We start from the raw sequence: 1,153,433 nt of genomic DNA on the forward strand, positions 1-1,153,433 counted from the left end.
CCAATCCCAAACCATGAAGCAGAAACAGTAGCAGAAGTGGTTACAAACGAATGGGTTGCAAGGTATGGTGTACCAATGGAGTTACATTCTGACCAAGGCAGGAATTTTGAATCAGCTGCGTTCCAAGAAATGTGCAAGAGGTTGGGCATTCTGAAAACAGGGACAACTGCATTGCATCCTCAGTCCGATGGTATAGTGGAACGTTTCTATAGAACGTTGGAGGAACATTTAAGGAAAGTAGTAGACAAGTACCATAAGGACTGGGATACCCACATATCATTCTTCTTGATGGCCTACCGATCGGCAGTACATGAGACAACGGGCTAAACTCCCGCAGAGGTAATTTTTGGCAATGAGCTTCGACTGCCAGCTGATTTGAAGTATGGGATAGATGCCGATGCGGAGAGGAATGTCAAGAAATCCACTGATGTCTTGGAAGAAGAGCTGACATAGATTATGAGTGACAAGATGAAAGCGAGGTACGATAAAGCAATTAATTCGGAAGGGGTTTAGGAAGGAGATTTGGTGCTGCTATATAACCCACAACGGAAAAAAGGTTTGTCCCCGAAATTGCAGTGTAACTGGGAAGGCCCATACAAAGTTGTAAAACGGATCAACGATGTAGTGTACCGCATACAAACCATTAACAAACCACGAACCAAAATGAAAGTGGTTCCTTTGGAGAGGCTAGCAGCGTTTAGATCGAGAGATTTGTCTGATCGGGACGATCAGACTTAGATGGAGGGCAGTGTTATGAATATTAGTAACACTAAGGGGTGCTGCCATCTCCAGGCCGATGCTAAAGCGCCAAATACACGACACGAACATTTCCGCCAACATTCCGCAATCTTGTTCGCAGCTTTGGCCATACACCATACGAACTTTTGGCCGAACATTAGTTCTCTCTCAGACAGCGATGAATACGGACAACAATTCTGCTGCAGCAATATTGCTCGCTGTGGCAATTAAGCGTAAAAAAGAGAGAAGATCGCAAAAAAAGAATTTGGAAAGAATGGTTTAAAAAACGAGCAGCTCTTTGACAAAGTGAGCTTATTAAAGAACTGGAATTCACGTCATAAAATGATTTTAAAAATTTCGTTCGTATGAGCAAGGCAACATTTGACCAACTTTTACAAAAAATTTTGCCACTCATAACGAAACGGGATACAATAATGAGAGGAGCGATTCCCCCTCATCACCGCCTTGCTTTAACTTTGCGCTTTCTAGCTATATATATATATATATAAAATAATCATTATTCTTTTTAATTCTATTACAATAATCTTTGCTTTTTACTTGCCACAATGATGGCAAAGATTTATACATTTCAATAAATTCACTCAGAAATTTTTTATTGTCCATTTTACTTTTCCGCGCACGTCTGTTCCGTTCAGAAATTACTACGATTATGAGCTATTTCGCCATACACGTACGAACAGGCAAACACCACCATACATGACAGAAAAGGTCGCAGAAACATGACATAACGGGAATGTTCGTGTCGTGTATTTGGCGCTTAAGCAGTGACGTGAATTCACATAAATAATTCAATCATTAGCCGTGTTTTTTAACACGCGTATATCCGTTTACGCTTAAACTTTATATTGACTGCTAAGAGACAAACTATAAATACACCTCTGAAATTGCTGCGCATAAATTTTGTCCTACTAAATTTCAATACGCATTATACTCAGATGTAACTGAAATATGTGTCTTTGTTTCACCCTCTACACTAATTCTATGTATTATATGTGTGTCCACAATTCATCGCAACTGATTCAGCTATATGTTATACCCTATGGCCATCAGAGCGTTGCGCCTCCGCTTTTCGGTACACCCTGTTGCTGTAGCTAGTTGTTTAACCACAGCCGCTAGATGGGTCTCCTAAGCATTATCTAAGCGAAGATAGGCGTTTTTTTACACGCGCAAACGAAACGTATATGCGCGTGTTAAAAAACACGGCTATTATGTATCTACATAAACGAATCAATAATTGCGTCTACACATATGTACGTATACGAGCAGCGGAGAACCAATGCATAAACACATGTATATATCTTATCTGAGTTGTCACAAGAGAGGGCAATAATTTGTACAGGTATTACTCAAATGAGAAGTTATAAACGTAGTTGTGGCTGGCGATTTGGAGCTGAAACTAACTAGTAAGTTCTGGAATAGAAAAGTCTGGAAGTATGCAATGAGAAATCAATAAGTATAAAAAGGGCGACAGTAGAGGCGAAGAAGAGTTTCATTTGAGCTATCAATCAGTTTGGTTATTAAGCAAGCTATTCGTTGCAAAGTTTGAGTGTTATTGTGAAGTACTTTAATAAAGGCCATTTTGCATTATTAAATATTGGAGTTATTTACTCAACAGTTTAGTGATTCGAACTTAGCAGAGGGTTGCAAATAAGAGGATTCGCAAGTAAATTCGTTATACGTTGCTATTATTACCTCGTCTACATAGCTCACCACGCTCTTGCCTAAAGCGCCAAATACACGACACGAACATTTCCGCGAACATTCCCGTTATGTCATGTTTCTGCGACCTTTTCTGTCGTGTACGGTGGTGTTTGCCAGTTCGCGCAAATGTTCGCCAAAAATCAAAATATTTTAATTTTTGGCGAACATTTGCGCGAACTCTTCGTGCGTGTATGGCGAAATAGCTTATAATCGAAGTAAATTCTGAACGGAACAGACGTGTGCGGAAAAATAAAATGGACAATAAAAAATTTCTGAGTGAATTTATTGAATCTTCTCTCTTTTTTTTACGCTTAATTGCCACAGCGAGCAATATTGCTGCAGCACAATTGTTGTCCGTATTCATCGCTGTCTGAAAGAGAACTAATGTTCGGCCAAAAGTTCGTATGGTTGCGTATGGCTGCGAACAAGATTGCGGAATGTTGGCGGAAATGTTCGTGTCGTGTATTTGGCGCTTAACGGAGCAACAAGTTGGCTCATCATCCTCTGGAAAGTACATGGCGCATTACGTAACCCGAATGGCATCCTATTAAATTCAAGGTGACCATTATGAGTGACAAATGCCGTGAATGGTTTGGCTTTCTCTTCTAACTCTATTTGATAGTGCCGTGACATAAGGTCAAGGGTTGTGAAAAACTTCTTTCTCGAAAGTGTAGCCAGCACCCCATCCACAGTGGGCATCAACCACGGCTGCTTCTCTGTGACCGCATTTAACTCACGGTAGTCTACACACAACCGCTCTTCTCCATTTTGCTTGCGCACCAAAACAATTGGCGATGCGTAAAGTGAGTTTGACCTACGAATTATACCTAATTCCAATAATTCCCTAACTATTGCCTCTACAATATTTTGCTTCGGGATTGGGATGTTATACGGCTTCTTGAAAATTGGCTTTGTCGAGATAACCTTCATTTCCATTTTAAAACATTAGACTTGCCCAACTTCGGAAGCTTTTCCTCAAAACAATCCGCATACGCGTTTACCAATTTAACAAGATTGCCCTCCATACCTGCCTGTAACTTATCGCCGATGTCTAAAACATCTTTCCCGATAGTCATAATACTGCAACAACCACCCTCTATAATCACTTTACCCTTTGACAATACATCGATTTCCACAATGGCATCATATACCATTAGTGAATCATTCAAAACTAGCATTTCAACCGATCTCGTGACATCATCCATTTTAATTTTTATTATTAAGTTTTCACAACACGAAGTTTCGCCACCCGCAAACCCGATCAATTTTTCTTTACATTCACCAAAATCAACCCCGCACTGTATTGCAATAGATCGCTTTAGTAATGATTTGCAACTGCCTGAATCAATAAGTGCCTTGCATTTTACTTCGTTATTTCCTACTAAGACGATATCTTTGCACAACTCCTTGCATAAACTACCTGACGTCACCTTATTTACTGGCGTTGATTCATCACCCTCATATTCTTCTAATACCTGATTAATGCGCTCACTTTGTTTGCCATCACGCTTATTTTGCGGCTTACTGCAATTTCTCGAAATATGCCCTCTTTCTCTGCAATTAAAGCAAATGGGGCCGGCTGCCCTTTTGTTAATTTCTTCCGAATTATTTAATGAGAACGGTTTATCTGCCCTTTTCACTAATTCACTATATTTGTTTTGATTTTTATTCGTTGATATGTTGGAAATCGATTACAGTAAATCGACACATTTAGAGAATTGCATTGCGCTCGGTGTTTTGCGCAAGCCTTCATCATCTAATCCATTTATTAGGTATGTATCGTATTATCGCAGAGTCATTGATACCTTCTTTTTTTCCTATCGCTAACATTTTGTAGTAAAACTGCACAACACTCTCCCTTTTTCCAATTTTTGTACTCATTAGCCGAATATGTGCGTCAGCTGAATTTCGAATATAAGGAAAATCTGTTAAAAATTGACTTACGAATTCGCTCCAATTGCAAAATACTGGCTGTACATCTGCCCATTGCTTTGCAACCCCCTTAAGGTTACTGAGAGCTGCAAAAGTTAACAGTGTCTTCCCAACGATACAAACTTCTTAATTGCACATGGATCGAACTCTGGTAATATCGCTGCTACTTCGCTCGGCGTATATCGCGGTCTTATACATGTGCACAGTTGCAATAAAGTTGGATAATGAATATCTGCTGTTTATTCGTTTGTCTGCTGTGCGAAGGTTTCTCTTTGTAGTCGCTCTGCATTTCCCTGTCCTGATGGCATGGTGTTCATTTGAGTTGCGTATTGGTGTGTGTTAATCGGCATCCTCGGAGTTGATACACATGATGCTAGCTGCGGCTGCGTCGACGGTGGCGCATATATCTGCATTGTATACGGCTGTGACGTAATGCCCATATTATCAAAGATTATCGAAAAGTAAGATGTTGCAGGGACGAAAAATCGTGTGAAGCAAGCTTCACAAAATTCTAGTAGGTCACATTCACCACTTACCACAGCAGAATTTGTTAAACTACCACTGTCTGTATTTGTTATTTAACAATTATTTGTACAATTTTTATTCAGCTAATGTGTTCAGAATTTTAACTTTTACTTTCTAAAACTCCAATCAGTGTATTTGTGCGCTTAAATTATGCTAAAAATTGTGTTAAAGTTTTTGGTGTGGTGAAAGTGACCTACTAGAATTTTGTGAAGCTCTCCACTGAAGTTCGCGCATGCAACATCTTTATTTCCAAAAATTTTTGATATTATTAAAAGCAGGCATCGCTGCGAACGTTAACGTTGCTGGTGTGTATGTTATCGGCAGCGTATGTAACCCATTTGATTGTACACTAAATGCTACGTTTGACTGGCATGCTTGCGAAATTTCTGGAAGCGTTTTTTGTACCATCGGTGTGTATATCTGCTTTATGCCGGGACTGTTGACTGCGGAATAAATAGTGTGCTGCTATCATTGCTATACGTACATGCCGTGGTCCCTATAGTGTTCGGCATCGATGAACGAAGTGTTTGCACTTGGGTGGCCAACATGTCCACAGCACTGCATAAGCCACTTATCTATCCCTCCAACTGCTTCCTTACCTCTAAATCGTTCGTCGTTGATGCATCACTCCTTTCTTGACCTTGGTTGAACTTCATTGATGCAGCTCGCTCTGCTATCACCGTCTCGAGAACCCCGTTTACCAGCTCCTGGTCCAACTCCTGCAGCCTGCCAATTAATTCTGATTTACTTCCGCTTGTTTTCTGCTCTAGATTTTGCAGCACTTCTTTAAGCTACAAAACTGTAAAATCGTTTAGGTTCATGACCACTTCTGATAATCTGTCGCACCAAGACAGATTTTAATTAATATGAAATATAAATCAATTTTTTTTGTTGGTTTTTTGGTCTTTAGTTTGTAAAAATGTTTTTAAATTGTCGATCTGGTACATCCAACGATTCCTGAGGATGACTTCTAATTGAAGTCGAAATATCGATAAATAAAAAACGACAATATATAACATATACAAATAAACAGTTTTCTTTGTTTGTTATGAAATATAAATCTTTATTCTTCAGTTCTCGAATTCAATTAAATTATATACGTTTACAGAAATGATACATACATTTTTAGAGAGAGTCAAATGAGAGAGATGAACACATAGAAATAAAGTTAACAAAGAAGAATAGAAAATAAAGTAGCTAGCAATAGTGATGGCAGCTATGTAGTGATGACAATACGCATAGATGGATGAAACCACAGCCAGTCGCATAACATTCGATCTTTAATGTTTAGATTGAAACTGCAATTACGTAACCAAATTTTCAAAGGAGTTTACTCAAACAAAGTAAACAACAAAAATTAATTTATATTTTAGAAAGTTGCCACGAAATAAATTACGAGTATTTTAAAGATGTGAAATTAGAATTCAATCCCATATTCTTCTGAAGCATGCGAAAAAATATAGTTAAATTTAGTTTACTGCTGCTGTCGTAATTATTTAGGGATTTAATCCCCATATTGAGTAGTTAAGTTCATTCGATATCGAAATTTCAAATCAATAGTTAACTACTGAAAATGGCTCAAAAGAATTTCCAACAATTTATTGTTTCTTTACCCTCCTTTGTTTTCAATTTGTCACTCATACGTCATGGGAATAGAGGCAGAAAGCAAATTAGGCTGAAATATAAACTTTTCAGAGAACATGCCTTAAGTTGTAGTTCTATTCGAATAAAAAACCCCTGCGTAATACGAGTTTTCAATACAAAATCAGAAATTCACTTTGTTTGAAAATATTAAATTTTGTAATGCTCCTGGGGGGAAATTTTTGATCTGTAATGTAGTAAAATGGAAAAAGAAATTTCAAGAAATTGCACAGAACAAGAATTATATGAAGAAAAAGTGTACATTTTATAACTCAAACTTAATAAATCTACCCCATGGATATAATTCATCATAATCATATGAGATCAGTGGGTCAATTCCCTAACTGTGAAAAACTGAAAAATGTACAATCATTGAAAACTCATTTGAACACACAATTTACACCTTAAATTTTCATGCGATTCTGTAAATTATTGTGCACATTGTTTTGCTGAATGAGCGCTGAATGTAAAAGTCTTATGTCAGTGAGAAAATATTCATCAAACGCCATGAAAACAAAAAAGTCATTCTGCAACAGTGCGTATGAGTTTTGAGTGTCACAATAGTGTACACTGGCTGCCAAGAAAACTCACGAAATTTTTATCAGTGAGTTTTTTGTTCACAGTTTTGCTTTACAGAATCAGAATTTCAAAGTTTATACGATTTCTTGTGTACATTTTAAAACTCACAGTTAGCGAATAGGGCCCCAGAGAGCACGCGTTCTGGAACTGTTGGTTTCGTAATCGAATTCTAAAAAAAAGTTTGATGACGTAGCGTTTTTAAAATTTTTCGGTTCATTTCATTATTCTCATATTTCGCTACTAGTGTTCGGAGTATTTGAAACTCTGACCAGAGTGAACGACTACGCCAGAGTTAGAGTTAAATTTTCGGGAAAAATTGTTTTCCCTTTTTGAAAGCGGGCGAGCAACTAACATCAAATTGTTTTAGTGGCTTCACAAACCCTTTGAATGTGTTTCTGCCATGAAATGTTTCTAAGGAAGAAAGTCATCTGCCTTATCAGATGCGTTCGAACTCGGCCAAAAACGTGTAGGGTGACCAATTAATGGAAGCAATAAAATCAGCACAGCATATACTGAAAGAGAAGCTCATAACAATGTTGAATATGGCGAAAATATGCACTAAATCTTCCATTATATAAATTGCAGAGTTCGTAATGTTCGATTAATCGAATATTCGAATTATACATTCAATTTTCAGAATTCTATATCTTAAAATCGATCAACCTCGTTGTCGATTGAATAATCGCTGCTTAGCGGTGCTGTGAGCTATGTTCTGATTAAGAGCGCAGCAGATAGCAAAATAATAATTACCCCTATCATGCATTTCGACTTGGATTGAAATTTTCTCCGTTTGGCAACTTTGGTATCATGCGTTCCGTTTCCGTTCAGTTCAACTTCGAAATTTACAATTCTGCCTATCATGCACTTCGATCGTAGCTCCGTTTTTCTAAGTTGCAATTTTGTTGGCGGAGAACTTTTTGTTTTTTTATTTAGCTGTACAAATTTTATTAATTTGCGTGATTTTTTTTAATTTTCTTAAAATGTAAGTAAAACTTGTATTTAAGAGTTGTAAAACTCACGATATTTCCAGTTTTTGCGCTCGAATGATGTTTTTGATATGCTTTCAGGTCAAAAACAACAACACCAGAGCAATATGGAAAATTGGCAGATATGATGGAGAGAAAGCCAGATATAGCCAACGGTTTCCACCAGCGTCCGAAGGAAGATGTGCAGGCTCCAAATTGTACGAAAATTGTCTACTTTCACGTGCAATTACTTACAGTCCGTCGATCATCTGGAAGGGATCGCACATATCTCGCAATCTTCTCCTTTCAATTCTCACCACAGCATTCTGAGATGCGCTGCTATCCTCCTCAACCAGTAATATCGCCGCGGATAAGGATTCCATACTTACGTTTAATAAAAATAATAACAATATAAAAATTTACTTTTATTTATTTTCTTTGAACAGCACTAATTTCTGTATTTTTGCTTTGTTATGTTCCAGTTTCACATATTTCAAGGCAAACAGCTGATTTCGAAAGAGTTACAGCTCTTCCTCTTCTTCTTTCAATCCAATTGCAACGCATGATACCTACTTTCGACTCCGGCGGAGCGTAGAGCGGGAACGTAATCGAAATGCATGATAGGGGTGAATAACTCCGAACTATATGCTTTTTTTACTATATCGGGTCTCGTTCGGCGTCATTTCGCAATGATCTTGAGGAGTATATCAGCGTACTTCCATGGTCATTTATCGCCATACAGTACAGCAACTGCCTTATCAAACGTCTTGAAAATTTTGCCTAAATTACTTATTTTTTCGCACTTACAGCATTTAAGGCTTCTTTGAGGTTGCAATTATGTTGCCTATCACAAAGCGTTGGTGATGTAATTATGCATACATGACTGATTCGCTGAAGTGCCCTGGTTATCTTGCCACTATTTTCGTTATTATTAAATGGTATGTCAGGGTTATTTCTAGATGATTTATGGATAGGCGCAACTGAAAATTTTCGATCTAGTTTCAAAGTTACTTGAAATAAAATTTAAAAAAATAAAAAATAATGCCGATCATGTCTATACCGTAATGTAATTTTTTAATACGTGATAATCACAATACTATCGGTGACACATATCTGAAACAAATCGCATTGGTAGTATGTTATTGGCTATTAAAACTGCCAATCCTCGGGACATATTTAATTTCTTGTCGCTCAAGTTTATATTCGTACAAACCATCTGTATTTTTCCGATTAATTAAATGGATTTAAATTGAATCCAATGTACTATGTACACACGTACTCCTGGAGTCAAGGCCGACAAAAATATGGAATTAATTTTTTTGAGTTTCATACAACTTTTTTGAGAAATTGGTGTTCAAAGCTCTCAGTCGATTGTCACTCAGGAAGACCAGTATGACACGTTGGAAAAGTACGAATGTCTTCTTTATTTCTAAAGCGAACTACATTTGCGATTACTACAAATAGGTTCTCATAAACTGCTTAAATGTATATGTATATGTACATTATTTTAAAACATCTAACCCGAATGAAAATTTTTGATATCTGAAAAATCAATATTGAAAAATAAAATATTGATAAAACATTTTAAAATTACAAAGTTCAAAGTAACTTAAACATAAATTTAAATAAAAATAATAAGAACCCTACATTACTCCCCCTTCAAGAAAATTTAACATTAAACAAATTGAACGTAACTCTCTTTTTATGTAAATTCTTGGTGTTGTTTGTGTCTGTTGTTTCAATTATTGCAGGTTTTAATCTGTTAATAGGTAGGTTGAACTGGCCGGTCCATGAGGACCTCACATAGACTGATTGAGTCCATAGTGTTACCAGAAGTTTGTTTTAACGACCAAACTGAAAAACCCTATCAAAAACCAGGACCTATGTTATAAAATAACTCCGTCCTCTTGGCAAATACTAGAAGCTTCCTAGGACTTAAGCCACTTGCTGCTTCTAGATCTGACAGCTGTATCACTGCTAATAGCTGGAGTCTTAGCCTGGCAAGTGCAGGGCAGGAGCACAGAACGTGCTCGATCGTTTCCTCCTCCAACCCGCACTTCCTACATCTGCTATCACTTACCAAGCCTAATTTAAAGGCATGTGACGCCAGAAGGCAGCGTCCAGTTAGAATACCCGTCATAAGTCTACAGTCCTCCCTTTTTAATGATAGAAGCAACTGTGTAAGTCTAAGGTTGTAAGACCTACACATAATCTTCGACACTTTACAACCCCGCGCTTGAACCCACGCCTTTCCCGCTTGGTCGATCATTGCACCTCTCGCCTTCGCTTAATCTCGCCCAATCTAATTGGGACATCTACGGCGTAAGCTTCAAGGGATGCGCCCTTTTTAGCTAGTTCGTCCATCTATTCCCATATGCCCTGGGACCCAATATAAATGTATGCTTCTCCCTGTCCCGATTCTCTCCAGAGACTGCTTACACTCTAACACGCATTTAGATGCTGTGCTATGCGAGATTATTGCCTTAATTGCTGCTTGACTGTCAATGTAAAAGTTAACACGGTTGCAGCTTAAGCTATTCTCTTCCAGGGTTTCTACTGCTTTGGTTACGGCTAATATTTCCGCTTGGAAAACGCTACAGTAATCCGGCAGCCTGTAGGATCTGCTTATTTCCGGATCAGAGTATACCGCAGACCCTATTCCTTCCACTACTTTGGAACCATCGGTGTACACATGTATCGCCTCGTCCGCCATTTGCGCACCCTTGCGCCAACCGTCCACCTCTATTGTGGACTTAAGATCTCCCTCGAAGCGCAGATAGGGAATCATGTAGTCTGTTCGTCTTGTGATTGATGACGCTATACTACTATGGCCATATGGTCAGCGCTCAAGCTGCCCCGAAGCACCGAGCCTGGTTGCGGTCGTTAACGCTTTGTTCTTTGCTACCAGGTCTACAGGTGGGATGTGCAGAATGGCATACAGTGCAGCCGTCGGGGTTATTTTCAGGGCTCCCGTAATGCTAAGCATCGATAGTCTGCATACCCCCTCTAATTTTTTGAGGTATGTTGTTTTTTGTGTGGCTTTCCACTAAACAAGAACTCCATAGTAGAGAATAGGGCTTACAATCGCTGTAAAAACCCAATGAGAAAGAGAGGGCGATAGGCCCCACGTACACCCCAGCATTCTTTTACATGCATAGAATGCCGTTGAGGCCGTCTTGACCCTCTCCTCCACGTTGAGCTTCCATGACAGCTTACTGTCTAGGATGATTCCTAGATATTTTTTGCAAGGTTTCTCCTGTAAGGTCACCCCTCCTAACTTAGGCCTGGTCCAATTTGGGACCTTGTACCTCTTTGTAAACAAAACCATATCCGTCTTCTCCGCATTGACTTTCAACCCGACATTAGATGCCCAGGTATGAATATCCCGAAGTGCCCGATCCATCAAAGAACTAATCGTTGGAAGGCACTTTCCCCTTATGACAATTGCAACGTCATCTGCGTAAGCCGTAAGTTTTACGGGTCCCTCAACGAATTGCCTGAGCAGTTGGTTGATGACTAGCGTCCACAGCAGAGGTGATAGCACCTCTCCCTGCGGCGTGCCCCTGCCCACTGATTTCGTGGTCTCGTACAATTCCCCTTGTGATATAATCTTTCTGCAATTTAACAATCAGCCGATCCATCTGATTAAGGCAGGATGTACTTTAATGTAATTAAGACCATCCATAATCACACATTTTGCAACATTATTGAAAGCCCCGGCAATGTCCGAGAAGACTCCTAGAGCATACTCCTTATATTCCAGGGATTTCTCTATGCCTATTACCACCCTATGCAATGCGGTGTCTACCGACTTGCCTTTGGTGTACGCATGCTGTGTTGTGGAGAGCAGCTTTTCATCCACGTTGAACTTTATGTACACATCTATCAGCCTCTCAAAGGTTTTGAGCAGAAATGATGTCAAGCTAATGGGTCTATAGTCTTTGGGATACACGTGACCGATCTTCCCCGCCTTTGGTAGAAAAGCTACACGAGCAGTTTTCCAAGACTGCGGTACATGATTCAGTCTTATGCACCCATCGAATATTACTTTAAGCCATTCCACGACCGCCCTACTTGAGACTTCTAGCATGGCCGTGAATATACCATCTGGGCCCGGCGATTTAAACTTAGAATACGTCTTCACTGCCCACTCGATCTTGGTATCGGTCACCAAGCCCGGCACTACTAGCTCCGTGACCGAATTGTGAGTGATATCTGCTGGCTCTTATAAACCGTCTCCCGATGGGAAATGTGTATCGAGAAGCACCTCAGGGGATTCCTCACTATTACGTGACCATTCCCCGTTCTCTTTCTTTATTAGTCCCTGGACTATATTTCCCTTTGCTAGGACTTTTTTCAACCGTGCTGTTTCGCTGGAGCACTATATGTCCGTACAGAAACTTTTCCATGCGTTTCTATTCGCCCTGGTAATTTCACGCTTGTAGATCCTCAGTAGATCCCTGTACTCGTCCCGAGACGCTTCGCTTTCCGCGGTCTTTGTGAGCTTAAACATTTCTTTTACCTGTCTTCTTAGAAGACTCAGCTCATTGCTCCACCATGGCGGATTTGCTTTTCCTCTGAATCTTCTTAGAGCTCAAGAGTTTGAAGATCTTTTGGAACATAAATTCCAGTATCCGAATCTTTATGATGACTTAAATTTGATCTGATATTTCGAAAATGTTCATGTAAATTACTTAAAATTTCAGTTGATGAGAAATTTTCAGCTGATGGCACAACAAGTTCCCCTGGCAAACGTAAGTTTTGGCCAAAAATCATTTCAGCTGGTGTAGCTGAAATATATTATTTGTAAATTGATCTTAAACCAAGAAGTATGACAGGTAATTCATCATGCCAAGTATTTATTCATCCCTAGCCATAATAGTAGCTTTTAGTTGTCTATGAAATCTTTCAATAATACCGTTACTCTGAGGGTGATACGTAGATGTGGTTATTAGATGCCTACCAAGTAATTTAGTTAATTCTGGAAATAAGTTTGATATAAACTGACTACCTTGATCAGTAGTAGCTTTCAATGGAACTCCCAAACGTGAAATATATTCTCTTAAAAATTTGTTTGCAACTGTAGTTGCTGACATATCCTTTAAAGCATATAGCCGGAGTCATTGGTGCCGTATGTCGTATCGCTGTATCCGTATCCCTAACGTAATCAGCTGTTTATCGTTACGACGGTAAACCAAAACCCAATTGGTTGGCAACGATACGGTTACGACCTTAGCGGTACCAATAATCGATTGCATTGATTCTCATAAGGTTGGTCGAATCAGCTGTTATAAGGTTACCGATACGGTTAACGATAAAGCACCAATGTCTCCAGCTTATGCCTCTGGCCAGGGAGTAACATGCCAACCTAATAAAACCGCACTGCGAGACATACATATATATATATACATATGAATGCTCGTAGCAATTATCCAACGAAACACACACCCCTATTCTGCATTTCGATTACGTCCCCGTTCTACGCTCCGCTTCATATCTCAGTTATGCGGCAGTTACTCACGAACGTACGTACCAAAAACGTGTCAGCTGGCACGACCTATCTTATGAGTGTGCAATGTAAACGAAAACTCACCGACGTGCAACGCTCGTACGTACGTAGCCCGGAACATAGAAATCAAAACAATTTTAATTTTTTCCGTAAGAACGTGTCAGCTGATCGCTCTCTCACTAGACAGAGTTGCCTAGTAAACTTTTGTGCGCTAATTTTTGACCGTTTGCAGTTTTATGCAAGAACACCTAATTAAAGTTTGAAAAATTGTGAAAATAATTCGAAATAATTATGTAGAAGTGCAGATTATAAATTTTGTAATATATTTATATTTATTTTATATTAATTCCAGCCTTTTACAACATCAAACATTAAATTGGAAAAAGTTGATGATTCCATAAGCATGCATGCAAAATGGTCAATGGCAACATTGCTTATCTGTAAACAATACACACACAAATATGTTATGTACATATACATAGACGCACACATTGATTCCTACGGCTTTGAGGGTTCGGTCAAACGTGTTTCGTACGACAAACGTCCGTATGTACGGCACACGTGGGTGCATACTTGGAGCTTAAGAAACCACAGCATTTATTTAAATCCGCGTATACAGACATACATATATATATACATATGAATGCTCGTAGCAATTAGCCAACGAAACACATACCCCTATTCTGCATTTCGATTACGTTCCCGTTCTAAGCTCCGCTTCATACCTCAGTTATATCTCAGTTACTCACGAACGTACGTACAAAAAACGTGTCACCTGACACGACCTATCTTATGAATGTGCAATGTAAACGAAGACTCGCCGATGTGCAACGCGCGTACGTACGTAGCCCGGAATGTAGAAATCAAAACATATTTGATTTTTTCCGTAAGAACGTATCAGCTGATCGCTCTCTCACAAGACAGAGTAGCCTAGTTAACTTTTGTGCGCTAATTTTTGACCGTTTGCAGTTTTATCCAAAAACACCTAATTAAAGTTTGAAAAATTGTGAAAATAATTCGAAATAATTATGTAAAAGTGCAGATTATAAATATGTAATCTATTTATATTTATTTAGTATTAATTCCAGCATTTTACAACATCAAAAATTAAAATGGAAAAAGTTAATGTTTCCATAAGCATGCATGCAAACTGGTCAATGGCAACAGTGCTTTGCTGTAAACAATACACACACAAATATGTTATGTACATGTACACAGACGCACATATTGATTCCTACGGGCTTGAGGGTTCGGTCAAACGTGTTTTGTAGGACAAACGTCCATACCTACGGCACACGTCGGTGCATACTTGCAGCTTTAAGCTGCAAACATTGGTGCTTTATCGGTAACCTTATAACAATTGATTCGGCCAACCTTATGAGAATCAATGCAATCGATTATTGGTGCCGCTAAAGCTGGAGTCATTGGTGCCGTATGTCGTATCGCTGTATCCGTATCCCTAACGTAATCAGCTGTTTATCGTTACGACGGTAAACAAAACCCAATTGGTTGGCTACGATACGGTTACGACCTTAGCGGCACCAATAATCGATTGCATTGATTCTCATAAGGTTGGTAAATCAGCTGTTAAAAGGTTACCGATACGGTTACCGATAAAGCACCAATGTCTCCAGCTTAAGGTCGTAACCGTATCGTAGCCAACCAATTGGTTTTTGGTTTACCGTCGTAACGATAAACAGCTGATTACGTTAGAGATTCCACTACAGCGATACGACAAACGGCATCAATGACTAAAGTTTTACTCACGAACGTACGTACAATGTACACAGACGCACACATTGATTCCTACGGGCTTGAGGGTTCAGTCAAACGTGTTTCGTACGACAAACGTCCGTATGTACGACACAAGTCGGTGCATACTTGCAGCCAGGCATGCTTAACCACCGAACCGATATCATTTCGTTACGATAATTAACGTTAATAAACGAAACAAAGTCATTTAGTTTCGTTTATTAACGTTAAGAACCAATGACTCCAGCTTTATCTTGATAATTTCTTTATCGATAATATTTCGAAGTGTTTCAACGGAAACGGTTGAAATTTTTTGATAAACGATTTGCTTAACGTTAAGGTTCATCCGTGCTTGCAGCTTTAATCGAAGTTAGGTATTCTGCATTACGACGGAATCGTAACGAGAAGAGGAAGAGAAAATGATTTTTCGAAATAAGCTGTTTGCACGGAATGTGTGAACATTGGAACAAAATAGATTAAAGAAAATTTGTAATACTGTTTTCACACAGAAACTTAATGATCTCATTTCACCTGCTAATGAAATCGTAAATTTTTTGCTTTCACACAGAAGTAACTGCTCGATTAGTATGAAGGATGAGACAGACAATCATGGCGGAACGATACAAGGTGGGAGCATGGTGACATACCTACAAACAAAAAAAATTCCATGTATTTGTAAATTCGATGGACAAATGTCAAAATCGTACTGCGCCGGTAGTTGATGTATCAAATCAAATAAAAAAGGTTATAATCAGCTGTTCGATGCGGCCACCTTGTATCGTTCCGCCATGCAGACAAAGACATTTGCTTTGAAAACTAAGAAACGGAAACGGAAGCGGAACGCTGCCAACAGAGTTGCATTGTGCTTTTGACTTCATTAGGCATTCGATTAGCTACTAATGAAATAATAATAGATTCGAATTTTGTAGGGAAGATTGAGCTCAATAAGCGTCTTAATGTAGAAAATTGCCTTTATTATTCAATAAGCCGTCTGTGTGAAATTAGTATTAAAAACACTGAAAAACGTTTATATTTATATTATATAAAAGATTATATTATAAAAAAGATCAATAGAATATATTGCCGCGTGTTATATTTTTTTAAGTGAAGTGCTTTCATAATTGTAAGTGTGTTTTTGTCGTTCTTTTGGCCAATTCCCTGCCGTGGCCACCAAGTTTTGTTAAAACGGATTCGTGCACGAATATAGTTGACATTTTCTGAATTTTATGGATGTTAATTTCATTGCACTGGCCCAAAATACTTTATGAAGATTTATTTATTCTTTCCGCAAGGATTGTTTACGTTTTCGCTTCACCTTTCATTACTCCGTCAGCTTGCTTTGGCATATAACTGGACCCAAAGCACAGACACTAATTATAGCTGTCCATTATAATGGAATCAATAGCCGCAGCATTATTTGTGAAGTTGGAAAGCAACGCATATGAAAATGGCCAGGCGAGAATGGAAAGGCAAATATTGCGAGATTTGTGTAATCCATTTGAGATGAGTGACGAATTGTAAGGAATTGAACTTAAAAGTGGTAAAGTTTAATGACTTATTTTCTTATTTAGGTTCAAAAAAAAAATTTCGACTTAATAAGGATGCTTTCAAGTATGTGTTAGATACCTTTGCAGGGTAAATACGTCCAAGGACTTTGACATCGACATGTTGTTTTTGACCTGGAAACATATAAAAAACAATTATCATTAAGCCTTCTATGTTTCTTAACAAGTTTTACTTACATTTTTGTTAAAATTCTGTTATCTAATATATAAAATTCTTCTGTCACGGCTGTAGAGGCTTAACTCCTCCGAAACGGCTGAACCGATTCTCATGAAATTTTGTGAGCATATTGGGTAGGTCTGAGAATCGGCCAACGTCTACCTTTTATTTCGCTACGTGGCTAGGGTCTTGAGATCAAAACGTGGACCCGGGTACCCCTAAAATGTGTTTATACAATATGGATATCAAATGAAAGTTGTTGATGACTGCTATAGTACAGGATAATCCTCATACCCCTGGGTGACTAGGGTCTCGAGATATAGGCCAAAACGTGAAACCGGGTACCCCTATAACGTGTTTATACAACATGGATATGAAATGAAAGATGTTGATGAGTGCTATAGTACAGGATAATTTTCATACAACTGGGAGGCTAGGGTCTCGAGATATAGCCCAAAACGTGGACCCGGGTACCCCTAGAATGTGTTTATACAATATGGATATCAAAAGAAAACTTTTGATGAGTGCTATAGTACAGGATAATTTTCATACAACTGGGAGGCTAGGGTTTCGATATATAGCCCAAAACGTGGACCCGGGTACCCCTAGAATGTTTTTATACAATATGGATATGGAATGAAAGCTGTTGATGAGTGCTATAGTACAGGATAATTTTCATATAACTGGGAGGCTAGGGTCTCGAGATATAGCCCAAAACGTGGACCAGGGTACCCCTAGAATGTGTTCATACAATATGCATATCAAATGAAAACTGTTGATGTGTGCTATAGTACATGATAATTTTCATACAACTGGGATGCTAGGGTCTCGAGATATAGCCCAAAACGTGAACCCTGGTACCCCTGGACTGTGCTTATACAATATGGATATCAAATGAAAGCTGTTGATGAGTGCTAGAGTACAGGATAATCTTCATACAACTGGGAGGCTAGGGTCTCGAGATATAGCCCAAAACGTGGACCCGGGTATCCCTAGAATGTCTTTATACAATATGGATATCAAATGAAAACTGTTGATGAGTCCTATAGTACAGGATAATTTTCATACAACTGGGGGGCTAGGGTCTCCAGATATAGCCCAAAACGTGGACCCGGGTACCCCTAGAATGTCTTTATACAATATGGATATCAAATGAAAACTGTTGATGAGTGCTATAGTACAGGATAATCTTCATACAACTGGGAGGCTAGGGTCTCGAGATATAGGCCAAAACGGGTACCCCTGGAATGTGTTTATACAATATGGATAACAAATGAAAGCTGTTGATGAGTGATTTAGTAGAGGATAATTTTCATACCCCTTGGTGACTAGGGTCTGGAGATATAGGCCAAACGTGGGCCCGTGAACGCCTAGACAATGTTTTTACATTGTGGGTATCAAATTGAAGCTGTTGATGAGTGCTTTAGTACAGGGTAGTTTTCATACCTATTGATTACTAGGGTCTCGAGATATAGGCCAAAACGTGGGTCAGGGTAACACTAGGATGTGTTTTTACATTATGGGTATCAAATTGAAGCTGTTTATGTGTGCTATAATAAAGAGTAAGTTTTACACCGCTGAGTGACTAGGGTCTCGAGGTATAGGCCAAACATGGACCCGGATAACCCTAGAATGTGTGTGAATTATGGATATCAAATGAAAGCTGTTACTGAAAGCTCTAAAGTTCATTGTGATATTCGATTTAGTCGCATCAACCTGGCAAAACTGATAAATATGCATGCGAAGCCGAAATAAAGACAAGAATTAATAATACCCACATACCTATTTACATACGTCCTATTCGATTTGCCTGAAATTTCGTATATAAATTTGCCTATATTAGTATTTACGATGCTTTTTTCCGGGAAGTATACGAGAGACGGACTGGGACTGGGATTAGGACTAGGACTGGGACTTAGACTCGGAATGGGACTGGAACAAAAACATACTCCCCTCTGGGACTGGCAATAAAAGATGAAGAAGAATGAGAAAAAATTGAGAGAAGAGAAAAGAGAGAAAGAGACTGAGAAAGAGATAGAATGAGACGAAGGTGGAGATAGATGAAGCGAAAAAGACGGAGGGAGGAGTGAATAAAAAGATTAGGAAAAAGTGTAGAGGGGTAGGGCAGAGTTAGACGGAAAAAGCTTATTAAAATGCATGCAGATAGACCAAATTTAGGGCAGAACAACGTCTGCCGGGTCTGCTAGTAAATTAATAAAAAAATAAAAAGAAAATATTTTTTCGCCAATTAATTTGCAACTTAAAAAAACGGAACTACGATCGGAATGCAGAATAGACAAAATCGAACGATTAGAAGTTGGATCGAACAGAATACCAAAATTTCCAAATCAAAAAAAATATCAATCCAAGTCGAAATGCAGAATAGGGCTGATTATCTTAAGACGCTGCCACAGCATCAAAGCGACCAAAGTGTTTATGTATATCTGCCTTTACTTTGAAGTATTATTGAATATGTATGTATGTACATTTGTACTTTGGTTCATATTACTTATATAAAACCAAGAACTCAGCATTTTGAAAACACTAAAAGTACTTTTCCTATAACTACAAACGATGAAATTGATTGTAGTGAAATTAATTTTTTTGTAGTTTTTATAATTACCTACTCCGAAAATATAATACATTATGCGGAAACCAAGCAATTTAAGCAAATTTGGTTTTTTTCTTTTTGAAATACGTTTTAAATCGTTTGTAGTTTTTCATACGAACAAAATTTTTTTTTGCTCCACAGGTTTCGGAGATATCGCTAACGCATCTCAAAAAACAAGAACACAGCAGTTTGGAAGCACTGAAAGTGATATCGCTATCTCCGAAACGTGTGGAGCAAAAAAAAAAATTTCGTATGAAAAACTACAAACGATTTAACACGTATTTCAAAAAGAAACAAAAATCAATTTACTTGAATTGCTTGGTTTCCGCACAATATATTATATTTTCGGAGTAACTATAAAAACTACAAAAAAATGAATTTCACTACAATCAATTTCATCATTTGTAGTTAGAGGAAAAGTTCTTTTAGTGCTTCCAAATTGCTGCGTTCTTTGTTTTTTTTTTTTGGAGACGCGTTAGCGATATCTCCGAAACCTGTGGATCAAAAAAATCTTTCTTTCCATATGAAAAACTACAAACGATTTAAAACGTATTTCAAAAAGAAAACACCCAAATTTGCTTAAATTGATTGGTTTCCGCAAATTGTATTATATTTTCGGAGTAACTATAAAAATTACAAAAAAATGACTTTCACTACAATCAACATCATTTTGTAATTATAGAAAAAGTACATTTAGTGCTTGGAATTGCTGCGTTCTTGGTTTTTTTGAGATACGTTAGCGATATCTCCGAAACCTGTGGACCAAAACAAATTTTTTTTCGTGTGAAAAACTACAAACGATTTAAAACGTATTTCAAAAAGAAAAAACCCAAATTTGCTTAAATTGCTTGGTTTCCGCAAATTGTATTATATTTTCGGAGTAACTATAAAAACTACAAAAAAATGAATTTCACTACAATCAATTTCATCGTTTGTAGTTATAGGAAAATTACTTTTATTGCTGCGTTCTTGGTTTTTTTGAGATGCGTTAGCGATATCTCCGAAACCTGTGGACCAAAAACAATTTTTTTTCGTGTGAAAAAATACAAACGATTTAAAACGTATTTCAAAAAGAAAAAACCCAAATTTGCTTAAATTGCTTGGTTTCCGCAAATTGTATTATATTTTCGGAGTAACTATAAAAACTAAAAAAAAATTAATTCCACTACAGTCAATTTCATCGCTTGTAGTAATGGGAAAAGTACTTTTAGTGCTTCCAAATTGCTGCGTTTTTGGTTTTTTTGAGATTCGTTAGCGATATCTCCGAAACCTGTGGACCAAAAAAAAATTTTTTTTCGTGCGAAAAACTGCAAACGATTTAAAACGTATTTCAAAAAGAAAAAATCCAAATTTGCTTAAATTGCTTGTTTTCCGCAAAATGTATTATATTTTCTTAGTAACTATAAAAACTACAAAAAAATTTATTTCACAATCAATTTCATCGTTTGTAGTATAGGAAATGTACTTTTAGTGCGTCCAAATTGCTACGTTCTTGGTTTTTTGGGATGCGTTAGCGATATCTCCGAAAGTGAGTTCAGATAAGTACGTCAACTGAGTTTAGTAAAGATATATCGATTTTTGCTCAAGTTATCGTGTTAACGGCCGAGCGGAAGGACAGACGATCGACTGTGTATAAAAACTGGGCGTGGCTTCAACCGATTTCGCCCTTTTTCACAGAAAACAGTTATTGTCCTAGAATCTACGCCTCTACCAAATTTCACAAGGATTGGTAAATTTTTGTTCGACTTATGGCATTAAAAGTATCCTAGACAAATTAAATGAAAAAGGGCGGAGCCACGCCCATTTTGAAATTTTCTTTTATTTTTGTATTTTGTTGCACCATATCATTACTGGAGTTGAATGTTGACTTAATTTACTTATATACTGTAAAGATATTAACTTTTCTTTTAAAATTTGAATTTAAAAAAAAAAAATTTAAAAAGTGGGCGTGGTCGTTCTCCGATTTTGCTAATTTTTATTAAGCAGGCATATAGTAATAAGTGTAACGTTCCTGCCAAATTTCATCATGATATCTTCAACGACTGCCAAATTACAGCTTGCAAAACTTCTAAATTACCTTCTTTTAAAAGTGGGCGGTGCCACGCCCATTGTCCAAAATTTTACTAGTTTTCTATTCTGCGTCATAAGTTCAACGCAGCTACCAAGTTTCATCGGTTTATCCGTATTTGGTAAGGAATTATCGCACTTTTTCGATTTTTCGAAATTTTCGATATCGAAAAAGTGGGCGTGGTTATTGTCCGATATCGTTCATTTTAAATAGCGATCTGAGATGAGCGCCCAGGAACCCACATACCAAATTTCATCAAGATACCTCAAAATTTACTCAAGTTATCGTGTTAACGGACGGACGGACGGACGGACGGACATGGCTCAATCAAATTTTTTTTCGATACTGATGATTTTGATATATGGAAGTCTATATATATATCTCGATTCCTTTATTCCTGTGCAACCAACCGTTATCCAATCAAAGTTAATATACTCTGTGAGCTCTGCTCAACTGAGTATAAAAAGAAAAAACCCAAATTTGCTTAAATTGCTTGGTTTCCGCACAATGTATTTTATTCTCGGAGTAACTATAAAAACTACAAAAAAATTTATTTCACAATCAGTTTCATCGTTTGTAGTTATAGGAAATGTACTTTTAGTGCGCCCAAATTGCTACGTTCTTGGTTTTTTTGAGTTGCGTTAGCGATATCTCCGAAACCTGTGGATCAAAAAAAATTTTTTTTTCGTATCAAAAACTACAAACGATTTAAAACGTTTTCCAAAAAGAAAAAACCCAAATTTGCTTAAATTGCTTGGTTTCCGCAAAATGTATTATATTTTCGGAGTATATATAAAAACTACAAAAAAATGAATTTCACTACAATCAATTTCATCGTTTGTAGTTATAGGAAAAGTACTTTTACTGCTTCCATATTGCTGCGTTCTTGGTTCTTTTGAGATGCGTTAGCGATACCTCCGAAACCTGTGGACCAAAAAAAAATTTGTTTTCGTGTGAAAAACTACCAACGATTTAAAACGTATTCCAAAAAGAAAAAACCCGAAATTTGCTTAAATTGCTTGGTTTCCGCAAATTGTATTATAATTTCGGAGTGACTATAAAAACTAAAAAAAAATGAATTTCACTACAATCAATTCCATTGTTTGTAGTTATAGGAAAAGTACTTTTAGTGCTTCCAAATTGCTGCGTTCCTGGTTTTTTTGAGATGCGTTTGCGATATCTCCGAAACCTGTGGACCGAAAAAAAAAATTTTTCGTATCAAAAACTACAAACGATTTGAAACGTATTCCAAAAAGAAAAAAACCCAAATTTGCTTAAATTGCTTGGTTTCCGTACAATGTATTATATTTTCGGAGTAACTATAAAAACTACAAAAAAATAATTTCACTACAATCAATTTCATGGTTTGTAGTTATTGGAAAAGTACTTTTAGTGCTTCCAACTTGCTGCGTTCTTGGTTTTTTTGAGATGCGTTAGCGATATCTCCGAAACCTGTAGACCAAAAAAAAAATTTTTTTTTCGTATGAAAAACTACAAACGATTTAAAACGTATTTCCAAAAGTAAAGACCCAAATTTGTTTAAATTGCTTGGTTTTTGCACAATGTATTATATTTTCGGAGTAACTATAGGTTGAACTGGCTGGTCCATGAGGACCTCGCGTAGACTGATTGTGTCCATAGTGTTCGGAGTAACTATAAAAACTACAAAAAAATTAATTTCACTGCAATCAATTTCGTCGTTTGTAGTTATAGGAAAAGTACTTTTAGCGCTTCCTAATTGCTGCGTTTTTGGTTTTTTTGAGATGCGTTAGCGATATCTCCGAAACCTGTTTACCAAAAAAAAAACATTTTCCGTATGAAAAACTACAAACGATTTAAAACGTACTTCAAAAAGAAAAAACCCAAATTTGCTTAAATTGCTTGGTTTCCGCACATGTATTATATTTTCGGAGTAACTATAAAAACTACAAAAAAATTAATTTCACTACAATCAATTTCATGATTTGTAGTTATAGGAAAAGTACTTTTAGTGCTTCCAACTTGCTGCGTATTTTATATATATATATTATATTTTCGGAGTAACTATAAAAACTACAAAAAAAGAAATTCACTACAATCAATTTCATCGTTTGTAATTACAGGAAAAGTACTTTTAGTGCTTCCAACTTGCTGCGTTCTTGGTTTTTTTAAGATGCGTTAGCGATATCTCCGAAACCTGTGGACCAAGAAAATTTTTTTTTCGTATGAAAAACTACCAACGATTTAAAACGTATTCCAAAAAGAAAAAACCCAAATTTGCTTAAATTGCTTGGTTTCCGCAGAATGTATTATAATTTCGGAGTAACTATAAAAACTACAAAAAAATGAATTTCACTACAATCAATTTAATCGTTTGTAGTTACAGGAAAAGTACTTTTAGTGCTTCCAACTTGCTGCGTTCTTGGTTTTTTTAAGATGCGTTAGCGATATCTCCGAAACCTGTGGACCAAGAAAATTTTTTTTTCGTATGAAAAACTACCAACGATTTAAAACGTATTCCAAAAAGAAAAAACCCAAATTTGCTTAAATTGCTTGGTTTCCGCAGAATGTATTATATTTTCAGAGTAACCATAAAAACGACAAAAAAAATTAATTTCACTACAATCAATTTCATCGTTTGTAGTTACAGGAAAAGTACTTTTAGTGCTTCCAACTTGCTGCGTTCTTGGTTTTTATACCTTTCATGAAAATGAAATGGTATATTAATTTCGTCACGAAACCGAAAATTGTAAGTCCTTAAAGGAAAATAGATAGACCCACCATTAAGTATACCGAAATAATCAGGTTGAAGAGCTGAGTTGATTTAGCCATTTCCGTCTGTCCGTCTGTCCATCTGTCTGTTTGTATGCAAACTAGTCCCTCAATTTTTGAGATATCTTGATAAAATTTGGTGAGCAGGTGTATTTGGGTGTCCGATTAGACATTTGTCGGAACCGACCGGATCGGACCACTATAGCATATATCCTCCATACAACCGATTTTTCAGAAAAAGAGGATTTTTGTAATATCTTACCCAATTTAACAGATTGAAGTTTCAAACTTCACCATATACTTTCGTATATTGCACATATTGTTGCCTGAAAAAATTTATGAGATCGGTCGTATATATAGTATATATCCCCCACAACCGATTGTTCAGATAAGGAACTTTTCGTAATTACTGCCCTATTTTAAGAGCTAGAGGCTTCAAATTTCAGCGAATGCTTACGTATATAGCATATATTGTTGTCTGAAAAAATCATAAAGATCGGTGGTATATATAGTATATATATGGTGGTATATATAGTATATATATATATAATTTCGCAAATTTTAGCCCCATTTTAACAGCTAGAAGCTTCAAATTTCACCGAATATTTACTTATATAGCATATATTGTTGTCTGAAAAAATTATAGAGATCGGTTGTATATATAGTATATATCTCATACAACCGATTGTTCAGATAAGAAACTTTTCGCAATTTCTACCCCATTTTAACAGCTATAAGCTTCAAATTTCACCGTTTGGTTATGTATATAGCATATATTGTTGTCTGAAAAAATCATAGAGATCGGTTGTATATATAGTATATATCTCATACAACCGATTGTTCAGATAAGAAACTTTTCGCAATTTCTACCCCATTTTAACAGCTATAAGCTTCAAATTTCACTGATTGCTTACGTATATAACATATATTGTCGTCTGAAAAAATCATAGAGATCGGTTGTATATATAGTATATATCTCATACAACCGATTGTTCAGATAAGAAACTTTTCGCAATTTCTACCCCATTTTAACAGCTAGAAGCTTCAAATTTCACCAACTGCTTACGTGTATAGCATATATTGATGTCTGAAAAAATCGTTGAGATCGGTGGTATACATAGTATATATCTCATACAACCGATTGTTCAGATAAGAAACTTTGCGCAATTTCTGCCCCGTTTTAACAGTTAGAAGCTTCAAATTTCACAAAATGCTTTCGTATATAGCATATATTGTTGTCTGAAAAAATCATAGAGATCGGTGGTATATATATTATATACTTCATATAAACTGTCATATTGGACCCTTTTTTACGGCTAGAAGCTTCAAGATTCATCAAATTTCATCAAATAGTTACGTTTACGTCATATATTTTTGGAATACGTGATTCGTAGCCATAGTTTTTACATGCAGACCACAAAAAACGTGAAGCTTTGCATCCTCACACAGATTACCTACCTATTTTTATACCTTTCATGAAAATGAAATGGTATATTAATTTCGTCACGAAACCGAAAATTGTAAGTCCTTAAACGAAAATAGATAGACCCACCATTAAGTATACCGAAATAATCAGGTTGAAGAGCTGAGTTGATTTAGCCATGTCCGTCTGTCCGTCTGTCTGTTTGTATGCAAACTAGTCCCTCAATTTTTGAGATATCTTGATAAAATTTGGTGAGCAGGTGTATTTGGGTGTCCGATTAGACATTTGTCGGAACCGACCGGATCGGACCACTATAGCATATATCCTCCATACAACCGATTTTTCAGAAAAAGAGGATTTTTGTAATATCTTACCCAATTTAACAGATTGAAGCTTCAAACTTCACCATATACTTTCGTATATTGCACATATTGTTGCCTGAAAAAATTTATGAGATCGGTCGTATATATAGTATATATCCCCCACAACCGATTGTTCAGATAAGGAACTTTTCGTAATTACTGCCCTATTTTAAGAGCTAGAGGCTTCAAATTTCAGCGAATGCTTAGGTATATAGCATATATTGTTGTCTGAAAAAATCATAAAGATCGGTGGTATATATAGTATATATATGGTGGTATATATAGTATATATATATATAATTTCGCAAATTTTAGCCCCATTTTAACAGCTAGAAGCTTCAAATTTCACCGAATATTTACTTATATAGCATATATTGTTGTCTGAAAAAATTATAGAGATCGGTTGTATATATAGTATATATCTCATACAACCGATTGTTCAGATAAGAAACTTTTCGCAATTTCTACCCCATTTTAACAGCTATAAGCTTCAAATTTCACCGATTGGTTATGTATATAGCATATATTGTTGTCTGAAAAAATCATAGAGATCGGTTGTATATATAGTATATATCTCATACAACCGATTGTTCAGATAAGAAACTTTTCGCAATTTCTACCCCAATTTAACAGCTATAAGCTTCAAATTTCACTGATTGCTTACGTATATAACATATATTGTCATCTGAAAAAATCATAGAGATCGGTTGTATATATAGTATATATCTCATACAACCGATTGTTCAGATAAGAAACTTTTCGCAATTTCTACCCCATTTTAACAGCTAGAAGCTTCAAATTTCACCAACTGCTTACGTGTATAGCATATATTGATGTCTGAAAAAATCGTTGAGATCGGTGGTATACATAGTATATATCTCATACAACCGATTGTTCAGATAAGAAACTTTGCGCAATTTCTGCCCCGTTTTAACAGTTAGAAGCTTCAAATTTCACAAAATGCTTTCGTATATAGCATATATTGTTGTCTGAAAAAATCATAGAGATCGGTGGTATATATATTATATACTTCATATAAACTGTCATATTGGACCCTTTTTTACGGCTAAAAGCTTCAAGATTCATCAAATTTCATCAAATAGTTACGTTTACGTCATATATTTTTGGAATACGTGATTCGTAGCCATAGTTTTTACATGCAGACCACAAAAAACGTGAAGCTTTGCATCCTCACACAGATTACCTACCTATTTTTATACCTTTCATGAAAATGAAATGGTATATTAATTTCGTCACGAAACCGAAAATTGTAAGTCCTTAAACGAAAATAGATAGACCCACCATTAAGTATACCGAAATAATCAGGTTGAAGAGCTGAGTTGATTTAGCCATGTCCGTCTGTCCGTCTGTCTGTTTGTATGCAAACTAGTCCCTCAATTTTTGAGATATCTTGATAAAATTTGGTGAGCAGGTGTATTTGGGTGTCCGATTAGACATTTGTCGGAACCGACCGGATCGGACCACTATAGCATATATCCTCCATACAACCGATTTTTCAGAAAAAGAGGATTTTTGTAATATCTTACCCAATTTAACAGATTGAAGCTTCAAACTTCACCATATACTTTCGTATATTGCACATATTGTTGCCTGAAAAAATTTATGAGATCGGTCGTATATATAGTATATATCCCCCACAACCGATTGTTCAGATAAGGAACTTTTCGTAATTACTGCCCTATTTTAAGAGCTAGAGGCTTCAAATTTCAGCGAATGCTTAGGTATATAGCATATATTGTTGTCTGAAAAAATCATAAAGATCGGTGGTATATATAGTATATATATGGTGGTATATATAGTATATATATATATAATTTCGCAAATTTTAGCCCCATTTTAACAGCTAGAAGCTTCAAATTTCACCGAATATTTACTTATATAGCATATATTGTTGTCTGAAAAAATTATAGAGATCGGTTGTATATATAGTATATATCTCATACAACCGATTGTTCAGATAAGAAACTTTTCGCAATTTCTACCCCATTTTAACAGCTATAAGCTTCAAATTTCACCGATTGGTTATGTATATAGCATATATTGTTGTCTGAAAAAATCATAGAGATCGGTTGTATATATAGTATATATCTCATACAACCGATTGTTCAGATAAGAAACTTTTCGCAATTTCTACCCCAATTTAACAGCTATAAGCTTCAAATTTCACTGATTGCTTACGTATATAACATATATTGTCATCTGAAAAAATCATAGAGATCGGTTGTATATATAGTATATATCTCATACAACCGATTGTTCAGATAAGAAACTTTTCGCAATTTCTACCCCATTTTAACAGCTAGAAGCTTCAAATTTCACCAACTGCTTACGTGTATAGCATATATTGATGTCTGAAAAAATCGTTGAGATCGGTGGTATACATAGTATATATCTCATACAACCGATTGTTCAGATAAGAAACTTTGCGCAATTTCTGCCCCGTTTTAACAGTTAGAAGCTTCAAATTTCACAAAATGCTTTCGTATATAGCATATATTGTTGTCTGAAAAAATCATAGAGATCGGTGGTATATATATTATATACTTCATATAAACTGTCATATTGGACCCTTTTTTACGGCTAGAAGCTTCAAGATTCATCAAATTTCAACAAATAGTTACGTTTACGTCATATATTTTTGGAATACGTGATTCGTAGCCATAGTTTTTACATGCAGACCACAAAAGACGTGAAGCTTTGCATCCTCACACAGATTACCTACCTATTTTTTATTTTATATTTATCTTAAAAATCGTTTAGATATGTTCAAATTTGACCAAATGCTTACGTGTATAGCATATATTGTTGTCTGAGAAAATCATAGATACCGGTGGTATATATAGTATATATCCCATACAACCGATTGTTCAGATAAGAAACTTTGCGCAATTTCTTCCCCGTTTTAACAGTTAGAAGCTGTTAAAATAGTTATAAGCTTCAAATTTCACCGATTGCTTACGTATATAGTATGTATTGTTGTGTCAAAAAATCATGGAGATCGGTGATATATATAATATATATATGATGGTATATATAGTATATATATATAGTATATATATATTTTTTTACGATTTTGGCCCCATTTTAACAGCTAGAAGCTTCAAATTTCACCAACTGCTTACGTGTATAGCATATATTGATGTCTGAAAAAATCATTGAGATCGGTGGTACACATAGTATATATCTCATACAACCGATTGTTCAGATAAGAAACTTTACGCAATTTCTGCCCCGTTTTAACAGTTAGAAGCTTCAAATTTCACAAAATGCTTACGTATATAGCATATATTGTTGTCTGAAAAAATCATAGAGATCGGTCGTATATATATTATATACTTCATATAAACTGTCATTTTGACCCCTTTTTTACGGCTAGAATCTTCAAAATTCATCAAATTACATCAAATAGTTACGTTTTCGTCATATATTTTTGAAATACGTGATTCGTAGTCATAGTTTTTACACGCAGACCACAAAAAACCTGAAACTTTGCATCCTCACACGAATTACCTACCTGTTTTTTATTTTATATTTATCTTAAAAATCGTTAAGGTATGTAGATCTGTTCACTATATATTTCTTATCTTATACATCCGATTATTCGGAGATTACGAACGGGATAAGATTATTGTTCAGCCCCATTCATGACAGGTATGAAGTCTTCGGCACAGCCGAAGACAGTCCCGTTCTTACTTGTTTTAAGATGCGTTAGCGATATCTCCGAAACCTGTGGACCAAGAAAAATTTTTTTTCGTATGAAAAACTACCAACGATTTAAAACGTATTCCAAAAAGAAAAAACCCAAATTTGCTTAAGTTGCTTGGTTTCCGCACAATGTATTATATTTTCGGAGTAACTATAAAAACTACAAAAAACTTAATTTCACTACAATCAATTTCATGATTTGTAGTTATAGGAAAAGTACTTTTAGTGCTTCCAACTGGCTGCGTATTATATATATATTTATATTATATTTTCGGAGTAACTATAAAAACTACAAAAAAATTAACTTCACTACGATCAATTTCATCGTTTTTAGTTATAGGAAAAGTACTTTTAGTGCTTCCAAATTGCTGCGTTCTTGGTTTTTTTGAGATGCGTTAGCGATATCTCCGAAACCTGTGGACCAAAAAAAAATTTGTTTTCGTATGAAAAACTACAAACGATTTAAAACGTATTTCAAAAAGAAAAAACCCAAATTTGCTTAATTTTGCTTGGTTTCCGCAAAATGTAGTATATTTTCGGAGTAACTATAAAAACTACAAAAAAATTAATTTCACTACTATCAATTTCATCGTTTGTAGTTATAGGAAAAGTACTTTTAGTGCTTCCAAATTGCTGCGTTCTCGGTTTTTTTGAGATGCGTTAGCGATATCGCCGAAACGAGTGGACCAAAAAAGAATTTTTTTACGTATTAAAAACTACAAACGATTTAAAATATATTTCAGAAAGAAAACCCCCAAATTTGCTTAAATTTGGTTTCCGCACAATGTATTATATTTTCGGAGTAACTATAAAAACTACAAAAAAATTAATTTCACTACAATCAATTTCATCGTTTGGAGTTATACGAAAAGTACTTTTAGTGCTTCCTAATTGCTGCGTTCTTGGTTTTTTGAAATGCGGCGATACCTCCGAAACCTGTGCACCAAAAAAAATTTTTTTCGTGTGAAAAACTCTAAACGATTTAAAACGTATTTCAAAAAGAAAAAACCCAAATTTGCTTAAATTGCTTGGTTTCCGCACAATGTATTATATTTTCGGAGTAACTATAAAAACTACAAAAAAATGAATTTCATTACAATCAATTTCATCGGTTGTAGTTATAGGAAAAGTACTTTTAGTGCTCCCAAATTGCTGCGTTATTGGTTTTTTGAGATGCGTTAGCGATATCTACGAAACCTGTGGAGCAGAAAAAAAATAGTTTTTCGTATGAAAAACTACAAACGATTTAAAACGCATTTCAAAAAGAAAAAATCTAAATTTACTTGCTTGGTTTCCGCACAATGTATTATATTTTCGGACTAACTATAAAAACTAAAAAAAAATTAATTTCACTACAATCAATTTCATCGTTTGTAGTTATAGGAAAAATTCTTTTAGTGCTTCCAAATTGCACCGAAACCTGTGGACTAAAAAAAATGTTTTTTTCGTATGAGAAACTACAAACGATTTAAAACGTATTTCAAAAAGAAAAAGCCAAAATTTGCTTAAATTGCTTGGTTTCCGCACAATGTATTATATTTTCGGAGTAACTATAAAAACTCAAAAAAATGAATTTCACTACAATCAATTTCATCGTTTGTAGTTATAGGAAAAGTACTTTTAGTGCTTTCAAATTGCTGCGTTCTTGGTTTTTTTGAGATGCGTTACCCATATCTCCGAAACCTGTGGACCAAAAAAATTTTTTTTTCGTATGAAAAACTGCAAATGATTTAAAACGTATTTCAAAAAGAAAAACCCCAAATTTGCTTAAATTGCTTGGTTTCCGCACAACGACGAATATTAGCAACACTAAAGGATATTATCATCTCTAAGCCGATGCTAAGCAGTGACTTGTATGCACATCATTAAATCAGTCATTATGTCTACCCATATGTCCATAAGAGCAGCGGAGAAGAGACGCACAAACACATGCATATATCTTATCTGAGATGCTCACAAAAGAAGGCAATAATTTCACATATGCACGCACATCTGAGAAGCTATAAACGTAGTAGCTGATAACTAACTAGTAAATTCTAGAATAAAAAAACCTAGAAATGTGCAACGAGGAAACCAGACAGTATAAAAGGCAGCAACAGTAGGGGCACGTCAATTTAACACGCTATCTGGCGAGCAATAGAAGTGTTATTTTGAAAGTAGTCTAATAAAGGTCATTTTGCATTATTGAATAGTGGAGTTATTTATTCAACATTTTAGTGATTCGAACGTTAGTAGAAGGTTGCAGATAAGAGGAGGTGCACTAAGTTCGTTACAATTGGTGTCACAAGTGGGATTGTTGAATAAATTCCGAAGACTTCGAATATAACTTGGACATGGCAAAGTGGAATGAATTGAAGATCAATCAACTGAAGAAGGAGTTGGAGAGCCGTGGATTGAATACAACCGGTGATAAACTCGAACTTCAGGCACGACTACGAAAGGCAATGGAATAAGAGGAAATTAACGTGGAAGAGTATGTCTTTCCTCTTCATGGCGAGGAGACAACGATTTGAAACGTATTCCAAAAAGAAAAAACCGAAATTTGCTTAAATTGCTTGGTTTCCGTACAATGTATTATATTTTCGGAGTAACTATAAAAACTACAAAAAAATAATTTCACTACAATCAATTTCATGGTTTATAGTTATTGGAAAAGTACTTTTAGTGCTTCCAACTTGCTGCGTTCTTGGTTTTTTTGAGATGCGTTAGCGATATCTCCGAAACCTGTAGACCAAAAAAAAAAATTTTTTTTCGTATGAAAAACTACAAACGATTTAAAACGTATTTCCAAAAGTAAAGACCCAAATTTGTTTAAATTGCTTGGTTTTTGCACAATGTATTATATTTTCGGAGTAACTATAGGTTGAACTGGCCGGTCCATGAGGACCTCGCGTAGACTGATTGTGTCCATAGTGTTCGGAGTAACTATAAAAACTACAAAAAAATTAATTTCACTTCAATCAATTTCGTCGTTTGTAGTTATAGGAAAAGTACTTTTAGCGCTTTCTAATTGCTGCGTTTTTGGTTTTTTTGAGATGCGTTAGCGATATCTCCGAAACCTGTTTACCAAAAAAAAAACATTTTCCGTATGAAAAACTACAAACGATTTAAAACGTACTTCAAAAAGAAAAAACCCAAATTTGCTTAAATTGCTTGGTTTCCGCACATGTATTATATTTTCGGAGTAACTATAAAAACTACAAAAAAATTAATTTCACTACAATCAATTTCATGATTTGTAGTTATAGGAAAAGTACTTTTAGTGCTTCCAACTTGCTGCGTATTATATATATATATATTATATTTTCGGAGTAACTATAAAAACTACAAAAAAATGAATTTCACTACAATCAATTTAATCGTTTGTAGTTACAGGAAAAGTACTTTTAGTGCTTCCAACTTGCTGCGTTCTTGGTTTTTTTAAGATGCGTTAGCGATATCTCCGAAACCTGTGGACCAAGAAAATTTTTTTTTCGTATAAAAAACTACCAACGATTTAAAACGTATTCCAAAAAGAAAAAACCCAAATTTGCTTAAATTGCTTGGTTTCCGCACAATGTATTATATTTTCAGAGTAACTATAAAAACGACAAAAAAAATGAATTTCACTACAATCAATTTCATCGTTTGTAGTTACAGGAAAAGTACTTTTAGTGCTTCCAACTTGCTGCGTTCTTGGTTTTTTTAAGATGCGTTAGCGATATCTCCGAAACCTGTGGACCAAGAAAAATTTTTTTTCGTATGAAAAACTACAAACGATTTAAAACGTATTCCAAAAAGAAAAAACCCAAATTTGCTTAAGTTGCTTGGTTTCCGCACAATGTATTATATTTTCGGAGTAACTATAAAAACTACAAAAAAGTTAATTTCACTACAATCAATTTCATGATTTGTAGTTATAGGAAAAGTACTTTTAGTGCTTCCGACTGGCTGCGTATTATATATATATTTATATTATATTTTCGGAGTAACTATAAAAACTACAAAAAAATTAACTTCACTACGATCAATTTCATCGTTTTTAGTTATAGGAAAAGTACTTTTAGTGCTTCCAAATTGCTGCGTTCTTGGTTTTTTTGAGATGCGTTAGCGATATCTCCGAAACCTGTGGACCAAAAAAAATTTGTTTTCGTATGAAAAACTACAAACGATTTAAAACGTATTTCAAAAAGAAAAAACCCAAATTTGCTTAATTTTGCTTGGTTTCCGCAAAATGTAGTATATTTTCGGAGTAACTATAAAAACTACAAAAAAATTAATATCACTACAATCAATTTCATCGTTTGTAGTTATAGGAAAAGTACTTTTAGTGCTTCCAAATTGCTGCGTTCTCGGTTTTTTTGAGATGCGTTAGCGATATCGCCGAAACGAGTGGACCAAAAAAGAATTTTTTTTACGTATTAAAAACTACAAACGATTTAAAATATATTTCAGGAAGAAAACCCCCAAATTTGCTTAAATTTGGTTTCCGCACAATGTATTATATTTTCGGAGTAACTATAAAAACTACAAAAAAATTAATTTCACTACAATCAATTTCATCGTTTGGAGTTATACGAAAAGTACTTTTAGTGCTTCCTAATTGCTGCGTTCTTGGTTTTTTGAAATGCGGCGATACCTCCGAAACCTGTGCACCAAAAAAAATTTTTTTCGTGTGAAAAACTCTAAACGATTTAAAACGTATTTCAAAAAGAAAAAACCCAAATTTGCTTAAATTGCTTGGTTTCCGCACAATGTATTATATTTTCGGAGTAACTATAAAAACTACAAAAAAATGAATTTCATTACAATCAATTTCATCGGTTGTAGTTATAGGAAAAGTACTTTTAGTGCTCCCAAATTGCTGCGTTCTTGGTTTTTTGAGATGCGTTAGCGATATCTACGAAACCTGTGGAGCAGAAAAAAAATAGTTTTTCGTATGAAAAACTACAAACGATTTAAAACGCATTTCAAAAAGAAAAAATCTAAATTTACTTGCTTGGTTTCCGCACAATGTATTATATTTTCGGAGTAACTATAAAAACTAAAAAAAAATTAATTTCACTACAATCAATTTCATCGTTTGTAGTTATAGGAAAAATTCTTTTAGTGCTTCCAAATTGCACCGAAACCTGTGGACTAAAAAAAATGTTTTTTTCGTATGAGAAACTACAAACGATTTAAAACGTATTTCAAAAAGAAAAAACCAAAATTTGCTTAAATTGCTTGGTTTCCGCACAATGTATTATATTTTCGGAGTAACTATAAAAACTCAAAAAAATGAATTTCACTACAATCAATTTCATCGTTTGTAGTTATAGGAAAAGTACTTTTAGTGCTTTCAAATTGCTGCGTTCTTGGTTTTTTTGAGATGCGTTACCCATATCTCCGAAACCTGTGGACCAAAAAAAATTTTTTTTCGTATGAAAAACTGCAAATGATTTAAAACGTATTTCAAAAAGAAAAACCCCAAATTTGCTTAAATTGCTTGGTTTCCGCACAACGACGAATATTAGCAACACTAAAGGATATTATCATCTCTAAGCCGATGCTAAGCAGTGACTTGTATGCACATCATTAAATCAGTCATTATGTCTACCCATATGTCCATAAGAGCAGCGGAGAAGAGACGCACAAACACATGCATATATCTTATCTGAGATGCTCACAAAAGAAGGCAATAATTTCACATATGCACGCACATCTGAGAAGCTATAAACGTAGTAGCTGATAACTAACTAGTAAATTCTAGAATAAAAAAACCTAGAAATGTGCAACGAGGAAACCAGACAGTATAAAAGGCAGCAACAGTAGGGGCACGTCAATTTAACACGCTATCTGGCGAGCAATAGAAGTGTTATTTTGAAAGTAGTCTAATAAAGGTCATTTTGCATTATTGAATAGTGGAGTTATTTATTCAACATTTTAGTGATTCGAACGTTAGTAGAAGGTTGCAGATAAGAGGAGGTGCACTAAGTTCGTTACAATTGGTGTCACAAGTGGGATTGTTGAATAAATTCCGAAGACTTCGAATATAACTTGGACATGGCAAAGTGGAATGAATTGAAGATCAATCAACTGAAGAAGGAGTTGGAGAGCCGTGGATTGAATACAACCGGCGATAACCTCGAACTTCAGGCACGACTACGAAAGGCAATGGAATAAGAGGAAATTAACGTGGAAGAGTATGTCTTTCCTCTTCATGGCGAGGAGACAACAAAAATTGAAGAGAAAAGTGAAACATCGCAGACAGTTACGAGCACAGACTTGAACACAATTTTGGCTGCAATATCTGCTCATATATCGACAATGGCATCTCAACTGTAATCACAGGAGACACGTATAACATCTAAGATGGAAACACAACTAGAATCCCAGGAGACACGTATAACATCCAAGATGAAAACTCAACTGGAAGAACAAAAGACATATACAGCATTCCAACTGGAATCACAGGAGGCACGTATTTCAGAAATGACGTCGCAAGTGTAATCTCAACTGGAAAACCAAAAGACATATATGGTATCTAAATTAGAAGCGCAAGAGGTACGTATATCTGAAATGTCGGCAGAAATTTTGGAACTGGTATCATAAAAACTGTAATCGCAGGATGCAAAAATGGCTCAGTTTGAGGCAGAAGTAGATGATTTAAAAGGTCGTATGGAGCAGTTACAACTAAATCGCCCAGCTGTTTCAGCAAGCAATCCGAAGGTAAATACTCCATATTTTGACGGCTCTGTTCCTTTCCAGGTCTTTAAGCTTAAATTTGAGAAGACATCAGCAGTGAACAACTGGAATATTGAAGATAAAGTTGCTGCACTGTTCGTGGCATTAAAAGGGCCTGCAGCTGAAATCTTACAGACTATTCCAGAGTACGAATGGAACAGTTATGAAACATTGATGGCCGCTGTGGAGAGACGTTACGAAAGCGAGCATAGGAAACAGATATACCAAATAGAATTGCAAAACCGCTACAAAAAATCTAACAAGACTTTGCAGGAGTTTGCTTCAGACATTGAAAGATTGGCTCATCTTGCAAATGCGGACCCACCTGTGGAATACACTGAAAGGGTAAAGATTCAGAGCTTTACAAATGGCATACGGGACGTCGGAACAAAGCGAGCTACATACGCAAGCCCAAAGCAAACATTTGCCGAAACAGTATCGCATGCACTACCTCAGGAAACTGCCTCACTTTTGAGTAAGCCAGCGTACAAAGCTCATCGCGTAGAAGTGGAAATGCCAGACTGGGTAGACACAATTTTAGAAGCATTAAAAAGAACGCAGCAGAAAAACGATGGTGCCGTCAAATGCTTTAAGCGTGGAAAGCCAGGGCACATTGCTCGTTATTGCAGTACCAATCCCAATAGTTCCAACAATGTGGGTGGCCGTAAACGCAGAGCTGAAGGAGATGAGCAAATCTCCTAATCTACTCAGTCGTTAAACTAAAGCTTGTCAGCCGCAAGGGGCGACAGCTGGCTCCCTCAATTGAATGTCCCATAATCTCTATCTCGCAAATTGGAAAAAGGTCAAATAGTCTTACTGTAGGAGGGCATGTGGATGGAAAGGAACGTTTACTGACTGCAGATACGGGTGCATCTCATTCCATCATTCGAGAGGATTTAGTCAACAAGAAGATAAGACCATGGCATGGAGCAAGATTGCCTACAACCACTGGAGAAGACAGCACGGTTCTAGGAGAAGTAGCATGTGAAGTCGCAGTTGGGAACGTCACGGCAATACACAATTTTATAGTGGCAGAGATTGTTGATTAAATCATAATTGGAGTGGACTTCTTAATCGACCAGGGCATCAAGATAGATATGCAAAGCAAGACGATGCTATATAAGAACATGGATGTACCACTTAATTTCGGCTACGAGAGAGGCTACAGCAGTAAACGAGTGCTGGTGGAAGAGAGTCAGCAAATACCACCAAAATCAGAAGCAGTGATCTGGGCAAAGGTTGGTGGAGATTGTGGGACAAACAAATTGTGGGTTGTCGAAGCAGCAAAAAAATCAGCACCGAACATATTGAAGGAAAAACCTTGGCTATGACAAAATAAGATGGACGTATTCCGGTAAGAGTACTCAATTAGTTCAAGTCACCACTCAAACTGACCAAAGGAGCTATTTTGGGAAGATGCCAAGAGGCTGAAGTAGTTATTAACTGTGAACAGCTCCAGGAACACGTTTCATCTAGTAATACTGATCTTTAAAATGACATCACGGCATGGACGCAGGGGCTGGAGGAAGATTATCAGAGTAAGGTAAAGCAACTGCTCCAGGGCATCAAGAACGACATGCAAAGCAAGACGATGCTATATAAGAACATGGATGTGCCACTTAATTTCGGCTACGAGAGAGGCTACAGCAGTAAACGAGTGCTGGTTGAAGAAAGTAAGCAAATACCAGCAAAATCAGAAGCAGTCATCTGGGCAAAGGTTGATGGAGATTGTGTGATAAACAAATTGTGGATTGTTGAGGCAGCAAGCAGATCAACACCGAACGTACTTGTAGGAAAAACCATGGCTATGACAAAACAGGATGGACGTATTCCGGTAAGAGTACCCAATGAGTTCAAGTCACCACTCACACTGACAAAAGGAGCTATATTGGGAAGATGCCAAGAGGCTGAAGTAGCTATTAACTGTGAACAGCTCCAGGAACACGTTTCAACTAGCAAGACTGATCTTTCAAATAACACCACTGCATGGACGGAGGGGCTAGATGAAGATTATCGGAGTAAGGCAAAGCAACTGCTCCTAAAGTACGCAAACATATTTGACCAGGATGGTTCGAAACCAGGCCGCACCAACGTTGTAAACATCAAATTGACACTGGAGACGTGAGGCCGATGCGTCAAGCTCCTCGTAGTGTTCCACTGGCCAAGCTGGAAGTTATGAGTCAAATCGTACAAGAAATGAGCGACAGCGGCGTAATCGAGCCATCAGTTAGTCCATGGAGCTCACCGGAAAAGGATGGCTACCCATTGCCAAGAATTGACGATACTCTGGACTCGCTCTCTGGTAGAAATGGTTTTCCACACTGGACTTGAAAAGTGGCTAATGGCAAGTGGAGGTGAAGGAGGAAGACAAAGAGAAAACAGCCTTCAGCGTCGGTGGTCTTTGCCAATTTACAGTAATGCTTTTTGGACTTTGTAATGCACCAGCTACTTTTGAGATACTCATGGATCAGCTATTGAAAGGACTACATTGGAAAACATGCTTGGTATACCTAGACGACATCATCGTATTGGGCAAGAACTTTGCTAAACATCTTAAAAACTTGGAGGAAGTTTTCCAGAGAATAGCTGGCGCTGGTCTGAAACTAAGTCCCAAAAAGTGTGCGCTGTTTAAAAAGTAAGTAAATTATTTGGGCCACAAGGTATCGACAGAGGACATCTGCACTGCGAACGAAAAGATAGAGGCTGTAAAGGATTGGCCAAGACCACAGAACCTGCATGAATTGAGAAGTTTCCTTGGGCCGTGCTCATATTACCGCCGATTTGTACCAAACTTTTCCAGCGTAGCCCATAGCCTCCATGAGCTTACAAGAAAAAATAAAGCTTTTGAATGGAAGAAGGAGCATGAAGTGGCTTTCCAAACATTGAAGGAGCGTTCGTACACTGCCCCAATGTTGGCATATCCGATTCCAGGAGCAACATTTAGAAGAAGGTAGTTGCATATTACAGCCGTTCAATTGGAAAACCAGAGAGGAACTACTGGGTTACACGCAGAGAGCTGTTGGCATTGGTAGAGTGCATTAAACATTTCCACAAATACCTCTACGGCCAGCGATTCCACGTCAAGACAGATCACGCAGCGTTGAAATGGCTTCTGCAGTTCCGTAATCCGGAAGGACAATTGGCACGGTGGATCGAGCGACTACAAAGCTATGACTTTTCCATTGAGCATCGAAAAGGTAGTACTCATGGAAATGCAGATGCAATGTCACGAAGACCATGTAGTTTGGAATGCAAGCACTATTCAAAGGCCGAGGCACATTATAGATGTCCGGCAAATGACTATAACGTGTACGTATGAATGGGACAAGGAACAACTAAGAAAGTGTCAGCTAGAAGATATAGATCTGTCACATTTTATGCAAGGGCTCGAACGAAACGCAAGACCAAACAGAGAGATGTCAGCAGAGAGTCCCATTGCGAAGTCATATTGGGTACAGTGGAACAGTTTAGAATTGATATCCGGTTGCCTTCTTCGAGTATGGGAGAGTGAGGATGGTCAATGCAAGAAGAAACTGATAGTTGTTCCCAGAAAGAGGATTCTTGACGTGCTCAGCGAGCTGCATAATGGTCCAAGTGGAGGTCATCTTGGAATCACGAAGACGCTCGAGAAAATTAAGCAGAGATTCTATTGGGTTGGTTGCCGTCAGTCGGTCACCGAGTGGATTGCCAACTGCGAGGTTTGTAACAGAGCGAAAGGGCCCAAAACACGAAGTCATGGCCAGATGAAGCAGTATATTTCAGGTGCACCATTTGAAAGGATCGCTATGGATGTCGCAGGTCCATTTCCTACTAGCAACCGCGGAAACAAATACGTACTGGTGGTTATGGATTATTTCAGTAAATAGCCAGAGGTATACCCTATCCCAAACCAAGAAGCGGAAGCAGTAGCAGAAGTGGTTACAAACAATTGGGTTGTAAGGTATGGTGTACCAATTGAGCTACATTCTGACCAAGGCAGGAATTTTGAATAAGCTGTGTTCCAAGAAATGTGTAAGAATTTGGGCATACAAAAAACACGGACAACTGCATTGCATCCTCAGTCCGATGGTATGGTGGAACGTTTCAATAGAACATTGGAGGAGCATTTAAGGCAAGTAGTAGACAAGTACCATAAGGAGTGGGATACACACATATCATTATTATTGATGGCTTACCGATCGGCAGTGCATGAGACAACGGGCCAATCTCCCGCCACGGTAATTTTTGGAAATGACCTTCGATAGATGGGATAGATGCCGATGCGGAGAGAAATGTCAAGAAATCCACTGCTGTCTTGGAAGAAGAGCTGAGAGAGATACACGGTCTGGTAAGGCAACGAGCAAAGATTATGAGTGACAAAATGAAAGCCAGATACGATAAAGCAATTAATTTGGAAGGGCTTTAGGAAGGAGATGTGGTGCTGTTGTACAACCCACAATGAAAAAAAGTTTGTCCCCGAAATTGCATTGTAATTGGGAAGGCCCATACAAAGTTATAAAACGGATCAGCGATGTAGTGTACCGCTTACAAACCATTGGCAAACCACGAAGCAAAATGAAAGTGGTTCCTTTGGAAAGGCTGGCAGCGTTTAAATCGAGAGATTTGTCTGATCGGGACGAATATTAGCAACACTAAGGGATACTCTCATCTTTAAGCCGATGCTAAGCAGTGACTTGTATGCACATCATTAAATCAATCATTATGTCTACCCATATGTCCGTACGAGCAGTGGAGAAGAGACGCACAAACACATGCATATATCTTACCTGAGATGCTCACAAAAGAAGGCAATAATTTGTGCAAGTATTACTCACGTATACACGCGCAGAAGCTATAAACGTAGTTGTGGCTGGTGATTTTGTAGCTGATAACTAACTAGTAAATTCTAGAATAGAAAGGTCTAGAAGTATGCAACGAGGAAACCAGACAGTATAAAAGGCAGCAACAATAGAGGCACGACAATCAGTTTGATTTAAGACGCTATCTGGCGAGCAATAGAAGTGTTATTTTGAAAGTAGTCTAATAAAGGCCATCTTGCATTATTTGATAGAGGAGTTATTTATTCAACAGTTTAGTGATGCGAACGTTAGTAGAAGGTTGCAAATAAGAGGAATTGCACTAAATTCATTTCAATATTTTATCGAGTATTGGATTATATTATAAACCAACTTAAATTGCGTTTTATTACAAGGAATGAAATTGTTTCAAATTCCAGTGTTTTGCAGCCTTTCACTTTAAAGGTTTTAAATGACACTGGTCTTTAAAAAAAAGCTCTAGAATTTGTTGAAATATATAAAGAGAGACATGTCTGAATCATTTACCAGAGGAATTCTCAGTTTTCAAAGACGAAATAGAAAAGTCGTCGTGTATTAGAGACCTCGCTGATTTATTAATAATAAAAAATCATTTTATGTCTTGCAGCTTTCCTGGAGTATGCACTGCAATACTGTTATTTCTTACAATTCCTGTGACTACAGCTACTTGATAAAAACCCACTTAAGCAACTCTATGAGACATGACAGATTATGTAACTTGGCTATTCTGCCTATTGAATGATGTTATAGACACTTAAAAAAAATGTAGGCGCGATAACCTCCGAAGAGATTTAAGGCCGAGCTTCTCTTCCAATTTGGGTCGTGCTCCTCTTGATTTTTTCCTACAAAAAATGGCGGGACGGGACCTATTTTTTTATGCCGATTTGATTTTTAATTTTTCCGTATTAAAAAAATGAAACACAAACATGTTCATATCTTCTACTTGGCTAAAATTTAACTAAATATTCTATTTTGATAAATTTTTTTTTATTTTACTCATATTTGGCCATAAAAATCTACATAAACATCTGTATATTTAACAAGTAAGGAAGGCTAAGTTCGGGTGTAACCGAACATTACATACTCAGTTGAGAGCTGTGGAGACAAAGTAAGGCAAAATAACCCAGTTGTAAAAATAACCTAGGGCAACTCTGGAATGTGTTTGTATGACAAGTGTATCAAATGGAAGGTATTAAAGAGTATTTTAAGAGGAAGTGGGCCATAGTTCTATAGATGGACGCCATTTAGGGATATCGCCATAAAGGTGGACCAGGCCTGACTCTAGAATTTGTTTGTACGATATGGGTATCAAATGAAATGTGTTAATGATAATTTTAAAAGGGAGTGGGCCCAAGTTCTATAGGTGGACGCCTTTTCGAGATATCGCCATAAAGGTGGACCAGGGGTGACTCTAGAATTTATTTTGTACGATATGGGTATCAAATGAAAGGTATTAATGAGTATTTTAAAAGGGCGTGGGCCTAAGTTTAATAGATGGACGCCTTTTCGAGATATCGCCATAAAGATGGACCAGGGGTGACCCTAGAATTTGTTTGTACGATATGAGTATCAAATGAAAGGTGTTAATGAGTATTTTAAGAGGGCGTGGGCCTTAGTTCTATATGTGGACGCCTTTTCGAAATATCGCCATAAATGTGGACCAGGGGTGACTCTAGAATTTGTTTGTACTATATGGGTATCAAATGAAAGATGTTAAAAGTATTTTAAAAGGGAGTGGTCCTTAGTTCTATAGGTGGACACCTTTTCGGAATATCGTTATAAAAGTGGACCAGGGTTGACTCTAGAATGCGTTTGTACAATATGGGTATCAAACGAAAGGTGTTAAAAGTGTTTTAAAAGGGAGTGGGCCTTAGTTGTATGGGTGGACGCCTTTTCGGGATATCGCCATAAACGTGGACCAGGGGTGACTCTAGAATGCGTTTCTACAATATGGGTATCAAATGAAAGGTGTTAATGAGTATTTTAAAAGTTCGTGGGCCTTAGTTCTATAGGTGGACGCCTTTTCGAGATATCGCCATAAAGGTGGACCAGGGGTGACTCTAGAATTTGTTTGTACGATATGGGTATCAAATGAAAGGTCTTAATGAGTATTTTAAAAGGGCGTGGGCCTTAGTTCTGTAGGTGGACGCCTTTTCAAGATATCGCCATAAAGGTGGACCAGGGGTGACTCTAGAATTTGTTTGTACGATATGGGTATCAGATGAAAGGTGTTAATGAGTATTTTAAAAGGGAGTGGGCCTTTGTTCTATAGGTGGATGCCTTTTCGAGATAGCGCCATAAAGGTGGGCCAGGGGTGACTCTAGACTTTTTTTGTACGATGTGGGTATCAAATGAAAGGTGTTAATGAGTATTTTAAAAAGAAGTGGGTCTTAGTTCTATATGTGGACGCCTTTTCGAGATGTCGTCATAAACGTGGACCAGGGGTGACTCTAGAATGTGTTTGTACGATATGGGTATCAAATTAAAGGTATTAATGAGGGTTTTAAAAGGGAGTGGCTCTTAGTTGTATATGTGAAGGCGTTTTCGAGATATCGACCAAAATGTGGACCAGGGTGATCCAGAACATCATCTGTCGGGTACCGCTAACTTATTTATATATGTAATATATCAGGGGTGGGTGTTCCCCGCGTTGGGCTGACAGGCCGGTTTCTTGCCCGCAAAAATTAGATGGACCGCTCGTATGCGTGCCCATACAGTACAAATCTATTATTGCCGACATGAATTCACACTGTACGGTTTCTACCTGAATTGAAATTTTGCTCGATTGGAGACCACGACAAGATCATGCGAAAATCAGTCCATGGCTCTATAAAAATACTTAACGGTTTAACATACAAAATTTGCACTCCTTCACTGCCTCTAAGTAATTTAAGACAACTTCACAACTCTCTACTTATTCACGCTTTGCTTCTTCGCAATGAGCATTTGGAAAATTTATGGTTATTTGCGGAGCTTATATACTGCGCACTCTTTGCAATAAACTGCTGCTTGAATTCGAATCATCTGTTGACTGCAGATCGGTTTTAAGTTCTGCAATTTTGAAAGTTGCACCGGTAGCTCAAATTTTTCGCCTGGACGCTCTATGGTATTCATAGAATCTTCACAACTGACAAAAAATTCGTTTAGAAAGACTTAAATGGTCATCTTTTAATACATAAAAATCATCATAATCAATGCGCGCCGAATCTTCGGTAACAATGCGTAAGGGGAATTTGAATGTTGTTAACATTGTGGGTGCACCTTCAGTGATGGTTACAATCTTAACGTTACGGAAACATGTGTGTAGGCAAGCATAAAACGATAATGCAATGCAAGTAATTTTGGTGCTCCTTGTGCTTTTCATGGAAGGCATCTATGTATTTTTTGTGTTCTGCTTACTCCGCCCACATCATTGCAGCTAGTGCATTTAACGGACTATCATTATTGGGCTCACCTGGTAGCGACTGCATGGAAAGCAGGATTGTGCGTACATCAGATAATGCCGACCATTTGTCCTTCAGTATGTCCAAACATGTGCATCATGCTAGGTCTGCGTTCAGATGGAAGCATGGCGTATGCAACACCAGATTGCGTTAGGTGACTCTGAAATTTTTTTTTGCAAACTTCTTGTTTTCTTTATTTGGTTTGTTTTGATTACATGCTGAAATGTCAAAATGACGGCGGACAACAAAACAAACAGAACTTAACGAAAGATAGAGCTTTTGATAGGGTTGCCGGACGTAGCATAAAGACTGGTATAGAGACAGATTGCAGCAACAAAAAAATTGCTATACTGGAACCGCAAACGATTAGCGGATAAGGAATAGAGCGATTAACGTTAGGCGAGTAGGGCGAAGAAAGAAGGTATAAAAGGGGGTGACACAGGTTAAAATGAAGACAGTTTGAAGTGTTAAAGTTCTGGCATACGACTGCCTCCGCGCCACGGTGTAATAAAGTTTATGTTTGTGGTAAATTTTCGTTGAGCGTTGTTTAAAAACTAATTTAAAATATAAATTTTTGTGGTTCCGGCAAACAAGGAGGTTCCGGCAAGGAAGACGAGGATAAGAGTTCCAAGGCAGCAGATGCAAGGTGAGCAGAGTTAGATAGCTTAGTGAAGTAGGAGTATGGGCGTATATATGTATATACATATATGAGGTAAATGTAAGGTTAATTGTGTGTAATTTGATAATAATTTTTGCTTAAATGGGGGTAATTTTTTTTTGTACATAAATTTTTTTATAGTTTTGTCGCGGTTCTAAACGAAATTTTTGCGCAAAAGTCAAAATAGTTTCAACCAAAATTGAGATTTTAATGCCTGTTGGTTCAAATCGTCCTACTTTTGATAGATTTTCTTTTAAATTTGAATTTTTATAGCGAGAAAACCAATCTTCAGAAAATTTATTGTCCACATAATTTTATAGCTCAATCATTTATTTCTTTGCTAAAGTAAAGCTCTGATGGAGTAGATAATGGAAAGAAACAGGGATCCTGTATATAGGACGTTGGGAATATTTGAGCTAAATTTTTAATATGCGCACATATCGGTAGGTACATATATACGCACGTAGGAAGTTGGTTACTGTAATTCACGAAATCTTGAAATTTTAACTAAATCCTGTGTGTCATAGGAAAGAGGATTAGTGGCGATTCAGGAAGGGTGACTGGAGTGAGAATTGTGGTGTTGTAAAGCGAACAGTGCGGCGACGTGTAAGTCCCAAAATAAATATTTTTTGAGTTAATCGGTTTGTGATGAAATCTTATTGTTTTATAGTGTGCCAGGAAATTTTGGCGTGGAGGGACTAGGCACAACTTGCCGTAAGTCGTTAGTTCCAAATCACTTTTTTATATGTACATACGTATATCCCGTTAAATAATTTTTATGCACCCGATGAGTCCAACAACAAAGGAGAGGACCTAGGGAAGACGTCCCGTTTAAATATACATGCGATTTCATATAAATTTTTGTTGAATTCACTAAGGCAGGAGAATACCGTTAATGGTAGGCCTCGTGATTTTGCTTGAAAACCAAAGCGATTTTTTTATTAACAACCTTTCTGCGCACCTATTGTGTTTTGCGGCGTGCCCTCGACACGGGGATCAAAATTTGATTTTCGCCACATATACCATTGTGCTGTAATAGCCAATCTCCAAATTGGAAAATTTATAATTTCGTGCATACCCAGTTTCCCGCGAGACTCCAATACAAGGCACAAAGGCCAATAAGAAGCAGCACAAAATCACCCAAGAAGTTGGTTTCGGATTTTACGTATATTTATAATATCCTTATACATATATATTTTTTGCAGTTTTTAGTTTTTTTTTTTTTTTTGTTTTTACGTTTTTTTTTATTGCATACACGGAGGTACACACGCATATATCAAAAAATTTATTAAATTTTTGTGATACATATTTTTTTTGAACAATCAAGATTTTTTTTGTACCTTTTTGTACACACCCTAATGAGGTTATGGTAAAGAACCAAAAACTTTTTATATTTGTTTTATAGTGTGCCGGTTTGTGGACTTGCTAATTATAGTTTAGCTATCTGCGTGTCTGCAGGCGAGTAAAGCAGTCGGATTAGAGTGACCAAATTTCTTATTTTTGTTAAGCTGAAATTAATTGTTAAGAAAATTATTGTGATTATGTTAGGTGTATTGTATCGTTGTCTTCTGTATGGTAAGCGATTCTGCCCATAAAGAATGTTAAACTTGAAGACCATTTTTTTTAGAAATTCTTAAAATTTCATACATATCTACATACATAGGTAGGGGTAAAACCAACTAAGAGAGCTCGATTAGGTAGGATCCCTTACCCTTAACCTGGAAAATTTATAAATTCATTTGTTCTTCTTCTTTTTTTTTCAATGAATGATCGGCAGAACGTTTCATCATAGTCAAGAATTTTTAGCCTAAATAATAAGATTAGTTTTTTTATTATGATTCATTGTCATTCTTTTTATAATTTCAATATATTTTGATTTCGATGTTAAAAAGTTAAAATGCGGAGTTAAGGATTTTTTGGGCGGGAGGTGAAGATGGCGTGATGTAGAGGTAAGTGGAGGGGACGGAGCATGGCAAGAGGGAGACCGCTAAAATTAGGGTACATGAAACGAGCGGTCCAAAGTAGGGCGGGCTTCCTGAGGTGAGATGTGTGTGAGGCTGATAGGATGGATGATGTGAGGAATAAATATGCGTCCGTACGACTCCTTGGTGTTAGGGTTGAGGACCACTGCCCCTCTTATACTGAGCTAGTCCGGGGACCCCAAGGAGCCAAACAATACGTGTACGTGACATATTTATATGGCGCCCAAACTCAAATACAAGAAATGTACATCTGTATATTCGCATAGTTATATGCAGGTATAAGGTACATAGAATTATAAAGTAACATCAGCGCAACAAACAAAAAAAAAGGTTTAAATTGGCGCCAATACAGCTTAAGTTTAAAAAAAAAAAAAAAAATGAAACATTTTCAACTTTTTCGTTTTATTTTAAAAATTTATTTACCTTTTTGATTCAAATCATTCATCGAAGAAGGGTTTGATGAACGCTGTCAGCCGTGCGGCTTAGGTGGCTTACTTAAAAGTTTTTTTTTTGTAGTTTAATTGCACTAAGGCATTAGGTGGTAGCACATCAATCCCCAAACAATAGCCAAACGGTGACATAGTTACCGAACATTAGGGTAATATATCTGCACCGCTACAGTACAATGCAAAGATAATTTTCAAATTTCTTTTTTTGGTATAATTTTTTTTTACAGTTTTCTTTTTTGATTAACAATGTAAATCAGTTTAGTTTCTTTGTATGGATACCGAAATTGAAAGTTTAAATTTTGATGTTCCACGCATACATACATATTTACATAGAGTAGTTAGTGGCCGCAACACTCGTTAGATACAAAGGTTGTGAAGCATAACTTTTTTCTCGATATACATATTTATATTTTTTTTATTATAAAATAATCAGTCCACACACGAACTCATACAGGAACGATAAACTATGCTCCAAACCCTCTGTTTGGAAAAACCTCTTCGGGAGTCATGCCATCTGAACTCCCGCAAAGTAGCACATTGTTAGAGTTTTGAAATTACAATACGGTTTTGCTTTACACAAGCATATTTGAAGTTTTGTGTAAAATATTCGAAATTACAATAAGAGTATTTTTTTTTATTTGGAATTTTTTTTTTTATTTGAAAACAATTTGGCGCATAACATACATGCATACATACTAGGTATTTTAGGTCTTATACGAGTTTTGTGTAAAATATAAGGGTCCGAAAGACATTGCGTTTTTGATTATATTTTTTTGGTGATACACGGAAACTAAGTTTTTTTATGAATAATACACCACCTGCATTGAATACCAGAGGCAAAAAGAAGATTGCAGCCATGGCATCTAATGATCCAAACGTGAACGCATCTGTTGACCAGGATGCCTCGTTCATTGATTTATCGGAGCGGTTTGGAGGGACAAAGAGTAGTGGGGACAAAACGGGAGAAAACATTGAGAAAGATGGTGCCAGTAGCGCGACACCTACGGCAGGCGGGAAAACAGGGACGTTGCCCAAGCAGAACACAGGCGCACAGGTAACGCAGTCCGTGCTTTTACGGCCGCCCTCGGTATCTTTCCCGCGCCCTCCACCGTTCCACAATTTTTCCAATCAGGCCACAGCTCAGCGACCTAAAACCCATCAGATACGAGACGAAATAGCACCTATGATCAAAGAAATGGTGGGTGAAGCGAAAGAGGCCCTTTTAACTGAAATGAGAACAAATATGCAGGAAATAATGAATGGTTTGCGAAGCTCAAACGGTGATATGGAAGCTGGTGGTAGAGAAAATAGAATGCGTGTTCCATACAAGCGAAGGAGGCACAATACTAGCAGTGAGTCCATGGAGTCGAGGCGGTCGATTCCTCAAAATGAACTTGTCAGTGAAAATGTCAATAGCAAAGGCAATAACAATGTAATTAGAGATGTAAACAGAAACACACGTAACCCTATGAGGCCTGCAGTGGGTAACTTGCCGGCGTTCACGGCGCAATTACATCAGCGCCACATCCAAACAGCACAACCAGCAAGGCACAATTCGTACTCGGAAAGCGTCCCAATCGAAAATCAAGGTAGAAATTCGGGTATGAGACCTGAACTTAATATAGAAAAGTGGGGAATTAGTTTCCAAGGATTCCGAGATTCCATGACCATTGAAGATTTTTTGTTTAGATTGGAATATTTAAAGGAGAAGTACGGTTGTTCATGGGGAGATATTTTAAGGGATTTTCATCGTCTTCTGGGTGGCGAAGCACGCTAGTGGTACTGGTTGTACATTCGTACGAACCGAAATGTAGACTGGCCAACCTTGCAGTTTGCACTACAAAGGCAGTTCGCCTCCCAGTTGACAGATTTCGAACTGATGAGGGAGATAAATGAACGTAAGCAGAAACCCGGGGAAAGTATCGATGAATACTTCCATGCTATTGGCATACTACGATCTCGTTTAAGGAACCCAATACCCGAGTATGAAATGGTTCGACTAGTGAAAGGAAACTTGCGGGAATCGTTGGCAAAAATGGTTTATCCCATCGCAGTATACTCTGACGAGCAGCTTAGGATGGAGTGTAAGGAGGTGGAAAGATGTTTCCCTCGACGAGACCGTGTGCAGCAAAGTGGATTCGCGCCTCGTGCTTATCAGGTCCATGAGATCACGCCCACACCGACGGATGAGCAGGAATCTCCCAGAGATGAGGGACAAGTCTCTGTGGAAGAGGTCCGCTATAAACGCGTAACGAAGCATTCACCATCTCGCGATCAGACAAGCCGGAAAAACACATGCTGGAATTGCGGACTCGAGGGCCATCTTTTCACCGACTACATTTCATTGCATAGGCGCATTTTCTGCTTTAAATGTGGAAAGCCAGAGGTCATCACGCCCAAGTGTCCCGTATGTAACCCGACGGGAAACGCCAATCGGAACGCGATGACAGCGGGGGTGTCGCGCTCCGCTCAGTTCCCGCAAGAGCAGATGCGTCAACCAGCACAACTTTAGATTTAGATATAATATGTCAGAACGAACAGCCCGGATTAAAACCAAAAATTATTTTTGAAAGCCAATCACAATCAAAGGCTAACAACAAAACTATTCTACACCGACCAGTTACCCTTTCTTTTGAGGAACGCATGAGGAGATACCGCGAAGCCCGAGAACGAATTTTTGCCGATAGTGTGCTGCTAGGTCGTCGTATGGTATCGGTTAGGATACAAAAGGCAAGGGAGCGTTTTCGACGACGAAAGCTGCTTCGTCGAGAAGTTGTGGCAGCAGTAAAAAGGGCAGATAGAAGTGACCCGCGGGCATACGCGGATATAGAGTTGAATGGGATTCAAACACGCGGACTATTAGACACGGGGCATCGGTTAGTATTTTGGGTCGAGGTGGTCGTGAGTTAGTACAGGAATTAGGGTTACCAATAGAACGATTTATTTCATCCTTACTACTGCCGGAGGTGGAGCGCATACGGTGTTAGGAAAAATCAAAATACCTGTGAAATACAAAAATTTAGTAAACGTTAAAACTTTTTATCTATATCCATACCTGGAGCAAAACACATATCTAGGAATAGATTTTTGGCGCGCATTTGAGCTGGCTCCAAGCGTTGTAGGTTGTGAGGAAATTGACCTATCTAGGCTAGAACAGCAGATGGTGAAAGAAGAAGATAGGCAAGAGCGTCGCCTGTTGCACGATTTGACGCCAGAGCACCAGCGAAGATTAGAGCAAGTCAAAAATAGCTTTAAGGCATTTGAACAAGACGGGTTAGGTCGTACTCAGAAACACACCATTAAGCTAGTAGATGATGCCGTGCCAGTAAAAGATAGGCCTTATCCGTTGTCTCCGGCAATGCAAGCCATAGTGTATTCTGAAATAGACAAAATGTTAGAATTAGGAGTTATCGAAGAAAGCGAAAGTCCCTGGAGTAATAGAACCACGGTAGTTAGAAAACCCGGTAAAAACAGATTTTGCCTAGATGCGCGGAAATTGAATGCTTTGACCATCAAGGATGCATATCCCTTACAAAATATGGAAGGCATAATCAATCGCATCGATGATACGCATTATATAAGTAGCGTGGACCTAAAATTCGCGTTCTGGCAAATAGAGCTGGAAGAAAGTAGCAAACCGTACACGGCTTTCACCGTCCCGGGCGGCCCTTGTACCAATTTGCAGTCATGCCATTCGGCTTATGCAATGCGGCACAACGGTTGTGTCGACTGATGGACCGCGTCATACCGCAGAGGTTAAAGTCAAACGTTTTTATATATCTTGATGATTTGCTCATCATTGCTCCAGATTTCGATACGCATCTGAAAATATTGGAAGAGGTGACTATGTGTTTAAAAGAAGCAGGGTTAACGATCGGGTTAAAAAAATCAATGTTTTGCTTCAAAGAATTACCATATTTGGGTTATATTGTAGGCGGTGGGATGTTAAAAACGGATCCGGAAAAGGTGAAGGCTATTCTAAATATCCCCTTACCAAAAACAATGAAACAAGTAAGGAGTTTTCTTGGAACAGCTAGGTGGTACCGGCGATTCATAAAGGATTTTGCAACGTTGTCTGCACCACTTACAGGCACCTTAAAAAAATCAAGCAAGTTTGAAATGACACCTCAAGCTATTGAAGCCTTTAATAATTTGAAAAAAGCGCTTACAAGCGCACCTGTATTAAAACATCCAAATTTTTCGAATCGTTTTTGGGTCCAATGTGACGCCTCTGACTATGGTGTCGGCGCGGTGCTATATCAAAAGACGGATGATAATGCGGAAAACCCCATCGCGTACTTCTCTCAGAAACTGAATGATTGTCAACGTAAATATACCACAACCGAAAAGGAATGTCTCGCGGCGGTGATGGCAGTGCAAAGATTTCGTCCATATATTGAACTTATGCCATTTACCGTAGTGACTGATCATGCAAGTCTAAAATGGCTTATGTCACTTAAAGATTTAAGCGGGAGACTAGCGAGATGGTCACTGCATCTTCAAGCATTCAATTTCCAAATCGAACATCGAAAAGGGTCCGAAAATATAGTTGCCGATACGTTATCTCGTTGTATCGACGACATAACACAATCTTTAATACCGGGCATAGATACACTAGAGTTCGAATCTGAGGAATACTTAGGGTTGATAGGTACAATCGAGGCAAATGGGGAACGATTGCCGGATTTAAAAGTAGAGGATGGTTTTTTATATAAGAAAATGTTGGCAAGGGATGCCGAGTTGAAAGAGTCTGAATGGAAGTTATGGGTACCGGCGGCATTGACGTCGACGTTAATTGAAAATGCGCATTGTTCTGAGACAGCTGCACATGGTGGAATGACGAAAACATTGCATCGTTTACGGCGTATGTATTATTGGCCTAATATGGTTGTACAAGTCCGAAACTTCGTTCGTGATTGCCAAGTGTGCAAAGAAAATAAGCCTAGTAATGCCACCTTGAAACCGGGTATAGGATCAGAAGTTATCACTGAAAGACCTTTTCAAAAATTTATATAGATTTTTTAGGCAAGTATCCCGCCTATCACACCGTATGCCCTGGGTTCAACTCCCGGGCAAAGCAACATCAAAATTTTAGAAATAAGGTTTTTCAATTAGAAGAAAATTTTTCTAAGCGGGGTCGCCCCTCGGCAGTGTTTGGCAAGCGCTCCGGGTGTATTTCTGCCATGAAAAGCTCTCAGTGAAAACTCATCTGCCTTGCAGATGCCGTTCGGAGTCGGCATAAAACATGTAGGTCCCCTCCGGCCAATTTGTAGGGAAAATCAAGAGGAGCACGACGCAAATTGGAAGAGAAGCTCGGCCTTAGATCTCTTCGGAGGTTAACGCGCCTTACATTTATTTTTTTTTTTTTTTTATCCCAGGTCTAAGGAAGGGAATACGTTTATGTCTGTGGTGGTGGATCATTTTTCAAAATTTACCTTTTTAAAAGCAATGCGTGAAGCAACTGCAACCAATGTCGTGAAATTTCTAACAGAAGAAATCTTTTCCAAATTTGGCGTACCGGAAATAATACATTCCGACAATGGGAAGCAGTTCACGTCAAAACAATTTGCCCATATGGTGCAAACGTACCGCATTAAACACCTAAAAACCGCCTTTTATTCTCCTCAGTCAAATGCAGCGGAGAGGGTAAACTAATCGGTTTTTGCTGCCATCCTCTCGTATTTAAGAACAGACCACCGGGATTGGGATTTGTACTTGCCGGAAATCGAATGCGCGTTGCGAAACGCCGTACATTCTGCCACGGGTGTATCGCCATACTTTGCCCTGTTTGGGATGAACATGGTCACAAGTGGCGCTGACTATGCTTTGGCAATAAAACTAAGCGCCTTAGATGATAGCGAAACTCTTTTGCTGAGCAATAGTGACCGAATGAGAATTATGAGGGAAAAGAGCAAGGAGAATTTACATAACGCGTATAAAACGAATACAACACGGTACAACAAAAGGATCCGCGAGGTGCGATTCGTACCCGGACAAGAAATCTACAAACGCAATTTTGTGCTAAGCGATTTCAAAAATAATATCAACGCGAAATTTTGCAAAAAATTTACTAAGTGTAGGGTAACGAAAGCGTTGGGAAATAATATGTACCTGCTAGAAACTCTTTCTGGGCGGAGTTTAAGCGACTGGCACGCCAAAGACCTGAAGCAGTAGGGTTCTTGCCATGTTGGTGGATCTCCGGCGATGAGGGTGAAGTCGTCCGGAGGTGTGCCACATGTACATGAGCGTAGTTAGCCAAACTGCAAAATACGGTATGAATTAACCACAAAGTAAAATTCTCATATGGATATGACATAATTATACTTCCCGTAAACTCACTGATTTTTTCAAATTTTCCATCGGATATAGTTGACAAATTTTGCCCGGCGTAACTCGTGAAGCAGGAGACTGTGTCGGGGGTGGGTGTTCTCCGCGTTGGGCTGACAGGCCGGTTTCTTCCCCGCAAAAATTAGATGGACCACTCGTATGTGTGCCCATACAGTACAAATCTATTATTGCCGACATGAATTCACACTGTACGGTTTCTACCTGAATTGAAATTTTGCTCGATTGGAGACCACGACAAGATCATGCGAAAATCAGCCCATGGCTCTATAAAAATACTTAACGGTCTAACATACAAAATTTGCACTCCTTCACTGCCTCTAAGTAATTTAAGACAACTTCACAACTCTCTACTTATTCACGCTTTGCTTCTTGGCAATGAGCATTTGGAAAATTTATGGTTATTTGCGGAGCTTATGAGAATATACTGCGCACTCTTTGCAATAAACTGCTGCCTGAATTCGAATCATCTGTTGACTGCAGATCGGTTTTAAGTTCTGCAATTTTGAAAGTTGCACCCGGTAGCTCAACTTTTTCGCCTGGACGCTCTATGGTATTCATAGAATCTTCAATTACTTTGAGTACCCTTAGATATAGAAATGACTGACAAAAAATTAGTTTAGAAAGACTTAAATGGTCATCTTTTAATACATAAAAATCACCATAATCAATGCGCGCCGAATCTTCGGCAACAATGCGTAAAGGGGAATTTGAATGTTGTTAACATTGTGGGTGCACCTTCAGCGATGGTTACAACCTTAACGTTACGGAAACATGTGTGTAGGCAAGCATAAAACGATCATGCAATGCAAGTAATTTTGGTGCTCCTTGTGCTTTTCATGGAAGGCATCTATGTATTTTGTGTGTTCTGCTTAATCCGCCCACATCATTGCAGCTAGTGCATTTAACGGACTATCATTATTGGGCTCACCTGGTAGCGACTGCATGGAAAGCAGTATTGTGCGTACATCAGATAATGCCGACCATTTGTCCTTCAGTATATCCAAACATATGCATCCAGCTAGGTCTGCGTTCAGATGGAAGCATGGCGTATGTATAACCAGATTGCGTTTGATGACTCTGAAATTTTTTTTTGCAAACTTCTTGTTTTCTTTATTTGGTTTGTTTTGATTACATGCTGAAATGTCAAAATGACGGCGGACAACAAAACAAACAGAACTTAACGAAAGTTAGAGCTTTTGATAGGGTTGCCGGACGTAGCATAAAGACTGGTATAGAGACAGATTGCAGCAACAAAAAAATTGCTATACTGGAACCGCAAACGATTAGCGGATAAGGAATAGAGCGATTAACGTTAGGCAAGTAGGGCGAAGAAAGAAGATATAAAAGGGGGTGACACAGGTTAAAATGAAGACAGTTTGAAGTGTTAAAGTTCTGGCATACGACTGCCTCCGCGCCACGGTGTAATAAAGTTTATGTTTGTGGTAAATTTTCGTTGTGCGTTTTTTAAAAACTAATTTAAAATATAAATTTTTGTGGTTCCGGCAAACAAGGAGGTTCCGGCAAGGAAGACGATGATAAGAGTTCCAGGGCAGCAGATGCAAGGTGAGCAGAGTTAGATAGCTTAGTGAAGTAGGAGTATGTGCGTATATATGTATATACATATATGAGTACATATAGGTAAATGTAAGGTTAATTGTGTGTAATTTGATAATAATTTTTGCTTAAATGGGGGTAATTTTTTTTTTGTACATAAATTTTTTTTATAGTTTTGTCACGGTTCTAAACGAAATTTTTGCGCAAAAGTCAAAATAGTTTCAACCAAAATTAAGATTTTAATGCCTGTTGGTTCTAATCGTCCTACTTATGATAGATTTTCTTTTAAATTTGTATTTTTATAGCGAGAAAACCAATCTCCAGAAAATTTATTGTCCACCTAATTTTATAGCTCAATCATTTATTTCTTTGCTAAAGTAAAGCTCTGATGGAGTAGATAAAGGAAAGAAACAGGGATCCTGTATATAGTACGTTGGGAATATTTGAGCTAAATTTTTAATATGCGCACATCTCTGTAGGTACATATATACGCACGTAGGAAGTTGGTTACTGTAATTCACGAAATCTTGAAATTTTAACTAAATCCTGTGTGTCATAGGAAAGAGGACTAGTGGCGATTCAGGAAGAGTGACTGGAGTGAGAATTGTGGTGTTGTAAAGCGAACAGTGCGGCGACGTGTAAGTCCCAAAATAAATATTTTTTTGAGTTAATCGGTTTGTGATGAAATCTTATTGTTTTATAGTGTGCCAGGAAATTTTAGCGTGGAGGGACTAGGCACAACTCGCCGTAAGTCGTTAGTTCCAAATCACTTTTTTATATGTACATACGTATATCCCGTTAAATAATTTTTTTGCACCCGATGAGTCCAACAACAAAGGAGAGGACCTAGGGAGACGTCCCGTTTAAATATACATGCGATTTCATATAAATTTTTGTTGAATTCACTAAGGCAGGAGAATACCGTTAATAGTAGGCCTCGTGATTTTGCCAGAAAACCAAAGCGATTTTTTTTATTAACAACTTTTCTGCGCACCTATTGTGTTTTGCGGCGTGCCCTCGACACGGGGATCAAAATTTGATTTTCGTCCCATATACCATTGTGCTGTAATAGCCAATCTCCAAATCGGAATATTGATAATTTCGTGCATAACCAGTTTCCCGCGAGACTCCAATACAAGGCACAAAGGCCAATAAGAAGCAACACAAAATCACCCAAGAAGTTGGTTTCGGATTTTACGTATATGTATAATATCCTTATAAATATATATTTTGCAGTTTTTAGTTTTTTTTTTTGTTTTTACGTTTTTTTTTTTTATCGCATACACGCAGGTACACACGCATATATCAAAAAATTTATTAAATTTTTCTAAATTTTTGTGATACATATTTTTTTAGAACAATCAAGATTTTTTTTTTGTACCTTTTTGTACACACCCTAATGAGGTTATGGTAAAGAACCATATTTGTTTTATAGTGTGCCGGTTGTTGGACTTGCTAATTATAGTTTAGCTATCTGCGTGTCTGCAGGCGAGTAAAGCAGTCGGATTAGAGTGACCAAATTTCTTATTTTTGTTAAGCTGAAATTAATTGTTAAGAAAATTATTGTGATTATGTTAGGTGTATTGTATCGTTGTCCTCTGTATGGTAAGTGATTCTGCCCATTAAAGAATGTTAATCTTGAAGAGCTTTTTTTTTAGAAATTCTTAAAATTTCATACATATCTACATACATAGGTAGGGGTAAAACCAACTAAGAGAGCTCGATTAGGTAGGATCCCTTACCCTTAACCAGGAAAATTTTTAAATTCATTTGTTCTTCTTCTTTTTTTCTACTGAATGATCGGCAGGACGTTTCATCATAGTCAAGAATTTTTAGCCTAAATAATAAGATTAGTTTTTTTATTATGATTCATTGTCGTTCTTTTTATAATTTCAATATATTTTGATTTCGATGTTAAAAAGTTAAAATGCGGAGTTAAGAATTTTTTGGGCGGGAGGTGAAGATGGCGTGATATAGAGGTAAGTGGAGGGGACGGAGCATGGCAAGAGGGAGACCGCTAAAGTTAGGGTACATGAAACGAGCGGTCCAAGGTAGGGCGGGCTTCCTGAGGTGAGACGTGTGTGAGGCTGATAGGATGGATGATGTGAGGAATAAATATGCGTCCGTACGACTCCTTGGTGTTAGGGTTGACGACCACTGCCCCTCTTATACTGAGCTAGTCCGGGGACCCCAAGGAGCCAAACAATACGTGTACGTGACAAATACCACGAACAATATTCCTTGCAAGATTCCAAGGGCTTTTGATTTCGCCCTGCAAAACTTTTTCATTTTCTTCTACTTAATATGGTAGGTGTCACACACATTTTACCAAGTTTTTTTCTAAAGTTATATTTTGCGTCAATATACCAATACAATTACCATGTTTCATCCCTTTTTTCGTATTTGGTATATAATTATGGCATTTTTTTCATTTTTCGTAATTTTCGATATCGAAAAAGTGGGCGTGGTCATAGGCGGATTTCGGCCATTTTTTACACCGATACAAAGTGAGTTCAGATAAGTACGTGAACTGAGTTTAGAAAAGATATATCGATTTTTGCTCAAGTTATCGTGTTAACGGCCGAGCGGAAGGACAGACGTTCGACTGTGTATAAAACCTGGGCGTGGCTTCAACCGATTTCGCCCTTTTTCACAGAAAACAGTTATCGTCCTAGAATCTAAGCCTCTATCAAATTTCACAAGGATTGGTAAATTTTTGTTCGACTTATGGCATTAAAAGTATCCTTGACAAATTAAATGAAAAAGGGCGGAGCCACGCCCATTTTGAAATTTTCGTTTATTTTTGTATTTTGTTGCACTATATCATTACTGGAGTTGAATGTTGACATAATTTACTTATATACTGTAAAGATATTAACTTTTCTTTTAAAATTTGAATTTAAAAAAAAATTTTTTTTAAAAGTGGGCGTGGTCGTTCTCCGATTTTGCCAATTTTTATTAAGCAGACATACAGTAATAAGGGTGACGTTCGTGCCAAATTTCATCATGATATCTTCAACGACTGTCAAATTACAGCTTGCAAAACTTCTAAATTACCTTATTTTAAAAGTGGGCAGTGCCACGCCCATTGTCCAAAATTTTACTAGTTTTCTATTCTGCGTCATAAGTTCAACTCACCTACCAAGTTTCATCGCTTAATCCGTATTTGGTAATGAATTATCGCACTTTTTCGATTTTTCGAAATTTTCGATATCGAAAAAGTGGGCGTGGTTATTGTCCGATATCGTTCATTTTAAATAGCGATCTGAGATGAGTGTCCAGGAACCTACATACCAAATTTCATCAAGATACCTCAAAACTTACTCAAGTTATCGTGTTAACGGACAGACGGACGGACGGACGGACATGGCTCAACCGAAATTTTTTTCGATACTGATGATTTTGATATATGGAAGTTGTTGGAGGTCCTCTAATTTAAAATAAAAACAGCCGCTCTTCTGAACAATAAAGAATGTTTTATTTCGACTTACTTCAACGTCGGTTAGATACACACAGATAGAAAAGAATTATTCGTAAGTTAAAATGGCGAATACAAAGAAAGAATTCGCAAAGCAAAAAATGCGATTACAAGTTGCAAATGAAAAACAGAGTTGCCACATGAAATAGAATTTCAACACTCCTCCTCAAATCTGGTATTCATTTGCAGTCACAAATTAATAATTTAACTCAAAAAAAAACTTTCAAGTTATTTTACATGTACTAGATTAAACCTAACAATTTTACAAACTTGTTATGATTTAACTTGCTTAGATTTTTCGTAAATACATCTGCAATATTATCTGAGCTTGAACAATATTGTAATTCAATTAAATTTTTCTGATACATATCTCTTATATGATGATATTTAATTTCTATGTGCTTACATCTTGTATGGTATACAGCATTTTTGATAAGATGTAATGAGCTTAAATTATCACCATTTACAACAATTTTGTCAGGCCTATGTACATTTATTTCGTCCAAAAATTGTTTTATGAACATAACCTCTTTTGCGGCAGTTGACAACGATATGTATTCCGCTTCGGTGCTGCTCAAGGCCACTGTTGATTGCTTCTTCGACTCCCAAGACACCGCACCACCGGCTAAAAGAAATACATAGCCAGTGAACGATTTGCGCTCGAGTGACTCTCCACCCCAATCAGCATCAGCATAGCATTGTATCGGCGTTCCCTTCTTACTGTACGTGAGCGATAAATCAATCGTAGAACATAAATATCTTAACACCCTTTTTGCCGCTGCCAAGTGTTCGCTATGTGGCTCATTATTATGCTGCGCAAGCTTGCACACTGTATGTATAATATCTGGCCTTGTGCACAACGCCAGATACAACAACGAGCCTATCAGCGACTGGTACTCTTGTTTGCCAACGCGCTTGCAACTAGAATCAGCGCATAATATTTGTTGCTTAGGATCGAGTGGTGTTGCTATAGGACGACAGTCTAACATTTCATGTTGTTGCAGCAATTCTTTGATTTGCCCTTTTTGTCGTATAGCTATTGCGCCCCTTTCACCTTCTCTTTCGACTTCCATACTAAGAAATAATTGAACAGGACCCTTATCTACCACTTGCAGTCTTTTCGAAATTTCGTGTTTAATAGAGCTCATCTCTTTCTTGTTTGAGCTGGCTATTAGCAAATCATCTACATACACTGCTAACAAATTGATGTGCCCGTCGTGATGCTTCGTATATACGCAAGGCTCTGTTACACATTGTTTAAAACCAATATTAATTAAAATGTCATGCAACCTCATATTCCATTGACGTCCTGCCTGTTTCAAACCATATAAAGCTTTCTTTAACTTTAAGACTTTATTGGGATACTCGCTGTTTGTAAATGTTTCAGGCTGCATCATATATATTTCGTCATCTATGATACCATTTAAAAACGCAGATGAAACGTCAACATGGTGTAGGTATAGCTGGTACTCTGCAGCTAACGCGAAAATTGTACGGATCGTAGAATACCGCACCACAGGTGAAAACGTATCGGTATAGTTCACCCCATATACTTGGCTGCACCCTTTGGCTACTAGCCTTGCCTTAAATCGATCAATTTCACCGTTCTTGTTTTTCTTGATCGAAAATACCCATTTGCACTTTATGGCTTTCTGATTTTTTGGTAAATCTACTAGCTCCCATGTATCGTTGTCTAAAAGAGCTTGATATTCAGCACACATTGCTTTACGCCACTCACTTGCATGGTCACTAGACATGGCTTCACCCACTGTATTCGGAATATCAACATCATTGAGAAAATTTGCATAATGGTATTCTTTCTTTGGCCTTCCTGGTTTCCCTGACCGCACCAACTTAGGCCGACCAGGTCCTACTTGTTTAGTAGCAGGCTCTTCATCACTTTCTTCTTTTGCAGATTTATAATCACTCTCTGGGTCGTCTTCAGCACTAACACGTTCATTACCTAGCTTGTCTTCAGTGCTAACACATTCACTCTCTGGCTTGTCTTCAGTGCTAACCCACTCACTCTTTAGCTTGTCTTCAGTGCTTACACATTCACCTTCTGGCTTATCTTGATTTGACTTTAAAATATATAAATCAACGTTTAGATTTTCTTTCGGAATAGTTGGTTCTATAAATGATACATCACGTCTTAAAATAATTCCTCTTGTGGCAGAATCATACAAGCGATAGCCCTTGGTAGCACTACCGTAACCAACCATTACATACGCTTTTCCCTTAGCATTGAATTTACTTTTAGGTTTTTTATCTAAGGCGTAAGCCACTGATCCAAATGTTCTTAGATGTGACACAACTGGTTTTCTTTTATACCATGCCTCATAAGGCGTCATTTCATCAACTGCTTTTGTTGGTGACCTATTTCGCAAGTAGGCTGCAGTATTTACAGCTTCTGCCCATAATGTATCACTCAAATTCGCACCAATTAGCATGCTCCGTGCCATCTCTACCAATGTCCGGTTATAGCGTTCAGCTACACCATTCTGCTGCGGGGTGTAGGGTACCGTGAACTGATGCAAAATGCCACAATCTTTTACATACTGCTGAAACAAATTATTTGTGTATTCAGTGCCATTGTCACTTCTAATAGCTTTAATTAGACACCCAGTTTGACGTTCAGCGAAAACCTTGAATTCTTTAAATTTACTGAAAACTTCGTTTTTGTGCTTCATTAAATAAACAAAACCATATCTTGATTTGTCATCTACAAATGTCAATACGTATTTCGAACCACCAGCCGATGTTTTTACTGGCCCAAATACATCTGTATGTACTAGTTCAAGTAATTCGCTTGCTCGATTTGAACTTGATGTAAATGGTTTTGTTACACATTTACTCTGCATACATACAACACACTGAATAGATTTTGGCACATTTACTTGAAGCCCGTTCACTAAATTTTTGTTTACAAGCATACGCATGCTGTCATAGTTCAAATGACCATACCGTGCATGCCACTTCATTGCTTCATTCTGCTGGCCTGCAAAGAATAACATTTTCTTATTTTCTGTGAACAAAAATATACCACCAACTTTGTTTCCACGTAATATTACGCTGCCGTTGTTTTCATATACCGTGACAAAATCTTTTGCAAATTTAACACAAAGGTTATTTTTCACTGCTTTCGATACTGAAATAAAATTGCATTGCAATACAGGAACATAAAGTACATCAATCAGCTGGATTTCTTTCCCTTCTGCTTTTAGTCGAACTGTTCCCTTTCCCATTGCTTCTATACATTTGTTACCAGCTAACAAAATGTTTTCATTGTATTCATTCAACTCATCGAACATGTTTCTGTCACAACACATATGCGACGTGGCTCCGCTATCGATACACCATACGTTCGACTGCAAGTTGTTTGACTCAAACGCTGAGAACAGAGTAAATGCTTTTGGTTTCTCGTTTGTTTTATCTGTCTGTTCCTGGTTTTTGTTGCTTTTGTTGCATTGTGCAGCAAAATGACCCGTGCGTCCACAACTAAAACATTTTAAGTTCGATCGATTTCTAGAACATTTACTTCGCTGCGACGACTTGCTGCCACTGCTTTTACCCTTTTCATGTGCCATGAAAACTTGCACGCTACTTTCTGCAATAGGCGACACACTCATTTTTCGACGTTGCTCTTCCTCAAGCAATTTAATTTTTAACAAACTCAGCTTTGGAAGCTCATCGCGAGACTCTAACGCGACAACTAAATTTTCGAAAGACTTCGGAAGACTAGCTAGGAGCATTATTACAAATAACTCCTCCTGCAGATCTATACCAATTTCTGCTAGCTTCTCAACTATACTCGAAAAATTGCTTAGATATTGTTGTACCTTATCACTTTCTGCCATGCGCATATCCAGTAGCTGCTTAAATAAAGACACCTTTCGCGCAGGGCCTTTTGGTCGATGTATATCCTGCAACACACTCCATGCTTCTTTTGCTGTTTTGCATTTTTTCACATAGGCAATTTGTATTGGCGTTAGGCTTAACACAATTGTTGCCATGGCCTTCTCATCACTCGATTTCCATGCTTTTTGTTCAGCGTCTTCGGCTTCTGTAGCTGGCTGCATAAGTGCACCTGACACCACATCCCAGAGCTCCTTGTATACAAGTATACTTTTTACTTGAACGCACCATGCGTCATAGTTGGAGTCATCCAACTTCTCAACATTAAAAAACGAGGAATTGTTCATTTTTCTTAGCACTTTATGTAGGGGCTGGGCCCATAACCTGTTGGAGGTCCTCTAATTTAAAATAAAAACAGCCGCTCTTCTGAACAATAAAGAATGTTTTATTTCGACTTACTTCAACGTCGGTTAGATACACACAGATAGAAAAGAATTATTCGTAAGTTAAAATGGCGAATACAAAGAAAGAATTCGCAAAGCAAAAAATGCGATTACAAGTTGCAAATGAAAAACAGAGTTGCCACATGAAATAGAATTTCAACAGAAGTCTATATCTATCTCGATTCCTTTATACCTGTACAACCAACCGTTATCCAATAAAAGTTAATATACTCTGTGAGCTCTGCTCAACTGAGTATAAAAACTGATCCTACCTTAAAATATTTTCCCATCAAAAAATTACATGACATGAATTTTAGGTTGCCATACCAGAAATATTGTAATGATTGAGCAAATGATTGAAGATTTAACTTAAATATTCTGCATTTCGAAATTTGATTTTGTATGATAAAACTTGCAAAATTTTGCGTTAAATCCCTTCAGATGCCCAAATCTCGAATAAAGCTCTAAGTGGATGATAGCTGGCCGTCATGGTATTAGAAAGAAGGTTATTCCATTGCCATTATAAGGTTGTTTTTATGCTCAGCTTGCTTCGCACACAGAGTATATTAACTTTGATTGGATAACGGTTGGTTGTACAGGAATAAAGGAATCCAGATAGATATAGACTTCCATATATCAAAATCATCAGTGTCCAAAAAAAATTTGATTGAACCATGTCCGTCCGTCCGTCCGTCTGTCCGTTAACACGATAACTTGAGTAAATATTGAGATATCTTCACCAAATTTGGTACACGAGCTTATCTGGACCAGAATATATTGGTATTGAAAATTAGCGAAATGGGATCATAACCACGCCCACTTTTTATATATATAACATTTTGGAAAACACAAAAAACGTAATTATTTAGTAAATAATACACCTGGAATGTTGAAATTTGACGTGTGGACTGATATTGAGAGTCTTGATAAAAATTGGAAACAATTTTTTGAAATGGGCGTGGCACCGCTCGCTTGTGATAAAATCAATTTTACAAATATTATTAATCATAAATCAAAAATCGTTAAACCTATCGTGACAAAATTCGGCAGAAGAGAGGTTGCCTTTACCATAAGGAATGCTTGAAGAAAAATTAACGAAATCGATTAAAGACCACGCTCAATTTTATATAAAATATGTTTAAAAGGGTCGTGGTTGAATAAAATAAGCTATATCTTTGCAATTGTATTTCATTTCCCAAGTGGATTTAGAACAATAAATAGGAAAAATTTCAAATTTTAAAAAATAGGCGTGGTACCGCCCCTTTTATGACTAAGCAATTTTCTATGTTTCGGGAGCCATAACTCGAAGAAAAATTAACGGATCGTAATAAACTTGGATACACAAGTTTTCCCTATAGCAGGAAATATTTCTAGAAAAAATGGACGAGATCGGTTGAAGATCACTCCCACTTTTATATAAAAGATTTTTAAAAGGGTCGTAGACGAAAATAATAAGCTATATCTTAGCGAAAAAGAGCTTTGTATGAATATAATTTTTCTTTTTAGATTGAGTTAGAACATTAAATTGGAAAACACTAAAATTGTTAAAAATGGGTGTGGCACCGCCCCTTTTATGACTAAGCAATTTTCTATGTTTCGGGAGCCATAGCTCGAAGAAAAGTGACTATATGGTAATACAATTGGGTACATAAATTTTCTCTATAGTAGAAAATATTTCTAGTAAAAATGGACGGGATCGGTTAAGGACCACGGCAACTTGATATAAAACAAATTTAAAAGGGTCGTAGACTAGAATAATAAGCTATAATTTAGCAAAAAATAGTTTTGAATCAATGATATTTCACTTATCAAGTTTTATTGTAAGAGGAAATGGGGAGACATTTTTTTTTTTAACGTGTTATGTAGAAAAGTAATTTATCTAGTATATAATGTTCAGTTTCACCCTTTACTTGTTTTTTTTTTTTTTTTTTGATTAAAAACAGAAGAAGCATATAGCATGGTTCAACTATATACAGGTTGGCTCATCTGTAAAGCAACAAAATATGTCTGTTCAAATTGTCAAAATCTTTGTATTGGTGTTGGTGCGAATGGTATGGAATGGAAACATAAAACTTAGCAGTTTTTGTATGTGTAAGTAAAATTTTGCCAATGTGTTGGTTTCATTTTTAGTTTGCCATCTCCTTTTGACAATCCCTTCGACCATGCAATGACATAAATAAGATCAGCTGATGAGATGAGCCAACCTGTACATAATTGAACCATGAGCATATAGTATCATAAGTACTTTGTTTTAGAGATTCGTATATTTAAAATGAGAGCGTAAAAGATAAAGAGGACATTAGAAAATAAACGCAAACATGCTTGTACTTTGACAGCTTTGGAATGGTATTTCCTATCGTGTCGCACTTTAAGGTATGGGCGTAGATTTGTGCCGTTTCACGAAGCCCTAATACTAAACTTCGGGGGCTAATCGGAAGACACCTGTATAATTCTGGGGTTGTGTTAAGAAGACTTTGTTGGCAGACTTGAAACCTGCTAGCTGATATCCTTGTAGGTTGCTAGAATCTTCTTGTGATATTTTCTTACTGGTTTTGTAATATCTTTTATACTCGGCGAGGTTCACTTGAACTTAAATTCACTTTTCCTGGCGATAAAAAGTGGCAGAAAATTTTTTTTGACCGAATCTAACATTGACCAGTCATTTAATGGTAAAAGGTTTCAAGACGTTAAAGTTAAAGTTTGCGGTATGTAAATAGACAGCCACCTTGTGGCACTGTTTTGAAACTCAAGTGAAACCTCGGATACCTTCGAGCAAAGCTTGCAGACACTACTAGTGATACTCTGGGAGTAGCTGTTGGTTGAGGTAATGTACCCTTACTACCTGAGTATTGACTGTGCTTGTGGTTCTTTAACAGGACGAGAGAACGTCGGCCAATATGACTATTTAGTTAGCAGGGTTTCCCGGGCTTCAGTAGTCAAACCGCTCTTCTTCTTATCCATCTCCTGGAACTATGAAGTCGGTTGTAGTCCCTCCTAAAAAATCGATATTCGTGTCAAGATTCGAGAGGGATACTACTGAGGAGGATCTGAAATCGTATATCTTCTCTAAAAGGAAAACCCATGACGTAACAATTCGGAAATTTAATTTTAGTTATGAAAGAAACGTATCTTCCTTTAGATTAGATGTACCTATTGACCATTTTGACACTATCTTGAGTAACGATTTTTGGCCCTCTGGGGCACTTGTGCGGGAATTTGAATATAGGCGGAATAAGAGTGTTCCAAACTTAGCAAAGATCCCTGTTAATAACACTGAGTCAAAAAACTGAACGAAAAATCTGCTTTAGATATACTTTACCAAAATGTTAGAGGCTTAAACACCAAGTTAACAGAACTGTTTTTAAAATCATTTAACTCAAGCTACGATATAATTGCTTTAACCGAAACCTGGCTGAAACCTCATGTTTTTAACTCAGAGATCCTCTGTAATGACTACCAGATATATCAAAATGACCGCCTGAACAGGGTTGGAGGTGGAGTTCTTCTTGCTGTACACTCTTCAATACCATCTGAAGAGATTTGCGTAACCTCCACCGATACAACTGAGTTCTTGTGCATACGCACACAACTAGCAAATATCCACATTTATTTGGCCATCTGTTATATCCCGCCATCTTCTCAACTGTCCGTTTATATGCATCACATTTCCTTGCTAAGAACTGTTAATTCGATGCTAAAGCCTTCCGATTTTATTATTGTCTTGGGTGACTTCAATATGCCACACATATCATGTTGCATCTCTGACTTTAATATCGTACCAGTTTCGTCAAAGTCTTCCAACACTGAATTTCTAGACGGAATGTCTGAGCTGTGCCTTCAACAAATCAACATCCAATCGAATAAATTCGGAAGAGTGTTAGATTTAGCCTTTGTGGATGATGACTCTAAATATTCCATTAGTCGATGCGAACCCATTATTGAACCTGAAGATGCTTACCACCCTTCCCTCAAAATAGTTTACGAAGTTGTAAATTATGCTTGTAACAGCGGAAATAAACGATACAACTCCAGTTATCACTTCGACTTTGCGAAGGCCAATTTAAAAAAATTAAATCGTGATCTATCTCGAATAGTGTGGCCAATATTTAATGCTGATGTGGAGCAAAGTGTTTCTCACTTTTACAATACCATTTACTATCTTTTTGAAAAATACGTACCTAAGCGCATTTGTGTACATTCCGATACAAGCCAAGTATGGTTCACTAAAGAGCTCAAAATTTTAAAGAATAAAAAGTCTCGATCTTTCAAGTTGTTCGAAAAGACGGGTTTACATAACCACTACATACAGTACTCGATTCTACGCTGAAAGTATTTTCAATTGAACAAAAAGTGTTACAAAGCTTATCTTTGTAAAATGAAAAGAAATATAATTTGCAACCCGAATGCATTTTACTGATTCGTAAACTCTAAATGCAGGGTGAAAGGGTCTCCATCATCCATGAAATTCCAAGATAATATTTCCAGCGATGATCAAGAGATCGCCGACTTCTTTGCGCAATTTTTTAAATCAAATTACTCTATTGAGACCAACGTTTCACTTAATGAATACCCATACCATATTGATTCATGTTATTCAATCAGAGCTCCATTTATATCTTCAGAAGATGTATTATCTTATTTAAAAACTTTAAAAGTATCATATTCATACGGCCCCGACAGGATCCCGACACACTTTCTTAAAAAATGTGCTGCAAACATCTATCAGCCGCTAACAGATTTATTTAATTTATCTTTAATTTATGGCGTTTTCCCAACAATATGGAAGGAATCTTTTCTTATTCCGCGTCATTAAAATGGAAGCAGGTCTTCAATAGAAAACTACCGGGGCATAGCAAAGTTATCCGCTATCCCGAAGTTATTTGAGGCTATTGTTACCCACCACCTAACATTCTCTATTTCCCCCATAATTGCAAGCTCGCAGCATGGGTTCTGTAAGGGCAAATCACCTATCACCAATTTACTAGAATTTACCACCCACGTTTCTAATGGATTTAGAAAAGGCCTTCACACTGATTTAATTTACACCGATTTCAGTAAAGCTTTCGACAAAGTATCACACCCATTACTTATTCATAAGCTCAGTCAATTCGGTTTTCAACCCCGTCTTATATGTTGGATTTCTTCGTATCTTGGTTATCGTACGCAAAAAGTAATCTTTAAAAATACACTTTCTGGGGTCATCAATGTTTCTTCTGGTGTTCCTCAGGGCAGCCATCTTGGTCCGATTCTGTTCTTGTTGTTCATAAACGATATATCTGGTACAATTAAATACTCAAAAATCTTGATGTACGCAGACGATGTAAAACTTTTCAAATCATGTGCCTCGGTTGAGGAACATTCCTTGCTTCAAATGGATTTAAATCACTTGGTTACCTGGTGCAATGTAAATTATATGCCGCTCAATCTCAAAAAATGTAAATTCATGTGTTTTTCTCGGAGAGTTTCGCCACCAGCTTCATATACAATTAACAACTATAGTCTAGAAACTGTAAATAATTTTATTGACTTGGGAGTCATGATGGATTCCAAACTTAGTTTCAATCTTCATATTAATGCTATAGTGAATAAAGGCAAAGGTGTTTTTGCATTTGTTAAACGGCGGTCAAAAGAATTTAACGACTCTTACATAACTAAAGCACTTTTTACAACATTAGTTAGGCCAATATTAGAATACGGCTAGATAATTTGGAATCCGCGTTATCAAGTCCATGCAGACAGTCTCGAATCAATACAAAAACAAATTTTACTATTTGCTTAAGAAATTTCCAATGGGACTCTTTAACTAATCTTCCACCTTATACTAATCGATTAAAGCTTATCAATCTTCCAACTCTTGCTAGTCGAAGGGAAATGCTTGGTGTAATATTTATGACAAAACTTTTAAATGGATCAATTTCGAGCCCATTCCTTCTGAATGAAGTGAACTTTTGCGTTCCCTCTCGGACATCGAGACACTTCAAACCTCTTTTGCTGAAACAATGTAGAACGAATTTCGAACAAAATGAACCTTTTCGGCGTTTATGCCAAGATTATAACTCTCACTCAAACACATTTGATAGCTCGGACTCCCTTTTTTCTATAAAAAAAATTGTTCACACCTCTCTAAATTAATGTATAATACGTTTTCTTCTGTTCTCTTTAAGTATTACGCTTGGCTGATGAAATTTCTTCTGTAGCTGAGCAGTCTCAGATCGTGACGCTTAACAAACCGCTGCCCATCAAAGACTCGGCAAAATAAATTATCCATGTCAGTTTCTCATGATGTATTTGAATTTTTGACAAAATAATAATCTTCTTGAGACGCAGATGCTGTAATCAAAGTGTGACTGATGCTTCGAAAGTTTCCGATGAAAGAAAGAAGCTTTAGCGACCACAAAAATTGCAATAATTTTTGAAACCCATGAAATATGAAAGATTTTCTTTGGTGTATACGGTAGCACGAAATGTTGTAATCTGTTTAATTTTCATGTAGTTAATATGGCCACTGGCAACTAACAATGGGGCCATGATTCAATTAATAGAGGTTTGTTCTTCAATGATGACAGAGCTTTGACACTCCCAAATTTGAAAATCTGGACGAGTTGCTTTTACGAAATAAGGAAAACGGGGAATAATTCTATCAGCAAAAACTGTAGTAGAAAAGTACCTTTAGTAGTATATTAGTAGTGATCATAAATTTGTAAATGCCAAAAGGTTTTGGGCGAAAAATTCATTTTCTATTAAATATTTCGCCAATTCATAAAGAGTAGTTTGTTAGATCATTCTTTCAGAATTTGTTTTAGAATGCCGTACGTCAGAATTTTATTCAAAAACTCCCTATCTGAGCATAAGTTCTTTGAGCTGTTTTTTCCGGCCTTGACTTTGACAGAAGAGTTAAGCTTTTGTGCGATCCTGCTACACAGGGAGTGTTCACCATTTTATTCTTAAATTTCGGAAAGCTCTTTTCCATTAAGTATTCCTGGAAGTGTTTCGGATTAACCGCTAATTTAGAATGTTCGGAACACGTTCGTTTGATACTACCTCACGAGGTCCGAATATTCCAAATAAGTATATACATACATAATATTTCAAATATAAACCGATTCAAAAAATTCTTACGGAATGAATAAGTTAACATGCACAATGCGTACATTTCGTTATGGCATCTCCACTATTTACTAATGTTAACGCTAAAGGCAGGCCTGGTTACCTCCAAAAGCGGTACCGCTATGTTACTCACCCTTTCTAGCGGCAACGCCTTGTTGGAAACTACGAACTGTTACGGCAGACGAGTTGCAAAAGTTAATTTTACATTTTTGCATGTTTTTTTTAGATTTTTTATAATTTTTCTTTTAATAAACTCGCAAGAAAAAATTTCAATTCAAAAATGTTGTTTATTTTATAAATAACTTGAAATATTTAACAAAATATGCACCGCTTTGACAATAGTGGTGGGAAAAAATGGTGATGAACGAGTTTCTACCGTCAGGACGGTAGGGTTGTTTTATGCCCCGCCGCTATATTACTGTTACGAATATTAGCAAAACTAAGGAGTGCTGCCATCTCTAAGCCGATGCTAAGCAGTGACGTGAATTCACATCCATAGATCAATCATTATGTATCTACATAAATGAATAAAACATTATGTCTACACATATGTACGTACACGCAGCAGAGAAGAGATGCTCCTAAAAGTATGCAATTGTAATTGTTGAAGTGTCGCTCACAAATACACGCATATGAGAAGCTATATACGTGCATCTGTAGTTATAATTATATGACGGCAACTAAGCAAATTTTGGAAGCGCCTAGAAGATGCCACGAGGAAATCACAGAGTATAAAAGCACCAGCGGTAGAGGCGCTATAAGCAGTTTCGATTAAGACGATATCTAGCGAGCAATAGCAGTATTATTTTGAAAGTCAGTTTCATTTAAGCTATCAGTTTGGTTATTAAGCCAGCTAGTTGCAAAGTATAAGTGTTATTGTGAAGTACTTTAATTAAGGCAATTTTTCCATTATTCAATATTGGAGTTATTTATTCAACAGTTTAGTGATACGAACTTAGCAAAAAGGCAAACAAGAGGATTTGCAAGCAAATTCGTTACAATTGGTGTCAGAAGATAAATTGTTGAATAAATTCCAGAGGACAACAACATGGCAAAGTTCAGTGAATTGAAGATTCAGCAACTGAGGAAGGAGTTGGACAGCCGTGCACTGAATACAACCGGCAATAAGCTCGAACTCCAGGCACGACTACGAGAGGCAATGGAATTAGAGGGAATTAACGTGGAAGAGTATGTCTTTCATCTTGATGGCGAGGAGACAACAAAAATTGAAGAGAAAAACGAAAGATCTCAGACAGTTACCAGCACAGACTTGAACATGATATTGGCTGCAATATCTGCACAAACATCGACATTAGCATCAATGTCGTCGCAATTGGCATCCCAGCTGGAAGCGCAAGAGGCACGTATAACAGAAATGTCATCCCAAATATCCACCAACATGTCATCACAACTGGAAGAACAGCAAACGTATATGTCATCACAGATGGAATCCCAAGAGACACGAATAACATCGAAGATGGAAGAACAGAAGACGTATATGGTATCCCAAGTGGAATCGCAGGAAAAACGTATAACATTACAATTAGAAGAACAGAAGACATATTTGGCATCTCAACTGGAAGCGCAAGAGGCACGTATATCTGAAATGTCGGCACAAATTTCGGAACAGGTATCATCGCAGCTCTTTGTGAAACTGGAAGAGCAGGATGCAAAAATTTTACAACTCGAGGACAAAATTAATCCCGAAATAGAAGCGTTAAAAGGTCGTATGGAGCAGTTACAACTAAACCGCCCAGCTGTTTCAGCAAGCAATCCAAAGGTAAAAACACCATCATTTGACGGTTCTGTTCCTTTCCAGGTCTTCAAGCTACAATTTGAGAAGACCGCAGCAGTGAACAACTGGAATGCGGAAGATAAAGTTGCTGCACTGTTCGTGGCATTGAAAGGGCCTGCAGCGGAAATCTTACAGACGATTCCAGAGTACGAACGGAACAGTTATGAAGCATTGATGGCTGCTGTAGAACGACGTTATGTAAGTGAGCATAGAAAACAGATATTCCAAATTGAATTGCAAAACCGCTACCAAAAAGCAAATGAGACATTGCAGGAGTTTGCTTCAGATATTGAAAGATTGGCTCATCTTGCAAATGCGGATGCACCCGTGGAATACACTGAAAGGGTAAAGATTCAGAGCTTTATAAATGGCATACGGGACGTCGAAACAAAGCGAGCTACATACGCAAACCCAAAGCCAACATTCGCAGAAACGGTGTCACAAGCTCTGATTCAGGAGACAGCGTCGCTTCTGTGTAAGCCAGTTTTCAAAGCACGCCGTGTGGAAGTAGAAAGGCCAGAGTGGGTAGACACAATATTGGAGGCGCTGAAAGGATCGCAAAATCGGAGTGAAAAAGTTATCAAATGCTTCAAATGCGGGAAGTCCGGTCACATTGCACGTCATTGCGATCTTGGTCCTAATAGTTCCAACAATGTGGGTGGCCGTAAACGCAAAGCTGGAGGAGATGAGCAAGAGCGAGTAAGAGCTAGAGATCGAGAGCTAGATCCAGCTTCTGAATGCGCTGTGATATCTGTGTTGCAAATTGGTAGAAAATCGAGCAGTCTTACCATCAGAGGGAATGTGGATGATAAAGAACGCGTACTGACGGTAGATACGGGCGCATCTCGTTCCTTGATCCGATCTGACTTGGTCAACAGGAGAATAAAACCGTTACCTGGAGCAAGGTTGCGTACGGTCCCTGGCGAGTATAACGAAGTTCAGGGAGAAGTGATATGTGAAGTCTTGATTGGAAAGGTCACAGTTCTACACAAATTCGTTGTGGCGAAGATCGTTGAAGAAGTCATATTGGTATGCAGAGAAGGGTGATGCGCTATGAGAACCAGGATGTACCACTTAACTTCAAGTTGGAGAAAGGGTTCAGTAGTAATCGAGTAATGGTGGAGAAGACTCGACAAAGGCCACGAAAGTCAAAACGAAAGGTTGATGGATCGAATGGGCCAAATAAAGAGAAATTAAAAGTACCTGCGAGAAAAACACCGGCATCGACAAACCCTAATGGACGCACTAAAACGACTGAAATAAATTTTCAGAAAAAATGCAAGGGTGGTTTCAAGCCAGCGCGCATTACTGTTGTGAAACGTCCAGACGATAGTGATGATGCAGAGTCAATCTGTCAAGTGCAAGCTCTGCGTAGAGGTTCATTTGCCAAACAACAGAGTGCGAGGGAACGATCAAGAATAATGAGCAGTAAGATGAAACGCAGGTACAATGAGAACAAAAATTCGGAAGGTTTCTTGGAGGGAGATTTGATACTGTTATACAACCCTCACCGGCGGAAAGGTGTTCCATCCAAGATTCGGTGCAGTTGGGAAGGCCCGTACAAAGTTGTGAAGAAGATCAGTGATACCATCTACCGCATACAAACCACTGGAAAACCACGGAGTAGAAGAGTGGTACATCTGGAGATGCTAGCGGCGTTTAGATCGGGTGATTTGTCTGATCGGGACGATCATACTTAGGTGGAGGGCAGTGTTACGAATATTAGTGCTGCCATCTCTAAGCCGATGCTAAGCAGTGACATGAATTCACATCCATAGATCAATCATTATGTATCTACATAAACGAATAAAACATTATGTCTACACATATGTACGTACACGCAGCAAAGAAGAGATGCTCCCAAAAGTATGCCATTGTAATTGTTGGAGTGTCGCGCACAAATACACGCATATGAGAAGCTATATACGTGCATCTGTAGTTATAATTATATGACGGCAACTCAGCAAATTCTGGAAGCGCCTAGAAGATGCCACGAGGAAATCACAGAGAATAAAAGCACCAGCGGTAGAGGCGCTATAATCAGTTTCGATTAAGACGATATCTAGCGAGCAATAGCAGTATTATTTTTAAATTCAGTTTCATTTAAGCTATCAGTTTGGTTATTAAGCCAGCTAGTTGCAAAGTATAAGTGTTATTATGAAGTACTTTAATAAAGGCCATTTTTCCATTATTAAATATTGAAGTTATTTATTCAACAGTTTAGTGATACGAACTTAGCAAAAAGGCAAATAAGAGGATTTGCAAGCAAATTCGTTACATTACGTTACGGCGAACTTCAGCGTCCCCTTAAGCCCCCATTACTGATACTTAGCATAGACTTGACTTGACTTGGCGTAAACTTGGCAACTTAGCCACGATTATACTCCACTTGGCGCATACAACCTGGCATCATAATCAGCGTTGAAATTTATTTTTAAATAAATGTCAATTTGTATGACAAAATGTCAAAATGAAATGGAAACAAACAAATGGCATCTCAAAATGTAAACGTCACTTAGAACTTACATAGAAAATCAAAATTCAACAGACTTCTAAGTCAAGTTAAGTGTTCCTAAGTTTTGAGTAATCAGTAACATGCAATGTTCATTTAACAGAACTGTAAGTGACAGTTCTCAAGCCAAGTCAAGTCTATGCTAATTATCAGTAATGGGCCCTTTAGTTTCCACATAATTACTTTTACATTGCAATATTTTTGACAGCGTTCTCTACCGCTATGTAACGCCCACTATATAGCGGCACCGCTTTCGATGAAACCAAGCCTTAGGCGATTTATGTTTAATAATAAATTGAATGTTTATTTAGTTTCAAGAAAATAGAAGTTAATTAATAGAAAAAAATGAAAATTGAATTTTTAATGCTTGCAACCACGTGTGTTGTTCTCGCTCAACTCCCCTCCCAGTAGTTCACCTTGCAACACTGTCGTCCGATGGTAGGGTTGACAGCTCGGCCACTCCTGATACATCGTCACTCTGGGACGATAGTGTTCGTATTCTGGTTATCATAACTTTAGCGCGTTTGTTTCAATTTCAAAGTCATACTCGTCATCATCTGTGCTCAAAGCACACCATGGCTTCATGTTACCGTTAGTAAATACTCCAGCGTAACGTTTTCCCTGTTTTGGCTTATCCGGTAAATCTTCTACGACATAGCGATCGTTGGGTAATACCTCAGTTACCAAATATGGACCTTTGTACGCAGGATCTAGTTTGTGGGAGGTACCAGTGGGTGAAGGTACGTAATCAACCACAACCAAATCGCCTTCGTTGTACATCTTAGGGGTTTGATGCTTTTGCCTTTTCCATTTAGCTCTTTCGGTATTAATTCGTTCTGCTACTGCGTCTAATCGGAAGTCTTCATATGGAACTTCGTCGTCAATGGTGTCTTGCTTGGATTAATCGATTTGTAGTTACATCACGCAGTTTGTAATTGAAAACTAAATTGTTTGGACTTTGCTTTGTTGTTGCGTTGCTTTTAGAGTTTAGGCACCACTGAAGTTGCGGTAGTGCTTCGTCCCAATCTTTGTCGTTTTTGATACTACACTTTAACGATGCCAAAATTGTCTTGTTGACACGTTCCGCCTGTCCGTTTGCGCGCTGTGTACGCACTGCGACCTTCGTGTGTTGGATGTCGTAACTCTCCACAAAATTCTGAAACTCTTTCGTGGTGAAAGCCGTTCCCCTGTCGGAAATTATCTCCATCGGACACCCATAGACTCTAATGTACTCGTGAAGTGTTTTTACGACTGGCGTCGTCTTCGTGTTGCGTAACGCTCGGACAACCACATATTTGGTGAAAGCACACACAATAACCAATATGTAGACGTTGCCGTGTTTAGTCCGTATAAATGGACCTAGATGGTCAATATGAACACATCTGAAAGGTATTGGCACAACTTCGCTAACGTGCAGTTGCGCTTCTCTCTTACCCCCTGATACCAACAACATTCGATGCGATGTATGATTTCACATATGGCCGCATGCGAGCAAACCAAGAGTCCTTTAACAACCGTTCGCATGTCTTATCCAGACCAAAGTGTCATGCTTCATCATGATACGTTCTTACTAAGCGCCATTTAACTCCTTTTGGTACAACCAGCTTTTTACCATTATCTACCTTGCGATACAAACGTTGGATGCGTTTTTACCGTTCAACACATCTATGATCTCCTTTAAGACTTCCTCCTGTCGTTGCATATGCGATACCCAGTTGGTATCTATACCGACCACTCGATATATGGATTCAGCAATATTCGTTGGTGCTACTAGTGGAAGCGTAGGAAAATCAAACTCCTGCAGTTTGAGCCACCACCTAGCCACTCGTGGTAACAATGGCGTTGTTGCTTTAGTGACTGCTACTGCTTTACAGTCAGTGACTACTGTAAACCTCTTACCGATCAAATACATTCTGTAATACTGCAGCGTTTCAACTATTGCCAGAACCTCTAATTCATGGCTGGCATAGTTGCGTTCCGCATCTTTGCACTGTCTGCTGAAATAAAACACGGGTTTCCCTTTTGACCCATCGCTGTTTTGCATTAGCACTCCGGACAACCCTATGGAACAGGCGTCCGCGTGCACCTCATGATCCTTCGTTGGATCGTACATGGTCAAGACTGGTTTAGTAGTTACGCAAGTCTGTAGTTTTTCAAAAGCGTCGTTATGCTCCTCGTTCCATACAAAAGCCACGTTCTTTTTTAGCAATGTCGTCAGTGGGCGTGCTAGAATGCTATATTCTTTGATAAATTTCCGGAAATACCCTGTAATGCCCAGAAATTGTCGTACTGCTTGTGCCGTTCATGGCTTTATAAATTCTTCTATCACTTTCGTTTTGGTCTCATCTGGACGTATACAATCACCACTGATGTCGTGTCCCAAGAACTGGACTTGCTCAGCTAGAAAAGTACTCTTACATGGTCTAAGTGTAAGACCCCATGCATATACCGTATCTAGAAATTCGTTGAGTACCTCCAAAACTTCGTCAACTGTCTTTGTGGCTATGATGACCTCATCCACATAGCTAATCACCTTGTCACGATGGTTAAGCGTCCATTGGGGCATTTACCAAGCCAAAAAGCATAACGCTATGCTCAAACAGTCCCTCATGCGTAAGGAATGCTGTGAATTTCTTTGATTGTTCGTTCATCGGTATTTGGTAATAACCGGGTGTCATATCTAAAGTTGTATAAAATTTATTACTTAATAAACGCGACAATTGTTCTTCCACTATTGGCATTACATAGTTCTTTTTGACTGTGACCTCATTCAGTGCGCGATAATCGATGCACATTCGACTTTCGCCGTTGGATTTCTTGACAAATAACACTGATGCTGCGTGTGGTGAATTGCTCTGACGGATAATGTCATTATCCAGCAGTTCCTTTAAAATCTTTGATAACATCGGTCTTTGAGAAAACGGATCTTGATAACGTTTACCTAAATAAGGACCTGATGCTGTAACCTCGATTGTCATTTCCGCGGTTTTGCATTTACCAATTAGGCTAATACTTTCTTCAAAACAATTTCCGTATGTCAGTAAAAAGTTCAATGTTTTGTCTTTGTCAGTCTACGAAAGAGAACTTGATATGTTGAAATTCACTTTCTGCTCTTCGGATAGATTTAGCACTCTATTGTCGATCCCTAGCAAAATGTCATAGGGTAATAGATCACCATCAACTATGTACAATGTTACGTCATGTTGAAAGTTGTCGATGGTTGCCACCGCGTTGACTTGTTGAGTCACCTTAACTTTGGACCCGCAAAAACCTGTGAAACATCTATTAGCTTCCTCAGTCTTCATACCATTCGTTGCTGATGCGCGTATTAAAGAACATACCCTGCCTGTGTCGATGAATGCTTGCAGTTTTTTCCATCAAATTCGATTGTCTTTGTAACCGGAGGAGGGTTGTTGTTATCTTGTTCAACGAGTTTTGCAACCTTTGGCTTCTTGTTACAATTCTTCGCTTCGTGACCTACTTTTGCGCACACCGTGCACCGTGGCTTCCGTTGAGGCTGTGGACATGTGGCTGCAATATGTCCAAACCCATTGCAGTTTAAACATTTCATTTGCGATTGCTTTCCGTCGGTTTTTGTTTCAGCCTTCGCTGCTTGTGGTGGTGGTATCGTAGATGTGGCCGACACACTACTGACTGTTGTTAAATTCTTAAGCGCAACCAATAGTTCACTGCTCGTTGATAGATTCATAGTTGCTAATGTCTTCACTAAAATTGCGTCGTTAAGGCCACTAATTATGTGCGTATTGATAGACTTGTCATCCACCATGCCTTGTCTACCGATTGTTAACATTGAGTAGTAATACTCTAAATAGTCTTCGCCGATTTTACGTTTACGCTTAATAAGTGATTTAGCGTTTCAGCTGCGTTGTACGTTGTTGGAAAGTCAATTTTAAACGCCTCGCGAAATTCGGACCATGTTTGGAAAACTGACTGTATATCAAGCCAACGTCTGGCCATGTCTTTCATTTTATGCTGAACCGCAATCAGTACTCTATCTTCTTTCCAGTTATGACACTGTTGCAATTGCTCAGTGTGTGTTGTAAATTGTATTGATGATGTGGAACCTTTTAACGGATCGAATTGAGGCATGACACCTATCATGTCTTGAATAGACATTTCTCTACGTTTTGGTCTTCGTAAATCATTGGCTGATTCCCATGATGATATACTTTCTTGTCTCTCGTCGTCATTATTGTTTAACTGCCGTCCACCGTCAAAAAAATTGTTTTTCGTTTTATTCTTCTTTGCTTAGAATTTCGGGCACACACTTGTACGTTTGCAAAGATTGATCGAAGAGTAAACATGTTGCAGGGACGAAAAATAGTGTGAAGCAAGCTTCACAAAACCTCTAGTAAGTCACATTCACCACTTACCACAGCAGAATTTGTTAAACTACCACTGTCTGTATTTGTTATTTAACAATTATTTGTACACTTTTTATTCAGCTAATGTGTTCAGAATTTAAATTTTTACACTCCAAAACTACAATCAGTGTATTTTGTGTGCTTAAATTATGTTAAAAATTGTGTTAAAATTTTTGGTGTAGTGGAAGTGACCTACTAGAATTTTGTTACGCTCCCCTGCTTTCCACCGAAGTTCGCGCCTGCAACATCTTTATTCTTCGAGAATCTTTGCTTCGTGACTGGTAACTGCGCAGTCGATGTCGTTTTAAGCAGAGAAGTTAGCGTCGCTTATTTAACGTTGAAGGTTGCTTTTGCTTCTTTCGTTTTCGTTGTGTGTACAAATTCTATGCATTGTTTACTATATAGTTTGGCAGCTTAATTCGAGGTTATGTTGCGAATAGAGTGGAAGGCACTCGCAGGCCGTGAAAATAGGCACTCGAATGGAGTGGAATGAAGAACAGTAGGAATACTAGAGTTGCATTGGATCAATCATTGCATCAATATTAAAGATAAATTTAGAAAAAATAATTAAATACTTGAGTATAAGCAAACATTTTCTTTCAATTACTGCAATTAAGGTGTCCTAGATGCTATATATTCCAAAATTATAACATTTTATGTCTGTTTAAAAATTTAACTTCAATTTCCCTAAGATTTCCGTAATATGGCCATTAGTGATGTTAGTGTGTGTGTGCAAATTTTGAGCGATCAGCTGTTAGTTGCGCTACTTGGTAAAGTTTACAATGATTCTATGCCTTTCGTTGCGTTACGGAATTTGCACTCTATACGTTTATGCTTTGATTTGCATTCGTAGCAAATTGTCTATCAAAATGCCGTCGTTTATTGTCAGCACTTGCGCTACCTTGCAGTTCTGGAAGATAAAATATTAAGATAGAGATGTTGGAGGCGCAAACTTAGGTGGAAAACAGCGGAATACACGCTGCACCGTTTGTAATTTTTTAATTACTTATACTGTTTTCACACAGAAACTTAATGATCTCATTTCACCTGCTAATGAAATCGTAATTTTTTTGCTTTCACACAGAAGTAACTGCTCGATTAGTATGAAGGATGAGACAGACAATCATGGCGGAACGATACAAGGTGGGAGCATGGTGACATACCTACAAACAAAAACAATTCCATGTACTTGTAAATTCGATGGACAAATGTCAAAATCGTACTGCGCCGGCAGTTGATGTATCAAATCAATTAAAAAAGGTTATAATCAGCTGTTCGATGCGGCCACCTTGTATCGTTCCGCCATGCAGGCAATGACATTTGCTTTGAAAACTAAGAAGCGGAAACGGAAGCGGAACGCTGCCAACAGAGTTGCATTGTGCTTTTGACTTCATTAGGCATTCGATTAGCTACTAATGAAATAATAATAGATTCGAATTTTTTAGGGAAGATTGAGCTCAATAAGCGTCTTAATGTAGAAAATTGCCTTTATTATTCAATAAGCCGTCTGTGTGAAATTAGTATTACTTTGTAGCAGGCATGCTTAACCAACGAACCGATATCATTTCGTTACGATAATTAACGTTAATAAACGAAACAAAGTCATTTCGTTTCGTTTATTAACGTTAAGAACGTCAATTTAACGAAATGATTTTGTTTCGTTTTCTGCCATATCAAAACGAAATCAAATCGTTTATGTTGATTATTAATTTCAAACTATGCTGGCAAAGCTGATTGATGGCGGAGTCATTAAAGGTGAAAGCATTAGCCAAGTTCATTGCAACTTTTCTCATGAATTTTGACAGTACGAACATTTCTCAGAGTATTTTTGACATTACCACCAACGAATTACACAAACAAATTACATGGAGTTTGTGTGTATGTCCGTCGCTTTTACCACCTTACGGCTTCACCATGGCTATAGCATTGCCAGCACAATTCAAACATAAAGTATCACGTTTTTGTTAACGATTTTAACGTTGACGAAAGCTTTTCGTTTCGGTTAAAAACGAGATACAATTTATCTTGATAATTTCTTTATCGATAATATTTCAAAGTGTTTCAACGGAAACGGTCGAAATTTTTTGATAAACGATTAGCTTAACGTTAAGGTGCATCCCTGCTTCGTAGGCGTAATGGATACACAAATCCAGCTTCTGACTTGTTAACGCTAAGCGATTTATGTTTAATAATAAATTGAATGTTTATTTAATTTCAACTAATAGAAAAAAAATGAAAAGTGAATCTTTAATGCTTGCAACCACGTTCGCTGTTCTCGCTCAACTCCCCTCCCAGTAGTTCGCCTTGCCACACTCCGACACTTCCGATGGTAGTGTTGCCAACTGACGTTGACACTAATGACATTTTTACGTGAATCGCTTATCTAGTCGAGTTTTTGATGTTGGATGAATTTCGACTCGGTTTAGGTTTAGGTTTACGAAAGCGTACGATTCCTTGGTGACCGTACTTTTCATAAATTTACCCATGTTTGGCCAGATCATGGCATAGTTAATAAATTCATCATGAAATTTAAAAAAATATTCTAAAGAATTATTTATTTCAGTACTTTTCTGGTATTTGTAAACTAATTTCCTTCCTATTTCTATTACTAATATTTTTCGAAAAATCGCAAAGAAACAACACAATTACCGTATGTCAACTCGAGTTGGGAGCAAAATGGTTGGAATTGTCAAAAAATGTGTCAGCCGAGCAAACCTCTTGTGATTGAATCATGCAATGGGAATATTTTGTTTTTTATACCATGGAATGGTGATCACCAGGTGAAGTAAATAAAAAAGGCAGAAAATGTACGCTATCTGAAACGGTAGGGATGTATTTTCGACGGTCAAAAGAGGGTTAAATTTTTACCCGTTTTGAAAAAATAGGAGTAGAAAAATGAATACCTTGCTACGAAAGCCATTACATAAACTGCTTGTTTCAGCATATCAGTGCCACCTAACGCAAAATTGAATACAAAGGACCAGTGCGAGTTTACATTATTTTTAGGATCGCATAAAAATTAGATTAGATTGATATTTTTTATTATTAATATGTTTACATATTTTTTGATTTCACAATAAATTTAAAATATCACAAATTCATTTTCACAGATGTGTATGATATATATAAATATTAGTAATAAAAAGTATATATATTATGTAATAAAAAAGAAAAATAAAGAATTAAATTTGGCCACTTAAACTGTGATGAGCAATAAAGTTCGATGGATTCGGCCAAAGTAAACTGACCTCAACTTCAACTGCATTGAAAAACCCAACATAAAAGAAAGATGTATTATTCATATATAGTACGAATGTATGTACGTCAATTATTTAGCTGAACTTTCCTGCCTTTTGCGGAGTTTAAATGGGATTCGGAAAGTTCCAAAATTGAAATGGGTTGAAAAGTTTTACAGTCGCACTAGGGTGTGATCGTTATACTTTTTAATGTGTTTCCAGCGCTAAAAATTCATTGAAATGTTCATCTTCTTTGTTGATTTGTCGTTAAGAGTCGGATGTAAAACATATGCCCTTCTAATATATAATAAAAAACTTAATCAGAAAATCCCCCAAAAACTCTTCACAGTTGAATTCATGATGTATTACTCATGTTACTAAGTTATTATTTGCCAAAATATGTCAGAAGATGCTCGCTGTGGATAACTGGATTCATATACATACATAATTTAAATTACAAACCTTAAGTGTAACATTCCTCTCATCTTAGTGGTCTGATTTTAGGGCAAAACAGCAACAGTGAGCTACAATTTTTTGTATAATTATAATACCACTGTTTTAGCGAAGTATTTTCAAAATAAGGTATAATACCACAATTTTGGCGTTCTTGTGGGAATGAGAAAAACGTTATTCAAAAGTCTTCAGTAGTACTTACAGGGGAAGATCATTGGTTGAAAATGACGTGAAAGCAAATAGTTTGTTTTAACAAAGACCTGTTGCAATTTTAATGGGAACAAATTAATCATATATAATGAAAACACCAAAAATATGGACGTATTAGTTTAGCACAGCCATACTTACGGAAGCCAACACCAAAGATACGTAGTGATTAAATTCAGTAAAGTTTCATCGATATGCACGTACGTAATAGTTTATGTGAAAAAAGTGGCATATTTTATTCCTGAAAAATGCAAAAAGCAACACTTTTTCGTGGACAACATTGACGAATGACAGAACAAAGTAGAATTTAGAGGGAGACAATTGACAGCGTACTTCACCTGGTTCATTGTAGAATCACCAGGTGAAGTAAATAAAAAAGAGATAGAAGATGCACGCTATCTGAAACGATAGGGATGTATTTTCAACGGTCAGAAGAGGGTCAAATGTTTACCTGCTTTGGAAAAGTAGAAGTACAAAAACAAATGCCTTGCTACGAAAGCCATTACAGACTGTTTTTTTCGGCATATCAATGGAACCTAATGCCAATACAAAGGGATACGCAGGACCAGTGCGAGCTTATATTACTTTAGGCATCGAATAAAATTAAAAACTTAAACTGCGATGAGTTGTAAAATTCAATAATGTGTCTAAAGTAAACTGACCTCAACTTCAACTGCAATTGAAGCTTTTATCGAAAAACCGGACATAAGTGGGAGAGGTGTTATCCATTATATAGTTGAACTGTAGGAACTTTGCGCACTTAAATGGGTTTCGGGTTTGATGAAAAGTTTTACAGTCACATTTGGAAGTGATCTTAATACTTTTAAATGTGTTTCGATCTCTAAAAATCCATTGTTCTTTCCATCTGCGAACAATTGGCGGCTTACTTCACCTGGTTATTCCACCATGCACCTGGTTATTCCACCATGTCAATTGCCTCGCTCTAAATTCTTCTTTGTTCTGTCATTCGGCTATCTGAAAATTTTTCACCAATGTTGTCCCCGGAAAAGTGTTGTTTTTTGCATTTTTCAGGAGTAAAATATGGTAGTTTTATTACATTTTTTCACATAAGCCCAGTAGGTGAATATCGATGGACCTTTACCGGATTTAATTACAGAGATTCATATTTGGGTATCTTTGGTGTTGGCTTCCATAAGTAAGGTCTTGCTTAACTATTAAGTTCATATTATTGATGTTTCTATTATATAAGTATTAGACTGGGTCGATTCATTAACCGATATCGCGCCATCGATTTTTCGATAGGATTTGGGCTCAGGAAAAAAGTTCCACTACGAATACTTTTTTTCCTGAGCCCGAATCCTATCGAAAAATCGATGGCAAGATATCGGTTAACTTTCGTCCATACAAATCGACCCAGGTTAATAAGTATGTTTAATTTGTTTTAATTGTTGTAATTTTTTTTTTTTTTTATTTAATTTGTTCCAAAAAAAATTGAAACAGGTCTTTGTTAAAACAAACTATTTGAATTCACGTCATATCCAACAAGGATTTTCGCCTGTGCAGCGCTGCTGAAGACTTTCGAGAAATGTTCAAGAACACCAAGACTGTCGTATAACACCTTATTTATGTAAACACTTCGCTAAAGCAATGGATTTCTTATTACAGTTACAAAAAATTTTTACTCACTGTTGTTGTTTTGGCCTAAAAATTAGACTACTAAGATAAAAGGAATGATACAGTTATGGATTGTAATTTAGAATATATGAATCCGGCTCGATCGAATTAGCATCTTCTGGTTCTAGGCCGACTCCTATTATATCCCCTGACATATTTTAGTAAATAGTAACTTGGGAACATCATGAATTAAACTGTCAAGAGCTTTTGGGAGATTTTCTGATCAAGTTTGTATGAAATATTAGGTCATTTGTTTCACTTCCGACTCTCAGTGTCAAATCAACAGAGCAGATGGAAAGAACAATGGATTTTTAGAGATGGAAACACATTTAAAAATATGTTGATACTACCGACTGTTTTGGTTTTAATTATAAATTTCTATATTCGGGTTTTCAGTCGAAATAATTGGAAAAACACCTTTATTAATTAATTGCCGACGTTTCGACCGTTTATTGTGGTCTTCTTCAGAGCCTAATACAATTTATAAAGAAACTAGCCTATGCCCGCGGCCCCGTCCGCAAGGAGAAATTTAAATATATGGGCTATTCGCGTTAGCCTGCTTATTATCTGTTTAAAATTTTGTTTTCTGTCTAATGCATTTTATTTTTGTAATTGAGTAAAAAAAAGAACTAAATGAGCTGATAACCTGATAGGATCCCAAATGATCCCGAAATTATCCAGAAAAAGCTACGAAATGACCCCAACGCTATCGCGGACGGATCCCGAAAACCATCCAGAAATGCCCCGAAAGGGTCTCCAAAAGTTCCCCGAATAGTCCCAAAAAAACCCGAAATGAGAGCGACACGATTCTAGACGTATCCAGAGAACCACACAGAAATGATCCCTGAAGGTGTTTCAAAATGATCCCGAAAAGGTTCCGAAATGACCCGGACGGGCTACCGGGCGGATCTCAAAAACCATCCAGAAAATATCCAGGAAGGGTCCCTAAATTATCCCGACTAACTCCAGAAAAAGTTCCGAAATGGCTCCGAGGGGATCCACGATGGATCGCGAAAACCATACAGAAATGATTCCGGAAGGATTCCAAAATGATTCCGAAATAGTCCGGAATTGACCCAGATGGGATCCCGCACAGATCCAGAAATGATCCCGGAAGGGTGCAAAAACTATCCCGGAAAAGTAACAAAAAATCCCGAAATGGCTCCTACGGCATCCCGGACGGATCCAGAAATGATCTCGGAAGGGTCCCCAAATGATCCCAAAATGGTCCCGAAATGACCCTGATGGATCCGGCAAACCATCAAGAAATTATGCCGAAAGGGTCCCAAAATGATCCCGAAATAATACAGAAAAAGTCACGAAACGACCCCTAGAGGATCCCCAAATGATCCCGTATTAGCCCCGAAAAGGTCCCGATATAACCCCGACGGGATCCCGGACAAATCCCGAAAACCATCCAGAAATGATGCCGGAAGGAATCCCAAATGATTCCGTAAAAGTCCCGCATTGATTCCGACGGGATCCCGAACGGATACCGAAAATCATCCAGAAGTGATGCCGGAAAGATCCTCAAATGATCACCTAATAGTCCCGAAATGACCCTTAAGAGGTCATGGACGGATCCCATAAACCATCCAGAAATGATCCCGATATAGTCCCGAAGAAGTCCCGAAATGACCCTGACGGGATCCAGGACAGATCCCGAAATCCATCCAGAAATGATCTTGGGAGGGACCCCAAATGATCCCGAAAAAGTCCCGCAATGATTCCGAGGGGATCCTGATCGGATACCGAAAACCATCCAGAAGTGATGCCGGAAAGGTCCTCAAATGATCACCTAATAGTCCCGAAATGACCCTTAAGGAGTCATGGACGGATCCCATAAACCATCCAGAAATGATCCCGATATAGTCCCGAAGAAGTCCCGAAATGACCCTGACGGGATCTCGGACGCACCCCTAAATGACCCTGACGGCATCCCGGACTGATCCCAAAATCCATCCAGAAATGATCTTGGGAAGGTCCCAAAATTATCCCGAAATAGTCTCGGAAAAGTTCTGAAATTACCCTGACGGGTTCCCGGACGAATCCTGAAAGCCATCTCTAAATGATCCCGAAAAAGTCCCGAAATGACCCTGACTGGACCCCGAAAGGATCCCGAAAACCATCCAGAAATGATGCCGAAAGGGTTCCCAAATGATCCCGTATTACTCGCGAAAAAGTCCCGAAATGACCCCGACGGGATCCCGGACGGATCCCGAAAACCATCCAGAAATGATGCCGGATGAGCCCCAAAATGATCCCGAAAAAGTCCCCAAATGACCCCGACGAGATCCCGGACGGATCCCGAAAACCATCCAGAAATGATGCCGGAAGAGCCCCCAAATGATCCCGAAAAAGTCCCCAAATGACCCCGACGATATCCCGGACGGATCCCGAAAACCATCCAGAAATGATGCCGGAAGAGCCCCCAAATGATCCCGAAAAAGTCCCCATATGACCCCGACGAGATCCCGCACGGATCCCGAAAACCATCCAGAAATGATGCCGGAAGGGTCCCCAAATGATCGCGAAATAGTCCCGAAATGATTCCGGAATAGTCCCGAAAATGTTCCAAAATAACCCCGACGGGATCCCGGACGGATCCCGTAAACTATACAGAAATGATCCCGGAAGGGTCCCAAAATGATCCCGAAATAGTCCCGAAAAAGTCCCGAAATTACCCCGGCGTAATCCCGGACCGATCCCGAAAACCATCCAGAAATTATCCCGGAAGGGTCTCGATATGACCCTTACGGGATTACAAATAAGGTGAAGCTAATTATAAAACCATGTTAATAAGGCAGCAGGCGCATTGGAGCGAATAAAAAGTTAGATAGAAACATACAGGTAAAGCTAATAAAAGCGTGCTAATAAAAACAATTGATGGAGGGCGGATGGCGGAAGTAGAGGAGAGGACTATATCAACATTCAAGTTGATATTTTAAAAAAATCTTTTATTTTGATTTTAAGTATAAAAATTTATTTTTGTTTATTTTTGAGTTTAGATATTTTCCAACTAATTAGAATTTTCTTTTTTTGAAGTTATTCAAAATTTTAAGTTAACACGAAAACTCAATTAAAATTATTTTAAAAATTAAAGTAAAGAGTACAAAGTAGTTAACACTATATTTACTCCCCCTCCAAGAAAATTTAAAACAAACAAATTATTAATTAATATTAAATGTAACCTTTTTTGTTTTCTGTTTTTTAATGTATTTGTATTTAAATTAGTGTTAATAAGTATGTTTGCTGGTTTCAGTAAATCAATTGAAATATTTTTAATAGTATTTTTGTATTGAATTGTAAATGTTTTATGTTTCTTTGAGATAACTTTAAAAGGTCCTTCATAAGGTGATTCTAAATTAGATTTACGAAGAACTTTAACAAAAACATACTCACAATTTTCTAATTGTTTAGGAACGAAAAAATTTTCTTTGTTATGATGAAAAACTTTAGAACGAACAAGCGAAAAATATTCTCTTATTTTGTGAAGAGCGTCATTAGAAAAATCTTGTTCTTTATTACTATTTGAAATAATTAATTCACCAGGTATTCTAAGTGTTTGGCCATAAACAAGTTCAGCAGATGAACATTTTAAATCTTCTTTAATAGAAGTTCGTAAACCAAGTAGAATGAATGGTAAAATGTCAGACCAATGAACCGAGTCGTTTGATGCTATAATTGCTGCTTTTAAAGTTCGATGAAATCTCTCTATCATGCCATTTGCTTGGGGATGGTAAGGAGATGTATGAATTTTATGAGAACCTATAAGTTTAGTTAATTCTGTAAAAAATTTTGAGGTGAATTGTGAACCTTGATCTACTGTAATATTTAATGGTATACCAAGTCGTGGTATATAATTTTGAATAAAAGTTTTTACTATAGTATTTGTTGAAATATCTTTAAGCGGATAAGCTTCAGGCCAACGTGAAAATCTGTCAATAATTGTTAAAATATAACAATTTTCATTTGAAACTGGAAGAGGTCCAACAATATCAATATGAATATGTTCAAAACGACCTGATGGTATTTGAATTTTTTGAATAGGAGATTTAGTATGTTTTGAAATTTTGGATTTTTGACAATTGATACAAGATGAAGTCCAATCGTTAATTTCTTTACGCATGTTAGGCCAATAATATTTATTTTGAATTAATTTTCTAGTTGTTCTTATACTTGGATGAGATAATGAGTGAATTTTGTTGAATATAATTCTTCTCATAGAATGTGGAACATAAGGTCGAAAAGGTTGTAGAGAAACATCACACCATATGTTTAAATTAATAACTGGAATATGAATTTCTTTTAAACTATTTTTAGAATTTTGATCAGAAATGGTTTTTTGTAAAAATGTATCAGTTTGTTGTTCTTTATATAAAGTTTCTAAATTAATATCTTGAGTTGAAATTGCATTTATTTCTGGAATACGGGAAAGTGTGTCGGCAACTATGTTGTCTTTTCCACGTATATATTGAATATCATTTGTAAATTGAGCAATATATTCAAGATGACGTAGTTGACGAGGAGATCTATCTACTTTAGAATTTAGAACATGAATTAAAGGTTTATGATCAGTATAAATAGTAAAAGTTCTACCTTCAAGAAAATGTTTAAAATGTTTAATTGAATTATAAATAGCCAAAAGTTCACGATCAAATGTTCAATATTCAGTTTCTGTTGTAGTTAATTTTCTTGAAAAATAAGCTAAGGGTTTTAGTATATTATTGCTAGAAGCTTGAAGAACTGCTCCAATAGCAACATTTGATGCATCTACTGCTAATGATAAAATACCATTTTTGTCGAAATGTGTAAGTAAAATATTTTTAGCAAAAAGTTTTTCAACATTTTCGAAAGCTGTTGTGGTTTCATTTGTCCAATTTAATTGTTTGAGTTTGTTTTTAATTGCATGTGTTAACATTTTATGCAGAGGACTAAGTTCTGTTGCTAACATTTTAATATATCTGTGATAGTAATTTATCATACCTAAAAATTTTTGTAATTTATTTATAGAAATTGGTTTTTCAAAATTTGTTATGATTTCAATTCTATCTAAAGATGGTTTAATACCTTCGCCTGAAATTTCGTAACTTAAAAAATTTAATTTATTTACACCGAGAGTACATTTTGAAGGTTTGATATTTAAATTATATTCTTCAAGTCTTTTGAAAACTGATTTTAAATGATTTATATGTTGATCTTCATTATCACTGGCAATAAGAATGTCATCAATGTATGTAAATACAAAATCGAAATCAGAAAATACTTCATTAATAAAGCGTTGGAAAGTTTGAGCACTGTTTCGTAAACCGAAAGGCATTCTTACGAATTCAAACATTCCAAAAGGGGTAGTTATTGCAGTTTTATGAATGTCTTCTTCTGCCATTGGAATTTGGTAGTAACCACGCACAAGATCAATTTTGGAAAAATATTGTTTGTTTTTTAAATCAATTGTTAAATCGTGAATATGTGGTAAAGGATACCGATCTGGTGTAGTAATAAAATTAAGTCTTCGATAGTCTCCGCAAGGTCTCCAATCATTTGGTTCTTTTTTAGGAACGAGATGAAGTGGAGATGCAATAGGAGAATTTGAGGGTCTGCATATACCAGTTTTAACTAAAAATTCAAATTCAGCTTTAGCAATTTTAAGTTTGATTGGATCAAGACGTCTGGGTTTCGAAAATGGTTAAATACCTTTTGTTTCTATCCTGTGAACCGTATGGTGTTTAACTTTTTTAGTATAATCTGGTTCACAGGTAATAGATGGAAATTCATTAAGTAATTTTGAAAACTTTTTTTCGACAATAGGAATTTTGAGTGAGAAAATATCAGAAAATCCAGAAGATCCAGCAACTTTAATTTTTGTAGTAGAATCAATTATTTCTTTATTTTTAATATTGACAATAATTCCGAATTTTTCTAAAAAGTTTGCTCCTAAAATTGGTGTATCAATATTCGCAATAATGAATGGAAATTCAAAATCTCTTCTTAAACCTAAATCAATTTTAAGTAGTTTTGTACCGAAAGTTTCAATTGAAGAACCGTTTGCTGCAGTCAAAGTAAGATCCGAATTTCTTTTATAAATTTTAAATTTATAAAAGGGAATAACTGATACAACTGCACCGGTATCGATAAGAAAATTAAGTTTATTGAATTTATCAAATATGAATAGGCGACGAGTAGGTTTAATAATAGTTCCGTTATCCGTCACCGTCATAATGGATCGTTTCAGTTTAAATTTTGTTCGTAATTTGAATTATGATTTTGATTAAAATTGCATGGGAGAGCGTTATTCTTAAATTTTTTGTGATACCAACAAATAGTTGTTTGTGAATTAAAATTACGATTGTTTGAAAAATTTCTTGATCCTGAAAAATTTCGAGATTTAGATCTATTTCTATCTTTAGATCTTGAACGGATTTGTAATTGATTAATATCATTAGAAATTTTATTTAAATTTTGAAAAATAGCCGTGGTTAATTCAGTTAAATTTTTAACGCATTGTTCTAAAATATTATTATTTATACTTGAGACTACAGGAGATTTGGAAGAATGAGGTTTATTGATTAAATCAAAAATTTTGTCAGCTAAAATAATAATTTCATCTCTGTTTTGATTATTATTGGAAGTCAAATGAATTTGTATTTCTTGTGGTAATTTACGAATCCACAATTTAAAGAGTAATTCTTGGCTAACTATGGAGTCAGAACCTATAAGTGATTTCATAAATCTGAATAATTCAGATGGTGAATGATCACCAAGTTCAGTTTTTGAAAATAATTGTTCTAATCGTTTTTCTTCGTTAAGAGGAAATCTTTCACATAGAATTTTTTTGATTGTATCATATTTATTAAAAAGAGGAGGAGGGTTAATAATATCTAAAATTTTGGATATAGTATCTTGTTGAAGAGTAATTAGAACATTTTGAAATTTTAAATTATCATCATTGATATTGTTAATTTCAAATTGTCCTTCAACAAGTAAAAACCAGGCATCGGGAGATTCTTGCCAAAATTGTGGTAATTTAATAAATTTAGTAGAAGAAACATTTGTAAAGTTATTTTGTGTTGAAGTATCTTGTGTTATATTAAAGATGTTGTTTTGTGTTGTATTAATGTTAGAATTTTGAGTTATATTGTGAGTCATTGTGTTATTTGTATAGTTGTTGTTTTGATTTTCCGAATTTGTAAAATTACGGGTTCGTATTGGTGAACGTAGAACCATATGAAAAAAAAAAAATTTAATGAAAAATTTGAAAATTAGGAAATATTTAAGATTTCGTTTTTTGGAAAGGGAGTTAACAATTTAAATAAAATATTTAATTTTATATAAAAAATAAGTAAATTTAAATAATTTATATTAAAATTGTTAAAATATAAAAATAATCTTAAAATAAATTTGAAAGTTAAAAGGTTTAAAATTTTAATTTAAATTATAATTGAAAAATTTTAAATTTAATATTAAAATAAAAATTATACTTACATAAAATTAAAATTAATAAAAAAATATTAAAATTAATAAGTAGTTGATTGATGATTGTTTAAAAATTTCTTGAAATTAATATCTGTATTGTTTGATATCGCAATGCTTTTAAATTATGCAATGGCTTTGTTGTTTTCTTTGTAAATCTCTTAATTTTCATCGTGATGTCTTCATTTTTAATCTGTTCTTGTGTGTATTGCGTGCAAAATTGTTGTTGTGGCTTGGATAACCCAATCGTTGCTTTTAAGAGTATTAGGTTGTAAATGTTTTTATTTTGTTTACACATACGTTTTTAGAGTTCTTTATTAATTAACAAATCGCAAACAAATTTTATTTTGTATTTTGTTTATGTTGCATAAAATTCATAGAATGCTTACTAGTAAATTTCTGTTATACATACTTTTATGTTTTTAATTTGATATTCAACACTTATTCTTTGTTTTAATGTTTCGTATATATAATTTACAGCGACTGTTATATGAAATTTGCACAGAATGTTGTTGTATTGCTTCCTGTTCACAAATGTATAGGGAACACAAACATAGTTAAATTATATGCACAAGAATATCAATAGTGTTATTTATTAAAATTTTTTTTATACAGTTAATTCTTCAGCGCGTACTGCATTATGCTATTTTTATTATAACAAATATGGAGGGATAGTTATGTACATTAATGATCCCAGTTTTCTTTAATTACATCACGTTACTATATATTGCGAAATCACATAAAAGCAAAATAAATTCGTCTATGATCAAAGTTGATTTTGGTTTTAAAGTTCGTTTTAAAGTTGTAGGATCATTGGTAGGATCGCCAATATATCAACATTCAAGTTGATATTTTAAAAAAATCTTTTATTTTGATTTTAAGTATAAAAATTTATTTTTGTTTATTTTTGAGTTTAGATATTTTCCAACTAATTAGAATTTTCTTTTTTTGAAGTTATTCAAAATTTTAAGTTAACACGAAAACTCAATTAAAATTATTTTAAAAATTAAAGTAAAGAGTACAAAGTAGTTAACACTATAAGGACCACTGATCGTTCCTCCAAAATTGTCTAGATCTCGTTCTGTATGTACCAGATACCAAAAACTATTGATTTTGGAGAAAATTTAGATTGAGTTATAACAATTTATGGATTTTACACCAGAGGGGGAGATAAAGGGGGGCGGGCGGAGGGTGTCACTGCTTACTTTGTAAGCCCTCGACTTATTTGACACCTTGAGTCTGTGATATTGATGAAGGCCAGTATACGTAAAGTTATAATGTGTAAAAATTATGAAAAATAATTTCTAGAAGGGGTCGTGGGACCCCCACCCCTCTTTTCATGTTCGAAAAAAATTTCGCTAGTAGACTATTGTCTGTGTCCCAAATTTCATCAAAATCCGTGTAGCCATTCTGGCGTGATTCAGTCGCAAAGACGAAAAAATATGGTAATTAAATTATAACTGTTCCTGGGGGGCGGGGACCACGCCCCTTTTATAGCTAGTAGATCTTTCCAGACTATTGGCTATATGTGTGCAAAATTTCATCCAAATCGGTCCAGCCGTTCTTGCGTTATTGAGTCACAAAGACAAACGTCTGGACAAACATCCAAACACCCAAACATCCAAACATCTTAACATCCAAACTTTCCCATTTATAATATATATTAGATTAAAATAACTTAATTTAGTTTCGCAGTTCTATAAAGACTTATTAAAATTACATATATATATAAACTAGCCTTTACCCGCGGCCCCGTCCGCAAGGAGAAAATAAAATATATGTGCTATTCACGTTAGCCTGCTTATCAAGTTGTCTGTTTAAAAATTTTTTCTGTCAATGTATATTATTTTTTAATACAGTAAAAAAAAGAACTAACTGAGCTGATGGGCACGCTTACATGAATAGTACAATACACTTTTTTCGAATTAAAAAAAATACATTTTGTTTCTAAGTTAAATTAATTGATGTGACACGGGTGAAAGAATTACTACCCATAGAACAAAGGAGTGAAACTACAATTAGCTAAAACCAAAAAGAAGTTTTTAAATGAAAGCAGTGTTGCTTTTTCGGGTATTTAGTTGGTTAAAATATTACAAAAATTTTAATTATAGTTGTAATAGTTCGTTACAGGATTCATTTAAAAATATAACGAAAAAGCTGTGATATATTAAAGATAAAACATACCGAATTTTAATTACGAATAATTTGCCGTAAATCCACGGCCATGTGTGCTGAATTACCGGTTTCGAAGAGACCTAAAATGATCCCGGAAGTGTCCCAAAATGACACCAAATAGTCACGAAATGATGCCGACGGGATCCTGGACAAATCTCGAAAACTATCCAGAAATGATGCCGGAAGGGTCCCAAAATAATCCCGAAGTAGTCACGAAAAGTCCCGAAATGACCCTGACGGGATCCCGAAAACCATCCAGATTTGATTCCTGAACGGTCCGCAAGTGATCCCGATATAGTCCGAAAAAGTCCCAAAAAAACTCTGACGGGATCCCGGACAAATCCCGAAAATCGCCCAGATATTATCCCGGAGGAGTCCCAAAATGATTCCGAAATAGTAGTCACGAAAAAGGCCCGAAATGACCCTGACGGGATCCCGAAAACCATCCAGAAATGACTCTGGAGGGATCCCCAAATGATCCCGGAAAAGTCCACAAACCATCCAGAATTGATCTCTGAAGGTTCCGCAAATGATCCCGAAATAGTCCCGGCAGTCACGAAAAACTCAGACCCATCCCGAAAATCATGAAGAAATTATCCTGGAAGGGTCCCAAAATTATCCCGAAATAACTCCGACGGGATCCCGGACAGATCCCGAAAATCATCCAGAACTGAGCTCTGAAACGTCAGCAAATAATCCAGAAATAGTTCGGAAAAAGTCCCGAAAAAACTCCGTCGGGATCCCGGACAGATCCCGAAAATCACCCAGAAATTATGCCGGAGGGGTCCCAAAATGATTCCGAAATAGTTCCGAAAAAGTCCCGAAATGACCTTGAGGGGATCCCAGACCGATACCGAAAACCATCCAGAATTGATCTCTAAAGGGTACGCAATTTATCCCAGATAAAGTCGCGAAAAAACTACGAAGGGATCCCGAACAGATCCCGAAAATCATAGAGAAATTATTCCGGAAGGGTCCCAAAATGATCCCGAAATAGTCCCGAAAAGGCGCGAAATAACCCTGACGGGATCCCGGACGGATCCCGAAAACCACCCAGAAATGATCTTTAAGGGCAACTGACCCCGAAATAGTCGTGAAAAAGTCCCGAAATTACCCCGACGGGATCCCGAAAACCATCCAGAAATTATCCCTGAAGGATCCCCAAATGATCCAAGAACAGTCTCGAAATTCCCTGACATTTTCCCGAAAAAGTAAAAAAATAAACCCGACGGGATCTCGGACGGATCCCGAAAACGATCCAGAAATGATGCCGGAAGGGACCCTAAATGATCCCGAAAAATTCCCGAAATTCCCCCGATGGGATCCCGGACGGATCCCGGATCATGCAGAAATGATGCCGGGTGGTACCCCAAAATGATCCCGAAATAGGCCAGAAATGACCCCGTCAGGATCCCGGACGGATCCCCAAAAGTGTACAGAAATGATGCTGGAAGGTGAAATGATCCCCTTAAAGAAAGTTGAAAAATGAAATGATCCCCTTATAGTTCCGAAATGATCCTGACGGGATTCCGGACGGATCCCGGAAACTATCCAGAAATGATGCCGGAAAGGTTCCCAAGTTATCTCCAAATAGTCCCGAAATTACCCTGACGGTATCCCGGACGGATACCGAAAACCATCTAGAAACGTGGCCGGAAGATACCCCCCGAAAAAGTCCTGAAATGATCCAGACGGGATCCCGGACGAATCCCGAAAACTATCCATCTGGGTACCCCAAATGATCCCGAAATAGTCCCGAAATGACCCCGCCGGGATCACGGGCGGATCCCGAAAAAGTCCTGAAATGACCCCGACGGGATCCCGGACGGATCCGGAAACCATCCAGAAATGATGCCGGAGGAAACCCCAAATGATCCCGCTAAAGTCCCAAAATGACCCCGACAGGGTCCCGGACGGATCCCGTAAACCATCCAGAAATGATGCCGGAATGTACCCCAAATGGTCCCGATATGACCCCGTCGGGATCCCGAACGGATCCCTAAAGCTATCCAGAAATGATGCCAAAAGGGTCCCCAAATGATCCTGTATTAGTCGAGAAAAAGTTCCGAAATGACTCCGACGGGATCCCGGACGGATCCCGAAAACCATCTAGAATTGATACCGGAAGGTACCCCAAATGATGCCGAAATAGTCCCGAAATGACATCGACGGGATCCCGGACGGATCCCGAAAACCATCTAGAAATGATGCCGGAAGAGACCCCAAATGATCACGCAAAGGTCCCAAAATGACCCCGACAGGATCCCGGACGGATCCCGAAAACCATCCAGAAATGATGCCGGAGGAGACCCCAAATGATCCCGCTAAAGTCCCAAAATGACCCCGACAGGGTCCCGGACGGATCCCGTAAACCATCCAGAAATGATGCCGGAAGAGACCCCAAATGATCCAGCAAAAGTTCCGAAATGACCCCGACAGGATCCCGGACGGATACCGTAAACCATCCAGAAATGATGCCGGAAGAGACCCCAAATGATCCCGCAAAAGCCCCAAAATGATCCCGACAGGAGCCCGGACGGATCCCGAAAACCATCCATAAATGATGCCGGGAGAGACCCCAAATGATCCCGCAAAAGTCCGAAAATGACCCCGACAGGATCCCGGACGGATCCCGTAAGCCATCCAGAAATGATGCCGGAGGAGACCCCAAATGATCCCGCTAAAGTCCCAAAATGACCCCGACAGGGTCCCGGACGGATCCCGTAAACCATCCAGAAATGATGCCGGAAGAGACCCCAAATGATCTCGCAAAAGTCCCAAAATGACCACGACAGGATCTCGGACGGATCTCGTAAACCATCCAGAAATGATGCCGGAAGAGACCCCAAATGATCCCGCAAAAGTCCCAAAATGACCCCGACAGGATCCCGGATGGATCCCGAAAACCATCCAGAAATGATGCCGTGAGAGACCCCAAATGATCCCGCAAAAGTCCCAAAATGACCCCGACAGGATCCCGGACGGATCCCGTAAACCATCCAGAAATGATGCCGGAAGAGAACCCAAATGATCCCGCAAAAGGCCCAAAATGACCCCGACAGGATCCCGGACGGATCCCGTAAACCATCCAGAAATGATGCCGGAAGAGACCCCAAATGATCCCGCAAAAGTCCCAAAATGACCCCGACAGGATCCCGTAAACCATCCAGAAATGATGCCGGAAGAGACCCCAAATGATCCCCAAAAGTCCCAAAATGACCCCGACAGGATCCCGGACGGATCCCGTAAACCATCCAGAAATGATGCCGGAGGAGACCCCAAATGATCCCGCAAAAGTCCCAAAATGACCGCGACAGGATCCCGGACGGATCCCGTAAACCATCCAGAAATGATGCCGGAAGAGACCCCAAATGATCCCGCAAAAGTCCCAAAATGACCCCGACAGGATCCCGGACGGATCCCGTAAACCATCCAGAAATGATGCCGGAGGAGACCCCAAATGATCCCGCAAAAGTCTCAAAATGACCCCGACAGGATCCCGGACGGATCCCGAAAACCATCCAGACATGATGCTGGAAGAGACCCCAAATGATCCCGCAAAAGTCCCAAAATGACCCCGACAGGATCCCGGACGGATCCCGTAAACCATCCAGAAATGATGCCGGAAGAGACCCCAAATGATCCTGCAAAAGTCCCAAAATGACGCCGACGGGATCCCGGACGGATCCCGTAAACCATCCAGAAATGATGCCGGAGGAGACCCCAAATGATCCCGCAAAAGTCTCAAAATGACCCCGACAGGATCCCGGACGGATCCCGAAAACCATCCAGAAATGATGCTGGAAGAGACCCCAAATGATCCCGCAAAAGTCCCAAAATGACCCCGACAGGATCCCGGACGGATCCCGTAAACCATCCAGAAATGATGCCGGAAGAGACCCCAAATGATCCCGAAAAAGTCCCAAAATGACCGCGACAGGATCCCGGACGGATCCCGTAAAGCATCCAGAAATGATGCCGGAAGAGACCCCAAATGATCCCGCAAAAGTCCCAAAATGACCCCGACAGGATCCCGGACGGATCCCGTAAACCATCCAAAAATGATGCCGGAGGAGACCCCAAATGATCCCGCTAAAGTCCCAAAATGACCCCGACAGGGTCCCGGACGGATCCCGTAAACCATCCAGAAATGATGCCGGAAGAGACCCCAAATGATCCCGCAAAAGTCCCAAAATGACCCCGACAGGATCCCGGACGGATCCCGTAAACCATCCGGAAATGATGCCGGAAGAAACCCCAAATGATCCCGCAAAAGTCCCAAAATGACCGCGACAGGATCCCGGACGGATCCCGTAAACCATCCAGAAATGATGCCGGAAGAGACCCCAAATGATCCTGCAAAAGTCCCAAAATGACCCCGACAGGATCCCGGACGGATCCCGTAAACCATCCAGAAATGATGCCGGAGGAGACCCCAAATGATCCCGCAAAAGTCTCAAAATGACCACGACAGGATCCCGGACGGATCCCGAAAACCATCCAGAAATGATGCTGGAAGAGACCCCAAATGATCCCGAAAAAGTCCCAAAATGACACCGACAGGATCCCGGACGGATCCCGTAAACCATCCAGAAATGATGCCGGAGGAGACCCCAAATGATCCCGCTAAAGTCCCAAAATGACCCCGACAGGGTCCCGGACGGAGACCGTAAACCATCCAGAAATGATGCCGGAAGAGACCCCAAAAGATCCCGCAAAAGTCCCAATATGACCCCGACAGGATCCCGGACGGATCCCGTAAACCATCCAGAAATGATGCTGGAAGAGACCCCAAGTGATCCCACAAAAGTCCCAAAATGACGCCGACGGGATCCCGGACGGATCCCGTAAACCATCCAGAAATGATGCCGGAAGAGACCCCAAATGGTCCCGCAAAAGTCCCAAAATGACCCCGACAGGATCCCTGACGGATCCCGTAAACCATCCAGAAATGATGCCGGAGGAGACCCCAAATGATCCCGCAAAAGTCCCAAAATGACCCCGACAGGATCCCGGACGGATCCCGTAAACCATCCAGAAATGATGCCGGAAGAGACCCCAAATGATCCCGCAAAAGTCCCAAAATGACGCCGACGGGATCCCGGACGGATCCCGTAAACCATCCAGAAATGATGCCGGAAGAGACCCCAAATGATCCCGCAAAAGTCCCAAAATGACGCCGACGGGATCCCGGACGGATCCCTAAAACTATCCAGGAATGATTACGGAAAGGACCCAAACTGACCCCGAAGGAGGGTGTCACTGCTTACTTTGTAAGCCCTCGACTTATTTGACCCCTTGAGTCTGTGATATTGGTGAAGGCCAGTATACGTAAAGTTATAATGTGTAAAAATTATTGAAAAATAATGTCTCGAAGGGGTCGTGGGACCCCCACCCCTCTTTCCATGTTCGAAAAAAATTTCGCTAGTAGACTACTGTCTGTGTCCCAAATTTCATCAAAATCCGTGTAGCCATTCTGGCGTGATTCAGTCGCAAAGACGAAAAAATATAATAATTGAATTATAACTGTTCCTAGGGGGCGGGGACCACGCCCTTTTCAAAAATATATAGTTAGTAGATCCTTCTAGACTATTGGCTATATGTGTGCAAAATTTCATCCAAATCGGTCCAGCCGTTCTTGCGTGATTGAGTCACAAAGACAAACGTCTGGACAAACATCCAAACATCCAAACATCCAAACATCCAAACATCTTCACATCCAAACTTTGCCATTTATAATATATATTAGATTATATATATATTTACATATAAACATTCAGTTGACCAACATTTCTTACTTATTAATCTCTGAGTTCTTCTTCGTCAAGTTTTGCTTTGTATATAAATGATTTTGAATGAAACATAGTCACTCTATCACTTAATTAAGAATACGGAAATTATTTTATAATTTAAAATTACTATTTTCAAACATATTAAAACAAACAATTTATATTTCAAACTTTGTATGTAAGTACATATGTATACATATTTGACATTTGTTGATCATCGGCGAATTCAAGCTTGATGGATTAATGCAGTCTCATTTGAGTATACATGCATAGATGTCGCTAATATTTCTTGCTTATATGCTTCTTTTGTTTACACCAGGGATGCACCTTAACGTTAAGCTAATCGTTTATCAAAATTTTTCCACCGTTTCCGTTGAAACACTTCGAAATATTATCGATAAAGAAATTATCAAGATAAATTGTATCTTGTTTTTAACCGAAACGAAAAGCTTTCATTAACGTTAAAAACGTTAACAAAAACGTGATACATTATGTTTGAATTGTGCTGGCAATGCTATAGCCCATGGTGAAGTCGTAAGGTGGTAACAGCGAGCGGACATACACACACAAACTCCATGTAATTTGTTTGTGTAATTCGTTGGTGGTAATGTCAAAAATACGATGAGAAATGTTCGTACTGTCAAAATTCATGAGAAAAGTTGCAATCAACTTGGCTAATGCTTTCACCTTTAATGACTCCGCCATCAATCAGCTTTGCCAGCATAGTTTGAAATTAATAATCAACATAAACGATTTGATTTCGTTTTGATATGGCAGAAAACGAAACAAAATCATTTCGTTAAATTGACGTTCTTAACGTTAATAAACGAAACTAAATGACTTTGTTTCGTTTATTAACGTTAATTATCGTAACGAAATGATATCGGTTTGTTGGTTAAGCATGCCTGGATTACACATTTTTTGTCTGCTTTTATATGTATTTCTTCCAGAAGCATTCTCTTTTGCCAGTTTGTTTGTCTTGCCATTACATTGGCATTATCAAAATCAAATGTATGCCCAAAAGTAATGGCATGGCATGGTGAGCAAGAGCGCTTTTTTCTATGCGCTTATTCTCAACATCTTTGCTATGTTGACCCAGTCGGCTTATATAGTTGTTGTGATGTGGTGCCTATCATAGATTATATTGATACGAATCTTTTGTTCGCTACAAGACAGGTACCCGTTCCTTAATCGATTACTTAATCGTCATCAATAACTTGTTCACCAGTTATCGTCTTAATGACTTTTACATTGCTGTCGTGAAAAAGGTAACGCATGCGCTCTCTCAAAATAGTGTCCGTGTGACTCGCTTTCTCGCTCTTACCTATTGTGTTTTCACATTCCTTCTCGCTCGATGTTATTTACATTTTTAAGTTACTTCATCAGTTATGTTTTCGTTATCGCTAACCAAAACATATGCAACAACAACAACACGGGTAACTGCCCAGCAAAAATCTAGTGACCAAAGATGGCGACCAACAACAAAATATCCCACATTGTTCCACAATTGTTAGTATGGCAGAATGAGATGGCCTAATTGAAATGCCCGATACATATATGCTTGCCTTTTCTTACATGCTATGTACTCTCAAATACGTCACAAAAATTTTCTGCGAATCAGCCATTCCGTTTACCATAGTTGCACGCAACATCAATTGATAATCTTCCAAAAATTTTATGCATAAATTGTACAGATAATTTGCAAGCAGCATATAATTTCAAACAAGTAAATTGTACAGATAATTTGCAGGCAGCATATAATTTCGCACAAGTAGCTCGTCGTTCAGATGAAGAATTTAAGAAATTGTCGGCTACGCAGAAAGTGGAGACAAAATTAATTTATGCTTCTGCTGAGACTTCTAATGCTTTGCAGGTAAGTTTGCTAAGGAATTTCTTATAGTTAATAATTTACAACTATTATAAATAATGTAATATATTGTAAAAATGTTTAATAAAAGAAATGTTAATAGATTTGAATTAAAGAAATATTTTAGTTATATAGCAGTATAATCCAAGTAAAAAAACGGTCATAACACTAGTCAAAAGACGGTCATATTAACGTAAAAATACTCGTAAAGTTACAGGTATATAACTCAAAAAATGATTGCCAGAACGTGAATGTAAGAACAGTACAGCACTATAGTTTGTTTACTTTTCGATAACCTAAAACCGTATATGTGTGAGCAGTATGGACAATCACATAAATAGGTACGACGGAATGGACTGGTCACAAATGTTACTGCTGCCCTGTACAAATGCTACTTAGCGATTTACGTGTTCCATCGACACAGCTGTTAGTCATTTTCCTAGTCAATTTACGGGCACATTTTTGCTGGGTGGCCTATCGGTTACCCGTATCGGTTACCTTCTGTCAAATCGCATTTTCTATGAATGAAACGCGTCCTTTATGTTCAGATAATATTTAATTATAAATTATTCATATATACAATATTTTTTTTCAATTTAAATTATTGCCTTATTACTCTAGCGAACTTTACATATGTGAATTTTTATATTTATAAACTATATAAATACATTAACGTCTATTCATAGTCGTGCCCTTTCCGAAACCTTGTTTTGAAGTTCTTATTTTTCCTGCGCTGGTAGTGTTGCTCATCAGTTTGCAGTCATATTAGTTTGGTAGGTATAGTAACATCAGACGTAGGGAAATTAGGAAGCATGTCAGGAGCATCACCAGAATCCAAAGAAGCATGGTGATTCATTTCGTCACCTCCGTTTTCTTCCATATCCGGATTCATTCCATACTAGTCATTATAAATAGCTTGTAGATGCCACATAGGTGTAACCATACCCTCAAGATATTTCCGTTCAAATCTTGTGGTGTACACGTAAACTTGTATTTGTTCTAAATTATTCACCACATTCTAAACATAGAAAAGATGTATTAAGTGTTTGCGTAAATACCATTGTGATTACAATATGGACAAACATTCAATTCTAAACTTTTCGTTGTTACATCAATTGTTTCAGCGTGTTGTACACGTAAATGAAAATTCATACTTGAATGTATTTTCGTCTTCCAATCGCATAATTTACATTTTAAATAATGACTATTAGGCATATGAGAAATCTCATGGTCCAATAATTTGTTGAAGCTTGGTGTAGCTGCTTGAATATCACAAAATTTACATTTTGCACCACGTTCGTTATATTTAAATTGTAAATGTTCTGGTTTCTCTACACGATGCATAAAGCTTAGATGCTTTTTCCAACAATGTGCTGAATTTAATTGAAATACATACATTGGGCATTGTCTCATGATAAATTTTCCATAAATATACTGAGCCTCTTTATGTAGGCTCTTTTCTTAACATCTAATTCTGGTCGTACCGGATATGACAGTTTTGGTTCAGGTTATAATCCACACTCATACTATTTTCAGATTCTGTTTCATAATTTTCATCATTTTCAACATTAGACTTTGCATCAACATCATTATCATCATCGTCATTTTTTGATAACTCTGTTTTAAGCTTCATATTTATCAAAGGTTCATCTTTCTTAGTATTAGAATTAGAAACATTGTCATCTTCCGTTAAGTTTTTATCAAGTTTAGCTTTTTTCTTAGGTTTAAATTCTTCACTATCCGTACTAGAATTAATACCATCATCAACATTTTTCGTGGTCCGTTTGAGTTTTTAAATTTGCCAATGGTTTGCCTTTATTAGAATCAGAATGGCCTTGGCCATTTTCACCTTGTTGCAAAGTAGGCGACATAAGCTGGTGTTGATGTTTGCGCATATTGTGGATATGTTGGTGGTTCACTAGTCATTAATTGTTTAGAAGTTTCAACTTGTTGCGTTTGTTGTTGTTGTTGCTGGCTGATGATGTGGTGTTAACGTTTGTTGTACAATTTATTCGGGTGATTGCACATATTGTTGGTGTGTTATAGTGCTGGAAAACCTTCCGATATTGAAAGTCCTTGATTAGTGTAATCCCCACGTAGTGAACTACTCCTGTGACCGCGTCCGCGGTAACTATTACGTCTGAAGGCGCTTAAGTTACAGGCATAGCTGACATCGCTTATATAACAGGTTGACTCTAAAGTAAAAACCAAAACAAAATATTAGAATCAGTGTTTATGAATAACATATTTAAAATAAGCTCTTACAACAACGTGATCGGTGGCTACATCCCCGTGAAAGTAGTGTGGTGTTCCTCCTTGTATAAACGTAGATACTGGATGTGCTCAACCGTGCAGTTTTCTTCTAATTTGAGCAAATGTATGTTCTTACAGCCACAGCTGGAATATTTGGGATATTTCTATCCTCACATCGTCAAAATCAAATTACCTAGAGTGAAAAAGAAACTCATATCAGTGAGAATAGATTAAAAGTTTTTAATATAAGCCGAAAAGTGTTCCATAAATAGGGCTCCACACATAGCTCTTTTCCAAAGGCACAAGAGAAATTTCAGATAACTAGAATCAGGACCTGGTAAAGTAACTTCAAAGGCGATTTAGTCGCCACTACTTCGTATGCGCATTTCTCTACGCTCCCTTTCGGCATGCATCATCAATTTCGTCATTACTATAAAGGCCATCTTGCTCACAGCAATCCAACAATCTATTTGTCCGCAAATTCGTGGAACTAAATTCCTAATGGAAGGTTCCTCTCCAAAAACTCTGTTTACAGACAGTCTTTCGCCGTGAAAACGGGGGCAGTGAAATATTACATGTTCTGCGCTTTCCAATTCGGACGGACAGCTTGGACAGAAAGGATCCTCCTCTATCCCACGCTTATGTAGATATTCCTTCAAGCCACCGTGCCCGCTCAATATCTGTGTGAGATGGTAATTTAGTTTGCCGTGTTTTCGCTCGTACCATTCCGCTATATTCCGGACTAGCATGAAGGTTCAGCGCTCTTTTCTCGAATCTTCCCGCCGTTCTTGCCACCTAACTATTGTTCGTGACCTTGCGCTTTTCTTAGCATCTTCAGATGGTCGGCTGAATCCAATGCCATACAGATCGGCCATTTCACCTGAGAGTAGATCTACTGGGATTTTCCTGGATAAAACATGGATCGCGTCGTCGGAACAGCACATGCTATTCGTATAGCAGTAATGCGGTAGGCTGCTAGTATATCTTTTTGGTGGACCATTTTAGATCTGTGCCATACTGGTGCTGCATATAATATTATAGAGCTGGTTACGTTGGATAATCGCTGACGGGTAGCTTCGCTTGGGCCGCCGATGTTGGGCATTATTCGCGTTAGGGTTCCACTAACTCTAGAAACTTTGTCCCCACCGCCCTGAAGTGCTCCCTAAAAGTTAGTTTTGAGTCAATGATTACTCCAAGATATTTCAAGGAGGGCTTTGAATTTATTTGAAAATCTCCTATGGTTAGGACCAACTCATCCACAGTCCGCTTTGAGCTCATCAGAACCACTTCTGTCTTATTGCTAGCCATCTCCAGCCCCGTGTTCGTCAACCATTCCGTTATTCTTCCCATGGCGTCATTACATAATGCTTGGAGCAGATCAAGTTTCTTGGCCACTGCTACTACGACAATATCATCTGCATAGCCGACAATTTCCGTGCCTCCGGGAAGGTCGATTTGTAGCACCCCGCCATACACCGCATTCCAAAGAGTTGGACCTAGAACAGATCCCTATCTAATCTATCTATCTATCAAATTATTCGGAGCAGGTACGGAACTTATCTTGGGACACCCAAAGTGCACCCACGCTTCTCATGGCTCCAGCGGGTTAGCGGCTTCCTAGAACTTAAGCCACTTGCTGCTTCTAGATCTGACATCTGTCAGCTGGAGTCTTAGCCCGGCAAGCGCAGGTCACGAGCACAGAATGAAATCGATCGTTTCCTCCTCCAACTCGCACTTCCTACATCTGCTATCACTGACCAAGCCTAATTTAAAGGCATGTGACGCCAGAAGGCAGTGTCCAGTAAGAATACCCGTCATGAGTCTAGTCTACAGTTTAATGATAATAAAAATATAAGAATCAGTGTTTATGAATAACATATTTTAATTAATCTCTTACAACAACCTGATCGGTGGCTACATCGCCATGTAGGTAGTGTGGTGTTCCACCTTGTATAAACGTAGGTACTGTATGTGCTCAACCGTGCAAATTGACATTAGCAGTAACATTATTTACATAAACATAGCTTGGTATTTGTGCAGGCCTCAATATAGCATACATTGGTCCAGTTCGGTGTGTACCAGCCACTGGTACAAACACTTTTGAATGCATAGCTTTCATATAGGATGGATGTCCAGCAGTGCTCCGGTTGTGCCAATATGTAATGGGCTGCTCCGTCTCTTGGTACGGTTGTATAGGTATAGGCGGGTGCAATGTATTACTAGGCTCAAGATCGGAAGGTACATAGATGGCTCGAAGACGCCAGAGGGGATTGGAGCCAGAGTTTTCGGACCCAGAACCAAAATATCAGTAACTCTAAAAGCACATCCGAGCATTTTCGAGCGGAAGTATTCGCCATAAGTTAGTGCGCTAAGCTGAACCTTCAGCGCTGATACCCCAATGAAACAATTGCCATACTCAGTCAGGCAGTCAGGTTCCACTAAAGGCACTTGCGGCGTTCGAAATAAAGTCAGCACTTGTCCTTCAGTGCGTAGAAAAGCTGAATCAATTAGGAGCACACAACGTAGTACTGTTGGCCTGGGTCCTAGGCCACAGGGGAGTGGAGGGCAATGAGCAGGCGGACTCCATGTTTAATTTGTTGCGTCTCTCCCACAAATTGTCAACCCCCCAGCAGATCCTTGCAGCGGGTCTGCGCCATACTCTCCTCTTCCGGGAAGGTATCGACCCCAATCCGGGTACTTCTCCTGACTACAGTATTGAGAAATAGGTTTGCTGCGTTTACCGGAAAAGAATCTTTTTAGGACGGTCATATATATAAGGGCCTGAAATATTTCAATGAACTTCCTAATCACATAAAAAGTAGTAATAACTTCAATACTTTTAAAAAAAGTTTATTGGAGCATTGTAAAACCCTTCCAATAAGATAGTTTTTTTTTCTTTTATTTTATTACATGATATACCGATACTGGAGCGCGAAAAGGAAATGGTAATAATGGTAGCAGCAAAATACAATGCATCCGGCCCTAAGGGAAAGAAAATCGGTCGCCACCTGTAACTCCAGACAGTTCCAACAACTAATTTCGCTGGAATTCGGTATTTCCAGCTGGTATTTACTGTTGCTGATCGGAATCATTCGCATTCCGACAGCATAAATATAACAATAAAATTATATAATGTGTAACAAAAATAACGAAAATAAGGCCAAATAAAAGTTGGAGCAAGGGGGATTGGAAACACGTCCTTTTCAACCTCCCATTATATGTTGAGCTGTGCTAATCGGAATCTTCATGCATTCCGACAGCGTCTTTACTAAACAAAGTTGAGGGGTGATTGGATACACGTTATTTTCAATTTCCAACATCCAAAGACATGTTTAGCTGCATAGATCGGAGACTAATACATTCCGAAAGCTTAAAATACACATATAATTGAAAAATATAAGATCCAAATTTTGTTGCCTTATGCTGGGAGCACTGGAGGATTGGAAACGCGTCCTTTCCAACCTTCCTTTAATGAGTGGCTTCCAGACTCGTCCCTCTGTCACGCTAGTAAATATGCTGATCGGAATCACATGGCATTCCAACAGCATATTCAATAGAAATAAGTGATTATAACAATGAATTGTACTTAGTAGTTTAAGTTTTGGGCCTAAACAGCCGTAATAATAAATAAATTAAATTAAAAAAATAAATACTCTTGTCAGTGTTTCACGTGCAAGGGATGGTTGCATCGGACAGGTTGCTCTGGGCTAGATTCCAAAATCCAGCGTCCTCGTAACTTTTATAAATCTTTTGTGGCTCTTGTTGTTCACGGCCTCATTACATTATGAGGAAATACGGCACCTGAGAACACAGCCGTATGAAGCTAAAAAACACAAGCATGTCTTCAGTGAACTCCACAAACAGGCGTCGGACCTCTATGCCGGTGATTCCTGTACTCAAAGAACAAAACTAGCAGAGGAGGAACGCACTCTCCCTAGGGAAACGAGAGTAGTCACTCTAGCTCAACTTCGAGCTGGATAACGTAACAGGTTAAACTCTTACCTATCCAGAATCAACCCCGACATACAAAACATTGTCCTGCTTGTAATGTGTCCCCACATGTCACCAACCATCTCTTTAACTGTATTGTGCAACCAACGCCTCTAACACTCCTCTCATTATGGCCCACCCCTGTTGAAACAGAAAGTTTCTTTGGACTCCCGTTAGAGGACATTGATGACAATTTGTGATCGGTCGCACCTATTGGATGGGGCGAAGCACTGCTACTACAACAACAGCAGGCGGACAACACGGAAAGAGAGGCAGCAACTGCATGACCCATCAATCCCGAGCCGTTCCTGCCAGTTGGCCCACAGGGGCATTTATTAGCAGAAGGGAGGGAAAGAGAGAACACTGGCGCAATATGCCAGGCCTGAGTCAATCTAAGTTACTGTTAGGGGGTTACAGCACAACTCGATATAGGGCATTAATAGGCCTCTCAAAAAGATAACCTAAGAACCCCAACGGCTATTCTTACAAGACACTGTAGACTGAACAGTCACATGCAAAAGCTGGGTATAGTATCGAACAACACATACCGATTTTGTGATGGATCAGCAGACGGTGGACCATATCCTTCTAGATTGCGGCGCAATTTCAAGACGTAGGGCTAAGTTTATGGGCTCACCATGGCCAGAGCATTCCCACATTTAATCCCTCAAGCAAAGAACACTGCTGGGGTTCATCAAGGAAGTCGGCTAGTATGAGGTGCTGTGAAGGAGATGTGCAAGTCACTGTGCAATCCTCAATAAATGATCTATCTATCTACGTTCCGGTAACAAGCACCATTGTGGTACTAGCCCCACCATCTCGGGAACTATTGATATGACTACATTAAACCTTCTAGGGATTGAATACTAATAATGCCGGCAATGCGAAAGTCTGCTAAAATGCACCATTATCCATGGAATGCTCGATATATAACTTTCCACGGCTGTGGGTAGTAAGGTGTTGATGTCCTCTCTTAACGCAATGTAATGACAACTGCGATGCAGGGAAAATGACAAAAATCTTGCAAATCTACTGATAATAATTAATTTTTCCTCCCCTTCTATGCAGTTCTATGCATACATACATATGTATTTTTCTCTCCAAATGCTAATTAAAAAAATTAATTGGTTTTCACATGAACTTCGAACTCTGTCGTATTTGCATTCTTCAGTTGATTATCAACAAAAGCATGACAAATTATCACTAAAAAATTCATACATGTTGCTTATATATTTAATATGGTAGCCAACTTACTTACCCTTTCTGGTGCGATAATTCCTGGACAACCGGGCCTGACTAGACGCGATTTTTTTTTGCCTTAAGAGAGCGTGCTTAACGCGAACCCTATCATGTTATGGCACAACTTTGGTGATGCAAAAAATCAAAGACATTTCTGCTTCTAATGCTTCTAGGATAGCAGCAGCAGCTCCCGGTGGCACCACATAAATAACAGTTGCATGCCGATCAGTTGCCTTTTTTGCTCCGGCTACCTATTCAATTTTAATTCACATTACATTATCTACTATTGCAATTTTTAATCACTACAAATCAATATAAACTACCGAAGCAAATACTGGCAAACCAAGATGCGTAGTTCCACCCTTTTTTAGGGAAATACATCCAACCAGTTTGGTACCGTATTCCAAAGCATGTTGCTTGTAAAGTACCTTGTTTTTGTAGATTTCCTCTGATTTTGGCATATTCTGAGCTGAATCGCAACCCGGCGGAGATGCTATCTATTAGAATAATATAACATTTTTTTTTATTATTTAAAAATGCACATACGTATGAATGAAAATCAGAAAGTAAATAATGTTGTTGTTGTTGTAGCGATAAGGACACTCCCCGTTACCGACATTGTTGGTCCTTTGCCGGATGCAGATCGGGTACGTTCCGGGAACCATTAAGGTACTAGCCCGACAATATCGGGAGCGATTTAGTTGACATAAAACCTTGTAGGCCATCCCGTCGATTCTATACAACTTAATATGGTAACGATTTAAAAGACGGTGCACCACCCAATTTTTATCAAAAATTATCAAACGTGGAATCAAAAGGCGCGCCTTGAGCTCCGTTTTTGATATTATTTGATATTTTTAAATTAGGTGGTGTACCGTCTTGTAAAACTTTACCCTTAATATTATTTTTGGCGAAGGCCGCCAACGCAAAAAGATGGTATCTGCAGCAATATTCTTAATTTCCGTCACATGTCACAACTCAAATTAACTTAATGTTATTTTGGGCGAAGGTCGCCAACGCAAAAAGGTGTTCTCTGCAACAAAATTTTTAATTTCCGTCACATGTCACAACTAAAAGCACAAGATATTTTTCGTTGTAAACAATTTATATTTTTTTTGCGTTTCAATGTTTTCCGGAATAATTAATGAACTGTCATTTCGATGACAGCATGAAACGTCGATGTGTTAGTGGAGAGCGAAAAAAGCTTTGAATGTGTGGGTGAACTGGTTACCTCCGTCTTGTAGGGTTTATGCTCTTATATTTTCGCTCACACGAGGGATTTATCTTCTAGTTGTTGCTGGCAACAATCACAGATAAATCCCTCGCGCCAGCTGAAGCGGGTACCAGAACAAAAAATGTGCCAGCCGAAACGAAAAACGTGCCAAAAATTTTGGTAAACTTTAGTTTGACCTAAAACTGTAGAATAGCGTTCAAAAATTATGGGAAAAAGGATAAAAATACTTGTTTTAGTGTAAGTATTATTAGTTCGAAGGCGGAGGGTAAATATTATTTCCCATTCAAAAGTTATCACTAAAAACAGGTTTTGTAAATATGAACTCCCTATGCAACCAGTCCATTTTGATCACAGAACCTGGAACGCCAGACATTTAGGATAAGCCCTATCCATTGAATAATGTAACTTTTATATCATAGGTCCGATTTACTGAAATTCCAAAAGAATATATGGTTTTCACTGCGAGTTAAATGCGTTACAATATTTGACTAATTAATTTAATCGAAATGATAGTTTTACTTAGATTTGTTTATATTTAACTCTAACTAGTCGTATTATTGTAAAATAACTTTAAGGAAATAAATATTTTACGACTATCATTTTATTAAATGATTGAAACTATAATCGCCGAAATGTATGTCAAAAATCCCCATTTTCAGATATATTCATTTTTGTTTGCAGTGGCATCATTGATAAATGTTATAAAAAATGTGCATTTTGACAGCGCTCTCTCGAAACAAAGAGTTGCAAATCCATTCATCTATGGTGCCTATTTGCATCTTTTACGCTGGCAGTCAATTTTGTATACAATGTTCTTTTGTTTTTTTATTGGGATGTTGGGATGTTATCTTTCATTGTTTTGTATAGTTTCCCAACGTTGTTCCTGTTCTTGTATGCAATCTTATGTTGGTTTTGTACCCTTTGAATTTTCGAGTTATCTTCTGTGTTACGTTTGGGTAATATGATATCAAAAAGGTTTTTTTGTCTGTCTGTTGTTGTTGATTGTTGTTATTGATTTCGATATTTGACGTTTTAGTGTTGTTGTTGTCTATTGAAAATAGTAATTTTAAATTATAAAATAATTTCCGTATTCTTAATTAAGTGATAGAGTGACTATGTTTCATTCAAAATCATTTATATACAAAGCAAAACTTGACGAAGAAGAACGCAGAGATTTATATACATAGATATAAGTAAGAAATGTTGGTCAACTGAATGTCTGAATGTCATAATTCTTTATAGAACTGCGAAACTAAATTAAGTTATTTTAATTTCTTTGTAAACTGTACTAGGCCAAATTATTTCAATTGAAAACCCGAATATAGGAATTTACATTTAAAAATATTACGATTACTTCCAAGTGGGACTATAAAACTTTTCATCAAACCCGAAACCCATTAAGTGCGCAAAGTTCCTACAGTTCAACTATACAGGATGACACCTCTCCCACTTATGTCAGGTTTTTCGATAAAAGCTTCAACTGCAGTTGAAGTTGAGGTCAGTTTACTTTAGACGCATTATTGAATTTGACTACTCATCACAGCACTCATCACTGCTAAGTTTTATGTTTCCATTCCATACCATTCGCACCAACACCAATACACAGATTTTGACAATTTGAACAGACATATTTTGTTGCTTTACAGATGAGCCAACCTGTATATAGTTGAACAATGGTTTCGGCTTTCAATTGTTAAACATCACAAATATTCTAAATTTTTATTTTCGAAAAAACATCAAAACTGTATTTAGAAAATACTTCAGTCAGTCGTAACGTTTGTACGATTAGGCAGTAATCGCGTGTGAGTATAAAGAATTTCGGCCAACAATATAAGCAGGATTTACAATACAGATACCAAGATCAACTACAGATAAACAAGACGGCTACGCTATTTATTTAACACAAAAGTCTTACGGTCTTCTTCATACAAGTCAAACAGGATGTCCTTTGAAGCTGCTACCCACCGCCAATTCGATTTACCTTGGGATAAAGCCTCGGATGAACCCCAAGAGTTAGAAACAGATACTAAGCATTCTGCATTAATAAAGCCAACGTGCAAAGAAAAAGACCTGCCAATTCAAAACCCGCTCGGTTATGAAACGCATACTGGACAACAAACACCCGGTCCATCGGCTAAGCGTACCGAAGACAGTAGAAGCAGTCATACGCTGTTTGGGCCACAGCACACTAAGTCCATTCGGCAAATTGGGTCTAATCTTTATAACGAAAAACATGCAGTAAACGCAAATAGTTATCTTCCCAATCCGGTCAGCTATAATCTTGTTCAACAAATTATACAAACTATAGGGGAGCTAGAAAGTACACTACTTGACGACCAACAGAACGATTTCAATCTACGCCTAGAATACGAACTTCAAACACAAAAGCTAAAAGATTTATGTCATTCACTAGAAAATGAAAAGGAACGTAACGTCCGGCTTATGGAGTTAATTCGAGGTGTCGACCCTTCATCCTCTGTTGATGAGGAAGAGCTAGATAATGCGCTTTCACGTTCTGGTACCATGGAACGTTGGTCGCGCTCATCGAATGCATATGAATCGATAAGTCCGCTGCTCATGCAACAAAGGTAATTCAACTGATAGAAATTTGTTGTCTTATGACAGCAGAGCTTTGAAACTCCTGAATTCAAAAGATCAGAACGGGTTGTTTTTACAAAAAGAGGAAAAAGGGGGACAATTTAATCAGCGAAAACTGTAGTAGAAAGTGACCTTTGGTATGAAATTAGTCTCGCCGTACCATTTCTTACTGAATATTTTGTGAAATTATAGAGGTAAGATTTCTGATTTTCTTAGAGCTTAGTTCTTTTACGTTGGGATAAGGGAAGTCTTACTACAGTGTAATATTAGGTGAGTAGCGGATTCACAGGGGAACTAGGGGATCGCGGTCCCATCGATAAAGTCCATCGAAAATGGTCGCTGACTCTAGGTGGACGCTACCGATTTTTTTCGTGTAGAGTTTTAGTGTGTCCTTTATCGTTGAAAGGCCACGCCCAACTTGAGGTGCAGCGGCCTATCAACTACAGATACAGAGTGAAGATCAGTTTCGGTTGAGCTTGCGTAAGAAGCGATGGGTCGATCTAAGATCGTTCGGTATTGACTGAACGGCTTTCCCTGCCTTTATTTAAGGTAGTTTTTCACCTCCCTGTGAAATGCGGGTACGTAGTTAAGCCTTAGACAGCTTACAAATATAACCCTTAACCATGGCTTGATGAATTCTGGTCAAATTAAGAGCCGTTTGCAATAGAAAGATCTCCAGAAGCTAATATACCTGGTAACTTAAAACCTCGGTTGGATGTAAAAGGGTAAAGAGTAATAAGTACAACACACTTGTCATAATATTTCCATTGTGCATTTTTAATACAAGTTAATAGCCTTGAATATTGTAAATTGTTAGATTTATTGAGCTAAAAGGCTTCAAGATGAATAAAACTTATTTTTTTGTTTATATTCATTTATAATTCATTTGGTCGATATTTCAACTTCAATCTGAAGTCATCATCAGGACTGGGGACAAAACAAAACAATAATAATAATTAATTTAATATATACTTAAGTACATATTCAAAACAAAGTCACCACTTACACATATGGATATGTATGATCGACTGATTGGAGGAATCACAGAAAAATAACAAATAAGGTAAAAATGCAAAGAGATTAAAAAATAAACAATTTGGAAAAATCCCGTAAGTATAAACAATTTTCATGAACCGCAAGTATAAACAAAAAATACAATAACAACATACATAACAACATGACTTAGTTTAACAATTATGTGTGTGTGCATGTTCCCCTGTTTGGATTGTTGTGCTGCTATCAAATGACCGCCTTATGATGTTGTTGTTTCAAAACCAAATTCCTGCAAGCTTGTGCCATGGTTCAATTATGTACAGGTTGGCTCATCTCATCAGCTGATTTTATTTATGACATTGCATGGTCGAAGGGATTGTCAAAAGGAGATGGCAAACTCAAAATGAAACCAACACATTGGCAACATTTTACTTACACATACAAAAACTGCTAAGTTTTATGTTTCCATTCCATACCATTCGCACCAACACCAATACACAGATTTTGACAATTTGAACAGACATATTTTGTTGCTTTACAGATGAGCCAACCTGTATATAGTTGAACCATGGCTTGTGCACAATTTTCTGTGTCGATTTTAAAGTTCATTCTTTGTTCATTAGGGGTGTTCAAAATATGTAGCATTTCTAAAGTGAATCGTTTATTATAATGTTTTTCATTCTCTAGAATGGCTACGTTTTCAAAGTCAGGGTAGTGTCCTGTGGCCTTGCAATGGGAAGTTGAAGCCGTCTTGTTGTCCGAAGCGTTTTTCCTTAATTTTATATTGGACCTATGAGCGGAAATCCTTGTTTTGAGTTTTGTTGTCCCAACATATACTTTGTCGCATACGTAGGACCCGTCACCATTGTACGGGATTCTGTAAACAACATCAGATTTCTCCTGACTTGCAGGTACACAACTAGAACCTAGATTATTTAAGAATATAATATATCAGAGAAAAATTACAGAGTTTACAAATGGTTACTAGGACATGTTTCTGAATTTCACTTCTTCATCAGCTAGGAACTCGAAATCTCCAACATTCATACATTATACTAGTGTAAAAGCAGATGCCTTTATCCACTCAACCATATGAATGGCCCGCTGCTCGCTTTGCAATTGGTCTCTAAGTGTTGCCTTTTTGTTGTTATTCCTTTTATTAACCATTTAGGTACATACTTATTCTATATGTTTTTTAGGCCGGGTTTCTCAGTGCGAGTTTAAACTCCAGTTAAAGTTGACTAGAGTTTAACCCTTCCACTTCGGCCGCTTAAGCTGAGATGAGCAGCAAAACTTAATATTATCGAACACAGTGGCAAGGTCAAACTCTAGTCAACTTTAGCTATAGTTTAAACTCGCACAGAAAAAACAGGCATTAATCCTAAATGTGTGGAATAATTATGGGCGCGCTCCAAGAGCTTAGTAACATTGGGTTTATAGCATTGCTTTTAGAGCAGTACTTCCGCTGTTCACTATTATATCAATATTATTATATCAACACTCAACTCCAGAGAATCTAGCTGAGGAAGAAGTGAAATTCAGAAACAGTTCCTAGTAACCATCACCGCATTGTTATGATAATTTTTTTCTTAAATGAAAAATTTGTTTTATTACAATAGAAGAAAGAAAAAACTTAGACTAACTGCCAGAGCTTCGTTGCCTAGATCCACTTCGGAAACTGCTACATTCCTTCATCGGCAACGTTTAGGCGCCGATATCACAGCGTTTGTTCGTTTGTCTTCATTATTTCTACTTCTATCTTTGTTTCTTGCCAAATGGTTTTCACAGCTCTGCGACATCTGTTGCAGAAACGATGTGAAAATTGGACCTTTTTCATGGCAATGATGCCATAGTGCCATATTTATTGACACTTTTTCCCCGTGCTCTGGGATGCATTAACAATTTTTGTTGTTATATCGGCCTACTGATTTATAAGATCGCGGATTCGAATAGAGCTCAAGCGAAAATTTGTAATTTTTCTCTAATATCAATAACAAAAACAATTGTATAAAGCAATTTGAGCATGTCTCGCTAATTAAATACAGATTTAATAAATTTAACTATAAAATAAGAAATATAATATTACAAAATTATGCATATATGTTCTTAGAGGGCAATTGTAAGCTTTTTACTTGTCTTTCCAGCAAACCTGTTGTGAATGAATCATAAGTTAAACCATTGTCAGTCATAACGAACTGGAGTATGTATCTTTGGAATTGAATGTATTGTAATTCTCGAAATTTTGTGCATCGTTTTTGTATGAACCCATTCCAACCTAATCGGTTTATAGGCCAAACCAACTGCTTTTTAGGGTCTTTGCACAGAACCGTATTTTTTAAAATTTTCACCATCTCTTGTGGTGATGCTCAAGCTCTTACTGAGCAGAAAATCGATTCAGTCATACTAAGCAAGATATTTTCGAAATGCCAAACTTTTCGACCTCTGGTCTCGACCATCGCAAGACGCGCACACGCGTTGCTGTGGCTGTTGACGCGACTTCCACAGTGCCAAAATAATTCATGTTTTCAGCTTTCTATTTCAAATTCCGATATTTGATTTTTTTTTTCACCTAAAATGACTGGAAAAATAAGAGTTTCCTGTTTTTATGCATGTGTTCCAAGTCTATATATTTGTTTAGAATGCACTACGAGTCCGCCAAACTAATTATAAATATCGAATTGAAATATACAGGAGTAGGTGTGAGATGTTTTTGAAATTCGTTATTTTTTTCAGCGTTCGGTCGTATTTTATATTGTTACGAATATTAACAACACTAAGGGGTACTGCCATCTCTAAGCCGATGCTAAGAGTGGCTTGTATGCACATCCATAAATCAATCATTATGTATCTACATAAACGAATCAATCATTATGTCTACAGATATGTACGTACACGCAGCGGAGAAGAGATGCACAAACACCTGCAGATATCTTATCTGAGATGCTCCCAAAAGTATGCAATTGTAAATGTGCAAGTGTCGCTCACAAATACACGCTCATATGAGAAGCTATACACGTGCTTCTGTAGTTATAATTATATGGCAGTAACTAAGTAAATTCTGGAAGCGCTCAGAAAATGCAACGAGGAAATCACAGAGTATAAAAGCACCAGCGGTAGAGGCGCGAGAGTCAGTTTTGATTAAGATGCTATCTGGCGAGCAATAGTAGTGTTATTTTTTGTGAAGTACTTTAATAAAAATTTTTCCATTAATCTATATTGGAGTTATTTATTCAACAGTTTAGTGATTCGAACTTAGCAGAAGGTTGCAAATAAGGGGATTTGCAGTAAATTCGTTACAATTGGTGTCAGAAGAGGAATTGTTGAATAAATTGCGAAGATTGGGAATACAACAAGGACATGGCAAAGTTCAGTGAATTGAAGATCCAGCAAATGAAGAAGGAGTTGGAGAGCCGTGGATTGAATACAACCGGCATTAAACTCGAACTTCAGGCACGACTACGAGAGGCAATGGAAGCAGAAGGAATTAACGCGGAAGAGTATGTCTTTCATCTTGATGTCGACGAGACAACAACAAAAATTGAAGAGAAAAACGAAACATCGCAGACAGTTACGAGCACAGACTTGAAAATGATATTGGCTGCAATAACTGCTCAAACATCGGCAGTTGCATCTCAGCTGGAATCGCAGGAGACACGTTTAACATCCAAGATGGAAGCACAGGAGGCACGTATTTCAGAAATGTCGACACAGATTACATCAAAGATGGAAGCACAACTGAAAGAACAAGAGACACGCATAACAGTACAACTCGAAGCGCAAGAGGCGCGTATATCATCAAAACTCGAAGCGCGCATGGACGAGAAAATAACACAGTTTGAGGAAAAAATCGAGGCCGAGGTGGATGCTTTGAAAGGTCGTATACAGGAGCTGCAACTAAATCCGCCAGCTGTTTCAGCAAGCAATACGAAGGTAAAAACTCCATCTTTTGACGGCTCTGTTCCTTTCCAGGTGTTTAAGATTTAGTTTGAGAAGACCGCAGCAGTTAACAACTGGAGTGCTGAAGATAAAGTTGTTGCACTATTCGTGGCATTGAAAGGATCTGCTGCTGAAATCCTACAGACTATTCCAGAGGGCGAACGGAACTGTTATGAAGCATTGATTGGCGCTCTAGAGAGACGATACGGAACTGAGCATAGGAGACTGATATACCAAATGGAGTTACTGAATCGCTTCCAGAGGCCTGGTGAAACATTGCAAGAGTTTGCGTCGGATGTTGAAAGGCTAGCACATTTAGCGAATGCGGACGCACCCGTGGAATACACTGAAAGGGTAAAGTTTCAGAGCTTTATAAATGGCATACGGGACGCCGAAACAAAGCGAGCTACATACGCAAACCCAAAGCCAACATTCGCAGAAACGGTGTCACAAGCTCTGCAACAGGTTGCAACAGCATAAGTGGTTTTAATAACAAAGCTGGAGGGGATGAGTAAGAGCGAGTAAGATGTAGAGATCGAGAGCTATCTCCAGCTATTGAATGTCCTGTGATATCTGTGTCGCAAATTGGAAGGAAATCAAGCAGCCTTACCGTCAGAGGGAATGTCGATAGCAAGGAGCGTGTACTGACTGTAGATACGGGCGCATCTCATTCCTTAATCCGATCTGACTTGGCCAACAGGAGAGTAAAACCGTTACCTGGAGCAAGGTTGCGTACGGTCACTGGCCATTATAACCAAGTCCAGGTAGAAGTGATCTGTGAAGTCTTAATTGGGAATGTCATGGTTCTACACAAATTCATTGTGGCGGAGATTGTTGATGAAGTCATATTGGGAGTGGACTTCTTGACATCAAGATCGATATGCAGAGAAGGGAGATGCGTTATGAGAACCAGGATGTGCCACTTAACTTCAGTTTGGAAACAGGGTTCAGCAGTAAGCGAGTGCTGGTGGAGGAGATTCGGCAGAGACCAAGAACGTCAAGGAAAGTAGATCGAGCAAAGGTTGATGGATCGAATGGGCCAAATAAATCTAAATCAAAAGTACATGCGAGAGAAACACTGGCATTGACAAAACCTAATGGACGCACTAAAACGACTGAAAGAATTTTGCAGAAAGAATGCAAGGGTGGTTTCAAGCCAGCGCGCACCTCTGTTGGGAAACGTCGGAACGATAATGAGTATGTGAAGCCAATCCACCAAGAGCAAGATCTACAAAGTAGTTCATTGGCCAAACAACAGCGAGGGAACCATCAAGGATAATGGGTAGTAAGATGAAACGCAGGTACGATGAGAACAATAATCCGGAAGGTTTCTTGGAGGGAGATTTGGTACTGTTATACAACCCTCACCGGCGGAAAGGTGTTCCATCCAAATTTCGGTGCGGTTGGGAAGGCCCGTTCAAAGTTGTGAAGAGATCAGTGACACCATCTACCGCATACAAACCATTGGGAAACTACGAAGTAGAAGAGTGGTATATTTGGAGATGCTAGCGGCGTTTAGATCGTCCCGATCAGACTTAGGTGGAGGGCAGTGTTACGAATATTAGCAACACTAAGGGGTACTGCCACCTCTAAGCCGATGCTTAGAGTGACTTGTATGCACATCCATAAATCAATCATTATGTATCTACTAGAGATATACACCGCCGAAAAACGCCGCCGCCGCCGCCGATTTTGGTCGTTTTTCGCACGCCGCCGCCAAATGTTAAAAATATCGGCGCGGCGGCGGCGGCGTCCGGCGCGGTACTATATTTTCTACTCGTTTAAGACTCTTTAGGCCATTTATTGTTCTTGTCGAAAATTGGTCGCATATGGTCGAAAATGGCATCAACGGATGCGCATCGCTGCCAGTTAGAAGAAACTAATTGCAAAATTTAACTCTTTCTGACTGTTTAAAAGTTATTTAAAAAAACAAGTAAGGACGGGACTGTCTTTGGCTGTGCCGAAGACTTCATACCTTTCATGAATGGGGCTGAACAATAACCTTATCCCATTCGTAATCTCCAAATAACGCGCTGTATAAGATAAGAAATATATGGTGAACCGATGTACATACCTAGCCGATTTTAAGATTAATATAAAAAAATGGCAAAAAACCCCCTTATCTGAACGGTCGGTTGTATGGGATATATATTATATATAGCTCCGATCGAAATGATTTTTTCGTGAAATATTCTATGATATATTAGAATAAATATCACCAAGTTTAACGTTTTTATATTGGGAATTAAGGGAGAAATCGCCAAAAATCTTTCTATCTGAAGGATCGGTTGTATGGGATATATACTATATATAGCTCCGATCAAAGTGTTTTTTTCAGAAAATCTTCTATGATATATTAGAATACATACCGCCGAGTTTCACGTTTATACTTTCTAAATTGCGGCAGGAATGACCAAAATCGTCTTATCTGAATGATCGGTTGTATGGGAGATATATTTTATAGTGGTCCGATCCTACCGGATCCGACAAAGTCTAATATAATACAAAAATACATCCTTGTGCCAAATTTCATTGAGATATCTCAAAATTTGAGGGACTAGTTTGCGTTCAAACAGACAGACGGACGGATACACGGACGGACAGACGGACTTGGCTATATCAACTCAGTTCGTCGCTCTGATCAATTCGGTATACTTAATGGTGAGCCTATCTTCTGTATTTCTCAACGTTACAAATATTTGACCAAAGTTAATATACCGTTTGATGTTCATGAAAGGTATAAAAAGCACTTTCAATGTCAGCTTAACACGGACTTTGCATTACCCAATTCACCAAGTTATTAAAACAAAACACTAAACAAAAGCAAAATCCTTTAGTAGGTTCTAGGGACATAAACACTCCTTTGAAATGATTCTTACCTCATACTTAAGTTGAGGATATATGTACGTATGAGAAGGGTTTGAAAAATCACTTAATAGTCTTACATTCAAACATCTGTTGTCTGTTTGCGAAACTATACAATAGCGCCTGAAATGTTCATTTTGATTTTCACACTTCGTCCCTCAACACCCAAGTCTCTCGGTTTGACATTTCCTAAAGTTGGCAGCCTTATCCAAAACTAGTCCCTTGGAGTGAATCACATTGAATGTGAATACGTAGGCACGTATATTTACCAGGTGACGTAGGCACATATATTTACCATATTTGTCCTTCGCAAGAACATTCAAAGTGGTGAAGCAAAAGCTTTCCCAAGACAGTCGAACTAATGACCGTGTGTGCTACTACCCTAACGTAGTGGAGAGTCGAACTAGTCTGAAAACTGAAGCTACGCGGTCACCCATAATGAGCTCACCCATTACGCAATGACATCCACTTAGACTGCTTATGATTTCGAGGGCGGCATCCTTGGCCGCAGTCCTATAGCTTCTGTGCTGACATATGGTGTGAGGGTCAGGAGGCGTGGTAGCGACTGGTGGTCGGGATTGTTTCTGTTCTCCCATCGGGAATTGAGCTCTTAAAAACAGCCGAAAAACTGGAGGTGCCCTGTGCCACGAGAGGCATGAGTATTAATAGACCATTAATAGCAAGCGTAGGTCGTTTCTGTGCGTGACCGCCAAGGAGCCACAAATGATTTAAAGAAATTGTGTTTGCGACGATTATTAGGAGTTATCCCTTGACTTTGCATCACCCAATTCACCAAATTATTAAAATAAAACACTAAAATAAAAGTTATATAATAAATTTATATGCTCACTTTGCATATTTAAAAAAATTAATAATGAACAATGAATTCAAAAAAAAATTACTCAAGGCGAACATGTTTTCAAATTGTCCTCAAGTTGTTAAAAAAAGCAAATACCGAAAAAAGGTGCCGATTTTTTAAAAAATTTATATTGCGATTGGCTGAAAGAATAAGCCAAATCAGTGATGCAAAATCTTTTAGTTTCTAGGGGCATAAACACTCCTTTGAAATGATTCTTACCTCATACTTAAGTTGAGGATATACATATGTACGTATGAGAAGGGTTTGAAAAATCACTTAGTCTTACATTCAAACATCTGTTGTCTGTTTGCGAAACTATACAATAGCGCCTGAAATGTTAATTTTGATTTTCACACTTCGTCCCTCAACACCCAAGTCTCTCGGTTTGACATTTCCTAAAGTTGGCGGCCTTATCCAAAACTAGTCCCTTTGAGTGAATCACACTGAATGTGAATACGTAGGCACATATATTTACCAGGTAAAGCTTTGTCATTCGTAAGAACACTCAAAGTGGTGAAGCAAAAGCTTTCCCAAGACAGTCGAACTAATGACCGTGTGTGCTACTACCCTAACGTAGTGGACAGTCGAACTAGTCTGAAAACTGAACTACGCGGCCTCCATAATGAGCTCTTATATCATAAGGCCGGAAAACAGCAGTTAACATCTTTCAACTTAAAATCGGTCGACTTTCATTCTAAAATATCGTTTTGATTTAAGGAACACTATTGAAATCAATGCTGTGAACACAAAAGTCTGCAAACTTCGGTCTACATTTTAAAAATTTTATCCAGGACAATGACGTCGATGAAAGTATGAGTTCGAAGTCGCAGTCCTATGGCTTCTGAGCTGGCATATGGTGTGAGGGTCAGGAGGCGTGGTAGCGACTGGTGGTCGGGATTGCTACTCTTCGCACATCGGGAATTGTAGCTCTTAATCATCGGGGATTATAGCTCGAAAAAACTGGATGCGCCCTGTGCCACGAGAGTCGTGACTATTAACAGACTATTAATAGCAACCATAAGTCGCATTTGTGCGTGACCGCCAAGAAGCCACAAACGATTTAAAGAAATTATATGTGCGCGACGATTATTAGGAGTTAATCCCAGGTGAAACTACGCTTTGCACGAGATATACAGACAAAAATGTGACCATTTTATGTATCTCTATTGCTTTTCAGCAGACGCCGCAGTACCAATTCCAAAGACCGGGGTTAGGTTCGAAGCCTCTCTCGAGTAAGTGAACGAGGGACAATCAATCCGCAAGGAGCTATTCCTGAACATTTTTGAACGACCTGCGACATTTTGAGGCAAAACCCCGGATCTTTCCGAACCAAGACCTTGATTTCCTTAAATACATAGAAACAAAACCTTTCCTAAATATTATTTTTTTAAATAGAAAAATCAAGCTTTTTAAAGTAAGAACACCGGCGTACGCCGTCGCGCCGCCGATAAAGTGATCGGCGTAAACCTCTAGTATTTACATAAACGAATCTATCATTACGTCTACACATATGTACGTACACGCAGCGGAGAACAGATGCACGAACACATGCAGATATCTTATCTGAGATAATCCCAAAAGTATGCAATTTTAATTGTGGAAGTGTCGCTCACCGTGGTGTGATGGTAGCGTGCTCCGCCTATCACACCGTATGCCCTGGGTTCAACTCCCGGGCAAAGCAACATCAAAATTTTAGAAATAAGGTTTTTCAATTAGAAGAAAATTTTTCTAAGCGGGGTCGCCCCTCGGCAGTGTTTGGCAAGCGCTCCGGGTGTATTTCTGCCATGAAAAGCTCTCAGTGAAAACTCATCTGCCTTGCAGATGCCGTTCGGAGTCGGCATAAAACATGTAGGTCCCGTCCGGTCAATTTGTAGGGAAAATCAAGAGGAGCACGACGCAAATTGGAAGAGAAGCTCGGCCTTAGATCTCTTCGGAGGTTATCGCGCCTTAAATTTATTTTTATTTTTTAAGTGTCGCTCACAAATACACGCGCATATGAGAAGCTATACACGTGCATCTGTAGTTATAATTATTTGGCAGTAACTAAGTAAATTCTGGAAGCGCCTGGAAGATGCAACGACGAAATCACAGAGTATAAAAGCACCAGCGGTAGAGGCGCGAGAGTCAGTTTTGATTAAGACGCTATCTGGCGAGCAATAGTAGTGTTATTTATTGTGAAGTACTTTAATAAAGGCCATTTTTCCATTATTCAATATTGGAGTTATTTATTCAACAGTTTAGTGATTCGAACTTAGCAGAAGGTTGCAAATAAGAGGATTTGCGGTAAATTCGTTACAATATTTTACTTTAAAAAATATTAATTTCATCATTTGTTTTTCTAGTACCATAAGCAGTCAAGATTGTACGGATGTCGAAAGTTGGAACGTCCTGTATAGTTATAGATAGACGTCTATGAATATCGTTCATAACAAAAGAAGTTTCTGATCCCATGCCTGAAAGGACTATTGCGAAAGAGTGTGGCAGGGTGGAACGTTAGAAATACTCATATTTCATTGACTACAATTTCCGTATTCCACTTGGAATAAAAGGGTTGAAAAGGGTCAGAGGCACCCACGCATCGGTTCATGAACATTTACAAACTTTGCCTAAGAGGTTCGAAACAATGAAACGAATCGCTTCTATTTTTTATGCTCCTTCCTGTTTCACTGCGGCCACCGTGGTGTGATGGTAGCGTGCTCCGCCTACCACACCGTATGCCCTGGGTTCACACCCCGGGAAAAGCAACATCAAAATTTTAGAAATAAGGTTTTTCAATTAGAAGACAATTTTTCTAAGCGGGGTCGCCCCTCGGCAGTGTTTGGCAAGCGCTCCGGGTGTATTTCTCCCATGAAAAGCTCTCAGTGAAAACTCGTCTGCCTTGCAGATGCCGTTCGGAGTCAGCATAAAACATGTAGGTCCCGTCCGGCCAATTTGTAGGGAAAATCAAGAGGAGCACGACGCAAATTGGAAGAGAAGCTCGGCCTTAGATCTCTTCGGAGGTTATCGCGTCTTACATTTATTTTTATTTTTTCCTGTTTCATATTAGCGTTGACTTATTGCGAATAAATTAGTAAAAAATCATAGAAAATGTTCGAACAAATAACTAATTCCTATTTACTTGTACTTATTAATTTTTAGGTATGACGAGCTATCTTACTCATATAAGCAATGTCGCAAGCAATTAATCAAAAAGGAAAAGCTTCTGAAATTGAGCAAATGTGAAACGGAAACGGCAAAAGCGCGCTACGACAATCTCCTAGATGAATATAAATCTGCCCTTATGCGCATTGAACAGTTATGCCTCAGGTATTTGCAATTACAGGCAAGAAAGAACTTGGAGGTGAGAGAAGTTTAATTTTATTTTTAAAATATCAGCAGTAGCATAATCTTCTTTCTCTACAATTTGTGTGTCAAAAGTTTTTATTGCACATTCAATTTTAGTATTCCGCATTTGGAGTGTAGACGCTGTTCCCCAACTCATTCGCATCATCTGCAGATAGGAAATGTATGTTAAGAAGCCTCTGAAGGGACTCTTCACTGCCGCGTGATTAGTTCCAGTCATCTTTCTGTATAAATCTCCCTGAAATATATCTTTTCTGGATGGGATTTTCATCAGCTTCGCCGTTTCGCTGGAGCAATCCACACATATATTTTTATACGCTGTTGACATCTCCATTGAAAAAATGTCAATGGAGTCCTCCAGCTTCTCTATGCTTGCTGTAGTTTCTAAAGGTGTCCTCAATTTTACCCCCTTTAAGGGAAAAGCTGCAGCTCTTATATGATTGGTCTCAGAAGCATAGTCAGTCAAGGACTCCAGTCATACCTTGAAATGTCATGCTCGTAACTCAATGTGAAATCAAGCACATTACTCGATGTTGGCCCAACATGTGTATGAACACTGCTCCTGTTCCCCTTTTGGAGCCTACTCTGAAGTACATAAAATAGGGGCAAACCTCCATTGTTATTATCGTCCTCTACCGAGCGAACCGTCCTTTCACCGGCTTCCCCTTTTTGAGTCATGTAGCAGGTTGCAATGGTAGGTGACAGTAACTGCTAGGTTTCAGTGCCTAATTTAGATCGCTTACATAAGTATGGGCGTTTTCACATTCCCGACACTGACCCCGACACGGTTTTTTCAAAGTACTTACACATTATAAACGACACGACACGATTTAACAACACTGCTCATAAAATAACAAACAATGTAACAAATAAAAACAGCTTGTCGACGACGACACTGGTGGAATGCTTGCTTCCCGCCGACATGTCGTTGCCGACAACGGCATAAAGCTGTCGTGTCGGCAAGTGTGAAAGCGTGCCCATATAATTATATGAATTTGTGTTCCCACTGCTGTCGTTGTCGGTGTCGTGTCGGCTAGTGTGAAAACGCTTTATAGGTGCTTTTTTCCCATGACAGCAGCAATCGCTAAATTCCGGACCCACGCACGCTGAATCCAGAAAATGTTGTTAACTTGAGATCAGCAGTTTGTCTTTTGATGAAATAACCATACAAGTTTGTCGTCTTGACAATAAAACTCTTTTGAATTAACCAAAATGCGATCAATCAAAGAATAGCAATCCTGATTTGTACATTTTTTTAGCTTCATATTTTGCGGTTTAATTTTCATAGGGTTCGAATCAGTTACCTATTGCCAATTTTTGGCAGGGTATAGATGGATATGAGGGTACAAATATATTACAACGTTCTCAATTAAAGCTCTTTTTTCAGATTCACCGCTTATATGATGCTTTAAATTGCGCCAGTGATAGTATTGGAAATGCACAACAGCTAATCGATTGCTTGGATGAAGAGACCGTCACAATATATATGAAAGAAAAGGACAATAACAGCGACAGTAACAACGAGACCAATGAAACTGACTACAATATAGCAGCCTTTAAACAAAATTTGGAGTTATTCGTAAAGTCTTTACGTCTCTGCCAGTGGGTACAACACACTAATAAAAATGCAAATGATAATGATACAATTCCAAGAAATTAATATAATAAAACTGAGTGCATACCTTTGTTAAAGGAACTCACGGTTGCCGATTTAGAACATCGTTAAGTTTTGCAGCGTAAACATGAATGGGAGTTCTTGAATATATTTTTAGAGCAATGTACATTATAAATAAGCATTTTCTCTTAAGCTTTCGCGGCAAGTCAATTTATATTTTTTATATCTCTACACATATTATTTGATTCATCATTTCATTGCAAATTTTATCGAACGATTTTTAATGCAGCTCACTTTATGCAGAAAAAAATATATATTTTATATAAACTTATTATATATAATACAAATTTTTGAGCCAAACAAAAGGGAAAGTGAGTTTAATTTACACATGCATGTACATATGTACTTATATTGATTTAATTATTTAACTGCTTTTTATTTTTAAATACATATATACATACATACTTTATTATACGGCTCATCTTATATCAAACCAGCTTGAGCGCAGACCGTACAGCTATAGCAGTATAGCGTCAAATACCGGACGAACAAACTACCAGATCTCGTATCTGAGCTCCTATGTGAGAAGGTGTCTCACAGGTGGAGATATAGTGGACCGGTGCGGAAATGGCGAACGAGGGATACACGAGTACACAAATGCATCCAAACTAATGGAAGGGATGGAGTAGGCGGTTTGCTGTGCTCAGGCCTCCGCCAAACAGGTCTTAAAACCTACCAGATCACTGTAGTGTCTTTCTGGTGGAAGTAGTAGCCGTGACCCAAGCATTAGAAATACTGAAGGAAAATTGCTTAATTACAGCGGCGTAGCTTTTTATATTGACAACTAAGCTGAAATTAAGGCGATAGCGATAATTTCGCTTATTTAAAGGTGTGCTAGATTGTAAGCAACTCCTATAAATGAAACATACATCTATATTGAGTCGGGCATTAATGGAAATACGAAATCGGATGAGCTATCTAAGAAGAGCGCAATCCTAATGTTGTTGTGTTAACAGTGGTTCGCCCCATTCACAAATTGTAGTCATAGGTCTCTAGCGGGAGCGAAAGGAAACTAGCAGATTCAACAGGGTCGGAACATAGGTGTTTTGTGGCGGCACATCGCATGCATTACGTATGTCGGCGTAAGAGTTTAACCTGTAACGGTACCTAGAACCAAGACGGGCCAGAGTAACTCGTGCATTTGTTGTTGTTGTTGTAGCGATAAAGACACATCCCGGAGGTTTTGGGGAGTGTTATCGATATATGTAGACCCGGTATGTTCCGCTAAAAAGCACCATAAGGGAACGATGTAATATGACCACATCGAACCTTCTAGGCCATCCTGCCCGCACCCCCTAGTACCATGAGGAACTTGGTGTCGCCAGACCCTCAGCTGCTAAAAAACCAGGACTTCCACCGGACGCGACATCGCAAAGTTGTTTACCGATTCTGTATGGATTAGGCTTAGGGCCTTATGCTTATCTGGATCAAACGGCTGGGTATACAGGTGCCGGTTCTCATCATGGTGCTTACGGAGATGTTTTAGCATTTCGTTATGCCCTTCTATCTTGAGCTCTTTTGCCTCACTATGTAGATGATGTGCAAGAGTCATATGGAGACATCCCGTGACAACTCGGAATGCAGTATTTTGGCCGGGCTGCAGCCTTTTGTAGTGTGTGTTTTTTTTACCAAGTATAGCACATGATCGGCCGGTCAATTGCTTGTAAGTTGTTAGCAGCGTTTGTTTATCTTTTCCACAAGTGCTGACGGTGAATCCTCGAAGCTTCTGACGTAGACGACCCAATCAGATTTGGCGATATAAAAAGGAAACAAGAATTGCAGATGATAAGCTAATCAGAAAAGACGTGCAGATATTATGCAGGTCTGAATACTTCTGACTAAATAGTACCTTTTGTAGAAGTGACAGTGGACCCATTATGGACATTCTTACTGGCCCCTGCCTTCTGATGTCATATGATTTTAAATAAGGTCTCGTCATTGATAGCAGCTGTAGGAAGTATGAGACTCCAGTCAGGAGTGACAGGGCTATCAGATCTAGAAACAACAGGTAGGATAGGTCCTAGAAAGCCAATTGCATGGAGTTATTCTATAACAGAAGTCTTGGGTTTTGATAGGGTTTTCCAGTTTGGTCGTCAAGCCAACTTCTCAATTCACAAAGTTCAGTGTTAGCAACGAAGTCAAACTATTTTTTTAAGGTCATATGTATCTCGTATGGTGAAAGTAAAAATGAAATGATTTTGTTGTTTTTTGCTTCTCCTGCAAAATTGAAAATATGCTGATTAGGGTCTTTGTAAATTAATCACCTTAGCCTAACCCCTTATTAAAAACAAACAATCTTTATTTATGTATGATTTCTGCATGTTTTTTATTTTAATTTTTTCATAAAATGCGGCATTTATAATTTATTAAAAGCATATTTATTAATGCTTTTTATATTTATGCTTGGCGGTAGTATGATTATATGCGTAATCGATTGCACTCCCGATTTTGATTATTTAAATCATAATTAAATGGTTGCGCTTGCAGTATGCGTTAATGATTACAGTAATCGTGATTTAAATAATGTGAATCGCACATAATATGTATACCGATTACATTTTTGAATAACAATTTATGTAGTTTTAATTGTGTATCATATGGGTGTTTCCGTAAAAGTGTCAACCAAGCCCTACATAGTCAAGTTTTGCATAAGATAATTTTATATGTACATATATAACAATCGACCTATGTGTCTTCCTATACAAAACAAAATATTGCTCCATTTATTTCTCTGATGTAAATGATACTAACGGCTAATCAAATATATTTTATCTAAGATTTGGTGATTTGAAGAGCGAATCGTTTTTTTATAATTATATTATTTATTATTTTAGTGGACTGTATGTTATTTTATATTATTTTTTATTTGTTTGTTCTTGCACAAGAACAGAGGTCGCTATGCACCTGTTAGACGTTTGTAGGTATTTAATTGGGGGCGAGCACTTGTGCTTTAAGTTAAAAGTTTCCTCATTTCGCTGCGAAAACTGCCATTTTACCGTTTATGTATTTGAGCACTTCGGCTCTAAGGTATTGGCTGCGTTTGAGCCACCTTATTTTGCTATGAAAAAACCCCAATTTAGGATAAAATTTTAGAATGTTTCACTAACCAGCTAAGAACTACATATGAACTCAATGGTTAATGAAACAAACGAAAGAAAAATGTTCATAGCTTAAGTTACCTAAACAGTTTAAAATAAATAAATACAAGGCGCGATAACCTCGGAATTTATTTTAGGCCGAGCTTCTCGTGCAATTTGCGTCGTGCACTTTTAATTTTTCGTACAAATTGGCGAGACAGGACCCACATATTTTACACCGACACCGAACGGCATCTGCAAGGCAGATGAGCTTTCACTGAGAAGTTTTTCATGGCAGAAGTACACTCGGACTGTTTCCCAAATCGCTGCTGAGGGCTGACCCCGCTTGATGTTGTTGTTGCTTTGCCTGGAAATTGAACCCAATATTCTCGGTGTTGTAGGCGGAGCACGCTACCACCACACCGCGGCGGGGGCGAACATCCGAACAGCTTCAATATAATTTTTGACCAACGAAAAACCTCGATTCAGGGATAAATTGATATAATAGTGCATAAACCATTATTTTATACGTCTTAAAATATCGTATATAGAAAAAAAAATTCTGATCCAATGCCTGTATGGTGTTAACATTGAGAACAGTATGCCTAGATGTAACAGTATGCCTCCGTAACTTTAGAAACACCCATATGTTAATCATTAATCCCAATTAATAAAAATTAAATTATGATTACAGTAATCATTACAATGCTGTTATTATCCTTATTCGTGTCGGTTAGCTCTGATTCAAGTATATTTTCAATACTTTTTCATTAGTTCTTCGTTCAAATATATAATATTATTGTCTGTTCAAAAAGAACCAATTCTTGATAATTCAAACCACATACTTATGTATATATACTTAATTAAATTAAGTGTTTAAGGCAAGTCAAGCTAAGAACCTTTTTTTTCTACCATATTGTAGCCCTCTTTTCACAAACGTGCAAGTGTTAAAATCATAATGTTCGGAAAACAAGTAAAATGGAGTGGTTTCCTTTTATTCTCGAAGTATAATAATCAATAAACTGTTAAAAAAATTCACATTCTTACTTCTGGCATGAGGACATCAATATGTTTACATTTTCCTTAAGAATACATTTGTACGTATGTATGTAGCTATCATTCATTTCATTATCATAAAAATTTTTTTAATTTCTCATGTAACAAATATTTAAAAGTGCAGATTACTATTACTAGTATGGCTTAATATCTAATATTTTCTAATTTAATTAAATATATTTTTTGAAATTTGTGATGCTTTCACATGCTTTCTGTTCATTTTAAGAATAATTAATAACTTTTATATTAAATCAGTTAAAGGTACATTCTAAGGAATATTAATCAATTCGAAAAAATCTGCAGGCCCAATCAAATAAAGTTTTTATTAAATTTTATTAAATTTGGAAGGGTTCATATATCTCAGGGGAGCAAAACTGAAATAAGCATGAAAACAAATACCAGCAGGATAGCCTAGTGGTTAAGGCAACTGCAGTTTCACCGTGTGATTCGCGGTTCGAATCTCGGTGAAACCTTTGATAACATTACGAAATTGCCTGATGATGTTACGTTGGCGGTTTTCGAAATGGTACCATCGCAATATGCCAGTAAATGTTTTAATCTTTCTTTTCAGTTTCTCTTAGAAAAACATAATAATTGAATATTCAATTATTACAAGCCGGTGTTAAGCTCATGAATTCTTAATAATAAGTATAAACTGAACACACCATTAAACAAACAAACATTCATATTTCCGTGTCGTACACCTACATAGATGTTAGAAATCTATAGTATTTTTTCTTCGAAAGGACTTTACTTCACAACTGCATACTCAGTCAAAAGTAGCACTTCAAGGCAAAAGTGACAATCCGTTAAATTTCGAGACGAAGATTGTTTTTGCTGTTAACGTTTTTCACTTCCTGTGAAAGTGACAGGAACTACTTCGTTCGCCGCATGACCCAAACCATTTTTGCGACTTTTCAATGCATACCTCTTCAAAACTAAACCCGTAATTGTGTTGGTGAGGGTACTATCATCGTAAAGGTATCCCAGCCAGCATTTTTTGAAAATTTTGATCAAAAAATATTCAAATGTCATACCCCAAGATGATTAAAAACGTTCAAATTTAAAAGCATTTTCTGTTCGAAAATTAACGTATCGTCGGGAGAAAAATGTACCATAAATGTGATTATTCTTGAATAATCATTTATGATTCATATTTCGAAACGCTTTTTGTTCATATTTGATAACATTGTAAAATTGGGCTTTAATTGTTTTAGAGTAATATTTGAATGCTTTTCACAGTCATTTTCTGATCATATTCGTGAACATATTTCAATCATTTTGGTTGAGATACTACATAGTAATCTTCATCAGGGGAAGAAAGGATGCGGAAGTGAGCTATTGAACAAAAGGTAATTCGCAAACAAACTAGACCAATATACACCTGCGACTACTACATCCAGCATGAGGTATGATCGTCAACATCTAAAAATACGATATGGTACGGGATGTTGAAGCCATATCCAGGTACATATGTCAAAAGAGTTTCACTTACCTGGGGTTCAAATAGTTCATAACCTTTGTATTGTCTAATGGTATAATTTGTATTTTCTGGGAAGCCGATGGTGGAGAAATGTTTGGGGACATCTTTTGTTAGTAACAGTATATACATTATTTCTTGTCTTGAAGAATAAAATTTTAATATATTTTTTCTGAACTTCATGATTGAAAAAATGTGCGTATGTGAAAAAAATAAGATCTTAAATGAAAAGTAAAATTTTAACAAGTACAAAATTCATTATTCAGTCAACAAATCTAGTCAGAAAAGATTCAGAAAGCTGAATGAAAAATTACTAAAATTTTTGATCACCTAAAATAAATACATTTGATTCAAATATGATTCCAAAATGTGATTGAAAAACTATATTCAGTTTTTGATCAAAAAAAGTATTAATATTTGATAATTTCTTTCGTTCAATTTTATGATAACTCATTATTTAGTCAGAAAGAGTAATGAAATTGTATTGGTATGTAGGGAAATTCCAAATTTAATCACCTAAATGCTGAGTGGGATTGGCTTACTCGTTGATTAACGAGAACCGAGAGGCAAGACGTTTGCACGCATTGTTAGTAGACGCTCAACAAGTATTTCGTAATTATCTAAACTAAACTAAAAACTGTGCCTTATTGCATTAGTTTACCAAATAATTAAAATATATTGCTAGATGATGCTACTTCGACGACTTCAGCGACGACGAACACATTCAATACATTTTAATAGGTGTACATAATTTGAAATCAATTATTTATTTCCGTTTCTTTTCTTATTCCCAGATTTAAGCAGATATTAATTAACTCATCGCAAGAAGGACTTATGCTGAATAAGTAGGATTCACTGAAAATTTTACTTTACATATCAATAAACATCAGTGAAGAAAATCAAAGAAACAAATCGCAAACAATTATAAAGATATTCCGCCTTATTCATAAAAAATACAAAAGGTTTACCAGGCTTTTTAAAATGACATTGTCATGCGAATTTTCAATTATTATTTTCTATGATTAAGGGTGTTTCATTTCATTCTTACACGTCTTTTTACTTGGGTTTAGAAAAAGAGCTAAGCTCATCTATAAAGTTTTCAAAAGACATCTGAAAAGCTTAATTTACCTTGAAAACTGCTAAACAACAACACTGCAATCATGTGTACGAAATCTGTTTATGCAAATTTATTAAACGGGTTTTCCTCTCAAGAACTGTCACTAATTTTCTAATTTCAAAGTGTTTTATAGTAAGAATATTGAAGAACTTAAAACTTTCATTTCCTGCTGCCATGGCTCTTAAACTGTTATAGTAGAAAATTACTGGATGTGTGCTATAAAATATATTATAGCAAAGATTTTAAAAATATGTTATCGTCTTTCCTCTTTGCTAGACTAGTTTTGTATATACGCATAATTTGACTGAATATGGGCACTTCCGGAAAATAGTAAACCAGAATCGAAAACTAAACTGTTAATAAACACAACAATTTTTTGAAGAATTTTGCTAAGTTCCTTTTGTAAAAAAATAGGCCTGGAACCTGTAAAATAACATTTTTTTTTGCTTTTAGTTTCCCTTAAAAATAATTTTTCCCTTAGGTTATTTTAAATGTGAAACTAGTGTATAGGTCGTACTATTGCTGCAAAATCATTTGCAGTATATCAGACTAATAGAAAATATGCAAAGAGATGAAACGCGCATCGGTTAACGATAAATTTTAATTGTGCTGCTTGCCAAGTTCAGTTCAGTATGTAGGTACGCGGCCAATTTCATAACTTGCACTGGGTACAAACAAGTGCCCATACCCACACGATTGAATTGAGCCAAGGTAAAATTATTAAAATTTTTATATTGAATATTAAAGTTTCCTACGCTCGCAGCCACGAAATAATTTTTTTTTTTTTCAACTTATCTATTTGATCCCTGACTTCAATGACTCATTGGATAAGGAAGCAAATCTTCCAAATAAGTCATTAAACTATATATCGAATCATAAGAAATAGAATAACAGTGGGTGTCCTTCGTTTTTTAAGATTTAAACGCGTACGGTTCACAACTATGGAAGTACCCATATGTAGAATTTAAAAATAATACAAGCTGTGATATTTGATTGTATCTTACAAATAATTTATGTTTCCAATTCATTTCCAGCTGAAAAAATTTTGACTACTTAAAAATTCGTTTTTATATATGGGGCATTCCATCCCATTTCGACCAATTTTGAACCCGACCCCTTTAGAATTGGCTGAAAGTTTTTCTTCTTTTTCTAGCCTACGAAAGACTTTTTTCAGAAGTTTTTCAAATTTTTTCATCCAACTCAAAAAAAGTTATGAATTTAAAAAAAAACACCGTTTTTGTTTTCAAAATGCTATAACTTTTTCAAAAATTTACCGTTTGGGATCTTTTTTTTTTGAAAATTTGTTTTTAAATTTACTTTTCGAAAAAAATTCAAAAAAATTTTTAAAGTTTTTTTTTTGTAATTTTTCGAGATTTTTCGAATTTCGCCCTTTTTTTTCTCATAAAAAACTTCAATCAATTCTGCAATCATCCCCACTAATCCCGGAGTGGGCCGAGAATTTTTTATTTTTTTTTTTTAATTTAATTGAAAAAAAAACTTTATTTTTTTTGTATTTTTTCCGAAAAGTACATTTAAAAACATATTTTTTTAAAAAAAATTATCCAAAACGGTCAATTTTTGAAAAAGTTATAGCATTTTGAAAAAAAAATTCTCGGCCCACTCCGGGATTAGTGGGGATGATTGCAGAATTGATTGAAGTTTTTTATGAGAAAAAAACAAAAAAAAGGCGAAATTCAAAAAATCTCGAAAAACTGAAAAATTACAAAAAAAAACTTTACAAATTTTTTTGAATTTTTTCCGAAAATTACATTTAAAAACAAATTTAAAAAAAAAAAGATCCCAACGGTCAATTTTTGAAAAAGTTCTCCTATATTGCTAATAGAAAATTCTCGCAATGTGTTTTGAATTCGAAATCAAAACAAGAAAAGCTATACAATTTTTGTGATTTTAGCAGCATAAGGCAAGGTGCACACGAGGCTACGCGTATTAGACGCTGCAGGCGAAATCTGTACGCTTTGATGTCGAACACATGTACATGAATGCTTGAGAGCTGCACACGAGGGGTAAGCTGAATGAAAGGGACAAAGCATGAAAACTTCATGTAGCTAACAGCTCGGACACATAAGCAGTTTTTCATATAGATGAGTTTAACACATGCTTATGCATTATGAGTAGATTGCATGTATTTTTATGGAGAATGGTAGAATGAGCGAAACTAGCGCCATCTGATATTGAAAAGTAGCCAACTCCCCAATTTAGTTCCAAACAAATCATAAGAAGAAGAATTTGACATTTGGCTAAGGGTGTTGGCACACTGTGCAGGTGAAATTATTTTTCCTACTGGTTGGTAAATTTTCTAACATTTTTCACAATTAAAAACTGCAATATAACAATCGAATACGACACAAAAGGAAGAACAAGATGTTTGTTTATATTTTTTATACTCAGCTAAGCAGAGCTCACAGAGTATATTAACTTTGTTCGCATAACGGCAATCCGTAACGGCATAAACTAATCGAGATAGATATAGACTTCTATATATCAAAATGATCTGGGCGAAAAAAGAAATGCATTTAGCCATGTCCGTCCGTCCGTCCGTAAACACGATAACTTGAGTAAATTTTGAGGTATCTTGATGAAATTTGGTATGTAGGTTCCTGGGCACTCATTCCAGATCGCCGTTTAAAATGAACGAAATCAGACTATAACCACGCCCACTTTTTCGAAAATTTTGAAAAATCCAAAAAGTGCGATAATTCATTACCAAAGACGAATAAAGCGATGAAACTTGGTAGGTGGGTTGACCTTATGACGCAGAATAGAAAATTAGTAAAGTTTTGGACAATGGGCGTGGCACCGCCCACTTTTAAAAGAAAGTAATTTGAAAGTTTTGCAAGCCGTAATTTGACAGTCGTTGAAGATAACATGATGAAATTTGGCAGGAACGTTACTACTATTACTATATATATGCCAAACAAAAATTAGCTAAATGGGATGAAGAACACGCCCACTTTAAAAAAAAAAATTTTAAGTAAAATGTTAACAAAAAATGTATTATCTTTACAGTATATAAGTATATTATGTCAACATTCAACTCCAGTAATTATATGGTGCAACAAAATACAAAAATAAAATAAAATTTCAAAATGGGCGTGGCTCCGCCCTTTTTCATCTAATTTGTCTAGAATACGTTTAATACCATAAGTCGAACAAAAATTAACCAATCCTTATCACATTTGGTAGGAGCATAGATTCTATGACGATAATTGTTTCCTGTGAAAATTGTCGAAATTGGTTGAAGCCACACCCAGTTTTTTACACAGTCGACCATCTGTCCTTCCGCTCGGCCCTTAACACGATAACTTGAGCAAAAATCGATATATCTTTACTAAACTTAGTTCACATACTTATCTGAACTCACTTTATCTTGTGACTAAAAATTGCCGAAGTCCGACTATGACCACGCCCACTTTTTCGATATCGAAAATTACGAAAAATTAAAAAAATTCCATAATTCTATACCAAATATGATAAAAGGGATGAAACATTGTAATCCGATTGGTTTATTGACGCAAAATATAACTTTAGAAAAAACTTTGTAAAATGGATGTGACCCTCCCATATTAAGTATAATAAAATGAAAAAGTTCTGCCGGGCGAAATCAAAAGCCCTTGGAATCTTGGCAGGAATACTGTTCGTGGTATTACATATATAAATAAATTAGCGGTACCCGACAGATTATGTTCTGGGTCACCCTGGTCCACATTTTAGTTGATATCTCGAAAACGCCTTCACATGTACAACTAAGGCCACTCCCATTTAAAATACTCATTAACACCTTTCGTTTGATACCCATATCGTACAAACAAATTCTAGGGTCACCCCTGTTCCACCTTTATGGCGATATCTCGAAAAGGCATCGACCTATAGAACTAAGACCCACTACCTTTTAAAATACTCATTAACGCCTTTCATTCGATTCCCATATCGTAAAAGCACACTCCAGAGTCACCCCTGTTCCACCTTTATGGCGATATCCCGAAATGGCGTCCACCTATAGAACTATGGCCCATAGTCTTTAATACCTTCCATTTGAGATTATGTCATACAAACACATTCCACTGTTACCCTAGGTTAATTTTCCGACATGGTGATTTTCCCTTTTGTCTGCAAAGCTGTCAGCTGAGTATGTAATGTTCGGTTACACCCGAACTTAGCCTTCCTTACTTGTTTGTATGCAATTAGAAAATGTTATTTTAGTTAATAAAAGTGCGTGAAAAGTATATTTCCAAAGCGCAAAAGAGTATTCAACACCATAAAAGCTTGGCTAGACATTGTTGAAGCGATTAAAAGGCTAAAAAGTGTTGGAAACTAGAAATCACATTTGTCTCTAGTCAGCGGTGGTGTAAAGTTGCCATTCATAATTTACAAAGGCAAGGGGATGCAAACCACTTTTAATACCTATTTTCGTTTGGTTTCGGGGACGGATATACCTGAAGAAATTTAATATCTTATTTTTTTCAATACTGTTGGCTTTGTGTAGCGACGCTCGAAAGTAGCTTCGTGTGCAGATCTTGAGGCGTAGAGAAATCATAGCTATATGTCATATCTTGTACGCGTCTATGAAGCTACGCCTCGTGTACATCTTGCCTAAGTGTGACAATAAAAAATTTAAATTTAGGTAGGTACATTCGATTATTGAATACAAAAACAAAAACGTTTAAACAGCAAAATATCGGCACGCTGATGTTTGGGAATGTACCTAGGCTTTTGTAGCAATATAGGAGTATTACATATGTATATGGTTTTTGTAGTCTACTCAATATTTATATTTAAACAATTTAAAAAAAATAAAGTGCACTCAATCACTGCATCTCGCTTTGAAATAGTATTTATAAAAAAAAACGAAAACAAATTGTCTATTAATTGCATTGAGCGTTTGCGCTCGCAGATTCATAGATAGTATGTATGTACATATATATGGGGTATTCCATTCCATTTCGACCAATTTTGAAACCGACCCCTTTAGAATTGGCTGAAAGTTTTTCTTCTTTTTCTAGCTTACGAAAGACGTTTTTCAGAAGTTTTTCAAATTATTTCATCCAACTCAAAAAAAGTTATGAATTTCTAAAAAAAACACCGTTTTGTTTTCAAAATGCTATAACTTTTTCAAAAATTGACCGTTCGGGATCTTTTTTTTTGAATTTTTTTTAAATGTACTTTTCGAAAAAAATTCAAAAAAAAATTTAAAGTTTTTTTTTTGTAATTTTTCAGTTTTACGAGATTTTTCGAATTTCGCCCTTTTTTTCTCATAAAAAACTTCAATCCATTCTGCAATCATCCCCACTAATCCCGGAGTGGGCCGAGCATTTTTTTTTTTATTTAATTGAAAAAAAACTTTAAAATTTTTTTTGTATGTTTTCCGAAAAGTACATTTAAAAACATATTTAAAAAAAATGATCCCAAACGGTCAGTTTTTGAAAAAGTTATAGCATTTTGAAAAAAACACCGTTTTCCAACTCAAAATAAGTTTTAAATATTTTGAAAAAAACGGTGTTTTTTTCAAATGCTATAACTTTTCCAAAAATTGATCGTTTGGTATCATTTTTTTTTGTAATATGTTTTTAAATGTACTTTTCGGAAAAAATACAAAAAAAATTTTATAGTTTTTTTTTTCAATTAAATAAAAAAAAAAAAAATTATGGGCCCACTCCGGGATTAGCGGGGATGATTGCAGAATTGTTTGAAGTTTTTTATGAGAAAAAAACGGCAAAATTCGAAAAATCTCGAAAAACTGAAAAATTACAAAAAAAAAAACTTTACAAATTTTTTTTGAATTTTTTCCGAAAAGTAAATTTAAAAACAAAATTAAAAAAAAAAAGATCCCAAACGGTCAATTTTTGAAAAAGTTATATCATATTGAAAACAAAAACAGTGTTTTTTTTTAAATTCATAACTTTTTTTTGAGTTGGATGAACAAATTTGAAAAACTTCTGAAAAACGTCTTTCGTAAGCTAGAAAAAGAAGAAAAACTTTCAGCCAATTCTAAAGGGGTCGGGTTCAAAATTGGTCGAAATGGGATGGAATACCCCATATGTACATATAAATTTCTAGCTAAGGTGATTAAATATTAGGGCAATTCTGTCAGTCTAGGAAACGTAGTAAGCGTAAAAAATATTCCACGTTTTCTAGACCAAATATACAACACTCAGAGAAAACACCTTTTACACAAATAATATCCTTTCCATATCTACATGCACTATATTATGAATTTAAAAAACTGCCGCGCTCAGAAAATGTTTGCTTTTTTAATTGAAATTACATAAATTTTGTTGTTGCGTGTAGAAAACTGGATGGATTCTAGACAGAGAGAATGCCCCTACCCCTATTCTCATTTAATTTTTGAGGGTTTTATTTTACATACTTCAAGAAGCACTTTGTAAAGTCATGACTCGTATCCATTCAGCTCATTTTAATTTAAAAAAATGAAAATCCAATTTCGGCTAAGAGTTGAGTTTCTATCGTACAGTTCTTTTAGTTTTAGGTTTATGGCACAAAGGCCGGGTTTTTCAGTACGTGTTTAAACTCGAGGTAAATTTGACTAGAGTCTAGAGTTTCACTTATCTCAGCTTAAGCGGTCGACGTGGCATGGTTAAACTCAACTTTAACTGGAGTTTAAACTCGCACTGAAAAACCGGACCAAAGTATTAACCAAATTGGGCGTGTTTATTAAACGATTTTGCAAACTTATATTAGAAAAGTTTCTCGTTATAAAAGATAAAGGAAAAGTATACCGAATTCTTTCACGATATTTCAATCCTTTCAATTATAGCTCCCGAAACGTAAACGAATTATTGGTTTAAAAAGTGGCGGTGTTACTCCCAGTTTTAAATATTTTTAATTTTTTGTTATAACGACATTTTGAAAGCAAAATAACATCGTTATTAAATTATTTTTCGCAAAGATAAATTTGTATACGATCCTTTTAAATATCTTTTGTATAAAACGAGGCGTGGACCTTGACCGATTTTGTCCATTTTTAATAGAAATTTTCGGGATTATAAGAAAAATATCTGTGCGGAATTTTGTCAAGATCCGTCATTCAAATTTTTTCGCAAATAATCTATTATATTCGCCTAGGATCCCTTTAAAAATCTTCTATACGAAAGTGGACGTGGTCTTAAAAATCATTTAAAAATGTTTTACATGAAAAATGGCGAGTCCCTCACGGACTTCAAATATTATTCTCGGGCTCATTCCCTATGATAAGGATGCCAACTTAAACCTTGTTTGATTTTTGACCAATAATATTTGAAGAACTGTTTTGACAGAAATTTTAAATAAGGGCTATTGGGTCTGCATTCTTAGTGAATAATCACGTTTTTTCCAAATTTTTATATGTATATACAAAAAACTGAAGTGTTTATCATTCGATTTCGCTCATTTTAAATAGCGATGCGTTCCAAGGAAACCACATACCAAACTTCATGAGGTATCTCATAATTTGCTAAGGACGGACGAAACAAAGTGGCTTAATGAATATCTTTTTTCACCCTGATCATTTTGGTTTATGGATGTCTATATTTATCTCGATTAGTTTATCCGTTACGCGTATTGTTTATTGACGTTGTATTAATTTACAATGTAGGAACAATAAATTGCATAAAAACAACAAACCACATTATGTTATTTTCGGTCATAGATAACGTGCGTTTCGTCTTTCCATATTAAATTATGTTTTGAAGCTTAAAACTTCAATTTTATGTCGATATTCACATTTTTTCCACAATCATCACGGATAATTTATATAATTTTATAGAAGTCCAAATTTTCTTTTGAAAATGGTACTTCAGTTTTCCCCATAACTTCTTTGTTAAGGCCACAAAGCTAAATTTTGATACCATCAAGTATGAAGAGACCATTTTTCCTCTTTTTATTTCCAAACGAATATACATACATATGTTTGTCAAAGTTATCAAAGGAACAGTTGGATTAGGCCTGGCAAGGTGCGTAAACCATTGCTGTTGCTAGGTTTCTCTAGTATTTGATGCAGTTTCTCATCTGTATTTAAATTATACATAGCGCTTATATCGATTGCTGAGTGGAATATCACCCTATCTCGGCTGCCGTTTCGAAAACGCTCCATCGCAGAAAACGTTCTAATAACGCTCTATTTCAAGGTTTGTTTCAAAAACGCCCAATCTCAAATCTTTTATTCAAAAACGCCCTATCTGAGCTCAAAGTTAATAGATTTGACGTTAGCTGGGGTGTTTATGAAAAACATTCTGAGAGCATGCGAGCATATATATGCAAACATTCATAATTTATTACTTTAGTACTGTAACAACTAACAGTTAAGTAGGTATTATATTCATTATAGAGTAAACATAAAACTTAATTAAAACCTAATAATGTTTATAATCTACGTACATATATTGCTGTACGAACATAGGCTTCGTTTTAATGTATGAATATATGGTAATTACACTGTTTCGACAGCTATTGAATTAGGCGAGTGACAGTAATTATTATTATTTACAATCGCTTTTTATAATTTTTTGGTATTTTACAATCTTTAGTTGTGTGACTTTTGGTAGTAATTCTTCACTAATAGTAGGACTATAGGCGGCAAAACGAAAAATTGGCGAAGCAAATGACTTTCAGTTACATCAAATGGAACTATGATAGACTATAAGAAATGTAGTTATTTGCAATGTAAGAAAACTTTCCATTTTAAGTAAATATACTAAAGGCTCGGCTTTTCAGTTCGAGTTTAAACTACAGTTAAACTTGACTAGAATTTAAACTTGCTATATTTTATGCTTAGGCCAAAGTGCGAATTTAAGATGTTGTTAAAGTCAATCTAATTCTGATATTATAGCCGTTTACATAAAACTGTGGCTAAGAGAGGAGGTGTAAACTCTAGTTAACTTATACTTGCATTGAAAACCCGGGCCTTAGAAATGCTTGAATGTTCATTCGATTCACCAATTCTTTCACTTAGCCACTAATTTTACCGCCTTCATAATTTGATTTCTTTTATTTTAATCGCTCTTCGTTGCACATGCACGTCACTTATTCGCCTACACCTGCACACAGACACATACACACACACGAGCGTAATCTAGTTCTGCGTCGCACTTCATGTGCTCTTTACATTACACAGGCGATCGTACCACCAGGTTACCAAGTCGAATGGCTTGAAGTCAGTTAACACTGGACTAGGCGGTTCGATGCAGTAAATCGAAGCAGTTGGCTGAGGTGAAGTACACACCGATGATGCGGCTGAAGATGTCGAAGTGGATGCAATAGATGAACCAGCTATAAAGTAATAACACATTTATAACAAGCTTTTTTTGATTTGTAAAATTAGTTATATACTGACCAGAATTGTTATTGGAGTCCGCAGGTAGATCGTGACCATTACTTTCAAACACCGCATCATAAGGATTATGCGCCACAATGACATTCCACGCTGTTGGTGAAAGAAAGTTATCGTTAGTATAAAGGTATAAAGTTAAAAGAAGTTATTGAGAAGAAGCAGATTAATCTATCTTTAATTTTGTTAAATTTTGAATAATTTACGACATCAAGTGTGACAAATCCAGCCTTCCAGGGCCTTCGGCGCAACCACATAAAATAGCGTTTTTATTTAGCATTTACTTTTTCGCTGTCATTAATGTGTTGCATATTTGTTTTATTTAAATAACTTATAAAAAAGCCTATTGCAGTCGAATAAATCTTACACACCTCATAACTGAAATATACCGATTTGACATAGAAGCTTATTGGAACCACATGCTTTTAATGAAGTAATTAATTTTTCCTTGTTCTGTGCGAAGGGCCTCTTGCTCCTTTAACAAACATCACCCACTTGCCGAAAGTTAAGTTAAAAATTTGTCAAAAATATTTACATATGAGCCGTTTATTTTGAAAGTGGCATAAGTCATTTCCAACTCATGGTCTTAAATGCATTGTTATTTTTGAACGAATGCATATATAGATGGTTCTACAATTATAAAATAATAATAAGAATTGCATCTTTTGGATATTGGACTCTAACAAACTGGAGGCGAGGAGAGATACCAACAAATTATCACTGAACCTAAACGACATGAAATGACTTATGCCACTTTCAAAATAAACGGCTCATATATGCAATTATAAAGTGACTAAAAATTTGAATTTTGTATACAAATTTTAGTTAAATAAGCGCTTTAAGTACGAAATTTTACCAATTATTTCATTAAACGTCGTGTTTAGGCTGAAAATTGTCCATCAATAGGAAAAAATTAAAAAAAAACGATAAATGCAAAGATAGTTAGGTCTAAATACAGTAGAAAACTGGGCCGTATCGTGTTTTACGATCCGTGGTCGAAATACATTCTTTAAACCACAGGGTTCGGATTGGGTGAATCGCAATAATGGCATATGTTAACTAGTGGCCACGCGTACTTATAACATCCATAGTTTATGATCATTATCATAAATGGTTTGACAGAATCATAATTATAGGTTGAATGAAAAAGGTTTTCGATCCGTGATCGTATAATACGATACGGGCCCTGTATGAAATACTTCCCTGTTTAAACGTACACAAAATTCACAATATAAGCACTCCAGTTATAGCGTTCCCAGCTTATTAACACTTACCATTTTCCGACTTATAAGTACTGATTTAAATTTCTCTCATGCAAAACTTGAATACATAAAAACGTTACCAGCAAATTTGTAACCGGATAATTATGTAACTGATAATCATCAATAATTCATGGAATCGCGATTCTGGCCCCTACGTAACTTCTACACCATTGTCTCGTGTAAACTATACAATAACCTACCTGCTGGGATACAGCTTATTGGAAGGCTACCAGCGTTTCTGAGGGAAGTGAAGAAGTGACTTTTTGGTTTCAATTATGAGGAGATAGAAATTATATTGCGTCCTATCTCATAATTCTTTGCTGTTTGTTGTACGATGTATTTTATAGTAAAAAATTACTTTGTGTCTATAATTATTGTTTGTATTTATACTAGCTGTATTTTAATTCTTTACTCATGTTTAACATATAAATTGTACCTTTTTATTATACTGCGCCACACAAGCATTTTAAAACAAGTAAGAAAGGCTAAGTTCGGGTGTAACCGATCATTACATACTCAGCTGAGAGCTTTGGAGACAAAATAAGGGAAAATCACCATTTAGGAAAATGAACCTAGGGTAACCCTGGAATGTGTTAGTATGAGTCAGATATCAAATGGAAGGTATTAAAGAGTATTTTAAAAGGAAGTGGGCCATAGTTCTATAGGTGGACGCCTTTTCGAGATATCGCCATAGAGGCGGTAATGAGTATTTTAAAAGGGATTGGGCCTTAGCTCTGTAGGTGGACGCCTTTCCGAGATATCGCCATAAAGGTGGACCAGGGGTGACTCTAGAATGTGTTTGTACGATATGGGTATCAAATGAAAGGCGTTAATGCGTATTTTAAAAGGGAGTAGGCCTTAGCTCTGTAGTTGGACCCCTTTTCGATATATCTCCATAAAAGTGAACCAGAGGTGACTCTAGAATGGGTTTGTACGCTATGGGTATCAAATGAAAGGTGTTAATGAATATTTTAAAAGGGAGTGGGTCTTAGTTCTATAAATGGACGCCTTTTAGAGATATCGCCATAAAGGTGGACCAGGGGTGACTCTAGAATGCGTTTGTACGATATGGATATCAAATTAAAGGTATTAATGAGGGTTTTAAAAGGGAGTGGCCCTCAGTTGTATATGTGAAGGCGTTTTCGAGATATCGACCAAAATGTGGACCAGGGTGACACAGAACATCATCTGTCGGGTACCGCTAATTTATATATATATATGTAATACCACGAACAGTATTCCTGCCATGATTCCAAGGGCTTTTGATTTCGCCCTGCAGAACTTTTTCATTTTCTTCTATTTAATATGGTAGGTGTCACACCCATTTTACAAAGTTTTATCTAAGGTTATATTTTTTGCGTCAAAAACCAATCCAATCAGCATGTTTCATCCTTTTTTTTCGTATTTGGTATAGAATTATGGCATTTTTTTCATTTTGCGAAATTTTCGATATCGAAAAAGTGGGCGTGGTCATAGTCAGATTTCGCCCATTTTTAATACCAAGATAAACTGAGTTCAGATAAGTACGTGAACTAAGTTCAGTAAAGATATATCGATTGTTGCTCAAGTTATCGTGTTAACGGCCAAGCGGAAGGACAAACGGTCTACTGTCTATAAAAACTGGGCGTGGCTTCAACCTTACCAAATTTCATAACGGTTGGTAAATTTTTGTTCGACTTATGGCATTAAAAGTATTCTAGACAAATTAAATGAAAAAGGGCTGAGCCACGCCCATTTTCAAATTTTCTTTTATTTTTGTATTTGGTTTCACCATATCATTATCTACTGGCGTTGAATGTTGACATAATTTACTTATATACTGTAAAGATATTCAAATTTTGTTAAAATATTTTTTAAAGAGTGGGCGTGTTCGTCATCTGATTTTGCTAATTCTTATTTAGAACACATATAGTAATAGGAGTAACGTTCCTGCCAAATTTCATCATGATATCTTCAACGACTGCCAAATTACAGCTTGCAAAACTTTTAAATTACCTTCTCATAAAAGTGGGCGTTGCCACGCCCATTGTCCAATATGTTTCTAATTTTCTATTCTGCGTCATAAGATCAACCCACCTACGAAGTTTCATCGCTTTATCCGTCTTTGGATTATCGCGCTTTTTCTCTTTTTCGAAATTTTCGACATCGAAAAAGTGGGCATGGTTATAGTCCGATTTCGTTCATTTTAAATGGCGATCTGAGATGAGTGCCCAGGAACTTACATATCAAATTTCATCAAGATACCTCAAAATTTACTCAAGTTATCGTGTTTACGGACGGACGGACGGACATGGCTAAATGAATTTCTTTTTTCGCCGAGATCATTTTGATATATAGAAATCTATACCTATCTCGATTGGTTTATGCCGGTACAGGGTACCGTTATGCGAACAAAATTAATATACTCTGTGAGCTCTGCTCAGCTGAATATAAAAAGCGAATACCGAATGGAGGAAATGACATTTCCACTGCTCATAAAATGAGCAATTAATGTTATTATCTATTTTCTTATTTAATATTAATTTACATTGAAATACTTCATTAGAAACCATTCATTGAAAACCATTAAGTGCTTGGATAACTCAAGATCATGTGGCTATGATGGAATATGAATATGTGGCTTATTTTGGTAGATATCCTTGCACACCTTTTCAATTCTAACGTTTTCTCTGGAACTTTTCCGTCCCACTTGAAATGTGCTATTGTCATTCCACTTTTTAAAAAGGGCAACAAAAAAGACAAAAACAATTATAGACCTATCTCTTTGCTGTCCGCTATTTCAAAGGTTTTTGAGAAACTGATTAAAAATAGGATTCTTTCGTTTCTAGAAAATAAAAACTTGTTTAGGATGATGCAGTTCGGTTTTAGATCAGGTCGGTGTACTGAAGATGCTTCGCTTAACTTTTGTTCTCTTATAAATGCCGACTTAGATAACAGAGAGCTCTCGCGCACCCTGGCATTATCACCGGCAAAATCCAAGGCCACTCTGTTTACGACGTGGGAGGAACAGATGTCGCAAATATTTGACGGTCACGTCGATAGTGTCACACTATCGACTGTCAGTAACCTAAAGATCTTAGGAGTAATGTTCGATAATACTCTGGCCTTAGAGGCGCATGCCACCGACATTGTATCTAAAGTACAAAGCCGCATCAAAATCCTAAAGTCGCTCGCCGGCAACACCTGGGGAAAAGATAATAAAGAAACGTTGCTAACCACGTACAAAGCAATTGGCCGGCCGTTCATGAGCTACCTGTCACCAGTTTGGTCGCCTAGTCTTAAAAACACATACTGGAAAAGGCTGTAGCCTGTCAAAATGCTGCAACCAGAACTGCCACTGGATGTCTCCTTCCGAACACCACCTATATAGTGAGGTCAAAGAGTTCAGCATTAAAGATCACAACGAAATGCTGAACAGGGAGTTTTTGCTAAATTGTCACAAACCAGTACATCCTAGCAAACAACTACTTGATCTAGCCCATCCTCCACGGGGATTAAGGGAACATCTCCATAAGCACTATGAAGAGATCCGGCACCTGCCAACACAGGCGTTTAAACCAGGAAATCATAAGTAGGGCCTAAGCCAGATCCACACAGAATCGAACCCTGTTATTAATATGCAATATCCAACCCTTGCAGAAGAAGAAATCACACTACCAAGTGAGACGCGACTCACCCTGGACAGGTTAAACTCTTACTTGCCCAGAATCAACCCGACATATGTACGTAATGTATGTCCTGCATGCGGCGTGTCCCCACATGACACCAACCATCTTTTCAATTGTAATGTGGAACCTACGCCTCTAACACCAATCTTCCCTATGGTCCGCCCCTGTTGAAACTGCCAGTTTCTTTGGACTCCCGTTAAAGATCTTTGATGACAATTTGTGAGTGGTCGTGCCCATTGAATGGGGTGAAGCACTGTTAACACAACAACAACAGTAAAACATGTGTATGCCCAAATTTTCTTCTGAACATACATATGTACATACATAAGTGTTTAAGTACAACGCACTCAATTTCCTACATGCCTAAATATACATATGCACATATACATAAAATGCTACAATAGGAATATACTAAATACATTTCTTAATTGTTCCTTTTTTTCGAAAACTAAGTACACAAGCAAATATCTCAAAATACATGTGTCAAGTGCTTCACTAAGTCTGTCGATTGTTAACGTTAGTATTTAGATATTTATTTATGAACATCAGGGATGCTTATTTACATATGTACGTACATATGTATGTAGGTATGTACCCAATAGAGCCAGAGATCATGGTTTCAATGAGCCGATAGCCCCCCTGCGAGTATCGAATTATTCTTTTCTGCCTCCTTTTCAACTGGGCCCGAATCGTGTTATACGATCACAGATGAAAAATCAATTACACTCAAATGATTGTATAACACGATACGGACCCTGGATAAGGGAATTAACCCAACCGAGTAATAAGGGAATTATTTAAATAACATAATTATGTGCAAAAGACCTCATAACTTCCATGAATGAAGCTGAACAATAATCTGGTCAAATTTCAACTAAGGGCCTAGAATTTTTTTCGCGTACACAATTCTAGGTCATTCAATTCGACCTTAAGAGAGAGAGAGTTGAGAGTTTTTTTATCGAGAGCGTTGCATCGATAAAATGGACGAGCAATTTTTTTTTTATTTGAGAGAAAATTAGGAGCAGTTTCATTTATTTCCTATTTACTTTAGCATTTAATATGTCTATATAAATATTTAATATCGGTTTGAAGGGAATTAAAGCGGTATATAAGTCTAAAAAATTTATATATTTGCTAAATAATTATCATTTTTCTTGGGTTTTTTGCAAATTCATCTAAAATTAAATCTTTTATCTCCGCATCGTTTTCCTGAACCAATTTTCTGTGCGCACTTAGCATGCATAAACCTTAAAAAAAAAATACATGAATTTACAGTAAATATATTTTTGAAAAGAAGTTTATTCACCATTAACAGCCTGATTCTAATGTGGTAACAACTTTCTTTACCACGGCAACTTTCTCCATATGGTAACTTTTATACCCTTTTGGTATTCTGCCCACGACAGTAGCCGGATAATTGTTTACCCACTAAAATAGGTGGTAACGTCGATGTAACCACACAAAAGCTGTTGTTTAGAAAAAGGCAATACTGAAAAATAAAGAATTGTGAGCGCAAAAAAGTAAGCATAATAGTAAAAAAGTGTTGCCTCTTGCTATACATCCCTGCAAAAACGCTCCACGTCATTTTACTAGTCATTTTACGGTCATTGTGACTTTCTGCAGCGGTTATATTCATAGTCACGTTTGCATGGGCGTGATGAACTTTTGTGACCAAATTTTCCGTTTCGTTCCTATTAATGTGATCGTGCATTCCGCTCCCACTTATAGGATGTGAGCATAGCACTGTGCTGCTCACACACGTCACAATGCTCGTCAAATGGCGGTCATTTTTCCGTCATTTCACTCTACATTTTCGAGTCATTTTACAATCAATTTTACTGCGGTTTTACCATTTATATAACCGCCATATAACGTGAATTTTACCTGCAGATTTACTTTACCTGGAGCAGCCATATGAATAAAATATGAACCAAAAAAATTGAATTTTCAATATTTATTATTTTCAATATTATTATATATGTACATGAACTTGGAACTTATATTAATCCAGTTCATATAAAACAGAAGAACTTTAATAATAAATAAACTCGCTTAATTGGTTTTTGTTTTCCAATTGAAATCTCTTCTAAGCGAGCAAAAAATAATTTTAAGCTTCAGAAAAAACTCCAATTATTTGAATAATCTACAACTTAAAGCTTAGTAGAAATTCAGATCAAGAATATTCAAAGGTGTCGTGGATCCGATTGCTGTCGTAATTGAAGAACTTAAAAATGTACGACTATTAATTGAGTCAGACTTATTATTGTTCTAAATCTAATCATTCAAGCAATAATTCTGCAACCCAAAGCAGGAGTATTGATTGGTTTCAAATCTAATTCCGACAGCAATCGTATCACATCCCTTATTATATATGTACGTGATATTGCACCTTAAATTAATACAATTGATATAAAGAAAAGTAAGTACTTTAATAATAACATAAACTCTTTTAATTGGTTTTTGTTTTCCAATTGAAATCTTTTCTAAGCGAGTAGAAAATAATTTTAAGCTTCAGAAAAAACTTCAATTATTTGAATAATCTACAACTTAAAGCTTAGTAGAAATTCAGATTACGTTTACTCTTTTTTCAAATCAAGAATATTCAAAGGTGTCGTGGAATCCGAATGCTGTCGTAATTGATGAACTTAAAAATGTACGACTTGTAATAAAGTCAGACTTATTATTGTTCTAAATCTAATTATTCAAGCAATAATTCTACAACCCTTAGCAGGAGTATTGATTGGTTTCAAATCTAATTCCGACAGCATTCGTATCACATCCCTTATTATATATGTACGTGATATTGCAACATAAATTAATACTGTTGATATAAATAAAAGAAAATACTTTAACAATAAATAAACTCTCTTAATTGGTTTTTGCTTTCCAATTGAAATCTTTTCCTGTGCAAGCACATCGCTAACCTGTGTTGTCAAAAGATATGATTATACTGTCTTCGATAGATAGTCGGACCAGCCGCTACTCGGCGAAGTAGAGATGACCGTTGTGTCGGTGGTAGCTGTTACAACAGCAGTTTCTAACTTTACACCATCCGTACAGTGTTATGAATGCTTCACTGCCTTTTCCAATTGCTTGGCGCCAGCAATTTTGCTGTTTTTAAAGCTTTAGCTGTAATGCAAATATATAGATGGGTTAAAGTGGTTTTCGTATGTTATTCAACAACTCACCCTATACCATCATCACAGCCTCCTCATCGATTTTGAATATGTGTACTGTTTCAGTATTCAGACCCAGTTCGTGCAACCGATTCATTCATATACTGTGGGTATTTGAGCCGTAGATGCAATGGAAGATATTTTGATTCTTTTTGAAGTGTAACATTTATAAACAGTTGGGTTTCTCTGCTGTCACCATCACCACTAGAGAGCTATTGAAGAAACGCTCGACCAAGATAATATGTGAGATTTACACGCATAGATTTCTTCCACCTTTTCACAGTTATTGATGGAGAAAATGCGAAAGCCATATTTACCATCCAATACCGAAATAGAACTGTAGAGGAAGAAACATTTTATAAAATTTAATAAAATCAAAAAATGATAGTTGTGCTAAAATGGGGTAACGTATTGTATGTTAAAGTATAGCGAAGTCTCAGCGGCTTTGTCCTGGTGAAAATTGAGTTTGAATAGGTTTTATTCTTCATTATTAGAAACATGTACGAAGGTACCTGGTAAGATATTAAAAATCCTCAACGCTTTTTTTGCTATAACTTAAAAAAACTCATATTCAAACTTCTGCTTAACTTCTACATATCAATAGCTACCTTTACCACCAGGAGTCACTATTGCTTCTACGCCTATGCTATTGTTTCCTACATCGATGAACTTTGTAATAAAATAAACAGCTATCTCCCCAATCTCTCCAGTTTTGTCGCCTCGCGAAACCTGATATTTTCATCAACCAAATCATCGGTGACCTTATTTAAAACATGCCAAATGTCGACCGTGTTTGGGAGCAGTGGTGGACCCAACAGAAGAGGAGATCGAGGGCTTGGCATGGGCTCATGAGGCGGTAGAAGTAGGTCGAAGGCAGTTCAAAGGGTTTGCTGCGAGAAACCCTCGGTTCTGCAACCGGTATGAGGAGGAAGAAGCGTCGAATGGCAGAAAGGGCCCAGTCCCAGAGCCGCGACACAGGGCAGTCCCATAGACAAGACAAGTAGGCCCAAAGCTGTAAGACAGATGGGCCCCAATAGCGAGGTAGCAACTACCTCGAAGGCTGCGAGTCAGAGGGAAGTTCCCACTATGGAAGTAGGAGTTAAGCCAAAGGGAGATAACGCTAAGACTCCGACTTTCTCGGAGGTGCTAGAGGGAGCTAAGACTCCGGCTTTCTCGGAGGTGCCAAAGGGAAATAACACTAAGACGCCGGCTTTTCCCGAGAAAATGAGTGATGTGGCAAAGCAGTCACTGCCTGTGGCGCTGGTTGATCGTAGCAGTCCTTTCGAACAGATGACTAGTGAAAGGTGGAGATCTGTAGAAAAGGAGCTTAAGATGATGCGGGAATAACCAAGTAAGCTCCTTCCAACCTTTGATTCGGGGGATGGTATAATGGTATGAAGATGATAGCGTGCGACAACATCGCGAGCTTGCGGTGGCTGGAGGAAGTGGTTCCAAACCCCAAAGGCAGGGCACGAACGCGCGTTTTGAGATGGTGGATAAAGCGCAAATCCCCAAGGTACCAAAAGTTAAGGTATGGATGCGGATATGAGTGATGAAGTCGGAGGATACAATGCGACTTTTTCAGAATCAGAATCCGAACATACCGACACAGGATTGGAAGGTACTTACTGTATCTCGGCCTACGGAGGAAGGTCAGTTATACATTTTCCAAATAAACAAGCAGGCGGAGGATATATTGTACGCGCAGCTTGGAAAAATGTCCTTAGGTACAGGCAAAATTTATATGCTACTCAGGAAAAGAAGTCGCGGGTATTAAAGTCCTAACACGCTGGACGTGGGCGAAGTCGAAAAGGACCTCAAAAGCCTAAGGGAAAAAAGACAGGTGGAGGTAGCCCACGTCACTCCGAATGTGTTAGAAGGGGACCAACAGCCAGATGGTGCTGTGAGTCGCACAGAGGAACACCCGGCACAACAGGTACAAGAGTCTGAAGGGGGCTTCGAACACTCTAAACCAAAAGGGCTAGGGGAGGACGACGACGTCCCGATGAAGGTGCTGGAGGGGGACAAGCAGCCCATTGGTGCTGCGAGTCCTACAGATAAACCTCCAACACAGTAAAGTGGCGTCGAGCGAACTCCTCCTCCTAACGCGCTGATACAGGAGCCGTGGCTTCCATCGGGAGGAAAGGTTTCTGGAATATGCGCAAACGGAAGGACGGGTGCGAGCTGTAGTAATGGTAAGGGAACAGCTGCATTCATATGTGCTGCCTAATTACACTACTGAGGACCTCGTAGTGGTGGTGAAATCGCCGGGCTCAGATGGTACATGTCCGGCCATGCTACAAGTTTCAAGTAGGGCGGTCGTGGGATGGCTTAAAATAATATTCGATGGGTGCATAAACTGAATCATGTACCGCACTCTTGGAGAACTGCTCGTGTAGCTTTCCTACCAAAGGCGGGGAAGATCGGTCACGTGTATCCTAAAGATTATAGACCCAATAGCTTACCATCATTTCTGCTCAAAACCTTTGAGAGGCTGCTAGATGTGTACATAAAGTCCAACGTGGATGAAAAGCTGCTCTCCACAACACAACAGGCGTACACCAAAGGCAAGTCAGTGGACACCGCATTGCATAGGGTGGTAATAGGCATAGAAAAACCCCTGGAATATAAGGAATATGCTCTAGAAGTCTTCTTAAGCATTGCCGGGGCTTTCTAAATGAGCGATTATTGATGGTCTTAATTACGTTAAAGTACATCCAGCCTTACCCAGATGGATCGACTGCATGTTAAACTGCAGTAAGATTACATCGCAATGAGGATTGTACGCGGCCACGAAATTAGTGGACAGGAGCACTCCGCAGGGAGGGGTGCTATCAGCTCTGCTGTGGACGCTGGTCATTAACCAGCTGCTTAGGGGATTCTACGAGGGACCAGAAAAACTTACGGTTTACGCAGATGACGTTGCATATGGTCTTGTTTACAAAGAGGTACAAGGTCCCTAATTGGACCAGGCCTAAGTTAGGAGGGGCGACCCTACGGGAGAAACCTTGCACAAATTATCTAGGAATGATCCTAGACAGTAAGCTGTCATGGCAGCTCAACGTGGAGGAGAGGGTGAGGAAGGCTTCAACGGCACTTTATGCATGTAAAAGAATGCAAAAGAACCGGCATATACGATCAGAAGGAACTCGATGACGATGCCTAAAAACTAACAACCAAAAGCAATAATTATCATTTCACTGACACAAATTTTATAGTTTTTTTTTCGGGATTTGGACACAATGTTGTTGTTGTTTTTGTAGCGATAAGGTTGCTCCCCGAAGGCTTTGGGGAGTGTTATCGATGTGATGGTCCTTTAGCCGGATACAGATCCGGTACGCTCCAGTAACACAGCACCATTAAAGTGCCTGCCCGACTATCTCGGGAACGATTTATGTGGCCACATTAAACCTTCAGGCCATCCCTCCATATCCACCCCCCCCCCCCCCCCCCCAGATCCTTGTCTGTTAGTGAAACAGGATTCGCCGCGGATAGGTGATGTTGACAATTGGGTTTGGAAAAGCTATATATTGCGCTGGCAACCTGAAGGGCTGCGCTACACAGCCCCTTGAATCTGGTATTTTAGTCGCCTCTTACGACAGGCATACCTACCGCAGATAAATTCTGACCCCTAACCCGCTGGGGGTATTTGGACACAATCTTTTCATTATATTACTTAAAAATTTAAAGGCTTCATTCTGTATTGCGAACGATAGCTCAGACGAACGATTCGCCTCCAAACGATATCGTCTAGCAATGGTATTCTCTATCATTTTCGTTCGGTCTTTACTTTTCTAACTAACAGGAAGGCAAAAGTAATTGTCAAGTGATAAGTTGCCATTGTTTAACATAGTGCAAATACACTAGCGATTCGTCTCTGATCCGCATCGAAAGTTCGTTTCGTAATAGAGAATGAGGCCCTAAGATTAGAAATTTTTTTCAATTTGTATTTTGACTTACCAGCAACAACAGAATCATGTTTAATTGTACGCCGCACAAGCAATTTAGCATCATGTAACGAAGCTCAGTTTCTTCCAAAAATTATTCAACACTGCCACGTAAAATCATTAACGCAACCTTTAAATAATTCTAAACTATAAAAATGAAATTAATGTCAAACCTTGGAAAATGTTGAAACGTTCACCACCAACCTGACGTTCTTCAAAGTAATCACATTGACCCAAAACACTTGAATTAATATCATTAGCTGTAGTCATAACAGCACCACCACAAGCTTTCATTCTACGTTTCCAATCTTCTTCTGGTACATGAACAGCACAGAACATATCACGATCTGCAAAATACTGTGTATCAACATCACCAATTGGCAATTTAGAAAACACAACATTGGCGCCTTACTTAGCTAGTTTATTCTACAGAATACGCCATTCAGCATCAACAATTTTCTGATACTCTTGGACATTAGAGGACATTGCTGTGGCAGATCATTTTTCCAATAACACTTTGTTGCTCCTTTGATTGGCGCTTCGACATGTAAAGCCATGTCATATTTTAGCATGCATAATTGTAATGCTTTACGTATAGCTTTAATGATGATACGTGCATGCACGCCTTCCTCAACATCTGGCTTAACTTGTTTTAAGATTTCACATGCTTAAAATACTACTGAAGTGGTGCCATCGCCGACCTCATAAGAGAAACATTTTTATTCTACACATTCTAATATAACAAAAAACTTACCTCAGCATTTTGAGATTTGGCGATGTCTACTAGAGTTTTACGGCTGGATTCACAATATCCAATGGTTTCATAATGGTTTCCCCATCATTTGAAATTGTGGCCTTACCACTGGAATCAACAATATGCTTGTCAATACTACGTGAACCCAATGTAGTGCGTACAGTGCCACAATTGAATGCGAGGCATTGATGTTGGATATGAGTTGAGGTTTACCATGAGAGCTATCGGTACCCAAGCATTTTTTACACAAATACTCATGTACCCAATACAAGTTCAAGACATTCATATTTATCGACACGCTGTCCGGTATGGCCCAAATGTTGGAAATATGCAGTTGGCACTGTTGAGAAAAAATATGGATCAATGAAGACAAGTAAAAGTGAAATATTTTTTTTACCATCTCTTGTTACTTTACACATTAGACATTGGAAACGACGACCAGCATCTACAAGTTGCTATTGAGCCTTGCAACGATTGCATCTAATTGCACCCAATTCACCAAAATTTACAATGGGTGGCTCATATTCACCCTCAACCGTGCGTGCCATTGGTGAGACGGTAAGTGTAATGGACAAAGCTGTTGTTTTTAATAAATCAGCTGTTGCAGGTATGCAATACAAAGACGACCTGCAGAGAAGAAAGGTCAATGTAATTGCCAAACAAAACATTAATTTCGATTATCGATACCTAACGTAACGTGGCGAGGAGTTACCTTGATCTTCTACCACATATTTTGTGGTCACCAATGGTGGTAATAAACCCTGTTCATTAGTAATAAAAGCACCACCAGCGCTATTTTTATTATAAATGATAACGCTTATCGGATTTGGCATCTGATCGGGATCTAAACGGCGTTGGGCTTGATCATACTGTTGCGGCTGTTGATATTTACCAGTAACAGGTGCAGGTGGTTGCTAAAGAAAATAACACAAAAATAATCATCAGCAAATTTGTAAATTATTAGTTGTATTAACATACATTATAACCAGGACGTCCGGACGTGTCCGGGTATTGGAGGTTGACCCGGCTTGGGTGGTTGACTGAGCATTGGCGTCTGTCCAGGTTGCGTTGGTGGCATCATAAAAGCCATCAATAACAAGTGCCAAGAATATATCCGCGGCATACATGCCGACCAAAATGATTCAGGGGGTTGTGATTGCCAACCTCACCTACCCGTGGCGAATCCTGTACCTAACAATTTGGTGTGAACAATTGGTGCCAGTTAACCCTCTGAAATAATCAGCGAAATTGTACGCCATTGTGTTGGCATTAATTTGGCAAAATGCAAAAGCTTTTCATCCTTCTCCCATGACCATTCTGTCTTCTTTATGCTAGGATCAAGCCATTCGTACCAGCGTGCCTTACATTGCTTGGCAGATTTGCGGTGCAGCAGTTATGCAATACGTGACCACTGGTTTTTACCATATATATATTTTAAGGTGTGCAAACTTATAACTTAAAAGTTATTTGTTGTTAAAGTTTGCAAATTTAGCAAATTTCTATAGCACTTTAAATTACAATTTACACATCTTTCAAAACCTTAATCCACATACACATTTTTGTATATTTCACATTTCATTTTTGCATTGTTTTCACTTATTATAAATGTTTTTATTAAATCAATCGCGCTTTTGTAGCAACATGCACATATATATATATATATATATATATATATATACATATATTTTATTGATGACATTACAAAGCTGTGCTGCCACATATATATACGTATACACATATAAAATTTGTATAGAAATTTGCAAACTTTAACACCAAATAACTTTTAAATTATAAGTTTGCGCACTTTAAAATATATATATATGTGATCTGGAGAACTCCCTCTTAATTTTAAATCTTTCCGGAGATATTCCATTTAAAACTCTCAAAATTGAAAAAATTTTCGACCACCAAATGTTTTGCTGTCTCTGCTGAATTAGAAATGGCGGATTTTTTTGCACGCAAAAATGACGTATTTTGCTATCCCTATAAAAATAATAGGTGCGAGAGAGCACGATACATTGTGGGAAAGCTAAATTTATCAACATGCTATTTCATTTGGAGAATTTTTCATTCCAAATCGTCACCCCTGTCAAAATTTCGTGTGTCTGTGTGCGTTTTTGGTCACACGATTTTTGCAGGGATATTTGTTTCCATGTACTTTCACAGTATATATTACAATATAGCTATGTAAAAACGTATGCATGTATGCACATATGTGTATCTACGAGTGACACATTTTCGGTAAAGCCATGGCGGAACCATACACGGTGGCAGCATGGTCACATACCTACAAACATAAATAAAAATTCCATGTACTTCGTTTTTGTAAATTCGATGGACAAATGTCAAAATCGTACTGCGCCGGAAGTTGATGTATCAAACTAAATAAAAAAAATTTATATTCAGTTGTCCCATGCTGCCACCTTGTATCGTTCCGCCATGGGTAAAGCGAAGAAAACCAACTTTTAAATTCCACCACAGACACTGGTGAGTTTTTCGGTGATGACAGCCTTCCCACTTTGGCCAGAATCGCGAATAAAACCACTGGTAACGATTTTCGGTTACATAATGTTCTGGGTACAATTTTACCGGTAACGCTAAGAATTGGGAGGTAAGTCTATATTCCGTCATTGTTGTTCTCAACCACGTTTTAACCCTCTTCAGAGTGCTGAAGGAGCGCTCCACCGTAGCGGTTGTACAGGGCATTGCCAGCAGTATTCCAAAAGCTTTTCTTATTTTTGGATAAAATCCTGTATTCTCGAAGGCACACACAAGTTCTATTGTTTGTTGATTTTGGCAGGCCATATACCACAATTCCACTTCATTGTCGATGCCATCTAATTCATAAAAAACTTTGGCATCCACAAGTTTGCTGCTAATGTCTTCAATACTGGTATTTTTTAAAATATTTGGATGCAACGCAGTCAATGAAAAGGTAGGATTATTTTGCTCCGAGAACCTCTCATTAAGGGAACATACTAGAGAGTCTAGATAAGGTACAAAAACTGCTCGCCGGTAATACTCTAAAATAGATGTAAAAGGAACGTTCGATCTATTTGTTTGCCTTTCCACCACTCTCGGCATGCTCATTTCAACAGAAACACTTTCAGCCAGCTCAGAAGCATCTTTGAATATGTTATTGAATACAATATCAGTGGTCGATCTATGCGCTTGCACTAGTTCCAAAATTTGATTATGTATTCGGCGCATTTTATAATGCCATTTTCCTTCGATTGCATTTTATTCGCTACGGGCTCAATAATAACAAAATATTTGGAAATTATGCAAAGGCATAAAATAAAGACAGATTTACATGACGCGCTGTGCAACTAATACGCGTGCTTTCTAGTGGCCGCATTTCCCTCTATACTTAGTTTTTCAAGAGTCATAACTATTGCAACAAAGTGCTTTTTACAAAGTATTTTTTTCCGACCATCGGGTTTCACAAAGCGAATGGATATTGGGCACGTACTGTCTGCGTATAGGTGATTCTTTAAAGAAAACGATTATGTCTTTAATTGTGGAAATTGTGTTCCTTATTTCGGCAACCTTGTTCAAGTCATTGATTACTAAATTAAGTCTATGGCTTGCACAATGAAAATAAAGGCTTTTCGGAAACGACTTCTTTAAAATTTGTTGGACACCATTGATTTTACCAGCCATGGTAGCACATCCGTCAAAGCCAAGTCCAACTCATTTTAGAGGGTCAAGGTCTAATACAAAAAAAATTCCCTGATATTATCAGCTATTACTTCTGCCTTCATGGACTTGAGTTCTACAAAGCCCATAAATTCTTCCCGAATAAGCATTTGCCTCTGATCAAAAAAACGAATCCCTATAGAAAGTTGCTCTTTTCCTGCCATGTCCGCTGTTTCGTCCGCCAATATACTGTATGCCGTTGTTTTTTTTTATATCTTTGCAAATATATGATTTTAACACATTTGCGCAAATTTCTAACAGCTCATTTTGGATTCTTGAAGTCGTATATGGTGCATTTTTGTTACCTTAAATCTTTGATTTTAGGCATTCATCCCCAGATTCTATTTTCCGCATCAGTAAGCCGTGTAATATGCCTGGAAAAAGGACATCCAGTCTTTCAGTTTTAGATTCACACTTATTTACAAGAACATGTATCGAGAAATTACCCAGAAAGTTCATGAAATACATATCGTTACCTTAATTCACAAAGGCCCTAACTGACACATTTTTGCGTTTTTACATATTTTAGTATGATATATTTATATACACCCTCACTACAAATTTTAAAGTGTTACTAGCAATAATAACGGAGATATATAAAATTGACAAAGCTTTATTTGCATGCGTTCAATGTAAAAAAATTTTGTTTTTTGTTTCTCCTGTAAAATTTTTTTCATGTCAGTTATGGCCTTTGTGAATTAAGGTAACGATATGTACATATATAAAATTGCCTTCATTGTTTAACTTTCCCCGTAGTGGAAGATCATGTGTACCACAAAAAATTATTGCAGACAAAATAGATTTTAAAAAGGTTCTATTTTCCGCCACAGTTTTATCGTGTCCACTTTGCATTTGTACATCAACTGGCTGTTGATTTAGAAATAAGTGTGCTGGCTGTGCTGCTTCCTTATGTACATTTGACGCGACGTGGTTCTTGCTGTATTCATGTATATTCTTATACTTCACGAAAGGTGGAATAACAAAGGAACTTACAATCCCACGTATTTTTTGTGGTTTAAATAAGACACAATACAAACAGAAAGTTCCTTTTAGCTTGCTTGAATATACCATCCATGGTTTATACATTTCGAGCCAATTATAATTAAATTTTCGTTGTAAATGCTCAGCATCAGCTGAAAAATCATAGTGCACCGGTGGTACCCAACAGTTTAGAAGGAGCTCCCTTTTTTGGGAGAAAGTTATTGAGCTTCGGGCATTGACCCATTCCCCAATGTCATTGTGATGATAGTTTACAACTCCAATATTGCTTGCCACAGGTGATTCCGCTGGATATTCCACACTCTGTATTAACAAATATGGGTTATGGTCGAATAATTAAATCTTAACTAATAAAAAGATACTTACACCCAGAGGTGCAAAAAAACTTTCTTATATCCATAGATTTTATTTTATGTTGCACTTGCCAAAAAATCACAAAGAGTGATCGCAATTGTCAGCTGTTTTAGCTATTTACGTGTAATCGATGGTTATCGATATTGTCAGAGATGTACAGCAAATTTGTCATTCGAAGTTATCAAACCAAATCACGATTAATTGAATTTGGCTGATCAACTTATGCAACTGCATGAAAACATACCAATTATTAATTGGACTTTTAAAAACTAATAAAAACTTCGAGATCTCTGGTATTCTAGGAATTATAAAAAATGATTGTTGTTGATTTTTTAAAGCTCAGCTTCATCCGTTAGGGGGGCGGGCAACGGCCCCCCCTGCCCTTCCCCGGGAACGCCCTTGTATCTATCGATTCGCTGCATATATTTCCATTTTTAGGGTTTAGAGAGTTTACAATCTCCAAGATTCATCTGATTGGATTATATAACGATTACATGACATAAGTCAAACTCCGACTCTAGATGCAATCATTAAAATATACACAAATACGCCTCGAAAATGTATAGAAGGAGTTCTTATAAATGTATCTACCAAAAAACAAACAGCGACTACCTTGAGAAAACATCGAGTAATTTTCCAAAGTATCGAGTGACGGCTCTTATGAATAAAAACTCTTTGGTCCAAGAAACATGTCTAGGGAGTTGTTATTGTGTTAACAGGGCTTCTCCACATTCAATGGGTGCGACCACTCACAAATCTTCATCAAAGTCTCCATTTACTTTGTTAATATCTTTAGGGTGCCATCTCTAAATGCAAGTACGAAAAAGAAGAAAAACATGAAAACTTTACAGCCAATAAACTTGTTCCTAGGGATGAGACACATATGATGGGCTGGATTAAGTATTGGGGATTTATTGTAGATTAGTCAATGTATAAGCGTGGTGTTAAACAAATAGCTAATTATTTGCATTATTGTCATTATTTTACAAAAATATTTTCAATTTTGTCTAAAACTTAGTTTATATTCGCCGGTGAGTAAATTGTGCCTACATTTTATTTTCAAACTTCTTCGAAAATATTTAGAATCAATGTGGAAACCTACTTACATATGTACCTGCATATTAGATTGGGTCGAAAAAAAAAGTTGCCAATGTCCGCAATGCATTGAAAAGTTAATAAAGATATGCCAAATATCATGAATAGGGGAAGTCAAAGTAAATAAGTGAGTCAAACCTGTTGTTTCGTATTTATAATAATAACGATATACGACAAAATCAACTTTTTTTTCTTGGTATTGGACAAAACCCACTTTTTTGTAGAGATTGTGGCTTAAGTAAACAAAGTACTATCTCCGTTTTTCGAAATCAGCCCCCAAAAAATAGATATCGGCTTACGAAGTTCGAAGTTAGAAATTCTACATTTCGAAGTTTTATTTTTTTGCTAACGCGATTTTGTCGCATAACGTTATTATTATAAATACGAAACAACAGGTTTGACTCACTTATTTAGTTTGACTTCCCTATTCATGATATTTGGCATATCTGTATTAACTTTTCAATGCAAACCCTGCAATTTTTCCTCCAAAAATATCATGAGTTTCAGGTCTAACTATAATAAGAATCAGGTAAAATAACAGTTGCAATAAATATTGAAAGTGCTATAACTTCTTTGTTTATTATTTTAGTAATATGGTTTCAAAGCAACATTTTCTTGAATTTTTAAGTACTTTCGTTTGGTAAGGAAAAAACATACATTAGGGGGGTATCATTTTGTTAGCTGACCTAATCATGTGAAAACGACTTCATAGCTTAAAAGGACATTAAACGGAAATGTGAAGCTTCTCAAGGCCAAAATAATGACAAACCAATTTTAAAAATCGGACATCAAATAACAAACTTACAACGAAAAAACATTTTCGGCTGCATTTCGAAGGATCAAAAAAAATTTTAAAAATTTTTCTGAAACCCTCTCAACATAATCTTTAAATTTAGGGGCGGACATTAGCAACTTTTTTTTTTGTATGGGGACCAACCCAGTCTAATGCATATGAATACATACTTATGTATACAGAAATATTTTTTTTTAACATCGAATTTTGCACTTACATTCATTTATGTATTGTACAATTTCTTCATGCTGTGGACTTAACGAGGCCTCTTCTATTTGTCGACCATTAGAAGCTGATTTTTTGAACACAGGACGGGGAACACTGCAAAAAACAACAAAGAAAAAGCAGTTGATAAAACAAGATCGTTATAATAAAATAGTTTATGATGATACAATTCTATCATACTTGTAATTTTTAAAGGCTGATTTGCATTTTTAAGTGTCAAGCCGTATTTTTTTACACGCGTATACGTTAACGTTTGCGCGTAAAAAAACGCTTATCCTCGCTTAGATAATGCTTAGGAGACCCATCTAGCGGCAGTGGTTAAATAACTAGCTACAGAACAGGGTGTACCTAAAATCGGAGACACAAACATCTGTAGTGGAATTCACTAACTTTTTTAACGAAATTTGCCATCCCCTTATTTGCGAATCGATAACTATAACGATTATGTTATTCAGTAACTATTTTGTATCGATATTCGTTTGTCGACGATCAGTTCTGTTGTTAAACAAACGGTAAGTAAATTGGCTGCGTTAAAAATCACGATATTATTATTTCTGGCAATTTTAGTTTAAAAAAAATCGGAACTTTAATTAAATACTTTCAAACACGAAAAGCTGATCTATAAAGCAAATGCTATTTGAGTACTTGGCGTACATTTTATCACAATATGAAGAATTACTAAGTCCATATCCAGTGGACAGACACCTTCTTAGAGAAGTAGATAACCCATTCCACTTGAATGCAACGAAGTTTCGAATGCTATACCGACTAAACCCAGACTTGGCTCATGATATTTTTTCTCAACTTGATGGTAAATTAATGAGTACAAGAATAACTGCGATATCAACAGAGAAAAAAAAGAAATTAATACCGCATTTATGTACTTACCTTTTTTTAAAATATGTATAAACTTTTAAAAGCAGTTAGTATACGGAATTTATTTATTTTTGGCACTCCTTTTGTGCTTTTCGCATTTTTAAGGTTTCGTTAAGCTCTGCTGCCACCTTTCTACTATTTAAAACGAAATTTAAATGCCATTTATTTCGATTCGTTAAAACTAAGTTAGTAATAGTACAATCGATAAGGCAAGCGACAAAATCGTTAATTAAAATCTCGACAAATCCCATCGTTATAAGATAGCGAATTCCACTACTGGTGGCCATAATGTATAACATATAGCTGAATCGGTTGCGATGAATAGTGGATACACACCATTTTTAGAGGTGATACATAAAATTAGTGTTGAGGTGAAACATATTCAGTGAAACATATTTCAGTTACATCTAATTATAATGCGTATTGAAATTTACTAGTACTAATTTTATGCGCAGCAATTTCAGAGGTGTATTTAAAGTTTGACGCTTAGCAGTCCATATAAAGTTTAAGCGTAAACGTCTATAGATGTAAAAAAACACAGCTAATATCCAGAGCTGGGGCCCTATTCGCTAACTGTGAGTTTTAAAATGTACACAAGAGATTGTGTAAACTTTGAAATTCTGATTCTGGAGTGCAAAACTGTGAACAAACAAACTCACTGATAAAAACTTCGTGAGTTTTCTTGGCAGACAGTGTACACTATTCTGACATTCAAAACTCATACGCACTGTTGCAGAATGACTTTTTTGTTTACATGGCGCTTGATGAATATTTTCTCACTGACATAAGCCTTTTACATTCAGCGCACATTTAGCAAAACAATGTACACAATAATTTATAGAATCGCATGATATTTTAAAGTGTAAATTGTGTGTGCAAATGAGTTTTAAATGAGTGTACATTTTTCAGTTTTTCACAGTTACGGAATTGACCCCCTGGTCGATAAGGAGTACATGCGATCGATTGTCCTTCGATAAAGACAACAAAATCGTTATTTACATTTTTTTACTTAATATTTAAAAATTCATGAGTTTAACACCGGCTTATATTAATTGAATATTCAATTATTATGTTTGTTTAAGAGTAACTAAAAGAAGAAAACATTTACTGGCACATTGCGATGGTTCCATTTCGAAAACCGCCAAGTAGTCATCATCAGGTAATTTCGTAAAGTTATCAATTTATAAACTTTTTTAAATAATGATTGCACAATCCTAATCGTGGTCTGATTGCTTGTGATTAGATCTGATGATGCCCAGTCATTTTTATACCTTTCATGAAAATGAAATGGTATATTAATTTCACCACGAAACCCAAAATTGTAAGTCCTTAAAGGAAAATAGATAGACCCACCATTAGGTATACCGAAATAATCAGGTTGAAGAGCTGAGTTGATTTAGCCATGTCCGTCTGTCTGTCTGTCCGTCTGTCCGTCTGTCTGTTTGTATGCAAACTAGTCCCTCAATTTTTGAGATATCTTCATAAAATTTGGTGAGCGGGTGTATTTGGGTGTCCGATTAGACATTTGTCGGAACCGGCCGGATCGGACCACTATAGCATATATCCTCCATACAACCGATTTTTCAGAAAAAGAGGATTTTTGTAATATCTTACTAAATTTAACAGATTGAAGCTTCAAACTTCACCATATAATTTCGTATATTGCACATATTGTTGCCTGAAAAAATTGATGAGATCGGTCGTATATATAGTATATATCCCCCACAACCGATTGTTCAGATAAGAAACTTTTCGTAATTGCTGCCCTATTTTAAGAGCTCGAGGCTTCAAATTTCAACGAATGCTTACGTATATATCATATATTGTTGTCTGAAAAAATGATACAGATCGGTGGTATATATAGTATATATATGGTGGTATATATAGTATATATATATATTTTCGCAATTTTAGCCCCATTTTAACAGCTAGAAGCTTCAAATTTCACCGAATGCTTACGTATATGGCATATATTGTTGTCTGAAAAAATCATAGAGATCGGTTGTATATATAGTATATATCTCATACAATCGATTGTTCAGATAAGAAACTTTTAGCAATTTCTACCCCATTTTAACAGCTATAAGCTTCAAATTTCACCGATTGCTTACGCATATAGTATATACTGTTGTGTCAAAAAATCATACGAGATCGGTGATATATATAATATATATATGATGGTATATATAGTATGATGGTATATATAGTATATATATATTTTTTTTTTTGCGATTTCGGCCACATTTTAACAGATAGAAGCTTCAAATTTCACCAAATGCTTACATGTATAGCATATATTGATGTCTGAAAAAATCATTGAGATCGGTGGTATACATAGTATATATCTCATACAACCGATTGTTCAGATAAGAAACTTTGCGCAATTTCTTCCCCATTTTAACAGCTAGAAGCTTCAAATTTCACCAAATGCTTACGTATATAGCATATATTGTTGTCTGAAAAAATCATAGAGATCGGTGGTACATATATTATATACCCCATATAAACTGTATTTGTTTGCCCCTTTTTTACGGCTAGAAGCTTCAAAATTCATAAAATTTCATCAAATAGTTACGCTTACGTCATATATTTCTGAAATACGTGATTCGTAGTCATAGTTTTTACATGCAGACCACAAAAAACCTGAAACTTTGCACCCTCACACAAAGAACCTACCTATTTTTTATTTTATATTTATCTTAAAAATCGTTTAGGTATGTAGATTTGTTCACTATATATTTCTTATCTTATACATCCGATTATTCGGAGATTACGAATGGGATAAGATTATTGTTCAGCCCCATTCATGAAAGGTATGAAGTCTTCGGCACAGCCGAAGACAGTCCCGTCCTTACTTGTTGCAATAAATTTCATTTCATAAAGGTAACGAAATGAAATTTGCATACTACTTCCTCTGACCGCGAGTAATATTCCCACTTAAAAGGAGCGTAATCGAATAGACCCACGACCCCCTTTGTTGCATTAGGTATTCTCTATAAATATAATTCCTCCATATTTCAATAACCAATGGTAGCAAATCCACGGAAATTCAAACTGGCTATTCAATCCCTACCTTAACTTTATCAGGGTATTCCACAATTGTGATTATCAGATATTATCGAATGCTACTTTTATACTATTATTAGCTGTGTTTTTTTATTAAACGGTTTTATTTACGTTGACTTGACAGGCTGCTCGGCCGGCCGTTGTGAACGAATTTTGTAATTAAAATTTAAGTAACTTCCCGATAAGCTAGAAGCTTGAAACTTGGAATATAGTTCAGTACCCGATGACAATGCAATAATACGAAAAAAATCGTCGCTAGGTGGCGCAAGGATCGAGATATTCACAAAAATCGTATTTGTGGTCCGATTTGGCTCATATTTGGAACTTCCCACCCAGCATTTTTTGAAATTATTAATCATATTAGAGTCTTTTTCGAGCCTCCAACATGATCAAAATAAGCATATATGTGCTCATTTTCTGATCAGAAAAGACCCCTCGTCGGGAGAAAATGGTACCCTACGCGCGACTACACTTGGTTAGCCTCTTTTAACCCATATTTGTAATCAGTATTTAGTCTCTTTCGAGTCATATTTACCATCATTTATGAGTCTTGTGGGAATAATTTTTAAGTGTGTTTTAAAATTTTTGCGATTCTTTCTCGAGACATTTAAGAGTCTATTTGGAATGTTATTTTAATCATTTTTTGTGATCGCTTTACATTTTGTTGTTGCTTTTTCAATAAATCATATTTCACTCATAAGAGGGAATCGATTTCGAGTCTTCTTTTGATCGCAGAATTGATTAAACAGTTTTTAGTCGTCAAAAGGAGTCGAAAATGTCTCATTGTGGTGATTTATACTTTAATCAATCTTCCATATGCTATGTGGGATTATAGTACATACAAGAATAGAATAATAACTGGGCAGCGGTTTGTCAAGGGTTGAGATCTGAAGCTGCTTAGCTACAAAACAGATATCATCAGCCAAGCGTAATGCTTAAAGAGAACAGAAGCAATCGTTTTATACATTAATTATTAAAAGTGGTGAGAACAGTCTTTTTTATAGAAAAAATGTTTTATAACATAAGTCATGGTTTTTGATAGAGTTTTTCAGTTTGGTCTTTAAACAATCTTCTGGTAACACTAGGAACTCTTTTAGTGTATGTGAGGTCCTCATGGACCTGCCAGTTCAGCCCTACCAAACCTATAGTCCTTATGAAAAACCGCTTAACCGAAGTCAAAATACCGGGTTATTCGATGTTCGGAATTTTAAGATTTAAAATAAACCGGCCGAAAAATTTGGAAAAAAACCGGTTCGAATAAACTGGGTCAATAACCCTAGCACGGATATATGTTGTAATGTAACCCTCGCAGTTATGTACCAATGCATGTACATATATATTTTTTCGGTATATCAAACCAGTCCCAAAAGCTGTGTTCGGATTTGTTAGCACATGTGCAGCACATTCATGTATCTAATATCTAATCTAATCTAATCTAATCTAATATCTATTCTAATATATCTAATCTAATATATATTATAAATGGGAAAGTTTGGATGTTAAGATGTTTGGATGTTTGGATGTTTGGATGTTTGGATGTTTGTCCAGACGTTTGTCTTTGTGACTCAATCACGCAAGAACGGCTGGACCGATTTGGATAAAATTTTGCACACATATAGCCAATAGTCCAGAAGGATCTACTAGCTATATATTTTTGAAAAGGGGCGTGGTCCCCGCCCCCTAGGAACAGTTATAATTTAATTATTATATTTTTTCGCCTTTGCGACTGAATCACGCCAGAATGGCTACAGGGATTTTGATGAAATTTGGGACACAGACAGTAGTCTACTAGCGAAATTTTTTTCGAACATGGAAAGAGGGGTGGGGGTCCCATGACCCCTTCGAGAAATTATTTTCCATAATTTTTACACATTATAACTTTACGTATACTGGCCTTCACCAATATCACAGACTCAAGGGGTCAAATAAGTCGAGGGCTTACAAAGTAAGCAGTGACACCCTCCGCCCGCCCCCCTTTATCACCCCCCCTCTGGTGTAAAATCCATAAATTGTTATAACTCAATCTAAATTTTCTCCTAAATCAATAGTTTTTGGTATCTGGTACATACAGAACGAGATCTAGACAATTTTGGAGGAACGATCAGTGGTCCTCTCCTCTACTCCCGCCATCCGCCCTCCATCAATTGTTTTTATTAGCACGCTTTTATTAGCTTTACCTGTATGTTTCTATCTAACTTTTTATTCGCTCCAATGCGCCTGCTGCCTTATTAACATGGTTTTATAATTAGCTTCACCTTATTTGCAATCCCGTAAGGGTCATATCGAGACCCTTCCGGGTTCATTTCTGGATGGTTTTCGGGATCGGTCCTGGATTACGCCGGGGTAATTTCGGGACTTTTTCGGGACTATTTCGGGATCATTTTGGGACCCTTCCGGGATCATTTCTGTATAGTTTACGGGATCCGTCCGGGATCCCGTCGGGGTTATTTTGGAACATTTTCGGGACTACTCCGGAATCATTTCGGGACTATTTCGCGATCATTTGGGGACCCTTCCGGCATCATTTCTGGATGGTTTTCGGGATCCGTGCGGGATCTCGTCGGGGTCATATGGGGACTTTTTCGGGATCATTTGGGGGCTCTTCCGGCATCATTTCTTGATGGTTTTCGGGATCCGTCCGGGATATCGTCGGGGTCATTTGGGGACTTTTTCGGGATCATTTGGGGGCTCTTCCGGCATCATTTCTTGATGGTTTTCGGGATCCGTCCGGGGTATCGTCGGGGTCATTTGGGGACTTTTTCGGGATCATTTGGGGGCTCTTCCGGCATCATTTCGGGATCCGTCCGGGATCTCGTCGGGGTCATTTGGGGACTTTTTCGGGATCATTTTGGGGCTCATCCGGCATCATTTCTGGATGGTTTTCGGGATCCGTCCGGGATCCCGTCGGGGTCATTTCGGGACTTTTTCGCGACTAATACGGGATCATTTGGGAACCCTTTCGGCATCATTCCTGAATGGTTTTCGGGATCCGTCCGGGATCCCATTAGGGTAATTTCGGGACTATTAGGGGATCATTTGGGAACCTTTCCGGCATCATTTCTGGATAATTTTCGGGATCCGTCCGGGATGCCGACGAGGTCATTTCGGGACTATTTCGGGATCATTTGGGATACCTACCGGCATCATTTCTGGATGGTTTTTGGGATTCGTCCGGGATCCCGTCGTGGTCCTTTCGGGACTTTTTTTCGACTAATACGGGATCATTTGCGGACCCTTTCGGCATCATTTCTGGATAGTTGTCGGGATCCCGTCACGGTCATTTCGGGACTATTAGGGGATCATTTGAGGACCTTTCCGGCATCATTTCTGTATTGTTTTCGGAATCCTTTCGGGATCCCGTCAGGGTCATTTTGGGACTTTTTTGGGGCTAATACGGGATCATTTGGGGATCCTCTAGAGGTCGTTTCGTGACTTTTTCTGTTTTATTTCGGGATCAGTTGGGGACCCTTCCGGCATAATTTCTTGATGGTTTGCCGGATCCATCAGGGTCATTTCGAGACCATTTTGGGATCATTTGGGGACCCTTCCGAGATCATTTCTGGATCCGTCCGGGATGCCGTAGGAGCCATTTCGGGATTTTTTGTTATTTTTCCGGGATAGTTTTTGGACCCTTCCGGGATCATTTCTGGATCTGTGCGGGATCCCATCTGGGTCATTTCCGGACTATTTCGGGATCATTTTGGGATCCTTCCGGAATCATTTCTGTATGGTTTTCGCGATCCGTCGTTGATTCCCTCGGAGCCATTTCGGAACCTTTTCTGGAGTATGTCGGGGTCATTTGGGGACATTTTCGGGATCATTTGGGGCTCTTCCGGCATCATTTCTGGATGGTTTTCGGGATCCGTGCGGGATCTCGTCGGGGTCATTTGGGGACTTTTTCGGGATCATTTGGGGGCTCTTCTGGCATCATTTCTGGATGGTTTTCGGGATCCGTCCGGGATATCGTCGGGGTCATTTGGGGGCTCTTCCGGCATCATTTCTGGATGGTTTTCAGGATCCGTCCGGGATCCCATCAGGGTAATTTCGGGACTATTAGGGGATCATTTGTGGACCTTTCCGGCATCATTACTGGATAATTTTCGGTATCCGTCCGGGATGCCGACGAGGTAATTTCGGGATTATTTCGGGATCATTTGGGATACCTACCGGCATCATTTCTGGATGGTTTTTGGGATTCGTCCGGGTCATTTCGGAACTATTAGGGGATCATTTGAGGACCTTTCCGGCATCATTTCTGGATAGTTTTTGGAATCCTTTCGGGATCCCGTCAGGGTCATTTCGGGGCTTTTTCGGGATCATTTAAGGATGGCTTTCAGGATTCGTCCGGGAACCCGTCAGGGTAATTTCTGGACTTTTCCGAGACTATTTCGGGATCATTTTGGGACCTTCCCAAGATCATTTCTGGATGGATTTCGGGATTTGTCCGGGATGCCCTCAGGGTCATTTTGGGACTATTAGGTGAGCATTTGAGGACCGTTCCGGCATCACTTCTGGATGGTTTTCGGTATCCGTTCAGATTCCCGTCGGAATAATTGCGGGACTTTTTCGGGATCATTGGGGTCCCTTCCAAAATCATTTCTGGATGGTTTTTGGGATTCGTCTGGCATCCCGTCGGGGTAATTTCGGGACTTTTTCTCGACTAATACGGGATCATTTGCGGGCCCTTTCGGTATCATTTCTGGATAGTTGTCGGGATCCGTTCGGGATCCCGTCAGAGTCTTTTCGGAACTATTGGGAGATCATTTGAGGACCTTTCCGGCATCATTTCTGGTTAGTTTTCGGGATCCTTTCCGGGTCCCATCAGGGTCATTTCGGGACTTTTTCGGCATCATTTAAGATTGGTTTTCAGGATTCGTCCGGTATCCGTCAGGGTAATTTCTGGACTTTTCCCAGACTATTTCGGGATAATTTTGGGACCCTCCCAAGATCATTTCTGGATGGATTTCGGGATCTGTCCGGGATGCCGTCAGGGTAATTTTGGGACTATTAGGTGATCATTTGAGGATCTTTTCGGCATCACTTCTGGATGGTTTTCGGTATCCGCTCAGGATCCCGTCGGAATTATTGCGGGACTTTTTCGGGATCATTTGGTGTCCCTTCCGGCATCATTTCTGGCTGGTTTTTGGGATTCGTCCGGCATCCCGTCGGGTTCATTTCGGGACTTTTTCTCGACTAATATGGGATCATTTGCGGGCCCTTTCGGCATCATTTCTAGATAGTTGTCGGGATCCGTTCGGGATCCCGTCAGGGTCTTTTCGGAACTATTAGGTGATCATTTGAGGACATTTCCGGCATCATTTCTGGATAGTTTTCGGGATCCTTTCGGGGTCCAGTCAGGGTCATTTCGGGACTTTTTCGGGATCATTTAGAGATGGCTTTCAGTATTCGTCCGGGAACCCGTCAGGGTAATTTCTGAACTTTTCCGAGACTATTTCGGGATAATTTTGGGACCTTCCCAAGATCATTTCTGGATGGATTTTGGGATCAGTCCGGGATGCCGTCAGGGTCATTTTGGTATTAGGTGATCATTTGAGGACCTTTCCGGCATCACTTCTGTATGATTATCGGTATACGATCAGGATCCCCTCGGAATCATTGCGGGACTTTTTCGGGATCATTTGGGGTCCCTCCCAAGATCATTTCTGGATGGATTTCGGGATCTGTCCGGGATCCCGTCAGGGTCATTTAGGGGTGCGTTCGAGATCCCGTCAGGGTCATTTCGGGACTTCTTCGGGAATATTTCTGGAGGGTTTATGGGATCCGTCCATTACCCCTTAAGGGTCATTTCGGGACTATTAGGTGATCATTTGAGGACCTTTCCGGCATCACTTCTGGATGATTTTCGGTATCCGTTCGGGATCCCGTCGGAATCAATGCGGGACTTTTACGGAATCATTTGGGATTCCTTCCGGCATCATTTCTGGATGGTTTTCGGGATTTGTCCGGGATCCCGTCGGGGTTATTTCGGGACCTTTTCGGGGCTAATACGGGATCATTTGGGGATCCTCTAGGGGTCGTTTCGTGACTTTTTCTGTATTATTTTGGGATCGTTTTGGGACCCTTTCGGCATAATTTCTTGATGGTTTGCCGGATCCATCAGGGTCATTACGGGACCATTTTGGGATCATTTGGAGACCCTTCCGAGATCATTTCTGGATCCGTCCGGGATGCCGTAGGAGCCATTTCGGGATTTTTTGTTACTTTTCCGGGATAGTTTTTGCACCCTTCCGGGATCATTTCTGGATCTGTGCGGGATCCCATCTGGGTCAATTCCGGACTATTTCGGGATCATTTTGGAATCCTTCCGGAATCATTTCTGTATGGTTTTCGCGATCCATCGTGGATCCCCTCGGAGCCATTTCGGAACTTTTTCTGGAGTTAGTCGGGATAATTTAGAGACCCTTCCTGGATATTTTCTGGATGGTTTCTGAGTTCCGTCCGGGAGCCCGTCAGGGTAATTTCGGAACTTTTTCGGGACTATTTCGGGATCAATTTGGTACCCTTCAGGCATCATTTCTGTGTGGTTATCTGGATAAGTCTAGAATCGTGTCGTCGTCATTTCGGGTTTTTTGGGACTACTTCGGGAACTTTTGGAAACACTTCCGGGGCGTTTCTGGATGGTTTTCGGGATCCGTCCGCGATAGCGTCGGGGTCATTTCGTGGCTTTTTCTGGATAATTTCGTTATCATTTTGGGATCCTATCAGGTTATCAGCTCATAAAGTTCTTTTTTTTACTCAATTACAAAAATAAAATGCATTAGACAGAAAAACAATTTTAAACAGATAACTTTATAAGCAGGCTAACGTGAATAGCCCACATATTTCATTTTCTCCTTGCGGACGGGGCCGCGGGTAAAGGCTATCTAATATATATTATAAATGGGAAAGTTTGGATGTTAAGATGTTTGGATGTTTGGATGTTTGTCCAGACGTTTGTCTTTGTGACTCAATAACGCAAGAACGGCTGGACCGATTTGGATGAAATTTTGCGCACATATAGCCAATAGTCTAGAAGGATCTACTAGCTATATATTTTTCAAAAGGGGCGTGGTCCCCGCCCCCTAGGAACAGTTATAATTTAATTATTATATTTTTTCGTCTTTGCGACTGAATCACGCCAGAATGGCTACACGGATTTTGATGAAATTTGGGACACAGACAGTAGTCTACTAGCGAAATTTTTTTCGAACATGGAAAGAGGGGTGGGGGTCCCACGACCCTTCGAGAAATTATTTTTCATAATTTTTACACATTATAACTTTACGTATACTGGCCTTCACCAATATCACAGACTAAAGGGGTCAAATAAGTCGAGGGCTTACAAAGTAAGCAGTGACACCCTCCGCCCGCCCCCCTTTATCTCCCCCTCTGGTGTAAAATCCATAAATTGTTATAACTCAATCTAAATTTTCTCCTAAATCAATAGTTTTTGGTATCTGGTACATACAGAACGAGATCTAGACAATTTTGGAGGAACGATCAGTGGTCCTCTCCTCTACTCCCGCCATCCGCCCTCCATCAATTGTTTTTATTAGCACGCTTTTATTAGCTTTACCTGTATGTTTCTATCTAACTTTTTATTCGCTCCAATGCGCCTGCTGCCTTATTAACATGGTTTTATAATTAGCTTCACCTTATTTGTAATCCCGTAAGGGTCAGTCGAGTATGGTTTTCGGGATCCATCAGGGATCCCGTCGGGGTTATTTCGGGACTTTTTCTCGACTAATACGGGATCATTTGGGGACGCTTTCGGCATCATTTCTGGATGGTTTTCGGATCCGTCCGGGATCCCGGCGGGGTTATTTCGGGACTATTTCGGGATCATTTGGGGTACCTTCCGGCATCATTTCTAGATGGTTTTCGGGATCCGTCCTGGATCCCGTCGGGGTCATTTCGGGACTTTTTCTCGACTAATACGGGATCATTTGGGGACCATTTCGGCATCATTTCTGTATGGTTTTCGGGATCCGTTCGGGATCCCTTCAGGGTCATTTTGGGACTTTTTCTCGACTAATACGGGTTCCTTTGAGGTACCTTCCGGCATCATTTCTAGATGGTTTTCGGGATCCATCAGGGATCCCGTCGGGGTCATTTCTGGACTTTTTCTCGACTATTACGGGATCATTTGGGGATGCTTTCGGCATCATTTCTGGATGGTTTTCGGGATCCGTCCGGTATCCCGTCGGGGTCATTTCGGGACTATTTCGGGATAATTTGGGGTAGCTTCCGGCATCATTGCTAGATGGTTTTCGGGATCCGTTCGGGATCCCGTCAGGGTCATTTCGGTACTATTTCGGGATCATTTGGGGTACCTACCGTCTTCATTTCTAGATGGTTTTCGGGATCCGTCCGGGATCCCGTCAGGGACATTTCGGGACTATTTCGGTATCATTTGGGGTACCTTCAGGCTTCATTTCTAGATGGTTTTCTGGATCCGTCCGGGATCCCGTCGTGGTAATTTCGGGACTTTTTCTCGACTAATACAGGATCATTTAGGGTAGCTTCCGTCATCATTGCTAGATGGTTTTCGGGATCCGTCCGGGATCCCGTCTTGGTAATTTCGGGACTTTTGATCGACTTATACGGGATCATTTGGGGACCCTTTCGGCATCATATCTTGATGCTTTTCGGGATCCGTCCGGGATCCCGTCGGGGTCATTTCGGGACTTTTTCTCGACTAATACGGGATCATTTGGGGACGCTTTCGGCATCATTTCTGGGTGGTTTTCGGGATCCGTCCGGGATCCCGTCTTGGTAATTTCGGGACTTTTTCTCGGCTTATACGGGATCATTTGGGGACCCTTTCGGCATCATATCTGGATGCTTTTCGGGATCCGTCCGGGAACCCGTCGTGGTAATTTCGGGACTTTTTCTCTACTTATACGGGATCATTTGGAGACCCTTTCGGCATCATATCTGGATGCTTTTCGGGATCCGTCCGGGAACCCGTCGGGGTCATTTCGGGACTTTTTCTCGACTAATACGGGATCATTTGGGACGCTTTCGGCATCAATTCTGGATGGTTTTCGGGATCCGTCCGGAATCTCGTCTTGGTCATTTCGGGACTTTTTCTCGACTAATACGGGATCATTTGGGGACGCTTTCGGCATCATTTCTGGATGGTTTTCGGGATCCGTCAGGGATCCCGTCGGGGTCATTTCGGGACTATTTCGGGATCATTTGGGGTACCTTCCGGCATCATTTCTGGATGGTTTTCGGGATCCGTCCGGTATCCCGTCGGGGTCATTTCGGGACTATTTCGGGATCATTTGGGGTACCTTCCGGCATCATTTCTATATGATTTTGAGGATCCGTCCGGGATCCCGTCGGGGTCATTTCGGGAATTTTTCTCGACTATTACGGGTTCATTTGCGGACGCTTTCGGCATCATTTCTATATGGTTTTGAGGATCCGTCCGGGATCCCGTCGGGGTCATTTCGGGAATTTTTCTCGACTATTACGGGATCATTTGGGGATGCTTTCGGCATCATTTCTGGATGGTTTTCGGGATCCGTCCGGTATCCCGTCGGGGTCATTTCGGGACTATTTCGGGATCATTTGGGGTACCTTCCGGCATCATTTCTAGATGGTTTTCGGGATCCGTCCTGGATCCCGTCGGGGTCATTTCGGTACTATTTCGGGATCACTTGAGGTACCTTCCGGCACCATTTCTAGATGGTTTTAGGGATCCGTCCGGGATCCCGTCAGGGTCATTTCGGGACTATTTCGGGATACCTTCCGGCATCATTTCTGGATAGTTTTCGGGATCCATCCGGGATCCCGACGGGGTCAATTCAGGAATTTTTCTCGACTAATACGGGATGATTTGGGGACCCTTTCGGCATTATTTCTGGATGCTTTTCGGGATCCGTCAGCAATCCCGTCGGGGTCATTTCGTAACTTTTTCGGGACTAATACGGGATAATTAGGGGAGCCTTTCGGCATCATTTCTGGATGGTTTTCGGGATCCGTACGGGATCCTGCCAGGGTCATTTCGGGACTATTTCGGGATCATTTGGGGTACCTTCCGGAATCATTTCTATATGATTTTGAGGATCCGTCCGGGATCCCGTCGGGGTTATTTCGGGACTTTTTATCGACTGGTATCGGATCATTTGGGGACCCTTTCGGCATAATTTCTGGATGGTTTTCGGGATGCGTCAGGGATCCCTTCCGGGTCATTTCGGAACTTTTTCGGGACTATTTCGGGATCATTTGGGGTATTTTCCGGCATCATTTCTGTATGGTATTCGGGATCATTTGGGGTCCCTTCCGGCATAATTTCTGGATGGTTTTCGGTCATTTCGGGACTATTAGGGGATCATTTGATGACATTCCGGCATCATTTCTGGATAGTTTTTGGGATCCGTGCGGGATCCCGTCGGGGTAATTTCTGGACGTTTCAGAGATTGTTTCGGGATTATTTTGGGCCCTTCCAAGATAATTTCTGGATGGATTTCGAGATCTGTCCGGAATCCCGTCAGGCTCATTTAGGAGTCCGTTCGAGATCCCGTCAGGGTCATTTCGGGACTATTAGGGGATCATTTGAGGGCCTTTCCGGCATCACTTCTGGATAGTTTTCGGAATCCGTCTGGGATCCCGTCGGGGTCATTTCAGGACTTTTTCGGGACTAATACGGGATCATGTTGGGCCCCTTCCGGAATCATTTCTGTATGGTTTTCGCGATCCGTCGTGGATCCCCTAAGGACCCTTCCTGGATATTTTCTGGTTGGTTTTTGAGAACCGTCCGGGAGCCCGTCAGGGTCATTTCGGAACTTTTTCGGGACTATTTCGGGATCATTTTGGTACCCTTCAGGCATCATTTCTTTGTGGTTCTCTGGATAAGTCTAGAATCGTGTCGTTGTCATTTCGGGTTTTTTGGGACTATTCCGGGAACTTTTGGAGACCCTTCCGTGGCATTTCTATATGGTTTTTGGGATCTGTCCGCGATAGCGTCGGGGTCATTTTGTGAAATTTTCTTGATAATTTCGGGATCATTTGGGGATCCTATCAGGTTATCAGCTCATTTAGTTCTTTTTTTACTCAATTACAAAAATAAAATGTATTAGACAGAAACATCTTTTTAAACAGATAACTTGATAAGCAGGCTAACGTGAATATCCCATATATTTAATTTTCTCCTTGCGGACGGGGCCGCGGGTAAAGGCTAGTATATATTATATATGGCAAAGTTTTGATGTTTGGATGCTTGGATGTTTGTCCAGACGTTTGTCTTTGTGACTCAATCACGCAAGAACGGCTGGACCGATTTGGATGAAATTTGGGACACAGACAATAGTCTACTAGCGAAACTTTTTTCGAACATGGAAAGGGGGGAGCGGGTCCCACGACCCCTTCAAACTATTACTTTTTATAATTTTTACACATTATAACTTTACGTATACTGGCCTTCACCTATATTACAGACTCAATGGGTCAAATAAGTCGAGGGCTTACAAAGTGAGCAGTGACACCCTTCGGCCCCCTCCCCCCTTATCGGCCCCTTGGTGTAAAATCTATAAATTGTTATAATTCAATATACATTTTCTCCTAAATCAATAGTTTTTGGTATCTGGCACATACAGATCAAGATTTAAAGAATTTTGGAAAAACGAGCAGTGTCCTCTCCTTCTCCTCCCGCCATCCGCCTTCCAATAATTGTTTTTATTAGCACGCTTTTATTAGCTTTACCGTATGTTTCTTTGTAACTCTGCATTCGCTTCAACGCGTCTGCTGCCTTATTAACATGGTTTTATAATTATCTTCCCCTTATTTGTAATCCCGTTAGGGTCATATCGAAGCCCTTCCGTAATCATTCCTGGATGGTTTTAGGGATCCTTCTGGGATCCCATCGGGGCCATATCGGGGCTATTTCGGGATCATTAGGGGTATCTTCCGGCATCATTTCTGGATGGTTTTCGGGGTCCGTTCGGGATCCCGTCTGGCTAATTTTGGGACTTTTTTCTCGACTAATACGGGATCAATTGGGGACCCTTACGGCATCATTTCTGGATGGTCTACGGGACCCGTCCGGGATCACGTCGGCGTCATTTCGAGACTATTAGGTGGTCATTTGAGGACCTTTCCGGAATCATTTCTGGATGGTTTTCGGTATCCGTTCGCGATCCTATCAGGGTCTTTTTCGGGATCATTTGGGGTCTCTTTCGGCATCGTTTCTGGATGGTTTTCGGGATTCGTCCGGGATCCCATCGGGGTAATTTCAGGACTTTTTCGAGATCATTTGGGGTACCTTCCGGCATCATTTCCAGATGGTTTTCGGGATCCGTCCGGAATCCCGTCGGGGTCATTTCGAGACTTTTTCGCGACTAATACGGGATCATTTGGGGACCCTTTCGCCATCATTTCTGGATGGTTTTCGGGATCCGTCCGGGATCTCGTCAGAGTCATTTCCGACTAATTGGGGATCATTTGGGAACCTTTTCGGCATCATTTCTGTATATTTTCGGGGATCCATCCAGGGTAATTTCGGGACTTTTTCGGGATCATTTGGGGTCCCTTCCGGCATCATTTCTGGATGGTTTTCGGGATCCGTCCGAGATCCCGTCGGGGTCATTTCAGGACTTTTTCGGCATCATTTGGGGTACCTTCCGGCATCATTTCTAGATCGTTTTGCAGATCCGTCTGGGATCCCGTCGGGGTCACTTCGGGACTTTTTCGCGACTAATACGGGATCATTTGGGGACCCTTTCGCCATCATCTCTGGGTAGCTTTCGGGATCCGTCGGGGATCCCTTCAGGGTCATTTCGGCAATATTTGGGGACCATTTGGGTACCTTTCCGGCATCATTTCTGAATAGTTTCCGGGATCCGTCGGGGATCCATTCAGGGTCATTTCAGGACTATTAAGGGATCATTTGAGGACCTTTCCGGCATCATTTCTAGATGGTGTTCGGGATCCGTCCAGGATCCCGTCGGGGTCATTTCAGGACTTTTTCTCGACTAATACGGGATTATTTGGGGACCCTTTCGGCATCATTTCTGGGTGGTTTTCGGGATCAGTCCGGGATCCCGTCTGGGTCATTTCGAGACTTTTGCGGGATCATTTGGGGTCCCTTCCGTCATCACATCTGGATGGTTTTCGGGATCCATAAGGGACCCCGTCGGGGTCATTTCGGGACTTTTTCTCGACTAATACGGGATCATTTGAGGACCTTTCCGGCATTAGTTCTGAAGAGTTTTCGGGATCCGTCCGGGATCCCGATGGGGTCATTTCGACACTATTTCGGGATCATTTGGGGTCCCTACAGGCATAATTTCTGGAGGGTTTTCGGTATCCGTTCGGGATCCCGTCGGAGTCATTTCGGAACTATTTCGGGACCATTTTGGGTACCTACCGGCATAATTTCTGGATCGTTTTCGGTATCCGTCCGAGATCCCGTCGGGGTCATTTCGGAACTTTTTCGGGATCATTTGTGGTCCCTTCCGCCATCATTTCTGGGTGGTTTTCGGGATCCGTTCGGGATCCCGTCAGGGTCATTTCGAGATTTTTTCGCCACAAATAGGGATCATTTTAGGACCTTTCCGGCATTAGTTCTGAATAGTTTTCGGGATCCGTCCGGGATCCCGACGGGTCATTTCGACACTATTTTGGGATCATTTGGGGTTCCTACAGGCATAATTTCCGGGTCATTTCGGGATTATTAGGTTATCATTTGAGGACCTTTCCGGAATCATTTCTGGATGGCTTTCGGTATCCGTTCGGGATCCCGTCGGGGTCATTTTCGGGATCATTTCGGTCCCTTCCAGCATCATTTCTGGATGGTTTTCGGGATTCGTCCGCGATCCCGTCGGGGTCATTTCAGGACTTTTTCGGGATCATTTGGTTTACCTTCCGGCATAATTTCTAGATGGTTTTCTGGATCCGTCCGGGATCCCGACGGGGTCATATCGAGATTTTTTCGCCACTAATACGGGATCATTTGAGGACCTTTCCGGCATTAGTTCTGAATAGCTTTCGGGATCCGTTCGGGATCCCGACGGGGTCATTTCGAAACTATTTCGGGATCATTTGGGGTACCTACCGGCATAATTTCTGGATGGTTTTCGGTATCCATCCGGTATCACGTAGGGGTCATTTCTGAACTTTTTCGGGATCATTTGGGGTCTCTTCCGTCATCACATCTGGATGGTTTTCGGGATCCATAAGGGACCCCGTCGGGGTCATTTCGGGACTTTTTCTCGACTAAGACGGGATCATTTGAGGACCTTTCCGGCATTAGTTCTGAATAGTTTTCGGGATCCGTCCGGGATCCCGACGGGGTCATTTCGGCACTATTTGGGCATCATTTGGGAACCTTTCCGGCATCATTTCTGGATAGTTTCCGGGATCCGCCGAGGATCCCTTCAGGGTCATATCGCGACTATAAAGGGATCATTTGGGGACCTTTCCGGCATCATGTCTGGATAGTTTTCGGGATCAGTCCGGGATCCCGTCGGGGTCATTTCGAGAATTTTGCGGGATCATGTGGGTCCCTTCCGTCATCACATCTGGATGGTTTTCGGGATCCATAAGGGACCCCGTCGGGGTCATTTCGGGACTTTTTCTCAACTAATACGGGATCATTTGAGGACCTTTCCGGCATTAGTTCTGAATAGTTTTCGGGATCCGTCCGGGATCCCGACGGGGTCATTTCGGCACTATTTCGGGATCATTTGGGGTCCCCACAGGCATAATTTCTGGAGGGTTTTCGGTATCCGTGCGGGATCCCGTCGGTGTCATTTCGGAACTTTTTCGGGATCATTTGGGGTCCCTTCCGCCATCATTTCTGGAGGGTTTTCGGTATCCGTACGGGATCCCGTCGGGGTCATTTCGGGACTTTTTCGGGATCATTTGGGGTCCCTGTTGGTATCATTTCTGGATGTTTTTCGGGTTCCGTACGGGATCCCGTTGGGGTCATTTTGGGACTTTTTCTCAGCTGATACGGAATCATTTGGGGACCCTTTCGGCGTCATTTCTGGATGGTTTTAGGGATCCGTCCGGAATCCCTTTCGGGGTCATTTCAGGAGTTTTTCGGAATCATTTTAGGTACCTTCCTTCATCATTTCTAGATGGTTTGGGGGAACCGTCCGAAATCCCGTCGGGGTCATTTCGGGACTTTTTCGGGATCATTTAAGCATGGCTTTCAGGATTCGCCCGGGATCCCGTCAGGGTAATTTGTAGACTTTTCCGAAACTATTTCGGGATCATTTTGGGCCAAGATCATTCCTGTATGGATTTCGGGATCTGTCCGGGATCCCGTCGGGGTCAGTTAGGGATCCGTTTGAGATCCCGTCACGGACATTTCGTGACTTCTTAGGGACTATTTTGGGATCATTTCTGGATGGTTTTCGGGATCCGTCCGGGCTCCCGTCGGGGTCATTTCGGGACTTTTTCGGGGCTAATACGGGATCATTTGTGGACCCTTCCGGCATCATTTCTGGATGGTTTTAGGGATCCGTCCGGGATCTCGTCGGGGTAATTTCGGGACTATTTCGGGATCATTTGGTGCACCTTCCGGCATCATTTATATATAGTTTTCGGGATCCGTCCGTTATCCCGTCGGGGTAATTTCGGGACTTTTTCTCGAATAACACGGGATCATTTAGGTACCATTTTGGCATAATTTCTGGATGGTTTGCGGGATCCGTCCGGGATCCCGTCAGGGTCATTTCGGGACTATTAGGGGATCATTTAAGGACCTTTCCGGCATCCTATCTGGATGGTTTTCGGGATTCGTCCGGGACCCGTCGGGGTCATTTTAGGAATTTTTCGGGATCATTTTGAGTACCTTCCGGCATCATTTCTAAATGGTTTTCGGGATGCGTCCGGGATCCCTTCGGGGTCATTTCGGGACTTTTTCTCGACTAATTCGGGTTAATTCGGAGACCCTTTCGGCATCATTTCTGGATGGTTTACGGGATCCGTTCGGGATCCCAGCTGGGTAATTTCGGGACTATTAGGGGATCATTTGGGGACCTTTCCGGCATCATTTCTGGATAGTTTTCGCGATCCGTTCGGGATCCCGTCGGGGTAATTTCGGGACTATTTCGGGATCATTTTGTGGTACCTTTCGGCATCATCTCTAGATAGTTTTTGGGATCCCGTCGATGTCGCTTCGGGACTATTTCTTTACTGATACGGCCTCATTTGGGGACCTTTTCGGCATCATTTCTGGATAGTTTTTGGGAATCGTCCGGGATTCCGTCAGGGTCATTTCGGGACCATTAGGGGATCATTTGAGGACCTTTCCGGCATCATTTCTGTATGGTTTTCGGGATCCATCCGGGAACCCGTTGGGCTCATTTCGTGACTTTTTCGGGATCATTTGGTGTCCCTTCCGGCATAATTTCTGGATGGTTTTCGGGATCCGTCAGGAATCCCGTCGGTGCCATTCCTATATTTTTTTGGGACTAATACGGGATCATTTGGGGAGCCTTTCGGTATCATTTTGAATGGTTTTCGGGATCGCTTTGGGAACCCGTCGGGGTCATTTCGGGACTAATACGGGATCGTTTAGCGACCCTTCCTGCATCATTTCTGGAGGGATTTCGGGATCTGTACGGGAACCCATCAGGGTAATTTCGGGATCATTTGGGGACCCTTTAGGGGTCATTTCGTTACTTTTTCTGTATTATTAGGGGATCATATGGGGACCCTCTCGGCATCATTTCTGGATGGGCTTCGGGATCCGTTCGGGATCCCATCAGGGTTATTTCGCGACTTTTCGGGACTATATCGGAATCATTTTGGGACCCCTCCTGATTAATTTCTGGATGATTTTCGAGATCTGTCCGGGAATTTTAGTATCATCTTTGGACCCTTCCGGGATCATTTTAGGTCTCTTCGCCGGTAGTTCAGCACACATGCCTTTTTAAATTATGAGCTTTTATGGACGCGGATTTGCTGCTAATTATTCGCAGTTAAAATTCGGTATGTTTTATCTTCAAACTAACACAGCTTTTTCGTTCTAATTTTGAGTATTTTAAATGAATCCTGTAACGACCTGTCGTAACAACAAATAAAAACACTTTTTGTAATATTTTAACCAACTAAATACCCGAAAATGCAACACTATTTTCATCTAAAAAATTCTCTTTGGTTTTAGCTAATTGTAGTTTCACTCCTTTGTTTTATGAGTAGTAATTCTTTCACCCCTCTCATATCAGTTAATTTAGTTTAAAAACAAAATGTATTGTTTTTTTTTTTTTTTGTTTTAATTCGAAAAAACTGTATTGTACTATTCATGAAAGCGTGCCTTTCAGCTTATCTTCTCATTTAGTTCTTTTTTTTACTAAATTACAAAATTAAAATACATTAGACAAAAATAATTTTTAAACAGATAATTTGATAAGCAGGCTAACGTGAATAGCACATACATTTTATTTTTTCTTGCGGACGGGGCCGCGGGTAAAGGCTAGTCTAATAAATATTATAAATGGGAAAGTTTGGATGTTAAGATGTTTGGATGTTTGGATGTTTGGATGTTTGGATGTTTGGATGTTTGTCCAGACGTTTGTCTTTGTGACTCAATAACGCAAGAACGGCTGGACCGATTTGGATGAAATTTTGCACACATATAGCCAATAGTCTAGAAGGATCTACTAGCTATATATTTTTCAAAAGGGGCGTGGTCCCCGCCCCCTAGGAACAGTTATAATTTAATTATTATATTTTTTCGTCTTTGCGACTGAATCACGCCAGAATGGCTACACGGATTTTGATGAAATTTGGGACACAGACAGTAGTTTACTAGCGAAATTTTTTTCGAACATGGAAAGAGGGGTGGGGGTCCCACGACCCCTTCGAGAAATTATTTTTCATAATTTTTACACATTATAACTTTACGTATACTGGCCTTCACCAATATCACAGACTAAAGGGGTCAAATAAGTCGAGGGCTTACAAAGTAAGCAGTGACACCCTCCGCCCGCCCCCCTTTATCTCCCCCTCTGGTGTAAAATCCATAAATTGTTATAACTCAATCTAAATTTTCTCCTAAATCAATAGTTTTTGGTATCTGGTACATACAGAACGAGATCTAGACAATTTTGGAGGAACGATCAGTGGCCCTCTCCTCTACTCCCGCCATCCGCCCTCCATCAATTGTTTTTATTAGCACGCTTTTATTAGCTTTACCTGTATGTTTCTATCTAACTTTTTATTCGCTCCAATGCGCCTGCTGCCTTATTAACATGGTTTTATAATTAGCTTCACCTTATTTGTAATCCCGTAAGGGTCATATCGAGACCCTTCCGGGATCATTTCTGGATGGTTTTCGGGATCGGTCCGGGATTACGCCGGGGTAATTTCGGGACTTTTTCGGGACTATTTCGGGATCATTTTGGGACCCTTCCGGGATCATTTCTGTATAGTTTACGGGATCCGTCCGGGATCCCGTCGGGGTTATTTTGGAACATTTTCGGGACTATTCCGGAATCATTTCGGGACTATTTCGCGATCATTTGGGGACCCTTTCGGCATCATTTCTGGATGGTTTTCGGGATCCGTGCGGGATCTCGTAGGGGTCATATGGGAACTTTTTCGGGATCATTTGGGGGCTCTTCCGGCATCATTTCTGGATGGTTTTCGGGATCCGTCCGGGATATCGTCGGGGTCATTTGGGGACTTTTTCGGGATAATTTGGGGGCTCTTCCGGCATCATTTCTGGATGGTTTTCGGGATCCGTCCGGGATCTCGTCGGGGTCATTTGGGGACTTTTTCGGGATCATTTTGGGGCTCATCCGGCATCATCTCTGGATGGTTTTCGGGATCCGTCCGGGATCCCGTCGGGGTCATTTCGGTACTTTTTCGCGACTAATACGGGATCATTTGGGAACCCTTTCGGCATCATTTCTGGATGGTTTTCGGGATCCGTCGGGGATACCGTGGGGGTCATTTCGGGACTTTTTCGCGACTAATACCGGATCATTTGGGAACCCTTTCGGCATCATTTCTGGATGGTTTTCGGGATCCGTCCGGGATCCCATTAGGGTAATTTCGGGACTATTAGGGGATCATTTGGGAACCTTTCCGGCATCATTTCTGGATAATTTTCGGGATCCGTCCGGGATGCCGACGAGGTCATTTCGGGACTATTTCGGGATCATTTGGGATACCTACCGGCATCATTTCTGGATGGTTTTTGGGATTCGTCCGGGATCCCGTCGTGGTCCTTTCGGGAATTTTTTTCGACTAATACGGGATCATTTTCGGACCCTTTCGGCATCATTTCTGGATAGTTGTCGGGATCCCGTCACGGTGATTTCGGGATTATTAGGGGATCATTTGAGGACCTTTCCGGCATCATTTCTGTATTGTTTTCGGAATCCTTTCGGGATCCCGTCAGGGCATTTTGGGACTTTTTCGGGGCTAATACGGGATCATTTGGGGATCCTCTAGGGGTCGTTTCGTGACTTTTTCTGTTTTATTTCGGGATCATTTGGGGACCCTTCCGGCATAATTTCATGATGGTTTGCCGGATCCATCAGGGTCATTTTGGGATCATTTGGGGACCCTTCCGAGATCATTTCTGGATCCGTCCGGGATGCCGTAGGAGCCATTTCGGGATTTTTTGTTACTTTTCAGTGATAGTTTTTGGACCCTTCCGGGATCATTTCTGGATCTGTGCGAGATCCCATCTGGGTCATTTCCGGACTATTTCGGGATCATTTTGGGATCCTTCCGGAATCATTTCTGTATGGTTTTCGCGATCCGTCGTTGATTCCCTCGGAGCCATTTCGGAACCTTTTGTGGAGTATGTCGGGGTCATTTGGGGACTTTTTCGGGATCATTTGGGGCTCTTCCGGCATCATTTCTGGATGGTTTTCGGGATCCGTGCGGGATGTCGTCGGGGTCATTTGGGGACTTTTTCGGGATCATTTGGGGGCTCTCCCGGCATCATTTCTGGATGGTTTTCGGGATCCGTCCGGGATCCCATCAGGGTAATTTCGGGACTATTAGGGGATCATTTGTGGACCTTTCCGGCACCATTTCTGGATAATTTTCGGTATCCGTCCGGGATGCCGACGAGGTCATTTCGGGATTATTTCGGGATCATTTGGGATACCTACCGGCATCATTTCTGGATGGTTTTTGGGATTCGTTCGGGACTTTTTCTCGACTAATACGGGATCATTTGCGGACCCTTTCGGCATAATTTCTGGATAGTTGTCGGGATCCGTTCGGGATCCCGTCACGGTTATTTCGGAAATATTAGGGGATCATTTGAGGACCTTTCCGGCATCATTTCTGGATAGTTTTTGGAATCCTTTCGGGATCCCGTCAGGGTCATTTCGGGGATTTTTCGGGATCATTTCAGGATTCGTCCGGGAACCCGTCAGGGTAATTTCTGGACTTTTCCGAGACTATTTCGGGATCATTTTGGGACCTTCCCAAGATCATTTCTGGATGGATTTCGGGATTTGTCCGGGATGCCCTCAGGGTCATTTTGGGTCTATTAGGTGAGCATTTGAGGACCGTTCCGGCATCACTTCTGGATGGTTTTCGGTATCCGTTCAGATTCCCGTCGGAATAATTGCGGGACTTTTTCGGGATCATTGGGGTCCCTTCCGACATCATTTCTGGATGGTTTTTGGAATTCGTCCGGCATCCCGTCGGGGTCATTTCGGGACTTTTTCTCGACTAATACGGGATCATTTGCGGGCCCTTTCGGTATCATTTCTGGAAAGTTGTCGGGATCCGTTCGGGATCCCGTCAGGGTCTTTTCGGAACTATTGGGAGATCATTTGAGGACCTTTCCGGCATCATTTTGGTTAGTTTTCGGGATCCTTTCCGGGTCCCATCAGGGTCATTTCGGGACTTTTTCGGCATCATTTAAGATTGGTTTTCAGGATTCTTCCGGGATCCGTCAGGGTAATTTCTGGACTTTTCCCAGACTATTTCGGGATAATTTTGGGACCCTCCCAAGATCATTTCTGGATGGATTTCGGGATCTGTCCGGGATACCGTCAGGGTCATTTTGGGACTATTAGGTGATCATTTGAGGACCTTTTCGGCATCACTTCTGAATGGTTTTCGGTATCCGGGACTTTCGGTATTGCGGGACTTTTTCGGGATCATTTGGTGTCCCTTCCGGCATCATTTCTGGATGGTTTTTGGGATTCGTCCGGCATCCCGTCGGGTTCATTTCGGGACTTTTTCTCGACTAATACGGGATCATTTGCGGGCCCTTTCGGCATCATTTCTAGATAGTTGTCGGGATCCGTTCGGGATCCCGTCAGGGTCTTTTCGGAACTATTAGGTGATCATTTGAGGACATTTCCGGCATCATTTCTGGATAGTTTTCGGGATCCTTTCGGGGTCCAATCACGGTCATTTCGGGACTTTTTCGGGATCATTTAGAGATGGCTTTCAGGATTCGTCCGGGAACCCGTCAGGGTAATTTCTGAACTTTTCCGAGACTATTTCGGGATAATTTTAGGACCTTCCCAAGATCATTTCTGGATGGATTTTGGGATCAGTCCGGGATGCCGTCAGGGTCATTTTGGTATTAGGTGATCATTTGAGGACCTTTCCGGCATCACTTCTGGATGGTTTTCGGTATCCGATCAGGATCCCCTCGGAATCATTGCGGGACTTTTTCGGGATCATTTGGGGTCCCTCCCAAGATCATTTCTGGATGGACTTCGGGATCTGTCCGGGATCCCGTCAGGGTCATTTAGGGGTGCGTTCGAGATCCCGTCAGGGTCATTTCGGGACTTCTTCGGGACTATATCGGGATCATTTCTGGATGGTTTATGGGATCCGTCCATGACCCCTTAAGGGTCATTTCGGGACTATTGAGGACCTTTCCGGCATCACTTCTGGATGATTTTCGGTATCCGTTCGGGATCCCGTCGGAATCAATGCGGGACTTTTACGGAATCATTTGGGATTCCTTCCGGCATCATTTCTGGATGGTTTTCGGGATTTGTCCGGGATCCCGTCGGGGTTATTTCGGGACCTTTTCGGGGCTTATACGGGATCATTTGGGGATCCTCTAGGGGTCGTTTCGTGACTTTTTCTGTATTATTTCGGGATCATTTTGGGACCCTTTCGACATAATTTCTTGATGGTTTGCCGGATCAATCAGGGTCATTTCGGGACCATTTTGGGATCATTTGGGGACCCTTCCGAGATCATTTCTGGATCCGTCCGGGATGCCGTAGGAGCCATTTCGGGATTTTTTGTTACTTTTCCGGGATAGTTTTTGCACCCTTCCGGGATCATTTCTGGATCTGTGTGGGATCCCATCTGGGTCAATTCCGGACTATTTCGGGATCATTTTGGAATCCTTCCGGAATCACTTCTGTATGGTTTTCGCGATCCATCGTGGATCCCCTCGGAGCCATTTCGGAACTTTTTCTGGAGTTAGTCGGGATAATTTAGGGAACCTTCCTGGATATTTTCTGGATGGTTTTTGAGATCCGCCCGGGAGCCCGTCAGGGTCATTTCGGAACCTTTTCGGGATCATTTTGGAACACCTTCAGGGATCATTTCTGTGTGGTTCTCTGGATACATCTAGAATCGTGTCGTCCTCATTTCGGGTTTTTTTGGGACTATTCGGGGCATTTCTGGATGGTTTTCGGGATCCGTCCGCGATAGCGTTGGGGTCATTTCGTAGCTTTTTCTGGATAATTTCGGGATCATTTGGGATCCTATCAGGTTATCAGCTCATTTAGTTCTTTTTTTTACTCAATTACAAAAATAAAATGCATTAGACAGAAAACAAAATTTTAAACAGATAATAAGCAGACTAACGCGAATAGCCCATATATTTAAAATTTTCCTTGCGGACGGGGCCGCGGGTAAAGGCTAGTATATTATAAATGGGAAAGTTTGGATGTGTGTATGTTTATCCAGACGTTTGTCTTTGTGACTCAATCACGCAAGAACGGTTGGACGGATTTGGATGAAATTTGGCACACATATAGCCAATAGTCTAGAAGGATCTACTAGCTATATTTTTTTTGAAAAGGAACAGTTATAGTTTAATTATTGTATTTTTTCGTATATGTGACTGAATCACGCCAGAACGGCTTCACGGATTTTGATGAAATTTGGAACACAGACAATACTCTACTGGCGAAATTTTTTTCGAACATGGAAAGGGGGGCGGAGGTCCCACGACCCCTTCGAATAATTACTTTTTAATAATTTTTACACAGTATAACTTAACGTATACTGACCTTCACTAATATTACAACCTCAATGGGTCAAATAAGTCGAGGGCTTACAAAATGAGCAGTGAAACAACCCTCCCCCTCCTCTCCCGCTCTGTTGCAAAATCTATAAATTGTTACAACTCAATGTAAATTTTCTGGTAAATCAATAATTTTTGGTATTGGAAAAACGATCAGGGGTCCTCTCCTCCTCCTGCCATCCGCCCTCCCTCAATTGTTTTTATTGCCACGCTTTTATTTGCTTTACCTGTATGTTTCTATGTAACTCTTCATTCGCTCCAACGCGCCTGCTGCCCTATTAACATGATTTTATAATTAGCTTCACCTTATTTGTAATCCCGTTAGGGTCATATCGAGACCCTTCCGGGACCATTTCTGGATGGTTTTCGGGATCCGTCCGCGATCCCACCGGGGTAATTTCGGGACTTTTTCGGGACTATTTCGGGATCATTTTGGGACCCTTCCGGGATCATTTCTATATAGTTTTCGGGATCCGTCCGGAATCCCGTCGGGGTTATTTTGGGACATTTTCGGGACAATTCCGGGACTATTTCGCGATCATTTGGGGACCCTTCCGGCATCATTTCCGGATGGTTTTCCAGATCCGTCCGGGATCACGTCGGGGTCATTTCGGAACTTTTTCTCGACTAAGACGGGATCATTTGGGGACCCTTTCGGCATCATTTCTCGATGGTTTTCGGGATCCGTCCGGGATCCCGTCAAGGTCATTTCAGGACTATTTCGGATCATTTAGGGTGCCTTCCGGCATCATTTCTATATGGTTTTCGGAATCCGTCCGGGATCCCGTCGGGGTCATTTCGGGACTTTTTCTCGACTAATACGGAATCATTTGGGGTACCTTCCGGCAACAATGCTAGATGGTTTTCGGGATCCGTCCGAATTTCGAAGCGAAGAAACATGAAAGGGACATCATTTAAAGGAACTAAAATGTTTGTTTAGATTGTTGTTTAAGAGGTTTTGCCGAAACCATTTTAACGCAGGCATAGTTTCGATCGATTGAGATACTGGGCCCTATGAGCATTTTTCGATCTTTGCTGACTATCATGCATCGAAGAGCGAATTTTAATTTCATATTTTGCTGTCGAAACTTTCATTGTGTATCTAATTTTGAGTCGAATATTAGGTTGTTGTCGAGGTTGCACTAAATTGAAAGAAATTTTTTGAAATAATTTTTTTTTTTAGATTTTTAAGAATTAATGAGCTTAACAGCCGTAAATAATAAAAAAAAGCGCGCCTAGTACAAATTAATGTAAAGGCAGAATGTCTCAAATTGTGCGAGAGCGTGAAAATGGGATAACACTGAAATTAGCCAAGAAGCAAGAGCAAATACAACACAATAGCCCAATGGTTAGGCGATTGTGATTTCAGCGGCGTGACCGGGGATCGTTCCCCGATGTAACCTGTTGAAATATTAAAAATTACGAAATTGCCTTACGATGATGACGTGGCGGTTTTTGAAATGGTACCGTCGCAATATACCAGTAAATGTTTCCTTCTTTTCAGCTTTTCCCAATAAAACCAAAAATAATAATTTAATAACAATTATTATTTACCGGTGCTAAGCTCATTAATTCTTAAGTAAAATTGAACACACCATTAAACATACGAACATATAACATATTTTTTTTTTTATTAATCTTCTCTTATTTATCTTGTTTTCTGAGTACAAAGCAACAGCTTGAAGGACAGGTTTCAATAGTGGAACAAAATCCGCTTTTAGCGAAGTAAACTTTTACAAAGGTTCAGACGGCAAAAGTTCAAATGCATTCTCGGTTTTGAAGAACAGTTGGTGGGCTGTCTGAGCAGAAAATCTGAAAACTGTTGCCAATTTTCAAACGTTTTGAATACTCTGGGTTCTTGTGCATTTCTGCAGCAGTTTACCCGTACTGGACAGAAAGTCCATTAAATCTTCGTTGGACTATCTTAAGTTTTCAATAAATCTATAAACAAAATTTATAATTGTAACAAATTTAACAGAAAGCAACACTTACACGGTGGAATTCAGGTCAAAATGATTGGAAGCATGCCTCAGCCGTTTTCTACTTCCGTCTATTCCATGAAGCTTTCCTCTTCATCTGACGAATCGTCAAACCAAAATTCCGTCGTAGTCATACTTTTATTTACATTTTGTCAATCAATGACTAATTTTTGAAATGTGCTATTGTGAAAGTCTAAATTAATACCGTATGAAAATTTGTTCGATCAGCTCTTTCGATCACAGTCGAAGTCGAATCTGTCTTATAATAGGGGTCACTGTGTTATAATCCTACAATTCGTTAAACACATATACAAAAATATACATATGTACATAGGTCTGAGGATACTAAACTTTGGACGGATGGCATAAAATTTCGTATGTGTATTTTGTTGTGGCGACCTTAAAATCCATGTAGTACATTTATTCAGAACAATCCTTTCCGCTCAGACTGGCTCAGAAATGTAAAAGAATGCATTATTTTGCGAAATTGTATTCACATGATTTTTCGTAAAATGAATACAGCCAATTTTTGAATTCTATGACTGATGTTTAAAAAAGGAAGTCGCCATATAAACTTAATTTTTTGACTTCGTTTCTGTTTTTAACTCTCTTTTTTTTGTAATTCTATTGCAATTATTGAATGGGAAGTCTTTTGGAAGTTAGTTTAAGTCGGTTGCATTCTTTGAAGTCATTTAACATGAGGCAGTATAGACACATAAGTTACATGAGCGAAGCCCTTCTACCCACACTGGCAAAAAATTTTAAAGAAATACCGTAAAATGCAAAAAACCCATGCCATGAATTATCTCCATGAAGCTGTGCGTCTTTTAAAAGAAGTTTTGATACAAATATTTGATAAGTATTTTTGTTTAGAAGAAGTTAATGATACCATTGCTGCCTCAGCGCTATGTCCTGAAGTTAAACCTAAATGGGTTCGATAAATGAGCTGGTCAAAATCATTGGGATCAAGGAATTCGATTTCCAGGAAACGGAACGAGATGACAAACACGAGGAAAGCGGTAGCCGATTTTTTTAGTTTCTTTTATAAATACTATCTGTTTTTTTGTATGTAATTATAACTAAAATTTTTGGTAAACATTTTTAATATGTTTTTCCGAAGACATCCCGGGAAGTGAAAGTATAACAATCGTCTATTGAAGACGAATTTATAGCTTATATGATCGATAAGTCTCCGAATATAGCCATCTTGCACCGCTATCCCACCATTAAATGGGCGTAAACCAAATACAATCTACCTCTGCCTATTTCACACGTCGCGGGGAGACTGTTTTTTTGCCTCAATACTTAATACGCCACGTCGAGGACGTCTATCAAAAGGCAGCTTTAAAGCGCTGTTGCTTCTATAAATAAATACTTCCTTATAAGGTTCATTTCATTTGTTATTTGCTAATAATTCAGGAGATTTTGATATAAATAAATGCAAGCCGCGATAACCTCCGATTTGCGTAGGGATCCTTTTTTAGTTTTTGCTACAAATTGGCGGGACGCGACCTACTTGTTTTATGCCGACTCCGAACGGCATCGGTATGGCAGTCGAGTCTTCACAGAGAGCCTTTCATGGCAGTAATACACTTGGAGTGCTTGCCAAACACTGCCGAGGGACGACCCCGCTTAGAAAAATTTTCTTCTAATTGAAAGGACTTGTTTCTAAAATTTTGATGTTGCTTTGTAACGGGCGTGAACCCAGGATCTTCGGTGTGGATTTTGATATAAACAGGTTTTTGATGATTATATGCATTTTGATGCAAATAGTTTCGGGAACCCACTGAATGAAGTGAAGTCAGAAAGTGACTTCTCTAAATGACTCATAAGCCACGACTCCAAAAATTAGTCCAGACGTAATTTTTGGAATCTTTATTCAAAAAGCTAGTTATTGCCTACATTCGAAATTGGAAGTCTTTGACTTCGACTTCAACTAAATTTCATTCGCATAGAGTGCATTTGTTTACAACCCTGGACTAGCTGGTCCGTTAGGACCTCACATAGACTGAATGAGTCCATAGTGTGACCAGAGGTGAGAATCCATCATTTATGTTATAAAATAACTCCGTCCTCTTGGTAAACACTAGACGCTTTATAGCACCTATGTTACTTGCTGGTTTTAGATTTGATAGCTGTGCCACTCCTATTGCTGGAGTCTTAGCTTTCCTACATTTGCTATCACTATTTTAAAATAATAATACTTATTATGAGCCTACAGTCCCCTCTTTCCAATGATAAGAGTAACTTTGTTAGTCTAAGGTTATAAAACCTGCACATTATCTTCGACACTCTGGAGCACCGGCAATATTTTGTATGACTTTTCAATCAATTACGTTTTTAAGATGTATCGAAAATATAACTTATTTTTGTCCTCTTTGTAATATGTTTCCTATGCAACTGATTGCTCAGATATTACGAATGTTCGAAATTTGAAAATAATCTGATCAAATCAGCAGCATTTATGGAAGGTTTAAGGTCTTAGGCACCTCTGAAGACAGTCATGTCTTTGTTTTATTTAGTTTTTTATATGCAAAGATGGCCACCCTCATCGCCCTTCTTTAAATACCAAAATGGATCAAACCTTTGCTCGCTGGAAAGAGTGGCCTTAATATATATTACCGGGTCTAAATCGTCAAATTTTAAGCTTAATTGGAATAATTCATATAAACCAGTTTACCTTAATACATATGTAGAGGTATCTACTTAGTAATAAACTGCATCCCAATAAAAAACGTATGAAGATAACCCAAACTGACCTCTCTCAAAAATTGCAAGGCGTTGAAAACAGCAAAAAACTATTGAAAGAAAATGATATATAGAAATACTCGTAAATGCAATGCAAACTTCCAGTTAATTGTTTGATTTTACAGTAATAACCTGCAAGGAATAGTAATTGCAGAATTACATGCAAAACATACAGAAAATTATTTTATTTCTTCTCTACATTATTTTTTATCTTCTTTAAAGACTTAAGCAAATGACTCTGGATAAGTATGCGTCTAACTTATTACAAAATCCAATCTAAGAATTTGCCGACAGTGTGTGAATGAGGCTGAGGGCCTTCTTATTAGAGATATATGCCGCTGTTAAAAGCCACGGCCGATTTTTCTCGTTTTTCGCACACCGCCGCCGAATGTCATAAATATCGGCGCGGCGGCGTTCGGCGCTTTACTATATTTTCTACTCATTTAAGGCTATCTAGGCCTTTATTGTTCATGTCGAAATTTGGTCCGATATGGTCGAAAGTCGTATCAACGGTGTGCATCACTGCCAGTTATAAGAATCCAATTGCGAAATTCATCTTTTTTTAACCGTTGAAAAGTTATTTTTAAAAAAGCAGGCGCTTTCAATGCCAGCTCAACATAGCAAGGGATTTTGCATCACCCATTTCACCAAGTTATTAAAACAAAACACTGAAAGAAAAGTTCTATAATAAATTTAAATGCTCACTTTACAAAATTTTTCAGAAAATTAATAAAGAACAATGTTTTCATTTTTTTCCCAATAAAACGGCGAATAATCAAAAAATTGTGTAACTCTTTTTTAAAAGGGGTTACCACATCTCTTTGCAGACACTATTGTTCTACAGTTACAAGGGCTACCAAACATTGGTGTTCGCCCGGAGATTCAATAAATCATTTTGCATTTGTATGGTTGCACCCCTGCAAAAATATATGTAACTCTTTCTTAAAAAGGTTTACCACATGTTTTTGCAGACACTATTGTTCTTCAGTGGTTTAAATACGCCTTTGAAATGATTTTCATTTTATAATTAAGTTGAAAATAAACGTATGAGAAGGGTTTGAAAAACCACTTGGACTAATATATTCAAACCTCTGTTGTTTATTTGCGAAACCATAACATAGCTCGATCATTACCAAAACCCAAGTCTCCCGGTTTGGCATTTCCTAAACTTACGGGCCCTTTCCCCAACAATTCCCTTGGAGTGAATAATCATGGATATATCCCATCCAAACCTAGTTTAAATATCAAATACACGTAACAGCTCTTGTTACAAATGTGCATATGTAGGTACATATATTTACCAGATGAGGCTCTGGTCTTACCAAGAAAACTCAAAGTGGTAAGTAAGGCCAAAGCTTTCCCAAGACAGTCGAACAAATGACCGGGTGTGCTACTACCGTAGTGTAGTAAGTAGAAGTAGTGGGAAAACTGAAGTTGTGTGGTAAACCATAATGAACTCGTATATCATAAGACCGGAAAACATATTTTATGTTCTACATAAAAACATTAACATCTTTTAAATTAAAATTGGTCGAATTTCACTTTGGTTTAACGAAGACTTCTGAAATCAATGTTTCGAAAACAAACATCAGCAAATTTTCATCGGAATCGGCATCCCTGACCGAATAGTTACTACTTAAAGTTTCACGGTGTTTCACTGGTGGTTCGAATAGTCTATAGTGGACTATGTAGCTCGGCAGCATGGAGCGACAAAAACATTCGACAGATAGCCTTCGTAGCTACACCTAGTCCTCCAGGCTCTGTGCTGCGCTAATACTTAAAGCTGTACCACGAGAAACACGACTATTAATAAACCATTAATAGGGCCGCAAGTCGCCTTTGGACGTGAACGGCCACATATCGTTTAAAAAAATTGAATCGACGACGAGTATAGGGAGCTAGGTGAAAGTACGCTTTGCACGAGACATACAGACAAAAGTGTGAACATTAGGTTCGAAGCCTCGGTGTAGTTAGTGAATGAAGGACAGTCCATTCGCAAGGAGCTACTCCTTGGATGAAATATGTTGCCATTGGTCTTGGCAGAAAACCCGGATCACTCCAGTATACAGGACCAGTTGCTGCCGGAGGTCCGAATTGGACAAAACTTCGACTTTCCTAAATACATAAAAAAAGCCCCGGTCGACCCCGCCGCCGGTAAAATGATCAGCGTAGACCTCTATTTCTTATACTCTTTTAGATTCAACTGGTAGGCCCTTGAGTACGAATTTCCTCAAAGCGCTTGAGAGATGTTCCCTAAATTGCCTGGAAAGCGGGCCGTTATTATAGAAGGTTTCACGTGGTCATACAAAATCGTTCCCGAGATGGTCGGGCCAGTACCTTAATAGTGCTTGTTACCGGAACGTACCGGAACGTACCGGATCTGCATCCGGCAAAAGATCATCAACATGGATAACACTCCCCAAGGCCTTCGGGAAGTACCCTTATCGTTACCACAACAACAACAACAGATAAATCTGGTTTGAATAGCGGATAGCCTATTCTCATTACACCAATCACATTCAGAGCATATATTCAAAGGGAGAAATATAGGGAGATAGCGCGTTATCCTGAGAGCAGCTTTGACTGACCCTGTATGTTATGTGTTGACCATCACTGCATGGCCTAAATCCTTTCCGATGGCCTTAACAATTTGACCAAATAAATCCATTAAAGGCGTTTAATAAAAAATTCCCTACCAAAAATTGGTGAAAAAAGCATATTTTTTAAGTTTTGGAAAGAAATATGCGATTTATTTTATAAATAAATCAATTGATACAAATAGTTTAGGACCTTGATTCAAGGGGGACTTTTGTTCTTCTCGTCAGTTTATCATACCATTTACGAGGTAAATTAATGCGTAAATTTACAATTTATGAGAGGTATTTAACGATAATCTGAAACCACACTGATTATTTCCGTTCAAAAATTGGAAACTTCTTCTGATTTTGTTGTAATTCTAAGAATACAATTTCCGGGAATTGGACGGGGAAAACTTAGACTTTAACGCACTTTGCCAACTCCAAGAAGCTGCAAATATTTACCGCCAAAAATTGAAGGTTACTCCTTTTTTAACGAGTTTGCCAAAAAACGTATGAAAATGGACTGGTCTCAAGTAGAGAAGTTGAATTGCTTTTTGAACCAATATTTACATATCGCTCATTTGCTGCAACGTCGTCATAACTCAAAAAACACAATTTTCCAGGAGAGCCATTCAAAGATTTTAACTGCCATATGTTGCGCATATAAAGGCATATTTTCATTTTTATAACACGTGCTAAATTTTTAACAGATCAAGAAGATTTTTTTATACAACATAGATCATGATATTGGGTACGTTTATATGTTATTAACTCAAAAGTCATGTTTTTTGAGTTATGACGACGTTGCAGCAAATGAGCGATATGTCTCACCTTTTGTTGCAGGTTATATTTTCAAATGAGAAAAAATTGAACTTAGATGGCTCGGACGGAAATAAAGGATATTGGAGAGATTTGAAGAAGGAACCCCACATTTTTTCAAACAGAAATTATGGAGGTTTGGGGAGCATTTACAGGCGACGCCGTTCTAGAGCTGCAGTTTGTGAGCTCAAAAATGAATAGTTCACATTACGTTAATGTACTTCAATGCAGTCTTTTTCCCTTTTTACGAGCAAATAGTGAAAAACGGTGGCCTTTTCAGAAGAACAATGCACCCATATATGTCAGTCGCGAGACGAACCCATTTTTTCTTTTCTTAAAATAGGGTTAACATTTTGGATTGGCCAGCTGGTTCGCCCGACCTAAATCCCATGGATATATCGTGATTATTAGCCTGAAGAGTCTACGCCGGAAACCACGAATATAGCTCCACAAACGCATTGAAGTGTGCCATTGTGGATAAATGAAAGCAACTGGAAGATAATTTACTATTAAATTTAGTAAATTCTACGTATAATAGAATTTTTAAATGTATTCAACAAAATGGAAATCTAATAAATTAAAGATATCAATAAAACAAAACTCGAATATTAGTCAATTCTTGGAGGGCGAAGAGAATCTCATGGGAAAATTTGTTTGTACGGACATAGAGTGCTCCAGCGAAACAGCACAGTTGAAAAAAGTCTTAGCAAGGGGAAACATAGTCCAGGGACTAATAAAGAAAGAGAACGGGGAATGGTCAAGTAATAGTCAGGAATCCCTTGAGGTGCTTCTCGATACACATTTCCCATCGGGAGATGGTTTAGAAGAGCCAGCAGACAGCACTCACACTTCGATCACGGAGCGGGTAGTGCCGGCCTTGGTGACTGTAGTGGTTGAAACAGCTTTTTATTTTTATGTAACACACGCCTAAAAGTATGTTTTTATTTAATCAAAAATTTGCAGCTGAATGAAAAATTTTGAAAATTCATTTATCAAGATTGAAAATTAAGAATTCGATAATACGTTCAAAGAAATATTTAAAGTATTACAATAAAAAGTATAAATAGCAATATAATTATTAAATACAATTAACCCTACAGTGACCGATACCAAGATCGAATGGGCAGTGAAGACATTTTCTAAGTTTAAATCGCCGGACCCAGATTGTATATTCCCGGCCATGCTACAAGTTTCAAGTAGAGAGGTCGTGAAATGGCTTAAAATAATATTCGAAGGGTGCATAAGACTGAATAATGTACCGCACTCTTGGAGAAATGCTCGTGCAGCTTTCCTCCCAAAGGCGGGGAAGATCGGTCACGTGTATCCCAAAGACTATAGACCCATTAGCTTAATATCATTTCGGCTCAAGCCCTTTGAGAGGCTGATAGATGTGTACATAAAGTCCAACGTGGATGAAAAGCTGCTCTCCACAACACAACATGCGTACACCAAAGGCAAGTCGGTAGACACCGCATTGCATAGGGTGGTAATAAGCATAGAGAAAGCCCTGGAATATAAGGAATATGCTCTAGGAGTCTTCTTAGACATTGCCGGGGCTTTCAATAATGTGGATGGTCTTAATTACATTAAAGTAAAAGTTAACCAGATGGATCGGCTGCATGTTAAATTGCAGGAAGATTACATCACAATGGGGATCGTACGAGGCCACGAAATCAGTGGACAGGGGCACACCGCAGGGAGGGGTGCTATCACCTCTGCTGTGAACGCAGGTCATCAACCAACTGCTCAGGCCATTCGACGAGGGACCCGTAAAACTTACGGCTTACGCAGATGACGTTGCAATTGTCATAAGTGGAAAGTGCCTTCCACCGATTAGCTCTTTGATGGATCGGGCGCCTCGGGATATTCATACCTGGGCATCAAATGTCGGGTTGAAAGTCAATGCGGAGAAGACGGATATGGCCTTGTTTACATAGGGGTACAAGGTCCCAAATTGGATCAGACCTAAGTTAGGAGGGGTCACCCTACAGAAGAAACCTTGCACAAAATATCTAGGAATCATCCTAGACAGTAAGCTGTCATGGAAGCTCGACGTGGAGGAGAGGGTGAAGAAGGCTTCAACGGTACTTTATGCATGTAAAAGAATGCTGGAGTGTACGTGGGGCTTATCGCCCTCTCTTTCTCATTGGGTTTTACAGCGAATGTAAGCCCTATTCGATACTATGGAGTTCTTGTTTGGTGGAAAGCCACACATAAAACAACCTACCTCTAAAAATTAGAGGGGGTATGCAGACTATCAATGCTTAGCATTACGGGAGCCCTGAAAGCAACCCCGACGGCTGCACTGTATGTCAGTCTGCACATTCCACCTGTAGACCTGGTAGAAAAGAACATAACGTTAACAACTGCAACCAGGCTCGGTGCTTCGGGGCAGCTTGAGCGCCGACCATACGGTCATAGTAGTATAGCGTCATCAATCACAAGACGAACAGACTACCTGATTCCCTATCTGCGCTTCGTGGGCGATCTTACGGCCACAATAGATGTGGACGGTTGGCGCAAGGGTGCTCAAATGGCGGACGAGGCTATACATGTATACACAGGTGGGTCCAAAGTAATGGAAGGAGTAGGGTCTGCGGTATACTGTGCTGATCCGGAAATCAACAGATCCTACAGGCTGCTGGATTACTGTAGCGTTTCCCAAGCGGTAGTAGTCGTAACTAAAGCAGTAGAAACACTGGAAGAGAATAGCTTAAGCTGCAACCGTGTTAACTTTTATATTGACAGTCAAGCAGCAAATAAGGCAATAATCTCGCATAGCACAGCATCTAAATGCGTGTTAGAGTGTAAGCAGTCCCTGGAGAGAATCGGGACAGGGAGAAGCATACATCTATACTGGGTCCCAGGGCATATGGGAATAGATGAGAATCAAAAAGCGGATGAACTACCTAAAAAGGGCGCATCCCTTAAAGCTTGCTCCATAGACGTCCCAATTAAACTGGGCGAGATTAATCGAAGGCGAGAGGTGCACATGATCGACCAAGCGGGAAAGGCGTGGATTCAAGCGCGGGGCTATAAAGTAACGAAGATTATGTGTAGGTCTTACAACCTTAGACTAACAAAGTTGCTTCTATCATTAAAAAGAGAGATCTGTAGACTCATGACGTGTATTCTGACTGGACACTGCCTTCTGACGTCACATGCCTTTAAATTAGGCTTGGTCAGTGATAGCAGATGTAGGAAGTGCGGGCTGGAGGAGGAAACGATCGAGCACGTGTTGTGCACGTACCCTGCGCTTGCGAGGCTAAGACTCCACCTATTAGGAGTTATACTGCTGTCTGATCTAGGAGCAGCACGTCGCTTAAGTCCTAGGAAGCTTCTAGTATTTGCCAAGAGGACGGAGTTATTTTATAACATAGGTCCTGGTTTTTGATAGGGTTTTTCAGTTTGGCCGTTAAAACAAACTTCTGGTAGCACTACGGACTCATTCAGTCTATGTGAAGTCCTCATGGACCGGCCAGTTCAACCTAACCTAGACAATTCTTTAAATGTGCTATAGTTATGAAGCGATTTCCCATACTCACTAAGGGCACTATTTTGCTTTAGTATGCGTTAATATTAATGGAAGATAGTAATTCGAAAAATCTGATGCTGGAACGAAAGAGTTTAAACAGCTGTACTTTTCTAGGTTTTTCAATTTTTTCTATTGCGTATCCCAAAAATTTCTCAGCAGTTAGTTCTTGAAGGAAAATGTGTGCTATAGTTATGAGACGCACTTTAAGAGTTATCCAATTCGAGTGAAATATAGCACGGCTTATTTTTCGACCATTTTTTAATATATATATATATATATATATATATATATAGCAAACGGCGTAATGTACATACATATATACATATCGTCGCTGCCCTAACGAAAACAGTTATGTGTTTTTTTTTTTTCAAAATTTTTTTTATTGCATATTTTGTTATCACTATATAGAGCCCACATTTCTACATATACCGTTTTTATACTCAGTTGAGCAGAGCTCACAGAGTATATTAAGTTTGATTGGATAACGGTTGGTTGTACATATATAAACGAATCGAGATAGATATAGACTTCCATATATCAAAATAATCAGGATCGAAAAAAAATTTGATTGAGCCATGTCCGTCCGTCCGTCCGTCCGTCCGTTAACACGATAACTTGAGTAAATTTTGAGGTATCTTGATGAAATTTGGTATGTAGGTTCCTGAGCACTCATCTCAGATCGCTATTTAAAATGAACGATATCGGACTATAACCACGCCCACTTTTTTGATATCGAAAATTTCGAAAAACCGAAAAATTGCGATAATTCATTACCAAAGACAGATAAAGCAACGAAACCTGGTAGATGAGTTGAATTTATGACGCAGAATAGAAAACTAGTAAAATTTTGGGCAATGGGCGTGGCACCGCCCACTTTTAAAAGAAGGTAACTTAGAAGTTTTGCAAGCTGTAATTTGTCAGTCGTTGAAGATATCATGATGAAATTTGGCAGGGACGTTACTCCTATTACTATATGTACGCCGAATAAAAATTAGCAAAATCGGAGAAGGACCACGCCCACTTTTAAAAAAATTTTTTTTTTAAAGTAAAATTTTAACAAAAAATTTAATATCTTCACAGTATATAAGTAAATTATGTCAACATTCAACTCCAGTAATGATATGGTGCAACAAAATACAAAAATAAAAGAAAATTTCAAAATGGGCGTGGCTCCGCCCTTTTTCATTTAATTTGTCTAGGATACTTTTAACGCCATAAGTCGAACAAAAATTAACCAATCCTTTTGAAATTTGGTAGGGGCATAGATTTTATGATGTTAACTGTTTTCTGTGAAAATAGGCGAAATCGGTTGATGCCACGCCCAGTTTTTATACACAGTCGTTCGTCTGTCCTTCCGCATGGCCGTTAACACGATAACTTGAGCAAACATCGACATATCTTTAATGAACTTAGTTCACGTACTTACTTCAACGCACTTTATCTTGGTATGAAAAATGAACGAAATCCGACAATGACCACGCCCACTTTTTCGATATCGAAAATTACGAAAAATTAAAAAAATGCGATAATTCTATACCAAATACGAAAAAAGGGATGAAACATGGTGAGGTAATTGGATTGGTTTATTGACGCGAAATATAACTTTAGAAAAAACTTTATAAAATGGTTGTGACACCTACCATATTAAGTAGAAGAAAATGAAAAAGTTCTGCAGGGCGAAATAAAAAACCCTTAAAATCGTGGCAGGTATTACATACATAAATAAATTAGCGGTATCCAACAGATGATATTCTGGGTCACCCTGGTCCACATTTTGGTCGATATCTGGAAAACGCCTTCACATATACAACTACCACCACTCCCTTTTAAAATTCTCATAAATACCTTTAATTTGATACCTATATCGTACAAACACATTCTAGAGTCACCCCTGGTCCACCTTTATGGCGATATCTCGAAAAGGCGAACACCTATAGAACGAAGCCCTACTCCCTTTTAAAAATACTCATTAACACCTTTCATTTGATACCCATATCGTACAAACAAAGTCTAGAGTCACCCCTGGTCCACCTTTATGGCGATATCTCGAAAAGGCGAACACCTATAGAATTAAGGCCCCCTCCCTTTTAAACTACTCATTAACACCTTTCGTTTGATACCCATATTGCAAAAACGAATTCTAGAGTCACCCCTGGTCCACCTTTATGGCGGTATCTCGAAACGGCGTCCACCTATGGAACTAAGGATTACTCCCTTTTAAAATACTCATTAACACCTTTCTTTTGATACCCATATTGTACAAACAAATTCTAGGGTCACCCCTGCTCCACCTTTATGGCGATATCTCGAAACGGCGTCCACCTATGGAACTAAGGATTACTCCCTTTTAAAATACTCATTAACACCTTTCTTCTGGTACCCATATTGTACAAACAAATTCTAGGGTCACCCCTCTTCCACCTTTATGGCGATATCTCGAAACGGCGTCCACCTATAGAACTAAGGCCCACTCCCTTTTAAAATACTCATTAACACCTTTCGTTTGATGCCCATATTGTACATACAAATTCTAGGGTCACCCCTGGTCCACCTTTATGGCGATATCTCGAAACGGCGTCCACCTATGTAACTAAGGATTACTCCCTTTTAAAATACTCATTAACGCCTTTCTTTTGATACCCATATTGTACAAACAAATTCTAGGGTCACCCCTGGTCCACCTTTATGGCGATATTTCGAAACGGCGTCCACCTATAGAACTAAGGCCCACTCCCTTTTAAAATACTCATTAACACCTTTCGTTTGATGCCCATATTGTACATGCAAATTCTAGGGTCACCCCTGGTCCACCTTTATGGCGATATCTCGAAACGGCGTCCACCTATGGAACTAAGGATTACTCCCTTTTAAAATACTCATTAACACCTTTCTTTTGATACCCAAATTGTACAAACAAATTCTAGGGTCACCCCTGGTCCACCTTTATGGCGATATTTCGAAACGGCGTCCACCTATAGAACTAAGGCCCACTCCCTTTTAAAATACTCATTAACACCTTTCGTTTGATGCCCATATTGTACATGCAAATTCTAGGGTCACCCCTGGTCCACCTTTATGGCGATATCTCGAAACGGCGTCCACCTATGGAACTAAGGATTACTCCCTTTTAAAATACTCATTAACACGTTTCTTTTGATACCCATATTGTACAAACAAATTCTAGGGTCACCTCTGGTCCACCTTTATGGCGATATCTCGAAACGGCGTCCTCCTATGGAACTAAGGATTACTCCCTTTTAAAATACTCATTAACACCTTTCGTTTGATGCCCATATTGTACATGCAAATTCTAGGGTCACCCCTGGTCCACCTTTATGGCGATATCTCGAAACGGCGTCCACCTATGGAACTAAGGATTACTCCCTTTTAAAATACTCATTAACACGTTTCTTTTGATACCCATATTGTACAAACAAATTCTAGGGTCACCCCTGGTCCACCTTTATGGCGATATTTCGAAACGGCGTCCACCTATAGAACTAAGGCCCACTCCCTTTTAAAATACTCATTAACACCTTTCGTTTGATGCCCATATTGTACATGCAAATTCTAGGGTCACCCCTGGTCCACCTTTATGGCGATATCTCGAAACGGCGTCCACCTATGGAACTAAGGATTACTCCCTTTTAAAATACTCATTAACACCTTTCTTTTGATACCCATATTGTACAAACAAATTCTAGGGTCACCCCTGGTCCACCTTTATGGCGATATCTCGAAACGGCGTCCACCTATGGAACTAAGGATTACTCCCTTTTAAAATACTCATTAACATCTTTCTTTTGATACCCATATTGTACAAACAAATTCTAGGGTCACCCCTGGTCCACCTTTATGGCGATATCTCGAAACGGCGTCTACCTATGGAACTAAGGATTACTCCCTTTTAAAATACTCATTAACACGTTTCTTTTGATACCCATATTGTACAAACAAATTCTAGGGTCACCCCTGGTCCACCTTTATGGCGATATCTCGAAACGGCGTCCACCTATGGAACTAAGGATTACTCCCTTTTAAAATACTCATTAACACCTTTCTTTTGATACCCATATTGTACAAACAAATTCTAGGGTCACCCCTGGTCCACCTTTATGGCGATATCTCGAAACGGCGTCCACCTATGGAACTAAGGATTACTCCCTTTTAAAATACTCATTAACACGTTTCTTTTGATACCCATATTGTACAAACAAATTCTAGGGTCACCCCTGGTCCACCTTTATGGCGATATCTCGAAACGGCGTCCACCTATGGAACTAAGGATTACTCCCTTTTAAAATACTCATTAACACCTTTCTTTTGATACCCATATTGTACAAACAAATTCTAGGGTCACCCCTGTTCCACCTTTATGGCGATATCTCGAAACGGCGTCCACCTATGGAACTAAGGATTACTCCCTTTTAAAATACTCATTAACACCTTTCTTTTGATACCCATATTGTACAAACAAATTCTAGGGTCACCCCTGGTCCACCTTTATGGCGATATCTCGAAAAGGCGACCACCTATTCAAAAATCAGGATCGAAAAAAAATTTGATTGAGCCATGTCCGTCCGTCCGTCCGTTAACACGATAACTTTAGTAAATTTTGAGGTATCTTGATGAAATTTGGTATGTAGATTCCTGAGCACTCATCTTAGATCGCTATTTAAAATGAACGATATCGGACTATAACCACGCCCACTTTTGCGATATCGAAAATTTCGAAAAACCGAAAAATTGCGATAATTCATTACCAAAGACAGATAAGGCAACGAAACCTGGTAGATGAGTTGAATTTATGACGCAGAATAGAAAACTAGTAAAATTTTGGGCAATGGGCGTGGCACCGCCCACTTTTAAAAGAAGGTAACTTAGAAGTTTTGCAAGCTGTAATTTAGCAGTCGTTGAAGATATCATGATGAAATTTGGCAGCAACGTTACTCCTATTACGTTATGTACGCTTAATAAAAATTAGCAAAATCGGAGAAGGACCACGCCCACTTTTAAAAAAAAAAATTTTTTAAAGAAAATTTTAACAAAAAATTTAATATCTTTACAGTATATAAGTGAATTATGTCAACATTTAACTCCAGTAATGATATGGTGCAACAAAATACAAAAATAAAAGAAAATTTCAAAATGGGCGTAGCTCCGCCCTTTTTTATTTAATTTGTCTAGGATACTTTTAACGCCATAAGTCGAACAAAAATTAACCAATCCATTTGAAATTTGGTAGGGGCATAGATTTTATGACGCTAACTCTTTTCTGTGAAAATGGGCGAAATCGGTTGATGCCACGCCCAGTTTTTATACACAGTCGTCCGTCTGTCCTTCCGCATGGCCGTTAACACGATAACTTGAGCAAAAATCGACATATCTTTAATGAACTTAGTTCTCGTGCTTACTTGAACTCACTTTATCTTGGTATGAAAAATAAACGAAATCCGACTATGACCACGCCCACTTTTTCGATATCGAAAATTACGAAAAATGAAAAAAATGCCATAATTCTATACCAAATATGAAAAAAGGGATGAGACATGGTAAGGTAATTGGATTGTTTTATTGAAGCGAAATATAACTTTAGAAAAAACTTTATAAAATGGTTGTGACACCTACCATATTAAGTAGAAGAAAATGAAAAAGTTCTGCAGGGCGAAATAAAAAACCCTTAAAATCTTGGCAGATATTACAAATATAAATAAATTAGCGGTATCCAACAGATGATGTTCTGGGTTACCCTGGCCCTTGGTCGATATCTGGAAAACGCCTTCACATATAAACTACCACCACTCCCTTTTAAAACTCTCATTAATACCTTTAATTTGATACCCATATCGTACAAACTCATTCTAGAGTCACCCCTGGTCCACCTTTATGGCGATATTTCGAAACGGCGTCCACCTATAGTACTAAGGCCCACTCCCTTTTAAAATACTCATTAACACCTTTTATTTGATACCCATGTCGTACAAACATATTCTAAAGTCACCCCTGGTCTGAAAGGGCGAACACCTATAGAACGAAGGGCCACTCCCTTTTAAAAATACTCATTAACACCTTTCATTTGATACCCATATCGTAATAACAAAGTCTAGAGTCACCCCTGGTCCACCTTTATTGCGATACCTCGAAAAGGCGTCCACCTATAGAACTAAGGCCCACTCCCTTTTAAAATACTCATTAACTCCTTTCGTTTGATACCCATATTGCACAAATGAATTCTAGAGTCACCCCTGGCCCACTTTTATGGCGATATCTCGAAACGGCGTCCACCTATGGAACTAAGGATTACTCCCTTTTAAAATACTCATTAACACCTTTCTTTTGATACCCATATTGTACAAACAAATTCTAGAGTCACCCCTGGTCCACCTTTATGGCGATATTTCGAAAATGCGACCACCTATACAACAACCACCACTCCCTTTTAAAACCCTCATTAATACCTTTAATTTGATACCCATATCGTACAAATACATTCTAGAGTCACCCCTGGTCCACCTTTATGGCGATATTTCGAAACGGCGTCCACCTGTAGAACTAAGGCCCACTCCATTTTAAAATACTCATTAACACCTTTCATTTGATACCCATATCGTACATACATATTCTAAAGTCACCGCTGGTCCACCTTTATGGCTATATCCCTAAATGGCGTGCACCTATAGAACTATGGCCCACTCCCTCATAAAATATTCTTTAATGCCTTTCGTTTGATACACATGCCATACAAACACATTCCAGGGTTTCCCTTGGTTCATTTTCCTATATGGTTATTTTCCCTTATGTTGTCACCATAGCTCTCAACTGAGTATGTAATGTTCGGTTACACCCAAACTTAACCTTCCTTACTTGTTATATCTCTTTTGGTTTAGAAGTGATCGAAAACAGATATGAGCTCGCAGTACTAGAAGTACTCTGAAAAACGGTTATGTAGGTACTTACTTGCTTATAATTTTTTTAATCGCTGGCGAAAATGCTTTGATTTCAATGTAAAAACAAGTAAGGAAGGATAAGTTCGGGTATAACCGAGCATTACATACTCAGTCGAGAGCTATGGAGACAAAGTAAGGGAAAATCACCATGTAGGAAAATGAACCGAGGGTTACTCTGGAATGTGTTTTTATGACATGTGTATCAAATGAAAGGCATTAAAGAGTATTTTATGAGGGAGTGGGCCATAATTCTACAGGTGGACGCCATTTCGGGATATCGCCATAAAGGTGGACCAGGGCTGACTCTAGAATTTGTTTGTACGATATGGGTATCAAATGAAAGGTGTGAATAAGTATTTTCAAAGGGAGTGGGCCTTAGTGCTATAGGTGGACGCCTTTTCGAGATATCGCCATAAAGGTGGACCAGGGGTGACTCTAGAATGCGTTTGTACAATATGGGTATCAAACGAAAAGTGTTAATGAGTATTTTAAAAGGGAGTGGGCCTTAGTTCTATAGGTGGACGCCTTTTCGAGATATCGCCATAAAGGTGGACCAGGGGTGACTCTAGAATTTGTTTGTACGATATGGGTATCAAATGAAAAATGTTAATGAGTTTTTTAAAAGGGCATGGGCCTTACTTCTATAGGTTGACGCCTTTTCGAGATATCGCCATAAATGTGGACCAGGGGTGACTCTAGAATTTGTTTGTACGATATGGGTATCAAATGAAAAGTGTTAATGAGTATTGTTACGAATATTAGCAACACTAAGGGGTACTTCCATCTCTAGGCCGATACTAAGCAGTGACGGGAATTCACATCAATAATTCAATCATTATGTATCTACATAAACGAATCAATAATTGCGTCTACACATATGTACGTATACGAGCAGCGGAGAAGCAATGCACACACACATGCATATATCTGAGATACTCCTGAAAGTATGCAATGAGAGAAGCTACAAAACCGTGCAATTGTAGTTACAGCTGAGAAATTTGAGAGCTGATGGCAACTAGTAGATTCTGGAAATGGAAGGGCCTAGAAGATGCCAACGTTGAAATCAGAGAGTATAAAAGGCAGCAAACGTAGAGGCGCTGGAATTCAGTTGATTTTAGCTATCAAGCAGTTATTGATTAAGCACGCAATATGTCGGGCAATAGTAGGGTTTCATTTGAGCTATCAATCAGTTTGGTTATTAAGCAAGCTATTCGTTGCAAAGTATAAGTGTTATTGTGAAGTCCTTTAATAAAGGCCATTTTTTCATTATTCAATATTAGAGTTATTTATTCAACAATTTAGCGATGCGAACGTTGGCAGAAGATTGCAAATAAGGGGAATTGCAGTAAAATTCGTTACAATATTTTAAAAGGGAGTGAGCCTTAGTTCTATAGGTGGACGCCTTTTCGCGATATCGCCATATAGGTGGACCAGGGGTGACTCTATAATGCTTTTGTACAATATGGGTATCAAAGGAAAGGCGTTAATGAGTATTTTAAAAGGGAGTGGGCCTTAGTTCTATGGGTGGACGCATTTTCGAGATATCGCCATAAAGGTGGACCAGGGGTGACTCTAGAATTCGTTTGTGCAATATGGGTATCAAACGAAAGGAGTTAATGAGTATTTTAAGAGGGAGTGGGCCTTAGTTCTATAGGTGGACGCCTTTTCGAGATATCGCCATAAAGATGGACCAGGTGTGACTCTAGAATGCGTTTGTACGATATGGGTATCAAATGAAAGGTGTTAATGAGTATTTTAAAAGGGAGTAATCCTTAGTTCCATAGATGGACGCCGTTTCGAGATATCGCCATAAAGGTGGGCCAGGGGTGACTCTAGAATTCGTTTGTGCAATATGGGTATAAAACGAAAGGTGTTAATGAGTATTTTAAAAGGAGTGGGCCTTAGTTTTATGGGTGGACGCCTTTTCGGGATATCGCCATAAAGGTGGACCAGAGGTGACTCTAGAATTTGTTTGTACGATATGGGTATCAAATGAAAGGTGTTAATGAGTATTTTAAAAGGGAGTGGGCCTTAGTTCTATAGGTGGACGCCTTTTCGAGATATCGCCATAAAGGTGGACCAGGGGTGACTCTAGAATTTGTTTGTACGATATGGGTATCAAATGAAAAGTGCTAATGAGTTTTTTAAAAGGGCGTGGGCCTTAATTCTATAGGTGGACGCCTTTTCGAGATATCGCCACAAAGGTGGACCAGGGGTGACTCTAGAATTTGTTTGTACGATATGGGTATCAAATGAAAGGTGTTAATGAGTATTTATAAAGGGAGTGGGCCTTAGTTCTATAGTTGGACGCCTTTTCGAAATATCGCCATAAAGGTGGACCAGGGGTGACTCTAGAATTTGTTTGTACGATATGGGTATCAAATGAAAGTTGTTAATGAGTATTTTAAAAGGCAGTGGGCCTTAGTTCTATAGGTGGACGCCTTTTCGAGATATCGCCATAAAGGTGGACCAGGGGTGACTCTAGAATTTGTTTGTACGATATGGGTATCAAATGAAAAGTGTTAATGAGTTTTTTAAAAGGGCGTGGGCCTTAATTCTATAGGTGGACGCCTTTTCGAGATATCGCCACAAAGGTGGACCAGGGGTGATTCTAGAATTTGTTTGTACGATATGGGTATCAAATGAAAGGTGTTAATGAGTATTTATAAAGGGAGTGGGCCTTAGTTCTATAGTTGGACGCCTTTTCGAAATATCGCCATAAAGGTGGACCAGGGGTGACTCTAGAATTCGTTTGTACAATATGGGTATCAAAGGAAAGGTGTTAATGAGTATTTTAAAAGGGAGTGGGCCTTAGTTCTATAGGTGGACGCCTTTTCGAGATATCGCCATAAAGGTGGACCAGGGGTGACTCTAGAATGCGTTTGTACAATATGGGTATCAAACGAAAGGTGTTAATGAGTATTTTAAAAGGAGTGGGCCTTAGTTTTATGGGTGGACGCCTTTTCGGGATATCGCCATAAAGGTGGACCAGAGGTGACTCTAGAATTTGTTTGTACGATATGGGTATCAAATGACAAGTGTTAATGAGTTTTTTAAAAGGGCGTGGGCCTTAGTTCTATAGGTTGACGCCTTTTCGAGATATCGCCATAAAGGTGGATCAGGGGTGACTCTAGAATTTGTTTGTACGATATGGGTATCAAATGAAAGGTGTTAATGAGTGTTTTGAAAGGGAGTGGGCCTTAGTTCTATAGGTGGAGCCCTTTTGGAAATATCGCCATAAAGGTGGGCCAGGGATGACTCTAAATTTTTGTACGATATGGGTATCAAATGAAAGGTATTAATGAGGGTTTTAAAAGGGAGTGGTGGTAGTTGTATGTGAGGACGTTTTCGAGATATCGACCCAAATGTAGACCAGGGTGACCAAGACCATCATCTGTCGGGTACCGCTAATTTATTTATATATGTAATACCACGAACAGTAGTCCTGCCAAGATTCCAAGGGCTTTTGATTTCGCCCTGCAGAACTTTTTCATTTTCTTCTACTTAATATGGTAGCTGTCACACCCATTTTACAACGTTTTTTTCTAAAGTTATATTTTGCGTCAATAAACCAATGCAATTACCATGTTTCATTTTTTTCATTTTTCGTGCGTGGTCATAGTCGGATTTCGGCCATTTTTATACCAATACAAAGTGAGTTCAGATAATTACGTGAACTGAGTTTAGTAAAGATATATCGATTTTTGTTCAAGTTATCGTGTTAACGGCCGAGCGGAAGGACAGACGGTCGACTGTGTATAAAAACTGGGCGTGGCTCTAACCGATTTCGCCCTTTTTCACAGAAAACAGTTATCGTCCTAGAATCTAAGCCCCTACCAAATTTCACAAGGATTGGTAAATTTTTGTTCGACTTATGGCATTAAAAGTATCCTAGACAAATTAAATGAAAAAGGGCGGAGCCACGCCCATTTTGAAAATTTCTTCCATTTTTATATTTTGTTGCACCATATCATTACTGGAGTTGAATGTTGACATAATTTACTTATATACTGTAAAGATATTAACTTTTATTTTTAATTTGACTTAAAAAAAAAATAATTTTTAAAGTGGGCGTGGTCGTTCTCCGATTTTACTAATTTTTATTAAACATACATATATTAATAGAAGTATCGTTCCTGCCAAATTTCATCATGATATCTTCAACGACTGCCAAATTACAGCTTGCAAAACTTCTAAATTACCTTTTTTTAAAAGTGGGCGGTGCCATGCCCATTGTCCAAAATTTTACAAATTTTCTATTATGCGTCATAAGTTCGACTCAGCTACCTAGTTTCATCGCTTTACCCGTCTTTGGTAATGAATTATCGCACTTTTTCGATTTTTCGAAATATTCGATATCGAAAAAGTGGGCGTGGTTATAGTCCGATATCATTCATTTTAAATAGCGATCTGAGATGAGTGCCCAGGAACCTACATACCAAATTTCATCAAGATACCTCCAAATTTACTCAAGTTATCGTGTTAACGGACGGACGGACGGACGACGGACATGGCTCATTCAAATTTTTTTTCGGTACTGATGATTTTGATATATGGAAGTCTATATCTAACTCGATTCCTTTATACCTGTACAACCAACCGTTATCCAATCAAAGTTAATATACTCTGTGAGCTCTGCTCAACTGAGTATAATAATTACAAACCACCATCTTGCTTCCCAAGGCAGCCGGTTCTATAAACTGGAGCTACTCGGGATTTTTCCCGACCATTTCAGTGTAACCCCATTTAATTTGTTGCGTCCCTTCCATAAATTTTCATCCTCCCAGCAGATCCGTGCAGCGGGACTGCGCCATATTCTCCTGCTCCGGGAGGGTATCGAACCCAATCCGGGACCTGTACCTGACCCCACAGAAATAGTTTTGCTGCGTTTTCCGGAAAGGAATCTTTTTAGGAAGGTCACACTCTTATCAGTGTGTCAAGTGCAAGGGATAGTTGCATTGGACAGGATGTTCTGGGCTAGAACCCAAAACCCGACGTCCTCGTATCATTTATAAATCTTTTGTGGCTCCTTGCTGTTCACGCCCAAGGGCGTCCCGTAGTCTGCGCCTTAGCGCCCCCACTACCTTCTAGCAGCCCCACTGCTCAGCAAGCCACAACAAGTACCCGCTGCTGCTCGCACCATACGGAGCCACCAGCTCATACGGCCGCTCCTACACTTAACTACAATCTCCGTAGTAGATTCGGTAGCAATGCCGAGCATCAGCCCTCGCCCGTTTTCTTTTCACCCTCTGCCCGACACTAGCATTCGAGTAGGTCAGGAAAACAGACTGTTAGTCCCTACCACCATTGCCAGCACAAAATTTTTGCGATATCTGGCCAATGCGGCTCCAGCCTTGGACGGTGCCACTTTCTAGATATTCTGGTCTCAGCGACAGCAACCCCCGAAGGGTTTCATCGCGCCATGCTGCCAGGCCGTAAACCCAACTACGCCGGGTACCCAAATACTTACCCAGGGATGGCCAGTGCCAGGGCCACAACAGCAATTGCGTCCTGGCCTCCCTCAACTCAGACGTAGTCGCCTATCACTTACCCGCAGAGTGACGACGTCTCCCACGTTGCACTTCATAATTCCGTAGTTAAACTGTAATGGGTTAACTGGGAAGATCACGGGGATAGTTGATTTAATGAAGCGGCATGACATCCGCATTGCAGCGATCCAAGAGACCAAACACACAGCAAGATCTCTCTGCAGACTTGCTCTGGACATAACGTCCACGGAATAGATCGCGACTGCCTTACACCCTAAAATCTTGGGTGTGACGTTCGATCAGAATCTACGTTTTGGAGAGCATGCAACCGCAATTTTACCGAAAATCTTTCCGGCAGCACTTGGGGTAAAACCAAAGAAGAAACGCTGATTACTACTTACAAAGCAATTGGCCGCCCGATTGCATGCTACTCGTCCCCGATATGGTCGCCAAGCCTAAAGATTACTCACTGGAAGAAAATACAGGCCTGTCAAAATACTGCCTTCAGAACCGCTACGGACGGGCTGTCTTCTTATGTCCCCAGAACACCACGTACACAATGAGGCGAGAGTACTCCCCATTAGGGAGAGAAATGAAATGCTAAACAAACAGTTTCTGTTGAATACCCAGGAACCTGGGCATCACAACAGACATCTGATTGATGAAGCTACACCTCCCATGGGCTTAAGGGGTAATCTCCGTAAGCATTATGAGGAATAACGGCAAAAATTTCATGCATTTCCCTACCGCCAAAAGCAAATTAGAATCATATTTGAAAGCAGCTATGTGCTATAAAACGGCGCAAATACTTATCACGTCATAATGGGTTAAAAAACATGATTTTTTCCTACACACGTCAAGAACATACTTTCCATAGTATATTTAAAAAATACGATATTTGCAAATGGACACCAGAAATAGGTTTTTTTGATCTCCTGAAAAGTTACTGAGAAACACATAACTAAGAAACACATAACTGTATGTATAACTATTATTATATCTTAACATATTTTTGCCTTACATGTTTTTCTCCGGACTATTTAGATCAGAGGTTCGGCGGCCGCTCTCCTTGATTTCGAACAACTTTTCATAGTTTTGTGGAACACCTGTAAAATATAGTACGCAATGTGAACGAAATTATTGGCATTCTTTATATAACACTTTGAATTTATAACTAACAAGTAAGGTAATCTAAGTTCGGGTAAAACCGATCATTATATACCCAGTTGTGGCTTTTCACTAAATTAATTTTCACTGGATAAATTTAAGAATAAATTACACAAAAATTAAAATATGAAAACTGAATGTTAATTATTAATTCGCTTATCTGAAGTCTTCGCAATTTATATTCAGAATTTCGCACTGTCTATCAATAAAGCTCAAGGGCAGTCATTAGCTGTAGCAGGAGTCAATCTTACCAACTGATGTTTCACCCCTGGCCAATTATCAGTAGAATGCTACTGAGTTGGCTCATCGAATAAACTTTTTATTTATACACCATATAATATTACAAAAAATATTGTTTATCTTTCAGCAATACCTTAATTCTCAAATACACAACCTTTAAAGAAGAAGTTTAAATTGGTTTTATTTGTTTTGCATATTTTTATAGAAACGTGGGTTGAAACCCACGGGCATAAGTTAGTAACAAAAACAAAATAAAGTGAAAAATCAATAATATTGTTTTGAAATATGTCATTTGAATTTTGGTTGAAAGTTATGCTCATGATGAAATGAATATTCAGGTGTTCTCACCCCATTGACGTTTTCCATTATTCGGACAAGGCGACAGCTGTTTCCATTATACCTTGTAAATTTCTTTAAACCCTTTTCTCCCGGGAGTGGGATTCGAACCGGCACTCCTACGATTTTTGAAGTGTTACAAACGCATTCAGCCACGTCATGCCTTAGTTATTGTAAACCTTATCCAATTGCCTTCTTTGCATATTTTCTTTATTCATAGTCCATACTTCGTATAAGTTAATGCGTTGGTAAGGCGGTTTCAAAGATACTTGGTGTTGTTGCTTTTGTTCTATTTATAGAACTACAACGAATTAACCAATGTTGTCTATTTGTATGAGTTTTAAGCGGGGATTACCTTTATTGCTTTAAGTGTATGGAAACATTTATTCGATACAGCTGTCGCCTTGTCCGTCCTGATGTCACGTTGTTTAAATTTTTCCCAAATTATTAAACATAACTTTGTATTCCCAAAAAGATTATAAGACAAAATTTTGCAGAAAACTTAATTTTTTGAGGATATTTGTAGGAAAAATTCGCAATAAAAATTTAGTACTTTTGTAGTACAAGTAAATAGTGGCAAATAGAGCTGACGAAAAAGTGAGGTTATGTTGTTGACATCACCTTTATTATTTCATCATGGTTATGCTCAAACATTTTTTAGTTGCATTGCCGACATTGTTCTGTTTTTCCATATTTTGTTAGAAATATAGGTTAACTCGCACCCCGCCTTACAAATTTGCGTTTTCAAATATTTGCCAAAAATTGTGAGATATGCATAAAATAAATAAGTAAAAGTGTGAGTAATGGTTTTTTTATGTTACCCATTTTTTAGATAAAAAAAAGGCCAAATGTCACATTTCAGCGAAATGTGAAGAGCACTGTACGCGAGTATGAGCATCTTATAATGTAGTTTTAAAAACAAAACATAAAAAACGAGCAGATTAAGAAAATAATATTTGGTTTGGACATAAACCTGGGTCTCTTCTTTCCATTGGGCCATTTTACGCAAAAAAGGAACATAGAAACTTGACAACTTTTTGTACGCAACTTCTCAATCAATTTGACACTTTTTAGTATATATCTATCTCGATTACTTTATATAATACAATCCAATGTTATCTGGTTAAAGTTATACAAATTTGAGTTGAAATACATTTGGGTATAAAAAGTAAACCACAAAGGTGTGTCAATTATATGTAAATTATTCAAGGCTTGCTTTTCAAAAAAAATCAAAATAACTAGATAGTTTTTATTTTATACAAGTAACTTATTAAAGCGCCAGAAAATTTTATGCAAAATTGTACAGGTAAACTTTAAATTCATAGAAACAAAAACAAGGAAACAAACCAATAATTAATGTTTTATTGCGTTGTTATGCTCTCCAACTCAGAATATTAGTTTCGAGTAGGACTGTTACGAAAATTAAAAAAAAAAAAATACTTGATGCGATTTACCTCCAAATAAATTTAGGCCGAGCTTCTCTTTTAACTTGCGTCGTACTTTTCTTAGTTTTTCCCACAAATTGGCGGGATGAGACATATACATATACATGTTTGATGCCGACACCGAACAGCACTTGCAAAGCAGATGAATTTTCACTGCGAGGCTTTTCATGGCAGAAATACATTCGAAGTGTTTGCCAATCCACTGCCGGGGGCGCCCCGCTTAGAAAAATTGTTTCCAGTTGAAACAACTTTTGTTTATATTTTTGATGTTGATTTGCCTTGGAGATGAACCCAGGACCTTCCATGTGGTAGGCGGTGCACTACATCAACGAAATTTTCCCCTTACTGGAATCAGAAACGGATTTTTCATATTCCACATCCGGAAGCTGAACAGAAACCGGAGCAGAGCACATTTGTATATAAAACGAGAGCTTCCGTATTGCTAGTACATGTAAGGCACACTGGCAAAGATCGGAGCACTGATAAATTAACGTCAAAATAGATTTGTTTTATTACAGTCACAAAAATTTGTGTCTGCTTATCTACTTTTATTACAAATTAAAAACACTTAGCGCCCGTATTGAACTAGCCTTACATATATGTTCATATATTTGGAGCAGGGCTTATTTCGATCAGTGATCTTCAGAAAGAGAGGGTTCAATATGAGCGTGTATTGGTGTATGACACGAAAATTAGTATGGCATGTTGACAGGTATTCAGCGTTGCCCGAACTCTTTTGGCGAATGGCCTAGAGTGAAAAACATAGTCGGCTAATCACATTTCCGGATTAAATTCATAAGCTTGTTTTTTTTTTTCAAATAATTGTACCATGCTAACCTTACATTTTACTTTTTTGGTATTTTATTGAAATATTAAAGCGAAAACAAGAAGCAAGTGGTTCGCTGTGTTTGAAACCATTTAATATTATGTGGTGGCCACATAGCATCTATCAACCGTTATTATCTCACTCGTAATTTACTCCCCCAATCGAAATCCGGTCTGTTGGTGCTTGGTCGTCACTTAGAATCAAGGAAATGAAACCATTACATTGAAATAACAGCTTTTGGTTGGGCACAACCAAAGTCATTCCAGTAGATAGACCTACCGGCCAGGTTATTTTCATTCCACAGTAATTTGCTCTGAAATATGTTTGTTATGGAAGGCTTGACAGCCACTTATGAGTGGTGACAGAGTTTATACCGATACTTAATTGAACATTTAATATTCTTACTTTATCTTATTTTTTTACATTTCGTGCTTGGTTTTTCATCAAAGTAAATCTCTTTTATTGAAGCAAGAAGCATAGTTGGGGGTAGTGCACTAAATTTTTATTGCATTACACTGTCATCCAGCTTTTTTCCAACCTAGTGATAATGCTGCCTTTCTCCACTACGACTAACAAAATATATTGCCCTAATTTTATTTTTTCACTACCACTCGGCTGAGTGAAAAAATAGTCTTTTTACCTCCACTCCAATGAGTGAAGAAAATACATATGTATGTGTGCACTAAACTGAAGCTGGAAATACTTTCACTACCGGCTTAAATATTTTAGTGAAACATTTTTCACCTTCACTACCATTACAGCCGAGTGAGACTGATATTTTTTGCACTACCACTAAACTGTGAGTGAAGGCTGGTGCATTAATGCACTACCCCCAACTCTGGCACAAAGCCTTAAATTTTTCCATAATACAACTAACTGATATTTCTGCGGTTGTTGTTGAAGTTAACGTTAATATCGGTACAAATTTACATACTAAATCACAGTTTTTCCCATTTCAAGTCTTGTCACACCAATTATCACATGTTGACATTGTAAATAAAAATTTGGGGTCCTGCTTTCACACGTACTCTTTTAGTGCTCTACTCAGTTTACTCATTATTGCTGGAGCTGCCATGATGGTGCACCACCATCCCACATTCAAGGGAAAGAGAAAATTGTGGCCGCCGTAACATGTCAGAGTATTTTCGAGAAACTGAGAACTATCTTTTTTATTGGGGTGGCCGTTATTTCCCAATCTGTTTGTGCTTTGCACAAGTTAATATCAAAACCCGTGAAAAGTCGATAGAAAGAGATAGCACTTTTTCATTTTCGTTGTTTTATGCAAAGATGGAAATTTTTAGCATATAAAAATTTCTTAGCCGTGGTACAGCCAATTTCAACTATCTACACTAAAAACCTGAAAAGAAATTTTGCGAAAACATAAGGAATTGAGGGCGGCTGTCGTGGTGTGGTGGTAGCAAGCTCGCCTTTGTTGGTTGTACTCCAGCTTACGCCAGGATGAATTATTTCACTTAATTGTGTTTCATAACAAACTTTCTTGCTCTGAGTTGCTTTACTTTTTGTTAGGGCTTACGATTTCTTCTCGAACACAAACGAGATTTTCAAGACCCGAAAAATAGAGAACTCGACTTCTCGCGAGATTCTCGTGTCGCGAAGTACTCGTAAATCTCGCGAGCTTCTCGACATAAACTTAATTGCTGTATGAACAGTATTTATACACTTGGTTTTTTTACTTGTGAATTTTTTTATTATATTGCTTTCCAATGACATTTAACTCAAAACTAGAGATGAGAGAGGGGTAAACCAAATGGTAAAAAAAAAAAAAATAAATGTAAGGCGCGATAACCTCCGAAGAGATCTAAGGCCGAGCTTCTCTTCCAATTTGCGTCGTGCTCCTCTTGATTTTTCCCTACAAATTGGCCGGACGGGTCCTACATGTTTTATGCCGACTCCGAACGGCATCTGCAAGGCAGATGAGTTTTCACTGAGAGCTTTTCATGGCAGAAATACAATCGGAGCGCTTGCCAGACACTGCCGAGGGGCGACCCCGCTTAGAAAAATTTTCTTCTAATTGAAAAATCTTATTTCTAAAATTATGATGTTGCTTTGCCCGGGAGTTGAACCCGGGGCATACGGAGTGATAGGCGGAGCACGCTACCATCACACCACGGTGGTCGCCAAATGGTAAATACCTGGTAAATTGGATGCATATGGCAAAAATGGGTAAATATCCCAATATTCACCCAAAAGAAGAGTAAAAATTATCTTTTGAAAAATATGGGAAACAAACACACTAATTCAATCCAAAATGTACCCAAATTGTCTTATTTTGGTGTTATCCACTACGCTATCGGTTGAATTAGTTTTAATCTTTAATCCAGCGTTTTTCAAAAATATTTAGCCAATAATGCATGCCGTTGCAAAAATTTAATTTCAGATTCATATATAGCGTATTTATAAGTATAAAGAGTAATGACGTCTAGGTAAAAGCGAAGCCTGCTTTATAGACCCACCTGTGGGCTCTAGCAGTCCGTTAAAATTTTTATTTATTTATCAAGAGCTCCCTAAAATATCTACCATGTCTAGGATTTGGTAATTCAAAATTTTGTAGAATTAGATCTTTTTTTTTTTTTAATAGTCAGTACAAGGTGTAATTACTTTAGTAATGTGAGTTTCAGATTCAACAAAATTGTATTTTTCCACATACTTTATTTAGTTACAGAGATTTATTTTAAATTGCATTACTCATTCTCTGAGTATTAGACAGCAGCTGTTTTAATTATTCCCGTGTAATCGATGCTTATCGATATTTTAAGAGATGCACCTTATCAGTCTTATTGTTATTCTAAATTATTTATCATTATAGTTACTTTATTAGTAATAATAGGTAAGTATTATGTATGTGTATGTAGTTATGAATAAATTTATGTAAATAAATAATATTAAGGTCATAACAACTACCTCCCCTGCACCCCCCATCACCTCCCCCCCCCCCCCCCGCATACGCCCTTGACGGTGCACCACCTAATTTGGATTAAAAATTATCAAAGCTTGTATCAAAAGACGCGCTTCGACCTCCGTTTTAAGAATCCAAAACCGAAATTTAAATTTTTATTTCTGTCAAAAGATATAAGCAAAAAATGGGTACACACACTAATGCAGAAAGGTGTTCAGCGCGCATTTCATTTTTATCCCCAAACCGGTGTTGGACCCACCCAGGGTAATTTTTTTAAGTGGCGGCCGAAGGCTGCCAACGCAGAAAGGTGTTGTGCATAAAAATTAAGAATCGGGCCCCATATTTCCCACCCTCTCGGGGCATTTTCTGTTTTTTGTAAATATCTTTCGACAGAAATTAAATTTTTAATTTCCGCTTTCGGATTCTAAAGCGGAGGTCGAAACGCGTCGTTTGATTTAACCTTTGATAATTTTTAATAAAAACTAGGTGGTCTTATAAAACGTTACCGAAATCAAATATAAAGTATTGTTAATACTAAAACATCTAATTGGGGTACAATTTTTTTTTTTTTTTTTTTTTTTGATTTAGTGCATATTTTAGCCAAATATCGGTTGTTCTGTATATTTTTTCCTAAAAGCGTCCATGTGTTAATCGCTCTGTGTCACTCTAGCTTGCTTTATTTGCTTTAGACATTTGCTCTACCCGACCTATTCTGCAGTTATCTTGGGTTCGATAAACAGGCCTATATTTTCAAATAAAGAAAACTCAAGTTTGCCTTACAAGGGAAAAATAAAAAAATTTCTTGAGCGCTTTCTTATGATCTGGATTTACGAATTTTAGATTAAAAAACTGAAAACTAAGGAACACTTGAGAATTAATGTACACGCTAATAATATACATAAATATAAGTACGCAGATACACAAGTACCAATAGTAAAATCTCTGAGAGTACAAAATTAACCCACCAAAAATTATATACTTCAACGATTTTATGAAATAAAAAGTATAGCAGTCGCTTGCTTCATTAACCGCCAGCATGGAATTCACTTTGAATTATTACGCCTAGAAATAGGGGCAGACAAAAATTTTTGAAGTTTGGCGACGTATAATGATTGATGCACAATGTTAATGTACAAGTTTTAAAACAGTTCAAATGTGAGTACACTGAACCAAAAAAGTGCATGTATACTAAGAAAAAGTGCGTATATTTTAAGAAATGTTCATTGAAAACCTCTCCAAAAACCGTATTCATAGAATTTAAGAATATAAACACATTCAGATATCCATGAAATTTATTTTTAAGATATGATTTCTTATATTATAAGAACGAAGTTTTTTCATAAATATAATTTTACGAATTTTTTCTTAGATCACACGCAAATTTTCTTAAATTTTATAAGATAATCGCAGTGAATTTCTATGGTAATAGTCTAGTTGAGGGGTCGACTGCTAATACGCTACCAAAAATAGAGAGAGGTGTCAAACGACGCGTCTTGACATCAGTATTAATAATCCGAAGGCGGAAAATAAAAATATTAACGCGTTCAAAAGATATTAACGAAAAACCGAAAAAAGACCCGCGGGTACCTCCGGAACCGGGGGTCGGATCCATAGTATTTTTGCGCAGAACACCTTTCGGCGTTGGCGGCCTTCGGCCGCGCTTATAAAAAATAACCCTGGGCTACGCCATGCCACGTCCGGGTGTGTGGTTTAACCGTGGCTACCGCCACGGTGATGCACAATTTTTTTTTGGTGGGTACAAACACAACAACAACCACATGGAAATCGCCAACTTCAACTGCAAATATCTCCGGATATAGATAAAATTTTTCTTTTCCGCCATCGGATTATTGTTCTCGAGATTAATACGCGTCTTTTGACACCTCTCTCGATATTTTTGGTAGCGTATTAGCAGTCGACCCCTCAACTAGACTATTACCATTTCTATGAAACTTAAGAAAACATGCACGTTTTTGGTTCAAGTGTTTCTTCAATTCGAGAATTGTATAATGTAAAAAGTAACCTACTACTTTCTGGCCTTATGTTGTAAGCAATTTCTGTACCGAAGTAAGCTATATATAAGGTGAATACGCTTTTTTTGTTGAAATCCCCACTCAACATACACCACATTCACCAAGCATGTTGTTAGACAAATGCATGGTTGAGGGTTGCGGCATGGGAAAAACGCATTTGTGAGGCTAGAGATTTCTGTGTGACATAACAATTTTAATTTCGAATCACTGCCATTAACTAAATGAAAATTAATTATCCTTATTGATATATGCATGCATAAAACCGTTATTGGTTACTGAAAAACTGTAATGTATTTGTTACAAAATAGTAATATTATACAAACCTCGTCGTGTTTTGGCAACGATTTTACTGGGACCTTTTGACACGGTCAACATTTTATGGATGCACTGAGAGCTTGAACTAATATCGGAAGGTTGAAAAAGTCACTTGCACTTTTGTAGACCGGCTAGAGACGTTGAGAAACGTAAAAAATACTTTACAATATAATGCTTCCAAAATCGTACCGTCGAGCAATTTTGGTCTTTTAATATACATAAATACATTTCTTTGTATGAACATAAATAGTACCTACATATATTAATTTATATTCCCTTGCCTCGTTTCAATTACCGCACTTGCTCTTAACTTTAATAACTACAACCGTGATTCCACACTAAGAATTCTTCTTTGTTATTTAATTAACCCTTTTATTTATTTGATTTATGTAACATTTTTTATATCTAAGAATTTTTCTCGTAATTTAGTAACTTTCAATGGATTTTTTTTCTTGTTTATTTTGATTTCATCACAATTTCAAAATATTTCAACAAAATATTTAACACTTGGTGCTGTAACAATCTTTAACACTTGGAAGACCTGTTTAATATTGTATGAATAATTTTAATAACTTAGTTCACATTCAATAAAAATCATCAATATTGTTATGTAGCCGACAGCGTGCTCTTCGCCCAATGGGTCTGATTGGAGTTGTTTTATTATATTGTATAATTCACCACTACCAACGTTCGATCTCTCTACTCTTATTTTGTCCATATAGTCGTCAATCGAACTCCCCGCTCTGTAAGTCTAAATATATATGGTTTTGTATTGTTTTATGTTTTGACTTCAACCAATATCGTTGTAGATTTCTCAGCATATGAGATTCAACTGACAGTAAGCCGGCCAAACACTCCACATTATACACCATAGCAATGGAAATATCTCATAGATATGTGTGTTTGGATAGATGTATGTATGGATGTTCATGGGTTCATATCTACATTAAACCGTTCGTTATATATACTTTTTATAAATATTAAATTTGCCGGGATGAATGATGGTCTGAAACATGGCTCTCCGAAAATTGAATCAGATTGCCCTTTTGCGTACGTAATGAGAGCACAATTGTGCTATGGGGTGCAAAGCCCTGGCCTAAAAAAAATAACTCTTAAGGCTCCATTACTGATACTTAGCATAGACTTGACTTGGCTTGCGAACTGTCACTTACAGTTCTGTTAAATGAACATTGCATGTTACTGATTACTCAAAACTTAACTTGACTTAGAAGTATGTTGAATTTTGATTTTCTATGTAAGTTCTAAGTGACGTTTACATTTTGAGATGCCATTTGTTTGTTTCCATTTCATTTTGACATTTTGTCATACAAATTGACATTTATTTAAAAATAAATTTCAACGCTGATTATGATGCCAGATTTTATGCGCCAAGTGGAGTATAATCGTGGCTAAGTTGCCAAGTTTACGCCAAGTCAAGTGAAGTCTATGCTAAGTATCAGTAATGGGGGCTTTAGGAAAGCTCTATGCGTTCAGAGTGTGTTTGGCTAAAACTCCGAGTGCATTTCTGCTATGAAAAGCTTTTCAGTGAAAACTCATCTGCCTTGCAGATGCCGTTCGAAGTCACCGAAAAAGCACGTAGGTTCCGTCCCGCCAAGAGAAGAGAGAATATTTTCGGAGGTTATCGCGTCTTGCATTTATTGTTTTATTTATTTATAAATTTTAAAGTTCACATGAGAAAGCCGCCCTTAGAATACATGAAAGTTCTTCTATCGCCCTTACATTCGATCATATATGTGAATGAATTTATGAGAGAAATAGAGCACATTTTAGCAGAGCCGGATTAACTTTCATAGGGGCCCTAGGCAACCATCAATTTGAGCCCTTTTTTCACGTCCATTTCCTTCTTTTTTCGATTAAAAAATACAAACTTATATCTTTCATAAAAATTTTATTGTCACAATGTAATAATATCAATATAATTACTATCTACATTTTAAACATGTCGTTTTCTACATTTGTTTTCGGCAAATTCATCAATTATATCATCAATATCGATTTTGTTCAATAAATCTGACTCAATGCAAAGTATACCTAACATTTCGAGTGGCTCTTGTCGCGTTGTAGCTCTTTCAACAGCTTTGATTCTTTTTTATTGCGAGAAGGATCATTCGGCAGAACAATTTGTGATCATTAATGTTAAAAAGATTAGAAGAGCTATTTCTGTGTTAAAAAATATATCGGCTAATTGATCTTCCATTAGAATCTTATACAAATTACTATGAGTTTTTTGTGCATCAGTGTATCTGGAATTCACGTACCTTTAGAATTGTTTCATTTCAATGAAAAATTCTCCCAAATCTCTAGAATAAAAACGAACTAAATTATTTATAGCTGCGTGGAGGTCTCCATCACTTAGAGAAAATTTGATGAGAAATGCAAACCTCTCTGAAACTACCATATACACTTTCGCACGTCGTTTGATTTCACTGTGAAGATTGTCGATGATTTCGAGGAAACCTTTTGTCCTAAAATCATCGCTAGGCGGTAATTCTACTTCTAGAGCATTTCCGTAATTAGGTTGGTTTTTTCTACGACGAGTACGTTTTACGATTTCTGTATAACCTACACCAGGTAATATTTATTTTGTTTTTTCCTCGAAATCATTGAACTTTTCACGGAATGAAACTAAAATCTCTTCTAGCAATCCGTACAAAAAACCACACGTTTGCAAATCTGCCTTTTCGCTTTGCAATTACTTGCTCACTGAACGCATAGCAGTCAAAATAGAGTTCCATAAAATCAACATGAAACCAAATTCGAATTTTTGCACACGTCGCCTCATAACGAGTATCAGTATTTTGTGATTCATCATCAGCAATAATTTCTAGAGCCTTCGCATTCGAATGTGCTTCCCAGCTATCAGTATTTTGTGATTCATCATCAGCAATAATTTCTAGAGCCTTCGCATTCGAATGTGCTTCCCAGCGTGTAGTTGACAATGTCTTCAAAGTTTTCTCATTGTTTATTTTATTTTTTAATACGCCCCGACGATAGGTGGAAGCGGAAAAAACTATATAATGTCTGCATAATGGCGAAAAAATCTACTGCATAAAAACAGCACTTCACAGCATGCTCTCCAATCAAATTAAGGGAATGCGCCGAACAGGGAACACAGATCGCATTCTCATTCGAACTCAATATTCTTGCTTGCACACCTTTATACTTTTCGGACATGTTTAATGCGTTGTCATATTAGTGTCCTCTACAATTTTGAATATCTTAACCACAGCCTTCAGTAAGAAACTTTAAAGCTTGATTCGCTAGACTTTCACCAGTATGACCTTCCAACTGAAGAAAAGTTATAAACCTTTTTTATTATTCAATATACTCTCCTTTCACTTCGATACACTTCTTTGCACGCTAATACAATTTGTCAAATGAGTCGGAAATGTCCTTTTTAGGAACCTTGTCTAATTTGTCGGTCGTTGCCTTTTGAATGCGGTCAATTGAGTTTTATTTATTTAAAATTTATTTTCAGTTCTGATTATATTTTTCTTTCGCTCTCTAGAATTTTATGTTTGTAAAAAAATTTAGAAGTCTTTTTCATATTTCGGGGGCTCCCTAAAATCGGTGGCCCCAGGCAACTGTCTATTCTGCCCACTTGTTAATCCGGCCCTGCATTTTAGGCCCGCATCGAGATATGTTGTAAGACAGATAAAGCTTGATCAATTTCAAATAATATTGGTGAAAATAATTAACAAATCAATATATCAACTTTCTTTATGTATTGGTGGGTTTTATGCAAGCAACATATTACGATGCATCGCTATACAATATTTATTATTTTGCCTTCATAATCTAATTCGGTGAAAATTTTTCATCTATGAATAAGTATTGAAGTATTATTTGATACAAACTGCAGCACTCTATGTGCATATGCTTTTCTAAGTTTTCAAATACCAGGTGGCAGTTCTAAGCGTTATCCAGTCCGAGGGAAATTTTACACAGCTTGTTTTTAGACCAAAATGCATCATAATCCGGACGCGGCAAATCAAAATTATTTTCAACGGACAGCATAATCTACATAACTACATAACGTTGGGATTGAACATCTCCCAGTGTGTTTTTTATGCTCTCCACATTTTCTCTCACGCAAACAAGCAAAAGTCTAATACCGCAATGTTTCCTCTTCCCATGCCCCTGCAGCAAGCAACGAATCAGCTGTTTATGTTGTGTAATCAGGCATGCTTGACGAAGAAACGGCACTGATAACAGATTAACATCTGGCTCATCCAAAGTTGTCGCGGTTTTAATATGGGATACGTTTAATAGCTAAGACTAAAACCAAAAAAAAAAAAATTCAAACAAGTGTTGGTTGGGAGAATTGTGTCAAAAAGTTTCATAAATTTTGTTATACTCAGTTGAGCAGAGCTCACAGAGTATATTAACTTTGATTCGATAACGGTTAGTTGTACAGGTATAAAGGAATCGAGATAGATATAGACTTCCATATATCAAAATCATCAGGATCGAAAAAAAATTTGATTGATGTCCGTCCGTCCGTCCGTTAACACGATAACTTTAGTAAATTTTGAGGTATCTTGATGAAATTTGGTGTGTAGGTTCCTGAGCACTCATCTCAGATCGCTATTTAAAATGAACGATATCGGACTATAACCACGCCCACTTTTTCGATATCGAAAATTTCGAAAAACCCAAAAAGTGCGATAATTCATTACCAAAGACGGATAAAGCAATGAAACTTAGTAGGTGAGTTGAACTTATGACGCAGAATAAAAAATTAGTAAAACTTTGGACAATGGGCGTAGCACCGCCCACTTTTAAAAGAAGGTAATTTAAAATTTCTGCAAGCTGTAATTTGGCAGTCGTTGAAGATATCATGATGAAATTTGGAAGGAACGTTACTCCTATTACTATATGTATGCTTAATAAAAAAATTTTTAAGTCAAATTTAAACAAAAAATTTAATATCTTTACAGTATATAAGTAAATTATGTCAACAGTCAACTCTAGTAATGATTGGTGCAACAAAATACAAAAATAAAAGAAAATTTCAAAGTGCGCGTGGCTCCGCCCTTTTTCATTTAAATTTTTCTAGGATACTTTTAATGCCATAAGTCGAACAAAAATTTACCAATCCTTGTGAAATTTGGTAGGGGCTTAGATTCTGCGACGATAACTTATTTCTGTGAAAAAGGGCGAAATCCGTTTAAGCCACGCCCTGTTTTTATACACAGTCAACCGTCTGTCCTTCCGCTCGGCTGTTAACACGATAACTTGAGCAAAAATCGATATATCTTTACTAAACTCAGTTCACGTACTTATCTGAACTCACTTTGTATTGGTATAAAAAATGGCCGAAATCCGACTATGACCACGCCCACTTTTTCGATATCGAAAATTACGAAAAATGAAAAAAATTCCATAATTCTATACCAAATACGAAAACAGGGATGAAACATGGTAACTGGATTGGTTTATTGACGCAAAATATAACTTGGCATGACGTAGCTGAATGCGTTTATAACCATTTCAACTATCGTAGGAGTGCGGGTTCGACTCCCACTCCCGGGAGAAAAGGCTATGAAGAGATTTACAAGGTATAATCGAAACAGCTGTCGCCTTGTCCGTCCTGATGTCACGTTGTTTAAATTTTTCCCAAATTATTAAATAAATTATGAAAATGAAAAAGTTCTGCAAGGCGAAATAAAAAACCCTTGAAATCTTGGCAGGAATACTGTTCGTGGTGTTACATATATAAATAAATTAGCGGTATCCAAAAGATGATGTTCTGGATCACCCTGGTCGATATCTGGAAAATGCCTTCACATATACAACTACCACCACTCTCTTTTAAAACCCTAATTAATACCTTTAATTTGATACCCATATCGTACAAACACATTCTAGAGTCACCCCTGGTCCACCTTTATGGCGATATCTCGAAAAGGCGTCCACCTATAGAACTAAGCCCCACGCCCTTTTAAAATACTCATTAACACCTTTCAGTTGATACCCATATCGTACAAACATATTCTAGAGTCACCCCTGGTCCACCTTTATGGCGATATTTCGAAAAGGTGACCACCTATAGAACTAAGGCCCACTCCCTTTTAAAATACTCATTAGCAGCTTTCGTTTGATACCCATATTGTACAAACGCATCCTAGAGTCACCCCTGGTCCACCTTTATGTCGATATCTCGAAAAGGCGACCACCTATACAACTACCAGCACTCCCTTTTAAAACCTTCATTAATACCTTTAATTTAATACCCATATTGTACAAACACATTCTAGAGTCACCCCTGGTCCACCTTTATGGCGATATCTCGAAAAGGCGTCCACCTATAGAACTAAGGCCCACTCCCTTTTAAAATACTCATTAACCCCTTTCATTTGATACCTATATCGTACAAACAAATTCTAGAGTCAGCCCTGGTCCACTTTTATGGCGATATCCCTAAATGGCGTCCACCTATAGAAATATGGCCCACTCCCTCATAAAATACTCTTTAATACCTTTCATTTGATACACATGTCATACAAACACATTCCAAGGTTACCCTCGGTTCATTTTCCTACGTGGTTATTTTCCCTTATGTTGTCACCATACCTTTCAACTGAGTATGTAATGTTCGGTTACACCCGAACTTAACCTTCCTTACTTGTTTTATTTTTATAAAAGCGGTATTCATGTATAAATTGCCATGCATCGTGAAATGCCAAAATTTTGTGCCTACTGCTATTTTCATGCTCAAGAAAAATGCAAAATTTTTCTTGAATGTTTGCTTTTCATCTGCGTACAGCGCTTAATAATACCAAAATGTAAGCTTTCGATTTCAAAGTATTTTCGAAAATATGTATGTATTCTGTTTTTAAATACTTTCAGGGCTGTGGAGAGGCGGGCAGCCAGGGCAATTGCCCTGGGGCCCGGAAGGTTTTTGGGGGCCCGGGAAGGTAAAGCATTATTGACAGTACTCTAACTAGGATTTCATAGCTACATACATATTTTGTTGCTACAAAAAATTGTTTTAAAATTGAAAATCACTTGACTAAAATCATAAGCATCCAATCAAATACTATGGGGCATAGTCAATGCTTCAAGTAACTTAAAATCACATTTTATTTCGACTTCCCAACGGCTTAAGTGGTCGCCATTTCCTTCAAATTATACTCCATACTACTCAAAAAAAAGCGGAGAAAAAGTAAAGCGTGATTGGCTCGCTTGGAGTGCAACAAAAGAAGCGCTTTTTTTGTTTTCCATGCCGACTTTTCAGCAAAACTTCCGAAAATACCCGATCACCTTTGACAAAATCTTCAGGTTATTCTAAAGATAAAGATTGGAAGAAGTTACACGACAAAATACCTGAACATGAAAATAGTCAAAATCATAAAACTTGCTATATAGAGTGGCGCCAATATGAAATGAGAATTCGAAATGCAAGTTCAGTGGATTTTCTCTTAGCGGAAACCCTTAAAAATGAAGCATCTCGCTGGAGAGAGATACTTCGCAGAACTCTTGATGTTGTTTTAATTCTTGGAGAAAAAGAATTGGCATTTAGAGCGGATAATTCATTGATCGGAAATCTAAAAAATGGAAACTTTCTTGGTATTTTGGAACTGATTAGCAATTATGACCCCCTATTGCATGAACATTTAGAGTCGGTGGGGGAATCTCAAATGAAAAAGGATCGTCTCCAAGCACATTATTTGTCTGATGGAATACAAAATGAGTTCACAGAAATCTGTGCAAGTCAAGTAATTAGAAAGGTAGAAGGCGAGAGAAATTCCGTCAAGTATTACACAGTAATAGTATATGCAACCCCTCATTCGGCGCATATTGAGCAGACTGTTTTTATGTTGCGTTATGTTTTATTAGACAGGGACTCCGGAAAATGGAAAATCCAAGAACGCTTTTTAGAGTTTGTCGATTGTAACGCAAAAGCAGGAGAAGCTATCGCTGAGCTGGTTCGCAAAACTCTAAAAAAGCACAATATTCCCCTGGATGACTGCCGTGGGCAAGGGTATGATAATGGCAGTAATATGAGCGGTCATTATATCCTGAGATATAACTCCCTGGCAATATTTGCACCTTGTGCTTGTCATAATTTTAATTTATGTGGAGTGCAATCTGCTAAATGTTGTGCAGAAATCATCACATTTTTCGGTATTATGCAGAAATTGTATAATATCTTTGGCGCAAGCCCTCAGAGATGGGAAATTCTCAAGGAAAAAACTAATTGCTCCTTGCACAGCATGTCACAAACACGATGGTCTGCTCGTGTGGATAGTGTGAAACCTTTAGCAACTCACATTCCCCAAATATTGAAAGCTATTGATGAAATCAAGCTTTTGAATCTGAGTCCAGAAACAGTAACTGATTTGAAAGGTATTGAAGCATATATGGGGAAATTTTAGTGTATCCTCTTAGCCTCCATTTTTTTTTTTTTTTTTTTTTTTTTTTTTTTTTTTTTTTTTTTTTTTAATGGACGTTGTGGCAGCGCGCTGCCCTCAAGTGGCCCAATGAAACCAGGCTAATCCTGTTCACGCGATCGATTTATATATATATATAATAACTTTTTTTTTTTTTTTTTTTATTTTGCCGAGTCTTTGATGGGCAGCGGTTTGTCAAGCGTCTCGATCTGAGACTGCTCAGCTACAGAAGAAATTTCATCAGCCAAGCGTAATACTTAAAGAGAACAGAAGCAAACGTATTATACATTAATTTAGAGAGGTGAGAACAATCTTTTTTATAGAAAAAAGGGAGTCCGAGCTATCAAATGTGTTTGAGTGAGAGTTATAATCTTGGCATAAACGCCGAAAAGGTTCATTTTGTTCGAAATTCGTTCTACATTGTTTCAGCAGAAGAGGTTTGAAGTGTTTCGATGTCCGAGAGGGAACGCAAAAGTTCACTTCATTCAGAAGGAATGGGCTCGAAATTGATCCATTTAAAAGTTTTGTCATAAATATCACACCAAGCATTTCCCTTCGACTAGCAAGAGTTGGAAGATTGATAAGCTTTAATCGATTAGTATAAGGTGGAAGATTAGTTAAAGAGTCCCATTGGAAATTTCTTAAGGCAAATAGTAAAAATTGTTTTTGTATTGATTCGAGACTGTCTGCATGGACTTGATAACGCGGATTCCAAATTATCGAGCCGTATTCTAATATTGGCCTAACTAATGTTGTAAAAAGTGCTTTAGTTATGTAAGGGTCGTTAAATTCTTTTGACCACCGTTTAACAAATGCAAAAACACCTTTGCCTTTATTCACTGTAGCATTAATATGAAGATTGAAACTAAGTTTGGAATCCATCATGACTCCCAAGTCAATAAAATTATTTACAGTTTCTAGACTATAGTTGTTAATTGTATATGAAGCTGGTGGCGAAACTCTCCGAGAAAAACACATGAATTTACATTTTTTGAGATTGAGCGGCATATAATTTACATTGCACCAGGTAACCAAGTGATTTAAATCCATTTGAAGCAAGGAATGTTCCTCAACCGAGGCACATGATTTGAAAAGTTTTACATCGTCTGCGTACATCAAGATTTTTGAGTATTTAATTGTACCAGATATATCGTTTATGAACAACAAGAACAGAATCGGACCAAGATGGCTGCCCTGAGGAACACCAGAAGAAACATTGATGACCCCAGAAAGTGTATTTTTAAAGATTACTTTTTGCGTACGATAACCAAGATACGAAGAAATCCAACATATAAGACGGGGTTGAAAACCGAGTTGACTGAGCTTATGAATAAGTAATGGGTGTGATACTTTGTCGAAGGCTTTACTGAAATCGGTGTAAATTACATCAGTGTGAAGGCCTTTTCTAAATCCATTAGAAACGTGGGTGGTAAATTCTAGTAAATTGGTGATAGGTGATTTGCCCTTACAGAACCCATGCTGCGAGCTTGCAATTATGGGGGAAATAGGGAATGTTAGGTGGTGGGTAACAATAGCCTCAAATAACTTTGGGATAGCGGATAACTTTGCTATGCCCCGGTAGTTTTCTATTGAAGACCTGCTACCATTTTTATGAAGCGGAATAAGAAAAGATTCCTTCCATATTGTTGGGAAAACGCCATAAATTAAAGATAAATTAAATAAATCTGTTAGCGGCTGATAGATGTTTGCGGCACATTTTTTAAGAAAGTGTGTCGGGATCCTGTCGGGGCCGTATGAATATGATACTTTTAAAGTTTTTAAATAAGATAATACATCTTCTGAAGATATAAATGGAGCTCTGATTGAATAACATGAATCAATATGGTATGGGTATTCATTAGGTGGAACGTTGGTCTCAATAGAGTAATTTGATTTGAAAAATTCCGCAAAGAAGTCGGCGATCTCTTGATCATCGCTGGAAATATTATCTTGGAATTTCATGGATGATGGAAACCCTTTCACCCTGCGTTTAGAGTTTACGAATCCGTAAAATGCCTTCGGGTTGCAAGTTATATTTCTTTTCATTTTACAAAGATAAGCTTTGTAACACTTTTTGTTCAATTGAAAATACTTGCAGCGTAGAATCGAGTACTGTAAGTAATGGTTATGTAAACCCGTCTTTTTGAACAACTTGAAAGATCGAGACTTTTTATTCTTTAAAATTTTCAGCTCTTTAGTGAACCATACTTGGCTTGTATCGGAATGTACACAAATCCGCTTAGGTACGTATTTTTCAAAAAGACAGTAAATGGTATTGTAAAAGTGAGAAACGCTTTGCTCCACATCAGCATTAAATGTTGGCCACACTATTCGAGATAGATCACGATTTAATTTTTTAAAATTTTTTTGGCTCAAAGTGTTGACGGTAATCAACTATCGAAATCTGGTACTGCTAGCTATAAATGCCCCACTGGACGTGGAAACAGAAAATATACGTAGCCTAATTGATGAGTTGAAGAAGTTCAGGCATCAATGGTCGATCATACTTCAATGTAAGGTTCTGGCAGGGAGTATAGGAGTTGTGAATACCTTCGCAGAGAAAAGAAGGAAGATAATAATGCGCCAGTTCGATGAATTACCTGGCGGATAACCTGAGTGTGATTCCGAAAATCAATTCAAATAGCAAGTTTTTTACGTTCTTTTGAACTGCTTGATTGGTAACATGACAAGACGTTTCGCAGCCGTATATGACATTGCGATTAAATTAAGTTTTTTGTGGAAGTATCAGGATCTGACGGAAGAAGAGCTCAGAGAAAAGGTAGCGGATCTAATAGATGAAATCATTCATCTCAAAGCCATCCACTTAGCAAATCTGGGATGTGATTCGCTGCCACCATTTCACTTCTGAAAATTTCATGGCTTGAAGATGGAAGTATTATTTCCGAACATCTGCATAGCATTAAGAATATTTTGCACACTTCCAGACAGTGTGGCTGAAGGGGAGCGTTCTTTTAGCCTATTATCTTGCGTGAAAAATTTTTTACGTTCTACTATGAGCCAAAATCGCTTGACAAGCCTTGCAACATTGGCGTTGGAGTCCAGCCTTGCTCGCAGCATTAGTTTTGAATCGGTAATTTCCATATTGGCAGACCAAAAAGCACGGAAGGTTTTCCTTGGCTCTTAAAATCAAACAATGAAATCTAACATTTCCTTTATGTAAGTGCTCCAGTAAATCTTATTTTATATGAAATAAAACTGACAATGTGAATTGAAAAATTTATTTATGTTATATTATTTTTTTTTACTGCATTGAGTTTATTTTTTAGGGGGCCCGTAAACGCGAACTGTCCCAGGGGCCCAGCTCGGCTCTGTGCGGTCCTGAATAATTTTTGTATTTTTTATTTGGTACTTTTATTATCACTGAGTGTGTACATTTCATACTTATATAATTTTAATAAAACAATGTACTTAATCAATGTAAATAAATGTTATGTTTAAAGACACAGAGTGAAAATTCCTGAAAGTGATTTTTGAGTTACTAAGTTATTATTTGAAAGCTATCAATAATACCAACAAATGCTCGTCTTCGATTTATCCAAAAAATAATGTATCCTTATTTATCGCCATTTGAATTTTCTTTGTCCTTATTCTTTTAAAGTTGAATAGCAGCAGATAGGCTCCACCGATTTTGACAATTCGGCAAAAGTCTAGTTGAGGGCTCGATTGCTAATACGCTACCAATATCGAGAGAGGTGTCAAACGACGCGTATTGACCTCAGTATTAATAATCCGAAGGTGGAAATGAAAAATGTTAACTCGTTCAAAAGATATTAAACAAAAACCGAAAAATTACCCGCGGGTCCCTCCGAAACCGGGGGTGGTGTCCATAGTATTTTTGCGCAGAACACCTTTCTGCATTGGTGGCCTTCGGCCGTGCTTATAAAAAATTACCCTGGGTGGGTCCATCACCGGTTTGGAGACCAAAACTATATCCACGCAAAACACTTATGTTTACAATTTTTTTTTGTGGGTACACCAAAATTACAACAACCACATGAAAATAGCCAACTTCAACTGCAAATATCTCCCGGCAGAGATACAATTTTTTTTCCGCCTTCGGATTATTTTTGTCGAGGTCAATACGCGTCTTTTGACACCTCTCTCGATATTTTTGGCAGCGTATTAGCAGTCGACCCCTCAACTAGACTTTTACCAACAAATCAAACACCAATTTGCTTGTAATTAAAAACTCTTTAAGAGCACATTTTTTATTTCTGTGAAATAAATTTCTATTTTTAAAATTGTTGAAAAACCGTGCAAAAAAATTGTTCTGGAGCACATTTTTGCACGCAAGGAAAAGCACATACGCAAAATTTCACTCTCTATGATATTCCGTTGAGAAAAAATGGCCCGCAGTATTGATGCTAGATATTTTCATTTCCACACCTTGGACATGAAGATTTTCCATACAAAATTTTATTTTTCAAATACTTTAAGTATTGAACATTTGAATATTTTTTTTCTTTGGATATTTCATTTTTGTTCTGAATCTCCCCTATTTCCCCCCGTAGATCCGCGCCTGCCACACACAGAATATTGTGCATTCACGAGTTCAAAATTGCTTCATTCTGCGCATGTACGTCACACTTGACTGCTTCAGCGAATGAAAGAAAGAGAGAAAAAAACAAGAGCTGAAGGAAAATGACGTAAAAATTGCCCATAAAAACAGCTGAACTAATGTTTACATGCGCAATGCGCTACCTTCTATAATTCCATTTAGTGTGACGTTAGCCGCTTGACTTTTGCGAGGACAATGACAAGTTCACCAAAAACAACCTACCACATTGAAAAATGTTACGAATTCTTCTAATTTTGATGGATTTTATATTAGGGATACGACAGAAAAAAAATGACCCGCATGCGCTACAAATATTTTAAAACGAAATATCAGCCTAGAAAAGAAGGTTTTTAATAAGTTTTTCGAGCACCCGAAAATTGCTTTGATGGAAGAAACATGGATCGAAGTATACAAATCAATCCTGCTTAAGTGTCCGTACGTTTGCTAAGAACATGTTAATAAAACATACACGTTTGTCAATTGATTGGCGAAAGGAGGTCCTTATGAACCGACACCGCAATTTCTAAAGAATTTATTTAGCATACTTAAACACTATTTTTATGACAAGTCGACATTATTTATTAATTGTATTGTAACGAATTTACTGCAAATCCTCTTATTTGCAACCTTCTGCTAAGTTCGAATCACTAAACTGTTGAATAAATAACTCCAATTTTAATAATGCAAAATGGCCTTTATTCAAGTACTTTCAAAATAACACTTCTATTGCTCGACAGATAGCGTGCTTAATCGAAACTGACTCTCGCGCCTCTACTGTTGGTGCTTTTATACTCTGTGATTTCCTCGTTGCATCTTCTAGGCGCTTCCAGTTACTGTAACTATAACTACAGATGAACGTGTATAGCTTCTCATATGCCCGTGTATTTGTGAGCGACACTTCCCCAATTACAATTGCATACTTTTGGGAGCATCTCAGATAAGATATCTGCATGTGTTTCTGCATCTCTTCTCCGCTGCGTGTACGTACATATGTGTAGACATAATGATTGATTCGTTTATGTTGATACATAATGATTGATTTATGGATGTGCATACAAGTCACTCTTAGTATCGGCTTAGAGATGACAGTACCCCTTAGTGTTGCTAATATTCGTAACAGTATAATTCAAGCGTAGCGCTTGAGGAAGAAATTGTCAAACCATATTTTAGGGAAGAACATTTCCCTGTAGCTCGGCAGGTTAGCCTAAAAACATTTTACCCTTTAGCATTGACTTGGATGCGGCGTCCTACAAACATAACAAATTAGCCACCTACCACTCATTGCAGAGTTTGGACGTAAATTTTTTCTCAACATGCCTTGAGAAATATCCACTATAGGGGCATGCATAATAGGGCCATGCTAGAACAGATTTTTCGTGTATTTATTTCTGTCTAAGGGCAAGCTGCCATAAAGATATGAGTCATTACCCAATGGATGAATCATTATCCACTATTTTTCAATAAAATTGCATGTTTTACTGTATTCTCAATCGATATGTATGCACATAAATCGTGCTAAAGCATATTATTATTGTCTCAGATGACCAATGCGTTTTCATTCTGAAGGAAATTTCCATCAGGCCTAATTTAATCTCTGTATCTATTCTTAGGAAGACAAAAGGTTAAGACGGCGGCCCAACTATTTTCTGGTACCACAGCGGCAGCCATAGAATGGTGTTATAGATTGGGCAAAGAATTATATCTTCCCATAGAGACAGCAAACTTTTTTAAATGAGTGAATGATTGGTTTGACGTACACAACGCAAAAATGTCTACCTTCAATATACCAGAGAAAAAGCACTATGGCAGGGATCTGCACCATCAGTTGGAAACTTTACAGCGATTGAATAGCATCATGTCAAAACCCCTAATTTTGAGAACTAAAAAGAATGGTACAAAGATAACGACATACGTAAAATCAGTTCCTTTTCAAAACGGAATTGTTATGTCCAATAATGCTCTAAGATATCTTTACGAGTGCGTTAATATTCGAGGACTATCTAACACCGATGGAGTTCACCCATAGACTCCGTAAATACATGTTGGGTTAGTACATTCTCTACTCGCTATGCAACTTTGTTCATATCTTTACTTTACATCGCTTTTAATTCCCGTTTTTTCTATGTGTGTTTAAATATAGCTTAAGATTAAAGTTTAGCTGGACCTTTTCAGATTTAATCTTAGATGAATAGTAAAATTTCTAAAAAAGAGAGCAGCAAACTGAAGCTAACTTTAACTCACACAGAGAAACTGGGAAATACATACATACGTAGATATTATGATGCTGCTTATTACCACTCCAAAAACAAGAAAAATATTGTACTCTGTAACAAAGACTCTCTGCATTTATTAGCAAAAAATACCGAGAAACTCAGCGGAAAAGGAAATATCGAAACGGATGAAACATAGTGGTTAAGTGTGCCCTCAGCCAGTTCTGATATATATTCACGAAATTACGACGAGGTAATAGAGGAACTTTTTACAGAAGTGGAGGAAGGCCGTTTCGTTATAGATGAAACTGTTGAGTTAGATGAAATGCATGAAGATGGCCTGGCCTACATTGCTGGATATATAATCCGAAAACTTGATCTTACGCACTATGAAGAAGAAAATTCGGCTTCTTACAGCTGGATAAATAAAAGAGAATATGCTAGCCTTAGTAAGCCCAACCATGATTTTTTTAATAAAATTAAATATTTAGAAAAGGGTTTCGCCAAATACAATGGTGAAGAAATATCCCACCAAAAAAAATGATTGCCAAATTTGCTAGAGCTATGCAAAGGCATACACTTGGAAGATGTTGAAATTTTTTTTTTAGATGCCGAATATTTTTTAGAATTAAGCATTTAAACAAAAAATTGAGGATGCAAAAACATAAAAAAAATGCATTTAAAAATAAAAAAATGGCAAAGACTATTGTATAAAAAAAGAACGTTGTTTTAATGATTTTCATAAAACTAAAATCCTTAAATAGATACATATTTTCTAAACTAGGTCTTGGTGGCAAAAGTGGCTCCGTTAGATTTCTAGGGGGCGCCTAGAAATTATTGTTTAGCCAAGAGTCTGCCTGGCCCAAATACTAAGGCCCCAAAAAGGTAGATTCTAAAGTAGCACACGTGTCAAAAATCGATCCATTAGATTTCTAGGTTGCAGCTTTTTAGTTTAAATTAGTGTTTGGCCAAGAATCTTCCCGGTTTGGTCATTTTTCGGCTTCAGCATATGCGATATAATTTTTTAACAAGACAATTGTATGTGTCCAAATACTGTGCTTGGACCGCAAAGGGTTATTACGCTTGTTTACAAATTTTTGAAGGAAAAACTCCTACAAAAACTAAATATTTCAGTTGTCAATTCTACCTTGTTGAATTTGCCTTGGTCACACCTATGCTGCTACAATCACAAAAATTTTATAGGCTGTCTTGTTTTGATTTCGAATTCAATACACATTGCGAGCATATTCTATTAGCAATATAGGAGTATTACATGATTCAATCACAAGAGGTTTGCTCGGCAGTCAAAATTTTTGACAATTGCGGCCATCTTGCTCCCAAGTTGAACTGTCAGCCCCTGACTGTGTTGCTTCTTGGCAAGTTTGTTTAAAAAAAGTAGTTAAAGGCAAAATTTTGGTATAAAAATATATTTAAGCAACACTTATATTTATTTGACGTTGTAATTTTTATTTATTCTTGAAAAAAATATTGTTTTCAACACATGAAAACTGGTAAGTTTATACCAAAAATTAATAATGAATCAATATTTGCAGGTGTTAGGCATTAGGAAATACCCGCTACTGCTGTTTAATTGTGAATTCTATTGCTTATTTTGAGATAAGACAATTAATTGTAAAACATAAATTTAAAATTTATTCGTGACCATTTTTATAGTAAGCTCTATTATATACCGGTGGGGCGGCGGGGGGTCGGCGCGCCGACAAAGTAATCGGCGTAAACCTCTAAACTGAATGGCTGGACTTCAGAATAACACATTATCCGCAACTAACGAATATGGAAACATACGACTGACGTCAATAATACATATGTTTTACGATCTGGAAGAATATCCTAAAGTTGCGGATTGTTATCTGGGAGGCTTTTAGTACGAAAATAAAAAAATAATATTTGGAAAGGTTTGGCTTATATGTATTTAAGTAAATCAACGGTTCAGTCATTTGGAAAGATCCGGGTTTTGCCCCAATATCTCTCGGATCGGTCAAAAAATCTCAGGAGTTGCGGAGGGAGGGAAAAATACTTAAAATGGTCACACTTTCGAGCTGTTGTTCTGGGCTAACTCTAATACTCGTCGTCGGCACGATTTCTTCAAATCATTTGTGGCACCATGCTGGTCACGCACAAAGGCGACTTACAAGTCAACCTAATATAAACGCACGCAAGTCATTTTCTGTCAAAATTGTCTCATGCACATACAACTTGTATGAGAGCAACCCAAATTGAATTTGCTGCGTGAGAACCTAAAGCCCCCATTACTGATACTTAGCATAGACTTGACTTGACTTGGCGTAATACTGTTTTCACACAGAAACTTAATGATCTCATTTCACCTTCTAATGAAATCGTACATTTTTTGCTTTCACACATAAGTAGCTACTCGATTAGTATGAAAGTTGAAACGTCAAGCGAATAAAATGACAACAAACTTAATCATCTCATTTTACCTTCTAAGGAAATCGTAAATTTTTTGCTTTCACACAGAAGTAACTGCTCCATTAGTATGAAGGATGAAATGTCAAGCGAATAAAATGACAATGCTATATGACAGACAATGACATTTACTTTGACAAATGACATTTTTGAGCACTGGACACACCGAAAACTAAGAAACTGAACGCTGCCAACAGAGTTGCATTGTGCTTTTGACTTCATTAGGCATTCGATAAGTAACTAATGAAATAATTATAGATTCGAAACTTGTATGGAAGTTTGAGCTCAATAAGCGTCTTAATGTAGAAAACTGCCTTTATTATTCAATAAGCCGTGTGTGTGAAAATAGTATAAACTTGGCAACTTAGCCACGATTATACTCCACTTGGCGCATACAATCTGGCATCATAATCAGCGTTGAAATTTATCTTTATTTAAATGTAAATTTGTATGACAAAATGTCAAAATGAAATGGAAACAAACAAATGGCATCTCAAAATGTAAACTTCACTTAGAACTTACATAGAAAATCAAAATTCAACAGACTTCTAAGTCAAGTTAAGTGTTGCTAAGTTTTGAGTAATCAGTAACATGCAATGTTGATTTAACGGAACTGTAAGTGACAGTTCTCAAGCCAAGTCAAGTCTATGCTAAATATCAGTAATGGGGGCTTAACTCGATTTCCAATTTTTGTTCTGCGTGACATTTAGATTTGACGTTTGCACACCTGCTTTACATTGTCGCAACGCATGCTTATTTGGGTTAGGGCAAAAAACGCCGGTTGTTTGCGTGCGCCAAAAAAACGCAGTGCGGATCGTTTTGGAATTGTTTTCGAAATAACTTTTGCCTATTTTGGGATCATATCTGGACTATTTTGGCATAATTTAGGTATAATTTTTCAATTATTTCGAGACTAATTCGGGATTGTTTTAGGAATCATATAGGGAGTATATAGATGCATTAAAAACACAAACCCGCACAAAAAAAAAAGAATGCGGATGTGGTAATGCAATCAGAATTTTTTTAACACCGGTGATTTTTTCTACTTTTTGAGGTTAGGGCCGAACTTGAATCCTTAACGGCAATCGTGATACCGGATTGGCTAATATTATTAATAATAAGTTGTACAGTTTCCACGCCCTAGGCATATTGATAACATAGTAAAGCTACGCCTAATATATTATTATTGCAATTGGTACACATTTTTATTTATTTTCTGGTCTTATGGGGGCGTATCGCCTGTTACAACCAGGTGGCCGTGTTATGATTTTAGAATTAAGTCACCTATAATTATATTATAACATAGAATGAATTTGTAAATTGATAATTATTTAGCACACAATATATATTTTAGTTAAAATAACCAAGTTGTAGCAAATATTTTAATATTCACTTATACCTAATTAACTATATCAAAGTAAAATTCAAATTAAAATGTTAACGAAAATATTTATAATAAAATCACTTTTTCCATTGAAACTGTTTATGAATATTTGGAGGTTTGTTCATATTCTGTCGAATGGATGAAGCGAATTTTCTCCAAGTCGAATTCCTAGCACATATAAAAATCTTGTCTTGCTTACCGGTGCACTTAACGGACAATGTGAGCATACAAGTGTATGTATTTGTAAGAAATTAATACAAAGTACATATAAAAAGCAGGCATGCTTAACAAACGAACCGATATCATTTCGTTACGATAATTAACGTTAATAAACGAAACAAAGTCATTTCGTTTCGTTTATTAACGTTAAGAACGTCAAATTAACGAAATGATTTCGTTTCGTTTTCTGCCATATCAAAAAGAAATCAAATCGTTTATGTTGATTATTAATTTCAAACTATGCTGGCAAAGCTGATTGATGGCGAAGTCATTAAAGGTGAAAGCATTAGCCAAGCTGATTGCAACTTTTCTCATGAATTTTGACAGTACGAACATTTCTCGGAGTATTTTTGACATTACCACCAACGAATTACACAAACAAATTACATGGAGTTTGTGTGTGTATGTGCGCTCGTTGTTACCACCTTACGGCTTCACCATGGCTATAGCATTGTCAGCACAATTCAAACATAAATTATCACGTTTTTGTTAACGTTTTTAACGTTAACGGAAGCTTTTCGTTTCGGTTAAAAACGAGATACAATATATCTTGATAATTTCTTTATCGATAATATTTCGAAGTGTTTCAACGGAAACAGTGGAAATTTTTTTATAAACGATTAGCTTAACGTTAAGGTGCATCCCTGATAAAAAGTTTGAATTTGCACCTGTTTTGTTGCAAAGATCCGCAATCTCCGCGAAAGTATCTATATGGTACAGTAACCCGCATGTACATATGTACTTATTTATTTCGTCTGTGCGTTTAAGCATATATACTGTGACGAATATTAGCAACAAAATGGATACTATCATCTCTAAGCCGATACTGAGCAGTGACTTGTATGCGCACATAAACAAATCAATCATTATGTCTACACAAATGTCCATACAAGCAGCGGAGAGAAACGCGCAAACACATGCATATATCTGAGATACATACTCCCAAAAGTAGGCAATCATCGGTGGAAGTATCACTCACATATACATGCGCATATGGCTACGCGAGGAGCTATAATCGTGCATCTGTAGCTATAGCTGGTGAGTTTATAACTGGTAAACAAGTAGTAAATATAAAAACGCCTAGATATATGCAAACGAGGAAACCGAAGAGTATAAAAGCAGCGCCAGATGAGGCATGGCAATCAGTTTGATTTAAGCAAGCTATTGGTTGTGAAGTACCAGTGTTATTGGAAGTACTTTAATAAAGGCCATTTTGCATTATTTAACAGTTTAGCTATACGAACGTTAGTAGAAGGTGTAAAATCAGCGGAGTTTCACTAAATTCCATGGTTCAATTATGTACAGGTTGGCTTATCTCATCAGCTGATTTTATTTATGTCATTGCATGGTCGAAGGGATTGTCAAAAGGAGATGGCAAACTCAAAATGAAACCAACACATTGGCAACATTTTATTTACACATACAAAAACTGCTAAGTTTTATGTTTCCATTCCAAACCATTCGCACCAACACCAATACACAGATTTTGACAATTTGAACAGACATACGTTGTTGCTTTACAGATGAGCCAACCTGTATATAGTTGAACCATGCTAAATTCGTTACAATACTTTAAAATGCAAAATTGATAACTATTAACCCTACAAAAATCGTGTGACCAGAAACGCACACAGCCACACGAATTTTTGACAGGGGTGACGATTTGGAATGAAAAATTGTGCAAATGAAATAGCATGCTGACAAATTTTGCTTTCCCACAATGTATCGTGCTCTCTCGCACCTATTATTTTCATAGGGATAGCAAAATACGTCATTTTTGCGTGCGAAAAATCCGCCATTTCTAATTCTGCAGAAAAGTGGAACATTTTTTCAACATTGTAAACTTTACCAAGTAGCGCAACTAACAACTGATCGCTCACAATTTGTACACACACACAAACATCACTAATGGCCATATTACGGAAATCTTAGGGAAATTGAAGTTAAATTTTTAAACAGACATAAAATGTTATAATTTTGGAATATATAGCATCTAGGACACCTTAATTGCAGTAATTGAAAGAAAATATTTGCTTATACTCAAGTATTTAATTATATTTTCTAAATTTATCTTTAATATTGATACAATGATTGATCCAATGCAACTCTGGTCTTCCTACTGTTCTTCATTCCACTCCATTCGAGTGCCTATTTTCACGGCCTGCGAGTGCCTTCCACTCTATCAAGGCGAATCCATATCAGGTGGTGGCAAAGCGAATTCAAGCAATTCGCCGTGCAGAAGAATGTCAAGTCAAAAGAAAATTTTCATAGATTTCGATTAACTGACATTTTGTTGTACAAGGCTTTGTATGGAAAATTATCAAGAAGAAGCAATCAGCTGTTGGGATAATACCACCTCTACTGAATTCGCCTTGCTATATAGTAAACAATGTTTTTCAATTTGTGTGATTTACATTTTGCAGAAATTAATATACGCATTCTTTAATATTTTTTGGTCTACTAAAGTGTGTTTTAGCAAAAAAAACTCGTATCAATGTGTGCATGTTTATAAAGAAAGTGAAATATGTAATAGCATAGTATAAATAATCGTGAGCAATTCTAATGCAGAATAGTAAATTTTGATTTCCACATACATACAAGAAAAAAATTCTTGTTACCATTAAGATTTATTATCCAAAATTGAAAAAAAAGATTAGAAAATTCGGTGTAAAAAAACGGCTATGTGTGCAATAAAATAGCCTCTCTTGTTGAGATACCCCTCCATGGTCTCCATTAATTATTGTGACGGAGGTGTGTTTGCAGCAAAAAAAGTGAACCCAAACAGTGTAGGTCGTGGTGGTTGTTGTTCGTGGTCCGCATCAACTGGACCAGGTGGGGCAATGACGCCACATCCAGTTATACCAAGGTATATACCACAACAGCAACCGGGTAATGCAACGCCACGATAGCAGCAGCAACAACCTCCCAAGGCTGGCTATCATCGTTGATTTATAAAAAAACAGTGTTGTGCATCTTTAATGCTTAAATATTTCCTCTGTTGAAACAGTTTCCACGATTCACTGTTCAACGAAAGCAGCAGCCAGCGTATGCCACCACCGAACAGCTGATAACAAAAACTTGGATGCACAGCAGTTTAAAGCCAAAATGGAAGTTGAGGAAATATCTGAAAATAAGGTAAATATATGTTTCGCGTTATTAACAAAATCGCCCTAAATTTTATGAATTAACAGATCGCTACGAACGACAAAGCACCCGAACGTGTGATCAAAGAAAGCACTACAGAAATTATTGCCGGCGGGGCCGTATTCTACAATCCAGTACACGAATTTAATCGTGATTTAAGTATTTCAGTACTTAATGTATACTCAAAGCGGTTGATAAGAGAGCGGGAAGCGGCGGCGCATAAAAATCCACAAAATACAAAGGAAAGCAAGCAATGCTAATGACAAGAAACCATACACGGCTGGTGGTGTAAAATACGACGATGGACTGCGAATATTGGAAGCGCTTGCTGCAACAAGTTTACGTAGCATAAGTTATGCAAAAGAAGTAGCAGGCGTGCGTGAAATTGTTGCAAATGATTTATCTAAGGTGGCAGTAGATTCCATTAGCGTAAATATGCGACACAATGGAGTGGAACATTTAATTGTGCCAAGCGAAGGGGATGCAATGTAGGTTTGATATACGAATCAATAGCTAGTGATTTAACTGTAATAATCAATAATAAAATTCGCAATAGGACTCTCATGTACCTTTCAACTTCATATGAGAAGCGTTTCGATGTTATAGACCTAGATCCTTATGGTTGTCCGAATCGCTTTCTGGATGGCGCTATACAATCACTGACGAGTGGGGGTTCATTACTTGTAACTGCGAATGATATGGCTGTGCTGGCAGGCAATACGCCTGAAGCCTGCAATGCCAAATATAGTTCTGTGCCTTTGCGTATGAAATGCTGCCATGAGATGGGATTGCGTATACTATTGCATTGCATTGAAACGCACTCTAATCGTTATGGAAAATATATTGAGCCACTTTTGAGCATTTCTGCCAATTTTTATATACGCGTATTTGTGCGTATGCATAGTAGTCAAGCGAAGTGTAAATATAGTATGAGGTTGGTATACAGCATTTTGGCCTTTTACCACAATCCAATTACTTACCATATCTTTATATTATGAACACAGCAAACAATGAATGGTATTTCAATGCACTGGTTGTGATACCTATACGCTACAGCCTATGGGTATTGTAAAAAGCAAGATCTCAGATAAAGGCAATGCGGAAGAAAAATTCGGTATACCAACTGGACCAAATGTTAATACAAATTGTGCGCATTGCGGTGATAAACATCATGTAAGTTTCAACTATCCCACTTAAGTATTTAAACTCGAATAAATCAAATATTTTCCTTCTTAATTTGTGCTTAACCGTTTAAACGGTTATGTCCGTTCAAAAAGGCGCGTCAGTCGCTCTTTCAGAGGGTTAACTGGCACCAATTGTTCACACCAAATTGTTTCTTATATTCCCAAATATAGATGGGCGGTCCACTTTGGTCGCATCCCATACATGATCCAACGTTTGTTGAAGAATTGCTACAAATCATAGAAGAAAAACCGCTCAGTGATTTGGACACAACGTCGTTTAAAATGTGTGTTATCGGCGGTATGCCTGAAATTGTATTGGGTACATGAGTTTTTATGTAAAAAATATTCATCATATCCAACATCAATACCTCGCATTCAATTGTGGACGCTGTACGCACTACATTGGGTTCACGTAATATTGACAAGCATATTGTTGATTCCAGTGGTAAGGCCACAATTTCAAATGATGGGGCAACCATTAAGAAACTATTGGATAAAATAATAACACAACGTAGCGTGCTCAAGTGGTATAAGCTTATCTGGAAAAGATATTTCGTAACGAAAACCCTGGAAGATTACCGTGCCTTGTCTGCTGTGGTTCAACAAAATATAACTTGGATGTTTGTTGCTCTTTTTCAATTTTCCTGAATACAAATGTCTGGATTGGAAAAATTTCAAGCAAATAAAGCTTGGCGTGCAAAAGTCAAGAAATTACTTGTCATGCAACGGTAAATGCTTATAAATATATCATTAAAATTGCATGCTTGTTTATGATGAGCCATTCGAGTGAGCATGGAGATGGATGTTTTAAATACTGTAGAGTAAATTGGCTTACTATATAAGAATTTGAAATTTTTCCAAATCTTTGACTAAAAAGTAGCTACTAGCTTGTAGAACTTTATTACTTTACTTTTAAAAAGATAAATCACTTTAGCATGGTGTTATATACCTATTATTAAAAATTAATACAAACAATATCTTCAACATTTTTTTCTCGATTCACGAACACATTTAGAAAGGCTACAACGCCTACTAAAGAGCCGGTATCTTGCCAACGCTTTAGCTTGGATTTAGAGGAGGATCTACAAACTTTGCTAGAAGCACGCGCAGCTCCTCATGTAGCGAATGTGGATCAACACGAAAGCAACGTTGCTGTTAGCGGAAATGCAATGAACAAACTATTTGAAATGGAGGATGAAAATAAATCCAACAATGCAAACACTATAAAGAGGATTCCTTATAATTTTTCAACTAAGGCATCTTGTGACGTACTATATTTAAATGCCAACAGCAACGTACGTCTGATGAAAGTTTTATGTCTTTGGAAAAAATGTGTGATAAAACAGCATCCGATCCTGACAGCACACTATTTAAGTACATACATAGCGAGAACAAGGATATGGTTAAAGAATATGCTAAAAAGCGCAGCGCCGATGGAAACTATTTTAAAATCCCTTGTAAACAAGGTAAGTGAATATACAACATATTGAAAGTTGATAAGATTGCGTGTTATAAATTTAATAATATAATCTTAGAACTACAAGAAATAGATGAAGAAGCACAATCACTGCAACGTCTATTGCATGACTTATGCGTACAGGAGCAGCATCAATTGGATAATGAAACTCCTTTAAAAAGTATTGATGTAACACTACTAGAAGATATTGAAGCGCCATCTAAAATGTGGGACTCCACAATAGTGGGCGATACCACTTTACAAACTTCACCTTTGAAAATTGTGAGACTTCTCAGACCATCTACTATACTAGAGGAAAATTGCGAAGATCAGTCTAATAGTTCTTTGGGTGGTGATGATGCATCATCACACATAAGCTTTCAAAGCGCTCAAAAAGGCAGTGAAACTTCAGCGACAACAAGCTTTTAAAAAAAAAGCTTTACCTACGCTCTAAATCTACGCCGTCATATACGTACTCATACCGGTGGAAAACCATACAAATGCGAATACTGCGAATGCACCTTTGCTGTAAGCGATCCAGTTCTGTCGCATTTACGTACACATCTGGGCAAAAATATTCATAGATGTGAGTTTTGCCCATCAACTTTTCCTCACTTTACGGAGTTACGTACGCATTTAACTACGCACAAAGACGAAGATCCAGAAACGCGGGAGCGAAATATGACAGCCTTAAAGGAGGAGGAGGCTAAATTAAAGCAAAATTTGGCCACTAAAATTCAGCAGCCGCCAAAACCCAAACGAAAATATACGTGCAATTTCTGCAACAAGGGTAAAGGTTTATAAGACTGTGATTGTAAATGATATTCATTTTACTGATCGTTAATTCACAGATTTTACAACTTCAGCTAAGCTAAAGCGCCATATACGTATGCATACCGGCGAGCGACCATACTCGTGCTCAGAGTGTGGGAAATCATTCTCATTGAAATCGTAAGAATATACAATAGGGTTCAGAGTTTGAACGGCCGGCAGTTAAAAATTGATTTATTTTAAAAGTTAATAAAAAAACTTATATCTAAACATATCCGTAAAACGAAAGGCACAAAAACAAAAGCTCAGTTAAAATGGGACAACTAAATGAAACCTTATATCCATATCGCCTGCTGATTGGAATATCAACCGGTTGTTGTTGTAGCAGTTAGGTGGGGCGAAGCACTGCTACAACAATATCACCCGGTCTCGGGTGCCGTTTCGAAAAGCACCTTTCTCAGAAAATATTTGAATAACCCCGTATATTAGAAAAGCCCTATCACAGAATTCGGTTGAAGAATGCCCTAACTCAGATTTGGCTTCAAAAATGACCGATCTGAGCTCAAATACAACACATTTTGACAATAGCTGGAGTGCTTATGAAAAAAATTCTAAGATAGGGCGTTCTTCAAACGAATTCTGAGAAAGGAAGTTTTTGGAACGGCAGCCGAGATTTGGTGATATTCCACTCAGCAGCCGATATGAATATATGGTAAGCCTCATTTTTACCGACCTTTCCTTTCCTTTTTAAAAATGTGCTTAACAAAACTTTTTTCTTTTAATGCACTCTTAAAATGAATCCATAAGCACTGTAACGTTAACAACTTTTTCATACTTGTTTTTTGATTTGTATTGAGAGTGGCGATTTTAATATTAGAACGGCTAATTTAGACAATTAAAATAACAAAAATTACTACAAAGCCAAATTTTAGTGAGGACCTCTAGTTTACCATAAAAATATTAAAATTAAATGTCCCCATCTATCCTATTCGAGCTAAAAAAAAATTACTCGAGGTCAAGGGTCATTGCCTTAATAGCACCGCAGAAAAATTCCTCCAATTCTTTTCTCCTAGAGAGAACAATAATTAGGGAATAGGAATTTCGAATCTTCGAAGTCAGCTGATTTGCCAATTGAAATTTTGTTGCGCATTTCTATTTTTGTTAACAAATTAAAAGTTTAGTTATTGTTGCGAATTTGTTTAAAATTGAGAAAAAAAAATATAAGCAAAGCAACAGGGAGCAACAAACGAATGATGCAACCATCTTTCACACGTTGTTATTGTAGCAGTGCTTCGCGCCATCCAATAGGTGCGACCGATCAGAAATTATCATCAATATCCTCTAACGGGAGTCCAAGGAAACTTGCTGTTTCGACAGGGGGGACCATAATGAAAGGGGTGTTAGAGGCGTTGGTTCCACATTACAATTAAAGAGATGGTTGGTGCCATGTGGGGACACATTGCAAGCGGGGCATACATTTTGTATGTCGGGGTTGATTCTGGATAGGTAAGAGTTTAACCTGTTACAGTATCCAGAACGAAGTTGAGCTAGAGTGACTCGCTTTTCTCTGGGGAGTATGCGTTCCTCTTCCGCGAGGTTTGGATACTTTTCTTTGAGTACTGGATTCACCGGGCAATTCCTAGCATAAAGGTCCGACGCTTGTTTATGGAGTTCACCAAGGACCTGCTTGTGTTTTTTCGCTTCATACGGCTGGGTTCTCAGGAGCCGTATTTCCTCAAAATGCTTACGGAGATAACTCCTTAGGCACCTAGGCGGTGCTGGTTGACCAATTAGATGTCTGTTGGGATGCTCAGGTTTCTGGGTATTCAACAGGAACTGTTTGGTCAGCATCTCATTTCTCTCCCTGATGGGGAGTATTCTCGCCTCATTATGCAGATGGTGTTCTGGGGACATAAGAAGACAGCCCGTGGCAATTCTGAGAGTAGTATTTTGGCAGGCCTGTAGCTGCTTCCAGTGGGTAATTTTTAGGCTTGGCGACCATATGGGTGACGCATAGCACTTAATCGGCTGGCTAATTGCTATGTGTGTAGTCATGAGCGTTTCTTTATCCTTTCCCCAGGTACTGCCAGCGAGGGATTTGAGGATTTTGGTACGGCTCTGAATTCTCGGAACAATTGCGGCTGCGTGCTCACCAAAATGTAAATCCTGATGAAAGTCACACCCAAAATTTTAAGGTGTAAGACAGTCGGTAGGGTAATGTCATATGGTCGACATTTGGCGCGGCCATGTTTTAAATAAGATCACCGATGATTTGGTTGGTTACAATATCAGGTTTCGCGAGGCGACAAAACTGGAGAGATTGGGGAGATAGCTGTTTATTTTATTACAAAGCTCATCGGTGTAGGAAACAATAGCATAGGTGTAGAAGCAATAGTGATTCCTTCTGGTGGTAAAGGTAGCTATTGATATGTAGAAGTAAAACAAAAATTTGATGAATATGAGTTTTTTTTTAAGTTATTGCAAAAAAGCGTTGAGGATTTTTAATATCTTACGAGGTACCTTCGTACATGTTTCTTTATTTGATTTTATTAAATTTTATTGATTTTATTAAATTTTATAAAATGTTTCTTCCTCCACAGTTCCATTTCCGTATTGGATGGTAAATATGGTTTTCGCATTTTCTCCATCAATAACTGACAAGGTGGAAAAAATCTATGCGTGTAAATCGCAACATATCTTGGTCGAGCGTTTCTTCAATAGCTCTCTAGTGGTGATGGTGACAGCAGAGAAACCCAACTGCCAACTGTTTACAAATGTTACAATATATCAATTGCGTCTACGGCTAAAATACCCACAGTATATGAATGAATCGAACGCACCTAATTGTCTGCCTAACGGATAGTATACATATTCATCAAATCGAAAATATTGCATCAAACGAACTGGGTCTGAATACTGAAACAGTACACATATTCAAAATCGATGAGGAGGCTATGATGATGGTATAGGGTGAGTTGTTGAATAACATACGAAAACCACTTTAACCCATCTATATATTTGCATTACAGCTAAAGCTTTACAAACAGCAAAAATTGCTGGCGCCAAGCAATTGGAAAAGGCAGTGAAGCATTCATCACACTGTACGGATGGTGTAAAGTTAGAAACTGCTGTTGTAACAGCTGCCACCGACACAACGGTCATATCTACTTCGCCGAGTAACGGCTCGTCCGACTATCTATCGAAGACAGTATAATCATATCTTTTGCCAACACAGGTTAGCGATGTGCTTGCACAAGAAAAGATTTCAATTGGAAAACAAAAACCAATTAAGAGAGTTTATTTATTATTAAAGTATTTACTTTTCTTTATATCAACAGTATTAATTTAAGTTGCAATATCACGTGCATATATAATAAGGGATGTGATACGATTGCTGTCGGAATTAGATTTGAAACCAATCAATACTCCTGCTAAGGGTTGTAGAATTATTGCTTGAATAATTAGATTTAGAACAATAATAAGTCTGACTTAATTACAAGTCGTACATTTTTAAATTCATCAATTACGACAGCAATCGGATTCTACGACACCTTTGAATATTCTTGATCTGAAAAAAGAGTAAACCTAATCTGAATTTCTACTAAGCTTTTAGTTGTAGATTATTCAAATAATTGGAGTTTTTTCTAAAGCTTAAAATTATTTTCTGCTCGCTTAGAAAAGATTTCAATTGGAAAAGAAAAACCAATTAAGAGAGTTTATGTTATTATTAAAGTACTTACTTTTCTTTATATGAACTGTATTAATATAAGTTACAATTTCATGTGCATATATAATAAAGTATGTCGTGGTACGATTGCTGTTGGAATTAGATTTGAAACCAATCAATACTCCTGCTATGGGTTGCAGAATTATTGCTTGAATGATTAGATTTAGAACAATAATAAGTCTGACTCAATTACTAGTCGTACATTTTTAAGTTCATCAATTACGACAGCAATCGGATCCACGACACCTTTGAATATTCTTGATCTGAATTTCTACTAAGATTTAAGTTGTAGATTATTCAAACAATTGGAGTTTTGTCTAAAGCTTAATATTATTTTTTTGCTCGCTTAGAAGAGATTGGAAAACAAAAACCAATTAAGCGAGTTTATTTATTATTAAAGTTCTTCTGTTTTATATGAACTGGATTAATATAAGTTCCAATTTCATGTACATATATAATAATATTGAAAATAATAAATATTGAAAATTCAATTTTTTTGGTTCATATTTTAATCAAATGGTTGCTCCAGGTAAAGTAAATCTGCAGGTAAAATTCATGTTATATGGCGGTTATATAAATGGTAAAACCGCAGTAAAATTTATTGTCAAATGGCTCGAAAATGTAGAGTGAAATGACGGAGAATATTACCGCCATTTGACGAGCATTGTGACGTGTGTGAACAGCACAGTGCTATGCTCACATCCTATAAGTGGGAGCGGAATGCACGATCACATTAATAGGAACGAAACGGAAAATTTGGTCACAAAAGTTCATCACGCCCATGCAAACGTGACTATGAATATAACCGCTGCAGAAAGTCACAATGACCGTAAAATGACGTGGAGCGTTTTTGCAGGGTAACATACACCTTTCATACTACCCTGCAAAAACGCTCCACGTCATTTTACTAGTCATTTTACGGTCATTGTGACTTTCTGCAGCGGTTATATTCATAGTCACGTTTGCATGGGCGTGATGAACTTTTGTGACCAAATTTTCCGTTTCGTTCCTATTAATGTGATCGTGCATTCCGCTCCCACTTATAGGATGTGAGCATAGCACTGTGCTGCTCACACACGTCACAATGCTCGTCAAATGGCGGTCATTTTTCCGTCATTTCACTCTACATTTTCGAGTCATTTTACAATCAATTTTACTGCGGTTTTACCATTTATATAACCGCCATATAACGTGAATTTTACCTGCAGATTTACTTTACCTGGAGCAGCCATATGAATAAAATATGAACCAAAAAAATTGAATTTTCAATATTTATTATTTTCAATATTATTATATATGTACATGAACTTGGAACTTATATTAATCCAGTTCATATAAAACAGAAGAACTTTAATAATAAATAAACTCGCTTAATTGGTTTTTGTTTTCCAATTGAAATCTCTTCTAAGCGAGCAAAAAATAATTTTAAGCTTCAGAAAAAACTCCAATTATTTGAATAATCTACAACTTAAAGCTTAGTAGAAATTCAGATCAAGAATATTCAAAGGTGTCGTGGATCCGATTGCTGTCGTAATTGAAGAACTTAAAAATGTACGACTATTAATTGAGTCAGACTTATTATTGTTCTAAATCTAATCATTCAAGCAATAATTCTGCAACCCAAAGCAGGAGTATTGATTGGTTTCAAATCTAATTCCGACAGCAATCGTATCACATCCCTTATTATATATGTACGTGATATTGCACCTTAAATTAATACAATTGATATAAAGAAAAGTAAGTACTTTAATAATAACATAAACTCTTTTAATTGGTTTTTGTTTTCCAATTGAAATCTTTTCTAAGCGAGTAGAAAATAATTTTAAGCTTCAGAAAAAACTTCAATTATTTGAATAATCTACAACTTAAAGCTTAGTAGAAATTCAGATTACGTTTACTCTTTTTTCAAATCAAGAATATTCAAAGGTGTCGTGGAATCCGAATGCTGTCGTAATTGATGAACTTAAAAATGTACGACTTGTAATAAAGTCAGACTTATTATTGTTCTAAATCTAATTATTCAAGCAATAATTCTACAACCCTTAGCAGGAGTATTGATTGGTTTCAAATCTAATTCCGACAGCATTCGTATCACATCCCTTATTATATATGTACGTGATATTGCAACATAAATTAATACTGTTGATATAAATAAAAGAAAATACTTTAACAATAAATAAACTCTCTTAATTGGTTTTTGCTTTCCAATTGAAATCTTTTCCTGTGCAAGCACATCGCTAACCTGTGTTGTCAAAAGATATGATTATACTGTCTTCGATAGATAGTCGGACCAGCCGCTACTCGGCGAAGTAGAGATGACCGTTGTGTCGGTGGTAGCTGTTACAACAGCAGTTTCTAACTTTACACCATCCGTACAGTGTTATGAATGCTTCACTGCCTTTTCCAATTGCTTGGCGCCAGCAATTTTGCTGTTTTTAAAGCTTTAGCTGTAATGCAAATATATAGATGGGTTAAAGTGGTTTTCGTATGTTATTCAACAACTCACCCTATACCATCATCACAGCCTCCTCATCGATTTTGAATATGTGTACTGTTTCAGTATTCAGACCCAGTTCGTGCAACCGATTCATTCATATACTGTGGGTATTTGAGCCGTAGATGCAATGGAAGATATTTTGATTCTTTTTGAAGTGTAACATTTATAAACAGTTGGGTTTCTCTGCTGTCACCATCACCACTAGAGAGCTATTGAAGAAACGCTCGACCAAGATAATATGTGAGATTTACACGCATAGATTTCTTCCACCTTTTCACAGTTATTGATGGAGAAAATGCGAAAGCCATATTTACCATCCAATACCGAAATAGAACTGTAGAGGAAGAAACATTTTATAAAATTTAATAAAATCAAAAAATGATAGTTGTGCTAAAATGGGGTAACGTATTGTATGTTAAAGTATAGCGAAGTCTCAGCGGCTTTGTCCTGGTGAAAATTGAGTTTGAATAGGTTTTATTCTTCATTATTAGAAACATGTACGAAGGTACCTGGTAAGATATTAAAAATCCTCAACGCTTTTTTTGCTATAACTTAAAAAAACTCATATTCAAACTTCTGCTTAACTTCTACATATCAATAGCTACCTTTACCACCAGGAGTCACTATTGCTTCTACGCCTATGCTATTGTTTCCTACATCGATGAACTTTGTAATAAAATAAACAGCTATCTCCCCAATCTCTCCAGTTTTGTCGCCTCGCGAAACCTGATATTTTCATCAACCAAATCATCGGTGACCTTATTTAAAACATGCCAAATGTCGACCGTGTTTGGGAGCAGTGGTGGACCCAACAGAAGAGGAGATCGAGGGCTTGGCATGGGCTCATGAGGCGGTAGAAGTAGGTCGAAGGCAGTTCAAAGGGTTTGCTGCGAGAAACCCTCGGTTCTGCAACCGGTATGAGGAGGAAGAAGCGTCGAATGGCAGAAAGGGCCCAGTCCCAGAGCCGCGACACAGGGCAGTCCCATAGACAAGACAAGTAGGCCCAAAGCTGTAAGACAGATGGGCCCCAATAGCGAGGTAGCAACTACCTCGAAGGCTGCGAGTCAGAGGGAAGTTCCCACTATGGAAGTAGGAGTTAAGCCAAAGGGAGATAACGCTAAGACTCCGACTTTCTCGGAGGTGCTAGAGGGAGCTAAGACTCCGGCTTTCTCGGAGGTGCCAAAGGGAAATAACACTAAGACGCCGGCTTTTCCCGAGAAAATGAGTGATGTGGCAAAGCAGTCACTGCCTGTGGCGCTGGTTGATCGTAGCAGTCCTTTCGAACAGATGACTAGTGAAAGGTGGAGATCTGTAGAAAAGGAGCTTAAGATGATGCGGGAATAACCAAGTAAGCTCCTTCCAACCTTTGATTCGGGGGATGGTATAATGGTATGAAGATGATAGCGTGCGACAACATCGCGAGCTTGCGGTGGCTGGAGGAAGTGGTTCCAAACCCCAAAGGCAGGGCACGAACGCGCGTTTTGAGATGGTGGATAAAGCGCAAATCCCCAAGGTACCAAAAGTTAAGGTATGGATGCGGATATGAGTGATGAAGTCGGAGGATACAATGCGACTTTTTCAGAATCAGAATCCGAACATACCGACACAGGATTGGAAGGTACTTACTGTATCTCGGCCTACGGAGGAAGGTCAGTTATACATTTTCCAAATAAACAAGCAGGCGGAGGATATATTGTACGCGCAGCTTGGAAAAATGTCCTTAGGTACAGGCAAAATTTATATGCTACTCAGGAAAAGAAGTCGCGGGTATTAAAGTCCTAACACGCTGGACGTGGGCGAAGTCGAAAAGGACCTCAAAAGCCTAAGGGAAAAAAGACAGGTGGAGGTAGCCCACGTCACTCCGAATGTGTTAGAAGGGGACCAACAGCCAGATGGTGCTGTGAGTCGCACAGAGGAACACCCGGCACAACAGGTACAAGAGTCTGAAGGGGGCTTCGAACACTCTAAACCAAAAGGGCTAGGGGAGGACGACGACGTCCCGATGAAGGTGCTGGAGGGGGACAAGCAGCCCATTGGTGCTGCGAGTCCTACAGATAAACCTCCAACACAGTAAAGTGGCGTCGAGCGAACTCCTCCTCCTAACGCGCTGATACAGGAGCCGTGGCTTCCATCGGGAGGAAAGGTTTCTGGAATATGCGCAAACGGAAGGACGGGTGCGAGCTGTAGTAATGGTAAGGGAACAGCTGCATTCATATGTGCTGCCTAATTACACTACTGAGGACCTCGTAGTGGTGGTGAAATCGCCGGGCTCAGATGGTACATGTCCGGCCATGCTACAAGTTTCAAGTAGGGCGGTCGTGGGATGGCTTAAAATAATATTCGATGGGTGCATAAACTGAATCATGTACCGCACTCTTGGAGAACTGCTCGTGTAGCTTTCCTACCAAAGGCGGGGAAGATCGGTCACGTGTATCCTAAAGATTATAGACCCAATAGCTTACCATCATTTCTGCTCAAAACCTTTGAGAGGCTGCTAGATGTGTACATAAAGTCCAACGTGGATGAAAAGCTGCTCTCCACAACACAACAGGCGTACACCAAAGGCAAGTCAGTGGACACCGCATTGCATAGGGTGGTAATAGGCATAGAAAAACCCCTGGAATATAAGGAATATGCTCTAGAAGTCTTCTTAAGCATTGCCGGGGCTTTCTAAATGAGCGATTATTGATGGTCTTAATTACGTTAAAGTACATCCAGCCTTACCCAGATGGATCGACTGCATGTTAAACTGCAGTAAGATTACATCGCAATGAGGATTGTACGCGGCCACGAAATTAGTGGACAGGAGCACTCCGCAGGGAGGGGTGCTATCAGCTCTGCTGTGGACGCTGGTCATTAACCAGCTGCTTAGGGGATTCTACGAGGGACCAGAAAAACTTACGGTTTACGCAGATGACGTTGCATATGGTCTTGTTTACAAAGAGGTACAAGGTCCCTAATTGGACCAGGCCTAAGTTAGGAGGGGCGACCCTACGGGAGAAACCTTGCACAAATTATCTAGGAATGATCCTAGACAGTAAGCTGTCATGGCAGCTCAACGTGGAGGAGAGGGTGAGGAAGGCTTCAACGGCACTTTATGCATGTAAAAGAATGCAAAAGAACCGGCATATACGATCAGAAGGAACTCGATGACGATGCCTAAAAACTAACAACCAAAAGCAATAATTATCATTTCACTGACACAAATTTTATAGTTTTTTTTTCGGGATTTGGACACAATGTTGTTGTTGTTTTTGTAGCGATAAGGTTGCTCCCCGAAGGCTTTGGGGAGTGTTATCGATGTGATGGTCCTTTAGCCGGATACAGATCCGGTACGCTCCAGTAACACAGCACCATTAAAGTGCCTGCCCGACTATCTCGGGAACGATTTATGTGGCCACATTAAACCTTCAGGCCATCCCTCCATATCCACCCCCCCCCCCCCCCCCAGATCCTTGTCTGTTAGTGAAACAGGATTCGCCGCGGATAGGTGATGTTGACAATTGGGTTTGGAAAAGCTATATATTGCGCTGGCAACCTGAAGGGCTGCGCTACACAGCCCCTTGAATCTGGTATTTTAGTCGCCTCTTACGACAGGCATACCTACCGCAGATAAATTCTGACCCCTAACCCGCTGGGGGTATTTGGACACAATCTTTTCATTATATTACTTAAAAATTTAAAGGCTTCATTCTGTATTGCGAACGATAGCTCAGACGAACGATTCGCCTCCAAACGATATCGTCTAGCAATGGTATTCTCTATCATTTTCGTTCGGTCTTTACTTTTCTAACTAACAGGAAGGCAAAAGTAATTGTCAAGTGATAAGTTGCCATTGTTTAACATAGTGCAAATACACTAGCGATTCGTCTCTGATCCGCATCGAAAGTTCGTTTCGTAATAGAGAATGAGGCCCTAAGATTAGAAATTTTTTTCAATTTGTATTTTGACTTACCAGCAACAACAGAATCATGTTTAATTGTACGCCGCACAAGCAATTTAGCATCATGTAACGAAGCTCAGTTTCTTCCAAAAATTATTCAACACTGCCACGTAAAATCATTAACGCAACCTTTAAATAATTCTAAACTATAAAAATGAAATTAATGTCAAACCTTGGAAAATGTTGAAACGTTCACCACCAACCTGACGTTCTTCAAAGTAATCACATTGACCCAAAACACTTGAATTAATATCATTAGCTGTAGTCATAACAGCACCACCACAAGCTTTCATTCTACGTTTCCAATCTTCTTCTGGTACATGAACAGCACAGAACATATCACGATCTGCAAAATACTGTGTATCAACATCACCAATTGGCAATTTAGAAAACACAACATTGGCGCCTTACTTAGCTAGTTTATTCTACAGAATACGCCATTCAGCATCAACAATTTTCTGATACTCTTGGACATTAGAGGACATTGCTGTGGCAGATCATTTTTCCAATAACACTTTGTTGCTCCTTTGATTGGCGCTTCGACATGTAAAGCCATGTCATATTTTAGCATGCATAATTGTAATGCTTTACGTATAGCTTTAATGATGATACGTGCATGCACGCCTTCCTCAACATCTGGCTTAACTTGTTTTAAGATTTCACATGCTTAAAATACTACTGAAGTGGTGCCATCGCCGACCTCATAAGAGAAACATTTTTATTCTACACATTCTAATATAACAAAAAACTTACCTCAGCATTTTGAGATTTGGCGATGTCTACTAGAGTTTTACGGCTGGATTCACAATATCCAATGGTTTCATAATGGTTTCCCCATCATTTGAAATTGTGGCCTTACCACTGGAATCAACAATATGCTTGTCAATACTACGTGAACCCAATGTAGTGCGTACAGTGCCACAATTGAATGCGAGGCATTGATGTTGGATATGAGTTGAGGTTTACCATGAGAGCTATCGGTACCCAAGCATTTTTTACACAAATACTCATGTACCCAATACAAGTTCAAGACATTCATATTTATCGACACGCTGTCCGGTATGGCCCAAATGTTGGAAATATGCAGTTGGCACTGTTGAGAAAAAATATGGATCAATGAAGACAAGTAAAAGTGAAATATTTTTTTTACCATCTCTTGTTACTTTACACATTAGACATTGGAAACGACGACCAGCATCTACAAGTTGCTATTGAGCCTTGCAACGATTGCATCTAATTGCACCCAATTCACCAAAATTTACAATGGGTGGCTCATATTCACCCTCAACCGTGCGTGCCATTGGTGAGACGGTAAGTGTAATGGACAAAGCTGTTGTTTTTAATAAATCAGCTGTTGCAGGTATGCAATACAAAGACGACCTGCAGAGAAGAAAGGTCAATGTAATTGCCAAACAAAACATTAATTTCGATTATCGATACCTAACGTAACGTGGCGAGGAGTTACCTTGATCTTCTACCACATATTTTGTGGTCACCAATGGTGGTAATAAACCCTGTTCATTAGTAATAAAAGCACCACCAGCGCTATTTTTATTATAAATGATAACGCTTATCGGATTTGGCATCTGATCGGGATCTAAACGGCGTTGGGCTTGATCATACTGTTGCGGCTGTTGATATTTACCAGTAACAGGTGCAGGTGGTTGCTAAAGAAAATAACACAAAAATAATCATCAGCAAATTTGTAAATTATTAGTTGTATTAACATACATTATAACCAGGACGTCCGGACGTGTCCGGGTATTGGAGGTTGACCCGGCTTGGGTGGTTGACTGAGCATTGGCGTCTGTCCAGGTTGCGTTGGTGGCATCATAAAAGCCATCAATAACAAGTGCCAAGAATATATCCGCGGCATACATGCCGACCAAAATGATTCAGGGGGTTGTGATTGCCAACCTCACCTACCCGTGGCGAATCCTGTACCTAACAATTTGGTGTGAACAATTGGTGCCAGTTAACCCTCTGAAATAATCAGCGAAATTGTACGCCATTGTGTTGGCATTAATTTGGCAAAATGCAAAAGCTTTTCATCCTTCTCCCATGACCATTCTGTCTTCTTTATGCTAGGATCAAGCCATTCGTACCAGCGTGCCTTACATTGCTTGGCAGATTTGCGGTGCAGCAGTTATGCAATACGTGACCACTGGTTTTTACCATATATATATTTTAAGGTGTGCAAACTTATAACTTAAAAGTTATTTGTTGTTAAAGTTTGCAAATTTAGCAAATTTCTATAGCACTTTAAATTACAATTTACACATCTTTCAAAACCTTAATCCACATACACATTTTTGTATATTTCACATTTCATTTTTGCATTGTTTTCACTTATTATAAATGTTTTTATTAAATCAATCGCGCTTTTGTAGCAACATGCACATATATATATATATATATATATATATATATACATATATTTTATTGATGACATTACAAAGCTGTGCTGCCACATATATATACGTATACACATATAAAATTTGTATAGAAATTTGCAAACTTTAACACCAAATAACTTTTAAATTATAAGTTTGCGCACTTTAAAATATATATATATGTGATCTGGAGAACTCCCTCTTAATTTTAAATCTTTCCGGAGATATTCCATTTAAAACTCTCAAAATTGAAAAAATTTTCGACCACCAAATGTTTTGCTGTCTCTGCTGAATTAGAAATGGCGGATTTTTTTGCACGCAAAAATGACGTATTTTGCTATCCCTATAAAAATAATAGGTGCGAGAGAGCACGATACATTGTGGGAAAGCTAAATTTATCAACATGCTATTTCATTTGGAGAATTTTTCATTCCAAATCGTCACCCCTGTCAAAATTTCGTGTGTCTGTGTGCGTTTTTGGTCACACGATTTTTGCAGGGTAGTATAGTACTATTCCTACCATCATGGGGAAAATTATTCCCCTTTTTCCTTCCTACAGAAATGCAACCCGGAGTTATTTTAGAATTTGAGAGTGTCAACGCTCTGCTGTCAGTTGGAGAACAAATCGCTAGTAATTGAATCACGGGCATAGTAAATTTTACCAAGTAGCGCAACTAACAGCTGATCGGTGAAATTCGCACATACACACGCACAGTTCTCGACTCAGTTTCAAAAAAAAGCTTTAGATTATTTAGCTAAAAATTTTAAAGTGAGATAATCCCTACCAATTGATATATATATAGAATATATAAGGCGTTTTTGTTGTTATTAAAAGAATCTTTTTATTTATATTAAAGTTTTTATCATTTATTTGGAACTTTATTTTAACAATTTCATGCGATTTAAAGCATTTTCGTGCATATAGATACAACCATGTGCATATACGTTTTGACATTACATTCCATACACGTTCGTATTTGCCATTCTCATTGCTTCTAAATTCGTAAACAATGACTGCGGATATTCTGTGTGATTTTTCGAAAAAATTTATTATTTTTGTGAAATTTTATACTTAATCTGTGGTATTGTGGTGGTCAAAAAGCTTTTATGCAAAAATACTTAGCCTCACACCGCGACAATGTATTTCGTAATGTCATGTACTTATATGTATATGTATTTGATGTGGAAGCTTGCATTTGAGAACACGGTTGCCACTTCAGTCCATTTCCTCCAACCCTATATGGTCCGCTGGTCCCTTTTTCTCAATTTTGGTTCTTTTTCGGCACGGTTTTGGTACTTTTATTTCTTTTTCACTGAAACAAATATTCAAAACACTGCTAAAAAAATGCCGCAAATCTATTACCCACATATAATTTTCAATTTACTCCAATGGAATTCTTACCACGAAAATTGCTCTATCAATAAAATGTAGCAGAACAATGACATTTCACTTGGGAGATAATTTAGGCGAGGCATTAAAAATGAAGTGTTGAATGTTCGGACAAACGCATTGTCATTAATTTTTGATGAAACAACGTACTTATCAGAAAAAGACTTGCTTTAGTGTTTAGATATTTCGATCGGTATTCAATTATTATACAGTTGAAACTTAAGACGCTTCATTTTTAGTCTGAGTTCAAAACACACACTTACTGAATCTAGGCTCTGGTATGAAGTTTAAACTGTGAATGAAAATGAAAGCATCTATAGAAATAGCATTAACACAATTGCTTAGTTTCATTTACGATTTATTGAGTTTGCCACAACGCAAATTTTTTAACCGTTCCTTACTAAAACCTAACTCCGCTATACATTTTATTTCATTGCAATCAAGCAAAACTAAGTTCACTACGTTAGATTGGTGAAAGACATAGTCATATCCTAAAAATTTGAAAATGTGATACCTAAAGGTACACTATTTTTGTTTGTGCAGTTTGAACTAAAGCCAAGTGTCTCCTTTATCAAAATTTTATATAGGACACCCCAGAAACATCCTAAAATTTTCGCTTTTTACAACAAATACGATACTCTAGTAACTTGTCGAATTGTTTTTATACCAATAAAATAAAACTAAAATTTGGTCCTTTTTTTTTGAGGTCCTTTTTCGATAAATTTCGGTCCCAAATGACAACATGGTTTGGCAACCGTGTTTGAGAATGCACGTGGCAAGGTTGCATTTTTCCAATTTTAATTTTTTTTTAAATAATGAAATAGTAGTATGCGAGCGAGTGCCGTAGTAGCAGACATGTACATGAATATTATGAAGCTAAAAACAATGTCATTGAAATATAATCTAACAGAAATTGGACACGAGGCGTAGCTTCATAGACGCGTATTAGGCACAGCATAAGCAATCTTGAGGTGTAAAGAGATCTTAGCTGCATGCCATATTTTGCAGGCGTCTACGAAGCTACGCCTCTTGTGTATCTTGCCTAAGTTCAACTTTTTAGGAGATCTAACATTTTTAATTAATATTGATAAATAACACCTAAAGCAAATACGCTTAAGGTGACTTTTGCATCGTTTTGGCACTTGCGTTGCGTATACATGTGACTTTGAACACACGTGCTTTAATTGCTTCAATCCATAAGCAACGCAACGCCAACGTCAAATAATAAAAAAATAAATGTAAGGCGCGATAACCTCCGAAGAGATCTAAGGCCGAGCAACGTCAAAGCAACACACAAATAATTAAAAACTTACGTTATTCTTGAAGTTTCTTGCATTTTAGAAAAAAAACCGATTTTCTATCGCCGTTCAACTAAATAAAAAACATAATTTTGTATTCATGTCGATTTCGTGATCGATCAGGAGACACGGTGGAACATATCCTCCTGGAACGCGACGCAATCTGATGAGGGCACAATAGATCAACGGTCGTAGTGCAATCCCCAATAAATTTTCTATCTATCTTCATGTTATAAAAATAGTTGTATTTTATTTTTCCTCATGTGACAGGGGAACTTTTAACGTCCGTCATTTTAAAGTAACCCTTATTTGAAGAATCACTGAACGATTTCTTTCAAATAAAGTGTTTGTTAGCGTTCACCGAAGATGGTGAAAACGGCCCCTGGAATTGTTAACTTATATAGCCAAAGAAAGTTATGCATAAGCAAATTTTAGTCAGCACAAAACAAATAGAGAAAATTTAAAATATAGTGGATATGTATAAAATGCATGCAATTTATGAAATAATTTTTATTATATAAAATTAGTTTGACATATCTATCAGATTTGTCAATATTATTTAGTCCTGCTACTTTTAACACATTTATAATATTTAAGAAGAACATTTAAGAAGTAAGAAACATGATTAATGCTTACATCAATATGTGTTTCATTTATTTTCATTGAGGAATAAGTTCATACAAATAAAAAGCACGTTTTTAAAAAGTGCATGTGAAGCTCCATAGATAAAATGAGTAATAGAAGGAACATTGGAGGAGCAAAACCTAAGTACATTTTTTCATTTTCGTACTTAACTACACTCCCTTTTGTGATTCAGGATATCGTGCAAATTTTGAAAAAACTCCCAACATCAATTCCTTCATTATATGACATTCGACTGCCTAGTCCACTGCCTTCCACTCTATTCGCAACATAAGCTCTATTTAAGCTGCCAAACTATATAGTAAACAATGATCACGGGATTATTACATACATTGTTTACTATATAGTTTGGCAGCTTAAGTAGAATAGAGTGGAAGGCAGTGCACTAGGCAGTCGAATGTCATATAATGAAGGAATGGTGTTCGGAGTTTTTTCAAAGTTAAAAAAAAAATGATAAAAGCTTTAATATAAATAAAACTATTGTTTTAATAACAACAAAAACGCCATATTGTATACATTAATTGGCAAGGATTATCTCACTTTAAAATTTGAATTAAATTATCTAAATTTTTTTTTGAAACTGAGTCGAGAACTGTGCGTGTGAATGTGCGAATTTTCACCGATCAGCTGTTAGTTGCGCTACTTGGTAAAATTTACAATGATTACATATATGAATCTAGAAGGAATACATATATGACAATTAACGATTAGGAAAAATTAAAAAAAAAATTTCGATGATACATTACCAATCTATACTTAAATAAAGTTTTGAAATAGGTGACTATAGTGATGAATAAAGCAATTTAAAGCCAAATGGTGTTTTATCCTAAGTCCTAGGGCATGTCTGGTTTGATATGTGCAACAAGACTGATAATCAAGCTAAAATGACATAATATTCCTTATTCTACCTTGTTCAAGAACCTGATAATTGAGTTGTTGTAATCAAGTTTTTGTAACGCCATATGTAAGCCTGATTTTGAGTACGTTGTTGTTGTTGTTGTTGTAGCAGTGCTTCGCCCCACCTAACAGCTGCGACCGATCACAAATTATCACCAATATCCTCTACGGGAGTCCAAGGAAACTTGCTGTTTCAACAGGGTTGACCATAATTAAAGGGGTGCTAGAGGCGTTGATTCCACATTACAGTTAAAGAGATGGTTGGTGTCATGTGGGGACACATTGCAAGCGGGACATACATTTAGTATATCGGGGTTAATTTTGGAGAGGTAAGAGTTTAACCTGTTACAATATCCAGAACGAAGTTGAGCTAGAGTGACTCGCGTTTCCCTGGGGAGTATGCGGTCCTCCTCCGCAAGTTTTGGGTACTGTGCTTTGAGTACTGGATTCACCGGGCAATTTCTGCCATAAAGGTCCGACGCCTGTTTGTGCAGTTCACCAAGGACCTGCTTGTTGTTGTTGTTGTTGTAGCAATGCTCGCCCCACCTAATAGCCGCGACCGATCACAAATTGTCATCAATATCCTCTAACGGGAGTCCAATGAAACTTGCCGTTTCAACAGGGGTGGACCATAAGGAAAGGGGTGTTAGAGGCGTTCGTTCCACATTACAATTAAAGAGATGGTTGGTGTGGGATTCAAGGGGTTGTGTAGCGCAATATATAGCTTCTCCAACCCAATTGTCAACCTCACCTTCGAGCGGCGAATCCCGTTTCACTAACAGACGAGGCTCTGGCGACCCCAAGCTCCTCATGGAACTTGGGGGTGGGGAGGGAGGGATGGCCTGAAGGTTCAATGTGGCCATATAAATCGTTCCCGAGATGGTCGGGCCAGCACCTTAATGGTGCTGTGTTACCGGAGCGTATCGGATCTGTATCCGACAAAGGACCATCACATCGATAATACTCCCCAAAGCATTCGGGGAGTAACCTAATCGCTACAACAACAACAACAGATGGTTGGTGTCATGTGGGGACACATTGCAAGCGGGGCATACATTTTGTATGTCGGGGTTGATTCTGGATAGGTAAGAGTTTAACCTGTTACAGTATCCAGAACGAAGTTGAGCAAGAGTGACACGCGTTTCCCTGAGGAGTATGCGTTCCTCTTCCGCGAGTTCTGGATATTTTTCTTCAAGTACTGGATTCACCGGGCAATTCCCGACATAAAGGTCCGACGCCTGTCTATGGAGTTCACCAAGGACCTGCTTGTGTTTTTTCGCTTCATACGGTGGCTGTTGAAATGCCCAGGTTTCTGGGTATTCAACAGAAACTGTTTGGTCAGCATCTCATTTCTCTCCCTGATGGGGAGTATTCTCGCCTCATTATGCAGATGGTGTTCTGGGGACATAAGAAGACAGCCCGTGGCGATTCTGAGAGCAGTATTTTGGCAGGCCTGTAGTTTCTTCCAGTGGGTAGTTTTTAGGCTTGGCGACCATATGGGTGACGCGTAGCACGTAATCGGCTGGCTAATTGCTTTGTATGTGGTCATGAGCGTTTCTTTATCTTTTCCCCAGGTACTGTCAGCAAGGGATTTGAGGATTTTATCACGGCTCTGAATTCTCGGAACAATTGCGGTTGCGTGCGCACCAAATTTTAGATCCTGATCAAACGTCACACCCACGATTTTGGGGCGTAGGACAGTCGGTAGCGTAGTGCCATCGACGTGGATGTTCAATATGGTCGACATTTGGGGCGTCCATGTTGTAAATAAGGTCGCGGAAGATTTAGTCGGTGACAATGCCAGGTTTCGCGAGGCGAAAAAACTGGAGAGATCAGGGAGATAGCCGTTTATTTTATTGCATAGCTCATCGATCTCTGGGCCTGGGCCTGTGGCCATTATTGTGCAGTCATCGGCATAGGAAACGATTGTGACTCCTTCCGGTGGTGAAGGTAGCTTGGATATGTAGAAATTAAACAAAAGTGGGGATAGGACACCACCCTGTGGCACCCCTTGTTTGATTCTCCTTGGTTTTGATGTTTCGTTTCTGAATTGCACCGATGCCTGCCGACCACCCATATAATTTGCGGTCTACCTTTTAAGACATGGGGGAAGGGTAGACCCTTCCAGGTCTTGCAGTAACGAGCCATGGTTGACCGTATCAAAGGCTTTTGATAGGTCTAGCGCTACGAGTACTGTTCTATGGTGGGGGTATTGATTCAAACCGCAATTTATCTGGGTGCCAATGACATTTAGCGCGGAGGTAGTGCTATGGAGTTTTCTGAAGCCATGCTGATGAGGGGCTAGCTGCAAATGTGCTTGGAAATAAGGGAGCAAAATGGCTTCAAGCGTCTTTGCCACTGGCGATAGGAGAGATATCGGACGATATGACTCACCTATGTTAGCTGGTTTCCCAGGCTTTAGTAGCGGGACCACCTTGGCCAATTTCCATTTCTCGGGTATGACAAAGGTGGAAAGAGACAGGTTGAAGACATGCGCTAAATATTTGAAACCCTCTTTCCCTAGGTTTTTAAGCATCGGCATGGCTATGCCGTATGGGCCCACTGCTTTGGATGGTTTAGCGCGACCAATGGCGTCCTCAACCTCTCTAGCGGTGATGGTGATTGGTGACGCGCTGAATTTGTGTTTATGTGCGTGTCTATTGGCTCTCCGTCTATCTTTGTCAACCGTAGGATGCATTATATATTGTCGGCAGAAAGCGCTCGCGCATTTTTTCGCATCCGAAAGCTCCTTATCGCCAAAAGCGATGGAAACTTTGTCTTTGTGCTTAGTCGGATTCGATAGGGACTTTACGGTGGACCAAAGTTTACCTACACCGGTAGAGAGGTTACAACCTCTTAGGTGCTCTTCCCATTTCGCCCGCTTGTGTTCGTCCACAAGCAATCTGATGCGTTGGTTTATATCCCTTATTTGGGGGTCGCCTGGATCAAGCTGTCTTATAGGGTCGCGTTCCCTCGCTAAGCTCGCGGCCTCCGCCGGGAAGTGGGGCCGGATTTCGGGAATTCTCCCGGCGGGAATGAAATGTGCCGAGGCGGATTCAATGACCTTACGGAAGGCACGCTCCCCTTGGCGGGCATCAGTCGGGATAGGGAGGGCAGCAAAGCTGCTGTCTGTTGCAGATTTATATTCTTCCCACTTTCCTTTTTTGAAGTTTATGAAAGTGCGTTTTTCGGTGACGATGAAGTCGGCGGTACGCTCGATTGAAATAAGTATGGGCAGGTGGTCGGATGCCAATGTTACCATCGGCTGCCAGTTAACGCAGTTTACGAGTTCTGCGCTCACGATTGAGATATCTGGCGAGCTATGACAGCTTCCTACCATACGTGTGGGGGCGTCTCCGTTTATTGTGTAGAACGTCGTTTCTTCTATTTGATCCGCCAACATCTCACCCCTACTGTCCGCCCGCAAGTTTGAATGCCATATGTCGTGATGGGCATTGAAATCGCCTAAGATAATGCGATTGTTGCCAGTGAGTAAGGCCTCGATATTAGGGCGGTATCCACTGGGGCAACAGGTGACAGGAGGGATGTAGATGTTGATGATTTCTAGATTTGCATCGCCTGACCGAACAGATAGGCCTTGACGTTCTAAGACATTGTCCCTGCGGTCGATGCCAGGATCAAATATATAATATTGCACAGAGTGGTGTATAATAAACACGAGGCCGCCACCATTTCCGCTCTCGCGGTCTTTCCTGTGGACATTATACCCAGAGCAGGTCTGCAATGCAGATCTTGCTGTGAGTTTAGTCTCTTGAATCGCAGCAATGCGGATGTTATGCCGCTTCATGAAATCGACTATCTCCGTAATCTTCCCAGTTAGTCCATTACAGTTTAACTGCAGAATTCTGAAGTGCATGAGAGGTGACGCCGCCACTCTAGGGGTAAGTGAGGGGTGACTACGCCTAGGTTGTGGAAGGCCAGGACGCAATTGCTGTTGTGGCCTTGGGACTGGGCGCCCTTGGGCAAGCATTGGGGTACCCGGATGATTTGGGTTTACGACCTGGCAACATGGCGCGATGAAACCCGTCGAGGGGTTGCCGTCGCGGAGACCAGAACATCTAGGAAAGTGGCACCACCCAAGGCAGGAGCTGCATTGAGCGGATGTCGCAAACCTATATATTCTGTGCTGGCAGACGGTGCAAACGGAGGTAGGGACTAAGAGTCTGTTTCCCTGACCTGCACGATTGCTGCCAGAAAAGAGGGGGGGAGAAAAAGACGGGGGCAGGGGCTGATACTCAGCATTGCTACCAGCTCTACTACGAAGGTAGTAGTTATGAGTGGTATCAGCTGTTTGAGTTGTTGGCGCCGTGGGGCGCGAGCAGCAGCGGGTACTTGGTGTGGCTTGCTGAGCAGCGAGGCTGCTGGAAGGTAGTGGGGGGCGCTTGGGCGTAGACTATGGGACGCCCTTGGGCGTGAGCAGCAAGGAGCCACAAAAGATTTATAAAAGTTACGTGCTTGTGTTTTTTCGCTTCATACCGCTGGGTTCTCAGGTGCCGTATTTCCTCAAAATCCTTACGGAAATGACTCCTTAAGCCCCTAGGCGGTGTTGGCTCATCAATCAGATGTCTGTTGGGATGACCAGTTTTCTGGATATTCAACAGGAACTGTTTGGTTAGCATCTCATTTCTCTCCCTGATGGGGAGTATTCTCGCCTCATTATGTAGATGGTGTTCTGGGGACATAAGAAGACAGCCCGTGGCGATTCTGGGAGCAGTATTTTGGCAGGCCTGTAGCTTCTTCCAGTGGGTAGTTTTTAGGCTTGGCCACCATATAGGGGACGCGTAGCACGCCATCGGCTGGCCAATTGCTTCGTATGTAGTAATGAACGTTTCTTTGTCTTTTCCACAAGTACTGCCAGCAAGGGATTTGAGGATTTTATTACGGCTCTGGATTTTCGGAACAATTGCGGCTGCGTGCTCACCAAAATGTAGATCCTGATCAAACGTCACACCCAAGATTTTGGGGTGTAGGACAGTCGGTAGCGTAGTGCCATCGACGTGGATGTTCAAAATGGTCGACATTTGGGACATCCATGTTGTAAATAAGGTCGCGGAGGATTTAGTCGGTGATAAAGCCAGGTTTCGCGAGGCGAAAAAACTGGAGATATCAGTGAGGTAGCCGTTTATTCTGTTGCAAAGCTCATCTGTGGGCCTGAGCCTGTGGCCATTATTGTGCAGTCATCGGCATAGGAAACGATAGTAACTCCTTCTGGTGGCGAAGGTAGCTTAGATATGTAGAAATTAAACAAAAGTGGGGATAGGACTCCAACCTGTGGCACCCCTTGTTTAATTCTTCTTGGGTTTGATGTTTCGTTTCACGGTTTTCATGGTTGACCGTATCAAAAGCTTTTGATAGGTCTAGCGCAACGAGTACTGGTCTATGGTGGGGTTTTTGATTTAAACCGCAATTCATCTGGGTGTTGATGGCATTTAGCGCGGTGGTGGTGCTATGGAATTTTCTGAAGCCATGCTGATGACAGGCTAGCTGCAAATTTGCTTTGAAGTAGGGGAGCAAAATGGCTTCAAGCGTCTTGGCTACTGGCGATAGGAGAGATATCGGGCGATACGACTCTCCTATGTTAGCTGGTTTCCCAGGCTTTAGTAGCGGGACCAACTTGGCCATTTTCCATTTTTCGGGTATGACAAAGGTGGAAAGAGACAGGTTGAAGGCATGTGCTAAATATTTGAAACCCTCTTTCCCTAGGCTTTTAAACATCGGCACGGCTATGCCGTCTGGGCCCACTGCTTTGGATAGTTTAGCATGACCGATGGTATCCTCAACCTCTTTGGCGGTGATCGTAATTGGTGACGCGCTGAATTTATGTTTATGTGCGTGTCTGTTGGCCCTCCGTCTATATTTGTCGACCGTAGAATGCATTATATATTGTCGGCAGAAGGCGCTCGCGCATTTTTTCGCATCCGACAGCACTTTATCGCAAAGGCGATGGAAACTTTGTCATTGTGCCTAGGCGGATTCGATAGGGACTTTACGGTGGACCAAAGTTAACCTACACCGGCAGAGAGGTTACAACCGCTTAGGAGCTTCCCCCATTTCGCCCGCTTGTGTTCATCAACAAGCAATCTGATGTGTTGGTTTATATCCCTTATTTGGGGGTCGCCGGGATCGAGCTGTCTTATAAGGTCACGTTCTCTCGCTAAACTTGCGGCCTACGCCGGGAAGTGGGGCCGAATTTCAGGAATTCTACCAGCGGGAATGAAACGAGTCGAGGCGGATTCAATGACCTTGCACGCTCCCCTTGGCGAGCATCAGTCGGGATAGGGAGGGCAGCAAAGTGGTTGTCTGTATAGGATTTGTATTTGTCCCACTTTCCTTTTTTAAAGTATTTTGAGTACGTTATAAGCCATAATTAAAATCTTATAATAAAGCCTTATGTACGCCTTATTTTATGTGGTCCGTAAGGCAAGCCTCTCGGTCATATAAAATGAGCGTAACCTTTTGGTCTGATCAATTGATCTATGAAATGCCGATGTCTGATCTACATAAACAAATCAATCATTATGTCTACACATATGAAAATACAGCAGCGGAGAGATACTCACAAAAGTATACAATCATCAACAAAGTAGTTATCACACATACATATGCATACTTCTGAGATACTCACAAAAGTATGCAATCTTCAGCGAAATAGTAAATTCTAGAAGGAGAAACGCCCAGAAATATGTGAGCGAGGAAACCGAAGAGCATAAAAGCAGCACCAGCTGAGCGCTTCCCAAGGCAGTCGGTTCTATGTACCGGAGCGACTCGGGATTTCTCCCGACCAAGGACTGTCATTTCAGTGTGACCCCATTTAATTTGTTTCGTCCCTCCCACAAATTGTCATCCTCCCAGCAGCTCCTTGCAGCAGGACTGCTACATATTCTCTTACTCCGGGAAGGTATCGAACCCAATCCGGGTCCGTCTCCTGACCCCGGTCCTGAGAAATGGTTTTGCTGCATTTGCCAGAAAAGAATCTTTTTAGGACGGTCATACTCTGTTCAGTGTGTCTCGTGCAAGGGATGGTTGCATCGGACAGATTGTTCTGGGCTTGATCCCAAAACCCGACGTCCACGTAACTTTTATAAATCTTTTGTGGCTCCTTGCTGCTCACGCCCAAGGGCGTCCCGTAGTCTACGCTTAAGCGTATCCCCACTACCTTCCAGCAGCTTCGCTGCTCAGCAAGCCACAACAAGTACCCGCTGCTGCTCGCGCCCCACGGCGCCAACAACTCAAACAGCTGATACCACTCATAACTACTACCTTCGTAGTAGAGCTGGTAGCAATGCTGAGCATCAGCCCCTGCCCCCGTCTTCTTCTCCCCCCTCTTTTCTGGCAGCAATCGTGCAGGTCAGGGAAACAGACTCTTAGTCCCTGCCTCCGTTTGCACCGTCTGCCAGCACAGAATATATAGGTTTGCGACATCCGCTCAATGCAGCTCCTGCCTTGTGTGGTGCCACTTTCCTAGATGTTCTGGTCTCCGCGACGGCAAACCCTCGACGGGTTTCATCGCGCCATGTTGCCAGGTCGCAAACCCAAATCATCCGGGTACCCCAATGCTTGCCCAAGGGCGCCCAGTCCCAAGGCCACAACAGCAATTGCGTCCTGGCCTTCCACAACCTAGGCGTAGTCACCCCTCACTTACCCCTAGAGTGGCGGCGTCACCCCTCATGCACTTCAGAATTCTGCAGTTCAACTGTAAAGGACTAACTGGGAAGATTACGGAGATAGTCGATTTCATGAAGCGGCACAACATCCGCATCGCTGCGATTCAAGAGACTAAACTCACAGCAAGATCTGCATTGCAGACCTGCTCTGGTTATATTGTCCACAGGAAAGACCGCGAGAGCGGAAATGGAGGCGGCCTCGCGTTTATTATACACCACTCTGTGCAATATCATATATTTGATCCTGGCATCGACCGCAGTGACAATGTCTTAGAACGTCAAGGCCTATCTGTCCGGCCAGGCGATGCAAATCTAGAAATCATCAACATCTACATCCCTCCTGTCACCTGTTGCCCCAGTGGATACCGCCCTAATATCGAGACCTTACTCACTGGCAACAATCGCATTATCTTAGGCGATTTCAATGCCCATCACGACCTATGGCATTCAAATTTGCGGGCGGACAGTAGGGGTGAGATGTTGGCGGATCAAATAGACGAAACGACGTTCTGCACAATAAACGGACACGCCCCCACATGTATGGTAGGAAGCTGTCATAGCTCGCCAGATATCTCAATCGTGAGCGCAGAACTCGTAAACTGCGTCAACTGGCAGCCGATGGTAACATTGGCATCCGACCACCTGCCCATACTTATTTCGTTCGAGCGTACCGCCGACTTCATCGTCACCGAAAAACGCACTTTCATAAACTTCAAAAAAGGAAAGTGGGAAGAATATAAATCTGCAACAGACAGCAGCTTTGCTGCCCTCCCTATCCCGACTGATGCCCGCCAAGGGGAGCGTGCCTTCCGTAAGATCATTAAATCCGCCTCGGCACATTTCATTCCCGCCGGGAGAATGCCCGAAATCCGGCCCACTTCCCGGCGGAGGCCGCGAGCTTAGCGAAGGAACGCGACCTTATAAGACAGCTTGATCCAGGCGACCCCCAAATAAGGGATATAAACCAACGCATCAGATTGCTTGTGGACGAACACAAGCGGGCGAAATGGGAAGAGCACCTAAGAGGTTGTAACCTCTCTACCGGTGTAGGTAAACTTTGGTCCACCGTAAAGTCCCTATCGAATCCGACTAAGCACAAAGACAAAGTTTCCATCGCCTTTGGCGATAAGGTGCTGTCGGATGCGAAAAAATGCGCGAGCGCTTTCTGCCGACAATATATAATGCATCCTACGGTCGACAAAGATAGACGGAGAGCCAACAGACGCGCACATAAACAAAAACTCAGCGCGTCACCAATTATCATCACCGCCAGAGAGGTAGAGGACGCAATTGGTCGCGCTAAACCATCCAAAGCAGTGGGCCCAGACGGCATAGCCATGCCGATGCTTAAAAACCTAGGGAAAGAGGGTTTCAAATAATTAGCGCATGTCTTCAACCTGTCTCTTTCCACCTTTGTCATACCCGAGAAATGGAAAATAGCCAAGGTGGTCCCGCTACTAAAGCCTGGGAAACCAGCTAACGTAGGTGAGTCATATCGTCCGATATCTCTCCTATCGCCAATGGCAAATACGCTTGAAGCCATTTTGCTCCCTTATTTCCAAGCACATTTGCAGCTAGCCCCTCATCAGCATGGCTTCAGAAAACTCCATAGCACTACCTCCGCGCTAAATGTCATTAGCACCCAGATAAATTGCGGTTTGAATCAATATCCCCACCATAGAACAGTACTCGTAGCGTTAGACCTATCAAAAGCTTTTGATACGGTCAACCATGGCTCGTTACTGCAAGACCTGGAAGGGTCTACCCTTCCCCCGTGTCTTAAAAGGTGGACCGCAAATTATCTGGGTGGTCGGCAGGCATCGGTGCATTTCAGAAACGAAACATCAAAACAAACGAGAATTAAACAAGGGGTGCCACAGGGTGGTGTCCTATTCCCGCTTTTGTTTAATTTCTACATATCTAAGCTACCTTCACCACCGGAAGGAGTCACAATCGTTTCGTACGCCGATGACTGCACAATAATGGCCACAGGCCCAGGCCCAAAGATCGATGAGCTATGCAATAAAATAAACGGCTATCTCCCTGATCTCTCCAGTTTTTTCGCCTCGCGAAACCTGTCATTGTCACCGACTAAATCTTCCGCGACCTTATTTACAACATGGACGCCCCAAATGTCGACCATATTGAACATCCACGTCGATGGCACTACGCTACCGACTGTCCTACACCCCAAAATCTTGGGTGTGACGTTTGATCAGGATCTACATTTTGGTGCGCACGCAACCGCAATTGTTCCAAGAATTCAGAGCCGTAACAAAATCCTCAAATCCCTTGCTGGCAGTACCTGGGTAAAAGATAAAGAAACGCTCTTGACCACATACAAAGCAATTAGCCAGCCGATTACGTGCTACGCGTCACCCATATGGTCGCCAAGCCTAAAAACCACCCACTGGAAGAAACTACAGGCCTGCCAAAATACTGCTCTCAGAATCGCCACGGGCTGTCTTCTTATGTCCCCAGAACACCATCTGCATAATGAGGCGAGAATACTCCCCATCAGCGAGAGAAATGAGATGCTGACCAAACAGTTTCTGTTGAATACCCAGAAACCTGGGCATCCCAACAGACATCTGATTGACGAACCAGCACCGCCTAGGGTCCTAAGGAGTCATCTCCGTAAGCATTTTGAGGAAATACGGCAACTGAGAACCCAGCCGTATGAAGCGGAAAAACACAAGCAGGCCCTTGGTGAACTCCATAGACAGGCGTCGGACCTTTATGTCGGGAATTGCCCGGTGAATCCAGTACTTGAAGAAAAATATCCAGAACTCGCAGAAGAGGAACGCATACTCCCCAGGGAAACGCGTGTCACTCTTGCTCAACTTCGTTCTGGATACTGTAACAGGTTAAACTCTTACCTATCCAGAATCAACCCCGACATACAAAATGTATGCCTTGCTTGCAATGTGTCCCCACATGACACCAACCATCTCTTTAATTGTAATGTGGAACCAACGCCTCTAACACCCCTTTCCTAATGGTCCACCCCTGTTGAAACGGCAAGTTTCCTTAGACTCCCGTTAGAGGATATTGATGACAACTTGTGATCGGTCGCGGCTATTAGGTGGGGCGAGCATTGCTACAACAACAACAACAACAGCACCAGCTGAGGCATGATCAATCAGTTTGATTTAAGTACGCTATTGTTTGCGAAGTATAAGTGTTGTTGTGAAGTACTCTAATAAAGACCATTTTGCATTATTGAATATTGGAGTTATTTATTCAACAGTTTAGCGATACGAACATTACTAGAAGGTTGCAAATAAGCGGAAATGCACTAAATTTGTTACAATAAGATTCAAGATTTTTGGTAGGCAGAACTGTACGCTTATTGCCTATTATGCAGCATCTTGAAATGGAAATTTGAATAAAAAAGGAAAATGGGCATGGCACAGCCACATATAGGAGAAGAAAATTTAAAATTTGTTCAAGCCGTAAATCAAAAACTCTTAAATATATCATGTTGAAATTTGACATTAAGGTCTTCCATGCTATTATTTATGAATTTTATGATAATTAGCAAATCGTGCCAGGAAATTAACCAAAAATGAAGATACATTCAGCGTTTGTAGGCGATGGAGTTTTAACGAGCGCTGCTGGTGCTCGAAACATGGTAATAGTAAACATCAAATTCCATAGCTGTTGCCTGATCGAAATACATGTGACCAGATCGACCACGTTGTGATGGGCGGACGCCATGCCCCACAGTGTTTTGGATGTACGCACGATTCCGGATACAGAGAGAAAGTCTTCACACCTATGTATATCATATACACCGATCTTAGTACAGCGTTCCACAAAGTGTCTCTTATTTACTTACTTAATTGGGGCTTTACCGTTAAAACGGTAAAGGTGCGCCAGCCGTTTCTTCGCTCTGCTAAGTGGCGCCAAGCCGTCACACCAAGGGAGTTGAAATCATTTTCCACTTGATCCTTCCAGCGGAGTGGTGGCCCCCCTCTTCCTCTGCTACCATAGGCGGGATCCGTACTTTCTTATACGGAGAGTAATCTTTCATTCGCATAACGTGGCCTAGCCCACATAGCCGCTGCGTTGTAATTCGCTGGACTATGTACTTACTACGTAAAACTCTTACAGCTCATCATTAAATCTTTTTCGGTACTCGCCATCGCCAACGCGTAGAGGTCCATAAATCTTTCGAATAACTTTTCTTTCGAACACTCCCAGAGCCGGTTCATCTGATGTTGTCATGGTCCATGCTTCTGCACCATTAAGCAGGACGGGTGACTTGTAGAGCACGGTTTTCTTTTGCTGATAGAGGACTTTACTTTTCAATTGCCTACCTAGTTGGTAAGAGTGGTTCTGCGCTGGATTTCAGAGCTCACCTTGTTGTTTGTGTCTGGTTGCCAATAGTAGCGTGGTTGCCCAGGCGCAAATGTGCTGACTTTTTGCTCAATGACGGCGGGTACTTCGTTTTGTCCTCATTCCCCATCAAACCCATCTTTTCCACTTCTTTTTCCAGTTTGGAGTAAGCAAAATCTACGACGCGGATGTTCAGGCCGATAATATCAATTTTATCAGCATATGCCAGTAATTGCACGCTTTTATAGGATACTAAACTAACCCCGTGGCTCCGCCCGCTTGGCATTTGATTATATTGGCATGTCAGTCTTGGATGGATTTCGAGTTCCATCAGAAAAACAAAATATGTAATTATGTCTAATTTTGCGAGAATTTAATTGAAAAAACTTTTCTTCAACTTCCATCACAAAAATATGCCTATGCTATTTCCAGGAACTCCTAGAATTACTATACAAAATTTCATGGCATTCCATGTTATGGTTCAAAAGTTATGAGTGCCAAACGAACAGACATGGAATTTTATAGATATTGTGACGAATATTAGCAACACTGAGGGATACTATCATCTCCAAGCCAATACTAAGCAGTGACATGTATGCACATCAACAAATCAATTATTAGGTCCATACAAGCAGCGGAGAGACGCACAAATACAAGCATATATCTGAGATACATACTCCCAAAAGTAGGTAATCATCTGTGGAAGTTCACTCACATACCCATCATCTGTGGAATATCACTCACATACCCACGCGCATATGAGAAGCTATAACGTGCATCTGTTGTTATAGCTGGTAATTTTATAGCTGGTAAACAAATAGTAAATTCTAGAAACGCCTGGAAATATGCAGACGAGGAAATCGAAGAGTATAAAAGCAACACCAGCTGAGGCATGGCAATCAGTTTGATTTACGCACGCTATCTGTCGAGAAGTAGAAGTGTTATTGTGAAAGTAGTCTAATAAAGACCACTTTGCATTATTGAATATTGGAGTTATTTATTCAACAGTTTAGTGATTCGAACGTTAGCGGGAGGTTGCAAATAAGCCGAATTTCCTAAATTCGTTACAATTGGTGTCAGAAGAGGAATTGTTGAATAAATTCCGAAGATTTTGGGTACAACAAGGACATGGCAAAGTGGAGTGAATTGAAGATCGAGCAACTGAAGAAGGAGTTGGAGAGCCGTGGATTGAATACAACCGGCAATAAACTCGAACTTCAGGCACGACGACGAGTGGCAATGGAATCAGAAGGATTTAACGTGGAAGAGTATGTCTTTCATCTTGATGGCGATGAAACATCAAAAATTGAAGAGAAAAACGAAACATCGCAGGCAGTTACCAGCACAGACTTGATCATGATATTGGCTGCAATATCTGCACAAACATCGACAGTGTCATCTCAACTGGCAGAACAGAAGACATATATATATAACTTCTCAACTGGAGGAACAGAAGACATATATGTCATCTCAACTGAAGGAACAGAAGACATATATGACGTCACAAATGGCATCCCAACTAGAATCGCAGGAGACTCGTATAACAACCAAGATAGAAACACAGTAAGAAGAACAGAAGAAATATATGGCTGAGCAAGAAACTCGCATATCCTCGCAGCTGGAGGAAAAGGAAACAAGGGTATCATCAAAACTTGAATCGCAAGATGCAAAAATCGCACAATTTCAGGCAGAAGTCGATGATTTAAAAGGTCGTATGGAGCATTTACACCTAAATCGCCCGGCTGCTCCAGCGAGCAATCCGAAGGTAAAAACTCCATCTTTTGACGGTTCTGTTCCTTTCCAGGTCTTTAAGCTACAGTTTGACAAGACCGCAACAGTGAACAACTGGAATGCTGAAGATAAAGTTGCTGCATTGTTCGTGGCTTTAAAAGGACCAGCTGCGGAAATCTTACAGACCATTCCAGAGGGAGAACGGAACAGTTATGAGGCATTGATGGCCGCTGTCGAGAGACGTTATGGAAGCGAGCATAGAAAACAGATATACCAAATTGAGTTGCAAACCCGTTACCAAAAAGCGAATGAGACATTGCAGGGGTTTGCTTCAGATATTGAAAGATTGGCTCATCTTGCAAATGCGGATGCACCCGTGGAATACACTGAAAGGGTAAAGATTCAGAGCTTTATAAATGGCATACGGGACGTCGAAACAAAGCGAGCTACATACGCAAACCCAAAGCCAACATTCGCAGAAACGGTGTCACAAGCTCTGATTCAGGAGACAGCGTCGCTTCTGTGTAAGCCAGTTTTCAAAGCACGCCGTGTGGAAGTAGAAATACCAGATTGGATAGACACAATTTTGGAAGCACTGAAGGGATCACAACAGAAAAATGCCGGAGTTATAAAATGTTTCAAGTGCGGCAACCCAGGTCACATTGCACGACATTGCAGCACCGGTCCCAATAGTTCCAACAATGTGGGTGGCCGTAAACGCAGAACTGAAGGAGATGAGAAAATCTCCAATTCCAGTCAATCGTTAAACTAAAGCGAGTCAGCCGCAAGGGGCGACAGCTTGCTCCCTCAATTGAATGCCCCATAATCTGTATCTCGCAAATTGGAAGAATGTCAAACAATCTTACTGTCGTAGGACAGGTGGATGCAAAGAAACGTTTACTGACTGTAGATACGGGTGCATCTCATTCCATCATTCGATCAGATTTAGTCAACAAGAAGATAAGACCATTGCTTGGAGCAAGATTACGTACAGCCACGGGAGAGGACACCCAGTTAATTGGAGAAGTAGCAATTGGGGACGTCATGGTACTACACAATTTTATAGTGGCAGAGGTTGTTGATGAAATCATAATTGGAGTGGACTTCTTAATCGACCAAGGCATCAAGATCGACGTGCAAAGCAAGACGATGCGATATAAGAACATGGATGTGCCACTTAATTTCTGCTACGAGAGAGGCTACAGCAGTAAACGAGTGCTGGTGGAAGAAAGTCAGAAAATACCAGCAAAATCAGAAGCAGTCATCTGGGCAAAGGTTGATGGAGATTGTGGGATAAACAAATTGTGGGTTGTCGAGGCAGCAAACAGATCAACACCGAACATACTTGTAGGAAAAACCCTGGCTATGACAAAACAGGATGGACGTATTCCGGTGCTCAATGAGTTCAAGTCACCACTCAAACTGACAAAGGAGCTATATTGGGAAGATGCCAAGAGGCTGAAGTAGTTATTAACTGTGAACAGCTCCAGGAACACGTTTCAACTAGCAAGACTGATCTTTCAAATGACATCACTGCATGGACGGAGGGGCTAGATGAAGATTATCGGAGTAAGGCAAAGCAACTGCTCCTAAAGTACGCAAACATATTTGACCAGGATGGTTCGAAACTAGGCCGCACCAATGTTGTAAAACATCAAATTGACACTGGAGACGCGAGGCCGATGCGTCAAGCTCCTCGTAGTGTTCCACTGGCGAAGCGGGAAGTTGTGAGTCAAATCGTATAAGAAATGAGAGACAGCGGCGTCATCGAGCCATCAGTTAGTCCATGGAGCTCACCGGTGGTATTTGTGAAGAAGAAGGATGGGGAAATGTGGTTTTGCGTGGACTACCGCAAGTTGAACGACGTCACGAAAAAGGATAGCTACCCATTGCCAAGAATTGACCATACTCTGGACTCGCTCTATGATACGAAATGGTTTTCCACACTGGACTTGAAAAGTGGCTACTGGCAAGTGGAGGTGAAGGAAGAAGACAAAGAGAAAACAGCCTTCAGCGTCGGAGATGGTCTTTGACAATTAACAGTAATGCCTTTTGGAGTTTGTAATGCACCAGCTACTTTTGAGATACTCATGGATCAGGTATTGAAAGGAATACATGCTTGGTATACCTGGACGACATTATCGTATTGGGCAAGAACTTTGCTGAACATCTTAAAAACTTGGAGGAAGTTTTCCAGAGAATAGCTGGCGCTGGTCTGAAACTAAGGCCCAAAAAGTGTGCGCTGTTTAAAAAGGAAGTCAATTATATGGGCCACAAGGTAACGACAGAGGGCATCTGCACTGCGAACGAAAAGATAGAGGCTGTAAAGGATTGGCCAAGACCACAGAACCTGCAGGAATTGAGAAGTTTCCTTGGGCTGTGCACATATTACCGCCGATTTGTACCAAACTTTTCCAGCGTAGCCCATAGCCTCCATGAGCTTACAAGAAAAAATAAAGCTTTTGAATGGAAGAAGGAGCAAGAAGTGGCTTTCCAAACATTGAAGGAGCGTTCGTGCACTGCCCCAATGTTAGCATATCAGATTCCAGGAGCAACATTTATTCTAGATACAGATGCGAGTGGATATGCTATAGGAGGCGTTTTATCACAACTGGTCGATGGACAGATGAAGGTAGTTGCATATTACAGCCGTTCAATTGGAAAACCAGAGAGGAACTACTGCGTTACACGCAGAGAGCTGTTGGCATTGGTAGAGTGCATTAAACATTTTCACAAATACCTCTACGGCCAGCGATTCCGTGTCAGGACAGATCACGCAGCGTTGAAATGGCTTCTGCAGTTCCGTAATCCGGAAGGAAAATTGGTACGGTGGATCGAGCGACTACAAAGCTATGACTTTTCCATTGAGCATCGAAAAGGTAGTACCCATGGAAATGGCCGATGCAATGTCACGAAGACCATGTAGTTTGGAATGCAAGCACTGTTCAAAGGCCGAGGCTAAAGAAGACATTATAGATGTCCGGCTAATGACTATAACGTGTGCGGATGAATGGAACAAGGAACAACTAAGAAAGTGTCAGCTAGAAGATACAGGTCTGTCACATGTTATGCAAGGGCTCGAACGAAACGAAAGACCAAGCAGAGAGGAGATGTCAGCAGAGAGTCCCATTGCGAAGTCATATTGAGCACAGTGGAACAGTTTAGAATTGATATCCGGTTGCTTGCATCGAGTATGGGAGAGTGAGGACGGTCAATGCAAGAAGAAACTGATAGTTGTTCCCAGAAAGAGGATTCCTGACGTGCTCAGCGAGCTACACAATGGTCCAAGTGGAGGTCATCTTGGAAACACGAAGACACTCGGGAAAATTAAGCAGAGATTCTATAGGGTTGGTTGCCGTCAGTCGGTCACCGAGTGGATTGCCAGCTGCGAGGTATGCAACAGAGCGAAAGGGCCCAAAACCCGAAGTCATGGCCAGATGAAGCAGTATATTTCAGGTGCACCATTTGAAAGGATCACCATGGATGTCGCAGGTCCATTTCCTACTAGCAACCGCGGAAACAAATGCGTACTGGTGGTTATGAATTATTTCAATAAATGGCCAGAGGTATACCCAATCCCAAACCAAGAAGCAGAAACAGTAGCAGAAGTGGTTAAAAACGAATGGGTTGCAAGGTATGGTGTACCAATGGAGTTACATTCTGAGCAAGGCAGGAATTTTGAATCAGCTGTGTTCCAAGAAATGTGCAAGAAGTTGGGCATTCGAAAAACACGGGCAACTGCATTGCATCCTCAGTCCGATGGTATGGAGGAACGTTTCAATAGAACCTTGGAGGAGCATTTAAGGAAAGTAGTAGACACGTACCATAAGGAGTGGGATATACCCATATCATTATTCTTGATGGCTTACCGATCGGCAGTGCATGAGACAACGAGCCAAACACCCGCAAAGGTAATTTTTGGCAATGACCTTCGACTGCCAGCTTATTTGAAGTTTGGGATAGATGCCGATGCGGAGAGAAATGTCAAGAAATCCACTATTATTTTGGAAGAAGAGCTGAGAGAGATAAACGATCTTGTAAGGCATCGAGCAAAGATTATGAGTGAAAACATGGGAGCCAGATACGATAAAGCAATTAATTCGGAAGGTCTTCAGGAAGGAGATTTGGTGCTGTTATACAACCCACAACGATAAACAGGTTTGTCCCCGAAATTGCAGTGTAATTAGGAAGGCCCATACAAAGTTGTAAAACGGATCAACGATGTAGTGTACTGCATACAAACAATTGGCAAACCACGAACCAAAATGAAAGTGGTTCGTTTGGAAAGGCTGACAGCTTTTAGATCGCGAGAAGGGATATTATCATCTCTAAGCCAATACTAAGCAGTGACTCGTATGCACATCAACAAATCAATCATTATGTCCATACAAGCAGCGGAGAAACACACAAACACATGTATATATCTGAGATACTCCCAAAAGTAGGCAATCATCTGTGGAAGTATCACTCACATACACACGCGCATATGAGAAGCTATAAAGTGCATCTGTAGTTATAGCTGGCAATTTTACAACTGGTAAACAAATAGTAAATTCTAGAAACGCCTAGAAATATGCAGACGAGGAAATCGAAGAGTATAAAAGCAACACCAGCTGAGGCATGGCAATCAGTTTGATTTAATCACGCTATCTGTCGAGAAGTAGAAGTGTTATTGTGAACGTTTGATTCACAATGCATAAAACCTCAGACCTTAATACATATTGTAACGATTTTACTTGCAAATGCCTTTATTAAAGTACTTTGCAATAACACTTATACTTTGCAACTAGCTGGCTTAACAACCAAACTGATTGATAGCTCAAATGAAACTCTACTTTCAAAATAATACTGCTATGGCTCGCTAGATAGCGTCTTAATCGAAACTGCTTGATAGCTCAACTCAAACTGAATTCCAGCGCCTCTACATTTGCTGCCTTTTATGCTCTCTGATTTCAACGTTTGCATCTTCTAGGCGCTTCCAGAATCTACTAGTTACCATCAGCTCTCAAACTTCTCAGCTGTAACTACAATTGCACGATTTTATAGCTTCTCTCATTGCATACTTTCAGGAGTATCTCAGATGTATGCATGTGCTTGTGCATTGATTCTCCGCTGCTCGTATACGTATATGGTACATATGTGTAGACGCAATTATTGTTTCGTTTATGTAGATACATAATGATTGAATTATTGATGTGAATTCACGTCACTGCTTAGCATCGGCTTAGAGATAGCAGCACCCCTTAGTTTTGCTAATATTCGTAACACTGCCCTCCACCTAAGTCTGGTCGTCCCGATCAGACAAATCGCTCGATCTAAACGCTGCTAGCATCGCCAAATGTACCACTCTTCTATTTCGTGATTTCCCAATTTCTTGTATGCGGTAGATGACATCACTGATCGTCTTCAAAACTCTGTACGGGCCTTCCCAACTGCACCGATATTTGGATGGAACACCTTTCCGCCGGTGAAGGTTGTATAGCAGTACCAAATCTCCCTCCCGGAAACCTTCCAAATTATTTTCCTTTTCGTACCTGTGTTTCATCTTACTACTCATTATCCTGAATCGTTCCCTCGCACTCTGTTGCTTGGCCAATGAAGAACTACTTCGCATAGCTTGATCTTGACGGATTGACTTTGCATCATCAGTATCGTCTTGACGTTTCACAACAGTTGTGCGCGCTGGCTTGAAACCACCCTTGCATTTTTTCTGGAAAATTGTTTCAGTCGTTTTAGTGCGTCCATTAGGGTTTGTCAATGCCAGTCTTTTTCCCGCAGGTACTTTTAATTTCGCACTGCTGCGGTCTTCTCAAACTGTAGCTTGAAGACCTGGCAAGGAACAGAACCGTCAAATGATGGTGTTTTTACCTTTGGATTGCTTGCTGAAACAGCTGGGCGGTTTAGTTGTAACTGCTCCATACGACCTTTTAACGCTTCTATTTCGGCATCAATTTTGTCCTCGAGTTGTAAAATTTTTACATCCTGCTCTTCCAGTTTCACAAAGAGCTGCGATGATACCTGTTCCAAAATTTGTGCCGACATTTCAGATATACGTGCCTCTTGCGCTTCAGGTTGAGATGCCAAATATGTCTTCTGTTCTTCCAATTGTGATGTTATACGGGTTTCCTGCGATTCCAGTTGGGATACCAAATACGTCTTCTGTTCTTCCAGCTTCAATCTTCGATGTTATGCGTGTCTCCTGCGATTCCAATTGTGATGACATGTTGGTAGATATTTGTGATGACATTTCGGTCATTTGTGCCGATATTGCAGCCAATATCATGTTCAGGTCTGTGTTCGCCATTGTCTGCGGTGTTTCTTCCATTTTTGTTATTTCCTCGCCATCAAGATGAAAGTCATACTCTTCCATATCAATTCCTTCTGCTTCCATTGCCTCTCGTAGCCGTGCCTGAAGTTCAAGTTTAACGCCGCTTGTATTCAATCCAAGGCTCTCCAACTCCTTCTTCAGTTGCTGGATCTTCAATTCACTGAATTATGCCATGTCCCTGTTGTCCTCTGGAATTTATTCAACAATTCCTCTTCTGACACCAATTTTAACGATTTTACTTGCAAATCCTCTTATTTGCCCTTCTGCTAAGTTCGAATCACTAAACTGTTGAATAAATAACACCAATATTGAATAATGGAAAAATGGCCTTTATTAAAGTACCTTACAATAACACTTATACTTTGCAACTAGCTGGCTTAACAACCAAACTGATTGATAGCTCAAATGAAACTCCACTTTCAAAATAATACTGCTATGGCTCGCTAGATAGCGTCGTAATCGAAACTGCTTGATAGCTCAACTCTGATTTCCAGCGCCTTTACATTTGCTGCCTTTTATACTCTCTGATTTCAACGTTCGCATCTTCTAGGCGCTTCCAGAATCTACTAGTTACCATCAGCTTACATAATGATTGAATTATTGATGTGAATTCACGTCAGTGCTTAGCATCGGCTTAGAGATAGCAGCACCCCTTAGTTTTGCTAATATTCATAACAATATATATGTAAGCAGCGACTAGAGGCGCTGAAGTTAAGGGCCAGTTAATGGTGACTTAACCATAACCAGATGAAGCAGCTGATCGAACCAACCTTATGGAAGTCAATGTAATCGATTAATGGTACCATACCATAACGCCCTACCCTAACCATACCATAGCCAACCAATTGGTCTTTGTTTTTTCGCCATATCCATAACCTACATATTTTTGAGTTGGTGAATTTATTAACTTTTGGCATATTTTATTTATTGTTTTGGATACGTTTTGATTGAGAGACTTATTTTTTGTAGTATATGTTTGAAATTTTTTGCGTTTTCTTAATTTTTATAAAAATTTCACGATTTTTAGGTTAAGGCACCAATAACTGATGCCAATTGATATGGATAAGTAAAACTATGGTTATGACTATGGCGTTATGACTATGTCACCACTGGCCCTTTATTACTTAGGCATACACACATATAGACAGGAGACAGAAACGAGAAGTAAGCAGCTATGAGATACAGAAACGGGGCAACAAATAAGCATGAGTTCGAGACGGCTTTTCCCGAAAGGTCTGATCGATGATCGATGCGATCAGACTTAAGAGGATAGTAAAGTAAAAAATATTGGAAACTTAGCTTTGAAAGATATGTCGTAGCAATACCAGGCCCAGTGGTGTATCCAGGGGGATGATGGGGCGATCGCCCTTTTGCGGGTAAAAAAAACCGTATCATCTCTTAGGCCGGGTTTGTCAGTACGTGTTTAAACTACAGTTAAAGGCCCAATTAATGGTGACTTATCCATAACCAGATAAAACAGCTGATCGAACCAACCTTACGGAAATCAATGTAATCGATTAATGGTGCCATACCATAACGCTAAAGCCATAACCATACCATAGCCAACCAACTGGTTTTTGGTTTCTCGCCATATCCATAACCTAAAATTATTTGAGTTGTTGAATTTAATAACTTTTTGTAGATTTTATTCATTGTTTTGGATACGTTATGACTAAGAGACTTATTTTTTGTGGAATATGTTTGTAATTTTTTGCGTTTTCTTCATTTTTATGAATTTTTAGGTTAAAGCACCATTAGGCAAGGTGCACACGAGGCTACGCGTCATAGACCCGTACAAGATATTTCATATAGCTACAATTTCTCTACGCTTCAAGATCTGCACACGAAGCTACTTTCGAGCGTCGCTAAACAAAGCAAACAATTATTGAAAAAAATAAAAAATTAAATTTCTTCAGCGATATCCGTCGCCCAAACCAAAGGAAAATAGGTATTAAACGTTGTTTGCATCCCCGTGCCTTTGTAAATTATGAATGGCAATTTTCAACCACCGCGGACTAGAGAAAAGGGTGATTTCTAGTTTCCAACACTTTTTAGTCTTTTAAACGCTTCAACAATGTCTAACCAAGCTGTTGTGGTTTTTAATACTCTTTTTCGCATAAGTAATATACCTTTCACGCCCTTTTATTAACTAAAGTAACATTTTTTAACTAATTACACAAATTTGCATACAAAAAATGTAAACAAACATCTTGTTCTTCCTTTTTTTCAAGCGTACGTACGCTCAGCGACCAACATTGCTGTACGCTTAGCTACACGAAAATTTCATGCTTTGTCGCTTTCATGCAGCTGACGCCTCGTATGCAGCTCTCCATTCAAATACATTTGTTCGGCATCAAAGCGTACAAATTTCGCCTGCAGCGTCTATGACGCGTAGCCTCGTGTGCACCTTGCCTTAATCGATCACATTGGAGGAGGTTATGGATATGGCTATGGTTCGACTATGGCGTTAGAGTTAAGGAAGTTTAATTGGCCCTTAAAGTTAACTGAAGTTTAACCCTGCCACTTCGGCCGCTTAAGCTGAGAAGAGCAGCAAAATTGTATGTTATCGAACAAAGTGGCAAGGTTAAACTCTAGTTAACTTTAACTGGAGTTTGAACTCGCACTGGCTTGTTTGTTTTAAACAAACTTAATGGTGTTTTGCTTCTATTTTTTTTTTTTAATATTGTTTACACACCTACACCAATACTTATACCGTATTAGGAGGGAGGGCGACAAAAAAATTGAAGAAAAAATCCGGAGATATTTGCAGTTGAAGTTGTCGATTTTCATGTGGTTCTTGTAATGTTGGAGTACCCAACAAAAATATTGTGAACATAAGTGTTCTTCGCGGTTATAGTTTTGGTTTCCACACCGGTGTTGGACCCACCCAGGGTAATTTTTATAAAGGCGGCCGAAGGGCGCCATTGCAGAAAGTTGTTTTGCGCAAAAATACTATGGATCCCACCCCCGGTTTCAGAGGGACCCACGGGTCAATTTTCGGTTTTTCGTTAAAATCTTTTGAACGAGTTAAAGCTTTTATTTTCCGCGTTCGGATTATTATTACTGATGTCAAGACGCGTTGTTCGACACCTTTCTCGATATATTTGCTAGCGTATTAGCAGTCGTCCCTCAACTAGACTTTTACCAAGAAACTTTCGCTTTGCGTGGAAATAGAAATTGTTATGTACAGCTCGGGCGTAACACACTACCGTGAATACACAAATCAGCTCATTGAATTACTCTTTTGCATGGCGGAACGATGCAAGGTGGCAGCATGGAACAGCTGATTATAAACTTTTTTTATTTGATTTGCTACATCACCTTCCGGCGCCGTACGTTTTGACATTTGTCCATCGAATTTACAAAAACAAAGTACATGGAATTTTTATTTATGTTTGTAGGTATGTCACCATGCTGCCACCTTGTATCGTTCCGTTATGCTCTTTTGTTTTTAAGAAATGAAAAAGGAGAAGCAATATTTATAAACAAAATAGTTTCAACAATTGTCAAAATCGTATTCAATGGAGACTGAACTCCCATCAACTAGTGCCGGTGCAATAGCAGCTTGCAGTTCAAATTCTATTAGTAGCACACACACACCGGACTATATACAGCTAACGCCGGAGTTGCTGCAGCGTAAACTCTACTTTATGGTTGATCAGCTCAAGCAGATGCATGCACAATTGCCGGAGTAAGTGATTGAATAAATGTAATTGTGGAATTTCATTCACTATAATATCTTATCCTTTAGAAACTACCAGATACGTATATCTTATGAACTGCTTACTGAACTTGCAAATTCATTATTGAACGAAACAATCTTTGAGATAGTGAAGGGTCTCATGGAAATACAAAATGTTACCGAAAAACATTTGCTAACTCTACGAAAACAAGTTGAAACTGATTTTGAGCTAGAAATGCAGGAATGGCGAAGTAAAATTACTGATCCTGAGGAGTTAAATCATATTGAACAACTTATGCAAGTGAAACATTCAAAAAAAATGCGAGAAACTGATATGAAATTGATTGCGTTGTTGGATCAAAAGGCAAAACTAATGTTGTTATTGTACTGATATTGAAATATCGTAATTTTTCTTACAAAACTTCAGGTTAAGGATCAGCAGAGCACACTGCATAAGGCTGGAGTAGCTGGCTTCTATGTCACGGATAACCCGAGGGAAATCAAAATTCAAATGTTTTTACTGGACTTCTTGATTCGACTTAGTCGCATGAAATTTGAACTAAACAAATAACAAGATGAATAGAACGTGGTCTTCACGTTTTACCTAATACCAGCTTATACCTATTAAAAGTTTCTCCAGCTATTCTTTACTCATCCAATATTTTTCGTCTAGAAACCAAAAAAACCTACAAAAATTTCCATTTTACAGTCAAAAGTTAATAAGATAGAGAAGAATTGCATTTAAAATTAGCCAGTTTTATGCACTTTACGCTAAGCAGACAAAACAAAAGATCAAAAATTAATCCCAACCATGCTGTTTTAAATTTAAATAAAAAAATAAATTTAAGGCGCGATAACCTCCGAAGAGATCTAAGCCGAGCTTCTCTTCCAATTTGCGTCGTGCTCCTCTTGCTTTTCCCTACAATTTAGCCGGACGGGACCTACATGTTTTATGCCGACTCTGAACGGCATCTGCAAGGCAGATCAGTTTTCACTGAGAGCTTTTCATGGCAGAAATACACCCGGAGCGCCTGCCAAACACTGCCGAGGGGCGACCCCGCTTTGAAAATTTTTCTTCTAATTGAAAAACCTTATATCTAAAATTTTGATGTTGCTTTGCCCGGGGTGTGAACCCAGGGCATACGGTATGGTAGGCGGAGCACGCTACCATCACACCACGGTGGCCGCCAAATTTAAAAAGCTTAAATTTAATCAAATTTCTCAAAAAGGGATAACAAGTGCATCGGCGAAGCCGAAAGTAAAACCAACATAGTTCTTTTTCATCGCTCCATTCAATGGGTGGGACCACTCACAAATTGTAATCGATATCCTCTTCATGTGTCCGTGTCCAAGGAAACTTCCAGTTCCACCAGGGGTGGACCAGAGAGAAAGGGGTATTCGAGACGTTGGTTCCACATTGCAATTGAAAAGATGGATGGTGTCATGTGGGGCACGTAACAAGCAGGACATACATTATGTTTATCGGGGTTGCTAGGTAAGAGTTTAACCTATTACAGATCGGATTTGAACCAAAATTTACCTTTCCCGAATCAACCCCGACATATATAATGGCACCCCCGCCAACGGGTTAGGGGGTTAGAATATACACGCGGCAGGTATGTCCGTCGTAAGTGGCGACTAAAATACCATATTGATTGTTGTTGTTATTGTTGTTGTTGTTGTAGCGATAAGGAAACTCCCCGAAGGCCTTGGGGAATGTTATCGAAGTTGGTGGTCCTTTGCCGGATGCAGATCCGGTAGGTTCCGGTACCAAGCCCGACCATCTCATGATCGAGCCCCAGCGGGTAAGGGGGTAAGAATATACCCGCGGTAGGTATGCCTGTCGTAAGAGGCCACTAAAATACCTGATTCAAGGGGTGTGTAGCGCACCCTTCAGGTTGCCAGCGAAATAAAGCTTCCCCAAACTTATTTGTCAACCACCTATCCGCGGCGAATCCTGTTTCACTAACAGACGAGGCTCTGGCGACCCCAAGCTCCTCATGGAACTTGGGGTGGGGAGGGAGGGGATGGCCTGAAGGTTTAATGTGGCCACATAAATCGTTCCCGAGATGGTCGGGCTAGCACCTTAATGGTGCTGTGGTACCGGAGCGTACCGGATCTTGTATCCGGCAAAGGACCATCACATCGATAACACTCCCCAAAGCCTTCGGGGAGCAACCTTATCGCTACGACAACAACAACAACATCTCGGGATCGATTTGGTATGACCACATGCGACCTAGGCTTGTCCCCACATGACACCAGCAATCTCTTTAACTCTATTGTAGAACCAACGCTTCTAACACCCCCCTCATTATGGTCCACCCCTGTTGAAACAACCCGAACATCTGGGGAACGATTAATATGACCACATTAAACCTTCCTAGGCTATCCCACCCTCCCCACCCCCCAGTTCCATGAGGAACTTGGGGTCGCCAGAACCTCGCCTGCTAAATATGTGTATGATACACTCATATTAGTAACAGGATTCCCCTCGCGTATGTGAGGTTGAAAATTGGGTTGAGGGATCTTTGAAGCTATACAGCTTTGTATTGCGCTTATCAACCCCCCTCGAATCCGAGATGCGCATCACTCCAGCTCAACTTCGATCTGGGTACTGTAACAGGTTAAACTATCCAGAGTCAACCCCGACATACATAATGTATGTCCTGCTTGCAATATGTCCCCACATGACACCAACCATCTGTTGTTGTTGTTGTTGTAGCAATGCTTCGCCCCACCTAATAGCTGCGACCGGTCACAAATTGTCATCAATATCCTCTAAGGGGAGTCCAAGGAAACTTGCTGTTTCCACAGGGGTGCACCATAATGAAAGGGGTGTTAGAGGCGTTGGTTCCACATTACAATTAAAGAGATGGTTGGTGTCATGTGGGGACACATTGCAAGCGGGGCATTCATTTTGTATATCGGGGTTGATTCTGGATATGTAAGAGTTTAACCTGTTACAGTATCCAGAACGAAGTTGAGCAAGAGTGACACGCGTTTCCCTGGGGAGTATGCGTTCCTCTTCCGCGAGTTTTGGATACTTTTCTTTAAGTACTGGATTCACCGGGCAATTCCTGGCTTAAAGGTCCGACGCCTGTTTGTGGAGTTCACCAAGGACCTGCTTGTGTTTTTTTGCTTCATACGGCTGAGTTCTCAGGTGCCGTATTTCATCAAAATGCTTACGGAGATGACTCCTTAAGTCCCTAGGCGGTGTTGGCTCTTCAATCAGATGTCTGTTGGGATGCCCAGGTTTCTGGGTATTCAACAGGAACTGTTTGGTTAGCATCTCATTTCTCTCCCTAATGGGGAGTATTCTCGCCTCATTATGTAGATGGTGTTCTGGGGACATAAGAAGACAGCCCGTGGCGGTTCTGAGCGCAGTGTTTTGGCAGGCCTGTAGCTTATTCCAGTGGGTAATTTTTAGGCTTGACGACCATATACGGCAGCGTAGCATGCAATCGGCTGGCCAATTGCTTTGTAAGTGGTAATGAGCGTTTCTTTGTCTTATCCCCAAGTACTGCCAAAGGATTTGAGGATTTTATTACGGCTCTGGATTTCCGGTACAATTGCGGCTGTGTGCTCACCAAAATGTAGATCCTGATCAAACGTCACACGCAAGATTTTAGGGTGTAGGACAGTCGGTAGCGTAGTGCCATCGACGTGGATTTAAAAATGGTCGACATTTGGGACGTCCATGTTTTAGATAAGGTCGCGGAAGATTTAGTCGGTGATAATTCCAGGTTTCGCGAGGCGAAAAAACTGAGAGATCAGGGGGGAAGCCGTATATTCTGTTGCAATGTTCATCGATCTGTCGGCCTGTGGCCATTATTGTGCAGTCATCGGCGTAGGAAACGATAATAACTCCTTCTGGTGGCGAAGGTAGCTTAGATATGTAGAAATTAAACAGGGATAGGACACCACCCTGTGGCACCCCTTGTTTAATTCTGCTTGGTTTTAATGTTTCAATTCTAAATTCCGCCGATGCCTGCCGACCACTCAGTTAATTTGCGGTTCACCTTTTAAGACATGGGGGAAGGGTAGACCCTTCCAGGTCTTGCAGTAACGTGCCATGGTTGACCGTATAAAAAGCTGTTGATAGGTCTAGCGCAACGAGTACTGTTCTACGGTGGGGGTTTTGATTTAAACCGCAATTTATCTGGGTGCTGATGGCATTTAGCGCGGTGGTGGTGCTATGGAGTTTTCTGAAACCATGCTGATGACAGGCTAGCTGCAAATTTGCTTTGAAGTAGGGGAGCAAAATGGCTTCAAGCGTCTTGGCTACTGGCGATAGGAGAGATATCGGGCGATATGACTCTCCGATGTTAGCTGGTTTCCCAGGCTTTAGTAGCGGGACCACCTTGGCCATTTTCCATTTTTCGGGTATGCCAAAAGTGGAAAGAGATAGGTTGAAGACATGTGGTAAATATTTGAAACCCTCTTTCCCTAGTCTGTTAAGCATCGGCATGGCTATGCCGTCTGGGCCCACTGCTTTATATGGTTTTGCATGACCGATGGCATCCTCAACCTCTTTGGCGGTGATGGTAATTGAAGACGCGCCGAATTAATGAACAAGATCGTTAATGAGCAGACATGAAAACCTTTTGCACATTTTTCGAGCAGGAAAATTGTGGTAAAACATTTTAAAAAATTAATAAAAAGTTGTGCAAAATAAAGTGTTTTGTTCGCGCTTCACAAAATGTAACAAATAATGTAATAATACGGTATTGAATTCCTAATATAATAGGAGTTAACTTTGAGAAAAAAGACTCAAATAAATTTATTTAATAAACAAATTTAAACACATACATATACTAATAAACGGTGAAGTAAATCGAAATAAGGCAAAAGCAAAATGGGTATGTGCGCGAAATGCAATCACTCTATAAGAGGAGAGACAGGTATACGATGCGAGGGTGTGTGTAATAAAGTGTACCATTTAAGCCTTGCATGTGCAGGTGTTGATAAATATTGTGTTAAAATGTTTGAGGAAAAACCTATGGCACGATTTATGTGTGATGAATGTGTTACATATATTCAGAATGTAGACTTGGTGCTACAAGAAATGCAAATGAGTGTGAAGAAAAACAATAAATGAGTATAAATATGAGTTTGAAGAGGTGATGAAGAAAAGCCAAAATGAAATAAAGGCTTTATTGGAAGCTGTAGAGGGTCGATATACTCAAAGAGTAGCAACTATGGAAAGATCACAAAAGCTGTTTGAGAAAAAAATTGGTGAGATAAAAAGCTTATATGAAATGATAGAAGAAGTGAAAAATAAAACTGAAATAATCGGTAAAGACAATGAAAAGGTATGTAACGAAATAAAGAAAATTAGTAGTAATAATAAGGAAAAAGGGCTGTCATATGCAGAAGTAATGAAAAATAATAATAAAAAAGATGAAAACAAAAGCAAAGTTACTACAGTGCCTGAATTAAAGAAACGTACTCCTATTATTGTTAAACCGAAAGTAAAACAATCGTGTGAAAAAACCAAGAAAGATTTAAACAATAAAATTAATCCTAAGGAACTAAAGATAACAGATATTAAAGCTGGTAATAATGGTATTATGGTGATCGATAGTGTTGATGAAAATGAAAGAGACAAAATAAAAGAAATAATGGACAAAGAAATTAGCAATGAATATGAGATAAAGATACCTCGTGAATATAAACCAAGACTATTTATAACAGGTATGCAATTTGAAAAGAATGGTGATGAATTAACTGAATGTCTACGAAAACAAAATAAATGCTTTGAACAGGGTGAAGTAAAAATTATTAAGCAATATAATGTTAAAGTTAGTCACAAAAATTATTATAATGCAATAGTTGAGGTGGATGTGGAAATATTCACTGAAGCGTTAAAATTAGATAAACTGAATATAGGATGGGAAAGGTGCAAAGTATACGATGGTGTTGATATAACAATGTGTTTTAAATGTAAAGGATACAACCATAAAGCTAGTGAATGCAATAATGAAGATGTTTGTAGCAAATGCTTGGGTAAACATAAACCCATGGAGTGCAAGGAACAACCAAAAAACATGTGCATAAATTGTATTAGGGCTAATGAGAAATTAAATCTAGGGCTTGATACCAATCACCCTTGCAATAGCAGACATTGCCCTGTCTACTTAAAACACTTAAATGTAAAAAAACAAAGGCTAGGATACTAGCAACTAACAATCAGGCCACTGGCTCACCTGGAACATGCTAATGTTATGCAACGTAGAGTATCAAAGTACCAAAAACGATCCACAAAGGACATCAACAATGACTTTAAATGCATCTATTTAAACATAAATAGCCTAGTAGCTAACAAATCAGAGTTGGAAGTGTTGGCGGAAGTTCATAGACCAGGCATCATACTGTGCTCTGAAACTTGTACAACCAAAGATATTATAGACAATGAATTAAAAATAGCAACCTATAAAATGATAAGATGTGATTCCCACAGTAGGCACACAGGAGGTGTGTTAGTTTATGTACATAGTACAATTGATGTTAAAGTAATCTATAATGATAACATAAATGAAAACGTTTGGTGCATTGTAATAAAACTGAAGAAGGTTGATAAAAAGTGGCAGATTGGAGTTCTGTACCACTCGCCGAGCACTAGTGATGCAGCTTTTGTTGAATACCTAAATGAAATTCTAATTGATAAATATGAAAAAAGTAACCATAATATAGTAGTCGGTGATTTTAATATTAACATGAACTGCATTTCGACATATAGTACTAAATTAAATGAGATATTTGCTGTGATGGGGATGAGCCAAAAAATAGAATTTAATACGCGAATCACAGATACAAGTGAATCGAAAATTGATCTATTATTTTCAAACTCGGATGAAATTCTCTGTAATAATTTGCAGGAATACAAAATATCTGATCATGAAACTATAAAATTTAATATTAAAACGTCCAAAGTATACAAGATGAGACTGACCAAAAAAATCATAGCATGGGACAAATATAATAGTGATATTTTAATAAGCGTCCTTAGATCATTTAACTTCAACTTTACTATAAACTTATCAATTGATGTAAAAGTCGAATTAATTAATAATATAATGATTCAGGCTATGGAAAGTTTAACCTACGAGAAAGAAGTGCATATTAAGTTAATGAATAAATGGTATGATAGAGAATTGGCACAAATGAATAAATATAAATACAATATGTACACGCGTGCGTTACAAACTGGAGAGTGGGATGAATATAAAAATATAAATAGGTCTTACAAAAAATTAGTCAAATTGAAAAAAATAAAGTATATGGAGAATAAAATCATTTTGAATGAATATAATGCTAAAGAAATGTGGAAATATCTCAAACAAACGGTTAACCAAACTAAAGATAACGAAGGGATAAAAAAGTTGATACTGGATGGCATACTGGTTGAAAACGAAACCGATCTGGCGAATGGTCTAAATAGATTTTTTGTAAACAGTGTGATTGAAATTAATAATAACATCGAAACCTGTCAAGTAGCACTAGAGGATACACAAGTCCATTCAAAATTAAAGTTTGCTGAAATTACCACCGATGATGTTATTAATATCTTAACAGACTTTAAATATAAAATAGGTGGAAGAAAACTGCTATCCGAAGGTGTACTAAAATATTGTATATCGTATACCGGATATTTCTATGCTCAAATAATTAATAACAGCTTAGAAGATGGTGTAGTACCTGAAATGTGGAAAACGTCAACAATAATACCTGTGGAAAAAGTTAAAAAGACAATGCAACCTGAAGAACTTAGACCCATAAATACCCTGCCAAGTGATGCTAAAATTCTCGAAGTCGTTGTTAAGAATCAGTTGGTGAATCATCTTGAAGTAAATAATATATTAGTCTACCAACAGTCAGGATTTAGGAAAAAACACTCCTGTGAGACAGCGCTGAACTTGGTGATATCTGATTGGAAAGAAGAGCTAAACAACAAAAAAGTAGTGGTTTCAGTTTTCCTTGACCTCAAAAGAGCTTTTGAAACGGTGGATAGAGAGATATTAATAAAAAAAATGCAGCGGATTGGCATAACTGATATTGAACTTAAATGGTTCCGCAACTATTTAAAGCAGAGAAAGCAGAAAACAGTTATAAATGCTGTGACGTCGGATGAATTAGAGGTACCCATAGGGTTACCTCAAGGCTCAGTATTGGCACCTATATTATTTCTTATATACATAAATGACATAGTCAATGCTATCGAAGGTTGTGAAATTAGACTTTTTGCGGATGATGCATTAATTATGATAAGTGAAAATAATATTAATACTGCACTCGCCAAAATGTAACATGAAATAAATAACTTGTATAAATGGTTGTGTGGTAATAGACTGAAACTAAACATAAATAAAACTAAATATATGATAATAACAAGGAGGAATATCAATGAGGAGGATATAGCGGAGCTAAAAATAAATGATGAAATCATACAAAGAGTTAACAGTATAAAATACTTAGGAATAATAATTGATAATAAACTCAAATTTGAAGATCATATAAATTATACAATTAAAAAAGCTGCTAATAAAATAGGAGTGATGCAGAGAACAACGAAATTCATTCAGAAAAAGTACAAAATAATCTTATATAAATCAGTTATAGAACCGCACTTCGTGTACTGCCCGTCCATTCTATTCATAATATCGGATAAAGAAGTAGACAAGCTCCAAAAGCTTCAAAATAGATGCATGAGATTTATTCTTCAGAAACCTAGAGATACACGAACGGCTGACATGTTGAAGACTTTAGACTGGTTAAGTGTGAAACAGAAGATTTTTTTCCACTCCATGAAATTCATATTTAATATTAAACATGGAAATGTACCTGAGTATTTAAATAAAAATATAGCATTAGTTGAGCAAACTCACAACATAAATACGAGGAGCAAACATAATTTCAAATTGCCGTTTTTTAGAACTGAAATTGATCAACAGAACATTTTCTACAAGGGTCTGAAAAGTTACAATGAACTGCCTATGGATATAAAAAGTTGCAACCAAATAACAGTATTTAAAACAAAATTATATGAATATTGTAAAACCTTAGCTATAAGATAAAAAACTGTAATATTTTCAAATTTACGAATTAGGCTTCTGGCCGTAATAAATAAATAATCTAATCATTTATGTTCATGTGCGTGTCTGTTGGACCTCCGCCTATCTTTGTCGACCGTTGAATGCATTATACACAGACAGCACTTTATCGCAGAGAGGTTACAACCGCTTAGGTGCTCCTCCCATTTCACCCGCTTGTGTTCATCCACAAGCAATCTGATGCGTTGGTTTATATCCCTTATTTGGGGGTCGCCGGGATCGAGCTGTCTTATAAGGTCACGTTCTCTCGCTAAACTTGCGGCCTACGCCGGGAGGTGGTCCGAATTTCGTGAATACTACCGGCGGGATGAAACGAGCCGAGGCGGATTCAATGACCTTGCGGAGAGCACGCTCCCCTTGCCAGGCATCAGTCGGGATAGGGAGGGCAGCAAAGCGGTTGTCTGTATAGGATTTGTATTCGTCTCACTTTCCTTCTTTAAAGTTAATGAAAGTGCGTTTTTCTGTGACGATGAAGTCGGCGGTACGCTCGAGCGAAATAAGTATAGGCAGGTGGTCGGATGCCAATGTTACAATCGGCTGCCAGTTCACGCAGTTCGCTTCCCAAGGCAGTCGGTTCTGTGTACCGGAGCGACTCGGGATTTTTCCCGACCAAGGACTGTCATTTCAGTGTAACCCCATTTAATTTGTTGCGTCCCTCCCACAAATTGTCATCCTCCCAGCAGCTCCTTGCAGCAGGACTGCTCCATACTCTCTTACTCCGGGAAGGCATCGAATCCAATCCGGGTACGTCTCCTGACCCCGGTCCTGAGAAATGGTTTTGCTGCATCTGCCGGAAAAGAATCTTTTTAGGACGGTCATACTCTGTTCAGTGTGTCTCGTGTAAGGGATGGTTGCATCGGACAGGTTCTGGGCTTGATCCCAAAACCCGACGTCCACGTAACTTTTATAAATCTTTTGTGGCTTCTTGCTGTTCACGCCCAAGGGCGTCCCGTAATCTACGCCTAAGCGCCCCCACTACCTTCCAGCAGCCCCGCTGCTCAGCAAGCCACAACAAGTACCCGCTGCTGCTTGCGCCCCACGGCGCCAACAACTCAAACAGCTGCTACCACTCATAACTACTACCTTCGTAGTAGAGTCGGTAGCAATGCTGAGCATCAGCCCCTGCCCCCGTCTTCTCCCCCCTCTTTTCCGGCAGCAATCGTGTAGGTCAGGGAAACAGACTCTTAGTTCCTACCTCCGTTTGCTAGCACAGAATATATATGTTTGCGACATCCGCCCAATTCAGCTCCTGCCTTGGGTGGTGCCACTTTCCTAGATGTTCTGGTCTCCGCGACGGCAACCCCCCGACGGGTTTCATCGCGCCATGTTGCCAGGTCGCAAATCCAAATCATCCGGGTAGCCCAATGCTTGCCCAAGGACGCCCAGGCCCAGGGCACAACAGCAGTTCCGTCCTGGCCTTCCACAACCCAGGCGTAGTCACCCGTCACTTACCCCCAGAGTGGCGGCTGTAGGGTTTGTTTATAATTTTAACTTTACAATATTTTACTTTGTAATTTTATTATTATTTTTAAATGTATTCATGTATTTTTGGTTTTCAAGTTTGAATTTACTTACTTCAAAAATTTTCATTCTGGTGAAAATTCAATTTTTGTACTAACGATTCAATTAAAAATATATTAATTATTACATAAAAATAGTTCCTTTTTTATTTCAATATTGGAACTACAATTGGCGATCCCGCCTTTTGTCGAGTGCAGTAATTTTTTTTTTGAATGTGGGATAATCGTATCCATATCGGTCATCGTATATAATTTCTTGGCATTATAACGGTTTAACATAGAAGAACTAATATTAACATAGAAGAACTAATATTAACATAGAAGAACTAATATTACAGCAAAATTCTAGATGCAGTTGCAGATACATAGAAGAACTAATATTACAGCAAAATTTTAGATGCAGTTGCAGATACATTGAGGAGCTTATATTACAACAAATTTTATGGTGATATACAAACATTTCATTCACAATTAGTCACTACGATTATTGTTCTCAACGCTATTAGCTGTGTGCGTCTTCGTACATACCGTGTATGTTGCTGCGCTTAGAATTAAAATAGAGCTGGTTTCATAGCAATAACGACCATTGATTATATCAATCTTAACAACCTCTGATGTTATCAATGTTAATAAAGTAAGAATTAAACAACGTAAATGATACTTCTGATATACTACTAGCAACATTTTCATCTTCCTGCATCTCAAAAACAATTTCATATTGATACTAAATCTCGAGTAATTAAGCCAATTTATTTACATTCAATTGGTAACTTATTTAGGACTATTTACATTCCATAAGGTAGTAGCAAAATTAAAAAATTTTAAATTGTGAACTCTTCCTTCAGTTTAGTATAGTATTATTTAATATAAATTATATAACTGTTTTCTGATTTAGATTAATTTTGTTTTATTGATTTTCTAACAGGGAACGACTTTTTGTCATCCCTTGTCAAATTTGCTATTTTATTCTCTAACTTTCTTTTTCAAAACGGTTAATATGTTTCACTCCCCACACAACAATACACACAACATACAAACTACACTCACAAGCAATTTAAATGACTCACTAATTGATTTACCGAATGAGAATTTTTCTGATCATATTTCGAATCCTTACGAAAATATAAGATCAAATGAAATTTCCGCAACATCAAATGAACTTTCTCAATTTTGGACTAGTTCTCCAGAAGCTTGGTTTATCCATGCAGAAACACAATTTAGTACTAAAAGTATAACGCAAGAGAACAGAAAATAATAACATATTATTACCGCGCTTCCACAGGAAGTAATTTTAACGGTTTTAGATTTTATTCAAAATCCCCCCCCCCCCCCCCCCCCCCCCCCAAGTTAATAAGTTTTCTGAACTTAAGAAAATCTTAATAGAAAGGCATTCATTAAGTGAAAGTTCAAAACTATATAAAATTTTTAGTGATTCTGAGATGGGAGATCGTAAGCCCTCAGAATTTTATCGATCATTGATTTTACTTGCCGGTTCAAATTTCAGTGAAAATATTCTTAAAAAGATTTGGATAAGAAAACTTCCCAAAAATTTAAGTGCGATTTTAGCTAGTTCCAATTCAACTAATATAAATGAATTGACAAAACTCGCTGATAATATTTGGGAAGTCATAAATGAAAATGAAGTATATTCGGTTAACGCGGTTTCGAATTTAGTAGCGCAAAATTCTGTTGTTGAAAATTTGGTTAAAACTACTTCTTTGATGTTTGAAAATTTTCAAAAACTTTCTTTAGAATTATCTGAAATAAAAACTCAAGTTTATCAAAATCAATCTAGATCACGGTCGAATTCCAGAAATTATTTTAGAAATTCATTTAGACGTCGCTCCAATTCGCGTAATAATCCAAATTGGCTGTGTAGATTTCACTACAAGTTTGGAAGTAATGCCCGAAATTGTGAACAACCGTGTTCTTATAATAAAAATAAAGATTCAACAACCGTTGTTGCAGCGACGAACAACGGTAATTTGGAATTTTCAACTCGTCGCTTGTTCATTTCTGATAAAGATAATAAACTACATTTTTTGATCGATAGTGGAGCAGAAATTTCAGTGTTACCATTGTGTAAATTTCTACATTCTTACAGCAGCTAATGGTTCAACAATTTCCACATATGGGAAAAGGCTTTTAAACGTAAATTTAGGTTTAAGACGTGAATTTCCCTTTACATTTTGGATAGCGGATATAGCTAAGCCAATAATTGGAGCAGACTTTCTTTGTAAATATGGTCTCCTTATTGATATGAAACATAAGCGATTAGGAGATCCCTTAACAAATCTTTCGGTCAATACCATTTCTTCTTTTTGTGACATTCCTTTACCAAAGTTATTTGCGGTTGATAATAAATTTACGAAATTATTAAGAGAGTTTCCGTCACTTTTTGCAGAACCAGATTATACGAAACCTGTTAAACATAAAACGGTACATCGACTTGTAACGGAAGGTAGTCTTCCATTTTCTAGACCCAGGCGCTTAGATCCGATAAAATACAAAGTCGCTAAAACGGAATTTGATTTTTTAGTTAAAACAGGCATTTGTCGGCCTTCAAATTCGTCAGTAGCATCTCCACTTCACTTAGTACCTAAAAAAGAGTTGAATGACTGGCGTTCTTGCGATGATTTTAGGAGATTAAATATTGTAACTGTGCCGGATCGTTATCCTTTACCACACATACAAGATTTTAATATGAATCTTCGTAATAAAAATATATTTCCGAAATTAGACTTAGTTAGAGCATATCACCAAATTCCTATGGCTGAGGAAGACATTTATAAAACTGCGATTACAACTCCTTTCGGTATGTTTGAATTCATGCGAATGCCCTTCGGACTTAGAAATTCTGCACAAACTTTCCAAAGATTCATTAACGAAATAGTCAGTGACTTAGATTTTGTATATTCTTATATCGACGACTTACTTATTGCAAGTAAAGACGAAGAACAACATTTAAAACATTTGCGTATACTTTTTCAACGCCTTTCAGAGTACGGTTTAAACATTAAACCAAGTAAATGTACTTTTGGCGTATCAAATATAGACTTTTTAGGACATAATATTTCTGGTACAGGTATTCGACCTTCTGACGAAAAGGTAGCAGCTATTCGCAATTTCGAACGTCCGAAATCATTTAAGCAAGCCCAAAAATTTATAGGCATGGTAAACTATTACCATAGATATATTCCAAAATTAGCAGAATTTACGAACAAAATTTATGATCTAATTAACAGAACAAGTAAGAAACATGACAAAACTTTAATATGGGACGATATATCGAGTGAAGCTTTTGAATGCATTAAGGATAAATTTGCATCTACGATATTGTTAAATCATTTTAACAAAGATGCCAAATTATCTTTAACAGTAGATGCATCTAATACGGCTATTGGTGGTGTTATACAACAAACATATAATAACAAAATTGAACCTCTTGCATTTTTTTCTAAAAAACTTTCTCCAACCGAAATTAAGTACAGCGCATTTGATAGGGAATTATTGGCAATTTATTTAAATATAAAACATTTTCGATATCTTTTGGAAGGACGACAATTTACAGTTTTTACGGACCACAAACCTTTAACTACAGCTTTAAATTCAAAAACAGAACGAAGTCCGAGACAAACGAGACATTTGGAGTTTATAGCACAATTTACTGATGACATACAATACATTAAAGGAGAATCCAATGTTGTAGCAGATACGCTATCTAGAGCTTTCGAGGTTAATGCAATACACAATACAGAGCTGAATTTCAAAATTTTACAAAGCGAACAACAAAATGACAGAGATTTAAACGAAGTAATATCTAAAATACAATTTTTAAATTTGAAGTTAATTAATATACCTATATTAAATTTCAATATTTGGTGTGAAGTTTATGGAGATACACCTAGACCATTTGTACCGAGTAAATTACGGAAGACGGTATTTGACATGCTGCATGGAATTGCACATCCTGGTACAAGAGCTACACGGCGACTCATAATTAAAAAATATTTTTGGCCTAACATGACTAAAGATATTAATAGTTGGTCAAAAGAGTGTCTTAACTGTCAAAAATCCAAAGTTTATCGTCACACAAAGTCTCCTGTTGTCAAAATTCCCATTCCTAAGAATATATTTGAGCATATAAATCTAGATATAGTTGGACCGTTACCTATTTCGAAAGGACATCGTTTTATTTTAACAATAATTGATAGATTTACTCGTTGGCCAAAGGCATATGCTCTAAAAGATATTTCAGCGTCAACAATTGCGAACAAATTTTTCAAAGAATATATATCTGGTTTTGGAGTTCCATTGAAAATAATCATCGACCAAGGTAGCCAATTCACATCAAAATTGTTTTTAGAGTTAACCAAATTACTCGGTAGTCATCATATTACTACTTCGGCATATCACCCTCAAGGAAATGGTATGGTTGAAAGGTTTCATAGGCAGCTAAAAGGTACTATAATGGGTAGAGATGGATCAAACAATTGGTATGACGAGTTACCTGTCATACTTCTTGGGTTGCGATCTATTTACAAAGAAGATATTTCAGCTACACCAGCGGAAATGGTTTTTGGTCAAAATGTACGTTTACCGGGGGAACTTGTTGTTCCATCAGCTGAGAATAATTCATCAACTGAAATTTTAAGTAGTTTACGTGAACATTTTCGGAATATTAAATCAAATTTAAGTCATCATAGAAATTGTGATACAGGAATTTATGTTCCAAAAGATCTTCAAACTTGTAAATTTGCATTTGTTCGAGTTATAGATAAACGCTCATTACAGCAACCATATGAGGGACCTTACAAAATTGTGGAAAAAGAACGAAAATATTTTAAATTGGAAATCAATGATACTATTAAAACTATTCCAATTGACAGATTAAAACCAGCAATAATTGAAACAACAGATACAAACAACACTAATAATACACTTAAAAAGAGAGTTACTTTTAATTTGTTTGATGTTGATTTTTCTTGAAGGGGGAGGAGTATTGTAGGGTTTGTTTATAATTTTAACTTTACAATATTTTACTTTGTAATTTTGTTATTATTTTTAAATGTATTCATGTATTTTTGGTTTTCAATTTTGAATTTACTTACTTAAAAAATTTTCATTCTGGTGAAAATTCAATTTTTGTACTAACGATTCAATTAAAAATATATTAATTATTACATAAAAATAGTTCCTTTTTTATTTCAATATTGGAACTACAGCGGCGTCTCCCCTTATGCACTTCAGAATTCTGCAGTTAAACTGGACTAACTGGGAAGATTACGGAGATAGTCGATTTCATGAAGCGGCACAACATCCGCATTGCTGCGATTCAAGAGACTAAACTCACAGCAAGATCTGCATTGCAGACCTGCTCTTGGTATAATGTCCATAGGAAAGACCGCGAGAGCGGAAATGGAGGCGGCCTCGCGTTTATCATACACCACTCTGTGCAATATTATATATTTGATCCTGGCATCAACCGCAGGGACAATGTCTTAGAACGTCAAGGCCTATCTGTCCGGTCAGGCGATGCAAACCTAGAAATCATCAACATCTACATCCCTCCTGTCACCTGTTGCCCCAGTGGATACCGCCCTAATATCGAGGCCTTACTCACTGGCAACAATCGCATTATCTTAGGCGATTTCAATGCCCATCACGACCTATGGCATTCAAACTTGCGGGCGGACAGTAGGGGTGAGATGTTGGCGGATCAAATAGACGAAACGACGTTCTGCACAATAAACGGAGACGCCCCCACACGTATGGTAGGAAGCTGTCAGAGTTCGCCAGATATCTCAATCGTGAGCGCAGAACTCGTAAACTGCGTCAACTGGCAGCCGATGGTAACATGGGCATCCGACCACCTGCCTATACTTATTTCGCTCGAGCGTACCGCCGACTTCATCGTCATCTAAAAACGCACTTTCATAAACTTCAAAAAAGGAAAGTGGGAAGAATATACACCTTTTACAGACAACCGCTTTGCTGCCCTCCTTATCCCGACTGATGCCCGCCAAGGGGAGCGTGCCTTCCGTAAGGTCATTGAATCCGCCTCGGCACGTTTCATTCCCGCCGGGAGAATTCCCGAAATCCGGCCCACTTCCCGGCGGAGGCCGCAAACTTAGCGAGAGAACGTGACCTTATAAGACAGCTTGATCCAGGCGACCCCCAAATAAGGGATATAAACCAACGCATCAGATTGCTTGTGGACGAACACAAGTGGGCGAAATGGGAGGAGCACCAAAGAGGTTGTATCCTCTCTACCGGTGTGGGTAAACTTTGGTCCACCGTAAAGTCCCTATCGAATCCGACTAAGCACAAAGACAAAGTTTCCATCGCCTTTGGCGACAAAGTGCTGTCGGATGCGAAAAAATGTGCGACCGCTTTTTGCCGACAATATATAATGCATCCTACGGTCGACAAAGATAGACGGAGAGCCAATAGACACGCACATAAACACAAATTCAGCGCGTCACCAATCACCATCACCGCTATTGAGGTTGAGGACGCCATTGTTCGCGCTAAACCATCCAAAGCAGTGGGCCCAGACGGCATAGCCATGCCGATGCTTAAAAGCCTAGGGAAAGAGGGTTTCAAATATTTAGCGCATGTCTTCAACCTGTCTCTTTCCACCTTTGTCATACCCGCTACTAAAGCCTGGGAAACCAGCTAACATAGGAGAGTCGTATCGTCCGATATCTCTCCTATCGCCAGTAGCAAAGACGCTTGAAGCCATTTTGCTCCCTTATTTCCAAGCAAATTTGCAGCTAGCCTCTCATCAGCATGGCTTCAGAAAACTCCATAGCACTACCACCGCCCTAAATGCCATTAGCACCCAGATAAATTGCGGTTTAAATCAATACACCCACCATAGAACAGTACTCGTAGCGCTAGGCCTATCAAAAGCTTTTGATACGGTCAACCATGGCTCGTTACTGCAAGACCTGGAAGGGTCTACCCTTCCCCCAAGTCTTAAAAGGTGGACCGCAAATTATCTGGGTGGCCGGCACGCTTCGGTGCAATTTAGAAACGAAACATCAAAACCAAGGAGAATTAAACAAGGGGTGCCACAGGGTGGTGTCCTTTTGTTTAATTTCTACATACCTAAGCTTCCTTCACCACCGGAAGGAGTCACAATCGTTTCCTACTCCGATGACTGCACAATAATGGCCACAGGCCCAGGCCCAAAGATCGATGAGCTATGCAATAAAATAAACGGCTACCTCCCTGATCTCTCCAGTTTTTTCTCCTCGCGAAACCTGGCATTATCACCGACTAAATCTTCCGCGACCTTATTTACAACATGGACGTCGCAAATGTAGACCATTTTGAGCATCCACGTCGATGGCACTACGCTACCGACTGTCCTACACCCCAAAATCTTGGGTGTGGCGTTTGATCAGGATCTACATTTTGGTGAGCACGCAGCCGCAATGGTTCCGAGAATTCAGAGCCGTAACAAAATCCTCAAATCCCTCGCTGGCAGTACCTGGGTAAAAGATAAAGAAACGCTCATGACTACATACAAAGCAATTAGCCAGCCGATTACGTGCTACGCGTCACCCATATGGTCGCCAAGCCTAAAAATTACCCACTGGAAGAAGCTACAGGCCTGCCAAAATACTGCTCTCAGAATTGCCACGGGCTGTCTTCTTATGTCCCCAGAACACCATCTGCATAATGAGGCGGGAATTCTCCCCATCAGGGAGAGAAATGAGATGCTGACCAAACAGTTCCTGTTGAATACCCAGAAACCTGAGCATCCCAACAGACATCTGATTGATGAACGAGCACCGCCTAGGGGCTTAAGGAGTCATCTCCGTAAGCATTTTGAGGAAATACGGCACCTGAGAACCCAGCCGTATGAAACGAAAAAACACAAGCAGGTCCTTGGTGAACTCCATAAGCAGGCGTCGGACCTTTATGCCGGGAATTGCCCGGTGAATCCAGTACTTAAAGAAAAGTATCCAAAACTCGCGGAAGAGGAACGCATACTCCTCAGGGAAACGCGTGTCACTCTTGCTCAACTTCGTTCTGGATACTGTAACAGGTTAAACTCTTACCTATCCAGAATCAACCCCGACATACAAAATGTATGCCCCGCTTTCAATGTGTCCCCACATGACATCAACCATCTCTTTAATTGTAATGTTGAAACGGCAAGTTTCCTTGGACTCCCGTTAGAGGATATTGATGACAATTTGTGATCGGTCGCGCTTGTTAGGTGGGGCGAAGCATTGCTACAACAACAGCAACCGCTTATACTTCTTGTAAGCGGAGTCGCTCTAGGCAGTGGCTTAGCAAACGCTCCAAGTGTATATCTGCCATGAGGAGCTTTTCAGCGAAACTTCATAAGCTTTGTAGATGCTGTTTGGAGTCAGCATAAAACATGTAGGTCCCGTCCCGTCAATGTGTAGGCCAAATTGAAAAGGAGCACAACGCGAATTGGAAGAAAAGCTCGGCTTAAAACTCTTCGGAGGTGAGTCGTTCCAATGCAAATTTTTGTATTGCCAAGTCTGACAAAAATTAGAATACAGCACTCCGAGCAAAGCTCCTCCTCGTAGACTGCGAGGACGAGAGAACCGCACCCCAGCGGGTTAGGGGATAAGAATATACCCGCGGTAGGTATGTCTGTCGTAAGAGGCGACTAAAATACCAGGTTAAAGGGGCTCTGTAGAGCAACCGTTCAGGTTGCCAGCGCAATATATAGCTTCTCCAAACCCAATTGTCAACCTCACCTATCCGCGGCGAATCCTGTTTCACTAACAGACGAGGCTCTGGCGACCCCAAGCCCATCATGGAACTTGGAGGTGGGGAGGGAGGGAATGGCCTGAAGGTTTAATGTGGCCACATAAATCGTTCCCGAGATGGTCGGGCTAGCGCCTTAATGGTACTATGGTACCGGAGCGTGCCGGATCTGAATCCGGCAAAGGACCATCACATTGATAACACTCCCCAAAGCCTTCGGGGAGCAACTTTATCGCTACAACAACAACAACAACAACGAGAGAACCGCGAAGTGGCTCGAAGAGGTAGTACCAACACTAGAGGGGTGGACAGGGCCACCATTATGTACGAGGCGCGGGGATGATATACCGCCCACACATAATGTGACAATGTTCCTCCCCAGAAGTGCGGAACGCCCCAAAGAATTTGCGATCTGGCTCCTCGCGAACCAAAACGAGGGATTCAAGACGGAAAGGTGGCGCGTTATAAACTGCAGCGCGGAAGAAATGGGTCTACGTCTCGACGTGGGCATTGACGAGGAATCATACCAGCTCAGTCGTAGGAATGGTTTCAAGCTGCATTACAGATACGGCTTGATCCATGTGAGACCCTGGAGGCAACCAGGGAACAGTGAGCGGCCGGAAGAAAGGTCGGAGGCGGAGGGCGTCGACAAACACGGGCTGTCGGACGCAAGCACCGACACCATCCGATCCCACAAACCCTCCCACCGCAGGAAGCAGAAGCGATGCAATCGCACAGCCAAGGGAAGAGGAAATCCCTACCACACAGGAGCTCATCTAGGGCTTGAACCTCCAGGAGCTGGCATTGAATAAGCAGGGCGACAGCGAGAGCGGGTTGTCGGATGACAACGATCCGATGAGGCCGGCCGGGTCAAAATGACCGACATAAGTATCAGGATAGCCCAGATCAATCTCCATCACGCCACTGCAGCCTCGGCTGTACTGGCGAGGAAGTTTGCCTCGGATGATCTGGGCATTGCCCTTTTCAGGAACCTTGGGTATACAAGGGACAGGTGAAGGGCCTTAATGTGAGTAATAACAGAGTAATTTGGGATCGCTCTCAGAAGAAACCTAGAGCATGTGTAATGCTTAAAACAGATATTAACTATTTTTGCATTACAGAGTTTTTAAGTCGAGATTTGGTGGCTCTTATTGTTGTTGTTGTAGCGATAAGGTTACTCCCCGAAGGCTTTGGGGAGTGTTATCGATGTGATGGTCCTTTGCTGGATACAGATCCGGTACGCTCCGGTACTACAGCACCATTAAGGTGCTAGCCCGACCATCTCGGGAACGATTTATATGGCCACATTAAACCTTCAGGCCATCCTTCCCTCCCCACCGCCAGAGCCTCGTCTGTTAGTTCGCCGCGGATAGGTGAGGTTGACAATTGGGTTTGGAGAAGCTATATATTGCGCTGGCACCCTGAAGAGTTGCGCTACACAGCCCCTTGAATATTTTAGTCGCCTCTTACGACAGGCATACTTACCGCGGGTATATTCTGACCCCCTAACCCGTTGGTGGCGGTGCGAATCGATGCAAAGATCAATGGGGACGACTCCAGCATTGTGCTAGCCGCAGCCTATTTCCCGGGGGACGAAAATACAATCCCTCCAGATAACGTCCAGAAGCTGGTAGCATACTGCAGGAGAGCCAAACTTCCGCTAATTGTAGGAAGCCATGGTAGCTCCCACAACACGGAGTGGGGCAGCAGTGATACCAACCAAAGGGGTGAGTGTTTGCTAGAATATATAGCCAGTAATGATTTAACTATATACAACGTCGGGAGTAAACCGACGTTTGTTACAAGAGCCAGGGCAGAAGTCCTTGATATAACATTTGGCAACAACCTAACTGAGAATATGATCTCGAAATGGACGGGCTCGGAAGAACCCTCCCTTTCGGATCACAGGATCATAAGGTTTGAGCTAGGTGCTGTATCGAGGCAAGCCAACCGTAAAAGAAATCCCAGGAAAACAGACTGGGCAGCTACCAAAGGATTATAGAGGCTAACGTAGATAGCCGCAAGAACAAGTGCAGAAGCACCAATTGTACCGAGTTAGAGAGCAGAGTGGACAGGGCAAATCAGATAATGATAGATGTCTACAACTCCAGTTGCCGAGTCTCCTTAGTTAAAGGTTAAAAGACAACCCCCTGGTGGTCGCATGATCTGACGTCACAAAGGAGGAAAGTCAGAAAACTTTTTAACGTGGCGAGGACCAGCAACTGGGAGGAATACACTCAAAATCTGACAAAGTACAATAAAGAGATAAGGAAAGCTACAAGGGAAAGTTTCAGGAATTTCTGTGAGGGAATTTCCTGCACACCTGCAGCGACAAGGCTCCACAAGGCCTTAGCCAAAGAGCAGAGAGAGATTAACCTAGCAATTAGGCTCCCGGACGGTACCTATACAGGAACAGGGGAAGAGCGAGCAAAAGCCCTGCTACAAGCGGATTTTCCGGGTGCCTCTCCGCAAGTACCGGAACCTGTACTCCCCTCTTCTGTGAGGCCAGAGTCAGATGGGCAGTGGAATCCTTTGGTAAATACAAATCTCCGGGGGTGGATGGCATCTACCCGGCGTCAATGCAGCAAGGAACACAGATTATCCCACATCTCGCCAGAATCATGAGAGATAGCCTGGCACTGGGATACATACCCATGATGTGGAGAAGGGCAAAAGTGGTTTTCATACCAAAAGTAGGAAAAAAGGACTATTCACAAGCAAAGTCCTTCAGACCAATAAGTCTAACCTCCTTTGTCTTGAAGGCAATGGAAAAGATAATAGACCAAGAAATTAGGTCGAACGCCCTCAATAGCTGGCCTCTACATCATAGCCAGCATGCGTACAGAGCGGGTAGGTCCACGGACACAGCTCTGTACCACATCTGTACACATCTGAAATACAGAGGGCGTTCGAAACAGAGGAAACACTGCTTTGCGCTTTCCTTGATTTCGAGGGTGCCTTTGATAACACATCTCACGAAAGCGTAAACATAGCACTGCAGAGAAGAGGAATACAGATGCCATCCAGAGATGGATTGACAATCTACTTCGCACAAGAATCGCTGAAGTCCATGTAGGTAACAGCGCAGTTAAGGTTAATACCATGAGTTCTGTGGAGCCTAGTAGTGGATGAACTCCTGCAAAAGCTATCAAACAGTGGCATAAGATGCCAAGGATATGCTGACGACATCGTCATAATTGCAAGAGGTAAATTCGAGAATACGCTCTGTGACATAATACAAAGAGCATTGAATATCACAAGGGGATGGTGCGCCAGTGTGGGGCTTAACATCAACCCATCTAAGACAACCATCATCCCCTTCACCAGAAGAAGGGTCCTACCAGCCCTGAGAGCAATAACAATAGATGGCGTGGCACTAGGATATGGAACCGCTGTGAAATACTTGGGGATCACTTTCGACACCAAGCCCCTATGGAAACAACACTTCGACTCCATGAGAGCTAGGGCCACGAGGTCCATAATGGTATGCAAACGTCTAGCAGGCAAATCATGGGGCTGTAGCCCTAATGTGCTAAGATGGATGTATACCATGATAGTAAAACCTATGATAACATATGGCTCGACAGCCTGGGCATCGAGAACAACTCGGGCGACGACGAAGTAAGCACTGTCAAAACTTCAGCGATTGGAATGTGTATGCATCACTTGAGCTATGCGCACATGCCCTATAACGGCGATGGAGGCTATCCTCGATCTAACCCCGCTACATATATCAGTAGAGCAGTCAGCCAAGCGAACCCTCCTGAATATCGTCAAGGAGGGTTCGTGCAAAGGTAAAGTCATGTCGTCCCGGAACATGGAGGAATTGAGAGAGAGGATCCCAATCTCTCAACTCCCAAGGGATGATATACTCAGGCAGATAGTTTATGAGAAAAGGTACAAAGTAGAACTGGGAGACAAATGTACGTGGGAGGAAAGCAGAATTGAGAACATTCATCGGCTAAATAGAATAGTATGGTATACCGATGGCTCGAAGACGCCAGAGGGGATTGGATCTGAAGTCGTTGGACCAGAGCCAAGATATCAACCCCCCTGGGAGCATACCCGAGCATTTTTCAAGCGGAAGTATTCGCCATAAGCCAGTGTGCTGACCTGAACCTTCAGCGCGAATACTACAATGAAACTATTGCCATACTCAGCGACAGTCAGGCCGCCCTCAAGGCGATATCGGCGTCTGAAATAAAATCAGCACTGGTCCTTGAGTGCGTTGAAAAGCTAAATCAACTAGGAGCAAACAATGAACTACTGCTGGCCTGGGTTCCTGGCCACAGGGGAGTTGAGGGTAATGAGCAGGCGGACAGCCTGGTCAGAGCGGCAGCAACGAAACGACCTATTGGTTCTGAGCCGTTCCTGCCAGTAGGTCCGCAGGAAATTAGAGGGCATCTATTAGTAGAAGAGAGAGAAAAGAGAGAAGAACACTGACGTAAAATGCCAGGCCTGAGACAATCTAAGTTACTGTTAGGGGGTTACAACACAAATCTATATAGGGCATTAATAGGCCTTTCGAAAAATAACCTAAGAATCCTAACAGCTATACTTACAGGACATTGTAGACTGAACAGTCAAATGCAAAAGCTGGGTATAATATCGATCAACATATGCCGATTTTGTGATCGCTCAGCGGAGACGGCGGACCATATACTCCTGGAGTGTGACGCAATTTCAAGACGCAGAGCTAAGTTTATGGGCTCACTATGGCCAGAGCATTCTCACATAAAATCCCTCAAGCCAGGTGAACTGCTAGGGTTCATCAGAGATGTCGGCTTGGATGAGGTGTTGTGAAGCAGCTGAGGGCACAATAGACCAATGATCGCAGTGCGATCCTCAGTTATCTATCTATCTACCCCGATATATATATAGGTAATCGAATCTATATTCGGCAAAGGACCGTCAACATCGATAACACACCCCAAATCTTTCGGTGAATACATGATAAAGTTTTAAGCTGCCATAAACTGCTCCGAGAATGATAATTTGTGTTTTCGCGCCAAACGGGGCCTCCATCAGATGCGACCGCTGCAACCCATAACTACAATCTACGTAGTATGGATAGAAGCAATGCCGACCACGAGCCTTTACAGTATTCCGGAAAAGAATATTTTTAGGACGGTCACACTCTTGTCAGTGTGTCACGTACAAGGGATGGTTGCATCGGACAGGATGTTCTGGCCTAGGCCGCAAAACCCGACGTCCTCATAACTTTTATAAATCTTTTGTGGCTCCTTGGTACAGAATTCTGCAGTTAAACTGTAATGGATTAACTGGAAAGATCACGGAGATGGTTGATTTCATGAAGCGGCATAACATCCGCACCACTCAGTGGAATATAATCTATTCGATACCGACATCGAACGCAGGGACAGTCTCCTGGAACTTCAAGGTATTTCTGTCCGGTCAGGCGATGTAAACTTAGAAATCATCAAAATCTACATCCCTCCTGTCACCTGTTGCCCCAGTAGATACCGCCCTGGCATCAGCGCACTACACACTGGCGATAATCGCATTATCTTAGGCGATTTCAATGCCCACCACGATCTATGGAATTCTAACCTACAGGCGGACAGCAGGGCTGAGATGTTGGCGGACCAAATGGAGGAAACGACGCTCTGCACAATAAACGGAGACGCCCCCACTCATATGGTAGGAAGCTGTGACAGTTCGCCAGATCTATCCATCGTGAGCGCGGGACTAGTAAACTGCGTCAACTGGCAGCCGATAGTAACATTGGCATCTGACCACCTGCTCATACTCCTTTCGCTCGAGCGATGTGCCGACTTCATCACCACTGAAAACCTTACTTTCATCAACCTTAAGATAGAAAAATGGGATTATTACAAAAAGCGAGAGCTTTTTGCCGACAATATGTATTGCATTCTACGGTTGAAAAAGTTAGACGGCGGGCCAACAGACGCGCCCACAAGCATAAATACAGCGCGTCCACAATTACCATCACCGCCAAAGAGGTTGAGGATGCTATTGTTCATCCTAAACCATCTTGGGGTAAAAATAAAGAAACGTTCATCACCACTTGGCCGGCCGATTGCATGCTCCGCGTCCCCGATATGGTCGCCAAGCTTAAAGGTTACTCACTGAAGAAAATACTGTCTCAGCACCGCTACGGCCTGTCTTCTTATGTCCCCAGAACACCATCTACACAATGAGGTGAGAGTACTAACCAAACAGTTCCTGTTGAATACCCAGAAACCTGGGCATCCCAACAGACATCTGATTGATAAGCCAACACCGCCTAGGGGCTTAAGGAGTCATCTCCGTAAGCATTATGAGGAAATACGGCACCTGAGAACTCAGCCGTATGAAGCAAAAAAACTCAAGCAGGTCCTCAGTGAACTCCACAAACAAGCGTCGGACCTTTATGCCAGGAATTTCCCGGTGAATCCAGTACTTAAAGAACAGTACCCAAAACTTGCGGAAGAAGAATGCATACTCCCCAGGGAAGCGCGAGTCACTCTAGCTCTACTTCGTTCTGGATACTGTAACAATCTAAACTCTTACCTATCGTGAATCAGCCCCGACATACAAAATGTATGTCCTGCTTGCAATGTGTCCCAACATGACACCAACCATCTCTTTAATTGTAATATGGAACCAACGCCTCTAACACCCCTTTCATTATGGTCCGCCCCTGTTGAAACAGCAGGTCTTCAGTAATAGCCAGCATTTGCCCGGCATACCCAAAGAAAATACCCCGAACTAGCAGAAGAGGAACGCAAATAACTCTAACTCAACTTCGATCTGGGCATTGTAACAGGTTAAACTCTTACCTATCCAGAATCAACCCCGACATCAAAAATGTATGTCCTGCTTGCAATTTGTCCCCACATGACACCAACCATCTCTTCAATTGTAATGTGGAATCTATGCCTCTAAAACATCATTCATTATGGTCCACCCCTGTTGAAAGAGCAAGTTTCCTTGGACTCCCGTTAGAGGACATAGATGACAATTTGTGATTGGTCGCACCTATTGGATGGGGCGAAGCACTGCTACAACAACAACGAGCCTTTACCCCCGTCGCGCCCCTCCTTTTCCGGCATATACACTCGCATAAGGAGTCATCAAGTCCTAGTCCTACACATGCTCCGTTTGCGAGCTAAGAAGGAGTCATCAAGTCCTAGTCCTACACATCATGTGCTCCGTTTGCGAGCTAAGAATATTTCCGTTCGCGACACCGGCTCAATGCAGTTCATGCCTTGGCCGATGCCACCTTCATAGACGTTCCGAGCTTAGCAATGGCAACCCTACGACCTGCGAATTCGTAGTATCAGCCCATCAGTACCAGCTACTCCAGCAGCAGTCAGATAGCACTCATGACAAGGTCTAAATCCTTCAAGGAGTGTGCACCCATTTCTACGCGACTGCCCGCGTTGCATTTCAGAATTCTGCAACTAAATTTAACGGCCCAACCGGAAAGATCGCGCAGATAGTCGATTTTATGAAGAAAAAAATAATATCCGTACAGCCGCAATTCAAGAGACAAAGTAACTGTCAGATAGGACCGAACTTGCGGTGGCTACAACATCCATAGGAAAGATCGCACAAGGGGTAATGGTGGAGGCCTTGCTCAGCTAGCACAGCAAATAGACAATACCACTTTTCGCACAATAAACGGTGATGAACTACTTGAATTGCAGGTAACAGTCATAGCTCGCTAGACATTTCCATCGTAAGCGCAGGGCTCATAAACTGCGTCAAATGGCAGGCGCTGCTTACTTTAGCATCTAACCACCTGCCCATACTCCTTTATTAATTTCAACGAAACCAATGGGGAAGAGTGTACAACCTTCACAAAATAATATTTTGCTGCTCTCACCATTCCGCATGATTTCCGGCTAGACGGGCGAGCGTTCCCCAAGGTCATCGCTTCAGTTTCGGCCCGCTTTATTCCGGCCTGTAAAATACCCGTTTCCCGGGTAAAGCTGCAGCCTTAGCTAGAGAACATTACCTATCGAGGCAACTCCACCCTTGAGACCCCCATATTGGGAATTATTCAGTAAATAAGGCGTCGTGCAAAGAGGTGGGTACATAAATACAAACAAGACTTTTCACCCCACAGAGGTTGGAGAAACCATCGAAATCAATATGCCCAGACGGAATAGCCATGGCAATGCTAAAAAACCATGGCGCTGAGGGAATATACTACCCAACGCACGTTTTCAACATGAAAAATATACAATGCAAGAATAAACACGAAAGATATACAATTCAAAAATAATTCTACTACTAAAGCCTGGGAAATCAGCTAACGAAGGCGAGTCATATCAACCGATATCACTCCTTTCGCCAGTATCCAAGACATTGGAAGCCGTCTTGCTCCCTCATTTCAATTCGAATCTTCGCTTTGCCACCCATCAACACGGCTTCCGCAAAATGCATAGCACTACCACCGCGCTAAACGCCATATACACTCATATAATTAACGGACCAAATCAGGAAAACTCCCATCACAGGACGGTGATTGTGGCACTCTACCTTTCAAAAGTTTTTGACACAGTCAACCCTTGTCTAAAAGGGAGCCCCGCAAATTATCTGAATGGTCGGCAAGCGTCGGTTCAATTTGGGAACGATACCTCCAAGTCTAGGAGAAATAAACGGGGGTACCACATGGTGGTGACCTATCGCTGCTTCTGTTTAATTTCTACATGTCAAAGCTCCCTTCCCCTCAGAAGGAGTAACAATCATTTAATATGCCGATGATGGCAACGGGACCTGACTCTCCAAAAGATATATTAGTTTCTAGAATAAACAGCTATCTCCCCAGTCTTTCTAGTTTCTTCATCTCGCGTAACCTGGCATTATCACCGGCCAAATCCATGGTCGCTCTGTTTACGTCATGGAAGGAACAAGTGACGTAAATATTGGACGTTCAGGTGATTGTTTTACGCTACAGTAGGTAAAACCCGTTCCCAAAATTCGTAGTAGAGTGAAGCAGACTTCCCACAGACACGCGGGTCACTCTGGCACAACTTCGATATGGATACTGAAATAGGTTAAACTCTTACTTCTGTAAACGTCGTGCAAATAGACGGGCACGCAAACATACGAGGTTGAAGAAGTCATCAAAAAGCTTAGCCGTCAAAATTAATAGGGCCAGGCGAAATAGCCATGGTTGAGCTCCTTTGTTATTGCAGAAAAATGGAAGCTGGTCCGGCTCCAAATCTATTTCGGCAATACGTATTGTGAAATTTGTAATGTGTTTTATGTGTGTCGAAGTTTTATTTTATTTGTTTCGTTATGTATGATGTGGCAACTCGGTACTTAACTGATAACAAAAACTTTAATCGATAAACTGTGTCATAAGGTTGTATATATATGCTTCCCAGCTTGTGCAACAGCATCTCAGGTACACCTGTTTGAAGGTGAATCCACCCCTTTGCCCCCCAGCTAGCTCAGGGCGAGAATTCGGCGCCCTTAACCCTTGTCCACTTTGATGCGGGGCGGATGTCACAATCATCATTATATTACCTTCCATATACACCCCTCGCAAGATGCCCACCCTACCTTGGACCGCTCGATTATTTCGCCCGGCAGCGAGTCCCCTTTTTCTCTGCTCCAAATGACCCTATATACTCACCCCAATGTCCTCTTCCCCTCCCCAAGATTGAATTTTAGCAAACCATTTCAATTTCTTCTTTCAATTCAATTTCCAAGACAGTAAAAAGGACTTTGGTTCGTAACTAGCCACATATCTTAAATGCACCTACATTTATTTAAAATGGAATATGTATATTGAGATTTTTACATTACATTATTTCCACAAAAAAAAAAAATAATAATAATAATATACCATGTAATTATGTTTTCGGAAACAAGCGCATGTAACAAAAAATACAAAAAAACGCATCGAATAAATCAATTATTTAAATATATGTTAAATAAAGATTTCAAAAAAAAAAAAAAAATTAATTTACACAAGAGGCGCTTCACCTCTCTTACGATCACACAGGAAATTAAATGTATTTATGTGACAAAAAGTTCGATATCGCATTTTTATAGAACATTATATAATCCTTATGTGCCAATAAAAAAAAATTAAAGACGAATAATTTATACAGTGTTACACACAAGAACTTATATGTACGTGTATATAAAGATTGTAAGTATATTTCGGGCCTTTCGTTACCAAAGTAAAGCCAAAACTTCGTAGGCTCAATTTGAGCAAAATTCTTAATTATCACACACCCTAAAGCCTACCTAAAAGAGCTCTTTAATGTGTGGTTGAGGGGGATCATCCGAACCGGGGCTTTCCAGCCAGGTTGATTTAGGCGGAATTTATTCGTTTGGTGCTTCCGGTGAGCGATTGGCACCTCTTCACATATGCAATATTCAATAATATAGGTTATTACATTAGTTTACAAATCTTATATTAGGGTCGCAAAAAAATCTAAGACAAAAATTTATATTATGCCACTAATTTGAGAATTTACATTTGGTTGGTGTATATCCGGAACTCATATTATTGCCAGCACTGTGTCCAAATTCCTACGTGGTGGTTATTGTCCTAGCTTATCGGTTCCTTATTGGTGTGAAATCGGTTGGCGGTAAAAATCTTGAGACGCGAAACCGGTCGAGAATAAAAATTTTATGATGCGAAATCGGTTGAAATATGATGTGAAATCGGTTTAAAATAATTTGGAAGATCTGTTGAAAATAATTTCCTGGCGCTGGCAGTATCGGGTAGCTAGGAATGTTCTTCCCACTGGAGGAACAAAAAATTTATTGGCGCGAATTTATGATGGAATATCACGCCAGTTTCGCGTTCACGCGTCTTGGAGCGTCCGTATGCGAACTATAACCTGTTACGGTCTGCTGCTACGGTCTACGGCTACGATCCACTTAGGAGCGTGTTCACGCGAACACACCTAGTGATGTGGCGAAAGTTGCGATAAAAAGTATCGAAAAAGAAGGAAAAAGACAGACCGGCCATCACTAGAAAAAGAGTTTCCGGGAAGATAAGTAAGTGAAAGGGCGTAAAATTTTGTTGATCGAAAAACATCCTCGCCGGCTGTGCACCTACACAGGAAATTGTCGAGAAACGAGGAACGAGTCAATAGCGCAAAGCACCGAAACCGTTCTTTCCGACAAATCTCGTTTCTACGCGGCTATTTTGGGTGGTAATAAACTCTGCACAGGTTATGTTGTGTGGACACAAGGTCCAGTTGAAGTAGGTCGGCGTTCGCCGTCACACTTAGCGAAATAAACCTCTTCCTCTACGTTAACTAAGAACACTACCACGTGCGGAAAAGCGTCCGAAACCACCTCCGCCTCCAGGGCCAGCAGTACGCCGCCGCGTAATACAATTGACGTCAAAGAGCCAAGTCATCCGGCTCGTACAGGGTAGCGCGGAGCTTTATCGCCAGCCGGTTCACTCGGTTACCTTGACCCAAAGCGCCCACCACCACCAACGGCGCCTACTATTATCACGGGCATCACCATCAGTAGTATCTCCCCCAACCCATCCATTAGCGCCAACCACGAGCGCAACAACCACCAGACGTACCGCCACCGCCAGCTGCAACGCGCACAGCGGGGCCGCGAACATAGGCCTGCGGCCACTAATGTTAACACCTGCAACAGGCGGTACCACCGACAGCAATACTAGCCGCATCTTCATCAGCTACGTCCATACCGGCTATAACAATACTAGCGTAATCCTATCAGCTACGACTACAACGGCTACAGCAATACAAGCCGCATCTTCATCAGCTACGTCCATACCGGCTATAACGATACTAGCCTAATCCTATCAGCTACGACTATAACGGCTACAACAACATAGCCGCATCTTTACCAGCTACGACCATACGGGCTACAATATATTAGCTACAATGACAACCACCGGGCAGCGAACCTAGGCCTGCGGCCAGGCCAACTGCGACAGTGAATATCAGCGGGTAAAGCGGTGAGTCCGTTCCTTTATATTTTGCCTACGTTTGAGTGAATTTATGAATAGCTATACAAGTTTTTTTTACGAAACCAAGAAGGTTTGCCACCGGCACCAGGTCGATAAGGAATAACCAAAGCATACACACCACCCTATATGAAATGGTCATATAGCTAAAGCAAGCAAAACTATGTACAACATTTAGATAATTCGCTTGTAAATGTTTTGATTTTGTATTCGACATATTTTACCGAGTTAAAAGGTTAGATAAATTGTTTTGAACCGTGGGTTAGATTGTAATATGTAAAGGCTCGTAGAATGTAGGATGTCGTACATACACCTGCGAGCAATAAAATTGCAGCAAAAATGATACGCAATTTTTATCATTTTCAAAGCAAAATTCTCATTGTTGTATGGAACGAAATTATATATATGATAGTTAATCATTAACCTTGGAAATCTCGTAAATTAGATGGGTTTCAACGTATGTTTACGAGCTTTTTACGGTTAACTAGATTTGGGACTTTTCATTAGCTATTTTACGATTATTATCTCTGTATATTTAGGTCTAAAATAAATTTTAAGAATAACGCAAAAAGAGCACTAGCCGCTATGGCTATCAGCTCGGCATTATTATATTAAAGTAATATACCAGTTGGATAAAAAGTTTTGACTGTTGTAAAGAATAAAAAAAAAGTGTAGCTTCGGTCATCACTACTATAAATTTGAATGTACAGAACCAGAGTGCTAGTTTAGTGAGTATCACTGTAAATTTTAACATCTAATTTTGTATTAATAATAAGTCTTGCGCATATCCTTAAATGAAACAAAAGTTAACAATGACCTTACTAGTTTAGTTGTCGAATGAATTTTTTTTCTGCCTTCATTACGAAATTTTATTAAGGAGGGAATTTAAAAATAAAAACAATGATATTCTACATATGCCCACAACGAAGTGAGCAAGTATAAGGAAGCTTCCATTTATATACATGCATACATTTAAGTTGTGATGGTCTAATCATTCTTGAATTTAGTACACAAGTAAATATTACCTTGATTTAAAACCAGTTTTACGACAACAGAAAGAAATATAAATATATGTGTTTATTTTACTAATCACTCCTGGTGAATCTCTTTTTTTGTACGGCATCATTTCATTCACTTTTAACGTACCTAACTTTAAACTTATGTAAACTTAATCGTAATCATAAGGAATAAGCAGTAATTGCCATGAATTATAAATAAAATATATTTAAAATGGGAATGCTGACTTCCTTATTTGTTTAGAAGGCACTTAGGGCATACAGGTAAGGGGACACCGAAATTTAGGTGCGTCGGTGGCCATGGTTTTTGAGGGTGGGATAATGCACCGGGCGTCGCAACACCACCCGCGGCGCCCCTATGCATATGCGGCCTTTTTTCCTTTAATTTTTCAGCAGTTTTTTTTTATTTTGATTTTCAGCAATTAGTAACCGGTCATGTCCGGTTCGGTATTTTTTTTTGCGGTTATTTCTTTTGAATTTTAAATTTTTGAATGTCTAACGGTCTGTCTGTGGCATCCGGTTCGACCGGATGTCGTTTTAGTTTGAATTTATGAGCGTTTTGAGTCGGTCTCTGCGCTTCTGTCGGTTTTTTTTTTGAATTTGACAGCTGAGTTTTTTGATAGGCATGATAGGAACTTTTTTCTGCTTATGGCGCAGGAACAGTAGGTTGGCAAGGACCCGCCCCAGCCGACAATGACTAGCCACTGTGCACCAACACATCATGCCGACCGCCTTCCTTACTGCTTCCATTGAAAATGCGTAGCCATAACAAACCCTTCAAGATGTGGGTGACTAGTGTCACACGTTCAAAGCTTTTTCGCTCTCCACTAACACATGTAACATTTCATACTCCTCGTATTCCAATGACACATGAACCAGATACGGATAGAGATTTAACATGCAAATACAACAACAATGTGGACCATATGGATCACATAGCCGTGTTTTTTTTACACGCGTATACCTACGTTTCGTTTGCGCGTGAAAAAAAAAACGCCTACCCTCGCTTAGAAAATGCTTAGGAGATCCATCTAGCGGCAGTGGTTAAACAACTAGCTACAGCACAGGGTGTACCGAAAAGCGGAGACACAACCCTTCGTTGTATTCCTGTGTACAACATATAGCTAAATCAGTTGTGATAAATAGTGGACGTGCATAGAATACATAGAATTAGTGCAGAGGGTGAAACATAGACACATATTTCAGTTACATCTGAGTATAATGCGTATTGAAATTTAGTAGTACTAATTTATGCGTAGCAATTTCAGAGGTGTATTTAAAGTTTGTCGCTTAGCAGTCCATATAAAGTTTAAGCCTAAACGTATATAAGGTGTATTTTTTTTCAAGCGAGCTTGAAGAAAACACTTCAACTAGCTAAGCAGTTTCATTATGCCAAAACCATACAGATGGTGGAGGTTTATCAGCTAATTGTTACTTTTTTTCGCTGCTATGCCATTTCTACTTCTAGCGCAGTATGTTTTTGACAAAACAAAATACATGAAATGCGTGTGTTTGTTTGTATGTATGTCACCCTGCCGCCACGCTGTTACTTTTGTTTATTTGCACATTCGTTTGTTCATTTCATTCGCTCGTTCAAAATAGTGCCCTATTTTTGAATATGCAACACTATACAACACTATCAATCAGGTCGACAATTACCTAAGCGGTTTCAACTGAAAGCGCTTACCTAACTCAACTCGATTACTTTTTATTGTTGCTTTCCATGCAATTCGGTAAGCTAGCTAGTGTTTTAATTGTACTAGTTAGCAACGAAATACAGCTATAGATGTGAAAAAAAAAAAACACAGCTATTCAGGGCTGTCATGGAATCCAAGTCGGTTTTGCGTTTTGTCGGAATTACAAACCAATATTGATTTAAATTGGTGTCATAAAACCGTATTGGTTTTGCTCTTTTCGAATGTAAATAAAACCGATGTTCGAATCAGCTTTTTTGATGATAATTTTTTGGCAAAATTTTATAAAATACTTATATTGTGCATTTAAACAGAAGAAAACAAATTTATTGACACCAAAATGGCATCACCAGTTGTAGCATTTATATTATTCGAAGAAGAAAACTGCGAGAAGGTCAAAAGGAAAATTTTGAGATCGCAGCATTCCGTTTGAGTTTCCCGAGACAGCGTAAATAAAAATATCTCTTAATGTGGGTTTCTAAATATTTATAGTGTATTTGCAGTTACATTCGATACTATCGCATAAACAAAGAGGCTTTCCGAATAGTATTGGACACCATTGAAGGACGCTTAACTCGCTCGAAAGTTCTGCCAGTGCTGCAACTAGCAGAAACGTTACGATTTTTAGCTGAAGGACGCTATCAAAGATCAGTTAGCAAGGATTCTAGCATGAGTGTAGGTTGGACACGGTGTCAACGAATTTAGATGATGTGCTTCGTGAAGCCCTTCGCAATATCTGGATGTTTCTCCATAAATTCAGTCAAAATACTGTTTTGCATTGAATTTTTATGTTTTCCCCTATTAAGAATGAAAATATATATAAATTTACATTTATTTTTATAAAATAAACCTTTATTCACTTACATTTTTAGAAAATACTTAACTGCAACAGAAATACAACTATGAAAAAATGAAATCCAACAGCATTTAACTGATTGGATTGTTTCCGATAGCAAAATCTATATTATCGGATTCTGTGACACCTAAAACCGACACTAATTCCAATTCGAACATTAAACCGATAACATTGGATTTCATGACACCAAAGTAATTTTTTTGCCGTTTTTAAATCCGATTCCGACAACAATTGGATTCCATGACAGCCCTGATTGTTGTTGCATTTGCATGTTAAATCTCTATCCGTATCTGGTTCATGTGTCATTGGAACACGAGGACTGTCATCGAAATGACAGTGTCATCTTTAATGACAGTTCAGAAATTAAGAAAATTTTAGAATAGCATCCCCCGAGTTTGGGGGTTAAACTTGATATCAAATGAAAGAGGGAGCTCTCCCGATCACAAATATATATATATTTTAAAGTGCGCAAACTTACAATTTAAAAGTTATTTGGGTAATAGTCTAGTTAAGGGGTTGACTGCTAATACGCAACCAAAAATATCGAGAGGTGTCAAACGCCGCGTCTTGACATCAGTATTAATAATCCGAAGGCGAAAAATAAAAATGTTAACTCGCTCGAAAGATATTAACGAAAAACTGGAAAAAGATTCGCGGGTACCTCCGAAACCGGGGGTGGTATCCATAGTATTTTTGCGCAGAACACCTTTCGGCGTTGGCGGCCTTCGGCCGCGCTTATAAAAAATAACCTTCAGCTACGCCATGCCAAGTCCGGGTGTGTGGTATAACCGTTGTAGGTACGCACAATTCACTGAGACTGTCAAACCCAATACATAGCCAGTATAGCCACTTATTACTTTTGCTATTTCGGAAAACTTTGCAGTGCAATCAATCCGAAGGTCCGTAGATATTTGCAGTTAAAGTTGGCAATTTTATGTGGTTGTTGTAATGGTGTGCACTGAAAAAAATTTTGTGTAAAAAGGGATTTTGGACGCATTTAATTTTTATCCCACCCCATTGGAGGATCGGCCAGAGTAATTTTTGATAAGCTCGGCCGAAGACCGCCAACGCAGAAAGGTGTTCTGCGCAAAAATACTATGGATGCCACCCCCGGTTTCGGAGGGACGCGGGGTCATTTTTCGGTTTTTCGTTAATAAACTTTGAACGAGTCAATATTTCTATTTTCGTTTGACATCTCTCACGATATTTTTGGACGCGTATTAGCAGTCGACCCCTGTTCTGGACTTTTACCAGAAATTTTGTTTGTCGTAAAAAATTTCAATTTTAAACTATGAGAAAGAACAGGTCAACGTTACAAACAGTGTAGTCGACCCCTGTTCTAGAGTATTACAAAATTTCAAAATTTTTTTTTCAATATTTTGTGTTCGAATTTTATTTTAAACTTCCTTCAGTGTTTTTTCAAGTTGTATGTCGGGGTTGATTCTGGATAGGTAATTTAACCTGTTACAGTACCCAGATGGAAGTTTAGCTAGAGTGACGCGCATTTCCCTAGGGAGAGTGAGCTCTTCCTCTGCTAGTTCTGGGAATTTTTCTTTGAGTACCGGAATTGTCGGGCAATTCCTGGCATAGAGGTCCGACGCTTGTTTGTGGATATCACTGAGGATCTGTTAGTGCTTTTTGCTTCATACGGGTCTGTTCTCAGGTGCCGTATTTCCTCATAATGTTTACGGAGATTACCGCTAAAGCCCCTGGGCGGTGTGGGCCTCATCAATCAGATCTCTGTTGGGATGCCCAGATTTCTGGGTATTCAACAGAAACTGTTTGGTTAGCATTTCATTTCATTGTTGTTGTTGTTGTAGCGATAAATCGTTATCGATTTTGATGGTCCTTCACCGTATATATATCAGGTATGTTCCGGTAACAAGCACTATTAAGGTACAAGCTCGACCATCTCGGGAACGATTTTATATGACCGCATTGAACCTTCTAGGCCATACCACCAATAAATTTTTCTGAAGGACTTTCATTACAAAAGAAATAACAGTTTGGGTCCTTGGCTGTAATTTTTATAGGTTTCGCTTTTTTTATTCCTGTAAAATTTGACGGAATATGCATCCACATTGAACGAAGCTCTAACTATAACCTTTATCGGCTGTCTATGGAATATTTCAATAATTTTTCTCACGAAATGTTAAGGTTCTTCAGTTTTTACTCAAAAATTATAAAAAAACGACAATAAAAAGGCGAAGTGAATGAAGCAAACGCGACCCAAAAGCAAGTGAATATTTTGACAGCAAAAATGAGTGTTCGTGACACTTTGCGTCGCTATATAATACTGTTACGAATATTAGCAAAACTAAGGGGTGCTGCTATCTCTAAGCCGATGCTAAGCAGTGACGTGAATTCACATTAATAATTCAATCATTATGTATCTACATAAACGAAACAATAATTGCGCCTACACATATTGTACCATGTACGTATACGAGCAGCGGAGAGTCAATGTACAAACACATGCACATATCTGAGATACCCCTGAAAGTATGCAATGAGAAGCTATAAAATCGTGCAATTGTAGTTACAGCTGAGAAGTTTGAAAGCTGATGGACTAGAAGATTCTGGAAATGGAAGCGCCTAGAAGATGCAACGTTGAAATCAGAGAGTATAAAAGGCAGCAAATGTAGAGGCGCTGGAATTCAGTTTGATTTGAGCTTTCAAGCAGTTATTGATTAAGCACGCAATCTGGCGGGCAATACTAGAGTTTCATTTGAGCTATCAATCAGTTTGGTTATTAAGTGTATAAAATACAGAGCTATCGTAATGCTAGCTGATTATAACACATGTGAAGTAACCTTAAGAACGTTACTGAAAATACAATACGCAACAATCGACAATCGGGCAACCATCGTATTTACATTCTCTATTTTGGTTTTTTCTTGCCTCCTTTACTTCAGCTATTACTCATGTTTTGTTTTGCCTTACTATAAAATTTGTATGTGACAATGAAATGAAATAAATGAGATTATAACACTGCATTTTTGAACGTCAACGGCTGTGTATTATTTTGGAGGGCGTAATTTGTTCTCTTCCTTGGCAAGTTCTAGCTTGATCAATCATCCAACATTTTTGGGGCCGAAACCCGGGATTTACTACTGTTCCCATATCTACAAGGAGAAGCAGACACACAAACAAATAAGGTTATGCATTTTTTACAATCCGTGCCTTTCAACATGTTATTTTCTTTTCTCCCCATATTGCCGCTTGTTCATTCAAGCGATTGGGTGCATGTCAGTGTTTTACGTGTAATGTTGGAGTTGGTCGACCTGGGGATGGACTCTGGCTCTGCGCCACGTTTTGCATTGCGCTATGATTATTAATTTGCAGGTTTCTGCACTTAAATAGGATCTTAACTCCCTTCTGTTGCGACAGGGTTAGAAATTATGACGCATATTGAGAATCAGAAGTTGTGGGCACCAAATGCCCATAACTTGAACGTTACGTTGGCGCAGAGCTGGAAGTGAATCCCTCGAGGTGAGGATTTGACTAGATCTCAAGGACCGACATGGCTACACGGGACTGCTGATGATAGGTTCCTTGTACAGGTTCGGTTGATGTTCCCATTTGATTGGCTATTGTAAACTTATTGCGCTAACGTGTCCGTGTGGCGATGTGGTGGCGTCGAATAAGATACATCACTCACACGATTCATATAATCAGCCGTGTGGCGATGTGGTGGCGTCGAATAAGATACATCACTCACACGATTCATATAATCAGCCGTGTGGCTATGTGGTGGCGTCGAATAAGATACATCACTCACACGATTCATATAATTAGCCGTGTGGCGATGTGGTGGCGTCGAATAAGATACATCACTCACACGAATCATAATCAGCCGTGTGGCGACGTGGTGGCGTCGAATGAGATACACCACTCACCCGACCTATATGACTATCATAGCGCTGACACTTCAGTGGGGTGGCTTGCTACCGTCAAATGAGGTGCATCACTCCTGCAATGACTATGAGTACCAGCCTGTGGCGTGGTTTTTCGGTGACGTCGCACGAGATACACCGGTCTCCTATTTTATGTTATGACCAAAGAGTGATGATGCGCACTGTGATGCGACGGTATAGTTCAATGAGGTTGGCTGTGGCACTAGCAAATAGATTCCTTGCATGGTCATTGGCCCCGATCTCTTACTATCCGCAAACACGCGCTCTATGGCAATCCATGATCTTGTCTTGTAGAGATTATCATTCGGCAGCGTGCGAACGGGTGCCTCGTCCTGCATCCTTCCATGAGCAGATAGGCGGCACTATGTTCCACGGCCATGGAAGTCTCTTCCTTTGAATTGTAGCAATATTTAGGCATGTACAGTAGATGAATGCACAGTAACTGTAGTTTATATTGCAGGATTGTACGGTGTCAAGGGACGGCAAATCTCAGCGTTTTTCTTTATGCGAAAGCAATCGAAGCGATATCCAACTACACCGGCCATAATTTCAGTCATATCATATTATCAGACGGACAATACAACATTACGAAATGGCAGATTCATATGCGGAATTGGTGAAGGGTAGGACGCTTGCATCCAAGCTTATCAAACGACTACAAGCTAAGTGCCAGGCGGCTGAGGCTGAGGCCTGGAACGAAGCAGTCGTCAATATGTAAAAATCAGCTCTTGAGAGGCACTGGACCTCATTCCAAACCAAGCAGCTGTCCATCGCGGAACTCGTCAGCATCGGTGAGAGTGCGCGTGACCAGAATGAGTCAGTGGCCATTAAAGTGGCGAATTTGTACCATGAAACCAAACAATGCTTGGCTGCGCTCATGATTGTAGCTAACCGTAATCATAATCGCCCATTGCCCAAAATATCGGAAATTAAACTGGGTAAATTTGATGGAGACTATACCAAGTGGGTTTCCTGGCGGGCGGAATTCCTAAACAAGGTGCTTGAAACGGAGCTGCAATGTAGGATGCCGATATAATTTAAACTACGACCGTTCAATTCAATAGTAAATTTTATTCTCCTTTTTTCAGTTTTCATTTTTTCAAATTCAAAAGTACAACTCGTTTACATATTTTTTTCAACGAGTCACGTACAAAAATATGTAACGAGTTCAACAAGTGTATGCTGATGCACCATCCTCCAGCAGAAGATCTTACAAAATGCAATGATAACCGTCTCACCTTATGGGGTCAACAGCAGAAACTAACCCAAGCGTTTTGGCGTCGCTGGAAGAACGACTACCTTATATCGCTGCAACAGCGCACAAAATGGTACCGTCCTCGTGAGAATATCAAGCCTGGTGACATGGTAGTGGTCTTAGAGGAAAATCGTCCTCCCGCTATTTGGCCAGTAGGGCGAGTCGAGCACGTTTATCCTGGCATGGATAGATTGGTAAGAAATGTAAGCGTCAGAACCTCCACAGGTATTAGAGACCGTCCGATCCAGAAACTTTGTGTACTACCAGTCGAACACCAGTAAGTTATCGGGCCCTCGCTGATCCGGTAGGGGTTTTTTCGCCTGCCTCTTCTAGGAACGTTTTTCCCTCTTTCCCGTGCACGAATGTGGGATCAGCTTTGCGAGCCTTTTCAATTGTTGGAGGGGCGAGGATGTATAAAATACAGAGCTATCGTAATGCTAGCTGATTATCACACATGTGAAGCAACCTTAAGAACGTTACTGAAAATACAATACGCAACAATCGACAATCTGGCAACCATCGTATTTACATTCTCTATTTTGGTTTTTTCTTGCCTCCTTTACTTCAGCTATTACTCATGTTTTGGTTTGCCTTACTATAAAATTTGTATGTGGCAATGAAATGAAATAAATAAGATTAGGACACTGCATTTTTGAACGTCAACGGCTGTGTCGTGGCATTGAAAGGATCTGCTGTTGAAATCCTACAGACTATTCCTGAGGGAGAGCGGAACAACTACGAAACATTGATGAGCGCTCTAGAGAGGCGATACGGATGCGAACACAGGAAGCAGATACACCAAATACAGTTGCAAAACCGCTACCAGAAAGCAAATGAGAGATTGCGGGAGTTTGCTTCAGATATTAAAAGATTGGCTCATCTCGCAAATGCGGACGCACTCGTGGAATACACTGAAAGGGTAAAAATCCAGAGTTTCATAAATGGCATACGAGATGTGGAAACGAAGCGGGCTACATATGCGAATCCAAAACTAACATTTGCTGAAACGGTATCGCATGCACTGACTCAGGAAACAGCCTCACTTTTGAGTAAGCCAGCGTAAAAAGCTCATAGCGTGGAAGTGGAAAGGCCAGACTGGGTAGACGCAATTTTGGAAGCATTGAAGGGTACGCAGCAGAAAAATAATGATGCAGTCAAATGCTTTAAGTGTGGAAAGCAAGGGCACATTGCGCGTTATTGCAACACCAACCCTAACAGTTCCAACAATGTGGGTGGTCGTAAACGCAGAGCTGAAGGAGATGAGCAGATCTCCAAGAACAATTAATCGTTAAACTAAAGCGAGTTAGCCGCAAGAAGCGACAGCTGGTTCCCTCAATTGAATGCCCCATAATCTCTATCTCGCAAATTGGAAGAAGGTCAAGCAATCTTACTCTCGGAGGACATGTGGATGGAAAGGAACGTTTACTGACTGTAGATACGGGTGCATCCCAGTCCATCATTCGATCAGATTTAGTCAACAAGAAGATAAGACCATTGCTTGGAGCAAGATTACGTACAGCCACGGGAGAGGACACCCAGGTAATTGGAGAAGTAGAATGTGAAGTAGCAATTGGGAACGTCACGGTACTACACAATTTTATAGTGGCAGGTATTGTTGATGAAATCATAATTGGAGTGGACTTCTTAATCAACCAAGGCATCAAAATCGATATGCAAAGCAAGACGATGCGATATAAGAACATGGAAGTGCCACTTAATTTCGGCTACGAGAGAGGCTACAGCAGTAAACGAGTGCTGGTGGAAGAGAGTCAGCAAATACCACCAAAATCAGAAGCAGTCATCTGGGCAAAGGTTGATGGAGATTGTGGGACAAACAAATTGTGGGTTGTCGAAGCAGCAAATAAATCAGCACTGGACATACTTGTAGGAAAAACCCTGGCTATGACAAAACAAGATGGACGTATTCCGGTAAAATTACTCAATGAGTTCAAGTCACCATTCAATTAGACCAAAGGAGCTATTTTGGGAAGATGCCGAAGTAGTTATTAACTGTAAACAGCTCCAGGAACACGTTTCATCTAGTAATACTGATTGTTGCGGGCAAATAACCTAATTTTAAGATTCTTCTATAAAAGCATCATTTGCAATGAAATACTGATTTTTATTCCCCTTTGTGCAACCCTGAAACTGAACGAAACGTGGTATAGATATTTTCTAATGCATTTCCGGATAAGGCTTTCCCGTTTTGCTAATCATACGACTCTTTTGGTTCCAGGGAAGACACGAGTAAGGTGAGCCTATTAGAAAAAACATGAAATGATATTGAAATTGAAACTTATATAGCTTTGTGAAATATTGAACATTTCAGATATTAAAACCATCAACATTAAAATACCATACAAACGATTTTCAGTAAACTGTAGGTGTTTTGGGTTCTTAATATACGCGTGCCGTAACCCTGCTGCAAATGTTATGAAACATTTGTATGTTTATACATCTGTCGATGACATTTTATTTTAATATCTTACTCCAACAATTCGATTTGGAGTAATTTCGCCTTGTGAATCGATGAAGAGTCATTCATACAATCTAAGAAATTACAAGATGTCCGATCGCGGGAATTCCGACAACGAGGAAGACAACAGAACTGATCGGCAGCAAGAAACCGAACTGGATGAGCTACGGAAGAAGCTAGAAACCTTGCAAGCTTCACTAAATGCATCCTACGAAGAAAACAACTTGCTGAAGAAAGAAATACAAACGCTAAAACCGCCAGCGCAAATGTCTACCATGCCGATGTAACAAGTACTACTACCTATTCCACTGCTGCCGGCGCCAACTATACCTACGTCCCCTGTGCCGACGTAAACGCGCGAACCGCCACAAGCTATGTTCCTACAGTTTCGACTGCTACCAACTCCAGGTTCCATCTTACTGCCCTCAATACTAGAAACGACACCACAACGGTAAGTTCTGCTCTAAATTATTCATCCAATTTTAATATAAATGCCCCGGATGTGCCGCATTGCCACGTTACCTCTGCCAACGTACCAACGAACCTAACTACTCCTGCTGATGCATATCGGAATTTCGGAAACGGCGGCTACAATCGTTGCATACCGAACCTCATGTGCACAACGTGCCACATGCTCAGACAAATGGAATTAGTTCTATGTGTCATAATACACCGATCTATTCAAATAATTCTCTGCAAAGTTTCGCACAACATACTTACGTTAATACTCGAAAGTTGATTGATTTGCCAGAATTTCACGGCTCAGCTGAAGACTGGCACATGTTCTCTGTCGCCTTTCGCGAAACGACGAGCACGTACGGATATACAAACCTCGAAAATTTGTTACGTTTACAAAAGGCGCTTAAGGGTGCAGCTCGTCAGCGCGTGCAATCGTTACTAATACACCCAGCGAGTATTGAATCCGTAATGAACTCTCTTGAATTTATGTACGGAAGGCCAGAGCTTCTTATCCGCAGCCAGATAGCAAAAGCGCGTGCATTCCCCGCTATTCCAGCTGGAAAGCCCAGTGAAATAATGAATTTATTTACAATGGTATCTGACCTGACTGTATTTCTCGAAAGTGCCGGCGCATACCTGCATTTGGCAAACCCAACACTGATGGACGAATTAGTGAGTAAATTACCTCTTAATAAGCGGGAAGAGTGGGTACGCCATACATTTAGCATCCAGCAACCGTATCCTAGCCTACGCGAACTTTGTGCCTGGTTACAGCAAGTTTCCACATATATTTCCGTAGCTACCGACATGACTAGCGCAAAAAATGTAAACACAAACGAATCAGTTGCTCACAAACCTAAAGCCGCAAGACCAGTGTTGACAGTGGATGAAAATTAGCAGAATTGCAAAATGTGCCGAGGGAATCATAAGCTCAGTTTGTGTGAGAAATTTAAGGAATTAGAAAATACCCAAAGGTGGAACTTTGTTAAACAACACCAGCTTTGTTTTAGTTGCCTAAACGCTGGTCATGGCACTCAAAACTGCATAAAACGTCGTGAGTGTGGAATCAATTCTTGCCGAGAACCCCATAATCGCCTCTTGCATAACATAAAATTTAACAAAAATAACACCGCGCCTAACAACACTGTCGTCGCTACCATAAGTGGCTGCAAAACTGTAAGTGCTTGTCAAACTGTTAAGGCTGTCAAAAGCGAAAATAAAAAGCAAAACAAAACATCTGATCAATTTACTTTACTAAAATATCTGCCGGTAAAATTGACCGGGCCAAAGGGAACAATTGAGGTAATCGCCTTCCTTGATGAAGGAGCTAAATTATCTCTACTAGAGGAGAGCACGGCAGATTTGCTTGGTTTAAGAGGAGCAACCAGCATGTTGTCTCTTAGGTGGATTAACGATAAAACTACAAAGGAGTTATCACGAGACGTGCGATTTGAAATCAGTGGCGCGTTCGAGGGTGCAGAGAAGTTTTTTATAAAAGGCGTACGTACAACCAAACAGCTATTGTTACCACAGCAGTCGCTCAACTTCGGCACAATTGCAAAAAAGCATAGGAAATTAGAATGCCTTCCAGTTAAGAACTACAATAATGGAACGGCAAAGCTGTTAATTGGTATGTCTCATACGAACTTGGTGCGACCAACACAAATGTTAAATTTTGACGACGGATTTACCGTGCATCATACAAAACTCGGTTGGGTGCTGTTCGGGTCGAACGAGCCGAAATGCGAAGAAGCCACTGTTGGCCACGTAGCTACTGACAACGACATTTTGGCCGATCTGCAACAACAAATGACTGAGTATTTCGAATTGGATAATTTAAAGCCAGCACCACTGCCGCGTGTGAAATCAACATACGATATAAGAGCTAAAGACATTTTAGCTAAAACAACAAAGTACGTGGGCGATAGATATGAAACTGGGCTATTGTGGAAGAGCGATAATGTTGTCTTGGGCGAAAGTTATAGCATGGCGCTGAGGCGATTGGAGATCGTGGAAGGGCGAATGGCGAAAGATACTGATTTGGCTAACTGGTATAAACAAAAAATTGCGGAATATGTTAGTAAGTCATACGCGGTCAAATTAACGCCATTTGAGGCTGCGAAAGAAAACGAGCGTACATGGTACTTACCCCATTTTGTAGTACCAAAAAATAACAAAGGGCGGCTCGTTTTCGTCGCGGCCGCTAAAAAAGAAGGCATTTCACTAAACTCAGTGCTGATGAAAGGGCCTGAGGAGTATCAACCAAGATCGTTGCTATCTATACTTTTTAAATACCGTCAGGGGAACATTGGTGTGTGCGGAGACATCAAGGAGATGTTTCACCGCGTCGATATAAGAAACGAAGATCGTTCTGCCCAAATGTTTCTGTGGAGAGATGGCGATCCAACAAGGGCTCCAGACGTATACACGATGAAGGCGATGATATTTGGGTCAATTTGTTCGCCCTGCTCCGCTCAGTACATTAAAAATTTGAATGCTGAAAAATTTCGTGAAAAATACCCTCGCGCAGTAGAGGGTCTTGCTAATCGACATTATGTCGATGACTACGTAGACTCCTTCGCAACAATAGATGAAGCAATTGAGGTAACAAAACAAATCAAATTTATTCACTGCGCTGCTAATTTCGGGCTCAGGCGTTTCGTATCGAATTCCCAGGAAATATTAGATGCAGTCGTCGGTGCACCAACCGCACTTACAAAAACAACCATAAAAAATATGTTCCATGGTGAATCTAATTCAGAAGAAATTTTTGGCATGTACTGGAATGCCAAAACTGACGAATTTTGTTTTCAGCTCAGATTTTCGAATGTACCAAAGGCGGTTTTGAATGGTAATCGACGTCCAACAAAAGCAGAAATCTTAAGTTTGATGATGTCAATATTTGATCCTTATGGTTTTTTATGCAATGTTATTTTGGCATCGAAAATCATGATGCAAGAACTATGGCGACAGAATACTAGTTGGCATGAGCCCGTGCCTGATAAAATATATGAGGACTGGTACAAATGGTATTGCGATTTAGGTAAGATAGAAGGGTTTAGAGCACTTAGGTGCTACAATCCATATTTCACTGCATCTAATACACAGGTCGACTTACACGTTTTCGTCGATGCAAGCGAGATGGCATTCGCTGCAGTAGCCTTTTGGCTCGCATTTGGCAAGTCTAGATGTAGTCCAATAAAGCCTTTATCAATACCTAGACTAGAATTGCAGTCCGCCGTCCTCGGGGTGCGAATGAAGGAAACTATCGTGTCCAACCATGATACCCAACCAGAAAAGGTTGTTTTTTGGACGGATTCAAAAACTGTCATACAATGGTTGCGCTCTGACGTAAGACGTTACAAACAATATGTATCGAATAGGATTTCCGAGATACTGCAGTCGACGAAACCTGACCAATGGAGGTGGGTTCCGGGCAAATTAAACCCAGCAGATGAAGAAACCAGACCGCAAACGTTCTCTACTGATAGCAAATGGCTTAAAGGCCCTTCCTTTCTTAAATTAACCGACGATAAGTGGCCGGTAATGCCGGATGGCATCACTGATAAAGAGGCAAACGAGGTTCGTACAAAGGAATTGTACACTGTACAATACGACGAAAGTGTTATTCCTTTTAGCAAATACTCGAATTATTACCGATTTTTGAAAGTAATGTGCTGGGTTAGACTCGCAATAAAAAGGTTTCGTTCATATTGCACTAAAGAGATCCCGAAGCCATTGCAAGTGAACATTCATTTAATGAAAGAAACTGAAGGTTTCGTGTGTCGCCTTATTCAAGAAATTGAATTTAAGAACGAAATTGAGCTTTTGAAAGATAATACTCAGGTAAACAAGTCAAGTAATTTATGGAAATTGACGCCGGTCCTGGACGAGGACGGAATATTACGTTTAGGGGGACGTTTGCACAATGCCGACTGTGTGCCAATGTGCACGCGGAGACCAATAATTCTTCCGAAGGAACACGAATTAACCCGTCTGATCGTTCAACATTACCATGAAGTATTCCGCCATCAGAACCAGGAATCAATAGTGTGCGCTATCCGATATAAATTTTGGGTACCGAATTTACGTCGTCTCGTACAATCAGCTAAACGAAGATGCCAGGTATGTAAAAACTTAAGCGCGGTTCCACGACCCCCGTTAATGGGCAGTTACCTAGTGATCGCGTGATGCCATACACTCGCCCGTTGACATATACTGGCCTAGATTATTTTGGACCCGTTTATGTGGCAATAGGCCGACGACGTGAGAAGCGATGGGTTGCCGTTTTTACATGTCTTACGGTAAGAGCGATCCATTTAGAAGTAGCTAAGGATTTGTCGGCAGATGCTGTCGTGCTTTGTCTGAAAAACTTCGTGAATCGGCGTGGCGTACCCGTGCGAATAAGGAGCGATAGAGGCACAAACTTCATAGGTGCAAGTAAAGAGCAATGGATAGAAATCGAAGGGAATATGCAAAAGGAATGTCAACGAAAATGTATCGAGTGGGTTTTTAACACTCCTCCACACCCATCAGCTGGTGGCGTATGGGAGCGCATGCTGCAAGCTGTAAAGAAAGTGCTGTCGTTTACCTTAAAGGAGAAAACACCGCAAATAGAAACGTTGCAGAGTTTGCTGATCGAGGCAGAAAATCTTATCAATTCACGACCACTTACGCACATACCAATAGGATAGTGCAGACGCAGAACCGCTGACACCCAACCATTTCTTGCTGGGTTGTCCCAATTTTATTCAGACACCCGCTTCGGCAGAAGGTGGATGCCTGAGAAAACAATGGCTTATAGTGCAACAGTTAAAACAAACGTTTTGGAAACGGTGGATTTTGGAATACCTACCGACGTTAACCCGTAGAACAAAATGGTTTGGTAGAGTCGAACCGATCAAGATTGGCGATGTGGTAGTCATTTGTGACGACAATGAAAGCCGCGGGCAGTGGGAACGAGGCATAGTGGTAGAAGTCTTCGCAGCAGCGGATGGGCAGGTGAGATCAGCAATGGTAAAGACGGTTCAAGGAAGTTTTCGACGACCGGCCTCCAAATTGGCAGTTCTAGATGTTTGTGGTGATCCTCCGGCTCCCGCTTCGAATCACGGGGGGCGGAATGTTGCGGAAAAATAACCTAATTTTAAGATTCTTCTATAAAAGCATCATTTGCAATGAAATACTGATTTTTATTCCCCTTTGTGCAACCCTGAAACTGAACGAAACGTGGTATAGATATTTTCTAATGCATTTCCGGATAAGGCTTTCCCGTTTTGCTAATCATACGATTCTTTTGGTTTCAGGGAAGACACGAGTAAGGTGAGCCTATTAGAAAAAACATGTAATGATATTGAAATTGAAACTTATATAACTGTGAAATATTGAACATTTCAGATTTTAAAACCATCAACATTAAAATACCATACAAACGATTTTCAGTAAACCGTAGGTGTTTTGGGTTCTTAATATACGCGTGCCGTAACCCTGCTGCAAATGTTATGAAACATTTGTATGTTTATACAACTGTCGATGACACTGATCTTTCAAATGACATCACGGCATGGACGCAGGGGCTAGAGGAAGCCTATCAGAGGAAGGCAAAATAACTGCTCCTAAAGTACGCGAACATATTTGACCAGGATGGTTCCAAACCAGGCCGCACCAATGTTGTGAAACACTAAATTGGCACGGCAGATGCGAGGCCGATCCGTCAAGCTCCACGTAGTGTTCCACTGGCGAAGCGGGAAGTTGTGAGTCAAATCATTCAAGAAATGAGCGACAGCGGCGTCACCGAACCATCAGCTAGTCCATGGAGCTCACGGGTAGTACTTGTAAAGAAGAAGGATGGAAAAATGAGGTTCTGCGTGGACTACCGGAAGTTGAATGACGTTACGAAAAAGGATAGCTACCCATTGCCAAGAATTGACGACACTCTGGACTCGCTATCTGGTACAAAATGGTTTTCCACACTGGACTTGAAAAGCGGCTATTGGCAAGTTGAGGTGAAGGAGGAAGATAAGGAGAAAACAGCCTTCAGTGTCGGTGATGGTCTGTGGCAATTTTCAGTGATGCCTTTTGGACTTTGTAATGCACCAGCTACTTTTGAGAGACTCATGGACCAGGTAATGAAAGGACTACCCTGGAAAACATGCTTGGTGTACCTGGACGACATCATCGAATTGGGCAAGAACTTTGATGAACATCTTAAGAACTTGGAGGAAGTTTTCCAGAGAATAGCTGGCGCTGGTCTGAAGTTAAGTCCCAAAAAGTGTGCGCTGTTTAAAAAGGAAGTCAATTATTTGGGTCACAAGGTAACGACAGAGGGCATCTGCACTGCGAACGAAAAAATATAGGCTGTAAAGGATTGGCCAAGACCACATAACCTACATGAATTGAGAAGTTTCCTTGGGCTGTGTACATATTACCGCCGATTTGTACCAAATTTTTCCAGCGTAGCCCATAGCCCCCATGAGCTTACAAGAAAAAACAAAGCTTTTGAATGGAAGAAGGAGCAAGAAGTGGCTTTCCAAACATTGAAGGAGAGTTTGTGCACTGCCCCAATGTTAGCATATCCGATTCCAGGAGCAACATTTATTCTAGATACAGATGCGGGTGGATATGCTATAGGAGGCGTTTTATCACAACTGGTCGATGGACAGGAGAAGGTAGTTGCATATTACAGCCGTTCGATTGGAAAACCAGAGAGGAACTACTGTGTTACACAGAGAGAGCTGTTGGCATTGGTAGAGTGCATTAAACATTTTCACAAATACTTCTACGGCCAGCGATTCCGTGTCAGGACAGATCACGCAGCGTTAAAATGGCTTCTGCAGTTCCGTAATCCGGAAGGACAATTGGCACGGTGGATCGAGCGACTACAAAGCTATGACTTTTCCATTGAGCATCGAAAAGGTAGTACCCATGGAAATGGCCGATGCAATGTCACGAAGACCATGTAGTTTGGAATGCAAGCACTGTTCAAAGGCCGAGGCTAAAGGAGACAGTATAGATGTCCGGCTAATGACTATAACGTGTGCGGATGAATGGAACAAGGAACAACTAAGAAATTGTCAGCTAGAAGATACAGGTCTGTCACATGTTATGCAAGGGCTCGAACGAAACGAAAGACCAAGCAGAGAGGAGATGTCAGCAGAGAGTCCCATTGCGAAATCATATTGAGCACAGTGGAACAGTTTAGAATTGATATCCGGTTGCTTGCATCGAGTATGGGAGAGTGAGGACGGTCAATGCAAGAAGAAACTGATAGTTGTTCCCAGAAAGAGGATTCCTGACGTGCTCAGCGAGCTACACAATGGTCCAAGTGGAGGTCATCTTGGAAACACGAAGACACTCGGGAAAATTAAGCAGAGATTCTATTGGGTTGGTTGCCGTCAGTCGGTCACCGAGTGGATTGCCAGCTGCGAGGTATGCAACAGAGCGAAAGGGCCCAAAACCCGAAGTCATGGCCAGATGAAGCAGTGGGTTGTAAGGTATGGTGTACCAATGGAGTTACATTCTGAGCAAGGCAGGAATTTTGAATCAGCTGTGTTCCAAGAAATGTGCAAGAAGTTGGGCATTCGAAAAACACGGGCAACTGCATTGCATCCTCAGTCCGATGGTATGGTGGAACGTTTCAATAGAACATTGGAGGAGCATTTAAAGAAAGTAGTAGACAAATACCATAAGGACTGGGATACACACATATCATTATTCTTGATGGCCTACCGATCGGCAGTACATGACACAACGGGCCAAACTCCCGCAAAGGTAATTTTTGGCAATGACCTTCGACTGCCAGCTGATTTGAAGTATGGGATAGATGCAGATGCGGATAGGAATGTCAAGAAATCCACTGGTGTCTTGGAAGAAGAGCTGAGAGAGATACACGATCTGGTAAGGCAACGAGCAAAGATTATGAGTGGCAAGATGAAAGCGAGGTACGATAAAGCAATTAATTCGGAAGGGTTTCAGGAAGGAGATTTGGTGCTGCTATACAACCCACAACGAAAAAAAGGTTTGTCCCCGAAATTGCACTGTAACTGGGAAGGCCCGTACAAAGTTGTAAAACGGATCAACGATATAGTGTACCGCATACAAACCACGAACCAAAATGAAAGTGGTTCATTTGGAGAGGCTAGCAGTGTTTAGATCGAGAGATTTGTCTGATCGGGACGATCAGACTTAGGTGGAGGGCAGTGTTACGAATATTAGCAAAACTAAGGGGTGCTGCTATCTCTAAGCCGATGCTAAGCAGTGACGTGAATTCACATCAATAATTCAATCATTATGTATCTACATAAACGAAACAATAATTGTGTCTACACATATTGTTCCATGTACGTATACGAGCAGGGGAGAGTCAATGCACAAACACATGCATACATCTGAGATACTCCTGAAAGTATGCAATGAGAAGCTATAAAGTCGTGCAATTGTAGTTACAGCTGAGAAGTTTGAGAGCTGATGGACTAGAAGATTCTGGAAATGGAAGCGCCTAGAAGTCGCAACGTTGAATTCAGATAGTATAAAAGGCAGCAAATATAGATGCGCTGGAATTCAGTTTGATTTGAGCTATCAAGCAGTTATTGATTAAGCACGCAATCTGGCGGGCAATAGTAGAGTTTCATTTGAGCTATCAATCAGTTTGGTTATTAAGCAAGATATTCGTTGCACAGTTTGAGTGTTATTGTGAAGTACTTTAATAAAGGCCATTTTGCATTATTACATATTGGAGTTATTTATTTAACAGTTTAGTGATTCGAACTTAGCAGAGGGTGGCAAATAAGAAGATTTGCAAGTAAATTCGTTACAATACGAAAAAACGTAATACAATCACCTACAGTCACCTATAGTCACTCAGAGTCACGGAAGTGAATGAATGGTCTTATATGATACGAATTTGGTTTCACTTGTGTGAAAGTGACTCTTCGCGTCGCTTTGCTTTATACATAATAACGCCGTTAAATTGTATTTTTGTATATTTCACAATTCATTTTTGCATTGTTTTTACTTATTATAAATGTTTTTATTAAATCAATCGCGCTTTTGCACCAACATGCATATTTATATATATATTGTAACGAATGTTAGCAGCACTGAGCGATGCTATCGTCTCTAAGCCGATGCTAAGCAGTGACGTGAATTCCCATTCATAGATCAATCATTAGGTATCTACATAAACGAAACAATAATTGCGTCTACACATATGTACCATGTACGTATACGAGCAGCGGAGAGTCAATGCACAAACACATGCATATATCTGAGATACTCCTATAAGTGTGCAATGAGAAAAACTATAAAATTGTGCAATTGTAGTTACAGCTAAGAAGTTTGAGAGCTGCTGGACTAGTAGATTCTGGAAGCGCCTAGAAGATACGAAGGTTGAAATCAAAGAGTATAAAAGGCGGCAATTGTAGAGGCGCTAGAATTCAGTTTGATTTGAGATTTCAATTAAGACGCTATCTAGCGAGCAAGAGCAGTATTATTTTGAATAGTAGAGTTTCATTTGAGCCATCAATCAGTTTGGTTATTAAGCAAGCTATTCGTGCACAGTTTGAGTGTTATTGTGAAGTACTTTAATAAAGGCCGTTTTGCATTTTTACAAATTGGAGTTATTTATTCAAAAGTTTAGTGATTCGAACTTAGCAGAAGGGCAAATAAGAGTATTTGCAAGTAAATTCGTTACAATTGTTGTCAGAAGAGGAATTGTTGAATAAATTCCAGAGGACAACAAGGACATGGCAAAGTTCAGTGAATTGAAGATCCAGCAACTAAAGAAGAAGTTGGAGAGCCGTGGATTGAATACAAGCGGCGTTAAACTTGAACTTCAGGCACGGCTACGAGAGGCAATGGAAGCAGAAGGAATTGATGTGGAAGAGTATGTCTTTCATTTTCAAAAATTGAAGAGAAAAACGAAACATCGCAGACGGTTACCAGCACAGACTTGAACATGATTTTAGCTGCAATATCTGCTCAAACATCGACAGTGTCATCTCAACTGGAAGAGCAGAAGACACGCATAACATCGAAGATTGAAGCACAAGGAACGTGTATGTCAGAAATGTCGACACAGATTACATCGCAGATGGAATCTCAAGAGACACGTATAACATCAAAGATTGAAGCACAAGAAACGCGTATTTCAGAAATGTCGGCACAAATTTCAGCACAGATATCATCTCAGATCTCCACACAACTAGAAGAGTAGGAAGTCCGTATATCATCTAAACTGGAAGCGCATATTGAAGAAAAACTAACCCAGTTTCATGAAGGCTTCAGTGGTCGACAGGATAAAATCGAGGCCGATGTGGATGCTTTGAGAGGACGTATCGAGCAGTTACAACTAAATCGTCCAGCAGTTTCAGCGAGTAATCCAAAGATAAAAACACCATCCTTTGACGGTTCTGTTCCTTTCCAGGTCTTTAAGCTACAATTTGAGAAGACCGCAACAGTGAACAACTGGAATCCTGAAGATAAAGTTGCTGCACTCTTCGTAGCATTGAAAGGACCAGCTGCCGAAATCTTACAGACGATTCCAGAGTACGAGCGGAACAATTATGAAGCATTGATGACTGCTGTAGAACGACGTTATGGAAGCGAGCATAGAAAACAGATATACCAAATGGAGTTGCTGAACCGCTTCCAGAGGCCTGGTGAAACATTGCAAGAGTTTGCGTCGGATATTGAAAGGCTAGCACATTTAGCGAATGCGGACGCACCCGTGGAGTACACTGAAAGGGTAAAGATTCAGAGCTTTATAAATGGCATACGGGACGTCGAAACAAAGCGAGCTACATACGCGAACCCAAAGCCAACATTCGCAGAAACGGTGTCACAAGCTCTGATTCAGGAAACAGCGTCGCTTCTGTGTAATCCAGTTTTCAAAGCACGCCGTGTGGAAGTAGAAAGGCCAGAGTGGGTAGACGCAATATTGGAGGCGCTGAAAGGATCGCAAAAGCGGAGTGAAAAAGTTACCAAATGCTTCAAATGCGGGAAGTCCGGTCACATCGCACGTCATTGCGATCTTGGTCCTAATAGTTTCAACAATGGGGGTGGCCGTAAACGCAAAGCTGGAGGAAATGAGCAAGAGCGTGTCGTATGTAAAGAACGAAAACTTGCCCCGGCTATTGAATGTCCTGTGATATCTGTGTCGCAAATTGGAAGGAAATCAAGCAGTCTTACCGTCAGAGGGAATGTGGATGGCAAGGAGCGTGTACTGACTGTAGATACGGGCGCATCTCATTCCTTGATCTGATCTGACTTGGTCAACAGGAGAGTAAAACCGTTACCTGGAGCGAGGTTGCGTACGGTCACTGGCGAGTATAACCAAGTCCGGGGAGAAGTGATCTGTGAAGTATTAATTAGGAAGGTCATGGTTTTACACAAATTCGTTGTGGCGGAGATTGTTGATGAAGTTATATTGGGAGTGGATTTCTTGGTTGACCATGACATCAAGATCGATATGCAGAGAAGGGTGATGCATTATGAGAACCAAGATGTGCCACTTAACTTCAGTTTGGAAAAAGGGTTCAGCAATAAGCGAGTGCTGGTGGAGGAGATTCGACAGAGACCACGAAAGTCAAGGAAAGTAAATCGAGCAAGGGTTGATGGATCGAATGGGCCAAATAAAGCGAAATCAAAAGTACCTGCGAGAAAAACACTGGCATTGACAAACCCTAATGGACGCACTAAAACGGCTGAAAGAATTTTCCAGAATGAATGCAAGGGTGGTTTCAAGCCAGCGCGTACTACTGTTGTGAAACGTCAAGGCGATACTGATGATGCAAAGTCAATCCGTCAAGATCAAGCTCTGCGAAGTAGTTCTTCATTGGCCAAGCAACAGAGTGCGAGGGAAAGATCCAGGATAATGAGTAGTAAGATCAAATACAGGTACGACAAGGAAAATAATTTGGAAGGTTTCCGGGAGGGAGATCTGGTAGTGCTATACAACCCTCACCGGCGGAAAGGTGTTCAATTCAGGATTCGGTGCAGTTGGGAAGGCCCGTACAAAGCTGTGAAGAAGATCAGTGATACCATCTAACGCAAACAAACCACTGGGAAACCACGGATTAGAAGAGTGGTTCATTTGGAAAGGCTGGCAGCGTATAGATCGAGAGATTTGTCTGATCGGGACGATCAGACTTAGGTTTAGGGCAGTGTAACGAATGTTAGCAGCACTAAGCGATGCTATCGTCTCTAAGCCGATGCTAAGCAGTGACGTGAATTCCCATCCATAGATCAATCATTATGTATCTACATAAACTAAACAATAATTGCGTCTACACATATGTACCATGTACGTATACGAGCAGCGGAGATTCAATGCACAAACACATGCATATATCAGAGATACACCTATAAGTATGCAATCGCAAAAACTATAAAATTGTGCAATTGTAGTTACAGCTGAGAAGTTTGAGAGCTGCTGGACTAGTAGATTCTGGAAGCGCCTAGAAGATGCGAAGGTTGAAATCAAAGAGTATAAAAGACGGCAATTTTAGAGGCGCTGGAATTCAGTTTGATTTGAGATTTCGATTAAGACGCTATCTAGCGAGCAAGAGCAGTATTATTTTGAATAGTAGAGTTTCATTTGAGTTATCAATCAGTTTGGTTATTAAGCAAGCTATTCCTTGCACAGTTTGAGTGTTATTGTGAAGTACTTTAATAAAGGCCATTTTGCATTATTACAAATTGGAGTTATTTATTCAAAAGTTGAGTGATTCGAACTTAGCAGAAGGGCAAATAAGAGTATTTGCAAGTAAATTCGTTACAATATATTTAATTGATGACATTACAAAGCTGTGCTGCCACATCAACAAAAAAAAAAAAAAAAAAAAATATAAATATTACCTTACCACCTTTCAGTTAATAAAGAAAAAGGAAAATATATATTTTACTGCTCATTTTGAAAAGTTGAAAAGAAATTATAAAATATCAAATTAGAATTATGTCTCACAAAAAGCACAAAAAGTATGAATCGCAAAAGCACAAGAAACAAACTAAATGGAAGAAAATGACGCTACTATGCAAAAGCAATCAGTGGTGTCGACAAAAAAAAATTCTAAGTAGGACACCTTTCCGCGTGGGCGGCCTTCGGCCGTGCTTATAAAAAATTACCCTTCGCCGGTCCAACACCGGCTTCGCCAACCACAGTATTTCTGAGTAGAATACCTTTCCTTGTAGGAAAAATAACCCTTAGTCCTTCCAACACCGGCTTCGCGAACCACAGTATTTCTGAGTAGAACACCTTTCCGCGTAGGCGGCCTTCGGCCGCCCTTATAAAAAATAACCCTTAGCCGGTCCAACACCGGCTTCGCAAACCACAGTATTTCTGAGTAGAACACCTCTGCGCGTAGGCGTCCTTCGGCCGCGCTTATAAAAAATAACCCTTAGCCGGTCCAACACCGGCTTCGCGAACCACAGTATTTCTAAGTAGAACACCTTTCCGCGTAGGCGGCCTTCGGCCGCGCTTATAAAAAATAACCCTTAGCCGGTCCAACACCGGCTTCGCCAACCACAGTATTTCTGAGTAGAATACCTTTCCTTGTAGGAAAAATAACCCTTAGTCCTTCCAACACCGGCTTCGCGAACCACAGTATTTCTGAGTAGAACACCTTTCCGCGTAGGCGGCCTTCGGCCGCCCTTATAAAAAATAACCCTTAGCCGGTCCAACACCGGCTTCGCCAACCACAGTATTTCTGAGTAGAACACCTTTCCGCGTAGGCGGCCTTCGGCCGCGCTTATAAAAAATAACCCTTAGCCGGTCCAACACCGGCTTCGCGAACCACAGTATTTCTGAGTAGAACACCTTTCCGCGTAGGCGGCCTTCGGCCGCGCTTATAAAATATAACCGTTAGCCGGTTCAACACCGGCTTCGCGATCCACAGTATTTCTGAGTAAAACACTTTTCCTCTAAAGCGTGTAAAATCAGGCAAATTTTTGCAATGAAGACGAACCAATTGCACCATAAAATAATAATAGGGGGCAGGACCCCAGAATCCTATTACTACTACTGCTAATTTGTTGAAATGGATATGGTAAGACCGCAGTTATTCTACTTGGTGTTTTTTAGATGTGGCAGGACAGATTTGTAATGTCATAAAATATATACGTATACACATATAAAAGTTGTATAGAAATTTGCAAACTTTAACAACAAATAACTTTTAAATTATAAGTTTGCGCACTTTAAAATATATATATTTGTGATCGGGAGAACTCCCTCTTTTATTTGATACCAAGTTTAACCCCGAACTGGGAGGGTGATAAACTAAATCGCTGCCGAATTAATTGATGTCACGAATAGTTTTTCAGTCAAGATCGTTTCCTCGACTATTCGACTTTAGAACAATTAGAACTTAATTAACAATTAACTTAATTGTCCAAGTCAAGGAAAATGTGGGTGTGACGTTCGATCAGGATCTCAGTGATATCCACAACCAGGAGTCGAACCTTTATGTCGGGCATTGCCCGGCGAATCCAGTTCTTAAAGAAAATACCCAGAACTCGCAGAAGAGGAACGCACTCTCCCTAGGGAAACGCGAGTCGCTCTAGCTCAACTTCGATCTCGATACTGTAACATGTTAAACTCGTACTTATTCAGAATCAACCCCGACATACAAAATGTATGTCCCGCTTGCAATGTGTCCCGCTTGCAATGTGTCCCCACATGACACCAACCATCTTTTCAACTGTATTGTCGAACCAAGGCCTCTAACACCCCTCTCATTATGGTCCACCCCTGTTGAAACAGCAGTTTCCTTGCACTCCCGTTAGAGGACATTGATGACAATTTGAGATTAGCCGCTCCTATTGGATAGGGCGAAGCACTGTACAACAACCACTGGTCTATTATGCCCTCATCTCCTTCACAACACCTCATCTAAGCCGACTTCCTTGATGAACCCTAGAAGTTCTCTTGGCTTGAGGGATTGGATGTGGAAATGCTCTTGCCATGGTGGGCCCATAAAATTAGCCCTACGTCTTGAGATTGCGTCGCATTCCAGGAGGATATGGATTACAAAACAAGCATGTACTTTTCGATAGTATGCCCAGTTTCCGCATACGTTCAGTTCTACAATGTCCTGTAAAATAGCTGTTAGTATTCTTTGGTTTTCCTTCGAGAGGCCTATTATTTCCCTGTAACGACTTATGCTATAACCTCCTAACAGTATTGCGCCAGTGTTCTTTTCTCTTTCCCTCTATTCTACTAATAAATGCACATGTGAGCCCAGGTAGGAACGGCTCGGAGTCTATTGGTCGTGCAGTTGCTGCCTCTCTGTCCAGGTTGTCCGCCTGCTCATTACCATCTGTTCCCCTATGACCTGGGACCCAGGCCAACAGTAGTACGTTGTGTGCTCCTAATTGATTCAGCTTTTCTACGCACTTAAGGACCAGTGCTGAATTTATTTCGAACGCCGCAATTGCTTTTAGTGGAGCCTGACTGTCTGACTGAGTTTTACAATTGTTTTATTGGAGTATCCGCGCTGGAGGTTCAGCTCAGCGCACTGACTTATGGCTTTCCGCTTGAAATGCTCCGGTGAGCTTTCAGGGGTACAGATATTTTGGGTCGGAAGATTCCGGATCCAATCCCCTCTGGTGTCTTCGAGCCATCTGTGTACCATACAATCTTGTGTGGCCGTTGGATGCTCTCCAGTTTCCTTTCATTCCATTTAATCTTATCTCCCTATTCTACTTTGCATTTTTTCTCAAAAACTACCTGCCGGATGTCATACCTCGGGAGTTGAGATCTTCTCTCTCTTAATACCTCCGTGGTCCAGGACGTGATAACTTTACTTTTCCCCAGCCCTCCTTGGGGTTATTCAGGAGGGTTCGCTTGACTGACTGCTTTTTCGCTATGTTCAACCAACAGCAATAATTTGGTCACGCAACCGACTAGTAATGCATTGCACCCGATCATAATTATACAGCCGTACCAAGAGTCGGAGCAGCCCATTACATATTGAAACAACCGGAGCACTGCTGGACATCTATCTTAATATATAAAAAACACGTGTCACACAATTGGGGCCAATGGACTCCTAAACTACTGAACCGATTATCAATTTGTTTGCACCCCGTGTGTAGTTTGATCTAACTTGAAATATAGGATAGGTGACTGGGTGACTAGGGTCTCGAGATAATCCAAAACGTGGACCCGGGTACCTCTAGAGTGTGTTTATAGAATATGGACATCAAATGAAAGCTGCTGATGAGTGCTTTAGTAGGGGGTAATTTTCATACCTCTCGGTGACTAGGGTCTCGAGATATAGGCCAAAACGTGGATCCGGGTACCCCTAGAGTGTGTTTATAGAATATGGATATCAAATGAAAGCTGTTGATGAGTGCTTTAGTGGAGGGTAATTTTCATAACCCTGGGTGACTAGGGTGTCGAGCTATATGCCAAAAAGTGGACCCGGGTTTAGAAAGTAATAATTTTCTATATAATTTTCAATAATTTATTTAAACTTTATTTTTAAAAGAATATTTTTGATGACTGACAATATTTTAAATTTTTGATAATTAACCATAAACAATCTTAAAATAATAAACTTTTAAATTTAACAAGGTATATTTATTATAAGTAGATAATATAGAAAACAATAATTTCCTATATAATTTAGAATAATTTATTTAAACTTTATTTTTTAAAAAGATATTTTTGATGACTTAAATATTTTCATTTTTTGATAATAAAAAATAATGAAACGAATGTTAGCAGCACTGAGCGATGCTATCGTCTCTAAGCCGATGCTAAGCAGTGACGTGAATGCACATCAATAATTCAATCATTATGTATCTTCATAAACGAAGTAATAACTGCGTCTACATATATGTACCATGTACGTATACGAGCAGCGGGGAGTAAATGCACAAACACATGCATATATCTGAGATACTCCTATAAGTATGCAATGAGAAAAACTATAAAATTGTGCAATTGTAGTTACAGCTGAGAAGTTTGAGAGCTGCTGGACTAGTAGATTCTGGAAGCGCCTAGAAGATGCGAAGGTTGAAATCAAAGAGTATAAAAGGCGGCAGTTGTAGAGGCGCTGGAGTTCAGTTTGATTTGAGTTGTCAATCAGTTTCGATTAAGACGATATCTAGCGAGCAATAGCAGTATTATTTTGAAAGTCAGTTTCATTTAAGCTATCAGTTTGGTTATTAAGCCAGTTAGTTGCAAAGTATAAGTGTTATTGTGAAGTACTTTAATAAAGGCCATTTTTCCATTATTCAATATTGGAGTTATTTATTCAACAGTTTAGTGATACGAACTTAGCAAAAAGGCAAATAAGAGGATTTGCAAGCAAATTCGTTACAATAACTAATATAATAAAAATAAATTTAAAATATAACAATTATATTTGTTATAAGTAGATAACTCTACACCGGGTACCCCTAGAATGTGTTTATAGAATATTGATATCAAATGAAAGCTGTTGATGAGTGCTTTAGTAGAGGGTAATTTTCATACCCCTTGGTGACTAGGGTCTCGAGATATAGCCCAAAACGTGGACCCGGGTACTCCTAGAATGTGTTTATAGTGTCACGGATATTAGCATCACTAAGTTATCCCATCACTAAGGCGATGCGAAGGCCATGCCAAGCAGTATTTACGTTAATAATCAAATCAAGTATACACATATATAAGGCAGCCCAGAGAGATGTCACACACAGATGCATTTACTTATACGCCTATGTGCGCGCGAGAGACTGTAAACTACAAACATTCGCATCAATAATTCAATCTTTATGTATCTACATAAACGAATAAATAATTGCGTCTACACATATGTACCATGTACGAATACGAGCAGCGGAGAGTCAATGCGCAAACACATGCATATATCTGAGAAGTTTGAGAGCTACTGGACTAGTAGATTCTGGAAGCGCCTAAAAGATGTATAAAATTGTGCAATTTTAGTTATAGCTGAGAAGTTTGAGAGCTCATGGACAATGCTAGTACATTCTGGAAAAATGCGAACGAGGAAACCAAAGGGTATAAAAGGCAACAGATGAAGAGGCGCTGAAATTCAGTTTGAGTTGAGCTATCAATCAGTTATTGGTTAAGCACGCGATCTGGCGGCCAATAGTAGAGTTTCATTTGAGTTATCAATCAGTTTGGTTATTAAGCCAACGAGTAGCAAAGTATAAGTGTTATTGTGAAGTACTTTAATAAAGGCAATTTTTCCATTATTCAATATTGGAGTTATTTATTCAACAGTTTAGTGATTCGAACTTAGCAGAGGATTGATTGCATATAAGAGGATTTGCAAGTAAATTCGTTACAATAGAATGTGGATATCAAATGAAAGCTGTTGATGAGTGCTTTATTAGAGGGCAATTCTCATACCCCTGGATGACTAGGGTCTCGATATATGGGCCAAAACGTGGACCCGGGTACCCCTACAATGTGTTTATAGAATATGGATATCAAATGAAAGCTGTGGATGAGTGCTTTAGCAGAGGGTAATTTCCATACCCCTGGGTGACTAGGGTCTCGAGATATAGGCCAAAACGTGGGCCAGTGAATGCCTAGACAGTGTTTATACTGTTACGAATATTAGCAAAACTAAGGAGTGCTGCCATCTCCATGCCGATGCTAAGCAGTGACGTGAATTCACATCAATAATTCAATCATTATGTATCTACATAAACGAATCAATAATTGCGTCTACACATATGTACACATTCCGACGAGCAACATTTACATACAAGGCAGCGAGAGATGAGATGTCACACACAGATGAATTTACTTATACGCTTATGTGTGTGCGGGAGACTGTAAACTACAAACTCACATATGTACATCTGAGAAGCGCTAAAAAGTAGACAATTGTAAACAAGTAGAAACTATATGAGAACTATACACACACGAATATAGTTGGTAAGTTCTGGAAATGGAAGAGCCTAGAAGTATGCAGCGTAAACTATAAAAGCGGGGCAGGCGAGTAAGCAGTAATTCAGTTTGAGTTGAGCTATCAATCAGTTTGATTAAGCCCGCGATCTGGCGGCCAATAGTAGAGTTTCATTTGAGTTATCAATCAGTTTGGTTATTAAGACAGCGAGTAGCAAAGTATAAGTGTTATTGTGAAGTACTTAATAAAGGCCATTTTTCCATCATTCAATATTGGAGTTATTTATTCAACAGTTTAGTGATTCGAACTTAGCAGAGGATTGCAAATAAGAGGATTTGCAAGCAAATTCGTTACAATTGGTGTCAGAAGAGGAATTGTTGAATAAATTCTAGAGGACAACAAGGACATGGCAAAGTTAAGTGAATTGAAGATCCCGCAACTGAAGAAGGAGTTGGAGAGCCGTGGATTGAATACAAGCGGCGTTAAACTCGAACTTCAGGCACGGCTACGAGAAGCAATGGAAGCAGAAGGAATTGATGTGGAAGAGCATGTCTTTCATCTTGATGGCGAGGAGACAATAAAAATTGAAGAGAAAAATGAAACACCGCAGACAATGGCGAACACAGACCTGAACATGATATTGGCTGCAATATCGGCACAAATGTCCGAAATGTCATCACAAATATCTACCAACATGTCATCACAATTGGAAGAACAGAAGACACATATTGCAGAAATGTCTTCAGAAATAACATCGAAGATTGAAGCACAAGAAACACGTATAACAGAAATGTCATCACAAATATCCACAAATATGTCATCACAGCTGCAAGAACAAAAGACATATATGGCAACCCAACTGAAAGAACAAGAGACACGCATAACAGTACAACTAGAAGCACAAGAGGCGCGTATATCATCAAAACTCGAAGCGCGCATGGACGAAAAAATAATGCAGTTTGAAGAAAAATTCGAGGCAGAGGTGGATGCGTTGAGAGGTCGTATACAGGAATTGCAACTTAATCGGCCGGCTGCTTCAGCGAGTAATACAAAGGTAAAAACTCCATCTTTTGACGGTTCTGTTCCTTTCCAGGTCTTCAAGCTTCAGTTTGAGAAGACCGCAGCAGCGAACAACTGGAATGCGGAAGATAAAGTTGCTGCATTGTTCGTGGCATTGAAGGGGCCAGCAGCGGAAATCCTACAGACGATTCCCGAAGGAGAGCGGAACAATTATGAAGCATTGATGGCTGCTGTAGAACGACGTTATGGAAGCGAGCATAGAAAACAGATATTCCAAATTGAGTTGCAAAACCGCTACCAAAAAGCAAATGAGACATTGCAGGAGTTTGCTTCAGATGTTGAAAGGTTGGCTCATCTCGCAAATGCGGACGCACCCGTGGAATACACCGAGAGGGTAAAAATCCAGAGTTTTATAAATGGCATACGAGACGTGGAAACGAAGCGAGCTACATACGCGAACCCAAAACTGACATTTGCTGAAACGGTATCACATGCATTGACCCAGGAAACTGCCTCCCTATTAAGTAAACCAGCATATAAGGCTCATCGTGTAGAAGTAGAAAGGCCAGAATGGGTAGACACAATTTTGGAAGCACTGAAGGGATCACAACAGAAAAATGCCGGAGTTATTAAGTGTTTCAAGTGCGGCAACCCAGGTCATATTGCACGACATTGCAGCACCGGTCCCAATAGCTCCAACAATGTGGGTGGCAGTAAACGCAAAGCTGGAGGAGATGAGCAAAGAGATCGAGGGCTAGATCCAGCTATTGAATGCCCTGTGATATCTGTGTTGCAAATTGGTAGAAAATCGAGCAGTCTTACCGTCAGAGGGAATGTCGATGGCAAGGAGCGTGTACTGACTGTAGATACGGGCGCATCTCATTCCTTGATTCGATCTGATTTGGTATACAAGAGAGTAAAGTCATTACCTGGAGCGAGGTTGCGTACGGTCACAGGCGAATATAACCAAGTTCAGGGAGAAGTAATATGTGAAGTCCTAATTGGGAAGGTCATGGTTCTACACAAATTCGTTGTGGCGGAGATCGTTGATGAAGTTATATTGGGAGTGGATTTCTTGGTTGACCATGACATGAAGATCGATATGCAGAGAAGGGTGATGCATTATGAGAACCAAGATGTGCCACTTAACTTCAGTTTGGAAAAAGGGTTCAGCAGTAAGCGAGTGCTGGTGGAGGAGATTCGACAGAGACCACGAAAGTCAAGGAAAGTAGATCGAGCAAAGGTTGATGGATCGAATGTGCCAAATAAAGCGAAATTAAAAGTACCTGCGAGGAAAAGACCGGCATCAACAAACCCTAATGGACGCACTAAATTCACTGAAAGAATTTTTCAGAAAGAATGCAAGGATGGTTTCAAGCCAGCGCGCACTTTTGTTGGGAAACGTCGGAACGATACTGAGTATGTGAAGCCAATCCGTCAAGAACAAGCTCTACAAAGTAGTTCTTCATTGGCCTAGCAACAGAGTGCGAGAGAACGATCCAGAATAATGAGTAGTAAGATGGAACACAGGTACGACAGGGAAAATAATTCGGAAGGTTTCCGGAATGGAGATTTGGTACTGTTAAACAACCCTCACCGGCGGAAAGGTGTTCCAGCCCAATTTCGGTGCAGTTGGGAAGGCCCGTACAAAGTTGTGAAGAAGATCAGTTATACCATCTACCGCATACAAACCACTGGGAAACCACAGATTAGAAGGGTGGTACATTTGGAGATGCTAGCGGCGTTTAGATTGGGAGATTTGTCTGATCGGGACGATCAGACTTAGGTGGAGGGCAGTGTTACGAATATTAGCAAAACTAAGGAGTGCTGCCATCTCCATGCCGATGCTAAGCAGTGACGTGAATTCACATCAATAATTCAATCATTATGTATCTACATAAACGAATCAATATTTGCGTCTACACATATGTACACATTCCGACGAGCAACATTTACATACAAGGCAGCGAGAGATGAGATGTCACACACAGATGAATTTACTTATACGCTTATGTGTGTGCGGGAGACTGTAAACTACAAACTCACATATGTACATCTGAGAAGCGCTAAAAAGTAGACAATTGTAAACAAGTAGAAACTATATGAGAACTATACACACACGAATATAGTTGGTAAGTTCTGGAAATGGAAGAGCCTAGAAGTATGCAGCGTAAACTATAAAAGCGGGGCAGGCGAGTAAGAAGTAATTCAGTTTGAGTTGAGCTATCAATCAGTTTGATTAAGCCCGCGATCTGGCGGCCAATAGTAGAGTTTCATTTGAGTTATCAATCAGTTTGGTTATTAAGCCAGCGAGTAGCAAAGTATAAGTGTTATTGTGAAGTACTTAATAAAGGCCATTTTTCCATCATTCAATATTGGAGTTATTTATTCAACAGTTTAGTGATTCGAACTTAGCAGAGGATTGCAAATAAGAGGATTTGCAAGCAAATTCGTTACAATACAATATGGATATCAAATGAAAGCTGTTGGTGAGTGCTTTAGTACAGAGTAATATATTATCCAGAGACGGGCTAGGACTGGGACTTTGACTCGGAATGGGACTGGGACGGGGACTGGAATAAGGGATGCAGAAGAAAGAGAAGAAATTGAGAGAAGAGAAAAGAGAAAAAAGAGAAGGAGATTGAGAAAGAGATAGAATGAGACGAAGATGGAGATAGATGAAGCGAAAAAGACGGAGGGAGAAGTGAATAAAAGGATTAGGAAAAAGTGAAGAGGGGGGAGGGCAGAGTCAGACGGAAAAAGCTTATTAAAATGTATGCAGATTGGTCAAATTTAGGGCAGGACAACGTCTGCCGGGTCTTCTAATAAATCTTATAAAATGAAGTCACTAAATGCCATGTATGCACATAACTTCACACGGAATGCTCCGATTTTAAAAAGGTTTTTTCCATTTGAAAGCTTAGCTACGTGAGATGGTGCAGTTAATATAATTTGAAGGCATATATTATAGGGGCGTGGCAAATTGCCAAAATGTAGTACAAAATCATAAAATTTTTGTTTGCACAGGTATAACTCAAAAACGGAAGGATGGATTTGAAAAATTCTACTTTCCAGTAAAACTTTGAAATATTTACCTTCGTTCTGCATCAAAAAAAAAAATACTCGATTCCTTTCTTATATCAGCCAAATTGTTTAAACAAAAGTAACATTTTTACCAAAAAATTCGTGTGTGTGATTGTTCGGTGTCAACTGTGCGCGTTAATTGCTTTTGAGTGAGGCATGATGCGACACATACGTACATATGTACATAGCATTCGCTGCGTTAAGCTTGAAACACAATGCTGAGTGACGACGATATATGCCACGTCGGGCGATGACATTTTTTTAAATTACGCCCAGACATTTCGTCTACTTAAAACACAATGCCGTGCGAAATTGACGCTGTTTATTCAGAGTGGCCATTATTTAAAAATAAAGATGAAAACAATTAAAACTTTTTTAATTCTCTGCTTTAGCACTTGACTGATAAAACGCGCCCAAAATGTTAGAAATTAACAAAACAAAACAAAAATGTTAAGAAATTAAATTAAAAATTATATGTAAAGAAAAAAAATTGTTTTTGTATATTATGTTTTCTTTTTTATACTTAAAAAATTGAACAGCAGCAACCCTTGGGATGTTTGTCGTCATCGCCCGGCGGCGACGGTAGAAATAAATCTATCGTCGCAAAATGACGTCGCGTAAATTTAGCTCTTGGCGTTCATTGTGTTCACCTTCATGTAATTATGAGGATATTTTTGACATGCCGATGTTCGTCGCGTTTATTTCGCGGCGTCACGGCATTGTGTTTCAAGATTTATTTAACTTCGGGCGTAGGTTTATAGGCATGTATGAATGTAAATTTGTATGTATTTTCATATCATATCAGCTTGACTTATTGCAACATAAATGGTTAAGAATGCATACATCTATTGAAAAATAATCTTTCGTTAAAAATATTAAACATTTCCTTAAAATTCTTCAAAAAAGTTTTATTTTTTGGTATTTTTGCATGTATTACTATCACTACATATTATAAAACAAAGTCGCTTTTGCTGTCCCATGTCCCTTTGAACCTTTAAAACTACGCAACGGATTTTCATGCGCTTTTTTTTAATAGATAGAGTGATTGAAGTTTGTAGATTGTATAATAACATCCATTAAATAGTGGAGAAATACTGTTATTTTTGAAGTTTCAATGCACAAACACATGCATATATCTGAGCTACTCCTATAAGTATGCAATGAGAAAAACTATAAAATTGTGCAATTGTAGTTACAGCTGAGAAGTTTGAGAGCTGCTGGACTAGTAGATTCTGGAAGCGCCTAGAAGATGCGAAGGTTGAAATCAAAGAGTATAAAAGGCGGCAATTGTAGAGGCACTGGAATTCAGTTTGATTTGAGTTGTCAAGCAGTTTCGATTAAGACGATATCTAGCGAGCAATATCAGTATTATTTTGAAAGTCATTTTCATTTAAGCTATCCGTTTGGTTATTAAGCCAGCTAATTGCAAAGTATAAGTGTTATTGTGAAGTACTTTAATAAAGGCCATTTTTCCATTATTCAATATTGCAGTTATTTATTTAACAGTTTAGTGATTCGAACTTAGCAGAAGGGCAAATAAGAGGATTTGCAAGTAAATTCGTTACAATATGTACATATGTATATAAGAGAAAGTGGTGTTAGTTACACTATTTATAACTCAAGAACGGATGAAGAGATTTGGCTGAAAATTGGTGGAGGGGTAGCTTAGAACCAGGAGACAGACATAGGATACTTTTTGGCCCGTTCTGGAGAGAGACTTGAGATCAAAACGTGGACATGGGTAATCCTGGGATATGTTTGTACAATGTGGGCATCAAATGGAAGCTGTTTATGAGTACTTTGATACGTGGTATTTTTCGTACCCGTGAGTGATTAGGGTCTCGAGATATAGGCCAAAATTTGGACCCGGATACCCCTAGAAAGTGCTTATACAAGAAGGATAACAAATGAAAGCTGTTGGTGAGTGCTTTAGTACAGGGTAATTTTCATATCTATTTGTGACTAGGGTCTTGAGATATAGGCCAAAACGTGGATTAGGGTAACACTAGGACGTGTTTTACATTATGGGTATCAAATTGAAGCTGTTGATGAGTGCTTTAGTGCAGGGTAATTTATACCGCTGGGTGACTAGGGTCTCGAGATATAGGCCAAAACGTGGACCAGGGTAACACTAAGATGTGTTTTTACATTATGAGTATCAAATTGAAGCTGTTGATGTGTGCTTTAGTGCAGAGTAATTTATACCGCTGGGTGACTAGGGTCTCGAGATATAGGCCAAAACGTGGACCCGGATACCCCTAGAATGTGTGTGTAATATGGATATCAAATGAAAGCTGTTACTCAGAGCTTTAAAGTTATTTTCATTGTGATATTCGATTTAGTCGCATCAACCTGGCAAAACTGATAAACATGCAACATGGCTTAGCCAGCGCAGCCGCTGCGTCTTAATTCGCTGGACTATGTTGATGTCTGCGTATAGCTCGTACAGCTCATCATTAAATCTTCTTCGGTACTCGCCATCGCCAACGCGTAGAGGTCCATAAATCTTTCGAAGAACTTTTCTCTCGAACACTCCCAAAGCCGCTTCATCTGCTGTTGTCATGGTCCATGCTTCTGTCCCATATAGCAGGACGGGTACCATAAGTGACTTGTAGAGTATGATTTTCGTTCGCCGAGAGAGGACTTTACTTTTCAATTGCCTACCTAGTCCAAAGTAGCATTTATTGGGAAGATTGATTCTTCGCTGGATTTCAGTGCTGATGTTGTTGCTAGTGTTGATGCTGGTTCCGAAATAAACGAAGTCTGAAACCTCGTTTAGTTTCGAACGGCTCGGAGATATCCTTCCCAGTTCTGACTGAGCTAATGGTGTTGCTCAACGTCATTTTGCACAGCAGTATAAGTTTTGCGGGGAAACCAAATTCAGACAGAGCGGCATATAGGCAGCTCCTTTTCGTGCTGTCGAAGGCGGCTTTAAAGTCGACGAAGAGGTGATGTGTGTCGATTCTCTTTTCACGGGGTTTTTCCAAGATTTGGCGCATTGTGAAAATCTGGTCGATGGTAGATTTACCGGGTCTGAAGCCGCACTGATAAGGTCCAATCAGCCGGTTCACGGTGGGCTTCAATCTTTCGCACAATACACTTGAAAGGACCTTATATGCGATATTAAGAAGGCTGATTCCACGATAGCTGGTGCATTTTGCAGTATCCCCCTTCTTGTGGACTGGGCAAAGAACACTTAGATTCCAACCGTCGAGCATGCACTCATCCGCCCATATTTTGCTAAGAAGCTGCTGCATGCGCCTTACCAACTCCTCGCCGCCGTACTTGAATAGCTCCGCAGGCAATCCATCAGCGCCCACGGCCTTGTTGTTCTTCAATCTGGTTGTTGTAAGAGCTTACTTTAAATATCTTATTCATAAGCACTGATTCTTACATTTTGTTTTGGTTTTTACTTTACAACCAACCGGTTATGTAAGCGATGCCAGCTATGCCTGTAACTTATTCGCCTTCAAATGTAATAGTTACAACTGGCTGATTTGAGTAGATCACTACTATTTATTTTTTAGATGTTGCTAAACCATCCAACCATTGATGGCTTTTTCAATCTATTTGCCGATGATGGTAATGGGAGACGCAATATAATGGTAATGTGCGCGCCCCGTGGTCTTCCGCCTGGATTTAGTTGGATAACCTAGGGTGGGATAATCTAGAAGGTTCAAGTTTTATCGATGTTCATGATCCTTTGCCAGATATAGATCTGATCCGTTCCGGGAACAAGCACCATTGAGAAGCAAGCCCGACCATCACGAGAGCGATTTAAAATGGCCACATTGAACTTTCTTGGCCATCCCGCTCACCCGCTAGTTCCATCAGGAACCTGAGGTTGCCAGAGCCTCGTCTACTAAAGAAACAGAAAAGGAGCAGCTATAAATTGCACTAGCAGCCCTTGAATACTTTCGGTGGTGCATCAAACAAGTATATTCTGTACTAGCATATGATCAGCTTGGAGACAACCAAACGTTTATTTTCCTGAACTGGTGCTCGACCCTGCTGCTAAAGAAGGTTAGGCGTAGTCGTATCAATTCGTTCCCGGGTTACTCGGGGAAAGCAGTTTTAGCAGTACTCTGCCCTTTTCAAATTGCATATCCATTCAGGAACTTCAGATAATGGATTAAACAGTCATCTGCATTTATTTGTTTTTGTAGCACGTCTAATTTACTTCGTAACATCAATCAATTATCCCTTGTTATAATTTTATGTTCTCTATAAATGCAATAAATAGTGAAGTATCTTCGCGGACCCCTGATTCTGATTATCTGAAATCTCCTTGAGTCCCTTGTGCCATTGGCCTCTCAGAAAATATCTAATTGTGGAGCGCTATTTATAGAACACTTTTAGGGTTACATATATTAAAAACTTTTAATCTATCCTTACTGATATTAGTTTCTTTCTCATTCTAGGTAATTTGATTTTGACGATGTGCGCATAGCAATATCCCAAATATTCAAGCTGTGGCTGTAAGAAGAACACACATTTGCTCAAATTACACGAAAACTGTGACAACTATCCATCCGACTTTTTAGTACCACATATAAGGCCCTAACAAGCATATTATGGGAAAGGGTCAAGACTAAAGACCGGTATTATGCCTACAAAACTCATATTGCTCTGCAAACTCATGTAGAACATCACCACCAGCGCAGGAAAAATTGAGCAGCATCACTCTGAGCTTCGAAAAATGGTTTCATATAGGGCACGACTGTAAATAGACCTTAATGTATTTATGTATCTTGTACATATCATTATACACATATGTAAACCTTACTAGAGTAATAAGAAAATAATTGAAGTTGTAAAAAAACATTGTATATATGAATAATTTATAATTAAATATTATTTAAACAAAAAGGACGTGTTTCACTAAAGCAAAAAGCGATTTGACAGAAGGTAACCGGCAGGGGTAACCGTTTTCAAACATGAGTTTGATTAAAAGCAAACACAGAAACAATGAGTTTAGTTACGTTGAATTCGCTTCTGACAATAAGAAGTGGTCTTAAACATAAATGAATAAATTCTGTCATGACTTTGAAACACAAAAAGTATTTATGAGTGTAGCAAAAATAATAATTCATCTTCTGAGGACGAAATCATAGATTTTGAAGTCTAAGGCCCCTCAAACATATCTAGACCCAACATAAACTTGAATATCGCACACGTGTATTTTAATGGTGATTCGTACACCCGTAGGACGTTAAAAATTGAATAAAAAAATTGGAAAAAATTTAAATTAATTTTCATCGGGCAACATTTTGGGAAGTCGTATTTTTGGTGAACTTATAGCCGTGTCGTCATTGTAGTAGTGTGAAAAATACTTCTTACTTTTTAACGATACCTTACCGCCAAATGACAAAACAAAAGTTAAAAAAACGTAAATTTGTTATTATAAAATATAAAATGGCCTATAAAAACAATATTATTTATGTACCTCTCCTGTAACTTATTTTTATTTTTTTTTTTTGTTATTTTACTGTACCTTTTTTATAACTTTGTTTAAGTTTGATTTGAAATAAATGGGAAAATTGACATTGAAAAATATATATATACTTTTAGCTCTTTTTGCAACGGGTTTTGAATTTTCTTGAAGAAATTAGCTCTTTCCAGCCCTTTTCTTCTAGATTCTAGCCCCAAAGAAAATTTTTGTGGCAACACTGTACCTGGCACACTCTTTTGAGTATAAAGGCTATACTAGGCATTGGGTCAGAAAATTTTCCATTGTTGCTGTAGTTTATTTTGTTCTCATCCGTTAAAAAATAAAATATTTTTCTGCAAATCTGAGGTAAGTCACAAACTAAAATTAAATTTTTTAATAGTTTTAATTGGTTTAACTCTGAATTTCTTTTGCAGGTGGGATTTACAATACACGAGCATATCCATATTGTGACGAATATGAGTGACACTAAGTGATACATCCCTAGTCTGATGCTAAGTAAATGAAGTCACAACAGCAATAAAGCAGACAGTCAATTGTATATACATAAACGAATCAATCATTATGGCACACATATGTACGTACACGCAGCTGAGAAGCAACGCACGACCATATGCATATATCTGAGATACTCCCGAAAGTATGCAATGAGAGAAGCTATAAAATCGTGCAATTGTAGTTACAGCTGAGAAATTTGATAGCTGATGGCCAACTAGTAGATTCTGGAAATGGAAGCGCCTAGCAGATGCGAACGAGGAAATCAGAGAGTATAAAAGGCAACAACAGCCGAGGCGCAATAATTCAGTTTTGATTAAGCACGCAATCTGTCGGGCAATAGTAGAGTTATTTATTGTGAAGTATCTTAATAAAGGCCATTTTGCATTATTAAATATTGGAGTTATTTATTCAGTACCAATAAACATATTTGTATTAGTGACCAGGCTAACCTAACACCTCACTTTTCATACGTTTCAAAAAAAAGTCCTTTAAGGATGAGTGATAGATGGTCCTTGTTGGCAGCTCCCCTTGGTGAGTTCAGTAAAAAAATGGTGGATCGGATTTCCTTCGGGAATTCGTGTACCTCCCATCCGAGATAATAACGCCTTGTCTTTGTATAAGCTGGTCAGATAAGAATAAATTGATTGGATGACTCCACATTTGTGTTCCCAATACAACCAAAATAGTTAGAGATTTCAATTCTCCAATCACCTTTAGAAAACCCTAGTAATATCATTGAGCGTTTGTCATCAGCTTTTTGAAGGATCCGTGTTATTTCGCTCTAAGGACCTTCCAGTTGTAAACTAGAAGGTTCAGTTTGCAGTACTGCAACATCTCTAAGGTGTAGACGAGTCGCGCTTGCTCAGCAAGTGAGCCCTTAGGCGGAGAGGGAGATTTCCACCATACAAAGACTCAATAATAGTCCCTACCCTGATTTCGCTACTAGAGAAACGAACCTCATGAAAAAGTTTGCTGATCGCTCGAGAGGGCATTCTTTCTCGAAACCGTGAATCCACTCCATAGCGGCAGTCACGTAAACCGCGGATGAAGCAAAAGAGTAAGGTAAAGGGGCTTAGGTTACTCTCACGGTATACACGCCTGTTGCAAGATGCCACTAAAATCCAGAGATGTGGTAGGTTCTACGTATGACGTAGTCATACAATATCCTTCCCCAGATAATCGGACTGGTGCCTAACTTATGCGAATTTCCGGTATACTCCGCATATCCCGGAAAAGGCTAAGACTCTAGAATATGAGGACCCCAAAGGTGATGTAGTTGACCCTTCTAGCAATTCGACAAACGTTTTTTGACCAACTCCGGGCTTTCCTGTTCAGGGAAGCAGCTCTTTCTAATATCTCTCCTTCTTAATATTTACATCGACAACCCGCCAACCAGATTCCCTCCCACTATTTGGAACAGAGATATGACCGGCACTGTTTAGGACATTCGTGGTTCACTCCAGCGTTCGGGTGTGTTTTTTAGAAGCATCCCGACATCGATGCTGCTGAGATACTATTATTGCAACTGTGTATTCTCCCTTCTCTAGAGCTGATTCAGACTTCTGGGCGATTCGTTGATTTCGCCAAACCCTGGCAGCCCACCTCTATTGTTTCATAAGGCTTCTCTTGGGATGGCGGGTGGGATTGGAAGTCGATTTCGACACAGCCTTAAAAACATTTGGGCTATTCACGTGCTTATCAGGTTATCTGCTTTTGGGGTTATATTTATTACACTCCTACAAACACAATATACACAAGCCAGAACTAGCCAATGGACCATTTATTTTTCTAGTTGTACACATACTAACACACAAAACTTCATGAGTACTTGGTATCCACTACTTTTTTCCTAGAGCCTAGCTTTTGCACAAAACATAAATTTACATGCAATAACTTATGGGCTTGACTTGTTTTAGGGAGTTAAAATACCTAAAGCAAGTTGCGTATTATGCCACAAAACATGGGCAAATGAAGGCTTCAAGCTATTCGATATCCCAATAAATGAAATGAAAAGAAAAATCTGGAGCGAATCTTGCGGTTTTAATGGTAAACATGGGCAAATGAAGGCTTCAAGCTCTTCCATGTCTCAAGAAATGAAATGGGAAGAAAAATCTGGAGCGAATCTTACGGTTTTAATTTAAGAACTGGTTCAAAATTGTGTATATTACATTTTTCAGCCGATGACTTTATAAATTTTGTTAATTTGAGCGATAGAAATCCTTGAATCTTGGGATAATTCCGAGCAAGATTTCATCGATGCCTCGGCACAAACAGAGTACTTTCATTATTAATTGTATAAAGTTTTTCTTATCACTCTTATTTTTGGGGGTTAGGTCGTATCTTGACAGTCGGGTCTCAAACTTGGAAAAGGAACTACTGGATTGTAATAAGAGGCTCGTGAAGCTAGAAATTCTACAAGAAAATTTGGCGTCAATTTTTACCAATAATCAAATCCGTAAAATTGAGAATCCATCAAAAAATGTACATTGGACATGGCAAGATATATCGCCCGCAATAGCATTGCATGCTGCGGGACACAGAGCCTACACGCATTTGTATAAAATGGGATTCCCTGTTCCAACCGATTCGACAATAAGCAGATGGCTACAAAAGCTTAAGTTTGAGGATGGTATAATTAAATATTCATTAAGCATGTTAAAAAGTGAAAGCGATGTTACAATTTCGGATAAGCTATGTGTGCTTAGCTTTGACGAAATGAAAGTAGAATCGGTATACGAGTATGACAACCTCGCTATACGTGAGCCATGCCGATATGTCCAAATGGCGAAACAGCCTATATTTTTTGCATACGATTGTCCGATATCTAAAGAAATCCTAGACCTTATCATTATAAAATTGCAAGAAGTAGGATACCCTGTTGTAGCAATGGTATCAGACTTGGGTCCCAGCAACCAAACTCTAAGGAAGGAGTTAGGTATATCACACAGTATGTTAGTCAAATTAATTTACATTTTGTCATTTAATGTAATATTTCTTATTTAAAGAACGTTGTTGGTTTAAAAACGCTGCGATGGATGGCAAAATTTATGTGTTCGCAGATGCTCCACATTTGTTAAAATTGGTGCGAAATCACTTCTTAGATGACACGTATAAATACAAAGGTGCAACAGTGGCGCCTAAAGCAATTGCGCAGCTCATGACGTATACAAGCGCATCAGATTTGTCAATCGTGCACAATCGTGTACATCATGGAGGCAGGCAAAATGTTAAATTCGCTGCACAACTCTTTTCGCATATCGTAGCTAGTGCCATCCAAAGATGTCATTCATTAGGTTTGGAGATTTATTATGCTTTGGAAACAGCGGAATTCATCGAGATCGTCAACGACTGGTATGATCTCTTCAACACGAAATTCTCCACCTTTCAATTAATTGCAAATAAAAAGCCTTTCGGAATGGCGTTAAATGAGCAATTGCAAACATTAGAGCGAATGGATGTGTGCATGCAGAAAACTCTAGCCTATAGACATAAAGCATTATTGCCTTTTCAGAACGCCATACTTATAAACAACAATTCCGTCAGACAGTTGCATCAGTTTGTTCAGGATGAATACGGCCTTGAATATATTCTAACTTACCGACTTAATCAGGATATCATTGAAAATTTTTTCCGCGCGATGCGTGCCAAAGGTGGTTTTCATGACAAACCAAGCCCATTATGTATCTACATAAACGAAACAATAACTGCGTCTACATATATGTACCATGTACGTATACGAGCAGCGGAGAGTCAATGCACAAACACATGCATATATCTGAGATACTCCTCAAAGTATGCAATGAGAGAAGCTATAAAATCGTGCAATTGTAGTTACAGCTGAGAAGTTTGAGAGCTGATGGACTAGAAGATTCTGGAAATCGAAGCGCCTAGAAGCTGCGAACGTTGAAATCAGAGAGTATAAAAGGCAGCAAATGTAGAAGCGCTGGAATTCAGTTTGAGTTGAGCTATCAAGCAGTTATTGTTTAAGCACGCAATCTGGCGGGCAATAGTAGAGTTTCATTTGAACTATCAATCAGTTTGGTTGTTAAGCAAGCTAGTTGCAAAGTATAAGTGTTATTGTGAAGTACTTTAATAAAGGCAATTTTTCCATTATTCAATATTGGAGTTATTTATTCAACAGTTTAGCGATACGAACTTAGAAAAAGGGCAAATAAGAGGATTTGCAGTAAATTCGTAAGAATTGGTGTCAGAAGAGGAATTGTTGAATAAATTCCGAAGATTGTGAATACATCTTGGACATGGAAAAGTTAAGTGAATTAAGGATCCATCAACTGAAAAAGGAGTTGGAGAACCGTGGATTGAATACAAGCGGCAATAAGGTCGAACTTCAAGCACGGCTACGAGAGGTAATGGAGTCGGAGGGAGTTAATGTGGACGATGATTTCTTTCATCCTGATGGCGACGAGACAACAACAAAAATTGAGGAGAAAACCGAAACATCGCAGACAGTTACGAGCACAGGCTTGAGCATGATTTTGGCGGCAATATCTGCTCAAACATCGACAGTGTCATCTCAACTGGCAGAACAGAAGACATATATGGCATCTCAAATGGAATCACAAGAAACGCATATTTCAGAAATGTCGACACAGATTACATCGAAGATTGAAGCACAAGAAACGCGTATTTCATTAATGTCGTCGCAAACGTCATCTCAACTGGAAGAACAGAAGACATATATGGCATCGCAACTAGAGTCGCAGGAGAACCGTATAACATCCAAGATTGAAGCACAAGAAACGCGTATTTCATTAATGTCGTCGCAAACGTCATCTCAACTGGAAGAACAGAAGACATATATGGCATCGCAACTAGAGTCGCAGGAGAACCGTATAACATCCAAGATTGAAGCACAAGAAACACGTATAACAGAAATTTCATCACAAATATCCACAAATATGGCATCTCAACTGGAAGAACAGAAGACATATATGATATCTCAGTTGGCTCAGCAGTTGAAATCGCAAGAGGATCGCATATCCTCGCAGTTGGAGGGTTTTAATGAACGACAAGATAAAATGCAGGCTGAGATGGATGATTTGAAGGATCGGATTCAGGAGTTACAATTGAACCGTTCAATCACTTCAGCGTCTACTCTGAAGGTAAAATAACCAACGTTTGATGGTTCTGTTCCTTTCCAGGTATTTAAGCTTCAATTTGAGAAGACGTCAGCAGCGAACAACTGGAATGCCGAAGATAAAGTTGCAGCATTGTTCGTGGCTTTAAAAGGACCAGCTGCTGAGATCCTACAGACCATCCCAGAGTACGAACGTAACAGTTACGAAGCATTGATGGCTGCTGTAGAACGAAGATACGGAAGCGAACCCAGGAAACAGATCTACCAAATAGAATTGCAAAACCGCTAACAAAAAGCAAATGAGACATTACAGGAGTTTGCTTCGGATGTTGAAAGGTTGGCTCATTTGGCAAATGCGGACGCACCCGTGGAGTACAACGGGAGGGTAAAAATCCAGAGTTTTATAAATGGCATACGGGACGTAGAAACGAAGCGAGCGACATACGCAAACCCAAAACCCACATTTGCAGAAACGGTATCCCATGCACTGACTCAGGAAACAGCGCACTTTTGGCCAGATTGTGTAGACACAATTTTGGAAGCACTGAAGGGGTTACAACAGAAAAATGCCGGAGTTATGAAGTGTTTCAAGTGCGGTAACCCAAGTCACAGTGCACGTCATTGCAGCACCGGTCCTGGTAGTTCCAACTTGGGTGGCCGTAAACGCAAAATGGGAGAAGATGAGCAACAGCGTGTCAGATGTAAAAATCGAGAGCTAGCTCCAGCTGTTGAATGTCCTGTGATATCTGTCTCGCAAATTGGAAGAAAATCGTCTTAACGTCAGAGGAAATGTGGATGGCAAATAACGTGTATTTATAACCTAATTGATACTTTTTAGAGCTGCTTAACATTTCTACTTCTGGCGCAGTACATTTTTGTACATTTCATTCGTTCGTTCACAACAGCGCTCTTTTTTTGGTCGACTGTTGCTTTAGCGATTTCATCTCAAACCGCTTAAGGCTTGGTCTCCTCGAAAGCGGTCCCGCTATATACCGGCCGCTACCATGGCGGAACGATACAAGGTGGCAGCATGGAACAGCTGATTATAAACTTTTTTTATTTGATTTGATATATCAACTTCCGGCGCAGTACGATTTTGACATTTGTCCATCGAATTTACAAAAACAAAGTACATGGGATTTTTATTTATGTTTGTAGGTATGTCACCATGCTGCCACCTTGTATCGTTCCGCTATGGCCGCTACATAGCGGTAGAGTACGTTGTCCAAAATGCTGCAATGTAAAAGTAATGACGGTAGAAACTCGTTCATGAACGGGTTTTCCCCCCGCTATTCAGAAAGCGGTGAACATTTCATCAAACATCTAAAAAATAAACAAATATTCGGACTTCAAATTTATTTTTGGAAATCTATTTACAGATAAAATAAAATAATTAAACAATTTTTTAAGTTAAACGGTTTTATTGAAAACAATACTTACATTAAGTAGTAATAATACTTAAAGATAGAAAATAATTAGGTAGGTCCTAGGTACTAGTCATCACACTCCTCATCAGTCTAGGGCGTTGATTAGACAATTAAATAAAAGCGTTTAAAAAAATTTTAAATCGAGTTAGGTTTTCATACAAGTTGTATGTGCATGAGACATTTTTGACCGAAAATGACTTGCGTGCGTTTATATTAGGTTGGCTTGTTAGCAGGTGCTAAGCTCACGTTAAAGTTAAAGCTAAAGTGAATGTTAAAGTTAAAGCGAAAGTTAAAATTAAAAATAAAGTTAAAGTTAAAGTAAAAGTTAAAGTTAAAGTAAAGGTTAAAGTTAAAGTTAAAGTTGAAGTTGGAGTTGAAGTTAAAGTTGAAGTTTAAGTTAAAGCTATAGTGAATGTTAAAGTTAAAGCGAAAGTTAAAGTTAAAAATAAAGTTAAAGTTAAAGTTAAAGTAAAGGTTAAAGTTAAAGTTAAATTTAAAGTTTAAGTTAAAGCTAAAGTGAATGTTAAAGTTAAAGCGAAAGTTAAAGTTAAAGTGAATGTTAAAGTTAAAGCGAAAGTTACAGTTAAAGTTAAAGTTAAAGGTAAAGTTAAGGTTAAAGTTAAAGTTAAAGTTGAAGTTGAAGTTAAAGTTTAAGTTAAAGTTAAGGTTAAAGCTAAAGTTAAAGTTAAAGTTAAAATTAAAGTTAAAGTGAAAGTCAAAGTTAAAGTTTAAGTTAAGATCTAAGTTAAAGTTAAAGTTTAATTTAAAGTTAAAGTTACAGTTAAAGTTAAAGTTAAAGTTAAAGTTAAAGTGAATGTTAAAGTTAAAGTTAAAGTTAAAGCTAAAGTTAAAGTTAAAGTGAATGTTAAAGTTAAAGTTAAAGTTAAAAATAAAGTTAAAGTTAAAGTTAAAGTTACAGTCAAAGTTAAAGTTAAGGTTAAAGTTAAGATTAAAGTTAAAGTTGAAGTTAAAGTTAAAGTTAAAGTTAAAGTTAAAGTTAAAGTTAAAGTTAATGTTAAAGTTAAAGTTAAAGTTAAAGTTAAAGTGAAAGTTAAAGTGAATGTTAAAGTTAAAGTTAGAAATAAAGTTAAAGTTAAAGTTAAAATGAAAGTTAAAGTTAAAGTCAAAGTTAAAGTTTAAGTTAAGGTCAAAGTTAAAGTTAAAGTTAAATTTAAAGTTAAAGTTACAGTTAAAGTTAAAGTTAAAATTAAAGTTAAAGTTAAAGTAAATGTTAAAGTTAAAGTTAAAGTGAATGTTAAATTTAAGCGAAAGTTAAAGTTAAGATTAAAGTTAAAGTTGAAGTTAAAGTTAAAGTTAAAGTTAAAGTTAAAGTTAAAGTGAAAGTTAAAGTTAAAAATAAAGTTAAAATTAAAAGTTAAAGTGAAAGTTAAAGTTAAAGTGGAAGTTAAAGTTGGTTTGCTGCGAACACAGAGACACGGAGAGGTCTAGTGATTTCTTCTTTTCCGACCTCCCTCCTTATTGCGTCTTGGATTTCTGCTTCAGTTGTGAGACAGTCCATGCCAAGTACTTCCAACTTCATCCGCTTGGAGAGATGTTGTGCTTCACCGACCTCTCCTACTGCACTACCTATAGCTGCTCTGAAGGCCGTCTGGTCACTGCAGCGCGCCGTTTCAATCAGTACGTTACCAGATTTGGTTTTTCGTACTGACCGTACCACCGTACCTGTGTCATTAGGGCGGAGCTGGCCGCGTATGGCCCCTAGTACCTGGGCATAGCTTTTGCCTTCCACAGGTTTTACCACAAAAGTTGCTGCTTGTCTCCTCTTTCTCGCCCGTTTTTGAGCTTTAGGAGCTTGGACGGGGGTTGCCTGCTTGGCTGGCTGGGCCCGCTGTTTCAGCCTCCGGCGCGCTACATTGGACCAAGACTCACCTTGTGAAAGCGTATTTGTTCTTTCATCTCGTTTCTTTTTGGCTTCCAAGTCCTCCGAGTGGGAATCTGAGCTCGTTCGTGCCCTCTTGCTTTTTCGGCCCGATTCTCTGCTCTCATCTATCTTTTGGGCCCTTAACGATCCCATGCAGCTTAACGCTTCCTCGAGAAGAGCCATACCGGTTTTTATGTCCTTGGACACGGTCTTCTGCTTGAGAGCGGTTTCCTGCATCTCGCGCAGCACTGATACCGCGTACTCCAGCAGTTCGTCTTGGCTCTTCCCTTCGAGGCTTGTGTATGAGAGTGAGCCTCTTGGCGGAGTCGCACGTTTCTCCTTCCCAACAGCGCGCTGTGCAACGACATTGGGTGAGCTGACCGACGCTTTTTCCCTTGCAGTAGCAGGTGTTGACTGGCTGGGGTTATTGCGCAGCTGTGCTTTCGCTGCCTTTGTCTTTTCCGCCGATTCGGTGCCTTGTGTGGGCATTACCGACAAGGTCGCTTTAGCGGGGGTTGTTAAAACCGGCGATCTCAGCACTTTAGTGCTCTTCTTGAACACCGCTTCATCGCCCCTTTCTTTCTCGCTTTCTCTACTTTTATCTTCCTTTGTTGTTTTTATTTTGTTGCTCATTTGTTCTATTGGGTCTCCGCTTCAAGCCGCTATCTCCGCACGATGTGCAGTCGCCGTCTTCAATTCCCGTGGTTATCTTTGCAGAAGCAGGGAGGCCACGCGTGGGTTGACGCAGGTCCTTATGGGAGTCTGTGTTCAGAGCCAGAATACAGCGTTAGTCAGGAGTCGTCTCAACTGAGCCTGCACCACCAACTTAATGGCGACGTGCTTCGAACGTACTTGAAGACCTGCCAAGGTTTTAACGAGACGGAGACGATGCCGATATTAACCTACCAGCCGTTTCGGCAAGGTGTCACCCTTGCTTATTAAGGTAGTAGCCTATCGTCATCGCCAGCCCGTAGCAATCAGTTCATAATCATACTTCCAGTTTTGGTCAACAGGATCTTACTGGTCTCGATCCTGTGGATGCTTGATGGGGTATTTTAGGGCGGCATCCTATCGCCCTTCCACCGGAACTTTGGGATGTGTTGCCCTTAGAGCAACACATTCCCATTTTTCCACTGGATTGCTCGTTTTGGTTCGCCCTGAGTACTTAATTCACTCAGTACCTCCCGTCTTGTGGGAAGCGTTCCTCTATCCACCACCTGAGGAGGCGCCCGGTAGGGGACCGATACCCCCGCGAGGTAAAGTTAAAGTTAAAGTTAAAGTGAATGTTAAAGTTAAAGTTAAAATGAAAGTTAAAGTTAAAGTCAAAGTTAAAGTTTAAGTTAAAGTTGCGGTTAAAGTTAAAGTTAAAGTTAAGGTCAAAGTTAAAGTTAAAGTTAACTTTAAAGTTAAAGTTACAGTTAAAGTTAAAGTTAAAATTAAAGTTAAAGTTAAAGTTAAAGTGAATGTTAAATTTAAGAGAAAGTTAAAGTTAAAAATAAAGTTAAAGTTAAAGTTAAAATTAATATGAAAGTTAAAGTTAAAGTCAAAGTCAAAGTTAAAGTTAAAGTTTAAGCTAAAGTTAAAGTTAAGGTTAAAGTTAAAGTTAAAATTAAAGTTAAAGTTAAAGTTAAAGTTAAAGTTAAAGTTAAAGTTAAAGTTAAAGTTAAAGTTAAAGTCAAAGTTAAAGTTAAGGTCAAAGTTAAAGTTGAAGTTAAATTTAAAGTTAAATTTACAGTTAAAGTTAAAGTTAAAATTAAAGTTAAATTTAAAGTTAAAGTTAAAGTTAAAAATGAAATTAACGTTAAAGTTAAAGTTAAAGTTAAGGTTAAAGTGAATGTTAAAGTTAAAGTGAAAGTTAAAGTTAAAGTTAAAAATAAAGTTAAAATTAAAAGTTGAAGTGAAAGTTAAAGTTAAAGTGAAAGTTAAATATTAACTTCTCATTTATTCAATAAAGTAAAAAATTTGTTTTCTTATCGGTCACCACGCTTAAAAAGGTTAACTTGAATTAATATCAAAGACAAAACTTGAATTAATATCAAAGAAAACAAAATGTTGCATAAATATTATAATTGCATAAGTTGGTAATATACAATAGCTTTACCGCGGCAGTTTCCGAGTGCCGCACGTCCTTTTTTTTCATAAGTCGCTTTTTATTCTTGCATGTATTATGTGTTCCAAATATGAGCCAAATCGGACCACACATACGATTTTTGTGAATATCTCGATCCATGCGCCACCTAGTGGCGATTTTTTTTCCACAAGTCGATTTCTATTCTTACTTGTATAATGTGCTCCAAATATGAGCCAAATCGGGCCACAAATACGATTTTTGTGAATATCTCGATCCATGCGCCACCTAGCGGCGATTTTTTTCACAGGTCGATTTCTATTCTTGCATGTATTACGTGTTCCAAATATGAGCTAAATCGGACCACACATATGATTTTTGTGAATATCTCGATCCATGCGCCCCCTAGTGGCGATTTTTTTTCCACAGGTCGATTTCTATTCTTACTTGTATAATGTGTTCCAAATATGAGCCAAATCGGACCACAAATGCGAATTTTGCGAATATCGCGATCCTTGCGCCACCTACAAAACAGTTAGGTACTTTGTGTGAGGATGCAAAGTTTCAGGTTTTTTGTGGTCTGCGTGTAAAAACAATTACTTCGAATCACGTATTTCAACAATATATGACGTAAACGTAACTATTTGATGAATTTTGAAGCTTCTAGCCGTAAAAAAGGGGCAAAAATTACAGTTTATATGGGGTATATAATATATATAACACCGATCTCTATGATTTTTTTAGACAACAATATATGCTATATACGTAAGCATTTGGTGAAATTTGAAGCTTCTAGCTGTTAAAACGGGGCAAAAATTGCGCAAAGTTTCTTATCTGAACAATCGGTTGTATGACATATATACTATATATACCACCGGTCTCTATGATTTTTTCAGACAACAATCTATGCTATACACATATGTATTTGGTGAAATTTGAACATATCTAAACGATTTTTAAGATAAATATAAAATAAAAATTAGCTAGGTACTTTGTGTGAGGATGCAAAGCTTCACGTTTTTTGTGGTCTGCATGTAAAAACTATGACTACGAATCACGTATTTCAAAAATATATGGCGTAAACGTAACTATTTGATGAAATTTGATGAATTTTGAAGCTTCTAGCCGTAAAAAAGGGGGAAAAATTAGAGTTTATATGAAGTATATAATATATGTACCACCGATCTCAATGATTTTTTCAGACAACAATATATGCTATACACGTATGCATTTGTTGAAATTTGAAGCTTCTATCTGTTAAAATGGGGTCGAAATCGCAAAAAAAATATATATATACTATATATACCATCATATATATATTATATATATCACCGATCTCTATGATTTTTTGGCACAACAATATATACTATATACGTAAGCAATCGGTGAAATTTGAAGCTTATAGCTGATAAAATGGGGTGGAAATTTCGAAAAGTTTCTTATCCGAACAGCTGGTTGTATGAGATATATACTATATATACAACCGATCTCTATGATTTTTTCAGACAACAATATATGCTACATACGTAAGCATTCGGTGAAATTTGAAACTTCTTACCTGACAATCGGTTGTATGAGATATATACTATATATACAACCGATCTCTATGATTTTTTCAGACAACAATATATGCTACATACGTAAGCATTCGGTGAAGTTTGAAGCTTCTAGCTGTTAATGGGGCTAAATTTGCGAAAAAATATATATATATAATATATATATATAATATATATATATATATAATATATATATATACTATATATACCACCATATATATACTGTATATCCCAACGATCTTTTATGATTTTTTCAGACAGCAATATATGCTATATACGTAAGCATTCATTGAAATTTGAAGCCTCTAGCTCTTAAAATAGGGCAGTAATTACGAAAAGTTTCTTATCGGAACAATCGGTTGTGGGGGATATATACTATATATATGATTCACGGTTCGAATCCCGGTGAAACCTTTGATAAAATTACAAAATTGCCTGATGATGATTACGTTGGCGGTTTTCGAAATGGGTCCATCGCAATATGCCAGTAAATGTTTCTTTCTTTTCAAATTCTCTCTTAGAAAAACATAATTGAAATTCAATTATTATAAGCCGGTGTTAAGCTCATGAATTCTTAAATATAAGTATAAACTGAACATACCATTAAAACAAACATACATAAATATGTACAACTGAGCGCGAGCTTACAAAGCTTCTCATTCGCAACGAAGAAGAACTTTACAAAAACAAATCTACATGGCACACAAATCAATATAGAGACAAAATGTCTCAATTGTGTTGTTAGTGTAGAAATAAGAAAACCTGAATTAAGCATGAAAACAAATACCAGCAGCATGGCCTAGTGGTTAAAGGCTACTGCAGTTTCACCATGTGATTCACGGTTCCAATCCCGGTGAAACCTTTGATAACATTACAAAATTGCCTGATGATGATTACGTTGGCGGTTTTCGAAATGGGTCCATCGCAATATGTCAGTAAATGTTTCTTTCTTTTCAGTTTCTCTTATAAAAACATAATAATTGAAATTCAATTATTATAAGCCGGTGTTAAGCTCATGAATTCTTAAATACATGTACATATATGACTGGTAACTAAGCATGAAGTTCGCGAAGTTACTAGACCTTAGGAGAAATAGGTGGACGAGGCAACATAGAGTATAAAAGCAGCGAAAGCTGAGTAGTCAGTAATCAGTTTGATTTAAGCACGCTATTGGTTGTGAAGTATAAGTGTTATTGTGAAGTGCCCTCAAAGTATTCTAATAAAGACCATTTTACATTATTGAATATAGGAGTTATTTATTCAACGGTTTAGCGATTCGAACGTTAGCAGAAGGTAGAAAAAGCGGAATTTCCCTAAATTCGTTACAATATAATTTTCGGAAACAGAGCACATGCCGAATATTCGGTCAAACTCTAGTGGGTTTGTACATACATATGTACATATATACGAGTCAATTCCTCCCATTATCTTAGCGCTTCCGTAGTACTCGTATTATGTTGTACCTCTCAGTCAGATCATAGTCTCACATCTCATTCTCAGTAATAAAATTATTTTTATCGCTAACTCATATTAAATTGAAGAAAACAGCTGGAATTATAAAACGTGAGGCTCATATCACACACAATATTAAGTCATTGAGAGTCGAGTGGGTATAAATAAACCCACACCAAACCCGATTTTCAGCAGTTGTTTAACAGAAATCCAATAAAGCGTTGACCATACTTATAATAAAAAAAAGTTGTGTATTTGTAAAGCAAATCAAACGTTTATTTTAATTTTCTCAAAAATAGTTTTAAATAAAAAATAAATAAATTATATAACATGGAAATAACAACCACTGAATATACTGTGCCTGACTTGAAAGATGTTGTAAGTATGGCATGTACATATGTACTTAAATAATTGCCAACTATATATGTACATACATACACACATATGTATGTATGTAGCATATTCATGAATGAGTTTAATTTTTACAACAGTGCTTTGTGACAAAAATTATTTCTTTATATATGTATTTCATTAATCGGTTACTTAACTGAGTAAATAGAAATTGATTCTTGTATAATATATAAAATAAAACTATAAAATTTGCGCCAAAATATCTACATACTTATATAAATACTATCGTTTTTATTAACCTCGCGATTTGGCGGAATAAAATCGTTATGATGTCATAAAATAGAACACCTTTATTAGATATACATATAAACTAAACGTGTTAAAAAAATATGCAAGTACCTAACTATTTTAAGTGATTTTAATCGGCATCAAAGGTGAACAAAAAATCCTAAGTGTCGGTAGTATATATGAATGTACATACACAAATTGCAGTATCGCGACATTTTTCGTATTTTCTCATCATGTCTTTAATATACATAACTTAACAGGCACTTATTACATATTCAGATAAAAATGAAATTAAAGAACGCCGAAATCTGCAAAACATGGGAAGAAGTATGCATGCAAAGAAAACTACCAATTTCTTTTAAATAAAACTGTAGAAGAAAAATCAGCAATAGGAAAATCAAACCATAGATATATTAATAACAAATAATTGAACGTCAGTCACCTTTCCACCAAGTTTAATTCTTTAATTACACAAGATGTTTTTAAATACAATTTAAACTTAGTTTTGCAGTAGTTCGTGATGTGGCTTTTCACTTTCCCCAACGTTATGTACTTTCTAATTTTATTCGCAAACAAATAAGGCTAGTTTATAACTAATCAAATTGTATACACACTTAAAAATGTTGACAATAAGTAGTTTGCCACTTAAGATTTTCTTTAAGATATGAAAAGAATTATTGCACGTGGCAGCTAGAAAACCTTAGTCGTTATAAGCATCTATCTTGCAATATTTCAATATTAGATGACCTGCAACGTTTGTCGGGCTCAGTAGTTGACGCCATAAAATATTTTCAAATTATTTCAAATGCAACGCCAGCAACAAAACAAAAATACAAAACTACAAGTGCGCAAGGTCGGTAAATAAAAAAAAATTTGTTAGTTATTTCTTTAAATGCATACGTAGAGTGCAACAAATCGTGACAGCTAAAACATCAAACAAATATTTAAGCGAAATAAAATTTTTTTTAATATTGACTCTCATATTACATACATAAATAAGCCAAAAAACATTAAACAAACGCCTTTCAGAATATTGTACAAACATACCCAAATGAATTTTATTAGAGGCAGCCGTGTCATACTCAGAGGCATTTCCTTTGCCTACCCAACGCTAAATACTGTAAGGGTGAAAACTTATTTATTTTGTTGAATTTAAGTTAAAAATTAGTCACTTGAAAGTTTGGAACAAATATGCTTATTGGGCTGTTATGCATAACAAAAAATATTGATTTGTTGGTATTGCGGTTGTGCAACCAAGGTGCATATTGGAATTTCACAATAAGAAAGTTCACGAGTTGTCTGCATTTGATGTTGGAAATTTTGGTATAGGTAGCAAATATAATAAGCTACGGATGGTGAACAAACCTTTTTCATTTGTAATTCATCTTTCCAAAGTTTTGAACAAATGAACTACAATTGCAGATGTTGCGTATTTACAAGAACGTAGCAAATACATAGCTGTGTATTTTGTTGTTGTATTGTAGAAATGTTATACAAAAGTTGCATTGCAATGACGTTGGACTATTTGCACAAAATCCTTAAACTACCCTAATGTTCATTCAGCTCGTTGTTTTGTTTCGTGAAAAAGGTAATTTAATAGGGCATCTAACGACTAACAAAAATTTTAATGCTATATTAGTTTTTGGGTCGGATTTTTTTAATATCTACTTGTTTGCTGTTACAACTAAATATCTTGCATCACTTGCCACAACAACATCCGCAATCAATGAACAGTTTTCAAAGTCAGGTTGTTAGAACATTCTCCTGCTTGTTGGGTTTTTAACGTGATTTCGCACACTTATTAATTGTTAGAGTCTAGCAAAGGTCAGAGAAGAGCGTTACGGCCGTGACATACCAAAATTTATAATTTGTGGGAAACTCATTTCCGTACTGTAAACTAAACAAAGTGAAACCGTTTTACCGTACCTAAATTTGAAATTTTTTACTTTTGCCACTGCGTTCAAAGAAAGCAAAAACTCTTAGCCCAAAATGTTACAGTCGCGATATCCCGATATTACAGTCGCGACATGATTAATTTTTTTCCACAACCATTTACTATATATGTATATTTAAAATTCATAATATCTTGATAGCTGTTTACAGCTCCTTTCGTGTGATATCAATATAGGTGTAGAATATCTTGAGGTCATCTAGGTCCAAACTTTGGTCAACATCTCGAAAACGGGGGCTAATGTAGAAAAAGGATTAGCACCACTGAATTCAGCGGACTTGAAATAGTTGTATCCGTCACGCTTTTCGGGTGTTATGTTATCTATCAAACACTTTGAAATGTAGTAAAATCCATTTTTTTTGCAACAAAGTGCTAGTTCAGCCTGAAAATTCGCTTTAACTTTTAACAATTTGTTTTGAAGACTCGCTGATTTTCTTCCATACAAAAAATTAAATTTGTATGCAAGAAAATCTTATATACCCTTTGGGGAAGAAAACTGCCAAATATCGAGAGGCCTCAAGAAGAGGTTTCAGAAAGAATGTTTTCTTTAATTAAGTAGATACCATAAATAACTAATGTTACTAAATGTGCAAATAATAGGTAGGTGCACTTATACGAATAAGCTTCTCTTAAATTCTGACTAAGGCAAGGGACTCCTCATATCATAATTAAAGAAATTTTAATTTCTTTATGTAGTTTGCCAAATGCAGTGGTTTTTTGTTATATTTCATAAGGAAGCTTATGCTTAATAGAATACATATCGCACCTCAAAATCAGACTACCTTTGGGTTTAATAACTCAAAAATAACTAAATTTTCACACAATAAGAATCATGGACAAAAGAACGAATGTTTTATATTGCGATGTTTTTATAGATCGACTTCTGCTGTAAAATCTATGTAAAGTTTTTTTTAATGTATGTATGTCATATGTATGTACCCTTCTATCTAACTCCAATGACCTTGTGGAAGTGCAGATCGTTTTAAACCGTTTTTCTGGGATCTAACTGAAAATTTTATAAGCGTTATATTTCACTTTCCTAAGAAAAGATCTTACAACAGGTTATACATATATATTTTAGATATATATATCTTAGATGAACGTCCCGCCTACAAACCGGCATATGAAAAATTTAAACGGTTTTTGTCACTCAGCAAACGTTCACCATTATCGTTCAATATAGTAACACATATGTAGGTACTTATTTTCTTTGCATTTTTACTTTCAGAGCACTGTGCGCGCTGAGCAAAAGGAACTCAATGTAACGCTAGTTCACAGCTTGAATATACCGTTTAAGACAGCCACATTTGGTATGGGTTGCTTCTGGGGAGCTGAATCTTTGTTCGGCGGCACTAAAGGAGTTTTGCGCACCACAGTCGGCTATGAGGGCGGCTCCAGGGACTCACCAACGTACCGTAACCTGTAAGCGTGTGTTCCTAACCTTGATATTATTAACTTTGTGTTTTTTCTTTTTTCTACTTTTTTATTTATCACGTGCATACATACAACTTATTTTGGCCATCCTGCAAAACATTCATCTAAAACGTTAATATTATGTTCATGTTCTTCTCTTCAATTAATGGTTCAAAAATTGTATTTAACATTTAAATGTACATATTTCGGAATCAAATTCCATTATATCCTCTTTTTCACTTTCACTTTCTCTTTTCAAATTCGACATCTACAATGATTACTTCTTGACCTGTTAACTAACGCTATTTTTGTCTTACCAAAACCTCTCCCATCTATCGCTTCTAATTCATGCACATGTAACAATGACAACTCTAAACCTTAATAGTGGTAACCACACTGAAGTACTAGAGATTGATTACGATCCCAATACGATTACGTACAAAGAACTGTTAAATCTCTTCTGGAACAACCACGAATACGGGCTAACAAATCCAATTAAGCGTCAATATATGTCTTTGATTCTATACCACGATGATGAGCAAAAGAAAATCGCCGATGAGTCGAAAACTAAAGAACGGAAGAGACGTGCTCCTGAAAAAATTATTACTGAAATTTTGCCCAAAGGCAAATTTTTCCCAGCTGAAGAGTTAGTATCCTACTTATAAATTTGATAAATTTTATGTTTATGCCGCAATATCGTTTTTTTTTTTTACAACCAATGTTAGTTATCACCAGAAATACCGTCTCCAGGGACACAAAGATCTAGCTGCAACCCTAGACCTGAACGCTAAACTATTGCGTACCTCTTTTATTGCTACCAAATTGAATGGATATTTGGCTGGTGTAGGCGGCATTAAGCAATTCAAAGAAGAGCTTGACACTTTTGGTATGACACCGTCACAAAAGGAATATTGCTTATATCATGTGGAGCAGAATGAGGGAGCTGGGCTCTACTGCTGACCTGGTAGTACGCCATCATGTAGTTTTCGACGACATCGCAGGTCGTTTATTGATGTCAAAAAGCTGCAACATAAATTAACTCATATTTATTTGTTTAGCAATTTATGGATAGATTGGAGATTGATTATCTCAGTGAAACAAATCGTTATGCTTAAGATTTAAAATTAATTTTAGGTTGCCATGTATTATTATGATAAATAAGAATTTGTGTTGGTAAAGTAAGTTTTGAAATTTTAATGAGTGTGATAGAACTAATTTAGGAACAGTATGATAAGAAATGTTATTGAAATGTTTTATAATTAAAGAAATTTGATATAATACATGTGACTTTGTATTTATTTGGACTTTTTCGAAGCTAGCACAGAACTTTCTCATTAAGAGGCGGAACTAGCTCTTCTCAATATGTCCACACGCAGTGCTTTCAAATGACACTTAATGTTCTGGGGCCTTATGTGAGTTGATTCGAATGGAAATGCGACTCGATAGCTGTCAAATTACATACATTTGATTTGAAATGCGAAAGAAATTTCTTTCGATTTTGGAAAACAAACTTGTTTGCGTCTAAGACTAACACATTTAAATTATTTCAAAAAAGACATGAGTTTTCAGGTACCGAACGCGACACTTTTGTGCATAACTTTTATGATTTTAAAGTCAACTGTTCATGTAATGATTGGATATAGCAAAAATATTGCAGAAAGTAAAAAGTATAGTCAGTAATCTACAGGCCAAACCTTCTTTAGGTACTAAAATAACGCATTTTTTGCGTTTTTTGTAATTTTCTATATACAAAAGGAGGGTTCAGTAACCACATGCCATTATACAGAATCCTTCTTGTTTCAACAGAAAGCGGCGTATCAAATTTTTAGGCAATATCTCAATTGGATCAAACTTTATGACGAAAAGACCGGTTCCAGTTTACTATGAGAGCTGGTTTTCGTTTCTTAATGACGAGTTTCCGGTGTTAGTATAAACAATTTTGAAAAAACGATTCAGGGGCGGAAATATTTTTTTTAAAGATTTTAATTATAAAAGGAATAGCAATTTGGGTTCCTGCATCCAGGTCCAAACCTTGCTCAATATTTCGAAAACGGGTGCTAACATAAAAATATGATTAGTACAAGTAAAGAAATTTAGAAAAAGTTCAACGGTTTAACATTTCTTGGTGAAATTTTGGCATTTAAATATTTAGTTGTTGTTTGTTACGTATGCAAAGATTTGAATTTGGAAAAATACTCTTTGGTTTAAGGTCGTGGTGTCACCATACATACCTACTTCCAAAGATCTTGAAATATGTTTCGAAGCAAAAAAAAAAGTATGTTAAATTTCTCGTACCTCTTGAGCATTTCTTGAATCCTTGAATGCCCAAGAAGTATTCCCACGTTTCAATTGATGCATGCAGAACGTATCTCTAACGAAAATGTGTAAATAAAATTAGCAATAAAACAGAAAATATGTACCTATGTAATTTCTAAAAAAAAAGGCTTCCCAAACATTTTACTTTTTTGATAATTACTTTATCAGCAGCTTTAATTTGGTATCCATATTATACAAACGTACCCGGGTCCATATTTTGGGTCCTTAACTGAGGGCTAGACCTCAATTATTTAAAAGCGAAAATTGCACTCAATTCAATGCAGTGGTCTCTGACTTATACTATGTTCAAACAGAAAAATAAATTGAGGAAATTTCAATTTGAATTGAGTGCTGTTCATACAACTCGATTTAGCTTACACAATAGTAATTTGATAGCTGGTTGGCTCATCTCTACAGCAAGAACATACCTTTGTTCAGACTGTCAAAATGAACACGCACATTATTAGGCGAATGAAATGGAATGAAAACATAAAACTTTGAAATTTTTGTGTGTTGTAAGGAAATTTGTTCAATGTTTTGGTTTCATTTTGAGTTTGCCATCTTCTTTTGACAATCCCTACTCCAGTGAAAAGAAAGACATAAAATCAGCTGATGAGATGAGCCAACCACATAGTTCAGCCATGCGTAACTGACGTTAAAATAGACTCAATAAACACACTTTACAATGTTGCATTTGCAGTTTGAAACAATTTATTACGCAATTTTTTTTAAATTGGCAATTTATTATTACAATTTATTATATGACAAATTGCGTAATAAATTGCCCAAATAGTATAAATTGCCAATTTGGTGTGTGTTTGAACCTAGTATTATGCGCACACAAACAGACCGACAAAAATTCTAGAAACTGTTGATTTAGGATTAGTTTCTCTAATAATGACACCTCCAATACATTTTTCTCAAATATCTTCAAGGTACCCACTGAGATTAATTGCTTAGTTAGAATATAAGTAGGATAGGATAGGTTAGGTGGTAGCTGCCCTGATAGGGATAGCTCACTTGGACAACACGAAGGTCCGTTGTGATACCACATACACCAAAAATAACGGTGACTTAGATCTAGCTACTTAGAGAATCGTTGGGTAGCAACGATAAAGCTCCGAATGATACCGATCTCAACTTTGGATATATCCTCGGGAGATCCAAGTGAGTCGCGACCGAAGTACTTTCGTCTAGTTCTGGCAAAAGCTGGACAATCAAGCATAAAGTGATTTGGTGATTCCACCTCATCATCCTCCATACAGCTGCAGCAGGATGGAGTTTCCAGTATATTAAGACGTACCGCATGGATACCCATGGGACAGTGCCCTGTCAAAACCCAAATGACCATTGATAGGTGAGCCTTAGTGAACCCAATTATTTCAGCAGACCTCCTGCCATCCACTTTTGGCCAGAAAGATCTTGCTGAGCTGATTCGAGGCCCAGCTATGGAGGAGCAATCCACAGGTGGCCAGCGGGATCCCGAAATCCCTACAGCCATCTTCATCCGGTTCAGTTGTACCGATGCGGGCTAAGAGATCCGCTTTACAGTTACCCGGGATATCACTATGGCCCGGGACCCAGATAATCTTAATTGTAAAATAATTCGATGCAATCGCAAGCGAGGTCAGGCACCCCCAGACCACCCTCGATCGCACTGTAGTTGAGCTCAAGGCCTTTATAGCCGCTTGGCTATCAGAGTAGATGTTAAATTCCCTAACAGTGGTAGCACTGGATAGCATTCCATCCACCGCATCCTTAATCGCAGCAATTTCCGCTTGGAATACACTGCAGTGATCAGCCAACTTAAACTTGCGGCTTAAATTTAGCTCTTCACAAAAGACCCCCCCCCCCCCCCCACCAACCTTTCCATCCAGCTTTGACCCATCCGTGAACAAGTTAACCGGTCCCATGCCCCAGATAATTCCTCTTCCCCAATCCTCTCTCTCTGGAATAACTGGGGTGAAGGTTGTATAGGGAGCAGTTAGCGGCATACAGTAGTCCGTTCTGTCCGGGATGAAGTCGAAACTGGTAAAAAGGCTAGAGTGTCCGCGGTCAGAAAGTCTATATCCCATATCACGAAGCCTAACCAACGAACTTGCCGCGGCCGCCTTTCCCGCAATATCTACTGGGTATATGTTCAGCATGACGTTCAGTGTCAAGGTAGGTGTTGTTCTGAGAGCGCCGCTGATACCGATCAGCGCCGTCCGTTGCACTGACACTAACATTTTGGAGGTGCTCGCCGTGTCCAGTGCTTTCCACCAGACCAGCACCCCATATAGCAGAATCGGTTTGACCACGATCTCATAAAGCCAGTGTACTATTCTTGGCGAGAGTCCCCATCTCTTTCCGATAGCTCCTCTGTAGCAGTACAAGGCAACGGCGGCCTTCCTGGCCCGAACTTCCACATTGGGTCTCCAGGACAGTTTCTTGTCCAAAACAATCCCCAAATATTTAACCCTATCAGAAAGTACCAACGGTACCCCTCCAATCGAGGGAGTTCTGAAATCGGGCATCTTATATCTCCTTGTGAAAAGGACCAATTCCGTTTTTCCCGGGTTGACCGCCAATCCACATGATTCAGCCCACCTAGCCACAGTATCCAGGTAGCCCTGCAGAACATCGCGCAGGGTGCCCAGAAATTTGCCTCTGACTAGGATAGCGAGGTCATCTGCATAGGCAACCACCCAACAACCATTGGCTTCCAGCTCCACAAGAAGCTCGTTGACTACCACAACCCATAGGAGAGGAGATAGGACACCACCCTGTGGCGTGCCCCTGCACACCTTCCTCTTAATTATGGCCCCTCCCCACTCCGCTGCGACAATTCTGCAGCATAGAAGTTTGCTAATAAATTCAACCAGAGCCGCCTCGACTCCTGAACCCACCAGAGCTCTTTCGATTGCCCCCGGTTAGACATTGTTAAAAGCTCCCTCGATGTCTAGAAAGGCACCCAGAGCATACTCTTTGTGTTCTAGGGACCCCTCTATTTGCTTTACAATCGAATGGAGAGCCGTTTCCGTCGATCTGTCCTTGCAGTACGCATGCTGTGAAGCCGACAGTAACCCCCGAGGTATCCTTTCCCGTAGGTACAGGTCAATCAACCGCTCAAACGTCTTAAGAAGAAACGACGAGAGACTGATTGGCCTGAAATCCTTAGGTGATACATGAGAGCTTCTGCCGGCCTTCGGAATGAAAATAACCCTAACCGTGTGCCAAGACTTCGGGATATAGTTAAGCCTGAGGTAGTTAGTATATATGATGGCCAACCAGCGACAGGAAATCCCCAAAGACCTTTGAAGCTGCGCAGGAATGATTCCATCCGGGCCCGGAGACTTATAGGGCTTGAACGACCCTATAGCCCAGGTTATTTGACTTTCCCGTATTGGAATGGCAGGCACTTCTGCATGGCCAACCACCGCCGACCATGCAGGCGAAGATCCCTGCGCAACTGGGACATCGGGAAAATGATTGTCCAGTAAAAGCCTTAGGGACTCCTCGCTACTCATCGACCAGTCCCCACCATCATCTCTCAGATACCCCAGAGGAGCGGGGTTCCTAGAGAGTATTTTTCTAAATCTCGCGGATTCATTGCAGCCTTCTACGTTTTCGCAGAATCTTCGCCATGCATCTCGCTTGGCTATCCTTATTTCATATTTATAAATCCCCAGACTCACCTTATAGAGCTCTCAGTCCGAGGGTAATTTACTCCTGGCTCTGTTGAAGAGCCGCCGACTGGACGCTCTTAGGTCGTCAAGAGAATCCGACCACCAAGGCGGCTTGCCCTTTCCCCTGTAAGTTTTCAATGGGCAGGACAGCTGAAAGGCGCTATTGCTTGCCGAGGTGAAGTTTTCCACCAGAACGTCTATCTTAGTTTCGGACAGGCCCGAACTAATGATAGGCACCGCAGGCAGTAGCTCTCCCAGCTTCCTACAATACAAGTCCCAGTTAGTACTTTTAGGGTTCCTAAAAGATATTTTACCGGGACGTTCTTCGTTCACTGAGAACTGAATATATCGGTGATCAGAGAAAGAGAGCTCGTTGAGAACCCTCCATCCAGATATCCGACCTTCCAGTTCTCTACTAACCAGGGTGAGGTCCAGGACCTCCTCCCTTACCGCAGTAATAAAAGTCGGGTCATTCCCCCTATTAAATATACAAAGTCCCTCATCTACAATAAAAGTAAATAAAGACTCACCTCTAGTGTTGGTATCCGAGCTTCCCCAAATGCTATGATGGGCATTAGCATCGGCACCGATGATCACGCCAACACCTCTCCGCCTTGCTTCAGCAATGATTTCACCCAGTATCGCAGGTGGTGGTCCCTCTACGTCCCCGTGGGGCATGTACGCTGAGACCACCCATATTTCATTACTTCCTCGCTCGAGGCAGACCGTGGTTATGTCAGCATTGCTGAAATTAGAGAGAATAAAAGCTTTAATTTCTTTTTTAACAAGCACACAGGATCTAGGCCTACTTGCCTCCCCATGCACCAAGGTGTTGAATTTTCCAGTCCTTAATCCAGAAATCTTACTGCCGATACTACTCAGCCACGGCTCCTGGACAAGGACTATATCCACTCCGCCCTTTTCAAGGCAGAGCAACAAATTTGCGGAAGCCGCCTTAGAGCGCTGAAGATTGATTTGACGGATTTCCATCAAAAGCGCTCTTCTTCCGCACCCCATCCTTGGCGGATTCGTATTAGTCTTGTCCATTCTAAAAAAGTCCCCCCTCAAGGCCGCTATCTGGAGCCGATTGTGTAGTCGCCCTTTAACGGTCTCGTGGTTATCTACGCTACGCAGGGAGGACACGCGAGGATTGACGCATTACCTTATGAGTAATGCGTTCAGAGCCAGACCGGACGCGAAGCGGGAAAATCTTCAACCGCACCTACACAACCAACTTAACGGCGACGGAGCCGGAACGAACCTTGAGGCCCGCCACGATTTTAACGGGACGTGGGAAGGTGCAGCATTAGCCTACCAGCCATTTCGGTAGGGTTTCACCCCGACCTACTAAAGTGGCAGAATACCGCACCTACCAGCCCAAAGTCATCAAGTCAAAATGTAATGTCAAATCAAAGCCATAAAACAGTCCAGTTCGTCACCGTTGTGTACCGATCTTGACTCTTAAAGAGTCCTCCCTCCCCTGAGCTCGGCACAATGACTCAGGGGGTGCGGGTTTTATCGAGTTGTCCTCTCTAGATCCGCCATTATCAGTAGAAGCAGGGGCACCTCGTACGGGACGTGAAAACTAATCACGCGTGACATTCGTCACTATGGCCGGTCTAAGACTGATATCAGTCCCTGATCCAGAGCCTGAAACCACTTATGATATCCAAGCCAAGTATCTTAGCCCCCTTAGAATATAAGTAAGTCTTTATAGTTTTTACTTCTTTTCGATTATTGATACATACCTAGAAGTACCTACTCAAGTAACTACTTTAAAGATAGGTGCAAAGGACAAGTACCGGGGGAGTTATATTTCGCATATGGAAGACGATATGCCCATTAAGGTGGTTCTTATAAATTAATTTCTCATTTATTCCAGTCTCACCCTTTCAAACGGTAATTTCAAAGTCAAAAATATCAAATATAAATTTTGGTCTCGAATGGAGATATGTAATAGAGTATTGTTGCTAAATGATACAACTTTTCCTTTGATAGCTAAAACAGTTACCCTTGAATAAATCATAGAAATCTACACTTTAAGCACACACTTTTAAATTTTTGGTAGAGCTACTATTTCTTATACTTAGGAGTTTTTTTGCGAAAAAATATTGAAGACGTAAACCTTTCTCAAAAATTTGACGTTGGCTCGTTATATGCAGAAATCTGGTTTACATTGGTTTGGAAAATACAAATTTTTAATCAATCGAAATAACAAGAGATTTTCCAATGCCACCTAAAAAATTTCATATTTCATAACACTTTTTATTTTTCAAATCGATGCAAAAAAGAAACAACCCTAATAAATTCTGAAATGAAAATTGGATAAAACTGAACATTATATACCCAACTGTGTGATCTCATTTATATATTACGAATATATTTGAAGAGCAATATCACGAACGTTAAGTGATATGAAATCTGAAATAATATACTTATACACAAGCAAATATCGTATTCGGTAAGAAGCTATGAAACAATTACTGCCAAAGAAACAATGTTCTTATCAAATCTCCTTAAAATTTACCGCTTTTTGTTCGATTTTCCTATTGAAAGTTTTGTTAAGAGCTTAACTAAAAGAAGCGTAACAGGTCCCTTTACAATATTTTTTGAATTTTCGTTTTTGCACTAACATATCTATAATATAAACCCTCGCTAACACCTTAAGCAACATTTTATAAAACAAGTGGGAGGAGGGCTAACGACTTTTCCTCAAAGCTATATATAATTCCAATGACCATAATTTTTCTCTTCCATATGCGTTTTGTTTAAAAACAATCCTTGCACCAAATTTCGTTAGGATTGCTCGATTTATGCCATTAATAGATTACCTAAAAAAGAGGCGGGTCCATCCCCTTTTTTTTACAAAATTTTTAAACCTTAGTACTTTGTTTCCATACCACTACTGAGGTGAAATATCGGTATACTTTAATTATATACGCAATTTTTTGTTGCCATTGGACTTTGAAAATAAGTTTTTTTATAGAGGGCGTGGTGGGCAACCGATTTTGTTAATTTTCGCAAAATGTACACATATACATACGTATAATAGAACAGTGTCCGGCGAGGTTCGAATACAAACGTAACTTTTTTTGTTTACATGGAGAATGTTTGAGCATAGAACTCATGCACGAGATGTTTACTGTTTGAACCAAAGATGACTTGAAGTACAAGCTTGAACTGGTTGACTCTTTGCTTCACAAGCCAACCTAATAAAAACGCACTCCGGCAGTTTTCTGTCAAAAATGTCTCATGCGTCATCTTTGTCTCATGCACATACAATTTGTATGAGAGGAACCGAAATTGAATTTGCTGCGATTTCCAATTTTTGTTCTGCGTGACATTTCGGTTTAACATTATCGCAAGCATGCTTATTTCGGTTAGAGCAAAATAAGTCGTTTATGTTCGTGCGTTAAAAACGCAGTGCGTTTTTATTAGATTAGGATGCTACTGAATCTCTGTCGCTGCGCTCGCAGTACATGTATCGGAACCCCGAATAATTTTCCACAGCTCTGCAAAGCTCTCGAGTACCCCACCGTAATAGAAAGGATAACCCCCATGCCATATTTCAACATATCTTGAATGGCTCTTGGTGTACGGCTTACACAACTTTTTTACGAAATCTCTATTTGGTAATGAATTACACAAGTATACACGGTTTTGAATCTGGGCAACTAAAAGTGGTTTTTAAGTCAATTTATGACGCTGAATCCGAATCTGCATTCCGTTTTGTAAGATTGATTCTAGTTTTTAATATAGTCAATAAATTCATTTTTTAAGATTTTTGTCAAATAATATTCATTTTATTAACTTAAAAGTAACAAATCAGAAATGAAGATTGGTGGAACTTTGCCTTTTGTATTGTTTAGTACCTGTTTCGCGTATTAGAGTCCAACAATAGTCGCTCATCATGCCTTCATCCCAAAATCCTTGGTATCGTCTTTCAATGTTGGCTAGATCTTGGTGTAACCGCTCTCCCTGTTCGTCGCTCGTATCACCCAAGTTTTCGGGAAAAAAATCGAGATGGGAATGCAGAAAATGCATCTTTAGAGACATCCGAGCTCCAATCTTGCGATAATTTTCCAACATATCGCCAATAATTTCCTCAAAATTAGGGGATTTGTGATTACCAAGAAAGTGGTGAACGATATTTTGAAAAGATGCCCACGCGGCTGCTTCATCGGGCGTTAAACATTTTGTAAATTCTTTATCAGCCATTAGTTTTCTAATATCAGGTCCGACAAATATTCCTTCTTTGATTTTTGCATATGAAAATTTAGGAAACAACTTGACTAAGTACTGAAAAGCCGGTCCTTCACGGTTTAATGCTTTGACGAAGTTCTTTATAAGACCAAGTTTAATGTGAAGAGGTGGCAGGAAAATGTCTTGTGGATTTACAAGTGGTTCAGCGGAGACGTTTTGCTGTCCAGGCTCATATTGAGTACGACTTTGCCATTCTTTCCTCACATAATGATGTTCAGTTGCGCGGCTATCCCACAAGCATAAGAAACAACAAAATTTGGTGAATCCAGATTGCATCCCAGTTAAGATGCCAATAACCTGTTGAAATAATATAAAAAATAAGTGTTTTCGATTTAATTGGAATTAATGTTTATACCTTTAGATCACCACATATTTTCCATTTATGATCATTGTATTTGATGAAGCACAGGATCTTCCGCATTGTTTCGAAGCATTCCTTCGTTTGTACTGCATGAGCAATCGGAATAGATGGTTTGTTATTCCTGTTGTGGAGAAGAGCAGCTTTTAGGCTGTATTTGGAACCATCAATGAATAAACGTTATTCGTTTCGATCGTAGGGTGCATTCATTTCAACAAATAAACCATTAATATCGTTACAGAAACTTATGTTGTCTTCTTTTTTGAAGAACGGTCGAAGTGCCTCATTTCTGTTTCTGTATACAGTAACTTTTGTTCGAGAGTCTAGATTTTTCCATTGCTGCAGCCGTGATCCTAGCAACTCTGCTTTTTGTTTGGACCAATTCTAATCACGAATCAAATCGCTTAGTTCATCTTGCAAAATTAAATGTGGCCCTTCCATGACAAAGTCGCTTTCACTGCTCGGGGGTGATGGAGTTAAAGTTTCCAGGGCGTTTGCACTTATACTTCGATAAACTGGCAATGGATCATTAGCAGTACGTTTAACTGGCTTGGATACTGATGATATATCAGGATAATTATATTTTGCTAATTTTTTTGTATTTATACCCGTAACTTTCATCAAACAAAAGTAGCAATCATCTTTATGGTTTTTAGGTTCTCTCCAGAGCGCTGGCATTGAAAAGGAAAAGTATTCACGTTCTCCCGATGACCACTTATACAGCTTTGTTTTACATGCGTTACAAATAAATTTCGGTCTCCATGACTTACGAGTGTCTGCTACGCTGAAACCAAAGTAGTGCAGATACGCATCTTTGAGCGCATTTGTTATTATTTTGCCACTTTTTTTAATCATATAACCACCACAGACGTAACAAAAACACTTTGGATCAACTTTGCAACACTGTCTCTGCATTTTTATTTTTATATAATGGTGTTGATGGTTTAGAATATATTTTAATTCTGAGTCTTAAACTATTTTACATTTAAATCTTAAAACTATGTTCCTAAACGTAACTATACTTGTAAGTGCGTTTGTGTATCTAATGTTAGACAAAGGACTAATTTTAATGTCTTCTTAGTTTATTCTATTGTTTGCTTCTATTGTTCTATTGATTCTATTGTTTGTTTGTTCAAGGGCATTGCTTGAATATTAAGAAACCATCTGTCTTGTATGAGGGTTGTTTATACTTATCTTTCCTCAAGTGGACTGTATGTGTGTGTATGTGTGATAGGTTTAGGTACCTTATCCTGTTTGTTTTGTAAGTATGTATGTATGACAATATTATCTTAAATTCTAGTGGACTGTATAAATTTACTTGTTTTAGAGCGGCGTAGTTATATGTTCATACTTTTATGAACATTCTGCCATTTTTACTTACTTATCAAGCAGTGCCACGATTTAAAAGCTGCTATAACAGCACAATGGTGCTATAATGCGAGATCTCGGAAACTAGAATCAATCTTGAAAAATTGAATGCAGATTCGAATTCAGCATATCAAATATAGTTAAGAATCGCTCTTATCTGCTCAGATCCAAAAGTTGACCTGAATTTGTAAACTTGTGTTATCTAAGTCTAAAAGAGGGCGTAGCCCATTTTCAATACCAATCTATTCTAGGTGCAGGTAAGTCAGTATACCGAATTTCGTAAAGATAACACAATGTTTGTTTAAGTTTTCGTGCTAACGGGCGGCCACAGCACTTTTTCGATCTTGAAAATTTTGATATAAGGAATTCTATATCTATCTCGAATCCTTTATAACATAAAGTACTACCGTTATGCAATTAAAGTTATAATACCCTTCTCTTATATAAATTGATCCAAATGCAGCGGAAAATGTATCCTTAGACACGGACACAATGCTGATGAATTAAAAATTTGATTTTGAAATTTAACAATAGCTATTGTAACGCTTATAAAATCAAAACTGTAAAGCTTGTACGGGTTTTTGCGTATTTCCAAGGGATTTTTCCGTATTCTTCAATATACACGTTCACAATAATCTATTTAACCGTGGATTAGTCACCCTGCGTTGGTGAAAACGACAATGTCGAGTGAAACTATCTAGAGGATTGCTTGCTTTCAGTTAAACTCGAATTTAACCAGAGAAGGTAAAAATTGCCGTTAGCGCCTTTAACGCTAACTGACACTCAAGGCTCCAGCTACTAGGGGCGGCAGAGTTGCCAGACAGCAATTAAGCTAGGTCCCAGAAAACTTCTAGAGTTTGCCAAGAGGACGAAGTTATTATATAACATAATTCCTGGCACCTGATTGGGGTTCTTCCGTTTAGTCGTCAAACAAATTCTGGTAACACTTCAGTCTATGTGAGGTCTTTATTGACCGGCCAGATCAACCTTACCTAACCTAGGGCCGTTTTCACCATCTTCACTTAGCCACTTATCTATATAATTGTCGAAATCTCCGTTTTCTACATGCCAACTGAAGCTTCGCGTCTCATTTTAGTCCAAGGAAAGTGTTAACAAAAGTCAGCTGTTTGGCTAGTTTTCGTGTATTCATAATAGATTTTTGCGATTTGCTCTACAAAATATTGACTTATCTTGTTTGGTTGATTTTCCGACAGGGTGGATAAATGATGTATATTGGAACGATTTTCCGTCATCCCTTGTCAAATTTGGTTTTGAGACAAACCGGTTTCGGCGTTGTGCCATCATCAGTGTCGATTTTCGTTCTGACAAAATATTCATAATTATCGATTTAACCGGGGTTGGGTCTCCGTGTGTTGGTGAAAACGAAAATGTTCAATGAAGCTATCTGATAGATTGCTATCAGGTAAAATCTAACTTAACTGGAGCTGGTGAAAACGGTCCTTAGCATGGAGAGACGAGTATATGTATGTACATATATATATATGTATATACCTATAAGTGATTAAATGAAGATGGTTAAAACGGCCCTTAGTATGTAAAAGTGGAAGAACTTGTATCTGCTTATGGTGCATTGTATCACCAACAATGAATCTTTTATTTTATTTTAAGAATTTATAGCAAGTAATTAGCAAACAAATTATTTATTCTTAAATTGAGAATGCTTCGTTTGCTGTGCCGTTCTAATCGTTATGATTAGGTCTAAATGACACATACACATACATTAGGGCTGCGAGACTTTTAGATTTGTTCTTTCTCGGGATTTCCGATACTGCATTAGTTTCCCTTCCGCAACTGGTCCTTATTCCAATTTCACAAAGAGGCTTAATGAAATTGTTAGTAAATTTTTCGTTATTAAAGTTCTTATTGAACTCAATCTTATATACAAAATACAAAATCTTTATTATCTCATTATTGCTTAATTAAATGCCTAATGGAATGAAAAATATAGTCCGTTTTGCTCGGTATTTTGGATTTTACCATTGTGAATTCATACAAGCGGCGAATGTTTGAAAAAAGCGTCCACAATAGTAAACAGCCTCGATCACCTGTTCAATCGCTGTGCGATTACTTAAATCATTTGCTCAATAGTCTTTTTCAAACATTTTTGTAGACGCCTGTTACTTTGCATTATTGACATATTTTAAAATGTTCGTTTAACTGGCTGCTAACATTTAATTTAGTAATGAATAATAATATGTAGTCTGATTTTCTGTAGACACATTTAAAAGAAAAGCTGATTTGAAACACAAATTTGCAATTCATGGCACTTCAATTTAATAACCGACAAGTAGGTAAGGCAACGGAGGAATAGAAATATTTTTCACTTGTATATATTCACAATGGATTTTACTATCGATGTAATAAATGAAAATCAAAAATAATTTGTTTTCAATAATTTATGAAAAATGAAAAAAACCATAAAAATGCTAAGTTTTTTTTCGGAACTTACAGCAAAAGATATTGCAACTTTTTTAAAAGTAGGCACATACCTATTTGGTTAAGTGAAACATATATGAGTAGCTGCGGATGCATTTCATTTTGAATGGCTTTGAAAGTAATGAAAAAATCGTAATAAATTATTGGGACTGCTGACAGCTGTTCGTTAATGAAGCAAAATGTATTATTTCCTTGAATGATGTTGTAATTCAATAAAGTTTCTGTGTAAAATTGGTATTAAGCTTTTAAAAATTTTTTCTTTTTCTTTTATTAGCCATTATAAATTCGAGAAATTCAGAATTGTTGTCTTGTAATCCCGTGGTAATCGGGAATTAAAAAACTACGAAATGCCTAAAATACATATACAACAACATATGTACCTATGTTTGAACAAATGTCGAAAATAGTCTGGCTAATTCGTTTATTAATTTGCAGGTTTCAGTCACGTCTTGGCCTGATCATAAAATGGGTTATCATTAAATTTAAACGTGCAACTAGTCTACAAAAAGCACAAAAATAAAAACAAAAAGTTAATACAAACATTAAGTTCCATAATCATATGTACATTTCTCAAAGTTAGAAGAAAACAAAATATACAAAATTTATGATTGATCGCCTGTTGCTTGGTACCGATTTGTACATATGACTACGTATAAGACTTGAGGGAGCTCCAGATATAGACAACTACTCCAACATTCCGTTTAGTTTAAAATTTTGTTAAATTTACCGTAATTTTAATCGATTTAATCGATATTTTTTTAAGGAATAATTTGATATTTTATTTAAATTCGTTTTTTTTTAGCCTTCGAAGTTTTGATCATCTTACACCTTTTCCAGTAGTATTTGATTTTAGAAAGTGTCAATTTTATTTTAGAAAGTATCAATTGCACTTTGAAAATGAACTTAAGAATTATCAAATGTACTTTCGAAACCATAATTTAGATCGTAGAAAGAGTTAAATGAACTTTAGAATAATGAAATTTACTTTACAATATCAAATGTACTTTAGAAATATGCAAATGTATTTCAGTATGTATCAAATGCACCTTAGAACCATATTTATTTCTTTTTTCACATTATTGTAATTAAAAACATCAATATTTGTAGCATGTGGTATATAAATTTATTTGTAAACATGAATATTATTTATATAAAGAAATTAACAATAAGCTACATAATTTCATTGTTCAACTGGCATATCGTCGAGTGCAGCAGCGTGGAAGGATGTACTATGCTGAATTGCTCTAGCGCAACCTCCGCCCTTAATTGTTACTACGGCGTCCATAACTACATAGTAGGTACAATTCTATATGTATTGCTAATTGAAAATAAAAATATGCAGAGAATATAATTGTTGCAATTTCTTTTATAAATTTGATTTTATTGGCGCATATTCACCATATCATCATCATCAACATATTGTATTGTCATCGGTCCTTGATACGTGTGCAAAATTTCAATTAAACTTATGGCCATTTGAAGTGGTCATAAGGTCAATTGACTTTATGTCTTTTGGACTTTTGTCAACCCACCATCGGATTATTGCATTGCCCTCGGTCCTTGGTACGTGTGTGCTATGGCCATTCTAAATAACGTCGATTGACCTTGTGTCACCTCAACATCAAATTATTGCAATTCAATTAAACTTATGGCCATTTGAAATGGTCATAAGGTCAATTAACTTTATGTCCCTTGAGCTTATGTCACCCTACCATCAAATTATTGCATTGTCATCGGTCCTTGATACGTTTGCAAAGTTTCAAATTAAACTTCTGGAAGTTGGTGAAAATTATGCTCAAATATTCCGTTAGCATACATAGCTAATAAAAGCTAGGTAATGAATGTGTGTGTGTGTGACGTATGAACGTCCAAAGTACTCAATCGATCTTGCCAAAAATTTCACAGTAGTTTCACGTGCTCACCCGGCACTTTTCTGGCTATATAAAATTTTGGAAAAGTGAACGATGTTAGCCCCTATTAGCAAATATTTAAATTCGCTTCATTCCCGAATTATTTGAAGCAGGTATCCAATATTTGGTATGGAAATTCCAAATATCAAAAAAATTATGTGGTATAGGCAGAGGGAGTAGAAATGAAATTCAAAGTAGAAGCAAGAGTAAAAGTAGAGGTAGGAATGCCTTGCTTTATGTTTTCTGTACATGAGGTTATTTAGGAGGTTGTAGAGACGGGAAAGGGGTAAATACCCAAATGGTAAATACCGGGTAAATTGGTTATATATGGTAAAAATTGGTAAATACCCCAATATTTACCCAGAAGAAGGGTAAAAATAATCTTTTGGAAAATATGGGAAACAAACACACTAATTCAATCCAAAATGTACCCAATTTGTCCTATATTGGTTTGTAGTTATCCATTACGCTATCGGTTGAATTAGTTTTAATCTGTAATCCAGCATTTTTCAAAAATATTTAGCCAATAAGATATGCCGTTGTAAAAATTTAAGTTTACCCAGTAAACATTTTAAGTCAAAAAAAAGAGTCGAAAAAATATCTAAATTGGAGCGTTTACAGTCGGTATGTGCTCATTTGGGAGGCCGAAACTAATGTATTTCCCTTCTTGCAATGGTCGTCCTATATGAGCCTAAATAAGAGTCCGACATAAGTCTTAAAAGGCGTTTAAACAGCTCATATTATACCCTGATGGAACTCTCCGGCTTCATTTTTCACTCTAATAAACTCTGATTATCTGACACCTATATGGCCTAATTATTAGGCATCGTCAGCGCTTATTGACGTCATATATAGTTCGACACACCTGGACAGAGCGTGGCAGCTTTGCGGTCACATTAAAAATGTCGAGAAGCGTCCATAAGCGGAAAAGCGTTGATGCTTATATAAAAAAAGAATAGCAAGGATAACAATAATGTACAAATGTAATTCATTTTGTATTAAAATGAAAGATTTTCGTAACAAAATTTCAAAATTTGTTCCAAACCCGCTGTGCCGAACACAAATAAAAGGCAAATATTTAATTTTCTTTTACCCTCCTACGCGTTTCGACACTTTTCTGATTCCTACATTGCCCACTTATTTTGGACTCGCTTCGGGTTCTTAAATTATGAGCGCCGTGAGCATGTTTGAGGGGTAGCTTTGTTTGCGTAAATATGTGTATTCATTCTCTTACAGTTCTGGAGTTCAATATGTGTCCGAAAAATATCAGCTTCAAAAATGCTATCACCTTAGAGCCTTTTATGACTCCAATTTGATGAAATTATGAACAAACGAAAAATATTAAAATCAGTAAACTAGGCAGCTCCGGAATAAACACTCAGACATTTTTCTGCGACAATTTATTCTAAATAAATAATTAATTCAACTAATACTTATTTCATTTCTATCTTATCCTCATGTCAGCATATAGCATTCGCTTCAGGCTCCTAAATGAGTTCATAACGAGTGCAAAAGATCCAAAGTTTGGACTCCTTTCAGACTAATTATTGACTCCGAGTGTTTGCTGGGTTGTTTGTTTAAAATCAAAATGAAATTTTTTTTATTTCAAATGACGTATACATTTAATTGCTGAATTGTAATTCCAAGCAGTCTCGATTCAAATGATTTTTAAATATCCAAAAAAGATACAAAAAAGGAATATTCTGGGTATTTTCCTGGTATTTACCCATAAAAATGTTAAATACCTGGTAGAATCCCAACTCTAGATGGGAGAGGTAGGGGCAGTAATAAGTTGAAGAGGTATCTAATATTTGGTGTTCCATATAGTATAGAAGTAATTTATATGTGAGAGATGGAGAGTGGAGGAGGAAGTAGGAGTGTGAATGGGAATGGAGAGGGAATGCGTGTGGGAGCGGGCTTGGAAGTGAGTGGGAAAATTAAATGGGGTTACAGCTGTTGAATATCCAGAAGCCTGGGCATCCCAACAGACATCTGATTGAAGAGGCCTCTCAGGGACTTAAGAGGACATCTCCGCAAGCATTATGAGGAAATACGGCACCTAGGAATACATCCGTATGTAGAAGAAAAATACAAACAGGCCCTCAACCGTCGGACCTCTCTGCCAGGAATTTCCCGGAAAACTCCGTTCTTAAATATAAGTACCCTGGACTCGTAGAAGAGGAGAGAAAGCATCCTCCCTCCCGCGCGTCACTCTAGCTCAACTTCGATCCGGATTCTGTAACAGGTTAAAATCTTACCTATCCTGAATCAAGCCGGACATACATAATGTACATATATACCGCTTACAACGTCTTCCCACCTGAGCACCCCTCTCACCCTGGTCCACCTCTGTTGCCTTGGACTCCCGTTAGAGGATGTTGATGATAATTTGTTAGTGGTCGCACCTATTGGATGAGACGAAGCACAGCTAGAACAACAACAATAGAGGGAGAATTAGAATGAGAAGGGAGTGGAGATAAAGGCAATAAGGAAAGGACAGGAATAAAAAGGTTGAACTGGTTGAACTGGCCGGGCCATGAGGACCTCACATAGACTGAATAAGTTACTTACTTACTTAATTGGCGCTTAACCATCTAAACGGTTATGGCCGTCCAACAAGGCGCGCCTTCGCTCCGCCAACCGGCGCCAATTGGTCACACCAAGGGAGTTTAAATCGTTTTCCACCTGGTCCTTCCAACGGAGTGGGGGCCGCCCTCTACCTCTGCTTCCATACGCGGGTTCCGATAGAAACACTTTCTTGGCCGGAGCATCATCTCTCATTCGCATAACATGGCCTAGCCAGCGCAGCCGCTGCGTTTTAATTCGCTGGACTATGTTGATGTCTGCGTATAGCTCGTACAGCTCATCATTAAATCTTCTTCGGTACTCGCCATCGCCAACGCGTAGTGGTCCATAAATTTTTCGAAGAACTTTTCTCTTGAACACTCCCAAAGCCGCTTCATCTGCTGTTGTCATGGTCCATGCTTCTGCCCCATATAGCAGGACGGGTACGATAAGTGACTTGTAGAGTATATTTTCGTTCGCCGAGAGAGGACTTTAGTTTTCAATTGCCTACCTAGTCCAAAGTATTTATTGGCAAGATTGATTATTCGCTGGATTTCAGTGCTGATGTTGTTGCTAGTGTTACTTAATTGGCGCTTAACCATCTAAACGGTTATGGCCGTCCAACAAGGCGCACCTTCGCTCCGCCAACCGGCGCCAATTGGTCACACCAAGGGAGTTTAAATCGTTTTCCACCTGGTCCTTCCAACGGAGTGGGGGCCGCCCTCTACCTCTGCTTCCATACGCGGGTTCCCATAGAAACACTTTCTTGGCCGGAGCATCATCTCTCATTCGCATAACATGGCCTAGCCAGCGCAGCCGCTGCGTTTTAATTCGCTGGACTATGTTGATGTCTGCGTATAGCTCGTACAGCTCATCATTAAATCTTCTTCGGTACTCGCCATCGCCAACGCGTAGTGGTCCATAAATCTTTCGAAGAACTTTTCTCTTGAACACTCCCAAAGCCGCTTCATCTGCTGTTGTCATGTTCCATGCTTCTGCCCCATATAGCAGGACGGGTACGATAAGTGACTTGTAGAGTATGATTTTCGTTCGCCGAGAGAGGACTTTAGTTTTCAATTGCCTACCTAATCCAAAGTATTTATTGGCAAGATTGATTATTCGCTGGATTTCAGTGCTGATGTTGTTGCTAGTGTTGATGCTGGTTCCCAAATAAACGAAGTCTTTTACTATTTCGTAATTATGGCTGCCAACAATAGCGTGGTTTCCAAGGCGCGTATGCGCTGACTCTTTGCTCGATGACAGCAGGTACTTCGTTTTGTCCTCATTCACCATCAAATCCATCTTTACCGCTTCTTTTTCCAGTTTGGAGTAAGCAGAACTAACAGCGCGGGTGTTTAGGCCGATGATATCAATGTCATCAGCATATGCCAGTAATTGCACGCTTTTATAGTATATTGTTCCAGTGCGGTTAAGCTCTGCAGCTAGTATAATTTTCTCCAGCATCAAATTAAAGAAATCGCACGATAGGGTGTCACCCTGTCTGAAACCTTGTTTAGTTTCGAACGGCTCGGAGAGGTCCTTCCCAATTCTGACTGAGCTGATGGTGTTGCTCAACGTCATTTTGCACAGCCGTATAAGTTTTGCGGGGAAACCAAATTCAGACATAGCGGCATATAGGCAGCTCCTTTTCGTGCTGTCAAAGGCGGCTTTAAAGTCGACGAAGAGGTGATGTGTGTCGATTCTCTTTTCACGGTTTTTTTCCAAGATTTGGCGCATTGTGAAAATCTGTTCGATGGTAGATTTGCCAGGTCTGAAGCGGCACTGATAAGGTCCAATCAGCCGGTTCACGGTAGGCTTCAATCTTTCGCACAATACACTTGAAATGACCTTATATGCGATATTAAGAAGGCTGATTCCACGATAGCTGGTGCATTTTGCAGTATCCCCCTTCTTGTGGACTGGGCAAAGAACACTTAGATTCCAACCGTCGGGCATGCACTCTTCCGCCCATATTTAGCTAAGAAGCTGCTGCATGTGTCTTACCAACTCCTCGCCGCCGTACTTGAATAGCTCCGCAGGCAATCCATCAGCGCCCACGGCCTTGTTGTTTTTCAATCTGGTTATTGCTATTCTAACTTCGTCATAATCGGGCGGGGGACATATATTCCATCATCATCGATTGCGGGATCGGGTTCTTCATCTCTGCGCGGTAAATTGCTGCCTCCATTTAGGAGAGCAGAGAAGTGTTCCCTCCATAATCTAAGCACTCTCTGGACATCAGTTACAAGGTCGCCGTTTTCGTTCTTACAGGAGTTCGCCCCGGTCTTAAAACCTTCCGTCTGTCGCCGTATTTTTTGGTAAAATTTTCTGGCGTTATTCCTGGTGGCTAGCAGCTCAAGCTCCTCGCACTCACGCCTTTCTGCTTCTGCTTTTTTCTTCCTGAAAAGGCGTCTCGCTTCCTTTTTCAAATCACGATAGTGTTCACACTCTCCTCTTGTCGCGGTCGCTTTTAACGTAGCCCTGTAGGCAGCGTCCTTTCTTTCGGTTGCAACGCGGCATTCTTCATCGTACCAGTTGTTTTTTCGTGGCCGCCGGTAACCAATTTTTTCCTCGGCGGCAGCACGAAGTGCTTTGGAGATATGCTCCCACTTCTCCTGTATTCCTTCAGGATGAGTTGTGCTCTCAGAGAGCAGGTGTGAGAGTCGAGTTGCGAAATCATTGGCAGTCTGTTGTGATTGAAGCTTTTCGATGTCTAGTTTTCCTTGTGTTTTTGTTCCTTTGTTTTAGTCGCGTTGAGGCGGGTGCGTATTTTACCTGCAACGAGATAATGGTCCGAGTCGATGCTAGGTCCTCTGATCGTGCGCACATCTGAAACACTGGAAGCATGCCGTCCGTCAATCACAACGTGATCGATCTGATTGTGAGTATTTCGATCAGGAGACAGCTATGTAGCTTGATGTATCTTTTTATGCATGAACCCCGTGCTGGATATGACCATGTTTCGAGCACCGGCAAAGTCAATCAGCCTCAGTCCGTTAGGAGAATTTTCATTATGTAGGCTGAACTTTCCGAATTTAGGGCCAAAAACACCTTCTTTGCCCGCCCTGGTGTTAAAGTCGCCAAGCACGACTTTTATATCATGACGGGGGCAGCGCTCGTACGTGCGTTCTAATTGTTCATAAAAAGTGTCTTTCACCTCATCATCTTTCTCCTCTGTCGGCGCATGGGCGCAGATGAATGATATGTTAAAAAATTTTGCTTTTATTCGGATAGCGGCGAGAAGCTCGTCCAAAGGCGTGAACGGCAGCACTTGGCGACAAAGTCTCTGACCCACCACGAATCCGACGCCGAAACTGCGCTTATTCGTATGGCCACTCCAATAGAAGTCACAATTTTTGATCTTCTTTCTTCCTTGCTTCGTCGAATGCATTTCTTGGATGGCGGTGATGTCAGCTTTTGCTTTGACGAGGACATCAACCAGCCGGGCATCTGCACCAATCCGATTCAGGGAGCGGACGTTCCAGGTGCATGCCCTCAATTCATTGTCCTTCAAACGTTTGCCACTGAATAAGTCCGTAGTGTTAAAATAAAAAGGAGAAATGGAAGAAAAAGTAGTAAAGTTGTACACAGAGAAAAAAGCTGGTAAAATCAACCAAAATATGGGTAGAATCAAGCAAAATTACTGTCAGTTCTTATCCATTACTCGAAGCTGTTAATTCAACAGCATCAAAATTGTTAATCCTAAAACAACAGTATTTGGCAGTTAAAACAACGAAATCTGTTGTCTTCCTATTAATAGTGACCCTGTTAAATCAACATATTTTCGTCATTTTGAAAATGACAGCTTGAATAACAGTTATTTCTGTTGTCCTAAAAACAACAGTATTTGTGTTAAATTAAAAGAGACTCCTGTCGACTTGAAAATAACAGTTTTAACTGTTGAAATAACAGTCTGTTAGCTGTAAAACACCTGTGAATGCTGTTGAAATAACATATATGCTGTTAGTTTTAAAACAACTATGAATACTGTTAATATAACAGCCATATCTTTTAATTTCTAATCTACCATAATACCCGTTGAAAGAACAAAATGCAGTTAAATACTGTTTTGAGTTTTATTTTATTTATAAAAAGTCTTTAATAGTAAAATACAAATATTTATTGTAATTTTAAAATAATGTTAAGGAATAATATTGTACATATTAAAAAAGTTACAATTGTTTTAGTCGTATATAATTTGTCGTGAAATAATGCCCAAATGTGCAATGACGCTATGGGAAAAATAGCAATTTTGTTTTATTGTATTTATTTTAACTTTGCTGTATTATATTTTATTTTATTTTCATTTCATTTTACTTTAATTAATTTTATTTTGTTTCATATAATTTTATAATATTTAATTTTGTTTTAATTTACTGTTTTTTATTTTTTTATTATTTTATTTATAAATCTATTATTTATTTTATTTTGTCTGAAGTTATTTTAATTTAGTTTATTATATTTTTATTTATTTTATTGTATTTCATTTTGTTTTATTTTATTTTGTTTTCGTTGTTCTTTTTTTATTGTATTTTATTTTATTTTATATTATTACAAAGTACAAGTATTGTATTTCGTTTTGTTTTATCTTATTTTATTATTTTATTTTGTTATAATTTTATTTACTATGTTTTTTATTTTATTTTCTGTTATTTACTTTTTTGTAATTTATTTTGTTTTATTTCAGTTTATTTTATTTTATCATATTTTATAGTAAGTTATTTTGTTTTATTGCAGTTTATTTTATTTTATCACATTATATTTAATTTTTTCATTTTATTGATTATTTTAATGTTTATTTTATCTTATCTTATCTTATTTTAATTTAAATTATTTTATTGTTATTTATTTTGTTGTATTTCATTTTTTTTTGTTCAATTGTATTTTATTTTATTAATTTCATTTTGTTTTATATTATTATGTTTTTAATTTGATTTAACTGTATTTTATTTTGTTTTTTTTTTTTCTTTTATTATAAAGTGCAAATATTGTACTTCGCTTTGCTTTATTTAATTATTTTATTTGTTTTTATATTATTTATTTTATTTTATGTTATAATTTTATTTATTACATTATTTATTTTATTTTCTTTTATTTATGTTGTTTTAATTTATTCTATTGTATTTCAGTTTATTTTATTTTATCATATTTTCTTTTACATTTCAATTTTGTTTTATTCTATTCTAATTATAAAATTTATAATGGTTTCAGTCGTATATAAGATGAACCATTAGACATTGTATGAATGTTAAGAGGAAAACTAATAAAATTTTCTATTTCATTTACAGCAAGTACTTTAGTATTTTTTCTGGTAAGGAAAGCTTGATAGTGTTCATCAAAACTGTGAACTTCTATTTCCGATGAAATAATATGTTCTTTTTTATTTAAATCAATAACTATGTATTCAGTTTTATGTACATACAACTTATCATTGAAAAACAAGCACAGATAGAAATTACTTTTATATGAAGTTCCCTTGTATACAATTTCTTTTAAAAATATAAGGGTTTTATGAAAATTTGAATACGTTTTGAAATTTCTTCTTAACTTATAGATACAATATACTTAAATTCAAGTGGAATGCTACACTTAAATATAAAATTAGAAAATTGAAAAGAAACTTTTTTGGCGAGTGAGTATGCGCCATTACGTCTTGAAGTAATATTACTCATATACGTTTTTAGTGATTTATGCTTTGCTTCGTATCGCATACGCCACACTTTTTTTAATGGCCCTGCCATTTTAACAATACTTGCATAAGGCACCACAAAATGATGCTTTGGTTTTAGTTTTCCAAAACATTTGATATAATGTTTGTGATGTTTGAATATGGTTTGCTGTAAAGTTTCTAAATTTTCATCACTCAGAGAAGAAAGAAGGCACAAATCTGTTATCTTTATACGAAGGGTTAATAGTTTCCATACTTTATCGTTTCGGGGAACTTTATCGCCAATAATTAAAGGAAAAATATGTAAAAATGTTTTTGCCTCCGATGCTGTCATTCTAATACATCCTTTTTTCAGATTAATCAAAGTCAACAGGCACGAAATTTTAACTTCTAACTCCCCATACGGAAATACCCTTATTCGCATATTTAAAAAATATAAAGTAAAGTATTTCTTCCCTAAAAAATATAAAATGCTTTTGCTAAGTTCGTAACGGCATACCCTTTCAAAAATGTTGTGCATTATATCTGTACAGTAATTAGAAGTGACATGAAAAGTTTTGATCTCATTAAATATTGAGTTTTAAGAAACGCCGGTTTCCTTTGCATTATTAATTTCTAAGTCAGTTTTATAACTATCTTCATTTCTCAAAAATGATGGGTATTCTTTTGCATCTTTTTGCATATCTTCTTTTTTCTGCTACATAAACGCCAGTATTTGTTGGAACTGAAAGATTTAGAAAATTCGAGAATCGTTTAAGACCTAAGTTATCTCCTAATACTAAACCTAAAAAGAAATAAACATGATAAGTACTTCCACTGCTATTAATTTTGATACCTTTCTTGTAAGTGCCTTATTTCTTCTTTGAGTGCATACAACGTTTTGTTACTTCCGTAAGCTTTGATAAATGCAGATTTGAATAGACTTGCTTCAAATATAAAGTTAAGATTTGCAGTTAAATGATCAAGAATTGTAGGAAAAGATAAATATATTCCACATATGGAGCCTTTAGAATTACGACTTCCTAGAGGATTGTTGATTTCAAAGTTATCTGCGTATAAAAAGTATGGTATTACTATTTTGTTAATACCTATTACAGCTTTTTTTCTTTATATAAGGAACCGTTAACATAGCTTGAATAATTTTTACTCTTCTCTAAAACCTCTATGTTTTCTATTGTATCCGTGAGAAGTGTGCCAACTTCAAATATTTTTCTTATGCAATATCTTAACTTAAATACATTACTTACTTACTTAATTGGCGCTTAACAGTCTAAACGGTTATGGCCGTCCAACAAGGCGCGCCAGTCGCTCCGCCAACCGGCGCCAATTGGTCACACCAAAGGAGTTTAAATCGTTTTCCACCTGGTCCTTCCAACGGAGTGGGGGCCGCCCTCTACCTCTGCTTCCATAGGCGGGTTCCGACAGAAACACTTTCTTGGCCGGAGCATCATCATTCATTCTCATAACATGGCCTAGCCAGCGCAGCCGCTGCGTTTCAATTCGCTGGACTATGTTGATGTCTGCGTATAGCTCGTACAGCTCATCATTAAATCTTCTTCGGTACTCGCCATCGCCAACGCGTAGAGGTCCATAGATCTTTCGAAGAACTTTTCTCTCGAACACTCCCAAAGCCGCTTCGTCTGCTGTTGTCATGGTCCATGCTTCTGCCCCATATAGCAGGACGGGTACGATAAGTGACTTGTAGAGTATGATTTTCGTTCGCCGAAAGAGGACTTTACTTTTCAATTGCCTACCTAGTCCAAAGTAGCATTTATTGCCAAGATTGATTCTTCGCTGGATTTCAGTGCTGATATTTGATGCTGGTTCCCAAATAAACGAAGTCTTTTAATATTTCGAAATTATGGCTGCCAACAGTAGCGTGGTTGCCAAGGCGCGTATGCGCTGACTCTTTGCATAAATACATATGCTTCTGATTTTGACTCTTTTAAAACTGTACGACCGGAAGCAATTTTTTCTGCTATTTCATTGTTTACAGTATGTGTGTAAAATTGTTCAAACATATCATTTTGACTTAAATATTGTGTAAATGTATGCTCGGTTTGTATATTTTTAAATGGGTTTGACAGAATATTTAGGGTTTCTGTAATCTGTGTAGGATTTGAAATACAAGATGTGACATTTGAAACAATTATTTGACAAAAATTTGTTATTTTGGATTGAATACACATATATAGCGTCCTTACGCGAGAAATTATCTTTTGCATACAATTCACATGTTAAGCTTAAAGCAGATTTATGAATTTCATCCGAAAAGTTAAAGTTAATATTGCTCGGATTGTCATTTTCAGACTCGGAAGCATTTGGCAGCGATACTAAGGCAGTTTTATTGTAATTTTTCGGCTCATTGGAAAAGTTCAAGTTATCGTCCTCCTCATCAAATTTAAGTTGTTGTTGTTGTTGTAGCAATGCTTCGCCCCACCTAACAGCCGCGACCGATCACAAATTGTCATCAATATCCTCTAACGGGAGTCCAAGGAAACTTGTCGTTTCAACAGAGGTGGACCATAAGGAAAGGGGTGTTAGAGGCGTTGGTTCCACATTACAATTAAAGAGATGGTTGGTGTCATGTGGAGACACATTGCAAGCGGAGCATACATTTTGTATGTCGGGGTTGATTCTGGATAGGTAAGAGTTTAACCTGTTACAGTATCCAGAACGAAGTTGAGCAAGAGTGACACGCGTTTCCCTGGGGAGTATGCGTTCCTCTTCCGCGAGTTTTGGATACTTTTCTTTAAGTACTGGATTCAACGGGCAATTCCCGGCATAAAGGTCCGACGCCTGTTTATAGAGCGGTGCTGGTTCATCTATCAGATGTCTGTTGGGATGCTCAGGTTTCTGGGTATTCAACAGGAACTGTTTGGTCAGCATCTCATTTCTCTCCCTGAAGGGGAGTATTCTCGCCTCATTATGCAGATGTTGTTCACTACTATTTTTTCGAGTTACTAGTTTTAGTTATGAATGATTCGTTCATTACTATTTTTTCGAATTACTAGTTTTAGGTATGAATGATTCGTTCATTACTATTTTATCGAACTACTAGTTTTTGGTATGAATGATTCACTCATTACTATTTCTTCGAATCGTTCGTTCTATTTAAATTTTTGCTGTGCATATATCAGTGTTAAAAAGACAAACGTTTTAAGCGTGGAAATTATTAAATATTTTTAACTGAGGAAGTGATTTTAACGATTTCATTTGTGTAGATATTTATAATGCGGCCTGGATTGAAGAGATCTTCCGTTTGGGAGTTTTTACCAAAAATGGCAATGAAGTTAAATGCCATATATGCAAAAAAAAATTTAAATTTTCTGGCAACACATCAAATTTAAATGACCATCTACGCCGTAAGCATCCGTCTTCCTCAGAACCATGGTGGAATAACCAGGTGAAGTAAGCCGTCAATTGTCTCGCTCTAAATTCTTCTTTGTTCTATCATTCGGCTATCTGAAAATTTTTCACCAATGTTGTTCCCGAAAAATGTGGTTTTTTTGCATTTTTCAGGAGTGAAATATGGTAGTTTTAGTCCTTTTTTCATCTAAACCAGTAGGTGAATATCGATGGACCTTTACCTGATTTAATTACAGAGATTCATATTTGGGTATCTTTGGTGTGGGCTTCCATAAGTAAGGTCGTGCTTAACTATTGCGTTTATATTATTGATGTTTCCATCATATAAGTATGTTTAATTTGTTCCAAAAAAATTTGAAACAGGTCTTTGTTAAAACAAACTATTTGAATTCGCGTCATATCCAACAAGGATTTTCGCCTTGCAGCGCTACTGAAGACTTTCGAAAAATGTGCAAGAACAACAAAACTATCGTATTACACCTTATTTATGTAAACACTTCGCTAAAACAATGGATTTCTAAATACAATTACGAAAAATTGTTACTCACTATGTTTGTTTTGGCCTAAAAATTAGACAACTATGATAAGAAGAATGTTGCTGTTATGGATTGTAAATTAGAATATATGAATCCGGCTCGCTTGGATTAGCACCTTCTGGTTCTAGGCCGACTCCTATTATATCCCCTGACATATTTTAGTAAATAACTTGGGACCATTAGTAATACATCATGAATTAACTGTCAAGAGCTTATGGGAGATCTTCTGATCAAGTTTGTATGATATATTAAAAGGTCATATGTTTTACTTCCAACTCTCAATGTCAAATCAACAAAGCAGATGGAAAGAACAATGGATTTTTAGAGATCGAAACACATTTAAAAATATTACGATCACTTCCAAGTGTGACTGTAAAACTTTTCATCAAACCCGAAACCCATTTAAGTGCGCAAAGTTCCTACAGTTCAACTATATAATGGATAACACCTCTCCCACTTATGTCCGGTTTTTCGATAAAAGCCTCAACTGAAGTTGAAGTTGAGGTCAGTTTACTTTAGACGCATTCTTGAATTTTACTACTCATCGCAGTTTAAGTTTTTAATTTTATTCGATGCCTAAAGTAATATAAGTTCGCACTGGTCTTGTGTATCCCCTTTGTATTGGCATTAGGTTGCACTGATATGCTGAAAAAGAAACAGTCTGTAATGGCTTTCGTAGCAAGGCATTTGTTTTTCTACTCCTACTTTTCCAAAGCGGGTAAACATTTTACCCTCTTCTGACCGTTGAAAATACATCCCTACCGTTTCAGATAGCGTACACCTTCTATCTCTTTTTATTTACTTCACCTGGTGATTCCACCATGCTCAGAACATAGTAATCTAACTTCAGGAGAAATAGCGCCAGTAATTGCAGAAGAGGAACGTAGTTACACTTCTCTTTCGTCAACTACTGCAGGGAGTGCAGCGCGCAGTTCGTTAACAGTACCTACCGAAGACATTTCCAATAGTGGATGTTTGAGAAGGACTGTTCAAACAAAATTATTTGTTACCAACACACGTTCTGAGCTCTCAGAGCAAGAAAAAAATAATATTGATGAATCTCTTTTAAAGATGATTACAAAAGACTTGCAGCCACTTTCCATCGTTGACAATGTAGGATTTGTAGAATATACAAAAAAGCTTCAGCCATTATATTCCTTGCCAAACAGAAAAGTTTTATCAAATACAATGCTACCTTTTAAATACAATGAAGTAAGAAAGAAACTGCATTACTTGCTCAACATTGTAACACATATTTCAGTTACAACTGATATGTGGACTTCTGATAGTCAAAAATCTTTTTTGTCAGTTACTAGTCATTTCGTTCGGGATAACAAAATGATTTCTGCAGTTTTATCAACAAAGGAAATCTTAGGAAATCATACCTCCCAAAATATAGCTACAGAATTGAAGTTAATATTTGATGAGTGGTCAGTTTTTGACAAAATAGTTACTTTAGTAAGTGATAACAGGGCTAATATTAAAAAGGCTATAATTGAAATGCTACAGAAGCACCACCACCCATGTGTAGCGCACACATTAAATTTATGTGTAATTGATGCCATCAAAGCTGTTCCACAAGTTACTGTGCTCATAACCAAGTGTCGTGCCATAGTCACTTACTTTAACCATAGTTCTCAAGCGACGGAAAAATTAAAAAATATGCAAAAGCAAATGGGCGTTACTGAACTGAGGTTAAAACAAGATGTCCCTACCTGGTGGAATTCCACCCTTATAATGATGGAGCGCATATGCTTGGTAAAAGAACCACTCTCTGCCATAATAACTTCTTTACCCAATGCTCCTGATTTCCTCAATTCATCAGAATGGGAAACATTGTTGGACTACACTAATCTTTTCAAGCCCGTAGAAGCCATGACAACCGAATTGTCAGGAGAAAATTATCCCACGATGTCACTGGTAGTGCCCCTGATCAGAGGTCTTCAATACGCAGTACGAAATCTCAAAATGAAAACTGTAGAGGGAGAAAGTTTGAAGAGCAGATTGTTAGAGGTAGTTTGGAGACGATTAGGGCAGTTGGAGTCTGACAAAATGTGCGCCAAATCAACATTCCTAGATCCTATGTTTAAAAAAATTGCGTTCGGTAATGAAATTAATGCAAATAATACAACAAAATGGCTAGTGGAAGAAGTAACTTCCCTACTACGGCAACAAAACACAAGTGTTTCTACCAACACCCCAAGAGAAGCATCGGTCGATAAAAGCGAAGTATCTCTCTGGGACCTTCTCGATGTAAGAGTTGCTGAAGCAAAAACAATTTGTCAAAACGCGCCCAATGTCAATGCAAATATTCAGTTGGAGCAATATCTAAGGCAAAATTTTGTTGATCGCTCAAATAATCCCCTAGACTATTGGAATCGTAGCCAGTCAACATTTCCGGAACTATATATGCTTTCGAAAAAATATTTATGTATACCCGCAACATCGGTTCCGTCAGAACGAGTTTTCTCGAAAGCAGGGCAAATAATTAACGACAGGAGAAACCGACTTAAAGGAGATAAACTAGATATGATAATATTTTTGAACAACAATTTAAATATTGAAGGTATTTTTCATGTCAACTCGATGTACATACTTGTGTTATTTACTTTACAATCAATTTTTTTAGGGGTTTAATAACGCAATCAGTTGCCATCTCTGCGGCGAAAATTTAATATAGACCCTCGTGCACTATCCGATTTTGGCTAGAACAACTATAGCGACTTTTAGTATTTAAGTGCTTGAAATATTTGTTTTATGTTTCTTTTATAAGTGAAATTTAATGTGCAATTTTTATATTAATTAAACGTGACCTGAATTTTGCAAAAAAAAAAAAAAAACAGTAGCTTATGTATAAGTTAAGGCAATCAATAATGCCTCTGAAACAGATTTGAATAATACAGATAAAAATCCATCTTAAGTAACCCTCTTTCCTGTTGTTGTTGTTGTAGAGGCATAAAATCTCCCCACAGGTTTGGGGGAGACCAAAAAACTCAGTGGGTTGCGAACCAAGGTCATTTGCATATCATTCATGCGCTTTGCATAACATGTAACAAAGGCATTTAAATTGAATATTTTCATTATTTACTTGAAGCAAAATTTACACCATTTTAGTCATATTTAACGTTTTTGTTACGTTCCAATGTAGCGTGATCCAGATACGGATAGAAATTTAACATACAAATGTAACAAAAAAATTGATCCATATGGTTCACATTGTCGCATTTGCATGTTAAATCTCTAGCCGTATCTGGATCACGTTTCATTGGAACACGACGTTTTTTGTCTTATATAGGTTTGTTCTTTAACTACCCCGAGGGGTAACTAAAACAATCCAGAAATTGTTCTTTTGGCTTCTGGCAAGCTAAAGAACAAATCAAATGAATGAATGAATGAATGAAAAAATTCGTTCGATAGTTAAAATCATTCAGTAACTAACTATCGATAGTTGAATTCATTCGATAGTTCCCAACACTAATGTAGATGTTGATGATTTCTAGGTTTGCATCGCCTGACCGGACAGATAGGCCTTGACGTTCTAAGACATTGTCCCTGCGGTCGGTGCCAGGATCAAATATATAATATTGCACAGAGTGGTGTATGATAAACGCGAGGCCGCCTCCATTTCCGCTCTAGCGGTCTTTCCTGTGCAGTGCAGATCTTGCTGTGAGTTTAGTCTCTTGAATCGCAGCAATGCGGATGTTGTGCCGCTTCATGAAATCGACTATCTCCGTAATCTTCCCAGTTAGTCCATTACAGTTTAACTGCAGAATTCTGAAGTGCATAAGGGGAGACGCCGCCACTCTGGGGGTAAGTGACGGGTGACTGCGCCTGGGTTGTGGAAGGCCAGGACGCAATTGCTGTTGTGGCCCTGGGACTGGGCGTCCTTGGGCAAGCATTGGGGTACCCGGATGATTTGGGTTTGCGACCTGGCAACATGGCGCGATGAATCCCGCCGGGGGGTTGCCGTCTCGGAGACCAGAACATCTAGGAAAGTGGCACCACCCAAGGCAGGAGCTGCATTGGGCGGATGTCGCAAGCCTATATATTCTGTGCTGGCAAACGGTGCAAACGGAGGTAGGGACTAAGAGTCTGTTTCCCTGACCTACACGATTGCTGACGGAAAAGAGGGAGGAGAAGATGGGGGCAGTGGCTGATGCTCAGCATTGCTACCGACTCTACTACGAAGGTAGTAGTTATGAGTGGTAGCAGCTGTTTGAGTTGTTGGCGCCGTGGGGCGCGAGCAGCAGCGGGTAATTGTTGTGGCTTGCTGAGCAGCAAGGCTGCTGGAAGATAGTGGGGCGGGGGCGCTTAGGCGTAGACTACGGGACGCCCTTGGGCGTGAACAGCAAGGAGCCACAAAAGATTTATAAAAGTTACGTGGACGTCGGGTTTTGGGATCAAGTCCAGAACCTGTCCGATGCAACCATCCCTTGCACGAGACACACTGAACAGAGTATGACCATCCTAAAAAGGTTATTTTCCGGCAGATGCAGCAAAACCATTTCTCAGGACCGGGGTCAGGAGACGGACCCGGGTTGGATTCGATGCCTTCCCGGAGTAAGAGAATATGGGGCAGTCCTGCTGCAAGGAGCTGCTGGGAGTATGACAATTTGTGGGAGGGACCCAACAAATTAAATGGGGTCACACTGAAATGACAGTCCTTGGTCGGGAAAAATCCCGAACCGACTGGCTTGGGAAGCGTGTAAATTTTTTTTTTAAATGTTGTCAAAGAAATTGTTTTCAGCATTTCTCCAGTAAATACTCATTTGCAAAACACTTAAATTTACATTTTTTTTTCTAATGAAATACTCATTTGCAAAACACTTAAATTTACATTTTTTTTTTTCTAATGAAAAATTGTAAATGTAAGTGTTTTGCAAATGAGTATTTACTGGAGAAATGCTGAAAACAATTTCTTTGACAACATATAAAAACTCCATAGTTTTTTAATATATGAAAGTCTTTAAAATGTTTCAAGATTTCTTTAACACTTCCATATTTTTTACTGCACGCGAAACGTACAAACATTTTTAATAAAATAATTAATTATCGGCTAATAGAGTGTTTAAGTGCGAAACTAGACCTGATACTTTTGGTGAGTTTTCGTAGTATGGAGTTTTAATCTTATAAAAAAAATTTCTATGAAGTTCCAAACGCCTTTGCAATATAACGGATATTGAAAATTTAAAACGTGAAAAATTTTGAAGCACATATCTAAGCACTTAACAAGGATGAGAACTTAAAATTTAGCCCGTCACAGTATACAAAAAACTCTGTAAGTTTAATTGGACTTTCACCAACTACAATTATTATTGGCCGCAATGTACCGTTTTGGCGTTCAAAACGTTGCCTCATATTCAAAACTTCTTCCTCTAAAGTTGACGTTGAAGAAATGCGTAAAACAAAACAGTCCATAGCTTCGCTTATGGTGACTTTCTTCAGCTTTCCATTACTTTTATATTTCGCTGTGGGAGTGATAACTGCATTAAGTAAGAGTGCTATAATGCAATTTCTTGAATCTAGTTACAAGTAAAAAAAATCATTAGTGTTTTGTTTTTTTCTAGAACGACTTTCAAAAAAATATACTCACTGTCGTCTATTGATTTGTAGTCTAGCTTGGAACATAGTTCCCCGGATGCTTTGTCCTTTATCTCGTCACTAAATATTTTGGGGACGTGGGGTAAAACTTTCTCCTACATTGCAAAAAATTAAACCTCTGTATTTTTAAAAATCATGTTGAAATCGGATTCAATCTGAAATTAAAATTCAATTAAATGTATATTACCATAACATACTAATGTGTTATTCAAAATTTTTACCAGAATCGGTAGCATTCTTTTAGAGTGGCCACTCGGAAACTACATGCACAATATCTAAATTTATTATAGACTTCTTGCCGTGAAGGTTCGTTTCCACTTTTCCTGGGCATCCTCTAGTGGCGAATCGTTATATTTCAGCCAAGATTTAAATATTTCTAAAACGTCGTCATCCACTTCGTCGGAGGAGCTTTCACTGTCTTCGTAAAACGACTCTGTGCCCGTTATGGTGCTATGTGAACTTGTTAGTGATAGCCTACGCTTTTTACGGGCATTGAAATAGCGGTCGTAAAGCTTTCCCGTAAGCTCCCGTATTATAGATATCTGCGACACTTCTCGACATATCAGCAAAAACCCGAAAAATTACCCCGGGTCCATCCGAAACCGGTCCAACACCGACTACGGTATCCACAGTATTTCTGCGCAGAACACTTTCACCCACAAATTTTTTGCTCTGTACAACAGAAATACCACAACCACGTGAAAACCTGTAATGCAAATATCTCGAAAAGTATTATAGATATCGGATTTATGCTTTCGGACTCGAGATTCTGAGGCCAAAACGCGACTCTGGGTACCACTTTTGTATTTTTGGTAATTTTTTACGACAGCATGACACTGCTAATACGCGTCCAAATATAGAGAGGGGTGTCAAAAGACGCGTATTGACCTCGGCATTAATAATCCGAAGGCAGAAAATGAAAATTTTAACTCGTTCAAAAGATATTAACGAAAACCCGAAAAATAACCCGCGGGTCCTTCCGAAATCGGGGGTGGTATCCGTAGTATTTTTGCGAAGAACACCTTTCTGCGTTGGCGGCCTTCGGCCGCGCTTATGAAAAATTACCCTGGGTGGGTCCAACACCGGTTTGGAGACCAAAATATATCCGCGCAAAACACTTATGTTCACAATGTTTTTTGTGGGTACACCAAAATTACAACAACCACAAGAAAATCCCCAACGTTAACTGCAAATATCTCCGGACAGAGATACAATTTTTCTTTTTCGCCTTCGGATTATTATTGCCGAGGTCAATACGCGTCTTTTGACACCTCTTCCTATATTTTTTTACGCGTATTAACAGTCGACCCCTCAACTAGACTTTTACCCATTTTATGTCGTAATGTACGGTTTGAAATATCTATGCACTATCTAAACTTAACGAAAATCGCAAATATGTGTACTCAATAAATTTAATTATGGGATTATTTTAGATTGCTGCGTTGAATTTGTGCATTTGTGGTTAATTTCGTTGAATTTTGTGATTAATGAGCGCAATGCAAGTTTCAACAAATGCATCCAAGTATGCCCACATGAAAAAACAAGTTAGAATGCCAATGACAAACTCATTTCCACCATTTCGAAATGAAACTGGCTTAAAATGTATAAAAAGTCATCAATAATTTATCAAATAGTACTTACACTGTTTCAAGATATTCATTGAACGCATTGTACAGGTTTACAAGTATGATATGTATGAGAGGGAAACAATTTCTTTCCCTTTCTAACACACGGCAGTTTGACACTTCGGTCAGTGTCAAACTAGCGTGGAACCCAGTGGAACCTGCGTGGAACATGAGTTTTGACACTGAACGAAGTGTCAAAATTACCGGGGTTGCTTCGTCGAAAGCGACACAGGGAAGCAAAAAAGGGATCGGAATATCAGATATGGGTTGCTGTGATGGTAAATTTTTTGAACGAATTTAGTAGGAAATTTTAAGTGCACCCATATGGGTCCTACAGAAAATTATACAAAAGTCTTGAATTGGAATATCTGAGGACGCATAGTTATTCCAGTATTTAGAATACAAACACGGGTGCTAAGTTTTTCTACCCGTTCAAAAGTTCTCCGCGAAAAACAGTTTGAAACCGAGGTCGACTGCAATAACCCGTCCAAAAAAGCGGAAAGAAAAATTAATAGACGCGTTTTGTCCTGTTGTCAATAGTCCGAAGAGAAAAAGTATTCGAATTATTGGAAGCGAGGCAAAAACGCGTCTATTAATATCTCCCCCGACGGTTTTGGTCGTGTTTTAGCAATCGTCCCCGGTAATAAAGTATCACAATTTGTTAATTAAAATTGTCCAAAATATATGGTTATTAAAGAGAGATGTAATTAAGTGCTCGTTTGAAAGTAAATAAGTATATATCTTTGTAATATAAGAAAAAACAATTTTAAGCAGTTTTCGATAGCAGCTACTCAACTTTTTTTGGACCTAAGAAGTACAACAGTGCCAAATAGCATCCACAAAAAAAACGAACAAGAACAAGCATTTTATCAGGTGAGCGTGGCTGTGTATGTGCGTGCTGCTACATATCCTACTTGTAGACCTATACAATGATTGAACGTAATATTCGCGAATTATTCTTTCATAGTGTACCTACACAAGTGTGTCAACTAAGCGATAAACGTCAAAACTACAAACAGCCTCGCTCACCTGATGCAAATCTCAGGTCTAGAGTTGCATTTTTGGTACGTAAGAGTACTTCAAGCTGAGTTGCATTTGATAGTTTAATAAAACTTTGTAGTATTTACAGATGAAATAGTTGCATATATTTCCGCGGAAATAAGAATACTAGAAGATTTGTAGCCTGCAACAATGCGGAAACATACGGAAAGCAAAATTTATTTAAATTAGAGTCAAAATATAAAGCGTCACACGTGTAACATGGAAAAATTTCACTTCTAAGGCTGTTTACACAAATGTATAAGGGCAAAATTTTATAAACGCTTTGGTCGCTTCAAAGCAAAAATAACAAACGGCGTTTCATTTATTTTTGTATGGCCTTGTCAAAGCATAGGCACGCAACCAAAGCATGTATGTAAATTTTTCGATACTTCGAACGACAGATGAATTAATGAATGCAACACAACCACAGCGTCTGTGTAAATCCGCCTTAATTTTTGTAGCTGTGAAAGTCTCCTGCAAATAAAATGGTGCTTTAAGTGCAAACAAATCAAAGTCCTATATGACACTACTTTATTTTCTATGAATTTTTCTTGTATTTTCTCTTAGTTTGTATTCCGATAGGGTTTTTTGACATTAGGCCGTTTTTCTTTTATTTTTTCTGACAAATGAAAATTTTGTTAGTTTCTAAATTTTGTGCCTAAAAACACAACTAAATTCAAAGTGTAAATTGTGTCTGCAAATGAGTTTTCAATAAGTATACATTTTAAGGTTTTTCATAGTTAAGGACTTGACCTTAACTTGTGATTCTTGTGTTACACAAATATAGTGAACTTGGGTACAGAAATTCAAATTAAAAAGTTTTTCACAATAATTTGAAAAACTACGTTTTCTCTGCTTTTTACATCTTAAGGATTAACCCTCCGTAATAAATTAAACTTTTAATGAAAATCAATAACTTTGAACTGAACGCTTTTCGCCATGATATAAAATTAAAATGCTGTGGAACAGGAGCAACACTTTTGTGACTACATAAACACTTTTTCAATCTTTTTCGTCTCTGCACAGAACCCTAATTGACCGTTTTCAACAGAAACAACAATGGCAACCCAGATTTTCCCGTTATGCTCACTTAAGCGAGTGCCTGTCAGAAAGAAGTCAACACACTTGTACTTGTACACTATGTATTCTCTTTGCGCTGATTTAATTGGTTTTTATAGTTTTATTAAATTCTCTCTAACAAAGACGACAAGCAAGAGCAACCGCGACAATTCACAACTGGAAAAAACAGAGTTGATTTCATGTATTTGCTAGTGATGTACAAATCACACACACAAGATTGCACATTGCGCATGTAAACAAAAGATCAGTATTTTTTATGGGCATTTTTTACGTAATTTTCCCTTAGCTTTCTCTCTTTCTTTGTTCGCTCAAGCAGTCAAGTGTGACGTAAATGCGCATAACGAAGCAATTTTGAACCCGTGAATGCGCAGTCTTCTGTGTGTGATTTGTGGCTCACAATTATGTTTGAAAATTGGACAATGCAATAATTTAAAATGACAGTAGCCTTGTTGGATCAATCAAAACTTTGTCAACTTGACTGAATTTTGTCAATTAAGTATTAACAGTTTTACTACTGTTCATTCAACTGTGCAGTGCAGTTGTTGTAACAGTAAATTCCATTGAAGTAACAAAAATTGGGTTACTTTGACAGAATTTGGTCAACCTGTAAGCAACAGTATGAAAATGTTGATTTTACTGTGATCATTTCTTTCTGTGTAGTCTGTCTATAGAGGGAATGGAAGTCCACCTTTCAAATATAGGGCAGGACAACATCTGCGGGCATGCTAGTTTCTAATAAAAGTGTTCACTTTTGAACATACTCAGTGTCAAAAAACTATCAGCTGAGTTTTTAATATTCGGTTACGCCCGCACTTAGACACCCTTACTTGTTTCTTATTTAATATTTTTAGAATTCAGATAGGGATATAGAAATTGGGGAAGCATATCACCAAAGCTCGTAATTTTCATATCTTAAGTATTTTGTAGTTTCTTATAAAATAATTTCTTGTCCACATCGACTGTCTCATCTTTTGGTGCGAAGGCGTCAATAAATGCCACATATATTGAAAACCCTCTGATGGATACGGTATTTCTCGGCGAAGTCTCTAGTACTAATGTAGTATCCATAGTAGTGGATGATCTAGCCATAGATTTCCCTCAGTGCAGAAAAAATAAATTGTAATATAAGGAATTATGTATACTACTGATCATTCTAAACGATTTCAGATTTCATTTTATCAGCCTTCCGACAAATAAGCCTTATATAATGTGCATATTTGTTGCGAGTTAATTAGCTGGTGGCTCATATACAAGCTCAATAGTATTCCAAGCTATCAATTGCGTTGACCGTACAAAAAAAGTCAACATGTTTGTATTACGCCAGCCGCGGGCTGGCTAGCACATGCTGCTAACATTGCCGCGATGCCGCTTCAAAAACAACGTGAGAAGGCAGGTTTTATGGGAGATTTGTTTACGATTGAAATGACTTATTTAAAATGATTTTCAAAAATTGATTTGAGCCCGTAAATAGTTTCCGAATAGGGTCATATAGGTGTCATTGAATTCGTTACATTATGTAGCATCAGATTTCGTTTGGGTCATCAAAATCGGTGATGACATGTAGAAGTTGTGGAAAATTGCCTTTTACATCCAAACGGTTCATTCAATTTTGAAGAAATTTACCAAGTAAAAACAATATAGGCATAGAAAAGTGCTTGCCAAATTTCATGTAGTTCTGAAGCCTGGTTTGAATCCTAGAATTTTTTTTAGAAATTTCGTTATAAAGTCGGGCGACGCCGGTTGAGGCGAGTCATAGCAACATGTTGAAACGCAAAGTAGTAAACGATTTTATCAGTGAAAACTTGTCAGACGTGTGGTTAAGTGGTTTGCTTTCCAAAATCGGCATCGTCATGATAGTGTTAGTAATATTTAGAGTTTATTTATTAGAGTTAGAGTGTTTCAGAATTAAATAAAATAATTAAAAAAAAAATTTAGTTAAACGGTTTTATTGAAAATAATACTTATGTACATTAAGTAATAATAGTACTAAAAGCTGGAAAATAATTAGGTAGGTCCTAGGTACTAGTCATCACACTCCTTATCAATCTAGGCCGTTGATCAGACAATTAAATAAAAGCGCTGGGCGCGTGAAATTTCTAAAAATGTGAGGCGTAGCATAACCTGATTAAAGGCTCCATTACTGATACTTAGCATAGACTTGACTTGACTTGGCAACTTAGCCACGATTATACTCCACTTAGCGCATACAATCTGGCATCATAATCAATAAATGTCAATTTGTATGACAAAATGTCAAAATGAAATGGAAACAAACAAATGGTATCTCAAAATATAAACGTCACTTAGAACTTACATAGAAAATCAAAATTCAACAGACTTCTAAGTCAAGCTAAGTGTTGCGAAGTTTTGAGTAATCAGTAACATGCAATGTTCATTTAACAGAACTGTGACAGTTCTCAAGTCAAGTCAAGTCTATGCTAAGTATCAGTAATGGAGCCTTAAGGTTCAGTTGGTCTTATATATGACTATCAATAGAAATTTTACGCGTCCAATGCTTTTATTTAATTGTCTGATCAACGCCCTAGATTGATGAGGAGTGTGATGACTAGTACCTAGAACCTACCTAATTATTTTCCAGCTTTTAGTATTACGAGCCGTACCCGTGCGTATCTTGCGCAACCAATCTTAAAGTCCCTTATAAAATATCAACAGAAATAAGTTGTTCTATCAATCAATTAAAGTCTACAGCTTGCGCTGCCATCGGGCATATGGTAGAAAATGTCGGTAATGCAGTGCAAATATTCACAATAGTGCCATAGTACAGAAGATCTCTTTGTGTGCTCACAATCGTTTATTTTTAACAAATTATTTTAATAAAATATATTTAAACAAAAGCACTACGACCAAAATTGCCCAAAGCTCGCTAATAGCCCGAATCTCCATCTCTACCACCAAAACTTTATATATAGATTTGGACTCCAAATAAAAGCGAATAAGGGACCCGTATATAAAAACAGTAATTAGAAATAATATATATGATGACTATTACTTAATGTAAGTATTGTTAACTTAAGCATTTTTTTTTTTTAATTATTTTATTTTCAAGTTTTTAGTCTTTTTTCCATAAAGCGATTTCTGTTTCTTTATGTAATATGTGTTCCAAATATGAGCCAAATCGGACCACAAATACGATTTTTTTTTTAATATTTCGATCCATGCGCCACCTATCGGAGTTTTTATTCTTATTATTGCATTGTCATCGGGTTTTCAACTACATTCCAAGTTTCAAGCTTGTAGCTTATCGGGAAGTTACTTAAATTTTAATTACAAAATTCGTAAAAAACGGCTGGCCGCCACACAGGGTCAAGCTAAATAAAACCCCCTTAAAAGAATCTCGTATTTTTCATTTGCATCAAGTTTCCTATTAATTGGTGGAAAAATGAGGCTGGACTCAGTAAGGGCTCTAATATTGGAATTTAAATTAGTATTCTCCCACAGGATGGGGTATTGCTGGATAAGACCACCTTTAAGAAACAAAAAAATAACTATTACATTGTTTTCATTGCTTATTTTTGTTAGGGACGCCACATTCCTTTTCACTTTTAATACCATCTTAATCAATATATATGACAAAAAATCCTTTCCAAGTTCATGAAAATCAGAAGTTTTCAAACATTGGTAGCGAACTCTAAATTTTACTTTTTCGAGCTCATCTTGGGTCAAGCCTCATCTTAACCACCAAAAATTCGGTATCTGTAAATCAGAAGTACAATAATTTTTTATATTTTGGAACACTCTAATACATAAATACACATGTATTTATACGGATGCTCATATATACATAGGTTTATAGTCTAAGCCAACTAAAAATATGAGTCTTATATAAGGCTTATTTCATAGGGCCAAAAGACTGCAGGCCTTAGTTGAATGAGGAATATCAGTTGTATTGTGTACTCCTTATTCTGTACTTATGTCATCACGCATAAGGTTTATCTGAAAGATAACGTTATGTATAAGGCTTATAGCCTATTTAAGATAAGGCCTTATTATAAGATAGTAGTTACTTCTTATATAATGACTTTTATCAAGGCTTATAACCCACTAAGGATTAGGCTTACATAAGGTGTTATAATAAGATAAATACATTGAGTACAATAACCTGATTATAAGGTTTATGAACCAGGTAAAAAAATTAGTAGTTTAGTATATTTTGACCTAATAATGTATCTCCTTGCTCATATAAAATCAGACTTGCACAAGATTTAATGTAAGACACCATCTGACTGGAAACTCTTTTATTCATCTTTATAAGTTCCTTTCACACCATACAATTCTTAAATTCAACTCTATTCAAATATTTTTTGAATGTTTTTTGTGGTTATTCCACCAGGTTTACTTGTTGAAACTCGTTTTAGGAGTTAAAATTTTTAAAATAATAAGAAAATCCAATTATGTTTTGGCAATTTTTGTTTTTTATTATACCCGCTGTAACTTGAGTAAATATTGAGATATCCTCACCAAATTTGGTACACGAGCTTATCAAAACAGAAAAAACCTGATTATTTAGTGAATAATGCACCTAGAATGTTGAAATTTGACGTGCGGACTGATATTGAAAAACAATTTGAAATGAGTGTGGCAGCGCCCACTTGTGATAAAAAACAATTTTACAAATAGCTGTATTTCGTTGCTAACTAGTACAATTAAAACACTAGCTAGCTTACCGTATTGCATGGAAAGCAACAATAAAAAGTAATCGAGTTGAGTTGGCTAAGCGCTTTCAGTTGAAACCGCTTAGGTAATTGTCGACCTGATTGATAGTGTTGTATAGTGTTGCATATTCAAAAATAGGGCACTATTGTGAACGAGCGAATGAAATGAACAAACGAATGTGCAGATAAACAAAAATAACAAAAGAACAGCGTGGCGGCAGGGTGACATACATACAAACAAACATGTATTTTGTTTTTTTAATTCTCTGGTTGAGTGTCAAAAACATACTGCGCTAGAAGTAGAAATGTCAAAGCAGCTAAAAAAAAGTAACCATCTGTATGGTTTTGCCATAATGAAATTGTTTAGCTAGTTGGAGCGTTTTTTTCGAACTCGCGTAATAAAAAAAACCCTAATATTATTAATCTTATATCAAAAATCGTTAAACCTATCGTAACAAAATTCGGCAGGGAGGTTGCCTTTACTATAAGGAATGTTTTGAAGAAAAATTAAGAAATCGGTCATGGATCACGCCCACTTTTATATAAAAGATTTTTAAAAGGTTCGTGGACGAATAAAATAAGCTATATCTTTGCAAAAAAGAGCTTTATATCAATGGTATTTCATTTCACAAGTGGATTTATAAAAATAAATATGAAAAACTTCAAATTTTAAAAAATGGGCGTGGCACTGCCGCTTTTATGACTAAGCAATTTTCTGTTTCGGGAGCCATAACTCGAAGAAAAATTAAAGGATCGTAATAAAATTGCGTACACAAATTTTCCCTATAACAGGAAATATTTCTAGAAAAAATGGACGAGATCGGTTAAAGACCACGTCCACTTTTATATAAACGATTTTTAAAAGAGTCGTAGATGAAAATAATAAGCTATATCTTAGCGAAAAAGAGCTTTGTATCAATAGAATTTTACTATCTAAATTGAATTATAACATTAAATTGGAAAACACTAAATTTTTGAAAATGGGTGTGATACCGCCCTTTTTGTCTAAGCAATTTTCAATGTTTCGGGAGCCATAACACGAAGAAAATTTCACATAATTGGGTACACATATTTTCCTGATAGCAGGAAATATTTCTAGTAGAAATGGATAATATTGGTTAAGGACCACGCCCACTTTTATATAAATGACTTTAAAAAGGGTAGTAGGCAAAAATAATAAGTTAAATCTTAGCGAAAAATAGTTTTGTACCAATCGTAGATATATTTATTGTTCTGTTATATCTTTATTTTAAAATAAACAGTAGGGAAATCCCCATATCTGAAGATAAACTGCTTTATTACCCGCTCAAGGTCATTGGTGTTAGCCTCTGTATCTTTTTGTTTCTTTTACACGAAAATTAGTTCCGAATAGAACCATATGTATATGTATTATTACGCAGCCTTGTAACACAAAACAAACAACAACAGCATTTCAAGTGTACAGCTGGGTATGTAATGTTCGGTTTCACCCGAACTTAGATTTCCCTACTTGTTTTTCTCTACCTTAGGGACAAGGCTTATTTGTAGCGTAAATAAGCGTAAAAAAAGGCATATGATGTACAATACTAAGGTTTATCTGTCAGAAATAAAACCAGTATTCCACATTGCTTACAACCGCTTATGCCAGTTTTTAATTTGAAAAGGTTATATCCATACTTATGTTATGTATGTAGGGTTATCAGCTTTTTTCTGGTTTAAGGGACTAATCTTAAATTATATCCGAGATCCCGAGTCCCCTTTTCCTCTGCTCCAAATGACCCTATATACTCACCCTACATCTTCCCCCTCCCCAACCGATTAAATTTAGCAAACCATTTTTAATTTCTTCTTTCACTTCAATTTAGTTCTAACATATTTATTTAAATTTCTTATAACTATACAAGGCAGTAAAATGGACTCTGGTTCCTAACTAACCACGTATCTTAAATGCGCATTCACTTATTTAAAATGGAATATGTATACGGAGATTTTACATTACTCACACTATTTCTACAAAAAAAAGACGCAATAATATATTATGTAATTATGTTTTCGGAAACAAGCGCATGTAACAAACAATACAAAAAAACGTATCGAATAAATCAATTATTTAAATATACGTAAAATATGGATTTCAATAAAAACAAACTTACACAAGAGGCCCTTTACCTTTCTTACGATTCCACGAGAAATTATGTTTTTTATGTAACAAAAAAGAATGAGTTTTCAAGACGGTATCGTATTCGTAGTGATATTTGATCCTTATGACAAAAAAAAACGTAATGCAGATTGGTTCTGTATAAGCAGGGTTACAAAAAAATTTACATGCACATGGATGTAAAGCTATAAGTATATTTCGGGCCTTTCGTCACCAAAGTAAAGCCAAACCGTCGTAGGCTCAATTTGAGCAAAATTCTAAATAATCACACACCCTAAAGCCTACCTAAAAGAGCTCTTTTATGTGGGTTGAGGGGAATCATTCGAACTGGGGTCTTTCCAACCAGGTTAATTTAGGCAAAATTTATACGTTTGGTGTTTCCGGTGAGCGATTGGTACCTATTCACATATACAACATTCAATAATATAGGTTATTACATTAGTTCACAAATCTTATATTAGGTCGCAAAAAAAACTTAACACAAAAATATAAATTGCTATTATGTATACATATATATATGCTATTAATTCAAAAAGTTATGTTTGGTTGGTATATTTCCGGTAGCTATATTCTCGCCAGCACTGTGGCCAGATTCCTACGTGGTGGTTATTGTCTTCGCTTATCGGTTCCTTATTGGCGTGAAATCGGTTGGTGGTAAAAAGCTTATGACGTGAAATCGGTTGAGAATAAAAATTGTATGATGCGAAATCGGTTGAAATATGATATGAGATCAGCAAAAAAAATTATTTGGAAAATCTGTTGAAACTAATTTCCTGGCGCTGGCATGTATCAGGTAACTAGGAATGTTCTTCCCACTGGAAAAAAAAACGAAAAATTGATTAGCGCGAATTTATGATGGAGTATCACGCCAATTTGGCGTTCACGCGTTTTGGAACATCCGTATGCGAAATATAAATTGGCTTCATCCATGCTAGGGTGGCTTTGAACGAAAACGAAAATTATCCCCAACAAAAAAATTATTTTAACAGAAAATTATATGAACGAAAATTTGCAGAAACCAAAACTGGGATTTCGCTTAGAGATTTTGTGGTGATTATGGTCACCGAATGTGAACGCCAATTTGACGCAAAAAAAATAAAAATAAACTTTTTTTTGGTTATTTTGTAGTGCACCCTTCGGCTCGATCGTCTCTCGAAGATTACAACGGTGGTAAGATATGCCGCATATGTGTACAAAAAAAAAAGGATCAGGCTTTCGTTAGGTGTTTCTCCACTTCCTCGTTCCACCCTCCCAAAAGATCGTCTCGTGACTCACCGCTGCATTACCATTATTACCACAGGTATTTGTCGTAGAACTTTGAAAACTTGAGGCTTTTAGCATTACCTTTATTGCCTAGATTCCGGCACAGTTTTAAAAGTTTTGGACCTTTTGGCCAACCCTTTGGTAACAGAAAACTTACGACTTTGTCCTTTTGGACCTTGCGCGCACAGGAAATTCACTTAAATTATTATTATTTTTTTTCGATTTCACCTATTTACTTTCCCGCACCACTTTAAACGACCGCACACTACCGCTTTGACTGCTTCTCAATAATACAATAGTTTTGCATGTCCTCCAGTAACCCCCTTTTATATGGTTGAAATCGGTCTCCGGCACCGTTTTCCTATACCGTTTTGTATTGTCATCTTTCCGAATCAACCGCAACCATTTCCACTCTATATTCATCTCTCTCACCATTCTCACCACCCTAAATGGCCTTCTGGCAACCCTTGGAATACAACTTTCGCGAATTGATGTTATGAACATACCCCTGTTTGAGTTCCCTTATTTATTTACATTTTATCTGTGAGCTATTTAACTTGGGCTAATTAATTTTAGTTTTCGTTTTATTAAATTAGGAAAATCAGTGCGCGAGTGATGTTATGAAAGAGGAGAAACGCGGCTCCTCAGTATAATCTAAATACAGTGTATACCGGCATATGGAGTGGCTTTGAAAAGATCTCCTCAAACTTATGGTCCTAAGGCGCCGGGATGTTTTTCCTTTTTTCTCTCTTTATTCTCCGGCTTTGAGGCGTAGCGGACGAGGTGTTGGGACCTTGGAATGTCGAGTTTACGGGAAATATACTTGCTTAGAAAAATTAATATAAGGATTGTTACTTTTGCATACTTTCATTTCGTCTTTCTAGGTACCTTTGCCAACGACTTGGGAGTTTGTCCGTACCGCTCGAGCGGGCCAAAGTGCGACCAACGCGGGGAACACCCACACCCTGACAACGTCTCCTGCCTCGAGAGCTCAGCCGGGCATATGTTACGCGAAGTATAAACATTTATAATATGTGTATATAAGAACTATTACTTTATGTGCTCTTTTTAGGTAAACTTCGGAACGAGCATGTTATGGAAACGTCCATCCCCGCCGACTTGACCCTCATCGACGGAATGGTATTCACGCAAGTAATGAAATATTTTTATGTACATTTAATAACATTTTGTATTCTTTTCAAGGTACAACGCGGCATTTTAGTATTAAGATATTTAGGTCTAGGTTAACTAGTATTAAATTAATTAGTATTAAGTTTAGCATTAAGTTCTGTAGAATTATGTTCTTTAGCCTTCGGTTCTATAGCATTAGGTTCTTTAGGATTCGATTATTGTTTAAGGTCCTTCGCGTGCCAGACCCTTAAACTCTTTCCTGCCAACGACTCAAACAAATACCTAGCGCCTTAGTAATTCGACACTTAGTGAACTTGCGACAAAATTTAGCGTTTACATTTTGTTTAAAGTCGCTAAGTACAAGGTCCGTTTGTAGATTTTTTGGCCAGGTTTAAATTGTATTTCGCGGATTCTTTTGTTGTAACGCGCCGCGTTACTTTCATACGCTTCATGTAAATTTTCTTTTACTTTCTCGCACATGAATCTAAGCTTGTCACTGTGATCAAGTACGAAAATTTCGTTGTCGTTCAGGCTTTCTAACCTCCGTGCCAATGCATAATCGGCCCCATTTGTAAACATATTGAATCCGAAGAGTGCAAAATATGGTGACACTCCTGTCGCAGAGTGCACTGCACTCCGAAGAAAATACTCAATCTCGGTTAGGTAAAAATCCCAATCCCTATGGTCATTTTCTAGATATGATCTGATGGCAGCTAGAACGGATTGATTGATCCTTTCAGCAGCATTCGACTGCGGTGAATAAAAAGCTGTTTTTAGGTGTTTGACGCCGTAGGTTTCCACCAGCTCCGAGAACTGCTTGGATACAAATTGTTTACCGTTATCGGAATGTAATAATTCCGGAACACAAAACTTATGAAATATTTCTTCAGTTAAGAACTTAACCACATTACTAGCGGTAGCTTCGCGCATTGCCTCTAAAAAAATAAACTTACACATGTATTTATACGGATGCCCATATATACATAGGTTTATAGTCTAAGCCAACTAAAAATATGAGTCTTATATAAGGCTTATTTCATAGGGCCAAAAGACTTCAGGCCTCAGTTGAATGAGGAATATCAGTTGTATGGCGTACTCCTTATTCTGTACTTATGTCATCACGCATAAGGTTTATCTGAAAGATAACGTTATGTATAAGGCTTATAGCCTATTTAAGATAAGGCCTTATTATAAGATAGTAGTTACTTCTTATATAATGACTTTTATCAAGGCTTATAACCCACTAAGGATTAGGCTTACATAAGGTGTTATAATAAGATAAATACATTGAGTACAATAACCTGATTATAAGGTTTATGAACCAGGTAAAAAAATTAGTAGTTTAGCATATTTTGACCTAATAATGTGTCTCCTTGCTCATATAAAATCAGACTTGCACAAGATTTAATGTAAGACACCATCTGACTGGAAACTCTTTTATTCATCTTTATAAGTTCCTTTCACACCATACAATTCTTAAATTCAACTCTATTCAAATATTTTTTGAATGTTTTTTGTGGTTATTCCACCAGGTTTACTTGTTGAAACTCGTTTTAGGAGTTAAAATTTTTAAAATAATAAGAAAATCCAATTATGTTTTGGCAATTTTTGTTTTTTATTATACCCGCTGTAACTTGAGTAAATATTGAGATATCCTCACCAAATTTGGTACACGAGTTTATCAAAACAGAAAAAACCTGATTATTTAGTGAATAATACACCTAGAAAGTTGAAATTTGACGTGCGGACTGATATTGAAAAACAATTTGAAATGAGTGTGGCAGCGCCCACTTGTGATAAAAACAATTTTACAAATAGCTGTATTTCGTTGCTAACTAGTACAATTAAAACACTAGCTAGCTTACCGTATTGCATGGAAAGCAACAATAAAAAGTAATCGAGTTGAGTTGGCTAAGCGCTTTCAGTTGAAACCGCTTAGGTAATTGTCGACCTGATTGATAGTGTTGTATAGTGTTGCATATTCAAAAATTGGGCACTATTGTGAACGAGCGAATGAAATGAACATACGAATGTGCAGATAAACAAAAATAACAAAAGAACAGCGTGGCGGCAGGGTGACATACATACAAACAAACACACGCATTTCATGTATTTTGTTTTTTTAATTCTCTGGTTGAGTGTCAAAAACATACTGCGCTAGAAGTAGAAATGTCAAAGCAGCTTAAAAAAAGTAACCATCTGTATGGTTTTGCCATAATGAAATTGTTTAGCTAGTTGGAGCGTTTTTTTCGAACTCGCGTAATAAAAAAAACCCTAATATTATTAATCTTAAATCAAAAATCGTTAAACCTATCGTAAGAAAATTCGGCAAGGAGGTTGCCTTTACTATAAGGAATGTTTTGAAGAAAAATTAAGAAATCGGTCATGGATCACGCCCACTTTTATATAAAAGATTTTTAAAAGGGTCGTGGACGAATAAAATAAGCTATATCTTTGCAAAAAAGAGCTTTATATCAATGGTATTTCATTTCACAAGTGGATTTATAAAAATAAATATGAAAAACTTCAAATTTTAAAAAATGGGCGTGGCACTGCCCATTTTATGACTAAGCAATTTTCTGTTTCGGGAGCCATAACTCGAAGAAAAATTAAAGGATCGTAATAAAATTGCGTACACAAATTTTCCCTATAACAGGAAATATTTCTAGAAAAAATGGACGAGATCGGTTAAAGACCACGTCCACTTTTATATAAACGATTTTTAAAAGAGTCGTAGATGAAAATAATAAGCTATATCTTAGCGAAAAAGAGCTTTGTATCAATAGAATTTTACTATCTAAATTGAATTATAACATTAAATTAGAAAACACAAAATTTTTGAAAATGGGTGTGATACCTCCCCTTTTTGTCTAAGCAATTTTCAATGTTTCGGGAGCCATAACACGAAGAAAATTTCACATAATTGGGTACACATATTTTCCTTATAGCAGGAAATATTTCTAGTAGAAATGGATAATATTGGTTAAGGACCACGCCCACTTTTATATAAATGACTTTAAAAAGGGTAGTAGGCAAAAATAATAAGTTAAATCTTAGCGAAAAATAGTGTTGTACCAATCGTAGATATATTTATTGTTCTGTTATATCTTTATTTTAAAATAAACAGTAGGGAAATCCCCATATCTGAAGGAAAACTGCTTTATTACCCGCTCAAGGTCATTGGTGTTAGCCTCTGTATCTTTTTGTTTCTTTTACACGAAAATTAGTTCCGAATAGAACCATATGTATATGTATTATTACGCAGCCTTGTAACACAAAACAAACAACAACAGCATTTCAAGTGTACAGCTGGGTATGTAATGTTCGGTTTCACCCGAACTTAGATTTCCCTACTTGTTTTTCTCTACCTTAGGGACAAGGCTTATTTGTAGCGTAAATAAGCGTAAAAAAAGGCATATGATGTACAATACTAAGGTTTATCTGTCAGAAGTAAAACCAGTATTCCACATTGCTTACAACCGCTTATGCCAGTTTTTAATTTGAAAAGGTTATATCCATACTTATGTTATGTATGTAGGGTTATCAGCTTTTTTCTGGTTTAAGGGACTAATCTTAAATTATATCCGAGATCCCGAGTCCCCTTTTCCTCTGCTCCAAATGACCCTATATACTCACCCTACATCTTCCCCCTCCCCAACCGATTAAATTTAGCAAACCATTTTTAATTTCTTCTTTCACTTCAATTTAGTTCTAACATATTTATTTAAATTTCTTATAACTATACAAGGCAGTAAAATGAACTCTGGTTCCTAACTAACCACGTATCTTAAATGCGCATTCACTTATTTAAAATGGAATATGTATACGGAGATTTTACATTACTCACACTATTTCTACAAAAAAAAAGACGCAATAATATATTATGTAATTATGTTTTCGGAAACAAGCGCATGTAACAAACAATACAAAAAAACGTATCGAATAAATCAATTATTTAAATATACGTAAAATATGGATTTCAATAAAAACAAACTTACACAAGAGGCCCTTTACCTTTCTTACGATTCCACGAGAAATTATGTTTTTTATGTAACAAAAAAGAAAGAGTTTTCAAGACGGTATCGTATTCGTAGTGATATTTGATCCTTATGACAAAAAAAAACGTAATGCAGATTGGTTCTGTATAAGCAGGGTTACAAAAAAACTTACATGCACATGGATGTAAAGCTATAAGTATATTTCGGGCCTTTCGTCACCAAAGTAAAGCCAAACCGTCGTAGGCTCAATTTGAGCAAAATTCTAAATAATCACACACCCTAAAGCCTACCTAAAAGAGCTCTTTTATGTGGGTTGAGGGGAATCATTCGAACTGGGGTCTTTCCAACCAGGTTAATTTAGGCAAAATTTATACGTTTGGTGTTTCCGGTGAGCGATTGGTACCTCTTCACATATACAACATTCAATAATATAGGTTATTACATTAGTTCACAAATTTTATATTAGGTCGCAAAAAAAACTTAACACAAAAATATAAATTGCTATTATGTATACATATATATATGCTATTAATTCAAAAAGTTATGTTTGGTTGGTATATTTCCGGTAGCTAATTTCGGCACAGTTTTAAAAGTTTTGGACCTTTTGGCCAACCCTTTGGTAACAGAAAACTTACGACTTTGTCCTTTTGGACCTTGCGCGCACAGGAAATTCACTTAAATTATTATTATTTTTTTTCGATTTCACCTATTTACTTTCCCGCACCACTTTAAACGACCGCACACTACCGCTTTGACTGCTTCTCAATAATACAATAGTTTTGCATATCCTCCAGTAACCCCCTTTTATATGGTTGAAATCGGTCTCCGGCACCGTTTTCCTATACCGTTTTGTATTGTCATCTTTCCGAATCAACCGCAACCATTTCCACTCTATATTCATCTCTCTCACCATTCTCACCACCCTAAATGGCCTTCTGGCAACCCTTGGAATACAACTTTCGCGAATTGATGTTATGAACATACCCCTGTTTGAGTTCCCTTATTTATTTACATTTTATCTGTGAGCTATTTAACTTGGGCTAATTAATTTTAGTTTTCGTTTTATTAAATTAGGAAAATCAGTGCGCGAGTGATGTTATGAAAGAGGAGAAACGCGGCTCCTCAATATAATCTAAATACAGTGTATACCGGCATATGGAGTGGCTTTGAAAAGATCACCTCAAACTTCTGGTCCTAAGGCGCCGGGATTTCTGTTGTGCAAATAATATTGGAGTTTTGGAGCAGTGTTGACTGCTATTAGCGTCCAAAATTAGGTGGGTGTCCAACGACAACCCAAATGCCTCAGGCACAGTAACAGGTAGTAAAAAATAGAAAATTTCAATTATAAATATTTGCAGCTGAAGCTTACAGTTTTCATGTGGTTGCTGGAATTTTGATGCATTTGTTACCCAACAAAAAAAATTGTGCGCTTATATAAGTGATTTATGACCAAATTAACAAAAATGGTTTTTTCCTTTTTTTCTCTCTTTATTCTCCGGCTTTGAGGCGTAGCGGACGAGGTGTTGGGACCTTGGAATGTCGAGTTTACGGGAAGTATACTTGCTTAGAAAAATTAATATAAGGATTGTTACTTTTGCATACTTTTATTTCGTCTTTCTAGGTACCTTTGCCAACGACTTGGGAGTTTGGCCGTACCGCTCGAGCGGGCCAAAGTGCGACCAACGCGGGGAACACCCACACCCTGACAACGTCTCCTGCCTCGAGAGCTCAGCCGGGCATATGTTACGCGAAGTATAAACATTTATAATATGTGTATATAAGAACTATTACTTTATGTGCTCTTTTTAGGTAAACTTCGGAACGAGCATGTTATGGAAACGTCCATCCCCGCCGACTTGGCCCTCATCGACGGAATGGTATTCACGCAAGTAATGAAATATTTTTATGTTCATTTAATAACATTTTGTATTCTTTTCAAGGTACAACGCGGCATTTTAGTATTAAGATATTTAGGTCTAGGTTAACTAGTATTAAATTAATTAGTATTAAGTTTAGCATTAAGTTCTGTAGAATTATGTTCTTTAGCCTTCGGTTCTATAGCATTAGGTTCTTTAGGATTCGATTATTGTTTAAGGTCCTTCGCGTGCCAGACCCTTAAACTCTTTCCTGCCAACGACTCAAACAAATACCTAGCGCCTTAGTAATTCGACACTTAGTGAACTTGCGACAAAATTTAGCGTTTACATTTTGTTTAAAGTCGCTAAGTACAAGGTCCGTTTGTAGATTTTTTGGCCAGGTTTAAATTGTATTTCGCGGATTCTTTTGTTGTAACGCGCCGCGTTACTTTCATACGCTTCATGTAAATTTTCTTTTACTTTCTCGCACATGAATCTAAGCTTGTCACTGTGATCAAGTACGAAAATTTCGTTGTCGTTCAGGCTTTCTAACCTCCGTGCCAATGCATAATCGGCCCCATTTGTAAACATATTGAATCCGAAGAGTGCAAAATATGGTGACACTCCTGTCGCAGAGTGCACTGCACTCCGAAGAAAATACTCAATCTCGGTTAGGTAAAAATCCCAATCCCTATGGTCATTTTCTAGATATGATCTGATGGCAGCTAGAACGGATTGATTGATCCTTTCAGCAGCATTCGACTGCGGTGAATAAAAAGCTGTTTTTAGGTGTTTGACGCCGTAGGTTTCCACCAGCTCCGAGAACTGCTTGGATACAAATTGTTTACCGTTATCGGAATGTAATAATTCCGGAACACAAAACTTATGAAATATTTCTTCGGTTAAGAACTTAACCACATTACTAGCGGTAGCTTCGCGCATTGCCTCTAAAAAAATAAACTTTGAAAATGATCGATAACGATGAAATAAAACAGTTTCCGCGTTTCGATCTCGGATATTTGCCTAAGAAATCAATGTATTATTTCTGGAATGGGCGGGCTGTTACCACCTCCTTTCCAATCCCTGGCTTTAAGATTGTATTACAGGGTTTTGTTTCCTTACAGGTCTGGCATTCTCGCACAAAGTTGCGAACCTGTACCACCATGTTAGGCCAATAGTACAACCTCCTAAGTCTATTTACCGTTTTCGCCATACCCCTGTGCGCAGCTATCTCTGGGCAGTGTGCGTTTTCGATTAGCGTTGACGTCAACGCCTCAGGGACCCACAACTTCCACTCATTCTCATCTAGTTCTACATTTTTAGACAAAAGCTTTTTAAAAACCATGCCGTCTTCTACCTTTAGATCGGGCAACCTTTCTTTATTGTTTTCAATCGTGCTGATTAGTTCTTTGTATTCCTTCGATTCGAACTCCACGGTATCCATATTTGCTATTGGAGATTCTGCGATCTCGTTTATGCAACGCGAGAGCGTATCGTCCACTATATTGTCTGCACCTTTACGGTGTTCTATTTCAAAATTAAAAGCTTGTAGTTGTAATGACCACCTAGCTAATCTCCCGTTTAAATCTTTTAAAGACATTAGCCACTTAAGGCTAGCGTGATCAGTCATCGTTAATGGCATTAGATCTATATATGGTCGAAATCCCTTGACGGTCATCACCGCCGCAAGGCATTCCTTCTCCGTTGTACTATATTTTCTTTGACATTCGTTGAACTTTTGTGAAAAGTATGCAATTGGCTTCTCTGCACCATCGCTTTCTTTTTGGTAGAGTACTGCACCCAAACCATAATCCGATGCGTCGTATTGTACGAAAAATCTTTTTGAAAAATCAGGGTGTTTAAGAACCGGAGCACTTGTGAGTGCTCTTTTTAGGCTATTGAATGCTTCAATAGCTTCTTCAGATATTTCAATTCCCTTCTTCAACGAATCTGTTAACGGTGCTGCCATTGTGGCGAAATCTTTAATGAATCTCCTATACCAGCCTGCAGTTCCGATGGAACTGCGCACCTGTTTTACCGTTTTTGGAACAGGGATTTTCTGTATTGCTTTGATCTTTTCAGGATCTGTTTCCTCCTACTATATAACCTAAATATGGCAATTCTTTGAAACAAAATTTCGATTTTTTCAACCCTATTGTAAGGTTCGCGTCTCTTAAGCAGATGACGACTTCTTGTAAAATCCGAAGATTCGAGTCAAAATCAGGGGCGATGATTAGTAAGTCATCCAAATAAATAAAAACGTTTTACTTTAGCCTCTGAGGAATGACACGGTCCATTAGCCGACATAGTCTTTGGGCTGCATTGCATAATCCAAACGGCATTGTAACGAATTGGTAGAGTGGGCGACCAGGCACGGTGAAAGCAGTGTAGGGTTTACTAGCTTCGTCTAGCTCGATCTGCCAAAACGCGAACTTTAAATCAACGCTACTTATAAAGTGGGTGTGGTCAATGCGACTTAGTATACCCTCTATGTTTTGTAAGGGGTATATATCTTTTACCGTGACGGCGTTGGTTTGCGCGCATCTAAACAGAAGCGATTCTTCCCTGGCTTTCTTACCACTGTTTTCGGTTGCTCCACGGACTCTCACTCTCCTCTATTACGCCCAACTCCAACATTTTGTCGACCTCCTCATATACGATGGCTTGCATTGCCGGCGAAAGAGGATAATGTCGCTCCTTAATGGGTACTGCTTCGCCGACCAACTTTATTGCATGCTTTTCCAAGCTAGTTCGACCTAATCCGTGATCTTCATATGTCCTAAAACCCTTAACTACGTTTTCCAAACGCTCTTTCTGCTCTGGCGTTAAATTGCGTAAAACACGACGTTCGTTCCTGTCTTCCTCAAACACCATCCCCTGTTCTATTTTTGTTAATGTTGTTGTCAATTGCATCTACGGTTATAACATCAGGTGCCAAATTAAACGCCCTCCAAAAGTCGACCCCAAGGTAGATCTTTTGTTCTAGGTACGGGCATAAGAAACATTTAATTTTTTGTTCTACTGTATTGAACTTTACCGGTATAGTTATTTTGCCTAAAACATTATGTCTGCGGCCGCCTGCAGTTGTGACAGAAGATACATAACGTTCGATAGGAACTCCTAATCCTTCTACAAACTCCCGACAGCCTCGGCCTAGAATGCTGACGGAGGCGCCAGTATCTAGTATGCCGTGTGTTTGTATGCCCATTATATCTATATCCGCATATACTCGCGGGTCTGTGGTACTTAATGTTTTAATAGAAGTCACTACTTTTTGTCGGAATTTTTTCCTTCTTTGAAATCGTTCCCTAGCCTTCTGAACTTTACGTGAAACTGCACGGCGTCACATAATAATACTTTCTGCAAAAATTCTTTCCCGAGTTTCAAGGTATTTTCTAAATCGTTCTTCGTAGGCTATCGTATTTTCCTTCCTGGTATTTGACGGCTTTATGGTTTTCGTATTTTTATTAAAAATGCCAATATTAGTTATAGTTTCGGGTTATATATACGGTTCTGTATTGGTTGACGCGTCTACTTTGACGAGGTTTGGGTGGAGCGCGATTCCCCCGTCACAACCGGGTTCCGTGAAGCGTTTTCCGCTGGGTTTTTAGGCTGGGCATTTAGGAGTAATGACATCCTGTTTGCCACATTTGTAACAAAAAATGCGTCGCTGAAGCGACATACATTCGGTGAAAAAGTGGCCGTCCGCGCCATAATTCCAGCACGAAACGTTTCTACGAACGCCCGACTGCTTATTTGAAGACTAATGACGTATTTCCTCCACGGTGACTTGACCCTCATCACCGGTAGTAAAACGCTCATCATCTTCAGATTGATAAACTTCATTCACATATTGTGTGCGTGGCGTAAACCTATTCAACGGCGTGCGGTCCCGGCGCGGAAAGCATCGACCTCCTTGCATTCCATTCTTAATTGGTCTAGGGAATATGCCGAAATAGGGTAGACCATTTTAGCTAACGATTCGCGCAAGTTCCCTTTTACTAATCGTACTATCTCGTATTCGGTCATCGGATTTTTGAGTCGCGAACGTAAAATACCAACTGCGTGAAAACACTCTTCGATATTTTCTCCCGGCATTTGCTTCCTCTCTGTCAATTCCCTGAGAATCTCAAAATCTGTACGTTGTGATGGAAATGGGCGTAGCAGCGCGAGCTGTAAACTCGGCCAATCGACTCTGCCGTGCGACTTTATATAAAGCCAGTACCACTCGCGTGCTTCGCCGCTCAGCAATCGATGGAAATAGCGTATTATTTCACCCCATGTACACCCATATTGATCTTTTAAGTATTCTAGTCGGAATATAAAGTCTTCCATTGTCACGGCATCTCAGTGCCCTTGGAAATTAACACCCCATTTTTCTACCTTGATATCTGACCTGGACACTTCCCTATTCCTTTGTCCTGACGCTTCTTGACACCCTGCAGAGATAGCTGCTGACACACCTTCCTCGAAAATAAGAGGTTGGCGAGCTGCTGGTGGATTATTGTGCGTGTAGGCTACTGAATTGGCCACATGGCGCTTGTTATAGTATCTGTACATGCTGTTCATGTAGCCCTACCTCGGCAGAATGCCCGGACTCGCGAGACTCAATACTCGAGTTGTGTCTGCGTCGTTTATTATTTCGATTCCGCGTATTGTTATTACTATTATTACCACGTGGCGGCTCTAACGCTGCACCTGTATTTGGCGTTGTCCTAGTCAACTCCGGTAAACTCTCGCGAAGCTCTGTCATAATGGCTTGTTTCGCCTCTATCATTAATTCTTTTAAAATTGGTGCTAACTCTTCCCTAAGCCCACGAGGGTTGCTTACAGAAGCGCGATTTGGCTCGACAGTATTGGTAGCAGTAGGTGGTGGGAAATTCAGGTTAGACGGTGGAGCTGGTAATGGTTGCGATTGCTCTCTCGGCGCTTTCGAAATCGTACCGGTGTTCTTCTTTGACTCTGCTGAAAGGTTATCAGTATTCGCTTGCCTAGTCTCTCCACCTGCGGCTCCGACTGTGCTACCGCCTCCGAATCGATCAGAAAGATCTACAAAGGTAGTGTCATGGGAGTTCGCCATGTTGGAAGATTTTAGTTTATTTATTTGTTTAGTCTTGTATCGGGTGTTATAAGGTTCGAAGCGACCCAAACGATTCGTGTTCAACACCTATCGCATAGTCTATTTTCAACTTTTGTTTCGCCAAAAAAAAGGTAACTCAATCTCAAATCTGCTTGCAAATTGTTTTCAAAAAAAAAAAAGATTTTTTATATCAAAAAAAAAGATGTATAATTTAATTTCGATCGATTTCAAGAATCTATTTCAAATATTTATATTCAATTGTTTCCCCAAAGAAAATTATTTATACTTTAAATTCAATTCAATTTCAAATATCATATATATAGGTTTGGGGGGTTCAGATGACGTTCGGGCCTATCAAAAAAAAATGTTTGATCTTACGAGTCATTGGAACAAACTCTTGCGTTCCTGCGAGGGCGTATGCACTTCAGTACTTCATAAAAAAAATCAATATGTGGATATATTTCAAAATATGTATACCTTATGCAACACAAGCTTTGTGTATTCAATCGCTTGAGGTCTTAATGTATAAATTCCAAAGTTTTGGAGCAACTTATTACCAAAAAAAAAAAACCTTAATAAAGACTTCCTTTTATACTGGATTAAAAAAAATGTATTGTATGGAATGTTAAAAAAAAAGAAAGGTAATTTTAAGAAATTTGAAAGATGCATATAGCCTGCCACTCTAATGCGACTATTCCATCAATGGGCTATTGCTAGGGTGTGCCATCTGGTTCCAACTCCTGTCTCGGTGTATTTAAATTTTCGGATCAAACACCATGAATAAGTCACCGAGGCAGGGTGTTGGAAACATACGGCCAAACACGTTTAATTTGATGATTGTATACGTTACAATGTATATGTATATTTTAACGATTGAAATGTATTTGTATTTGATAAATGAGTATTAGCAATTAAAGTCGAATTAGATGTTATATTCGAATTCACAATTTGCTCATTGGTGGGCGCCAATTCCAATCAGCGGCGCTGCTGTAAAATCCCGACGACTACATTTTGTTTGATCACCATATGTATATGGTATTAAAAAAAATGTCTTGTGTTTGGGCGCTATACTAAATATAGCGGCCCCTCTCTATTGGGCGCCATATTAAAAATATTTGTCACGTACACCTGTTAGGAGGTGTATCCGCCCCTTTGCGCAATCAAGGTGGAATGTCCCCCAGCTAGCTCAGGGCGAGAGGTCGGGGCCCTTAACCTTTGTCCACCTTGATGCGGAGGCGGATGTCACAACCATCATTATGTTCACATCCATGCACGCCCCTCGCACGAAGCCCACCCTACCTTGGACCGCTCGATTTGTTTCGTCTGGCAGCGAGTCCCCTTTTCCTCTGCTCCAAATGACCCTACATACTCACCCTAATGTCATCTTCCCCCTCCCCAACCGATTAAATTTAGCAAACCATTTTTAATTTCTTCTTTCACTTCAATTTAATTCTAACATATTTATTTAAATTACTTATAACTATACAAGGCAGTAAAATGGACTTTGGTTCCTTACTAACCACGTATCTTAAACGCGTATTCACTTATTTAAAATGGAATATGTATACGGAGATTTTACATTACTCACACTATTTCTACAAAAAAAAAGACGCAATATATATTATATAATTATGTTTTCCGAAACAAGCGCATGTAACAAACAATACAAAAAAACGTATCGAATAAATCAATTATTTAAATATACGTAAAATATGGATTTCAATAAGAACAAACTTACACAAGAGGCCCTTTACCTTTCTTACGATTCCACGAGAAATTATGTTTTTTATGTAACAAAAAAGAAAGAGTTTTCAAGACGGTATCGTATTCGTAGTGACATTTGATCCTTATGACAAAAAAAACGTAATGCAGGTTGGTTCTGTATAAGCAGGGTTACAAAAAAAAAACTTACATGCACATGGATATAAAGCTATAAGTATATTTCGGGCCTTTCGCCACCAAAGTAAAGCCAAACCGTCGTAGGCTCAATTTGAGCAAAATTCTAAATAATCACACACCCCAAAGCCTACCTAAAAGAGCTCTTTTATGTGGGTTGAGGGGAATCATTCGAACTGGGGTCTTTCCAACCAGGTTAATTTAGGCAAAATGTGTACTTCTGCTTCCGGTGAGCGATTGGTACCTCTTCACATATACAACATTCAATAATATAGGTTATTACATTAGTTCACAAATCTTATATTAGGTCGCAAAAAAAACTTAACACAAAAATATAAATTGCTGTTATGTATACATACATATATATATCCTATTAATTCAAAAAGTAATGTTTGGTTGGTATATTTCCGGTAGCTATATTCTCGCCAGCACTGTGGCCAGATTCCTACGTGGTGGTTATTGTCTTCGTTTATCGGTTCCTTATTGGCGTGAAATCGGTTGGTGGTAAAAATCTTATGACGTGAAATCGGTTGAGAATAAAAATTGTATGATGCGAAATCGGTTGAAATATGATTTGAGATCAGTAAAAAAAATAATTTGGAAGATCTGTTGACACTAATTTCCTGGTGCTGGCATGTATCAGGTAACTAGGAATGTTCTTCCCACTGGAGGAACGAAAAATTGATTAGCGCGAATTTATGATGGAGTATCACGCCAATTTGGCGTTCACGCGTTTTGGAACGTCCGTATGCGAAATATAAATTAACTTCACCCATGCTAGGGTGGCTTTGAACGAAAATGAAAATTATCCCGAACAAAAAAATTATTTTAACAGAAAATTATATGAACGAAAATTTGCAGAAACCAAAACTGGGATTTCGCTTAGAGATTTTGTGGTGATTATGGTCACCGAATTTGAACGCCAATTTGACGCAAAAAAATAAAAATAAAACTTTTTTTTTGTTATTTTGGAACTTACCAAAACGTTTGTAGTGTACCCTGGGCAGTCTCCTTCGGCTCGATCGTCTCTCGAAGATTACAACGGTGGTTAGATATGCCGCATATGTGTTCAAAAAAAAAAAGGATCAGGCTTTCCTTAGGTATGTCTCCACTTCCTCGTTCCACCCTCCCAAAAGATCGTCTCGTGACTCACCGCTGCATTACCATTATTACCACAGGTACTTGTCGTAGAACTTTGAAAACTTGAGGCTTTTAGCATTACATTTATTGCCTAGATTCCGGCAAAGTTTTAAAAGTTTTGAACCTTTTGGCCAACCCTTTGGTAACAAAAAACTTACGACTTTGTCCTTTTGGAGCTTGCGCGCACAGGAAATTCACTTAAATTATTATTTTTTTTTTCGATTTCACCTATTTACTTTCCCGCACCACTTTAAACGACCGCACACTACCGCTTTGACTGCTTCTCAATAATAAAATAGTTTTGCATGTCCTCCAGTAACCCCCTCTTATATCGTTGAAATCGGTCTCCGGCACCGTTTTTCTATAACGTTTTGTATTGCCATCTTTCCGAATAAACCGCAACCATTTCCACTCTATATTCATCTCTATCATCATTCTCACCACCCTAAATGGCATTCTGGCAAAAGAAAATTTCAATTATAAATATTTGCAGCTGAAGTTTACAAATTTTCACGTGGTTGTTGAAATTTTGATGCATTTGTGCGCTTATATAAGTGATTTATGCCCAAATTAATAAAAATGGGTTTTCCTTTTTTATTTCTTTTCTAGTGCGGAAACTAGGAGGATCCGGCTTTGAGGCGTAGCGGACGAGGTGTTGGGACCTTGGAATGTCGAGTTTACGGGAAGTACACTCGCTTAGAAAAATGAATATAAGGATTGTTACTTTTGCATACTTTTATTTCGTCTTTCTAGGTACTTTTGCCAAACGACTTGGGAGTTTGGCCGTACCGCTCGAGCGCACCAAAGTGCGACCAACGCGGGGAACACCCACACGCTGACAAGGTTATATTGAGGTGGCTGCCCCAGGGCACATTTAGACCCGTTGTGAAATATAATAGGGACACCGTTTACACAAGCACCTTTGTTTCGATTTAATAATGAAATATAAAATGCATATTTTATGCTATCAAAATTTTGTAGAAGCTGCCGCTCACAAAAATTCCTATCATTGCAAACCCATGGTTCAATTATATGGTTGGCTCATCTCATCAGCTGATTTTATTTCATTGCATGGCCGAAGGGATTGTCAAAAGGAGATGACAAACTCAAAATGAAACCAACACATTGGCAACATTTTCTTACACATACAAAAACTGCTAAGTTTTATGTTTCCATTCCATATAATTTGCACCAATACACAGATTTTGACAATTTGAGCAGACATATTTTGTTGCTTTACAGATGAGCCAACCATATAATTGAACCATGTGCAAACCTTAACAAGTAGCGCAACTAACAGCTGATCGCTTAAAATTGTCACATACATACACACAAAAATCACTAATGGCCATATTTCGAAAATCTTTAAGGAAATTCAAATTACATTTTTAGACAGACATAAAACGTGATAAATTTGGAATATATAGCGTTTAGAACACCTTATTAGCAGTAATTAAGAGAAAACGTTAGCTAATATTTAAGTATTTAGTAATGTTTTCTACATTTATATATAATATTGATACAAAGATTGAAGGTATATTGATCCAATGCAACTCTGCTCTTCCTGCTGTTCTTCATTCCACTGCCTTCTTTTACTGCCCTCCACTCTATTCGCAACATAACCTCAAATTAAGCTGCCAAACTATATAGTAAACAATTATCCCTATTTTTTCCAAATTCAGTTTTTGACATTACTGTCAAAATTATAATTTTTCAAATACATATATGTACATTTTACATACATAGGGTTCAGTGAAGAAAATTTAGAAACCGTAGAAATGTTTTGACAGTAAATGGGAGACTGTGTTTAAACAGAGAGAATACCCTTAATAAGAATTATAGTTGCCAGATTTTTTCCACCCCAAATTAGCCCTAAAAATCGGTACATTGTAAGGAACCGATTATAATAACGTTCAGGAATAGGTTTTTGGGTATAATTTCTATTTCGATCAGCCTATCATATTAATCAATGGTCGTTTCATACCTCTTTAATATAAAAGTGGACGTTGTTCTTATCTAGGGTGGCCAGATTTTTTTCACCGAAATTCCTGGAATTATGCCTTTTCAGCGCTGAGAAATCAGTACACTTTGAAATTTAATGGTACAATATTTTAATTTAAAATCAATTAAAATTCAATAGAATGCATTGTGCGTGAATCACCATAGTCACACGTCAAAATTTCTTGGTTGCCCCCATTTCCATGCAAAAGAAAAATTAAAATATTTCTCTAATTTGAAATAAAATTTGACATTCCTTTAACATAATAAAAGTGCTTGTCAGAGCTTAATTTTTATAGCCAAATTAAATAAAAATGTTCACTCTGGTACGGAATCAACCAAGTTGAACAGTTTGCGGAAATTTCTTGTATACGAAAAACGACGAAAGGTTTTACTATACGCAAAATAAACGTAAGTCTGCTGGTTGGGCAGCTTATAGAAGAATATTTTACCTTGCTGATCGACTTCATCCAATAAACGTGCAAGGGTTGTAAGTCTAAGCTGTCGTTTGTAGAATACCATGATTCTTTAAATCAAAGACTAAAAATCTAATCTTCACGTTTTGCTCTAACTACATACATACATATTTAAAAAATTCCTTTTTAATTCGTTTTACTAGTTCATGGGGCGCGTTTCTATCTTGCTCAGTCTTATCAACTTCTTACTTTTTAACTTAGAATGAAACCCGCCGTAAGTCTCACATGTGTCTGTATATCGGCGCTTGAATGACAAGTTAAAACTTTGTTGGGAGACAGGTTTACTCTTCGTAAGTTTTTCTCATAATCAATGCCTGCTCTTAGTTCTCTTGTTGGTTGGAATACTGCCAATAATGCGCTCCTGGGCGAGTTCATGAAGATTCCAACAATTTTTTTTTGGTATCGCGTCTTGCATCTGCAATGAGCGCGTCCCCTTCTCTCGGCAAGGGTTATAGCCGTTGCCCTTTATCCGTCTATACAAATATGAAATTGGGGCTTTAAGGCGACGATATTACGAATTGAAATTTTTATTAACGTCGTTTGCATATATACATGCATATACTAAAATGCAATAATTGCGTTATAATTTTTTGTTAAATGAAATATGGCACCAAACTATGGTATAAAAATAAGTTTTTTACCCTTTGATGTATAGATATTTTGAAAACCGGAACCAATTGAAATATGTTGATACCGGACTCAGTTTCGGCGTATCGAATGCCCTTAGAAAAGTATAGACGCCTTGGAATAAGTTTGTCGACCTGTGCAATTCCTGCGTGAATTCCCGTGGACGCCAGCCGTTAACAGTTGCAAACAGTTTATGTCTTTGCTAGAAAAATAAAAGAAATACATATGTATAATTAGATTTAAATGTATATCTCATATTGCGTTTTTAATTCATATTTCATATATACTAAACTGAATTAATAGGGTGACTCATAAAAGCATATAAATTACATACACTTTTATATGAAGGCGCCTAGTAATATTGTAACGAATTTGCTTGCAAATCCTCTTATTTGCCTTTTTGCTAAGTTCGTATCACTAAACTGTTGAATAAATAACTCCAATATGTTATAATGCAAAATGGCCTTTATTAAAGTACTTCACAATAACACTCAAACTGTGCAACGAATAGCTTGCTTAATAACCACACTGATTGATAGCTCAATGAAACTCTACTATTCAAAATAATACTGCTCTTGCTCGCTAGATAGCGTCTTAATCGAATCTCAATTCAAACTGAATTCCAGCGCCTCTACAATTGCCGCCTTTTACACTCTTTGATTTCAACATTCGCATCTTCTAGGCGCTTCCAGAATCTACTAGACCAGCAGCTCTCAAACTTCTCAGCTGTAACTACAATTGCAAAATTTTATAGTTTTCCTGATTGCATACTTATAGGAGTATCTCAGATATATGCATGTGTTTGTGCATTGACTCTCCGCTGCTCGTATACGTACATGGTACATATGTGTAGACGCAATTATTGTTTCGTTTATGTAGATACATAATGATTGATCTATGGATGTGAATTCACGTCACTGCTTAGCATCGGCTTAGAGACGATAGCATCGCTCAGTGCTGCTAACATTCGTTACACTGCCCTCCACCTAAGTCTGATCGTCCCGATCTATACCAGGGCTATTCATTTCATAGCAGAATTGGGCCCTCTCAATTCACACGCATATGATTCGCTCTGTCGTCGTTAATTGAGTTAGTCGTCGCTTGGCACTTGGCGTAGCAACATCAGTGGTGGGTATCGGCAGATCGGTATCAAAATATGTATGAAAAATTATGCGCGATACATATTCTTGTTGTTAGCTAGTTGCTTGCTAGTAAGCGACTAAATGAAAAATCAATTCACCCGCACGATCATCGCGACGATTGCGGTCTCACTAATACAGGTGCACTTTCAGTTTTGAATAGCCCTGATCTATACACTGCCAGCCTTTCCAAATGAACCACTCTTCTAATCCGTGGTTTTCCAGTGGTTTGTATGCGATAGATGGTATCACTGATCTTCTTCACAACTTTTTACGGGCCTTCCCAACTGCATCGAATCTTGGAGGGAACACCTTCCCGCCGGTGAGGGTTGTATAACAAGACCAAATCTCCCCCCAAGAAGCCTTCCGAATTTTTGTTCTCATTGTACCTGCGTTTCATCTTACTACTCTACTGTATTGAACTTTACCGGTATAGTTATTTTGCCTAAAACATTATGTCTGCGGCCGCCTGCAGTTGTGACAGAAGATACATAACGTTCGATAGGAACTCCTAATCCTTCTACAAACTCCCGACAGCCTCGGCCTAGAATGCTGACGGAGGCGCCAGTATCTAGTAAGCCGTGTGTTTGTATGCCCATTATATCTATATCCGCATATACTCACGGGTCTGTGGTACTTAATGTTTTAATAGAAGTCACTACTTTTTGTCGGAATTTTTTCCTTCTTTGAAATCGTTCCCTAGCCTTCTGAACTTTACGTGAAACTGCACGGCGTCACATAATAATACTTTCTGCAAAAATTCTTTCCCGAGTTTCAAGGTATTTTCTAAATCGTTCTTCGTAGGCTATCGTATTTTCCTTCCTGGTATTTGACGGCTTTATGGTTTTCGTATTTTTATTAAAAATGCAAATATTAGTTATAGTTTCGGGTTATATATACGGTTCTGTATTGGTTGACGCGTCTACTTTGACGAGGTTTGGGCGGAGCGCGATTCCCCCGTCACAACCGGGTTCCGCTGGGTTTTTAGGCTGGGCATTTAGGAGTAATGACATCCTGTTTGCCACATTTGTAACAAAAAATGCGTCGCTGAAGCGACATACCTTCGGTGAAAAAGTGGCCGTCCGCGCCATAATTCCAGCACGAAACGTTTCTACGAACGCCCGACTGCTTATTTGAAGACTAATGACGTATTTCCTCCACGGTGACTTGACCCTCATCACCGGTAGTAAAACGCTCATCATCTTCAGACTGATAAACTTCATTCACATATTGTGTGCGTGGCGTAAACCTGTTCAACGGCGTGCGGTCCCGGCGCGGAAAGCATCGACCTCCTTGCATTCCATTCTTAATTGGTCTAGGGAATATGCCGAAATAGGGTAGACCATTTTAGCTAACGATTCGCGCAAGTTCCCTTTTACTAATCGTACTATCTCGTATTCGGTCATCGGATTTTTGAGTCGCGAACGTAAAATACCAACTGCGTGAAAACACTCTTCGATATTTTCTCCCGGCATTTGCTTCCTCTCTGTCAATTCCCTGAGAATCTCAAAATCTGTACGTTGTGATGGAAATGGGCGTAGCAGCGCGAGCTGTAAACTCGGCCAATCGACTCTGCCGTGCGACTTTATATAAAGCCAGTACCACTCGCGTGCTTCGCCGCTCAGCAATCGATGGAAATAGCGTATTATTTCACCCCATGTACACCCATATTGATCTTTTAAGTATTCTAGTCGGAATATAAAGTCTTCCATTGTCACGGCATCTCAGTGCCCTTGGAAATTAACACCCCATTTTTCTACCTTGATATCTGACCTGGACACTTCCCTATTCCTTTGTCCTGACGCTTCTTGACACCCTGCAGAGATAGCTGCTGACACACCTTCCTCGAAAATAAGAGGTTGGCGAGCTGCTGGTGGATTATTGTGCGTGTAGGCTACTGAATTGGCCACATGGCGCTTGTTATAGTATCTGTACATGCTGTTCATGTAGCCCTACCTCGGCAGAATGCCCGGACTCGCGAGACTCAATACTCGAGTTGTGTCTGCGTCGTTTATTATTTCGATTCCGCGTATTGTTATTACTATTATTACCACGTGGCGGCTCTAACGCTGCACCTGTATTTGGCGTTGTCCTAGTCAACTCCGGTAAACTCTCGCGAAGCTCTGTCATAATGGCTTGTTTCGCCTCTATCATTAATTCTTTTAAAATTGGTGCTAACTCTTCCCTAAGCCCACGAGGGTTGCTTACAGAAGCGCGATTTGGCTCGACAGTATTGGTAGCAGTAGGTGGTGGGAAATTCAGGTTAGACGGTGGAGCTGGTAATGGTTGCGATTGCTCTCTCGGCGCTTTCGAAGTCGTACCGGTGTTCTTCTTTGACTCTGCTGAAAGGTTATCAGTATTCGCTTGCCTAGTCTCTCCACCTGCGGCTCCGACTGTGCTACCGCCTCCGAATCGATCAGAAAGATCTACAAAGGTAGTGTCATGGGAGTTCGCCATGTTGGAAGATTTTAGTTTATTTATTTGTTTAGTCTTGTATCGGGTGTTATAAGGTTCGAAGCGACCCAAACGATTCGTGTTCAACACCTATCGCATAGTCTATTTTCAACTTTTGTTTCGCCAAAAAAAAGGTAACTCAATCTCAAATCTGCTTGCAAATTGTTTTCAAAAAAAAAAAGATTTTTTATATCAAAAAAAAAGATGTATAATTTAATTTCGATCGATTTCAAGAATCTATTTCAAATATTTATATTCAATTGTTTCCCCAAAGAAAATTATTTATACTTTAAATTCAATTCAATTTCAAATATCATATATATAGGTTTGGGGGGTTCAGATGACGTTCGGGCCTATCAAAAAAAATGTTTGATCTTACGAGTCATTGGAACAAACTCTTGCGTTCCTGCGAGGGCGTATGCACTTCAGTACTTCATAAAAAAAATCAATATGTGGATATATTTCAAAATGTGTATACCTTATGCAACACAAGCTTTGTGTATTCAATCGCTTGAGGTCTTAATGTATAAATTCCAAAGTTTTGGAGCAACTTATTACCAAAAAAAAAAACCTTAATAAAGACTTCCTTTTATACTGGATTAAAAAAATGTATTGTATGGAATGTTAAAAAAAAAGAAAGGTAATTTTAAGAAATTTGAAAGATGCATATAGCCTGCCACCCTAATGCGACTATTCCATCAATGGGCTATTGCTAGGGTGTGCCATCTGGTTCCAACTCCTGTCTCGGTGTATTTAAATTTTCGGATCAAACACCATGAATAAGTCACCGAGGCAGGGTGTTGGTAACATACGGCCAAACACGTTTAATTTGATGATTGTATACGTTACAATGTATATGTATATTTTAACGATTGAAATGTATTTGTATTTGATAAATGAGTATTAGCAATTAAAGTCGAATTAGATGTTATATTCGAATTCACAATTTGCTCATTGGTGGGCGCCAATTCCAATCAGCGGCGCTGCTGTAAAATCCCGACGACTACATTTTGTTTGATCACCATATGTATATGGTATTAAAAAAAATGTCTTGTGTTTGGGCGCTATACTAAATATAGCGGCCCCTCTCTATTGGGCGCCATATTAAAAATATTTGTCACGTACACCTGTTAGGAGGTGTATCCGCCCCTTTGCGCAATCAAGGTGGAATGTCCCCCAGCTAGCTCAGGGCGAGAGGTCGGGGCCCTTAACCTTTGTCCACCTTGATGCGGAGGCGGATGTCACAACCATCATTATGTTCACATCCATGCACGCCCCTCGCACGAAGCCCACCCTACCTTGGACCGCTCGATTTGTTTCGTCTGGCAGCGAGTCCCCTTTTCCTCTGCTCCAAATGACCCTACATACTCACCCTAATGTCATCTTCCCCCTCCCCAACCGATTAAATTTAGCAAACCATTTTTAATTTCTTCTTTCACTTCAATTTAATTCTAACATATTTATTTAAATTTCTTATAACTATACAAGGCAGTAAAATGGACTTTGGTTCCTTACTAACCACGTATCTTAAACGCGTATTCACTTATTTAAAATGGAATATGTATACGGAGATTTTACATTACTCACACTATTTCTACAAAAAAAAAGACGCAATATATATTATGTAATTATGTTTTCCGAAACAAGCGCATGTAACAAACAATACAAAAAAACGTATCGAATAAATCAATTATTTAAATATACGTAAAATATGGATTTCAATAAGAACAAACTTACACAAGAGGCCCTTTACCTTTCTTACGATTCCACGAGAAATTATGTTTTTTATGTAACAAAAAAGAAAGAGTTTTCAAGACGGTATCGTATTCGTAGTGACATTTGATCCTTATGACAAAAAAAACGTAATGCAGGTTGGTTCTGTATAAGCAGGGTTACAAAAAAAAAACTTACATGCACATGAATATAAAGCTATAAGTATATTTCGGGCCTTTCGCCACCAAAGTAAAGCCAAACCGTCGTAGGCTCAATTTGAGCAAAATTCTAAATAATCACACACCCTAAAGCCTACCTAAAAGAGCTCTTTTATGTGGGTTGAGGGGAATCATTCGAACTGGGGTCTTTCCAACCAGGTTAATTTAGGCAAAATGTGTACTTCTGCTTCCGGTGAGCGATTGGTACCTCTTCACATATACAACATTCAATAATATAGGTTATTACATTAGTTCACAAATCTTATATTAGGTCGCAAAACAAACTTAACACAAAAATATAAATTGCTATTATGTATACATACATATATATATCCTATTAATTCATAAAGTAATGTTTGGTTGGTATATTTCCGGTAGCTATATTCTCGCCCGCACTGTGGCCAGATTCCTACGTGGTGGTTATTGTCTTCGTTTATCGGTTCCTTATTGGCGTGAAATCGGTTGGTGGTAAAAATCTTATGACGTGAAATCGGTTGAGAATAAAAATTGTATGATGCGAAATCGGTTGAAATATGATTTGAGATCAGTAAAAAAAATAATTTGGAAGATCTGTTGAAACTAATTTCCTGGCGCTGGCATGTATCAGGTAACTAGGAATGTTCTTCCCACTGGAGGAACGAAAAATTGATTAGCGCGAATTTATGATGGAGTATCACGCCAATTTGGCGTTCACGCGTTTTGGAACGTCCGTATGCGAAATATAAATTAACTTCACCCATGCTAGGGTGGCTTTGAACGAAAATGAAAATTATCCCGAACAAAAAAATTATTTTAACAGAAAATTATATGAACGAAAATTTGCAGAAACCAAAACTGGGATTTCGCTTAGAGATTTTGTGGTGATTATGGTCACCGAATTTGAACGCCAATTTGACGCAAAAAAATAAAAAAAAAACTTTTTTTTTGTTATTTTGGAACTTACCAAAACGTTTGTAGTGTACCCTGGGCAGTCTCCTTCGGCTCGATCGTCTCTCGAAGATTACAACGGTGGTTAGATATGCCGCATATGTGTTCAAAAAAAAAAAGGATCAGGCTTTCCTTAGGTGTGTCTCCACTTCCTCGTTCCACCCTCCCAAAAGATCGTCTCGTGACTCACCGCTGCATTACCATTATTACCACAGGTACTTGTCGTAGAACTTTGAAAACTTAAGGCTTTTAGCATTACATTTATTGCCTAGATTCCGGCACAGTTTTAAAAGTTTTGGACCTTTTGGCCAACCCTTTGGTAACAAAAAACTTACGACTTTGTCCTTTTGGAGCTTGCGCGCACAGGAAATTCACTTAAATTATTATTTTTTTTTTCGATTTCACCTATTTACTTTCCCGCACCACTTTAAACGACCGCACACTACCGCTTTGACTGCTTCTCAATAATAAAATAGTTTTGCATGTCCTCCAGTAACCCCCTCTTATATCGTTGAAATCGGTCTCCGGCACCGTTTTCGTATAACGTTTTGTATTGTTATCTTTCCGAATAAACCGCAACCATTTCCACTCTATATTCATCTCTATCATCATTCTCACCACCCTAAATGGCATTCTGGCAAAAGAAAATTTCAATTATAAATATTTGCAGCTGAAGTTTACAAATTTTCACGTGGTTGTTGAAATTTTGATGCATTTGTGCGCTTATATAAGTGATTTATGCCCAAATTAATAAAAATGGTTTTTCCTTTTTTATTTCTTTTTTAGTGCGGAAACTAGGAGGATCCGGCTTTGAGGCGTAGCGGACGAGGTGTTGGGACCTTGGAATGTCGAGTTTACGGGAAGTACACTCGCTTAGAAAAATGAATATAAGGATTGTTACTTTTGCATACTTTTATTTCGTCTTTCTAGGTACTTTTGCCAAACGACTTGGGAGTTTGGCCGTACCGCTCGAGCGCACCAAAGTGCGACCAACGCGGGGAACACCCACACGCTGACAAGGTTATATTGAGGTGGCTGCCCCAGGGCACATTTAGACCCGTTGTGAAATATAATAGGGACACCGTTTACACAAGCACCTTTGTTTCGATTTAATAATGGAATATAAAATGCATATTTTATGCTATCAAAATTTTGTAGAAGCTGCCGCTCACAAAAATTCCTATCATTGCAAACCCATGGTTCAATTATATGGTTGGCTCATCTCATCAGCTGATTTTATTTCATTGCATGGCCGAAGGGATTGTCAAAAGGAGATGACAAACTCAAAATGAAACCAACACATTGGCAACATTTTCTTACACATACAAAAACTGCTAAGTTTTATGTTTCCATTCCATATAATTTGCACCAATACACAGATTTTGACAATTTGAGCAGACATATTTTGTTGCTTTACAGATGACCCAACCATATAATTGAACCATGTGCAAACCTTAACAAGTAGCGCAACTAACAGCTGATCGCTTAAAATTGTCACATACATACACACAAAAATCACTAATGGCCATATTTCGAAAATCTTTAAGGAAATTCAAATTACATTTTTAGACAGACATAAACCGTGATAACTTTGGAATATATAGCGTTTAGAACACCTTATTAGCAGTAATTAAGAGAAAACGTTAGCTAATATTTAAGTATTTAGTAATGTTTTCTACATTTATATATAATATTGATACAAAGATTGAAGGTATATTGATCCAATGCAACTCTGCTCTTCCTGCTGTTCTTCATTCCACTGCCTTCTTTTACTGCCCTCCACTCTATTCGCAACATAACCTCAAATTAAGCTGCCAAACTATATAGTAAACAATTATCCCTATTTTTTCCAAATTCAGTTTTTGACATTACTGTCAAAATTATAATTTTTCAAATACATATATGTACATTTTACATACATAGGGTTCAGTGAAGAAAATTTAGAAACCGTAGAAATGTTTTGACAGTAAATGGGAGACTGTGTTTAAACAGAGAGAATACCCTTAATAAGAATTATAGTTGCCAGATTTTTTCCACCCCAAATTAGCCCTAAAAATCGGTACATTGTAAGGAACCGATTATAATAACGTTCAGGAATAGGTTTTTGGGTATAATTTCTATTTCGATCAGCCTATCATATTAATCAATGGTCGTTTCATACCTCTTTAATATAAAAGTGGACGTTGTTCTTATCTAGGGTGGCCAGATTTTTCACCGAAATTCCTGGAATTATGCCTTTTCAGCGCTGAGAAATCAGTACACTTTGAAATTTAATGGTACAATATTTTAATTTAAAATCAATTAAAATTCAATAGAATGCATTGTGCGTGAATCACCATAGTCACACGTCAAAATTTCTTGGTTGCCCCCATTTCCATGCAAAAGAAAAATTAAAATATTTCTCTAATTTGAAATAAAATTTGGCATTCCTTTAACATAATAAAAGTGCTTGTCAGAGCTTAATTTTTATAGCCAAATTAAATAAAAATGTTCACTCTGGTACGGAATCAACCAAGTTGAACAGTTTGCGGAAATTTCTTGTATACGAAAAACGACTAAAAGTTTTACTATACGCAAAATAAACGTAAGTCTGCTGGTTGGGCAGCTTATAGAAGAATATTTTACCTTGCTGATCGACTTAATCCAATAAACGTGCAAGGGTTGTAAGTCAAAGCTGTCGTTTGTAGAATACCATGATTCTTTAAATCAAAGACTAAAAATCTCATCTTCACGTTTTGCTCTAACTACATACATACATATTTAAAAAAATCCTTTTTAATTCGTTTTACTAGTTCATGGGGCGCGTTTCTATCTTGCTCAGTCTTATCAACTTCTTACTTTTTAACTTAGAATGAAACCCGCCGTAAGTCTCACATGTGTCTGTATAGCGGTGCTTGAATGACAAGTTAAAACTTTGTTGGGAGACAGGTTTACTCTTCGTAAGTTTTTCTCATAATCAATACCTGCTCTTAGTTCTCTTGTTGGTTGGAATACTGCCAATAATGCGCTCCTGGGCGAGTTCATGAAGATTCCAACAATTTTTTTTTGGTATCGCGTCTTGCATCTGCAATGAGCGCGTCCCCTTCTCTCGGCAAGGGTTATAGCCGTTGCCCTTTATCCGTCTATACAAATATGAAATTGGGGCTTTAAGGCGACGATATTACGAATTGAAATTTTTATTAACGTCGTTTGCATATATACATGCATATACTAAAATGCAATAATTGCGTTATAATTTTTTGTTAAATGAAATATGGCACCAAACTATGGTATAAAAATAAGTTTTTTACCCTTTGATGTATAGATATTTTGAAAACCGGAACCAATTGAAATATGTTGATACCGGACTCAGTTTCGGCGTATCGAAGGCCCTTAGAAAAGTATAGACGCCTTGGAATAAGTTTGTCGACCTGGGCAATTCCTGCGTGAATTCCCGTGGACGCCAGCCGTTAACAGTTGCAAACAGTTTATGTCTTTGCTAGAAAAATAAAAGAAATACATATGTATAATTAGATTTAAATGTATATCTCATATTGCGTTTTTAATTCATATTTCATATATACTAAACTAAATTAATAGGGTGACTCATAAAAGCATATAAATTACATACACTTTTATATGAAGGCGCCTAGTAATATTGTAACGAATTTGCTTGCAAATCCTCTTATTTGCCTTTTTGCTAAGTTCGTATCACTAAACTGTTGAATAAATAACTCCAATATGTTATAATGCAAAATGGCCTTTATTAAAGTACTTCACAATAACACTCAAACTGTGCAACGAATAGCTTGCTTAATAACCACACTGATTGATAGCTCAATGAAACTCTACTATTCAAAATAATACTGCTCTTGCTCGCTAAATAGCGTCTTAATCGAAATCTCAATTCAAACTGAATTCCAGCGCCTCGTTAATTGAGTTAGTCGTCGCTTGGCACTTGGCGTAGCAACATCAGTGGTGGGTATCGGCAGATCGGTATCAAAATATGTATGAAAAATTATGCGCGATACATATTCTTGTTGTTAGCTAGTTGCTTGCTAGTAAGCGACTAAATGAAAAATCAATTCACCCGCACGATCATCGCGACGATTGCGCTCTCACTAATACAGGTGCACTTTCAGTTTTGAATAGCCCTGATCTATACACTGCCAGCCTTTCCAAATGAACCACTCTTCTAATCCGTGGTTTCCCAGTGGTTTGTATGCGATAGATGGTATCACTGATCTTCTTCACAACTTTTTACGGGCCTTCCCAACTGCATCGAATCTTGGAGGGAACACCTTTCCGCCGGTGAGGGTTTTATAACAAGACCAAATCTCCCCCCAAGAAGCCTTCCGAATTTTTGTTCTCATTGTACCTGCGTTTCATCTTACTACTCATTAGTCTTGATCGTTCCCTCGCACTCTGTTCTTTGGCCAATGAACTTCTTCGCAGAGCTTGCACTTGACGGATTGACTTTGCATCATCATTATCGTCTGGACGTTTGACAACGCGCTGGCTTGAAACCACCCTTGCATTCCATCTGAAAAATTCTTTCAGTCATTTTAGTGCGTCCATTAGGTTTTGTCGATGCCGGTCTTTTTCTCGCAGGTACTTTTAATTTCGGTTTATTTGGCACATTCGATCCATCAACCTTTTCTTTTGACTTTCGTGGCCTTTGTCGAGTCTTTTCCACCATTACTCGATTACTACTGAACCCTTTTTCCAAACTGAAGTTAAGTGGCACACCTTGGTTCTCATAATGCATCACCCTTCTCTGCATATCGATCTTGATGTCATGGGTCAACCAAGAAATCTACTCCCAATATAACTTCATCAACAATCTCCACCACAACGAATTTGTGTAAAACCATGACCTTCCCAATTAAGACTTCACAGATCACTTCTCCCCGGACTTCGTTATATTCGCCAGTGACCGTACGCAACCTTGCTCCAGGTAACGGTTTTACTCTCCTGTTGATCAAGTCAGATCGGATCAAGGAATGAGATGCGCCCGTATCTACAGTCAGTACACGCTCCTTGCCATCCACATTCCCTCTGACGGTAAGACTGCTTGATTTCCTTCCAATTTACGACACAGATATCACAGGACATTCAATAGCCGGGGCAAGTTTTCGTTCATTACACCCGACACGCTCTTGCTCATTTCCTCCAGCTTAGCGTTTACGGCCACCCTCATTGTTGGAACTATTAGGACCAAGATCGAAATGACGTGCAATGTGACCGGACTTCCCGCATTTGAAGCATTTGGTAACTTTTTCACTCCGCTTTTGCGATCCTTTCAGCGCCTCCAATATTGCGTCTACCCGCTTTGGCCTTTCTACTTCCACACGGAGTGCTTTGAAAACTGGCTTACACAGAAGCGACGCTGTTTCCTGAATCAGAGCTTGTGACACCGTTTCTGCGAATGTTGGCTTTGGGTTTGCGTATGTAGCTCGCTTTGTTTCGACGTCCCGTATGCCATTTATAAAGCTCTGAATTTTTACCCTTTCAGCGTATTCCACGGGTGCGTCCGCATTTGCAAAATGAGGCAATCTTTCAATATCTGAAGCAAACTCCTGCAATGTCTCATTTGCTTTTTGGTAGCGGTTTTGCAACTCAATTTGGAATATCTGTTTTCTGTTTCCATCAATGCTTCATAATTGTTCCGCTCTCCTTCGGGAATCGTCTGTAGGATTTCCGCTGCTGGCCCTTCAATGCCACGAACAGTGCAGCAACTTTATCTTCCGTATTCCAGTTGTTCACTGCTGCGGTCTTCTCAAACTGTAGCTTGAAGACCTGGAAAGGAACAGAACCGTCAAAATATGGAGTTTTTACCTTCGTATTACTCGCTGGAGCAGCCGGCCGATTAAGTTGCAATTCCTGTATACGACCTCTCAACGCATCCACCTCTGCATCGAATTTTTCTTCAAACTGTGTTATTTTCTCGTCCATACGCGCTTCGAGTTTTGATAATATACGCGCCTCTTGCTCTTTCAGTTGTGTTTCCATCTTTGATGTAATCTGTGTCGACATTTCTGAAATACGTGTCTCATGTGATTCCAGCTGGGATGCCATATATGTCTTCTGCTCTTCCAGTTGAGATGACATTTCTGAAATACGTGCCTCCTGTGCTTCAATCTTTGATGTTATTCGTGTTTCTTGGGATTCCATCTTGGATGTTATATGGTTCTCCTGGGATTCTAGTTGAGATGCCATACTTATCTTTTGTTCTTCCAGTTGAGATGCCAGTTGAGATGTTATAACTGTCTTGCGATTCCGGTTGAGAAGCCACTGTCGATGTTTGAGCAGATATTGCAGCCAAAATCATGTTCAAGTCTGTGCTCGTAACTGTCTGCGTAACTGTCTCTTCCATTTTTGTTGTTTCCTCGCCATCAAGATGAAAGTTATACTCTTCCACGTAAATTCCTTCTAATTCCATTGCCTCTCGTAGTCGTGCCTGAAGTTCGAGTTTAATGCCGGTTGTATTCAATCCACGGCTCTTCCAACTCCTTCTTCAGTTGCTGGATCTTCAATTCACTAAACTTTGCCATGTCCTTGGTGTCCTCTGGAATTTATTCAACAATCCCACTTCTGACACCAATTGTAACGAATTTGCTTGCAAATCTTCTTATTTGCCTTTTTGCTAAGTTCGTATCACTAAACTGTTGAATAAATAACTCCAATAGGTAATAATGCAAAATGGCCTTTATTAAAGTACTTCACAATAACACTCAAACTGTGCAACGAATAGTTGCTTAATAACCACACTGACTGATAACTCAATGAAACTCTACTATTCAAAATAATACTGCTCTTGCTCGCTAGATAGCGTCTTAATCGAAATCTCAAATCAAACTAAATTCCAGCGCCTCTACAATTGCCGCCTTTTATACTCTTTGATTTCAACCTTCGCATCTTCTAGGCGCTTCCAGAATCTACTAGTCTAGCATCTCTCAAACTTTCCAGCTGTAACTACAATTGCACGATTTTATAGTTTTTCTCATTGCATACTTATAGGAGTATCTCAGATATATGCATGTGTTTGTGCATTGACTCTCCGCTGCTCGTATACGTATATGGTACATATGTGTAGACGCAATTATTGTTTCGTTTATGTAGATACATAATGATTTATCTATGGATGTGAATTGACGTCACTGCTTAGCATCGGCTTATGCGGCAGTTACCCACCGACGTGTGCCGTACGTACGGACGTTTGTCGTACGAAGCACGTTTGACCGAACCCTCAGGCCCGTAGGAATCAATGTGTGCGTCTGTGTACATGTACATGACATATTTGTGTGTGTATTGTTTACAGATAAGCACTGTTGCCATTGACCATTTTACATGCGTGCTTATGCAAACATCAACTTTTTCCAATTTAATTTTTGATATTGTAAAAGGCCGGAATAAATATTAAATAAGTATAAATAGATTACATATTTATAATCTGCACTTTTACATAATTATTTCGAATTATTTTCACAATTTTTCAAACTTTAATTAGGTGTTTTTGCATGAACCTGCAAACGGTCAAAAATTAGCGCACAAAAGTTTACTAGGCAACTCTGTCTAGTGAGAGAGCGATCAGCTGACACGTTCTTACGGAAAAAATCAAAATTGTTTTGATTTCTACGTTCCGGGCTACGTACGTACGGGCGTTGCACGTCGGTGAGTTTTCGTTTACATTGCACACTCATAAGATAGGTCGTGCCAGCTGACACGTTTTTGGTACGTACGTTCGTGAGTAACTGCCGCATTAGAGATGATAGCATCGCTCAGTGCTGCTAACATTCGTTACAACATTCTTGATAAACTTAACTGTCGATAGGCTGTATTATTGTAAAAAAAATGTCATTGCTATACAAATTGAAAAATACCAAGACTAGTGATAGAATAATACGAGCATTGTGAATGAAACTAAGTGTGATATATTCTGCATAGACGTCAAAATTCCAAAGTGATTGGATCACCTGATTTGTAATTGACTATCGCTGTCTCATTCTGTATCTCTTTCTATCACCCGCTGAAGATAGGCGCCGCCATATTGAACACCCTGTTAAAACGCTAAGAAGTAGCCATATTGAATATTAATATGAATCCTTTCAGGCATTTGACAGAGATATCACACTTAGTTTCATTGACAATGGATAAGAGTACTGAGTGAGTAATATCGATACTTTTCCAAAATACATATACTCGAGTATTCCGAACATAACAAATCGTTCCCGAGATGGTCGGGCTTGGTACCGGAACGTACCGGATATGCATCCGGCAAAGGATAATCAACTCGATAACACTCCCCAATCCTTCGGGGAGTATCCTTATCGCTACAACAACAACATGACATTACGCTACCGACTACCAAAAATACTGGTTGTGATGTTCGATCAGAATGTATGTACACTTTGGCGAGCATGCATCCGCGATTGTACCTAGAATTCAGAGCCGTAACAAAATCCTCAATTCTCTTGCTGGCAGGACTTCCGGTAAAGATAAAGGGACGCACATTAGCACTAAAAAAGCAATTGGACAGCCGCTAAGGTTACTCACTGAAAGAAAATACAGGCCTGTCAAAATACCGCTCTCAGAACCCGTACGGACTGTCTTCATATGTCCCCAGAGCACCACGTACACAATGAGGCGAGAGTATTCCCCATTAGGGCGAGAAAAGAAATGCTGAACAAATAATTTCTGTTGAATACATAGAAACCTGGGCATCCCAACAGACAGCCAATTAAAGGACCCGGCCCTCCAGGGTTTTAAGAAGTCATCTCTACAAGCAATATGAGGAAATACGGCAAAAACATAAAAAGTTCTTCAAGTTAAATACCCTGAGTTCCCATAAAAGGAAAGCGATCTCCCTAGGGATACGCGCGTCACTCTAGCTCAAGTTTGATCTCGATACTGTAACAGGCTAAACTTTTACCTATCCAGAATCAGCTACATGACACCAACTATCTTTTCAATTGCATTGTGGAATCAACGCCCCTTTATCTATGGTCCACCCCTTACGAAACTACAGGTTTCTTTGGACTCCCGTTAGAGGATATTGATGGCAATTTGTGAGTGGTCGCACCTATTGGATGGGGAGAAGCACTGTTACAACAACGAAAGCCAGTAGAGATATGGCAGTGCAAAGTACATAAGTTGTATTTAGTTAATCTCTCCACAAAACGTTTAATGCCATACAAAAATGCTTGACGCGATTTACCTCCGGTAAGATTTAGACCCAGCTTCTCTTCCAATTTGCTTCGTGCTACATATTTCATGACGATTCCGAACGGCGTCTGCAAGGCAGATGAATTTTCGCTGGGAAACTGTCGAGGGGCGACTCTTTTTAGAAAAACTTTCTTCTAACTGAATTTTTTTTAACGCTATAAATCGATCAAAAATCTTTTAAATCATTTATAGCGTTTTCTTTTCTGGCTATAGTGTTACGCTTTTCGTACGCCGCGCCAGGGTTGCTGTTCTATTCTAACCAAGTAAGGAAGGCTAAGTTTTGGTGTAACCGAACATTACATACTCAGTTGAGAGCTATGGAGACAAATTAAGGGAAAATCACCATGTAGGAAAATGAACCTAGGGTAACCCTGGAATGTGTTGTTTGTACGATATGTGTATCAAATGAAAGGAGTTAATGAATATTTTAAAAGGGCGTGGGCCTTAGTTCTATAGGAGGACGCCTTTTCGAGATATCGCCACAAAGGTGGACCAGGGGTGACTCTAGAATTTTTTTGTACGATATGGGTATCAAAAGAAAGGTGTTAATGAGTTTTTTAAAAGGGCGTTGGCCTCAGTTCTATAGGTGGACGCATTTTCGAGATATCGCCATAAAGGTGGACCAGTGGTGACTCTAGAATTTGTTTGTACGATATGGGTATCAAATGAAAGGTGTTAATTAGTATTTTAAAAGGGAGTGGGCCTTAGTTCTATAGGCGGGCGGCTTTTCGAGATATCGGCATAAAGGTGGACCAGGGGTGACTCTAGAATTGGATTGTACGATATGGGTATCAAATGAAAGGTGTTAATGAGTATTTTAAAAGGGAGTGGGCCTTAGTTCTATAGGTGGACGCCTTTTCGAGATATCGCCATAAAGGTGGACCAGGGGTTACACTAGAATTTGTTTGTACGATATGGGTATCAAATGAAAGGTGTTAATGAGTATTTTAAAAGGGAGTGGGCCTTAGTTTTATAGGTGGACGCCTTTTCGAGATATCGCCATAAAGGGGGACCAGGGATGACTCTAGAATGCGTTTATACAATATGGGAACAAACGAAAGGTGTTAATGAGTATTTTAAAACAGAGTGGGCCTTAGTTCTATGGGCGGACGCCTTTTCGAAATATCGATATAAAGGTGGACCAGGGGTGACTCTAGAATTGTACGATATGGGTATCAAATGAAAGGTGTTAATGAGTATTTTAAAAGGGAGTGGGCCTTAGTTCTATAGGTGGACGCCTTTTCGGAATATCGTTATAAAAGTGCACCAGGGTTGACTCTAGAATGCGTTTGTACAATATGGGTATCAAACGAAAGATTTAAATAAGTGTTTTAAAAGGGAGTGGGCCTTAGTTCTATGGGTGGACGCCTTTTCGAGATATTGCCATAAAGGTGGACCAGGGGTGACTCTAGAATTTGGTTGTATGATATGGGTATCAAATGAAAGGTGTTAATGAGTATTTTAAAAGGGGGTGGGCCTTAGTTCTATGGGTGGACGCCTTTTCGAGATATCGCCATAATGGTGGACCAGGGGTGACTCTAGAATTTGTTTGTACGATATGGGTATCAAATGAGAGGTGTTAATGAGTATTTTAAAAGGGAGTGGGCCTTAGTTTTATAGGTGGACGCCTTTTCGAGATATCGCCATAAAGGGGGACCAGGGATGACTCTAGAATGCGTTTATACAATATGGGAACAAACGAAAGGTGTTAATGAGTATTTTAAAAGAGAGTGGGCCTTAGTTCTATGGGCGGACGCCTTTTCGAAATATCGATATAAAGGTGGACCAGGGGTGACTCTAGAATTGTACGATATGGGTATCAAATGAAAGGTGTTAATGAGTATTTTAAAAGGGAGTGGGCCTTAGTTCTATAGGTGGACGCCTTTTCGAGATATCGCCATAAAGGTGGACCAGGGGTGACTCTATAATGTGTTTGTACAATATGGGTGTCAAATTAAAGGTGTTAATAAGAATTTTAAAAGGGAGTTGTGGTAGTTGTATATGTGAAGGCGTTTTCGAGATTTCGACCAAAATGTGGACCAGGGTGACCCAGAACATCATCTGTCGGGTACCGCTAATTTATTTATATATGTAATACCACGAACAGTATTCCTGCCATGATTCCAAGGGCTTTCGATTTCGCCCTGAAGAACTTTTTCATTTTCTTCTACTTAATATGATAGGTGTCACACCCATTTTACAAAGTTTTTTTCTAAAGTTATATTTTGCGTCAATAAACCAATGCAATTACCATGTTTCATCCCTTTTTTCGTATTTGGTATAGAATTATGGCATTTTTTTCATTTTTCGTAATTTTCGAAATCGAAAAAGTGGGCGTGGTCATAGTCGGATTTCGGCCATTTTTTATACCAATACAAAGCGTGTTCAGATAATTATGTGAACTGAGTTTAGTAAAGATATATCAATTTTCGCTCAAGTTATCTTGTTAACGGCCGAGCGGAAGGACAGACGATTTACTGTGTATAAAAACTGGGCGTGGCTACAACCGATTTCGCCCTTTTTCACAGAAAACAGTTACCGTCCTAGAATCTAAGCGCCTACCAAATTTCACAAGGATTGGTAAATATTTGTTCGACTTACGGCATTAAATGTATCCTAGACAAATCAAATGAAAAAGGGCGGAGCCACGCCCATTTTGAAATTTTCTTTTGGTTTTGTATTTTGTTGCACCATATCATTACTGGAGTTGAATGTTGACATAATTTACTTATATACTGTAAAGATATTAAATTTTTTGTAAAAATTTTACTTTAAAAAAAAATTTTTTTAAAGTGGGCGTGGTCGTTCTCCGATTTTGCTAAATTTTATTGAGCATACATATAGTAATACAAGTAACGTTCCTGCCAAACTTCATCATGATATCTTCAACGACTGCCGAATTACAGCTTGCAAAACTTCTAAATTGCCTTCTTTTAAAAGTGGGCGGTGCCACGCCCATTGTCCAAAATTTTACTTATTTTCCATTCCGCGTCATAAGTTCAACCCACCTACCAAGTTTCATAGCTTTACCCGTCTTTGGTAATGAATTACCGGACTTTTCCGATTTTTCGAAATTTTCGATATCGAAAAAGTGGGCGTGGCTATAGTCCGATATCGTTCATTTTAAATAGCGATCTGAGATGAGTGCCCAGAAACCTACATACTAAATTTCGTCAAGATACCTCAAAATTTACTCAAGTTATCGTGTTAACGGACGGACGGACGGACGGACGGACATGGCTCAATCAAATTTTTTTTCGATACTGATGATTTTGATATATGGAAGTCTATATCTATCTCGATTCCTTTATACCTGTACAACCAACCGTTATCCAATCAAAGTTAATATACTCTGTGAGCTCTGCTCAACTGAGTATAAAAACAGGCACCGCCTTTACGGGGTATTTCGTCCTTTTGTGAAAATTGTTGCCTGCTCGCAACGCAAAAGCGTTACACTTTTACCCTGTATAAAATGGAGGTGTGGCAGTGCAACTCTGTGACACTCTCAATTCGCTCACACAAATCACCAACCCAGATTACGCATTCAGGAGTTCAAAATTGCTTCGTTATGCGCATATACGTCACAGTTGACTGTTTCAGTGAATGAAAGAAAGAGAGAAAAAAACAAGAGCTAAAAGAAAAGGACGTAAAAATTGCCCATATTGTGTGCCCTTTTTGCTTTGTGTTGTGTTCGCTGCTAGCTATACGCTGTCTTGCGATTTGCATCCAGTGCTCCAAAATAACTCTTGCCCATAATTTTTGAACAGCTGTTCAATTTATCTTATACTTATAGTTTCTTTTGCCTATTTTTCTTTTGGGTTTGTTTAACTTTGCAATTATGTTGGATTGCTGTGTCAAGAAGTGCACCAATCAAAAGAAAATTTCCCGTGGTGATACTTATGTTTGTTGTTGGCTCTGTGATAATATGGCTCATGTTATCTGTGCCGGTTTCTCTCACATAGGTGGTCGGGTGGTTGACCTAATATCCAGCAAAATTGGACTGAACTGGACATGTCATGATTGTCGTTCCGTAGAAAATGACATGCGAGCTTTTATGAGGCAAACTCAGAAAGAGTTCAACAACATTTTTATTGGGTTTCGTGACCTTAACGAAAGATTCAAAACGATGGAGGCTCACTTTAAAAAATTGAAAGTGATATCTGAATCCCCAAAACGAAAGAAATGTATGCCCAACAATGACTCCAACTTGTCTTCGAGTCAGGGGCAAAGCTGTCCTCCTACGAATGTCCCTTCAACCGCGTTGACTAATACGAACAGGCTAACCAAAGACGTTATGAACAATGCAGCTCAGAAATCTCCACAAGAATCTCCACAAGGTTGTGTCGAGACTTCCAGTGAGACGATCTCTGGCAAATTAAACGATGCACGAACTAATAGTGGTACATTTGCGGCTGTTTGTTCTACGTCACCAATGTTGATTTCGCTGGACTCCCCAATTCATCCTACACCTCCACCGGTATTTTTAGCTCCAACAATAACAGTTACCGATACTGGGGTTGTTGCTAGCGATACAAGTGTACCTGAAAAAAATAGTAAGGGCTCGATAACCAACGCTATAACGGCCGCACCTTCCCAGCTCTCTGGTGCGCTATCCGCTACTCCTTTGCAGGTGACTGCCGTGCCACCTCGTAGGGCTGTATTTGTGTCCCGATTACACGCCTCGCTTACCGAAAATGACATTGCTCATTACGTTTGCTCTAAACTTGGTGTTGCACCCACTAGTAACATCAATGTGTATAAATTTAACTTTAAATATGAGAGAGACATCTCCTCATTTAAAATATCCCTTTCTGATGAATATTTCGATAAGGTACTTGATTCCTCTTTTTGGCCCAAGCATACTGTGGTTCACTTGTTCACGAGAAAGGCGAGGGCCGAACCTGTTTTATTACAGCCAAAAAACGGTATGACGAACACAGTAATAACAACACAAAGGTAATTGCTGATCTGTCCCGTCTTCTCATTAATTATCAAAATGTTCGTGGTTTACGATCAAAACTTGTTCCATTCTTCCTTAATTCTTTCAACTTTTCTGCACAAGTTGTAGCTTTTACGGAGACCTGGCTAAAGCCTGATAATTACAATTCTGAGGTTTTTTCAAATAAATATGCTGTTTATCGGCGTGATCGCATCTCTAGAGCGGGAGGTGTCCTTATTGCTGTTGAATCTAACCTATCGTCTGAGTTGATTTCGCTGGACAATATCTCCCATATCGAATTCATAGCAGTTAGGCTTTCATTCGGTAGCTATAGCGTAATTGTTTGCTGTTCGTATATACCACCTCGTTCGGATATGGATGTTTATGCTAGTCATAGCTGGGCCATCTGTGATTTGCATTCGCAGTTGGGAGATAACGATCGACTTGTTGTTGTTGGTGACTTTAACTTGCCAACAGTTAGTTGGGTTAATATAAGTGATTCAAACTTTTTAACTCCCACTGCTCAACATGAGTTTCTCAATTGCTTGTTAGACTCATCTCTTTTACAGATTAACAATGTTCCAAATAGTGGAAATAAAATGCTGGATTTAGTATTTGTGGATGGCTCGGTGGGTACTGCCCTTACGCAAATACCACCTTTATCCCTTCCAGAAGACCCTCTTCACCCTACGCTAGAGATATCACTTGATATCAGCCTACCCCGTAGGATTCAAGTACAGTCTCGTCCCCGATCTAGATGCTTCTACAAAGCGAATTTCATTATGCTCAATGATCTGTTGGCTTCCCATGATTGGTCGGATCTCTATGCTTGCACTGATGTCGATTCGGCTATCTCTATATTTTACAGTACGCTTGATAGCTTCTTTGATACCTGCATTCCTACTCGCTATACCCTATGTTCGAATAAGCCCCCTTGGTTTTCAAGGCAACTTATCAGACTTAATAACATCAAATCTAGGCTTTATAAGAGCTTCAAGAAATCTGGAGCATCTGCTGACCTCTCTAAATATCTAATAGCTCGTTCTAAATTTCACCGTCTTAATCAGCTTTGTTATAAAAATTACTTGAGTTGTTGTAAAGCCCATTTTTTTAGAAATCCAAAAAAGTTTTACAGTTTCGTAAATTCAAAGCGGAAAACTTCTGGGTATCCTTCCTCATTAACCTTTGGAGGTAAAAAAGCTTGCACTGATGACGACGTTGCTGAACTATTTTCTGAGTTCTTTAAGTCCACGTATTCATCCAGTGGTTTTCATTCTGGTCAATATCCCTATCGCTTAGATAGCTCGAATTACATTAGGAATCCTGCTATTGATGGTAATATTGTTCTTCAGAGTCTTCAATCTTTGAAGCCCACCTTTTCTCCGGGACCGGACGGTGTTCCTAGCTGCGTGCTTAGGTACTGCGCCGAAAACATGTATGAGCCTATTTTAAAATTATTTGAGCTATCTCTGGGATCTGCGTCATTCCCGGCACTTTGGAAACAGTCTTTTATTATACCCCTGCATAAAAAAGGTAGTAGGTCAAAAGTTGAAAACTACAGGGGTATTGCTAAACTTTCAGTCATTCCTAAAGTCTTTGAACAGATTGTCACCAATCAACTGCAATATCAGTGTTCTAGTCTTTTATCTCCATGCCAACACGGTTTTATCCGTCAAAGGTCAACCACTACAAATTTGCTTGTATTCACCTCTATAGTTATGGAAGGATTTTTAGCGAACAAGCAAACGGATGTCATCTACACGGACTTCAGCAAAGCATTTGATACCGTCAACCACGAGTTGCTTATTCATAAGCTTGATTTACTGGGCTTTCCGTTTCACCTATTAATGTGGCTGAAAAGCTATCTTTCTAACCGTACCCAAAAAGTCCTGTTCAAGTGCAATCTGTCGGAATCGTTCGGAGTTTCCTCTGGCGTACCCCAGGGAAGTCATCGAGGCCCTTTGCTCTTTGCCCTTTTCATTAATGACTTGCCACAGACAATATTATATTCCCATACTATAATGTATGCGGATGATGCAAAACTTTGCTACACTTACTGTCCTACCGATTTGAGTTCCTTGGATCTTCTTCAGGCCGACTTGGACTCGTTCCAATGTTGGTGCACAACAAATTTATTAGCTTTAAATTGCTCTAAATGTAAGCATATGACATTTCACCGAGTGAAGCCAGCATTGAAATCTTATGTAATAGATGGTACGCCTTTGGAGCGTATATCTATTGCAAATGATCTAGGTGTCCTTTTTGATCCGAAATTGAATTTTAACATGCATATTTCATCTATAGCCAACAAAGCGTTGGGTTTACTTGGATTTGTTAAAAGATGGGCTAAAGAATACTCGAGTATTGCTCATGCGTTTGGTCCCCTGTTTCTCAAAAGCATATAAAGCGTCTTGAGTCAGTTCAAAAGCAATTTTTGATATTTGCATTGCGCGGCCTTAATTGGGACTCAAGTCTCCACCTTCCTCCATACAGAAGTAGACTTCTTCTTATTAACTTACCCACTCTGGAAAATCGGAGAATATTACTGGGGGTATTGTTCATCCATAAGCTCATTATTGGAGAAATTGATTCCGCGGACCTCCTCAGCCGCTTGTTTTTTGCGGTTCCCCCTAGAGTATCCAGACACTACGTTCCTTTCTATTTACCCCTTTGTCGACGAAACTTTGCTAAAAATAATCCTCTTCTTATCTGGTGCGCGCACTACAATGACTTGTATAGCTGCATCAGTCTTGAATGTTCTTTTGCCACTATACGTAATGCAATACTTGCCTATCTAATTTAAGAGATACAAGCTAATTTAATTTGCCGGCATTTTATTCCTTCGATAAAAAACAGGAACTATCTCGCTTAAGGATGGAGGAACATTTATCAACATGTCTCATTAAGAAGGAACAAGACAGTACTGTGTTGATTGGAATCTGGTGCATTCCAACAACGTAAAAAACATGCTTTTTCAAGAGTCACTGACCGGAATCGTATGCATTCCGGCAGTATAATCTTATGGGTCAGGCATCGAGCTGATTGGAATCCGGTGCATTCCAACAACACAGGTCATGTTACTTTTTTATGCCTTGTGATGGCGTATCCTCATTACACTACTCTTAGCACTGCCGGATTCCCATGACATGCTGATTGGAATCTTGTTGCATTCCAACAGGGAGATTGGAATCCACTGCATTCCGAAGTCATGCTGAGCGGAATCTGATGCATTCCGCCAGTATAAGATTTCGGCATAAGATCTTATTTCTGCTCATATTTCTTATTATTATTATATTCTGAAATTAAATAGTAATGTTCATTAATATTTCTTTGTTTGTAATATAACATTGTTGAAAGCTCGATATATCTTAAATTTTATCTTTTGAGTTGTATATTTATATATCTTTTATATTATGCAGTCGACCATAGTTTGTCGTCGACTTTAAATAATAAATAAATAAATAAATAAATAAAAGAGCTGATCTAATGTATACATGCGCAATGCCCAATCTTCTTGTGTACTTTGTGATATGAGTGAATATGGTGAGTTGAATTGTTCTTTGTATGCACTATAAATGTTGACATTTTTCTGGGGTAGGAGTAACCCTTTTAAGGCTTTACCATTTACTCAGGCAACAATTTATTTCAGAAAAGAAAACGCTATTAATGTTCGTAACGTTTCTGTTTAAATGTATCCTTAAAATATATAGGTACAAGAGCACACAAAAGGGTATATGATGTTCGATTTTGTCCAAACTTAAACTTCCCTATTTGTTTTCTATTTAATTCAAAACATACGATCTCATTTTAAAAATAGTTTCTTCACTTTTGGGAAAATTTCGAAGTATGTACTCATTTGGGTCGAGTATACTCGATACCTTTTGCTGAGTATGAGTACTAGCATCGATCGAGTATTTTGTACAAGTACCGGTATCGATACTTTTTCTAAAAGTTCTATCACTGGCCAAGACTAATAGCGTTTTCTTTTCTGAAATAAATTGTTGTCTAATAGCGTTTTCTTTTCTGGCTATAGTGTTACGCTTTTTGTACGCCGCGCAAGGGTTGTTGTTCTATTTTAAAAAAACAAACAACGCCTTTACGGGGTATTTCGTCCTTTTGTGAAAATTGTTGCCTGCTCGCAACGCAAAAGCGTTACACTTTTACCCTGTATAAAATGGCGGTGTGACACTGCAACTCTGTGAAACTCTCAATTCGCTCTTGAGTTCCACATATACTCTGTTAATATGAGTGCAGATCACCTACCTAATTGCGCAATCACGAGTTGAAAATTGCTTCGTTCTGCGCAGCTACGTCACAGTTGACTGTTTGAGCGAATGAAAGAAAGAGAGAAAAAAACAAGAGCTAAAGGAAGATAACGTTAGAATTGCCTATAAAAAAGAGATGATCTAATGTTTACATGCGCATTGCGCTATCTTCTTGTGTGATTTGTGATATGAGTGAATATGGTGAGATGAAATGTTCTTTGTATGCACTATAAATGTTAACAATTTTCTGGGGTAGGAGTAACACTATTACGGCTTTACCATTTACTTAGGCAACAATTTATTTCAGAAAAGAAAACGCTATAAGTAAATGATAAACCCTTAATAGAGTTACTCCTACCCCAGAAAATTTTCAACATTTATAGTGCATACAAAGAACATTTCCACTCACCATATTCACTCAACTTAACAGCGTATATGTGGAACTTAAGAGCGAATTGAGAGTTTCACAGAGTTGCACTGCCACACCGCCATTTTATACAGGGTAAAAGTGTAACGCTTTTGCATTGCGAGCAGGCAACAATTTTCACAAAAGAACGAAATACCCCGTAAAGGCGTTGCCTGTTTTTTAGAATAGAACAACAACCCTTGCGCGGCGTACAAAAACGTAACACTTTAGCCAGAAAAGTAAACGATATAAATTAAAAATCAAACCTAAAACGTCTTTACAAAGATATTCTTGTAAATGACTTGCTGAAGTTGGAGATTTCTGATGACGCCTGTTATGTCTGCAAAGGTTGCATTCCTTTCAGTTTACCGCGTTTACACGAAATAAATTTATACAAACTGTGTAAATAGGGGGACTCATGAAAGCATATAAACTTATAAGGTGTAAAATTATATCCATTTACACACGCTGTTATATGAACGCACCTAGAAATACTCTTGATAAACTTGATTGTTCATCAGCAGTATTATTGCCAAACAAAAATTTTTTGATTGTTATACAAATTAAAAAACGCCAAGATTAGGTGAAAAATCAAAACTAAAACGTCTTTACTAAGATATTCTTGTAAATGACTTGCTGATGTTGGAGATTTCTGATGAAAATGCCTGCTGTAATGTCTGCAAGGTTGCATTCCTTTTGAGTTTACCGCGTTTACACAATGAAATGTGCGCGTAAATTTATACAAATTGTGTAAATGATTTTTCATAAAAAATTTGACAGTTCGTTTACGCACTAGATAAATTTATACGTTTACACACTTTATAAGGCATTTATACGGTTACATGAGTCCCCCTAATGATTTTCATACAAAAATTGGCAGTTAATTTACGCACTGGATAAATTTATACGTTTACACATTTTATTAGGAATTTATAAGGTTTAATGAATCCCCCTAATATAGAACATCAAATAATATTACGGTAAATATACTGGGACATTCTTTTCCCGCATGCAAGAATTCAAACTGCACACTGCACATTTGCAAGTAAAAACAAATTATAGCGATCGCTCTAAAAAAATTCACTGCGAATCAAAAATCGCTTTCGCTGTTTTTACTGATAGTCGAGAATAACTGTATCGCTAATCACTACATTGAACAAACTAGCAAGAAGTGAATGCTTTTAAGTGCAGAATGTGTTAAAGCCCCGACACATAAGCATTTTTTCATATAGATGAGTTTAAACACAAGCTTATGCATTATGAGTAGATTGCACGCATTTTTATGGGGAACGGTAGAATGAGCGACACTGGCGCCATCTGATATTGAAAAATAGCCATCTCCCAAATTTTGTTACAAGCAAAGCATAAGAAGAAGAATGTGACATTTCTTTTCGTTAAGGGTGTTGACACACTTTGCAAGTGAAATTATTTTTCCCACTGGTTGGTAAATTTTCGCAGGTAAAAACTGTAATATAACAAATGAATACGACACAAAATATGTTAGCAAGTATCTTTGTTGTAAGGGGATAATGTTTATACCAGTGGGTCGCGAAATTTTGTATGTGAATGGGCAAGGCGTAATAAACTTCAATTGCCACGTCTGAAGTTCCTTCATATTTACAAACGCAACATCTTGGTTGATTGTGGCGATGTTATTCGAATGCACAAGCTTGTGTTAAACGCATCTATATGAAAAATGTCATTGTGGCACCGCCTTTAGAATTTAATTTGCATAAGCTGCCGGGCAACGCACAAAATTTGCTTGATGGTTACCTAGCAACGTGTAGTTGTGTGCGTATCGGGCGATGTCGTGCTCACACGTATTTGTTAGGGCCGTTCCATTGGTTTATCGAGCTCTGGCTCTGGCTCAAATCTCATTGGAACGATCTGGATCAACTTTATGAGAACTGGCAGCACTAATATAAAACATCTGTTTTGTTGAAAATAAGAAGAAACGTACACAAAATTTTAAGATACTGATAGAATTATTAACATTTAAATAGTTTCGCACGTAAGCAAACTATTTATTTTCCTTACATCATCTTCAAGTTGTTTACTCTTTCAGTGATTTTGCTTTCAAATATGGCGAATTCTTTTATGTATACACAAATGTACACATATTTAGTTCAGTGCTACAATGGCTCAACTATATGGTTGGCTCATCTCACCAGCTGATTTTATTTTTTTCATTTCACTGTAGTAGGGATTGTCAGAAGGAGATGGCACACTTAAAATGAAACCAACGAATTTACAACATTTTCTTACTGCATACAAATGCTGCCAAGTTTTATGCTTTCATTCCATTCCATTCGTCTAACAGCAACACTCTGATTTTGGCAATGTGAACAAATGTATGTTGTTGCTGTAGAGATGAACCAACCATATAGTTGAGCCATGAGTGCTACCAACTCAAAAGTGGTTAGCTGTCAAAAAATCTACTACAGAAAACGAAACGAACAGAACTGCTATACGGATCAGAAATTGAACCACATAAATATCAGGATCACAACGTTGCTGTTGCATTTGCTTGTTAAATTTCTATCCGTATCTCGCTCAAGTCTCAATGGAACGTAACTGTTGTTTTCGCTTGACAGCTGGTCTATTTGATCGTGGCCGACGTCGTTGATAAGCATTAATGTGTTAGTTTTGTGAGAACGTGCAATGAGGAACTTCGCGAAAGAAAAAGATTTTACGTTGCGGTTTATTGAAACCTACGAATGCAAAGGTCCGATGGAAAAGAATTGCCAAAAATCAGGTAATTTTCTTAGTGGCTTAAGATAAGCATCTTATTATATTAAAATTGAATAAGCTACAAAACTGCATACTCGAAAAAATTCTTAAAAAAAAGTTGAAAATTTTTTATGAAAATTCGCAAAATTTACAAGCAATAAAAAATCGTCATCCGATGACATGTTTGCATCTGCACGCTCCGAATTTTCAATACAAATGGCGCTTGATGCTTTCTGCTTGTGTGGTGGCCGTGCAAGCGACAATCACCCGAAACGCACACAACTACACGCTGCTATGGTAACCATGTGACAAATTTTGTGCGTTGCCCGGCAGCTATATACATAATAGTTCGACATTGAATACGGTCGTACATTTTCAAAACAGCGGGAGTTTAATTGGCTGCGCATTGCAAAGACACGGGACACTATCCAGATTTTGAAAACGTAACCATTCTGGAACATGAAAAACATTATAACAAGCGCTTCATTTTAGAAACCTTACACATTTTGAACACCCCTAATGATATAAAAATGAATTTTAAATCAGATGTAGACCATTGTGCACAAACCTACAGAAATTTGGTCTTAAAACAACAACATCACGCTGCTGTCAGTTAAGCACACTCACTAAACTTAAGCTGGAACAATAGCAATGCTGAGAGCATAACATACATTAAATACGTACATACATACATATATATATATTTAACTTTTGTTGACACATTTTTTATTGTATACATATGTTTTTTGTTTACACTTGCGGTACATGATATTGTTTATATTCGCGGGAGTTTTTGATTTATCTTTATTTATATTTTTCGCTCTTTTGTTTTTACTAAAATTATGTTGTCATAATTTCTGTTCAGTCGATCATACATATCCATATGTGTAAGTCGTATTTTTGCTACGGAAATGTATGTTTAAAAATGTTAATTGTTTTCTTTTCGTAGATTCTTGATGATGACTTCAGATTGAAGTCGAAATATCGAAAAATAAATATATTTTGAATACTACTAAAAAAGAAGTTTTATTCAATAATCTGGCCTAAAGCTCAATCAAAATTATCAAATTATATCAAACAAAATAAATATAAAGCATAATTAAAAAAAAAACAGCTATAAAACACAAATTATTTGCAGTCTGTGGAAGACATGAGCATTTCAAATTTAAACAACATAAATTTGCCAATTTAACAAAAGAAAATAAAAATAAAGTGAAACAAATGTGCCAAAAGAGAAAGCAGCGCAGTTATGGGCTGCTGTTATACACGCAATACGTTGGGAAACAAGCCTCTGTTGTGCGGGGATGTGCGGAAAAGAGTTTCATCAAACACCTAAATGCGCGGCCATAGATCAATCGAGCTTAAACAACTTAGTGTCAAATACATTTCTTCGATATATGTGTGATGAGTGTATACAGTACATACATAACATTGACGATGTGCTTCAAGAAATGAGAAGTCATGTGAAAAAGAATGCAAGCTACTTAAGAGAGTTTAAAGAAGATAATAAAGAAGCAAGAAATATAATGGAACGTGAAATAAAAGAGTTGAAGCGCGCTATGCAGAGCGAATATAATCGCTTAGGGCAACGCAAATAGCTAGTGAAAATAAGATTGCAGCTGTTAATAAGAGCATTGCAAAATTCTCTCTTAAGTTTAAAGATCAATCAGAAGCTATGTGTCGAGAGCTTGAAAGTAATAAAAAAGAGAGTGTGAAAATATGCGATGAAGTTAAGGCAATCGTAAATAAAAAAGACGGTGTTGAGAAAGAATCATATGCAGCGAATCTAAAGAAAAATATGAGTTGTGCACAAGTGATTCTGAAACCAAAAACAAACCAAGAGAGTGAAAAAACGAAAATTTATGTTAAAGGCAGTGCCACAATGACATTTTTCATATAGATGCGTTTAACACAAGCTTATGCATTCCAATAACATCGCCACAATCAACCAAGATATTGCGTTTGTAAATATGAAGGAACTTCAGACGTGGCAATTGAAGTTTATTACGCCTTGCCCATTCACATACAAAATTTCGCGAAGCACTGGTATAAACATTATCCCCCTACAACAAAGATACTTGCTAACATATTTTGTGTCGTATTCATTTGTTATATTACAGTTTTTACCTGCGAAAATGTTAGAAAATTTACCAACCAGTAGGAAAAATAATTTCACTTGCAAAGTATGTCAACACCCTTAACCAAAAGAAATATCACATTCTTCTTCTTATGCTTTGCTTGTAACATTGTACAGGTCTACAAGTAGGATATGTAGCAGCACGCACATACACAGCTACGCTCACCTGATAAAATGCTTGTTCTTGTTCGTTTTTTTTTGTGGATGCTATTTGGCACTGTTGTACTTCTTAGGACCAAAAAAAGTTTAGTAGCTGCTATCGAAAACTGCTTAAAATTTTTTTTCTTATATTACAAAGAAATATACTTATTTACTTTCAAACGAGCACTTAATTACATCTCTCTTTAATAACCATATATTTTGGACAATTTTAATTAACAAATTGTGATACTTTATTACCGGGGACGTTTGTAAAACACGACCAAAACCGTCGGGGGAGGTATTAATAGACGCGTTTTGGCCTCGCTTCAAATAACTCGAATACTTTTTCTCTTCGGACTATTGACAACAGGACAAAACGCGTCTATTCATTTTTCTTTCCGCTTTTTTGGACGGGTTATTGCAGTCGACCTCGGTTTCAAACTGTTTTTCGCGGAGAACTTTTGAACGGGTAGAAAAACTTAACTCACGTGTTTGTATTCTTAATACTGAAATAACTACGCGTCCTCAGATACCCCAATTGAAGACTTTTTTATAATTTTCTGAAGGACCCATATGGGTGCACTTAAAATTTCCTACTAAATTCGTTCAAAAAAATTTACCATCACAGCAACCCATATCTGATATTCCGATCCCTTTTTTGCTTCCCTGTGTCGCTTTCGACGAAGCAACCCCGGTAATTTTGACACTTCGTTCAGTGTCAAAACTCATGTTCCACGCAGGTTCCACTGGGTTCCACGCTAGTTTGACACTGACCGAAGTGTCAAACTGCCGTGTGTTAGAAAGGGAAAGAAATTGTTTCCCTCTCATACATATCATACTTGTAAACCTGTACAATGGCTTGTAACAAAATTTGGGAGATGGCTACTTTTCAATATCAGATGGCGCCAGTGTCGCTCATTCTACCGTTCTCCATAAAAATGCGTGCAATCTACTCATAATGCATAAGCATGTGTTAATCTCATCTATATCAAAAAGTGCTTATGTGTCGGGGCTTTAAGGCATCTGTTAACCCAGCAGACCTAAAAGTGAAAATAAATGGAATTAAGAAAACAAATAATGGGGCTATTGCAATTAATTGTGTAAATAGTGATGAAAGAGGCATTTTAGCAGACGAAATCAAGGACAAGCTTAGTGAAAATTATGACGTTGTTCTTTCTTCCAGGTATGCGTTATCCTAAAATTCTAGTATGCGGATTATCGTCAAAGATAGAATGTGATAAGATACAGGAAGCAATTCAAAAGCAAAACGATATTGAATTTAAATATATAAAGTACACTAAAGTTTATGCCTCTTTTAAGAATCCTCGTTCGTTTAATGCGTATGTTGATATTGATGGAGATGCGTTCGAGAGCGTTATGAAGATAAAAATATTGAATATTGAATGGGACCGGTGCATTGTTTATGAAAGTTTAGATGTCTTCAGATGTTACAAGTATTAGGGTTTTAACCACAAAGCATCCGTGTGCAGAGAAACCCAGCAAATATGTGCAAAATGTAGCGCAGCAGGCCATAATTACATGGAGCGCCCAAATACTGTCGTAAAGTGTATAAACTGCATAAAAGTGAAAGAAAGCTTTAACTTAACTAATATAAATATTGAACACGGTACTAGAGACGCGCGTTGTAATGTATTGCAGAGAAAACTGAAAGTTGAAGCTGAAAGAACGTTATATTAGCAATCAGAGCATAACATTAGGTGTGCTTATTTTAATATCTGCGGGTTATGTTCGAATTATGCTCAACTAGAGATGTTCTCCGCGCACCAACGTCATGATGTGATATGGCTTACAGAAACACACTTAACCAGTGTTATTGAAGACAGTGAAATACGTCTGGGCGATTATTCTATTATTAGATGTGATAGTGAATCAAGGCATACAGGTGGAGTTTTGATCTACGTAAAGAATAGATGGAGTGTGGAGTCTATTGAGCTAGTCGCTCGTGTGAAAATGTTTTGGTGGATAAAGGTACATATTAGTCAAAATAAAGAAAGTTGTATATTGCTACGGTCTATAAATCACCTAACAGACGGTTTTCACCGGAAGCTGCGTTTTGCGATTTCATTAAGACTGAAATAGAAAAGTTATCGAACATGACTGATGTGCTAGTGATTGGTGACTTTAATATTAATTGGCTGGAGACTTCTTCATATAAGAGGCAACTAAAGCAAGTATTCGAATATAACGCGTTTAAGCAAATAGTTACGGAACCGAAGAGAATTTCTGCTACATCACGAAACGATTTGTATAGAAATTGGTAGCAACAATAACCAGCATAAAAAGGAGGATAAAATTATATCACTAAAAATAATTAGATTTAGTAGGAGAATAATTGCTAACGTTTTCAGCCAGGATAACGTAAACGACGTTCATTCTTACAATAAATTCGAGCAAAAGGCAAAAATGTTTAGTGAACATATTAAAGATGCGTTGCATAAAATGTCAGAAAATAAAATCATAAAGAGTAATGAAATCAGATGCGAATGGTTTAACACATCATTACGTGAAGTGAAATATAAGAAAATTAATTGCTATAAACGCGCTGTATGGACTAAGAATCCGTCTGATTGGGCTGAATATAAAAAAGTAAGGAACGAATACTCATTAAAATTAGATAGAGAGAAAATAAATATATAGAGAAAAAAATGAGCAGTGAAAAGATCAAAAGTCAATGTGGCAAAAAATAAAAAAAATGGTATTAAAAAAGATTATAAAGAAATACAAAAAGTAAACTTTAGTGGAACAGTAGTAACTGAAAAGTTCGAGATAGCGAATCAACTTAATTTTTTTGTGGACAACATTAAAGCTATTAATGAATCTATACCAGCAATGCCTTTTATTAATTGGGCACAAACACCAAATGAAAGTTTCAGCTTCCAATTCAGAAAAATAACGTTAAGTGAGCTCAAAAGTTATATTCCAAGTATGAATAAAAAGAGAGATTTTAATGGTTTCTCAGCGCCTATACTACTGCAGGCGTTTGAATTTGTAGGACCAAGAATGGTTGCGCTGATTAATGAATCATTCACAAAAGGCATTTTCCCAGAAAATTGGAAAGAATCCAGAGCTGTTCCAATAGAGAAAGTAAAGAACACGATCAAGCCAGAAGATCTTCGACCAATTAACACATTGATAATGGAAAGTAGAATAATTGAACCAATTGTTCATGAGCAACTGGTGCAATATTTTGAAAGAAACAAGTTATTCTCCGAATATCAATCTGGGTTCAGAAAAAAACATAGCTGTGAATCACTCATAAATTTAGTGATTAGCAGATGGAAAACACATGTTGATAGAAAAAGACAATAGCAGCAGTATTTCTCGATTTTCAGAGAGCGTTTGAAACCTTGGATAGCGGAATATTAATAAAAAAACTGCAACAATACGGAATATCCGGGCCGGAGCTTCAATGGTTTGAAAGCTGGCAGATATCAATGGACTAAGGTGGGAGAATGTGTATCCGACACTATTTCGGTGAACCTTGGTGTGCCACAAGGCATTATTATTTATAATTTACAATTATTTCTTCAAACCTAGAGCCAGGTCAATAAATTAAACAAGTTGTTGTTGTTTTTGTTCCAATATATTTCGATCTCCAACGGAGATCGTCATCGGGGACTACAATAATAAATAAATAAACACTTTATTTTACACAATTTATCACAGGCAAATTTATATATATGTATGTATAAACATATTAGCATTACTGCAAACATACATACATGAGTTCAGATGTTAGGTGGGCAGCGTCTGTTCGAGATGCTGTTGTTGAACTGATTTTCGCGAGTCAAGTAAGTGGCGGTAGATGTGTGCACACATTTCAGAGTCTTTCTTGTAGTTCAATCTTTTGTTCTCGTCCGTGTCTATTATGTGGAGCATCTCCAAAGTAAAGCGTTTGTTGTAATGCTGTTCTTGCTGTAGTATGCTCACAGCGTCAAAGTCTGGTTTATGTCCGCTCTCCGCACAGTGGGCCGCAAGTGCTGTTTTATGTGTATTGCTTGATTGTAAACATTTGATGTCAGATCGGTGCCCTGCTATTCTTGTTTTTAACTTATTTTTCGTTGTGCCAACATATTCTTTCGCACAAATGTTATCTCCGTCTCCTGCACATGGTATCTTGTATACAATATTGTTTTTCTCCATCGTTTCTAATTTACTTTTCATATTCTTGAAAAATATTTGGTTTGTGTACGCCGGCTTGTGTGCGATTCCGATTCTTTCTTTATCATAAATATTTGAGCATTGTAATCTTTCGGAAAAGCCAGGTATATATATAATAGATTTATATGTGATCGGTTTTTTACCTTCGATTTTTGATTTGGTATCCTTATGATGCGTGTTTATCAACCTACGTATTACCCCGGACGGGAAATCGTTCATCTTGAGAATGTGCTCCATACGTTTCTTATTCTCAGGGTGAAAAATTGAATCACTAGTATCTAAAACTTGCCGGATAAAATTTTTCGCTGTATTAAAAATCATACTTTTCGGATGTTTAGATAAATAATTTATAATACGTCCTGAAGATGTAGGCTTTTGGTACCAATCTACTTAAATTTTTTTGCTTATTTTACATACCAAGGAGTCTAAAAATGGTAATTTGCCATCTTTTTCCAACTCCATCTTGAATTGTATATCTTTGTGGTATGAATTTAGCAAATCTAAGGTTTCGCCCAGTTTATCCCTCTTACGTAATGTCGGCAGAAAGCGCTCACGTATTTTTCGCATCCGACGGTACTTTATCGCCAAAGGCGATGGAAATTTTGTCATTATGCTTAGTCGGGTTCGATAGGGACTTTGCGGTGGACCATAGCTTACCTACACTGGCAGAGAGGTTACAATTATTCTCCTCCCATTTCGCCCGCTTGTGTTCATCCATAAGCAATCTGATGCGTTGGTTTATATCCCTTATTTGGCGGTCGCCGTGATCGTGCGGTCTTGTAAGGTCACGTTCTCTCCCTAAAGTAGCGGCCTCAACGGGAAAATGTGGCCGGATTTCCGGGATTCTTCCGGCGGGAATAAAACGAGCCGAGTGGATTCAATGGCCTTGCGGAAAGCACGCTCCCCTTAACGGGCATCAGTCGGGATAGGGAGGGTAGCAAAACGATTGTCAGTATAAGTTTTGTAATCTTTCCACTTTCCTTTTTAAAATTGCTGAAAGTACGTATCGTGGGGGCATTGAAATCACCTAAGATAATGCGATTTCCGCTAGTGAGTAGTGCGCTGAATCAAATAGCTTATATTGCACTGAACGGTGGGTGATAAAAGCGAGACCGCCTCAATTTCCACTCTCACGATCCTTTCTGTGGGCGTTATACCCAGAGCAGGTCTACAAAGCAATTCTTGCCGTGAGTTTAGTCTCTTGGATCGCAGCAATGCGATCTGGTCGCTGAGGCCAGAACATCTAGGAAAGTGGCACCAAGGCAAGGCAAACGGTGCACAAGGTGGTAGGGACTAAGAGTATGTTTATCTGAACTAAACGAGTGCTAGTGCCGGAAAGAGGGGGAGAAGAAGACGGGGGCAGGGGCTGATGCTCCACATTGTTACCTACTCTGCTACGGAGATTGTAGTTATGAGTAGGAACGGCCGTACGAGCTGTTGGCGCCGTCTTAAAAAGATTATTTTCCGGAAAACGCAGCAAAACCATTTCTCTCGACCGGGTTCAGGTACAGGCCCCGGATTGCGTTCTATACCTTCCTGGAGCAGGAGAATATGGCGCAGTCCGACTGCAAGGATCTGCTGTTAGGATGACAATGTGTGGGAGGGACGCAAAAAATTAAATGGGGTTACACTGAAATGACAGCCATTGGTCGGGAAAATCCCGAGTCGCTCCGGTACATAGAACCGGCTGCCTTGGGAAGCGTAGAATAAAAAAATAAAAAAGGAAGAATAAACAGATGAAAAGTAGTATATATCTCCGCTTATGAGAAGCGGGTTTTTGTCCCTAACCCCGGATTTTAAGGGTGTATTAGAAATTCCAGTTATGTAGATTTTGTTTACTCGTCTAGACCTAAAACTAGAGGGAGTCCAGGATTTTCTGCAAATGGCCAAGCATCATTGCATTTGCAAACTGGTGTAGCATTTTTCCACAAAATGCCAACAAATTTTACGACTTTGCATTTGGTACGTGATGGCAAATAGATACCAACACCAAAAACCATAGTTTATTTTTTCAACATTGAATGGTAAATCAGCAACTGTCAATACCAAACAAAATATGAAAAGGAGTATTTTGAAATGAAAAAAGTTATTCACAGTCCGTATCGCACATTTGCTATTGCAATGTTTCCAATATCAAATGCACAAAATTCTGAACTGCTTTCATAAAGACAGACGGACGGACGGACGGACATGGCTCAATCAAATTTTTTTTTAATACTGATGATTTTGAAGAAGGCAGTGGTTAAATAACTCGCTACAAAATGAGTTGTGCTTAATATCGGAGACACGAACCTCTGTGATGCGGCGTGTTGCTTGGTTATTGTAAACTATATTCAAGTAGATACATACGTACATTTGCCGGTAAAAAAAACGCTTATCCTCACTTAGATAATGTTTGGAATGCGTCTAGCGGCAGTGGTTAAATAACTCGCTTCAGAACGGGCTGTAGCGAAAAGCAGAGACACACACCTCTATAACCTATAGCTGAATCGGTTGCGGTGAATAGCGGACACACACCATTTGTAGAGGTAATACATAGAGACATTTCAGTTGCATCTGAGTATAATGCGTATTGAAATTTAGGAGTACTAATTTTCTGCGCCGCAATTTCAGAAGTGTAGATAAAGTTTAACGCTTAGCAGTCCATATAAAGTTTAAGCGTATATGAATATAGATGCAAAAAAGCACTGCTAATATTACATAAATATTTGAGATAAAGCATTTCAGTAAATATATTCCCTAAATGTGTCAGAAACATGTCAAAAATAATATTGAATATTAAATATTCCCGCAATAAATGTAAGAATTTCTGAACTATCTCATGTGGCATGGGTACATGTTTTACGCCGGCAGATGAATTTTCACGGAGAAGCTTTTCAAGGCAGATATACGTTCGGAGTGTTGCCGAGTCGCTGCCGAGGGGCAAACTCGCCTAAAAACTTATTTCTAATTGAAACAACCTTGTTTCAAAATGTTTGATGATGCTTTGTCCGGGAATTGAACATAGGATCTTCGGTGAGATAGGCCGAACACGCTATCACCACATCACGTCGGCCGCCAAGTTAAAGTTAAATCTTAACAAAAAATTTATTATATTTAGCCGGAAACATGCTTTCCTTACTAAAATAGTTACGTTGTTTGATAACAGGTCAAATATCAAAGAGGATAAAAAATTTAAAATCTTTGCAAATATTAGTATTTTCACTACACTTTGTTTTTAAAAAAATGAATACTTGTTTTTGTTTTTATCGGCCTATTGATAAATCATTCAAGGTTCGAATCGAGCTCAAGGCCAGAACAATAATTTTTTTCTAATGATAATTATTGTTATTTTTTAATTTTTCTAAATTTGAAAAATTGTATTTTGTTTTTGGAATTTTCTACTTACTATTCCAAAAACAAAATACAATTTTTCAAATTTAGAAAAATTAAAAAATAACAATAATTATCATTAGAAAAAAATTATTGTTCTGGCCTTGAGCTCGATTCGAACCTTGAAAAATGAATACTTTGCAAAAAAAATTCTTATTCTAAGTGGATTTATCATTTCTTCCATTGGTCATAAGGGCAACCAAAAAATGCTCAAGCATGTTGATTTTCGTATACTCTAATACGAAATATATAATGTAGGAATGTTATTTTTTAAAAAAGAAAGTGCTTTAGTTATATTTGTTAGAGCATATTTCAGCATATTTCACAATAAAAGCATTTTTTAGCATATTTTAAAAATAAATGCCTATTTACGGCATAAGTAATATAAATTATTGTCCACTATATTGTTTGGCAGCTTAAATTGAGATTATGTAGCGAATTGAGTGAAAGGCAGTAAAAGCAGGTAATCGAGTGGAGTGGAATGAAGAACAGAATTGCATTGCACCAATATACTTTCAATCATAATTTCAATTGTATCAATAACAGATAAATGTAAAAAAAGTATTAAATATTTGAATATAAAATAAAACTTTCTTTTAATTACTGCAAATAAGGTGTAATAAATGCTATACATTCTGTTTTATATTTAATTTGAAAATTTCTTATAGGTTTTCGTAATATGGACTTTAGTGATGTTTGTGTGTGTGTTAATTTTGAGCAATCAGCTGTGAGTTGCGCTACTTGTGAAGGTTTACAATGTCGCCGACGTCACAAAATTCTTGGCTGCACTTATTTCTATGCAAAGGAAAAAATTGAAAGTATTTCTTTACGGCCTTATTTCGAACGTTACAGGTAAATTTCTTATCGGAGTGTTATGTAACCGAAAATCGTTACCAGTTCCTGTAACCGCGATTCTGGGCACCAGGCCTCCACTGCCTCTACTGGCGATTTCGATTCTGGTTCCGATTCCGAATCGTTTTGTTACATCCTTAGTGCATATGACCGTTTTGCAGTCATTTGGCAAAACTAAATTTCAATTAGCAATGAAATTATTTTAAAATATGGGCTAACACGCTAACTTATTAATTAAGAACAAAAGCTTTTTAGTTTTACGTGCTTGCCTCAAATCATTTTAAAATTTTTTATGTACATTAGAGTGCATAGACTAAAAATGTTATTTTTACATTGTAATTTGAAATATATATATATGGCGTTAGTGTAATAAAATAGGCAAATTTAACGTCAGATCCCAAAATAAAAGCGTATATGCTGTTTCTCGCCTATATTCTTATAATTAATAAAGAGTTCCAATCAGAAAAGATTCGCATCCCATTCCTATACCATGAAAACGAACCACACTTCAAGCTTATCTTGAGCAACCTCATGCATAATGAGTACATAAAAAATATTTCGTTGTTTTATAGTTTTAAACGTTTAAACGGTTAAGCGCCTATTAAGTTAGTAAGTAAGTAAGTAGTAGTGAACAGCGGAGGCATTGTTAAATAAAGCGCTGCTAAAAATCCAATCTAACTAGGCTCTGTTGATGCGCGCCAATTTGGATCAAAAAACATGCTTTGTTGATTGCATTCCTAAAGCAATAGATATTTAGCATTGCATTCTCCAAATAAATAATAGTTTAAAAAAACTAAAAAAACACGCTTTTATAGCAAACCGAACTAAAAAATAGAAAATAATTTTCAATTAAAAAGAGTTTATATAACAGTAGTAGAAGGTCAAACAATCGTTTATAGTTAATCACCTCAAAACAAAATTATAATAAAATTTAAGTTATTAACAGAATAATTTAATTCAGAGTAAAAATTATTTTCATTTTTTAGTTCGGTTTGCTATAAAAGCGTGTTTTTTTTAGTTTTTTTAAACTATTATTTATTTTTAATTTTTTAGTTCAAGTAATTTTAAAAGTTTTAGTCGAGAGTGATGCAACCTCGAAACGCCAGCGGTCCATCGATGAATCCAACCCCACGGCACCGAAAAAAGCCAAGACGCAGGCTGGACGCGGTCTTTCGCCGAGGTCCGCCAAGGGTCCGCAGATCATTGGCATTATAGACGAGAGCAGCGAAGATGGCAGGATCCCGAAACAACAGTGGAAGTGGATCGAGGCCACGCTCGGTACGGTGGCCGTTAAGGTTAAAAAGAAAACCTTGGTCCACCGCCATCTTACACCGATGCAGGGTAGTTTCAGGGCAATGTCAAGCTAATTGCCTGTGACGACGACGGGTCGGTCAACCTCTATAGAGCCGCCGTCACGCTGATAGGGGTGGTATATCCGGACGCGCGCCTCAAGGTAGTGGGGGCGCGTAATATCGCCTCACGACCAAGGGCTAGAGCCTGGGTTCTAGTGACGCCAACGGACCCAGCTGACATCCTGGAGCTGCTCCAGAAGTACAACCCGCCACAGGTTTGGAAGTCAACCCGGATAAAACCGAGCTTGTTCTCTTCACGAGGAGGTACAAAGTACCAAATCTTACATCGCCAAGAATTGGGGGTACGTTCTTAGCGTTTAGCGATCAAGTCAAGTATTTGGGAGTCATTCTGGATAGGAAGCTATTATGGAGTGACCATATAGTGGAGCAATCCAAGAAGGCAGCAGCAGAGCTGTTCACCTGCAAGAGGTCAATTGGCACCTCCTGGGGATTCTCCCCTAAGTTGACCTACTGTATTTACACAGCCATTGTGCGCCCGATTCTTCTTTACGGTGCCTTGGTCTGGTGGCCTGCACTAGCTTAAAGTACATATCTTAAAATGCTTCAAAAGGTGCAACGGAGCTCGGAGCTCTGCATTACCGGGGCTCCCGGCTCCACTCCAGATTCCGTTACATACATACATGGATACATAGATGCATAGATAGATACAGGCCAAGCTAATAAAGGCGTGTTAAAAAGGGCTCCAGTATGCTCTTTCGTAGATGTCCCATCCATCCACTTCTATCATTAATAACTGAATGCGTTTTTCGCATTATGTACAAGGTTTCAAATCTATGGCCATTTGGGGTGGTCACAAGTTCAATTGACCTTATGTCCGCTAACCTTATGTGACCCCACCATCACATTATTGCATTCAGACCAATTCTAAATATTCTCGCGGAATTTTGTTCTCGCGGATTTTTTTATTCCCGCGGAAAAATTACTCCAATTCTTTTTTCCTATGGAGAAGAATAATTGGGGAATAGGAATTTCGAATTTTCGAAGTCAGCTGTTTTGTCAATTGAAATTTCGTTGCACATTTCTTATTTTGTTTAAAAAATTTAAAAGTTTAATTATTGTTTCCAATTGGTTTGAAAGTAAGAAATAAGGTATAAACAATGCACATTATTGCATTTCATGTGGTATTCACTGAAATGAGTAATGAATTAGTGCCACAGCAACATCAACAGAGGAGCATAAGAAGAAGACCGGCGGGATAACACAAATCCGCCGGAGTTGCCTGCATTCATTCTGCAAAGCAATTTTCTGGCGGCCAAGTCGAGTTAAGTTCGCCTTTCGTCATATGCCAAAATTTATTTAAGCTGCCTTAAAAAATCCTTGCGCAATTTCTGTATGGCTGCATCAAATATGCGAAGAGCTCTTCCGTTGCTTATGATATACTTTTCGACTTAAAATAAAGAATATTGTGGTTGTTGTTGTTGTTGTATTAACAGTGAGAATATTGTGGTAGAATGTAAATACATATTTTATCACAAATTTGTACAAATAAGTGTTCTTTCTTAAAATAACCAATTTCCATTAACTATTTTGATGAATTCCCTTTAATTTAACTAGTGAAAAAACTCCTATGAAATGGTAGAGAAATCTCCTTCTCCCTCACATTCGTAATACCTACTTTTCTCCCATTAACGGTTTCCGCTTTTTCGAACATTGTTCAGAATAGGAGGAAAGAGAGAAGGGAAAAAACTCGCACGGAATTTTTGTTTAGAATTGGGCTGATTGTCATCGAGCCTTGATACATGTGCAAAGTTTCAATCAGACTTATGGCCATTCAAAGTGGAAATAAGGCCAATTGACCTAATGGCCGTTGACCTTATGTCACCACACCATCACATTAGATGTGTCATGTATCCACTTTTATCATTAATAAAGGAATGCGTTTTTCGCATTATGTGCAAGGTTTCAAATCTGTGGCCATTTGGGGTTGTCATAAGTTCAATTGACCTTATGTCCGTTTACCTTATGTCACCACACCATCACATTAATGCATTGTCATCGAGCCTTGATACGTGTGCAAAGTTTCAATCAAACTTATGGCAATTCAAAGTGGTAATAAGGCCAATTGACCTAATGGCCGTTGACCTTATGTCACCACACCATCACATTAATGCATTGTCATCGAGTCTTGATACGTGTGCAAAGTTTCAATCAAACTTATGGCCATTCAAAGTGGTAATAAGGCCAATTGACCTTATGGCCGTTGACCTTATGTCATCACACCATCACATTAATGCATTGTCATCGGCCCTTGATACGTATGCAAAGTTTCAAATTAATCAGACTTCTAGAAACTGGTGAAAATTAAGCTCAAAGATTCCGTTACATAGATACAGGCCAAGCTAATAAAAGCGATTTAAAAAAGGGCTCCAGTATGCTCTTTCGTAGATGTGCCATGCATCCACTTCTATCAACAATAAAGGAATGCGTTTGTCGCATTATGTGCAAGGTTTCAAATCTATGGCCATTTGGGGTGGTCATAAGTTCAATCGACCTTATGTCCGTTAATTTTATGTCAACCCACAATCACATTATTGCATTGTCATCGGGCCTTGATACGTGTGCAAAGTTTCAATCAAACTTATGACCATTCAAAGTGGTAATTGACCTTATGGCCGTAGACCTTATGTCACCACACCACCACATTAATGCATTGTCATCGGTACTTGATACGTATGCAAAGTTTCAAATTAATCAGACTTCTAGAAACCGGTGAAAATTAAGCTAAAAGATTCCGTTACATACAGGCCAAGCTAATAAAAGCGTGTTAAAAATTGTATACGGCTTTGCATTTGATACGTCATGGCAAATACGCAACCTCAAAAATCGTAGTTTATTTTTGTTGATGCGTTGCAAACTTGTGATATAAGTTATATATATGACCGATCTCTACGATTTTTTTAGACAATATTTTTTTTTAATATATGTAAGCATTGTTTGAAATTCGAAGCTTCTATCTGTTAAAATGGGGCAGAAATTACGAAAAGTACCAAAAAGTTATTCATTGAAAATTATTTCTCTTTCTTCACGCGTCCGGACCGCATTTTATATGGTCATATATAAGGGAAACCGGGGTACCTCCGTCGTTGGGGTACATTCGTCAACGACGTTTTTGGCATGAAAGAGAAATCTGTCATCATCAAATATCGAGGCAAATTCAACCACCACCAATAATAATGACCATTACAAAGTTGTCTCTAGCTGTATAACTGATACAAATAAACCTACTTTTGTGTTCTCGCGAGTGCCGATAAATTATTTCAAGTATTTTGTGCAAGTGATTTTCAATATTTACATATTATGTGTCATTAAAAAATAATGTATTGCAAGTGAAAGGTGAGAATGTTATGTTTGTGGTAAAGTGTAGTTAGATTTTATTAAATAATTTATAACCCATAAAAAATAGAAAAATAAAAATTCAGGGTCTGCGGTAGATACCTACAGCCTTTTTTAATGAGGCACATCTCAGCGGCCGAATATGCCCCATTGACGCTGTATCTACCCCGGACATTAAATTCTTATTTGCAGTAAAACTTTCTTTCTGTTTCCAAGCGTTATATATGCAGATAAATAAATAAATGTAAGGCAAGATAACCTCCGAAAAGATTTTTGGCCGAGCTTCTCTTCCGATTTGCGTCGTGCTCCTCTTGATTTTTTCCTACAAATTGGCGGGACGGGGCCTACTTGTTTTATGCCGACTCCGAACGGCATCCGCAAAGCATATGAGTTTTCACTGAGAGCTTTTGACGGCAGAAATACGCTCGGAGTGCTTGCCAAACACTGCCGAGGGTCGACACCGCTTAGAAAAATTTTCGTCTAATTGAAAAAACTTGGTTCTAAAATTTTGATGTTGCTTTGCCCAGGATCTTCGGTGTGGATGGCGGAGCACGCTACCGTCACACCACGGCGTCCGCTAATTCATATCAAAAAATACTTCAAAAAGATTTGTAATCTCATTTCGGAGCTTTACTACATGACCCATGAAGGTGCCTTATCAATGCCGCCAGCTGCACCGCCATGAGGCACATTCAGCGAAATCGACTATTTTCATAAAATGTTAAAAAATTCAGCCTTCATTAATATTTCAAGAAATGTTTTTTTAGGATTTTCTTCTAGATATACTGTGGGATCGAATGAACTTAAATCTTTTTCAATTCGTAAAATATTTGTCGAGATATAGGGCTCCAAAAAAAAAAAAAACAGACGAAGCTACCCCGGTCTCCCCTTATTACTTCAATGTTCAAGGCACGCAAATTTTTTTGGAATGAAGCATTCTGTAAATGTTTTCCAAACCATGTAATATCCGCTCAGTCCGCTGCTCATGTTTTCTTTTTTGTATGTTGAAATGCGTGCGAATACCAGAACATGCCAATATTGGTATAAACACTTCACCGTAAGAGTTAAAATATTATTTACCAAGGGTCTTGATAGTGCAAAATATTTTCATGGAAGCTTTTTCTCCACTGCTACAATTACGATGTTTTGCATCTGCCTTCTAAGTATCATTGCTCTGGCATTATTACATTCAAAGATATTTCAATTTCCCCACTGAGCGGGTTGTGCGATGGGCTTGGGACCCACCACCCAAACCACACTCCAATGAAAAACTCAACAAAGCCTCGGATAAAAAGACAACCCTTTACTGATGACGACCATGTCAAACGTTTGAAGGACAATGAATGGAGGATATGCACCTGGAGCGTCCGCTCCCTGAATGGGATTGGTGCAGATGCCCAGCTGGTTGATGTAATCGTCAAAGCAAAATCTGACATCACCGCCATCCAAGAAATGCGTTGGACGAAGCAATGAAGAAAGAAAATTAAAAATGCTGACATCTATTGGGGTGGCCATACAAATAAGCGCAGTTTCGGCGTCGGATTCGTGGTGGGAGAGAGACTTTGTCGCCAAGTATTGGCTTTCACGCCTGTGGACGAACGTCTCGTCGCTATCCGAATAAAAGCAAAATTTGTAAATATATCATTCATCTGCGCCCATGCACCGACAGAGGAGAAAGACGAGAAGGTGAAAGACGCTTTTTATGAACAATTAGAACGCACATACGAGTGCTGCCCCCGCCATGATATAAAAGTCGTGCTTGGCACCTTTAACGCCACGGGCAAGAAAGGTGTTTTTGGCCCCACAGTCTGAAATTGCACACCAAATATTGAAATTTAAAATAGGAATTTTAATTAACTTTAAATTTAAAAATTGAGGATCAGTTATACGTTCGTTTAAACCATTATCATTTTGTTGTTCCATTTGTAAAATTTTAAAATTCACTTCCGAATTCTGTATTGCACTAACTTCAAAGGCTCTGGACAGTGTATCCGCTACAACATTGGATTCTCCTTTAACATACTGTATGTCATCGGTGAACTGTGCTATGAATTCCAAATGTCTCGTTTGTCTGGAACTCCGTTCTGTTTTTGAATTTAAAGCAGTAGTCAATGGTTTATGGTACGTATAAACTGTAAATTGTTTTCCTTCCAAAGGATATCTAAAGTGTTTAATATTCAAATAAATTGCTAACAATTCTCTGTCAAAAGCGCTGTATTTAGTTTCAGCTGAAGAAAGTTCCTTTGAAAAGAATGCAATTGGTTTAATTTTATTCGTAAAACTCTGTTGTATCACTCCACCTATTGCCAAATTTGATGCATCAACTGTTAAAGATAATTTTGCATCTGTATTAAAATGGTTTAATAATATCGTCGATGCAAACTTATCTTTAATACATTCAAAAGATTCAGTCGTTACTTCATCCCAAATTAAAGTTTTATTGCGTTTTTTATCTGTCCTATTAATTAAATCGTAAATCTTATTTGTATATTCAGCTAGTTTTGGAATATATCGATGATAATAATTTACCATGCCATTAATTTTTGAGTCTGTTTTATTGATTTAGGACGTTCAAAATTACGAATAGCTGATACTTTGTCATCCGATGGTCGGATCCCTGAGCTAGATATATTATGTCCCAAAAAGTCAATGCTCATAACTCCAAAAGTACATTTACTGGGTTTAATATTCAAACCGTATTCTGTTGGACGCTGGAAAAGTATATTTAAAGCTTTTAAATGTTGATCTTCGTCTTCACTTGTGATAAGTAATTCGTCAATATAAGCAAATACAAAATATAGGTCACCTACTACTTCATTTATTAATCTTTGAAAAGTTTGACCTGAATTTCTAAGACCACAGGGCATTCTAATAAATTCAAACATGCCAAAAGGAGTGGCAATCGCAGTTTTATAAATGTCTTCTTTAGCCATAGGAATTTGATGATAAGCTCTAACTAAGTCTAACTTTGAAAATATCTTTTTAATATAGAGATTCATATTGAAATCCTGAATATGAGGTAGTGGATAACGATCTGGTATGGTACAAACATTTAATCTTCTGAAATCACCACAAGGACGCCAGTCATTTAATTCTGTTTTTTTGTACTAAGTGAAGTGGGGAAGCTACTGAAGGTTGACAAATTCCTGTTTTAACTAAAAAATCAAATTCACCTTTAGCAATTTTATATTTAATTGGGAGTATTACCTTCTGTTATAAGTTTGTGTACCGTGGTATGTTTTACTGGCTTTGTATAATCTGCTTCAGTAATAAGTGATGGAAATTTTTTAAATAATTTTGTATATTTATTATCAACAGTAAACAATTTGGAAAGAGGAACGTTACAAAAATATGAAATTGTGTTAACAGATAGATTTGTCAATGGATCTACTAAACGTTTTTGTTTAATATCTATTAAAAGACCATATTTAAAGAGAAAGACAGCTCCGATAATGGGTTTTGCTATTTCAGCTATCTAAAACGCAAAGGGAAATTCACGACGTAAACCTAAGTTTACATTTAATACCTTCTTTTCATAGGTAGAAATTGTTGAACCATTAGCTGCAGTAAGAATAATATCCGAACGTTTTGTATGTGGAAATTTTGATGCAGGTAATACTGAAATTTCTGCTCCACTATCAATTAAAAAATTTAGTCTATTTTCTTTATCAAAAATAAATAAGCGACGAGTTGAAAATTCCAAATTGCCGTTATTTGTCGCCACAACAACGGACGAATTTAGTTTGTTGAATTTGTATTATACTCAGTTGAGCAGAGCTCACAGAGTATATTAACTTTGATTGGATAACGGTTGGTTGTACAGGTATAAAGGAATCGAGATAGATATATACTTCCATATATCAAAATCATAAGTATCGAAAAAAATTCGATTGAGCCATGTCCGTCCGTCCGTCCGTCTGTCCGTTAACACGATAACTTGAGTACATTTTGAGGTATCTTGATGAAATTTGGTATGTAGGTTCCTGGGCACTCATCTCAGATCGCTATTTAAAATGAACGATATCGGACAATAACCACGCCCACTTTTTCGATATCGAAAATTTCGAAAAATGCCATAATTCATTACCAAATACGGATTAAGCGATGAAGCTTGGTAGGTGAGTTGAACTTATGACGCAGAATAGAAAACTAGTAAAATTCTGGACAATGGGCGTGGCACCGCCCACTTTTAAAAGAAGGTAATTTAGAAGTTTTGCAAGCTGTAATTTGGCCGTCGTTGAAAATATCATGATGAAATTTGGCAGGAACGTTACTCTTATTACTATATGTCTGCTTAATAAAAATTAGAAAAATCGGAGAACGACCACGCCCACTTTTTAAAAAAAAATTTTTAAATTCAAATTTTAAAAGAAAAGTTAATATCTTTCCAGTATATAAGTAAATTATGTCAACATATAACTCCAGTAATGATATGAAAAATGAAAAAAATGCCATAATTATATACCAAATACGAAAAAAGGGATGAAACATGGTAATTGTATTGGTCTATTGACAAAATATAACTTTAGAAAAAAAATTGGTAAAATGGGCGTGACACCTACCATATTAAGTAGAAGAAAATGAAAAAGTTTTGCAGGGCGAAATCAAAAGCCCTTGGAATCTTGGAAGGAATACTGCTCGTGGTATTACATATATAAATAAATTAGCGGTACCCGAGAGATGATGTTCTGGATCACCCTGGTCCACATTTTGGTCGATATCTCGAAAACGCCTTCACATATACAACTAAGGGTCACTCCCTTTTAAACCCCTAATTAATACCTTTAATTTGATACCCATATCGTACAAACACATTCTAGAGTCACACCTGGTCCACGTTTATGCCGATATATCGAAAAGGCGTCCACATATAGAACTAAGGCCCACTCCCTTTTAAAATACTCATTAACACCTTTCATTTGATACCCATATCGTACAAACAAATTCTAGAGTCACCCCTGGTCCACCTTTATGGCGATATCTTGAAAAGGCGTGCACCTATAGAACTAAGGCCCACGCCCTTTTAAAATACTCATTAAAACCTTTCATTTGGTCCCCATATCGTTCAAACAAATTCTAGAGTCACCCCTGGTCCACCTTTATGGCGATATCTCGAAAAGGCGTCCACCTACAGAACTAAGGCCCACGCCCTTTTAAAATACTCATTAACACCTTTCATTTGATACCCATATTGTACAGACGCATTCTAGAGTCACCCCTGGTCCACTTTTATGGCGATATCCCGAAAAGGCGTCCACCCATACAACTAAAGCCCACTCCCTTTTAAAACACTTATTAACACCTTTCGTTTGATACCCATGTTGTACAAACGCATTCTAGAGTCAACCCTGGTCCACTTTTATAACGATATTCCGAAAAGGCGTCCACCTATAGAACTAAGGCCCACTCCCTTTTAAAATACTCATTAACACCTTTCATTTGATACCCATATAGTACAAACAAATTCTAGAGTCAGCCCTGGTCCACCTTTATGGCGATATCTCGAAAAGGCGTCCACATATAGAACTAAGGCCCACGCCCTCTTAAAATACTCATTAACACCTTTCATTTGATACTCATATCGTACAAACAAATTCTAGAGTCACCCCTGGTCTATCTTTATGGCGCTATCTCGAAAAGACGTCCATCTATAGAACTTAGGCCCACTCCCTTTTAAAGTACCATTAATACCTTTCATTTGATATCCATATCGTACAAAATAAATTCTAGAGTCACCCCTGGTCCGCCTTTATGGCGATATTTCGAAAAGGCGTCCACCTATAGAACTTAGGCCCACTCCCTTTTAAAATTATCATTAACACATTTCATTTGATACCCATATCGTACAAACAAATTCTAGAGTCAGGCCTGGTCCACCTTTATGGCGATATCCCTAAATGGCGTCCATCTATAGAACTATGTCCCACTTCCTCTTAAAATACTCTTTAATACCTTCCATTTGATACACATGTCATACAAACACATTCCAGGGTTACCCTAGGTTCTTTTTACAACATGGTGATTTTCCCTTACTTTGTCTCCACAGCTCTCAACTGAGTATGTAATGTTCGGTTACACCCGAACTTAGCCTTCCTTGCTTGTTTTTATTATATGAACAAGGTTGTTCACACTTAATTGCTTTAACTCCAAATTTATAGTGAAATATGCATAACCAATTTGAGTTATTACGTGAATGTATTTCGAAAATTATTTTTTTATTTGATCGTGATCGTAAACGATTTTCATTAATTTGAGTTTTAATTTCTGAAAATTCTAGGGATAATTTTTGAAAATTTTCGCAAATAAGAGAATTTGTTTTAACTAAATTTTCAATAAGAGATCTATTATTTAAAATATTGTTAACGGTAAAAACTTAATTTTTATTAATCACCTCCCAAATATTGTCCGCTAAATTCGTTATTATTATTTGAAGTTGAACTAACTAAAATTGCATTTAGATTCTTCGGTAGTTTCCTCATCCAAAGTTTTTTCAAAATATTTTCACTAAAATCTGAACCTGCAAGCAAAACTACCCTGCAAAAAATCATGCGATTAATCCCTAAAGAGATTGATCCCCGATTGATCTCTTTTGTCTACAGTTGGGCATAATTGATCCCCTTTAGTCTCTTTTGGGTACAGTTGGGATTAGTCAGTTTGAAATCTATTTAGCCCTTTTTAAGATATATTGAAAACAAATCAGCAACGAAATGAGGAAAATAAAAAAAATTACAGGTGATGGAATCGAATTATTTAAGAAAAATAGTTGCGCCCTATACCGAACTTAAATTACTAGTACTTACCGACCACGCCGAAGTAAGGGTTAAATTTTCGGAGAATGTTTTTTATCCTTTTTGAAAAGTGGGCGAACAACTTACTTCAAACAGATTTTGTGGCTTGATTAACTCTTCGATTGTGCTTCTGCCATGAAAGTTTCTCAGCAAAAAAGTCATCTGCCTAAGCAGATGCGTTCGGAGTCGGCCAAAAACGTTTAGGATGACCAGTGGGAACAATTAAAAACAGCACACCACATATTGGAAGAGAAGCGGATATTTACCGAGAAAAAACACTATTATTATTATTTTAGTAGAATATATAGGATCATACTCAACAGTAAACTTGGCTGCTTGCGGGTTAACATATAAATTGCATGTTCTTTTAAATTTGTACATAATTGTAGGGCTGGACTAATTTTTCCTTTGAGGAAAATCAAGTATTTATGTTTTACTAAAGATCCTTTAACTAAAAAGATAAACCACCCTCTACTACTGCTAACTTAACGTACTTCATATTTATACAAAACATACTTTGATTTTGCGTTTTTTAATAAACTTGGAACCTTTTAACCTAAATCATCCCAAATAGTACACAGCAACCAAGGTACCCAATATCCAATTCGCTTTCTGCACGTTTCTCTGCTTAAATTTTTTCTTCAAGTCGTTTATTCATAGCCCCAAGTGATTCGAATAAATTATTTTGTATTTCACTGTACCTCTTCATAGGCAAGATCAGATTTTTTTCGATTAATTCCGCTTCTTGTGCAAATTTTGTATTATCTTCTGCATGTCGTATAAGCTTTTCAGTACGTTCACCCGGTATACTGCGAATTTATTCAGCACCGAGTATGGATTCAAGTTGTTTGATGCGTTCCAATTGATCAAACTCCATGTAAATCTGGAGCTGTAGCATTGAGGTTTACCCCTTTAGAACGAACTTGCTGGGTTATCTCTAAAGATTGTTTTGTTGTCGGTTGCCAGTAACTCCATTTAACATAGTATTGACTGCTAGAAAGGAGCCAACAATTATTTCTGATGGAGTACCTGCAGATTTATTGATCTCAGCAGTGTCAGTTGCAGTGGCTGTATTGCCATCTTCGCAAAGTGGGCCCAATACGCGATTGAGAGAATCTATTCTTTTTCAAGTATATTCAGAACTCCATTTTTCAAGTTCTGTGTTGGTGAAGTAAACGAAGAGTACCTATATATCCTATATAATTTATCCTAAGTTGCTTACTTTTTAGGAACTCATACTTGCCTTTTCCTTAGACTGAAGTATTTTAAAAGATATTTTTATACAATTTATATTTCCGAAGTTATTTTTGTATGTTACATAGTATATAATTTTGTGTAGAAAATTAGTATATGAGAAAACTAAAACAAAGGCAGGTAATTCTATACGACAGCATGACACTGCTAATTGGCATAAGTACTAACAATCCGAAACCGGAGAAGAAAAATTTTAAGTCGTTCAAAAGATATTAACGAAAAACCGAAAAATGATCCACGGGTCCCTCCGAAACCGGGGGTGGGATCCACAGTATTTTTGCGCAGAACACTTTTTCATTGGCGACCTTCGGCCGCGTTTATAAAAAATTACCCTGGGTGGGTCCAACACCGGTTTGGAGGCCAAAACTATATCCGCGCAAAACACTTATATTCACAATTTTTTTTGTGGGTACCTCAACATTACAATAACCACATAAAAATCGCCAACTTCAACTGCAAATATCTCCGGACAGAGATAAAAGTTTTCTTTTCCGGTTTCGGATTATTTATACTGATGTCAATACGCGTCTTTTGACACCTCTCTCGATATTTTTGGACGCGTATTAGTAGTTTCATGCTGTCGAATAGAATTCCCCAAAGGCACTTTTTCGATAAATAATGGTGTAATATCTCAACAATGACTCATTTAGGCCTGCGTATTTGCAATTTTTAATCCTTCCATGTAATTGAATTTCTCATGGCTCTTTAGTAGGTAGAATACACGTCCTGAATTAAAAAAAAAACTGGCGAGCAGATCCTCCTTGACCTCCTTTGCTGAGCTTGTCCCAACATAAACGTATTTTCTTGGTTTCACAAACTTGAGTACAACATTGGTATTTGTTTATTTTAGCTCACAACTCCTAAAACCAGACCAAAAATATCGGAAGAGGTGTCAAAAGACGTATTTTGATTCCAGGACCACGAATCCGAGAGCGAAAATTCTAAATTTTATTTCTGTTAAGTTATTTCCATAAAACCGAAAAATGGCCCCGGAGCGCTCCGAAACCGGGGTGGGATCCATAGTATTTTTACGCAGAACACCTTTCTGCATTGCCTGCCTTCGTCCGAGCTTATAAAAAACTACCCTGAGTGGGTCCAACATCGGTTTGGAGACCAAAACTATATCCGCGCAAAACACTTTTACGCACAGTTTTTCTTGTGCGTACTACTAAATCATCAAAACAACAGCAACCACATGAAAATTTTCAATTTTGTTTGCGAATATCTCCGAAACGAAATAAAATTTTGAATTTCCGCCTTCGGATTCGTGATCCTGGGTGCGTCTTTTTACACCTGGACGAGATTTAGCAGTTGACAGCTAAAGTAAACGATTAACAAAACTTTGTTCGGTTTAAGGCTGATCATCGCCAAATCGAACAAATTCATCGCGTCCAAACTTTCACGCGCAATTTTATAAACCCACTATATATATTTAATATATTGCAATAAAACGATGTCAACAAGAATGTTCAATATTTTTATGCACGCAAAAGAAATAACAGCTGTTTTTTGTTATCCATAGAGCTGCAAAAATAACGATGGCACTATCGATTGTTTTATTTTAGGAAAACCATCGATTTTTTTCTGTCGAATACTGTCGAATGCAAATACAAATTATATGAGAGCAACCGAAATTGAATTTCTGAGGAAAAAGCTAACGCGCTTCCAAATCTTATTTCGGTTAGGACATTAAGAGGTCATTTATGTTCGTGCGTTAAGCGAACGCAATGATTTTTTATTAGAGTGGCCTGTAAAAATGTTATAATTAAAATGAAAAATTGGAACCTGTTGCAGATTTTTGACATAATTTCCTTTGAGCTTTCTATCAAAGAAAAAAAAAAAACAACTAGCTTTAATAGCTTTTTTATTTAGATTATGAATATTGTATCTTTGTAACAAAACGATTAATGAAGTTGAGATATTGCTAGCATGGCACTGTCAAAGCATTTCAGCGAAGTGACGCGTCAAGCGTTCTATGTTAACGCGTAGTTGCGTTACTTCGCCTGTTATATAATCAAAATATAAAACTTGTCTAATGTAGAACGACGCTTCAAGTGTTTTATGTAAATCCTGCCTCACATAGAGCGCTTTCAGGGCCGTTTAAACTTGACGTATCCATATCCATATAAAAAAGCTGATCCAACCAACTTTAGAGAAATCAATGTAATTGGTCAATAGTGCCATACCATAACGCCGTAGCCATAACCATTGTGAATGAAACTAAGTGTGATATCTTATCTGTCAACTGACTCACAGGATGTTCAATATGGCTACTTTTTTTTTTGACAGGGTGTTCAATATGGCGGCGCATAGGGCCGGCTATCTTCAGCGGGTGATAGAAAGAGATACAGAATGAGACAGCGATAGTCAATTACAAATCAGGTGATCCAATCACTTTGGAATTTTGACGTCTATGCAGAAGATATTACACTTAGTTTCATTCACAATAGTCATAACCATACCATGGCCAACCAATTCGTTTTTCGGTTTTCGCTATATCGATTAACCTAAAAATATTTGAGTTGGTGAATTTAATAAATTTTTGTAGATTTTATTCATTGTTTTGGATACGTTATGACTAAGAGACTTATTTTTTCTGGAATATGTTAGTAATTTTTTTCGTTTTCTTCATTTTTATGAACATTTCACGATTTTTAGGCTGAGGAACCGATAACTGATGCCAATTGATATGGGTAAGTAAAAATATGGTTACGACTATGTCAACTTTGACAGGCCCTTCTCTCAGTGCTTAGATTTGACATACGATCTCAACTAAACAAGTTTAAAAATTGTTTACAATAAGTACAGAAAATTGCATGCAATATTGTTGGTATGCAGTAAAATTTTTTTTATAAGATAACAATGACAAGCCTTAACGTTTTCTTCGGTTTGACTCTACCAGCAAAATATATTTCTGGCGTGCATGTTCATAACGATAAATGTCAAAATGTACCTTTTTTAACTTATTTGGCAAAGCACCCCAGTAATAAGTTTTTCTTATGATCGGAATAGTGGATTAGCTATCACTATTCTATCGATAAATTTACGTGCAATGTAATCGGTATTTGGCAGTCATTAGTTTTGGCAAATTGAGTGATAAATGCAAAATCATATGACAAAAAATTTGTGTTGAATTAATAAAAGAATAAAAAAAAATACAATAAAAGAACTATCGCAGCATGAGTAAGGTAAGTAAACGCCATATGCGTCGATTAGTTAGCAGAGAAAGGAAAAAGGGTCGTGCAAAATTAAGTTTGGATAGAAAAGAAACTGACCCGGCCGCGCAAATTTCTAGATCGACAGATATTGAAGAAGTGCTTCCTGATGAGCCAAGTTGCTCGCAGAAAGTACCTCTTTCTGAAAAACTAAAAAAATGGGGAATTCGTAACAAAATAACATATAAAAGTCTTTCCGAACTTTTAACGATTCTTTTAGAAGAAGGTATGAATGTACCCAAAAGTGCGGAAACTCTTTTAAAAAATAAGTCTGGAATTTTAGTTAAAAATATGAGCCCGGGATTCTACTGTAACATAGGCATTAAAACGCAACTAAATAGAATTGGAGAAACGTTAAATAATTATAACAACATAATTGTTGATGTTAATATTGATGGGTTACCATTATATCGTAGTTCTAGGGTACAAGTTTGGCCAATTTTATTGCGACTAGTTAATATAACAAATACGGCAGTTTTTACTACTGGAATTTATCTAGGTAAATCGAAACCAAGTTCAGTTACCCAATTTTTGGCTGAATTCACTGAAGAAGTAGCAGAACTTCGGGAAAATGGTTTCGATTTCAATGGCCGCTGCATAAAATTTACAATAAGGGCTTTTGTTTGTGATGCGCCTGCAAAAGCTTTTCTTTGCGGAATACTTGGGCATACTGGGGGACATGGTTGTCCAAAATGTACTCAAGTGGGACACAAAATTAATGGCGTCCTAACTTATAGCACAGAGGCTGGAACGCTTGTTTCTAACGAAGATTTTTTAGAACGAAAGTACCCTGACAAACATGCGCCAGCTTTTAGAAATAATGTATCTCCCTTAGAAAATATTGGCATTGACATGGTAAAACAAGTACCCATAGACGTTATGCACTTAATTGATTTAGGTGTAATGCGAAAATTTATCATGCGTATTATAAGCAATGAGTCAAACTTTTAATTTAGAAAAGAAGCAAAAATTAACATATCTTCAAAACTACTAGCTTTACGTCCCTATATAACAAAGGAATTTGTTCGAAAACCAAGATCTTTGGTTGATATAGCGAAATGGAAAGCTACAGAATTTCGTATGTTTCTTCTCTACTATGGAATCTATGTTTTTAAAGACGAAATTCCTGGAGATGTATACTATGAATTCCTTCTTTTACATTGTGCTTGCCGTTTATTGTTTTGTCCTAAAAAATTTAGCTCAAATATTGATTTAGCGAGTGATATTCTAAAGTTATTTGTTAAAAATTATGCTGCTGTGTTTGGAGAAAATAGCATTAACTACAATGTGCATGGTTTACTGCATATTGCGGAAGATGTTAAAGAACTTGGTATTCCTTCAAATTATTCCGCCTATTCTATTGAAAATTATTTACAAGTTTTGAAATCTTACGTAAGACAACCAAGACAAATATTACGACAAATATCAAATATGGTAGTGCAGGAAGCAATCGTCACTGATTCTAAATTTTCAGGATTTAAGACTAAAGATAATTGCATAAACAGTTTTTATTTTGACGGATATATGCTATCCACACAACGTCCAAATAATTATTGTTCGCTGAAATCACAAGATTATGTAGAAATAGTAGAATTCAAAGATCAAAATAGTAATCTTATAAAAGGAAAGAAATTACTGAATTTAAACAGCTTTTTCACAGAACCTATCGATTCTCTTACATTAGGAATATGCACTGCCGACCTCGCTCCTTCGCCTATTGTAGAAGAATTTTATCTGGATGATGTCGAATACAAATTGATGTGTATCCCTCTAACAGATAAACTTCTTCTAATTCCAATTTTACTACTTTATTTACTTCCTTACTTTTATTTATTTTATTTATATTTATAACTAACATTTTTTTTCTTTTTGAGCACATTTTCAAAAAATTTGAGGCGCAAAACAAAAACTCCTCGACGGCGGCAATCCCAGCAAAGAAAGTTAAATGTAAGTAAACACTCCTTCTTTAACATGATTTACTATCAGAGCTGCGTAGTAATGAATATACTTGGTAATTAAAAAATTTAATTCTCAATTACAATTACTTGTTACTGGTATTTGGTAGCGAATACACCGTTTCTAAATTTTTGATCAATTATCTCAAATACTATCGATTACTTTCAATTCTTTTCAATTATTTGCTCATAACATCGTTTAACACATTTTGAAAAATTATAGTTTCAGATGAAAATAGTTACCCGAGAACCAGTAGCGTTACGTGTGCCAGCGAATCTACAATAGGTAATCAAGCCTTTCATACGAAAGTAGCACTTTAAAACATACCTCCTGTTGCCAGTGTCAATCACAATTAATAGTCGACCGCTCAGCAATTCGCGACTATTCCTACAATAACTACAATGATTATTACATATCAATCAACACTCGCAATGGATGAGTCTTTTTAGCGCAAATTTATAGCTGTAGACTTATGGTTAGACAACACTGATATACTAAATTTTTCCTATATTTTTAGAATCTCGTCGGATCAGCTTATCATCGTCGGTCATCGAACATACTACAGGTAAAGTTTTATCACACAATAACGAAAACTACGCAATGAAAAAATATCTCGGCTAAGTAAAGTTTGCCTTATATGTCGGTAAATTTAAAAAATAATGTTTTTTTGCAAGCGACCTTGAAAAGGAAACGCTCCAAGTAGCTATACACTTTCATCATGGCGGAACTATGCAAGTGGTGAAAGGATTTCGGCTAATTGGCTCTCTTTTTAGCTGCTTTGACAATCCGTTTACCCAACGGAACTGGCTTACTTCGCGTTTGGCTTTCTAGGAAATTCGGTAATTTACTGAGCGCTTTATTTCCACCAGCTTACAAAAAAACGCCGATCGAAATTAATTGAGTTGATACAGGATTATTAAATCACACTATTAATGATCGTTTTTCAATTTATTATAGAAGCCACCCAAAGCTTTTTCGAAGTTGTGTGCTGCAGCCACTGTAAAATATTTGAGAGGCAACTACAATCAATTGAGAAGAATTTAGAAAAACTTGATCACCTGCAAATGATAGTTGATACCCAAAATACCGCTATCATGGATGCCATAGCTGGGCTGAAAGTTGCTACCGAGCAGTTAGTTCGTCAGGAAGTACAAAATACACCCGTCGTAAAGTATTTTCCACTTTGTGACGTATATGAGATGCAGCAATTGGACGAAAAAATTACATCTTCTAACACAGATGTATATGTAAGTTAAATGTCAACTTTTAAATACTTTTTAAATACCATTCGTGCCTTTTACAGGAATCTACGATTGCATCAATATTATGCAACAATATCAAAAATTTACCACTAATTATAAAAACAGACGTGATAATTGCTTTGAATTTGGACGGGACTCACGGCAAAATTGGGCTGAAATCGTTCCCAAACTTGTATAGCGCATTGGCAGGTATTTACATATAACCCCTTATATAAATACATTGTTTTTTGAATTTAAACTTTTAAATTTTTAGGAGCTGTGTCTACACTTCCTTTTAAGGGATTAACCCCCGAGGATATGCTCCGAAAAGGATTGCAATTTTCCAAGTCAAAACATTTTAAGAAGCTTCACCGACAAAAAAACAGGGTTCACAATCATAACAATGCCTTAGTACAACAATATGTCGGTTGATCGAAATCAATGAATACATTCTTTTGACTTGACACTCTTCTGCATGGCAAATTGGGTTGAATTCGATTTGCCATCACCTTATTCTGACAAATTCGTCATACATATTTTAGAGGGTTGTCTATCATACATAACTACATTTGAATTCTACTACGATCGGAGTAAATTTTACTATACGTTTACAAATAATAACTTTAGAAGCCGCTGCCAGAATTTTTTAGACAAAAAGATTTACGGTTCGAGACCAAAACTCTTAAGTTAGTTTTATGGTATATAATAATTTTATAAAAAGTATAATAATATTAGGAGCTTTCGTTTGTCCAAAAGTTGTGCAAAACAACGCTCATTTAAGGCAACAAAAAATCTTGTTATGAATTATTATTTTTCGTTTTTTTTTCTATGATTTTATTATGTACCGAATGTACATATATACTTTATTACTGTGTGAATTACTTAAATTTGTGTTCAATACAAAAACTTTGGCCACACTTAAATATTAAAAAAAAAAATTATATACAAGTAATTAATACAAATTTTACACAGGAGATTAATCTTTATCCAAAGCCTTTATTGAACTCAATCTTCCGTACAAAATGCAAATTCTGAATCATTTCATTAGTGCTTTATTGAATGCCGAATGTAGTCGAAAATTTGGTACGTTTTGCTTTATTGGTCGGATTTTATTGTCAATGTAACAAATGACAATCAAATTTCATTATACCAAATTGTGATTCGATTAAGTTTCTGCGTGAAGTCGATATAATAAACATATATCATTTTATATAACTTTGTGGCTATAACTTTTAAGTTAATTTTAAATTTAACAGTTTCTATACTTGTCCATATAAATGCATATCTTTTAAAGATAGTAAACAAAAAAAAAAAACAAAATTTTAAAGAGAAACCCTAAGAAACAGTTTCGTAGTCATATATATAGTATTCCTGTGTTGCTAATACAAAATGCTCACAATGAGTTTAGAATTCTAAATCAAAACAGTACAGCCTACAAAATTTTTGTGATTGTAGCAGCATAAGTGTGACAAGAAAAAATTTTAATTAAGGTACATTCGATTATTGAATACAAAAACTAAAATACTTAAACAGCATTGTATCCGCACTCTGATTTTATGAGTGTACCTAGTCTGAAGTATCAATATATGAGTAGGTATTATATACATGTATGGTAGTCGATTAAGTTTGGGCTGATAAAACTTTGCCGCGTTACTTGACATTTACTACATTGGCAGAAAAATGTTAATCGAAATTAATTATATATGATCAATTCACTAGGTCTCCTATTGTCCTATGTACTATCTTTTTAAATACGACTCTCGTGAACACCACATCCTGTTGTAGATCGTATTTAAGTATATCCGTAAGAAGGGTCATCTGTAAAAAGCCTGTAAAAATCTAAATGTATGCTACCGCTTATCCTTCTATTAATGAAAATTCTTTGACATTTAAAAAAATAAAAAACAAAACAATTTATTTGGCAATAACTTAGTACATCTGATATACATAGGCTGCTGAATTGTAGTTTTTTATCCAAATTTTATATAATAAACAACAACAAAGCACATATGAGAGCTTTAAAATCATAGCACATATGAGGAATTTAAGACCTTGTGAATTATCTAATAATTTATTGCAATATTTACAAAAATATTTGTTGTTCTTTCCCATAAAGTTATAAGCACAAAAAAAAAAAAAAAACGTGCTAAAATGTTCACTTAATGAAACCAAAAAGTTTTGTCAAGCCACACAAAAAGAGTCCTGGCCAAGTTTCAGAGTTGATAAGAGTTTATTTTTAATTAAACAAATGAATGAATGAAATAAACTAGATAAAAATGAGATCTAATAATATATTAACATAATTTCAAAATAAATAAAGCCATCTATTATTAAGTCTGATCAACTGATGTCTGAAAAAAGCTTAAAACTTAAGTTATTTCTAATTAACAAAATGCCTGTGTTTTACTGAACTGTTTTAATGAGTAGCATTAACGTAGTACCTGCATAAAAATTATAAAAGACTGAATTTTTAAACTTGCTTATTTCAATATAAACCGGAAATGAAAATAAACCTAATTTTAATTATTGTTTTATTTTTAAACGGATTACATCGGTGAGTATGTATCATTTTACTACCATTGGGGTAAAAATGCGACTGGTCCATATTTGAGTCCTTATTGGGCCGAAAAGGGACTACTCTCTTATGTTCCCATATGGGTACAAAGGGGATTGGTCCCATCGATCCCTTTCGGGTATAAATGGGTACAATTAGTCTCTTCATAGGACATGCTCAAACAAAAGGGAACAGTTGAACTCATACAAAGAGATCAAAACTGGCATTGGTCGCATACTCCCTTGCGACTCATCCTAGACTAATCGCATTTTTTGCAGGGTAATGATCGATAAAATTCTGAGGGTTTACGGTCACCCATCTCAGAATCACTTAAAATTCTATCGAGTTTATAATTTTCACTAAGTGAAAATCTATCTATCAGAACTTTTTTAAGTTCAGAATACTTATTAAGCCGTTTTCTATTAATGGTATTAAAATTATAATCTGTGATAAAGAGTACTGATAAAGTAAATCATTTATCATCATTTATCATTAATCAAACACACAACCTTAGGTTAATTTACAGTGTTTGAGCTTAAAACTAACTTAAAAATAACATTAAAAAATAAACTTGACAAGTGAATATGCTTAACAGGTTTGTTTAACAGAGAATAACAAGTCTGAGGATGTAATAAAATGCAAAGAAGAAGAATGTAAGAGAAAGTGCACATTGCCTTTTTATTGACGAAAATAGTTTATGAGCTCATTCTTGAAGCGCAGCGCATTTTGTATGGCTTTAAATTTTTGGGGCAGAGCGATCCAAAGGCGAACAGCGTAGACAAAAAATTGACGTTCAGTAACTAGACAGTTGTACTTCATAGTAGTTAAGTTGAACGATCGAGGTGATCTGTTAAATTTAAGGCGGTCCATGAGATATTCAGGTTCTCAAGATGCGATGATCTTATGAAGCAGCGTTAGGCACTTTAATTGTAACAGGTTATCGAATTTAATAGAAAAAATCCGCTTGGCGAAAATGGAGATGTGCTCGTAACGACCAACACTATACACATATCTGGCTATATTATTATAGAGGACATTTAGTTTACTTACGACACAAGCTATCGCAATTGGCATAAAGTTCACATCCATACAATAAGGTGGGTAACAGATATGTTTTAGCTAACAGAAGTCGAATTTTCATTGGGGTAAAGTGTTGGGTAGTCCAAAGTGAGCAAAGCATGCCATAAACCTTACCTATTGCTCTATAAATGTGGTTATTCCATGTCAAATTCCTATTAAAAATCATTCCAAAATTTTTTGCGGTGTTTACATAGCCTACGACTGAGTTATTTAATTTTACTTTATTGAAACTATCAAGCGATATGATTTTCTTATAGATTACTATGCACTGTGATTTATTTGGGTTTAAAAGTAGGCCATTATCACTTGCCCACTTGTTTACATGTTCTAAGTCAGTGTTAAGATAACTAATACAACTATTAACAGATAAAAGAGGACAACTGACATATAATTGCACATCTGCGTAAACATGAATATCACAATACCTCAACACACTTTGAAGGTCATTAACATACAACACAAACAATAACGGGCCAAGAATCGAGCCTTGAGGAACCCCCTTGGAGAGCGGTAGATAATTTGATATGTAGCTCCCATTGCACACAGCTTGCGATCGCTCACTGAGGTAGGAGTTTATTAAATGTAAAGTAGGAGGTGAAAAATTGAACAAGTTTTTTAACTTTAGAGTAAGAAGATTGTGGTTTACAGTGTCGAATGCTTTGGAGTGGTCCAGCAGCGTTAGAAAAGTAACAAGGTTGTTGTTAATGTTTAGCCTGATGTCATCAGAGACTTTAATTAAAGCAGAGGTACAGCCCCTACGGCTTCTAAAGCAGACTGGTTACGATTTAAAAGTGAGTTTCGGGTCAGAAATGAGTTTATCTGGTTATGCATTATACATTCAAGGACTTTGGACAGGAATGGCAATATAGCGATGGGTCTGTACTCTCCGTTGGGTTTCTTCATCGGAATGATCTTCGCAACTTTCCAACAATCAGGGAACACGGACGTGGTCATTATAGTATTAAAAACATAGGTAACAAACGGTAAAATTTTAGGGAGTACACATTTAAAAAAGTTTGGATGAATTCCGTCTAGACCAGTAGCATTGGACTTTACACCAAGGACAGACTCAACGACTGCACAGTCATCAACGTTCGAAAAAGAGAATTCGGGTATCGCACCACACAAATAATCGCCATACCTTTCATGGCATAAGTTACTGTCACAGCTAGATGATTGAACAAATTGCTCATTTAATTTATTTACGTCTACATTTTCAAAGATATCGTTACATTTGCTACCGATGCCAATATCCCGAATGTATTTCCAAGTCTTCTTCGACCCTATTGCTGTACTAAACTGATACTCATAGTATTTCAGCTTTTGCAGCTTTATAGCCTTGGTAACTTCTTTCCTCCGACCCTTGAAAACATGTATGTTACAGTACATTTAAATCGTTTCCATTTCCGATAAGCTATGTTGCGCTTATGGATAAGCCTCTTTATGTAGTTGTTGAACCAAGGCCGTTTACGATTTTTTGAGTGTTCCACTACAATAGGCACATGTTGGTCAAAAAGTGAAGCGATATTATTTTGAAGAAAACGGATCTGCTCGTGGGTAGTATTTAAAATATAAACAGTTTCCCAAGGAATACTATCAACAGCTTCTTCGAGCTGCACATGATTAATATGCATGAAATCCTGGTATGAATAGGCAACTGCTTCACATGTGCGGTCGAAGTCAAATGATATAAAAATTAGGTCATGATTGGAGAAGTTTGGGACTGAAAGCTGGTCGTAGAGTTGAATATTCGACAGTTCATTAACAAAAAATATATCTAAAAGAGTACTGCTAGTTTGAGTGAAATGTGTTGGCGTTATGGTATTTACTGGGAAAATTGCAAGGGTTTGCATAGCTAAAGAAAATTTGTTTTCACGAAGCAGGTCACTATTGTAATCTCCAACAACTACAATATTATTATAATTTAAGGTACAGTCGTGAATTTCTTCTAAAAAGTTATCAAAAGCAACGTATTTGTTTGGCCTGTACACACAACCTATTAGTATTTTGTCATGATGGGAATTTATTTCAACAAAAATGTACTCTATAGAAGTAAAGGGTTCAGATGTACAAACAGTTTTACAACATAATCCATGTTTAACAAATACAGCAACCCCACCCCCATGCCCGATTGTATCTGCACGAAAAAGTTTATATCCGTCAACGCAGAACACTGCATCACTGTGCCACTGAGAGAACCAATTCTCGGAAACGCACACAACATCTATTTCTGATGACTCAAAAATATGCCGAAACTTCGTCTATTTTAGGTGATAGGCATTAATATGACATATTTTTAAGCCGTTTCTTTGCTTGCCTAGTACACGTATCATATTGTATGTGCCGTCATAGCCCTTAGAACGCATACAGCTGTTACAGCTCAGAACAACATTGACACTGCGCTTTGACAGCAAACAAGCTTACATACCTTATGAAACTCAAGCAAACAAAGGCATAAGGAGATAGAAAAAAAAACAAATACAAGAGATTAAGAGGCGAATGGAGAGAAAAGACAGATTGATAGCGTGAATATGTAAAAAGTAAATGCAGAGAATATAAAGCCATTACTCTAAATTTTAAAGCTAATATTAAAATTATGATAAATAATAAAAATGACAAAAACATTAATATAAGCTGAAGAATGTGGGAGATATTAGTTATAGCAAGCCAATATTTATTTGCTTGTGCTCAAAAGAGTGTTCACATCTGCTCTTGTGCATACTAGCTGCGGCTCTTCATTTGGCTTACGTCTTATGTATACCTTGCCTCTGATAGAGAACGCTGAGGTTATCAATTTCTTTCTCCGAAGCTCCGATGCAAAAGACATTACTTCGCGTGTGACTTTAGGCAAGCTTTCATGTAAGTGAATATTTCCATAGCCTGGCACGTCAATATCGGCGAGTGTGAGAGGCCTCTTGCGGGATTTATACAGAGCAACAATTGACTCATAGCGGAATGATACAAGGTGGCAGCATGGTGAAATACCTACAAACATAAATAATAATTGCATGAACTTTGTTTTTGTAAATTCGATGGACAAATGTCAAAATCGTACTGCGCCGGAAGTTGATGTATCAAATCAAATAAAAAAAGTTTATAATCAGCTGTCCCATGCTGCCACCTTGTATCATTGCGCCATGAATTGACTTTAAGAGCTTAGTTCGGTCGTTGGAAGAGAACAGCTTGACTATAATTGGCGCGATTTTATTGTTTTGCTGTTTTTCTTTACTGCTCCGTATTCTAAATACATCACGCAGCGGGTGTGTTTTGTGTTGTGCCACTCTGCATAGCTTATACGCCAATTACACGGCTCAAGTATCATTGTGCCAATTACCAATTTGCACAAGGATTTGCCCGGTGTCCTGGTTGCGCTATTTGCGCAGAGGACTGCGCTAAAATCAAAACGATTTTGATATTTACGCATGTCTGCAAATATTGCACATGATTTTTTCTTCGTGTGTGGTGAATCTTACACAGTTTACCTGTGGTTTCTGATAATATAACATCAGTAATTATTGCTTAAAAATGTTAACATCGAAGGCGTAAGGGCCATCTCTAGCTTGTAACAGGAATTCACACAAATTCAATAATATATAATAATTTTTTATACAATTAGAACACATGTTTCATTTGTTGCGCTAGTTGAAAAATGAATATTGCGCAGTGCTGCAATGAGTTGAGCTGGTGAACAATTGTGGTGTGTCGCAAACTCGGCAACGGAGTGGAGGCACCACAATTGCGTTTGGGTTAAATTTAAAAAGAAAAGAAAAGGAGGCGAGAGAGATTTCTCGTTATAATAATGATTTTATTTGAAGTGAAAATTAAAATTAGTACAATAATTTACCTGTGTAATAAAATGTGGCGGGGCTCCTCGGACAGTGTTAGCTCTGGTTCGCTCAACGATCGCTGGAAAAGTAGACGGTTGCCTTGTCGAGGACAACCGTTGAACCGCGGAAAAAGTCTCCGGTTTTAAGGGGAAGCTTCCCCACATAGTTGTACCGGCATGCATGTATATGTGTACGGAAAACATAACCCTAACTATGTACACATATACATGCAGGTGGGCGAAATAGGCGTCGATAATATGGTGCTATTAGGGTGGCGCAAATTAATGAGAATTTAGGCGTCGGGCCTAAACATGCCGGCCCCCTTGCGATACGCAACAGCTCAGACTCCGCCCGAGCGTCCCCGACCACGATTTGTCTTAAAACTAGATTCTAAAATTAAATGGTGCGCGCCGGATGGCGCGACGGCATCCTCCTTGCCTCCGCCGTGACCTAGAGCTAGGACGATAGAAAAAAAAATTAATGGAAACCGTAACATATATTTCTTGCCATTTATATAAAACTTCATTTATTTCGGGAAACTACAATATACATGTATAAGCTTATCATCAGCTAACTAACTCTAAATAGCCATTGAGGTATATCAGATCGGGTGGGTCCCGGAGAGTACCCACCCGAAGATCGTGCTTTGCGCGAGCAACGATCCGAAGGATGGTGGCAATGTGCCCGACGTCATGATTTCGGCGTAGACGTCGCCGCCTAGGACGAGGCGAATTGGGGTGGACGCATAAAAGTGGGGGTCCGCAAGACGGATGTGCTCGAAAGAGCCGCGACGCTGGGGTCGACGTTGTACGTTGGACTGACGCGCCTGAACTCGTGGACGCAGACTGCGTGAGTCGTCACCGTCTTACTCTGCCCATGTTTACCTCTAAAACGAATAAAACAGCCGCTTTCGCCGTCGGCGTTGGTTGTCGGCAGTGCTAACTCTCGCGCCAGCCTGCGGTCGATCGTGGTGCGGGGGGAACATGCGTCTATGAGTGCACGAATGAGGTGCAGACGCCCTCCGGCTTCCACCTTCACGATCGCAGTCGGCGCCAGAGCAGCCATGGGCCGAAGAGTTGGGCCGGCTGAGGCGCGGGCTGGAATGACCCCGTTCCGGAAGGAACTGTGTTGGGGTAGCTGGCGCGGCCGAGTGGCCAGTCTACCGTCTCGATGGTCTTCCTTCACGTGTCGTATCTCGTGTAGCTGGCGCGTCCGAGGGGCCAGTCTACGATCGCGCGTTGGTCGATGTGCTTGCGTTCGTTGTTGCGTAGGTGGGCGGAACGGCCGTGATTCCGCTCCACTTTTTCCTCGTCGCTCGTGTGCTAATAGGGGTCGGAACGGCCGTGGGTCCGATCCCCTAGTGTCGGAATTTACTATATGGGAGCCCGCTTCACTCCCGGATGGCAGTTGTGGTTCTTCTGCAAAGGCCGACTCGGACGCGTGGAGAGACAGCGCCTCATCCATCATCCCGTCGTCCACCTCTTCCATCGTAGGCATCCGCTCATATCCTTCTCCCTCTTCTTCCATGACTAGCTGGTACCAGCTCTTCGGCGGCTCTGGCTCGGACGACAAGTCCTCCATGGAAAGGTGCAGCGTGGTATGATGATTGCTACCACATCTTCGGCACCTTCCTTTGCTAGTGCAGTCTTTGGCACGATGTACCATTGAAAGGCAGTTTTGGCAGTACTTGGCCTTTATAATTTCGCGCAGTCGTTGCAGCGGCGACTTCGCGCGGTAAATCGGGCATGACCTGATTGGGTGTTTCGCGTCGCATAAGTGGCACGGCTTTGGGTAACGAGCGGCCTGGCGCTCAGTCCTCCTTCTTAGCGAAGCGTAACGAGTCATTCTATTGAGAGTATGGAAGAAAATAAAGCAAACTCGTTGAGTTGTTATGACGGTGTCACGCTTTCGGTGGCGAGTAAGCCCCAATTCTATTATCGGCGCTTTTGAAATTTCGCGCGTGAGTAGGGTGAAAACATGTCTAAAGGCCTACGAGAATATATTCATCTCGCGTACGTTATGTGCGTTGCTTCTTTCCCCGCACGTTATGTGCCTGGGTCATTAGTACCTTATTCTGTTTAATTTTGTGTCATCCGGTAGCGCTTCAGCTAGTCAGGCATACTAGTGCTGCAGAAAAATTGACATTTAAGTTGCTTGGTACTCACATTTTGGTACCGAACCGGGTAGAGAGTGTTTGATGTGGGATCTTTCGAGTCGTTGTTATTTGTGTTGTTGGTGCTAAAAACCGACAACTTTCCTGCCCGCCACAAAAAAAATGTTTGGACGGCAAAATTGTATGCTATATAAAGAACAAAGATAAAATCTTCGTTTTGGACGCGGTGAAAAATTTTTCGAATGAGCCATTCTTTTGTATTTCCCTTCGATTATTTGTTCAGCTTTTCCCAATTACGCTTGTAGTCCTGTGTTCTTGATGGTCTTTACTAAAAAGCACGGTTCCAGAAGGGTAGTTGGCTCCGATACCGATTTGCCAGAAACGGGTTTTTGGGTACCCGTTTTCATCTTTTTATGCATCCCTAATATAGTGTACATTTAACACTGCATATATACGTACATAAGTTGGTAAAGTATATGGGCAGTCAGTGCACGGACTTTAGCACTTCATTGATAGATGGGTAAATTTTTGACCCGTTTTAATTTCCTACTACTACTGAAGACTGCTATCATTAGGTAAATGTATTGATTTTTCGAGTACACCCAAACAAAGTTCCAAGGTGACAGCAACCCAAGTACCCAATTTTGCGAGCCTTTCTGTGACGAAAAACTCAATTTTAACAAAGGAATCGTAAGTTCTTTGTTTTCAAAAAGATGTTTCTTCTGGTTATGATAAGCTGATTGGTATATCTGCAATTATTTTTATTGCGAAATTTTATTTGCCACTCCTCGTCTCGGAAAGATAAGAAATAACTAATAAGAAGAAGGAAAAGAGTTAAGAATAAAGTAGTTTGCTTCACGAGAACGCACAGACCATAGTACATATAATATATGCATGTTCGCAAAATAAATGTAGGCTTGCGCTACTTTCATCGGTTTGTGTGCACAATTCTGAGCGAAAATAGAGTTTAAAAGTAAGATAACAAGTCGGTCGTTTTATGGCGGTATTTTTGGCCCATGGGAAATATCCACCACTACCAATATTTTCATTACTTAAAGTCCGCGCACTGGTATAAGCATATCAGCGGCAAAGGCAGACACAACGAAAAAAAAAAATACTCGCGAACATGGATACACACCTATGTATATAACGTAAATTCCACAGAATTGAAACAAACGGTAGATTGCTTCATTCTTTTCATTTTTACGCGTGGTTGAAGAATGGTGCAGCGGTAAGTATGGTAAATGCATGACTTAATTTTATTAATGATAGATGTTTCTTTTATTTAATGTAATTAATTAACTTTCTTTATATTTCTAGGTGGCTGGTTGTATAGTCCAGGAGACGGTATGGTCAGATTTCGTTCTGGTGTTAGGTATACCGGCATCGCAAAAGGGGTGCTCCAACTGCGGCGTCGGCCGCGCCGTCAGTTGTCACCTCCTTTGCGCTGCCCATTTATGCAGTTGTGTTAATGGATTCTCTTTTTTTTCTTTGCAGGTTTGGGTTCCAGAAAATTCATCACGGCCGCATTTTAGACGCATTATTTCCTGTTTTCCAAGTATTGGAATTTATGCCTTATGGTTTTCAAATGCCTTCGCTATTGTTAGAAATTTGAGAGGGCAGCGGCACTATATCCGAGCCATACTGGGCACTTCTTTCTTGCCCGAATGCAAAGTTTGACATAGCCCGTTATCGTGGAGCTGGATACCACTGATTTTTTTTTTTTTATTGTTTTTTTTTTTTTTTTGTCAACGCTTTTTTTTGATCAGCTATACATTATTTTAAGCAGAGCACCTCTAACGAATAATTATTTCGCAAAGTGTAAAGGTTTTACAACTCGTTCATTGCTTTAAAAATAGATGTGCGAAACAAAAGTGGTTGCACATTAGCGGGATTGTGTATACAATTTGCTGAGGGATGCTCACTGGACGAGGTAAAGTCACCATCATTATGGTGAGAAAGTGCTGTCAGGAATACATTAACCTAATAACCCAATTGTGACTAAAACAGACCAGACGTTTGTAGTTCGAAGTCTTGATTAGGTAAAAGAACATTTTGGGAACGGCGTTGCCCCGCCCTATATACAAGTAAAATTTTGTGGTAACGCAGCGAATCGTCGCAGCGCTACATAGGCATCTACGCACAATGAAATGGGTGCAATGGCACACCTGATGGACGGACAACGTGATAATGAACCATATCGTACAAGTCGACCGGGTGGTATATGGTTGATATCAAGATCTGCTTGTCTACGATGTTGCGGAAATATTATTTCATCCCTAGTCAAAAGTATAAAACGAAGTTAATTTGGTTTAGACGTCCCGCTTATGATGATACGCTGTACCGAGATTTGTAGTGTTGGCGTTTGGCTCTTGTTGATATCATATATACAATATGGTAGCGCGTTCTACTTACCTGGGTTAGCTCCAGTAAATTAATGCAGAAAGGCTGAATCAACAACTGCGTGTAAGTCGGACATTATTTTGTACGTCAACCGCCTGAATACGGAAGAGTCTGTAATTCCTTATGAATATCATTACTTCGACTTTTGTACTGGCAATGAAAAGAACTCTCCCGTTGAAAATTTAGGACAAGTAGTTTTTGGAGAGCGCATTCGACCAGGACCTTGAATTTCTCAGAGATGTCAAATGCGATGTGGTATGCTCCAAGAATTATACTGGTGGTGAGGTACAGAGTGATCGCCGCCTTATGGTACTAAAAAAGGGGATCAGCCTTAACTACCAACACCACTGGATTGTTGACCACATGCCTGTTACATGGTGCTACCCATTGGATAATGATAAACAGTATTGTAGCACGGGATTTCCTATGGGTTGCTTTGTTCACTCAGATAGCGATGAAGCATGTCTTGTTAATCCCAATTATAATCGCCGAGGCTTTTATTATATTTTTAATCATATGAATTTACGAATAACGTACCATAGTGGTCAACCTGAGGGGAAGGTAAGATTTCGAGGAAATGGCGGTCGAATAATATCTGTAAAAGTGACTCCACGTTCAATTAATCATCTAAAATTCGTTAAAGATAGATTGCGATAATACCGATCCCCTCGCTATTAAAAGTAATACACTAGGTCGTGGCGAACAGCTTTCCATCGTTTATACATACAGTGTTCTGTTCAATATGGATAATTCGGTAAAATGGTCATCACGATGGGATTATATATTAGAATCAATGCCACATACAAATATCCAGTGGTTTTCTATTCTAAATTCCCTAATAATAGTGCTGTTTTTGTCGGGTATGGTAGCTATGATAATGCTAAGAACACTGCATAAGGATATTGCACGTTACAATCAAATGGGTAATGGTGAGGATGCCCAAGAGGAATTAAAGGTATGACTTATAATATAGTGTACATATAAAGAAGTTTGTGCCATAATATGAGCATTACAAATCCCCTATTAGATGGTTGTGTCGGTAATATAACAAATCCAAAAACAGGCAAAATATTGGTAATATAGCAATGGACGGAGGCCAATATGATGGAAAGGTAGATGTTAACGTCTGTTGCATGACTTATGCGTACACGAGCCGCATCGATTGGATACGGATGAGTTGGATTGACGGTGAGTAATTTTTTGTGTTTATTTTTCCTTTTTACATTACTTTGTAATAATTGCTATTGTGACTAATAGGAATGCAATGCTTCGTAAACGCTTTGCCTTAACTCCATTATACCCCCCTTCAGTTAACAGCAGTTGGTCATCTGTGCTTGTTCATCAACAGGTTATTAAATACTATTTGCTATTTTTAATATTGTTGTTATTGCTGCTTTTGTTTTGTTGTGCTGATTCTGTATTCTACACTCTACATAAATGCCGCCTATTGTTGCGCTTGTATTTTGGCTTGTAGATGCCTCTAATTTTACTGTTTGTTTTTGTTTTTCAATGGCGTCTGGTATTACGCGCTCTGGATATAAATCTGTTAGGAACAAACTATTCACCAGTGTCGATTTCCCCAGTCCCGATTCACCGACCACCATCAATGTGAATTCGAAACCCTTTTTTACCGATTTGCGATGCACCTGATTCGGTAAATTAGCAAAACCGACATAACCAGGCGTTTCAATACTCGAAAACGATTTTGTGTCTGACATTTTGTTTGTCTTCGCTTTATCCTTGACTGGGTGTTCGGCAATGCAACAGCAGCAATTTTCAATAAATATGGCTTATAAAAAGGTTTTTGCTGCTTTACTTTGGACTAAATTTTAAGATATTTTCTTTATGCAAAATAAAAGAAAAAGAACGAACGGAAGGAGCCAGTATGAATTATTATAAATTGAATCGTGCTGATTCAACAAGCACTCTAAAACAACAACAACCAATCTTCAAATATGCTGCGTTGTGGCTTCTGCAACAAAATGACGTACACTTCAACGTCGAGCAGTAAGAAGAAAAGGACCACGACCAAACTTTACGTGGAAGAGGTGTTGATTCTGTATTTTACGATGTTACTACTAATGTTTCAGACCGCACTGCATTCTTTTACGGCATTTGACTTTAGTTTCTTTTCCAATTTCCTTTATTTTTTCTAACTACTCCTATTGACCCCTTTCACAATTGATGTTTATTCTAGCTTTCTGATTGAAATGTATACACATCCAAGGTGTGCGTGTTAAAAATTTATAATTAGTGCATATGTTGAACACAAACAATTATTTATTGCACATGAATTGTAGCGACAGCGTGTTGCTAATAGAGCAAAAATTTATTACACGAAACAATGAATCAAGTCTAATTTATAAATAGAGTAAAGAGATGATGGGCGCGTATTGTACACAAAGTTATGCCGGAAATTGCACTTTGGAAACTCTTGTTCAAAATTTAGCTCTTTGAAAATACAAATTTAGACGGTTTTAAATCTTTAGTTACTGGTCTAATATATTTTTACTATTCAGAATATAAATTTAAATGTTTCTGTTAACGAGTTCAAAATCCAATTTAATTTCTTTAAAAAGATTTGTGCAGATATGAGTCCTGTAAGAGTCATAAATGACTCATATGTCGCATAAGCATATCAGGCGAATATCGCGCATAGAGAAACTATTTTTGATCTGCTAAATGTTAAAAGTAAACGCTCCGATTCAGGCATGTTATATCATGGTGCCAATTATTTGATAGGAGACTTTTCTTTTAACTCACATATGACTCCAGCAATTTTTAAAATATGTGTTTCTGCTTTTTGTAATAACCTTTTGTAATTATGTGGAATTTCATAAATGTTATATGTATCCCCTATAATTTCTAAGCTATTTTTCAAGTTTTCTAAACAAGAAGTTTGAATTTAGTCCCCGTACACTGTGAATTCTTTATATTTAGTCATGTTTTGAAGCAAAATTAGAGCAAGTAACGGTTCAATTACGCCAAGATTTTTTGTACATAAGGCCATGCTAAATCATCTAATTAGGATAAGACGCGATCAATTCCTTTTACGAGTAAAATGCCGTTCTTGACCTTCTAAATTCGGATACATAAATAACGGAAGTATTTATTTATAAGGAGTTCTGTGGCAGACCGTGAGTCTGCATTAGGGCTCTGGTGTCCTCGCTCGGGGTGAGCGAGTGAATTTAGGGTTTGACTCCAGCAAATTATCTGAAAGTTTAAAATTTTAATGGGCCGGAGCATGCCTCCGTTTTCTGTGGCAGATCGGTTCGCCCTTCTGCGGTCGGCTTTTCTGTTGTCCTCGTTATGGGATAACGAGTGAATTGGGGTTGGTTCTTGAAAATTGTAAATAAAATAGGCCGAAGGCCTTTATGTTCTTTGGCAGATAGCGGGTCTGCGTTAGGTTGTTGGTTGGCCTCGTTCCGGGTGAACGAAGGCTGGGGTTGATTTTTGGAAAATGTAAAGACGAGGTTGATTTTTATTGATTTTTTTTTTTTAAAGGAGGTATGTGGAAGAACGGAGGGATTGTTAAGAGGAGCTCGTAGTCCTCTCACAGTCTGTCTCCATGGGAAGAAGGATCAGTTTGACCAAAGGTCGTCTGACTTGACCCTTCTCGGTTATGAGGTCGACTACACGTACTCGGTTATCTTCGCCGGGGTGTACGTTGACGACTCTACCTAACCTCCATTCGTTGGGAGATAAATTGTCCTCTTTGAAGACAGCGAGATCTCCCACTTTTATATTTTCCTTGGGATGCTTCCACTTCACTCGTTTTTGGAGTTCGGATAAATATTCGGTTTTCCATCGCCGGCAGAAGGTTTGATGGAGGGCCTTGAGCTTCTGCCATCTATTTAGCATGGAGGCAGGGCTTTCGTTCGCATCCGGTTCTGGCGGCGCCAGAAGATGGCTGCCGGTGAGGAAATGTCCTGGGGTTAGTGGCTCCAGGTTCGTTGGGTCATTGGACGCCGGGCTGAGAGGCCGTGAATTTAGGCATGCCTCGATCCGGCACAGAAGGGTTTGGAACTCCTCCATGGTATATTTATGGAGAGAAGCGACCTTTTTGAAGTGGCTTTTGAAGCTCTTCACTCCCGCTTCCCACAGGCCGCCCATATGCGGAGCGCCGGCGGGAATAAAATGCCAAGTTAATGCTTGATGGCTATACTTGGAGACTGTTTTGTCTCGGCTTTCTGCCAGGAAGGCTTTGAATTCCGATCGTAGAGATCGGGAAGCTCCGACAAAGTTCGTACCATTGTCGGAGTAGATGTTTTTTGGACATCCTCTTCTCGCGATAAAACGCGAAAAGGCTGCGAGGAAGCATGGGGTGCTCAGGTCACTAGTGGCCTCTAGGTGGATGGCCTTAGTGGAGAAACAAACAAATAGGCATACGTAGCCTTTGGACAGTCGACATCCCCTACCGCGGTAGCTTTTTATGTCGAAAGGCCCCGCGAAATCTACCCCGGTATTGGTGAACGCGCGAGTAAAAGTAGTACGTTCGCAGGGAAGGGTACCCATAAGTTGGGACTGCGCCTGCTTCCTGTGAATAATGCAGGTTTTGCAATTGTGGATGATGGCTCTGATCATTGTCTTGACATTCGGAATCCAATACTGGGTTCGAATAAGGCGGAGCATGAGCTGGTTCTCGCCATGAAGGGAATCATGATGAATCATCATGACTGCAAGGTGAGACAGCCTGCAATTGTAAGGCAAGATGATCGGATGCCGCTCGTTGAATGACATGTCTTTTGAAGCCCCTAGACGCCCTCCTGTTCTGATAATGTCGTCTTTGTCGATGTATGGGTTGAGTGACAGGATTTCACTCTTCCGATCAATAGGTTCCCTATTCTTTAATTTTAAATATTCGGTACCGTAAACTTGTTTCTGGCAGACTCGTATTAATGCTTGAGTCGTTGCCTTAATCTCATCGGCTGAGATTATGCACGACTTTTCTTGGAACACTGCTTTGGTTTTAGGATGCGTTCTTTTATAGAACCTCCTAACATAAGATAAGACTTTCAAAGCTCGTGGAAAATCTGAAAATCGTTCAAGAATATCTGTATGATCTACCCTTGTCGTGGCATATGATTGTGCCCTCTTTTCCTCAACGGACGTGTTGTAATCGGCATCTTGTGCTGGCCAGTGAGAATTGTCTTCTTGTAGCCAAGAAGGACCCTGCCACCACAACGAATTGTTGACCAAATCTGACGCTAGTAGTCCTCTGCTCCCTAAGTCCGCTGGGTTAGATTCCGAGTCAACGTGAAGCCAGTCCTTATTACCGACCATATCGAGGATCTTGGTGATTCGATGTGCGACGAAGGTTGACCAAGTACAGGGCCGCTTGCGTATCCATGCGAGTACGATGGTTGAATCCGTCCAGAGGTGAACTTTTACTGGTCCCAAATGAATATTTCGGAATATTGATTCCATCATTTCTGCGAGAAGCACGGCGCCGCAGAGTTCTAAACGTGGTAGCGAGATGGTTTTCACTGGAGCTACTCTGGTTTTTGCTAAGAGTAAGTGTATGAAAACCTGATCGTCTCTTTTTACGCGCATATATATCGCTGCAGCATATGCTTTCTCGGAAGCGTCACAGAAACCGTGGATTTCTATTTCGCCTTCCGGGGAAACATTTACCCACCGCGGTATCCGTATGTTATCGATTTCGCCATAGTGTTGGGTGAAAGTTTTCCACCGTTCTAATGTATTTGGTGAGACAGGCTCATCCCATCCGGTGCCTTCTAACCAAATATTCTGCATTAATATTTTCGCCACTATGACCATTGGGGCGAGCCACCCTAATGGGTCGAACAGCTTGGCGATGGCTGACAATATTTCTCGCTTAGTTAGTTTTTCTGGATCCTCCAGTGGTCCTGCTTTAAAATAAAAGAGATCGGAGTGGGCATTCCATCTTATGCCCAATGCCTTCACGGTGCTGGTGTCTTCGAACGCCAGAAAGTCTTCGCTTAGTCGATCAGTTTTCGGGATGTCTTTTAGAACTGCTTCCGAGTTTGATGTCCATTTCCTAAGTGGAAAACCAGCTGACTGTAGTGCCTGTCGTATTTCATCCCTTGCCTTAATGGTCGATGCGATGGTGTGTCCTCCCGCTAATACGTCGTCTACGTACATGCATTCTCGCAGGATGCTCGATGCTGTTGGATGGGAATTTTCCACATCGTCCGCTAGCTGTAGGAGCGTTCTGATGGCCAGGTATGGAGCGCAGTTAACTCCGAACGTCACAGTCTTTAACTCGTAGAGGCCTATTGGTTCACTAATGTCTTTTCGGAAAACAATCCTCTGAAATTTGGTATGGTTGGCATCCATCCAAATTTGCCTATACATTTTTTCTATATCGCTATTGAAGACATATCGATAGAGTCTCCAACGCAGAATAAGAATTGGGAGATCTGCTTGTAGTATTGGACCAGGTAGGAGAATGTCGTTTAGACTGGTGCCATTAGCCGTCGGGCTTGAGGCATTGAAAACGACTCGGACTTTCGTCGTTATACTTTCTGCTTTGACAACGGCGTGGTGTGGCAGAAAGTAATTATTTGTTTCATCTGCTGCGACGACACTGCTGATTTTTTCCATATGTCCAAGAGTCTCGTATTCTGAGAGTACCCTAATATATTCGTTCCCTAAGTCCGGATTTTTTATTAACCGGGACTCGTTTCGATAATATTGTGAGAATGCGCGCTTAAGGGATCCTCCTAAACTCAGCTCTTCTGAGTAGCCTTGCTTGAATGGGAGGTATACTATATACCTCCCATCTTCGTTTCTTCTTGTTGTTTCTTTATACAGCTGTTCGCAATATGCGTCATCTGCATTAATGCTTTTGCCTTTTGGCAAATTTTCTAACTCCCAGAAAGCTTTTAGTTGGTTGTCCAGCGCGACTTCGTTGTAAAACGACACTATGTTCTTTGTTGGATTCGGTGCTTCAATACGACCGGTTAGTATCCAACCGAACACTGTCTCTTGGGCCAGAAGTGTATTTAGTACATTCTTTTTTAGACCGCTTAGTATAATTTGGGGATATATATCTCCACCAAGTATGAGGTCTACATCTTCATTGACGTAGAACCTCTTGTCTGCCAAAACTAAGTCTGGGAACGCCTGCATCGTCATTGTTTCGATATGGCAGGATGGCAGATTCCCAGTTAGTTTGGCTAAAATTAGAACAGGAGTAGTCAAGCTAAAGCATGGGTCCACTGGTGAACGTAGCTCTATGGTGGATGCCTCTTTCACTTGAGCAGATACTGCGTTGGTGATGCCTGAGACTTGGGCATGCATTTTCCTTGCCGGCAAATTGATTCTGCGTTTTAGTCGTTCTGTCATGAAAGAGCATTCAGACCCTGAATCAATTAGGGCCCGCGCGGAGAAGTCGGTACCATTATAATGAATGTGTACGCGAGCAGTTCCTAATAGCACGCCTGTGCTGGAATGAGCATGACAGGAATTTACATTCTGGTTCGCAGAAGTATTTGGTTGCCCCGATTCCTGTCTCCTTTGTACTTGTGCTGAAGTTGACGGGATATTATCCGCGTCTTTAAATGGATTGCGCCTCGTAGTTTGCTGAACTGTATCCGCATGCAGGAGCGTGTGGTGACGAGAGTGGCATTTGGCGCAGTTGTACGAACTGGTGCACCTCGTCACTGTGTGTCCTGGGGATAAACAGTTCAGGCATCCCCCCATGGATTTGATGAAGTTGATTCTCTCCACTGGGGTCAGATCACAGAATCGGGGACAATTCCGTAACCTGTGTTCAGCTTTGCACATTTTGCAAAAAACCCTGGAAGTTGGTTTTGAGGTAGGTTTTGATACCTTCGTTTGGAAGGCACCAAGTCTTTTTATGGGGGTTTCGGTTGTATGCCGAGTATTTGATGGCTTTTGTCCCTTTTGGGCGTTAGTGCCAGTGAAGCTAGACACTGTTTCCAGTGTCTGAAACCTATTTGATAGAAATCTGTCCATATCTTCCCATTTAGATATGTCCATTTTGTGGTCTATGCTTTGTTCCCATAGAGCCAGTGTACTTTCCGGTAACTTTGTCGAACACAAATATGTTAGTATTGCATCCCAATTGGATGTGTCGATTTTGTGACACTTGAGGGACGATAGACAATTGTTTATATCGCTATGTAATTTCTTTAACGCGCTCCCACACTCACTCTCTACCTTCTTCAAATTAAAAAGAATTTGTAATTGCGTGTTGACTAATATACGCTTGTTTTCATATCTTTCGCAGAGGTTTTTCCAGGCCATATCGAACCCATCATTTGTTAGAGGGCATTTTTTTACAATATCTTTGGCCTCGCCCTGTGTCTTGTTGTTCAGATGGAACAATTTCTCCACCCCCTGTAGGTCGGAATTATTTATGTATATGGCCGTAAACAGGTCACGAAAGGTTGGCCATGATAAATAGTCACCTTTGAAAATCTCCGTGTCGCAAGGAGGGAGGTGGATCTTATGCCCACGAGGTGCGGCTGGGGGTGCTTGCTCAGAGATAGCGCTGTTTTCTACTTTTTTAAATTTCTCTGCCTCAGCAGATATTGTGGATAAGCATCGTATATATATTGCGTAGGTAGACATATGTTTTTTCCGGATGGCCAACACATCATTTGCGTCGACATCTTCTGATCCCATCAGTGAGTCAAACACAGACTTAACCTTCTTCCATAAGGCACGCAACTCTTCTTGCTGTATCGCAAGAGTGTGCTTATTATGACTTTCCTCTGGAATAAGGCTGTACTGCTGTTCAAACTCTGAGATTAACTCAGCTGATCGGATATAATTTTCCATTTTCTCAACAAATTATCCCTACCAAACTAAAAACAAATTAATCCTTTTAACAAAAAATGGAGACAATGTTTTAAAAGATCGCTTTTATTTAGTTATTTCAGACTTGGCCGACTCGTCTGATATTTTTTTTTTTTTCAAGGGAAGAATAGGCAATGGTGTAACCTACTCGCCAACCGCACGCAAATTATATATATATGTATATATTGATCTGGCTATTAAATTATAAGGGTCAGACTTGGCCGATTCGTCTGGTTTTCCCACGATAAAAGTAAAACACAACAATGTGGCTTACTCGCCACCCGCACGTAAAATTATATGTATGTATGTATCGGTGTGTGTATTAATTTATTTGCAGATTATTTTGTGCCGTAAGACAGGGAGCAGGGGGAGCAACTCCAATGCGTATTGTGCGAAGCAAAGGGGGGCCACTCGCCACTTGAGCGTTCAATTTTATTATAAAAATTCGTGCGCGCGTTGATATAAAAACTCGACGAAAAGTGTAAAAAATTTTATAAAAACTCTTGTGCGAAAAGCGACTGTGTGAAAAAATTTATCGAATTAGTGCAAATTAAAGTGAAACAAAGGACGAATGTAAAATTGCCACAATCGAAATGGCGTGAGAATTTTTTATATGGAGGTGAGGTTATGTGTACCTCTTCCCTGTGCTGTGTCTGGAGAGCCTTACCGCTGGTGGGGGGACAGACCAGATAGTCACAAGGAATTTAAGACAACGTTAATGAGCCGCGTTTGCACTCAATTTTATTTACGACACTAATAAATTGTTCACACTTTTCGCGGTTAATCACAGTCACTACGCGTTTGGCACTTGGAATATATATTTTTTGATGGTTTTTAACCAAAAAAAATGTGGCAAGAAATATATAAACTTACGTTGCTGCTGCGTGAAGTAGTGTCTGTTGTGGTGTTGCTGCGGTAAATTGCCTAGATGTATAATGCCACCAGAAGTTAAAAAATACCACCACGATAACTTGCACCAGGAGTGTACCACCAAGCGTGTATATCACCAATAAAAATGTTGAGTATTACCACGAAAGAAAAAACTGGTATCACCTCTGCAGTGTATGAATGTTCGCTTAATTTGGCGTGTATTACCAAGATGATCCAAAAATATCACCAAGAAATGCGTATGAAGAGTTAAATTTATTGGACGTGGACTGTATCAGTGTATTGGCGTTGGTTCCTGTGTAATAAAATGTGGCGGGGCTCCTCGGACAGTGTTAGCTCTGGTTCGCTCAACGATCGCTGGAAAAGTAGACGGTTGCCTTGTCGAGGACAACCGTTGAACCGCGGAAAAAGTCTCCGGTTTTAAGGGGAAGCTTCCCCACATAGTTGTACCGGCATGCATGTATATGTGTACGGACAACATAACCCTAACTATGTACACATATACATGCAGGTGGGCGAACTAGGCGTCGATAATATGGTGCTATTAGGGTGGCGCAAATTAATGAGAATTTAGGCGTCGGGCCTAAACAGCTGGTCTTGCAACTAAAATATAAAAATTATAAATACAATGGAAAATAAACGCTTCTGGTGCGAGTTTTTCGACTTATACTGTGAATTACCATCACTGTAGAAAATAAATAGTGTTTTTTTTATACAATTAGTGCCTTTTTTATACAATTAAAGCACATGTTTCATTTGTTGCGCTACATTAAAAATGAATATTGCGCAGTGTTTTTGAGACGTGTATGTCAAAATTTTCATTTGCACAAATTCCGTCGTTTTATATTTGCGCATGGTTTTTGTATCATGTATGGGCCGTCTTACCAAAGATCTCAGGCAAATTCTCATCATTCGTTTGGGGAATACCACTGATAACGACGCCAGTGGCGACTGCGCTATTCTGTAGCTCAAATATTTGACTACGAACTTCAGCAAGTTCACTGCGCATGATATTATTATTGGAGAAAGAGCTCTCTACTGCAGTTAATCTTGCTTCGATTGCACTCACGGATAGCTTCATGTTGATTATCTCACCTGTTAACTCGCTGATTTTTTGCATTACTCTTTCCTCTGAGTTTTTTATAATTCTGGGGAGGATTTTGAATAGAATCTAAAATAGTTATAATTACTTCTTGCGGAAGTGCTGTTACAATATATTCATACTGTTACGCATATTAGCAAAAATAAGGGGTGCTGCTATCTCTAAGCCGATGCTAAGCAGTGAGGTGAATTCACATCAATAATTCAATCATTATGTATCTACATAAACGAAACAATAATTGCGTCTACACATAAGTACCACGTACGTATACGAGCAGTGGAGAGTCAATGCACAAACACATGCATATATCTGAGATACTCCTGAAAGTATGCAATAAGAGAAGTTATAAAATCGTGCAATTACAGCTGAGAAGTTTGAGAGCTGATGGACTAGAAGATTCTGGAAACGGAAGCGCCTAGAAGATGCAACGTTGAAATCAGAGAGTATGAAAGGCAGCAAATGTAGAGGCGCTGGAATTCAGTTTGAGTTGAGCTATCAAGCAGTTATTGATTAAGCACGCGATCTGGCGGGCAATAGTGGAGTTTCATTTGAGATATCAATCAGTTTGGTTGTTAAGCAAGCTAGTTGCAAAGTATAAGTGTTATTGTGAAGTACTTTAATAAAGGCCATTTTTCCATTATTGAATATTGGAGTTATTTATTCAACAGTTTAGTGATTCGAACTTAGCAGAAGGGCGAATAAGAGGATTTGCAAGTAAATTCGTTACAATTGGTGTCAGAAGAGGAATTGTTGAATAAACTCCAGATGACAACTTGGACATGGCAAAATTGAGTGAGTTGAGGATCCAGCAACTGAAGAAGGAGTTGGAGAGCCGTGGATTGAATACAACCGGCAATAAGATCGAACTTCAAGCACGGCTACGAGAGGTAATGGAGTCGCAAGGAATTGATGTGGACGAGTATGTCTTTTATCCTGATGGGGACGAGTCAACAACAAAAATTGAAGAGAAAACGGAAGTCCGAGTCCAGTCGCAAGCAGCGAGAATAATGCGATATTGGCTTTTTTATCACAGATATCGGCAAAAATGGAAACCCAGGAAACACGCATAACAGAAATGTCATCACAAATATCCACAAATATGGCATCCCAACTGGAATCGCAAGAGACATGCATAACATCCAAGATAGAAGCACAGGAGGCACGTATTTCAGAAATGCCATCGCAAATGTCATCTCAACTGGAAGAGCAGAAGACATATATGGCATCCCAGCTGGAATCACATGAGACACGTATTTCAGAAATGTCAACACATTACATCAAAGATGGAAACACAACTGAAAGAGCAAGAGGCGCGTATATCATCAAAACTCGAAGCACGTATGGACGAGAAAATAACGCAGTTTTAAGAAAAATTCGAGGCAGAGGTGGATGCTTTAAAAGATCGTATACAGGAGTTGCATCTAATTCGCCCAGTTGTTTCATCGAGCAATACAAAGGTAAAAACACCATCCTTTGACGGTTCTGTTCCTTTCCAGGTCTTTAAGTTACAATTTGAGAAGACCGCAGCAGTGAACAACTGGAATGATGTTTCATCGGACAGGTTGTTCTGGGCTTGATCCCAAAACCCCACGTCCACGTAACTTTTATAAATATTTTGTGGCTCCTTGCTGTTCACACCCAAGGGCGTCCCGTAGTCTACGCCTAAGCGCTCCGCCTAATGCAGCTCCTGCCTTGGGTGGTGCCACTTTCCTAGATGTTCTGGTCTCCGCGACGGCAACCCCCCGACGGGTTTCATCGCGCCATGTTGCCAGGTCACAAACCCAAATCATCCGGGTACCCCAATGCTTGCCCAAGGACGCCCAGTCCCAGGGCCACAACAGCAATTGCGTCCTGGCCTTCCACAACCCAGGCGCAGTCACCCGTCACTTACCCCCAGAGTGGCGGCGTCTCCCCTTATGCACTTCAGAATTCTGCAGTTAAACTGTAATGAACTAACTGGGAAGATTACGTAGATAGTCGATTTCATGAAGCGGCACAACATCCGCATTGCTACGATTCAAGAGACTAAACTCACAGCAAGATCTGCACTGCAGACCTGCTCTGGGTATAATGTCCACAGGAAAGACCGCGAGAGCGGAAATGGAGCCGCCCTCGCGTTTATCATACACCACTCTGTGCAATATTATATATTTGATTCTGGCATCGAACGCAGGGACAATGTCTTAGAACGTCAAGGCCTATCTGTCCGGTCAGGCGATGCAAACCAAGAAAGCATCCACATCTACATCCCTCCTGCCACCTGTTGCCCCAGTGGATACCGCCCTAATATCAGGGCCTTACTTACTGGCAACAATCGCATTATCTTAGGCGATTTCAATGCCCATCATGATCTATGGCATTTCAAACTGAGCAAATAGAAGAAACGACGTTCTGCACAATAAACGGAGACACCCCCACACGTATGGTAGGAAGCTGTCACAGCTCGCCAGATATCTCAATCGTGAGCGCAGAACTCGTAAACTGCGTCAACTGGCAGCCGATGGTAACATTGGCATCCGACCACCTGCCCATACTTATTTCGCTCGAGCGTACAGCCGACTTCATCGTCACCGAAAAACGCACTTTCATAAACTTCAAAAAAGGAAAGTGGGAAGAATATAAATTTTTTACAGACAACCGCTTTGCTGCCCTCCCTATCCCGACTGATGCCCGCCAAGTGGAGCGTGCCTTCCGTAAGGTCATTGAAACCGCCTCGGCACGTTTCATTCCCGCCGGGAGAATTCCCGAAATAAGGGATATAAACCAACGCATCAGATTGCTTGTGGACGAACACAAGCAGGCGAAATGGGAGGAGCACCTAAGAGGTTGTAACCTCTCTACCGTTGTGGGTAAACTTTGTTCCACCGTAAAGTCCGTATCGAATCCGGCTAAGCACAAAGACAAAGTTTCCATCGCCTTTGGCGGCAAAGTGCTGTCGAATGCGAAAAAATGCGCGAGCGCTTTCTGCCGACAATATATAATGCATCCTACGGTCGAAAAAGATAGACGGAGAGCCAATAGACACGCACATAAACACAAATTCAGCGCGTCACCAATCACCATCACCGCTAAGGAGGTTGAGGACGCCATTGGTCGCGCTAAACTATCCAAAGCAGTGGGCCCAGACGGCATAGCCATGCTGATGCTTAAAAGCCTAGGGAAAGAGGGTTTCAAATATTTAGCGCATGTCTTCAACCTGTCTCTTTCCACCTTTGTAATACCCGAGAAATGGAAAATGGCCAAGGTGGTCCCGCTACTAAGGCCTGGGAAACCAGCTAACATAGGTGAGTCGTCTCGTCCGATATCTCTCCTATCGCCAGTGGCATAGACGCTTGAAGCCATTTTGCTCCCTTATTTCCAAGCAAATTTGCCGCTAGCCCCTCATCAGTATGGCTTCAGAAAACTCCATAGCACTACCACCGCGCTAAATGCCATTAGCACCCAGATAAATTGCGGTTTAAACCAATACCCCCACCATAGAACAGTACTCGTAGCGCTAGACCTATCAAAAGCTTTTGATACGGTCAACCATGGCTCGTTACTGCAAGACCTGGAAGGGTCTACCCTTCCCCATGTCTTAAAAGGTGGACCACAAATTATCTGGGTGGTCGGTAGGCATCGGTGCAATTTAGAAACGAAACATCAAAACCAAGGCGAATTAAACAAGGGGTGCCAGAGGGTGGTGTCCTATCCTCACTTTTGTTTAATTTCTACATATCTAAGCTACCTTCACCACCGGAAGGAGTCACAATCGTTTCCTACGCCGATGACTGCACAATAATGGCCACAGGCCCAGGCCCAAAGATCGATGCGCTATGCAATAAAATAAACGCGAAACCTGGTATTATCACCGAATAAATCTTCCGCGACCTTATTTACAACATGGACGTCCCAAATGTCGACCATTTTGAACATCCACTTCGATAGCACTACGCTACCGACTGTGCTACACCCCAAAATCTTGGGTGTGACGTTTGATCAGGATCTACATTTTGGTGAGCACGCAGCCGCAATTGTTCCGAGAATTCAGAGCAGTAACAAAATCCTCAAATCCTTCGCTGGCAGTACCTGGGGAAAAGATAAAGAAACGCTCATGACTACATACAAAGCAATTAGCCAGCCGATTACGTGCTACGCGTCACCCATATGGTCGCCAAGCCTAAAAACTACCCACTGGAAGAAACCACAGTCCTGCCAAAATACTGCTCTCAGAATTGCCACGGGCTGTCTTCTTATGTCCCCAGAACACCATCTGCATAATGAGGTGAGAATACTCCCCATCAGGGAGAGAAATGAGATGCTGACCAAACAGTTCCTGTTGAATACCCAGAAACCTGGGCATCCCAACAGACATCTGATTGATGAACCAGCACCGCCTAGGGGCTTAAGGAGTCATCTCCGTAAGCATTTTGAGGAAATACGGCGCCTGAGAACCCAGCCGTATGAAGCGAAAAAACACAAGCAGGTCCTTGGCGAACTCCATAAACAGGCGTCGGACCTTTATGCCGGGAATTGCCCGGTGAATCCAGTTCTTAAAGAAAAGTATCCAAAACTCGCGGAAGAGGAACGCATACTCCCCAGGGAAACGCGTGTCACTCTTGCTCAACTTCGTTCTGGATACTGTAACAGGTTAAACTCTTACTATCCAGAATCAACCCCGACATACAAAATGTATGCCCCGCTTGCAATGTGTCCCCACATGACACCAAACATCTCTTTAATTGTAATGTGGAACCAACGCCTCTAACACCCCTTTCCTTATGGTCCACCCCTGTTGAAACAGCAAGTTTACTTGGACTCCCGTTAGAGGATATTGATGACAATTTGTGATCGGTCGCGGCTATTAGGTGGGGCGAGCATTGCTACAACAACAACAACAACAACCGGTGGCCGTATGTCCGGAACGAAATCGGTAACGCCGTTCTCAACGTTATGATGGAGTCTCCGGGCACCCCTCCACGTGGTACTGATGCGGGATGGTACCAGGGCCAGATCAATGTCCTCGCTTGCGAAGACACCAGAACTGTTGCTTTATATATAAAGCAGCAGCTGCAAGGCTGGGTCCTGTCTTTCACGGGGCTGAGATAGAGATCGTCGACTGGAAGGACATTCCAGCCAGGCCAAGAGCATGGGTTCCAGCAACTCCAGTTGAACCAGAAAGAATTCTGCGGATGCTGCAGGTCATGAACCCGGCTCTCCCGACGCCCGACTGGAGTGTAATCCGAGTCGAGGACGCTGTTGGACCCAGGAGGCAGGTCGTCTTGGCCCTCAATAAGGATGCTCTCGAGCGCCTCAGTAGGAGCAATGGAAGGGTGTATTACGGCATCGACGATGTCGTAGTACATGTATACCGTGGCGACGCGCAACGCGCATCCCTAAAGCAGCCTCGGCTGCTCTCATTAGTCGCCTTTCTAAAGGCGAATTCGACGTGGTCCTCATCCAAGAACTCTGGGTGAATAACTCCAGGATCTGCGGTTTGGGGGCCAGTGGGTTCAAGTTCATCCGAGCTTCAGCAGAAGGTAAAGTTAGAAACTGTATCCTGGTAAAGTCTGAGCTAAACATCTTTCTTTTTCCTAAATATAGCAATGGCAACACGACTGCGGTCAGCTTGGCGAAGTTTTGATAGACCCACTGGTGGTCCCATGACCAAATCCTGCAGGACACAGTATAACAGGGAAAAAGCCTAGACAATGAGCCACAATGGCTATTATAAAAATTCAATTTAAGGGCATACAAAAAGCCCAAGACAGGCGAAGAGAACTTCGTGGAGAAACTTCTGCACAGGAGTAGAAAGCGTTAACGATACAGCAAGGCTGCGATGCTTGCTTTCAAAATCCCAAACAGCAATGAGCTTTCTGCGGAGGCATTACGGTACCTGGACCAGCTCAGAAGGGGAGACTCTAAAGCTGCTCCTGGACGCACATTTTCCTGGAAACCAGAACTACCCACCAGAAGTACCTTTAACAAATCTGGCCGTAAATATGCCCATAACGGAGGAGAGGGTTAAGTGGGCATTTAAAAGCTCTAAACCTTTCAAGGCTGCCGGACCGGACGGGATCGTTCGCGCACAACTTATTAACTCTTTGGAGGTAATAACCAGATGGCTATGTCACGCCAAGCGCTGCTCTTGAAATCATTCTTGACATCCCACCTCTGGATCTAGCAGGATACAGCGCAGCTGCAACGTCAGCACTGCGGTTAAGAGAATCGTCCAGTTGGAGCACTAAGCCTACAGGTCACGGCAGCATACTGTGTAACTACGACTTCCTTCCTCGGAGTACAGACCGGTCTGCGAACACAACAGTTGCGGACAGCAACTTTATAGTAAAAATTTCCAGCAGGGAAGATTGGGTGGAGCCGGGCAGGTTCCTGGATACCGCAGGCAGCATTTCCATATTCACCGACGGTTCAAAGCTGGACGGTAGGGTTGGAGGGGGCGTCTTCTCAAAGGACCCAGATCTCCAACTTTCTTTCAGACTACGTGATCGTTGCAGCGTCTTGCAACCAGAAGTAGCAGCTATCATGGAAGCCTCGAATCAAATAGGCACACAAAATACCGGCAAGGAAATCTTTGTTTTCAGCGATAGCCAAGCGGCAATAAAATCCCTTGGTTCCTATTCATTCAACTCCGAATTGACACCAAACTGTCGCCGACCTCTTCAGGAGATGGCCCAACAGAACCGTGTACACCTCACATGGGTCCCGGGACACAGGGACATAGAGGGAAACTGCGCTGCAGACGAACTTGCAAGGCAGGGTAAGACCAGACAGATTCTTCCTGACAAAGAACGCCTAGGTATGCCTTTTGCCACTTACAAGCTAATGCTAAAAGAGTATGCCTAGAGTCAAGCCAACGAAAAATGGTTACTAACCCCGGGGTGTAGTACATCAAAGCAATCCTGGCCTAAATGGGATACTAAGAGATCCCGTCACGTCTACACCCTAAGCAGGGACAAAATCTCCTGTTGTTGTTGTTGTTGTAGCAATGCTCGCCCCACCTAATAGCCGCGACCGATCACAAATTGTCATCAATATCCTCTAACGGGAATCCAAGGAAACTTGCCGTTGCAACAGGGGTGGACCATAAGGACAGGGGTGTTAGAGGCGTTGGTTCCCCATTACAATTAAAGAGATGGTTTGTGTCATGTGGGGACACATTGCAAGCGGGGCATACATTTTGTATGTCAGGGTTGATTCTGGATAGGTAAGGGTTTAACCTGTTACAGTATCCAGAACGAAGTTGAGCAAGAGTGACACGCGTTTCCCTGGGGAGTATGCGTTCCTCTTCCGCGAGTTCTGGATATTTTTCTTCAAGTACTGGATTCACCGGGTAATTCCCGACATAAAGGTCCGACGCCTGTCTATGGAGTTCACCAAGGACTTGCTTGTGTTTTTTCGCTTCATACGGCTGGGTTCTCAGGTGCCGTATTTCCTCAAAATGCTTACGGAGATGACTCCTTAGGCCCCTAGGCGGTGCTGGTTCGTCAATCAGATGTCTGTTGGGATGCCCAGGTTTCTGGGTATTCAACAGAAACTGTTTGGTCAGCATCTCATTTCTCTCCCTGATGGGGAGTATTCTCGCCTCATTATGCAGATGGTGTTCTGGGGACATAAGAAGGCAGCCCGTGGCGATTCTGAGAACAGTATTTTAGCAGGCCTGTAGTTTTTTCCAGTGGGTAGTTTTTAGGCTTGGCGACCATATGGGTGACGCGTAGCACGTAATCGGCTGGCTAATTGCTTTGTATGTGGTCATGAGCGTTTCTTTATCTTCTCCCCAGGTACTGCCAGCAAGGGTTTTGAGGATTTTATTACGGCTCTGAATTCTCGGAACAACTGCGGTTGCGTGCGCACCAAAATGTAGATCCTGATCAAACGTCACACCCAAGATTTTGGGGTGTAGGACAGTCGGTAGCGTAGTGCCATCGACGTGGATGTTCAATATGGACGATGGGGCGTCCATGTTGTAAATAAGGTCGCGGAAGATTTAGTCGGTGACAATGCCAGGTTTCGCGAGGCGAAAAAACTGGAGAGATCAGGGAGATAGCTGTTTATTTTATTGCATAGCTCATCGATCTCTGGGCCTGGGCCTGTGGCCATTATTGTGCAGTCATCGGCGTAGGAAACGATTGTGACTCCTTCCGGTGGTGAAGGTAGCTTATATATGTAGAAATTAAACAAAAGTGGGGATAAGACACCACCCTGTGGCACCCCTTGTTTAATTCTCCTTGGTTTTGATGTTTCGTTTCTGAATTGCACCGATGCCTGCCGACCACCCAGATAATTTGCGGTCCACCTTTTAAGACATGGGGGAAGGGTAGACCCTTCCAGGTCTTGCAGTAACGAGCCATGGTTGACCGTATCAAAGGCTTTTGATAGGTCTAGCGCTACGAGTACTGTTCTATGGTGGGGGTATTGATTCAAACCGCAATTTATCTGGGTGCTAATGACATTTAGGGCGGAGGTAGTGCTATGGAGTTTTTTGAAGCCATGCTGATGAGGGGCTAGCTGCAAATGTGCTTGGAAATAAGGGAGCAAAATGGCTTCAAGCGTCTTTGCCACTGGCGATAGGAGAGATATCGGACGATATGACTCACTTACGTTAGCTGGTTTCCCAGGCTTTAGTAGCGGGACCACCTTGGCCATTTTCCATTTCTCGGGTTTGTCAAGAGACAGGTTGAAGACATGCGCTAAATATTTGAAACCCTCTTTTCCTAGGGTTTTAAGCATCGGCATGGCTATGCCGTCTGGGCCCACTGCTTTGGATGGTTTAGCGCGACCAGTGGCGTCCTCAACCTCTCTAGCGGTGATGGTGATTGGTGACGCGCTGAATTTGTGTTTATGTGCGTGTCTATTGGCTCTCCGTCTATCTTTGTCGACCGTAGGATGCATTATATATTGTCGGCAGAATGCGCTCGCACATTTTTTCGCATCCGACAGCACCTTATCGCCAAAGGCGATGGAAACTTTGTCTTTGTGCTTAGTCGGATTCGATAGGGACTTTACGGTGGACCAAAGTTTACCTACACCGGTAGAGAGGTTACAACCTCTTAGGTGCTCTTCCCATTTCGCCCGCTTGTGTTCGTCCACAAGCAATCTGATGCGTTGGTTTATATCCCTTATTTGGGGGTCGCCTGGATCAAGCTGTCTTATAAGGTCGCGTTCCCTCGCTAAGCTCGCGGCCTCCGCCGGGAAGTGGGGCCGGATTTCGGGAATTCTCCCGGCGGGAATTAAATGTGCCGAGGCGGATTCAATGACCTTGCGGAAGGCACGCTCCCCTTGGCGGGCATCAGTCGGGATAGGGAGGGCAGCAAAGCTGCTGTCTGTTGCAGATTTATATTCTTCCCACTTTCCTTTTTTGAAGTTTATGAAAGTGCATTTTTCGGTGACGATGAAGTCGGCGGTACGCTCGAAAGAAATAAGTATGGGCAGGTGGTCGGATGCCAATGTTACCATCGGCTGCCAGTTGACGCAGTTTACGAGTTCTGCGCTCACGATTGAGATATCTGGCGAGCTATGACAGCTTCCTACCATACGTGTGGGGGCGTCTCCGTTTATTGTGCAGAACGTCGTTTCTTCTATTTGATCCGCCAACATCTCACCCCTACTGTCCGCCCGCAAGTTTGAATGCCATAGGTCGTGATGGGCATTGAAATCGCCTAAGATAATGCGATTGTTGCCAGTGAGTAAGGCCTCGATATTAGGGCGGTATCCACTGGGGCAACAGGTGACAGGATGGATATAGATGTTGATGATTTATAGATTTGCATCGCCTGACCGGACAGATAGACCTTGACGTTCTAAGACATTGTCCCTGCGGTCCATGCCAGGATCAAATATATAATATTGCACAGAGTGGTGTATAATAAACGCGCGGCCGCCTCCATTTCCGCTCTCGCGGTCTTTCCTGTGGACATTATACCCAGAGCAGGTCTGCAATGCAGATCTTGCTGTGAGTTTAGTCTCTTGAATCGCAGCAATGCGGATGTTGTGCCGCTTCATGAAATCGACTATCTCCGTAATCTTCCCAGTTAGTCCATTACAGTTTAACTGCAGAATTCTGAAGTGCATGAGGGGTGACGCCGCCACTCTAGGGGTAAGTGACGGGTGACTATGCCAAGGTTGTGGAAGGCCAGGACGCAATTGCTGTTGTGGCCTTGGGACTGGGCGCCCTTGGGCAAGCATTGGGGTACCCGGATGATTTGGGTTTGCGACCTGGCAACATGGCGCGATGAAACCCGTCGAGGGGTTGCCGTCGCGGAGACCAGAACATCTAGGAAAGTGGCACCACCCAAGACAGGAGCTGCAGTGAGCGGATGTCGCAAACCTATATATTCTGTGCTGGCAGACGGAGCAAACGGAGGTAGGGACTAAGAGTCTGTTTCCCTGACCTGCACGATTGCTGCCAGAAAAGGGAGAAGAAGACGGGGGCAGGGGCTGATGCTCAGCATTGCTACCAGCTCTACTACGAAGGTAGTAGTTATGAGTGGTATCAGCTGTTTGAGTTGTTGGCGCCGTGGGGCGCGAGCAGCAGCGGGTACTTGTTGTGGCTTGCTGAGCAGCGAGGCTGCTGGAAGGTAGTGGGGGGGGGGGGGGGCGCTTAGGCGTAGACTACGGGACGCCCTTGGGCGTGAGCAGCAAGGAGCCACAAAAGATTTATAAAAGTTACGTGGACGTCGGGTTTTGGGATCAAGCCGATGCAACCATCCCTTGCACGAGACACACTGAACAGAGTATGACCGTCCTAAAAAGATTCTTTTCTGGAAAATGCAGCAAAACCATTTCTCAGGACCGGGGTCAGGAGACGAGCCCGGATTGGGTTCGATACCTTCCCGGAGTAAGAAAATATGTAGCAGTCCTGCTGCAAGGAGCTGCTGGGAGGATGACAATGGGACAATGGGAGGGACGAAAGAAATTAAATGGGGTCACACTGAAATGACAGTCCTTGGTCGGGAAAAATCCCGAGTCGCTCCGGTACATAGAACCGACTGCCTTGGGAAACGACAAAATCTCCTCACTTGTAGGAGTTCTGACTGGGCACTGCCTCATAGGACGGCATATGGAAAGGCTAGGAGCGTCCTTTCGACGATGCTGCAGAAGTTGTAAAGAAGACGAGGAAGAGGAAACGCTGATGCACCTCATCTGCATCTGCCCGGCGTTAAGTGGCCCCAGACACAGCTGTCTGGGAGTTCCCTTCCTGAGCAATCTATGCCAGGTCTGGGAGCATGATATAAGGGACTTGGTAGCTTTTATCAGGTCCTCGAAATGGTTCGAGGAGGAGGGCTATTGGTGTCTTTCTCTGGTACCACAACGAGCCAACTGATACTGGCCTGTGTGTGCCGATGGGGCAGCCACTACTACCTAACCTAACCTAACGCGTTGGCGATGGCGAGTACCGAAGAAGATTTAACTATGAGCTGTACGAGCTCGATTCAGACATCAACATAGTCCAGGGAATTGAAACGCAGCGGCTGCGCTGCCTAGGCCATGTTATGCGAATGAAAGATGACGTTCCGGCCAAGACAGTTTTTCTATCGGAACTCGCCTATGGAAGCAGAGGTAGAGGGCGGCCCCCACTCCGCTGCAAGGACCAGTTGGATAACGATTTAAACTCCCTTGGTGTGACCAATTGGCGCCGGTTGGCAGAGAGAAGAAGCGACTGGCGCGCTTTGTTGGACAGCCATAACCGTTTAAACGGTTAAGCTCCAATTAAGTAAGTAATGTTGGGCTATATATATCACATGCCACGCTCCATATAAACCTACCCCTATTTTCTGAAGAAATCTATTACCTACAGAGTGGTGTATATTTCATCCAAATTGGTGGAGTTGTAAAATTTACGTGTGGTGTGTTTATGTACGGAAGTGGTATGGTTGTTGTATATGTATCTAACCGATTTTTAGATCACGTTCTAGTTATAGATAGAAGGAAAATTCATGTATCTATATTTTAGATAAAGATGCAACAGAGTAAACATAAATTTGTATAAGAAATTCCCAATTATATGCTAATGTAGGCCAAGGATGATAGATTCCTTGCGCAAGCGGCTAATCAGCAATGACATCCAACAGCTATCCAATCGCAGGCTAGAGTTATTTGGTCAACTTTTAAAAGGCCGCAAAATAAAGTTAAGGGTTTCTTTAATAACGGAGTTATCTCCATCGGCATCAGGACTCTTGTGATATATAAACTCCGCAAAACAAATCAGGGTGAAAATTGTTAAAGCCACAATAATGATGAAAAAGCTTGCACAAAATACATTGTATCTGCAACCACTGCGGGATGAAATCAATTATGTTTTATGTTCGGGAGAAGCAAATTAACTTTACCAACACATATTAATATCTTATGCCGTCAGCCAGTACGTTTATCAATATTCGACATTAATTTTGAAGTGTTATTATAAAAAAGAAGGTAGTTCAACTTCATGATTCAATTACCGGGGGCATGATACAAAAAATGGAGGTAGTTCCATTTAGTGTGACGTTAGCCACTTGACTTTTGCGGGGACAATGACAATTTCACCAAAAACAAGCTACCAGATTGAAAAATGTTACGAATTTTTCTAATTTTGATGGATTTTATGTTAACGAATACGACTAAATTATTTCATAGTTATTTTAAATATAAAAGAAGAAAATGAGCATGCGTTGGAAATATTTTAATTCGAAATATCAGCTTAGAAAAGAAGGTTTTTAATAAGTTTTTCGAGCTCCCGAAAATTGTTTTGGTGGTCCAAGTATTATTATTATTATTACTAGGTCTGGAAGCACTGCTACCTTAGTGTAGGTCTATTGTGGGTCAAAGTATACAAAGCAAGGGAATATAGCTTTCTTAAGTGTCCGTACGTTTCCTCAGAAAATGTTGACAAAACATACACGTTTGTCAATTGATTGCCCAAAGGAGATTCTTATAAGCAGACACCGCAATTTCTAAAGAGTTTAGCATACTTAAACGCAATTTTATGAAATTGAATGGTGATAAATTGGCTATAAGTCCACTTTTTTATTTATTATATAATTCTAGCGTAGCTCTTGAGAAGGGAATTGTTAAACCATTTTTTAGGGAGAACATTGCCCTGTAGCTCTGCTGGTTAGCCACTAGTTATGAGAGTTCTTTTGCCCGTTGTACCACGGGTCACCTTGGGGAAAGCCCCGCCTATACACATTATGTACCATTTTAGCATTGACATGGATGTGGCGTCCCACAAATGAAACAAATTAAACACCTACCACTCACTCCAGACTTTAGAGGTACACTTTTTCTAAACATGCCTTGAGAAATATCCACTTTAGAGGCATGATAATAGGGTCATGCTAGAACAACAGGATTTTTCATGTATTTTTTTTCTGTCTAGCGGTCAAGCTGCCATAAAGATATGAGTCATACCACTGAGCCAATATATGAGTCATTATCCACTATTTTTCAATAAAAGTGGTTGTTTTTCTGTATTCTCAAGAGATGTATATGCACATAAATCGTGCTAGGCATATTACTATTGTCTCAGATGACCATTGCGTTTTCATCCTGAAGGAAATTTCAATACCGGAAACCACAATTTAGCCTTAATCAGTAACGGTATGGCAACGCTTTTAGCAAAACAACAAACATTATGAAACTTCAAAAATCCCCAAATACGTCAAAAAATTTTGAGTGGAACTGCCTTCTTTTTTATGCCATGACTGGAGGCATGATTCAATCACAAGAGGTTTGCTCGACAGACACATTTTTTGACAATTGCAGCCATTTTGCTCCCAAATCGAATTGACATCCTTTAACTGTGTTGTTTCTTTGCGAATTGTCGAAAAATATTAGTAGTAGAAATAGGAAGCAATCTGTTTACAAATACTCGATAAGTACTGAACAGCATAATTCCTTAGAACATTTTTTTTAATTTATAATGAATTTATTAACTATGCCACGATCTATAAGTATGCCTGAATTATTTTTATGAAATGTGAGGAGTCTACTGCTAATACGCGTCCAAAAATATCGATAGAGGTGACCTCGACAACAATAATCCGAAGGCGGAAAAGAAGAATTGTATCTCTGTCCGGAGATATTTGCAGTTGAAGTTGGCAATTTCCATGTGGTTGTTGTAATGTAATACCAAAAATACTTTTCTACTACAATTTTCACGGAAGCGTATTGAATTATTCCCCGTTTTCCTTACTTCGTAAAAGCAAGCTGTCCAGATTTTTCAATTTGAGAGTGTCAAAGATCTGTCATCATTGAAGAACAAACCTCTAGTAATTGAATCGTGTACTAGAGGTTTGTTCTTTAGTGACGGCTTTGACACTCTCATATTAAAAAAATCGTTCGGGTTGATTTTAATTTGATAATTTAGTAATAATAGCTATATGACACTACTTTTTTTTTGTGTATTTTTTCTAATATTTTATATTCAATTTCTAGTCACACTCCTTCCTAATAGGGCTTCAGTACTGGTGTAAGTGGGTAAGCTATAATCCAAAATTAATTACAAAAAAATTTTATGTTAAACGGTTTTATTGAAAACAATACTTACATGAAGTAAGAATAACACTAAAAGCTAGAAAATAATTAGGTAGGTCCTAGGTAATAAGTATTCAATACTCTCCTCATCAATCTAGGGCGTTGATCAGACAATTAAATAAAAGCGTTGGGCGCGTGAAATTTCTAAAAATGTGAGGCGTAGCATAACCTGATTAACGTTCATTTGGTCTTACTTATGACTATCAATAGAAATTTTACGCGTCCAACGCTTTTATTTAATTGCCTGATCAACGCCCTAGATTGATGGGCAGTGTGATGACTAGTACCTAGGACGTACCTAATTATTTTCTAGCTTTTAGTATTATTATTACTTCGTGTAAGTATTGTTTTCAATAAAACCGTTTAACTTAAAAATTTTTTTTAATTATTTTATTTTTAAGTTTTTAGTCTTTATTTAATTGCCTATTATTTCTCATTCTATTTAGTTCATTTAGTGACTCATTATTACAAGGTCTCTTTCCTGACAATTTATTGCAATCTAAGTCCTCAATACATAATCCTTCCAAAGACTTTACTCTACTCTGCGCCACGTATGCTTGTCCCTCCTCGAACTCCAAAATATTTTGATGTCACTTCTACCGGACTGTATGTAATATTTGTTCCAAATTTGGCTCATCCAAATCGGACATCATAGGTCGCTTTCTATTCATGTATGTATTATGTGTTCCAAATATGAACCAAATCGGACCACAAATACGATTTTTTTAAATATTTCTATCGGAGTTTTTTTCTTATTATTGCATTACCATTGGGTACTGAACTATATTCCAAGTTTCAAGCTTGTAGCTTACTTACATTTGAATTACAAAATTCGTTCACAACGGCCGTGCGGCCGGCCGGCCTGTCAAGTCAAACTAAATAGAACCGTTTAATAAAAAATAAAGAAAATACAAGAAAAATATTTAAAAAAGAAAGAAAAATTATTAAAACAAACGAGCCAGTTTGTACTTCGTTATGTTTTTTTGACATTCGGTTGTTATACTCAGCTGAGCAGAGCTTACAGAGTATAATAACTTTGTTCGCATAACGGTAATCCGTATACGGCATAAAATAATCGAGATAGATATAGACTTCTATATATCAAAATGATCTGGGCGAAAGACGAAATTAATTTAGCCATGTCCGTCCGTCCGTAAACACGATAACTTGTGTAAATTTTGAGGTATCTTGATGAAATTTGGTATATAGGTTCCTGGGCGCTCATCTCAGATCGCTATTTAAAATGAACGAAATTGGACTACAACCACGCCCACTTTTTCGATATCGAAAATTTCGAAAAACCGAAAATGTGCGATAATTCATTACCAAAGAGGGATAAAGCAATGAAACTTGGTAGATGCGTTGACCTTATGACGAAAAATAAAAGATTTGTAAAATTTTGGAGAATGGGCGTGACACCACCCACTTTTAAAAGAAGGTAATTTGAAAGTTTTGCAAGCTGTAATTTGGCAGTCGTTGAAGATATCATGATGAAATTTGGCAGGAACGTTACTCCTACTACTATATGTGTGCTAAATAAAAATTGCAAACTCGAATGACGAACACGCCCACTGTAAAAAAAAAAAATTTTAAGTAAAATTTTTACCTAAAATTTAATATCTTTACAGCAGTTGTAAAAGTGTGCAATCATTTGAAATTTTAAACATTGATTTAAGAATGTTTGAATGAAACACAAACCTTTTTCAACACCAAATAAGTATTCAAATGAATGCAGCCTTTGCTGCGTGTGCACACACTTTTCTAGTACCAATCAATTATGAAAAATGTCGTACATGCACAAAACCCTCTCAAATATCACATGGTTGCATTTAATTAAAGCCACTTCAAAATATCAACACAAAAACTTAATTATTGTCCGTGATGACCAGTTTATTCGTTATTTAAATGATAATAAAGCACAAAGAAGTTAACTGGAAAAGTATTTTTATTTAACTTCTCCTAAAAATAATAAAAAAAGCAAATGACAAATATTTCAACATCCCTGTTCCGAAAATTGTCATCTTTCCAAATAAGTGTTGCCAATGTGCAACATAAAAGGTACTTGCATGAAAAAGTTCTAACCTACATTTGAACGTCCTCAATTGGTGATTAAACAATTGAAGAAAAGCAATTCAATAAAAAAACGTTCTCCTTCATATATTCTTCTTAGCGGTATATGGTCAAATACTGTATCTGTACTGGTCTCTGTGTTTGCAAATTGTAATAACATTGCACTGCCGCTGTAACATCTAGCGAACCGACATGGTACATTACGAATTACAATCAACTAACCTAGGCTCTATTGGTAGTTGTAGCTTTTTTGATAGCAAAGAAAATTGAGAGAAAATAGAATTCAACCATCCAAAGCAATTTCAATCTTTTACCAATGCCGTGGAAATAGGCATATAGACTAATGGTCCATCTCAATCACTCGGGTCATATATTTATACCCCGTCAAACACTGTCAAAACATCAGCTTTAAAAAAACTGTAGTCCGATGGAGCCAATCTCTTTGTGGGGAGGGAAATTAATAAGCACAGCTTCTACCAATTTTTGTGGCACAGATGAAAGAAAACAGGGAAGGTCACTGAGGTGAATAGAAAAAGCCAGAATCGCTGTAGGACGATGCCATGGAAATAGACATAATTTTATCGAAATTCGCGGAATTAGGAAGTATCTGTTTTTGTTATATGATCGACAAAAAATAACCACAATTTGCTCTATTTAGTCAATGCATAATGTGTTCATTTACATAATCCATTTTACAACAAAAGCAAAATAAGTAGGACATATAGTAACATTTTGACACATAGCAAGAAAGGAATACATTGTCCTTGCGAAGTTTCAGCAAATTCGACTATATCTTCATGTTTTTGGAGTACTTTACATAATCAAGAGCCCTATGCGTTTATATAAGAAGTTATCCGCAAGATATACTAAAAAGGAAACCAGTCAACCCACAAGGGCCTAACATCTTTTTTCTTACACGATTAATGAAAGAAAAATCAAGCCAATTATGATGTATACAAAATCTTCTATGAAGTACTATTACTTGATGTTTGGACACCATGAAGATGATTTAAGACTTTCTAGTTTTATAATAAACTACTTGAATAATTAGAGGGGCTATTATTTATATTGACCAGTTTTACGCCTTTTTTGCACCCAACTCCTAAACTGATTGAAAATATCTGGGGGCAATGAAAGTATACCAAAAAATAACCTTGGGGAAAAAGTATTTAGTATTGAATGGAAAAAAAGTGTGCATTCATTTCAAGTTTACATTCAATAAAGATTGGGAATGGTTCGTATATTCACATTCTATATTGAATTATATTTTACCATTCAATAACACACACACTTTAGCAGCTTTGAGTTGAAAGTATTTTAAGCCATTCAGGAATGGAGAATTATAATATGCAACCAAAAAATCACAATTTTTAAAAGAATGCTGAGAGAATGCACACTCAATTGATTCAATCTTCTTACAGCTCTGCTTTACATTATATAAGTAAATTATGTAAACGTTCAACTCCAGTAATGATATAGTGCAACAAAATACAAAAATAAAAGAAAATTTCAAAATGGGCGTGGCTCCGCCCTCTTTCATTTAATTCGTCTAGAATACTTTTAATGCCATAAGTCGAACAAAAATTCACCAACCCTTGTGAAATTTGGTACGGGCATAGATTCTATGACGATAACTGTTTTCTGTGAAAATGGGTGAAATCGGACTATGACCACGCCCACTTTTTCGATATCGAAAATTTCTAAAAATGAAAAATGAAAAAAGGGATGAAACATGGTAATTGGATTGGTTTATTGACGCAAAATATAACTTAAAAAAGAATCTTTGTAAAATGGGTGTGACACCACCTACCATATTAAGTAGACGGAATGAAAAAGTTCTGCAGGGCGAAATCAAAAGCCCTTGGAATCTTGGCAGGAATACTGTTCGCGGTATTGCATATATAAATAAATTAAAGGTACCCGCCAGAAGATGTTCTGGGTCCCCGTGGTTCACATTTTGTTCGATATCTCGAAAACGCCTTCACATATACAACTAAGGACCACTTCCTTTTAAAACCCTCGTTAATACCTTTAATTTGGTACCCATATCGTACAAACATATTCTAGAGTCACCCCTCGTCCACCTTTATGGCGATATCCCGAAATGGCGTTCACCTATAGAACTATGGCCCACGCCCTTTTATAATACTCTTTAATACCTTCGATTTGAAACTCATGTCATACAAATACATTCCAGGGTTACCCTAGGTTCATTTTGCTAAATGGTGATTTCCCCTTATTTTGTCTCCAAAGCTCTCAGCTGAGTATATAACGTTCGATTACACCCGAACTTAGCCTTCCTTACTTGTTTTTTCTCTGTTTTTCAATATACGTAGGCTGTCCAGTGTGTATCTTGTTTTTTCTTAATTTTTTCTGACAAATCAAAATTTTGTTTGAAAATTTTTTGCATAAATACAAAACTAAAATGAACTTTCGTGTGAAATAAGTTTTCCGTGTTATTTGCATTGTTTTCGTTGTGAAAAATTATAATGAAAAAATTAAATTTAAAACATAAACAAAAACATGTCAAATTATTTTATTTTGTGGACAATATTGATCTCTCGTTCTCTTGTTGGAAACTGTTTTTAACAATTGTTTTTGTTTTTGTAATATAACTTCCGATAAAGTTTCGTCAGTTTTTTAGCTTGGAATCCAAGCAAAAATAAAGTAGTGTCATAGAGGTATAAGAAATTGTAAATTTAATCATGATAAAATGAAATTTCAGGTGTTTTCATTCCGTTAGTTTTCTCTTATTCTGACCAGTTCGGCATGCATATTTTAGAGGGTTGTCTAATATACATAACTGCCTCTGAATTCTGCTACGATCGGAGTACACTTTACTATAAATATAATAACTACATAAGCCGCTGCTAGCGTTTTTTACACAAAGGGATTAACGTAACTTTGTATTCCCCAAAGAATTTTAAAAAAATTTGCAGAAAAATTATTTTTTTGAGGAAATTTTACGAAAAATGAAGAAATAAATATGCATCACTTTTGTAATACAAGTATATACTGGCAAATATAGCTGCCGAAAAAGTAAGGTTATGTGGTCGACATCACCCATGATTCAACTATCTCAAAATTGAAAGAGGAATTACTGGAAGAGGAATAAGAGGCTCACGAAGCTAAAAATTCTCCAAGCAAATCTGTCGTCAATTTTTACCAATAATCAAATCCGTAAAATTGAAAATCCATCAAAAAATGTACATTGGAGATTGCAAGATATATCGTCCGCAATAGCATTGCATGCTGGGGGACCCAGAGCATACACCCATTTGTATAAAATGGGATTCCCTCTTCCAAAGCTTAAGTTTGAGGATGGTATAATTAAATATTCATTAAGCATGTAAAAAAGTGCGAGCGATGTTCGAATTTCGGATAGACTGTGTGTGCTTAGCTTTGACGAAATGAGAGTAGAATCGGAACTTCGTGGAAACAACCTATATTTTTCGCATACGATTGTCCGATGACTAAAGAATTCCTAGGCCTTATCATTATAAAATTGCAAGAAGTAGGATACCTTGTTGTAGCAATGGTACAAATGTAATATTTCTTATTTAAAGAAAGTTGTTGGTTCCAAAACCCTGCGATGGACGGCAAAATTTATGTCATGACGTATACAAATGCTTCAGATTTGTCAATCGTGCACAAATTAGAAGAAAAGCATTTAACGGTACATTTCGCATAGCGTAGCTAGTGCCATCCGAAGGTGTCATTCATTAGGTTTGGAGATTTATTATGCTTTATTTTATATTGTGCTTTGGTTTACGCCGATCACTTTATCGGCGGCGGCGGTGTGGGCGGCGCGCCGGCGTACGCCGTTTTTCTTACTTTTCTTGATTTTTCTATTTAAAAAAATAATATTTAGGAAAGGTTTTGTTTGTATGTATTTAAGAAAATCACCGTTTTGGCCATTTCGGAAAGATCCTGGGCTTTTGCCTCAAAATCTCGCAGATCGTACAAAAATTTTCAGGAGTAGCTCTTTGCGGAGGGATTGTCCGTCGTTCACTTACTCCAGAGAGGTTTCGAAATTAACCCCGGTCTTTGGAATTGGTACTGATGCGTCTGCTGAAAAGAAATAGAGATACATAAAATGGTCACACTTTTGCCTGTATATCTCGCGCAAAGCGTAGTTTCACCTGGGGTTAACTCCTAATAATCGTCGCGAACACAATTTCTTTAAATCATTTGTGGCTCCTTGGAGGTCACCCACAAAGGCGACTTACGGCTGCTATTAATGGTCTATTAATACTCATGACTCTCGTGGCACAGGGCGCATCCAGTTTTTTCGGCTGTTTTTAAGAGCTACAATTCCCGATGTGCGAACAGTAGCAATCCCGACCAGCAGTCGCCACCACGCCTCCTGACACTCACACCATATGCCAGCAAAGAAGCTATAGGACTGCGACTTCGGACTCAAACCTTCGTTGATGTCACTTTCCTAGACGCTATAGGTATAGCTCCGAAGACTTTCTAACGGATGTTTTTGTCGCGCAATGCTGCCTAGCTACACCAGAGAAACACCTTGAAATTATTCGGCCAAGGATGTCGCCCTCGAAATCATATGCAGTCTAAGTAGATGTCATTGTCAAAGTCGACCGATTTTAAGTTGAAAGATGTTAACTGCTGTTTGGATGAAGTGTGAAAATCAAAATTAACATTTCAGACGCTATTGTATAGTTTCGCAAATAAACAACATATGTTTGAATGTAAGCCTAAGTGATTTTTCAAACACTTCTCATACGTAAATATATCCTCAACTTAAGTATGAGGTAAGAATCAGGATTAGGGATAAGGGATTTTGCATCATTAATTTCGCTTATTCTTTCAGCCAATCGCAATATAAACTTTTTAAAAAAATCGGCACTTTTTTTGGGTAATTTTCTTTTTTTTAACAACTTTTTACAATTTGAAAACATGTTCGCATCGGGTCATTTTATTTGAATTCATTGTTTATTATTAATTTAAAAAAAAAAAATGCAAAGTGAGCATATAAATTTATTATATAACTTTTCCTTTATTATTTTGTTTTAATAACTTGGTGAATTGGGTGATGCAAAGTCCGTCTTAAGCTGGCATCGAAAGCACCCGTTTTTATACTCAGTTGAGAAGAGCTCACAGAGTATATTAACTTTGATTGGATAACGGTTGGTTGTACAGGTATAAAGGAATCGAGATAGATATAGACTTCCATATATCAAAATCATCAGTATCGAAAAAAAATTCGATTGAGCCATGTCCGTCCGTCCGTCCGTCTGTCCGTTAAAACGATAACTTGAGTAAATTTTGAGGTATCTTGATGAAATTTGGTATGTAGGTTCCTGGGCACTCATCTCAGATCGCTATTTAAAATGAACCATATCGGACAATAACCACGCCCACTTTTTCGATATCGAAAATACGGATTAAGCGATGAAACTTGGTAGGTGAGTTGAACTTATGAACCAGAATAGAAAACTAGTAAAATTTTAGACAATGAGGTTGGCACCGCCCACTTTTAAAAGAAGGTAATTTAGAAGTTTTGCAAGCTGTAATTTGGCAGACGTTGAAGATATCATGATGAAATTTGGCAGGAACGTTACTCTTATTACTATATGTCTGCTTAATAAAAATTAGCAAAATCGGAGAACGACCACGCCCACTTTTTAAAAAAAAAATTTTTTTAATTCAAATTTTAAAAGAAAAGTTAATATCTTTAGAGTATATAAGTAAATTATTCTGTCAACATTCAACTCCAGTAATGATATGTTGCAACAAAATACAAAAATAAAAGAAAATTTCAAAATGGGCGTGGCTCCGCCCTTTTCCATTTAATTTGTCTAGGATACTTTTAATGCCATAAGTCGAACAAAAATTTACCAATCCTTGTGAAATTTGGTAGAGGCTTAGATTCTAGGACTATAACTGTTTTGTGTGAAAAAGGGCGAAATCGGTTGAAGCCACGCACAGTTTTTATACACAGTCGACCGTCTGTCCTTCCGCTCGGCCGTTAACACGATAACTTGAGCAAAAATCGATATATCTTTATTAAACTCAGTTCACGTACTTATCTGAACTCACTTTGTATTGGTGTGAAAAATGGCCGAAATCCGACTATGACGACGCCCACTTTTTCGATATCGAAAATTATGAAAAATGAAAAAAATTTTATAATTATATACCAAATACGAAAAAAGGGATGAAACATGGTAAATGTATTGGTCTATTGGCGAAAAATATAACTTTAGAAAAAAACTTGGTAAAATTGGTGTGACACCTACCATTAGTAGAGGAAAATGAAAAAGTTTTGCAGGGCGAAATCAAAAGCCCTTAGAATCTTGGAAGGAAACTGTTCGTGGTATTACATATATAAATAAATTAGCGGTACCCGACAGATGATGTTTTGGATCACCCTGGTCCATATTTTGGTCGATATCTCGAAAACGCCTTCGCATATACAACTAAGGGCCACTCCCTTTTAAAACTCTCATTAATACCTTTAATTTGATACCCATATCGTACAAAGAATTCTAGAGTCACCCCTGGCCCACCTTTATGGCGATATCTCGAAAAGACATCCACCTATAGAACTAAGGCCCACTCCCTTTTAAAATACTCATTAACACCTTTCATTTGATACCCATATCGTACAAACAAATTCTAGAGTCACCCCTGGTCCACCTTTATGGCGATATCTTGAAAAGGCGTCCACCTTTAGAACTAAGGTCCACGCCCTTTTAAAATACTCATTAACACCTTTCATTTGATACACATATCGTACAAACAAATTCTAGAGTCACCCCTGGTCCACCTTTATGGCGATATCTCGAAAAGGCGTCCACCTATAGAACTAAGGCCCACTCCCTTTTAAAATACTCATTAACACCTTTCATTTGATACACATATCGTACAAACAAATTCTAGAGTCACCCCTGGTCCATCTTTATGGCGATATCTTGTAAAGGCGTCCATCTATAGAACTTAGGCCCACGCCCTTTTAAAATACTCATTAATAACTTTCATTTGATACCCATATCGTACAAAATAAATTCTAGAGTCACCTCTGGTCCACCTTTATGGCGATATTTCGAAAAGGCGTCCACCTATAGAACTAAGCCCACTCCCTTTTAAAATTATCACTAACACATTTCTTTTGATACTCATATCGTACAAACAAATTCTAGAGTCACCCCTGGTCCCCCTTTATGGCGATATCTCGAAAAGGCGTCCACATATAGAACTAAGGCCCACGCCCTCTTAAAATACTCATTAACACCTTTAATTTGATACTCATATCGTACAAACAAATTGTAGAGTCACCCGTGGTCCACCTTTATGGCGATATCTCGAAAAGGCGTCCACATAGAGAACTAAGGCCCACGCCCTCTTAAAATACTCATTAACACCTTTCATTTGATACTCATATCGTACAAACAAATTCTAGAGTCACCCCTGGTCCATCTTTATGGCGATATCTCGAAAAGGCGTCCATCTATAGCACTTAGGCCCACGCCCTTTTAAAATACTCGTTAATACCTTTCATTTGATACCCATATCGTACAAAATAAATTCTAGAGTCACCCCTGGTCCATCTTTATGGCGATATCTCGAAAAGGCGTCCATCTATAGAACTTAGGCCCACGCCCTTTTAAAATACTCATTAATACCTTTCATTTGATACCCATATCGTACAAAATAAATTCTAGAGTCACCCCTGGTCCACCTTTATAGCGATATCTCGAAAAGGCGTCCACCTATAGAACTAAGGCCCACTCTCGTTTAATAATACTCATTAACACCTTTCATTTGATACCCGTATCGTACAAACAAATTCTAGAGTCAGGCCTGGTCCACCTTTATGGCGATATCCCTAAATGGCGGCCATCTATAGAACTATGGCCCACGCCGCCACCGCCACCGCTGCGCCGATATTTTTGACATTCGGCGGCGGCGTGTTAAAAACGACAAAAATCGGCGGCGGCGGCGGCGTTTATCGGTGGCGTATATCTCTAATCCCTACAACACGAAATTCTCCACTTTTCAATCGATTGCAAACATTAGAGCGAATGGATGTGTGCATGCAGCAAAATCTAGCCTATAGACATAAAGCATTACTACCTTTTCAGAACGCCATACTTACATATAAACAACAATGCGCTCAGACAGTTGCATCAGTTTGTTCAGGATGAATACGGCCTTCAATATATTCTCACTTACCGACTTAATCAGGATATCATTGAAAATTTTTTCGGCGCGATGCGTGCCAAAGGTGGTCTTCATGGCAATCCAAGTCCAATGCAGTTCAAGTATAGACTGCGAAAATATTTATTGGGTAAATTGAATGTTGATAGGCACACAAACATTAGATATCTACATATACTACATATAACTAATTATAATTTATTTCCTTAGCTCGTAATACGGAAATTCTCGCAGCTCGCGGAAACGTGGAACTTGATGAAACCGAGTGGATCTCAATGGATGAATTGTCGGTTGAAGATATAACCACTTCCCTTCCTGAAGAAGAGATTGCTTTTCAAGACCACATTCTCCCCACCGTAAAATCAGGAATGTAATATAGATATTTTGAAAGAAGATGCATTGGAATATGTCGCCGGATATATAGTTCGAAAACTAGGCCTTAGGGAATACGTTGAAAATGAGACCTCGAATAGTTATGTTGATTGCCTGTCCAAATGTGGGTTTCTTAAGCCAGACGAGTATTTTTTAAAACAAATAAAGTTGATGGAATCATTGTTTATTAAATTTAACGGCAACGGAATTTCGGGGGTGTTATCTCATATGCAAAAGTTATTATCATGCGACGAATATCTGAATATAAATTTAGATGTCAAAAAGCTTTTTTTCAAATGTCGAATATATTTTCGGATTAAAAGTTTAACCAATAGTTATTAAATGTACAAAAATTAAGTAAAGGTGTCTAGGTTCGGGTGTAACCGAACAGTATATACTCAGCGGTATTTCAGATAAATTACTTTTCTACATAAAACGTGGCACCGCCCGTTAAAAAAAAAATGTCTCCGCATTTCCTCTTAAAATAAGACTTGATCAGTGAAATATCATTGATTCAAAACTATTTTTTGCTAACTTATAGCTTATTATTCTAGTCTACGACCCTTTTAAACTTGTTTTATATCTAAGTTGCCGTGGCCTTTAACCGATCCCGCCCATTTTTAATAGAAATATTTTCTGCTATAAGGAAAATTTGTGTACACAATTTCATTACGATATATTAATTTTTCTTCGAGTTATGGCTCCCGAAATATAGAAAATTGCTTAGTTATAAAAGGGGCGGTGCCACACCCATTAAAAAAAATTTTAGTGTTTTCCAATTTAATGTTATAATTCAATTTAGAAAGTAAAATTCTATTGATACAAAGCTCTTTTTCGCTAAGATATAGCTTATTTTATTCGTCCCAGACCCTTTTAAAAATCTTATATATAAAAGTGGGCGTGGTCCTTAACCGATGTCATTAATTTTTCTTCAAAGCATTCCTTATAGTAAAGGCAACCTCTCTGCCGAGTTTTATTGCGATAGGCTTGACGATTTTTGATTTATCAATAATATTTGTAAAATTGATTTTATCACAAGTGGGCGGTGACACGCCCATTTAAAAAAAAATTTCAAATTTTTATCAAGAGTCTCAATATTAGTCCACATGTCAAATTTCAACATTCTAGGTGTATTATTTACTAAATAATCAAGTTTTCTGCGTTTTCCAAAATGTTATATATATAAAAAGTGGGCGTGGTTGTCATCCGATTTCGCTCATTTTCAATACCACTCTATTCTGGGTCCAGATAAGCTCGTGTTCCAAATTTGGTGAATATATCTCAATATTTACTCAAGTTATCGTGTTAACGGACGGACGGACGGACATGGCTCAATCCAATTTATTTTCGATACTGCTGATTTTAATATATGGAAGTCTATATCTATCTCGATTCCTGTATACCTGTACAACCAACCGATATCCAATCAAAGTTAATATGCTGTAATATGTGTGCAAAGCACGCTGAGTATAAAAAAAATTAATAGAAGGTTTTAAAAGTAGTTTTTCTCGAGAAACTTTGACTACAAATCTGTTTTATGTTACTTGGTATGTCTAATATTAAGCGCATACAGAAGACGCAACGACAAAGGCGAGTGGAACGTGGCACACAGCTTATAGGTAATTCAATTCTGTGTATCCGGGCTAGTTTTGCAAATATCATGCTTAGGCATGGTTTTTGAGTGCGAGTTTAAACTCCAGTTAAAGTTCACTAGAGTTGAACCTTATACAATTGAAGGAACCTAAACGGTAGTGAAAAATCTCGGTTTTCAGTCGTGGTCCTGTATCCTAGGGCAGTAAGACGAAGATTCGTGTTCCAGCCAGCCGGGGTAAGATTATTGTGCCCGTAAAGCACGCCTGCCGTAAAGCGACTTAAACCACAGGTCTGAAGACTTCCGAGGAATATTTTTGTCATTCCTACAATAAGAACACCACTCACTGTTGTTGTTTTGCCCTAAAAATCAGACCAATAAAATAGAGGAATGGTACAATTATGGATTGTAATTTAGAATATACGAATCCGGCTCGATCAGATCAGCATCACCCCCTTTCATACTTTAGTAAATAATAACTTGGTAACATTAGTAAAACATCATGAATTCAATTGTCAAGAGTCTTTGGGGGATCTTCTTATCCAGTTTGCATAATATTGTAACGAATTTAGAGAAATTCCGCTTATTTGCAACCTTCTGCTTACGTTCGTATCGCTAAACTGTTGAATAGAACACTCCAACAGTCTGTATTACAATATGGGCTTTATTAGACTACTTTAAGAGTACTTCGCAATTAAACTTCACTTCGCAACTGATAGCGCGCTTAAATCAAAGTGATCGCTTAACTACTCAGACTGCGCTCTTTTATACTCTCTGCTGCTTCATTCGCATATTTGTATTACAGTCTAGACGTTTCGCCTGCTATAACTGCTGTACATATCTCCTACTTAGCTATATACATGTATATTTGTAGTTTATGCGTTTCTCATAATCATATGCGTGTGTACTTATGTGTAGCAACTTTCGGCTACAAGTGTGTGCGCGTAATATCTCTTCGTGCCTTATATATATGCGTGTAAATGATGATTGATGTGTTTATGTATACAATGTGGCTGGCTTCAATGTTTTTGTGTTGGGAGTTTATTACTAGTGATGATAATATTTGTCACACTGCCCTCCACCTAAGTCTGATGGTCCCGATCAGACAAATCTCCCGATCCAACTGCTGCTAGCCTCTCCAACTGAACCACCATTCTTTTTCGTGGTTTCCCAATTGTTTGTATGCGGTAGATGGTATCTGTTTAGGCCCAATGCCTAACTTTCACTTGATTGACGGCGCCCCTCCCTAATGTTTTAATAATATTTCCAGCCACCCACACTCACGCCGCATTTGTGTGCATGCATGCACATGCATGCGTTGCGTACACATGCATGTGTGTGTGCAGGTTGTCAGCACCCATGCACGTATACGTAAGGGTGGTTGTGTGTGTGGTTTTTCCCCTCCTTAACACCAGAGGACCTTTTCGCGGCTTAGCGGTTGTCATCAACGGCACAAGCGGCCTCTCTTTTTCGATCAACCGCCTACCGATACGCATCGTCCAAGGATCAACGCTGTACTTTGTTATACAGGTAAAATAACCCTTGTCATCTTTACATTGTACATTTCCGTTCAATTCAATTAAATACATTATTATAACGAGGAATTCCTCTTGGTGTTTTCTTTCTCGTATTTCTTTCGAGTGCACTATCAACCCGAGATCGACCCGTGTGCGCCTACCCATTGCCGGTTTCAGACGCACCCAGGCCGAACATTGGTCCTCCTCACCAGGAACTAAAAGCGCCTCTTTATATATACAGTCCACAACACAGGACATTTGCCTACTACTAAATTTGCACGAATTGCCACAAAAAATCATCAAAAGTTTTATTTGTCACAGCATAGTCCAGCAGAACCACCAAAAAGTTGGAAGTTTGATACTATACACGACATTATCAGCCGCCGGAGCCACAGCCATCACATCAATTTTTCCACAAAAACAAAGTAAGTTCATATTTCTTGCCACTTTTTTTTTGAGTGTTGTTTTTTGCAAAGTAAAGAAAAAAACCCCGTGTAGTGCGCGAAAAATTAAAAATAAAAGTGAAAACAGTGAAGTGATTTAGTGAGCACCAATTTATTTTTCTAATTTCAAAGGTTAAATCACTCGATTTGTTAGCCTTTATTTTCAGTCGTTGTGATTATCTGGTCCATCCCCCCACCAGTGGTAAGGTTTTCCAGACACAACACAAGGAAGAGGGTAACCTAACCTCACTTTCCGCACCATACTAAATAGGTTTTTGTTGTTGTTTCTTTTGTACTTCACAAAAACGAAATTAAGTTCAATTTAATTAATTTATTAATTACTACTTATTAATTAATACACCCATTATTTGTGGAGGTGGCGAGTGGTCCCCTTTTGTTGTTGCCGCTGAGACAAAAATTTGTACAATAAATCTTTTGCTGTTTTCGCTGCTGTGACAAAAAGTCCAAAAATAAATCCTTTTTGTTGTCCCTGTTGTGACAAAAAAGTTGAAAAATAAACCTCTGTTGTTGTCGCTACCGAGACAAAAAGTCTGCAATATAAAAAGAAATAATAAAGCTTCGAATTTCAATAGTGTTTATTTACGGCTGGGCAGGTATTTTTACTCAAAATCGTTCCATTTCTCTAATCAGCAATTATTTCTTTAATAAATTCAAATAAGACCATGGAAACCTACATCAGACTGGTAGAATTAATCGCAGAGTTTGATACAGATTACAGCCTTATTCCGGAAAGCGACCATAGCAAACACACCCTTGCGATACAGCAGGAAGAGTTGCGGTCCTTGTGGAAGAAGGTAAAGTCTGCGTTTGATTCGCTACTAGGATCTGAGGAGGTGTCAGGAGATGACGTTATGGCGGTAAGAAAAAAGCAAAAAGCAGCATACGCAATCTACATGCGATGCCTAGCGTCTATATCTGCTGAGGCAGAAAAATACAAGAAAGCGGACAAGAACGTCAACCCTGAGCAAGAACCTTATGCGCATAAAATTCGCCTCCCTGCTTGCGACACGGAAGTTTTTAAAGGGGATTATCTGTCTTGGCCAACTTTTCGCGACCTTTTCACGGCAATTTATATAAACAATTCTAGCTTGAAAGGGGTGGAAAAGTTATTCCATCTCAACAACAAAACGCAGGGCGAAGCAAAAGATATCGTTAAAAAATGCCCTCTCACAAATGAAGGTTTCGAGATGGCCTGGAAAAACTTGTGTGAAAGATACGAAAACAAACGTATCTTAGTTAACACACAACTACAAATTTTATTTAACTTAAAAAAGGTAAAAAGTGAGTGTGGCAGTTCAATAAAAAGCTGCAAAATGATATAAATAATTGCATTTCGTCCCTCAAATGCCACAAAATTGACACTTCCAATTGGGATGCAATCCTGACCTATTTATGCTCAACCAAGTTACCAGAGAGCACGCTGGCTCTTTGGGAGCAAAGTATAGACCATAAAATGGACATATCCAAGTGGGAGGATATGGATAAATTCCTGTCTAATCGGTTTCAGACACTTGAAACAGTGTCTGGTTTTACAGGGCAGGCCACTTCGAAAGTGCAAAAACCAAACGCGTCGCGACAATCGTCAGAAACCCCTACGAAAAGACTTGGTGCTTTTCAAACGAAAGTATCCAAGCAAACAATAAAATCAATTTGTAAAATGTGTAAATCCCCTGAACACAGATTACGCAACTGTTCACGCTTCTGCGAGTTAACCCCAGTAGAAAGGATTAAATTTATAAAGTCCACAAGTGGCTGCCTGAATTGCTTATTCCCAGGACACACCGTGACGAAGTGCACCAGTTCCTACAACTGTTCCAAATGCCACTCTCGTCACCACACGCTCCTGCATGCGGATAGATCTCAGCACACGGCTGTACGCAATCCTTTCAAAGATGCGGATAACATCCCAACAACTTCGGCACAGGCGCGACAATCTGCGAACCAGAATGTAAAATCCTGTCATGCCAATTCCAGCACAGGCGTGCTATTAGGAACTGCTCGCGTACACATTCGCCATAATGGTACCGACTTCTCCGCACGGGCATTAATTGATTCAGGGTCTGAATGTTCCTTTATAACTTAAAGACTGAAACGCAGAATCAATTTGCCAGCGAGAAAAATGCATGCCCAAGTTTCAGGCATCACAAATGCGGTGTCAGCTCAGGTGAAAGAGGCATCCAAAATTGAATTACGTTCACCAGTGGATGCCTGCTTCAGCCTGACTACACCCGTTCTAGTCCTAGCCAAACTCACTGGGAATCTTCCATCCTGCCATATCAACGCCATGACTATGCAGGCATTCCCAGACTTGGTTTTGGCAGATAAAAGGTTCTACATCAACGAAGACGTAGACCTCATACTTGGAGGAGACATATATCCCCAAATTATACTGAGCGGTCTGAAAAAGAATGTACTAAATACACTTTTGGCCCAAGAGACAGTGTTCGGTTGGATACTAACCGGTCGCATCGAAGCACCGAGTCCAACGAAGAGCATCATGTCATTCTACAACGAGGTTGCGTTGGACAACCAATTAAAAGCTTTCTGGGAGGTAGAAAATGTTCCCAAAAACAAAATGCTGAATGAAGAAGAAAGGTATTGTGAACAATTATTTAAGGACACAACAAAACGTGATGAAAGTGGAAGATATACAGTTTCGCTGCCATTCAGGCAGGATTACCCTGAGAATATTAAATTAGGACCGTCCCTAAAGCGCGCATGTTCACAATTCTTCAGAAATGAGGGGCGATTACTGAAAAACCAAGATTTAGGGAAAGAGTATGTTCGGGTGTTGTCAGAATACGAAACACTTGAACATATGAGAAAAATCAAAAATAATGTACCATCCGACGATTCGGATAATTATTTCCTGCCCCACCACGCCGTTGTAAAGGCAGAAAGTACCACTACCAAGGTGCGCGTCATCTTCAACGCGTCAAGTCCGACAGCAAATGGCATTAGTCTAAACGACATACTCCACCCAGGTCCAGTACTCCAAGCAGACTTGCCTATTTTAATTTTACGTTGGCGACTGTATCGCTTCGTCTTTAATAGCGACATCGAAAAGATGTATAGGCAAATTTGGGTGAACGAAAATCACACCAAATTTCAACGCATTGTCCATCGAACATCCCCCAACGAACCCATCAGTCTTTACGAACTAAAGACTGTCACCTTTGGTGTAAACTGCGCCCCCTACCTCGCGATATGGTCACTTCTACAATTGGCTGATGATGTAGAAAATACGCACCCAATAGCATCGGGTATATTACGAGAAAGTATGTATGTCGACGACGTTTTATCTGGAGGACATACAATAGCGTCAACCATCAGAGCAAGAAACGAAATTCGAGAAGCATTACACTCAGCTGGCTTTCCATTGCGCAAGTGGACATCAAATTGTGAAGAAATCCTTCAGGACATCTCCAAAACGGATCTGCTCAGCGAGGACTTCCTAGCGTTTGAAGAGGCTAGCTCGGTGAAGGCACTCGGAATACGATGGAACGCGCATGCAGACATGTTTTACTTCACCGCAGGAGCTTTAGAGAGTGGCGAGAACATCACCAAACGCGTAATCCTATCCGCTATAGCCAAACTTTTCGACCCTTTAGGCTGGCTTGCACCAATGGTCATAGTGGCAAAAATACTAATGCAGCATATCTGGTTAGAGGGCACCGGGTGGGACGAAACTGTCTCCCCAACTACCTTAGAACGGTGGGAAAATTTCACCCAACACTATAACGAAATAGATAACATTAGGATACCGCGATGGGTAAATTTTACGCCCGAGGACGACATCGAAATACATGGTTTTTGCGATGCATCGGAAAAGGCATATACAGCAGCTATATACATGCGCGTAAAAAGGGACGATACAATTTTCACAAATCTCTTGCTAGCCAAAACCCGAGTAGCCCCAGTGAAAACCATCTCACTGCCACGTTTAGAACTTTGCGGCGCCGTGCTGCTCGCAGAAATCATGGAATCAATATTCCGAAACATTCATCCCGAACACAACACCAGCAGCCAAATCGTATCGACCGCTTTTGCAGCACGAAAGGAAGCGGCTCCAGCACAACCCATCTACAGTCCAGCGCCATGTTCGTGACGGCCGAGCGAAGACTCGGTCTCTTCGCCGGCAAACTAAGGACCCTCAACGAAGACAACCACCGCGCGATGGCAGAGCGGAGACAAGGCCTCTTCGCCTGCAACAACGACATCACACCCATCATCAACCACGAGATCGCAGTCACGGATCCAACTCGCTGCAGCTCACCACCGTGTCCGCCTTCCGGGCAGGGCTCCTAGCCCCGCATTCAGCTGCCACCGCCACCATGATACCGACGGTAGCGATCACCCCCACCGCGGTCGTGAAAATAGAAGCAGGGGGCGGCTACACCTCGTTCGTGCCTTAATCGATGGATGCTCCCCCACCACAGTGATTGCGGATGAGCTCGCCCAGGAGCTCCAACTTCCTACCAGCAGCATTGGCGGGCAAGCAGGATGTCTGCTGCGTATCCGAGGAAGACACGGACAGAACAAAAGGATTGCGACCCATGCTGCGGTCGTATCCAATTTTCGGCACATGACACCCACGACCAGCATCGACAGCGCTATCGCAGCCCCGTACGCACATCTCCGTCTTGCGGATCCGCAGTTCCATGCCTCCGCGCCGATCCGCCTCATCCTAGGAACAGATGTATATGCGGAGATAATATTACCAGGGATTCTGCCCACCACGTTTGGCCCTTTGCTGGCTCAGAGTACCATCTTCGGTTGGGTACTCTCGGGCACAACCAAGGCCTAACATGAAAATGTATCCTCTTCACAACTTTGTACGGACCTTCCCAACTGCACCAAAATTTGGATGGAACACCTTACCTCCAGTAAGGGTTGTATATCAGTATCAAATCTCCCTCCAAGAAACCTTCCGAATTGTTGTTCTTGTTGTCCCTGTGCTTCATCCTACTACCCATTACCGTGGTTCGTTCCTTCACACTCAGTTGTTTGGCCAATGAACCACTTCGTAGAGCTTGCGCTTGACGGACTGGCTTCGCATAATCAGTATCGTTCCGACGTTTCACGACAGTAGTGCGCCCTGGCTTGAAACCACCCTTGCCTTCTTCCTTCGGTTTTGATATGTTTGGCCCATTCGTTCCATCAACCCTTGCCCGATCTGGTGCCTTTGACTTTTGCGGTTTTTGTCGAATCTCTTTCAACAGCACTCGCTTAATGCTGAACCCTTGCTCAAAACTGAAGTTAAGTGGCACATCCTCGTTCTTATAGCGCATAATCCTTCTCTGCATATCGAACCTGATGTCATGGTCAACTAAGAAGTCCACTTCCAATATGACTTCATCAACAATCTCTGCCACAACGAATTTGTGTAGAACCGTGACTTTCCAATTAAGACTTCACAAGTGATATGGACTTGGTTATACTCGCCAGTGATCGTACGCAACCTTGCTCCAGGTAATGGCTTTACTCTTCTGTTGACCAAATCAGATCGGATTAAGGACTGAGATGCGCCGGTATCTACAGTCAGTACTCGTTCTATGCAATCCACATTTCCTTTGACGGTAAGACTGGTCGATTTCCTTCCAGTTTGCGAGATAGGTATCACAAGACATTCAATAGCTTGGGCAAGTTGTCGATCTTTACATCTGACTCGCTCTTGCTTATCTCCTCCAGCTTTGCGTTTACGACCAGCCAAGTTGGAACTACCATGACCGGTGCTGCAATGACGTGCAATGTGACTTGGGTTACCGCACTTGAAACACTTCATAACTCTGGCATTTTTCTGTTGTAATCCCTTCAGTGCTTCCAAAATTGTGTCTACCCAATCTGGCCTTTCCACTTCTACGCGATGAGATTTGTATGCGGGCTTACTCAAAAGTTACGCTGTTTCCTGAGTCAGTGCATGGGATACCGTTTCAGAAAATGTTGGCTTTGGGTTCGCATATGTAGCTCGTTTCCTTTCGACATCTCGTATTCCATTTATAAAGCTCTGAATTCCACGGGTGCGTCTGCATTTGCGAGATGAGCCAATCTTTCACCATCCGACACAAACTCCTGCAAAGTCTTATTCGCTTTTTGGTAACGGTTTTGCAACTCAATTTGGTATATCTGTTTTCTATGCTCGCTTCCATAACGTCTCTCGACAGCGGCCATCACTCTGGAATAGTATGTAAGATTTCAGTTGCAGGACCTTTCAATACCACGAAGGGTGCAGCAACTTTATCTTCAGCACTCCAGTTGTACACTGTTGCGATCTTCTCAAACTGAATTTTAAACACCTGAAAAGGAACAGAGCCGTCAAAGGATGGAGTTTTTACCTTCGTATTACTTGCTGAAATAGCTGGGCGATTTAGTTGCAACTACTGTATACGACTTCTCAAAGCATCGACCCCGGCCTCGATTTTTTCCTCAAACTGCGTTATTTTCTCGTCCATACGGGCTTCGAGTTTTAACGATATACGCGCCTCTTGCGCTTCGAGTTGTACTGTTATGCATGTCTCTTGTTCTTTCAGTTGTGTTTCCATCTTTGATGTTATGCGTGTCTCCTGCGATTCCTGTTGGGATGACATTTCGGTTGATATTTGTGACGACATTTGCTTCAACACTGCTAGTATCGCGTTTGTGTCAACACTTGCCAATGGATTCAGAGTCTCTATCTTCTCCTCCATGTTAGTCGCTGGCTCTTCCACATCAGGATAAAAGACATACTCGTCCACATTAATTCCTTCCAACTCCATTACCTCTCGTAGCCGTGCTTGGAGTTCGATCTTATTGCCGGTTGTATTCACTCCACGGTTCTCCAACTCCTTTTTCAGTTGCTGGATCCTTAATTCACTTAACTGTGCCATGTCCAAGTTGTATTCGCAATCTTAGGAATTTATTCAACAATTCCTCTTCTGACACCAATTGTCACGAATTTAGAGAAATTCCGCTTATTTCAAACCTTCTGCTAAACTGTTGAATAAAACACTCTAATATTCTGTATTACAAAATGGTCTTTATTATACTACTTTCGGGGTACTTCGCAATAAAACTTCACTTCGCAACTGTTAGCGTGCTTAAATCAAACTGATCCTTTCGCTATTGAGCTTGCGCTCTTTTGTACTCTCTGCTGCTTCATTCGCATATTTCTACTACAGTCTAGACGTTTCGCCTGCTATAACTGCTGTACATATCTCCTACTTAGCTATATACATGTATATTTGTAGTTTATGCGTTTCTCATAATCATATGCGTGTGTATGTGTAGCAAATTTCGGCTACAAGTGTGTGCGCGTAATATCTCTTCGTGCTTTATATTTATGGGTGTAAATCAGGGCTATTCAAAACTGAAAGTGCACCTGTATTAGTGAGAGCGCAATCGTCGCGATGATCGTGCGGGTTAATTGATTTTTCATTTAGTCGCTTACTAGCAAGCAACGAGCTAACAACAAGAGTATGTATCGCACATAATTTTTCATACATATTTTGATACCGATCAGCCGATCAAATCACTGATGTTGCTACGCCAAGTGCCAAGCGACGACTAATGCAGCAGTTACCCACCGACGTGTGCCGTACGTAAGGACGTTTGTCGTACGAAGCACGTTTGACTGAACTCTCAAGCCCGTAGGAATCAATGTGTGCGTCTGTGTACATGTACATAACATATTTATGTGTGTATTGTTTACAGATAAGCACTGTTGCCATTGACCATTTTGCATGTATGCTTATGGAAACATTAACTTTTTCCAATTTAATTTTTGATATTGTAAAAGGCCGGAATACATATTAAATAAGTATAAATAGATTAAATATTTATAATCAGCACTTTTACATAATTATTTCGAATTATTTCCACAATTTTTCAAACTTTAATTAGGCGTTTTTGCATAAAATTGCAAACGGTCAAAAATTAGCGCACAAAAGTTTACTAGGCAACTCTGTCTAGTGAGAGAGCGATCAGCTGACACGTTCTTACGGAAAAAATCAAAATTGTTTTGATTTCTACGTTCCGGGCTACGTACGTACGGGCGTTGCACGTCGGTGAGTTTTCGTTTACATTGCACACTCATAAGATAGGTCGTGTCAGCTGACACGTTTTTTCTACGTACGTTCGTGGGTAACTGCCGCATAACTCAATTAACGACGACAGAGCGAAACATATGCATGTGAATTGAGAGGTCACAATTGTGCTATGAAATTAATAGCCCTGGTGTAAATGATGATTGATGTGTTTATGTACACAGTGTGGCTCGCTTCAATGTTTTTGTGTTGGGAGTATATTACTAGTGATGGTAATATTCGTAACAATATATTAGAAATGCATATGTTTTCCTTCCGACTCTCAACGACAAATCAAGAGAACAGATTGCAACATCAATGCATTTTAAGGAACGGAATCACATTTAAAAGTATTGTGACGAATATTTGCAACACTAAGGGATACTATCATCTCTACGCCGATGCTAAGCAGTGACTTGTATGCACATCATTAATTCAATCATTATGTCTACACATATGTGCGTACACGCAGCGGAGAAGCAACGCACTACCACATGCATATATCTGATATGCTCCCGAAATTATGCAATGGTTGTGCAAGTGTTGCTCACATATACACGCGCATGGGGTATCAAAGAAGCTATAAAATCATGCATCTGTAGTTACAGCTGAGTAATTTTATAGCTGATAACTAACTAGTAAGGTCTGGAAATAGAAAAGCCTATAAATATGTCAACGAGGAAACCAGACAGTATAAAAGGCAGCAACAGTAGAGGCACGACAATCAGTTTGATTTAAGACGCTATCTGGCGAGCAATAGAAGTGTTATTTTGAAAGTAGTCTAATAAAGACTATTTTGCATTATTGAATAGAGTTATTTATTCAGCAGTTTAGTGATTCGAACGTTAGCAGAAGGTTGCAAATAAGAGGAATTGCACTAAATTCGTTACAATTGGTGTCAGAAGAGGAATTGTTGAATAAATTCCGAAGATTGCGAATACAACTTGGACATGGCAAAGTTGAGTGAATTGAGGATCCAGCAACTGAAGAAGGAGTTGGAAAGCCGTGGATTGAATACAACCGGCAATAAGATCGAACTTCAAGCACGGCTACGAGACGCTATGGAGTCGGAAGGAATTAATGTGGACGATGATGTCTTTCTTATGATTTAATCGGGGATTGCCCGTATTGCTTTTTTAAATGTATGAAAACATTTATTTGAAGCAATTTTTTAATTTTATAATTTATTTAATAATTTGGGAATAAATTTAAACAACGAGACATCAGGACGGACAAGGCGACAGCTGTTTCGATGTCTTTCAACCTGATGGCGAAGTGGCAACAACAAAAATGAAAGAGAAGAACGGAAGTCCGAGTCCAGTAGTAAGCGGTGTGAATAATTCGATATTGGCTTTGTTATCACAGATATCGACAAAAATGGAAACCCAGGAAACACGTATAACAGAACGAATAACATCTCAACTGGAAGAACAAAAGACACGCATTTCAGAAATATCATCACAAATTTCAACGGATATGTCATCTCAACTAGAAGAACAGAAGACCTATATGGCCGAGCAGTTGAAAACACAAGAGGAGCGCTTATCATTGCAGGTGGCACAAATGTCTTCGCAGTTAGAAGCACAGGAAGCAAGGGTAACATCAATGCATGAAGCACAGGATACAAAAATTGTACAGCTCGAGGACAAAATTGATGCCGAGATAGAAGCTTTTAGAGGTCGTATACAGGAGTTGCAAATAAATCGCCCAGCTGCTTCAGCGAGTAATCCAAAGGTAAAAACAGACGGCTCTGTTCCTTTCCAAGTCTTTAAGCTACAGTTTGAGAAGACCGCACCAGTGAACAACTGGAATGCGGAAGATAAAGTTGCTGCACTGTTCGTGGCATTGAAAGGGCCTGCAGCTGAAATCTTACAGTCTATTCGAGAGTACGTACGGAACAACTATGAAATAATGATGAGCGCTCTAGAGAGACGATACGGAACTGAGCATAGGAGACAGATAAACCAAATGGAGTTACTGAACCGCTTCCAGAGGCCTGGTGAAACATTGCAAGAGTTTGCGTCGGATGTTGAAAGGCTGGCACATTTAGCGAATGCGGACGCGACCGTAGAATACACTGAAAAGGTAAAGATTCAGAGCTTTGTAAATGGCATACGTGACGTCGAAACAAAGCGAGCTACCCAGCAGAAAAAGGAAAGCGCCTCTAAGGGCAATGTCTTGCAGAAGACATTACCACTACCGCAACCTTGATTTCTATTCGCTTCCAAAATACATTACGGGTAATGTAAAATGGAATATGTCGCGAAATTGATTTTTACTCGCTTCCAAAATACATTACGGGTAATGCAAAACGGAATATGTCGCGCAATTGATTTTTATTCGCTTCCAAAATATATTACGGGTAATGCAGAAGAGAATATGTCTCGCTATAGGTATATAAATAGCAAAAAATATCAACTCCCATTAACTTCTGTGGAAATTTCCATTCGACAAAAATCACGTTTTACATTGCTTAATTTGGAGTTGAAGCCAGTAAGTGAAGTGCTGTCTATAAGTGACGAAGCGAAAAATTTAACATTGAGTTGTAAAAATTAAAAAATGCTGAGCAAAAGACAATTAAAACGTTTAAGTAAAATAAAAAAGAGTGAAATAGATTTAAAATTCAGTGAAGTGAATAGTGAAAGTGGTAAACAAATGGAATTAGCCGAAAATTGTTTTTGTTTTTAACAATTGGTTTTGTTTTTATCGGCCTATTGATAAATCATTCAAGGTTCGAATCGAGCTCAAGGCCAGAACAATAATTTTTGTCTAATGATAATTATTGTTATTTTTTAATTTTTCTAATTTTGAAAAATTGTATTTTGTTTTTGGAACAGTAAGTAGAAAATCTTTCAGACAACCTGCCATAGCTGCGCAGATAGATCAATTTCGAAGGGTGCTAAGCTAAGCCTTCATCATCAGTACGCTTTAGGCATGCTGCGCTAACCATTTAGCTATACAGCGGTGGTTTGTTTGACTGGCAAATTTGCTACTTCTATTCTTTTTTACCAACTATATTTATTCAGTGTTGCGCCATCTGGCGCAAATTACTGATAATGCTGGATTTTTGTTTATTGTCAATTACTTTGTTTGACATTCCCAAGTGCTCATGGTTTCTTAACAATTGTTTTGTTTTTATCGGCCTATTGATAAATCATTCAAGGTTCGAATCGAGCTCAAGGCCAGAACAATAATTTTTTTCTAATGATAATTATTGTTATTATATTGTTATTAATATAGTTGGTAAAAAGGAATAGAAGTAGCAAATTTGCCAGTCAAACAAACCACCGCTGTATAGCTAAATGGTTAGCGCAGCATGCCTAAAGCGTACTGATGATGAAGGCTTAGCACCCTTCGAAATGGATCTATCTGCGCAGCTATGGCAGGTTGTCTGAAAGATTTTCTACTTACTGTTCCAAAAACAAAATACAATTTTTCAAATTTAGAAAAATTAAAAAATAACAATAATTATCATTAGGAAAAAATTATTTTTCTGGCCTTGAGCTCGATTCGAACCTTGAATGATTTATCAATAGGCCGATAAAAACAAAAACAGTTGTTAATAAACCATGAGCACTTGGGAATGTCAAACAAAGTAATTGACAATAAACAAAAATCCAGCATTATCAGTGATTTGCACCAGATGGCGCAACACTGAATAAATATAGTTGGTAAAAAGGAATAGAAGTAGCAAATTTGCCAGTCAAACAAACCACCGCTGTATAGCTAAATGGTTAGCGCAGCATGCCTAAAGCGTACCGATGATGAAAGCTTAGCACCCTTCGAAATGGATCTATCTGCGCAGCTATGGCAGGCTGTCTGAAAGATTTTCTACTTACTGTTCCAAAAACAAAATACAATTTTTCAAATTTAGAAAAATTAAAAAATAACAATAATTATCATTAGAAAAAAATTATTGTTCTGGCCTTGAGCTCGATTCGAACCTTGAATGATTAGCTGAAAATAATAGAGAAATAAATTTAGACAACATTGGACAACTTATACTAGGTACAAACACATGCCATATTGGCAATTTATACCATTTGGGCAATTTATTACGCAATTTATCATACAATAAATTGTAATAACAAATTGCCAATTTAAAAAAAATTGCGTAATAAATTGTTTCAAACTGTAAATACAACCTTGTAAAGTGTGTTTATTGAGTAGATTTAAACGTCAGCTGCGCATGGCTCAAATATATGGTTGGCTCATCTCATCAGCTGATGTTATTTTTTTCATTTCACTGGAGTAGGAATTGTCAAAAGAGGATGGCAAATTCAAAATGAAACCAAAACATTGAACACATTATCTTACAACACACAAAAATTTCAAAGTTTTATGTTTTCATTCCATTCCATTCACCTAATTCCAACACGCACATTTTGACATTCTGAATACAGGTATGTTGTTGCTGTAGAGATGAGCCAACCGGCCATCAAATTACTATTGTGTAAGCTAAATTGAGTTGTATGAACACCTCTCAATTTGAATTGATATTGCCTCAATTTATTTTTCTGTTTGAACATAGCATTAGGGACAGTGAATCGGCTGAAAATTATATGGAAATAAATACAGATAATCTTGCATTAGGAGTAGCACCACTTAGGGAAAGCCTAAGTACTGGTTTTTAGAGTTTTGGTCCTCGGTAAGATGTGTTACAGGTCTTTTAAAAGTATTAAAGAATGAAAATATCTTTTTTCCTTTAAGTGTTAGGACTCTGATAGGTGAACAAACAAATTGTGTAACTCGCACAGTGTCGCCAGGCAATATGTGCACATAGGATTAAAAAATCATGAATGATCATGTTGATGTATATCTTCACGATTTTGTAGAGGAAGTAAAAGCATTTTTAATAGATGACTTTCCATGCAACAGCAGGCCTATAAAGGTCTTGATACATGCCATCATTTGCGATACACCCGCCCGTTCATATATTTGTGGCATGAAAGGGCACACAGCGTTTATTGGGTGTTCAAAATGCACTCAAAAATGCACGGGATATTGAAACGAAGCGAGCGACATACGAAAACCCAAAGCCAACATTCCCAGAAACGGTATCACATGCTCTGATTCAGGAAACAGCGTCGCTTCTGTGTAAGCCAGTTTTCAAAGCACACCGTGTGGAAGTAGAAAGGCCAGGTGGGTAGACGCAATTTTAGAAGCTTTAAAAGGAACGCAACAGAAGAATAATGGGGCAATCAAATGTTTCAAGTGCGGTAACCCAGGTCACATTGATCGTCATTGCAGCATTGGTCCTGGTAGTTCCAACTTAGGTGGCCTCAAACGCAAAGCTGGAGGAGATAAGCAAGAGCGAGTCAGATGGAAAGATCGAAAACTTGCCCCAGCTATTGAATGTCCAGTGATATCTGTGTCGCAAATTGGAAGGAAATCAAGCAGTCTTACCGTCAGAGTGAATATCGATGGCAAAGAACGTGTACTGACTGTAGATACGGGCGCATCTCATTCCATGATTCGATCTGATTTGGTTAACAGGAGAGTAAATCCATTACCTGGAGCAAGGTTGCGTACGGTCACTGGCTAGTACAACCAAGTAATGGGAGAAGTGATTTGTGAAGTCTTAATTGGGAAGGTCAAGGTTCTACACAAATTCGTTGTGGCGGAGATCGTTGATGAAGTCATATTGGGAGTGGATTTCTTGGTTGACCATGACATCAAGATCGATATGCAGAGAAGGGTGATGCGTTATGAGAACCAGAATGTGCCACTTAACTTCAGTTTGGAAATGGGCTCAGCAGTAATCGAGTACTGGTGGAGAAGAGTCGACAAAGACCACGAAAGTCAAAGGTAAAGGTTGATGGAACGAATGGGCCAAACAAAGCAAAATCGAAGGTACCTGCGAGAAAGACACTTTCATTGACAAACCCTAATGGACGCACTAAAACGGCTGAAAGAATTTTCCAGAAAGAATGCAAGGGTGGTTTCAAGCCAGCGCGCACTACTGTTGTGAAACTTGAAGACGATACTGATGATACAAAGTCAATCCGTCAAGATCAAGCTCTGCGAAATAGTTCTTCATGGGCCAAAGAACAGAGTGTGAGGGAACCGCCTAGGGTAATGAGTAGTAAGATGAAACACTGGTACGAGAAGAACTTTAATTCGGAAGGTTTCTTGGAGGGAGATTTGGTACTGCTATATAACCCTCACCGGCGAAAGGAGTTCCATCCAAATATCGGTGCAGTTGGGAAGGCCCGTACAGAGTTGTGAAGAGGATCAGTGATGTCATCTACCGCATACAAACAATTGGGAAACCACGAAATAGAAGGGTGGTTCATTTGGAGAGGCTAGCAGCGGTAAGAATAGAGAGATTTGTCTGATCGGGACGATCAGACTTAGGTGGAGGGCAGTGTGACGAATATTAGCAACACTAAGGGATACTATCATCTCTAAGCCGATGATAAGCAGTGACTTGTATGCACATCATTAATTCTGTCTACACATATGTACGTACACGCAGCGGAGAAGCAACGCACAACCACATACATATATCTGAGATACTCCCGAAAGTATGCAATGGTCGTGCAAGTGTTGCTCACATATACACGCGCATGGGGTATAACAGAAGCTATAAAATCATGCATCTGTAGTTACACCTGAGTAATTTTATAGCTGATAACTAACTAGTAAGTTCTGGAAATAGAAAAGCCTAGAAATATGCAACAAGGAAACCAGACAGTATAAAAGGCAGCAACAGTAGATGCACGACAATCAGTTTGATTTAAGACGCTATCTGGCGAGCAATAGAAGTGTTATTTTGAAAGTAGTCTAATAAAGGCCATTTTGCATTATTGAATAGGGGAGTTATTTATTCAACAGTTTAGTGATTCAAACGTTAGCAGAAGGTTGCAAATAACAGGAGTTGCACTAAATTCGCTACAGTATTATGATCACTTCCAAGTGAGACTGTAAAACTTTTCATCTAACCCGAAGCCCATTTAAGTGCGTAAAGTTACTAGTACAGTTCAACTAAATAATGGATAACACCTCTCCCTTTTATGTCCGGCTTTTCGATGAAAGCTTCAACTGCAGTTGAAGTTGAGGTCAGTTTACAGTTTACGCATTCATTGAATTTTACTACTCACAGTTTAAGTTTTTTTATTTTTATTCGATGCCAAAAGTAATGTAAACTCACACTGGTCCTGTGTATCCTTTCTGCATTGGCGTTAGGTGGCACTAATATGCTGAAAAAACACAACTTCTGTAAAGGCTTGCGTAGCAAAGTATTTATTTTTCTACTCCTATTTTTTCAAAGCGGGTAAAAATTTTAACCTCTTCTGACCGTTAAAAATACATCACTACCATTTCATATAGCGCACATCGTCTATCTTTTTTTATTTACTTCACCTGGTGATTCCACCATGCAGATATGGTGATTTAAATGTTTTTTTTTTAATCAAAAAATCATTATGGCCGCCGATAACCCTTCTAATCTTTTTACGGTAAACAGTGTCTAGCAAAACCAGTGATGCGTATTGTAAAAGAAAATTTGACAGGCGAAATTTTTTTAAGCATTTCTTGAGTCTCCTTTTATATGGATTCTTGGGTTTTCTTAAGAATTGCACAGGGCCCTATATATTTTTACACAAGGGTAATATAACTTTAATTGAAAAACGGTAGTACGTAATGGCATTAAGGAATCGAGACGGATGTAAAGTTCCTTATAGCAAAATTATAAGCACCGAAAAAGTTTTTGTGTGGTTCATGTCCGTCCGTTAATAGGACAACTTGGCCGAAAACTGACCATATTGGGCATCCACTTCGATGGCATTACGCTACCGACTGTCTTACACCTAAAAATACTGGGTGTGAAGTTCGATCAGAATCCACATTTTGGCGAGCATGCAATCGCAATTGTACCTAAAAACAAAGCCGTAATAAAATCCTCAAATCTCTTGTCGGCAACACTTGGGGTAAAGACAAATAAATGCTCATATGGCCGGCCGCTTGCATGCTACGCTCCCCGATATGGTCGCCAAGCCTAAAGGTAACTCACTGGAAGCAAATACAAGCCTGACAAAACACTGCTCTTAGAATCGCTACGGATTGTCTTCTTATGTCCCCAGAACACCACCTACACAGTGAAAGGAGAGAACACCCCATTAGGGAGAGAAACGAATTGCTGACCTAACAGTTTCTGTTGAATACCCAAAAAGCTAGGCATCCCAACAGACATCTGATTGAAGAGGCCCCACCTCCCATGGGCTTGAGAAGTCATCTCCGCAAGCATTATGAGGAAATGCGGCACCTGAGTACGCAGCCGTAGGTATGTATACACAAAAAGGCGTCGGACCTCTATGCCAGGAATTGCCCGGCGAACCCCTATCTTCAAGACAAATACCCTGAACTCGCAGAAGAGGAAAGTATTAACCCTAGGGAAATGCGAGTCACTCTAGCTTAACTTCAATCTGGATACTGTAATAGGTTAATCTCTTACCTATCCAGAATCAACCCCGACATACATAACGTATGTATGTCCTGGCTGCAATGTGTCCGCACATGACACCAACCATCTCTTTAATTGCAATGTGGAACCAATTCCTCTAAAACCCGTCTCACTCTGGTCCGCCGCTGTTGAAACTGCAAGTTTCTTTGAGCTCCTGTTAAATGGTATTGATGACAATTAGAGAGTGGTCTTAGCTATTGGATGGGGCGAAGCACTGCTGCAACAACAACAACAACAGCAAACACGGAGATATCTTTACGAAGTTTGGTATTTTTTGGTTTATCTGGACCCAAAATAGATTGGTATTGAAAATGGATTAAATATAACGACAGCTACTTTTTAGATATCGAAAATTTGGAAAAATGTAATGATTCTTTATCAAAAACCGATAAAGTGATGAATTTTGATACGCGGATTGGATTATGATTCCAAATTGAATTTTTGGAAAAGGGCTTGATACCGTACCTACACGTTTAGAAGAAATTTTGGTAATTCTATACGACAGCATCACACTGCTAATACGCGTCCAAAAATTTCGAGAGAGGTGTCAAAAGACGCGTATTGGCGGAAAATATCTCTACAATACTTATATGGCCTAAATCGATAACAATCGACCAATCCCAACGAAATTTGATATAGGAATTTGTTTTAAATAAAAAGCATAAAATTAATTTGTTTAGAATGGGCTTGGCTCCATCTATTCACCTTAATAGTGGTATGGTGTAGTTCGACAGCTTTAAAGCTTCGGGAAAGGAACGAGGACTCGCCCCTTTTGTAGATAATATCTCTATAATACTGTACGAAATTTTATATAGGGATTGTTTTTAAACACAAAACATAAAGTAAATTTCTTTAAAATGAGCGTGGCACCAGCCACATTTACTAGAAGAAAATTTTAAAGTTTTGGAAGCTGTAAATCATAAGCCGTTACTATCACTTGGACATTTTGCAGAATTAAGGTTCCTGGCACTATATGTAGATCTGAGGGAAACTCGTTAACGACCAGGCCCAATTTTTATTAAAACAGCTGTTTGAAGCTTAAGTGATGGTTTGGTTATGTTAGGTTGAACTCGCCGGTCCTCACATAGACTGAATGAGTCCATAGAGTTACCAGAAATTTGTTTAACGACCAAACTGAAAACCCCTATCAAAAACCAGGACTTATGTAATAAAATAACTCCGTCCTCTTGGCGAATACTAGAAGCTTTCTAGGACCTATGCCACTTGCTGCTTCTAGATCTGACAAGTGTTTCAACCCTATAGCTGGAGTCTTGGACCAAGACTAATTCAAAGGCCTGTGACGCCAGAAGGCAGTGTCCAGTCAGAATACCCGTAATGAGTCTACAGTCCCCCCTTTTTTAATGATAGAAGCCACTTGGTTTGCTTAACGTTGTACGCCCTACATATAATATTCGGCACTTTACAGCCCCGCGCTTGGTACCACGCCTTTCCCGCCTGGTTCATCATGTGCACTTCACGCCTTCTTTTAATCTCGGCCTATCTAATTGGGACGTTTGCGTAGCAAGTTTCCAGGTATGCGCCCTTTTTAGCTAGTTCATCCGCTGTTTCATTCCTATCTATTCCCTGGGGTGGTTTTCAGGGCTCCCGTAATGCTAAGCATTGATAGCCTGCTTCCTCTAATTTTTTGAGGTAGGTTCTTTCTTGTGTGGCTGTCCACCAAACAAGGACTCCATAGTAGAGGATAAGTTTTACAATCGCTGTAAATACTCTATAAGAGAGAGGGCGATAAACCTTACGTTGAGCTTCCACGACAACTTACTGTCTAGGATGATTCCTAGATATTTTGTATAAAGTTTCTCCTGCAGGGTAACCCCTCCTAACTTAGATGCCCAGGTATGAGTATCCCGAAGCGTAGTAGTATTGTGAATGGTCCTAATAAGCTTCACCCTAATACCCTAGTCGAACAAAAAGCGATCAACTATACGAGATTTGATAAGAACATTGTTTCTTCCACAGTTACTGGTTTAAACATATGAATGTAGCTTCTTACCGAAGTTGATATTCGCATGTATATATTTCAGCTTTCATATCAATTAATGTTCGCGATATTTCTCTTTAAATCTATCCCTAATGTACATATATGAGAGCACACAGCTGGATATTGTAACGAATTTTGTGGGATTCCGATTATTTATACACCATCTGCTAATGTTCGTATCGCTGAACTGTCGAATAAATAATTCCAATATTCAGTATTGCAAACTGGTCTTTATTTAAATTACTTTGCGAGTACCTCATAATTATACTTCACTTCACAACTAATAGCGTGTTTAAATCAAACTGATTTGTCATTCCTCAGCTTGCGCTGCTTTTATACTCTCTGTTCCCTCGTCCGCATATTTTTACTAAAGTCTAGATGTTTCGCCTTCTAGAACTGTTGTATCTCCTGCTTGGTAATTGAGCTAAATGCATGTGTATGTGTGAATAACAACTTCGGCTGATGACTGCATGTGTGTGTGTGAGACATCTCTTCACTTCGTGCTGCTGGTTATGTGTGTGCATGTACATAAGTTTGGCTTCTTACTGTATTTGTTGTTGTTGATTATTTACTAACATCCTAGTGATGTCAACATTCGCCACAATATATAATGTCCTGTTTCGCCTGAACCTAGAGGTTCTTACTTGTTTTATTATATGTAACTTTAAATTAATACAAATCAAAAGCAAGGGAAATTGTTCTTAAGATTTTATCTCTCTCTGCTGCGGAAATGCCAATAAATCAAAACGCAATCATGAAGTTAAATTTTATTTGGAAAATTAAAAGAAATATTTCGTTATAACGTAGTGATCAACTAAAAACGATATTTACTTTCTAATGTTGTTGCTGAAAATAATCCTTAAATGTTAGCGGTGCAGCATTTACAATATCTCTCACCAATTTTTGATGTTCAGGACTACCACTATCTCCTTTGTGGTAAAACACAGTAAAATACACGATCAAGCCGATAATGACAAACAGCACAATAAATCCACAAAGAGCGCTGATCAACATGTTCAGTGCGCAACTACAGCAGCTGTAAAGAAAAATAAATATATATGTGTATTAAATATGTATGTACTTTACGTCCAAAATGGGCTGGCAGAAGCGTTGTGCAGAGATTTTGGAGACACTTTACACCACGCAAAGCAACAAGTAAGGAAGGCTAAGTTCGGGTGTAACCGAACATTACATACTCAGTTGAGAGCTGTGGAGACAAAGTAAGGGAAATCACCATGTTGTAAAAGGAACCTAGGGTAACCCTGGAATGTGTTTGTATGACATGTGTATCAAATGGAAGGTATTAAAGAGTATTTTAAGCGGAAGTGAGCCATAGATCTATAGATGGAAGCAATTTAGGGATATCGCCATAAAGGTGGACCAGGCCTGACTCGAGAATTTGTTTGTACGATATGGGTATCAAATGAAATGTGTTAATGATAATTTTAAAAGGGAGTGGGCCTAAGTTCTATAGGTGGACGTCTTTTCGAGATATCGCCATAAAGGTGGACCAGGGGTGACTCTAGAATTTATTTTGTACGATATGGGTATCAAATAAAAGGTATTAATGAGTATTTTAAAAGACCGTGGGCCTAAGTTCTATAGATGTACGCCTTTTCGAGATATCGCCATAAAGATGGACCAGGGGTGACTCTAGAATTTGTTTGTACGATATGAGTATCAAATGAAAGGTGTTAATGAGTATTTTAAGAGGGCGTGGGCCTTAGTTCTATATGTGGACGCCTTTTCGAGATATCGCCATAAACGTGGACCAGGGGTGACTCTAGAATTTGTTTGTACTATATGGGTATCAAATGAAAGGTGTTAATGAGTATTTTTTTTTTTTTTTTTTTTTTTTAATGGACGTTGTGGCAGCGCGCTGCCCGCAAGTGGCCCAATGAAACCAGGCTAATCCTGTTCACGCGATCGATTTATATATATATATAATAACTTTTTTTTTTTTTTTTTTTGCCGAGTCTTTGATGGGCAGCGGTTTGTCAAGCGTCACGATCTGAGACTGCTCAGCTACAGAAGAAATTTCATCAGCCAAACGTAATACTTAAAGAGAACAGAAGCAAACGTATTATACATTAATTTAGAGAGGTGAGAACAATCTTTTTTATAGAAAAAAGGGAGTCCGAGCTATCAAATGTGTTTGAGTGAGAGTTATAATCTTGGCATAAACGCCGAAAAGGTTCATTTTGTTCGAAATTCGTTCTACATTGTTTCAGCAGAAGAGGTTTGAAGTGTCTCGATGTCCGAGAGGGAACGCAAAAGTTCACTGCATTCAGAAGGAATGGGCTCGAAATTGATCCATTTAAAAGTTTTGTCATAAATATTACACCAAGCATTTCCCTTCGACTAGCAAGAGTTGGAAGATTGATAAGCTTTAATCGATTAGTATAAGGTGGAAGATTAGTTAAAGAGTCCCATTGGAAATTTCTTAAGGCAAATAGTAAAAATTGTTTTTGTATTGATTCGAGACTGTCTGCATGGACTTGATAACGCGGATTCCAAATTATCGAGCCGTATTCTAATATTGGTCTAACTAATGCTGTAAAAAGTGCTTTAGTTATGTAAGGGTCGTTAAATTCTTTTGACCACCGTTTAACAAATGCAAAAACACCTTTGCCTTTATTCACTGTAGCATTAATATGAAGATTGAAACTAAGTTTGGAATCCATCATGACTCCCAAGTCAATAAAATTATTTACAGTTTCTAGACTATAGTTGTTAATTGTATATGAAACTGGTGGCGAAACTCTCCGAGAAAAACACATGAATTTACATTTTTTGAGATTGAGCGGCATATAATTTACATTGCACCAGGTAACCAGTGATTTAAATCCATTTGAAGCAAGGAATGTTCCTCAACCGAGGCACATGATTTGAAAAGTTTTACATCGACTGCGTACATCAAGATTTTTGAGTATTTAATTGTACCAGATATATCGTTTATGAACAACAAGAACAGAATCGGACCAAGATGGCTGCCCTGAGGAACACCAGAAGAAACATTGATGACCCCAGAAAGTGTATTTTTAAAGATTACTTTTTGCGTACGATAACCAAGATACGAAGAAATCCAACATATAAGACGGGGTTGAAAACCGAGTTGATTGAGCTTATGAATAAGTAATGGGTGTGATACTTTGTCGAAAGCTTTACTGAAATCGGTATAAATTACATCAGTGTGAAGGCCTTTTCTAAATCCATTAGATACGTGGGTGGTAAATTCTAGTAAATTGGTGATAGGTGATTTGCCCTTACAGAACCCATGCTGCGAGCTTGCAATTATGGGGGAAATAGAGAATGTTAGGTGGTGGGTAACAATAGCCTCAAATAACTTCGGGATAGCGGATAACTTTGAAAGCCCCGGTAGTTTTCTATTGAAGACCTGCTTCCATTTTAATGAAGCGGAATAAGAAAAGATTCCTTCCATATTGTTGGGAAAACGCCATAAATTAAAGATAAATTAAATAAATCTGTTAGCGGCTGATAGATGTTTGCAGCACATTTTTTAAGAAAGTGTGTCGGGATCCTGTCGGGGCCGTATGAATATGATACTTTTAAAGTTTTTAAATAAGATAATACATCTTCTGAAGATATAAATGGAGCTCTGATTGAATAACATGAATCAATATGGTATGGGTATTCATTAGGTGAAACGTTGGTCTCAATAGAGTAATTTGATTTGAAAAATTCCGCAAAGAAGTCGGCGATCTCTTGATCATCGCTGGAAATATTATCTTGGAATTTCATGGATGATGGAAACCCTTTCACCCTGCGTTTAGAGTTTACGAATCCGTAAAATGCCTTCGGGTTGCAAGTTATATTTCTTTTCATTTTACAAAGATAAGCTTTGTAACACTTTTTGTTCAATTGAAAATACTTGCAGCGTAGAATCGAGTACTGTAAGTAATGGTTATGTAAACCCGTCTTTTTGAACAACTTGAAAGATCGAGACTTTTTATTCTTTAAAATTTTCAGCTCTTTAGTGAACCATACTTGGCTTGTATCGGAATGTACACAAATCCGCTTAGGTACGTATTTTTCAAAAAGACAGTAAATGGTATTGTAAAAGTGAGAAACGCTTTGCTCCACATCAGCATTAAATATTGGCCACACTATTCGAGATAGATCACGATTTAATTTTTTAAAATTGGCCTTCACAAAGTCGAAGCGATAACTGGAGTTGTATCGTTTATTTCCGCTGTTACAAGCATAATTTACAACTTCGTAAACTATTTTGAGGGAAGGGTGGTAAGCATCTTCCGGTTCAATAATGGGTTCGCATCGACTAATGGAATATTTAGATTCATCATCCACAAAGGCTAAATCTAACACTCTTCCGAATTTATTCGATTGGATGTTGATTTGTTGAAGGCACAGCTCAGACATTCCGTCTAGAAATTCATTGTTGGAAGACTTTGACGAAACTGGTACGATATTAAAGTCAGAGATGCACCATGATATGTGTGGCATATTGAAGTCACCCAAGACAATAATGGAATCGGAAGGCTTTAGCATCGAATTAACAGTTCTTAGCAAGGAAATGTGATGCATATAAACGGACAGTTCAGAAAATGGCGGGATATAACAGATGGCCAAATAAATGTGGATATTTGCTAGTTGTGTGCGTATGCACTGATTTCGCCCTGCAAAACTTTTTCATTTTCTTCTTCTTAATATGGTAGGTGTCACACCCATTTTACCAAGTTTTTTTCTAAAGTTATATTTTGCGTCAATAGACCAATACAATTACCATGTTTCATTCCTTTTTTCGTATTTGGTATATAATTATGGCATTTTTTTCATTTCTCGTAATTTTCGATATCGAAAAAGTGGGCGTGGTCATAGTCGGATTTCGGCCATTTTTTACACCAATACAAAGTGAGTTCAGATAAGTACGTGAACTGAGTTTAGTAAATATATATCGATTTTTGCTTAATTTATCGTGTTAACGGCCGAGCGGAAGGACAGACGGTCGACTGTGTATAAAAACTGGGCGTGGCTTCAACCGATTTCGCCCTTTTTCACAGAAAACAGTTATCGTCCTAGGAGCTAAGCCTCTACCAAATTTCACAAGGATTGGTTAATTTTTGTTCGACTTATGGCATTAAAAGCATCCTAGACAAATTAAATGAAAAAGGGCGGAGCCACGCGTCACAAGCTCAACTCACCTACCAAGTTTCATCGCTTAATGCGTATTTGGTAATGAATTATAGCACTTTTTCGATTTTTCGAAATTTTCGATATCGAAAAAGTGGGCGTGGTTATTGTCCGATATCGTTCATTTTAAATAGTGATCTGAGATGAGTGCCCAGGAACCCACATACCAAATTTCATCAAGATACCTCAAAATTTACTCAAGTTATCGTGTTAATGGACAGACGGACGGACGGACGGACATGGCTCAATCGAATTTTTTTTCGATACTGATGATTTTGATATATGGAAGTCTATATCTATCTCGATTCCTTTATACCTGTACGACCAACCGTTATGCAATCAAAGTTAATATACTCTGCTCAACTGAGTATAAAAAGTTTGCTGTATAGAATCAGCGTTCGGTAGCAAAAACACAAACAAATAAAATAAAATTCAAAATAAACAAATATTTTCCGTTATTTCTTATATTTTTTCTTTATGCAAAACAGTAGCGCAGAAACTCTGCGCAACGAGATTTTAAAGCAGTGGTCGCCATAGCTCAATTGAGCCAGACTTGTTTCAAATATAAGTCCTGATTATGCTAGAAATTATGTCAAATTATAAATAAAAACAAGTAAAGGCGTCTAAGTTCTGGTGTCACCAAACATTATATACTTAGCGTGAGCTTCAATTTTACATTTCATTTCAGATAAATTACTTTTCTCCATAACACGTGGCACCGCCCGTCAAAAAAACTCTCCCCATTTCCTCTTACATTAAACTTGATAAGTGAAATATTATTGATTCAAAACTATTTTTTGCCAAGTTATAGCTTATTATTCTAGTCTACGACCCTTTTAAACTTGTTTTATATCTAAGTTGCCGTGGTCTTTAACCGATCCCGTCCATTTTTAGTAGAAATATTTTCTGCTATAAGGAAAATATGTGTACACAATTTCATTACATGTTAATTTTTCTTCGAGTTATGGCTCCCGAAACATAGAAAATTGCTTAGTCATAAAAGGGGGGGGGGGGGGGGGGGGGTGCCACACCCGTTTTCAAAAATTTTAGTTAATGTTATAATTCAATATAGAAAGTAAAATTCTATTGATACAAAGCTCTTTTGCTAAGTATAGCTTATTATTTTCGTCTAAGAGCCTTTTAAATATATTTTATATAAAAGTGGGCGTGGTCGTTAACCGATCTCGTCAATTTTTTCTAGAAATATTTAATGCTATAGGGAAAATTTGTGTACCCAATTTTGTTACGGTCTGTTAATTCTTCTTCGAGTTATGGCTCCCGAAACATAGAAAATTGATTAGTCATAAAAGGGGCGGTGCCACGCCCATTTTTTACAATTTGAAGTTTTCCTATTCACTGTTATAAATTTACTTGGGAAATGAAATACTATTGATATAAAGCTCTTTTTTGAAAAGATATAGCTTATTTTATTCGTCCACGACCCTTTTAAAAATCTTGTATATAAAAGTGGGCGTGGCCCTTAACCGATTTCGTTAATTTTTCTCCAAAGCATTCCTTATAGTAAATGCAACCTCTCTGCCGTATTTTGTTACGATAGGTTTAACGATTTTTGATTTATGGTTAATAATATTTGTAAAATTGATTTTATCACAAGTGGGCGGTGCCACGCCCATTTAAAATTTTTTTTATCAAGACTCTCAATATCAGTACACACGTCAAATTTCAATATTCTAGGTGTATTATTTACTAAATAATCAGGTTTGTTGTGTTTTCCAAAATGTTATATATATAAAAAGTGGACGTGGTTATCATCCGATTTCAATACCAATCTATTCTGGGGCCAGATAAGCTCGTATACCAAATTTGGTGAAGATATCTCAATATTTACTCAAGTTATCCTGTTAACGGACAGACGGACGGACGGACGGACACGGCTCAATCAATTTTTTTTCGATACTGAGGATTTTGATATATGGAAGTCTATATCTATCTCGATTCCTTTGAAAATAATAATAAATGGAATAAATTTATTTAAATATATAGTTTAACACTACATAACCACAACAATATTCCTGCCATGATTCCAAGGGCTTTTGATTTCGCCCTGCAGAACTTTTTCATTTTCTTCTATTTAATATGGTAGGTGTCACACCCATTTTACAAAGTTTTTTCCAGAGTTATATTTTTGCGTCAAAAAACCAATCAAATTATCACGTTTCAACCCTTTTTTCGAATTTGGTATAGAACTATGGCATTTTTATTACTTTTCGAAATTTTCGATATCGAAAAAGTGGGCACCACGCCCCGAGTCCGATTTCGCCCATTTTCACAGAAAACAGTTATCGTCATAGAATCTATTGGTAAATTTTTGTTCGACTAATGGCATTAAAAGTATTCTAGACGAATTAAATGAAAAAGGGCGGAGCCACGCCCATTCTGAAATGTTCTTTTATTTTTGTATTTTGTGGCACCAAATTATTACTGGAGTTGAATGTTGACATAATTTACTTATATACTGTAAAGATATTAAATTTTTTGTTAAAATTTTAATTAAAAAAATTTTTTTTTAGGTGGGCGTGTTCGTCATCCGATTTTGCTAATAATACCTTTCATGAACATGAAATGGTATATTAACTTTGGTCCGATGTTTGTAACGTTGAGAAATATAGAAGATAGACTCACCATTGAGTATACCGAATTGATCAGGGCGACGAACTGAGTTGATATAGCCATGTCCGTCTGTCCGTCCGTACGTCTGTCTGTTTGAACGCAAACTAGTCCCTCAAATTTTGATATATCTCAATGGAATTTGGCACAAGGATGTATTTTTGTATTATATTAGACATTTGTCGGATCCGGTAGGATCGGAACACTATGACATATATCTCCCATACAACCGATCGTTCAGATAAGACGATTTTGGTCATTCCTGCCGTAATTTAGAAAGTATAAACGTGAAACTAGGTGATATATATTTTAATATATCATAGAAGATATCCTGAAAAAATCACTTTGATCGGAGCTGTATATAGTTATATCCCATACAACCGATCGTTCAGATAGAAAATTTTTTGGCCATTTCTCCCTTAATTTAGAAAGTATAAACGTGAAACTCGGTGATATATATTTTAATATATCATAGAAGATTTGGATAGAAAGATCATTGGCAATCTCTCCCTTAATTTCCAATATAAAAACGTTAAAATTGGTGATATTTATTCTAATATATCATAGAAGATTTCCTGTAAAAATCATTTCGATCGGAGCTATATAATATATATCCCATACAACCGATCGTTCAGATAAGGCGGTTTTTGCCATTTTTTATATTTATCTTAAAATCGTTTCGGTATGTACATCTGTTCACTATATATTTCTTATCTCATACAGCGCATTATTTGGAGATTACGAATGGGATAAGATTATTGTTCAGCCCCATTCCTGAAATCTTCGGCACAGCCGAATACATTCCCGTCCTTACTTGTTTTTATTTAACACATGTATAGTAATAGGAGTAACGTTCCTGCCAAATTTCATTATGATATCTTCAACGATTGCCAAATTACGGCTTGCAAAACTTTTAAATTACCTTCTTTTAAAAGTGGGCGGTGCCACGCCCATTGTCCAAAATTTTACTAATTTTCTATTCTGCGTCATAAGGTCAATCCACCTACCAAGTTTCATCACTTTGTCCGTCTGTGGTAATGAATTATCGCACTTTTTCGGTTTTTCGAAATTTTCGATATCGAAAAAGTGGGCGTGGTTATAGTCCGATTTCGTTCATTTTAAATAGCGATCTGAGATGAGTGCCCGGCGGCCTGAAGGTTTAATGTGGCCACATAAATCGTTCTCGAAATGGTCGGGCTAGCACCTTAATGGTGCTGTGGTACCGGAGCGTACCGGATCTGTATCCGGCAAAGGACCATTACATCGATAACACTCCCCAAAGCCTTCGGGGAACAACCTTATCGCTACAACAACAACAACATGAGTGCCCGGCAACTTACATACCAAATTTCATTAAGATGCCTCAAAATTTACTCAAGTTATCGTGTTTACGGACGGACGGATGGACGGACATGGCTAAAAGAATTTCTTTTTTCGCCCAGATCATTTATATATGTATAAGTCTATATCTATCTCGATTAGTTTATGCCGTTACGGATTACCGTTATGCGAACAAAATTAATAGACTCTGTGAGCTCTGCTCAGCTGACTATAAAAAATGTTTAAGTTAAACGGATTTATTGAAAGCAATAGTTGCATGAAGTAATAATAATACTAAAAGCTAGAAAATAATTAGGTAGGTCCTAGGTACTAGTCGTCACACTCCTCATCAATCTAGGGCGCAGATCAGACAATTGAATAAAAGCCCTGGGCGCGTGAAATTTCTAAAAAAATGTGAGGCGTAGCATAACCTGATTAAGGTTCTGTTAGTCTTATATATGACTATCAATAGAAATTTGACGCGTCCAACGCTTTTATTTAATTGTCTAATCAACGCCCTAGATTGATGAGGAGTGTGATGACCTGTATGTATTATGTGTTCCAGATATGAGCCAAATCGGACCACAAATAGGATTTATGTGAATATCTCGATCTTTGCGCCACCTAGCGGCGATTTTTTTCCACAGATCGCTTTCTATTCTTGTATGTATTATGTGTTCAAAATATGAGCCAAATCGGACCACAAATACAATTTTTGTGAATATATCGATCCTGGCGACACCTAGCGGCGATTTTTTTCATAGTTCGCTTTCTATTCTTGTATGTATTATGTGTTTCAAATATGAACCAAATCGGACCACAAATAGGATTTTTGTGAATATCTCGATCTTTGCGCCACCTAGCGGCGATTTTTTCCATAGGTCGCTTTCTATTCTTGTATGTATTATGTGTTCCAAATTTGAGCCAAATCGGACCACAAATACGATTTTTGTGAATATCTCGATCCTTGCGCCACCTAGCGGCGATTTTTTTCTTATTATTGCATTGTCATCGGGTTCTGAACTATATTCCAAGTTTCAAGCTTGTAGCTTATCGGGAAGTTGCTTAAATTTCAAATACAAAATTCGTGCCGGCCGTCCACCGTGTCAACTCAAGCTAAGTAAAACCGTTTAATTAAAAAACTAGAGTTTCATATCGAAGAGCTTGGTGGTGGTTCTTAAGGCAGATATTATCAGAAACATCAACGACGGGCGGATTTGGTAACCAAACAGTTGCTGTTGAGTACCCAGAAACCTGGGCATCCCAACAGCATCTGATTGATGAGCCAACACCGCCCAGGGGCTTAAGGAGTCATCTCCGTAAGCATTATGATGAAATACGGCACCTGAGAACTCATCCGTATGAAGCCAAAAAATACAAGCAGGTCCTCAGTGAACTCCACAAACAGGCGTCGGACCTTTATGCCGGGAACTGCCCGGTGAATCCAGTACTCAAAGAACAGTATCCAAAACTTGCGGAAGAGGAACGCACACTCCCCAGGGAAACACGAGTCACTCTAGCTCAACTTCGATCTGGATACTATAACAGGTTAAACTCTTACCTATCCAGAATCAACCCCGACATACAAACTGTATGCCCCGCTTGCAATGTGTCCCCACATGACACCAACCATATCTTTAATTGTAATGTGGAACCAATGCCTCTAACACCCCCCTTATTATGGTCCACCCCTGTTGAAACAGCAAGTGTCCTTGGACTCCCGTTAGAGGATATTGATGACAATTTGTAATCGGTCGCTCCTATTGGATGGGGCGAAGCACTGCTACAACAACAACAACAACTACGGCCGGACATACAGGCCGAACCGACCCATTTAAAACCTTTTCGACGCTGATAATATTGATGTTGGGAGTTTATGTCTATGTCGACCCCGATACCCCAACGTTATCGGATTAAAGCTGTAATACAATGCATAGGTATAGCTATTTGTAATTTTTCATCAACGAAGTTGGCTTGCACACATATATCTAAAGGTTTCAAAAAATTTAGATGCATTTCTTTTGCAAGATGATTTAAATTCTTTTTATACCTGGGCTCGCCAAAACAATCTGCGACTAAATATTAGTAAATGATTGCGCTATCAGCAACATACTACATCTCAAGTATAGCTCTCGCTTTTGTGATCGAACCTCATGATCTTGGTGTAACCATTATAGTTGAAACTAAAAACTATATATTTTTAAAATTTTATTTATTATTTAAAATAAAAATATTCAATAAATTAATATTATTAAATAAATTATAAAAATATTCACATTGAAAATTTAGAAACACTGACGAAAAAATTTTCTTTTTGAAATAATATTGTTACGAATTTACTTGTAAATCCTTTTATTTGCAACCCTCTGCTAAGTTCGTATCGCTAAACTGTTGAATAAGTAACTCCAATATTGAATAATTGAAAAAATGGCCTTTATTACAGTACTTCACAATAACACTTATACTTTGCAACGAATAGCAAGCTTAATAACCAAACTGATTGATAGCTCAAATGAAACTCTACTATTCAAAATAATTCTGCTATAGCTCGCTAGATAGCGCTTAATCGAAATCTCAAATCAAACTGAATTACTTCGCCTGCCCCGCTTTTATAGTTTACGCTGCATACTTCTAGGCTCTTCGATTTCCAGAACTTACTAGTTAGTTTCGGCTACAAAATCGCCAGCCACAACTACGTGCACAAATTATTGCTCTCTCTTGTGACAACTCAGATAAGATATATGCATGTGTTTGTGCATTGCCGCTCCGCTGCTCGTATACGTACATATGTGTAGACGCAATTATTTATTCGTTTATGTAGATACATAATGATTGAATTATTGATGTGAATGTTTGTAGTTTACAGTCTCTCGCGCATACATAGGCGTATAAGTAAATGCATCTGTGTGTGTCATCTTTCGGCTGCCTTATATATGTGTATACATGATTTGATTATTGACGTAAATACTGCTTATCGTGGCCTTAGCATCGCCTTAGTGATGGTATAACTTAGTGATGTTAATATCCGTGACACTGCCCTCCACCTAAGTCTGATCGTCCCGTTCAGACAAATCTCTCGATCTAAACGCTGCTAATCTCTCCAAATGAACCACTTTCATTTTGGTTCGTGGTTTGGTAGTGGTTTGTATGCGGTACACTACATCGCTGATCCGTTTTACAACTTTGTATGGGCCTTCCCAGTTACACTGCAATTTCGGGGACAAACCTTTTTTTCGTTGTGGGTTGTATAGCAGCGCCAAATCTCCTTCCTGAAACCCTTCCGAATTAATTGCTTTATCGTACCTCGCTTTCATTTTGTCACTCATAATCTTTGCTCGTTGCCTTACCAGATCGTGTATCTCTCTCAGCTCTTCTTCCAAGACACCAGTGGATTTCTTGACATTCCTCTCCGCATCGGCATCTATCCCATACTTCAAATCAGCTGGCAGTCGAAGGTCATTGCCAAAAATTACCTTTGCGGGAGTTTGGCCCGTTGTGTCATGTACTGCCGATAGGTAGGCCATCAAGAATAATGATATGTGTGTATCCCAGTCCTTATGGTACTTGTCTACTACTTTCCTTAAATGCTCCTCCAATGTTCTATTGAAACGTTCCACCATACCATCGGACTGAGAATGCAATGCAGTTGTCCGTGTCTTTCGAATGCCCAACTTCTTGCACATTTCTTGGAACACAGCTGATTCAAAATTCCTGCCTTGGTCAGAATGTAAATCCATTGGTACACCATACCTTGCAACCCATTCGTTTTTAACCACTTCTGCTACCGTTTCTGCTTCTTGGTTTGGGATTGGGTATACCTCTGGCCATTTACTGAAATAATCCATAACCACCAGTACGTATTTATTTTCGCGGTTGCTAGTAGGAAATGGAACTGCGACATCCATGGCGACCCTTTCAAATGGTGCACCTGAAATATACTGCTTCATCTGGCCATGACTTCAGGTTGTAACGTAACGTTACAATAACGTAACTCCCCCTGTATTTCCTTATTCACCTAAACCTGAACCTTCTTGTACTTATTTTGCTATAGCATAGCCAACAACCACGTCTTTTATAGCATATTCAACAACCAACTAAATTGCGAACCAATGAAAATCACAATAATGGTGCGTTGAATTCTCAACCAGTTTGCGTCACCACCCATATAAACACTGAATTTGCATTTTCGCAATTCAGTCCTCGCAGGTGAGCCAGCGGGAGTGGATGTCTTTTTAAATTTTTCCCTCCTGCTAGCTGGCTGAGTGGAAGGGGCGCCGTCATGGCGCGAGTCACCCTTCACTTAGGTAAGGACGACGGGGAGGATGCCTTGTGCTACTTTGCCCCCCGCGCCCTCCTAGGTGTTGAGTGGCCCGACGCCCTCATGGCCATTTAACCCCTCCCCCTCAGTTCTAGCTTAGGCTGGCTGAGTGGAAGGGGCGCTGTCATGGCGCGGGTCACCCTTCACTTAGGTAAGGACGACGGGGAGGATGCCTTGTGCTACTTTGCCCCCCGCGCCCTCCTAGGTATGGTGTGGCCCGATGCCTTAATGACCATACAACCCCTCCCCCTCAGTCCTAGCTTTGGCTGGCTGAGTGGTAGGGGCGCCGTCATGGCGCGGGTCACCCTTCACTTAGGTAAGGACGACGGGGAGGATGCCTTGTGCTACTTTGCCCCCCGCGCCCTCCTAGGTGTTGAGCGGCCCGATGCCTTCATGACATTTCACCCCTTCCCCTCAGCTCTGGTTTCGGCCGTGAGCCCATGCGTGCGCACAGGGGCTACCGCTGTGCCGTTAAGGTGCACTTCCCCTCCGCCCACGGGTCGACCCACGGTGTATCGGCTGGTACAACCGCGCCCCCCTTACGCACCTTCTACTAGTGTGCAAGTAGGGAGGCGGGGGTGTCCAGCGGTGAAACCAGCACTAACGAGTCCTCGCAGTCTCTTCCGCAGGTGACTGACCCCGCGACTACCACAGCTGCCGAAGAAGAGCGACTAGAGATCCCGTTGCAGCCGACCGACCAATACCAGCCCGTTGGTACGCCTATCCGACCCCGCCCGGAACACGCAGCCGCTGTCCAGGTAAACCCCGTCGCCGGCCTATTTTCTCTCTCTCTCTCTGCCCTGGTACGCGCTCCGTAGCCCACCGCCGCTGCCGTCGCACCGTCGCCCCTCTGGTGCCACCGCTGCTACGACGACCGTTGGCCGTTCGCCATCCTACCGCCGTTAAGCCGCTGTATCCGTCCCGCCGCTGCTACGACGACCGTTGGCCGTTCGCCATCCTACCGCCGTTAAGCCGCTGCATCCGTCACGCCGCTGCTACGACGACCGTTGGCTGTTCGCCATCCTACCGCCGTTGAGCCGCTGCATCCGTCACGCCGCTGCTACGACGACCGTTGGCCGCACGCCATCCTACCGCCGTTAAGCCGCTGCACCCGTCACGTCGCTGCTACAACGACCGTTGGCCGCTCGCCATCCTACCGCCGTTAAGCCGCTGCATCACCGTCCATCCAGTTCGCTGGTGCCGTCACTTCGTCTATACCGCTACACCCATCCGTCCGCTAATACTGTCCGCCGTCCAGCCACTGCGCTCATACTACTGTACCAATCCGTCCGCTAATACTGTCCGCCGTCCGGCCGCCGCGCTGATCCCGCCGCTGCTCCCGGACAACCGTACCATCCCGCCCGCTACTGCACCGCCGCTAAACCACCGTACCGACCCCTCCGCTACTACTACGCCTATTAGCCACCGCCTCCATCTTGGCACGGAAAGCTGCTGTCCGCCTAATATCCCCAGCCGTGTGCACGCTGCTGAACCCCGACTCGCTCAATTGGATCTACCTACTTAGGAAGGAGAAGCTGATCGAGGAGTGTAAGGAACACCGAATCGACGTGGAAGGCCAAACCGTAGCCGAGCTGCGTCGCGCACTGAGTACTTACGTGCGAGCGAACCGCGCCAGGAAATCCAGTGAAGACCTGTTGAAAGAGCTGGAACGAGAAGTGAACGAGGAAGAGGGGAAGTTCGCTACGCTACCCCAGCCAACAACAAAGCCGATCCCTACAATCCAGATCAACAGCCCACAGCCGCACGGAGGAAAGGGAGAGAACGCACTACCGAAACGAGACGAAATGAGCGACGGTGAACTTATGAATACCGTTCGCCGCTGGGACTTGCACTTTTCGGGGGAGGAGTCACTGCACGAATTTCTTGAGAGGATAGAGGAGCTTGCCGAATGCTACCGCATCCCCGTCGACCGACTCCTCCCAACACTGCCGGAGCTTCTACGTGGGAAGGCACTGCAATGGTACCGTGTCCGTAAGCAACACATACACCGCTGGAGCGATCTGCGGAGGGAGGTGCAAAATTTTTTTCTACCTAAGCGACACATACGACATTTGGAAGAGGCCATCCGACAACGCAAACAGCAAGGCCGAGAGAAGGCCAAGGACTACATCCTCGCACTGGAAACGCTGATCCGCCAACACCCGACGATGTGCGAAGAGAATCACCTCGAACGGATCTATGATGGTCTACGCGTGGAATACCGCCTTTTCGTCAAACGCAGCGAGTTTAGGACGATCGAGGAGCTCCTGGAGCTAACGGAAGAGTATGAGCTGTTAAGAGGCGAGAAAGCGAAACAGGGAAAAATGGTGGCCCACAGCCTATACCACCTACCCATGGAATACGACAGCAAAGAGTGCTGTTGGCGCTGCAAGGAACGCGGACACCACCGCTTCCAATGTAAGGGCCCCTGGAGGAAGTTCTGCTCCCGGTGTGGCCAAGACAACATCCTCTCCAGGGACTGCCCATGCCCTCCGACTAGCCCAATTACCGAGAACGCATCCCGAACGCCGTCCAACGCTATTAAAGGAAGCCGCCAAGCACCGTACGTCCGACCAGAGAAGCCGAGGGAACCACCCGCCAGCAAATCAACCGCAAAAACACAAGTAGATGGCCGATTCTATATACCAGTGGTCATCGAGAACATGAGCGTGCGCGCACTAGTGGACACCGGCGCCACCCTATCCTATGTAGATGACACCGTACGGAAACACCTAGAAAAGAACAACATCAAGGCACGCCCCAACAAGCGAAGTATCCAGCTGGCAGACCAAACGTGCGTCTTTACCTCGAATTCCTACCCGGCAAGGATTGTGTATCAAGGACGAGCCACAGACGCGATGCTGTCCGTTATCCCAAACTTGGCCGAACAGGTAATCCTCGGAATGGACTTCCTAAGAAATAGGGGAATCATCCTCACGCTGGATGGCCAGCCGCTAGAGGCCACCGTGACCAAGAGAGCACCCGAACTGGATACGCTATGTACATTGACGAGCCGAGAACACCTGAGCGACGAACAAAACACGGAACTGGGAAACTTCCTGGCGCATCACCAAAAGCGGTTTGGCGAAATCATCGGACCGAGCACTGCAGCCGAGCATACGATTCGTCTCAAACACAACCGACCGCTGAAGCAACGATACTACCCCCGCAACCCGGCCATGCAACAAGTAATCAACGAAGAGGTAGACGAGTTATTAGCCGGAGGAAGAATAGAACCATCACGAAGCGCGTACAGCTCGCCAATCGTGCTAGTCCGCAAAAAACAGGGCACGTGGAGGATGTGCATAGATCACCGTCAGCTCAACGCCGCCAGCGAACCAGACGCTTACCCGTTGCCGCAAATTGGAGCCATTCTCGACCAGCTGAAAGAGGCGAAATTCATCTCGACCATTGACTTGAAGAACGGCTACTGGCAAATCCCGCTCGCCAGAGCATCCCGACCATACACCGCATTTACAGTTCCTGGCAGAGGGTTGTTCCAGTGGAAAGTCATGCCATTTGGCCTACACTCTGCTCCGGCTACCTTTCAACGCGCTCTGGATTCGATACTTGGGCCCGAACTCCAACCAAAAGTTTTCGCCTACCTGGACGATATCATCGTATTGGGAGATACCTTCGAAGAACACTTGGCGATCTTGAGGGAAGTGTTCGAGCGCCTACAAAGACACAGGATGCAAGTAAACTTCGAAAAGTGCAGCTTCGTCCAGCAACAACTTCATTACCTAGGACACATCATCAGTTCGAAAGGAATTCACACCGATCCAGCAAAAGTATCCGCTGTACAGGAGATGCCCGCACCGAAAACGCTGAAAGAGCTCCGCCGTTTTCTTGGACTCGCGTCTTGGTACCGCCGCTTCGTGGCAGACTTCTCTACGCTCGCCGCGCCGCTTAACCAACTGCTGAAAAAGGGACAAGTCTGGAAATGGGAGGCGCAACAAAATCACGCTTTCAAAGCACTCAAGGATAAGCTTTCCAGCGCGCCAATACTTTGTTGTCCGGACTTCTCTCGACCGTTTTTTCTCCAGACCGACGCGAGCGGAGAGGGCCTGGGCGTCGTGCTCTATCAACGCCATTCCGACCACGAAAACGTAGTAGCTTACGCCAGCCGAAGCCTAACCCAGCTGGAAAAACGATACTCGGCCACCGAACAGGAATGCCTCGCCGTGCTATGGGGTATCCGTAAGATGAGACCGTACCTGGAGGGGTATCACTTCACCGTCATCACCGACCACCACTCACTAAAATGGCTGCACTCGCTCCAAAACCCCTCTGGACGTCTGGCAAGATGGGCACTGGAATTGCAACAATATAATTTCGAGATAGAATACCGAAAAGGAGCACAGAACGTGGTAGCCGACGCACTCTCCCGCTGCCCGCTACAACACGCCGATGATGACATTTTGTACACCATAACCAACGGAACAAACGACTGGCACGGGAGGAAAGCAAGACAGGTGCGGGAAAAACCCCAAGCACATCCAGATTACCAGATCGTCGATAACCGACTCTTCCGCCACATTTCCCCGAGAAATCAACTTTCGCGGTCACCGCAATGGAAGCTGTGCATCCCAGCCGACCGACGAAAGGACGTACTACAGGAAGTCCACGACGCCGCCGCCGCCGGACATCTCGGGGTGAAGAAGACGCTTAAGAGAGCACAACAGAACTATTACTGGCCCGGGATGTTCCGCGATGTCCTCAAACACGTACGGAAGTGTATCAGATGCGCAGAATACAAAGTCGAGCAAAGACGCCCAGCAGGATTGATGGCAACCATGCAATCATCACGACCGTGGGAAATAGTAACCGCTGACTTCGTAGGGCCACTACCCCGTTCCAAGCAAGGAAATACTTGCCTCCTCGTAATGGTGGACAAATTCTCCAAGTGGGTGGAGTTGATCCCAGTGCGCCAAGCGACAACGGCAAGCGTAATCAAAGCACTCCAAGAAAGAGTCATATACCGATTTGGCTGCCCGAAAACCCTCCTCACAGACAATGGCAAACAATTCGTCGGGAAGGCATTAGCAACGTTTTTGAACGACCACCGCATCGATCACAAGTTTACGGCAGCCTACGCCCCGCACGAAAACCCCACCGAGCGAACCAACCGAGTCGTGAAAACCATGATGGCTCAGCGATGCAAGAACGACCACCGCACCTGGGACCAGGAGATACCGCAAATAGCATTCGCGATAAACACGGCCAGCCACGAATCTACAACAGCATCAGCAGCAGAAATCAACTTCGGTAGAGACCTTACAGCACCGCAGCAAGTGCGCACGGAGGGAGCAGTACCAGCAGAGCCATCAACCGTACCACCGTCCATCACCAAGTTGTGGGACGAGATAAAAGGCATCTAGCCAAAGCTTCAAAGCAACAGAAAAAACACTACGACTTACGCAGACGGCAATGGAAGCCACGTATAGGTGAGCAGGTGATGAAAAGGGACCACCCACTCTCATCCGCGGCAGACAAATTCGCCCAGAAGTTAGCACCAAAATTTTCCGGCCCGTACTTGGTGATGGAATACGTTTCGACGAACACGGTAAAATTAGGCCACCCGGAGCAACCAAAGCGGCAACACGCACACGCACACTTGTAAGACTTAAAGCCGTACGAATCATAAACAACCCGTTTATCTCTCCATTCCAGGAACCAGACCATCCAACATGAGTCAAAAACACCGGCAACCCATACCACCGGACTCACCAAAACCAATACGGCCGTGGCACCCACCGTTTGAGGCAACATTATGGCCGGCAAACAAACCAAGGATACAACGCATACAAATTTTTCATGGGCCGCCAATAAACCACCTAATGGCCATCCGGGAGAAGGAGTCGGCGACAGAGCCGCAAGAACGGCGCGCCCCCGAAACCAACGAAACAACAAAAACAGCGCAAAAAAAAAAAAAAAATTACCGGAGCCCGAGGAATTTTTTAGAGAACTAAGGCTAAAACGCCCGGCCAACCAATCCAAGATAACCTGGACATTCCGGTGGAAAGCACAGCGGGTGTGGGTAGAAGTGATAAATGACAAACACGCAAAGGTGTCACTCATGGGAACGAAACGAATCGTACCAATCGAATAAGGCACTGAAGAAGGAAGACGAGACCAATCAAAATTTTCTATTTTTATATATATATGCACCCTCTGTTAATTTTAAGAGAAAATGAAATGTGAATTATTTTTCAAATTACAAAAAAAAAAAAAAAAAAAAAAAAAATTTATTTTCATATATACATCTACATAACATCAAAAGGGAACGAGAGAAGTATGACAACGGATACAGTTCAGTACAACTCCACCCCCGACAAAAAAAAAAAAAAAAAAAAAAAAAGTTTTTTTTTAATTAATTAGAATGATGTTTTTTGCAATTGAACCTGAAATAGTAACATTAACTCTGTTAGACTTAAGTAGAATGACTCTGTATATTTTTGGAAAAAATATTTTTTTTTTAAATAAAGTGCTTCGCCCACACGCACACCGGCATAATACCTAGGCCATGCCTGGAGATCCACCTTTCCCCCACCGCAGCTTTCCGTCAACCGAAGTGGGAGGGGGACTGTAACGTAACGTTACAATAACGTAACTCCCCCTGTATTTCCTTATTCACCTAAACCTGAACCTCCCTGTACTTATTTTGCTATAGCATAGCCAACAACCACGTCTTTTATAGCATATTCAACAACCAACTAAATTGCGAACCAATGAAAATCACAATAATGGTGCGTTGAATTCTCAACCAGTTTGCGTCACCACCCATATAAACACTGAATTTGCATTTTCGCAATTCAGTCCTCGCAGGTGAGCCAGCGGGAGTGGATGTCTTTTTAAAGACATATTTTTCCCTCCTGCTAGCTGGCTGAGTGGAAGGGGCGCCGTCATGGCGCGAGTCACCCTTCACTTAGGTAAGGACGACGGGGAGGATGCCTTGTGCTACTTTGCCCCCCGCGCCCTCATAGGTGTTGAGTGGCCCGACGCCCTCATGGCCATTTAACTCCTCCCCCTCAGTTCTAGCTTAGGCTGGCTGAGTGGAAGGGGCGCTGTCATGGCGCGGGTCACCCTTCACTTAGGTAAGGACGACGGGGAGGATGCCTTGTGCTACTTTGCCCCCGCGCCCTCCTAGGTATGGTGTGGCCCGATGCCTTAATGACCATACAACCCCTCCCCCTCAGTCCTAGCTTTGGCTGGCTGAGTGGTAGGGGGCGCCGTCATGGCGCGGGTCACCCTTCACTTAGGTAAGGACGACGGGGAGGATGCCTTGTGCTACTTTGCCCCCCGCGCCCTCCTAGGTGTTGAGCGGCCCGATGCCTTCATGACATTTCACCCCTTCCCCTCAGCTCTGGTTTCGGCCGTGAGCCGATGCGTGCGCACAGGGGCTACCGCTGTGCCGTTAAGGTGCACTTCCCCTTCGCCCACGGGTCGACCCACGGTGTATCGGCTGGTACAACCCCGCCCCCCTTACGCACCTTCTACTAGTGTGCAAGTAGGGAGGCGGGGGTGTCCAGCGGTGAAACCAGCACTAACGAGTCCTCGCAGTCTCTTCCGCAGGTGACTGACCCCGCGACTACCACAGCTGCCGAAGAAGAGCGACTAGAGATCCCGTTGCAGCCGACCGACCAATACCAGCCCGTTGGTACGCCTATCCGACCCCGCCCGGAACACGCAGCCGCTGTCCAGGTAAACCCCGTCGCCGGCCTATTTTCTCTCTCTCTCTCTGCCCTGGTACGCGCTCCGTAGCCCACCGCCGCTGCCGTCGCACCGTCGCCCCTCTGGTGCCACCGCTGCTACGACGACCGTTGGCCGTTCGCCATCCTACCGCCGTTAAGCCGCTGTATCCGTCCCGCCGCTGCTACGACGACCGTTGGCCGTTCGCCATCCTACCGCCGTTAAGCCGCTGCATCCGTCACGCCGCTGCTACGACGACCGTTGGCTGTTCGCCATCCTACCGCCGTTGAGCCGCTGCATCCGTCACGCCGCTGCTACGACGACCGTTGGCCGCACGCCATCCTACCGCCGTTAAGCCGCTGCACCCGTCACGTCGCTGCTACAACGACCGTTGGCCGCTCGCCATCCTACCGCCGTTAAGCCGCTGCATCACCGTCCATCCAGTTCGCTGGTGCCGTCACTTCGTCTATACCGCTACACCCATCCGTCCGCAAATACTGTCCGCCGTCCAGCCACTGCGCTCATACTACTGTACCAATCCGTCCGCTAATACTGTCCGCCGTCCGGCCGCCGCGCTGATCCCGCCGCTGCTCCCGGACAACCGTACCATCCCGCCCGCTACTGCACCGCCGCTAAACCACCGTACCGACCCCTCCGCTACTACTACGCCTATTAGCCACCGCCTCCATCTTGGCACGGAAAGCTGCTGTCCGCCTAATATCCCCAGCCGTGTGTGCGTGCGTTCGTAACACATAAATATCGTGTATTTATTCAGTAGGGGTTTGTGGGACCTTTACTCGACTCTGGATTGACTGAGTGTTACCCCAGCCTTAGACAAAACCCACCTCATAGGGTTTTGGGCCCTTTCGCTCTGTTGCATACCTCGCAATTGGCAATCCACTCGGTGACCGACTGACGGCAACCAACCCAATAGAATCTCTGCTTAATCTTCTCGAGCGTCTTCGTGATTCCAAGATGACCTCCGCTTGGACTCGCTGTGCACGTCAGGAATCCTCGTTCTGGGAACAACTATCAGATTCTTCTTGCATTTACCATCCTCACTCTCCCATACTCGATGAAGGCAACCGGATATCAATTCTAAACTGTTCCACCGTGCCCAATATGACTTCGCAATGGGACTCTCTGCTGACATCTCTTCTCTGTATGGTCTTTCATTTCGTTCGAGGCCTTGCATATCATGTGACAAATCTGTATCTACTAGCTGACACTTTCTTAGCTGTTCCTTGTCCCATTCATCTGTACATGTTATAGTCATTAGCCGGACATCTATAATCTCTTCTTTAGCCTCGGCTTTTGAACAGTGCTTGCATTCCAAACTACATGGTCTTCGTGACATTGCTTCGGCATTTCCATGGGTACTACCTTTTCGATGCTCAATGGAAAAGTCATAGCTTTGTAGTCGCTCGATCCACCGTGCCAATTGTCCTTCCGGATTACGGAACTGCAGAAGCCATTTTAAAGCTGCGTGATCTGTCCTGACACGGAATCGCTGGCCGTAGAGGTATTTGTGAAAATGTTTAATGCACTCTACCAATGCCAATAGCTCTCTCCGCGTAACGCAGTAGTTCCTCTCTGGTTTTCCAATCGAACGGCTGTAATATGCAACTACCTTCTCCTGTCCATCGACCAGTTGTGATAAAACGCCTCCTATAGCATATCCGCTCGCATCTGTATCTAAAATAAACGTTGCTCCTGGAATCGGATATGCCAACATTGGGGCAGTGCACAAACGCTCTTTCAATGTTTGGAAAGCTACTTCTTGCTCCTTCTTCCATTCAAAAGCTTTATTTTTTCTTGTTAGCTCGTGGAGACTATGGGCTACGCTGGCAAAATTTGGCACAAATCGGCGGTAATATGTGCACAGCCCAATGAAACTTCTCAATTCATGCAGATTCTGTGGTCTTGGCCAATCCTTTACTGCCTCTATCTTTTCATTCGCTGTACGGATACCTTCTGTCGTTACCTTGTGACCCAAATAATTTACTTCCTTTTTAAACAGCGCACACTTTTTGGGACTTAACTTCAGACCAGCGCCAGCTATTCTCTGGAAAACTTCATCTAAGTTTTTAAGATGTTCATCAAAGTTCTTGCCCAATACGATGATGTCGTCCAGGTACACCAAGCATGTTTTCCAATGTAGTCCTTTCAATACCTGGTCCATGAGTCTCTCAAAAGTAGCTGGTGCATTGCAAAGTCCAAAAGGCATCACTGTAAATTGCCAAAGACCATCACCCACACTGAAGGCTGTTTTCTCTTTATCTTCCTCCTTCACTTCAACTTGCTAGTAGCCGCTTTTCAATTCCAGCGTGGAAAACCATTTCGTACCAGATAGCGAGTCCAGAGTATCGTCAATTCTTGGCAATGGGTAGCTATCCTTTTTCGTTACGTCATTCAACTTTCGGTAGTCCACGCAAAACCTCATTTTTCCATCCTTCTTCTTTACAAGTACTACCGGTGAGCTCCATGGACTAGCTGATGGTTCGATAACGCCGCTATCGCTCATTTCTTGTATGATTTGACTCACAACTTCCCACTTTGCCAGTGGAACACTACGTGGAGCTTGACGGATCGGCCTCGCATCTCCAGTGTCAATTTGATGTTTCACAACGTTGGTGCGGCCTGGTTTAGAACCATCCTGGTCAAATATGTTCGAGTACTTAGGAGCAGTTGTTTTGCCTTACTCTGATATGCTTCCTCTAACCCCTGTGTCCATGCCGTGATGTCATTTGAAAGATCAGTATTACTAGCTGAAACGTGTTCCTGGAGCTGTTCACAGTTAATAACTACTTCAGCCTCTTGGCATCTTCCCAAAATAGCTCCTTTAGTCAGTTTGAGTGGTGACTTGAACTCATTGAGTACTCTTACCGGAATACGTCCATTTTGTTTTGTCATAGCCAGGGTTTTTCCTTCAAGTATGTTCAGTGCTGATTTGTTTGCTGCTTCGACAACCCACAATTTGTTTGTACCACAATCTCCATCAACCTTTGCCCAGATGACTGCTTCGGATTTTGGTGGTAGTCGCTGACTCTCTTCCACCAGCACTCGTTTACTGCTATAGCCTCTCTCGTAGCCGAAATTAAGTGGTACATCCATCTTCTTATATCGCATCGTCTTGCTTTGCATGTCAATCTTGATGCCCTGGCCGATTAAGAAGTCCACTCCAATTATGATTTCATCAACAATCTCTGCCACTATAAAATTGTGTACTACCGTGACGTTCCCAATTGCGACTTCACATGATACTTCTCCTAGAACCGTGCTGTCTTCTCCAGTGGCTGTACGCAATCTTGCTCTATGCAATGGTCTTATCTTCTTGTTGACTAAATCCGCTCGAATGATGGAATGATATGCACCCGTATCTACAGTCAGTAAACGTTCCTTTCCATCCACATGTCCTCCGACAGTAAGATTGTTTGACCTTCTTCCAATTTGTGAGATAGAGATTATGGGGATTCAATTGAGGGAGCCAGCTGTCGCCCCTTGCGGCTGACTCGCTTTAGTTTAACGATTGAGTGGACTTGGAGATTTGCTCATCACCTTCAGCTCTGCGTTTACGGCCACCCACATTGTTGGAGCTATTAGAACCGGTGCTGCAATGTCAATGACCTGGGTTGCCGCACTTGAAACATTTAATCACTCCGGCTTTTTCTGTTGTGATCCCTTCAGTGCTTCCGAAATTGTGTCTACCCAATCTGGTCTTTCCACTTCCACACGATGAGCTTTGTATGCTGGTTTACTCAATAGTGAGGCCGTTTCCTGAGTCAATGCATGTGATACCGTTTCAGCAAATGTCAGTTTTGGGTTTGCGTATGTAGCTCGCTTCGTTTCCACGTCTCGTATGCTATTTATAAAACTTTGGGTTTTTACCCTCTCGGTGTATTCCACGGGTGCGTCCGCATTTGCGAGATGAGCCAACCTTTCAACATCCGAGGCAAACTCCTGCATAGTCTCATTCGCTTTTTGGTAGCGGTTTTGCAACTCAATTTGGAATATCTGTTTTCTATGCTCGCTTCCATAACGTCGTTCTACAGCAGCCATCAATGCTTCATAATTGTTCCGCTCTCGTTCGGGAATCGTCTGTAGGATTTCCTCTGCTGGCCCCTTCAATGCCACGAACAGTGCAGCAACTTTATCTTCCGCATTCCAGTTGTTCACTGCTGCGGTCTTCTCAAACTGTAGCTTGAAGACCTGGAAAGGAACAGAACCGTCAAAAGATGGAGTCTTTACCTTCGTATTACTCGCTGAAGCAGCCGGCCGATTAAGTTGCAATTCCTGTATACGACCTCTCAAAGCATCCACCTCTGCCTCAAATTTTTCTTCAAACTGCGTTATTTTCTCGCCTATACGCGCTTCGAGTTTTGATGATATACGCGCCTCTTGCTCTTTCAGTTGTGTTTCCATCTTTGATGTAATCTGTGTCGACATTTCTGAAATACGTGTCTCATGTGATTCCAGCTGGGATGCCATATATGTCTTCTGCTCTTCCAGTTGAGATGACATTTGCGATGACATTTCGGATATACGTGTTTCTTGTGCTTCAATCTCTGATACGTGTCTCTTGGAATTCCATCTGTGATGATAGTTGAGATGTTATTTCTGTCTTTTGTGATTCCAGTTGGGATGCCAATTGTGACGACATGTTGGTAGATATTTGTGATGACATTTCGAACATTTGTGCCGATATTGCAGCCAACATCATGTTCAGGTCTGTGTTCGCCATTGTCTGTGGTGTTTCATTTTTCTCTTCAATTTTTGCTGTTGTCTCGTCCTCATCAGGATAAAAGACATACTCGTCCACATCAATTCCTTCTGCTTCCATTGCCTCTCGTAGTTGTGCCTGAAGTTCGAGTTTAACGCCGCTTGTATTCAATCCACGCCTCTCCAACTCCTTCTTTAGTTGCTGGATCTTCAATTCACTGAACTTTGCCATGTCCTTGTTGTCCTCTGGAATTTATTCAACAATTTCTCTTCTGACACCAATTGTTACGAATTTACTTGCAAATCCTTTTATTTGCAACCCTCTGCTAACTTCGTATCGCTAAACTGTTGAATAAATAACTCCAATATTGAATAATTGAAAAAAATGGCCTTTATTACAGTACTTCACAATAACACTTATACTTTGCAATAAATAGCAAGCTTAATAACCAAACTGATTGATAGCTCAAATGAAATTCTACTATTCAAAATAATTCTGCTATAGCTCGCTAGATAGCGCTTAATCGATATCTCAAATCAAACTGAATTACTTCTTACTCGCCTACCCCGCTTTTATAGTTTACGCTGCATACTTCTAGGCTCTTCGATTTCCAGAACTTACTAGTTAGTTTCGGCTACAAAATCGCCAGCCACAACTACGTGCACAAATTATTGCTCTCTCTTGTGACAACTCAGATAAGATATATGCATGTGTTTGTGCATTGCCGTTCCGCTGCTCGTATACGTACATATGTGTAGACGCAATTATTTATTCGTTTATGTAGATACATAATGATTGAATTATTGATGTGAATGTTTGTAGTTTACAGTCTCTCGCGCATACATAGGCGTATAAGTAAATGCATCTGTGTGTGACATCTTTCGGCTGCCTTATATATGTGTATACATGATTTGATTATTGACGTAAATACTGCTTATCGTGGCCTTAGCATCGCCTTAGTGATGGTATAACTTAGTGATGTTAATATCCGTGACAATATTCAAAACACTGGTAACACTACGGACTCAATCAGTCTATGTGAGGTCCTCATGGACCGGCCAGTTCAACCTAACTTAATATTCAAAACAAAGTAATTCAAAAATAATTTACAAAAATATAGTATATTTAAATAAAGTAGATAACCCTATGTACTCCCCCCCCCCCCCCCCCCCCCCCCCCCCCCCCAGTGAAACGAAAAAATAGTTGTTTTTAATTTTTATGTTAATTTATATTGCATATTGATTACTATAAGTTTTTGTTGTAATTAAAAAGAAGTTTGAGTTTTTGTTGTATATATTGCAACGAATTTAGTGCAATTCCTCTTATTTGCAACCTTCTGCTAACGTTCGAATCACTAAACTGTTGAATAAATAACTCCAATGTTCGCTCATGCAAAATGGTCTTTATTAGACTACTTTCAAAATAACACTTCGATTGGTCGACAGATAGCGTGCTTAATCAAACTGATTGTCATGACTCTACTGTTGCTGCCTTTTATACTCTGTGATTTCTCGTTCGCATACTTCTAGAAGCTTCCAGAATTTACTTAGTTACAGCTATAAAATTATAACTACAGATGCACGTGTATAGCTTCTCATATGCGCGTGTATATGTGAGTGACACTTCCACAGATAATTGCCTACTTTTGGGAGCATCTCAGATAAGATATATGTATGTGTTTGTGCGTCTCTTCTCCGCTGCTCGTATGGACATATGGGTAGACATAATGATTGATTTGTTGATGTGCATACGAGTCACTGCTTAGTATCGGCTTAGAGATGATAGTACACCTTAATGTTGCTAGTAATCGTCACACTGCCCTCCACCTAACTCTGATCGTCCGCATCAGACAAATTTCCTGATCTGAACGCCGCTAGCATCTCCAAATGTACCACTCTTCTACTTCGTGGTTTCCCAATGGTTTGTATGCGGTAGATGGTATCACTGATCTTCTCCACAACTTTGTGCGGACCTTCCCAACTTGCCAATAATGGTTGTATAAGAGTACCAAATCTCCCTCCAAGAAACCTTCCTAATTATTGTTCTCATCGTACCTGCGTTTCATCTTACTACTCATTAGCCTGCATCGTTCCCTCACACTTTGTTCTTTGGCCATTGAACCACTTCGCAGAGCTTGCGCTCGACAGATTGGCTTCGCATAATCAGTATCGTTCCCACGTTTCACGACAGTAGTGTGCCCTGGCTTGAAACTACCCTCCTTTCCTTCTGGGAAATTCTTTGTCGAGTCTTCTCCACCAGTACTCCATTACTGCTGAACCTTTTCTCCAAACTGAAGTTAAGTGGCACATTCTTGTTCTTATAACGCATAATCCTTCTCTGCATATCGATCCTGATGTCATGGTCAACTAAGAAGTCCACTCCCAATATGACTTCATCAACGATCTCTGCCACAACGAATTTATGTAGAACCTTGACCTTACCAATTAAGACTTCACATATCACTTCCCCCTGGACTTGGTTATACTCGCCAGTGACCGTACGCAACCTTGCTCCAGGTAATGGCTTTACTCTCCTGTTGAACAAATCAGATCGGATCAAGGAATGAGATGCGCCCGTAGCTACAGTCAGTACACGCTCTTTGCCATCCACATTTCCTCTGACGGTAAGACTGCTCGAGTTTCTTCCTATTTGCGAGATAGATATCACAGGACATTCAATAGCTGGGGCAAGTTTTCGATCTTTACATCTGAATCGCTCTTGATTATCTCCTCCAGCTTTACGTTTACGACCAGCCAGGTTGGAACTACCAGGACAGGTGCTGCAATTACGTGCAATGTGACCTGGGTTACCGCACTTGAAACATGTCATAACTCCAGCATTTTGCTGTTGTGAGCCCTTCAGTACTTCCAAAATTGTGTCTACCCAATCTGGCCTTTCTACTTCCACACGGCGTGCTTTGAAAGCTGGCTTACACAGAAGCGATGCTGTTTCCTGAATTAGAGCATGTGATACCGTGTCTGTGAATGTAGGTTTTGGGTTTGCGTATGTCGCTCGCTTCGTTTCAATATCCCGTATTCCATTAATAAAGCTCTGGATTTGGACCCTTTCGGTGTATTCCACGGGTGCGTCCGCATTCGCTAAATGTGCCAGCCTTTCAACATCCGACGCAAACTCTTGCAGCCTCTGGAAGCGGTTCAGTAACTCCATTTGGTATATCTGTCTCCTATGCTCGATTCCGTATCGCCGTTCTAGAGCGCCCATCAATGTTTCGTAATTGTTTCGTTCTCCCTCTAAAATGGTCTGTAAGATTTCTGCTGCAGGTCCTTTCAATGCGACGAAGAGTGCAGCAACCTTATCTTCAGTATTCCAGTTGTTAACTGCTGACGTCTTCTCAAATTGATGCTTAAATACCTGGAAAGGAACAGAGCCGCCAAAAGATGGAGTTTTTACCTTCGTATTGCCTGCTGAAATAGCTGGGCGATTTAATTGCAACTCCTGTATACGACCTCTTAAAGCATCCACCACAGCTTCGATTTTTTCCTCAAACTGACTTATTTTCTCGTCCATGATATACACGCCTCTTGCGCTCCGAGTTGTACTGTTATGCGTGCCTCTTGTTCTTTTAGTTGTGTTTCCATCTTTGATGTCATCTGTGTCGACATTTCTTGAATACGCGTTTCTTGGGCTTCAATCTTTGATGTTATGCGTGTCTCCCGCGATTCCAGTTGGGATGCAATACTTGTCTTCCGTTCTGCCAGTTGATATGACACTGTCGATGTTTGAGCAGATATTGCAGCCAAAATCGTGTTCAAGTTTGTGTTCGCCATTGTCTGCGGTGTTTCGTTTTTCTCCTCCAATTTTGTTGTCTCATCGCCATCAAGATGAAAGACATACTCTTCTACGTTAATTCCTTCTGATTCCGTTGCATCTCGTAGTAGTGCCTGAAGTTCGAGTTTATTGCCGGTTGTATTCAATCCACGGCTCTCCAACTCCTTCTTCAGTTGCTGGATTCTCAATTCACTCCACTTTACCATGTCCTTGTTGTATTCGAAATATTCAAAATGTATTCAACAATTCCTCTTCTGACACCAATTGTAACGATTTTATGGAAATTCCGCTTATTCCAAATCTTCTGCTAACGTTCGAATCACTAAACTGTGAATAGAACACTCTAGTATTCTGTATTACAAAATGGTCTTCACAATAACACTTAGAGTTCGCAACCAACAGCGTGCCCAAATCAAACTGATTGCTCATGCCTCAGCTGGTGCTGCTTTTATACTCTTCGGTTTCCTCGATCGCATACTTCTAGGCGTTTCTTCTTCTAGAATTTACTAGTTCGCTGAAGATTGCATACTTTTGTGAGTATCTCAAAAATATGCATGTGTATGTTTGAGAACTCATTTGCTGATGATTGCATACTTTTGTGAGTATCTCTCCGCTGCTGTATGTACATATGTGTAGACATAATTACTGATTTGTTTATGCAGATACAAGTGACTGCTTAGTATCGGCTAAGAGATGATAGTATCCCTTAGTGTTGCTAAATTCGCCACAATATTAATATTTGGTTGTGTTATTGCTATGCTGTTGATGCTAAAAATAACTTAATAGCTGTTTGTTAAATATTGTTTAAAAATTTTAAAGTTATTTCTTTGTTCTATGTTTTTTTTTATACTCAGCGTGCTTTGCACACAGAGTATATTAACTTTGATTGGATAACGGTTGGTTGTACAGGTATAAAGGAATCGAGATAGATATATACTTCCATATATCAAAATCATCAGTACCGAAAAAAATTGGATTGAGCCATGTCCGTCCGTCCGTCCGTTAACACGATAACTTGAGTAAATATTGTGATATCTTCACCAAATTTGGTACACGAGCTTATCTGGACCCCGAAAAGTTTGGTACTAAAAATGAGCGAAATCGGATGATAACCACGCCCACTTGTTATATATATAACATTTTTGAAAACACAAAAAACCAGATTATTTAGTAAAAATACACCTAGAATGTTGAAATTTGATACGTGGACTGATATTGAGACTCGTGGCACCGCCCACTTGTGGTAAAATCAATATTACAAATATTATTAATCATAAATCAAAAATCGTTAAACCTATCGTAACAAAATTCAGCAGAGAGGTTACCTTTACAAAAAGGAATGCTTTGAAGAAAAATTAACAAAATCGGTTAAAGACCACTCCCACTTAAAAAAAAAATTTTAAAAGGTTCGAGGACGAATAAAATAAGCTATATCTGTGCAAAAAAAGAGCTTTATATCAATGGTATTTCATTTCTCAAGTGGATTTATAACAATAAATAGGAAAAACTTCAAATTTAAAAAAATGGGCGTGGCACCACCCCTTTTATAACTAAGCTATTTTCTATGTTTCGAAAGCAACAACTCGAAGGAAAATAGTTCAGAAGAGAACCATATTGTAATGAATTTTGGGAAATTCCGCTTATTTGCAACCTTCTACTAACGTTCGAATCACTAAACTGTTGAATAAATAACTCCACTATTCAATAATGCAAAATGGCCTTTATTAAAGTACTTCACAATAACACTTATACTTCGCAACTGATAGCTTGCTTAAATCAAACTGATTGTCGTGCCTCAACTGTTGCTGCCTTTTATACTGTTTGGTTTCCTCGTTGACATATTTCTAGGCGCTTCTATTTCCAGAATTTACTAGTTAGTTATTCTATAATATAAAAATAAGTCGGGTTTTCTTTCCTGACGCTATAACTCCAGAACGCACGAACCAATTTCCACGGTTTTGCATTCGTTGCAAAGGTCTCGGGCTCCGTGAGGTTTATAGCAAAGAAAATTCAGGATCGACGCACAGGGTCTCGAGATATAGGTCAAAACGTGGACCCGGGTACCCCTAGAATGTGTTTATAGAATATGGATATCAAATGAAAGCTGTTGATGAGTGCTTTAGTAGAGGGTAATTTTCATACCCCTGGGTGACTAGGGTCTCGAGTTGTAGGCCAAACCGTGGACCCTGGTACCCCTAGAATGTGTTTATAGAATATGGATATCAAATGAAACTTTTGATGAGTGCTTTAGTAGAGGGTAATTTTCATACCCCTGGGTGACTAGGGTCTCGAGATATATGCCAAAACGTGGAACCAGGTACCCCTGGAATGTGTTTATAAAATATGGATAACAAATGAAAGCTGTTGATGAGTGCTTTAGTAGAGGGTAATTTTCATACCCCTGGATGACTAGGGTCTCGAGATATAGGCCAAAACGTGGACCCGGACACCCATAGAATGTGTTTATAGAATATGGATAACTAATGAAAACTGTTGATGAGAGCTTTAATAGAGGGTAATTCTCATACCCCTGGATAACTAGGGTCTCGAGATATAGGCCAAAACGTGGACACGGGTACCCCTGGAATGTGTTTATAGAATATGGATAACAAATGAAAGCTGTTGATGAGTACTTTAGTAGAGGGTAATTTTCATACCCCTGGATGACTAGGGTCTCAAGATATAGGCCGAAACATGGATCCGGGTACACCTAGAATGTGTTTATAGAATATGGATATCAGATGAAAGCTTTTGATGAGTGCTTTAGTAGAGGCTAATTTTCATACCCCTGGGTGACTAGGGTACCGAGATATAGGCCAAAACGTGGACCCGGGTACCCCTAGATTGTGTTTATAGGATATGGATATCAAATGAAAGCTGCTGATGAGTCCTTTAGTAGAGGGTAATTTTCATACCCCTGAGTGACTAGGGTCTCGAGATATAGGCCAAAACGTGCACCCGGGTACCCCCAGAATGTGTTTATAGAATATGGGTAACTAATGAAAGCTGTTGATGAGAGCTTTAGTAGAGGGTAATTTTCATACCCCTGGGTGACTAGGGCCTCGAGGTATAGGCCAAAACGTGGACCCGTGAATGTCTAGATAGTGTTTTTACATTATGGGTATCAAATTGAAGCTGTTGATGAGTGCTTTAGTACAGGGTAGTTTTCATACCTATTGGTGACTAGGGTCTCGAGAGTTAGGCCAAAACGTGGATCAGGGTAACACTAGGATTTGTGTTTACATTATGGATATCAAATTGAAGCTGTTGATGTGTGCTTTAGTACAGAGTAAATTTTATGCCGCTGGGTGACTAGGGTCTCGAGATATAGAGGTCAAAACGTTGACCCGGGTACCCTAGAATGTGTCTATAGAATATGGATAACAAATGAAAGCTGTTGACGAGTGCTTTAATAGAGGGTAACTTTCATACCCTGGGTGACTAGGGTCTCGTGATATAGGCCAAAACGTGGGCCCGTGAACGCCTAGATAGTGGTTTTACATTATGGGTATCAAATTGAAGCTGTTGATGAGTGCTTTAGTACAGGGTAGTTTTCATACCTATTGGTGACTAGGTTCTCGAGATATAGGCCGAAAATTAGATCAGGGTAACAATAGGATGTGTTTTTACATTATGGATATCAAATTGAAGCTGTTGCTGTATGCTTTAGTACAGAGCAAGTTTTACACCGCTGGGTGACTAGGGTCTCGAGATATAGGCCAAAACATGGACCCAGTTACCCCTAGAATTTGTGTGTGTTATGGAGGGTGGGGCCGTGTGTAGAAGTCCACGAAAGTGGGGAAAGCTTCTGACCGCCATTCACCTGGGAATGGCCAGAGCGATTCTTTTGCATGCGGTTCAAGCAGCTCACTACTGCCGGTCGCTTGCGGCCAAGTATCCTCTGGGTAGCCGCTAAACACCCGTTTAGCGGTGAGCTAATGTGAGAAGGCGACAACCTGGCTAGGCCACTCTGACATAATCGGTTTAAGGGCTAGCCGGGGGAGATTTCATCGGCAGCGTCTGTACACCTCTAGGTGCGGCTGCAAGCGGGCGTCTGTCTTGGAGCAAGCGGCTCGCTATATAAACGTGCCAATTAATATTTTCACCCCCGCTGAGCGGGTTGTGCGCTGGGCTTGGGACCCGTCACGTAAAACCATACTCCAATGAAATATAACAACAAGCCTCGGATAAATACACTCTCTATTGATGACGACCATGGCAAACGTTTGAAGGACAATGAATTGAGGGCATGCACCTGGAACGTCCGCTCCCTGAATGGGATTGGTGCAGATGCCCGGCTGGTTGATGTCCTCGTCAAAGCAAAATCTGACATCACCGCCATCCAAGAAATGCGTTGGACGAAGCAAGGAAGAAAGAAGATCAAAAATTGTGACATATATTGGAGTGGCCATGCGAATAAGCGCAGTTTCGGCGTCGGATTCGTGGTGGGAGAGAGACTTTGTCGCCAAGTGCTGGCGTTCACGCCTGTGGACGAGCGTCTCGCCGCTATTCGAATAATAGCAAAATTTTTTAATATATCATTCATCTGCGCCCATGCGCCGACAGAGGAGAAAGACGGTGAGGTGAAAGACACTTTTTATGAACGATTAGAACGCACATACGAGCGCTGCCCCCGTCATGATATAAAAGTCGTGCTTGGTGAAGGTGTTTTTGGCCCTACAGTCGGAAAGTTCAGCCTACACAATGAAACTTCTCCTAACGGACTGAGGCTGATTGACTTTGCCGGTGCTCGAAACATGGTCATATCAAGCACGAGGTTCATGCATAAAAAGATACATCAAGCTACATGGCTGTCTCCTGATCGAAATACTCGCAATCAGATCGATCACGTTGTGATAGACGGACGGCATGCCTCCAGTGTTTTAGATGTGCGAACGATCCGAGGACCTAACATCGATTCGGACCATTATCTCGTTGCAGCCAAAATACGCAACCGCCTCAACGCGGCTAAAAACAAGGAACAAAAAACACAAGGAAAGCTAGACGTCGAAAAGCTTCAATCACAACAGACTGCCAATGATTTCGCAACTCGACTCTCACACCTGCTCTCTGAGGGCACAACTCATCCTGAAGGAATACAGGAGCAGTGGGAGCATATCTCCAAAGCACTTCATACTGCCGCCGAGGAAAAAATTGGTTACCGGCGGCCACGAAAAAACAACTGGTATGATGAAGAATGCCGCGTTGCAACCGAAAGAAAAGACGCTGCCTACAGGGCTACGTTAAAAGCGAGCGCGACAAGAGGAGTGTGTGAACGCTATCGTGAGTTGAAAAGGGAAGCGAGACGCCTTTTCAGGAAGAAAAAAGCAGAAGCAGAAAGGCGTGAGTGCGAGGAGCTTGAGCTGCTAGCCACCAGGAATAACGCCCGAAAATTCTACCAAAAAATACGGCGACAGACGGAAGGTTTTAAGACCGGGGCAAACTCCTGTAGGAATGAAAACGGCGACCTTGTAACTGATGTCCAGAGAGTGCTTAGATTATGGAGGGAACACTTCTCTGCTCTCCTAAATGGAGGCAGCAATTCACCGCGCAGAGATGAAGAACCCGATCCCGCAATCGATGATGATGGAATATATGTCCCCCCGCCCGATTATGACGAAGTTAGAATAGCAATAACCAGATTGAAAAACAACAAGGCCGTGGGCGCTGATGGATTGCCTGCGGAGCTATTCAAGTTCGGCGGCGAGGAGTTGGTAAGGCGCATGCAGCAGCTTCTTAGCAAAATATGGGCGGACGAAAGCATGCCCGACGGTTGGAATCTAAGTGTTCTTTGCCCAGTCCACAAGAAGGGGGATACTGCAAAATGCACCAACTATCGTGGAATCAGCCTTCTTAATATCGCATATAAGGTCCTTTCAAGTGTATTGTGCGAAAGATTGAAGCCCACCGTGAACCGGCTGATTGGACCTTATCAGTGCGGCTTCAGACCTGGTAAATCTGCCATCGACCAGATTTTCACAATGCGCCAAATCTTGGAAAAAACCCGTGAAAAGAGAATCGACACACATCACCTCTTCGTCGATTTTAAAGCCGCCTTCGACAGCACGAAAAGGAGCTGCCTATATGCCGCTATGTCTGAATTTGGTTTCCCCGCAAAACTTATACGGCTGTGCAAAATGACGTTGAGCAACACCATCAGCTCAGTCAGAATTGGGAAGGACCTCTCCGAGCCGTTCGAAACTAAACGAGGTTTCAGACAGGGTGACCCCCTATCGTGCGATTTCTTTAATTTGATGCTGGAGAAAATTATACTAGCTGCAGAACTTAACCGCACTGGAACAATATACTATAAAAGCGTGCAATTACTGGCATATGCTGATGACATTGATATCATCGGCCTAAACACCCGCGCTGTTAGTTCTGCTTACTCCAAGCTGGAAAAAGAAGCGGTAAAGATGGGTTTGATGGTGAATGAGGACAAAACGAAGTACCTGCTGTCATCGAGCAAAGAGTCAGCGCATATGCGCCTTGGCAACCACGCTACTGTTGGCAGCCATAATTTCGAAATAGTAAAAGACTTCGTTTATTTGGGAACCAGCATCAACATTAGCAACAACATCAGCACTGAAATCCAGCGAATAATCAATCTTGCCAATAAATGCTACTTTGGACTAGGTAGGCAATTGAAAAGTAAAGTCCTCTCTCGGCGAACGAAAATCATACTCTACAAGTCACTTATCGTACCCGTCCTGCTATATGGGGCAGAAGCATGGACCATGACAACAGCAGATGAAGCGGCTTTGGGAGTGTTCGAGAGAAAAGTTCTTCGAAAGATTTATGGACCTCTACGCGTTGGCGATGGCGAGTACCGAAGAAGATTTAATGATGAGCTGTACGAGCTATACGCAGACATCAACATAGTCCAGCGAATTAAAACGCAGCGGCTGCGCTGGCTAGGCCATGTTATGCGAATGAAAGATGATGCTCCGGCCAGGAAAGTGTTTCTATCGGAACCCGCCTATGGAAGCAGAGGTAGAGGGCGGCCCCCACTCCGTTGGAAGGACCAGGTGGAAAACGATTTAAACTCCCTTGGTGTGACCAATTGGCGCCGGTTGGCGGAGCGAAGGAGCGACTGGCGCGCCTTGTTGGACGGCCATAACCGTTTAGACGGTTAAGCGCCAATTAAGTAAGTAAGTAAGTATGGATATTAAATGAAAGCTGTTTCTGAGAGCTTTAAAATAATTTTCATTGTGATATTCGATTTAGTCGCATCAGTCTGGCAAAACTTATAAATATGCATGCGAAGCCGAAATAAAGACATGAATTAATAATACCCACATACCTATTTACATACGTCCTATTCGATTTGCCTGAAATTTGGTATATAAATTTGCCTATATTAGTATTTACGATGCTATTTTCCGGGAAGTAGACCAGAGACGGACTGGGACTGGGAGTAGGACTAGGACTGGGACTGAGACTGAGACTCGGAGTGGGACTGGGACTGAGACTCGGAGTGGGACTGGGACTGAGACTCGGAATGGAGCTGGAACAAAATACATACCACCCTCTGGGACTGGTAATAAGATATGAAGAAGAATGAGAAAAATTTGAGAGAAGAGAAAAGAGAGAAGGAGACTGAAAAAGAGATAGGATGCGACGAAGATGGAGATAGATGAAGCGAAAAATACGGAGGGAGGAGTGAAAACAAAGATTAGGAAAAAGTGTAGAGGGGCGAGGGGAGAGTTAGACGAAAAAAGCTTATTAAAATGTATGCAGATAGACCAGAGGGCAGAACAACGTCTGCCGCGTCTGCTAGTCAGCTAAAAATTTCTCAGCTATAACTACAGATGGACGATTTTATAGCCTTTCGCAAAGCCCATGCGCGTGTATGTGTGAGGGATACTTGCACAAATGATTGCATACTTTCGGGAGTATCTCAGCTATATGCATGTGTGTATGCGTCTCTCTCCGCTGCGCGTACGTACATATGTGTGGACATAATGATTGATTCGTTTATGTAGATACAAGTGACTGATTGCTTTATTGTTGTTGTGGCTTCATTTACTTAGCATCAAACTAGTGATGTGAGTATCACTTAGTGTCACTAATTTTCGTCACAATATGTATATGTAATATTGCTCGGCGGCATCCGTGGTGTGATGGTAGCGTGCTCCGCCTATCACACCGTATGCCCTGGGTTCAACTCCCGGGCAAAGCAACATCAAAATTTTAGAAATAAGATTTTTCAATTAGAAGAAAATTTTTCTAAGCGGGGTCGCCCCTCGGCAGTGTCTGGCAAGCGCTCCGATTGTATTTCTGCCATGAAAAGCTCTCAGTGAAAACTCATCTGCCTTGCAGATGCCGTTCGGAGTCGGCATAAAACATGTAGGTCCCGTCCGGCCAATTTGTAGGGAAAAATCAAGAGGAGCACGACGCAAATTGGAAGAGAAGCTCGGCCTTAGATCTCTTCGGAGGTTATCGCGCCTTACATTTATTTATTTTTTTTTAATCGTTTAAGTCAAATATAACAGTTGTGTTTATGCAACCGCTTTGAAGGGGTAGATGGGTGTAATATAGATAAGGACTATTATAGACGCCGCTTAAATGCGGCTCCAAACAAATATGCATAGTATGCGTTTATAAATTGTATACCAAAGAGTTTCAAGTTTGATAGTAGTTTTTGAAAATGTACTCCGCTGCTTTCAAAAAGTTTAGTTGAACAGTAAACCTTTTCCCTTTATTGAAATTTTCAAATTTTTGTTATACAATGTCTGGATTGCTTTACTCTCATACAGATAACGTCATATTCATTCATGCTCAATTAAATTCATATGATTGAACTGTTGTTAAAAGTTGTAAAGTTTATATTTTTTGTTATTTTTAATATTTTTGGCGAAGACAATTTGCAATAATACAAAAATAAGTCGCTCTCTCGTTAGTTTTTTTCGCTCTTTTTTTATACTCAGTTGAGCAGAGCTCACAGAGTATATTAAGTTTGATTGGATAACGGTTGGTTGTACAGGTATAAAGGAATCGAGATAGATATAGACTTCCATATATCAAAATAATCAGGATCGAAAAAAAATTTGATTGAGCCATGTCCGTCCGTCCGTCCGTCCGTCCGCCCGTTAACACGATAACTTGAGTAAATTTTGAGGTAAATTGATGAAATTTGGTATGTAGGTTCCTGAGCACTCATCTCAGATTGCTATTTAAAATGAACGAAATCGGACCATAACCACGCCCACTTTTTCGATATCGAAAATTTCGAAAAACCGAAAAAGTGCGATAATTCATTACCAAAGAAAGCTAAAACGATGAAACTTGGTAGATGGGTTGACCTTATGGCACGGAATAGAAAACTAGTAAAATTTTGGACAACGGGCGTGGCACCGCCCACTTTTCAAAGAAGGTAATTTAAAAGTTTTGCAAGCTGTAATTTGGCAGTCGTTGAATATATCATGATGAAATTTGGCACGAACGTTACTCCTATTACTATATGGATGCCTAATAAAAATTAGTAAAATCTGAGAACAACCACGCCCACTTTAAAAAAAAAATTTTTTTAAGTCAAGTTTTAACAAAAAATTTAATATCTTTACAGTATATAAGTAAATTATGTCAACATTAAACTCCATGATATGGTGCAACAAAATACAAAAATAAAAGAAAATTTCAAAATGGGCGTGGCTCCGCCCTTTTTCATTTAAATTGTCTAAAATACTTTTAATGCCATAAGTCGAACAAAAATTTACCAACCCTTGTGAAATTTGGTAGGTGCATAGCTCCTATGGCGGTAACTGTTTTCTGTGAAAATGGGCGAAATCGGGTAAAGCCACGCCCAGTTTTTATACACAGTCGACCTTCTGTCCTTCCGCTCGGCCGTTAATACGATAACTTGAGCAAAAAGCAATATATATTTACTAAACTTAGTTCACGTACTTATCTGAACTCACTTTATCCTGGTATTAAAAATGCCACAATTACGTACCAAATACGAAAAAAGGGATGATTTGACGCAAAATATAACTTTAGAAAAAACTTTGTAAAATGGGTGTGACATCTACCATATTAAGTAGAAGAAAATGAAAAAGTTCTGCAGGACGAAATCCAAAGCCCTTGGAATCATGACGGGAATACTGTTCGTGGTATTACATATATAAATAAATTAGCGGGACCCGACAGATGATGTTCTGGGTCACCCTGGTCCGATACCTCGAAAACGCCTTCACTTATACATCTAAGGTTCACACCCTTTTAAAACCCTCATTAATACCTTAATTTGTTACCCATATCGTACAAACTCATTATACAGTCACCCCTGGTCCACCTTTATGGCGATATCTCGAAAATGCGTCCACCTATAGAACTAAGGTCCACTCCCTTTTAAAATACTTATTAACACCTTTCATTTGATACCCATATCGTACAAACACATTATAGGGTCACTCCTGGTCCACCTTTATGGCGATTTCTCGAAAAGGGGTCCTGTGGAACTATGGTTCACTCCCTTTTAAAATACTCTTTATTACCTTCCATTTGATTCCAATGTCATACAAACACATTACAGGGTTACCCTACGTTCATTTTCCTACATGGTGATTTTCTCTTATTTTGTCTCCAAAGCTCTTAGCTGAGTATGTAATGTTCGGTTCCACTCGAACCTAGCCTTCCTTACTTGTTATCCTTATTAAAAGTCGAAGGGTGGAATACTTTATATTGACCAACAACCTCGGCCGAAACCTCTATAGAGTTTTATTGACCAGGAATGTCAAATGTTTTATTACTCTTATTGATGACACATTACTAAAAGTAAACAATATGCAATAAACGATATTGTATAGCTTCGTAAATAATATTAAATACGAATATAATTTTTAACGTTCTTATTTGATAAGGATTTACTAAGACAATAATACTGTTACGAATATTAGCAACACTAAGGGGTACTGTCATCTCTAAGCCGATGCTAAGCAATGGCTTGTATGTACATCAATAATTCAATCATTATATCTACACATATGTACGTACACGCAGCGGAGAAGCAACGCACAAACACATGCAGATATCTTATCTGAGATGCTCCCAAAAGTATGCAATTGTAATTGTGGAAGTGTCGCTCACAAATACACGCGCATATGAGAGATACACACGTGCGTAGTTATAATTATATACCAGTAACTAGGAAAATTCTGGAAGCGCCTAGAAGATGCAACGAGGAAATCACACAGTACAAAAGCAGCAAGAGGCGTGACAATCAGTTGGATTTAAAGCGCTATCTGGCGAGCAATAGTAGAGTAATTTATTGTGAAGTACTTTAATAAAGGCCATTTTGCATTATTGAATAGTGGAGTTATTTATTCAACAATTTAGTGATTCGAACCTTAGTAGAAGATTTGAAATAAGCGGAATTGCATTAAATTCGTTACAATACGTATGTACATAGGTATATATATGGGAGGTTCCATTGTAACGACCACTACACTTTTGTGCAAATTCGCATAACTTTATTACCGATCACTGACATTGAATTGTTATAAGTGAAAAATAATGTGCAAAGTAAGAAATTTTGTCCTTTAAATTATATTTAAACAAGTAAGGAGGTCTAAGTTCAGGCGAAACCGAACATTATTTATCTAGTTGTGTGCTCTTATACATATGTATATACTATTGGAAAAAATTAAAGCAGTTTTTCATTGTTTATATATGTTTAGACGACATTTATCGGGAGTGGAAGTTGCTCGGTTAGTTTCTCTTATTGACGTAGGTTACAGTCAACATGCAGTTGGCGCCCAGATGGGTGTAAGTCAACCCGTCAATTTGATCGAGCGAATCGAGAAAACAGTTGACTGGATTATTTTGGCTCTTTGTAGGGAGCTTGTGGACATATTCATCTATAAAAGACACAACACAAAAAGACATTTTTGTTTCAAATAAGTAATGGATGGTTGTTAGAAAGAATTCATTTAAGCTCTCGAAACTGACGCTGAACTCAAAGACAAGAGGATGTATCAAGGCGTATAAAAAATGTATTTAATTTTCTGTCAGTGCAAAGTAGAAGTTGTTTGGAAGAGTGGTTATCCGTTGAATTCCACTCCGACTACCACCCCATTGCCTCTCTTTCTCCCTCTGTGCGAAAAACTTCCGAAGAGACTTTAGGCCGAGCTTCATTTCCAATTTGCGTCGTGCTTCTTTTAATTTTTCCTACAAATTGGCGGGACGGGACATACATTTTTCACGACGACCCCAGGCAGATGAGTTTTCACTGAGAAGCTTTTCATGGCAGAAATACACTCGGAGTGCTTACAGAATACTGCCGTGGGGCGACCCCGCTTCTAATTTAAACCCCGCTAAAATTTCTTCTAATTGAAAAAACTCGTTTCTAAAATTTTGATGTTGCTTTGCGCTGGGCGTGAAGATATGATCATCGGTGTGGAAGGCGGAGCACGCTACCACCACCCCACTGCGTCGTAATATACGGAATCTTTATACCAAATTTAACTTCTCCTGCTTCAAATAATATTGGAGATAATGCGAATTCAAATATTTCGTAATATGGGCGTGGCTCGGCCCACTTTTCCAGAATTGGATACAGATTACTGTATAAAGTGCATTATTATTAGGCTTCGATGCAAGGCGACCTATGTTTAGATCTATTGTGCCTATACTAAAATATTGTTACGAATATTAGCAAAACTAAGGAGTGCTGCCATCTCCAGGCCGATGCTAAGCAGTGACGTGAATTCACATCAATAATTCAATCATTATGTATCTACATAAACCAAACAATAATTGCGTCTACACATATGTACACATTCCGACGAGCAACATTTACATACAAGGCAGCGAGAGATGAGACGTCACACACAGATGAATTTACTTATACGCTTATGTGTGTGCGGGAGACTGTAAACTACAAACTCACATATGTACATCTGAGGAGCGCTAAAAAGTAGACAATTGTAAACAAGTAGAAACTATATGAGAACTATGCACACACGAATATAGTTGGTAAGTTCTGGAAATGGAAGAGCCTAGAAGTATGCAGCGTAAACTATAAAAGCGGGGCAGGCGAGTAAGAAGTAATTCAGTTTGAGTTGAGCAATCAATGAGTTATTGATTAAGCACACGATCTGGCGGCCAATAGTAGAGTTTAATTTGAGTTATCAATCAGTTTGGTTATTAACCCAGCGAGTAGCAAAGTATAAGTGTTATTGTGAAGTACTTGAATAAAGGCCATTTTTCCAGTATTCAATATTGGAGTTATTTATTCAACAGTTTAGCGATACGAACTTAGCAGAGGGTTGCAAATAAGAGGATTTGCAGCAAGTTCGTTACAATATCAATAGTTCGAGCCAAACAGGCTTGGATTTTTAGCACGATGAAATTTGCATTGCCTCAAGGCACGACCCCGCCCACTTTTCCATTTTTTTTTCTAAACCATTCTTAAACCATAGCAAACGAATCCAAACCAAAACAAGTAAGGAAGGCTAAGTTCGAGTGTAACCGAACATTACATACTCAGCTGCCAAATTACAGCTTGCAAAACTTTTAAATTACCTTCTTTTAAAAATGGGCTGTGCCACGGCTATTGTCCAAAATTTTACTAATGTTCTATTCTGCGTTACAAGGTCAACCCACCTACCAAGTTTCATTGCTTTATCCGTCTTTAGTAATGAATTATCTTTTTCGGTTTTTCGAAATTTTCGATATCGAGAAAGGCGTGGTTATAGTCCGATTTCATTTTAAATAGCGATCTGAGACGAGTGGCCAGGAACTTACATAACAAATTTCATTAAGATACCTCAAAATTTACTAAAGTTATCGTGTTTACGGACAGACGGACGGACGGACATGGCTTAATGAATTTATTTTTTCGCCCAGATCATTTTGATATATGGAGTCGTTTATTTTGAAAGTGGTTTAAATCCATTTTTTTATATTGAGATATTTAAGGGTTCTTGTTTGATTTGTTTCAAAAATATTGTTAGTAGTATTAATTTTTTTTTTATTGCTTTGTGGCCTAAACATGTTAGAATATATAATGTAATATGTTTTGTAAACTTTACTATAAAAATAAGCTGTGTTTCAGAACCTAAAATGGATTTAAACCACTTTCAAAATTAATAAAATGACTTTTTTGTTTGTGAAAAGGAATAAGTTCACTTATTTTTAAGAAATTAAATAATAGAGATTGGTAATATGTTAACTTTGATGAAAATAAATAGGGAAGTTTTCAAGTTAGATAAAGATTTTTATTTATGTAATTAAAAAAATGTTTTTAAAAATAAATATTAATTCATTTATTAAAAAATTAAATTTACATTCATTTATTATTAAGGATAATATTGAAGATTTTGCCATATTATTTCTCCGTGTGAGGTTGTTGAAATTTTCATGGTACATAGGTTGTATATACCTTAGTAACTCCATCATATCCTTATACTTAGGAGTTGAAATGGGACGTACATTTTTGTACAATGGTGTTAAATTTATTTTGTTGGAGTTCCTTGAACTTCCCCGACAAGGTAATAAATCAAGTATTTTGAACTCTTTATCCACTTCCATAGATTCTTTATAAAGCATTTTATAGGGTGCATTTTTTATAAATCGCATCCAACATATCCTTAGCCAATTTACACATTCGCCATTAGTGTTTTATATGAATTGGTTCTTCCAGATAATAATTAATAATAATAAATTTTAAATAAATATTAAATAATAAGTTCTATTTAAGTGGACTTAAACCAGTTTCAAAATATTTTTTTTTTTTGGATTTTGTTAGCTAAGTAATTTTCAAGTCCCCAAAATCATAGCGATTTTAATGATACTAGACTTAAATTTTTTATACAAAAAAGATTATATAGGAATGTGATTATTGTTATCATTAACTCCATTTTTTTTTTTTTTTTAAATAGACTTAAACCACTTTCAAAATAAACGACTCATTGAAGTCTATACACTGAAAGAAATGGTGCTAGTAAAGTCATCAAATGGGTTCTGTTGTTCTTGACTTAGCAGAGATTCAGTGAAATTGATCGAATTATGGTTAATTCCACCGAGTTCTTTGCCAAACGAACAAATTAGTTTAGTCATTTCAACAGAAGAGAAATTGTCGCTCTTAAGTTAACAAAATTCTGTAATTGACAGATTCCTGGTCAATCTAACTGATTTTTCTGTTAACACAACTGATCTCACTGGTCATTTCAACAGCGATCAACAGTCAATACATGAGCAAATTTCAAAGAGAATTTTACGCTCACTGCACTATCTAGTTTGTACTCATGACGATGGTGCCACTTGTTAAAAAAAAAAAACACCAAAATAAGAAAACCATCAAATCGAAAAAATACACGAAAAGGGGAAGACAATAAAAAACTAGCTTTTCAGTTATCAATACAAAACGAAAAACCATTTTTTGAATTTACTGTGCAAAAAATTATGAGATACCGGCACACCTATTTATCGGGTACAACTTTGCAACTTCTCCTCCAAGCGAAATGCCAAATTGCGCCCTCTTGTTGCAAAAGTTTTGTTTGAACGGACAGGATTTTTCCAAAGTAAGTATCATTTTGTTCGAGTTTTTACGAATTTTCACTCAAGCGAACGAATTTAATAAGATAATAAAAAAACATCCTTTTTTAATGTTGATGTTTCCGACAACATAAAAGTTTGGGTTGTTTTGGAATCGTTTCAAATTAAAGTGTTTCGAAAATTAAACTTGCTGAATTACATGTAAAGTTACTCCAGTGGTGAATTACCTTCTAGCTATTTAATTCTTTACTTTTTTATACCTTACAAGTTTTCTATTTAAAATGTTATGTCAAACATTTATACAAGTTTCGTTCGAAACAATCAAGTGTGGCGACTACATGCGAGAGAAGAATTTGAATTGAGAATGAGCTGAGCTGCAACTGAAAGAATTGAGAATCAGTCTAGTGACTACTATTTTCATTTCTATTTGCAAAGCGAAATTCAAAATTATAAATTAAATAAATTATAAAGTATACAATTTGGTGAAAGTGCGTTTAATAAAACAAAATAATAAAGTGTATAATGTTTAATGTGTGCCAGCATATTTGATGTAAGCCCAATTGACGTTCGGTTAGTAAGTGCCACCGTGGTGCGATAGTAGCGTGCTCCACCTGCCACACAGTATGCCCTAGGTTCACACCCCGGGCAAAGCAACATCAAAATTTCCAAGTGTATTTCTGCCATGAATAGCTCTCAGTGAAAACTCATCTGCCTTGCAGATGCCGTTCGGAGTCCGCCCATTTTTAGGGACAATCAAGACGAGCACGACGCAAATTGGAAGAGAAGCTCGGCCTTAGATCTCTTCGGAGGTTTTCGCGCCTTACATTTGTTTATTTATTTATGTATATGGTAACATAGGTACTTTCGTACAAAGCTGTCGCAACAACTTTTTTTGTTCATTTGACTACTAAAACGGTCAATTACGAATCAACGATTTGTGTGCAGTTGATTCAACATCTTGTTGCGATGGATAAAAATTAACAGAAATTTCGGTTGAATTGACCCGTATTTCAGTTGATTTTACCAGTATTTTTTTTCAGTGTATCTATCTCGATTAGTTTATACCGTTACGGGGTACAGTTATGCGAACACAATTAATATACTCTGTGAGCTCAGCTCAGCTGAGTATAATTATGGAAATCAGACAAGTCATTCTTGAGTTTTAGCGAGACTATTGCACATCAATTTATTTATACATATGATATAGATTTAATATTCGTGAATAGCTCGGATTATTGTGTTACGTTTCAGCTGTAAGTTAAATTTTTCTCAATTATTAACTAAAAATATTATATTTCGCTTGTATTCAACTTTAGAGAATCTAATATGACATTCACGTTGCGCCATAAACTAGAGCTCATGGGTTCTTTTTAAGTTTACCAACACTGTTAGACCACGTTTACACATGCACTAATCTACATTAAATCGGCAATTGTTAATCTACGCGTTCACATATGTCCTAACCCTAGGAATTAAATTATTTCCTGTCAAATTTTAATATTTCTCTATTATTTCGTGCTTCCAATTTAAGTTGACAACCTAGAGTTGGTTCTTTGTCTATGAAAAAAGTCAACATCTCTAAACTTTGTTCTTAGGTACCGATTATGGAAGGGAAAATTTATTTGGGAAAGCTAGTCATTTAAATAATTTAATTAATTTGAGGAGTTAAGTACGAAAATGGAGATAATCTCGTTATATGTAAACTATGTCTTAAACTCCAAATGGCTAATAATCTCTAGTTTATAGCGCAATGTGAATGTAATATAAGTGTTCCAGGGTTATTTTTATATAAGCATATACTTATGAGAGTGTCCTATATATTGCACATTGAGCATATAAGTAATATTCCTCATACTCATTTTAGAGGATTTCCTCATACCCCAGCGGGTTAGGGGCCTAGAATATACCCGCGGTAGGCATGCCTGTCGTAAGAGGCGACTAAAATACCGGATTCAAGGAATTTGTGTAGCGCAACCCTTTCAGGTTGCCAGCGCAATACATAGCTTCTCCAAACCCAATTGTCAACCTCACTTATCCGTGGCGAATACTGTTCCATTAACAGACGAGGCTCTGGCGACCATGAGGAACTTGGGGGTGGAGAGGGAGGTATGGCCAGAAGGTTTAATGTGGCCATATAATTCGTTCCCGAGATGGTCGGGCTAGCACTTTAAGGGTGCTATGTTACCGGAGCGTACCGGATCTGTATCCATGGAACTAGGGGGCGTGATGGCCTAGAAGGTCGCATGTGGTCATCAAAAATCGTTCCCGAGATGGTCGGGCTTGGTACCGGAACGTACCGGATCTGCATCCGGTAAAGGACCATCAACTCGATAACACTCCCAAGGCCTTCGGGGAGTGTCCTAATCGCTACAACAACAACAGGATTTCCTCATAACATTTGTTTCAGATTTTGATAAATTCATATTCTCATTTCCAATATCTTCAAAACAACAACTGAAAAGCAAAGGATAAATGGTCTAACCTACTTTAATTTCACATTAAAAATTTGTATTTGTACTATAATTTTTGTTACTCAAACTCAGCTCACTAAATTGGAAGAAAACATAAATGCATTTTTAACAGCTGGTAACATACCAAGTAAGAACCCAAAAACTAATTCGAATTATGCACCTTTTATTTGATTTTTCGCGAATTAGGGAGTGTCTTGGGACTCTGAAAAAACTTGGTTTATAAGAAGGGTAAATGCTAGATAAAAAAACTTTACTTCTGTTAAAAGATGTGTACAAAAATAAGTAAGAAATGTCCATGTTGTTGTTGTTGTTGGGCCGTTTATGATTTAAGTGGTTGTTGTTGTTGTTAGTCCAAAGTATTTTTGCGTACAATATAAAAAACTACTTTTATTCACAATGTTTTTTTGGGGTACGCCAACATCATCAAAATTACAACAACCACATGAAAATTTTGATTTTCTTTTGCAAATTTTTTAGCTTCCATTTCCGAATTCCCGATCCTGCGTCCAAAGCGCGTATTTTACACCCCACTTAATACTTTTGGACATATATTAAGAGTGTCATGATGTCGTATAGAATTACCGAAAATGCGCGCTAATATATGTATGTAGTTTTGATCTCCAAACCAGTGTTTTGCCAACCCAGGGTGGTTTTTTTTATAAGTGCAGCCGAAGGTCGGCAGTGCAGAAAGGAGTTCTGCGCAAAACTACTATGGATCCCACGGCCGGTTTCGGAGCGATCCGGGGTAATTTTTCGGTTTTTCATAAATATCTTTTTATACACCCAAAACTTTTGACTTCCGTTTCGGTTCAATATTTTTTGACGAGTATTAAGAGTGTCATGCTTTCGTATGAATTAACTGTATTTTTTGTGAATCTCTTTTGAAAAAAAAAATAAAGTTTTTTACATCCGCCTTCGGATTATTGATACCATGTTTTTATCATGATTGGTAGTAAGCTCAACCCGTCTTTCGACACCTCTCCAGATGACGTGTATTAGCAGCAGAACCCTGTTGTAGACTATGACCAAAATATCACTAACATATTTTTTCTTGCACTTTTCTGCTTTGGGTAAAAATCTAGAACAGAGGTTGGCTGCTAATAAAAAAATAAAATAAATGTAAGGTGCGATAACCTCCGAAGAGATTTTAAGCTGAGCTTCCCTTCCAATTTGCGTCGTGCTCCTTCTAGTTTTTCCTACACATTGGCGGAACGGGACCTACTTGTTTTTTTATGCCGACTCCGAACGGCATCCGCAAGGTAGATGAGATTTCACTTAGAAGCTTTTCATGGCAGAAATACACTCGGTGTGCTTGCCACACTTCAGAGGAGCGACCCCGCTTAGAAAAATTTACGGATTTAATTTTGATCCAAATCCATTGGTGGACCGCCAGGGTAATTTTTTTTTTAAACGCGGCCGAAGGCCGCCAACGCAAAAAGGTGTTCTGCGCAAAAATACTATGGATTCCACCCCTGGTTTCGGAGCGCTCCGGGGCAACTTTTCGGTTTTTTAGAAATATTTTTTGACAAAAATAATATTTTTAATTTCCGTATTCGGATTCGTCGTCCTGGGTGCAGAACGCGTCTTTTGACACCTCTCCCAATATTTTTGGACGGTTTTAGTAGTTGTGAGCTAAAGTAAAGAATTAGCGAGCGCACATATGTATACACATTTTCAAACTTACCAACACACAACCTTCCCAGGGCATTTGATACACTCCCACAAAGCGCCACACATATTGTTAGTAAAGTATTAAAACTTGTAAGCTTTTCAGTTCTACTATTAATCACTGTAGTTAGCGTCAACTGCAAATGAAGTCACAAAACATAAATTGCCTTTGTATAGTACAAATGTTAATAGGTGTATGTATGTATCAATTTATATATTTATTTTAGCGTTCCAAAAACACGCCAAGCACACAAAAAACGTTAGTACGATAGCAATAACAAACGTCAACTAGCGTGTGAATCGATTGTTATAACCGAGAAAAGCGATTCAAATTTTTTTCTTTTGAAACTTCATATATATCAAGAGCTGAAAGGTATAACCAAATTATGATCAATCGATAGTCCGGGGGTTTTTTTGTTCATAGTCGAAAATATGTATGTACTCTAAGTTATTTGCACCTTTTTTGATCTTTAGTTGGTAAGAAATTATGTCAAAAAGCTGCAACAAGCTTTTAGTATATACATACATATTAACTCATTAAAGGCCAGAGAGTATACTATCCATGCAGTATAAAAAAAATTCACTAGTCGTATATCAGCAGCTCCTTTGAGCCTTTATTATAGGAAAACTAGATTTAATCTTATTTCAAGATCAGAAACTTTTCGTGGTTGAACAAACTAAACATGAATCATATATTTAAATTTCAACTTCTTTTGATTGTGACCCTTTTTATTAAGTGGCCTACATTAGGGTTAAACTGATATCTGATAATTAACGTTTTCGTGGCGAAGTGATAACAATACTTGCAAACGCAACAGGTAGACATGACTCACTCAATTATCAGCACAAACTAATTAGTCGCAATATGGATGAACACATATGTACATTAGGGTGGTCTTAAAAATTAAAGCTCAAAACTCGCTATGGAGACTCAAAAAATGATAAATATGTACTACAGAAGAAGGAACTATACTTTTGTTTCGTTCCCTTCCTTTCCTCTTTTCTTACCCTTATTTTTTTGCTTCCCTTTTATGTTTTCTCCTTTCTTCTTTCCTTTTATTTCTTTTCTTTTCGTCTTGCAAAAGCAACAGGTGGGCATGACTCACTCAATTATCGGCACAAATAGAGTTGGGTCGTTTCGTTCTGAACTTGTTAAATTGACCGGGTCTCTCAACTGAACAAGTGAACTATATCTTCGATTTCGGTTCTATTTGTTCTTTTAGTTCATTTGTTCTTTTAGTTCGTTTTATCTAATGTTATTCTTTCTCTCATCTCGTTCGCGTACATACATGCGTAAATTCATACATACATACGCAGAAATTCACTGTGAGCACGAATGTCGATGATGCCACTTACACTAAAGATATGTGTGGTCAGCTTTGTGTGTGGCACTGCTACAACAATATATGTATGGACTATTTATGAAAAACATTTTTGTAAGAAACTAATTATTACATTTATTAAACTTGAAAAGTTCATTTGAATGTTTATAGCCTTTCCTGATCTTTTCGATTTGAAATGAAAACACTAAAAAACTTTAGTTTTCCTCCATTTTTACCCAACGTTTCGCCAAACTCCTTGGCATCATCAGGGGTTAATTCTTTATTCTGCACCGAAAAATGATAGAACAAAATTAATTTTGACATGTTTTATCACTATAACAAACATTTTTTTGACAAAAACTTACATACAAAGAAATAATTTAATACATATCTATAAAATCACAAAACCAAGTGATTATAAACTAAAAAAGATTTATCGGTACCATCATCTTTAGGTACACTTGTCGTACTGAGTGTCATAAGCATGCCAAATAGCTAGCAGCAATAAATTTTGTGTCCTCTTTTTTGTTCATTGTCCTCTCCCTTTTTTGTAATATGTGTAGACTTTCCAACGTGAATCTCGTTCTTTCCCTCTTTTCTATGTCTATTATTTTCGCGTTCTTTATATCAGCTGTGTGTCCATGTGATAATACGTGTTGAGCAAGAGCTGTGCTGGTCTTGTTCTTCTTAATGTCAGCGTCGTGCTCTGCCAATCGGGTTCCTAGTGCTCTTTTTGTTGTTCCAACGTAGATTTTGTCACAGTTCTCATTGTCTCTCCCCGTGCATTGAATCTCGTATACTACGTTGTTGTATTGTAGGGGTTCTATGGGGCTTTTTGTTCGTGTAAAGATAGTTGAAAGTGTGCTGTTGGATTTGTAGGCGAGGGATATATTTCGTTTTTGTTTCTTCATGTTATGGTTTAAGTTTTCAGTAAACTTGGGTATGTATGTGACACTGTGGTATTGCTTTGTCTCCGTTGCGATCTCTGTTGATGCTTTATTTCGTTTTCTATTTCCTTCTGATAGCTCTTGTTTTATTAGTGATGTAATTAGGTGACTCGGGTAATTGTTATTGGTGAGTATGGAGTGTATTTTGGTTTTGTTTTTTTCCCAGAACTTTTGGTGGCTTATCGTAAATATTTTGTGTGTTAAATTTTTCGCTGTGTTTAGTTTATATTTTTTGGGTTGTGATGATATGAAATTTATAATACGTCCGGAGGCGATGGATTTGGAGTAACAGTCAAGTATGAGTTTGGAATTTTTCCTGTGGATAAGAACATCCAAAAAGGGTATAACCGAATTTTGCTCTTTTTCCATGGTAAATTGCAGCTTATTATGGTACTTATTTAGCGTGCTCAGGATAATATCCAGGTCGTTACGTTTGACAATCGCAAAAAAGTCATCCACGTACTTTACTATGAATTTCATCTCTATGTTGTGAAGTTGTTTTAGTTCGGAGATGGTATTTTCCAGTAAATCATCCATTATTATATCTGCTATGGTTGGAGAAAGTGCGTTTCCCATTGGCATTCCATAGCTTTGTGTGAAAATTTTGGCATCGTAGATAAACTATTGTTGTCGTTCAGACAGAAATTCAAAAGTTTAAGGAACTTGTTTTTTGGGATGTTCGATTGCAGTTTGTTAAACTTGGTCATAATGATTTTTATGGCTAAGTACGTTGATATGTTGGTAAATAACGATACCACATCGAATGACACTAGTATATCGTCTTCACTAATATTTATGTTTTTCAATCTATCTTTTAGTATGTAAGAGTTTTTAATGTTGTATTCGTCCGAAGTTAAATTATTTAATATTTGACCAATGTATTTTGATAACCCGTAACATGGGACGCTCACAGATGATGCTATTGGACGTAAAGGAAGGTTTGGTTTATGGGTTTTTGGTAGACCGTAGAGTCTAGGCGCCGTGGCTGCGGTGCAGGTTAGTTGCCTTTTCTCTTTGAAACTTATTATTTTGTTAAAAATGGAGGAAAACTAAAGTTTTTTAGTGTTTTCATTTGAAATCGAAAAGATCAGGAAAGCCTATAAACATTCAAATAACTAAATACTGGTCAGAAAATTAAAAGAAGCAAATTTATTCGGAAGGCCTGCCGATATACAATCGCATTTATCTTTATTTTATTGCACCAACAAAAATACAAACACAACCATGAATAATTTTTATGCACATATGAAACACAAGTACGGAGAAGCTATTTGCATAACGCTGAAAGATCACAGCAAACAAAAACTAACTCAACAGACATCGCAACTAAATTTCTTATTGGAATGCAGAAGATATGACTTAATACCCGACTACTTGACAAACCCCACAAAGCGCATAACTATAAAAACAACAACGAAAAATATACAACATCAACTAGAAAAGGAGAAACGTTTATTTCTCAAGAAAATCCTTAACATAGAGATAACACAAACAAACATCAACATAAAATCTACAAAAGACCATATTCTGTATACAGAAAGAAAACTGAAGCGAATTCTGAGTGATTTTGATTTCAACTCCGTCGTTTACAACCAAGCACTAATAAACCAAAGAATTGCAAACGAACGAGAAGCAACACAAACATCAAAGTTGGAGAGGCTTAAACAAACACAACTAACTAAACTTGGAATTAAAGTAAACAGCGATTGGTTTGTTAACAAGACGAAAATACACTTTCCCGGGGAAGTAAAATGGTTACTCTCTCTCGGTAGAAAATTTACACTACCTACAACAAACAATAGCTTCAAACCTTTAAAGATTATTGCTGAAATGGAGCAGATCATCCAGCAAATAGAAGATGAGAGAGAGAAAGAAATCGAAAGAACCAAGCTCAGTAACAGAATAATGCAATACAAACGACACACTAAGCATAACCCAACGGACAAATTTATCTTAGAAGCGTACAGAAAAACTACCAAATTTCTAAAGAAACACAAAGACAGCATCATTATTACAAACTCGGATAAAGGAAATAAGACAGTGGCAATGTACAAAACTGACTACAAACACAAAATGGAAATATTACTTGAAGACAAAAACACGTATAAAACATTGAGAAATTACCCAACACACACACTACAAAAACAGAATAACCAACTAGTCGACGATCTTTACAAAAACAAAATAATAAGTTTCAAAGAGAAAAGGCAACTAACCTGCACCGCAGCCACGGCGCCTATACTCTACGGTCTACCAAAAACCCATAAACCAAACCTTCCTTTACGTCCAATAGCATCATCTGTGAGCGTCCCATGTTACGGTTTATCAAAATACATTGGTCAAATATTAAATAATTTAACTTCGGACGAATACAACATTAAAAACTCTTACATACTAAAAGATAGATTGAAAAACATAAATATTAGTGAAGACGAGATACTAGTGTCATTCGATGTGGTATCGTTATTTACTAACATATCAACGTACTTAGCCATACAAATCATTATGACCAAATTTAACAAACTGCAATCGAACATCCCAAAAAACAAGTTCCTTAAACTTTTGAATTTCTGTCGGAACAATTACTTTATCTACGATGACAAAATTTTCACACAAAGCTATGGAATGCCAATGGGAAACCCACTTTCTCCAACCATAGCAGATATAATAATGGATGATTTACTGGAAAATACCATCTACGAACTAAAACAACTTCACAACATAGAGATGAAATTCATAGTAAAGTACGTGGATGACTTTTTTGCGATTGTGAAACGAAACGACCTGGATATTATTCTGAGCACGCTAAATAAGTACCATAATAAGCTGCAAATTACCATTGAAAAAGAGGAAAATTCGGTTATACCCTTTTTTGATGTTCTTATCGACAGGAAAAATTCCAAACTCATACTTGACTGGTACTCCAAATCCAACGCCTCCGGACGTATTATAAATTTCATATCATCACAACCCAAAAAATATAAAATAAACACAGCGAAAAATTTAATACACAAAATATTTACGATAAGCCACCAAAAGTTCTGGGAAAAAAACAAAACCAAAATACACTCCATACTCACCAATAATAATTACCCGAGTCACCTAATTACATCTCTAATAAAACAATAGCTATCAGAAGGAAATAGAAAACGAAATAAAGCATCAACAGAGATCACAACGGAGACAAAGCAATACCACAGTGTCACATATATACCCAAGCTTACTGAAGACTTAAACCATAACATGAAGAAACAAAAACGAAATATATCCCTCGCCTACAAATCCAACAGCACACTTTCAACTATCTTTACACGAACAAAAAGCCCCATAGAACCCCTACAACAAAACAACGTAGTATACGAGATTCAATGCACGGGGAGAGACAATGAGAACTGTGACAAAATCTACGTTGGAACAACAAAAAGAGCACTAGGAACCCGATTGGTAGAGCACGACGCTGACATTAAGAAGAACAAGACCAGCACAGCTCTTGCTCAACACGTATTATCACATGGACACACAGCTGATATAAAGAACGCGAAAATAATAGACATAGAAAAGAGGGAAAGAACGAGATTCACGTTGGAAAGTCTGCACATATTACAAAAAAGGGAGAGGACAATGAACAAAAAAGAGGACACAAAATTTATTGCTGCTAGCTATTTGGCATGCTTATGGCACTCAGTACGACAAGTGTACCTAAAGATGATGGTACCGATAAATCTTTTTTAGTTTATAATCACTTGGTTTTGTGATTTTATAAATATGTATTAAATTATTTCTTTGTATGTAAGTTTTTGTCAAAAACATGTTTGTTATAGTGATAAAACATGTCAAAATTAATTTTGTTCTATCATTTTTCGGTGCAGAATAAAAAATTAACCCCTGATGATGCCAAAGAGTTTGGCGAAACGTTGGGTAAAAATGGAGGAAAACTAAAGTTTTTTAGTGTTTTCATTTCAAATCGAAAAGATCAGGAAAGCCTATAAAGATTCAAATAACTAAAAACTGGTCAGAAAATTAATTTGAAAAGTTCATATTTACAATTTGTGTCTGTACTCTTTCAATTTCCTGGATCTTCCGAAATTTGTAATTATTTTTTGAAGTTAATTATACACATATATATATATTAACTTATATATTCATAACACATTTAAATATACCTACACAAAGCATTGCTGCATACACACCCCAATCTACACTTGTTGGCTTTTTCCGCGGGTGCGAGCAGCAGTGAACAAATTTGCTTGAAAAAAAAAAAGAACAAATGAACAAAAAGAACAACTTGTTCGTTCAGTCTTTAAGACCACGTTTACACATGCCTTAGTCTACAATAAATCGTCAATAGATAATCTACGCGTTTACCTATGTTCCATCCCTGGGAACTAGAATATTTTCTGTCAAATTTTCAAGTTTCTTTTTTATTTTGTACTTTTAATTAGAGATTAAACTCTAGAGGTGGAACTTTTATTATATTATCAAATGAACAAAAATCCGCATCTCTTCATAATTACCGATTATCGAAGAAAAAATGTATATGGCAAATCTTGTTATATAATTAACGATTTGGAGTTAAGTACGAATATGAAGATGATCCCGTTATTTGTAAGCCGGGGCCAAAAAACTCAAATCTCGCTATTGAGACTCATTAATACTATAAATACTAGAGTCCGCTCAGTGTTTGAAACTCAACCACTACCTTTGCTTTCTTTCCCTTCCTTTCTTTTCATTTTCTTTTCTTCTTTTTACTATCATTTTTCCATGACGGAACGATACAAGGTGGCAGCATGGTGACATACCTACAAACATAAATAAAAATTCCATGTATTTTGTTTTTGTAAATTCGATGGACAAATGTCAAAATCGTACTGCGCCGAAAGTTGATGTATCAAATCAAATAAAAAAAGGGTATGATCAGCTGTCCCATGCTGCCACCTTGTATCGTTCCGCCATGTATTTTTCATTTTTTTCTTTAATTTATGTTTTTTTATTTCATTCCTCTACCGCCTTCTCCTCTTTTTTTCTCTTCACATTTGTTGTATTATCTTTCATATTCTTTTGTTTCCCTTTATTTTATTTTTTTTTTTTTTTCCTATTTTATGATCTTCTGATTCAATCGTCTATTCATTAATACATTCGTAAAAAAGTTTGAGATGTACTTACAATAATTTCTCTTATTAAATTATTGTATTTTTATTATGATTGAAAAACTGAAAGGAATTAAACATACTGGCTCATGTTATAGCTATTTTGACCCTCTCAAATATCCCTTCAGATATCTTTGTACTTTAAAATTAGAAATTAAATTCTGCCCGAGTGAGATTCGACCTCTAACTAGAAGCACAAAATAAAATAGAACAGAAAATGATCTAATTCCCAGGGATGGAATACATCTCAATACATAGATTACCTGTTGACGATTTATTGTAGATTAAGGCATGTGTGAACGTGGTATTACGTCTTCTCGCGAGATACTCGAAATGTACATAAAGCTCGCGAACTTACAATTTTTGCTGGAGCACATGAGAAAATTCCCACAAAACCACAAAAAACATACCGGAATACATGGAATACAACTAATACATAAGTTGAATACCGAAAAGCTCGCGGGACTTACAATGAAAGAAAAAGACTGGTAAAATCAACCGAAATACGGGTCAATTCATTCAAACTCATTCTGTCAATTTTTATCCATCGTAACAAGATGTTGAATCAACTGCGCACAAATCGTTGATTCGTAATTGACCGTTTTAGTATTCAAATAAACAAAAAAAGTTGTTTCATTATATGTTACCCATAGTTTTGTTAAATTAACAATTATTACTGTCGCTCTAAGAATACCAATCAAAACTGTTAATATGAAAGATATTTCTGTTCATTCGAAATAACCAGCGTAAACTGTTAAATTAACAGTGTTTAATGTCGAAATGACACTGACAGTGAAATCTATTGAAATAACAGATATTTCTCTTTTTTCTAGATTAATAGCGTAAACTTTTACATCAACTGAGTTTTCTGTTCATACCTATGACATTAATACCTTTGGAAAAAATAAAAGCCGAATAAATATATTTTTAAACTAACGTAGTTTTTTTTATTTGTATAAATTACGCATAAGTACATTTCATTTCTAATGATTTTATTGCTATATTTAGAAATATTAATTAAAATAATAATAACTTAAATCTGATTTCAAATAAACAAAACTTGTTCCGAATCACCATCGAAAGTTTTGTACGAAAGTATGTTGCCATATACATATAAGTGAATACATAAATACGCACGCTTGCTACATATATACATATACATATGCTACATACATATTCACACACGCGTTAGTACATGCTCTAGCGAAAATAAGAGCATGTGCCGTTTGTAACTTTATTTTAACTTTACAATTAAACATTATACACATACATTAAACATTATACACTTTATTGCCTTGTTTTATTAAAAGCACTTTCACCAAATTTTATTTTTTATAATTTATTTAATTTATAGTTTTGAACTTCGCCGCGCCTAAATTTACTGCTTATTCCCAATTTCTTCTCTCGCATGTCCAGTTGCCACACGTGATTTTTTCGATCCAAACCTTTTAGTATAAATGTTTGATGTAACATTTTAAATAGAGATTTTGTAAGTTATAGAAAAGTACGGAATCAAATCGCCGGAAGGAGATTCACCACTGGAGTAACTTTACGTGTAATTCGGCAACTTTAATTCTCGTAACACTTTATTTTGAAATGATTCCAAAACAAGTTAAACTTTTATGCTGTCGGAAACATCAACATTAAAAAAGTAAGCTTTTTATTATCTTATTAGATTCTTTCGTGTGGTGAAAATTCGTAAAAACTTGAACAAAATGTTACTAATTTTGGAAAAATCCTGTTCGTTTAAACAAAACTTTTGCAAAAAGAGGGCGCAATTTTGCATTTCGTTTGGAGGAGAAGTTGCAAAATTGTACCAGATAAATAGATTTCCCGGTATCGGATAATTTTTTGCAGTGTTATTGTACATTAAATTCAAAAAAGGGTTTTTTTGTTTTGTATTGATAACTGGAAAATTAGTTTTTTGTTGTTTTCCCAATTTGTGTGTTTTTTCGATTTGGTGGTTTTCTTATTTTGGTGTTTTTTTTTTTAAACAAGTGGCACCATCGTCATAAGTGCAACGTAGAGAGCGCAGTGAGCGTAAAATTCTCTTTGAGCTCATGCATTGACTGTTGTTCGCTGTTGAAATGACCTGTAAGATCAGTTGTGTTAACAGAAAAATCAGTCAGATTGATTAGGAATCTGTCAATTTTACGGAATTTTGTTAACTTAAAAGCGACAATTTCTCTTCTGTTGAAATGACTAGACTAATTTGTTCTTTTGACAAAGAACTCGGTCGAATTAACCATAATTCGATCAATTTCACCGAATCTCCGTTAAGTCAAGAACAACAGAACAGATTTGTTGATTTTACTAGCACCATTTCTTTCAGTGTACCGAACGTTAAGAGAATCTAGAATTTCGCGAGAAGTTGAGTTCTCGATTTCTCTATGAAAAATAAGAATACTTTTAACAAAATTGTATAAATATTTTTTGAGTGAAGTATCATTGGAAAGACAATATAATAAACGGACAACCGAGAGTAAAATAAACAGAGTGCATAAATATTGTCAGTACAGCGACAAAATTGAACGACCAGAAGCCCGCGACACTTACGAGTATTTCGAGAAACGAGAATAGAAGCCGATTTCTCGGGTTTCGAAATTTTCTCATGTGTTCGAGAAGCAATCGGAAGCTCTAATATAATATGGAAAAAATAAAAATTCACCGCTGATATCTCATCAAGCACAACAATTTACCAAAATAGTTTGGTTTTGCCAGCCAGAACTAGCATCAATATGCACAAGTCGACGGAAATTTATAAAATTGGGTTTATGGGAACCTATACGTAAACAAACGCAGCGCTGCACAAAACAAAAAATCTAATCGATTTTAAGTTGACTGCCGTCTTACTTTGTTGCATGCAATTACTGCACCCTCGTTTACACAATTCAATTAATTTATTAAATGCAATTGATCAACGGTGCCATACCATAACCATACCGTAGGCAGCCAATTACTTGTTAGTTTCCGCCGTATCCATGACCTATGTATAAATGTTTGCGTTGGTGCACTGAAGGAAAAAGACTGGTAAAATCAATGAAATACGGGTCAATTCAGCCGAAATTTCTGTCAATTTTTATCCATCGCAACAAGATGTTGAATCAACTGCGCACAAATCGTTGATTCGTAATTGACCATTTTAGTAGTCAAATGAACAACAGCTTTGTATGAAAGTACCTATGCTGCCATATAAATAAATAAATGTAAGGCCCGATAACCTCCGAAGAGATTTTAGGCCGAACTTCTCTTCCAATTTGCGTCGTGGTCCTTTTTAATTTTTCTTACAAATTGGCGGGACGGGACCTACTTGTTTTATGCCGACTCCGAACGGCATCTGCAAGGCATATGAGTTTTCACTGAGAGCATTTCATGGCAGAAATACACTCGGAGTGCTTGACGAGCACTACCGAGGGGTGACCCCAGTTAGAAAATTTGTCTTCTAATTGAAAAAGCTTGTTTCTAAAATTTTGATGTTGCTTTGCCCGGGGTGCGAACCCAGTGTCTTCGGTGTGGTAGGCGGAGCACGCTACCATCACACCATTGTTTACTATATAGTTTGGCAGCTTAATTCGAGGTTATGTTGCGAATAGAGTGGAAGGCACTCGCAGGCCGTGAAAATAGGCACTCGAATGGAGTGGAATGAAGAACAGTAGGAAGACCAGAGTTGCATTGGATCAATCATTGTATCAATATTAAAGATAAATTTAGAAAAAATAATTAAATAATTGAGTATAAGCAAACATTTTCTTTCAATTACTGCAATTAAGGTGTCCTAGATGCTATATATTCCAAAATTATAACATTTTATGTCTGTTTGAAAATTTAACTTCAATTTCCCTAAGATTTTCGTAATATGGCCATTAGTGATTTTTGTGTGTGTGTGCAAATTTTGAGCGATCAGCTGTTAGTTGCGCTACTTGGTAAAGTTTACAATGCATCACACCACGACGGCCGCTATCATTGTTTACTATATAGTTTGGCAGCTTAAATTAAGGTTATGTTGCGAATAGAGTGAAAGGCACTCGAATTCAGTGAAAGAGACACTCGAATGGATTGGAATGAAGAACAGTAGGAAGAGCAGAGTTGCATTGGATCAATCATTGCATCAATATTAAAGATAAATTTAGAAAAAATAATTAAATACTTGAGTAAAAGCAAACATTTTCTTTCAATTACAGCAATTAAGGTGTCCTAGATGCTATATATTCCAAAATTATAACATTTTATGTCTGTTAAAAATTTAACTTCAATTTCCCTAAGATTTTCGTAATATGGCCATTAGTGATGTTTGAGCGATCAGCTGTTAGTTGCGCTACTTGGTAAAGTTTACAATGACCGCTATATAAATATATACAGTAAATATGTGAATACATAAATACGCATGCTTGCTACAAATACATATATATGAACATAGAAATGAAAACAGTACAGTATTTCCCGGATATAAGCACCGTAGAAAATGCACGAGAATACGTGCTTATAAGCGGTGACTGCTTATATAGAAAGCCCTCTTATAAGCACTGACGATGCTTATCTCCAAATCCCGCTTATAAGCACTAACTGTGCTTATATTGAAATCCCCAATTACCAGTGCCTCTAACACAACCAATTTAAAAAGGTACAACTAAGAATTCATTTATTTTGATAAAACGTTAATTTGCATAAAATGTATGCATATTAACCATGAAGTATGAATTATTAATAAATTGAAAAATTGAAATAAATAAAATATTTGATAACAATTGAATAAATAAAAAAATATTTAGTTATTATTTGGACTATGGGTGGGAGGGGAGGTACCTATAAAGAAATTTCCTAAAACATTTTATATGTGTTATTCAGTACAATGATGTAAGTACATATGTACTTGTATATTTTCAAAGGCAGGTTTGATAAGCCAAGTCAAACTGAAATACATTTGACCTGCCTCAAATCAACCCTTAAATATGTAAATAACACCATAAGCATTGTATCATTGAATATATATGTATGAAAATACAAACCAAAGCAAAAAAGTACAAATGTACATACATATATACATATTCAATAATACTCCAATTAAAGGCAGACATGTATAAAAAGCGTGGTCGCTTTGATGCTGTGGCAGTGTCTTAAGTTATTAATAAAACAACTTGTCGCTTTCCGCGTTATGAAGCGACCAAATCAATTATGGCAATCCGCGTATACGGCCATGGATATGTAAATATCAATGCTCGTAGCAATTAGCCGACGAAATACAATAGGCACGAGCCAAATTATGTGTCGTCGGTGGTTAAAAGTGTTGCCGTTTATACCTTTAATAGCTCACAGCTAAAAGGGGAATTTATTATAAAATTAAAATAAACGAATTTATTGCTCTTTTGCGAAATAATGTTATATTTCTTCGCAAAATTACTTTAATTTATTTCGCCGCTCCCATATATTAATTTTTATCTATGAAAATAATGTAAAATTCTTACTTTGTACTGACATGTGATAAACAAGTCAGCATATACAGTATGACGTCACAGTGAGAATTCGGGCCAGAAACGGGTAAAACCCCACTCTTATGTAGCAACTGCAACACAGTTGCTGCAAATTTGGCTGCGTGACTGCGCGAACAATTTTTCGGCAGAATATGATAGGGGGCTTCAACCCTGCAAAAACGCTCGCGTCAATCCACGTCATTTGACTAGTCATTTTACAGTCATAGGTTATATTCATAGTCACATTTGCATGGACGTGGGTAAGTTTTGTGACCAAATTTTTTGTAGGGAAATAGCAAATAAAAATGTCCATAAGCTGTGACAACTCGGCAATTCAGGATATGAGAAAATTATTTGCAATAATTTATATGAACAATGGATGGAAATTTTTAGATTATATTGCTAATATGTTAGTGGACATTTACTAGGCAATATCTGTGCATCTTTATTTGCATTTTTTACTACCATATTAGTACTTTCATACAGGCTTATAAATAGTTTGGTATTATTTCAAAGGAAAAGTGCGGGGTTATGAAAGTAGTTATGCTCGTCATAATGAATACCCCCAATATGCATCGAAGTTGGAATTTATAAAATCGAAAAAATGTGTCTTCTGACGATTTTATCAAATGCCATGTTGCCGAATTGCAAAATGCTATGTTGCCGAATTCTATCACCAATTCGGACAACTTAAGAAGAAGCATTTATGAATGAAAAATCAAGAGGAAGCTAGTTTTCAGGATTTTGCGATTTACATACAAAACATGAGCATACATATGTACATATGTATGTGTGCTTGTGCGTATGGTTGGATGGTTGAAGTGAATTTTGTTTTGTTTGTCAACATGCGAATATAAAAATATTTCTTAGCTTACATATGAACATAGATTTGTACATATGCTTGTGCGTAAGAATAGTTTTTGTAGGAAGTGGTTGATTGAGACAGTTTGTCTTTTATTTGAACATATGTATGTACAAACATTTGTTAGCTTATGCATGGATATATTGATATCAATGAAGTGGGTGGGAAATGGGGGTGTAGGCTGATCTTTAGTTTAGGAATATATGTGTGTACATATATACCAATCTAGGTTTGTTTATACCCACTCACCATTTAGGTGATTAAATTTTCAATTTCCCTACATTTCAATATAATTTGATTATTCTTTCTGACAAAATAATGAGTTACCATACAATTGAACAAAAGAAATAATCAAATATGAATACTTTATATGATCAAACACTGAATATATTTTTTCAACCACATTTTGGAATCATATTTGAATCAAATGTGTTTACTTTAGGAGATCAAAAATTTATAATAATTTTTAATTCAGCTTTCTGAATCTTTTTTGACTATATTTGTTGACTGAATAATGCATTTTATACTTGTCAAAATATTTCTTTACATCGGAGCTGCTCAACCCCTATACACTTGTAGCACTTTTGTTTTTGTTTTGCCCTGAATCATAGGCATAGAATCAAATCCACACTTTGAATATAAAAAAAAACAAGTAAGGACAGGACTGTCTTCGGCTGTGCCGAAGACTTCAACCTTCCAACCATCATAATTTATTTACAAAAAATCAGAGAATTCAAATTTCCAATATATTTGCTCTGATCAGAGATTTTTTGGTAACAGACGAACAGAGGAAATCGTTAAGAGAATTTTCTGTTACGTCTTGCACCCTGTTAAGTTAACATGAATTTGGGGAATAGTGGTGAAGTGCAAGACGTGACACATGCAAATGGATCGTAAGCAGTGGATGCCAAAATAACGCCTTCTCATTGTGTTTAAATTCTCTGCAAATATACTCAGATTTAACTGAAATATGTGTCTTTGTTTCACTCTCTACACTAATTCTATTTATTCTATGTGTGTCCACAATTCATCGCAACTGATTCAGCTATATGTTATACCCTATGGCCATCAGAGCGTTGCGTCTCCGCTTTTCGGTACACCCTGTTGCTGTGGCTAGTTGTTTAACCACAGCCGCTAGATGGGTCTCCTAAGCATTATCTAAGCGAATATAGGCGTTTTTTTTTACACGCGCAAACGAAACGTATACGCGCGTGTTAAAAACACGGCTTATGTTAAATAAATGTTAGATAACGAAATATCCACTAATTTATAAATTTTTCACAAATATTTCTTTATTTGTTGTGTTCTAATTTCATCAATTTCTAACAAACAGCTGATTTCGAAAATTCGTTCATTCTTCCTCTTCTCTTTCAATTCAAGCGGAACACAGGATACCTACTTTTCAGGCGGAGCGTAGAACTGAAACGGACTTGTAATGCAGAATAGGGGTGACTAATTCTATGTATCACCTCTAAAAATGGTGTGTAGCCACTATTCATCGCCACCGATTCAGCTATATGTTATACATTATGGCCACCAGAGGTTTGTGTCTCCGATATTAGGTACACCCTGTTCTGTAGCTAGTTATTTAACCACTGCCGCTGGATGGGTCTCCTGAGCATTATCTAATCGAGGATAAGCGTTTTTTTACGCGCAAACGTAAACGTATACGCGTGTAAAAAAACACGGCTATTATCGTTCGAGTTTTAGAAAGCGATTTTGAGATTGGCTTCCATGGTTTAAATTTCAAAATTCATAGTTTTGTCATAAACTACCGAAAACAAATAAAAGGATATTTTAACTAACGAAATCTGATTAAATATGCCCACTGCTGGTTTTGTATTTACTGCTTTTTACTAAAATCGGTTTGTATTCTTTGGCCAAATTTGGTGTAGTCATTTTCAATTTGCCATATTTTGTTGGGGTTTTTTTTAGAATAAGTGAGTAATTTTGTGACATAATTTAATCCGTTATCTCTCTCATGGAAGGATATTTTCGGATCCTCTTTTAGAAAGCTACATATTTAAGAGGTGGATACTAAGTAGAGATGGTTTAGAAAATTATTTGCCCGGAAGTTTTACTAGGGGCGTTCTCAGCGGATATTTTCTTTGCACAAAATTTCATCCCAGAGCAATCTTATGGAAATTTTCATTAAACATGTTAACCCTTTGCCGACCTCTAAAATATCATTTGTTTTATTCGTGCTGTTCAAAAAGCAGCCTTTAAAAGAGGCAAATTATTCCAAATTTAATACGGCCTTAGAATACATGGCGATTTTGATGTTAACTGTATGGGTCTAGGTCCCTCATCCAAAACAAAAATCATTCCGCCCCAGAAAAATACTCTAAATTATTGTACTGAGTAATTAGAGTTGATAAAAAAATGATACGCCGACAGATTCCAATTATATTAACGCCTAAAATATATATTCACAATCTGCAGTCGAGTTGATCTGGTTTGGCTTTATATTGCAGACTGACTTTTTGAAGATTCCGCTTCAAATATTTCATTCTCTTCAGTTATGGCTTCAATTACAGGAACATTTGCTGTCATTAAAATATTATGCAAAACAATGCAGCCGTTAATTATTTTCCAGCTTTTTCTGGAGTCTAGGATAAGTACCTTTTGTAGGAGAGGCAACGAAAACGCGCTTTAAAAACTCCTATTCAGCGTTCAATGAGACATCGGGCGCTATGGTATAACACTCTTCTACCTCATTCGAGGTCTCGGAGAAGGGTGTCATTAACCAAGGCTGCAGAGGGTACCCGCTGTCACACAATAGCCAAAAACATCTCTCCCCTTAAATACTTTTCTTTCAAGTAGCTTTGCATTTAAGAACAGAGTCATGAGAGGTCCCCGGAAACTTGGAATCGCTTATCTTATTATGTACCTTGCGTTACAGATGACTAAGAAGTTTATAGTGTCCGCCTAAAAATTTTGGAATTTTAAATAGCGAGCATTATACATGATACAAAATATCTATGCGACAATAATAAGGCTTTCGATGTCGGCTTCTGGAGCAAAAATCTTGATATGAGTAGGTAAACCACAAATTTCGTAGAACTGACTCTTAACTACGCTTTTTTCAGAGCCACTAGGAAGTTCACATACAGCCCAATTCTAAATAAAAATTCCTTGCGAGTTTTTCCCATCTCCCATTCCTCGTATTCTAAATAGAAATGCCTTGTAAGTTTTTTCACTTCTGTCTTTCCTCTTATTCTGAACAATGTTCGAAAAAGCGGAAACCGGTTATGCGAGGAAAGGAGGTATTATGAATGTGAGAGGGAGATTTCTCTGCCATTTCTTAGGAGCATCAAAATAATTAAAGTAAATCGGTTCTTTTAAAAAAAGAACACTTATTTGTACAAATTTGTGATAAAATATGTATGTACATTCCACCATAATATACGTTATTTTATGTCGAAAAGTGCATCATAAGCAACGGAAGAGCTCTTGGTATATTTGATGCAGCCATCCAGAAATTGTGCAAGAATTTTTTAAGAAGGCTTAAATAGATTTTGGCATATGACGAAAGACGAATTCAACTCAACTGTGTTATCCCGCCGTCTTCTATTTTCCTCTGTTGATGTTGCTGTGGCACCAATTCATTAGTCATTTCATTGAATACCATATGAAATGCAATACTGTGCGTTGTTTATACTTTATTTCTTAATTTCAAACAAATTCGCAATAATAAACAAACTTTTGAATTTTTTAAACAAAATAAGAAATACGCAACGAAATTTCAATAGACAAAACAGCTGAATTCGAAAATTCGAAATTCCTATTCCCCAGTTATTGTTCTCCCTAGGAGAAAAGAATTGGAGGAATTTTTCCGCAGGAATAAAAAATCCACGAGAACAAAATTTCGAGGGAAAATTAAGAATTGGGCTGATAATCTTTTCGAACATGATTCAAAATTTTCGCTACCTCATCTACACAGCGACTTACAGAACTTTGAGACGAACATGCGAGGAAGTCTTGCCCAATACTTCTTTGATAGCTTCCTGATGCGAAGAACCGTAGAGCTGCAAGTAGTTCTAACTGGGAAGGAATCGCTGTGTTTCGTTGTGATTGTCGAAAAAGAGGCTTCAGCTTATCAAACAAATCTTTTTAAAGCGATAAAGATCCTGAAACTGGCGCTCACTCACTTGATCTTTATCTTGAGTGTCGCGTAATATTCTCCGATTAACCACCATTTCATTCCTATGTAAAGAGAAACAAGGAACTTAAGTTGGAGAGCTACGAACATAACGTACTCAAATGTGTAAAGCTTTGCCAAATTCAGAAGTATGCCCGCAAATGCCTAATAAACGCTTGTGTACATTATCTATTTTGGCATGCAGGACATAAAAGCACACGCAATGCTTTTTTGTAGTTGTAGCAAAGAGAGTAGATTAACCCATTAAACGCGAAAGCGAAATAGCAAAGTTAGAGCAACCAAATTTTTTGTGGTTACTACAAGGACTGATATGTATCCAAAACTGCAACTAAAAGTTTCGACCTCTATCCTGATGAGTCTGAACGACCCTTGACATATATGTATGTAACACTCGCGTGTTTCTGTTATGTAATAAAATTTTTCATATTAACATGAAAATTAACATTTTTATTCAATATAATTCATCAATTTTATTTTATAAACATAATCTGTGACAAAAAGAATTGGAAATTAATATAAAAATATAGAAATTAACATTTTTATTCAATATACTTCATCAATTTTATTATATACATAAATATAATTTATGACAAAAAGAATTGGTAATAAATATAAAGATATGGAACATTCGTAAATTTGAAGCTTGGAAAGGATACTCAAGTTGGTCTGAAGTGGAAGTTGTAGAAACAATCCACACACAAACCTACGTCGCACTTTACACATTTCGTATTTATAGATCGCTGGCAGTTGTATCCACATCTTCTCCTGGTGGTGTTTCTAATTATGAAATGACCAACTAGGTCATATCTAGCATCAAGCTCAATTTGAGATTCCGGACGTCTAAATCCCCATGGACCTCGGACTTCTCCATAAGTGCGACAAAAGTGATTAGGAATGCTTATTCTAAACTGTAGTTGGGATAACCCTTGTCCGCCTCTTCTATGTAGGAGCCAAGCATTTTGAATGGATACATCAACCAACCAAGTAAAAATTGAAAACCACCACTTTTTTCTTCTAGCTCCGATCCGGTAAGCGTTGACGTTTTGGTCCATGTGGTCCGTGTCACCCATATTGTTATTGTACATTACAACAAAATTTGGAATTTGAACCTGTACCTTGGCATATTCAGCTTTAGAGTACCTTATAGCTTTCCCGACTGGCTCCTTTCCAAATAAAGTTGATGCGATGGAAACTGCTGCATTGTCTACCCATTTTGTTACTATACTACCACACTTAGAAATCCGAGAACTAGCAATATAACCGCGTTCCGTTTTCTTCAACTTATCTTTCAGTGGCAAGGGACAACTTTGCTGAATGGTTCCAGTTCCTTAAAATCTTTGGTATTGGCTAAAACAATGTTGAACTTGTGTTGATGTGATGCGACACAAAATTTGTCAACATAGTTTTCGGTGACGACAAGCGCGACAATACAGAACTCAGCTGTTAAAAATTCAAAAAATAAGCTTTTTTTATACGGCTTTATTTAGGTTGTATTGACAGGCTGCACGGCCGTTGTGAACGAATTTTGTAATTAAAATTTAAGTAACTTCCCGATAAGCTACAAGCTTGAAAGTTGGAATATAGTTCAGAACGCGATGACAAAGCAATAATAAGAAAAAAGTCGTCGCTAGGTGGCACAAGGATCGAGATATTCACAAAAATCGTATTTGTGGTCCGATTTGGCTCATATTTGGAACAAATAATCAGAGGCCGGCACGGTGAGAGGACGCAATATGTGGGAATATTAGTGTGTTACGCTCAAAAATGCTTATGTGTTGGTGGTATTGCACTGGAAAAAATGTATATCTTGTATAAGTTAACAGATAAATCCTGACGTTGTCAACGTAACTTAAATTGACAGGAAAACATAAAAATCGTATGTTTTGTGTCTACTTGAACCTTGAACTTTTTTTCAAGTTTTTTGGAGGGTGATTTTTTTTGAAAATTAAGTTTTTTTTTTGTTTTTTTAATTCATATGTGGGTTTTTAAAGAAATCAAGCTAACGTGCTTCAAGCACATTTTCGGAATTCAAAATGTACCTATGTATCTGTTGTATTAATAGTTAAATTATGAAGGTGGCTTAACTTAGATATTAAGAAAAAAAAACATGTGTGTATGCTTTGTGCTTAGTTTTTCTTAAGTTGTTTATCAATAAATAAATAACTTTTTTTTTAATTAAAATATGGGTATTCAACGAAATAAAGCGAGTGCTTTAAGCACTATGAATTTAAGTAAGTTCTGTAATACGAAAAGTATCTGTTGTATGCATAACTTAACAGATAAAAATACCTAAATATTAATAGAAATTTTTTTGAATTTTTTTAACTTTTTTTTTATCAATAATTAAAAAAAATTTTTTTTTAAATTCATATGTGGGTATTCAGAAAAATAAAGCTAACGTTCTTCGTGTACCTACTATGAATATTCAAAATAAGTTAGGTAATTCAAAAAAGAAAGTAGCATACCTACATATGTATATGTAATTTTTACGTGATCGTAGTATTGATTATTTAAGTTTTTTACATTTTGAAATCAATATTAATTTTTTGATGAAATATAAACTAATAATGTGTTGATAATGATAATTACAAACTACAGAAAGTTTAAAAAGTTAACTATTTACATAAATTGTGAAACTCTAATAATTTTTCAATTTGAATTTCCTTATCGTAGCACTTTATTTTGAGCAATGTTTCCAAGTGCTTGTCCGTTAGCTGGCTTCGATGTTTGCGTTTTATGAGAGATATTGACGAAAATGTAGACTCACATATATATGTTGTCGAAAACATTGAATACGTGTTTAATACAAGGTCCCTAGTGGCCCTGTATTTGTTAGGGCAAATATCTTTCCAAAAAGGAATGCCGGTTTCCAATGGAATAGCTAAATCCTCCCTCATTGCTAATAGCTCATCTTGAATATTTATAGGTACATTCTCCAGTGAGCATGTCAATAGACTATTAAAAATGTTTATAACCCATTTCATTGAAAAACATCTTTAAATCTAATGTCAAAATTTGTTATAAGATTATTTTTTTCTTCCATGAATTTATCTAATTTTTGGGGACTTGGAAATTTTGAATATATTGCGGAAACTTTTGGAAAGTTAACAAAGTAATTAGCTTTGTGGAAAACTCAATTATGGCTTGAAGTAAGTCGCATATGCTTTTATTTCTTCCCTGCAAAACTAGATTTAAATTATTTATTTGCAACGTAATATCTGTAAGAAAAGCTAGCTGTAATAAAAGTTCGGGACATCAATGGTATTAATTATTTGACCATCCTTTGGAAGAGCCTCGGACTCCAAAAAACAAACTATTTCTTCTCTAAGACAAAATAAACGATCTAAACTTTTTCCCCGACTGAGCCACCTGACTTCTGTAAATTGTAACACATCCTTGTATTCTGAATCTATTTCCTTCAAAAACGCTACCTGCTTCCTATGTGTAAGAGCATTGTGTCCACCTTTCAAACGATTGATTATTTGCACAGCAGTTTTCATTACTTCGACAAGGCCAATTGATTTTGCAAATAGAGCTTCTTGTTGTATAATACAATGAAACGTGGGAACATTTATTTCGTCTTTAATTAATTGCCCTACAAAACCCCGCTTAAGGCCAACCAAAACAGATGCTCCGTCTGTACATATAGCTGAAAGCTTCCCCATGCCTACTATTGATAAAACATTGCGCTCGAAAAATTCGTAAATTCTTTCCCCACTAACATTGCCATACATTGATTGCAGATTAAAAATCTCTTCAGATGCATTAAAAAAGTTGTCAACTGATCTTATGCATACAATCACCTAGCTAGTGTCGCAAATATCGAGGCTTTCATCAAAGCAAACCGATACATATTTAGTATTTTCTATACGTTCTTTGGTCTCCGCTTGTACGAAATTCCCAATAATTTCACTTCTTCGAGTCATAGTTCTGGCTGATAACTGAAGACCATTTACGATTGCAGTCATTTGCTTCCTACGCTTCCGCAAACGGAAATATTTCAAGGCACATTTCTTTAAAAAAAAACCCCCATCCTCAAAAGGCCTACCTTTCTTTGCTAACGCTAAAGCTTTTGAATATGTTGCCTTCAGTTGACTGTCATCCAAAGAATTATAGTCAGCATGCTCTGTATTCAATAATTTACTATATTTTATCATAAAACAATCTTTAAGTTTAGCAATCAACTGATCTCTCCCTACTCCTCTTACTAACTAAAGATCAGGATGACGAGCGTTAAAATGGCGCTTAAGGTGAAATTCGTCTTTGCATTTTAAAACTTGGCTGCATACAAGACACTCAGCATCATTAAAAATATTTAGACAAAACAAAAAATCGTTTTCAAACTCCATCTTCCTGATCAATAAAATATAGTTTGCAGTTATGCTAAGTGTACCATTAAATTTAAATTTAATGATTAAATGATCAAGCAATGCGGTATCAACCTGCTTCATTTAATGCTTGCATGAAACTGAATAAAATTTGATTGTTTTTGTGCTCTGCTTGTTGATGCTCGTGTTGTGTGCGTGTAATTACGAACTGTGTACGTGAGACGGTCGAACATACACCGACTCCCAGAAAAATATTTGACATACAAGGATAGAAGGCGACCTGTAAAAAAAATGGCGGCTAGGTGGCGCAAGGATCGAGATATTCACAAAAATTGTATTTGTGGTCCGATTTGGCTCATATTTGGAACCCATAATACATAAAAAAATAGAAAGCGACCTATGAAAAAAAAAATCGCCGCTAGGTGGCGCAAGAATTGAGATACTCACAAAAATCGTATTTGTGGTCCGATTTGACTCACATTTGGAACACATAATACATACAAAAACCAAAGCGACCTATGAAGAATCGCCGCTAGCTGGTGCAAAGATGGAGATATTCAAAAAAATCGTATTTGTGGTCCGTTTTGGTTCATATTTGGAACATATAATACATACATGAATAGAAAGCGACCTATGATGCCCGATTTGGCTCATATTTGGAACAAATATTACATACAGTCCGGCAGAAGTGACATCAAAATATTTTGGAGTTGGAGGAGGGACAAGCATACGTGGCGCAAAGTCGAGTAAAGTCTTTGGAAGGATTATGTATTCAGGACTTAGACTGTAGCAAATTGTCTGGAAAGAGTCCTTGTAATAATGAGTTACTAAATGAAGTAAATAAAATGAGAAATAATAGGCAATGAAATAGAGACTAAAAACTTGAAAACAAAATAAAAAAAAAAAAGTTTTAAGTTAAACGTTTTTATTGAAAACAATACTTACATGAAGTGATAATAATACTAAAAGCTAGAAAATAATTAGGTAGGTCCTAGGTGCTAGTCATCACACTCCTCATCAATCTAGGGCGTTACTCAGACAATTAAATAAAAGCGTTGGACGCGTTAAATCTCTATTGATAGTTGTAAGTAATACCAACTGAACCTTAATCAGGTTATGTTACGCCTCACATGTTTAGAAATTTCACGCGCCCAACGCTTTATTTAATTGTCTGATCAACGCCCTAATTATTTTCTAGCTTTTAGTATTATTATTATTTCAGGTAAGTATTGTTTTCAATAAAACCGTTTAACTTAAACATTTTTTAAAATTATTTTATTATGCTTTTTATTTATAAATTTTTTATTAAATTTCAGAAAATAGTCAAAATAACCAGCAACCGTCTGTTTAATAGAATTGTGGTAATGTTCTAGGGCAGCGGTCGATTGCTAAAACGTGTCCAAAAAACTCAGGAGAGGTATCAAAAGACAGGCATTGACCTCGATTTTAATAGGCGGAAAATAAAAATTTTACTTGCGTTAGGAAATATTTGCAAGAAAAAACAGTTGCAAGCTTTCAAGTGGTTCATTATTAGGTGTTTTTTGAATATTCAAGGATTTTTTATTTCCGCCTTCGGATTATTAATACCGAGGTCAATACGCGTATATTGATATCCCTCCCGAATTCGATTATGTTTTCCATTAGTGGACCACGCTCTGAGAAGTAGAGGAGTCGCTAATGGTGTACTAAAGAGAAATGCAATCATCTACAATATATTCACAAAAGTTCGTAAACTAATTCTTTGTGTGTATTTTGCCCGGAATGCTTAATTGTGCACTAATAGATTTCGCCAATTATTTAGATCCACAAATTGTTCACTAAACAAAAAATAAACTCAATAAAAATTGTAAATAAACAACTGTCAAAAATACAGGGATCGTAGTTTTATCGATATCACGTCAACATCAATACATTGTTTTAGTAAATACCTATTATGCATTGACGTGACATTGATGTTGATACGACGTGATGTCGACGACGATACGAAGTGATGGTTGACGTTGACAACCGTAATAGGGGTGATTTTTAGCGATGGAATTTTAGCGTTAGCGAATGTTGTAATTTGGGCGTGGGCTCGGGTCGTGAGTTCCGTTATCGAATCGGCAATCATATAGAATAAATTTACGTTACGTATTAAAGCAAATATCTAATATATATTATAAATGGCAAAGTTTGGATGTGAAGATGTTTGGATGTTTGGATGTTTGGATGTTTGGATGTTTGGATGCTTGTCCAGACGTTTGTCTTTGTGACTCAATCACGCAAGAACGGCTGGACCGATTTGGATGAAATTTTGCACACATATAGCCAATAGTCTAGAAGGATCTACTAACTATATATTTTTGAAAAGGGGCGTGGTCCCCGCCCCCTAGGAACAGTTATAATTTAATTATTATATTTTTTCGTCTTTGCGACTGAATCACGCCAGAATGGCTACACGGATTTTGATGAAATTTGGGACACAGACAGTAGTCTACTAGCGAAATTTTTTTCGAACATGGAAAGAGGGGTGGGGGTCCCACGACCCCTTCGAGAAATTATTTTTCAATAATTTTTACACATTATAACTTTACGTATACTGGCCTTCACCAATATCACAGACTCAAGAGGTCAAATAAGTCGAGGGCTTACAAAGTAAGCAGTGACACCCTCCGCCCGCTGCCCCCCCTTTATCTCCCCCTCTGGTGTAAAATCTATAAATTGTTATAACTCAATATAAATTTTCTCCTAAATCAATAGTTTTTGGTATCTGGTACATACAGAACGAGATCTAGACAATTTTGGAGGAACGATCAGTGGTATATACCTACATGCATATATATATTACACATGGGTATATGAGATAAAAAAAGGCCAAATAAAGTAGGGTTTTCAATATATATATATATTTTATTTTTAAACCTAGTGTAAATGCATACATATGTATATGTAGCATTTTTCTTTGTTTTGTATGTACCTCGTTGCACAGGGATATGCATATATCCGTAGGCATATAGCCATACCCAACAGAATTGTATACCCACATGTACTTATGGGCCACAATAACTTCTTGGGTATAGCACATATGTATATACCCATGCACATCACTGCCTGCGTACACTCAAAAATATTCTTTTACACATTTCTTTTCTTTCGACATCTTGTTTAATTTACAAGTAATTTGCTATGCCCAAGTATGTGCATGAGTATATATATAGCTATAATCATACATACTCACATACACATATCTTAAGGGCTTTATAGATATAATAAAAGCACGGACTTACCTCAGATATGGCGGGAATTCGATCTTCTACTTCCTTCGAAACTCGATATGTACCTGGGTTTGCGACGTTTAGTCGGTTTACACCCGGCGCGTATAATTTTTAATTAAAGCAGATATTAAAGAGGATTACAATTATTTTGGCGAACTTCGCACTCGCTTTCACATACACCCGCACTTAAATAAATAAACTTGGTCACCACTTCACTCACTAGCAATAGTTTTTCAACTGAAATTTTCTGCTTTCGCAGATTGCCCGCGACCCAACTAGCGACCGTCAGCTTTCCCGCGATCAACACCGAGTATTTGGTCTAAACCAACTCGGGTAATTTGATACGAAATGGGTCGAACATCACTCACACATTCACACTCTTTTCTGTCATTACAGATATCTGTAGGTATTTGTGTCATCCTTTGATGGGCTTAGTACTCAAGTACACTATGTAACAAAAAGCAGAAAAATAGAAGGGCTGCGGTTACAATGTAAATAAAAAAAAAAGAACTTTGTCAAAAACTTTCTAGGCAATTAGGAGAGCTATGTCCATCACGATTTTGTGTAAAAAGTGCGGTGTTCGACGTTTAATGAGTCCACGCGAAAAAAAATGTTTAGTTTGTTTTGGGAGATGTCCTGTGGCCAAAAGAGGCAGTATGTTGCAGGTCTTACAAGCTTTTCTGAAACAAAAAAGAAAACCTCTGAAATTTCGAGCCGGAATCAGTCCATATCATATTTCTTGAGTCATAATTCAAAGCGATTACAAGTGTGCCGTGAAATGTTTTATTCAACACTAGGAGTAAAGGAAAAGATGGTACGAAATTGGATTAGCAGTGGCGGTAAACAAGGTACTCAATGCAGTCCCAATAAAGCTTTAATTTTTCGCAAAAATGCTAAGCGACCATCGTGACTTTCTAAAAAAAATGTCTAGAGGAGTTACCAAAAATGGGGTCTCATTATTGTCGAAAAGATAGCAAAAAGTTTTACTTCGAATCGGATTTTTTCTCATATCAGGAGATTTACCAGCTTTATGTCAACGAGTGTGCATCCGAAAGAAAATGGAGGCATAAAATTGTCGTACCCAATATTTACGCAATTAATAAAGGAATTAAATTATTCTATTTTTAAGCCAAGAAAAGATCAGTGCAATTTATGCGTATCACATAAAGCTAATAATAGCCGTGTTTTTTACTTCTATATACACTTAAATTAAACTCTATATCGACTGCTAAGCGACAAACTTTAAATACACCTCTGAAATTGCCGCGCATAAATTTTGTCCTACTAAATTTTAATACGCATTATACTCAGATGTAACTGAAATATGTGTCTTTGTTTCACCCTCTACACTAATTCTATGTATTCTATGTGTGTCCACAATTCATCGCAACTGATTCAGCTATATGTTATACCCCTATGGCCATCAGAGCGTTGTGTCTCTGCTTTTCGGTACACCCTGCTGCTGTAGCTAGTTGTTTAACCACAGCCACTAGATGGGTCTCCTAAGCATTATCTAAGCGAGGATAGGCTTTTTTTTCACGCGCAAACGAAACGTAAACGCGTGTAAAAAAACCGGCTAATAGCTGTGTTTTTTTTTTTTACTTCTGTATACGTTAACGCTTAAACTTTATTTGGACTGCTAAGCGAGAAACTTTAAATACACCTCTGAAATTGCTGCGCATAAAATTTGTCCTACTAAATTTCAATACGCATTATACTCAGATGTAACTGAAATATGTGTCTTTGTTTCACCCTCTACACTAATTCTATGTGTGTCCACAATTCATCGCAACTGATTCAGCTATATCTTATATCCTATGGCCATCAGAGGGTTGTGTCTCGTCTTTTCTGTGCACCCTGTGCTGTAGCTGTAGTTATTTAACCACTACCGCTAGATGGGTCTCCTAAGCATTATCTAAGGGAGGATAGGCGTTTTTTTCACACGCAAACGCAAACGTATACGCGTCTGAAAAAAAAAACACGGCTAATGTTTCCGATGAGCAATAAGAAAAAATAGAGAAGAAATCGAAAAAATGCGTGTAGACAAGCAAAACGATATCAAAAATGCTGAATCCGGACTATGCGCAGTATTCTGTATGGATGTGCAGGCAGTTAAATTAGTGCCTCAACCAAGGCGAATCTATACCAGGTGTTGGCAAAGCGAATTCAATCAATTCGCCATGCAGATGAATGTCAAGTCAAAAGAAAATTTTCATAGATTTCGATTAACTGACATTTTGTTGTACAAGGCTTTGTATGGAAAATTATCAAGAAGAAGCAATCAGCTGATGGGATAACACCACCTGTAATGAATTCGCCTTGGCCTCAACTAAACGCGAGTGCTGCGAGTGTACGAGGAATTCACCATACTTTTTGCTATGCTGTCCGCCTCAACATAGCTGATTTTTTAAGGCTGTTTAACTCTGTAATCTTTGCTGTAATTTATTTTGCTTTTGGAATAATGACCTATTTGAAATGAGCAGGCTGAAAAATGTTGGCATAACAGCTTAAGTTAAATCAACAATGCAAAATCTTGGAAAATTTGAGCAGATGTGGCAATTGCGCGCGTTCTTTAAACGAAATGTTGACAATCTATTGATCATCACTAGGAAAATAGCTACATTCCATCAACTAAGCAGCACTTATTATTATTTGGCTGCTCAAACATATCCATATTAATTGTGCATTAAATCTAAAATATAAAACTCAAAAATGACTACGGTTGTTATGCCCGCAGCATTTATTTGGTTCAAATACACAACCAATAATAGCCAAAGCCATAATAATTTACACGGGTCATCAATTCTTTCTCTGATTCAAAAGCTGAACGACCAGCGCTACCGTCATCAGCTCAGTGTCATCATTGCCAGTAGTACCAATAACACCAAACTCGTGCCTGACACACAAAAATCGTTTCACTCAATAGCGCAATTGAAATGTACTACGCACTCATTACTAAGTAGCGTCAAAAATTCGCTTGGAGTCATTCCGTCAATGAGCTTCCATTGAGCTGGCACCGCATTGGCGCTGGCGCCATGCAATTTACACCACTAAAATTGCGCGAATGCCCAGGCTCATGACTTTTTGCTTAGCAGTCCATATAAAGTTTAAGCGTAAACGTATATAGAAGTAAAAAAAAAAAACAGCTATTATCTTTTGCAGCGAAAATTAAATTTGGATTTTTTCGTGTTTTTCTGTTTTACGTAAATTATTGAAAACAATTTATTTTGCATTGACATTGACCATAGTACAGGTTTACAAGTATGATATGTATGAGAAGGAAACAATTCCTTGCTCTTTCTAACACACTGCCGTTTGACACTTCGGTCAGTGTCAAACTATTGTGGAACTTGCGTGGAACATGCGTTTGACACTGAACGAAGTGTCAAAATTACAGGGGTTGCTGTCGTGGAAAGCGACACATGGAAACAAAAAACGGACCTGAATATCAGATATGGGTTGCTGTGATGGTAAATTTTTTTCAACGAATTTAGTATGAAAATGTAGTGCACCTATATGGGTCCGAAAGAAAATTATACAAAAGTCTTGAATTGGGGTACCTGAGGACGCGTAGTTATTCCAGCATTAAGAATACAAACACGGGTGCTAAGTTTTTCTACCCGTTCAAAAATTCTCCACGAAAAACAGTTTGAAACGTAAGTCGACTGCAATAACCCGTCCAAAAATGTGGAAAGAGAAATGAAAAGACGCGTTTTGTCCTGTTATCAATAGTCCAAAGAGAAAAAGTATTCGAATTATTGGCAGCGATGCAAAAACGCGTCTATCAATACCTCCCCCGACGGTTTTGGTCGTGTTTTAGCAATAGTCCCCGGTAATAAAGTATCACAATTTGTTAATTAAAATTGCCCAAAATATATCGATTTTAAAGAGAGATGTAATTAAGTGCTCGTATGAAAGTAAATAAGGATATTCTTTGTAATTTTACAATACAAATTTTACGCAGTTTTCGATAGCAGCTACTACACTTTTTTTTTGGTACTAAGAAGTACAACAGTGCCAAATAGCATCCACAAAGAAAAACCAACAAAAACAAGCATTTTATCACACGATGCGTGTGCTGCTACATATCCTACTTGTAGACCTGTACTATGACATTGACAATAAAATTCGAAGCACCAAGCAAAACCGACTCGATATTTCACTCGATTAGGCATTCAATAAAGCAATAATAAGGTAATAAAGAATTTGTGTTCTGTATGGAAGATGAAGTTCACTAATTATTTCATTAAGCCTCTGTGTGAAATTGGCATAACACCTACACATAAAACATAATTTTGTAAAAATATTCACTATGTTTCTTTTGCCTAGACTTTCATGAAAAGCATCTTGAGATATATATTTATCGCACACTAACTACAAAAGAGTCACAACTTGAAAAAATGTAAATGTTCAGGAGAGAAGAAAAACGGTTTATGTGAAAAAGTCTGTAATGTTATACTGAAATCCAGTTTTACAAAGATGCCTTCATTATAAAATGAATTAACGAAATTTTATTGTAATTATTTGTTTACGGAGAAAATATACAGCAATTTTGAATTATGACTATTTCTAAGAAAACTTACTACTCGTACATTCACAATTATTTCATCAAAAAAGGCACATTTCACAATAATACAAGCAACTTTACTCACTCTTTGCGTATAAAAATATACAATTTTAATTAATACCCAAAAAAGTTAAAAGTTTTTTGCAACAAGATAGTCAGAATTTAAAATAATACACTTTATGCGTAAAAAACTGTTCACTTGTTCTTAAGCACATTGACACAACTAAAAATAGTACTCTTTAGCTGATAGAGCGCAAGCGATGCAATCAACACCAAAACTGGCATAACGGTAATTTTCCAGTTAAAGAAGAAAATAATGACAACGAAATTTAAGGGGCAGTTAGAGATATGTACTGTGAATTGGTTTATGGAAAAACCCGATTTTGAAAAATTTAAAGTTGTGACTCTTTTGTAGTTAGTGTGCGATATATAAAAATTAACATAAATAACATCAAACTGTTCTATATTTCGACAAATATTACTTTTTGTCTCAGATATGCCGATATTTAGAATTATATATGCCGATATAAGAATTAAAAAAGTTATTTTGTCAAAACTTTTTATACAGAATATGAATCTTTGAGTTTACAAGTTTCTCAATTTTTAGCGTAGAACCTTTTTGAAGCAACCCTGTTATGTGAATATGCACACATATATACACGAAATTTCAAACATTTATTTCAACGCTTCTACATTGTGTATAAGTGAAATTTAATTTATAAATTATTATTGAATTTTATTAATCTATTCTTTTCTTTTCCAGATTTCTAGAGGAAAGAAAGCAAACCAATAAGTTAAAAAGTGTTAGATTATGTAGTTTTTGTTTATTTTTAAAATATACATTTCTGTGTGTAATACTACTAATTTTCGTTTTTATACTCAGTTGAGCAGAGCTCACAGAGTATATTAAGTTTGATTGGATAACGGTTGGTTGTACATATATAAAGGAATCGAGATAGATATATACTTCCATATATCAAAATAATCAGGAACGAAAAAAAAATTTGATTGAGACATGTCCGTCCGTCCGTCCGTTAACACGATAACTTGAGTAAATTTTGAGATATCTTGATGAAATTTGGTATGTAGGTTCCTGAGCACTCATCTCAGATCGCTATTTAAACTGAACGATATCGGACTATAACCACGCCCACTTTTTCGATATCGAAAATTTCGAAAAACCGAAAAAGTGCGATAATTCATTACAAAAGACCGATAAAGCGACGAAACTTGGTAGATGAGTTGAAATTATGGCGCAAAATAGAAAATTAGTAAAATTTTGGACAATGGGCGTGGCACCGCCCACTTTTAAAAGAAGGTAATTTAAAACTTTTGCAAGCTGTAATTTGACAGTCGTTGAAGATATCATGACGAAATTTGGCAGGAACGTTGCTCTTATTACTATATGTACGCTTAATAAAATTTAGCAAAATCGGAGAAGGACCACGCCCACTTTAAAAAAAAAATTTTTTTAAGTAAAATTTTAACAAAAAATTTAATATCTTTACAGTATATAAGTAAATTATGTCAAGATTCAACTCCAGTAATGATATGGTGCAACAAAATACAAAAATAAAAGAAAATTTAAAAATGGGCGTGGCTCCGCCCTTTTTCATTTAATTTGTCTAGGATGCTTTTAACGCCATAAGTCGAACAAAAATTAACCAATCCTTTTGAAATTTGGTAGGGGCATAGATTTTATGACGTTAACTGTTTTCTGTGAAAATGGGCGAAATCGGTTGATGTCACGCCCAGTTTTTATACACAGTCGTCCGTCTGTCCTTCTGCATGGCCGTTAACACGATAACTTGAGCAAAAATCGATATATCTTTACTAAACTCAGTTCACGTACTTATCTGAACTCACTTTATCTTGATATGAAAAATGAACGAAATCCGACTATGACCACGCCCACTTTATCGATATCGAAAATTACGAAAAATGAAAAAAATGCCATAATTCTATACCAAATACGAAAAAGGGATGAAATATGTTAAGGTAATTGGATTGTTTTATTGACGCGAAATATAACTTTAGAAAAAACTTTATAAAATGGTTGTGACACCTACCATATTAAGTAGAAGAAAATGAAAAGTTCTGCAGGGCGAAATAAAAAACCCTTAAAATCTTGGCAGGTATTACATATATAAATAAATTAGCGGTATCCAACAGATGATGTTCTGGGTCACCCTGGTCCACATTTTGGTCGATATCTGGAAAACGCCTTCACATATACAACTACCACCACTCCCTTTTAAAACTCTCATTAATACCTTTAATTTGATACCCATATCGTACAAACTCATTCTAGAGTCACCCCTGGTCCACCGTTATGGCGATATTTCGAAAAGGCGAACACCTATAGAACGAAGGCCCACTCCCTTTTAAAAATACTCATTAACACCTTTCATTTGATACCCATATCGTACAAATAAAGTCTAGAGTCACCCCTGGTCCAGAAAGGCCCACTCCCTCTTAAAATACTCATTAACTCCTTTCGTTTGATACCCATATTGCACAAACGAATTCTAGAGTCACCCCTGGCCCACCTTTATGGCGATATCTCGAAACGGCGTCCACCTATGGAACTAAGGATTAAATAAATAAAAAAAAGGATTACTCCCTTTTAAAATACTCATTAACACCTTTCATTTGATACCCATATCGTACAAACGCATTCTAGAGTCACACCTGGTCCATCTTTATGCCATATCTCGCAAAGGCGTCCACCTATAGAACTAAGGCATACTCCCTCTTAAAATACTCATTAACTCCTTTCGTTTGATACCCATATTGCACAAACGAATTCTAGAGTCACCCCTGGTCCACCTTTATGGCGATATCTCGAAAAGGGGTCCACCTATAGAACTAAGCCCCACGCCCTTTTAAAATAATAATTAACACCTTTCATTTGATACCCATATCATACAAACAAATTCTAAAGTCACCCCTGGTCCACCTTTATGGCGATATCTCGAAAAGGCGAACACCTATAAAACGAAGGTCCACTCCCTTTTAAAAATACTCATTAACACCTTTCATTTGATACCCATATCGTACAAACAAAGTCTAGAGTCACCCCTGGTCCACCTTTATTGCGATACCTCGAAAATGCGTCCACCTATAGAACTAAGGCCCACTCCCTCTTAAAATACTCATTAACTCCTTTCGTTTGATACCCATATTGCACAAACGAAATCTAGAGTCACCCCTGGCCCACCTTTATGGCGATATCTCGAAACGGCGTCCACCTATAGAACTAAGGCTCACTCCCTTTTAAAATACTCATTAACACCTTTCGTTTGATGCCCATATTGTGCAAACAAATTCTAGGGTCACCCCTGGTCCACCTTTATGGCGATATCTCGAAACGGCGTCCACCTATGGAACTAAGGATTACTCCCTTTTAAAATGCTCATTAACACCTTTCATTTGATACCCATATCGTACAAACGCATTCTAGAGTCAACCCTGGTCCATCTTTACGGCGATATCTCGAAAAGGCGTCCATCTATAGAACTTAGGTCCACGCCCTTTTAAAATACTCATGAATACCTTTCATTTGATACCCATATCGTACAAACGCATTCTAGAGTCAACCCTGATCCACCTTTATGGCTATATCCCTAAATGGCGTCCACCTATAGAACTATGGCCCACTCCCTCATAAAATACTCTTTAATGCCTTTCATTTGATACACATGTCATACAAACACATTCCAGGGTTTCCCTCGGTTCATTTTCCTATATGGTTATTTTCCCTTATGTTGTCACCATAGCTCTCAACTGAGTATGTAATGTTCGGTTACACCCGAACTTAACCTTCCTTACTTGTTTTATTTTATTTATTAATTTGAGCGACCACCGTGGTGTGATGGTAACGTGCTCCGCCTACCACACCGTATGCCCTAGGTTCGCACCCCGGGCAAAGCAACATCAAAATTTTAGAAATAAAGTTTTTAAATTAGAAGATCATAGATCTTTTCGGAGGTTATCGCGCCTTACATTTATTTATTTATTTTTTATTTATTTGAGTCTTTGAACTTATAGATTCTTACACACTATATTATGCAAATTTTTAAATTAACTTAATCCTAAGAAAAATAAGATCTTAGATTATTCATTAGGGCAGCGTAAGGAAAAGTATAGTCAGCACATGAGGAGTTAAAAAACATATACAGACCAGCACAAGCCCTAGAAATGGGAGCATATATACCATAAATAGTTCTAGAAAACCCAATTTTTAAGGTTTCAAACTGTCTGAGGTTTCTGCATGGTACATTAAACTGAATTTTATCAAGAAGTGATGGACAATCAACGGTCCCTGAAATTATGCCAATGACAAATGAGCAAGATAGAATGGATCGTCTATTTGCAAGCGTGTTTAGATCAATAAAAAGGCATCGAGAGTCATATGAAGGCATTGGCTCAGAGAAGTTTAAAGATCGAAGAGCAAATCTTAAAAAAACTTTCTGAACACGCTCAAGCCGATTAGAGATGCCAATTGGGTAGGGTCTCCATATGACAGGCGCATACTCCAACTTCGACCTGACAAAGGCACAATATAGTGACTTCATAGTGTAGGGACTGGTGAATGCGGAACAATTACGTCGTACGAACGCAAACATTGCGTAAGATCGAGTTATGACATAGTTTACATGCGTAGAGAAATTAAGTTTAGTGTCAAAATACACCCCTAGGTCTTTGATTTCTTCTCCAGCGATATTATAGCAAGTACGAAGGGTATTAACTGATTTTGAAAAAGTCACATGAAAACATATTCTTTAATGTTTAGCGATAAACGATTTAAACTACACCGGTTTTCGACATTATTAAGGTCTGATTGCAGACGTTCAGAGCCACCAGAACTATTTATAACAGCAAACACTTTTAGATCATCCGCATACAGCAGATATTCCGCAAACGAGAAGCATGAGCCAATGTCGTGTATAAAAAGTATAAACAAGAAAGGTCCTACAATGCTACCTTGTGGAACTCCTGAGGATGCAATGAAGGGACGGGATGTGTTGTCTACGTCTACGAGACAGCGCCTGTTGGATAAGTAAGACTTAATCCACATCAAAAAAGTAGAGTGAAAACCCAAAGCAGCCAGCTTCAATAAAAATATTCTGTGAGAAACTTTGTCGAATGCCTTCGAGAAGTCAGTATAAATTGTATCAACTTGAAATCTATTCTGAAAAGCAGAAATGCAGTATTCACTAAACACTGTTAGGCTGCTTACAATTGAGCGATTTGGTACGAAACCGTGTTGGTTGATAGTGATTAAACTTTTAACCGAAAAATACAATTTGTCATTGACAATAATTTCAAAAAGTTTGGACACCGAAGATAGCTTCGAAATCGGTCTATAATTGCGAACATCGTTTTTATTGCCGCTCTTAAATATAGGTGAAACCGTTGTCAATTTCCAGTCATCCAGAAAAAGACCAGCGGCCAGAGAATTGTTGAAAATGATTGTGAGTGGCATTGCCAAACACAGACAGCTTTTTAGCAAAACGACCGAGAGGCCATCAGAGTCAGTCTTAGTTGACAGCTTAAGTTTCTTTATGCTGTTTATAACATCCGAAACGGATACACGCAGAGACCCGAAGTTAATAGAAAAATCCTTCGTGGAAGGAAAACTTGAATCAGAGAGCAAATCGGATTCAAAGTTGAAGCAAAAAAAAAAATCAGCAAATAAATTAGCGGAATCTACATCACTATTAGCATACAATACATTATTGGAACTGTCGAAGAAGCCTTTTTAGATTTTATGAAGCCCCAAAAAGCCTTCGAGTTAGAAACTATATTTTTCTCAAAACTTAAAATATAGTTTCTATACAGAAACTTATTCAAACAGTTGAACTTCTTCAAATAGTATTGAAATTTAGAGTGGTGTAATGGATTCCCAGTTTTTTTGTACAGCTTCCCAAATTTGTTTTTTAGATTCCTCAAATGCCTTAACCGCTTGGAATGCCAGGGTGTCTTGTATGGTTTTATTTTTAAAATAGGAACATGCTACAAGCACAACTCATAAACCTTATTTTTAAAAGATGAATAACATGATGTAACATCTTTGCCACAGAAAGCATCGCACCAATCAATGCTTAACAAAATTTCATTTAAAGTAGATAGGTCACAAGCGCTATAGTTAAATTTTATACCAGCCTCAGGAGCAGCGTTGGCAAATTCACAAAATTCCAACTCCAGAGAAAGAGGAACGTGATGTTTATCGGCTTGCGAGATTGGTGTGATGCATTCCGACAAAGTGTAATAAATATTATTAGAAATGAATACTAAATCTAGAATTCTATTTAAACAGTTAGAAATGATTAATTTGAACTAATTCAGTACTTAAAATATTATCTATAAGGTGAATTTCGGCTGAAGAGTTGACATTAGTGGCCATAAGTGCACCCGTGCTATCAATTCGGGACCAATTCAAATGGCATAAATTAAAATCCCCGAGGACACAAAGATGGTGTCACCAACAATTTTTGATGCTAATGAAACAACATTGTTAGCATGTGCAAAGTATAAACCATCTGCACTATTCGGTGGAATATACGAGGCGCATACATACAATAAATCAGACGAACCATGCAGAAATATGAGTAAACTATTAATGTTTAAATTTTTTCTATATATTATAAAAATTTTTACCGGTAAAAGTCTAGTTGAGGGGTCGACTGCTAATAAGCGTGCAAAAATATCGAGAGAGGTGTCAGAAGACGCGTATTGACCTCGACAACAATAATCCGAAGGCGGAAAAGGAAAATTGTTTCTCTGTCCGGAAGGCATGTGTTCTTACACCTCTCAGTTTTTTGATTGGACGCGTATTATCAGTCGACCCCTCAACTAGACTTTTACCTTTTTACCAAATATATTTTATAAACTGTCAATTAAATTCCACAAAAACTTCGAAAAAGGCCATGGCTAAACAGAAGAGAACGGTTATACCTCGTCGGTGTTTTATCATGCTAATACCTGTATGACACTACTTTATTTTGTCACATAGGTATAAGGAGAATTTCTAGTTCAAAACTAGTGCACTTCTACTACATTCTGAGCCACTAATAGTTTGCCATCTATTTTTGCATGCTTTCAACTGGCGAATTTAACATGACGATGTCCTAGGCGGTGGAAATTGTCTCCGCTGCATTACCTTTTCACTATTTCCTAACTATATACAAATTTCCACTTTAGAAGTAGTTCTTTATTGGCACTTTTTCGATAGTTACGAGGTAGTGTAAAATTTTACAGCTGATATCTAGTCCATTCTTGGTACTATTTCGTTGGCCCCGAACCGGAGCGAAAAAGCAGTTCCAGCTTAGCATTTTCATCGAACAAGTAAGGATGTCTAACTTCGGGTGAAACCTAACATTATATACCCAACGTGAATTCCCACTAACTTTCTAAGCTACAGTTTAATGGTGAAATGTTATCCATACTTTATATAAAATAATTCCGCTTTTTTGTTTGAATTGAACTTTTTTTTTATTTTTAATTGTGAAAGGTTACCCACACTTTAATATAAAATCATTCCGCTTTTTTGGTTGCTTATTTTATTTTATTTTAATAACCTTGCTTCTTGCTAGCTTAAATTATTATTTTTGTTGCTCCCAACTAATTTTTGAAATTCGTTTTATGCTTTGTTTTTTTGTTTGTTTACCTATTATTTTGATTTGCTTTAACTAGGCGGAGTGAATGGCTGCGGCTATTGGGGGTTTCTGGCCCGACCCCCAAATGCATTTTTGCTTGCCAAAGGCACTTTTCTCAAGGAATGAGAAAGGGGCGTCTTCTAATTAAATCAGCATTGCCTGATAACAATTTGAAAATTGTAGAGCCTGAAGTGATAGTTGAAGGGAAAAAGGATTTAGAGAGTACAGCTGAGAGTATGGTAGTTTTAGGTGTAGAAGATTTTCAACCGATAGGCATTTCACCCATTGAGGCAGAAAGGGAGGAGGAGACCCATTAACCCCCTGTTGAGTTAAACTCTTCTTTAGATAGTTCTCTCATTGCAAAATGGGCTAATAGTAGACAAACTCAAACAGATAATTGCCTCACTGATGGCACTCCAAGGAAAAGAAAATACCAGGAAGTGGTGAGCGAAAGCAAGCTTAGAAAAAAGTATTAGTTTTAGAAGAGAAGGTTTTCAATTCCAAATGAGATCAGGTCATCCCAGATTTGACTGAGGCAAGGCAGGGCAGTCAATTCGAAGAGCTATGCAACATGTTCCCTCCACATGTAGCACTATGTGTGAGGAATTGCCTAAAAAATACCCAGCGCAACGCCCATGGGCATCGATTTGACAGGGAACTGAAAACGCTATCTCTTGCAGTTAAATTTATTTCCCCTATAGCCTATAGGTATTTGAAGTCCTTATTAACGTGGCCATTCAGAACAACACTTGCACACTTTGTTCAAAGTTGGCCACGTAACCCTGGCTGCAACTACAGCAGCATAAAAGCTCTGGAGCTAAGAAGTCGTGGCTTCACAGATGCCCAAATGTATGTTTCCATCTATTGTGATGAAATGTCCTTAAAAGTGTTGTCCAATACGAAAGAAATAGGGACTTAATTATAGGGTTGGGGGATTATGGCGACGAAAATCGCACCTCTAGAGCAGCTTCAAGCGTTCTCACTGTTCTTGTCCAAGGCATCGGTGGATAGTCTTGGACTCATCCTTTAGCTTATTTTTTTGTGAACAAATCATGCCCAGGAGATGTTTTAAGAAAATACATTTTCGAAATAATAGGTCAACTTCAGATTATTGAACTTCACCCCTGCCAAATGGTAACCGATTAAGGGGAAAATTTTGCTGGTTTTGCAAATCTGGTAGGAGTTTCTATTGAAAGCCCCTTCTTCGAGGTTAATGGTCAGGAAAGTATGTAATTTTTTGATTTTCCACACCTTATAAAAAGTACTAGAAATTACTTGGAAAATGCGAATAATCGCGTATATTTTCAAGACCGCCCAGTAGACTGGAAGGATATTGTGCATCTCTATGAACAAGGCTATTTTTATGATATTTCCTGCACCTACAAACTTACTTCAAAACACATAAGACCAAAAAATTGCGACAAAATGAGCGTACATATAGCTACACAAGTTTTTCGTAATTTTGTGGCAAGTGCAATGTTCCCAATCTACAGCTCCAGACAATTGAATAGTTCTAGATCTCCATCATTTTTTAACACTGCCGAATTCATCCTTTTCTTCGAAAAACTTTTCAACGTATTTGATAGTATCTCCTTTGGAGATGTAGGCCATTTCAAACAACCATTTCAAGGAACTGCGGACAAATTAAATTTTCTTAAAGTCTATTAAAATATACGATGGCGACACTGATATCACCAACATATATAAGTTCATCAAAGATTGGCTCCTCAATAGCAGTAGTTTACGCCGTTTGTGGCGATTATTGTTACATAAGGGATTAACTTTTTTATATACACGTAGACTTTGCCAAGATAAAATAGAGAATTTTTGGCCATGTACGTAGAGGAGTGTCATTTGATTCTATAATAACTCCGCAGCGTTTCTCGTATCTCTTTAAGCAAGCCTGGGGCACAGCTTATCTTAAATGCGTCGATAGAGGGAACTGCGAACTCTTGCTTGAGTATAAGTAGGAATATTTTTCCAATAATCCCATTTTAGCAGCTTGTAACGACGCTTCAGTAAGGAATTTCAAGGCTTACCTAGGCCGAAACCAGTTATTTTTAAAGATATCCAAATCGAAATTTCAGTTGATTTCGATGAAAGTAGATTTTACATCGTAGTGCATTTGTTTATTTTTGTGGATAGATGTATTTCAAATATTCCAAATTTCATAAATGTTTAGTGCCTCTTACAAGATTTGGATACGAAATAACAGAGAAAGAATTCTTCTTCACACAGGAGAACAATTTGCAAATTGTAACCTCGTGTGCCCTCCGTCCGAATTTGTCGATTTTATGTCCAAATTGGAAAAAGTTCTCGGAAAATTTTGACGCAACGTGCCAAAGGGTTGGATTTTCTCAAATTTTATTTGAAAAAATGGCAGAGGTAGAGCCGTACTATTGTTGCAACAATTGCAATCCCGACACTATAAAATGTATTTTTATAAGACTTCGTACATATTTTCTACTAAATAGCTTTAATAAAAAAATCGGTTCACAAAAATTAAAAATATACCATTTAGGCATTTAACTTATAAATAGTTATTTTCAAGTCCAGGTGTCTATCTGCATAGTTAAAACTCGTCGAATTAGAAGTATTCTGACGATATGGATGTATTTAAAAGAAACTTTCACATAGGTCATTCCTTGTTCTTGACTTTGGCATTTCTTATCCTTTATAAGGGCGTAAATGTTTTTCTTTATATAAGTAAATTATTGTATTTTAAAATGTGCGCATATCGTACTTTTCCAAGCAACTTGTATATTTAAATAGAGGCCCTGTCTCTCTACCATGTCAACTTGCGAACTAAGCTTTTTCTCCTGGACTATCACTGTGGGAAAATTTGTAAATATGTATGTAAATATTTTTATACTCAGTTGAGCAGAGCTCACAGAGTATATTAAGTTTGATTGGATAACGGTTGGTTGTACATATATAAAGGAATCGAGATAGATATAGACTTCCATATATCAAAATAATCAGGATCGAAAAAAAATTTGATTGAGCCATGTCCGTCCGTCCGTCCGTCCGTCCGTTAACACGATAACTTGAGTAAATTTTGAGGTATCTTGATGAAATTTGGTATGTAGGTTCCTGAGCACTCATCTGAGATCGCTATTTAAAATGAACGATATCGGACTATAACCACGCGATAATTCATTACCAAAGACAGATAAAGCGACGAAACTTGGCAGATGAGTTGAATTTATGACGCAGAATAGAAAACTAGTAAAATTTTGGTCAATGGGCATGGCACCGCCCACTTTTAAAAGAAGGTAATTTAGAAGTTTTGCAAGCTGTAATTTGTCAGTCGTTGAAGATATCATGATGAAATTTGGCAGGGACGTTACTCCTATTACTATATGTACGCTTAATAAAAATTAGCAAAATCGGAGAAGGACCACGCCCACTTAAAAAAAAAAAATTTTTTTTTAAAGTAAAATTTTAACAAAAAATTTAGTATCTTCATAGTATATAAGTAAATTATGTCAACATTCAACTCCAGTAATGATATGGTGCAACAAAATACAAAAATTAAAGAAAATTTCAAAACGGGCGTGGCTCCGCCCTTTTTCATTTAATTTGTCTAGGATACTTTTAACGCCATAAGTCGAACAAAAATTAACCAATCCATTTGAAATTTGGTAGGGGCGTAGATTTTATGATGTTAACTGTTTTCTGTGAAGACGGGCGAAATCGGTTGATGCCACGCCCAGTTTTTATACACAGTCGTTCGTCTGTCCTTCCGCATGGCCGTTAACACGATAACTTGAGCAAAAATCGACATATCTTTAATGAACTTAGTTCACGGACTTACTTGAACTCACTTTATCTTGGTATGAAAAATGAACGAAATCCGACAATGACCACGCCCACTTTTTCGATATCGAAAATTACGAAAAATTAAAAAAATTCCATAATTCTTTACCAAATACGAAAAAAGGGATGAAACATAGTGAGGTAATTGGATTGGTTTATTGACGCGAAATATAACTTTAGAAAAAACTTTATAAAATGGTTGTGACACCTACCATATTAAGTAGAAGAAAATGAAAAAGTTCTGCAGGGCGAAATAAAAAACCCATAAAATCGTGGCAGGTATTATATATATAAATAAATTAGCGGTATCCAACAGATGATATTCTGGGTCACCCTGGTCCACATTTTGGACGATATCTGGAAAACGCCTTCACATATACAACTACCACCACTCCCTTTTAAAACTCTCATTAATACCTTTAATTTGATACCCATATCGTACAAACACATTCTAGAGTCACCCCTGGTCCACCTTTATGGCGATATCTCGTAAAGGCGAACACCTATAAAACGAAGGCCCACTCTCTTTTAAAAATACTCATTAACACCTTTCATTTGATACCCATATCGTACAAACAGGGTCTAGAGTCACCCCTAGTCCACCTTTATGGCGATATCTCGAAAAGGCGAACACCTATAGAACGAAGGCCACTCCCTCTTAAAAATACTCATTAACACCTTTCATTTGATACCCATATCGTACAAACAAAGTATAGAGTCACCCCTTGTCCACCTTTGTGGCGATATCTCGAAAAGGCGAACACCTATAGAACTAAGGCCCCCTCCCTTTTAAAATACTCATTAACACCTTTCGTTTGATACCCATATTGCACAAACGAATTCTAGAGTCACCCCTGGTCCACCTTTATGGTGGTATCTCGAAACGGCGTCCACCTATGGAACTAAGGATTACTCCCTTTTAAAACACTCATTAACACCTTTCTTTTGATACCCATATTGTACAAACAAATTCTAGGGTCACCCCTGCTCCACCTTTAAGGCGATATCTCGAAACGGCGTCCACCTATGGAACTAAGGATTACTCCCTTTTAAAATACTCATTAACACCTTTCTTTTGGTACCCATATTGTCCAAACAAATTCTAGGGTCACAACTGGTCCACCTTTATGGCGATATCTCGAAAATGCGACCACCTATACAACAACCACCACTCCCTTTTAAAACCCTAATTAATACCTTTAATTTGGTACCCATATCATACAAACACATTCTAGAGTCACCCCTGATCCACCTTTATGGCGATATTTCGAAACGGCGTCCACCTATAGAACTAAGGCCCACTCCCTTTTAAAATAGTCATTAACACCTTTCGTTCGATGCCCATATTGTACAAACAAATTCTAGGGTCACCCCTGGCCCACCTTTATGGCGATATCTCGAAACGGCGTCTACCTATGGAACTAAGGATTACTCTCTTTTAAAATAATCATTAACACCTTTCTTTTGATACCCATATTGTACAAACAAATTCTAGGGTCACCCCTGGTCCACCTTTATGGCGATATCTCGAAACGGCGTCCACCTATGGAACTAAGGATTACTCCCTTTTAAAATAATCATTAACACCTTTCTTTTGATACCCATATTGTACAAACAAATTCTAGGGTCACCCCTAGTCCACCTTTATGGCGATATCTCGAAAAGGCGACCACCTATACAACAACCACCAGTCCCTTTTAAAACCCTCATTAATACCTTTAATTTGATACCCATATCGTACAAACACATTCTAGAGTCACCCCTGGTCCACCTTTATGTCGATATTTCGAAACGGCGTCCACCTGTAGAACTAAGGCCCACTCCCTTTTAAAATACTCATTAACACCATTCGTTTGATACCCATATTGTACAAACAAACTCTAGAGTCAACCCTGATCCACCTTTATGGCGATATCCCTAAATGGCGTCTACCTATAGAACTATGGCCCACTCCCTCATAAAATACTCTTTAATGTCTTTCATTTGATACATATGTCATACAAACACATTCCACGGTTTCCCTCGGTTCATTTTCCTACATGGTTATTTTCCCTTATGTTGTCACCATAGCTCTCAACTGAGTATGTAATGTTCGGTTACACCCGAACTTAACCTTCCTTACTTGTTATCAATTAGCCTGAATTGCTAACGAGCAATCTATTATTTTTGATATTTTATATATTGTATATGTATGTATGTATATATTATTGTCAAATATGTGCCTGAAATTTTAACGTGCAATCTTTCATTTTTGAGTAGAATTGTTTAGTAATCATTCTACTTGTAACTTTTATTTTGTATATTGTATATGAGACATTCCATATGAAAAGATAGGTCGACCTCTCCGACTTTCTTCAAATTCGGAAGACATGTAGTATTTGACGTCAAGAGTAGTGTGTGAAAATATTTTTTTAATTTTTAATATTTTGGATTTTATTCACAGTAGAAAATTTTTGAAAGCTTTTCTTTGAGTTAAAATATCTTTTAAACTATTAATTTTAGAAAAAAATCTTTTACCACAAAAAGTCTTTAAAATTATTGAAATTTATAAAAAAAATTTTATATTTTAAAATTTTGAAAAATAATATGAACGAAAAATAAAATAAAATTTTTTTTTCAGTGTAAAGTAATGAAGGATAGCACCGATTCTCTTTAAAAAAATCTGAAAGAAACTTGAATATGTTCTTAACCTACCCTTCAAATTTAAAAGAATGTTTTTTTTTGTTTTCGAGAAAAAAAAATTTGAAAATTTTATGTTGAATAAATCTATGATTTTTACGCACAGTAAGTTTGTGATACAAAATTTTTTACACTATATAACACTTCGAAATAGCATCCATATTGTTAACAGATGTTTTCTACATATATATTTACCTTCTTATTCATAGAAAATAAAAAAGATTGGTCAAACCTATTTTATTTTTTATGAATAAGGCCGTTAACTAATATATAATGCGAAGTCGGGGTAATTCTATCAAAATTACGACACACACGCGTTTAAAATTCTTCGCAGTTTGACAAACATCACATTTTATAACTAACATGCCAACCTAATAAAACCGCACTGCGTTTTTTTAGCGCACGCAAACAACCGGCGTTTTTTGTTCTAACCCAAATAAACATGCGTTGCGACAATGTAAAGCATTGGTGCAAACGTCAAATCTAAATGTCACGCAGAAAAAAAATTGGAAATCGAGTTAGGTTTTTACGCAGTAAATTCAATTTGTGTTGCTCTCATACAAGTTGTATATGCATGAGACATTTTTGACAGAAAATGACTTGCGTGCGTTTTATTAGGTTGGCATTTAATGTAAATAAAACAAGTAAGGAAGGTTAAGTTCGGGTGTAACCGAACATTACATACTCAGTTGAGAGCTATGGTGACAACATAAGGGAAAATAACCATGTAGGAAAATGAACCGAGGGAAACCCTGGAATGTGTTTGTATGACATGTGCATCAAATGAAAGGCATTAAAGAGTATTTTATGAGGGAGTGGGCCATAGTTCTATAAGTGGACGCTATTTAGGGACATAGCCATAAAGGTGGATCAGGGTTGACTCTAGAAATCGTTTGTACGATATGGGTATCAAATTAAAGGTGTTAATGAGTATTTTAAAAGGGAATAATCCTTAGTTCCATAGGTGGACGCCGTTTCGAGATATCGCCACAAAGGTGGAACAGGGGTGACCCTAGAATTTATTTGTACAATATGGTCATCAAACGAATGGTGGTAATGAGTATTTTAAAAGGGAGTGGGCCTTAGTTCTATAGGTGGATGCCGTTTCGAAATATCGCCATAAAGGTGGACCAGGGTTGACTCTAGAATGTGTTTGTACGATATGGATATCAAATTAAAGGTATTAATGAGGGTTTTAAAAGGTAGTGGTGGTTGTTGTATAGTTGGTCGCCTTTTCGAGATATCGCCATAAAGGTGGACCAGGGGTGACTCTAGAATGCGTTTGTACGATGTGGGTATCAAATGAAAGGTGTTAATGAGTATTTTAAAAGGGAATAATCCTTGGTTCCTTAGGTGGACGCCGTTTCGAGATATCGCCATAAAGGTGGACCAGGGGTGACCCTAGAATTTGTTTCTTCAATATGGGTATCAAAAGAAAGGTGTTAATAAGTATTTTAAAAGGGAGTAATCCTTAGTCCCACAGGTGGACGCCGTTTCGAGATATCGCCATAAAGGTGGACCAGGGGTGGCCCTAGAATTTTTTTGTACAATACAGACATCAAACGAAAGGTGTTAATGAGTATTTTAAAAGGGAGTGGGCCTTAGTTCTATAGGTGTACGCCGTTTCGAAATATCGCCACAAAGGTGGGCCAGGGGTGATTCTAGAATGTGTTTGTACGATATGGGTATCAAATTAAAGGTATCAATGAGGGTTTTAAAAGGGAGTGGTGGTTGTTGTATAGGGTCGCATTTTCCAAATATCGCCATAAAGGTGGACCAGGGGTGACTCTAGAATTTGTTTGTACAATACGGGTATCAAAAGAAAGGTGTTAATGAGTATTTTAAAAGGGAGTAATCCTTAGTTCCATAGGTGGACGCCGTTTCGAGATACCGCCATAAAGGTGGGCCAAGGGTGACTCTAGAATTCGTTTGTGCAATATGGGTATCAAACGAAAGGAGTTAATGAGTGTTTTAAAAGGGAGTGGGCCTTCGTTCTATACGTGTTCACCTTTTCGAGATATCGCCATAAAGGTGGACCAGGGGTGACTTTAGAATATGTTTGTACGATATGGGTATCAAATGAAAGGTGTTAATGAGTATTTTAAAAGGTAGTGGGCCTTTGTTCTATAGGTGAAAGCCGTTTCGAAATATCGCCATAAAGGTGGACCAGGGGTGACACTAGAATGTGTTTTTACGATATGGGTATCAAATTAAAGGTATTAACGAGGGTTTTAAAAGGGAGTGGTGGTTGTTGTATAGGTGGTCGCATTTTGGAAATATCGCCATAAAGGTGGAGCAGGGGTGACTCTAGAATTTGTTTGTACAATACGGGTATCAAAAGAAAGGTGTTAATGAGTATTTTAAAAGGGAGTAATGCTTAGTTTCATAGGTGGACGCCGTTTCGAGATATCGCCATAAAGGTGGGGCAGGGGTGACCCTAGAATTCGTTTGTGCAAAATGGGTATCAAACGAAATGAGTTAATGAGTATTTTAAAAGTTAGTGGGCCTTAGTTCTATAGGTGGACGCCTTTTCGAGGTATCGCAATAAAGGTGGACCAGGGGTGACTCTAGACTTTGTTAGTACGATATGGGTATCAAATGAAAGGTGTTAATGAGTATTTTTAAAAGGGAGTGGGCCTTCGTTCTATAGGTGTTCGCCTTTTCGAGATATCGCCAAAAAGGTGGACCAGGGGTGACTTTAGAATATGTTTGTACGATATGGGTATCAAATGAAAGGTGTTAATGAGTATTTTAAAAGGGAGTGAGCCTTAGTTCTATAGGTGGACGCCGTTTCGAAATATCGCCATGAAGGTGGACCAGGGGTGACATTAGAATATGTTTGTACGATATGGGTATCAAATTAAAGGTATTAATAAGGGTTTTAAAAGGGAGTGGTGGTTGTTGTATAGGTGGTCGCATTTTCGAAATATCGCCATAAAGGTGGACCAGGGGTGACTCTAGAATTAGTTTGTACAATATGGGTATCAAAAGAAAGGTGTTAATGAGTATTTTAAAAGGGAGTAATCCTCAGTTCCATAGGTGGGCGCCGTTTCGAGATATCGCCATAAAGGTGGGCCAGGGGTGACCCTAGAATTCGTTTGTGCAAAATGGGTATCAACCGAAAGGAGTTAATGAGTATTTTAAAAGGGAGTGGGTCTTAGTTCTAAAGGTGGACGCTTTTTCGAGATATCGCCATAAAGGTGGACCAGGGGTGAGTCTAGAATGAGTTTGTACGATATGGGTATCAAATTAAAGGTATTAATGATAGTTTTAAAAGGGAGTGGTGGTAGTTGTATATGTGAAGGCGTTTTCCAGATATCGACCAAAATGTGGACCAGGGTGACCCAGAACATCATCTGTTGGATACCGCTAATTTATTTATATATGTAATACCTGCCAAGATTTTAAAGGTTTTTTATTTCGCCCTGCAGAACTTTTCATTTTCTTCTATTTAATATGGTAGGTGTCACAACCATTTTATAAAGTTTTTTCTAAAGTTATATTTCGCTTCAATAAAACAATCCAATTACCTTACCTTATTTGGTATAGAATTATGGCATTTTTTTCATTTTTCGTAATTTTCGATATCGAAAAAGTGGTCGTGGTCATAGTCGGATTTCGTTCATACCAAGGTAAAGTGAGTTCAAGTAAGCACGTGAACTAAGTTCATTAAAGATATGTCGATTTTTGCTCAAGTTATCGTGTTAACGACCATGCGGAAGGACAGAACCACGACTGTGTATAAAAACTGGGCGTGGCATCAACCGATTTCGCCCATTTTCACAGAAAAGAGTTAACGTCATAAAATCAATGCCCCTACCAAATTTCAAAAGGATTGGTTAATTTTTGTTCGACTTATGGAGTTAAAAGTATCCTAGACAAATTAAATGAAAAAGGGCGGAGCCACGCCCATTTTGAAATTTTCTTTTATTTTTGTATTTTGTTGCACTATATCATTACTGGAGTTGAATGTTGACATAATTTACTTATATACTGTAAAGATATTAAATTTTTTGTTAAAATTTTACTTTAAAAAAATTTGTTTTTAAAAGTGGGCGTGGTCCTTCTCCGATTTTGCTAATTTTTATTAAGGGTACATATAGTAATAGGAGTAACTTTCCTGCCAAATTTCATCATGATATCTTCAACGACTGCCAAATACAGCTTGCAAAGCTTTTAAATTACCTTCTTTTAAAAGTGGGCGGTGCCACGCCCATTGTCCAAAATTTTACTAATTTTCGATTCTGCGTCATAAGGTCAACCCACCTACCAAGTTTCATCGCTTTATCCGTCTTTGGTAATGAATTATCGCACTTTTTCGGTTTTTCGAAATTTTCGATATCGAAAAAGTGGGCGTGGTTATAGTCCGATATCGCTCATTTTAAATAGCGACCTGAGATGAGTGCTCAGGAACCTACATACCAAATTTCATCAAGATACCTCAAAATTTACTCAAGTTATCGTGTTAACGGACGGACGGACGGACGGACGGACGGACGGACGGACGGACATGGCTCAATCAAATTTTTTTTCGATCCTGATTATTTTGATATATGGAAGTCTATATCTATCTCGATTCCTTTATATATGTACAACCAACCGTTATCCAATCAAACTTAATATACTCTGTGAGCTCTGCTCAACTGAGTATAAAAAATGAACAAATGAACAAGCTGTTTAATAACGCCATCTGTAATGAATTCCACTTATTAATAACGGGAACATGCACTTCAGTTATTTTTGTTTATTCTATAGCAGTAGTCATTGATTTTGTGAACTTATTTTATTTATTACCTTATGAAAATTGTTTGCATTTCATAGTCATTTGCTATTTGATTCATACAAGAAAAGTTCTTATCCAAAGCTGTTCGCTGTATTTCTTGCAAACTATCATACATATATAAATACATATTCTGATTCCCAAAAATGCCAAATAAAATTTTTTGTTGTAATCCATTTGATTTGCCTAATCACAACTGGTTTAAAAAAATGTAGGTAAATCGACGCCAGAACTATTAAAAAAACTACAAAGTTTGAGGGAATATGTCTGCTTTTGCTGCAGGATTAAAATTCTAAAAGATGCTGTACCATCTAAAGAAGTTAGCAATAGTATTATTAAAAGTCCATTGAATGAAACTAAATTTTCCAATGTAAAAAGAGGTTCCGAAGTAAATCAATCACCAATGTATTGCAAAATGGATGTAAAAACAGGTCCCGAAGTAAATCAATCACCAAATATAAGTTCTGATGAAGATAGTGAAGTGTATACAGGAGGAGATGACGGCTTGGAAATGCTTTTATCTATAAAGAAAAAGTTTCAAACCATTTCGAATTATTCAGAAAAGATTTTTTGGTTAACAATTTCTCCACCAAGTTGGACAGCATACAAACTCCAAAAAGAATTTAATACAACTTATAAGTTAGCTTCTCATGCGAAAAAAACCCAAAATATGTTTGGATTTGGTTCCCAATATCAAAAAGGAAGATTTCCGAAAATGATATTTCCGTAGTCCAAAATTTTTATAGGTCATATGATATTATTCGACTTATGCCTGGGCAGAACGATTGCGTATCTGTAAGACAAACGGATGAAAAAAGTAAAAAATTCAGAAACGATTGGTCTTGTGCAATGTGAAAGAAACTTCTGTTGAATTTAAAAATATGTATCCTGATTTAAAAGTTGGATTCAGTAAATTTGCCTAACTACGTCCTAGGGAATGTATTTTGGCCGATGCTGCTGGAACTCACACAGTATGTGTTTGTAAAATTCATAAAAATTTCAAATTAATGATGGATGCTTTAAAAGATATCTCCAACCAAATTTCTATTCAAACATACGAGGATGTCTTACGTGAGATGACTTGTGAGAAATTCGAACATAATTGTCAACTTAGAAAGTGTAATTCTTGTCCAGGTTTTGAAGGAATAAGTATTGAACTTGGGAAAAGATTTGAAGTAAATAATATAAAAAGTTTGGAATTTTTACAATGGACCAATACAGACCGTTCTTCTATCGAAACAGTGAATAAAGATACTCATACGTTTATTAAAATGCTGAAAGCTGATGCATCAGTACTTTTAACACACAATTTTATAGCCAAGAGCCAAAACAAGTTCTTCAAAGCACTGAAACTTCAATTAAAGGAAGGCGAATTTATAGTAGTTGGTGACTTCTCTGAAAATTTCACTTTTCTGGTACAGAACGCCATTCAGGATTACCACTGGAATAGCAATCCGGTTACAGTTCACCCCTTTGTTGTTTATCGCGCAGAAAAGGATAAGAATAAGAGCTTCACATTTGAGAGCTTTGTACTCATCTCAGAGTGTAATATCCATGATACCACTGCTGTTTATTTATTTCAAAAGAAAATGATTTATTGGCTTGTATCAAAATATAATAACGACAATGTTAAAAAAATTTACTACTTTTCAGATAGCGCAGTTTCGCAATATAAAAATAAATACAATTTTATTAATTTAATGTGTCACTTTCAGGATTTTAATATAAAAGCGGAATGGCACTTTTTTGCCACATCGCATGGTAAAAACGCTTGTGATGGAATCGGTGGTACTGTTAAAAGATTTGTTCGACGAGAAAGTTTACGCCGTCCTGACTCCACACCAATTACCTACTACCCCAATTGAATTTTTTAATACTGTCAATAATGAATTTAAAACAATGCAATTTGGGTTCTGTTCCAAAGCTGATTACCAAAAAGAAAAAGATTTCCTAAAGGATCGTTTCGCTGCAGCTGTTCGAATCAATGGCACACGGTCATTCCACATCTTTATACCCTTTTCAAGATACGAAATTAAATGTAAAGTTGTATCGCCTTGTAATGAGAGCGGTTGTAAAATTTTTAAAGTAATAAAAAAACTGACCTAATTTAAAATATAAAACTACATTTTCATAGTATTTATGCCATTTCGAAGTGTTATATAGTGTAAAAATTTTTGTATCACAAACTTACTGTGCGTAAAAATCATAGATTTATTCAACATAAAATTAAAATTTTTTTTTTCTCGAAAACAAAAAAAAAACATTATTTTAAAAATGAAGGGTAGGTTAAGAACATATTCAAGTTTATTTCAGATTTTTTTTTAAAGAGAAACGGTAATGAAGGATAGATTACTTTACACTGAAAAAAAATTTTATTTTTCAATCATATTATTTTTCAAAATTTTGAGAACATACAATTTTTTATAAACTTCAATAATTTCAAAGACTTTTTGCAGTAAAAGATTTTTTTCTAAAATTACTAGTTTAAAAGATATTTTAACTCAAAGAAAAGCTTTCCAAAATTTTCAACTGTCAATAAAATCCAAAATATTCAAAATTTAAAAAAGATGTTTTCACACACTATTCTAGACGTCAAATACTAAATGTCTTCCGAATTTGAAGAAAATCGGAGAGGTCGACCTATCTTTTCATTTGGAATGCCTCATATGTATGTAGTAGGCCGGGTCGATTTGTGGGGAGGCAAAAAAATCGCCCATTGCTCTGTGAAAATCATATTCTGGGGATCAAAATAAGAAAATTTGCCGAAGGAACCTTACCTCTAAAACGAATTCTGATGTCCTCCAATTTGGGTCGAACTTTGGGGTAGGGGCAAATTTTGAAAAATCCCACTTTGACCCATTTTGAGTGCTCCAATGTTGTTGTTGTTGTTGTTGTTGTTGTAGCGATAAGGTTGCTCCCCGAAGGCTTTGGGGAGTGTTATCGATGTGATGGTCCTTTTCCGGATACAAATCCGGTACGCTACGGTGCCATAGCACCATTAAGGTGCTAGCCCGACCATCTCGGGAACGATTTATGTGGCCACATTAAACCTTCAGGCCATTCCCTCCCTCCCTACCTCCAAGTTCCATGAGGAGCTTGGGGTCGCCAGAGCCTCGTCTGTTAGTGAAACAGGATTCGCCGCGGATAGGTGAGGTTGACAATTGGGTTTGGAGAAGCTATATATTGCGCTGGCAACCTGAAAGGTTGCGCTACACAGCCCCTTGAATCTGGTATTTTAGTCGCCTCTTACGACAGGCATACCTGCCGCGGGTATATTCTGATCCCCTAACCCGCTGGGGTTGAGTGCTCCAATCGAGACCAAATGTATGACCGACCCCCACTAACTTTGGAGGCCCGACCCACCGATGCCAGTGGCACACCCCCTGGAACCCCCCTGGGGGTTCACCATACAAACATTTCAAAAAATCGCCGGTTTTGCACTTTACATGAAAAAATCAGCACAAACATATCCATACCAACTGAAAAGAGGTGCACCACTGCGTATACGTAACATTTTATTATTACGTATAAACAAATAAAAAAATTTGCAATAAAATAATTTGAAAATGAATAATTTGAAATGAGCGATTTTTAAATCGACCCGCCCTAGTATGTAGTGTATCGTGAACCAATATGAGTAAACGACTTTTAACTTATACACTACTTTATTGAACAAAGGATAAATTCTGAGTGGAGGTTTTTCTGTCCAATTTAAATTACGAATGACAGTTACAAGAAAATGTGAATCATGCCTATTCTGCTTCTGCTGGAAAATACGCCGGTTTCAATCTGTCTATCGAAACTGTGACTGGTCTTGTTCCTATCAAAATCGTGTACGTCTTTAAATATCTGTTCATTACCAGGTACGTGCCCTCATACGGTGCTTTTAGGGGTGATCGTATTGTGTCATCTCTAAGGAATACATGACTGCAAACTCGTAAATCCTTCAGAATAAACGCTGGGGTTTTCCTATGTTGCGATGTTTTCGTTGATTTGATTTGCTCAAAATGCTGTCGTGGTTCCTGTATGAAGGTATGAACATCCGTGGATGCTCACTGGTATCGTCGAAAATAGCGCTTGGCAAACTTTTCGCCTGTCCATAAAACATTTCAGCTACCGAGGATCCGAGCTCCACTTTCACTGCCGTCCGCAAGCCTAATAGGACTATAGGTAACACGCCCGTCCAATTTGAGCTGGCTTCGTGACATTTCAACACCGCTTTTAAGACTCGGTTCCATCTCGACCAACTCATTTGCCTGGGGGTGGTAACTCGTGGTATGGATGTGCTTGGCTCCCACGAATTTCGTTAGTTGTTGTAAAATACTACTCTCGAGTTGTCGACCTTGGTCCGTGATGATATATTTGGGAACACCGAATCTACTTATCCACCCTTTCAGCAATTCTTTGGCTACCGTCTCTACTGTCATGTCAGTTAAGGGCATGGCCTCGATACATCTTGAAAATCTATCGACGCATGTCAAACAGTATGTGTAGCCATTCGATGATGGAAAGGTCCAACGATGTCAACATTTATATTGTAACGATTTTACTGCAAATGTTATTTGCAACCTTCTGCTAATTTCGTATCACTAAACTGTTGAATAAATAACACTACTATTCAGTAATGCAAAATCGTCTTTATTAAAGTACTTCACAATAAATAACTCTACTTATATTTAAGAATTCATGAGCTTAACACCGACTTATAATAATAGATTTTCAATTATTATGTTTTCTAAGAGAAACTGAAAAGAAAGAAACATTTCATTTCTCTTAGAAAACATAATAATTGGAATTCAATTATTATAAGCCAGTGTTACGCTATAAATTCTTAAATATAAGTAGAAACTGAACACACCATTAAACAAACATACATAATTAACTCTACTATTGCTCGACAGATAGCGTGCTTAATCAAAACTGATTCTAGCACCTCTACTATTGCTGCCTTTTATACTCTTTGATTTCCTCGTTGCATCTTCTAGGCGCTTCTGTTCTAGAATCTACTAGTTGGTTATCTGTTATAATTATAACTACAGATGTACTTGTATAGTTCTCATATGCGCGTGTGTTTGTGAGCGACACTTACCCAATTATAATTGCATATCTCAGATAAGATATTTGCATGTGTTTGTGCGTTGCTTCTCCGCTGCGTGTACGTACATATGTGTAGACCTAATGATTGATTCGTTTATGTAGATACATAATGATTGATTTATGGATGTGCATAAAAATCACTCTTAGCATCGGCTTAACAAATTTCTCGATCTAAACGCCGCTAGCATCTCCAAATGTACCACTCTTCTACTTCGTGGTTACCCAATGGTTTGTATGTGGTAGATGGTGTCACTGATTTTCTTCACAACTTTGTACGGGCCTTCCCAACTGCACCGAAATTTGGATGGAACACCTTTCCGCCGGTGAGGGTTGTATAACAGAACCAAATCGCCCTCCCAGAAACCTTCCGAATTATTGTTCCCATCGTACCTGCGTTTCATCTTACTACTCATTATCCTTGATCGCTCCCTCGCACTCTGTTGTTTGACCAATGAATTACTTTGTAGACTTTCTCTTGACGGATTGACTTCACATACTCAGTATCGTTCCGACGTTTCCCAAGAGAAGTGCGCTCTGGCTGGAAACCATCCTTGCATTCTTTATCGAAAATTCTTTCAGTCGTTTCAGTGCGTCCATTAGGTTTTGTCAATGCCAGTGTTTCTCTCGCAGGTACTTTCGCTTTATTTGGCCCATTCGATCCATCAACCTTTGCTCGATCTACTTTCCTTGACTTTCGTGGTCTCTGTCGAATCCCTCCACCAGCACTTGCTTACTGCTGAACCCTTTTTCCAAACTGAAGTAAAGTGGCACATCCTGGTTCTCATAACGCATCACCCTTCTCTGCATATCGATCTTGATGTCATGGTCAACCAAGAAGTCCACTCCCAATATGACTTCATCAACAATCTCCGCCACAATGTATTTGTGTAGAACCATGACCTTTCCAATTAATACCTCACCTACCACTTCTCCTTGGACTTGATTATACTCGCCAGTGATCGTACACAACCTTGCTCCAGGTAACGGTTTTATTCTCCTGTTGGCCAAGTCAGATCGGATTAAGGAATGAAATGCGCCCGTATCTACAGTCAGCACACGCTCCTTGCCATCCAGCTTTCCCTAGACGGCAAGACTGCTCGATTTCCTTCCAATTTGCGACACAGATATCACAGAACATTCAATAGCTGGGACAAGTTTTCGTTCTTTACATCTGACACGCTCTTGCTCATCTCCTCCAGCTTTGCGTTTACGGCCACCCACATTGTTGGAACTAATAGGACCAAGATCGCAATGACGTGCAATGTGACCGGGCTTCCCGCATATGAAGCATTTGATAACTCTTCAACTCCGCTTTTGCGATCCTTTCAGCACTTCCAATATTGCGTCTACCCACTCTGGCCTTTCTACTTCCGATTTGTACGCTGGCTTACTCAAAAGTGAAGCAGTTTCCTGAGTCAGTGCATGGGATACCGTTTCTGCGAATGTGGGTTTTGGGTTTGCATATGTCGCTCGCTTCGTTTCTACGTCCCTTATGCCATTTATAAAACTCTGGATTTTTACCCTCTCGGTGTATTCCACGGGTGCGTCCGCATTTTCCAAATGAGCCAACCTTTCAACATCCGCAGCAAACCCTTGCAAACCCATTAGCTTTTTGGTAACGGTTTTGCAACTCTATATGGTGTATCTGCTTCCTGTGTTCGCTTCCGTATCGCCTCTCTAGAGCACTCATCCATGTTTCGTAGTTGTTCCGCTCCCCCTCGGGAATAGTCTGTTGGATTTCAGCAGCAGATCCTTTCAATGCCACGAATAGTGCAGCAACTTTATCTTAAGCACTCCAGTTGTTCACTGCTGTGGTCTTCTCAAATTGAATCTTAAACACCTGGAAAGGAACTGAGCCGTCAAAAGATGGAGTTTTTACATTCGCATTGCTTGCTGAAACAACTGGGCGATTTAGTTGCAACTCCTGTATATGACCTCGCAATGTTTCAACCTCGGCATCGATTTTGTTCTCAAGTTGCAAAATTTTTGTGTCTTGCGCCTCCATCTTTGGAGAAATACGTCCTTCTTGCTCTTCCAGTTGTGCAGAGATCTACGCGGATATTTGTGCGGACATTTCGGATATTCGTGCCTCTTGTGCTTCAATCTTCGATGTTATACGGTTCTCCTGCGATTCCATCTGTGATGACATATACGTTTTCTCTTCTTTCAGTTGAGTTTCAATCTTGGATGTAATCTGTGTCGACATTTGTGAAATACGCGTTTCTTGTGCTTCAATCTTTGACGTTATGCGGTTCTCCTGCGATTCCAGTTGGTATGACATTTGTGACGATATTTCTGACATTTGCGACGACATTGATGTTACTGTCGATGTTTGTGCAGATATTGCAGCCAAAATCATGTTCAAGTCTGTGCTCGTAACTGTGTGCGATGTTTCGTTTTTCTCTTCAATTTTTGTTGTTGTCTCGTCCCCATCAGGATAAAAGACATACTCGTCCACATCAATTCCTTGCGACTCCATTACCTCTCGATCTTATTGGTTGTATTCAATCCACGGTTCTCCAACGTTTTTTCAGTTCCTGGATCCTCAATTCGCTCAACTTTGCCATGTCCAAGTTGTATTCCCAATCTTCGGAATTTATTCAGAAATTCCTCTTCTGACACCAATTTTAACGATTTTACTGCAAATCCTCTTATTTGCAACCTTCTGCTAAGTTCGAATTACTAAACTGTTGAATAAATAACACCACTATTCAGTAATGCAAAATGGTCTTTATTAAAGTACTTCACAATAAATAACTCTACTATTGCTCGACAGATAGCGTGCTTAATCAAAACTGATTCTAGCTCCTCTACTATTGCTGCCTTTTATACTCTGTGATTTCCTCGTTGCATCTTCTAGGCGCTTCTGTTATAGAATCTACTAGTTGGTTATCTGTTATAATTATAACTACAGATGTACGTGTATAGCTCTCATATGCACGTATGTTTGTGAGCGACAATGCCACAATTATAATTGCATATCTCAGATAAGATATCTGCATATGTTTGTGCGTTGCTTCTCCGCTGCGTGTACGTACATATGTGTAGACCTAATAATTAATTCGTTTATGTAGATACATAATGATTGATTTATGGATGTGCATACAAATCACTCTTTGCATCGGCTTAGAGATGACAGTACCCCTTAGTGTTGCTAATATTCGTAACAATATGTTCGAAGCGTCTGCTCGGTACGGCGAAGTTTTCCAGCTCACTCCTCGTATGCCTCGCAAACTTTGCACCTTTGACAAGCAGGGCAACTTCGTACTCAAGCACGTATATCGGAAATCAGGCGTTTCCAGACGAATATCTTGGATATCAGCTTTACGGCACCTGGATGTGCCAAACCATGTACCGCATTAAAGACTACTTGGCGTAAATGTGCTGGGACGTAAGGTCGCAAGCTCTCCGTCGAGTTGTCGCAAATTATTTCTAAATTCGTACCTGGAGATATGTGTTTAACTAGTTCTAGCGAAGTATTCTCATTTAGAAGTTCTCTTAACTCCTCGTTTTTCCTATGTTTCTCTTGAAGTAGACCTAAATCCAAGGGCGATGGTATCGTAAGTGTTTCTATACTTAATAGGATATCGGCAACGAAGTTGCCTGCTCCACTGATATGTCTGATGTCCGCTGAGAATATACTAATCAAGTTGAGCTGCGCGTCTGACGAGGTGAGAGCTTTTCCCATTTTTGGTCCAATGTGTGGACCAACGGTTTATGATCAGTAAATATGATAAATCTAGTCCCCTCTAAAAAATAGCATTGTCCTGTGTGTCGCTAATAGCTCGCGATCGTACGCGCTATATCGTTGTTCCGTCGTTGCCAATTTCTGCGAAAAGAAACCCAATGGCTGCCATGCACCATCTACCATTTGTTGCAACGCCGCCCCCATAGCGAAATCTGAGGCGTCCGTCATTAATGCAATCGTGGCTCCAGTAACGGGGTAGGCTATGCATGCTGCGTTGGCCAATTGCGTCTTCAAATCTTGAAACGCCGTGATTGTTTCCGACGTCCAATTAAGTTTTGTGCGATTTTTCTTCTTACAAGGACCCATCACCTTTTGTAATGGTGCTTCGACAGCGGTAGCGTGTGGTAAAAATCGCCTATACAAATTTACCGCCCGAAGCTCGTGGACTTCTTGCGGCTGCTTACAATCAAGGATGCCCTTAACCTTTCGTGGCAAGGGTGTTATGCCCTTTCGGGTCACCAGATGACCTAAAAACTCTACCTCGGCCTGCGCAATTTGACACTTTTCGATATCTATGACTACACCGAATTCTCTATAACGTTGAAATAACTGTTCGAGATGAGTTTCGTGTTGTTCAGTAGATGTGGACGCGACTAACACGTCATCTAAATATGGAAAGACGAACGGTAAGCCTCTAACGACTTCGTCCATGAACCTTTGAAACGTTTGGGTCGCGTTTCTTAGACCGAACGTCATGTATTTGAATTCAAACAACACAAATGGGGTTATAATGGCCGTTTTCGGAATGTCCGATGGATTAACTGGAATTTGATGGTAGGCTTTTTTGCAATATATTACAGAAAACACCGTTTTTCGTGTAACTGAGAAGCAAAGTCTTGTATGTGGCCAACAGGGTAGGTGTCAGCAATTGTATTGGCATTCAACCGCCTATAGTCTCCGCATGGCCTACAAGTGCCATTTGACTTCTTCACCATGTGCAAAGAACTTGCCCATTGTCCACTCGCCCTCTGACATATCCCTCACTCTAAAAGATACTCAAATTCCTTTTTCGCTATCTCAAGCTTTTCTGTCGTACTTTTTGCGTTATGGGTGCGCCTTTTCTCTCTATAATGCTGAATTGTTGTAGCTTTACATGTCGATCTTTTTGAATCGTCTGCTAAATCGGCGTAAAGCATTACCAGTTTGAGAAAATTGTCTGCGCCTCTGAGCGAAACGGTATTTTGCGGCAGTTTTGTGATTTGCAAACTGTGCGTAGATTGGTCTTTTGATCTATTAAACTTTTATTTTTGACGTCTACCAAAATGTTAAAATTAATCAAAAAGTCTGCCCCTATGATTGGCTGCGAGACATCGGCTACTATGTATACCCAGCTGAATCGTTTACGCAAATATAGAACTTTGATTAAAATTAATATTGCAATATATATATATTAGATTCTTGTTAATAGATATCTTTGAACTTTTAATAAATGAATGTGCGGAGATCTAATCACATTAACAATGTTATATATCTTGCATTTGCTGCTGAAGATAATGATAGTATTGATAGTTTCCTTGAATAAGATATTATTTGCCATCAATAACATTACTAGGGCGCAACCCAATATGTGTGTTTACTAAGGGTGTTGATTCTCCCAATTCATTACATACAGCGGTTGGTACCACGAAAACATGGGCGTGTTACGGGTAAGCCAAAATGACGGTGCAACTTTTTGTGTTTTTCCAGTATCACTGGTCCATTATCCGATACACTATCCAAGTAAGAGCACGATAAAAAGTGACCAAATTCCTGCGTTAAATTTATCATTAAATTGAAATAAAGTAACTACAGAACTAAATACCTACCTGAGGAAAAAAGTGATACCAAGAGGGTCTAAGTAACTGTGGCGTTTCTGTAGTTTCTTCCAGCTTTTTCACTATACTTTGTTCGAATATACGAGCAAACGACATATCCCACACTAACTAGAAGGGTCACAACTTAAAATTTTTCAAAATCGGTTTTTTCCATAAACCAATTCACAGTACACATCTCTAACTGCCCCTTAAATTTCGTTGTCATTATTTTCTTCTTTAACTGGAAAATTACTGTTATGCCAGTTTTGGTGTTGATTGCATCGCTTGCGCTCTATCAGCTAAAGAGTACTATTTTTAGTTGTGTCAATGTGCTTAAGAACAAGTGCACAGTTTTTTTACGCATAAAGTGTATTATTTTAAATTCTGACTATCTTGTTGCAAAAAACTTTTAACTTTGTTGGGTATTAACAAAGAGAGTAGATTAATAAGAGGGAGCATTGTAGAGTCGTTCATTCTCCACAAAGTGGAACGGCTACACCAGGAATACACCATACATTTTGCACCTGTTTCGTTTTCACCATCGGTATTAAAAAAGTCACGAGTCTGAGTATTCCCGCAATTTTAGTGATGTAAATTGCATGGCGCCAGCGCCAATGCGGTGCCAGCTCAATGGTAACTCATTGACGCAATTACTCCAAGCGGATTTTTGACGCTACTTAGTAGTGAGTGCGTAGTACATTTCACTTGCGCTATTGTGTGAAACGACTTTTGTGTGTCAGGCACGAGTTTGGTGTTATTGGCGCTACTGGCAATGATGACACTGAGCTGATGACGGTAGCGCTGGTAGTTCAGCTTTTGAATCAGAGAAAGAATTGATGACCCGTGTAAATTATTATGGCTTTGGCTATTATTGGCTGTGACTTTGAACTAAATAAATGTTGCGGACATAACAAGCAGAGTCATTTTTGAGTTTTATATTTTAGATTTAATGCACAATTTATATGGGTGTGTTTGAGCAGCCAAATAATAACAGTAGTATTGCTAAAGTGCTGCTTAGTTGATGGAATGTCGCTAATTTCCTAGAGATGATCAATAGATTGGTCAACATTTCGTTCAACGAACGCGGGAAATTGCCACATCTGCTCAAATGTTGCTGAAGAACGTTATCCGCTGTCATAAAAAGTAACACTGCTGCAGCTCGAACACACCCTATATCGAGAAAGTAAGAAATAGACAACTTAGCTTTTTTTTACAAATCGCTTGGCTGAGATTTTCATTCGTTGATTTAACTTAACCTGTTATGCCAATATTTTTCAGCCAGCTTATTTTCAAATAGGTAATTTTTCCAAAGGCAAAATAAATTACAAAGTTAAACAGCCTTATAAAATCAGCTATGTTGAGGCGGACAGCATAGCAAAAAGTATGGTGAATTCCTGGTACAGCCGTCCCACAATTTCCACAAAGCTTTAGTACTCTACAATGTCCCATCTTATATTTATAGAGTCTTTGGTATTAATTAAAATTGTGTATTTTTATACGTAAAGAGTGAGTAAAGTTGCTTGTATTATTGTGAAATGTGCCTTTTTTGATGAAATAATTGTGAATGTACGAGTAGTAAGTTTTCATAGAAATAGTCATAATTCAAAATTGCTATATATTATGTCCGTAAACAAATAATTACAATAACATTTCGTAAATTCATTTTATAATGAAGGTATCTTTGTAAAACCGGATTTCAGTATAACATTACAGACGTTTTCACATAAACCGTTTTTCTTCTCTCCTGAACATTTACATTTTTTCAAGTTGTGACTCTTTTGTAGTTAGTGTGCGATATGCTCTCAATAAGTATACCTTTGATATCTTTTGTATCTTTGCAAAGCATAGCCATTGCTTCGTTTTCTTGTGGTACGCAAACTTTGTCTTCTCATTTTACACACATAGCAAATACCGATGATGCTGCATCTATGCTGCACATTGATACTGAAAATATCATAAGTACTACCAAAGAGAGTAGATTAATAAGAGGGAGCATTGTAGAGTCGTTCATTCTCCACAAAGTGGAACGGCTACACCAGGAATACACCATACATTTTGCACCTGTTTCGTTTTCACCATCGGTATTAAAAAAGTCACGAGTCTGAGTATTCCCGCAATTTTAGTGATGTAAATTGCATGGCGCCAGCGCCAATGCGGTGCCAGCTCAATGGTAACTCATTGACGCAATTACTCCAAGCGGATTTTTGACGCTACTTAGTAGTGAGTGCGTAGTACATTTCACTTGCGCTATTGTGTGAAACGACTTTTGTGTGTCAGGCACGAGTTTGGTGTTATTGGCGCTACTGGCAATGATGACACTGAGCTGATGACGGTAGCGCTGGTAGTTCAGCTTTTGAATCAGAGAAAGAATTGATGACCCGTGTAAATTATTATGGCTTTGGCTATTATTGGCTGTGACTTTGAACTAAATAAATGTTGCGGACATAACAAGCAGAGTCATTTTTGAGTTTTATATTTTAGATTTAATGCACAATTTATATGGGTGTGTTTGAGCAGCCAAATAATAACAGTAGTATTGCTAAAGTGCTGCTTAGTTGATGGAATGTCGCTAATTTCCTAGAGATGATCAATAGATTGGTCAACATTTCGTTCAACGAACGCGGGAAATTGCCACATCTGCTCAAATGTTGCTGAAGAACGTTATCCGCTGTCATAAAAAGTAACACTGCTGCAGCTCGAACACACCCTATATCGAGAAAGTAAGAAATAGACAACTTAGCTTTTTTTTACAAATCGCTTGGCTGAGATTTTCATTCGTTGATTTAACTTAACCTGTTATGCCAATATTTTTCAGCCAGCTTATTTTCAAATAGGTAATTTTTCCAAAGGCAAAATAAATTACAAAGTTAAACAGCCTTATAAAATCAGCTATGTTGAGGCGGACAGCATAGCAAAAAGTATGGTGAATTCCTGGTACAGCCGTCCCACAATTTCCACAAAGCTTTAGTACTCTACAATGTCCCATCTTATATTTATAGAGTCTTTGGTAGAACAAAGACTCTCTAAATATAAGATGGTACATTGTAGAGTTCTAAAGCTTTGTGGAAATTGTGGGACGGCTGCACCAGGAATTCACCATACTTTTTGCTATGCTGTCCGCCTCAACATAGCTGATTTTATAAGGCTGTTTAACTCTGTAATCTTTGCTGTCATTTATTTTGCTTTTGGAAAAATGACCTATTTGAAATAAGCTGGCCGAAAAATTTGGCATAACAGCTTAAGTTAGATCAACAATGGAAAATTTGAGCAGATGTGGCAATTTCGCACGTTCTTTGAACGAAATATTGACAATCTATTGATCATCACTAGGTAATTAGCTACATTCCATCAACTCAGCAGCACTTTAGCAATACTCTGTTATTATTTGGCTGCTCAAACACACCCATATTAATTGTGCATTAAATCTAAAATATAAAACTCAAAAATGACTGCTTGTTATGTCCGCAACATTTATTTAGTTCAAAGTTACAGCCAATAATAGCCAAAGCCATAATAATTTACACGGGTCATCAGTACTTTCTCTGATTCAAAAGCTGAACCACCAGCGCTACCGTCATCAGCTCAGTGTCATCATTGCCAGTAGCGCCAATAACACCAAACTCGTGCCTGACACACAAAAATCGTTTCACTCAAAAGCGCAAGTGAAATGTACTACGCACTCACTACTAAGTAGCGCCAAAAATTCGCTTGGAGTCATTGAGCTACCATTGAGCTGGCACCGCATTGGCGCTGGCGCCATTCAATTTACATCACTAAAATTGCGCGAATACCCAGGCTCATGACTTTTTTAATTCAGATGGTGAAAACGAAGCAGGGGCAAAACGTATGGTGTATTCCTCGCGCAGCCGTTCCACTTTGTGGAAAATGAACGACTCTACAATGCTCCCTCTTATTAATCTACTCTCTTTGCTATTACTTATTTTATCTAGGGAGCTTCACATGCACTTTATAAAAACGTGCTTTTTATTTTTACGAACTTATTCCTCAATGAAAATATATGAAACAAGTATTAATGTAAGCATTAATCATGTCTCTTACTTCTTAAATGTTCTTCTTAAATATTATAAATGTGTTAATAGTAGCAGGACCAAAATAATATTGAGAAATCTGATATGTCAAACTAATTTTATATAATAAAAATGATTTCATAAATTGCATGCATTTTATACATATGCATTATATTTTAAATTTTCTCTAACTATTCGTTTTGTGCTGACTAAATTTTGATTATGCATAACTTTCTTTGGCTATATAAGCTAACAATTCCAGGGGCCGTTTTCACCATCTTCCTTGAACGCTAACAAACACTTTATTTGAAAGAAATCGTTCAGTTATTCGTCAAATAAGGGTTACTTTAAAATAAAGGACGTTAAAAGTTCCCCTGTCACATGAGGAAAAATGAAATCAAACTATTTTTATAACATGAAGATAGATAGAAAATTTATTGGGGATTGCACTGCGACCGTGGATCTATTGTGCCCTCATCAGATTGCGTCGCGTTCCAGGAGGATATGTTACACCGTCTCTCCTGATCGATCACGAAATCGACATGAATAAAAAATTATGTTTTTTATTTAGTTTGTTATGGTTACGCATTTACGATGGAAGCAGTAAGGAAGGCGGTCGGCATGATGTTGTGGTGCACAGTGGCTAGTCATTGTCGGCTGGGGCGGGTCCTTGCCAACCTTACTGTTCCTGCGCCATAAACAGAGAAAATGGTCATATCATGCCTGTTCAAAAGCAACAGCTGTCAAATTCAAAACAAACTGACAGAAGCGCAGAGACCGACTCAAAACGCTTATAAATTCAAAAGAAAACAACATCCGGCCGAACCGGATGTCACGGACAGACCGTTAACATTCAAAGATTTAAATTCAAATTCTAAAGAAAAGAAACTCAAAAGAAACTAAACGCAACAAAAATTACCGAACCGGACATGACCGGTTACTAACTCTAAAATCAAAATTCAAAAAAAAACTGCTGAAAAATAAAATTACAAAAAAAAGCTGAAAATTAAAATAAATAAAAAAGAAAAGGGCCGAATATACATAGGGGGCGCCGCGGGTGTTGTTGCGACGCCCGGTGCTTGTCCCACCCTCAAAATCCATGGCCACCGACGCACCTAAATTTCGGTGGCCCCTTACCTGGTTCCCTAAGTGCCTTCTAAATGAGAAGAATCATCAGCATTCCCATTTTTTTTGTTTAAATTTATTGACAATTCATTATAAATTCCTTATAACCGTTCGATATAATTTCTTAGGTGGTTATTGCCAACCAAGCTGTCCTCATCTAAGAACTTATTTGAAATGTCTACAAACTCTTTGTTTTATCTTAACTTAAATTGCTAATACTGGAGTTACTCCACAGGACGCCAGTCATTTTGTTTTATTCAATGTTAAATAAGAAAATCAATAAAGTCGATACTTAGATTAAACTATTAATATTCGGAACGTATAATGAATGAAATTAATCAAAGCTGTCATGTCTATATTTTAATCTACTAGAACGACGAAGACCACTTTGAGTCACACTATTACCAACAGCTTTATAACTATCAAGAAGACTTGGAAATCCAGAACATGAAGCTTTAGTTTGAGATTCTTCTTTAGAATCTTCATCATTAATTTCTGTTAAATTTTCATTAATATTTCCCGAAAGTTCAATTTCTTCACATTGAAGGTCTTTACTAGGAAGAATTTGAACAGTAATCTCAACCAGGTTTTTATTAATCAAAGCATTATCATCAATATTTATCTCTTAATAATTGTAAATTAAGCAAAGCTCTAGAATAAATACAATTAGCTTAAATTTTTCTTTCTTTTGAATTATTTAAACTTTCGCATATTTTCATTTCTTTCTCATATGCTCGTATGTATGTACATCTACAACTGTGTTATATAAGGTATAATACAAAAAATATGTTACGTATATGCTTAAATGTTTCTATACGTCTTTATTTTATTTGTTTGTGAGTTTTTGTTGAGAACTTTGGATATATTTTCCTTAAATTGTATATAGAAAAAAAAATTTTATTGATTGCAACCTTTTTACATTTAGTTCTTGATAACCCTCCAAACGGGGAAAGGTATTTATACTTAGTTCCTTTCTTTTTTTTTTTTTGAGTGTATGAAATACAAAAAAAAGGAACCTTATAGGTATGCTACGACTTGTTACTTAGACCAGGACCGCATGTTAGCAGTAATTTTCGAACCAAACGAAACAAAAAAAAATTTTCGCTTGGTTACACCCAACAAAAAATTGCGCTCTCATGAACGGCCTGCGTATGGTTTGAATCTTGCGTTCGCGCTTTCAAAGTAATTTTGCTAAGGTTTTATAATAAGCGTTTGTAAAAGAAATGTACTGTATATTAAGACTTAAGTGGAGTGTAGTGGTCAGTGACATGGAACGAACTCACCCATTGTTCTAAATGTTGTGGTTACTGTGAGTGGCGTTGCAACAGGCCTAGGTTCGGGGCCCTGTTGTTGTTGCGGTCCGCGTCGTGATGCTGCAGCGGCCTATAGTTGGCGGCCCGGCTGCCGTTGTTAGTAAAGCTGGTGGTTATTGCGCGCGACGATGCGCCGTCGAGTATGGTAGCGTGCGCGCGGATGGTGGCAGCGCGCGATTTCGTTGGCGCTATTGTTGCCGCACTGTAATTACGGCTCTGCTGTTGTTGTTGTAACTGGTGGTTTCTGTAAGTCTGGTGGTGGTGTTGCCAATTGAGTCGTTGTTGGACCATATAGATGGGTTGTGGCTAACATTGCCGTTTCAACGGGCACATGAGCCTATAAAGTGTGTGCCACAGGTGGTTGTAACTTTACTGCAACCACATTCATGTACACCTAACCGCTTGCAAATGTTTGAACCAACTTTTCAATTGTAGTGAGACTCCTCGCTGTTTTAATGCGTTCAGCAAAATTCGTATATTTTATACTTAGTAAAAGATGACTGATTGAACATAAATGGAATAAGTTCTGCTTTTTATAGTTAATAGCAGAGAAGTATGTTATAAACGATTTTCAAATGTTGTCTTTTTAGATCACATTTATTTTTCTGCAGATTGATTGATAACGTTGCAGATATCTTTCTCGTAACTTCTGCAATATTGTTACTTCATTTGCACTTTCCTGGTGTACAACTAGTTTTCTTTGTTTTTTTATAGTTGAACGGAGTGCCTTTTCCTAAAGACTTAGCTGGAAAAATATGTTGGAACCACTTGTTCTGTATGAGTTTGCCGTTTTTCATAGACGACACGCAATTCCAACGATGAGACCCACGTACGCACACGTTTTGGAGTTTAGTCAAAGCCTTCACAACTCATTAGACTTTTAGGTTATGGTTGCTGATATCAATTTCGTAGTACAATTAATCGTCACTTCAACTTGTTTCAAATTTTGTTGGCTTGTACTGAAATGCCAAGTCCACACGAGTATCTATTACACACTTATTGCTGTATTCTCATTTTTTTTTTTTGGCCTTTCCGGACGCGTGCCATCCACTTAATTGAAATTTTCTTCTTTTCGTGTCGTCTGCAGAAAACGTGGTAGTTAAAAAAAAAGGGCTCTTTTTTCCTTAGTGATCGCCGGTCTGTCATTTCCTTCTTGTTTTCGATAATTTTCATCGCAACCTTCGCCACATCGCTAGGTGTGTTCCCGTGAACACGCTCCCAAGTGGATCGCAGCCATATGCCGTAGCAGCAGACCGTAACAAACCTGCTTCGCTTTGGAGACCTGACGATGAAGCGAACAGGAAACCGGGTCAGCTGTGGGAAGCTACTGCCAGGGAACTTCGACGACAAGCAACGTGGGGCACGACTCACCCCTGAGATAAGAGTCTCAAAGTCCTACTACGAGCTAGCCGGGCAACATAGGTCCATCAAAAAAAAATTTAGTCAAATTTGGGAATTAATTTCGTTTCCTAGTTTTAAAAGGGCTTTGCGGCAAGTAGACATTTGTTATGGAGAACTCGTCAAAACTCCGAAAGGTTTTAGTGGTTATCGCCCCCACAAAAGGCAAGACAAAAAAAAAGTATAGACATTTTGATGGGGAGAACTCGTCCAAACTCCGAAAGGCTAGTCCGGCTTAAGCGTGGACTGCCAGGGTGTTCACGGTCCTCGGTGAGTACGCGTGTGAACATCCTATGAGGTCAGTGCTCGGGGAGGACACTGGGCGAGATGTCCCCGACCGCCAAAACGCCCAGACAAAAGTCCAATTGGTGGGTATATAAAAAAAATCAAATTGTAGTTCGGTAAGGAAACGTTTTCTGGTTCATTGCGGACGAATGTCCGAAGCGTGGAAGCGACCTATTAATTTCCCGTTTAGGTCCTCGAGATCATACAACGCATTGCCTACTTTTCGAAGCACGCGACACTTCAGGTATTTCGGTAAGAATTTGGCGTTAATGCCCTGTTTGAAGTTACTTAAGGCAAAGTTTCTTCTGAAAACTTCCTGACCTTCCTTGTAGTTGACTTGCCTAGAGCGCTTGTTATAGGTGATTGCTCCCCTATCCTTGGCCTGATCTAAATTTCTACGGATCTGCTCACGAATATTGGTCAACTTGTCAGCTCGGCTTTCTACCGTAACCTGGTCTTCTCGAAGGCTGTCGAGTTTCCCTAAAATGTTGTACGTTGAGGCATGCTGGACCATGTTTTGGCCATATAATACAAAGTATGGAGAACACTGAATCGCCGTATGAAAATCACTTCTCAAAACTGATAAAATTTCGGGTATATGTTTATCCCAATTAGTGTGGTCAGGTTTATCCTTCAGGAAAATCCTAATCTTAGAAACAATTTCTCTATTGACGCGTTCGGATGCGTTCGCTTGGGGAGAATATAGCCCCGTCCTCACGTGCGTCACCCCGTAGTTTGCAAAAAATTGGTTCATTTCCTTCGAGATAAACTGTTTACCATTGTCACTGTGAATAAACTCAGGGACCCCTACAGCCGGAAAAATTTCTGAAGCGAAGTAATTTATAACGTTAACAGTGGTAGCTCTCTGCATGGGTTTTAGCCAAACGTATTTGGAAAAATGGTCTAGTGCTATGAAAAGAAATTGATTTCGCCGCTTGGATCTCGGATACGGCCCTAGAAAGTCGCAATACAACCGCTGAAATGGCCTTTCGGATTCAAAGGTACTCCCTATAGGTGGTCTCGACTGCTGATTGGTGGGTTTTACCGTTTTGCAGGTGTCACAACGCTGGACGTAGTCCCTGACGTCCTTAGCCTGCTGCGGCCAGAAGTACTTCTGCCTAACACGCTCTAAGGTTTTCTGCCATCCGCCATGGTAACTCCGGTTAGCGTCATGTGCTAATCTCACTGCTTCCTCAGTCAACCCTTTTGGCAACCACAAACGCCACAGCGAGTCTTCTTCCCCTTCCAACCCCTTACGAAACTTAACTCTCTTGAAGATTACACCGTCCACAACTCGTAAATCCGGAAGTGACTCCTCGTTTTCGGTGACGGTCCGAATTAAGTCTAAATACTCATTGCTGGTAAATTCGGGAGAGACTAAGTCTATTTCTCCGGGTGTGGTAGTGAAAGTTAACTCGTCAACGTCAAAACGCGACAACGCGTCTGGTACTACATTCAGGGTGCCCTTACGATGTTCCATTCTAAAATCGTATCTTTGCAGTAGGAGTGACCATCTCGCCAATCTCCCGCTCAAGTCTTTTTGTGTCATCAACCACTTGAGACTGGAGTGGTCCGTAACAATCCGAAAAGGTAATCCTTCGACATAGGGTCGGAAACGCTTCACGCTAATTATGGCTGCGAGACATTCCAGCTCGGTTACTGTATAATTGCGTTGAGCATTATTCAGCTTTTTCGATACGAACGCGATTGGATGCTCAGCGCCCTCATCGTCGACCTGGAACAACACTCCGCCAACACCTATTTTGGAAGCGTCGCATTGTATTACGAATTCCCTTGAAAAGTCTGGTTGGGCCAAGACAGGGGCGGAACTCAAAGCTACTTTTAGCTTCTCGAAGGCCTCTACAGCTTCAGAGGTAAGCTTGAACGGGCCTGCTGACTTACGGAGACAGTCGGTCAAGGGACCTGCCAAGTCAGCAAAATTGGTAATAAACGTTCGGTACCAATTCGCCATGCCCACAAACCTACGCACTTGCCGAGGGGATTTAGGGATCGGGAAGTTTTGTATTGCTTCTACTTTTCCCGGATCCACTTTCAGACACCCGCTGCCTATCAAATACCCTAAGTAGCGTATTTCCTTCTGACAAAATTTACTTTTTTCCACATTTATTGTCAGACCTGCATCTCTCAAACAGTTCGCCACTTCCGCTAGCAAGTTTAGATGATCCTCAAAATTAGTGCTACATACCATCAGATCGTCCAGGTAGACAAAGACGTTCTCTCGCAGACGCGAAGGGATCGCCTTGTCCATCAGCCTACTCATAGTCTGCGGTCCATTGCACAGACCAAATGGCATCACCTTAAAGTGGTACAGAGGCCTCCCCGGAACTGCGAATGCTGTTTTTTCCTTTGAGGACTCTGTCAATTTGATCTGGAAGAACGCGTCTTTCAGATCAATGCCACTAATAAAATGCGTGTCCTTGAGTCTGCTCAATAAGCCGTTGATATGGGGTAGGGGGTACGAATCCTTCTTAGTCACCGCGTTGACCTTTCTCGAATCTATGCACAGCCTGACTTTGCCTGGTTTCCGGACCAGTACTACAGGACTACACCACGGGGAGTTGGATTCCTCTATAACTCCTAACTGTAGTAACCTGTCTAGTTCTCTAAAAGCTTCGGCTTGCCTCGGCGGCGAAAGAGGGAAATGTTTGCTTTTTATGGGTACAGCATCACCGGTGTCGATGTGATGCTCCACTAATTTAGTTTGCCCTAGGCCTAACTTCTCGTACGAAGGAAACGTCTCGATGACTTTTCGCAATCCTGATTTCTGTTCTGGTGACAATTCATGGAGGTTAAGTTCCTCTTCCTTTTCAAGCCTAGTCTCTAAACACTCTACGCTCGGGAATATTTCGGGAGCTAACGCGAATGCTCTCCAAAAATCTACCCCGAAGTATGCTTCTTGGAGCAATGAGGGAACAAGGTAAAAACGAATAATCTTTGTGAGATTTTTAAAAGTGACCGGCAGAGATACTGAGCCTAAAATTTTTTGTTTGTTGCCGCCTGCGGTATATACGAACGCATGTAAGGGCTGATATTCGAAGCCGTTATCCTTTAGGAATTCTACTCCATTTTTCCCTAAGATGGAGACGTTGGCTCCCGAGTCTAACAACCCTACAAGAAAACTATTTTTAATTCTAGCCTTTACTAAAGGCCTTTCGTCCTCTGTAAGCGTTAACGTGGTGGCTTGCAGCAGTCTACGCTCCTGTACTCTCCGGTGGTATCTCTTCCTACACTTCAAAATATTGTCCGATACCGGATATTGGTCAAAAATGGTATGTCTCAATTGTTCATACCTATCCTCCCTTTCTTTTAGGGTTGGGAAAAGTTGCGTTTGGCACGCGACATCCCTATGCTGGCGTCGCAGAATTTTGATTTGCTCGCCCATCGTGAAAGAGGACGTTCGACTCTCGGCTTCAGAACTGTCTGTACTGTCAGGGTAAGTTATTATTACTTTGGAGGGCTCTTCTGCCAGGGTACTACAGCACCTCGGAAGCTCACCACCTCCATGCAGAGATTCGCCCTCTGGGTCAGCGCACGGGACGACGCCTCGAGCACTGGCTGATGTGGGGGCTATGAAGCCGAACGAGGTTCCCCCGCCTTCTCGCTCGGGTACTGGTTTCCCTGCCTGCGATGGTCCCTAGGGCATTTGGGGGTGAATACACCCTTATACCCACATTTAAAACAAAAAGGACTTTTTATGGGTTCCTCACAATATATATAGGAGTGCCCCATTCCTTGGCAATTCCAGCATTGGATTCCCGAGTAGTCCGGTCTTCTGCTGCGTCTATATTCCAGCGCCTCTATCTGCGGGTCTATCTCGCCGTCCTCGCCTTCCATCTTCATGTCCGGGGTTGTCACGCGTGCCTCGCTTACATGCCGTCCTGGGTAAATGGCTCCCAGCAGCTTGCTCTCTTTCAGCACTTGTTCACCTCTGCGTGCTACATCGCGTAGATCATGGAGGTTCCTCACGTCCGCATTAAAAAGCATTAGCTTAAGGCTACTGTTGACGTTCCTTTTTATTATGTCAATCAGTAGAAGCTCTGACATTGGCTCCCTTAAGCGCGCGTTCAAGGAGATTATGTCCGCGTGAAACACGTCATAACACTCACTTGCCTTTTGCTTCCGCATGGAGATCTCCATCATGATCTCGTGGTCCGTTTTCAAGGTGCCAAACTCTCTTTTTAAGGAGTAGCACAAAAAGGCATATGTCGCATTTGGGTTTTGTTTGGTAAACAGCCAGTACCATTCTTCGGCTCGTCCAGAAAGGAACAAGTGGAAACTGGCCATTATTTGTTCGTCCGGGCATTGTGTGCGCTCACACAAAGTGTTCAGTTTAAACAGAAAATCGGCTACGCTGCCATTGCCGTCGAACGCGATTTTCCACTCCTGCGGTTTTACGGTGATGCTGCTTGGAGTCGGGTACATTGGTGGTACTCCCGATGGCAATGGGTTACGGTCCATCCTACTCGCGTTCCTGTGTTGCTGGTGCGCTTGCTGCGTGGATTCGAGAGCGGCGTTGAGCTGGGCCATGTTGGATCTAATTGAGCCCATCTCTCTCCGCATTTCCTCCTGCGAAGCCTGAAACAGTTGGTGTAGCACGTCCACCCACGAGCCTGCACGGTTGGCTTCGTCCTGCGTTCCTAAGGTCCGATCGCTTGTAGCGTCTCCGAAATTTCCTATGTCCTGGTTTGGGGGTAAGGCACCAGCTCCTTCGGGTGCGTAGATCGCCGCATTGGGCATTAGCCCCGAGATATCGTGCACGTTCACATGACTGGTGCTTACGGGTATGTCTATTTTGTCGCGCGGGTCGTTCAGGTCCGAGCCTATGTTAAACAGCGCGGGATCTCCGCGATGTCCCCCTACTGGGGTGTGCACCACCAAGGGACGCCTGGCCTTGGGGAAAGCCCCCCTATTATTGCTACCCCGATTCGGGTTTCCCCTGTAATTCCCCGCGCTCCCGAACGGTGTGTTCCGGCCCTGATGCCCGAATGGCTGGTCGCGCGACATGTTCAGGGGGGAAAAAAAAATTTTGGTCAAGCAAAAACTTATGCCCGTACGGCGCTTAGAAAAAAAAAATTATATGGAGGAAAAAAAAATAAAAATTTGAGCGCGAATAATTACTGCAAAAAAAAAATCGCAAAAAAAAATTTTCAGTTAAATATGTGTCCTAATACTCATGGGAATGCTGACATCCCCCTCCGAAGGCACTCGGGATACAGGCAAAACTAAAAAATGAAAAAAAAAAAAAAATTACATAAACTCATTCATACATGTCCCTAGTGCTCCCAACCGCAGTGCGAGGGGGTCTTAAGGCCCCCTCCGGGACTGGTTGGGGTCACTAGGGTCACTCCAGGCACACACGGGTCGGTCTCAACACGCCCAGCCGCAACGCAGGGGCAGTCTCCAGGGGGCTTGCCCCTGGGACTGGTTGGGGGTGTTGAGGCCTCCCGTCCATCCTCGCTGGACACCCCTCCTGCCTTCGCCGCAATGGGTGGAGCGGTTTCGGAACCGCTCCCCCAGTCTGGCGGGACAGGAAGGAGTGCCACTCTGAATCCCAGCTCAACCCGTCACAGTCCAGGTGGTATTCGAATCTACCACCTGGGACGTGGGATGAGCTGGGGTTCTTCCAACTCACACACACTCTCGCACAAGACAACACAAAATTCGGCATATAACTAAAAAAACTACTTTACAAAAAAAACTTTTTAAAATTTACTAATAAGAGAAAAAAAAACCCAATTAGCGGACATATATTTTCCAATGCCGACTGCAGACAACTTTCCGGGAAAACAAAAAAAAACCCCAATTACAAAAAAAAATAAAGTGCGTGCAGCACTGCCTCACTGGGTGAAATCAAAAAAAATCCGGAGGACTGACGTGAAGTCCCGTGACCCCTTCGGCCACTGCCCCCGATGACCAGCCCGGACAACCTGATCCGTCCAACCATCCCACCGCAACGTAGGTGGCAGCTTCTGTGGCTGCTCACTCGGACTGGTGGGATGGTCAACCTCACAGGTTGACCCGACTGACCCTCGCGGCCAGCGCCTTAGGTGCCACGTTGGGCGCCATCTGTTATGGCGCCCTCAGCAACTGTCATCGATGATCATTCCGGACAACTTGATCCGTCCAACCATCCCACCGCAACGCAGGTGGCTGCTCCTGCGGCTGCTCACCTCGGACTGGTGGGATGGTCAACTTCACAAGTTGACCCGGAATGATCAGCGCGACAGCGCCTTAGGCACCAAATCCCGTTGGGCGCCATCTGTTATGGAAACGCATTTACGATGGAAGCAGTAAGGAAGGCGGTCGGCATGATGTTGTGGTGCACAGTGGCTAGTCATTGTCGGCTGGGGCGGGTCCTTGCCAACCTTACTGTTCCTGCGCCATAAACAGAGAAAATGGTCATATCATGCCTGTTCAAAAGCAACAGCTGTCAAATTCAAAACAAACTGACAGAAGCGCAGAGACCGACTCAAAACGCTTATAAATTCAAAAGAAAACAACATCCGGCCGAACCGGATGTCACGGACAGACCGTTAACATTCAAAGATTTAAATTCAAATTCTAAAGAAAAGAAACTCAAAAGAAACTAAACGCAACAAAAATTACCGAACCGGACATGACCGGTTACTAACTCTAAAATCAAAATTCAAAAAAAAACTGCTGAAAAATAAAATTACAAAAAAAAGCTGAAAATTAAAATAAATAAAAAAGAAAAGGGCCGAATATACATAGGGGGCGCCGCGGGTGTTGTTGCGACGCCCGGTGCTTGTCCCACCCTCAAAATCCATGGCCACCGACGCACCTAAATTTCGGTGGCCCCTTACCTGGTTCCCTAAGTGCCTTCTAAATGAGAAGAATCATCAGCATTCCCATTTTTTTTGTTTAAATTTATTGACAATTCATTATAAATTCCTTATAACCGTTCGATATAATTTCTTAGGTGGTTATTGCCAACCAAGCTGTCCTCATCTAAGAACTTATTTGAAATGTCTACAAACTCTTTGTTTTATCTTAACTTAAATTGCTAATACTGGAGTTACTCCACAGGACGCCAGTCATTTTGTTTTATTCAATGTTAAATAAGAAAATCAATAAAGTCGATACTTAGATTAAACTATTAATATTCGGAACGTATAATGAATGAAATTAATCAAAGCTGTCATGTCTATATTTTAATCTACTAGAACGACGAAGACCACTTTGAGTCACACTATTACCAACAGCTTTATAACTATCAAGAAGACTTGGAAATCCAGAACATGAAGCTTTAGTTTGAGATTCTTCTTTAGAATCTTCATCATTAATTTCTGTTAAATTTTCATTAATATTTCCCGAAAGTTCAATTTCTTCACATTGAAGGTCTTTACTAGGAAGAATTTGAACAGTAATCTCAACCAGGTTTTTATTAATCAAAGCATTATCATCAATATTTATCTCTTAATAATTGTAAATTAAGCAAAGCTCTAGAATAAATACAATTAGCTTAAATTTTTCTTTCTTTTGAATTATTTAAACTTTCGCATATTTTCATTTCTTTCTCATATGCTCGTATGTATGTACATCTACAACTGTGTTATATAAGGTATAATACAAAAAATATGTTACGTATATGCTTAAATGTTTCTATACGTCTTTATTTTATTTGTTTGTGAGTTTTTGTTGAGAACTTTGGATATATTTTCCTTAAATTGTATATAGAAAAAAAAATTTTATTGATTGCAACCTTTTTACATTTAGTTCTTGATAACCCTCCAAACGGGGAAAGGTATTTATACTTAGTTCCTTTCTTTTTTTTTTTTTGAGTGTATGAAATACAAAAAAAAGGAACCTTATAGGTATGCTACGACTTGTTACTTAGACCAGGACCGCATGTTAGCAGTAATTTTCGAACCAAACGAAACAAAAAAAAATTTTCGCTTGGTTACACCCAACAAAAAATTGCGCTCTCATGAACGGCCTGCGTATGGTTTGAATCTTGCGTTCGCGCTTTCAAAGTAATTTTGCTAAGGTTTTATAATAAGCGTTTGTAAAAGAAATGTACTGTATATTAAGACTTAAGTGGAGTGTAGTGGTCAGTGACATGGAACGAACTCACCCATTGTTCTAAATGTTGTGGTTACTGTGAGTGGCGTTGCAACAGGCCTAGGTTCGGGGCCCTGTTGTTGTTGCGGTCCGCGTCGTGATGCTGCAGCGGCCTATAGTTGGCGGCCCGGCTGCCGTTGTTAGTAAAGCTGGTGGTTATTGCGCGCGACGATGCGCCGTCGAGTATGGTAGCGTGCGCGCGGATGGTGGCAGCGCGCGATTTCGTTGGCGCTATTGTTGCCGCACTGTAATTACGGCTCTGCTGTTGTTGTTGTAACTGGTGGTTTCTGTAAGTCTGGTGGTGGTGTTGCCAATTGAGTCGTTGTTGGACCATATAGATGGGTTGTGGCTAACATTGCCGTTTCAACGGGCACATGAGCCTATAAAGTGTGTGCCACAGGTGGTTGTAACTTTACTGCAACCACATTCATGTACACCTAACCGCTTGCAAATGTTTGAACCAACTTTTCAATTGTAGTGAGACTCCTCGCTGTTTTAATGCGTTCAGCAAAATTCGTATATTTTATACTTAGTAAAAGATGACTGATTGAACATAAATGGAATAAGTTCTGCTTTTTATAGTTAATAGCAGAGAAGTATGTTATAAACGATTTTCAAATGTTGTCTTTTTAGATCACATTTATTTTTCTGCAGATTGATTGATAACGTTGCAGATATCTTTCTCGTAACTTCTGCAATATTGTTACTTCATTTGCACTTTCCTGGTGTACAACTAGTTTTCTTTGTTTTTTTATAGTTGAACGGAGTGCCTTTTCCTAAAGACTTAGCTGGAAAAATATGTTGGAACCACTTGTTCTGTATGAGTTTGCCGTTTTTCATAGACGACACGCAATTCCAACGATGAGACCCACGTACGCACACGTTTTGGAGTTTAGTCAAAGCCTTCACAACTCATTAGACTTTTAGGTTATGGTTGCTGATATCAATTTCGTAGTACAATTAATCGTCACTTCAACTTGTTTCAAATTTTGTTGGCTTGTACTGAAATGCCAAGTCCACACGAGTATCTATTACACACTTATTGCTGTATTCTCATTTTTTTTTTTTGGCCTTTCCGGACGCGTGCCATCCACTTAATTGAAATTTTCTTCTTTTCGTGTCGTCTGCAGAAAACGTGGTAGTTAAAAAAAAAGGGCTCTTTTTTCCTTAGTGATCGCCGGTCTGTCATTTCCTTCTTGTTTTCGATAATTTTCATCGCAACCTTCGCCACATCGCTAGGTGTGTTCCCGTGAACACGCTCCCAAGTGGATCGCAGCCATATGCCGTAGCAGCAGACCGTAACAAGTTGAACGGCGATAGAAAATCGTTTTTTTTTTTTTTTCTAAAATGCAAGAAACTTCAAGAAGAACGTAAGTTTCTAATTATTTGTGTGTTACTTTGACGTTGGCGTTGCGTTGCTTATGGATTGAAGCAATTAAAGCACGTGTGTTCAAAGTCATATGTAGACGCAACGCAAGTGCCAAAACGAGGCAGAAGTCACCTTAAGCGTATTTGCTTTAGGTGTTATTTATCAATATTAATTAAAAATGTTAGATCTCCTAAAAAGTTGAACTTAGGCAAGATACACAATAGGCGTAGCTTCGTAGACGCCTGCAAAATATGACATGCAGCTAAGATCTCTCTACACCTCAAGATTGCTTATGCTGTGCCTAATACGCGTCTATGAAGCTACGCCTCGTGTCCATATTCTCTTAGATTATATTTCGAATACATTTTTTTTAGCTTTAAACTTTGTTCATAATATTCATGTACATGTCTACTGCTATGGCAGTCGTTGCATTTACTATTTCATTATTAAAAAAAAAAAATTTAGTTCGAAAAAATGCAACCTTATCACGTGCATTCTCAAACACGGTTGCCACACCATGTTGTCGTTTTGGACCTAAATTTATCGAAAAAAGGACCAGACGTCAAAAAAAGGACCAAATGTTAGTTTTATTTTATTGGTATACAAACAATTCGGCAAGTTACTAGAGTATCGTATTTGTTGTAAAAAGCGAAAATTGTAGGATGTTTCAGGGGTGTCCTATATAAAATTTTAATAAAGGACACACTTGGCTTTAGTTCAAACTGCACAAACAAAAATAAAGTGTACCTTTAGGTATCACATTTTCAAATTTTTAGGATAAGACTATGTCTTTCACCAATATAACGTTGTGAACCTAGTTTTGCTTGATTGCAATGAAATAAAATGTATAGCGGTTAGATTTTAGTAAGGAACGGTTAAAAAGTTTGCGTTGTGGCAAACCCAATAAATCGTAAATGAAACTAAGCAATTGTGTTCATGCTATTTTTATAGATGCTTTCATTTTCACTCACATTTTAAACTTCATACCAGAGCCTAGATCCAGTAAGTGTGAGTTTTGAACTCAGACTAAAAATGAAGCGTCTTAAACGTTTCAACTGTATAATAATTGAATACCGATCGAAATATCTAAACACTAAAAGAAGTATTTTTCTGATAAGTGCGTTGTTTCATCAAAAATCAATGACAATGTGCTTGTCCGAACATGCAACACTTCATTTTGAATGCCTCGCCCAAATTATCTCCCAAGTGAAATGTCATTGTTCTGATACATTTTATTGATAGAGCAATTTTCGTGGTAAGAATTCCATTGGAGTAAATTGAAAATTATATGTGGGTAATAGATTTGCGGCAATTTTTTAGCAGTGTTTTGAATTTTTGTTTCAGTGAAAAAGAAATAAAAGTACCAAAACCGTGCCGAAAAAGACCCAACATTGAGAAATAGGGACCAACGGACCATATAGGGGAGGAGGGGAGTGTACTGAAGTGGCAACCGTGTTCTCAAATGCAAGCTTCCACATCAAATACATATACATGTAAGTACTTCGACATTACGAAATAAATTGTCGCGTTGTGAGGCTAATTATTTTTGCATAAAAGCTTTCTGACCACCACAATACCACAGATTAAGTATACAATTTCACAAAAATACTTTTTTTTCGAAAAATCACACAGAATATCCGCAGTCATAGTGTACCTATACCAAGTGTGTTCACTAAGCGATAAACGTCAAAACTACAAACAGCCTCGCTCACCTGATGGAAATCTCAGGTCTAGAGTCGCATTTTTAGTCTCAACGACAACATTTTTGACTACCAATCGTATGGACTTTTTCAATTTTTCAATCATTCGGAGCATTCGGTAATGGTATCCATTTTGAATTCGCTGTCATTCCGAATCCAGCGAGTGCCTGTCAGAATGCTTGACAGATAAGTCAACACACTTGTACTTGTACACTATGTCCGCAGTCATTGTTTACGAATTTAGAAACAATGAGAATGGCAAATACGAACGTGTATGAAATGTAACGTCAAAACGTATATGCACATGGTTGTATTTATATGCACGAAAATGCTTTAAAATCGCATGAAATTGTTAAAATAAAGTTCAAAAATAAATGATAAAAACTGTAATATAAATAAAAAGATTCATTTAGTAACAACAAAAACGCCTTATATATTCTATATATATATCAATTGGTAAGGATTATCTCGCTTTAAAATTTAAGCTAAATAATCTAAAGTTTTTTTGAAACTGAGTCGAGAACTGTGCGTGTGAATGTGCGAATTTCACCGATCAGCTGTTAGTTGCGCTACTTGGTACAATTTACTATGGACTAAAGGCTCCATTACTGATACTTAACATAGACTTGACTTGGCTTGCGAACTGTCACTTACAGTTCTGTTAAATGAACATTGCATGCTACTGATTACTCAAAACTTAACTTGACTTAGAAGTCTGTTGAATTTTGATTTTCTATGTAGGTTCTACGTGACGTTTACATTTTGAGATGCCATTTGTTTGTTTCCATTTCATTTTGACATTTTGTCATACAAATTGACATTTATTTAAAAATAAATTTCAACGTTGATTATGATGCCAGATTTTATGCGCCAAGTGGAGTATAATCGTGGCTAAGTTGCCAAGTTTACGCTAAGTCAAGTCAAGTCTATGCTAAGTATCAGTACTGGGGGCTTAAGTGTGATATCTTCTGCATAAACGTCAAAATTCCAAAGTGATTGGATCACCTGATTTGTATTTGACTATCACTGTCTCATTCTGTCTCTCTTTCTATCACCCGCTGAAGATAGGCGCCGCCATATTGAACAGCCTTTCAAAACGCTGAAAAATAGCCATGGTTCAACTATATACAGGTTGGCTCATCTGTAAAGCAACAAAATATGTCTGTTCAAATTGTCAAAATTTGTGTATTGGTGTTGGTGCGAATGGTATGGAATGGAAACATAAAACTTAGCAGTTTTTGTATGTGTAAGTAAAATGTTGCCAATGTGTTGGTTTCATTTTGAGTTTGCCATCTCCTTTTGACAATCCCTTCGACCATGCAATGACATAAATAAAATCAGCTGATGAGATGAGCCAACCTGTACATAATTGAACCATGAAAGTAACCATATTGAACAGCCTGTCAGGCAGTTGACAGATAAGATAACACACTTAGTCATCATTCACAATGACTAAAAGAGATGTCGTTGATTTTCACGAAGTAGCGATTGTGCTATCGCTTATAGTATACATATATGGTCGCTTACAAGACAACCTAATAAAACCGCACTGCGTTTTTTTAGCGCACGCAAACAACCGGCGTTTTTTGCCCTAACCCAAATAAGAATGCGTTGCGACAATGTAGAGCATGTGTGCAAACGTCAAATCTAAATGTCACGCAGAACAAAAATTGGAAATCGAGTTAGGTTTTCACGCAGCAAATTCAATTTGAGCTGCTTTCATACAAGTTGTATGCGCATGAGACATTTTTGACAGAAAATGACTTGCGTGCGTTTATATTAGGTTGGCTGGTTAGCAGGTGCTAAGCTCACGGCCACCCCGGATCTTAAGTTAAAGTTAAAGTGAATGTTAATGTTAAAGTGAATGTTAATGTTAAAGCGAAAGCTAAAGTTAAAAATAAATTTAAAGTTAAAGTGAAAGTTAAAGTTAAAGTTAAAGTTAAAGTGAATGTTAATGTTAAAGCGAAAGTTAAAGTTAAAAATAAAGTTAAAGTTAAAGTTGAAGTTAAAGTTAAAGTTAAGGTGAATGTTAAAGTTAAAGCGAAAGTTAAAGTTAAAATTAAAAACAAAGTTAAAGTTAAAGTTAAGGTTAAAGTTAAAGTTAAAGTAAAAGTTAAAGTTAAAGATAAATTTAAGGTTAAAGTTAAAGTTAAAGTCAAAGTTAAAGTTAAAGTTAATGTTAAAGTTAAAGTTAAAGTGAATGTTAAAGTTAAAGCGAAAGTTAAAGTTACAGTTAAAGTGGAAGTTAAAGTTAAAGTTAAAGTTAAGGTTAAAGTTAAAGTTAAAGTTAAGGTTAAAGTTAAAGTTAAAGTTGAAGTTAAAGTTAAAGTTAAAGTTAAATTTAAGGTTAAAGTTAAAGTTAAGGTGAATGTTAAAGTTAAAGCGAAAGTTTAAGTTAAAGTTAAAGTTAAGGTGAATGTTAAAGTTAAAGCGAAAGTTAAAGTTAAAAACAAAGCTAAAGTTAAAGTTAAGGTTAAAGTTAAAGTTAAAGTTAAAGTTAAGGTTAAAGTTGAAGTTAAAGTTAAAGTTAAAGTTAAAGTGAATGTTAAAGTTAAAGCGAAAGTTAAAGTTAAAGTGGAAGTTAAAGTTAAAGTTAAAGTTAAAGTTAAGGTTAAAGTTAAAGTTAAAGTTAAAGTTAAAGTTAAAGTTAAACTTAAACTTAAAGTTAAAGTTAAAGTCAAAGTCAAAGTTAAAGGTAAAGTTAAAGTTAGGGTTAAAGTTAAAGTTAATGTTAAAGTCAAAGTTAAAGTTAAAGTTAAAGTTAAAGTGAATGTTTAAAGTTAAAGTGAATGTTTAAAGTTAAAGCGAAAGTTAAAGGTAAAGTTAAAGTTAAAAATAAAGTTAAAGTTGAAGTTAAAGTTAAAGCTAAAGTTAAGGTTAAAGTTAAAGTTGAAGTTAAAGTTGAAGTTAAAGTTAAAATTAAAGTTAAAGTTAAAGTGAATGTTAAAGTTAAAGCGAAAGTTAAAGGTAAAGTTAAAAACAAAGTTAAAGTGGAAGTTAAAGTTAAAGTTGGAGTTAAAGTTAAGGTTAAAGTTAAAGTTAAAGTTAAAGTTAAAGTTAAAGTCAAAGTTAAAGTTAAAGTTAAAGTTAAAGTTAAAGTTAAATTTAAAGTTAAAGTTAAAGTCACAGTTAAAGTTAAAGTTAAAGTTAAAGTACCCGCGGGGGTACCGGTCCCCTACCGGGCGCCTCCTCAGGTGGTGGATAGAGGAACGCTTCCCACAAGACGGGGGGTACTGAGTGAATTAAGTACTCAGGGCGAACCAAAACGAGCAATCCAGTGGAAAAATGGGAATGTGTTGCTCTAAGGGCAACACATCCCAAAGTTCCGGTGGAAGGGCGATAGGATGCCGCCCTAAAATACCCAATCAAGCATCCACAGGATCGAGACCAGTAAGATCCTGTTGACCAAAACTGGAAATATGACGATAGGCTACTACCTTAATAAGCAAGGGTGACACCTTGCCGAAACGGCTGATAGGTTAATATCGGCATCGTCTCCGTCTCGTTAAAACCTTGGCAGGTCTTCAAGTACGTTCGAAGCACGTCGCCATTAAGTTGGTGGTGCAGGCTCAGTTGAGACGACTCCTGACTAACGCTGTATTCTGGCTCTGAATACAGACTCCCATAAGGACCTGTGTCAACCCACGCGTGGCCTCCCTGCTTCTGCAAAGATAACCACGGGAATTGAAGACGGCGACTGCACATCGTGCGGAGATAGCGGCTTGAAGCGGAGACCCAATAGAACAAATGAGCAACAAAATAAAAATAATAAAGGAAGATAAAAGAATAGAAAGCGAGAAAGAAAGGGGCGATGAAGTGGTGTTCAAGAAGAGCACTAAAGTGCTGAGATCGCCGATTTTAACAACCCCCGCTAAAGCGACCTTGTCGGTAATGCCCACACAAGGCACCGAATCGGCGGAAAAGGCAAAGGCGGCGAAAGCTAAGTTAAAGTTAAAGTTAAGTTAAGTTAAAGTTAAGGTTAAAGTTAAAGTTAAATTTAAAGTTAAGGTTAAAGTTAAATTTAAAGTTAAAGTGAATGTTAAAGTTAAAGTTAAAAATAAAGTTAAAGTTAAAGTGAATGTTAAAGTTAAAGTGAAAGCTAAAGTTAAAGTTAAAAATAAAGTTAAAGTTAAAGTGAAAGTTAAATATTAACTTCTCATTTATTCAATAAAAGTAAAAAATTTGTTTTCTTATCGGTCACCACGCTTAAAAAGGTTAACTTGAATTAATATCAAAGAAAACAAAATGTTGCATAAATATGATAATTGCATAAGTTGATAATATGCAATAGCTTTACCGCGGCAGCCCCGAGTGCCACACGTCCTTTTTTTTGATACTCTGGTTTTACACACGGGAAAAAACTTAAGGCCAGAAAAAAGAACAAGGGTATTAAGTATGACCTTTTGACTATCCGATCTGATGATTTTAAAAATCAAGAAAGTTGATAGTTAGTTTTTGCAGAACTTCAAGCGATACCCTTGATTTTTTTTTTAATTTTTTCGATAAAATTTTGAGGCATCGCTGAAACGCTATGGAATTCGAACTGAATGATGTTTTTGACACGGAGATTCTAAAAGTATTAGCAAAATTAATGTGCCCCTCCAATACTCAAAACTATCATCAATCAAAATAGCGATACTTTTTTTTGTCATTTTCAATATTAACAGTTTTTTGCTTATAGCTTTTTGAGGCAACTGAGTATTGAAATTTGGATTATGAACGATAATAGCCTATCAGGGGCTAAATATACGTGGGGTTTCAAATTCGATGTGCCCCATTCAGTTTTGAAGGTAGAGGCAGAAAAGTAGAAGCACTTGGTTGCGTAAATTTTATTCAGGATCATGTTTTTTTGTGGGCACAGCTACAATTTTACTTTTATCACTTCATACCCGTTTGTTAATTTTTTCTCTACACCACAGTAGTATACCATCAATTGCTTCATTTTGGAATATTCACGCAAGCAAAGTTATTGATGTTTGTACATGGGGCAAATATACGAAATTTCCGACAAAAATTGGCAATCGTCAAAAAGTGCAGACATTCTTTTTTTGTATTTTTTTAAACCAGTTTTTATTTAAAAATAGATGAAAATAAACACAAATTGGGTACAAAAATAAAAAAAAAAAAAATAAAATTTTTTTCTAAACTTTTTGACGATTGCCAATTTTTCGCGAAAATTTCGTATATTTGCCCCATGTACAAACATCAATAACTTTCTTTGAGCGAATATTCTAAGATGAGGCAATTGATGGTATACTACTGTGGTGTAGAAAAAAAAATAAAAACGGGTATGAAATATTTAACGGTTACCCGGTTTCATATTTTTGCCGATATCTCTAAAACCGGGTTTCGGGTATCAACACAATTTTACCTAAATATAACCCATTTAGGTATGTACACCCTGATAAAATTTCAACACAATCGGTTAAGGAGTGTTTAAATAAGTAAACAAATTTAAGGTTTTCCGGGTTTATATTTTTATCAATATCTCCAAAACCGGATCTCGGGTATTAAAACTTTTTAACCTAAACATACTTCGTTCACATATCTATATGTTTTTAAAGTTTCAAAAGAATCGGTAAAAAGGTGTTAAAATAAATGTGTTGCAAACTTTGTAGTAAAAAATATTTGGCGGCTATTCGGTTTTAATTTTTACCGATATCTACAAAACGGGTCTCGTGTAAAAAAAAAAATTTTACACAGCAAACAGCTGCATATATCTCCATATTTTGTTAAAATTTCGGTACAGAAGTGTTGAAATAAATATATATTTAACATTGCGACCTCAATATATATATATCTTGCTCGATCTTTTGACTATATCTGTTTGAGGCATTATGTAAGACGAGTAACGGCGATGCACTATAGCTCCAATTTCAAAAAAAAAATTTGTTTCTCCAAAAAAACCGAAGTTTGGCTGATTTGCCCATATATGTACATGTAGATGCGCTTGTGCATTTATGTATCATGGTGTACACCAAAATGAGTTCAGTGCCAGGCCCCTGACAAAGTTCAAGAAGATTTTATGGTGTCATCATAAAATATTGTGCCGAATATTAGCAACACTAAGGGACACTATCATCTCTAAGCCGATGCTAAGCAGTGACTTGTATGCACATCATTAAATCAATCATTATGTCTACCCATATGTCCATACGAGCAGCGGAGACGAGACGCACAAACACATGCATATATCTTATCCGAGATGCTCACAAAAGAAGGCAATAATTTGTGCAAGTACTCACATATACACGCGCATATGAGAAGCTATAGACGTAGTTATAGCTGGTAATTTTATAGCTGATAACTAACTAGTAAATTCTAGAATAGAAAAGCCTAGAAATATGCAACGAGGAAACCAGACAGTATAAAAGGGAGCAAAAGTAGAGACACGAATCAGTTTGATTAAGCACACTATCTGTCGAGCAATATAAGTGTTATTTTGAAAGTACTTGAATAAAGGCCATTTTGCATTATTGAATAGTGGAGCTATTTATTCAACAGTTTAGTGATTCCAACGTTAGTAGACGGTTGCAAATACGCCGAATTGCACTAAATTCGTTACAATTGGTGTCAGAAGAGAAATTGTTGAATAAATTTCGAAGATTTTGAATACATCTTGGACATGGCAAAGTTGAGTAATTAAAGGCCCAGGAACTGAAAAAGGAGTTGGAGTACCGTGGATTGAATACAACCGGCAATAAGATCGAACTTCAAGCACGAGTCAGCGACTAAAATGGAGGAGAAGATAGAGACTCCGAATCCGTTGGCAAGTGTTGACACTAACGCGATACTACCAGTGTTGAAGCAAATGTCGTCACAAATATCAACCGAAATGTCATCTCAACTGGAAGAACAAAAGACAAATATATCATCTCAACTGGAAGAACAGAAGACACGTATTGCAGAAATGTCGTCAGAAATAACATCTGAAATAACATCGAAGATTGAAGCACAAGAAACGCGTATATCCGAAATGTCATCGCAAATGTCATCTCAGCTGGAATCGCAGGAGAACCGTATAACAGCGAAGATTGAAGCACAAGAGGCACAAATATCTGAAATGTCGGCGCAAATTTCAGCACAGATATCATCGCAGATCTCTGCTCAACTGGAAGAGCAAGAAGGACGTATTTCCTCGAAGTTGGAGGCGCAAGATACAAACATTTTACTGTTTGAGGAAAAAATCGAGGCCGAGGTGGATGCTTTGAAAGATCGTATACAGGAGTTGCAACTAAATCGCCCAGCAGTTTCAGCGAGTAATCCAAAGGTAAAAACACCATCCTTTGACGGTTCTGTTCCTTTCCAGGTCTTTAAGCTACAATTTGAGAAGACCGCAACAGTGAACAACTGAAATGCTGAAGATAAAGTTGCTGCACTCTTCGTAGCATTGAAAGGACTAGCTGCCGAAATCTTACAGACTATTCCAGAGTACGAACGGAACAGTTATGACGCATTGATGGCTGCTGTAGAACGAAGGTACGGAAGCGAACACAGGAAACATATATATCAAATAGAATTGCAAACCCGTTACCAAAAAGCTAATGAGACTTTGCAAGATTTTGCTTCGGATGTTGAAAGGTTGGCTCATTTGGCAAATGCGGACGCACCCGTGGAATACACTGAGAGGGTAAAAATCCAGAGCTTCATAAATGGCATACGAGATTTGGAAACGAAACGAGCTACATATGCGAATCCAAAACTAACATTTGCTGAAACGGTATCGCATGCACTGACTCAGGAAACAGCCTCGCTTTTAAGTTAGCCAGAGTACAAAGCTCATCGCGTGGAAGTGGAAAGGCCAGACTGGGTAGACACAATTTTGGAAGCACTGAAGGGGTCACAACAGAAAAATGATGGAGTTGTGAAATGTTTCAAGTGTGGCAACCCAGGTCACATTGCACGTCATTGCAGCACCTGTTCTAATAGTTCCAACAATGTGGGTGGCCGTAAACGCAGAGCTGAAGAGGCAACAGCTGGCTCCCGAAATTGAATGCCCCATAATCTCTATCTCACAAATTGGAAGAAGGTCGAACAATCTAACTGTCGGAGGACATGTGGATGGAAAGAGCGTTTACTGACTGTAGATACGGGTGCATCTCATTCCATCATTCGAGCGGATTTAGTCAACAAGAGGATAAGACCATTGCATGGAGAATTAATGGTGAATTATGACCATAAAGCCATAACCAGATAAAACAGCTGATTACGCCTACCTTATGGAAATCAATGTAATCGAGTTAGCGTTATGGTATGGCACCATTACCATTACCTTGATTTCCATAAGGTAGGTTCGATCAGCTGTTTTATCTGGTTATGGCTTTATGGTTATAAGTCACCATTAATTCGCCCTTAAGTCAAATAAGTCGAGGGCTACAAAGTGAGCAGTGACACCCCTTCTTCCCCTATCCCCTTCTGATGCAAAATCTATAAATTGTTATAACTCAATATAAATGTTCTCCTAAATCAACAATTTTTTGGTATCTGGCTCATACAGATCGAGATCTAAACAATTTTGGAAAAACGATCGGTGCTGCTCTCCGTCTCCTCCCGACATCCTCCCTCCTTCAATTGTTTTTATCAGCACGCTTTTATTAGTTTTACCTGTATGTTTCTTTGTAACTCTTCATTCGTTTCAACGCGCATGCTGCCTTATTAACATGCTTTTATAATTAGCTTCACTTTATTTGTAATCCCGTCAGGGTCATGTCGAGACCCTTCCGGGATTATATCTGAATGGTTTTCGGGATCCGTCCGGGATCCCGTCGCGGTCATTTCGGAACTTTTTCGAGATCATTTCAGTATAGTTTGCGGGATCCCGTCGTGGTTATTTTGGGACTTTTTCGGTTCTATTCCGGTATCATTTCGGGATCAGTTGGGAACCGTTCCGGCATCATTTCTGGATGGGTTTCGTGATCCGTCCGGCATCCCGTCGGGGTAATTTCGGGTCTTTTACGGGATCATTTCTGGATAGCTTTCGGGATCCGTCTGTCATAAAAATATTCAAGTTCTCCGTAAATGCGACTAAATAAGTCGGTGCTTTGAATGCGCCCATTGTCGTATTTTCAATGGCACTCATGTATGTTGATATATTAGTTTTTAACATTTTATACTCAGCTGAGCAGAGCTCACAGAGTATATTAATTTTGTTCGCATAACGGTTCCCCGTGACGGCATAAACTAATCGAGATAGATATAGACTTCTATATATGAAGATGATCTGGGCGAAAAAAAAGAAATTCCTTTAGCCATGTCCGTCCGTCCGTCTGTCCGTTAAAATGATAACTTGAGTAATCTTGAGGTATCTTAATGAAATTTGGTATGTAAGTTGCTGAGTACTCATCTCAGATGGCTATTTAAAATGAGCGAAATCGGACTATAACCACACCCACTTTTTCGATATCGAAAACTTCGAAAAAGCGAAAAAGTGCAATAATTCATTACCAAAGACGGATAAAGCAATGAAAATTTGTAGGTGGGTTGACGTTGTAACGCAGAATATAAAAGTAGTAAAATTTTAGACAATCGGCGTGGCGCCGCCCACTTTTAAAAGAAGGTAATTTAAAAGTTTTGCAAGCTGTAATTTGGCAGTCGTTGAAGATATGGTGATGAAATTTAGCAGGAACGTTACTCCTATTACTATATGTGTTCTTAATAAAAATTAACAAAATCGGATGACGAACACGCCCACTTTAAAAAAAATTTCGAAAGTAAAATTTTACCAAAAAATTTATTATCTTTACAATATATAAGTAAATTATGCCAACATTCAACTCCAGTAATGATATGGTGCAACAAAATACAAAAATAACAGAAAATTTCAAAATGGGCGTGGCCTCGCCCTTTTTCATTTAATTTGTCTAGAATACGTTTAAGGAACGTACCCAAACTACGTGACCCATTTTCTACAACTTTTTATCCCCCACCCTCCCCTCGGTGACCGTCGGTAGTATATTTTAAGACCCACCCTCCCCCTTTAGTTTTCACGTAGTAGTTCATAAGTATGATTTTAAATTATTTTTTGCTAACTTAAAAAAATAAAATTTATATGATTTATATTTGTTTTTATCAATTCGGCACCCGCCGCGTTACGCGAAGCGTGCGTGCATACGTATAATTACAATCTAATAATATTAAGAAGAAAAAATATATTTAAAAACATATACGAAAAACAACTTAACTTATAAAGTCTTTTTCCTTTTTATTTCTTTTCATCTAATTCAACTTTATAAAGAATACGCTTCCAGCATCAAGCCACTGGGATACATCGTAGATTATGGGAGCAGTAGCATCAGGAGTTTCCTTAGACGTGATTATTTTTTCCATGTCGAAAGCCTCGATTTATATCCACTCCCCGCTTTGCTCCACGATACATAAGATTTCTTTTGGTCTCCTGGAGAGGACATGCAGAGGTCGCACGCGAGACACGTCCTCCACTGCATTACCTTGCGCTTTTTTCTGATGATTTTTCATGGAAATTTTTTACGCGAAATAAATTCCACAAAAAAATTGCAAGATTTTATAGAGATCATTGACTACGTGGCAAAGCCCCAATCCCTCCCCTCCCCCCTGTGACCAGGTGCAATACCTAAAGAAACCCCCCGTCCCCCTAAAGGGGTCACGTAATTTGGGTACGTTCCCTTAATGCCATAAGTCGAACCAAAATTCACGCATCCATGTGAAATTTGGTAAGGGCATAGCTTTTATGACGATAACTATTTTTTGTGAAAATGGGCGAAATCGTTTAAAGGTACGCCCAGTTTTTATACACATTCGACCGTCTGTCCTTCCGCACGGCCGTTAACACGATAACTTGAGCAAAACTCGATATATCTTTACTAAACTTAGTTCAGTACTTATCTGAACTCACTTTATCTTGGTATTGAAAATGGCGACATCCGTAAATTTTTTCGATATTCGATATCGGCGGGGGCGGGGTTGTACCAGCCGAGACACCGTTGGTCGACCCGTGGGCGGAGGGGAAGTGCACCTTGACGGCACAGTGGTAGCCTCTGTGCGCATCGGCTCAAGGCCGAAACCAGAGCTGAGGGGAAGGGGTCGAATGGTAATGAAGGCGTCGGGCCGTTCAACACCTAGGAGGGCGCGGGGGGCAAAGTAGCACAAGGCATCCTCCTCGTCGTCTTTACCTAAGTGAAGGGTGACCCGCGCCATGACGGCGCCCCTGCCACTCAGCCAGCCAAAGCTAGGACTGAGGGGTTGTATGGTCATTAAGGCATCGGGCCGCACAACACCTAGGAGGGCGCGGGGGGGCAAAGTAGCACAAGGCATCCTTCCCGTCGTCCTTACCCAAGTGAAGGGTGACCCGCGCCATGACGGCGCCCCTTCAACTCAGCTAGCTAGCAGGAGGGAAAAGTATGTCTTTCAAAAGACATCCACTCTCGCTGGCTCACCTGCGAGGACTGAATTGCAAAAATGGAAATTCGCTGTTTATATGAGTGGTGTCGCAAACTGGTTGAGAAACCAATACACCATTATTGTGATTTTCTTGTGTTGACGGAACACACCATTGGTTTGCTATCAGTCGTTGGTAGCGTGTGGTTATTTACCATAGTGGTTGTTGACTATGCTATAGAAAAATAAGTACAGGGAGGTTCAGGTTTAAGTGAATAAGGAAATATTGGGGGGTTACGTTAATGTAACGCTACGTTACAGTCCCCCTCCCAATTCGGTTGACGGAAAGCTGCGGTTGGGAAAGATGGATCTCCAGGCATGGCCTAGGTCGTATGCCGGTGTGCATGTGGGCGAAGCACTTTATTAATTATTTTTTATTTTCTTTCAAAAATATACAGAGTCATTCCACTTATATCTAACAGAGTTTATGATTACATATATGTCACGTTTTAAATTCATTTGTATAACGTAAGGATAATTACATTTCATTGTTCTTAAAACTTACAGAGTATATTTCATACAATTCATTATAATACATAATATTCTTATTCTTCGTTTCCATCTTCTTCGGGTTGTGATTTCATCATGGCCATCAGGTATTCGGTAAAATGTGACCCGAAAAAAATTGGTCCCCTTTGCGTTTTTGCTCGGTTGGCTGGCCACTAGTACTGCTCCCTCCGTGTGCACCCGCTCTGACGACGATTTATTTCGCCGAAGTTTATGCCTGCTGAACATGCTTTTGTACCCTCTTTGCTGATCATATTTACTGTAAGTGCCATTTGTGGAATCTCCTACTCCCATGTGCGGTGGTCGCTCAGGAACGGTGCTAACGCTTTTCCGCCGAACTGCTTGCCATTGTCGGTGAGGAAGGTTTTCGGACAACCAAGTATATGACCTTTTCTTGTAGCGCTTTGAGCACGCTTGCCGTTTTTGCTTGGCGCGCCGGGATTAACTTCACCCATTTGTAGATCATGGCGAGGAGGTAATTGCTTCTTTGCTTGGAACGTGGTAGTGGTGGCACGAAGTCCGCGGTTACCATTTCCCATGGCTGCGGATATTGCATGATTGTCTCATCGGGCTCTTCTCTGTCGCTTTTTATTGTGTACAATATGTCTGGTTCGGTGTTTTGAACGGGCGGCGGGAGAGCGCATTGTATACCGCGTTCGGCGCTCTTTTTCGGTACTCTTTATTGAAGTTGTATTTTTGTATAGCCGGGTAACGGGGGTAGAAGCGTTGCTTCAGCGGTCGGTTATGTTTACGGATGGCCGAATGTTCGGCTGCGGTAATTGGGCTAACGGTTTTACTCAATCGCTTCTGGTGGTGCTCCGGATTTTTACCATTGTTCACGTATTCCCGGTTGGTCATTGCACATAGTGTGTCTAACTCGGCGGATCTTCTGGCCAAAGTGACTACTAACGGCCGGCCATCTAGCGTGAGGCTGATTCCCCTTTCCCGTAAAAAGTCCATTCCTAAAATCATCCGTTCTGCCAGGTTCGGGATGACAGACATCATTGTGTTAGTCGTTCGTCCTTGGTACGTAATCCTTGCTGGGTAGGAATTCGAACTATAGACACACGTCTGGTCTGCCAATTGGACGCTCCGCCTGTGAAGATATGGTTTGATGTTGTTGCTCTCCAGGTGGTTTCGTATTGACTCATCGACGTATGAGAGGGTGGCGCCGGTGTCCACTAGCGCTCACGCCCATGCCTTCGATGGTTATCAGTATGTAGAAACGGTCATCTACTTGTATTACGGTAGGGGGCTAGCAGCTTGGTGGTTCCATTGGCTTCTCTGGCCGAACAAATAATGCTTGGCGGCTTCCTCTCACATGGTTTGACGGCGTCCTGGATGTGTTGTTGTCGGTGGATTTGTTGGTCGAAAGGCATAGGCAGTCCCTGGAGAGGATGTTGTCTTGTCGACACCTGGAGCAGAACATTCTCCAGCGGGCCCTGCATTGCAAGCGGCGGTGTACGCGTTCCTTGCAGCGCCAGCAGAAATCCTTGCTATCGTCATCCGCTTGAAGATGATACAGGCTGTGGATCGCCTCTTTGCCCTGTCTCGCTTCCTCAATTTTTAGCAGCTCATATTCTTCCGTTATTTCCAGGAACTCATCGATCGTCTTAAACTCGCTGCGTTTGACGAAGAGGCCGTAATCAACGCGTAGGCCATCTTATATTCGCTCGAGGTGGTTTTCCTTGCACATTGTCGGATGCTGGCGGATCAGCGTTTCCAATGCGATGACGTAGTCCTTGGCTTTTTCTTGGCCCTGTTGCCTGCGTTTTAGGATGGCCTCTTCTAAATTATGAAGATGACGCTTAGGCAGAAAAAAAATTGTGACCTCCCTTCGAAAATCGCTCCAGTGGTTGATTTGTTGCTTACGTATGCGGTACAATTGGAGTGCTTTGCCACGTAGCAGTTTCGGCAGCTTTAGGAGAAGCCGTTCGACGGGGATGCGGTAACATTCGACGAGCTTCTCTACCTTCTCCAGAAATTCGTGCAGCGACTCCTCCCCCGAAAAATGCAGATCCCAGTGGCGGGCGGTATTCATTAGCTCACCTGTGCTCATTTCGTCTCGTTTCGGTTTAGCGCGTTCTCTCTCATGCGCATGCGAGAGGGGATTTTGTACCTAGATGGCGGGTATTGACTTGTTCGGTGATGATGGAGCGATATTTGTTACAGTTACTGTCGGTGTTGGTAGTTTAACTGGTTTCCCTTCGTCCTCTTTTACTTCCTTCTCCAGCTCTTTCAGTAGGTCTTCGCTTGATTTCCTCATGCGTTTTGTCTGTACGTACGTGCTCATATCGCGGCGCACATCGGCTAAGGTTTGGCCTTCCACGGGAATGCTATGCTTCTTACACTCCTCTATCAGCCTCTCCTTTTTCAGTAAGTAGATCCAATTGAGTTAGTCGGTATTCAGCAGCGTATCTTCAGGAACCGGTGTATGTGTTGTTTCTAGCGGTGTGTTCGTCGAACCCGCCCCGGCAGTGTTGGTGGTTGTTGTATTTGTTTTTCCATGGTAATCTGCGGGGGAGGGTCCCTGCTCGGGCGCTATTTATGAGGTGGATTTTGTCTAAGGCTGGGGTAACGCTCAGTCAATCCAGAGTCGAGTAAAGGTCCGGGAGCGGAGCGGTGGCTAACGGTCGTTGGAGCAGAGGAGGTTAGGTAGGACGGTTGAGCTGTCGGGTAGCGGACGGATTGGTACGGCGGTACGGAAGCAGTGGCGGGATAGACGCAGCGGCTTAACGGCGGTAGGAGGGCGGACGGCCAACGGTCGTCGTAGCAGCGGTGGGAGGGATGCAGAAGTTTAACGGCGGTAGTATGGCAGACGGCCAAAGGTCGTCGCAGGAGCGGCGTAACGGATGCAGCGGCTTAACGGCGGTAGGATGGCAGACGGCCAACGGTCGTCGTGGCAGCGGCGGGACGGATGCAGCAGCTTAACGGCGGTAGGAGGGCAGACGGCCAACGGTCGTCGTAGGAGCGGCGTGCCTGATGCAGCGGCTTAACGGCGGTAGGATGGCAGACGGCCAACGGTCGTCAAGGCAGCGGAGGGACGGATGCAGCGGCTTAACGGCGGTAGGATTGCAGACGGCCAACGGTCATCGTAGCAGCGGCGGGACGGATGCAGGACCTGAACGGCGGTAAGATGGGAGACGGCCAACGGCCGTCGTAGCAGCGGCGTGACGGATGCAGCAGCTTAACGGCGGTAGGAGGGCAGACGGCCAACGGTCGTCATAGGAGCGGCGTGACGGATGCAGCGGCTTAACGGCGGTAGGTTGGCAGACGGCCAACGGTCGTCGTAGCAGCGGCGTGGCGGATGCAGCGGCTTAACGGCGGTAGGACCGCAGACGGGCAATGGTCGGCGTAGCAAAAGCGGGATGGAAGCACCGGCGGCACCAGAGGGGCGACGATGCGACGGCAGCGGTGGTGAGCTATGGAGCGGGTACCAGGGCCATGGTGAGAGGGGAAGCAGGCTGGCGATAGTGTTTACCTGGACAGCAGCGGCTCGCCGGTGTCGGTTGACGGTATCGGCGGGATCGGATTGATCGGTGGTCTTCGGCAGAATCGACAGTCGGCGGGGTCGGTCACCTAGGGAAGAGACTGCGAGGACTCGTTAGTGCTGGTTTCACCGCTGGACACCCCCGCCTCCCTAATTGCACACTAGTAGAAGGTGCGTAAGGGGGGCGGGGTTGTACCAGCCGAGACACCGTGGGTCGACCCGTGGGTGGAGGGGAAGTGCACCTTAGTGGCACAGCGGTAGCCCCTGTGCGCACGCATCGGCTCACGGCCGAAACCAGAGCTGAGGGGAAGTGGTCGAAGGCGTCGGGCCGCTCAACACCTAGGAGGGCGCGGGGGCAAAGTAGTGCAAGGCATCCTCCCCGTCGTCCTTACCCAAGTAAAGGGTGACCCGCGCCATGACAGCGGCTTTTCCACTCAGCCAGCGCAAGCTAGAACTGAGGGGAAGGGGTTAAATGGCCATGAAGGCGTCGGGCCCCTCAACACCTAGGAGGGCGGGGGGTGGTCAAATTAGCACAAGGCATCCTGCCCGTCGTCCTTACCTAAGTGAAGGGTGACCCGTGCCATGACGGCGCCCCTTCCACTCAGCTAGCTAGCAGGAGGGAAAAGTATGTCTTTAAAAAGACATCCACTCCTGCTGGCTCACCTGCGAGGACTGAATTGCAAAAATGCAAATGCGCTGTTTATATGGGTGGTGCCGCAAACTGGTTGAGAAACCAATACACCATTATTCTGATTTTCTTGTTATTTTCTTGTGTTGGCGGAACACACCATTCGTTTGCTATCAGTCGTTGGTAGCGTGTGGTTATTTACCATAGTGGTTGTAGACTATGCTATAGAAAAATAAGTACAGGGAGGTTCAGGTTTAAGTGAATAAGGAAATACAGGGGGGTTACGTTATTGTAACGCTACGACAACAGTTCTGGGTACAAGCAGGGAACTAGTAAGTATTACGTCTGTTTCAGAGAGCGAGTTTTTGTATTTTGGGCTCGAATATAATTTTTACTTTAAATAATTGGATTTTCTCGAAAGTTTAGAACGAATTTCAAGAGATGTGGGGATAGATGGGATTAGATGTTTCAAAAGTTCTAACAGGGTATTATGGCCAATTTTGGGCCACGTTGTAGATTTTCCCAATTCGGAACCATTTATGATAGCTTGTTATTCAGGGATGAGTAAGCCCCTAGATGTAAATGATTTTTTAAAATAATTTGCGAGGAGATAGGCACTTTAGCTCAGAATGGGGTGAAAGTGGGATCTAGACAATTGTTAAACCAATTTAGTGTTAGGCTATTTACTTGCGACTCACCAGCTCGGGCATTTATAACTGGGGTAAAGGGTCATTTAGCAAAAAATAGCTGCCAGAAATGTTAGCAAATAGGGCAACATTTAGATCGGGTGTGCCTATCCCAAGAAGTGGGCGAGCTAAGAACAGATGATTCATTTATAAATAGGCTAGATTTGTCATTCCATAAGCAGAGGGAGATTTTGCTAGAATCCGTTAATATTGGCATGATTTCTCAGTTTCCTTAGAACCCATGCATTTAGTGGACTTAGGAGTAACTAAAAAACTAATCCAGTTGCTCATTAAAAGAGGGAACGTAACGACAATCATACTCTACAAGTCACTTATCGTACCCGTCCTGCTATATGGGGCAGAAGCATGGATCATGACAACAGCAGATGAAGCGGCTTTGGGAGTGTTCGAGAGAAAAGTTCTTCGAAAGATTTATGGCGTTGGCGATGGCGAGTACCGAAGAAGATTTAATGATGAGCTGTACGAGCTATACGCAGACATCAACATAGTCCAGCGGATTAAAACGCAGCGGCTGTGCTGGCTAGGCCATGTTATGCGAATGAAAGATGATGCTCCGGCCAAGAAAGTGTTTCTATCGGAACCCGCCTATGGAAGCAGAGGTAGAGGGCGGCCCCCACTTCGTTGGAAGGACCAGGTGGAAAACGATTTAAACTCCCTTGGTGTGACCAATTGGCGCCGGCTGGCAGAGCGAAGGAGCGACTGGCACGCCTTGTTGGACAGCCATAACCGTTTAGACGGTTAAGCGCCAATTAAGTAAGTAAGTAAGTAACGAAAATGAACGAAAAATTGATGTTTCTGAATAATTACGTTCCCTCTGAGTTTTCTAGACGAAGCCGTGATCTAGACCAATTAAGCAACTGGAAATCGACAGAATACCGGCAGTTTTTATTGTATTTTAATTTTCGTTTTGAAAGACTGCATACCGGATAACCTTTATTATCACTTTCTTTTGTTGCATTGCGCTATTCGACTTCTCTCCTGTAAGAAGTCTTGTACAGTAGAATCTAATGTTGCGAAGAAATATTAAAGGAGTTTGTTAAATTATTTAGTAATTATTTTCGCGCGAATTTAATTAGTTTCAATGTCCTATGCACATCAATAATTCAATCATTATGTCTACACACATTTTCTTACGAGCAGCGGAGAAGCAACGCACAAACACGTGCATATATCTTATCTAAGGTCCTCAAAAGAGAGGGCAATAATTTTTGCAAGTATTACTCACATGAGAAGTTATAAAAGCAGTTGTGGCTGGTGATTTTGTAGCTGATAACTAACTAATAAGTTCTGGAATGGAAAAGCCTAGAAGTATGCAACGAGAAATCAAAAAGTATAAAAGCGCGGAAGTAGAGGCGCAAAAAGTCAGTTTCGTTTAAGCTATCAAGCAGTTTTGATTAAGACGCTATCTGGCGAGCAACAGCAGTATTATTTATTGTGAAGTACCCTAATAAAGGCCATTTTTCCATTATTCAATGTTGGAGTTATTTATTCAACAGTTTAGTGATTCGAACGTTAGCAGAATATTGCAAATAAAGGGAATTGCAGTAAATTCGTTACAGTATTTTAGTAGCTCAACTTATAGATGAGGACATACACATTATGAACAATGAAGGTTTAGTCCTTAAGTCTTATTCTATACCTGTAGGTCCTAGATTTATTTTAATACCGTTACGACATAATTTATTTTATAAATTTTCATAGGTTAAATAAACATGGAATATACATTTGAAATGGATGAAGAGCCAGGAACCAGCGAAACTAACGGTAATTTCTTATTTGAAGTACATATATATTATTTTGGGCGATAGCGCGTGTATGTAGTACTTCCATATTGACTGAATATATGTAGAAGTATTATATATTCATAGATTGTCATGTGTTAAAATCACCATCGCTGTAGAATTAAGTAGACATTACATCGAGGTTTCGGTAAACTTGATCATTTTCACTTTTCGTCAAATTTAGGACCGCGATGTTTCGAGGTGACGCATTCCTTTGTTCAGCGTACTGCCACCCAACAACCAGCCGCAAACTGTGGCACAAAACTAGCCGAATTGTTGCAGAACCTTTGTTCCGCAGTTTGCCGGATAGAGGCTCAGCAAAGCGAGATTCTAACAAGAATTACCGCAATTGAGAAGCAATTGTAATTAAAGAAGCATGTGCCTTGAAGGTGAGAGTGCTATCGAACATTATCTCTAAAATCTTTGGGTGGCTGACAGTCGGTAGCATAACACCATCGACTTGAACGTCAAATGTTTGCCTCATTTGTTCCTTTCACGTCGTAAACACAATGTCAGTGGATTTTATAGGTGATAGTACAAGGTCGCGCGAAGTGAAGAAACCAGTGAGACTGGGGAGATAGCTGATTATTTTTGAAACTAATTCGTCTATTGGTGGGTCTGGCCCTGTTTCCAATATCGTGCAGTCGTCGGCGTAGGAAATAATAGTAAAACCTTCTGTTGGGAAGGGATCTTTGATATGTATAAAATAAAACTAATTACTACAATCAATTTTAAAAAACCTCAAAAGATTTCTTAAAATAATGTTTATTGACATATATCATTATTTCATATTGAAATTAAAATCATATTAAAAATTCGATATTATACTCATTAACATGACACGAATCAATGACAATTTCATATCACCCTCAAACGAATAAAGGAATCAACTTTTCATTCCTTATCAACAACTTGGAAATACATTATGCAGAGTACAATTATATATTGAACATATATTCTACATAATACAAGTTTTAATTTTTGAGTGATTGCGCACACAAAGTTGCCATCTATTATCATTCAACCTAATTCTAGGTTCTTCAAACGCATCATTATAATTAATAATATTTCACAAACAACTACTAAGATATTTTAAGCCTCAACAACATAGCAATAACACAACCAAATAGTAATATACATAAAAATATTAATACAATAAATAAATAATAACAACACCTACCAAAAATTAAAAAAATTAAAATAAGCTATCAAGTACATCGAAATATCCAAAGATTGAGAACTTACATCAATACCAATATAAACTTTTAACACAAAAATACATTTCTCAAAATTCTGACAATAAAAAAAAAAAATACAATATACATACCTACAACACAAAACTCAAACATTTTTCAAACTACAACACAAAATTCTTACAGTAATCAATATACACTGTAAATTAACATTTAAAAAATAAGTTTTCCGTTTCACTGGAGGGGGAGTATATGTAGGGTTATCTACTTGTGTAAAATATACTTTAATTTTGTAAATTATTTTTATGTTATATTACTTTTAATGTTATTTCAAAATGACGATTTTCTAATTAGTTAATTAAAAATTTTTTAAAAGTGAATATGTTTATTTAAATATAAAATAAAATTTATTAAAATATATAGTTTAATACTATAGACACCACCAAATTTTAAAAAATTTGTTGAATAAACAATAAATTTTTTTGATTAATTTTGCGGCAAGTTTGAATAATCGAAAAGTCAAAACAAAGTAGAATTGGAAAATAAAAGTGATGCTGTTGCATACTTTTCCAGGAAAATTGTCTTTTATGGTTTTTACTATAATTTTTCCACTAAATGAAGAAAAAGTAATTTCGAAAAGGGGCAAATTGAGTTCCAGGGTGGGAGTTCAAGATGGCGGATTAGAAAGAGAAGCTGCCAACCTCAGTCACCTGAAGTAATTTCATTATGAATAACAAAGCAGAATAATCGAGAATTCCTTAAGTTCGTCACAATATGAAGGTAGGTGTTTTTATTATGCCAGCAATATAAAAGTATTACATTATGCCAAACTGTCTTTGTTCTACATATGTATATCTCCTTGATTTATTATTAGTGCACTTCATATCAAATAGATAACTTAAAAATGTCGTCGGCTCTTTTATCCGCATCACTTATCTGGTTCAAAACCTGACTTGCGAGCGTTTCGACATCAGGACCGTCTGTTAACCAGACAGTTTTCTATCTGCTGCGCAATAGTCATCACAACCAATTAAGTCAAAGTCCTATTCCTTTACATACACTGAACCAAAAACGTACATGTTTTCTTAAGAAAAAGTTTTATAGAAATTCACTCCAATTTTTTCTTAAACATTAGAAGAAAAATTGCATATAATTTAGGAAATTTGCGTATGATCTAAGAAAAAATTAGTAAAATTGTACACTAAAAGAAAAAGACTGGTAAAATTAACCGAAATACGGGTCAATTCAACCGAAATTTCTGTAAATTTTTATCCATCGCAACAATATGTTGAATCAACTGCGCACAAATCGTTGATTCGTAATTTATCGTTTTAGTAGTCAAATGAACAAAAAAGTTGATGCGACAGCTTTGTATGAAAGTACCTATGTTGCCATATAAATATGTAAATAAATGCAAGGCGCGATAATCTCCGAAGAGATTTTAGGCCGAACTTCTCTTCCAATTTGCGTCGTGGTCCTTTTTAATTTTTCTTACAAATTGGTGGGACGGGACCTATTTGTTTTATGCCGACTCCGAACGACATCTGCAAAGTATATGAGTTTTCACTGAGAGCATTTCATGGCAGAAATACACTCGGAGTGCTTGCCGAACACAACTTAGAAAATTTTTTTCTAATTGAAAAAGCTTGTTTCTAAAATTTTGATGTTGCTTTGCCCGGGGTGTGGACCCAGGGTCTTCGGTGTGATGGGCGGAGCACGCTACCATCGCACCACGGCGGCCGCCATATAAATACGTAAATATGTGAATATATAAATACGCATGCTTGCTACATATACATACATCTATATATATATAATTCAAATTATGTATGTATATGTGTATGTAGGTATAGATCGAGTTGCGTCCTAAACGGATCGACCGATCACAACCAAATTTGCACAACCCACTAAAAACCTAGTTATATGAGGTTAAGTCTTAACACCTCCAGTAAAATGTTGAACTGGGGAAAAGGGGGCGTGGCACCTTCCTAAAATGGGATTTTTCAGAACTATGGCTGCCGTACAAACTTAGGTTATTATAACAGCTAAAGTTTGACTACAGAGTTGTTAGGCTGTTACTCCTTTTGGATGTTTAGTAATTTTCCGCCGTTAAAATTTTTTGTTAACTTCAGTCAATCCACATCTTCTATCTATATATATATAAAGTTAAAATTATGAACGTTTGTATGTAGGTATAAATCGGGTTGCGCCGTAAACGGATCTGCCGATCACAAATAAGTTTGAAACACGCACTAGAAACCTCCCAAAGATGGTCATAGACTAAACATAGCTTCAATATAAAAAAGGGGTGGCAGCTACCATACAAATGGAATAATGAAAATTGGTAAGGAGTTCGTTAAGTCCTAACAGCACCAGTAATATATGGAATTGAAAAAAAATGAAAATTGGTAAGGAGTTATATGAGGTTAAGTCCTAACCCCCCAATAAAATGTTGAACTGGGGAAAAGGGGGCGTGGCACCTTCCTAAAATGGGGTTTTTCAGAACTATGGCTGCCTTAAAAACTTAGGTTATTTCAACACGTAAAGCTTGTTTGCAGAGTTCGGTTTTGCTGTTATTCGTTTAGTATTCTTTTATGTTATCTTCAGGGTTGGTATTTTTGGATACGCCTGGAGGAACCGGAAAAAACATTTCTTTTTAATTTGATATTAATTGATGTAAGAGCAAAAAGAGAAATCACTATGGTAGTTGCTTTCTCAGATACCGCGGATACCCTTTGTGTGGTGGACGTACAACTCCGCATTTAAATGACCACTGTCTGCAAACATCTGATACACCGATGTGCAGCATAAGCAAACGGTCAGGCCAAAGTTAGGGTGTTCGATGTGTGCACCATGACTCATAAACAGTCCCTGCAGGTTTTAGACCAAACCCCTAAGAATTTAAGGTGTAATGACCATCCAAAAGTGGTGCTTTCCTGCTACTTGCTGGAACAACTGCAGTTGAAGTAAATGCGTGCATTTTCGTCTATAGACGGCTTTACGTACAAAAATTTACTCTCCTTAGATATACGAGAGGGTAATTTGGCTGAAACACTTCAGCAGCAGATTTTGCAAAACAACTTCTTGAAATTGGTTATGGCAAAATTCCTATTTCTTTACTAACATATTTGATTTCTTTTCCTGCAAGTTTCTGAGAAATTATGAGATCACCTGAAGCTTTAATAGCTAATGTTTCTTCCAAAATATTGAATCTATCTTTACAAACTATAACAAGTAAGGAAGGCTAAGTTCGGGTGTAACCGAACATCACATACTCAGTTGAGAGCTATGGAGACAAAATAAGGGAAAATCACCATGTAAGAAAATGAACCTAGGGTAACCCTAGAATGTGTTTGTATGACATGTGTATCAAATGGAAAGTATTAAAGAGTTTTTTAAGAGGGAGTGGGCCATAGTTCTATAGATGGACGCCATTTAGGGATATCGCCATAAAGGTGGACCAGGGGGACCCTAGAATTTGTTTGTACGATATGGGTATCAAATGAAAGGTGTTAATGAGTATTTTAAAAGGGCGTGGGCCTTAGTTCTATAGGTGGACGCCTTTTCGAGATATCGCCATAAAGGTGGACCAGGGGTGACTCTAGAATTTGTTTGTACGATATGGGTATCAAATGAAAGGTGTTAATGAGTATTTTAAAAGGGAGTGGGCCTTAGTTCTATAGGTGGACGCCTTTTCGAGACATCGCCATAAAGGTGGACCAGGGGTGACTCTAGAATTTGTTTGAACGATATGGATATCAAACGAAAGGTGTTAAGGAGTTTTTTAAAAGGGCGTGGGACTTAGTTCTATAGGTGGACACCTTTTCGAGATATCGCCATAAAGGTGGACCAGGGGTGACTCTATAATGTGTTTGTACGATATGGGTATCAAATTAAAGGTATTAATGAGGGTTTTAAAAGGGAGAGGTGGTAATTGTATATGTGAAGGCGTTTTCGAGATATCGACCAAAATGTGGGCCAGGGTGACCCAGACCATCATCTGTCGGGTACCGCTAATTTATTTATATATGTAATACCACGAACAGTATTCCTGCCAAGATTCCAAGGGCTTTTGATTTCGCCCTGCAGAACTTTTTCATTTTCTTCTCCTTAATATTGTAGGTGTCATACCCGTTTTATAAAGTTTTTTTCCAAAGTTATATTTTGCGTCCATAAACCAATCCAATTACCATGTTTCAACCCTTTTTTCGTATTTGGTATAGAATTATGGCATCTTTTTTTCATTTTTTGTAATTTTCTATATCGAAAAAGTGGATATGGTCATAGTCGGATTTCGGCCGTTTTTTATACCAATACAAAGTGAGTTCATATAAGTACGTGACCTGAGTTTAGTAAAGATATATCGATCTTTGCTCAAGTTATCGTGTTAAAGGCCGAGCGGAAGGGCAGACGATCGACTGTGTATAAAAACTGGGCGTGGCTTCAACCGATTTCACCCTTTTTCACAGAAAACAGTTATTGTCCTAGAATCTAAGCCCCTACCAAATTTCACAAGGATTGGTAGATTTTTGTTCGACTTATTTCATTAAAAGTATCCTAGACAAATTAAATGAAAAAGGGCGGGCCACGCCCATTTTGAAATTTTCTTTTATTTTTGTATTTTGGTGCACCATATCATTACTGGAGTTGAATGTTGACATAATTTACTTATATACTGTAAAGATATTAGCTTTTTTTTTTAATTTGACTTCAACAATTTTTTTTTTAAAGTGGGCGTGGTCGTTTTCCGATTTCGCAAATTTTTATTAAGCATACATATAGTAATAAGAGTAACGTTCCTGCCAAATTTCATCATGATATCTTCAACGACTGCCAAATTACAGCTCGCAAAACTTCTAAATTATCTTCTTTTAAAAGTGGGCGGTGCCACGCCCATTGTCCAAAATTTTACTAATTTTCTATTCTGCGTGTTAAGTTCAACTCACCTACCAAGTTTCATCGCTTTATACGGCTTTGGTAATGAATTATCGCACTTTTTCGAATTTTCAAAACAGCCGATATCGAAAAAGTGGGCGTGGTTATAGTGCGATATCGTTCATTTTAAATAGCGATGAGTGCCCAGGAACCTACATACCAAATTTCATCAAGATAACTCAAAATTTACTCAAGTTATAGTGTTAACGGACGGACGGACGGACATGGCTCAATCAAATTTTTTTTCGATACTGATGATTTTGATATATCTATCTCGATTCCTTTATACCTGTACAACCAACCGTTATCCAATCAAAGTTAATATACTCTGTGAGCTCTGCTCAACTGAGTATAAAAATAGAAATTTGTCCTCATCGATTGATCCTTACAAAAGGGGCCAATAATATCATAATATTTATGCTTCGTTATTTCAATTCCCCACGCTTATGTAGAGGGACAAGGCCTTTCATCACAAAACTTTTACGAATGTCATTGAAGCAGTTCATTTTATCGGAAAATTTCGAAAACAAAAGAGTTTAAAACCAAGGATTCCATTGATACCGATAGATTTGTCTTTTCAATTTTAAATGCCTCAAATTTCCTATCTCTATCAATGAAGCTCAAGGACGATCATTAACTGCGCATCAAGGGATTGAAGCTTTATAGCTTCGGGGCTTCTGCAACTCAATTGTCAACCTCACTTACGCTAGGGGAATCCTGTTACAAATATGAATATATCATACAACAACAGTCAGAACAGAACAGCAGCTGTAGCAGAAGTCAATCTTACCAACTCATGTTTTACCCATGGCCAGGCAGCCAGCACAGTTTTATAGAAACGTGGGGAAAACCCACGGCATAGTTTTATAGAAACGTGGGGTAAAACCCACGGGCATAAGCTAGTATGAATATAGAAATGAAAATAGTAGTCACAAAACTGATTCTCAATTCTTTCAGTTGCAGCTGAGTTCATTCTGAATTTCTTCTCTCGCATGTAGTTGCCACACTTGATTGTTTCGAACAAAACTTGTAGTATAAAGGCTTGACGTAATATTTTAAAAAGAGAACTTGTAAGTTATAGAAAAGTAAAGAATCAAATCGCAGGAAGGTAATTCACCACTGGAGTAACTTTACATGTAATTCGGCAAGTTTAATTTTCGTAACACTTTAAGTTGAAACGATTCCAAAACAACTCAAACTTTTATTTTGTCGGAAACATCAACATTAAAAAAGGATGTTTTTTTTATTATCTCATTAGATTCGTTCGCGTGAGTGAAAATTCATAAAAACTTGAGCAAAATGTTACTAATGTTGGAAAAATCCTCTTCGTTCAAGCAAACCTTTTGCAACAAGAGGGCGCAATTTTGCATTTCGTTTGAACGAGAAGTTGCAAAATTGTACCCGATAGATAGGTGTCCCGGTATCTCATAATTTGTTGCGCAGTAAATTCAAAAAAGGGTTTTCTCATTTTGTATTGATAACTGAAAACTAGTTTTTTGTTGTTTTCCCATTTTGTGTGTTTTTTCGATTTGAGGTTTTCTTATTTTGGTGTTTTTTTTTTAAACAAGTGGCACCATCGTCATAAGCACAAAGTAGAGAGCGCAGTGAGCGTAAAATTCTCTTTGAAATTTGCTCTTGTATTGACAGTTGATCGCCTTTGAAATGCCTGTAACATCAGTTGTGTTAACAGAAAAATCAGTTAGATTGATTAGGAATCTGTCAATTTTACAAAATTTTGTTAACCTAAAAGCGACAATTTCGCTTCTGTAGAAATGACTAAACTGATTTGTTCGCTTGACAAAGAACTCGGTCGAATTAACCATAATTCGATCAATTTCACCGAACCTCCGCTAAGTCAAGAACAACAGAACCGATTTGTTGATTTTACTAGCACCATTTCTTTCAGAGTATTTATGACAAAACTTCGTTCTTATAATATAAGAACTATATTTATTAAGCTGCTTGACTAAATTTGTTGATTGTATTTATATTCTTAAATTCTATGAATACTGTTTTGGGAGAGGTTTTCAATGAACATTTCTTAAAATATACGCACTTTTTCTTAGTATACATGCACTTTTTTGGTTAAGTGTAGAACTCAGCACTGGGTGCCTGAAATAAGTTTTAATTCGAAGTCTGACCACCACAGATTTCTTTTCGGACTCACTCCTGTTTTGTGAGAGCTACAATTACCCCCGAAGAAATATTTTTCGAATGTTCCTCTAGCGCTTTTTGAAAAAACTGTTTTTTGGTGCATCATCATGTAACATCAATTGCATTGTTTGATAGTGAAAATATACTCTTGCCAATATGTACCGCAGCTTGTAGGTCTAGTTGAGGACATAAGCGCTACGTACTTAGAAATTCCAATATGCGGAGGCTTGAACCCAAGATCTTCGGTGTAGTATGCAGAGCATACCACAGCTCGGCGGCCGCCTAACATAACCTCCCAGAAAAATAGTAGCTTTAGAATAGGTATGCACTCAAGGCGAAAATAGTTCAACCGTGTTCAAATTAGTGAAAATTGCAATTAGTGCCATTTGCCCAATTACTTTTACCTGCTGGATGCGAGAAGTATTTGCTTCGTTTTGGCTTGTGCTCTGAATGAGCAAAATTGCAATTAGTTAAAAACAAATATTTTAGCCATTTGAGGGTTGGTTTTATTTAAACCTCTTCAATTTTTCCTTTTCCATTTTTTGTCACATTTGAAATATATGTGTGTATGCACAAAATTGGCGACTGAGGGAATAAACATAAAAATAATATGGCAATAAAGGTAAAAACACTTTACTTTCGCCCACTTGAGTCGATCTGAGTGTGGTTGGAGTTGGTACTGTTTTTAGCGGGCTAACTTTGTGTTTGAATTTGCGGCATTACTTATTGCACTGGTTTGAATTAATTTGAGTTAATTAAGTAAACCTATATATACATACATATATTGGTTAATGCAGAATAATCTTCAAAGTTAGTAAATATTATGGGATTAATACCTTTTAAAATACACAGACCCATGGTGGGAAGCATTTTATTATTTGCATTTCGTTTGCCACTTCTACTTAAATACGAAAGGAGTGATAAGGAGGGGAGGGCGCACCACTTTTCATTTGTAGACGAGCAAGTTTTCACGCAGAGCAACGTCTGCCGGGTATGCTAGCAAAAATATGCCTTTAAACCAAATTGAACTAATCGGAAATCCTATTTTCAAATCAAACAACATCCGACTATAGTTTTTGAGAAAAAGTAGAAGGCTGTAAATGATTTGCAAGATTCAGGAAAATGAATCAAGGAGTATCAACTTCCTCATTTGAGGGGTGAGGAATGTGAAGGCTGTAGTATTCATCCATGCTCTGACAGTGCGTAGGAATACCTGTCATACCGGGAAAGCCAACTTGTGTGTCCTTAAGACTTCAGGACCGGGATGAAATTATTCCTCCACAACTTTAAAGTTCTTTGGGGTTTACTATCGCTGGCGGACCATCATTTATACAATTGCCTAAATTGTGGTACATATAGAAGTAACTTTTATGGGAAAATTGTCTCCTCTACGTTGAGTTGTGGTTGTAAACGAGCTTTTGGTGGATTAGCTCTTATTAAACCGAGAAACAGTACCTACTCGAACCACACTCAAATTGACTCACGTCGGCAAAAGAAAACGTTTTTCCCTTCATTGCCATATTATTTTAATTCCCTTAGTCGGCTTAGGAAAGAAATGGAAATAAATGCAGTGCACCTTTTGAGACTGGAAGGGTAAACTCTTCTAGGTCTTGCAGAGCGTGCTGTGATTGACTGTATCCAAAGCTTTTGATAAGTCTAGCTGTACGAGTAGCTGTAACCAAAGCTGAAGTATAACTGGAAGAAAATAGCTTAAACCGCAGCCGTGTCAACTTTGATATTGACAGCCAAACAAATATTGAGGCAATAATCTGGCATAACACATCATCCCAAAAGCAATCCCTTGAAAGAATCGGGACAGGGAAAGCATACATCTATATTGGGTCTAGGGCATATGGGAATAGGTTAGGTTAGTTTAGGTAAGGCTAGGTTAGAGTGGCCACCGGTGGGAGCACCAGTGCACTTAGGCCCAAAAAGGTTCCATTGTGATACCACGTCGATCTCTCCTTACTCAAACCAACAGGTCGATACAGCAAACGTCAGGAATCTCTTAGGTTTCAACTTAGCCAGATCACAAAGATCCTCAAAGAAGGGAGATCCCAGAGATTTCTTCCTCTTGTGCCAAAGCGCGGGACAATCGCACCGCACATAAAATGCTTGACTGTTTCTATCTCCTCTTCGTCTTTGCAACTCCTGAAGTAATCATTATAGGGAGTACCCAGCCGTTGTGCGTGCCTCCCGATTGCTATGCGGCTGGTTATAACTCCAAGCACCAAAGATATGCTCCCGTTCAAGAAGAAGGAGACTTCTTGTGCGTCTCGCTTCCCATTCAGGCCACACGAGCTTAGAGTGGTACGAGGATTCAAGATTGCTCCACCTCACACCCGCTTCCCTAAGGGAAATCCCTTTCAAAATGGGCTTACAGGTAGCGAGCGGCATGCTCAATCCCTTCCAGGACGACAAAAGCGGAACGAATGTGCCCCCTCTTGCAAGTTCGTCAGCCATCTCATTGCCCGGTATATCCGAGTGTCCAGGCATCCATACCAGACTGAGGGGAGTTTGCTCAGCGATCTCGTTAAGAGATTTGCGGCACTTCTCTACTGCCCTGGACTTACATGTGACAGATCCAAGTGCTTTTAGTGCAGCCTGGCTGTCAGAGTATATACAAATTTGGTTATAGCAGTGGGCAGCATTCCCCAGGTGATCAGCGGCCTCATTTATAGCAGCCACCGCCACCTGAAAGACGCTGCAATGATCGGGTAGGCTAAATGATATATTCTATCCTAGTTGAGGTGCAAAGATACTGCTACCCACGTTATTATCTAGTTTGGATCCATCAATATATATATGCAGCTTATCGCTCAGGTCCGGCGGCTCCTTCAACCAATAATCCCTATTTGTACTTCATATTGAAAAATACAGTCGGAGTGCAATAGTCCGACGAAGGCGAATCCAGATACTTAAGGATGGCTGCATGGCCATCCACATTGTCTCTCCATCCGGATAACTCTCACAGCCGCAGAGCAGAAAAGGCCGCACATTGCTTGGCCATTAAATCTATTGGCAACACATTAAAAATATTGTCCAGCGCCTCCGCAGGGGTGGTGCGCAGAGCACCCCCACACAGATTAGAACACTTATTTGAACCTTCTGGAATACCCGTTGGTTTCATTTGGTATCTAAGCTCGTTCACCAGACCACTGCCCCGCATAAAAGGATTGGTCTACCCACAGAAGTGTAGAGCCACAGGGTAATATCCGGTGATAGTCCCCATCTTCGCGCAACAGCTCCCCTACAGCTGTACAGTGCCACCATTGCTTTTTTCACACGCTTTTGAGCGTATTCCCTCCAGGATAGTTTCCTATCCAAAATTACTCCTAGGTATTTGGAAGAGAAAAGCTATGAGTGTGAAGTCCTTGTACGCCAAAGATTTCTCGATCTGGGAGACAACTGCATGCGTGGCCGTTTCCGTGGACTTTCCTTTCATACACGCATACTGGGATGTCGATAACTTCCCATCCAAGGACTTCCTTAGTGTAGAGTCCATTAACCTCTCAGGTGTCTTCAGCTGGAAGGATGTCAGATAAATCGGTCTGAAGTCTTTAGGGGTCACGTGATACGTCCTTCCAGATTTTGGTATAAAGGTGACCCTTGAATCGTTCCAACCCTGTGGAATATGGTTAAGAGCACAAACTCCTTTGAAAATGTTATACAACCACAAAGAACTCAGCTCAATTGTTTGCTGGGGTCAACCCATCCGGCCCTGCTGCTTTGAAGGGCTTGAACGGCGTTAGAGCCCATAGGGCATATGGGAATAGATGGGAATGAAAAAGCGGATGAAGAAGCTAAAAAGGGCGCATTCCTCTAAGCTTGCTCCACAGATGTCCCAATTAGATTGGGCAAGATTAAGAAAAGGCGAGAGTTGCACAAGATCGACCAAGCGGGAAAGGTATCATGTGTATATCCCACAACCTTACGCTAACAAAGTTATTTCTATCATTAATGGCGTTCCGTGCCTTTAAATTAGGCTTGGTCAGTGATAGCAGATGTAGAAAATGTGGTTTGGAGAAGAAACGATCGAGCATGTTGTGTGCTCGTGCACTGCGCTCAGCATTAGACTACACCTATTAGGAGTGGCAGGGCTGTCAGGTCTAAAAGTAGCAAGTCGTATAGGTCCTAGAAAGCTTGTAGTATTTGCAAAAAGGATGGAGTTATTTTATAACATAGGTCCTGGTGTTTGATACGGTTTGGTTGTTAGACAAACTTCTGGTAACAGTACTCATTCAGTGTATCTGAAGTCCTCATGGCCCGCCAATTCAACCTAACCTTAGCTAGCTCTACGACTGTTATATGGTGGGGACCTTGGTTCACTCCGAAATTTATTTGTGTGTTGACGGTGGTTGTACTATGCAATTTTCGAAAGCCATGCTGACGAGAGGCATGTCGCAGGTTTGCGGAAAAATAGGCAGGTGGGCGGCTTTAAGTGTCTTGTCTACTGGCGATAGGAGAGATATCGGATTATATGCGTCTCCTACGTCACCTGGAATCTCGGGCTTTAGTAGCACTTTGTGTTTGTTTGGTTTGAGATGGACCTTACGGTTGACCATCACTTGAGGGGCAGCGAAAAGATTATATGTGTATGATTCGAATAATTCGATTTTCATCAGTGAGAAGTGAACTGATATCAACGCTATATCCACTGGGGCAGCAGGTGACAGAAGAGATGTAGATGTTGATGGTTCGAATCGCCTGACCAGAGAGATATTCCGAGATTCTTCTACCCTTTGTAGCATGGGCAACCTCCGTCTATGCACTTCATATGCTCTTTTAACATTGGAATGTTATTGGAGCTGGCGAGGACGTTCTTCCACACACTGCAGATCTTAGGATACATTTTTTCTCAACATGTCACACACTGCGGACTTGTATCGCCCACATTAGGGGGACTCATTAAAGAATATAAATTTATAAGCTGTACAATTATATCCGTTACACACACTGTAATATGAACGCACCTAGTAATAATATTGATCAATTAATTGTCAATCAGCTGTATAATTGTAAAAAAAATCGTGAGTATTATCAAAATTAATAAAATAATAAAACAAAATTTAGTTTAACGGTTTTATTGAAAACAATACTTACATTAGGTAATAATAATACTAAAAGCTAGAAAATAATTAGGTAGGTCCTAGGTACTAGTCATCGCACTCATCAATCTAGGGCGTTGATCAGACAATTAAATAAAAGATTTGGGTTCAGTTGGTCTTACATATGACTATCAATAGAAATTTGACGCGCCAACGCTTCCAAAACAGTTTGAAGCTTTTAAAAGGTAATACAATTTGCTATAACATAACATGCTGTGCATACAACACTTTTTGCTATGCCTTGCAGATTCAAAGATAACGAACAATCATTACGGATTTTTTAAATTTTTTTTGGTAAAAATATAAAAAAATGTGTACTTTGCGAGGAAGGATCTCGAAAACTTTTTATTTTTTTGCAGATTTTTTTCCCCTCTAAGCCCTGTTTTATTACAAAACAAGTAAGGACGGGACTGTCTTCGGCTGTGCCGAAGACTTCATACCTTTCATGAATGGGGCTGAACAATAATCTTATGCCGTTCGTAATCTCCGAATAACCGGATGTATAAGATAAGAAATATATAATGAACAGATCTACATACCTAAACGATTTTTAAGATAAATATAAAATAAAAAATAGGTATACTTTGTGTGAGGATGCAAAGTTTCAGGTTTTTTGTGGTCTGCGTGTAAAAACTATGACTACGAATCACGTATTTCAACAATATATGACGTAAACGTAACTATTTGATGAAACTTGATGAATCTTGAAGCTTCTAGCCGTAAAAAAGGGGCAAAAAAATACAGTTTATATGGGGTATATAATATATATACAACCGATCTCTATGATTTTTTCAGATAACAATATATGCTATATACGTAAGCATTTGGTGAAATTTGAAGCTTCTAGCTGCTAAAATGGGGAAGAAATTGCGCAAAGTTTCTTATCTCAACAATCGGTTGTATGAGATATATATTATATATACCACCGGTCTCTATGATTTTTTCAGACAACAGTATATGCTATACACGTAAACATTTAGTGAAATTTGAACATATCTAAACAATTTTTAAGATAAATATAAAATAAAAAATAGGTAGGTACTTTGTGTGAGGATGCAAAGCTTCACGTTTTTTGTGGTCTGCATGTAAAAACTATGACTACGAATCACGTATTTCAAAAATATATGACCTAATCGTAACTATTTGATGAAACTTGATGAATTTTGAAGCTTCTAGCCGTAAAAAAGGGCCAAAAATAATAGTTTATATGAAGTATAATATATATATACCACCGATCTCTATGATTTTTTCAGACAAAAATATATGCTATATGCGTAAGCATTTGGTGAAATTTGAAGCTTCTAGCTGTTAAAACGGGGCAGAAATTGCGCAAAGTTTCTTATCTGAACAATCGGTTGTATGAGATATATACTATGTATACCACCGATCTCAATGATTTTTTCAAACATCAATATATGCTATACACGTAAGCATTTGGTGAAATTTGAAGCTTCTAGATGTTAAAATGGGGAAGAAATCGCAAAAAAAAATATATATATACTATATATATACTATATATACCATCATATATATATTATATATATCACCGATCTCTATGATTTTTTGACACAGCAATATATACTATATATGTACGTAAGCAATCGGTGAAATTTGAAGCTTATAGCTATTAAAATGGGGTAGAAATTGCGAAAAGTTTCTTATCTGAACAATCGGTTGAATGAGATATATACTATATATACAACCGATCTCTATGATTTTTTCAGACAACAATATATTCCATATACGTAAGCATTCGGTGAAATTTGAAGCTTCTAGCTGTTAAAATGGGGCTAAAATTGCGAAAATATATATATATACTATATATATATACTATATATACCACCGATCTTTATGATTTTTTCAGACAACAATATATGCTATATACGTAAGCATTCGTTGAAATTTGAAGCCTCTAGCTCTTAAAATAGGGCAGTAATTACGAAAAGTTTCTTATCTGAACAAGCGGTTGTGGGGGATATATACTATATATACGACCGATCTCATCAATTTTTTCAGGCAACAATATGTGCAATATACGAAATTATATGGTGAAGTTTGAAGCTTCAATCTGTTAAATTGAGTAAGATATGACAAAAATCCTCTTTTTCTGAAAAATCGGTTGTATGGAGGATATATGCTATAGTGGCCCGATCCGGCCGGTTCCGACAAATGTCTAATCGGACACCCAAATACACCCGCTCACCAAATTTTAACAAGATATCTCAAAAATTGAGGGACTAGTTTGCATACAAACAGACAGACGGACAGACGGACAGACGGACATGGCTAAATCAACTCAGCTCTTCAACCTGATTATTTCGGTATACTTAATGTTGGGTCTATCTATTTTCCTTTAAGGACTTACAATTTTGGGTTTCGTGACGAAATTAATATACCATTTCATTTTCATGAAAGGTATAAAAATAGGTATACTTTGTGTGAGGATGCAAAGTTTCAGGTTTTTTGTGGTCTGCGTGTAAAAACTATGACAACGAATCACGTATTTCAACAATATATGACGTAAACGTAACTATTTGATGAAATTTGATGAATTTTGAAGCTTCTAGCCGTAAAAAAGGGGCAAAAAAATACAGTTTATATGGGGTATATAATATATATACAACCGATCTCTATGATTTTTTCAGATAACAATATATGCTATATACGTAAGCATTTGGTGAAATTTGAAGCTTCTAGCTGCTAAAATGGGACAGAAACTGCGCAAAGTTTCTTATCTGAACAATCGGTTGTATGAGATATATACTATATATACCACCGATCTCAATGATTTTTCAGACAACAATATATGCTATACACGTAAGCATTTGGTGAAATTTGAAGCTTCTAGCTGTTAAAATGGGGAAGAAATTGCGCAAAGTTTCTTATCTCAACAATCGGTTGTATGAGATATATACTATATATACCACCGGTCTCTATGATTTATTCAGACAACAATATATGCCATATACGTAAGCATTCGGTGAAATTTGAAGCTTCTAGCTGTTAAAATGGGGCTAAAATTGCGAAAATATATATATATATACTATATATATATACTATATATACCACCATATATATACTATATATACAACCGATCTTTATGATTTTTTCAGACAAAAATATATGCTATATGCGTAAGCATTTGGTGAAATTTGAAGCCTCTAGCTCTTAAAATAGGGCAGTAATTACGAAAAGTTTCTTATCTGAAAAATCGGTTGTGGGGGATATATACTATATATACGACCGATCTCATCAATATTTTCAGGCAACAATATGTGGAATATGCGAAATTATATGGTGAAGTTTGAAGCTTCAATCTGTTAAATTGAGTAAGATATGACAAAAATCCTCTTTTTCTGAAAAATCGGTTGTATGGAGGATATATGCTATAGTGGTCCGATCCGGCCGGTTCCGACAAATGTCTAGTCGGACACCCAAATACACCCGCTTACCAAATTTTATCAAGATATCTCAAAAATTGTGGGACTAGTTTGCATACAAACAGATAGACGGACAGACGGACATGGCTAAATCAACTCAGCTCTTCAACCTGATTATTTCGGTATAATTAATGTTGGGTCTATCTATTTTCCTTTAAGGACTTACAATTTTGGGTTTCGTGACGAAATTAATATACCATTTCATTTTCATGAAAGGTATAAAAATAGGTAGGTACTTTGTGTGAGGATGCAAAGCTTCACGTTTTTTGTGGTCTGCATGTAAAAACTAAGGCTACGAATCACGTATTTCAAAAATATATGACCTAAACGTAACTATTTGATGAAACTTGATGAATTTTGAAGCTTCTAGCCGTAAAAAAGGGCCAAAAATGACAGTTTATATGAAGTATATAATATATATACGACCGATCTCTATGATTTTTTCAGACAAAAATATATGCTATATACGTAAGCATTCGGTGAAATTTGAAGCTTCTAGCTGTTAAAAGGGGGCTAAAATTGCGAAAATATATATATATATACTATATATACCACCATATATATACTATATATACACCGATCTTTATGATTTTTTCAGACAACAATATATGCTATATACGTAAGCATTCGTTGAAATTTGAAGCCTCTAGCTCTTAAAATAGGGCAGTAATTACGAAAAGTTTCTTATCTGAAAAATCGGTTGTGGGGGATATATACTATATATACGACCGATCTCATCAATTTTTTCAGGCAACAATATGTGCAATATACGAAATTATATGGTGAAGTTTGAAGCTTCAATCTGTTAAATTGAGTAAGATATGACAAAAATCCTCTTTTTCTGAAAAATCGGTTGTATGGAGGATATATGCTATAGTGGCCCGATCCGGCCGGTTCCGACAAATGTCTAATCGGACACCCAAATACACCCGCTCACCAAATTTTATCAAGATATCTCAAAAATTGAGGGACTAGTTTGCATACAAACAGACAGACGGACAGACGGACAGACGGACATGGCTAAATCAACTCAGCTCTTCAACCTGATTATTTCGGTATACTTAATGTTGGGTCTATCTATTTTCCTTTAAGGACTTACAATTTTGGGTTTCGTGACGAAATTAATATACCATTTCATTTTCATGAAAGGTATAAAAATAGGTATAATTTGTGTGAGGATGCAAAGTTTCAGGTTTTTTGTGGTCTGCGTGTAAAAACTATGACAACGAATCACGTATTTCAACAATATATGACGTAAACGGAACTATTTGATGAAATTTGATGAATTTTGGAGCTTCTAGCCGTAAAAAAGGGGCAAAAAAATACAGTTTATATGGGGTATATAATATATATACAACCGATCTCTATGTTTTTTTTCAGATAACAATATATGCTATATACGTAAGCATTTGGTGAAATTTGAAGCTTGTAACTGTTAAAACGGTGCAGAAATTGCGCAAAGTTTCTTATCTGAACAATCGGTTGTATGAGATATATACTATGTATACCACCGATCTCAATGATTTTTTCAGACATCAATATATGCTATACACGTAAGCATTTGGTGAAATTTAAAGCTTGTAGCTGTTAAAATGGGGCAGAAATCGCAAAAAAATATATATATACTATATATATACTATATATACCATCATATATATATTATATATATCACCGATCTCTATGATTTTTTGACACAGCAATATATACTATATACGTAAGCAATCGGTGAAATTTGAAGCTTATAGCTGTTAAAATGGGGTAGAAATTGCGAAAAGTTTCTTATCTGAACAATCGGTTGAATGAGATATATACTATATATACAACCGATCTCTATGATTTTTTCAGACAACGATATATGCCATATACGTAAGCATTCGGTGAAATTTGAAGCTTCTAGCTGTTAAAATGGGGCTAAAATTGCGAAAATATATATATATATACTATATATATATACTATATATACCACCATATATATACTATATATACAACCGATCTTTATGATTTTTTCAGACAACAATATATGCTATATACGTAAGCATTCGTTGAAATTTTAAGCCTCTAGCTCTTAAAATAGGGCAGTAATTACGAAAAGTTTCTTATCTGAAAAATCGGATGTGGGGGATATATACTATATATACGACCGATCTCATCAATTTTTTCAGGCAACAATATGTGCAATATACAATATGCAATATTATATGGTGAAGTTTGAAGCTTCAATCTGTTAAATTGAGTAAGATATGACAAAAATCCTCTTTTTCTGAAAAATCGGTTGTATGGAGTGGTCCGATCCGGCCGGTTCCGACAAATGTCTAATCAGACACCCAAATACACCCGCTCAACAAATTTTATCAATATATCTCAAAAATTGAGGGACCAGTTTGCATACAAACAGACAGACGGACAGACGGACATGGCTAAATCAACTCAGCTCTTCAACCTGATTATTTCGGTATACTTAATGTTGGGTCTATCTATTTTCCTTTAAGGACTTACAATTTTGGGTTTCGTGACGAAATTAATAAACCATTTCATTTTCATGATAGGTATAAAAAAAAAGCTTTTCATTCAACAAAATCGATGAACTACTACAAAAGTTATAAGCATTCAAGTAAATATATCCATTTAATACTTAAGTACTCTACTGGTACATACATATGTGTTAGTATTCGTATATCAGTTAGTTAGCATGTATATTTTCGAAGGGTTATTAGATAAAAAAAACTGTTAGTGTCGTTTTCTCAAACCAAGCTACATTTCAAGCAAGAGCATATGTTTAAGGCAGGTAGTGTTTTCTTTGTAGAACTAGGGAACCTTTATTGTCTAGGTAGGCTTGAATTTTTACTTGATCTAAGTATAAATAATAGTACATGCGTGTTCCTTCATAATATCTGCAAAGCACTCCGGATACTGTTCAGTTTATAATTCCTGTTTATAACCCGTAATTTACTTAAAAATATAATATGAATAAAAGGGCGCGAGAGTTTGAGTGTACAAATGATCCAGATATGTTCTGTTTCATCTGCGGTCAATTTATCGTTAAAAGGATGCGACGTGTGTTTTCAAATCCTTTGAAAGTTACATACTACAAGTATTTTGGAATTGAGCCTAAAAACAATGAAAACCCATGGACACCGAATACTGTGTGCACCACATGTCGAGCCGATTTGATTTTTTCGGAAACCGGAACAAAAAGTGCGTCGTAAAAATTAGGAATTTGCTCCCTTTTAACGCATAGCTGGCTAATTTCTGAACCTATCTATTTAGGCGACTTATGAAATTTATTACACCAATTAAGGGGTGGGAACCAACTTGCCATTCAACGGAATTGGAAAGTCAAGAAAAGTAACCGATGCGAACGTGTCTAAAATGTCATTACCAGAACTAAATTGAACGGGACCTACATTGCCAGAATCAAATTTAACTTTAGTTCCGGCTCCAGTTTCCTTGTCAACAGTAGTATCTGATTACGCGGCATACGTAGGACTGGATTTCAAACGGAAAACGAAAGAAACTCTTTGTGACAAGCCCAACTCAACGATTGGATAAGGGATTTGGAATTGTCAAAGGAAAAGGCCGAATGACACGCCTCTCGTATGCAACAATTTAAATTTGTTTCATCGGATGTTAAGGTAACATATTATAGAACTCGTAACGAACAATTTTCCAACTACTATACGAAGGAGCACAGTGTTTTTTACTGCAAAGACATTGCTGATCTATTCAAACAGTTTCGTGAACCATAAGATTCAAAAGAGTGGCAATTGTTCATAGACGGCAATAAATTAAGTTTAAAGCCCGTATTATTGTATATTGGCAACCAAAAGCCATTTATCTCGATCGCGCATGCAGTAAATAGGAAGGAAACGTATGAGATAATGCAAAAATTGCTCAAATTAATCAAATACGAAGAACATGATCGGAAAATATGTGCCGATCTTAAAGTCGTTGGAAAGCTATGTGGTCTACAAAGTTGATACACAAAATACTGTTGCTTTCTATGCAAATGGGATAGCCGAGCTCGTCAAGACCACTACATAATAAAGGATTGGCCAAAACGAATCGAGTTTCAAGTTGGGGTGGATAACATAAAATACTCCCCACTTATAAAGAAGGAAAAATAATTCTACCTCCGCTCCACATCAAGGTCGGCCTTATCAAAAACTTTATCAAGGCTTTGGACAAAGAAAACGAAGCTTTTCATCATTTTGAGACAATCTTTCCAGAGATTTCAGAAGCAAAAATAAAGGAAGGGATTTTTGTGGGACCGCAAATAAGGAAAATGATGACCAATAACCTTTTCAAAAAACTCTTTTCAGCAGTGGAGGCAGCAGCATGGGATTCTTTTGAAAAGGTCGTTACTTCTTTTTTAGGCAAACATAGAAGCCCTAGCTACGAGATGGTAGTGAACGACTTAATCAAAAACTATGCGGAAATGGGTAAATAAAAAAATATATTTAAGGCCGTTTTCTCAGTTAACTTTAAAACCTATCTGCCCCATAAACAAAAAATTTGTATGAAAGATTATAAATTTACATGAGAATATAGCGCCCTAAGCTGAATTCATCGTCCAGTTTCGAACAAACAAGAACGAGAAAAATGTAAACAAAAAATTTGTTCTGAATTGAAAGTTAAATCCAGTATAAGAAAAATATACTAATATGTCACCTATGTATATATCTAATTTACTTTTTTATTTTCTTTCAGGAGTATATATGTCTTTAAAAATTCATTTTGTACACTCCTATTTAAATTTTTTGCCGCAAAATCTTGGCGACGAAAGTGACGAGCATTGCGAAAGGTTTCACCAGGAAATGAAAATGATTGAAAATCGGTATCAAGGATTCTGGGATGTCGCTATGATGGGTGACTACTGTTGGTTTCTCATAAGAGAAACCGATCCTAATCTAAATAAGCGTCAAAACAAAACAAATAACTGTTTCAATTATAAAATAATATCATAGAGTTAAGACAGAATCATATGTACATATGCTATTATCTGTAGGGTACTAAAGTTTTACTATATGGATATATTTATTTGAATGCTTATAACTTTTGTATTAGTTCATCGATTTTGTTGAATGAAAGCTTTTTTTTTGTAAAAAAACAGAGCTTAGAGAGAAAAAAAATTGAAAAAATCGTAATGATTGTTCGTTATCTTTGAGTCTGCCCAGCAAAAAGTGTTGTATGCACAGTTTATAGCAAATTTTATTACATTTTAAAAGCTTCAAACCTTTTGGAATTGCTCAATTCGTTCTTGAGATATACATGATTAAGTGGACCTAATTATTATTATTATTATTTTTTTTAACGGTTATTTGTAAATATCTCAAAAACTTTACCATAGAATTAAAAATAACCTTGATTTTCGGAATCAGGGGGTGATTTTACATAGGAATTTCATAATGGCGTCTCTGGTGCATTTTGGTTGTAAACCAGTGTAATAAACTGTCAAAACAAAACAAAAAGTGCAAAGAAAAAATTTAAAATGAAAAAAGTTGTCCACGATCCGTAGCTTATCTTTGCAATAGCAATGCTTCCGGCTCCCTAGATATTTCCAATTTGGCGAAAGGTTTTGCCTTCCTAATGATATTTTATTACAAGTTCGCGAATGTCAATAGACGTAGATCGCGACAACCAAAGCACTTTAATTAGATCACTTAGTTGCCTGCCATCCAAAGTTGGCATCTGTGTAACGGCTTCTTTGGGCCTGAACAATAATGTGTTGAAATTTCAAAAATTCATAAAATCTGAACAATACTGTATATACATTATGTATAAGATCGATCTTAACGATTTTTCCAGACAATAACGTATGACATATGTGCAAGTATCTTTGGAATTTGAAACTTCTAGCTGTTAAAATGAGGAAAAAATTACATTAAAACTCTTATCTAAACAATCGGTTATATTGTATAAGTTAATGATCATTGTTGGCTTCTTGGCTATATTAAAGAAATAGGCACCTACTGTAACTGTTCTTACTCATTAAATTGTAAATCAGTATGCAATGAATTTTTCTATTGTATGTTTTGAAAGACTTGAATTGAATTTGAAGTTGAAAATTTAAGCTCGATCGTGCAAGATCGTTTAATAAAAAATAAGTTTTTATTTTAAAATATAATCTTTTTATTTGGCGCCCAACGTGGGGCTGCCATAAATTTAAGCCAATATAAAAGGATCATAGATTCTAGGCGAACTGCCACTAAACACCTCAATAAACGATTCCCGTAAGGAAGGGGAACTTTAAAGTTACCAACTAAAGCTTATTTCTTCAATCAACAATTCCTATAAGGAAAAAGAAATTTTAACTCATCAACTAAAGCTAATCAGCTCAACAAAGGATTCTCATAAGAAGGAGGCATTTTTTTCAACATACATACCAACAATTTTCAAATTTGATTAATTACATCGAAAATATAAAATTTTTCAACAATCAAAAAAACATCAATCCAAACGTTATTTGTCTTCATCTTTCAAAAATTAAAATTTATTAATAAAAAAAAACTTCACATTAATTTACATCATCTGGTTTAAAAAATTTTATTTATTTAGAAAAAAATTTATCAACAATCAGTATAACCAGTAATAAAGAAGACAACAAGTTTCAACATTCAAATTTTCCATTTATCAACATTTGACGAATCATATCTTCAGCAATTAAATCACTAACAAAAATTCAACGTCCTAAATATGTTTCATTGCTCAAAATATTTTAAAGATCGTTAAGAATCATATTTTCCAAGTACATCCAATTTTATTAGTTAGTAAAAAGCAGCAAACTGTAAATAATCAAAATTGATAGATTTTTTTTTTTAAGTTTAATATAAAACTGCGAAAGATTGCAAGTGAATTTGTTGCGTCAATTTTTGGTAGTATTTGTCTGTGATCCATTTTAATAATCTTTTGTCGGATTATATTTATAACAAATTTTATTAATCTTGTCTCAAGTGGTTTGTTTAAAAGTTGATAAAATGAGTGTCTCGAGAGAACAGGTTTTGGAAATTATCCAGTCAAGTTATGAGAGAAATAGGCAGGAGTTCGCTGCACAATTAGAAGCAAGCGATCAAGCCAGAAGAGAATTAGAAATTCAAGTAAATAGTTTAACGTCTGTTTTAGGTCGTTAAGAACTTTCAAATTTTGAATCTTATTTACCCGTTGCGATAGACCCTTTAATAGACTCTGGAAATTGTAGTATGGATTTAGTAAAGTCCTTGCCAGAGTTTAATGGTGATCCTTCCTCTTATCCAGCATGGCGCTCTTCTGCCAATTTTGCTACAAAATACTTCAATGAGGGTTCTGAAAAATATTACGTTGCCATGGGTATTCTAAGAAACAAAATTACGGGCTCTGCAAATTCGACCCTTTCTTCCTTTAACACTGTTTTAAATTTTAAAGCAACTATTGCCAGGCTTGATCAGACTTGTGCTGATAAACGTCCAATTTACTTGAGTATTCTTAGGCAAGGTGATTTACAAATTAAAGATTATTATGATAAAGTTGAGAAGCATTTGACACTCATAATTAATAAGCAAATTATGACATATAGTGGTGATGAAGTTATAGATACGCTAAATGAGCGTGCTGGGGAAAACGCTTTCCATGTTTTAATTTTTCGGCTTAGGCGACCACTTTTTGACATTCTTTTTTCTTCGCGACCAAAGGACCTTCCAACAGCATTAGCTGTTGCACAAGAACTAGAGATAAATCATAAGCGTTATGATTTTGCTCATACTTTTGCCATGGGTAATTTGGTTAAACCAAATAGATCTCGGCTAGTGGAAGCTCCATATAAAAATTTTCAAAACAAAACGTCAAAGTCAAATGTTATTAGTGAACCCATTCCAATGGAAGTTGATCCTGGATCATCATTTTACCGTCGCCAAACTTCATTTAGCAGTTCTAGACCCAAACAAAACAATATTAATCATTTTAATAAAAATGGGGCTAACAATACTCAACCAGCACAGTTGTCTTATCCACCGGAAGTTATTAAGCGACATAGAGATTCATCTAGCTCACTTCAGAGACCACAACCTAAAAATCAAAGAGTTAATTGTATGCCAGTAGAAATTGACATAGTTTATGAGGAGTCAAGTTGTGACGATTATGAAACTGAAGATCGATTTTATGATGAAAATGAAGAAGGGAAATTTAATGAGGAAATAATTTTTTTAAACTGAAGTCGCTCCTGCCATTTATAACAAAAAAAACGGTGAATGGTCAGGAGCTACGTTTTTTAATAGATACTGGTACATCAAAAAATTATGTAAAAGACCTTCCTTACCTTAAAGGAATTAAAGTTTTGGAAAAGCCTTTTAAATTAAAATCAATTAACGGATGTAATTTAATAAATAAGAAATGTTTAATGTTTTAAACCATACTTCGATATTTTATTTGTTGGAAAGTCTAACCACTTTTGATGGTATTATTGGTTATGATTTTTTAAAAGAAAAGGATTCAAGAGTCGATATAGAAGCTGGATATTTATTCTACAGAAGTGGTAAAATAGGGCTTCAGCATCTACATTGTAATCAAGTTAATCTTATTTCTCTTGCGGATGAATCTGTTCCCTTTAATGTTTGTAGTCAATTTCGTGAAGTTATAAATAATAATTTAAACGCTTTTGCATATCTAAATCGAGCCCTGCCTTACAATACGAATGTGGAAGCTACAATACGTACTTCTACTGTAGTGAATCTAACGGTCAAGTGGAGTGATTTCATTCAACACTAATGGAAATATCGCGATGTGTCAAGGAACAACAAAAATTGACTGATATTATTGATATCATATTGCTTGCGACTAATGAATACAACAATAGTATTCATTCTACAGTAAATGCTAAACCAATTCAAATACTTCATAACAGCTTAGATGAACAACTGAGTAAAGTTCGAGAACGGTTGTTAAAGGCTCAGGAAATAAACTTAAGAAGGGTTAATTGCAATAGGAAGATGAAAAGCTATGCACCTGGAGATATTCTTTTTGTTAAAAGAAACAAGCGACTTGGGAATAAGTTTGATAAAATTTTTCTTGAGAAGGTTGCTGAAAGGGATCTTGGTACAACAGTGTTAATTGAAGGAAAAGAAATTCATAAAAGCAATCTTCGGTAAATTTTAATTGGAAAATGTTATTAATGAATTAATTTTCAAACCTTTAAATGATCAATTTTGGTTATTGTTTTATTTGCTAACAATGTTATTTGAGTTAATGATGATTGAAACAGACCTGTTAAATAATGATTAAAAATTTTAATGATTATTAATTATAATAAGTTTTAAGCTATTGCATAGATTTTATCGCGGGCTTGGCGACTAAATCAAAAAAAAAACCGTAACGGATATTTGTCAAAAAAGATCCAAAAAGGCTCCAAAAGGTTCGTAAAGGTTCGGTGTTAGCAACAGGCCAAATACATAAAATTGGATCTCTATCATAAACAGCGGTGGGCACCACTACATTTATACGGTTACCAAATTGAGAATGTGTTAGTAAACACGAACGCGTAGCGAGCACGAAAGCAAAATCAATTATTTATTTAGTTTGATTTCAATGCTTGAACGGTGAACGCGTGTCAGACGCACTCTTTGGTACTCTGTTTTAAGCGCGCGTGCGACACTTCCTCAACGTACGACCATTGAAATCAAACTAAAAGAGCTGTCGTTGATTTTCACGAAGTAGCCATTGTGCTATCGCTTATCGTATGCATATATGGTCGCTTACAAGCCAACCTAATAAAACCGCACTGCGTTTTTTTAGCGCACGCAAACAACCGGCGTTTTTTGCCCTAACCCAAATAAGAATGCGTTGCGACCATGTAAAGCATGTGTGCAAACGTCAATTCTAAATGTCACGCAGAACAAAAATTGGAAATCGAGTTAGGTTTTCACACAGCAAATTCAATGTGAGTTGCTCTCATACAAGTTGTATGTGCATGAGAAATTTTTGACACAAAATGACTTGCGTGCGTTTATATTAGGTTGGCTTCTTAGCAGGTGCTAAGCTCACACCCACCCCGTATCATAAAGTTAAAGTTAAAATTAAAGTGAATGTTAAAGTTAAAGCGAAAGTTAAAGTTAAAATTAAAGTTAAAGTGAAAGTGAAAGTTAAAGTTAAGGTTAAAGTTAAAGTTAAAGTTAAAGTTAAAGTTAAAGTAAAAGTTAAAGTTAAAGTTAAAGTTAAAGTTAAAGTTAAAGTTAAAGTTAAGGTTAAAGTTAAAGTCAAAGTTAAAGTTAAAGTTAAATTGAAAGTGAAAGTTAAAGTTAAAGTTGAAGTTGAAGTTAAAGTTAAAGTGAATGTTAAAGTTAAAGTTAAAGTTAAAAATAAAGTTAAATTTAAAGTTAAAGTTAAAGTGAATGTTAAACTTAAAGTGAATGTTAAAGTTAAAGTTAAAGTTAAAAATAAAATTAAATTTAAAGTTAAAGTTAAAGTGAATGTTAAAGTTAAAGTGAAAGTTAAAGTTAAAGTTAACAAGTAAGGAAGGCTAAGTTCGGGTGTAACCGAACATTACATACTCAGTTGAGAGCTGTGGAGACGAAGTAAGGGAAAATTACCATGTTTTGGAAATTATCCAGTCAAGTTATGAGAGAAATAGGCAGGAGTTCGCTGCACAATTAGAAGCAAGCGATCAAGCCAGAAGAGAATTAGAAATTCAAGTAAATAGTTTAACGTCTGTTTTAGGTCGTTAAGAACTTTCAAATTTTGAATCTTATTTACCCGTTGCGATAGACCCTTTAATAGACTCTGGAAATTGTAGTATGGATTTAGTAAAGTCCTTGCCAGAGTTTAATGGTGATCCTTCCTCTTATCCAGCATGGCGCTCTTCTGCCAATTTTGCTACAAAATACTACAATGAGGGTTCTGAAAAATATTACGTTGCCATGGGTATTCTAAGAAACAAAATTACGGGCTCTGCAAATTCGACCCTTTCTTCCTTTAAAACTGTTTTAAATTTTAAAGCAACTATTGCCAGGCTTGATCAGACTTGTGCTGATAAACGTCCAATTTACTTGAGTATTCTTAGGCAAGGTGATTTACAAATTAAAGATTATTATGATAAAGTTGAGAAGCATTTGACACTCATAATTAATAAGCAAATTATGACATATAGTGGTGATGAAGTTATAGATACGCTAAATGAGCGTGCTGGGGAAAACGCTTTCCATGTTTTAATTTTTCGGCTTAGGCGACCACTTTTTGACATTCTTTTTTCTTCGCGACCAAAGGACCTTCCAACAGCATTAGCTGTTGCACAAGAACTAGAGATAAATCATAAGCGTTATGATTTTGCTCATACTTTTGCCATGGGTAATTTGGTTAAACCAAATAGATCTCGGCTAGTGGAAGCTCCATATAAAAATTTTCAAAACAAAACGTCAAAGTCAAATGTTATTAGTGAACCCATTCCAATGGAAGTTGATCCTGGATCATCATTTTACCGTCGCCAAACTTCATTAGACCCAAACAAAACAATATTAATCATTTTAATAAAAATGAGGCTAACAATACTCAACCAGCACAGTTGTCTTATCCACCGGAAGTTATTAAGCGACATAGAGATTCATCTAGCTCACTTCAGAGACCACAACCTAAAAATCAAAGAGTTAATTGTATGCCAGTAGAAAATGACATAGTTTATGAGGAGTCAAGTTGTGACGATTATGAAACTGAAGATCGATTTTATGATGAAAATGAAGAAGGGAAATTTAATGAGGAAATAAATTTTTTAAACTGAAGTCGCTCCTGCCATTTATAACAAAAAAAACGGTGAATGGTCAGGAGCTACGTTTTTTAATAGATACTGGTACATCAAAAAATTATGTAAAAGACCTTCCTTACCTTAAAGGAATTAAAGTTTTGGAAAAGCCTTTTAAATTAAAATCAATTAACGGATGTAATTTAATAAATAAGAAATGTTTAATGTTTTAAACCATACTTCGATATTTTATTTGTTGGAAAGTCTAACCACTTTTGATGGTATTATTGGTTATGATTTTTTAAAAGAAAAGGATTCAAGAGTCGATATAGAAGCTGGATATTTATTCTACAGAAGTGGTAAAATAGGGCTTCAGCATCTACATTGTAATCAAGTTAATCTTATTTCTCTTGCGGATGAATCTGTTCCCTTTAATGTTTGTAGTCAATTTCGTGAAGTTATAAATAATAATTTAAACGCTTTTGCATATCTAAATCGAGCCCTGCCTTACAATACGAATGTGGAAGCTACAATACGTACTTCTACTGTAGTGAATCTAACGGTCAAGTGGAGTGATTTCATTCAACACTAATGGAAATATCGCGATGTGTCAAGGAACAACAAAAATTGACTGATATTATTGATATCATATTGCTTGCGACTAATGAATACAACAATAGTATTCATTCTACAGTAAATGCTAAACCAATTCAAATACTTCATAACAGCTTAGATGAACAACTGAGTAAAGTTCGAGAACGGTTGTTAAAGGCTCAGGAAATAAACTTAAGAAGGGTTAATTGCAATAGGAAGATGAAAAGCTATGCACCTGGAGATATTCTTTTTGTTAAAAGAAACAAGCGACTTGGGAATAAGTTTGATAAAATTTTTCTTGAGAAGGTTGCTGAAAGGGATCTTGGTACAACAGTGTTAATTGAAGGAAAAGAAATTCATAAAAGCAATCTTCGGTAAATTTTAATTGGAAAATGTTATTAATGAATTAATTTTCAAACCTTTAAATGATCAATTTTGGTTATTGTTTTATTTGCTAACAATGTTGTTTGAGTTAATGATGATTGAAACAGACCTGTTAAATAATGATTAAAAATTTTAATGATTATTAATTATAATAAGTTTTAAGCTATTGCATAGATTTTATCGCGGGCTTGGCGACTAAATCAAAAAAAAACCGTAACGGATATTTGTCAAAAAAGATCCAAAAAGGCTCCAAAAGGTTCGTAAAGGTTCGGTGTTAGCAACAGGCCAAATACATAAAATTGGATCTCTATCATAAACAGCGGTGGGCACCACTACATTTACACGGTTACCAAATTGAGAATGTGTTAGTAAACACGAACGCGTAGCGAGCACGAAAGCAAAATCAATTATTTATTTAGTTTGATTTCAATGCTTGAACGGTGAACGCGTGTCAGACGCACTCTTTGGTACTCTGTTTTAAGCGCGCGTGCGACACTTCCACAACGTACGACCATTGAAATCAAACTAAAAGAGCTGTCGTTGATTTTCACGAAGTGGCCATTGTGCTATCGCTTATCGTATGCATATATGGTCGCTTACAAGCCAACCTAATAAAACCGCACTGCGTTTTTTTAGCGCACGCAAACAACCGGCGTTTTTTGCCCTAACCCAAATAAGAATGCGTTGCGACCATGTAAAGCATGTGTGCAAACGTCAATTCTAAATGTCACGCAGAACAAAAATTGGAAATCGAGTTAGGTTTTCACACAGCAAATTCAATGTGAGTTGCTCTCATACAAGTTGTATGTGCATGAGAAATTTTTGACACAAAATGACTTGCGTGCGTTTATATTAGGTTGGCTTCTTAGCAGGTGCTAAGCTCACACCCACCCCGGATCATAAAGTTAAAGTTAAAATTAAAGTGAATGTTAAAGTTAAAGCGAAAGTTAAAGTTAAAATTAAAGTTAAAGTGAAAGTTAAAGTTAAGGTTAAAGTTAAAGTTAAAGTTAAAGTTAAAGTTAAAGTTAAAGTTAAAGTAAAAGTTAAAGTTAAAGTTAAAGTTAAAGTTAAAGTTAAAGTTAAGGTTAAAGTTAAAGTCAAAGTTAAAGTTAAATTGAAAGTGAAAGTTAAAGTTGAAGTTGAAGTTAAAGTTAAAGTGAATGTTAAAGTTAAGGTTAAAGTTAAAAATAAAGTTAAATTTAAAGTTAAAGTTAAAGTGAATGTTAAACTTAAAGTGAATGTTAAAGTTAAAGTTAAAGTTAAAAATAAAATTAAATTTAAAGTTAAAGTTAAAGTGAATGTTAAAGTTAAAGTGAAAGTTAAAGTTAAAGTTAACAAGTAAGGAAGGCTAAGTTCGGGTGTAACCGAACATTACATACTCAGTTGAGAGCTGTGGAGACGAAGTAAGGGAAAATTACCATGTTGTAAAAAGAACCTAGGGTAACCCTGGAATGTGTTTGTATGACATTTGTATCAAATGGAAGGTATTAAAGAGTATTTTAAGAGGAAGTGGGCCATATTTCTATAGATGGACGCCATTTAGGGATATCGCCATAAAGGTGGACCAGGCCTGACTCTAGAATTTGTTTGTACGATATGGGTATCAAATGAAATGTGTTAATGATAATTTTAAAAGGGAGTGGGCCTAAGTTCTATAGGTGGACGCCTTTTCGAGATATCGCCATAAAGGTGGACCAGGGGTGACTCTAGAATTTATTTTGTACGATATGGGTATCAAATGATAGGCATTAATGAGTATTTTAAAAGGGCGTGGGCCTAAGTTCTATAGATGGACGCCGTTTCGAGATATCGCCATAAAGTAGACCAGGGGTGACTCTAGAATTTGTTTGTACTATATGGGTATCAAATGAAAGGTGTTAATGAGTATTTTGAAAGGGAGTGGGCCTTAGTACTATAGGTGGACGTCTTTTCGGAATATCGTTATAAAAGTGGACCAGCGTTGACTCTAGAATGCGTTTGTACAAAATGGCTATCAAATTAAAGGTGTTAATGAGTATTTTAAAAGGGCGTGGGCCTTAGTTCTATAGGTGGACGCCTTTTCGAGATATCGCCATAAAGGTGGACCAGGGGTGACTCTAGAATTTGTTTGTACGATATGGGTATCAAATGAAAGGTGTTAATGAGAATTTTAAAAGGACGTCGGCCTTCGTTCTATAGGTGGAAGCCTTTTCGAAATATCGCCACAAAGGTGGACCAGGGGTGACTCTAAAATTTGTTTGTACTATATGGGTATGAAATGAAAGGTGTTAATAAGTGTTTTAAAAGTGCGTGGGCCTTAGTTCTATAGGTGGACGCCTTTTCGGAATATCGTTATAAAAGTGGACAACGGGTGACTCTAGAATGCGTTTGTACAAAATGGGTATCAAATTAAAGGTGTTAATGAGTATTTTAAAAGGGCGTGGGCCTTAGTTCTATAGGTGGACGCCTTTTCGAGATATCGCCATAAAGGTGGACCAGGGGTGACTCTAGAATTTGTGTGTACGATATGTGTATCAAATGAAAGGCGTTAATGAGTATATTAAAAGGTCGTGGGCCTTAGTTCCATAGGTGGACGCCTTTTCGAAATATCGCCATAAAGGTGGACCAGGGGCGACTCTAGAATTTGTTTGTACGATATGGGTATCAAATGAAAGGTGTTAATGAGTATTTTAAAAGGGCGTCGGCCTTGGTTCTATAGGCGGAAGCCTTTTCGAAATATCGCCACAAAGGTGTACCAGGGGTGACTCTAGAATTTGTTTGTACGATATGTGTATCAAATGAAAGGTGTTAATGAGTATTTTAAAAGGGCGTGGGCCTTAGTTCTATAGGTGGACGCCTTTTCGAGATATCGCTATAAAGGTGGACCAGGGGTGACTCTAGAATTTGTTTGTACGATATGGGTATCAAATGAAAGGTGTTAATGAGTATTTTAAAAGGGCGTCGGTCTTGGTTCTATAGGTGGAAGCCTTTTCGAAATATCGCCACAAAGGTGGACCAGGGGTGACTCTAGAATTTGTTTGTACTATATGGGTATCAAATGAAAGGTGTTAATAAGTGCTTTAAAAGTGCGTGGGCCTTAGTTCTATAGGTGGACGCCTTTTCGGAATATCGTTATAAAAGTGGACCAGGGGTGACTCTAGAATGCGTTTGTACAAAATGGGTATCAAATGAAAGGTGTTAATGAGTATTTTAAAAGGGCGTGGGCTTTAGTTCTATAGGTGGACGCCTTTTCGAAATATCGCCATAAAGGGACCAGGGCGACTCTAGAATTTGTTTGTACGATATGAGTATCAAATCAAAGGTGTTAATGAGTATTTTAAAAAGGAGTGGGCCTTAGTTCTATGTGTGGACGCCTTTTCGAGATACCGCCATAAACGTGGACCAGGGGTGACTCTAGAATTTGTTTGTACGATATGGGTATCAAATTAAAGGTGTTAATGAGTATTTTAAAAAGGAGTGGGCCTTAGTTCTATGTGTGGCGCCTTTTCGAGATATCGCCATAAACGTGGACCAGGGGTGACTCTAGAATTTGTTTGTACTATATGGGTAACAAATGAAAGGTGTTAATGCATATTTTAAAAGGGAGTGGGCCTTAGTTCTATATGTGGACGCCTTTTCGAGATATCGCCATAAACGTGGACAGGGGTGACTCTAGAATTTGTTTGTACTATATGGGTATCAAATGAAAGGTGTTAATGAGTATTTTAAAAGGGCGTGGGCCTTAGTTCTATAGGTGGACGCCTTTTCGAAATATCGCCATAAAGGTGGACCAGGGGCGACTCTAGAATTTGTTTGTACGATATGGGTATCAAATTAAAGGTGTTGATGAGTATTTTAAAAAGGAGAGGGCCTTAGTTCTATGTGTGGACGCCTTTTCGAGATATCGCCATAAACGTGGACCAGGGGTGACTCAAGAATTTGTTTGTACTATATGGGTATCAAATGAAAGGTGTTAATGAGTATTTTAAAAGGGCGTGGGCCTTAGTTCTATAGGTGGACGCCTTTTCGAAATATCGCCATAAAGGTGGACCAGGGGCGACTCTAGAATTTGTTTGTACGATATTGGTATCAAATGGAAGGTGTTAATGAGTATTTTAAAAGGGCGTCGGCCTTGGTTCTATAGGTGGAAGCCTTTTCGAAATATCGCCACAAAGGTGGACCAGGGGTGACTCTAGAATTTGTTTGTACTATATGGGTATCAAATGAAAGGTGTTAATAAGTGTTTTAAAAGTGCGTGGGCCTTAGTTCTATAGGTGGACGCCTTTTCGAAATATCGCCATAAAGGTGGACCAGGGCGACTCAAGAATTTGTTTGTACGATATGGGTATCAAATTAAAGGTGTTAAAGAGTATTTTAAAAAGGAGAGGGCCTTAGTTCTATGTGTGGACGCCTTTTCGAGATATCGCCATAAACATGGACCAGGGGTGACTCTAGAATTTGTTTGTACTATATGGGTAACAAATGAAAGGTGTTAATGAGTATTTTAAAAGGGAGTGGGCCTTAGTTCTATATGTGGACGCCTTTTCGAGATATCGCCATAAACGTGGACAGGGGTGACTCTAGAATTTGTTTGTACTATATGGGTATCAAATGAAAGGTGTTAATGAGTATTTTAAAAGGGCGTGGGCCTTAGTTCTATAGGTGGACGCCTTTTCGAAATATCGCCATAAAGGTGGACCAGGGCGACTCAAGAATTTGTTTGTACGATATGGATATCAAATTAAAGGTGTTAAAGAGTATTTTAAAAAGGAGAGGGCCTTAGTTCTATGTGTGGACGCCTTTTCGAGATATCGCCATAAACATGGACCAGGGGTGACTCTAGAATTTGTTTGTACTATATGGGTAACAAATGAAAGGTGTTAATGAGTATTTTAAAAGGGAGTGGGCCTTAGTTCTATATGTGGACGCCTTTTCGAGATATCGCCATAAACGTGGACAGGGGTGACTCTAGAATTTGTTTGTACTATATGGGTATCAAATGAAAGGTGCTAATGAGTATTTTAAAAGGGCATGGGCCTTAGTTCTATAGGTGGATGCCTTTTCGAGATATCGCTATAAAGGTGGACCAGGGGTGACTCTAGAATTTGTTTGTACTATATGGGTATCAAATGAAATGTGATAATGAGTATTTTAAAAGGGCGTGGGCCTTAGTTCTATAGGTGGACGCCTTTTCGAAATATCGCCATAAAGGTGGACCAGGGCGACTCTAGAATTTGTTTGTGCGATATGGGTATCAAATTAAAGGTCTTAAAGAGTATTTTAAAAAGGAGAGGGCCTTAGTTCTATGTGTGGACGCCTTTTCGAGATATCGCCATAAACATGGACCAGGGGTGACTCTAGAATTTGTTTGTACTCTATGGGTAACAAATGAAAGGTGTTAATGAGTATTTTACAAGGGAGTGGGCCTTAGTTCTATATGTGGACGCTTTTCGTGATATCGCCATAAACGTGGACAGGGGTGAATCTAGAATTTGTTTGTATTATATGGGTATCAAATGAAAGGTGTTAATGAGTATTTTAAAAGGGCGTGGGCCTTAGTTCTATAGGTGGTCGCCTTTTCGAAATATCGCCATAAAGGTGGACCAGGGGCGACTCTAGAATTTGTTTGTATGATATGGGTATCAAATTAAAGGTGTTAATGAGTATTTTAAAAAGGAGTGGGCCTTAGTTCTATGTGTGGACGCCTTTTCGAGATATCGCCATAAACGTGGACCAGGGGTGACTCTAGAATTTGTTTGTACTATATGGGTAACAAATGAAAGGTGTTAATGAGTATTTTAAAAGGGAGTGGGCCTTAGTTCTATATGTGGACGCCTTTTCGAGATATCGCCATAAACGTGGACAGGGGTGACTCTAGAATTTGTTTGTACTATATGGGTATCAAATGAAAGGTGTTAATGATTTTTTTAAAAGGGCGTGGGCCTTAGTTCTATAGGTGGATGCCTTTTCGAGATATCGCCATAAATGTGGACCAGGGGTGACTCTAGAATTTGTTTGTACGATATGGGTATCAAATGAAAGGTGGTAATGAGTATTTTAAAAGGGCGTGGGCCTTAGTTCTATAGGTGGACGCCTTTTCGAAATATCGCCATAAAGGTGGACCAGGGGCGACTCTAGAATTTGTTTGTACGATATGGGTATCAAATTAAAGGCGTTAATGAGTATTTTAAAAAGGAGTGGGCCTTAGTTCTATATGTGGACGCCTTTTCGAGATATCGCCATAAACGTGGACAGGGGTGACTCTATGATTTGTTTGTACTATATGGGTATCAAATGAAAGGTGTTAATGAGTATTTTAAAAGGGCGTGGGCCTTAGTTCTATAGGTGGATGCCTTTTCGAGATATCGCCATAAACGTGGACCAGGGGTGACTCTAGAATTTGTTTGTACGATATGAGTATCAAATCAAAGGTGGTAATGAGTATTTTAAAAGGGCGTGGGCTTTAGTTCTATAGGTGGACGCCTTTTCGAAATATCGCCATAAAGGTGGAACAGGGGCGACTCTAGAATTTGTTTGTACGATATGAGTATCAAATCAAAGGTGTTAATGAGTATTTTAAAAAGGAGTGGGCCTTAGCTCTATGTGTGGACGCCTTTTCGAGATATCGCTATAAACGTGGACCAGGGGTGACTCTAGAATTTGTTTGTACGATATGGGTATCAAATTAAAGGTGTTAATGAGTATTTTAAAAAGGAGTGGGCCTTAGTTCTATGTGTGGACGCCTTTTCGAGATATCGCCATAAACGTGGACCAGGGGTGACTCTAGAATTTGTTTGTACTATATGGGTAACAAATGAAAGGTGTTAATGAATATTTTAAAAGGGAGTGGGCCTTAGTTCTATATGTGGACGCCTTTTCGAGATATCGCCATAAACGTGGACAGGGGTGACTCTAGAATTTGTTTGTACTATATGGGTATCAAATGAAAGGTGTTAATGAGTATTTTAAAAGGGCGTGGGCCTTAGTTCTATAGGTGGACGCCTTTTCGAAATATCGCCATAAAGGTGGACCAGGGGTGACTCTAGAATTTGTTTGTACGATATGGGTATCAAATTAAAGGTGTTGATGAGTATTTTAAAAAGGAGAGGCCCTTAGTTCTATGTGTGGACGCCTTTTCGAGATATCGCCATAAACGTGGACCAGGGGTGACTCTAGAATTTGTTTGTACGATATGGGTATCAAATTAAAGGTGATAATGAGTATTTTAAAAAGGAGTGGGCCTTAGTTCTATATGTGGACGCCTTTTCGATATATCGCCATAAACGTGGACAGGGGTGACTCTATAATTTGTTTGTACTATATGGGTATCAAATGAAAGGTGTTAATTAGTATTTTAAAAGGGCGTGGGCCTTAGTTCTATAGGTGGACGCCTTTTCGAAATATCGCCATAAAGGTGGACCAGGGGCGACTCTAGAATTTGTTTGTACGATATGAGTATCAAATCAAAGGTGTTAATGAGTATTTTAAAGAGGAGTGGCCTTAGTTCTATATGTGGACGCCTTTTCGAGATATCGTCATAAACGTGGACAGGGGTGACTCTAGAATTTGTTCGTACTATATGGGTATCAAATTAAAGGTGTTAATGAGTATTTTAAAAGGGCGTGGGCCTTAGTTCTATAGGTGGATGCCTTTTCGAGATATCGCCATAAACGTGGACCAGGGGTGACTCTAGAATTTGTTTGTACGATATGGGTATCAAATCAAAGGTGGTAATGAGTATTTTAAAAGGCCGTGGGCCTTAGTTCTATAGGTGGACTCCTTTTCGAAATATCGCCATAAAGGTGGACCAGGGGCGACTCTAGAATTTGTTTGTACGATATGAGTATCAAATCAAAGGTGTTAATGAGTATTTTAAAAAGGAGTGGGCCTTAGTTCTATGTGTGGACGCCTTTTCGAGATATCGCCATAAACGTGGACCAGGGGTGACTCTAGAATTTGTTTGTACTATATGGGTAACAAATGAAAGGTGCTAATGATTATTTTAAAAGGGAGTGGGCCTCAGTTCTATAGGTGGACGCCTTTTCGGAATATCGTTATAAAAGTGGACGAGGGTTGACTCTAGAATGCGTTTGTACAATATGGGTATCAAACGAAAGGTGTTAATAAGTGTTTTAAAAGGGAGTGGGCCTTAGTTCTATAGCTGGACGCCTTTTCGGAATATCGTTATAAAAGTGGACCAGGGGTGACTCTAGAATGCGTTTGTACAATATGGGTATCAAATGAAAGGTGTTAATGAGTATTTTAAAAGGGCGCGGGCCTTAGTTCTATAGGTGGACGCCTTTTCGAAATATCGCCATAAAGGTGGACCAGGGGTGAATCTAAAATTTGTTTGTACGATATGCGTATCAAATGAAAGGTGTTAATGAGTATTTTAAAAAGGAGTGGACCTTAGTTCTATATGTGGACGCCTTTTCGAGATACCGCCATAAACGTGGACCAGGGTTGACTCTATGATTTGTTTGTACTATATGGGTATCAAATGAAAGGTGTTAATGAGTATTTTAAAAGGGCGCGGGCCTTAGTTCTATAGGTGGATGCCTTTTCGAGATATCGCCATAAATGTGGACCAGGGGTGACTCTAGAATTTGTTTGTACGATATGGGTATCAAATGAAAGGTGGTAATGAGTATTTTAAAAGGGCGTGGGCCTTAGTTCTATAGGTGGACGCCTTTTCGAAATATCGCCATAAAGGTGGACCAGGGGCGACTCTAGAATTTGTTTGTACGATATGGGTATCAAATTAAAGGCGTTAATGAGTATTTTAAAAAGGAGTGGGCCTTAGTTCTATATGTGGACGCCTTTTCGAGATATCGCCATAAACGTGGACAGGGGTGACTCTATGATTTGTTTGTACTATATGGGTATCAAATGAAAGGTGTTAATGAGTATTTTAAAAGGGCGTGGGCTTTAGTTCTATAGGTGGATGCCTTTTCGAGATATCGCCATAAACGTGGACCAGGGGTGACTCTAGAATTTGTTTGTACGATATGATTATCAAATCAAAGGTGGTAATGAGTATTTTAAAAGGGCGTGGGCTTTAGTTCTATAGGTGGACGCCTTTTCGAAATATAGCCATAAAGGTGGACCAGGGGCGACTCTAGAATTTGTTTGTACGATATGAGTATCAAATCAAAGGTGTTAATGAGTATTTTAAAAAGGAGTGGGCCTTAGCTCTATGTGTGGACGCCTTTTCGAGATATCGCCATAAACGTGGACCAGGGGTGACTCTAGAATTTGTTTGTACGATATGGGTATCAAATTAAAGGTGTTAATGAGTATTTTAAAAAGGAGTGGGCCTTAGTTCTATGTGTGGACGCCTTTTCGAGATATCGCCATAAACGTGGACCAGGGGTGACTCTAGAATTTGTTTGTACTATATGGGTAACAAATGAAAGGTGTTAATGAATATTTTAAAAGGGAGTGGACCTTAGTTCTATATGTGGACGCCTTTTCGAGATATCGCCATAAACGTGGACAGGGGTGACTCTAGAATTTGTTTGTACTATATGGGTATCAAATGAAAGGTGTTAATGAGTATTTTAAAAGGGCGTGGGCCTTAGTTCTATAGGTGGACGCCTTTTCGAAATATCGCCATAAAGGTGGACCAGGGGTGACTCTAGAATTTGTTTGTACGATATGGGTATCAAATTAAAGGTGTTGATGAGTATTTTAAAAAGGAGAGGCCCTTAGTTCTATGTGTGGACGCCTTTTCGAGATATCGCCATAAACGTGGACCAGGGGTGACTCTAGAATTTGTTTGTACGATATGGGTATCAAATTAAAGGTGATAATGAGTATTTTAAAAAGGAGTGGGCCTTAGTTCTATATGTGGACGCCTTTTCGATATATCGCCATAAACGTGGACAGGGGTGACTCTATAATTTGTTTGTACTATATGGGTATCAAATGAAAGGTGTTAATTAGTATTTTAAAAGGGCGTGGGCCTTAGTTCTATAGGTGGACGCCTTTTCGAAATATCGCCATAAAGGTGGACCAGGGGCGACTCTAGAATTTGTTTGTACGATATGAGTATCAAATCAAAGGTGTTAATGAGTATTTTAAAGAGGAGTGGCCTTAGTTCTATATGTGGACGCCTTTTCGAGATATCGTCATAAACGTGGACAGGGGTGACTCTAGAATTTGTTCGTACTATATGGGTATCAAATTAAAGGTGTTAATGAGTATTTTAAAAGGGCGTGGGCCTTAGTTCTATAGGTGGATGCCTTTTCGAGATATCGCCATAAACGTGGACCAGGGGTGACTCTAGAATTTGTTTGTACGATATGGGTATCAAATCAAAGGTGGTAATGAGTATTTTAAAAGGCCGTGGGCCTTAGTTCTATAGGTGGACTCCTTTTCGAAATATCGCCATAAAGGTGGACCAGGGGCGACTCTAGAATTTGTTTGTACGATATGAGTATCAAATCAAAGGTGTTAATGAGTATTTTAAAAAGGAGTGGGCCTTAGTTCTATGTGTGGACGCCTTTTCGAGATATCGCCATAAACGTGGACCAGGGGTGACTCTAGAATTTGTTTGTACTATATGGGTAACAAATGAAAGGTGCTAATGATTATTTTAAAAGGGAGTGGGCCTCAGTTCTATAGGTGGACGCCTTTTCGGAATATCGTTATAAAAGTGGACGAGGGTTGACTCTAGAATGCGTTTGTACAATATGGGTATCAAACGAAAGGTGTTAATAAGTGTTTTAAAAGGGAGTGGGCCTTAGTTCTATAGCTGGACGCCTTTTCGGAATATCGTTATAAAAGTGGACCAGGGGTGACTCTAGAATGCATTTGTACAATATGGGTATCAAATGAAAGGTGTTAATGAGTATTTTAAAAGGGCGCGGGCCTTAGTTCTATAGGTGGACGCCTTTTCGAAATATCGCCATAAAGGTGGACCAGGGGTGAATCTAAAATTTGTTTGTACGATATGGGTATCAAATGAAAGGTGTTAATGAGTATTTTAAAAAGGAGTGGACCTTAGTTCTATATGTGGACGCCTTTTCGAGATACCGCCATAAACGTGGACCAGGGTTGACTCTAGAACGCGTTTGTACAATATGGGTATCAAATGAAAGGTGTTAGTGAGTATTTTAAAAGGGCGTGGGCCTTAGTTCTATATGTGGACGCCTTTTCGAGATATCGCCATAAACGTGGACCAGGGGTGACTCTAGAATGCGTTTGTACAATATGGGTATCAAATGAAAGGTGCTAGTGAGTATTTTAAAAGGGCGTGGGCCTTAGTTCTATAGGTGGATGCCTTTTCGAGATATCGCCATAAACGTGGGCCAGGGGTGAATCTATGATTTTTTCAGACAACAATATATGCTATATACCTAAGCATTTTGTGAAATTTGAAGCTTCTAGCTGTTAAAAAGGGGCAGAAATTGCGCAAAGTTTCTTATCTGAACAATCGGTTGTATGAGATATATACTATATATACAACCGATCTCTATGATTTTTTCCGACAACAATATATGCTATATACTTAAGCATTTGGTGAAATTTGAAGCTTCTAGCTGTTAAAATGGGGTAGAAATTGCGAAAAGTTTCTTATCTGAACAATCGGTTGTATGAGATATATACTATATATACAACCGATCTCTATGATTTTTTCCGACAACAATATATGCTATATACTTAAGCATTTGGTGAAATTTGAAGCTTCTAGCTGTTAAAATGGGGCTAAAATTTGCGAAAAGTTTCTTATCTGAACAATCGGTTGTATGAGATATATACTATATATACAACCGATCTCTATGATTTTTTCAGACAACAATATATGCTATATACATAAGTATTCGGTGAAATTTGAAGCTTCTAGGTGTTAAAATGGGGTAGAAATTGCGAAAAGTTTCTTATCTGAACAATCGGTTGTATGAGATATATACTATATATACAACCGATCTCTATGATTTTTGCAGACAACAATATATGCTATATACGTAAGCAATCGGTGAAATTTGAAGCTTATAGCTGTTAAAATGGGGTAGAAATTGCGAAAAGTTTCTTATCTGAACAATCGGTTGTATGAGATATATACTATATATACAACCGATCTCTATGATTTTTCAGACAACAATATATGCTATATACATAAGTATTCGGTGAAATTTGAAGCTTCTAGCTGTTAAAATGGGGCTAAAATTTGCGAAAATATATATATATATATATACTATATATATATACTATATATACCACCATATATGTACTATATATACCACCGACCTTTATTATTTTTGAGACAACAATATATGCTATATACCTAAGCATTCGTTGAAATTTTAAGCCTCTAGCTCTTAAAATGGGGCAGTAATTACGAAAAGTTCCTTATCTGAACAATCGGTTGTGGGGGATATATACTATATATACGACCGATCTCATCAATTTTTTCAGGCAACAATATGTGCAATATACGAAAGTATATGGTGAAGTTTGAAGCTTCAATCTGTTAAATTGGGTAAGATATTACAAAAATCCTCTTTTTCTGAAAAATCGTTTGTATGGAGGATATATGCTATAGTGGTCCGATCCGGTCGGTTCCGACAAATGTCTAATCGGACACCCAAATACACCCGCTCACCAAATTTTATCAAGATATCTCAAAAATTGAGGGACTAGTTTGCATACAAACAGACAGACGGACAGACGGACATGGCTAAATCAACTCAGCTCTTCAACCTGATTATTTCGGTATACTTAATGGTGGGTCTATCTATTTTCCTTTAAGGACTTACAATTTTCGGTTTCGTGACGAAATTAATATACCATTTCATTTTCATGAAAGGTATAAAAAGGAGTGGGCCTTAGTTCTATATGTGGACGCCTTTTCGAGATATCGCCATAAACGTGGACCAGGGGTGACTCTAGAATGCGTTTGTACAATATGGGTATCAAATGAAAGGTGTTAGTGAGTATTTTAAAAGGGCGTGGGCCTTAGTTCTATAGGTGGACGCCTTTTCGAAATATCGCCATAAAGGTGGACCAGGGGCGATTCTAGAATTTGTTTGTACTATATGGGTATCAAATGAAAGGTGTTAATAAGTGTTTTAAAAGGGCGTGGGCCTTAGTTCTATAGGTGAACGCCTTTTCGGAATATCGTTATAAAAGTGGACCAGGGTTGACTCTAGAAAGCGTTTGTACAATATGGGTATCAAACGAAAGGTGTTAATAAGTGTTTTAAAAGGGAGTGGGCCTTAGTTCTATAGCTGGACGCCTTTTCGGAATATCGTTATAAAAGTGGACCAGGGTCGACTCTAGAATGCGTTTGTACAATATGGGTATCAAATGAAAGGTGCTAATGAGTATTTTAAAAGGGCGTGGGCCTTAGTTCTATAGGTGAACGCCTTTTCGAAATATCGCCATATAGGTGGGCCAGGGGCGACTCTAGAATTTGTTTGTACTATATGGGTATCAAATGAAAGGTGTTAATGAGTATTTTAAAAAGGAGTGGTCCTTAGTTCTACGTGTGGACGCCTTTTCGAGATATCGCCCTAAACGTGGACCAGGGGTGACTCTAGAATTTGTTTGTACTATATGGGTATCAAATGAAAGGTGTTAATGAGTATTGTAAAAGGGAGTGGGCCTTAGTTCTATAGGTAGATGCCTTTTCGAGATATCGGCATAAACGTGGACCAGGTGTGAATCTAAAATTTGTTTGTACGATATGGGTATCAAATGAAAGGTGTTAATGAGTATTTTAAAAAGGAGTGGGCCTTAGTTCTATATGTGGACGCCTTTTCGAGATATCGCCATAAACGTGGACCAGGGGTGACTCTAGAATTTGTTTGTACTATATGGGTATCAAATGAAAGGTGTTAATGAGTATTTTAAAAGGGCGTGGGCCTTAGTTCTATAGGTGGACGCCTTTTCGAAATATCGCCATAAAGGTGGGCCAGGGGTGACTCTAGAATTTTTTTGTACGATATGGATATAAAATGAAAGGCGTTAATGAGTATTTTAAAAAGGAGTGGGCCTTAGTTCTATATGTGGACGCCTTTTCGAGATATCGCCATAAACGTGGACCAGGTGTGACTCTAGAATGTGTTTGTACGATATGGCTATCAAATTAAAGGTATTAATGAGGGTTTTAAAAGGGAGTGGCCCTTAGTTGTATATGTGAAGGCGTTTTCGAGATATCGACCAAAATGTGGGCCAGGGTGATCCAGGACATCATCTGTCGAGTACCGCTAAGTTATTTATGTATGTAATACCACGAACAGTATTCCTTCCAAGATTCCAAGGGCTTTTGATTTCACCCTGCGAAAATTTTTCATTTTCTTCTACTTAATATGGTAGGTGTCACACCCATTTTACCAAGTTTTTTTCTAAAGTTATATTTTGCGTCAATAGAACAATACAATTACCATGTTTCATCCCTTTTTTCGTATTTGGTATATAATTATGGCATTTTTTTCATTTTTCGTAATTTTCGATATCGAAAAAGTGGGCGTGGTCATAGTCGGATTTCGGCCATTTTTTACACCAATACAAAGTGAGTTCAGGTAAGTACGTGAACTGAGTTTAGTAAATATATCGATTTTTGCTCAAGTTATCGTGTTAACGGCCGAGCGGAAGGACAGACGGTCGACTGTGTATAAAAACTGGGCGTGGCTTCAACCGATTTCGCCCTTTTTCACAGAAAACAGTTATCGTCCTAGAATCTAAGCCTCTACCAAATTTCACAAGGATTGGTAAATTTTTGTTCTACTTATGGCATTAAAAGTATCCTAGACAAATCAAATGAAAAAGGGCTGAGCCACGCCGATTTTGAAATTTTCTTTTATTTTTGTATTTTGTTGCAACATATCATTACTGGAGTTGAATGTTGACATAATTTACATATACATATACTGTAAAGATATTAATTTTTCTTTTAAAATTTGAATTTAAAAAAAAATTTTTTTAAAAAGTGGGCGTGGTCGTTCTCCGATTTTGATAATTTTTATTAAGCAGACATATAGTAATAAGAGTAACGTTCCTGCCAAATTTCATCATGATATCTTCAACGACTGCCAAATTACAGCTTGCAAAACTTCTAAATTACCTTTTTTTAAAAGTGGGCGGTGCCACGCCCATTGTCAAAAATTTTACTAGTTTTCTATTCTGCGTCATAAGTTCAACTCACCTACCAAGTTTCATCGCTTAATCCATATTTGGTAATGAATTATCGCACTTTTTCAATTTTTCGAAATTTTCGATATCGAAAAAGTGGGCGTGGTTATTATCCGATATCGTTCATTTTAAATAGCGATCTGAGATGAGTGCCCAGGAACCTGCATACCAAATTTCATCAAGATACCTCAAAATTTACTCAAGTTATCGTGTTAACGGACAGACGGACGGACGGACGGACGGACGGACATGGCTCAATCGAATTTTTTTTCGATACTGATAATTTTGATATATGGAAGTCTATATCTATCTCGATTCCTTTATACCTGTACAACCAACCGTTATCCAATCAAAGTTAATATACTCTGTGAGCTCTGCTCAACTGAGTATAAAAACAAGTAGGGAAGGCTAAGTTCGGGTGCAACCGAACATTACATACTCAGTTGAGAGCTATGGAGACAAAATAAGGAAAATCACCATGTAGGAAAATGAACCTAGGGAACACTGGAATGTGGTTGTATGACATGTGTATCAAATGGAAGGTATTAAGGAGTATTTTAAGAGAGAGTAGGCCATAGTTCTATGGATGGACGCCATTTAGGGATATCGCCATAAAGGTGGACCAGGGCTGACTCTAGAATTTGTTTGTACGATATGGGTATCAAACGAAAAGTGTTACTGAGCATTTTAAGAGGGAGTGGGCAATAGGTCTATAGGTGGACGCCTTTTCGAGATATCGTCATTAGGGTGGGCCAGGGGTGACTCTAGAATGTGTTTGTACGATATGGGTATCAAACGAAAGGTGTTACTGAGCATTTTAAGAGGGAGTGGGCATTAGGTCTATAGGTGAACGCCTTTTCGAGATATCGCCATTAGGGTGGGCCAGGGGTGACTCTAGAATGTGTTTGTACGATATGGGTATCAAATGAAAGGTGGTAATGAGTATTTTAAAAGGGAGTAATCCTTAGTTCTATATGTGGACGCCTTTTCGAGATATCGCCATAAAGGTGGACCAAGGGTGACTCTAGAATGTTTGTACGATATGGGTATCAAACGAAAGGTGTTACTGAGCATTTTAAGAGTGAGTGGGCATTAGGTCTATAGGTGGACGCCTTTTCGAGATATCGCCATTAGGGTGGGCCAGGGGTGACTCTAGAATGTGTTTGTACGATATGGGTATCAAACGAAAGGTGTTACTGAGCATTTTAAGAGGGAGTGGGCATTAGGTCTATAGGTGAACGCCTTTTCGAGATATCGCCATTAGGGTGGGCCAGGGGTGACTCTAGAATGTGTTTGTACGATATGGGTATCAAATGAAAGGTGGTAATGAGTATTTTAAAAGGGAGTAATCCTTAGTTCTATATGTAGACGCCTTTTCGAGATATCGCCATAAAGGTGGACCAAGGGTGACTCTAGAATGTTTGTACGATATGGGTATCAAACGAAAGGTGTTACTGAGCATTTTAAGAGTGAGTGGGCATTAGGTCTATAGGTGGACGCCTTTTCGAGATATCGTCATTAGGGTGGGCCAGGGGTGACTCTAGAATGTGTTTGTACGATATGGGTATCAAACGAAAGGTGTTACTGAGCATTTTAAGAGGGAGTGGGCATTAGGTCTATAGGTGAACGCCTTTTCGAGATATCGCCATTAGGGTGGGCCAGGGGTGACTCTAGAATGTGTTTGTACGATATGGGTATCAAATGAAAGGTGGTAATGAGTATTTTAAAAGGGAGTAATCCTTAGTTCTATAGGTGGACGCCTTTTCGAGATATCGCCATAAAGGTGGACCAAGGGTGACTCTAGAATGTTTGTACGATATGGGTATCAAACGAAAGGTGTTACTGAGCATTTTAAGAGGGAGTGGGCATTAGGTGTATAAGTGGACGCCTTTTCGAGATATCGTCATTAGGGTGGGCCAGGGGTGACTCTAGAATGTGTTTGTACGATATGGGTATCAAACGAAAGGTGTTACTGAGCATTTTAAGAGGGAGTGGGCATTAGGTCTATAGGTGAACGCCTTTTCGAGATATCGCCATTAGGGTGGGCCAGGGGTGACTCTAGAATGTGTTTGTACGATATGGGTATCAAATGAAAGGTGGTAATGAGTATTTTAAAAGGGAGTAATCCTTAGTTCTATATGTGGACGCCTTTTCGAGATATCGCCATAAAGGTGGACCAAGGGTGACTCTAGAATGTTTGTACGATATGGGTATCAAACGAAAGGTGTTACTGAGCATTTTAAGAGTGAGTGGGCATTAGGTCTATAGGTGGACGCCTTTTCGAGATATCGCCGTTAGGGTGGGCCAGGGGTGACTCTAGAATGTGTTTGTACGATATGGGTATCAAATGAAAGGTGGTAATGAGTATTTTAAAAGGGAGTAATCCTTAGTTCTATATGTGGACGCCTTTTCGAGATATCGCCATAAAGGTGGACCAAGGGTGACTCTAGAATGTTTGTACGATATGGGTATCAAACGAAAGGTGTTACTGAGCATTTTAAGAGGGAGTGGGCATTAGGTCTATAGGTGGACGCCTTTTAGAGATATCGCCATTAGGGTGGGCCAGGGTGACTCTAGAATGTGTTTGTACGATATGGGTATTAAATGAAAGGTGGTAATGAGTATTTTAAAAGGGAGTAATCCTTAGTTCTATAGGTGGACGCCTTTTCGAGATATCGCCATAAAGGTGGACCAAGGGTGACTAGAATGTTTGTACGATATGGGTATCAAACGAAAGGTGTTACTGAGCATTTTTAGAGGGAGTGGGCATTAGGTCTATAGGTGGACGCCTTTTCGAGATATCGCCATTAGGGTGGGCCAGGGTTGACTCTAGAATGTTTGTACGATATGGGTATCAAACGAAATGTGTTACTGAGCATTTTAAGAGGGAGTGGGCATTAGGTCTATAGGTGGAGGCCTTTTCGAGACATCGCCAATAGGGTGGGCCAGGGGTGACTCTAGAATGTTTGTACGATATGGGTATCAAACTAAAGGTGTTACTGAGCATTTTAAGAGGGATTGGACATTAGGTCTATAGGTGGACGCCTTTTCGAGATATCGCCATTAGGGTGGGCCAGAGGTGACTCTAGAATGTTTGTACGATATGGGTATCAAACGAAAGGTGTTACTGAGCATTTTAAGAGGGAGTGGGCATTAGGTCTATAGGTGAACGCCTTTTCGAGATATCGCCATTAGGGTGGGCCAGGGGTGACTCTAGAATGTGTTTGTACGATATGGATATCAAATTAAAGGTATTAATGAGGGTTTTAAAAGCGAGTGGCCCTTAGATGTATATGTGAAGGTGTTCTCGCGACATCGACCAAAATGTGGACCAGGTGATCTAGAAAATCATCTGTCGGGTTCTGCTAATTTATTTATATATGCAATACCACTAACAGTATTCCTGCCAAGATTCCAAGGGCTGTTAATTTCGCCTTGTAGAACTTTTTCATTTTCTTCTACTTAATATGGTAGGTGTCACACCCATTTTACAAAGTTTTTTCCAAAGTTATATTTTGCGTCAATAAACCAATCCAGTTACCATGTTTCATCCCTTTTTTCGTATTTGGTATAGAATTATGGCATTTTTTTCATTTTTCGTAATTTTCGATATCGATAAAGTGGGCGTGGTTATGGCCGGATTTCGGCCATTTTTTATACCAAGATAAAGTGAGTTCAGATAAGTAGGTGGGCTAAGTTTAGTAAAGATATATTGTTGTTTGCTCAAGTTATTGTGTTAACGGCCGAGCGGAAGGACAGACGGTGGACTGTGTATAAAAACTGGGCGTGGCTTCCACCTATTTCGCCCATTTTCACAGAGAACAGTTACCGTCATAGATTCTATGTCCCTACCAAATTTGAGAAGGATTGGTAAAGTTTTATTCGACTTATGGCATTAAAAGTATTCTAGACAAACTAAATGAAACTGGGCGGAGCCACGCCCATTTTGAAATTTTCTTTTATTTTTGTATTTTGTTGCATCATATCATTACAGGAGTTGAATTTTGACTTAATTTACTTATATACAGTAAAGATATTAAATTTTTTGTTAAAATTTGAATTAAAAAAAATTTTTTTTTAAAAAGTGGGCGCGTTCTTCATCCAATTTTGCTAATTTTTATTTAGCACATATATAGTAATAGTAGTAGCGTTCCTGCCAAATTTCATCATGATATCTTCAACGACTGCCAAATTACAGCTTGCAAAACTTTTAAATTACCTTCTTGTAAAAGTGGGCGGTGCCACGCCCATTGTCCAAAATCTTACTAATTTTCTATTCTGTGTGATAACGTCAACCCATCTGCCAAGTTTCATCGCTTTAACCGCCTTTGGCAATGAATTATCGCATTTTTTCCGTTTTTCGAAATTTTCGATATCGAAAAAGTGGGCGTGGTTATAGTCCGATATCGTTCATTTTAAATAGCGATCTGAGATGAGTGCCCAGGAATCTACATACCAAATTTCATCAAGATACCTCAATATTTACTCAAGTTATCGTGTTAACGGACGGACGGACGGACGGACGGACGGACATGGCTCAATCACATTTTTTTTCGATCCTGATTATTTTGATATATGGAAGTCTATATCTATCTCGATTCCTTTATATATGTACAACCAACCGTTATCCAATCAAACTTAATATACTCTGTGAGCTCTGCTCAACTGAGTATAATAAAGATAAAGTAGAATATAATGGAATAGAGAGTGAAAAGATAAAGTGGGAAGGGAAACCAAATTTCAGGCAGGACTAAGTCTGCCGGGTATGCTAGTTTCAAATATAATAAGTATCGCACTAAAACTTTGTTGTTGCTCCCGCGCTCAGAAAGATGACTAATGGTAATTTCATTTCAACCAAAAAAGGTACAGTTTTATTGCTTTCTCATATTTTCGTGTTCAACTAAAATATAGAGGCGAAACGCCACACCAATTGTGTGATCATTTCATAAATAGATGCATTTTAAATACACAATAAAGGCTAACATTCAGCCCGGGCACCCACCACAAAAAATTTAAGGGGTATGCAAGCTGTCAATGCTTACCATTATAGGAGCCCTTGAAACAACGACGGCTACACTGTATGCCATTCTGCATATTCCACATGTAGACCTATAACGGCTCTTAGAGTAACAACGGCGCAAGGGTGCCCAAATGGCAGAAGAGGCGAAACACGTGTGCACCGATTATCCAAAGTAATGGAAAGTAGCGTCTGCGGTATATTATTACTTACTTACTTAATTGGCGCTTAACCGTCTAAACAGTTATGGGCGTCCAACAAGGCGCGCCAGTCGCTCCTTCGCTCCGCCAACCGGCGCCAATTGGTCACACCAAGGGAGTTTAAATCGTTTTCCACCTGGTCCTTCCAACGGAGTGGGGGCCGCCTCTACCTCTGCTTCCATAGGCGGGTTCCGATAGAAACACTTTCTTGGCCGGAGCATCATCTTTCATTCGCATAACATGGCCTAGCCAGCGCAGCCGCTGCGTTTTAATTCGCTGGACTATGTTGATGTCTGCGTATAGCTCGTACAGCTCATCAATAAATCTTGGTACTCGCCATCGCCAACGCGTAGAGGTCCATAAATCTTTCGAATAACTTTTCCCTCGAACACTCCCAAAGCCGCTTCATCTGCTGTTGTCATAGTCCATGCTTCTGCCCCATATAGCAGGACGGGTACGATAAGTGACTTGTAGAGTATGATTTTCGTTCGCCGAGAGAGGACTTTACTTTTCAATTGCCTACCTAGTCCAAAGTAGCATTTATTGGCAAGATTAATTCTTCGCTGGATTTCAGTGCTGATGTTGTTGCTGGTTCCCAAATAAACGAAGTCTTTTACTATTTCGAAATTATGGCTGCCAACAGTAGCGTGGTTGCCAAGGCGCATATGCGCTGACTCTTTGCTCGATGACAACAGGTACTTCGTTTTGTCCTCATTCACCATCAAACCCATCTTTACCGCTTCTTTCTCCAGCTTGGAGTAAGCAGAGCTAACAGCGCGGGTGTTTAGGCCGATGATATCAATGTCATCAGCATATGCCAGTAATTGCACGCTTTTTTAGTATATTGTTCCAGTGCGGTTAAGTTCTGCAGCTAGTATAATTTTCTCCAGCAACAAATTAAAGAAATCGCACGATAGGGGGTCACCCTGTCTGAAACCTCGTTTAGTTTCGAAGGGCTCGGAGAGGTCCTTGCCAATTCTGATTGAGCTGATGGTGTTGCTCAACGTCATTTTGCACAGCCGTATAAGTTTTGCGGGGAAACCAAATTCAGACATAGCGGCATATAGGCAGCTCCTTTTCGTGCTGTCGAAGGCGGCTTTAAAGTCGACGAAGAGGTGATGTGTGTCGATTCTTTTTTCACGGGTTTTTTCCAAGATTTGGCGCATTGTGAAAATCTGGTCGAGGGTAGATTTACCACGTCTGAAGCCGCACTGATAAGGTCCAATCAGCCGGTTCACGGTGGGCTTCAATCTTTCGCACAATACACTTGAAAGGCCCTTATATGCGATATTGAGAAGGCTGATTCCACGATAGTTGGTGCATTTAACAGTATCCCCCTTCTTGTGGACTGGGCAAAGAACACTTAGATTCCAACCGTCGGGCATGCACTCTTCCGCCCATATTTTGCTAAGAAGCTGCTGCATGCGCCTTACCAACTCCTCGCCGCCGTACTTGAATAGCTCCGTAGGCAATCCATCAGCGCCTACGGCCTTGTTGTTTTTCAATCTGGTTATTGCTATTCTAACTTCGTCATAATCGAGCGGGGGAACATATATTCCATCATCATCGATTGCGGGATCGGGTTCTTCACACTGGAGGCATGCCGTGCGTCTATCACAACGTGATCGATCTGATTGCAAGTATTTCGATCAGGAGACAGCCATGTAGCTAGATGAATCTTTTTATGCATGAACCTCGTGCTGGATATGACCATGTTTCGAGCACCGGCAATTATGCGGTATATTATGCTGATCCGGAAATATACAGATCCTGCACTCAGAGAAAAAATCGTTCTGAAACGAACGAAACAAGTTCAAACTTAAGAATATTTGTTGACAAAAGTCTTTTAAGTACGTTTTTTCCTAACTCGTGACCGATGGGCTTGTTTTAAGAACAGTTTTTCCAAGCACACCGTTCGTATTGATGTGTGAACTTTCTGTGCTCATTTCAAGCACGACTTGGGCTTGATTTAAGATTTTTCTTTCTCACGCTAAGAGAACTATTTGTGGTCGATTTAAAAGTTTTCGGTATCAGTTCAAGAACGGTTTCTGCTTGATCATTGGTGGGAATGGGAAGGTACCATTTATTTATTTTTTTTATTAATAAATACTTTTTTTGTCATTAATAAAAAATATTAATAACAAAAAAACTATTATTAAAATTCCAAAAGATTAGAAAAAACGCATAATACTTGAAACACAATGCCCGGACGCCGCGAAATAAATGGGACGAACTTCGCTTCGCAAAATTAGAATCCCCGTAATTACATGAAGGTGAACACAATGAAAGCGAAGAGCGAAATTTACGCGACGTCATTTTGCGACGATAGATTTATTTCTATCGTAGCCGCCGGGCGATGACGACAAACATCCCAAGGGTTGCTACTGTTAAATTTTTTTAAGTATAAAAAAATAAAACATAATATCCAAAAACAAATTTTTTGTTTTTTTTTTTTTACATATAATTCTTAATTTTCCTGCTAAAACACGTTCAAAAAAATTGGGAGGGATATCTAAACCGCCAACTGTTGATTAATATTATTAAAAACTAAAAGGTAATTAGCACAAAAATTTGCTAAAGTTTCGTTTTTTCAACTAACCGGGTACTGGGCTGTCATATATTTAAACTCATGTAAGCTTATGGAAACGTGCGCCGTATACATGTAAAGTGTATTTTTTTAACCCAGATATGCCGAGCGTACTACATGTAGTACACCTGTTATTTTCAAAATATTTCGTACACAGTAATTTAATCTACGTAATCAACCTGCCGCTGTGCTACTGGACAAAACAGGCATCATAGTTGGTTTTGAAAAAAATTTTCTGTTGCAATTCCTTGATTGCCTTTCTGAATATCAAAAATGCGAGTTTTGTGAAATTGTCAAAAGTGTGAAGATGTCGCGTAATCGGTAAGAAAAAAAGAAAAAAATATTTAAGCCCTTTTTTTTTTGTTCTGTTTTTTTTTTTATTTTTATTAAAAATAGTTGTAGAAATTGAGGTACACCAGTATGGGAAGTGTGAAATCAAATTATATGTGATTTTTATCGATCTATTTGCTGGCGTACTACATGAGTACAAACAAATTTTTAAAAAACAACAAATTTTTTTTCAGTTTTTTAACTTTAAATGAAATAATAAGTACTCTAGCAGAAAGAAGCAGACGAAATCAGATGTTTTATTGGAATTTTACTTATGAGTGGCTACCACACTGTACCACGACGTTGGTTGTATTGTCAAAATGACAGAGACACTTATCATAATTTTGTATCAAATTCATTGCGGAGGGATCGGTTTGGGTTCATTATAAGAAACTTATCCTTCGTAGATAATAATAATCTGGAAAATAACGATAGGTTTGCAGAGTTTAGACCTCTCATTCAAATGCTTAACGAAAATTCCAATCAAATTCCCTTAAAACAGTTCAGCATTCCGTTGACGAACAGATGGTCACATATTACGGAGGTCATGGATGTAAGCGGTATGGATATAAGTTTTGGGTTATGGCGACGTATAAGGGTTACACTATTTGCTTTGAAGCATACCAAGGCGGCGGAACTTTTCCAAGCAATGCATGCAAAGATATGGGACTTGACGCCATTGTAGTTTTATCGTACTGTGACATCTTAACTCAAAGGCAACCCGATATTATTCACCAGCTGTACTCTGAAAACTTGTTCACCTCAATACGATTATTAGTAGAGTTGCAATATAAGTCGCAATATAACAGGGACTGCAACGATTCGTCATAATCGATTAACAAAAGCTGAACTGCAGAAAAAAGAGAGGGGATGGTTTGACTACCGTAAAATTGGTGCCAACAATATAATAGTGATTTGCTGGAAGGATCGTAATTCCATTTACGTAGTCTCGAATATTCATCCTGTTCAACCCTCCAAAGAAGTTACACGTTGGTCCCAAAAGGATAAGAAGCATCGAAAAGTTCAGGAGTCACGCCTTATCCACGAGTACAATAGCTTCATGGGGGGCGTAGCAAAGTATAACGTTGGTACCATACAAAAAGAGTAATAGTTTTTTTTGAATTTATGTTTTTACATACATATGTATTTACATGAAATTTCTGATAAAAACGATTTTTCCTATATAACCAAAAATTACAACTTTTTCCGTGCCGAGCGTACTACATGTAGTACACCCTACAAAATCGTTTGAAAAATATTTTTTTTTTAATTTATCTTAATTTTTGTAATATTTTGTGTTAAAAGAACGGTATTAAAAAAAAAAAATGTGGAAATTGCTTCAACAGGAGGTCCGCCGGCATATCTGGGTTAAATTAAAGGGTTATAATATTAATATTCGCCCTCCGGATTAACACAGCTCTTAACATTTTTGGTGTGTTTTAGCAGTCAAGTGCAAAGCAAAGAATTAAAAAAGTTGTAATTGTTTTCATCTTTATTTCTAAATAATGGACACTCTGAATAAACAGCGCCAATTTCGCTCGGCATTGTGTTTCAAGCATAATATGCATTTTTCATATATTTCTCTTATTGAGAAATTATTCTTATTTGATGATGCAATCTGAATAAATATTTAAAACATTGCATAACAAGATTGAGAAATACCTGTGCATATGTAAATAGAACTCAACTAAAAATAGGAGTTAAAAATAGAATATAAGAAAATTGTTTTAAAAAACTTCAGAGTTTGACGGTGATCGAACTCGCGCCACACGATCGCAACCGCAACATCATAGCCGCTGGGCCACTACAACTGCTTGATAGGTTGTACCAAATGTTGTATTTAAACTTGTAGTACACACGAATTATACCGTTTTTTTTTCTTGAACTTAATTTAAGAGCATTGTTCTTAATTTAATAACATTGTTCTCATTAACTGAACATTTGTTCATATTTTAAGACCAGCCGTTCTCTTTTCAAGAAAATGGTTGTCAGTTCAAGAACAAGGTTGTTGTTCTGAGAACAGGTCGTTCGTTTTTCAAGAACAAAAAAGTAAGAACATGAAAAGCTTGAGTTGAGTCCGGTGGTGCTGGATTTTAGAACGGCGTTTTTCTCTGAATGTATAAGCGGCCAGATCACTGTCGCGTCTTTCAGGAGGAAGTAGTAATCGTAACCAAAGTAGTAGAAACACTGTAAAAAAGCTTAAACTGCAGCCGCGTCAACTTTTATATTGATAGTCAAACAAATATTAAGGCAATAATCTCGCATATTACAGCATCCATAAGTTTGTTAGAGTGTAAGCAATCCCTGGAAGGAATGGGAATAAGAAGGAGCATACATATATATTGGGTCCCAAAATATATGTGAATATAAGGGAATGTAAACACGGATAATCTAGCTAAAAAGTACGCATCCCTCGAAGCCTGCTCTGTGAACGTTCCAATTAGATTGGGCGAGATTAAGAGAAAGCGAGAGTCGCACATGACCGACCAAACGGAAGAGGTTTCTACCCTATCGAGGGGCTGTAAAGTGTCCAAAATCAAGTGTATGACCTTAGACTAACAAAGCTATTGCTATCACAAAAAAGAGAGTGCTGTAGACATATGAAGGGTATGTGGACTGGACACTGCCTTCTGGCGTCACATGCCTTTAAATCAGGCTTTGTCAGTGATAGCAGATGTAGGAAGTGCGGGTTGGAGGAGAAAACGAGAGAGCACGTTTTGTGCTCGTGCTCTGCGCTTGCCAGGCTATGACTCCAGCTATTATGAGTGAAACAGCTGTCAGATCTAAAAGCAGCTAGTGGCATAGGTCTTAGAAAGCTTCATAACATAGGTCCTGGTTTCTGGTAGTTTTTCAGTTTGGTCGTTAAAAAAACTTCTTTTAAAACTGTGGATTCATTCAGTGTATGTGAGGTCCTCACTGATCGGCCAGTTCAACCTAACCTAACTTGCTCTGTTAAGCTTTGGCAGGGTAGATGATTGCCCTGCAAATCAGCTGAAGCTAATTTTATTTAACAAATTATATTAGCAACACAAGTGCATCTCGAGCAAATAGGTGATAGTTGCGAGACGTATGTTCCCAATGACCATTGATTTGGAGGAGCCACACGGAACTCTTATTAAATTTTACAACTCTGTGAAAATGTACGAGTGCTGTGCGCTGGGTAACTGTTGGATAGGAACCTATATGTAAGACTTGTTAAAATTAATTTCGAAAATTACTAAAAAGGAAACAGAAGCGAACATTTGGGCTTTTTATTTTATTGATAATAATAATTTGCATTATAATACTCACATTTCTTACATAGCTGTGTGTTAAACTTTACTTTTAATTAAGCTACGCAATTCTAATTAATAACATTTACTATGTCTTTTTGTAATTATTTTATATCTTTATAAGTCTTAAGTTAAACTCTAGTACCTCCTCTTGCTAACGCATATGTGATTTGTTATTTTTCTAATATTTTCTCTTAAACAATTCTGTATGTATTTGTGATAATAAATGCTTAAGTTATACATTTTTTAGTCTTATACATATTATTACATCTTATAAATATTGCTATAATTATGCCGTTAAAATCTTCATAATGTTTACTTTGAAAGCTAATATCAACTTGGATTATTTTTGGGAGTCACGAACCTATGGAAAGTTTAGATTCTTAGCAGTTTTAAATAAAGATTTTCAGATTGCAATGTGGAAATTGAGTTCGATATTCTTCGCATTGTAGTAATAATAATTTTGTGATTATAGTTTTTTATTTATCTATTATATTTTATGTTTTGAAAAATTACAAAAACCGCCAGTGCTATGTTGATGGATCAGTTCAAAATATCGGTGAGGCCAATCAATTACTAAGCAAAATGGCATCAATCATGTTATTCGAGGTTGCTTTTGTTGCAATGATGTTTTTTGACTTCGGTGCATCGGATAAAAAACATCTTTGTTTCATATTATTGATTTTTAATAACAAAAAAAAAAAAAAAAATGTTAAAAAGTTTTATCCGTTGTTGATAAAAGAAGTGTGATATCTTATCCGTCAATCTCCTGAGAGGATGTTCAAGATGGCTACTTTTTACCGTTTTGGCAGCGCTTTGACAGGATGTTCAATATGGTGGCGCATAGGGTCGGCAATTTTTAGCGGGTGATAGAAAGGGATACAGAATGAGACCGCGATAGTAAATTAAAATCAAATGAGCGGTTCTATTTGTAATTTTGACGTCTATGCAGAAGTTATTACACTTGTTTTATCCACAATCGTTTTATCATTTGAATATTTCGCGAACTAGTATTTTCCATGAACTGTCAAATTTCCGCGAGCTTTACGATTTAAAATTTCATTATATATATTTGCAACGTACAGCATGAATCGACTGTGAATGATTAATGACACACGGTAAAGCAGTTAGATTAGTGTTCGAAATTACAAAAAGTGAGCGGTCTACAGCTATTAAGAAAAATCTGTTTGCCTTAGCTCACAAAGAACTTTGCCTGTGTGGTGTTCATGGTAATAGCTTGCGAAGCCATTGAAAAATCAAATCTAGTAAGCCAGCCCCTATCCATCCGCATCGAAAATACTTTAGGAGTGAAAGGTGGAGTTAGCAGCTTTTACCGCGTAGACCATAAGTTAATCTTTTTCAGACTTTTCCGTTTGCCGTGGTGTTTTAATCATTCGATATGACCTATTCTTTAAGCTGTTTCCTTTACATGAAGAAGGACCGCGTCGTATTTTTTAGTTTTGATACTAATAAGACTACTTTTAGTAATACCTGTAAAATTTTTGGGAACGGAAATATTATATTTGACCTTCATCACTCTCTAAATGTCAACAAGATCTCGTTTTTATGTTGTATATATATAATATTCAAACCCCTCCATCAGCAATTTTATCGAAATTGAGTTGTTGATGGGAAATCGATCCTTGAATCACCTTGACATTAAATTCAGACTTCTTCAACGGTATGAATAAGGGTTCTTGTTTACAGTCAATTATTCGGCGAATCGACTAATCGAGTAGAAACTTTAGCATTGATTGAAAATCGACAAGCTGGTAACCGATTTCAAAATAGCATCCAAATACTGTCGGCTTCCTAAATAAAAATTTTTTAATTAAAAAAGAAAAATTTAAAAAGTTCATAAACTCAATTTGTTCTCATAAAAACTAAAAAAATAAAAGTGTTTGCTGCGAAATGGGTTCCCGGAAACTATCCACAGGAACAAAATGTAAAATATGTGAGCTGCAAATGGCTCACAATAACTTCACAATGTCTTTACAAATCACAGAGCCCAGAAGATTTTCTAGAAAACAATTTGTTTTTTAGTTTTTGATTTTTTTCTTTTTTTTAATTTCTGTGGAATAAAAGAAAACTATCACACGAAGCGGACATCAATGCTATTAATATTAATAATAATAAGCAGGTCCGGGTCATAGTGGAAGGTAATGAGATTGCTGATGAGCTTGCACGTAGAGAATCACCGGAAGTTCTCCCTGAAAACTTGAATTGTTGCTGATAGGGGGTATTGAGTATGAGTCGACGATATGTTCATTCGGATTTTCGTACCTAAAGCTGATGTTATATTTTTCGCTATAGCATCTCTGACATTTAGCTTACCGCTTATGTATGATGTATTTTAGACTTATTTAACTTTGGGTATAATTGCGAACTAACTTAAATGCAGGCATCTGATAAGTAGGATACTTTTTTTTTATCAGAAGTTTTCCATTTCAGGAATACATACATTCTGAGGGCTTACCATATAGCCGTCTCGTTCATGAGCTTGTCGAATATGAAGCAAAAAATGTATTTCCACAGCTTGGCTCAAGAATCTAAAAATGATAAGCCCTCTTTTACTAAGAAAATCATGTTTGATCGCTCGTTTTTATGCAAGACGCGAGCATGTAGGGTTTGCGTACTTAAATTTTTTTCTTGCCGTAAGGTATCCGCAAAATCCAATAATGGGTTAATCGTTAGTTATGTACAATTCTGAGGGATTTAAGGAAAATATTTAGAAGAAGAAAATAGTACGGAAATACACTGCCTTTTTCTAAATACATACATATTGTCACGGATATTACCATCACTAAGCTATACCATCACTAAGGCGATGCTAAGGCCATGCCAAGCAGTATTTACGTCAATAATCAAATCAAGTATACACATATATAAGGCAGCCCAGAGAGATGTCACACACAGATGCATTTACTTATACGCCTATGTGTACTCGAGAGACTGTAAACTACAAACATTCACATCAATAATTCAATCATTATGTATCTACATAAGCGAATAAATAATTGCGTCTACACATATGTACGTATACGAGCAGCGGAGCGGCAATGCACAAACACATGCATATATCTTATCTGAGTTGTCACAAGAGAGAGCAATAATTTGTGCACGTAGTTGTGGCTGGCGATTTTGTAGCCGAAACAAACTAGTAAGTTCTGGAAATCGAAGAGCCTAGAAGTATGCAGCGTAAACTATAAAAGTGGGGCAGGCGAGTAAGAAGTAATTCAGTTTGAGTTGAGCAATCAATCAGTTATTGATTAAGAACGCGATCTGGCGGCCAATAGTAGAGTTTAATTTGAGTTATCAATCAGTTTGGTTATTAAGCCAGCGAGTAGCAAAGTATAAGTGTTATTGTGAAGTACTTTAATAAAGGCCATTTTTCCATTATTCAATATTGGAGTTATTTATTCAACAGTTTAGTGATTCGAACTTAGCAGAGGATTGCAAATAAGAGGATTTGCAAGTAAATTCGTTACAATATGTATGTACGAGTTAGTCTTGAAAAAGCTCTGGAAATTTCACAATTTTATTGTTGTGTTAAAGGAATAGTCTTTAAATGTCTATAAATTTATTTATGAGAGTTCTTTCATATAAACTTTACACATGTAGCGATGTATTTGCATTTATGCAGTTATTTCTATATAAGTATGTACATACGTTACAGCTCATTATGAAAAAATGTTGTAATTTTTACTCATAGCTTAGAAGATTAAGAAAAAACAGCTAAATTTGTTTTGCCTCAATAACTTTTCATTTTATTTCATTTACCTTCTATATCGATGTCTGATATATTATTGTAAAGGTATTCAGTCAAATCGCATTTCATCCGTATAAGTCATGAACCTCTCTGGCCAAGTTTAACTTTTATCCAGGCTTTTCTAAGAGAGGCCGTCCATTCGAGCCACAAAAATTAATAGAATGAGGGTTTAAAATTATGTGCAAATGGCCTAGCATCATTGCTTTTGCAAACTAGTGTAGTCAATTTTAACAATACACGAACATTAAAATCCATATGCTTGGTTTTCACTAGGTCAAATTTGACCGGTACTGTATTTTGCGTTTGCAATCCATTTTGACTATAAAGTGACAATTAAGATGACAAATAAGTGGAATCGGTAATTGCCACCGGTGTAGCAAATTTGACAATAAAACTTCATTTGCTAACATGTTGTTGTTTTTTTCGTTTGCCTACTGGCATCGCATCAATTTACAGTTAATGCTATGGTGCAATAAATGAACACAAAAAAAATTGAGGTTAGGGGGTTTTGACCAAACACTGCTTCATCGACCTAATGTAAACCAGGCAATGGTATAGCTGATTGTGAATTCCTACAAGTGCCGAATGGGTGAAAAAACTTTCACAATAGTAAATAGCCTGTTAAATTACTGTTCGATTACTTAAATCATTTGCTCAGTTGTATTTTTCAAACATATTTGTAAACGACTGGTAAATTTAATTATTTATATATTTTAAAATAATGTAGAATGTTTTTGGCCGTCAGTATAAACTATTTTAAAATTTTAATGAGCTCAAGGCCGGTTTTAAATAAAACAAATAAATATGCATGTTTTTTTTAAATTTATTATCACTCGATATTTCGAATTCAGTCTGAATTCATCATCAGGGGTTCTTCAACTCTTATTACTGTCTCTGTGTGAACTGTGTCTTCTTATCACAGTTGAAAAACTCCTGATGATGAATTCAGACTGAATTCGAAATATCTAGTGATAATAAATTAAAACAAAAACATATTTATTTGTTTTATTTAAAACCGGCTTTGAGCTTATTAAAATTTTAAAATAGTTTATATTTTAAAATGTTTGCTTGATTGGCTGCTCATACGAATATTATTATGCAGCCTGATTTTCTATAGACACATTAAAAGAAACGTTGGGAAAGTCATGGCGACTTAACATATTTACCGCGAACAGATTTTTCTTCAATTTGCTGGCCATTCGCGACAGCCATTCTCCCTGTCAGCCTTATTTGACAGGTAGGTATGACAATAGAGGAATAGAAAGATTTTTCACTTGTAGGAATTCACAGTGTCTGAACCATCTATGACAAATAATTGGGAAAATCCATTTCGCTGCTTTTACACGGTGCCAAAGATTTTCTTTTCTTTTTTGAGAAAATTTTAACATTTTACACCGTCATACGCTCAAATGCGCATAATGTCGGCAAAAGTGCAAAAAAACTGATAAGTTTTCTTAAAAAACTTTCCTTCAGGACTATTATTCATTAGGCCAAACCAATTAAATCCAAGCTCTATTCTTTATTTACCTCATTAGGCAACATGGTAAAAATTCCAAAACTAATGTTGGCGGATCAGCGAAGCAGAATTATGAACGGTTTTGCACCTTACCCAACGATATGCATACATATATGTATGTATGTACATTCATATGTCATGTACTACTCTTTAAATGCGTTTTAGCATTTTATAATTCGATTCGCTCGCTTTTCTATCTTTTCTAAAATTAATCATATTTTACTTTCTCCAAATCTAATTTGTCATGGATAGGTTGAGCTCCTCACTCTCGACGGATGGTGGTCAAAATATGACTGTGAGTGGACGGCGGAAATCACTACCAGTACCTGCAGAGCTGTGTCCGCCACTAGTGCCAATGCCACCCAAGCTGCCGTTACTGACAACACCTCCGCTCAAACCAACGGTTGTCCCTCCAACTTGGCCATATTGTGCATACTGCGAATAGTCTAGTTGTGAGTCAGATGGTGAGTGTAGATGCGCTTTTGAGTCTGTTACTCCGCTTGAAACACTACTTTCCAAATGTGGTGTGTTATCACGATCATCTAAGTTGTTATTCGCTGTTCCGTGATTATTATTATTATTGTGGCTGTTATTCTGGTATGAACTGGCTATTCCCAGGCCATTGAGTAAGTGTTGCTGTTGTTGTTGATGCGCTACTGCCGCTGCTGCTGCCGATGTACCATGCTGTTGGGCACCATATATTTTTGATATGTCAAAGGCATAATTGGCAGCTCGGTCTTGGTACATTTTCGAGTCGAAATATGCCTTTGTTAGAACGCTGGGATCTAAGTAGGCGCTATAGGCGGCACTCGCCTGCGCAGCTTTCGATGTCTCATAGAGGGAGCCTGCTGTGGCGGCAGAGCTCAGGTACGAGCTGCGATCGATTGCAAATTTCGGTACATCCATTTGTCCGGTCTACAAGTAAAAGAAAGAAAAATAAAAAAATTGTTGAAAATGTATGTTAAATTTGTCTAATAATTATCATGTTTATTTTTAGTGTCAATTTAAATTGTTTGAATTAATGTTGTGGTGGGCTATCCAATTATGTCATTACACAATCCACTTGGGATAACATGCAGTCGAAGCAGAAAAACACCCCGTTGTGCCGCATTTAACCAATTTAGTGGAAATGTAAACAAATCTCAAGCAGGTTACCCGCCCATTTAACCAGTGCTTTGTGGCAAGGGCGAGAAGGATGTAATTTAGTGCAGTTGTTGAAATGTTTGCTTTTCAATTTACTTAATTCTATTGGATTTTTTGATTTGATTTCACGCTCGCTTTTGTTTTGCTTTCTCTTGATTGTGTTTTGATTCCTTCCAATTCATTACAATAAAGAATGACCCTACACTGGGGTGGAATCTCCTCGCTTCTGCTTTGATTTTAAAATCGGTTGTGCTGCACTTTGCAACATATGTGTTCTGTGTTAATGAAAGGGTAGCAGTGTTTGATTTTATAGAATACTTTGCGTTATATGTTTTAGATAATGTTGGTGGACCTAATGTATCGTTAAATGTAAGTAGACCGTACGTAAACGGATTAGGGCGCTATCGCGTAAGAGACTTTCCACTGTAACGGTCACTTTTGTGCAAAACTTTTATTTTTTTGATTAAAACTTTTAAAATGATGATTGGATTATTATATGCAAAAAAACTGCAAGAACTAGGAAATATAGGCAGATAAATTACAATTAAAAATATAAATTAGTAGTGCCCAAGAAAGGTCAAAGAAAAGCGTAACGATCTCGTCATTATAGAATTGATAATTTGTGGGCACTCATTTTTCTACCATAGGCTGTCGAATTTCCCCTCTAAAGTCACTAAAACTCCCTTACGATATCTATATTTGAAAGTTTTCCTAATGTTTCTGTGTTCAAATAAAATAATTAAAAAAACAATTTTTAATGTATGAAAACATTTATTTGAAGCATTTTTGAATGTATAATTTACTTAATAATTTGGGATGGCATTACGTGGCTGAATGCGTTTATAACACTTCAACCGTAATAGGAGTGCAGGGTTCGAATCCCACTCCCGGGAGAAAAGGCTTTGAAGAGATTTAAAAAAGGTATAATCGAAACAGCTGTCGCCTTGTTCGTCCTGATGTCGCGTTGTTTAAATTTTTCCCAAATTATTAAATAAAATGTAAATTTAAAATTGCTTCAAATAAATGTTTTCATACATTTAAAAGCAATAAGGGTAATCCCCGCTTAAATATAAAAAAAAAAGAAAACTCATACAAATAGACAACATTGGTGTTAATTCGTTGTAGTTCTATACATAGAACAAAGCAACAACACCAAGCTTCTCTGAAACCGCCTTACCAACGCATAACTTTACCATATGCTTCCATACGAAGTATGGACTATAAATAAAGAAGTAATGAAGTAATAATAATACTAAAAGCTAGAACATAATTAGGTAGGTCCTAGGTACTAGTCATCACACTCCTCATCAATCTAGGGCGTTGATCAGACAATTAAATAAAAGCCTTGGGGCGCGTGAAATTTCTAAAAATGTGAGGCGTAGCATAACCTTATTAAGGTTCAGTTGGTCTTATATATGACTATCAATAGAAATTTTAGGCGTCCAACGCTTTTATTTAATTGTCTTATCAATGCCCTAGATTGGTGAGGAGTGTGATGACTAGTAACTAGGACCTACCTAATTATTTTCTATCTTTTATGAATATGAGCCAAATCGGACCACAAATAAGATTTTTGTGAATATCTCGATCCATGTGCCACCTAGCGCCAATTTTTTTCAAAGGCCGCTTTCTATTCATGTATGTATTATGTGTTGGCGGCCACCGTGGTGTGATGGTAGCGTGCTCCGCCTATCACACCGTATGCCCTGGGTTCAACTCCCGGGCAAAGCAACATCAAAATTTTAGAAATAAGATTTTTCAATTAGAAGAAATTTTTCTAAGCGGGGTCGCCCCTCGGCAGTGTCTGGCAAGCGCTCCGATTGTATTTCTGCCATGAAAAGCTCTCAGTGAAAACTCATCTGCCTTGCAGATGCCGTTCGGAGTCGGCATAAAACATGTAGGTCCCGTCCGGCCAATTTGTAGGGAAAAATCAAGAGGAGCGCGACGCAAATTGGAAGAGAAGCTCGGCCTTAGATCTCTTCGGAGGTTATCGCGCCTTACATTTATTTATTTTTTTTTATGTATTATGTGTTCCAAATATGAGCCAAATCGGACCACAAATACGATTTTTGTGAATTTCTCGATCCTTGCGCTACTTACAAGTTTCAACCTTGTAGCTTATTGGGAAGTTACTTAAATTTCAATTACAAAATTCGTGCCAGCCAGCCAACCAGCCATCCAACCAACCAGCCATCCAACCAACCAGCCTTCAAATCAAGCTAAATAAAACCTTTTAAAAAGAAACGCTTTATTAATTAACTCGCATTTTTAAATGTATTGAGGAAAAGCCCTCCACACTTAAGCGCTTTCTGTACGTCAGTAACCAGGTCGCCATTATCATTTGCGAAAAGAGTTCACGACGACGTTGATGCTCGGATATATAGAGTAAACTCGACACCTCCGGTGCGAGCAGGGCAAATTTTGGGCTCTGGACAGATTAGGCGGACAATGACTTGTCTTTCCATGGTGTCTGCATTTGCCATTAGCTATCGCGAAGATGAATGAACGTATGCGCTTAATTGGACTTGGCTGAAATGAAAGGAAGCAGTAGAAGCATACAACTTTTACGGCAAATTCTTGTGTCAAGTCATGCATAAATATAGGGTTTGTACTGTAGAGATTTATACATGTATATATTTCTAACCATGCCATCGAGTACCAAGTATCTGGGACTAACAATTGACTGCAACTTGAATTGGAAAGTATGCATCGAAGAGCGGGTACGGAAGGCCTGCATCGCCTTCTATGCCTGCAAATCAATGTTTGGTAAGAAATGGGGACTCAAGCCAAGCATGGTACTTTGGATGTACGAGGCGGTGGTGCGACCGGTGCTTACCTATAGTTCCATAGTATGGTGGGAAGCTCTAAGTAAGAGCTACAATCTCACCAGCCTGCAAAAAGACCAGCGCACTGCGTGCGTTGGTGCCATAGGGGCCGGACGCACTTGCCCAAAAGCTGCTTTAGATCCCATTTTGTACCTGCTTCCGATCGATTTGCATATACTTTGTACATCGTCACAAACCGCACTGAGACTCAGGGAGTCTGGGTGTTGGAAAGATACTCAGTAAGGGCATAGTACTATCCTGAAGAAACTTCCGGATGGTACATATAGTACCGAGACATATTACTACCCTCGCAAACTGAAGTTTGATTACGGTTGTAATACCGCCATTCCATGGAGGAACAAGTGGAAGGGAAATCTAAATCTACACTGACGGCTGTAACGACAGCCCTTGTACAAACTACGCCACTGTGCTTCCTGTAACGACAGCCCTTGTACAAACTACGCCCCTGTGCTTCCATGATCACTAAAAGTTATTCTCACAAGTAAACATAACTACAAATAGCAAACAGCCTCTACATTACGTGCATATGTGTGTGTGGGTATCTTACCTAACATTGTGGTCGACAGCTTGGAAGCCTTCGATGGTCTTCGAGTGATTTTTTTTTACGGAAATAATTCCACCGCAAAGCCAAAACGGTAGTGGCAACAGGACAAAGAAAATAAGGAAAGTCCATAAAAGGGCCACCATTCCATTCCTGACGGTCACAAATCGTAAAGCAAAGTGTCGAGCGGACGTCTTATTTCGCGAAGTGAAAGTGAAGAAAAATAAATAAAGTGGTGTTGTATTTTATTTTTTTTGTGTGGCGAACTCACAACTGTGCAGTTTAAACTGCCAAATAAAATTTATTAAAACCTTTGGGCCCCAACCTAACCAGGTTACAATACCTGCCGCTACCATTTTCATCACCACTATCAACGGTAAGTCACCCATGTCCACTCCAAAGCCACTCAACCCACATCCGTTGATTTAATTCCAAGTTCCTACAACATTCCTAAATTCTATCTAAAGTTTGTATTTTTTTTTGTTTCTTTCAACGCACCATAGGTGCGAGGCACCAAAAACCGCTGACCGTCACCACATCCATCCACAAATATACAGAGAGACAATACAGTACGCCGAACACAAGGGCAACTCATATTCCATCTCATAAAACACCACAACCAGACTCCAAATAAAGGGATCCACCAAGTCCCGAACAACACCACAACGTCGTACACACATTCACCTCCACACGCAGTTACGGCCAGCCACCTAAGCCCAGATTATAACCAAAAACCGTAAGTCCATAGCCAACCACACCGATATATGCGAAGAAAGTTATCAACAGCACACACATAATACACGTCCACGCACGTACGCATACACAACAACAATCACGCAGATAAGTATCAACACCACAAAATCACAGACACCGCAACCTCTACACCTAAATACAGAGACGCCACTCATTCAAATCCATTCACGAACCAAATTCGCGGCAACCAATACCGCCACCCACAACAGGCACCCCAGCAATAGCCCCGCAACCTCTACAAACAGAAACGTCGTTAACGATACACATAAGAACACACACCATCGACATCCCTCACACCACCAGACAGTACTTCACATCACATCGCATGACCATACATCACATCACGTCGGCATTTATCATATGTCATCGCATCACATTACTCAGTCACGTCATATAAAACAAGTCGCCACGGTAAGTTATAGCCATCCAATCCCTAGTGTAGATTGGTGTGTCACAAGGCGAAATCAACAGGCGAAGTCGGGAGCAGACTGTTAAAAAAAAAAAAAAAAAAAAAGAGAGCGTGCTCGCCACCACTAAGAAATCGCCGCAACAACATTAGTATCAGTACCAACCTAAAGGAAGTAAAGCACGGCGGCGACCGATAAGAGTTCTAAACATTTTTGTATTTAAGCTTAAATAATTTTTTTTCACTAACTTTGATCATTGTCTTAATTTTTCTCGAATACGTATGTACGCATTTTCGTGGTTGAAATTTATACAAAGTATCTTTATCCCCAGATTCCTTGTTATACGTACATAATAGTTTTCATCACCACTTACCCAATAATCTTCACACGTGCTGCACTTAGACACACCACTTTATTTTGACAAGGCACTTTAGCCTAAAAAATTTTAATTTACGCAATTGCCTTATTTCTCACAGAAATTTTCTGTTTTCATAATTTACAACTTTTTCTTTTTCTTTATTTCGCAAAACTTTCCCTATATTTAAACACTTCTTACTTTCTTAATCCGTTTTTTTTATCACGTGAAAACCAGCTTTTCTTTCCTTTGGTCGTTGTTGCTATTCCTCACCAAAAAAAAAAAAAGGAGAAGGGGTACACGTTTCTTGAAAACGTTTGTTGTTACGCATACCTTCTTCCCTTTTTAGGTGGCTGATATATTATGATGCACGTTCACTATTCACTATAAATTTTCACCTTTTTTATTATTTCTGATTTTTCATTCAAGGTTCGAATCGAGCTCAAGGCCAGAACAATAATTTTTTTCTAATGATAATTATTGTTATTTTTTAATTTTTCTAAATTTGAAAAATTGAATTTTGTTTTTGGAATAGTAAGTAGAAAATTTTCCAGACAACCTGCCATAGCTGCGCAGATAGATCCATTTCGAAGGGTGCTAAGCCTTCATCATCAGTACGCTTTAGGCATGCTGCGCTAACCATTTAGCTATACAGCGGTGGTTTGTTTGACTGGCAAATTTGCTACTTCTATTCCTTTTTTACCAACTATATTTATTCAGTGTTGCGCCATCTGGTGCAAAGCACTGATAATGCTGGATTTTTGTTTATTGTCAATTTCTTTGTTTGACATTCCCAAGTGCTCATGGTTTATTAACAATTGTTTTTGTTTTTATCGGCCTATTGATAAATCATTCAAGGTTCGAATCGAGCTCAAGGCCAGAACAATAATTTTTTTCTAATGATAATTATTGTTATTTTTTAATTTTTCTAAATTTGAAAAATTGAATTTTGTTTTTGGAATAGTAAGTAGAAAATTTTCCAGACAACCTGCCATAGCTGCGCAGATAGATCCATTTCGAAGGGTGCTAAGCCTTCATCATCAGTACGCTTTAGGCATGCTGCGCTAACCATTTAGCTATACAGCGGTGGTTTGTTTGACTGGCAAATTTGCTACTTCTATTCCTTTTTTACCAACTATATTTATTCAGTGTTGCGCCATCTGGTGCAAAGCACTGATAATGCTGGATTTTTGTTTATTGTCAATTTCTTTGTTTGACATTCCCAAGTGCTCATGGTTTATTAACAATTGTTTTTGTTTTTATCGGCCTATTGATAAATCATTCAAGGTTCGAATCGAGCTCAAGGCCAGAACAATAATTTTTTTCTAATGATAATTATTGTTATTTTTTAATTTTTCTAAATTTGAAAAATTGAATTTTGTTTTTGGAATAGTAAGTAGAAAATTTTCCAGACAACCTGCCATAGCTGCGCAGATAGATCCATTTCGAAGGGTGCTAAGCCTTCATCATCAGTACGCTTTAGGCATGCTGCGCTAACCATTTAGCTATACAGCGGTGGTTTGTTTGACTGGCAAATTTGCTACTTCTATTCCTTTTTTACCAACTATATTTATTCAGTGTTGCGCCATCTGGTGCAAAGCACTGATAATGCTGGATTTTTGTTTATTGTCAATTTCTTTGTTTGACATTCCCAAGTGCTCATGGTTTATTAACAATTGTTTTTGTTTTTATCGGCCTATTGATAAATCATTCAAGGTTCGAATCGAGCTCAAGGCCAGAACAATAATTTTTTTCTAATGATAATTATTGTTATTTTTTAATTTTTCTAAATTTGAAAAATTGAATTTTGTTTTTGGAATAGTAAGTAGAAAATTTTCCAGACAACCTGCCATAGCTGCGCAGATAGATCCATTTCGAAGGGTGCTAAGCCTTCATCATCAGTACGCTTTAGGCATGCTGCGCTAACCATTTAGCTATACAGCGGTGGTTTGTTTGACTGGCAAATTTGCTACTTCTATTCCTTTTTTACCAACTATATTTATTCAGTGTTGCGCCATCTGGTGCAAAGCACTGATAATGCTGGATTTTTGTTTATTGTCAATTTCTTTGTTTGACATTCCCAAGTGCTCATGGTTTATTAACAATTGTTTTTGTTTTTATCGGCCTATTGATAAATCATTCAAGGTTCGAATCGAGCTCAAGGCCAGAACAATAATTTTTTTCTAATGATAATTATTGTTATTTTTTAATTTTTCTAAATTTGAAAAATTGAATTTTGTTTTTGGAATAGTAAGTAGAAAATTTTCCAGACAACCTGCCATAGCTGCGCAGATAGATCCATTTCGAAGGGTGCTAAGCCTTCATCATCAGTACGCTTTAGGCATGCTGCGCTAACCATTTAGCTATACAGCGGTGGTTTGTTTGACTGGCAAATTTGCTACTTCTATTCCTTTTTTACCAACTATATTTATTCAGTGTTGCGCCATCTGGTGCAAAGCACTGATAATGCTGGATTTTTGTTTATTGTCAATTTCTTTGTTTGACATTCCCAAGTGCTCATGGTTTATTAACAATTGTTTTTGTTTTTATCGGCCTATTGATAAATCATTCAAGGTTCGAATCGAGCTCAAGGCCAGAACAATAATTTTTTTCTAATGATAATTATTGTTATTTTTTAATTTTTCTAAATTTGAAAAATTGAATTTTGTTTTTGGAATAGTAAGTAGAAAATTTTCCAGACAACCTGCCATAGTTGCGCAGATAGATCCATTTCGAAGGGTGCTAAGCCTTCATCATCAGTACGCTTTAGGCATGCTGCGCTAACCATTTAGCTATACAGCGGTGGTTTGTTTGACTGGCAAATTTGCTACTTCTATTCCTTTTTTACCAACTATATTTATTCAGTGTTGCGCCATCTGGTGCAAAGCACTGATAATGCTGGATTTTTGTTTATTGTCAATTTCTTTGTTTGACATTCCCAAGTGCTCATGGTTTATTAACAATTGTTTTTGTTTTTATCGGCCTATTGATAAATCATTCAAGGTTCGAATCGAGCTCAAGGCCAGAACAATAATTTTTTTCTAATGATAATTATTGTTATTTTTTAATTTTTCTAAATTTGAAAAATTGAATTTTGTTTTTGGAATAGTAAGTAGAAAATTTTCCAGACAACCTGCCATAGCTGCGCAGATAGATCCATTTCGAAGGGTGCTAAGCCTTCATCATCAGTACGCTTTAGGCATGCTGCGCTAACCATTTAGCTATACAGCGGTGGTTTGTTTGACTGGCAAATTTGCTACTTCTATTCCTTTTTTACCAACTATATTTATTCAGTGTTGCGCCATCTGGTGCAAAGCACTGATAATGCTGGATTTTTGTTTATTGTCAATTTCTTTGTTTGACATTCCCAAGTGCTCATGGTTTATTAACAATTGTTTTTGTTTTTATCGGCCTATTGATAAATCATTCAAGGTTCGAATCGAGCTCAAGGCCAGAACAATAATTTTTTTCTAATGATAATTATTGTTATTTTTTAATTTTTCTAAATTTGAAAAATTGAATTTTGTTTTTGGAATAGTAAGTAGAAAATTTTCCAGACAACCTGCCATAGCTGCGCAGATAGATCCATTTCGAAGGGTGCTAAGCCTTCATCATCAGTACGCTTTAGGCATGCTGCGCTAACCATTTAGCTATACAGCGGTGGTTTGTTTGACTGGCAAATTTGCTACTTCTATTCCTTTTTTACCAACTATATTTATTCAGTGTTGCGCCATCTGGTGCAAAGCACTGATAATGCTGGATTTTTGTTTATTGTCAATTTCTTTGTTTGACATTCCCAACCGCTGTATAGCTAAATGGTTAGCGCAGCATGCCTAAAGCGTACTGATGATGAAGGCTTAGCACCCTTCGAAATGGATCTATCTGCGCAGCTATGGCAGGTTGTCTGGAAAATTTTCTACTTACTATTCCAAAAACAAAATTCAATTTTTCAAATTTAGAAAAATTAAAAAATAACAATAATTATCATTAGAAAAAAATTATTGTTCTGGCCTTGAGCTCGATTCGAACCTTGAATGATTTATCAATAGGCCGATAAAAACAAAAACAATTGTTAATAAACCATGAGCACTTGGGAATGTCAAACAAAGAAATTGACAATAAACAAAAATCCAGCATTATCAGTGCTTTGCACCAGATGGCGCAACACTGAATAAATATAGTTGGTAAAAAAGGAATAGAAGTAGCAAATTTGCCAGTCAAACAAACCACCGCTGTATAGCTAAATGGTTAGCGCAGCATGCCTAAAGCGTACTGATGATGAAGGCTTAGCACCCTTCGAAATGGATCTATCTGCGCAGCTATGGCAGGTTGTCTGGAAAATTTTCTACTTACTATTCCAAAAACAAAATTCAATTTTTCAAATTTAGAAAAATTAAAAAATAACAATAATTATCATTAGAAAAAAATTATTGTTCTGGCCTTGAGCTCGATTCGAACCTTGAATGATTTATCAATAGGCCGATAAAAACAAAAACAATTGTTAATAAACCATGAGCACTTGGGAATGTCAAACAAAGAAATTGACAATAAACAAAAATCCAGCATTATCAGTGCTTTGCACCAGATGGCGCAACACTGAATAAATATAGTTGGTAAAAAAGGAATAGAAGTAGCAAATTTGCCAGTCAAACAAACCACCGCTGTATAGCTAAATGGTTAGCGCAGCATGCCTAAAGCGTACTGATGATGAAGGCTTAGCACCCTTCGAAATGGATCTATCTGCGCAGCTATGGCAGGTTGTCTGGAAAATTTTCTACTTACTATTCCAAAAACAAAATTCAATTTTTCAAATTTAGAAAAATTAAAAAATAACAATAATTATCATTAGAAAAAAAATTATTGTTCTGGCCTTGAGCTCGATTCGAACCTTGAATGATTTATCAATAGGCCGATAAAAACAAAAACAATTGTTAATAAACCATGAGCACTTGGGAATGTCAAACAAAGAAATTGACAATAAACAAAAATCCAGCATTATCAGTGCTTTGCACCAGATGGCGCAACACTGAATAAATATAGTTGGTAAAAAAGGAATAGAAGTAGCAAATTTGCCAGTCAAACAAACCACCGCTGTATAGCTAAATGGTTAGCGCAGCATGCCTAAAGCGTACTGATGATGAAGGCTTAGCACCCTTCGAAATGGATCTATCTGCGCAGCTATGGCAGGTTGTCTGGAAAATTTTCTACTTACTATTCCAAAAACAAAATTCAATTTTTCAAATTTAGAAAAATTAAAAAATAACAATAATTATCATTAGAAAAAAATTATTGTTCTGGCCTTGAGCTCGATTCGAACCTTGAATGATTTATCAATAGGCCGATAAAAACAAAAACAATTTCTGATTTTTCAAAAAAAAAAAAAAAACAACACGATCACTGCGAGAAAAGGTGCGTACGTATTTTCATTCATTCAGACCGGAACTGAGGGTTCCATGTGGTCAGTCAAAGAGAACACTAAGAACATTGGAAACGAATAGGAATTTTTCTCCTTCTTTTCTTTTCAGCTCGCATCACTTCAGCCTTGGTACCTGGACTGCAGATGAGCGCGGTGCGTCAAAGTAAAAATTGGTAACATACACAACACATTTATTTGATGTTCTCTCTTTAACATTTATAAACATTTGTGTCTTTAAAACTCATGCACATTGAGGGTTTTACAAATCAATTTGCCTGAGGTAGATATTTAGGCATTTTGTGGAAAGGGTGTTCCCTTAGAGAGTCTTGTTTTTTTTTACATTTTTCTGAATTGAAGTAAGGATTTTGTCCTCTTGATATTATTTGATTAGAAGTTTCACTGTATTTTCATCTATTCACAATTCCTAATTTTTCTTTGAATTACTTGTGTAGGTGATATCTTGAGGGAAAAAGTGATCGTACGATGAGTTATAGTGAGCTAATTTTAGTTTGGATAAATTATTCCTCTCTTCCGTTATATAATCTGAATTTTTTTATTTGAATTCCAATTTTTTTTGATTAAGGCCAAGTTTATTTGATTAGTCTTAGCATTGTTACTAATGAAGATTCCTATACGCATGCAGGTATGAACCCTCTTTTTGTTCAAGTGGCGTCGTCTTGGGCGGGGTATTGCACCACCGACCTCACCCGCAGCCACTTGAACAAAAAGAGGGTTCATACCTGCATGCGTATAGAAAGGAGAGAAAAAGCTGAAAAAGATAGAAATAAACGTGAGGGGCTAAGTTAAGAGGGGGAAAAAGATGAAGGCCTGTCCTGTCAGCGCCGCTTGCGCTGAACCATGGGCACTGTGCTGACTCCTATCTACTTACAGTGCCCCCAAAACCTGACACTAGTCCGTCTGAAAGAGTCCTAGTCTAGTCCATGTCGATATAGTCAAAGGTCCGTGCAACCTACTTCCCCTCTCGTTGCACTAGTGCAACATCCACACCAATCTAATCAAGTTAGCAACTCATTTTTTTTTTTTTTTTTTCACATTCCATATGTAGGTACGAAAACAGGTTTTATTATGGAGATTCAAAATAATTCAAATTGAATGAAAAGGTAGCTTAGGCTCTAGTTTTTGTTTTACAAAGTCAAGAGAAAGATAAAAATTCAAAATTCAAGAGAAGAATCAAATTACATGAAGAGGTATCTTAGACTCTAATTTTTGTTTTATAAAATCAAGAAAATGATGAAATGAATGAAATCGACAATAAAAAAAAAATTAAATTGACAATACGAAAATGTTTAACTTTGTTTTTTAGTGAATTCGGTATTATATATAACTATGTATGTACATACGTGGTAACTAAAGATTAGAAGGAATATAGGTACAATTCAAAAATATTTAAATTTGTATAGAGTACTTACTTACTAAGGTGTAAATTCAGAAAAAAAAATGGCTTTAACAAGTATTCAAAGTGTTAGAATTCAATATGTAAAACTAATAGGAATAAGACTACCCTCAACAATGAAATGTACTTTTCTGTACAAAAAAATTTTTTTTTTTTTTTGTTGTTTTTTTTTGTTTTTTTTTTTGATCGGTGTGTTCGTGGTGTTGTACTTCCGCGAGGTCATCGTAAGTACGCTGTCGAGTGTCTGTTCGTCCGCCGTCCATGGTCTAAGTCATCTAGTCTCTTACTCACTAAGGATTGTGGTACATCACGACCTGTACCTTGGCTTAGCACGTGGCTACCACCATTCTCAGTGACTACAAAATTATCCCCTTTGTGGCAACATGCTATAAGCCTCACAAATTGGGCAGTGCCGGACCGCACATGTGGCAGCTTGAACAGCTTGTTGTCACCTGAAACCAAAAATGCAATATTTACCATACCTTGTACTGTGCTGATCCGGACTACGGATACCACTTCTAGAAGCGTTGAACCTCTCAGGAGGAACTCTGAAGTCTTGACCAGCACCCACCCACAGTTATTAATTAGCCACAAAACTCCTCATATTAATACAAAAAGCTGTTAGCTAAAAACTCCTAAACTGTCCGAAAGAAAAGAAAATAGCTGAAGAGATAGTACATAGGGAATAGAAATAGAGTGGGAAACTAAATAACGATCGGGCTATTTCCGTTGGGCGCCATTGTTACGTGGCTGACTGTTTGGATGGCGAGGAGCGGCGGCAAGCAGGTATGCTTGCGGGCCCAGGCTAGCTCGTCGTCTTGGGCGGGGTATTGCACCACCGACCTGGTTCCCATACCGGGAATCGAACCCGGGCCTTCCGGGTGAGAGCCGGATATCCTAACCACTAGACAATATGGGAAACAGCGTCATTACCCCATATCTCCTGCAATACAAAAGTTAGTTTACCAAGAGCTCGACAGAATGCTGAGTATGGGGGTAATCGAAGAAAGTAATATCAGTTGGAACTCACCTGTTTCACTGGTAATTAAGGGAACCAAGAATCGGCTATGCTTGGACGCTAGGAAAGTGAACGAACGGACTGTGAAAGATGCATATCCGCTCCCGCATATCGATGGGATCTTGAGTCGTCTCCAGAATACGCGATACATCTCAGCCATCGATTTGAAAGATGCCTTCTGGCAAATCCCTTTGGAGAGGAAGTCCAGAGAAAAGACAGCCTTTACGGTGCCTGGTAGGCCGTTATACCATTTTACGGTAATGCCGTTTGGTCTGTGTAATGCGGCACAGAGGATGTGTAGGCTTATGGATAAAGTCATACCCGCTACGTTACGTGAGTCCGTCTTTGTGTATTTAGATGACCTCTTAGTGTGTTCAGAAAGTTTTTCGTCTCATTTGTGTTTACTTGAAAAGGTCGCTCGTTGCTTAAGGGAAGCGAAGCTTACAATCAATGTGGAAAAAAGTAAATTTTGTTACAAAGAGGTCCGCTACCTTGGTTATGTAGTGGACGACGGTTGCATAAGAACGGATGCAAATAAGGTGGCAGCTATTAGGGATTTCCCGGAACCAAAAACCCCCAAGCAACTCCGACGGTTCCTGGGTATGTCAGGCTGGTACCGACGATTTATCCAGGATTACGCGACGATAGCAGCTCCGCTGCACGACTGCCTCACCAAGGACAAGATCAAGAAATTTAACATGACAGACGAAGCGAGAAAGTCTTTCGACAGACTAAAACAGAGCCTCATATCGGCACCCGTACTGACGCACCCGGACTTTGACCGACGATTCTACATTCAATGTGATGCATCTACGCATGGCATCGGTGGAGTCTTGTTCCAGCTGGATGACGAAAGAAATGAACGTCCCATAGCATACGTGTCCGCGAAACTAAATAAGGCCCAAAGGAATTATAGCATCACGGAGCTTGAATGTTATGCTGCCGTAGTAAGTGTGAAGAGGTTTAGGCCCTACGTCGAGGGTCTGCCATTCACTGTCATTACTGATCACGCAAGCCTTAAATGGCTAATGAATCAAAAGGATCTGTCTGGCAGACTCGCGAGGTGGAGCCTAAAGTTGCAAGCATTCGACTTTGAAATACAGCATCGCAAAGGAGCACAAAATATTGTTCCAGATACCCTTTCGAGAATACACATGGATGAACTTGACTGCAACGACAGATGTTTAGACGTATCATTAGATGCACCAGGCTTCACGTCAGAAGAATATACAGAACTCATAAAGACGGTTACAGAAAACAAGGACAGATTACCTGACATCTGTGTGTCGGACGGATACCTCTATAAACGAACGCAATTTGACAGGGAGGGGGGGGCTTCAGCAGGACCAGCTCTGGAAACTCTGGGTACCGTCGGAAATGCGGCAGGGGTTGGTGGCAGCATCGCATAGCTCGCCTTCTGCAGGTCACGGTGGCATCCACAAAACGCTAACGCGTATACGAGAAAAATATTACTGGCCAGGGATGGTTGCCGACGTGCAATCCTATTTGAAAGGGTGCGAAATATGTAAGGGAAATAAGACACAGAATGTTTTCCACCGACCAACGATGGGAAAACAGCATATAACCGAGCGACCGTTTCAACGTCTGTTTATTGATTTCATGGGACCCTACCCGCGTACTTGTGATGGAAATGTCTTTGTGTTTGTGTGTCTTGATCATTTTTAGAAAAAATTTGTGTTGCTACAGCCCATGAGAAATGCGACATCAGCCGCAGTTGTAAAGTTCCTAGAAAAACAGGTATTCCACATTTTCGGCGTACCAGAGTTCATCCATTCAGATAATGGCAAGCAGTTCATCTCTGAAGTTTTCAACACTTTCCTTCATAGATACGGAGTAAAGCAAGTCAAAACTACGTTCTACTCCCCACAAGGAAATGCCGCTGAACGTGTTAACCGTTCAGTGCTCCAAATTGTCCGCTCTTATATTAACGACAACCACAAAAATTGGGACAAACACATAAGTGATGCCGCGTTCGCACTACGTAGCGGAGTGCATTCTGCAATAGATTGTTCACCTTACTTTGCCACATTTGGCATACCAATGGTGCAACACGGGACATCGTACGAGATATATAGGAAGCTTGGAACAATAAAGTATGCCGATTACTCGATTGATTCAAAAGAGCACAGAATGCAATTGTTGCGGAATAAAATTATGCAAGAACTAAAACTTGCCCATGAGAAGAGTGCAAAAGCTTACAACACAAGGAGTCGAGATGTCAAGTTCCAGGTAGGACAGCTAGTATACAGAAGAAACTTCAAGCAAAGCTCGCAACCGGACAACTACAACGCAAAACTAGCTCAAAAACAAATTAGGTGCATCATCATCAAAGTCATAGGCAACTCGATGTATGAACTGGGCGACACAAACGGGAAAAAGATAGGGATTTATCACGCCAAAGATATCTTTGCGGCGTAAATGGTCAGATGCTGTGCTTGTCACATGTTACTGTGCCTCGTCCTGTTAAGTGTCGTTATTAATGTCGTGGAATGTTCGTACATGGTCCTCCTGTGTCGTAGTGATGTATCCTACCTTGACTACCATGATTAGGTTAGGTAAATACTAAAATTCTTTTTGACTTGACCATAGTTAATGATTATTTACGTACGTTTTTTTACTTGACTATAGCGGTAGGCACCCCTCTGTGATAGTTTTTGTTATTAATATTCAACTACTAACAATAACTGTGATATAGCTTTTTAAGACATCCATCGGTGATATTTACACTCAAGTTTATTTACTGGAGACAGTATTCGGGACTGTAAAGAACGCGTGAAGACAGTAAACTGTTATATAGATGTATAGATGTAGCAGAAAAATGTAATACCATAAGTGTTGTACATCGTAAGGTCCTTGTGAAAAGTTTAGTGTAGACATGTCCCTATGTAAATAGAATGAAATCCAAAAGATATAAGCCCGGCATCTGATCGTGGGTCGAGGCCACACGTTGAGCGAAACACTGGGAAGAGAACAGGCCGCGTTATTGAATTTCTTTACGTACACGCTCCATATTGCAGGCAACATCGGCGGATACGAGCCTGTAACGACAGCCCTTGTACAAACTACGCCACTGTGCTTCCTGTAACGACAGCCCTTGTACAAACTACGCCCCTGTGCTTCCATGATCACTCAAAGTTATTCTCACAAGTAAACATAACTACAAATAGCAAACAGCCTCTACATTACGTGCATATGTGTGTGTGGGTATCTTACCTAACATTGTGGTCGACAGCTTGGAAGCCTTCGATGGTCTTCGAGTGATTTTTTTTTACGGAAATAATTCCACCGCAAAGCCAAAACGGTAGTGGCAACAGGACAAAGAAAATAAGGAAAGTCCATAAAAGGGCCACCATTCCATTCCTGACGGACACAAATCGTAAAGCAAAGTGTCGAGCGGACGTCTTATTTCGCGAAGTGAAAGTGAAGAAAAATAAATAAAGTGGTGTTGTATTTTATTTTTTTTGTGTGGCGAACTCACAACTGTGCAGTTTAAACTGCCAAATAAAATTTATTAAAACCTTTGGGCCCCAACCTAACCAGGTTACAATACCTGCCGCTACCATTTTCATCACCACTATCAACGGTAAGTCACCCATGTCCACTCCAAAGCCACTCAACCCACATCCGTTGATTTAATTCCAAGTTCCTACAACATTCCTAAATTCTATCTAAAGTTTGTATTTTTTTTGTTTCTTTCAACGCACCATAGGTGCGAGGCACCAAAACCGCTGACCGTCACCACACCCATCCACAAATATACAGAGAGACAATACACTACGCCGAACACAAGGGCAACTCATATTCCATCTCATAAAACACCACAACCAGACTCCAAATAAAGGGATCCACCAAGTCCCGAACAACACCACAACATCGTACACACATTCACCTCCACACGCAGTTACGGCCAGCCCCCTAAGCCCAGATTATAACTAAAACCCGTAAGTCCATAGCCAACCACACCGATATATGCGAAGAAAGTTATCAACAGGACACACATAATACACGTCCACGCACGTACGCATACACAACAACAATCACGCAGATAAGTATCAACACCACAAAATCACAGACACCGCAACCAGTCACCTAAATACAGAGACGCCACTCATTCAAATCCATTCACGAACTAAATTCGCGGCAACCAATAAAGCCACCCACAACAGGCACCCCAGCAATAGCCCCGCAACCTCTACAAACAGAAACGTCGTTAACGATACACATAAGAACACACACCATCGACATCCCTCACACCACCAGACAGTACTTCACATCACATCGCATGAACATACATCACATCACGTCGGCATTTATCATATGTCATCGCATCACATTACTCAGTCACGTCATATAAAACAAGTCGCCACGGTAAGTTATAGCCATCCAATCCCTAGTGTAGATTGGTGTGTCACAAGGCGAAATCAACAGGCGAAGTCGGGAGCAGACTGTTAAAAAAAAAAAAAAAAAAAAAAAGAGAGCGTGCTCGCCACCACTAAGAAATCGCCGCAACAACACTAGTATCAGTACCAACCTAAAGGAAGTAAAGCACGGCGGCGACCGATAAGAGTTCTAAACATTTTTGTATTTAAGCTTAAATAATTTTTTTTTCACTAACTTTGATCATTGTCTTAATTTTGCTCGAATACGTATGTACGCATTTTCGTGGTTGAAATTTATACAAAGTATCTTTATCCCCAGATTCCTTGTTATACGTACATAATAGTTTTCATCACCACTTACCCAATAATCTTCACACGTGCTGCACTTAGACACACCACTTTATTTTGGCAAGGTACTTTAGCCTACAAAATTTTAATTTACGCAATTGCCTTATTTCTCACAGAAATTTTCTGTTTTCATAATTTACAACTTTTTCTTTTTCTTTATTTCGCAAAACTTTCCCTATATTTAAACACTTCTTACTTTCTTAATCCGTTTTTTTTTATCACGTGAAAACCAGCTTTTCTTTCCTTTGGTCGTTGTTGCTATTCCTCACCAAAAAAAAAAAAAAGGAGAAGGGGTACACGTTTCTTGAAAACGTTTGTTGTTACGCATACCTTCTTCCCTTTTTAGGTGGCTGATATATTATGATGCACGTTCACTATTCACTATAAATTTTCACCTTTTTTATTATTTCTGATTTTTCAAAAAAAAAAAAAAAAAAACAACACGATCACTGCGAGAAAAGGTGCGTACGTATTTTCATTCATTCAGACCGGAACTGAGGGTTCCATGTGGTCAGTCAAAGAGAACACTAAGAACATTGGAAACGAATAGGAATTTTTCTCCTTCTTTTCTTTTCAGCTCGCATCACTTCAGCCTTGGTACCTGGACTGCAGATGAGCGCGGTGCGTCAAAGTAAAAATCGGTAACATACACAACAGATTTATTTGATGTTCTCTCTTTAACATTTATAAACATTTGTGTCTTTAAAACTCATGCACATTGAGGGTTTTACAAATCAATTTGCCTGAGGTAGAGATTTAGGCATTTTGTGGAAAGGGTGTTCCCTTAGAGAGTCTTGTTTTTTTTTACATTTTTCTGAATTGAAGTAAGGATTTTGTCCTCTTGATATTATTTGATTAGAAGTTTCACCGTATTTTCATCTATTCACAATTCCTAATTTTTCTTTGAATTACTTGTGTAGGTGATATCTTGAGGGAAAAAGTGATCGTACGATGAGTTATAGTGAGCTAATTTTAGTTTGGATAAATTATTCCTCTCTTCCGTTATATAATCTGAATTTTTTTATTTGAATTCCAATTTTTTTTGATTAAGGCCAAGTTTATTTGATTAGTCTTAGCATTGTTACTAATGAAGATTCCTAGTACATAAGGAAATACCAGAATTGTAAAAATAATTTAGTTAATTCCCTTTTCTGTATCATTTTCTTGATTTTATAAAACAAAAATTAGAGTCTAAGATACCTCTTCATGTAATTTGATTCTTCTCTTGAATTTTGAATTTTTATCTTTCTCTTGACTTTGTAAAACAAAAACTAGAGCCTAAGCTACCTTTTCATTCAATTTGAATTATTTTGAATCTCCATAATAAAACCTGTTTTCGTACCTACATATGGAATGAGAAAAAAAAAAAAAAATTAGTTGCTAACTTGATTAGATTGGTGTGGATGTTGCACTAGTGCAACGAGAGGGGAAGTAGGTTGCACGGACCTTTGACTATATCGACATGGACTAGACTAGGACTCTTTCAGACGGACTAGTGTCAGGTTTTGGGGGCACTGTAAGTAGATAGGAGTCAGCACAGTGCCCATGGTTCAGCGCAAGCGGCGCTGAAGAGGGAGGGTAGGCTCCACCTGACAGGGCAGGCCTTCATCTTTTTCCCCCTCTTAACTTAGCCCCTCACGTTTATTTCTATCTTTTTCAGCTTTTTCTCTCCTTTCTATACGCATGCAGGTATGAACCCTCTTTTTGTTCAAGTGGCTGCGGGTGAGGTCGGTGGTGCAATACCCCGCCCAAGACGACGAGATAGCCTGGGCCCGCAAGCATACCTGCTTGCCGCCGCTCCTCGCCATCCAAACAGTCAGCCACGTAACACGGCTCCAAGATGGAATCGGGAGTGGGGCCGGAGTCTTCTCTGAGTTCCTAAATTTGTTTGCATCATTCAGACTCCCATCGCACTGCAGCGTGTTTCAAGCAGAAATCCTCACGATTTGGCAAGCCTGCAAATCACTGGGGGGCTTGAATGTAGCTGGTAAAGTTCGCATCCTGTCGGATAGCCAAGCAGCGATAAAATCGCTTTCCTCGCCACACATTAACTCAAAATTAGTGTGGGCTTGTAAGCGACTCATATCACAGTTATCCACCAATCTAGAACTACGCGTTATCTGGGTCCCGGGTCATAGGGGGATAGAGGGTAACGAGAAGGCCGACGAGCTAGCACGCCGGGGCTCATCGGAGATGAACGAGGAAATAACCAGTGTCGAAGTAGGCATACCCTTAGCAGTAGCCAAGGGGAATATCCAAAGCTTCTACTTGAAGAAAGCACAAACAAAGTGGAATAACATCACCACCTGTGCAATATCAAAATCCATTCGGCCAAACTATGATGGAAAGAGGACGAGAAGTCTTCTGAACAAATCCAGTGCTAACACACGCAAACTGATAGCAGTCTGCACCGGTCATTGGGCAGTAGGTACGCATGCGGAATAGATGGGCATTCCGTTTAACGACTACTGCAGAAGCTGCAAAGATCCAAATGCCAGGGAGACAGTAGAACACTTTATGTGTAAATGCCCGGCTCTAGCTAGAGCATGGCTAAGGTTCCTTGGAATCCCGTTTCTAGAAGACCTCAGAGGGTTATATGTGATAGCTATCCCGAATATTCCTAATTTTATCAACAACTCTGGCTGGTTGTAATACATTGACCGTAACATTCCTTAGGTTTTTAGACGAGTTACATGGCATCAAAACGGTTTTAAATAGCTACTTGGGAGACCAGGGCCGCAGCCATTTCACCTACCTACCTACCTACCTATATTTCTATTTATGTATGTGCTGCAATACTACATTTTCCTACATTTTGTTAACAGCCCATTAAATGCCATGATTTTTGTTCCTTTTATATCATATTTCATTATAATGGTCCCATCATTGTTTGTGAGTTGTGAGGTGTGCATAAATTGAATCGAAAACGAAATAAAACCGTTTAAAAACTTGGCGTGGGTTGATGAATATGCGGCGTAACGAGTTGATTGAGTACTAAATTTAAGTACAATTGAAGTTGCTCAGATTACTATTAAGCGTTGGGTTGGTGTCATAAAATTGAAGTTTATCTACCTAAAAGCAACTTTTATTTTTTACGAAAAGGCTTCCAAATGATATGCTTTACACATACATAAAATCGAGTTGATATAAAGACCAAGATCATTGATATTAAAGAAAAATTGAAAAGTTTACAAACGGCGATGGTTACTGAATTTTACTTCTTCATCAGCTACCTTCTCGGGAGTATTGTACTCGAATCTCTAATATTCATACTAGTGTAAAGGCAGATAGATGTCTTTAACCACTCAGTCATATGAATGCGCCGCTCCTCGCTTTGCAATTGGTTTCTAAGTATTGCCTTTTTGTTGCTATTCGTTTTTTTTCACCATTTAAGTACATACTAGTTCTATATGATATTTAATCCTAATTGTGTGGAACGTTTTAGGCACGCTTAAAAGATTAGTAACAGTAGATTTTTACAGTATTGCTTTTTATTAGCAGAACTTCCGCTGTTTATTATTATATCTATGTTATCATCTCTATTTAATTAGCGAGACATGCTCATGTTGCTTTATACCAGTGGTCGTGAGGGTGCTTTTACACTTTGCAAGTGAAATTATTTTTCCCACTCGTTGGTAACTTTTACAACATTTCCACAGTTAAAAACTGCAATATAACATAACATAACAATAAACACTAGGACACAAAATATATTGGAAATATACTTTCCTTTACTGTGAGACTTTCTCCGTTATATGTATATCTTCTGCACAAGGTGGTAAGTAAAGATATGTGTTTAATATCAAGAACTGCTCTAAATTATCCAGGATTCAGTTCCAGCGAATTTTTTTGTTTTAGTGTAAAATTTGATTGAGTAGAGCTAGTATCTTTTACCGCATCGTCGACGATATCATAGATTTGATTTTTCTGCCTTCGATAATTTCCATGAACTGAATTGATGTGTTATTGCACACATATCAACTCAACGTTGGAAACATGTTTGCGTCAATTAAGTGAACTGTCAAATGAAACAACTATCTTTAAATTTTAAGAAAAATTTCTTCTTAAATTATTTTCCGCACTTCACCATAGTATTAAGGAGAAATATTTTATTCATAATCTTTCTAATGTCAAAGAACTGTCAGACAATAAACACGTTGAGCAAATCTAGCGACAAATATTTCTGCTCAGTAGTTTTTTTTTTGTTTTGCTACTTTCGACATTTCTACAAATCTATCATCATTTTGCAAACTTGGTCAATTTAGAAAAAATAGCAAAGATTAAATCTGTTTTTTTAATTTGTATGTCATTATCTAGGTCTATTTTTAAACGGTTTTTTCTTGTTCTTAACTACTGATTTGGTGGACTAGTGTATACTTGGATAATGACATCTTTTGACTTATGTAGATTGGATATGTATCGACTCAACTATTTTATAACTTAACTCTTTCATATTTGTTGCAGGTGTAATTTTACTTAGCTTCGTAAACGAGGTCCCGCTCAATATGTCAAGAATTCGACGCCCACATGTCACATCTACATATATATTTAGTGATATGTGATGGACTTTTTACAAAGCTATGAAAAGTACTTGTCACGCCTAAATCTACAATTATTTCACCCTGATATCCATGCATGTTTGTAAGTATGAGTAACATTTGCCGAATAGCTGTGGCTTGCTTCGGAACCGTTTATTTATTTACACACTTATCAAATTATATGCTTGTAAATTGTTTGCAGACCACCTCCTGTAACATCAAATCATTAATTGAATAATTGCATGTTGGCTCTGTACGGTTTGTCTGACAATAGGCACCTTCTCTTATCCTTTTAAGTATGTTTACTTCCTTCCCTACTCGCTACTTATTGACCACCTTTTTAGCGTGCGCTACAGTTACATATGAATGTATGTCATAAGTACTTATAATAGCAATATTCATGATGACTTCACAAAAATGCTTGTCCGGTGTAAATTAGTGTGAAAAAGTTCAAAGGATTACAAAAATGCATAAAGTTGCAGCTGGAAGGGCCTAGAGCAAATGTATTGTTATGAAATGTTTGATGCCTTCGTAATGATAATGTTCACAATAAAAATTGAACATGGCCTTTTTCGTCGGTATAAATAGGTATGCACTTACATACATATGCATACAATACTAGAGTATGCAGTAACCAGAGAAAAGTGGGCGTCAATATGTATAAATTTAGTAATTATGTGATTAAATTTTTGTAAATAAAAGTACATAAATGGAAGGGGCATGGTGTAGAAGATGAACAAGACAGTTAACATTTACATTATTTTCATTTGCTGCCCTAGCAAATGTCTCGGCAAATTATTGAAGACATACATACGTCTCAATATATATGGATGAAGGGGTTCCCTGCAAAATATGCAATTAGTCTACGCCGAATCCATCATAGATTTTTTAAACTTTAATACTATTTTTCATTGTTTTTTGTATGGTTATTCCAGAAAAATAAAACATAAGCCAATTCTACAATAAAGGAACATAGTACACTTGTATTTTAAGCTATTTCTAGGGCTCCGCATTTTTATACTCAGTGTGCTTTGCACACAGATAGATATAGACTTCCATAGATAGATATAGACTTCCATATATCAAAATCATCAGTATCGAAAAAAAATTTGATAGAGCCATGTCCGTCCGTCCGTAATAAAATTGGGTACACGAATTTTACCTATGGTAGGAAATATTTCTAGAAAAATTGGACGAGATCGGTTAAAGACCACTCCCACTTTTATATAAAGGATTTTTAAAAGGGTCGTAGACGAAAATAATAAGATATATCTTAGCGAAATAGAGCTTTGTATCAATAGAATTTTACTTTCTAAATTGAATTATAACATAAAATTGTAAAACACTAAACATTTTTAAAATGGGTGTGGCACCGCCCCTTTTATGACTAAGCAATTTTCTATGTTTCGAGAGCAATAACTGGAAGAAAAATTAACATAGCGTAATGAAATTGTGTACACATTTTCCTTATAGCAGAAAATATTTCTAGTAAGAATGGACGGGATCGGTTAAAGACCACGGCAACTTAGATATAAAACAAGTTTAAAAGGGTCGTAGACTAGAATAATAGCTATAACTTAGCAAAAAATAGTTTTGAATCAATGATATTTCGTTTATCAAGTTTTATTGTAAGAGGAAATGGGGAGACATTTTTTTTTAAATGGGCGGTGCCACGTGTTATGTAGAAAAGTAATTTATCTGAAATGAAATGTACAATTGAAGCTCACGCTGAGTATATAATATTCGGTTACACCCGAACTCAGACACCTTTACTTGTTTTTAAATAATTTGTTTCAATGTCATTTTTTTACCAATTTCGCTTTCGTTTTTATTTTTTCTTAAGATTAGCTGCATTAATTTCAAACTGACTAATACACTGTACCGACAATAGGCTGGGGGATCAATTATACCCAATGTAGGCAAAGCAGATCAATCTCAGACCACTCTCGTTGGGGGTTAATCGCTTAACTTGTGCAGGGCTATGCACTGTGAAATATTTTGTATGTAAATGTATTCTGTGTCCTAGCAACATTTTGTGTTTTTTTCGAAAATTAGATATTTATACAAGCGAACTCGTCTTTAATGTGAAAATTTATTCGTGAAAAATTACTTTCAAAATCTCAAATAGATATGAAGTTAAAATGGTTTTAAATTCACACCTTTACAGTATCTAAACATATTTTTCACAAGTCCTAATGAAAACAAGTAAGGACGGGACTGTCTTCGGCTGTGTCGAAGACTTCATACCTTTCATGAATGGGGCTGAACAATAATCTTATCCCATTTGTAATCTCCAAATAATGCGCTGTATAAAATAAGAAATGTATAGTGAACAGATGTACATACCTAAACTATTTTAAGATAAATATAAACAAGTAAGGAAGGTTAAGTTCGGGTGTAACCGAACATTCGATACTCAGTTGAGAGCTATGGTGACAACATAAGAGAAAATAAATAACCCATAAACCATAAAGGTGGGCCAGGGGTGACTCTGGAATGTGTCTGTACGATATGGGTATCAAATTAAAGGTATTAATGAGGGTTTTAAAAGGGGTGGTGGTAGTTGTATATGTGAAGGCGTTTTCGAGATATCGACCAAAATGTGGACCAGGGTGACCCAGAACATCATCTGTCGGGTACCGCTAATTTATTTATACATATATGTAATACCACGAACATTATTCCTGCCAAGATTCCAAGGGCTTTTGATTTCGCCTTACAGAACTTTTTCATTTTCTTCTACTTAATATGGTAGGTGTCACACCCATTTTACAAAGTTTTTTCTAAAGTTATTTTTTGCGTCAATAAACCAATCAAATTACCATGTTTCATCCCTTTTTTCGTATTTGGTATAGAATTATGGCATTTTTTTCATTTTTAGTAATTTTCGATTTCGAAAAAGTGGGCGGATAAGTACGCGGACTAAATTTAGTAAAGATATATCGGTTTTTGCTCAAGTTATCGTGTTAAGGGCCGAGGGAAGGACAGACGGACGACTGTGTATAAAAACTGGGCGTGGATTCAACCGATTTCGCCCATTTTCACAGAAAATAGTTACCGTCATAGAGTCTATGCCCCTACCAAATTTCACAAGGATTGGTAAATTTTTGTTCGACTTATGGCATTAAAAGTATTCTAGACAAATTAAATGAAAAACGGCGGAGCCATGCCCATTTTGAAATTTTCTTTTATTTTTGTATTTTGTTGCACCATATCATTACTGGAGTTGAATGTTGACATAATTTACTTATATACTCTAAAGATACTAACTCTTTTTTTTTAAATTTGACTTAAAAATAATTTTTTTTTTAAAGTGGGCGTGGCCGTTTTCCGATTTTGCAAATTTTTACTAAGCATACATATAATAATAGGAGTAATGTTCCTGCAAAATTTCATCACGATATCTTCAACGAATGCCAAATTACAGGTTGCAAAACTTCTAAATTACTTTCTTTTAAAAGTGGGCGGTGCCACGCCAATTGTCCAAAACTTTACTAATTTTCTATTCTGCGCTATAAGTTCAACTCACCTACCGAGTTTCATCGCTTTATCCGTCTTTGGTAATGAATTATCGCACTTTTTCGATTTTTCGAAATTTTCGATATCGAAAAAGTGGGCGTGGTTATAGTCTGATATCGTTCATTTTAAATAGCGATCTGAGATGAGTGCCCAGGAACCTACATACCAAATTTCATCAAGATACCTCAAAATTTACTCAAGTTATCGTGTTAACGGACAGACGGACGGACGGACGGACATGGCTCAATCAAATTTTTTTTCGATGCTGATGATTTTGATATATGGAAGTCTGTATCTATCCCGATTCCTTTATACCTGTACAACCAACCGTTATGCAATCAAAGTTAATATACTCTGTGAGCTATGCTCAACTGAGTATAAACAAGTAAGGAAGGTTAAGTTCGGGTGTAATGCAATATGGGCATCAAACGAATGGTGTTAATGAGTATTTTAAAAGGGAGTGGGCCTTAGTTCTATAGGTGGATGCCGTTTCGAAATATCACCATAAAGGTGGAACAGGGTTGACTCTAGAATGTGTTTGTATGATATGGGTATCAAATTAAAGGTATTAATGAGGGTTTTAAAAGGGAGTGGTGGTTGTTGTATAGGTGGTCGCCTTTTCGAGATATCGCCATAAAGGTGGACCAGAAGTGACTCTAGAATGCGTTTGTAGGATATGGGTATCAAATGAAAGGTGTTAATGAGTATTTTAAAAGCGAGTAATCCTTAGTTCCATAGGTGAACGCCGTTTCGAGATATCGCCATAAAGGTGGACCAGGGGTGACCCTAGAATTTGTTTGCACAATATGGGTATCAAAAGAAAGGTGTTAATGAGTATTTTAAAAGGGAGTAATCCTTAGTTCCATAGGTGGACGCCGTTTCGAGATATCGCTATAAAGGTGGACCAAGGGTGACCCTAGAATTTGTTTGTACAATATGGGCATCAAACGAAAGGTGTTAATGAGTATTTTAAAAGTGAGTGGGCCCTAGTTCTATAGGTGAACGCCGTTTCGAAATATCGCCATAAAGGTGGACCAGGGGTGACTCTAGATTGTGTTTGTATGATATGGGTATCAAATTAAAGGTATTAATTAGGGTTTTAAAAGGGAGTGGTGGTTGTTGTATAGGTGGTCGCATTTTCGAGATATCGCCATAAAGGTGGACCAGGGGTGACCCTAGAATTTGTTTGTACAATATGGGTATCAAAAGAAACGTGCTAATGAGTATTTTAAAAGGGAGTAATCCTTAGTTCCATAGGTGGACGCCGTTTCGAGATATCGCCATAAAGGTGGACCAAGGGTGACCCTAGAATTTGTTTGTACAATATGGGCATCAAACGAAAGGTGTTAATGAGTATTTTAAAAGTGAGTGGGTCCTAGTTCTATAGGTGAACGCCTTTTCGAGATATCGCCATAAAGGTGGACCAGAAGTGACTCTAGAACGCGTTTGTAGGATATGGGTATCAAATGAAAGGTGTTAATGAGTATTTTAAAAGCGAGTAATCCTTAGTTCCATAGGTGAACGCCGTTTCGAGATATCGCCATAAAGGTGGACCAGGGGTGACCCTAGAATTTGTTTGCGCAATATGGGTATCAAAAGAAAGGTGTTAATGAGTATTTTAAAAGAGAGTAATCCTTAGTTCCATAGGTGGACGCCGTTTCGAGATATCGCCATAAAGGTGGACCAGGGGTGACCCTAGAATTTGTTTGTACAATATGGGTATCAATAATCCTTAGTAATCCTTGAGTAATCCTTAGTTCCATAGGTGGACGCCGTTTCGAGATACCGCCATAAAGGTGGAACAGGGGTGACTCTACAATTCGTTTGTGCAATATGGGTATCAAAAGAAAGGTGTTAATGAGTATTTTAAAAGGGGGTGGGCCTTAGTTCTATAGGTGGACGCCTTTTCGAGGTATCGCAATAAAGGTGGACCATGGGTGACTCTAGAATGTGTTTGTACGATATGGGTATCAAATTAAAGGTATTAATGAGAGTTTTAAAAGGGAGTGGTGTGAAGGCGTTTTCCAGATATCGACCAAAATGTGGGCCAGGGCGACCCAGAACATCATCTGTTGGATACCGCTACTTTATTTATATATGTAATACCTGCCAAGATTTTAAGGGTTTTTTATTTGGCCTGCAGAACTTTTCATTTTCTTCTACTCAATATGGTAGGTGTCACAACCATTTTATAAAGTTTTTTCTAAAGTTATATTTCGCGTCAATAAAACAATCCAATTACCTTAACATGTTTCATCCTTTTTTTCGTATTTGGTATATAATTATGGCATTTTTTCCTTTTTCGTAATTTTCGATATCGAAAAAGTGGGCGTGGTCATAGTCGGATTTCGTTCATTTTTCATACCAAGATAAAGTGAGTTCAAGTAAGCACGTGAACTAAGTTCAGTAAAAATATGTCGATTTTTGCTCAAGTTATCGTGTTAAAGGCCATGCGGAAGGACAGACGGACGACTGTGTATAAAAACTGGGCATGGCATTAACCGATTTCGCTCATTTTCACAGAAAACAGTTAACGTCATAAAATCTATGCCCCTACCAAATTTCAAAAGGATTGGTTAACTTTTGTTCGACTTATGGCGTTAAAAGTATCCTAGACAAATTAAATGAAAAAGGGCGGAGCCACGCCCATTTTGAAATTTTCTGTTATTTATGTATTTTGTTGCACCATATCATTACTGGAGTTGAATGTTGACATAATTTACTTATATACTGTAAAGATATTACATTTTTTGTTAAAATTTTACTTTAAAAAAATTTTTTTTTTAAAAGTGGGCGTGGTCCTTCTCCGATTTTGCTAATTTTTATTAAGCGTACATATAGTAATAGGAGTAACGTTTCTGCCAAATTTCATCATGATATCTTCAACGATTGCCAAATTACAGCTTGCAAAACTTTTAAATTACCTTCTTTTAAAAGTGGGCGGTGCCACGCCCATTGTCCAAAATTTTACTAATTTTCTATTCTGCGTCATAAGTTCAACTCACCTACCGAGCTTCGTTGCTTTAGCTGTCTTTTGTAATGAATTATCGCACTTTTTCGGTTTTTCGAAATTTTCGATATCGAAAAAGTGGGCGTGGTTATAGTCCGATATCGTTCATTTTAAATAGCGATCTGAGATGAGTGCTCAGGAACCTACATACCAAATTTCATCAAGATACCTCTAAATTTACTCAAGTTATCGTGTTAACGGACGGACGGACATGGCTCAATCAAATTTTTTTTCGATCCTGATTATTTTGATATATGGAAGTGTATATCTATCTCGATTCCTTTATATATGTACAACCAACCGTTATCCAATCAAACTTAATATACTCTGTGAGCTCTGCTCAACTGAGTATAAAAATGGCAAAAAACCCCCTTATCTGAACGATCAGTTGTATGGGATATATATTATTTATAGCTCGAAATGATCGAAATGATTTTTTCAGGAAATCTTTTATGATATCTTAGAATATATATCACAAAATTTCACGTTTTTATATTGGAAACCAAGGGAGAATTGGCCGAAAATCGTTCTATCTGAACGATCGGTTGTATGGGATAGGTATATACTATACACATATAGCTCCGATCACAGTGATCTTGTCGGGAAATCTTCTACGATATATTAGAATAAATATCACCAAGTTTAAGTTTTTTATATTGGAAATTAAGGAAGAAATTGCAAAAAATCTTCCTATCTGAACGATCGGTTGTATGGGATATATACTATATATAGCTCCGATCAAAGTGATTTTTTCAGGATATCTGCTATGATATATTAGAATATATATATCACCGAGTTTCACGTTTATACTTTCTAAATTGCGGCAGGAATGATCAAAATCTTCTTATCTGAAGATATATGTTATAGTGAGTCCGATCCTACCGGATCCGACAAATGTCTAATATAATACAAAAATACATCCTTGTGCCAAATTTCATTGAGATATCTCAAAATTTGAGGGACCAGTTTGCGTTCAAACAGACAGACGGACGGACAGACGGACATGGCTATATCAAATCAGTTCGTCGCCGTGATCAATTCGGTGTACTTAATGGTGAGTATATCTTCTATATTTCTCAACGTTACAAACATCGGACCAAAGTTAATATACCATTTCATGTTCATGAAAGTTATAAATATGGCTATCTACAAAATTACAGCAGTATCTACACTCTAGTTGCTGGTGGCGCGGTTATTCATAAAACGGGGCCAAACAATTTCAAATACTAATTATATTAGTAAATGGTCCCCTCTAGAAAAGGAGCGAGAGTTACTTAAATTTATAAGCCTCCAAGAAACTGCTAAGGTCGTCGAAGAGGACCTCCTGGTGGAAGTTTTGTAGCGAAATGGAGACGGTGTCTGAGAGATCCAGGCTCAGAAAGGTGCTGCAAGGATCTGATGGGATATGGACGGATTCGGCAGAGAGATCCTTCACCTGCTCCTGAGTACGCACTTTCCGGGCGCTAGTGATGAAGAAATGAACTGGAGAGGAACTCATACTGGCGAACTGTTTGAGGGGAAGTTCATTATTATAGGTAAAGTTAAATGGGCTATAATGTCGTTCAAGCCCTTCAAAGCACCAGGGCCGGATGGATTGGCCCCGGTATAACTCCAGCAAACAATCGAGCTGAGTTCTTTGTGGCTATATAACATCTTCAAAGGAGTTTGTGCTCTTAACTATATTCCACGGGGTTGGAACGATTCAAGAGTCACCTTTATACCAAAATCTGGTCTGGTCACGCGACTCCTAAAGACTTCAGACCAATATGTCTGACATCCCTCCAGCTGAAGACACTCGAGAGGTTAATGGACTCTGCATTAAGGGAGTCCTTGGAGGGAGTGTTATCGAAATCCCAGCATCCGTATATGCAAGGAAAGTCTACGGAGAGGGCCTTGCATGCAGTTGTCTCCCAGATCGATAAATCCTTGACGTTCAAGGACTTCACACTCATAGCTTTCCTCGGCATTGAGGGAGCTTTCAACAACGTTACGCCCTCTACTATAACTGATGGACTAATCGGCTTGGGGCCGATTCGGGGCTAGTGAAAATTGTGCAGCAGTTACTGTTGCGAAGAAAGGTTCATGCCGACCTGGCTGGTTCAACGGTGGTCAAACGCATACGGATGGCACCCCGCAGGGGGGGAGGGGGTACTTTCTCCACTTCTATGGGTTGCCACACTTAATGAGCTCTTGGTTCTTCTTGAGAAGGACGGATGCAGCAAGGTAATCGCATATGCACATAACCTCGCGCTGTTAGTTAGCGGGAAGTTTCCGCAGACACTATGCGGTCTAATGCAAACTAATCATCGAACCTACGAGTATTCCAGAAGGTACAAAGAAGTGCTATCGTCTCTGTGGCGGACGCTCTGCGCACTACCCTTGCGGAGGTGCTAGATACTCTTTTTAATGTGTTGCCAATAAATTTAATGGCCAATTTTCTGCTCTACGGCTGCGAGAGTTACCCGGCTGGAGAGACAATGTAGTTCGCCATGCAGCTATCCTTAAGAATCTGGTTTCGGCTTCGTCGTTTATTGCGCTCCGATTGTATTTTTCGATATGGAGTACGAGTTTGTTATCCCGGATAGGGATTATAGGTCGAAGGAGCCGCCGGACCTGAGCAATAGGCTGCAGATATATACTGACGGCTTCAAACTGGATAAAAAGGTGGGCAGCGGGGTCTTTGCATCTCAACTAGGGTGGAATCTATCCTTTAGCCTCCCGATCATTGCAGCGCCTTTCAGGCAGAGGTGGCTGCTATAAATGGGGCCGTTGATCACCTGAGGAATGCTGTTCAAGGCTATAACCAAATTTGTATTTACTCTGACAGCCAGGCTGCACTAAAAGCGCTTGGATCGGTCACATGTAAGTCCAGGACAGTAGAGAAGTGGCAAATCTCTTAACGAGATGGCTGAGCAAACTTCCCTCAGTCTGGTATGGGTACCTGGACACTCGGAAATACCGGGCAATGAGATGGCTGACGAACTTGCAAGAGGGGGCACATACGTTCCGCTTTGTCTCGTCTTGGAAGGGATTGAGCGTGCCGCTCACTACTTGTAAGCTCACTTTGAAAGGAATTTTCCTTAGGGAAGCGGGTGTGAGATGGAGCATACTCGAATCCTGCTATCACACTAAGTTCCTGTGGGCTGAATGGGACGTGATACGTACAAGAAGTCTCCTTGTTCTTAGTAGGGGGGACATATCTCTGGTGGTTGGACTTATAACCGGCCACATAGCAATCGGGAAGCATGCACAATGGCTGGGTCCTCCTTATAATGATTACTGCAGGAGCTGCAAAGGCAAAGAGGAGATAGAAACAGTCAAGCATTTTCTGTGCGACTGTCCTGCGCTTTGGCGCAAGAGGAAGAAATCTCCGTGATCTCCCTTCTTTGACGATATTTGTGATCTGGCTAAGTTGGAACGTAAGAAATTTCTGACATTTGCTGAATCGACCTGTTGGTTTGAGTAGTGGAGAAATCCACGTGGTATCACAATGGGACCTTTTGGGCCTAAGTACACTAGTACTCGCACCGGTGGACACAGGCCCGACGAGAGGGGAAGGGAAATGGGGGATTCCCCCGGGCCCGGGGTTTCTCAGGAGGCCCGCGATTAAGAGGTACTAAGACATTTTATTTTTAATTCAGGAGAGTTTTTAGTGCAAATTTTAAGCCGAATTTCGAAAGCAACGAATATTGATAATGATTTATGAATTTTTTACCTGGGCCTTCGAACAGTGAGGAGACAATAAAATCATCAAATAAAAATGTATGTTTACATGAATCGGAAATCGTAAAGTTTTCGTGGTGACACTGATGAAGGTTCATCTTCAAAAAGTCTACCAACAATACCACCAACTCTGTATCAAAGTCCAGATTATTTAAACGACTTCGATGTCGGTAACGTGAATAATGAAAGAGGCCTAGCTCTCAAGGCGAAAGTATATATATTGGTGAACGAAACAATGGACATTTTTTGGGCATCTAAGATCTCATAAACTATTATTATCCGATACTTAGAGATCATTTGGAGAAAGTTAGGATTTCACAACAGCAGCACACACGTTTACAAGTTCACTATCTTTCCCCAGACATTCAGAACGAGTTTATAGAAATTTGTGCAAAACACATGAGGGAAACTATATTAGATCAAGACAAGAAAGCCAAGTATTTTGCTATTATCGTTGATGCTATGCCTGATGCTAGTCACGTTGAGTACGTTCATTTTGCGCTAACACCATTTCAATTGGAAATCAACAAATTTTACAATTCAAGAACGGTTTTTGGTTTTCGTGATTTGTAACCATGAAATCACTGATTTAATTTGTTATACTCTAGATAAACATGAAATCCCATTAAAAGATTGTCGTGCACACGGGTACGATAACGACGCCAATATGAAAGGAGCTTACAACGGAGCACATCGCCACATTCTCGACAAAAACTCGAATGCTGATTACTCGCCTAGTGCAACCCCCAGTCTAAATTTATGTGGTCTTGATGCTGCAGAATGTTGTACGGCTTCTTCTATTTTCAGCAGCAGTCCACAACGATGGGACATCCTTAAAAAAAATGTACCGAGCTATCTTCATAGTCTTTCAGACAAATGCCAAATTTGACTTCGTAAGCATACGGAGATGTTACCGGCATTCTCAAGTACATCAACAAGTTCGAATTTATCTTGCTGTCCTCAATTTGGTTCAAAATGCTGACTACCATTAATGAAAGAAACGTGGTCCTCCAAGCTAGAGACGCCACCATAGATGTTGAGGTCCGGCATCTAGATGCCTTATTAGCTGATTTGAAGTTGATCAAGAACCAATGGGAAACAACTTTAAACGAATACAAAACAGTTGTTAAGTATTTAATTGAACATCTCGCCAAAGTTTCCGGACATTCGAAAGAGAAAACCCAAAAGACGTTCTGAAGATAATTTAAATGAGATGATTGCGGATGATTCAGAGTCTGATTTTAAAAACAAAACATTCGTGGTGATCGTTGATTCGGTAATCACTGGCATTACTGAACGATTTGCAGCTATGAGAAATTTCAGCGAGACGTGTTCCTTTTTGTGACAATTTGAAGACATGGATGAAACTACGGTTCGGGCGAGCGCAGGAAAATTTGTCGCAAAATACAAGTCGGACATTTCTCAAAGCTTAGAATGCGAAATAATTCACTTGAAACACATCTACGAAGCAAATTTTGATAAAGGTCTGTCACCATTGGAATTGCTAAATGCCATCTACATTAACCTGGGTCGATTTGTATGGACGAAAGTTAACCGATACCGCGCCATCGATTTTTCGATAGGATTTGGGCTCAAAACACAAAAAATATTTTTTTTTTGTTTCAAAAACTGTTGTAAAAACATTGGCGCTAACAGTTTTTTGAAAAAAAAAAAAATAGATTTTTTGGGTTTTGGAGAGTGTTTTGGTCGAAAAACTCACCCCTTCGCCATTTTACTTTCGCAGGCTCGAAAATTATTTTTTGGGTATGCGTAGTGGAACTTTTTTTCCTGAGCCCAAATCCTCTCGAAAAATCGATGGCGCGATATCGGTTAATAAATCGACCCAGTCATATGTTCAAAATCTGTATACAATTTTCCCCAACATTTGCGTTGCTTTAGGTATCTTTTGCACTATACCTGTCACTGTAGCTAGTGCAGAATATTCCTTCAGTGTCCTTTCAAGGATCAAAAACTTTCATCGATCGTGTTCATCTCAAGAGCGAGTTTCAGGACTTGCCACGCTTCGTTTTGAATCCGTTTTGGCAAGCCAGTTAAATCTTGATGTTATTATAAAATATTTTGTAGCGAAAAAACCAAGAAGAGCCACTCTTTGATATTCGAACTTTTTATATTGAATAATTAAAATTTATAATCATCATTAAATTTATCAGAAATGTATTAAAATTTTACCAAATAACTAGAAAAGATTATTTGAAACAATATGTGACTGTTAAAAGAGAATTTTATTTCTACGTTACAATAAAATAGTATAAATACTTAGTAAATATTCTGTGTTAATTTTATTTTCAGCTCTAAGTCCAAAAATCATTTAGTTGATGTGGCAAATTTTTGTTGATGTAATCCATTAATAATGATTCATGAATGAGACGCCATTAATTCAAATTAATCAAATGTGTTAGTGGATTTTTTATAGGCGGCCCGTAAATTGTTTAGTCTCGGCCCGGATTTTCTCTCTACGGCCCTGGGTGGACACTCTAACCTAACCTAACCTACTTAAATTTATAAGTATAAGGTGCTACAGAAACATGGATTCTGAATGCCTGACCATTTTTTTTTTGTCCTGAAGAACTCTCATGACTCATTTTCTTCAGAAGAGGATGCAAACGTCCGTTCGCATCAAAGATAACTTGACAAAAGATTTGGTAGTCGCTTTTAATGGCTATTCGGCGCCTGATACGCTTAAAGAAAAAATTTCTCGTCATAAAGGAAGTATGTGTACCAAAATATGTCAAGAGAGGCCAGTTTTTATTCGCGTTATGACCACCGAAACGCTGTAAATTCGTGCGTAATAGAGAGGTGGGGCTACGCCCACTTTTAAGCATTATCAAAACTTCACTTTTGTTCTTATAATGACTCTTCAAAAAGCATCGATTAAAAGCTATTATTCGCATCGAAATTGGAATCTTCAATATATGTGTAGTTAACTTGCGTGTATGTTCACTTTTGAATATACTACGTTATTTAATTGTTAAAAACATAATTATTTTCGACTTACCTGTGATGCTGGTGTATTAGTCTGCGTCAGGTGGCTGCCCAAATGGTATGCCGCTGCTGGGCCTGGCGCAAAGTACCCTGGCGTTATGCCTGCAAGTAAAAGAAAATAGAGTGTTTGAGAGATAAGTGGAATTCTGGTAGCGCTATACTATTGTCTAATATAATTGCCATCTTCTAAAAAATATAAAGATAAAAGTTGAAATTTACGCACACTGTAGATTGAATGAATGGCCACGTCAAATGAAAAGGAGTTAAAGTGCTGACTTCATGTAATTGTTTTATGATTCAGCTTTTTATAGATATTTTAACATTTTTCGATCTAGTGAGATTATCAAAAAATTTAAAAAAGGAAAACCGACTGTTAAAGTTTGTGAGCGATTTTAAATTATTATTATAGCAATTATAATTGCAAGCGCCATACCAATAATTTTATTTCGTTTTTCGATCATTTCATTTAATTTAAACAATACTTGCGCTTGAAATTTTCTGGCTGTTGCACACAATTTCACTGGCTCGGAAATAGCGTCGAGCTATATAATTCCAGTACTAGTTCTCACTCACTTTTTCGGCTGGTTGTTGTGTTTATGATAAGCCGATATCACAGCCATTGAGGAAGCACAATGCACAGGGCAAGGCAGAAAGGAAAGACTCAGACCATTTTCTTATGACAGCCAAGATACGCACAGCGTAGAAGGTGTACGCAATGACACAACGAAAGTTGTCCCACCTGGAGGTGTAAGATCCCACAGTCTCTCATTCAGAACCACCGCTGCTGACATTATAGATTTCCAGCGAGCCATGAAAAACATCTTGTATGATGAGGAATGTTACCCAAATTATCAGTTCTGTAGGGATTGGAAAGGACCTCTCCGACCCATTCGAAACTAAACGGGGCTTCAGACAACGCATCTCCCTATTGTCCGATTTCTTTAACCTAATGCTGGAAAAGATAATTCAAGCAGCATGTCCAAATAAGGATGATAATTTTTTTTTGCTTTTGATATTAATATCATTGATCTTACAAACGCGTCATAAATTCTGACCTGTTTGGATTGAATAAAGATGCCAAAGGTGTTCCCTGTGGTGGACAAGACGAATTACTTGCTGTTATTTAAGAAAGAATGGACATGTTGGCAGAAGTAAATGTGAAGGACTTTGCCTAGCTGTAGTGGAATTCACAAACTTTTTTAACGAAATTCGCCAGCGATTTAACGAAGCGATAGATATAATAATTTTGGCCTTCAATAACCGTCTTTAATATAATGTATAATTGAAGAATATTTTAATTTTATGAATGTATTAGCTGTAAAACCATTATTCTTAAATTTAAGCTTAACAAACTCAAACTTATAGCATTCCTACATAAGTAAAAAATATTACGAAATCGATAATAGTCTAGTTAAAGATATAAAATATAGAAATTGATCCTGATAAGCAATGGTTAAGGGGTGTCGCACTGTGGTTAAAGTTCAGGTGTTAATATTTTGAGTCTACATAGGGTAATCTGAGCTTAGATCACTTACAACACATTTTAACGGCCTCCAATCAAGGCCAATATTCATATATGATATCGCCAACTATAAATTTGTTGATTTTGGGAACTAAAGCTCAAAAATTATAACTTTAGTTTTTTGAATCTCCATAGAGCAGTCTTAACTTTGACCCCTGTGCGACCCCCATTAACCGTCTCCAATCAGGACCAATATTTATTTTGATATTTTAGACCTAGGTATTACCGTACAAAGGGGTGCGACTGGAAAAAATAATTTACTTCATTTATGATGACCACCCTAAAGGCAATGTTAATAAATATTTCTTTTAACGAAAATTATAGCCAAAAACATAAATACTTTCTTAGCTGGAGCATCATCTTTCATTCGCATAACATGGCCTAAGCAACGTAGTCGCTGCTCTTTAATTCGCTGGACTATGTTTATGTCTCCGCAAGGCTCGTACAGGTCATCATTAAATCTTCTCGGGTACTCGCCGTCGCCAAGGCGTAGAGGTCCATAAATCTTTCGCAGAATTTTCCTCTTCTGGTGTAAGCAGGACTTACGGCGCGGATGTTCAGCATACGCCAGTAATTGCACGATTTTATAGAATACTAACAGACCCGGCAGACGTTGTTCTGCCCTAAATGTGGCCTATCTGCATACATTTTAATAAGCTTTTTCCGTCTAACTCTGCCCTACCCCTCTACACTTTTTCCTAATATTTTTATTCACTCCTCCCTCCGTCTTTTTCGCTTCATCTCCATCTTCGTCTCATTCTATCTCTTTCTCAGTCTCCTTCTCTCTTTTCTCTTCTCTCAAGTTTTTCCCTTCTTCTTCATCTCTTATTGCCAGTCCCAGAGGGTGGTATATATTTTGTTCCAGTCGCATTCCGAGTCTCAGTCCCATTCCTAGTCCTAATCCCAGTCCCAGTCCGTATCTGGTATACTTCCCGGAAAAAAGCATCGTAAATACTAACATAGGCAAATTTATATACGAAATTTCAGGCAAATCGAATAGGACGTATGTAAATAGGTATGTGGGTATTATTAATTCTTGTCTTTATTTCGGCTTCGCATGCATATTTATCAGTTTTGCCAGGTTGATGCGACTAAATCGAATATCACAATGAACTTTAGAGCTTTCATTTGATATCCATAATACACACACATTGTAGGGGTATCCGGGTCCATGTTTTGGCCTATATCTCTAGACCCTAGTCACTCAGCGGTGTAAAACTTATTTTATATTATAGCACATATCAACAGCTTCAATTTGATACCCATAATATAAAAACACATTCTAGGTGTATCCGGGTCCAAGTTTTGGCCTATATCTCCAGACCGTAGTCAACCAGCGGTATAAAACTGACTCTGTACTAAAGCATACATCAACACCTCCAATTTGATACCCATAATGTAAAAACACATTCTAAGTGTATCCAGGTCCACGTTTTGGCCTACCCTAGCTTCCCAGTTGTATGAAAATTATCCTGTACGGAAAAAAAAGGTAGACGTTGTCCGATTCTCAGGCCTACCCAATTTGCTCACAAAATTTCATGAGAATCGGTTCAGCCGTTTCGGAGGAGTTAAGCCTCTAACACCGTGACAGAAGAATTTTATATATTAGACTAGACGACCCGGCAGAAGTTGTCCTGCCCTAAATTTGGCCAATCTGCATACATTTTAATAAGCTTTTTCCGTCTGACTCTGCCCTCCCCCCTCTTCTCTTTTTGCTAATCCTTTTATTCACTCCTCCCTCCGTCTTTTTCGCTTCATCTATATCCATCTTCGTCTCATTCTATCTCTTTCTCAATCTCCTTCTCCTTCTCTCTTTTCTCTTCCCTCAATTCTTCTCATTCTTCTGCATCCCTTATTGCCTGTCCCAGAAGGTGGTACGTATTTTATTCCAGTCCCAGTCCCAGTCCCAGTCCGTCTCTGGATAATATATTACTCTGTACTAAAGCACTCATCAACAGCTTTCATTTGATATCAATATTCTATAAACACATTCTAGGGGTATCCGGGTCCACGTTTTGGCCTATATCTCGAGACCCTAGTCACCCAGGGGTATGAAAATTACCCTCTGCTAAAGCACTCATCCACAGCTTTCATTTGATATCAATATTCTATAAACACATTCTAGGTGTACCCGGGTCCACTTTTTGTCCTATAGCTCGAGACCCTAGTCACCGAGGGGTATGAAAATTACCCTCTACTAAAGCACTCATCAACAGCTTTCATTTGATATCCATATTCTATGCACACATTCTAGGCGTACCCAGGTCCACGTTTTGGCCTATATCTCGAGACCCGAGTCACCCAGGGATATGAAAACTACCCTCTACTAAAGCACTCATCAACAGCTTTCATTTGAGATCCATATTCTATAATTACACGCTAGGGGTACCCGGGTCCACGTTTTGGCCTATATCTCGAGACCCTAGTCACCCAGGGGTATGAAAATTACCCTCTACTAAAGCACTCATCAACAGCTTTCATATCATATCCATATTCTATAAACACACTCTAGGGGTACCCAGGTCCACGTTTTGGCCTATATCTCGAGACCCTAGTCACCCAGGGGTATGAAAATTACCCTATACTAAAGCACTCATCAACAGCTTTCATTTGATATCCATATTCTATAAACAAACTCTAGGGGTACCCGGGTCCACGTTTTGGACTATATCTCGAGACCCTAGTCACCCACTCACCATCCTATATTTCAAGTTAGATTAAACTACATACGGAGTGCAAAACAAATTCAAAATCGGTTCAGTAGTTTAGGAGTCCATTGGCCTCAATTGTGTGACACGTGTTTTTTATATATTAAGATTGATTCTGAGCGGTTAAGCTCTGCACTTAGTATAATTATCTCAAGCATCAAATTAAAGAAATCGCACGATAGGGGGTCACCCTGTCCGAAATCTCGTTTAGTTTCGAACGGCTCGGAGAGGTCTGAAAGGAGGGTATGAAAACTACCCTCTACTAAAGCACTCATCAACAGCTTTCATTTGATATCCATATTCTATAATTACACTTTAGGGGTACCCGGGTCCACGTTTTGGCCTATATCTCGAGACCCTAGTCACCCAGGGGTATGAAAATTACCCTCTACTAAAGCACTCATCAACAGATTTCATTTGATATCCATATTCTATAAACACACTCTAGGGGTACCCGGGTCCACGTTTTGGACTATATTTCGAGACCCTAGTCACCCAGGGGTATGAAAATTACCCCCTACTAAAGCACTCATCAACAGCTTTCATTTGATATCCATATTCTATAAACACACTCTAGGGGTACCCGGGTCCACGTTTTGGCCTATATCTCGAGACCCTAGTCACCCAGTCACCTATCCTATATTTCAAGTTAGATTAAACTACACACGGGGTGCAAACAAATTCAAAATCGGTTCAGTAGTTTAGGAGTCCATTGGCCTCAATTGTGTGACACGTGTTTTTTTATATATTAAGATTGATACTGAGCGGTTAAGCTCTGCACTTAGTATAATTATCTCAAGCATCAAATTAAAGAAATCGCACGATAGGGGTTCACCCTGTCCGAAATCTCGTTTAGTTTCGAACGGCTCGGAGAGGTCCTTCCCAATTCTGACTGAGCTGATGGTGTTGCTCAACGTCATTGTGCACAGCCGTATAAGTTTTGCGGGGAAACCAAATTCAGACATAGCGGCATATAGGCAGTTCATTTTTCGTGCTGCCGAATGCGGTCTTCAAATCGACGAAGAGAGTTTTTTCCAACATTTGGCGCATTGTGAAATCTGGTCGATGGTAGATTTACCAGGTCTGAAGCCGCACTGATAAGGTCCAATCAGCCGATTCACGATGGGCTTCAATCTTTCGCACAATACACTTGACAGGACCTGATTCAGCGATAGTTGGCGCAGTTGGCGGGATCCCCTTTCTGGGCAAAGAGCACTTAGATTACAAACGTCGGGCATGCACTCGTCCGACCATATTTTGAAAAGGGGCTGATGCATGCGCCTTACCAACTCCTCTCCGCCGTATTTGAATAATTCCGTATGCAGTTACCGTTGGGAAAAAGGATTCACTGTCTTTTTCCGTTTTTAGAATTAATAGTTGGAAACCGGTAAGAAAATTCAAATTTTTTTGTATAATCCGCCCTAAGGGATTTTATTATTTCCATACACATAAGTGAGAGACTAATCATGAAAATTTACTCATTAAATTTCCGGTGAAATCTTCGTTTCATTTTACTATGTATATTGTCAACTGAAGCAATAGTTTAACAGAATTGAATCATATAATTTAAAACCACTCACTACAATCGTAGTAATTCTTTAGCATAATACTCCATAAAATAGTTGAATACGGAAATGATGTAGCTCCTTATGCTATTAGCATTTATAAGAGGGTGAATTTATTGTATTCTAAGTTTTTTATTGCTGATACATCGTTATGGGGTAGCAAACGTCTCAAACTTTTGTAAGTATTTATATATGTATGTATGTACATATGAATGTTTATAGTTAACGTTGATGACTTTACAAGTTTTAGCATATGTCTTTATATGCAAGGCATTTTATAACTATGAGGACCATATTTGACTAGTAAGCCAACTTTAACTTTGGTTGTTCCATTCATTACATTTAACAGGGTGATGTCATATGAGATCGCAATTGTCAGATGTGCATCAGAAATATACTAACCTCATTTAAGTTTAAAGCGGACAAAAACACTAGTACAAATACGACCAGTTAATTCGTAGTACAACCATATCCGAAATCGCTTCAGTTCACTTAAGGCTTGAATCGAGAGACATTTAGGTCAGTCGTGTTTAAACACTAGTGTTTTAACACAGTCTTTGTTCGGTTCGTTATCTTACTTAGGGTAAATCTCTCTAGGTTTACCTACATGGCCTAGAATTTCTGTAAATTTTTTAAACCTTGCAAAGTTTACACCTAAAAAGTGTTTAGCAGTTTAAAAGATATCTTGGTATCGGTTTTAGTGCAGACTTACATAATTTCCGATAAAAAGTTTTACTCGTACCCCTTTCCTAAACTATTTTGTTCTATATAATAAAACATCAGAAATAAATCCTATTTTTAATATATTTGGATTTAAATTTAAGTCCAGAAATTTTAAAAATATTATTTCCAAAGTTTGGTTTGATATTAAACATCCGAAACTATGAAGGGACTAATTTTTGGGTTTAAATTATCTACCCTTATACCACACGTGGCATTGTTCGAGATATACATACTAATTTAGTTGAAAATGGAGCCCAACGAAGACGTTTTAATTGTTAAAACTGAATTTTCTGGAAATTACCACGTAATTTCTTTTGCGTAAAGACTTCATACCTTTCATGAATGGGGCTGAACAATAATCTTACCCCGTTCGTAATCTCCAAATTATCGGATGTATAATATAAGGAATATATAGTGAACAGATGTACATACCTAAACGATTTTTAAGATAAATATAAAATAAAAAATAGGTAGGTACTTTGTGTGAGGATGCAAAGTTTCAGGTTTTTTGAGATCTGCATATAAAAACTATGATACGAATCACGTATTTCAACAACATATGACATAAACGTAACTATTTGATGAAATTTGTTGAAATTTGAAGCTTCTAACCGTAAAAAAGGGGCAAAAATTACAATTTATATGGGGCATATAATATACATATATACCACCGATCTCTATGATTTTTTCAGACAAAAATGTATGCTATATACGTTAGCATTTGGTGAAATTTGAAACTTCTAGCTGTTCAAATAGGGCTGCAATTGTAAAAAAAATATATATATATATACTATATCTTCTTCTATATCTATAAATCTTATAAAATAAAGTCGCTAAATGCCATGCGTATAAATTCACACAGAACGCTCCGATTTTAAAACGGGTTTTTGCATTTGAAAGCTTAGCTACGTGAGATGGTACAGTTAATATAATTTGAAGGTATATATTATAGGGGCGTGGAAAATTGCCAAAATGTAGTAAAAAATCGTAAAATTTTTGTTTACACAGCTATAACTCATAAACGGAAAGATGGATTTGAAAAATTGTACTTTTCAGTAAAACTTTGAAATATTTAACTTCGTTCTGCATCAAAAAAAAAAAAAAAAAATACTTGATGCTTTCTTATATCAGCCAAATTGTTTAAAGAAAAGTAAAATTTTTACCAAAAAATTCGTATGTGTGATTGTTCGGAGTCAACTGTGCGGGCAAATTACTTTTGAGTGAGACATGATGCGACACATGCATACGTACATATATAACATTCGCTGCGTTATTTAACTTCGGCCGTAGGTTTATAGGTATGTATGTGTTTCATATCAGCTTGACATACATATGTATGTACATACACAAATAATAATAAATGGTTAAGAATGCATACATCTCTAGAAAAAAAACTCTTTCGTTAAAAATATTGAACATTTCCTTAAAATTCTTCAACAAAAGTTTTATTTTTTGGTATTTTCGCATGTATCACTATCACTACTTGGTATAAAACAGAGTAGCTTTTTCTGTCCCTATCCTGATGCGCGTTTTTTAGTAGATAGAGTGATTAAAGGGGTAGGTTTATATGTATAATAACATCCATTAAATATTGGAGAAATGCTGTTATATTTGAAGTTTCTAATGTGATGTATATATATAAAAGAAAGTGGTGTTAGTTACACTATTTATAACTCAAGAACGGATGAACAGATTTGGCTGAAAATTAGTGGAGGGGTAGCTTAGAACGAGGAGACAGATATAAGATACTTTTTATCCCGTTCTGGCTAGGGTCTTGAGATCAAAACGTGGACTTGGGTAATCCTGGGATATGTTTGTCCAATATGGGTATGAAATGGAAGCTGTTTGTGAGTACTTTGATACGGGGTATTTTTCGTACCCGTGGGTGACTAGGGTCTCGAGATATAGGCCAAAAATTGGACGCGGGTACCCCTCGAATGTGTTTATAGAATATGGATAACAAATGAAAGCTGTTGATGAGTGCTTTAATACAGGTGACTAGGGTCTCGAGATTGAGGCCAAAACGTGGACCCGGGTACCCCTAGAAAGTGGTAATACAACATGGGTAACAAATGAAAGTTGTTGATGAGTGCTTTAGTACATGATAATTTTCATACCTTTGTATTTGTGACTAGGGTCTCGAGATATAGGCCAAAACGTGGATCAGGGTAACATTAGGATGTGTTTTTATATTATGGGTATCAAATTGAAGCTGTTGATGTGTGCTTTAGTACAGAGTAATCTTTATACCCCTGGGTGACTAGGGTCTCGAGATATAGGCCAAAATATGGATAACAAATGAAAGCTGTTGATTACAGCTTTAGTACAGGGAAGTTTTTATACTTATTGGTGACTATGGCCTCCAAATATCGGCCAAAACGTGGACCAGGGTAACACTAGGATGTGGTTTTACATTATGGGTATCAAATTGAAGCTGCTGATGTGTGCTTTAGTACGGAGTAATCTTTATACCCCTGGGTGACTATGCTCGAGATATAGGCCAAAACCTGGACCCGGATACCCCTAGAATGTGTCTGTAATATGGATATCAAATGAAAACTATTGCTGAGTGCTTTAAAGTAATTTTCATTTTGATATTCGATTTAGTCTCATCAACCTGGCAAAACTGATAAATATGCATGCGAAGCCGAAATAAAGACATGAATTAATAATACCCACATACCTATTTACATACGTCCTATTCGATTTGCCTGAAATTTGGTATATAAATTTGCCTATATAAGTATTTAAGATCCTTTTTTATCCGGGAAGTAGACCAGAGACGGGCTGGGACTGGGATTAGTACTAGGACTAGGACTGAGACTCGGAGTGGGACTGGGACTCGGAATGGGACTGGAACAAAATACATACCACCCTCTGGGACTGGCAATAAGGGATGAAGAAGAATGGGAAAAACTTCAGAGAAGAGAAAATAGGGAAGGAGACTGACAAAGAGATAGAGTGAGACGAAGATAGAGATAGATGAAGCGAAAAAGACGGAGGGAGGAGAGAATAAAAGGATTAAGAAAAAGATGGAAAAAGCTTATTAAAATGTATGCAGATAGACCAAATTTAGGGCAGAACAACGTCTGACGGGTCTGCGAGTATGCTATATACATACGTAAGCATTTGTTGAAATTTAAAGCCTCTAGCTCTTGATATAGGGCAGTAATTACCAAAAGTTTCTTATCTGAACAATCGGTTGTGGGGATATATACTATATATACTACCGATCTCATAAATTTTTTCAGACAACAATATGTGCAATATACGAAAGTATATGGTGAAGTTTGAAGCTTCAATCTGATAAATTGAGGAAGATATAACAAAAATCCTCTTTTTCTGAAAAATCGGTTGTATGGAGGATATATGCTATAGTGGACCGATCCGGCCGGTTCCGACAAATGTCTAATCCGACACCGAAATATACCTGCTCACCAAATTTTATCAAGATATCTCAAAAATTGAGGGACTAGTTTGCATACAAACAGACAGACGGACATGGCTAAATCAACTCAGCTCTTCATCCTGATTATTTCGGTATACTTAATGGTGGGTCTATCTATTTCCTCTAAGGACTTACAATTTTGGGATTCGTGACGAAATTAATATACATTTCATTTTCATGAAAGGTATGACAAGTAAAGGTGTCTAAGTTCGGGTGTAACCGAACATTATATACTCAGCGTGGGCTTAAATTGTAAATTTCATTTCAGATAAATTACTTTCTACATAACATTGGCATCGCCCGTTTAAAAAAAATATCTCCCCATTTCCTCTTACAATAAAACTTGATAAACGAAATATCATTGATTCAAAACTTTTTTTTGCTAAGTTATAGCTTACTATTCTAGTCTACGACCCTTTTAAACTTCTTTTATATCTAAGTTGCCTTGGTCTTTAATCGATCCCGTCCATTTTTACTAGAAATGTTTTCTGCTGTAAGGAAAATATGTGTACACATTCAATTTAGAAAGTAAAATTCTATTGATACAATAAGATATAGCTTATTATTTTCGTCTAAGACCCTTTTAAAAATCTTGCATATAAAAGTGGGCGTGGTCTTTACCCGATCTCTTCCATTCCTTCCAGAAATATTTCCTGTTATAGGGAAAATTTGTGTACCCAATTTTATTACGATCCGTTAATTTTTCTCGAGTTATGGCTCCCGAAATATTTCTTAGTTATAACAGGAGCGGTGCCACGCCCATTTTTTTAAATTTGAAAATGTTCATATTAGTATTATAAATCCACTTGGGAAATGAAATACCATTGATATAAAGCTCTTTTTTGCAAAGATATAGCTTATTTTATTTATAGTAAAGGCAACCTCTCTGCCGAATTTTGTTACGATAGGTTTAACGATTTTTGATTTATGATTAATAATATTTATAAAATTGATTTTATTACAAGTGGGCGCTGCCACGCCCATTTTAAAAAATTTTTTCAAATTTTTATCAAGTCTTAATATCAGCCCATATGTCAAATTTCAACATTCTAGGTGTATTATTTACGAAATAATCAGGTTTTTTGTGTTTTCCAAAATGTTATATATATAAAAAGTGGGCGTGGTTATCATCCGATTTCACTCATTTTCAATACGAATCTATTCTGGATCCAGATAAGCTCGTGTACCAAATTTGATAAAGATATATCAATAGTTACTCAAGTTATCGTGTTAACGGACAGACGGACGGGCGGACGGATGGACATGGCCCAATCAAATTTTTCTTCGATACTGATGATTTTGGTATATCGAAGTCTATATCTATCTCGGTTCCTTTATACCTGTACAACTAACCGTTATCCAATCAAAGTTAATATACTCTGTGTGCAAAGCACGCTGAGTATAACAACATATTGAACAAACTGGTAAGTATAATACTTTTGTATTCTTTAATAAACTTCCAATAAAATAATTCATTTTAGTGGCAGATACTTTTAGAATTGAAAGTGAAGGAATAGCTTTTCGAAGAAAACAGTGCAAATTTTATTTTGCATATCCCTTCTTTGAAGAATATATACTTCTTCAAGACAAGGCGATCAAAGCTTCAAACTTCAGTGATAGCTACTATTTTTAAATAAAATATTTTCTCCAATAAGTCATTTGTAAATCTCTTGATATCTTAAATAATCGAATTTGTTAAATATAAATCAAAATATTTTAATTCTAGAGTTTTTTTTTTCAAATATAAATTCAAACCCAAAAGTTTTAACTGCAGATTCTAGTTTTCGTAGGGCACGTCGATATGAGCTTGCTCCTTTTCAAACTTTGCAACGTTTGCATTTACAACCAAAATAAGTTTGGTCATGTGCGAATGGTTTATGATTTCAACCGTGTAGTATCTTGCCACTCTACGAAGCTTTTGTATTTGTATTTTATATATTTCTGATCTTTCTTGGGTTAGTTTGATTGCAATGAAAAAAATCAGCTTGCAAAATAGTATTTTTTCATAGTAGTTTAGCAATTTACCCGGGGTACATATGCATCTAGTTAAGAGGGTTGTTCACATAATACCCACATCCTTAACCCATGAATGGGCAGGCGATGCTCAATATTGCTGTCATTCGTGCCATTCAGGAATTTGTCATATCCACCATAAGTGCCTGCAAAGGAACTAACTACATATTGTCTTGTTTTATGCGGTCTAATATATTGTAATTAAATGCACACTATTGTCGAGTAGAGTAAACATATGTACGTATAAAAGCTCTGTATATTTGAAAATTCCCTGTTTGCAAAGTGCGAAGGTATGAAAACAGCGTATGAAGTTTTCCGAAATTTCGTTAACCACATTTGCATCAGGAAGTGAAATTTGACATACTAGAGGAGCCTAAGTTTCCGGCTGAATTTTCCAAGGCTGAGATCGGGCAGGTTTCACCTGCTTTTAATCTTTTCGTCCAGCCTGGGTGCAAGTGTGAACAGGTCACCAGCCTTCCGCCTCATATTTATTCCTCACCCCGTTCCTGCGGTGATGGGATATGAATGGTTAATCTGGTTACAGGAGCGAAAGTCGGCATCTGCCCCGCCAGGGATGAAATGGAAGCCGGTAGAAATGCAGGAGTGAATATTGTTCGCAAGATTAAATACCGCGTCTGGAGCCTTATTGTCGCCCGGGATGTGGCCATTTTGTCTACGATATCAGCCGGTTACAGAATCAGCATTGTGCTTAATAAACAGTTTCAGTCCCGTTTTATTAGGGTTAACAGCTGAGCCGCACAATTCAGCTCATTTGGTCAAGACAGCTGTAAAAAAAACCTCCTTCAGTGTAGACCCTGGATTGATATTAGCTTGTTGTCATTTTTTTTTCAAACTATTCAACATAATGCTTTATGTATTTACATTGACGTGAGTATGCTAGTGCTTAAGTTTTGTACAAATAAAGTGGTTTTGCATTTTAATTACACCATAAATATATTTTGTGCTAAGTGATATAATAATGTTCCGCGCATGTCTACACATGAGCTTGTGTGTATAGATGTGAGTTGGCATAAATGTGACCTCACTCTTTACTCACCTGCACGTAACGCCTCCACAGGTACCGATGGATACGGCATTGGGTAGGGATAACCATCGCGTCGTAACGCCTTCGGTTTTCTTCTGGGACGATATTTGTAGTCGGGATGTTCCTTCATGTGCATTGCACTGAAAATAATTAGAGGATTACTTTAAAAGAAACACTTATTTATAAAGTAATATGCAAATATTTTTGGAAATTAGATGTGTGCATTGTGTGCACACATATTCCATTAGCATAATTGCCAGTGTTTAAGCTGCAGAGTTCAATTTAAATTTATTGTAAATGTTAATTTACCGTAGTCGTTTGGCTTCATCGATAAATGGACGCTTTTCGTCTTCGGTTAGAAGTTTCCATTCGGCTCCTAAAACGAATAATACAAATTTCTCTATTTTCTTAGTATGAATAAAATTTATTTAATTGCAATTTAAGGTCATAAAAGGATTTTATTATATCTTAAACACAGCGGCTACGCCACACTATGGCGCCTCTGGCCGAAAAGCCTGGCAAAAATCAAAAATTTCATGAAAGCGTTCGATAAACCTAATACACGTATTTAATAGAGAATTTTCTAGGGATTACGAATATATAACTCTTATTAAACAGAAAATGATATTTTAGGAGGTAGAGCCGCTCAAAATTGATTAATTTTTAACACTTAGAAAAATTTGTGTTTTTTGTCCTCTTTTGTTGTATTAAAAATTGTTTTGTCTCTAAACCAAACGGTCTGCTACTGCTTTCTTGTATTATATTCTAGGTTGAAGCAAAACATAAAATTTGTTTTTTTTTTTTTTATAAAAGTTGTCAGATCTACCCATATTTCGAAAAGCCTATTTTTACGACCTTTTTCGAACTTTGATGGAAAATAAAAAAAAGCATAAAAAAGGTCTCCGTGAAATTTACAGTAGGTATTTGATGAATATTCAGTTACCAGAATTCATAAGGTCTACCAGCGTCCAACTGCGATTTCACTTTTTACATCAAATAAAGTGAAGCAACCTTGGGTATAAATACGCGCCTGAGCAGTTATAGGTAAGAAGGAGGCCAATTTAGTACGGTCACTTTTGTTGTTGGAATTTGTTAATAAAACCAAATTTTTCCGTTACAAGCTGCATAATATACCTGGAAATCATTTCCATAATTTGAGTATATAAAGCAATGGTTAATACAACGCCCAAAGTCAGTCGTTTTTTGGAGTCTATAGAATAAAGTATTCTGTTTATTTAAATAACCATAAATATAGCTCACATATTTTTTATTAAGATATACTCGATGACAAATTTTAATATGTCTCTAGAAAACTCCAAACTATTTGAGGTATTCAAAGTTTCAAAGACAAAAGCGGAGTTCGTTGAGGCTATTATGATAGAATTACCAAATGAAGCATGTAATAAAGAAGACGAAGACTTGAAAGAAAAATTGGCTTCCTCTACATTCCAATACAAAGAAAGAGGCAAGCATTCGGTCATTCTACTTCAAGGTTTATAAGTAAGCATGAAAGCTGGCTAGCTGGTAAAAGTTTTTGGACGAATAAATGCCTAGCACATCAGCCAATCGAACTAGAGGAAGACCAACAAAACCTATAGAAGAAGCTGCCAGATTATACTAGAACTATCGCCACGACTCATCTTTCAGAAGCATTGTCTATTAACAGCCTGATTCTAATGTGGTAACAACTTTCTTCATGTGGTAACTTTTGTACCCTTTTGGTATTCTGCCCACGAAAGTAGCCGGATAATTGTTTACCCACTAAAATAGGTGGTAACATCGATGTAACATACAAAAGCTGTTGTTTAGAAAAAGGCAATACTGAAAAATAAAGAGTTGTGAGCGCAAATAAGTAAACATAATAGTAACAAGTAAGGAAGGCTAAGTTCGGGTGTAACCGAACATTACATACTCAGTTGAGAGCTGCGGAGACAAAGTAAGGGAAATCACCATGTTGTAAAAGGAACCTAGGGTAACCCTGGAATGTGTTTGTATGACATGTGTATCAAATGGAAGGCATTAAAGAGTATTTTAAGAGGTAAAGGGCCATAGTTCTATAGATGGACGCCATTTAGGGATATCGCCATAAAGGTGGACCAGGCCTGACTCGAGAATTTGTTTGTACGATATGGGTATGAAATGAAAGGTGTTAATGAGTATTTTAAAAAGGCGTGGGCCTTAGTTCTATAGGTGGACGCCTTTTCGAGATATCGACATGAAGGGGGACCAGGGGTGACTCTAGAATTTGTTTGTACGATATGGGTATCAAATGAAAGATGTTAATGAGTATTTTAACAAGTAAGGAAGGTTTAGTTCGGGTGTAACCGAACATTACATACTCAGTTGAGAGCTATGGTGACAACATAAGGAAAAATAACCATGTAGGAAAATGAACCGAGGGAAACCCTGGAATGTGTTTATATGACGTGTGTATCAAATGAAAGGCACTAATGAGTATTTTATGAGGGAGTGGGCCATGGTTCTATAGGTGGACGCCATTTAGGGATATAGCCATAAAGGTGGATCAGGGTTGACTCTAGAATGCGTTTGTACGATATGGGTATCAAATGAAAGGTGTTAATGAATATTTTAAAAGGGAGTAATCCTTAGTTCTATAGGTGGATGCCGTTTCGAAATATCGCCATAAAGGTGAACCAGGGGTGACTCTAGAATGTGTTTGTATGATATGGGTATCAAATAAAAGGTATTAATGAGGGTTTTAAAAGGGAGTGGTGGTTGTTGTATAGGTGGTCGCCTTTTCGAGATATCGCCATAAAGGTGGACCAGGGGTGACTCTAGAATGCGTTTGTACGATATGGGTATCAAATGAAAGGTGTTAATGAGTATTCTAAAAGGGAGTAATCATTAGTTCCATAGGTGGACGCCGTTTAGAGATATCGCCATAAAGGTGGATCAGGGGTGACCCTAGAATTTGTTTGTACAATATGGGTATCAAAAGAAAGGTGTTAATGAGTATTTTAAAAGGGAGTAATCCTTAGTTCCATAGGTGGACGCCGTTTCGAGATATCGCCATAAAGGTGGGCTAGGGGTGAATGTAGAATTCGTTTGTCCAATATGGGTATCAAACGAAAGGAGTTAATGAGTATTTTAAAAGGGAGTGGGCCTTAGTTCTATAGATGGACGCCTTTTCGAGGTATCGCAGTAAAGGTGGACCAGGGGTGACTCTAGACTTTGTTTGTACGATATGGGTATCAAATGAAAGGTTTTAATGGGTATTTTAAAAGGGCGTAGGGCTTAGTTCTATAGGTGGACGCCTTTTCGAGATATCGCCATAAAGGTGGACCAGGGGTGACTCTAGAATGAATTTGTACGATATGGGTATCAAATTAAAGGTATTAATGAGAGTTTTAAAAGGGAGTGGTGGTAGTTGTATATGTGAAGGCGTTTTCCAGATATCGACCAAAATGTGTACCAGGGTGACCCAGAACATCATCTGTTGGATACGGCTAATTTATTTATATATGTAATATCTGCCAAGATTTTAAGGGTTTTTTATTTCGCCCTGCAGAACTTTTTCATATTCTTCTACTTAATATGGTAGGTGTTACAACCACTTTATAAAGATTTTTCTAAAGTTATATTTCACGTCAATAAAACAATCCAATTACCTTACCATGTTTCATCCCTTTTTTCGTATTTGGTATAGAATTAAGGCATTTTTTTCATTTTTCGTAATTTTCGATATCGAAAAAGTGGGCGTGGTCATAGTCGGATTTCGTTCATTTTTCATACCAAGATAAAGTGAGTTCAAGTAAGCACGTGAACTAAGTTCATTAAAGATATGTCGATTTTTGCTCAAGTTATCGTGTTAACGGCCATGCGGAAGGACAGACGAACGACTGTGTATAAAAACTGGGCGTGGCATCAACCGATTTCGCCCATTTTCACAGAAAACAGTTAACGTCATAAAATCTATGCCCCCACCAAATTTCAAAAGGATTGGTTAATTTTTGTTCGACTTGTGGCGTTAAAAGTATCTTAGACAAATTAAATAAAAAAGGGCGGAGCCACGCCCATTTTGAAATTTTATTTTATTTTTGTATTTTGTTGCACCATATCATTACTGGAGTTGAATGTTGACATAATTTTCTTATATACTGTAAAGATATTAAATTTTTTGTTAAAATTTTACTTTAAAAAAATTTTTTTTTTAAAAGTGGGCGTGGTCCTTCTCCGATTTTGCTAATTTTTATTAAGCGTACATATAGTAATAGGAGTAACGTTCCTACAAAATTTCATCATAATATCTTCAACGACTGCCAAATTACAGCTTGCAAAACTTTTAAATTACCTTCTTTTAAAAGTGGGCGGTGCCACGCCCACTGTCAAAAATTTTACTAATTTTCTCTTCTGTGTAATAAGTTCAACCCGTCTACCAAGTTTCGCCGCTTTATCTGTCTTTTGTAATGAATTATCGCACTTTTTCTGTTTTTCGAAATTTTCGATATCGAAAAAGTGGGCGTGGTTATAGTCCGATATCGTTCATTTTAAATCGCGATCTGAGATGAGTGCTCAGGAACCTACATACCAAATTTCACCAAGATACCTCAAAATTTACTCAAGTTATCGTGTTAACGGACGGACGGACGGACGGACGGACATGGCAAATAAACAAGTAAGAACGGGACTGTCTTCGGCTGTGCCGAAGACTTCATACCTTTCATGAATGGGGCTGAACAATAATCTTATCCCGTTCGTAATCTCCGAATAATCGGATGTATAAGATAAGAAATATATAGTGAACAGATCTACATACCTTAACGATTTTTAAGATAAATATAAAATAAAAAACAGGTAGGTACTTTGTGTGAGGATGCAAAGTTTCAGGTTTTTTGTGGTCTACGTGTAAAAACTATGACTACGAATCACGTATTTCAAAAATATATGACGAAAACGTAACTATTTGATGAAATTTGATGAATTTTGAAGATTCTAGCCGTAAAAAAGGGGTCAAAATGACAGTTTATATGAAGTATATAATATATATACAACCGATCTCTATGATTTTTTCAGACAACAATATATGCTATATACGTAAGCATTTTGTGAAATTTGAAGCTTCTAACTGTTAAAACGGGGCAGAAATTGCGCAAAGTTTCTTATCTGAACAATCGGTTGTATGAGATATATACTATGTGTACCACCGATCTCAATGATTTTTTCAGACATCAATATATGCTATACACGTAAGCAGTTGGTGAAATTTGAAGCTTCTAGCTGTTAAAACGGGGCCGAAATCGTAAAAAAAATATATATATACTATATATATTCTATATATACCATCATATATATATTATATATATCACCGATCTCTATGATTTTTTGACACAACAATACATACTATATACGTAAGCAATCGGTGAAATTTGAAGCTTATAACTGTTAAAATGGGGAAGAAATTGCGCAAAGTTTCTTATCTGAACAATCGGTTGTATGGGATATATACTATATATACCACCGGTATCTATGATTTTCTCAGACAACAATATATGCTATACACGTAAGCATTTGGTGAAATTTGAACATATCTAAACGATTTTTAAGATAAATATAAAATAAAAAATAGGTAGGTAATCTGTGTGAGGATGCAATGCTTCACGTTTTTTGTGGTCTGCATGTAAAAACTATGGCTACGAATCACGTATTTCAAAAATATATGACGTAAACGTAACTATTTGATGAAATTTGATGAATCTTGAAGCTTCTAGCCGTAAAAAAGGGGTCAATATGACAGTTTATATGAAGTATATAATATATATACCACCGATCTCTATGATTTTTTCAGACAACAATATATGCTATATACGAAACATTTTGTGAAATTTGAAGCTTCTAACTGTTAAAACGGGGCAGAAATTGCGCAAAGTTTCTTATCTGAACAGTCGGTTGTATGAGATATATACTATTTATACCACCGATCTCAATGATTTTTTCAGACATCAATATATGCTATATACGTAAGCAATCAGTGAAATTTGAAGCTTATAGCTGTTAAAATGGGGTAGAAATTGTGAAAAGCTTCTTATCTGAACAATCGGTTGTATGAGATATATACTATATATACAACCGATCTCTATGATTTTTTCAGACAACAATATATGCTATATAAGTAAATATTCGGTGAAATTTGAAGCTTCTAGCTGTTAAAATGGGGCTAAAATTTGCGAAAATATATATATATATACTATATATATATACTATATATATATACTATATATACCACCATATATATACTATATATACCACCGATCTTTATGATTTTTTCAGACAACAATATATGCTATATACGTAAGCATTCGCTGAAATTTGAAGCCTCTAGCTCTTAAAATAGGGCAGTAATTACGAAAAGTTCCTTATCTGAACAATCGGTTGTGGGGGATATATACTATATATACGACCGATCTCATAAATTTTTTCAGGCAACAATATGTGCAATATACGAAAGTATATGGTGAAGTTTGAAGCTTCAATCTGTTAAATTGGGTAAGATATTACAAAAATCCTCTTTTTCTGAAAAATCGGTTGTATGGAGGATATATGCTATAGTGGTCCGATCCGGTCGGTTCCGACAAATGTCTAATCGGACACCCAAATACACCTGCTCACCAAATTTTATCAAGATATCTCAAAAATTGAGGGACTAGTTTGCATACAAACAGACAGACGGACAGACGGACAGACGGACATGGCTAAATCAACTCAGCTCTTCAACCTGATTATTTCGGTATACTTAATGGTGGGTCTATCTATTTTCCTTTAAGGACTTACAATTTTCGGTTTCGTGACGAAATTAATATACCATTTCATTTTCATGAAAGGTATATAAACAGGTAGGTACTTTGTGTGAGGATGCAAAGTTTCAGGTTTTTTGTGGTCTGCGTGTAAAAACTATGACTACGAATCACGTATTTCAAAAATATATGACGAAAACGTAACTATTTGATGAAATTTGATGAATTTTGAAGATTCTAGCCGTAAAAAAGGGGTCAAAATGACAGTTTATATGAAGTATATAATATATATACGACCGATCTCTATGATTTTTTCAGACAACAATATATGCTATATACGTAAGCATTTTGTGAAATTTGAAGCTTCTAGCTGTTAAAACGGGGCAGAAATTGCGCAAAGTTTCTTATCTGAACAATCGGTTGTATGAGATATATACTATGTGTACCACCGATCTCAATGATTTTTTCAGACATCAATATATGCTATACACGTAAGCAGTTGGTGAAATTTGAAGCTTCTAGCTGTTAAAACGGGGCCGAAATCGTAAAAAAAATATATATATACTATATATATACTATATATACCATCATATATATGTTATATATATCACCGATCTCTATGATTTTTTGACACAACAATACATACTATATACGTAAGCAATCGGTGAAATTTGAAGCTTATAACTGTTAAAATGGGGAAGAAATTGCGCAAAGTTTCTTATCTGAACAATCGGTTGTATGGGATATATACTATATATACCACCGGTATCTATGATTTTCTCAGACAACAATATATGCTATACACGTAAGCATTTGGTGAAATTTGAACATATCTAAACGATTTTTAAGATAAATATAAAATAAAAAATAGGTAGGTAATCTGTGTGAGGATGCAATGCTTCACGTTTTTTGTGGTCTGCATGTAAAAACTATGGCTACGAATCACGTATTTCAAAAATATATGACGTAAACGTAACTATTTGATGAAATTTGATGAATCTTGAAGCTTCTAGCCGTAAAAAAGGGGTCAATATGTCAGTTTATATGAAGTATATAATATATATACCACCGATCTCTATGATTTTTTCAGACAACAATATATGCTATATACGAAAGCATTTTGTGAAATTTGAAGCTTCTAACTGTTAAAACGGGGCAGAAATTGCGCAAAGTTTCTTATCTGAACAATCGGTTGTATGAGATATATACTATTTATACCACCGATCTCAATGATTTTTTCAGACATCAATATATGCTATATACGTAAGCAATCAGTGAAATTTGAAGCTTATAGCTGTTAAAATGGGATAGAAATTGCGAAAAGTTTCTTATCTGAACAATCGGTTGTATGAGATATATACTATATATACAACCGATCTCTATGATTTTTTCAGACAACAATATATGCTATATAAGTAAATATTCGGTGAAATTTGAAGCTTCTAGCTGTTAAAATGGGGCTAAAATTTGCGAAAATATATATATATATACTATATATATATATACTATATATATATACTATATATACTACCATATATATACTATATATACCACCGATCTTTATGATTTTTTCAGACAACAATATATGCTATATACGTAAGCATTCGCTGAAATTTGAAGCCTCTAGCTCTTAAAATAGGGCAGTAATTACGAAAAGTTCCTTATCTGAACAATCGGTTGTGGGGGATATATACTATATATACGACCGATCTCATAAATTTTTTCAGGCAACAATATGTGCAATATACGAAAGTATATGGTGAAGTTTGAAGCTTCAATCTGTTAAATTGGGTAAGATATTACAAAAATCCTCTTTTTCTGAAAAATCGGTTGTATGGAGGATATATGCTATAGTGGTCCGATCCGGTCGGTTCCGACAAATGTCTCATCGGACACCCAAATACACCTGCTCACCAAATTTTATCAAGATATCTCAAAAATTGAGGGACTAGTTTGCATACAAACAGACAGACGGACAGACGGACAGACGGACATGGCTAAATCAACTCAGCTCTTCAACCTGATTATTTCGGTATACTTAATGGTGGGTCTATCTATTTTCCTTTAAGGACTTACAATTTTCGGTTTCGTGACGAAATTAATATACCATTTCATTTTCATGAAAGGTATAAAAACAGGTAGGTACTTTGTGTGAGGATGCAAAGTTTCAGGTTTTTTGTGGTCTGCGTGTAAAAACTATGACTACGAATCACGTATTTCAAAAATATATGACGAAAACGTAACTATTTGATAAAATTTGATGAATTTTGAAGATTCTAGCCGTAAAAAAGGGGTCAAAATGACAGTTTATATGAAGTATATAATATATATACGACCGATCTCTATGATTTTTTCAGACAACAATATATGCTATATACGTAAGCATTTTGTGAAATTTGAAGCTTCTAACTGTTAAAACGGGGCAGAAATTGCGCAAAGTTTCTTATCTGAACAATCGGTTGTATGAGATATATACTATGTGTACCACCGATCTCAATGATTTTTTCAGACATCAATATATGCTATACACGTAAGCAGTTGGTGAAATTTGAAGCTTCTAGCTGTTAAAACGGGGCCGAAATAGTAAAAAAATATATATATACTATATATATACTATATATACCATCATATATATATTATATATATCACCGATCTCTATGATTTTTTGACACAACAATACATACTATATACGTAAGCAATCGGTGAAATTTGAAGCTTATAACTGTTAAAATGGGGAAGAAATTGCGCAAAGTTTCTTATCTGAACAATCGGTTGTATGGGATATATACTATATATACCACCGGTATCTATGATTTTCTCAGACAACAATATATGCTATACACGTAAGCATTTGGTGAAATTTGAACATATCTAAACGATTTTTAAGATAAATATAAAATAAAAAATAGGTAGGTAATCTGTGTGAGGATGCAATGCTTCACGTTTTTTGTGGTCTGCATGTAAAAACTATGGCTACGAATCACGTATTTCAAAAACATATGACGTAAACGTAACTATTTGATGAAATTTGATGAATCTTGAAGCTTCTAGCCGTAAAAAAGGGGTCAATATGACAGTTTATATGAAGTATATAATATATATACCACCGATCTCTATGATTTTTTCAGACAACAATATATGCTATATACGAAAGCATTTTGTGAAATTTGAAGCTTCTAACTGTTAAAACGGGGCAGAAATTGCGCAAAGTTTCTTATCTGAACAATCGGTTGTATGAGATATATACTATTTATACCACCGATCTCAATGATTTTTTCAGACATCAATATATGCTATATACGTAAGCAATCAGTGAAATTTGAAGCTTATAGCTGTTAAAATGGGGTAGAAATTGCGAAAAGTTTCTTATCTGAACAATCGGTTGTATGAGATATATACTATATATACAACCGATCTCTATGATTTTTTCAGACAACAATATATGCTATATAAGTAAATATTCGGTGAAATTTGAAGCTTCTAGCTGCTAAAATGGGGCTAAAATTTGCGAAAATATATATATATATACTATATATATATACTATATATATATACTATATATACCACCATATATATACTATATATACCACCGATCTTTATGATTTTTTCAGACAACAATATATGCTATATACGTAAGCATTCGCTGAAATTTGAAGCCTCTAGCTCTTAAAATAGGGCAGTAATTACGAAAAGTTCCTTATCTGAACAATCGGTTGTGGGGGATATATACTATATATACGACCGATCTCATAAATTTTTTCAGGCAACAATATGTGCAATATACGAAAGTATATGGTGAAGTTTGAAGCTTCAATCTGTTAAATTGGGTAAGATATTACAAAAATCCTCTTTTTCTGAAAAATCGGTTGTATGGAGGATATATGCTATAGTGGTCCGATCCGGTCGGTTCCGACAAATGTCTAATTGGACACCCAAATACACCTGCTCACCAAATTTTATCAAGATATCTCAAAAATTGAGGGACTAGTTTTCATACAAACAGACAGACGGACAGACGGACAGACGGACAGACGGACATGGCTAAATCAACTCAGCTCTTCAACCTGATTATTTCGGTATACTTAATGGTGGGTCTATCTATTTTCCTTTAAGGACTTACAATTTTCGGTTTCGTGACGAAATTAATATACCATTTCATTTTCATGAAAGGTATAAAAATAGGTAGGTAATCTGTGTGAGGATGCAAAGCTTCACGTTTTTTGTGGTCTGCATGTAAAAACTATGACTACGAATCACGTATTTCAAAAATATATGACGTAAACGTAACTATTTGATGAATTTTGAACCTTCTAGCCGTAAAAAGAGGGCAAAAATGACAGTTTATATGAAGTATATAATATATATACCACCGATCTCTTTATTTTATTTTCCGACAACAATATATGCTATATACGTAAGCATTTTGTGAAATTTGAAGCTTCTAGCTGTTAAAACGGGGCAGAAATTGCGCAAAGTTTCTTATCTGAACAATCGGTTGTATGAGATATATACTATGTATGCCACCGATCTAAATGATTTTTTCAAACATCAATATATGCTATACACGTAAGCATTTGGTGAAATTTGAAGCTTCTAGCTGTTAAAATGGGGCCGAAATCGTAAAAAAAAAATATATATACTATATATATATACTATATATACCATCATATGTATATTATATATATTACCGATCTCTATGATTTTTTGACACAACAATACATACTGTATACGTAAGCAATCGGTGAAATTTGAAGCTTATAGCTGTTAAAATGGGGTAGAAATTGCGAAAAGTTTCTTATCTGAACAATCGGTTGTATGAGATATATACTATATATACAACCGATCTCTATGATTTTTTCAGACAACAATATATGCTATATACGTAAGTACTCGGTGAAATTTGAAGCTTCTAGCTGTTAAAATGGGGCTAAAATTTGCAAAAATATATATATATATGTACTATATATATATACTATATATACCACCATATATATACTATATATACCACCGATCTTTATGATTTTTTCAGACAACAATATATGCTATATACGTAAGCATTCGTTGAAATTTGAAGCCTCTAGCTCTTAAAATAGGGCAGTAATTACGAAAAGTTCCTTATCTGAACAATCGGTTGTGGGGGATATATACTATATATACGACCGATCTCATCAATTTTTTCAGGCAACAATATCTGCAATATACGAAAGTATATGGTGAAGTTTGAAGCTTCAATCTGTTAAATTGGGTAAGATATTACAAAAATCCTCTTTTTCTGAAAAATCGGTTGTATGGAGGATCTATGCTATAGTGGTCCGATCCGGTCGGTTCCGACAAATGTCTAATCGGACACCCAAATACACCCGCTCACCAAATTTTATCAAGATATCTCAAAAATTGAGGGACTAGTTTGCATACAAACAGACAGACGGACAGACGGACATGGCTAAATCAACTCAGCTCTTCAACCTGATTATTTCGGTATACTTAATGGTGGGTCTATCTATTTTCCTTTAAGGGCTTACAATTTTCGGTTTCGTGACGAAATTAATATACCATTTCATTTTCATGAAAGGTATAAAAAGTGTTGCCTCTTGCTATACATATATGTTTCCATGTACTTTCATAGTATATATTACAATATAGCTATGTAAAAACGTATGCATGTATGCACATATGTATATACACATCGTCCCGTTTATTCGTTAACATCTTATCTACGAGTGAAATATTTTCGGTAAAGCCATGGCGGAACCATACACGCTGGCAGCATGGTGACATACCTACGAACATAAATAAAAATTCCATGTACTTAGTTTTTGCAAATTCGATGGACAAATGTAAAAATCATTCTGCGCCGGAAGTATCAAATTAAATAAAAAAAGTTTATATTCAGCTGTCCCATGCTGCCATGGGTAAAGCGAATAAAACCAACTTTTAAATTTCACCACAGACACTGGTGAGTTTTTCGGTGATGACAGCGTTACCACTTTGGCCAGAATCGCGAATAAACAACTGGTAACATGGTAATTTTCGGTTGCATAACGTTCTGGGTACTATTTTACCGGTAACGCTAAGAATCGGGCCGTAAATATACAAAGGACGAAGAAAACACCAAGTCTCATATCATAGGAGCAGTTGCGTTAGGAAGTCCAGTGCGACTGGGAAGGATCAAAAACAGCATTCCCACACCCCCATATGCGCTACCTAGGAGATACACTCCTGAAGAGTCTTTGGCGCTGTTTATAGATCTCGGGTTATCGAGGGATAAATATAATATATTGCGTGAGTCGTTATTGCAACATAATGTCGATCTTTTCCCTGAATACAAACAAATCACTCAAGCCAAGAAATAAGCAGTTCCTCCAAGAGCCAAAATAACCGAAGTATCAGCTGAAGTTGAGCTCCAAATCTTAATGGATCATACGTCTATGCGACTCTTTACAAGTTTTTCTGAAGAAAAGTTGAAATCACTGCCAAAAAGGCTAACATTGATAAATAAATGTGGCTGTGATGGATCATTAGGACAAAGCGCATATAAACAAAGAATAAATGTAGACGATGGAACAATTACAAATGGTAATATGTTTATGGCTTCTATTGTTCCCCTCCATTTAAAAGATGATGCTTCAAAATATTGAAAAAATCCACGGCCGTAATCAGTTAAATTGTGCCGGCCGATATTATATAACTATGAGAAGAAGTCTTCGGAACTCATAAAAGCTACATTGAGTGATATAAAAAATCAAATCGCAAAATTAGAACCAACAATAATTGAAATCGAAGACGGAATGTTATTACCATAAAGCATGATTTTCTTCTAACAATTTTCGATGGAAAAGTTTTAATTATATGAGTTAACCGGGGATTGCCCGTATCGCTTTAAATGTATGAAAACATTTATTTCAAGCAATTTTTAATTTTATAATTTATTTAATAATTTGGGAAAAATTTAAACAACGTGACATCAGGACGGACAAGGCGACAGCTGTTCCGATTATACCTTGTAAATCTCTTCAAAGCCTTTTCTCCCGGGAGTGGGAGTCTAACCCGCACTCCGACGATAGTTGAAATGGTTACAAACGCATTCAGCTACGTCATGCCTTAGTTGTTGTAAAGTTTTTCGCAATTGCCTTCCTTCGCTTATGAGTATGGAATATCTCCTTTGCATGCGAGGATAAGGTGCATGGAATTCGTCTGGAAACTGGCTTATACACTACCACAACAAGGAGAAGTTTTCGACGACAATGCAACATCTAAGGAAAAACAAAACATTAAAAAAATAATAATTCAAGATGCATTCTATAAAGAGCTTGGCCTGAGAGATGACTGCCAAAATTATGGATTCGGCAACACAAATGATGGAAACTCCTCAAGAAGATTTTTGAACACGATGAAATGACTGCCCGCATTACAGGAGTCGATAGAGATATTGGGATTGGGAGTAATTTTAAATATTTTAAATTGCCATGAAAAAGTAAATGGACCTAAATTTGGAGAATATGCATCGAAAACTGCAGAGCTGTTGCTTCAAAAGTATCCTGAGAAAAAGCTCACATCAACGGTACATAAAATTTTGGCCCATGGAGAAGATTTAATAGAATACTAGTGTTTACCATTAGGATAATTGTCTGAAGAAGCTCAAGAATCTAAAAACAAGGACTACAAAAGATATAGAAGTATTAACGCTTGCAAAATCGCACGAGTTAGGTAAAACGAGGACCTTTTCAACATGTTGGCCATCTCTTCTGATGCAGTCATATCATCCATGAGGCATGTAAGATCACAAAAAGATCTTACAGACACCTATAGCTCAGAAATGGTTTCCTTGTTAGATATATTTTCAAGTGACGAAGACTACGTTAAGATTAAATAAATGATCCACCTTTTTCTATTACAACAAAAAAATTATTTGGTACTTAGTTTTGTTATTTTATTGAAAAAAAAGAAATCAATATATACAAGTTTATTATTTATTATAAATAATACTGTTATTTCATTCAGTAATTATAACCGTATAATTTTAGTTTTTACATCTTTTTAAAATTTATCAAATTTTTAGATGAGTTTTGGAGCACCCTTTATGTATATTTATTTTAAAGCTTAGGCTTTGGCTATCAGAAGAATAATAAACTTTTAGAGAAATCAATAAATATGGCAAAGCGGTTATTAAGATAAAACCGTTTATCATAAGTGGGCAGTGCTCAAAAATTTATTAGTTGTTCATCTTTGGCTCAAATGCAATGATATTGAACTACTTTTAATAATTTTTCTTAGTTAAGTATTAATAAAATCTTTGTTTTTTGAATTTTTCAAAAGAATGAAGTAAACTTATTCAATGAATTTTCAAGCAATGTTTATATACTTATCCCCTAGCGCACACATTTCACTTTTATAAGAATATAACATCTTAAAAGAAGTAATGCATCCATCAAGTTTGGTGGAGATTGGTAACCTTGCTACTAAGACAAAACTTTTAATCATAAGTGGGTAGAGCCACCACACTCCTTCATACAAATCATAAGTTTATCTGTTACTCTGGCACCCTGTATTTTAAACTGTCTAAAGTCTAAATAATTAGCTTTCAGGTGCAGTAAAAATCTTTAAATATCTTCATTACTTCAAAAGTTATGATTTTTGCAAAGAAAAACTCAAAAGGCGCCATAGTGCGCCGGCTAGATCCGGCTTGCTCACAACGGCCGGACGGCCTACTGGCCTGAAATCTGTCACTTACTTCTTCTTTTTCATTATCATCTATTATCAACCAGTCGCATCGAAACAAGTCGTTCTTCTTCAATCCACTATCATCATTATTCAACTACATTGAGACTTATTACTCACCTATATATTTCATGATCTACACCAAGTTTATAATCACCTGATATTTTATCATTAAATGAAGTATCAATCATCCAATCATAATTCATATCCTTATAATTAAAATCACCCCGGAATTTCTATAACACTTTGAGGCACTTTGCTTTACCCACCCTATGGCGTCCCTTAGTTTTCACCTTGGCGCAAATCCCAATATTTCCAATGTCCATCAAGATCTGTGGTATTCCGATCTAAAAGCTGCCAGCAGGGGTGAGATGTTGGCGGATGAAATAGTCGACAAGACATTCTGTACAATAAACAGGAATGCCCCAACAAGCGTAGTAGAAAATTGTCATAGCTCGCCAGATATCACCATCGTTAGCGCAGGACTTGTTAACTGCGTCAAGTGTCCGACCTCCAACCAATACTCCTTTCGCTTGAGCGCCGCACTTTCTCAACTTCAAAAAAGGAAAGTAGGGCGACTAAAAAGCATACACGGATAATATTTTTGAAGCCCTCCCAATCCCGATTGATGTCTATGTGGGGAAACGAGCTTTTCGTGTGGTCATCGAATCCGCCTCGTCTAGCTTTAGTTCGCTGGAAGAATTAGCGTGAGTGCGAGATCTTGACTACCCTCGTGTCAAGGATAAAAGCTGAGAGTCAGAAAGCTTCTGGATAAACACAACCGGGCGAAATGTAAGGCACATCTAAAGAACTATTATTTCCCGGGGTTAGAAAGCTTTGGTCAACCGTACAGTCCAACTCCAATTCGAATAAGCACAATGACAATATATCCCTCACCTTTGGCGATAAAATTTTATCAGACGGGCGAGCGTTTTCTGCCGTCTGTATGTTATGCATTCCTCGGTAGACAAACCCAGACAGCAGTCCAACAGACCCGTACATACACACAGTGCGTTTGCTATTACTACCACCGCCAAAGAGGTTGCAGAAACCATCAAACAAGCGAAACCATCTCAAGTAGTAGGCTTGGAAGGCTTAAACACCTTGGAAAAGGGGGGGGGGGGGTTTAGTTACCCTGCCCTTGTCTTCAACCTGCCTCTGTCCACTTTCGTCATCCATGAAATCTGGAAAGAAACCAGCTAATGTAAGAGACTCATGTCATCCGATCTCCCCTAAGGCCAGTGGCCAAGACACTTGAAGCAGTCCTTCTCTTCTATTTCTCCGCAAATCAGCCCCAGCATAGAACAGTACTCGTAGCGCTAGAATTATCAAAAGTCACACAGTCGGTCACAACACGTTGCTGCAAGACATGGAAAAGTCTAGCCTTCCACAATCTTTATCGCAAACTAAATGTGTGGTCGATAGGCGTCGATCCAGTTCAGGAACGCACCATCAAAAACAAAAGGATTGAACAAGGGGTGTCGCAGATTGGTGACCTATCTTCCCTTTTATTTAGTTTTTGCACATTAAAGCTCCCTTGGCCACCTAAAGGAGTGAGAAGATGGCGGCAAGATAACGGCTACAGGTCTTGTCCTTGTTGGCAGCAGTTGGGACAAAGAAAAAGAAACGCGCATAGCTACCTTTAAAGCAATTGACCAGCCGCTTGTATGATTTACGTCCCTGATATAGTCGCCAAGCTTAAAAGAAACATATTGGAGGAATTCTGTCAAAAAACTGATCTTAGAACTGCAACGGAATGCCTTCTTATGTCACCAAAACATTCTATAGGTGATGTTGGGCGGGAATAATCCCCACATAGGAGAGAAACGAAATGCTGAACAAACAGTCTCTGTCAAATACCGAGAAACCTGTGCATCCGGCTCATAATAACTCATCCGTTGAGCATAACCAAGCCCCCAGCCTCATCCACGATAAGTCGGCGAAGTCCATTTCTCAGAGTCCAATGCCTGAAACTAGCAGTTGAGGAAAGCACACTTCCCAGCTATACACGCGCTACCCGATCTGGATACTTTAATAAAATCTTACCTATCAAGAATCAGCCCATACGATGTAGGTATGTCTCCGCCATCTTTTCAACCTGCAATATAGAACCGACGTTTCTAACGTCCATGCCTGTGTAACCCAACCCTGTTGAAACTGTAAGTTTCCTTGGACCTACATTGGCGAATATCGATGGCAATTTGAAGAAGATCGCAACAATTGGAGAAGAAGAAGAAGGTAAAAAGCTGTCTTCCTATCAAAAATGTACTAAAAGCTTAAGTCAATCAGCCCACTTAATAATGTAATTAATCTTGCGCACCCAATATAAACCAACGTCATTCTACTGTACTGATATGTAAGTTCGTGCTTATTTACCTTCCTAACCAGTAAGATGACAAACAAATACGACAAAATCCTTCGCCTAATTAACGACAGTAACACAACAATATGTAGATAATATACAAAAGACAGGGACAAGGAACAGTTTCATCATAGGAAAACAGGAAGAATGAATGAGCGAGCGAAGAAGGATAGCAAATACAACAAGTAAATAATCATGATTCATGAATACACAATTTTCTGTATTTAAATCTACATATATACAAATTATACTGTGTTTCCAAAAAGTCAACTGCTGAAAAGCTTACAGGAAAACATACTAACCGTTAACAAGGAGGAAAAACAAAGCTAACAAATGATAATGGGAATACTAAAACGACTATATACAGTCTAAGAGAAGAAGAGACAAAAGGATAAGGGCATACAAAAGCAATAGAATATGTGAAAAGGATATACCAGTAACGTTACCGGTAACCACTCCGGTACCATAACTTGTATATGATGAGTTAGTATGAGGGTACAGGAAATGATTTTCAAAATGGAAACAGTATAAATAAAGAAATTAACAACGATGACACAAATACATATATGTTAAGTTCTATTGAATAACAATGACATTATGAAATGTAAGGACATCCAAATACAAATCCACAAATATTTATACATGCATATACATATGTATGTACATTCGTTAGACGTTTCACAAAATTAAAAAGTCAACCGAAAGTTGACATTATTGACGGGAAAACTATAGCATTTTATATTCTTCTTCTCTATTGTTAACTTAAAGAGGTCCCAATGTGAGCAACCAGTATTATTTCAGCACATATAAGCCTGTACTTTTTGAAAATATTCTCAGTCTCAAATTTTCGATATCAGATTCGGATTTTACGAAAAAACCCCATAATTCGAATTTCATTGTTTATTTACATGATAGTTTTAAATGCATGCACAGCTCCTTCTAATATCCTGCGTAAACATTATTGTTTCCTTAATAATAAATTTAAAAAAATATGAACTAGTATTAATGCAGTAGAATAGATAAAAATCAATGTTTCAAAAAAATTTAAAAGTTATTCCTCTCTACATAAGCTATGAGAAAAGCAAGTTAAAGAAGACAGAAACAGAAATTTGACATTTGCTTTTTATGGGACACATAAAAATCTCATTGATGTACAACTATTGATTCTTTTTTTATATACGAAAAGGTAACATCTATGTAAAATTTATTTCGCCGTCTCTGGCAAATATTGAGAAACCCGGATTTTGTTGTTCTGTTCGGTGTTGAGTTTTTGTGTGATAAAGGGGGGATTTAATGGCTCTGACACACTATTTCGTGAATCCGTGGCGCAATATGGCGCCAGTAGCACCAGACTAGCACAAATTGCGTTTTAGCTGGACAACAGCTTTCTCTGGTGCATAAGCTGGATTACCAGCACTATAGTCAGTAGTAGCCAGTAGCGCCAATAACACCAAACTCGAACCCTACACATCAATTTCATTCGATTCAATAGCGCAAGCAACAGCACTGACTCACTACCGAGCAGCGTCAAAAAATCCGATTGGTGTCAATGCGCTCACAGAGTTGATTCCGGCCTTGGCGTTGGTGTCATGATGTCAACACTATAAAAATGCGCCAATCCCCAGGCGCGCATCCCTTGAAGATTTCTCCGTAGACGTTCCAATTAGATTAAGCGAGATTAAGAGAAGGCGAGATGTACACATGATCGGCAAAGTGGGAAAGGGATGGGGCCAAGCGCGGAATTGTATAGTATCGAAGATTATGTGTAGGTCTTACAACCTTAGACTAACAAAGTTGCTCCTATCATTAAAAAGAGATGACGAGTATTCTGACTGAACAGTGCCTTCTGGCGTCACATGCGTTTAAATTAGGCTTGGTCAGTGATAGAAGATGTAGACAGTGCGGCTTGGAGGAGGAAGAGATCGAGGCAATTTTTGCTCGTGCCCTGCGCTTCAGATGTCAGATCCAGAAGCAGCAAGTGGCATAGGTCCTAGAAAGCTTCTAGTATTTTCCAAGAGGACCGAGTTATTTTATAATATAGGTCCTGGTTTTTGATAGGGTTTTTCGGTTTGGTCGTTAAACAAACTTCTGGTAACACTACGGACTCAGTCTATGTGACGCCCTCATAGCCCGGCCAGTTCAGCCTAACCAGGGCAGATAATCCAAAACATAATCAGCTGATGAGTGACAACAACATAAAGCAATTACAAAAGCAAGGACAAGAGTGCAATTTTTAAAAACTTTTACCGTTCAAAATTAAAAGAAAATTTTCATTTTTATGCCCAGCTAAGCAGTATGCATACTTGAAATTTCTTCTATGATCTTCAAAATAATGACAACATCATCGTCAGCACCAGCACATGCTGAAAAGAGATAAGTATCTGAACTTTGCATTCGAGAAAAAAGTGAGTTTTGAACTTATTTTTTCATACATCGCTAATTGAGAACATGACTCAGAACGACTATGTCATGAGAAAAATTGATAAGTGTGGCACTTTCACGTATGCACCGTGGTATCGAGGTAAAACATGAACAGGTCTGCGAAAATAGGGTTCTCGCTTTATGGAATTTTTATATTGAAGAAGTGTACATGTCTCGCACAGAATAACTTCTGACAGTAATATAACAAATATGTATATTATACTCAATCTAATAATAACAAAATCTGTCGCAAAAAACTTTCGAGGAGATTTAGTTCTAACTTTTCTTTTAAATTGTGGTGCACAACATGACTTAGACAGTTGAGCCTTTAGGCTTTTATTCGTTGCACTATGCTCATTGGGTTGGGTCGATTTGTATGGACGAAAGTTAACCGATATCGCGCCATTTTTCGATAGGATTTGGGCACAGGAAAAAAAGTTCCACTACGCATACCCAAAAAAATAATTTTCGAGCCTGCGAAAAAAAAGTCGACTTTTCGATCAAAATTCTTCTAAATCTCCATAAAAGAATTTTTTTTTCAAAAACTGCATTTACCAATTTTGCATTTGCCAATTGACACGAAAAAAAGTACATAAAAAATGATTTGGAGCCTTGAAAATGAAAAATATGCATAAAATATCGAAAAAAAAAATCGATGAGCAGGCTGGAAAATTATTTTTTTGGGTATGCGTAGTGGAACTTTTTTTCCTGAGCCCAAATCCTATCGAAAAATCGATGGCGCGATATCGGTTAATAAATCAACCCAGTCTAATGCTCATATCTGCGTAAAGCTCAAAGAGCTTATCTTTATACCTTGTGCGATACGTCTCCGTTGGCATTGCGAACAAGACCATATAGCTTCCGGAGAACTTTTCTTTAGAAAAATCCAATGAAAAACGGGGTGTAGCTTCATCTTCTTTCGTGTGCCCAATTGGCGTCAGTTATTGAGGGTGTTAGGGTAGGATATGTAGAAGAACATGGAGCGGGAGTTGGTAGCAGAAGCGGGAATGTGACCAAGAGATAGATATATAGGAAGAAGGTCAGTAATAGGAGTAAACATTCAATATATGAGGGTGTTGCGGTGGCCTATATAGAAGGAGTGCGACTGTAAGATGGATTGGGAGTGGGAGTTTGTCAAAAGCGGGAGCGGCAAAAAAAGATATATGGATTGGTAGGACAGTAATAGGAAGGAAAAATTAAAAATATAAAATAAGAATAATTTTTAAACGTATGCAAGTTCTCTGTAAAAAATGTGTTTGGAATTATTCTGGTTGGAAAGCTTAGTAGAAGTAAACTAGTTTCGTCCTTTGCAAAATTGATACATGATTTGCCCAATGACTTAATATTAGGAGCTCATATTTTAACATTTTGTTTTTTCACCCAAACCATACTTCAAGTCTGTTTGGATACAATTTTTTTCTGAATGGGTCTAATATACAAACATTTAAAGCTCATACAATTTCGTCAAGTAAGCGTTGGAGTAAATTATCTACAAGAGTCTGATGAGCACGGTTTGTGCTGAATACGGGTTGGACTGAATTTGTTGCAAGAGTTGGTCGACTGCTTTCAGTCTTCGAGAACGGAAATGAATGTCAAAATTTCTAAGTAAATGTACAAACAATTGATAGGATATACGTACATAAACAGAGAGACACGTGGATTTGTAATAATTTTTGCATACATACATTCATGTTTTTATGTATGTATATATTTTAATGAATATGTTTCAGTGAGTGAATTTACTAAGTATTTACTTCAAATTCAGAGATGTGTATTCAATACATACATATATGTATGAATTTGAAATCGGTTCGGGACATTGCGAGCCAGTAAAGTAAACTTGACTTGGGTTTATGCGGGACATATAAATTAAACCTTTTTGACTGTCAGGCTCTGGACATAAAGGTGAATGGTTGAAATTTCCGGTATCGGGATTTAATTTTACATTCCGATCGCATATCCCTAGTATGAATGTAGGAAAATATGATTTTGAAGTAAGTGGGAAGCTAAAGTGCTTATTTATTGTGTCGTCTAACTGAATGTAATGAGTTGAAATTCATGCTCAAGTAGTACCTACGTCTTGATTTATGGGATACAAAAGAAAGAAACAAGTACATACATACATTTAAAGAAATGTTATGACTCTTCTATGAAATGTATAAGAATGTCATTTGCCCTCATATCCCCGATGTTTTATAATATTACTTTTTGTTACAAATTGTGATGTAAGTTACAATAAGACATAAGGACATTCGTAAGTGGCCACCAAATTAATGGAGGAAAAATACCAACTCACAGCAAATTTTCGCAATTCGTGTTTACTGATCGACTAGAATTATATTCACGTCAATTTCGTATTATTATTTTAAGTCGATATACGCAGACTTTTATACAAGGTGCTGTGTTAGGTGTTGTGATTCGTCCAAAATCACGAAAAATATAACTTTACTAACTAACGTTAAATAAGAAAGTCATGATAACTGCTATCTCACATTTTCAAATAATTTTTAAATTTTTAAGATTAAGGCAAAGTGTGTGTAGCGCAATGTGGCGCAACAATGCTTTATTCTCTTTTGAACTAAAATTCGTATAATAAAAGAGCAGGCTCTCACCTCAGTGAGCGATAATAAACGTGAGTATCTCTGAGAATTATTTCGTATTATATAACACTGCATCACAAATTCCATTTTTATACTCAGTTGAGCAGAGCTCACAGAGTATATTAAGTTTGATTGGATAACGGTTGGTTGTACATATATAAAGGAATCGAGATAGATATAGACTTCCATATATCAAAATAATCAGGATCGAAAAAAAATTAGATTGAGCCATGTCCGTCCGTCCGTCCGTCCGTCCGTCCGTTAACACGATAACTTGAGTAAATTTTGAGGTATCTTGATGAAATTTGGTATGTAGATTCCTGGGCACTCATCTCAGATCGCTATTTAAAATGAACGATATCGGACTATAACCACGCCCACTTTTTCGATATCGAAAATTTCGAAAAACAGAAAAAATGCGATAATTCATTGCCAAAGGCGGTTAAAGCGATGAAACTTGGCAGATGGGTTGACGTTATGACACAGAATAGAAAATTAGTAAGATTTTGGACAATGGGCGTGGCACCGCCCACTTTTACAAGAAGGTAATTTAAAAGTTTTGCAAGCTGTAATTTGGCAGTCGTTGAAGATATCATGATGAAATTTGGCAGGAACGCTACTACTATTACTATATATGTGCTAAATAAAAATTAGCAAAATTTGATGAAGAACGCGCCCACTTTTTAAAAAAATTTTTTTTTTTAATTCAAATTTTAACAAAAAATTTAATATCTTTACAGTATATAAGTAAATTATGTCAACATTCAACTCCATTAATGATATGGTGCAACAAAATGCAAAAATAAAGGAAAATTTCAAAATGGGCGTGGTTCCGCCTTTTTTCATTTAATTTGTTTAGTATACTTTTAATGCCATAAGTCGAACAAAAATTTACCAATCCTTGTGAAATATGGTAGGGGCATCGACTCTATGACGGTAAATATTTTCTGTGAAAATGGGCGAAATCGGTTGAATCCACGCCCAGTTTTTATACACAGTCCACCGTCTGTCCTTCCGCTCGGCCGTTAACACAATAACTTGAGCAAACAACGATATATCTTTACTAAACTTAGCCCACCTACTTATCTGAACTCACTTTATCTTGGTATAAAAAATGGCCGAAATCCGACCATAACCACGCCCACTTTATCGATATCGAAAATTACGAAAAATGAAAAAAAATGCCATAATTCTATACCAAATACGAAAAAAGGGATGAAACATGGTAACTGGATTGGTTTATTGACGCAAAATATAACTTTGGAAAAAACTTTGTAAAATGGGTGTGACACCTACCATATTAAGTAGAAGAAAATGAAAAAGTTCTACAAAGCGAAATGAACAGCCCTTGAAATCTTGGCAGGAATACTGTTAGTGGTATTGTATATATAAATAAATTAGCAGAACCCGACAGATGATTTTCTAGATCACCTGGTCCACATTTTGGTCGATGTCGCGAGAACACCTTCACATATACATCTAAGGGCCACTCGCTTTTAAAACCCTCATTAATACCTTTAATTTGATATCCATATCGTACAAACACATTCTAGAGTCACCCCTGGCCCACCCTAATGGCGATATCTCGAAAAGGCGTTCACCTATAGACCTAATGCCCACTCCCTCTTAAAATGCTCAGTAACACCTTTCGTTTGATACCCATATCGTACAAACATTCTAGAGTCACCTCTGGCCCACCCTAATGGCGATATCTCGAAAAGGCGTCCACCTATAGACCTAATGTCCACTCCCTCTTAAAATGCTCAGTAACACCTTTCGTTTGATACCCATATCGTACAAACATTCTAGAGTCACCCCTGGCCCACCCTATTGGCGATGTCTCGAAAAGGCCTCCACCTATAGACCTAATGCCCACTCCCTCTTAAAATGCTCAGTAACACATTTCGTTTGATACCCATATCGTACAAACATTCTAGAGTCACCCCTGGCCCACCCTAATGGCGATATCTCGAAAAGGCGTCCACCTATAGACCTAATGCCCACTCCCTCTTAAAATGCTCAGTAACACCTTTCGTTTGATACCCATATCGTACAAACATTCTAGTCACCCTTGGTCCACCTTTATGGCGATATCTCGAAAAGGCGTCCACCTATAGAACTAAGGATTACTCCCTTTTAAAATACTCATTACCACCTTTCATTTAATACCCATATCGTACAAACACATTCTAGAGTCACCCTGGCCCACCCTAATGGCGATATCTCTAAAAGGCGTCCACCTATAGACCTAATGCCCACTCCCTCTTAAAACGCTCAGTAACACCTTTCGTTTGATACCCATATCGTGCAAACATTCTAGAGTCACCCTTGGTCCACCTTTATGGCGATATCTCGAAAAGGCGTCCACATATAGAACTAAGGATTACTCCCTTTTAAAATACTCATTACCACCTTTCATTTGATACCCATATCGTACAAACACATTCTAGAGTCACCCCTGGCCCACCCTAATGGCGATATCTCGAAAAGGCGTCCACCTATAGACCTAATGCCCACTCACTCTTAAAATACTCATTACCACCTTTCATTTGATACCCATATCGTACAAACATTCTAGAGTCACCCTTGGTCCACCTTTATGGCGATATCTCGAAAAGGCGTCCACATATAGAACTAATGCCCACTCCCTCTTAAAATGCTCAGTAACACCTTTCGTTTGATACCCATATCGTAAAAACATTCTAGAGTCACCCTTGGTCCACCTTTATGGCGATATCTCGAAAAGGCGTTCACCTATAGACCTAATGCCCACTCCCTCTTAAAATGCTCAGTAACACCTTTCGTTTGATACCCATATCGTACAAACATTCTAGAGTCACCCTTGGTCCACCTTTATGGCGATATCTCGAAAAGGCGTCCACCTATAGAACTAAGGATTACTCCCTTTTAAAATACTCATTACCATCTTTCATTTGATACCCATATCATACAAACACATTCTAGAGTCACCCATGGCCCACCCTAATGGCGACATTTCGAAAAGGCGTCCACCTATAGACCTATTGCCCACTCCCTCTTAAAATGCTCAGTAACACTTTTCGTTTGATACCCATATCGTACAAACAAATTCTAGAGTCAGCCCTGGTCCACCTTTATGGCGATATCCCTAAATGGCGTCCATCCATAGAACTATGGCCTACTCTCTCTTAAAATACTCCTTAATACCTTCCATTTGATACACATGTCATACAACCACATTCCAGGGTTCCCTAGGTTCATTTTCCTACATGGTGATTTTCCTTATTTTGTCTCCATAGCTCTCAACTGAGTATGTAATGTTCGGTTGCACCCGAACTTAGCCTTCCCTACTTGTTTTTTCTGCACCAGAGACGCCATTATGAAATTTTTATGTAAAAACCCCCTGATTCCGAAAATCAAGGTTATTTTTAATTCTATGGTAACGTTTTTGAGATATTTACAAATTAGCGTTTTTTCAAAAAAAAAAAAAAAAAAAAAAAAATGGGTCCACTTAATATATATATATATATCTCAAGAACGAATTGAGCAATTCCAAAACGGTTTGAAGCTTTTAAAAGGTAATACAATTTGCTATAAACTGTGCATACAACACTTTTTGCTAGGCTCTGTAGATTAAAAGATAACGAAACAATCATTACGGATTTTTTAAATTTTTTTGTAAAACTATAAAAAAACAAGTAAGGAAGGTTAAGTTCGGGTGTAACCGAACATTACATACTCAGTTGAGAGCTATGGTGACAACGTAAGGGAAAATAACCATGTAGGAAAATGAACCGAGGGAAACCCTGGAATGTGTATCAAATGAAAGGCATTAAAGAGTATTTTATGAGGGAGTGGGCCATAGTTCTATAGGTGCACGCCATTTAGGGATATAGCCATAAAGGTGGATCAGGGTTGACTCTAGAATGCGTTTGTACGATATGGGTATCAAATGAAAGGTTTTAATGAGTATTTTAAAAGGGGGTAATCCTTAGTTCCATAGGTGGACGCCGTTTCGAGATATCGCCACAAAGGTGGACCAGGGGTGACCCTAGAATTTGTTTGTACAATATGGGCATCAAACGAATGGTGTTAATGAGTATTTTAAAAGGGAGTGGGCCTTAGTTCTATAGGTGGAAGCCGTTTCGAAATATCGCCATAAAGGTGGACCAGGGGTGACTCTAGAATGTGTTTGTACGATATGGGTATCAAATTAAAGGTATTAATGGGGGTTTTAAAAGGGAGTAGTGGTTGTTGTATAGGTGGTCGCCTCTTCGAGATATCGCCATAAAGGTGGACCAGGGGTGACTCTAGAATGCGTTTGTACGATATGGGTATCAAATGAAAGGTGTTAATGAGTATTTTAAAAGGGAGTAATCCTTAGTTCCATAGGTGGACGCCGTTTCGAGATATCGCCATAAAGGTGGACCAAGGGTGACCCTAGAATTTGTTTGCACAATATGGGTATCAAAAGAAAGGTGTTAATGAGTATTTTAAATGGGAGTAATCCTTAGTTCCATAGGTGGACGCCGTTTCGAGATATCGCCATAAAGGTGGACCAGGAATGACCCTAGAATTTGTTTGTACAATATGGGCATCAAACGAAAGGTGATAATGAGTATTTTAAAAGGGAGCGGGCCTTAGTTCTATAGGTGGACGCCGTTTCGAAATATCGCCATAAAGGTGGACCAGGGGTGACTCTAGAATGTGTTTGTACGATATGGGTATCAAATTAAAGGTATTAATGGGGGTTTTAAAAGGGAGTGGTGGTTGTTGTATAGGTGGACGCCGTTTCGAGATATCGCCATAAAGGTGGACCAGGGGTGACCCTAGAATTTGTTTGTACATTATGGGTATCAAAAGAAAGGTGTTAATGAGTATTTTAAATGGCGGTAAGCCTTAGTTCCATAGGTGGACGCCGTTTCGAGATATCGCCATAAAGGTGGACCAGGAGTGACCCTAGAATTTGTTTGTACAATATGGGCATCAAACGAAAGGTGTTAATGAGTATTTTAAAAGGGAGTGGGCCTTAGTTCTATAGGTGGGCGCCTTTTCGAGGTATTGCAGTAAAGGTGGACCAGGGGTGACTCTAGACTTTGTTTGTACGATATGGGTATCAAATCAAAGGTGTTAATGAGTATTTTTAAAAGGGAGTGGGCCTTCGTTCTATATGTGTTCGCCTTTTCGAGATATCGCCATAAAGGTGGACCAGGGGTGACTTTAGAATATGTTTGTACGATATGGGTATTAAATGAAAGGTGTTAATGAGTATTTTAAAAGGGCGTTGGGGCTTAGTTCTATAGGTGGACGCCTTTTCGAGATATCGCCATAAAGGTGGACCAGGGGTGACTCTAGGATGAGTTTGTACGATATGGGTATCAAATTAAAGGTATTAATGAGAGTTTTAAAAGGGAATGGTGTGAAGGCGTTTTCCAGATATCGACCAAAATGTGGACCAGGGTGACTCAGAACATCATCTGTTGGATACCGATAATTTATTTATATATGTAATACCTGCCAAGATTTTAAGGGTTTTTGATTTCGCCCTGCAGAACTTTTTCATTTTCTTCTACTTAATATGGTAGGTGTCACAACCATTTTATAAAGTTTTTTTCTAAAGTTATATTTCGCGTCAAGAAAACAATCCAATTAACTTACCATGTTTCATCCCTTTTTTCGTATTTGGTATAGAATTATGTCATTTTTTTCATTTTTCGTAATTTTCGATATCGAAAAAGTGGGCGTGGTCATAGTCGGATTTCGTTCATTTTGCATACCAAGATAAAGTGAGTTCAAGTAAGCACGTGAACTAAGTTCATTAAAGATATGTCGATTTTTGCTCAAGTTATCGTGTTAACGGCCATGCGGAAGGACAGACGGACGACTGTGTATAAAAAATGGGCGTGGCATCAACCGATTTCGCCCATTTTCACAGAAAACAGTTAGCGTCATAAAATCTATGCCCCTACCAAATTTCAAAATGATTGGTTAATTTTTGTTCGACTTATGGCGTTAAAAGTATCCTAGACAAATTAAATGAAAAAGGGCGGAGTCACGCCCATTTTCAAATTTTCTTTTATTTTTGTATTTTGTTGCTCCATATCATTACTGGAGTTCAATGTTGACATAATTTACTTATATACTGTAAAGATATTACATTTTTTGTTAAAATTTTACTTTAAAGAAAATTTTTTTTTAAAAGTGGGCGTGGTCCTTCTCCGATTTTGCTAATTTTTATTAAGCGTACATATAGTAATAGGAGTAACGTTCCTGCCAAATTTCATCATGATATGTTCAACGACTGCCAAATTACAGCTTGCAAAACTTTTAAATTACCTTCTTTTAAAAGTGGGCGGTGCCACGCCCATTGTCCAAATTTTTACTAATATTCTATTCTGCATCATAAGTTAAACTCATCTACCAAGTTTCGTCGCTTTAGCTGTCTTTTGTAATGAATTATCGCACTTTTTCGGTTTTTCGAAATTTTCGATATCGAAAAAGTGGGCGTGGTTATAGTCCAATATCGTTCATTTTAAATAGCGATCTGAGATGAGTGCTCAGAAACCTACATACCAAATTTCATCAAGATACCTCAAAATTTACTCAAGTTATCGTGTTAACGGGCGGACGGACGGACGAACGGACGGACATGGCTCAATCAAATTTTATTTCGATCCTGATTATTTTGATATATGGAATCTATCTCGATTCCTTTATATATGTACAACCAACCGTTATCCAATCAAACTTAATATACTCTGTGAGCTCTGCTCAACTGAGTATAATTATGTTGCGAGGAAGGATCTCGAACATTTTTATTTTTTTGCAGATTTTTTTTCTCTCTAAGCTCTGTTTTGTTACAAAAAAAAAAACAATATACTTTCATTCAACAAAATCTATGGACTAATACAAAAGTTATAAGCATTCGGCCACCGTGGTGTGATGGTAGCGTGCTCCGCCTACCACACCGTATGCTCTGGTTTCACACCCCGGGAACAACATCAAAATTTTAGAAATAAGGTTTCTCAATTAGAAGAAAATTTTTCTAAGCGGGGTAGCCCCTTGGCAGTGTTTGGCAAGAGCTCCGAGTGTATTTCTGCCACGACAAGCTCTCAGTGAAAACTCATCTGCCTTGCAGATGCCGTTCGGAGTCGGCCTAAAACAAGAAGGTCCCGTCCGGCCAATTTGTAATAGGAAAAATCAAGAGGAGCACGACGCAAATTGGAAGAGAAGTTCGGCCTTAGACATCTTCGGAGGTTATGGCGCCTTACATTTATTTATTTTATATAAGCATTGAAGTAAATATATCCATTTAATACTTAAGTACCCTACTGGTACATATGTGTTAGTATTCGTATATCAGTTAGTTAGCAGGTAGATTTTCGAAAGGTTATTAGATACAAAAAACTGTTAATGTAGTTTTGTCAAACCCAGGTACATTTCAAGCAAAAGCATATTTTTAAGGCAGGTAGTGTTTTCTTTGTAGAACTAGGGAACCGTTTTGTCTGGGTAGGCTTGAATTTTTACTTGATCTAAGTATAAATAATAGTACATGCGCCTTGTTCCTTCATAATATCTGCAAGGCCCGCCGGATACTGTTCAGTTTATAATTGAAGTTTATAACCCGTCATTTACTTAAAAATATAATATGAATAAAAGGGCGCGAGAGTTTAGGTGTACAAATGATCCAGATATGTTCTGTTTAATCTGCGGTCAATTTATTGTTAAAAGGATGCGAGGTGTGTTTTCAAATCCTTTGAAGGTTACCTACTATAAGTATTTTGGAATTGAGCCTAAAACCACGGATGCCGAATACTGTGCGCACCACATGTCGAGTCGGATTGATTTTTTCGGAAAACGGAACAAAAAGGTGCGTTGTAAAAATTAGGAATTTGCTCCCTTTTAATGCATAGCTGACTAATTTCTGAAACTATCTATATAGGCGACATATGAAATTTATTATACCAATGAAGTGGAGGGAACCAACTTGCCATTCAACGGACTGCTATATTTGTACTACAAAAGCACTTGGGGTTGCAAAGTCAAGAAAAGTAACCGATGCGAACGTATCTACAGTGTCATTACCAGAACTAAATTCAACGGAAGCTCCATTGCCAGAATCAAATTTAACTTTAGTTCCGGCTCTAGTTTCATTGTCAACAGCAGTATCTGATTACTCTTTGTCACAAGCACAACTCAATGATTGGATAAGGGATTTGGAATCGTCAAAGGAAAATGCCGAACTATACTCCTCTGGTATGCAACAATTTAAATTTGTTTCATCCGATGTTAAGGTAACATATTATAGAATTCGTCACGAAGATTTTTCCAAGTACTATACGAAGGAGGACAGTGTTTGTTACTGCAAAGACATTGCTGGTCTATTCAAACTGTTTGGTGAACCATAAGATTCAAAAGAGTGGCAATTGTTCATAGACGGCAATAAATTAAGTTTAAAGCCCGTATTATTGTATATTGGCAACCAAAAGCCATCTATCCCGATCGCGCATGCAGTAATTACGAAGGGAACGTATGAAATAATGCAAAAATTGCTCAAATTAATCAAATACGAACAAGATTATGGGAAAATATGTGCCGATCTTAAAGTCGTTGGAATGCTATGTGGTCTTCAAAGTGGATACACAAAATTCTGTTGCTTTCTATGCAAATGAGATAGCCCAGCTCGTCTAGACCACTACATCATAAAGGATTGGCCAGAACGAATCGATTTTCAAGTTGGGGAGGATAACATAAAATACTCCCCACTTATAAAGAAGGAACAAATAATTCTACCTCCGCTCCATATCAAGCTCGGCCTTATCAAAAACTTTATAAAGGCTTTGGACAAAGAAGGCGAATCTTTTCATCATTTGAAGACAATCTTTCCAGAGGTTTCAGAAGCAAAAATAAATGAAGGGATTTTTGTGGGACCACAAATAAGGAAAATGATGACCAATAACCATTTCAAAGAACTATTGTCGCCAGTGGAGGCAGCAGCGTGGGATTCTTTTGAAAAGGTCGTTACTTATTTTTTAGGCAAACACAAAAGTGATAGTGAACGACTTAATCAAAAACTATGCGGAAATGGGTAAATAAAAAAATATATTTAAGACCGTTTTCTCAGTTAACTTTAAAACCTATAAAAATGTTTAAATTTACATGAGAATATATAGCCCTAAATCTGAATTCATCGTCCAGTTCCGAACAAACAAGAACGAGAAAAATGTAAACAAAAAATTTGTTCTGAATTGAAAGATAAATCCAGTATAAGACAATTTTATACTAATGTGTCACTTATGTGTTTATCTAATTTACTTTTTTATTTTCTTTCCGGAGTAAATATGTCTTTAAAAATTCATTTTCCACACTCTCATTTAAATTTTTTCCGCAAAATCTTGGCTACGAAAGTGACGAGCATGGCGAAAGGTTTCACCAACAAATGAAAATGATTGAAAGTCGGTATCAATGATTCCATTCGCTATGATGGTGACTACTGTTGGTTTCTCATAAGAGAAACCGATCCTAATCTAAATAAGCGTCAAAACAAGGCACATAGCTTTTTCAATTATAAAATAAGATCATAGAAAAAATACAGAATCATATGTACATATGCTATTATTTGTAGGGTACTTAAGTTTTACTATATGGATATATTTATTTGAATGCTTATAACTTTCGTATTAGTCCATCGGTTGAATGAAAGCTTATATAATATATATATATATATAAAGAAAAAAAACCTGCAAAAAAATAAAAAGTTTTCGAGATCCTTCCTCGCAAAGTACAATTTTTTTTATATTTTTACAAAAAAAAATTTAAATCATCCGTAATGATTGTTCGTTATCTTTGAATCTGCAGGGCCTAGCAAAAAGTGTTGTATGCACAGTTTATAGCAAATTTTATTACCCTTTTAAAAGCTTTGGAATTGCTCAATTCGTTTTTTAGATATATGTGATTAAGTGGGCCCAATTTCTTTTGTTTTTTGAAGAAACTGTTATTCGTAAATACATATCTCAAAAACGTTACCATAGAATTAAAAATAACCTTGATTTTCGGAATCAGGGGGTGTTTTTACACAGGAATTTCATAATGGCGTAAAAGCGTGCGGACGCTTGGCAAATTTTTTTGATGCGACTCTATCAATAAATATCGACACGTTGTACTCAGATTAATTTTAATAAACTTCGAGATTTTCAGCGTACTCCAATACACGGTGTATATGTCCCACTAATGACCATAGGCCTCCTCTCTGAGGCAAGAGAGAATGGTCTGTAGTCCTTGCCAGCCCAATGCGGAAGGAGCGTGACATGCGATATATGTACCAGCATAAAAAATTAAGTATCTCCAAGGGTATTAATACCAGGCCAATGATACTTGGCAGGCGGATGAGCAATGCGGATATTATGGCAGTGGAGAAAAGTGGGAAGAATTGGAAAAGAGGGTGTAGTACCTTCCATACAAGAACTTTGCCTCTCATATCACATATTTCTGAACCGCTTAAGTGACATCACTGAAACTTTGCATAGATACCAAAATTGTTAATGCCGATAATTTTACGAAAACTTGAATTATATTGGAGGAAGGAGTGTGGCACCTCCCATAAAAACTAAAAAAGTAAATAAAGCCACAACAACAATAAAGCAAGCAGTCACTTGTATCTACATAAACGAATCAATCATTATATCTATACATATGTATGTACGTACACGCAGTGGAGAGAAAACGCACAAACACATGCATATATCTTATCTGAGATGCTCACAAGAGAAGACAATAGTTTGTGCAAGTATCACTGACATATACACGCGCATATGAGAAGCTATAAACACAGTTATAGCTGGTAATTTTATAGCTGATAACTAACTAGTAAATTCTAGATATAGAAAAGCCTAGAAATATGCAACGAGGAAACCAGACAGTATAAAAGCAGCAACAGTTGAGGCACGACGAATCAGTCAAAGGTCATTTTGCATTATTGAATAGTGGAGGTATTTATTCAACAGTTTTGTGATTCGAACGTTAGTAGAAGGTTGCAAATAAGCGGAATTACAGTAAATTCCTTACAATTGGTGTCAGAAGAGGAATTGTTGAATAAATTCCGAAGACTTCAAATACAACTTGGACATGGCAAAGTTAAGTGAATTAAGGATACAGCAACTTAAAAAGGAGTTGGAAGCCCGTGGATTGAATACAACTGGCAATAAGATCGAACTTCAAGCACGGCTACGAGACGCTATGGAGTCGGAAGGTATTAATGTGGACGATGATGTCTTTCATCCTTACGGGGACGAGACAACAACATAAATTGAAGAGAAGAACGGAACCATGCAACCATGGCACATTACTGCAAGCCCTGGAAGGGTCAACCCTTCCCACATGTCTTAAAGGTGGACCGCAAATTATCTGGGTGGTCGGCAGGCATCGGTGCTGTTGTTGGTTAAGTAAGTTTATTATAAGTAAAAAGAACGGATGTATAACATACATTGCATATTGTACAAATGCAGGGTATAAAGAGCATGAGAAACACAGGGCTAAATAGATAATTCAGTTATTCAACACCTCCCCTGAATTAGTTATTGCTAAACTTGAAGTTGCTCATGCTTTTCATTTACATAAATATGTATTTAATTATTCAATTCATTTAGCAATATTATTTCAGGCCGAATTTATCTGTCAAATATTTCAATTTTTGTGCAGTTATGCCTTTAGTTAGGATGTCTGCCAACATTTCATTAGTGGGTATATATTTTAATTTTAAAGCTTTATTTTCTATCTGTTGACGGATAAATTTTGCCTTAATATCAATATGTTAAGTACGTGGCGAATATGAGTTATTTTGCGCCACCAAGATGGCACTTTTATTGTCACAATATAAAGGCAAGCAATAAACATCATGTGGTACGAGCTCGCTTTCCAGTCGCCTCAGCCAAATTGATTCTTGGATTGCAGCAACTACAGACATAAACTCCGCCTCCGTTGATGAAAGTGCTATTGTCTTTTGTCTTTTCGTTGCCCAAGCTATAGCCCCAGATTGGAATGTTAAAATGTACCCATTAGTTGAACGCCTACCATCTATATCTCCAGCCCAATCAGCATCACAATAACCAGTGGTGTGACCTTCCGGCTGATTCGTGTACTCTAACCCTAGATCGATGGTACCTTTTAAATACCTCATCAATCGCTTAAGAGCCTCCCAGTATGGCTTGCCGAGATTTGCACTATACCTACTCAACACGTTCACACTGTAGCATATGTCTGGTCTCGTTACCTGTGCCGCAAACAACAAACAACCGATGACCTGCATGTATGGTGTTTTAGCCATCATATGTTTTTCGCTCTCTTCCTTCGGGCACATTGCGATGGAAAGATTTTGGTTATAGTCGAATGGTGTTGTTACCGGGTTACATTCAGCCATACCGAAGCGATGCAGCACGTCACTTATGAACTGCGATTGGTAAATCTTAATGGAATGTGATGAGCGCGTGATTCGGATATCTAAAACCGAAGAAGCTTCACCCATGCCTTTCATTGCAAATTTCTTAGCGAGGCTTTCTTTCAGGGAATCGATCTGCTGCACATCATTTGAAAATATCAAAACATCATCCACGTAAATTGCCATGTATGTCATATAACTATCGGTGATTTTATAGTAAACGCATTGGTCAACTTCGCTTCTATTAAGGCCTATTTGGAGCAGCTCGTTATTTGGTGTTTGATTCCACACTCGCCCAGACTGCTTTAGTCCATAAATAGCTTTACGCAACTTGCAAACCTTGCGTGGCCCATCTCTAAACCCTTGTGGTTGGGTCATAAACACCACTTCTTTCAGTGTGCCGTTGAGGTATGCCGACACGGCATCCATTTGATGGATTACCATATTGTACTTAACAGCCAATGCTTAAGAAACCTTAAAGATTCATACCGTACAACCGGAGCAAAAGTTTCGGCGTAATCTATGCCCTCACGTTGGCTGTACCCTTTAGCTACAAGTCTAGCTTTTCTATGAATTGCAGCACCGTTTTCATTCCGCTTTGTCTTGAAGACCCACTTAGAAGCTATTACTTTTCTTCCTGGAGGTAATTCAACAAGCTCCCAAGTATCGTTCGCCATTAGTGACTAAATTTCACTTTGCATAGCCGTTTTCCAATCATCGGAAGCAGCTATGGCTTCCTCAAACGTTTCAGGGTCATTAGAGATCAGTTTCATAGCACAAAGGTTATACGACTGAGGGGTTTTTTCAAGAGCCTTTCAGATCTGCGAACTTCAGCACTTTCGGCTGTTTCTTCCACACAGCTTGTACCGCCAGAGTCATCTTCTGATTTTGTACCCTCCTAACTTTCAATTGTGTTCACCGCACAATCGGTTTCATTACGTTTTTCATTTATGCAGCTTAAAACACTCATTCTGACAATCTGCGTTGCTATTTTCAATTACATGTGCAAGTTCTTCACCACTAGCATCGCCCCCAGAATTTGCACTCTCTGGTTCTACTCACATCGGATAATAAGGATCTACCGGACTCTGATTCTATAAGTTACGTTAATTTTCAAGAAACACTACATCTCTGCTTATTATGATTTCTCGCTTCTTAGGGTTGTATAACCGATATGCTTTGCTTTCAGCATTATTCCTGCAAAAATCGCGAATACTCCATGCACGCATGTATGGTCCATAACCAACCGAGTGCTCCAAAATTAACCACAATTCATACAAAAAATATGGTCCAATTAACATTGCGATGTCCTAGGACTGGACCATATACTCCAGCTCCGCATTACATCAGAGTAATCCATGGAGTACGCACAGTCCAATAAACATAGTGTAGTGATTACAATCGTTAAAAACGAGCAATGATCGGCTTACAATATGTTCGTGTAGAAACATGAGTTGGTCAATTGTTGCATTACAGTGGAGTATAACGGTAAGTACTCCAGTGGACCACATGATCCAACGATTTTTGCAGGGTATAGCCTAACATAATATATTCAAGAGATTTTGGGTCTAACTTATGTTGTCTTTCTTTACTTATATGCACCACTGCTGTGCAACCGAAAACGCGTAAACGACTCAAATCAGGTTTTCTACCAGACCAAATTTCTTCAGAAGTTCGGCTATTACCCCTACATGGTACTCTATTTACGATATAAGCAGCTGTTACAACAGCTTCTGCCCAGAAACTTTCATTGAGGCTGCTATCAATAAGCATACACCGAATACGCTCTACAATCGTGCGGTTCATGCGTTCAGCAACGTCGTTCTGCTCGGGCGCATAAGGAAAAGTATTTTGATGTAAAATACCATGTCTTACCAAGAAATCGTTAAATATTTTATTTACGCACTCTCTACCGTTATCTATACGCAACGATTTTATTTTCTTCGAGCACTGATTTTCTACCGGTGTTTTGAACTCTTCAAATTTGTTGAACGCTTCGGACTTATTTTTGAGAGGATAGATAAGTACTTTGCGCGAATACTCGTCTACAAAGGTTAGCATAAATTGAGCGCCTGAAAATGATTTGCGTTTGAATGGTACAACAATGTCGGAATGTATCAATTCAAGCAAACCTCCAGTTCGTGCACCAGCTTCTTTATTTGGTCTTCGTGTTTGTTTACCTTTCACGCAAACTTCACATGTATCGGACCTACCTTTGTCCAACACTACACCTGTGAAATAATTCTTCACGTTAATTATGCTGCTGTCACAAATATGCGCTAATCTACGGTGCCACAAACCTGAATTTTCTTTAACTATTAACGCACTTGGTTGTTTCAAATCAATTTAACAGTCCATTCGGTAAAGTCCATCTTCACAAGGGTCAATGGCGATTAATTTATTATTTGTATCAAGAATTTTACATTTGCTTTCATCAGAAATTACTGTTTTTCCTGTCTTCGTGATTTGACTTACTGACAGCAAATTTGCGCATAAGCCTGGCACATGTTCGACATTTTTGACAATTACGCTTTGTTGCAATTTTTCGCCAAAAATTCGCATTTCAACATCTCCCACTTTTTCTACGGAAAGCTCGCTGTTATTCGCAACAACAATTACTTTGTTATTTGTACTTCTTTCGTTATGTAAAACAACATTATTATTTGTCATATGATTCGTTGCGCCAGAGCCTATCCCTGCAAAAATCGCGAGTACTCCATGCATGCATGTATGGAGTACTCGCTATGGACCAACCGAGTGCTCCAAAATTAACCACAATTCATACAAAAATATGGTCCAATTAACATTGCGATGTCCTAGGACGGGACCATATACTCCAGCTCCGTGTTACATCAGAGTAATCCATGGAGGACCCACAGTCCAATAAACATAGTGTAGTGATTACAATCGTTAAAAACGAGCAATGATCGGCTTACAATATGTTCGTGTAGAAATATGAGTTGGTCCATTGCTGCATTACAGTGGAGTACAATGGTAAGTACTCCAGTGAACCTCATGATCCAACGATTTTTGCAGCGATGTACCACTGCGCGTTGGTGTTGTGGATATATTATTTTACTTTTTTACGTCCCTGCAAAAATCGCGAGTACTCCATGCTTGCATGTATGGAGTACTCGCTATGGACCAAGCGAGTGCTCCAAAATTAACCACAATTCATACAAAAAATATGGTCCAATTAACATTGCGATGTCCTAGGACCGGACTATATACACCAGCTCCATATTACATCAGTCCAGTCCAGTCCAATAAACATCGTGTAGTGATTACAATCGTTAAAAACGAGCAATAATCGCTTACATGTTCGTGTAGAAACATGAGTTGGTCCATTGCTGCATTACAGTGGAGTAGAATGGTAAGTACTCCAGTGGACCACATGGTCCAACGATTTTTGCAGGGGTGTTGTTTTCGCGTATGCTTTCATGCTAGATGCAAAGAGAACTTCTTGTTTCTTTGCGCTGTCTCTTCTTTTATTGGGGCAATTTCGTGAGAAATGGCCTATCTCTTTACATGTATGACATCGTAAATTTTTTCGCTTGATATTCTTTGTATGAAATGCATTCATTTTTGTCGAACCGCCATCAAATTTTGCATCTTGAAGCAAAAGATTTTTCACCATATCAACGGTAAATTTTTCTTTAGAGTTTTCCACAGCTATTACTAATGGTCTAAAATCATTCGGAAAGGCCCGCTAGCATGAGCGATGCAGCCAACTCATCGTCTATATTCAAACCAGCATTTCGGACTTTCAAAGCAATCATAACAAGTTCGTTTACATACTTTTGTGTCGAACTATGATTTTCCAGCTTGATATTGACCAACTGTTTCAACAGTTCTACCATGTCAATCCATTGTCCTCATATGCATTTAGCAAGGATTCCCATGCCACTTTTGCCGTCGAAGCAGATGTATGTGACCAAAGAATTTCCGCTAATGCACGTTCATTTTTTCGCTGTCTTTATCCGATAATACACCTGTCTCTACCACCTTCCAACAGCCTTTGATGACGACGCAGGATTTAGCTTGCCTTTTCCACGTATCAAAGTTTTCGCGACCTCGTAATCTTTCTACGGGATAAACTAATGAGGTAGATGACGTGTTCATTTTTAAAGAAAACTAAAAACGCGTGGCATGCGGCCCATAACCTGTTGTTGGTTAAGTAAGTTTATTATAAGTAAAAAGAACGGATGGATAACATACATTGCATATTATACAAATGCAGGGTATAAAGATCATGAGAAACACAGGGCTAAATAAATAATTCGGTTATTCAACAGGTGCAATTTAGAAATGAAACATCAAAACCAAGAAGAATTAAACAGGGGTGTCACAGGGTGGTGTCCTATCCCCACTTTTGTTTAATTTCTACATATCTAAGCTACCTTCGGCACCAGAAGAAGTTACTATCGTTTCCTACGGCGATGACTGCCCAATAATGGCCACAGGCCCAGGCCCATGGATAAATGAGCTTTCGAACAGAATAAACGGCTATCTCCCTGTTCTCTCCTGTTTTTTCGCCTTGCGAAACCTGGAATTATCACCGACTAAATCCTCCGCGACCTTATTTACAACATAGACGTCCCAAATGTCGACCATTTTGAACATCCACGTCGATGGCACTACGCTATCGACTGTCCTACACCCCAAAATCTTGGGTGTGACGTTTGATCAGGATCTACATTTTGGTGAGCACGCAGCCGCAATTGTTCCGAAAATCCAGAGCCGTAATAAAATCCTCAAATCCCTTACTGGCAGTACTTGGGGAAAAGACAAAGAAACGCTCATTACCAAATACAAAGCAATTGGCCAGCCGTTTGCATGCTACGCGTCCCCTATATGGTCGCCAAGCCTTAAAACTACTCACTGGAAGAAGATACAGGCCTGCCAAAATACTGCTCCCAGAATCACAACGGGCTGTCTTCTTATGTCCCCAGAACACCATCTACATAATGAGGCGAGAATACTCCCCATCAGGGAGAGAAATGAGATGCTAACAAAACAGTTCCTGTTGAATACCCAGAAACCTGGGCATCCCAACAGACATCTGATTGATGAGCCAACACCGCCTAGGGACTTAAGGAGTCTTCTCCGTAAGCATTTTGAGGAAATACGGCACCTGAGAACTCAGCCGTATGAAGCAAAAAAACACAAGTAGGTCCTTGGTGAACTCCACAAACAGGCGTCGGACCTTTATGCCCGGAATTGCCCGGTGAATCCAGTACTTAGGGAACAGTACCCAAAACTTGCGGAAGAGGAACGCATACACCCCAGGGAAACGCGAGTCACTCTGGCTCAACTTCGTTCTGGATACTGTAACAGGTTAAACTCTTACCTATCCAGAATCAACCCCGACATACAAAATGTATGCCTCGCTTGCAATGTGTCCCCACATGACACCAACCATCTCTTTAATTGTAATGTGGAACCAACGCCTCTAACACCCCTTTCATTATGGTCCACCCCTGTCGAAAGAACAAGTTTACTTGGACTCCCGTTAGAAGATATTGATGACAATTTGTGATCGGTCGCAGCTATTAGGTGGGGCGAAACATTGCTACAACAACAACAACAGAAGAACGGAAATCCGAGTCCAGTCGCAAGCGCCGTGAATAATGTGATTGGCTTTGTTATCACCGATATCGGCAAAAATAGAGGCCCAGGAAACTCGCATAAAAGAAATGTCATCACAAATATCCACAACTATGTCAGCACAGCTCGAAGTACAAAAGACAAATATAACATCGCAACTGTAATCGCAGGAGACACGCATAACATCAAAGATGGAAACTCAACTGGAAGAACAGAAGACATATATGACATCTCAGTTGGCTGAACAGTTGAAAGCACAAGAGGCTCGGATATCCTCGCAGCTGGAGGCGCAGGAGATAAGAGTATCATCGAAGCTGGAGGCACAAGATACAAAAATAATGCAGCTTGAAGAAAACTTCGAGGCAGAGGTGGATGCTTTCAGAGGTCGTATACAGGAATTGCAGCTTAATCGCCCGGCTGTGTCGGAGAGTAATCCAAAGGTAAAAACACCATCCTTTGACGGTTCTGTTCCTTTCCAGGTGTTTAAGCTTCAGTTTGAGAATACCGCAACAGTGAACAGCTGGAATTCTGAAGGTAAAGTTGCAGCTCTATTCGTAGCATTGAAGAGGCCAGCAGCCGAAATCTTACAGACGATTTCCGAAGGAGAGCGGAACAATTATGAAGCATTGATGGCCGCTGTATAACAACGGTACGGAAGCGAACACAGGAAACAGATCTACCAAATAAAATTGCAAAACCACTAACAAAAAGCCAACGAGACTTTGTAGGAGTTTGCGTCGGATGTCGAAAGGCTGGCCCATCTAGCAAATGCGGACGCACCCGTGGAATACACCGAGAGCGTAAAAATCCAGAGCTTCATAAATGGCATACGAGATGTGGAAACGAAACGAGCTACATATGCGAATCCAAAACTAACATTTCATGAAATGGTATCGCATGCACTAACTCAGGAATCAGCCTCACTTTTGCGTAAGCCAGCGTTCAAAGCTCGTCGCGTGGAAGTGGAAAGGCCATACTGGGTGAAAACAACTTTGGAAGCACTGAAGGGGTCACAGCAGAGAAACTCTGGAGTTAATAAATGTTTCAAGTGCGGCAACCCAGGCCACATTGCACGTCATTGCAGTACCGGTCCTAATAGTTCCAACAATGTGGGTGGACGTAAACGCAGAGCTGAAGGAGATGAGCAAAACTCCAAGTCCACTCAATCGTTAAACTAAAGCGAGTCAGCCGTAAGGGGCGACAGCTGGCTCCCTCAATTGAATGCCCCATAATCTCTATCTCGCAGATTGGAAGAAGGTCGAGCAATATTACTGTCGGAGGACATGTGGATGGAAAGGAACGTTTACTGACTGTAGATACGGTATATCTCATTCCATCATTCGATCAGATTTAGTCAACAAGAAGATAAGACCATTGCATGGAGCAAGATTGCGTACAGCCACTGGAGAAGACACTACAATTCTAGGAGAAGTAGCATGTGAAGTCCCCATTGGGAAAGTCACGGTAGTACACAATTTTATAGTGGCAGAGATTGTTGATGAAATCATAATTGGAGTGGACTTCTTAATAGACCAGGGCATCAAGATCGACATGCAAAGCAATACGATGCGAAAGAATGCACCCAACATACTTGTAGGAAAAACCCTGGCTATTACAAAAAAAGATGGACGTATTCCGGTAAGAGTACTCAATGAGTTCAAGTCACCACTCAAGCAGACCAAAAGAGCTATTTTGGGAAGATGCCAAGAGGCTGAAGTAGCTATTAACTGTGAACAGATCCAGGAACACGTTTCATCTAGTAATACTGATCTTTCAAATGACATCTCGGCATGGACGCAGGAGCTAGAGGAAGCATATCAGAGTAAGGCAAAACAACTGCTCCTAAAGTACGCGAACATATTTGACCAGGATGGTTCCAAACCAGGGCGCACCAACGTTGTGAAACATCAAATTGACACTGGAGATTCAAGGCCGATCCGTCAAGCTCCACGTAGTGCTCCACTGGCGAAGCGGGAAGTTGTGAATCAAATCCGGTACCGGTAGTACTTGTAAAGAAGAAGGATGGCAAAATGAGGTTTTGCGTGGACTACCGGAAGTTGAATGACGTTACGAAAAAGGATAGCTACCCATTGCCAAGAATTGACGACAATCTGGACTCGCTTTCTGGTACGAAATGGTTTTCCACACTGGACTTGAAAAGTGAATACTGGCAAGTGGAGGTAAAGGAGGAAAGCAAAGAGAAAACAGCCTTCAGCGTTGGAGATGGCCTTTGGTAATTTACAGTAATGCCCTTTGGGCTATGTAATGCACCAGCTACTTTCGAGAGAATCATGGATCAGGTATTGAAAGGACTACATTGGAAAACATGCTTGGTGTACCTGGACGACATCATCGTATTGGGCAAGAACTTTGATAAACATCTTAAGAACTTGGAGGAAGTTTTCCAGAGAAAAGCTGGCGCTGGTATGAAACTAAGTCCCAAAAAGTTTTCGCTGTCTAAAAAGGAATTAAATTATTTGGGTCACAAGGTAACGACAGAAGGTATCTGTACAGCGAATGAAAAGATAGAGGCAGTAAAGGATTGGCCAAGACCACAGAACTTGCATGAATTAAGAAGTTTCCTTGGGCTGTGCACATATTACCGCCGATGTGTACCAACATTTATTCCAGATACAGATGCGAGTGGATATGCTTTAGGAGGCGTTTTATCACAACTGGTCGATGGGCAGGAGAAAGCAGTTGCATATTACAGACGTTCGATGGGATACCAGAGAGGAACTATTGCGTTACACGGAGAGAGCTGTTTGCATTGGTAGAGTGCATTAAACTTTTTCACAAATACCTCTACGGCCAGCGATTCCGCGTCACGACAGATCACGCAGCGTTGAAATGGCTTCTGCAGTTCCGTAATCCGGAAGGACAACTGGCACAGTGGATCGAGCGTCTACAAAGCTTTGACTTTTCCATTGAGCATCGAAAAGTTAATACCCATGGAAATGTTGATGAATGTTACGAAGACCATGTAGTTTGGAATGCAAGCACTGTTCAAAGACTGAGGCTAAAGAAGACATTATAGATGTCCGGCTAATGACTATAACATGTACGGAAGTATGGGACAAGGAACAACTAAGGAAGTGTCAGCTAGAAGATACTGATCTGTCACATGTTATGCAAGGGCTCGAACGAAAGGAAAGACCAAATAGAGAGGAGATGTCAGCAGAGAGTTCCATTGCGAAATCATATTGGGCACAGTGGAACAGGTTAGAATTGATATCCGGTTGTTTGCATCGAGTATGGTAGAGTGAGGATGGTAAATGCAAGAAGAAACTGATAGTTATTCCCAGAAAGAGAATTCCTGACGTGCTCAGCGAGCTGCATAATGGTCCAAGCGGAGGTCATCTTGGAATCACGAAGACGCTCGGGAAGATTAAACAGAGATTCTATTGGGTTGGTTCTCGTCAGTCGGTCACTGAGTGGATTGCCAGCTGCGAGGTTTGCAGCAGCGCGAAAGGGCCCAAACCCCCAGGGTCATGGCCAGATGAAACAATATAACTCAGGTGCGCCATTTGAAAGGATCGCTATGGATCGCTGGTCCATTTCCTACTAGCAACTGTGGAAACAAATATGTACTGGTGGTTATTGATAATTTCATCAAGAAGGGGAAACAGTAGCAGAAATGTTTATAAACAATTGGGTTGCAAGGTATGGTGTACCAATAGAGTTGTATTCTGACCAAGGCAGGAATTTCGAATCAGCTGTGTTCCAGGAAATGTGTAAATCATTGGGCATTCGAAAAACACGGACAACTGCATTGCATCCTCAGTCCGATGGTATGTTGGAACGATTCGATAGAACATTGGAGGAGCACTTAAGGAAAGTATTGGACAAGTTCCATAAAGAGTGGAATACCTGCATACCATTATTCTTGATGGCTTACCGATCAGCAGTGCATGAGACAACGGGTCCAACCCCTGCAAAAGTAATTTTTGGCAATGACCTTCGACTGCCAGCTGATTTGAAGTTTGGGATAGATGCCGATGCGGAGAGAAATGTCAAGAAATCCACTGGTGTTTCGGAAGCAGAGCTGAGAGAAATACACGATCTGATAAGGCAACGAACAAAGATTATGAGTGACAAGATGAAAGCCAGATACATTTAAGCAATTATTTCGGAAGGTTTCCAGGAAGGATATTTGGTGCTGTTATATAACCCACAACGGAAAAAAGGTTTGTCCACGAAATTGCAGTAACTGGGAAGGCCCATACAAAGTTGTAAAACGGATCAAATATGTCTTACAAAAGGAGGTATGCTCACATAGAATTATATAATAGTAAATGTATATTTCTATGTAATACCAAAGGAATTTTAACTTCATTTTAGCGTAGCCCATATGCATGGTTAAGCCTACTTTATTAAGTTATTCGCCGATTTCACGAAATATACATAATCAGGAAAATTGAGTACAAAAAGCTAAAATACCAGAAAGCAGACATCGCTATAAATTTGGTTTGGACCTACACCACATAAACACTATATTGTACAGAGGAATAGAAATTATGCGAAAGGGACTTTGGAACATCTGAAATAAAGAGAGATTTGTATTTCTTATATCTAGAAGTCTCCATGCAAGCTTTGATTTTGATATCCCTTATCTAAGAAATAAGATTGGTCGAATTTTCGATCCCGGGCGATACTAGAACAATTAAATTTATGTACATATATACAGTAAAAAATTTAAATTGACGTTCAATATTGCATGAACTTTTATTCTAAACTTTCGCAAATGTCAATATGAACAATACGGCTGCTACAACAAACCATTTCGTCAATGCTCGACAGTTTGTTGCACATTCTTAGAGCTTGTTTAACAAACTAGTTCATCACATACATATATGGCTTATTATTAAATATTTGGTTTTATTTTGTGGCTCAACCTATTGGTAGATTTGTCAAATCTTTTGTATTATTAAGCTAAATCAATAAAACACTCAAAACTTGCGCCTGCAACGTAAGAGACATATTCATGTTCTAATATGGGATATATCAGTACTGTACCATATTACACATACATACATATGTATGCAAATCTATATGATCATTAAGTAAAATCTTTAAATTTGGGGCTACCATATAGGTTTCCTTAAATACAATTCAAATCTTTTATTAGTTCCTTTACACTAAATCGCATATTTTTGAGGAAAATAGTAATAAAAAACGTCTGAGCGTGAGAGCCTTACGTAGCTTCCAGAAAATCCAGAGACGTGACACTTTCGCCTTAAAGCCCAATGACATTGTTCCAATTGAACTACAAACATGAAATCTCACGCACCATTCGGAGCGCAGACAATGCAACAAAATAGAGGAAACAATCCGCTAGTTGGAACACAGGTCACGAGAATTCGAAAACCCACCTGAGAACTGGAATCTTGCGATCGTTGTAAGTAGTTTCCCGGTATGCTAAAGACTTATTAATTTAATCGTGGCTCAAAGACCAATGCAATACCTATTGCAAAAAGTTTCGCTAGGGGGCGTACAAATCAGGAAATTTAGAAATATTGTACACTTCGAAAGTATTTTTCCATCCGCTAGTTGGAACACAGGTCACGATAATTCGAAACCCACCTGAGAACTGGAATCTTGCGATCGTTGTAAGTAGTTTCCCGGTATGCTAAAGACTTATTAATTTAATCGTGGCTCAAAGACCAATGCAATACCTATTGCAAAAAGTTTCGCTAGGGGGTGTACGAATCAGGAAATTTAGAAATATCGTACAAACCGAAAGTATTTTTCCATAACTTTTGTAAGAAACTTCCCATTGACCTACAAACATAACACCCATCACATATGTAGTTCAGAGCACCGAGACAGGCAACATAAAGAGAAACGAATGGATTGAGAAAATTGGAAAATTTATACCAGGTTTGGAATCTTGGGATCAGTTTTTAGGTGAGTTCTCGGTGAGTTATGGACTTGTAATTTAAAATGTGGTTCAGGGCCCAATGACAAACCAAAAAGTATCGCTTTGGAGCGCAGGGTTTAGATATTTAGAATAATCGTACTTATCGCATCGAAATATTACTTAAAACTCGCATTCGGATGATTTTTCTTAAATTTACGATCCGTGCGCATTCTAGCAATAGTTTAGCCTGGAATAATTTCCAGACTCAGTCACGGAAAGGCATAAGCCTTAATTCTATAAGGAATATTAGTTGTATGGAGTATTCCTTGTAATACTCCGTATTTTTCTTTCCCTATGTCATAAGCCATTAAGTTTATTAGAAAGACAACGATATGTATACGGATTATATCCTATATAAAACAAGGTTTACATAGGGAACTTAGTATAAAGGAAATGATAAAGGCTCTGAATTTTAGCTGACCAATATCGTAGCCCTAAAAGAATTTTTTGCTTACTGTACTTGCGTACACGTTTGTAAATATGTATTATGGTACAGTAGTGATATGTTCCAAATCAGAGCGCCATTACCATCTTCATGGTCTATTACTTTGCAGGCACCAGTTATGAATGTAATATTTATTCAGCTTATTCACACAAGTAGTTTTCACAAATCTAACAAGAGGTGGAGCCACAAAATAAACCAAAATATTTCATAACAAGCTATATACTCGCATGTGACGAGTTATTCTCTTAAACAAACTCTGTGCAACAAATCGTCAAGCATTGATGAAATTCCTTGCTGTAGCCAGCTCTATTGGGCATATTGACATTTGCGGTTATATTTATGTACCAGCAGGGAAGTCAGTGTAAGTAATTAATGATTAAAATTTCTGGTTCAGAATTAGAGCTAAACTGCCAAATTGGAACTAATTAGACTGTACGTAACAAGCATCGATTTGCGGATACAAGTTTACATGTTCCGGGACTGTCTTCGTCTGTACCGAGGGCTTCGGTATTTTTCATGAATGGAGTTGAACAATAATCTGATAAAATTTGGAAAATTCATAAAATATTTACAATCAGCCAATCATAGCCGGCTGAAAGAGGACTGGGATGCCTACAGATGTAGCTTTAACAAATACAAAAGCTGCATCAGGAAGGCAAAAAGGATATCATGGGAACAATACTGTGGGCAACGACAAATGAGGCATCAACACTTCGCAAAATACTATCTGGATCTAGTTCAGCCCCTAGAAGCAAAAGGAAGTATGATGGCTCATGAACCGTCTCCAGTCAGGAAACTCTAGAGGTCTTGATGGAGATACACTTTCCGGGATGCACGGTTACGACAGGCACGACGATGCCAGAAAACACCCCAGCGAGTTAGGGGGTCAGAATATTCCCGCGGTAGGTATGCCTGTTGTAAGAGGCGACTAAAATACCAGATTCAAGGGGCTGTGTAGCGCAACCCTTCAGGTTGCCAGCGCAATATATAGCTTCTCCAAACCCAATTGTCAACCTCACCTTTCCGCGGCGAATCCTGTTTCACTAACAGACGAGACTCTGGCACCCCAAGCTCCTCATGGAACTTGGGGGTGGGGAGGGAGGGAATGGCCTGAAGGTTTAATGTGGCCACATAAATCGTTCCCGAGATGGTCGGGCTAGCACCTTAATGTTGCTGTGGTACCGGAGCGTACCGGATCTGTATCCGGCAAAGGACCATCACATCGATAACACTCCCCAAAGCCTTCGGGGAGCAACCTTATCGCTACAACAACAACAACAAAAACATTCCAGAAAACCGCGCATACCCTCCGGCAACCGACGTCACGGACATCGTTGACCGGGATAAAATATCATGGGCTATAAAATCAATCGAACCCTACAAATCGGCGGGACCGGATGGTGTGATACCTGCTATGTTACAAGCCGCTTGTGACGAATTGATACCACATCTACACGGCATCTTCTTAAGATGCCTACAAGATGGGTATGTACCCGAAGCCTGGAGAAATGTGCGGGTGGTTTTCATTCCTAGAGCAGGAAAACTTAACCACTCGGAAGCCAAAGACTATAGAGCAATAAGCTTTTCCTCCGTTATCCTTAAAACACTGGAGAGACCTATCGATCTACGTATTAGAAGCAGTGCCAATCTCTGGCAGATGGATGCAGCTCAGCACGCATACCAAAAAGACAAATCAGTTGAAAGTGCCCTCCATGAGACAGTCAGTGCCATCGATAACTCACTGAACCGCAAGGAATGCACGCTTTCCTCGACATTGAGGGCGCTTTCAATAACGTGCAGACAGAGGCCATCTGCAAGGCTCTTACACGATATGGAACCCAAAGCTCTATAGTCGCATGGATCGATTATATGCTTAGATGTAGAGTTGTCAACGCGACTTTAGGGACTGGTTCTGAACAGATACGTGGCGGCAACGGCGCGCACCCACGTATTTGTTAAAAAATAGTTTAAGGCGAAAAGAAAGGAAGAAAATAAAAAACACCAAAAAGGTTTCGTATTAATAAAAGGGAAATTCACAGTGTTTTTTATTCAATATGTATAAATACAACAAGTGTTAAGGAAAATTATTAACAGATGTCGTGAAAATGAAAATGTTAAATATATTTTCGGAAATTATAAAATATCACAAGCATATGTGGGTGGTAGTAAACGAAGAAAATTATGTTACGAGGGAGGGGAGATATATTTAGGCCTGTGGCCTAAACAGGTTCTATTGGCAAAATAACCACCAGAGGCACCTCCAAGGCGCGGTGCTATCGTCTCTTCTCTGAATACTGGTGGCCAACGAAATTCTTGAAATCTGTAGGAGAAAAGGAAGAAAGGTAGTTGCGTACGCCGATGACTTAGTGATTCTGATCACAGGCAAATTCCTGCCAACTATCAGTGAACTCATGGAATCGGCACTTTGCGACATTTCGCAGGGCAGGGCAAAATGGGCTGGAGATAAACCCAACAAAAACCGAACTTGTCCTGTTCACGACAAAGACAAAGATACCCTGCTTTAACTTACCGAGGCTAAACGGCACAGCCTTAAATCTATCTTCGGAAGCGAAATATCTTGGAATTATACTCGCTTCCAAGTTAAGCTGGAGAAGGAACGTGGAGATGAGATCAAGGAAAGCTCTAGCAGCATACTACGCCTGCAAAAGGGCTTTTGGGCGGAACTGGGGACTGGCACCACATGTCATTCATGGCATATACAGTACAGTCATTCGACCGATACTAACATATGAAACTTTAGTCTGGTGGAAGGCGCTAGACAAAAAGAGTAATCAACAGAGGATCGGGAAGGTACAAAGGCTGGCATGTCTGGCAGCGCACCTCAGGAAGCGTTAAATGTAATCTTTCACTTGACGCCTCTACAAGTCTTCGTGCATGGATTAGCCGCTAGAGGAGCTGTACGACTAAGAGAACCCAGCATGTGGAAAACAGCTAATCACGGACACGCGACGATTCTGGACGATATGACGAAGGAGCAATTAAACGGGCTAATAACCGACCTAACATCCAAAACAGACCACATCACAGGGGTTTTGGACTTCCAGGTTCCGAACATACGATATCCTTCAAGGGAGGAATAGGAAGTAGGCCCAGACAACGGCAGGGGCATCACAACGACGGCTCGAAAATGGATAAGGGAACTGGAGCTGGGATGTACTCAACACATCTACAGCTAAGCCAATCATTCCGACTTCCTGACGCATGCAGTGTATTACAAGCCGAGGGCTATGTCATAGACAGAGCGGCAAAGCTGCTCCAAGATAGTGCGGTCTCCAACACCGACGTAACAATCTTTGTTGGCAGCCAAGCCGTGTTAAGGGCATTGGAGTCCAACATGATAAAATCGGGCATCGTGCGGAGGTGTAGAGCCTCTCTGGCTTCTACAAGTAATCTCAATGAGTTAATCTTTGCTGGGTCCCTGGGCACAGCGGTATTGAAGGGAATGAACTCGAGGGTGAGATGGCTAGGAAAGGTTCCGACTTAGACATAAGTGAGGTGGACAGCTCCGTCCGACCGCCGCTGAGTTATCCCCTAGGGAGAATCGACGAATATGAGAACAGGGCAACGGACTTGCTTTGGACCAGTTGGGTTGATTGCGAAGTCTCAGTTCCTTATGGCCATGCTTGGATAGGAAAGGCACCAGCTTCCTTCTCAAACTGAACAAATCTGCGGTGAGGGTACTTACGGGTGTCACCACAGGTCATTGTGCTATCGCACCAATGCTCCGACGATGGCGAATACCAACAAGCTTCCTCTGCAGAAGCTGCCAGGATGAGGAGGAAGAGCAGTCGATCTACCACTTTCTCTGCCAATGCCCGGCGCTTCAGAAGGCTCAAATTTCTGGGCTCATGCTTCTTCGTCAGCCTGGCAGAGGTTGGGAAGGTGGACGTATCGCTTCTTCTTGGGTTAATCAGGGAAAGCAACTGGTTTGTTGAGGACCTCTGAGAGTTAATGGGGCTAAACGAATTTGCCGCCACCCTGTACTTACTGAGGGTACTCATAATGGACAAAAATGTCTCCAAGTGCAAGTGTGGGTAACACGCACGCACGCCCTCTTAACCTAACCTAACCTAACAATCAGTTGTGTGGGATATACATTGTATATGTGACCGATTTTGGCCGATTCTTTCAGACAATAACGTATTCCATATATGTAAGCATCTGGTAAAATATCAAACTTCTTGCTGTTAAAACCAGGAAGAAAAATATTATATACTAGCATACCCGGCAGACGTTGTTCTGCCCTAAATTTGGCCTATCTGCATACATTTTAAAAAGCTTTTTCCGTCTAATTCTGCCCTATCCCTCTACACTTTTCCATAATCTTTTTATTCACTCCTCCCTCCGTCTTTTTCGCTTCATCTTCATCTTCGTCTCATTCTATGACTTTCTCAGTGCCCTTCTCTCTTTTCTCTTCTCTCAAGTTTTTCTCCTTCTTCTTCATCTCTTATTGCCAGTCCCAGAGGGTGGTATGTATTTTGTTCCAGTCCCATTTCGAGTGTCAGTCCCAGTGCCACTCCGAATCACAGTCTCAGTCCCAGTCCTAGTCCTAATCCCAGACCCATTCCGAGTACGAAATTTCAGGCAAATCGAATAGGATGTATGTAAATAGGTATGTGGGTATTATTAATTCTTGTCTTTCTTTCGGCTTCGCATGCATATTTATCAGTTTTGCCAGGTTGATGCGACTAAATCGAATATCACAATGAACTTTAGAGCTCTTAGCAACAGCTTTTATTTGATATCCATAATACACACACATTCTGGGGCTATCCGGGTCCATGTTTTGGCCTATATCTCGGGACTCTAGTCACTCAGCGGTGTAAAACTTACTCCTAGTTGTATGAAAATTATCCTGTACTATAACACTCATCAACAGCTTTCATTTGATATCCATATTGCATAAACACATTCTCGGGGTACCCGGGTCCACGTTTTGGGCTATATCTCGAGACCCTAGCCTCCCAGTTTTATCAAAATTATCCTGTACTATAGCACTCATCAACAGTTTTCATTTGATATCTATATTGCATAAACACATTTCAGGGGTACCCGGGTCCACGTTTTGGGCTATATCTCGAGACCCTAGCCTCCCAGTTGTAAGAAAATTATCCGGTACTATAGCACTCATCAACAGTTTTCATTTGATATCCATATTGTATAAACACATTTCAGGGGTACCCAGGTCCACGTTTTGGGCTATATCTCGAGACCCTAGCCTCCCAGTTGTATGAAAATTATCCTGTACTATAGCACTCATCAACAGCTTTCATTTGATGCCCATAATATAAAAATACATTCCAGGGGTACCCTGGTCCACATTTTGGGCTATATATCGAGACCCTAGCATCCCAGTTGTATGAAAATTATCCTGTACAATAGCACTCATCAACAGCTTTCATTTGATATCCATATTGTATAAACACATCCTAGGGGTACCCGGGTCCACGTTTTGGGCTATCTCTCGAGACCCTAGTCACCTAGGGGTACCCGGGTCCACGTTTTGATCTCAAGACCATAGGCACGTAGCGAAAAAAGGTAGACGTTGGCCGATTCTCAGACCTACCCAATATGCTCACAAAATTTCATGAGAATCGGTTCAGCCGTTTCGGAGGAGTTAAGCCTCTAAAACCGTGACAGAAGAATTTTATATATTAGATATAACCGATTTTGAAAATTTTTTTAGTCAACAATGTATGTATGCCATACACATATGAAAGCAGCTTGTGAAATTGCAAGTGTCTGGCTGTTAAATTTTTGTATGGGAGATATATGCTATAGTGGTTCCATCTAGTCGGTTCCGACAAATGGTTAATCGGACCCTCAAATATAATCGCTCACTTAATTTTGTCAAGATATCTCAAAAATTTAGGGACTGGTTTGCTTTCAAACAGACAGACAGGCGGACATGGCTATATCAACTCAGCTCGCCCTCCTTATCATTTCGGTATGCTTTTGGTGGGTCTAACTAGGAATTAGGCCAGTAAAAACAAAAAATTTTTGGAGCGATAATCACCGAAGAGATTTTAGGCCGAGCTTCTTTTCAAATTTGCGTGGTGCTCCTCCTTTTATTTTTCCTACAAAATGGCGGGACGGAAGCTACTTGTTTTACGCGACCTCCGAACTGCATCAGCAAGGCAGATAAGTTTCACTGAGGGCTTTTCATGGCAGAAATGCACTAGGAGTTTCTCAAACACTGCCGTTCTTCTAATTGAAAAAACTTGTTTCTAAAATTTTGAGGTTAATTTGCCCGTGTCGTGAACCCGGGATCTTCGTTGTGGTAGGCGGATCCCGCTAACATCATACCACGGCGGCCGCCAAATTATAAGAATGGTGTTTTAAACTGGTTCGGCACTTAACATATAAAGGTAATGCAGTGGGGATAATTGCCACCGCCTAAGGCAGATTTCTGTTTTAAATTCTCTAAATACCTCAAACTCCTAATTGAAGATTTCCAAATAACTCGACAATAAATTTTCAAATTTCTCGAAAATTCCTCTCAAATAAGATGATCATTTCGGCTGCCGGGTGCCAATTAAAATATGGTCAACGCTATAGTCTTGGAAGCGCTTTAACAAATTTTCAATGTGATACCTGTTAATACGGTGACTCTAAGGACATTGGGTCGGAATGCCGCAAACATAATCTAGGTGCATATTATTATTGATGGAATTTCAAGGTGTAATACATTAGAAAATCGGAGTCCATGGTACATTTTATAAATAGGTCCCAAAATGTATTCGAATACGCTTTTTCCCTCTGACTACCAACCAAATATACCGGGGAAAATTTATTTTTGCACGTAACTTTCCAACGGGTATGAAACTATAGTTGCCGGATTCGGATTACTTATCCCGGCAAGAATACAGGTCTTTGGATATTACATAAAACCATTTTTAAGTTATTTTATTTTTGTACAAAAAATTTATAAAAAATATACTTGTTTCAAGATATACGTATGTACATTTATTGATGGCTACGAAGTTATGCATGTTAAATTATTTGAAATTTAGCGGATTGTATCAGAAGTTCATACTTTCAATTGCGAGGTGCTACATATAAGCACTTAGCGCAACTTCGTGGGCACACTGCGTTAATAGTGGCTTTGACTTTGACTTCTGGTATCAGCGCACAAAAATTTACGGTAGTACCAAGCATTAAAATATGGTCTACACCACTGCAAAAGATGTTATAACAGACGCTGCCAAGAAAAAACACGAAATAGTGAAATTAATTAAGTAAGTAAGTAAGTAAATGTTTTGTAAATGTTTCTTTCTTTCTTTTCAGTTTCTCTTAAAAAAACATAATAACTGAATATTAAATTATTATAAGCCGGTGTTAAGCTCATGAATTCTTTATAATAAATATATTTCAGAAAATTTCGGAATTCCCAGTTGCAACTGATTAGACTTAATTCCCCAAAATATTGTGTTCTCCAAAGTTTACCCACAAGGGTTATAAATGCCTCACATTTGGGGAAATACTCACAAAATGGCAACGCTGAATTGAATGCGGTTGAAATGGTTTGAAGACGAACTAGTAGAGGTTCCGAATGTACTAGAAACGCACCAGTTTATCACAGAAGATTTTCCTTATGGGGCAATTTTGTAATTGACAATAGTATTAAGCCACTTGGTTGGACAAAAGTTTACAACTTGTGTGATATAAGATTGAAAAAATGTTTACTTAAATCTGTTACAAACTTCAATTTGTAGGTCTGTACATTTATGACATCACGCACTCTAAATAAAGTCTTTATTCATTAAATTATGGTTGTTAACCGATTCAACTCTTGTTAAAAAAGTTCTACAAACTGCGATTGTTTTTTGTATGAGCACGTACTCGTCACCCAGTATAGGGAAAGTAAATTTTTTTTTTGGAGGTGAATTTTGCTTATTCAAAATAAGAGTTTTTGAGTTTTTACTTTCTTTTGCTTGCAATAGTTTTCATAGACATACATACATAGGTAGGTGCATGTTGCACTTACTTTAAATGGCTCAGTGTCTAATAGGTTGACCACGACAAAATGTAGAGGCGCCCATTTATTTGTACATCATATTAGGTATGAGTTGATTGCATGAGTGCTTAAAGTTTCGACTACTGTTGATAGACGTTTATTTGTTCTTCATATCAATTATTAAGCCAGTTTTGTGTTTGAGTGCCAGTCAGTAATTCTACAAATAGTACTTCTGCCCCTTTTATAAAAGCTACTATTGCTATTGCTTGTTTTTGGCAGCGTCAAGGCCTTATTGCGTTGCCAGGTCTTCAAACACGAATTATTATTATTGTTTCATTGTTTGTTGTAGTGTTATACATTTGTATGGCAACCACAAACCACACATGTGCATTTGTACTTAACTAGTGCTTGTAAATGTAGGAATATGAAGGTGTCAAAACAGGAATTGCGCATTTAGTGATTTACTTCTACTCCTACGTATGTTTTGTACTGTTTGCCTTGAAGGGTCATCATATTTATTGGTGAAATGTATGAAATCAGATTCATTTCTAAAGATGAGTGTCTAACTTTATGTTTGTTTTCTAGATAGAGGAAATGATATTTGTCTTCAAATAAATATCTTTTGTTGTTCGTTTTTAGCCTTATTGTATACTGAAAAAGGATTTGGCTTGTCAGTGTCGGTGACAGCAGTATAATCAAACAGTAGTTCCCTTTCCTATAAAAAATTAGGTAATATACATTAACACCGTGGTGTGATGGTAGCGTGCTCCGCCTATCACACCGTATGCCCTGGGTTCAACTCCCGGGCAAAGCAACATCAAAATTTTAGAAATAAGATTTTTCAATTAGAAGAAAATTTTTCTAAGCGGGGTCGCCCCTCGGCAGTGTCTGGCAAGCGCTCCGATTGTATTTCTGCCATGAAAAGCTCTCAGTGAAAACTCATCTGCCTTGCAGATGCCGTTCGGAGTCGGCATAAAACATGTAGGTCCCGTCCGGCCAATTTATAGGGAAAAATCAAGAGGAGCACGACGCAAATTGGAAGAGAAGCTCGGCCTTAGATCTCTTCGGAGGTTATCGCGCCTTACATTTATTTTTTTTTTTTTTTACATTAACAAATAGTATGAAATACTTATAATAAACGTTTTCATTATGTCCTTGTGATATCCAGCTAATTGGTGGCATTGTCGATATTATTGTCCTCATATTCATAGAAAAAAAAACTTTTTAAGTATAAACTACTAAATTATCCTTTCATGGAATAATGAAAAACACTGGCACAAAAAAACAAAAAATAGTAGCATGTACATTGGACTTGACCCATGTACTTAAGTGCATGTACTTCCGAGCTGATTACGAATTTTCAATGAAAATATAACTAAACAAAATTCGAATTAAGTAAATTAAGGATATTTTTAATATTTTGAATATGATTGAAAGCATGTATTTGGATTCGAACTCCGGTTTGAAATTTGAAGCGAGCTATACTGGTTTTACGTTTGCATTCGCATCATTTTTCATTTGTCATCCGATTTGAATAATCTTAAATGAAAGCTTTTGAGATTTAAAAGGTTAACAACTGCAACAAGCCTCAGTGTCTCCTGGAAGTTTGAGCGCAGACCATGGTGCCATAGTGGTATAGCGTCACCAAATACTCGATGAAAATACTACCTTACTCCACACATTCGCGTCAAAGGGGTTCTTACAAACACAACAGAGGTGCATATTTTGCACGAGTGGACCAAATGGCAGACGAGGTGATACACTTGTACACCGATGGTTCCAAAGTAATGGAAGGAATAGGTTTTGCGGAATACTGTGTTGATCCGGAAATAAACAGATCCTGGAAGTTGCCAGATAATTGTAGTGTTTTTCAGGCGAAAGTAGTTGCCGTAACCAAAGCAGTAGAAACACTGGTAGAAAATAGCTTAAACCGCAGCCGCGAAAACTTTATATTGACAGTCAAGCAGCAAGTAAGGCAATAATCTCGCATACCACAAAATCTAAGAGTGTGTTGGAGTACAAGCAATGCCTGAAAAAAACCGGGATAGGGAGAAGCATATATCTACGTTGGGTTCCAGGACACAGGAAATAAATAAAATAAATAAATATATGTGATTTCAGGCCGAACTTCTCTTCCAATTTGCGTCGTACTCCTCTTTAATTTTTCTTACAAATTGGCGGGATGGGACCTACTTGTTTTATGCCGACTCCGAACAGTATCTGTAAGGCAGATGAGTTTTCACTGAGAAGCCTTTCATCGCAGAAATACACTCGGAGTGCTTGCCAAAAACTGCCGAGTGGCGACTCCGCTTAGAAAAATTGTCTTCTAATTGAAGAACCTTGTTTCTAAAATTTTGATGTTGCTTTGACCGTGGCGTGAACCCAGGATCTTTGGTGCGGTAGGAGAAGAACGCTACCATCACACCACGGCGGACGCCAATATGGAAATAAAGGGGATTGAAAAAGCAGTTGAGCTAGCTAAAAAGGGCGCCTCTCTTGAAGCTTGTACCGAACTGAAGGCGAGAACTGTACGTCATCGGCTAAGCACGAAAGGCATGGACCCAAGTGCGGGACTGTAAATTATCGAACCCCAGACTAAGGGGAAGAGAGAATAGTAGGCTCATGGCACGGGTATTCTGACTGGACACTGCTTTCTGGCGTCACATGCTTTCAAATAAGGCCAAGTGAGTAATAGCAAATGTAGGAAGTGCGGGTTGGATAAGGAAACTATCGAGCAGGTGCTGACTTTTGGTAAGGTTTCTCAGTTTAGTAGTCTAACCACCTTCTGGTAACATAGTCCGGCCAGTTCAACCAAACTTGACCTTAATTAAAAGGTGCCGACTAGGAACATTTACAATTCATTTTCAATTTTTGTACTTTGCACTAACATATCTAAAATGCTAATGTGGTAACGTATCAGAAATGTACTGCCAATTGTGAGCGCGACTTAGGGAGGGCAGCAAAGCTGTTGTTTGTTGCAGATTTGTATTCTTCCCACTTTCCTTTTTTGAAGTTTATGAAAGTGCGTTTTTCGGTGACGATGAAGTCGGCGGTACGCTCGAACGAAATAAGTATGGGCAGGTGGTCGGATGCCAATGTTACCATCGGCTGCCAGTTGACGCAGTTTACGAGTTCTGCGCTCACGATTGAGATATCTGGCGAGCTATGATAGCTTCCTACCATACGCGTGGGGGCGTCTCCGTTTATTGTGCAGAACGTCGTTTCGTCTATTTGATCCGCCAACATCTCACCCCTACTGTCCGCCCGCAAGTTTGAATGCCATAGGTCGTGATGGGCATTGAAATCGCCTAAGATAATGCGATTGTTGCCAGTGAGTAAGGCCTCGATATTAGGGCGGTATCCACTGGGGCAACAGGTGACAGGAGGGATGTAGATGTTGATGATTTCTAGATTTGCATCGCCTGACCGGACATATAGGCCTTGACGTTCTAAGACATTGTCACTGCGGTCGATGCCAGGATCAAATATATGATATTGCACAGAGTGGTGTATAATAAACGCGAGGCCGCCTCCATTTCCGCTCTCGCGGTCTTTCCTGTGGACATTATAACCAGAGCAGGTCTGCAACGCAGATCTTGCTGTGAGTTTAGTCTCTTGAATCGCAGCAATGCGGATGTTGTGCCGCTTCATGAAATCGACTATCTCCGTAATCTTCCCAGTTAGTCCATTACAGTTGAACTGCAGAATTCTGAAGTGCATGAGGGGTGACGCCGCCACTCTAGGGGTAAGTGAGGGGTGACTACGCCTAGGTTGTGGAAGGCCAGGACGCAATTGCTGTTGTGGCCTTGGGACTGGGCGCCCTTGGGCAAGCATTGGGGTACCCGGATGATTTGGGTTTGCGACCTGGCAACATGGCGCGATGAAACCAGTCGAGGGGTTGCCGTCGCGGAGACCAGAACATCTAGGAAAGTGGCACCACCCAAGGCAGGAGCTGCATTGATCGGATGTCGCAAACCTGTATATTCTGTGCTGGCAGACGGTGCAAACGGAGGCAGGGACTAAGAGTCTGTTTCCCTGACCTGCACGATTGCTGCCAGAAAAGAGGGGGGGAGAAGAAGACGGGGGCAGGGGCTGATGCTCAGCATTGCTACCAGCTCTACTACGAAGGTTATGAGTGGTATCAGCTGTTTGAGTTGTTGGCGCCGTGGGGCGCGAGCAGCAGCGGGTACTTGTTGTGGCTTGCTAAGCAGCGAAGCTGCTGGAAGGTAGTGGGGATACGCTTAGGCGTAGACTACGGGACGCCCTTGGGCGTGAGCAGCAAGGAGCCACAAAAGATTTATAAAAGTTACGTGGACGTCGGGTTTTGGGATCAAACCCAGAACAACCTGTCCCGTGCAACCATCCCTTGCACGAGACACATTGAACAGAGTATGACCGTCCTAAAAAGATTCTTTTCTGGCAAATGCAGCAAAACCATTTCTCAGGACCGGGGTCAGGAGACGGACCCGGATTGGGTTCGATACCTTCCCAGAGTAGGAGAATATGTAGCAGTCCTGCTGCAAGGAGCTGCTGGGAGGATGACAATTTGTGTGAGGGACGGAACAAATTAAATGGGGTCACACTGAAATGACAGTCCTTGGTCGGGAAAAATCCCGAGTCGCTCCGGTACATAGAACCGACTGCCTTGGGAAGCGCGACTTAGGAAATCGTAAGAGTCCGCTCTAAAGCTTAGTATGATTCTATGCAATACCTGGTAACCCTAATAACGATACTGCATTAGTTGTGAAGTTTGTCAACTCGACGATGGAGAGATGTCAAGCTAACTGCACGAGAAAGAGCAACTTCGCCCTTCCGCTTGGGAGAGGTCTTTCCTTTTTAAGTTGGCGTGGAAGCAGATCAGTTGGAGTAGAAAATAAAATACGCTTGAATATAATTTTGCTGGTTAAAAGTAATTAAAAACTTAACTTGCAGAGTTGTACAAGTAATGGATGTTTAAAAAATAATAATAATAAGGAACTTTATTGAAGTTGTGCAGTTAAGAGTGATTTGATGATCAAGATAAAAATTTATTGCCGAACTTAGAGCTAAAGGAATATTTTTTTTCCTGCAATCAGCAAAATTATTGTAACATATGGTTCGTTATGTATGAAACGCCGGCGGGTTACGCGATATTTAAGTGGTTGGATGAAAAGAAACTAGCAGAAGTAGATGATCTCTATCTGGAATTTCAAACAGGAAAAGGCGAATAAACTATTATAATCGAAACATTTTGAGAAATTCAGTGACACTACGGAAGCACTGGCCGTAGCAACTGCTGCAGTGGAGGGAAAAAGGTCGAAGCCTCTTAAAAAGAAATTAAAATTTTTGTTTGACGAAGAACTACAGTCTTCTTTACTGGATGCAGATGAAAGTTGGGCAATTCTATAAAACATAATTGAGCCATGTTAATAAGGTGTTTCACGCCATAGATTACGAACCATGTTCCAAACATATACATAGATTTTAGAAATTCATTAAAAATTTTAATCATAATAAGTATACCAGATTATTTTTATTAATTTCTCTACCAAAAGTTCAAAGAAAATAGCACGCAGGTAATGCTTAATCCAAATTAGAATATCAAACCATTTTTCTTAATTGCTGCTCATAATTTTTTCAAGTTTTCTTTGGAATTTTGTAATTTTGGCTAAACATTAGAATGAAGAATAAACGGAACAAATTTAAAATCTATAAACAGTTTTGAAGAAACTCATATTTACATTTTTTTAATTGTAATAGTATTTTTATAATTTTTCTTAATCTGATACAAAAAAAAAAAAAACAAAAAAAAAAAATATGCGTTTAAGAAAATAGACTAGTATAAAGCTAAATTTAGATCACTATCTGAGAGTACTTTTTGATAAAAAAGAATATATCAATGAATTTATAATTAATGTAACATTTTTATTTGCAAAAACTCGGTGTACTTGGTTACATATACAGAAACTACTCTTCACTTTGTTGTTGATTATAAAATTGATATTTATAATTACTTGATTAATTATTGCAATTTGCACTGACTCAAAATGTATGACAGCAAATAATTCCACGATATATTAACAAGTAAAAGTGTCTAAGTTCGGGTGTAACCGAACATTATATACTCAGCGTGAGCTTCAATTGTACATTTCATTTCAGATAAATTACTTTTCTCAATAAAACTTGATAAGTGAAATATCATTGATTCAAAACTATTTTTTTTTAAGTTATAGCTTATTATTCTAGTTTAGGAATCTTTTAAACTTGTTTTATACAGGGATGCACCTTAACGTTAAGCTAATCGTTTATCAAAAAATTTCCACCGTTTCCGTTGAAACACTTCGAAATATTATCGATAAAGAAATTATCAAGATAAATTGTATCTCGTTTTTAACCGAAACGAAAAGCTTTCGTTAACGTTAAAAACGTTAACGAAAACGTAATACTTTATGTTTGAATTGTGCTGGCAATGCTATAGCCATGGTGAAGCCGTAAGGTGGCAACAACGAGCGCACATACACACACAAACTCTATGTAATTTGTTTGTGTAATTCGTTGGTGGTAATGTCAAAAATACTCTGAGAAATGTTCGTACTGTCAAAATTCATGAGAAAAGTTGCAATCAGCTTGGATAATGCTTTCACCTTTAATGACTCCGCCATCAATCAGCTTTGCCAGCATAGTTTGAAATTAATAATCAACATAAACGATTTGATTTCGTTTTGATATGGCAGAAAACGAAACGAAATCATTTCGTTAATGTGACGATCTTAACGTTAATAAACGAAACGAAATGACTTCGTTTCGTTTATTAACGTTGATTATCGTAATGAAATGATATCGTTTCGTTGGTTAAGCATGCCTGGTTTTATATCTAAGTTGCCGTGGTCTTCAACCGATCCCGTCCATTTTTACTAGAAATATTTTCTGCTATAAGGAAAATATCTGTACACAATTTCATTATGATATACTTATTTTTCTTCGAGTTATGGCTCCCGAAACATAGAAAATTGCTTAGTCATAAAAAGGGCGGTGCCACACCCATTTTCAAAAATTTTAGTGTTTTCCTATTTATTGTTATAAATCAACTTGGGAAAGGAAACACCATTGATATAAAGCTCTTTTTTGCAAATATATAGCTTACTTTATTCGTCCACGACCCTTTTAAATATCTTTTATATAAAAGTGTGCGTGGTCCTTAATTTCGTTAATTTGTCTTCAAAGCGGCCACCGTGGTGTGATGGTAGCGTGCTCCGCCTATCACACCGTATGCCCTGGGTTCAACTCCCGGGCAAAGCAACATCAAAATTTTAGAAATAAGATTTTTCAATTAGAAGAAAATTTTTCTAAGCGGGGTCGCCCCTCGGCAGTGTCTGGCAAGCGCTCCGATTGTATTTCTGCCATGAAAAGCTCTCAGTGAAAACTCATCTGCCTTGCAGATGCCGTTCGGAGTCGGCATAAAACATGTAGGTCCCGTCCGGCAATTTGTAGGGAAAAATCAAGAGGAGCACGACGCAAATTGGAAGAGAAGCTCGGCCTTAGATCTCTTCGGAGGTTATCGCGCCTTACATTTATTTTTTTTATTTTTTTTTGTCTTCAAAGCATTCCTTATAGTAAAGGTAACCTCTCTGCCTAATTTTGTTACGATACGATTTTTGAGTTATGATTAATAATATTTGTAAAATTGATTTTATCACAAGTTGGCGGTGCAACGCTCATTTCAGTTTTTTTTTTTTCAAATTTTTATCAAGAGTCTCAATATCAGTTCACATGTCAAATTTCAACATTCTAGGTGTATTATTTACTAAATAATCAGGTTTTTTGTGTTTTCCAAAATATTATATATATAAAAAGTGGGCGTGGTTATCATCCGATTTCACTCGTTTTGAATACCAATCTATGCTGGGTCCAGATAAGCTCGTGTACCAAATTTGGTGAAGATATCTCAATATTTACTTAAGTTATCGATTTAACGGACGAATGGACGGACATGGCTCAATCAAATTTTTTTTCGATACTGATGATTTTGATATATGGAAGTCTATATTTATCTCGATTCCTTTATATCTGTACAACCAACCGTTATCCAATCAAAGTTAATATACTCTGTGTGCAAAGCAAAGAACAAAACTATGTGCTTTAATTGTTTTTAATCATTCTCCTTGTAGCATCAGGGGCGTAGCGACGGGGGGAGGCATTTGCTCGTTTGCCTCAACAGCGATTACATTCATCGGAATGAAAAGGCAAATATTTTTAACATTTAAATAATGTTAAATTTACAGCATTTTTTTGCAGTACACATTTCCTATTTTGAAATATAATGCAAATTTGATATTATTTTCCATGTGGAAAACACATTAATATAATATAATATCTACATTTTTTTTCATGCCAAAAACACGTTTCAAAAATGTAAAATTCAAATTATTTGATAAATGAAAAAATAATGTGTTTTCTCATTTTAAAATTTAAAAACGTATTCGTGTTTTTTCCGTGTAGATATCACTTTTTTAAATAAAATTGTTTTCTATTCGATCAGTTTCTTTCTTTTGAATTTTATATACATACGTATACGTTAGATCTCATGCATAGGCTCAAAAAGCATGAATTCTACTTATTACTGAAGGAGGTAATTCGATTTTTTTTATCAATTTATCTATGATTAATATTACAGGAATGCGATTCTGTGGCTTTTGCTAATATTCACATGCTGTTGAAAATCTTTTGTACGCTTCCAGTAACAACGGCAACGAACCGGAGATCTTTTTCAACTCTTAGGCTGATTAAAAACTATTTGAGAAACACGATGAGTGAAAATCGATTGAATGGCTGTGCATCACTAAGCATCCACCGTGATCAAATTGTTACCGTTGATGAAGTTTTAGATGAAATGGCAAAGAAAAGCCGACGCATGCGCTCGAGTTCTTAATGTCATATCATATTCTAAATACACTTAATTTAATGTTAAAGCTAAAGACATTTTTTTTTATTTACTTAACTCCGCTTAGTGCTGGGCAGTTGCAAATGAGGTTAACCACCGTTTCCTCCTCCTCATCCCCTTTACAACTCCTACAGCATCGACGATAAGGCGCTCCCAACCTTTCTGCATCCCTACCTATGAGGCAATGACCAGTTAGTGCCCCCACAAGTGTGGAAATTGTATCCCTTCTTAAGTTGTACACGTGTCGGGATTTGTTAGGATCCCATTTAGGCCAGGTTTCTTTCGATGTTCGACACCCCGGTGTTTGTAGTCATCTTTCGTCGGCTTGACGGTGGATGTGTTCTTTTAGCATTAGCTTGCATGTGGATAGGGGCATACCTAAGCGTTATTGGCCAGGAAGAACCTGCCTGGTTGTACCCTGCCTTGCGAGTTCATCTGAAATGCAGTTTCCCTCGATGTCCCTATGTCCTGGGACCCACGTGAGGTGTACACGGTTCTGTTGAGCCATCTCTTGAAGAGATCGGCGACAGTTTAGTGCTAGTTCAGAATTGAATGAGCAGGAGCCAAGAGATTTTATGGCAGCTTGGCTGTCGCTGAAATAAAAATGTCTTTTCCGACGGTGTGTGTCCTTTCCTAGCTACGGCTTCCATAATGGCTGCAACTTCTGCCGGGAATACACTGTAGTGGTGGGGTAGTCTGAAGGAGAGCTGAATATCAAGGTCCCTTGAGTATACTCCACCTCCAACTCTACCGTTTAGCTTGGAGCCGGCCGCGTATATGGAAATGCTGCTGTCAGTAGCAAGGCACCTATCCGACTTCGTCCAGTCATACCTGCTGGGGATGTTTATCTTAAAGTTGGTTTCCGTAACTGTTATGGTCGCACAGCGATCCGTGCTAGGAGGGAGAACACGGTAATTGTTTAGTATACTTGAGTGTCCTGTGGTCTTGTTGTTCCAACACGACAACTCTCTTAGACGCAGGGCTGACGTTGCCGCCGCTCGATAACCAGCTAGATCCAATGGTAGGATGTCAAGAATGACCTGAAGAGCTTCGCTAGGCGTTGTTCTTAGAGCCCCGCTTATGCTTATCATGCTGGATCTGTGGACTTTACCTAAGGTTTGACGCTTTGCTCTAAGCTGGCCACCATACGACTATCCCATACAGCAGTATGGGTCGGATAATTGCTGTATAAATCCATCTGCATATGTTGGGGGTGAGTCCCCGTTTTTTGACAATGACAATTTTACACGTATATGATGCAATGTACGCTTACTTTTGTCGCTGAATGATGTTGTCCTTCCAGTTCAGTTTTTGTCTAAAACTACGCCTAGAAATTTGGCCTTATCTGCCAGGCTTAGGCGCACCCCATTTAGTTCTGGTAGGTTTAACGATGGTGTTTTATATCGTTTGGTTTATAAGACAAGCTCCACTTTATTGGAATTGACGCTGGGTCCACATCGGGAGGCCCATAAGGAGATCTCTCGCAATGCTACCTGCATCAAGTCGCATAAAGTTTGAGGGAACTTGCCTCTGTAGGCAATTGCTAGGTCATCAGCATATGCCACAACCTTCCCGCTCCCCCAACTGGTATCCCTTAATAGCGAGTTCACCGTTAGGTTCCATTGTAGAGGGGAAAGGACACCACCCTGGGGCGTGCCCCTTGCGACAAATCGTGTTATATCAACCTTCCCCAGTGAGGAAAGCACTTTCGTTCCCCTGAGCAGTTGATCAATCAGTCCCACTAGGGGTCTGGACTTATATTGTTGAATGCTCCTTCAATGTCTAGGAAGGCCACCAGACAATAATCCTTTTCGAACAAGGATGTTTCGATAGTAGAGACTAGGCTGTGTAGCGCAGTCTCCGCAGATTTCCCTTTGGTGTACGCGTGTTGATAGCCCGAAATGAGGTTCCTATCAATGTTGGTAGTGAGAAAATCATTAATTATTCTCTCTTGGGTCTTGAGTATGAAGGATGAAAGACTGATAGGTATGTAGTCCTTCGGCTCGTAGTGAGAGGCTTTGCCTGCCTTAGGAATGAATATGCCCCTGGCGCTCCTCCATGCATACGGAATATAGTTTACAGCCAAACAAGCGGTATATATGTGCCGCAGCCAGTTGGCTGATAACTCCAAAGAGTAGAAAAGTTGAGCGGGGACAATCCCGTCTAGCCCAGCGGCCTTAAAAGGTTTACAACTTTTAACTTCCCACCTAACCCTCTCCTTAGTGATGGGTATATTCACAGCTTGGTTTGCTGCAGGTACTTCCGGTGCATTGGTCATGTTTCCCGGGAAATGTGTCTCCAGGAGCAGCTCTAGGGTTTCCCCTTCTGTGCTGGTCCAGGTACCATTTGGTTTCCGCAGAAAGCTAATAGCTGTTTGCGTCTTAGAAAGCACGCACCGTAGCCTTGATGTGTCAGCGACACTTTCGACTCCAGTGCAGAAATTTCTCCACGAAGTTCTCTTCGCTTGTCTCAGGACTTTTTGCTAAAGTAAAGTTGCTATAAATTTTGTCTCATGCTACTCTTGCGCTCTACCTTTTTATTGATTTTGATGCACTAAATATTTTTATTATATATACACATACTTATATATATAACTACCATGTAAGTTAGGAAAGGCCTGTGTAAACCTCTACACATATAGATATGTTTATTTTTTTTTATTTAATTCCTACATAATATGGATTAGGGTGACCAGCCAATAGAATTAGATTAGTTAAATAAAGATTTGTATTTGAATTGGAAATATGTGTTGGTAAATTCAAATTTATTTTGTGAGATGGATTATACCTTGGGTTCGTAAGTATGGTTGGGTTGGTGATGCATAAGTGTATCTCTTTATGGATGGGTAGGGAAAAGAAGGTGGCCGTGTAGCAATGGCATTCCTGGGATTAATTAGAGGAACTTTCATCCGAACAATCTTTCCGTTTTTCAGTGTATATGGGATTTGATTTTGTAATTTTTTTTTGTGTTGTTGTTATTAAAAAGGTGCATTATTTTCCTTATATGTATATCGAGTTCATATGCGGGTTAGTGGCGGCAAGGACCCACCCCAATCCGACGAACTTTGGCCCAGATAACGCGAGCACGCACAGCCGGCCACGGTCTATGAGCGGTTACATTACACAATTTTGTGAGAGTTAAAACTTTAACTAATTTCCTTAGATTTGCAACGGAAAATTTGTTCTAACAATCCAAAATGGCAGGTTTAGTTCAAGTCAATTTTAGCTGTAGTTTAAATACGAACTATTTTCAAAAGTTTTACAGAGTTTTTAAATAAACGCAATATTAGAAGGTAAAAATTATTTTCTCTTTATTCATTTGTGGCATTGATTCTTTTCTGCCAAAATTAAAATGAGTACAGTTATCGAGTAAAAAAGAATACGTTAACATCATTAGCCTTTGTGTGGCTGGCTGCCAGTTTGACACTATCGGCTTTTACAAAATCTACTTTTGTACAATGGCAACGGACATGAATAGTGGCTTATTAAATAAATGCAATGGTAAAAACAAAATACAAATAGTAACAACCTACCAATACTAACGTGCCAAATAAAAGTGGAAGTGGTGGCATACAAATGGCTTTCAAAACCGACATTTTTCAAAAGCAAAGTACCGAAACAATCGAATGTTGCCACATTTTATAATCAAACCAAAAGAGAAGCAAAATGCAAAAACAAATAAAAGTAGATTGTCAAACTTTTGCACTTGAAAAGTTAGTGAACAGCATTTTTTTGATATATTTGTTGGTATTGTTTTTATTTGTTACAGTTGCTATATTTGCCATTGGCATTTTGTTGTTTGTTTTTTATATCGCAGTTTTTTTATATCTTTGTTCTTATAAGTTGCAAAAGTAGCTGTGGCAGCCGTCAGCTCATTATTAAATTTTAAAAAGCAAGTACAATTACAACAATTACGGAAACGAAAAACGAAGAGTGGCTGACAAAGGCCGACGCATACTCAACAAAAAATGGCGGCGCGAATTTTCCTTTTTGTTTCGGAAGCCACGCGCTAGCCCCCGGAGGTGACGTCTGTATGTAGAGTAGTTAAAAAAAAAAAAAACAAGAAGTGTACTTCAAAACATCTCACTCTCATCTCGTCTTATTTCCCTGAAGTCGTGACGCATTGCTCATTTATTGTAATTCCAATGGCAACTGTCATTAATTACTGTCTGGAAATTTTGTTTTATTTTATTTTTTGTTATTCTATAGAAATTAAAACAAAAGTTTAGCGAAATGGGAACTCTTTGTTTGAGAGTAAATGAACTGAGCATGCGGTTTCAAATAATGTAACTTTTACTGTTTAATTTTAATTTTTTTCTATTTATTTGTTAACGATTTCTAGTATTTAAGGAGAGGTGTGCTGTCATTGTAGTGTCCTTTCATCATCGGTATGTACTTTTTAAAAGCACAAAAACTTAACTGTTAAAGCAATCATAACTCTCAAAAGGGATTCCTTCGACGTGGCGTTGATCTAAAAGCCAGGGCTCTCATCTGGACGCAATATCTCTAGGCTCAGCGTTTACTACGCGAAATCGAAATGCAAAAAAGAGTCATGGTAAGAGATGGTGTTATAATACACTTCCACCTTGCGCACTTGTGTGCATTGAGCTGAGTATGCAATTGAAAATTTTTGGACTTTTCAAATGCATTGTAGGCGAGGTGCAAAATAATTTTTGTAGTTTTTTGGAGTTGAAGAATTTGATGTGATCGAACGGAAATAAGTGTGTTCATCTTATGTGCAAATTAACTAACAAATTTTAGAACATATTTTATGTACTTGTACTAATTAAAAATCTAACAGAACAAGGAATAAGAGCACGACACGAAACCAAACAAAGGTAGGTTGAACTGGCCGGTCCATGAGGACCTCACATAGACTGATTGAGTCCGTAGTGTATCTCAAAACATCAGCAAAGCAGTAACAAAAAAAAATAACCAAAACATAGCCCTAGCATACAAACCCAACTCCACACTAGCGAATATATTTACGCGAACAAAAAGCCCGATCGACAAACTCGAACAACATAATATAATATATGAAGTAAATTGCCAAGGTAAAGGAGATGAAAGCTGCAAAACGGTATACATTGGAACCACGAAACGAACCATTGGCGTTAGACTAAAAGAGCACGAAAGCGATATAAACAAAAAAAGAAGTGCAACGGCCTTATCACAACACATCACGGCAAGGGGCCACGCAGCTGATCTAGCAAACACAAAGATAATAGACCGCAACAAATATGGGAGAAGGCAATACACATTAGAGAGTTTGCGAATAGGGCTGATTACATTCACGACGGCAGTGTAGCCGCCACATCTGTCATATTATTTTTACACATGTTCTTATGAATGTCGTTATTTTCGGCGCGACAGAGCAGCACGACAATCAATCACGAAAGCCGTTGTAGCCAGATTAAACCTAATTCTATTTTTGAGAAGCAAGAGAGAGTGGCGTCCTTTTTATTTTGTCAATAAAAACGAAAATAGAAGTAAATAAAAGATAATAAAAGCTAAAATGATACTTTTGGGCGTCTTTTAAACATAATTAATATTTTTCTCTAAATTTTTCGCTACTGTTGGCTGCAATTTATATTGGTGGCTGCCGCTTTCAAAGTAATCAAGAAGCCAATGCTTGGCTACGGTTGTCGTCAAGCTTTACTTTATTCTGGTTGTGGTCTGTAGCCGCCGTGGTGAATGTAATAAGCCCTAATATTAGAAAAAAGAGAAAATACGGTAAACAAAAAAGAAGGCACACAAAACATTGCAGCAGCTTACCTTTTATGTTTATAATTATAATTTAGTATGACGATGATACCAAAATGATGGTACTATTTTTTAATTTTTAGCTCCTAACTAAACATATTGTGTAAGTGTTGTTTCTTCTTGTTTTTAATGTTGTTACACGTAAATTTATTAATAAGTGTCTTATATAAGGTTTATTATTGTTTTTCACGGTTGTTTTATTTTTTGTTGTCTTTTAAATAAATAGATCACCCCTGATGACGCTAGGAAGTCTAGCGAAACGTTGGGTTGGAAAAGTGGTATAAATTCTTTTATTTGCACTTCACAATTAATGGTCAAAAGAGCCTAACTCAAAAATTTACATATTTTATTTTTTTAAATAAAATATTAATATAAACATTTACTAAAAATACGTGAATGTGTGTTATTCAATTAAAACGTAACATGTGTGTGTATTGGTGCATAAATACACGTAAGAAGACATTCCTTTTATGGAGTCTTTATATGGCGACCGTGACAGGACCCCTGCAATGGCGGCCAAGAATGGCAAATATTTGAAAGGGTAATTTTTAAACATATAAATATGTGGATCCTTTAAACTATTCATTTACGAATTAAAAATGTAAAAATTAAAAAAATCGTAAAATAATGAATTGATTTGCAATGTACATGTGGTGTGGTGATATACGATTTTATGTAGAACATGATTGTTTTGTTTTTGTATACTCATGCAATAAAACTGAAAAAAGTTTAACAATAAAAAGTGTTCAAATTAATATGAATACTAAATGAACTTTCAAACGACGTAAAAGAAAATTAAAAAAAAGAAAGAAAATGAACTTATTTTTAAACAAGTAAGGAAGGCTAAGTTCGGGTGTAACCGAACATTACATACTCAGCTGAGAGCTTTGGAGACAAAATAAGGGGAAATCACCATGTAGGAAAATGAACGTAGGGTAACCCTGGAATGTGTTTGTATGACACGGGTATAAAATGGAAGGTATTAAAGAGTATTTTAAAAGGGAATGATCCTTAGTTCTATAGGTGGACGCCTTTTCGAGATATCGCCATAAAGTTGGACCAGGGGTGACTCTAGAATTTTTTTTGTACGATATGGGTATCAAAAGAAAGGTGTTAATGAGTATTTTAAAATTGAGTGGGCGTTAGTTCTATAGGTGGACACCTTTTCGAGATATCGCCATAAAGGTGGACCAGGGGTGACTCTACAATGTATTTGTACGATATGGGTGTCAAATGAAAGGTGTTACTGAGTATTTTAAAATGGAGTGGGTCTTAGTTCTATAGGTGAACGCTTTTTCGAGATATCGCGATAAAAGTGGACCAGGGGTGACTCTAGAATGTGTTTGTACGATATGGGAGTCAAATGAAAGGTGTTAATGAGTATTTTAAAAGGGAGTGGTCCTTAGTTCTATAGGTGGTCGCCTTTTCGATATATCGACGTAAAAGTAGACCAAGGGTAACTCTAGAATGGGTTTGTACGATATGGGTATCAAATGAAAGGTGTTAGTGATCATTTAAAAGGGAGTGGGAATTAGTTCTATAGGTGGACGCCTTTCCGAGACATCGCCATAAAGGTGGACCAGGGGTGACTCTATAACGTCTTTGTACGATACGGATATCAAATTAAAGGTACTAATAAGGGTTTTAAAAGGGGGAGGCCCTTAGTTGTATATGTGAAGGCGTTTTCGAGATGTCGACCAAAATGTGGACCGGGTGACCCAGAACATCACCTATCTGGTACCGCTAATTTATTTATATATGTAATACCACGATACTGTTCCTGCCACGATTCCAAGGGCTTTTGATTTCGCCCTGCAGAACTTTTTCATTTCCTTCTACTTAATATGGTAGATGTGACACCCATTTTACAAAGTTTTTTCCAAAGTTATGTTTTGCGTCAAAAAACCTATCCAATTACCATGTTTCATCCCTTTTTTCATATTTCGTATAGAATTATAGGATTTTTTAAATTTTTCGTAATTTTCTATATCGAAAAAGTGGGAGTGGTCATAGTCGGATTTCGGCCATTTTTTATACCAAGATAAGGTGAATTCAGATAAGTACGTGAACTAAGTTTAGTAAGGATATATCGATTTTTGCTCAAGTTATCGTGTTAAAGGCCGAGCGGAAGGACAGACTGTGTACTGTGTATGACAACTGGGCGTGGCTTCAACCGATTTCGTCCATTTTCACAGAAAACAGTTATCGTCGTAGAATATATGCACCTACCAAATTTCACAAGGATTGGTAAATTTTTGTTCGACTTATGGCATTAAAAGTATTCTAGACAAATTAAATGAAAAAGGGCGGAGCTAAGCCCATTTTGAAATTTCCTTTTATTTTTATATTTTGTTGCACCATATCATTACTGGAGTTGAATGTTGACATAATTTACTTATATACTGTAAAGATATTAAATTTTTTGTTAAAATTTGATTTTTAAAAATATTTCTTTTTAAAAAGTGGGCGTGTTCGTAATGCGATTTTGCTAATTTTTATTTAACACATATATAGTAATAGGAGTAACGTTTCTGCTAAATTTCATCATGACATCTTCAACGGCTGCCAAATTACAGCTTGCTAAACTTTGAAATTACCTTCTTTTAAAAGTGGCCGGTGCCACGCCCATTGTCCAAAGTTTTACTAATTTTCTATTCTGCGTCATAAGTTCAACCCGCCCACCAAATTTCATCGCTTTAGCCGTCTTTGGTAATGAATTATCGCACTTTTTCGATATCGAAAAAGTGGGCGTGGTGTGGTTATGGTCCGCTTTCGTTCATTTTAAATAGCGATCTGAGATGAGTGCCCAGGAACCTACATACCAAATGTCATCAAGATACCTCAAAATTTACTCAAGTTATCGTGTTTACGGACGGACGGACGGACGGACGGACGGACGGTCATGCCTAAATGAATTTCTTTTTTCGCCCAGACCATTTTGATATATAGAAGTCTATATCTATCTCGATTAGTTTATGCCGTTACGGATTACCGTTATGCTAACAAAATTAATATACTCTGTGAGCTCTGCTCATCTGAGTATAAATATATATTATCATCATTATTTATCCGTAATAACAGTCACTTGTAATAATAGCGGTGTGGCAAAATAAATTTACACATTTACATATTGTTACGAATATTAGCAAAACTAAGAGGTGCTGCTATCTCTAGGCCGATGCTAAGCAGTGACGTGTATTCACATCAATAATTCAAGCATAATGTATCTACATAAACGAAACAATAATCGCGTCTACACATATGTAAAATGTACGTATACGAGCAGCGGAGAGTCAATGCACAAACACATGCATATATCTGAGATACTCCTGAAAGTATGCAATGAGAGAAGCTAAAAATCGTGTAATTGTAGTTACAGCTGAGAAGTTTGAGAGCTGATGGCAGCTAGTAGATTCTGGAAGCGCCTAGAAGATGCGAACGTTGAAATCAAAGAGTATAAAAGGCAGTTTGATTTGAGCTATCAAGCAGTTATTGATTAAGCACGCAATCTGTCGGGCAATAGTGGAGTTTCATTTGAGCTATCAATCAGTTTGGTTGTTAAGCAAGCTAGTTGCAAAGTACAAGTGTTATTGTGAAGTAATTTAATAAAGGCCATTTTTCCATTATTCAATATTGGAGTCATTTATTCAACATTTTAGTGATTCGAACTTAGCAGAAAGGCAAATAAGAGGATTTGCAAGTAAATTCGTTACAATTGGTGTCAGAAGAGGAATTGTTGAAAAATTCCGAAAATTGGGACATGGCAAAGTTGAGTGAATTGACGATCCAGCAACTGAAGGAGGAGTTGGAAGTTCGTGGATTGGCTACTTCTGGCGATAAATCCCAGCTAAAAAAACGACTAAGTGTAGCTATGGTATTTGAAGGAATCTACAATGCTGAGGAGTATGTCTTTCATTATGATAGCGACAAAACAATAACAAAAATGGAAGAAAAAAACGAAACACCGCAGACAGTGACGAGCACAATATCTGTACAAACATCGACAATGGCATCTCAGCTGGAGTCACAGGAGGCACGCATTTCAGAAATGGCGTCGGAAATGTCATCTCAATTGGAAGAACAGAAGAAATATATGTCATCTCAACTGGAAGCGCAAGAGGCACGTATATCTGGAATGTCGACAAAAATTTCGGAACAGGTGTCATCGCAGCTCTTTGCGAAACTGGAAGAGCAGGATGCTACAACTCGAGGACGAAATTGATGCCGAGATAAAGGCGTTGAAAGGTCGTATGCAACAGTTATAACTAAACCGCCCAGCTGCTCCAGCGAGCAATCCGAAAGTAAAAACTCCATCTTTTGACGGCTCTGTTCCTTTCGATGTATTCAAGCTTCAATTTGAGAAGACGTCAGCAGTGAACAACTGGAATGCTGAAGATAAAGTTGCTGCTCTCTTCGTAGCATTGAAGGGGCCAGCAGCCGAAATCCTACAGACGATTCCCGAGGGAGAGCGGAACAACTATGAAGCATTGATGGCCGCTGTCGAGAGACGTTATGGAAGCGAGCATAGAAAACAGATATATCAAATAGAATTGCAAAACCGTTACCAAAAAGCAAATGAGACATTACAGGAGTTTGCTTCGGATGTTGAAAGATTGGCCCATCTTGCAAGTGCGCACGCACCCGTAGAATGCACTGAAAGGGTAAAGATTCAGAGCTTTATTAACGGCATACGGGACGTCGAAACGAAGCGAGCCACATACGCGAACCCAAAGCCAACATTTGCAGAAACGGTATCCCATGCACTGACTCAGGAAACAGCGTCACTTTTGAGTAAGCCCGCATACAAAGCTCATCGCGTGGAAGTGAAAAGGCCAGATTGGGTAGACACAATTTTGGAAGCACTGAAGGGATTACAACAAAACAATGCTGGAGTTATGAAGTGTTTCAAGTGCGGTAACCCATGTCACATTGCACGTCATTGCAGCACCGGTCATGGTAGTTCCAACTTGGCTGGTCGTAAACGCAAAGCTGGAGGAGATAAACAAGAGCGAGTCAAATGTAAAGATCGAGAACTTGCCCCAGTTATTGAATGTCGTGTGATACCTATCTCGAAAACTGGAAGAAAATGGAGCAGTCTTACCGTCAAAGGAAATGTGGATGGCAAGGAGCGTGTACTGACTGTAGATATGGGCGCATCTCATTCCTTGATCCGATCTGATTTGGTCAACAGGAAAGTAAAGCCATTACCTGGAGCAAGATTGCGTACGATTACTGGCGAGTATAACCAAGTCCAGGGAGAAGTGGTATGTGAAGTCTTAATTGGAGAGGTCATGGTTCTACACAAATTCGTTGTGGTAGAGATCGTTGATGAAGTCATATTGGGAGTGGACTTCTTGGTTGACCATGACATCAAGATCGATATGCAGAAAAGGTCGATGCGTTATAAGATCCAGGATATACCACTTAACTTCAGTTTGCAGAAAGGATTCAGTAGTAATCGAGTACTGGTGGAGAAGACTCGACAAAAACCACGGAAGTCAAAGGCCAAGGTTAATAGGTCGAATGGGCCAAATAAAGCCAAATCAAAAGTACCTGCGAGAGAAACACTGGCATTGACGAAACCTAAAAGACGCTGGAAAACGAAGCAACGAATTTCCGAGAAAGAATCCGCGGGTAGTTTCAAGCCGGAGCGCACTACTGTTGTGAAACGTGGGAACGATACTGATTATGCGAAGCCAATCCGTCAAGCGCAAGCTTTACGAAGTAGTTCATTGGCCAAGCAACAGAGTGCGAGGGAACGATCCAGGATAATGAGTAGTAAGATGAAACACAGGTACGACAAGGAAAATAATTCGGAAGGTTTCCGGGAGGGAGATTTGGTACTGCTATACAACCCTCACCGGTGGAAAGGTGTTCCATCCAAATATCGGTGCAGTTGGGAAGGCCCGTACAGAATTGTGAAGACGATCAGTGATGTCATCTACCGCATACAAGCAATTGGGAAATCACGAAATAGAAGAGTGGTACATTTGGCGATGCTAGCAGCGTTTAGGTCGAGAGATTTGTCTGATCGGGACATCATATGACTTGTGTGACTAGGTGGAGGGCAGTGTTACGAATATTAGCAAAACTAAGGGGTGACGCTATCTCTAAGCCGATGCTAAGCAGTGACGTGAATTCACATCAATAATTCAATCATTATGTATCTACATAAACGAAACAATAATTGCGTCTACACATATGTACCATGTACGTATACGAGCAGCGGAGAGTCAATGCACAAACACATGCACATATCTGAGATACTCCTGAAAGTATGCAATGAGAGAAGCTATAAAATCGTGCAATTGTAGTTACAGCTGAGAAGTTTGAGAGCTCATGGCAACTAGTAGATTCTGGAAGCGCCTAGAAGATGCGAACGTTGAAATCAAAGATTATAAAAGGCAGCAAATGAAGGGGCGCAGGAATTCAGTTTGATTTGAGCTATCAAGCAGTTATTGATTAAGCACGCAATCTGTCGGGCAATAGTGTAGTTTCATTTGAGCTATCAATCAGTTTGGTTGTTAAGCAAGCTAGCTGCAAAGTACAAGTGTTATTGTGAAGTACTTTAATAAAGGCCATAAGAGGATTTGCAAGTAAATTCGTTACAATATGTTCATATGCGGTATGATGGAAATAATATTGTGTTTTAACAAATGTGGTGCGCTTATAGAAGCAGAGCAGAGAAAGAAAGCAGCAGAGCATTAACAACAACAGATAATAAACCAAAAGGAAGGAAGGAAGTAAATGAAAAGTATCAACAACAAATTGTATCTCCACAACAACGTCAACAACAGATTCAGCATTGACAACAGAAAAGCAACAAAAGTATCAACAACAAATTGTATCGCTACAACACATCAACAACAAATTCAGCATTTGGTAAAGCGCACATAGTGCGAAATATGTGGGTAAATATGAAAATATTATAAAAAAATTTTGTTTGTTTTTTTTGCTACAATTAATTTGTATTAATTAACATTTGTTTTTAATTGTAATTTATGTATCACCATACGCACTTTGATTAAATAAAAATTAAAAAAAAAAAATGTTTTTACATATTCAAATCTTACATTAATTATATCATATATGTATTCCACTATATAAATATATGTTTGGCATAGTGACAATTGGCCTGAGTTTGGCAAAAAATTAAAACATTCTGTTAAGTTAATATGAGATATTCATCCTAAAGGAATTGCGTACGAAATATTAAATTTAATTAAAAATGGTGCGTCCATTATTCAACAACAAGTAAACAATTTGACTAAAAATGATGCGTCCGTGATGCAATAATTAATTGAGAAGTTTTATACAAAGTGGTGCATTCGTGAAATGTAGTCGTATATGTATATGAAGGTTTTTGGAATTATGTTTTTAGATTTTGCAAATTTTATTTTCTTACAATAAATTATACGGAAATTCTTTCAATATTACAGTTTCAAAATTCAATTTAGATATAACAGTTTGATTTTGTTTTGTTTTTCTTTTACATGTGGGATTATAATAGTCCACATACATCTTCAAAAGCCACAATAGAATTTAGTGCTGCTATAGATTCTATATTTGAAGACTTTTTAGGGTTGGATAACACAAATCATTCTACACAAACTTCATCTTCTAGTTCGATTTCTAATTTTGACGTAACTTCAAATTCTAATTCTTACTTTACTTCTAATACTACTTCAAATTTTAACGATTTAAATATGGCAACACTTGAGCAAAAGAAACCATTCATTAGTACTTGTGCCTCGATTATTCGAGAAAACCATAGCGGTGATCCGTTATCACTTGTCTCGTTTATAGATAAAATTGATTTAATAGAAGATTTAACTGATACATGTTTAACTCCTACATTTATAGCATTTTTTAAGTCGAAACTCGAAGGCAATGCTGTCGAAGCTCTAACAACGCAAATATATTCGATTAGCCAGAATAAAGATGCATTACGTAGCAGAATTAGGCCAGATAACTCGAAAGTTGTTGCGAGTAAAATTGCGGCCTTAAGGGTAAACAATAATAATTTTGCTGATTTTTCAAAACAAGTAGAAGATCTTTATGAACTTTCTCTTTCGCTAGAACTCTCTTTGATCATTGAAGGTATGACACAGGCAAAAACTCATGAATTGGCGGTTGAGCAAACAGTAACAGTTGAGTAGGTTGAACAGCCGTTCAGATATGGTGAAGTCTATCCATGCATCAACAACTTTTAAGGATTCTAAGGATGTTGTTGCTAAAATGAATATTGAGCCTGAACAGGAGGTAAAAGAGCGGCAGGTGTTAGCTTATCGGTCACGTCCGATAAGATCTAATAGTTTTCGCGGGAATTTTAGAGGTAATAATAATTTTGGATATAATAACAATTTTAGATTCAATGGTAATGGAACTAGACCTAACAATAATTTACATTTTCGAAATACTAATTATAATAGAGACAACAATAGGTCTAATAATTACAACAACAATTGCAATAGAAATAACAATCAGTCTGCAAATAACAGTAATTCAAATAATCAGCGTTTAAATAACAGAAATTCTGTCAATGTTCGTTCTTTCTCATCGAAGTCAACTGTAGCGATTCTTATAAAATATGTTCTTTTCTTGTAGATTCTCAGGCAGATATTTCACTTATAAAAATTTCTAGTTCAGCAAGTGACGCAATAGTAGATAACAGTAATGTAATAAATATAACAGGTGTAACAACAGACACAGTAACAACTTTAGGCACAGTTAGTACGAACATATTAGTTTCAAATATATTTTTTCCTCTGACTATGGTTGATGACAACTTTAATATTCCTTCGGATGGTATAATAGGAAAAGACTTTTTAAAAGCAAACAAAATGTATAATTAATTATGCGAATGATACAATAACGATAGGACTAGGGAGAGAAAGAGTTAATATTTCAATTTTGCATAGCACTTCAACAGATATTCTTGTAATACTACCAAGATGTGAAGTTTTTCGTGTTTTTAGTTTGAATAATTCGGATAATCCAGTTTTTGTCGATTCTCATGAACTTTGTAGTGGTGTTTTTACCGCAAAATGTGTCATTGATACGAAAAATTCTATTTTAAAAATTATTAATACTACTGATGAAGTGAAGTGTGTTAAAAACTTCAATATTCAAACTGAGGACATAGAAAATTTTGATATCTATCGCATAAATGAAACATCTGTTGATGCATAGAGCTTAAGTCAGTTTTAGTAAAACAAATAGCTTCGTATGCAAAAGATAAATTACTTGATTTATGTTTGAAATATTCAGATACTTTTGTTCTAAAAACAGACTTAATGACGATTAATAACTTTTACGAACAAATATTAAGACTAACGGACAAGACGCCAGTGTACATAAAACAAGTAAGGAAGGCTAAGTTCGGGTGTAACCGAACATTACATACTCAGTTGAGAGCTATGGAGACAAAATAAGGAAAATCACCATGTAGGAAAATGAACCTAGGGTAACCTTGGAATGTGGTTGTATGACATGTGTATCAAATGGAAGGTATTAAAGAGTATTTTAAGAGAGAGTAGGCCATAGTTCTATGGATGGACGCCATTTAGGAATATCGCCATAAAGGTGGACCAGGGCTGACTCTAGAATTTGTTTGTACGATATGGGTATCAAATGAAAGGTGTTACTGAGCATTTTAAGAGGGAGTGGGCCTTAGGTCTATCGGTGGACGCCCTTTCGAGATATCGCCATTAAGGTGGACCAGGGGTGACTCTAGAATGTGTTTGTAGGATATGGGTATCAAATGAAAGGTGGTAATGAGTATTTTAAAAGGGAATGGGCTTTAGTTCTATAGGTGAACGCCTTTTCGAGAAATCGCCATAAAGGTGGACCAGGGGTGACTCTAGAATATGTTTGTACGATATGGGTATCAAAGGAAAGCTGTTAATGAGTATTTTGAAAAGGAGTGATCCTTAGTCCATAGGTGGCCGCCGTTTCGAGATATCGCCATAAAGGTGGACCAGGGGTGTCTCTAGAATGTGTTTGTACGATATGGGAATCAAATGAAAGGTGTTACTGAGCATTTTAAGAGGGAGTGGGCATTAGGTCTATAGGTGGACGCCTTTTCGAGATATTGCCATTAGGGTGGGCCAGGGGTGACTCTAGAATGTTTGTACGATATGGGTATAAAACGAAGTGTTACTGAGCATTTTAAGAGGGAGTGGGCAATAGGTCTATAGGTGGACGCCTTTTCGAAATGTCGCCATTAGGGTGGGCCAGGGGTGACTCTAGAATGTGTTTGTATGATATGGGTATCAAATGAAAGATGGTAATGAGTATCTTAAAAGGGAGTAATCCTTAGTTCTATAGGTGGACGCCTTTTCGATATATCGCCATAAAGGTGGACCAAGGGTGACTCTAGAATGTTTGTACGATATGGGTATCAAACGAAAGGTGTTACTGAGCATTTTAAGAGGGAGCGGGCATTAGGTCTATAAGTGGACGCCTTTTCGAGATATCGTCATTAGGGTGGGCCAGGGGTGACTCTAGAATGTGTTTGTACGATATGGGTATCAAACGAAAGGTGTTACTGAGCATTTTAAGAGGGAGTGGGCATTAGGTCTATAGGTGGACTTTTCGAGACATCGCCAATAGGGTGGGCCAGGGGTGACTCTAGAATGTTTGAACGATATGGGTATCAAACGAAAGGTGTTACTGAGCATTTTAAGAGGGAGTGGACATTAGGTCTATAGGTGGACGCCTTTTCGAGATATCGCCATTAGGGTGGGCCAGAGGTGACTCTAGAATGTTTGTACGATATGGGTATCAAACGAAAGGTGTTACTGAGCATTTTAAGAGGGAGTGGGCATTAGGTCTATAGGTGGACGCCTTTTCGAGATATCGCCATTAGGGTGGGCCAGGGGTGACTCTAGAATGTGTTTGTACGATATGGATATCAAATTAAAGGTATTAGTGAGGGTTTTAAAAGCGAGTGGCCCTTAGATGTATATGTGAAGGTGTTCTCGCGATATCGACCAAAATGTGGACCAGAAAATCATCTGTCGGGTACTGCTAATTTATTTATATATGCAATACCACTAACAGTATTCCTGCCAAGATTCCAAGGGCTGTTGATTTTGCCTTGTAGAACTTTTTCATTTTCTTCTACTTAATATGGTAGGTGTCACACCCATTTTACAAAATTTTTTCCAAAGTTATATTTTGCGTCAATAAACCAATCCAGCTACCATGTTTCATCCCTTTTTTCGTATTTGGTATAGAATTATGGCATTTTTTTCATTTTTCGTAATTTTCGATATCGATAAAGTGGGCGTGGTTATGGTCGGATTTCGGCTATTTTTTATACCGAGATAAAGTGAGTTCAGATAAGTAGGTGGGCTAAGTTTAGTAAAGATATATCGGTTTTTGCTCAAGTTATTGTGTTAACAGCCGAGCGGAAGGACAGACGGTGGACTGTGTATAAAAACTGGGCGTGGCTTCCACCGATTTCGGCCATTTTCACAGAGAACAGTTACCGTCATAGAATCTATGTACCTACCAAATTTGAGAAGGATTGGTAAATTTTTGTTCGACTTATGGCATTAAAAGTATTCTAGACAAACTAAATGAAAATGGGCGGAGCCACGCCCATTTTGAAATTTTCTTTTATTTTTGTATTTTGTTGCATCATATCATTACAGGAGTTGAATTTTGACTTAATTTACTTATATACAGTAAAGATATTAAATTTTTTGTTAAAATTTGAATTAAAAAAATTTTTTTTTTAAAAAGTGGGCGTGTTCTTCATCCAATTTTGCTAATTTTTATTTAGCACATATATAGTAATAGTAGCAGCGTTCCTGCCAAATTTCATCATGATATCTTCAACGACTGCCAAATTACAGCTTGCAAAACTTTTAAATTACCTTCTTGTAAAAGTGGGCGGTGCCACGCCCATTGTCCAAAATCTTACTAATTTTCTATTCTACGTCATAACGTCAACCCATCTGCCAAGTTTCATCGCTTTAATTGCCTTTGGCAATGAATTATCGCATTTTTTCGGTTTTTCGAAATTTTCGATATCGAAAAAGTGGGCGTGGTTATAGTCCGATATCGTTCATTTTAAATAGCGATCTGAGATAAGTGCCCAGGAATCTACATACCAAATTTCATCAAGATAGCTCAAAATTTACTCAAGTTATCGTGTTAACGGACGGACGGACGGACGGACGGACGGACGGACATGGCTCAATCAAATTTTTTATCGATCCTGATTATTTTGATATATGGAAGTCTATATCTATCTCGATTCCTTTATATATGTACAACCAACCGTTATCCAATCAAACTTAATATACTCTGTGAGCTCTGCTCAACTGAGTATAAAAATTATAGATTGCCATATTCACAGCGTGCTGAAATAAATAAACAGGTTGATAATTTCTTAAAAAATGATTTAATTGAAGGAAGCTGTTCAAATTATAACAGCCCATTGATTTTAGTACCGAAAAACGACCCAACTGGACAAAAAGCATATCGAATATGTGTAGACTTTAGAGCAGTCAATAAAAAACTTATTGCAGATAAATTTCCTTTGGCACGTGTTGATGATATTTTGGATAACCTTGGTCGAGCTAAATATTTTTCAACTTTGGATCTTTTTTCGGGCTTCCATCAAATTCCATTACATAAAGATTCGAGAAATATAACATCATTTAGTACAGATCTTGGATCTTTCCGTTGGAAAGTTTTACCATTTGGACTAAATGTTGCTCCTAACTCGTTTTCAAGAATGATGTCAATAGCATTTTCCGGCATTGCACCTAATCAAGCCTTTATGTATATAGACGATATTACAGTCATTAGATGTAGTTGAGACACATCATTTAAAAAAATTAGAGAAAGTTTTTGAGACATGTAGAAAGTTTAATTTGCGGCTTAATCCTAATAAATGTAATTTTCTTAGATCTGAGGTAACATTTTTGGGGCATAAATGTTCAGCAAAGGGTTTATTACCTGATGATTCAAAAATATAGGCAATTAAAAAGTATCCTAAGCCGCGTTAAAAAGACGCAGTTAGAAGATTTGTTGCATTTGCGAACTATTATAGGAGATTTATACCTAATTTTGCTTGTTTAGCGGCACCTTTGATTCGTTTGAGTCGGAAAAATGTTGAATTTAATTGGGATACCTCGTGCGAGCTGGCATTTGAGAAACTAAGACAAAGTTTAATGTCTCCAAAACAATATCCAGATTTCACTAAAGAATTTCTAATAACAGTTGATGCTTCGAAAATTGGGTATGGGGCGATATTAAGACAAGACCATAATGGTAACGATTTACCAATTTGTTTTGCTTCAAAAGCATTTAGCCAGTCTGAACAAAATAAAGCAATTATCGAATTAGAACTTTTGGCAATATATTTTGCATTTAAGCAGTTTCGGCCATACGTTTATGGTACACACTTTATAGTTAGACCAGATCATCGGCCGTTAGTATATTTATTTAATATGAAAGATCCTACGTCAAAACTCTCTAGAATACGTTTAGAGTTATCTGAGTATAATTTTACTATAGAGTATATAAAAGGTAAAGCAAATGTAGGTGGAGATGCTCTTTCTCGTATAACTATAGATGAGTTAAAAAATTCAACTAAACATATATTGGCAGTACAAACAAGGTCAGTGACAAAGCAAAAAGAGGAAATACAGATAAAAAACGATCGACAAATACAGACAGAAACATTACAAGTTTACGAAATTTGCTTATAATTTTTCAAATTAAATCCCGAGAATAAAGTCGAATATAAATTATGATAAGAATGGTGATATTAGTAATATAAAAATATGTGCGCACTTAAAACATAAAAAGCTCGAGCTACTTAATTTTGAGATTGTTAACAAAATAGCGAATTTAGATGAGATACTTTTGAGGCTGGAATGTAATGCCGGCAATCAGAATATTAAGAATATTGAATGGCAGAAAGATGATAATATTTTTCATCATTTTACTATTGCAAATTTTAAAGAAACCGGGAATAAAATTTTAAAACATTTAATAATTATATTGACAGAGCCAGAAGAGATGGTAACTGATGAAGACACGAAAATAAAACTAATGACAATTTATCATAACGATCCAATATCAGGTGGTCATTGCGGAAATAAGGAGTTATACGCGAAAATACGTACAAAATATTTTTGGAAAAATATGACGCGCGATATTGCTAAATTTGTGAAAAATGCCTGTTAAACAAAATTAAGTCCAAAACAAAAGAAATTATGGTGCTTACACCAACACCTTGCAAGCCTTTTGATATAATAGTTATAGACACGATAGGACCTTTGCCTGAGTCGAGTAATGGGAATAAGTTCGCAGTTACCATTATGTGCGATTTAAGCAAATATTTAGTTGCAATAGCTCTTCCAGATAAGAGTGCAAAAACAGTTGCATCTGCAATTTTTGAAAGTTTTATTTTTATTTAATGGAATAATGAAATCTATTATATCAGATTTAGGCACAGAATTTAAAAATGAAATTTTTGCGGAGTTGACTATACTTTTGAAAATTGAGCATAATTTTTCAACACCTTATCATTATGAAACTTTTGGTACTATTGAAAGGAGTCATCGTGCATTTAACGAATATTTAACAGCTTACCTTGACGATTCATTTCCCGAATGGGACCTTTATTTAAAATATTTTACATTTTTGCATAGTACAACAACAAGTATTGTTTTTGATAATCTATTTACACCTTTTGAATTATTATTTGGTAGAAAAGTTACTTTGCCAAATGAGTTAAAGAAGGAAAATATAGATCCGTTTTATAATGTTGAAAATTATGCAAAAGAGGTAAAATATCGTATGCACATGTATATCACATGTACTCGCAGAAGAATTAATTAATAAATATAAAATTAGAAATGACTATTAATATAAATGATAGAGTTCTAATAAAAAAAAGAACCTAGAGATAAACATGCAAACATATATCAGGGCCCCTATACTATAACAAAAATTGATGGAGTTAATGTAACAGTTCTTGATGACAAAAATAAGAAAAGGAAAATAGTTCATAAGAATAGACTATATAAAATAAAATAAATATTTATATATGTACCTACTTGTTAAATAAAATATTTTAAATTAAATTTAGTTAGATTTAGTTTTAAATTAGCAAATAATCAAAAGTTAGTTTATTGAAACACAATTCAATATATAATCTAATAATTTAGTAACTAATGGCTAGAATATAAGCTATTAATTATTAGTAATAATTTAATTTATTAATTTTTAATATTAATATACACTTCATTATTAATAATAACTTAATTATTAGCACTAAATTAATTATTAGTATTAACTTTATTATTAGTAGAAACTTAAAATAGTAATAACTTTATAAGTTAGTTAATAAGATTTTTTTTTTTTGTTTGGTTAATTTGCATTTTTATAGGCAAGAAGGATATGGCAAAACTGATCATTTTGTCACATCCTTCTTTTCAATAGGAGGGTGATATAATACACTTCCACCTTGCGCACTTGTGTGTATTGAGCTGAGTATCCAATTGAGAATATTTGGATTTTTCAGATGCATAGTAGGCGAGGTGGAAAATTATTTTTGTAGTTTTTTGGTGTTGAAGAATTTGATGTGATCGAACGGAAATAAGTGTGTTCATCTTATGTGCAAATTAACTATCAAATTTTAAAACATATTTTATTTTGTTAAATAAAATATTAATATAAACATTTACTAAAAATACGTGTATGTGTATTATTCAATTAAAACGTAACATGTGTGTGCATTGGTTTATATATGCACGTACGAAGACAGTCCTTTTATGAAGTCTTTATAGTGTGTTAAGAGGTGGCGATACAAAAGGTCTACAATTAACTATTAGAGGCGGTGTTCCTATGTTTGTCGGGCCAACATCAAGTAATGTGCTGGAAATTGCGTCGAGTTCGGGTTATTATATACTAAAACGTGATTGTAGGGTCTATGATGAGCCATCCTTCTGAAGTTATGCATACATCAGCTCATATCACACCCAAGGAGGATATAGAGACTCGATGCCTTTGTATTGTCTTTTCTTATCAAAACTGTTATTAAATGCTACTATTACAGATACTACTCTAGCGTGATACAGGGGAAATAATAATGGAGTAAGGAGCTGAATGTTCTTAGAGCTCAGGTAAGGGAGATTATTAAACTAGAAAAATTGGAGGAAAATTAGCGCTACCAAAAAAGTATGGAGGGAAAGTACTCGATACCTACTCGTATCATACTCGTTAAAAAGTTCAAAAAACTTATGAAAACAATTCTTATTTATATACTAAAATCTTAGCATTACGATGAATAAACTCAACCCTAGCTGGGTAAGGTCCTGTTTATCAGTGCCAGTTCAAACTGTTGAGACAAAGTACTAAAAACAGGTTAACAGAAAGATTAAGAATAAGGATTAGATTAAGTGTAAAGTGAGAGTTAGACTTTGATAAGAGCAAGAGCGGTGAGAGTAAGAGGAAAATCGGGAAGATTTACGGAAGAATGAAAAGAAATGAGAGAGGAAGAGGGTTATACAGAGGAGAGGCAGGTAGACAGATAGAGAAAGTCAAAAATTTCTGCCGGGTTTGATCATACGGCTGGGAGTACTTCATGTTTCCAGGATTACCCAGAGTTTTTTCAAATAAAGTTCTGATAAGTCCAAATGTTGTTTTTTTGCCATCAGATAAATTTGTAAGGTCTGATTTGAGGAAGTATCTTACTGTTAAACCTCTGTCGCTATACATTTTCACACCAGCCACCTCCTTCTGTTCAACGAACTCACGTCAACACTTGGTTTACAAAGACAAATGTTGGGTCTTGGGACTGTATACCGTAAGAAGTGCGAACTGCAGGAAGAAACGGTTGAGCACATTCTGTGTTCGTATCTCCGCTCACCAGGTCAAAACTCCAGCTATAAGGAGCGGCAGATTTGCAAGATCTCGAGGTAGCAATTTAGCGAGGTCCTAAAAAGCGTCTAGTATTTGCGAAGTGTTATTGTATAACATAAGTCCTGACACCTGATTGGGGGTTTCCGTGTGGCCGTTAAACAAATTCTGGTAGGTGCGGCGTTCTTTAAACAAATTCGCAGATAATGGCAAAAGCAATATAATGTTTTATCATTCCACCAAATTTTGAGTAAAATATTAATAATTGTCCCAAAACCTGATGGTATTTACAAAATTACTATCACTACAATTATACTACTAAAGGTACTTTTCCACTACAATTTTCGTTGAAGGGGATTGAGTTATTCCCTGTCTTCCTCGCTTCGTAAAAGCAACCCGTTTTGATTTTTAAATTTGGGAGTGTGAAAGTTCTGCTATTATTAGAGAACAAACCTCTAGTAATTGATTCATCTATCAAAATTTAAAAGTGTTCCCAATTAACAATGTTCTTCTGAAGTTTCAGTACTATTTCAAAATTTTGCTCGATTTAGGAGCGACTTTTAAGTTTGGAAAGAGAAAAGTACAGAGCGTCATAGTGCTACATGAGTAACCTTTAATAATTAAACTATGATTTAAATATAATAATTTAAATATTATTTATGTTTTGCCGGCTTTAGGTCGATACCCATGATTAAAACACAGGTTTTTTATTCTTTTGTTTCCGATATATTTCGGTTACACTTCGGTAACCGTTATAGTGTTAACTACTTTGTATTCTTTACTTTAATTTTTAAAAATAATTTTTATTGAGTTTTCGTCTTAACTAAAAAAAATTCTAATTAGTTTAAAAATATTTAAACTCAAAAGTAAATAAAATAAAAGATTTCTTAAAATATCAACTTGAATGTTGATATATTGGCGATCCTACGAACCTAAATGGTAGTTTGCATATTTAAAGCAAAAGAAAAATAAATACGAAGAAATTAAAATCTGCGAACAGATGAATTGCTTTAACAGTGTTGTAGCAAACTAGAAAAGTGGCGAGACTAATGTAATTTTATCCTGCGATCCTACAATTGCAATTTTGTTTTTTTTTTTATGTGTGGTTATTTGATTGACTTTTAAACTGCAACATTATATTTTAAATTAATATTCCTGTGCTACGATAATTTGTGTACCACGACATATTTTAGCGACTCAATTTTAAAATAAACATTTTGAGTTAAAATAAACTGCATCGTGCAAATTACTTTAAATGAATAACATTATATATCGTGCACATACATTATACATTGTGCTAAATTTTTCGAATGAATTAAACAAATTATATTATCATTGATATTTACGCCTTATTCGAAGATTTTGAAATGCAACAACAAATATTCAACTACAAGAATTTTAAAGTATATCAACATAATGTAGCGACAATTCAACAGAATATCAACCATCAATTATAACAACTTTATAGCATCAACAACAGATTTTTTTTTCTTTCGACCTTTTTACCATAACATCAATGTCCATTAAAGAAAAGAGCAACAAGAACAAATAACAACAATTAAATAAAAACATAAAGTACTTATAACAGAAATTTACTAGTAGACATGCTATGAATTTTATGCAACATAAATAAAAATTAATTTTTTCTACGATTTGTTAATTAATAAAGAACTCTTAAAAAACAACATACTAGGCTTAAAAACAATGGTTGAGTTATCCGCTTCACTACAACAAGAGCTATTACAACAATTTTATGCACAATACACACAAGAACGGATTTAAAGTATAAGACATCATGATGAAAATGATAAGATTTATAAAGAAAACAAGTAGGGAAGGCTAAGTTCGGGTGCAACCGAACATTACATACTCAGTTGAGAGCTATGGAGACAAAATAAGGAAAATCACCATGTAGGAAAATGAACCTAGGGAACCCTGGAATGTGGTTGTATGACATGTGTATCAAATGGAAGGTATTAAGGAGTATTTTAAGAGAGAGTAGGCCATAGTTCTATGGATGGACGCCATTTAGGGATATCGCCATAAAGGTGGACCAAGGCTGACTCTAGAATTTGTTTGTACGATATGGGTATCAAACGAAAAGTGTTACTGAGCATTTTAAGAGGGAGTGGGCAATAGGTCTATAGGTGGACGCCTTTTCGAAATGTCGCCATTAGGGTGGGCCATGGGTGACTCTAGAATGTGTTTGTATGATATGGGTATCAAATGAAAGATGGTAATGAGTATTTTAAAAGGGAGTAATCCTTAGTTCTATAGGTGGACGCCTTTTCGAGATATCGCCATAAAGGTGGGCCAAGGGTGACTCTAGAATGTTTGTACGATATGGGTATCAAACGAAAGGTGTTACTGAGCATTTTAAGAGGGAGTGGGCATTAGGTGTATAAGTGGACGCCTTTTCGAGATATCGTCATTAGGGTGGGTCAGGGGTGACTCTAGAATGTGTTTGTACGATATGGGTATCAAACGAAAGGTGTTACTGAGCATTTTAAGAGGGAGTGGGCATTAGGTCTATAGGTGAACGCCTTTTCGAGATATCGCCATTAGGGTGGGCCAGGGGTGACTCTAGAATGTGTTTGTATGATATGGGTATCAAATGAAAGGTGGTAATGAGTATTTTAAAAGGGAGTAATCCTTAGTTCTATATGTGGACGCCTTTTCGAGATATCGCCATAAAGGTGGACCAAGGGTGACTCTAGAATGTTTGTACGATATGGGTATCAAACGAAAGGTGTTACTGAGCATTTTAAGAGTGAGTGGGCATTAGGTCTATAGGTGGACGCCTTTTCGAGATATCGCCATTAGGGTGGGCCAGGGGTGACTCTAGAATGTGTTTGTACGATATGGGTATCAAATGAAAGGTGGTAATGAGTATTTTAAAAGGGAGTAATCCTTAGTTCTATATGTGGACGCCTTTTCGAGATATCGCCATAAAGGTGGACCAAGGGTGACTCTAGAATGTTTGTACGATATGGGTATCAAACGAAAGGTGTTACTGAGCATTTTAAGAGGGAGTGGGCATTAGGTCTATAGGTGGACGCCTTTTAGAGATATCGCCATTAGGGTGGGCCAGGGTGACTCTAGAATGTGTTTGTACGATATGGGTATTAAATGAAAGGTGGTAATGAGTATTTTAAAAGGGAGTAATCCTTAGTTCTATAGGTGGACGCCTTTTCGAGATATCGCCATAAAGGTGGACCAAGGATGACTAGAATGTTTGTACGATATGGGTATCAAACGAAAGGTGTTACTGAGCATTTTAAGAGGGAGTGGGCATTAGGTCTATAGGTGGACGCCTTTTCGAGATATCGCCATTAGGGTGGGCCAGGGGTGACTCTAGAATGTTTGTACGATATGGGTATCAAACGAAATGTGTTACTGAGCATTTTAAGAGGGAGTGGGCATTAGGTCTATAGGTGGAGGCCTTTTCGAGACATCGCCAATAGGGTGGGCCAGGGGTGACTCTAGAATGTTTGTACGATATGGGTATCAAACGAAAGGTGTTACTGAGCATTTTAAGAGGGAGTGGACATTAGGTCTATAGGTGGACGCCTTTTCGAGATATCGCCATTAGGGTGGGCCAGAGGTGACTCTAGAATGTTTGTACGATATGGGTATCAAACGAAAGGTGTTACTGAGGATTTTAAGAGGGAGTGGGCATTAGGTCTATAGGTGAACGCCTTTTCGAGATATCGCCATTAGGGTGGGTCAGGGGTGACTCTAGAATGTGTTTGTACGATATGGATATCAAATTAAAGGTATTAATGAGGGTTTTAAAAGCGAGTGGCCTTAGATGTATATGTGAAGGTGTTCTCGCGACATCGACCAAAATGTGGACCAGGTGATCTAGAAAATCATCTGTCGGGTTCTGCTAATTTATTTATATATGCAATACCACTAACAGTATTCCTGCCAAGATTCCAAGGGCTGTTAATTTCGCCTTGTAGAACTTTTTCATTTTCTTCTACTTAATATGGTAGGTGTCACACCCATTTTACAAAGTTTTTTCCAAAGTTATATTTTGCGTCAATAAACCAATCCAGTTACCATGTTTCATCCCTTTTTTCGTATTTGGTATAGAATTATGGCATTTTTTTCATTTTTCGTAATTTTCGATATCGATAAAGTGGGCGTGGTTATGGTCGGATTTCGGCCATTTTTTATACCAAGATAAAGTGAGTTCAGATAAGTAGGTGGGCTAAGTTTGGTAAAGATATATCGTTGTTTGCTCAAGTTATTGTGTTAACGGCCGAGCGGAAGGACAGACGGTGGACTGTGTATAAAAACTGGGCGTGGCTTCCACCGATTTCGCCCATTTTCACAGAGAACACTTACCGTCATAGAGTCTATGTCCCTACCAAATTTGAGAAGGATTGGTAAAGTTTTGTTCGACTTATGGCATTAAAAGTATTCTAGACAAACTAAATGAAACTGGGCGGAGCCACGCCCATTTTGAAATTTTCTTTTATTTTTGTATTTTGTTGCATCATATCATTACAGGAGTTGAATTTTGACTTAATTTACTTATATACAGTAAAGATATTAAATTTTTTGTTAAAATTTGAATTAAAAAAAAATTTTTTTTTAAAAAGTGGGCGCGTTCTTCATCCAATTTTGCTAATTTTTATTTAGCACATATATAGTAATAGTAGTAGCGTTCCTGCCAAATTTCATCATGATATCTTCAACGACTGCCAAATTACAGCTTGCAAAACTTTTAAATTACCTTCTTGTAAAAGTGGGCGGTGCCACGCCCGTTGTCCAAAATCTTACTAATTTTGTATTCTGTGTCATAACGTCAACCCATCTGCCAAGTTTCATCGCTTTAACCGCCTTTGGCAATGAATTATCGCATTTTTTCGGTTTTTCGAAATTTTCGATATCGAAAGAGTGGGCGTGGTTATAGTCCGATATCGTTCATTTTAAATAGCGATCTGAGATGAGTGCCCAGGAATCTACATACCAAATTTCATCAAGATACCTCAAAATTTACTCAAGTTATCGTGTTAACGGACGGACGGACGGACGGACGGACGGACATGGCTCAATCAAATTTTTTTTCGATCCTGATTATTTTGATATATGGAAGTCTATATCTATCTCGATTCCTTTATATATGTACAACCAACCCTTATCCAATCAAACTTAATATACTCTGTGAGCTCTGCTCAACTGAGTATAACAACAAAGCCATTGCATAAACAACAACAGCGATGTATTTAATTGTTATCACGTCCAAAAATCGCAATTGATTCCCTTAAAATCTCTACAATCATCAATCAACTACTTATTATTTTTAACATTTTTTATTAAAATTAATTTTATGTAAGTATAATTTTTATTTTAATATTAAATTAAAAATTTTTCAATTATAATTAAAATTAAAATTTTAAACCTTTCAAATTTTCAAATTTATTTTAAGATTATTTTTATATCGCGGGTTCGAATCGAGCTCAAGGCCTAACAATAATTTTTTTATCATTATTATTGTTATGATAAATTTTTTCTTAATTGAGAAACAACAAATTGAGAAAAAATTTATCATAACAATAATAATGATAAAAAATTATTGTTAGGCCTTGAGCTCGATTCGAACCCCCGATCTTAAAATCAGTAGGCCGATATAACAACAAAGATTATTTTTATATTTTAAAAATTCTATATAAATTATTTAAATTTACTTATTTTTTATATAAAATTAAATATTTTATTTAAATTGTTAACTCCCTTCCCAAAAAAATCTTAAATATTTTCTAATTTTCAAATATTTCATTAAATTTTTTTTTTTTTTTTCATATGGTTCTACGTTCACAAATACGAACCCGTAAGTTTACAAATTCGGAAAATCAAAACAACAACTATTCAAATAACACAATGACTCACAATACAACTCAAAATTCTAACATTAATACAACACAAAACAACATCTCTAATATAACACAAGATACTTCAACACAAGATAACTTTACAAATATTTCTTCTACTAAATCTATTAACTTACCACAATTTTGGCAAGAATCTCCCGATGCCTGGTTTTTGCTTGTTGAAGGACAATTTGAAATTAACAATATCAATGATGATAATTTAAAATTTCAAAATGTTCTAATTACTCTTCAACGAGATACTATATCTAAAATTGTAGATGTTATTAACCCTCCTCCTCTTTTTAATAAATATGATACAATCAAAAAAATTCTATGTGAAAGATTTTCTCTTAGCGAAGAAAAACGATTAGAACAATTATTTTCAAAAACTGAACTTGGTGATCGTTCACCATCTGAATTATTCAGATTTATGAAATCACTTATAGGTTCTGACTCCATAGTTAGCCAAGAATTACTCTTTAAATTGTGGATTCGTAAATTACCACAAGAAATACAAATTCATTTGACTTCCAATAATAATCAAAACAGAGATGAAATTATTATTTTAGCTGACAAACTTTTTGATTTAATCAATAAACCTCATTCTTCCAAATCTCCTGTAGTCTCAAGTATAAATAATAATATTTTAGAACAATGCGTTAAAAATTTAACTGAATTAACTACGGCTATTTATCAAAATTTAAATAAAATTTCTAATGATATTAATCAATTACAAATCCGTTCAAGATAAAAAGATATAAATAGATCTAAATCTCGAAATTTTTCAAGATCAAGAAATTTTTCAAACAATCGTAATTTTACTTCACAAACAAATATTTGTTGGTATCACAAAAAATTTAAGAATAACGCTCTTAAATGTATACCCCATGCAATTTTAATCAAAATCACAATTCAAATTCCGAACAAAATTTAAACTGAAACTATCCATTATGACGGTGACGGATAATGGAACTATTATTAAACCTACTCGTCGCCTATTCATATTTGATAAATTCAATAAACTTAATTTTCTTATCGACACCGACGCAGTTGTATCAGTTATTCCTTTTTCTAAATTTAAAATTTATAAAAGAAATTCGGATCTTACTTTGACCGCAGCAAACGGTTCTTCGATTGAAACTTTCGGTACAAAACTACTTAAAATTGATTTAGGTTTAAGAAGAGATTTTGAATTTCCATTCATTATTGCGAACATTGATACACCAATTTTAGGAGCAAACTTTTTAGAAAAATTCGGAATTATTGTCAATATTAAAAATAAAGAAATAATGGATTCTACTACAAAAATTAAAGTTGCTGGATCTTCTGGATTTTCTGATATTTTCTCAATCAAAATTCCTATTGTCGAAAATAAGTTTTCAAAATTACTTAATGAATTTCCATCTATTACCTGTGAACCAGATTATACTAAAAAAGTTAAACACCATACGGTTCACAGGATAGAAACAAAAGGTATTTTACCATTTTCGAAACCCAGTCGTCTTGATCCAATCAAACTTAAAATTGCTAAAACTGAATTTGAATTTTTAGTTAAAACTGGTATATGCAGACCCTCAAATTCTCCTATTGCATCTCCACTTCATCTCGTTCCTAAAAAAGAACCAAATGATTGGAAATCTTGCGGAGACTATCGAAGACTTAATTTTATTACTACACCAGATCGGTATCCTTTACCACATATTCACGATTTAACAATTGATTTAAAAAACAAACAATTTTTTTCCAAAATTGATCTTGTGCGTGCCTACCACCAAATTCCAATGGCAGAAGAAGACATTCATAAAACTGCAATAACTACCCCTTTTGGAATGTTTGAATTCGTAAGAATGCCCTTCGGTTTACGAAACAGTGCTCAAACTTTCCAACGCTTTATTAATGAAGTATTTTCTGATTTCGATTTTGTATTTACATACATTGATGACATTCTTATTGCCAGTGATAATGAAGATCAACATATAAATCATTTAAAATCAGTTTTCAAAAGACTTGAAGAATATAATTTAAATATTAAACCTTCAAAATGTACTCTCGGTGTAAATAAATTAAATTTCTTAAGTTACGAAATTTCAGGCGAAGGTATTAAACCATCTTTAGATATAATTGAAATCATAACAAATTTTGAAAAACCAATTTCTATAAATAAATTACAAAAATTTTTAGGTATGATAAATTACTATCACAGATATATTAAAATGTTAGCAACAGAACTTAGTCCTCTTCATGAAATGTTAACACATGCAATTAAAAACAAACTCAAACAATTAAATTGGACAAATGAAACCACAACAGCTTTCGAAAATGTTAAAAAACTTTTTGCTAAAAATACTTTACTTATACATTTCGACAAAAATGGTACTTTATCATTAGCAGTAGATGCATCAAATGTTGCTATTGGAGCAGTTCTTCAACAAACTAGCAATAATATACTGGAACCCTTAGCTTATTTTTCAAGAAAATTAACTACAACAGAAACTAAATATTCAACATTTGATCGTGAACTTTTGGCAATTTATAATTCAATTAAACATTTTAAACATTTTCTTGAAGGTAGAACTTTTACAATTTATACTGATCATAAACCTTTAATTCATGTTCTAAATTCTAAAGTAGATAGATCTCCTCGTCAACTACGGCATCTTGAATATATTGCTCAATTTACAAATGATATTCAATATATACGTGGAAAAGACAACATAGTTGCCGACACACTTTCCCGTATTCCAGAAATAAATGCAATTTCAACTCAAGATATAAATTTAGAAACTTTATATAAAGAACAGCAAACTGATACATTTTTACAAAAAACCATTACTGATCCAAATTCTATAAATAATTTAAAAGAAATTCATATTCCAGTTATTAATTTAAACATATGGTGTGATGTTTCTCTACAACCTTTTCGACCTTATGTTCCACATTCTATGAGAAGAATTATATTTGACAAAATTCACTCATTATCTCATCCAAGTATAAGAACAACTAGAAAATTAATTCAAAATAAATATTATTGGCCTAACATGCGTAAAGAGATTAATGATTGGACTTCATCTTGCATCAATTGTCAAAAATCCAAAATTTCAAGACATACTAAATCTCCTATCCAAAAAATTCTAATACCATCAGACCGTTTTGAACATATTCATATGGATATTGTTGGCCTCTTCCAGTTTCAAATGGAAATTGTTATATTTTAACAATTATTGACAGATTTTCACGTTGGCCTGAAGCTTATCCACTTAAAGATATTTGAACAAATACTATAGTAAAAACTTTTATTCAAAATTATATACCACGATTTGGTATACCATTGAATATTACAGGAGATCAAGGTTCACAATTCACCTCAAATTTTTTTACGGAATTAACTAAACTTTTAGGTTCTCATAAAATTCATACATCTCCTTACCATCCCCAAGCAAATGGCATGATAGAGAGATTTCATCGAACTTTAAAAGCAGCAATTATAGCATCAAACGACTCGGTTCATTGGTCTGACATTTTACCATTCATTCTACTTGGTTTACGAACTTCTATTAAAGAAGATTTAAAATTTTCATCTGCTGAACTTGTTTATGGCCAAACACTTAGAATACCTGGTGAATTAATTATTTCAAATAGTAATAAAGAACATGATTTTTCTAATGACGCTCTCCATAAAATAAGAGAATATTTTTCACTTGTTCGTTCTAAAGTTTTTCATCATAATAAAGAAAATTTTTTCGTTCCTAAACAATTAGAAAATTGTGAGTATGTTTTTGTTAAAGTTCTTCGTAAACCTAATTTAGAATCACCTTATGAAGGTCCTTTTAAAGTTATCTCTAAGAAACATAAAACATTTACAATTCAATACAAAAATACTATTAAAAATATTTCAATTGATTTACTTAAATCAGCAAACATACTTATTAACACTAATTTAAATACAAATACATTAAACACCAAAAAACAAAAAAAGGTTACATTTAATATTAATTAATAATTTGTTTGTTTCAAATTTTCTTGGAGGGGGAGTAAATATAGTGTTAACTACTTTGTATTCTTTACTTTGATTTTTAAAAATAATTTTTATTGAGTTTTCGTGTTAACTAAAAAAAATTCTAATTAGTTTGAAAATATTTAAACTCAAAAGTAAATAAAATAAAAGATTTCTTAAAATATCAACTTGAATGTTGATATAACCGTCTTCAAGGAAAATAATTTTGCCTTAATTACAGCACGTTCGTACATCGTAACGTGGAGTTTTGCACTTTGGCGCGATATGCCACCGACGAGATTTCGGCCATCTTACTTACTTACTTAATTGGCGCTTAACCGTTTAAATGGTTATGGCCGTTCCACAAGCGCGGCAGTCGCTTCTTCTCTCTACCAACCGGCGCCAATTGGTCACACCAAGGAAGTTTAAATCGTTCTCCACCTGGTCCTTTCAGCGGAGTGGGCCGCCCTCTACCTCTGCTTCCATAGGCGGGTTCCGATAGAAACACTTTCTTGGCCGGAGCGTCATCTTTCATTCGCATAACATTGCCTAGCCAGCGTAGCCGCTGCGTTTTAATTAGATGTACTATGTTGATGTCTGCGTAGAGCTCGTACAGCTCATAGTTAAATCTTCTTCGGTACTCACCATCGCCAACGCGTAGAGATCCATAAATCTTTCGAAGAACTTTTCTCTCGAACGCTCCCAGAGCCGCTTCATCTGATGTTGTCATGGTCCATGCTTCTGCACTATATAGCAGGACGGGTACATTAAGTGCCTTGTAGAGTATAACTTTCGTTCACCGAGAGGGGACTTTACTTTTCAATTGCCTACCGAGTCCAAAGTAGCATTTCATTTCAGAGCTGATGTTGTTGCTGGTTCCCAAATAAACGAAGTCTTTTACTATTTCGAAATTATGGCTGCCAACAGTAGCGTGGTTGCCAAGGCGCATATGCGCTGACTCTTTGCTCGATGACAACAGGTACTTCGTTTTGTCCTCATTCACCATCAAACCCATCTTTACCGCTTCTTTTTCCAGTTTGGAGTAAGCAGAACTAACTGCACGGGTGTTTAGGCCGATGATATCAATGTCATCAGCATATGCCAATAATTGCACACTTTTATAGAATATTGTTCCAGAGCGGTTAAGTTCTGCAGCTAGTATAATTTTCTCCAGCATCAAATTATAGAAATCGCACGATAGGGCGTCACCCTGTCTGAAATCTCGGTTATTTCGAACGGCTCGGAGAGGTCTTTCCCAATTCTGACTGAGATGATGGTGTTGCTCAACGTCATTTTGCACAGTCGTATAAGTTTTGCGGAGAAACCAAATTCGTGCTGTCGAAGGCGGCTTTAAAGTCGACGAAGAGGTGATGTGTGTCGATTCTTTTTTCGCATTCGGCGCATTGTGAAAATCTGGTCGATGGTAGATTTACCAGGACTTTTATATCATGGCGTGCGCAGCGCTCGTATGTGCGTTCTAATTGTTCATAAAAAGCGTCTTTCTCCTCTGGCGGTGCATGGGCGCAGATGAATGATATATTAAAAAAAATTGCTTTTCTTCGGATAGCGACAAGACGTTCGTCCACAGGCGTGAACGCCAATACTTGGCGACAAAGTCTCTCTTCCTCCACGAATCCGACGCTGAAACTGCGCTTATTTGCCATCTACTGCCTTTTTTTACGGCAAAGCAGAATAATTTTCGATGGGAAGCTTTTCATGGCAGAAATACACTTGGAGTTTTTTGCCACATTAGCCGAAGGGCGACCCCTTTTAAAAAATATATTTCTGAAGATTTGATTTTATGTTTTCCGAGACTTAAACCCACGATCTTCGGAGTGGCAAAAAACATTACTTATTATCATAAAATTGGAGAACAAATCACCTTAAATCTGCTCTAGATGTATGAAATATTTTCTTTGCTACGTTAAATGATATTACTTTGTGAATACGCTTACGAGCTTTCTATATTAAGCCAACGTTATACGCTATGGTGTAGATCGATAGGAAAAGATGGTAGTGCTACTTACAATATCGTTAGCAAAATACACAGTGGTCGCCTTTGTTAATAAAGGTACCGATATGTATGTACATTTATACAATGAAGTGATTTCCACTTGAAAATAGAGAGGATATAACTTCCATTGTCAAGTAATCGATTTAATCAGGGATATTCAGAGCCACAAATGAGCCTCAAGTATAGAAATAAATTCATTACCGTGAACTGATTGTTACAGATTCTTAAAATTATGTATATTTATATAAACGTATTTGCATATACATATGTACATGTGCATAACCAATCAATGAACTATAAAAAAAAAAATTCGAAAACTCAGCTCATTATTTCTAACTTCCTTCGATTTAATTCACCAGAGATTTACACAGCAAGAGCACTGGCAACTCATTCACGGAACAATTGACAAGTTTGCAATTGGAATTGCATTTTCATTGAATTCACATAGAAACCGTTTGCCAACATTTATATATTATGTATGTAGTATATACATGCATACCTTTATATTTAGGTATTACTCCCCCAAGTTTAGATTTGTTATTTATTTTTATACGTCAATTGTTCCCTTACTCAGAAGGAGTTGGGTAGGATTTCGCTGGCTCATGTATGTGTATGTATTCGAAAGGTGTTCTCTGAGTTTTTATGGGCGGTTGTACTTCGTCTCACATTGCCTGTCAGTCGCCTGCTGTGTAATTGACAGGTGCCTTTTCCCTACTTCTTTGCTTGCCTTTACTTTATATCAAATTCTTTTCTTTAATGTCGGTTCATTTTGTGTTGTTTACGTTGACGGTTGAATGGGTCGTTAACCATTGTTCCATGCATAATCTGAACGCTTTCAACTCGTAGCTTTTTACGCCTTTTCCACCTCAATTGATTATGTAACACATGCACTGTTCGTAAATAAGCATATAAAATATTACTTTTTTCTCTGAGGTATTCAAGTAATTTTTCCTAATTGATTTCCAGCTATTCATATCATTAGTCGAACGATTTTTGTTAGAATATGATTTTTTTGGACTACTTTCGTTTGAAATATCATTATGAAAAATAAAGAAGTTGACGATTTAAATTCTTCATAAGTACTTTGCTGCTAGCACAGTTAACCCTTGACCTCTGTAACTTCCAATTCCATAAACATTCAATGGCAGCTTCGACATTTCCATTGCTTCTTTTGCAATTTAATCTGACAACACCAGTTGCACTCGACCTCAACTTTCTAGTAGCTTTTGTGCGTGCGTTATTCACTTCATTTTCAATCCACTAACACTTTTCGCCTTTTTCTCTATTGTTGAATTAAAAAAGAAATACAGAATCATCTAAGTTATACATACATATACACACAAACAAGTGTATATGGGGAACATAGAAATAAATAAAATACGTAAAAATTTCTAGGCAAATATATATGTAGCTACGTACTTATATTTTATACATGTAGAATTGTATGTACGGTAAAATATAATGTATATTTTCATCGCACAAACAAATTTTCAGTGACACACCTTCACGCATCTACATACAGTACATATTATTATTCTAAACTTTGTCTATGCAATCTTTTCACCCTTTATACGTTAGACACTGCAAAAAGTCGAGCGATTAAAAACTAAAGAGAGTGGTTTGTGATTGAATTCTGTTGTCTACATTAGGGTATAGTTGATCTCCTCTATTCTCTTTTGGGTACAGTTGGGATTAGTCGGCTTGGAATGTAAGCAGCCAATTTTAGGATACAATAAAAAACGACAACGAAATGGGCAAAATAATAAATTGAAACAAATTACCGAGCCCAAACATTTTACGTTTCGTTATCGTAGAACTTGTTTTTGTTATATTTTCTTACAATACCAATACGAAAAAAAAACTATAAGGCTGTCCAGAGTCCCTTCTCAATTGGTCTGTTGATTGCACTGACTGGCAAACATTTGACAGATTAGTCAATTTTTGTTTTTGTTTTGCTTGTGAATCATAAATACCACTTTAGAACTAATTGCCAACCTTTGTTGCATGTTTAATTTGTTGGTAATTGCTTCTTCTCATCTGCTTCCAAACTGCGGGGTCGACTGAAATACTTTCTCCGAAGTGTCTTCGTCCATTCGCATAACATAACTAAGCCAGTGAAGTCTTAGTTCTACTATCGTCATTTCTGCGTAAAGCTCATACAGCTCATCATTATACCTCCTTCGATAGCCGGAGAAATTTTCTCTCGAACACTCCAAGAGCCATCTCATCTTCTCTCAACACCGAAGTCGCTCAGCATGATTTAAGTATCATAGCGGAGTTCTCATCCTCATCCGAGGCTTTGTTGTTTTTATGTTTCATTGGAAAGCGTTTTAACGTGGCAGGTCTCAAGCCTAGCGCACAACCAAGCAACGGGATTTGGATTTTAATCGCCTTTTACGACAGACATACATACCTACCGCAGGTATATTCTAGGCTCTCATAACCCAAAGCAATATAAATAAATGTGAAATTAAAAAAAAATTAAATAATTTCAGATTGTCAAAAATAAAATGCAGTAAATTTCTAATAATTTAATATTAGAAGTGGACTGTGAGTACCCTTATTGTGTTGGAGAAAAAATTAGAAAAACGGCATGAGTTTCCGTACGCATAGAAAGAGGACTTGCCTGTGAGTGCCGTAGTCGAAGAAAAAGGACCTGTTCGAGAATACCCGAAGGGATACGAAGAGGATCTGTCCGACACTACCTGAAGGGATACAAAGAACTGTACCGGTAGTGCGACACTACCCGTTCAACAGATACAATTGCTCTCTTCTTAGAACATGCTCAAACAAAAGGAATCACTCCAACCTATATAAATTGATCAAAACTGGCTATAATCGTATACTCCTTTGCGACTTATACCGGTTTTGTCCTAGACTAATAAGATTATTTGCAGGGTATTTTGTTATTTACCAACAGGCACTCATACACACATAGTTACATATACAAAATGGCATCCAAAGTTATAGTGCCGATATTCATTTTTTGACAAAAGACTACAATAACAAAGGCAAACAACAAATATACACAATGATTGCAACTGACAGCAAATATTAGGGGGACTCATGAAAGCATATAAACTTATAAGGTGTACAATTATATCCATATACACACGCTGTTATATGAACGCACCTAGAAATACTCTTGATAAACTTGATTGTTTATCAGCTGTATTATTGCCAAACAAAAATTTTTTGATTGTTATACAAATTAAAAAATGCCAATATTAAGTGAAAAATCAAAACTAAAACGTCTTTACTAAGATATTCTTGTAAATGACTTGCTGATGTTGGAGATTTCTGATGAAAATGCCTGCTGTAATGTCTGCAAGGTTGCATTCCTTTGAGTTTACCGCGTTTACACAATGAAATGTGCGCGTAAATTTATACAAATTGTGTAAATGATTTTTCATACAAAATTTGACAGTTCGTTTACGCACGAGATAAATTTATACGTTTACACACTTTATAAGGCATTTATACGGTTACATGAGTCCCCCTATTATGTCACTGACAATTGACATAATGGATTTGCTTTAAAATTGAAGACTATAACGGTGCATATGTATGAATGTGTTGGTAAAAATTTATAAAATAAATAATAAAATCACGAATAAAAATTTGGCTACTCTAAAGTAAATTTGTTGAAATTGGTCGTTGTTGTTGCACTAACCAACAGAAGCCATTATAAAAGCTTTCTGATATATTTTTCAAATCGAAGAATGAAGATATTTGTAATAAAGGGTATATGTGCCTAAAAGTATGTCACATCTAATTTTTTTTATACTCAGTTGAGCAGAGCTCACAGAGTATATTAACTTTAATAGGATAACGGTTGGTTGTACAGGTATAAAGGAATCGAGATAGACATAGACTTCCATATATCAAAATCTTCAGTATCGAAAAAAATTTGATTGGGCCATGACCGTCCGTCCGTCCGTCCGCTAGCACGATAACTTGAGTAAATTTTGAGGTTTCTTGATGAAATTTGGCATGTGGGTTCCTGGGCACTCATCTCAGATCGCTATTTAAAATGAACGATATCGAACGATATTCGAAAATTTCGAAAAACCGAAAAAGTCCGATAATTCATTACCAAAGACGGAGAAAGGGATGAAACTTGGTGGGTGAGTTGAGCTTATGACGCAGAATAGAAAATTAGTAAAATTTTGGACAATGGGCGTGGCATCGCCTACTTTTAAAAGAAGGTAATTTAAAAGTTTTGCAAGCTGTAAGTTGGTATTCGTTGAAGATATCATTATGAAATTTGGCAGGAAGGTTACTCCTATTACTATATGTATGCCTAATAAAAATTAGCAAAATCGGAGAACGACCACGCTCACTTTAAAAAAAAATTTTTTTTAAGTCAAATTTTAACATAAAATTTAATATCTTTACAGTATATAAGTAAATTATGTCAACATTCAACTCCAGTAATGATATGGCGCAACAAAAAACAAAAATTAAAGAAAATTTGAAAATTGGCGTGGCTTCGCACTTTTTCATTTAATTTGAATACCTTTAATGCCATAAGTCGAACAACAATCAACCAATCCTTGTGAATTTTGGTAGGGGCTTAGACTCTAGGACGATAACTGTTTTATGTGAAAAAGGGCGAAATCGGTTGAAGCCACGCCCAGTTTTTATACACAGTCCATCGTCTGCACTTCCGCTCGGCCGTTAGCACGATAACTTGAGCAAAAATCGATATATCTTTATAAACTCAGTTCACGTACTTATCTGAACTCACTTTGTATTGATATAAAAAATGGCCGGATGGATTATAACCACGCCCACTTTTTCGATACCGAAAATTACAAAAAATAAAAAAAAAGATGCCATAATTTTATACCAAATACGAAAAAAGGGATGAAACATGGTAATTGGATTGGTTTATTGACGCAAAATATAACTTTAGAAAAAAAATTTTGTAAAATGGGTGTGACACCTACCATATTATCTTGGCAGGAATACTATTCGTGGTATTACATATATAAATAAATTAGCGGTACCCGACAGATGATGTTCTGGGTCACCCTGGTCCACATTTTGGTCGATATTTCGAAAATGCCTTCACATATACAACTACCACCACTCCCTTTTAAAACCCCCATTAATACCTTTAATTTGATACCCATATCGTCCAAATAAATTCTTGAGTCACTCCTGGTCCACCTTTATGGCGATATCTCGAAAAGGCGTCCACCTATAGAACTAAGGTCTACTCCCTTTTAAAATACTCATTAACACCTTTCATTTGATACCCGTATCGTACAAACACACATTCTAGAGTCACCACTGGTCCCGTTTATGGCGATATCTCGAAAAGGCGTCCACCTATAGAACTAAGGCCCACTCCCTTTTAAAATACTAATTAACACCTTTCATTTTATACCCATACCGTACAAACAAATTCTAGAGTCACCCTGATCCACCTTTATGTCGATATCTCGAAAACGCATCCACCTATAGAACTAAGGCCCACTCTCTTTTAAAATACTCATTAACACCTTTCATTTGATACACATTTCATACAAACACATTCCAGGGTTACCCTAGGTTAATTTTCCTACATGGTGATTTTCCCTTATTTTGTCTCCATAGCTCTCAGCTGAGTATGTAATGTTCGGTTACACCCGAACTTCGCCTTCCTTACTTGTTTAGAACATACATTTGGTGCTGTGAAAACACAAACACAGGTACATACGTGGCCTGATGGCAGCGGGCAAATCCACGTCAAAAATATTGAAAACAGTTGTTTCAGTTAGATAAAAGGTTTCCTAAGCGGTTTCACTACGGCAGTGGTTTGGCAAACAATTCGAGTGTATTTCTGTCATGAAAAACTTTTCGGTGAAAATTCATCTGCCTTGCATATGCTCTTCGGAGTCGGCATAAAACATGTAGGACCTGTCCCGCCAATTTGTAGGGCGAATTATCAAAAAGGAGCACGACGCAAATTGGAAGAGAAGCTCGGCCAAAATCTCCTCGGATTTAAATCCCGCCACATTTTTATTTATTTTTTAGGTACATTATTTCACCATGAGTGTGTATATATTTAAGTAAAAAGGACTCAAATCGGGTGTTCTCTATAAGTTCTCTATTTGATATCCGGTTATTGTGAGTGATATATACATAAATATTGTTAATGGTACTAAAGTACATTTTATGTACAACAACAATGTATTAAATTACGCCAAAATAAAAACTATTTTGTGTTCCAGGGTCGGCTGCAGGATTTTCCTTTGGAGGAAATTTGAGTAAAATATTGTAACGAATTTACTGGAATTCCTCTTATTTGCAACCTTCTACTAACGTTCGAATCACTAAACTGTTTAATAAATAACTCCAATATTCGATAATTCAAAATGGTCTTTATTAGACTACTTTCAAAATAACACTTCTATTGCTCGACAGATAGCGTGCTTAAATCAAACTGATTGGCGTGCCTCTACTGTTGCCGCTTTTATACTCTTCGATTGCCTCATTCCATACCTCTAGGCGTTTCCAGAATTAACTTAGTTACTGCTATAAAATTATAACTACAGATGCACGTGTATACTTCTCATATGCGCGTGTATATGTGAGTGACACTTCCACAGACAATTGCCTGATTTTGGGAGCATCTCACATAAGATATATGAACGTGCTTGTACGTCTCTTCACTGCTGCGTGTGTGTAGACATAATGATTGATTCGTTTATGTAGATACAAGTGACTGCCTGCTTTATTGTTGTTGTGGCTTCCTTTACTTAGCATCAGGCTAATGATGTGAGTATCACTTAGTGTCACTAATATTCGTCACACTGCCCTCCACCTAAGTCTGATCAGTCTGATCGTCCCGATCAGATAAATCTCTCGATCTAGCCGCTGCTAGCATCTCCAAATGAACCACCCTTCTATTTCGTGGTTTCCCAATGGTATGTATGCGGTAGATGGCATCACTGATCTTCTTCACAACTTTGTACGGGCCTTCCCAACTGCACACCAAATCCCCCTCCAAGAAACCCTCCGAATTATAGTTCTTGTCGCACCTGTGTTTCATCCTACTACTCATTACCCTGGGCCGTTCCCTCACACTCTGTTATTTGGCCAATGAACTACTTCGTAGAGCTTGCGCTTGACGGATGGGCTTCGCATAATCAATATCGTTCCCACGTTTCACAACAGTAGTGCGCCCCGGCTTGAAACTACCCTCGCATTATTTCTGGGAAATTCGTTCCTTCGTTTTTGTGCGTTCATTTGGTTTTGTCAATGCCAGTGCTTCTCTCGCAGGTACCTTTGATTTCGCTTTATTTGGCCCATTCGATCCATCAACCTTTGCCTTTGACTTTCGTGGTCTTTGTCGAGTCTTCTCCACCAGTACTCGATTACTACTGAACCCTTTCTCCAAACTGAAGTTAAGTGGTATACCCTGGTTCGTATAACGCATAATTCAATCCTTCTCTGCATGTCGATCCTGATGTCATGGTGAACTAAGAAGTCCACTCCCAATACCACTTCATCAATAATCTCCGCTACAACGAATTTGTGTAGAACCATGTCCTTCCCAATTAAGACTTCACAGATAACTTCTCCCAGGACTTGGTTATACTCGCTAGTGACAGTACGCAACCTTGGTCCAGGTAATGGCTTTACTCTCCTGTAGACCAAATCAGATCGAATCAAGCAATGAGATCCGCCCGTATCTACGGTCAGTACACGTTCTTTGCCATCCACATTCCCTCTGACGGTAAGACTGCTCTATTTTCTACCAATTTGCGACACAGATATAACAACACTTTCAGTAGCTGGGGCAAGTCTTCGATCTTTACATCTGACTCGCTCTTGCTTATCTCCTCCAGCTTTGCGTTTACAGCCACCCAAGTTGGAACTGCCAGGACCGGTGCTGCAATGACGAGCAATGTGACCTGGATTAGCGCACTTGAAACATTTGATTGCACCATTATTCTTCTGTTGTGTTCCTTTTAACGCTTCTAAAATGCGTCTACTTCCACACGGCGTGCTTTGAAAACTGGCTTACACAGAAGCGATTTGATCAGACTAGTGATGTGAGTATCACTTAGTGTCAATAATATTCGTCACAATATATTATACTGCGAGCATAAAGAATATTATGGACGTAGGAGGAGTAAGGTGGACGATCGGAGACTAATTATACCAGTAGCAAAAACTTAACATCTTGAAACATTTTTCTTTAAAAATATTACTCTTACAACACATAACTATGTATATATTTACCTTACAGTGTCGTGTTTAATATTTGTTTTATTTAATTTAACACCAACGAACCCGGCATACTTTTTTCTGCCAGAAAACTTCTTCAGTCTCTATGCCATTTATCTCCCTCTCACCCCCATTTCGAATTCAACTCCCTCTACCGCTCCGAATCCCACTCTCACTCCAACTCCCACGCCTGTTTGTCTCGAAAACAGCATAAGTGACTTTTTTCGGTTATGTCTTAAGGCTTATGTGTTGTGACATGCCGTCGCTTGTGCGAAGTTTTTAATAATCATTGTAATAATTTTGACACTTCTGACTTGCTCTTCCTACATGATCGCAACAGCAGGCGAAAACGTGAGCAGACGATTCGTTTGTCTAATCTAGCGTTCGAGATACACAATTAGGCTGATAATTTATTGATGTTTGAAAGTTCTACTCTATGCTCGCAATCATTATTAATAACTGTTCACCAATAGTATAGATCGTAATCAGATCTTTTGTTGCTCGAAATCCCGTCCATTCGGACAACGTACTCAACAAAACACTTACTACATATATTTTGCCATCGCCGGCATGTCAAGAAATCAAAACTTTAGTAAAGATAGCATGAATTCGAAGATAAGCATTTTCAAGCTTCTTAAAAACTACACTCTAGTGCTCAGAGTCACGTCCATTCCGACACCACCAAAAATGTGATTTTAAATTCATATGCTAAAACTTATTCTATTTTGTAAATTAAAATGAACTAATTTTACTTATTAACATGAACATATAACTGTGCCCATCTGTAAACATTATTTTGCAAATAGTAGTCTGTAAGATTTTTTAATCTGTATTTTAAATAAATAAATAAACATGTTTTAATATACAGATGTGATAACTATACGGGTGGAGATATACCACTGCAATCCGGGGCACGACGGTTAGAAAATAAGTCACCGCCCAGTCTAGCTTTAAATTGAAACCCAGTTCTTCGCATTCATTCTGATATAGGCTGGTATAGTGAAATAAACAAAATTTGGTGCGGCCACATATCTAGAACAAACAAGTTTCAGATTTAAGCTTACACTTTTAACCGTGTAGTTACTGTTTCTAGTACTTGAGATTGAGGTTTTAAAACATTTTACTTTGGTAGATTCTGATAAAATTGGTTGCGGTTGTCAGATGCACTCACTTGGCAGGACCGTACTGAATAAATTTAACAACAAAAAACTTTTGGTGATAATACTCGTACGTTTATATGGGTTTCAAATCTGGGACGTGTGAGTTCTAATTTTTTTAATCGTATACTTTTTAATTGACTAGATTTTAACCTAGTCACTTTGTTGGATAACATAAAATTTTGCTGCTTATCTCAGCTGAAGCGGCCGAAGTGTCAGGGCTAAACTCAAAGGAAATATTATGACCCCTTCTAATATTAAGTACGTTCGAACAGCAACTTTTGATCCCTATAAAATTGCTGAGCGTCCCTATGGTGAATGTTTGTAATTGGATTGTATAGACGTCAACGAATGTTTATAACAAGAGAACATTTTTTGGTTCAATGCCTACTATAGTGTTTTATACCCGAAAAGGTGTGATAGGATGGAACGTCGTAACGTCCTTAACGTTGGAAACACCCATATATACGAAAATAGCAGTGGCAGTTTTTATCAAATTTTTTAAAATTAAATTCTTTTTTTTCTTTTCGATACTTTGATGAATTTTAAAACTGAAAATATGCAAACCCATCGGAAAAATATTTTCGACTTTTGATCTAATAAAGCACAAGTTATAAAACTTTTATAATTCGCATTGATATTTAAAATTTTGTTACATTAAGACTTCTCTAATTTCTTTGGAAACGTGTTCGGGATTGGTTGGCGCAGTTTCGATTAAAATATTCATTGAAGTTTGTTCTAAAATTATTGAAAAGAAGTTATTTTAGTTTTATTAAAATTTTCGTGTTCGCAACTATATTTGCTCAATAAAATAATCCTTTTGCGACATCATAATTGGTATCCCTTTGTGAAACGAAATTAAATGACAAATATTCTTCATATTTTACCTTTTAAGCCTTTTAAATTTCGCTATTAGATTTAATAATTTTTATTGAAATCTATATTTATAAAAAACAATTCTGTGCAAATAGATAAATAGATACTTAAACTACCAAAAATGAAAGTGACAGGTTAAGATAAGGTAAATAAAGGGCAGTAGTGTTTAATTGATTTAGTGGGTTATTGTAAATTTTATATTTTTCCCCTTTTAAGTTTAGACGTTTTTATTTGCTTCCAACTTTTGTAAAAAATTTTCGTAAAAGGATACCAATTCGACACTTGGTGCCTTAATCTAAAAAATGTGATAACTTCATAAAAAAGAAGAAAGTGCAAACAAATTACCAATAAATTACGCAAATAATAAGTCACCTAATCAAATTGTATCCAAACAAAAAAATTAATATCCAAAAAGTTAATAAATTCACCAACTGAAATATTTTTAGGTTATGGCTAGGCGAAAAAGCCAAAACCAAATGGTTGGCTATGGTATGGTTATGGCTAAGGCGTTATGGTATGGTTCCATTAACCAAATACATTGATTTTCATAAGTTTGGTGGGATCAATTGTTGTATATGGCAAAGTTTGCCTCGAACTTTGTGCAGCACTGCAGCATTCTTAACAAAAATATTGCTTGTCGCTTTGCAAAACGTGAATTGCCTCCCTGGCCAGTTTCAGAACTCTAGTACCTTACAAGTAACTAGATTACCGTTCAGGAATTTGATTGTAATTCAAAGCTAAGTGGTAGGGAATCTAAGTATATATCTACATACATAAATACATAAATATGAACATGGTTAGAATTTTAAGTGCCTAGAAATGGGGGTTTCAATTCTAAGCCAGTAAAGCCGATGCTTTATTATAAAAAAAATGTTAATTTGTCGCAAGATTTGGAACCGACGCGCTTCGGATCAGCAAAATTGAGAGGTTTTCAATATAGTGAAAAATTGCTTAAACTGGCGAGTGTTGATAATTAAATCTCAAACCTTTAATTATATACTTATGAAAGCATGTTAGGGTGGTCTTTAAAAAATCAAACGAACGTTGTTTTTCCAGACTCAGCCCTTCAAACAGTAAAACCGAGGACGAAAAATATCAGAACTGAACTGAACGGTGAACTTCGTTATCAATATATGTATGTACACTGTGCTAGTCCTGCAGAGAAGAAAGCACACTACCAAAGGAGACACGTGTCACTATGGGCCAACTTCGATCTGAATACTTAATAGGTTAAACCCTTACGCACGTTATGTATGTCCTGCATGCGATGTGTCCCCACATGTTACAATCCATATTTTCAATTGTAAAATCGTTTATTGAATTAATAAGGACCACCCTAAAGTAGATATACCATATAAAAACTGCTGTCTGTGTATATTTGGTCTTTTTTTAATTTGTGCTACCATATAAAAACTGATGTCTGTATATGTTTGGTCTTTTTTTAATTTTTGCTAAAATTTATTCACTTTCTCACCCACTACTTTAAGCGTATGCATGTTTATTGGTGTGTATTTTTCATCCACCTCCGTTTTCAATAGCAGCCACTCACGTGTTCTAGTTGTCTCTTTCTATTGTCAGTCGTCACACGGTGCCAACATAATGGAGCAGCGACTGTTTCGACTGCGTTGTCTGACAATGGGCACGATTTTCATTCTTTCGATTGTCCTTTGCCATTTGTTTGTCCTTTCCCTGTTTTCACTTCACGGAAATGAAATAACGAACTCAAAATTGGATTGTGTGGCTGGAGTGGAGAGAAGAGAGGTTGTGCATTGTTCATAGCATGCGGAGTAATGTAAATGGTTGATTAGCTGTATGCTCGCAATATTTTAAATTTAAGTTGTTACATTTTATACGGAAGTTTGTTGTCATTTATAGGAAATAAGGTTCGTCAGTACGTCAATATTTTGAAAATTTTATAATTGAAATATTCTTTTTCGGATACACTATGTACATACTTATCATGATTTCTGGAAGTTTCGTCTGGTGTGAAATTAATATCCGTATATAAATAAATATGTTCACAATTGTTTTTGTTTTTAATGGCCTATTGATACATGATTGAATTAAATATGTTCACTTTAATAAATTAAGACTAATCGATTACGATAAAATGAGGCTACTTTTACTACCGCTAGCTTCTTTAAACATTATCCTTGGACTTTAAAATTCCTCTTCGTGTAAATAACGGTTGGGGAAAAGATTTTTTTATCGATAGACGTACCCCAAATAAATATTGTGACGAATATTAGCATCACTAAGTGATACTAACATCACTAAGCGGTTGTTAAATGAAGGCACAACAACAATAAAGCAAGCTGCCAATCTTGTGTACGTAAACAAATCAATCATCATTTACGCACAAACATACAAGGCGACGCACAGTGTTTCGTGTAGAACAAGCTAGCTGGACAAAAACAAAGTTCTTATTCCAAGAAAGGTGTAATGAGAAATGAAAGAAAACAAACAAAATAACGGGATTTTTGCTTTTTTTGATATTTTTTCTCATATATATTGGGTAATTGAAGTAAGAAGGCAGGAGTGGCCGTAAAATGCATTGATTAATTTGCAAAATTCTTGTTGAATATTAAGCTTCATATTTCTTTTAAGTGAACACTTTTATATAATTTTTTTGATGGATTCTAAGCTCGAAGGTAAGCAAAAATTTTTAATAGTACTTCTTTCGCAATTAGAGTTTTTTCAATATATTTAACATTCCGTTATTAAGAAGAAAAGGTATTTTCTCTCTATATTTTTAATTTTAGGGACGAAAAAGTTACATACATCCGCCGACATCCGGGCTAAGTTTTACATATGTGATAGTCACAAGTATTCTCTAATAGTCCAAAGAAAAAACCATTGCGAATTCTTTGCACATCTATTTTTAATTTTTTTTGGAGGTTTAGTTATCTCTACATATAAAATAGGATGTATGAACGTACCAGCTCCGACGAGATATTTGAACCTTTAAAGCTGATCTACAAACGGCAAAACCAATCCCCAGGTACAGGGAACATACACGTAGCCATAAAACACACAAAAATAAACGCGCGAGGTCAACAAGAGCACACCAAAAGCAAAAAGGCGAAGATCACTGACTTCAACCTGCCACAACCTACCGCACCAATCACCAAGGCATAAAAACAGGTACATATAAAGCAATCCTAATGCAGGTATAACCACACAGGAACGCTACACAAAACAACCCCATTTGGTAGCATCTACGCCAATAGCTGAATGTAATATAAACTGATAACAAATCAGAACGATCAACGACACTTAAGATGGCAGCACAACAATGATCAACTATTCACCCTGTCGGAAAATCAAAAACACCAAGCAGTTTAGTTATAACCGTACCAAGAACGGAGTTTTTTTGACATTTGGGTTTAACATTCGAAGGAAACCAGATATAAAGAATTATTGAGTTTTGTTGTACTTAAGTACGATTTAAGCGAAGCAGCCGAGTATTCGATAAAAAGTTTAAGCTTACAAATATCGGCATATTCGTCGAAGCTGGATCAAAAGTGAAACACTTCTGGAAGACATAAGGGGCGATTTTTGAATAAAAACTAGGAGTGGCTTTCGGGTCCAGACTTCACATTTACAATAACGGTGGATTCAAAGTTGCCATCAGACCAACCAACCAATTCTTCAGGTAACCCCGGCTCTGGAAGACGAATGAAGGACTTTGTTAGCTGCAGTGAAAAAACCAAACCGCGTCGAGGGGATGACCTCTTGCAATCTAGAAGTCCTGGTGAGTTACTTTATGCGGCAGAAGTATCAACGCGTATGTCCGGCAACAGAAATGTTGCTAAAATTATAAAAAAAATTACAGGAAAACACTCAAATATCCGGCAAGAAGATGACATGTGAGCCAGATGCAAGATGCTTGAGCAATGTAAAAGCTTTAGCATACTACGTAGATAGCAAGTCGACGACTCATGGGTACAAAAGGACTCGGAAGTGGAGCATCAAGGCAGGTCATAAGGTTTATCCATCATTTTATAGTCTAAGAAAAGCTAATGAGGAATGCTATCCAAATGAAATTGATGTATGTGAAATACGTGCGGAAATTAAAGTCCAGTCCGTATTAGATAAAACTGTTGAATTGAATTTTTGTTTATATTTTCCTTCGTTCCTCTTCAATTACAGAATGAAAAAGGTAACATTGTTTGGCAGAATCTTCGACCTTCTTCTACCATGTATTGTCGTCAAATTAAATTTTTTTTCTAAAGAAACAAAAGATTTTATTGTTTTTGAAACGAACAAAGTTTTAGAGGAGATAAATGCGTTGTTGCCAACAAAGTTCATGCTCGAAGAATACGAAGTTTCCGTAAATCACAATATGCTTCTAACAATGATTGACGGAAAAGTTTGCAATGCTTTGACTGAAACTTCTTCCGCACAAAAGTGTTATATTTGTGGTGCCACTCCAAAAGATATGAATAATGAGTTACGGGACTTTACGCCTAACCGAGGTAATCTTGATTTTGGTTTGTCTACTCTCCATGCATGGATGAGATGTTTTGAATGCTTGCTTCATATAAGTTATCGCCTCGAAGTAAAAAAGTGGCAGCTTAGGAATGAGGCAGATAAAGAGAGTGTAAAGCTACGTTCCAACGAAATCCAGAATAAATTTAAAAGTGTACTTGGATTGGTAGTAGATAAACCAAAACCAGGTTTTGGCAATACCAATGACGGCAACACCGCTCGTAGGTTTTTCGAAAATTCTGAGGCTAGTGTTGAGATTACGGGATTGGATGTAACGCTCATTGAAAGATTCGACACTCTCCTTCGCGCATTAGCATCTGGGTACAATATAAATATCCAAAGATTTGAAAAATTTGCGATCGAGACTAAAAAACTATACATAGATCTCTATCCATGGTTTAATATGCCTGTTACAGTTCATAAAATCTTAGTGCATAGTACTGATATTATAAAATCAGCAATTTTACCTATTGGTCAACTTTCTGAGGAAGCACAGGAAGCCTGTAACAAAGATTTGAGACGATTCAGGGATGATAACACACAAAAGCAGTCGCGTGAAGCTACGAATAGTGATCTCATGAATATGTTGCTTATAACACCGGATCCTTAAGTTAACAGTTTTAGGGAGATACCTAAGAAAAAATTTAAAAGTCTGACTTCAGAAGTATTAAATTTACTGTCCCCCGATAATGTTGAGGAGTCAATAAATACCCCAGTTGTTTCAAGCTTTCACAATAGTGTTGCTGATGCTCATGACTATTCCACAAGTGACTCATCGAATGAAGGTGATGATAGCGAATAATAACATAATTATAAAAGATAACCTACCCTATAACTTTTTGTTGGATCAGGTTTTATTTAATTTAAATCTAGTGTCTTTTCTACTTTGTATTATACTTTACTTTTAAGTTTTTAATTTTCACATAATTAATTTAATTATTTACATTATTATTATTATTGTATTGTACGATCTATAACAAAAACTAAATTATATTTAAAAAATGTTTGAAAAATTCGTCGAATTTTCATAAAAAATTTTAATTTTTTTTCGGAATTTTTTAGAGTATTGAGATTTGTAGTCCATTCAATTTAAGTACAATAAAGTAATATTCTTAAGTCTTTAAATTTTTTTGGATCTATGTCACTTATTCACATTAGTTACTGTATATGAAATAAGCAAATGTATGCATATGAAGTAAAATTTCTCATAAAATAATTTTGTCCAGCTAGCTTGTTCTACACGAAACACTGTGCGACGGAGAGATACTCACAAGCGCATGTAGCCATCGGCCGAAGTGGTGCTCACATATACACACGCATATGACTATGAGAAACGCATAAATTACAAATATACATGTATATCGCTGTTAACCAAGCAAGAGATTCTAGAAGGCGAAACGTCTAGAGTTCAGTAGAAATATGCGAATGAAGCAACGGAGAGTATAAAAGCAGCGCAAGCTGAGTAATGAGGAGGCAGTTTTATTCAAGCACGCTATTGGTTGTGAAGTATAAGTGTTTTTGTGAAGTACTCTCAAAGTAGTCTAATAAAGCCCGTTTTGCATTATTGAATATTGGAGTTATTTATTCAACAGTTTAGCGATTCGAACGTTAGCAGAAAGTTTGGAATAGCGGAGTTCTCTAAACTCGTTACAATTGGTGTCAGAAGAGGAATTGTTGAATAAATTTTGAAGATTTCGAATACAATTTGGCCATGGCAAAGTTAAGTGAATTAAGGATCCAGCAACTGAAAAAGGAGTTGGAGAACCGTGGATTAAATACAACCGGCAATACGATAGAACTTCAACCACGGCTACGAGGTTATGGAGTTGGAAGGAATTAATGTGGACGGGTATGTCTTCCATCCTGATGGGGACGAGACATTAACAAAATTGGAAGAGAAGAACGGAAGTCCGAGTGAAGTCGCAAGCGGCGCGAATAATGCGATATTGGCTTTGTTATCACAGATATCGACAAAAATGGAATCACAGGAGACACGTATAACAAACCAACTGGAATCACAAGAGACACGCACCATATCGAAGATTGAAGCACAATTGGATGAACAGAAAACATACATGGCGTCACAAATTGCAGAACAATTAAAAGAACAAGAAGCACGTATAACATTACAACTCGAAGCACAAGAAGAGCGTATCTCAACGAAGCTGGAGGCATAGGAAACAAAAGTCTCATCGCAACTGGAGCTTTTAGTAAACGACAAGATAAAATGAAGACCGAGATGGATGCTTTGAAAGATCGTATACAGGAGTTGCAACTAAATTGCCCAGCAGTTTCAGTAATCCAAAGGTAAAAACACCATCCTTTGACCGTTCTGTTCCTTTCCAGGTGTTTAAGATTGTCGAAATCGTGTAGTCTTACCGTAAGGGGAAATGTGGATGGCAAGGAGCGTGTACTAACTGTAGATACGGGGGCATCTCATTCCTTAATCCCATTTGACTTGGTCAACAGGAGAGTAAAACCGTTACCCGGAGCAAGACTGCGTACAGTGACTGGCGAGTATAACCAAGTCCAAGGAGAAGTGGTATGTGAGGTCTTAATTGGAAAGGTTACGATTCTACACAAATTCGTTGTGGCGGAGATCGTTGATGAAGTCATATTGGGAGTGCACCTCTTAGTTGACCATGACATCAGAATCGATATGCAGAGAAGGATTATGCGCTATAAGAACCAGGATGTACCACTCAACTTCAGTTTGGAGAAATGGTTCAGCAGTAAGAGAGTGCTGGTGGAGGCGATTGGACAAAGACCACCAAAGTCAAAAGCAGTAGAACGAGCAAAGATTTATGGATCGAATGTGCCAAACAAAGCAAAATCAAAGATATCTGCGAGAGAAATAATGGGGGGGGGGGGGGGGGGGGGGGGTTGGAGGAACGCAACAAATTAAATGGGGTTACGCTGGCATTGACAAACCCAAATGGATGCACTAAAACGAAGGAAAGAATTTCCCAGAAAGAATGCGAGGGTAGTTTCAAGCCAGGGCTCTCTACTGTTGTGAAACGTGGGAACGATACTGACTATACGAAGCCAATCCGTCAAGCGTAAGCTCTACGAAGTAGTTCATTGGCCAAACAACAGAGTGTGATGGAGCGAACCAGGGTAATGAGTAGTAAGATGAAACACAAGTTTGACAAGAACAATAATTCGGAATGTTTCTTGGAGGAGATTTAGTACTGCTATATAACCCTCACCGGCGGAAAGGTGTTTCATCCAAATTTTGGTACAGTTGGGAAGGCCCGTACAAAGTTGTGAAGAGGATCAGTGATACCATCCACCGCATACAAACCATTGGGAAACCAAGAAATAGAAGGGTGGTTCATTTGGAGAGGCTAGCAGCGGTTAGATCGAGAGATTTGTCAGATCGGGACGATCAGACTTAGTTGGAGGGCAGTGTGACGAATATTAGTAACACTAAGCGATACTACTATCACTAAGCCGATACGAAGCAGTACGTACGTAAACAAATCAATCATCTACACACATACATACACGGCAGCAGAGAGATACTCACAAACGCATGTAATCATCAGCGAAGTATTACTCACATATACACACGCATATGGATATAAACTACAAATATACATGTATATAGCTAATTACAAGTAGGAGATATGTACAGCAGTTCTAGTAGGCGAAACGTCTAGACTGTAGTAGAAATATGCGAATGAGGCAGCAGAGAGTATAAAAGAGCGCAAGCTGTGTAATCAAAAATCAGTTTGATTTAAACGCGCTATCAGTTGCGAAGTGAAGTTTAATTGCGAAGTACTTTCAAAGTAGTCTAATAAAGACCATTTTCTAATACAGATTATTGGAGTTTTTTATTCAACAGTTTAGCGATACGAACGTAAGCAGAAGGTTAAAAATAAGCGAAATTCCCCAAAATTCGTTACAATATGTATGTATACATGCTACTGAGAAGTTTATCGATATCGCCAAAATTGGTGCATGTTTCGGCATTTGTTCATTTTCCGCAAAAATCTAACAGAAAAACAGAATATTAAGTTTCACCCCGTAGATACGTTCGTTATTTTCTTTGTTCGTTATATGTCACTAGGGGGCTAAGATACTTGGCTTGGATATCATAAGTGGTTTCAGGCTCTGGATCAGGGACTGATTTCAGTCTTAGACCGGCCATAGTGACGAATGTCATGCGTGATTAGTTTTCACGTCCTGCACGAGGTGCCCCTGCTTCTACTGATAATGGCGGATCTAGAGAGGACAACTCGATAAAACCCGCACCCCCTGAGTCATTGTGCTGAGCTCAGGGGAGGGAGGACTCTTTAAGAGTCCAGATCGGTACACAACGGTGACGAACTGGACTGTTTTAGGGCTTTGATTTGACATTAAATTTGGACTTGATGACTTTGGGCTGGTAGGTGCGGTATTCTGCCACTTTAGTAGGTCGGGGTGAAACCCTACCGAAATGGCTGGTAGGCTAATGCTGCAGCTGACCACGTCCCGTTAAAACCGTGGCGGGCCTCAAGGTACGTTCCGGCTCCGTCGCCGTTAAGTTGGTGGTGTAGGTGCGGTTGAACATTTTCCCGCTTCGCGTCCGGTCTGGCTCTGAACGCATTACTCATAAGGTAATGCGTCAACCCTCGCGTGGCCTCCCTGCGTAGCATAGATAACCACGAGACCGTTAAAGGGCGACTACACGATCGGCTCCGGATAGCGGCCTTGAGGGGGGACTTTTTTAGAATAGACAAGACTAATACGAATCCGCCAAGGATGGGGTGCGGAAGAAGAGCGCTTTTGATGGAAATTCGTCAATCTTCAGCACTCTAAGGCGGCTTCCGCAAATTTGTTGCTCTGCCTTGAAAAAGGCGGAGTGTATATAGTCCTTGTCCAGGAGCCGTGGCTGAGTAGTAACTGCAGTAAGATTTCTGGATTAAGGACTGGAAAATTCAACACCTTGGTGCATGGGGAGGCAAGTAGGCCTAGATACTGTGTGCTTGTTAAAAAAGAGATTAAAGCTTTTATTCTCTCTAATTTCAGCAATGCTGACGTAACCACGGTCTGCCTCGAGCGAGGAAGTAATGAAATATGGGTGGTCTCAGCGTACATGCCCCACGGGGACGTAGAGGGACCACCACCTGCGATACTGGGTGAAATCACCGCTGAAGCAAGGCGAAGAGGTATTGGCGTGATCATCGGTGCCGGATATCTGGATGGAGGGTTCTCAACGAGCACTCCTTCTCTGATCACCGATATATTCAGTTCTCAGTAAACGAAGAACGTCCCGGTAAAATATCTTTTAGGAACCCTAAAAGTACTAACTGGGACTTGTATTGTAGGAAGCTGGGAGAGCTACTGCCTGCGGTGCCTATCATTAGTTCCGGCCTGTCCGAATCTGAGATAGACGTTCTGGTGGAAAACTTCACCTCGGCAAGCAATAGCGCCTTTCAGCTGTCCTGCCCATTGAAAACTTACAGGGGGAAGGGCAAGCCGCCCTGGTGGTCGGATTCTCTTGACGACCTAACAGCGTCCAGTCGGCGGCTCTTCAACAGAGCCAGGAGGAGTAAATTACCCTCGGAATGGGAGCTCTATAAGGTGAGTCTGGGGATTTATAAATATGAAATAAGGATAACCAAGCGAGATGCATGGCGAAGCTTCTGCGAAAACGTAGAAGGCTGCAATGAATCCGCGAGATTTAGAAAAATACTCTCTAGGAACTCCACTCTTCTGGGGTATCTGCGAGATGATGGTGGGGACTGGTCGATGAGTAGCGAGGAGTCCCTAAGGCTTTTACTGGACAATCATTTTCCCGATGTCCCAGTTGCGCAGGGATCTTCGCCTGCATGGTCGGCGGTCGTTGGCCATGCAGAATTGCCTGCCATTCCAATACGGGAAAGTCAAATAACCTGGGCTATAGGGTCGTTCAAGCCCTATAAGTCTCCGGGCCCGGATGGAATCATTCCTGCGCAGCTTCAAAGGTCTTTGGGGATTTCCTGCCGCTGGTTGGCCATCATATATACTAACTGCCTCAGGCTTAATTACATCCCGAAGTCTTGGCACACGGTTAGGGTTATTTTCATTCCGAAGGCCGGCAGAAACTCTCATGTATCACCTAAGGATTTCAGGCCAATCAGTCTCTCGTCGTTTCTTCTTAAGACGTTTGAGCGGTTGATTGACCTGTACTTACGGGAAAGGATACCTCGGGTGTTACTGTCGGCTTCACAGCATGCGTACTGCAAGGGCAGATCGACGGAAACGGCTCTCCATTCGATTGTAAAGCAAATAGAGGGGTCCCTAGAAAACAAAGAGTATGCTCTGGGTGCCTTTCTAGACATCGAGGGAGCTTTTAACAATGTCTTACCGGGGGCAATCGAAAGAGCTCTGGTGGGTTTAGGAGTCTAGGCGGCTCTGGTTGAATTTATTAGCAAAATTCTATGCGGCAGAATTGTCGCAGCGGAGTGGGGAGGGGCCACAATTAAGAGGAAGGTGTGCAGGGGAATGCCACAGGGGGGTGTCCTATCTCCTCTCCTCTGGGTTGTGGTAGTCAACGAGCTTCTTGTGGAGCTGGAAGCCAATGGTTGTCGGGTGGTTGCCTATGCAGATGACGTCGCTATCCTAGTCAGAGGCAAATTTCTGGGCACCCTGCGCGATGTTCTGCAGGGCTACCTGGATACTGTGGCTAGGTGGGCTGAATCATGTGGATTGGCGGTCAACCCGGGAAAAACGGAATTGGTCCTTTTCACAAGGAGATATAAGATGCCCGATTTCAGAACTCCCTCGATTGGAGGGGTACCGTTGGTACTTTCTGATAGGGTTAAATATTTGGGGATTGTTTTGGCCAAGAATACTACACTGGCTTTATGAGATGGTGGTCAAACCGATTCTGCTATATGGGGTGCTGGTCTGGTGGAAAGCACTGGACACGACGAGCACCTCCAAAATGTTAGTGTCAGTGCAACGGACGGCGCTGATCGGTATCAGCGACGCTCTCAGAACAACACCTACCTTGGCACTGAACGTCATGCTGAACATATATCCAGTAGATATTGCGGGAAAGGCGGCCGCGGCAATGTCGTTGGTCAGGCTTCGTGATATGGGATATAGACTTTCTGACCGCGGACACTCTAGCCTTCTTACCAGTTTCGACTTCATCCCGGACAGAACGGACTACTGTATGCCGATAACTGCTCCCTATACAACCTTCACCACAGTTATTCCAGAGAGAGAGGATTGGGAAAGAGGAATTATCTGGGGCATGGGACCGGTTAACTTGTTCACGGATGGGTCAAAGCTGGATGGAAAGGTTAGTGGGGGGTCTATTGTCAAGAGCTAAATTTAAGCCGCAAGTTTAAGTTGGCTGATCACTGCAGTGTATTCCAAGCGGAAATTGCTGCGATTAAGGATGCGGTGGATGGAATGCTATCCAGTGCTACCACGGTTAGAGAATTTAACATCTACTCCGATAGCCAAGCGGCTATCAAGGCCTTGAGCTCAACTACAGTGCGATCGAGGGTGGTCTGGGAGTGCCTGACCTCGCTTGCGATTGCATCGAATTATTTTACAATTAAGATTATCTGGGTCCCGGGCCATAGTGATATCCTGGGTAACTGTCAAGCGGATCTCTTAGCCCGCATCGGTACAACTGAACCGGATGAAGATGGCTGTAGGGATTTCGGGATCCCGCTGGCCACCTGTGGATTGCTCCTCCATAGCTGGGCCTCGAATCAGCTCAGCAAACGTTGGGCGGATACCACGTCTTGCAGGGTAGCAAGATCTTTCTGGCCAAAAGTGGATGGCAGGAGGTCTGCTGAAATAATTGGGTTCACTAAGGCTCACCTATCAATGGTCGTTGGGGTTTTGACGGGGCACTGTCCCATGGGTATCCATGCGGTACGTCTCAATATACTGGAAACTCCATCCTGCTGCAGCTGTATGGAGGATGATGAGGTGGAATCACCAAATCACTTTATGCTTGATTGTCCAGCTTTTGCCAGAACTAGGCGAAAGTACTTCGGTCGCGACTCACTTGGATCTCCCGAGGATATATCCAAAGTTGAGATCGGTATCATTCGGAGCTTTATCGTTGCTACCCAACGATTCTCTAAGTAGCTAGATCTAAGTCACCGTTATTTTTGGTGTATGTAGTATCACAACGGACCTTCGTGTTGTCCAAGTGATCTATCCTTATCAGGGCAGCTAACACCTAACCTATCCTATCCTATATGTCACTATGTCCCAAATCTCGCAAAAAGAACCGCGAAAAGAGAATCGACGCCGATCACCCATTCCTCGATTTTAAAACCAAGCCTCCGAGTCTTTCGAAACTAAACGAGACAGGGTAACTCCTTATCGTGCGATTTTTTAAATTTGATGCTAGCTACAGAGCTTAACCGCTCTGGAACAATATTCTATAAAAGCGTGCGTATGCTGACCGCACCGTAAGATTTGCTTTCTCCAAACTGGAAAATGAGGCGGAAAGTTAGGTTTGATGTTGAATTAGGATAAAACAAAGTTCCTGGTGTCACCAAGTAAAGAGTCAGCGCATTTGTGCTCTGGCAACCACGTCACTGTTGGCAGCCATAATTTCGAAATAGCAAAAGACTTCGTTGACTTGAGAACCAGCATTAAAACAAACAGCACTGCCACTTTCAACTAGGTATACCTATAAGTAATTCGAAAGTGAAATACTCCCTCGACAAACGGAGGTCATGCTCCACAAGTCGCTCGTACCCGCCCTGTTTAATGGTGCAGAAGCAAAAGACTCGATGGACAAAAAAAAACCAAAACCATTTTTAAGTCTCAAAAAAAAAGCTTAAAGTTTATGGCAGTTTTTTAAGCGTTTAGTTCATTTTATTCATAACAAAAATATCAGTATAAACATTTCATACGTCTAGTATAAAACTAAAATTAATTTGTACTCCAATTTCATAAAAAATAAATAAAATAGCTTACAGATAGGTCAGACCTCACATAGACTGAATGAGTATCAAAAACTTGGTCCTGTTATCAAATAACTCCGTCCTCTTGGCAAATACTAGAAGCTTTCTAGGACCTATGCCACCTACTGCTATGCCACAAATTGTGCTCGATCGTTCCTTCTCCAGCCCGCACCTCCTACAACTGCTATCACTGACGAGTCCTAACCAGAAGGTACAGTCTAGTTCTCTCTTTATAATGATAAGATTTGTTATTCTAAGGTTGTAAAACCTACACATGATCTTCGACATGATTGGTTAAAATTATTAAATTAAATTTTATAATTAAATTTAATTTTACAACAACTTTCCCCTTAAACATGAATACCAAACAGCGTGCTTTGTTTTTGTAAACACTTTATTTTCAACAAAACAGCAGTGTGTACACCTCTTCGAGTACTTGCATGCATGCAAATTGTGTAATGCTCAGAGACTTTAACTTATATGTATATAGGTGACGCGTTTGCTTAAATGTGCTGCGTGATTTCGATCATATCAACTCTACCACATACTCTGTCTTACATTACGCTACAGTGTAGCGAGTACACTTACGCTCTCATTCTTTATTACTCTATACACCATAAAAATACCACATACTACGCATACAGTACATATGTTTATCAATATTACACACTACACACATATCCCCTATACAAAGACTGCGCTTACGCTTGCACTTCCACCTCGCGAGCAAAAATGTTTGCACGTCAAATTAAAAGATATTTTAAACAAAGTTTTTTCTTACACTCTGGGAGTGTGGAAACGTCGTTATAATAACTACATACACTGAAAGAAATAGTGCTAGTAAAATCAACAAATCGGTTCTGTTGTTCTTGACTTAACGCAGATTCGGTGAAATTGATCGAATTATAGTTAATTCGACCGAGTTCTTTGTCAAACGAACAAGTTTAGTAATTTCAACAGAAGAGAAGTTGTCTCTCCTAAGTTAACAAAATTCTGTAAAATTGACAGATTCCTAGTCAATCTAACTGATTTTTCTGTTAACACAACAGATCTTACAGGTCATTTCAATGGCGACCAACTGAAATTGATCGAATTATGGTTAATTCGACCAAGTTCTTTGTCAAACGAACAAATTAGTTTAGTCATTTCAACTGAAGAGAAATTGTTGCTCCTAAGTTAAAATATTCTGTAAAATTTACAGATTCCTGGTCAATCTAACTGATTTTTCTGATCTTACAGGTCATTTCAACGGCGACCAACTGTCAATACATGAGCAAATTTCAAAGAGAATTTTACGCTCAATGCGCCCTCTACTTTGTAATTATGACGATGGTGTCACTTGTTAAAAAAAAACACCAAAATAAGAAAACCATCAAATCGAAAAAACACTCACGCGAACAAATTTAATAAGATAATAAAAAACATCCTTTTTTAATGTTGATGTTCCCGACAACATAAAAGGTTGAGTTGTTTTGGAATCGTTTCAACTTAAAGTGTTACGAAAATTTAACTTGTCGAATTACATGTATAGTTACTCCAGTGGTGAATTACCTTCTAGCGATTTGATTCTTTACTTTTCTATAACTTACAAGTTCTCTATTTAAAATGTTATGTCAAACATTTATACAAGTTTTGTTTGAAACAATCAAGTGTGGCAACTACATGCGAGAGACGAAATTGAGAATGAGCTGAGCTGCAACTGAAAGAATTGAGAATCAGTTTTGTGACTACTATTTTCATTTCTATTTGCAAAGCGAAGTTCAAAACTATAAACTAAATAAATTATAAAATATAAAATTTGGTGAAAGTGCGTTTAATAAAACAAAATAATAAAGAGTATAATGTTTAATGTGTGCCAGCATATTTGATGTAGCCCAATTGACGTTCGGTTAGTAAGTGCCACAGTGGTGTGATGGTAGCGTGCTCCGCCTGCCACACCGTATGCCCTGGGTTCGCACCCCGGGCAAAGCAACATCAAAATTTTAGAAATAAGGTTTTTCAATTAGAAGAACATTTTCCTAAGCGGGGTCACCCCTCGGCACTGTTCGGCAAGCACTCCGAGTGTATATCTGCCATGAAAACATCTCAGCGAAAACTCATCTGCCTTGCAAATGCCGCAACATAGGTACTTTCGTACAAAGCTGTCGCAACAACTTTTTTTGTTCACTTGACTACTAAAAAGGTCAATTACGAATCAACGATTTGTGCGCAGTTGATTCAACATCTTGTTGCGATGGATAAAAATTAACAGAAATTTCGGTTGAATTGACCCGTATTTCAGTTGATTTTACCAGTATTTTTATTTCAGTGTATAAACATGTCTTCGAAATAATTACGGACTTCTACGCTGATGAGCTGTACGAGCTTTACGAATGAAAGATGACGCTGGCGCTAAGAAAATATTTTAATCGGAACCGGCATATAGAAGCAAAGGGAGAAGACGGCTCCCACTCCGCTGGAAACAACAAGTGAAAAATGATTTGAATTCTTTTGTTGTGGCCAATTTGCGCCAGTCAACCCACCAAAGAAGTGACTGGCGCGCCTTATTGGACGGCCATAACTGTTTGAACGGGTAAGCACCAATTATGTGAGTAAGAACCTTATTTTTACAGGTAACATACATATACAGCCTGTCTCACATGAATTTTCATGTTTATTCGAGAAAAACAAATAGTGACACAGATTTGAAGTACGCAGAGTAACGCAACCGTTCTAGCAGTGTAAATAAAATGAATAGAGTTCCCCAAGCTTTCCATTACAGGCTTACCGAATTGTTACATTCTCTTATACCATCTATATCCACAACGATGGTTTCATTTAAATATTTTTAATACCTAAGCTATGCGTTTTAATTGATAAGCGTTTCCCACCGCATCCACGACCTAAAACGATCGAGTGACAAGCGTAATCAACTTAAATATCTACAAAAATATCACACACACTGTTATACCTTCACATGAACAAATCTAAGAATTGCCTAAGCCACCAGAGACGAGTGTCATCACGACCAATCCACTACCACTAACACCACCACCATATCTGCCGCCGCTGGCAAGTTGTCAAAACTGACATTAACGCGCTGTCAAACAATGACACAACGTATAAACTATGTATTTTAAATTATATCAACTGTCTGAAGGGCGGGTGAGCGGCGGTTTGTTTGTTGAGAGAAGGGGTGGTTAGGTACACTACCCAATGATTTAGTGCCACCAAAATCTGCCAGCTCATCAAGTCCACACCCTCATCCACTTAGCTAGTTATATAGTTAAATGATTACGTAAAGCTAATCTTTTTCATCGAAATTGGGTTCAAACTGAGCGATTTTGTGTATGCGAAAATAAACGGCGCGTGTCATCTCCATCCCATCTACAATTTCGTACAGCTTCCATCATATACATACATTCATATAACGAAACACTCCACTTGCTGAGTTAAATAATTCAATTTCAATCACACACATCAACGAAATTGTGTAAACGACACGTGCTCTCTACTTCCCTCGCTTCAACAAATTGTGTTGGGCATCTATGGGTACGAATATACGTTGCCAAAATCACAGTCTAAACTTTACCAGTAACAATCTGCTACTTCTTAGCATAACAATAGGCGTAAATCCTTAAGAACTCAATATTTATATTGCATTCCACTGTCTTTGCTCCAAGTCATCGTCGTTGACTGTTTTCTTTGCAGTCTATCAAATATGCAAAAGGATGTACGCGCTCAAAGTGTTCTGCTTTAAACATTATTTGATTTTTGGTTGTCTGCTTTTAGGCTGTTGCCCAAGGAGAGCCCGTTGTCATAACACAGATTAAATAAGTATATTGACAAAAGCACTCAGCCGAAATTTAAATATAATTTTGTGGTTTCAAAAACATAAGATCTTTTGCAGGTGTAGAAACTTTAGTCAAGCTTTATTAAACATAAAATTAAGAGAGGGAAACAGCTTTTGGATATACCTTTCATGAAGTTATAAAATAAATAAACAAATACAAGGCGCGATACCCTCCCAAGAGACCTTAGGCCAGGCTTATTTTCCAATTTGCGTCGTGCTCCTTTTATTTTTTTCTACAAACTGGCGGGACGGGACCTACATATGTTATGCCGACTTCGAACGGCATCTGCAAGGCAGATGAATTTTTACTGAGAAGCTTTTCATGGCAGAAATACACTCGGAGAGTTTGCCAAATCAATGCCGTTGTTTGTAATTGAAAAAAGTTGTTTCTAAATTTTTGATGTTGTATTGCCAGGGGATTGAACCCAGCAAGAATAAGAAGAAAATGGAAGATGATGGAAATCTTCGGTGTGGAATAAAACCACAGTCTCCCAAATTTTCTTCGAACAAAAACTCAGTATTTATGTGCCCATATCGTGTAAGGCGCTCAGCACTATTCCGCAGACGAAGTGGTTTGCCTTAGCAGTTTGTGATGGACGGAGCAGCTTAGCGCGGACAATGTGGGATATTACTCCTACGATGAGATGATCGGCGGTCAGCCAGCGTTCGTAGCAACAACGGCAACAGCCGAGCATCGGAATGAAGGCGGACGTCAACAGTCGCAGTATCGACGGTATAAAGATGGCAACAGCTACGTGAAGGCATTTGGGCAAACGACTCTGTATCAAGACGGGATCAGCTAATAAGAGGTTCGACCAACAGCAAAAGTAACGCGATGGAGACGTAGGGACGGGAGAGTCGGTGGTAACGCAGGGGCTGTGAAGGCTGATGCCATACCTTGTCACACTTTAGGATCATTGGAGTAGCCGTTGGCAAGGATTCGTGGTCATCTGGAATGATAACTGCGAGAAGTCAGGGTTTATGCTGGCTCACTCGCTGGGCATCACAATTGCTTCCATGAATGCGTGGTGACCCGTAGGCCCATCCGTGGCCTGTGGGGAAATGCATCATAAAGACACTGCTTTAGCCCCTTTAGCTCACACATCGGTCTACCACCGGAGCCAGGGTTCAAAGATAGGGGTAAGCGGCGAGCTAATCGGCTAATGAGTTTCACATTCTTAGTGGTTTTGCTTATTCGGTTGACTTAATAAAATCACAGGAAAATCTTCTAGGAGTGGTGTAAATTTCCCATACGTTCTTGCAACTTTTTTCCTAACCCCCTTCACTAAGATATCTTTAGTAAAATATTGTAACGAATTTACTGCAAATCCTCTTATTTGCAACCTTTTTCTAAGTTCGAATCACTAAACTGTTGAATAAATAGCTCCAATATTGAATAATGGAAAAATGGCCTTTATTAAAGTACTTCACAATAACACTTATACTTTGCAACTAGCTTGCTTAATAACCAAACTGACTGATAGCTTAAATGAAACTGATCTCTCGCCTCCACTGTTGTCGCCCTTTTATACTGTCCGACCTCCTCGTTGCATATTTCTAGGCTTTTCTAATTACAGAACTTACTAGTTAGTTATAAATTTCTCAGCTACAACTACAGATGTATAATTTTTATAGATTCTATCAAACCCCATGCGCTTGTATGTGTGAGCGACACTTCCACAATCACAATTGCATACCTTTAGGAGCATTTCATATAAGATATCTGCATGTGCTTGTGCGTTGCTTCTCCGCCGCGTGCACGCGTATGTGTAGACATAATGATTGAATTATTGATGTGAATTCACGTCAATGCTTAGCATCGGCCTAGAGATGGCAGTACCCCTTAGTGCCGCCAACATTTGTAACACTGCCCCCTAGGGCGGGTCGATTTAAAAATCGCTCATTGATCTGTGAAAATCGTATTCTAGGGATCAAAGTAAGAAACTTTGCCGAAGGAACCATACCTCTAAAACGAATTCTGATGTCCCCCCCTTTGGGTCGTAGGGTCAAATTTTCCCAAATTCCTTAGAATATGATTTTCACAGAGCAATGGGCGATTTTTTGCCTCCCCACCAATCGACCCGGCATACTTACTTTTGCAGGGGTTTGGCCCGTTGTCTCATGCACTGCTGATCAGTAAGCCATCAAGAATAATGGTATGCGGGTATCCCACTCTTTATGGTACTTTTCTACTACTTTCCTTAAGTGCTCCCCCAATGTTCTATTGAATCGTTCTACCATACCATCGGATTGAGGATGCAATGCAGTTGTCTGTGTTTTTCGAATGCCCAATGATTTACATATTTCCTGGAACACAGCTGATTCGAAATTCCTGCCTTGGTCAGAATGTAACTCAATTGGTACACCATACCTTGCAACCCAATTGTTTATAAACACTTCTGCTACGGTTTCCGCTTCTTGATTTGGGATTGGATATACCTCTGGCCATTTGCTGAAATAATCCATAACTACCAGTACATATTTGTTTCCGCCGTTGCTAGTAGGAAATGGACCGGTGACATCCATCGCTATCCTTTCAAATGGCGCGCCTGAGTTATATTGCTTCATCTGGCCATGACTTCGGGTTTTGGGCCCCTTCGCTCTGCTGCAAACTCCGCAGTTCGCAATCCACTCAGTGAACGACTGACGGCAACCAACCCAATAGAATCTCTGCTTAATCTTCTCGAGCGTCTTCATGATTCCAAGATGACCTCCGCTTGGACCATTATGCAGCTCGATGAGCACGTCAGGAATCCTCTTTCTGGGACCAACTATCAGTTTCTTTTTTCTTTGACCATCCTCACTCTCCCATACTCGATGCAAGCAACCGGATATCAATTCTAAACTGTTACAATGTGCCCAATATGACTTCGCAATGGGACTCTCTGCTGACATCTCCTCTCTGCTTGGTCTTTCGTTTCGTTCGAGCCCTTGCATAACATGTGACAGATCTGTATCTTCTAGCTGACACTTTCTTAGTTGTTCCTTGTCCCATTCATCTGTACACGTTATAATCATTAGCCGGAAATCTATAATGTCTTCTTAACCTCGGCCTTTGAATAGTGCTTGCATTCCAAACTACATGGTCTTCGTGACATTGCATCGGCATTTCCATGGATACTACCTTTTCGATGCTCAATGGAAAAGTCATAGCTTTGCAGTAGCTCGATCCACCGTGCCAATTGTCCTTCCGGATTACGGAACTGCAGAAGCCATTTTAACGCTGCGTGATCTGTCCTGACACGGAATCGTTGGCCGTAGAGGTATTTGTGAAAATTTTTAATGCACTCTACCAATGCCAACAGCTCTCTCCGCGTAACGCAGTAGTTCCTCTCTGGTTTTCCAATCGAACGGCTGTAATATGCAACTACCTTCTCCTGTCCATCGACTAGTTGTGATAAAACGCCTCCTATCCTATAGCATATCCACTCGCATCTGTGTCTAGAATAAATGTTACTCCTGGAATCGGATATGCTAACATTGGGGCAGTGCATAAATGCTCCTTCAATGTTTGGAAAGCCACTTCTTGCTCCTTCTTCCATTCAAAAGCTTTATTTTTTCTTGTAAGCTCATGGAGGCTATGGGCACGCTGGAAAAATTTGGTGCAAATGGGCGGTAATATGTGCACAGCCCAAGGAAACTTCTCAACACATGTAGGTTCTGTGGTCTTGGCCAATCCTTTACAGCCTCTATCTTTTCGTTTGCAGTGCAGATGCCCTCTGTCGTTACCTTGTGACCCAAATAATTTACTTCCTTTTTAAACAGCGCACACTTTTTGGGACTTAACTTCAGACCAGCGCCAGCTATTCTCTGGAAAACTTCCTCCAAGTTCTTAACATGTTCATCAAAGTTCTTGCCCAAAACGATGATGTCGTCCAGGTACACCAAGCATGTTTTCCAATGTAGACTTTCAGTACCTGGTCCATGAGTCTCTCAAAAGTAGCTGGTGCATTACAAAGTCCAGGAGGCATCACTGTAAATTGCCAAAAACCATCACCGACACTGAACGCTGTTTTCTCTTTATCTTCCTCCTTCACCTCAACTTGCCAGTAGCCGCTTTTAAAGTCCAGTGTGGAAAACCATTTCGTACCAGATAGCGAGTCCAGAGTGTCGTCAATTCTTGGCAATGGATAGCTATCCTTTTTCGTAATGTCATTCAACTTCCGGTAGTCCACGCAAAACCTCATTTTTCCATCCTTCTTCTTTACAAGTACTACCCGTGAACTCCATGGACTAGCTGATGGTTCGATGACGCCGCTGTCGCTCATTTCTTGTACGATTTGACTCAAAACTTCCCGTTTCACCAGTGGAATACTACCAGGAGCTTGATGTATCGGCCTCGCGTCTCCAGTGTAAATTTGATGTTTCACAACATTGGTGCGGCCTGGTTTGGAACCATCCTGTTCAAATATGTTCGCGTACTTCAGGAGCAGTTGTTTTGCCTTACTCTGATAGGCTTCCTCTAGCCCCTGCGTCTATGCCGTGATGCCATTTAAAAGATCAGTATTATTAGATGAAACATGTTCCTGGAGCTGTTCACAGTTAATAACTACTTCAGCCTCTTGGCATCTTCCCAAAATAGCTCCTTTGGTCAAATTGAATGGTGACTTGAACTCATTGAGTACTCTTACCGGAATACTTCCATCTTGTTTTGTCATGGCCAGGGTTTTTCCTACAAGTATGTTCAGTGCTGATTTGTTTGCTGCTTCGACAACCCACAATTTGTTTTTCGCACAATCTCCATCAACCTTTGCCCAGATGACTGTTTCAGATTTTTGTGGTATTTGCTGACTCTCTTCCACCAGCACTCGTTTACTGCTGTAGCCTCTCTCGTAGCCGAAATTAAGTGGCATATCCATGTTCTTATATCACTTCGTCTTGCTTTGCATATCGATCTTGATGCCTTGGTCGATTAAGAAATCTACTCCAATTATGATTTCATCAACAATATCTGCCACTATAAAATTGTGTAGTACCGTGGCGTTCCCAATTGCTACTTCACATTCTACTTCTCCAATTACCTGGGTGTCCTCTCCCGTGGCTGTACGTAATCTTGCTCCAAGCAATGGTCTTATCTTTTTGTTGACTAAATCCGCTCGAACGATGGAATGAGATGCACCCGTATCTACAGTCAGTAAACGTTCCTTTCCATCCACATGTCCTGCAACATTAAGATTGCTCGATCTTCTTCCAATCTGCGAGATAGAGATTATGAGGCATTCAATTGAGGGAGCCAGCTGTCGCCCCTTGCGGCTGACTCGCTTTAGTTTAACGATTGATTGGTCTTCGAGATCTGCTCATCTCCGTCAGCTCTGCTTATACGACCACCCACATTGTTGGAACTGTTAGGGTTGGTGTTGCAATAACGCACAATGTGCCCAGCTTTCCACACTTAGAGTATTTGACTGCATCATTATTCTTCTGCTGCGCACCCTTCAATGCTTCCAAAATTGCGTCTACCCTGTCTGGCCTTTCCACATCCACGCGATGAGCTTTGTACGCTGGCTTACTCAATAGTGAGGCCGTTTCCTGAGTCAGTGCATGCGATACCGTTTCAGCAAATGTTAGTTTTGGATTCGCATATGTGGCCCGCTTCGTTTCCACATCTCGTATGCCATTTATGAAGCTCTGGATTTTTACTCTTTCAGTGTATTCCACGGGTGCGTCCGCATTTGCAAGATGAGCCAATCTTTCAATATCTGAAGCAAACTCCTGCAATGTCTCATTTGCTTTTTGGTAGGGTTTTTGCAACTCAATTTGGAATATCTGTTTTCTATGCTCGCTTCCATAACGTCGTTCTACAGCAGCCATAAATGCTTCATAATTGTTCCGCTCTCCTTCGGGAATCGTCTGTAGGATTTCGGCTGCTGGCCCCTTCAATGCCACGAACAGTGCAGCAACTTTATCTTCCACATTCCAGTTGTTCACTGCTGCGATCTTCTCAAACTGTAGCTTGAAGACCTGGAAAGGAACAGAACCGTCAAAAGATAGATTTTTTACCTTCGTATTCCTCACTGAAGCAGCCGGCCGATTAAGTTGCAATTCCTGTATACGACCTCTCAAAGCATCCACCTCTGCCTCGAATTTTTCTTCAAACTGCGTTATTTTCTCGTCCATACGCGCTTCGAGTTTTGATGATATACGCGCTCCTGCTCTTTCAGTTGTGTCTCCATCTTTGATGTTAAACGTGTCTCTTGCGATTCCAGCTGAGATGCCAGTTGAGATGACACAGTTGTTGTTTGAGCAGATATTGCAGCTAAAATCATGTTCAAGTCTGTCCTCGTAACTATCTGCGGTGTTTCTTCCATTTTTGTTGTTTCCTCGCCATAAAGACGAAAGTCATACTCTTCCACGTCAATTCCTTCTAGTTCCATTGCCTGTCGTAGTCGTTCCTGAAGTTCTAGTTTAATGCCGGTTGTATTCAATCTACGGCTCTCTAACTCCTTCTTCAGTTGCTGGATCTTCAATTCACTTAACTTTGGCATGTCCAAGTTGTATTCGAAGTCTTCGGAATTTATTCAACAATTCCTCTTCTGACACCAATTGTAACGAATTTACTGTAAATCCTCTTATTTGCAACCTTCCGCTAAGTTCGAATCACTAAACTGTTGAATAAATAACTCCAATATTGAATAATGGAAAAATGGCCTTTATCAAAGTACTTCACAATAACACTTATGCTTTGCAACTAGCTTGCTTAATAACCAAACTGACTGATAGCTTAAATGAAACTGACCTCTCGCCTCCACTGTTTTCGCCCTTTTATACTGTCCGACCTCCTCGTTGCATATTTCTAGGCTTTCTAATTACAGAACTTACTAGTTAGTTATAAATTTGTCAGCTACAACTACAGATGTATAATTTTTATAGCTTCTCTCATACCCCATGCGCTTGTATGTGTAAGCGACACTTCCACAATCACAATTGCATACCTTTAGGAGCATTTCATATAAGATGTCTGCATGTGCTTGTGCATTTCTTCTCCGCCGCGTGCACGCGTATGTGTAACATAATGATTGAATTATCGATGTGAATTCACGTCACTGCTTGGCATCGACCGAATGCCCTAGGTTCACACCCCGGGCAAAGCAACATCAAAATATTAGAAATAAGGTTTTTCAATTAGAAGAAAATTTGTTTAAGCGAGGTCGCCCCTCGGCAGTGTTTGGCAAGCACTCCAAGTGTATTTCTGCCATGAAAAGGTCTCAGTGAAAACTCATCTGCCTAGCAGATGCCGTTCGGAGTCGGCATAAAACAAGTAGGTCCCGCCCAGCCAATTTGTAGGAAAAATTAGAAAAGAGAACGATGCAAATTGGAAGAGAAGCTGGGCCTAAAATATCTTCGGAGGTTGTCGCGTCTTACATTTATTTATTTTTTTTTTTAATACTCATATTAAAACACTGTAGCAATTGCAATTGTTTTAAATTGAAGGATCAACTCAAATTCAGCTGACCATTGAAGTATACTTAACCATTGTTTAATAATAAATAGCGCCCTTGCATTAAAAATCAAATTTCTCACACCAATGCATAATCTCAACCAACAGGTCAAATATTAACAAAAATAATATAATACAAATTAAAAACGTCAATACCAATAAAAGGGCGTATCTAAGGACTATGAGAAAAAAATTGAACAGATTTTCTTGTTTTGTTCCTCGCATACAATATGAGAATAGTAATAAAAGAATTTGATTCATACATAAGTAGTTGATACAAAAGCTTGGTGTGCATATGTACATCGTCGGACAACACGTTCCTAAACAAAGGTCAGTAACAATTGTACGTGGCAGGGCACAAACAGTGTTTTGATGGGAGTTGATGATGATGACTATCTACCCTGCAAAAAATCGTCCGACTTATGACTAAAAAGAGTGGAACGTTTTAATACCTTCCACTTCAGAGAGTAAAAATGTATACCCACTAGTCCCTTATTGGCATAGTTGGGATTATTCAGACTTAAATTTAATCAATAGTAAAACAAAACTGAAGTGAAATGGGGTTTAGAGTTCGTGAAACGGATCAAATTATATATGACTCAAAGCAATTACCGTTATCAAATTATTAAAGTTTTCGATCCCTCTTTTGAAAATGCTTTTAGCTAGTTAACGGGGAGTTTTAGAGAAATTTCGTCTTAACAAAAGTGTTCAGAATTGAACGAACTTTGCAAAACGATACCTCATTGAAAAACCAAGTAACTATTTTTAGTAAACTTATTCATTTCCTTAAAGTAACCTTAATTTTAATAACTGTCTTAATCTATAATATAAAAATAAGTCGGGGTTTCCTTCCTGACGCTATAACCCCAGAACGCACGAACCGATTTCCACGGTTTTGCATTCGTTGGAAAGGCCTCGGCCGCCGTGAGGTTTGTAGCAAAGAAAATTCAGGATTGACGCACAGGGTCTCAAGATATAGGCCAAAACGTGGACCCGTGTATCCCTAGAATGTGTTTATAGGATATGGATATCAAATGAAAGCTGTTGATGAGTGCTTTAGTAGAGTGTAATTTTCATACCCCTGGTTGACTAGGGTCTCGAGATATAGGCCAAAACGTAGGCCCGTGAAAGCCTAGATAGTGTTTTTACATTATGGGTATCAAATTGAAGTTCATACCTATTGGTGAATAGGGTCTCAAGATATAGGCCAAAACGTGGATCAGGGTAACACTAGGATGTGTTTTTTCATTATGGATATCAAATTGAAGCTGTTGATGTGTGCTTTAGTACAGAGAAAGTTTTATACCGCTGGGTGACTAGGGTCTCGATATATAGGCCAAAACGTGGACCCGGATACACCTAGAATGTGTTTTTACATTATAGGTATCAAAATGAAGCTGTTGCTGTATGCTTTAGTACAGAGTAAGTTTAGTCACCAAGCGGTGTAAAACTGTCTCGAGGTATTGGCCAAAACATAAACTCTCGGATACACCTAGAATGTGTTTTTACATTATGGGTATCAAATTGAAGCTGTTGATGTGTGCTTTAGTACAGAGTAAGTTTTACACCGCTGGCTGACTAGGGTCTCGAGATATAGACCGAAACATGGACCCGGAAACCCCTAGAATGTGTGTATTATGGATATCAAATGAAAGCTGTTGCTGAGAGCTTTAAAGTAATTTTCATTGTAATATTCGATTTAGTCGCATCAACCTGGCAAAACTAGTTAATATGCATGCGAAGCCGAAATAAAGACATGAATTTATAATACACACATACCTATTTCTGCTATTCGATTTGCCTGAAATTTGGTATATAAATTTGCCTATATTAGTATTTACGATGCTATTTTCCGGGAAGTAGACCAGAGACGGACTGGGACTGGGATTAGGACTAGGACTGGGACTGAGACTGAAACTGAGACTCGGAGTGGCACTAGGACTGAGACTAGGAATGGGTCTGGAACAAAATACATACCACCCTCTGGGACTGGCAATAAAATATGAAGAAGAATGAGAAAAACTTGAGAGAAGAGAAAAGAGAGGAGGAGACTGAGAAAGAGATAGAATGAGACGAAGATGGAGATAGATGAAGCGAAAAATATGGAGGAAGGAGTGAATACAAAGATTAGGAAAAAGTGTAGAGGAGCGAGGGCATAGTCAGATGGAAAAAGCTTATTAAAATGTATGCAGATAGACCAAATTTAGGGCAGAACAACGTCTGCCGGGTCTGCTAGTGTCCTTATGAAAAACTGTTTTAATCATTGCACTCCTCCATATTTTTTGTGTCATAAACTAAAAAGCGATTGGAGTCTGGTAACAATGGACCAAGTCCCTTTTGGACCACGCAATGTTTTATATACAAGACTTAAAGGATCTTCGAAGATTATAAGACACACATTGCCTGTAGGTGAAAAATTGTTTTAAGTCAATGCCTATTGACTCAGAAAGTGTTACTTCAAGATGAACTGCAAAAAAATGCAGTGTTTCGGGAGCCATAACAAGAAGATGGGTCAACAAATTTTAACCAAATGAACTTTTCAATGGGATCTCTTAGCTGAATTTATAAATCACAGCTACACCCGAAATTAGACTCCCTTAGCTGTTCCTTTATGTTTTCACGATCATAAAAACATTTCAGTACGTTAATTTCTCAACATTTCCAAATTTTCCAACAAAGAAACCAGTAGTCACAGGAAAATAGTGTCAGTAGTAAATACATAAACTAGCGCAGTTGTTTGTAAATCTTGGTTAAGATACATATATTTTGTTGCATTGTGACCATACTGGTATATCATGTGAGTGCTCTAGTTAAATCGTTTTATTCTTTTAACTTGGTATTAACAGAAGAACACTCGCATTTTTATTGCCATAAGGAAAGCTTCTTGAAGAAAATCAATGTCGTAGCTTGGGAATATGCGCTTAATGCTATTGCGTTAGGCAGGTTAGGTAAGAATGAACTGGCAGGAACGTGACTACAAAACTACAAAACCCTATCAAAAACCAGGACCTGTTGTTTAAAATAATTTTGTCCTCTTGGCAAATACTAGAAGTTTTCTTAGAGCAATGCCACCTACTGTCTCTAGAGCTGACAGCTGTGTAACTCTTAATAGCTGCAGTCTTCACCTGACAAGCGCAGGGCACGAGCCCAAAACATGCTCGATCGTTTCTTCCTTCAACCCACACTTCCTACATCTGCTTTCACTAACGAAGCATAATTTAAAGGCATGTGACGCCAGAATGGTTTTGTTTTTCTAATGTTTGTTAGTCTAATGTTTTAAGACCTACACATGATCTTCGACACTTTACAGCCCCGCGCTTGGGTGTATCATGTGCCGCTGTTGTCTTTACTTAATCTCGACCAATCTAATTTGTTTGTATACGGAGAAAGCTTCGAGAGACGCACCCTTTTTAGCTTGCTCATCCACCTTTTCATTCCCATATGCCCTGGGACCCAATATATCTCCCTATACCGATTCTTTCCAGGGACTACTTACACTTTTAGATGCTGCGCTATACGAGATTATTGCTTTATTGGTTGCTTGGTTGTCAGTATAAAAGTTGATGCGGCTGCAGTTTAAGCTGTTTTCTTCCAGTGTTTCACTGCTTTGGTTACGGCTAAAAAACGCTACAGTCATCTGGCAGCTTATTATGCTTGTTCATTTGGTAATTTTGCTTGTTTTTCAAAATCATGTTGACCAATTTATTTGTCTTTACATTAAATTGATAGATTAACAAATAACTTTTGTTTTGATCTTGCTTAAGGAAAGAGAATAGAGATAGAGAATAAAAATGTAAATCGTTATGGCGAGAGCCTCAAATTACGAAATTTGCTAAGAAAATGTATGTGCGGTTTTGCAGTTTCACCGACGATATGTACATATTGTTCTTCGATGCTTGATACAAATTATCTTTCCTATAAATACAAGTTTTGTTGTCGAATAGATAAACTTTCAAGTTTACTTGAGGAAATGGCCTGTAATATAGCATGGGGTTCCCGGTTTTGTTAATAAAATTATGTGGGACTAAATTTTATTAATAGTGGGATTGGGTTTGTATGTTTGGCTGGGTTTGGCTGTGCGAAGAACGCATCTCTCTTTGGGGTTGACAGATAAGGTATCCACGTCGTTTAAGAGTCGATCTCCGAGTTGGTTATTTATTGTCACTTCTATCATTTATTTCTTGACAGTCTATGGGTTATCTTTTTCTTTAGGTATCACCATGAATTTTTTTGTGTTGCCACGGACGTGTTAAAACGTAGTCGGTACTAACGAGTTTTCAGTGGTCAGTACGATTTCAGGCATAAATAGATAAAATATATATATTAGGGTGGGTCGATTTGTACGGACGAAAGTTGACCGATAACGCGCCATCGACTTTTCGATAGGATTTGGGCTCAGCAAAAAAAGGTCCACTACGCATACCCAAAAAAATAATTTTCGAGCCTGCGAAATTTAATTTTTTTGACTTCCTTTCGCCCTTTCATGACCTACTAAAAAATTGTCATATGTATTTTTATTTTTTTTCAAAAAATTGTTATCGGCAACGTTTTTATCGGATATTTTTTGGTCGGACAGGGTATACATGGAAATTTTACAATCAAATAAAAATTTTTTTAGTAGGTCATGAAAAAAACCTTAAAAATCAAAGTCGAAAAAAAATCAAGAAAATGACATTTCGCTGGCTCGAAAATTATTTTTTTGGGTATGCGTAGTGGAACTTTTTTCCTGAGCCCAAAGCCTATCGAAAAACCGATGGCGCGAAATAAAAAAAAAATTTTTTAACATCCTAAATAAAATAGGTTCCTTATCAATTTATAACTTTTAAAAATCACAAACACCATTTATAATGTTAGTATTTACCTAAAATATCAGAATCCATCACAACTACTCAATTCAATCGTCTTAAAACTTAAAATATTCACGTTAAAAAACATGCGATTTCACAAAGGCTAAAAAAACAATAACACGCGTTTCAGAAATAGCTAAATTCCGATTACTTGACAGCTAACGCCAGGTATGCGATGGATGGGAAGGGGTAGAATTATTGTTTCCTTGTCTATTCTTAAGCTTTGGGAGTGCTTTTATTTGTAATTGTGGCAACTTTCAGAAATTCAATTATGGCCGCCTAAATGTCTAAAATTTACCTATGTGCGACGCAAATTGGAAGAGATCCTCGGCCTAAATCTCCTCGTAGATATGTCGCGCCAAATACTTATTTATTTATCTATTTATTGTTTTTGTATTAAAAACTTAGTGCTCTATGCACAACTACATATGCCCGGCCTAAATCTCCTAGGAGGTATGTATGTACATACCTATATATGTATAATACCATTGGAGAAGAGTAATGACGGCGTGGTGCTGTTGGATTTTAAAACACAGTATCTCCATTCAAGATGCTCCAACGAAAGGGATCAGTTCCACCAGTCCGTTGTGACTTATCTCAGATTCCTTTCAGACTAATCAAGTTTTTTGTAGTGTACTTGGTGCGTTTTCCAATTGCGTAATGCTTATGTGTACAAACAAATATTACGGGTATGTTTTATTAAGACTGTAAAAATCGCGTATGAGACAAATATTCATAACCCCACTTATTCCAAAACACTTGTTGTGGTTGTATGCACACATACGAGGATTCATTGTTATCCCTGCTTCGAAGTGCAGCAGGCCTGTGTACAATTTTGCGCCTTTGTTATTGTTTTTAAGCGAAATTGGAGTTGTACACTTACCCTTAACATGCACTTTGGCTCAGTTTTTGTTAAAACCTCTTCACTACCTAGCATTATAAGCTTTCCTTTTGCGTTATTCTTAATAGATTAAATTCAGCAATATTTCAATTGAGAGGTGAGTGAATCCTGCCATTGTTTGTTCGAATATTTTAGAAATATTTCCATTATCTTAATTTGTTAGACATTCTTTATATATTTCATATACATATGTTTTAGCAGAAATGCTATTTATAAATTATAATACTCACCTAAACGTTTTGATATTTCAGAATTATGCATTTTTGGATTATCCTGCGCAATTTTTCGTCGTTGAAGCCGGGACCAAACCATAAACGCATTCATGGGTCTCTTGATGTGCTCCTCGTTTTGCCGTTTCGTTGTATTTTGTATCATTAGACTGAAGAAGACGTCACTGTAAGAATAGGAGATAAAGCTCTAAGAAAATCCATTTACCAACATGTGATTGCGGTTTTTATTACTAAAAGAAAGCGGACGCAATTGATTATCACAATGCAAAAGTAATTTAATTATTATCGATTCAACTATTTGTCTATCGGTTACGGAGCTGGTTTGGATTTTATGTTTACTTACTCACTTAATTGGCTCTTCACCGTTTAAATGCTTTTGCCTGTCTAACAAGGCGCGCCAGTCGCTTCTTCGGTGTGCTGGTGCCAATTATAGCGTTTTCTTTTCTGAAATAAATTGTTGCCTAAGTAAATGATAAAGCCTTAATAGTGTTAATCCTACCCCAGAAAATTGTCAACATTTATAGTTCATCTCACCATATTCACTCATATAACAAATCACACAAGAAGATTGCGCATTGCCCATGTAAACATTAGATCATCTCTTTTTTATGGGCAATTCATACGTCATTTGCGTTTAGCTCTTGTTTTTTTCTCTGTTTCTTTCATTCGCTCAAACAGTCAACTGTGACGTAAATGTGCAGAACGAAGCAATTTTGAACTCATGAATGCGCAATCTGGTAGTTGATCTGTGCACTCATATTAACGGAGTATATGTGGAACTCAAGAGCGAATTGAGAGTTTCACAGAGTTGCATTGCCACACCGCCATTTTATACAGTAAAAGTGTCACGCTTTTTGCGTTGCGAGCAGGCAACAATTTTCACAAAAGAACGAAATACCCCGTAAAGGGGTTGCCTGTTTTTTAGAATAGAACAACAACCCTTGCGCGGCGTATAAAAAGCGTAACACTATAGCCACAAAAGAAAACGCTATTTATTAGTAACACCAAGAAAATTTTAACCGCAGTCGCCAACGAGTAGAAGAACTTTTCTTTCGAACACTCCCAGCGCCACCACATCTGATGTTCAATGCTTCTGCGTCATATAGCAGGACGGGTACGACAAGTGACTTGTAGAGCCTAATTTTCGTTTGCCTAGAGAGCAGTTTACTTTTCAATTACCTACCTAGTCCAAAGTAGCCTTTATTGGCAAGACTAATCGCAATAATATCACATATAAGGTACTGTCAAGTGGATTGTGCGAAAGGATGAAGCCCAGCGAGGATCGTGTGATTGAACCTTATCAGTGCAGCTTCATACCATACAAATCTGACACCGACCAGATTTTCGTTATTCGCCAAATCTTGGGAAAACCCCGCTAAAAAAGAATTGACGCACATCACCTATTCGTCGATTTTATAGCTTGGTTGGCCCGTATTTTATTGCATCACATTATACGGCTGTGTAACATCATCAGCTTAGTCAGAATTGAAAAGGATCTTTCCGAAGCGTATGAAACTTAACGAGGTTTCATTCGATTGCTGGAGAAAATAATACAAGCTCCAGAGTTAACCGCTCTAAAGCAATGTTTTTTAATAGCGTACAATTACTGGCGCATGCTGACAACATTGACATCAGCGACTCGAAGTTCTGCCTACTCCAAACTGGAAAAAGGAGCGAAAAAATGTGGGTTCGATGATGAATGACGCCGAAACGAAGTATCTGTTGTTATCAAGCAAACAGTCAGCGCATTGCATCTTGCCATTGAAAATAGACTTCGTTTATTTGATGCTCGGTGCCCGCCTACGGAAACAGAGGAAGAAGGTGGTCACTGCTGGAAGAATTAGGTGCAAAACGACTTAAATTCCCTTAGTGTTGCCAGTTGTCGCCAGTTGGCCCAGCGAAGAAGGGGATTGTTGGGCGGCGGAAATCTTTTAAACGGTAAAGCTCCAATTAATTACGTAAGTAATTTTTAATTTGTTTAAATTAGAATTCCTCAATTTTTTTCTCTGTAGAGTTGTGTATGAATCTGTAATAAAGTATTTTAAGTATTCTTTTTCACGTTAAGCTAAGCAAAGCTCGTGGAGCATATCAACTTTGTCGCATAAGGATATAGACATCGGTACCAAATTCCGTTTAACTGTGAATATTTATGGAAAGAAAAAGGAAAAAATTAATTTTTGAAGAGAACGTGGCACCGCCCCGTTTTTGAACAAGCCTTTTTTTTGGCGTTTCAGTAGCCGTAACTCGAGTAGGAGTTGACGTATCGCAACAAAATTCCGTACAAGTACTTTCCTTACATTACGTATTTCTGCTCAGAATGGACGAAATCGGCTACGAACAAACTAGCCAGGATCTATGCTAAAATAATTTTGTATCAATTATTTTTAACTATTTAAATAAGAATAAATAAAAAACAAGTAAGGAAGGCAAAGTTCGTGTGTAACCGAACTTTACATACTCAGTTGAGAGCTATGGAGGCAAAATAAGGGAAAATCACTATGTAGGAAAATGAACCTAGGGTAACCCTGGGATGTGTTTGTATGACATGTGTATCAAATGGAAGGTATTAAAGAGTGTTTTAAGAGGGAGTGGGGCATAGTTCTATAGGTGGACAACTTTTCCAAATATCGCTATAAAGGTGGACCAGGGGTGACTCTAGAGTTTGTTTGTACGATATGGCTATCAAATGAAAGGTGTTAATGATTATTTTAAAACGGCGTGGGCCTTAGTTCTATAGGAGGACGCCTTTTCGAGATATCGCCATAAAGGTGTCCAAGGAGCAACTTTAGAATTTGTTTGTACGATATGGGTATCAAATGAAAGGTGTAAATGAGTTTTTTAAAAGGGCATCTTAGTTCTATAGGTGGACGCCTTTTCGAGATATCGCTATAAAGGAGGACCAGGGGTGACCCTAGAATTCGTTTGTACGATATGGGTATCAAATGAAAGGTGTTAATGAGTATTTTAAAAGGGAATGAATTTTAGTTCTAAAGGTGGGCGCTTTTTCAAGATATTGCCATAAAGGTGGACCAGGGGTGACTCTAGAATTTGTTTGTACAATATGGGCATCAAATGAAAGGTGTTAATGAGTATCTTAAAAGGGAGTGGGTCTTATTTCTACAGGTGGACGCCTTTTCGAGATATCGCCATAAAGGTGGACCAGGGGTGACTCTATAATGTGTTTGTGCGATATGGGTATGAAATGAAACGTGTTAATGAGTACTTTAAAAGGGAGTGGGCCTTAGTTCTATAGGTGGACAACTTTTCCAGATATCGCTATAAAGGTGGACCAGGGGTGACTCTAAGTTTGTTTGTATGATATGGGTATCAAATGAAAGGTGTTAATGAGTATTTTAAAAGGGCGTGGGCCTTAGTTCTATAGGTGGACGCCTTTTCGAGATATCGCCATAAAGGTGGACCAGGGGTAACTCTAAAATTTGTTTGTACGATATGGGTATCAAATGAAAGGTGTTAATGAGTATTTTAAAACGGCGTGGGCCTTAGTTCTATAGGAGGACGCCTTTTCGAGATATCGCCATAAAGGTGGACCAGGGGTAACTCTAGAATTTGTTTGTACGATATGGGTATCAAATGAAAGGTGTTAATGAGTATTTTAAAAGGGCGTGGGCCTTAGTTCTATAGGTGGACGCCTTTTCGAGATATCGCCATAAAGGTGGACCAGGGGTAACTCTAGAATTTGTTTGTACGATATGGGTATCAAATGAAAGGTGTTAATGAGTATTTTAAAAACGGCGTGGGCCTTAGTTCTATAGGTGGACTCCTTTTCGAGATATCGCTATAAAGGTGGACCAGGGGTGACTCTAGAATTCGTTTGTACGATATGGGGAATGGACCTTAGTTCTAAAGGTGGGCGCCTTTTCAAGATATCGCCATAAAGGTGGACCAGGGGTGACTCTAGAATTTGTTTGTACAATATGGGCATCAAATGAAAGGTGTTAATGAGTGTTTTAAAAAGGAGTGGGTCTTATTTCTACAGGTGGACGCCTTTTCGAGATATCGCCATAAAGGTGGACCAGGGGTGACTCTATAATGTGTTTGTGCGATATGGGTATGAAATTAAAGGTATTAATGAGGGTTTTAAAAGGGAGTGGTGGTAATTGTATATGTGAAGGCGTTTTCGAGATATCGACCAAAATGTGGACCAGGGTGACCCAGAACTTCATCTGTCGGGTACTGCTAATTTATTTATATATGTAATACCACCAACAGTATTCCTGCCAAGATTCCAAAGGCTTTTGATTTCGCCCTGCAAAACTTTTTCATTTTCTTCTACTAAATATGGTAAGTATCACACCCATTTTACAAAGTTTTTTTCTAAATTTATATTTAAACCAATCCAATTACCATGTTTCATCCCTTTTTTCGTGTTTGGAATAGAATTATGGCATTTTTTTGATTTTTCGAAATTTTCGATATCGAAAAAGTGGGCGTGGTCATAGTCGAATTTCGGCAATTTTTTACACCAATACAAAATGAGTTCAAATAATTACGTGACCTGAGTTTAGTAGAGATATATCGGTTTTTGCTCAAGTTATCGTGTTAATGGCCGAGCGGAAGGACAGACGGTTGGCTGTGTATAAAAACTGCGCTTGGCTTCAACCGAGCCACGGCGGAGCCACGCCCATTTTAAAATTTTCTTTTATTTTTGTATTTTGTTGCACCATATCATTACTGGAGTTGAATGCTGACATAATTTACTTATATACTGTAAAGATATTAACTTTTTTTTTAATTTTACTTTAAAATTTTTTTTTTTAAAGTGGGCGTGGTCGTTCTCCGATTTTCATTATTTTTAGTAAGCATACATACAGTAATAGGAGTAACTTTCCTGCCAAATTTCATCATGATATCTTCAACGACTGACAAATTACAGCTTGCAAAACTTCTAAATTACCTTCTTTTAAAAGTGGGCGGTGCCACGCCCATTGCCCAAAATTTTACTCATTTTCTATTCTGCGTGTTAAGTTCAACTCACCTACCAAGTTTCATCGCTTCATCCGTCTTTGGTAATGAATTATAGTACTTTTTCGAATTAAATAGCGATCTGAGATGAGTGCCCACGAATCTACATACCAAATTTCATCAAGATACCTCAAAATTTACTCAAGTTATCGTGTTAACGGACAGACGGACGACGGACGGACATGGCTCAATCAAATTTTTTTTCGATACTGATGATGATTTTGATATATGGAAGTCTATATCGATCTCGATTCCTTTATACCTGTACAACCAACCGTTATCCAATCAAAGTTAATATACTCTGTGAGCTCTGCTTAACTGAGTATAAAATTGTGGTCGTGGTCCGCTCTTTTCCCTTATTTGAAGGGCTTAATTCTTTTTTTGAGGAATTTGGTATAACAGCTGCACGCGTTAACAAAGAAAAAAAAAATAGAATTTCGAAATGTTGAATTTCGAACTTCGTAAGCCGATATCTATTTTTTGGAGGCTAAGTAAATTTGGGGTTGACCTAATCATGTGAAAACGACTACATAGCTTAAAAGGACATTAAACGGAAACGGAAATGTGAAGCTTCTCAAGGCCAAAATAATCACATACCAATTTTAAAAATCGGACGTCAAATAACCGAAACCCTCTCAACATAGTCTTTAAATTTAGGAGCGGACATTACCACCTTTTATTTTCGACCTATTCTAAAGTATATTTCTCATTTTTATAGTAAAAACTTAAAGTCAAAGAACAAAAACTAAATGATTTGTGCGATAAGAGCTCACAACAGATTATATAATATTCGGTCCCACCCGAATTTGAACGTCCTTACTTGTTTTAATTCGCACAGAACTGATTTGGATTGTTTCAAACGTCTACAAGCTACATTTTATTATTAATTGAATTCAACCACTAACCAAAGTGTTTATGTACTAACTGTTGTGTTGTTGTGTTAACTGTGTATGTTGTGAACGCTAGCTCTTCTCTAACTTTTGGAAATACTATTGTCCAATTTATAATAGAGGGGTGCCTAAATCATTCACCAGTCGTGAAAATTTCAATTAACGCTTCTCATCAAAATCAATAGATTTTCAGCTCGAATGAATGGAAGGCAAAGTGGGCGTTTATTGGATAAATTTAAGTGGTTGGCGTAATTACCTGGCACTGCTTCCGCTATTCATTAAGCCGCCCATGTTTTGGTGTAGGTTTGTCATCGGTGATGAGCCCTGTGAATTGTGGTGCAGATGCGCAGCGGCTGCGGCAGCCATCACGGATGCAGTACTCGCTGAATTCGTTGCGTTAGCAGGTGATGAGGCAGATGCGATGTGCGCGTGTAAATGACCGTGCGTGTGATGATGGTGTGTGGTGTGATGCAGAGAATGCTGATGTTGGCTATGCAGTGTTGTTGAGTTATGATGTTGTTGTAACTGATGCCCTGGTGAACTAGGCACACCACAACCTGAAGCTAACGAGCCACTCGATCCGGCTGAGCCTGCTGATGACGAAGTTGAAGCTGTCTGATGGAGCGACAGCGATGTTGCGTTGTTAACACTGTGTGGATGATGCGACAGTGGTGTTGGAGAAGAATGAATTCCAGAATGTGATGCCGTATGGGCGGCAGTTCCTACAAGGGAAGACTGATGATGGTGTATCGACGCTGATGCGGAATTGCTAGATGTAGGAGAGTGGCTTGTTGAAGAACCGGAGTTTAATGATAACTGATGATGACTGGTGTGATGTGCTTGCAGATGAGCCTGCTGGTGATGATGTTGCTGTTGTTGTTGTTGCTGCTGCAATTGCTGTTGCTGCTGATGATGAACAACGGCAGCTAATTGACCGAAGTGGTGATGGTGATGTTGGTGATGATGTCCACCTGTGCCTGTAGAAGATGTAACCGCAGATGCGGAGTTAAAATGATTTTGTAATTGTTGTCCAGTTGTGGATAACGAAAGTGGATGCGCGAGCGAGATGCCTGATAACGATAATGATGGGATACGATCCATCATTTTGTGAAGAAGCGTAAGAAGATTTGCTTGGTTTGCGGTCTTACGGGTAAGGTCGCGGTAATACTGTGAATTGTGGGACCGGGTTGGACTGAATGAATGGTGCTATTAAGGTCGATGATAAAAGGTTTTGAAAAAGTGAGCCTGTAAATAAAAAAGAATTTGGAAGATATATAATTATTATCATTTAGGTAATATTCATTTGTCATAGATAGTATCTTTGTTAGAACGGATCTAAATTTTACAACAAAAATGCATAACATTTTCGAAGTATACTTTTAATTCTTAGAAGAAATGCTGAGGAAAGTATGTCTCTTAATTGTATGTCTCTAAACTGATGTTTGATCTTCCCTTCTTCTTTCTTTTAAAATGAGAGTTAAATACCTTATTCCATATCTATCTCGATTCATTTACCGATTTATTATCGTTTCAAGCTCCTTCATATACCAGGTTATTTTGTTAGTTTCTCAAAAATTTCTCAATTGTAGTCAAATTTTCAGAAACGAGACGATATATTAGCAGAAAGCTAAATCGCCTCCAAGAAAATATAGGAATTTTTACTTCAAACATGGGCGATGCCATGCTCACTCAAAGGATCATTCCATAAAAAATCGTCGCATAAATTGGCAATGCTAATATCTTTTAAATAAAATAAAAACTGGTATGAAGCCTGAAAAACTATGTTAGCACCAACCTTTACATGGCAGCAAATGCGTCTTTTAGGCTCAAAATGAGAAACGCGAAGCACTTCCCCATATAAATTCTCATTTCCATTACAATAATTGTAATTTTTTTTTTAATTTTTCTTTGAGGATTTTCCAAACAAAGCAAATAAAATCAAAATATAAGTTTTGTTTATTGAGCTGCTCTATCTTATGCCAGGTTAAAATAATTGACATAACTGGGTTTAATGAACTGTCTTGCTCTGAGTTATTCTACTTTTTGTATCACGAGTCTGTTAAAATGCGATGAAATGCGTAGTTGAGTTGTTTGTATGGAGAAATGCTTTGCATTTCTAATTTTAAGCCCCAATGACGCATTTGCCTCAGTGTGAATGTATATATTATAAAGTCGTACTAAAGTCAAGCTGTTGGTGCCTTATTCCTAAAATTGTATTGAGATTTAGACGCAATAATTTTTGTATTTGTTAAATTACTGTATTTTTGATAATGACGGAAAAAACTGAAAATTATACAGAAACAATTAAGCATACTGGCTGATATTAAAGCTATTTCGATTTTGCTATAATATCTCTTCAGATATCTTTGAATTTGTTCATACTTAGCTGAGCAAAGCTCATAGAGTATATTAACAATTTTTGCATTGCGGTTGTTTGTAACGGCATAAACTAATGGAGATAAATATAGAATTCCATATATCAAATAGATCAGGATGAAAAATGAAATTCATTCAGCCATGTCCAACCGTCCGTCCGACAGAACGACAATTTGAGTAAATTTTTGAGATATCTTGTTGAAATTTGGTGTACTTCTGACAAAATCAATTTTTCAAATAATATTTGTCATAATTCAAAAACCGCTTAAGTTGTTGTCACAAAACTTGGTAAACTGATTAGCATTGTAATACGGAATGAGTTAAGAAAAAATTAACGAAATCTGTCTAAAGTATTCATTAATTTAGCCGGCTCAAGTTCAATTTTAATAAAACACTAGTTTGTTTTTATTCCCAATATATTTCGATTTCTATCGGATATCGTCATCAGGGGCTACAACAACAATGTAAGTTAGCTTAACAATTTTTCGTACGTACATTATTTTGTTCTTAGCTAAACTACATACGTTCGTCCTGTTTGATATGCAGCTTTGAACAAATTTTTCCAATTATCTAGTAGGTGTCTGTAGTTGTGTGAGCAGTTTTCAATGTCTATTTTGTAATTGAGCCTTTTATTTGTTGGTACGTTGGCTATGTGGAGCATCTCTAACGTGAAGCGTTTCTTATAATGCTGCTCTTGCTGCAATACCCTCACAGTATCAAAATCTGCTTTATGTCCGCTTTCTGCACAGCGGGCTGCGAGTGCCGTTTTCTGTGCCCTTCCTGATATATTTTTCATATCCGATCGATGTCCCGATATCCTCGTTTTTAGCTTATTCTTCGTGGGCCCGACATATTCCTTATTACATTCCGTGTTTCCGTCGCCAGCACATGGAATCCTGTATATTACGTTATTCTTGTCCATGGTTGCTATTCTACTTTTCATATTGCTGAAGAATTGATTCGTTGTGTGAGTCGGTTTATGTACTATTTTTATATTCTCCTTATTGTATGTATCAGAGCCCTTTAATCTTTCCGAAAAACCGGGTATATATACCATCGACTTGTATATTTTCGTGTCCACTTTTACGTTTTGTTTGTGTGATTTTATCATCATCTGTATTATTCCTGGAGGGAAATCATTCATTTTTAAAATATGTGTAATTCGTTTTTTGTTTTCTGGATGGAACACTATGTCGCTTGTGTCCAATACCTTCGCGATGAAATTTTTGGCCGTATTTATTATCATATTCCTAGGGTGTTTCGATTTGTAATTTATTAATCTTCCACAAGAAGTGGATTTTTGGTACCAATACAATTTTATTTTGTTGTCCCGTTTGCAGACTGAAGCGTCCAAAAAAGGTAATTTATTCTCTGTTTCCAGCTCAATTGTGAACTGAATATCCCTATGGTACGAGTTGAATATGTCCTTCGTCTCCTCCAAGTCTTCCTCCTTTACTATGGCAAATACATCATCTACGTACTTGCTTAGTAGTCTCGTTTTTGTCCCTATTTTTCGAGAATTTCCTCCATTATGATGTCTGCTACTACCGGCGATGCCGGAGATCCCTTCGGAAGCCCTTTTAGCTGTGTATAAATCCCTTCTTAACACTTTAAATATCTATTTTCTACGATACAAAAGGTTAATATTTCCATAAAAAGTCTCCTTGGAATATCCGTGCGTTCTTTTAAGTTCTCCCACTTTGTCATTATAGTTTGTATAGCTAAATCTGTTGGTATACTCGGAAACCATGATACAACATCAAACGACACTAGACGTCGGCAGGCATCGGTGCAATTTAGAAACGAAACATCAAAACCAAGGAGAATTAAACAAGGGGTGCCACAGGGTGGAGTCCTATCCCCACTTTTGTTTAATTTCTAAATATCTAAGCTACTTTTACCACCGGAAGGAGTCACAATAGTCTCCTACGCCGATGACTGCACAATAATGGCCACAGGCTCAGGCCCAAAGATCGATCCGCTATGCAAAAAAATAAACGGCTACCTCCCTGATCTCTCCAGTTTTTTCTGGCATTATCACCGACTAAATCTTCCGCGACCTTATTTACAACATGGACGTCCCAAATGTCGACCATTTTGAACATCCATGTCGATGGCACTACGCTACCGACTGTCCTACACCCCAAAATCTTGGGTGTGACGTTTGATCAGGATCTACATTTTGGTGAGCACGCAGCCGCAATTGTTCCGAGAATTCAGAGCCGTAACAAAATCCTCAAATCCCTCGCTGGCAGCACTTGGGGAAAAGATAAAGAAACGCTCATGACTACATACAAAGCAATTAGCCAGCCGATTACGTGCTACGCGTCACCCATATGGTCGCCAAGCCTAAAAATCACCCACTGGAAGAAACTACAGGCCTGCCAAAAAATTCCGCTCTCAGAATCGCCACGGACTGTCTTCTTATGTCCCCAGAACACCATCTGCATAATGAGGCGAGAATACTCCCCATCAGGGAGAGAAATGATATGCTGACCAAACAGTTCCTGTTGAATACCCAGAAACCTGGGCATCCCAACAGACATCTGATTGATGAACCAGCACCGCCTCGGGGATTAAGGAGTCATCTCCGTAAGCATTTTGAGGAAATACGGCACCTGAGAACCCAGCCGTATGAAGTGAAACAACACAAGCAGGTCCTTGGTGAACTCCATAAACAGGCGTCGGACCTTTATGCCGGGAATTGCCCGGGGAATCCAGTGCTTAACGAAAATTATCCAAAACTCGCGGAAGAGGAACACATACTCCCCAGGGAAACGCGTACCAGTCTTGCTCAACTTCGTTCTGGATACTGTAACAGGTTAAACTCTTACCTATCCAGAATCAACCCCGACATACAAAATGTATTCCCCGCTTGCAATGTGTCCCCAGATGACACTTACCATCTCTTCAATTGTAATGTGGAACCAACGCCTCTAACACCCCTTTCCTTATGGTCCACCCCTGTTGAAACGGCAAGTTTCCTTGGACTCCCGTTAGAGGATATTGATGACAATTTGTGATCAGTCACGGCTATTAGGTGGGGCGAGCATTGCTACAACAACAACAACACTAGACGCTCATCATCATATATATAGGAGTCATTAATTTTATCTTTAAACTCTATTGCACTTTTTACATTGAATTTCGATTTTGCCGTCAGGTTTTTTAAAATATTTGTCTAGTATTTGCATAGGTTGTAGGACGGGGTATTGATCATAGAACAGATGGGTCTTAGGGGCATATTGCCTTTATGTACTTTTGGTAAACCACGTGAAAATTTTTAAAAGTGTGAGGCGTAGCATAACTGTATTAAGGTTCAGTTGGTCTTATATATGACTATCGATAGAAATTTGACGCGTCCAACGCTTTTATTTAATTGTCTGATCAACGCCCTATATTGATGAGGAGTGTGATGACTAGTACCTAGGACCTATTTTCTAGCTTTTAGTATTATTATTACTTCATGTAAGTATTGTTTTCAATAAAACCTTAAACTTAAACTTAAAAAAAATTTTTTTGATCATTTTATTTTTAAGTTTTTTAGTCTTTATTTAATTGCCTATTATTTCTCATTCTATTTAGTTCATTCAGTGACTCATTATTACAAGGACTCTTTCCTGACAATTTGTTACATTCTAAGTCCTGAATAGATAATCCTTCCAAAGACTTTACTCGACTCTGCGCCACGTATGCTTGTCCCTCCTCCAACTCCAAAATATTTTGATGTCACTTCTATCGGACTGTATGTAATATTTGTTAAAATATGAGCCAAATCGGACATCATAGGTCGCTTTCTATTCATGTATGTATTATGTGTTCCAAATATGGACCAAATCGGACCCCAAATAAATTTTTTTTGAATATATCGATCTTTGCGCCACCTAGCGGCGATTTTTTTCCATAGGTCGCTTTCTATTCTTGTATGTATTATGTGTTCCAAATATGAGCCAAATCAGACCACAAATGCGATTTTTGTGAATATCTCGATCCTTGCGCCACCTAGCGGCGATTTTTTTCTTATTATTGCATTGTCATCGTGTTCTGAACTATACTCCAAGTTTCAAGCCTGTAGCTTATCGGGAAGTTACTTAAATTTCAATTACAAAATTCGTGCCAGTCAACTCAACCTAAATAAAACCGTTTAAAAAAAGGGGCGTCCTAATTCTGAGCAATCATTATTTTACGTTTCGGGAGCCATAACTGGAAGAAAAATTGATTTATAGCGAACAAATTCGGCGTAATTATTCACTATATAAAGAGAAATATTTTTTAATAAAAGCGACCAAAAACGAATAATAAACAAGCCCACTTCTTATAAAACTAAGTGTCAAAAAACTGAAGCTGAATGAACTATACGTTGGAAACTACCAGCTGAGTATTCAATGTTCGGTTACACCCGAACTAAGACACCCTTACTTGTTTTTAGTTATTATTTTTAAGTAGTTGTTTGTTTTTAAAGGCTGAGACACAATGAAGTTTTTCATATAGATGCGTTCAAAGTATTCTTCTGCATGCCAGTAACATCGCCACAATCACGCAAGATGTTGCGTTTGTAAATATGAAGGAACTTCAGACTTGGCAATTGAAGTTTATTTCGCCTTGCCCATTCACATATAAAATTTCGCGAAGCACTGTTACAAGAAAAATACTTGCTAACATATTTTGTGTTCTATTCATTTGTTTAATCGCAGTTTTTAACTGTGAAAAATTTTAGAAAAGTACCAACAAGTGGGGAAAATTATTGCACTTGCAAAGTGTGAAAACACCCTTAGCCAAATCAAATGCCCAATTCTTCTTCTTATGCTTTGCTTGCAACAAAAGTTGGAAGATGGCTAATTTTTCAGGTCAGATGGCGCTAGTGTCGCTCGATCTGCCATTCTCCATAAAAAATCCGCACAATCTACTCATGGTGCATAGGACTGCGTTAAACGCAACCACGACACGTTACTGCAACACTTGGAAAAATCGTCCCTTCCTCCAAGTCTCCAAAGGTGGACCGCAAATTGTCTGTCTGGTCGGGAAGCATCGGCGCAATTCAGGAATGTATTATCTAAACCCAGAATAATTAAACAAGAGGTACCACATGGTGGTGTCCTATCCCCGCTTTTGTTTAACTTTGAAGCTACGTTCGCCTTCAGAAGGTGTTTCCATTGTATCCTACGCCGATGACTGCACAAAAATGGTCCCAGGTTCCGGACCATACATTGTCCGCGATCCAATAATAGGCGATTTTATTTACAACAGGGGCGCGGCAAATGTCGACCATATTGAACATCCACATCGATGGCATTACGGTACCGACTTTCTTACACCCAAAAATACTGGGTGTGACATTCGATCGGGATCTACATTTTGGCGAGCATGCAACCGCAATTGTACCTAAAATCCTCAAATCTCTTGCCACTTGAGGTAAAGACAAAGAAATGCTCATTACCACTTTCAAATCAACTGGCCGGCCGATTGCATGCTACGCGTCCCCGATATGGTCGGCAAGCCTGAAGGTTACTAACTGGAAGAAAACACCGCGCTTAGAACCACTACGTGCTGTCTTCTTATGTTCACAGAACACCACTTACACAGCGAGGGGAGAGTACTTCCAATTAGGGAGAGAAATAAAATGCTAAACAAACAGTTTCTGTTGAATACCCAGAAACCGGGGCATCCCAACAGACATCTGATGGAAGAGGCAACACCTCCCTGAGAACACAGCCGTATGAAGAAAAAAAAAAAAACAGATCTTCAGTGATAGTCACAAAAAGTCGTCAGACCTCTATGAAAGGAATTGTCCGGCGAACCCAGTTCTTAAAGAAAAATACCCAGAACTAGCAGAAGACGAAAGCACTCCCCTGGATATTTTAACAGGTTAAACTCTTACCTATCCAGAATAAACCCCGACATACATAATGTATGTCCTGCTTGCAATGTGTCCTCACATGACACCAACTATTACTTCAATTGGAATGTGGAACCAACGCCTCTAACACCCCTCTCACTTTGGTCCACCCCTGTTGAAACTGCAAGCTTCCTTGGACTCCCGTTAGAGTATTTTGATGACAATTTGTGATCGGTCGCGCCTAGTGGATGGGGCGAAGCACTGCTCAAACAGCAACATTAAAAACAACAATCAAAGGTCTGAATTTTATTGAAATGGAGACCCATATGCTAGATTAACATGTTTGGTAAAAATATTAATTTGGATACCTGGTTAACGAGTTGGTTAATCAAAAATCTGACAAAATGTGTTGGATGTATTTATTTCCTTTCACAACCATCACATTAACCTCAAATAGAGCGAAGGCAAATCGAAAAATGCAATAGAAAAACCTCCTGTATTGTTGTTATTTGTTAGTTGGGCAAACCTGGCAGTTGTTTCCGTTTTATTTGCGACAAAGTTTTAAAAATGCTTGAAACCGTCTAATATGCATAAGTACATTTATTTGCCTATATTTAAAAACATGATGTCTTCAGAGTATTTATTGATTAATTTGATTTGACGACCCATTGAGGAATTAACATCTAGAAAATTAAAAGAATACTAACAAACTCCTGCAAGAGAGTGCTCCTTACATATTTACAAATATTTATCACATCATTTGAACCAACATAGAATAACAATACAAATAACAAACGAATAAAGAGTTTGTCGAACAAGCACACAAAATGTCTAATGCAAAATACAAACAAATCACAAAAATAACAAAGAATATATAAATTTTAATGGGTTGATAAAAATGCCAGTAACATTTTGAATGGGGTCTGCACAAAGGGGTACAAATATAACAAATGTATGTACATTAAACTGACCGTTAAAAAAAGTTTGCTGGGCGGAATATCATGATCTAAAAACAAATTGTACCGAATTGCATAGCTTTCAGAAGTGCCGTTTTGACGTTGCGTTTGAAAAATTTTAATTTGTTGATCATGTACGTGAAAAACCTTACAGAAATAGATTGGTAAGGTAAAGTTCAGTTAACATGCATTGGGTCTGAGATTTCGTGAAGTGATTATAAAACAAGTAAGGAAGGTTAAGTTCGGGTGTAACCGAACATTACATACTCAGTTGAGAGCTATGGTGACAACATAAGGGAAAATAACCATGTAGGAAAATGAACCGAGGGAAAATCTGGAATGTGTTTGTATGACATGCGTATCAAATGGCAGGTATTAAAGAGTATTTTAAGAGGGAGTGGGCCATAGTTCTATAGGTGGACGCCATTTAGGGATATAGCCATAAAGGTGGATCAGGTTGACTCTAGAATGTGTTTGTACGATATGGGTATCAAATGAAAGGTGTTAATGAGTATTTTAAAAGGGAGTAACCCTTAGTTCCATAGGTGGAGGCCGTTTCGAGATATCGCCATAAAGGTGGACCAGGGGTGACCCTAGAATTTGTTTGTACAATATGGGTATCAAAAGAAAGGTGTTAAAGAGTATTTTAAAAGGGAGTGACGCTTAGTTCCACAGGTGGACGCCGTTTCGAGATATCGCCATAAAGGTGGACCAGGTGTGACCCTAGAATTTGTTTGTACGATATGGGTATCAAATTAAAGGTATTAATGAGGGTTTTAAAAGAGAGTGGTGGTAGTTGTATAAGTGGTCGCCTTTTTGAGATATAGCCATAAAGGTGGATCAGGTTGACTCTAGAATGCGTTTGTACGATATGGGTATCAAATGAAAGGTGTTAATGAGCATTTTAAAAGGGAGTAATACTTAGTTCCACAGGTAGACGCCGTTTCGAGATGTCGCCACAAAGGTGGACCAGGTGTGACCCTAGAATTTGTTTGTACAATATTGGTATCAAAATAAAGGTGTTAATGAGTATTTTAAAAGGGAGTGATGCTTAGTTCGACAGGTGGACGCCGTTTCGAGATATCGCCATAAAGGTGGACCAGGTGTGACCCTAGAATGCGTTTGTACAATATGGGTATCAAACGAAAGATGTTAATGAGTATTTTAAAAGGGAGTGATGCTTAGTTCCACAGGTGGACGCCGTTTCGAGATATCGCCATAAAGGTGGACCAGGGGTGACCCTAGAATATGTTTGTACAATATGGGTATCAAAAGAAAGGTGTTAATGAGTATTTTAAAAGGGAGTGATGCTTAGTTCCAGGGGTGGACACCGTTTCGAGATATCGCCATAAAGGTGGACCAGGGGTGACCCTAGAATTTGTTTGTACAATATGGGCATCAAACGAATGGTGTTAATGAGTATTTTAAAAGGGAGAGGTGGTAGTTGTATAGGTGGTCGCCTTTTCGAGATATCGCCATGAAGGTGGACCAGGGGTGACTCTAGAATGCGTTTGTACGATATGGGTATCAAATGAAAGGTGTTAATGAGTATTTTAAAAGGGAGTTATCCTTAGTTCCATACGTGGACGCAGTTTCGAGATATCGCCATAAAGGTGGACCAGGGGTGACCCTAGAATTTGTTTGTACAATATGGGTATCAAAAGAAAGGTGTTAATGAGTATTTTAAAAGGGAGTAATCCTTAGTTCCATAGGTGGACGCCGTTTCGAGATATCGCCACAAGGGTGGACCAGGGGTGACCCTAGAATTTGTTTGTACAATATGGGCATCAAACGAATGGTGTTAATGAGTATTTTAAAAGGGAGTGGGCCTTAGTTCTATAGGTGGACGCCGTTTCGAAGTATCGCCATAAAGGTGGACCAGGGGTGACTCTAGAATGTGTTTGTACGATATGGGTATCAAATTAAAGGTATTAATGAGGGTTTTAAAAGGGAGTGGTGGTTGTTGTATAGGTGGTCGCCTTTTCGAGATATCGCCATAAAGGTGGACCAGGGGTGACTCTAGAATGCCTTTGTATGATATGGGTATCAAATGAAAGGTGTTAAAGAGTATTTTATGAGGGAGTGGGCCATAGTTCTATAGGTGAACGCCATTTAGGGATATAGCCATAAAGGTGGATCAGGGTTGACTCTAGAATGCGTTTGTACGATATGGGTATCAAATGAAGGGTGTTAATGAGTATTTTAAAAGGGAGTAATCCTTAGTTCCATAGGTGGACGCCGTTTCGAGATACCGCCATAAAGGTAGACCAGGGGTGACCCTAGAATTTGTTTGTACAATATGGGTATCAAAAGAAAGGTGTTAATGAGTATTTTAAAAGGGAGTGGGCCTTAGTTCTATAGGTGGACGCCGTTTCGAAATATCGCCATAAAGGTGGACCAGGGTGACTCTAGAATGTGTTTGTACGATATGGGTATCAAATTAAAGGTATTAATGAGAGTTTTAAAAGGGAGTGGTGGTAGTTGTATATGTGAAGGCGTTTTCCAGATCGCGACCAAAATGTGGACCAGGGTGACACAGAACATCATCTGTTGGATACCGCTAATTTATTTATATATATAATACCTGCCAAGATTTTAAGGGTTTTTTATTTCGCCCTGCGGAACTTTTTCATTTTCTTCTACTTAATATGGTAGGTGTCACAGCCATTTTATAAAGTTTTTTCTAAAGTTATATTTCGTGTCAATAAACCAATCCAATTACCTCACCATGTTTCATCCCTTTTTTCGTATTTGGTATAGAATTATGGCATTTTTTTCATTTTTCGTAATTTTCGATTAGCGTCGGATTTCGTTCATTTTTCATACCAAAATAAAGTGAGTTCAAGTAAGTACGTGAACTAAGTTCATTAAAGATATGTCGATTTTTGCTCAAGTTATCGTGTTAACGGCCATGCGGAAGGACAGACGAACGACTGTGTATAAAAACTGGGCGTGGCATAAACCGATTTCGCCCGTTTTCACAGAAAACAGTTAACATCATAAAATCTATTCCCCTACCAAATTTCAAAAGGATTGGCTAATTTTTGTTCGACTTTTGGCGTTAAAAGTATCCTAGACAAATTTAATGAAAAAGGGCGATGCCACGCCCATTTTGAAATTTTCTTTTATTTTTGTATTTTGTTGCACCATGTCATTACTGGAGTTGAATGTTGACATAATTTACTTATATACTGTAAAGATATTAAATTTTTTGTTAAAATTTTACTTTAAAAAATTTTTTTTTTTAAAGTGGGCGTGGTCCTTCTCCGATTTTGCTAATTTTTATTAGGCGTACATATAGTAATAGGAGTAACGTCCCTGCCAAATTTCATCATGATATCTTCAACGACTGACAAATTACAGCTTGCAAAAGTTTTAAATTACCTTCTTTTAAAAGTGGGCGGTGCCACGCCCATTGTCCAAAATTTTACTAACTTTCTATTCTGCGTCATAAGTTCAACTCACCTACCAAGCTTCATCGCTTTATTCGTCTTTGGTAATGAATTATCGCATTTTTACGGGTTTTCGAAATTTTCGATATCGCAAAATTGGCGTGTTTATAGTCCGATATTGTTCATTTTAAATAGTGATCTGAGATGAGTGGTCTGGAACCTACGTACCAAATTTCATCAAGTTACCTCAAAATTTACTCAAGTTATAGTGTTAACGGCCATGCGGAAGGACAGACGGACGACTGTGTATAAAAACTGGGCGTGGCATAAACCGATTTCGCCCGTTTTCACAGAAAACAGTTAACATCATAAAATTTATTCCCCTACCAAATTTCAAAAGGATTGGTTAATTTTTGTTCGACTTATGGCGTTAAAAGTATCCTAGACAAATTAAATGAAAAAGGGCGGAGCCACGCCCATTTTGAAATTTTCTTTTATTTTTGTATTTTGTTGCACCATGTCATTACTGGAGTTGAATGTTGACATAATTTACTTATATACTGTAAAGATATTAAATTTTTTGTTAAAATTTTACTTAAAAAAAAATTTTTTTTAAAAGTGGGCGTGGTCCTTCTCCGATTTTGCTAATTTTTTTTAGGCGTACATATAGTAACAGGAGTAACGTCCCTGCGAAATTTCATTATGATATCTTCAACGACTGACAAATTACAGCTTGCAAAAATTATAAATTACCTTCTTTTAAAAGTGGGCGGTGCCACGCCCATTGTCCAAAATTTTACTAATTTTCTATTCTGCGTCATAAATTCAACTCATCCACCAAGTTTCATCGCTTAATCCGTATTTGGTAATGAATTATCGCACTTTTTCGGTTTTACGAAATTTTCGATATCGAAAAAGTGGGCGTGGTTATAGTCCGATATCGTTCATTTTAAATAGCGATCTGAGATGAGTGCTCAGGAACCTACGTACCAAATTTCATCAAGTTACCTCAAAATTTACTCAAGTTATCGTGTTAACGGACGGACGGACGGACGGACGGACGGACATGGCTCAATCAAATTTTTTTTCGATCCTGATTATTTTGATATATAGAAGTCTATATCTATCTCGATTCCTTTATATATGTACAACCAACCGTTATCCAATCAAACTTAATATACTCTGTGAGCTCTGCTCAACTGAGTATAAAAATCTCCACTTTTTTATGGAACTGCGAAAACGATTTTTACCCCATTAAAGATCTCCTTTCGCCCTTACATCCCGCCATATAACATGTTTCAATCAGAGCAATATCTCAGGAAAAGTTCGTGCGTTTATGCGAGAAATAGAACACAATTTAAATGCAAGGCTTGTTTTGAGTTGGCAGAAATACATTCGAAGTGTCTGCCAAATCACTGCCGAGGGGCGACCTCGATAAGAAAAAATTTTTTCTAATTGAAAAAACATAAATTTTCGATGTTTCTTTACCGGGACTTGAACCTGAGATCTTCGGTGTGGTTGGCGGAGCATTCTAACACTACACTACGGCGGCCACCAAAATATGGATTCATATAGAAGTATGTTGCAAAATACCTTAATAAAGAGCAAGGAATTTCATTATAATTTACTTTGATGTAATATTAAAGCTTAATCATTTCCAAATCATATTTGTTCAAGCAATAAGAAAACCAGCTCAAAAAACGCAAGGTTATATCAAATTGGTCAAGTGATTTAGCTACTGGATATATGTATAAAACCTACATGAGTATTCGTATGAAATTTGTATAGAAAAAAAAAGTTGATGTTTTTAAATGAAGCTATATTGATCTACTAAACTTGCTATAACTTTGATATTTTTGACCCGATTTCAAAATGGTTTACAACAATGTGAATTGAAAATGCTTCCGATTTGCTATCTCATCAAAGTAAAAATCAAATAATTGTTCTTTATTCACGTACATATCGCTCATTTACTTCAATAGTGTCATAACTCAAAAAACAAAATTTTCCAGGAGAGCCATTCAAAGATTTTAACTGCCGTATGTTGCACATATAAAGGCATATTTTCATTTGTGTAGCACGTGGTAAATTTTTAACGGATCACAAATATTTTTGTACACAACATAGATCATGTTATTGAGTACGTTTATATGTTATTAACTCAAAAGTCATATTTTTTGAGTTATGACACTATTGAAGTAAATGAGCGATATGTCCTTTGCAACATATCACGTTGCGATTCTGGATTGTTCTCTATATCTCATATACTAAGTCTAGAAAAAGGTCACAAACTGTAGGTACGATTGAAAAGCATTATATGACGCGATGCTAAGAAGAAAGAAGATCTTTAACGGGAACTCCCAACAGGTTAGGGCCTTAGAATATATCCGCGGCAGGTATACCTATCTTAAGAGGCGACTAAAATACCCAAGTGATTCACGGGGTTGTGTAGCGCAGCCCTATGAAGGGGCTGCCAGCGAATTTATAGCTTCTCACACACAATTGTTAATGGCACCTTTCCGAGGCGAGTCCTGTTTGTTTGCATCCGCGACCGCAAGTTTCTCACGGATATAGGAGGTGGGGGGTGGGATGGTCTAGAAGGTTCAATAAGGTCATATCAAATCGTTTCCGAGATGGTCGGGCTTATACCTTGATGGTGCTTCTTACCGGAACGTACCGGATCTATATCCGTCAAAGGACCATCAGCATCCATGGCTCTTCCCAAAATCACCGGATATTGTCTTTATCGCTACAATATTAGCAACAATAACAACACCATTAATGGGGTGAAAACCGTTTTCACTCGAAAAAAGTACGATTCGGCGGTAGCGTCTAGTGATTTTTTATACTCAGTTGAGCAGAGCTCACAGAGTATATTAACTTTGATTGGATAACGGTTGGTTGTACAGGTATAAAGGAATCGAGATAGATATAGACTTCCATATATCAAAATCATCAGGATCGTCCGTCCGTCCGTCGTCCGTCTGTCCGTTAACACGATAACTTGAGTAAATTTTGAGGTATCTTGATGAAAATTGGTATGTAGGTTCCTGAGCACTCATTTCAGATCGCTATTTGAAATGAACAATATCGGACTATAACCACGCCCACTTTTTCGATATCGAAAATTTTGAAAAACCGAAAAAGTGCGATAATTCATTACCAAAGACGGATAAAGTGATGAAACTTGGTACGTGAGTTGAACTGATGACGCTGAATAGAAAACTAGTAAAATTTTGGACCATGGGTGTGGCACCGCCCACTTTTTAAAGAAGGTAATTTAAAATTTTGCAAGCTGTAATTTGGCAGTCGATGAAGATATCATGATGAAATTTGGCAGGAACGTTACTCCTATTACTGTATGTATGCCTAATAAAAATTAGTAAAATCGGAGAACGATCACGCCCACTTTAAAAAAAAATTTTTTTAAGTCAAATTTTAACAAAAAATTTAATATCTTTACAGTATATAAGTAAATTATGTCAACATTCAACTCCAGTAATGATATGGTGCAACAAAATGCAAAAATAAAAGAAAATTTCAAAATTGGCGTGGCTCCGCCCTTTTTCATTTAATTTGTCTAGGATACTTTTAATGCCATAAGTCGAACCAAAATTTACCAATCCTTGTGAAATTTGGCAGGGGCTTAGATTCTCGGACGATAACTTATTTCTGTGAAAAAGGGCGAAATCGGTTGAAGCCACGCCCAGTTTTTATACACAGTCGGCCGTCTGTCCTTCCGCTTGGCCGTTAACACGATAACTTGAGCAAAAATCTATATATCTCTAGTAAACTCAGTTCACGTACTTATCTGATCTCACTTTGTATTGGTATAAAAAATGGCCGAAATCCCACTATGACCACGCCCACTTTTTCGATATCGAAAATTACGAAAAATGAAAAATATGCCATAATTCTATACCAAATATGAAAAAAGAGATGAAACATGGTATTTGGATTGGTTTATTGACGCAAAATATAACTTTAGAAAATAAAATTAGTAAAATGGGTGTGACACCTACCATATTAAGTAGAATGAAATGAAAAAGTTTTGCAGGGCGAAATAAAAAACCCTTGAATTCTTGGCAGGAATACTGTTGGTGGTATTATATATATAAATAAATTAGCGGTATCCAACAGATGATGTTCTGGGACACTCTGGTCCACATTTTGGCCGATAACTGGAAAACGCCTTCACATATACAACTACCACCACTCCCTTTTAAAAGCCTCATTAATACCTTTAATTTGACACCCATATCGTACAAACACATTCTAGAGTCACCCTTGGTCCACCTTTATGGCGATATGAAAAGGCGTCCACCTATAGAACTAAGCCCCACGCCCTTTTAAAATACTCATTTACACCTATTCTAGAGTCACATATTCTAGAGTCACCCCTGGTCCACCTTTATGGCGATATCTCGAAAAGTCGACAACCTATAGAACCAAGGCCCACTCTCTTTTAAAAAGACTCATTAACACCTTTCGTTTGATACCCATATTTTACAAACTCATTCTAGAGTCACCCCTGGTCCACCTTTATGGCGATATCTCGAAAAGGCGTCCACCTATAGAACCAAGGCCCACTCCCTTTTAAAATGCTCATTAACCTCTTTCATTTGATACCCATATCGTACAAAAAAATTCTAGGGTCACCCCTGGTCCACCTTTATGGCGATATCTCGAGACGGCGTCCACCTATGGAACTAAGGATCACTCCCTTTTAAAATACTCATTAAAACCTTTCATTTGATTCCCATATCGTACAAACAAATTCTAGAGTCACCCTTGGTCCACCCTTATGCCGATATCTCGAAAAGGCGGCCACCTATACAACTACCACCACTCCCTTTTAAAACCCTCATTAATACCTTTAATTTGATACCCATATCGTACAAACACATTCTAAATTCACCCATGGTCCACCTTTATGGCGATATCTCGAATTAACACCTTTCGTTTGATACGCATATTGTACTAACACATTCAGTCACCCCTGGTCCACCTTTATGGCGATATCTCGAAAAGGCGACCACCTATAGAACTAAGTCCCATGCCCTTTTAAAATACTCATTAGCACCTTTCGTTTGATACCCATATTGTTCAAACGCATTCTAGAGTCACCCCTGGTCCACCTTTATGGCGTTATCTCGAAAAGGCGTCCACCTATAGAACTAAGGCCCACTCCCTTTTAAAATACTCACTAACCCCTTTCATTCGATACCCATATCGTGCAAACAAATTCTAGGGTCACCCCTGGTCCACCTTTATGGCGATATCTCGAAAAGGCGACCACCTATAGATCTAAGACCCACTCCCTTTTAAAAAGACTCATTAACACCTTACATTTGATACCCATACCGTACAAACAAAGTCTAGAGGCACCCCTGATCCACCTTTATGGCGATATCTCGAAAAGGTTCCACCTATAGAACTAAGCCCCACGCCCTTTTAAAATACTAATTAACAACTTTCGTTTGATACCCATATTGTACAAACGCATTTTAGAGTCACCCCTGGTCCACCTTTATGGCTATATCTCGAAAAGGCATCCACCTATAGAACTAAGGTCCAATCCCTTTTAAAATACTCACTAACCCCTTTCATTTGATACCCATATCGTACAAACAAATTCTAGGGTCTCCCCTGGTCCACCTTTATGGCGGTATCTCGAAACGGCGTCCACCTATGGAACTAAGGATCACGCCCTTTTAAAATACTCATTAACACCTTTCATTTGATACACATGTCATACAAACACATTCCAGGGTTACCCTCGGTCCATTTTCCTACATGGTTATTTTCCCTTATGTTGTCACCAAAGCTCTCAACTGAGTATGTAATGTTCGGTTACACCCGAACTTAACCTTCCTTACTTGTTTGTATATCAAATATTATTTCAAAGTAAAATTTAATTCTGTCATAATTTAATATTTGACCTTTATTTAGCAAATTTTGGAAAACAAATCAAATAATAGATTCTCGTATCTTGAAATATTCGTAAATCCATCGGGCGTCTTAGTTGCTGTATTGGCACTCTTTTATTGGCTTTGCACACAGATTATATTAACTTTGATTGGATAACGGTTAGTTGTACAGGTATAAAGGAATCGAGATAGATATAGATTTCCATATATCAAAATCTTCAGTATCGAAAAAAAATTTGATTGAGCCATGACCGTCCACCCGTTAACACGATAACTTGAGCAAATATTGAGATATCTTCACCAAATTTGGTACTCGCGCTTACCTGGACTCAGAATAGATTGGTATTGAAAATGAGAGAAATTGGATGATAACCACGCCCACTTTTTATATATATAACATTTTGGAAAACACAAAAAACCTGATAATTTAGTAAATAATACACCTAGAATGTTGAAATTTGACGTGTGGACTGATATTGAGACTTTGGTTAAAAATTTGAAACATTTTTTTTTAAATGGGCGTGGCACCGCCCACTTGTGATAAAATCAATTTTACAAATATTATTAAACTTAAATGAAAAATCGTTAAACCTATCGTAACAAAATTCGGTAGAGAGGTTGCCTTTACTATAAGAAATGCTTTGAAGAAAAATTAATGAAATCGGTTAAGGACCATGCCCACTTTTATACAAAAGATTTTTAAAAGGGTCGTGGACGAATAAAATAAGCTACATTTTTGCAAAAAATAGCTTTATATCAATGGTATTTCATTTCCCAAGTGGATTTATAACAATAAATAGGAATAAAAGAATTAAAAATAAATTTTTAAGTTAAACGGATTTATTGAAAACTATACTTATATGAAGTAATAATACTAAAAGCTAGAAAATAATTAGGTAGGTCCTAGGTACTAGTCCTCACATTCCTCATCAATCGAGGGCGTTGATCAGACAATTAAATAAAAGCGTTGGGCGCGGGAAAGTACGATTCGGCGGTAGCGTCTAGTGATTTTTTATACTCAGTTGAGCAGAGCTCACAGAGTATATTAACTTTGATTGGATAACGGTTGGTTGTACAGGTATAAAGGAATCGAGATAGATATAGACTTCCATATATCAAAATCATCAGGATCGTCCGTCCGTCCGTCGTCCGTCTGTCCGTTAACACGATAACTTGAGTAAATTTTGAGGTATCTTGATGAAAATTGGTATGTAGGTTCCTGAGCACTCATCTCAGATCGCTATTTGAAATGAACAATATCGGACTATAACCACGCCCACTTTTTCGATATCGAAAATTTTGAAAAACCGAAAAAGTGCGATAATTCATTACCAAAGACGGATAAAGTGATGAAACTTGGTACGTGAGTTGAACTGATGACGCTGAATAGAAAACTAGTAAAATTTTGGACCTAGGGTGTGGCACCGCCCACTTTTTAAAGAAGGTAATTTAAAATTTTGCAAGCTGTAATTTGGCAGTCGATGAAGATATCATGATGAAATTTGGCAGGAACGTTACTCCTATTACTGTATGTATGCCTAATAAAAATTAGTAAAATCGGAGAACGATCACGCCCACTTTAAAAAAAAATTTTTTTAAGTCAAATTTTAACAAAAAATTTAATATCTTTACAGTATATAAGTAAATTATGTCAACATTCAACTCCAGTAATGATATGGTGCAACAAAATGCAAAAATAAAAGAAAATTTCAAAATTGGCGTGGCTCCGCCCTTTTTCATTTAATTTGTCTAGGATACTTTTAATGCCATAAGTCGAACCAAAATTTACCAATCCTTGTGAAATTTGGCAGGGGCTTAGATTCTCGGACGATAACTTATTTCTGTGAAAAAGGGCGAAATCGGTTGAAGCCACGCCCAGTTTTTATACACAGTCGGCCGTCTGTCCTTCCGCTTGGCCGTTAACACGATAACTTGAGCAAAAATCTATATATCTCTACTAAACTCAGTTCACGTACTTATCTGAACTCACTTTGTATTGGTATAAAAAATGGCCGAAATCCGACTATGACCACGCCCACTTTTTCGATATCGAAAATTACGAAAAATGAAAAATATGCCATAATTCTATACCAAATATGAAAAAAGAGATGAAACATGGTATTTGGATTGGTTTATTGACGCAAAATATAACTTTAGAAAATAAAATTAGTAAAATGGGTGTGACACCTACCATATTAAGTAGAATGAAATGAAAAAGTTTTGCAGGGCGAAATAAAAAACCCTTGAATTCTTGGCAGGAATACTGTTGGTGGTATTATATATATAAATAAATTAGCGGTATCCAACAGATGATGTTCTGGGACACTCTGGTCCACATTTTGGCCGATAACTGGAAAACGCCTTCACATATACAACTACCACCACTCCCTTTTAAAAGCCTCATTAATACCTTTAAAATGATACCCATATCGTACAAACACATTCTAGAGTCACCCTTGGTCCACCTTTATGGCGATATGAAAAGGCGTCCACCTATAGAACTAAGCCCCACGCCCTTTTAAAATACTCATTAACACCTATTCTAGAGTCACATATTCTAGAGTCACCCCTGGTCCACCTTTATGGCGATATCTCGAAAAGTCGACAACCTATAGAACCAAGGCCCACTCTCTTTTAAAAAGACTCATTAACACCTTTCGTTTGATACCCATATTTTACAAACTCATTCTAGAGTCACCCCTGGTCCACCTTTATGGCGATATCTCGAAAAGGCGTCCACCTATAGAACCAAGGCCCACTCCCTTTTAAAATGCTCATTAACCTCTTTCATTTGATACCCATATCGTACAAAAAAATTCTAGGGTCACCCCTGGTCCACCTTTATGGCGATATCTCGAGACGGCGTCCACCTATGGAACTAAGGATCACTCCCTTTTAAAATACTCATTAAAACCTTTCATTTGATTCCCATATTGTACAAACAAATTCTAGAGTCACCCTTGGTCCACCCTTATGCCGATATCTCGAAAAGGCGGCCACCTATACAACTACCACCACTCCCTTTTAAAACCCTCATTAATACCTTTAATTTGATACCCATATCGTACAAACACATTCTAAATTCACCCATGGTCCACCTTTATGGCGATATCTCGAATTAACACCTTTCGTTTGATACGCATATTGTACTAACACATTCTAGAGTCACCCCTGGTCCACCTTTATGGCGATATCTCGAAAAGGCGACCACCTATAGATCTAAGGCCCACTCCCTTTTAAAAAGACTCATTAACACCTTACATTTGATACCCATATCGTACAAACAAAGTCTAGAGTCACCCCTGGTCCACCTTTATGGCGATATCTCGAAAAGGCGCCCACCTATAGAACTAAGCCCCATGCCCTTTTAAAATACTCATTAGCACCTTTCGTTTGATACCCATATTGTTCAAACGCATTCTAGAGTCACCCCTGGTCCACCTTTATGGCGTTATCTCGAAAAGGCGTCCACCTATAGAACTAAGGCCCACTCCCTTTTAAAATACTCACTAACCCCTTTCATTCGATACACATATCGTGCAAACAAATTCTAGGGTCACCCCTGGTCCACCTTTATGGCGATATCTCGAAAAGGCGACCACCTATAGATCTAAGACCCACTCCCTTTTAAAAAGACTCATTAACACCTTACATTTGATACCCATACCGTACAAACAAAGTCTAGAGGCACCCCTGATCCACCTTTATGGCGATATCTCGAAAAGGTTCCACCTATAGAACTAAGCCCCACGCCCTTTTAAAATACTAATTAACAACTTTCGTTTGATACCCATATTGTACAAACGCATTTTAGAGTCACCCCTGGTCCACCTTTATGGCTATATCTCGAAAAGGCATCCACCTATAGAACTAAGGTCCAATCCCTTTTAAAATACTCACTAACCCCTTTCATTTGATACCCATATCGTACAAACAAATTCTAGGGTCTCCCCTGGTCCACCTTTATGGCGGTATCTCGAAACGGCGTCCACCTATGGAACTAAGGATCACGCCCTTTTAAAATACTCATTAACACCTTTCATTTGATACACATGTCATACAAACACATTCCAGGGTTACCCTCGGTCCATTTTCCTACATGGTTATTTTCCCTTATGTTGTCACCATAGCTCTCAACTGAGTATGTAATGTTCGGTTACACCCGAACTTAACCTTCCTTACTTGTTTGTATATCAAATATTATTTCAAAGTAAAATTTAATTCTGTCATAATTCAATATTTGACCTTTATTTAGCAAATTTTGGAAAACAAATCAAATAATAGATTCTCGTATCTTGAAATATTCGTAAATCCATCCAATACATTGCTGTATTGGCACTCTTTTATTGGCTTTGCACACAGATTATATTAACTTTGATTGGATAGCGGTTAGTTGTACAGGTATAAAGGAATCGAGATAGATATAGACTTCCATATATCAAAATCTTCAGTATCGAAAAAAAATTTGATTGAGCCATGACCGTCCACCCGTTAACACGATAACTTGAGCAAATATTGAGATATCTTCACCAAATTTGGTACTCGCGCTTACCTGGACTCAGAATAGATTGGTATTGAAAATGAGAGAAATTGGATGATAACCACGCCCACTTTTTATATATATAACATTTTGGAAAACACAAAAAACCTGATAATTTAGTAAATAATACACCTAGAATGTTGAAATTTGACGTGTGGACTGATATTGAGACTTTGGTTAAAAATTTGAAACATTTTTTTTTAAATGGGCGTGGCACCGCCCACTTGTGATAAAATCAATTTTACAAATATTATTAAACTTAAATGAAAAATCGTTAAACCTATCGTAACAAAATTCGGTAGAGAGGTTGCCTTTACTATAAGAAATGCTTTGAAGAAAAATTAATGAAATCGGTTAAGGACCATGCCCACTTTTATACAAAAGATTTTTAAAAGGGTCGTGGACGAATAAAATAAGCTACATTTTTGCAAAAAATAGCTTTATATCAATGGTATTTCATTTCCCAAGTGGATTTATAACAATAAATAGGAATAAAAGAATTAAAAATAAATTTTTAAGTTAAACGGATTTATTGAAAACTATACTTATATGAAGTAATAATACTAAAAGCTAGAAAATAATTAGGTAGGTCCTAGGTACTAGTCCTCACATTCCTCATCAATCGAGGGCGTTGATCAGACAATTAAATAAAAGCGTTGGGCGCGGGAAATTTCTAAAAATGTGAGGCGTAGCATAACCCGATTAAGGTTCAGTTGGTTTTACTTATGACTATCAATAGAAATATGACGCGTCCAACTCGTTTATTTAATTGTCTGATCAACGCCCTAGATTGATAAGGAGTGTGATGACTAGTACCTAGGACCTACCTAATTATTTTCTAGCTTTTCGGATAATTATTTTTCATGTAAGTATTGTTTTCAATAAAACCGTTTAACTTAAACAATTTTTTTTAATTATTTTATTTTCAAGTTTTTAGCCTTTATTTAATTCCCTATTATTTCTCATTCTATTTAAGTCATTTAGTGACTAATTATTACAAGGACTCTTTCCTGACAATTTGTTACAACCTAAGTCCTCAATACATAATCCTTCCAAAGACTTTACTCGACTCTGCGCCACGTATGCTTGTCCCTCCTCCAACTCCAAAATATTTTGCTGTCACTTCTACCGGACTGTATGTAATATTTGTTCCAAATATGAGCCAAATCGGACATTATAGGTCACTTTCTATTCATGTATGTATGTATGTATTATGTGTTCCAAATATGGACCAAATCGGACCACAAATGCGATTTTTGTGAATATCTCGATCCTTGCGCCACCTATAAAATAAATAAATGTGAGGCGCGATAACCTCCGAATATTTTTAGGCCGAGCTTCCAATTTGCGTCGTGCTCCTTTTAATTTTTCCTACAAATAAGCGGGACGGGACCTACTTGTTTTATGACGACTCCGAACGGCATCTGCAAGGCAGATAAGTTTTTACTGAGAGCTTTTCATGGCAGAAATACACCCAGAGTGCTTGCCAAACACTACCGAGGGGCGACTTCGCTTAGAAAAATTTTCTTCTAATTGAAAAAACTTGTTTCTAAAATTTTGATGTAGCTTCTCCCGGGGCTGGAACTCAGGATCTTTGGCGTGGATGGCGGGGCACGCTACCATCACACCACGATGCGCCACCTAGCGGCGATTTTTTTCTTATTATTGCATTGTCATCGGGTTCTGAACTATATTCCAAGTTTCAAGCTTGTAGCTTATCGGGAAGTTACTTAAATTTCCTAAATAAAACCGTTTAAAAACTTCAAATTTTAAAAAATGGGCATGACACCGCCCCTTTTATGACTAAGCAATTTGCTATGTTTCGGGAGCCATAACTCGAAGATAAATTAACAGATCGTAATAAAATTGGGTACAAAAATTTTTCCTATAGCAGAAAATATTTCTAGAAAAAATGGACGAGATCGGTTAAAGACCACGCCCACTTTTATATAAAAGATTTTTAAAAGGGTTGTAGACGACACCGCCCCTTTTATGACTAAGCAATTTGCTATGTTTCGGGAGCCATAACTCGAAGATAAATTAACAGATCGTAATAAAATTGGGTACAAAAATTTTCCTTATAGCAGAAAATATGTATAGTAAAAATGGACGGGATCGGTTAAAGACAACGGCAACTTAGATATAAAACAAGTTTAAAAGGGTCGTAGACTAGAATAATAAGCTACAACTTAGCCAAAAATAGTTTTGAATCAATGATATTTCACTTATCAAGTTTTATTGTAAGAGGAAATGGGGAGACATTTTTTTTTAAACGGTCGGTGCCACGTGTTATGTAAAAAAGTAATTTATCTGAAATGGAATGTACAATTGAAGCTCTGAAGCTCACGCTGAGTATATAATGTTCGGTTACATCCGAACTTAGACACCTTTACTTGTTTTATTTTTTCTTGTTGTTTTTTGTATAATTTGGTCAAAATATTTAATTTTTTTAATCCGGAGGCATGGCGCATTTCTTTAAGGTAGAGGCTACGATTTGTTCTTGAACACAAGCGAGAAGTTCGATACTCGAGAACTCGATTCCTATCGAATTTGTCGAATCTGAGAATACTCGTAAATCTCGCGAGCTTCTCGACACTTAATTAAGTCGCTACATTGACATTATTATATGCACCCTGCCGTTTTGTTTTTGTGATTTTGTGAAAACTTTCACTTGTGTTTCAAAAGAAATCGTAGGCTATATATAATACTGCCATTGCAGTGAATAAACATGATTATTTCGAGAATCTTGCGAAAAGCCGGGGCTCGCGGGAAGTTTCTTTTCGAAGAAACTCAAAAAATCCTTATCCCCTTGTTTTTAGTAGCTTCCCATTATATATTCTGCCGTTCATAGCAAAAAGGCAATAAAGTGTAAAAAGTGATATCGGAGAAAATAAAATTTTTTCTGGGAAATTTAAGCGAAATTCCCACAGCGAAAAATCATTCCTATTTTGTGAAGCAAATGTTTGGAGTGTTTATGATGGGTTTCGAGGGAAGGGGGGGGGGGGGGGAACCCTCCCCCGAACATCCACATCTGCATACAATTGAGTTACATAGGACAGAATCAATTCGCGCCTCTATTAAAGTTAATCCTATAGCAAAAGCTGATGCAAAAAAAAGTCCAAACCAAATTTGAAGTGGCATATGGCGTAGCCATATGTCCAGCATCCGTTGGTATTGAATGCACATTTACAAATTGTATAAATAAAATGAAGTAATGGGGTGTTCTATAAGGGTTTGTTCTGTCCAGCAACGAATTAAATTCTTATAAATATTTGTGTTAACCGCAAAGTGAAAATTGGAACCAAATAAAAAGAGAAAATAAATATAATGGAAAGGACATTTATGTGTACCACTGATAGGGTTATAAATTTAAATTTTGCTGCATTCTGGTTTCTAAATGCTTGGCGTTTCAAGTGCTTACGCCTAATAAATTTTCCATAACATTGAAATGGACTTCCTTTCTAGAGCTTCGAAGATTGTGGTGCAATACAGTGGTCCAAAAGGAAAATTTTCATACAAAAAGCTTTATGGGTGATCCAGAATAAGGTCTGCCAAAACCTTACTTTTTTAATATGTATATAGTGATTTTACTTAAAAGCAAGTAAAAAATCGTATAATCAAACTTTATATAGCAAGCCGTGGGCTCAAAAACATATTCACACTAAGGAGTGGGTTAAGTTGAACTGGCCGGTCCATGAGGACACACTAAGGAGTAATTTAAAAGAGTTCGATGATCCGTACCTCACTAAGATTCTTTAAACATCGCTGGTCCGTCCAATACTCGAGTATTGCTCATGCGTTTGGTTCCCTGTTTCTCAAAATAATATAAAGCGTATTGAGTCAGTTCAAAATCAATTTTAGATATTCGCATTACGTGGCCTCAATTGGGACTCAAGTATCCACCTTCTTCCATACATAAGTAGACTTCTTGTTATTAGCTTACCCACTCTGGAAAACCGGAGAACATTACTGGAGGTATTGTTCATCCATAAGCTCATTATTGGAGAAATTGATTCAGCTGGCCTGCTCAGCCGATTGTATTTTGATGTTCCTCCTAGAGTATCCATACACTACGATATTTTTTATTTAACCCTTTGTCGTCGAAACTTTGCTAAAAATAATCCTCTACTTATCTGGTGCTCGCACTGCAATGACTTGTATAGCTGTATCAGTCTTGGATGTACTTTTGCCCCTTTACGTAACTAGTAACTTTCCCAGGAAAAGTACAATCAAAATATTTCGGAAAAAATCTTCTCGATTGAGGTTTGGCACACATTGTGAATTTATATCGGAGGCGGCATAAAACACACCAATTTGAGAGAAATTGAAACCGATTAACCTGGTAGTATAATCGGTGGAATGAGTGACGCCTAAAATTAATTTGTGGAACGAATTTTTCCCTACTGACCTGCTCATACCGATACCTCTTAAGGACACGAATGGTGATACGATACTTTACCTTATCAAAACTGTTGACATTCGCTATCGATACTTTTATATCGACCGCTGTATCGTATCGAATTTTCGGTAAAAGGTGGCCGCTCCATAAAAGGAAAGAGCTAATGGACTAAGTAAGCTGCTCCATATGTTTTCCCACCTTATTTGTTTCGCGAATCGAAGGTAATTTTTCGGCGAGAAGCCTGCATTTAATTTACTTAGAAACTGACAACTGCGAAATCAAAAATGCAAAATATTATTCTTACGTCAGAGTTCTACTCTTATCGCGTTGCTTCTCTTTGACAGCGTGATAAATTTAGAATATATTAAATTTTCGTTTCGCTTTATATTCCACAAACTTTTTGTAGCAAGATTCACAAGGCCCATACATTCATCTACTCTGTCAGTCAAAACAACGTAAAAAAGCGTTTTATGTAAATGCGCAATTACAAAGATCGTTTTGCACAGTGCTTCACCTTGAGAGGTGAGTTAAATGTAAGGTGTATGTGCGGTCTTGCTAGATAAAATTTGGATAACGTAAAACGGAGCGAAAAGTTAAGATCTCTTATGACAAAGTTGAAGCTCTTGGTAAATAAGCCAACATGTCTTTTGCCTATCCAAAGATATATTGGAGATCTCATTTAAAGGTGCATTACTAATACGTAGATTTTTTTCGTCGATTTAGTATTGAGACTTTGAGTATCGAGTCTTTTCAATTCGATACTATCGGGTATCCGATACTTGTAGAGCGATACTTGGAATGAGTACCGTATCGATACTTTGCATTCGATATCATGAGCTAAAATAAATACATATGTATATTCATACATCTGTCTCTATTCCTTTCTACTCCAGCCTCTACACCAGACTCTACGTTTACCTTCACATCAGACTAGTACATTTTTTGTATCCTTAGAAATGGTTTTTTATTTTATTATAGCTTGACATCCGATTTTTTAAATTGATATGTCATTAGCTAAAGTATTAGTTTTAGTACTATGGTAAGACCAAAGAGGGGGAGCCAGCTGCCTTTTTTGGTATTCAAAAGTATCAAAGCTGCACCTTTGTTTTTTTCACGCTGCCCAAAGCCGTAGTAACCAAAAGATTGCGGGGAAGCAAAATAGGTTTTATAGGGACTCACTAGGAATGTACCCTCTTCGTTTCTGGATATGTCAGTTCATCCCTTTTGAAGTTGTATGTGTAATTATTTAATTTGAGGTTACTTTTTGGGAGAAATACTTACTGAAAATTTCCTGTTTATAAAAATTCATCTTTTAGAGGTATTTCGTTAGCCACTTTGTGTCAATTGTTAGACATATTTTATCAAATATTGACCATCGTGCATTGTACATGGGTGCGAAAGGGTTGAACTTGAGTTTGAACTTTTGAGCGATAGCATACTTTAAAGGAAAAGATTTAAAAATTCGTATAGCTGTGTATGTATATGTTCGTTTTCCCTTTGAAAGCTTTTGTTTATGCGGAAACGGAAGTGCGTTCGTCAGCAAGCCCAAGTGTTGGCCACAGGCAACCGTCAGTTGAGAACAAAGAGCGTATTTCATTATAATATTTTCAAAAAGCTTGAAACAAAGCCATTTTAATAAAACAGTTTGCAGTTGCCAGTCAAGACATGCCGAATCGAAAGCAGTAATGGCTTAAATCAATTACTTAATTGTTAAACAACGAGTTGCTAAGTCTCATAGGAGCTACCCTGAAGGAAAAGGCAACTGTTAACGGGTATATATATTTTTCACTTTTGAAAAGCTGTTCGTTATTTGATTTGATTCAAAACATTTGCTCCACTGAAATAGGCGATTATCAAAAAAAAAAACGTAAGGTGCAAGCACAACGCAAGCGGACGCTGCATGAGTTTGAGTAGATAATCACGTACATAATTCGTAGACAGCCCAATATTACTTATGCCTAATTATACGATGTTGACAGAAAGTGACGTATTTGGTAAAAAAAAGGTGATCAATGTACTTAAGGACGAAACCTCACTTCTGCTTGATTTCTACGTACCAAAACTCTCTTCTCCACCATAAGGAATTACCATCTCTTTCTATGCCGACGACTGCACGATAATGGCTTGTTAACAAGTCCACGGCAACCTTGTTTACGACATTGAAGGAAGAGATAACGCAAATATTGAACGTTTAAGTCGGTGTCGTCACGCTATCGACATGCGACCCAAAGATCTTAGGGGTAGCGTTCGACAGCACTCATACCTTCAAGCCACATGCCTCCAAGATTGTATCTAAAGTACAAAGCCGGACAAAATCCTTAAATCACTTGCCGGTAGCTCCGGGGAAAGGATAAAGAAACGCTTCTAACAACTACTTAAAAACTGTTTGATCTATTCCCGCCTCTCAGAGGGATTAGGAAACATATCAGTTATCTCTACTAATATGCAGCATATACCAGGTCAGGCGTTTGTAAAGCATAGGAGGCCTTATCCACTCTACGCCCGGTGACCTACGTTATACGTACATTATCCAAGAAGAAGAGGAAAGCAGACTTCCCAGGATGACATAAGTCCCTCTGCAACAGCAGCATCCCTTTGTTCTAACCCTGTACAAAGTGTTCTTGAACTCCCGTTAGAGGACTTTGTTATCACTTTGTGAGTGGTCGCACCTATTGAATAGGGCGAAGCACTGTTCACACAGCAACAGCATGAATGTAGGCGCGGGACACCAATTCATTTAAGTACTCTGAACAAAACCTCTACTCGGGCAGCCAACTATTTTTTTCGGCTTTCGGGAGGCTTGTGGGCTTTGATGCTTTTTGAATTCATGTCATGGACAAGGCTTCCTAATGCATTTTGATTTGGGATTAAATCAGTAACTTTCGCAGCGGTTACAGATCACCGGTAGCTCTGAATGGGCTTACCATTTATCGATTCCACTGACCGGAAGCGGATTTAATACTCGACCCGGGAATGGCCTCTGCTATCCACATATAGCATGCACTTGTCATTGGAAATCCACGACTGCCCTAACAGCTTTAGCTTAGTTATATACGTATGGAATCCCATGAAGTCATTGATATAGTTATTCACTATTGTCTATGTAGTCTTGAGCTTTGTTCTACACGATCACACAAATGTGTGGACGCTTGTTGGTAATGTCGCAAAAAATTTAGAAAAAGGTGGGGGAGGTGAGTCACGCAAGTACAAGTTTCCTTTAGGGAATGCATATTTAAGCGACCAGACAGAGGGTCAGTAAACTCTTTTCAGTTTATGCTCCCCAATCGGAAATGTATTTATTTGGAAACATTCACAAATTTCTAAATTTTGAATGCCGCAAGAACAAGTCAATAAAAAAAATCTATCTGTATTTCATGCGTGAATAACTAGCTATGTACATATGTTTATTTTAGGGATGCCAATTCTTAAAATTTTGCAATTCGGGATTTTCGGGAAATTTATATTCCATATTTTTCAGCTATTTAACTTGCAAAAGTGAATCATGCAGGGATCCTGCTTCGATATTCAAATTATTCTGATGACGACTTATATTAAGCAAAAAGCTATGGCGTTCGAAGTCGGCATAAAATATGTAGAAATATACATACGGCTTGTCCAGTCAATTTGTTGGAAAAATTAGAAAGTAGCACGACGCAAAATGGAAGGGAAGCTCGACCTAAATCTCATCGGAGGTATATCGCGCCCAGTTATTTTTTTATAGACATAAGTCGATATTTACAACACCATGGGGATGAGAAAGCCACTGGAACTGAATAGGTTCGGTACAAATCCCAATAGCTTGAATATTTTGTTAAAAAGATGTTATTGTTCGTTTGTTTTTGTTTTGTCTTAAATGGCGGTTTTAGGACTATTACATTTCCGGCCATTGTGTACTGGAGGGGGTTGGAAATCAAAATTGTGCGCACCTTATTCTGTTAATGGTTTCGTGTAAAAGGAGGAGGGGATATAACATCCCCACGGCACCGAAATTAAGTCGTTTCGGTGGTATGATTTCATAAATCACATTCACCTGTACATATGATTATTCTCCTTCTTTCGCATAATTTCGAATGACATTTGTTTTCGTTTTAATTTATTTGCATTTCAGTTTTCAATAAATTTCGGAACAAAGTATTTAAAATGTGCATAATAAATTTAGTTCTTTGTTTAATGAGATTACTGGATGTTGCTCACTTAATTTAGGAATGTTTGCCCGGTTTCAACAACCAATTGGAGCTTCTTCAGAGGAAGAATAAGGAATTGTGGCTCAAACAATGACTATAAAAATATGTTTTTAAAATGTGACAGCTAATGTGGGAAAACTGTTTGTCCAAGTTCGGTGAAATTAAAAAAAATTTCCAATTTCGCTCGACAGTTTTTATAAGACGAAATAAGCTCATTTCGGTCCAAATAAGCTAGTTTCAACTTGATTTTGGTGCCGTAGAGACATAGTATTATAAGACAACCTGGGCCAACAAATTGTTTTGATTATAAGACAAACCCGAACTGAAGTTTGGCGTAGTTTTCCAAAGCTACATATATCGTTTTCCAAACAGAGTTTAGCGACCAAAGGATAATTTTTAAGTAGACGAAAACATATAAATAAATGTAAAATGCTTTTAAGTTAAGTAAAATAATGTCGAACGATTTGTCACATAATTGTTTTTTGTGGCTACTGTTCGATGTGTACGAATGTATGGTACCCAGACTTTCAATTGTGTTATTAAATTGAATATGGCGCGTAAGAAATTACAAGTCCCAAATTTTCGGGACTCACAAAAGCCCGGGATCCCTCGATTTGCATCCCTAATATCTGGCTCATTTTTACGTCGCCATAGTAAAGCTCTTTTCACCCTCTTTTCCAGTTTATGTTCCTCCAACTCCATTTCCATCGTACCCAATTATTGCGGCTTTTGGCAAAATCTTCTTTTGTCTTCTTTCACTAGGAGTATTGTTTTTGAAGTGAAATGCTTCGAAATAACAAACAGGCTATTTATTTAATTTTCATGAGGCTTAACTTAAACACTTTATGACTAGCTTAAGTGCTGGTTTATGACACCGACAGTTGTTTATCAACTCCTTTCAGCTTTGTGGGAGGAATTTAATGATAATTACACAAATAATTCCTGGAGGGCGTAGGTTAACTGGACGTATCTAAAAGGCTCAATGTATTTCAATAGTTGTGTGAAAATGAAAATTACACAGGGTTATCAGGTTTATTGAATTGTAGACAACAAAAATTTTATTAAAATCATTGGAATTAGTTACAAATCCGATGATCTGTAAAGATTTAGCGGCTCCTTAGGTTGTACAAATCATATACTTATTTCAGTACTTCTTCCTTAACGCCAAATTGGCGGCCGTCATGGTGTGGTGGTAGCATGCTCCCCTACCACACAGAATGCCCTAGGCTCAAAGCCCAGGAAGTAACATCAAAACACTTTTGTAAACATTTTGTTAAGCGGAGTTGCCTCTCGGCGGTCGTTTGGCAAACACTCCGACAAAAAAACAAAATTAAAAATACATTGGCAGTGACATCGTTTTTCCTGCAAGCCTCGTCGAGTAGAACAACAACCGGAGTAATTCTTGATAGTCTAAGAGCCCGTGACTGCCAGACCTTCGTCATTTTATAAAAGTTGAAATTTCGCCAGTACATACTTCCAATTAAAGCAGGATCATTGGTCTATTATAAAGCTTGAGTCTTAGTGGCTTTAGCAGATATCGTGCAAAAATTTTGCAGAAAAATAGACCTTACTTCGTCATATTGTTACGAATATTAGCAACACTAAGGGGTACTGTCATCTCTAAGCCGGTGCTAAGCAGTGACTTGTATGCACATAACCAAATTAATTATTATGTCTACACATATGTACGTACACGCAGCGGAGAAGCAACGCACAACGACATGCATATATCTGAGATACTCCTGAAAGTATGCAATAATTGTGCAAGTATTACTCATGAACACACGCGCATGATCTGTGAGAGAAGCTATAAAAAATGTGCATCTGTAGTTATAGCTGAGAAATTTATAGCAGATAACCCACTAGTAGATTCTGGAAATGGAAGCGCCTAGAAGATGTGAACGAGAAATCGTAGAGTATAAAATGAAGCAACAGTAGAGGCGCGACAATCAATTTGATTTAAGCATTCCATCTGTCGAGTAGTAGCAGCGTTATATTTGAAAGTACTTTAATAAAGGCCATTTTGCATTATTGAATAGTGGTGTTATTTATTCAACAGTTTAGTGATTCGAACGTTAGATGAAGATTGCAAATAAGGGGAATTGCAGTAAATTCGTTACAATTGGTGTCAGAAGAGGAGTTGTCGAATAAATTCCGAAGATTGGGAATACAACTTGGAGATGGCAAAGTTGAGTGAATTGAGGATCCAGCAACTGAAAAAGGAGTTGGAGAACCGTGGATTAAAGACAACCGGCAATAAGATCGAACTTCAAGCACGGCTACGAGAGGTAATGGTGTCGCACTAAATTGTTGTGGACGAGTATGTGTTTTATCCTGATGGGGACGAGACAACAACAAAAATTGAAGAGAAAAACGAAACATCGCAGACAGTTACGAGCACAGACTTGAACATGATTTTGGCTGCAAAACTGCACAAACATCGATAGTAACATCAATGTCGTCGCAAATGTCATCTCAACTGGAAGAACAGAAGACACATATTGCAGAAATGTCGTCACAAATAACATCGAAGATAGAAGCACAAGAAACGCGTATGTCATAAATGTCGGCACAGATTATATCCAAGATGGAAACCCAACTGGAAGAACAGAAGACATATATGGCATCCCAACTGGAATCGCAGGAGACACGCATAACATCCAAGATGGAAGAACAAGAGGAGCGCTTATCATTGCAGGTGGCACAAATACCTTCGCAGTTAGAAGCACTGGATGCAAGGGTAATATCAAAGCTGGAAGCGCAGAATGCAAAAATCGCTCAATTTCAGGCAGAAGTCGATGATTTGAAGGGTCGTATGGAGCAGTTACAACTAACTCGCCTAGCTGTTTCAGCGAGTAATCCAAAGTTAAAAACACCATCCTTTGACGGTTCTGTTCCTTCCCAGGTCTTTAAGGTACAGTTTGAGAAGACCCCAGCAGTGAACAACTGGAATGCTGAAGATAAAGTTGCAGCTCTATTCGTAGCATTGAAAGGGCCTGCAGCTGAGATTTTACAAACCATTCCAGAGGGCGAATGAAACTGTTATGAAGCATTGATGGGCGCTCTATAGAGACGATACGGAACTGAGCATAGGAGACAGATATACCAAATGGAGTTACTGAACCGCTTCCAGAGGCCTGGTGAAACATTGCAAGAGTTTGCGTCGAATTTTGAAAGGCTGGCACATTTAGCGAATGCGGACGCACCTGTGGAATACACTGAAAGGGTAAAGATTCAGAGCTTTATAAATGGCATACGGGACGTCGAAACAAACCCAAAGCCAACATTCGCAGAAACGGTTTCACAAAATCTGATTCAGGAAACAGCGTCGCTTCTGTGTAAGCTAGTTTTCAAAGCACGCCGTGTGGAAGTAGAAAGGCCAGAGTGGGTAGACGCAATATTGGAGGCGCTGAAAGGATCGCAAAAGCGGAGTGAGAGAGTTATCAAATGCTTCAAATGCGGGAAGCCCGGTCACATTGCACGTCATTGCGATCTTTATCCTAGTGGTTGCAACAGCATGAGTGGTTTTAATAACAAAGCTGGAGGGGATGAGCAAGAGCGAGTAAGATGTAGAGATCGAGAGCTATCTCCAGCTATTGAATGTCCTGTGATATCTGTGTCGCAAATTGGAAGGAAATCAAGCAGTCTTACCGTCAGAGGGAATGTCGATGGCAAGGAGCGTGTACTAACTGTAGATACGGGCGCATCTCATTGCTTAATCCGATCTGACGTGGTCAACAGGAGAATAAAACCGTTACATGGAGCAAGGTTGCCTTCGGTCACAGGCGAGTATAACCAAGTCCAGGGAGATGTGATATGTGAAGTCTTAATTGGGAAGGTCATGGTTCTACACAAATTCATTGTGGCACAAATTGTTGATGAAGTCATATTGGGAGTGGACTTCTTCCTTGACCATGACATCAAGATCGATATGCAGAGAAGGGTGATGCGTTATGAGAACCGGGATGTGCCACTTAACTTCAGTTTGGAAAAAGGGTTCAGCAGTAATCGAGTACTGGCGGAGAAGAGTTGACAAAGACTACAAAAGTCAAAGGCAGCAGATCGGGAAAGGGTTGATGGAACGAATGGATCAAACAAATCAAAACCAAAGGTACCTGCGAGAAAAACACTGGCATTGACAAACCCTAATGGACGCACTAAAACGACTGAAAGAATTTTCCAGAAAGAATGCAAGGGTGGTTTCAAGCCAGCGCGCACTTCTTTTGGGAAACTTCGGAACTATACTGATTATGTGAAGCCAATCCGTCAAGAGCAGGCTCTAAAAAGTAGTTCATTGGCCAAAAAACAGAGTGCGAGGGAACGACGAAGGATAATGAGTAGTAAGATAAAACTACGCTACTACAGCTACGATGAGAACAATAATTCGCAAGGTTTCTTGGAGGGAGATTTGGTACTGCTATACAACCCTCACCGGCGGAAAGGTGTGCCATCCAAATATCGGTGCAGTTTGGAAGACCCGTACAGAGATGTGAAGAGGATCAGTGATGTCATCTACCGCATAAAAACAATTGGGAAGCCACGAAATAGAAGGATGGTTCAATTGGAGAGAGTAGCAGCGTTTAGATCGAGGGATTTGTCTGATCGGGACGATCAGACTTAGGTGGAGGGCAGTGTTACGAATATTAGCAACACTAAGGGGTACTGTCGATGCTAAGCAGTGACTTGTGTGCACATAACCAAACTAATCATTATGTCTACACATATGTACGTACACGCAGCGGAGAAGCAACGCACAACAACATGCATATATCTGTGATACTCCTGAAAGTATGCAATAATTGTGCAAGTATTACTCACAAACACACGCGCATGATCTGTGAGAGAAGCTATAAAAATTGTGCATCTGTAGTTATAGCTGAGAAATTTATAGCAGATAACCAACTAGTAGATTCAGAAATGGAAGCGCCTAGAAGATGTGAACGAGAAATCATAGAGTATAAAAGGCAACAACAGTAGAGGCGCGACAATCAGTTTGATTTAAGCATTCCATCTGTCGAGTAGTAGCAGCGTTATATTTGAAAGTACTTTAATAAAGGCCATTTTGCATTATTGAATAGTGGTGTTATTTATTCAACAGTTTAGTGATTCGAACGTTAGAAGAAGAAAGGCAGCAACAGTACAGGCGCGACAATCAGTTTGATTTAAGCATTTCATCTGTCGAGTAGTAGCAGTGTTATATTTGAAAGTACTTTAATAAATCCCATTTTGCATTATTGAATAGTGGTGTTATTTATTCAACAGTTGAGTGATTCGAACGTTAGAAAAAGATTGCAAATAAGGGGAATTGCAGTAAATTCGTTACAATATTGTAAAGTCTGATTTTCATATATGGCCTTCATCACGATATAAGAAGCCACTAGCCTCATTGCCAGACACTTTCCATAGTGGCTTTGTCCAGCCGGATACCCATTTTTTGAAAAGTGCTGTCAATTATAATCGTCCACGTTCCTTTTGCAATATTAGGATATATATGCGGAGGTGATTCATAACAGATTTCGTATATTTCCGAAAAGGGCCATTAGCACATGAATTTTCAACGATATTTAATTTTTCCCATTTCTACAATGATACTTTGAAATTAAAATCCTTTTATGACTGTTTAATATAAAAGATGCCGTAGTTCCTTGTCAATTTCTTTCATTTTTCTCAAGCATTTACCTGTAACTCAGACAGCAAGTTAGGCCAAGGGAAGCTTTAATAATGAAAATTTATGTATGGCTTAAGGGGGACGGGATTCCAAAAACGCTTCCAAAAACTCCTTATGTTGTCTATTTACAATATTATTCGATACTGCGCATTTGTACCAAGTAAGTAGTAATTTTTCCTGACACCCTAAAAGTTTTAAGCTTACTTAATATTCTGAGATCAGGCGAAGACTATATACTCCCGTCAAATGAGAAAAAGATGCGTGGTTTTCCATAGGATTTCTTTTATCATTAAGTAGGTTTCATTTTAGTAATAGAAAGTAAGTTTAGGGACTCTCGGTCCGGTGGCAACTCAAGACGATCTTATTTACAATTTCCCAGAGTCTGACCATGGAATTATCGCTTAATATTATATTTCCTCGGACGGGACAATGCTCAGCTTTTAGAAATACTTCACGATTATCTCAACGCGACCTGCACGGTGGCAGGAGACACTTATTACTCTTTCTTTAAGTTAAATGCAATCTTGTTTGAAAGATAGAGCTTTTAGACGAATTTTTTATGAATTTTCCTTAAAAAGAGGTGCTGACCTCGAAAGTCCCGCTAACTAGCAGTAAACTTCCACGGCCTGTACCAATGCTTCTGAAACAGTTTCATTTTGCACATTACAAGCATATTGCACTAGTAATATAGAACTATCACACATAACACATAAGATTGAAGCGAATTTTCTTAAATAATATATTTGGTTCGCGTAGTGTATATAAGAGCCCCACGAAATTGCGAAGAATTGAGTTCTTTTAGCTATTTACCGCTGCGGTGCACTTACCGGTTATGATTTATGACCAATTAAAGACCGTAGTTTAAACCCGGCTAAAAAACCATATACAGGGAATTTTTCGAAATAAATTAACTAATAAAATATAATCGAAATCGCTGAAGGCGAAGTTATGGTGTGCCTCTCATAAAAGCTTTGAAAAACAAGGAAGAGTGTCTAAGTTCGGGTGCAACCGAATATTAAATAAACAGGTAAGAGCTTCTTGGCGGCCGTCGCTCCGCTCCGTGGTGTGATGGTAGCGTGCCCCGCCTACCACACCGAGGATTCTGGGTTCAAGCCCCAGCCAAAGCAACATCAAAAATTAATTAAAGAAGTTTTTACACACTACGAGTGTATTTCTGCCATGAAAAGCTTCTCAGTGAAAACTCTGGTCCCTGGTCCACTTGTTCACAGCACTGCAGCTCGATTGCGGTTACATCGTCGGATATATTTCTTCGCGTCTACATGGCAGCAGGCGAAAAACAAAAAAAATGACTGTGTCTGCTGAAACCGTGCGGTAGGCTGGGGCAATTTGTAGTGCCCCTCTAAGTTGAACCGAGGTAATAGCTCCTCGTTAGTTCGGAATTTCATTGAATCCGCCCAAAGTTATGCCGCTTTCCTTCCGGCCATTCATACATATATTTACACTGAGCATTACTTGGTTTAATTTGAGCTGCGTCGGCTCGCAGTTCCGTGCTATAATTACGGCAGCCACGCCATCTGTGAAATCGGCAATAAAAGTGCTTTCTGGCATGTGCAAGCAACACCGATCCTTGGGCTGATCCGCTTATTGTCCTCACCTTTTTCTGACCTTGATTTGTTTCATACGTGAGCCAGCGGTCTTGTAGGTATTCCCTTAATACGGCTAGTAGATAAGGGGGTACGTTGAAAGAGTATTTTAGCGCATCGAGCATGTCGTCCCACCTGACCGAGTTGAAGGTATTGGGTAGTAAGAAAATCGGTCTAGCTTGATGGCACGCCGTTTCGGCTTTCTTCACCGCATTTGTATCTTCGGCTACGGCATCTTTGGAGTGGCCTTTGCGGAAGCAGACAGACCTCCTCAATCTTCGATGGCTGGTAGCAGTCGTTGTTTCGAGAGGATTTCCATCATTTTCCATCGTGCTCGTCATGGCCGAAAAGATGATGGGGGTCTGGTTCTTCTTCCCTTTCATACCGCGCAGGGCCGGTTCTGCTCACCTTCGCTGAACGGTTGCTCGTCGAGGTCTTCGTGAGCGACGTGGTCACGTTCTCTGTTTGTTACAGTGAGGAACAGAGCATCTTCGGTGATTTCCTTATTACTTCCTATTTTGTACCTTTGTCTAGGATCACGATTCACTTCTTTGCAAAGCTTTTTCCAATAATTAAGTTTGATTTGCTTCATGGTGGCCCCGAAAGCCTTTTTTGCTCTTTTGCGTGCTGCGTGCGCGGGTTGCCAGCCCACGTATTCTGTGGAAGACCCTACGTTTGTAACTCAGCAATTTCATTACTTCACCAGTAAACTTGTTTTTTCTTCAAGTTCCTTTCTTTGGCATTGATGTATTGCATACGTAGTTCGGGCAGCGCATGGTTGCTTCTACCGAAGCGCTCGCCGCTTCGACGCTGTCGACTATCTATCGTTTGTTGGTTAGTTAAGTTGGAAGGTGCTGCAGTTGTGGTCACTACCCGTAATATCCTCCATCATTCTCCATTCAGCTGAGTTTGACAGCAGGTTTTCCGATACAAATGTATTATCAGGGATCGAATATCCAAAGCCTGAACGGCGATATGTTGAATGTAAACCGGCGTGTTCACAAAAGCGACAGATTTGTGTGTGGGATCGATTTAACAGAATGCTTAGATAAATGAGTTTGACTACCACTCTCGTTGCCGGGAGTATAAACAATTTGATCAGTGTTGTCTGAAATGCTTTGTTTCACAGTTATTTATGGCTTTCCTAGAGTATCCCTTTGTGAGTCCACAAATGGGCTCTGGGCCATGGAGCGCTTCTATAGCATCCTGCTTGGCTAGGCAGCCTGCCTGCTCATTACCTTCATGCCCATTATGCCTGGGAACCCATCCTAATAACGGTTCATCCACTAGCTTAGAAGTAATTTTGCAAGACTGTAAAGCAAGTAAGGCCTTCTTGCATGGATTTCTGCCTGAAAAATAGTGGGGTTGGATCCCAATTTTGATCCATCTCTAAGTCATGGCCAGGACATGGACTTCCTGCTTCTCCAAGAGTTCTGTTTTCGAGTTATGGCTCCGGAAACGAAATAAACTAAGTTAGTTTTCATATACTATACTACTCTAATATGATTTAGCAATCGGGCGGGGCGTTTGGCTAACTTGATTGAAAATAAGAACAAAATTACTTTTGTAAGGTGAAGCAAAAAAATCTAAACGATACATAATTACTTTAACAGCAGTTTGTAAGGGAATTTATGGCTTGCAATGTGCGCTGCGTTAGCACTTGCTGCCGAATCTCACTGTTCATTTTTATTAATCCGCCTGTAAAACGTACGAATATAAATATATATAAACAAGCCATATGGATGTTTTTATTGTTCCTTGGGAAAAAAGGCCGGTTTTTTGGAGAATTAAAGTCACCTTAATATACTAGTCCTGAATAGGTACCAAAAAGGTTTATAAAAAGAGCTCAGACTACATGAGAAAACGGTCTTTGACTGGTTTAAAACTGTTTCTCAAATTTTTTATATTATACCCCTCTGGCAGTGGCTTTGTTGTCTTCTGTAACAATTACCCCGATTAAATTTCATATTTTGCAACATGGACGTTCGCACGGGAGTTTCCAAAGTGCTTCCTCTCTTCACAACCGAGAAGCGGGATCCATCGTCTCAATTACATGATTATTACTAGAAAAAGACTCGGTTGAATGAATATCAACCTCTGTTTCTATTCATAAAATTTCCTCACGCGCTCTTCAAAGCTACTGGTTTGCATAATATTTGAACTTATTTCGCCACATTAGAGATGGGTTAATAACGTACTTTTGGACCACTTTTTCTCTTAAGCCATTTAACAATCTCAAGAATTACTTACTAAAATCACAACGCAATTAGCTAGATGTTGAATACTACTTTTTGTCCCATTTCGCAAATTTGTTGTTTTAAGCCGTCCTTACGTAATTGCTTCTTTCAAGTGTTGGTATTGTAGCTTTATATACATGGGCAAGTCCGAGCCACGCACGCGACATTCGCACGCATTTAAACCCGCATGAAAGGAAACTTCAACTCAATAGATACTATATTGTTTGGACAGCAATACCAGAATTTTTCATCACCTACAAATTTTTATACTTGTAATTTCTAACACGCTTTTAAAACTCGGGAACACGGGCCAAAATCCCTTTTCATATGAGGATACATATATAAGCATTTAAATTTACATCTGTTTATACTTCGATCAAGATTTTTATATCATTGAAAATTGCAAGTCTTTGTGCTTCTAAATCTTAGTTTTATCGACGGAAATCACTGAAAAGAAGTACAAAAACAAACAAAAAGAATTTTGCTTGTCACTATATACAAACGAATATAAATTCAAAACCGTAAATAATTTTTGAATTTGGCTGAGATATTCCACTTTGACCATTTCTACTCGACAAAAATACATATATAAAGCAAAAAATTATTTCAAAATCTGATAATAGGAAAAAGAAACAAGTAAGGAAGTCGAAATTCGGGCGACAGCGAACATTATATAGGGGGAAGGGGAATGTCACGAACATTAAGCGATATAAAAGCTGAAACACACTTCCCAAACATACGCAAATATCGCAGGTCATAAGCAGCTGTGAACAATGTCGGCGTGGTAGCTAACGATCTTCTTTTAGATCTAAATATAATACGAACTATAATTCTGCCTTACGGCTTGCAAAACTTTTATATCATAAAGTCAACCCACGCATCAAGTTTCATTCCTCTATCCATCTTTGCTAATGAATTATCACATTTCAATCTTTCGAAATTTTGATATCGATTTTGTGAGCATGATCGCCAATCGATTCCGTTTACTTTCACAATGGATATATGTAATAGTTAGAGCAAAATCAGTGCCAAGTTTCGTTATGATATTTTCCTCGGCTTTTGATTTACGGCTTAAAAACTTTGAAATTCCCTGCTTCTAAATGTGGGTAGTGCCACGCCCATTTTGCAAAATTTTACACAGTTTATATTTTTAATTATCGTACCTTGATAACGATTAATTGCATTTTTCCAATTTTCGATACCGATTTTTTAAATGGCGTGGTCGCCAACTGATTTCCATTTCAAATTTCACGACATCTTCAACGGCTTAGTATTTACGGCCTGGAAAGCTTTTGAATTTTTAAAAAGTGTGTTTTTGGGATTTATTCTACAGAATATTCACAATTATCGCTGAGCTGGGGGTTGATCACCCTGTGTTGATGACGAACAAAAATGTCAAATGAAGCTACCTGATAGATTCCTATACTCCAGGTAAAATCCAACTTAACTGAGGATGAACACGGACCTAAGAAACTTACCTTAAAGGCTGAGAAGCTAAATCTCATGCAGAGGTAGAAAAAGGTAATACGGCACTCACTGCATTAAAATGGTGAAAAGAAATATCCGATCAGAATAGAGATGGAAGTTCTCCGGCCACAGAGCCGGAGTCACAGAGCGCACAGTGACAACTACTGAAAAGGTTTTAAAATGTGACGAAACAAATAATAATCGACTCGCTATGGCAATCGCAGTTCTGACGTCAAAAAAGACGAACTATCCCATCGAAATCGATTTGATTTTACTTAAAAATTTACTAAAAATGGAATTCGAAGGGTTCAGCTAATCGAACTTAGATTTAAAATGACGTCTCCAAAAATACCGTTATGTAAATCCTCACACATTTTTCATACCACTTTTACATACATTTTATAGAAAAAACGCAACTTTTTCTGTAATTGTTGGACTTTTTTTGCCAAGTAGAGTCGTATGTGAGTCAGTTAAAGTAGTTATGTATATGTTGGCTACTTGGTACCATTGCTAGTTTCCTCTGACTTAGTTTCATTTACTGTAGGGCTAGCAATTACCATCTGGACTCGTTTCCTCTTTTTTTCTTTTTCAATGTTTTCATTGGCATTTTGATGCCACTTCTGTGACTTGCTCTTGTGTTTTGCATTTGCAACAATTATTGCAGCAGCGGAAATATTTATAATGGTCGTGGCAACAAATGTTTGTGTGTTAATCTGCTGTTTTTTTCAAAATTCATAAGAGTTAGCAACAAAATCAGACGTCTGGCGAAATTGTTCGACGGATTAAGCTGCAAATTTATGGTAACAGCTGGAGATCGACAATATTGAGGTCCGAGTACGAATCGCTAAGTTTTCATAAGGCAACTACGTTGAAATTTCGAATAACAAAGTAAGCACAAGCAACTACTTTCCTGTTTATCTCCGCCAAATCCGGAATGAATGAAAACAGAACTTGTTGTTTAACATAATAGCTGATGGTGTTCTTTTTATTGTTGCCATTGCCATTTTATTTCTTGGCACAGAAGTGTCAAACAGCTTGTTGATCACAGTGGCATCTCAAGCCACGTTAGTTGTTGCATCATACTCAGTTAAGCGGTTTATACACTGCAATCGAAACTAGAACATGCACCAAGGCCAACTAGTTAGCCAACTGTCTCTTTTCATATTAGCAACTGGAATTTTTATAATGGCAGTGTCCAACGATGTCAATTGTCTGATTTTGACCCGAAATACACCAGTCTGCACTATTTATGTTGAAAATAAACCAGCTTCATACAGGTCATGAAATATAAGTATTTATCAGGGCTGCAAACCGGTTTGAACCGAGCCAGTTCATAAACCGAAACATCCGTTTTTTGGGACTTTAAACCGAACCACGAACCACACTCACAAATAATGGTTCGGTAAAAAAATGGTTAATGAGCCGGTTTAAGTTCTGCCAAAGTGGTTCGAACCACTGAACTGCACCAGTACCGTGCTAGTTTGAAATAGATGAAGTCACAGTAGGAATTTGGAAAAAGGAGTTTCTTATGAATGCGCAATAAAAGTATTTTTATTAGGTAAAATGTCAGCAGCAGTAAAATAAGTGAACTACACTGAAAGAAAAAAATGACAACTAAAATCAAACGGCTAAAGGTTCAGTTCAACAGATATTTCTGTTAACATTTAGCTATGTTGTTGTTGTTGTTGTAGCGATAAGAACACTCCCCGAAGGAAGGCCTTGGGGAGTGTTATCGATGTTGATGGTCCTTTGCCGGATGCAGATGCGGTACGTTCCGGTAACAAGCACCATAAAGGTCCTAGCTAGACCATATCGGGAACGATTTGGTAGGACCACATGAGACATTCTAGGCCATACCGCCCTCCCACCCTCTAGATCTGTCAGGAGTTCGGGGTCGCCAGAGCCTCGGCTGTTAATGAAACAGGATTCGCCATGGGTAGGTGAGGTTGACAATTGAGTTGGAGAAGCTGAGAGGGTTGCGCTACACAACCCCTTGAATTAATTTGGTATTTTAGTCACCACTTACGACAGGCACACCTACCGCAGGTATATTTTAAGCCCCCTTGGGGGAAACTTTTAGCTATCGTAAATAGCTGTTGAATCAACTTCGCAGAAATTTTTGATTCTGAATTAGCCGATTAACAGTCGAATCAATAAAATAAAGTTCATCAAAAGTAAGCCATCTCTCTTTTATAAAAATAAAAAACGTGTTTGTAAAGATTGTGGTGTTGCTATTTCCAGGCCTTGTTCTAAGCATTTTCGATGTGTTAGGCGTAGCAATCTACCATTACACCACGGCCGTGCACGGTGGCCGCCAAGTAGTGGTGTGTTAACTAATAGCGTGTTCTTTTCTGGAAAAAGTGTTACGCTTTTAATATGCTGTGCAGGGGTTGTAAATCTATTTTGTTCTATTCTTTTGTGAAAACCATTGATCGGGACATTTTATTTTCGTAACTCCACAAATTTTTAGCGAAATTGAAATAGAGGCAATAATTGCTAATTAAATTTTATTATTATTGACAGCACGTTTGTGAAAATCAGCTCATACTCGGGGTAGCCATTTATGTTCTTTTAATGCACTAAGAAGTTGAAAATTTTCTGAGGCAGGAGTAACTCTAAAAGGTAAAACCTTATTATTTAGGCAAGAACTTGTTTCAGAAAAGAAAGCGCTATAACATTTGTTAATGTCACCCTAAAAATGCCAAGGAAAAGTGTTCAAATATAACAGTGGCTGTTTATATTGCAGAGACTTCTATTTCAACAGAAAAATCAGAAAGATTGATTGAGAATTTGTCAAGTTTATAGAATTTTGTTAACTTGAGTTCAACAATTATTCCTCTGTTAAAATAACCAAACAAGTTTGTTCTATTTGGAAAAAAATCGGTCGAAGTAACCAAAGTGCGATCGGTTTTACAGAATAACTGTTAATGATGTGTCGATTTTGGGTGTATAACTTAATCCCGACTTACAAAATCCCGAAACACTAAATCCCAAAAGACATAATCCCGACACGACCAAATCCCGACATCTCATAATCCCGACATGACCAAATCCCGACAACATGTAAATTGGGGACTTTAACATTACACATCTTCGGTATTATTCTATTATTTTAGGCACCCCTTTTGCGTAGGCTACCTTCGGCCGCGACTCATAAAAATAATCCTTAACCGATCCAATCCGGCTACGCGATCCACAGTATATCTGCGCAGAACACTTATCTGCGTAGGGGACTTCGGCCACGCTTCATAAAAATAATCCTTAGCCGATCCAACACCGGCTGTGCCATGCACAGCAATTCTGCGTACAACACCTTTCTGCATAGGCGGCCTTCGGCCGCGCTTACAAAACATAACCCTGGGCTACGCCATGCCAAGTCCGGGTGTGTGGTATAACCGTGACTACCACCACGGTTATGTCCTTCTGCATAGTACACTCTTCTGCGTAGGCGGCCTTCGGCCGCACTTTAAAAAAATAACCCTTATGGAACGGATGAGTTTTTGCACTTCAAATAAGACAACTAAAGGCTCTTGCTTTTGTTCCCCCTGATGAGATTCCAGAATATTTTGAAGCTATTAACAATGGGAGCAAAGATTATTTGAAATTAGCAAAATTTTTAGAAGACAACTATATATATGGAAAAGCATCAAAACGAGGAAATAAAACTATTGCACCCATTTGCTTTAATTGGTCACGCAAAAACAAATATTTATAATTTAATTGAGAACTTAACTAAAGAACAAATAACAGTTGAAACAAAAATTGAAAATGTAAACGGGGGTGAAAAACAAGCAAAAAGACGATCTAATGAAAAAAAAGAAAACTGTTTAAAAATATTACATTTTGAAAAAGATAATTATTCTAAAGAAGGTTTTTTAAAAAATTTAGCAATACATTTGCGTCTACAATGAAGTCGTATTTCTTATGTTATTTACTACATATATATATTTGCATTATTAAGTTTTCTCTTAGTTAATTTTCTCATGTACGTTGACTTGTAATTTCGGAATAAAATTTAGAAATAATAACAATTTTATAATTTTATATTATTCTTCTAACAATTTTAACTAAAATTTGTTTAATAACGAAATTTTAATAAATTTGTCTGGATTATGTGCTGTCGGTATTTTGAGTTGTCGGGATATTGTGTTGTCGGGATTTCGTTATGTCGGGATTTTGTTATGTCTGGATTGTGTCTTGTCGGGATTTCTGAAAATTGTCGGGATTATGAGTTGTCGGGATTTGGAAAGTCGGAATTATGAGGTGCACCCGTCGATTTTACTAGAGTTTTTCTCAATTTCACATATACAGTGGTTGACATGGCAATCTTGTATGACTTCCCAAACAGTAAATATGTAGCTGTCTACAAAAGTGGTGTGTGTGCCTGCTTCGCCACACCGAAGATCCTGGGTTCACGCCCCGGTCAAAGCAACATCAAAATTTTAGCAACAAGTTTTTTCAATCAGAAGAAAATTTTTCTAAGCGGGGTCGCCCCTCGGCAGTGTTTGGCACGCACTCCGAGTGTATTTCTGCAATGAAAAGCTTCTCAGTGAAAACTCATCTGCCTTGCAGATGCCGTTCGGAGTTGGCATAAAAACAAGTAGGTCCATTAAGATATCTTCACTAAATTTGATACCCGAGCTTATCTGAACCCAGAATAGATTGGTATTGAAAATGAGCGAAATCGGATGATAACCACGCCCACTTTATATATATAACATTTTGGAAAACACAAAAAACCTGATTATTTAGTAAATAATACACCTAGAATGTTGAAATTTGACGGGTGGACTGATATTGAGACTCTTGATACAAATTTTAAAAAAAATTTTAAATAGGCGCGGCACCGCCCACTTGTGATAAAATGAATTTTACAAATATTATTAATCATAAATCAAAAATATTTAAACCTATCGTAACAAAATTCGACAGAGAGGTTGTCTTTACTATAAGGAATGTTTTGAATAAAAATTAACGAAATCGGTTAAGGACCACGCCCACTTTTATATAAAAGATTTTTAAAAGGGTCGTGGACGAAGAAAATAAGCTATATCTTTGCAAAAAAGAGCTTTATATCAATGGTATTTCATTCCCCAAGTGAATTTATAACAATAAATAGGAAAAAATTCAAATTTTAAAAAATGGGTGTGGCACCGCCCCTTTTATGACTAAGCAATTCTCTATGTTTCGGGAGCCATAACTCGAAGAAAAATTAATGGATCGTAATAAAATTGGGTAAACAAATTTTCCCAATAGTAGAAAATATTTCTAGTAAAACTGAACGGGATCGGTTAAAGACCACGCCCACTTTTATATAAAACAAGTTTAAAAGGGTCGTAGACTAGAATAATAAGCTATAACATAGCCAAAAATAGTTTTGAATCAATGATATTTCACTTATAAGTTTTATTGTAAGAGGAAATGGGAAGACATTTTTCTTTTAAACGGGCGGTGCCACGTGCTATGTAGAAAAGTAATTTATCTGAAATGAAATGTACAATTGAAGCTCACGCTGAGTATATAATGTTCGGTTACACCCCGAACTTAGACACCTTTACTTAGTTAAATTAACTAAGAGCTAAAAAATAGCTTGGCGTTCTGTAAGTGGGCCTAAGATCATGATAACCTAACTCTGAGTTAAAACGATAACTTGTCATTATGAAAGTGGACCTAGCTGATTCGAAATTTTCCATAAAGGTTTTAAAATAAAATAAAAATATAATGAAATACAATAAGGGAGTTCAGGATTTTGTGAAAATGGTCTAGCATCATTGTATTTGCAAACTGATGTAGTATTTTTACAAAAAACGTAAAAAATTATACGGCTATGCATTTGCTACGATGGCAAATTCGCAACATCAAAACCGTAGTTAATTTTTTCAATTTTGAATAGCAAATTAACAACTGTCAAAACAAAACAAAATATGCAAAGAAAAAATTTAAAACGAAAAAAGTTGTTCACGATCCGTAGTTTTCATTTGTTGTAGCACCGTTTCCAACACCAAATATACAAAATTCTGAACTCTCTTAATATGAAAATTTCTCGAAAGCGTTTTTCTCATGTTTAAAATAAAAAAATTAAAATACAGGGTGCGATAAACTTCTGAAAAAATTAGGCCAAACTTTGCCTCCAAATTGCGTCGTGCTCTTTTTAATTTTTCCCACAAATTGCCGGAACAGGGCCTCTGCAAAGCAGAGGAGTTATCAATCAGAAGGTTTCCATGGCAGAAATACACTGGGATTGTTTGGCAACTCGTTGCCGAAGGACGACTCGACTTTTTTATAATTAAAAAAACACTTGTCTACATTTTTGATGTTGAGTTGCCCTGAACTTGAACCCCGGATCTCTGGTGTGGTAGGCGAAGCACACCACACTACTGTGGCCGCCATTTCTGATGTTTAAGGAAGAAATTTTCTAAATCCGGCTTTACTGCTTAAATCAGTTTATGATTTTTACTATCCGACTTTTAATTTTCTGCTAAAGCAGCTCTATTCAGCAAGAGCATAGCACAACTGTGTGCACTAATTTTTAGAAAGACTAACCCATCCAGAATTGCAACAAAACTGGAAATTAATAATGAGTTTAATGAGTGCTAATTTTCTTATATATCTTATAAACAATGCATCGAAGTGACTAAGAAATATTTACTTGGCCCATTGTTGTCAGTACTTGTGCTTCTAGTGCCAAAACCAATCATAATTGTGATAGTTGTCGCTCTGCAGATGTCGATTTCTTGTCATTCTCGCCTCTGCCTAGTACATCACGCACTCTCCCTACTGTCCCTCTGGCCACCACTCTTCAGATAACGCCCTTGTTCCTGCTATAACCCACACTACGGATACCTCCACCGCTATTCCCTCTGCTAACGTCACCGCTGCTGCTAATTCTGCTGCTGTAAATTGTAAACCCACTGACGCTATTGCATCAGCTGCTAATACTGGCACCAGAGTTAATACTGCGCGTCTTAATGATAGGAGAACAATAGTTTACGGCTGTAATGAAAGCACTGAGCTAGATGCCGTAGTAAAAATGAAGTGGGTACACATTTCATCTTTTAAGCAGACCATATCGGAGAGCAACGTGATTGACTTTGTTTCGAAACATGCCAATATTGACCGTAAGTATGTTTCGTGCCGAAAGCTAATTAGGAAGGGTGGTCAGCTTAAAAGCCTGGATAGTGTGAACTTTAAGCTCGGAGTCGCTATTGCCTACTACGATGAAATCTTAAATCCTAATGTATGTCCAACTGACGTTAATGTTCGGCCCTCTCAAATCATTCAAGGCCAAGGCAGTGACATATGTATAGCGCTAACAATGTTATTAATGCTGAAAATCCAACCTCTTCAAGTTCTGGAATGGCCGCATCTTTGAAAGTATACTTTCAAAATATAGACGGCATGCGCCCGAAAGCTAAGGACATCTTGTCAACTTCCCTTGTGGACTAGGATGTTTACGTCCTCGTTGAAACCTGGTTCAACGCCGATTTCTTCGATGAAGAATATTTTGATACAAAGTTATTTTTCACATTCCGTAAGGATAGAGATTATGATAGAACTGGTCAGAGGAAGGGTGGTGGCGTTCTCATTGCAGTAAGAAGGTGCCTACACTCGTCATTATTTCAGCTACTTCATCATGACACTCTAATTGATCAGCTGTGCGCATGCGTTTCAAGCGCCTCTGGATTTACTTTTATTTCTTGCTCTTATATGCCGCCAAACAGTTGTGAAAGCCTCTATAGTCATCACATCGAGAGCATTGTTACCTTTGTGAAACAGAAAGTTATTCTCATTTATGCATTCTTGGAGATTTTAATTTGCCTGATATTATTTTACTAGACTTTCAAAATAATGGTTTTTTAACTCCTACTAATGTTTGTCGTTCTTTCGAAATTAATCTAATTGATAGTATATTAAGTTGTAATCTTATCCAAACTAATAATTTATTTAATACTCGTACTAGGTTGCTTGATCTTGTGTTTGTCGACGAGTTTTTATTATTTGATCTCTCTGAGAGCATTCTCCCGTTAAGAGCAAAAACAAACCTTTGATGCTTTCTCTTCCGCAACCCATTCAGGGAATCTCTCTTTTAACTTTTTGGAAATAAACTGGGAAAATATCTTTCCGTCCAATAAGGTCACCGCCTGTTTTGAATCTTTCCTAACAAAGTTGGCTGAGATAGTTTATGATAAGATGCCCGTGTTTGGCCCTAGGCCTCATAAACTGCCTTAGTACAATAAAACTCTCAATCACTTGAAAAATAAGCGTAACAAATTTAGTAAGCTGTATAAGTCAAATACAATGGATTCAAGACTAAAAGATCAATATTTGTATAGTGTTAAGCTATTTAATATATTGTATAAATTTCTTTATAATCAATACATGAGAAGGCTTGAATCTGAACTCAAGGAAAATCCAAAGGATTTTGGAATTTTGTTCGATCTAAACGCGGATTTTCTAATACTCCGGTCGGCATGAATTTGAATGGTAATTGTTCACAGGATGTAAATCATAGAGTATCTAACTATGCAGTTGGCTCTGATGTCCTGAACTCGCGACCATGTGTACCTGGGGGATTAGATTTTGGAGCCCTCACAATTTCCGAGCTTGCCGTAGGTAATGACATGCTCACGCTAAAGCCTTCGCTAAAAGGTGACAGTGATGGTCTTTGCGATTTCGTTTTTAACCGGTATATAAAACTTACGTACACGGTCGGAAGCCTACATTTGTAGCAAGCATGTAACTGCATGTAAAACCACGATAATATTTAGATAAAAACACTTGTAGGGTGATAATTTGACATGTACGTGTGTACTAACATTTTTATTTAAAACTATTGGATTCAGGTAATAATTTTCAGTCAAAACATGTATTACTTTTCAGAAACTGAACAGCATTTTCCCAAAGTAGTTGTTTCGGCATGAGCATCGCACACTGCTTTTTTACACCAACTACAGATTTTGCGTGTACTTTTACGATTTCCCATTTCACAGTGTTGACAACGTACAGGATATGCTGGTTGTTTATCGCTGGAAATATTAGGTAAAATGGATAAATCACATTTAGAAGTGACATCAAGGGATCCATCTAGTACCATTTCGATAGCTTTACGTGTTTGGATGTGTCACACCACCCGCGGAACTTGAAAGAGTTGTTCCATTGAAAACATAACAAGCTGCCTGACCAAGCTCAGCAAGAACTTTCGTCGCGCGTATATTCGACGGCCATATGGATTGTTTTCCGAGCAAATGATGAATGGTGCAAGTGCACTTATGTATATTAGCATGTTATAAAACATGGCCAAGGACCAACGCAAAGTTTTCCGTTTCGTTGAATATGCAGAAAGCATTTTATCCATTGCGTCGACGCCTCCTTTGTTTGTATTGTAAGCAAGGATATATTGTGGCTTGGTTTTCTTTTCAACTTCAATTGAATCTGTCAAAGTTGTACTGGCAAGTATTATGATTGCTCTGCCTCTTTTTGGAACGTAAGATACTAAAGAAAACTTTCCATCGAGAAACCCGAAAATGGTAGACTCTTCTGCTCGATTGCGGTCAACCTTCATTTCATTTGGTACAAAAGTCTTATTTTGGTGAACAGTACCAAGAAGAGCAAGACCCTTGGACATTAAATACTTGCCCAAGTTTAGCGATATGAAAAAATTGTCACAAATTATAATCCTTCCGGTGTTCTCCCAATGGCATACAAACCTTTGCACAACACCTTCTCCTACGTTGGTTGCTCGATTAGTATTTGAGCTCTTTCCCGTATATATCTCACTTTTGAGTGGATATAACGATTTATATAATGATGTTTTGCATACATTTTATATAGTGACTACAAATGTAGACTATCTGCTGCAAGATGATGCTTTTTTCAAGCAGGGTCTGAGGGTCAGACAAATAATAGTTCGGGCGATATTATGATCTTAATCGACTTAGAATTGATAATTAGGAAGCTACTGAAAACTTCGGGCATTGTTGTTTCGGAACTTTTTGTTTTATTTGACTTTTTTTCTCAAATTGCTACAAATGTAGACTACCGGGCACATGAAGGTTAAGCATAGTTGCTTATCTTTATGTGCCCCTCTATGTTATATCTTTAACTTACCTCTGTCTTCGTGGGTTTTTATATATAAATGGAAATCACGCCTGGTCTGGTGACAAAAATGATGTGGTTAACTATAGGCCTATTGCTAAACTCACAGTTTAGAAAAATTGGCGTTTGTGACCATGAGCCTTGTTGATCCCCACCAACATGGCTTCGTCGCTGGACGTTCAACTGTTACCAATCTGGCCACGTTCTCTGATTTCAGTATCCCGGTCTTCAAGGATGGGTCTCAGGTTCCATATATACCGACTTCTCAAAGGCGTTCGATAAAGTCTATCATTAGATCTTAATTCATAAACTTGAGCACATTGGCTTCCACTCTGTGTTTTATGTTTGTTGAAATCTCATTTGACGGATAGACTCCTGTGCCGAAATCGAAAGCTGTAAGTCTCGTCCGTTTGTCGCCACATCATGGTTTCCGCAAGGAACTATTCTTGGACCTCTCATGTTTGTTCTGTTCATCAATGATATGGGTTCCTGCTTTAAGTATTCTAGTTTTCTTCTGTATGCTGATGACCACTTTTGCAGATCGACCTTAACAATCTTGCTGATTGGTGTCAGGCTGCTTTATGACTTTTTCTAAGTCCCCTAGTTCCCTTTCATCTTCATAAGATATTTTAGGCGGCCATTTGGTCTCAGTTAATGAGTATGTTCATTTAGGGGTTGTTTTCGACACCAACCTCTTTTTAGGCACCACATATGTTATGTGCTTCCAAGGGCTTATAGTAATCTTGCTTTCCTTCGTAGGTATGTAAAAGATTTTCAGGATCCTTATACCAGAAAATCTCTATATACTTATTTAGTGCGTTCTTAGAGTATGCCTCTATCATTTGGAATCCTTTACACAGCAGTCACTTAGCGAGAATAGAAACGGTTGAAACAAAGTTTGTCCGCTTGGTCTAAGTTCCCTCAATTTTGTTGACTCCACTTGAAACAATGAGGGTTCGACAGTTCATCATGTTTGTTTATGACCTCATCGCTGGCTCTCTTGACTGTCCACCTCTCCTTGAAACGATATCGTTTAGTGTACCTAGTAGATGCCTTGGCTCCTTTTTACCTTTTTACATGCGTGCTTGTAGAGACAATTATTTTCAATTTAACCCTATTTTCCGTGCTCTGTCGGAATTTGATAAGCTCTCTAAGAGTCAAAATTGGCATAAAACAAGTAGGTCCCGTCCCGCCAATTTGTAGGAAAAATTAAAAAAGGAGCACGATGCAAATTGGAAGAGAAGCTCAGCCTAAAATCTCTTCGGAGGTTATCGCGCCTTAAATTTATTTATTTCTTTAAGAGTCAAAATATTGATTTCTCCATGTCGAGAGATGCTTTCGAGTCATCCATTCATTTAACTACTTTTTAAAATGTTTATATTTTATTGTTAATTTAATTTTACTTTCTATGCAGGTTTTTTTTAAGTTTTTTGTTCTAAGTACTAATATATTTGTACCTAGTCTTTAAAATCATTGAACATAGACTGAATAAACTAAACTAAACTAATATGATTCTAACTTTTTAGTTATCATTCCATTTTGAACATTTTGTCAGTTCTATATAAAAAAATTTTCGTTATTTATTATGACATACACAGCTTTTAGGAAAGTATTTGGAAACTTGCATGGTTCAATTATATGGTTGGCTCATCTCATCAGCTGATTTTATTTATTTCATTGCATGGTCGATGGGTTTGTCAAAAGGAGATGGCAAACTCAAAATGAAACCAACACATTGGCCACATTTTCTTACACATACAAAAACTGCTAAGTTTTATGTTTCCATTCCATACCATTCGCACCAACACCAATACACAGATTTTGACAATTTGAACAGGCATATTTTGTTATTGTACAGATGCGCCAACCGTATAGTTGAACCATGGTAACTTGTGTATATTTACCCAACAAACCAAATAATAAATAAGTAAGGAAGGTTAAGTTCGGGTATAACCGAACATTACATACTCAGCTGAGAGCTTTGGAGAAAAAATAAGGGAAAATCACCATTTAGCAAAACGAACCTAGGGCAACCCTGGAATGTGTTTGTATGACATGGGTTTCAAATAGAAGATATTAAAGAGTATTTTAAAAGGGAATGCGCCATAATTCTATAGGTGGACGCAATTTCAGGATATCGCCATAAAGGTGGACCAGGGGTGACTCTGGAATGTGTGTTGTACGATATGGATATCAAATGAAAGGTGTTAATGAGTATTTTAAAAGGGTATGAGCCTTAGTTCTATAGGTGGACGCCTTTTCGAGATATCGCCATAAAGGTGGACCAGAGGTGACTCTAGAATTTGCTTGTACGATATGGGTATCAAATGAAAGGTATTAACGAGTATTTTAAAAGGGAGTGGGCCTTAGGTATCAAATTAAAGGTTTTAATGAGGGTTTTAAAAGGGGGTGGGCCTTAGTTGTATATGTGAAGGCGTTTTCGAGATATCGACCAAAATGTGGACCAGGGTGACCCAGAACATCATCTGTCGGGTACCGCTAATTTATTTATATATGTCATACCACGAACAGTATTCCTGCCAAGATTCCAAGGGCTTTTGATTTCGCCCTGCAGAACTTTTTTTATTTTCTTCTAGTTAATATGGTAGGTGTCACACCCATTTTAAAAAGTTTTTTCTTAAGTTATATTTTGCGTCAATAAACCAATCCAATTACCATGTTTCATCTCTTTTTTCATATTTGGTACAGAATTATGCCATTTTTTCATTTTTCGGAATTTTCGATATCGAAAAAGTGGGCGTGGTCATAGTCGGATTTCGGTCATTTTTTATACCAAGATAAAGTGAGTTCAGATAAATAAGTGAACTAAGTTTATTAAAGATATATCGATTTTTCTCAAGTTATCGTGTTATCGGCCAAGCGGAAGGACAGACGGTCGACTGTGTATAAAAACTGGGCGCGGCTTCAACCGACTTCGTCCATTTTCAGAGAAAACGGTTATCGTCATGGAATCTATGCACCTACCAAATTTCACAAGGATTGGTGAATTTTTGTTCGACTTATGGCCTTAAAAGTATTCTAGACGAATTAAATGAAAAAGGGCGGAGCCACGCCCATTTTGAAAATTTCTTTTATTTTTGTATTTTGCGACCACATCATTACTGGAGCTGAATGTTGACATAATTTACTTATATACTGTAAAGATATAAAATTTTTTGTTAAAATTTGACTTAAAAAAAAATTTTTTTTTTCAAAGTGGGCGTGTTCGTCATCCGATTTTGCTAATTTTTATTTAACATACATATAGTAATAGAAGTAACGTGCCTGCAAAATTTCATCATGATATCTTCAACGACTGGTAAATTACAGCTTGCAAAACTTTTAAATTACCTTCTTTTAAAATTGGGCGGTGCCACGCCCATTGCCCATTTTACTAATTTTCTATTTTGCGTCATAAGGTCAACGCACCTACCAAGTTTCATCGCTTTATCCGTATTGGGTAATGAATTATCGCACTTTTTCAGTTTTCAGAAATTTTCGATATTGAAAAAGTGGGCGTGGTTGTATTCCGATTTCGTTCATTTTAAATAGCGATCTGAGATGAGCGCCCAGGAACCTACATACCAAATTGCATCAAGATACCTTAAAATTTACTCAAGTTATCGTGTTTACGGACGGACGGACATGGCTAAATGAATTTCTTTTTTCGCCCAGATCATTTTGATATATAGAAGTCTATATCTATCTCGATTAGTTTATGCCGTTACGGATTACCGTTATGCGAACAAAGTTAATATACTCTGTGAGCTCTGCTCAGCTGAGTATAAAAATGTGTGATCTTTGATGAATACACACATATGTCCACACATATTCTAAAAGTGTGCATTATAAAGTAGACAAACCTCTAGTCTATTCAAAACTGGTAAGAGGATTAAAATCGGTTGGTTACTACAAAAGTTACTGTTATATTAGTCTGCAAAGGGTGTTTGTTTCTCAGTCGTTTTAACACAATTTAACATTTTTTCAATAAAATTTTAGGAACTCAGTAAATTTTCAAATATATAAGAAAATTAAAACTAATTGAACTAGTAATTAGTTTGCACTTCTGATGCAATAAGGGTTGGTAAAATTTTATTATAAAATAGGGCATACGGATTAAGCTGTACGTTAAATTAAATGTTTAAATAAAAGGTTTAAGTTAAACGGTTTTATTGAAAACTAAATTTACATTAAGTAATAATAATACTAAAAGCTGGAAAATAATTAGGTAGGTCCTAGGTACTAGTCATCACACTCCTCATCAATCTAGGGCGTTGATCAGACAATTAAATAAAAGCATGGTAGGTGCGTTGACCTTATGACGTAAAATAGAAAAGAAGGTAATTTAAAAGTTTTGCAAGCTGTAATTTCGCAGTCGTTGAAGATATAATGATGAAATTTTGCAGGCACGTTCTCCTATTACTATATGTATGTAAAATAAAAATTAGATAAATAGGATGACGAACACGCCCACTTAAAAAAATTTTTTTTTTAAATTATATCAATATTCAAATCCTGTAATGATATGGTGCAACAAAATACAGAAATAAAAGAAAATTTCAAAATGGGCGTCGCTCCGCCCTTTTTCATTTAATTCGTCTAGAATACTTTTGATGCCATAAGTCGAACAAAAATTTACCAATCCTAGTGAAATTTGGTAAGGGCATAGATTCTATGACGATAACTGTTTTCCGTGAAAATGGGCGAATTTGGTTGAAGCCGTGCCCAGTCCTTCCGCTCGGCCGTTAACACTATAACTTGCGCAAAAATCGATATATCTTTACTAAACTTAGTTCACATACTTATCTGAACTCACTTTATTTTGGTGTAAAAAACGGCCGATATGCGACTATGACCACGCCCACTTTTTCGATATCGAAAATTACGAAAAATGAAAAAATGCCATAATTCTATACCAAATATTAAAAACGAGATGAAACATGGTAATTGGATTGGTTTATTGACGCATAAACTTTAGAAAAATCTTTGTAAAATGGGTGTGACACCTACCATATTAAGTATAAGAAAATGAAAAACTTCTGCAAGGCGAAGTCAGAAGCCCTTGGAATATTGGCAGGAATACTTTTCGTGGTATTAAATATATAAATAGATTAGCGGTACCCGACAGGTGATGTTCTGGGTCACCCTGGTCCACATTTTGGTCGATATATCGAAAACGCCTTCACATATGCCACTAAAGGTGACTCCTTTTTAAAACCCTCATTAATAACTTTAATTCGATACCCATATCGTACAAACATATTCTAGAGTCAACCCAGGTCCACCTTTATGGCGATATCTCGAAAAGGCGACCTATAGAACTAAGGCCCACTCCCTTTTAAAATACTCTTTAATATCTTCCATTTGAAACCCATGCCATACAAATACGTTCCAGGGTTACCCTAGGTTAATTTTGCTAAATGGTAATTTTCCCTTATTTTGTCTTCAAAGCTCTCAGCTGAGTGTGTAATGTTCGGTTACGCCCGAACTTTGACTTCCTTACTTGTTATATTTATCTATATACCCACTACCATTTCGGAAATGGCTCAACCGATTTGAATAAAATGTGGTACATCGACATAGTATTACATTTTAAGACTTTTAACCTAGGGGTTTCTACTGAGGCTCTTTTCACAAGGTTGCCACTTTTCGCCAATAAAGGTATCAGTCTCTTACAAAATTGATTAGTACTCCCAAAATCGCGGGTATGCGTAGCCGTTTTTGTTATTAAACTTTGAAAGAAACACAAGCTTATGTATTGCCAAAACATGACTGAGATGATATGCCATGAAAAAAAGATATATCTTTTTGTTTGCAAGGTTTTTAAAAAATTTAATAATGAAATGTAGTAGTATTACAAGAAAAATAACCCAGTCAAAACATGCGGTATAAAAAATTTAACATATGAGTTAAAAAAAATTTACCTGTCCTAAAAGAAATGTAATTAGATTTGATTAAGGACAAGTGAACCAGTATTTAGGTTAGAAGGGTACATTGATTTTTAGATAAAAACTACATAGAACTGCACACAATTTTTATACAATTTTACACTGAAAGGAAAAGACTGGTAAAATAAACCGAAACACGGGTCTATTCAACCGACATTTCTGTAAATTTTTATCCTTCGCAACAAGATATTGAATCAACTGTGCACAAATAGTTGATTCGTAATTGACCGGTTTAGTAGTCAAATGAAGAATAAAAGTTGTTGCGACAGCTTTGTATGAAAGTACCGATGTTGCCAAATAAATAAATAAATGTAAGGCGCGATAACCTCCGAAGAGATTTTAGGCCGAACTTCTCTTCTAATTTGCGTCGTGCTCCTTTTTAATTTTGCTTACAAATTGGCGGGACGCGACCTATTTGTTTTATGATGACTCCGAACGGCATCTGCAAGGCATATAAGCTTTCACTGAGAGCATTTCATGGCAGAAATACACTCGGAGTGCTTGCCGAACACTGCCGAGAGGCGACTCCGCTTAGAACATTTTTCTTCTAATTGAAAAAGCTTGTTTCTAAAATTTTGATGTAGCTTCTCCCGGGGCTGGAACCCAGGATCTTTGGTGTGGATGGCGGGGCACGCTAACATCACACCACGGTGAATACATAAATACGCATACATACATATGAATATAGAAATGAAAATAGTAGTCACAAAACTGATTCTCAATTCTTTCAGTTGCAGCTCAGCTCATTCTCAATTTCTTCTCCCGCATGTAGTTGCCACACTTGATTGTTTCGAACAAAACTTGTAGTATAAAGGCTTGACGTAACATTTTAAAAAGAGAACTTGTAAGTTATAGAAAAGTAATGAATCAAATCGCAGGAAGGTAATTCACCACTGGAGTAACTTTACATGTTATTCCGCAAGTTTAATTTTCGTAACACTTTAAGTTGAAACGATTCCAAAACAACTCAAACTTTTATTTTGTTTGATACATCAACATTAAAAAAGGATGTTTTTATTATCTTATTAGATTCGTTCGCGTGAGTGAAAATTCATAAAAACTTGAACAAAATGTTATTAACTTTGGAAAAATCCTGTTCGTTCAAGCAAAACTTTTGTAACAAGAGGGCGTAATTTTGCATTTTGCTTGGACTAGAATTCGCAAAATTGTACTCGATAAAAAGGTGTCCCGGTATCGCATATTTTTTTGCACAGTAAATTCAAAAAAGGGTTTTTTTCGTTTTGTATTGATAACTGAAAAACTAGTTTTTTATTTTTTTCCCATTTTGTGTGCTTTTTCGATTTGATGGTTTTCTTATTTTGGTGTTTTTTTTAACAAGTACAAAGTAGAGAGCGCAGTGAGCGTAAACTTCTCTTTGAAATTTGCTCATGTATTGACAGTTGATCGCCGTTGAAAGGACCTGTAAGATCAGTTGTGTTAACAGAAAAATCAGTTAGATTGATTAGGAATCTTTCAATTTTACAAAATTTTGTTAACTTAAGAGCGACAATTTCTCTTCTGTTGAAATTACTAAACTAATTTGTTCGCTTGACAAAGAACTCGGTCAAATTAACCATAATTCGATCAATTTCACCGAATCTCCGTTAAGTCAAGAACAACAGACCCGATTTGTTGCTTTTACTAGCACCATTTCTTTCAGTGTAGATATGCGCGGTTAGCTCCGTTGACGTTGCAGACGGGTTTTAGGGTATGTATACTCAGCGGACATCTAGGAACACCAGGAGGTATATTTAAGAAAATGGAATATTTTGAAAAATCGACTTTTGGCCAGCTAGATTGATTAAATACACCACTGTGCAAAATTCTTCTCGAACTGGATAACTCTTTGAACTGCCACGTTGCATTTTAAAATTTTCGAAACCATATGCGTTTAGGGTGCGTCAGTCAATATAAAATAGCAGATAACATTTAGTTAATTAATCATTTATTAAGTAAAAAACTCACAGAATTAGAATATAAAGCTAACATGTAAGGAAGTCTAAGTTCGGGTGAAACCGAACATTACATACCCAGCTGTACACTTGAAATGCTGTTGTTGTTTGTTTTGTGTGCTTAATAGTGTTACAAGGCTGCGCAATAATACATATACATATGGTTCTATTCTGAACTAATTTTCGTCTAAAAGAAGCAAAAAGGATACAGAGGCTAACACCAATGACCTTGATCGGGTAATAATGCAGTTTTCCTTCAGATATGGGAATTTCCCTACTGTTTATTTTAAAATAAAGATATAACAGAACAATAAACATAAACACACAAATGCCATTGTACTAAAAAGTGTTATTACAAAAAAGGGCAGGGTTATTAACGAAATTTTCCAGCTTTTACTAGAAATAGCTTATTACCTGCATATACGCAATTTAACAAAATCTTTTATATAAAAGAAGGCGATTTAACCGATTTAGTCCATTTTTACTGAAAACATTTCCTGTTAAACACCAAATTTTTCGTCGAGTTAGGGCTCCAGAAACGTTAGCAAATGCATTTCAAAAAAGGGGAAGTGCCACGCCCTTTTTTCAAGATTTGAATTTTTTCCCATTTCTTGTTATAATGGCACAAAATACTATTGGTACAAAACTATTTTTCGCTAAGATTTAACTTACTATTTTTGCCTACGACCCCTTTTAAAGTCATTTATATAAGAGTGGTCGTGGTACTTAACCAATCTTTTCCATTTCTGCTAGAAATATTTCCTGCTATAAGGAAAACATGTGTACCCAATTTCGTTACGATATGTAAATTTTTCTTCGAGTTATGGCTCCCGAACATTGAAAATTGCTTAGTAAAAAGGAGCGGCGCCACACCCATTTTCAAAAATTTTAGTGTTTTTCAATTTAATGTTATAATTCAATTTAGAAAGTAAAATTCTATTGATACAAAGCTCTTTTTCGATAGGATATAGCTTATTATTTTCGTCTACGACCCTTTTCAAAATCTTTTATATAAAAGTGGGCGTGGTCTTTAACCGATCTCGTCCATTTTTACAAATATTTCCTGCTATAGGGAAAATTAGTGTGCCCAATTTTATTACGATCCGTTAATTTTTCTTCGATTCATGGCTCCCAAAACATAGAAAATTGTTTAGTCATAAAAGGGGCTGCGCCACGCCCATTTTTTTTAACTTGAAGTTTTTCCTATTTATTGTTATAAATCCACTTGAGAAATGAAATACCGTTGATATAAAGCTCTTTTTGCAAAGATATAGGTTATTTTATTCGCCCACGACCCTTTTAAAAATCTTTTATATAAAAGTGGGCGTGGTCCTTAACCGATTTCGTGAACTTTTCTTCAAATCATTCCTTATAGTAATTTTGTTACGATAGGTTTAACGATTTTTGATTTATGATTAGTAATATTTGTAAAATTGATTTTATCACAAGTGGGCGGTGCCACGCCCCTTTTAAAACAATTTTTCAAATTTTTATCAAGAGTCTCAATATCAGTCCATACGTCAAGTTTCAACATTCTAGGTGTATTTTTGACTAAATAATCAGGGTTTTTGTTTTCCAAAATGTTATATATATATAAAGTGGGCGTGGTTATCATCCGATTTCGCTAATTTTCAATACCTATTCTGGGTCCAGATGAGCTCGTGTACCAAATTTGGTGAAGATATCTCAATATTTACTCAAGTTATCCTGTTAACGGACAGTCGGGCGGACGGACGGGCGGACATGGCTCAATCAAATTTTTTTTCGATACTGATGATTTTGCTATATGGAAGTCTATATCTATCTCGATTCCTTTATACTTGTACAACCAACCGTTATCCAATCAAAGTTATACTACCCTGTGCACAAGTACAGCTGGGTATAAAAATAAGAAAAATTATATTGGTTCTGAGATTTAGCGAAGCTATCGACCAGATCAAGTTTGTTCAAACAATCAACAAATCGGTTGAAAAATAGCAAAGTAATAACAAATTTTGTAAACTGATATACATATATAACTCTTCTTATATGACCCCAAAGAAACTGAAAATCTCTTTTTTGCCAACAAAGTTATAGGTTCGCAAGGGTCCAAAGGTAAGAAAATCAGTTTCTTTGCCCGATTTTGGGGGTGTACGGGGAAAGTTTTGTATGCAAATATTCTAATATTTCAAGATCGGCATGGAAAATGGTATCATTTTCCAGGTAACAGCTAGATTTATTTTGCCGAATTTTTGGGTTGACAAAAGTTAGTTAAATCTTGTGATTTGTAACGTCTTACGAAGAAATATAAGAAATGGGAAATCAAAAGTCTCCTTTTGTAGTAAATAAAGAACTTTGTTAACATATTTTATTATATTGCATAAATTATATTTTTATAAAGAACTGCTAAAAACATTTTGCAATAGAAAATACTGCGAATATTTTAGAAAATATATATGACGAAAACCTTCGTTCAGCTGTGTATTTCTTTACAGTGTTACTTAAAGTAAATGTATTTACACTGTTGAATGAAAGAGTTATTTGAATTTTCCTAAAAAGTTCACAGTAACTCTTCCAACCTACATGTTTTATGCCGACTCCGAACGGCATCTACAAGGCAGATGAGCTTTCACTGAGAAGCCTTGCATGGCGGAAATATACTTGAAGTGTTTGCCAAATCATTGCCGAGCGGCGACCACGCTTAGAAAAACTTTTTTGTAATTTAAAAGACTTTTTAATTTTTGATTTTACTTGGCCCTGGACTTGGCCCTAGGACATTCGCTGTTGTATGCGGCCAACGAGGTAAATTAGTTTTTTATTATGAATACTCAGGGACTAAATGTATGAAAACTCAATGTATTACCTTGTATCAATAATTGAACAAGGCTAACACTTGCCTTGAGTCTGCATTAGACAAGACCCTAAGACCGTGTAAAATTAGTTAAATGGGAAAATAATGTCCTTGCAACAACAAAGTAAATTTGATTTAAAAAAAATATTAAGTACACAAAACATCTCTTTAAAAAACTTAAAAATATACGATGTTGGCCTGAATGCCTCACAAAGTATGGAAAGCTTGTTTATGGCTTTTTACAACACTTTTTCAGTAAGTGCATGAAGAACCCATGTCAAGCATCGTATTGCTACCATGTTATGTATTTATAAATTTTTGGAATAAGATTGCAAATTAGGCATATGTTTTTGCACCTTAGATACATATTTCGCAAGCCTATCTATGGAATGTAAGTTTCCCAAACGATCATTTTAATAGGGGTTTTAGGGTAGGTACCATGGGAAAATTCAAGCTATGTGAGGTCTTACTAGACTGTCCTATTCGACTTAGGGGTTTTACGCTTTTGTCGGAAGGTATTTCAGATAGTTTTTACGGTCAGAGGTTTCATATAAGAATTGCTCATAAATTTTTAAGTATTTAGATTATAGAAAAACAAGTAAGGAAGTCTAAGTTCGGGTGAAAACGAACATTACATACCCAGCTGTACACTTGAAATGCTGTTTGTCACGCCGATTTTTTGAACTTTGAAGTTTTTCCTATTTATTGTTATACATCCACTTGGGAAATAAAATACCATTAATATTAAGCTCAGACGGACGGACGGTCGGACATGGCTCAATCAATTTGTTTTTCTATACTGATGATTTTGATATATGGAAGTCTATATCTATCTCGATTCCTTTATACCTGTACAACCAACCGTTATCCAATCAAAGCTATAATACCCTTTATACAAGTACAGCTGGGTATAAAAAAAATTGATATAACAAACGTATATCTTTCTAAGGCACCCTATACATATATAATATTTGGAGAATCGTTTGCCCCTTTTTCATTAAACGATCTTCAATATGAAATTTTTCTTTAGGACGAAGACATTCAAAAATAGTTAGCAAATATTTAATTGTATATATTCAATTGTATGTACATATGTATGTGTACATAAAAAATTTATGGAAATATAGTTAAGTTACATACATAAGTTTACTTAGCTTTTGTCCTACGTCAAAGACTATGACATATTTTGCATTCAGTTTGTTAAAAACGATTTTTCATTTTGCTTACTTATACTTAAGTTAATTCCTTTGTTTGAAAATTAATACAGTTGTGCAAATAACAATACTTTGCCTACAATTTACCTTATAAAAAGAAACTGGCGAAGTTATCAGAGCTATACAAAATTGCAGTTGAGCATACATAAATAATTAAACAAGTACATATGTATGTACACAGTTAGAAATATGAGTATAAATATTAAACCTTGCTTCTGACTACTAAATTTTTCAAACTTAAAAAGACTAAACATTTTTATACTCAGCGTGCCTTGCACACAATTGAAGCTCACGCTGAGTATATAATGTACTTGTTTTTATACTCAGTTGAGCAGAGCTCACAGAGTATATTAAGTTTGATTGGATAACGGTTGGTTGTACATATATAAAGGAATCGAGATAGATATAGACTTCCATATATCAAAATAATCAGGATCGAAAAAAAATTTGATTGAGCCATGTCCGTCCGTCCGTCCGTCCGTCCGTCCGTTAACACGATAACTTGAGTAAATTTTGAGGTATCTTGATGAAATTTGGTATGTAGGTTCCTGAGCGCTCATCTCAGATCGCTATTTAAAATGAACGATATCGGACTATAACCACGCCCACTTTTTCGATATCGAAAATTTCGAAAAACCGAAAAAGTGCGATAATTCATTACAAAAGACAGATAAAGCGACGAAACTTGGTAGATGGGTTGAGGTTATGACGCAGAATAAAAAATTAGTAAGATTTTGGACAATGGGCGTGGCACCGCCCACTTTAACAAGAAGGTAATTTAAAAGTTTTGCAAGCTGTAATTTGGCAGTCGTTGAAGATATCATAATGAAATTTGGCAGGAACGTTACTACTATTACTATATTTGTGTTGAATAAAAATTAGCAAAATTGGATGAAGAACACGCCCACTTTTTAAAAAAAAATTTTTTTAAATTCAAATTTTAACAAAAAATTTAATATCTTTACTGTATATAAGTAAATTAAGTCAAAATTCAACTCCAGTAATGATATGATGCAACAAAATATAAAAATAAAAGAAAATTTCAAAATGGGCGTGGCTACGCCCATTTTCATTTAGTTTGTCTAGAATACTTTTATTGCCATAAGTCAAACAAAAATTTACCAATCCTTCTCAAATTTGGTAGGAGCATAGATTCTATGACGGTAACTGTTCTCTGTGAAAATGGGCGAAATCGGTAGAAGCCACGCCCAGTTTTTATACACAGTCCACCGTCTGTCCTTCCGCTCGACCCTTAACACAATAACTTGAGCAAAATCCGATATATCTTTACTAAACTTAGCCCACGTACTTATCTGAACTCACTTTATCTTGGTATAAAAAATGGCCAAAATCCGACAATAACCACGCCCACTTTATCGATATCGAAAATTACGAAAAATGAAAAAATGCCATAATTCTATACCAAATACGAAAAAAGGGATGAAGCATGGTAACTGGATTGGTTTATTGACGCAAAATATAACTTTGGAAAAAACTTTGTAAAATGGGTGTGACACCTACCATATTAAGTAGAAGAAAATGAAAAAGTTCTACAAGGCGAAATCAACAGCCCTTGGACCCTTGGCAGGAATACTGTTAGTGGTATTGCATATATAAATAAATTAACAGTACCCGACAGATGTATTTCTGGATCACCTGGTCAAAATTTGGTCGATATCGCGAGAACGCCTTCACATATACATCTAAGGGCCACTCGCTTTTAAAACCCTCATTAATACCTTTAATTTGATATCCATATCGTACAAACACATACTAGAGTCACCCCTGTCCCACCCTATTGGCGATATCTCGAAAAGGCGTCCACCTATAGACCTAATGCCCACTCCCTCTTAAAATGCTCAGTAACACCTTTCGTTTGATACCCATATCGTACAAACATTCTAGAGTCACCCCTGGCCCACCCTAATGGCGATATCTCGAAAAGGCGTCCACCTATAGACCTAATGTCCACTCCCTCTTAAAATGCTCAGTAACACCTTTCGTTTGATACCCATATCGTACAAACATTCTAGAGTCACCCCTGGCCCACCCTAATGGCGATAACTCGAAAAGGCGTCCACCTATAGACCTAATGCCCACTCCCTCTTAAAATGCTCAGTAACACCTTTCGTTTGATACCCATATCGTACAAACATTCTAGAGTCACACCTGGCCCACCCTAATGGCGATATCTCGAAAAGGCGTCCACCTATAGACCTAATTCCGACTCCCTCTTAAAATGCTCAGTAATACCTTTCGTTTGATACCCATATCGTACAAACATTCTAGAGTCAGCCTTGGTCCACCTTTATGGCGATATCTCGAAAAGGCGTCCACCTATAGAACTAAGGATTACCCCTTTTAAAATACTCATTACCACCTTTCATTTGATACCCATATCGTACAAACACATTCTAGAGTCTCCCTGGCCCACCCTAATGGCGATATCTGGAAAAGGCGTCCACCTATACACCTAATGCCCACTCCCTCTTAAAATGCTCAGTAACACCTTTCGTTTGATACCCATATCGTACAAACATTCTAGAGTCACCCTTGGTCCACCTTTATGGCGATATCTCGAAAAGGCGTCCACCTATAGAACTAAGGATTACTCCCTTTTAAAATACTCCTTACCACCTTTCATTTGATACCCATATCGTACAAACACATTCTAGAGTCACCCCTGGCCCACCCTAATGGCGATATCTCGAAAAGGCGTTCACCTATAGACCTAATGCCCACTCCCTCTTAAAATGCTCAGTAACACCTTTCGTTTGATACCCATATCGTACAAACATTCTAGAGTCACCCCTGGCCCACCCTAATGGCGATATCTCGAAAGGGCGTCCACCTATAGACCTAATGCCCACTCCCTCTTAAAATGCTCAGTAACACCTTTCGTTTGATGCCCATATCGTACAAACACATTCTAGAGTCACCCCTGGCCCACCCTAATGACGATATCTCGAAAAGGCGTCCACCTATAGACCTCATGCCCACTCCCTCTTAAAATGCTCAGTAACACCCTTCGTTTGATACCCATATCGTACAAACATTCTAGAGTGTCCCTTGGTCCACCTTTATGGCGATATCTCGAAAAGCGTCCACCTATAGAACTAAGGATTACTCCCTTTTAAAATACTCATTACCATCTTTCATTTGATACCCATATCATACAAACACATTCTAGAGTCACCCCTGGCCCACCCTAATAGCGACATTTCGAAAAGGCGTCCACCTATAGACCTAATGCCCACTCCCTCTTAAAATGCTCAGTAACACTTTTCGTTTGATACCCATATCGTACAAACATTCCAGAGTCACCCCTGGCCCACCCTAATGGCGATATCTCGAAAAGGCGTCCACCTATAGACCTAATGCCCACTCTAAAATGCTCAGCAACACCTTTCATTTGATTCCCATATCGTACAAACACATTCTAGAAACACCCCTGGTCCACCTTTATGGCGATATCTCGAAACGGCGTCCACCTATGGAGCTAAGGATCACTCCTTTTCAAAATACTCATTAACAGCTTTCATTTGATACCCATATCTTACAAACATATTCTAGAGTCACCCCTGGTCCACCTTTATGGCGATTTCTCGAAAAGGCGTTCACCTATAGAACTAAAGCCCATTCCCTTTTAAAATACTCATTACCACCTTTCATTTGATACCCATATCGTACAAACACATTATAGAGTCACCCCTGGTCCACCTTAATGGGGACATCTCGAAAAGGCGTCCACCGATAGACCTAAGGCCCACTCCCTCTTAAAATGCTCAGTAGCACCTTTCATTTGATACCCATATCGTACAAACAAATTATAGAGTCAGCCCTGGTCCACCTTTATGGCGATATCCCTAAATGGCGTCCATACATAGAACTATGGCCTACTCTCTCTTAAAATACTCTTTAATACCTTTCATTTGATACACATGTCATACAACCACATTCCAGGGTTACCCCAGGTTCATTTTCCTTATTTTGTCGCCATAGCTCTCAACTGAGTATGTAATGTTCGGTTACACCCGAACTTAGCCTTCCTTACTTGTTATTTAATAATATTTGCTTGATGCAGTAGAGTTTAATCATTCTGATTCTATGCGGTACTCTGTGCACAAGGCTTTTTGTGTTGTTGCATTTGTTTAAGCATTAAACGACCACCTAAACTCTGGGTTGGTTATGATCTTTGACTTAAACGTCTTTTTATCTATTACACTCGTAAATTTAATGAGTATTCGCAGTAATTTCTGTTACTGAATTAAAAATAAATAAATGTAAGGCGCGATAACATCCGAAGAGATTTAACGAATTTCATTACGATATGTTGATTTTTCTTCGAGAAAATTGCTTAGTCATAAAAGGGGCGGTGCAACACCCATTTTCAAAAATTTTAGTGTTTTCCAATTTAATGTTATAATTCAATTTAGAAAATAAAATTCTATTGATACAAAGCTCTTTTTCGCTAAGATATAGCTTATTATTTTCGTCTGCGACCCTTTTAAAAATCTTTTATATAAAAGTGGGCGTGGTATTCAACCGATCTCGTCCATTTTTTCTAGAAATATTTCCTGCTATAGGGAAAATTTGTGTACCCAATTTTATTACGACCCGTTAATTATACCTTTCATGAAAATGAAATGGTATATTAATTTCGTCACGAAACCGAAAATTGTAAGTCCTTAAAGGAAAATAGATAGACCCACCATTAAGTATACCGAAATAATCAGGTTGAAGAGCTGAGTTGATTTAGCCATGTCCGTCTGTCCGTCTGTCCGTCTGTCTGTTTGTATGCAAACTAGTCCCTCAATTTTTGAGATATCTTGATAAAATTTGGTGAGCGGGTGTATTTGGGTGTCCGATTAGACATTTGTCGGAACCAACCGGATCGGACCACTATAGCATATATCCTCCATACAACCGATTTTTCAGAAAAAGAGGATTTTTGTAATATCTTACCCAATTTAACAGATTGAAGCTTCAAACTTCACCATATACTTTCGTATATTGCACATATTGTTGCCCGAAAAAATTGATGAGATCGGTCGTATATATAGTATATATATCCCCCACAACCGATTGTTCAGATAAGGAACTTTTCGTAATTACTGCCCCATTTTAAGAGCTAGAGGGTTCAAATTTCAACGAATGCTTAGGTATATAGCATATATTGTTGCCTGAAAAAATCATAAAGATCGGTGGTATATATAGTATATATATGGTGGTATATATAATATATATATATAGTATATATAATATATATATATAGTATATATATATATATTTTTGGCAAATTTTAGCCCCATTTTAACAGCTATAAGCTTCAAACTTCACCGAATACTTACGTATATAGCATATATTGTTGTCTGAAAAAATCATAGAGATCGGTTGTATATATAGTATATATCTCATACAACCGATTGTTCAGATAAGAAACTTTTCGCAATTTCTACCCCATTTTAACAGCTATAAGCTTCAAATTTCACCGATTGCTTACGTATATAGCATATATTGTTGTCTGAAAAAATCATAGAGATCGGTGGTATATATAGTATATATCTCATACAACCGATTGTTCAGATAAGAAACTTTGCGCAATTTCTGCCCCGTTTTAACAGCTAGAAGCTTCAAATTTCACAAAATGCTTACGGATATAGCATATATTGTTGTCTGAAAAAATTATAGAGATCGGTGGTATATATATTATACGCTTCATACAAACTGTCATTTTTGCCCCTTTTTTACGGCTAGAAGCTTCAAAATTCATCAAATTTCATCAAATAGTTACGTTTACGTCATATATTTTTGAAATACGTGATTCGTAGTCATAGTTTTTACATGCAGACCACAAAAAACGTGAAGCTTTGCATCCTCACACAGATTACCTACCTATTTTTTATTTTATATTTATCTTAAAAATCGTTTAGATACATATGTTCAAATTTCACTAAATGCTTACGTGTATAGCATATATTATTGTCTGAGAAAATCATAGATACCGGTGGTATATATAGTATATATCCCATACAACCGATTGTTCAGATAAGAAACTTTGCGCAATTTCTTCCCCGTTTTAACACCTAGAAGCTTCAACTTTCACCAAATGCTTACGTGTATAGATTATATTGTTGTCTGAAAAAATCATTGAGATCGATGGTATATATAGTATATATCTCATACAACCGATTGTTCAGTTAAGAAACTTTGCGCAATTTCTGCCCCTTTTTAACAGCTAGACGCTTCAAATTTCACCATATGCTTACATATATAGCATATATTGTTGTCTGAAAAAATCATAGAGATCGGTGGTATATATATTATATACTTGATATAAACTGTAATTTTTGCCCCTTTTTTACGGCTAGAAGCTTCAAAATTCATCAAATTTCATCAAATAGTTACGTTTACGTCATATATTTTTGAAATACGTGATTCGTAGTCATAGTTTTTACATGCAGACCACAAAAAACGTGAAGCTTTGCATCCTCACACAGATTACCTACCAATTTTTTATTTTATATTTATCTTAAAAATCGTTAAGTTATGCAGATCTGTTCACTATATATTTCTTATCTTATACATCCGATTATTCGGAGATTACGAACGGGATAAGATTATTGTTCAGCCCTATTCATGAAAGGTATGAAGTCTTCGGCACAGCCGAAGACAGTCCCGTTCTTACTTGTTTTTCTTTGAAATATGGCTCCCGAAACATAGAAACTTAGTCATAAAAGGGGCGGTGCCATGCCCATTTTTCAAAATTTGAAGTTTTTCCTATTTATTGTTATAAATCCACTTGGAAAATGAAATACCATTGATATAAAGCTCTTTTTGCAAAGATACAGTTTATTTTATTCGTCCACGGCCCTTTTAAAAATCTTTTATATAAAAATGGGCGTGGTACTTAACCGATAGCGTTAGTTTTTCTTCAAAGCATTCTGAAGGCTACCTCTCTTGTTACGATAGGTTGATTTTATCACAAGTGGGCGGTGCCACGCGTATTTTAAAAAAATTTTCAAATTTTTATCAAGAGTCTCAATATCACCCCACATGTAAAATTTCAACATTCTAGGTGTATTATTTGCTAAATAATCAGGTTTTTTGTGTTTTCCAAAATGCTATATATATAAAAAGTGGGCGTCGTTATCATCCGATTTCGCCCATTTTCAATACCAATATATTCTGGGTCAGATAAGCTCGTGTACCAAATTTGGTGAAGATATCTTGTTAACGGACGGAGGGACGGACGGACATGGCTCAACCAAATTTTTTTTCGATACTGATGATTTTGATATATGGAAGTCTATATCTATCTCGATTCATTTATACCTGTACAACTAACCGTTATCCAATCAAAGTTAATATACTCTATGTGCAAAGCACGCTGAGTATAAAAATTGAATTTTCTTTGGGCACAAAATTTTTGAAAAATAAAAACGTAAATGAAAATCAAACTATAAAGTTGTTTCATTTCAGCATACATATATACTTTATCATCTACACAAAACAAGCAAGAAGGCTAAGTTCGGGTGTAACCGAATATTACAAATTCAACTGAGAGCTTTGGAGACAAATGTTGGAGTTGAATATTGACATAATTTACTTATATACTGTAAAGATATTAAATTTTTTGTTAAAATTTTACTTTAAAAAAAAAAATTTTTTTAAGTGGGCGTATTCGTCATCCGATTTTGCTAGTCTTTATTTAGAACACATACAGTAATAGGAGTAACGTTCCTGCCAAATTTCATCATGATATCTTCAACGACTGCCAAATTACAGCTTGCAAAACTTATAAATTACCTTCTTTTAAAAGTGGGCGGTGCCACGCCCATTGTCCAAAATTGTACTAATTTTCTATTCTGCGTCATAAGGTCAACCCACCTACCAAGTTTCATCGTTTTATCCGTCTTTGGTAAAGAATTATCGCACTTTTTCGGTTTTTCGAAATTTTCGATATCGAAAAAGGCGTGGTTACAGTCCGATTTCGTTCATTTTAAACAGCGATCTGAGATGAGTGCCCATGAACTAACATACCAAATTTCATTAATATACCTCAAAATTTACTCAAGTTATCGTGTTTACGGGTAGACGGACGGGCGGACGGACATGGCTAAATGCATTTCTTTTTTCGCCCAGATCATTTTGATATATAGAAGTCTATATCTATCTCGATTAGTTTATGCCGTTACGATGTACCGTTATTTGAACAAAATTAACATACTCCGTGAGCTCTGCTCAGCTGAGTATAAAAATTATGGCGGTCAAGATTGGGAAAAAAAGGTTTGGTATTTGTCTAGAAGTTCTAAGGGAGTGGAAGCAATGATTGCAAAATTTACTTTGGTAAGCCCGTCGAGCGTTTATAGCGAAACTCCGTAGGCACACGTAGACGTGTGCGTACGTAGGCGTTTCTAAACCTTTTGGTGTGAAAAATAGACCCCGTCTATAGTACGCATTTTTGACCGAGCCACAATGAACGTTTTTAATAGATGCATTCAACGCAATCTTATGCATTATGAGTAGATTGCACGTATTTTTATGGAGAACGATAGATCAAGCGACACTGGACACGAAAAAGTAGACAATTTACAACTTTTGTTGCAAGCAAAGTATAATAAGGAGAGTTCCACATTTGCTTCGGCTAAGGGAAATTTCATACTTTGCAAGTAAAATTTAATTTTTCCACTTCGGACTTTTCTAATATTTTTCACAATTAAAAACTGCATTTTAGCAGTAGAAAAGAAACCCAAATACGTTAGCAGGTGTTTTTGGTGTATAGTGAGAAGGTTCATAATAGTGCTTCGCGAAATTTTGTATGTGAATGGGCAGGGCGAAATAAGTTTCAATTGCTAAATCTGAAGCTTCTTTATATTTATAAACCCAACATCTTGCGTGATTGTGGTGATGTTACTGTCATGCAAAAAATGCCTTGAACCCATTAATATTAAAAATTTGCCTATGACCCGGCCATTAAATGCGTTTGATAGTTCCAAACTGCGCGCAATTGCATTTGGGGAATTTTTAATAAGAATGAAGTAGAAGCAGAAATTGATATAAGCATAAATATTCACTAAAAATAGACGTTGGCTGCTTTTAACCGGTTGAAGTTGACTGTTACACGCATTTGGAAATCTACTTTTAGGATATCTATTTACATAGCGGACAAAGTGTGATCACGGGGTTGCAGCTCAGCGGTAGCGACACCAAGCCACTTCATAAGTGAGGCCTGGAGGTTTTGTTTCACGTCGCAAAACTTTATCTTAGAAAAAAAATTATTGTACGGTCCATCTTTCCTACATCTCTACGTAGATCTCATAGGCTTTCCTTAACAAAGCGCATACCGCATCCGCTAATGTCAAAATGCACATGTCTATGTTGTATAGGTATTTGTACTGATTAACTAAATGCATGTGTGCATACATATGTATGTATGCCTTTAATAAATAAGTAAAAAAGTTCATACCTACACAGCCGGTTTGTATTTTGATTAATAGTATGGCAAGGGAAGGAAGCTGGTAGTCTAATCTGGGCTAAATTTTAATAAAATTTTTTTGTTTGTTTCTAAACCTCATTCGTTTGCGTTTAAAATCTTAAAGTTTAAAATTGAAACTGAATTCAGACCTGTAATATTTATTGGTATTTAAAACGTTTGAATTTCAAATCTAAATATATTATATTTAGACTCAAACTTTTAACCGTGAACATATCTATGTATGTGTGTTATTACGTTCAGGGGGAGGGTTTCCTGAACAAAGTAGATAAATGAAAAATACCTTCCTGACAGTCAAAATATGAGCATATGCCGAGCGGAACGCAAGAGGTAACAAAAATGAACCTGCCCTCTCCATATCACTCTCAATGTCATCAAATATACTAGTTCTTTACTAAAAATATAATCTATGTAGCGAATACTAACTGACGTCATAAACGGAATCATGTGAGAGTCCATTGTTACGGTTGCGACACTTTTGTGAAAAACTTGTATAATTTTAAAGAAAACTGTCAAAGTAGTGATTGGATTATTATACGCAAAAACTACTGCAAGAAGTAAGAAATATAGGTCGGCAAATTACAATTAAAAAAGGACGTGTGGCACTCGGGGACTGCCGCGGTAAAGCTATTGCATATTATCAACTTATGCAATTATAATATTTATGCAACATTTTGTTTTCTTTGATATTAATTCAAGTTTTGTCTTTGATATTAATTCAAGTTAAGCTTTTTAAGCGTGGTGACCGATAAGAAAACAAATTTTTTACTTTTATTGAATAAATGAGAAGTTAATATTTAACTTTAACTTTAACTTTATTTTTATACTCAGTTGAGCAGAGCTCACAGAGTATATTAAGTTTGATTGGATAACGGTTGGTTGTACATATATAAAGGAATCGAGATAGATATAGACTTCCATATATCAAAATAATCAGGATCGAAAAAAAATTTGATTGAGCCATGTCCGTCCGTCCGTCCGTCCGTCCGTTAACACGATAACTTGAGTAAATTTTGAGGTATCTTGATGAAATTTGGTATGTAGATTCCTGGGCACTCATCTCAGATCGCTATTTAAAATGAACGATATCGGACTATAACCACGCCCACTTTTTCGATATCGAAAATTTCGAAAAACCGAAAAAATGCGATAATTCATTGCCAAAGGCGGTTAAAGCGATGAAACTTGGCAGATGGGTTGACGTTATGACACAGAATAGAAAATTAGTAAGATTTTGGACAATGGGCGTGGCACCGCCCACTTTTACAAGAAGGTAATTTAAAAGTTTTGCAAGCTGTAATTTGGCAGTCGTTGAAGATATCATGATGAAATTTGGCAGGAACGCTACTACTATTACTATATATGTGCTAAATAAAAATTAGCAAAATTGGATGAAGAACGCGCCCACTTTTTAAAAAAAAATTTTTTTTAATTCAAATTTTAACAAAAAATTTAATATCTTTACTGTATATAAGTAAATTAAGTCAAAATTCAACTCCTGTAATGATATGATGCAACAAAATACAAAAATAAAAGAAAATTTCAAAATGGGCGTGGCTCCGCCCAGTTTCATTTAGTTTGTCTAGAATACTTTTAATGCCATAAGTCGAACAAAACTTTACCAATCCTTCTCAAATTTGGTAGGGACATAGACTCTATGACGGTAACTGTTCTCTGTGAAAATGGGCGAAATAGGTGGAAGCCACGCCCAGTTTTTATACACAGTCCACCGTCTGTCCTTCCGCTCGGCCGTTAACACAATAACTTGAGCAAACAACGATATATCTTTACTAAACTTAGCCCACCTACTTATCTGAACTCACTTTATCTTGGTGTAAAAAATGGCCGAAATCCGACCATAACCACGCCCACTTTATCGATATCGAAAATTACGAAAAATGAAAAAAATGCCATAATTCTATACCAAATACGAAAAAAGGGATGAAACATGGTAACTGGATTGGTTTATTGACGCAAAATATAACTTTGGAAAAAACTTTGTAAAATGGGTGTGAAACCTACCATATTAAGTAGAAGAAAATGAAAAAGTTCTACAAGGCGAAATTAACAGCCCTTGGAATCTTGGCAGGAATACTGTTAGTGGTATTGCATATATAAATAAATTAGCAGAACCCGACAGATGATTTTCTAGATCACCTGGTCCACATTTTGGTCGATGTCGCGAGAACACCTTCACATATACATCTAAGGGCCACTCGCTTTTAAAACCCTCATTAATACCTTTAATTTGATATCCATATCGTACAAACACATTCTAGAGTCACCCCTGGCCCACCCTAATGGCGATATCTCGAAAAGGCGTTCACCTATAGACCTAATGCCCACTCCCTCTTAAAATGCTCAGTAACACCTTTCGTTTGATACCCATATCGTACAAACATTCTAGAGTCACCTCTGGCCCACCCTAATGGCGATATCTCGAAAAGGCGTCCACCTATAGACCTAATGTCCACTCCCTCTTAAAATGCTCAGTAACACCTTTAGTTTGATACCCATATCGTACAAACATTCTAGAGTCACCCCTGGCCCACCCTAATGGCGATATCTCGAAAAGGCGTCCACCTATAGACCTAATGCCCACTCCCTCTTAAAATGCTCAGTAACACCTTTCGTTTGATACCCATATCGTACAAACATTCTAGAGTCACACCTGGCCCACCCTAATGGCGATATCTCGAAAAGGCGTCCACCTATAGACCTAATTCCGACTCCCTCTTAAAATGCTCAGTAATACCTTTCGTTTGATACCCATTTCGTACAAACATTCTAGAGTCACCCTTGGTCCACCTTTATGGCGATATCTCGAAAAGGCGTCCACCTATTGAACTAAGGATTACCCCTTTTAAAATACTCATTACCACCTTTCATTTGATACCCATATCGTACAAACACATTCTAGAGTCACCCTGGCCCACCCTAATGGCGATATCTCGAAAAGGCGTCCACCTATACACCTAATGCCCACTCCCTCTTAAAATGCTCAGTAACACCTTTCGTTTGATACCCATATCGTACAAACATTCTAGAGTCACCCTTGGTCCACCTTTATGGCGATATCTCGAAAAGGCGTCCACCTATAGAACTAAGGATTACTCCCTTTTAAAATACTCCTTACCACCTTTCATTTGATACCCATATCGTACAAACACATTCTAGAGTCACCCCTGGCCCACCCTAATGGCGATATCTCGAAAAGGCGTCCACCTATAGACCTAATGCCCACTCCCTCTTAAAATGCTCAGTAACACCTTTCGTTTGATACCCATATCGTACAAACATTCTAGAGTCACCCCTGGCCCACCCTAATGGCGATATCTCGAAAGGGCGTCCACCTATAGACCTAATGCCCACTCCCTCTTAAAATGCTCAGTAACACCTTTCGTTTGATGCCCATATCGTACAAACACATTCTAGAGTCACCCCTGGCCCACCCTAATGACGATATCTCGAAAAGGCGTCCACCTATAGACCTCATGCCCACTCCCTCTTAAAATGCTCAGTAACACCCTTCGTTTGATACCCATATCGTACAAACATTCTAGAGTGTCCCTTGGTCCACCTTTATGGCGATATCTCGAAAAGCGTCCACCTATAGAACTAAGGATTACTCCCTTTTAAAATACTCATTACCATCTTTCATTTGATACCCATATCATACAAACACATTCTAGAGTCACCCCTGGCCCACCCTAATAGCGACATTTCGAAAAGGCGTCCACCTATAGACCTAATGCCCACTCCCTCTTAAAATGCTCAGTAACACTTTTCGTTTGATACCCATATCGTACAAACATTCCAGAGTCACCCCTGGCCCACCCTAATGGCGATATCTCGAAAAGGCGTCCACCTATAGACCTAATGCCCACTCTAAAATGCTCAGCAACACCTTTCATTTGATTCCCATATCGTACAAACACATTCTAGAAACACCCCTGGTCCACCTTTATGGCGATATCTCGAAACGGCGTCCACCTATGGAGCTAAGGATCACTCCTTTTCAAAATACTCATTAACAGCTTTCATTTGATACCCATATCTTACAAACATATTCTAGAGTCACCCCTGGTCCACCTTTATGGCGATTTCTCGAAAAGGCGTTCACCTATAGAACTAAAGCCCATTCCCTTTTAAAATACTCATTACCACCTTTCATTTGATACCCATATCGTACAAACACATTATAGAGTCACCCCTGGTCCACCTTAATGGGGACATCTCGAAAAGGCGTCCACCGATAGACCTAAGGCCCACTCCCTCTTAAAATGCTCAGTAGCACCTTTCATTTGATACCCATATCGTACAAACAAATTATAGAGTCAGCCCTGGTCCACCTTTATGGCGATATCCCTAAATGGCGTCCATACATAGAACTATGGCCTACTCTCTCTTAAAATACTCTTTAATACCTTTCATTTGATACACATGTCATACAACCACATTCCAGGGTTACCCCAGGTTCATTTTCCTTATTTTGTCGCCATAGCTCTCAACTGAGTATGTAATGTTCGGTTACACCCGAACTTAGCCTTCCTTACTTGTTTTTCATTGTAATTAAATGTAATACTTGTAATTAAATGTAATACTTAGAATATATATATTAGAATGGGTCGATTTATTAACCAATATCGCGCCATCGATTTTTCGATAGGATTTGGGGTCAGGAAAAAAAGCGTATAACCCTGCTACTTTATCTATTAAAAAAATTTAAACGATCAAAAGGCAAGGTTAAACTAAGCCGACCTTAACTGCAGCTTAAATTCACAAAGAAAATTTAAGCAAAAATTTTGCCTTCAATGTGGGTAATTAGAAATAGTTGTCTTAAAGAAAAATTTGATAAATAGCGTTATAAAGTACGATATAAATATATCTTGACAATTACCTTAGTAGTATGGTTTCATTTGACTTGAAAAAAGTTTCATTTGAAATGAAAATAGTTTCCTTTAAAATGAAAAAAGTTTCATTTAAAATGAAAAAGATTCATTTAAAATGAAAAAAGGTTCATTTGAAATGAAAAAAGTTTCATTTGACTTGAAAAAATTTCATTTGACCTGAAAATCCTATATATAATTGCGATGATTTCGTTACATAAATTTTGATAATAAAGCGTATATTTAGATTTTAGCTCAATAGGTCTAAGAATACCCACGTTAGATTCAATGTTTACGATTTCCGAAGAACCGGTTTTTGGCGGAACCGAAAAGGGCAAACAGCCACACCAGCAGGCCAAAGCTCAGGTTTGCGCATACTGTTGAACTAGGATTCGGGAACACCTAGTTTAAAGGTGATTCATTTTAGTGATTCCACGGCAGTGCCATTCTTAATAAGACTGTGGCATGAAAGCAACACTTTCTGTATCCCAGAATGTTTGGAAACATATTAAATTATATCATTTTCCGTGACTGTCACATCAATCTGGCAAAACTGATAAATATGCACGCGAAGCCGAAATAAAGACAAGAATTAATAATACCCACATACCTATTTACATACGTCCTCTTCGATTTGCCTGAAATTTCGTATATCAATTTGCCTATATTAGTATTTGCGATGTTTTTTTCCGGGAAGTATACCAGAGACGGACTGGGACTAGGATTAGGACTAGGACTGGGACTGAGACTGAGACTCGGAGTGGGACTGGGACTGAGACTCGGAATGGGACTGGAACAAAATACATACCACCCTCTGGGACTGGCAATAAGAGATAAAGAAGAAGGAGAAAAACTTGATAGAAGAGAAAAGAGAGAAGGAGACTGAGAAAGATATAGAATGAGACGAAGATGAAGATGAAGCAAAAAAGAGGGAGGGAGGAGTGAATAAAAGGATTAGGAAAAAGTGTAGAGGGACAGGGCAGAGTTAGACGGAAAAAGCTTATTAAAATGTGTGCAGAAAGGCAAATTTAGGGCAGAACAATGTCTGCCGGGTTACTATCAGTATGTATTTATTACATTTACATACATTCATATTTATTTCGATTATGTTCTATTAATTTTTACAGTTTAACACCATATCGGGTCAAAATAAATATACAAGGTTCTATCATGCCTTCATTGATACATTTAAAATATACATATATCTTAATACGTAGTGTCTTACATATGTCGATTAACTTCACTATATTTGCTCAACGTGTTTATTCGGCTGTCTGGCAGTTCTTTGAAATTTTAAAGTGTTGGTTATGAATTTCCTCTTAATATCATTGTAAAAATATTATCAGTGTAAAAATAATTCAAGAAGTCCTTTTCCTTAAAATTTAAGATCAATTATTTCATTTGACAACTGGCTCAACTCGCCGTTCATAGAACAAAATTTTTATCACTCAACTGACTTGCAACGTATCAAACAAAATTGTGTTCTCTAAAAGCACCCATATCCTTGGCATTAGTTCTGATTCAGTCACACTCTCTGATAAAAACCGCTGTTACTGAAAGGTCGATTATCGACTCTGAAATGAAATCTTTAAGCTCTAACACTTCGAAATATCAAGACTTGCCACATTGCGATGGTCTGGTGAATGACAATAAGTAATTTATGAAAACAGTTGATGGATCAATAGAATTAAATTGACATAAAGTGATCGTATATTGCCCTGCTGCCCCCCGGTTGCGACGTCCCTGTTTGCAAACATATATAGTCCTGTGAATAATTATTTACGAATACATACAAATTTAAACCCAAATAAACATTTATTACCTGCACTCATTCATTCATATTTTATCAGTAGGTTTGGAATTTTAATTAAAACAATAAACACATGCCAACCTAAATAAAAAACCCTGGCAACCGATTTAGTGTCTGTGCTGCATGCTATAATATCCATACGAAAAAATCGGTGGCAAGTGTCCATGCGATCAGCATACACGATTATATTCTTGTGAATGTGAAAGTAGTTAATTATAAACATTAGGGGGTTGCCAGAAAACAAAACGAGCCTAAAAAGGCTAGTAAGCGGAGAGAAGGGCATTTGTCTACTCTTAAAAGAGTTGGGGCTTTAGGTAAAGAAGGCGAGACCGATACGACATTTGGGGTACTACTGTGCATTATTGCTTTAGAAGAAAAGCAACAAAAGAATATACGACCAGCTGGTAGTTCAATAGCTGGAAAATGCAAGCATACAAACAAATTTAAAACAACGACAAAAAAAGGTTTTATTATTCTTGTTTGAGTATTGTTTGTGAAGTAGTTGTAACTAACAACTTTAAAGTGTCAGGAATTGCTTAAAGCCTTGCACTTCATACATAAATGTACATGTTTGCATACATATATGTAAATGAGTTGACGGTGACTCGGAAGCTAAGAAGGCTACGCCAGTATGGTGGTTGGATTCGTGCTTTAAGCAGTGGCTCAGCATGTGGCTAAGCCGATCATATTTCTTGTTTGCCAGACAGACAATCGGTCGAACCGCTGCCGTTTCATACTCCCTTTTCACTCTTTCTTGTGCTGTTTTGTTTGTTGATCTTCATTGTTTAATTGTATTTTTTTTAGTTTGATCAACAGTTTCCCTTCCCAGCTCTACTGCCCTTTCGCGTAATGGGCATTGCTTGGGCTTTATCATTCTTGCTTGTGTTTTTTAGAAAATATTTGCTCATGTGTCAAGTGGCTACAGGCAATTTGCTCCCACAGCGTCCCGATCACTTTTTACGCGATTGCCGTGGTCTTTTGTGACGGTTGCCGACGGCTAAAACCTGCTGACTGCCAGTTTGGCTCCTCTTCTCACTTTGCATTTGCTGTTTATGCCGAAGGTGTTGGTGCTGCTGATGGTGATGCTGTTGGTGCTGCATTCGAGCGTCATATTTACATGTTAATGTTATTTAGCTGTGGGTTATAAATTTCCAACGCTGATATCTATTACCGTTCAACTGGTGTTACTGGATTAATAAACCCTTAGGCAAGCTAGTATTGAAGGTACATACATATATACATACATATGTAGGCATACGCCAACACAATGGAGCGCATTCGTACATGTACTAGAGCTCTGCATGGGTGTGAAAACCCGCCTGGGGGTATTTGTGCAGAGCTTACTTCAAGAGCTGTTCATGCAGACGGCTTGGAACCAGCGTATAAATCTGTTACATATTTACATGAAACATTTGTTATTTGTTGTATCGATTCTTCTTTACTTTTTATTTGATTATTTATCACTATTATGAATGGAAGTATGAATGGATCCAAGTGTTACGTGTTCGACTTTATTGTTTAGATAATTGACCTGAGTTTCCTATTTGTTAACTAATTTGTTAGTAAAGTAAATTTTTTAACTAAAATGTCAGATTTTGAATTAACCCCGTTAGTCGCCTTTAGTTATTGTAATGCGAGCTTGGTTTTTACTTCCATATGCAGCTAAACGCATAAGTTATGGTTAAGGTGTTTCTGAAATGAACACGCCAAGAACGAAAGTTGTAAGAGTAGGCAAATCACTAGCTACCCTGCATCAAAGCGTACTACTTCCGAAAGAGCGCAGAACTATCACATTAACGGATATAGATAGCGTCGCAATTGAAATAAAATGAAAATTTAAATGAATTTTGTAAAAAAAGTGCAAGTATACTTATGGCGTTTTCATTTATGAAAATATTGTCGCCTCTCTGTTTCGCCCGAGCTCTCTCGTGAGTTTGTGAGTTCTCTTAATAAAATGTTGTCCAGACTTACTAATCACGTACAGGTAACAAGATGTTACCACCTACCCTGATGGTTGCGTTATTTTCCACAAACTCTTGCAAATACTTGATCTGTAAATATTGCATGCATTTTGTAAATATTGTTGTTAGTAGTAAATAAATTTTGCCCGGTTACGCTCAGATTCGGGCCGTAAGATACGGTATTGGTTCTAATTCTGCCTCTTCGGAGTGGTTTCAACTGGCACTTTTAACATTGTGATGTCCTACGAAATTGCAATTGTGCCCCCCGTTGTAAACCTTTTGAACGCTTCCTTAACTGACGCATTTGTAGGTGGTTTAGAGATAGCCACATTGCATTTGACTGATTAATACATGTATATATATAAATATATGCACGAGTAAGACTCACACCCAAGCGTGATAGTACATGTTTGGCTACCAATTGTATCGCCTGCATCCGATTAGCACCAGTTCGGAGGTAGTCATGAAATATGTAGTGCGGAACTGTCGGTTTGCGTGACTGTCTCCCATATTTTATGCAGGGTAACTATTGGTGTGGAGGTAACGTGCTCACCTACAGTCCTGTGCTCAAGTCCCGGGACGTGCTACAGCAAAATACTTTATGCAACAGTTTTCTAAAGGGGTGTTCTGCTTGGCAATATTTATGCAAAAACTCCGAGTATATTACTGCGAAAATTCGATCAAAAATAAAAAACGACAATTTGTACTGAACATCTCAGCGGAGGTAATTGCGCCAAGCTATTTTAAATATTATTAAAAGTATATTCATGTATACTTTAATGTTTACCTATTAACTATTACTAGTATCGCCCGTGGTCGAAATTCGACCAATTTGTATTTTTTTCAATTTTCGATTCAGTCAAGTTGCATTTAAATAATAATAAACTAAGTTAAAATAAAAGAATATATAATAAAATAAAATAAGAAATAAAATAAATTAGCATAAAAGACAATATAAACAAGTAAGGAAGGCTAAGTTCGGGTGCAACCGAACATTACATACTCAGTTGAGAGCTATGGAGACAAAATAAGGGAAATCACCATGTAGGAAAATGGACCTAGGGTAACCCTGGAATGTGGTTGTATGACATGTGTATCAAATGGAAGGTATTAAAGAGTATTTTAAGAGAGAGTAGGCCATAGTTCTATTGATGGACGCCATTTAGGGATATCGCCATAAAGGTGGACCAGGGCTGACTCTAGAATTTGTTTGTACGATATGGGTATCAAATGAAAGGTGTTACTGAGCATTTTAAGAGGGAGTGGGCCTTAGGTCTATCGGTGGACGCCTTTTCGAGATATCGCCATTAAGGTGGACTAGGGGTGACTCTAGAATGTGTTTGTACGATATGGGTATCAAATGAAAGGTGGTAATGAGTATTTTAAAAGGGAATGGGCTTTAGTTCTATAGGTGAACGCCTTTTCGAGAAATCGCCATAAAGGTGGACCAGGGGTGACTCTAGAATATGTTTGTACGATATGGGTATCGAATGAAAGCTGTTAATGAGTATTTTGAAAAAGAGTGATCATTAGTTCCATAGGTCGACGCCGTTTCGAGATATCGCCATATCAAACGAAAGGTGTTACTGAGCATTTTAAGAGGGAGTGGGCATGAGGTCTATAGGTGGACGCCTTTTCGAGATATCGTCATTAGGGTGGGCAGGGGTGACTCTAGAATGTGTTTGTACGATATGGGTATCAAACGAAAGGTGTTACTGAGCATTTTAAGAGGGAGTGGGCATTAGGTCTATAGGTGGACGCCTTTTCGAGAAATCGCCATTAGGGTGGGCCAGGGGTGACTCTAGAATGTTTGTACGATATGGGTATCAAACGAAAGGTGTTACTGAGCATTTTAAGAGGGAGTGGGCATTAGGTCTATAGGTGGACGCCTTTTCGAGAAATCGCCATTAGGGTGGGCCAGGGGTGACTCTAGAATGTTTGTACGATATGGGTATCAAACGAAAGGTGTTACTGAGCATTTTAAGAGGGAGTGGGCATTAGGTCTATAGGTGGACGCCTTTTCGAGATATCGCCATTAGGGTGGGCCAGAGGTGACTCTAGAATGTGTTTGTACGATATGGGTATCAAATGAAAGGTGGTAATGAGTATTTTAAAAGGGAGTAATCCTTAGTTCAATAGGTGGTCGCCTTTTCGAGATATCGCCATAAAGGTGGACCAAGGGTGACTCTAGAATGTTTGTACGATATGGGTATCAAACGAAAGGTGTTACTGAGCATTTCAAGAGAGAGTGGGCATTAGGTCTATAGGTGGAAGCCTTTTCGAGATATCGCCATTAAGGTGGGCCAGGGGTGACTCTAGAATGTTTGTACGATATGGGTATGAAACGAAAGGTGTTACTGAGCATTTTAAGAGGGAGTGGACATTAGGTCTATAGGTGGACGCCTTTTCGAGATATCGCCATTAGGGTGGGCCAGGGGTGACTCTAGAATGTTTGTACGATATGGGTATCAAACGAAAGGTGTTACTGAGCATTTTAAGAGGGAGTGGACATTAGGTCTATAGGTGGACGCCTTTTCGAGATACCGCCATTAGGGTGGGCCAGGGGTGACTCTAGAATGTTTGTACGATATGGGTATCAAACGAAAGGTGTTACTGAGCATTTTAATAGGGAGTGGGCATTAGGTCTATAGGTGGACGCCTTTTCGAGATATCGCTATTAGGGTGGGCCAGGGGTGACTCTAGAATGTTTGTACGATATGGGTATCAAACGAAAGGTGTTACTGAGCATTTTAATAGGGGGTGGGCATTAGGTCTATAGGTGGACGCCTTTTCGAGATATCTCCATTAGGGTGGGCCAGGGGTGACTCTAGAATGTGTTTGTACGATATGGATATCAAATTAAAGGTATTAATGAGGGTTTTAAAAGCGAGTGGCCCTTAGATGTATATGTGAAGGCGTTCTCGGGATATCGACCAAAATGTGGACCAGGTGATCCAGAAAATCATCTGTCGGGTACTGCTAATTTATTTATATATGGAACACCACTAACAGTATTCCTGCCAAGATTCCAAGGGCTGTTGATTTCGCCTTGTAGAACTTTTTCATTTTCTTCTACTTAATATGGTAGGTGTCACACCCATTTTACAAAGTTTTTTCCAAAGTTATATTTTGCGTCAATAAACCAATCCAGTTACAATGTTTCATCCCTTTTTTCGTATTTGGTATAGAATTATGGCATTTTTTTATTTTTCGTAATTTTCGATATCGATAAAGTGGGCGTGGTTATGGTCGGATTTCGGCCATTTTTTATATCGAGATAAAGTGAGTTCAGATAAGTACGTGTGCTAAGTTTAGTAAAGATATATCGATTTTTGCTCAAGTTATTGTGTTAACGGCCGAGCGGAAGGACAGACGGTGGACTGTGTATAAAAACTGGGCGTGGCTTCAACCGATTTCGCCCTTTTTCACAGAAAACAGTTACCGTCCTAGGAGCCAAGCCTCTACCAAATTTCACAAGGATTGGTTAATTTTTGTTCGACTTATGGCATTAAAAGCATCCTAGACAAATTAAATGAAAAAGGGCGGAGCCACGCCCATTTTGAAATTTTCTTTTAATTTTGTAATTTGTTGCACCACATCATTACTGGAGTTGAATGTTGGCATAATTTACTTATATGCTGTAAAGATATTAACTCTTCTTTTAAAATTTGAATTTAAAAAAATTTTTTTTAAAAAGTGGGCGTGGGCGGTCTCCGATTTTGCTAATTTTTATTAGGCAGACATAAAGTAATAAGGGTAATGTTCCTGCCAAATTTCATCATGATATCTTTAACGACTGCCAAATTACAGCTTGCAAAACTTCTAAATTACCTTCATTTAAAAGTGGGCGGTGCCACGCCCAATGGCCAAAATTTTACTAGTTTTCTATTCTGCGTCATAAGCTCAACTCATCTACCAAGTTTCATCGCTTAATGCGTATTTGGTAATGAATTATCGCACTTTTTTGATTTTTCGAAATTTTCGATATCGAAAAATTGGGCGTGGTTATTGTCCGATATCGTTCATTTTAAATAGCGATCTGAGATGAGTGCCCAGGAACATATATACCAAATTTCATGAAGATACCTCAAAATTTACTCAAGTTATCGTGTTAACGGACAGACGGACGGACGGACGGACGACTGTGTATAAAAACTGGGCGTGGCATCAACTGATTTCGCCCATTTTCACAGAAAACAGTTAACGTCGTAAAATCTACTCCCCCACCAAATTTCAAAAGGATTGGTTAATTTTTGTTCGACTTATGGCGTTAAAAGTATCCTAGACAAATTAAATGAAAAAGGGCGGAGCCACGCCCATTTTGAAATTTTCTTTTATTTTTGTATTTTGTTGCACCATATCATTACTGGAGTTGAATGTTGACAGAATTTACTTATATACTGTAAAGATATTAAATTTTTTGTAAAAATTTTACTTTAAAAAAAATTTTTTTTAAAAGTGGGCGTGGTCCTTCCCCGATTTTGCTAATTTTTATTAAGCGTACATATAGTAATAGTAGTAACGTTCCTGACAAATTTCATCATGATATCTTCAACGACTGCCAAATTACACCTTGCAAAAGTTTTAAATTACCTTCTTTTAAAAGTGGGCGGTGCCACGCCCATTGTCCAAAATTTTACTAATTTTCTATTCTGCGTCATAAATTCAACTCATTTACCAAGTTTCGTCGCTTTATCGGTCTTTTGTAATGAATTATCGCACTTTTTCGGTTTTTCGAAATTTTCGATATCGAAAAAGTGGGCGTGGTTATAGTCCGATATCGTTCATTTTAAATAGCGATCTGAGATGAGTGCTCAGGAACCTACGTACCAAATTTCATCAAGATACCTCAAAATTTACTCAAGTTATCGTGTTAACGGACGGACGGACGGACGGACGGACGGACGGACGGACATGGCTCAATCAAATTTTTTTTCGATCCTGATTATTTTGATATATGGAAGTCTATATCTATCTCGATTCCTTTATATATGTACAACCAACCGTTATCCAATCAAACTTAATATACTCTGTGAGCTCTGCTCAACTGAGTATAAAAATTTAATGTTATATTTTTGTAGCAAATTTATTATTTTTTGTCCAGTATAAGACGTACTTTATCTAAAATGAGGATTAAATCTGCAAATGCGAAAATATTTTCGGGCAAATTTGCCATTAATTGTTATAAATAAATTTAGTTAGTTTCAACAAAAGTTAACTCAATATTTCTGATTTCATGTTTTTTTGAAAGCAACTGGTGCCTGCGAGCATTTACAGTTTTGAAATGGGAAAAAGCCGTTATGATGCCCGTTGCCGTTTTGACCTAAAATCGAGAACGTTTTTGGGACGTTTTTTTTCGTTTCATATACAACTTGAAATTTTCCGATTCAGCCAACCCGTTTTTTTCCGTATTGAAAATTTATAAAGTGGGCCACGTGCACAGTTTCAACTTTTGTGAAGTTTTTCAGCCAAACATTTTACATTTTCGAATTAATGTAATGGGCTTATTATAATCGAACAAAGTTAACCTAATAATAAATATAGTAGAGTAATATACGGCCTGTGCAATATTTCGACCTAAAATCGAAAACGTTTTTGGGTCGTGTTTCGTTTAATATACATCGTGAAATTTTCCAATGCAATCAAGTTGCATTTAGATAATAATAAACTAAGTTGAAATAAAAGATAATATAATAAAATAAAATAAGAAATATCAAAATAAATTAGCATAAAAGACAATATACTAATTTTAATGTAATATCTCTGTAGGAAATTTATTTATTTTTTGTTCAATATAAGACGTGCTATATCTAAAATGAGCATAAAATCGAGAACTGCAAAAAATATTTTGTGTCAAATTTGCAATTAATTGTTATAAATAAATAAATTTAGTGAGTTTGAGCAAAAGTTGACTCATTATTTGTGATTTCATGTTTTTTTGAAAGCACCTAAAATAAAAAACAAAGAATCTGTGAAATAAAGACCTATGCATTTACGTGTATATAAAATTTGTCCAAAAAAATAGGCCGGTTAAGTTATTACTTCTCTTTAAAGTTTTTTTGTGCGCTAACAATTATTTTAGAAACATTTTTTAAGGATTTTGGTACAGACCAATATAGGTAAGTGGCAACAATGGGAAACAATATTTTATTTCAGCCATGCTTAACCAACGAAACGATATCATTTCGTTACGATAATTAACGTTAATAAACGAAACAAAGTCATTTCGTTTCGTTTATTAACGTTAAGAACGTCAAATTAACGAAATGATTTTGTTTCGTTTTCTTTTATATCAAAACGAAATCAAATCGTTTATGTTGGTAATTAATTTCAAACTATGCTGGCAAAGCTGATTGATGGCGGAGTCATTAAAGGCGAAAGCATTAGCCAAGCTGATTCCAACTTTTCTCATGAATTTTGACAGTACGAACATTTCTCAGAGTATTTTTGACATTACCACAAACGAATTACACAAACAAATTACATGGAGTTTGTGTGTATGTCCACTCGCTGTTACCACCTTACGGCTTCACAATGGCTATAGCATTGCCAGCACAATTCAAACATAAAGTATCACGTTTTTGTTAAAGTTTTTAACCTTAACGAAAGCGTTTCGTTTCGGCTAAATCGAGATACAATTTATCTTGATAATTTCTTTATCGATAATATTTCGAAGTGTTTCAACGGAAACGGTGGACATTTTTTGATAAACGATTAGCTTAACGTTAAGGTGCATCCCTGTTTTATTTGAACTGAAAATGAGTGAGGCAGTAGTTCTCCCACCGTTTGGCGCGTTCGAATATGTACATATGTATAGATGAAACATTTGAGCAACGCGACAATGCGAATTCAGGGGAGTTTGTGAATATAATGGGTCCTACAGATGGCAACTTCGATATTTGCACAGATTTTCGAATTTTCAAAAAACTTTTTCTATTAATTATAAACAAATAGAGTAATATTTGTTAACAAAAATAGGCCTATGCACTGCGGCTGATCCATACGAATAGATTCATATAACTTTTATATGATTTTACGTACGCTAACTATGCGAAACAGCCTGTCAATCGATTGTATGGAAATTTTGTAAGCGTATTAATATATAGATTCTTTGCAAAAGAAAATAATATGCATATGCACAATTAGATTAATGGTAATATCCTGTGATTCATTGGAAGCTGTAAACGGTACTAGAATTAATAAATTTTTTTTTAGTATATAACATAAGCACACCGTATTCTATTTTGTTACATTTTGTACAAAGCAGGTACATAATAATTATAAGTTCATAATATTTATTGAATGTAAATCTAAAAAATGTTGACCGAAAATAATTATTTGTCAAAATTTATTTTTTTTAATACCCGGAAAGGAGAAAAACCTCAATCCCGAGTCAGAATTTTGAAATTGGTGGTGGTTTTCGAGATAAAAATAGCAAATACGCCTTTCTTATATTTACTACACTTTTTCGGTACGAAAACTTCTTTTCATTACAAAGACAACGTATAAAATTTGAACGTCCAACTATTTTCCTTGACACGTCTTTCCTTGTGTCGCTTATAACTGCATGTAGGCTCAAAGCTCGACATACAATTATAGATATTAAACTAAAGAAAAAAACATTTGCGACAAAAGGAAATATCGATTATTCCTTCTGCTTCATAACTCCCAACACAATATAAGAAAGTCTGCCTGAAAGTGTGCAATATATGTATGTATATCACTTCTGTTCGCTGCGATCAAGCCCATAGTACAAAAACGTATGTTTCTTAAAGTTGGCGACCCTATCCCTAACTAGTCCCTTAGTTCAAATATCACATACATGTTACGGATCCTGTTACAAATGAGAGTAGGTAGGCGCACATCTAAACCATACTAAGAAGACTCAAAGTGGTAAAGCAAAAGCTTCCCAAAGACAGTCGAACAAATGACCGAGTGTGCTACTACCCTAACGTAGTGGTCAGTCGAAATAGTTAGAAAACTTAAGCTGCGCGGTCTTATATCATAAGGCCGGAAAACAACAGCTTGGACTAAGCATATAACCTTAACACATTTCAACTTAAAATCGGTCGAGTTTCATTCTAAAATATCGTTTTAGTTATTTTATCCAGTGTCCTTGTAAAATTTATATTATGTAGATGCGCCGAGGATTATACGATTTTTACTCGCGATATTTACTTAGACCACTTATGATTTCAAAGGCGCCATCCTTTGCCGAATAGTCACGCCGTAACGTTTCAAGGTTTGCTATGTAGCTCGGCAGCATGGCGTGACAAAAACATCCAACATAAAATCTTCGGTACTACTCCTAGATTTCCAGGAAAGCTACGAAGATGAACGTACATATGTGTTCGAAGTCGTACTTATATATATTCTGTGCTAGCGTATGGTGTGAGTGGTAGTGGTTGGTGGCCGGTTTGCTACTGTTCGTTCTTCGGAGATTTTTGCTCTTAAAAACAGCCGAAAAAACTGGAGGCGCCTCTTGGCGCGATCAACAATAGACCAGCACTGATGCTAATAGTTAAAACTTAGCTACAAGAATGATGATTGTTAATATACTGTGACGAATATTGGCAACACTAAGGGATACTATCATCTCTAAGCCGATAATAAGCAGTGACTTGTATGCACATCAACAGATCAATCATTATGTCTACACATATGCCCATACAAGCAGCGGAGAGAAACGCACAAATACATGCATGACATACTCCCAAAAGTAGGCAATCATCGGTGAAAATATCACTCACATATAAACGCGCATATGGCTATGCGAGAAGCTATAATTGTGCATCTGTAGTAGCTGAGTAAGCAGTAATTAGTATGATTTAAGCACGCTATCTGTTGAGAAGTAGAAGTGTTATTGTGAAAGTAGTCGAATAAAGACCGTTTTGCATTATTGAATATTGGAGTTATTTATTCAACGGTTTAGTGATTCGAACGTTAGCAGAAGGTTGCAAATAAGCGGAATCTACCAAAATTCGTTACAATTTGTGTCAGAAGAGGTATTGCTGAATAAATTCCGAAGATTTTGGGTACAACGAGGACATGGCAAAGTGGAGTGAATTGAAGATCCAGCAGCTGAAGAAGGAGTTGGAGAGTCGTGGATTGAATACAACCGGCAATAAACACGAACTTCAGGCACGACTACGAGAGGCAATGGAATCAGAAGAATTTAACGTGGAAGAGTATGTCTTTCATCTCGTTGGCGATGAAACAACAAAAATTGAAGAGAAAAAGGAAACATCGCAGGCAGCTACCAGCACAGACTTGAACATGATATTGGCTGCAATATCGCCACAAACATCGACAGTAACATCCAAGATGAAAGCACAGGAAATACGCATAACAGAAATGTCATCGCAAATATCCACAAATATGTCATCACAACTGGAAGAGCAGAACACATATATGGCATCCCAACTGGAAGAGCAGAAGACATATATGGCATCCCAACTGGAATCACAGGAGACACGTATCTCAGAGATGTCGTCAGAAATAACATCTAAAATTTAAGCACAAGACGCACGAATATCCGAACTGCCGGCACAAATTTCAGCACAGGTATCATCACAGATCTCTGCGCAACTGGAAGCGCGTATGGACGAGAAAATAATGCAGTTTGAGGAAAAAATCGAGGCCGAGGTGGATGCTTTGTGAGGATGTATCCAGGAGTTGCAACTAAATCGCCCAGCAGTTTCAGCGAGTAATCCAAAGGTAAAACACCATCCTTTGACGGTTCTGTTCCTTTCCAGGTCTTTAAGCTACAGTTTGAGAAGACGTCGGCGGTGAACAACTGGAATGCGGAAGATAAAGTAGCTGAACTGTTCATGGCATTGAAAGGGCCTGCAGCTGAGATCTTACAAACCATTACAGAGGGCGAACGGAACTGTTATGAAGCATTGATCGGCGCCCTAGAGAGACGATACGGAACCGAGCATAGGAGACAGATATACTTAATGGAGTTACTGAACCGCTTCCAGAGAGCTGGTGAAACATTGCAAGAGTTTGCGTCGGATGTTGAAAGGCTGGCACATTTAGCGAATGCAGACGCACCCGTGGAAAACACCGATAGGGTAAAAATCCAGAGCTTTATAAATGCCATACGGGACGTGGAAACGCAGCGAGCGACATACGCAAACCCAAAACCTACATTCACAGAAACGGTATCACATGCTCTGATTCAGGAAACAGCGTCGCTTCTGTGTAAGCCAGTTTTCAAAGCACGTCGTGTGGAAGTGGAAAGGCCAGACTGGGTGAACACAATACTGGAGGCACTGAAAGTATCACAACAGAAAAATTACGGAGTTATGAAGTTATTCAAGTGCGGTAACTCAGGTCACATTGCTCGTCATTGCAGTACCGGTCCTGGTAGTTCCAACTTGGCTGGTCGTAAACGCAAAGCTGGAGGAGATAAGTAAGAGCGAGTCAGATGTAAAGATCGAAAACTTGCCCCAGCTATTGAATTTCCTGTGATATTATCTCGCAAATTGGAAGAAAATCGAGCAGTCTTACCGTTAGAGGAAATGCGGCTGGCAAGGAGCATTTACTGACTGTAGATACGGGCGCATCTCATTACTTAATCCAAGTGCAGGGAGAAGTGATATGTGAAGTCTTAATTGAAAAGGTCACGGTTGTACACAAATTCGTTGTGGCGAAGATTGTTGATGAAGTCATATTGGGAGTGGACTGTACCTGTACAATCAACCGTTATCCAACCAAAGTTAATATACTCTGTGTGCAAAGCACGCTGATTATAACAAGTAAGGACGAAACTGCCTTCGGCTGCGCCGGGAAGCTCCTAATTTTCATGAATGGAGCTGAACAATAATGTGGTGAAATTTTAAAAATTCATAAAATCAGATCAATCCGCTGTAAGGGATGTATATTATATCTTTACGATTTTTTCAGACAACAACTTATGCCTAATATGTAACCGCCCTGCAAAATTTCAAGCTGCTAAAATGAGGAAGACGTTAAACAATTTATCTGAACATAATTTTTTCAGAAAATAACATTTACCGCATCTCGGAAAGTTACGTTAAAGCTCTTATCTGAACAATCGGTTTTATGTTGTTGTTGTAGCAATGCTCGCCCCACCTAATAGCCACGACCGATCACAAATTGTCATCAATATCCTCTAACGGGAGTCCAAGGAAACTTGCTGTTTCAAAAGGGTGGAAGGGCGAAGGAAGGAAAGGGGTGTTAGAGGCGTTGGTTCCACATTAAAATTAAAGCGATGGTTGGTGTCATGTGGGGACACATTGCAAGCGGGGCATACATTTTGTATGTCGGGGTTGACTCTGGTTAGGTAAGAGTTTAACCTGTTAAAGTATCCAGAACGAAGTTGAGCAAGAGTGACACGCGTTTCCCTGGGGAGTATGCGTTCCTCTTCCGCGAGTTTTGGATACTCTTCTTTAAGTACTGGATTCACCGGGCAATTCCCGGCATAAAGGTCCGACGCCTGTTTATGGAGTTCACCAAGGACCTGCTTGTGTTTTTTCACTTCATACGGGTGGGTTCTCAGGTGCCGTATTTCCTATGCTTACGGAGATGACTCCTTAAGCCCCTAGGCGGTGCTGGTACATCAATCAGATGTCTGTTGGGATGCCCAGGTTTCTGGGTATTCAACAGGAACGGTTTGGTCAGCATCTCATTTCTCTCCCTGATGGGGAGTATTCTCGCCTCATTTTGCAGATGGTGTTCTGGGGACATAAGAAGACAGCCCGTGGCGATTCTGAGAGCAGTATTTTGGCAGGCCTGTAGTTTCTTCCAGTGGGTAATTTTTAGGCTTGGCGACCATATGGGTGACGCGTAGCACGTAATCGGCTGGCTAATTGCTTTGTATGCAGTCATGAGCGTTTCTTTATCTTTTCCCCAGGTAATGCCAGCGAGGGATTTGAGGATTTTGTTACGGCTCTGAATTCTCGAAACAATTGCGGCTGCGTGCTCACCTAAATGTAGATCCTGACCAAACGTCACACCCAAGATTTTGGGGTGTAGGACAGTCGGTAGCGTAGTGCCATCGACGTGGATATTCAAAATGGTCGACATTTGGGACATCCATGTTGTAAATGAGGTCGCGGAAGATTTAGTCGGTGATAATGCCAGGTTTCGCGAGGCGAAGAAACTGGAGAGATCAGGGAGGTAGCCGTTTATTTTATTGCATAGCGCATCGATCTTTGGGTCTAGGCCTGTGGCCATTATTGTGCAGTCATCGGCGTAGGAAACGATTGTGACTCCTTCCGGTGGTGAAGGTAGCTTAGATATGTAGAAATTAAACAAAAGTGGGGGTAGGACACCACCCTGTGGCATCCCTTGTTTAATTCTCCTTGGTTTTGATGTTTCGTTTCTAAATTGCACCGATGCCTGCCGACCACCCAGATAATTTGCGGTCCACCTTTTAAGACATGGGGGAAGGGTAGACCCTTCCAGGTCTTGCAGTAACGAGCCATGGTTGACCGTATCAAAAGCTTTTGATAGGTCTAGCGCTACGAGTACTGTTCTATGGTGGGGGTATTGATTCAAACCGCAATTTATCTGGGTGTTAATGGCATTTAGCGCGGTGGTAGTGCTATCGAGTTTTCTGAAGCCATGCGGATGAGGGGCTAGCTGCAAATTTGCTTGGAAATAAGGGAGCAAAATGGCTTCAAGCGTCTTTGCCACTGGCGATAGGAGAGATATCGGTTTCCCAGGCTTTAGTAGCGGGACCACCTTGGCGATTTTCCATTTCTCGGTTATGACAAAGGTGGAAAGAGACAGGTTGAAGACATGCGCTTAATATTTGAAACCCTCTTTCCCTAGGCTTTTAAGCATCGGCATGGCTATGCCATCTGGGCCCACTGCTTTGGATAATTTAGCACGACCAATGGCGTCCTCAACCTCTATAGCGGTGATGGTGATTGGTGCCGCGCTGAATTTGTGTTTATGTGCGTGTCTATTGGCTCTCCGTCTATCTTTGTCGACCATAGGATGCATTATTACTGTCGGCAGAAAGCGCTCGCGCATTTTGTCTTTGTGCTTAGTCGGATTCGATAGGGACTTTACGGTGGACCAAAGTTTACCCACACCGGTAGAGAGGTTACAACCTCTTAGGTGCTCCTCCCATTTAGCTCGCTTGTGTTCATCCACAAGCAATCTGATGCGTTGGTTTATATCCCTGGGGTCGCCTGGATCAAGCTGTCTTACAAGGTCACGTTCTATCGCTAAGTTTGCAGCCTCCGCCGGGAAGTGGGCCGGATTTCGGGAATTCTCCCGGCGGGAATGAAACGTGCCGAGGCGGATTCAATGACCTTACGGAAGGCACGCTCCCCTTGGCGGGCATCAGTCGGGATAGGGAGGGCATGGGATAGATAGGTTTTATGGGATAGATATATACTATATAAATGACCAATCTTGAACATTTTTTAGACAAAAATGTACGCCTTATATTATATTATCCTGTGAGATTTTAAAGATCTATCTGTTTAAATGAAGAACAAACAAGTAAAGGTGTCTAAGTTCAGGTGTAACCGAACATTATATACTCAGCGTGAGCTTCAATTGTACATTTCATTTCAGATAAATTACTTTTCTACATAACACGTGGCACCGCCCGTTCAAAAAAAAAATGTCTCCCCATTTCCTCTTACAATAAAACTTGATAAGTGAAATATCATTGATTCAAAACTATTTTTTGCTATGTTATAGCTTATTATTCTAGTCTACGACCCTTTTAAATTTGTTTCATATCTAAGTTGCCCTGGTCTTTAACCGATCCCGTCCATTTTTACTAGAAATATTTTCTGCTATAAGGAAAATAGTGTACACAATTTCATTACGATATGTTAATTTTTCTTCGAGAAAATTGCTGAGTCATAAAAGGGGCGGTGGAACACCCATTTTCAAAAATTTTAGTGTTTTCCAATTTAATGTTATAATTCAATTTAGAAAGTAAAATTCTATTGATACAAAGCTCTTTTTCGCTAAGATATAGCTTATTTTATTCGTCCACGACCGTTTTAAAAATCTTTTATATAAAAGTGGGCGTGGTCCTTAACCGATTTCGTAATTTTTTTTTCAAAGCATTCATTTTATTTCATTTATTGATAGGTTATATTAGTACAATGAGATCTATGATCTCTTATAGTACAACAGTATATGGAACAGCAAAAATACAGATAATTCTTACATCTAGGCAAGATCATTACACAAGAAAAAAAAGGACGTGTGGCACTCGGGGACTGCCGCGGTAAAGCTATTGCATATTATCAACTTATGCAATTATAATATTTATGCAACATTTTGTTTCCTTTGATACTAATTCAAGTTTTGTCTTTGATATTAATTCAAGTTAACCTTTTTAAGCATGGTGACCGATAAGAAAACAAATTTTTTACTTTTATTGAATAAATGAGAAGTTAATATTTAACTTTCACTTTAACTTTAACTTTATTTTTAACTTTAACTTTAACTTTAACTTTCACTTTAACTTTAACATTCACTTTATCTTTAACTTTAAATTTAACTTTATTTTTAACTTTAACTTTAACTTTAACATTCACTTTAACTTTAACTTTAACTTCAACTTCAACTTCAACTTTAACTTTAACTTTAACTTTAACTTTTACTTTAACTTTAACTTTAACTTTGGCTTTAACTTTAACTTTAACTTTAACTTTAACCTTAACTTTAACTTCAACTTCAACTTTAACTTTAACTTTAACCTTAACTTTAACTTTAACTTTAACTTTAACTTTAACTTTCACTTTAACTTTAACTTAAATTTTGACTTTAACTTTAACTTTAACCTTAACTTTAACTTTAACTTTAACTTTGACTTTGACTTTAACTTTAACTTTAACCTTAACTTTAACTTTAACTTTCACTTTAACTTTAATTTTAACTTTAACTTTCGCTTTAACTTTAACATGCACTTTAATTTTAACTTTAACTTTATGATCCGGGGTGGGTGTGAGCTTAGCACCTGCTAACAAGTCGACCTAATATAAACGCCCGCAAGCCATTTTCTGTTAAAAGTGTCTCATGCACATACAACTTGTATGAGAGCAACTCAAATTGAATTTGCTGCGTGAAAACCCAACTCGATTTCCAATTTTTGTTCTGCGTGACATTTAGATTTGACGTTTGCACACATGCTTTACATTGTCGCAACGCATGCTTATTTGGGTTCGGGCAAAAAACGCCGGTTGTTTGCGTGCGCTAAAAAAACGCAGTGCGGTTTTATTAGGTTGGCTTGTAAGCGACCATATATGTATACGATAAGCGACAGCACAATGGCTACTTCGTGGAAATCAACGACAGCTCTTTTAGTTTGATTTCGATGGTCGTACATTGGGGAAGTGTCGCACGCGCGCTTAAAACAGAGTACCAAAGAGTGCGTCTGACAAGTGTTCACCGTTCAAGCATTGAAATCAAACTAAATAAATAATTGATTTTGCTTTCGTGCTCGCTACGCGTTCGTGTTTACTAACACATTCTCAATTTGGTAGCCGTGTAAATGTAGTGGTGCCCACCGCTGTTTATGATAGAGATCCAATTTTATGTATTTGGCCTGTTGCTAACACCGAACCTTTACGAACCTTTTAGAACCTTTTCGAGCCTTTTCGGATCTTTTTTGACAAATATCCGTTACGGTTTTTTTTTTTGATTTAGTCGCCAAGCCCGCGATAAAATCTATGCAATAGCTTAAAAAAACAAATACAGATATAGAAAAATAAAGCATGAAGTCAATAATCACAGATAAATTATTATTTAGATAACGAAACTTGTGAACAAATCAACTAGAGAGTATTAATGTATTTTACCGGTAGTAAGCATATAAAACTGCCCTAAAGTTGCTTTTAGTAATACTACTGCGAATGGACATTGGTATCGAGTTCCAAGTATGAATGGCATTGACAAAGAATAGCCGCGAGGAGGTAAGGTAGTTATAGCTTGGTACAATCAGATCATGAGTCCGGGAGGACCTGGGAAAAATTTGCTTTTCATAAAGATATCTAGGTTCCTTGCATTAAATAAGTCTGCATAGAAAAATACAATTTTTGGCCTTCAGATAGTCAGCTATATCACACCATAGTAATCGTGTTCTTCAAATCGAAATATGGTCAAATTTGTCTAACCCGAACACATAGCGCGTAACGTGGTTGAAAGCTACATCGATCGTATGGGCAAAATGCGAACTCATCTTACTGTATACCAGTTCGGGAAAGCATATAGCCGGCATAATTAGCTGTATTGCAAACTTCCTCCTAACATGGGGAGGAGTATATGCCGCTGACGTTGGACGGTTTCTTAATATATAGTATACTTTGCAGACAATAGAGTTTACATGATCATCGCATGTCAAGCTACTGTTGGTGATAAAGCCAAGATTGGTCACTTTTGGCACAAGTTTCCTATTTATTGTTATAAATCCACTTGGAAAATGAAATACCATTGATATAAAGTTCTTTTTGCAAAGATACAGCTTATTCTAGTCGTCCACGACCCTTTTAAAAATCTGTTATATAAAAGTGGGCGTGATCCTTAACAGATTTCGTTAATTTTTCTTCAAAGCATTCCTTATAGTAAAGGCAACCTCTCTGCCGAATTTTATTACGATAGGTTTAACAATTTTTGATTTATGAGTAATAATATTTGTGAAATTGATTTTATCACAAGTGGGCAGTGCCACGCCCATTTTAAAGTTTTTTTCAAATTTTTATCAAGAGACTCAATATAAGTCCACATGTCAAATTTCAAAATTCTAGGTGTATTATTTACTAAATAATAAGGTTTTTTGTGTTTTCCAAAATGCTATATGTATATATAAAAAATGGGCGTGGTTATCATCCGATTTCGCTCATTTTAAATACCAATCTATTATGGGTCCATATAAGCTCGTGTACCAAATTTGGTGAAGATATCTCAATATTTACTCAAGTTATCGTGTTAACGGACAGACGGACGGACATGGCTCAATCAAATTTTTTTTCGATACTGATCATTTTGATATATGGAAGTCTATATCTATCTCGATTCCTTTATACCTGTACAACCAACCGTTATCCAAACAAAGTTAATATACTCTGTGTGCAAAGCACGCTGAGTATAATGACAAAAACCCTCTTTTTCGAAAAATCGATTGTATGGGGATACGGTCGGTCCCGACAAATACGGATGCCCACATATACCCGATCATCAAGATATTTCTAGTTTGCGTCAAACATACAGACAGACGGACACGGCTCAATCAACTAAGCTCGCCATACTGATCATTTCAGTATACTTATTATTACTTTTATCCTTTAAGGACATAAGATTTTGAGATTCGTGACAAACTGAATGTACCATTTCATTTTCATTAAAGGTATAAAAATATAAATTTGGCAGACTCAACGCCAATTAACAATCTTATTTCTCCCAGCCCCTTTTTGCGGAGCGGCGTAAATAGTCTTGAAGAAAACATAAGTCCCGTTTTCGATTTTTTAAACTCTTTGGTTTTGCTTTAAAAGAATTTTGAGATTTTGAACATACTATTCAGTTAAATTTAACATTTAAACCAACTAAATAAGGAAACTCAATAGTAATTTCAAATTTAGGTCAAATAATTTTGAAAGAACTTACACCGGTTAATGATTTAAAATTTGGGCTCAACGCTTTAACCGTGTACTAACGAAGCTAAGTATTTGTATTAGGTATTGATAGTTTTTTATTTTTTATTCTGGTGAAGCTTATCCACGAATTTAAATAAATACATATATACTGTATTATGCATACATATATATATAAAGTAAATGAAAATCTTACCTTAATATTTTAGTCATTTCCATTTAATGTTTAACAATTTCTTAGTGTGGTAAAATTAAATTTTGTTTTGTTTTTGTAGTCACAACAGCCCAGATCTTGCCACGGTTATTATTTTTGGGCGAACCGAAATGCATTTTTATATAGAGCACTCACAAATTATGTTTCTGTTTTTACAACCACAATACCTGTCACTTTCACAAGAAGTGGTTATTACTTTTTTATATCAATTTTTATACCCAGTTTGCACACTAAACCATGTGTGGAGTAATAAATTTGTTAACTATTTTTATTTGCATTCAAATCAGTTAAATTGTTATGTTGCAGATTTTACGACTTGAACCACAACTTTTCAAAGTGGCCGACTTAAATACTGGGTATATTATTTGAGCACTTCATAGCTCAATTTGACACGGCAATCAAGTAAAGATGATCATATAGATGCCTGTATAAACATATCGATGTGCGTTCATCGCTGTTTTAATTTACGATTTTTTTTGGGTTTGATCTTTAATGTATTGTTTAACAGCCACTAAATACTCGTTCTTAGTTATAACAAAAAACTTTAAATTATTTACAATCAATAAAAGATTAATTTTACCACCCTCCTGTATATACACATATGGATATTTTTATTGTTACGGTTGTCTGTACGCAATTTATTGTTGTTGTTTGGTTCTACCCGTATCTTTAAATGAAATCGCTTCTGATTATTAGTTTCTTATATTTTTCAAATGTTGTGACTGGATATGTGTTATTACCAGGGTTGGACATAGCACTCTAAAATCTCAGTTTTTAGTAGAATCCCTCACTTCGTACATGCACAAAATTGTTACCAAATTTTTACTGGACATATCAGAAATACGACGACGTGGTACCGACTAAGTAGTTTGTAAATTTCATTTATTTCACTAGTTTTTTGCTTTTTGAAAGTTTATAAGTACAAACATCAAGTCTCATTAGTTTTCTAAAAAATGCTAAAGAGTAAGACATCTTGGAAAGAGAAAACTGACATCAGCACTACGAAAACCGAATCTTTATAATTTTATCAGGTCTGGAGGAAAAAAGCTTGAACTTATTTCTTATACAGATATTTGAAATTTAAAAGGATGTGAATCTTAATAGTTTTACTAGTTCTGGAGGAAAAAAGCAAAATACAGACTTCCGTAAGCAACTTTAAAACACTTAATGTCAAAGAAACAATCTCCAAATCTCCTTAAATTTTGTCGCCTCTCTTTCGATCTTGTGAAGAGCTTAATTAAAATGAGCGGAATGGGACGCCTTGCAATTTTTTTTTTTATTTTCGTACTTTGCACTAACATATCTATAATTATTATGTTAAAAACTTTAAGGTGTGATGATTACAACTTTAAGCAACTTAAAAAAAAATTGCGTGGTCGTTAACAAATTTCCTGCGGATCTAAACTAAATGGCAAGAACCATAATTACTACATGATACTGACGCCCTCTGATGTTCAGATTTGCAAAGCGTTTAAATTTTCTTCTCAACCTTTCGTACTGATACTGTGAATAGCACTAGTATTTAAAGACATGAATATTGACGCTTTGGAGAGAATCAGCGGTATACTGTTTCTTTTAAAGGTCTAGATGTCCGGGTCCGGAGCATTTCGTGTATCTGGATACTTGTTTGAAATGTGTTCGTTGCTCAACTGCTCAAATGTTTGCTCAACTTTTTCGAGATTTTGGACAAATGCGAACTGCCAAAAAGAAAGATGCAACTTTTATTTGACAAATTTTTGCTTTATGTTACATTTTTTTATTGAATAAAAAGAATTTTTAAAATATTGTAATATGGGAATTCGCGGGGATAACTTTGTTGTCATTGTTGTAGCGTTGTCAAGCGAACTGAGTTGCTCGGACTTCAACATCCCTGGCAACAAGTGAATCCAGTGACGTCGCCCTCATCATCTACAACGGAGTGCATTTCGAGGATATGCTTATATAAGGGCCCTACTGAAAGTAATACTTAATATTCATCATGTATAATATTGTTTCTTAAGGATTTATAAAAAGTGTTATCTACGTGAAGAACAAAAGTAAAAAAAAAATATATAATTACTAAAACTACACGAAAATGCTCGAAATATTCGAGTTCAGGGCCGGTATCGTGTCTTACGATTCGTATCGAAATCAAGTTTTCACTAAAACATTAAATCAAAATAGGTCTGGAATCGTGAGACCGAATAACGACATACTTTTGAACTAGAGACTTCGAGTACTAGTTGGATTTATAATGTATCATAATTTGTATAAATAGTTTGGCGGTTTTATATTTATAAATTGAGTGAAGAATGGATTCCGAAACGAATCGTAACACACGATACGGACCCAGGCTCGAAAATGTTCCAGTGGTGAGCAGTGAGTATTGCTCGATTGCCCGGGTATCTCGAAAATGTGCGAACGAAATGGAGAGCTCTAGATTTTTCAACTTATGGCGTTTTCTTTTATGAAAATAATATCGCCCTGTTGGTTTTTCCCAGTTCTATCGTAAGTTTGTATGTTCTTGACGAATAAGAAAAGGGGTACCATAACCTACAAACTCACCCTTTTTGGAGAGCGCCCGGTAACCTAAAATTAAAGTTAGAATTTAAAAGTGCAACATGAGGGTAACAATTTTTCTAGAAAAGAAAAAGCCATTACATATATCGCATGAATGGTATAAGCTTTGTTTGTTTATTTTCTGAGAAGATTCACATCAAATTGCATTAATATATCAACGGAAAAAATTTGTCATTCATTCGTCCAAAGGGTCATTCTCACATATATGTGTTTTTGCAATAACTAACATGGCAAACAAACAACAACAACATTCAGAAAAAGTGTTATTATGAGGTCGCCTCTCGCTCAGCCAATTTGTAGGAAAAACTGAAAATGGAGCACAACGCAAATTGGAAAAGAAGCTGGGTATATTTCTCATCGGATGTAGATCGCGCCAAGTATTATAATTTTTTTTTATTATTTGGAAGTTTTATCGACCTCTCCTTTCCATAAAAAAAGGAATTAGTATTAGATTGGTGTACAAAACCAACATCATCGGGGCGCCTTATAAACTTTCTGTCAGAACAACCGTTCAAATACAAAGTCAACACGGCATCCAACTTAATCGGAAAATTACTAAATATTAGCCATAAACAATTTTGGAACACCAACATAAATAAAATCCGTGAGATCTTAAAAACAATAATTACACGCATACCCTAATACAAAATCTTATACAGCAGAAGATAGCACAAATAGAAAACACAAGTAGCAGATTCTCAACAACAAACACTGTAAGCCTACCGAAGTTCTTCAGTGTGACTTACATACCAAAATTAACAGAGAAGTTCGGCTCTGATATACCATACAACACAAATAACACATGCTTGGCTTACAAATCAAATCGGACTCCACAAAGTATTTTCACTAAAACAAAAAGCCCTATCCTCCTTTCACAACACAATAAAATAGTATACGGAATATCATGTAAAGGAACCGAGAACGAAAATTGTAATAAAATATATGTAGGCACAACAAAGCGTAGCTTGGGTGTTCGACTCAAAGAACATGAGTCGGATATAAATAAAAAGAAAAACAAGTAAAGGTATCTAAGTTCGGATGTAACCGAATATTATATACTCAGCGTGAGCTTCAATTGTACATTTCATTTCAGATAAATTACTTTTCTACATAACAAGTGGCACCGCCCGTTCAAAAAAAAAAAAAATGTCTCCCCATTTCCTCTTACAATAAAACTTGATTAGTGAAATATCATTGATTCCTAACTATTTTTGGCTAAATTGTAGCTTATTATTCTAGTCTACGACCATTTTAAACTTATTTTATATCTAAGTTGCCGTGGTCTTTAACCGATCCCTTCCATTTTACTATAAATATATTCCGCTATAAGGAAAATATGTGTACACAATTTCATTACGATATGTTAATTTTTCTTCGAGAAAATTGCTTAGTCATAAAGGAGCGGTGCCACACCCATTTTCAAAATTTTTACTTTTTTCCAATTTAATAATAAAATTCTAAATAATTCAATTTAGAAAGTAAAATTCTATTGATACAAAACTCTTTTTCGCTAAGATATAGCTTATTATTTTCGTCTGCGACCCTTTTAAAAATCTTTTATATACACTATCGCAGCACACAACGGAAAGCGGACATCCTGTTGATCTACTTAAATGCGAGAATATTGGATAAGGAAAGAAGGGGAGAAGCGAGATACACAACAGAAAGCTTAAGAATTATGCAAAATAGAGAGAGAACTGTCAATAGTAAGGAAGACATAGCTGACATCTCCGCCGCATAGCTTTTATGTTTATAAGGTTTTGTTTATATATTCACATTCTTATGTATTCACTTAAACCAGGCATGCTTAACGAACGAAACGATATCATTTCGTTACGATAATCAACGCTAATAAACGGAACGAAGTCACTTCGTTTCGTTTATTAACGTTAAGAACGTCAAATAACCACGCCCACTTTTTATATATATAACATTTTGGAAAATACAAAAAGCCTGATTATTTAGTAAATAATACACCTAGAATATTGAAATTTGATGTGTGGACTGATATTGAGACTCTTGATAAAAATTTGAAAAAATTTTTAAAATGGGCGTAGCACCGTCCACTTGTGATAAAAATAAATTTTTCAAATATTATTAATCAAAAATCGTTAAACCTATCGTAAAAAAATTTCGGCAGAGAGTTTGCCTTTACTATAAGGAATGCTTTGAAGAAAAATTAACGAAATCGGTTAAGGACCTCGCCCATTTTTATATAAAAGATTTTTAAAAAGGTCGTGGACGAATAAAATAACCTATATCTTTGCAAAAAAGAGCTTTATATCAATGGTATTTCATTTCCCAAGTGGATTTATAACAATAAATAGGAAAAACTTCAAATTAAAAAAAAAAAAATGGGCGTGGTACCGCCCTTTTATGACTAAGCAATTTTCTATGTTTCGGGGGCCATAACTCGAAGAAAAATGTACATATCGTAACAAAATTGGGTACATATATTTTCCTTATAGCAGGAAATATATCTAGTAAAAATGTATAAGATTGGTTAAGGACCACGCCCACTTTTGTATAAATTACTTTAAAAAGGGTCGTAGGAAAAAATAATTAGTTAAATCTTAGCGAAAAATAGTTTTGTACTAATCGTGTTTTTCTTTATGTTTAAATAAACAGTAGGGAAATCTCCATATCTGAGGAAATCTGCATTATTACCCGCTCAAGGTCATTGGTGTTAGCCTCTGTATCCTTTTTGCTTCTTTTAAACGAAAATTAGTTCAGAATAGAACCATATGTATATGTATTATTGCGCAGCTTTGTAACACTATTAAACACACAAAACAAACAACAACAGCATTTAAAGTGTACAGCTGGGTATGTAATGTTCGGTTTCACCCGAACTTAAACTTCCTTACTTGTTATACTTATAATTCTTATGCATAACTTAGTTACTTTATAGTAAAATTGTGTAATTTGTGACGCCTTCGATGTAATCCAGGGATACATACATTTATATATGTAAGTCTTTTACTAAAATAATCCTTTTGCTTAATTTTAACTGTCTTTTATATACATTGTTGTTGTTTGTGATAAAAATTACTAAATAAATTCAGCTTCGCTCCTGAAGAAGCTAAGGTGCTTAGCGAAATGTCGAGCCGAAATAGTGGGGTTTTATTTAACTTTGCACTAAGCAAATAATGGTCATACTGCTGTAAACCACCTAATTGACCGGCTACCTTTTAATTTAAATAAGTGGTAAATTCTCTACGTTTACTACGCTCCCCAGACTGAGAGAGTTGCACTATCGTTTTGTATTTATGGAATTTATTAAAATTGATTTGAAACTCGAACTTAATGTACCGCATTTGCTCCCTAATTTTCTTCAAATCCGAGGATATGCGCAGTTTTCTAAATGAGAATTTGTATTGATGTTTTATACCTAAATAACGCTATTGCTTCAGTGTAAATACAGTATTAGATTGTTGGTATTAAACATTGATATGCATTTATATAAAAGAAAAAAATAGTGAAACTAATTTAGCTATAGCTGTAAAAGACCGCAACTTCCCCCCCACCCCTTATTCTCCGCTCGGCTTTATAATTTCCTAATAGATAATCATTTGCCGCTTAAGTCTTTTTTGTAGTTATGAGTCGATGTGACCAACCTATGAACTGTTTTTCGTTCTAAAATACATATATGTGACCTGGAATCATGAAACGACCCTATTGTGCGAAAACACCGTTGTTCCCTTTTTGAGTAATTCTTATAGGAAATTTAACATTTAAAGCCAAATGGACCATAAATACGATTTTTTGAAATATTTCGATCCATGCGCCACCTATCGGACATTTTTTTCTTATTATTGCATTGTCATCGGGTTCTGAACTATATTCCAAGTTTCAAGCTTGTAGCTTATCGGGAAGTTACTTAAATTTTTATTACAAAATTCGTTCACAACGGCCGGCCGCTACACAGAGTCAAGCTAAACAAAAATGTTAAACGCGTTTTTCTCAAAAACTTGTTTTCGCACAATACGGTCGATTCATGATTCCAGGTCACATATATTTAACATAAGCTCCACTCAATTATATTTCAATGATTAAGGAAATAACCACGCCAACTTTACTTTTTTATAAATATGGATTTTGTAAACTTTGTCGAGGAGGATATGGTGTAGATATGTAGATGAAGTTTTGCAGTTAAAACAACAACACCATGCAGTCAAAGTTTTTATGTACTGAAAGAAACTGACTGCAACACTGTAGATATTTAAGACGCATCGAATAATTGGCCCTTAAAGTTGAGAATGGCATGTGAGGCTGCGTCAGACAAGCGTCAGACAAAATACGACGGTAAAACACGAATAACTTGTGCTATAAAGTTGTTATTCCTATTAGCAGATTATAATGCTATAGAATCTGTACCTAATGTATTTTGTTGGGCCCTTCTTACACTTAAATGTGTAAATAATTCCAATTCACTTTTATTTAAGCTCAACTTTGTGTTTTGTTCCTTTTTTCATTCCAACAATTATTATTTTTTTTTAACTTGGTGTTAAATAGCACACAAGATGGATTGTTTGCTGTTTCTTATTGACATGCCTATATGTACTTATTGAGTGACGGGTTAGTGCAAATAGATATACATGTATATATGTATGTATATGTGTCATATGTTGAATGTACAAAAATATGGTTTTGCCGCCCAAGTAGGTACTTTAATAAATTTTCCATTATCATTTAATTGTATTAATTCATTCACTTAGTAGCTGCGGTAGCGATAGAATTTGTTTTGATAATTTCGCACTTACACACGATGTCACACATACAAAAACAACAACGAAAAATGCTCCAAAAGTCAAAATTCGCGTCGGCCACGTTTTGTAAATCCGCCGGGTGAAACTGGAGCCAATTGAAAAAATCACACAACTGAGTTCAACTCTTGCGAACATTTGGCTAAAGCGAGAAGAGCACCAAAGATTCGTTTAAGACTCACACAACAACAATATTGGTAATAACTTCGAATGAAATCGAAGAAAAAATGCAAGAGAAACAAAGACTACCGACACGGCCAAAACAATTTCACAGATAAGCAAAAAAATATTCGAATCCAATCCAATCCAGTTCAACACTCCAATACGAGTGCGAGCTTTCAGAATACAAAAACGACAACAATAATACATACTAATAAAAATAAAAAAGCGAATGAGGCAGTGTTTAGGCATATGGCAATGGCGCTGGTTTTATGCGCCACTGTGGGGATGGTATTGGACAACGACAACCACATTGCCGACGACATGGATGACGAATATATGGAGACGAATTGGCGAAGCTGGATTTGCGAATCGAAAATGTGAATGTGAACGCAAACCCCATTGTGGATATGCATAGTTGTGTAAATGTGGAGATCTATGTTATATGCAGCCATAGACGTTTATCATCGACCCAACTGAAACTTGTTTGCGGAAAACTGTCTGAACACCCAAGTGGGCTTTTACATATTATATTGGATTGTTGTGCTGTGTTGTGTAGTATAAAAGAAGTACCTATTAGAAAGCCTGATGTACATATTTACATGGGTACATGGATACATATGTATGTATCTAGTTGTCCTACGTAACTATCTAGATCTTTATGAAGATATAGTATTATACATATGTAAACGATGTTATTGCAAGAATATTACATAAGCATTCAAATGAACATACATACCTAAGGTGGGTGAAAGTGCAAGCCCATGCATACATTTTTCATACCGCGTAAGCGACATCTAATTAGGTGGTTTACAACTAAATATATAATATTATGTAATAATAATAATAATAATAATAATTATAATAATAATAATAATAGCAATAATAATAATAATAATAATAATAATAATAATAATAATAATAATAATAACAATAATAATAATAATAATAATAATAATAATAATAATAACAATAATAATAATAATAATAATAATAATGTAGGCTGAGCTCCCGAACTCCCCGTCGTCTTTTCGACCATTATGCATGCTCGACACGGCCGGGAAAATGATGGAAAGCCATTGAAGATGGAGGTGGTCTGTCCCATCGGCAGCATGGGTTCCGGAAAAGTCACTCGACAATAGATGCCATAGCCGAGGTTATAAATGCGTTAAGGAAAGCCGAAACCGCGTGCCACCAAGCTAGGCCTTACTGGTTAAGCTGGACGTGAAAAATGACTTCAATTCCGTCAGGTGGGACGACATGCTCAATGCGCTGAAACACTCTTTCAAGGTACCTCCTTATCTACTAGCCATATTAAGAGACTACCTAAAAGATCGCTGGTTCACGTACGAAACAAATCAAGGTCAGGGAAAGGTGAGGATAACAGGCGGAGCAGCCCAGGGATCGGTGTTAGGTCCCGACCTCTGGAATGCTTCGTATGACAGTCTCCTTCGTTTGCACATGCCAGAAAGTGCTTTTCTTGTCGCTTTCGCAGACGACGTGGCTGCCGTAATTACAGCACAGAACTGCGAGCTGGCGCAGCTTAAACTAAACCAAGTAATGCGCAGTGTAAATAGATGGATGAGTGACCATGGACTTCAGCTCGCGACAGCGAAAACTGAGATCGTAATCCTCACGAAGAGACGAATTCCCACCATTATGAATATGATGGTTGGAGAACAACAAGTACAAACATGCAGCTACACGAAATACCTTGGGGTGAGGCTAGATAGAAAACTAACCTTCTCGGAACACTTTCAAAGAGCCTGTGCGAAAACTGCATAGACCATAGGATACTTAAGTCGTTTAATGGCAAACACAGGCGGGCCAAGGCCGTGTAAAAGAAAGCTGCTTGTTTCCGCTTCGGATTCTATACTCTTTTACGGTGCAGAAATTTGGGCGGATGCAATGAAATTCCGAAAGTATCGAGCAGCTATTACTTCTGTCCAACGCAGAGGGGCGCTACGAATTGCCTCAGCTTACCGCACGGTATCCGCAGACGCAGTTGTTGTTTTTGCGGGAACCACACCGATACATCTTCTCGCTGAGGAGAGGAAATCAATTTACCACCTCCGAGGAGAAGTACGTAGAGATGTTACTGCCGCGCAGGTGCGAAAAGATTCTATCCGACGCTGGCAACAGCAATGGAGCTGTAGTACTGCAGGGAAGTGGACCAGGGAACTGATTCCCGAGCTGGAGCCATGGTTAGAATGGCCACATGGAGAGGTCGATTTCTACCTGGCACAGTTTTTAAGTGGCCACGGCTACTTCCGGGAATACCTCCACAGGATGGGCAAGGCTGAAAATCCGAATTGCTTATACTGTGGGCTCATAGACGACGTACGCCACACCATTTCCGAATGCGAAAGCAACGAAGAAGAGTGGAAGTAACACTAGGCGACCTATCCCCGGGCAGTGCAGCCATAAAATGACCTGCGGAAATGACAGATGGGACATGGTCAGCAGCAAGGAATATTCTCCTCGCTAAACGGCAAGATGGTTGCTTAGTCCAATAACGTGAGAGTAGCCAAAGAGCTCAAGTAGCGCGCTTCCGTACCCGAAGTTATGCTAAACACGGTCCCAGGTGCGGAAAATGCACGGGCCGTGGGAGGTTAGGTTTGAGTGGGTAGCCCATGAAGAAAAAGAAAGGGAGTCCCACACTCGGAGAGGCTCACTGCTACAGAGAGTAGCACCGAGGCTTAACAACCCGCGCTAGTGCATAAAGCATTTCCTAACAAAAAAAAAAATGGAAGCTGAGCTCAGGGCTCCACCGGAGTCACAAGGTGGCGGATCGTGAACGGCCTGTAGGTGGTTAACTGCAAATAACCAATAAGCAGTCCCCGACCAAGAGCGACCATAGAGAAGGGCGTGGCGCAAAAGGCCACACATACCCAGTGAATCTTGGTGGCAGGGCGAGTGGGTGCAAAGATAACCACGGGAATCTAAAACGGCGACTGCAATCGGGCGGAGATAGCGGCTTGGAGCGGAGACCCAACTGAAAAGAAATGAGTCAATAATCGAAAGTAACGATGGTAATGATAGCGGCGTAACGGTTTTTCAAAGGAGCAGCAAGGTGCTCCGATCGCCGGTGTTAAAAGCCTCTGCCAATGCGACAATAGCACCAGCAGAGAAACAAGGTGACGGGTCAGCAAAGGCCAGGGACACCACACGGCGAACGCAAGGGGGGACGAAAGCTAGAGCAAACAACAGGAAAGTAGATGCCACCCCATCTATCACTGGATAGCAAGGTGATGGCAATGACGGGCGCGAAACCTCCGTATGCGGTGCAACACCGAGGAGAACAAGTCAAGTTGACCTCCTCGAGTATTCAAAAATGGTGCTGCGCAGCATACAGGCTGCTGTGGCCAAACAGAAAAATGTGTCGATGGACATAAAGAACGGCATGGCACAACTTGAAGAGACACTGAGTCGCATGCGCCCTTTATTAAGAGGGAAAAAGCGCAGAATACACTGAACCGAAAGCGGCTCGTGGGAATAAAAGAGCACGAACGAACTCTGGCTCACAACCGGGGCCCTCGGAGGCCAAGAAAAAGTGCAATGAGTGTTCTGCGAAGACAATCTCGGGCGAGGCCTGGACGACCGTACGGAACCGGAAAGCCAAACCACGCCCTGAGAAACAACAAACGACACCACCTGGGCAAGCGAAGAAGGCAAAAAGAAAAGGCAAGCCCAGAAACAGACGGGCCGCAACTTTCGTAATTAGACAAGCCCAGGAAAGAACTACGCCGAGGTTGTAGGAGCCATCCGGGGCGAGCTTCGGCCGAAAAGCAAATCCGGCAGTGTACTTATCGAAACTGCTCGTTGCGGCGATAAATCAGCTTTCATGCAAGCGATAGGAAGCGCTGTTGGAGAAGCGGGCGAGGTGCTGGGCATGGAATGCCTGGCAACCGCTGAAGAAGTTGCCGAAGCTGTTAGGAAAGCTGCTGGCGGGTAAATGACACACAGGTTCGTGTGTCTGTTTTCTTGGCAAACCAGCGCGAACAGAATATGGCAGCCATTGAAGTGAACGGATCTGTTGGCGTCCTTTTACTAAACAAGGGCAAGATCTGTATCGGCTGGCTGCAATACAGGCTTACACAGAGGGGTACGTGCAGCGATGCTTCAGGTGTCTAGGCTACGGACACTGAAAAGCAGACTGCAAAGGCCCTGATAGAAGCAGTGCTTGCTGGAAGTGCGGACAGATTGGCCACCAGGCCTCGGCCTGCACGGAAACTCCAAAGTGCTTTTTATGCCAGTCAGATAAGGTCGACAACCTTCCCGGGTCTGGAGCAATCAGCACCTTCAGGGAGGCACTCGCTGCCGCAAAGGCCAAACAGGCGCGCAAGTGACCAGTTTCATTCAAGGCAAGCTGAACCGAAGCAGGTTAGCCGATACTCTGCTGGACCAACTGGTTCTTGAAAACAGAGGCAGCTATGTCATCATCAGCGAACCTTATAGAATCAGGAGTGACTGGCACGTAGACTTAACAGGTGCTGCTGCGATCTGGATCGTGGACGCTGGCACGCAGTTACGAAGCCGTGTATTTGGAAACGGCTACGTACAACAGTGGCGCACACCACACTAGTGAACTGCTACCTTTCCCCAAATTATCCAATTCAAGGGTGTAAAGATAAGCTAGAACTACTCGAAGACGATTTGCGTGATGAAACCAGTAACGTGGTCGGCGCTGGAGATTTCAATGGTAGGGCTGTTGAGTGGGGAATGACCCTGACAAACTCCAGACGAAGGCTAGTGCTAGAAATGGTTGCCCGACTTGGATTGGTCTTTCTGAATACCGCCACGACCCAGACATATCGGCGACCAGGGTTTGGACACTCTATCCCTGATATTACGTTAGTATCGGAAAACCTGCTGTCAAAAGCGGCTGGATGGAGGGTGATGGAGGATCGCACGGGTAGTGACCATAACTACATCACCTTCCATCTTAATGACTGAGGGAAAAGTTGGACAGGGGGACCGCCCCGTATGAAAACAAAATGGGACGCCTCGAAGGTTGACTCTGCAAAGTTCTCCGCTGTTGTACAAGCGAGCGCACGACAGATAGTCGACAGTGCCGAAGCGGCGAACGCTACGGTAGAAGCCACCATGCGTTGCCTGAACCACGCACGCAAGACCTCAATGCCACGAAAAGGGCCTAGGAGAGGTAAAAAACAAGCGCACTGGTGGAGTAGCGAAATCGCCGAACTACGCAGGGTATCCCACAGAATGCGAAGGCTGGCAACCCGCGCACGCAGGAGGTCTGACGTGCTAGAACTTGCGGATGCATACAACCTCGGCCTGCACTGAAACTCCAAAGTGCTTTTTATGTCAGTTACAGAAGTAGAAGTCCCGGGTCTGGAGCATGCAGCACCTTCAGAGAGGCACTCGCTGCCACAAAGGCCAAACAGGCGCGCAAGCGACTAAGCTTCATTCAACGCAACCTGAACCGAAGCAGGTTAGCCGATAGTCCACTGGACCAACTGGTTCTCGATAACAGAGCCAGCTATGCGATCATCAGCGAACCTTATAGGGTCATGAGCGACTGGCACGTAGACTTAACAGGTGCTGCTGCGATCTGGATCGTGGACCCTGGCACCCGGCTACGTACGCGTAACAGTGGCGCACACCACACTATTGAACTGCTACCTGTCCCAAAATGATCCAATTCAAGGGTTTAAATATAATTCAGAGCTACTTGAAGCCGATCTACGTGATGAAACTGGTAACGTGGCCGTCGCTGGAGACTTCCATGCTAGGGATTTTGAGTGGGAAATGCCCCAGACTAACTCCAGAGGAAGCCTAGTGCTAGAAATGGCTGCCCGGCTTGGATTGGCCATTCTGAATGCCGGCATGCTCTAGACCGGGGAGGTTGATCGACCTTCTGTGATTAGCATAAAAATAACTTTGGCGTTTCTGTGCAGGACAAGACCTGATGGCCATTCTGTCCGCACTTCAAGCAAGCACTGCTTCAATCAGTGTCTTTGGAGTCTGCTTTTCGATGTCCGTAGCCTAGACACCTCTGTCTTAACCTTTATTGCTGTACTGGTGGCTTCTACGACATCGTCGTAGTTCTTACCCTGGATGGGTCCAAATACGAAGGTTGCGACCCATCTGTTTCTGGATTTGCCTTTTCTTGCTGCTTTTTTTGGCTTGCCCATGTGGTGTCTTTTGTTCTTGTTCCTGGCGTGGTTTGGCTTTCCGGTCCCGTACGGTCATCCAGCCTTACCCGAGATTGTCTTCATGGAACCGTCAACAAATTTTTTCTTGGCCTCCGAGGCCCCCGGTTGTGAGCCAGAGTTCGTTCGTGCTCTTCTGTTTCCACGATCAACTTTCGATTCGGTGCACTCTGGGTTTTTACCGTCTAATAATTAGCACATGCAACTCAATGTCTCCTCAAGTTGCGCCATGTCACTGTTTATTAAGACCATCAACAATTTTTTCTGTTTGGCAGCAGCAACCTGCATGTTGTTAGGAGGTCAACTTGACTTGCCCTCCCAAGCATTGCACCGCATACGGATGTTTCCCACCCGTCGTTGCCATTACCTTGCTGTCCAGGGGTAGATGGAGTGGCATCTACTTTCTTGCTGTTTACCCTAACTTTCGTCAGAGTTCTTGTAATTGCGGCAGCCATACCGATAAATGTTCTCGCTGGAGAGGAAATCAATTTATCACCTCCGATGAGAAGTAGGCAGAGATGTTGTTGTCGCCGCTGGCAACAGCAATGGAGCTGCAGTGCTACAGGAAATTGGACCAGGAACTTTTCTCCCGAGTGAAGCCATAGTTAAAGTGGCCACAGGGCGAGGTCGACGTCTACCTGACATAGTTTTTAAGTGGCCACGTCTACTTCCGGGAATATCTCCACATAATGCGCAAGTCTGAAAATCCGAATGTTTTATATTGTGGGGTCGTAGACAGCGCACGCCACACCTTTTTCGAATGCGATCACTTCGCACAGAAACAGTGAAGGATGGAGGTATGTAACCCTAACCGACCTATCCCCGGGCAGTGTCATCCTTAAGATATCAAATATTAAAGTGAAATATATAATTTCAAACATTGCTAGTATATCTTTAGTAGGTATGAATTAGGTATCAAAAATTAATTTTGCGAATCTTTCGATCTCGACTTAGGCGATATCGACTTGTGACCGCAAAACGGTATCAATATGTATTAGTTCAACAATTTTACATTGAAATCGCCTTATTTATATAAAAACATATGGACGTGGTTACAATGTCATACCTTGTTACACTTGTTTAAACATAATAAGGGAGTTCAGAGTTTTGTGCGTTTTATATTGGAAACGTTGCTATAGCAAATATGTATGTATGTATAAGGTACGGATTGTAAACAACTTTTTTCATTTTTAATTGTTTATTCACACATTTTGTTTTGACATTGACAGTTGCTGATTTGCTATTTAGTGTTTGAAAAATTCACTACCGTTTTTGATGTTGCGTATTTGCGATGACGTTAGTTATCTTGTTACAATGCACTGTACAAATATTCTACACAAGTTTGTTTGTGCATATCCTGAACTGCGCTAGTATGATTAAAAATGTTTCAAAAAAGTTGTATTATATGCTTTAGCCGAAAGGTAGAGCGATGTGGTTAAAATACAGATGACCAGTTTCGCATCCCTCTAGAATGCAGCGGATTAGGGGGCTTAGAATATACCAACGGAAGGTATGCCTTCGAAAGAGGCGACTACAATACCCAAAGGATTCAAGGGGTTGTGTAGCGCAACTTATTTATAGCTTCTCCAATTCAATTTTCAACCTCAACTACCCGTGAGAAATCCTGTTTCTTTAGCAACGAAGGCTCTGGCAACCCCAAGTCCCTCATGGTAGTAGAGGGTGAGGCCGGGATGGCCTAGAAGGTTCAATGTGGTCATATTAAATAGTTCTTGAGATGGTCGGGCTTGCAAATCCGGCAAAGGACTATCAACATCGAAAACACTACTAGTCAGATCCATCGAGGGAAAAGTTTAAAACATTTTTTTGTTCAAGAATGACAAATTTATCCACAGCAAATTTATTTCTTACAAATATTTCGTATAGATACCAATTCAATACTCGATTGCCAATTTTTATTAAAGTATCTTTGTAGTTTTATATGATCTAGCCATAGATTTCTTTCAGTGTATGTAATCAAGATTTTAAAATAAATGCTATTATTATCGGCATATAATACTTAAAAATCCGTAAGCAAACCAGTTCTGAGTCAAGCTTTTAAACATGTATTTGCACTGGTGTTTTGGGACTACATGTTTTGTGCAGACTCCGAAAGGAAACCTGCAAAGGCAGATGAATTTTTTGCTAAAAGGGGTTTCATTGTCGAAATCCTCGATTTGCGCTGGTTTAACAATTTTCGAGGGGTGACCCCCTTTGGAAAATATTTTAGAATGATTTTGACGCCCCATCACTTCAGGCCTGGTACACTTGCGATAGTAAAATAGTCGGTCGAAATAAAAATGAAAATGCAAAATGTGAAAAAAAGTAATGTTTCTTTTATTTTGTACTAGGCACGATATTTGCGTTGTCTATCAACTATTCATACGCCGTTGTGAGCAACAAGGTCATCTATTCAATGACATATGATGTAAACAAATAAATTTAGCGACCAATATATTCTTAAAACAATGAAATAGCAGATTTAGCCCTTAAATTCAGATTTTGAGTGCGTCGGCTTGACTCTACATTCAACATATGTTTGTGAACGTCGCAAAAGTAGAATAATTTTCTTTTTGTCACATAGTGTTATTTAAGGTAAATAATTCACAACCAAGAACTTTAATGATATAAGTAAATATTTACTTAATTCGAACGACTAAAAGTAAATTCGCGTCCAGACGCGCGCGTCAACAAATCAAACTGAAGGGGAGCTTAGAAAAAGTGTGCAGCTATTCAATTTGTACAATATTTACATCATATGCATGTATACGAATATTTAAGTGCATGCATTGCATATATATACATGTCAATATGTGTTTATGTAAATATCTGAGACCCATGAAAAATGCGAACAAGCAAAATGACATGCCAAGGTATGAAAGTCTTAGCAAACTCACATTGAAAGACGAAGTAATCGCTGAAGCTTGAGTTGGAGTTGTGGATACTAACTGCTTCAACAAAAGATGTACTGGCTGCAGGGTGTGTGACAAAAGAAGGCAGCGGAGGAGAACAAACTCTAAGCACCAAAAAACGGAAAAAGGTTCGTAGCTAAATAATGCAAGTACGTGTGTATATAGTATGTGAAGAGCTAACAGTTTTTAGTTAATAAACAAGAGCACGTGCATACTCTTGAAGATCTCGCATGGACCAGCCGAGTCTAAATTATACACTCAAGAAAATCCTAAAAATTCCTGTAAACGAAGCAAAAATGGGATCGACTTTTCGCCACAGAATAGAAGAATTAAGTTGTTTTCTTCCTTGGAATAAATGGAGAAAATTGTATTCAAAACTTAAAAAAGAAAAAACACGTAAAAACTGCGGACAGTCACGGCTTGGGATTTCTAATCAAGGTCCGCAACTTTACAGTCGAGTACTCCTGTTGACTGAGCTAACTCGTGCATGTAAATATTGTGAGAAATATTCATTGAAGTATTTTCCCTCAAATTAATTAAGAGTTTTATACAAAAATAAGAAATTCTTACTCGTTAAATTGATATGAAAATTAAAAAAAATTTAGTCGAGGTCCACAGCCGAGTATTCTTTTTCACTGAGCTAACTCGTATTATATTCAATAAAATATTCATGATTGAAAAAAAAAATAAAGAAACATTTTTCATCAAATTAATGAAAAGTTGTATACAAAAAAAGAATGTCTTATACATTACATTGAAATTTTCCTATTTTCAAAGAAATTTTTTTTAGGAAATGTTTTTCCTCTTTTACGTAAGTATTTTTTCTGAGTGTATCAGATTCGAAATGCTCAATTCAAATACATGCCTTGTAGCGCGCAGTTACATGTCGTACTCTCCGAAAGTACAAGTTTTGAACTGAAAGTACATACTTATGCAGGGCATTAAGTAGCTAAAGAGCGGTTTGTGGGGCTTTAAGAGCAAACCAAGAAAGCGCCGATGAATTCTATATCAAGTTTTTCATTTGCGATTTTTAATTATAAGGTAAATGGTGCAAACATACCTACATACATATGTATATATGCACATCTAGGTATGTAGTTATAAACTGTAACTGTATATCAAATTGTGTTTTAACGAGGAGTGCAGTTCACTTGGATGTGTACCTTGGGAGAAGTGGCGCTCACCAATACAGCTGCATACTCGCCTCCCTCCTAATCAGTCGAAAGTAGCCAACAAGTGATGCCAATTTGGAGATAACGGGATTTTCGGGATGTAGTCATTATGATCCCGAAAATCTGGAACTAGTCCCGTAATTAAGATATACATACTCTCAGACAGTACTAATGTACTGTTGGTATATGCTGCTTCTAACTATAGCAACTAAAAGAGTTGAAAATAAGCATTTTATTGGTGTTTTATCAACCTATTGATTTGTAAGAAGGTGGGTTATAACCGAGCTAAAAGCTTTAACAATAAGTTTTTGTCTTAATTTTTATTATGATATATTTTTTCTTAATTGAGAAAATTGTTTAATTAGAAGGGAAGAACGAAAAAATTTAAGACACCTGCCATAGCTCGCTGCAAAAATCCATTTCGGGAGCTGCTAAAATGCTGTCCTATCCCCACTTCTGCACTAACACACATATCTATAACGTGGTTACGTGATATGAATACATTGGCATTTTTTAACCATCACTAAGATCTTAAGCAATTTTTTTAGCGAGTTTGCCAAAAGACCTTTATATAATCCCTAGAACTATAATTCCGTAACAAATTAAGTGGCTTCTGATTTACGACTTGAGAAATTCAGAGTTTGCTACTTGTAAGTGTGGGCAGTGCCACGCCCATTTTTTTTAATTTACCAATTTTATATTTACGTCATAAAATCAACCCACCTATCGAGTTTTATCATTTTATCGGTATTTGGTAAAGAAAAAAGCTTTTTTCACATCTTTCTAAACTTTGATATCGATTTTTTAGGAGTGGGCGTGGTCGCCAACTGATTTTGTTAATTTTCACAAGGGTATATATGTATAATAGCAAGGGCAACCTCCGTGCCAACATGATGTCTTCAACAGATTTTGATTTACGGCTTGAAAAACTTTTATAATTTATTTTTATACATATGTAGCCAGTGACATGCCATTCTCCAAAATTTCTATTTATGGTCATAAGTTCAACCCGCATATAAAGTTTCATCACTTTATCGGTCTTTGGCAATAATTTATGGCAATTTTTTGCATTTTTAGATTTAGATTTATATAGCCCAGTATACTAAATTCCATAAATATATCTAATTTTTGCTCAAGTGTTAAAGGAAGGACCGATTCTGATAACTTTGTATAAGGAAGTCTACATATGTGACCCGGTCTACGAAAAAGTGGCTTATGACTCAAAAAAGAAATTCCGAGAAACAGCTGTTAAAGATAAACAAGGCATTTCTTAAGGACGTTTGTGCTCTTCTTTTTTTTTTAGTCATAAGCCACCTTTTCATAGACCGGGTCACATATATCTATCTCGATTCCTTTTACCATTACGCACTTACTACCGTTATCCAATTAAAAGTATAAAACCCTTGTGCAGAAGTACACGCTGGGTATAAAAAGAAAGACCCCGATAGTAGGTTGAATTAATTACACTTGGTAAAAACATGTAGCAACAACAGCTTGAGATTTTCGGGACTTTAAAAGTAGGCACATCCCTAAACCCACGTATAAACCTGTCCAAAACAACGCCAATCGCGAGGAACAAAAAAGTATCCCCATACATAAGAAAAATCTTGTACACACATATAACTCACCATTCATATGCGTGGTAAGGTAATTTATAACGCAAGTGAACGCGCCGTGAGGGTTTTGCAGCTATAGCGCAGCAGGTGGCAACCAATAGCTGCAAAAGACTGAGATGACTCTATAACATGGGACTACTTCTCACACACAAAAACATTTGAGCGTTAACTTGTTTCCACCAATACTGCCGAGCCGACACCAACGCTTACAGAAAAGTGGGCGTCACCTTTTGGAGTTGCACTATCACGTATTGCTTTTTCAATATTTTGTAATGTTGGAGGTTGAAACGTTTTTGTTTTCCAGCTTACACAAATGGTGGATACTTTGGATGTTCGTAAATACACATACATTAAATTAACGGACCGAAAAAATAAAGAGGAAAGCTGTTTACTCTGTGGACTCTCTCTAAGGGTTGTTTTTCTACTTCCCATTAAATTGAGATTAAACTCTGTAAACAGCGTATTTCCTATAAAATGTTAAGTGCAACATTGTTGAAAATTATCCTGGCAGAACTATTGCTATAAAATGTAGTCGTTATGCATCTAGATTAATATAGATATGTATGTACATAGGTATGTAAAATCTTAGTATTTACCAGCCTGTGCCAAGAAATTTGCTTGCGGACTACTTTTTTTACCAATCTAATTAAGTGCAAATTTTAAAAGGATATAATGCATACTTTTAGGCGCACAAGCTGTACTTAGAATAAACATGTTTGTATGCGTCTTATATGTGTAATATGGAGAGCATCCGAAGATATGTACATACGTTGGGGTAACCCCTAAAAATCAAACCGTAACAACACAATTACCGATTGGTTAACTCTTTTTTAAAAATAGTAAACACAACGGTTACTCAAAATGCAAAAATCCAATTTTATGGTTTATTTTGTACTACTTCTTAGATATTTCTGTCAATAAGACTATCAGTGTACATCGTTAGAACCAAAAAAAAAAAATCGGTCGAAGAATATACAGATGGAGAGATATTATAATATCCGTTCACTCCGCTGCTCATGCTTCCTTTGATGCATATTCAAATGCGTGCGAGTATAGCGTCCGTAAGTCAGGACTTGCCCATATAAAGATCGGTTATATCCAAGGTTTAACATCTTTACTTGTTTTTGTTTTTTTTTTTTTTTTTAGTAAAAATCGGTTTAACAAATATATGCAGGAATTGAGAATAAAATAATTAATAATAAATACAAGGCACGATATACCTCCGAGGAGATTTAGGCCAACCTTCTCCTCCCATTTGATTTGTGCTCCTTTTTAATTGTTCCTTAAAATTGGCGGGACAGGCCCTACATACATGTTTTAGGCCGACTCCGAATGGCATCTGCATGCACATTTGGTTGGGTCGATTTTTATGTACGAAATTTAACCTACATATATCCCGCCATCGATTTTTCGATAGGATTTGGGCTCAGGAAAAAAAGTTCCAATACGCAAAAAAATAATTTTCGAGCCTGCGAAAAAAAGTCGTTTTTTTGACCAAAATTCTTCTACATCTCCATAAAAGAAATTTTTTTTTCAAAAAACTGCATTTACCACTTTTGCATTTGCCAATTGACACGAAAAAAATACGTAAAAAATGATTTGGAGCCTTGAAAATGAAAAAAAAAATGCATAAAAAATCGATGAAATTTCGCAGGCTCGAAAATTATTTTTTTGGGTAGGTATGCGTAGCGGAAACTTTTTTTTCTGAGCCCAAATCCTATCGAAAAATCGATGGCGCGATATGGGTCAATAAATCGAACCAGTCTAATGCACATGGATTTTCCCTGAAAAGCTTTTCACTCGCAGTATGTTGCTTTTCCCGGGCCTTGAACGTAGGACCTTCGTTGGGGTAGACGGGCAAGCTACGGCAGTGAGAATACTTACGTGTGAGAGCAAGTTCATTATCGCTAACCAACTGATATAACCGCGGTGCTACTAGTTATCCGGGATTTTGAAATAATCGCCTTATTTGTCATTTTACTTCCGAAATATCGAATAGGTGTTTCCAGCATATATAGCCTAATATCTGGGGAGCGTATCTCAATTTTGATACAAATGTCGTTTACGCGGTTTTGCAAAAGTGATATGCGCGGTTTTGCACTTTCACCCACGAAATATGCACAGTGGTGTGAATATAATAAGAAATAAACGTCTGCTAGATGGTTATTGCATCCGTTTCTATTAAGCAATTTTCTTTTCTTTCTATAGTTCACATTGCAACTTCACTTTTTTTTATAAACAATGCATGTAAAGCACATCTTTATGTGTACGCTTTTCTTCCTTATGTTACACATAGCACATTTCTAAATGCTTTTGTTTTTGCTACTTATGCAGCTAGGGTGACTATCTACCGCGCCCCAAATTGCAACCGCTCGAAAGATTGTTAATAGAACATTTATTTTTTTACTCAACAATTGCAATTTGCAACAATGCAATGCCTTGTTTTCAGTCGCTCATCACGCTTCCGTCTCCACCCAATAAACACAAAAACGACGACGATGTCGTCTTGATATCGAAGGCAATTCGCGAGATTAGGTTTTCTGGAGAGGCAATTTTTCAGAATCCCGTTGAACTAAAAGTCACCTATGATTTTAACAGAAGTTTGTGTCAGTTTTTTATGTTATATAATTTTGACCGATGGAGAGAATCGCTAATGATAGGTGTCAGTGAAATCAAAGTCATCTCGAATTGGAGGTGAATCCAATGTGCTTGTTGGGTATATTCGCTATCTATATTCAAGCCTGCCTACTTAGTGATAGAACGATACTAGTACTGTGTGTAGTACCGATACTTTTAGAAATAATACTCTAGTATTTCATACTCAAAGCTTTTGAGCAAGTACTGAGTAAAGTATCGATACATTGCCTTAAAACTTTAGAAAATACCGATGGACTCAAAGTGTAAGCTCAACAAAGTACAACCCTTGTGATATATGTATGTTTGTACTCAGCTGAGCAAAGTTAACTTTTTTGACATAATGATAGCTTCTAACGATATAAACTAATATAGATAAATATATGCTTCCATACATCGAAATGATCAGGGTGAACAGGTGCATTTGTAAACCAGATAACTCCAGTAAATTTTGAGATATCTTGTTGAGATATCGGTTTAAGTAATTATCATAAAAGCTCGTTAAACTGATTACGCTTGTCATAAGGAATAAGTCTGTAACAATAAGCGAAATCGGTAGACGACCATGCCCACTTTTATTTAAAAGGTTTTTGAAGTGATCTTAAGCGAATGTAATATGCCATAAATTTGCGTAGAATAGTTTTAATCAATGCCAACGTCTTTTAAAGACGAAAACGAAAAACAAATTTTTTTACCCCCACACCCACTTGTGTATTTATAACAAGAAAATGAATAAATGAAACAATTTTTGAAATGGTCGTGGCACTGTTTTTTGTTCAATAATTCGTTTACATTTCGGAAGCCATAAGTGGAAGAACAATTGACCTATCGTATAGTTATTTCCTCTATAAAAAAGAAGTATTATTCTTATAAAAGTGGTCAAAATCGGTTAATGAATACGCCCACTTTTGATAATACTTGGTGTCAAAACAACTGAACCTAGATGAACTGTACTATAGACACCCTCAGCTGAGTATTTAGTCTTCTGTTACACCCGAAATTCTACACCCTTACTTATTTTCTTTTTTTTAAACTACACCGTCACTAATACCATGAAATGCGAGCGAATGAAAAGTAGGCGTTGACTGGTTCCGTTAGATTATTTTATTCACCTTGGGTAAAAGTTACGAAGTATATAGGAAATTATACCCGATACTTTTTACTGAGTATGAGTATTAGCATCGATACTTTCATAGAGAATTTTTAGTGAGTACTGGTTTCGATACTTTTTTCAAAATTCTATCGCTATTCTTACCACTATCTTACGAGCTTTATTTAGTATTTTATTTTTCTTTTCTATAGGGTTCCTTTATTGTCAATAGCTTTTCTTTGCTTGTTAAAAAGCTATTGTGTTAACTTTTTAGTTTCCCTCTTAATATAAATATTCATTAGCAGTTGGATTTGTTATTACGTATGTTAAAGCAACAACGTTATGCAAATAACTTTAATGAATAGAAGCGAAATAGAAAAGTATGTACATATGTATATTAATCACACAGGCCTTGTTTTTCGCGCCCAAAATATAATTATCCATTCTGTTAGGATTTTTCGCGGCGGGTCCGAATGTAATCTGCTCTAGTTATACTCAGCGTGCTTTGCAGACAGAGTATATTAACTGTGATTGGATAACGGTTGGTTGTACAGGTATAAAGGAATAGATAGATATAGACTTCTATATATCAAAATCATCAGTATCGAAAACAAATTTTATTGAGCCATGTCCGTCCGTCCGTCCGTCTGTCCGTTAACAAGATAAGTTGAGTAAATTTTCATGTATCTTAAGGAAATTTGGTACGCAGGTTTCTGGGCACTCATCTCAAACCTCTATTTAAAATGAACGATATAGGACTATAACCACGCCCACTTTTTCGATATCGAAAATTTCGAAAAATCGGAAAAGCGCGATAATTCATTACCACAGTCGGATAAAGCGATGAGACTTGGTAGGTGTGTTCAACTTACGAGGCAGAATCGAAAATTAGTAAAATTTTGGACAATGGGCGTGGCACCGCCCACTTTTAAAAGAAGGTAATTTCAAAGTTTGCAAGCTGTAATTTGGCAGTCGTTGAAGATATCATGATGAAATTTGGCATGAACACTACTCCTATCACTGTATGTGTGCTTAATAAAAACTAGCAAAATCGGATAAAAAAAAAAAATTTTAAAGTAAAATTTTAAGAAAAAATTCAATACCTTTACAGTATATAAATAAATTATGTCAACATTCAACTCCAGTAATGATATGGTGCAACAAAATACAAAAATAAAAGATATTTTCATAAAATACTTTTTATGCCATACGTCGAACAAAAATTTGCCAATCCTTATGAAATTTGGTTCTATCACGATAACAGTTTTCTGTGAAAAAGGGCGAAATCGGTTGAAGCCCCGCCCAGTTTTTATACACAGTCCTCCGTCTGTCCTTCCGCTCGGCCGTTAACACGATAACTTGATCAAAAATCGATATATCTTTACTAAACTTACTTCACGTACTTATCTGAACTCACTTTATCTTGGTGTTGAAAATGGGCGAAATCCGACTATCACCACGCCCACTGTTTCGATATCGAAAATTTCGAAAAATTAAAAAATGCCATAATTCTATACCAAATACCAAAAAAGGGATGAAACATGGTGATTGGATTGGTTTATTGACGCCTTCACATACACAACTAAGGGCCACTCCATTTCAAAACCTTCATCAATACCTTTAATTTGATACCCATATTGTACAAACACATTATAAAGTCACCCCTGGTCCACCTTTACGGCGATATCTCGAAAAGGTGTCCACCTATAGAACTAAGGCCCACTCACTTTTAAAATACTCATTCGCACCTTTCATTTGATACCCTTATCATACAAACGCATTCTAGAACCACCCCTGGCCCCCTTTATGGCGATATATCGAAAAGGCGTCCACCTATAGAACTAAGGGCCATTCCTTTTAAATAATCATTAACACCTTTCGTTTGATACCCATATCGTACAAACGCATTCTAGAGTCACCCTTGGTCCACGTTTATGGCGATATCTCGCAAAGGCGCCCACCTATAGAACTAAGGCCCACTCCCTTTTAAATTATCACTAACACCTTTCATTTAGTACCCATATCGTAAAAACGCATTCTAGAGTTACCCCTGGCTAACCTTTATGGCGATGTCTGGAAAAGGCGTCCACCTATAGAACTAAGGATCACTCCCTTTTAAAATACTCATTACCACCTTTCATTTGATACCCATATCGTACAAACACATTCTAGAGTCACCCCTAGTCCACCTTTACGGCGATATCCCGAAATGGCGTCCACCTATAGATCTACGCCCCACTCCCTTTTAAAATACTCTTTAATACCTTCCATTTGATACCCACGTCATACAAACATATTCCAGGGTTACCCTAGGTTTATTTTCCTACGTGGTGATTTTCCCTTATTTTGACTCCAAAGCTCTCAGCTGGGTATGTAATATTCGGTTACACCCGAACTTAGCCTTCCTTACTTGTCTTTTAGTAATTTGGATTTAAAAATCCGAAAGACCTGTTTTGATAATTTTCTTATATCTGTGGTTTTTAGTTTAAAGTTTACAAGGGAGCATACAGGATTTGTTAATAATATAAAATCCGATTGCCTTTCAGAGATCGAGCCATAATTTTTAATGTTGTTTATCAAAAATCAAACCTTTGTCTCACATATGTATGTATATACAGATATATTGCAGAAACTTATTGCTTCATTGAATATCAGATTTTGACTCGACGCTAGCACAATTCTGTTTTTTATTGTGTGCACCAAACTGCTCTTCAGATTTTGTTCCTCTGTGATATAGGCATAATTGGAATCAGCGGTGCCAGCTCCAATGTTCTTTCTAGTAAGTCCAGCGCTTTACCTACAATAATATTTTTTCTAAATTTCACTGAAATGAAATTTGAAACTTTTTAACAAAATAAATGTTACCAGGTCCATAGATTTTGTGTGTACATATGTACATATGTATGTATATAAATAAGGCACTATCAAAATAATAATGTGCGAACTGGCTTTATATACAATACAAATAAGATTTCATAATAGTCTCATTCTAAACTAACACAGCGGCCAAAGCATTACCTCAGTGTATTTTTAAAGGGTTTAATTTAGCTTGACATGACAGGGTGGCCGCCTGGCCGGCACGAATTTTGTAATTGAAATTTAAGCAACTTCCCGATAAGCTACAAGCTTGAAACTTGGAATATAGTTCAGAACCCGATGACAATGCAATAATAAGAAAAAAACTCCGATAGGTGGCGCATGGATCGAAATATTTAAAAAAATCGTATTTGTTGTCCGATTTGGTTCATATTTGGAACACATAATACATACAAGAATAGAAAGCGACCTATGAAAAAGATCGCCGCTAGGTGGCGCAAAGATCGAGATATTCAAAAAATTGTATTTGTGGTCCGATTTGGTCCATATTTGGAACACATAATACATACATGCATAGAAAGCGACCTATGATGTCCGATTTGGCTCGTATTTGGAACAAATATTACATACAGTCCGGTAGAAGTAACATCAAAATATTTTGGAGTTCGAGGAGGGACAAGCATACGTGGCGCAGAGTCGAGTAAAGAGTTTGGAAGGATTACGTATTGAGGACTTAGATTGTAACAAATTGTCAGGAAAGAGTCCTTGTAATAATGAGTCACTAAATGAACTAAATAGAATGGAAAATAATAGGCAATTAAATAAAGGCCAAAACTTGAAAATAAAATAATTTAAAAAATTTTTTTAAGTTAAACGGTTTTATTGAAAACTATATTTACATGAAGTAACAATAATACTTAAAGCTAGAAAATAATTAGGTAGGTCCCAGGAACTAGTCACCACACTTCTCGCCAATCTAGGGCGTTGATCAGACAATTAAATAAAAGCGTTGGACGCGTCAAATTTCTATTGATAGCCAAACATAAAACCAACTGAACCTTAATCAGGTTATGCTACGCCCAACATTTTCAGAAATTTCACGGGCCCAACGCTTTTATTTAATTGTCTGATCAGCGCCCTAGATTGATGAAGAGAATGATGACTAGCAGTGGCGGATCAATGGGGGAGGCTATGGGGGCTAAAGCCTCCATCACCCCTCCGTTCGAACTAAGTCATTACGTGCAGGGTTGAGGTATCATACGTGCGAGTTATGTGCACGTAACGGCATACTGAGGACACACGGTATGGTTTTAAATTTTTTATGCCGAAAATTATCTACTGTGAATATTTTTACCGAATGCATTTTGCATTTTTTACAGAAATTGAATTAAACTGACTTTCTTATGGTTAGGAAGCTCTGAAAGTTGAAATAAATGGCATAGAGGGCTCTACTCGTTAAAAACTTAACAGCATATTGTCAGCCCCGTCCTTACTTGTTATACTTCTATTTATATTTTTGAATAATAAAAATACGTTAAGTAACCAGTAATTAGTTTGTTCCGCCATATATAAGAAACAACTTAACGCCGGCATACATTGCTCGTCTTGTCATCGAAACGACTTTCATCAGTTTAACCGCTTTCTTCATTTTCGAAGTTTTCTGCTGTTGCTGGCACTTGCTTTTTTATTAAATATCTGTTAAAAAAATTCTTTAGTGGCATTTTATGCAAAATATTTCCTTACCTTTTCATTTCTACGTTGCCCAAATAGATTTGGAACCAAAAAAGGGCCAACATTTTAAAGAGGGCCAAAAAAGGACTAGGGGCTAAACCCGAATTACAGAGCTACAATTTACTACCCTTTCCTGGTCAACATGATTTCTTCATTAACGTCAAGGTTCAAAGGTGAATTTTTGAAAATACTTCCTCTGGAGGGACTGATTTCAGCATACTCTGCAGGAGTAACGATCGAAGAAATTGTACTTGCTGTAAAGTTCATAAAGAAGATCTCACCAGTCACAATGAGACAGTGCTGAAAAATGAGATTTTGTTGTGGCATAACCATTGCAAAAGTGATCCATTCAAGAGTGCTCAAACAGCTACTGATGCCCTGAAAATCATTAAATCAGCACACTTTTCTTAATTTTTTCCAAACGTGACGACACTGTTGCAAAAATGGCCACTATCCCCGTGACATCAGCGACCGCAGAGCATTCTTTTTCTGTTCTAAAGCGCTTGAAGACTTATTTGAGAGTAAACATGTCTGAAAATCGACTGACTGGTCGGGCACTAGGGAACGTTCACAAAGAAATAGAAACGGACATTGAAGAAATAACCGATCTTTTCTGTAAATCGAAGCCCCGACGACTCGAATCTTTGGATTGGTCGATAAGAGATTGAACCAGCAATAAGTGGGTTTGAAAGAAAAGTTTTTATGACTACTTTTATATGGTTGTTACATCATTATGTTGAGTGTGCTGAATAAAAGAAGAACTTCATTTCAGAAAATATTGCTTTTACTTTATTATTAAGTTATTTAATTTTTTTAATTTTGAAAATCCTCGTTTTGTCATGTGATTTTATATTCTGTATACATTTCTTTAACACATTATTGAAAACAAAAACAAAATTTGAAAGTGATAAGTGATGGCTCCGCCCTTTTTCATTTAATTTGTCTAGGATACTTTTAATGCCATAAGTCGAACAAACATTTACCAATCCATGTGAAATTTGGTAGGGCTTAGATCCTGGCACGATAACTTATTTCTGTGAAAAAGGGCGAAATTGGTTGAAGCCACGCCCAATTTTTATACACAGTCGACCGTCTGTCCTTCCGCTCGGCCGTTAACACGATAACTTGAGCAAAAATCGATATATCTTTACTAAACTCAGTTCACGTACTTATCTGAACTCACTTTGTATTGGTATACAAAATGGCCGAAATCCTACTATGACCACGCCCACTATTTCGATATCGAAAATTACGAAAAATGAAAAAAATTCCATAATTCTATACCAAATACGAAAAAAGGGATGAAACATGGTAATTGAATTGGTTTATTGACGCAAAATATAACTTTAGAAAAAAACTTTGTAAAATGGGTGTGACACATACCATATTAAGTAGAATAAAATGAAAAAGTTCTGCAGGGCGAAATAAAAAACCCTTGAAATCTTGGCAGGAATACTGGTCGTGGTATTATATATATAAATAAATTAGCGGTATCCAACAGATGATGTTCTGGGTCACCCTGGTCCACATTTTGGTCGATATATGGAAAACGCCTTCACATAAGCAACTACCACCACTCACTTTTAAAAGCCTCATTAATACCTTTATATCGTACAAACACATTCTACGGTCACCCCTGGTCCACCTTTATGGCGATATCTCGAAAAGGCGTCCACCTATAGAACTAAGCCCCACGCCCTTTTAAAATACTCATTAAAACCTTTCATTTGATACCCATATCGTACAAACATATTCTAGAGTCACCCCTGGTCCACCTTTATGGCGATATCTCGAAAACGCGACCACCTATAGAACTAAGGCCCACTCCCTTTTAAAAAGACTCATTAACACCTTCCATTTAATACCCTTTTCGTACAAACAAAGTCTAGAGTCACCCCTGGTCTACCTTTATGGCGATATCTCGAAAAGGCGTTCGACTATAGAACTAAGGACCACTCCCTTTTAAAATGCTCATGAACACCTTTCGTTTGATACCCATATTGTACAAACGCATTCTAGAGTCACCCTTAGTCCACCTATATGGCGATATCTCGAAAAGGAGTCCACCTATAGAACTAAGGCCCACTCCCCTTTTAAAATGCTCATTAACCCCTTTCATTTGATACCCATATCGTACAAACAAATTCTAGGGTCAACCCTGGTCCACCTATATGGCGATATCTAAAAAAGGCGTCCACCTATAGAACTAAGGCCCACTCTCTTTTAAAATACTCATTAACACCTTTCGTTTGATAACTATATTGTACAAACGCATTTCTAGGGTCGGCCCTGGTCCACCTTTATGGCCATATCTCGAAAAGGCGTCCACCTATAGAACTAAAGATCACTCCCTTTTAAAATGCTCATTAACCCCTTTCATTTGAAACCCATATCGTACACACAAATTCTAGGGTCACCCCTGGTCCACCTTTATGGCGATATCTCGAAACGGCGTACACCTATGGAACTATGGATCACAATTTAAGGATCAAGGATTAAAATACTCATTAACACCTTTCATTTGTTACCCATATCGTACAAACAAATGCTAGAGTCAACCCTCATCCACCTTTATGGCGATATCCCTAAATGGCGCCCACCTATAGAACTATGGCGCACTCCCTCATAAAATACTCTTTAATACTTTTCATTTGGTACACATGTCATACAAACAAATTCCAAGGTTACCCTCGGTTCATTTTCCTACATGATTATTTTCCCTTATGGTGTCACCATAGCTCTCAACTGAGTATGTAATGTTCGGTTACACCCGAACTTAACCTTCCTTACTTTTTTTTTTTATATTAATAAATATTTTTTTGTCATTAATAAAAAATATTAATAACAAAAAAAATTATTATTAAATTCCAAAAGATTAGAAAAAACGCATAATATGCATTTTTTCATATATTTCTCAATAAGATGAGATGATGCAATCTTGAATTATATTTAAAACATTTCGTAACGAGTTTGAGAATTACCTGTGCATATGTGAATGGAACTGAACGAAAAATAAGAGTTAAAAAAATAGAATATAAAAAAATGTTTTAAAAACTTCAGAATTTGACGGTGATCGAACTCGCGCAAACACGATCGCAACCGCAACATCATAGCCGCTGGGCCACTACAACTGCTTGATAACTTATGCCAAATGTTGTATTTAACATTGTAGTGCACACGAATTATACCGTTGCTTTTTCTTGAACTTAATTTAAGAAAATTGTCCTTAATTTAAGAACATTGTAACCATTAATAGAATATTTGTTCATATTTTAAGACAAGCTGTTCTCTTTTCAAGAAAATGGTTGTCAGTTCAAGAACAAGGTTGTTGTTTTGATAACAGGTCGTTCGTTTTTCAAGAACAAAACAGTAAGGACATGAAAAGCTTGAATTGAGTCCGGTGGTGCTGGATTTTAGAACAGCGTTTTTCTCTGAGTGTACTTGTTCAAATAGGTTTTAATTGAAAATGAAATGCACAGTAGTAAATTGACAGGTTTCCAATTTAGTACAAAAAAGTTTCCAAAATTGCTCAAGGCGATGACTCGTTTGAAATCTATGCTCAAACTTCTGGAGGCAAACTTCTGCTCAAATGGGTGAAAATGCAACAGATAAGTATGACATGGGTGTTCTGTACCAAAAAAAAAAAGTGCCATTAGCCGTGTTTTTTTACATGCTATATGCATCTGCATTTGTAAGTAAAAAAATGCTGATAGAGAATAACACATATTAGTAGTGCATGGAGAGATATTGGAGGCACAACCCTTTAGGGCCATAGTGTATAGGTGAGGTTGAACTGGCCGGTCAAGAAAAACCTCACATATACTCAGAAAAAAATTTATCCCGATTGAAGAAAAATGGGAACGAAATGGCACTTAAGAAATTTTTTGCTCATTCGCACGGCCAAATTTCTTCAAAATGAGGAAAAATTCTTCAATTTGAGGATAGCTAAACAATTTGAGGAATTTTTCCTCATTTTGAAGAAATTTTGGCCAAGCGAAGAAGAAAAAAATTTCTTAAGTGCCATTTTATTCAAGTTTTTTCTGAGTGTAGACTGAATGTGTCCATCGTGTTACCAAAATTTGGTGAGCGTATCAAAATTGCTTCAAATAAATGTCTTCATACATTTAAAAGCAATGAGGGCAATCCCAGTTTAAAAAAGTTTTAATCCAAACTCATTCATTCAAATTTAATTTATACATACATAAATTGTTTATCTATTGCCTACATGCTTTTTGCCAAATTAAAAAATGGGATTACCCGAATAAAAAAAATTTTGTATTAGATAAATGAATGGCATGCACATAGAACGAAATTTCCCAGTATAAAAAGCTCACTACTTAGTATCACTTTTATGCTAATATAATTGAATTGAAATAAGGTAAGTTTGAACTGAACGGTCCTGAACGTAAGACTAAATGTGATCATAGTGTTAGTTTGTTCGATGGCCCAACTAAGGGGTGATATAAACTCAAGGGACATTAAATCAATTCACCTTATGACCACTTCAAATAGCCATACGTTTAACTGAAACTTTGCTACGTATCAAAAACCGATGACAATGCAATAATTTGATGATGGGGATGCATAAGCTCATCGGACATAAAGACAATTTACTGTATGACCACTTTGCAATAATTTAATGGCGATGTGACATAAGCTCAAGGGACACAAATTCAATTGACCTTATGACCACTTTAAATAGCCACAAGTTTAATTTAAATTTTGCATACCTATTAAGGATCGATGACAATGCAATAACTAGATGATAAGGTGACATAAGGTAAACGGAAATAAGGTCAATTGACCTTATTTATAATGGCCATAAGGCTAAATGAAACTTTGCACACGTATCAAGGATCGATAAAAAGGCAATAATTTGATAGTTGGGTGACATAAGCTCAAGCGACATAAAGTCAATTGACCGTATGACCACTTCAAAGGTCTGACGGATTGATAAGCGCAAAAAAAAGCTTTATAGCTTCAGAGTTTCCGCAATTGTCCACCTCACCCACGCGAAGCCTTCGGGGAGTGTTTTTATCGTTAATACAATAACAACAACAACAACCACTTCAAATGGCCATACGCTTAATTGAAATTTTACACACGTATCAAGGACCGATAACAATGCAATAATTGAATAGTGGGGTGACATAAGGACAACGGACACATGGTAAGCTCAAGGTCCTTCACGAGCGAGCAAATGGGCCACGTCTCAACGTACTCGAAAACATGGAAATCTACAAACAAAACATATCGAAATAAAAAGTTAGAAACCAATAAGAATTTGATAAAACTGAAAAACTACGATTTTATAGCAAACCGAACTAAAAATTTGAAAATAATATTTAAACACAAAGATTTTATGTTACATTAGTTATAAATTATTTACTCAAAATAAAATTACTTATAATAAAATGGAAGTTATTAATAGAATAATCAAATACATAGTAAAAAGCGTGGAGTTTATTGTACTATATTTTCATAATAGTTACAAATATATTAAACATTACAATTATTCTATTTGCAGCTCTTATGTAAATATAGCAAAATGAACTCCCTTGAGCGGACATCTCTTTTGGGCGGACAACCGTTGACTGACGGTGAGTGTCTTCCTAAAGGAGGTTTCACTGTATACATATACGTATATAAATGTAAACGTTTAGACTATTTGAGTATAATAATACTCAATATACATCCTTACTTGGCGGCCACCGTGGTGTGATGGTAGCGTGCTCCGCCGGGTTCGCACCCCGGGCAAAGCAACATCAAAATTTTAGAAATAAGGTTTTTAAATTATAAGACAATTTTTCTAAGCGGGGTCGCCCCTCGGCAGTGTTTTGCAAGCGCTCCGGGTGTATTTCTGCCATGAAAAGCTCTCAGTTAAAACCCATCTGCCTTGCAGATGCCATTCGGAGTCGGCTTAAAACATGTAGGTCCCGTCCGGCCAATTTGTAGGGAAAATCAAGAGGAGCACGACGTAAATTGGAAGAGAAGCTCGGCCTTAGATCTCTTCGGAGGTTATCGCGCCTTACATTTATTTATTTTTATTTTATACATCCTTACTTACTTACTTACTTAATTGGCGCTTAACCGTCTAAACGGTTATGGCCGTCCAACAAGGCGCGCCAGTCGCTCCTTTCCTACGCCAACCGGCGCAAATTGGTCACACCAAGGGAGTTTAAATCGTTTTCCACCTGTTCCTTCCAACGGAGTGGGGGCCGCCCTCTACCTCTGCTTCCATAGGCGGGTTCCAATAGAAACACTTTCTTGGCCGGAGCATCATCTTTCATTCGCATAACATGGCCTAGCCAGCGTAGCCGCTGCGTTTTAATTCGCTGGACTATGTTGATGTCTGCGTATAGCTTGTACAGATCATAATTAAATCTTCTTCGGTACTCGCCATCGCCAACGCGTAGAGGTCCATAAATCTTTCGAAGAACGTTTCTCTCGAACACTCCCAAAGCCGCTTCATCTGCTGTTGTCATGGTCCATGATTCTCCCCATATAGCAGGACGGGTACGATAAGTGAATTGTAGAGTATGATTTTCGTTCACCGAGAGAGGGCTTTGCTTTTCAATTGCCTACCTAGCCCAAAGTAGCATTTATTGGCAAGATTGATTCTTCGCTGGATTACAGTGCTAATGTTGTTGCTAGTGTTGATGCTGGTTCCCAAATAAACGAAGTCTTTTAATATTTCGAAATTATGGCTGCCAACAGTAGCGTGGTTGCCAGGGCCATCAAACTCATCTTTACCGCTTCTTTTTCCAGTTTGGAGTAAGCAGAGCTAACAGCGCGGGTGTTTAGGCCGATGATATCAATGTTATCAGCATATGCCAGTAATTGCACGCTTTTATAGTATATTGTTCCAGTGCGGTTAAGTTCTGAAGCTAGTATAATTTTCTCCAGCATCAAATTAAAAAATCGCACGATAGGGGCCACCCTGCCTGAAAACTCGTTTAGCTTCGAACAACTCGGAGAGGTCCTTCCCAATTCTGACATTTTGCACAGCCGTATAAGTTTGACGGGGAAACCAAATTCAGACATAGCGGCATATAGGCAGCTCCTTTTCGTGCTGTCGAACGCGGCTTTAAAGTCGACGAAGAGGTGATGTGTGTCGATTCTTTTTCACGGGTTTTTCCAAGATTTGGCGCATTGTGAAAATCTGGTCGATGCTAGATTTAGCAGGTCTGAAACCGCACTGATGAGGTCCAATTAGCGGATTCACGGTGGGCTTCAATCTTTCTCACAACACACTTGAAAGGAACTTATATGCGATATTGAGAAGGCTGATTCCACGATAGTTGTTGCATTTTACAGTATCCCCCTTCTTGTGGACTGGGAAAAGAACACTTAGATTCCAACCGTCGGGCATGCACTCTTCCGCCCATGTTTTGCTAAGAAGCTGCTGCATGTGCCTTACCAACTCCTCGCCGCCGTACTTGAATAGCTCCGCAGGCAATCCATCAGCGCCCACGGCCTTGTTGTTTTTCAATCTGGTTATTGCTATTCTAACTTCGTCATAATCGGGCGGGGGACATATATTCCATCATCGTCGATTTCGGCATCGGGTTCTTCATATCTGTGCGGTGGATTGCTGCCTCCATTTAGGAGAACAGAGAAGTGTTCCCTCCATAATCTAAGCACTCTCTGGGCATCAGTTACAAGGTCGCTGTTTTCGTTCCTACAGAAGTTTGCCCCGGTCTTAAAACCTTCCGTCTGTCTCCGTATTTTTTGGTAAAATATTCGGGCGTTATTCCTGGTGGCTAGCAGCTCAAGCTCCTCGCGCTCACGCCTTTCTGCTTCTGCTTTTTTCTTCGTGAAAAGGCGTGTCGCTTCCTTTTTCAACTCACGATAGCGTCCACACACTCCTCTTGTCGCGCTCGCTTTTATTTAACGTAGCCCTGTAGGCAGCGTCTTTTCTTTCAGTTGCAACGCGGCATTCTTCATCGTACCAGTTGTTTATTCGTGGTCGCCGGTAACCAATTTTTTCCTCGGCGCCAGTACGAAGTGCTTTGGAAATATGCTCCCACTGCTCCTGTATTCCTTCAGGATTAGTTGTGCTCTGAGAGAGCAGGTGTGAGAGTCGAGTTGCGAAATCATTGGCAGTCTGTTGTGATTGAAGCTTTTCGACGTGTAGCTTTCCTTGTGTTTTTTGTTCCTTGATTTTAGCCGCGTTGAGGCGGGTGCGTATTTTGTATGCAACAAGATAATGGTCCGAGTCGATGTTAGGTCCTCGGATCGTGCGCACATCTAAAACACTGGAGGCATGCCGTGCGTCTATCACAACGTGATCGATCTGATTGCAAGTATTTCGATCAGGAGACAGCCATGTAGATAGATGTATCTTTTTATGCATGAACCTCGTGCTGGATATGACCATGTTTCGACCACCGGCAAAGTCAATAAGCCTCAGTCCGTTAGGAGAAGTGTGTGTGTAGGCTGAACTTTCCGACTGTAGGGCCAAAACACCTTCTTTGCCCACCCTGGCGTTGAAGTCACCAGGCACGACTTTTATATCGTGACGGGGGCAGCGCTCGTATGCGCGTTCTAATTGTTCATAAAAACTGTCTTTCACCTCATCGTCTCTCTCCTCTGTCGGCGCATGGGCGCAGATGAGTGATATATTAAAAAATTTTGCTTTTATTCGGATAGCGGCGAGACGTTCGTCCACAGGTGTGAACGCCAGAACTTGGCGACCACCACGAATCCGACGCCGAAACTGCGCTTATTCGTATGGCCACTTAAATAGATGTCACAATTTTTGATCTTCTTTCTTCCTTGCTTCGTCCAACGCATTTCTTGGCTGGCGGCGATGTCAGATTTTGATGACCAGCCGGGCATCTGCACCAATCCCATTCAGGGAGCGGAGGTTCCAGGTGCATGCCCTCAATTCATTGTCCTTCAAACGTTTGCCATGGTCGTCATCAATAGAGAGTGTATTTATCCGATACTTGTTTTTATATTTCATTGGAGTATGATTTTACGTGGCGGGTCCCAAGCCCAGCGCACAACCCGCTCAGCGGGGGTGAAAATATTACTTGGCACGTTTATACAGCGAGCCGCTTGCTCCAAGACAGACGCCCGCTTGCAGCCGCACCTAGAGCTGTACAGACGCTGCCGACGAGCTCTCCCCCGGCTAGCCCTTAAACCGATTATGTCAGAGTGGCCTAGCCAAGTTGTCGCCTTCTCACATTAGCTCAGGATACTTGGCCGCAAGCGACCGGCAGTAGTGAGCTGCTTGAACCGCATGCAAAAGAATCGCTCTGGCCATTCCTAGGTGAATGGCAGCCAGAAGCTTTCCCCACGTTCGTGGACTTCTACACACGGCTCTACCCTCCAATATAATATACATACAGCGTTCAAAAATTTTAATTATACCCTCAAACAGCTTCACAAGCCAATATGCAATAATGAGATCATAAACGATATTATTATGTACATATATCATGTCAGTCATACATACATACTTACGTACATATGCACATACAAAAGTCGAGCACGCGTTAAACCTATAGATGCATACATATGTACATGTTTTACACTAAATTCATGTTAACAATTCTCCAATATTGTGTACACCCTTCACATGACACCTCATTTTAATTATGACTTTTCCTTAAATAATAGGTATTTACATACTACCACGAGTTTGCATTCGTATTCACATGTCGGCCATCTTCACCTGCTGAATGTTGGTGCTTACGTCGTGCTCCATTTCTTTGACAGGACAAATAGGAGGAAGAAGCGATGGCAGTACCATAGTAATACGCTATGTTGCCCAGAGCAACTCCATTTGTCGCCATTGTGTCAGCGACCGCCTTTGTTTGAGCGCAAGTATGGCATAGACTAACACACAATTATGTACATACTTGCGTGTCAAGTTCTTGTATGTGTGTAGTTATTCCATGTCCTTGCCAGTAAATTCGTTTCTATGTTTGCATGGAAAGTCTGTATTAGCTAAGAGGAGGGTGTGTGGACACTCGCTTTTAATTCATTCATTATATTTTTGTATGACGCAGAAAGGTGTTGAACGAGAAAGAACTTCTACTTTGGTCTTCATTTTTTCTATTCAGCCCTTTCAAAAGAACGTTTCGTTATTCATGGCGGCGCAATGAAAGAACGTTACCACCAGACGCCGAATAAAATGCTAGAGAAGAGAAGAAAATTTTTTAACAATAAAATAATTAAATGAAATCTGAAATGTCTGCATAGAAAAAGGTAAAACAGTGTTTTCTTTTATGGCTTTTTTCCTATTTTAGATTTGATGTCAAAAATAATTAAGAGTAAGCCTGCTTTTAATTGTCTAAATATATATGAAAAGAGTAAAAGTTAATTCAGAAGAAAAAATGTTAAGTGAAGGACTAGGATTAAAGAGATTTCAGGAGCTGGTACGGTTGCGTCCTCGCCTACTACACCGAGTTCTGGGTTCAAGTCCTGGTAAAAGCAACATCAAAATACTTTAGAAAACATTTTTCTAAACGAGGTCGTCCCTCTGCAGTGATTTTGCAACACACACAGTGTTTTGCTGTCATGAAAACCTTTTTAGCGAAATTCCTCTCACTTGCAGATGCCGCTCAGAATTTTATGTCGGTCCCGCGCCGCTAATTTGAAGGAGAAATTGGAAGAGAAGGTAAGCTAGGTTGATTCATTTACATAGCATTGATTTGACTTGGCAACTTAGCCGATAATATTAGCATTACAATCTAGCCCTATTGCTGCTTCTTTCGAAACTAAATCAAATTTTAGTTAACATTTTTTTAAAATAAATGTAATCAGGTTGAAAAATGGAGCCATAAAGCACAAAGTACAACATTGTAAATACTGTTTGGATTAACATAGAAAATCAAAACTTAAAGCATTTCTAAAACAAGTTGAGTACTTTTAAGTGTTGGGGAATCAGTTTCATGAAAAAATCATTAAACAGAACCATTTTGTCAGTTTACAAGTCTGTTGAAGTCAGTGCACGGACTTTTAAAAAGAGAATGTTGGTAGATGAAAAATTAAAATGGTGGTAGAAGTTGGTAGATTTTTTCCCAGAAAACAATATCTACAGTTTATATTTGTACAAAACAATTCATAATTTATTATAAAACAAATAAAGCACATTTCACGGAAATAACACTTAGAAAAAACAGGAAAATACATTTAAATTTGTATATACATCTCTTATGCCTATATGATACTTGCTTTTTTCCTGTATTTCGAGCTTGAAATATTAACGAAAATTTACCGAAACGTTTAATTACAACAATAATGTACCAAAATACTGCCACAAAATAATGACTTCGGTATGTTACCGTTTACTTAAACCTTTTTTTATTTTCGTTCAAAATTATTCACAGAAAACTGATTGGTTAGTGTCACCTCTGAATGTTATTTGCAGGCATGCTTAACCAACGAACCGATATCATTTCGTTACGAGAATTAACGTTAATAAACGAAACAAAGTCATTTCGTTTCGTTTATTAACGTTAAGAACGTCAAATTAACGAAATGATTTTGTTTTGTTTTCTGCCCTATCAAAACGAAATCAAATCGTTTATGTTGATTATTAATTTCAAACTATGCTGGCAAAGCTGATTGACGGCGGAGTCATTAAAGGTGAAAGCATTAGCCAAGCTGATTGCAACTTTTCTCATGAATTTTGACAGTACGAACATTTCTCAGAGTATTTTTGACATTACCACCAACGAATTACACAAACAAATTACATGGAGTTTGTGTGTGTATGTCCGCTCCCTGTTACCACCTTACGGCTTCACCATGGCTATAGCATTGCCAGCACAATTCAAACATAAAGTATCACGTTTTTGTTAACGTTTTTAACGTTAACGAAAGTTTTTCGTTTCGGTTAAAAACGAGATACAATTTATCTTGATAATTTCTTTATCGATAATATTTCGAAGTGTTTAAACAGAAACGGTGGAAATTTTTTGATAAACGATTAGCTTAACGTTAAGGTGCATCCCTGGTTATTTGGATGTGCTCGGCAATCAAAAACGTTTACCTAATGATCGCAGTATTTGGTTTCAATGCGAATATATTGAAATGTTGGTAGATTTGGTAGATTGGATTTTTGGACTTAGAATGGTAGAAAATGAAAATGGGGTAAAAAGTTGGTAGATCTACCAATAAGGTGGTAAAGTCCGTGAACTGGTTGAAGTCCATGTTGAATAAGACTAACAGCGCCTTAAACGGGACATATCTAACGGATTTACATATAAACCATCAAATATCTCTTAAAACAATAATGTCAGAGTAGTTCCACTTCTACACCCAAAAAATTCGTAATTTTGACTAAAAATTTGAGATATGTATGTAATTTCTCATTTACAATACTGAAGATGTGAAGAAACAACAAAGCAAATAAAATCAGAGTATAAACATACAATGCCAACAGTTTTTCGATATATTTTTTGCAGGGCTTGCGATTTCTTCTCGAACACAAGTGGGAAGGTTCAGGACTCGAGAAATCGAAAACTTGACCATTTCGAGAAATCGAAAGCTCTCATTTTTATACTCAGCGTGCTTTGCACAAAGAGTATATTAACTTTGATTAGATAACGGTTGATTGTAAAGGTATAAAGGAATCGAGATAGATATAGACCTCCATATATCAAAATCATCAGTATCGAAAAAAATTTGATTGAGCCATGTCCGTCCGTCCGTCCGTCTGCCCGTTAACACGATAACTTGAGTAAATTTTAAGGTATATTGCTGAAATTTGGTATTTGGGTTCCTGGGCACTCATCTCAGATCGCTATTTAAAATCAACGATATCGGACTATAACCACGCACACTTTTTCGATATCGAAAATTTCGAAAAATCGAAAAAGCGCGATAATTCATTACCAAAGTCGGGTAAAGCGATGAAACTTGGTAGGTGAGTTGAACTTATGACGCAGAAACGAAAATTAGTAAAATCCTGGACAATGGGCGTGGCACCGCCCACTTTTAAAAGAAGGTAATTTAGAAGTTTTGCAAGCTGTAATTTGGCAGTCGTTGAAGATATCATAATGAAATTTGGCAGGAACTTTACTCCTATTACTATATGTATGGTTAATAAAAATTAGCAAAGTCGGAGAACGAACACGTCCACTATAAAAAAAAATGTTTAAGTCAAATTTTAACAACAAATTTAATATTTTTACAGTATATAAGTATATTATGTAAACATTCGACTCCAGTAATGATATGGCGCAATAAAATACAAAAATAAAAGAAAATTTCAAAATGGGCAATTTAATTTGTCTAGCATACTTTTAATGTCATAAGTCGAACAAATATTTACCAATCCTTGTGAAATTTGGTAGGGGCTTAGATTCCAGGACGATAACAGTTTTCTGTGAAAAAGGGCGAAATCGGTTGAAGCCACGCCAAGTTTTTATACACAGTCGACCGTCTGTCCTTCCGCTCGGTCGTTAACACGATAACTTGAGCAAAAATCGATATATCTTTACTAAACTCAATCCACGTACTTGTCTGAACTCACTTTGTATTGGTGTAGAAAATGACCGAAATCCGACTTTGAACACGCTCACTTTTTCGATATCGAAAGTTACGCAAAATATAATTTTAGACAAAAAACTTTGAAAAATGGGTGTGACATTTCCCATATTAAGTAGAAGAAAATGAAAAAGTTCTGCAGGGCGAAATCAAAATCCATTGGAATATTGGCAGCAATACTGTTCGTGGTATTACGTATATAAGTTAATTAGCGGTACCCGACAGATGATGTTCTGGGTCACCCTGGTCCACATTTTGGTCAATATCCCGAAAACCCCTTCACGTACCACTACCTCCTTTTAAAATACTCATTAACACCTTTCATTTGATACCCATATCGTATAAACAAATTCTAGAGTCATGCCTGTCCACCTTTCTGGCGATATCCCGAAAAGGCGTCCACCTATATAGCTACGGCCCACTGCCTTTTAAAATACTCATTAACACCTTTCATTTGATACCCGCATCGTACAAACAAATTCTAGAGTCACCCCTCGTCTACCTTTATGGCGATATCTCGAAAAGGTGTCCACCTATAGAACTAAGGCCACGCCCTTTTAAAATACCCATTAATACCTTTCATTTGATACCCATTCATTTGATACAAATTCTAGAGTCACCCCTGGTCCACCTTTATGGCGATATCTCGAAAAGGCGTCCACCTATAGAACTAAGGCCCACAGCCTTTTAAAATACTCATTAACATCTTTCATTTGATACCCATAGCGTACAAACAAATTCTAGAGTCACGCTGGTCCACGTTTTTGGCGATATCTCGAAAACGCGTCCACTTATAGAACTAAGGCCCACTCCCTTTTAATACTCATTAGCACCTTTCGGTTGATACCCATATTATACAAACGCATTCTAGAGTCACCCCTGGTCCACCTTTATGGCGATATCCCGAAAAGACGTCCACCTATAGAACTAAGGCCAACGCCCTTTTAAAATACTCATTAACACCTTTCATTTGATACCCATTTCTTACAAACAAATTCTAGAGTCACCCCTGGTCCACCTTTATGGCCATATCTTGAAAAGGCCTCCACCTATAGAACTAAGGCCCCTCCTTTTTAAAATACTCATTAACACCTTTCATTTGATACCCATATCGTACAAACACGTTCCACAGTCGGCCTGGTCCACCTTTATGGCGATATCTCGAGAAGGCATCCACCTATAGACCTAAGGCCCACTCCCTTTTAAAATACTCCTTAACACCTGTCGTTTGATATCCATATCGTACAAACAAATTCTAGAGTCACCCCTGGTCCACCTGTATGGCGATATCTCGAAAAGGCGTCCGCCTATAGAACTATGATCCACTCCCTTTTAAAATACTCATTAACACCCTTCATTTGATATCCATATCGTACAAACAAATTCTAGAGTCAGCCCTGGTCCACCTGTATGGCGATATCTCGAAAAGGCGTCCGCCTATAAACCTAAGGTCCACTCCCTTTTAAAATACTCATTAACACCCTTCATTTGATATCCATATCGTACAAACAAATTCTAGAGTCACCCCTGGTCCACCTGTATGGCGATATCTCGAAAAGGCGTCCGCCTATAGAACTAAGGTCCACTCCCTTTTAAAATACTCCTTAACACCTGTCATTTGATATCCATATCGTACAAACAAATTCTAGAGTCAGCCCTGGTCCACCTTTATGGCCATTTGATACACATGTCATACAAAAACATTGCAGGGTTACCCTAGATTCATTGTCCTACATGTTGATTTTCCCTTATTTTGTCTCCATAGCTCTCAGCTTAGTATGTAATGTTCGGTTACACCCGAACTTAGCCTTCCTTACTTGTTACTAATGTCAAGGGACATCAAGATATTTAAATTATTGCCATCGGCCAATGTAAAAAGGAGCTGAGAGAACAGGTTCCCACATATGTATGTGACTCTGACCAAAAAGAAAATCGGAAAAAACATCGAATAAGATTTAAAAGACAAAGCGCTGTTTTAAATGTTCTGACCAATACATATTAAAGAAGAAGCACGCAGAAAGCTCATATAGGTCGTGATATGCACAGGGGAATGGTAAGACTCTTGCAGACCCCAGGTTGCAGAAAAAACCGTTCTCCGAAAATAAAAGCATTTACCGTTAGAAGTTAGCTTTGATGCCTCTGTATATTTCGTATAAAACTAATTATTTTTTTATCTACCTTTTCAAATAATAGGAGCAAAACTTATCCACAATTTTTATCAAAATATATATACGAAAAAAAAAATGTGAGAATCTCAACAAGAAATTCGCTCTGAGTGTACTTCATGAGTTTTACCTATAAACCAACAATGACCTCGAACATGTAAGTCAATTATTAAGTCGCCGACTAACATAATGGGCACAAATTAAGGAAATGATTGAGAAGGCATCGAAACAGTTATCGTTGTTAAGCAAGTTGAATGCAAATATGGGAGGATTAACAGAAAGCAAAAGGAAGCTGGCCATGGACATAACCCTATCCACCCCACTGTAATTACTGTACAGGTCCTAAATGTAGGCAAATACCCCAACCTTAACTATCCCCAAAGATCTATTGGCGCTGTAAATAAAAAGGTTATGGAAAGCATAAAAGAACACGGATCAAGAGCGCGCAAAGATCGTTCGCCAAGAAAGCATAAAAAAAAACGTTAAGGCTGAGGCAAAACAGTTGGGAAAATGAACAACGAGGCAGATGGAGGCGAAACTAATAGCAAATGTTATGGCATGGGACACCAGAAGCTATGTAGTGGTAAGCTATCATGTTCGGTTTGTTGAGCTTAATTTTGAGCCATTTTTGACAAAAGTACGGATTAGAACAATTTTATTGAATCACATTGCGATTAACATTTAAGCTAAGATTGTATTTGTGAAATACATATATCTTATTAAATATATTAATTTTTGCAACAAAATAATGCTTTGCAGAGGTCATTTAATTCTGAACACTTTTGTTATCTCAAGTTAATTTAGAATGTTTCGCTTACTTGCTAGGAGCATTTAAAGAAAGAGATCCAAAATTTGATCCTGTAATAACTTTCACAACGCTTGAGTTTGTTGTTGTTTTAAATATGCAATCATTATTTCTGCTTGGCTTTATATCGTGTACATATATATAGGATGATACGTTTCACGAATTCTGAGTCTTATGGTAAAAATGATCGTTATTTACACTTACAATTGAATTAAAGTGAGCAACCGGCATAACAAAATATCAATTACAATTTCTATAGGATAAAAACATCATGATATCCATTTTATTGCTAAATGTCAAATCCATTGCATTGGCCTCAGTTATCCATGCTACTTACATCAGCAGAATTTAAAAGAATTGGCAACAACTATTTACATAGTGAATCTGCAAGAGATTTTGCATATTGAGTTACAAGTTGATTTGTAATCTAAAATTGTTCCCATCCAGTTTATGTATATAAATACATATGCATGTATGCGTAACATGTGCATATGTAAATTTGGATACGACTGTGTGAAAAAATTAACTGATCGATGTAAATCTCTATTATCCTGCTTTTAAAAACGTACTACATACATACATAAGTATGTATACATACATACCTATTTGTGCTAAGGACGAGGAAGGGAAAAATTGCGTTCTTAGATTGAAAAAGAAATTTGCATGCCTTCTTTGTTATTAGTATTTTCTATAAAACCTACCCCATCTTGAATAAAGGGCAAAAAATAAAATCACAAAATAGACAAAAGATGTAATTTTTCCGAAATAATCGTAGCGCAGTTCGCAGCCGTTACATTTTACCTCATCGCAGTTCTGAACTGATTGCTCTACCCACAGCATTTTTTACGCTTACCCGCCTTAAATTAGAAAATGTCAAAGTTGTTGCGAAGGCTGTTGATACACCGACCTACTTATTTTAGATGGATTCTGTTTATTTCAATGCTGCAAAACTGCCTTTTCTTGCTTTTCATACATTTTCATTATTTTGCAAATGTACCATTTCTTTTGTCTACTTCTTGCTCGATCAAATCATTATTTATGACTTTTCAATATGGTTTCGCCTTCTATGCTTCCATTCCCTCTGTCTGTATAATGAATACAATTGCAATTTAACTAGAAATGAACAACGAATAGGATAATATAAAAGAAAGTAAGGACGAGTCGATTTAAAAAAGAGTTATAAAACCTTTATTGGATGAATCGCGTATTGAAACGTAATTCGCAAGAAAATAGGACGGGTTGGCTTGACTTGGAAAATTAAAAAGAGCACTAGATGGTGGGTTAGTGGTTAGTTTTGCTAAACTCTTAGGATTTTCCATATTCGTCGGCACGTTTGATACATCCTATCAACATTTTGTTTACAGCTCCCGCTAGTGTAGTGTAACTGATAAAAACAAGTAAGAGTGTCTAATTTCGGCTGTAACCGAGCATTAAATACTTAGATGAGAGCTTCTATCGTATAGTTCAGTTTTTTTAAATTTAGTGGCGTTTTCTTTTCTGAAAACATTGTCGTCCGGTTAGTCCTTCTCAGCTCTCTCGTGAGCTTGTGTGTCCCTTTCACGAATTATTATCCATTGAATAAGAAAAGAAGTCTGGTTGCCTACGAAAAGAACAATTTTTGCGTAGCGCTTCGTGACCTAACTCAAACGTTAGAACTTAAGACTGCAACAGCGGGTTAGGGGTTTTAGAATATACACGTGGCAGGCATACCTGTCTTAAAAGGCGACTAAAATACCCAAATGATTCAAGGGGTTGGCAGCGTAATTTATAGCTTTTCCCACTCAATTTTCAACCTCAATTACTCGTGGCGAATCCTGTTTCTTTAGCAAGCGGGGCTCTAGCGTTCCCAAGTTCTTATGGTGGGGAGTGTCTTGAACGCTGTGGTACATGAGGGTAACATTTTTTCCAGTCACAAGTTTTATTTCAAGTGGGCATGTTTATTATTCCGGTTTTCCAACTATTATTAGCAATATTCCTCTTACTTGAAGAAACGGGGTTTCCTAGTTTTTTTAGGATAGGCCAATTACACTCACCGTAAAATTTTAGACCCAGAAATGAGCCAGCATTTATATAGGCCTTCGGTACATTGAATCTAAATCCGGTCTCAAAATTTTTAAATTGCTTATGGTTTTCGTGATATTTGTACGTGAAAATGTTGGAAACACGTTTTCCTGCTGTATTCACTACTCTTTTTGTCACGTAAGCTGTTTTTTATACTCAGTTGAGCAGAGCTCACAGAGTATAATAACTTTGATTGGATAACGGTTGGTTTTACAGGTATAAAGGCATCGAGATAGATATAGACTTCCATATATCAATATCATCAGTATCGAGAAAAAAATTGATTGAGTCATGTCTGGCCGTCCGTCCGCCCGTTAACACAATTAGTTGAGTAAATTTTGAGGTATCTTGATGAAATTTGGTATGTAGGTTCCTGGGCGCTCATCTCAGATCGCTATTTAAAATGAACGATATCGGATTATAACCACGCCCACTTTTTCGATATCAAAAATTTCGAAAATTCCAAAAAGTGCGATAATTATTTACCAAAGACGGATAAAGTGATGAAACTTGGTAGGTGAGTTTAACTTATGACGCAGAATAGAAAATTAGTAAAATTTTGGACAATGGGCGTGGCACCGCCCACTTTTAAAAGAAGGTAATTTAGAAGTTCTGCAAGCTGTAATTCGGTAGTCGTTGAAGATATCATGATGAAATTAGGCAGAAACGTTACTCCTATTACTGTATGTAGCATTAATAAAAATTAGCAAAATCAAATTAAAGTCAAATTTAAAAAAAAGTTAATATCTTTACAGTATATAAGTAAATTATGTCAACATTTAACTCCAGTAATGATATGGTGCAACAAAATACAAAAATAAAAGAAATTTTCAAAATGGGCGTGGCTCGCCCTTTTTCATTTAATTTGTCTAGGATACTTTTAATGCCATACGTAGAACAAAAATTTACCAATCCTTGTGAAATTTGGTAGGGGCTTAGATTCTAGGACGATAACTGTTTTCTGTGAAAAAACGGCGAAATCGGTTGAAACCACGCCCAGTGTTTATACACAGTCGACGGTCTGTCATTCAGCTCGGCCGTTAACACGATAACTTGAGCAAAAATCGACATATCTTTACTAAACTTAGTTCACATATTTATCTGAACTCACTTTATCTTGGTGTTGAAAATGGGCGAAATCTGACTATGACCGCGCCCACTTTTTCGATATCGAAAATTTCGAAAAATTAAAAAAATGTCATAATTCTTTACCAAATACGAAAAAAGAGATGAAACATATTGATTTTATTGATTTATTGACGCCTTCACATATACAACTAAGGGCCACTCCCTTTCAAATCCTTCATTAATACCTTTAGTTTGATACCCATATAGTACAAACGCATTCTAGAGTAACTCCAGGTCCACCTTTTTGGCGATATCTCGAAAAGGTGTCCACCTATAGAACTAAGGCCCACTCCCTTTTAAAATACTCTTTAACACCTTTAATTTGATACTTATATCGTAGAAACACATTCTACAGTTACACCTGGCCACCGTTTTGGCGATATCTCGAAAAGGAATCCACCTAGTGAACTAAGGCCCACTCCCTTTTAAAATACTACGTAATACCTTTCATTTGATTCCCATATCGTACAAACACATTCTAGAGTCACCCCTGGTCCACGTTTATGGCGATATCTCGAAAAGGCGTCCACTTATAGATTTAAGGCCCACTCCCTTTTAAAATACTCATTAAAAAGTTTCATTTGATACCCATATCGTACAAAAAATTCTAGAGTCACCCCTGGTCCACCTTTATGGCGATATCTCGAAAAGGCGTCCACCTATAGAACTAAGGCCCACTCCCTTTTAAAATACTCATTAACACTCTTCATTTGATATCCATATTGTACAAACGCATTCTAGAGTCACCCCTGATCCACGTTAATGTTGATATCCCGAAAAGGCGTCCACGAATAGACCTGAGGCCAATTTCCTTTTAAAAAACTTATTAATACCTTTCGTTTGATACCCATATTGTACGAAAGCATTCTAGAGTCACCCCTGGCCTACCTTTATAACGATATTCCGAAAAGGCGTCCACCTATAGAACTAAGGCCCACGCCATTTTAAAATACTCATTAACACCTTTCATTTGATACCCATATCGTACAAACAATTTCTAGAGTCACCCCTGGTCCACCTTTATGGCGATATCTCGAAAAGGCGTCCACCTATAGAACTTAGACCCACTCCCTTTTAAAATACTCAATAACACCTTTCATTTGATACCCATATCGTACAAACAAATTCTAGAGTCACCCCTGGTCCACGTTTATGGCGATATCTCGAAAAGGCGTCCACCTATAGAACTAAGGCCCACGCCCTTTTAAAATACTCATTACCACATTTCATTTGATACCCATATAGTACAAACAAATTCTAGAGTCACCCCTGGTCCATCTTTATGGCGATATCTCGAAAAGGCGACCACCTATAGAACTAAAGCCCACGCCCTTTTAAAATACTCATTAACACCTTTCATTTGATACCCATATCGTACAAACGCATTCTAGAGTCACCCCTGGTCCACGTTTATGGCGATATCCCGAAAAGGCGTCCCTTTTAAATACTTATTAACACCTTTCGTTTGATACCCATATTGTACAAAAGCATTCTAGAGTCAACCCTGGTCCACCTTTATAACGATATTCCGAAAAGGCGTCCACCTATAGAACTAAGGCCCACTCCCTTTTAAAATACTCATTAACACTTTTCATTTGATACCCATATTGTACAAACGCATTCTAGAGTCACCCCTGGTCCACCTTTATGGCGATATCTGGAAAAGGCGTCCACCTATAGAACTAAGGCCCACGCCCTTTTAAAATACTCATTAACACCTTTCATTTGATACCCACATCGTACAAACGCATTCTAGAGTCACCCCTGGTCCACGTTTATGGCGATATCCCGAAAAGGCGTCCACCCATGGATTTAAGGTCCATTCCCTTTTAAAATACTTATTAACACCTTTCGTTTGATACCCATATTGTACAAAAGCATTCTAGAGTCAACCCTGGTCCACCTTTATAACGATATTCCGAAAAGGCGTCCACCTATAGAACTAAGGCCCACTCCCTTTTAAAATACTCATTAACACTTTTCATTTGATACCCATATTGTACAAACGCATTCTAGAGTCACCCCTGGTCCACTTTTATGGCGATATCTCGAAAAGGCGTCCACCCATAGAACTAAGGCCCACTCTCTTTTAAAATACTTATTAACACCTTTCGTTTGATACCCAAAGCTCACAGAGTATAATAACTTTGATTGGATAACGGTTGGTTGTACAGGTATAAAGGAATCGAGATAGATATAGACCTCCATATATCAAAATCATCAGTATCGAAAAAAAATGTGATTGAGCCATGTCCGTCAGTCCGTCCGTCTGTCCGTTAACACGATAACTTGAGTAAATTTTGAGGTATCTTGATGGGATTTGGTATGTGGGTTCCTGGGCACTCATCTCAGATCGCTATTTAAAATGAACGATATCGGACTATAACCACACCCACTTTCTCGATATCGAAAATTTCGAAAAACAGAAAAAGTACGATAATTCATTACCAAAGACGGATAAAGCGATGAAACTTGGTACGTGAGTTGAACTTATGATGCAAAATAGAAAATTAGTAAAATTTTGGACAATGGGCGTGGCACCGCCCACTTTTAAAAGAAGGTAATTTAGAAGTTTTGCAAGCTGTAATTTGGCATTCGTTGAAGATATCATGATGAAATTTTGCAGGAACGTTACTCCTATTACTATATGTTTGCTTAATAAAAATTATAAAAATCGGACAACGACCACGCCCACTTACAAAAAAAATGTCGTTTAAGTCAAATTTTAACAAAAAATTTAATATCTTTACAGTATATAAGTAAATTATGTCAACATTCAACTCCAATAATGATATGGTGCAACAAAATACAAAAATAAAAGAAAATTTCAAAATAGGCGTGGCTCCGCCCTTTTTCATTTAATTTGTCTAGGATACTTTTAATGTCATAAGTCGAACAAAAATTTACCAATCCTTGTGAAATTTGGTAGGGGCTTAGATTCTAGGACGATAACTGTTTTCTGTGAAAAGGGCGAAATCGGTTGAAGCCACGCACAATTTTTATACAAAGTCGGCCGTCTGTCCCTCCGCTCGGCCGTTAACCCGATAACTTGAGCAAAAATCTATATATCTTTACTAAACTCAGTTCACGTACTTATCTGAACTCATTTTATATTGGTATACAAAATGGCCGAAATCCGACTATGACCACGCCCACTATTTCGATATAGAAAATTACGAAAAATAAAAAAATCACCATAATTCTATTCCAAATACGAAAAAAGGGATGAAGTATGGTAATTGGATTGGTTTATTGACGCAAAATATAACTTTAGAAAAAACTTTGTAAAACGGGTGTGACAGCTACCATATTAAGTAAAAGAAAATGAAAAAGTTCTGTGGGGCGAAATCAAAAGCCCTTGGAATCTTGGCAGGAACATTATCGTGGTATTACATATATAAATAAATTAGCGGTATACGACAGATGATGTTCTGGGTCACCCTGGTCCACATTTTGGTCGATATCTCGAAAACGCCTTCACATATACAACTAAGGGCCACTCCCTTTAAAACCCTCATTAATACCTTTAAATGTATACCCATATCGTACAAACACATTCTAGGGTCACCCCTGGTCCACCTTTATGGCGGTGTCTCGAAAAGGCGTCCACCTATAGAACTAAGGCCGACTCCTTTTTTAAATACTCATTAACACCTTTCATTTGATGGACATGTCATACAAACACATTCCAGAGTTACACTAAGTTCATTTTCCTACATGATGTTTTCCCTTATTTTGTCACCATAGCTCTCAACTGAGTATGTAATGTTCGGTTACACCCGAACTTAGCCTTCCTTACTTGTTTTATTATAAAACAGCATAAAAAAATTGTCACCGTTGTGTGGTGGTAGCGTGTTCCGTATACCAAACCAAGATACCTGGGTTCAAGTCCCTGGCAAAGCAACATCAAAAACTTAGAAACAATTTTTTTTCAATAAGAACTATTTCCAATTCCTTGCAGATGCCATACGGCATAAAACACGTAGGTCACTGGCCTAGAAGGTTTCATGTGGTCATACCATATCGTTCCCGAGATGGCCGGGCTACTACCTTTATGGTGCTTGTTACCGGACGTACCGTATCTGCATTCGGCAAAGGACCATGAACAACGATAACACTCCCCAAGGCCTTCGGGGAGTGTTCATATCTCTAAAACGACAACATCCCGTCCCCCCAATTTGTAGGAAAAATAAAAATTAGCACGTCGAAAATTGAACGAAAAGCTGGGCCTAAAACCTCTTCGGAGGTTAAAAAATTTGAAAGTGCAACTATTTTCATTGAAAATACTATTTCTTTCAGATGGCTCTCATTACGGTTTGAGATATTGTTCTTTAAATTGTACTATATTGTGCCATATATTCTACATATACAAGTGTGCTACAATTTTTTTTTTTGTTGGTAGTGATCAGGGAGGCAAAGTACAAGAACTTAGATATCTATATATCACAAATAAATATCGGGAAAAAACCGTTGTGAAGGAAATGATCGATAGTGAAAATTGATAATGAAGGCAGCCGAAAGACTTGATTTTAGTACTTTTACGTACGAATATCTCTCTGTATTCAGATTTGGCGAACTAAATTCTGTTCTTCCTGTGTACTTCAATGTTTATAAATTTCGTGTTATAATGTTTTGTACTATAAAATATCGGAAGATTGCCTTATTGTACTAATAATTCTCAAATAAACGAAGCGAAATGAAAAACAAAAAAAGACTTTTCGAAAAGTATTACCTTTGGATCTGGCTTCCTAAAAGTAGAACAGTGAATGCTGAAAAAGGGGCAGTGCCACGCTCTTTTAGGAAATTTATCTATTCATTTTCTTGTTATATATTTACTTTATATGCAAAATGGCATTGATATGATGATATTTATCGCAAAGATTTAGTCTATTATATTCATCTTTATACAAGTTCGTCGATTTTTTGTGGATCGTGTAGGGTTTTAAAACAAACATACTTATGAAAAAAAAAAACGTCAATCCATTACTTCTCAATTGGGTTTTTGTTGTTGTTGTAGCAGTGCTTCGCCCATCCAATAGGTGCGACCGATCACAAATTGTCATCAATATCCTCTAACGGGAGTCCAAGGAAACTTGCTGTTTCAACAGGGGCAGACCATAATGAGAGGGGTGTTGGAGGCGTTGGTTCCACAATAAAGTTGAAGAGATAGTTGGTGGTATGTGGGGACACACGTTACAAGCAGGAAATAAGTATGTTTTGTATGTGGGGGTTGATTCTGGACAGGAAGAGTTTAACCTGTTACAGTATCCAGATCGAAGTTGGGCTAGAGTGACTCGCGTTTCACCAGGGAGTGTGCGTTCCTTTTCTGCAAGTTTAGGGTATTATTCTTTGACTAAAAGGTTCACCGGGCAATTCCTGACATAGAGGGCGGACGTCTGTTTTTGGAGTTCACTGAGGACCTGTGTTTTTTGGCTTCATACGGCTGTGTTCTCAGGTGCCATATTTCCTCATAATGCTTACGGAGATGACTCCTTAAACCCCTGGGCGGTGTTGGCTCATCAATCAGATATATGTTGGGATGCCCAGGTTTCTGGGTATTCAACAGGAACTGTTTAGTTAGCTTTGTTAGCATTTCATTTCTCTGCCTAATGGGGAGTATTCTCGCTTCATTATGTAGTTGGTGTTCTGGGGACATAAGAAGACAACCCGTGACGGTTCTGAGGGCAGTATTTTGGCAGGTCTGTAGCTTCTTCTAGTGAGTAGTCTTTAGGCTTGGCGAACATATCGGGGATGCGTAGCATGCAATCGGCTGGCCAATTGCTTTGTAAGTGGTAATGAGTGTTTCTTTATCTTTTCCCCAGGTACTGCCAGCAAGAGATTTGAGGATTTTATGACGGCTCTGGATTTTCGGTACAATTGCAGTTGCATGCTCACAAAAATGTAGATCCTGATCAAACGTCATTCCCAAGATTTTGTAAGACAGTCGGTAGCGTAGTGCCATTGACGTGGATGTTCAAAATGGTCGACTTTTGGGACGTCCATGTTGTAAATAAGGTCGCCGATGATATAGTCGGTGATAATGTCAGGTTTCGCGAGGTAAAAAAACTGGAGAGATCAGGGAGGTAGCCGTTTATTTTGTTGCAAAGTTCATCTATCTGTGGGCCTGGACCTGTGGCCGTTATTGTGCAGTCATCGGCCTAGGAAACGATAGTAACTCCTTCTGGTGGCGAAGATAGCTTTGAATGATAGAAGTTAAAGAAAAGTGGGTGTAGGGTTATGTTATTTTAATTTATGATATTAATATTAGTTATATTTATGTTCAACTTTATATAAATCTACTTTGTAGAAATTGAATGAATTGTTCTTCTTAATTTTTTATATTTCAATTTTGAAATTACAACAATCAAAAATTTTCATTTTATAAAAATTCTTTTTAAAAGAAACGCAAGCATAATTTCGGGAGTTGTATTATTATTTTATAATAAAATTTTAACCAAAAAATAAGTAGTGGTGTGTTTATTATAAGTGATTTCGCAAATTGGTGAATCTATTTTAAGTGGTCTAAAAACCAGTGGGGATAGGACTCCACCCTGTGGCAGCCCTTGTTTAATTCTTCTTAGTTTTCATGCTGCGTTTCTAAATTGCACCGATGCCTGCCGACCACCCAGATAATTTCCGTCCACCTTTTAAGACTTGGGGGAAGGGTAGACCCTTCCAGGTCTTGCAGTAACGTGCCATGGTTGATCATTTCAAAAGCTTTTGATAGGTCTAACGCAACGAGTACTGTTCCTAAGGTGATTTAAACCGCAATTTATCTGGGTGCCAATGGCATTTAGCGCGGTGGTTGTGCTATGAAGTTTTCCAAGGTCATGCTGATGACAGGCTAGATGCAAATTTGCTTTGAAATAGGGGAGCAAAATGGCTTCAAGTGTTTTGGCCACAGGCGATAGGAGAGATATCGGGCGATATGAATCTCCTATGTTTGCTAATTTCCCAGGCTTCAGTAGCGGGATCACCTCGGCCATTTTTCATTTTTCGGGAATGAAAAAGGTGGAAAGGGACAGCTTGAGGACATGTGCTAAATATTTGAAACCCTCTTTTCCTAGGCCTTTAAGCATCGGCATGGCTATGCCGTCAGGACCTACTACTTTAGAATCTCGCGTTTCCATTGCATACATGACTCAATTGCGTTTCTGAATCTCTAATGAACCAACCCAAAAGTATGTTTCGGATCGTTATCTTAGAGCCAGCACCATCTTAGAGGTAAGCTTTATTTCGCATATGATAGTAAAAAACTTTGCAAATTATCGATGTCATCCACGGTACACATACAAAAGAGAAAAGCTTTTCCCCTGAACACCAGCATTGGTGCGGGCGCATTGAATACAAAAATAATACTTCGCCCTATTATACTTAGTGGTGAGGTGAATATTAATTTGTCCGGAAATGATTTCAAAAGTGCTGCGACAAGGTATGGATGAGGAAACGGAATGGTCGTGCGATGTTTTTCTTTTTTTTAGGTAAACACACAATTACCACTGAGTAATAGAGGGATATTTGGCAAAATGTTATGCTGCCATTGGCGGAGCAAAATGCACCACTCAAATGGTTTTATCACAAAGATAACGATCAAAAACAGATTTCCAGGTTGGAATCTGAGTGATATAAAGTTGGAAATGAGACCTCTATGCAGTTAAATCTCCTGACCTCAACTCGATTGAGAAATTGTGGGGTTATCTTGATAGAAGATTGGCGTAATTATCATTTCAAAATAAGTGGAAAATTTCGCAAATGAAGAAATATCGGGATGGGATAGCACTCCATGTGGAACCTGCCAAAAATTAATTTAAGCAAGGCCCATAAGAATAGGCAAAGTTATACACAACATTTTGTATGGAGTTTATGATTTATTGTTTGCTTTGGTTTTGATGAAGTTTCATAAAAATTACAGATATTAGTACAAAATTTGTTTGCATTTGCAAAACTGTGTAATGATTTAAAACAAACGCCCCTTTTATTTTGTCCATAAGCGTATTGTAAACAAAAAAACATATAAGGCGCGATAGCCTCCGAAGAGATTTTAGGCCGCGATTCTCTTCCAATTTGCGTCGTGCTCCTTTTTCATTTTTCCTACAATTGGCGGGACGGTGGGTGTTTATGCCGACTCCGAACGGCAGCTGCAAGACTTTTTATGGCAGAAGTACACTCGGAGTACTTACAAAACCCCGCTTTGAAAAATTTTTCTCTAATTGAAATAGCTTGTTCCTAAAATTTTGATGTTATTTTGCCCGAGGAGTGAACCCCGGATCTTAGGTGTGGTAGGCGGAGCACGCTACCAGCACACCACGGCGGACATATTGTTTGTATTTATTAATTTTATTATTATAAATATACTTTAGAAGTAAAATAGCACTGATATAAAGTTTGTTTTTATATAAAAGTGGGCCTTTTACCGATTTCTTATTACAAGCTTTATGATGACAACTTAAACCGTGTTTCATTTATGACCAATAATTTTTGAAAATTGATTTTGTCAGAAGTGGGCTGTACCACGGATATTTTGAAAATGTATAGTGTTCGCAAACGGGCGGGGTGCCATGGGTAAATGAGATTCTTTCTAAATCATGTTCATTTTCATATGCCGTTACAAGCCACCGTTATATCAACAAAGTTCATATACTCTGTGAGCTCTGTTCTGCTGAGTAGAAATGGACAATGGCTATAAGACTACTTCTTTATCTACTACCTTTGAGTCTAATTTCTTAAGTATTGGATTTCCTTATTATTTCATATTAATTTTGAGATGCAAGAAAGTCTTGAAGGATACAAATTGAGTAGTTTGGTTTGGGAAATACTTCACAATTGATTTTGAAGGAAGACAAATTAAAGATATTTTAGTTTTATTATCAAATGGAGATCTGTGGTATTATTTAGTGTTTGAATATCATAAGCATGATATAATGGGACAAACAGAGAAAACAGCTTCCATCCTTCTATTCAGCGGGGTTGTCCAAACTTTCAAAGGTAAGTAAAATCGCGGTGTTTTAGATGGCGGATAGGTCACCCTTACCGAAGGCCAAAGTATGGATCATGTGTGTGTTAAACTCGGAAGACGCGTTGCTTCTTCCCACGAAAGCGAGCTATAATAAAAAAAATAAATGTAAGGCGCGATAACCTCCGAAGAGATCTAAGGCCGAGCTTCTCTTCCAATTTGCGTCATACTCCTCTTGATTTTCCCTACAAATTGGCCGGACGGGACCTACATGTTTTATGCCGACTCCGAACGGCATCTGCAAAGCAGATGAGTTTTCACTGAGAGCTTTTCATGGCAGAAATACACCCGGAGTGCTTATCAAACACTGCCGAGGGGCGACCGCGCTTAGAAAAATTTTCTTTTAATTGAAAAATCTTATTTCTAAAATTTTGATGTTGCTTTGCCCGGGAGTTGAACCCAGGGCATACGGTGTGATAGGCGGAGCACGCTACCATCACATCACGGTGGCCGCGAGCTATAAAGGGACATTGGAAATCAGTGTGCATTGAAGAAGACATAGAGGTAATGACGAATGTTTCTAGTGAACAAACAGCTCAATGATGATCAACAAATAAAACTTCATGCAAACTTTTCCCAGATAGGATTTTTTATTTTAATACTTGCAGCAATAAATTTAAACTCTTAGGGTTTGTTTTAAATCCAGAAATGTATAAAATTTTCTTAGTACTTTAATATTTTTAATAGTTTTGATTCGATGTCCTGCAGCGAATCGAGCAAGTTTCGAACTAGCGCAGATCTACTGCACTAAGAGACCGTACTGGTACTAATCCTTTTAACACAGCGATGTCCTTTGCATACCTTTTGCACGAGTTTTAACTGGTTCAGTCGTAGGTGCTTCTGAAATATTCGCAGCCTTGGGGTTACTATTTTAAATATATGTAACTCAGATTTGAGGCTGGTGGTAAAGCGTGGTTACCAACTGTCTCGTTCTAGTAAACCTGTGGTGCGAAACTGTCGCCTTGTGTCAGTGTCTCCCATTTTTTCTGCAGGGTAGGCTCTCGCATTAATTTATCTGAAAAAATAAATAATAATGAAAAATGAATAATAAAAATGGTAGATGTGAATGGGATTACAAAAATTTATACATTTTAAACAGTATAGTCGAACTAAAGTTGTATATGACTGGATACTATTAGTTGATTAATTTGAAAACCCTTTCTGAGTTTTTGTGGCCACGAAAATTGATTTCCTGAAAGACTTTTGCGGAATGTGAAACGTAAGTAAATAAAAAGAGATTTCTTGCTTCACAGTTTCCGTTTTAGGAACTGGACCTCCCAGAAAAGTGTGACTTGTGAAGAACTAAAAAAGTCGTGCAGAAACGTAACTAAAACAGCTTAAAATTATGATTTCCGAAGTTTTAAAATTAAGGAGTTACGTGCAAAAAGATAACTTATTTGAAAACTAAGTTTTAACACATTCGTATTTGAAATATTAGAGATATTTAGAGATAGCTGTTACCTTTTGCATAAAACATAGAAGCATTAATGAGTGTTTGTGTGTCCCATTTCCTGGGTAAAAGGGCAAATGCCAAACTGTAGCGAAATGGGTTGGCGCTTACATGTTTTTTGATAACTTATACGGGGATGTATATTGTACGGGAGTTTGATGATTAACCAAATATTTAAATATTTATTTTTAGAAATATTATTTTATTTACTTTTGAGTTTAAATATTTTCCAACTAATTAGATTTTTTTTTTTTTTGAAGTTATTCAAAAATTTTAAGTTAACATGAAAACTCAATTAAAAATTATTTTAAAAATTAAAGTAAAGAATACAAAGTAGTTAACACAATAGGGAGTATGAGTAAACTGTACAATAGAAAAAACTGGCGTAGAGCTAAACATATTTTGATGTCAAGATGTAAGATTAAGAGAAAGAAAATTAGTATTTGGAGTGGATATAAAAATGAGTCATCAAATCTTGACACCTTTTTGCAGTTCCACAATTGTTTGAAAATATGTTTGAAGTAATTCAACAAAACCATCATAAAAGTCCACCTATCACTGTGAATAATACCTGCTGCTTTTTGCTATTTGTACTTAGGTATCGTGAATATGCAAATTTCAATGACGGAAAGTGCAGTATGGGCAGGGAAATACATGTTCACTTGTAAGTATGGATAGCTAAATACATATATGTATAGTATTGTATATACGTAAATTCGTTTGCGCTACTCCAAACCATAATAAATAAATAATCCTGAAAAAAGGTAAAATAGTCTGTGTTTGGAATTGAAGAACTGAGATTAGAATCAGTTTCAGTGCATTCAATTTCACAGTTGCAAAAAAGACATGTCGATTAAATTCGATCCCTGTATAAAAACACAGTTGACCACATATGCGACCATTGACACACATTCACATGCATATGCTTGTATGTACATATGTGAATGCCCTGCAAAAAATCGTGCGACTAATCCCTAAAGAGAATGGTCTCCGATTGATCTCTTTTGTCATAATTTACGTAGCCAATTTTAAGGAACAAGAAAACAAAACGGCAACGAAATATGTGAAAGGAAACAAAAATGTGAAATGGAATAAAAAAAAACTATTTAAGAAAAATTGGGAGCCCCGTACAGAAACTAAAATACTAGACATTTTGTTCCATTATCGTATAATTTTTTTCCGCAATAACAATACGAAAACAAAAATTTAAACTATTTAGGCTATCAAGAAGGTTTCTTATACCTTGTATGTGCTATGATTGTAAAACCCTCATATATGATGTGTGGTTGTTTCTCATATACAACTTTAATAAAAAACAAGTAAGGAAGGCTAAGTTCGGGTGTAACCGAACATTACATACTCAGTTGAGAGCTGTGGAGACAAAGTAAGGGGAAATCACCATGTTGTAAAAAGAACTTAGGGTAACCCTGGAATGTGTTTGTATGACATGTGTATCAAATGAAAGGTGTTAATGAGTATTTTAAAAGGGAGTGGGCCTTAGTTCTATAGGTGGACGCCTTTTCGAGATATCGCCATAAAGGTGGACCGGGAGTGACTCTATAATTTGTTTGTACGATATGGGTATCAAATGAAAGGTGTTAATGAGTATTTTAAAAAGGAGTGGGCCTTAGTTCTATATGTGGACGCCTTTTCGAGATATCGCCATAAACGTGGACCAGGGGGGACTCTAGAATGTGTTTGTACGATATGGGTATCAAATTAAAGGTATTAATGAGGGTTTTAAAAGGGAGTGGCCCTTAGTTGTATATGTGAAGGCGTTTTCGAGATATCGACCAAAAAGTGGACAAGGGTGATCCAGAACATCATCTGTCGGGTACCGCTAATTTATTTGTATATGTAATACCACGAACAGTATTCCTTCCAAGATTCCAAGGGCTTTTGATTTCGCCCTGCAAAACTTTTTCATTTTCTTCTACTTAATATGATAGGTGTCACACCCATTTTACCAAGTTTTTTTTCTAAAGTTATATTTTGCGTCCATAGACCAATACAATTGCCATGTTTCATCCCTTTTTTTCGTATTTGGTATATAATTATGGCATTTTTTTCGTTTTTCGTAATTTTCGATATAGAAAAAGTGGGCGTGGTCATAGTCGGATTTCAGCGATTTTTTACACCAATAAAAAGTGAGTTCAGATAAGTACGTGAACTGAGTTTAGTAAAGATATATCGATTTTTGCTCAAGTTATCGTGGTAGCGGCCGAGCGGAAGGACATACGCTCGACTGTGTATAAAAACTGGGCGTGGCTTCAACCGATTTCGCTCTTTTTCACAGAAAACAGTTATCGTCCTAGAATCTAAGCTTCTACCAAATTTCACAAGGATTGGTAAATTTTTGTTCGACTTATGGCATTAAAAGTATCCTAGACAAATTAAATGAAAAAGGGCGGAACCACGCCCATTTTGAAATTTTCTTTTATTTTTGTATTTTGTTGCACCATATCATTACTGGAGTTGAATGTTGACATAATTTACTTATATACTGTAAAGATATTAACTTTTCTTTTAAAATTTGAATTAAAAAAATTTTTTATTAAAGTGGGCGTGGTCGTTCTCCGATTTTGCTAATTTTTATTAAGCAGACATATAGTAATAAGAGTAACGTTCCTGCTAAATTTCATCATGATATCTTCAACGACTGCCAAATTACAGCTTGCCAAACTTCTAAATTACCTTCTTTTAAAAGAGGGCGGTGCCACGCCCATTATCCAAAATTTTACTAGTTTTCTATTCTGCGTCATAAGTCCAACTCACCTACCAAGTTTCATCGCTTAACCCGTATTTGGTAATGAATTACCGAACTTTTTCGTTTTTTCGAAATTTTCGATATCGAAAAAGTGTGCGTGGTTATTGTCCGATATCGTTCATTTTAAATAGCGATCTGAGATGAGTGCCCAGGAACCTACATACCAAATTTCATCAAGATACCTCAAAATTTACTCAAGTTATCGTGTTAACGGACAGACGGACGGACGGACATGGCTCAATCAAATTTTTGTTCGATACTGATGATTTTGATATATGGAAGTCTATATCTATCCCGATTCCTTTATACCTGTACAACCAACTGTTATCCAATCAAAGTTAATATACTCTGTGAGCTCTGCTCAACTGAGTATAATAAGGGTTATTTTTATAAAGCGCGACAGTAAGCCGCCTACGCGGAAAACTGTTCTCCGCAGAAATACTATGGGAAATTGGGGGATTTAAATGTTGATGATTTTGTTCTGGGGATTTCAATACGAGCTCAGTTTTGTAGTTTGATTTCTATGTATTTTGAGTTTTCTGCATTTTGACTGGTGCATGTTTTGTCAGCCTTTTGAATGTCTGCATTTTCAGTTCCTGTATTTTAAATGTCAATACCATGTTTTACACCTACAGTATCCTTAGGCAAACAAAGAAGACTTGCCATAATTTTGTTCTTCTCTTCGCTGCCTTTCTCTCCCTCTCATTTTCTCCTACTTGTGCCCTTTGCCCTTTTCTACAACTTAGGAAACCTTACTAAGTTGAACAATTATCCTAAGACTTTGGCAAACCTACACCGTTTCTTACGTAATTGTAGGGACCAAATGTGTATGAAACTTGTGAAGGCAATGGAGTAGTTATTCGAATGGTCCGAATTAAATTACCATCTTTTAATTCTAACAATATCAGAAATTTTTAAGTATTTGAGTTTATAACCAGGGTTTGTATTTACAAACACATGCACAGCACACACACGTGTGGGAAATAAACGCTCACTGAACTTAATACTCACAAAAATGAGCTGTGAAATCTTGAAAAAAAAAAAAAACAAGTAAGGACGGGACTGTCTTCTGCTGTACCGAGAACTTCGTACCTTTCATGAATGGAGCTGAGCTATAATCGTATACCGTTCGTAATATCCGAGTAATCGGCTGTATAAGATATGTAATATATAGTGAACAGATGTATGTACATACTTAAGCGACACTTGCGATAAATAAACAAAAAAATAGATCGGTACTTTGTGTGGAGATACAGAATTTCTCCTTTTTTGTGGTCTGCTTTAGATAGCTATAGCTTCTAGCTGTTAAAATGGGGCAGCAATGACGACAAGCTCCGCATCTGAACAATTGGTTTGTATTAGGTACACACAGACAACCGTAAATACTATATACGCAATTGTTCGGTGCAATTTGAAGCTTATAGCTGCTAAATTGGTGTAGAAATCGGCCAATGTTTCCTATCTGAACAATCGGTTGTATGGGATGTATGCTATTTTATAAAATTTTTCAGACAAAAATGTTTGCCTTATACTTAACCAATTAGTGAAATTTTAACTTCTAGCTGTTGAAATGGGGTAGAAATTACGCATAGATTCCTATCTGAACAATCGGTTGTATGAGATATGACCGATCTCTATGATTATTTCAGACAACAATATGTGCCATATACGAAAGCATTGGGAGAAATTTGAAGATTCTATTTGATACATTGATCAAGATATTGCAAAAACCCGACTAATTTTGTATTGTTGAATTTCGGACAGGGTGGATACTTGGTGTATATTAGAACGATTTTCCGTCATCACTTGTCAAATTTAGTTTCGAGACAAACCGGTTTCGGTGTCGATTTTAGTTCTAAGAACTTATTTCTAAAAAATCGGTTGAATGTATCGCCCATTCTATAGTGGTCGATTCGGTCGATTCCGACAAATGTCTAATCCGAAATTACATAAATTTTTTTTTCAAAAAGCGAGGGACTAGTTTGTGTTAAAAGACGGACTTGGCTAAATCAATTCAGATCGTCATCCGGATCAATTCGTTATACTTATTGATTGTCTATCTCTTTTCCTTTAAGGACTTCCAATTTCGAGATTCATGACAAACTTAATATACCGTTTTATTTTCATGAAAGGTATACAAATTTACCACACTGCTCAAGTGTGTGCCATATGAAGTAAGGCATGGGCGCATGAGTGTGCACTTTGATTCAAAATATTTATGCCCATAGCAAAAGTGGTAAATTGGTTTATTTAGGATATCAAACCATATAGGAGGAAATTTTAGTTCAGTCAAAGAAAGGCGCATCTTACCTTAATAGCTGTTGAAATTTGAGATTTTTGCTCCTACTACTGCAAAGATTTTAATGTGGAGACGAGGCTGAACGCATGATGGAAGCCCTGATAATATATGTATGATTAAGTGGTCCACTCGAAAATTTCGGGCTTTTTGTGGGATACGTTTTACATATTTGAGTGGTGACCTTTTGACTTCTGTAAAATACGCTATTAAAGGTTAAACAGACAATTGGGAAGTAAAGCCATCACAGGACGAACAGAAATCGAGCTCTCGTATGCACCTCATCGCCGGGCCTTGATGTATGCTCTAGAAACATGGACGGTGATAACTTCGGAGAAGGGTACAAAGCGACGAGGTATAATAAATTTTTTCATGGACTCGCACTTGTAAGTTTCCAAATTTTTTGCTAGAAAAATTAAAATTATTCAAATTTTTAAAATGTGATATTGTCTGAAGTTTGAAAACAATACAAAACTGATTAAAAAAAAACTGTCTCATGCCCCTCTGCAAAAGTCAAGGGGGTACATTTGACAAAACGGGGTTTCTTTTAAGAAAAATATCATAAATATTAGGTTTTGAGAAATATTTTTTTCAAAAAAAGTGCCAAAGTTGCCCCGCTTACCCCTACCAAATATTGAGTACCTGCTTAAAGTAATTACGGGTTAAAATAAAAACGCAATAAAGTGTTTTTTCTTATAGGGGGTATGGCACCGCTCCGTTTTCTGAAATTCGATTAAGATTAATATATAAAGTACATTTTCTCAAATATCAATAGTTTCAGCTAAACAAACTCGGAGTTTCGGCAAGACGAATTCTATATTATCTTTGAACCATAATGAACAAACATACAAACCCAAAAATGCCTCTAAATATATATTGTAATTTACTTATATTTAATCTGTCATGTCACCCATTTTATTATACCATGTATTTCTGACAGATGGTAAATGTCACCTGCTGGCGGAAATGCAGCCAACTTCGCTTTTTCTCCGGGGCCTTCTTCTTCCGGTGGCAGCGAAACGCAGAGGTTGTTCAAATAAAAATAAAGCAAAAGAAATAAATCAAATCGTTTTAAATTAAAAGGAACAAATTGCATCCTCAAGTGTGGGGTGCTACCCTCTATTCGCATAAATAAATATTAGAAGAAAAACTCGAAACATAAAAGAAAATGCCGCTCGCACGTTTCAATACATCAAGCCCATTGACAGAGGAGCAGAAATCTACAGGTACACAAAGAAAACCTAAGGCTTCTGAAATTAGCACTATCGTTGTACCTCCGCCTGCTCCTGGTGGTCCTGCTGCCTCTACCATTTCATCGACCGCTGTAACTAGTACTTTTGGCAATACATTACCTGCTGCCACTACCTCTGCCACTAAGGCGCCTGTTGTCACCGCTGCCAAATTGCCTGTCGCTGCCGCTGTTACTATAGCGCCTGTTGTCACCGCTGCTAAATTGCCTGTTGCTGATGCTGCCACTACATTTCCTATTGTTACCGCTGCCACTACATTTCTTGCCGTTACCGCTGCCGCCGCTACTACATTGCCTGTGGTGGAACCGTCGTAATGTCCAGTGAGAATACTAACAACGTTGCCTGGTATGGTTCCACTCAGCCTCATATGAATGAATCCGCTGCAAACTATGCCATAAGCCCAACTATTGCTTCTGACGTATCTGTTGGCCTTGAAGCCACACCATCAAGTGGATAAATAAACCACCTTGAAGAGCAGTTAAGATTATTGAAGCTACGTAAAGAAGTAATGGAGCTCCAAGGTGTAGTCCAGCAATTGGAGTCTGGCCCGGTCGTGCGCATAGGAAAGTACATCCATTTCGACGAACTTGATTCAGCAGTCCCGAAGTTTAGTGGCGACAATCACTACGATATAATCGGTGGTTTTTACAGTTTGAAGACTATGCTGATGCTAACAACTACAATGAAAGACATAAATGCCTAGCATTGCGCCGATGCATGACTGGGACAGCGAAAGAATTCGTTTTGAACCAAGGCCTAACGGATTACTCCACGTTGAAGCTTTTATTATGTGCAATGTTCCGCCGTAATTGCTCTCGACAGGAGGTCTATCGCCAGCTACGGTTACACAAACTAAAACCGGAGTTGGTAGATATTATAGTGGACGGAATCCCAGACAGCAGCAACAATATAAGCATCTTGTATGGCGCTAATACTATAAGCGAACTCATACGCCGAATGGAACGTTACGAGCAACGTCGTCACAGCGTTGGTGTGCGCAAACCATTGAGCACAGAGGTATCAAATACCGCAGCAAAGGCAAATACTACTGAAGATCTTTCCACTGTACGTTGCTTCAACTGCTCGCGATTCGGGCATTATCAGAGTGCCTGCCCAAAGGCGCAACACCCAGCCGGGTCATGTTTTATTTGCCACCAACTAGGACATATGCATCGCAATTGCCCAAAGAAGAAACCCCAAACATCTCAAGTTGCAGCCGTATCCATGGATGACTATTTCCTTTAGAATCTCAGCAAGAGGTGAGTGTAGCCTTTTACGATAAAAATCGAAACAGATGTACATTTCGGGCAAAGCCTACACAATTCGTTGGCGTTGGTAAAAGAAGGATATATTCTTTTGGTACAGCATTGTGTGCAATTTATTTTCGTAAATTAATTGGAAATATTAATGTAATAATAGTTCCAGATGAAACTTTAACTCTTCCATTAATTCTTGGTCGGGATTTTGTGCAAAAATTTAATATTCACTTAATACAATGAAATGAATTTAATAAAATCGTAAAACAAAAGGTACCTTCTAGAAATACTGAATTAAATAAAGAAGATCCGAAAAAAAATATATATGTATATCTGATTCGATTATTAATAAATTTATTGATGGTGACTTAAGTGTTAAATTAGATAGTAATAAGCCTACATTAAGTGAAGTATATGACAGATGTGATCATAATAAGCAGGACTCAAAAGAAATGGGCAATTACCCCTATGATATAACGGATCTGTTTTATTCAGCTGTGAAAGAGAAAGGAGCAATAGATGAAAGTGTTTTTCAGTCGGAAATAGATATAGGGCCCAGTTTGGCTAAACGAGAAAGAGGAGTAGTAATGGAAGTGTTGTCTAGTGAATATTAATCGCCAACATCAATTGAAAAAAAAACCGTATGACTATAAAATGACAATCCGAACCACGTATGATATACCTTTCTATCCTTTGCCAAGACGATTATCGTTTAAGGATAGGGAAGAGGTACAAAAGATCACTGATGATTTAATGAAACGCGAAATTATACGACCTAGTAACTCTCTTAATGCTTCTGCGATTGTCCTGGTAAAAAAAAGAGTGGCGAAACTCGTATGTGCATCGATTACAGAGCTTTGAATAAGAAAACAGTACGCGAAATTTTCCCTAATAGATGATTGTATAGATTATATGTCGGGGAAAAAGTGGTTCACTCCCTTGGACTTGAAAGATGGGTTCAATCAGTCAGCAATGGATGAGGGATCTATTCCATTAACATCTTTTGTCACACCACATGGGCAATTCGAGTACCTTAGAATGCCATTTGGGTTTTAAAGAATACACCGGCTAATTTTCAGAGATTTGTCTATAACATCTTCCGAAACCTAATTGATGCAAAAGAAATCATTGTGTATATTGATGACATATTAATAGCGTCAAGTGATCTTGAAACTCATATTAAGATCCTACGTAGAGTGCTTAGGAGGACTTATGAAAAAATTTGGAACTTAAGCTTAGGAAGTGCAAATTTTGCTACAACGACATTGAGTATTTGGGTTATCAAGCTACTCCTTCAGGAATACAGCCTGCGAGGATCAATATTAAGGCAATTGTGAATTACCCAGTCCCAAAGAATCATAAAGAGCACCGCTCTTGTATTGGTTTGTTTTCTTATTTTCGAAAATTTGTCCCTTATTTTTCTAAAATCGCTAAACCACTCTTAGATTTACTAGGCAAGGATGCTGAATTTAGGTTTTCAAGGGAATGTTTCAAGGCATTTGAGGAATTACCCAATATTTTAGTAAGTTTACCGCTGTTAGCAATATATGATCGCAAACGTGAAACAGAACTTCATTGCGATGCAAGCAGTCAGGGCTTTGGTTCTGTGCTTCTACAAAAGCAGGATAATGGGAAATGTCATCCAATAGCGTGCTTTTCCAAAACAACGACACCAGCTGAGTCTAGATATCATAGCTCTGAGCTAGAAACCCTATATATATGCTCTCCGCAGATTTAAAATATATTTAGAAGGTGTGCCATTTAAAATCATCACAAACTGGAGAAAGAGGAAGTCATAGGGTATGAACTAGTGGACGGTTTACTGTGTAGGAGAATTGGCGAGATGATTATGCTTTGTATACCTTCAGAGATGGAGGAAAATGTAATCCGCACAACTCACGAGAAGATTGGCCATTTAGGAACAGAGAAATGTTATAATCAAATACGCAAGAAAAAGTATGAGAGATAAAGTTGACCGGTTCATTAAGAATTGTCTTAAGTATATTGAGTACTCTGCCCCAGCTCGTTCCAATGAGCATAACATGTTTAGTATTCCTAAAAACCAATACCAGTTGACACCATTCACTTAGATCACGTCGGTCCCTTGCCAGCGATTAAATCAAAACGCAAACATATTTTAGTCGTGATTGACGCATTCACAAAATTTGTAAACTTATATCCGGTTAATTCCACAAGTACAAATAGATAATATTTTTCTTACTATAGCCGCCCCAGACGTATCATAACTGACCGCGGAACTTGCTTTACGTTCCTCGAGTTAAGTGACTACTTATCGAAAGGAAATATAAGCCATGTGAAGGTCGCAGTAGCATCACCGCAGGAAAATGGACAGGTCGAGAGAGTAAATCATGTCCTCAAGACGATGTTGAGTAAACTTACTGAGACCGTGGAACACTCCGACTGGACTGCCAAGTTGCCTCAAATAGAATATGCTCTAAACAACAGTATTCATAGTACTACGAAAAACTCGATTAGCGTTTTAGCCTTTGGGGTGAATCAAAGAAGTAGTATCGTGGATGAATTTAGACCATTAGAGACCATGAGGAAAATAGGCAAAAGGCACTTAGGAATATAGAACGTTCTCAAGAGTATAATTACCAATATATTTTTAAAAACTGTGTTCCGGCAAAAACCTATTCATTAGGAGATTTTGTAGTCATTAGGCACATGAATACCACGGTAGGAACTAATAAGAAACTCGTTCAAAATATAGGGGCCCGTATGTTATACACAAAGTACTACCGAATGATCGTTATGCCATAAGGGGATATAGATAACTGCCAGCTGACACATCTGCCATATGACGGCATAGTTGAAGCTATGAAAATTCGTAAATGGTGCCTGCCTAATAACGATGAACAAGACCCACTTCAGTCACCAACTGCAGCAGGTCACATAACCTCAGCTGATTGAGGCCAATCATTAAGTCAGATTGGCCGAGTTGTAATGTACTTATATTTAATCTGTCATGTCACCCATTTTATTATACCATGCATTTCCGACAGATGGTAAATGTCACCTGCTGGCGGAAATGCAACCAACTTCACTTTTGCTCTGTGGCCTTCTTCTTCTTCCAGTGACAGCGAACCGCAGAGGTTGTTCAAATAAAAATAAAGCAAGAGAAATAAATAAAATCGTTTTAAATTAAAAGAAACAAATTGCATTATATATATTTTTTTAATTTTAAAAAGGATATAATCGGTAAGTATTCCCGGAAGACAGAGACCTGTCCGACCGTACCCATTAAAGTCCCCGCAAGGTCTTAAAAGATAGTGGAAAAGGATCTGTCCGATAGTACCCGTTGGGATATCAAAAGGACCAGTCCGACGCTACCCGGGATCACTTAAACTCATATAAACATATTAAAACTGCCTATAGTGGCATACTCGTTTGCTGCTGTCCGGATTCATCCTAGACTAATCGCACATATTGCAGGGTGTGTACAAATATTTTTTTGTATGTAAATGTGCGCATATATAATATGTATTTATATGCTATTGTTACGCGCATTATTTTATTCTCCTTTATACTTTAGTGTCTTGCAGATTCTCATTACAAGATTAAGGACAATTCTTTAGAAGTTAAAAAAATAAGCAACAAACAACAGTTTGTGGAAATTGTCAACTGCCACTTGAGTACGTTAAATCCATTAAAGAAAAAATTTGGCATTATAGATTGAAAGATAGATTGCAAATATGATTGTGTTCGAACATAAGTACATTTGTAAATGTGTGTGCTTTTAATATTTAGTAGCCAAAAAACTGCACTGATCTATCAAAACAAAATAGAAAAAAAGTAAGGCCAAATAAAGCCGAAATACTTAAAAACTATTGATAGGACAACTGTTCAATTGAGAGCTGTCATATCCAGCCCGCAAACTAGGATAGCGATACATACATATCATGGGGGATTAGAGTAAATTTGAGTGAACGACAAACACAGGTATTAGCCCAATAACAAATTTGTGGCATACTAACATTGTTTGCCGGAAAATACTTAAGTATTTTCAATATGCCAATTGTGTTCTATGCGAATGATGAAACCGAAACCAAGAGTGTAATCCCGCAACTCAAGGCTAATGCAGGTAAAGTCTTCATCACTCAAAATAGACAGTAAAAAAATAAGATAGAGTTGTCTTGATCAGAATGCATGATCTGATACTACCTGTACCGGGAAGTGTGACCAGCTGGTAGTCCTCAGATTTGAGCCCACGGACCCTGGTACCAACGGCTCAAGGCTCCTGACAGCCTCTGATGTTTTACAGAGACGTAAGGCTAGTGCCGCCGAAGCTGCCTTGGAGTGGAGCAGGTTGGTTTGCTGCACCCGAGTGGTATGCTGTTTCAGCATCGACGTCCATCGTCTCCTGTTCCGCATCGTCTGATGCCACTTCTACGATTGTATCGTCGAAGTCGCCGTCAGACGGATCGGATTGCAGGAGAAGCTGTTAGTCCATGCTGGTTAGGAACTGGCCTGCAAACTCAGACACTGAGAATGCATCGCTCTCTGCAGCGCTGCGTGCCAGTTCGATATCGGCCTCATGTCCACTCAAGGTGTTGCATGGGGATGGAAGATTAGCAGTGGTGGTGCCGAGTTCGCTCGAGGCGTTGCTCCCCTCCACCAGATTGGAAGGAACCGGCACGCAGGTTGTGTAACTTTCTACCTCAAAGCTATGCGTAACAGGTCCACTCAGGGTGTTTCCCGCTTTTGTTTCGCCCGGAGGCTCAGGCTCCTCTCTCCGGAGCCATCCCTCTCAATTTTCAACGTGATGGAGTAGAAGCCATAGCTTAGTATGACGAAACCGACATAGCGTTGTTTCTCCTATATCTCGCCGACCCGAACCATCCTCCAATCAATTGAAGGTAGTCCCGGATTCCATTTGGAGATAGTCTACAGAATTTCGCCAGGCTTCGCTAGCTCAGCTGTTAACCAGGCCCAGTCTCTCGGTCTTCCAAACTGATCGCCTCCAGTTTGGCCCCACGCCACAGTTGCCCTACCGAGGCTATGGCGAGCTTGTTATTTATCCTGTCCTGATACCAGCCGGCATCGTGGGACAAGGCCCGGATATTTGACCATTATGTCCTTAAACACCCTAACGCCATTAACGACATCCTTCCAATTATTCGGGGTCATGTCTTTTGTCTTTAGACACTTTGCTGAAGGTTTGGTCAGGGTGCCTTTTGGGAACGTTTGCAGCTCAGGCCAGAGAAATTTTTTGCTCTGCCGCCAACATATCGCATGGGAAATTGCTAAGTCTCTCTGTTATCTTGACGGTATGGCGTAAGTTCCGCTGGTTGCGGACCGAGAGGGGGACTCGTTTGATAGCCTTGGCACCCTCAGCAGGTTCAGCTGGCTTGGCGCGAGGCTCCTTAGCATGGATCGAGACAGTTCTTTTGCCTGTGAAGGACTTGGTCCTGCTTCCAACCTCCTGTTTACCGGCGGTGCCCGTTTCAAGCGTGGGAGGGGCTACCTGTACTTGCTCAGCCAGGAGTTGCTTTCCCTCTGTGGGGCTATCTTTGCCGGCTGCTTCAGGTGTAGAGTTGCCCTCAAGGGGTTTTGTCTTACTGCTGCTAGCTTGCTCGGATGGCCGAAAAAGTTGTTGAAGACGTGCAGGCCTAATCGGCGCCATCTGTGCGGTTCCCGATGGGTTGCTGGAATTTTTAAAGGCATGTGACGCCAGAATGCACAGTCCAGTCCATAAGCTTATCTCAGTTTAAATTTTTGACAGCCGTTACGGCTTCCGACAACACGCTTAAGGGGTCATTGCATTTCAACGGTTTACGGTTTATATTAACATAGTTCTATTCTTCGTTTGCGAGCGTGTTCGCTTTATTTGATAAACAAAATGCGACTTTTAAGGCAAACAAATAGGCTTACTTATATAAATAGCAATTTTAGAACTTTTGTTCAAAAGATTTCGTTCAATTGTTGTTAGTCAAAACGCCACACTTTATTTATTTGCCTACTAGCAGTCGTATTCATTAGTGAGTTCCAATGAACACTAATCCAGATCCCTATAAAAATTTAACATGCAAGTGAAACAACTAGAACGTTTCAATGTGCCATCCAGCTCGGATAACGATCAAATGGAATGATCTGGATCATTTCTACGAGAGTTAGCAACTCATATGTATACATAATAGGGTACATAATTTTGTTTTCTCGAATCGTCGCTAAGTTTAGGTTAAAGTTAAAATTGAAAACGAATTATCAAATTAAATACTAGTATTATCAGTTCTTCAAACCATGCCACAAATGTGAAATATTTTCTATATAATAATTTATTAAATTTTAATGAGCTCGAGGCAGTTTAAAAAAATTGAAACACAGTTTAAATTTTTATATTTCAATTTTATTTGGTCGATATTTCGATCTCATTCTGAGATCATCCTCAGGAAACAATTGAATATGTTTTACCGACCGGAGTCGGTAAAACATATTCAATTGTTTCCTGAGGATGATCTCAGAATGAGATCGAAATATCGACCAAATAAAATTGAAATATAAAAATTTAAACTGTGTTTCAATTTTTTTTAAACTGCCTCGAGCTCATTAAAATTTAATAAATTATAATATTTGAAGGCAAATAAAAATATATTTTTAAAATTTTCTATATAATATTATATAGGATATTGCATTTAAGAAAAAACTTGAATAAAGTAAGTGTGTTAAGTATGGACCACCCTAACATTTTTTGGATATCAAAACGTTAATTAGGAACAACATTGTTAATTCAATCTGCAATAAGTAGCAGACAAAATACACAAGATACATACAAGATATTATTAAAAAACTAGTATTATTATGTCAACGCTTTTGTATTATTTATTACCCAACTATTGATTTCCTCCGTCACTTACATTTTTAAGGGACCAATACAAGTTTTGTCAAATGGTTGAATTTGGTGGCTTGAGTGCCTAAGAATCGAAAGAATACGAACGTGATTTTTTTTAGTTAGCTCTATTACTTTCATTGGAAGTGGATTGTCCCTTTCTCTGGGAAAAATAAACATTGGTGGTATGAACGATGCACCTGCACTCATATATAAAATGGATGTAATTAAAAATCCTGTTTCAGCTGTTTCCTTCGCTAAAGAAAAGGGGTTTAGCATGCGCGGTTCCAGAGGGGGGGTGGGGAATTTCTTTTTTATTGACTGTAATAAAGTATATAATTATATAATACTAATCTACATAGTATTTTCTTATCACACAACGGATTTACGTTATTATTATATATATTTAAGAAAAAAGTTCTCCCCCCCCCCTAGAACGTAAAAAAGCAAGAAAAATAAAAAATTAGTAAAAATCCGTTTTGTGATAAGAAACTACTATGTGGATTAGTATTATATACTTCATTAAAGTCAATCCAAAAAAAATTCCCCCCCCTCTGGAACCGCGCATAGGTTTAGTAAATTATTTTTTAGCGCTACTGGAAAAGTTAGGGATCTTATGCCATCGCTCATTAGCTAGAACAACTTTGCCTCCATGAGCAATATATATTCCTCAAAAAAATTTACAAGTTATGGAGGAAAAACTGGGTTTCTTGCAAACTTAGCTGCCACAGCTTCATCAACAGGCCGGCCATCATCAGCAAATAAACGCCGGAATGCGTTTTTAGTTACTTTGTATTGCTTAGAGGCTTTCAGGAACCCCATGTTCTTGGTTTTTGCAGTTGAAATTGCCTCAATCATATTCTCCTTGTTCTTGACTCGATTTCGGAAACATTTTAATCTTTTAAAAGAAAAAAAAAAAACAATGTTACTAATATTTAAATCATGTAGTTAAACCTGGTCCAGAGGTTCATATTATCAACATCGCAATGGACCATATTGTCGAAACTAAGTAATTTTCCAAAACTTTACATTTTTCTGTAGGTTTCGAGTTGTTCATTAATATTTTATTCCACTTGCAGAAATTTATGATTACACGCTACACTTTAAACACTATAACACACATTTTTCAATTAAAATTGAAGAGGAAAATCTTACAAAAACGCAACAAAAGAATCTTAAATTGTCACGAAAAAAAATATTTTCACCACACTGATCAAACAAGACTTAACTGCGCAGTGATGAAAAATTTATGAAATGAAGTCACCACGTGGCTTCTTGGAATTTCGGTTAGTAAGATATTGATTAATGTGCGCCATATTATACACATGGTTCATATTTACCGAACTTACTCTACTATTACTTAAAAACCGGGATCGACTGTCACACCATATCCAAAAATGTCGCGAAGGGTATCAAAAGACGTGTTTTGAACTTAATAACAATCATCCAAAGGCTAAAATTGAAAACTGTTCTGCTATGTGCAAAAATCAAATACGCATTTTGTTGTTTTTTGTTTTCCATATTTTGTTGTATATAAGCAGTGCTTATTAAGCACCCACACTTACACAGAAAAGTGTTCTGTGCAGAAAATTTTTGGATCGTGGGCCGATTTTAGATCGGATAATTTAAATGATTTTATTTTACCTATAATGTTGTAACACCCGGAATATGTCCTAGTTGTCTTTCTGCACATTGCGGGGGCTTTCAACAATGTCTCGAACAAAGCAATCATGGACAGTCGCAAATCGATGAAAGTTCGTCCAGCTTTAGCAAATTGGATCGGTTCCATGTTAAGCTGCAGAATGATCACATCGCAATGGGGTCTGCGCGAGGCAACGAAATCTGTAAACAGAGGAACGCAACAGGGTGGGGTTTTATCACCAATGCTGTGGACGCTGGTAATAAACCAATTGCTTAGGCGGTTCGACGGTGGACCAGTCAAACTTACGGCATATGCACATGAAGTTTCCATCATCATAAGCCGCAGATGCCTAACAACACTCAGCTCTCTGATGGATCAGGCTCTTCGGGATGTACATGCCTGGACATCTGGAGTCGGGTTAACCACCAACGCGGAAAAACCGATTTAGTACTATTTACTAGAAAGTATAAGGTCCTTCATTGGACTAACTGCGCTTGGAGGGGTAAACCTGCAAGAAAAATATAGCACAAAGTATCTAGGAGTTATACCAGATAGTAAGTTGTCGTGGAAACTCCATGTGGAAGAGAGAGCGAAGAAAGCCTCCGCGCCACTCTATGCATGCAAAAGGATGCTAGGATGCACGTGGGGCCTATCACCCCACCTCTCTTATAGGGTATTTACGGCAATTGTTAAACCCATACTTTACTATGGGTTCTTGTTTGGTGGACAACCACACAAAAAAGTACGTATACCAAAAAACTTTAGAGGGTATGCAGAGTATCCATGTTTAGCATAACGGGAGCCTTAAAAAATACCCGGACAGCAGCATTGCATGCCATTCTACACATCCTGCCTGCAGACATAACGGCCAAAAATATCGTGTTAGTAACGGCAACAAGGCTTAAAGCTTCGGGCAGCTTGAGTGCAGGCCTTACGGCCACAGCAGTATAGCGCCATCTAATATTGGGCAAACGGAATATATGGTCCCGTGCCTGAGCTTTGAAAGAAATTTTGGGGCCACAAGAAGAAATGGTAGAACATGCTATACACGTGTATACGGATGGTTCCAAATTAATGGAAGGAATTGGGTCTGCTGTTTCCGACCCAGAAATAAGTATATCCTAGAGGCTACCAGATTACTGCATCGTTTTTCAAGCGAAAATTATAGCAGTGAAGAAAGCAGCAGAAATTATGGAGGAAGCGTGCTTAAGCTGCAGTCGCGTCAACTTATATATTGATAGTCAGGCTGCGATTAAGGCAAGTGTTCTGGAATGCAAAGAAGCATTGGATAAACTTCGCTCAGGCCGGACCATACATCTTTACTGTGTTCCCGGTCCTAAAGGCATAGAAGGTAATGAAAAGGCCGATGAGTTGGCAAAGGAGGGTGCAACACTCGCTGAGTCGACGATAGACGTTCCAATCCATTTGGTAGAAATCAAAAGGAGACAGGAGTTGCATATGATCCATCAAGCAGAAAAGTCGTAGACAAAAGCGAGATCATGTGCAAAGCCTACGATATTAGACTCAAAAAGTGGCTCATATCTCTGAAGAGAGAGGACTTAAGGCTCACGATGGGCGTACTGATTGGACACTGCCTTATGTCGTCACATGCTCATAAGTTAGGCCTCGTCAGTACAAGCAAGTGTAGGAAGTGTGAGCTGCAGGAAGAAACGGTTGAGTACGGTCTGTGTTCATGTCCTGCTCTCACCAGGTCAAGCCTCCAGACATTAGGGGCGGCAGAGTTACCAGATCTTGAGGCAGCGTGAAGCTGGGTTATAGGAAACTGTTAGTATTTGCCAAGAGGACGGAGTTATTCTATGACATATGTCCTGGCGCCTGATTGGGGCTCTTCCGTTTGGTAGTCAAACAAATTCTGGTAATACTATGGACACATTCAGTCTATGTGAGTTCTTTATTGACCGGCCAGTTCAACCCAACCCCACCCCTATAATGATTAACAGAGTTAGGCAATTCACAAGGTATTCATTCTATTCAATGTGTGTGCTATGATTTTAAACCTGTCATGTAAGATTTGTTGTTGTTTCGCGTACAAAATTTTCTGTAAAAAATACAATTTAGCAGCCAATATATATCGAGTGTTTATACATATATATACGTATATATATATATGTTAAAAAAATATTTACTCCTTTTTAAAGTTTCAGAGAAGAAAATTACGAAAAAATGGTATGTAAAAGTATTAGCGTTTGCATAAATTTAGATTTTTTAATGCTTTTCGCTGATTGCTATTTTTACAGATGTACATATTAAAATACCACGTACAACTCATTATAGTGTTCACAGGGGTAGTATTTAAAAATATACTCTATAAGACAATAAAATACCTCGTAAATTGCCTAAGTGTGTTTATCCCAATTTTATTAAATACGTTTTAGTGGAGAGTAGGGCTGTGAACTGCATCCGGATTTTTCAACTATCCGGATAAACCGGATATTCGAATAACCAGATAGCTAAGCAAAAAATCCGGCTATCCTGATATCCGGATTCATTAATGGAAAATGCGGATATCCGCTGTTCGGCTATCCGGATACGTAAACGGAAAATCCGGATATCCGTATGTCCGGATACTGGCATACGGATATATGAAAGTTGAATATCTGCATATCAGAATTGAACGAAGCAAACATCGAAAACTTATTCACAAAGTATGTTTGTAGACTATTAAATTAACGTCAAAAATAATAAAGCTACAATTTTACAAACAAGTAAAAATAAGAACAGTGCCATTTGTTTATATTGTGAAAAAACGATGTTAATTGATTTAAATGGCCCACGAATTTATTGTTATTAATGTTAAATAAACATCAATTCTTTGCTTTCACTGGATATCCAAAAATACGGTTATTAACCGGATCTTCATAAATCCGGATATCCGGATAGTTTCACAAACGAATATTAACCGGATATCCATACCGTCCGGATTTTATCCGTGTCAACGGATATCCGTATGGATATCCGGATATTCGAATATGCGGATAGTCCCAGCCCTAGTGGACCTTGTTTAGCTTGCTGTAAATTGAAATTTTCCAGGAAAAAATTTTTCAAGTTCATATATTTTGACTTGGCAAATGTACCATTTTCCCTAAATTAAACTTGAGGAAATGGTTTCAAATATATCAAAAGTCCCTTATATACTACTTATTTTCCAAAAAAAAATTTTTTAACACAGCATTTTCGATGGTAATTTTCGACTTAAATCAATTTTTAATCAAATTCGATATTTCTTAAAATACCCAGCTCAAAATCTTTTTGTCACCAAAAAACTGCATTCCCATGCATGACGAGTGTAACTGCCTTTTATAATTTCCGACACTATATTATAGAATCAGTTACCAAAAGTGGGCCTGGCAAAAAAACCTTGGGCTGGACTCTCCCAGAGGGCGCAGGCCACACACAGTTGAAATGAGTGCCCCCCTAATCCAGGGTTTTATTCAAATCCGTGCCCAATGGATGGCTTCTAGTCGGGGTTATTGGACTGTATTTTTAAGGAGCCTTCCGGATATCAGTCCAACTCAGGGAGTAGCCGTTTTTACCACCTTTCCCATTTCTCAGGCTGCCGAACGATCTCATCTCAGTAGTCATCCTACGAACCATTACAAATGAATAAAAATAAAAACCCCGCCTCGAATCCCTGCACGGGAAAAGATGCCGCCTCTAGGTTTTATGCTTGGTCAGTGACATCAGATGTAGGAAGTGCGGGTTAAGGCTAAGACTCCAGGTGTTTAGAGTTATAGAGCTGTTAGATCTAGAAGCAGCAAGTTGAATAGGTCCTATAAAGCTTCTAGTTTTTCCCAAGAGGATGGAGTAATTTTATAATAATGGTCTTGGTTGATAGGGTTTTTTTCAGTTTGGTCGTTAAACAAATTTCTAGCAACACTACGGACTCATTCAGTTTATGTGAAGCCCTCACGCACCAGTCCAACCTAACCTAAGCTTATGAAAAGATACATAATAGGCATATGGGCCTTTTTTATATTACGTCATATCGCTCATTTGCTGCAACGTCGTCATAACTCAAAAAACATGACTTTTGAGTTAATAACATATAAACGTACCCAATATCATAATCTATGTTGTATAAAAAAATCTTCGTGATCAGTTAAAAATTTAGCATGTGGTATAAAAATGAAAATATGCCTTTATATGCGCAACATATGGCAGTTAAAATCTTTCAATGGCTCTCCTGGAAAATTGTGCTTTTGAGTTATGACGACGTTGCAGCAAATGAGCGATATGTATAAGAACGTATGCATTTTTGCGGTATTATATTTTGGTATTATGAGTTCAGTGAACGTAACCAAGAAATCATAGATAAACGTCACAAGCTTCTATTCGATCGTATCAG

At 38.3% G+C, this 1,153,433-nt stretch overlaps 8 protein-coding genes, 3 long non-coding RNA genes and 1 other non-coding gene across 40 annotated transcripts; 5 read left to right on the forward strand and 7 right to left on the reverse strand.

The window, feature by feature from the left end:
- Positions 1–102,997: 102,997 nt before the first annotated feature.
- LOC137254080 (succinate--CoA ligase [ADP/GDP-forming] subunit alpha, mitochondrial-like) lies at positions 102,998–110,470 on the reverse strand. Its single transcript, XM_067791783.1, has 5 exons — positions 110,415–110,470; positions 110,192–110,365; positions 109,888–110,119; positions 104,652–104,832; positions 102,998–104,581 (listed from the first exon to the last, which is right to left on the reverse strand). Exons 2-3 carry the CDS (start codon positions 110,327–110,329, stop codon positions 109,982–109,984), a joined length of 276 nt encoding a protein of 91 aa, XP_067647884.1. The 5' UTR covers positions 110,330–110,365; positions 110,415–110,470; the 3' UTR covers positions 102,998–104,581; positions 104,652–104,832; positions 109,888–109,981.
- A 2,318-nt stretch (positions 110,471–112,788) lies between these two features.
- On the forward strand, positions 112,789–127,594 carry LOC137252598 (uncharacterized). The gene is made up of 3 exons (XM_067788569.1): positions 112,789–113,690; positions 125,492–125,693; positions 127,083–127,594. Exons 1-3 carry the CDS (start codon positions 113,044–113,046, stop codon positions 127,353–127,355), a joined length of 1,122 nt encoding a protein of 373 aa, XP_067644670.1. The 5' UTR covers positions 112,789–113,043; the 3' UTR covers positions 127,356–127,594.
- Positions 127,595–142,367: 14,773 nt separating this feature from the next.
- Positions 142,368–416,382, reverse strand: LOC137234010 (uncharacterized). Of its 3 annotated transcripts, none has more exons than XM_067757657.1 (6): positions 416,363–416,382; positions 415,447–415,463; positions 215,693–215,777; positions 163,405–163,508; positions 143,447–143,536; positions 142,368–143,382 (listed from the first exon to the last, which is right to left on the reverse strand). In XM_067757657.1, coding segments are annotated over exons 1-6 (477 nt in total). In that variant the 5' UTR covers positions 416,365–416,382; the 3' UTR covers positions 142,368–143,203. The 3 variants fall into 3 exon arrangements, with proteins under 3 accessions (XP_067613758.1, XP_067613756.1, XP_067613757.1); XM_067757655.1 differs by lacking the exons at positions 415,447–415,463; positions 416,363–416,382 and adding exons at positions 223,959–224,081; positions 224,208–224,761; XM_067757656.1 differs by lacking the exons at positions 415,447–415,463; positions 416,363–416,382 and adding exons at positions 223,959–224,081; positions 224,204–224,761.
- LOC137234011 (uncharacterized) lies at positions 150,310–158,245 on the reverse strand. 8 transcript variants are annotated; one of them, XR_010947637.1, is made up of 9 exons: positions 158,052–158,245; positions 157,226–157,658; positions 156,935–157,161; positions 156,645–156,874; positions 156,248–156,587; positions 155,698–156,194; positions 155,507–155,640; positions 151,559–151,883; positions 150,310–151,499 (listed from the first exon to the last, which is right to left on the reverse strand). It is a non-coding gene; the product is annotated as an uncharacterized lncRNA (long non-coding RNA). The 8 variants fall into 8 exon arrangements; XR_010947640.1 differs by having other exon boundaries at positions 155,698–155,850; positions 155,906–156,194; positions 157,226–158,241; XR_010947643.1 differs by having other exon boundaries at positions 155,698–155,840; positions 155,906–156,194; positions 157,226–158,240.
- LOC137234009 (tRNA (guanine(26)-N(2))-dimethyltransferase-like) lies at positions 245,601–700,086 on the forward strand. 10 transcript variants are annotated; one of them, XM_067757653.1, is made up of 10 exons: positions 246,090–246,342; positions 246,399–246,839; positions 246,908–247,285; positions 247,356–247,524; positions 247,707–248,263; positions 248,551–249,001; positions 249,071–249,781; positions 249,843–249,942; positions 252,363–252,732; positions 252,792–253,980. In XM_067757653.1, the coding sequence occupies exons 7-9, from the start codon at positions 249,673–249,675 to the stop codon at positions 252,418–252,420; spliced, it is 267 nt and encodes an 88-aa protein (XP_067613754.1). In that variant the 5' UTR covers positions 246,090–246,342; positions 246,399–246,839; positions 246,908–247,285; positions 247,356–247,524; positions 247,707–248,263; positions 248,551–249,001; positions 249,071–249,672; the 3' UTR covers positions 252,421–252,732; positions 252,792–253,980. The 10 variants fall into 10 exon arrangements, with proteins under 10 accessions (XP_067613753.1, XP_067613747.1, XP_067613752.1 ...); XM_067757652.1 differs by lacking the exons at positions 249,843–249,942; positions 252,363–252,732; positions 252,792–253,980 and adding an exon at positions 245,601–245,958 and having other exon boundaries at positions 246,215–246,342; positions 246,399–246,524; positions 246,558–246,839; positions 249,071–249,583; XM_067757651.1 differs by lacking the exons at positions 249,843–249,942; positions 252,363–252,732; positions 252,792–253,980 and adding an exon at positions 245,603–245,958 and having other exon boundaries at positions 246,215–246,342; positions 249,071–249,582.
- On the reverse strand, positions 254,747–262,686 carry LOC137233510 (uncharacterized). Of its 8 annotated transcripts, none has more exons than XR_010947492.1 (9): positions 262,487–262,686; positions 261,661–262,093; positions 261,370–261,596; positions 261,080–261,309; positions 260,683–261,022; positions 260,133–260,629; positions 259,942–260,075; positions 255,996–256,320; positions 254,747–255,936 (listed from the first exon to the last, which is right to left on the reverse strand). It is a non-coding gene; the product is annotated as an uncharacterized lncRNA (long non-coding RNA). The 8 variants fall into 8 exon arrangements; XR_010947498.1 differs by having other exon boundaries at positions 260,133–260,275; positions 260,341–260,629; positions 261,661–262,681; XR_010947495.1 differs by having other exon boundaries at positions 260,133–260,285; positions 260,341–260,629; positions 261,661–262,681.
- On the forward strand, positions 290,003–290,966 carry gdl (gonadal protein gdl). Its single transcript, XM_067757420.1, has 3 exons — positions 290,003–290,325; positions 290,386–290,680; positions 290,744–290,966. Exons 1-3 carry the CDS (start codon positions 290,156–290,158, stop codon positions 290,885–290,887), a joined length of 609 nt encoding a protein of 202 aa, XP_067613521.1. The 5' UTR covers positions 290,003–290,155; the 3' UTR covers positions 290,888–290,966.
- On the forward strand, positions 375,765–381,008 carry MsrA (methionine sulphoxide reductase A). Of its 4 annotated transcripts, none has more exons than XM_067757059.1 (4): positions 375,765–376,101; positions 379,542–379,723; positions 380,112–380,372; positions 380,452–381,008. In XM_067757059.1, the coding sequence occupies exons 1-4, from the start codon at positions 376,054–376,056 to the stop codon at positions 380,684–380,686; spliced, it is 726 nt and encodes a 241-aa protein (XP_067613160.1). In that variant the 5' UTR covers positions 375,765–376,053; the 3' UTR covers positions 380,687–381,008. The 4 variants fall into 4 exon arrangements, with proteins under 4 accessions (XP_067613160.1, XP_067613159.1, XP_067613158.1 ...); XM_067757058.1 differs by having other exon boundaries at positions 375,769–376,101; positions 379,542–379,735; XM_067757057.1 differs by lacking the exon at positions 375,765–376,101 and adding an exon at positions 377,232–377,482.
- On the forward strand, positions 498,332–503,862 carry LOC137233662 (uncharacterized). The gene is made up of 7 exons (XM_067756889.1): positions 498,332–498,441; positions 500,343–500,415; positions 500,647–500,709; positions 500,942–500,989; positions 501,382–501,671; positions 501,728–501,875; positions 501,940–503,862. The coding sequence occupies exons 1-7, from the start codon at positions 498,433–498,435 to the stop codon at positions 502,095–502,097; spliced, it is 789 nt and encodes a 262-aa protein (XP_067612990.1). The 5' UTR covers positions 498,332–498,432; the 3' UTR covers positions 502,098–503,862.
- On the reverse strand, positions 622,488–623,431 carry LOC137252291 (uncharacterized). Its single transcript, XR_010953501.1, has 2 exons — positions 622,639–623,431; positions 622,488–622,558 (listed from the first exon to the last, which is right to left on the reverse strand). It is a non-coding gene; the product is annotated as an uncharacterized lncRNA (long non-coding RNA).
- Positions 700,087–779,247: 79,161 nt separating the features above from the next.
- Sox21b lies at positions 779,248–1,076,026 on the reverse strand. The gene is made up of 7 exons (XM_067757495.1): positions 1,075,232–1,076,026; positions 974,914–975,902; positions 968,785–968,948; positions 829,510–829,576; positions 829,213–829,340; positions 816,190–816,278; positions 779,248–780,657 (listed from the first exon to the last, which is right to left on the reverse strand). The coding sequence occupies exons 2-7, from the start codon at positions 975,759–975,761 to the stop codon at positions 780,025–780,027; spliced, it is 1,929 nt and encodes a 642-aa protein (XP_067613596.1). The 5' UTR covers positions 975,762–975,902; positions 1,075,232–1,076,026; the 3' UTR covers positions 779,248–780,024.
- On the reverse strand, positions 793,465–793,536 carry TRNAE-CUC (transfer RNA glutamic acid (anticodon CUC)). Its single transcript has one exon. It is a non-coding gene; the product is annotated as a tRNA-Glu (tRNA).
- Positions 1,076,027–1,153,433: the final 77,407 nt, after the last annotated feature.

This window comes from Eurosta solidaginis, chromosome 5 (genome assembly GCF_040869045.1).
Source record: "Eurosta solidaginis isolate ZX-2024a chromosome 5, ASM4086904v1, whole genome shotgun sequence".
In the NCBI taxonomy this organism is placed as follows: domain Eukaryota; kingdom Metazoa; phylum Arthropoda; class Insecta; order Diptera; family Tephritidae; genus Eurosta; species Eurosta solidaginis.

Coding starts and splice junctions, on each gene's coding strand:
- LOC137252598 (XM_067788569.1), top strand. CDS start 113,044: ATGTCCTTTGAAGCTGCTACCCACCGCCAATTCGATTTACCTTGGGAT. Junction 113,691..125,491: donor CCGCTGCTCATGCAACAAAG/GTAATTCAACTG, acceptor ATTAATTTTTAG/GTATGACGAGCTATCTTACT. Junction 125,694..127,082: donor AGGCAAGAAAGAACTTGGAG/GTGAGAGAAGTT, acceptor CTCTTTTTTCAG/ATTCACCGCTTATATGATGC.
- MsrA (XM_067757056.1), top strand. CDS start 377,414: ATGAATTTTATTAGAGGCAGCCGTGTCATACTCAGAGGCATTTCCTTT. Junction 379,736..380,111: donor TCACCAACGTACCGTAACCT/GTAAGCGTGTGT, acceptor AAACCTTAATAG/TGGTAACCACACTGAAGTAC. Junction 380,373..380,451: donor AAATTTTTCCCAGCTGAAGA/GTTAGTATCCTA, acceptor AACCAATGTTAG/TTATCACCAGAAATACCGTC.
- LOC137254080 (XM_067791783.1), bottom strand. CDS start 110,329: ATGCCAAAATCAGAGGAAATCTACAAAAACAAGGTACTTTACAAGCAA. Junction 110,120..110,191: donor GTTTGCCAGTATTTGCTTCG/GTAGTTTATATT, acceptor AAAATTGAATAG/GTAGCCGGAGCAAAAAAGGC.
- Sox21b (XM_067757495.1), bottom strand. CDS start 975,761: ATGATGGATCGTATCCCATCATTATCGTTATCAGGCATCTCGCTCGCG. Junction 968,949..974,913: donor AATAGCGGAAGCAGTGCCAG/GTAATTACGCCA, acceptor CTATTCTTACAG/TGACGTCTTCTTCAGTCTAA. Junction 816,279..829,212: donor TGTGGAGGCGTTACGTGCAG/GTGAGTAAAGAG, acceptor TTTTACTTGCAG/GCATAACGCCAGGGTACTTT.
- LOC137234009 (XM_067757646.1), top strand. CDS start 247,448: ATGCGGAAGAAAAATTCGGTATACCAACTGGACCAAATGTTAATACAA. Junction 247,525..248,550: donor ATTGCGGTGATAAACATCAT/GTAAGTTTCAAC, acceptor GAACACATTTAG/AAAGGCTACAACGCCTACTA.
- gdl (XM_067757420.1), top strand. CDS start 290,156: ATGGAGACTGAACTCCCATCAACTAGTGCCGGTGCAATAGCAGCTTGC. Junction 290,326..290,385: donor ATGCATGCACAATTGCCGGA/GTAAGTGATTGA, acceptor CTTATCCTTTAG/AAACTACCAGATACGTATAT. Junction 290,681..290,743: donor TTGCGTTGTTGGATCAAAAG/GCAAAACTAATG, acceptor ACAAAACTTCAG/GTTAAGGATCAGCAGAGCAC.
- LOC137234010 (XM_067757655.1), bottom strand. CDS start 224,010: ATGTTGACCGTGTCAAAAGGTCCCAGTAAAATCGTTGCCAAAACACGA. Junction 215,778..223,958: donor CGTTGCCAAAACACGACGAG/GTTTGTATAATA, acceptor TATATTTTACAG/GTGTTCCACAAAACTATGAA. Junction 143,383..143,446: donor GGACTCCAATAACAATTCTG/GTCAGTATATAA, acceptor ATTACTTTATAG/CTGGTTCATCTATTGCATCC.
- LOC137233662 (XM_067756889.1), top strand. Junction 500,416..500,646: donor CCCAGCAAAGAAAGTTAAAT/GTAAGTAAACAC, acceptor GAAAAATTATAG/TTTCAGATGAAAATAGTTAC. Junction 500,990..501,381: donor GGTCATCGAACATACTACAG/GTAAAGTTTTAT, acceptor AATTTATTATAG/AAGCCACCCAAAGCTTTTTC.